The 1,123,881-nt window shown below is 41.6% G+C and overlaps 5 protein-coding genes across 16 annotated transcripts; 1 reads left to right on the top strand and 4 right to left on the bottom strand.

Annotated features, from left to right (window-relative positions):
• Window positions 1-293,110: 293,110 nt before the first annotated feature.
• MYO16 (myosin XVI) lies at window positions 293,111-903,714 on the bottom strand. 6 transcript variants are annotated; one of them, XM_078853553.1, is made up of 36 exons: window positions 793,323-793,612; window positions 762,472-762,735; window positions 720,994-721,064; window positions 715,818-715,961; window positions 670,628-670,736; window positions 650,688-650,812; window positions 638,820-638,945; window positions 607,545-607,620; window positions 602,936-603,089; window positions 588,146-588,296; window positions 575,065-575,175; window positions 569,426-569,491; window positions 564,750-564,877; window positions 547,804-547,909; window positions 539,684-539,801; window positions 520,725-520,872; window positions 477,305-477,416; window positions 470,581-470,698; window positions 469,706-469,777; window positions 468,966-469,107; window positions 456,247-456,319; window positions 434,954-435,106; window positions 434,173-434,373; window positions 424,825-424,900; window positions 420,392-420,567; window positions 414,010-414,090; window positions 413,555-413,760; window positions 377,441-377,543; window positions 364,442-364,538; window positions 357,692-357,938; window positions 355,529-355,836; window positions 351,403-352,155; window positions 350,956-351,240; window positions 328,940-329,098; window positions 323,006-323,097; window positions 293,111-294,381 (listed from the first exon to the last, which is right to left on the bottom strand). In XM_078853553.1, the coding sequence occupies exons 1-36, from the start codon at window positions 793,348-793,350 to the stop codon at window positions 294,148-294,150; spliced, it is 5,613 nt and encodes a 1,870-aa protein (XP_078709679.1). In that variant the 5' UTR covers window positions 793,351-793,612; the 3' UTR covers window positions 293,111-294,147. The 6 variants fall into 6 exon arrangements, with proteins under 6 accessions (XP_078709679.1, XP_073205644.1, XP_073205630.1 ...); XM_073349543.2 differs by lacking the exon at window positions 793,323-793,612 and adding an exon at window positions 903,373-903,714 and having other exon boundaries at window positions 350,956-352,155; XM_073349529.2 differs by having other exon boundaries at window positions 350,956-352,155.
• A 104,643-nt stretch (window positions 903,715-1,008,357) lies between these two features.
• Window positions 1,008,358-1,009,873, bottom strand: LOC140895257 (myb/SANT-like DNA-binding domain-containing protein 7). Its single transcript, XM_073305123.2, has 2 exons — window positions 1,009,004-1,009,873; window positions 1,008,358-1,008,416 (listed from the first exon to the last, which is right to left on the bottom strand). Exons 1-2 carry the CDS (start codon window positions 1,009,584-1,009,586, stop codon window positions 1,008,358-1,008,360), a joined length of 642 nt encoding a protein of 213 aa, XP_073161224.2. The 5' UTR covers window positions 1,009,587-1,009,873.
• Window positions 1,009,874-1,030,791: 20,918 nt separating this feature from the next.
• On the bottom strand, window positions 1,030,792-1,069,099 carry TNFSF13B (TNF superfamily member 13b). 3 transcript variants are annotated; one of them, XM_073349489.2, is made up of 8 exons: window positions 1,069,023-1,069,095; window positions 1,054,189-1,054,429; window positions 1,050,133-1,050,585; window positions 1,049,919-1,050,024; window positions 1,035,899-1,035,955; window positions 1,035,503-1,035,615; window positions 1,035,260-1,035,410; window positions 1,030,792-1,034,099 (listed from the first exon to the last, which is right to left on the bottom strand). In XM_073349489.2, the coding sequence occupies exons 3-8, from the start codon at window positions 1,050,505-1,050,507 to the stop codon at window positions 1,033,987-1,033,989; spliced, it is 915 nt and encodes a 304-aa protein (XP_073205590.1). In that variant the 5' UTR covers window positions 1,050,508-1,050,585; window positions 1,054,189-1,054,429; window positions 1,069,023-1,069,095; the 3' UTR covers window positions 1,030,792-1,033,986. The 3 variants fall into 3 exon arrangements, with proteins under 3 accessions (XP_073205590.1, XP_073205609.1, XP_073205601.1); XM_073349508.1 differs by lacking the exon at window positions 1,054,189-1,054,429 and adding an exon at window positions 1,051,482-1,051,536 and having other exon boundaries at window positions 1,069,023-1,069,094; XM_073349500.1 differs by lacking the exon at window positions 1,054,189-1,054,429 and having other exon boundaries at window positions 1,069,023-1,069,099.
• Window positions 1,067,907-1,069,060, bottom strand: ABHD13 (abhydrolase domain containing 13). Its single transcript, XM_073349478.1, has one exon. The coding sequence runs from the start codon at window positions 1,069,058-1,069,060 to the stop codon at window positions 1,068,047-1,068,049; it is 1,014 nt and encodes a 337-aa protein (XP_073205579.1). The 3' UTR covers window positions 1,067,907-1,068,046.
• A 12,895-nt stretch (window positions 1,069,100-1,081,994) lies between the features above and the next one.
• LIG4 (DNA ligase 4) lies at window positions 1,081,995-1,091,991 on the top strand. 5 transcript variants are annotated; one of them, XM_073349443.2, is made up of 2 exons: window positions 1,081,995-1,082,131; window positions 1,088,039-1,091,991. In XM_073349443.2, the coding sequence occupies exon 2, from the start codon at window positions 1,088,056-1,088,058 to the stop codon at window positions 1,090,795-1,090,797; it is 2,742 nt and encodes a 913-aa protein (XP_073205544.1). In that variant the 5' UTR covers window positions 1,081,995-1,082,131; window positions 1,088,039-1,088,055; the 3' UTR covers window positions 1,090,798-1,091,991. The 5 variants fall into 5 exon arrangements, with proteins under 5 accessions (XP_073205544.1, XP_073205536.1, XP_073205564.1 ...); XM_073349435.1 differs by having other exon boundaries at window positions 1,081,995-1,082,152; XM_073349463.2 differs by lacking the exon at window positions 1,081,995-1,082,131 and adding an exon at window positions 1,082,193-1,082,248.
• Window positions 1,091,992-1,123,881: the final 31,890 nt, after the last annotated feature.

Below are 1,123,881 nucleotides of genomic sequence, written 5' to 3'. Positions count from 1 at the left end.
CTATGACAAGGCATTCTGGAGGATGTAGTTCCAAGAGAGATCATGGGAGTTGTAGACTACAGCAAGGCATGATGTCCCCAGGTTCTGGGTTTGGATCTCTGATTTAATGTAGTTAAAATATTTACAGAATCACATGGTGGCAGAGAATTCTCTATGGTCAACTCATTGAGGTGGCTCATACGCATTGTTTATCCAGTCAAGTTCATGGGATATATTACATGATATATATTGGAATGGAGTATATTTACATGCTCCTGATACAGTAGTTTGTATAATGGTTCAATAGGGGCTAACCCGTTCTAGTTTGGGCCAGTTTGCACTCCATTTTCATTCTCTTCTAGCGCACGTACCACAAGCATTCATATCTGTCCTAGTACATTTTTATAGGACTGCATTGACGCGGTGAAGCAACAGGTTTGAACATTTACTGGGGAATTCATTCCTGTACTGGTGCTGAGCCTCATGCATGGAGTTGGGATGGGGATGGCTTGTGCCTCCCCTGTTGTAGGAATGCTGGCCCCTGGTCGAAATGACAACCCTGAGAACTGCCCAAACTTGAGCTCCAGCTGCAATGACTTATATGGGCCTCTCTGTTATGGGGGAATAGCCAGGTCATAGGCATGACCTAGATATGATTCTTCCTTCTCACAAGGCTCCTACAGGAGGTGGTGAAGAGCTGGCTATACCTGCTGTGCTGCTGATATAGGTGGATATTTCTCGTGAGTGGGGTTTTATAATGTGGCTCTCTAAGGCAATAGTAAATTTCCCCTGGAGTACCCAGACTGTTAATATTAGAGCTTCCTACTTCTCTCTCTCTCTTTTCAGAAATGAAATCAGGTTAGCATAAGTGTCTGAGGTAATACTGTGATGGACCAGAAAGATTACAATTTGACAGTATTCATAAATTGGCTTTATTTGCAAAGGTGCCATTTACACTGTGATAAACTTATTTCACCCCTTGTGTTTGTAGAATGGGTCTCTGGAGCAGCTTACACAATACCTCTGTGAGTGAGGTAACTGCATATGAGGCAAGGACTTGGAGACTAATTCTAAGGAACAATATGTGTCACTCTGCACAAAAAAGGAAACTCTCCAAACATTGCACAATCTATTACTTAAAAAAACCTCCAACAGTCCTGTATTTAGGGAAGTTACCAGGGACTTTATGGACTCAAGTAACGGCTCTGACAAATAACAAAGAAAACAGTCCCTGTTCTGGAGAGTTTATAGTCTAGGTGACAGGTAGGATGTGGACAAAACAGACAGATTGATGGGGGAGTGGGTGGGAGGTATGGTAACAAAATGAACTGTGTTTATCAGAGGTATAGAAGGCTTCGCACTGTCTGACAGGTGTGAGAGGGGAATATGTCCACTGCAGATATTTGACAAGTTCTATCACAGAGCTAAATTTTGTGTGGACAGCTATGGACATCATGTAGAACATCAGAATGGTGCTGGTTTTGCACAATTGTACTAGCCTACAGGCATCCCAGATATGAGGGAAACACTTTAATATATAAAGCAGCAGCAATAAGTTAAAATAAAATTAATTTATAAGCCCCATCATTATTATCAGCACAGAGCTTGTGAAATACTGGGACACTCTATGTATTCCTGCTAAAGGAATACAAGTACTTTTATTTTTGAACGGCTTCTCCTGGCACGCTAAAGACCTCTTATTTACGCAGACAAGGGGAGCGAGGCAATATCTTTTATTGGACCAACTTCTGTTGGTCAGAGAGAGACTTTTCAAGCTTACACAGAGCTCTTCTTTGGGTCTACGTAAGCTCGAAAGCTTTTGTCTCTCACCAACAGAAGTTGGTCCAATAAAATTATATTACCTCACCTACCTGGTCTCTGTCATATCCGGGGGCCAACTCGGCTACAACAACACTGCATCTTACTTACACACACATGAAGTGGCATTACTAGTTTTGTGTTTGGCAACCAAAGGAAATGTTTTCAAAGTGTTACTTTTTGTTTGCCATTCCATTTTGCAAAATCACTCAGGAATTCTCTGTGGTGCAAAGGCAATCATTTAAAAACATTTCAGGAAAAAATGACAGGAAGAAAGGCATCTAATTATTCTTGTGGTTCTCACTTTCTCCATCATTTTCCTTGCTCTTTCTTTGCCTGTGCTGACAGTCACTAATTTATGCCTTTAGATTTTAGGGAAAAGCCTGCTCCTATGCTGGTCAAGAAGCCAGTATTATTTTCTATCTGTAGCAAGAGGCCACATATGTAACTAACTTCCTGCCTGTATATTTGAAATCACCAATATAATGCATTTAGTCACCAAGCTCTCAGGGGCCCTGATACAGCAAATCACTTAAACACCCACGAAAGCTTATGCTCTAATAAATTGGTTAGTCTCTAAGGTGCCACAAGTACTCCTTTTCTTTTTGCGAATACAGACTAACACGGCTGTTACTCTGAAACCAGTGCTTACTTTAAGACCACAAATAATCCCAGTGACCAGGGAATCCATAGTATGAATATGACTCAGTGTGCATATTTCTGTCTGCAGTGTATGAAGAAATGAGGGTTACATGGAGAACTGGTCAAAATGTTTCATTGCAAAGTGTTTTTATTATTTTTAAATGGCTTTTCAAACTATATACCAAAATGGTACATCATTAAACATTTTTAAACCTTTTGTCCAAAGGAAATGGAAAAAAAAAGTTTCAGTTCAAATTAAAATGGAAAAAATTTGGTTTTCACTATTTTTGGATTTTTTCCCCTTCCTTTTCCAATGGAAAAAAGGGAGGGGGAAAAAAAGCAAAACTGAGCACTAAAACTATTTTGTTTTCATTTTTTATTTAATTTTGACAAAAAACAAATCCAATGAAAAATTTCAAATAAAATGACATTTTTTTTACAGCGAATACCATTTTTTAACCACTCTTAGGCTTGGTCTTCACTACAAACTTATCTCAGAAAATCCACCCCCGAGTGATGTAGTTATTCCAATCTAACCTCCAATGTCAACAACGCTCTGTTGATGGGAGGGCTTCTCCCTACTGACTCTTGGGGAGGTGGAGTACCTACACTGATGGGAGAAGCTCTCCTGTCGACACAGATAGCATCTTCACTAAATGCTACAGAGGCACAGCTGTGCCGCTGTGGTGCTGTAAGTGTAGACAAGCCCTTAGTTGCAAAGTAAAAGTGACACAAAAAGAGGGAAAATGGCTGGCCCCAAGGTCCAGGGCCCTTGTGCCAGAGCAGGTGCTCTCATTTGGCCAATTAAAAGGGCGGGGCAGAACCTGCAGGCTATAAAGGACCAGGGAGCAACCCAGGGAGTCAGAGCAGTGCAGTGCGAGAGCAGGGAGACTGGAGGAGGTGCTGTCTGAGGACGGCTGAAGGGAAGACAAGCAGCAAGTGGAGTTTGGTGGTTGACATCTCCAAGAGAAGCAGCGAAACAGGGAGAGCAAAAGAGTAATAAACCACATTGATGGACTAGAGGATAAGCTTGCAGAGAGTTAGTGGGAATTCTGAAAGGGGAAACGGAGGCAGGTGTGCCTGTCATTGTGGCCTGCTGCAGGAGGTTGCTCCAGGTTGGAGCTGCTATGACCGTGGGTTTGTGGGCTTTTTTCTTTGTGATGTATAAAGCTGGTCTGGGCAGTTAGGAATACCTGGTATGATCATTCCCACAGAGAGGACCTGATTCTCCACAGCAGTAATGGTCATATCAGATATTCCTAACCTTTTGGCTTCCTTTACAGACTGTTACCCGTTCTGATATGGTAGCATTTTACACCTACTTTGCACAGGTATAAATGACTACGTAGGGTCCAAGGTAGTGGAGAATGGGGCCAAGAATCTATTCATACTCTCTTACAGTATGTCTGCACTGCAGCTATATCTGCACTGCAGGTATGATTGCAGATTGAATGCTATCTTGGGTACGACTACACACTTAGCAGGGAAGCTACAGCAGCACAGGCTTCAGTGTGGGCTAGCTGTCCCAGTAATTATCCAGAGTTCCCAGTGGGCTTGTACTGCTGTGGCTTTCCTGTTCCAGGACCTGAACTAATTCTTGATGCAGTGTAGACATACCCTTAGATACAGATCTACATCAGCAGCTGTGTATAGCTGAATGGTGCGTCAAGGAACCACAGTGGAGCAATAGTGCCATAAAGAAGATTCCCAATTTCAGTGCATAAGAAATGGAGCTGTCAGTGAAGAAGTATCTGGTATCTTTTTCATCAAAAGAGCCAGAGCGAGGCGTAAGCAGACTAAGCAATTGGTTAGAGCACCAAGCAGTTCAAGGGGGGCCCCCCTTTTTGCTTTTTTAGTATGTATTGTGTGATGGGGGGCACCCTGCTTAGGCCCCCAATGGGCTAGCACTGCCTCCGATAATTGTTTTTTGGCACTGGAGATTTAGAATACATGGAAATAGATAATTGATTTGAACCTGCACTGATTTAAATAGGAAATCCTCCCATGAAAGATGTGCAGGATCAGGGAGGCCTGGGGCCCTTATTTTTTCCCTGAGGAGAATGGATAAAATTCTGCCCAGTTTTAGCCATCCTATCCACTAATTCTGCCCTGTGCATTACCTTTACCTTAGGTGGGTTAGCACAGATGTGAGGGTAGATTTGGTCCTTTGTATATATTCATGGTGCAGTTCAGATGCACCAAGCAAGAATTTCCCAAGTTCTCCTTAAAATCCGGAACTTGCTTATTAGTGACATTCATCTTCCCTAGCTGGGTCAAGGCAGCTCTGATCAAAGCTACCTCTGCATTTTTTTTTTTTTTAAAAAGTATTTTCTGAACTCTGGTATGGGTGACTGACCTTTAGAATAAGCCGCAATACTGGTGCAATGCAGCTAGGAGTACCAAACCAGGGGCTGACAGATAAATGAAAAGTGATTGGCTTGGCTGAGGTATACCTGTCACATCAATGCTGCCCGTGCTGCGTGGGGTTCACATATTTTTCTATAAATCTGTTATATAAATTGCTGGGGAGATTTGCATCTACAGCTCTGTGCTTCATAGACCTCCACCCTCATATTTAAAGATACTTTGTTCCTTTCCCCCTCAGAATGTTCGCTCAAGGGAGGGTTTATGTATTAAAAAGGTAAAATCAAATCAAACAGCAGTGGCTTTTTCTTTAAAGTAAACAGAGCAAAGGCTATCTCTGTCAGCCACAGCAGAAAGTCAGGTGCATGCTGACAAAGAGAAGATTATGAAAGTATATCCCCTACAACAGGAGATTGTGGGCTTTTTTTTTAAAGCAGGAAATGGGGTTTTAAGGCTACAGGCTTTTTCCCCACATAATTTTTTCCTTAAAAATGTTAATATGAAAAATGCAGCTTCCTTTGCAAAAACTTTTTTACTACAATCCAGATTATGGGCAGGATTCGGAAAAAGGTGCTGAGCACTTACAGTTGCCATGAAATCAATAGCCCTGTGGGTACACAGCATCTCTGTGGATCCAGCCCAGCGTCAGGATGATTCAGTAACCAGAAAGAATTACTCCTGGATTACCATTAACGAGCAGTATGTTCGAAGCTCTAGATCCATTGGCAAGTTTGATATTACCCTCTAGTAAAGCTATTTTGCACAGTCGTATCAAAGGGCATTTAGCAAATGGCAGGATCTGGCCCCACTAATGTGTACTTTGCTGCTTCTTGGAAATTAACCTTCATCTTCCTTTCCTGAGTTGATCAGATTCTCTGATTTATCTTTGGTTTCTGAGCTCTGTGCTAAATTATGTTATGTTCCGTTAACCTTTGTTATGCCAAGTTGTAAACAAAACCAGTGCAAATAACACAAAGGGACATCGTGACCATCAAAGCCAGGTGCTTTTTGAAGAAAATGGCAAAATATGAAAGCACTCCATTTTGCATCTATGCTGGTATGTATCAGATGGGTGTTTTGGTGCATAATTATACTCATTTCTTATTGCTTTATTCTGAGATTTTTGTTTGTTTGTTGTTCCTAGGGAGTCATGTTATTATCCAAGGGACAGAGCCTGGCCCCTTCTCTCTCTTTCTCTTCACTTCAGTGGTGTCAAGGAGACAGAGAGCTGCCTGAACAAGGCAGTTGGGAATTCCCCTAATGTAATGGAAAGTCTTGGGGGGCAGTGGGTAGCTAGCTCTGTGCCACCTGCCCCATCCTCACGCACAGGGGACTTTGCTGGGTGAGCTGGGGTTAGGAGGCAGTGGACGCTGTGCGTGCTGTGTGCTGGAGAGATCTGGTCCATAGGGGACTGCTCTAGTTACTATAATTTAGAGCATCCCTAAGACTGCTTTAAATTATGCCAGAGGGTGGCTTGACTTGTTCAGACCAAGGATCCAAAGAGCAGAAAGATGGCTTACCACCTCTTATCTGCTCCCCTGTGGGTCCTTTGATGAGCACAATCTAGCTTCTGACCCCTAATTTCTACCAGATTGCAATGTGAACACAAATTTTTGACACAGACCACATCACACACTGAGATTTTTGGTCAATCAGACCCCATTCCCCATATTTGTCTTAATAGCAAGAAGTCTTAAATGCATGTGAATAATTTCCCATTGGTTAGACTCTGGTGCAGTTTCATTCTCTGTTAGCTCTCATTGCTATCTCTACTAATGGAAGTCTCCTCGGTTGTTGTAGTTGTTATTGAATGACATAGTGAGCAGCCTTCAGTGAAGCCCAGCAGTAGATGTAGTAATCGTTGTCATGGAGCCACAGCTACACCCCAGCTTCGGAAAAGTTTCTTGGAGGAGCCCTTTCTGAGTGCCAGACCCCACCAGGGGGCTCGCTGTTCCTTCAGGGCAGCTAACGGGGCCTTCTGAGACTGAATCCCTGGGGCTTCAGCAATCCTGCTTCATGCTCTGAGTTTTGGTCAGTGAGTCCAAATGAGAGATACTCCTGGTAGAGACATTAATCTTCAGGGATTAATGCACTTCAGCAAGCATTCACAGTGACACTCAAACAGCATTGTCAAAATAGTAGTGTTTATTAGTCAACTGGACCACAGCATAGGAAGTGCTTAGATTAGCAAAGAGAACTGAAGGTTAAAGCATAGTCCAAGTCCATTCTGGTTAGCAGAAAGCCCAGCCAAGCTATAGTGAACTCCATGTTCAGGCTCTCCCCTCAGCCTGACCTCTGCAGTCAGTTCCCAGGTAAGAGCCCTGACTCGTTCCAGTAGCCAACTCTTATCCCCCCCCCCCACCTCACACCTTCCCAGTCTTTTGTTCTCTAGCTGGGGGACTTTGCTCAGCTTCCCTGCTAAGCAGTGGGGAAATCTATCTTCCTCTGGGTTGTAGGTGCGAGGTCTGAATGTCCTGGTGATTAAGTTTTCCATTATCTTCTCAGATTCTCCATTTATACAGGGTTGGCCTCGGCCCATCCATGTGAATGACTCATTCAGACTCAGACACTAGGTGACATTCCCACCAATGTCTCTTAACCTGCCCTTTGAGCTAACAGTCCTTTTTCTCCCACTGGGTAGCCATGCACAATATAGGGGAAATTGAGGCACACATAGGGGTCATAAAAACATGACAGAAAATTCCTACTTCATCACAATCATATTAAACTTAGACCTGAGTACAGGAGTGGTCTTTATATACGGTTACAAAGGCCTACTACTGCATGGTACTTTGTGCCCTTGGTTCCCATTGCATGATTCGAAGGTACAGTAGTATCACTAAGGAGGTGTTTAGCATCTCCCAGGATCAAGCTTTATGGGATAACAACCACATTTATATTCTTTTACTGTAGAGGTGCACTGGCTGCATTAATTAAACATGGCTAAGCTGTTCTTATAGCGCAGAAGCTGTTCCCAGATTTGGGATGAATAAGTGTTCATCATCATCACATGTTCTTGCTTTGCAAAAAGAATGCAAAATATTTAGCTTATAGAATTCAATATTCATTTTCTCTGTCTAGCTAGACCTATCTAGCTTCTTCCAACAGAAACCAAGAGCTTGGGAGGATTTAAAAGAAAATTATATGAATAATAATGTTTATGTTAGAAAAGATAAACACATTAGGGATCTAGACCCTCAGGCTTTAGGATATAGGTTTACCAATATCTATCTGGAATTCAGAAGAGACTTCTCCTATACATAGATTATTTCATGTCTGTCTTGCACCTTTTTCTGAAGCACCCGGTATTAACCATGGTCAGATATATAGTAGACTATATGGACCACTGGTCTGAGCTGATGGAAATGCCTGTTCTATTATGATGATTTATCATTCAAGCACCCAGAAATATACAAGTCATCATACACAACAATGATATGGTCCCCAATTCTAAGAATTGTATAATCTAAACTTGTTTACAACAGGATAACTTTGTGCATTAGCTGTACCTATGTAAAAACATAGTGGAGACATGGCACTGTACTTTCATCATGGGGTAACTAAGCAAGATCAACCATGGATTGGGGGAATAGTGCTGACCTTGCCTAGCTACCTTAAGGTTTTGCAGCGAGTTAACTATTGCATGTTAATTATCTCGCTCTGTGTGTGTGGGCAGGACTGGGCTGGGGGGAACTATGTGCTGTTGAAGACATGTCCTAAGACCGATAGGATAAGATGTTAGGAAAGGAGGGCAGAGAGAGAAGTGGGGGGAAAGAACGATGAAAATTGCTGGCCAGCTTCTTCCAGGAGAGGGTTACCAGAGAAGGACTGACAATATTTCCACAAAAGCTTTAAACCAATCCAAAGGTTTCTCTATCAGATCCCTATTTTTGTATTGAATTCTATATGTGTTTAGAGAAGCTCTAGAACCCTATTCGTTTTCATCCCAATTTAAAAATCGATAGGACTGTTCTATAAGAGGTTGTAAAAAATGAAAGAGGCCCAGTGCACAATATTTTTCCTGTAAGTAAAAGTGTAATTGTCTGCTCAGCTTGAAGAAATTTTTTTGCCTTTCTTCCCAGGCACCAAAGACAGTATATAAGCACTTTTCTATCTGTGACTACGACTTTTGTCCTTTTGCCCTTTCCCATAACTCACCACTGACCCTGAGGCAGGTTCCAAAAATAATTGGGGCTACTTTATGGAATCAATAGGAACAGTTGATTGCTTGTTATTCCTTGCAGGGTTGCTTTACTTCCTTGTTTCTCATTGTGCTCCAGTCCTATGGCCTTTTGTTTGTTTGTTTTTTTTTTGTTTTTAAATGAACACAACTAACCAAGTCAGTCGTCTGTCTGGTGCATTTTTCTTTTAGTCAAAGAGAAATTCAAAATATGTGTATGTTTTAAATTGACAGGGAACAAAAAGAGTCACATTGCTCCTAGACAGTGTCTGGATGGAAGGCACTAGAGCAGGGGACTTTCCTGCCTATAGTTGCGTTCATTTCCCTCTTTGAATCTTTTCCAAAAAACTCTCCTGCTAGGGATGACTGACTTTTACAGCTAGTTTATAAAAAGCCTGATCTTGCAAAGTACAGAGCATCCTGTGCTCCCCTGGACGTCATGATATATACTGGATACCTGACCTGAACTTCAGTCATGACGACAGCGATCGTTGAGAGACCCGTCCCTGTGATGGTAGGGGAGGTGCTGGTCAGCACCTTGCACGATTGGCCCCAAAGATATTTCAAGGGTGCGTCTACACAGCCTGCAGGAGCAAGCCTTCCACCCCGACTCCATCCTTTTGGGCTAGTGGTGCTTGTGCTAGCACTCTATAAATAGTTGCATAGACAGTGTGGCTCAGGATGTGAGATTGTGGCTCAGGATGGCGTTTGGACTCTGAAGCAGGGGGAGAGGGTGGGCTAGAGCCCGAGCTGCAGCTTCAAAGTCCTGTCTACATAGCTATTTTTAGAGCGCTAGCATGAGGCTTTCAAGCCCAAATCTGTCAACATGGGCAGCGAGGTCTTATTCTTGCAGGCTGTGTAGACGTACCCTTTAAGAGCAAAGGAGAAATCCTGGGCCCATTGAAGTCAATGAGAGTTTTGCCACTGGCTTAACTGGAGCCAGGATTTCACTGCAGTGATTTGGCTTTTGAGTGTACTGGGTTGCATCAGATGGCAGGTAATTTCACATCTTTTCCTGGGCGTTAATATCTCTAGATTCCATACAAGAATGCTCTGCCCTCTTCCCTTTCAACCTGCATCTCCCTACAAGCTACTCACGTCAAAAACTGCTTATGGGTCTGATGTGAATACACCAATTAGACCAGCACAAATTCTGAGCCGGTAGTCAGTTTGTCTGCGTATGCTGGTGAGTTTTTATTTAAAACTGATTAAATAAAACATCAAGCCTGACAGCAAGTCTACTTATCATTTTGGCCCCTAGAAAAATAAACTGGACTCTAATTTCATTATGACTTTGCATCAGAATAATTTCATTCAGATTTATGACCTGAACTCATGTATATGTATTCAAGATATTAATCTTATCTGTCATTTAAAATGAATGTCTTCAAATCGGGTGCATGGTATATTTCTATTTGTACAGCAAATCTCCAAACCAATTCTTTCTGGATAATTAACAGATTTCAAACCAGTTTGGGGGGCAGTGCAGTTATAATAATTTGTTCCAGAGTTCAGATTCATACTTGATTGACTTTAATATGTCGCAATAAGTTATATAATTTAGACATAATAAAAGCTTAAATGAAAGTGTCAATTTGTTCAGTACCACATTGCAAACTAGTGTTTTAGTATATCTCTTTTCTAAGGAAATTTAACTGGGGGGAGTTGTAATTTGGCTATCTGCCAGATATTCTTATGGCTATTTACAGTATACAATTCAGCTTGAAACTGACATAAGATATTCTCTAATATGCATGTCAGATTTGCATACAGAGAGAATGAGACATTTTTAATTGAGGAGGCCAAGCTCATGCTTGTAATTCCATCTGAATTGGTGGAGGAGTAACATTAGACATGACTTCAGCTCAAGGACTTTAAGTGTGAATGTAGAATCAAATATTTTTGTAGAGGAATTCCTTCTTCTAAAGAAGCCATGTAGATTCTGGCCACATTGTTGATCATACATTTTAGATCTATTTCTCTGTCATGTACACAGGCATGTTTCTAGCTAAACTGCCAGATCCTGCAGAGAGCTATGTGGATGTACACCTTGCTAGGCAGTGTGTATCTACATGGGACAACGTGCCTTTGTTGGGAGAGCATTCTTCAACCTTGCATGGGCAACAGTTTCTGTCCTGTCTACTGTACACCTGTAAGGTGAAATCCTGAACCTATCATAGTCAATAGTGTGTAAAGAAGAAGAGATATGGCTGTGGGTGGTCTTCCTTACTCCCAGTCCTTGCAGTAAAATTCCAATGCTCAGCATTCCCTTATTGAAAACTCCTATAGAAAATATTAATGTCTCTACACTTTGTTTTGGACCATCTCTTAAAATACTGTACCTTTGATATAGAATTCTATAGGATGGCTTGAAAATATTCTAGGAGTTTTTACAGTCATTTCTTTAGAATCTTGTTACATTTTGATATTGGTTTTATTGGTATTAAATTCTAAAGACCTATTACGTTTCCATAGGGTTTTTGTTTATACGTAATTGCTCTTGAATTCTGAGTAAGAGCTCAGATCCTCAAAGGTATTTAGGTGCCTAACTCCCATTGATTTTATGGGGATTAGGTGCCTAAATGCCTTTCAGGATGTAGACCAAGTTATTTACACAGCAAAGGTGCTGGTGCTGACCTCTGTTAACCAAATTAATCTCTGGCATAACTTCTGAGCTCAAGGATTCAATACATCTAGACCTATTGTGGTCAGGACAGGAAATCAGTATCTTGCCCTTGTACATATGAACATCTTCACTCTATTTTTCTCAGTCCATGACCTGTCCCTTTCTCAATAGAAAAGGAAGAACAGTGGTGATGCTCCTGATGGTGGCAATATATCAGAGGGCTAAGTTGTCACATTAACCTGTGCTGGTGGTCCGAGCCACTCTGTATTAGGGGCCAGATTGTGCCTTCACCCGAAAGGCTGTGAAAGTGGAGCTCTGAGGCACTGAGTACAAATAATAGATAAAATAACTAATTAAGTGTATCCTGAATACAGTACCACTGAAGTGCAGCCCCATCTAAGGGACTGGCTGTCAGAGAGGTAGGGCACAATGTGACCTGTGGTGCCTAGGGAAGCCTCCCTGAAAATCCCAAGGTCAGGGCAGGCTGCAAAAGGGAGAGCAGATACTCCCAAGACTGGTGGGTAACACTGAAGTTAAGCCTCCGAACCAGTCACAAACTGTGCTTCTGATCCCCCCACACTGGTTATCAAGAAGCAAAAAACAAATCTTACAGCTCCCTTTACTGCATTCTAGTTCTCTGGCTCCCAATCAGCACCTAGGTCCAGTTATTTTAAAACACTACTGACTTATACAAAACCGAAGGCAAGGGTGGCAAGTTTGTATAATTTTGATGGTGCCCAGAACGGGTCCAAGTCCCTCCCCCCCACACCTGCCTAAGGCTCTGGGAGGGAATTTGGGTGCGGGGTCTGGACTGGGGTAGGGGGTTGGGTGCAGCACTCACCTTGGGTGGCTCCTGAAAGCAACCTGCACCCCCCTCTGGCAGCAGCTCCTAGGCGGGGGGCCAGAGGGGTCTCCGTGCACTGCTGCCCACAGGCACCGCCCCTGCAGCTCCCATTGGCTGCAATTGGCAGAGTCAGAGCTCGGGATGGGGGCAGCATGTGGAGACACCCCCTCTTCCCCCCAGGGGCTGCAGGGATGTGCCAGCAGCTTCTGGAAGTGGAGCGGGCAGGCAGGAAGCCACCTTTAGCCCTGTTGCCCTGACGGTGGTGGTGATGGTGGCTCTGGGCCCTTTTAAATCTCCCAGGGGAGGCAGGTGGGCCTGGGGGGGCTGCTCTGGGGGAGGCACATGGGGGCGGCAAGCTGGGCCGGGGGACAGACCAGATCCTGAACTTTGGTGTAGCCAGGCCCCAGTGCTCTCATATTGGTGGAGCATGGGCACCATGGGCCCATACAATTCACTGCCCCTGCCCGAAGGGTCAGCCACATTACCCGTCAGTGTAGGTTTGGATCTTACCCAAAATACCATGCTACCAGCCAATCCTTTAGTGTCTAAAACTAAAGGTTTATTATAAAGAAAAGAACAAGAAGAGATGGTAAAACAGTCACATACATACAAAAACTTCATAGTCCATATATCAGGTTTCTAGCAGTATTGGTGAGTTTGCTGGCTTGAAAGTCCCTCTGGAACATGTCCACAGCTTGGATGGGTCATTCAGTTTAGAGCTTCTGTTTGTATCAAAGTTCCTGCAGAGGTAAGAAGCAGGATTGAAGACAAAATGAAGAAGATGTAGCTGCCTTTTATAGTCTTTTGCCATACGGCCTTTGTTTCCAGCACAAGTTGCCCAGCATATGGCTTGGAAGGGCATGGCTACACTTGCAGATGTAGAGCGCTGTGAGTTAAACCCGTCTTCGGAGAGCGCAGTAGGGAAAGCGCTGCAGTCTGTCCACACTGACAGCTGCAAGCGCACTGGCGTGGCCACATTTGCAGCACTTGCAGTGGCATTGGGAGCGGTGCCTTATGGGTAGCTATCCCACAGAGCACCTCTTCCCATTCTGGCGCTGTGGCTTGTGGGAAGGAGGCGGGGAGTGAGGGGCATTCTGGGTCCTGTCCCAACACCCCATGATGAATCGGTTCGTATCCCAGCATTCCCTTTTCTTTCATCCACATTTGGCACCATCTTTCAATGGTTTTTGTACTGCACACTCTGTCTTCGAACGAAGCCCAAACTGCTGAGGAGTATGCTGACGAGTCTTGCCAGCATGTCATGTTTGGCAGTCGAGTTATTCCTTATGATCCAAAGTGACAGTGAGGGCTCCGACGATGATATCAACTCGAGTAATGCATATGACATGAGTTTGCTTGTGGCATTCACGGACATGCTCACCACTGTGGAACGCCACTTCTTCCCAAGCCCAGCAAGCAGTGAGTGGTGGGATCCCACTGTCATGCAAATCTGGGATGGTGAGCAGTGGCTGCAGAACTTTCGGATGAGAAAAGACAATTTCATGGGACTGTGTGAGGAGCTCGCCCCCACCCTGCGGCGCAAGGACACGCCATTGAGAGCTGCCCTGATGGTGGAGAAGCGGATGGCTATTGCAACCTGGAAGCTGGCAACTCCAGACAGCTACCGAGCGGTTGCTAACCAGTTTGAAGTGGGGAAGTCAACTGTTGGAATTGTGTTGATGCCATTAATTGTATCCTGCTCAGAAGAACCGTGACTCTGGGTAATGTGCATGACATTGTGGCTGGCTTTGCACAAATGGGTTTCCCTAACTGCGGAGGGGCGATAGATGGTACACATATTCCAATTCTGGTACCAGCCCACCTAGCCTCCGAGTATGTTAACCTGAAGGGGTATTTCTCGATGGTTCTCCAGGCGCTTGTGGATCACCGTGGGCGTTTCATTGACATTAACACAGGCTGGCCCGGAAAGGTGCATGACACACGCATCTTTTGGAACACTGGCCTGTTCAGGAAGCTGCAAGCAGGGACTTTTTTCCCAAACCAGAAGATCACCATAGGGGAAGTCAAAATGCCCATTGTGATTCTTGGAGACCCCACTTACCCTTTAATGCCATGGCTCATGAAACCCTACACAGGGAGCCTTAACAGCAGCAAGGAGTGGTTCAACACAGGCTGAGCTGGTGCAGCATGACTGTGGAGTGTGCTTTTGGCCATTTAAAGGGCTGCTGGTGCTCTCTGTATGGGAAGCTGGACCTGGCTGATGATAGCATCCCCGCAGTTATATCCAGATGCTGCAACCTCCATAAAATTTGTAAAGGGAAGGGTGAAAGTTTCACTCAGGCATGGAACTCGGAGGTTCACACCTGGAGGCTGAATTTGAACAGCCAGAGAGCAGGGCTATTAGAGGGGCCCAAGCCCAGGGCTGCAAGGATTAAGGATGCCTTGAGGGAGCAATCTGAGGCTGAAAGCCACCAGTAATGTCTGGTGCCCTGCACGGGAGTGAATTGCAGTGGTTCCAATGTTAGTAGGAATCTGTGTTTGCTACACTGACTTGCAGTGCCTGTTTCTTTCCTGGGCTATCTTTTACTTTATGCAATAATAAAGAATGTTTTCAAAGCCAAAAAATCCATTTATTGAAAAGAAAATCCATTTATTGAAAAGAAACACAACTGCTTGGGAAACAGAAAGGGCAAGGGGGGCGGTGGGGAACAGTACAGTCACAGATTTGCGTATGTCCTGTTATCATACTCAGCCTTCCTGTCTGGAGTGCTGTGCAATGAGTGCTGCACTTCAGGATGGCTATGCTGTATGGTGATGGGGGTTGAGTGCAGAGGGAAAGGGTCGTAGTTTTCAGGGCTGGGTGGTGAAGCTACAGGTGTTGGAGGCAGCTAGTGGCGGTAAGAACCCGGATGTTGGGGAAAGTGGGTTGGAGGTGACATGGGGGCACAAGGGAAAGAGTCTTGGGACAAGGACTGTAGGGGAGCGGCGGGCGCAGTAGGGCTCCTCCTGCATGGCTATGAGTACCTGGATCAAGTCCGCTTGGCGCTCCATTAAGCTTATCAGCCGATCTGTGCTTTGCTGCTGGAACACCATGCTTTTGTGCTGTTGCTCCTCATTCTGCTGGCGGCTCCTCCTTTCACTGTCCCGCCACTCCTGCACTTTTCGATTTTCATGACTTGAATGCTGCATTACTTCAAGCAACATGACTTTCTTGCTTCTACATGGACTCTTTCTGATTCTTTGGAGTCTTTCGGCCGGTGATAACATGGACGGCTGAGATCTCAAGGTTGCATCTGTAAAGGCAAAATGCAACACTTAACAGAGGCAGCATTGTTCACACCAGACAGAGCAATGATTCCCCTTAAGAGCAAGCACAGTCAACACAATAGCATAATCTGCCCTTCCAAAAGCGAGCGCACATAACCCACGGGAGCCCCAAAATGGTGAGTAAGCACAGGGTCAAGTGTGACTGATTGTTTCACGGTGTACTGTCCTCTGGGTTTCTGTGACTTGCGGAGAGCCAACAGCGGCAGGGGGCCCCTATACTGAACACTATCCCCACATTTTCCACAGGAGTTCGTCCTGGAAGATATTTCACTGCTGAGGGTGACCTGGGAAGCAAGGGAGGGTCTTCTACTGCAATGCGGATTCCGCCCTGGCCCCTAAGCAGCTTGCCTGTGTGCAGCAATGGTCCCCCCGCCCCTCACGGCACAGTGGCGTGGACAAGTTAGCCTTACTGGGACAGGAACACAGTGGCTCTCCCGAGAAACCTGCACAAGCTCATTGCCCAAGTTCTGGATGAGACCTTTGAGGAGATCACTGAGACCAATTACCGCGATGTGAGAGAGAACATCCACACCCTATTCCGCATCTAGGCATGCATGCAGCCCTAACCCTCCTCGTCCCAAGAGCCCGCACTGAATAACTTCCTTCCCAAAATAAAAGCCGCTTACCGGGAACCTCATCTGGTGTTGTCCTTCTCCAAGCACTGGCCACCGCAACTGGCTATCTTCCTCCTGGCTTGAGAACAGCTCCTGACTGCTTGCATCTAAGGATTCCGGGATGTCTTCCTCCACCTCAGCACCCTTGCTCCTCATCCTCCTCCTCCTCCCCCAACCTTGTTGAACTGGGCTCTGAAGTGTCCACGGTGGTACTCGGAGTGGAGGTGGGGTCGCTCCCAAGTATCACGTTCAGCTCTTTGTAGAAACGGCAGGTCACAGAGGCAGCACTGGAGTGGCTGTCTGCCTCTCAGGCTTTGCGGTGGGCATTCCACAGCTCCTTCACATTAATCCTGCACTGCAGTGCGTCCCTGTCATGACCCCTTTCCAGTGTGGCCCTTGATATCTGCCCAAAGGTATCGTAATTCCTACAGCTGGAGCACAGCTGGGACTGGACAGCTTCCTCCCCCGAAACAATGATGAGGTCCAACACGTTGCCACTGCTCCATACTGGGGCTCGCCTGGCACGTGGAGGCATGGTCACCTGGAAAAGATTCGCTGAGAGCATTCCATGCCTGGCTGAGCAAACAGGAAGGGGATTTTCAAAATTCCCAGAGAATTTAAAGGGTGGGTCTGACGGTTGGTCACCTGAGGTCCGGGCAGTAGAGTTCAAAGTGATGACCAGAGTGGCTAGCACAGGCATTGTGGGACACTTCTGGAGGCCAACCAGAGCACTCTAACAGACCAGGACATCCACACTGGCGCCATGGCGCTCCAGCGGGAGCGCAGCAAACGTTATTCCACTCGCCGAGGTGGAGTACCAGCAGCGCTGTAGCCGCAGAGTCAGAGCGCTCTACGTGCCTTGCCAGTGTGGACGGGTAGTGAGCTAGTGCACCCGGGGCTCCTTTATTGCACTGTAACTCGCAAGTGTAGCCAAGCCCCAGGAAGCCTTTTCTGTCCATAGGCATGCCCATGCATGCCTTGCTGAGTCATAAGGTGTATCCTCTGCCTTCTCTCAATGGGTCAATTGTATAGGTGATGGCCCTTAATAGGCCATCAAGCAGGCTAAGCAGTGCTGATGACCAAACTGTCTGGGAGTGTCACCCAGAAGCATAGCCCAAGTTTGAAATACAGACATACATACATATCTATAATTCATAATACAGAGGTGATACAAACATATACATGAGATGATCATATTTGGCAAATCATAACATTTTTGCAGATATCTTACATGGCATATCTGGCACAATTCATTGCAATTTTACAATATTAATATTCATAATATCCTCATGTGTCCTCCAGATGCCCTACAGTGTCACACACAGCACGCTGCACCACCTTGTGTCAACCCTCCATGCGTGGCCCTTAATACTTACTTCAGGGAAGACATTTGATCACAAAATAAGTGGGGGGAAAAAGAAGCTACATTTTCTTTGTGAAGAAGCAAGTGTTCACCTCAAAACTATGAGTCACAGAGTCTGGTTCTGATCATTGATGTTGGGGTACGGCTGGAGGAACTCCACTAAACCCATTGGCATTAGGCTGGTATAAAACTACCATGAGATCAGAATCAGCACTCCACACACACACACATTTAAACATCCGCTGAGCCAAGACTGTCTATATTTACTACAAACATAATTTATAAGATACTGTACCCCAATCTACCCTCTCCAGTGATTGGTCCAATGACATCAATTAAAGGAAGGAAAGTTATTTAGCATTCTTTGCTCAGAATAGGTCTGCGGCCTTAGGACCTAAAAACAGATTAATCTACAGGTCAAATGGTGAAAGAACAAAATTCTCTATCTTTACAGGCATGCTATTTCCTTTCTAACACTAAAAATAAGTTCTTGTAACATGGGAAAAACTGTCTACTTTATACCGCTGTACACCCTAGTAGAAATCACCATTCAAGCTATCAACCTACCTGCCCTGTACAATGGCAGGAAATTAGTGGTGAGCTTTCTTTACTTTCAAGACTTTTAACCTAAGTGATAGAGTTAAGATCAGTAGTTATTTTTCCAAATTCTTACTAATGATTGGTTGGAACAATCCCCTCTGCCCCGGTGTATTTTTGCGTGGATCCTACAGTACAATAAGGCAATCTCTTCATTTTGTTTTAACCAAAAAGTAACATAACTTCCTTATAATTTAATTTTTCAATGGTTTTTAAACTCTAGAAATCCTTTCCTTTCTTTTTTCCAACCAGCAAGAGTGCCCATTTTGCCAGGGTTGAAACCATCAGCTTTCTTCACTGTGACAATTAAGCTGTTCTGTGATTAGCAGCAGGTCATGCAATAACATAGAAGACATTGCACAGACTATTTTTCCTTTTCTCACTGGGGTAGTAAAGTAACCTGTCCTGTCACCAAGGACAGCAATCTCTTACCAATGCATTTAGAAAGTCACAGACGCCTGATGATAAACATAGATCAGTGGCCCTGGAGAAGATGCAATTGCCATAAATAACATTTGTTGTAGTAACTTTTAGCTTATTGCAAACAGCCATTTGGAGGAAAGAATTAGTTCTTGCATTGGAAAATATTCTTAATGAGCCTTTTATATTAATGTCCATTATTAATGTACTTCTAAGTACAGTGAAAGAAGAAAACAAGCAGCTTCAATAGGAAAATGAGTTCTTAGGGGAAAGAGAGTAGGGAATTGTGAATTAGGTGCTCAGATATTATAGAGATGAGTGCCAGAGCAATGCCAATGAATGAATGAATAAACAAACACACACAACATGTGTTCATTGCACAGATTTATTTCCTTGGTGGGTATTTACTTATGAGGAATTTTATCATACAGCATAGTTTATTGCCATATACTGTTGAGTTACAGCCATAGCCATTACACCACAATATATAAGTTTATATCAACATTTCCCCCGTAGAACCTTGTTTTCCAGGACTTTATAACTTAGTTGTAAAACTTTCCCCTGGGCTAAATATTGACCAAAGTAAACCTCAACCTAGGAGCAATGTCTTTTTTAAAAAAAAATGAATGTTTAAACAACTTGCTGGATTTTCCACTTGCCAGCAGATCGGATGACAGTACTTTGGTACCATTCTTTTTAACATGGGAAGATATTTCTATCCCTCTTGCTTTCTCCATCTCAGATACTCTTCATAACATTAAAGACACCTTCTCTCTTGCTAATCCATCCTCCCCCTGCATGTTTGTATAGTTGGCATCAGAGGAGTTGGGGCTTGTGCTTTGATACCCTGGGAACCTCTTTCTCATGTGGGGAGCTCCACCGAGGTCAGTAATGTCACTCACATGGTTAAATACGGATTGACGGGATCAGGCCCTTGATCTGTTCAGCTCTGCTCTTGCTGCTGCTCTTGATTCTCTGGCAGCAGCATAACAACACAGTTATTGATCACACTTTTGATGGTTTTCCCTATCAGTTTGCCTGTTCATGATTTTTCATCTCATAACTGTTGCTGATTGTCCAGTCTGTCCTTTGCCTTCCCAAAGGCTGTTTTTTAACAACAACGAAAACCCAGCTATAATGAATGAAAATGATTTATTCCTTTTATGTTTAATTATTGGACTGTGATTTCTTCTCTGAAGCTTGGTGTGTTAACACATGCTTTTTCCAGAGGCTTTCCAATCTGCAATTCCCACTCCCATTGCTCCACTGAGAATTATAATTACCACTGTAGTATTGCTTCTCTGTTTCTTTAAATCTTCCATATGCCATGGGCATCCCTTTTGCATCAGGTTGCATCATGTGATGTCAGAGCGTGAAAGAAAACAAATCACATTCCCTAGTGCAAATACAGAAGTAACCCCAAAGGGCAGTGCCAACCAAAGTCAGTGGGAATTTGGCCACTGATTTCAGTGGCAATAGGCCTGAAAAGAGTATATCAGAATTAGTCCTGGGAAGGGAATTTACTATTTAACATTTAACGTTTGAAATTTTCTTATAAAATAAATAAATCCCCAATAGTAGTAAGTAGAATATCATAAATTACTCAAGGCCTTCACACTTCAAGGCCTCCACTGTGTCCCATCTTATGGTGGGAGTGGACAGCAAGAAGGGGACACTTGTAGCTCCTGAGAAAACTCCTCTCTGTGGTGAGCCTTCCACTGGGGAGTCCTGGCAGGTCAGACCTGAGCTGTGGCAATGTGGTGGGGACAGATGCAGGGGACTGGGGATGTGGAGGGGGGACATGGGTTCCGAAAAGTAGAGAGAGGAGCAGGAGAGGGAGCAGTTACAAAGTTTCCTCTGCATTTTGTCAGTGGGGGGAAGAGACAATAATATATTTCATCCAGTGGGGAAGAAGCCAGAGGCTCCACCCCTGTCATTTGCCGATATCTGAAAATAGACCCAGTTCTTGGGGAGATCCAGAGATGGCCAGGGGCTTCTCCTACCCCCTGTAGGAGCCATGCCACCAGTAGGTTTTCCTACAAAGTTGTCTCAGAGGACTTCTGAAGGGAGGGTCCACTCTGCAGTGGGTGAGGCAGTGCCTGACAGCTAGGGCCCTACCAAATTCGTGGTCCATTTTGGTCAATTTCACGGTCATAGGATTTAAAAAATAGTACATTTCATGATTTCAGCTATTTAAATCTGAAATTTCACACTGTCATAATTGTAGGGGTCCTGACCCAAAAAGGAGTTGTGGGGTGGGGATGGGGTGGTTGCAAGGTTATTGTAGGGGGAGGAAAGGGGGGTTGCCGTACTGTCACCCTTACTTCTGCACTGCGGCTGACAGTGACACTGCCTTCAGAGCTGGGCAGCCGGATAGTGGCAGCTGCTGGCCAGAAGCCCAGCTCTGAAGGCAGAGCCGCTGCCAGCAGCAGCGCAGAAGTAAGGATGGCCTGGTAGGGTATTGCCACCCTTACTTCTGTGCTGCTGTCTGCAAAGCTGGGCCCTCAGTCAGCAGCCGCCTCTCTCTGGCCTCCCAGCTCTGAAGGCAGCAGCGCAGAAGTAAGGGTGGCATGGTATGGTATTGTATGGTATGGTACTGCAAAGCTGGGCACCCGGCCAACAGCCGACACTCTCTGGCTGCCCAGCTCTGAAGGCAGCACAGAAGTAAGAGTGGCAATACCATGACCCTCCCTAAAATAACCTTGTGACCCCCTTGCAACTCCCTTTTGGGTCAGGACCCCCAGTTTGAGAAACACTGGTCACCTCCATGAAATCTGTATAGCGTAGGGTAAAAGCACACAAAAAGACCAGCTTTCACGGTCCTTGACCTGTTTTTCTGTGACGTGAATTTGGTAGGGCCCTACTGATAACACAGCCTGTCATGGGGAGAGTGAGAAGACATAGACCCACCGACCCCTGCTATGAACCCCTTTCAGTTGCGTGGAGCAGGAAATCCAAAGAATCCTAATGCCAGGGCTTCTGCGATTTGGGAGGGGAAGCATGTGGCAGAAGTGCAGGTATGAGCTAGGGTTGCCAAACCTCCAGGATTGTTCTGGAGTCTACAGGAATTAAAGATTAATCTTTAATTAAAGATTATGTCATGTGATGAAACCTCTAGGAATACATCCTACCAAAACTGGCAACCCTAGTACGAACACAGGACCCAGACATCTCAAGATTGGATGTTTTTCTAAAAGATATGCTCTGGTAGTTAGTTGGGTGAAGTTTGATGGCCTGTGCTATTTAGAAAATTACACTAGATGACTACAATAGTGCCTTCTGGCTCTGGCATCTATGAATCTCAACTTTCCCCACCCACAGACCTCAGCATACGATATCTACAGTCAAAAACAAACACCAATTTCATCTATGGAATGACCAGCAAATGGACACTGCTGTGGTCCTGCATAAACCCTACAAATCTCACATTCACCCTGAGCACCACCCTCTTCAAAATATATAAACAACTCTCTCCCTATATACTGCATTTACTGCCTCCCTGGACCCCAGCCTTTGTTTTCTTTGCTGTCAGTGGCTCCCTTTCTGAACTGTCTTGTCCCCTTGTATCTGGAGGCTAGATTAACAGCTGGTAGCCTAGAGTGAATTTACAGTGGTCCTAATAGCATGGATGCCAAATCAGGAGGCCCCAAGAGTCATGACAACTAGATAGAAGCTTCCAGAAAATCAGGTCATATAAGCTGCAGTCGTTGTGAACCCCTGCCATCATCATAAATGTATAGTTGCATAGTTTCCTAAATGCCTCAGTGAATGTATATATTGTAGTATTATTATTTATTATTTTCTAAGCTATTGGCTCCAGAGCTATTATTTATCTATGTAGGAAACAACAGAATTTGTAATAATTGTCAACTAGCTATTTCTAGTATTACCACTGTCAAGGTTCCTTCCCCACTCTGAACTCTAGGGTACAGATGTGGGGACCTGCATGAAAGACCCCCTAAGCTTATTCTTACCAGCTTAGGTTAAAAACTTCCCCAAGGTACAAACTTTGCCTTGTCCTTGAACCCTATGCTGCCACCACCAAGCGTTTTAAACAAAGAACAGGGTAAGAGACCACTTGGAGATGTCTTCCCTCAAAATAGCCCCCCAATTTGTACAGGTGAACACAGACCCAAACCCTTGGATCTTAAGAACAATGAAAAATCAATCAGGTTCTTAAAAGAAGACTTTTAATTAAAGAAAAGGTAAAAGAATCACTTCTGTAAAATCAGGATGGTAAATACCTTACAGGGTAATCAGATTCAAAACACAGAGAATCCCTCTAGGCAAAACCTTATGTCAAGGTTTCTCCCCCACTCTGAACTCTAGAGTACAGATGTGGGGACCTGCATGAAAACCTCCTAAGCTTACTTTTACCAGCTTAGGTTAAAACTTCCCCAAGGTACAAATTAATTTTATCCTTTGTCCTTGGAATATCCACTGCCACCACCAAACTCTAACTGGGTTTACTGGGAAACGTAGTTTGGACACGTCTTTCCCCCCAAAATCCTCCCAACCCTTGCACCCCACTTCCTGGGAAAGGTTTGGTAAAAATCCTCACCAATTTGCATAGGTGACCACAGACCCAAACCCTTGGATCTGAGAACAATGAAAAAGCATTCAGTTTTCTTACAAGAAGACTTTTAATAGAAATAGAAGTAAAGGAATCACCTCTGTAAAATCAGGATGGTAGATACCTTACAGGGTAATTAGATTCAAAACATAGAGAATCCCTCTAGGCAAAACCTTAAGTTACAAAAAAGACACACAGACAGAAATAGTCATTCTATTCAGCACAGTTCTTTTCTCAGCCATTTAAAGAAATCATAATCTAACACATACCTAGCTAGATTACTTACTAAAAGTTCTAAGACTCCATTCCTGTTCTATCCCCGGCAAAAGCAGCGTACCGACAGACACCGACCCTTTGTTTCTCTCCCTCCTCCCAGCTTTTGAAAGTAACTTGTCTCCTCATTGGTCATTTTGGTCAGATGCCAGCGAGGTTACCTTTAGCTTCTTAACCCTTTACAGGTGAGAGGATTTTTCCTCTGGCCAGGAGGGATTTTAAAGGGGTTTACCCTTCCCTTTATATTTATGATACCTTAAATTACAAAAAGACACAAAAACAGGAATATACATTCCATCCAGCACAGCTTATTTTACCAGCCATTAAACAAAAGGAAATCTAACGCATTTCCTAGCTAGATTACTTACTAACTTAACAGGAGTTGTAAGGCTGCATTCCTGATCTGTTCCCAGCAAAAACAACACACAGACAGATCCTTTGTTTCCGCCCCCCTCCAGATTTGAAAGTATCTTGTCCCCTCATTGGTCATTTTGGGTCAGGTGCCAGCGAGGTTACCTTAGCTTCTTAACCCTTTACAGGTGAAATGGTTTTGCCTCTGCCCAGGAGGGATTTTATAGCACTGTATACAGAAAGGTGGTTACCCTTCCCTTTATATTTATATGGCAACCATTATTATATTCCCCGCGGACACTCTGACAGAGATTTTAATGGTTGTGAACCAGCTATTTCTGTGCTCACAGTTATGAGTGACTCTCCACAGAGGAGCCAAAGGAGTTTTAATGGTCACGAATCGGCTCGTTCTGGGTTCATGGCTATTACAAACTCCAGACAAATGCCAGTGAAGTTTATCATGTTCATAAACTGGCTATTTCTGTCTTACAGTAATTTAAACTCCACCAAGAAAATGAAAGACTTGGCAATGGTCACAAGCTAGTTCTCTCTAGGCTTGGAGCTATTATGAACTCTGATAAGAAGCTAAGGGAGTTCATAAAGTTCACACACTGGTATTTCTATGGCTTATGACAAACTCAATATAGAAACCAATGGAGTTGCTAATGTTTCTCAGAAAGCCGTTCTCCAATTCACAATACCACACTTACCGTATAACAGAGGTGCCCAACCTCTGCTGTACTGAGAGCCATCATGGCAACTTGCCAGGAGTCTGAGGGCTGCAACTCATTTATATATGCATTTACATAAATTTACATGAATTTTGTGTCAATCTGTATTCCCCTAGTGTCGCAATGAGCAATATACTGGTGTGAATAAATAACATATATTTGACTAACCCTAAAGCTATCTCTTTTTTTGCTTTTGCTTTTCCTGCCCTCCTTCCATTTAGCTTGCTATTGCCTCCTCCTTGGTTGAACTGAGCCCTTAGGCAGCTCATTTTCCTATCCCAATTTTGGCCAGGCACCAGGAAAGCAAAGACACCATCCTATTTTAATCAGATAAAAAAGAACCATAGAGCTGTGGATTTGACATACTGCTGACACGGCACACTTTGTAATACCCCCGCCCCCCCTGGCGTCACATACATATTGAGCAGGTCAGGTGATAGAACAACCCCTTACAGATCTCCACAAGTGAAAGTCTCTGCAAAATTCACAAGGTTTCCCTATTTTTTAAAAAAGTGAAGGTGATGGATCTATTTGTATTTAAAACAACTCTTAAAACAGAGCAAGCCATTACAAATATTTTAACTCACTAAATTGTTCGTGCAACAGAGTCATTGAATCTTCTTTGCTACAGGCTCTGTTTGGCGTTAATGGACTTTGATGCCACTTTGTGCCTTTGCCTTCTCTTAAAACGCACGACGTGTTTCATTATTTCTCAATACAGCTTTCAACGAAAGGCACTATTTTTTCAGGTAATGATCTATATCAGCCATGAACTTGTATTTTACTTCCTACTGAGCACTTAAAGCCACTAGCAGTAAGATGAGAATAGTCCCACTTGTTGTTTGAGCTACATTTAAATCTTCTGTAATTTTGCCCCAGTCAGGTATCAGGTAATCTGCTTTTCCCACTTAAGGCTCAGTCCCGGTCTACACTTAAAATTTAGATCGACTTAGCTCCTTTGCTCAGGGATGTGAAAAATTCACACCCCTGAGCACTGTAGTTAAGTCGACCTAAGCCCCAGCGTAGATGCAGCAAGGACGATGGTAGAATTCTTCCATCAACCTAGCTACAATTGCTCAGGTAAGTGGATTATCCACATCAAGGGAAAAACTCCTTCTGGCGATGCTGGAAGTGTTTATACTGTGGGCACTACATTCTCATAGCTGCAGCTCTGTAGCTGTGCCGCTGTTGCACCAGTAATGGAGACATGCCCTCACTGGCACACAAATCGGCTACAGCGTACACATCAAAAGTTCTCAGTGTTTTTTTCTAGTCTAGGGCTGCATCTACACTTAAAACGCCACAACGGCACAGCTGCAGTGCTGCAACTGAATGGCTGTAGCGCATCAGCATAGATACTCACTACAGTGATGGGAGGGGTTCTCCTGTCTCTGTGGGCAATCCACCTCCCTGAGGGACAATAGCTAGGTTGACTGAAGAATTCTTCCGACTCCCTTGCGCTGTGCACACCATTGGTTAGGGTGGCTTACACAAAACGGAGGAGGAGCTCCCTCATAACTTTTAGCCTAATCGCTAGAGTACTCACCTGAGATGTGGGAGACCCATCTCAATTCCCCATCTGAGGGGTAGAAGGAATTTGAACAGGGAGCTGCCACTTCTGATGTGGTGTGTCCTCAAGTCTCTCCTGTTGAAGCTGGGTCTTAATTTCAGAGAAGATCCTGGGAGAAGCAAGAGAAATGGACAAGTAATAACTCCTATTTACCTATGTAAAAGTCATGAATCGCTGACAGAATCTCCATGCCGGCTTTCTAAAATGCATGTTTTGGTATGTTAAGCCAGTTAGAAGATAAAAAGACACAAATGTCATTAGTTTCACTGACAATTGTAATCATGTATAATTAACTAGGAAACCTGAATAGGTCTATGTGCATTGGTGCGCTGATTTGGATGAGATAATACAATAATTATACTTAACCAGCACCTTTGCTCTTACGATCTCAAAGTGCTTTACAAACATTAATTGAATCTCACAAAACTCCTGTGAGGTGGATAAGTTTTCTCCTGGTTGTAAAGAGGGGTAAATTGAAGCACAGTGAGATTAGGTATAATAGGGAACAATTCTGCATTGGCAGGGAGATGAGCCCAAGGCCGTAGAATCATAAGGCAAGATTGTGCTAGGTCCCATGTGGGTGCAACAGGCTGTGGAGGAGAAGGTTATACGCCTTTGTGCAAGAGCCAGGCAGTAGTATGCTCTTTGGCTGCTGCAGGTACCTCCAGAGGAGGCTTGGAGGGGTGGAAAAGGAATAGGCCCTTTATACTGCTCCTCTCTGGACTGGACAGCCAACAGAGCATTATGGGCCCACAGGGAAACAGAAGTAAAATTATTTTCAAGGCTGGCACAGTGGCTGTGCTCTAGGGTTACCATACGTCCGTATTTTCCCTGACATGTCCGGCTTTTTAATTCTTAAATCGCCATCCTGGAGGAATTTTTAAATATCTAAAAACGTCTGGGAAAATAGGGACGTATGGTAACCCTAGATGGGAGCTGCCGGAGCCACGGAGTGTGGCTTGCAGGCACCGGCAGCATGCAGGGAGCCCTCTGCCCCAACCCAACCCAACTGTAAGAGGCAGAGGGACCTGCCGGGGGGTGAGGTGGGGAGTCCTGATGGTGCTTACCTGGGGCGGCTCCTAGGCTCCTAGGGTCGGGTCGGGTCGGGGAGGTGGAGAGCTCTGCAGTTCCAGCAGCTCCCATTGGTGCTTTTCCCGGCCAATGGGAGAGATGGAGTTCGTGCTTGTGGCAGACGCAGCACATGGAGACCCCTTGGCTGCCCCTGATCCTTGGAGCCAAGGGACCTGCAGCAGGAGGGGTGAGTAGGCGAGCAGGGGGTGGTGGTGAAGAGGTGAGTGGTGAGGGATCCAGTGGCTGGTGGGCGGGTGGCCGGGTGAGGAGGCAAGTGGAGGGTGAGGAGGGTGAGGAAGCGGGCGGAGAGCCAGCGGCAGGCGGGGGTGTGTGTGAAAAGGCCAGCGGTGGGCAGTGCGGGTTGAAGAGGCGAGCGGCGAGGGAGCCAGCGGCGGGTGGGCGGGGGTGAGGAGGCAAGCGGCGAGCCAGCGGCAGGCGGGGGTTCTCGGGGTGGGCATGAGTGTTTCTGGCAGGGGAGTGAGGAGGTGAGTGGCAGGTGGGAGCAGGCAAGTGGTGTGTGGGGGACTGAGGAGGGATGCAGCAAGCCAGCGGTGGGCGGGGGGTGAGAAGGGGAGCGGTGGCAGGGCCGAGCAGGGAGGGACAGGGACCTGGGGCTGAGTGGGGGCGGAGAGTGGGAGGAGCAGGGGTGGACTGTGGGAGGGGCCGATAGCACCCCAATGTGAAGCGTCCTCTTCTTTGAATCTTCAAATATGGTAACCCTACTGTGCTCCTCCACTCCCCAGAGCTCCAGGAGATACTGTGCCTGCCTCAGGCACCATGCTCTGCAATCTAGTGTATCTCAATACTGCTTCCAAAGTGGAGCTGGGTCTTCAGGGCTTTGTCCTGCAAGATGCTAAGTGCTCTCAGTTACAGTGGGAATTCAGGATGCTCAGTAATGTGCAAGGTTGAGCCCTGTAAACACATTAGAGCCTATGGATTCTTTCCTAATTTCATTCTGTCCATCCTAGTTATTTCTTCACATTAAGGAACCTTTCTTGAAACTTCTGCTATGCACCCTGAACCCTAACGAAACCAGTTATCAGGAGGGAATGTTTCTCCAACTGTTGTCTTCCACAGATTTCCTCTCCTGGGCCATGCGGGGGAGGAAATTCAGTGATGATAAGAAAGACCCCTAGGGATAGTCTGCAGGGTTCGGCAATGCACTCTACAGGGGTGTGAGTTCTAAAGTGCACAAATGTGTTGTGCATTATGTGGTCTGTGTTGATCATGGGTTCTCACAAGAAATTTTTTAGTGGCCTTAGAATGCAGCCACCAACTCTTGCTGGTGGCCGCTCTGACAATTTTCCCTAAAATACTTAATTAACTTTAGGAAAAACAAATAAATATGCACATATCCATATCCAAATCATTGTCATTTATTTATGTAGGGTTTTTTCTGACTCAAAAATAAAAATAATGTAGAGTTGTCTCTATTCTTTACTGGATCTAAACAGATGCTTTGCACAGTCTTCTCTTTTTTGTTGTTTCTTTGGTTTTTTGGTTGCTGGTTTTTTGTTTTTGTTTTTTTAGACTTGCTAGCTAGTAAGTCTGCTCCTGTGAAAACTGATATTTGTAGGGTTGTTAATATCACTTTTCACAGCAGACTTACTCAGCTCTGGCAAGCTGGGGGACAAATTAAGCTCTGAATGGAGAGGTGGATAGGGAGGCAGCAGGGGCCAGGGGCAATGGAGGGCTGGGGAAGGCAGCACCCATGGGCAATGTTGTGCGGGAGGTTGAGCCTGGGGCCGGAGCCCGAAGCCCCATGGCTGGGGGATGGAGCTTGAACCCCCGCGGCTGGAAACCAAAGCCCCATGGCTGGAGCCTGCGGCCCAACCCCCCAGGGCTGAAGTTGGAAGCCCAAGCCCCACTGTGTTATACCAATAAAATAAAAACCAGCAGGATCTTATTAAAGGGGAAAAGGCAAAATACCACATTTATTGTGAATACAGAAAGAATCATAGTAAGCAGTTAGTTATAGCTATAACATTCCATTCAATTTCATATTTATTCACACATTCATTCATACACACACACACAGGTTCTACAAGGTTGTTATCATAATTACCAGCCTTAGAGTTGCTCATGCCAAGCCACTGGCCAGGTGGCCTGGACATGAGGAGGGAGCAGGGCCTCATCAGATGTACATGGGGAGGTTGGGGGAGGTTTAGATTGGATATTAGGAAAAACTTTTTCACTAAGAGGGTGGTGAAACACTGGAATGCGTTACCTAGGGAGGTGGTAGAATCTCCTTCCTTAGAGGTTTTTAAGGTCAGGCTTGACAAAGCCCTGGCTGGGATGATTTAACTGGGAATTGGTCCTGCTTTGAGCAGGGGGTTGGACTAGATGACCTTCTGGGGTCCCTTCCAACCCTGATATTCTATGATTCTATGATTCTATGATCTGATGCTCCTGGAAGTAGCAGAATCAGATCCCAAAGTTCTCACTTTCTAGAGTCCATTTTTATAGGAATTTCTTCCTATGCCGGTCTATGGGAATTGCTTCATCATGCTGTCGCTGAATCAATCAGCAGATGGCACATTCCTGACGGCTCTGTGCTGCCAGGTGTTATCTTGTTCTTTGGTTCTCCCATTCTTGAGGCTGGCACCTCCCTGATCATTCAGTTATTATCCACACCATCCACATACATCCTCTATCTCTATTTTAATCACAATTGTTAACAAAGCGAGATGAATACAACAAAAGGGTGGGGAGTCTCTGGGTGCTGTTTCTATTGTTACAGAGTATTGCTTTGAGTCTCTCTCTGTGTGAGTAGTTGTTGTTACAAAGAATTGCTTCGAGAACAGACTCTGTCTTAGAATGCACTAACACAATTAGCAGCTTGCAAGTTTCACACATAGAGGGAGAGAAACAGTACCAAAAACCAAGAGACCTCTTAATTAGTAATACCCTGGAATTTAAACTATGGGGAATCAAGCTCATTTGTGATTTTAATACAGAACTTCTTTAATATGATCCAACAACTGCCCCTGGGAAAGAGGGGAACTCACACTGGCTGCCTGTTCCTCTGGTGTTTGTGGCTTCAGAGCGGGGAAGGCCCAACCCCCAAGGATGGCCCAGGAAAGGGGTGAATGCTTTACTGCCCCCACCCCCTTCAGTCACTGCCCTGGAGGCTGTGGCCGCAATAAAAACCCCTGGTGGCTGCATGCAGCCGTGGTGGCCACATTTGAGAAATGCTGGTGTAGATCCTGCTAGTGTGCTTTCACATAGTGCTGTTTGAAACAGTAGTGAGTTAAAGCACACTAGGGAACCTTTGGTGTGCACCAGCGGGGCCTATATGTACCAACTGATGGTCCACATTAATTCACTCTAGCAATCACACCCTGTAGAATCCATTATCCCACCGTGTAGTCAAGACCTTAGTTTAAAAACTGGGACACATGGCACTAGTCCTTCATTCAGAAGGAGCAACTACTAATTGCATTGAACTGCAGCCTATTGTTATGCATTTTGTTGATACCATCACTGTTTTGTTGGGGTTTTTTTAAAGACATTTTTCTTGAGGGTTTCTGAAAGGCAAGCAACTTCTCAGGCTGTCTACACTACAGCTTATGTCAGCAGAACTTATGTCACTCAGGGGGGTGAATAAACAAGCCTCCTAAGCAACATAAGTTACACCGACCTAAACACCGGTGTGGCCAGTGCTATGTTGGCAGGAGAGTGTTCTGTTCTTGTGATGCCATTGAGTTTTTCTCATTTTGCCAGCAGTTTTCATTCTTTTCCCTTTAGGGCCAGAGCCTTCACTGGTGTAAACTGCAGTGGAGCTATGCTGATTTGCACCAATTGAGGATTTGGCCTTATAAAGGCTAGGTTTTGTTAAATTGAGTGTTAGCATAAATATATTTATATACATTACTATCATCTCTGTTGATTAGGAAAAGCCCCAAATAGGCAGTCACTCAAGAATAACTTCCAGGGAGACGCATTGCTATTAGATGTATTCTGTCTACGGCTTTGTCTACACTGAACTTTTGTCGGTAAAACTTTTGTTGTTCCGGGGTATGAAAAAACCACACCCCTTGGGTAACAAAAGTTTTACTGACGAAAAGCACGGGTATGAATAGCGCTCATTGGGGATGGAATTTTTTTGTGGGCGAGAAAGCTCTCCAGCTGAAAAAGAGCAGCTACACTGCAAGCCTTTTAGCAGCACAGCTGTGTCGTTAAAAGGTGCGTAGTGTAGACATAGCCTAAGATCCACTAGCTGGTAAGACCCACTCTCTCTTAGAAACTTGGTGGTAAAGAATGCTGTTTACTGGACTGGTATTTGATTTGAGGAAGAATGAAATCCCTACAGAAAATGACCCTGGTGGACATGCTGTTCTGTTCTCACAGTTATGTGTTCGACCATATTCAAATGAGAGTGTCATCACCATGGCATCACTACTAAGAGGAGATCAGAGAGGTTTACAGAGCATTTTGACACACAAAATAGCTAATCAGCTGGGCAGCCTCAGAGTGCCCATGATCAGTTGTAGCAGGTAATGGGATTACTGCCAACAAGAAAAAAAGGGAAAACAAATGGAAAACACAGTTCACAAACTGGGTACACAAGCGCTGCCATCAGAATTTTGTTGATATATTTTTCATAATCATCAGACTCTTCATGTTTCAACAATTTCACTAATTATTTCATCTTGAAATAATTAGCATATGGGACCTGATCCTGCAAGATATCCAGCACCTTAATAGGCAGCACTAAAACCCTCGTTATGTTCACGCTTGAACTGACCAGCTGAGTGATTTGGAAATAATTCCAGCGATGAGCACTGTGCAGCATTATGTTTTGTTTCTTCCTGTTAACTGCTGTCTCTGTCCCTGCTTGGGAAAAGCAAGAAGTACAAGTGCTAAATGTTCAGTATTAATCACCTCGCCTGAGTCTGATGCAGATAATTTGCTTGCTCAGTCTAAGTGCTGGCTAGACTGGTTGTCGCGTGGCAACTCCTGCTAGCCGATTAGAATGTTACTGATTGCAGTTTATGTTATGTAATTCTCCTTTTGGCGCTGGCTTACTAACTGTATGATGTGTGAACAGGAGAGGGGGTACTTCACAATCTTTGGGCAGTTCCAAAGTTTCTGTCGCCTGGGCTCATTTCATGGTGCTGCTGGTGGGTGCCTGACCTCCTCCTCTTGGTGTACAAAAGAATAAAGCTTGGTGGTGAGCTTCACTGAGACAAGGACTTTACCACACTACGGCAGTGGCTACCACACTTGAACTCACAACTAATTCACACTAACACAAGCAAACAAATGAAAAACAATAACCATAAACTTCATGTAAGGATTTGATTAAAGAGAAATACACAATCACTACAAATATTAAATATTTTAAATGACTAGATATATTAATAATGTTTTTTAATTACTACAGGCTATGCTGGCAAGCATACTAGGCCACATGACAACACACTCCTCCAAAGTTCCTAAACTTTCCTAATGTGTCTCCCCCCCTCAGGTCTGTCTGTCCCCCACGTCTCAGGTACCAGGTGGTACACGTGGAGACACATTGCAGGCCTGAATGGAGATGCTATTCGAAACACATTTTATTATGCTGGGAATTGGCAGTGTAGTTCTTCATGATCCAGGCAGATGAAAGACCTACGTGACAATGTGCCTTAATGGCGCATGATTAAACCATAGCTATCTATCTAACTACAATACAGGTTACTCACTCAGGTTCCTTTTCTGGCTGAGGGTGAGGACTGATGCAGGCAAGCAGCTCCTCCATGGGGATTGCAGAAGAGAGACTAGCCACCTGCCCATAGGCACCGACTCCGTGGGTGCTCTGGGGCGGGAGCACCCATGGAAAAAAAATGGTGAGTGCTCAGCATCCACCAGCAGCCCCACTGACCAGTTCCTCCCAGCACCTCCTGCCTGCCATGGATCAACGGTTTAGCAGGGTGCAGGAGGTGCTGGGGGTAGGGGGCGGAGTGAGGGGAAAGCGGCAGAGTGGGGGCGGAGTGTGGCAGGGGTGAGAAGAGGTGGGGTGGGGCCTTGGGGGAAGAGGTGGAGTGGGGTGGGGCCTGGGCAGACCGGGAGTTGAGCACCCCCAGGGAAATGAAAAAAAACAGCGCTTGTGCTCCTGCCCCCTTCTGGAGCAGAGCTGACAGTCTTTAAAGCTTGGAACCCACAGGTTCAGTTGGAAGCAGGTTGGGTTTCTGGATCCAAAATCCAAGCTCTGGGCTGGGCTGGCTGCAGGCAGGGCAAGCAGGCTGTAGGCGTTGGCAGGAAAGACTGGCTGTCTCCTCCTGTTGCTAGCAGGCTGGTGGCAGGAGGAGTGGATTGTCCCCTCCTTGTTGGATCATATTAAAGAAGTTCTGTATTAAAATCACAAATGAGTTTGATTCCCCAGAGTTTAAATTCCAGGGTATTACTAATTAAGAGGTCTCTTGGTTTTTGGTACTGTTTCTCTCCCTCTATGTGTGAAACTTGCAAGCTGCTAACTGTGTTAGTACATTCTCTAAGACAGAGTCTGTTCTCAAAGCAATTCACAAGAGAGAGAGACTCAAAGCAATACTCTAACAACAGAAACAGCACCCAGAGACTCCCCACCCTTTTGTTGTATTAACCATTGTGATTAAAATAGAGATAGAGGATGTATGTGGATGGATGCTTGGTGTGGATAATAACTGAATGATCAGGGAGGTGCCAGCCTAAGAATCCAGTGTCCATCGGCTGAAGAAGGTGTCAAGTGGAAATAACCAGAGGACCCCACCCGGAGGGCAGACTGGAATCCACCCAACAGCCTCAAGAATGGGAGAACCAAAGAACAAGATAACATCTTGGAGCCGTCAGGAATGTGCTATCTGCTGATTGATTCAGCAACAGCATGATGAAGCAATTCCCATAGACTGGCATAGGAAGAAATTCCTATAAAAATAGACTCTAAAAAGTGAGAACTTTGGGGTCTGATTCTGCAAACCAACTTCCAGGAGCATCAGATGAGCATCTGACAAGGCCCTGCTCCCTCCTCATGTCCAGGCCACCTGGCCAGTGACTTGGCATGAGCAACTCTAAGGCTGGTAACTATGATAACAACCTTGCAGAACCTGTGTGTGTGTGTGTATGTATGTTTGTATGAATGAATGAATGTGAGAATAAATTTGAGATTGAATGGAATGTTATAACTATAACTAACTGCTTACTATGATCCTTTCTGTATTCACAATAAATGTGGTATTTTGCCTTTTTCCCTTTAATAAGATCCTGCTGGTTTTTATTTTATTGGTACAACATCCTGAGGCTTTTCTGCAGGCTGAGGTTAGACAGGCCAGTTGGTGGGCTTGGAAATGCTGTACTGGCAGGTTGTAGAGAAATCTTCTCTCATCTCCACTCCCTGGCTGGTCTCTGCTGAGGGGAGGGAAAGCAGGACTGTTCATAGCCTAACTCCTGCTTTCCCAGGCATGCAGTGCTCTGCTCAGGGTCACTTAAAAAGGAGTTTTTCAACTAAGGACTGGGGGAAAGCTGACAGATGCAGACAAGCACACGGTTCAGATAGCCACATCACTTGGGGGAGAATTTGTTAAAGGAGATACTCTATATCTAGTAAAAAGGAGAGGATAGAAGTAGATAAATTAGACCAAGGAACTGAAGGGAAACAGTCAAACAAAAAAGAATCCCATTTAATTACCTCACATAAAGGCAGACACCTAAATATTGACAAATTTTATAAGTGCTTTAATACAAATGCTAGAAGTCTAAATTCTAAGATGGGTGGACTTGAGTGCCTGGTATTAAATGAGGATGTTGATATAATAGGCATCACAGAAACTTCGTGGCATTATGACAATCAATGGGACATGGTAATATCAGGGTACAAAATATATAGGAATGACAGAGTAGGGAGTGCAGATGGGGGTGTGGAACTATGTGTAAAAGAAAGCACAGAGTCAGATATAGTAAATTCTTAAATGAATCAAATTGCACCATAGAATCTCAATGGATAGAAATCCCATGCTTGAAGAATAAGAGTATAGCAGTAAGAATATACCACTGACCACCTGACCAGGATGGTGACAGTGATTGTGAAATGCTCAAGGAAATTAGAAGGGCTAATAGAAAATACACTAATAATGGGGGGGTTTCAACTATCTTCATCTTGACTTGGAACGTGTTACTTCAGGATTGGTTTCAGAGATAACATTTCTAGACACCATTAATGACGGCTTCTTGGAGCAGCTAGTCCTGGAACCCACACGGGGAGAGGCAATTCTTCATTTAGTCTTAAGTGGAGCAAAGGATCTGGTCCAAGAATTGAATATAGCTGAACTGCTAAGTAATAGCAACCATAATATAATTAAATTTAACATCCTTGTAGGGCAGAAAATACCAAAGAAACCCACCACAGTAGCATTTAGCTTCAAAAAGTGAACTACACAAAAACAAGGAGGTTAGAAATTAAAAGAAACAGTCACAACAGTGAAATGCCTGCAAGCTGCATGGACACTTTTTAAAAACACCATAATAGAGACTCAAACTAAATGTATACCTCAAATAATAATACTTAATCATAAAAAACAGTATGAGGACCAAAAAATGCCACCATGGCTAAACAACAGAATGAAAGAGGTGGTTAGAGGTAAAAAAGACATCTTTTAAAAATTGGAAGTCAAACCCTACTGAGAAAAATACAAAGGAACATAAATTCCAGAAAGTGTAAAGGTATAATTAGGTAGACCAAAAATTTTTTTTGAAGAGCAACTAGCAAAAGACACAAAAACAAAGACCATTTTTTAAAAGTATGTCAGAACATAAGAACAGCCATACTGGGTCAGACTGAAGGTCCACCTAGTCCAATAGCCCGTCTTCCGACAGTGGCCAATGCCAGGTGCCCCAGGTGGAATGAACAGAACAGATAATCATGAAGTGAACCATCCCCTGTCTCCCATTCCTAGCTTCTGGCAAACAGAGGCTTGGGACACTTCAGAGCATGGTTTTGCAACCCTGCCGATCCTGGCTAATAGCTCTAAACCTCTGACTACCAGAGGCTGGGACTGGACATCAGGGGATGGCTCATTTGATAAATTGCCCTGTTCTGTTAATTCCCTCTGAAGCATCTGGCACCAGCCACTGTCAGAAGACTGGACACTGGGCTAGGTCTGACCCAGTGTGTCCATTCATATGTTCTTATGTTCTTAAAATGCTTGCAGTCTGCCTGGCTGTCTTCTGCTCTCTAACTGGCCGCTGGGGGCTGCTGTAGTCTCCCCTCCTCCCACAGGTTGAGGGGTGAGGGTTGCCAGGGTGACGGGGGTGGGGGCAACAGTGCATCCCCCTACTCTTCCCTCTTTTGCTAGACCAGTCAACAGCGCAGGACTGTCGTGACCTGCAGGGGCCTAAAGACATGCCCGTTCTGTTGGGGCAAAGCCCCTTGCAAGGGGGTGGTGGGCTACAATTGTTTATATATTTCGGTGGAACAGTTAATGTCAGCACACTGACAGAAATAATGTCTTGTAATAAAAGGGGAAGCTGGAATGTTTGGGTTTATGGGATTTTTAATTACTTTCTTGTATAACATCATCAATTAATAAAAACAGAAGCAGTTTTGCTGTCGGTGAGAAGACACATTTTTATTTTTGTCTGAGGAGGAAGACTAGTAACAGCCAATTGAAAATGAATAAGTTAATGGATAAGGAGCTGTAGTTCCGAATTTGTACTTACGTGTCAGTAAATACATTTTCTTAGACATTTTTTTCTTATTGTTTTACAATGAGAAATAAAATCTCAGCATTGGTGCACTGCATAAAATATTTCCCTTGTGACTCTAATGTACTCTAGCTAGTCTGGATTGCCTTCATACACATACTGCAAATTAATGTGCACTGCAGCTCTGTATTACCAGAAGGCTAACCTATTCTTTTGCAGGTACTTCTATTGCTTCAATTATTGTAGCATCTGAGCACCTCACATTCTTGAATGTATTTGTCCTGGCAACACCCTTGCGAAATAGGTAAGTGCTATTGTCCCCATTTTACAGATGGGACTATTATCTCCATTTTAGTGAAGGCTAAGGGCACACAAAGTCTGTGACAGAGCAGGAAATTGACCTGGGTTTCCCCTGTCCCAGGCTGGTGCCCAAACCACTGGTTCATCCTTCTTCTCTCTTCAGTTCTGGTATTTTTAACATACCTATCCCCATGGTATCTGAGCATAAATGACCAAGGACAAGATTTTAAAAAGTGACCAATGATTTGGGGTATTGCAGTTTTGGTACGCCCAATTTGAAACACCTTAATAGGGTCTGTTTTTGCAGAGGCAAGTGTCAAAAGAGTTAGTCCAGTGGTCTGATTGCTGATACTGGACAGTGATCTGACAGTGATGTGTGTTATACCTCTAAATATAAAAGTATTAATGTAAAGGCACCTAGGCAACAAAACTGTATTACTAAATGAGATGCTGTAAGTGAACATAAATGATACTGCATTGCTGAGTTATTTAAAGCCGGGGGGGGGCTGTTGTAACATAAATGTCTGATAGATACATTTCAGCAATAGCTGTATGTTAATGCATGCCACCCAAAAAGATGTGAAGACAAATGCTGTCTAAAATAAATAAGAAAATACCTAAACATGAGGAGGTGGATCAGTAATTTAGTGGGGTCTTTTCAGAACAAAGGGACTTTCTGAAGCCTTAGTGGAGTATCACCTAGAATTTAAGATCTCTGGTAGCAATTTGTTGTGGGGGCTCACCATACATAGAAGTGATTAAGTGGAACCAAAGACATCAGCAGTATAATAGAAACCTCTCATGAATAAGATCCAATAAAGCATTTTACTCCTACTATGCTGATTAGGTTATGAAGTTCAGTATAATTCACAAGGTTCAGCTCTCATAAACTCACTGTCTTCAGTATGAAGGCTTGTTAAAGATGAATAGCAATCTATTTTACAGCTAATCCATATAAATAAAGGGTTAATAAAGTCCAAGTTGCCACAGCTTATTTTCTCAGTTGTTTTCTGGGGCTTTTCATGTCAAAGAGAATTGAGTTGAAGATGGAAATGATCAAACAATTTTTCTGTGAAGACTTTTTATATATGTTTTGGACAAAATATCATGCTCAAGTACCCAGGTTTCTAAGGGTACGTCTGTACTACAATAATATACCTGTAGCTGGCCCATGTCAGCTGATTTGGGCTTGTGTGGCTCAGGCTGTGGGGCTATAAAATCGCAGTATAGACATTTGGGTTTGGGCTGGGGTCTGGGACCCTTGCCGCTCGTGGGGCCCCAGATGCTGGGCTGCAGCCTAACCTCAGATGTCTACCCTGCAATTTTATATTTCTGCAGGCTAAGCCCGAGTCAGATGACACAGGACAGCAGCAGGTGTTTTATTGCAGTGTAACCTCCACCCCCTCTTTCCAAAGGGAACCATACAGAAGCAGGGATGGCTTTAGTATCAGGAGAAGGGGAGTCTTTGCTTCTCCAAGGAATGCCACAGTGGTCCTCTGTGACAGTACAAAAGTTTTCAAGCATTCCCACTGCCTGGTGGCCAGGTTCTCCCTGCTTCTAGCCGTGCCACAGAAACCGGGAGAAAGGTGAGTGGGTCAGGGATCGCTCTAGCAGCTGAACGGACACAATGTGGTGTCCCTTTCTAGTGGGGAGGCAGGTGGTTCACGGTCTTGATCAGAAAGTTCATGGAACACAGAACAGCTACGATGTGACTCTCTTTCCCTGTTCCTTTCCCACTCTTTGCTGGATGAAGGGGCTAGGTTTCTTGACACAGAGGAGCCTGGTTTGGGGATGAGTGGTCATTTGCAGTGATTCACTTCTCCCCCTCCGTGCAGGCTCAGTCTGCTAGCTTAGAATATAGTCTATATCCATTCAAATTCCCTCCCAGTCCTGTCAGCATATGTCAGCAAATTTCTGGTGCAGCAGAAACTCCAGCTGGTTCTTAAGGTTCAATAGCAGCTAAAATGTTCTTGGTCCACCATCATAGCTCACCAAGCCTCTCCAGTTAGCAATAAGAAGAGGGATGACAGGAAGCACAAACATTTCTCAGGCATAGCCTACAGAACTGGAAACCACCTCCTTTTTGCAGGCTGGTAGTTTCAAAAGTACAATGTTCTTCAACTGATGGCCAGCCTGAGAAGAAGAAATAGAGAATCCTTAATGTTGCCCCTGAAGTAAATTCACCTCACAGCCCATCAGCCCAGTCACACACTTTAAGATATTAATTTTTTAAAAACCATTAGTTCATCCTACCTGCCATTTTGGGCAGGTGCTCTTTTCTGGGTGAGCTGTGAAAGTCATCTGAAGAAACAAGGATAATGAAACAACCACATTCCTGAAATGCTGAAATGCTCATGCCCTTCAACAGCAAAGTTATGTTACGTGGGGGGATTTCCTACCCACTTTCCAAGGAAATAAAAAAAAGGGAATGCTGCTTTTGTGACTGCACTGGCAGGACCATCAGCGGAGGGGAGCGAACCCATTCTGCCTGAGGATCAGGAGCAGCTAAACAGGGACAGCAGGGGCAGATGAAGAAGGACACTGGAGGACCTGCTTATTGGCATCCACAGAAAGAGACAAGAGCAGTTTGACTTTCTGAGGGAAAGGGAGGCACAGACTATTGAGTGGGAGCAATGGGGTATGCAGTGGGAGAAATGTTTCTTCCAAAGGCAGGAGAGATTAATGGTCAGATCCCTGGAGCAGGACTCATGCTTTAGGGAATGGGAGCTTGTTCAATAGGGGCTGGGAGTATGCCCTGTAGCTGTCCCTGAAACAAGTGGAAGAGATTCAGCTCCTGCCTCCAGCAATAGCCAGTGCCAGTATCCAAGAGCTGGTACTTCCTCCTCCAGCTACTCCTCTTCTGCAGCTGCAGTCCACTGTGGTGAAAGAGTGCATGATTGTCCCCCACTTTGGTTTTGGACTCCAACAATCGGTGCCTTGAGTCGCATAACTCTCCAGGGTAGAGAACTGCAAGGCTCTCTCTGTCCGTCCCAGAACCACCCCCAGCACCAGGTACATGTGGATATAAGTAAGCCAGAGACACAATGAAAGTGCAGTGTGCATGGATATAACAGGTAACTTTATTAACTGTGGCCAGGGGGAGGGAAGGGGAAGGAAAGGGCAGATAAACATCCCTCTGGGTTTGACAAAACAGAGAACAGGAAAACAAAGTGAAGTTATTGTGCCATCACATACTGAACAGTGCTGACGCAGCCCATTCAACACCCTCTTCCCCTGCTCCAAAAATGATGCCCACTTTGAACCATGGGTGTATCATGGTTAACAACTGGTAAGTGCCCTTATTTCCTCACCCAAGCATAATCACCAGAAACCATTTGTAAAAGCCCCACCCAATCCCTTCATCAACAGTTCTTTACATCCTTCAAGCACTGAGTAAACTGTGGTCTGGCTAACAATTCGGAGCATTAGCACTGGGCACAGACCCTCCTCAGAAAAATCACAAACCAAAAACTGAAACACAAGTGAGAAGGAATGTTCCCTCTTGTGGTTTTACTGCAGCTGCCCACGTGTGGCACTTTGTTTGGGACCAGGCTGAAGTCACCCCCTGCCCATCCACAAGATGTAGGCACAAATTTAATCCCAGGTTTTCCTGGCTCACTGTGATCCAGCACCAGTATGAGCATTCATTGGATCAGGCTATCTCTAAAAGCTTTGCAAGCCAGTCCTGTCCTGTGCCCTCTCTGTTTTAAAGTACTTGCCTTTAGTCTCTCAAAAGTTATGAAGGGTACATCATGCCACAACAATTCACCACTGGCATTCAGCCAGGTCTGTAGGCATCTGAAAGGACATTCCACTGTCACCATGAAGCTGCGTAGTTTGTAGCTGAACTCTCATTTTGCTGGGTCATTGGTGTCAGGGTAGGATTTCATTAGCCAGGGTAGGAGTGGGGATGTGGGGTCCCCTGGAATAACACTGGGCACAGAGACACTGTACAGCACAGAGACACTGTACAGCACCACATTGTTTCTGGGGAGTAAAGTCCCTTCCTCCCACTTCAGGTACGGTAGTTATCTCAGCAACCTGGCATTATGAACCTTTCTTGTGTGTCCAATGTCAGTGTTCATGAACCCACCTTTGTGGTCCATGAGTCCTTGAAAAATGATTAAATAGTACCCTTTCTGATGCTCTCGGAGAGAAAAGTATGGGGATGTGGGGGCTATCAATGGCACCCACACAGATTGGAAATCCCATTGTCTGGAACCAGAAGTTTGGTTATGGCGACAAACCATGGGTAGATGAGCGTGTGTGGATAACTTTGCACACCAACACCACCACAACCCCAACAGTGAACTTCCCTGCCCCAAAATGGTTTACAACTGATTGGTAGCTGTCCAGCATTGCCAGCAATAACCACCCACTTCAGCACTAGTATGGATCTCCAGAACTGAGTGTTTTGCCACTGTAGGGTTGAGGCCAGTTCCTCACAGAGCTTCAGGAGAGTCTGCTTCCTCATCCTGAAGTTCTCCAGTGAGTGACTGTCAGCCCAGGATTCCAAGATGATGTAATCCCACCAAACCACACTGGTTCTCCTGGTCCAGATGCAGCAGTTCACACATGGACATACAGTCATAAAACCAGCAGTCTCCTGTGTCTTTGTGTCATATGGTGTCAGTGGCCCTGATCACCTGTCTTTGGCTTGTGAGAAAGGTTCGAGCCCATTCATCGAAGGTTCTCATGTAAAAGATGGTCAGGTACTGCAGTGCAGACATGTTTGTCCTGCAAGAAATAGCAGGAGCAGAACCACATAATCAGACACTTGCTCTATGGATTCCACCAAATTGGGCAGAAGGGAGCAGTGAGCGGGAGCTGCCATCACCAAATGTGTGAAGGCATCTACAGTACCACCAACACACAGCAAGGAGGATCCTAGAGTATCTCCTGTAATACACAGAACCCTTGGATATCACCCCTGAATGTTAGTGCTAACCTCATGTACCAAAAAGGGAAATGTGGGACAGGGTATATTCAGGTCCAGAATGCGTACCCTTGTCCAGCACAACATATCTGGGGACACAGCCTGGGTATGGGGTACAAGGGTGAGCATACACAAGGCCCATTACTCTGTCCAGACACCAGTGTAGACATAGCTATAGAGGTTAGATGACCTCCTCAAGGTCATGCCTGAAGTTAGCAGCAGTTTTTGGCAATAGAAATTGTGAAGATTTGGGGGATTAGTCTATACAGTTTATGAGTTCTGGCTGTGTCATTGAATACCTCAGCGTATGTGGAGTCAGCCATAAGCTATCATGGCTGTGTCATGTCCCAGATCAGGCTCATTGGAGGGTTGTTAAACCTTGATGGCTCCCATTCGAGTGGGAGCACCATAGGACTGTGGGTTGGCGGATGCCTAGGGAAACCAGTCTAAGCAATTTGGTCTGCAGGGCTGGGGTTTAGAACAGTGGAAAGCTCACATGTTAATGCTGCATCTTAAAAACCATGGCACCTGAGAAACCTGGGGGAACTCAGAGGGACTTACAGGAAGCTTGGGCAGAAGAGAGGAGCATACTTTTGTGGAAGAGGGGTCCTGTTTAACTGCAAGACCAGCTGAGGAAGATGGAAACTGGCTGCATGGGAGAGGGAAGCACTCCATGATTTGGAGGAGAAGCCATGTGCAGGTGGATGGATCCTAGATTCTTTAGTGGAGTCTGACCTAAGCCCAAAGAACACCCAAGAGTGGTGAAGAAACTGAGGCAGGGAAATGTACACAGATGTGTTATTATTTTGTCTAGAACTGTGCATTTCTTGTCCTAGCTAAAGTAAAGAGTGATTGGTTGTTGGAACTTTTACAAAGCCTGGGTGTCTGTTTGCTTTCACGCTCTCATGTCCCTGAAGAGGTGAATTGTAAACCCAGAGTGCGCACAAGATTGGAGCTCTGGGAAGGGGTGTGCTTAAGGTACAAGCACTGGTCCTGGGGGCCTAGGGCAGCTGGAATGCATGGACCCATTTCTGTGAAAGGGTAAGAGCCTGTGTCTAGGAAAGCGGCAAAGAGTCCTGTGGCACCTTACAGACTAACAGACGTGTTGGAGCATAAGCTTTTGTGGGTGAATACCCACTTCGTCAGATGCATGTAGTGGAAATTCCAGAGGCAGGTATATATATGCAAGCAAGAATCAGGCTAGGGATAACAAGGTTAGTTCAATCAGGGAGGATGAGGCCCTCTTCTAGTAGTTGAAGTGTGAACTCCAAGGGAGGAGAAACTGCTTTTGTAATTGGCTAGCCATTTACAATCTAGGAAGTATGCCAGAGAGGCCAAGGAAACAAATGGTGCTGCTGCTTACTGAGACCAAGGGAAACTTAACAGCACATGGGGCTAGTCAGTGTGTTGGGACCCAAATGCAGCAGCCTGATGAGTGACTGGGCTGGGGGACCTCTACCAGGATTGTGTCAGAAACCAACTATCTTGAGCCCTACTCCTAGGCTTTAGTGACAAAACTGTCATCCTCCTCTACGGACCTGATTGAAACATAGTGAACTCAGGTTTCAGAGTAACAGCTGTGTTAGTCTGTATTCGCAAAAAGAAAAGGAGTACTTGTGGCACCTTAGAGACTAACCAATTTATTAGAGCATAAGCTTTTGTGAGCTACAGCTCACTTCCTCAGATGCATATCGTGGAAACTGCAGCAGACTTTATATATACACAGAGAATATGAAACAATACCTCCTCCCACCCCACTGTCCTGCTGGTAATAGCTTATCTAAAGTGATCATCAGGTGGGCCATTTCCAGCACAAATCCAGGTTTTCTCACCCTCCACCCCCACCCACAAATTCACTCTCCTGCTGGTGATAGCCCATCCAAAGTGACAACTCTTTACACAATGTGCATGACAATCAAGTTGGGCTATTTCCTGCACAAATCCAGGTTTTCTCACATCCCCCCCACCCCCATACACACACAAACTCACTCTCCTGCTGGTAATAGCTCATCCAAACTGACCACTCTTCAAGTTTAAATCCAAGTTAAACCAGAACATCGGGGGGGGGGGGGAGGGGTAGGAAAAAACAAGAGGAAACAGGCTACCACGATATGCATCTGATGAAGTGAGCTGTAGCTCACGAAAGCTCATGCTCAAATAAATTGGTTAGTCTCTAAGGTGCCACAAGTACTCCTTTTCTTTTTGTGAATACAGACTAATACGGCTGTTACTCTGAAACCTGTCATTATGCAAGGCACTGCATTTAGCCGTATGGAGTGGAAATCTATCAACTGCATGAAAAAACTTGTACAGATACAGACAGACATCATCTTCCTTTCCAAATGCAAACAGATGGACATCGTACCAAAAGGACTGAAGGTAAAAAATCCATTACAATCTACATACCACACAGACTATGCTGACAGCTTGTGCCACACGCTCTCAAAGAAACTGCGGAATCACCTGATCAACATCCTCTACAGCAAACAGGGAAAGATTAAGAATGAGCTCTCAAAAATGGATACTCTCATAAAAAACCAACCTTCCACACAAGCTTCCTCGTGGCTGGATTTTATTAAAACTAGACAAGCCATTTACAACGCACACTTTGCTTCTCTACAAAAGAAAAAGGACATTAAACTTTCTAAACTACTACATGCCACAAGGGGCCACAGCAATGGTTCCCTCAACCCACCCAGCAATATTGTTAACCTATCCAACTATACTCTCAGCCCAGCAGAAGCAGCTGTTCTATCTCGGGGCCTCTCCTTCTGCCCCTCCACCCCCACGAACATGATACAGTTCTGTGGTGACCTAGAATCCTATTTTCGACGTCTCCGACTCAAGGAATATTTCCAAAATACCTCTGAACAAGGTAGCCTGTTTCCTCTTGTTTTTTCCTACCCCTCCCCCCCCCCCAATGTTCTGGTTTAACTTGGATTTAAACTTGAAGAGTGGTCAGTTTGGATGAGCTATTACCAGCAGGAGAGTGAGTTTGTGTGTGTATGGGGGTGGGGGGATGTGAGAAAACCTGGATTTGTGCAGGAAATAGCCCAACTTGATTGTCATGCACATTGTGTAAAGAGTTGTCACTTTGGATGGGCTATCACCAGCAGGAGAGTGAATTTGTGTGGGGGGGGTGGAGGGTGAGAAAACCTGGATTTGTGCTGGAAATGGCCCACCTGATGATCACTTTAGATAAGCTATTACCAGCAGGACAGTGGGGTGGGAGGAGGTATTGTTTCATATTCTCTGTGTATATATAAAGCCTGCTGCAGTTTCCACGATATGCATCTGAGGAAGTGAGCTGTAGCTCACGAAAGCTTATGCTCTAATAAATTGGTTAGTCTCTAAGGTGCCACAAGTACTCCTTTTCTTTTTATAGTGAACTCAGTACACAGACGACCACTCATTTCAGCGGGCTTTGGATTAGCATTCACTGTACATATGCAGTCCATATGTTTTATTAATCTGTGGTTAAGGGATGATTGCATAACTCATGAATAGTGGAATTTGAATGAACTATGCTAGTCAATCCCTAAAAAATTGGCAATTCACTCTCCTCACACGAGACCAAATTTCGGCTGGTGAGGCTCATATGCGCATGCTACCAAGCCTGTAGCTAACTGTGGAAACTCAAGATAAGAATTTATCACCCCAGATTCTGGCCAGCTCTGCAATGCAGAGATGCTGTTTCTATGTGTCCCAGTGAGAAAAGCTGTAGAACAAGGTCGTGAAGCAGTCAAGGGGGACAGGGAATATGCTCTGCTTGAGGATACACCGGCTTTTTTTGACCTAGCAAAGACCATTATGCATTCTTAGTAGAAGTAGACTATGCAAACAGGATGCACATGAAGTTGCTTTTAGACAGCATACTCTCCTGATCATTGCTTTTGCAGCATATATGTACTCCATTTGGGATTAGTTATGCTAGTCCTCTCAAGTTTGCAGAATTGGGCTCCTGTTTTCTTCACACAATGTTACAAAACATTTTCAGGCTTATGCAGTGTTTCCAAACCGAGTGCTGCAGGAATTTCTTAAGCCCATATCCATGAAATCGCCCAGCAGGACCATGTCTCATAAATTCACCAGATTTTTACAGGCGCTTTTTTTTTTTATTATTATTATCACCTGGGGATGATTTTTGGAAAGCAGATGATCATGAAGCTTCCAGCAAATGCTGAGGGAAATATGCTAGTTCATCTCACATTTTTAACGAATACTTTGAAAAAAATATTCAAATATAACTGCATTTAGTGACATTGTGTGGAACACATTTTATTATTCTGAAGATTTTTAAATAATATACAGCATCCTTTTTCTGTTTGAATCAGGAATGAAGAGGTGAAGTAGTGTGATAGAAAATGTGAATGAAGCAAAAATATCAAATAACAGATTAGTTTTTTTTTTAAAAAAAAGTGATTTACAAAGCAAACATTTAAGATGTACTAAAGGAGAAGAACAGCTTTATCCTACACTCGAGTGTGTTCAGGGTAGGGAGGTATAATGATCTGCTGTTTCTTTTTTGTTATTTCAACATAAATGTGGGTTCTTGGTGAAGAATTTTAATAACATTTAACAATATTTGTTGTCTGTACTGGAAATATACAGGCCTGTTTGCAGGTTGAAGGAAAATATTTAGATCTTGGAAGACACCAAAAATAAAGAAAAGAGTGAACACTAAAGCTAGATCTATCTCTCTGTACAATTTTTCTGGGGAATCTACCATTCTTATGCCCTCCCTCCTGAAGTTCTTGAAATTCTCAGTAACTCCGAACTCTGGGTAAGCAACATGAGGTTATTGACACACATCCCATGACAGTGAACCAGAACTACTGGCACTGGAGGAAACAAGAAAGCATGCCTGCCAAAGTACAGAATAAATACTGCCCTTACACTTCAAATTCATCATGACACAGGAAGGTAGCTAATGGCAACACATTCTCTAACTCTCTCACACTTGCGCTCCCCAAAGTTCAATTGATCATTTAATACCTGTAAGTTAGTACCTGGTTAGAGCTTTGTACTATATGTATAACCCACATGGCTGCTGCATGCCATGAAGGGAAACAAACTGGATACAGCTGCAATGAGGGTGCATAGGAGAGAAAGGTGGCTTTGAGCAAAAGTTTCTCCCCAACATTCTGAATGGATGCCTCTAACCTTGTCTCTCAGGGGGAAAACATGGCTCTGTGGATTCAGGAGAGAAGCCAGGAAGAGAAGGAGTCAGGGAAAACCTGCTCCAGCCAATTTGTTCCCTCTTGCACAGACTCAAGAGTATGGGTCGATAACCCCACAATTAGTGCCATTGGCCAGTTTGATTAATTTAGAGACTAACAAATTTATTTGAACATAAGCTTTCGTGAGCTACAGCTCACTTCATCAGATGCACACTGATAGAATCATAGACTATCAGGGTTGGAAGGGACCCCAGAAGGTCATCTAGTCCAACCCCCTGCTCGAAGCAGGACCAATTCCCAGTTAAATCATCCCAGCCAGGGCTTTGTCAAGCCTGACCTTAAAAACCTCTAAGGAAGGAGATTCTACCACCTCCCTAGGTAACGCATTCCAGTGTTTCACCACCCTCCTAGTGAAAAAGTTTTTCCTAATATCCAATCTAAACCTCCCCCACTGCAACTTGAGACCATTACTCCTCGTTCTGTCATCTGCTACCATTGAGAACAGTCTAGAGCCATCCTCTTTGGAACCCCCTTTCAGGTAGTTGAAAGCAGCTATCAAATCCCCCCTCATTCTTCTCTTCTGCAGGCTAAACAATCCCAGCTCCCTCAGCCTCTCCTCATAACTCATGTGTTCCAGTCCCCTAATCATTTTTGTTGCCCTTCGCTGGATTCTCTCCAATTTATCCACATCCTTCTTGAAGTATGGGGCCCAAAACTGGACACAGTACTCCAGATGAGGCCTCACCAATGTCGAATAGAGGGGAATGATCACGTTCCTCGATCTGCTCGCTATGCCTCTACTTATACATCCCAAAATGCCATTGGCCTTCTTGGCAACAAGGGCACACTGCTGACTCATATCCAGCTTCTCGTCCACTGTCACCCCTAGGTCCTTTTCCGCAGAACTGCTGCCTAGCCATTCGGTCCCTAGTCTGTAGCTGTGCATTGGGTTCTTCCATCCTAAGTGCAGGACCCTTATTGACACTTATCCTTATTGAACCTCATCAGATTTCTTTTGGCCCAATCCTCCAATTTGTCTAGGTCTTTCTGTATCCTATCCCTCCCCTCCAGCGTATCTACCACTCCTCCCAGTTTAGTATCATCCGCAAATTTGCTGAGAGTGCAATCCACACCATCCTCCAGATCATTTATGAAGATATTGAACAAAACCGGCCCCAGGACCGACCCTTGGGGCACTCCACTTGATACCGGCTGCCAACTAGACATGGAGCCATTGATCACTACCCGTTGAGCCCGACAATCTAGCCAGCTTTCTACCCACCTTATAGTGCATTCATCCAGCCCATACTTCCTTAACTTGCTGACAAGAATACTGTGGGAGACCGTGTCAAAAGCACCAGACTTTACAATTCTTGGATGTGACTGGGATCTTAACTTTATGGTGCAGGTTCATCTTTGCTACAATAAAATGACTGTCTTCTTTGTATGCAGATCATGCATGTAGTCATGAAAGCTTATGCTCAAATAAATTTGTTAGTCGCTAAGGTGCCACAAGTACTCCTTTTCTTTTTGCGAATACTGACTAACACGGCTGTTACTCTGAAAACTTTGATTAATTTGTTACCTTCCACACCATTTTCCGCAGGAAATAGTTGGTCCTTAACACTGATATTTTGTTTAAATTTGGCTTTTTGTTTAGATTTGGGACCTTCACATTACATCAGTGATTTGTTGGACACTTTTTTAAAGAAAAGGAGAAAAGGAGAAAAAAGAAAAAATGGAAGGGAAGCGGAGGAAGAGAAAAAGGATAGAAAAGAGGACAGAATACCTTAGTTCCCCCACATCTTATTTGTTTCCCTCTCATTCTTTCACCAGTCTTCCTCCCCAGTCCTCCAAGAATTTTCCTACCTCCTCTTCTCCCAGTCTCTGTCAGTTCCAAATATTTGACCTCAACCTTCCTTCAAACAACACCTTTATTTTGCTTCTGCCCCCACTCAGTCCTCTAAAGCACCTTTCTTTCACCCCATGCTATCCCTTTCATCTCAGCTCCCTCTATCACTCAATTTCTGTCCTTTATCCCTTCCCTCTCTCTGTAACTCTCCCTTTATCCCTAGCCCTTGCTTTTTGGCAGCTGCCTGTTTTGGTGGCCCAAAAAGACATTGTTCTAAGCACTTTCCATCTTCAGAGGTGGACGGGGTGCTTACATGATCTCTGATCAGGAGAGAAAGGACAACAGTAACATCATTCTTCAGCAGCTCTCTGACTGTTCTCCATCAACAAATCAGCTGTTCAGTGCAAAGATGACTTTGGTATAGCTGTTCTTCTGTTCCTAAGAGATGTCCACTTCACAGTGCAACTACTGATTGTCAGGCTGGCTGGTTAGGAATGGGTGAGAAGCCACCAGACTTTACAATTCTTGGATGTGACTGGGATCTTAACTTTATGGTGCAGGTTCATCTTTGCTACAATAAAATGACTGTCTTCTTTGTATGCAGATCATGCATGTAGTCATGCAAGATGGACTTCATGCAGAACAGTTTAACCAGAGTCTTGCCTTGAGGGGAGAATGTTTTCCAAACTGTGTGTATTCATGCTTTTATTCATTTAGATCTGTGTTTCTGTACTAGTGGTTAGGAATAAATCTTTATATTGTACTCAGAGAATAATAACAGAGGTCAGAATGCTGTCAGCAAAGTTTATTATGTACATTATTTATACACATATAGAGATCTTCAAACAGGTACATAGCCTGCACCAGTAAAATCCATCTATATGTGTGCAAGCAGGTAATTAAACATTCAGTACATTGTATATGTTAATTTTATTTATACTTTTCAAGGAAAATATGACACCTCTATATCATCACAAACAGCATGATAGAATAAACACAGAAAGATATAATAGTTCTACTGCACAGATAATACATTTATCTGCATTATCATACACACTCTCTTCCAAGCATTCAGTTGATCAGTGAATACCTGTTAGCATGGGTTAGAGCTTAGTACAATCTTTATATCCTAAATACTCTACTGCAAGGGAACCCCTCCTGGTGTTAATTGTCAGGTTGGGGGTGGATTAAAAAGAAAGGCAGCCACTCTTTCTTTGCTGTCTAGAATGGCCCCCCAGAGACAGTTTTCAGAGACAATCTGTAACTCTTGATGGTGGTGGTGGTGGGGCATAATTTAAAGGATGGGGGGAGGGCATGTGACCGCTCTACGTGTCACCTTTGGCCCCTTTCCCACTCCCCCAGCATCTCTCATACACGCTTCAAGCCGGCACCACATTGCCCCCATTCTCCTCACAGCTGCTTCCCCACTTACGTCTCCCATCATCTCCCCGCTGCAGGCATAGCACATGCCAGAGCAGTAACAAACTGCCAAACAAGTAACTGTGGCTGCAGGTGAGGAAGGGAAGGGACTCAGGGAGGTGTCCTGCCAGACTGGTCTTTCTCAGGTGCACCATTTCAGATTTGGTAGGGGAGAGCAACTTTAACACAATTCCATGGGCTACTTAGGCACCTGAAAACTGTTTTTTTGGGGTTTTTTTTTATAACTTAGAAATTAGCTGACAGGAGAACTATATCTAATTCCAATATAAAGAAAGCAAAAATATAGAAACACAAATGAAAGCCATATTTTAAATTTATATGTAAGTTTAGAACAATCAGGAGATAATACAGCAAAATATTACCAATCCCAAACCTTGAGGTGGAGTCAGACCTGTTCGGCAGCGTCCTCCCATTAAATCATTAAGATCCTCGTTCAGCTCAGTCGGTGGAGGGGAGGAGCCTGTGCTTTGGGAATGGGAGGAGTCCATTTCAATCTCCATGGCCAGGATAAAGTCCCATATGAGGAGGGGGTGCTGCAGTCACTGAGGGGCGTGTTGCTCTCAGGGGAGAATTCTGGATTTGGGAATGACAGATCCCATGTCAGACAAGCCCGAGCAAAGACTGTGGAAGTTATGGTGTGGAAGCACTTGGTGCAAAGAGATTTCTTACGCTGATGTCAGAAGTAAGATCTGAACACCTGGGTCTGAGGCAAGCTATGTCTATCTAGGCAAGTGTGTAATGAACAGGGTGGTGGGCATGTGCACCCTGTCCCACTCATGGTTCCCCTGGCTGTCATGGGCCCTATACTGCTAACAGATAGCAGAGATTCTCCGTTAGCTCAGGCATCAGCTTCCTGTGCTTTGGTGCAGGCGACGGGGGTTCTGCCCCAGCCAGAGCTGTGAAGCTCTCCAAGGCGGTTGTGTGCAGCACAGTGACACATGGCGGTTCCCACAGGCTGTGGGACTGTCACAACAGAGCAGTACCTCCCTGCGTTACTCCTGCACCATCCCAGGGCCCAGTGAGCTGCTCAGTGAAGTGAAAACTTTGTTACAGACTAGAACAGGGTCAAATAGAAGCTGGCCGCTGTAATCTGAAATCCACGTGTGAATGACGGGGCCACCATTTCATCAGCAGCTGTGAAAAATGTGCGTTGCCAGGTGCCTCTGCTGGAATTCCAGCCTGGGACTCCCCAATCCCATGGAGCTGAGCACACATGAGTGCCTGAGGGTGGTCGCCGCCACTGGGGGCTCTCGGAGGCCTTTCCTCCTTACCACGGCCAGGCAGCTGTGCCAGGGTCAAAGGTTTGTCAACAGCCAAGGGGCAGAGGTTTTATATACTTTTTTATACTGCTTTTAATTAGACTTGCCCAAATCCAGGCGATCAGCAAAAATAAACAAATAAAATAAAATAAAATAAAAAGTAAAAAGTAAAAAAAATTCAACTGCCCAGCTGCAATGAAGAATCGTGTTACTTCTTCATAAAATATTTCCAAGAGGACTACGCCTGCATGAAAGATTGCTAGAGTGTTGGAGGCTGTTGTGGGCTTGCTGTTGTGGACCATGTGGCTGATCTCTTGGGATTAGAGGACCCTATATGTGACGAAATTTGTTTTCAGTAACCACCCATCATAGAGTCCAGTGTCTGGGTTGTGAGGCAAGGACTGGAATGCCTAAGGAGGCTGCATTTCTGACTTCTTGTTAGCCAGTGAGGTGAGACAGAAGTTTATTTTTGTATTGGCTTGGTATATCAAATGGAAGAATAGCCACGAGTTTGGGATGAGTGTGCCCTATTTCTCAGCAGTTTGTCCTGAATCTGGTATCCTCAGCTGTGACCGACTGAGGCACGGTGACAATACCCTAAGTTAGACCGTGTCTATTATATTAAGATTGCTTGCCAATATAGCTATACCGGCATATTATACTGGCAAAATGCTCCTAGTATGAATGCAACTATACAACTGCATCCACACTAGGGTCTTCTGCTGGCTGCAGTCAGGGATCACACCTCTTTACACCCCGACCAACATAGCTATGCTGGCAAAAGATGTAGTGTAGATCTGGCCTTCGGGTTCATATTGTATAGTGTTCCCTAAGAACATCATGGCATTAGTATTATCATCAAATCTCTAGATTTCTCTTCCAGCCCAAATTTGTTTTGTTAATCTCACTAATAGCCTCAAGAAATTCTGAACATGAATCCTGATACCGGCAGTGACTTCACTTATAACTGACCAATATTATAACATCATCCTTTGACATACTTCCTGGGATGACTTCAGAACATAGCTGTAAAGACTGCTCGTGGACATCAAAATTAGGGTGTATTTCAATACAGCGTTAGTCAAAGCCAGATGTCCTAATCTTAGCAACTACCTGGAAAGTAAATTCTCAGACCAATTTTTACATAAAAACATTTAGGACTCTGTAATTTTCGTCTTTGTAGAATTTGCTGAAGACCCCCCTGGAAAGTAATGAAAGGATATTTTTCATTTTGTATGAAGTCTAATAAGTGATCCTACTTAGAGCAAGTAACAGACCAAGTTACACAGTTTTCTTTTTATTAGCTGACCTCGCAAGCTAATAAATTCTTCCTGTATTTTTCTGCTACTGCCAATTTGCAGCATACAGGAAACTATTCTTGTACAATAACTACCTTCCTGTACTCAGTTCCTAAATGGAGTCAAATGGATTTGGTGGCGGAAGAGCTCCCCAGCAGTTCCTGTGAAACAATGCTGAGCACAGCAAGAACTGATAGAGGCTGTTTGCTGTTATTGACTTTGACGAAGTAATTATGTTCTCATTTGGCTGCCTAGCACTTAAGAATAATAATAATAATAATGATATAAAAATCCCCTGTACAATGACTACAACAATTTCAACATCAAATTGGACATGAGATATGTATTTTTAATATGTTAAATATATAGCTGTTGCTTTTTAAGAAGGCAAAACTTGTTAGCAGCTGTCATTTACTGCACAGAGGTCTTGGACGCTGCTGCTGTAAAATTTCTTTCCAGTCACAGATGATGATGGTCAGTAATGAGTTAATAATGGAATTTTGTCATTAGAGAATCCGCTGCTGTTTTTAGAGTTAAAAGACCATTAATACATAGCACACAGCAAATGAATCTTGATCTCTTTCTAGCAAGTTCAGAGCCAGGCATTTTGCATGCGCTATTTTGCATGCACACAACAGGCCTTATGCTGCACCAATTGAAATCAGTTGCAAAGCTCCTAGTATGATGTGTACCTTGCCAGATGGGCTCCTGTCTAGCCAGGTATACATGCAAATTCTGTCTATACATGTTTGGTAGTATACGTACAAAACGGTTATTCTTACTTTTCATTATGTGGGGAAAGGGCCTTTCAGCGTGAGCTTTCTGCTTTGATTCAGCCAAGGTAATGGTCTGGTTGATATTAGAGAGACAAGGTGGGGGAGGTAATATTTTTTATTGGACCAACTTCTGGTGGCGGGAGAGACAAGTTTTCAATCTTACACAGAGCTCTTCTTCTGGTCTGGGCAATTAAGTCAGCATGTCACAGCTAAATACAAGGTTGATATGGCAATGAAAGTGAAACACAGCTTTATTTATTTAGTTATTTTGATGAATTGTCATTAAACAGTTTTACAACAAGCTACAAATTCAGGAAAAATAATTGAGTGACATTTGTGGAAAATGTGTTTGATTATACCATTTCCCCACTGACTCTCGCTTATGTCTGACTCTCGCTTCATTCACACTTATAGAAAATATTAAATACTAAGTATTCTTCATATATTGTTCCCCGGGGACAGCGGGGACATGATAGCTTCTGTGCTGTGGCTATCATTATTGTAAAGCATTTATGAGAAATCACACATACTATTCCACTAATATAGATTCACTTATCTGCAGCAACCTTTATTAGGGCTGAATACCAGATCTAGTTGTCAGTACAGCTATTTGGATAACACTGGACAAAAAATAGTGTTCTAGAGGTGGACCTTTTAATGTGTGATTTAAAATGACATGTGGACAGTGGGCCCAACTTCGGAGCTCAGTGGTTAGTTAGAGTGCTACTGCTAAATGTTGTGTTTTGTCCACTAGAACGGGCTCTTGGGATTACTATTGGATATATTTGATTGTATCCTGCCCCTTCACTGGTTACTGGTTATAAGCTTTCAGCATAAGGACTATCTCTGTATGTGTTCATACATGCACCTAGTGCATCCAGGCCCTGATACTGATTGGGGCCTTTGGGCTTTACTGCATTATAACAATCATTTTAAAAAAAAAATCCAGGGACATTCCCCCTTAATGGGTGTTATTCAATGCTTCTTTTTATCTTTATTCAGTGTGTGGCCCCCAGGCCTTAACATTCTTTTAATGTACGTTTTTTATGTAGTTTCCTCACTGCCTAGACACCAACAGCAGGAGCATTGAGAGTAGACATGACAGTCTCACTGCTTCAGTCCTGGTGCAGCTCCCAGAAACTGAGAGCAGCGATTGCTGGGAAAACCCTGTTCAGTCCTTGCAGCTCTTGGATGCTCAGTAGCTGTTTGGGGATGGTGCTTGAACAATTCAGTTAAAGGTCGGAGGGGACAGAGCATGTTCAATATCTTCATAAATGATCTGGAGGATGGTGTGGATTGCACTCTCAGCAAATTTGCGGATGATACTAAACTGGGAGGAGTGGTAGATACGCTGGAGGGGAGGGATAGGATACAGAAAGACCTAGACAAATTGGAGGATTGGGCCAAAAGAAATCTGATGAGGTTCAATAAGTGCAGGGTCCTGCACTTAGGACGGAAGAACCCAATGCACAGCTACAGACTAGGGACCGAATGGCTAGGCAGCAGTTCTGCGGAAAAGGACCTAGGGGTGACAGTGGACGAGAAGCTGGATATGAGTCAGCAGTGTGCCCTTGTTGCCAAGAAGGCCAATGGCATTTTGGGATGTATAAGTAGGGGCATAGCGAGTAGATCGAGGGACGTGATTGTTCCCCTCTATTCGACATTGGTGAGGCCTCATCTGGAGTACTGTGTCCAGTTTTGGGCCCCACACTTCAAGAAGGATGTGGATAAATTGGAGAGAGTCCAGCGAAGGGCAACAAAAATGATTAGGGGACTGGAACACATGAGTTATGAGGAGAGGCTGAGGGAGCTGGGATTGTTTAGCCTGCAGAAGAGAAGAATGAGGGGGGATTTGATAGCTGCTTTCAACTACCTGAAAGGGGGTTCCAAAGAGGATGGCTCTAGACTGTTCTCAATGGTAGCAGATGACAGAACGAGGAGTAATGGTCTCAAGTTGCAGTGGGGGAGGTTTAGATTGGATATTAGGAAAAACTTTTTCACTAAGAGGGTGGTGAAACACTGGAATGCGTTACCTAGGGAGGTGGTAGAATCTCCTTCCTTAGAGGTTTTTAAGGTCAGGCTTGACAAAGCCCTGGCTGGGATGATTTAACTGGGAATTGGTCCTGCTTTGAGCAGGGGGTTGGACTAGATGACCTTCTGGGGTCCCTTCCAACCCTGATATTCTATGATTCTATGATTCTATGTTCAGTATGGACAGAATCTTCAGAGAACCTGCCAAACTATAATGATGCCACTCAGCATGTGTGAACTGCAATTTTTCAGTGGCTTATAATGTGGCCAAATCTGCGTGAATGTTTTATAGGGATGACAAAAGTTGTGTCTGTGACACCAAGGCAACATCCTTGCCAAATTTCAACCCTTTATTCTGGAGTATGGAGACACTAGAGCTTCTCAGTAAAATGGTTGTTAAACAAACAAACAACATGGTCAATGTCTATATCTATATCCATGTTCTTTGTTTTGGAAGTGGCCAAATCATTTTAGCTGAAATGTTCTTAAAAGAAAGGTATCAGAGGAACAGCCGTGTTAGTCTGTATTTGCAAAAAGAAAAGGAGTACTTGTGGCACCTTAGAGACTAACCAATTTATTTGAGCATGAGCTTTCGTGAGCTACAGCTATTAGATAAGCTATTACCAGCAGGACAGTGGGGTGGGAGGAGGTATTGTTTCATGATTTCTGTGTGTATATAAAGTCTGCTGCAGTTTCCACGGTAAACATCTGATGAAGTGAGCTGTAGCTCACGAAAGCTCATGCTCAAATAAATTGGTTAGTCTCTAAGGTGCCACAAGTACTCCTTTTCTTTTTGCAAAAGAAAGGTAGACACCCAGCATGGAAAATTTCAGCTTGAATCATTAAAAGTTTTGCTAAGTTATAAATAAAGTAACTGAAAACAGCATCTTATATGGAAAGTGTCAGGCAACCTTAACAATAGCTGGTATTAACGTCTTTGCCTATATCTATATAGTGCTTTTAGGTGTATGCACACATATAATAAATACACACCTGTCAAATTAAATGTACATGTGTGCAAGATGTTACATATTTAACTTTCCCTTTAGGCAGTATATATTTACTTGTTGTTTTTGTCTTCATTGTTCATTGCATTTTCTCTATATGTTTTCAAGTGCTACAATATCTTATTTGATGTGAGCCAACAAGAACAGAACATTATGTTTTAAGTGGAACCCCACCCCAGAAATGTATTATTCTCATCATTATCACATTTTTAGACTTAGAGAGTACCGGCCTGGAATGCTATTTTAGTGGTTTATTTTGATTTTTGGAGTCACTTTCACACGCACTACTACCTAGCTTGTATGAGTTATTATTTTCAAGAGAATAATAGTGCAACTGACTGCTTTTTGGTTTGAGTTAATCTTATTTGTTCCAGTGAGCAGTTTTAGAACAATGTAGGTAAATTTCTTCCTGCATAGCTGAATTTCCAAAACAAATCTCTGCATATTCTGACTAAAATTATGATTTAACTCGATGGTTCCCCACCAAATTTACAAAGATGTTAAAGTTCACCATTTTTTAGGCATTTATTTTGGTGCATTGGCATGGCAATCTAGGTAATTCTATTCACTTCAGTTGTTTTACTCCAGATTAACAGCAGTGTAACTGAGAAGAGGATCTGGTCCATGTACAATCTGGCAAAGATTTTAATCAAAATAAATAAAAAACAATTAAATAAAAGTCAATTTAATTATTTCCTACCTGTCTTCTGAGCATCTCGCAGTTACAGTGATCAGACAGATCAAAATATCTCACGAAAAGCAAAAACACTTCAAAAAGAAAAGGAGGACTTGTGGCACTTTAGAGACTAACAAATTTATTTGAGCATAAGCTTTCGTGAGCTACATAAATTTGTTAGTCTCTAAGGTGCCACAAGTCCTTCTTTTCTTTTTGCGGATACAGACTAACACGGCTGCTACTCTAAAAACACTTCAGTGTTGCAACCCAAAACCTCTCTCTTGGAAACACAGGGTATGTTTACACTGCAATTAGACACCTGTGACTGGCCCATGCCAGCTGACTAATGCTCATGGGGCTTGGGCTAAGGGGCTGTTGAACTGCGCTGGAGACATTCAGGCTCAGGCTGCAGCTGACTCTCCCACCTTGTAGGGTCCCAGAGCCCTGGTTCCAGACCAAGCCTGAAGGTCTATGTAGCAATTAAACAGTGCTGTGAGCCCAAGTCAGCTGTCACGGGCTAGCTATGGGTGTCTGATTGCAGTGTAGACATAACCACAGGGTGGGGAAGGGAAAAACTCATCTAATCCTGGTGTTTAGTTTCAGATTAAAATTGTGCAGTCTGGCTCTGAATCTTCATTGCCTTGTACCTTGTATTGCAAAATTGCAAAAATAAGTGAAAAAGGCTACCATTTTTATTTGGTACAAACTATACACAGTGCAAATGGAGAATAAGGCCCCATCTCTTCTAATTGACCCTCATTTGCAGGCAGCAAATATTAGACAGAGGGACAAATCTGCAGTTTTTTCTCTACATTAATTTATTTTTCTCTCTCTTCTTGACTACTGAAACCAGACTCATTCACTTTCAGTCTTCTGGAACCTTCTGTGAATTTAGCAAGTTGTCTGTGTTAGAGAACTGATCTGCTTTAACACAGCAGGATAGTCCTCATTTGGTCTTTGAGTCTGTTGGTTTGGAGTTAAGCTAAATTAATACAATTTTGCCTCCCTAATCTGGAGGTCACCTAAAATATGCTGCCCATTGTAGGACAGCATAGTTTTCGGGTTTTCTCTTTTGCTGGTAAATATTCATTTCACACAGGGCGTTTTGGGGTTTTTTTTGCCTTTCCTTTTCCTATTCCACCCTGCAAGGATCTTTTTTTCCAGTATCCTGATATGAATCATAAAGGAAGGTTTAGAAGTTTTGTTTCTGTATTTCTAGCTCTTTTCCAAACTTGCTCATATCTCCTGTATTTGAAGTGAAATCCTGGCTCCATTAAAGTCAATGTCAAAAATTCCATTAAAGTCAATGGGGCCAGGATTTCAATCTGGATCTTGCCGTCGCCTTGAGGTTTGCTCAGTTTTGTTTGTCACTTTGTGTATGTGCAGGAGGTTTTTGTGTATGAGGGAACACAATATAACAATGAGTGAGCCTCAAAAGTTCTGCAATTTAGTTCATTTCAGCAGAGGCTCACAAAATGCAGATGTTTTTGATTATTACCTGAATGCTGGGTTCCTTAAGGCCGAAATCCTGACACCAGCATCTAAGCCAAGTAACTGGACTAAGTGCTACTGCTAGAGAGACACCTGAGGAGCAAGAGGAAAGAGTCCTGGCCACAGACCAGGGAATGGCTCCAAACTTATGGTTGAAGCAGCCTGGTATAATGGTATAAACTAGAGCATATGGTAAGAAAATGCACATTAACTTGCAACAAGTTTTATGGTGTAAATTCCTGACCAGAATATGCCCAACCTCTGAGACAACAAAACACTTTCCAGAAACAAAAGAATATTAACTTAAATGTTGTGTGTTAATGCAAATGTAGGCTAGGTGTTATGACTTTCTGGAATCAGTGTAGCAAGCTCTGAATTATGCATGAAATGATTAATGCCTGCTAATTCACAGCATACAAATGCTTCTGGCAACAGCCACATAGTGCTGGACAGAGAGAGAGAGACTAAATACTAAACTCAAAGAAATTACCCAGAAAAGTCCATCGTAACCCAGAAATCGAAAACCTAAAAAACGCATTGCTTTTCCCCATCCAGAGCACACGAGCTAGCTAGAGCCTTTCGAAAAGAAGCTTCCTATTAAAGAACCGAGATTCTACGATCTTGTACTATAATAGATTACAGTATAAATGGATTACAAACCGCCAGCCGCAGAGATAAAAATTTTGCACACTCAACTTTTATTGAGCATTTTAGCTGGTTTTGTATGATCTTTTCACCTACACAATGCATAGGTCCAGTGTGGTTTCCCTCTTTCCCAATGACAAACAAACTCCAGTAGGTGCAGGGAAGCACTGAAGAAATCAGGTATGAAAAGTACAAAGATTAAGGTTTGAACAGCAAGGACTGTCATATACATTAGCAGAAAGATTCATGTTTAAGCTCACTTAGTATGAGTTGTGCAAAATATTTGCAATACAGTTTGAAAAACCTCAACATATGAGCATTTTTGCATGTCATTGCAAGTTTGAAATGGGTCCCATTTTCACATAATATTCATATTAAAATGGGACCGTTTTCAGTTAAGTTGGGCCAATTTTCAAGTTTAATTTTTTTCTTAACCAGGCAGATTACTGTTTTGTGAAATTTTAATCGAACAGGAATTTACTGAAATATGGGAAACAAAATTTGGGAAAATGTAATGGAAAAGAAATATCCTCTGAAGTTTGCACAGCCCTATCACTAAATCTTTACTACTCTCTTATAATAAATATACCAGGTCTCATTCATGACTACATCACTGAAGCTCTATGCCAGCTGTAATGGAGTTACACAAGTTACGCAAGTTAGATCAGTTTAAGCAGTAATGTAGACCAGTAGTCAGTTACCTCATCCAGAATAAGGCTGTCCTAACACAGTGCAGGATCTGATTCTCTTCAACATTAGCCCTGTGGACAAGTGCTAGCCAGCCCATGAATTTGGAAGGGCTTGATCATGGCAATTCAAAGACAGTTGCTGACAGGGTAACATTCCTACTTGATGCCTCTTATTATTGGCTCTGAGCTTCTGCCTCACATGGGCGGAGTGTTGAACATATAAGTGAAAATTTGCTCAATGTAAAAAGTGGAAAGAAGGGAGCATGGAGGAACTCAATGAGCACATTGGTGTACAGTTGCCAAGTTACTCCTGGCCTCATTAGGATGATGAGGGTCTCATGAAAGCCCATGTCTCCTTAGTCACACTTGTGTTTTTTGCTCATGAGCTACACCCAGTGAATGAAGGAGCAGGCATACAAGAGCTTGAAACTTAATGCCACCCAGAGTGGATGAGTATACCTAAGATTAGACTTTACTTGCACTCATACTTTGTTTGTACTGGAGTGGAGCTACCATGCACAACGTGCAGTGCAGTGCTTAGGTCCAAAGCCTTAGTTAATAGAAATGGAAAAAAACCCACCTCCTTAATTTCTCTTACTGGTGAGCCCTTACCAATTGTCACTCCATATGGGGGGTGTATTTTAATAATTTCTTATGTATGTAGCATCCCTTCCCTGTACCATAGAGGCTGTGGAGTGCCATTTCAAGTAGGGAGCCATTGAGTCCCTCCCTCGCCTAACCATCCTCTTCCCCTCTCAGGTGCCCATCCTCACCAGCAGCCTGATCCCCTTGAGGCCATGAGCCCCTACACCCATCCCCTCAAAATCTGACTGAGTGACATTGGGACCTGGCACACAGGGTCGCAGTGCCACTCAAGTTTGAATACTATAAAAGATGAAACATGTGTTTCCTCAGTAATCCGCAAGTACATTTCAAGCTTAGAAAAGTCAAGGAGACTCGTTAGTTCTCTTTGCAGTTATATCCATAAAACTGTTTCATTTTTTCTCTTCATAGGAGATGTATAACTGTTCCTGAAATGTGGGTGTTACCTCTGTTCCAGTTGAAGGAAACTACAGGGTTATGCTTGCCTTGGTTTTTTGCTAAAGTTTAGCTCTACTGTATAAAAATACAAGAAAAAAATTAATTGAAAATGTAAAATATATCATGTAGAATTACTCTTCTTGCACTAGTTTAATTTTCCCAGTGCAATGTTCCTTGCCAGCAACGGATGCACTAAAACTCGTTGGCACCAAGAAGTTGTTATTCGCTGGTGTATGCCAAGTTGAATTGACGGGATCTGTGGAATACTCAAAACAAAGACTGGGCTCTGTTTAGCAGAAAGCAGACATGGGCTTCCACACTGTGTAGTCTGCAGGTCTCACTTCCATACTCAGCCAAGCTCTTCAGCAGGAAATTTTGCCAGGGCATGGGAGCCTTTTTTCTTTGTTTGGAGAGATTGCAGGTGCCTGGTGATGTAAATAACTGTTAAGGGTGGAGATTTCATTAAAATACTTGCTTTTCTTCCTTATCTTGATTTGCCAGAGCCCAAAATCTCACAGCACAAGAAGTATTTTTTAATGATCATTTTCAAAGTTAATCCAGCGCAGAGCAGGAGGAGGGATAGCATATCCCCTTAACCATAGACTCCGCTGTTCTGCGTTGACTGCTGTTTTGACATTCTTGGATGCAAATCCATCCCTTAATGCTCAAACGTGATGCACACACTGGTTCTCTGACATGCCTATGCCTATCACCATCAGTTGGAGTGGCATTATGCCCACTCATAAAATTTGATACCAATTTTAAGAGGGCATAGTGTTGTACCAATAAAATAAAAACCAGCAGGATCTTATTAAAGGGAAAAAGGCAAAATACCACATTTATTGTGAATACAGAAAGAATCATAGTAAGCAGTTAGTTATAGCTATAACATTCCATTCAATCTCATATTTATTCTCACATTCATTCATACAAACACACACACACACACACACACACAGGTTCTGCAAGGTTGTTATCATAGTTACCAGCCTTAGAGTTGCTCATGCCAAGTCACTGGCCAGGTGGCCTGGACATGAGGAGGGAGCAGGGCCTTGTCAGATGCTCATCTGATGCTCCTGGAAGTTGGTTTGCAGAATCAGACCCCAAAGTTCTCACTTTTTAGAGTCTATTTTTATAGGAATTTCTTCCTATGCCAGTCTATGGGAATTGCTTCATCATGCTGTTGCTGAATCAATCAGCAGATAGCACATTCCTGACGGCTCCAAGATGTTATCTTGTTCTTTGGTTCTCCCATTCTTGAGGCTGTTGGGTGGATTCCAGTCTGCCCTCCGGGTGGGGTCCTCTGGTTATTTCCACTTGACACCTTCTTCAGCCAATGGACACTGGATTCTTAGGCTGGCACCTCCCTGATCATTCAGTTATTATCCACACCAAGCATCAATCCACATACATCCTCTATCTCTATTTTAATCACAATGGTTAATACAACAAAAGGGTGGGGAGTCTCTGGGTGCTGTTTCTGTTGTTAGAGTATTGCTTTGAGTCTCTCTCTCTGTGAATTGCTTTGAGAACAGACTCTGTCTTAGAATGTACTAACACAGTTAGCAGCTTGCAAGTTTCACACATAGAGGGAGAGAAACAGTACCAAAAACCAAGAGACCTCTTAATTAGTAATACCCTGGAATTTAAACTCTGGGGAATCAAACTCATTTGTGATTTTAATACAGAACTTCTTTAATATGATCCAACATAATCCCCCTTTTGACACTAAGATTTATAATCGTCAGTGTCACTTTCTATGTAGCCTATTCAAGAGAAAGTACTGTGAGGCAATTTGAGTTTGTGATTCCAATTCATGCCACATACATGATCCTGGTGATGTATCTTTACTACAAGGTTCTGGGGCAACAGGCAAGGTGAGGCACACCCACTTTTGAGGAGTCCATTCGGTACAACCTCTAGTGTCCAATAGCTTCCCTCCCTCCCCAGCTCACTGGCTCAAGGTCCAGGGTAGCCAAAAGGATCCCATGTGTAATATGGGGAGTGGGTTAACCTTCAATACCTTTGCCTCCAGGGACTGTTGGTGTGCAATTTTGACAACAATTTCTCCCATTAACAAGTCTGGTTTACAATAGTGGAAACATATTGCATCCATTCATATTGATAAGTGTCAAACAATGATCTCTTTCTTTTTTAACAAATGCATCAAACCCTTAATATTTCCCAATATGACCCAGAACATTTTGTGTTCCAAAGTAGCTAGTGCAAGTATCTGCATTTCAGTGCATCCCATAGCTATGGCTGTGTAGTTTCCTATTTCTAATATTTTTTTTTTCTTATGGATAAGCCATGTGGTAGTATTAAGCCATTACTAAAGATTCCATTGGCCGTTTAGGTTACCCAGACCAATTTGGACCAAGTCTACATTGGCATGTACTTGTTTTTGTATCAGGCTGTCCTGTAGCTGGGACAGAAAGCTTAATTTATTTTTAAGTTCCTGCAGGTCTTCAGTATTTTTTTTTTTAAACACACAACAGTGCTAGCAACAACACAAAACACAAGACAAAACATAGAACACAGAACACAATTTCTATTGTGACAGTAGATTCATGGTATTGGGTTGCTTTTCAGCTGGCATCAGCTTTTCCTGATTTTCTGAAAGACAAAAAGAACATGTTTCTACCCCTTTTGGGGTGGCAGATTATTGCTTAAAATATTTCTTTTACAAATACCCTTGCTGATTGCAGGCAAAACAGAGAAATTGCCCCCATATTTTCCTGTTTTTGTTCTATAGGCAGGCCAGGTTTCAAAGGCTTTTATCTTTTAAGGGTTATGGGGAAATTATCCCACTGTTTAGTCATTAAATCCCTGAGTTTTCCTTCTTATACAGCAGACCAAGTTTATAATGTTTTTCCTGCTGTGTTAAGCTTTAAGTTTTATTTACAGGTAATAACTGAGAAGCATCATTACCATACGACCTTAAAGGATTTTTTGTTACAGGGATACTTATTATCATTATTATCCCATGCCTTTTATTTAGACAATTTGTTTGCTGACCAGGTATGTCCTTTATCTGCAGCTCCTTTGTGCTGCTAGTTCTTTCCTTCCTTTATCATTTAGGTCATTTGCATTTTCACAGAAACTTCCTGCTTTTGGATTTAAAGCCATCAGCAGCTCAGAGACTCTATCTTAAAAGGGACACAATCAACTTTCACCAGAGTTTTGATTACTTTTAACTTCTGCTTCCAAAACACACAGCAATCTGAAAAAGAAAACCCAACCTATTGTGGCTCCCTTTGGAGCCCTAATAGCATTTTAATTAAGTAGCATGGTATGTTTGCATTTCTTTTGCCCCTTCTACAATATACCCTGCACATGTTCTGGGGCAAATGCACATTCCTTCCATAGTTTAACTTCTATAACATTATCCAGATCCATTTTTACATAAGGTGTCACTATTTCTTTTTTTGCTTACAGAGTTTTCATGTACCTTTATCAAAGTGACAGTCTGATTACTCAGTGTTTCTAACATTGCTCCTTTTTGTTTTGTGCACCTCACCCCTGCTGTTGCTTCAGAGAGGCACTGTCTTTTTTAATTTTTTTTTTTTACTACAACTCTCATCTGCTATTTTGTTACAAAAACAAACAAACAAAAAACAAACAAAAAGAATCCAAAATTTTTTTTTTTTTATATTCTCCTGATTTTGACTGCCCTGCTGCAGCCACAACTTAAAAACATTTTAAATTTTGTAAAGCATTGAGTTACCTTTTAAGGGTTAAATGCCAAATCCCAAAGCCAAACAACACTAATTACCTGTGTCTAGCAAAAAGGTCTGTCAGTTTTGCAACTTTGAATTAAAGAGTCAAATGGATTTTTAGTGGCATTATTTAAAAAAAAAAAAAAACTAACTGGTCCTCAGAACTTTACATATTTACACACACACAGACAGATACATACACATTTTCTTTTCCTTAACATCCCTTCCACACTGCTCTGTTTTTTACATCTTACATTCCCTTTATACATTTGAGGCAGTTAAGTTCCAATAGAACCCTCTTATGTTCTTTTAGCAAATTTGACTAAATTGTCCAGTCAAATGATTTTAATCAGATAGTTTATTTTTGCCTGGCTAATTTACAGACATTCCTTTGGAAAAGGGCCCATTTTTCTTTCAGAATGGCTGCAAAGAAACCAAGAATGCTCTAACACTTTTCCTTTTTAACATTTTTGGTTAAAAGTTGTTTGGGTGAAATACAAAGTTTAACTGCTTAATTCCCTCCAGCCTCTGCAGAGTTAACTTTTTTTTTTTTTTTTTTACTCTCTTTTCTCTTTGTAATTATGCCTGGGGGTGCCGTACATAGGACCTTCTCCCCCTTTACCTGCCTCCCTCCAGCCTCTGCAGAGTTAACTTTTTCACTCTTTTTGTATTCCTGGAGTGCCTCTTTCACTATTTTCAGCTGGCTTTGGATATTTGTAGCCAGCACCTTCCTATTGTCTGCTCCCTTTTCCATTTGTGCCTTTTCCTCTTTACATGAAGACAAGCGGAGGGAAGAATCCTTACATGCCTCCCACAACAACCAAATTGCTGCTGCATCTCTTTTGGCAGCACTAGAAGGTTTGTATATGAGGATATACTGAGCCAATCTATCCTCTAGGTCCGAAATAGTGCAGACATCAGCTAGGCCTTGTTTAGTCCAAGGACTGTGCCCAAATTTTTGAAGGATTTGTTTAAAAGGTGTAATTTCTTTAACAAAAGGTGAGGTTGGAGTTCCTTCTGACTCCATTCCTCCCTCTAGTACTGGCTTACCCTGTTTTCTTTTAAACATCTTAACATGGATATTTCAATCTCTTTGTCACTGCTGGTATTACTTAGCAAGTGACACAGCCTAGATTCTGAAATCATAGCTTAATCTATGCGTTTTTCCCCTGCTACCTTCCCGGAGGCCAGCAGGTCCCCTGCTACCTTCCCAGAGGCCAGCAGGTCCCCTGCTACCTTCCCAGAGGCCAGCAGGTCCAGTTAACCTATTTCTCCCTGCTACCTTCTCGGAGGCCAGCAGGTCTGGTTAACCTGTTTCTCCCTGCTACCTTCTCGGAGGCCAGCAGGTCTAGTTTAATCTGTTTTCCCTGCTACCTTCTCGGAGGCCAGCAGGTCCCCTGCTACCTTCTCGGAGGCCAGCAGGTCTAGTTTAATCTGTTTTCCCTACTACCTTCTCGGAGGCCAGCAGGTCTGGTTTAATCTGTTTTTCCTGCTACCTTCTCGGAGGCCAGCAGGTCCCCTGCTACCTTCTCGGAGGCCAGCAGGTCTGGTTAACCTAATAGAAATGCCTAGCTCACTAGAGCTGGCGGTGTGCACACCAATATTTACAATAACTGAGGTTTTTTACCAATATTCCCCCTTTCGCAATTCTCCACCAAAATGTTGTACCAATAAAATAAAAACCAGCAGGATCTTATTAAAGGGAAAAAGGCAAAATACCACATTTATTGTGAATACAGAAAGAATCATAGTAAGCAGTTAGTTATAGCTATAACATTCCATTCAATCTCATATTTATTCTCACATTCATTCATACAAACACACACACACACACACACACACAGGTTCTGCAAGGTTGTTATCATAGTTACCAGCCTTAGAGTTGCTCATGCCAAGTCACTGGCCAGGTGGCCTGGACATGAGGAGGGAGCAGGGCCTTGTCAGATGCTCATCTGATGCTCCTGGAAGTTGGTTTGCAGAATCAGACCCCAAAGTTCTCACTTTTTAGAGTCTATTTTTATAGGAATTTCTTCCTATGCCAGTCTATGGGAATTGCTTCATCATGCTGTTGCTGAATCAATCAGCAGATAGCACATTCCTGACGGCTCCAAGATGTTATCTTGTTCTTTGGTTCTCCCATTCTTGAGGCTGTTGGGTGGATTCCAGTCTGCCCTCCGGGTGGGGTCCTCTGGTTATTTCCACTTGACACCTTCTTCAGCCGATGGACACTGGATTCTTAGGCTGGCACCTCCCTGATCATTCAGTTATTATCCACACCAAGCATCCATCCACATACATCCTCTATCTCTATTTTAATCACAATGGTTAATACAACAAAAGGGTGGGGAGTCTCTGGGTGCTGTTTCTGTTGTTAGAGTATTGCTTTGAGTCTCTCTCTCTGTGAATTGCTTTGAGAACAGACTCTGTCTTAGAATGTACTAACACAGTTAGCAGCTTGCAAGTTTCACACATAGAGGGAGAGAAACAGTACCAAAAACCAAGAGACCTCTTAATTAGTAATACCCTGGAATTTAAACTCTGGGGAATCAAACTCATTTGTGATTTTAATACAGAACTTCTTTAATATGATCCAACAATAGGTATCAACGAAATATAGATTTAGAAAGATAGCTAGCAAAATGCTACAGATGTCATTTTAGCTTCAAGAAATTCCTCTTGGTGCCAAGCAATCCTAAACTGGGTCCACACGTTTTAGAACAAAGAAGCACTTCACTTAAGTCTTGTGGGCACTGGATTATCATCAATGACTTTTTATCCTGAACATCAAGAAAATAAGGTAAATGCCTCTTATTCACCAAAGAATGATAGCATGCTATACATTTATTCTTTCTTGAAAGACTCTAACACAGACCATTAAGTACAAAACCAAACAGACAAACAAACCCTGCTGACAATTTTCACTGTTGCACTTGATTATCTGACCTGTTCCTCTTTTAAAGTCAATGGATTTTCATGCCACTAGAGTTAGGGTGTGACTTCACCGTCAACATTAAAGTGCCGGCTGCGGCAACACTTTACCGTGGCTGTGTGGTCGCGGCACCAGCCCTGGGGGAGAGCTCTCCCAGCGCTGTAAAAAAATCACTCCCATGAGGGGAGTAACTACCAGCATGGGGAGCACAGTGCACTGTCTACACTGGCACTTTACAGAGCTGACGTTGCAGCACGCAGGGGGTGTTTTTTCACACCCCTGAGCGAGAAAGTTGCAGTGCTCTAAAGCGGCAGTGTAGACAGGTCTTAGGCAAATACTGGGGATGGGGGGAGAGAGAGGGGGTGTGTGTGTGAAGTATTCAAGAATATTCATATGAAGACTAACTGTTAAGTCACTTGGAAGATATTTATGGCTCATGAAAAGTGAAAGTAAAAACAATGCAAATATATTTTGAAACACTTTGACATTTCCAAATGGAACTTTCTGTTCCTTGAAAATGTTTTATATTTTGACTATTCAATCCAATTCAGGACAAAGCCAAATTTCAAAATAGTAGATTTTCCTGTGGGTCAGAAATTGTGGTTTTGAGACGGCTCTAACTGGGGCCTATAAGACATGCATATGTTACCACAGGCCTATCAGCGTTGCCCCATGCAGAAGTTTTTGATCATGCATCTGATACGGAATAAATAACAAACAATAGTAATAAATATTTCTACCAGTAAACAGCAGTCTGCAAACACAAGAAGGCAAAGACTCTGCTCTGCTGAATTTACATTCAAATGTGGTACATGGGAAAACCACACAGACAGAAGCTAGAGGAGATCAGTGTGGAGACCAGCATTGAAAAGCTTTGTGAAAAGTGGGTTTAATGGGTCGATTTGAAGGTGTGTTATGGATAAGAAGTGGGAGACAGTTTCAAGCACTGAAGTGAGAGTGGGAAATGAAGGAAATAGTTAGGAAACAAGACTGGGAAGAGGATGCCCAAGAGAAAGAGGTCACAGCAGTACCAAAGGGCTTGGCTAAACTTGTGTAAGTGGGGGAATAGTCCTGCTATTGTGGGGAACTTTCCTGGCTTCTGCACTACCCCGGTGAAGTGGGCTAGCGAAAGGATCTGAGTCCTCGCTCCCACTTCCTTTACCCAGTGGCCTCCGTGCCCTTGAGGACTCCCCTTCCACTCTCCTGTCTAGCAGAGTCCTCGTAACCCCAACAAGGCTGGGCCCAGGATTCCTGGGGGGCTCGACCTCCAACCCTGCTGTGGTCATCTAGGACAGGAGCTAAGGTGTCCCCACTCTGAGATACTCTCTCTGCACTGGGCACTTCTCTGACCCACTGACCATTATATACAAGTTAAAGCAAATGCAAGTTATTTAATCAACAATTAATTTTAAAAAGAATAAGGGGAAATGGGAAAGATGAAAGGAAACACATCACCCCGCTTTGTGGCAGGGAACATCATAAACAGCATCTCTGGAATGTCCGGGCAGTTCACAGTCTGTTCCTTGGAAGTCCCAGGCCTCCTTCTCAGGCCCTGGCTGTGCTGCAGGGATGCTGTGGGTTGGACACTTGCTCTGGTGGTGGCCACATGCTCTCAGGCTAAGTGGTAGGACCCTTCTTCCCAGTGTCGCCCCCGCCCTGTCAGGGTTACAATCCAAGCCTGGCCTGCAGAGCTTCTTGGCTGAGGCGTCTCCCTGTGCTGGGCCTGCTGCCCAGGGTCCCCCTCGGTCTCCCCAGCTGCTCACCGCACCCAGCTCCGGACTGCTCCAGCCCCAGCTCCACCACTCTGTCTCTGCTGCTCTGCCTCCAGCTCCCTGGGCTGCTTCTCTGGCCCCTCTGGCTCTGGTTGCTGCAGCTCTGCTCCCAGGACAGGTCTGCTCTGCAGGCTGCTTCTGTGACTCTGCTCCCAGCACTGACCTGCTTCCTGGGCTGTTTTTCTGGCCCCTCTGGCTCTGGTTGCTGCAGCTCTGCTCCCAGGGCAAGTCTGCTCTCTCTGGGCTGTGCCTCTGGCTTTGGGGCTGCAGCTCTGCTCCCAGGACAGGGTCTGCTCTCTCTGGATCTGGCACAGCTCTGCTCCCCAGCTCAGCTTGGGCCCCTGCTTTCTCCTTAGCTCGGCCCCACTCTGTCTGACCCAGGCAATTCCAGCTCACATGGAGGACGGGACCTCCCTGGCCTCCTGACTCTGATTAGCCTGCCCGCCCTGTCATTCAGGCTGACCTGGCACATTGGCCTCTCCCCATTGTTCCTGGAGACTATCAGTCTCAGGGTCCTGATTTCCCATAGACCCTTCCCCTTTTAGTACTGGGAGCTAGCCAACCATAACACCCCCACTGAATGTTAGTAAGGGGGCTTGCAAGTTATAGCGCATTAAATCAGCCCCAGGTGCTCTAACTCCTGAGGTGTCCACACTGGCAAGGCACTTAGAGCGCCTGGACTCTGCAGCTGGAGCGCTCCTGGTACTCCACGAGAAGCATAAAGCTGAAATGCCCAGGTGTCAGTGTGGATGACATGTTGCATTACTGCACTGTGATTGGCCTCCAGAAATGTCCCATAATTCCCTGAAGTCAAGTGGCCACTCTTGTCATTATTTTGAACTTGGCTGCAGGCATGGGGATATCCCCTTTCAAAGCTCTGTTTCTGACAGCCGGCATGCGTATCTGCTCCGGGACAAAGCAAGCCATTCCTGTGGAATGCTGCTGCTGTGAGTGTGTGTGTGTGAGAGAGAGGTGGGGAGGAGGGGGGCCTGCTGCTGCCTGAACTTACAAGACAGCATGCTAACACACTCTCTGCCCCCCCTCTGACACACTGTATCTCCCCACATACACACAACACACTCCCTGTCACACTCAACCCCTCCCCCCCCCCCCCCGTTTGGCTGCAGCCACTTGCGCACTGGGATAGCTACCACAATGCACTGCTCTCTGTGGCGTTGCAAGAGCTGCTAATGTGGCCACGCCAGTGCACTTGCAGCTGACAGTGTAAACACACGGCAGCGTTTTCCTTGCCACGGTCTCCGAAGGCTGGTTTAACTCCCAGCGCTCTACATCTGCAAGTGTAGGCATGCCCGAAGCAAGTGGAGATGGATGAAAATGGATGAATTTTAGCAATATGGTAAAGGGAGATACAAGAGAGCTTATTAAAGGCCTGGATCATGTAGGCAGGAAAGAAAGAGGAGGGGGGAGTCAAAAAGGATACAGACATATCCCAAAATTATGAATCTAAAATTCACAAGGAATGTAAATAGGCTTGTTTCCTGAAATCCAAGCCCTCATCAAGAGGATGAACTTGAAAATGTTTCAATTCAGCCAGTTGTTCATATGGAATTTAAAAGTATTAAGAGTTCCTTAAAGGACTCTTTAGTGGTGTCATTTGCTTAGCCTATGAGGTCTTAAACCTAATATTTGCATGCATGTCACCAGGAACACGCTAGCTACGTGAGCCGTCAGTGCAGGCTCCTCAGGTTGGCTTTGCTTGCCTTTTCTTGGGTCAGAATTTGACCTTTACCTGCTCTTGCAAATTGGCTCTGAATCTGCCTTTACATGTCAGGTTTGCCTTCTCCTTGGTCTAATTTCTGATACATTTACTAATGCTGAGTTGTATCTTATGCCCCAAGTAGTCCCACTGAAATTAATGGGGCAATTCCTGAAAGAGGCACTACTCAACAAAAATAAGTCTGACCATTACAGATGTCATCAGCCTCCACTGAAAATCATTGTCTCACATGTGGTATCCTATATTGTATCCAGAGGGTGAAGTTCTGTTCAGGTGAAGTGCTGGGATTATACTCAGAACTGGAAGTATAGAGGGGTAATGTGGCACGGAGTGTTTCTCTACTGAGTTCTTATTTAGATTTTACAGCAGGTGCTGATTCCAGAAGCCCATGGTGCTCACACAGCTGAAATCTGCCCAAAACATAAATAGGGCTCACAAACCTCTTTTTATCTTAGAATGGGAGATGAATGCAACATGTTTGAATGCAACTTTTATAACAAGAGACCTAATTAGAACAATTAATTAAAAAGCCCCGGAGACAATGAAAGAGACCTGTCTAATGGAGAGAAATTATGAGGATGAATCAGTGACCTATTTCATTTTATCCATAACTGAGGCCAAATTCTGCCGTTCATACTCATCTTGAGCATGTGTAATGCTTCTCAGATAGTCCCACTGATTTCATCCTGAGCAAGGGTGTCAAAATCAGGCCATATGGCCCTGATTCAGCAAGTTACTGAAGCATGTGAGCAGTACCACTGATGTAACTCAGACAGTTCAGGTGATTCCCTGCTTAAAGATATAATAAAGACAGTCCCTGCCCTGAAGATCTTATAATCTAGGAACTGCTTCAAGGAAGGCACATGCTTAAGTACCTTGCTGAGTCAGGGTCTATTGCAGTAGATACATTTTTAATTTTCAACAAGAAACTAGAATCAGTATTAATTTAAATTAAACGTCCCCAGAAATGAAAGGCTCAGCTACTATGACAAATGCCTGTGTCAGAAAAGAAAAGAAAGAAAGAAAGAAAGAAAGAAAGAAAGAAAGAAAGAAAGAAAGAAAGAAAGAAAGAAGACACAATTTGTTGCAGTGCTCACAACATTCTAACCCTGTGACTCAGAGACACATGCACTGGCTAACATTTTCTCGGTGATGTTTGAGGGAAGCAACTGTGTAAGGAACAGAATTATCAGAAAGAACAAAGCCAACAAGCTATGGACAGGGAAGATAATTAGGACAAAATCCCACAAGGGTACGGTCTTTATTGTTTATCACTCTAGGAATAAATTGTGACAAAGACATTTGTTCAAGCAGCAAGTGGGAGAAAGCAACAACTCTATGCATATTTACAACACTCCTAATATGTAATCTTTATGAAGGGAAAACAGCAACAACTCTAGAGCAATTAAATATTGATGATGTTGACAGATGTCTTCCCTCTTAAAGCACTAGCAGAAATGTCTGGAAAACATAGTTGATGACTGACTTCATTGCTCCCTGCCAGAGTAGCATGAAGTACATCTAAGGGAACAGGTGCCATTAGCCTGGGATTATGTCTTGTTACAGTCTATTTGCTTATCTTTGACCCACCACATCCTCACAAGGCTGTGTTGAAATAAGTATCTGCTTTAAACTATTGTTAAGCAAGTTTTATTTGACAAAACTGTCTATCAACGGAAATATTTTAAAGGTGCATTTACTCACCAAGGAATGAGCACAGAGTTTAAAATGTATAACTTCCTCATCTGAAGTTGTTTACAAATAGAATTGCATCCTCTGCATTAATTATTCTGTTGTAATGAGAATGGAATCAATATGAATCCAGCCAGGACTGTCTTGGAATAGTAGTGAAGATCAAATGATTGCTTTTTAAAAAGTAGTGTATAGCCTTTTGTGACAGTTTGTATAGAGGGTTTTCTATAACAATTGGAATGTTATTATTTGTGATATAAAAAGGTAAGATTTTTATATTTGTCTTAATACTTATGAAGGGGAAAAAACCTTCTGAATTATTCCTTTTAAAACAAGCAAACAAGAAGACTGAAAGAGATACGGCATTCTCAGGCTTCTCTCTATTAATGAGAGCTTTGTGCTTTTTAACAGTCAGGCACATTATAAATTCCTGTTTAAAAAAAGAACTGTTCATTACAACTCAAAAAATCAAGTACTAACTAAATATCCCAAGAAGCATATATCCCAAGAACCAAGCAACAACACATTAAATTCATTATGCCAATCCCAAATTTAATTATATAAATAGTGCATTTTAAAAGTCTGAAATACTTATTCATGTTATAGTAACTACCAAAGTCAGTGGGTTTGGGTCATAGTCCTATTGGGCAGTGTTTCTTATGATAGCACAATATTTTCTGTCCTATGATCTATCACTTTCTTAATTATTCCCAGCATTCTGTTTGCTTTTTTGACTGCTGCTGCACATTGAGTGGATGTTTTCAGAGAACTATCAACAATGACTCCAAGATCTCTTTCTTAGAATCATAGAATATCAGGGTTGGAAGGGACCTCAGGAGGTCATCTAGTCCAACCCCCTGCTCAAAAGCAGGACACATCCCCAATTAAATCATCCCAGCCAGGGCTTTGTCAAGCCTGAACTTAAAAACTTCTAAGGAAGGAGATTCCACCACCTCCCTAGGCAACGCATTCCAGTGTTTCACCACTCTCCTAGTGAAAAAGTTTTTCCTAATATCCAACCTAAATCTCCCCCACTGCAACTTGAGACCATTACTCCTTGTCCTGTCCTCTTCCACCACTGAGAATAGTCTAGAACCATCCTCTCTGGAACTACCTCTCAGGTAGTTGAAAGCAGCTATCAAATCCCCCCTCATACTTCTCTTCTGCAGACTAAACAATCCCAGTTCCCTCAGCCTCTCATCATAACTCATGTGTTCCAGACCCCTAATCATTTTTGTTGCCCTTCGCTGGACTCTCTCCAATTTATCCACATCCTTCTTGTAGTGTGAGGCCCAAAACTGGACACAGTACTCCAGAGGAGGCCTCACCAATGTCGAATAGAGGGGGACAATCACGTCCCTCGATCTGCTCGCTATGCCCCTACTTATACATCCCAAAATGCCATTGGCCTTCTTGGCAACAAGGGCACACTGCTGACTCATATCCAGCTTCTCGTCCACTGTAACCCCTAGGTCCTTTTCCGCAGAACTGCTGCCTAGCCATTCAGTCCCTAGTCTGTAGCTGTGCATTGGGTTCTTCCGTCCTAAGTGCAGGACCCTGCACTTATCCTTATTGAACCTCATCAGATTTCTTTTGGCCCAATCCTCCAATTTGTCTAGGTCCCTCTGTATCCTATCCTTGCCCTCCAGTGTATCTACCACTCCTCCCAGTTTAGTATCATCCGCAAATTTGCTGAGAGTGCAATCCACACCATCCTCCAGATCATTTATGAAGATATTGAACAAAACCGGCCCCAGAACCGACCCCTGGGGCACTCCACTTGACACCGGCTGCCAAGTAGACATGGAGCCATTGATCACTACCCGTTGAGCCCGACAATCTAGCCAACTTTCTACCCACCTTATAGTGCATTCATCCAGCCCATACTTCTTTAACTTGCTGACAAGAATACTGTGGGAGACCATGTCAAAAGCTTTGCTAAAGTCAAGATACAATACATCCACTGCTTTCCCTTCATCCACAGAACCAGTAATCTCATCATAGAAGGCGATTAGATTAGTCAGGCATGACCTTCCCTTGGTGAATCCATGCTGACTGTTCCTGATCACTTTCCTCTCATGTAAGTGCTTCAGGATTGATTCTTTGAGGACCTGCTCCATGATTTTTCCAGAGACTGAAGTGAGGCTCACTGGCCTGTAGTTCCCAGGCTCCTCCTTCTTCCCTTTTTTAAAGATTGGCACTACATTAGCCTTTTTCCAGTCATCCGGGACTTCCCCTGTTCGCCATGAGTTTTCAAAGATAATGGCCAATAGCTCTGCAATCACAGCCTCCAGTTCCTTTAGCACTCTCGGATGCAACTCGTCCAGCCCCATGGACTTGTGCACGTCCAGCTTTTCTAAATAGTCCCTAACCACCTCTTTCTCCACAGAGGGCTGGCCATCTATTCCCCATGTTGTGATGCCCAGCACAGCAGTCTGGGAGCTGACCTTGTTTGTGAAGACAGAGGCAAAAAAAGCATAGAGTATATTAGCTTTTTCCACATCCTCTGTCACTAGGTTGCCTCCCTCATTCATTAAGGGGCCCACACTTTCCTTGGCTTTCTTCTTGTTGCCAACATACCTGAAGAAACCCTTTTTGTTACTCTTAACATCTCTCGCTAGCTGCAGCTCCAGGTGCGATTTGGCCCTCCTAATTCCATTCCTACATGCCCGAGCAATATTTTTATACTCTTCCCTGGTCATATGTCCAACCTTCCACTTCTTGTAAGCTTCTTTTTTATGCTTAAGATCCGCTAGGATTTCACCGTTAAGCCAAGCTGGTCGCTGCCATATTTACTATTCTTTCGACACATCGAAAGTGGTAACAGCTAATTTAGACCCCATCATTTTATATGTATAGTTGGGATTATGCTTTCCAGTGTGCATTACTTTGTATTTATCAACATTACATTTCGTCTGCCATTTTATTGCCCAGTCACGCAGTTTGGAGAGATCCTTTATGGCTCTTCACAGTCTGTCTGGGTCTTAACTATCTTTAGTAACTTTGTATCATCTTCAAATTTTGCCACCTCACTGTTTACTCCTTTTTCCAGATCACTTATGTATATGGTGAATAGGAGTGGGCCCAGAACAGACCCCTGGGGGACACCACTATTTACCTCTCTCCATTCTGAAAACTAACCATTTATACCTACCTTTTGTTTCCTATCTTTTAACCAGTTACCAATCCATGAGAGAACCTTCCCTCTTATCCCGTGGCAGCTTACTCTGTGTAAGAGCCTCTGTTGAGGGACCTTGTCAAAGGCTTTCTGAAAATCTAAGTACACTATATCCACTGAATCCCCTTGGTCCACGTGCTTGTTGACCCCCTCAAAGAATTCTAGTAGATTGGTGAGGCTTGATTTCCCTTTATTAAAACCATGTTGACATCCAGCACACATGTAGGCTTTTCAAGAAGGCTCTCAGATAATTTCCTGATGTTATCTGATAGTGTGGGGAAAGGGAAGAGAATGAAGGAACATGGAAGGGCCAGATATAGAAGCATGACAATGCAGCAACATTTACATGCCTTAATTCATGCTGAACCACACTTTGCTCTGTGAAGAATCCCACTGAAGTCAATGTCACTACTCATGGAGCTGGGTCCTAGCCTGTAACATGATGAAGGAACAGGAAAAAGTTGGTCACATTTCTGGAGGGACCTTGTTCAGAGTGTTACCAAAGAGCTCAGGAATGCCAGCTGAGTCTGCTAGCTCTCAAACCATACAGCTTCCATATGTAACACTGGCCCCTCAGCATAATTCATAAAGAACTCTTTCTATCACAGACCTAACTGAGCTCCCCCTACTGGACACTCACCAGGTTGCTGTGTTTGGACCTATGCACTGGACCCATGTTCATGCTTTTCCGCTCCCCTGGGTCTGGGTAGGCTCTAGCAGTATCTCTTTCCTTGGCATATCTGGCACATTTCCTGGGCACAGACTCTGTGTCTGTTACCTCTTCTCAGAAGTGGGACCTTGTGGTCCAGTCACCCTAGGCCCCCGACGCCAGAGCTGACCTCCTCCAGACTCCCTAGTAGCTTAAGGATATCGTTTTCCAGAGCTCTAACCCAACAGACACTCTGGTTTACTGTTCTCTTCTCCAGGAACATGTGACAGTTGACGTACATAAAACGAAAGCTTTGCAAAAGGTTCCCAAACCAATCACTCTGTACTTTAGAAAGCACAGTACACAGATCTAGACAAAACAATAACATACTTTATGCCCCTCCCATGTCTCAGTTTCTTCTCCTCTCTGGAGCATTATTTGGGTTTGGGTCACAGTCCTCTTGGGCAGTGTTTCTCAACCTTTTTGATACCAGGGACCAGCTTGCTGCCTTCCTAAATTGTGTCAGGGAAATCTCAGGGAGTAACACTACTCTGGGGTGTGCCCAGGCTCCTCCCCTTTCTTCTTGGAACAGCCTTGCTTTCTGTTCCTGGTCTCTTCTTCTCGCTAAAAGGCTGGTAAGAGTGTCCTCTGGAAAAAAAATGTACATAACTCTAGATGAAGCAATTTGGAAAGCAGCAGCTATAATTGAGATATCATCCCAGTTGCTACAGCTCTTTTTAAAATGCTGTGAAACTGATGACAGTTGAACATGATACAGGGCAGTAGCCTCCCCAATGCTTGGTGGGGCATTTGACGCAGAGAAAGATGTACAAATCTGCAGAGCAGATTTGTATTTTTAAATATCTAATTGATTCATATAGCTCTTACATCTCTATGATCTCTACATTATAACAACTCTTCTGCATACATGCCCACACCTACAAATTGTAATGGTGAAAAAAAGATTAATTGTATTGCAAAAGTCTTTGAGAATTTGCTGAACCTCTGTATCATTGACATAAATCTTTTCCCCAAGTGCCTTGACTATCATTAACTTGAAAAATCAGCCAGGCAAAACCTTTATGAGTGGGTTCATGAAAATGGAGATACATATTTTGCAAGTACAGTATGCAGCAGACATCTGGCAGCAGGCAAAAACCTGCAGCATGATATTACACATTCTGCAATAATGCTTCATCTCTTTAGGATGATATTTATCTGAAGCCATGTATTATAGATAGCATGGCTTGTTTTCCTAGGGAGTGACAGCCTAATGTGAGGAATTGTTTTCATTTGCAGGTGGCTTTGAATTATGCAGATGAACTAATTTCCTTCTGTGGCCTCAAGGAGAATTCCTCAGCTCTCTCTTTTTTTCTCCCCAGGAATTCAGCATCCAGCATTCATTTAAATACACTTCAATTTCAATAGCAAACACTAATGGCATTTGTTTCTAGCCTTTTCTGCACTTAAGATCTTCTGCTATAGAAGAAAAGGAGTACTTGTGGCCACAAGTACTCCTTTTCTTTTTGCGAATACAGACTAACACCGCTGTTACTCTGAAACCTGCTATAGAAGAGATTGGGAATCCGCGGGCTGATAGCTAAAATATACATCCAAAAGGTTTGAGTAGATTTTGTTTTATGTAAGTGTTGTAGTCTTCACACCCAGCTTTCTCTGTAATCAGAGACCAGTTCTTCAATAAATGGCATGTTATTTAAATCCTAGCTTGTTTAATTTTGTCAAACTTTATAAATGTTTCCAGGGCCAGGTCACAAGCCCATTGAAATTGAAGGCAAATCTTCCCATGGAAATCAGGGCCTGAAAGACTTACTCATTCAAATAAACTAAGTTAAATTAACAATTTAGGTGAAAAAAACCCTGCGTGTAGTTGTGGAATCTGCACCATGAAGAGACTTGCATTTTTGTCTGTTCTTTCCATGTTTATATTTCTTTTCTGCTCAAGGAAACGAGGACCTCCGCACTCGCATGATTCATGTAAATCCCGACTCTGTTTTCATTGCTAGACACCCCTCCCCCACAAATAGTGAGCAAATATGAAAAAACTTGAGGTGGTTTTATGAGGTATGTAATTGAGACTATGCTGCAATTTGAAAAAATCAAGTTTCTCAAGTAAAATCTGATTTACTTGGGAAGTCCTAAAATAAACTTTATCCCAAATTACTTGAGGTGAAAGCCTCAAATGTATCAATGTGAATTTAACTAAATTGCATTAAGGCCATTTTAATTCTGAATAAGAGTGTCCACATAGAGCTTTAATTCAGCTTAACTAATCTATTTGAAAAATTAATTCAGATTAACTTTCCTGAGTATCCCAGTGTAGACAAGCCCTTAGATTTGTTATTGAAAACAAAGGCAAATTATTATGTACGAGTGTATTCTTGTAATATTTATGAATAGTTTGAAAGAAATACACCATTAATCAAGCAACTGCACCAGTTTACCGGCAGATATAGTCAAATACTGCAGAAATATTAGTCTAAGAAATGATTTGACATATACTGCTGTTATTCATTAAACAGTGTATTCAGCTAATAGCTTTCGACCAGCGATAGAGTTGCTCAATTACCATAAACAATTATTTATTGAACCAATTTTCCCATCAATTATAGCAATACTAACCAAATCATGTATTCACTATTCAGCCAGCTCTATTTATCGGGCTAGGGCCCTGATTTTACAATCAGATCCCCACAGATGCAGCCCTGTATTTATGTGGAACCCCCTAGAGATTTGCATGTGTGGAGAAGTCACCTATGTGGCTCTGGCTGCAGGATCTGGGGCTCTGATCTTAGCTATGCCAGTTGTTTACTGTGGGAGCTCTACCTGTACTGGAGGTTGGGCTGCTCTAAACCCCAGCACTCCCTTATTGGTTAGAGCATGCACAGACGAATGCGACGTGCAAGCACAGGCTCATATTAAAGTTATGAGATGGAACAGTGAGTACCAATGGAAAAACCCAAAGGATCAGTACTGCTGTGAATTTCCAGGATTTCAATCATGCATATGACTCATGTGTATCTTTATCTGTAAAATGGCTTTCATGCTTTTTTATAAATAACTGATAACAACTAATAGAACAATATTGTGACTAGCCCTGATGCGGATGTGCAGGGGAACAGCAAAGAATAAAGATTCCCCCCACCACCCCTCATTTATACATCTGCATTAGGACTATCTGGATTTTAGCTCTGGGTGCTGGGAAAAAGGCAATACCCATGAACCAGATATCTTCCCACATGGAAATTGTGAAGAGCAAGGATCCCCTCCCAATGTGCTGGCCTGTGGAGCTGGTTGTCTGTGCAGGAGAATTAAGCTGCCTTCTGAAAAGACCTAAAATAAATTACTTCCCCAAGTGTAACCAGAGTGCCCTAGGGCTCCTCCTCAGCAAATGCAACATCTCTCATTCAGTGATGCACATGCATGCCCAGATCCAGCAAAATACTGAAGCACATGCTTAACTTTAAGCATGGGAGTAGTCCCCTTGCAGCATTGCTACCCCCAAACATTCCAAAATCAGCACTCAGACCCTCAGAAATGAGAACTTAAAAATCTTTTGATTTTTAAGCCAAAGAAGCAATGTGGGGTTCTTTTGTTTGCCTTCTGGCTTGGGGGTCTTTAGGTTACACTCTGGTCACATATCTAAGCTTTTCTTCACGACCAGAGAGCTAGAAACTTACTTCTCATTTGAAATGAAAGCTGAGATTCTCAGGTAATCACCTGCCTCCAGGAAGTGGGGGTTTAAGAAGAAAATCAAACATTGAGAGACTTGACATAAAATCATAAGAGTTGGCAACACTGCATCGACTGGCCATATTCTTTAAATTAAGCATGTGCTTAAGTGCTTTGCTGTCCTGGGGCCAGAATACACAATCTAATCCTATAATGACTTGGGATCATTATTTTAAAATGTACCAGAATAGCATGTTTCTACCATCCATAAACAATGATGCAAATGATTATCATCAATAAGATACCGTCATCCTAACGCTCAGGTAGATATCTAAATAAATATCTAAAAATTAGATATTTATTTTGTGTTCAAATAAATAAACCAGATAAATTTTTGGAGGTGTGTTATTTAAAAATACCAGAATCTGTTACTGAAATTGTCACCGATTTGCTTACTAGCAAAATACAGGAGGTCAATACATGACTTTGCCACTCTAATTCTTAGAGAGAGATAGACTACTGCCGCAAATACTCATATTCAGTATAATGTAAGATGTCTGTCAGCATCTGTTCTTTGGTTTTTAGAGGTCAAGGAGCATGACCTAAAACATGCAGCAAGGTCTATTAAGCACTATTGATTTTTAAAGGCACCTGAATGACACTGAACAGATGGTTCTGAAACACCTGGGGTCAGGTGAGAAAGCAAACTCCAGCTGAAAAGAAATCAGAAAATTTGTTAAATAAATAAGTTAAGCACTTGAACAAATTATGCTACTAAAACACTTCTTTGTGAGCTAACATATAACAATGAATTTTTTTTTTCTTAGGAAAATTTTAGAATCAGTTTGTAGGGTGTCAGCAAAATAATATTACTTGGAACTCTTCGGTGTACAGGATTTCAGAATTGTGTGACTGGAATGTATTGGTGTTTGAAAGAGTGTTTAATACAGAAACCATCTTCCATACTGGAGTCATTTCAGATCTCACTAAGGCAAATGCTTGAACAAGACACAGGAAACAAAAACTGTATTCTTTCGACCTAAGCTATTTTATATAGACAGAAACTCCTGGTAATTAAGCAGTCGTGTACTGTTAATGCATTTGATGTACAACATAAAAGTGTACTTTTATCACAGCAGAATAGAAATAAATATCATTATTATGTGTATTTGCATATATTTCAGTTAAAAGACAGAAGAAAGCAGAAGGATGCTGCATTTATAAGCTCATAATCCTCTTTATCCACAAGACAGGCATAGCTAAATCTCACACAGTACTGATCACAAAGTAACTAGCTTACAGTTACCATTATTACGTGGAACAGGAAACATTTTAAAATGAAGATTGATCTCTCTCTTTAATGCCCCTCTACATGTACTGTCAGCTTGTGTGTATATTTATCAGCTGGAAGTCATGTCTGATTCCACAAGCCCTGCTGTACTGTGGGCCAATTTAAACTTCGTAAGTTGTTTGTGAAAAGTTCAAACACTTCAAAACACATGCTACTGTATGACAAGTACAAAGGTCCTAATGTCCTTGGTAAATTATTAATCCTGAACTGTCATAAACAAAAATATTCTGTATTTTTAGTAAACAGATCTGTAAAACAGAGCAGCAGCATGAGCTGGAGAATTTAGGAACTCCTTAGTTCTACCCCTATCTCTGACGCTGGAACCTGGGGCAAATTACTTCGCCTCTCTGCCTCAGCATCCCCATCTGTAAAATGGAGGTGCTAATACCTTACACAGGTTGCTATTAACCTTTAGTAGCTAATGTTTGCCCAGCATTATGAACATGTTAATCCCTGTGTAAAAGGTAAGTAGTTATTACTGAGTGCAATAATGTAATACAGTGCAATGTAATAGCGCTTAGTATGCAAAGGGAACTTTATCTGCAATGTACTATTCATAGGGAGAATAAACAACAGCCTCCCATGTAGTACTGGTTCATTATTGAACAAATGAACAAAACAAAGTCATAGACAATGAGAGCAAAAACTTGAGTAGTTTAATTAGTCAACCAAATGTCAAGAGGGCTTTTTAGCTCCCACATTTAAAATTTGCCTTTCAAAATGTTTTATGTAAAAATGGCTCTGAATTACAAATTCAGATAAAGCAATCCCTTTCACGCCTAGTGTCCTTCCATTCTCTCACAACCTGATCATCTCCTTAATCTCATGTTCACTTTGCTTCTTTCCCTTGCACATTTTACCCCTTCTCTCTCCCTCACTTTTGTTCTTTGTCCTGTTTGGCTCTTTCCAACAGAACACTGGAGTGTCGGTGGATCTTATTCAGATCACTAAATAAGGCAGTCGTCGCAGGGGCTATCCATATCTCTAATCATTCTCATCTTCTGTCTCTGAACACCTTCTGTTTGTGCTATTTAATTTTACCACCAAAGGACCAAGTCCCAGGGTAGAGTATACACTGATGTACACAGTGGTTTTATAATAGTTTCAGTATAACTTTCTATCCTATTCCTTGTGCATTCTAAGAGCTTGTTGCTTTTTTGACCAACACATTTGAGCAGAGGTTTTCATTGAGCTATGCTCAGTGATGCCTAGCTCTTTCCTCTTCATGGTTAATTTAGGGTCAGATGAAAATTTCCTTAAAGTTTAGGGATTTCCAAATTGAGATAAGCTCTTGTCTAATTCACAGGTGGATTCCAGACTTCAGTGGCCTTTCATTAACATTTTCCTGGGGCACCATCAGTTACCCTCCCATTGCACTGGACAGTGAAACAGTTCCATGTCTGCTTGCTAATCAAAGCCAAAGAACCTTTTAGTAGAGTAGGTTATTAGTGGGATAAAAAACATAAAAAAGCAGAAGAAAATGAGAGTCCATAGGAACTGTTATCCTTCCTGGAAACGGTATGAAATGCAGTGGAATTCAGACTCTTGATTGTTCTTAATCATTTTAGTTTGAGTAAATTAAATTAGGGACAGTGAAAACTGCTGGCCAGGCAGTCCTGGAGAACAGAACTGGTACAGCAGAGGCCACAACAGTGTAAGTTTCTTTCTTTATGCTGCCTTCTCTCCAATACTGTGCATCAGTCCTGAACTGGGTTGACCTTCTACATTGATGAGAGACTCCATGTCCAATCAATCCTTTGCACACTTTACTGACTATTCCAGTGTGTCAATTTTACTAGCTGTTTGTGTAATGAGGACATCTACCTGCTCACTAGGAACTAAACTGAGGCTATCAGTTCATTTAATGAAACCCACTAAATAGTCATCAGATGATAATAATTGTCAGTAGTGACTAGGACTTGACTCAAACCAACAACCTAGGCATGTAAGACGACATCCACATCTCGTTAGCTGTCACCCATTTCTAAAAGTGCTTATTGAAAATTCAGGCCACAGGTTGGAAACACAGACATGGCAGCTAAATTTCCTTGATGTGCCCAGAGATGAGTGAATTGTTACTCATTGCTAGGATAATATCTGTGCAGGGAAAGGTTTCAGTTTCACGATTAAGTGAGAAAGCTGAAAAGACTCGACTGAAAGATGATTTGCTTTATGATTTGTGAAGAGAGGGTTGTAGAAGAAATTACTTATTCAAAGTCTATGTCAAGAGTATCTCTTTGAAGATAAGGTGTTTTCCACCAATGCCCTATATATGTTCCCAATATAGAAAAAATAGCAGGTTTCCTTTCTGAGGTTGCTTGCAAAATGAAAAAAAGAAGTCCATGAATCTTTGTGTAATGTTAAGGTAGCTTTTAACTTTTTCCTTATATTTTAATATGCTTTCTCTCCAGTACAATTTGCCAGGCTCTATGTGCAGGTAACAGTAAATTCAAGGGAATTTACCACTTTTCTATGGAGTTAAATGTATAAAACAACCTTGCATAGAGAAATTGTAAAAACAAAATAATCTTTCCTTGTACTAAGGGAAAGAATGACACATGAAAAATCATGCTGCAGAGAAAGACATTGCCAGTTTTAATTAGAGGTGGGCCAGGATGGCCAAGTTCTGCTTTTGGCAAATCCTCAATTGCCTTGCCATTGGCAAAAACAAAATCACACTCCAAGTTTGGTTAAAAGCTATTAGCATAAAGTAATAGGGGCTATTTTACACTTTCCAGGTTTCCCCTTGCAACAATTCCAAGCTTTCCTCCTGCAAATAATCTGGTCCTGTTTCTAGGAACACAAAGTGAATACAAATGCTAAGCATGTGTCTGTGGGACCTCATAGAATCATAGAATCATAGAATATCAGGGTTGGAAGGGACCTCAGGAGGTCATCTAGTCCAACCCCCTGCTCAAAGCAGGACCAATCCCCAATTAAATCATCCCAGCCAGGGCTTTGTCAAGCCTGACCTTAAAAACTTCTAAGGAAGGAGATTCTACTACCTCCCTAGGTAACGCATTCCAGTGTTTCACCACCCTCCTAGTGAAAAAGTTTTTCCTAATATCCAACCTAAACCTCCCCCACTGCAACTTGAGACCATTACTCCTTGTCCTGTCCTCTTCTACCACTGAGAATAGTCTAGAACCATCCTCTCTGGAACCACCTCTCAGGTAGTTGAAAGCAGCTATCAAATCCCCCCTCATTCTTCTCTTCTGCAGACTAAACAATCCCAGTTCCCTCAGCCTCTCCTCAGAAGTCATGTGTTCCAGACCCCGAATCATTTTTGTTGCCCTACGCTGGACGTTTTCCAATTTATCCACATCCTTCTTGTAGTGTGGGGCCCAAAACTGGACACAGTACTCCAGATGAGGCCTCACCAATGTCGAATAGAGGGGAACGATCACGTCCCTCGATCTGCTGGCAATGCCCCTACTTATACATCCCAAAATGCCAATGGCCTTCTTGGCAAAAAGGGAACACTGCTGACTCATATCCAGCTTCTCATCCACTGTCACCCCTAGGTCCTTTTCCGCAGAACTGCTGCCTAGCCATTCGGTCCCTAGTCTGTAGCGGTGCATTGGGTTCTTCCGTCCTCAGTGCAGGACCCTGCACTTATCCTTATTGAACCTCATCAGATTTCTTTTGGCCCAATCTTCCAATTTGTCTAGGTCCCTCTGTATCCTATCCCTGCCCTCCAGCATATCTACCACTCCTCCCAGTTTAGTATCATCCTGTCTTGTTGGCTTGGATTTCCAAGCCCGTGCTTTGAGTATTCACACTTCTATGGACACTCGGGCCTCACAACCATGCTGGCGTGTCCATACTGCACTACGCAGACCTGAGTAAGAACATTAGTTTCTTGAGGGAAGAAAATGGAAGCAGATGGGAGTGGTTAGAAGGGTCTTTCAAGTGGAGGGGAGAGAGGAGAAAGTGGGTGAGAGAAGGAAGGGTTTTTTTAGAGAGGAGGGAGGTCAGTAGGTGACAGAGGATGCATTGGGAAGCAGGAAAGGGAAATAAGAATATGGACATATCAGAGCTCATGAAAAAAGGAGAAGAAAGTACATAAGAACAATGTTTTCTTGTATTTCTTCCTCTTCAAATCCTGACAGTCCCTTGTGACAGAATCTGAACAGAAGCTAAAACACCAGGAGAAAGCTACAGCTAGTGCTCTAAATCAAAACACCCCTAACTTGAAGGTGCTGGCATTCTGGTCACTGCTAGGCTATTATGTTCCTATTGGTTTCCCTTCCTATTTCTTTTTTAATGAATAATTACAAACGGTATTGAGAAACAGCATAATCTTGTACAGTACATGCTTGGATGGGCACCGGGAAATCCTAGCTTCTAATCCTGGCTCCTGCAGAGACCCACAGCATGGATGTGATGGGGTCTACAGGCCTCCCATGGAACCAGGAAGGTGAATAGTGCAATACTGGGCTAGGGAGGCCCGTAGGGTGAGCAGACAGCAAGTGTGAAATATCAGGATGGGGATGGGGATGGGGAATAGGCACCTATATAAGACAAAGCCCCAAATATTGGGATTGTCCCTATAAAAATTGGGACATCTGTTCACCCTAGAGGCCCAGCTCCTCAACAGGTACAGGGAATGTTCGCAGTGGAGGAATAGTTTAAAAGGACACTGGTAGCCCAGGAGAAAAGGGAATGAACTGTATGTGGTACCAGGAAGCAAGGCTGAAGCTGAGAGCTGCTCACAGAGTGGCAGCAACTTTGTGAAGACTGTGATAGCAGCAGGGACTTGGGTTCCCCCTCTTTGGGAGCTGAAGCCCTGAGAGAAATGATCTAACTGAACTGGACAGAGAGACTGAGGGGAGTCTGCTAAGCCCACAACCAAACAGCAAACTGAAGAGCTCCAGACTAGTAGGTAGTGGGGTAATGTAATTTGGGGTAGTTCAGTGATCGGGCTGGACACTTTGAGAGACCCCTCGGGCCCTGGTTTGGGACCTGGTGGAATGAGTGGGCCTGGATCCCCCTACATTGCCTGCCTCCCACCCCTTTGTAGTGATGAGCTCTGGGACAATTGGAGGTGATTGAGGGGGTGATTTGAGGCCACTGCTATTGGGATGATAGTGGGCCTCTGGGATGATTAGGCCAGCAGAATCTGTAAGGCCACAAGCTGACCACTAAGCCAGCTGGTCACTAGACCCTCCCACTACAATGGTCTTCTCCATGTCTCTATTTTCCCATCTTTCAAACAGGGATAACCATGTTTACCTACTCAGAGAAATGTTGTGAGGATTAGTTAATGTTTGTACAAAGCTTTCAAAATGCTAAGTAGGGTTATTATGTTTCTTTTTGCAAGAAAACATTTCCTTACTATGATCACACACTTTCAACCACCACCCATCAACCAGTAGTGACTCACCATCATCATGAGCCAAGGATATTATGTTTACTTCTGCAGGTTTGTTTGCAGAGAAAGAACAGTCTATAATTCTGAATGAGTCTGGCTGACTGCCCACTCCAGTGCAGTCAGAATGAGAAATGGCAAAGTCCAGGGGTCAAATTTTATGGGATCAAATTCTCTATGAATGTAGGTAGTGGAGCTGGGCAGGAAAGTGAACTGGCAAACTGAAGCAAGCAAATTCTTTCCGCTACCAGGTTTCAGACTTAAGCAGAAATGCCATTTGGAACCAACAGTCACAAGTTATTATTATTATTTATGGATCAAAGGCAAAACAATTATAGCAGATAAGTTAAGTAGCATGTAGATTTATGTGTGTGTGTTTGGGGGAAGGCTTTCAGATGCGACCTTCAGAACTGACATGGCCATAAAAGATCCCAGGATACTTTCGGTAAACTAGAGGTTTGCCCTGATGTACTTAGTCAAAATATTCCCATGCACGATAATTTAAGGATATGTCTCCATTTGATCTGGAAGTGTTTTTCTAGCTTAGCTTTGGTTGAGCTAGCACGCTAAAGATAGCTGGGCAGCCACAACAGCAATGGGACGGGATAGCCATCCAGAGTACAATCCCATCCAGGACCCTGGGCAGGTAGCCAGCCCATCCTGCATCTCCACTGATAATTTTAGTGCTGCTAGCTCATATTGTAACCCTAGACACCCCTATATTCACACCTTACTGAAACAATATTGTACACACTATGTCTTGTGAGACAGCATATGAAAGCTAATCACATGCTGGACACTACAGTGCAAATAAATGATGGTCACATAAACACCACCCTTTACTGGAAACCTACTGACTGCTATTCTTACCTATATGCCTCCAGCTTCCATCCAGGACACATCACACGATTCATTGTCTATAGCCAAGCCCTAAAACACAACCGCATTTGCCCCAGTCCCTCAGACAGAGACAAACACCTACAAGATCTTTATCAAGCACTCTTAAAACTATAATACCCACCTGGGGAAGTGAGGAAACAGATTGACAGAGCGAGATGGGTACCCAGAAGTCACCTACTACAGGACAGGCCCAACAAAGAAAATAACAGAACACCACTAGCTATCACCTATAACCCGCAGCTACAACCTCTCCAGCACATCATCAAGGATCTACAACCTATCCTGGAAAATGATCCCTCACTCTCACAGACCTTGGGAGGCAGGCCAGTCCTCGCTTACAGACAGCCCCCCCAACCTGAAGCAAATACTCACCAGCAACTACACACCACACCACAGAAATGCTAAGGAACCAATCCTTGTAACAAACCCTGTTGCCTACTTTGTCCCCATATCTACTCTAGCGACACCATCACAGGACCCAACAACATCAGCCACACCATTGGGGGCTCATTCACCTGCACATCTACTAATGTGATATATGCCATCATGTGCCAGCAATGCCCCTCTGCCATGTACATTGGCCAAACTGGACAGTCTCTATGTAAAAGAATAAATGGACACAAATCAGTCATCAGGAATGGTAACATACAAAAGCCAGTAGGAGAACACTTCAATCTCCCTGAACGTTCAACAACTGATTTAAAAGTAGCCATCCTTCAACAAAAAAACTTCAAAAACAGATTTTAAAGAGAAACTGCAGAGCTACAATTCATTTGCGAACTTCACACCATTAATTTGGGCTTGAATAGGGACTGGGAGTGGCTGGCTCAGTGTAAAAGCAATTTTCCCTCTCTTGGTATTGACACTGCCTTATCAATTATTGGGAGTGGACCACATCCACCCGGACTGAATTGGTCTTGTTATCACTGGTTCTCCACCGCTAAGGTAACTCCCTCCTCTTCAAGTGCCAGTATATCTATGCCTGTATCTGTAATTTTCACTCCATGCATCTGAAGAAGTGGGTTTTTACCCATGAAAGCTTATGCCCAAATAAATCTGTTAGTCCTTAAAGTGCCACCGGACTCCTCATTGTTTTTGTGGATACAGACTAACACAGCTACCCCTCTGATACTTGACATGCTGCTTATTAATATAATTGTAAAATGCGCATGTTAATACTATATGTGAAGTTATGATTTCCCTCTGTATGATGTTGTGAGAACAAGTTGAAGACCAGCTAGCTTAGCCTGGGTAAAGGTGATAAATAGATCTATCCTCGCCAAAGAATGTGGGTTTACCTCAGTTTACATATTAGTAGTTAACAAAGCTATTGAGCTAGACCAGTAGGGGTTATACTGTTCCAGAACTCGAGAGACAGAATTAACATGTCTCCAGCACCCCAGAGAGACACAGGCCTTCTTGCCTCGTAAGACAAAGACAATTCCTTTGAGAATACAAGGAACACTAGAGTGCAAATAAGTGACTCCATCTTTATCCTTCACCTTAAGAGGCAAAGAAACTAAGCAATTTGATCTCTGTGAGGGGTCCTGACAAGGCTGGCCAATAAAAGCCTGGAAGGGAGACTGTGGGTAAGAGAAACCATCTTGAACAAAGAGTGTATCTTGTTCAGGAGTGACAGAAACTCTCTAAACGTGTGGGGGGGGGGGCAAGGGTGCCTGAATCATGGCCCTGCTCCCCGCACCACCTGTTCCCCTGAACCCCTGCCCTCACACCACCTCTTCTCCATGAGACCTTCTGCCACACCAACTCTTCCCCCCCAAGACCCTGCCCCCTGCTTGCTCCTCTCTGCCCCCTCTCCCCATTGCTTGTCCTTATTGCTGGTAGAAAGTGGGAGAGTCCCCCCACCCTGTTCCAGTGCTCCGATCTTGTTAGATTAAGTCTTAGACTTTTGCTGTAGGTTTTCCCTTTTATTTTGCTTGTAACCATCTCTATCTTTATCTCTTTTACTGGATATCATTTAATCCATGCTCTTTTGTTAATAAACTTGTTTTCTTTTACTATAAACCATCAGTGAACTTAATATTTTCTGTGAATGCACAGTGATAGGGGCTGTGCATTGCAGAGAAACGTCTCTGAGGAACTTTGGGACTGGACTTCACTGATTGTTACGTGCTAGGTGAGGTTTGCGCTGGGGAAGCCTTGGGGAGTTTGCTGATGAGGAAGACAGACTGGTGTGGCAGGGAGCTGACACAAAGTCTAATCTCCAGCAAAGCTCACCTCTTGCTGAGGCAGAGAGGTAACACAGTGACTCACAACTCTGGATAGTCCCAGCAGCGTGTTACACACACACACATCTACCAATGTTGTACCAATAAAATAAAAACCAGCAGGATCTTATTAAAGGGAAAAAGGCAAAATACCACATTTATTGTGAATACAGAAAGAATCATAGTAAGCAGTTAGTTATAGTTATAACATTCCATTCAATCTCAAATTTATTCTCACATTCATTCATACAAACATACACACACACACACACACACAGGTTCTGCAAGGTTGTTATCATAGTTACCAGCCTTAGAGTTGCTCATGCCAAGTCACTGGCCAGGTGGCCTGGACATGAGGAGGGAGCAGGGCCTTGTCAGATGCTCATCTGATGCTCCTGGAAGTTGGTTTGCAGAATCAGACCCCAAAGTTCTCACTTTTTAGAGTCTATTTTTATAGGAATTTCTTCCTGTGCCAGTCTATGGGAATTGCTTCATCATGCTGTTGCTGAATCAATCAGCAGATAGCACATTCCTGACGGCTCCAAGATGTTATCTTGTTCTTTGGTTCTCCCATCCTTGAGGCTGTTGGGTGGATTCCAGTCTGCCCTCCGGGGGGGGGGGGGTCCTCTGGTTATTTCCAATTGACGCCTTCTTCAGCCGATGGACACTGGATTCTTAGGCTGGCACCTCCCTGATCATTCAGTTATTATCCACACCAAGCATCAATCCACATACATCCTCTATCTCTATTTTAATCACAATGGTTAATACAACAAAAGGGTGGGGAGTCTCTGGGTGCTGTTTCTGTTGTTAGAGTATTGCTTTGAGTCTCTCTCTCTTGTGAATTGCTTTGAGAACAGACTCTATCTTAGAATGTACTAACACAGTTAGCAGCTTGCAAGTTTCACACATAGAGGGAGAGAAACAGTACCAAAAACCAAGAGACCTCTTAATTAGTAATACCCTGGAATTTAAACTCTGGGGAATCAAACTCATTTGTGATTTTAATACAGAACTTCTTTAATATGATCCAACATAATCCCCCTTTTGACACTAAGATTTATAATCGTCAGTGTCACTTTCTATGTAGCCTATTCAAGAGAAAGTACTGTGAGGCAATTTGAGTTTGTGATTCCAATTCATGCCACATACATGATCCTAATGATGTATCTTTACTACAAGGTTCTGGGGCAACAGGCAAGGTGAGGCACACCCACTTTTGAGGAGTCCATTCGGTACAACCTCTAGTGTCCAATAGCTTCCCTCCCTCCCCAGCCCACTGGCTCAAGGTCCAGGGTAGCCAAAAGGATCCCATGTGTAATATGGGGAGTGGGTTAACCTTCAATACCTTTGCCTCCGGGGACTGTTGGTGTGCAATTTTGACAACAATTTCTCCCATTAACAAGTCTGGTTTACAATAGTGGAAACATGTTGCATCCATTCATATTGATAAGTGTCAAACAATGATCTCTTTCTTTTTTAACAAATGCATCAAACCCTTAATATTTCCCAATATGACCCAGAACATTTTGTGTTCCAAAGTAGCTAGTGCAAGTATCTGCATTTCAGTGCATCCCATAGCTATGCCTGTGTAGTTTCCTATTTCTAATATTTTTTTTTTTCTTATGGATAAGCCATGTGGTAGTATTAAGCCATTACTAAAGATTCCATTGGCCTTTTAGGTTACCCAGACCAATTTGGACCAAGTCTACTTTGGCATGTACTTGTTTTTGTATCAGGCTGTCCTGTAGCTGGGACAGGAAGCTTAATTTATTTTTAAGTTCCTGCAGGTCTTCAGTATTTTTTTTTTTAAACACACAAGTGCTAGCAACAACACAAAACACAAGACAAAACATAGAACACAGAACACAATTTCTATTGTGACAGTAGATTCGTGGTATTGGGTTGCTTTTCAGCTGGCAGCTTTTCCTGATTTTCTGAAAGACAAAAAGAACATGTTTCTACCCCTTTTGGGGTGGCAGATTATTGCTTAAAATATTTCTTTTACAAATACCCTTGCTGATTGCAGGCAAAACAGAGAAATTGCCCCCATATTTTCCTGTTTTTGTTCTATAGGCAGGCCAGGTTTCAAAGGCTTTTATCTTTTAAGGGTTATGGGGAAATTATCCCACTGTTTAGTCATTAAATCCCTGAGTTTTCCTTCTTATACAGCAGACCAAGTTTATAATGTTTTTCCTGCTGTGTTAAGCTTTAAGTTGTATTTACAGGTAATAACTGAGAAGCATCATTACCATACGACCTTAAAGGATTTTTCCAAAAATCATACACACTATACGTTGTTACAGGGATACTTATTATCATTAAATTTATTAAAATTATCTTGTTATCCCATGCCTTTTATTTAGACAATTTGTTTGCTGACCAGGTATGTCCTTTATCTGCAGCTCCTTTGTGCTGCTAGTTCTTTCCTTCCTTTATCATTTAGGTCATTTGCATTTTCACAGAAACTTCCTGCTTTTGGATTTAAAGCCATCAGCAGCTCAGAGACTCTATCTTAAAAGGGACACAATCAACTTTCACCGGAGTTTTGATTACTTTTAACTTCTGCTTCCAAAACACACAGCAATCTGAAAAAGAAAACCCAACCTATTGTGGCTCCCTTTGGAGCCCTAATAGCATTTTAATTAAGTAGCATGGTATGTTTGCATTTCTTTTGCCCCTTCTACAATATACCCTGCACATGTTCTGGGGCAAATGCACATTCCTTCCATAGTTTAACTTCTATAACATTATCCAGATCCATTTTTACATAAGGTGTCACTATTTCTTTTTTTTGCTTACAGAGTTTTCATGTACCTTTATCAAAGTGACAGTTCTGATTACTCAGAGCCATTTTAAGACTCAGTATTTCTAACATTGCTTCTTTTTGTTTTGTGCACCTCACCCCTGCTGTTGCTTCAGAGAGGCACTGTCTTTTTTTAATTTTTTTTTTTTTACTACAACTCTCATCTGCTATTTTGTTACAAAAACAACCAACAAAAAACAAACAAAAAGAATCCAAAATTTTTTTTTTATATTCTCCTGATTTTGACTGCCCTGCTGCAGCCACAACTTAAAAACATTTTAAATTTTGTAAAGCCCTGAGTTACCTTTTAAGGGTTAAATGCCAAATCCCAAAGCCAAACAACACTAATTACCTGTGTCTAGCAAAAAAGGTCTGTCAGTTTTGCAACTTTGAATTAAAGAGTCAAATGGATTTTTAGTGGCATTATTTAAAACAAAAACAAAACTAACTGGTCCTTAGAACTTTACATATTTACACACACACAGACAGATACATACACATTTTCTTTTCCTTAACATCCCTTCCACACTGCTCTGTTTTTTACATCTTACATTCCCTTTATACATTTGAGGCAGTTAAGTTCCAATAGAACCCTCTTATGTTCTTTTAGCAAATTTGACTAAATTGTCCAGTCAAATTATTTTAATCAGATAGTTTATTTTTGCCTGGCTAATTTACAGACATTCCTTTGGAAAAGGGCCCATTTTTCTTTCAGAATGGCTGCAAAGAAACCAAGAATGCTCTAACACTTTTCCTTTTTAACATTTTCGGTTAAAAGTTGTTTGGGTGAAATACAAAGTTTAACTGCTTAATTCCCTCCAGCCTCTGCAGAGTTAACTTTTTTTTTTTTTTACACTCTCTTTTCTCTTTGTAATTATGCCTGGTGGTGCCGTACATAGGACCTTCTCCCCCTTTACCTGCCTCCCTCCAGCCTCTGCAGAGTTAACTTTTTCACTCTTTTTGTATTCCTGGAGTGCCTCTTTCACTATTTTCAGCTGGCTTTGGGTATTTGTAGCCAGCACCTTCCAATTGTCTGCTCCCTTTTCCATTTGTGCCTTTTCCTCTTTACATGAAGACAAGCGGAGGGAAGAATCCTTACATGCCTCCCACAACAACCAAATTGCTGCTGCATCTCTTTTGGCAGCACTAGAAGGTTTGTATATGAGGATATACTGAGCCAATCTATCCTCTAGGTCCGAAATAGTGCAGACATCAGCTAGGGCTTGTTTAGTCCAAGGACTGTGCCCAAATTTTTGAAGGATTTGTTTAAAAGGTGTAATTTCTTTAACAAAAGGTGAGGTTGGAGTTCCTTCTGACTCCATTCCTCCCTCTAGTACTGGCTTACCCTGTTTTCTTTTAAACATCTTAACATGGATATTTCAATCTCTTTGTCACTGCTGGTATTACTTAGCAAGTGACACAGCTTAGATTCTGAAATCATAGCTTAATCTATGCGTTTTTCCCCTGCTACCTTCCCGGAGGCCAGCAGGTCCCCTGCTACCTTCCCAGAGGCCAGCAGGTCCAGTTAACCTATTTCTCCCTGCTACCTTCTCGGAGGCCAGCAGGTCTGGTTAACCTGTTTCTCCCTGCTACCTTCTCGGAGGCCAGCAGGTCTGGTTAACCTGTTTCTCCCTGCTACCTTCTCGGAGGTCAGCAGGTCCGGTTAACCTGTTCTTCCCTGCTACCTTCTCGGAGGCCAGCAGGTCTGGTTAACCTATTTCTCCCTGCTACCTTCTCGGAAGCCAGCAGGTCCGGTTAACCTGTTCTTCCCTGCTACCTTCTCGGAGGCCAGCAGGTCTAGTTTAATCTGTTTTCCCTGCTACCTTCTCGGAGGCCAGCAGGTCCCCTGCTACCTTCTCGGAGGCCAGCAGGTCTGGTTTAATCTGTTTTTCCTGCTACCTTCTCGGAGGCCAGCAGGTCCCCTGCTACCTTCTCGGAGGCCAGCAGGTCTGGTTTAATCTGTTTTTCCTGCTACCTTCTCGGAGGCCAGCAGGTCCCCTGCTACCTTCTCGGAGGCCAGCAGGTCTGGTTAACCTAATAGAAATGCCTAGCTCACTAGAGCTGGCGGTGTGCACACCAATATTTACAATAACTGAGGTTTTTTACCAATATTCCCCCTTTCGCAATTCTCCACCAAAATGTTGTACCAATAAAATAAAAACCAGCAGGATCTTATTAAAGGGAAAAAGGCAAAATACCACATTTATTGTGAATACAGAAAGAATCATAGTAAGCAGTTAGTTATAGTTATAACATTCCATTCAATCTCAAATTTATTCTCACATTCATTCATACAAACATACACACACACACACACACACAGGTTCTGCAAGGTTGTTATCATAGTTACCAGCCTTAGAGTTGCTCATGCCAAGCCACTGGCCAGGTGGCCTGGACATGAGGAGGGAGCAGGGCCTTGTCAGATGCTCATCTGATGCTCCTGGAAGTTGGTTTGCAGAATCAGACCCCAAAGTTCTCACTTTTTAGAGTCTATTTTTATAGGAATTTCTTCCTATGCCAGTCTATGGGAATTGCTTCATCATGCTGTTGCTGAATCAATCAGCAGATAGCACATTCCTGACGGCTCCAAGATGTTATCTTGTTCTTTGGTTCTCCCATCCTTGAGGCTGTTGGGTGGATTCCAGTCTGCCCTCCGGGGGGGGGGGGGGGGGTCCTCTGGTTATTTCCAATTGACGCCTTCTTCAGCCGATGGACACTGGATTCTTAGGCTGGCACCTCCCTGATCATTCAGTTATTATCCACACCAAGCATCCATCCACATACATCCTCTATCTCTATTTTAATCACAATGGTTAATACAACAAAAGGGTGGGGAGTCTCTGGGTGCTGTTTCTGTTGTTAGAGTATTGCTTTGAGTCTCTCTCTCTTGTGAATTGCTTTGAGAACAGACTCTGTCTTAGAATGTACTAACACAGTTAGCAGCTTGCAAGTTTCACACATAGAGGGAGAGAAACAGTACCAAAAACCAAGAGACCTCTTAATTAGTAATACCCTGGAATTTAAACTCTGGGGAATCAAACTCATTTGTGATTTTAATACAGAACTTCTTTAATATGATCCAACACCCAAGCCAGAAACCACAGCTACAGCTGGAAGAGTGGACGTGTCCATAGTGTTAAGGCCAGAAGGGTCCGCCATGGTCATCTAGCCTGACCTCCTGTGTAACCCAGGCCACAGACATTTAATTCTATGTCTAACTCCCCCATGCATCTACATCAAGATTTGAACTCTGACGCTTCAGCATTGCTACCCAGATGGCTATCACGTGAGTTACAGGCACTAACTAACAATGACATCCTTAAATGTACTGTCTCCCAGCTGACACGTGAGGTGGAGGCCCCCCACAGCTCCCAGCCCCCACAGGAGCAGGGGAACCCCTCCACAGCTGCCCTGCTTCAGGTGGTGTGGGGACCCGCAGACCCCATTTTGTCACGGATATTTCTAGTAAAAGTCAGGGACAGGTCACGGCCTCCGTGAATTTTTTTTTTTTTTTGCCCGTGTCCTGTCTGTGGTTTTTACTAAAAATACCCGTGACAAAATCTTAGCCTTACTGAGAGTACTTACCTTCCATTGTAAAGCATTTTGAGGCCTATAGATGGAATGCACTCTGCAGAGCTTATTATTACTACTACATATGTATTAAGTTAGAGTCGCAGTATAGCTGCTATAGTAAGGGTTCAGTACAAGTGTAATGCTAACCCTGTTTCCATACGCTCAGAATCGTGTCTGTGCACATACACACACACACACACACACACGCACGCTTAATCTCTGGAGAAATTTGGTTTCTGAAAGTTTGAGAAAAACGTGTTAAATGAGGGAGTTGATTATATGTTGAGTTAAATGAGGGAGAAACAGGTGCATGTTTCCCATCTAAGAACATTCTACAAAAACTATTTTTATAGGGTCATAGCAAAAAACAGCTGAAATTTGAAACTGAACACCTGACATTCTTGGAGACGGTCCTCATTAAGTAATAACATCTTTGCATGGCATTTGGATGTTGTGTGCTGAATATAAGCAATAGCCTATTACTTTAAATCTGGCAGTGTATATTTAAATGCCATGCCATATAAAGGTGCGCACAGGCAACTTACTATGCAGCTAATTCATGCACATGTATTTAAATAAACCATAGAAAATGGCCTCTAAAGTCTAAAATACTATCACAAACACTGTTTTAAGGTGAAAATCTCTCAGCCCACTTGAAAGTTAGTATTTTCTAGTCCTTTATATCATGCAAATGTTCACATATTACACTTCACTAATTGCGGGCAGGTCTACACTTAAAACACTGCATCGGTGCACTGCTGCAGATGCGCTGCTGTAGTGATTAAGTGAAGAAGCTTCTATGCTGACGAGAGAGCTTCTCCTGTTGGCATAGTTAATCCACCTCCCCAAGACGCGGTAGCTATGTTGATAGGGGAAGCTGTCCCGCTTACACAGCACTGTCTGCATGGGGGGGTGGGGGAGGGGAGGGGAGGGGGGTGAGGTCAGTATAACTACTGTTACCAGATTTGCCCGTTACTTTGGGGTGCGCTCATTTATTAGGGTTACTCTTCTGGGGGATGGGGGGAGTTCTGTAATTCTATCCGTGTGCTGCTTGTGTCACTTGTGTTCTCGTACGGAGCTCTACTCCTCCCTTCTGCAAGTCCCCTCCCAGTGGAGCTATGCTGCAGGACCTAGGTTCCTCAGGGCTGGGTTCTTCCAGCCCCAGAATCAGATGAACACACACACATTAACAGAGCGCGTCGGAGAGGACCGGGTTAATCAGCACTCCCAAGCTGACCCCTTCAATGTCCCTGGACTCAGCAGGCTCAGTTGAACAGCATCTCCAAGCTATCACCCTCCTATGCCATGGGTACTGCACCTGAATAGGGCATGCCTGAGCAGGCTGCCACCCTCAGATGTCCCAGGTTCAGCACGTCCCTATCCCCACTTGCACATTGCAATTGTTCTGGCAGTAACCCACTTGATGAGCAAACCCCACAGGATTTTTGGGTGCTGCAGGGATCTTTTAGCTTAGGTACGAGGAGAGTTGCTGCAGAATGAATGGGTAAGCCAAAAAAACACCCAAGGGGGGAGAGAGAGAGAAGCAACCAGCTTAACCATGAAAGTTATTTATTGCCAGGTAATAACCATACAAGGGGAGCCAAACAAACAAAACAGTTATAATATTAAATCTAACTTATATTTGATTATAAAAGTCAGGGTTAGAAAACTATAACTGATCACACAAGTCAGGGTCTGAAGGCTATACCTACAGAGAGAGAGAGAGAGAGAGATGGGTTCTCACCACTCAATGAAGCTTGAGTCGATTGGGGTTCCCAGGTGGTGGTGGTAGCTGAGGGTCAGGAGTGCTGGAGACAGGCAGAGCCCCTAGCACGATCAGTCAGGAGAAGATGAAGTCCCAGTGGAACTGATGCAGATTTTGGATCCAGGCATCAGAGCACTTACTTGAGCATGGGTACGGATTTTTGTAGGGAAAGAACAATGATTCAAGGGAGAACACTAGATTTATTTGTGGGTAAACTGATGGCTCAAGGGATATACCAAAGTTGTTTTGTTCAGGCTATACAATAGGAACTGATTACTCCTGGTTATGGGCGGTGTTCCTTCCAGGGAGCTCACAATACAATTAGGCAGCTTCAGTATTTTCTATACCAATAAAGGATTTATTACTAGAATTGATCTGATAACTACTGAGCTCGGTGTGTGCAGGCATGGGTTCATTAACATCTGGAGCAGAGATTCTCCATCATGCAGTGCTTTCCTGGTCTCAGAGTTCTTGCCTTGGAATTTCTGTTCTCCATTTTGTATGCTAATGGGAATGCCTCCCTGTCCCATCTTCGATAAAAATAAGGCTAGAGGAGTTTCCTTAATCCTGTCATACTTGTCCGGAGGGGTTTAGGTGTATCTCCCACTGCCTTTTCATTTTGGTAAGTCTTTCTTCTGATTGGCTTTGGTTCAAGCAGAGGGGGGGAAGTCTTTCATAGGTCAGTCAGGCTGGGTACTGCGCCCTGGTTCCCCAAGAACACAGAGCCGATAAGTAAGACTACGTCACTCACGGGTATGGATTTTTCACACCCCTGAGCAATGTAGTTATACTCCCATATGTCTGTAGTGTGACCTGGCCTTAGAGAGACAAGGTGGGTGAAGTAATATCTTTTGTTGGACCACATTCTATTGTAGAAAGAGACAAGCTTACATAGAGCTCTTCTTCATGTCTGGGAAAGGTACTCAAAATGTCACAACTAAATACAATGGTGGAACAGATAAGGAGTTAACACATGTCACAAAAGACCATTCATGGTGAAGTGGGTAGTTAACACCTCTGCAGTCATAGGACAAATACATATCAGATGTCCTTGGGGTAGATACCTGTGCCACTGTAGGGCTTCAGTGTAGACACTCATTACAGCTAAGGGAGAGGTTCTCCTGCTGGCATAGTTAATCCACCTCCCCCGAGGTGATATTTAGGTCAATGGAAGAATTCTTTTGTCAACCTATCACTGTCTATGCAGGAGTCTGGGTCATCTTAACTATGGCAATGTCTACACTGAAGCACAACAGTAGCACAGTTGGAGTAATGTTACTGTAGCATTTTTAATTGTAGACAAGCCCTGTGACACTTGGAGTATCTTCCCCAGACCTGAAGAAGAGCTCTGTGTAAGCTCAAAAGCTTGTCTCTCTCACCAACAGAAGGTGGTCCAATAAAAGGTATTACCTCACCTACCTTGTCTCTCTCTAATATCCTGAGACCAACATGGCTACAACAACATTGCAAACAACTTTATTAATTTGTTTAGTTATCTGGATTTTACAGTACTAATATTAGGCTATGATGGCTTCAAATTACTTGAACAGATATGAAATTTAAAATCCACAGTTTACAATTCACATCTATTAATAAATGAACTGGCACATAAAGCGTCTTTTTTAATAGAGACCATAAAATATACAGAATGTGACCACAGGGCTGCATTACTGTTGCCAGCACAACGGAGCTGCCTTAGCTGTTGGAATTTCCTGACTTTGGGGTGATTGATCTTGCACCCTTAATCTTACATGAATGCTATTTATGTATGTGTTTACATGCAGAGAGAGAGAGAGAGAGGAGATTCATCGGGACTGATTATGACTTTATAAGTAATGTAAATCAAGTCAGTGGAGTCACACCTGTGCAAAACTAGTTTAAGTGAGTTCAGAAGCAAGCCCTTATTATATAAACAAAAACTAGAGCACTATAAATATGAATTTACTTTCAGACTAATCAAATGGATTGTTAACGATAGTTATTAAGGACATGGATTCACAAGGTTCCTGAGCAAGCCAGAATACACTTATTCCTAACAGAAACAGCTAGCCTGAGGCACCTTTTCAAATTTCAGTGAGCTAGGCAAAGAAATTATTTTCTTCAGACTGTTATTCTTTTTTTTGCTTTCCCTTCTGGGAATGAAAAACAAAACAGGAGAACAGTTACATGCTGGTTAATGGACTGTGCTGTGTCCCTAGATAAATATTCTGCACTCTAGAAAGGAACGAGCTGGTGTATTGAAAATGGATTCTCCCTGACCCCTGTTATCTAAAAGGAGGGCAGTGGTTTCTAATTAAAGTTTGCGCTATAAAACATACGAAGTTGCAAATGAACAGTGAAAGGAAAGTCAGAAATGTCGCTCTGCACTGCAGCCTGAACGGAAGGCAAGGAAAGAAGAAAGGCACCCAAGGCGGCCTATGCGATGAGAACCGTAAAGTGGGAAATGGCCAAAGGGGAAATAATAATGGTGTTCCCCCATCCTACGGAAATTCAAAACACAACAGAAAAGGGGGGTGGGGATAATAACAGGATCTTTACTGTGCATGAGAAAAGAGGATTTTATGTAGGTTGCACCATATAAGGATATTTGCTTGTGATTAGCTGCTTCTTACAATCAGCAGATGATTGTAGATTTCACAAGACAGGATTTCAGCTTAACCTCTTTTTCCAAAGAGGTTGCTCACTGCAGTTTGCAAAATCAACTCATCTTGAATAGACACTGAAACCTGTGGCCCTCCTGCTATGAGGAGAGGATCTTTGCCTGAGATCGTCCAACCTTTTTTGTCTTCGGATGGAGCTGATATTCCTTTTCAGCTACATTTTGATCATTTTCTCACGTGTCACTATAATTGATCAGAAATACCTTGTGGGGCAAGAGTAATTTGCATTACTCCATTTGCAAGAAGGGACTCTTGGCTTATTGGGGGAGGTAGAAAGAAACCCACTGGGGAAAAAAAACTATACTAGCGATGTGAAGAAGTTTAATCTAAGAACTGTCCTCTGACTTTTAATTCTGCTCACCCCATCTAGAGGATAAGCATGCTCATTAGCTGAATTAGTTGCTTTCTATTACAAAAGAACACCATGATCATTCTGTGGGTGGCCATCATGCATCAATAAAACAGAGACAGTAACAGCTCTGCTCTTCCAAAGAATAATTGTTACTCATAAAGAATACATCATCTAGCAGGTGGAATTTTTTTAGTGCTGTCTGGACACAGCAGTTCTACATCAAGTCAGTGACATATAGCACCTTTTCTAAAAAGCATATTTACACAGTTGTCACTTGTGCGTGGATATCTGCACACTACTGTTTGTCAAGTCTCCCCTTCCTCCATTCACTACCTCACCATGATCACGGTAATAAAAATAAATAATCATTATACAAAATCAGTTACACTATTTATTTAGACGTATCATTCCAGGATAGGCAAAATATACAATATACAATCCTGGATGCAAATCAACATCGTTACTTGAGGTAGTGTCTGTATCACAAACATGATACAGAAAAAGGTCCAGTACCACAGGGTACTTGCACATTCTCTGAAACAAATGAAATATTTGGAAAACAGGTGGGATTTAAAGTGTTGCTTCAAGGGAGACCTTACCAGTGCTCCGTAAATATATGGGAAGTGGGAGGAGGACCTCGTGCAAACAATATAAGCAATCGTCATTTGGAATTGTGTCGAACAAAATAGAAAGCAGGAAGAACAAAAATGGGTTTACATATTTAATGTTTATTGATTTTTTACTGGGTTTTAAGATGAATTGCTCCAGGATGAGACTACAGATTTGAAAGGATTACTCGAAAGTGAGCTGTTGAGCACCCCCTCTTTTTTCACTTTCCTCCTCTGCTTTTATCCCCTAAACTGTGAATCCCCCTAATTTTAAACAAACAAATGTTTGAGGTTCAATTTAATCTGAAACAAAAAAGCCATAGATACAGCTAATATAGTTAGGAACAGATTTTTTTCATAAAAAAACCTGTTTATCCACAAATCTCCTCCTGAAGACATTTGAGGATATGAGTGAGTATAAAAACAAACAGCTAAACTACTGCCTTCTGCGGGGAGTCCGGGTTATTATTTTTCATAAAAAAATATAAGGAACTGCATCTTATTGACTTAAGATTGTAAATGCCTCTTTTAGTGCAGAATTTTGCACAGAATGTACTGTGTTTGTTACTGGAAAATGATTGCAGGCTATGATTTAGTGAATGTAATCACTGTACGGTTCTTGGAAAAGCATAACTTTTCCATGTACATTTAACATCTTCTTACATAACTGGGTTAGTTTTTGCCTGAACAGGAAGCTCCTGATAGACACAGATTTTCAAATCTCACAGTGTCTTCTTGTAAATGAGCAGAGCATGTTGAGAATGGCTGGAGTCTGCCTGCCTCCCAATGTTCCAACAAGTCCCTCTGTGGCAACTACACAGTGGCCCTTCCCATTTCAGATTTAACGGACTCTGGGATAAAATACCCAAAATGCAACAGTCAAATCTGGTTTCTCCATTTTCACATGAGAGCCCAGGAGATTGGTAATTTTAGAGGGAAAGTGCAAGTCTCCTGGCTGGATCCATACTGAGTACTGGACGGGGATTGCAGACTGCTAGGACTCTCCTCAAGAAGATGCATAAGCAGGGTGATGGGGACAGCCCTTTTGTGCAAAGGATGTAATTTCAGGGGGAAATCACTCAAGAATTCTGGCTATAATTCAGACATGCAGCCAGACTATGTTTCTCTAAATTGGACACAAATGCCAGAAGAAGGATAGGTTCCTGGGGAAAGGCACTGGATGGTGCTTTAGCAGACCTGAGTTCAATTGCTGGCTCTCTGCTACAGACTTTCTGTGTGATCTTGGCAAAGTCACTTTCTTTCTCTGTGCCTCAGTTCCCCTTCTGCAAAATGAGAACAACAAAACTTCTCCTGTCTGTCCTTGCGTATTTTCGGTTATCAACCCTTTGTGGCAGCTACTGTTTCTCATTATTTCTCAGTACTCAGACTGTTGGGGCTTCTCTCTGTTACAGTAATGCTCTGTGTTACTGTAATAGAACTAAACACTCCTTTTGAAGTTCATCCATCCCTACTTGTGAGTCCATGCCAAGATAAATCTATTTTTCTCCTAGCAAGATTCCCATATCTTTACTTGAAGCCCTTATACTATATCCCACCTCCTTACCCCTCATCCCAATCAGTTGACATTCCAGAGTGGAGTTCATCTCCCTATACTTCTCAATTGTTTGATCCTGCTCCCCAACTTCTCCTGATTGTGATTAGCCTGAGAACAGAACGAAGGTTGTAGATAGAAGGGAATGTAATGAGGGACAAATTAGAATCAAAAAAGGATCTTCAGATGGGAAGCATAGGTAGAGGCAGATCTGAGGCTAGTTCCTTGGAACTTTCTTGCGTGAGTTGATGCAAATAGGTATATGTTAAGAGAGAGAGAGAGAGAGAGCACTAGTGTCCTGGGCAAACTATCAGAGTTGAGATTAGGTCTGGATAAATACCCAAAAGTCTAGATGCTTCTCTGAAATTTATATAAACTATGTAAACTTGAGCTGGAAATCTCCTAATAAAAAACTACTGTCTTGTAAATTCCTAGCTCTTCCTGTTCTCTGCAGGATGAAATCCACAAACAAAGTTGCAGAATAATGAAAGAAACTTCCCCTCCGTCCCCAACAATCAGTGATCTGACCAATTCAGTCTAAAAAAATGTGTTTTGAGTTCAGGGCTAGAAATGGGAGAAGTGTGACGTTATCTGTTTAAAATATGACCATATAGATCATTGTTGCAACCACTGTTATATATTTGCAGCAAATATTGTACAAAGTTTGTCGAGGGAGGTGTCTTTGAAAAGGTTGTGATTTGCTGGTTATCTGTATGCATGTATCATTTTTGTATGTGAAGTTATAAGTATTGGCTGTATACTTGGATTTCAAATGTTTGCTCCTGGGGGAATGCCCACAAAGTAATTAGCCAGCACATCTTGGAGGGACTATGCAGATGGAGTGGCCCATTTGCATAGTCCCAAAAGAACATTTAACTGACTGTGGACCATGGGAGACGTCCATCTATACTTAATGGAATATCCTGCTATGAGTAGGCGAAATGCATGGACATGGGACTTGTCCTTGTGACTCCAAACTCCATCTTGTTGCTGTAATTTTCCACAGTAAGAACAATGGGATGCCCCCCACATGAATAAAGACTATAAAAAGGCAGCTGCATCTTCTCCATTTTGTCTTCAATCCTGCTTCTTATCTCTGGAGGAACTTTTCTACAAACTGAAGCTCTGAACAAAGACTGAATGACCCATCCAGGCTGTGGACGTGTTCCAGAAACTTGACTTAAGCCAGCAGTTTATTCCATCACTGCTACAAGTCTGAACCAAGAACTTTGCCATTACTGTATGTAATTGATTCCTTTAACCAATTTTAACTCTCATGTTTTTTTCTTTCTTTCTTTCTTTCTTTCTTTCTTTCTTTCTATGAATAAACCTTTACATACCTTTAGATTCTAAAGAATTGGCACCAGCATGTTTTTTGGGTAAGATCTAAGTTACATAACGACCTGGTGTGTGGCTTGTCCTTTGGGATCAGAAGAACCTATTATTTGATGAGATTGGGTGTAAAGAACCACTCATCTCTGAATCCAGTGTTCTTGGTGGTGTTATAAGAACTGGAATGCCTGAGGAAACTGCCTTTATGTTTTCTTGTTATCCAGTGTGGTGAAACAGGAGTTTATTTTTGTGGCTGGTTGGTATATCTTATAAAACCACCAGTTTGGGGTTGTGTTGGCCCTATTTTTCAGCAGTTTGTCCTGGATTTGGTATTTGGTATTCTCAGTTATGAACCACTAAGACACGGTTACAGGAAGGTTAGGGCAGGAGGCAATGTTTGTTATGGGAGCCAGTCTGCCCATTCATAGTAAAATGTGACTTAAATGTTTGTTCATTTTTTTGGTGCCTAAAACAATTGAGAGGTTCCATCATACTTTCCTTTCAGATGGGAAGTCTGAATTTCAAGACAGTTTGGATCATTTCCCTTTACATTCAGGACTTCATTTATTTATATCTTTACATTTTCTTTTCACAGCAGAGGATGTTTAACTTGGGGGGAAAAAAAAACATAAAAAGATAGCTTGACCCTTCCCTCACTTATTTGTGCATGCATTTATTATATGCTTAAAAGGCATTAACAAGAATACTGCTGTGTGTGCAAGTTTCTGAAGTCTCTTGTTTTGTTGCATAGTGCACAAACAAGTCATTTAGGAGAACAAAGTCTGAAAGTGAATCATAAACGTGTGGTCTTTTAGCACAGTAGAAAATGTTTTTTGAAAACTCTCTCTGGTGGATGTGAAAACAGATAGCCACTATAGGATTAATGCTTAGGAGCACTAGCTAGAATGTAGAGGCATTTCAGAGGTGATTTCTGAGGACAGGTGGACAAAAATTTCTGTTGACTCTGTGCCAAGGATAATAACCTCATGCCTTAAAATATAACAGCAAAAAATTCCTGCGTTACCCTGGGCAAGTCATTTAATCTACCCCACACATCACTTCCCCTTCTGTTCAATGGTGTGATATGGGCTACATGGATTCACCTTTTGATATAAACCTGCCATTGCTGATAAAAAATTTTAACCCCTTTGTTTCTGAATTTTTCATCGGGACTAAAGGAAAAAGGGGAGAAAAACAGTGGCAGCCGGGAGCAGGTGCAGGAGAGAGCAAGATGGAGCAAGGGGAGAGAAATGGAAGAGAGGGAATCAAAGCAGTGAGGAAGAGAGATGTGGGAGGGAAGGAGTGAGCAGGGAGGAGAAGATCCAGCAGGAGGCACTGGGCAGGCAGGGAACCTGGGAGGTGACTAGTTGGCAGGTGTTGAGCTAATGCAGTTGTGCTAGGGATTTGATGAGGGGAGAGGCAGATGTGCCTGTTAGCATGTACTTGGGGTGGGCTGTCTGCAGGTAAAGGGATGCATGTGAAACGGAGGAGCTCCAGAGCTGGCTGAAAGGGTCAGCTGTGTGATCAAAGGGTTTCAGCCATAGGTGCCCTTTTGTCAGTTGTTATTGTTATTATTTAGTTTTCAAGTGTCCAAAACATGTCACACAAACAGCTACAGAGCCAGTTCCTGCCCAGCCCATTGTACAATCTAAATATAACATGACACAAGCAAGGGCCATAAACAGGGACAGCTTGGGGAGGAAGGGTGACAATAATAAGAGTAACATTACTCAGCCTAATGGGCCAGGCACATCTCTTGAGAGCTGTGTTAATTTTATTTCCAGCTCATCCACACACATTTTTCCTGGGTGAGACAGCAGAAGTGAGAGTTTGGGAGGGATTCGAATGAGGCAAGTGAGGTTACTTGGTGAACTGGGTTGGGAAACATTCTCAGCATAAAGGGCAGCGTGGATAGAGGCACTGATATGTTTGTGAGAGGAACTGAAAGTGATACAGATTCACATCTTTCGCAGCGTGGAGAAAGGGGGAAGAGGAAGTAGATCTGGACAAAGATATAGGCAGTGTCTGGGTGAATCCAGGCCATGAGTTTAAACTCAATATGTTGTTCAATGGGCAGTCAGTGAAATGGCTCATGGATGGGTCTTCAGCTGTCTCAGAGATCGGCATGCACAGCTGAGAGCTTGCCAAAAGTTACCTTTGTGCTCTTCCAAACCCTGAGGCTGGCTTTGCATTTTACTTCTGTTTCTTTTTTTCTAATTTCAACAAAACAAATGAGATTTAGTATATTGTGTTTCAGGAGTTAAGAGACCCGTGAAACTGGAGTTAACATTGCAGCACGAGCAGGTTCTGAAGCTCAGATACTACAGTGATGACAGTGGCATAAGAACCTGAATAGAATATAATAAAAGACATGTAAGATGATACAGGCATTGTTAATAAAGAAGAAGAGTATATTTGTGACTAGAATATTAATATTTTCATTGTATGTCCAAACCAGGGCCAGAGTTCATTCCAATTTCACTTATACCAGTTTTGCACTGGTGTACCTAAACTACCCCTACTTTGCATCAAGGTGCGTCAGATCAGAACCAGACTCAGGGCATTCAAAAGCAGGTTACGTTTGAGCTGCAAGCTCATATCTATCTCAGTAACAGGTGATTCTGAACACTCAGCTGGAACACCCTCCTCTTGTGGAATATTCAGATTTGGAGCTGGATTTCAAACCCCCAGGTTAGTGAGCGTTTGGATTCAGGGTTTGCATTATGTCCAAAATAGAGATATGGGGATTAGTCCTTGGGTAGAGTTGATGCAGGATACGAAGAGGGAGGATGGTAGCGGGCACAAAGCAGCTGAATCTGGGGCAGGATCTGATCTCAGGTATACCTGAGAAAATCTAGAATAATTCCATTTACTTCATTACAGCTAATCTAGATTTACATCAGTGTGTATTTGAAATCAAAATCTGGCCCATAACATTCACAACTTGGGCTCTGTGTGGTACGTGGATGGCGCTTGGAAGCTCCTTCCCTTTCTCCTCAATTTTATCCCTGGGATTGCTGGAGTGACCCTGAGCCTTAGTTCTCACTTCTCCATTTTCTAAAACTCTCTTTTCTTAAATAATCCCTTGATCCCCATTCACATGAAATTGCTACTGACCATCTGAACCAGTAAACAAGTACAGCAGGCACAAACAGTTGCTTTTTAAATTTTTTTGAAGGAAACTACTAGCTTTACCATATAAATGACAGTATATATAGCAGATTAACAGTGTATTAATACATGAATTTATTTAGAAATCATAAATGAATTTGCTCTAGAAAAGAGCATGTAGATTCCAAATATCGAACTATATCATCTTTAATAATTGTTTACACTAAAGGAATCAAGTAAATTAATGAACCTACACAGTTAATTTTAAGAGAAAAGTATTTATATACAAAGCTTTATGCCAAAAGCACATTCTATACAATTAAAAAAAGCACTATGCAAATGATGCAATGTAATTATTAGTGATGAGAGATAACATTCCATATTACTGTTTTTTTTTTGTGGTTGGATGTAAATTAATGGGAATTCCTCATTACCTGTGAGGATAAGATTCAGAATTGCAGAAAATCTAATGACATAGGGCCAGAGTCTGATCTTAGTGACAAAAGTGTACATCTGAAGTAATTCCACGTTAAGTAAATGATGCTACTACAGATCTAGATCAGTGTAACAAAGATCAGAATTCAGCCTATAATCTCTTCTCTTGCTCACTAAAATGATTCCCATTACCATTAGTTGCATTAGGAATGGAATTGCCACGAGAACAGGAAGGAATGACTTTCCAGCTTGTAACCCAGCAGACAAAAGAAAGGCGGAGGGAAGGAGTGGAGGATCAATAATAGCCTAAGTGGGCAGCGTTTTATTATAGAGAAGGCTACGAGGTCTAGTACATATGGTGACATGGGGGATGGGCAAGGGGAAGGAGTGCATTCAAGATTATGGCTTATTTCTGCTTCCTTTTCTATGTACCAGTAAATCATTGAACGGATTCCTGCATTTTGTGTTATATTTGCATGTTTTAAAAGGACTTAATCCTGCAGTATCTATTCAGGTAAAACTCCTCTTGACTTCAGCGGGTGTTTTTCGTGAGTAAGGAGAGCAGGGTCAGGCATGTAATCGTGTTATTGTTAAGATATCAGTTAACAGACTATTTCTCTTTTCCTATATTATTTAGAAAATATTTGAATCTTGTGACCCTGTTACGAGGCACGCAGGGAACTGCTAAATAAGTAGGATCAAATTTTAAAAAGCTACTCACTCTGCCATGAGCAATAAATATATAAAGTCTATTGCAAATATTTTTTAAAGGAAAGCATCTAAATTAAATCAGCTTTTGAGACATCATAACCTGTGCAAGAACTATTTCTGTGGGCTTTGCTCAGGTATTGCCACTGCAACTCATTTAATATACATATTTAACATAAGCCTAATGCCTCAGTGGCAATGCCTTGCATGACACGTGGGAGAGTCAGGTTAGAAAATGACTGTGTTTCAATGTCCCTGGCTGACAGAGGCTGAATTTTTTACAGATGGGATGATTTGGTCTCCAGGGAGAGGTTATAGCCTTGTGCTGCTCTTAAGAATCCTTTAGAAGCTATAAATGCCATGTGTGCAGCTCCCGAAGAAGCAAGGGAGCGGTAAGAATTTCATTGAAGGAGCGGGTGGAAGGCAGCCCCAAAATAAAGAGGAGAGGTAAAATTCAGAGCTTTTACTGCAGCAGGCCTCCCTCTCCTCTGTTCATATTTGTTAGGGATGTAGTCCTGCTTCTGCATGGAGGAGGAACACATGGTTGGTGCTCATTATTTAAAATGAAGAATGAAAAATGTTAAAATACAGAATCCTTATTTACTGCAACTCTGACCACATCTACTTGCCACAAAGGCAACCCATTCCATTCTGAATTAGAAACAAAGAGCAATAGACCACAACAATCACTGGAGCCAGATATGACGTGACCTTAAATATATGTGACTGAGAATGATGGTAGCAAAGCATCCCTCATGGGACCGTTGTAAGGCATCATCGGTTATTATTGGTACAGTGCTTTGAGTTTCTCAGATAAACATGCTACATGCTATAAGTGCAAAGCACTATCAATTTGACAATGCAGAAAAAATGGCTAATATATTATTTTAAATTAAAATCCCATTTAACTATAAGCATTGATCATGTGATGGGCTTGAGTCTACTTTTATTTACAGGGGTGTTATTCGGGAATGATTCAACTGAAGTAAGAGAAGTTACAGTGGTGTGGTGTATGTGAGATCAGAACTATGCTGAATAGGTTTTTAGTTAATTGGATTAGTTATATCTTTTTCAAGACATTAAAATATGCAGAATTAATTCTAGCATGGAATATTTGAAAAACAAGTATAGACATAATGGGCCACATCTTTCAATGGAGCTATGCCAATTTATATGAGTTGAGGATCTGGTCCAAAAGCAAGAGTAGATTTTGAGTATAATGAGTTATCCATTGTGATGGAGATACAGATTGTGATGAAATATCAGGTAGATGTTTCATTTGGTTGAGCAAAAGTAGAACTATGCAGCAATTTATCTCTCACAATAATTAAATTCTGCTTAACGAAAAATCCCTCATCATTTTCACCTGGATCAGGGATTGATTTATTTATATTGGGGGAGGGGAGAAATCTTTTCAAATGAGGATTAAAACGTGTTAGGGGGAAGGGTGTATTTTATTCTGACTGCTGATCTAATTGACAGTAATAATTGAATGCACTGGTAACAAAAGGAAACTCAAAAACAAACCCTACCGTTTCCTCTCCTCTCTCTTGCTTTCCTCCTACTTTCTCTCCTATTATGTTGGCCTTCCACATCCTCTTCTGTTACTCCCTTCCCCATGGGACATTCATCCTATAGCCCTTGCTGCTCTTCTCATTCCGTGCACTCTCTCTCCTGCCCCTGTCCTCCAAGGTATGCTATAGTCTCACCTTCACTACACAGCCCTGGGAGAAAGTAGACATCACATGCACAGCAGTTCAGGGAGCTGATGTTCTCGCCAAGTGGACCTGGGGCATGAATCTGCATGACTTAAGCCTGTGGGAGTTTTTCCATTGGGCTAAATGGTAGAAAAATCAGGCCCTGAAAAGACAGACAATATGTCCATTTGTAACTCTGTATGTTACTCAATTTATCTACATTGGAAGGAAGAATTCAGTGAACACTGGGGTCATACAAACCTATTCAGCCAAGAACTTGGAAGACCAACCCAAGTACTGGACCACTAAACCATACTCTCTACCTTGTCTGAGAAGGCTGCCCATGAGTGAAAGTCACTTTACCGTAGGTTTGCACCCAACACCTTATTTCCAAAGATGATCCAAAGGTTTTATAAAATTCACTGTCACTATGTCAAGAAATAAGTGTTTCACTGTGAGGTAATTTGTACAGTTCTGTGAGATTCTGCCAGTAAAAATGATGAATGACCGCAAGGATACTTTGGGCTTGTCTACACTTCATGGAAGATGATTCCTATGCTGATGGGAAAGGTTCTCTTGCAGGGTATGTACTCCACCTCCCCGAGATAGAATAGAATTCTCCCATTGACCTAGCACTGTCTACACCAGGGGTTACAGTGGTTTAACTGTTGCTCAGGGGTATGGATTTTTCACACCCCTGAGCAACGTAGTTATACTGACCTAATTTCCTAGTGTAGCCTTAGAAATGAATGTGGTGTAGCAGTTGTTAGAATCAGGAGGGTCATAGAGAAAAATACTTAATAAGTCTGAAAAATAAACAAGCATTGTCTGAAAACATTAAAGAACAGTCCTAAATACCAATATTCTGGAAAATAAGAATAACTGTCAGAAATCCCTCTTTCTTCCTTCCCATCTCCTTCCCCCATCAGATAAAAAGCCAATTTTATCAGAGAGTTACATTAAGACTGAGTCTCAGACCACTTAAAATCAATTTTTACCTCCATTGCATAATTGAAAAACAGCCTAACCAAAATCACTTCTTGGATTCAAATGACGCTAAAAGTAACTCAATAATACAAGTGTTGGGCTCATGCTTCATGCCTGACTTTTCCCACAGAGGTGTTCGCATTCAGTGTAAAAAGCTTTCTCCAGGTAACAGAGGCCAAGTACATTTGATTTCATTTGTTTTCTGTTTCTTAGGGTATGTCTACACTACGAAATTAGGTCGAATTTATAGAAGTCGTTTTTTTTTAAATCGGTTTTATATATTCGAGTGTGTGTGTCCCCACAGAAAATGCTCTAAGTGCATTAAGTGCATTAACTCGGCGGAGCGCTTCCACAGTACCGAGGCAAGCGTCGACTTCCGGAGCGTTGCACTGTGGGTAGCTATCCCACAGTTCCCGCAGTCTCCGCTGCCCATTGGAATTCTGGGTTGATATCCCAATGCCTGATGGGGCTAAAACATTGTCGCGGGTGGTTCTGGGTACATATCGTCAGGACCCCGTTCCCACCCTCCCTCCCCCCGTGAAAGCAAGGGCAGACAATCATTTCGCGCCTTTTTTGTCTGCTGCCAGCCAAAGATGTAAAGGATAGATGGAGTGGGTCAGAACAAGAAATAGACCAGATTTGTTTTGTACTCATTTTCCTCCTCCCCTGTCTAGATCACACTGCAGTCAGTCACAGAGAAGGCGCAGCGAGGTTAATCTAGCCATGTATCAATCAGAGGCCAGGCTAACCTCCTTGTTCCAATAACAACGATAACTTTGGTGCACCATTTCTTATTGGAACCCTCCGTGCAGTCCTGCCTGAAATACTCCTTGATGTACAGGCACACCCTTTGTTGATTTTAGCTCCCTGAAGCCAACCCTGTAAGCCGTGTCGTCAGTCGCCCCTCCCTCCGTCAGAGCAACGGCAGACAATCGTTCCGCGCCTTTTTTCTGTGCGGACGCCATACCAAGGCAAGCATGGAGGCCGCTGAGCTCATTTTGGCAATTAGGAGCACATCAACCACCACACGCATTATCCAGCAGTATATGCAGCACCAGAACATGGCAACGCGATACCGGGCGAGGAGGCGACATCAGCGCAGTCCCGTGAGTGATCAGGACATGGACACAGATTTCTCTGAAAGCATGGGCCCTGCCAATGCATGCATCATGGTGCTAATGGGGCAGGTTCATGCTGTGGAACGCCGATTCTGGGCTCGGGAAACAAGCACAGACTGGTGGGACCGCATAGTGTTGCAGGTCTGGGACGATTCCCAGTGGCTGCGAAACTTTCGCATGCGTAAGGGCACTTTCATGGAACTTCGTGACTTGCTTTCCCCTGCCCTGAAGCGCATGAATACCAGGATGAGAGCAGCCCTCACAGTTGAGAAGCGAGTGGCGATAGCCCTGTGGAAGCTTGCAACGCCAGACAGCTACCGGTCAGTTGGGAATCAATTTGGAGTGGGCAAATCTACTGTGGGGGCTGCTGTGATGCAAGTAGCTCACGCAATCAAAGATCTGCTGATATCAAGGGTAGTGACCCTGGGAAATGTGCAGGTCATAGTGGATGGCTTTGCTGCAATGGGATTCCCTAACTGTGGTGGGGCTATAGACGGAACCCATATCCCTATCTTGGCACCAGAGCACCAAGCCGGCGAGTACATAAACCGCAAGGGGTACTTTTCGATAGTGCTGCAAGCTCTGGTGGATCACAAGGGACGTTTCACCAACATCAACGTGGGATGGCCGGGAAAGGTGCATGACGCTCGCATCTTCAGGAACTCTGGTCTGTTTCAAAAGCTGCAGGAAGGGACTTTCTTCCCAGACCAGAAAATAACTGTTGGGGATGTTGAAATGCCTATATGTATCCTTGGGGACCCAGCCTACCCCTTAATGCCATGGCTCATGAAGCCGTACACAGGCAGCCTGGACAGTGGTCAGGAGCTGTTCAACTACAGGCTGAGCAAGTGCAGAATGGTGGTAGAATGTGCATTTGGACGTTTAAAGGCGCGCTGGCGCAGTTTACTGACTCGCTTAGACCTCAGCGAAACCAATATTCCCACTGTTATTACTGCTTGCTGTGTGCTCCACAATCTCTGTGAGAGTAAGGGGGAGACGTTTATGGCGGGGTGGGAGGTTGAGGCAAATCGCCTAGCTGCTGGTTACGCGCAGCCAGACACCAGGGCGGTTAGAAGAGCACAGGAGGGCGCGGTACGCATCAGAGAAGCTTTGAAAACCAGTTTCATGACTGGCCAGGCTACAGTGTGAAAGTTCTGTTTGTTTCTCCTTGATGAAACCCCCCGCCCCTTGGTTCACTCTACTTCCCTGTAAGCTAACCACCCTCCCCTCCTCCCTTTAATCACCGCTTGCAGAGGCAATAAAGTCATTGCTGCTTCACAGTCATGCATTCGTTATTCATTCATCACACAAATAGGGAGATGACTACCAAGGTATCCCAGGAGGGGTGGTGGAGGAGGGAAGGAAAATGCCACACAGCACTTTAAGCACAGCACTTCAAAAGTTTACAACTTTAAAATTTATTGAATGACAGCCTTCTTTTTTTTGGGCAATCCTCTGTTGTGGAGTGGCTGGTTGGCCGGAGGCCCCCCCACCGCGTTCTTGGGCGTCTGGGTGTGGAGGCTATGGAACTTGGGGAGGAGGGCGGTTGGTTACAGAGGGGCAGCAGTGGCAGTCTGTGCTCCAGCTGCCTTTGCTGCAGCTCAACCATACACTGGAGCATTCTTGTTTGGTCCTGCAGCAGCCTCAGCATTGAATCCTGCCTCCTCTCATCACGCTGCCGCCACATTTGAGCTTCAGCCCTGTCTTCAGCCCGCCACTTACTCTCTTCAGCCCGCCACTTACTCTCTTCAGCCCGCCACCTCTCCTCCCGGTTATTTTGTGCTTTCCTGCACTCTGACATTATTTGCCTCCACGCATTCGTCTGTGCTCTGTCAGTGTGGGAGGACAGCATTAGCTCGGAGAACATTTCATCTCGAGTGCGTTTTTTTTTCTTTCTAAGCTTCACTAGCCTCTGGGAAGGAGAAGATCCTGTGATCATTGAAACACATGCAGCTGGTGGAGAAAAAAAAAGGGACAGCGGTATTTAAAAAGACACATTTTATAAAACAGTCGCTACACTCTTTCAGGGTAAACCTTGCTGTTAACATTACATACATAGCACATGTGCTTTCGTTACAAGGTCGCATTTTGCCTCCTCCCACCGCGTGACTACCACCTCAACCTTCCCCCCTCCCTGTGGCTAACAGCGGGGAACATTTCTGTTCAGCCACAGGCAAACAGCCCAGCAGGAATGGGCTATACTGAGTGTCCCTGAAGAAAAGCACCCTATTTCAACCAGGTGACCATGAATTATATCTCACTCTCCTGAGGATAACACAGAGAGAGAAAGAACGGATTTTGGTTGAATGCCAGCAAACATACACTGCAATGCTTTGTTCTACAGTGATTCCCGAGTATGTGTTACTGGCCTGGAGTGATAAAGTGTCCTACCATGAAGGACGAAATAAGGCTGCCCTCCCCAGAAACCTTTTGCAAAGGCTTTAGGACTACATCTAGGAGAACCGCAAATGCCAGGGCAAAGTAATCCTTTCACATGCTTGCTTTTAAACCATGTATAGCATTTTAAAAGGTACACTCACCAGAGGTCCCTTCTCCGCCTGCTGGGTCCAGGAGGCAGCCTTGGGTGGGTTCGGGGGGTACTGGCTCCAGGTCTAGGGTGAGAAACAGTTCCTGGCTGTCGGGAAAACCGGTTTCTCCGCTTGCTTGCTGTGAGCTATCTACAACCTCCTCCTCCTCCTCATCTTCTTCGTCCCCAAAACCTGCTTCCGTATTGCCTCCATCTCCATTGAAGGAGTCAAACAACACGGCTGGGGTAGTGGTGGCTGAACCCCCTAAAATGGCATGCAGCTCATCATAGAAGCGGCATGTTTGGGGCTCTGACCCAGAGCGGCTGTTCGCCTCTCTGGTTTTCTGGTAGGCTTGCCTCAGCTCCTTCAGTTTCACGCGGCACTGCTTCGGGTCCCTGTTATGGCCTCTGTCCTTCATGCCCTGGGAGATTTTCACAAAGGTTTTGGCATTTCGAAAACTGGAACGGAGTTCTGATAGCACGGATTCCTCTCCCCAAACAGCGATCAGATCCCGTACCTCCCGTTCGGTCCATGCTGGAGCTCTTTTGCGATTCTGGGACTCCATCATGGTCACCTGTGCTGATGAGCTCTGCATGGTCACCTGCAGCTTGCCACGCTGGCCAAACAGGAAATGAGATTCAAAAGTTCGCGGTTCTTTTCCTGTCTACCTGGCCAGTGCATCTGAGTTGAGAGTGCTGTCCAGAGCGGTCAGAATGGAGCACTCTGGGATAGCTCCCGGAGGCCAATACCATCGAATTGTGTCCACAGTACCCCAAATTCGAGCTGGGAACGTCGATTTAAGCGCTAATCCACTTGTCAGGGGTGGAGTAAGGAAATCGATTTTAAGAGCCCTTTAAGTCGAAATAAAGGGCTTCACTGTGTGGACGGGTGCAGGTTTAAATCGATTTAACGTTGCTAAATTCGACCTAAAGTCCTAGTGTAGACCAGGGCTTAGATCTAAAACACGTGCCTTCTTTTTCAGCTTGATGCCTTAGTAACTGTTAAGACGCAGTGCTTGCATGAAGGACCTCATCAGCACCCTTGGAAAATATGATGGGTTTCTTTGGCATTCAGTACTGGTCTTGTGTAGTCTTTGGTAAAATACCAAGGACAGATATTTAGTCTTTACCTGCAAAAGTCACCTAGACAACAAAATTATGATCTGTATGTGGGAATTTTTCACAGACTAAACATGCATAAATTCTGGCTTTATGTGTTCCTCCCTGAATACTATTTTGTTTTCCAATGGAATTAACAAGTGTTGGTAGTTTACATCTCACACTAAATATCTAATTGCATGCACTAATTACCTCTGTTTTAATTTTTTTTCCCAATAGGGCTACTGAGATAATAATAGTAATTTTTTGGTATTTTTCTCAAGCTTTGTTGTGACTTGACAGGCCCTTGGGCTGCATGAAGATTAGGGAATTACATTAATTTCTTTCCCTCAAAGTAGGTGTATTTTTAAATGAGAGCCAAACCTGGCACTAAAAATAGCCATACTGTGTGTTTGAGTAAGAGGATTTTCTAGCATCTGACATTTTCCTGCCCTGTGAAATAAACCAAATACGTTTGTTCTAGCTCCTGATGTTCTCCAGGATATTTCTGTAAAAGCTGGCGATTTCCCATTGCTTTCTTGTGGCACTTCAGACAAGTGGATATAATCGTCTCTTCCAGAAGGTGGAGACAGGACAGTGGTCACATCTGTCTCCCCAATGGAGGGAAATTGCTGGCCCAGTTACTTCCTCTGGGCTGGCTGTTAGGATTTTTTGTTAAGCCAGGATCTTCAGAGCTGGGACCAAGACCTTGCTGGTTAGTGAGTTTGTGAATGTTTTCCTGCTGATTGATTTTAATCTCTGCAATACTTTTCCTTTTACAGATAGAGTAACAGACAAGTGCTGAGGAGTGGGTTAGAGATCAGAGAAAGAGTTTCTACTTCTTTCCCAGTTCAGGGCGATGCAATTCCATCCAGAAGATGGTCCAGATGCTGGTCATCAGATCCTGTCACCTAGACTCCTTGCCCCCCACCTCCATGACCTGTGCAGTCATGAGTCTTCTTCCCTCTGACCTTGAATTGGGGACCAAGGAGGACCCAAGCAGTCTCTTTGAAGCAGTGGCTACCCTTGTAACTAGTATTCCCTGCATGAGGCTCATTTCAACTGATGCCATCATGTCTCTTCCCCACTTTTTCATTGAAGCCCCCAATTTTTGTACCAAACATGGACAAGCAGGGGGAAGTCCAATCCAGCAGCTGTGGGGACTCTGCGGGTTGGTTCCAGGACAGCGTGAAGTGTCCTCTTGTCCAGGGTGCTCTGAAAAAGGGCAGTCTGACATAGAGATTTGTGTTCAGAGACCACAGCAGCTATGATAGCAAGGAGGGTGCAGTAGAAAGCCCAGTTTTCAATGGCTAAGCCAGGATAGGCAGGGATGGTGACCCTAGCCTCTGTTTGCCAAAAGCTGGGAATGGGCGACAGGGGATGGATCACTTGATGATTACCTGTTCTGTTCATTCCCCGGGGCACCTGGCATTGGCCACTGTTGGAAGACAGAATACTGGGCTAGAGGGACCTTTGGTCTGACCTTTGGTCTGGCCGTTCTTATGTTCCTTCAGTTGGGAGGATTCTAAGGAAGCCCTCTCAGAACTCCATATCTTTTCCCTACAGGGTTAAAACATTTGCTTAGGTCCCACCTGAATGTTGTCCACACCAAAGTCATCAGACCGCTGGTCAGAAAAACTAAGGAGGCCTTTTCCCCTCAAACAAGGGCTCAAAATCTGATTTGGATCTACGATCCTAGGGACTATGCCATGGGTTCCTGGCCCAAACAATGTTCCATGTCTGAGAAAGAGCAGATCCTCGTTGATGAGGATTCAGAGTTTAATTAAGTCAAACTCTTTGGATAGACTTTACCCAAAAATTTTAATGGAGTTTTTTAAATTAAAAAAAAAATCAATTTCACTTTTTTTTTGGTCAGGGAAAAATAATAATTTTCTGACCAGCTTTAGATGTCTGTCCCATTGTTTCACTGGAACGCAGGTGACATAGGAATTTGGGATCATCAAGAGGAGGCCTTCTGGCAATTTGGGTCACCCCCATATAAGGCTTTGAAGAGGAGAACCAAAACCTTGAACTTGACCTATTCTTCTTTAGGGAGCCAGTGAAGACACTAATGCTTGGGGCAATGTGATCCCAGGAGCTGGTATTACTGAGATGTCAGGTAGCCATGATCTGAAATAATTGCTGCCTTTTTAAGGTCAGTGGTTTCATACCTTAATGCAGAATTATAACAAATAAGTCTGTTGCCCACAAATCTATGGCTTACCCAGATTAATTCCAAATCCATCTGATAAGGGAGCCAATCATCTTCTCAGCCACAGATGGAAAAAAAGGGAGTTTCTTATAGCAATAGTAATTTAGGCTCTAGAAGTGGTGAGGAGTCCTGGTGAACACCAGGATTGCAGATTTTGTGAAATAATTATCACATGTTGCCCAAGTTATATTTGTATGTAACTTCCTTTAATATCTGCTTTGATAAAAAAAAAAAAAAAAAAACTGTTTTCACACTCAGGAAAGCTAATGGCTATGAAAGTTAATGACAAAACTTCCACTGACTTGTGTAGAAGCCAGATCGATATTTGTATGTTGTTTCAAATCAGTTCTGCATGTTGAAACACATCTTATAATTATCTAATTATAATGGCATTTCTTCCAACCACAAAATGTTATCTTAATTGCAAAGTATGTAGTTACAATACATTGCTAGACCTTCATTTATTTTTGAATCTGTGACTTACAGAGGAACAGTAAAATTGTTGTACAATGCTCCCATGCATCTATCACAAGAGAAATGGCCTTATGTAGTTCTATCAAAGTTGACAACTATCAGCTTTGCCACAAACGACTTTTAGACAAAATTAGGAAATGGAAAAAGAAAGAAGAGCTCTTAGGAACTTGTCATCACTAAAACAAACTGCACACATTTTAGATATCTCAGTTTAACAACACATTTAAATAACAGACGTCTAAGCTTCACAGCAGATGAAAACCATTAAAAAACAATCAAAATAAACCAAGTGCTCAATCACGGGAAATAACCTCTTTTTTATTCAAAGATACAAGGTTAAGGGTCTGGCTACTCCTCAGACAAAAAGCCAGAACTCCAGCTGAAAATGTACAGGGTCCTTTCAAGCGCTATAGAATCAGGGTTATGCTATTAATTATGGATGACAGGGTAGGGTTTAAAACAAATAGTTTCAACCTCACTTTTAGGCTCACCTCAAGATAGTTTTATTCCCAGTGATGAACACTACTGTCTATGATCCTTCAAGATTAAAAAAACAGAAGGGCTAGTGCACCCCAATGGCAATGTTGACTTTTGACATTGACCTTCACAAGGCATGATTGTGAGCTGCTCTATTATTTAATGACAGGCAATAGTGAGAAGGCACTTTCTGGAGTTAGTATAAGGTTTCTTGAAAAGCTAAGTGCAATGGAGATATTGATACTGATTCTCCACCGTCTTGCTCCTTGTGCAGCTATTAACATGTATATAATAAAAATGAATGCAAAATAGATGTAAAGCTCTACCATTGTGATCTGGTTGTACTTTATACCCACTTTATGTAGCTGTAAAGGGATTCACAAGGCACAAAGCCATGGAAAATCAGGTCCATTGCATAAACCTATGGAAATCATGTAGGTTTACACCCAACTAGAGCTCAAACTTTACTCTTAGTTAAACCCTTGAAGTCCCACTGAATTTGACCCTATCTGTGCTATGCCACAGGACCATCTCCATATTATCTACTACTTCCTGGAATTACATTACAGCATAGTAGGTAGGTACATGAATAAAAGAAGGTCTACCAGCAGGTAGGAAAAGGCTGTAGTTATTAGTATTAGTAGTATATATTGCCATCATGTTTAGAAGCCTCACTCTAAGACCCTATGTTCATTATTCTATGCACAGTATAAATACAATGCAGATAAGTACAGTCTTCTACTATGCAATTTTCACTTCTTTTTGAGGGTATAACACACAGAGGAAATATTAAAATATTACAAAGAGGTGGCTGAGATCATTATGCTGGCAATGTGACTTACTTTTGAAGAAGTAGAATAAATCTCAGTGGATTCCACATGAAGTAATAGCTATTAGAATCTCACGCTTACAAGAAAGAACCCATGTATATCCCCTCTTGTATTAGAGCAGACTACAATTTGGGGAAACATCTCAATAAGAGAGCAAAACTTGTGAAGAGAGGAAGAAAGCTATCAAGAATACAAGTAAAAGATAACTAAAGGAATCAAAGATTACTGCTAACATTCTGCAAGTGGTTTAAGTGTGACAATGTATTACTTGAGCTAGTCCCATCAGTTGGAATGAAACAAGGTATTAATAATGGAACGATCTGATGCAGTCTAGTTTGATCATATTGCCTTTCTGTCCTGTGCCTAATCATATTTATTACAGATGTGTGAATTCTTCTATGTGCATCTTGTAGGTCTGGCCCACTGAGAATGGTCATAGCAATTAAGATAATTTAAAGTAAGGATGGTCCAAATGACTTTTTGTTTCAAATTGTAACTCCATTTTATTTTTTTCAAAAGGTAAAAAAATACCAAGAAACGAAACATTTAGTTTGATCTGAAGTAAGTCAGATTTTTTAATGTAAATAAAATGGAAGTGGCATTAGAAACAAAAAAATCATTTTGACTCAAAAGTCACAATCTTTCATTTCAAAAATGTCAAAATTAAATGCTTTCACTTTTTTAGTTTTTTTTCTTTTTCGAGATGAAACAACATATCATACTTGACATGAATTTGTGAACTGTTTTGTGTGACCAGAATATGCATTTTTCAGAGAAAAAAAGAGTTTCATCTGAAAAAATTTCACCCAGCTGTATTTGTTTCCAAACCCTTATTAATCCTCAAAGGCCCATCTACTAAGGGTCTTTTGCTCGTTAGTTGTGGAGCTAGTGGACAAGCACAACCCACGTAACATTTTACAGCATAGTCAGATTTACTCATGTGAGCACTTTGGCTCACAGCTGCTGCATAACCGTTCTACATAAATCTGCTTCCAGGCTAATAAGCTGGGGAATAACCCTGGAGAACACTCAAAAAGAGCAGTGCACAGAATAAAATGGAGAAACACGCATGCAGATGAGATCAGCAACAAATCTACAAGTTCATATAATCCAAACAAGCAAGCTGCACACAAACCAAAATAGGAGGAACAGAAGCCAATGGCAAAAAAACAACAACTGCTCAGGTCTTTGGCTGCAGCACAGCGCAGCACACTATATATGGCAAATCTAAACCATTTATAGTACTAGTTGTTCAGTTTCTTGAGTGTAACCCCCTGAATATTCATCTGTAATATTAGTCTTGATAGTTATCCACTCAATGACTGTTCACGTTCTCTGGGGGCCCTGGTGACTCAATGCCTCTTCTAAACTATTGATTCCTTCTCCTTACCCCTCATTCCAACATGTCTCTATCCATTCATTTTCCATAGACTGCAGTGAGTAGTTGCTGTGCTCTCTCTTCTGAACACCACTGGACCCTCAAGACTTGCTACCTTCATTCTCTCTTGATCCATCAGCAACCTGGAACTTCTCCCTGCCTCCATCTCCCTCTTTCCATCTTCCATCAAAGCAGTCTCTGGCCTCCTCTCTCTGTACCAAAGCATCTACCTACAGAGCCCCTGTCATAAATATAAAGGGAAGGGTAACAACCTTTCTGTATATAGTGCTATAAAATCCCTCCTGGCCAGAGGCAACATCCTGTGACCTGTAAAGAGTTAAGAAGCTCAGCTAACCTGGCTGGCACCTGACCCAAAGGATCAATAAGGGGACAAGATACTTTCAAATCTTGGGGGTGGGGGGAAAGGCTTTTGTTTGTGCTCTTTGTTTACGTGGTTGTTCCCTCTTGGGACTGAGAGAGGCCAGACAAGAATCCATCTTCTCCAACCCATCCTAATCCAAGTCTCCAATATTACAACCAGTATAGGTAAGTCAGGCAAGGCAGATTAGTTTATCTTTTGTTTTGTGTGAATTTTCCCTGTGTTAAGAGAGAGGTTTATTCCTGTTTTCTGTAACTGTAAGGTTTTGCCCAGAGGGGGATCCTCTGTGTTTTGAATCTGAATACCCTGTAAAGTATTTTCCATCCTGATTTTACAGAGGTGATTTTTACCTTTCTTTTTTTAAATAAAACCCTTCTTTTAAGAATCTGACTGTTTTTTCCATTGTTCCTAGATCCAGGGGTTTGGGTCTTTGATGATTTTGTAACCAATTGGTTAGGATATTATTCTCAAGCCTCCCCAGGAAAGGGGGTGTAGGGCTTGGGGGGATATTTTGGGGGAAGACGTCTCCAAGTGGGCTCTTTCCCTGTTCTTTGTTTAAAACACTTGGTGGTGGCAGCATACCGTTCAAGGACAAGGCAAAGTTTGTATCTTGGGGAAGTTTTTAACCTAAACTGGTAAGAATAAGTTTAGGGGGCCTTTCATGCGGGTCCCCACATCTGTACCCTAGAGTTCAGAGTGGGGAGGGAACCCTGACAGCCCCACTAATCCAGGTTTTCCCTGCCTGTCCTTCCTGTGCCATAGCTATCAAATGCTTCATCTCGACTGGATTTTCCATGTTACAATCAAAATGCTGCTGCCACCACTTAGTTTGGGGTCTTGGGGGCGAACACTATACCTGGCCTCCTCCTTTGCTAGCTGTATTTAGTGAGGATTGGTTATAGACACAGGTCTGACATTGCTCAGTGGCTCTGCACTCTCGATTGTAACCAGGATTTTCAAGCCATTTCACAACATATTCTTACAACATGTGACAGCAGCCTTTTATCATCGTGTCTGTTTGTACCAATATAAATCTGGTTTTCACTGTATTCGATTACAGCCACTTATTTTCTATAGCATGGAATTTGGTGTAGAAGAGCACAGGCCAGGAGCAAATTTTTAAATTAATTTAATTATTATAGAATACGTATTCAGCACCTACTATGTGCTAGTTACTTTCTGGAATATGTAAAATACACAGATCTCACAGCTGTGACAATCAAGAATAACTCTACTGAAGTAACTTGAGCTATGCCAGTGTAAAAAACAGCATGAGTGATGTTAGACTATAACTAGGGCTGTTGATTAATCGCAGTTAACTCTCATGATTAACTCAAAAAATTAATTGCAAATAAAAAAATTAATCACGACTAATCACAGTTTTAATCGCATTGTTAAACAATAGAATACCAATTGAAATTTATTAAATATTTTGGATGTTTTTCTATATTTTCAAGTATATTGATTTCAATTACAACACAAAATACAAAGTATGCAGTGCTCACTTTATACTATTATTTTTGAGTACAAATATTTGCACTGTAAAAATGAGAAACAAAAGAAATAGTATTTTTCAATTCACCTCATACAAGTACCATAGTGCAATCTCTTTACCGTGAAAGTGCAACTTACAAATGTATATATATTTTTTGCACTCAGAAACAAAACACTAAAACTTTAGAGTCTACAAGTCCACTCAGTCCTACTTGTTCAGCCAATCGCTCAGACAAACAAGTTTGTTTACATTTACAGGAGATAATGCTGCCCACTTCTTATTTACAATGTCACCAGAAAGTGAGAACAGGCATTTGCATGGGAGTTTTGTAGTCAGCATTGCAAGGTATTTACGTGCCAGATATGCTAAACATTTGTAAGCCCCTTCATGCTTCAGCCACCATTCCAGAGCACATGCTTCCATGCTGTTGACACTTGTTAAAAAAATAATGCGTTAATTATATTTGTGACTGAACTCGTGGGAGGAGAATTGTATGTCTCTGGCTCTGTTTTACCTATATTCTGCCATATATTTCATGTTATAGTGGTCTCGGATGATAACTCAGCACATGTTGTTCATTTTAAGAACACTTTCGCTGCAGATTTAACAAAACGCAAAGAAGGTACCAATGTGAGATTTCTAAAGATAGATACAGCACTCGACCAAGGGTTTAAGAATCTGAAGTGCCTTCCAAAATCTGAGAGGGATGAGGTGTGGAGCATGCTTTCAGACGTCTTAAAAGAGCAACCTTTTGATGCGGAAACTACAGAACCTGCACCACCAAAAAAGAAAATCAACTTTCTGCTGGTGACATCTGACTCAGATGATGAAAATGAACATATGTCTGTCCACACTGCTTTGGATTGTTATCGAACAGAACCCATCATCAGCATGTACACATGTCCTCTGGAATGGTGGTTGAAGCATCAAGGGACATATGAATCTTTAGCGCATTTGGCATGTAAATATCTTGTGATGCCAGCTACAACAGTGCCATGCAAATGCCTGTACTCACTTTCAGGTGACATTGTGAACAGGAAGCTGGCAGAATTATCTCCTGCAAATGTAAACAAACTTGCTTGTTTGAACGATTGGCTGAACAAGAAGTAGGACTGAGTGGAATTATAGGCTCTAAAGTTTTACACTGTTTTGTTTTTGAGTGCAGTTATCTTTTTGTACATAATTCTACATTTGTTCAACTTTCATGATAAAGAGATTGCACTACAGTACCTGTATTAGGCAAATTGTTTTTTACAGTGCAAATATTTGTAATAAAAAAATACAAAGTGAGCATGATACACTTGGTATTCTGTGTTGTAATTGAAATCAATATATTTGAAAATGTAGAAAACACTCAAAAATATTTAAATAAATGGTATTCTATTATTGTTTAACAGTGCAATTAATTGCACGATTAATGACGATTAATTTTTTGTCACGCGATTAATCACAATTAATTTTTTTAATCATGTGACAGTCCTAAATTAAACCCTTGGTGACTGTTCCAATGAGAAGCAATCCAAGCACAGACAAGTTTAGTCAAGGCAAGGGATGGCAGTTAAAGAGGGTAAGGGGCTGGAAGCAATTAAATAATATGGCTGATTCTATAATTTATGCACACTTTATAGTGGTTATTAATGTGCTTACAATTTAAAAAAAATCAAAACTGTACTTTATTATAAAATAATAATAATAATAGTAATCAATGTTAATTAATTAATCAATGAAATCTGCTAACCTGCATGTATCCCAGGGACGTAAGATAACTTTGATTTCAAAAATTAGGCTTAGTAAATGGTTATCCCATAATGGAGTCTAACTCAAAAGTCCTGCATCGTTTCTTTGGTTTTCTTTCATGAGGTAAATCATCATCCTTTGCATGAAAAATATTTTTTTTTAAAAATGCACCCTCTTCAAAATTATTAAATATCAAAAGCATATTTCAATAAGGTTTAGTTCATTACATAAACTAATGCAAATTGTGAGATTCAATGTTAAGACAAGATTGTCAGTTTCAGCTTTGAATTTTCAGACATTAATTAGTTGGGGTTATAATCTTAGGAGTCTATTCTACCCTCAGCATGTGCATGTAACTGCCATTATTTTTAATATGAATCAATACATGAGCACTGTGGAGAGGATAATGGCCTAAATGTTTCTTAACCATGACTTTGCTAGGCTCTTTTATTCTCGTTAATTCCCAGATCTATTGTGCAGTGCTTTGTTCCCAAGAACAGGCTATTAAAGGCACACACAGTCTGCAACTCCCACGCTTCTCTCCATAAAAGCTACCCAAATAAATCCATTTGCTGTTATCAACGAGAATAGTACAATTACCCAGCTGACATTTTAGCTCCTGTTCCCTTTTGGATATGTAGTACACTAGTTTTAGTTCCATGTCGCTAACTGGAAAGTTTAGTAAATGAGTATTTTCAGGCAAAGGTGCCAAAATGGGGCTCAATTCTGCTCCCATTGAAAACTCCCTTGGCAAAACTCTGACTGACTTTAGGAGTGTAGAATCAGGCTTCTCTCTTGTTCGTGGGAGTGGCAACAGGATGCCAGTTGTGTAATAAGGTCATTCTCCTTTTAAAAAGCATTGTATATTCCCAGACCTGATGTTCTAAGACTTACAACACTTAAGTCCATTTAACAGAGGGGTGAATGCCTGCATCCCTAGCAACAGCTGTATTTATGGATGCCTTAGTGTTTCCATTTTTTGGTCATTGATCAGGACACGCATGTGAGTGAGGACAGATGTACGGGTGGATTTTAAATGGCAACTTTATGAAAATGTAACATTGTGGAGAGGGACACTATCTGCTCCATTCCCACCATACCAGGCATTAAGGTGGGTCCAGTGCAGGATTTACAAGGCAACAATCACATAACCCATAAACCCAGGGCAGTCTTTCCACTGCCTACCCCCAGGATTCAGTTTGCTCTGCTGAATTCTCTCACTTTCCCCGCTGTGAAGGGGACAGAAGGTACCAAAGAGGGACCAGGGTTTGCAAGAACTTCAGATCTCCCTTTTTCCACAGACCTGGGGTCCACCAGCAAAATCTCATTTCTCTTATTTTCTGGTTGCTGGCCCTTTGGCCTTTTCTCCACACTGGATACTGGTCACAAATTGTGATGACCAAACATTCATACAATTCCTAACATTAAAATTCCTAAATTCTATACTTATTTAAACTGTGTCTCCATGATACTATGAGGAAGGTGAAAAAGCCACTAGGCCACAGCTAATTTGGCCCTGGTAGGAAAAATTCTTCCCTGGCCCTTTAAATAGTGATTGGTCAGACCCAAAGAAACCTAAAACCACAGTTTTTATACTACTAACCAGAGTGAGTGAGGGTTCAGCAAAAATTTGCCAAAAGGCCTGATAAACCCTGGTTCAAGGGTTAATTAAATTATTTTGGGAAGCAAAAGCCCATCAGCTTGCATCTCTCTAGCTGGCATAGCACCCAAAGGGCCTACCCCTGCCTACGCGCCTCCTTTTATCTAAAATCTGTCTGGCACCGTGCAGGTCCAATTAGGTTTCCCATTCATTAAATCAGTGGGTGGCATTTGTAGCTTTATGCTTAAAGGCTAAATTATCAATGTTCAGTTTCTGCCCAAAGATGAATATTTTTGGAAAGTCTGAGCAAAAATTTTTCAACTACATTTGAGTATGAGCAGTGTGTAAACTTGAACATTCCCATTATTTAAAAAAAATATATAATTATTGTCACATGATTTTGAAAAGCTCTAGTGATGAAACAACTGGGGTTAGAAAATTGTAATTTGTCACGTAGGCTCATTGAGGAGATGTGCCTTTGAGCCTTCTCTGGTGGACACTATTTTGATTTGACTTAGTTCGTTTATTATGATACTGTAGCACCAATCTTAAATGTTGAGCCTTTGAGAACTGGACTTAGTATACACACAGTGTGCTTAGTATGATTATTTTTAGCACTTTTGGCGCTATAGTTTACTCAAGTGTCTTTGAAGCAATTTTCTCCTCAAGGCCATGGATAGATAGATCCTTGACAATCCCTCTTTTAAAAAAGAAACCAGATTTTCTGATCTATTATTGGAATAAGGATGATGACCTTAAAAAAACATACCCAAACAAACAAACAAACAAACAAAAACCCCATTATATTAAACTCTCCATGGCACAATGCACTGAACCACCTTGCCCCCCTCCCACCCATCATTACTAAACCTGACACTATGTTATTGATAACAAAAAAAAGCAAACAAGTCACATCTGAAAAACTGAATTGTCACAATCTTTTCATTATGAATCTTTGTTTTTCTGAGTTTATAAATCAGTTGCTGACATATTTCAAACACAGTCTCAAGTCTTTTCCCAAACCTGAACACAAAGTTTGATTTGGTTGCTTTCAGGCTATTAAACATAAAAGAGATAGTTGTTACACTGTAGGATCAGACAAAACAGAGACTGAAAAAGACCTAGCAGATAACTGTGTCTATCCCCCCTGCAAATTCGGGTTTCAGTGGGAACTGGGAAACCATTAGTAGCTAATGTGATCTAATCATTTTGATAAATGGCTTCTGCAAAACTTCTGTCTTTTTCTTAAAGATCTGCAAAAGGAGCCATTCCAATCCAATGACTCATAGAATCATAGAATATCAGGGTTGGAAGGGACCTCAGGAGGTCATCTAGTCCAACCCCCTGCTCAAAAGCAGGACCAATCCCCAACTAAATCATCCCCGCCAGGGCTTTGTCAAGCCTGACCTTAAAAACTTCTAAGGAAGGAGATTCCACCACCTCCCTAGGTAACGCATTCCAGTGTTTCACCACCCTCCTAGCGAAAAAGTTTTTCCTAATATCCAACCTAAACCTCCCCTACTGCAACTTGAGACCATTACTCCTCGTTGTGTCATCTGCTACCACTGAGAACAGTCTAGATCCATCCTCTTTGGAACCCCCTTTCAAGTAGTTGAAAGCAGCTATCAAATCCCCCCTCATTCTTCTCTTCTGCAGACTAAACAATCCCAGTTCCCTCAGCCTCTCCTCATAAGTCATGTGTTCCAGTCCCCTAATCATTTTTGTTGCCCTCCGTTGGACGTTTTCCAATTTTTCCACATCCTTCTTGTAGTGTGGGGCCCAAAACCGGACACAGTACCTCATCAATGTCGAACAGAGGGGAATGATCACGTCCCTCGATCTGCTGGCAATGCCCCTACTTATACATCCCAAAATGCCATTGGCCTTCTTGGCAACAACGGCACACTGTTGACTCATATCCAGCTTCTCGTCCACTGTCACCCCTAGGTCCTTTTCTGCAGAACTGCTGCTGAGCCATTCGGTCCCTAGTCTGTAGTGGTGCATGGGATTCTTCCATCCTAAGTGCAGGACTCTGCACTTGTCCTTGTTGAACCTCATCAGATTTGACTAGGGCCCTCTGTATCCTATCCGTACCTCCAGCGTATCTACCTCTCCTCCCAGTTTAGTGTCATCTGCAAACTTGCTGAGGGTGCAATCCACACCATCCTCCAGATCATTAATGAAGATATTGAACAAAACCAGCCCCCGGGGCACTCCACTTGATACTGGCTGCCAACTAGACATGGAGCCATTGGTCACTACCCATTGACCCCGACAATCTAGCCAGCTTTCTATCCACCTTATCGTCCATTCATCCAGCCCATACTTCTCTAACTTGCTGGCAAGAATACTGTGGGAGACCGTGTCAAAAGCTTTGCTAAAGTCAGGGAACCCAACATGTCCACTGCTTTCCCCTCATCCACAGAGCGAGTTATCTCGTCATACAAGGCAATTAGGTTAGTCAGGCATGACTTGCCCTTGGTGAATCCATGCTGACTGTTCCTGATCACTTTCCTCTCCTCTAAGTGCTTCAAAATTGATTCCTTGAGGACCTGCTCCATGATTTTTCCAGGGACTGAGGTGAGACTGACTGGCCTGTAGTTCCCAGGATCCTCCTTCTTCCCTTTATTAAAGATGGGCACTACATTAGCCTTTTTCCAGTTGTCCGGGACCTCCCCCAATCGCCATGAGTTTTCAAAGATAATGGCCAATGGCTCTGCAATCACATCCACCAATTCCTTTAGCACTCTGGGATGCAGCGCATCTGGCCCCATGGACTTGTGCTCATCCAGCTTTTCTAAACAGTCCTGAACCACTTCTTTCTTCACAGAGGGCTGGTCACCTCCTCCCCATGCTGTGCTGCCCAGTGCAGCAGTCTGGGAGCTGACCTTGTTTGTGAAGACAGAGGCAAAAAAAGCATTGAGTACATTAGCTTTTTCCACATCCTCTGTCACTAGGTTGCCTCCCTCATTCAGTAAGGGGCCCACACTTTCCTTGACTTTCTTCTTGTTGCTAACATACCTCCACTCAGGCCAGATCTGCACTAACAGACCTATATTGGTATAACCACGAGGACTGTGAAAAATCCCATGTAGACAATGCTGTGTCAACAGGAGAGCTTCTTCTGCCAATTTAGCTACTGTCTCTTGGGGAGATGGATTAACTACGTGGCATAGGAGCATCTTCACTTAAACGCTCCAGGAGCACAGCTGCATTGGCGCAGCTGTGCTCATGCAGTATTTTAAATATCAACCTGCCCTTAGATTTAAAAACAATTACCTAGCTACAAATTTGCCAAGGAGATTGGCTACCTTCCACATTTCAGGTAAATAGGTGTTGTATTATAGACTCTATGAAAGAGTTTACAATCACTGAATTGGCTTACAGAGAAGTCCCCAGCTGTAAAAGTTTCTTCTTTTCCTAAACTTTGTTTTAAATATACCACATATGATATTTATGTGGGTGAGAGAGACATTTCTAAGCAAAGTTTCTCACATAGACTGTGTAAATCAGACCAACTCAGAATGTTCCGTCTCTGATTGGATTATGTATTCATTAGAAACTGACTTGATCAAGTGTGAGCTGTGTGTTAAGTGTACCCAGCATTCAGCGGCTTGGAGATTGATTCTTGTCATGACAGTCAAACCTCCCATGTGAGTGAAAACATACATATCGTGCTACAGGACAATGATCAGAGCAGTGAGTAACTGTGTTTTTCCCCACACAGAATACCTGCAGCTTATACCTGTGCAAATCCTTACCCACAGAATATCTAAACTTTAGTCCTATTCAAATCCTTATCCCAAATCTACCTGGAACAGAACATTCAAATTAATTTTCTGTGTGTAGTCTAAGGAATTAACTGCCCTGCCCCCTGTACAGAGTTAATGCAGATCAGATAAGACAGTGGGAACCCCTTCTTCTACCAGGAACTAGTTGTATAAAAGCAAATAAGGTTGACTCATTCCAAATTATTGGCTAAATGAATGGACACGGGATCTGAAAAAAAATTCCATATTGAGTCATGATAGTGATTCAAGCCAAGTTAGAAACAGAGCTTTACTCTCTACACAGGATTGGATTTGAGGCTATAGTGATGAATCTTTAACTTTGTGTTTTTCACAAACCAAATTGTTCTAACTTCGCATATAAAAGTAATTTTGATGCTGCAGATCCTCCACATATGGAGAAATCAAAAGCTAAAATGTAGGGGGAAAGTGCTTTCTCCCCTTCCCCAACTAGTTTGCAGATTAATTAAAGCATTCAGTAAACTGGAGATGGATTGGTTTGAATCTTTTCATGCATGTAGAGCTTGCTATGAAAAAGGGATGCAAGATATTTGAACTCATTCACTTTCTCATTCACCTTTTCCTTGCAATTCTTACTGTTTCTACTGCATTTTGGGAATAAAAGGAACCTCATGTGGCTAATTTAATACCTGTAAATTATTATAGACGATTACATAATCTATCTAGTGGCTATGCCAGATTCTGCATTCTTTCTGTCCTGAACTAGATGCAGGAAGAGATGGGGGGAGACAAAGGTGGCCCTAAGCCTCTAGACCAGCTAAGGGTCTGCTCAGCCTATGGGACATTCTACAGTTCTTTCACTGATTATAATCGTGGATGTTACTTGTAATGATAGCAGGAACCAGGGTTCAGACTGAAGCATGATGTTACAGCGGGTGAGATCCATGAAGGGACTTAAGTGCCAAAGTATTTAGGGGGATCACACTCAGTGTCCTTTAATATGTAATATATATGCACAAGAGGAAAGGGTTTAACTTTCACATGCCAGTTTAACCTCTTCATTTCCTAATTTTTGAGCACTTAACCATGCAACCTGAATGTTCCTTTAAAACAGGTTTTGAAGGACTAGCCGGCAGTTTGCTGCCCTGCTGTTACATTCTTAGATCACCATAGCAAACCATATGTAAGCATATTGATTTAGCTTTAACTATTGTATTAAATTCCGTTTCTATTAATTTCTGGCTTTCATTTGTATTTCATTACATATCAGTTACAGGAAAGTGGGGGGTGTCTATCCTTCTATCTGAGCATCACACAATTGTGTAAAAGAAATAGTATGTTCTCCACTCCCAGAACTAACTAGAAATGGCTCTGAGTCACAAAGTTCTGACCTGAATACCAACTTCATTGGTAGGATATTATTGAGGGATATTCAAACTCTTGGTGTTTGTACAGCTCATTATAAAGATGTTAGAGAGCTGTGAATTTCAGATCAGAATGAAAATTTTACCAAGATTCTGGAGTGTTGAGATCTAAGGATTTGGTTTAGGCTCATCTCTAGCATTAATGGACTGGCTCAAAGCACCCTCAGTTACAGTTAAGTGTGGTGGGGTTATTGCTCAGTAGACCTGATGTATCTAATCCTCTACCAATGCACATGTAGAAAATGGAAGAGGATGCTGTGGCAGATAGAAGAGGAAAAGACAGAAATTTGCATGAGAAACTATAGGAAAAAGATATTCTAATCAAATACTTTTAGAGGCGAAGAGGATGATAGAAAGTCTATCTTATTACTGGTAGGTTACTAGTACTTATATTAAGAGTTTAATATAGTTCTCTGATGATATACTGGTATAGATCGGTATCAGACAGGCTTCTCAGAATGTTGTGAGGTTAGGCAAGAATTCAGGAATTCAATGAGATCATCATTTCTACTTCTGAACATTGTGCACCCTCAGTACCCAAGTATTTCAGCTCTGTCCTGAGCTCATTTCCTTCAAGTACAGACAGACTTTCTTTAATTACTCAAATATTATTATTTCAGCTGAGAGCCCAGTGACTTGGTCCTTGAAAATAAAACCCATATAAAATACTAAGCCTGGCCAAAGATGGGAGCTTTGGGAAAGAGGGAGTAACTATAGGGGCCACCAGGGAGTGTGTTGGCAGGGAGAGGTAGGATTAGAAGGTGAGAGAATGAGGGCGTTGCAGAGTAGAGATCCACTTATCTAAGAAAATAATGAAGTACCACCTGTCACAGTTTCAGGGTAATTGAATCTGTGTCCCTCCTCTGTGGTCACTCCAGGAGCACCCACTCAGGTCTCAGGTCACCAGTCATCACCTGTCTCTGGGCAGAGACCCTTGTCCCACTCCCTTCTGACCACGGTTTTAAGGTTGCTCAGCTCCCTGCTCTGCACTGTGATATCCCCAGCAAGTCAGTCTTCCCAAAGGCTAAAGCCTGAGCGTTGCTTTCTTTCCAAGGGCTACGAAAAGTGTGTTGCCAGCAGTTACAAGTCAACACACAGCTCTTTCTAAGCAAGAACATATATTCTTAAGGTAAAAGCATTACAGAGGAAGTACACAGAAACAATAAACAAGTTTAAACACACACTATACATACCAGGAGTAACCTGTCTTTCCAACCCTTCTAAAAGGGTTGGGCCCCATCCCTTGAGCAGAGAGTCCTGTCCATTTTCTGGATCAGAAAGTAGGCCCTGAGTCAGTTTAAATTCAGCCTTTTTATATCAAAAGCTCTTTCTCTGTTGGCCTCTGGAAACCCAGTTTGAACTGGTATATGCAAATCTCCCCTAGGAGAGATCCCCAAAATGATTCACCATACTCACGCCTCACTGTTTTTGGTTCCTAGAGGAGCTGTGCTAACTCTCCTTCCTGGAGTTGCATACAATCCCTGGCCCACAGTGATACATAAAATTCATACAATATAGTCCCCAAAGATATTGCATGTGGTTCCAATATCTCTCATGCCACCAGTGGAAACAGTGGGCATTATTTCCATTTTGGGATGCTGGTAAATTTACAAAAAGTAAATTTGCCCCCTCCTGCACCCAAACTCCCTCCAAGAGCCTGCACCCCCTTCTGCACCCCAAACCCCTGCCCGCTGGTGAAAGTGAGTGAGGGGGTGGGAGAGTGAGCGATGGAAGGAGGTGGGATGGAGTGATAGGGGGCATGGCCTCAGGGAAGGGGGCAGGTAAGGGGCATGGCCTGGGGAAGGGGCATGGCCTCAGGGAAAAGGGTGGGGCAAGAGCTGAGCAGGGGGGTTTGAGGGTCGCCGAAAATTTTTAAATCAAAATGGGGATCCTCGGGTTGCTAAAGTTTGAGAACCACTCTTGTAGTACATTGGTGAAGTACTGTGGTTATGAATCTTTCACTCAGAGGCAATGCATGTGGGAGTATGCGGGATCACCTGCCCTCCCCCCAGATTTGCAGCTTGGCTTGTACTGAGCATGCTCACATGGACTGAGCATGCTCAGAAACACTGCTGAATCCAGCTGCCCTGTCTCTGCCACTTCCGTCACCCCCCCATCAGCACTATTCAAGTCATCTCTGCTTTTACTACATAAACCAGTCACAATGATTTCCATAAACAACAAGACAGAATTATTTTCATGGTGATTTTGACCATTTCTGCTTATTTGCTCAACCTTTGTAAATACTTTAAATGTGGGAAGAATGGGATCACCTCTTTTTGCTTCTCTTTACAGTTCTAAGAAGGCATGGAGACAGCACAAAACATTGTTACCTAAAGCATCCACATTTCTAACAGGCATGTGTTGACTGATTCAAGGAAAACATTTCATGCATGCGCTGGACCAAGCATAGCAAGTTGACCAACACATTTCAATCAGAGAATGTCTTTTTCGAACTTCACACTTTAATAGCACAAACAGGCACTTAAACGTATTGAGACATTGATAATGGCTATTACCTACCAGTAAATTGTAGGTGTTCTTTGTTTTGAACATCTTTCTTCTGTATCCTGTTCGTATCTCTTTACAGCAGTGCCAGCACGTGAAACAAATACCCAGAAATGTTTAATTATTAAAGCAGAAGAAGTGCTTTGGAGGTGTAATTTTGCAGCATCACAGGAACTACTGAGAACAGTCTTACACAGATTTTTTTAAAAAAAACAACAACCCTTTTCACTGTACTCGCTATTCTATTCAAATAAAGCAAATCTATTTTCCTTTTGTCTTCGTAACGAAAAGTTACTCTAAGAATGACATGTAGTTCTGTGACCTGTGCAGTGTGTGATGGACCCCAGAGCATCACTTCAGAAATCCAAATCTTAGTAAAATAGAAATATAGAAATTAATTGCTATTAAAAAATTAATCGCAATTAATCGCACTGTTAAACAATAGAATACCAATTGAAATTTATTAAATATTTTTGGATGTTTTTCTACATTTTCAAATATATTGGTTTCTATTACAACACAGAATAGAAAGTGTACAGTGCTTACTTTATATTATTATTTTCATTACAAATATTTTCACTGTAAACATGATAAACAAAAGAAACAGTATTTTTCAGTTCACCTCATAGAAGTTCTGTAGTACAATCTTTTTATCATGAAAGTGCAACTTACAAATGTACATTTTTTTTGTTACAAAGCTGCTCTCAAAACCAAAACCATGTAAAACTTGAGAGCCTACAAGTCCACTCAGTCCTACTTCTTGTTCAGCCAATTGCTCAGACAAACAAGTTTGTTTACATTTACAGGAGATGCTACTGCCTGCTTCTTATTTACAGTGTCACCTGAAAGTGAGAATAGGCATTCACATGGCACTTTTGTAGCCCGTGTTGCAAGGTATTTATGTGCCAGATGGGCTAACCATTTGTATGCCCCTTCATGCTTCGGCCACCATTCCAGAGGACATGCTTCCATGCTGATGATGCTGGTTAAAAAATAATACATTAATTAAATTTCTGACTGTACTCCATGGGGGAGAACTCTATGTCTTCGGCTCTGTTTATCTGCATTCTGTGATATAGTTCATGTTATAACAGCCTCAGATGATGACTCAACACGTTTGTTTTAAGAACACTTGCACAGCAGATTTGGCAAAACGCAAAGAAGGTACCAATGTGAGATTTCTAAAAATAGCTACAGCACTTGACCCAAGGTTTAAGAATCAGAAGTGCCTGCCCAAATCTGAGAGGGGCGAGGTGTGAAGCATGCTTTCAGAAGTCTTAAAAGAGCAACACTCAGATGCGGAAACTACAGAACCCGAACCATCAAAAAAGAAAATCAACCTTCTGCTGGTGGCATCTGAGTAAGATGATGAAAAGGAACATGCATCGGTTCACTCTGCTTTGGATCATTATCGAGCAGAACCCATCATCAGCATGGATGCATGCCCTCTGGAATGGTGGTTGAAGCATGAAGGGACATATGAATCTTCAGTGTATCTGGCATGTAAGTATCTTGCGATGCCAGCTACAACAGTGCCATGTGAATGCCTGGTCTCACTTTCAGGTGGCATTGTAAACAAGAAGTGGGCAGCATTATCTCCTGAAAATTGTAACCAAGTTTGTCTGAGTGATTGGCTGAAGTAGGACTGAGTGGACTTGTAGGCTCTAAAGATTTACATTGTTTTAATTTTCAATGCAGTTATTTTTTGTACATAATTCTACATTTGTAAGTTCAACTTTCATGATAAAGAGATTGCACTACAGTACTTGTATGAGGTGAATTGAAAAATACTATTTCTTTTGAGTTTTTTACAGTGCAAATATTTGTAATAAAAATAAATATAAAGTGAGAACTATGCACTTTGTATTCTGTGTTGTAATTGAAATCAATAAATTTGAAAATGTAGAAAACATCCAAAAATATTTAAATAAATGGTATTCCGTTATTGTTTAACAACGCGATTAATCGTGCGATTAATTGTGATTCATTTTTTTAATCACTTGACAGCCCTAATAGCAAGCATAAATAAGTGCATCTCCGATGACACTTGGCTTGGGCTACAGCAGTTTACACCAGCTGAGGATCTGACATGATACTTTTATGTGAAAAATCTCAGTTGTTTATTGTATATTCTGTGCTCACCCTTTTTACAGCATATGCTGGAGTTCTAGTGGATCAATTGAGGACTATGCAGCAGTGCACATCCGTGGGCGGGATTTTGCACTTAGTGGCAATTGCATCTCTCCCTAAAATTACATGGTTTAAATTTTGAAAACTGTATGGACATCCCTAATCCCTATTCACTGTTAATGCTAGCAGTATACTCTTTTCTTGTTGGGTTTATTTTTACAGTTGAGGGAGTGATCTTTTTCTATGATTTTTTTTATATCCTCAAAATGGCCAGCTTCTTGATGAAAATTCATCTGATTAATTACTTGTGACGGCAAATAATTTCTCATTTAACAACAGGCAGGTATGACATCTTAAACACCACACATATGCAAATACATAAGTAGCGCTGGTGGCAATATCTGTCTGCGAATTTGGAACTTCCATTGGTCACGTTACTGACATGCAGTTAATTCTCGAACACACAACACAACAACTTCAGTAATATTCAGATTGACATCATGAAAATAAAGTTGGCAGAACATAGGGTCCTGTTGCTAAGCAATATTTGGCAATACAACACATGCACATTATGGCACTCATGACACCCCAAGGAGAGGAGATGTTTTCAATTTGATAAAAATCATCATTTCAGGGGAGAAAAACAGAGAAAATGGAGCGGACCAGTGTCATGGGAGCACTTCCAGCCACCATATCCTCTTGTGGCCCTGCGGATACACTGCATTCAGCACCCCCTTAGGTTTCTTCAATCAGTTATCGAGACTAGATTGGTTCAAAACATGTACCGTTTTCCTGGGGTCTGAGTAAGTCTTTCTATGAAGACTAACTCATGTCATTAGTCATCCCAGTTCACAGCTACTCTGGGTCCATATAAGATTCCCTGTCTGCTCTTTTGCCTCTATTCAGGAGGCTCCCTCCAGCCTTCTTCCTGGAACTGGGGTTGTACTTTAAACAGTCACTTTCTCTTAAGCCAGGACTTCCCAGCTCTCCTTCCTGAAGCTGGGTTGTAATTCAAGCTAGCCACAGGGTGTTAGCCAAATTCTCCTTCCCCAATTCCTCCTCAGGCTCAGAGGGTACACCAGGCAGCCTTCCCCTGCTGGTGTCTGCCCTGCTATGAAAGGTGAACCAGCATGTACTAGTCCCCCTCTCCCAGCTCATCCCCAACTAGTTGAGAGGGGAGCCTTGTCCTGCTCATTCTGCAGGGCTCCTGGTCCCAGGCCCTTAAAAAAGCAGGAACTGACTTCTTCCCAGAACATTACTTATTCCCAGGACCACTTCCTCTCTACCAATACCTTTGTTTCCTAGGTCTCTGCATATATCGGCACATCCCACAATCTTAAAGGGCCATGCCACATGATTGGGGTGGGCAGGCTGACCCACTAGGCACCACCACCACCGTTATGGGGGCAGGCTACGCTGTCACAAGCAGTGAGAAATGGGGTGAATGGATGAGACATATGGATATATAAGGCCAAATTCTGCTAACAGTTACATCAACATAAATCTAGTCACTCCATCGACTTCCCTGGAGTTACTCTGAACTCATTGTGGTGTAACCAAGGCCAAAATCTTCTGTACACCAACAATCCTGAGTATCTCTGTGGGGATTTTAGGGAAAAGAATACTCCCCTTCCTCCACTGTGTTTCTAACCTGCTTCTCCACCACTTCCATGCTACAAAGTAGGAGGAGGGGCAAAACTGGCCTTTAACAAAGAATTTACCAATTGAGCTAGAGCAGAGGGTCTCAAACTGTGGGTCAGGACCCCAAAGTGCATCACAACCCTGTTTTAATGGGGTCGCCAGGGCTGGCAATAGACTTGCTGCGGCCTGGGGCTGAAGGCGAAGCCCAAGCCCCACCACCTGGGGCCAAAGCCAAAGCCAGAGGGCTCCAGCCCTGGGTGGTGGGGCTCAGGTTACAGATCCCCCACCTGGGGCTGCAGCCCTTAGACTTTGGCTTTGGCTCCCCTGCCCTGGGGCCGTGGGGCATGGTCTTTGCCTCCCCCCCCATTCTGGGGTTGTGGAGTAATTTTTGTTGTCAGAAGGGGGTTGTGGTGCAATGAAGTTGGAGAACCCCTGAGCTAGAGTTCAACCTGCTTTTGGTGTTGAGAACATTCCCACAGTTATTCCCCCCCCCCCATTCTAGAGGGAAGTTTATTTATTTATTATTAGTTGTATTACAGTAACATCTAGAGGGCCCAAACTAGATAAGGAATCCATTGAGCTACGGACTGTACAAAACCAGGATAAGAGGCACTCTCTGCCCGCAAACAATGTACAATCTAAGGAGCCACGCCAAATGAAGGCAAGTACGTGGGGGAAGCAGAGCACGGAGAGGTGAAAGTCACACAGGAGGTCAAAATTAAGAGGATTCTGATTTACTGCCATTGACGCTGAGGTAATTTCCCCGCAAATTCTCTGGACAGAACCCTGCCAAAGCCGGATTTTTTTAAAGAGTCACACCTCCTGATCCTGGAACAAGGGCTCTCACCTTAAGAAAAACCCCACCCTTAGACTCATTAAGTGACTAATCTACTGTACTGTCATGGCCTCATCATGCCCACTGCTCAAACTGCTACGCTGACATGGCTGATAATAATAGCGAAAAAGCCAAAGCTTGATTTTTGTGTTACTCTTTTCATTATGAAGCTATATTTTCCTGAGTTTAGAAAGCAGGTGTGACACATTTCAAACATCATTTCAGCCTGAAAATTAATTCTTTTACAAATGCTGAGCACATTATTAGGTTTGGTGGTTTTCAGATTATTTGGGCATACAAGACAGTGAGTAAAATCCTGGCTCCAGTTAAGTCAATGGCAAAACTACCATTGACTTCAGTGGGGCCAGGATTTCACTCACAGTTGTTGCATTCTGAGATCATAGAAACTGCAGAGAGAAAAAGACCTATCAGATCATCAAGCCCATCTCCCTGCAAGTTCTGGATATAGTGGTAGTGGGGAAGCCATTATTTCCAAAGTAAGCCAACCACATTTGAAAAATGCTATTGCAAAATGACTGCCCTTTTCTTAACTAGCTATAATGGGAGCCAATTCCCATTCACTCAGGGGTTGGTCATGCAAGTTGCTGAGCACTCTGGCTCCAATCCAGCAACATGCTTATGCACATGCCTAACTTTAAGCATATAAATAGCTCCAGTGAAGCCAACGCCTACTCATGTACTTAAGTGTGTCGCTGGATCAATGCTCCATGCCTTCCAGGACTGAATCTTGAGCACGTGATACACATTTGAAATGAATTTCTTAGCTACCTGTGTCCCTAAAAGACCAGCCAGCTGTCTTTCAGGTAAATATGTAAACGTGTTTATGATCAGTGAACTGGCTGTAGAAAGAGAAGACCTCAGTCATTAATAGTTTCCTCTCCACCTTACCCCAGTTTGTTTTAAATATACACGGTACATTATTTGTATGTGTGAGAAAAGTGTCCAAGTCACCCACTGTGTAACCCTAATCAAATCAGTGCGTTCTTTCTATGACTGGATTCAGTAGCTCTTTATTATATACTTATTTCCCTAGGTGTGTGTTATTGGCTGTTAGAGCTGTGGGTTAAATTTACACCCTGTTGAGCTGCTTGGAGATTCAGATTGTTCTCCTAAGCAGATGGACACATATATACAGAAGTACAGCTCAGGCCTAGTGATTGCTCTTGCCACTTATTACCAGGAACAACTTTTGGACAATAAAGGAATGTAAAAAGAAAATCATCTGTGAAGCTTTTACTTTAGATTTTAATTGGGGAACATATAAGGAGATATAAGAAGCAGAACTGTGTTCTCTAACATTGTGAGAGCACTTGTGAGTACAACATTGTCCATATAGTAATTAAGCACCACATATTTTAGGTCCTGGCCTGTTCATTTCTTGCTGACTGATTATGTCTGCTGTCTGTGCCTGTGTCCCACAGGCTGAGAAGTGTGCTTCCAGTCTGATTCATCCTGCAAGTTGTCCAATTTTTGATCTTCCTCCTCTCTGCCCTTGGTAGTAAAAGGCCCTCCAATGGGTCTCTACTAGTGTGTGGGAAAGTGTGTGACAGCACTGGCCCTTATTGAGTTACCTAAGAAGCAGCTTCTCTGTTCTGTAAAAATGCTTTGCCTTATGTTTGAGTTCACACATATCCCACTTACATTTTCCCCATCCTTCTGAATTTTCCCTGTACCTTGTGTACCTTACTGCTTCTTGAGGCAGTGGATTACCTATGTCAATGGGAGAATCCTTCACATCAGCACAGGTAGTGTCTACACTGAAACACAGTTGTGCCACTGTAGCATTTTAAGCATAGACAAGCTTCTAGGCAGCTGCCTATGTGACTTATGTCTAAAGCAGGTCCTGGACTGACCTATTTTTGATCACACACTGAGTATCGGCACCTCTCCTCACTGCTCATTTCCCCTTCCCTCACGCCCTGTTGGCTGCCTCTCTACCTCTGGTTCCCAGATTCCCCCTCCGCTGTGCTGAGCACAACTCCCAAGACAACTGCAGGTGGCAGAAGCTGAGAGTGCCAGCTGCCTGCGGCTGAATGGAGCTGGCAGTGAGTAGGGGCAGGAGTCACGGAGCAGCTGCCTATCACACAGTCTGGGGACATTGACCAGGGCACCAGTTCCTTGGAACAAGTCCAAAACTTTGGCCTGTCCCAGCTCAACAAGAAGTACCGGCAGCTATTTGGTGGCTTCACTTCTCGGCCTCAACTCCCTCTTAATAGGTGTATCGATGTAGGAGGAGAGGAGACTTGTGGCAGGATCTCAGAGGGTATGTCTATGCAGCAATTAAATGCTCATGGATGGCTTGAGTCAGCAGATCTGGGCTCACAGGACGCAAGCTGTGGGCTTTAAAAATTGCTTTGTAGACTCACCCAGGGTCTGGGACCCCACATGGAAGGAGGATCCCAGAGTCCGGGCTCCAGCCTCAGCCCAAACTGCAATTAAACATAAACATCCACAAACCTGAGTCAGCTGATCAGGGCCACCCACAGCTGTGTTTTATTCCAGTGTAGATGTACCCTTAGTGCCTCTGTGCTGCCCTTGTGTTCCTGTGGCCAGTTCTCTGCTTGCTGGCTTTAGCCCCACCCCTTCTGCTGCTGCTCTTCTCCTCCAATCTCTGTTGGCCACTACAGTTGCTGCACCCACCTTCTCCCTCCACTTCCTGGGAGCCAATCAGAGACAGACACAAAGAAAGTGACCACCTTTGAAACTCAGACCCCCTTTGATTTTTTCCACCCAAAGTGTGCTGCAGGTTGAGTGTGGTCATATATACAGCTGGAGATGATGTGCTCCCACGGGGTCCCACCAGCTGGGAACCATTGCTGTACGTAAAGATGCAAAAAATAAACCAAGGCCACAGAGGTAAGTCCCATATTAGATATTGAAATATCTGATTATACAGTTAACCGTACAAGCTATATAGCGGTACAGCTATATACAAAGAGTTCATTGTCTCTGGCTAACCAAACTCCACTAGTATTTAACAACAGTAATAAATGGATTTACAAAGCAAGGGTTTTCTGGGTAGATGCATAAGAAAAAAAGACTAAATAGTTCAGAATCATAGTAAAAACAGGTTCGAGACTGAGTTGTGGCCATGCTCTAAAAGGGGAGAGAAATAAACTGTAAAGAACGAAAGCAAATATACCCTCTGAAAGAAAAAAGAGCAGGCAATAAGGTTGCAAAACTCAAAGCTCAATTAAAATCTCTCTGCTTCACTTATCAAATTTCTCAAATCAATTTTAAATGGAGTCCTGTTTCTAGGACCTCAATGAAGGAAAGCTGTAGGCCTCTCTAGGACTGCAACTTCAAAAAATCTTGTTTGCCATCCATTGGATAATAAGGATACAGATTCTCTAGTCAATTGATTTAGGTGGCTAATGAGTTTGGCCTGAGGCATGAGAGCTGTGAATCAGGACACTGCCTGAATAAAAACAATGAGGCTTCCAGACATATTCTACCAGAAATTTTCTCTACCTGACTCTTTAGGATAGACTGGGCTGTTTAACCTCTAAAATAAAAATGGAAAAGGACAATGGAATAAGCAGATAAAAAGCATGATCTCCTAGTATAAATATAAACTCTATTAGCCCTTTCGCCAACCCAATGCACAGTTGTACTGGGTTTCTGTATCTTTGTCAGAACCGGCTCTAGGCACCAGCAAAGCCAGTACGTGCTTGGGGCGGCACAATTCCAGGGGCAGCGTTCCTGTCCTGTCCCCCCCCCTTTTTTTTTTTTTGGCTTGGGCAGTTGCGCTCTCAGAGCTTGGGGCGGCAAAAAACCTAGAGCCGGCCCTGATCTTTGTTCCATTTATCAGACAAAAGCTTTATTGCTTGTTTATCCCCATTCCACAGCAGTCTGAAAAAAAGCAGAATTTATGCAAAGTTCAGCTCCTTAATAAGTGATCGCTTCCTCAGTCTCTTTAAGGTCCTCAGGACCACAAGCTCTGTCTGTCTATGGAAAAACAAAATCCTGTGTTGAAAAGTGTAATACTGCACTGTAAGAACTCGCTTCCAAAGTACACATGCTCAGGGAGTCAAGGTATAAGAAGCTGCTATCTTTGGCCAGCTGGTGAATATGAAAAATGCTACATTCCTTTCCACTTCTTGGACTATTTATATGTGAGGAGAAGGGGTCAGGGTTCATTCTTACTAGGGAAAAAGTGGCCTACATGCATCTCCAGAGTAAGTAGTGTGAGAAAATCTTAGTTAAGTGATATAGCTGAGACAATGTGGATGAAGGAAAGACATGTAGAAAGGGTTTTATAAATAGTAAGATCACACTCAACATACCATCTATTTTCCTGGTTAACTGAGCAAGTCATAAAGCCAGCTGGGTGAAGCTGATAAGTCAAACTGCACCACGTAACTAACTTCTGTAACTTTCATAGATTCACAGATTATAAGATCAGAAGGGACCCTTGTGATCATCTAGTCTAAACTTGATGAAGCACTGGTGGGAGACTCTCTGGGACTAAGGCTAAACACCTTCAACCATAGAGCTCCCTAAAATCAGAGACCAAGACAAATCTATATCTTGCTACTTTCTGGGCAAAAATGTAAGACTCGTCTCTTTGTGAAGTCTTCCTGTAATACTGGTGTTTGCAAAATGGCCTGGCACTGTTTGCCGTAGAGGTAATCAACAGGATAATCATACTTAAGAAACAGGCATAAATCAGTGTAGTAATGGAGTGTATGGTCTTCATGGATACATAGATGTTGTGCCTAGATACTGTAGTGAAGATTGCATTATAAATGCCTAGATAAATTAATTAGCTAAATAGACAGCGTTTGGTTGCAATGAATCAAAAGTTCACCAGCCACATCCTCATGTTAATCAAAAGTTTTCATTGTAAATTTCAAGTTCTTCTTCAGTTTCTGAACTGGACAACATCCAGTCATGGAGGATAAATACACTTTCTCTCTGTGTCCGGATGTTTCATGGGAGGCATGTGTGCCTCCAACCTAGTCAGCATGGAGTAAATCATGAAGGCAGTATCTCCACAAATTACCACAGAGGGATGAGAAGTGGGACAGCAGAATGGGAAAAACCCTTTAATATATATCTCCAGTGGTCTAACAAAACCCATCATCGCCAGCAGGGAAGGATTAAAATTCTGGTTTAGTGCGGGTGCAATGGAATTTGGAAGGAATAAATCATCCTGGGCAAGATTCCAAGAGATTTCATAGGAAGAATGCCGCAGGAATAAGCGCCTGTCAAAAGACAAGAGCCTAACAACAAATTGATTCAGCTGTAAGTGCCAGGAGGGGCTGAATAAAGAGGGAAGTCTCTATCTCTCTGGGTGAAGCTACTGCCATAGGTCATGGGCCGTGAGCAAGATCTTCAAAGAAGGTAACCATTTGTAGCCACAGAAGTAAGAATATTCCTCTCGGTAGCAGAGTGCAGCCTATCTCAGGAGAAGAAAAGAAAAATATTGAACTCCCCTCCCAACAAGATCTTGAAGCCCAGCAGAAGAGACAGGTTTTCTGATGAAGACTTAAAAAAAACAAAAATGAGATCACTGGAAAATATAACATACGGACTCCAGGGGATCTGATTCTGTGGAGCTGGCCAGAAGCTGGAGGTGGTCTTTATGGATTAAAATAGTTACTCCCTGATTTTAGAATTATATGCCACATTAAAGACCTTACCAACCCAGGCCCAGGGCAATTTCTCATGTTGCTGTGGGGAGAGACGAGTTCCTTGTAGAAACAAGCATTACATGAGTCTTTAGATTTGGACAAAAATCAATAAAAACAGCATGCACTTTATTTTATTAGAGAATCAACAACCATTAAAATAAAAATAAGGCCACCCAGCGGTGGCAACAGTGAGTGGATTCAATCCCTCTGTGAGAATCATCAAATATAAGTATCCATATGGGCCTGATCCAAAGCCCACATTGAAAAGACTCCAACTGACTTCTCTGGAGTTTGGATCAGGCCCCAGATATCAGTCAGGAAACATAAAATTTTCCTTCAGCATCTCAAAGGCATAAACACCAACATACCCAACACATCAACAAAAAGGTGTTTGTTAAGTTAGCATCGTTCACATTCCAGCAGTAATGTTGGTACTTATAAAAAAAAATGACCCAAAATCCCCCAAACCAGCCATTAGCAATAGCAGTAGCTATCAAAACAAAAGTGGAATGTGCTTGGGTTGGAGGCAAGGGAAGAAAAGGAAGGTCAACTACTCAGAAAACAGTTTGTTAAATGGGCCTAAGGTACAAAGACCCTCTGGAATGGCCTACATCCCTAGTTATGTAGTTATGCTGGACAAGGAAATGTCCACAGCCCAAAGGCACGAAGGGCTGATGTGTGGTAGAGCAGTGGGAAGGTGAACTGAAACCCCCAGTAAATTTTGCATACCAAAGTTTCTATTCCAGACTTTTTACATGACTTTATGTGAACCATTCTCTGTGCCTCAGTTTCTCCAACAGTAAAATTAGGATACTAATTTTCTCCATCACAGAGATTTCAGGAAGCTTACTATGTTTGCAAAATACTTTCCTCAGATAGAAAGAGCTATGGAAGTACAAAGTAGGAAGGATGGACCAGTGGATAGAGTTCTAGCCTGAGCCTTGGGTTAAACTCACTCTTCTGCCACAGGCTTCCCATATGACCGTGGGCAAGCCACTTAGTCTCTCTGTGCCCCAGCTTCCCATCTGTAAAATGGGGACAATAGCACTTTGCTACTTCATAGGGGTGTTGTTGTGAGATTAAGTACATTAAAGATTGTGAGGCACTCAGATACTCTGATAATAAGGGACCATATAAGTATCTCTGATAGATCTGAGCTCTAATAAACAGAAGAAGCAAATAACGTACCTGGCTTAACAATAACTAAAACTCAAAGGAAGGAAGGGCAGGAATCCTAATGCTAACAGTGGACCAGGTGTAGTAGGCAGAAGTGATTGAAATAGTGGGTAAATGAACACTCTCATAAGTCCTCTCTCTGTTATCCACAATACACTGCAGTACAATAGTGTGTTCTTCTCTTCCTAATAGTTTCTTGCAAGGTTTCAGAATAATAAGACACAGAGCACAAACAATAGCAAAATGGTATATAGCCCAAAAACAAATTGATTCCCAGTATGAAATCTGAGGACCCCTCATAGCCTCTGACATCAGCCCAAGCCCAAATTCAAGCATTGAAGAAGCTATTGAGTATACATTTCACAGTAATAAATGTACAAGTGTAGAGCAGTTACACACAGTACAGAGTATGTACAGCAAGAAATTAAATTAATGTCATATAAACAATGCTCCAAAGCAAACCTACTGTAGAACATCACTCACTACCTTTTGTCTCTTTTTCTCTGAGCCTCTGCAGCAAATCAAAAGGTGGGACTTCTTGTGATAGGATATCTTCAGCGATAGAGAATATGTAAGTGCTCTCTATTCTGTTTGCTCTACTCCACAGTCTGTCTCTCAGTCTTCCAGAACTGTTTACCAGTGTGCTGGGGCTGCACTGAATAACTCTCTCATCTTGGAACTCATGGGAGCCTCTCTGATGAACAGCATCCAAGATTCTAACTTTGTCATCAAAGCTATGTAGGCAGATGATTAGCACGGGGCTTATCATCTGCATCAATAGAGTGGGTTGCTAAAGCTCAATGAGCCTGATCTGTTTTCAGTCTGTCTCCAGTCCAAAAACTTCCATTAGCCAAAATGCAAATAGCTCTGTTTAATTCCTTCCACCCCTTCAGTCAGACTAATGTTCCAGAGGGGTTACCTGTTTTTTTAATTTTCCTTTTGCTTGATTCTGAGAGAGACATGTCTTCCTCTAGCATGTCAATCCATCAAATACACTTAAGGGTGGGATCCTTCAGATCAGAAGCTCTTGCTTCACTGTCTGCACTTCACTTGTCCATCACTAGTAAGCAGACCTAGCAATATTGATTTTGAAAAAATAGTTCTTGCTTTCTCCTGTGCGTATACATGTACTATTTCTGCTCCCTTTCATGAGAAGAGTACTTAGATTTAGTGTAGTTTTTTTGGGGGAAAAGTTTTGTGTGAAAATATATTTAGATTTATTAAGAGTGCCTATTTGAGATTGTAGATGCCTTGTATATCAAATTTGACCCAAACAACTACAAAATGATGTAAAAAGTGATTGTGAGTGGAAACCCTGAGCAACTCCTAATAATAATAGTATTGCCGAGCAGCATATGTAACAGTCTATTTTAAAAAACAGTCCTTAAGGTATCTAATATTTTTATCACTTTCTCACTGTTTTTCTTTCCTTCGGGATTTTACAATTTCTGAAATGATAGCAGGTAACCAGTGATAGCAGGTAACCAGTGCAAATATTATTTTATAAGATGTTTTTTCCAAACAATCACTTGTTTTAGTGGCAGTGGGATTGCTCCGGGGTAAAAACCTGGAATGCTACTAAACCCAGTAAGTCTCTGTGGGTGAAATTCAGCCATCCAAAGGGCCAATGCAAAACTTGTGTATCAGTTAAGTGTCTCGGTCTGTTTCTCTGTCACACACACATCTGCTAACACACATGCACACAGATGTAAAACAGCCATAGCTAGAACTGGAGGCTGTACAAAGGAGTAGTTGCGGCACTTAACGCTGGAAAGCATTTGGAGATGCAATTTATATGTTGACTCTGCACAAAATATTGTATCATATCATTTACTACATATCAGCTCTATGTGGCAATTATTCTATACAAAGAAACCCCCTTTGAACAACATAGATGTATGAACAGATATCTTTATCTGGATTAAGAAATAACTAGCAATCTGTGTCTATACACTACTGGAAAATGAAATGTATATTTAATATAATATCCTCTCCATAATGATCTTGGTAACCATTCGAAAAATCAGTGTAGAGATGCTTACAAAGTGAAAAAGTGATGGTTTCAAAACACTGTGTAATAACACTATATAAAGATGCACAAGGAAGATCATAAGCTCTATATGATCATAAGATCAGAGCTGCTGGACCAGGGCTGCAGCTATATGCTGACACTCAGGGTGTGACCTGCATGCTGGTAGGCTGGTTGTGAGTGGCTCAATTGGGAGCAACTGCAGCAAAACATTGTGAGGCACCCAGGGTTACAGGGCAGGCAGTGACAACCCCTCGCAGGTCTGGATTGCATTCCTGACTCCCAACTGGACTGTCACAGATACATTGGATTGTCTTTGGAAATTAACGTATGTCTCCAGTTAAAAACTGGTTTCAGAGTAGCAGCCGTGTTCGTCTGTATTTGCAAAAAAAAAAAAAAGGAGGACTTGTGGCAACTTAGAGACTAACAAATTTATTTGAGCATAAGGTGTCGTGAGCTACAGCTCACTTCATCGGATGCAGTGAGCTGTAGCTCACGAAAGCTTATGCTCAAATAAATTTGTTAGTCTCTAAGGTGCCACAAGTCCTCCTTTTCTTTTTTCCAATTAAAAACTGTTTGTTTGGAAAACAAGTTTTGCATAGCTAAAGAAAATGGGTTCAGAGATTATTGCCATATTAAAGATACAGTAGGAGTGTTTTTGTATGAATATTCCAAACATTTTAAAGAGTGAAATTAACAATCTTTGATTCATGAGATATAAAATCGAGGGTCTGAATGCATGTGGGACTGCAGACCCTCTGGTACTTTCTGTGAGAATAGTGTGCTAATCCCATTGTCCAGGCCAAATTTCAGTTTGAAATTAACCAAATGGGTTATTATATTCTTCCTGCTCAAATTCCCTCTGCGGCTTTAGCTGGAAATGGTTTTCTTCATTTCCTGTGCTAGACCGTTGGGTTGTGCTGATGTGTGCTGCTCAGAAGATGCTAGGTTCTACCTCAATGGGTGCTGAACTTCAGTGATGACTAGAGGTTTTTATCTTGACGTCCTGATTCAGGGTCAGGTGATGCTCCCTCCACCCAAGACCTGCATCCAGAAAGACCTCCCATGTGTGGATGCAATCCCTCCTGCCTGGAAGGAGGCATCAGTGACAATGTTCTCCTTTCACCCAGACCTCACAGAGGGCCCTCACTGTGTCAAGGGATTTTTACAAAGGGAAGTGGTATGCAGTTGATTTTTACAAAGGGAAGTGGTGAGTCAGTAGTGAGCTGAGGGAGAAGTGGATGACCCTGGGTAGGGCTTTGTCCCCTGCTGGCATCACAAAGATCAGAGCAAAAGGAGAATGTACCTCCACACTAGGGGTACCAGGGCCAGCAGGAATGTGGGTCAGTATAGTTCCAATGGAACCATTTTCAGGGAGCAGGAGGAGAGAGGCATCCGAGACCCAGAGCTGACATGAAGGTATACAATCTCCACATAGATGGCCATGGCATCCCACTGGTTGACCAAGGTTTATAGGATTTGGAAGCCAGCTCTCCTGTTTCTGACAAGTTAAACCTTGCCCCCACACCAATATAAAGGAAACTCCTCTTGGAAATCTCGTGTAGTTTCCTGGCCCCTAGTTTTTATTTAGTCAGACAAGGAATTTAACAGAGAAAAGACTGAATAAGAGTAGAGTAAGGCGCTCATGATTTGGCTCACAAATTGATAATGCTCTTTGAGATCCATTTTAAGAGGAAATGCACTGTGACCCTTCACTGTTCTTATATGGCCCGAACCAACTCCAGACTTAAACCAACAGAATGGGGCCCTTAAAGGAGTTACATCCATGTAAAAATTATGTAAGCAAGAGGCGACTCAAACTCTGCATGTGTTCTGCTAATTCAGGAAGTATGTTACTTGCAGGGTATGTCTTCACTGCAGAGTTAAATTGAGTGGCCAGTGTGATATACTGACAATATCTTGTATTATCCTGAACAAACCTTTTGGAATTAAGATAAACTTAATTGAGTTAAGGTTACTGAATTAGGGTTAACACCTTGGGGTTACACTGTATTGTAATGCAATTGCATATGTGTTATTGTGGCACTGTATGTACCTTCTCTAGTAGGAAGGGGGATGCTAATGTACTTCTCCTTTATCAACCCTTTGAACCTCCCCCCACCCCCGGGGATATATGCATAGACTAGTTCAAACTGGATTTTCCAGGGACCAACAGACAAAGAAAGGGGTTTTGGATACATAGCCTGTTTTTAAAGTGGCTCATAGCCTTCTTCCTGATCCAGCAGATAGACAGGAGCCCTGGTCGATGGAGGTCCCCAGTCCTTTGGGAATGACTGGAAGGACTGGGTGTTTGTTCTTAGCTGGAGATGTGATGAACTGGTAACTATAAGGAATCCCCTTGGGTGGGGGATTAAGAAACCATGCTAGGCTTGGGGTTAATTCTGGTAAGCTTATTAGCATGTGTGTAGGTTCTTTTATTGTTTATAATTTTTTTTCTGAAATGCTTTGTACCTTAAGAATAAAATAGATTATCACTCAAGTGATTTAGCCTGCATTCTCACTGCACAGTGGCTGGGTTACCAGCCTGAGTGAAAGCGGCAACTGGGCCAGATAGCCTGGGTTGAAAGCACCACCAAACTTAGGTGAGAGAGTTTTGTGTGTGGACAGGAGAAGGGTTAGGGGCGATACCCAGATAAAAACCTAATTAATATGCAGTTAAGACATAACCCCAGAATATTAGTTAATCAGAAAATCTGTGTCTTCTATCAGAATGGACCCAGACATTAGATTTGACAAGTATCTTTTTTCTCTTTTTCAAAGGAAGAAGTTGGTCTAGTTATCAGGGTACAGGACTAGCAACCAAGACTGTCTGAGTTTTTGTGCAGACATTGCCACCAGCTCCTTCTGTGCCTGAGTGATGTCACATTAATTTCTATGTCTCAGTTCCTCCACCAGTTAACCCCCCAAAATATGTATTTACCAACCCTACAGTGGTGATAGGACAATTAATTAGTAAAAGTGTGTAAGTGCTTTGAAAATGGAAAAACTATGTCAATGCCAAGGATTGTAACCAATTTTTCAAATACAGGCACCTGGGTCCATTTTAGGCACCAAAAGTGGCCTAAGGTTCATAAGGCGCTAAGAACACTCAGCTTCCATTATCTTCAGCCCCCGTGAAAATCAGTCTAGGTTTATTTAGATGCCTAAATAAGGATTTAGTTGCTTAACTGTAGTCACCTAAGTTGAAAAATTTGGACCTATAGTCATTATTATTATTTTAGTAATAATTTAAATACTGTTACCTAGCTTATGCTGGGTAAATATATGTACTTCTTTGCTCTTTTAAACCACACAAGAAGATTTCGACTTAGGAGGAAATATTTCTGTTATTAACTAACAATTGAATAATATTAATGCCAATATTAACAGTCCTATAAGGGAAAGCCTAGGATTTGCCATGCTTGCACCTTTTCAGGCATCAGAATGGAAACCTTGGGTTGATTACACAGATCACTGTCACATCACTATAGTATATTTTACCCTAGGCACAAACTAAGTTAATATTTTATGAGGTGTTTATCAGCATGCAGAAAAGTAATGTCTGAGGCAAAGTGATGGAACTGTCATTTGTGCTCCTTTGAGAATCTTAAAAGTAAATAAAGTTGCTTTAAAAAAAAAAGTGAGAGCGGGGCTCTGTGTTCCTGGAATTATTCCCAGGACACTCTATCCACAAAAGCACATGTTGTTATTAGCTAGCTGTAATAGAAGTGTAGCTTTTGGACAGCAACTGGGTGCTCATTTCATAAAATTGAAAAACATACCTTTCATCAGGTCATAAAGAAGGGAATTTAGTGGAAAGCTGTTAAAATCAAAGCCTGAGAGCACACACAAAGAGAGATTTATGCAATTAGCAAACTGAAGTAGATCTTTTTATAGAAGGAAATTTCCATATGTGTAATTATTTAATTGCTTTGGAAGGGTTAGGTAATTTAGTAATGATATAGGGCCTTATGTGGTAGATTTCCTGAATTCTAGGTGAAGAATTAGGTCCAACTCTTCTTTTAGATGAGCTCCTTTGGGAAGGAAGAAGCTTGGTAAAGTCATAACTTTGCGGGACACTAAAAATCATGGTCTTAATAAAAACACTGGATTTATCACAACAATCTGTAACCCATTAATCACCCTTTTTGTCCTAAAACTACAGGGTTGTTACTTCCTTTGAAAGGTTCCTTAGAATATGCGCTAACTAACTGCTTATGCTAAACTATCTGTTCGATCTTATATTTAGCTGTGACACTCCTTAGTACCTTTCCCAGCCTGAAGAAGAGCTGGGTGTAGCTCAAAAGTTTGTCTCTCTCACCAACAGAAGTTGGTCCATTAAAATGGTATTACCTCACCTACCTTGTCTCTTCAATGTAACCAATACTTTCTGCTTGGAGTACTCTTCATGAGAAATCTGTAGGTGTTTTAAAGGGTTTGGGAGTTTCTGGTTGTGACATACCGAGGTACAATCCAGACTAATGTGTCACTCCTGCCCTCTATCCTGCGGTGCCCTTTACACTGCTTTGCTGCTGTAGCCTCCAGGCTGGATTGCTCACACACAGCTTCCAGCATGCAAATCACTCCCAGCTATGTCTCTGTGTATGTTGTAGCCAGCCAGCCACACCTTGGTTCCTACCAGCCTTAGTTATACTGCAGAGTAACCCCCGCACACTCCCCGTCTTAGATTCCCCGCCCCCAGAAATGTATGTCCTTGTACTGCCCAGCCCTCTCCTGGACAATACAAGCTGACATAAAGTCTGTTATTGCTTTAATGGAAATAATATGCACATTACTTGCCACTCCAAATGGAGTTTCCCAGACACTTCAATATAAACACACTGCATTAGATAAAACCAAAAACAAGTTTATTAATGACAAAGAGCTAGATTTTAAGTAAATAGAAGTGATGAGACAAAAGTCAGAAGTCAAAAATGATTACAAGAAAATAAAGTTAAAAAGGTACTGGAGCCTAACTTGACAAACTATATCAGATTCAAGCTAAATTTCTCATCATATGCTTTCAGAAGTCTTATTTCATAGGCCAGGACCCCTTCTCCAGTCCATTGCTGCTTCCTGTGTCCTTTAGAGGCCACAAATGCAGTGGGCGGGGGAGGGGCATGTCTTGGGGTGTTTGTCTCTCCTTTTTATAGTGTCAGTCTCCTTCTTGAAAAACATTTCCAGCTGAGATTCAGGAGACAAAGAGTCTATAAGGAAGGATGTTCCCTGCTGCTTTTCCTTACGTGGTGGAGCATCCTTTGTTTCCTGTCCTGCTTGATGACTCTGTTTACTGCTAAAGTGCAAATTCAGCAGACTGCAAATTCCTTTGTTTGAGACAGACCTGTTTGCCAAACCCAGTTTGGAATATGTGCTAAGAATGCCATAGAGTGGAATCTTATAACTTCACGAACAATGTTTCCCCACACATATTACCAGGCCAATGATGACCAGCAAATTATGAGTTTTCAAATGATACCTTACAAGGCATACTTTGTACAAAAATAGTGTATAGTGGGTGGGCATGGGTACATTCTGTCACAGTGGTGAAATTAGCAGAGGAGCGACATATTTACCTCCGGGCATCATTACATAACCACTACGTCTGTGTTGTTCTGTATGTAGAGGGCAAAAGCTGACTGAAGAAAAAGGAGATGAAGCAAAGAATTTCTTTGATAATTTACCAGTCAACAAGAAGTTAGTTTTGTTGTTAAATTGACAGGTGATTGTTGATGCAAAACAATGCATGCACAAACTGGAAGGTAGCAGCTGGCCGTTGACTTGTATCTCTTGGTCCCACCATTACCTCAGTGAGTACAGTCTGATTTCAGATCAGGCAATTTAATTTCTAACACCTAAGATGACAAAAAAAGTCTGTTATTTGGTGCTAAATTTCCATTTGTTTACCTTACTTCTCCTCATGTAATGACACTGGCATCAGTTATCTTGACACTCTTTTTAGTCTTGGCCTGTATTCAGCATTTGAAATTGAGTTGCCTGAAGGATAGTTTTCAGAGTAACAGCCGTGTTAGTCTGTATTCGCAAAAAGGAAAGGAGTACTTGTGGCACCTTAGAGACTAACCAATTTATTTGAGCATGAGCTTTCGTGAGCTACAGCTCACTTCATCGGATGCATACCGTGGAAACTGCAGCAGATATTATATACACACAGAGATCATGAAACAATACCTCCTCCCACCCCACTGTCCTGCTGGTAATAGCTTATCTAAAGTGATCATCAAGTTGGGCCATTTCCAGCACAAATCCAGGTTTTCTCACCCTCCACCCCCCTACACACAAACTCACTCTCCTGCTGGTAATAGCCCATCCAAAGTGACAACTCTCTTCACAATGTGCATGATAATCAAGGTGGGCCATTTCCTGCAAAATCCAGGTTCTCTCACCCCTCCCCCACCCCCATACACACACAAACTCACTCTCCTGCTGGCAATAGCTCATCCAAACTGACCACTCTCCAAGTTTAAATCCAAGTTTAACCAGAACGTCTGGGGGTGGGGGGTAGGAAAAAACAAGGGGAAATAGGCTACCTTGCATAATGACTTAGCCACTCCCAGTCTCTACCCATAACTATTTTACATTTGGGGACAATGTATACCTTCAGATCAGCGGCACTGCTATGGGTACCCGCATGGGCCCACAGTATGCCAACATTTTTATGGCTGATTTAGAACAATGCTTTCTCAGCTCTCGTCCCCTAAAGCCCCTACTCTACTTGCGCTATATTGATGACATCTTCATCATCTGGACCCATGGAAAAGAAGCCCTTGAGAAAAAAAGCCCTTGAGGAATTCCACCATGATTTCAACAACTTCCATCCCACCATCAACCTCAGCCTGGTCCAGTCCACAGAAGAGATCCACTTCCTGGACACTACAGTGCTAATAAACAATGGTCACATAAACACCACCCTATTCCGGAAACCTACTGACCGCTATTCCTACCTACATGCCTCCAGCTTTCACCCTGACCACACCACACGATCCATCGTCTACAGCCAAGCTCTGCGATACAACCGCATTTGCTCCAACCCCTCAGACAGAGACAAACACCTACAAGATCTCTGTCAAGCTTTCTTACAACTAAAATACCCACCTGCGGAAGTGAAGAAACAGATTGATAGAGCCAGAAGAGTTCCCAGAAGTTACCTACTACAGGACAGGCCTAACAAAGAAAATAACAGAACGCCACTAGCCGTCACCGTCAGCCCCCAACTAAAACTCCTCCAACGCATTATTAAGGATCTACAACCTATCCTGAAGGATGACCCAACACTCTCACAAATCTTGGGAGACAGGCCAGTCCTTGCCTACAGACAGCCCCGCAACCTGAAGCAAATACTCACCAACAACCACATACCACACAACAGAACCACTAACCCAGGAACTTATCCTTGCAACAAAGCCCGTTGCCAACTGTGCCCACATATCTATTCAGGGGACACCATCACAGGACCTAATAACATCAGCCACACTATCAGAGGCTCGTTCACCTGCACATCCACCAATGTGATATATGCCATCATGTGCCAGCAATGCCCCTCTGCCATTTACATTGGTCAAACTGGACAGTCTCTACGTAAAAGAATAAATGGACGCAAATCAGATGTCAAGAATTATAACGTTCATAAACCAGTCGGAGAACACTTCAATCTCTCTGGTCACACAATCACAGACATGAAGGTCGCTATCTTAAAACAAAAAAACTTCAAATCCAGACTCCAGCGAGAAACTGCTGAATTGGAATTCATTTGCAAATTGGACACTATTAATTTAGGCTTAAATAGAGACTGGGAGTGGCTAAGTCATTATGCAAGGTAGCCTATTTCCCCTTGTTTTTTCCTACCCCCCCCAGACGTTCTGGTTAAACTTGGAGAGTGGTCAGTTTGGATGAGCTATTGCCAGCAGGAGAGTGAGTTTGTGTGTGTGTGTCCATCCCCTGGGCGGGGGAAGGGGGTGGGTGAGAGAGCCTGGATTTGTGCTGGACATGGCCCACCTTGATTATCATGCACATTGTAGGGAGAGTGGTCACTTTGGATGGGCTATTACCAGCAGGAGAGTGAGTTTGTGTGTAGGGGGGTGGAGGGTGAGAAAACCTGGATTTGTGCTGGAAATGGCCCAACTTGATGATCACTTTAGATAAGCTATTACCAGCAGGACAGTGGGGTGGGAGGAGGTATTGTTTCATGATCTCTGTGTGTATATAATATCTGCTGCAGTTTCCACGGTATGCATCCGATGAAGTGAGCTGTAGCTCACGAAAGCTCATGCTCAAATAAATTGGTTAGTCTCTAAGGTGCCACAAGTACTCCTTTTCTGAAAGATAGTGTTGACAATTGTGATTCATTCATGACCTAAACTGCCAGTACTTGATCCTTTTTCTCTAGTCATCATACACTTCTGAGGATGGTAACAATCCTCAGATGCCAGCTTTCAAAGTAAAATGGTTTTCTGTCTGCTAAATTCAAGTAAGTGTTTCTGAAGATACAGATGCAAGGTCCAGGGCTGATTTATTCATCACACAATTTAACTCCCCAAATACATCTTAAATGTATCTCAAAATCTAGAGGTGAGCCTATGTGATGATAGAGGAAATATCAGAAGGTGGGATACCTTCTTTCTTTTCTTCTCCCATCATCTTAGATTCCCTTTAGGTTTCTCTCTGAAATTAGTCCATTGGGCATGTTTATCCTCTCACTTATGCTCTGATCCAGCTCCCACTGAAGACAATGGAAAGACTCCCATTGACTTCAGTGGGAACTGGATTAGCACCCTATTCTAGTATAAATCAAAAGCACAACCCACATGTATTGTCATTGTGAGCACTATAGTGAAGGCTGTGTCAGCAGCTGCATTCCAAAGCTAACATATTACAAGATTTATAACTTTATGGTAAAGTTTTTTTCCAGAGTAAAACTTAGGAACAAAGAGAGTAGCCTTGGTGAGCACGCTGTTTTCCTTCATTTTTTTAAGTTAAGGGATAAAACAAAATTAATAGTGGTTTCCGGCTTGTTTTTTTTGCTCTCAGATTATAAACCAAGAGTGTTTCCTAGATTTAAAATTTGAAAGTAACTATCTAATAATAACAGGTTTCGTGCCTTCAGATGATTTAAGGGGAACAGGTTATTTCATTTGCAAAAATAGCTGCTGCCTGCATGTAATACCCAATCTGGAGAAAGATTTTATGAGGAGAGTTAGCACATAGTTATGGGCAAAATTCTCCTCTCTAATCTGCATTGTGGATATCTATTGCGTATGTGTATTCTTCACTTTTTCTGCATTCAGACTTCCATTTTGATATCCAAGAAAATTTTACCAATGAAACAAACTCAGAAAATGCAATAGATGCTTCCAGTGTGGATCGGACAGGGCAATTTTCCCCTAGATATGTGCATGGATTAAGTTCTTGGATACAGCAATCATAATTTGATGGTGTACCAGGTTAATATTTTTTCACTTTTAGGAGTGCACTAAAAATGTACAGTTTCATTCATTTGTACACATACATTCATATCAGAGACCGTTCTTGCATTTTACAATGATAGGGGTTGTTTAGTTTTCTTTGAGGTACTCTGCAAAAGATTTAATTTTTTTCTCTGCTAATCGTTTGTCCTGGCAACCTTTGTTCACTTGAGGAGGGTTAAATGCGACTGCCTTTGGAGACTAGATTGCCCAAAAGGGAATCCCCAGAGTTCATACCTGCCTACTCTGGGGAGAAAGAGAGACCCCCTTTTAACTCATTTAAAATACACTGAACTGGAAGAGCTTCTTGGAGAGGTTGATTGCAATAAAATCTCTCCCTTGTTTTACCTTGTGTCAGAATGCATTGTCATCACTGTATTCTGTATCTACATTCTGAAGTTTAACATGAAACATTAAAAGGGCATTTTTTCCCTTTTAGTTGATTTGAGTGGCTGTGGAGGGCATCAGAGGGAGCTATTCAAATGACCAGGCTGTGCAGTCAGGGAAAATACTGGTCACAGCAAGGGCATCACCCAAGTGTCTTGGTTTGAGTAAACACTCTTTGTCTGGTCCTCCATTGCCTTACACCAGAGCAAAATGAGTACAAAGGGAGTGTAAAATGATACTAAATGATAACAGCAAAGTTTTACACTCATTTTGCACAGGGGTAAATAGTTACATAAGGGCCAGGCAAAAGACAATCAGGTCTCCTGCCTGGGTTTACACACAAGGGGCTTGTTTTGTTTTATATGTATGCAAAACCCAATATCAACCCAGTTAGAAAGCTTCTATCTCTGATGTTGTCTCACACAGTATCTCCTCAACAGGGCTAGATCCGTGGTGGGAACTGCAAACCGTGGCCACCAGGAGCTGCAGGGGGCTGTGCTTGCGAACAGTCAATGTCAGCAAAATGTCTCGCGATCCGCAATCAGATTACCCTGATGGGCCATATGTGGCCCACGGGCTGCAGGTTGCCCACCACTGGGCTAGATTGTGCCTTTAAGGTGAATTAGAGAGACAAGTTGGGTGAGGTAATGTCTTTTATTAGACCAACTTCTGTTGGTGAAAGAGACAAGCTTTTGAGCTTACACAAAGCTCTTCTTCAGGTCTGGGAAACATATCAGAGTGTCATTGTCACAGTTAAATACAAGGTGGAACAGATTGTTTAGCATAAGTAGTTAACATATTTCAAGGGATCATTCAAGGTGAAGTGGTCTGTAAACAACCCTACAGTCATAGGGAGGAAAGGAAGCTGGGTGGGGGTAGTTGGTTAGTGGGCTGTAGATTGATGTAATAAGTCATCGAGTATGGGTTGCAATATGAGGTGGTAGGTGACAACTAGGGGTGTGTGGTTAGAGAGGTTTTATTTCTGTATTGGAGCAGGTTCTCTCAAAGTATTTGGGAGGCCTGTTCCATGATGTGATCTATTTCTTTGGTGGTGTGTCCTTGTTTAGGGAAGGTGGTTTTGTGTATGTTAAGGTGTAAATTCTGGACTTTCTCCTCAGAGCATATTCTATCATACTCCGAGTGCCTGGCTGTAGGTAAGAGATTCCTTGGTGTGTTTGGGGTGGTGGTTACTGGATCTATGAAGGTATGTGAATTTCTTGTGTAGAGTTGTCTGTAGGATTCCATTGATGAAGCTCATTGTGGTATCCAGGAAGTTGGTACTGTCCCAGGGAGTGTCCTTGAGAGAGTTGTTAAAGTTTTGGTGAAAATCAAAGAGGAAGTGTAATGAGGCAACAATCCACCGGTGCAGCACCTCCTGCTGGTAGTCTCGGGAATTTGCTCTTTCCAGCCCAGAGCACCCTCTGCTGGCTGGTGTCTCGCCTGCTGCTGGTTCCCATGTCCCTCCCGGACCCCGGTGCCCCTTTACCTTGGGGTGCTGCCCCCTGGCAGTGCCCCCTCACTCTGGGTCTCCCCTCCTGGGGAACCCCCACCTTCTATCCCCACCTTGCCTCAGTGGCTACTGCCAGTCAGCATCTAGCCCCTGTTCACTGGGGCAGACTGCAGTCTGTAAACGACTCATCATCAGCAAGGAGGGTTTGGACCTGCGGCCTTTGCCTAACCCCAGGCTACACCTCTGTAGCCTCAGTACCTGCTTTGGGCTTTATCCAAGGCCTCAGCCTGGGGAGTTGCCAGGCTGGAGCTCCCCAACCCCTCTTACCTTTCCCCAGCACTGCTCTACTCAGGTACCCTGCTCAGCCCTAGGCAGCCAGGTCTGCCTTTCTCCACAGCTAGAGAGAGACTGCCTGAGTTCCTGGCTACCAGTCCTTTTATAGGGCTTCCCCCAATCAGCCTAGCCTATTGGCTTCCCGGGGCAGAACTTTCCCGGGGCTGTTTTAACCCCTTCAGGGCCGGAGTGGGTGACCACCCCACTACAGGAGTTTAAATTATCTGCCCAGAGGATGAAAATATCATCAACGTATCTCAGGAATATAATTGGTTTTGTGGTGATTTGTCCAGAAATCCTTCTTCAAGGTGGCCCATAAAGAGATTGGCATATTAGGGGGCCATCTCAGAACCTCTGACTGTTCAAATGGCGTGGACAAAGTGTTTGTTGTTGAATATAAAGCTGTTATGGGTGATGATGAAATGGATGAGTTTTGCAATGTGTTTGGAGTGGATATCTGAGGGCTGTCTTGTAAATATTTGAGGCTTGCAGCAATGCTGCCATTGTGAGGGATATTGGTGTATAGGGAGGTGACATCCATGGTGGCAAGGATGGTGTTCTGAGGGAGGTTGTTAATGTTGCAGAGTCAAGTGGTTGGAGGGTGGTTTTTATGAGTACCAATATTCCTCCTGTAAGAGTGCTGTGGCTGGATATGATCGATCTGCCTGGGTTCTCTTGTTTGTGTATCTTGGGAAGCATGGAGAAGATCCATTGTAATGGGAAGTACAGAGAGGAACTGCCTTAAAGGAAGCATTAGGAATCATTCTCCACTAGAGAGGTATAGTGCCTCCCAGAATTTCTCATATGTCCTGGAAAGCAAATAATTTGCTGCAGCCCTTTAAAGTATGCTATACACTCTCCCCTGTGCAGGAAACCAGCTCCCTTGTCTGGCATATGGAGGGAGAGAAAAAGCTATGGTTCTACCTACCTATTACCCACCACACCCAGCCCCCTTTCTAGTGAGTCATTTCTCGGGGGAAGCAACCCTGTAGCCGTTCCTGTGCTCCCCTGAGTGCAGGGGCTGATTCTCTAGTCCTCCTTTATGCTGGCCATGCAAAGGAGAGTGAGTGGAAGCTTTTTACTCCTTCCCACCCTCCACTGCACAGCCACATAAGGGCTAGATTGTGCCCCTGGTTTAACTTAATTCTGCAAAAAGTTACTTTCATTTAAACTGAAGCGTAGTTGATCATCCATCTAAACACAAGCCAGAGTTGCTCAAGGCCATGAAAGGTCAGATTTTTCCTGGCAGTTAAAACCAAAACAATAGTAAAAACTCAACTAGCAGTAAATCTCTACTCTAGCCACTATAAATACCTATGGGAAAGTACACCAGCAACAGCTACAGTGAACATTTTAAAACATTGCGACCCATTGGAAATGGGCCAAGATCTGCTGTCAATTACACCCATGCAGCCACTTACAAGTCAATGGCACTGGGCTAGTGTAACAGATAAGAGTATGGCCCATCATCTTTGCAATACACCATGAGCATTTAGTAGGAAGATCAATGCTCAAATAAATTTGTTAGTCTCTAAGGTGCCACAAGAACTCCTTTTCTTTTTGCGAATACAGACTAACATGGCTGCTACTCTGAAACTCCCTCTGAATGTGTCTGAGAGAGTTTTGATGGCCACACATTCCTGTTAGCTGACTAGCAATCATCTGCTTTCAAAGGTCTCATAATTTACCCACCCTTTTTTAAATAATTTTTTTAAGACTCCAGGTGAAACTCAGTACATTTATTTTTCTTTATTTAAGCTGAAGATTGTGTCATGCATTCGTTCCAGTTCTGACATTAAAAAGAAAATGATGAATGCTGTCATTACTTTCACAGAGAAAAGTGGCGTGAGGAGTTCTCCATTAGCCATCTAGCCTTTGTATTCCTGTGCCTTTTTGTGCCATTTGATTAAAATTTGCCATTATGAATATGAATGCCATTATTTCTTTCTAAAAGGATTATTGTTATGACTATTTTTCATCTGCATTGACCTTGTCCTCTATGTGACTGTGACTTCATTCTATATAATTACATCAATATATGAAAGTGGACAATGGAATTAGAACCCTGAAAAAGAAAAATGCTTATGGTTTATTATTTTTTTAAATATAGCAGCTTAATTCGAAAGATTTTTTTTTAATTAATGACGTGACAGACTGACAAACTGCTGACTCCCTGTTGAAAATCTTTTAAAAAAAATCTGGTGGGAAAGCTCTGTTTTGTAGCAATGGGTCTGGGTTCCCCACTGTTCATGTTTGCTTCTGATCTGCAAATAGTAGGATGCTATTTGCAATTGTAAAAGTTCATTTTGTGCTACTTCAGAGTCTTCATTGCAACAGAGACACCAATCTGGCTGAATAAAAGCTCTTTCTTCTCAGAGAAATAAACACAGCTAAATCTCCTACAATTTCTTTTGTGAATTCATTTTTTTTCTCTTCTACATCTCTATAGATGGTTTCAAACAATGCTAAAACATGGCAGAATGAAATGATATAACCAGACTAGATTCTTACCTGCTGAAAATTTACAGACCAGTTCAGCTGGGAAATCTACTTCTGCAGCTTTGCATTTCCACATTCAGTGTAAATTTATGAATGGAAGAGTTTCTCGGCTGTTCACATTATTGCTGAACAGCGCATATACACTTCCTGCTGCTAATTCATAACCTAAGCTTCCTAGTTTATCAGAGCATGAACCACACTTACTGCAATACAACAAGCCTGAAACTAGGCAATATTTTCTCCAAACTATTTTTTATTTAGAAGGTACCTCTTTCTAAAGTTAAAACTGGGGAAGATAATTTCCAATAGGAATTCAAAATCTGTTTGTCTTCCCAAACAAATAAAAAGGGAATAAAAGTTAATACACATAGTAATTCCCAGAGTCATCCACATAAAAATTAAAAATTAAAAAGTGAGTTCAACTTTGCTGGATGCTTATTTAGAGTTAAATGGGTAGCTCTTAATCAGTGTCTGTGGAGTTCCTAAAATGATGATGATCCTCTATCCCATTTTAGTTTGTTAATTTAAAACTTTGTTTTGAATTTTGTTAAAATGATATAGGGAAGGAAAGACAAAAGCTATCAATAAAGCACTGCCTAATCCTATTTCCTTGGATTATTTTTATTTTTCACATCACATAACACTGTGCAATATGACATAACCTGATCTAATTTCCACCCTAACCCTTTCAAGTGAATAGCATATCGAATACTACATTACATTACTTTATCAGCATGATTTGTATGTGGCACAAATGTTATATATGTGAATGTATTGTATATATTGTATGTATATGTATTGTATTTGTATCAGGGCACACAATACATTTAAGAATGCAAATGCACTATAGAACTGATTAGACTTTGAGAATTCAGAAATAACCTATTTTTAAGAGGATGTTAGGACTGCACGATTATACAGTCAAAAGTCAGAAACTACCAAAGTTAAGGTTGCTTGTACAACCTTAACTCTGCCCTCTCGTATGTACATTACATGATCACGTTATTTATAAAATAATACAGTGTAATATCACAACTTATTTTATCTTCTCTTGTACTAGCTGAGTGAGAAAACACATGCAACATTTTCTGTGCATGCTGGGTATGTGCTTTTCAGAGACTCATAACTGTCAATTTTCATAATTTTCATAATTTTCCGATGAAGTGAGCTGTAGCTCATGAAAGCTTATGCTCAAATAAATTGGTTAGTCTCTAAGGTGCCACAAGTACTCCTTTTCTTTTTGCAAATACAGACTAACACAGCTGTTACTCTGAAACCTGTCAAAATTTTCATAAGAATTCTCAGAAACATTTTTCAATAAAGGCTATTAATCCCAGTCTCTCTTTCCATAGATCTGTTCAATTTTATTTTATTAAATTGGATATGTGAGGGCTTTTTTCAACCTCAAATGATTTTCCCCCTCAAATTTTCAAAAATAAAATCACTCTCAGACAGAGAAAAAGCCTGAAAAATATAGACCCAAAAGGCATAAATTCTGGAATAAATTCTGTCAGGAGAGGAAAAAAACCTGTACGACCCCAGAGGGCTCCCCTGCATCCCTTACCTGTAAATACAGAAGGCATTCCTGAGTGTGTCAATGGACATTGTGGGTCCAATGCCACGCCCCACTCAGAAGGGTAACAAGTATATCTTAGTGGTGGTGGATTTTGCCACTAGATCCCCTGAGGTGGCTGCTCTGTCCAAGATAAAAGCTGAGACAGTGGCAAGAGCCCTGCTCACTATATTCAGCAGAGTTGGCTTCCCCAAGGAGATTTTGTCTGATCGGGGGGCAAACTTTATGTCACAGTTGTTCAACGAGCTATGGAAGGTGTGTGGCGTGAAACAACTTAAGACTGCCCCCTATCACCCCCAGGCCAATGGGTTGGTGGAAAGGTTCAATGAGACGCTAAAATCCATGCTGGGAATGTATACCAAGAGTCCATGGGATTTTCTCCATTTGACCTTCTATATGGAAGAAAAGTGAGGGGACCTCTTGATCTCATTAAAGACACATGGGAAGGGTTCAATGAGATGAGGGAAGAACTAGTGACCGAGTACGTTCAAAGGTTCAGGAGGGAGTTAAAGGACGTGATGGAAGTCGTTCAAAACAACCTCCAAGACAGTCAGGCCAAACAAAAGGCGTGGTATGATAAAAATACTTGTAAATGCACTTTTGACATAGGAGATTTGGTGATGGTACTCAGCCCTGAGAAAAGGTTCAAAATGCAAAACTCCTTGAAGGGGCCCTTTGAGGTGGTAGAAGTGGAAAATGAGGGCACATATCAAGTTAAAATGCCCCACGGTGATACTGTTCCCCAACTGGTACATGTGAACCAGCTTAAAGCCTATCATAGTAGAGAGGCCGGGGTAAACATGATCTGTTGTGTCGAAGGGGAAACTGAGGCACACCCACTCATTGATATGATGGGTGAATGCCAAGATGGGTTAACTCTGGAAAGTATTCAAATCTGTAATGAATTAACACCAGTTGAAAAGTGGGAGGTGTTGTCAGTGCTGCAAGGGTACAGCGAGGTATTTTCCACCCGTAAGGTGAAAGAGCAAATTCGTACAGAGATACAGAATTAAGGAATCTGACAGCTCGTGGGCATCCCCTGTGGTCTTGGTTCCCAAAAGGGATGGCGCTGTAAGATTTTGTCTGGACTATAGGAAGCTTAATGCTGTTACAGTAGCAGATGCGTACCCCATCTCAAGAACTGATGTGCTGAGCCAAGCCAAATACCTCAGTACTTTTGATTTAACTAGAGGTTACTGGAAGATCCCTTTGGAAGAGGGAGCACAACAAAAATCTGCTTTTATCACTGATAATAGGGCTCTATGAATTCACGGTGTTACCTTTTGGTTTGGTAAATGCTGGTGCAACCTTCCAGAGACTGATCAACAAAGTATTAAATGGTTTACAGAACTATACAAGGGCATACATAGATCACATTGCTGTATTCAGCAACACCTGGGAGCACCTGGGGGTTGTGCTATCAAAACTCAAGGAAGCTGGTCTAACCATAAAACCCTGCAAGTGCAAGATAGGGGAAGCCAAAGTCCCCTATCTAGGACATTGGGGTGGGGTGGGGTGGCAAAATATCCCCCAACCCTCTTAAGGTGGAAGTCATTGTAAAATGGCTTGTGCCCCAAACTAAAAGGCATGTCTAATCCTTCATAGGCTTGGCAAACTATTACAGGAGGTTTGTGTGTGTGTTTGGGTGTGTGTGTGTGTGGGGGGGGGGGTTCAGTGGCATTGTATCCCCAACCACAGACTTGTGTAAAAAGTACCAACCTATGAAGGTAATTTGGTCAGAGGCGTGCCAGAAGGGTTTTGGTAAGGTAAAGGCACTCTTGGCTGCAGAGTCTGTGCTGGCCAGCCCTGACTTTGATAAGACTTTTGAATTGTGTGCTGATGCATCTGACACTGGACTGGGTGCTATGCTGATGCAAACAGGGGAGAACAGCAAGAAGCACCCCATTGCCTTCCTAAGCAAAAAGCTGCTGCCTATTGAGCAGAATGACTCTGTCATAGACAAGGCGTGCTATTCCATATTGTGGGCTGTTAAACAACTGAGACCTTACCTCTGTAATAGGAGGTTCAAGATTCTAACAGGCCATTAACCCCTGATATGGCTGAACAGAACCAAGGGCACAAACTCCAAACTGCTACCCTGGAGCCTGGTCCTGCAGGAATTTAACATGGAGATTGTGCACATTAAAGGGAAGGAAAACATGGTAGCAGATGTTCTGTCTAGAAAAGGGGAAATTGGGCATCTTGCCTTTGCATTGGTCAGTGACCAACCCTCTGGCAGTAATCACAGGGGGGAGATCTGACATCACACTCCATATTCTTTATGAAAATATGCTTATGATATGGATATGACATATCTGAGATATACTTTATGCAAGAAGGCTCATGTAAGATGTCATTGGAAAGGTTATGATTTACTGAATGTGAGTATCTAATGTGTATGCATGTATCATTTCTGTGTCTGAAGTTAGAAATATTGACCATGTATCTGTATTTCAAATGTGTTACTTTGGGTGTCACCTACAGCTAGTTCTTCAGGTACTACAATGAAAAGCCAGACAGGGCTGATGGCCCATTAGCAAAGACAATAGACTGTGAAAGGGCTGTCTTCCTGGGGACGCTCCAGACAGCCTGTGAGTAATGGCTGCCACAGCTCTGCAGAGACAAGGGTCTGAGTCACCTGGTACTGGACCCCTCCCAACCTCCACCCCCCTGTTGGAATGCCAGTGTTTTTCCACTGGAAGACAAAGAGTTGCCACCTTACACAAGAACTATATAAGGCAGGGAACTGACATCATCATGGGTCTCCTCTGCCTCCGCAGCCAAAGACACACAGAAAAACACCTGGAAGCAAGAACTGAACTTGGGGGAGAAGAGTTGAGCCCAAGCTGAAAGGGCGTCTAGCTTGCGAGTTAAACTATCTGAGGTTTCAAGCTGCAGGCCAGTGCAGCTGCCTTTCAAGACTTTCTTTAATCTGTCTGTAATAATAGCTAGGGTGAGAAATTACTATTTGTAAACAATTTCTTTAGTGAAACAAGCTTAGTTTGGTTTCAGAGTAGCAGCCGTGTTAGTCTGTATTCGCAAAAAGAAAAAGGAGTACTAGTGGCACCTTAGAGACTAACCAATTTATTTGAGCATAAGCTTTTGTGAGCTACAGCTCACTTCATCGGATGCATTCACTGAATGCATCCGATGAAGTGAGCTGTAGCTCACGAAAGCTTATGCTCAAATAAATTGGTTAAACTTAGTTTGCATGTTTTGTTTCATTGGCTTGGTAATCTGCTTTGTTCTGTCTGCTATCTCTTTAACCATTTAAAATCTGCCTTCTATAGTTATTACATTTATTTTGCTTATTATTAAACACAATTTCTAACTGGGGTGGAGGGGAGAAGTCATGCACATCTCTCTTCACATTGAGGAAGAGGGTGAATTTTTATGAGCTTGTGCTGTGCAGATTTTTTTTTATACAGCGCAAGATGGTATTATTTTGGGTTTATCTCCCAAAAGGGGTGTGCACATGAGTGCCAGGTGAGTCCTCTCACACAGACCTGACTTCTATCTGTGTCTGTAGTGGGGTATGGCCCTACCTGTGTAAGTGTGTGCTGCAAGAGGCCAGAGAGCCTAATTCAGCAAAATAGGGAGAGGGAACCCAGGTTGGTAGAGCAGAAGAGGTTCAGTTAAATCCCAGTACATCAGGTGGCATTTTGGACGGGGGGTCCAACCCATCACAGTCAGAATCAGGCTCACAGAATGCATCACCTCCATTAAAAAAAGCAAAAAAAAAAAAAAAAATTAGCAACCACCAAACATGGAGCTAAATTCAACTCTCAGTTACAATATTGCAGATGAGGAATAATGTTATCAAAGGCAATGGAATTAGTCTGATTTTATGCTGGTATAACTGACAGTGGAATTCTTCCCTTTTGCTATAAATGGAATGATCAATTGACAGATACTATTGTTAAATAATACATTATGATTACATGGACCTCATCTGGAATTCTGATTTTGAACCTGTGATCTGAAGTCTGTGCCTGATTCTCTGCTCTCTTACACAAATGTAAATGCGGAGTAACTCATTTTAAATCAGCAGTATTATACAAGTGTGAAACCAGCACAGTAAAATAAATAATATTAATCATATTTAGCTCCACAGATCTCAAAGAAATTTACAAACAAAAGTAAGTATCAGTGTTCTTGTTTTATAGATGGGGAAAATGAAGCTTAAAGAGGTGGAGTGACTTAAATGAGAGGAGAATCAAGCCCTCAGTCTTATGAAAGGTCATATTGAGGTCTCAATTCTTCACTGCCTTGCACCTGTCATTCACACCTATGATTGCAATGCCAGTGTAATATGCGACTAATTCAGAATGGTAGCGTTTTTCACCCCCTTTGCACAGGTACAAATGTCTATGCACGCCATTGGAGTATCAAGTCCTCAAACCCATATGGAAAGACATATTTGGCAGCCCAGCTTCTCCCGCACATTCCAACAAATTTAAATGTTACCCGTGGCATGCAGCTGGCCAACAGAGAATGATTCTCCAGTGGCATAGTGTCATTTATGCATTTCCCATCAAAAGATGTACCCTAGAGGTTGCTAGCTTCCCTAGTGATCCCCTTGAAATTCCTTTGGGTCCATTTGCTGCAAGCAAGTTAGAGCAGTCTCCATTTAGCTCTTTGGAAAGTACCAGACTGTTCAACTGTTAGAAATGCACTGATAGGGCTGGCAAGAACTGATAACTCTGTTATTTTATGGTAAACTAGAAGTCTTACAGAATAAAGGTAAGTCTTTCAATCAAGTCTTCAAATCTCCTACAATTCTGAAGCGCTATGTTCTGACTGATGGGAACTTTTTTTCTTTCAATAGATTAAAACATTACACAAGTTTGTTAAATAATGAGAACAAGATTATGACAATACTGAAATAATTCTATGGATGTGTGTGCATGTGTATGTGTTTGTATTATTATTAGTCATAGGCTGGGACCCCACAGTGCTACGGGCTGTACAAACACAGAACAAAAAGATGGTCCCTGCACCAAGAAACTTACAATTTAAGTATATTAAATGACCTCAAAAAGGCACCTAGGCCCAAGTTTTTAAAGGTATTTAAGTGCCCAAATAGGTACTTAATGAGATTTTTGAAAACACCTAGGTGCTTACCTCCCACTAAACACTTATCTGCATCTTTAGGCACCTCAATACCTTTAAAAATCTGGTCCCTCATAAGTACACACCAACAGTAATAGTCACTATAAAATTAATCTCCATTTTTGTCAGCTATAAATTAAAAGATCTGGTCTTTTAAAGAGGCTTCCCAGAATCAGAGAAGTGCAAAGGTGGCTTTCATATCAATGCAATTACATACGTACAACTACATCAGTGCAAAAAACCCTCCATGTAGACAAGCCCTTAATAATGCTACCTTTGTTCTGAAACAATTAGAGTTTACAATCACTGTCAAGGTTCCTTCCACACTCTGAACTCTAGGGTACAGATGTGGGGACCTGCATGAAAGACCCCCTAAGCTTATTCTTACCAGCTTAGGTTAAAAACTTCCTCAAGGTACAAACTTTGCCTTGTCCTTGAACCCTATGCTGCCACCACCAACCGTGTTAAACAAAGAACAGGGAAAGAGCCCACTTGGACATATCTTCCCCCCAAAATATCCCCCCAAGCCCTACACCCCCTTTCCTGGGGAAGGCTTGATACAAATCCTCACCAATTTGCATAGGTGAACACAGACCCAAACCCTTGGATCTTAAGAACAATGAAAAAGCAATCAGGTTCTTAAAAGAAGAATTTTAATTAAAGAAAAAAATAAAAGAATCACCTCTGTAAAATCAGGATGGTAAATACCTTACAAGGTAATCAGGTTCAAAACATAGAGAATCCCTCTAGGCAAAACCTTAAGTTACAAAAAGTCACAAAACCAGGAATATACATTCCATTCAGCTCAGCTATTTTACCAGCCATTAAACAAAAGGAAATCTAACACATTTTCTAGCTAGATTACTTACTAACTTAAGGAGTCATGAAGAGCATTCCTGATCTGTTCCCAGCAAAAGCATCACACAGACAGACAGACCATTTGTTCCCCCGCACCAGCTTTGAAAGTATCTTGTCTCCTCATTGGTCATTTTGGTCAGGTGCCAGCGAGGTTATCTTAGCTTCTTAACCTTTTACAGGTGAAAGGGTTTTGCCTCTGGCCAGGAGGGATTTTATAGCACTGTATACAGAAAGGTTGTTACCCTTCCCTTTATATTTATGACAATCACAAACTAGAATATTCCCCATCAAGCGTTGCCATCTATATCAGTACAATTATAATAAACAGTGTGGTACTTTCCAAAGACCTGTTTACATACACCAGTCTATTACTAAACCCTGACAGCACCGGGCCAGATTCCATTATGCACTCTGGATAGCACATTGCACCATGAGTAGTTCCATTGCCTTCACTTTGAGTCAGGTGTTCCATACTCTGACCCATCATCTTTTAATTTTAGATATTTTTGTGAACAACACTAAGAGAGAATGGAGTCACTTCACTATTTAAAAACCAAGCAAACAGCCAAAACTTCCAGTACTTTTACTGCTTCCTGTACTTTACTTACTTACTCCAAAACTTCCAGTAGTTTACTCACTTACTTTTACTGTACTAGACCTGCTAAATCCTCTGCACTTTAAACTAATTTAAATGTACCAAATAAGTCGTTGCAGTAAAAGCAGCAGCAGCAGCAGCAGGGAAATAACCTTTTTCTTAGGAAAATCCAGAAGTTAATTCATACAGGTGATTTCCAGTGTCTGTTATGGAAATTAAATATAGTAAGTTGTTTGTTAACATGAGCAGCAAACATTTAACAATTACAGCCTGTCATCTTACTGTAAATCATTTTAGTGTACATATACTACAGTAGCTCTCATTAAGTTAGCTGAATACTCTCAGTAATACAAAGAAAGCTGTCTGTGTTATTCTCTGTGAAAACATTACTATTCTAAAATGCTGATCTTCATGGCAAAAAACAAGCACTAATTGATGAAGACTGAGAAGAAGCAGTATTTTCCCTAATTTTCCATAATAGGGATTCTAGCACTTTCCTTTGAAGCTTCTGGTACTGAGCACCATTAGAGAAAGATTACTGGACTAGAAGGTGCAATAGTCTGTTTTAGCAATTACTGTTTCCTCATTGATATTTTAGGTTTCAGAAGTCCTCTCAACTATATGTAATTGTAGAAATCATTGGTGATATCAAATCCCTATGCAAGGTTTAGTCCTTTTGTTTCATACCAAACGCTATTTTTGCTATACTGTTAATGCTTTCATGCATGATACACAGAGGCTGCATATTACATAAAATCAGGTAATATTAAAAAAGTACGTGCCCCTCCAACATATTTTTGTTCTGCAAATGCCAGTTTCAACTTTAACACATTACAAGCTTTTTACAGTAATAGCTCCTAGCAATCTTGGGTCTTTACATGTCCCCATCATTTTGGTATCTGAGGGCCAGATTTGTAAAGGGATTTATGTACCTGAACAGGCAGATAGGTGCCTAAGTCCACCATGTAGGCACCACTGACATTTTCAAAGCCTTAGTTCAGTTGTCATCTAACCCTATAGGTACCTAAGTACCCGTGGTGCCGAAGGGCCAGATTTTAAAAGGGATTTAGGTGTTGCTCAGCTGAGCAGAATAATGCCTAACCCTGAGGAGGTCTGCCACCTTGTGAAATGTTCAGCCCCAAGTTAGGCAGCTCTGTGCTGCCTTGGGTGCCTAGAGCATTCATGGGGATAGAAAGGGATGTTCAGAAGCCAGTCAGCCGAGCAGGGAGCTGCTTAAAGTAGCCAGGAGTGAAATCCTGAGAGGAGGAGCAGGTAGAGAAGAGGTGTTTAGGTGCCTAGGTGGCTGACCTGGTGTGTCTGGTTGACAGGCCAAAGGTAGATACCTCCCTCAGGATCCTCAGCCTTGAACTTTCTTCTGGAGTTAAGCCGCTGACCTGGCTTAGGTACCTAGGCAGCCCATTTCCTAGCAGCTGAAACACGCTCTTTCTTTCTTTCTCTCTCTCTTTTTCACACATGTGCTCCGCACACTTTATACCTATCTCATGCTCAACCTATATTTCCCAATGCCTGGCAGAAATGTACACACCAAGGGGGGACTAGGTGGGGCCTCAGTGGTAGCTCTGAAAATGCCTGCGGCACCTACAGGGTGCACTTAGGTGCTTATCTGCCTCTTTAGATGGCTAAATCCCTTTAAAAATCTGGCCCTAAGTTTCCACTGGTCCACATTTTCAAGTGACAAAGCGCTGCTGCCACCCCACGGCTCACAAGCTGCCCAGACCCTATCTCAAGCTGAAGTCCCGAGGCCTCAAATCAGGTTTTTTAAACTAGGCAGGGGAAATATCTGTCTTTCTAGCAGGGCCTGGTCCCATAGGCGTGCTCTGAGCATGCCTAGGACCTGATATCTGTCATCCCCCACAGAAGGCAGGCCAACAGGGGGCGGGAAGGGCAAGCACAGCATCCACACTAAAGAAGCTAGAGGCACAGGGAAATCTAGGGTAAGACTGAGCCGGAGAGAGAGATTGTTTCAGCTGCGAGGGCATAGGCTAGTCGTGGTTGAGGATCCTGATTGGAGAGAGGCACCTATTCCTGGCCCGTCAATCAGTGGCAACAGTTCAACTGCTTAGGTACCTAAACGCCTCAGTATTTCACTCCTGGCTAGTTTAGACAGCGGTTGGCTTCTGAAAATCCCTTTTTTTAGATACTTGACTCTTCCCAGGAACTCTGTGGGGAGCCTGGAAAGCATTTAGCTGCCTAACTCATTCACTGGAGCAACTCCTAAATCCTTTAAAAATCTGGCCAGGTGTAACTCATAATCCTTAATTTAGCCTCAGTCACCCTTGTGGGGCAGGGACATACTATCTCCCTCTGTTATACAGATGGGAACTGAGGCCCAGAGAGATGACACTGCACACGCCTGATGGCGGAGAGTCAAATACATACACTGCACACCGGAGTAGTTTGGGTATAAATGGCAGTGAAGACAGCAAGGCACTGCGTAGGTGAGTTAAGACATCCTGAACCCTGTGGGTATGTAACCTACACAGCTCTCTATACCACAGGCACCAATTTTTCAAAGTGCCAGGGGGTGCTCGACCCCCGGCTCCATCTCAGGTCCCCCCCACTCCACCCCTTCCCCCAAGGCTCCTCCCCACCCTGCCTTTTCCTGCCCAGTTCCGCCCCCTCCCGTGAGCGTGCTGCATCCTCGCTCCTGCCCCTTCCCTCCCAGCCTCCTGGACGTCGTGAAACAGCTGATTGCGGCGGGAGGCACGGGGAGGGAGTGGGAGGCACTGACCTGCGGGGCCCACCAGTGGGCGGGAGGAGCTCAGGGATGGGGGGGAGCTGATAGGTGGCTGCCAGTGGTTGCTCAGCACCCACCATTTTTTCACCCTGGGGGCTCCAGCCCCAGAGCACCCACGGAGTTGGCGCCTATGCTCTACACGCTCCCCCGCCCCCAAGCAGAGCCTCCTCCCCCACCCCTGTTTACATGGCTGCTTTTAGAAGTGTAGTGTCCCACTGCTGGAGCCTTTCCTCAAATCAGGGAAGTGGGGAAAGGCTCTGGCAGCTTCCCCGCCAGAACCTTTCACTGCCACATGTAGCTACACATTGATGTGAGTGTGGAGGCAGCTTGTTTTTCATTGTGGCGTGTGGCTCCATGAACCCTACACACTGCCGCAACTGGCACCTTAAGTGTCTTGCCCAAGATCACACAGTGTCCGTGGGAAAGTAGAGAACTGAACCGAACTCTCCTGAGCCCCAGGCTAGTGCCCTAATAACTGTATCATGCTTCTTCACTGATCTATGATACATGGCACTCAGACTTTCGAGACACTCAGGCTATGTCTACACTACCACTTTTGTTGGTAAAACTTATGTCGCTCAGGGGGCATGAAAAAAACACAACCTTAACCAACATAAGTTACACTGACAGAAGCGCCCGTGTGGACAGCGCTATGTTGGTGGGACGTGCTGTTCGTTGGGGGTGGTTTTATTATGCTGATAGGACGGCTTTCTCCTGTCAGCATAGAGCAGCTACACGCTAGATCGTACAGCAGCGCTGCAAGATCTGTAGTGTAGACATAGCCTGAGTCGATCATAAATACTGCCTTTAGAACACCATGCTCAGGAGAAGATCTTAAAGCATATAATAAAAATTATTTCGAAGAACAGTCAAGTAGCCCTACTCCTCTGTAATTGTACTTGGAAATACAATGTCAGAGACTGCTTATGCTGGAAAAAGTTAATCTGGTCTTCATTTCCCTCCAATTTCTAAAAATAGATTAGAATTAAATGTCATGTACTTTTGGAATGTGTGTATTTGGTAGCTAACAAACTCACTATTTATGATCTCGGAATTCTTTCCATGGAAACTATTATAAGGCCACTATTATCATCAAGCAGCAATTAAGGCTGGTTCAGGAGTGTGTCGGTATTTTAGAGAGCCATTAGGGAAAGGGCAGGCCTGTAGCCTTAAAATTCCACTTGTCCTGCAGAAAAAGAGTGTGTGTGTGTGTGTGTGTGTGTGTGTAAAAATGTATAACACATGCATTATTTCCCAGGAACTCAGTGGCATTCAATGTAATTCATCTTACAGAGCCTCTTGTCCCCCACCACCACCATAGCACAGGGGGCACTTTTAAGTACCCTGGCTGTATAGTCATAGATGGTATTTTAAATCCCTGACAATATTTAAACCGAAATTAAGGCTCCAATCCACAAGATGCCAAGTGCTCTCAACTCCCATTGAAGTGAAGGGAGTTCATCGCCTTGCAAAATTGGGCCCTTTGTGTAGTGAAAAAGGGTCAGCTTCTCAGTTATCTCAAGGCCCCTTTATACCTGTCTGGGAATATAAAAGAGCCTTAAAGTGAGTATAACTGTACTCTAATCGTAAGATCCCCTTAGATTGCCAGAGTGGTGTAAAGGGGCCTCAGTGTAAATGAGAATCAGGTCCTCAGTTATTAATGTAAGCTGTCCCTGTGGAAAGCGCTGATATTTACTCATATCCTAATCGGAGAATAGAGCATTTATAGCACTGTAACAGTTTGTTGCATAGAATAAGATTGGGGATGGATGGATGCTGATTGAGAACAAACAAAAACAAACAAACAAACAAACAAAAAGTTTGTGTAAAGCATCAGAACTGGATTTGGGGAGAAAAGTTACTCCAGGGATATAGCTTATGAGTTTATTTTAATTTTAAAAATGCAGCCAGGGAAAATTTAACAATTTGGTTCGGTGTACAAAATTAATGGGATCAACAGAAACTGCCTGGAACTTTATTGTTTATACTATAAATAGGTACACTTAAAAAACTTAAAGCTTCTCTGCTATTGAGTACTATAGTTAAAGATGAGAATGGAAAAAATACAGATTTTTATAAATAGGCACAAATATTAGGTGTAATAAAATTTCTACTTTCTAATAGGATACCTGAGTCAATTATTGTAAAAAGCATGCAGAATATATTTGGGTTTACCCTCCAAAAGGCGGTGTGCACTTGAGTAACTGGGCAGTTCCTTAGCTGAGCCTTTCCACACAGAGCTGATCTCAGCATTTGTGTGTATAGCTGCAGCTGGGAGTGTTCCTACCTGTAAGTGAGCTGGTAATGTGCAGCCTGAAGCCTGGGAAAGGGCTTGGCAGACTTGCTTCACCAGTGGTGTAAAGAGAGCCCAGGCTGCTCAGTCAGGCAAGCTCAGTGGTACCCCAGTTTCAGGTGGCACCCAGTGGGGGGGAACCCTCACATAGACTTTATATTATATATTACTTTAATATGATTATATACTATATTTAATATGTATTATTTTATGTTTTGACATTATAAACACAAAAATATATGATAGTATTGAAGTGAAATGATTTGACATGATCAAAACAAAGCATTTTGATGTTTCAGAATGTCCATTCCTCAAGGAATTTAGAAATGTAGACATTTTGTTCTGACTCTGAACAAAAATCAATTCAAAATGTCAAATTTTCTGCAGGACAGAAAGTCCATTTTCCAATCAGGTCTACAACTAATACTGGACCATGTATTGAGCTTACGTAAGCTTTCTTCTGTTTGAACAGCAGCTGGACAATGAGGGACAACCCACTTATGCAATACTCTGAACCACATGGCCAAAGCATGATTAGCATTTAGAACAAAAATATGAAGGGAGAAGCACTGAGTTCTATCCAATTCACATTCTGAAGGCTTTCTTCACAGTCCCAAGGACTAGAGCAGGCGTGGCCAAGCTGAGCCTGAGAAGGAGACAGAATTTACCAATGTACGTATCCAAAGAGCCACAGTAATATGTCAGCAGCCCCCCATTAGCTCCCCAACCCGGCTCCCAGCACCTCTCACCCACCGGCAGCCCTGCCGATCAGGGCCTCCTGCTCCATCCCCGCACCTCCCGATCAGCTGTTTTGTGGCGTGCAGGAGGCTGGGGGGGAGGAGGGGGGAAGGAGCGAGGGCACGGCAGGCTCAGGGGAGGGGGTGGGAAGGGATGGAGTGGGGGAAGGGCCTGTGGCAGAGCCAGGGCTTGAGCAGTGAGCACCCCTGGGCCCACTGGAAATTGGAGCCTGTAGCTCCAGCCCCAGAGTTGGTGCCTATACAAGGAGGCGCATATTAACTTCTGAAGAGCCACATCAGATGCATTCCGATGAAGTGAGCTGTAGCTCACGAAAGCTTATGCTCAAATAAATTTGTTAGTCTCTAAGGTGCCACAAGTCCTCCTTTTCTTTTTGTAAAATAAGGATATAACAGATGCCTTGGTGGTCAGCCAAGAATGAAAGACTTTCCTTTATACCCTTGGATACTAAGCCTAATTTCCTCAGGCACTATTCCTTCTTGAAGTCTCCTCCTCTCTCCCTTGATAGTTCAGAAACTCATAACATTTAATCAAGACCATTAGCAAAACAAGGAATAACAATGTTCTTCTTTCTTAGCTGTTACCTTCAGAGCTTCAGTTTCCATACTAATGCACACAACAGAGACCCTCTCTTTTTGCAAACAGCAATACCTATTTTAGTGGCCTATATAGCAATACCTGTTTTAGTCAGAGTACCAGAAAGTCACTTTACAGAGGGGCTGATTAATTTGCATTATGGCAGTTAGGCATTCACTGACTAAAGTCAGGTTATTTTCATTTTCCTAGTTAACTTTTAGTGTCAGTCTTATCAAACCCTTCTCTGTATCCATAACTTCCCCAAGCCGTGGTTTTAAACTTATAGGGTGTGGTTCTGGGGTTTTTTTTCCCCCACTTTTTTTTTTTACTTTTAACTCAATAGAAATAAATTATTGTTTGTCTCCATTATTATGTGAAGAAACTATTGTCATATGACCCCTTTTACTTGTCTAGGCTAGAATATCATCCAATTAGAATAACTCTCCTTAAGTGGCAGTTGCTCATAGTGCAAATAATTTGGCCATTTTTACCTACAGCATTTCTAGAGGAGAGGGGCTGGGGGAGGTAGAGAGATGCAAGAAGTATAAGGACCATCCCTTCTGATGGATGAAAGCCAATGGATGTAGGTAAGTAGAGGAGGATTGGGAGTGGAATTTTCAAAACGATTAACAGAGTAAGGTGCCCATCTCTGACAGAAAATCAATGCAGTTGGGTGCCTAACTTCCTTAGATGCCTTTGAAAATACTACTCAAGATACATTATTGATGGCTACTGTCAATGCCTCCTAGAAAGAGGCACAAATGAGCTGTCACACAATATTGGCAATCTCAAATATTCCCTAAGTGGGTAACCGCCTCTGATCACTCTTCTGGAATCTTCTTATGTCCTAGCTCCCTATCAGTCTTTTAAAGGTGTGTTTTGGAGATTGCATTGGTTTCTTTGGCTGACCTCCTGCTCCTGACAATGGACAAGAATCTGCCTCTATTCTGTCTATAAATAGGCTTTGATAGCACTGAAATTGTTAACTCACCTACAAACACTGGCTGGAGGGGATGGTTGTTCTCGTAGCCTTGTTCCCTCTGATAGAAAATATCCCAGAGATTGATGTTAAGTTCATCCTCTGTGATGTCTCTCTTATGTGAAAATCTGAAGAGTATTATTCTGTTACTGCTGGGGGACTTCTGCAACAAAATATTAAAAATTCTGTGCACAATATTTTAAAATTCTGTAAAATTCTGCAAATTTTATTTGTCACTATAACACTATGTAGTCACGCCAGTTTCAATTATTTTGGTAATTTATTTCAAAATACCTGTCAGCAAGTATGTTTGTAACAACACAAAAATTTCCCCAGGAGTAGAGAGTTAAAGAAATCCCTATTACAACCCAGTTCCTGTTTCTCTGCCCCCTTCCCTCCACCCCCCCCCCATGAGCCCAGCAAGGGACCAGACATCCACAACCCCTCCCCCCACTTGTGGGCCCCCCGAGCCAATAAAGCTGAACTCCCTCCTCCCCAGAGCCCAACCACGGTCTCCCCCAGCCCACATAACTGCACACTTCCTCCCCGCTCCCGCCCCGAGCCCAGCAGTGCTGGGAACTGAAGCTGCCAGGAATCAGTTACAGGGGTGGGCAAACTACGGCCCGAGGGCCACATCTGGGCCTCCAGACGTTTTAATTTGGCCCTCGAGCTCCTGCCTGGGGTTGGGGATTTGCCCCGCTCCGCACAGCTCCTGGGAACAGTGGCATGTAACCCCTCCGGCTCCTACACGTAGGGGCAGCCAAGGGGTTCTGCACGCTGCCCCCGCAGCTCCCATTGGCCAAGAACCACGACCAGCGGGAGATGCAGGGGTGGTGCTTGCAGACAGGGAAGCACACAGAGCCGCCTGGCTACGGCTCTGTGTAGGAGCCAGAGGGGGACATGCCACTACTTCTGGGAGCTGCTTGAAGTAAGGCTGCCTGGACCCTGCACTCCTGCCCCTCTCCTGCATCCCAGCCCCCTGCCCCAACGCTGATCCCCCTCCCACCCTCCAAACCCCTCGGTCCCAGCCCAAAACACTCTCCTGCACCCCCAGCCCCTCATCCTCAGCCCCACCCCAGAGCCCTCACCCCCAGCTGGAGCCCTCACCCCTTCCCACACCCCAACCCCCAGTTTTGTGAGTATTCATGGACCACCACACAATTTTCATACCCAGATGTGGCCTTCAGGCTAAAAAGTTTGCCCACCCCTGCTCTAGCTCCCTCTCCTCCCACCAGCAGCATCTTCTATGTGCAAGCTGGGCTCTGCCTAGTCCACTGGCCCCCAGTGGCAGCTAGCAGCACTGCAGCCCATTTCTGTGTGGGAAAGGAAATTCCGCACACACAATGTTAATTTCTGAAAAAAATCTGCATTGCTCAGTGGTGCAGAATTCCCCCAGGAATATTCTTTAAAATGGTCTGTTCATTTATATTAGAAGTTGCTAAGGGACAGAGATATGGTTTGCAGTGTAATCAGTATTCTGATAACATTCAGTTTTATGTCCCTCTTTTATCCAATCTGAATAGCGCAATCTCTAGTTTCCTGGTGCTGCACTGAGATAGAGGTTCTCATAAGAAAAAGTTGGCTTTAGATCACTGTAGACAGATCATTAGTCAGAAGTGGTGCAAATATGTAGGGGGAAGCCTCTACTGGAACTGGCAGAGATCCCATCTGTTTCTTCTATTAAGAGTGGAAAAGGAAATTCTGAATCTAGAAGTCCTTTTAAGATTCTTTGCTTTTTTGAAGTAACTATAGTGACAAAGACTGTAGGAAAATTCCACCCCCAAATTCCATCTGTGGCATTCCTTTCTCTGTGATGCAGCCTTCAGCATACTTCTCCAGGCCTTCGTTATTATTTATTGACAGTAGTGCCCACAACATTTTAAGTGCTGTACAAGAGAAAGCATAGTCCCTACCCTGCGGCGCTCACACTCTAAAAAGACAAGGCAAATAGACAGACACTTCCAGGACAAGTAGACAGACATGGCACCAAGGATGCCATTACTGGTAGAATGAAGAGGGAAAGGTAAAGAGAACAAGAAAGGCTAAATTGGAAGGGACATGTATAATTTGTCACATTTGCCACTTTAGTGCATTGTGATGTGATTTACACAAGATAATTCTTGAAAACCACCTGGAAGCTTCATCAGCTGCAAAACACAATGGTCTGCTTCCTTAGTGGTCTGCACAGCGCTGGGCATTTTCCCCTTCTGCTCTGCATGCTGCACTGGCTGCCTGCTCATTTTCAAGTGTAATTCAAACTGACTGGGGTTATGAAGTCCAAAATAGTCTGTATTGTGGATAGCTACAAAACTACCTGTCTTCCTGTGTTCTTTCCTGACAGTTAAGGTCAGCTAAGGAACTCTAGCTAAGAGTTCCTAGATCTGAACATCTGAGGCCTAGTGGCAGGACATTCGTGGTGGAGGGTTCGTAATTCTGGAACACGTTTCCGTTATTGGTTGACCAGAAGCCAAGGTTATTGACCATCAGGGCATGAATCTCTTTATGCAGGTCTTTAATTAGAGAAGGCTGGATGTTGGTTATAGCTATGTATAAATGAATAAAATTGGGTGTTGTCTTTGCTTTCTGTAGGGGGAATTGTATGTATTGGTTTTAAATTATTTTGAGGACTAGCTTTCAATTGACAGAATGTTATTGCTTTCAAATTGTGGTCTTAACTGATGTAAAATCACCAATTGGGCTAAACAGTGCATTCATGTTTTTGTTAATTAATTAAATAAGCACGAAGAGGCACAAAACAGCTGAGTGAAAGTGTTCCCAGAATGCATCACCAATGTGTCTTCACCCTTATGCTCAAGGACTACCACTAGGGGTCAAAAGATAAGTCACTCTCCAAAGCCATTCACCCTTGGCTGAAGCTGCCCCCAAAGACATCAATTATTGCTAATTCCGCTGGGGGGAAAAACTGTCCAAAAAGAACTGGACTGAAACCAGTGAGCTGGTTTCACATCCATTTGTAAAAACATTTTTGTTTAACTCAATTTTTTTCCTCTTCAGTAAAACATAAAGCAGTTGTAAAAGTCAAGCCTTCTGATTTTGCCATTTTTCTGTGAATTAGGGTGCCCGAGTAACCTTGATGGGCATGTTTAAGAAATATACTGTGGTGAAACTTTATGCTAATTGCCATCCCCATCCAGGATGGGCATACTGGAAACCCGCGCTTGCCTTTATTTATTTATTTTGTTGTTTCCTCTTCTACAAGACAGAAAGAACAGTCATGAAATCATCTTGTGGGCTTATCTCCTGAGAATTGTTTTCTTCACTTAGGAAAGAATATGCTTTATCACACAATGGGTTTTCTAGCTTTGTGAGGAAACACGTCTTATGTCAGAGTATTTATGTTTTAAGGTGTAACCTGAATCAGTGTAGGAAAAAAAGAAACAACTTTAGAAAATGTTTGGTTTAAAAATTTTATTTGAGCTCAGTGAGGTGAGGTCAGTACATAATAATAGGCTGTCTTGACAACAAAAGGCTGGATCGACATAGAACATGATTGGAATTATGCATGGCATTTATAATGAACCTCATTATGCAACAAGGAAGCCTAATTCTGCCTGCAGTTTGCAATCTTATTAATATTCAGTACTGATGTCAGCATTGAACAATAACTGCCCCCTCCACATGTTATAGCCAGAAACAACAAATAGAAACCTATTTTTTGGTAGCTTTCACATTTTCAGATTTTCTGCGGGAAGAGGGTTTTTGTCATTGTTGTTGCTTTTTAATTAAAAAGAGACAACTGGCTTGGACTTTCCCTTAAAATTTGGCTTCCTTCAGGAAAAAAAAATAAAGTAAGGTTATTATAATCCCTTCTCAACTACCAACATCCCACCAAGTTTTATATTTATCAACCATAAAATGCACTTTACTGTACCTATTAGGCTATAATTTACATCAAGGGGGCTCTGTTATCCCTTTGATGGAATTATATTGTAGTTGGAAATACTATATATTATTCTGTATATTGCTATGGATTTCCATTTTGATTGCTATTATTGAATGTATTGTAGCATTTCCAGTTGCAATGTTGGTTTTAGGAGTTTATTGATCAGCTATAAATGTAAAGGTGATTTTTCTTTTTATGCACCCATGTTCTGAATACCTTTTGAGCTGCTATTAAATACTATTCCATAATTCGGTATTAAATAGTTCATAATAGCAGCTGGAAGCTGGCCAGTAATGGGCATGTTTATTTGCTAAAATAAAACACTGCTATGACACTATTTGACTTTGGAGTAGACATTTTATGTTGAATTGGGAACATGTTAGCAAATGGGAGTCAAATAAAATTCAAGATTTAAGACGATTCAGATTGGCATGTGGCGGAGTTATATGAGCACAAAAAGATGGGGAAACAAGTTTGCACATAGACGAGCTGATCATCTGGCGATGAACTAATATTTACTCAGATTCTTTTTAGAATACAATAGTACTAGTCAGTAACATCTCAGCATGCTGGTTACAAGCAGCGCCCATTAAAATAAAAAGACAGACATCTCAGTTGATCTCAAAATTTTTATGTATGCCTGACTTCCATTGCAATCTATGGGATTTTTGCATGCAAAAGGACTGCAGTATCTGACCAGCAGTACTTTACAAGCTCAAAATAACTATTGTATTTAGCTTACACTGACTTTTTAGTGACTTAAACAAAACCAAAATTGGACACTTTTGTTCCAAAATAGCGCTGACATACAGACTTCCACAAAGATAATAAAATGTGTGAAATCAAAGGTACTTCAGTGTAAGTTTATGTCGACAAGTTTTTACAGTGCTATTTTCCCTTGACCTACACCTCTCATTGTCTCTCAGATTGTAATGGTCTACCCTTTTCTGTTAAAAGATTAAGTTCTAAAACAAGAGGAGATTAAAAATAAACTGGCATAGATCTAAAAGAAGTTTACAATCATTAGACTTGGGATAGCTATTGAATCTGAAAGAAAATAAAAACCTTCAAATTTGCCTGGCTTTCAGTTTATGGGGCTTATGGAAATGTAGATTTCCTACAAAATGTATCACACTGAAAAAAACATTCATCAGTTGAACACTGAATTTCTGGAACTGCCTGGATCTCTGGGAAAATGCTGAGGCAGCATTGCCATTAGCATAGCAGAATGTTAGATTAACAATTGAACTGTCTGAGAAAAGCTGGGCCAATTCATTAAAAAAAATTCATATAACTTTTATGAAAACAACGTGTATATCGCTTAACCTATGCTTATTATTCTTAGGTATTTGTATTGCAGGAGCAAGTCAGGGTCCCAAATCAGGACTGGAGCTCCATTGTGCTATGAATTGTGTAAAGACCTAATAAAAGACAGTCTTTGTCGCAAAGAGCTTGAAGTTTAAATAGCCAAGACAAAGCATGGTGGGGGGAGGATGCAACATATACTCAGAATAATGGGTAGCAGACATCATGTCAGTTCCTTTAATAACATTTATAGTGAGACATGATGTGAACAAGGGGAAGAGGGAGGGTGTGGGCGTTAACAGGAGCATGGGAGTGGGAAAGGAAGGAAAATATGAAGGGAGTGTATTAGAAACAGACAGAAGAGGATGGAGGGGAGAGAGCATGTAGCTGCAGCAAAGAGGCTGTGAGGGCAGGAGGGGCAGAACGTTGGCAAAAGCAATTAGGCAGCAAGGAGGAAAAAATATCCAGAAGCAAAACATAAAGGGGAAAAGAAAGGTTGCTCAAAATTCCAGAAATTCCACTAACACTGGCTGCTTCTGCTCCCACCTCCTTCTGGGGGAGGAGAGGAGGTCTCTTGGCTCTCAGGGGCTGACTCCAGCCACAGTTTCTGTCTCCCCCAGTGCACGACTGGTTGTGCAGTAGTGTCATGAACCTCGGATATGTGTGAGCCCTATACTGTCTCAAATCTGTTATATTCCCTTGCCGTATATATTTGTCATCATCTCTTGTAATGCTTATATGACAAAATGGCATTGTGAATAATGCTTTTTATCGTTAACCAAAAAGTAGTAACTAGCATCTTGAATTTTGAGTTGGGATTTCTTACCTGGTGGGAATCAAATAGTTGAAGTCGAATAGTATTTCCTCTGCTACTTGACTGGTTGAAGTTATCCCGTGTATTCAGGAGGCTCATTAGAAACCATTTTTGATTTGTTGTCTCAGAGGAACTGCTGCATTTTATGTGCTTTCTCTGAGTCAGGCAGACTGATAAGCCCCCCACCCCCGCTGCTGGAAAAAAAAATCAAACCAAAGCAGGTTTTTGTCTGGTGTCTGTCACATTCCAAAGGCATGGGGTTTCCCTAGCAACCATCTGCCAAGACTTAAGTGATCAACATCTACCCCAAATCCTTGTGAGTGAGTGGCTCTGTGCTGATCCTCCTGGGGGATGTGATGAAAGGCAAAGAGTTACCTGTCTCTTGGATTAGGAGAAAGCAGACACTAAAAAGGTGGGCAGGCTTATCACCAATGCCAGAGTCACAGAAGGAGGGTGGGCACATGGAAGTAGTCTTTACCATCCCCACATCAGATAAGGGTATAGGAGCTTGTTGATGGAAGGGGGAGCGCAAAGACTTTGGAGCTTGATGTGTTCCTCCATACGCTTTGGATACTTATCAAACTGAACTTTATGTGGTTCCCCCATTGCTATATTTAGATGTAGCTTTGATCTGGTGAGGGCGGTTTGCTGCATTCGTCTGGGTTCCATTGCATTCATGCCGCAGTTTGCACATTTCTTTGTTTACTACAACAATTATTTAAAGGGGATGACCAGGCCTAGAAGTATGTCTAACTTGGTTGCTCCTGACTAATTTTGTAATTAGATTGTTGCCCCTTTTCAACTTAAATGACTAGTTGAAGTTCAGGGCCTTGGGGATATTCCATTTGGAGGTAGAAACTGATGATGGAGTCTAGTTTTTTCTTTGATGCAATCTTGCTTTTTTATAGGGAATGTACAAGGTTTTGTGTCTCCAAACCTAGGAGAAACCAGAAACAAAAAAGAAATAGTTGCTTAGCTTACAGCCTCATGCCTTGTTAGCCAACACCAGACCCAAAGAATCTCTCTCTCTCTAGCTTTTTCCAGGGCCAGACACTGAGCTAACAGGCTGCTACTTGGCTTTCTTGCATTTTGCCTCTGTCTTTCTTTTTCTGTTCTCTTCTCCCTTCCCACAAACACACACATTTTACCCACAACAATACTCAGCAAAAGATCCTCTACCCACCCAGGACTTGTCTACAATTACTGGGGGATCAACGAGCAGCAATCGATACACTGGTGGTTGATTTAGTGGGTCTAGTGAAGACCTGCTAAAGTGACCGCAGATCGCTCTCCTGTCGACTCCTGTGCTCCACCAGATCAAGAAGAGTAAGGGGCATTGATGGGAGAGCGTCTCCCGTCAACATCGCATAATGTGGACCCCGCGGTAAGTAGATCTAAGCTACATTGATTTGAGTTATGTTATTCACGTAACTCAAATTGCGTAGCTTAAATTGAATTTCCACTGTAGTATAGACAAAGCCCCAGTCTAAAACTCCTGTGCAGGTTCACATAACCCTTTTGTTTTAGGTGGGGGTTTGTGATTAACTTTACCTTACTGTTATGCCAACTGAAGGGTGTGTTCATACTCCTCCACCTCACTGGGTTGTTTTTTGACTCAGCACACAACAAGGTTTCACCCAGCTCATAACAATACTTTTTAGGGATCATCATTACTCTAGTAACTGTTTGCCTACAGTTCATAGGTCACAAGCATTAGTAAAGGTTTGGGGGCACTGTGGGATCATGTAGCAGGTCAGTTTATCTTCTGCTGGTTCTACTACTGATCCGTCTGCAGATGTCATTTGTGTGTGCAATTGGGTGTACTTTTTGCTCCAACCTCTGCCGAATCTTTTAGCTCGTCTCCTACTGGTGGTGGTTGCTGCTGAGGGTCGCTGATCTTTGTGTTTTGTCTGCCTGACCTAAATTTCACTGTATCCAGCCCAAGTCCCTCTTGCTGAATGCAAAGGTGGAATAATGAGCTGCTCAGTTTACTGCAGACATGTGGAGCAGCATGGATGAAGCATTTCTCCTCACAATAGACACAGCCTGTGAATCAGCTAGACTACACAGGAGTGAGCACTCATGGGGTCATTTTTAGGTAGAGAAAAAGTGGACAGGAAGAAGGGGTTTAATAACAGCATCGATCATTTTTCCTCTATCTCCTTCACTCTCTCCATGCCTACAATACACAAAAGAATAATTATAAAGGGGCCTTCCATTCGTAGTCTGGGGAATGAGGATTTTTTGCATGTCTGCATAATGCAAAGCTGTTGAAATAACTGTTGCCCTGAAATTCTCTAACAACTTGTAATGTATGGCTTTGAAATCTGGAAAGCTATTGTCAGTTAAATTAATATTTTCGTTGGGACATTAATGTTTTCCCGATGACGTGTGTTCTATTCTAAAAGGAATAGCTCAATCTCTCCGTTCCTGTGTCTGAAGTGGCCATTATTATGATTGCTACTCAGTTTTTATTCAATGGGAAAGTAAATATCTACGTAAGTTAGCATGATAAACTTGTGTATGTTGGCATGAAAGTAACAGCTGTCAATTACAGTACATCCAGGTCTTCAGCAGCTTTGCCATCTTCCATTAAGCAGCGCTTTAACAGATATACACGTACGTACATACACATGCAGAGAGATTTTTACATTAGAACTCAAAAGTATGGGCCGGTTTCTCCAGTCTGCCAAGTTCACTTTGTGCTGTTTAAGCAAAGCAATGCATAAACAGCGAATTTAAACTAGATGGAGAATTCTACATGCATGCTGGGGTAGGGCTGGCAAAGATGGCTCTGCTTTGCCACCTCCTATGCCGGAGCTGCACTGCCAAACATAAGGGAATTAGTACAGGGACAAGTCTGAGGAGGACAAAGGAGGGCAGCCCCCAAGGTGAAGTAAGGTTCCAATACAGCCTCTTACTTGGGGTGTAATGTCCCTAAAGGAGCTAACACCAGTTGCATAAGTTAAAGTTACTCTCTGTGGCAGGAAGGATAAGCTAGTGGTTTGAATCCTAGCATGGGACTCAGGAGACCTACTTCAATTCCTTTCTTTCCTATGTGACTTTGGATTAGATGCCTAGGCATGCTGCTGCTTGGTGGAATTCACAGCCCTGAGTTAGGTGGCCAAGCCAGATACCAAAGAAAGGGATCATTAGAAGCCAGCATGGTGAGTGGGAAGCCACCTAAGGTAACCAGGAGTGAAATTGAGCAGAAAGGGGTGGGATTTAGGGCCCAGCTCCACAAAAGTGGTGGGTTAGTTAGTTACCTAACTCCTGTTGATCTGGGCATTAGGCCCCTGAACGGCAGGCTGGATGTAGGTATCTATCTTCACCTGGGAGTCTCAGATATGAACCCTGTCCTGGAGTTAGGTGCCTAAGTTAGGGTTACCATATTTGAACATTCAAAAAAGAGGACACTCCACATTGGGGTGCTGTCGGCCCCACTCACAGTCCACCCCTGCTCCGCCCCCACTCTGCCCCAGGTCCACCCCCTCCTCACTTGGCCCCACCATGACACCCCTCCTCACCCCCTGACCTGCCGCTGGCTTGCTGTGTCCCTCCTCAGTGTCTCCCACCCACCGCTCGCCTCCTCCCACCTGCCACTCACCTCCTCACTCCCCTGCCAGAAACCCCTATGCACACCCCGAGAACCCCGCCTGCCAATGGCTCGCCGCTTGGCTCCTCACCCCCGTCCACCCACCACTGGCTCCTTCGCCACTCACCTCTTCAACCCGCACTGCCCGCCGCTGGCCTTTATACACAGCTCCCGCCTGCCACTGGCTCGCCACCCGCCTCCTCACCCTCCTTCCTGCTGCTGGCTCCCTCACCGCTCACCGCTTCACCCTCCCCGCCCACCACTTGCCTCCTCACCTGCCCACCCGCCAGCCACTGGCTCCCTAGCCACTCGCCTCTTCACACCCCCTCCTGCTGCAGGTCCCTCAGCTCCTAGGATCAGTGGTAGCTAAGGGTTCTCCACGTGCTGTGCCCACCACAAGCACAAGCTCCGGGGCTCCTATTAGCCCGGAAAAGCGCCAATGGGAGCTTCCGGAGCCCCCCGCCCCGACCTGACCCGACCTGACCCTAGGAGCCAGAGGGACCTGCCGGATGCTTCCCAGGAGCCACCCCAGGGAAGCACCGCCGGGACTCCCCACCTCGCCCCCCTGGCAGGTCCCTCTTAGGGTTGGGTCAGGTCAGGTTGGAGGGGGCGGCGCCGCTGGCACCTGCAAGCCCCGCTCTGCAGCTCCGGCAGCTCCCATGTAGGGTTACCATACGTCCCTATTTTCCCGGACGTTTTTAGATATTTAAAAATTCATCCCGGATGGCGATTTGAGAACTAAAAAGCCGGACATGTCCGAGAAAATATGGACGTATGGTAACCCTAGCCTAAGTCAGGTCAGCTCTTTCTCATGAAAAAAGAGAAAGACCCCAGCCACATTATAGCCAGTAGCTCAGGGGTTAGACAAGCACAAGGGCACTGAGCTCCTTGGCAGGGCCAGGACTGAGGTGGTTTGTGCGTGCCCACTGGGGGGAAATTTAGGCATTTATGGGGATTGAGGAAGAATCCTTCTGTTGACCTAGCTGCATCTATAGTGGGGATTCGGTCAATCTAACTAGATTGCACAAGGCATGAAATTTTTCACAGCCCTGAGCAATGTCGTTCGGTCAACCTAAGTGTTAGGTGTAGAAAAAGCCTTAAATAGAAACTAGAGATGGCTGAATTTTACTTCTGTGAAAAATTTTGAGGTTTTGGAAAGTTTTTCTTCCCAAATCATAAGAAAAAGCCAAAACCGTGTGTGTGTGTGTGTGTAAAAAATTCTACAATATTTCAGTCTAGAAACACTGAAATGGAAACCTTTTGGTGTTTCCAAAATGAAATTCGCTCTCTGGTTTCTCAGGCTTCTCTGGAGCTCTGGTTCTGAAGCAGCCCAACAGGTAAGTAGCCGCAGCACCGGGTACCCCGCTATAACAGAAACCGGGAGCTGCAGCTAGCTCCCTATTAGCTGCCCAGTCTCCATTCAAAGGCAGTGAGCTGAGCCTAGCCGTTTTCTCTAACTTTCTCTTTGAATGGTGAATAATACACTTTTCATATGTATGGTATCATTTCTATGCCTAAAGAAGGTACGATTTAATAAACTTATTTAAAGAATTGTTCCCATAAAAATGAGAAAAATATCTTTGAGAAAAATACGGACTTTGTCCATAGTTTATAGTGAGCAAATTAGGTTTATGGGTCAAATTTTTCTATCAGACACATGTGGTGCATTACCTTACATCTCAGAAAAGCTATTAGTGCTCTTACAGTATGTACACATGTGCACCAGCAGATTCTTCTACACGCAGCAATCTTTTCCCTTTTAATAAATAGCAATGCAAGAATTATTTGCTCTTTGGTTTTTAAGCTGTAAGATGCAGTTGGCAGAACTGCTTATCACAGGATTTTATTTTTAGTTTTATGGAGATTTGATTATAGGCAAACGAAGAACAGCACATTACATCAAGGATATGTGTGTGGTACTTATGGAAATGAAGGATTTTAATTCAAGGGAATAATCTTCTTTGCTAACCAAGAAAGAAAGAAAGAAAGAAGAAACAGTTACAAGTCTGATTAAGTGAAGCATCAACTTTCCTAACAAAATGTAGGTTAAACTAAAATATGCGTTGAACACTGTGTAGGTGCTAGAGAAAATAAAAATATAGAAGGCCTGGGCCATGAAATCTGGATCCAGATTTGACTAGAGCATTTGCAAGGTTTGGGGCACTTCAGATCTGGGATTATGTGTCACGCCCTTTACCAAATAGAACCAAGCCACAAAGTTCTGATACACCTCTAGATCCAGATTTCCAGAATTCAGGGGATCCAGGTTTCCACATGTATAAACCAAACCTTGAATGTTTGTTTTTAATAAACAAATTCCTCTTTAATAAACAAAATTGCTCATAGAGAGGTGGTTACAATGGAGCTGTAAAGCCACAGAGGAGAATGCCTCTGATCAGATGTAAAACAGATAAATAAGATGTAGCCTTGTGTGATAACAAGACAAAGAATCCAATCCAATACAGGAATAATTAGAGTTGCTGACAGCTGTGCTGCAAATCATTTCTCAAAGCCACTTTTTAAACTGGCAATGATTTAAAAACATGGCATTTACTTTTTCTGATTCTTTCCAACAATTGATAGTGTAGGTTACAATTTGCACGCAAACTAACAGCACCTTCTTTTAAGATAACTGATGTGGCCAGAGGAAGAACATTTATTGTCAAGCTGCAGTACAATATATGAAGAAAAAATATCCCTACAGAGCTGGAGAATGAACATGAGGCTGTTGAATGATGATTTACCCCTGGAATAATCGCTGCCAGATGCCCTTTCAGAGTACGCAGCTGGAATTAGAATTCCTGAGGAGGAATCCTAAGTGAAGGGCTGCAGCAAGGTTGGTCTTTCTTTTCTATTTTTTGTGCTGGAGAACAAAAAAAAACAGTCTCTCCCTGTCTGGACAGAATGGTACTGTCCCAGACAGAAAGGTCCCCACAGGCCAAGCTATTCATGTAGCACTACACTGCTGAGAGTTCCAAGCTATGACAGTGATAAGGAGCAAAACAGAGAAACAACTGCAGTGCCCGCATGACAATTAGCACAATACGGATTGGATTTGCTAGCCAATGCTGCAGAAAGAGAGAGAGAGAGAGGAAATAAGGATTAGAACTGCACCACCCACTATCTCAAGTGTTCCACATGAATCACAAGCACATAAAGCAATACAGCAAATAATTCTTGCACCAACATATTTCTTAAAATGAAAAAAAAAATAGCTTTGTTCATTATTTTGCCATATTCAAAATAATTTACTCAGTAAATATGGGAATACATTAATTGAACATCTGTAAAGTTCTTTGGCTGGCTGACCCTCTGTGTCTCTTTTTCAGCTTCTTTCTGTTTGTCAGAACCATATTATTTATGAAAAACCAATCCTGTATTCAACATTGCATGTACAGCAAAATGCATTTGTTTTAATGGTTCAGTTCCAGATAGAAAAATCACTGAAAATGAGAACTATACAAAAAATCTAGTAGCTAGTGATGAAATAAGTGTATTTTCTGATTTGCCAGTAATAAAAACATTCTTCAGGGTATCATCTCACTGTGATGTGTGGGGATTTATGCACATCACTGCTAGTAAAAGTCATGGGAGTAATCCATGTAAATACCTGTGTGCTGAGATGAAAACGGGCTGCTTAGTATTCACACTGATATAAAGCTCCTGTAAAGGATCCTCATTTCTCACCAGTGTAAAGTTTTCTTTTCTTTTTTTTAATCACCATGAAGCATCATTTATTTTACAAGTGATTCTTTAATTCTAATTTTGGGTTCCAGTTGGAGAATTTTAGTGAGATCCAAGTTTAGAAAACAGAACAATGATTTTTCCACAGATGTTTAAGAACTGTTGCCAAGTAAATATCCCAGCAATGATCTCTCCATTATGTTGCTCTATCACCTTTTTAAAACAAACAATCAAACAAAAAACACCCCCAGCACACGCACATCTCTCTTTTTAATGAAAACACACCCATTCGCAGAGGTCAACTACATCAGCACAGATGTCCTGTGATCAGACACTTGAAAACATCCCTCAAACATGGGTTTCTCAGTCTCTAAAACCTCTATCCACAGCATGTGAAAGACTCAGTAATCATTATTGCCTTAAGGTAAATATGTCAAAACACAAACAACACAGAGAGTCATATACCAGGAAGCAATACAAATCACCACCCTGCTCCCCCACAGAAAATAATGGTACATAAGGGGCCTCTTGGCCCCTTACTAACACTCAGTGGGGGTGTTTTGGTTGGCCAGCTCCCAGTACCAAGAGGAAGGGGAAGGGTCGATGGGAAGTCAGGACCCTGAGGCTGACAGTCCCCAGGAACAATAGGGAGAGGCCAATGCTACAGGTCAGCCTGATTGACAGTCTAATGAGGGAGTCAGGAGGCTCATTTGGGGTGTGGGGGGGTCCTCCTTCATGAGAGCTGGAGCTGCTGGACCAGAGTGTGGTGAGCTAAGGAGAGAGTAGAAGCCTGAACTGAGCTGGGGAGCTGAGCTGCGCTGGCCAGAGAAAACCAGAGAAGCAGCCCAGGAAGCAAATTTATGCTGGGAGCAGGGCCACAGCAACAAAAGCCTGAGAAGCAGCCCAGGAAGCAGGTCAGTGCTGGGAGCAGAGTCACAGAAGCAGCCCGCAGAGCAGACCTGTCCTGGGAGCAGAGCTGCAGCAACCAGAGCCAGAGGGGCCAGAGAAGCAGCCCAGGGAGCTGGAGGCAGAGCAGCAGCAGCGCTGGGGCTGGAGCAGTCCGGAACCAGGTGTGGTGAGCAACTGGAGAGAGCGAGGGGAGACCCTGGGCAGCAGGCCTAGTACAGGGAGACGCCCCCAGCCAAGAGGCCTTATGGGCCAAACTTGAAGGGGGATCATAACCTCGACCGGGAGGTCTGACGCTGGGAAGAAGAGTCCTGCCACCTAGAGCCTGAGGGCATGTGGCCACCACCAGAGCAAGTACATCAGAGGAGATGGGAGAGCATGGTGAATTTCAGTCCCGGTGAGGAGAGTTGGAGGTGTCTCCATTTGGAGCCAATCACAGCTTCTTTCTCGGTGCATTGGCTAGTTTGGGTCACATGGGCAGCTCTTTGTTTCCACACCTCACAGGACTTGATGTATAGCCACCCTCTGCTAGCTTTGGCCTGCTAAACCCAGGGTTGTGAGTTCAATCATTAAGGGGGCCATTTAGGGATATGGGGCAAAAATTGGGGATTGGTCCTGCTTTAAGCAGGGGGTTGGACTAGATGACCTCCTGAGGTCCCTTCCAACCCTGATATCCTATGACATAAATATGACATAAGCTTGCAGGACAGAGAACTGATCATAGATTCCAGGTTGCTGTGACACCAGATTGCTATCTGCCACTCCCTCCCCTTACATTTACTGTTTGTGCATTTTTCTCTTTCTTAACCCTTTAAGACAAATTAGAATGGCATTAGGAGCTGGGTTGGATTTTAAGGACCGGTGGAAATGTTTTGATATGATTCTTCTCTCTCAAATTGCCTCTCATCTTCCTCTTTTCTTTTCATCCTCTTCTGAGCTAACTGACACACAATAGATGAAACAGATGAGTAGGCTCTTTCTGACTCAGAGCATCCCAAGGAAAAAGAAAACAGACATATTAATTTGCTGTGGGAATCTTAAGGACTGAAAGAATTTTTTATGTATGGAGAAATGTATGGTGATTGATTGAACATACACAATTTCAATAGAAACCAATTCATCTTTCATGGATGCTTGCTGAGTTGTGGTCATAAAACGGACAAGTATGGGTCACAGTACCTAAAAGTAAAGTGTTTGCATTATAATCAAATATACCCACTGTGACACAGAGCCCCACTGGTAGTGCACCACTCTGTCAGCCACTCGTGAAAAGAAGAGCACATATTTACTCTGATAATTTTTATGATAGTCAGATGGGGGCTCTCTTTTCCTTGAGACATAAGGGGGGGGGAAGTGGGCAAGATGGGATTGTATTCACTGGGTCCAACCATAGTCCCAAACCCTTTTTAGTGGAAGAGCATTGAGTCATATTCCCTACTTTTCCTCATATCCTACATGCAGAGATGACCTGTGCCTGCTGATAGTGGAGTTGGAGGGGGAGGGGGGGAAGGAGGGCAGAGTGAGGGCAGCCAGCTTCAGCAGTGTTACTGAGCATGCTCAGTCTGTGTGAACATGCTAAGTACAAGCCAAGCAACAAATCTCGGTGGAAGGGGAGGGGCACATGACCCTGCATACCCCTCCCCAATGCGGCACTTCTGCCTACATGAGTGACTGCAGGTGGTTGGGCTGTGGATGCGGACCCTCAGCCTAGTGAGGATGGAATGCTTGTTCCTGTGTCCACAGACCATTGAAGCTGTATGCTTTACCCCAGAACTTGGCCCTTAGGTTCTGCCACACTGAAAATAAAGTTCATATTGACTCCTGAAAAATTCAAGTTGGACTCCCTTTAGAGACTGGAGCCTGGTCTTCACTGAAAAGTTAGATCGACCCAGTTACATTGCTCAGGGGTATGAAAAATCCACACACCCCCAGCAACATAGTTAAGCTGACCTAACCCCTGGTATAGATGTAACCTACACCTCTCCTGGGTGTGGTGCTCTGTCCCATCTAGTGGCACCGAGACCACTTAGAGAGAGATTAATGAGTCTGCTCTACAGCCTTAGCTAACAGCCAGTTGGCTTTTAGCTCCAGAGATCCCAGGTTCGATCCCGCCCGCTGCCGACCGGGGTCTGTTGGCGTTACATCAACAGTTGTAGGTCAGTGGAAGAATTCTTCCAGTGATCTAGCTGTACTGCTTCTCAGGGAGGTGGATTACCTACACCAACTGGAAAACTCCTCCCATCGGTGTAGGTAGTGTCTGCGCGGAAGGTTTATAATGGCCGCACTGCAGCTGGGCAGCTGGAGCATTTCAAGTATCGACAAGCCCTGAGACAGGCACTGAAGCAACTGTAGTTTAGTCACAGTTTTATTTGAAAAAGAAAAGCTACATATTTACTTAGATAATTTTTTTCTGAGTTCCTTAAGGTCTGATCCTGCTTCCACTGGTGTCAATGGCAAAACTCACCTGGACTTCAGTGGAAGCAAGATCACCCACTTAGTCTGCATGATGTCCCGAAAGTAAATATTTTAAATAAAATAAATATTTTAAGACTCGTTATCTGAGATATTTAAATATCTAGTAAAATGTGCATGTAAAAACTAGCTTTTATTTATATGAACTGTCAAAAAAGTTATTTTCAAATAGGACAAAATGTAAGAAAAAAAAAGCTGAAAATTGAATGTCCATAAATAAAAAATGATCCCCCCACACACACACTCTGGTACAGTATGTGCTGTTTTGTGATGCCTTGGAAATATGGCTGGGAATGTTCAAAACATAAAGCTGCAAACAAGGAGTGGTCAAAAACCAGCAAACAAGGAGTTCAAGAAAGGGCTTGTTCTAGTAAAACAAATATCCATTTAATAAAAAGGTAAATTGACAAATTGGTCTACTTGAGTCCTATTTCTGGAGAAGCCATATTAGGCCCAGTTGCTAATGTGCTATCTATTCATTGAAGAATGTTACTATAGTTACAACATCCCTTACAAAAATATTCTAGTAACATGATATAGTGGCAAAACAATGCAATAACAAACAAGTCTTTTATGTTTCTAATGAACACTTGGACCCTTAAAAACTTATAAACAAATAGTTTTAAAAAATACCAGTGTAAAAGAGTAATTTTTCTCTGAAAAACAGCTCTGTAAAAACAGCTCTGTTCTCTGTGTACATCCTGTGCCTTAGCTACTGACTTTAGCAGATTCTGCCCAGAGTTACACTTATGAAATACAATGATTTAGTAGTTCAGAGGATTGCACGATGCTTTTGAATTCTTTTTGCACTATATAGTCAACACAGCTAAGAGAGAGTAAGTTAGATTCCATTCATTTTTGTGCATCATCAGCACAATTAGCTACTCATTTCCTGTCATTTATATCTGTGCCCACCATTAAAAGGTGTAATTCAGTCTGCAGGACCTTCCTGAATGACTCAGCATGAGCAGGAAAAAAATCCAGCTTGAACTTTCAGACCCCAGGCTAAATATGCAGGACCAGCAATTAGAAAAAAAAAATCTCTGTACTTATAAACTGAACACATTTGATATAAAATTCACTAAGACAATTATTATGTAATCAAACAATGCCATTTGCACAAGGTAACATTTCATCTAACTCTGCCTTATATGAAGACATCCAACAGAGGCTCCCTAAGTCTGAAGGATCTCTCTGTTCCAAATTAGATCCCGTGGAGTGCCTAAGCTACTCAGCAGTAGAAGCTGCACTCTTGTCCTAGGGGATGATTTGCCTGGAAGCAGCTTTGCAATAAAACAACAGTGTAGTTGTGCCCATAGGAATGCTGTGGGTAGATGCAATGGGCTTGCCAAGCTCATGGCAGAATTTAATCATTTTCCACCTAAACAAAAACATTATTTTTTCCATCTTTTTAGGAAAGAGAATCCAAAAGTAATAAAGCCATTCTTTAAAATCTTGCTACTGGGCTAAGTGCCTCTTCCTTAATAGCTTCCGGCCTAGAGTTGGCTTAGTGGTATTACTGCAGACTTATACCAGTGTAAATGAAATTAGAATTGGGGGCCTCTTCCAAGTCCTGACTCAAGGTGTCAGAGTCATTGGGCCCAAATCTGAATGCTCTTACACTGATGTAAACCACGAGGAACTCCACGAAAGTCAACAGAGTTACATCAATCTAAAACCAGTTTGAGATCAGAATCAGGAAGACAGACCTTTTCCATCTCTAGATTCTACTTTATCATCCTGTGCAACACCCTACAAATACTGGTTGCGCCAAAAACGCTATGTTCCTGAGTGCTTTGCCCATATCTGAGGAGAGGAAGTGAACAAGAGGTCAGCATTTCTTTCTGGATATCACAACATTAAAAAAAAAAAAAGAAGTGCTTTGCTTACTTTTTGGTTATCCAAATTCCACTTGTATGAATTCTGGGAATATCCAGTATTCAAATATCCAAATGCTATCTTAATAGACATGTCAACACAAGTTATTCAAATGGATGAATGATTTTTTAAACAAAATTAGTGGATTATCCAAATCCAAAATGGCCAAATTATGTCTGAAACTGAATTTGTTATCTAAAACTTCACGCGGCTCTTCATTCTCGTTTTAAGGAGCTTCTTCTGCTTTCCTTGCGATATCTTCACACCCTGTGAGAGCATCACTCTTTCCTGATATTCAGCTTTAGAAGATATTTACCTTTACTCAATTTCATTGAAGCTGGTAGCGAGCCTCCCAGCCCAGGTAGATAGACTCATGCTACCGGGGCTTGAGAGAGCAGTTGCGGCAGAGACTTGGGCTAGCCACCTAAGCTCAAACCCTTGAGGTCCGGTGGGCTCGACAGCCCAATCTGCCACCTGAGCTGCAATGTCCACACTGCTAATTTTAGCTTGAGCTTGAGCCCTCTAAAGCAAATTTCAACCCGAATAGGGAGGCTTGCTCCCATCTGCAGTGTAGACATACCCTAAGTGAGAGAGTGGGTTCACAGAAAAAGGGCCTTTAGAGTGGTAATTGTGTGGCTGGCAACACATTAGCCAAAGATTTTCAAACCTTAAGTAAATTTCAGATTGGATCTGGTTCAAGAGATTTGCAGAAGTTCAGTCTGGTTCTTATTTTATCTGAGCCAGTTAGTCCATCCTGTAAAACCCTAGTTAACCTGTTAGCCTGATTCTATTATCGTATTTACAAGTACAAATTCTACGTGTTTGGGAAAGTCTCCCTGAGCTAAAGCAGTGCGTGAAGCAAGGGCACTGAGAGGAGACACCAGGGCTTAAATTCAGCTGGAGCTGTCCGGAGCAGAGCTCTGGTAAATATTTTCAAACCTCCAGGGCAGAAGCCTTGAGCTCCAGGAAATATTCTGTGAGAATTTAAGCCCTGGGAGACACAAATGAATGTATGCATGAATGTATGAGTGGAGACACAAAGAGCAATACTGATTTTCAAGTTTCCCCCATCACTGAATGGGTATATATTTTTGTATTAAGCCTCAAACCTGGGGCTTGAATTTGAGGTTTGCTGCATTTGTAGATTTGTAATTGCCTTGATATATTTGTATAGGCCATTCTTTCTAATTAGCCTTAGCTACTATGAACTCATTCTATTTTACTAACCTTTAACTGTATTTTTTTTAAACTACCCTTCTCTTTTCCCTTTTTTGGAGGGAGAGACCTCAATATTGATACAAAAATTATATCAGTAAAATTGTTATAACTTATTTTTTAAAGTCATTACAAACTTGTTTGAATCTTTACTGAATATTCAGATACAACTACAAGAATGTTATATTTCCAAGCATACTGGCTATAACACTACACATGGTTAGGCTAATTATGTTACAACATGTTGAAGTGAATCAAGCATTGTTTGCAGTAATGTCGTAGCCCTGTTGGTCCCAGGATATTAGAGAGACCAGGTGGGTGAGCTAATAATCTTTTATTGGACCAACTTCTGTTGGTGAGAGAGACAGGCTTTCAACCTTGCACAGAGCTCTGCTTCAGGTCTGGGAAATGGTCCTGAAAAAAAATCTTTCTTGAACCCCCTCTTCTCACCTTCAAACAACTCCCCAGCCTCAATAGTCACTTGAAATATGTTTTAACTACTGATGCTAAATAATCTTTCCATCTTATATTTAGCTGTGATACTGACTATGGTTCCCAGACCTGAAGAAGAGCTCCAATGCTTGTCTCTCTCACCAACAGAAGTTGGTCCAATAAAAGATATTTTTGTAACCTACCTTGTCTCTCTAAAGCTAATCAAAGAAATTACAGAACGTTTTTGCTTCTAGCGCCCAACCACAAGCAGACAAACCATGTAAACACTTGTAGGAAGAAACCAGACTGTGAAAGGAATGCTAAGTTGTGTTAGCATAAATCTACAGATAAAGTGGACCTATACAATCCTCCCATTTCTTTTCAAAGAAAAAACAAAGAATGTTAGAAATATCCTTATTGAAACTGATCATTTGTAAACACACTAAAGTCTTCATTCTTTAAACTTGGAAAACATTTATGGTGAGAAATGTACAGAAAATACTGGTTACTTCTAATTCATGTTTATACTTAAAGGAGAAAACATTTGTTGTTTCTCAAATGCTTAAGACGACATGGGTTTCTTTTAATATATTTATTTGCAAATATTTTGTATTGAAATGCAAGCCTTCATATAATAACTCTCTGATATCATTGTTATTTGACGAGTAAGAGGTATTATATACAACTATAGCAAGGTTATTTGATGCTAGACTAATTACTAATGTAAGTAGATATTTAAACATAGAATATTTTTACTAGTGGGGAATTAATGAATTAATTACTGGCAATGTTCAAGCAAGGCCTCACCCAACACAAGAAGACAGGAAAATCATCTTTCCAAAAATTGCCATGTATAGTCAACAACTTAGGCTAACAATTTTGTAAGACTTACTTACTTTTAACAGACTGTTTTGAAAACTAAAAACTCTTATATAAAGAACAGGAGTGTTTGGACTTTTTGAAAATATAATTTCATTTCCTGTCAAACTCTAATAAAAGTAAAAAAAACCCTCAGAAAATGGACTGAATAAAAGAAGGCATTAAAACTAATTTTAAAAGTTATCTGGAACTTTCCTGCCACAAAAACAACAAAGAGAATTAAAGAAATGTTGGATATTCATTAAACAGACTGCATATTCAGGAGCTAAAATTGTCACCTAAGCCAACCCTGAAGGAACGGAGCCAATGAAAGAATGACAGCACCCAACTTGAATCTTACCAATCATGAAAGAGGTGTGTTTTCCTACAATTTCATGAAAATAAGAAGAAGGGTAGAAAAGACTCTGAAGTGAGCACCCCAACTCACACCTCCTGCTGTTCTGCTTAGACAACAAGCACTTTCACAACTCATTCCTTCCATCTCTAGAAGCAAGCTGCCACTGACTGATAAGAAACACAGAGAAGCCTCAAGAAGAAACCAACCCAGGAAAACTTCTCCAAGACTTCAACATGAATTGGGGAGAGGAAGTTAGCTAAAACACTGGCTTAGGGATTAGAGTTAAAAACCCTTGTAATGATTGTGTTGGGATATTGAAGTGCAGTTGTAACTTAAAAGACTAACAGTTTCTCCTGTTAATCACCAAGTGGTTAGACCTTGTGTTCCTGGGGAGGAGACAGAGGATATACAGAGAAATAGTGGGATTTAATTGGATTTAAAATTCTTAATGTTGGCTAATTGGCCTGTTTCAAGACAGCATGTTAAATGGCTTCTTTTCAGTAACTGATTTATATATTTTCTTTGGTTTCATAGTTAAGATTGATTAGTTTGACAGCTCTGAACTGGCTTATTTTTTTATTAATAAACAGGTCCACCTCCCCTAAAATAATTTGTGTTTGGTCATTTGTGGAATTTCATATTTTCTTTTCCTTTCTTTAATAATAACAAAATAAGCCTGGTTTAATAATTGTGATTATTTTGCTTGGTCTTGATCTTGGTGTCCCCTATGGCATATAAAATAAACACTCGTGATTAAATAGTGGGAGTCACATCCCTGAGCTGGCAATAAGACAAACAGTTAGTCAGAACCGGCTGGCCTATTACCATTTCTTCTTTCTAAACTAAATATTTTTAGTAATTTTTAAAACAAAATTACTTGGCATCCAACAATGTAAAACTACCCCTTTAACTCCACACCTTTCAGCCTTCACGGACTTTATATTCCTGTTTGTTTCCTCCTCTAGTCTCCATTGACAGTGTAAGTTCTTTTCTCTCTCCTTCCCTCCCCACTCCCCAACACCTTTAGTTTTTTGAGCAGCCTCTTGTGAAGCTACTTTTCAGCCACTTCTTTAGCCTTCTGAAACAGGACACAAGGGGGTGGGCTGTCAGTAGTGGAGACTGAACTATGGATGCCTGCATCTAAAAGCATGAGCCTCAATTGCCTGAGCTAAAAGACCTAGCTTTTGAAGTTGCAAACTCAAACTGCTTTGTGATCCATCCACTAGAGGGGGACACAAAGCCACACCATGTAAGTGTAAGGTACATGTCTATTCTTTTTTTAGGGAACCACAGTCTGATGTGGTTTTGGGTCTTGCCCACATGCTCAGGGCACTGATCACCATATGTGGTGTTGGGAAGAAATTTTCCCCAGGGTCAGATTGGCTGAGACCTTGGGGTTTTTTCGCTTTTCTCTGCAGCATAGGTCATGGGTCATTTGCAGGTTTAAACTAGTATAAATGGTGTATTTGTAACTTGAAGTCTTTAAACAATCATTTGAGGACTTCAGTAACTCAGCCAGAGGTTATAGGTCTAGTACAGGAGTGGGTGGGTGAGGTTCTGTAACCTGCAGTGTTCAGGATGTCAGACTAGATAACCACGATGGTCTCTTCTGACCTTAGAGTCTATGAATCTTTGTGTCTATTCAGCTATTTCAGCATTGTCCCTCACCTGTAGACTTTGATACTTCCTCCCTTTGTACCATGTTCTCACATATTCAGTTGAGCTGCCCTGTTGAACACTCACCAAATTGCTGTGAGGGGATCCAAACACGGAACCCCATGTTACCCCATGACCTTACCTTGCTGGGGAAGGGCAGAGTTTAGGCACTGTTCCTGGATTTGGGACTCTAGTACAGACCTGGTGTTTGACACCATTCCTGGCAGTGGAGACCCCAAGGTCCAATTGCCTTGTCCCTGAAACTCATGCCATCTCCTCCAGCCTTCCCCAGCAGGTCTTAGATCTTCCCCAGAATCCAAAGGTGTGAGCCTTCTGGTTTACAATTTACCTCATGAGGAGTATGCAGTAGTGAAAGCCATCAGACACACAGACAGACTTTACACAGGATTCTTAAACACCATTACTCTTAACTTAGTAGCCTAAGAAATACACAAAGCTGTACAAAATAACAAACACACCTATGTGCATTGTCCTGCCACTGGTTCCTCAACACTTGGAAGAGTTCCTTGGGCTTGGGTAAAGTACCCTGAGGTCAATGGGATCCTTCCCTTGAAGTTCAAAACGTCTTTTCAGAATCACAGAGTCTTACCAGCTCAGCTAGCCTTCTCTGACATGGGCTGGTGCAATAGCTAAACTGGATCTCTCCCATGATGGTAGTACAAGTTTTGAACTAAATCAGAGTTTCAATTCAAAGGCCATTGATGAGTAAATGTGATGCAGAAATGATGTGCTTAGCCTTTGGAAAAGGAGCAGATTGGGAGATGAAAAGTGCCAATCATAATTCATCCCTGTTTGAATGATCCATAGAACAGCACTGATGGGAGCCTCAGAGAAGCCAACATTTTTTGACCCAAGAAAGAGTCACACTGATGCTGCTAAGGGCAATTAAGAGAGCTATACCTATAATGCAGAGAACAGACAGTGGTCAAATGAAGAGCTGGCCAGTAGCCAATGCTTGGACCCTCCCTGAAAGCAAAATGATTTATGCATAGGATTGGCTGGAAAACAAGAATTCTATTTCATGAAAAAGAATTTAAGATTTCACATTTGTTTTCATTCTGCTTTGGAATGAAAACAAGACCTTTCCATATTTTTCACAAAACAAAATAAAACAAAACAAAAACAAAAACCCACCCCACAGTCAGAAGGAAAAACAGAGTCCAAGGTAGTCTGTATGCCAGTGATTAGACCACTCTTCTGAGGTGTGGAAGACGCAGGTTCAAATCCTTACTGTGTCAGATTTGGAACAAGGATTTGAACTTGGGTTTTCCACATCCCAAGTGTACTCCCCTAACTTCTGGGCTATTAGCTATTCTGGGGTGATCTCTGTCTCTCATTTTGACCTGAGAAACCTCCCTGATGAAAATGTAGTCAAAACCGGTACATTTTCATGAAAAGTTTTAGTTTTGATTAATCATCATTTTCTGATGAAAAAATCTTTTGTCCAAAAGTTCTTGACCAGTTCTACTTATGCACATATATTTTTCTACATTTCTCTAAAAGGAAATAAAGAAGTAGTATGTTCTAGGCTATGAACTACTACCTTTCCATTTGAGAGGTATCTCTGTTTTCATGTAGAAGATCAGTAACACTTGGATGTTTTTGTGAGTTCAGAAAAGAATAAAATGATTTGGACATTGGCACCCATTTACACTAATTGGGGACTTTGTCTGTTTAGACAAATGGGTGTACTGAAGTGCTAAATCTGTACATGCTCGTTAACCATTTGGTATCCAGAATTCCTCACATTTCTAAATAATCTTATTTTTCTAAACCAAGCACCTACACATAGTCTAGCCATCTGAACTTTGTGAAATCTAATGGCTAAAGGATATATTATATCATAGCATATATTAGGTGTGCACTTTCCAGTAGAAATAGAGAAATATCAATGCCTTTGTACAAGGCACTGGTAAGACCTCACTTGGAATCTTCTGTACAATTCTGGTCACCCAAATTCAAGAAAGATGAATATAAACTGGAACAGGTGCAGTGAAGATCTACTAGGATGATCAAAGGAATGGAGGACCTATTTTATGAGAGGAGATTGGGAGACCTTGGCTTGTTTAGTCTGACAAAAAGACAGCTGACAGAGGATATGACTGCCCTCTATAAATACATTGGAGGGGTGGGGGGAGTGGAGGTAAATACCAGGGAGGGTGAAGAGCTCTTTAAGCTAAAGGACAAGGTTGGCACAAGAACAAATGGATATAAATTGGCCATGAACAAATTCAGGCTGGGGGTAAACAACTTTGTTTTGAGAGCAAGTTGGACAAATGTAGGAATCCAATTGTAAGGGTTGCCTGTGATGGTACAGGGCAGAGCTCAGCATCCCTGGGGATCACTTCTAGTTTATGTCTTATGTTCTTAAAAGCTCATTCTTCGGCATTTCAGCCAGTCACCAGCAGAGGTTAGGAAGAGATTCTCCCCCACCATGTATTCTGAAGGGTTTTTGTCTTGTTTAAATCTCCATCCTCTGCAGCATCAGGAATGGCCATGGCTGGAGGGGAGATACTGGTCTCATTGGGCCAGAGCTCTGAGGTGGCACCAAGCGTTCTCTCACTCAGGTACTTGGCTGGCAGGTTCTTGCTCACAGGCTCAGGGTCTAATTTATGGCCATATGTGGGGTCGGAAGGAATTTTCTTCCAGGTTGGATTAGCACTGACCTTGGAGTTTTTTCACCTTCCTCTTCAGAGTGTGAGTGCAGGTCACTTGGCAGGATTATCTCTGTATATCTCACTTAATCTTTTCCTTGCTATTGCAGGGGCCTCAAGCAGTGGTGCACCTCAGTCCCTCCTATTCTTCTCATGGCACATAATGGTCTAGTATCCTGTGCTCTGTAATACTTTGGTCTAATTTTGGTTGTTGGGGTTAGAGTGCGGGTGGTGTTGGTGGCCTTTGATATACAGGAGGTCAGACCAGATGGTCTGGTGGTCCCGTCTAGCCTCAAATTATGACTCATCTTCTATTTTCCATCATATACAACCAAATGGGTCCAGTGACACTCAGCGTATCCCAGCTCCCTGATTCCCCCCACAGGGAAAGAGGCAGCCATGGAGCTTTTAAAATGCAGTCAGCTCCAGCTGTGGTCAGTGAGGAGACTGCTAACTCTAGAGAGATTCTCAGAGACCTTAGAAACTCTCTTTCTCTGTCAGTCTCAAGAGTAAATCCTAGCTGATTAATTAATTTTAAATTACATAAAAGAAACTCGGATATGTTGCATTTTTACTCTTCTTTATAGTAGATGCTCTGATCGGAATTCTATAGAACACTTTAATTGTCTTTTAACAAACATTGGATAGATACCTGCGTGCCATTAGCGTCATGCCTCTGATTCAGAAAAAAGATAAAGGTGATTTTTCTGGTATTCCCTTCCCCCTCTATCTGCTCTATGTTCTCTTCACATAGGTCCATTGTTATACAACTCGCCTTGATTTCTCTAGCAGACCTTTTTGATGAAGTTAAAATGACCACTGGCTCTTGAAGGTAGCTATGAAAGTTTACCTGTACTTTGTCACTGCCATGAAAGTGCTATATGTTCATCAGAACATTGAGAAGAATCAGAACTGAGACAAAGGTAGAACACACTAAAGAAATAAAAATCTATTAAAGTCTTCCTTTTTTTCTCCTCAGAGAGAAAAAAATTATACAGCTCCTAGACCGCCATTTATGCACGATGTGATCTTGACCTGTACATATCTATTCTCCATTTTCCTATTATTAATTACTATGTACCTCTCCTAACCATATCACTACAAGCAACATGGAAAAACAAATCTCAATAGCTGGATGTTTTTCTTTTGTTAAAGGGGCAGACTTACTAGAGTATAAAAAGACAAATTATTATTTACAAGTGAGAAACTAATTTTTCACTACTCTAGATTGGAGCAACAAATGATTTCATTACCTAAAAGCTAGTTGTACTATACCCTTAAGAATATGTTTATGGGCTTATTGAAAGTGTTTTTAATGTTTCATTTTTCCACCTCTAGCTTTGCAGTGTTTTTTTTTTTGCTCTTTTATGAGTAAATGACCCTGATGAAAGCAGAAAAAAGGAAGCAGGAAAATAGTGTTCCAGCCAATAATAAAAAAACCCAAACAAATACAATATAGTGACCCTCATATGAATCTCATCAAATGAATTGCATCAAAGGTAGATGTTACAAAGGTAGATGTTGTTACCTCCCTTTTAGAGATGAGCAAAGTGAGACACAGAGAAGTTAAGTGACATACTCCAGGTCACAGAGCAAGCCAGTAGCAGAGTTGGAAAAAAGACCCCAGTAGGTGTACAGCCAACATAGTGATGATGAGCACATGTAAGGTACAGAGAGAATCTGGGTGTTGTTCTGATTCCTGGTCTCCTGCAACTAGACCACATTGCTTCTCATTAGCTCAAACTTTCAGTCATGCTCTTCTCTTTAGTTCGGATGACTGTTATTAATTGGATTTAAAAATCCTAAAAAATGGGGTAGGGTGAACCACAAAAGGTTTCAAAACCTTAGTTTTGAAGGTCCAAACCTTTGCCTAAAAGGAAACTGAAACCAAAACATTACAATTGTTTATTTCCCATTACTTTGAATGTGCTTCTTCACTTTTAGCTGGCAGCAAAGGTACCAAAATATAGCAAGAGAGAAGAGACTGTTCTTACTATATTTCCATCCAGGCCAAGATCAGAAATACTAGAAACTTCATGCAAGTGTGAGCTTATCTGATTTCTCGTTCAATGTCAACATCAAAGGTTTGAGAAAAGTTTGGATGAAGTCCATATTATCACCTAAACTTTCGGGTACTCATCTGAAGCATACTTCTAGGTTCATCCATGAGCACCAAAAATAACTCAGTTACTTTATCTCATTTCAAACCTTTAGCCAAACTGGGTCAGCAAGCACTTTTCAGAATACTCCGTGGGGAATTCATTGGTACATTATATCTAATTATGTTTGAACCCACACTACTTCCTGCCATAACATCTTTTCCACAAGTGTTTCAAAACCAGCACCGGAGCAAACAGTATCACAGCATCAGAAAAAAATGACTCTCTGGTACTTGTTCCACACTGCAATGCAGAAGGGTAACTTTCAGGAACGGTATCACCATCTCTAGGGATACACTGGGTCTCAGATTACTGGGAGCTCCTGGAATCAAAGCATAGAGACTCAGTATTGGGATGTACAACATTACATCTGTCCTGCATGAGCAGCCACTGCTGACCAAACTCCCCAAATCTTCTCTTAAACCCTGACTCTGCACCATTGAAGTCAAAGGGATTTTTGCCATCGATTTCAACTGGAGCAGGAGGAAACTTGGAGCTCACTTCACCTGTGCTCTGCATCTCCTGTAGTCATTCACATGCGTGCAAAGTGAAGGCATTCTATTACCACTTCATAGCCATTTCCCCCATGCAGGCAATGGTGAACTAGCCCCTTAGCTTTCACTGGTGGGGATAGAAAACCTGGGATTTCTTTTAACGGGGCCAGTGTCCTCTGTTGTTGTTCCGAAGTCCTCGTCAGGAACTGGAGGACATAACAGGCCAGATTTTTCCATGCAGATTCCAGAGTTCTCTTATTATGATTTTATCCTTAGGGTTTCACTCTGTCCCCCAGCCGTATGTGGAAGCGTTGATTTTACCTGCACGGCATTTCAGGCTCTATGATGCACACACACCTATCACTTTTTATATTAAAATATCAACTGCATATCAAAAGAAAGCTGGCTTTCTTGCCTGTCCCAAATACAGACTTGTAAGACGAGTGGCATTCGGCCCATAATACATTTTCATGCCAGAAGATGGAAAAGTTTGATGCTTTCTTCAAAGCTACCACATAGTATGGCAGAGCTGCTTGGCTGCAAGTGCAAACAACAGGTATAAATAACATCACCTGCCTTGGAAAGCGAGAGCATGAGAAGGCGCTTTTGCTCAGGGTTGTTTTCTGTATAACAGCCTATGAGCTCTGGGTATTTTAGTGCTCTCTGTATGCTACTGGAGCCAATCGGAGCAGAGAGAGATTACACTGAGGAGGTAAACAAGTTGTTTAAAACTCAGCAGGGCTGCCAGTGAATCCGACTTATATCAGCTGAAAGGCAATAACAGCATTGGACACTGGGCTGCTGATGGGAAAGGAGCCCCCGAGCTGCCAAGCTCTGGCTCCAGAAATGTCTGTGGGTTTTCAATAACAGGAAATCACGTGTGCTGTCATTATCAGCTGCTGAGAGAGAGACAGATGCACCCAGATCAATATCAGTGTCCAATATCAAAGACATATTGTGATTGTACTGAGCATATTGAACTAGGAAGAACAACAAAACCATTTTAAAATGGTGATGGCTGGCAAAAATCCCAAGGGTCTCTCTTTTCTGTTCTCCTCCCTCCCCCCTTTTAGAGGCAGAGGATCCAGGCTTCACAGTTATTAAAGGAACTGAGAGTTGTTTCTGCCTGAAGTTACTTTAATAGTTATTGATCTAATTAAACTATGTTTGTTTAGGGGTTTATGGAAAGGGGTTGTAAATCAGCAAAGACAGCAATAACCGTCCTGACCTCTTGTAACTGTAAAGGGATATCTATTAGTACAGTTTGGGAATCAGCATGTTTTCCAGTGCAATTGAAACCACAGTAAGTCTCTGGGGTGCACAGCAATTGTGCTACCTTACTGGCTTTTCTTAGAAATAAGATTGGAGGGGAAGAAAAATATATGAATATACATGAATGTGCCCCTACACCAAGATAATAGCTCTCACGACTATTATCGTACTAGCTTTATATGAGCAAAAGATTCATTTTGTAATGAGTTCTGTATTGCTTGCACTTTGTTTCACCAAAACAAATTACAATTTAAAATGACATGTTTCAGAGTAACAGCCGTGTTAGTCTGTATTCGCAAAAAGAAAAGGAGTACTTGTGGCACCTTAGAGACTAACCAATTTATTTGAGCATAAGCTTTCGTGAGCTACAGCTCACACAGCTCATGCTCAGATAAATTGGTTAGTCTCTAAGGTGCCACAAGTACTCCTTTTCTTTTTACAATTTAAAAATCAGACAAACCATCTGTAATGTAATACAAACCATACACTAAGGGAAAAGTCCTACTTCATGCACAGATGCAGCCATCACATAAGATGCTATTTAGATGCTATTTTAGATTTAAAAAATAACTGGATGTTTTAAGCTTTTTTCTATTTTCTCCTTTCAAAACACAGCAGGATTCTGGTCTGAAGGCTTCAGTCTCAGGATGCCCACTGAAAATCCATAGCTAGCAGCAGCAGAATACAGCTTTCCAAGTGGGCCTATCCTGCACTGACTTAACAGATATACTCTGAGATACATGGAATGACTCTTTCAAAAGAGACATTGCATGTTGCTTTCCCCACACCTTCAAAACATAGTGCGATCTTATGTGAAACAAGAAACCCACAGCTAGCATTCTTAAAGTGAACTATCCCTTCCCCTCCCCAAAAAACTGCTATGCTGTTTAAGAGCTGAAGGTTAAAGATCTGTTTTTCTTTTCACAGTTCTGATGGATGGAAGCTCATGTGCTTGCTTTATGCTCTACAGTTCATAGTACAGGCTGTGCGTGGGTGTATGTTTGTGTGTGTAAGCTTCCCACATAATCCTGCATATACTGATAAAAGCCCTCTATAAGGATGAGAGGTGGCTTAGCTTGAATGCTAACAGCCACACATATATTTCTCTCACGTGTAAATCAGCTACTTCAATGGAACTAAACAGGGGATCTGGCCCCAGGATTTCATGTGGGTCTTAATTCAGGTTAGAGAGCTGCATTTGCCTGAGACCTCCCAAACTCACTGCAGTGACTACAAGTTTCAAAAGCTCTGTTTTTTGATGGCACGTTGTAAAAAGCGGCCTAGCTTTCAAACTCACAGGATAGTTCAGTGATGGGAGCATTGGCTAGAAGCTATTTTCTTTTCTGTTGAAAAGTCTTCAGCAAGCAAAGGGTTACACTAAGCCGTTTTCAGTGCTTGCTTGGGATTGTTTACTGTTTTTCACACAACAGCCTTGCTGCATGTTTCAGGTGCCTGAAGGAGATAGCCTCTGGAGCATCAGTCTCGTCTGGTAGGATAAAATAGACGAGTCATTAATGTGATTCTTCAGATCCCCATAGGGAGATCCAGAAATGCTGCAGAATAAACAAGCAGAGGAAATAATGAATGAGAGCAAATCAGAAAGGCAACAGAGCATGGTAGTGCCTACAGCCCGTAGTAAACAAGTGCACATGCAGCTCTGGAACCTCCCCTTTCTCAGCATGATTAGACCAACAGCCCTAGAACAGAGTTATCCACTGAAAGAGATTACAGCCTTGTCTAAATCCCTCTTTTTAACTTGCTCCAAGCCTGGATTCTGAGGCGCTCGACCCACGTGCTCTGAATTCATCATTCTATTTTTACAACTGTCTGAGAGCCATGGTTTCCTCTGGCAGATCCACTCTTAATGCTATTACCTAGCAGAGGAGAAAAGAAACATAGACACTAAAATAACTGTGTATAATAGAAATAGATGGCAAAGACATTGTAGGTCATGTAATCCATGACCCTGCCAGCCAAGCTTGTTACCTACAGAATATATGAGAGTGCTTTGTACAACCGTTTCTATATTTATATATTATAGTCTCCATTGCAGACGGAGATTTTTCAGTGAGAGAGTTTTTTTTCTTGACCAATTAAACACACTTACACATTCACTGTGAGCCAAATTTGCTGCCGATGTAAATTGGCACGCCCCCGTTAACGTTAACGTTAACGTAAATTGGCACGCCCCCGATCAAACCATATCTGTTTACACCAGCTTAGAATTTAGCCCCTTCTCTCTCTCTCTCTCTCAATATTTTTTGCCTATTTTTTATGGCACAAAAGGTTACTCCCTGGAATACACAAATGAAAAACAAGGTCACTGGTACTGAACTGAATAAAACAATCTTACTGTTTCCCAGAAAAAGAAAGACAAATATGTTCAAATCACTGTTTCTTGCTATTTTTTAAAATTTGCTACCAAGTTTTCTCCTTAGCATAGCATTAATATGAAAGTTGTTCAAGAGTCCTGAATGACCCGTTGTGGTTTTAGGTTTCATACTATTTCCATTTATTTCAGCCAAAGGAGCATATCTTTCAGGGATTGTTTTTAAACTCCCCAAATATTGTAACAAATCAATGCCCATCTAGGAAAGTTATAGACATCATTCTGCTGCACACCAGGGCCACAGGAATAAGGTACTCAGATCCTTCTCCAAATGCTTAATCCTGCATTACCGGAGTAGGGAGTTTTGCCACTGACACAAATGGGTGCAGGAGTAGGCCTCAAAGCACAGCACCTGCCACTTGCTATAACTCAAGTGTCATTACTTAAATGTTAACATTATAGGAACTAGGATACATAATTGAGCAGGTCTGACTCTGTCCAGTAGAGGGCAGCGGTACACAGACAATAATTTGTTATATTTTGTCACTGAGACCAGAATAGTTTAAAAACAAAAGAAAAAAATGTATTGATCTGTAGGACAAATGGAAAATATATTATAACCAAGGAAGTATTTTCAAACAAAGATTGTGGTGATTAAATATGAAATAAAGTTACGTTTCTGACAAACAACGATAGCCAACAAATGTATAGATGACACTAAACTAATATTGTGCATCACAATAAATAAATACAATATTGCTACTGACTACTACACATTATACATTAGAAAACTTGACCTATGAGGAAATGTTAACTGGGCAAGTTTAGTCTTGAGGAAATTGAGGAGGAACCCAATAAGTGTCTTCAAATATGTTAAGGGATGTTGATAAAGAGGATGTTGAACAATTGTGCTCCATGTCCATTGGAGATAACACAAGAAGTAATAGCCTTAATCTGCAGCAAGGGAGATATTAGGAAAAACTTTCTAACTATAAGGGTACTTTAGCGCTGGAATAGTCTTCCAAGGGAGGTTGTGGAATCCCCATCATTGGAGGCAGAGGCGATGCATGGGGGGAGCACACAGGGTCATGTCCGTCTGTCCCCCCCCCCCCCCCCCCCAAAAAAAAAAGATTTCTGCCAGGGTTTGCCAGCCCTGCTTGGTCATATGGTGTGGCTAGGCCCCCTCCCTGCCTGGCAGATGCCACAGCCTATGAGCTGCAAGCTGTGCCCCACGGGGAGAGGAAGGAGCAACAGCTGGGAGCTGCAGGAAGGGGCTGCTGCTTTCCAGGAGGGGAGACTGAGGGCAAGGGGAGGGTCTGCCTGAGGGTGGGGTGTGACTTTAGCTGTTCCGGGGGTGGCTGACCCCTTAATTCCCCCCCACCCCAGATCAGCAGGTACGGGTCATCGCTGATTGGAGGTTTTTGGGAACAGGTTGGACAAACTCCTGTCAGGGATGAGCTAAGTTTACTTGGTCCTGCCTCAGCACAGAGGACTGGACTTCATGATCTCTCAAGATCCTTATAATTCCATTTAATAAATGACCCCTATGTTTGGGGATCCCCTTTTCTCCTTCTTCTTCTTCTGCTCTTGTGTCACTAATTGAAGAATGGTAGGGTTGTGAGGTTAGATGTGTACAGATAGTAGTTGAAGCCATGTGAGTGGGCGAGATACACCAAAGAAAAAGGTGTAAAGTAAGGAGAGGAGGGGACCAAGGGCAGAGTTCCATGCTGGCCCATACAAAGTGGGAGGGGAGGGAAGAGGTGGAATGACCACAGTGTTAGGACGGGAACCGGGAGAGGACAATATTTTGAAAGCCCAGAGATGACAAGATTTCAAGGAGGGTCTGACTGACCTCTGAAAGCAGCAGAGAGGTCAGGGAATTTGAACATGTAGCAGGTTCCTTGTGATTTAATGACAGAGGTCATTAGAAATGTTGGTGTGAACAGCTGGAATGGAATGAAAAGGACAGAACCCAGACTGACAAGAAGAAATCAAGGCAACAGTGGTAAATAGGAAGAGAAGGTAAAGTTACAGGGACATGTGGCGGCAAGCATGAGAGGAATCTCAGTGTCAGTGATGGAGGGGAAGAAGGAACTGATGGGAAGTTGGCGAGAGTGAGGAGCAGGGGAGAGAGAGATATCAAAGCAGATTTTGTTCGCCTTTTGACTGAAAAGTTGTCATGGTCCTGCACAGCCAGGGAGTTGAGAACTGAAAGGGTGGAGGGTTTAACAAGGTAGTTAGAGGTTGAAAACAGGTGATGAGAATTGTGACTGGAAGCCAAAGAAGGTGGAGAAGTATTGTTCGGCAAGTAAGGTGGCAGAACTGAAAGAAGGAGGGAACAAATTTGTAGTGGAAATAAGCTTTTCCTGAACTTTTCCTGGAGGCTTTCAGTGGCACAGCTGATGGATAGCAATAAAGGAAAATATTGCTGAGTCCTTGAATATATTTCAGCTCCACTAAAAAAAAAAAGGGAGCAGAGTAGTCAACAGTTGTTTGACTCTTTTTACATTCATTTTATCTTTTAATAAAGAGACTTCTAGCCTTTTAAATTTCAGTTTGTAAAGGCACTCCAATGAATCACTTAATCACTTTAAAAGAAAAGGAGTACTAGTGGCACCTTAGAGACTAACCAATTTATTTGAGCATAAGCTTTCGTGAGCTACAGCTCACTTCATCGGATGCATTCAATGGGGACACCATCATAGGGCCTAATCACATCAGCCACACTATCAGAGACTCATTTACCTGCACATCTACCAATGTGATATATGCCATCATGTGCCAGCAATGCCCCTCTGCCATGTACATTGGTCAAACTGGACAGTCTCTACGTAAAAGAATAAATGGACACAAATCAGATGTCAAGAATTATAACATTCATAAACCAGTTGGAGAACACTTCAATCTCTCTGGTCACTCGATTACAGACCTAAAGGTCGCAATATTACAACAAAAAGACTTCAAAAACAGACTCCAAACGAGAGACTGCTGAATTGGAATTAATTTGCAAACTGGATACAATTAACTTAGGCTTGAATAGAGACTGGGAGTGGATGTGTCATTACACAAAGTTAAACTATTTCCCCATGTTTACTTCCCCCCGTCCACACACACACTGCTTCTCAGACGTTCTTGTTAACTGCTGGCAACGGCCCACCTTGATTATCACCAGAAAAGGTTTTCTCCACCCCCCCTCCCCCACTCTCCTCTGCTGGTAATAGCTCATCTTAAGTGATCACTCTCCTTACAATGTGTATGATAACACCCATTTTTTCATGTTCTGTGTGTATATAAATCTCCTCACTGTATTTTCCACTTTATGCTTCCGATGAAGTGAGCTGTAGCTTATGAAAGCTGATGCTCAAATAAATTGGTTAGTCTCTAAGGTGCCACTAGTCCTCCTTTTCTTTTTGCGAATACAGACTAACACGGCTGCTACTCTGAAATTAATCACTCTAGTAGCTACCATGTAATGGCTCTTACAGGCACCTGCTCACATGCTATCCATGTTCAAAAATAAATCTAAGAACAAACTGCTCCCAGCTTCAACTGGGTGACAGGTGTGAGTTCTGCTTTTACAAATGTCTTGTCACTATCTTCAGTGCTGTTTCTGGCCTTCAGATTGAGGAAAATATGCAATAATAACTTGAACCCATAGCACTTTTACATTAATCTACACTCATTACATAAAACATAATACCAATAAATTCATGAAACAAAGTCAACTAAAATAATAAAATAATAATAATGTGATAATATATATAAAATTGTTGAGAGTTTAGTCCTTAAGTGTCTAATGTCATGTTGGTTTGGGGGAGACAGGGCCTTACAGATTTCTGTCGATTTTAAGATTAATACCTTTTTGTTTTCAACTCGTATGAAGACAAATATAGTATCTCCATCTTTTAGATGTGCTTTTCATGATACCTAGGAAAATCTTTATAAATCTCTCTTACTTTAAAACCCACTTGCCATTAGAGACACTACTAATAGTGTACGAAACTGGGTCTCTTAATAGCGTCATTACAGATGTACTATTGGGTCTGAATGTAGTATTAGTTCAGAGATGTACACTGAAGTAAATTTTCAGAACGTATTTTCTCTACATGCCTGTGCTTTGCCTGCATATTCACTTCCAACAGTGTAGCAACTGTGCATGCAAGTGTTAGAATTTGCCCTTTTAAAACTTGTTAGGGGCCAACTGGTTTTGCAGGGTTAGAGTCTAACGTTTGTGTGCATACAGGTGCTGGAATATATAAAGCCTGTGCACAAGAGACAGAGGCTGAAATACTAAAAAGTGACTTGTGATTTCTGGATGCCCAGCTTGAGACACCTTAAAGGGAACTGGTTTTAAGAACCCTTTCTGAAAACAAGCCCTTTTATGGTATCTCATGTTGGGCACCCAGAAACTACTCAGGTTAGCAAGAATTTTTAGTATCTGTACAAGTGTTTGCATCTACCAAGTACAATGTGCAAAGCAGAGGAAATGTACTTCACTGTATCAAGTCAGCCATTTATATTTAAAATCACTAGGAGTGGGATTCACAAGATATTTAGGCATCTAACTGCCACTTTAGGTGGCAAAATCCTACATTTAGGCACCACTGGTATTCATAAAATCCCTGCTCAGCTGGTGCCTAACACCCTGGGTGCCTAAAAGCCAGAGACATCTAATAAGGGCTTGTCTTCACTAATGGGGTAAATTGACCTAAGTTATGCTACACCAGCTATGTGAATAACATAGCTGGAGTCGACGTAGCTTAGGTCGACTTACCCCAGTGTCTTCACTGCAATGCATTGATGGGAGACGCTTTCCTGTCAACTTCCCTTACTCTTCTTGAAGAGCTGGAGTACCGGAGTCAACCGGAGAGCGCTCTTCTGTCGATTTAGTGGGTCTTCATTAGACCCATTAAACTGACACCTGCTAAATCGATTGCAACAGCGTCAATCTCCCTGGTAGTGAAGACAAGCCCAAAGTGTCCACCAATTAAATCCCCAAGGCACCTACATTTTGGTGGCTGGGCATATACACAGCCACCTTAGTCCTGACTGCCCAGCAGCTTGGTGCTTAACTCACAGCAGGGGTCATAAACTAGGTGTTTCCCTGCCTGTCTTGCCCTTGTGGTCTGAGTCACTAGGCATACTCAGAGCATGGACAAACCCACAGAAAATGGGGGTGGGAGGAGGCAGGGAGAGAATGAGGATGTCTGTAAATCCCAGTGGTTAGCGCACTCACCTGGGAGGGTGGTAATCCAGGTTCCAGTCCCCCTGTTCCAATGAATATTTAATTATTTATTTGACTTGGAACAGCTTCAGCAAGAGAGATTGGAACACCCTGCCCCAGAATACCCCATGAGCCAGTTGTCAGGGCATCCTCCTGCGCGGTACAAGAGCCATATTCAAATTCTTACTCCACATCAAGCAGAGGAGGGAACTGAACCTAGGTCTCCTACATTCTATCTGGGTAAGCACCACAGCCTCTGGGCTAAAAGTTATAAGATGGCACCACCACCACAACCATTTTTCTTGCAAAAGACTGAACTGGCTTGGCACCTACCTCCAGGAGTGGATTGTGAATCCCGAGTGGAGATGCTTATCTCCCTCTAGTTTGGACTTGGGCATCTAGCTCCCTTTGAGGGGCAGGGCTTAGGCCACAATCCTCTGTTTGCCATTTGTTATTGTGTTATACCAATAAAATAAAAACCAGTAGGATCTTATTAAAGGGGAAAAGGCAAAATACCACATTTATTGTGAATACAGAAAGAATCATAGTAAGCAGTTAGTTATAGCTATAACATTCCATTCAATCTCATATTTATTCTCACATTCATTCATACACACACACACACACACAGGTTCTGCAAGGTTGTTATCATAGTTACCAGCCTTAGAGTTGCTCATGCCAAGCCACTGGCCAGGTGGCCTGGACATGAGGAGGAAGCAGGGCCTTGTCAGATGCTCATCTGATGCTCCTGGAAGTTGGTTTGCAGAATCAGACCCCAAAGTTCTCACTTTCTAGAGTCCATTTTTATAGGACTTTCTTCCTATGCCAGTCTATGGGAACTGCTTCATCATGCTGTTGCTGAATCAATCAGCAGACGGCACATTCCTGACGGCTCCGTGCTACCAGATGTTATCTTGTTCTTTGGTTCTCCCATCCTTGAGGCTGTTGGGTGGATTCCAGTCTGCCCTCTGGGGGTCCTCTGGTTATTTCCACTTGACGCCTTCTTCAGCCGATGGACACTGGATTCTTAGGCTGGCACCTCCCTGATCATTCAGTTATTATCCACACCAAGCATCCATCCACATACATCCTCTATCTCTATTTTAATCACAATTGTTAATACAACAAAAGGGTGGGGAGTCTCTGGGTGCTGTTTCTGTTGTTACAGAGTATTGCTTTGAGTCTCTCTCTGTGTGAATTGCTTTGAGAACATACTCTGTCTTAGAATGTACTAACGCAATTAGCAGCTTGCAAGGTTTCACACATAGAGGGAGAGAAACAGTACCAAAAACCAAGAGACCTCTTAATTAGTAATACCCTGGAATTTAAACTGTGGGGAATCCAACTCATTTGTGATTTTAATACAGAACTTCTTTAATATGATCCAAAAATTGGCTAATTTGTTGGAAGCATTTTCGCCATATTAGTTCTATCACCTTGTTGTTTGTCCTCCATATTTGTGTCCTTCTTCCCTAGTTAGTTTGGTGCCCTTTCTCTTGTGTAATTTTCCTGATTGGTTGCTGCACAGGCTTAACCTGCCTAGCAACCCAAAAGGCGGGAAAGTACCCTCTGACTCTAAACTAATCTGCAGAGTGATAGTGAATCTATTTAAGGGGGTGTCACCCTCCCCTTAGTGCTGTCTGCCCATGTTCTTCTGGTTTGTGTGGTCTCCAAGAGTCAAGACACCTTCCAGGCCTGAGATACCGAAGACCTTCATCCCTTAGGTCTTACCTGGTTTCAGTTCCATTGATCCAGCACGTTCGTGTCCCCTGTGAGGCTCTCTCCATCAAACTTCACAGTTGAAGGTCTGGATCTGAAAGCCAAGAAGGAGAAGCAAGCCATTAAACATCATACCATCAGGGTTCCTGTTCTCCAGAACAGTAATACTGTCTTATTTGTTATATGCCCATAGTTATTGTAAGGGTTTGTGGGATCTGGGCTTCAAGCCCGCCTTGGAATATAAACCATCGAGCTGTTATATTCAGTTTTGTTCTGTTTTATATACATTGCTTCCCTCTCCCACTATTGTATATAACCCTTCAATAAACCACTTACCTGTTTTGCACCCTAATCATTATCTCCCTATTTATTTTAAGTGACCCCAGATGATAGATGCTGGAGAGGTGACGATCCTGTCTTTAGGGGTAGGGTCTGCTAAACAACTAAATTTGAACTGTTATAAGCCCACCTATCCTGTTACTACACAAAAGCATATAACAAACTTAGACAGCTCCCCACTTAGTGTGCTGGCTTTTGTGAATCCCATGCATTGTATAGGGAATCTGGGCACCTAACTCAAGGCTGTGGATTCCACTAGGTGGCAGGGCACCTAAGCTCCTCCTTGTGAGCCCCACCTCAGGCTCCTCCTGACAAGCCTTAATTATTCCCCCATCACATTCTTCTACTTTGCCTATTAATACATTTCCCTTTTAAAAAACAGCACAAAAAGAACATTAATACACTACATGGTGAGGCTCAAAATTTGGTTCAAATTTCTTTTTTTAAAATTCTCTGATTAAAAGTTTAGGTGGGTGACTGAATACAACCTGCAAGCATCAAATCATGCATCAAAGCAGGTATGTGCTCTGCTACTCTTTCAGAAGTTAGAAATTCTGATGGATTATTATATCAGTTGCTATTTTAAGGGGTCTTACATTATTAAAGCATTTTGAAACAAGGAGTGGAAGTTTTACCATTGATTTCAATGGGACAGGATTTCATCCTAGGTTTGGATGTACAAGTTCATGGCTAAGTTATGTCAAGATAGAAATGGATCACGGTGACAGTCCTTTACTCAGTACATATTAAACTACGGATGTTCATAGTTGTATGCTGTAGACTAGGGATCGGCAACGTTGGCACGCAGTTCACCATTCCAGGCTAATGGGGGCTGCGGGAAATGGCGGCCAGCATATCCTTCGGCTCACGCTGCTTCCCGCAGCCCCCATTGGCCTGGAACGGTGAACCACAGCCATTGGGAGCTGCGATTGACCGAACCTGCGGACGCTGCAGGTAAACAAACCATCCCGCCCGCCAGCGGATTTCCCTGATGGGCCATGTGCAAAAGGTTGCCGATCTCTGCTGCAGACTTTGCAAGCTAAAAAAGGTTTAAAATAACCTTTCAAGACAGGTGTCCATGAGCCACAGTTGGACAGCTGGTCCATAAATGAAGTCAATTTCACCCTCGGAGCCCAATAAATCTCATTTAAAGATGTCAGGTATTGCACACACACTCTTAAACCACACTGTAAAAATATCACAAATCTACTGGAGCAAGGCGAGGGCTGTGATTGCTGTGTGAATGAGATGATATGCCTCATGGAAGTGCAACTCTAACTATGAATTACTTAAAGTTCTACCATGTATTGTTTTTAATTCTAACCTTTTCATTCTAAAAGGCAATACACACTCAAAACACAGATATGTGTCTGCAACCTTAACTTCACATCAATAAAGTACTGTTTGCTAGAGAATAATAAAAGCTAGCCTATCTGGCACATGGATCAACCTAAAAGAAGGAAAACTGGCTAAATTGCACAAGATTTATATCTTTTTCTTACCAAACTGTGTGTGTGTGTCTGGAAATGCATCTCATTGTTAGGACTCCCTACATGCCCAGAATAACTGTCCTTAAATAGCCAGTGATCTTCATATCATTAATTTCCTGTTCTGAAAACTGAAATGCCCTTTAATTATCCAGCTGTAGGAACACTTAAGATGGTACTAAATTCTGCTTAAGTACAGTCTCCTGCCAAAATGGAGCCAAAATATATAATTATGTTGGCATTAACATTCTATAGCTGTGTGATATCAAAGCTGCACAATGGCTGGAACATTCTGTGAAGGGCAACATTGTCTGGGTAATGTAGCAGAAACACTTATCTAAATAGCGTGCCCTCCTGTACCCTCTGTCAGAGTGCCAGCATATTAGTCCTATTATCAGCCTGCAAATACTATAGGCTTCCACATAGTAAATGTTGCCAAAAGAAAATGGTCTTCCCTGTTACAGGAGCAAATGTCTATGCACGTATTTGAAACTGAAGAGTAATTAGATTACATTGTTTCAAGCTGACCCTTGTGCAAAGAAATATTCCTGCTGGCTAATTTACATTAATACACATCCTGATCTTTTTACTGCATGTTGTGTTTAGTTCACAGGTCATGCATTTTCCATAATGGATTCTAAACAGACTATTGCAGACAAGTAAAGAATAGTTGAGGTGACCTCTCTTAATATTATCTGTAAAAGCAATACTTGAATCCCACTCCTCCACCCCCAAATTATGCCTTTTCACTTTAGGTTATTATTTCAAAGAGTCAGATCATTGTTTATTGTGGCAGTTTGAACCAAACAGGTTAAAAAATATCTATCAGGAAGTTATTTAATATACTAGCCTCCCTCATTAGAAGCATGCTGCAGCCGTCTGTCACTATGTGCAGCTGTCACTTCCATCTATTAAAAAAAGGATTCAGGTATTATATAGGAGCTTAAAAAACTCTAAGTACTATTAATGAAATATATTACAAAATACAGTTTTTCTGCTCTTAATTTAAGATGTTATTTTCAGCATTCCCATCGACATTGTGCAGTAGAAAGCATCTGCCCAGTGCAGCCCATGGAGCTGAATTCATAGAAGAACATAAAGATGATCTATTTATTATTGAATCCATCATGTTAAAACAAATCAATCAGTGGAAAGAGAAGATAAGAGCTGAGGAGTTTAAGTTTTGCATGTAAAACTTATTTTTTCTTTAAAATCTTATTTATTTTAAAATATTGCATTTATAACATTCTTAAGTATTGAACTGCAAAATAAAACCCAACCAAACTCCAATTTTAGAAGTTTTGTTGTAATCCTCCAGGTTTGTAGATGTCAATAAGCTAACACAAAACACTAATGCTTTAATAGTAAATGCCTCCTGTTTGTAAATTACATTTGCCTGATCCTTCAAACTCACCCTCACTCTCCTATGTGGGACTCACGTGAGGAAGGACTTTTCTCGGGAATAAGTATGGAACAGAAGCCAATCCGCTAATTCCATACATTTCTCAGAGGTTGTAAGGAAACAGGATTATGGAGCAAGGAAGCTCACTGGCCCACTTGGTTCTTCCATTAAAACAGAAGAAGCAGGGACACAATGACAAATTTATTTACAAGAAGAGACTCTGTTTCTCTAAATTAACGAGAATTACATGCCAAAACGTTTGTTAATATTATATTATGTTTGAGATTTTACACACACAAAGTCATGAAATGCAAAGTTTTGAATGGCACAGCAAGTTTAACTTGGCTCTTGTGTGAATATATACTATTTGGTAGGGAAGCATACTTACCTACAGCTTCAAACCTGCTCTCACCTAAGTCAACAGGAGTTGTTCTACTGATTTTATTTGGGGCAGATTAGAGTTCTTAATACACAACTGTGTGGACAAGTTGTGGGTGCAGCTTTTTCCACATTCAAATGTACAGTATTGCTTTTCAAATCACAGGGAAAAATGAATGAAGTGGGGGAAAGGAAAGGAGTAACAGAGATAGACAGTGGGTTTACAAAAGCTACAATCCAACTTACCCAAAAGCTTATTGTCTGTTCCCATACAGTGTACAAGTTAAGGGCCTGCCTATGCCAACACTTAGGCCAAATCTACACTACAGCCCTGTATCAGTATAACTACATCGCTCAGGGGTCTGAAAAATCCACAACACATACTTGTACCGACCTAACCCCCGTTGCAGACAGCTCTGTGTCAGCAGAAGAGCTTCCCCTATCGACATAGCTATTGCCTCTTGGGGAGAGGGACCAACTGCACCGACAGGAGACATTCTCTCGTCAACATAGTAAAGTCTTCACGAAAGTGCTTCAGCACACAGCTGCCCCACTGTTGCAGTGTACATGAAGTCACGCCCTTACTCAGGAGAGCAGTGACTTTGATAAAAATACATTTATTTGCATTCAAAATGGGCATGTACAGCTACCTGTTTGTGCACACTTCTCTTACTAATATTTTTAATGGATCAGCATGTCTAAAAATCCCTGTGGTATACTAATGAAGTGTAGATAGATCTGTAGGATTTATGGCAGAAAACTTAGGTGATCTTTTCTACCACTGATATCTACAAGTCTGCAATGATTTTATTATCAGCATCTCAAATGGAAAATGTACGTCCAAACATACATGTGAAATCCAATTTGTGATTTAATACAAACATGCTTCTGCTTTTTCTTTTTACTTTTCCACAAATATTCATCCAACCAGTTTTTATTCACATGACTGGAGAGGAGCTCTTATTTGTTTGAATATGGATATTCATGCATTAACACATATATCTGTGTGCAAACAACTGCAGTCATACTAGGAGCTCTTATCTGGGCAATCTGTACATGCTGGTTGTGTGTGTTTGGGAGTGATGTTTCTACAGACAGGAAGAAAAACAGGAGAATGAGAATACCATTGGCTTTCAAACAAAATAATTGTACCCGAGTGATCAATCAACATGAGCAATAACAACTAGGAGAGGTAGAAAGATACAAAGGGGAATGCTCAAACAGAAAAAAATTCCCTCTCCTGGTATATTTTGTATGTATTCCAGTCCCAGAATGTGGAGCAAGATATCTGTACTACATATATTGAGGAGGTGTAAGATCAGCCTCCAAGTACAACTGCCCTATGGAGCCATCTGTATGCACAGCACAGTGCCATCAGAATGGGATGCCATCACAACCAGAACAAAGTCAAACAGTGGAGAGCTATCAACCTCAACATCATCAAGAATGAAGGGAAGTGGGGCCACAGCTGTTGGTTGGTGGAACATGATGAGACTATTTAACGTAAAGTTAGCTAGACAGCCAATAAGTCTGTCTTGTATCTTTCTCTCCTTGTTAGGGCAGGGCGGGAATGCAGATACATTTAAAACTGAGATCCACTGGTGTTGCTGAATACAGGGCCTCATTCTGATCTTAGGCTGGAGGGTGGGGGGGTCGAACTAAGATACGCAACTTCCGCTATGCTATTCGCGTAGCTGAAGTTGAAGTATCTTAGTTTGAGTTACCTGGCTGTCCTCACGGTGGCGAGTCGACCACGGCGGCTCCCTCATCGACTCTGCTTACTCCTCCTGCCAAGGCGGAGTACAGGCGTCGATTTGGGGATCAATTTATCACGTCTAGACGAGACGCAATAAATCGATCCCCGATAGATCGATCACTACCAGCCGAGCCGGTGGGTAGTGAAGGCGTACCCTCAGTTACGTCAATTTTCATCATGGTAACTCTCCTGATGTATGTGGAATTATTCCTGATTTACACTGGCATAAGTGAGTTCCATATCCAATGGATGATTTATGAGGATCTTGGCCTACACAGAGTCTCTTTGCACATCACCACAACCAACAACTCTGCCCTGCCAAAGATGCCCTCCTCGATGCACCCTTTCATCAGATTATCCTATAACGCTCACTGTGCCTTCTTCTACATCACTCCAATATGTAGAACACCCATCCCTCATCTGGCCTGCAAAGATGCTATCCTTTTAAAGGCCACTTCATTTTTTTAACAGCAAAATAATTAACCATTGGAACAACTTACCTGGTGGATTCTCTGTCACTTAAAGTCTTTACATCGGGAATGTGTCTCTTTCTAAAAACACGCTATGACTCAACCAGGAATTATGAGCCTGATACAGAAATTATGGGTGATATTTTTTTGGCCTGTGTAATGCAGAAGGTCAGACTAGATGATCATAATGGTCCCTCTGGCCTTCAAGTTAAATGAATTTGATATTTATTCTCATTTTGTGCAACAGCCAATGTCTTCTTGTCAAGCAGGCGAATAGGAGTCGGCAGATGTGTAGGTAAAATTAAAGAATACCACAATCTCAGCACAGATCAGTGTCATGCTCCATTACAAAAATATATCCTATGTGTTCTTCATTAATCAAAAGACATACCTAGCAAGTGCTTTTGACAGCCAGATATTCAAAAGACACTGCACAAAGAGGCTGCGTGTGCTTTGTTGATGTCTTCTGAAATACCAGTGCCTAAAGTAATATTCTTAAGTTTGTTGCACTGTGCTGATGGTGTCCTTTAAATGCACAGCACTCCCTAGCCCTTATCCATGTTGACTTTATCTTTGAGGTCATGAATAATTGATAAGGTGATAACACTCTGATTTTCATAATAGTAGAGATATAAAGGACAGTGAAAAGAGTAAAGAAGTTACACTTCCATCTATCAATGGCTGTATAGTATTATTTGTGTTATTCATTATTACTAAATGAACTAGTATAACTTTAAACCCTCAAAACAAGCAACAGCAAACTTAATTAACTTAAATCCTTCAAACGTAAATAAAACAAGTTAACAAAATAGCCAAATAGATAAAAAGAAGAAAAATAAAAAGCTGAACAGAAGTACCTTCAAGTCTGGATTATGGTTCTATTTTCCAGGAATCGTAGTCCTTTCTTCAAATAAGTGACAGACCGTACAGTACGTAATCATTGATTCTAAAACAATTAAATCTTCCTTCCTATAATCTGCTATAGTTGGGTAGTATTGAAAGGGAGATGTTTCAAACCCCAAACTGTGTCATTATCAGATCTGGGTGAAATACTCATGAGAAAATGGAGACAAAATATGCCAGGTGTTGAGCTGGTGGAATTTGTGGAAAAGCAGCATTTTACAAAAGATTTCCATTACAAGAATTTTTGAAGACTAAGGACATTTTATGAGGCAGCAATGGTGACTCTCTAGAGGCCATATGGATACAGGGGTGGGAGCCAGGAACTTAGGGGTCAAATTGTCTGCTGTCACAAACACCCAACGGAGAGTTCCTGTCAGAAGGGAACGCCTAGCTAGTACAAATACCCACTAGCCAGATCCTGCACCTTACCCCCACACCCTGTGAATGGGCTACGTCAGGAGGAGGAGGGGACACGTCAAGAGCAAGGAGGGATGGCGTGGAACAGAAGTCTGCAACGCAATCTTCCATTGGTGTTGACTCCATTTAGGACCATATGCCATAGGCACAACTTGGAGCATATCAGCAGCTGCTCTAAGCTACATAAAGGCTGTGGCTGGCACTGGCTCCTGATACGCTCTCACTTCTCTCCTCCCTCTACCCCCTGAAGGCCGATGGTGCCACAGCAAGCACAAATAAGCCAGGTTCCCTAGAGTACCAGAATCATGGCCTATCCACTAGGCCACAGTGCCTTCCAGATATCTGACAATCTCTGTAATTTAGCATCCCCATCTGAACAGTGATATCAATGATATACCATACGTAAAATCCAAAACCACACAGGATTTGAAGTATTGCTAGGCATGTGTACATACGTATTGGCATCCTTGTATTATAGAGGAGAAAACAGATTGCATTTATTGTGTTGATGCTTGTTCTCTTGTATTATCTTGCACAGCTGCCTCTATAAATGTGACCCAGCAAGACCCTGCAAAAGCTGACTATTTTTTGAATGGAGCCCACCTGGGTAAGGTTCTCTTTTTCCGCTTGAAAAAAAAGAAAGATTTGCTTCTGATCCTCGAATGACATTTGAGGATCTGGGAGTGCTCGATAGTATGGGGCACTGCATCTAAGGAAGGCCTAGAGAAGAGCAATAACAGCAAGCTACAATCCAGCTAACCAAAGCCCTGGGAGAAGTTAGCCAAGCAATCCTATTCAAGTAATTTGAAGAGATGGCCAAAAGGTTTGTATGCATTATCAAACTGACCCACTCACTCCTAACTGTAATGCATATTCATAGGTTTGTACTGGTTCTTATTTTGCCTAAACAGCTTCACCCACCCCATATTTTAATGCAAGCAAGAAAGCACACAACACATAATGTCTTGACTTATCTGAGGTTAAAGTATCCACCTAAGCACTGCAATGAGAACACCTTTTGCTTGGCATGTTAATGCTAAAAGATATTTTCTCTGGGCTTTATGTTACCTGTTTGCATTTCAAGATAGTGCAGGTGTATAGATAGAATGGCAACTTATATGTTTGGAAATGGAGTTTAATGAGTTGCAATTTCATTATGAAAAAGGAACTCTGTACAGTTTATTAAAATTCCTTACAAATGTATTGCTTTCTATAAATTGGGTTCTAAGAATAGAACCATAGCATTTGGAACTAGAAGAAAAGAGCGCATTTACTAAGCAAGTGGTGCTACTGAAGTCCCGGGGACTAGGTATGGTTGTGTTTGCAGGTTTGGGCCCCGGTGTCCCAAATCTGCTATTCTTGTTAAAGTGATTAGTTCTTATTAGTCCCACAGAAGATAGTGGACTAAATCTTGAAGTCTTTACTCAATGTTTAATCAGTCCTCACTGAAACAAACCCTTTGGGAAGTTAAGGGGAGTTTGCTTGATTAATGGTGGCGTACACAGTGTTGTCATAGCCGTGTTGGTCTTCTTCACTCTGTATAAGCTTCCAGGCTTCTCTCTCTCACCAACAGCATATGTGCAGAAGGGTTGTAAGACCAGGCCCCTAATTTAGAATGAACTGAAAATTAACAGAAAGTTGACCGTTTAAAAAATGTGGATAGACTGAGCCTGGTCCAGACACAATTCAATGCTGTATCTGTCATGTTTCAGTATGTTATGGGAGTAACGTAACAAGCTGTGACTGATGTAGCTTAACAGAACATTTTACAAAATGACACATTGAGCTAGATTCATTGAAGGGATAATGGACAGATGGTTTTCATTTGCAGAATTTTATTAGCGATGTGACATTCTTAGTCATTAGTTGTTGCATTTAAAACTTTATTAAATAGTGATAATTTTTGCTTTCCATGTTTTAACACCACAATACCAACACTATCATTACAGTTGACAAGCCACTTCCATTATAAATCTCTATTTTCTGGGAAGCTATAACATTCTGAAACTTGGGCTGAAAGTTTTCATGCTAATTCTCCACACAACATTTATTTATTTTAAGGGAAACTGGCAAAAATAATGTGGGCTGATTTCAGATACCTCTATGTGAAAAATATAATGTTTTCCTATTAGTTAGGGAATGTGGAGGTTGGGTAACGCAAAAAAAGGTTTTTCTAAAAGACTTCATAGCGCTATCAATTGAGACCCTTCTAAAAATGCTTTTGACCTATTGGAATGATTTTTGTTTTCAAAGAGACACCTAAGAAGCCAGACAAAATATTATGAAATATATCTGGGTTTTTTTTTTTAAATTGAGCCAGACAGGAATTTCTTCCAAGCTGACAAACATGATTCAAACCAAAGACCTGTCTATAGTTTTGCTCTCCCTTACCTTTTTAAAATTCCAACAAAGTTCAGAGCTGAAAACACAGAAGATAGAGATATATTCACCTTTTACATTTGTATGCCTTGATCTTTGTAATTCTGTACATTTATTTCAGTGATTAGATATTTGAATAATTCAAATAATTTGCATTCCTGGTTCTCTGCATGTCATTTCTATATTACATGTACTGGTTTCTGGTGTCTATAGGAAGTGTCAAAATATCAAGACCAATGTCTGTGTGGAGAAGTACCTCCAAGGACTGAGGTGTTGCTCAGGTCACTCTGTGGGAATGCTAAATAATTCATATGGACAAGAGGGATGAGTTATTGTGGAAACAATAATTATGAATTCTGTTTTTTAAAATCAAACAATAGTAAAAAAGATGTGTATTTAAAAACAATTAAACAGTAAATAAATACATAGTAATTAATTAAGGTTTATTCTGATATCCAAATGCATACTTGCCTTTTATAGGGAAAGAGTTTCTGGAGGATGAATGCACATTTAATAGAATACCTGTGTAATCATTAGAAAGCACTGTTTTTCTATAAATCAATCTAAGTACTTATGTGGTCCCCTCACTTTGTATCTGATTGCTAGATAAAAGTAAAAAATATCACTAGAGCTCTAAAATCTGAAATGAGATAAGTAATGAACTGGCTTCCTTCATTGAAACATGAACGTCCATTATTCCTTTGATGGCTAGTTGTCCACTGGTGGATTCAACTTCTCATAGACATTCCATTATTCTTGTGCATGTGTAAATACTTCACAAGGTTTATTTATTTAATTTACTTATTTATTTTAAGGCTTAGGCCTTTTCAGGGGTTGTGAGCATGCACAGATACTGCTGGACATTCATTTTGAGGATCAGATTCTCAGCCCCACTCAGCTTCCTTTGTGTCACTCAGGTGTAGCAAAGGGAATGGACACCTCCCTCAAGTCTCCTATTAGGAATGCTCCACTGGCCTGGGGAGTCCCCAATGGGTATAAAGCTAATAGATCTGATTCTTATGCTTCCTTCTCTGTACCCCCTGGCATATGTACATAGGGCAGGGATGGGGAGTGGCCAGAGCAGTGATCCCATAGTGATCAGAGCCAGCTGATGCAGCTTTGAGCAGCCCTATGGTTGCTCTAATGAGCACCCAAGAGAAAGTAAGGGATCCATAACTGACTCCCTGACAGCTCCCCCTCTCTGCTGAGCCCAGCAAAATGACGGATGAAGCAGAAAGTCTGGTTCTAATTCCTGCATTTCACTATATCATTGATTCTGGCAGATTAACAATACATGTCAGGGAAGGAGAGCATTCCACCTTACCAGGAATATCAAGCTGTATCCAGAGAGTTTACAGTTATTTCAGTATGGTCCATTTCACACACAGCACAATTTGAACTGGTGTGGCAGCCTGAACATATTGTGTTTGCAGCTGTGAGAACCAGGTGCAGGAGTGGACTCAGTTCAGAGGATTAGCATATTGTAGTGAGGATGTACTCACTCTCCATAGGGGGATGAGGTTGGTGACGAGTGCCTGCTGTCCCCTTACTCTGTAGCTCACGAAAACTTATGCTCAAATAAATTGGTTAGTCTCTAAGGTGCCACAAATACTCCTTTTCTTTTTACTCTGCACTGTCTCAGTCAGAGAGTGACACTGGTTTCACCTTTATGGAGAGGCTGGCACAGTCATCTTCAATGAGGTGTCTCACTGGCAACACTGCAAAAACAGTCCGACAATTAAAACCTACATTAGAAACACAAAAATCTGTAGGAAAACAAAACCCCCAGGTAAAGTAAGAGGTGTAAATGTAATTGTGTAAATGCTACCTGCTACCCAGGCCTAGTGCTGGGGTTGAAACTTGCCTTAGGCAAGCTGCAGAATATGTCTGTCAAGTTACAAGTCATTCACACCACAGAGCAACCAAATATTTTCCTGTCCAAGGCAACCACCTGTTTTCCCTTGCAGCAGAGGTAAGCTTGCTGTGACATATTTTTATTCATACAGAAAGGCAGAACTTTGATATCTTATATATAGAGTAAACCTTTAAAGAAATAAATGGAAACTTTAAAGAGAATGCAATTTTGCCATTTTTAAAAGATTTAAAAACTTTTTTAACACATTTTGGTGCATCACTATTTTCTCTGTCAGTTATCTGTGAGTGACAAATCACCAACTTTGTTTGGCTTTGGTTTTGTTGGCAGTTGTTTTGATTTTGGGGGAAAAAAATAGAAAATACTTACTCTGTGCTTTTATTATTGTCATGCAGCCCGAATCTTTGAAATTCAGGTTGAATGGCATTAATCTTAATTTTATCCACAGAGTAATCCCAAATCTCAACCCTTCCGGAGGAGTTAGTGTTTTTGTAACATGCCTGTCTCTCCACTAGGTGTAGCTGACAGTGACTACAAATTTAGTTCACATATATTACCGAAAACCCATCTGAACTACGGTCCCAGCCAACATATGATAAGGTGCTTCACATTAATCCCCAGATAACCTCAGCATTTTCAGCCGTGGAAGCTCCACAAGGCTGTGGATCCAAGCACTGTAGAAAAAATGGCTTAGTTAGAGAGAACAGCCTGCCACAGGAACCCCCAAAATACTGTTCACACACATGCGCACACACCACCTTGTGTATTAAGGTTAAAGTTGAAGAACATGCTGTTGGCAATAAATGTAAAGGGCAACAGTAACAATAACTAAGATGAACCTTTGCTACGGTAGCATGATCAAATTGCTCTAGTCATGGTGGATGATCCCTTTCACTGTTAGACTGATGATTTCTGTTATGATCGTCAAAGATATCAAGTTACATGTCAGGTGACAGAGACAGAGATCACTATTTCAAAAAAAATATCCCAGGAAAATGGAACCCACAGTTCCCTAGCAGAAGGTACTTCTCCAGCTTATTAAAACAAGCTAGATACGGTGTTGCACGTATTTATTGTAATCATAACCAAACAATAGTTTCTTAAATTGCATTTTCTGTTCATGAGAATTTAGTATCAAGTCTTTTCTCTAAAAAGTTTAAATGTCACGACAATAATATACAATCTGTAAAATTATCCCATGCTTTTGGATAGACAACTAGACATACTGGTTGAAAAACACCTCCATCTGCCTGTGTGCCTGGCAGTCTCTGGAGAACGACGCTGAACGGCTACACTAGCACCAGTTGTTCAAACAGTCTGTTGTTGAAAATTCATGTGAGGAGGGAGCTGAGAGTGCCTAGCTAATCTAATAGTTTCCTCCAGGATTTTCCTCACCAACGTTTCAAATTACCTCAAATTTAAAAGATTAAAAATGGCTTTGAGAGGACTGCCTTGTTTTTTCCAGAGTATCCAAGCATGGGACAAGCATTTTATCTTTGCAGAAGGGATACAGGCTGCTCCTGAAATCCCATACACGAACTACAAAGAAGGTTTGTTAACTTCAGCTAAACATTAGTAGGTGGTGTTTTGTGTTCATGCAGTTGTTTAGATCACTGGTAAAATGTAAGAGCTTTTCAGAGCTAATCCTGTCAGCCATAGCATAAATGTGAAGGCCAATAAGATTAATAGGTAACTGAGCATCACATGATTAAGAAGTGAATAGATTATGAAAGGTAGGAACTGACATAGATGTGATTTTAAGCTTGGTCCAAATGTCCCAAACCTGATGAGCCCTGTAATCAATCTTGTTTGAATTTTGCATAGGATTTCATTACAGCTCTCGTCCACAGAGGACAGGGAAATACATGCTTTTGCAAAAAATGGAACACAAGGAACAAGAATGAGCAGAAGCAAGCTGTGCTGTAGAACTCAGTGTTGGAAAGCTCTCTATTTGGCCCTCAAACTAACGTTATGGACTTCATGGAACCCCTGCATAAAACAGTTGTTAAATTGTGAATGTGGATATAGGCCTCAAGAAGTTAACTGGCCAAAGGTCTTTTAGGAGAATCCAGATTCTGTAGGTGTTTTCCAGGTAGGTTCCAAGCATTGTTTACTCAATCTGTAGTTTTTGCATAGCTCTGGAACCAGCCCAATGAGGAGTTGGGTTTAGTAAGGTCAGCCATTTGAATTAACAGAGCCAGCCACTGGGGCTACTACGACATGTTCTCAGAAACTGACACACTTTTGGCAAAAGCCATAGCAAAGATGAATTCGGCCTGTGGTGCCAATCCTGCTAAGTTAATGAGTTGAATCGAGAACTGAAGAGATCTCCATGACAACAATAGTAATGTAAAAGCCGTATGTCATTGATATAATGCTACCACATAAGCTCTCTACACTCTGCATATATATAGGGAAATATTTACATGTAACCATGAATGGTAATTCCCTAAAGTCTGGGTCAATAGATGACATGGTGGTTCTGATTTTCTGTCACATAAGCATTGTGTATATTGGGGAAAAGCATGTGTTTGAAAAAGTTAACTAACAATACCTTTAGCATGATACCTTTAGCATGAACTTGTCCTAAGCCAGGCCCAACTAACACATTAAACACAACTGTCCTTATCTATCCTAGTTCCTAAGTCATTTTCAACAGCATGTGTAGTTCAAATGCTAGTCAACATGTTTTCATGTTTTCTAGCATGATGCCTTTTCCCCCAGTAGACAAGATCATAACATGATCTTTTGCCCAGTTCATAGAGCAAGGCAAATAGCCCTGTCAGCAAGATATTTTTGGGACTAGGGCAAACAAGAGGGACGAAATATGCCATGGCAGCAACATTATCTGAAAATGTATGCCTGAACTGGCCCTCTGACAAATTTCCAAGCAATTGTTAAAGTTTGTCAAATCCTAAAGTCATCCTTTTCTCTGTCCCTGCATGTAAACTACTTGCTCACACCTTAATCATTTCCCAGCTACAGTTGATGCTAATTGTCCTCTGCATTAAGTTCATGCTGTTATGCTGTGCACTGAGCAACCGAAGCACCCCTCTGAAGTTGTTGGGTGTGATAGGTGCTTTCCTTTCAAGATAAATGAAGGAACAATCAAATGATCTTTTGATAGCTGAAGCAAAGGAAATAAGACCACACGCAAGCCTGGGCAGTGGTAGGCCATGTGGTCCAAATAATTTCTTGGGGGGGTCTGAGAACAAATGCAAGGGCAGGGGATTGATTGGATTGCAGCTGTGTGTGTGTGTGTATGTGCGCACGCGCACGAGTGCACAAGAGAAAGAGCAGAAACACCTCAGAAGCACGCATAGAAACAGCAGAAAGCTAGAAGACTGCCAGGAGAGGACTAAGAAGATGGCTCTCAGAAAACACCTATAGAGAGCTTTTTGGGCAGAGTGTTAGCTGAAGGAGGTTTGGAACCGTGAGCAAAGAAACTGTCTCCTGCTGTTTGAGTCCTATTGTGTTCAAAGGAACAGAACTTTTTACAATCCTTGTAAATAAGCAGAACTAAATCAAACATCAAACATCAATTTCTCCTCCTAAGGAAAACAACCTGCAAGACCCCACTGGGACATTCTCTACCTCAAACTAGCACCCTGGAACTGACATATTCACCAGGGTGATATGATTATGATATGTTTTGCACAAAGTATGCCCTGTGAGGTATCATTTTAAATGTCTTGATTATTGAACATTAATGTCCTCTTGGATATTAGTGAACTGATTACGCTTTATTTTGTAGGGGAGAAAAAGAAGGGGAAACACCATTGCTAAGAAGGATGCTACCTAAATATCAATTTTTGCTGTTGACTTCAATAACTGGATATAGCCAGTCATAGAATCAGACAAAGAGTAAGTCTGTTGCTTTCTCTGTGTAATTAGTCTCTAAGGAGCTGAACTACCCTATGTATTACTCTTATGGGCTATAGGATGAGTTTTATTTTAGTATTTAGGCATCAAACAATTTTATACCGGTTTTGTAGTTTGACGTAAAATTAAAGAGTGACTTCATTATTTGGAGAGAAGTTTCCACAACATTACACCAAATTCTTCACCAGGAAGAAACAAAATGTAATCTGACTAGGATTTAGGCATTTAGTCGATAAATTGAGAAAGTTTGACTATTTTTAATGTCATTTTTAATTAAATTTAATTTAATTAAACCTTCCACTAGCTGTTAATTTTGTATGGGATTTTTGCTTTTACCCACAAGATTTTTACATTTTATAAGTGTTGCCATGTTTCCAGCCATAGGCGTCAACTCCCTGGGTGCTCTGGGTGCTCCAGGGCTGGAGCACCCAAGGGAAAAAAAATAGTGGGTGCTCAGCACCCACCAGCAGCCCTGCGGATCAGCTCTTCCCCCTCCCTCCTAGCACCTCCCGCTCACTGTGGTCAGCTGTTTAGGAGACACCAGGGGGAGGGGGAGGAGTGGGGGCAGAAAGAGGCGGGGCAGGGGTGGAGTGGGGGCAGGGCCCGAGGCAGAGCATTGTTCGAGCACCTCCTAGGAACTGGGGAAGTCGGCACCTATGTTCTCAGCACCCCTGCATGTTCACCATCCCCCACACAAATTTCCTCCCAAGTATGTTGGTTTTGAGATTCATTCCTTGAACCATTTATCTGAATTACTGGCCAAGAACTACATTTCCTGCAAAAAGCAACTGAGCATTCAAGGGAAAGATATAGGTTTTCTCTCCTACTTTATCAGTTGTTTACTGCTTTAACTTTTTAAAAAAATAACAGTTGTCCAATGCCACTTTTGTAAACATTTGGAAAGATCTAGGGCCAGATCCTCTGCTGATGTAAACTGTAATAGCTCCATTGACTTCAGTGGAGTTAGGATATTTTATACATGTTAAGACTTTGTTGCTCAAGACTTGTTAACACTACAATTTTAATTTCATGTTTTTCATTCATTATTCTGCATAACTAACTCATTTTTAAAACCATTTTTGATCACTTACTAAAGAAGCAATTAGAAGCAGAAAAATGACCCTACCAAATAAGCTACTCAGCTCCATGCTCTTCTTTACTTCCCTCTTCTTAATTGGGTGAATCATTTCACAATTTTACCTGCACTATGATGACAACAGACACCTGTCCTTCATATCTTCGACTGACTCCTCTCCCTGGACTCCTTTTTACTTGTTTAAAACACAGGACCTTTCTTTCATCTTAAATTTCTCTGGAACACCTCACAGATAGACATCTCCCAACCTGGCAAGTGGTGTCTCTGTCTCACTTGTCTTCCTTTCTACTCCACTATCTTCAGCACTATGTTCTACTTTCCAAAAAAAATAGACTCCTCATAAATAAGCATGACCATTTCACCTAAGTCCTAGGATGTATCCCAGAAAACCACTCCATTGTTTCCTGTCCCCCTAGAGTAGGGGTTCTCAAATTTCATTGCACCACAGTCCCGTTCTGACAACGAAATTACTACATGATCCGCGGTGGGGGTAGAGAGAGCTGGAGCCCGAGCCCCGCTGCTCTGGGCGGAGGGAGAGGGAGCCCAAGCCTGAGCCCCATCACCCCAGGTCGGGGCGGAGCTCGGGCTTCAGCTTCAGTCCTGGGTCCCAGCAAGTCTAATGCTGGCCCTAGCAACCCCATTAAAATGGGGTCACAACCTACTTTGGGATCCCGACCCACAGTTTGAGAACTGCTGCCTTAGGGAAACCAGATAGGGTGGACAACTTTAATCATAGACTCCTGCAGCTGGCCACAGGTTTGTTAGTGTGGTGTTAACTGAGCATTATCAGAGATAATTGACTCTGTGGCTGGAGTCCAGGGGAGTCCTACTGACTCTGGCCATGAGGCCGCGCTTCCCTGCAGCCAAGGGGAAACCTACTACTCTGGCCATTAGGTCGTGCTTCCATGCAGCCAAGGGTAGTCCAGGGAGCCCTATGACCCCACCCTTGGGCCACACAGCCCTGTGGCTGAGGGCAGCCATATTGACTTTAACCATGGGGCTACCATGAGCTTCCCCCACCCAAGGGTGACAGGGTGTACTTGCCCATGACAGCATTTAAAAAAATATTAATGTCCTACTTACTGTATTACTGTGGATTACTGCTAAAGCTAGAGGCCTTGTGGATCTCGATCATGGTCATAAGTCTTTGAAAATCAGGTCAATATGTTGTCAAGGTGATACGAAGGAGCTCTATCAGATGCCGATTTGTAAGGATTTGCGCAATGTTTTGATCTTATGAAATTCCTCACAGAGTACAGTGATTCATAGCGGTATGTTATGCTGAAAATTGAAATGAGTCGCATGCTAGCCTTCTTGAGTTCAGGATACTTCATTCCTGGCCCTTGCTTCCAGAACTCAACTATAGACTGTGATTTCTGCATCATCTTTAGAGCCTGATCCTCCTGGAGTTCCAGTAGTTCCATTTCTACAGTAGATGTTTCCGTAACCATGATTTGGGGAATCGGACAGTCACACTTGATCACATCAACCATGAATGGGTTTACAAGAAAGGCAAAGCAGGATCTCAACTTCTGCAAGTCTTCAAATCTGGCCCAAAAGTCATCAAGCAGTCCTTGTAATTTACCTCTGTATTCCTTGAGTTTGTGATCTTCTACTTCAATTTAGAGAATGGATTTGCCTTACTCTTGAGATGGGGAAAGTGGTTGAAGTCTCTTGACACTGTCTCTTTGCAGAAGCTTTAACTTGTTCTGGAAGCTGAAGCATGTAAGTAAGGTCAGAAATAATCTTATCCTTCTTTTGGAGTGCCAAGTTGAGAGTGTGCAGATGTTGCATAATATCAGTAAAAAACATCAAATTTTGCATCCATTGCTCATCTTCCACTGGTGGATAGGACTTTTTCTTTTCTTCAAGGAAAGCATTGATAGGCTCCAACAGTCCCACAAACCTATTTAAGACATTGCTGGTTGATAACCACCTCACAATACAGTAAAAAGAGATGTTAGGTTTGTCTCCAAGATCCAGCTTGTTGATGAAATTTTTGAACTGTTCATGAGTTTTCCCTTTCAGATGAAATTGACAATTTCTAGGACTGTTTTTATATCATTTTCATATTTGAAGTATCTGTCAGTGAGATGTTCACAATGGATGATGCAGTGAAAAGGGAGAAACTCTGGAAATTTGGGATCATTTTTCAAAAGTCTAATAAGGCTACTTTCCCCTCCCGCCACCATTGCAGGTGCTCCATCCTTTGCAACACTGACAAGTTTATCCAGCAGTAAACTGGTGTTTGTCCATGCTTTATCAAGTGCGTTTTTTATGTCAACACCACACGTTGTTTCTTTTAGTGCCACTGAGACTAACATTTCTTCTTTTGCAATTACGTCCACAGAAACATAGCAAACAAATATCGCTTGTTGTGGTTTATCTTGTATATCTGCTAGGCTGAATGCTAGAAAATTCTTTAGATCGTTTTGCATCTTGCTTGCAATATCAGCACTGATGTGGGAGATATACCTGTCTGTAGTGTGATACGAAATTGGAATTGTTGAAGTTTTGTATTACTTAGACCTAAAATTACAACAACTTCTGCAATATTCCTCTTAACAAATTCTCCAGAACAATATGCACGATTAGCATAAGCGATATTCCATGACATAACAAAAATAGCTTCAGTCGTTGTGTTAGCTTCCTTATCGAATGCCAAAAGTAGTGTCTATTGACTATTTAGGTGTAATTTTAATGAGGTTAGCTTGTTTTTCCTTAATTCTGATTCAGGAGGATATTTAGATTAAAAGTTATTCTGATTCATTTTGTAGTGGCATTTCACATTGCTCGCTTTGTAGTGAGTGAACAACGCACTGCAGATCAGGCACAGGGGTTTGCCACCTTTAACAGTGAATACAAAATCTTCCTCCCATTCTGGCTTAAAACTTCGGTTTTCTTCTTCATACTTGCATTTCTTACAATTTGAAGATGCCATCCATGAAATTAATATAGGGTTAACACTTAAATCTAAAACTATTCAAATGTGACTTATGAACAGTAAACACAACCTATATTCTGCAAAATGCAGGGAGATTGTGAGCACACAAGGTCTGCACAGCACAACGTCTGAATACCAAACAATGCAATTTCCTGATACAGTGCGCATGTGTGAGCTTCTCTTTCTATCCGTCTCACTCTCACACTATCAGGTTCACCAGGGCTTAAATTCTCTTGAAGTATTTCACAGAGCCTCTGATGCCCCACCCCACCCCATTCTCTGCCTACCAGACTGGGGAGGGGAGCTCAGAGCTTCTGCCCTGTGGCGGTGTGGTGGGTCAACTAGCCACAGAAGCCCCTAGCCCTCCTACCCCGCCTCAGGGCAGAAGCCCTGAGCTCCCCCACGCCCCACATCTGGTAGGCAGAGAAAAGGAGGGCATGGGGGAGCTCAGTGAGCCGCAGTTTAACTGTAAAAGAGCTGCATGTGGCTTCTGAGCCACAGTTTGGCCACCCCTACTTTATAGCCTGGAGGTTCAGGCACTCAGCTGGGGTTGGGGTGGGGAGAGAACACCTGGGTGCCAGTCTCTGCTCCAATGAATTTTTACCATTACCTCCTTCTCCACCTTCGTGTTGTGAATGGTGCCCGAGTCTCCTTTTAAATCTAGCCTGAAAAAATCATGTTTTTTTAATGTAGAAATGAACCACTTTAACATTTCTTACATTTTTCCCCCCTTTTCGACTGAGACAATTGGCTAAAATGGATATGAATTCCTAGAATATTTCAGTCTATCAGTATTTTTTTGTAAAAAAAAAAAAAAAAAGTTTTGACTGAAAAATTTCACCCAGGCATTTCAATTACATTACAAGGTGCCTAAATGTACAAATAATAATAGAGGCATAGAAACAGAGCGTTCTCTTAAAAAACCTTTGCAGTGTCTTCACTGTATAAATCATGCCACGGATACATTTTCCTTTGGGCTCACGGGAAGGAAGGGAGTCTGGTTCTTTTTTTGTGAATCTAGCACAGTAGAGTACCTCATAGCTGTATTTAGTGTCACAAAATGTTCAAGATGGCTGATGTTTCTTTGTGAATATTTAGGGTCACTTCATTAAGAAACAGCGTTTGAATTCAAGAGCTGAGTATGTGTCTAAGTGTTTAATTATGCAGGTACTCCAACAGCACAGGGATGAACACAATGTAAGAAAATTCTGAAACTGATTAGAATTGGTTCCGTCCTGTCTGATTAAATACTAAGTACTGTACATTTGCTAACAGAATTGTACATCTACAACAAAGTTACTGAGCACAATTCTCTTCCACTAACCTTCCAATATTATTGTTGAATATTAGGGATTCGGTATAAAACCTGAGAATATTATTTTCAGCCTCTTCTGATCTTGTCAGATATACTGATAAATATTCTGGCTCCTGCTATTAGAAGAGAGGGAATCATTCATTCTCTTGGCAGTTTGCTGAGACACAGAGTTTTACAGTACATAAAAACACTCATAGTTTGGTTTAATTTACAACAGAACAGATAAGGCAACAGAACAGATTAGGTCATGCTTCCATCCAGCCAAGGGTAGTCCGGAAAGCCCTATGACCCCGCCCTTGGGCCACACAACCGTGAGGCTGAGGGCAGCCATATTGACTTTAACCATGGGGCTACCATGCCCTTCCCCCCCTCGAGGGGGACAGGGTGTACCTGCCCACGACGGCATTTAAAAATATTAATATCCTACTTACTGTATTACTGTGAATTACTGCTACATAGATTTTTGTAAATACAAACAGCAAATATACAAATTTGGCCCAGCTCTACTCCTATGAGATAGACTTTGTAGATACAAACAGCAAATATACAACTTGGAATCTGAGTGTTTAACACATGGTGAGATAAAAGCTATAAAGGACTCTGATGTCAAGAGCCTTAATTTCTCTCAACTTGTGAAAACTTTCTCCAAAGCAACACTTGTATCTGTCTGGGTATTGCTCTCTAACACTTTCCTATGCACTAAATCACTGTAGTATCTAGACAAAATTATGTAAAGCAACATACAATCCATATAACTGTATTCATATCTCTTCCTTTTGTTATGTTATATATATTTATTTGTTAGAATATTTCTTACTTCTCTTCCTGGTAATGATACCAGGCCAGTCTTCAGGGCTGTTACCAAAGCTTTTATAAAGAAGTGAATCTTATATTTTATTTGGGAGATTTGTACTTTAATCCAGCGACAATATTCTTATAATGTTATCAAAAATAAAGCGTGTCATCTTGGCAAAGAGCAATCTTTATAAACATAATATTTAATTTGCCCCTTTCATCCCTGCTCTCCCCCCTCCCCCCCCCAAAAAAGATAAAAGCATTCTTAAATATTAGTGGGTTCAAATATTGAATAAGCTTTATAGCAGGATCCTATTTATAACACTGGGTTATTTAGGTACAGTTGAGTGAAATCTTTTACCTGAACTAAAAAGGATGGGAATTGACATCAGTCTGTTTTAGGGTTCATATTGCTTTGGTGAACCTGTTGTATTAGATAATTATTGGCATGAACAAAACAATATTGCCACCCCCATGAATTCAATATTCATGGGTTACATCAAAACACACACACACACAAGTTAGGAGGTGTATATATATATACACACACACACAGGTCAAGCCTATTGATTTTTAAATTCTTAGACAGAAGCCCCCAATCCATGTGTATGCGTTTGTGTATTGGGTTGAAAATTCAACCTGAAATCTACACAAAACACACACACAAATATCAAGGATCCTTTGGGGAAAAAATTAAAGACACTTAGGTGCTATCACATTACACTTCTATGTAAATTTTATAGGACTAATTTGCATATTTGGAAATAATTTATATAGCATCTTAAAAATCTGTGAAATAAAAACCTGTGTGAGAATTTAGTACTGGTGAAAGCATTGGAATGAGAATCTTGGTCAATGAAGTCCTCCAATCACATATAGGGAAGCAGTAAGTCAAACTTCCCCCCTCACATTGCTCTGCCAGCACACCTCAACCCTGATCTGAGGGTCTTCCTCTAAGAATAACAAGAGTAGTTAAGTCTTGTGGTCATCCTGTTCTTGGCCTTTCTGCAGAGTCCACCAATGAGTGCAAAGCCTGGTGGAGAGTTTGTGATACAAGAGCTGCAGCTGGCATTCACAAAACTCATCTTTACAGAGCTAGTCAAAAATGAAAACCTATTTTTGTGAAAAAATCAATGTTCGTTTAACTCTGAAGTGTTCAGAATAGACTAATTTCATTTTTCTACAAAAACTGAAAAAAGACAAACATTTTCATGAAAAATTACCTTTTAGAAAAGGCTTTCTTTTTTTCAAAAATCTCCCAAAATTTCAACTTGCTCTACTCTCCCTCCTCTTGGTATATTAGATTTTAAAAAAATACATGACTCCCTCTTACATTAGCACTAGTTATGGGGATGAATGCTTCTGGATGCCTTTTACCCATTGCCAACAGTTTGAATCCAGGCAATATATTGTAGGGAATGAAGGTCATTCCCATCTAGTGGATGTTTGGTGACTATGTTTTTCCTACATAGAGCTGGGCAAATAATGGATTTTTCAGTTCACTGGCAATTTCAAAGAGCCAAACATTTTTTGAATGCAATCTTCATTTTGACAAAAATCAGAATGTTTCCTTTAGATTTTGATCATTTTTAAATATATATATGAATCTTTAAAATAAAATGAAAGAACATTTTGAAAAGTCATTTCAAACTGAGAAATGGAAATGGTTTTGTTTTAAAAATTAAACAAAACAAAAATGTTTTGATGTTTTCAGAATGTTTTTTTCCTGAAACAAATAATTTAGCAAAGTCAACACAAATGCACAAAATTCTTTGGTGTCACCAAATCCGCCCTTTTTGTGTGTGTGTGCCAAAAACCCATTATGTATGGAAAAATTTGGCCCAGCTCTACTCCTATGAGATGGATTTTGTGGATCTCATATTTCTTCCTGTAATTTATTAATCATTATAAAGAAATATACGTATTTCCAAAGAATTTGTAACAGCTATGCACCTGATTTAATTATACAAATAGGATTTTATTTGCCCCTTTCATCCCTGCCATCCCCCTTATCTTAGTTTATTGTACAAATGTAACACTGTCTTGTATTGGAAGAGTAGGACATGCCTGTAAGGCACTAAGTCATCAGCACATTTACAAACATACTTAATTTTAAGTCAATGAGACTCAGGCACAAGCTTAAAGTTAAGCACATGAGTAAGTGCTTTGCTGAATTGGGGCCTAAGTGTTTACAGGACTAGGACTCTAGGCTCTATTCACATACAAATCTGTGGACTTACTGTACTTGTGTGCATAAAGAATGCTTGAGCACACCAGGGTTTGTGGGAAAGGTCCCTTGCTGCACTACAGTCCATTGCAAACAGTCCTACCTTTTACTTATACCACTAACTATCTCTCACTTTTAAATCTAACAAGAACTTTTGTTAAGGTAATTTATTTTTAATAGGAACTAAACTGATGAATATTTACAGTACTTTCCTTACTGGAAATTATCATCAACACTGGTAGAAACCTAGCAGATCATGTCTTGGGTTTTGATTGGTAGAAAATCTGCCATTAACTCAGCAAAATTACTAATTTTCCAGAACAGCTGCTCAGACAGTCTGCTATCATTTAAAAAAAGATTATTGCTATTATAAACCATTGATTATGGTTTATTACAAAATTATTACTTTAAATCAATTATCACAGTTAACAAGTGATTTCTCAGGGATTATTATTACCTAATTATTAAAAATCTGAGTACAGATGGCATATGCAATTCATTATTATTTATTGCTTTTACAAGCACAGATGGTGTAGTACAATCAGTAAGACTAATAGACAATGATCCTTTGCTGAATATAATTATCAAATAAATGTGTCAAATGATTTTTCCAGTTTTTCTAACATGCTGCAGAATAACTTAATGGGTTTGATTCTTCAGACCATAGTCATATAAGTGCAATTTCATTAAAAAAATTTCTCAAGACATTCCCAACCCAATTTGTGGACTCCCAATTCCTGTGCTAAGGTTCTGATACCCATTCCGACCTAACCTGAAAATCACCTAAGAGTTAATTTAATATGAGCTCTGTGTAGACTCTGCTGGCAACACTTCTGAAGGCATAAAAAAATATCAATTCCAGCAGTATAACCAGAGAGAAGAAAAAGAAAGCTCAACAGCATTTGAAGGCAGAAGATTTAAGAAGAGTATGGCAGCTCCTTTAAAAAAACAAAAAGATACAAAAGCCACCACGGCAAAAGACAAAAAGTCATATACCTTATAAACTACTAAGAGGAGTAACTTACTGCAGTGAAAAGATCAAAGGTTTATTTCAGCAGCGGAGCATAAAGCACGTTACACCTTCTTTCTTTCCTCCCTTTTTATCCCTGAGACCTGACTGAATGGAGGACAATAATTATGTAATTTTAGTAAATGTCTAGTCAGATTAAAGTACTCCAAAGAAACAATGCACATGAACTGAGGGGGGAGGGATAGCTCAGTGGTTTGAGCTTTGGCCTGCTAAACCCAGCGTTGTGATCCGGGGCAAAAATTGGGGATTGGTTGGACTAGATGACCTCCTGAGGCCCCTTCTAACCCTGATATTCTATGAATTAAGATCTTTTTACTTGTAAATACATTTGAACTCTATTCGCTCAGATTATATCTCTGGGCCGAACACATTCGAGCAATTGTTTGTCACTGTCACATTCCTTCTCCCAGCCACATATGCAGCGCCCCCACCCCTAACCCTACCCCTTTCTTCCCTGCTGACTCCCTCTGGCCCTCATTTCTTTTAAAGGTGCAGTGCCATATATTATCACTTAGTGATACAAATGCACAAATATCCATCTATATAGAGCTGAGATTTTCAAACCTAACGGACATAGGCCCTTCATGTACAGCTACAATTCTCATGATCCTACTTACTCCTATGGATTAGCCCATGTAGTCATCAGGATACCCTACAACAATTGCATATAATCAGAAGGTATTTTTTCCATTCAAATTTAGGTCATTCTAGCTGCTAAAATACATCATCCACATCAGTTTAGAATATCCTGTTCACATCTCACAAAAAGCAAACTACAACTAAGTTTCATTGTGAAAAATACCGAAATTCTTATGTTTCTAAACATAATGGGAAAAATAAAAGATAAAACAGTGGGATATAATTATTTTAATGTTTATTATTAAATCCCAGAGCAAAATATATATAATGGCTAACTAATTCTTTCAGTTACGTAGCAATAACTCTATTACCTATTTTTATCTATTATTTTGAATTATATCCAAGCTGGAGTTTGTCATGGTGAAGTTCCCAACATATATTTATATAGATAAATATTAAAAATGCAGAGTGATATAAGACAAAAGGTAGACAGATAACTCAATATATTCCCAATCAGAACAGATGGTATTTTTACAAAACACAAATACATTTCAATATGTCAAAACAAAAGAGAGAGAAAGCAACGCAATCCAGTATTTAAATATCACTACCCAATTTTGTCTACTTTTTCAGAACATTCACTGATGGGGAATCTGTAACATAAATTTGCAAAGCCAAACACATACATTTAAACTTGCTCTTAAATCCCTCTGAGGATAGATTCACTACTGTCAGATATTTCTGGGGCTTGATTCATCACCCAGGAAAATCAATAGAGTTGAATAGCACACTATTTGCAGTGTAAAATACTATTCAAAGTGAGTAAGGGTGGCAAATTTAGCTCTTAGTATGTATCCAGATTATGGGCTAGATTCTAAGATTTTACCACAGAAGAGAGAAGTCCCTGTGGCTGTCTCTTATACATAGGCTTGTAAGGATTAGACGTTTATTGGTAAATGCCAGTAAATGTCAATTTCACCATACACACAAACCAATAAACAACTATTTCCATCAATAATAATCCAAATTTACAGATAGAAAAAGAAAGAAAAATGCTGCTTGAGAATTTTTGTTTGATTCAAGGATATTTACTTTGTATATGTTGACTTGTAATGTTCACAGTTTGTGTTTCAACAGATATAAAGCTTTAACTTTTAAAATCTCAATAGCTACCGTCATTAAATAATTATTGTTTGATTCTCTATAGTCTGGCCCTCCCCTCAATTTCCTACAACTGTGAAAATTTAAAAATGGATACTTTTTTTTAAAAAGGCTTAAAATAAACACTGATATATTTTGTTGAAATTGTAAGAATATAAAAAATTGAATTCTGCCAAAGCTTACTTGTACACTTGCACAGAGGGCAAGAGGTAGTTAGGGAGGCTCCTTCCTGCCCCGCTCCTGCTCTCTGTGATGTCTTCATCTTCATTCTCTTCCAAATTGATTACAACTATTGGTTTTTTTACTCTACTTGTTTACAACAAAAATGGTATAGATTCCACCTTATTAATTAAAGACGTTACACACCTGTTCTTATCTAGCTTCCAATTATTTTTCAGGTCACAAAGACATTTGATGCACCAATTATCCATAAAACAGATAACTAGCCGTGCTCAGATTTGGCAAGCTTTAACAGAATCTACAGCTTGTTTTTGTCAGTTCTTACATCACCTCTCCACTCTATCCTTAGAAGAGAATCAAGAGTGTCATAATACTAAGTATTAGCATTACATACTTTTCAATTTAGCAGTACCATGTAAACAGTATATGGGATTCACTATTGAGTCAAATTTAACCAAACTTGGTAGACATAAGTAAGCAAGAGTATGCCCCAATCCTATACCTACAAGTAAAGAATGATATAAAAGCAGCATCTTCACTTAAACTATTAGGTGCTAAAACTTGCAAAGTAGAAATCCAAGAGACTCCCTCATCCCTTTTCTGAAACAGATTACTTGCTTTTACTCTGCTCCCCTCTGAACTCAGAAGGTTCTCAGTTCCCATGCAGATCAGGCAAAAGATGGCTAATTTTTCCTCCCAAAATGTCTTGCTTCAGGGGAATTCACATCTCACAGACTTACAGAGCTCTTGAATTCTATAATCCTCATTTTAATTCTCTTCCTCAATGTATCCTTTCATACATGGGCATTTCATTCTATACATCACAAAACTCCCATTGACTTCAAAAGGAGCTGATCAACTCTCAGGTAGGGATTTTCTTTTTCTTTTGGAGTGGAGATGGTAAAATTTTCACTACAGATAAGATAGCAAAAATTCCTACTAGGATTTCTGAAGAAAAGCGGATACATCTGAATATAAACCCCTCAAAACCTCTGCCCCTCATACAAATTGGGACAGTAAAAGGATGCTCATATATTGGTCTCAACTCTGGATTGATTGTTAACGTGCCCAAATGTGCTTTTTTCAGCTTGTGTGTGTTAATTATAAGTGGATTGTACATTGGACAAAAACCAATTTCCGATGGTATACAATGTCTCCATTAGCCTATTTTGTGAGGTTTTTTTATTTTTAGCTTCCTCTGGACTCAGTCATTTAGGCACGGGGGATGATGCAGCAGTCCCACACCACAGTTAGCACGGAGACACATTCTATTTCTGGAAGCCTGAGCTCCCTTATACGGGGGAGAGAACATTTGCTGCTAGTGTCTTTCAGGGGATGTAACATACACGCCCTTGGGAGGAAGGGTGCGGGGGAAGAATGCAGAGCTCATGGCTTTTCCTCCACACCTCTCCCTTTGGAGTGTCTTGCATCCCAGGAGACAAATATGCTACATCTACACTGGTGATCAGACACAGGTCTAAGTGTGTGGTCATGCTAGATTCGCTCTCCCAGAAGCACAGGTTTCAAGGCATGTATGGGGCAAGAACACAAGCACACCCAAGGGGTGCAATTATGAATACACCTTGGACTGTGGCATGGCCCTGTATCTGTGCCACTGCATAGTATGGATGGGGGTAAGGGTATCGGGTCCCAAGTTCAATAGTTTTTCAGCCTCTTTCCCACAATGTACTGACCCTTTCCTGTAGCACCCTTCTCCAAATCTATAAAGGTCCCTCTCCCCCCATTCTCCCACCTGTAGTAGGGAGCTGCGCTGACCACTTCACAACAGTATTCCACTGCACTCTTTTTACCACTACATCTAAACATCGAACCTGCTCTGCCAGCTGCTGCCTGGTCAGTCAAGCACACCCGGGTACTCATCAACATGTGGTTGGATTTCACTGTCCTCCACGACTTCTCCAGCAGCACTAGCAACTTGCACCTGTAGTAGGAAGTTTCAGAGAGGCTGGTTCACTGGACTCTGGCCCAGTGCTGGGATTGGATAAGGCACCTGAGGCTCTGGTATTGGAGGGCAAAAGACTGAAGAGTCACTCCAGAAGAGGTCCTCCAACAAGTTCCTTCTTCCAGGAGCTGAACTGTGTGCTCTCTAGGGCTCCTGGGACCAATCCTGAGGTGATTTGTGACCACCTCCTCAATCCAATCCCACCAGTCTCGTCATCTGCAGGATGCTGATGAAGGTCAGGGCAATGTAGCAGCAGGGAGCAGAGAGGAGGTGGCCTCTGAAGAACTGAAGGAAAATGAGCAAGTTATCCTGCACCTCTACCCAGAAAAGCTGGCTCAGCAAGCCCCTCCTGATGAGCCAGTGCAGGACCCCAAAACTCATCAGGAAGTGGAACCTCAGGCTGGTAAATTAAGTACCCACCCTCTCTACCAATATCCCCACCCTCTATCTCTGGGGCTGCTTGCAGGACTAGAAGGTCACCCCCTTCTCTTCCACCTCCCCCACCCTTTGGTCCCTGACCAAGACAACTAAAAATTCAACATTTTATTGGATTATCATGAACCATTATAAATCATTTGGCAGACGCTATAGAGCAGATTATTACTGAAATATCATATTGTCCCTGGGTCTGTGTCTTTGTTGGCCAATAGACTGTCAGCAAAATGGGCTGGGGGAGGGAAGTTCTGGGAACAGGACATATTTGTACAAGATTAAAGATTCTCACAAGTTACAGCTGTTTTCTGCTCCCTCCAAGATCACAAATTTTCACTACAGTAACCCCCCCCCCCTTTACCAACGGGAGCCATGCAGAAGCATAGGGCGGGAAGGAGGGGGTTTAGTATCAGGGCCTGTTACCTATGGGAAGCAGAAAGGGAACCTTTGCTTCTCTGAGGAACATCACAGAGATCCTCTGTCACAGTACAAGTGTTTTTAAGCTTTCCCATGCCCCAGTGTCCCAGGTTTCCCCACTCAGAGCCATGCCACACTAGCCAGGAAAAAAAGAATAGGGCGATCTGCTCCACTGGTTGAACAGACACCATGTGGTGTCCCTTTGCAGTGGAGAGGTGAGTGGCTTGAGGTTTTGATTGGAAAGTTTGTGGAAAAAGGTACATTTGCTGTATAACTTTTTCTTTTCTCGTTCCTTCTCTGCTCTTTGCTGGCCAAAGGGACTGGATTTCCTGATGCTTTGGGGCTGGCTTATGACTCAGCAAATAGTCATGTACATTTTTTGATGTATTTTTCTCTAAACACACTCACAGACTCCCACTTGCTAAACCCAGCAGCCAAACCCAATCTCTTTTCTGCAACTTTCTTATCATAACCTCTGGTTAATCAGTTTAATCACAGGCCCTGTGACCCTACCCCCAGCATGTTTGGAGCCAGCATAGAGACATCTTCCCCAAACTGCAGGGTTCACAAAAGGTTCTGAGACTCCCTTTTGATGGCTTAGGGTATGTTTACACAGGGAAGAAAAAAAAAAGAACCACGCTGCAAGTCTCAGAGCCCAGGTCAACTGATTTGAGGTCGTGGGGCTGGTGCTGCTGGGCTACAAATATCAGCATAAACCAGAGCCCAGGCTCTGGGTCCCTCTCCCTTCGCTGAGTTTCAGAGCCTGGGCTCCAGCCTGAGTCCAAACATCTACACTGCTATTTTTAACCCTGCAGTCCCAGCTCCATGAGCTTGAGACAGTTGACCTGGGCCCTGAGACTCACTACCATGGGGTTTTGTTGTTGTTGTTGTGTAGACATACCCCATGGCTCCTCACTCCCTGTGTGTTTTAAGTGGTGCATAGTGCCTTCTGCCAGCCCTCCACTGCAGAGGTAAATTCCACTCTGTGCCTGGAACCAGCAGCCCTTGTCAGAGATTTTGCAGGACCCTGGGCATAAGAATAGAAAACATAAGTCTCTGAGGAAATTTCTGATAGATGATTAGCAAAAGATACCAGTGTCTTTCGGGAATCTGCTATTTTATACTCCCATTGCAACTGTTGCATTAAGTTTGTAACAACAGCTCCACCACCTTTTGAGAATGTTTTCATCTTTGGTCAGATCCTGCAAAGTATCTTTTTCCTGCACCAAAGAAACTTTTATAGATGCCTTGGCACAGGGACAAAACTAGTCTTCATAATAATAAGAAAGAAAATCTCAGCTTTCTCAGAAAAAAATGTTTGAAATGTTTATGGCTGTAGCAGTGGCTGCTCTATATTGGAAAGTCAGCACTTCTTGTCAGCACTAAGATGGAAAGACTTCAAGAATCGGATGTGATTAGAAAATAAGCCCATATTTTTTTATGGTGCAGGATTTCTGGAAAGACTGCTCTCTTCCTGAGCAACTTCCAGCAGTGAAGACAGAAGCAGCCAGTATCATGAAAACTGCTTCAAGCAGGGTCTCAAAACTTGGTAAGTATATATAATCAACATTTATATTAAAAAAGACCCCATAAAACAACACAAACATAAAGACTTCTTTGAAGTACTTTTTCAAGAGTAAAATTAATAAACTGAATTCCTGGCATACGTACGCATTTAACATTGAACATTTACTTTTGTGCATGTGAGTGTGTTTAGAGAAAAATGTACATGACTATTTGCTGAGTTTTCTATAAATGAATTCACATCAGCGGTGCTGGTTCCCCTTTCCACAAACAGCTGTTGTGATTAGGCATCTAAGTATTAGTCGCAACTAATTCACATGAGTATATTTGTTCGTGCTCAGTCCGAGAACAGAACAGTATCACGTGATTTGTCTGACCAGTCACAACTAATCAACACAGCTGGAGTTCTGAGTATCAGGCATAGCATAAACACGGAAGACCATTCATGATCAACCAAAATATTATTGTTTAATAAGGAATACTTTTGATGAAACTGTGATCTACAGATATTCTTTCAGCAGAAAAAAAGAGGTGTACATGTATCAGAAACATTATCAGTTACCCTTTCTTAAGACCAAATTTTACCCAGGGACCAAGGTGCCCAGGGGTATCCTGTTATTTTAAACTACCATGGAATGTTGTCCTCAATTATTATAAATGTACTTCTTAACAATGAGGCCTTAAAATGTCTTAAAGTTGTACTGGGTCTGTCACTACTGGATGGTGAAATTTCATTAGTTTGTAACAATGTTTTAAGGGCTAGGAAAAGCTTGTCTAAATAAATTCGTAATGCTACTGCTTCCTTTGAGAAAGGCAGAGAAATTATTTTTTAACAGAAGGAATACCAATGTGATAGAAGAGTATTTTTCAGTCAGGGAAAACTGCATAACTAGTGAGAACACTGAGGGTATGCCTATACTGCCAAGAACCGTGCACCCAGTCTCAGAGACTGGGTCAGTTGACTCGGGCTCATGGTGCAGGGCTAAAAGTAGCAATGTAGACATTCCCACTCAGACTGGAACATGGGCTGTGAGACCCTATCCCTTCACTGAGTTTCAGATCCCAGGCTCCAGCCCGAGTGGGTATATCTACACCGCTATTTTTATCCCCACAGCCCAAGCCCTGCAAGCCCCAGTCAACTGAGCTCAGGCTCTGAAACTCAGTGCTGTGGGTCATTTATTGCTGTGTCAACGTACCCTGAGAGGCTTGCTGGGAATGGGAGCAGAGTGGTGACTCCCAAACGTTGTGTCACTGGCACTTCAGGTGGTAAATGGCAGTGTGGCTAAATTCAAGATGTCAAAAAAGTCAGAGGGCAGAACAAAATGAATCCTTTCCAGCATGGGAAGTGCACAGAATCCTTCCAGGCACATGAACCGTGCCCTTCATGTGCATTATAACACCCCTGTGAGCAGCAATGTGTACACAAAAAAAAGAAGAGCAGGAAACATACAAGAAAATACTGCATTGTATGGTTGGTCACTGCCTGCTCCCTGTTTGCCAGCTAGAAAGTACTTCTTTAGAATTAGCCAAATCTCTCCTCCAGTGGTTCGCCATTCATGAGTGACTGACCCACAATGCTCAGCCTACCAATGACTGACCCTATTTGTGCTTGGATTTATTAGGCCAGTTCTGACACTCCCTGTAATGGAAACCACCTTAAGCTAGATGATCATGATTCTGGCCTTAAAGTCTATGAGTCTATAAACCTTTGGCTCTGTGGACAGTGACCTGGAGATGAAAAGGCATTGTAATTTTGTGGTGTATTATACACTATACATAAAGCCTAGCCATTTAAAAAAAAAAGAGGCTCAAAAGACAAAGTACATGACAAAGAATTACTCCCATTGGGCCAACAGCTCTGGACGCACACACACACTTCCAGAGATCAGTCTGTCAGAAACACTTGACCGTTGGTTACGGATGCAAGTCGAATGTGTACTAGCAGGAATATTTTAAAGTTTTCCTCAAGCAGAGGTCCCTGTGTGCCATGTTCTGTAGGAGAAAAAACACCTGCAATGGTTTATGTTCCAATATGCTCTTTGAACAGCAGTGGCATCAGTGCTTGTTCTCGGTCTCTATACCTTTATAATGAATGTTCAACCAGGGAGAAATACTAACTACATTGAGAACCTGAGGCCATGTAAAACAATGTATTAGTAGCTGACCAAAGAAAGACTGTTAAATATATGAGTTTTCTGTTCTCTGTAGCTTTACATTTCTGTGGAGTAACTAAAATACAAATACAAATTCTACTAAATATAGCACACTTGTGGGATGTTGACAGACATATTGTGTTATGTAGCCCAATGAGTAAGAATTGCCTACCTGGTTTGGCTTAGCTATAGTAATCCAGAATCTCAGGCTATGGATCTAGTTTGGATTCAGAAAGGTAGTTTCTTAGTATAGAGTATATTTAACAAGGCATCTTTATATCTTCTGGAGATGAAAACATCACAAGGTTAACTGGATGTTCGTGAAAAATACCTTCAGATCTCTTGGCAGTTCACTCCCCAAAGCTAGTACGCTGTTCTTGTTTCTAATCTTACACAATAAATCTATTGGCCCATATTCATTCCTGGTGAATTTCCACCACAGCTTAATTAGCTTATTATTTGGGGGAGGGGGAGGGAACGTTATTAAAACATGTTGATTGTTGTTCTTCAGACACAGAAGATAAACTTTGGATACGCTTTTTTTTGCCCCAAAACATGCTGTTTTTATCATCATTATACAGTGTTCTAAAATACTTTATTCATTTAGCTTTTATTTAAGGCTATTCAAAGCATAATGGTTTCAATTAACATGGTTCTGTAAACAAAATCCAGAGGGCTAGGTACTCGGGAGTTCACAAAGGGAAACCTGGATTCAACCCTGTCCTAACCACTAGACCGTCCTTCCTCTTGGGTCAGCCAAACTCCTTCCATCACACAAATCCCCTCTCTCCCTTCCAACAACTTTCTCCAGTTACTCATTTCCTCTCACATCCTTCTCCAGTTACCAAAGCCCCAGCCCTTCTGATCATTCACTCCAAGAGGCCCCCTGGAGACAGGATATATGAGGAGGTCTTCTGCTTCTCAGCCCCTCAAAGACTCAGGGAACCACCACATTCCTAGAGACAAATCCAATTCCTTTTTAATAGCATTACAAAATTAATGGCTGAAGGCCACATGGATGTTTACTGGTTTGAGTTCCAATGTTTGCTAGAGTGCTCCGTGGTTTAGAGGCGCACACTGTGATGCACATTGAAAAGTGGCAGATAGACTGTAAAAAAAAAAGGGTTGTGATAAATGGCAGAGAGGGCATCACATGACTCTGTGGCTCACTAAGAATCTAGAAGAGGGAGTAAATGCCACGTTAATGAAATCTGCAAACGCTACTAACTTGGCAAACATCAGTGAGGGGAGGTAAATAAATCATAGAGGAAACAAGGGCAACCCCCCACTCAACAATGAAATTCTACTTGAGAAAATCATAAAATGCATGTGACGGGAAATCCTCTGAAATCTATACTGGAAAAACGAACATGTCAGAGAGACATAGTTCAAAAATCCTGCCTACAGTACAGCGTGCCATCATTTAATAACTATATCGCTAAAGAATCGTGTTATGGCTTGGTCCCTCAGGATAGGCTGTTAGGTGTGACAGCACACAGCAAATTAGATGCACATTTGCAGGATAATATAGCAGCAAAACATCAGTAATCATGTCACGAGACAGGGAGGGAGTATTCTCCCTCTCTCTGGCTCTGGAATGACCATACATGGAATGTTGTGAACTGTGCACTGGAATACCAGTGAAATATTAACATATCTGATGGTCTTCAGAGAAGAGCAATAAATATGGTTAGAGGTGGAGGGGCAGGCTTGAGTTAAAATATTCAACGTGTATATCTTGACTAAGCAGCAATTCAGAAGGGACATGATAATGATATACAACTATTTGAAGGGTGTAAATGTCAAAGAGCAAGAGATGGTATTTAACACAGTGAGCCAGGTAGAAGGGTACTGCATGAAAAGAGGCATAATGAGATGAAATTAGGAAAGCAAAAATATTGGTTCAATGTCAGGGCGGTTGGGGGGGGACGGGACACCCCTTCCTACAGTGAGATCTCTAAGAGCCAAATCCAACTTCCAGGGAAGTCAATGGAAGTTCTAGTGATCAAGCCATTAGTCTGTGGAATAGACTTCCAAGGCAAGTGGTAGAAGCACTACTTCTTAGGTGTTTTTAAAATTAGACTTGACATGGGCATGTCCAGACTGTTGAGAGAAGAAGGCTCATGTGCAGGCTGAGGGACGTACTGGCCGTCGCTTCCAGCAGCTCCCATTGGCCTGGAGCAGTGAACCACGGCCACTGGGAGCCGCGATCTGCCGAACCTGCGGATGCGGCAGGTAAACAAACCGGCCCGGCCCGCCAGGGGCTTTCTCTGCACAAGCGGTGGAACGAGTTTGGGAACCACTGGCCTACATTAACCTATAAAACAGGACTTTGTGTATAAAAATCTGTTAATAAAGGCCTTACCAGCTATATTGCCACCTCCTACAGAAGGAGGACAGACTTTTTACTTTGAATAGAGTCTCAAATGGCTTTTTTCTTTCTGCTCCAGTATACGGTTACAACTTAGAAACTGAAGAAAGTTAAAAACCTTTGGAGAATTGTTCAGCTTAAATATCTAGCATACAGTACCTAGTGACTTGATGCAGTAATATAAGGTGAAAGGCAGAGATGATGTGGGTGTAAATAAGGGGTGTAGTCAGTCTACATAGTGAGGCTTTGTAGGGTTATGGGATTTTGGAGGAAGTTAAGTTGTTGTAATGTACACATTGGCTGCATCTATCCTAGCACGCGTTAGTACCAATTCTTCAGTACCACCAAGTTTCACCTCTCTTAAAATCTACTTGCTTACAAAATCAGACATACAAATACAAAAGTGTCACATCACACTATTAATGAAATATTGCTTATCTTCTCATTTTACCATATATTTATAAATCAATTAGAATATAAATATTGTACTTATACTTCAGTGTATAGTATATAGAGCAGTATAAACAAGTCATTGTCTGTACGAAATTTTAGTTTGTACTGACTTCACTCATGCTTTTTATGTAGCCTGTTGTCAAACTCGGCAAATATCTAGGTGCGTTGATGTACCCCGTGGAAGACCTCTGAATACCCCCTGAGAATCACTGCCCCAGTGTAGCTAGTTAGGCTGACATTCCCTTGCAACCCCCAATACAACTGAAATGCAGAAAGTCCCACAAATGTGTTGTATTTGAGAGCTCTGACCTTGTCTAAGCTGTTTAATCTACAGAATACATTTATATAGAACATCTGAAATTCTGTAGGTGTGTCTCAATTGTTAAATTGCAGGTGCTAGTTTTTTGGGTGTCATTTTCTTTGGAGTCACATTTTAATCTGTGCATATTTTTTGTGTATTTACGAACATAGTTTTGATTCTTTTAAATTACAATTTGTGTAAACCTGTTTATTGATATCCATATGTACTACTCTGGCAGCCACTTGGTTATGTATGGAATAAGATACCTTTTAAATCTTTGAGAGAGAAAATGCATATTATTTTCTGGTACTGATGTGTAGATGGAGTTTCTTTGAATAGGATTAAATGAAGTGAAGGAGAAAGAATTAGAAAGGTATCTTAGGGATAATGTATTGACATCTCAAAAGAGTACACTTTCACAACAGGAATTGTACGTTCTTCATTTAGGGAGTTGACCAGTGAATGTTTTCCTTTACATGAACCATCAAAGTGATTTGTGCAAAGAGAAAAATAATCACTTGCAAAAAGAGGCATGCTTAACTATTTTTAAATGCCAAAATCATACATCTCCTTTAATTGTCAGAGGGTGACAGTCAAGCAAGTTAAATCTGATTTCAGCCCAGGCACTACTTTCCCTAAGAACTGTTTAAAGTTTGTATTCATGACAATTAATTCTTGGGAGTAAAAGCTCTTTCTCCCCAGTCCTCTCTAGTGCACTCCACTAGGATGCATAGTTAAGGGTGTGGAAATTGCACTTGGTGAATATGAGGTTTGGTAAATAGGAAACCTGAGGAATTTTTCCTTCTTTTAAACAGTCAAGCACATTATGTGCTTGTATTTGTGCAAAGCAAACCCACAAATCCCATCCTGGTACCGTACAGTGGAAAGTCAAATGGATTTGTTAGTTGCATGCCTTTCCATAACCTTTTGCTAACATGGTTAAAATAGAAAGAAATCAAACTCAAAGAATCATTCTTAAGAAAAAGACTCAGATAATCAAATCTACTAAGAAGGATTTATCATCTGCTAGTATGGCCTTTGTGATTAGCAATCACAAGGATTGAGGAAAATGCTGTGATAAAATACCTGTTATGTTAACAAAATACAGCATCTGTTATAACGGTGATACCAAAACATTCATTTTGTTTTGGGCAGTTCAAGCAATTCCCACTCAGTAAACATGAGCAAATAGAAGTCTACTCTGGGTTTTTGGTAACATCAGTAGCATGAAGTGTTGGATGAATAATGAAAACAATTAATCAAATAATTTATTAAAAATATGGTGAAATTCATCTGATAAATTCGTCCAATATGATTTTGCTAACTCTGGTAATGCCATATGAAAATGCATATACTGAACAGCTCTGTATAGCTCAAAGACTTGTCTCTCACAAGCAGAAGCTGGTCTAATAAAAAGATACTTCTCACCCACCTTGTCTCTCTTTACCAAAGGACAGCCCATACACAATGTGTTTATTATGGTATATTTACTGAGGGTGGATTATAAAACCCAGACCTCCCAGAATGTTGTAAAGACCATAAAATCCACAATGTATATTATTCACTTTACCCCTGGGGGGAAAAATGCCCTGTATTACACTCAAAATCCATTGAAGTTAATAGGATTCTTTTCACTGACTTTAGTGGGCTTCAGATCAGATCCCCCCAAAAGGATGCATTTCAGAAAGAAAGCATTGGGCCCCCATTATTGTTAGCTATGCAGTTAAGCATGATGTATCAAGGATTTTAATTGAGCTAGTAAGGGCTTGCCTATGCAGGAATACTCAGGAAAATTAATCTGAATTAAATTTTAATCTGAATTAATTCTGAATAAAAGTGGACACACAGGGGTTTAATGCAGTTTAACTAACCCACTTTAAAGTCACATCTTCACTTAATTTGGATTAATTTTGCCGAGCGTCCCTGCGTATAGAAGAGTCCTAACTCTTATTAAGAAGTTGGGAGTATTTGTATATGAATGAATACCATTTGAATTAGTTTCATCCACTAGAACAGGGATCGGCAACCTTTGGCATCCGGCCTGCCAAGGTAAGCCCCCTGGCGAGCCGGGCTGGTTTGTTTACCTGTCGCGTCCGCAGGTTCGGTCAATCGCAGTTCAAACTGGCCACAGTTCGCAGCACCAGGCCAATGGGGGCTGTGGGAAGCGGCACCAGCCAAAGGACGTGCTGGCCGCCTCTTCCCGCAGCCCCCATTGGCCTGGAGCGGTGAACTGCGGCCAGTGGGAGCTGCGATCAGCCAACCCTGCGGACGTGACAGGTAAACAAACCCGCCCGGCCTGCCAGGGGGCTTACTCTGGTGGGCTGCGGGCCAGAGATTGCCGATCCTTGCACTAGAATTAGAAATTTGGGATGTTATTTTCAACAGCACTGAGTGTTGGCCTGGTCACACCCATTAATGTCAATAGGAGCTTTACATTTTGACTTCAGTGGCACTTTTAAAACTACCACCATTAAGTTTCTATACAGATTTTTTCTTGTTTAAAATATATAATGGTCTTGTCAAACATAACACTATTCTGTGGAGCAGTATAAAGAAATGCATGAATACCTTTACTATTTACTCACTGGATAGAGGGCTAGAAAGTTAGCCCTGAGATTCAGATTTTGTGCACATACAAATATGTTTCAATGAAATTCAGCTTTACAAACCACAAACTAAATCTTTGTTTAGATTTCCCTCTGATTTCTTGCATGTATGTTATTGCCCCTCTTCCCCTGAAGCAGCTTGCAGCACTTATATAAAAGGGACAGCACAGTTTGTGATTGTTGCATACTAAACAAATGTTGCAGAGGTCATCTTTTCCCTTGCTGGTGAAAAAACACCTAAAGGTAACATTACCTCACACAAGCCAAAGGGCAGCCATAATTTGGTCCTATGTTGCTCTGAATTTGTATAACAATAAAATCATATGAAAAAATTAGATTATTTTCACTAATGTACTTTTATATACTTAATCCAAATTGAATTTCATATGTTGCTGTATTGCCCAGTCCTTTAATGGGTTTAAGTCTGTCCGGAGATTCTCACCCTCTTTCATGACCCTTACTGACCCAACCATAGCATCAATACCAAATATGGGGCCAAATCTACAGCTGGTGTAAATTACTGTAGCTCCATTGATTTGCCAATTTACACCTACCAAGGATTTGGGCCTTAAATTCACTGACCGCTCCCTCCTGTGAAGCATTAAATAGCACCGTTTCCAACATCATTCCTCAGGATTAATCACTATTCACTTAGCAGCAACTAGTCATTACAGCTGCTCGCTTCTTATTGCTTAACTAGTAACGCTGGTTGGAGAAAAAATGGGGAAAGTTTTTCGCACCATTTTTTCAGAATTCAATTTTTTTACCCTCATAAACGAAGCAGTTTTTAATTCTTTATGAGACTTTGCGGCTTATCCCATGATTATTCATTTATTTATTAATCACCTCTCTGATTGCTCATCAACAGCGTTTTAAAAGCCCAACTAAATTCGGTTACGTCATCTTTCGCGACTGTTTTACTAACATTTTCAAAGAATTCTAGCACAGCAGAGATGCACGTTTTCCTGTATGTAAAGTCTGCTAGACTAACATTATACTAATCCAAGAATTACACCAATACCTTCTAAATTCAGCCTTATAGCACAAAATCTGCCATAGATACAAATAATAATATTTTCCTTTTCAAAAGGAAACAGTCCCTGTCCCCATAAGGCAACTGGATGCTGCCTAATAACAGTACAAACACAATAAAAAAAGGTTATGCCCTCTGGAAGCATGAAGATATGCATAAGGTCAAACACGGGAAAATAAAGCTGGTGTAGGACCAGTGGTCAGTATGTAGCTGGTTGTTATATTGGGTATTGACTCCGCTGTTAGAATGTCAGTGTCTCATTGCCGGAGGAAACAGGGCTCACTTCCCGAAAGGAAGCAGATATGTCCATGCTCAGGAAACCATTCCTTGATGTTGACAGTCTTGCTAGCTAAACAACCTATGTCTAAAGGCCTTCCTTTTTAGAAAAGATTAATGAGCACAATAACGAGCTGCTTCAGCACAATCTAGAGTCTTCAGGCAGCTGAACTCTTTGGGCTCGATTCACAAAAGGATTTAGGCATGAAACTGCCATTTTAGGCACCAAAATCCCAGAATCAGGCCACACTGGGATTCACAAAGCTCCTGCTCAGCAGCCGGTGAACCTGTAGGTGCCTAAATTTTTGCCTATATGCCTGCCTCTGTGCACACACACTGCAGCCCCACGTCAAGTATCCACACGCCTAACCCTCAGAGTGATGCATGATCCATGGAAAGATGGGAATTCCTCTGTCTAACTTGTCTGAAGGGCCCAAGCCGGTTGAGCATGCTCGGAGCCCACCTGTTGGATCAGGACCGTACAGATGAGCTTGCACAAAACCAATGGAGGAGGAGCACTTTCCTCATAACTTTTAGTCCAGTGGCTAGGGTTCTCAGCTAGGATGTGGGAGACCAACAGTTCAAGTCCCCACACTACCTAAGGGGGAGAAGGAATTTGACCAGGGATGTGCCACAACTCAGGTGAGTGCTCTAGCCACTGGGTTATGGGATGTTCTCATATGGGGGCTTCCTCAGTCCCTCCTGTTCAAGCTGTTCCTAGGGTTGCCAGATGTCTAGTCTTCGCCATTAAAAGTCCAGTCGGCGGCGCAGCTGGGGGCTGGGGCTAAGGCAGGTTCCCTGCCTGTCCTAGCTCCCCGCGGCTCCTGGAAGTGGCCACCAGGTCCCTGAAGTCCCTAGATGCATGGGCGGCCAGGGAGGCTCCATGCACAGCTCCCATTGGCCAGGAACAACCAATGGGAGCTGAGGAGACGGCACCTGTGGGCGCAAGGGTAGCGTGTAGAGCCTCCCTGGCTGCCCCCACAGCTCCCACTGGTCGTGGTTCATGGCCAATAGGAGCTGTGGAGCTGGCCATTGGGATGGGAGCAGCGCACAGAGCCCCCCTGGTCGCCCATGCTTCTAGGGGCTGTAGGGACCTGGTAGCCACTTCCCAGGAGCCATGGTAAGCGCCGCCACGACCCTGCATCCCAAACCTTCTCCTGAACCCCAATCCCCTGCTCCAGCCCAGAGTCCCCTCCCACACCCAAACTCCCTCCTGGAGCCCTCACCCCCCAACTCCCTGCCCCAGGCCCCTCCTGCACCCCAAACCCCTCATCCCCAGCCCCACCTGAGTCCACACCCCCAGCCGGAGCCCACACCCCCCTCCTGCACTCCAAACCCCTTGGCCACAGCCCAAAGCCCTATCCTGCACCCTGAACCCCTCATTTCTGAGCCCACCAAGAGCCCACCCCCTCAGCCCATACCCTCTCTGCACCCCAACCCTCTGCCCCAGCCCAGAGCCCCCGCCCACACCCCAAACCCTTGATCCATGGCCCCACCCAGAGCCTGTACCCCCAGAGGGAGCCCTCACTCCCCTCCATAACCCAACCCCCTGCTCCAGCCCAGTGAAAGTGAGTGAGGGTGGGGGAAAATGAGCGATGGAGGGAGGGGGATGGAGCGAGCAGAGGTGGGGCCTCAGCGAAGGGGCGGGGCCTTGGGGCAGGGCAGGGGTGTTTGGTTTTGTGCGATTAGAAAGATGGCAACCCTAGCTGTTCCACCATGGGAAAATAATTTAAAAAAAGTTATTGGAGCAGCAGGACTGGAGCCTGGGTCTCTCACCCACCTGAGTACACTACCCAGCAGGCTACAGAGTCATTCTCATGTTTGCGCATGCTCTCCCTCCGGCCCAATGATTCTCTTGTTATGCAATGAAGACCCCTCACCAGCTTGCAAAGTCGGGGAGCTGCCTCCTGTGAATCCCATTCTGAGGCACCTATCTCTCCCCATGCATTGTATAGGTGTCTAGGCACCTAACTCAGGCTTTATGAATCCCAGTGATTTTCTAGGCATCCAATATCACACTATTACAAAAGTGTATTTCCTTGATAGAAATCTCCTTCTAAGTCAGTTTTTCTCCCCTAGCTCCTCCCAGGGTTCTGACTTACTGCACTGGATGATTGCTTACCTGCCATTCTCTCTCAGCCGAGGTCGTTAAACTAGCCCAGTACAGATTCTTAACAACGGCAGTGAAGGCAAGTGTTTCTTGTCTTCTTGCCAGCAAGATTGCCTGCCATGTTTTCAACCAGATCCATTTATGATCTTTATCTGCTGCTGTTAATTAGCTCTGAGTACACCTTTATATCTCAATTTCACCTGCTTTCAGAGGCGACAACAGCTGTTTCTAAGGCCAACAGCTACTGGAAGGTTTGTGACAGAAAGCTGTAAGTTGGGGTAAGCATAAGTATTTTGTGCTTTACTCCTCTCCCTCCCTTCTCCTTCCCCCATTAGAGGCTGTGTTCTCAAAGTATTTTCAGGAGTGTGAGTTCAGCCTGAGAGTGGGGGGTTGTATAGATGTTGTTATAAGGCTTTCATGTTTTTGTTCGGTAGCTGTTTGCAATGCTGTTGTAGTATGTTGGTCCCAGGATACCTTGACAGAGACAAGGTAGGTGAGGTAATATCTTTTTTTGAGCCAACTTCTGTTGTTTTGTCCAGTAGGACAGAGTGGGAGAGTGCACACTCCTTTTCTGTTGTTGTTTAGTTGTGAGAGTTCTTAGTTGTTTTTTGGTGGTTTGTTGTATATGAGGGGGCAATCTGTCTGGCGTACAGACTAGGAGGGAGAGTGAGGGTGTTCTGGCTCCCTCCCCTTTCTGTTTTTGTTTGTGACCTTGCTGATCTAAGCAGGTTTTCCATGAAACTGGAACAATTTCACTAAATGGAAATAAAAATCTCCCATTACTGTTTTCAAATGTAATTGTAAATTTTTGTGCTGGTCTAGTTGTTACCATCCACAGCCTGCACAATCCTTTCCTGGCCTGTCACGCTGATGTGGCCTGTGTAAGACCTGGCTGGATGTGGATGCTGACCCAGTTCTTGCACAGCTGGTTCTGGCCACGTACAGTGTGACCCACTAATTTCATAAAGAACGAAATGTGGTGGTGAGAGTAACTGATTTTAATCTTGCTTACGGAACACAAGATGGCCAGCCAGAGAAATGAGTCTATTCAAGTAAATTGCTATTTCTTGTTGAGTGGGTGAGAACATTTTATAGTTCTGCTGCCACCACATTACACGGATCTCTCCTGTTGACACTTGTATAAATACTTGAATGGCCAGAGAGAGAATGACTTGATAACCTAGTAGGGCGGACACTCAGATTTCAGTGCCCCTCCAGAACAGAGAGTCAAACCTGGGTTTCCCACATCACATTTTAGTGCCCTAATCATTTTTGTCTTAGGAATTTGTGGTGGTTGTGGGGGTCACCAACACCTCCTCCTTGGTTTTAAGAATCTAGGCATTCCTTTCCTTTTATTAAAAAAGGTTAAAAATGCCGGAAAGCAAAACATTTAATTCAACTCAAAATTATTTTTTTCCTCACACGTTGATTTGCCAAAAATTCTGAAAAATTCGGGTTTCAGTTCAATCTGAAGCAATTTTTTAAAACTTTTTTGGAACTACCAGCAAATCAGTTATTTGTACAGCTCTACCCCCATCTCTACCCTGTCCATAGCTCTGAGCAGTCTTTACACTCTGGAAAACATAAAGATTGCCCTTGTAGCTGACCATCTTATCACTGGCACATGGTGGGGAAGATTGATTGTATCCATCTCCACTACTTTTACGTAGGTAGAAAGGACCGGTCAAAATCTAACCCATAATTTATCATCAATTAATAACAAACAACACTTCTATACAAATACTGGCATTTGAAAACCAAAGATTTGATTAAAGGAAAACACAGTCCCATCCGATTCCTCTTGTGGCAAACGCTCTTAAGCCATGTGTCACTTTTAGGGTGACCAGACAGCAAATGTGAAAAATCAGGACGGGGGAGGCGGGTAATAGGAACCTATATAAGAAAAATACCCCAAAATCGGGACTGTCCCAGTAAAAAGTTTTTAACTGCTGGGTGCAAGTCTTCTCCCTTGGGCAGTCAGATATCTGTGACCTCCCCAGCTCATATGCTCCCAAACAAACTCAGTCAGCAGCAATGTAATAACACACACAAGCTTTTATTTTAGTCAAAGGCTTTCACACAGTGTGTCCAATTTACCTCTAACTTAAGTCTATTGAAGTCAGTGGAGTTAAGTATTAATTTGGCCCAAGGCTCTTCTATTGCCTTGTGATATTCTTGTGATCATTTATGTTAGCAATAAAAAGGTTTACTTTTCCCCATTTAGATAGCTATTCTAGCATCTGAAGATGTTAAAAATCCTATAATATAAATGCTATAATTCATGTCTGGGATAGGGATTTGTAAAGGATTTTTTTGTGTCTGTTTAAGAATTGTGGTTGGTCAGGGTTTGGCTCAGCGTGGCCGTGAAAGATCCTCTGACACTTTTCATAAAGAACAGAGGTTTGGCCAAACTTGCCACACTGTGAATCATTCAGTACATGGGTCAGTGGCATAGTCTGCAGGGCTGTCAAATATCATTTATCTTATATGAGACCATTGCATTTGGCAGGCTCATTGCACAGATCTAGTTCAGCACCCATCTACTTGTCCCAGACAACTAGAGAAACCCAGCACCCCCACTCATCCCTAGGGTACCCAAACACCCTCCCCTCTTCCTCAGCCAAAGCTAACTAACTTTGTGCAGATGCTTAGACCACCAGTGATTGGGCCAGGGTGTGCTGACCATGAGCCGAAGTTTCTGGTCATATGCAAATTAGTTCACTAAATAATTTGCTGTCATGAATGGCGTGGCACAGGATTTGGCAGCTGAGTAGCTAGAGAGCTCAGAGGAGGCTAAAGTTTGAACACACAGATCTTTGCTGGGCTTTCAGGTGTCCTGGTGTAACCAGAATAATACAAGCTTGGAAAAAGACCTTGGCTGCATCCTTTCCATAAAGCCATACAGCCGGTAAACAGAGCTATTGTACTTCTGGGGCTATCCAAATGAATGAGCCAAAACCACATTATAATAAAACCCGCCCATTGTTTTAATGCTGCCAGAGCCCTCACAAGTGCCTGTTCCCTGAGAGATGACTACGGGCAGCACCTCACCTCAGGGACACTTTCTCTTTCACTTTGCATTCCCATAAACTCTAAAACCACATCCAGTTTCAACCAGAGAGGAAAAACCCTTAAAATCCATAACAACAAACAGGGCAGCTCTGATATTTACCTGAAGTTTCACAACCAGAGCTGCTGGAACAATTTATATAGTAGGGGTGCTGAGAGCCATTGGACCAAACTGTAAACCCTGTACATAATGGAAACCACTTGAAGACACCCAGCATCCCTAGTTCCAGCACCCATGTTCAGACACAGCCTGGCTTTTGTTCAGTAAAGTCCCTTTCTCCCTTCTACAAGGGAGTAACCCACCCCTGTCTTTAAGGTGCTGAACTTTGCTGGGCTCAGGTGCAACTAATGAGCTGGGATTGTACCCCTTCATGAACGCCCCCCACTGAGACACCCTAGGCTGTTGACTAAGGGCTGGTCTACACTACGGATGGAGATCGATCTAAGTTACGCAACTTCAGCTACGTGAATAACATAGCTGAAGTCGATGTACTTAGATCTACTTACCACGGTGTCTTCACTGTGGTATGTCAACAGGAGACGCTCTCCCATCGATTCCCCTTGTGCTTCTTGTTGAGGTGGAGTAACGGAGTCGACGCTAGAGTGATCGGCGGTCGATTTATCGTGTCTATACTAGACACGATAAATCGACCTCCGCTGGATCGATCGCTGCCCGTCGATCTGGCCGGTAGTGTAGACATACCCCGATAATGAGATCTTAGGGTAGCACCAGGGCAAGGTGCAGCAGGGCAGTGGGGTGCCCCCTGAAGAGGGCCAAAAGACATGTGTAGCACTCCATGTGTAGCACTCCATTATGTACTTTAGAAGCTACCAGGGAATCTAGGGGATTTAAAACCAGAATCTTAAACTACTAGCCATTTCCTAGGGTAATTAAACATGCACCTTCTGTTTACAGAATGAAGACTTGCTTCCCACATGTTCCAGTTTGATTTTCTGTTTTTTTCTTTTCTTTTTCCGTGGTTTTTTTTTTTAAAGACTAGTGTGCTAAAAATAGTTCATGCACTGTTTTGGAACATACAGTACTCTGCTTCACTATAACTCTGCTTTAAAACTGCAGTGTGGTTGGTCATGACCCTGGGCAGAAGGAAAATTAAGACCTTTGCATGTGGCATACAAAAGAGATCTAGATTCAATCTTGTAAAGAAAAACAGCTAAACATTTATGTGATTACCAGGAACAGCATATTCCTCTGTACCCATGTGCTTCTGGATGCATTCCAAGATATTAATAGCAGGAATGACAGGGCTGTACATTATATTGTTATTTCCTACTTGGAGAGAACAGAATGTTAGACTGTGAGAATATGACATGGAAACTATGTGAGTTGGCTGCACTATTCTATTTTATTTACTCCTTCTTAAATCTTTCTTTCCTTTTGTGCTTTTGCAATCACTTTAAAAAGGATTCACATTTTACTCAAGAGGAGGAAAACAGAAATTTCCTCTCAGGATCATGGGCCATTTAATCCAATATTTTGTCCTTTATCAGTTACAGCAGCCAATGATGCATTATATGAAGGATTAAAACTTGCATTACATTTCTTCGCCCAGTTGGTGATCACTTTTTGCCAATAAGTATGAATATTGATAGGCTTAATTTTTTATCTTAATTGGATAACTGCTGATATTACATGTTCATATAAATCCTTTTCATGTAGATCTCATTAAGCTACATGGTTTGCAACAATAACATGCTTCAGCTGTGGGTTTCACAAGTTAATTATTAGAACTATTTGTAGTGAATAATTGATTCACCTAAAAGGAAGTCAGATACTTTGAAGAGCCTGGTCTAGAAACCTAGGCAGAAAAGAACATCTCTGTTTTTAATTGTTATTACAACCTGGCCTAGTAACCTGCTGTATGATCATCAACCTATTATAAGTAGATCCAAATGATGGGTCCCACATGCTTCCAAGTCAAGTGGGTCTGGGCTGAGTCTAGTCGTGTTCCTAGCTCTGTGTCTGTAGGGCATAGTCCCAGGTACAAATGTCTTATCTAAGCCCTGCCTTGGGTCATGGGCCTCTGCAGTCCAGCTGCCCCAGACCCTGGAACCAGTGTTTCAGACCTTGTAAGCTCCCTAGTTTCCAATACACAGTCCCTCAGAGTTTCACTTAGCTGTGAGCTCTCTGTCTTCTATTTCAAACCCGTCAGGGACAACGTGGCAGGAAGGCAAGGAACACAGGCTTAGCAAAGGAATTTCTTAAATACAGAAGTTTTACTCTTAAAAAAGCACCAGAGTTACAGATCTATGCAAAATACAAAAGTCCTGAGACTTAACTCCTGAGTCCGATCTCAGATGTTCTGAGTCAAAGGTCTTGTGAGTGTTTCAGGGTAGGCGGAGTCCCTCCTGACTTCTTTCTCACTCTCCAGACCAATCTCTGTTGCATGTGGCAATGAATGCTGCACCCTCCCCCACCATGCCAAGCACTCCTTCTTAAATACTGTCTGTTGCTTTTTGCCATGTGCACCACTGGCATGCTTGTCCCTTCCCCCTTTCTGGGTTCCTGCATAGAGAGTCCATTTTACCTCAATTACCAGCCCATCCCAATGGAACAATCAGAGTCAATGGCCCCAGATTGTTATATTGAAGGAGGAACGCTGAGATGTCATCCGTGAAGTGTCAGACCACTTTCCTGGGCAAGCATAGCTGACTGGAATGCAACATAATAACTTTGCCTTGGGCAAGATTAGATGTGAGTTCAGCACACAGCACAAAATGGAGTTCCTAATCCAAAATGGAGGTTACATTACGAAATGGAGTTCACTGTCTGACCCAGACATATCCTGCTCTGTAACAATGGCCATGAATTGTCTTGACTTTTGATTTTTTACAGATTTGTTTGTCATTCAAAATATAGATGCATGTGTACCAATATTGATCCCTTTGCAGGTGCATGTGTACTCATTTTGATCCGTTCAAGCATGAAGGACTGAGTGTGTTCATTATACTTTATTAGCTCCTAGAGTGATGGCCTTTAGAGTTAACCTCACTACCTGGGTACTGCAGTTATTTCATAGGGATAGATCATGGTATGTGTGGTACCACACTGTGGTAAGTACCAACGTAAATAGCAACCACTGAATTAACACATAAGGGCAGTCTTCCTTGGACAAACTTTTCCAAAAGCAACTAATGGAACTTCAGCTCCCAAGTAGCTAAGAGGCTTATGAAAATGTTGCCCACCCCCCTTAGCTTTATAAGAGCATGGTAAACTTCTATTCACATAGTTTTATCAGACATATTTCACAGATTCTGGTGTTTACGGTGGTGAAATCTTTAGAAATCCAGAAATATAAACAGTGAGGTATATTTGTGCTCGCTGTTTTGCATGAACATTATACCTGAGTGCCATAAGATAAAATTTTCAAAATGTCAACGGTAATACATCAGAAAGCTGCACAAAAGGCTGGGAAAGTTGCAAAATCAAATGAACACCAAAAACCATGAAATAAACTCTTTGCCTGGTTCATTTCTATCATCCTCCTCCAAATCTTTTCTCAAGCAAAGCAGAAAGAAGTTTGACAAAATCCCTGGCATATGTAGCCTATCTGCAGACAACAGATTGTCTGTGTCTAGACTGAGCAATAATAGGCCACTGCAAAATGGTGGAAAAAAGTCAAAGAATATTGACAACTTGTGGCTGCCGCTATGCTGGGTGCTAAGCTAAGGTTGCCATTACAAACCAGAAAATAACTCTTCTTGTTCTCTAGCTATACTAAGAAGTTGCCACACTGCATATGCAATTTTCTCTCTTCCCCATGTGCATGTACATTATAATATGGTCTTTAATTACCTGATCAAATGTATATTCAGGACCAACTTCTGTCTGACTCTTACACAGAAGTACAATGAGGAGAAGGAGGCTGGAGAAGAAAGAAGAAATCCATTCCCCCTATTGCATAGCTTGAGAAAGACAAAACAGAATTGCAGTCCCTGTACTCAGAGGACTTCATTGACTGCTCCTATCTTGCTTCCTCAAGGAATACACAGCACGACAAAAGGGCCCTGACCCCCCACCCATGAAGAAATGTAATTGTAGGTATACTCCATCTGTGTGTCAAGGAGTTCAGAGAGGTGGATTTTTTTTTAAGTATTCAACATTGCATTCTAAACATAATATTTTATGCATAGCCTGTACAACACATAAATAGCAATGGGGCACAGTGGCCCGATATTTCCTAAATCTGAGGGCTAACTGTATTTTACAGACCTTGCCTTGTCTGATAGCTATGGTACAAGATGGATAAGGACTTGAACCCCTAAATGATCTTGTTGAGCTATCAACCCTATTTCCTTTTCCTTATCCAAGGATGAAAATTCTCTCATCTTCAGGATATTTGGTCAGCAGTTGTTCCTCCACTAACAGCCACATCCACAACCAAAATAATGTTTTTTAAAAAAAGAAACATGAAGACAAAGAGGAGAATGTCTGCTGTCTCTGACCCGGCGGTGATGTGTAAAGTTCTGCTATAGGACTCAATTTCAAACAATTTAAATATTGATAACATTAAATAACCATTGTCTGCTAATACCAGCCTTTGGCTTTCAGACTCTTTGGTGCCCAAATTCTGTCCATCTGTTCCCTGAAGCTAACAGTCTGTTGCAACATCGAGACAGATTCAAGGAGTCAGGTGAAAATCCTTTCACAGTGTGTACAGCACCCCTTCCAGGTTTAATGTTTACAGGCACAATCTCCTTTTCTTATGGGTAGAAGCAGGTGTCATCCATTAGCATGTTGAGACAGGACCTCATATTTCAACCAACATGGTATATTTCACCTTTTCTTTGCTTGGAGCCTTTCCACAACAAGCTATTTGGAACTCATTTGCTAGTAACAATTTTCATGATTATTTCAAGAGATATTCCCTTCCCAACCCCAAAACACACAAGAAGAGGTGTAATATGGGAGTTTCAAACTTTCCTCTGATGCACTGTGGGTTGCTCCATTCCAGATCAAACACTGAACTAGACTTAATCTAGACAAAAATACTAGTAGGTTTCTCTTCGTGAGTGAAAAGTGAATCCCTTTACAAGAGATTCAGTTAAAACAATTTGGGGATGGGTGTTCAAATTCAAAGAAAGAGAAAGTAGAGAAAAACTGGTCATATTAAATATATGTTAGGAAAGAATATATTTAATGGGGTTTTTGTTTGTTTGTTTTAAAAGTGGAGTGAATTAACTGACACATTAGTTCTCTTTCCTGGCACAGAAGTGGTGCTATAGCTTTGAATTACCAACCCTGATATACAAGTGGAATCTCCATCACTTGAGATAAAGCAATAGTTACAGTAACTTTTAATAGTTATCCTCTCTGTGGGGCATGCACTGGTAGCAAGTGAACTACAATGATTTTGTTTTCTGCATACTACAGTTTAAATGTCTAGGATACTGCTGTTTCCAGAGCAGCTGCCATTTTGTGAGGTAGATTGTTGCAGCACATTAAAGAGGCAACATACACTGTACTCTCTAATGGAGACTTGACTGTTGGTTCTATTTTGTTTTGTTGTTTCTTTTAATCTAAATATAAATAACTCTCTGAATTCTGTAAGCCTTTAAATTAGCATCTCACATCTAGGCAGGAAGGGTTACAAATGGTACTGGATTCCGCTGAGTTAAGTCAATAAAACAATAGTGGCCAAGAAATCAGAAGGAGTTTAGTGCAGGCATTCCAACTAGAAGCCTGAATTTCAAAAATGTATGGAAGGAACAAATTATTTTTCCCCTTTAAACCTAGAAACAAATACTTTTTATGTTTGAAATTGTAGGGCTGAGTTTTGAGAGAGTGTTGAATGAAGTAAAAAGTGCTTTATACCTGGCTTTGTGTCTGTAAACACCTATGTGGATGCACAAAAAGGCATATTTGTGGGCGCAAGTACAGTTTTGCAAATGCCCTGTTACTTTTCCCCCTCTAGCACTAGAAAATTGAGCCCTTGCTCTGTGACTGTCTTTGATTTTAAAGAGCATAATTTTTAAAAACTAAAGTGTTTTTTAGTTGCTTTTTTAAAACCAAAGATTTTCATTCTTGAGCACAGCAGAAGATTACAGATTCCGAGCTTCCATATTCCTAAACCAGTCACTTGAGTCTTGTATTATGACTGTACTTACTCCCACTGTGAAATCACCCCGAGGGGCCCCCTATGCATGATTTATTTAACAAACGATGCATTTATGTTTCCTGTAAGACTGTTCCATTAGAAATACCCTATTTTGCCATTTAAATTAGCATTGGGCCCAAGCAATGAATTTGGAGCTGAATTCCCCCAACAGGTGAGGGGTTTTGCATCTGATATTCTCCTGCAGACTTCTCTGTAGAATGACAGGCCAGAGAAACAAAGGTGGAAATTTGCAAAGCTGCCTAAGGGTATACCTACTCTGCATATTAAAGCAGAGCCTGTGTGACCCATACCTGCAGACTCCTTGCCAAGCTCACACTTCAGTGCCCACACTGTATTGCTATGTGAGCCTCATTACCCATACCAGTGCATCCATACAGAGCTATTCTGAGATGAGTCAGGTGCTGTGGCTTTTTGGCGGGGTGTATCCCAGAGATCTTAGTGCCCTTGCGAGCTGTAGCTACTCTAGGGCTTGTTTCACAGTGTGTTGTGGGAGAACTCATCTGTCCATCCCGCAGCACTTGACCACCAACACATCCAGCTGAGCCATTTCTGGGGCGTGTGTGCTTCCTGCAACCAAAGCTAGCAACATGGACCAGCACTGGTGGAAGACCTTCTCCTGCTCACACTTTCACTCCTATTTTTGGAATCCGGCACACCATCTGAGAGATGCTGGTGGACATTTCAGTGGCACTATCTGTCCTATCAAAGGCACCTTTTGAAGGGTGTACAGACATGGCATCTGCAACCCAGCTGATAGTGCCCTATGCCGGTTGCCAAAACCACAATTCCCCCTATGTAGATCAGGGCTTCTGGAGCAGGGCTACAAGCACAGACTGCTGAGATCTCATTGTCATATGGACCTGGCCTGACCAGCAGTGGCTCCAGAACTTTTGCATGAAGAAGCAGATATTTCTTGCACTGTATGAGTAGCTTGCCCTGGCCCACCAGCATCAAGACACATGTACAAAGGAGGCCATCCCTGTCCAAAAACAGTCACTGTAGCCATCTGGAACCTAGTTGCTATAGGTCCACGGTTAACCAGTTGGCAAGTCAACTCTGGGGGTTGTGGGAGTGGTGGTTGGTGAGGGAGTCAGGACTGTGGCTTATCCAAAGGTGGTGGGCATTAGCAGTGTTCCTGAAATAATTTACAACTGTGAGGGAATGGGCTTCCCAAAATGCCCAGGAGCTATCAATGGGACTTGTGCCCATTGCAAAGAATGCATGAGTACATAAACTGGAACGGGTACTAATTCCATTGTTGTGCAGGGCCCGGTTGACCAAAGAGGCAGGTTCGTGGATACCAATGTGGTAAGTGATTTGAATGCCCAGTTCCCAGTGGGCAGCTTTGAAAATATCAGCTGATGTGCAGACCTGAACCATCCCAAAATATCAAGGGATGTAGAGCCAGTGTTCTAGTTCAGTCCCCTGTCTAGGAGGGAACACAGGAAATCTCAAATTGCTTGAAGGACCTCACAAACTTTGAAGCACTCAAAGATTCAGTAATTTCTGGTGTGTGTAGATGATAAAATCTCATAGGACAGCACTTTCTTAATAAGGCTGACTTCACTTTATAGAATCATAGAAATGTAGGACTGGAAGGGACCTCAATACGTAATCTAGTCCAGTGCTCTGCACTGAGGCAGGACTAAGTATTATCTAGCCCAGTGGTTTTCAAACTTTTTTTCTGAGGACCCAACTGAAGAAAATTGTTGAAGTCCATGACCCAATGGAACTGGGGCTGGGGGGCTGGGGTGTGGGAGGGGCTGAGGGCTGGAGCAGAGGGTTGGGTATGGGGATGAGGGCTGCGGGGTTGGGCCAAGAATGAGGGGTTCAAGGTGTGGGCTCTTGGCTGGGGCAGGGGTTGAGGTGCGGGAGAGGGTCAGGGCTCTGGGCTGGCAGTGCAGGCTCTGGGCTGGGGCCGGGGATGAGGGGTTTGGGGTGCAGGAGGGGCTCTTGGTTTGGGGGGGCTTAGAGGATTGGGGCAGGGGGTTCGGGTGCGGACTTACCTCCAGCTGCACAGCCGGGGTGCAGAGGCAGGCTCCCTGCCTGTCCTGGCACCGCGGACCACGCTGCACCCTGGAAGCGGCTAGCAGCAGGTCCGGCTCCTAGGTGGAGGTGCGCAAATAGCTTTGTGGGACCCTTGCCCGCAGGTTCCCGGCCAATGGGAGTGCAGAGCCAGTGCTTGGGGTGGGGGCAGCGCATGGAGCCTCGTGGCCCCCCCTTCCTAGAAGCCGGATCTGCTGCTGGCTGCTTCCGGGGCGCAGCCCGGTGTCGAAACAGGTAGGCACTAGCCTGCTTTAGCTGGGCAGCACCGCCGATGGGACTTTTAATGTCCCGGTTGGCGGTGCTGACCAGAGCGAGCCACTGCTTGACATGCTGCGACCCAATACTGGGTTGCAACCCGAAGTTTTAAAAATGCTGATCTAGACTGTCCTGATAGGTGTTTGTCTAATTTGTTCTTAAAAACAAGTTATGAAAGAAGGATGAACATGAGGGTACAGGCTGTCACAGATAGATACTATATTGCCCTTTTCCAGTCCTCTGGGACCTCTCCCATCTGCCACAATTTCTGAAAGATAATTGCTAATGTCTCAGAGATCTCTTCACACAGTTCTATAAATATTCTAGGACGTATTTCATCAGGCCGTGCCACCTTGAAAACATCCGACTTGTCTAAGTAATTCTTATCTCATTCCTCTTCAGACCCTACCCTACGTATACTGATGTTCACTATGGGAGTCCTCCTATCACTGCTAACCTTGTGGGTGAAAACTGAAAAAAAAGCATTTAACACTTCGACCATTGCTGCATTTTTTCTAATTGTCTTTCCCGCCTCATTGAGTATTGGGCCTACCCTGTCCTTGGTCTTCCTCATGTTTCTACTACCTTTGTAAAATGTTTTCTTGTTACCCTTTATGTCCCTAGCTAGTATAGTCTCATTGTATGCCTTGGCCTTTCCAATTTTGTCCCTATATGCTTGTGGGATTTTTTTGTATATTAATCCTTCATAATTTGACCTAGTTTTCACTTTTTGTATGTCTCTTTTTTGAGTTTCAGGTGACTGAAGATCTCCTGGGTGGTCTCTTACCATACTTCCTATCTTTCCTATGCCTTGCGATAGTTTGCTCTTAATAATGTCTCTCTAAAAAATGGCCAGCTCTCCCAAAGAATTTGGAACACCTGGGCATCTTTTTTGAATCATCAACCAGGAATCCATACATCATTAAGATTACTAAATGCAGATATGAGTTACTCTTCTGCTACATACCAGAGAAAATACCGCTTTTTAAAAAATTTTTCTTCACTTTATGGAGACCTCCTGCATGACTCAGTCCTGTCAGCGTGATGGGTCATGGTGTCTTCATACATGACAATGTCTACACTAGCACTTTTGTCCGTAAAACTTTGTCAGTCAGGGGTGTGAAAAAACGACCCCCCCTGACTGACATAAGAGTAACCAACAACAGGATTGGTGTGTATATCTGCTACAGGGGAGACCTTACAGCAGTGCAGTCTTACAGCTGTAAGGTCTGTAGCGCAGACATAGCCTTAGTGAGTCGCTTGCCATTTAAAATGAACGTAAACAATTCCCTGTTACATAATATTTAGCTGGGGAAAGAACCCCATATACAACAATAAAATGTTTCAATTATGATATCATTCGATATTTACCTGGAGATTGGACACCTATTTGTTTTTGTGAAGTGGAATTTTACTTGGTACTTTCCAGCAAATAAATACACACACAATGGCTCAGTCTTGGCAGTGGGATCATCATGAGCCTACTTGTGGAGAAACAGCTTCAGCAAGTGCTAATCCAGAGAATTGAGATAGAAACAGGGTGGACTAATTAACTAGCCCTGAATATTTATCTGTCCTTTACAAAATATTCTTATCATGTGCAGGCCATGGTAACCAGAAGCTGCCACTGGGGTTGGCATAATAACAGGAGGGGTGTTCCTTTCACTCGTCCTTCTCTACTCCCTTTTCCTCCTCCTCCTTTTATATTTAGAATGACAAGATGACAGGCAAGTCAATATCAGGCAGCCAGCAGGTGGGCAGCAAGAGATCAGGACAGCAGGAGGCCGTGTATTATACATCTTGATATTCAATGTAGCCATTAAAGCTTTCAACACACACAAAATCTATAGGAAAAAACTGTGGCCCAGATCCTCAGCTGGGGTGAATCTGCATAGCGCCACACGCTCATTGAAGAGGACATTGCCATTACCAGCTGCATGCTTAAGTCTCTGTCTCACTCATTCGCTCTGACTTATTTATTTTTCCTTTCCCCTCCCCTTTACATGTATAATATTTGTACAAGATTACTCTACACACCAATGACATGTAGAACCAGATTCTTACGCCAGGTTATCCATAGGGACACTTTAAGGATTCCTGTTGACAGAGGTAGGGTGACCAGGTGTCCTGGTCAAAAAGGGAGCCTGGCAGCTCTGGTCAGCTCCACTGACCAGGCTGTTAAAAGTCCAGTTGGTGGTGCTGCGGGGCTAAGGCAGGCTAGCCCCTACCTGTCCTGGCTGGCCAATGGGAGTGGGGCTGGAGGGTGGAGCCTGTGGGCGAGAGTGACGTGTGGAGCCTCCTGGCCGCCCCTTGCCTAGGACCCGGACCTGCAGGCTGCTTCCGGGGCGTGCGCAGCACGGTGCCAGCCAGGATAGGCAGGGGCTAGCCTCCATTAGCTGCTAACCGGGACCTGCCTTAGGTAAGCCCACACCCCAACCCCCTGCCCCAGCCTAGAGCCCCCTTCCACAACCTGAACCCCTCATCCCCGGCCCCACCCCAGAGCCTACATCCCCAGCCCAGAGCCCAGACCCCCTCCTGTACTCGAACCCTCGGCCTGAGCCCCACCAAACCGAGAGCCCCCTCCCGCACCCCAGCGAAAGTGAGTGAGGGTGTGGGAGAGTGAGCCACGAGTGAGGGGGAATGTAGTGAGTGGGGGAGCGGGGCCTTGGGAAGGGGTGAGGCGGGGCAGGGCCTCAGGGAAGGGGGCGCGACTAGGGTGTTCAGTTTTGTGCGACTAGGAAGTTGCCAACCTTAGACAGAGGTGAATCCTTGAGTGGCGCAGAATCCGCAATGACGAGCTGGCTCTACACCACCTACTCCAGGACTGTCTCCCTGTTGGACGTGGGGGAAATGGCAGTGAGGGGAATGCCAGGTGCAGGAGGGAGCAGAGTGGAGTGCACGGCTCTCTGCCTGATTTTTAGCTGATGTGGCAGTATTTCCTATGGGCCACTCTAAAATATGCCAGCTACTATTTAGGATTCGGGAGGAGGCAAAAAAGTCAGTCATCGAGGGGTGGCCAAACCATGGCTTTTTACAGTTAAAGTGTGGCTTGCGGAGCCCCCCCCGCCCCGTATGCTCCCAACCATTCTCTGCATACCAAGCTTGAGGAGAGGGGGGCGAACTTGAGGCTTCTGCCCTGCAGCGGGGGAGGGGCGAAGGGGAGGTCTAGGAGCTTCTGCCAGAGACAACTGGTGCCTGCTGAGAGTGAGGGGCACACTTTAAAGGCCCCCCCAACAGCTTGAGTCACGCTCCACCAAGCACACCCCCTCTCTTACCCTCAGCAGCCCCTGCTTGCAGCTCCCAGGTGTTAGATCCGTGTGGAGAGGCAGTGACAAACAGCTGGGAGCTGCAGGGTGGGGCCGCTGCTTTAGCTCCATGGGGAGAGGCAGCAGCAAAAGCAGCAGCTCTCTCTGAGGATCCCAGCTGTTTGCCGCTGCCTCTCCACATGGCCGCAGCTCCCGGCTTGCTAGCTCCAGCAGCTGCAGTGCAGGGAGCGGGCCCAGGGGCACCATGTGACCAAGCAGGGCCAGCAAAGCCTGGCAAAAATCTGAGGGGGGGGGCACATGGCCCCCCCGTGTCTCCTCTGGCTTCTGCCGAGGGGTAAAAGTAGGCCGGTACGGCATACCGGTAAAGAGTGGCTGCCAGCACCGGCCTGTACGCAGCCGACACTAAAGAGCTGCCGCGGCAAAGAACCCCGCTTAAAGCACCGCCAAGTCAGTGCTTTAACGTCATTGCCCCCTTTGCCCATCCTCCCCCTGGGGCTGCTTTTGGTGAAAAATTATTTTGTTAAAATCCAATATTCTACTGAAAAACAATTTCAACTACAATTTTTAACCAGTCCTAAGAGACATGCCTATTGAGTGAGTTCCAAATTTGTGGTGATGGATCTGCAAAGCAGGGGACTACAACTCTCACCAGCACCCTCCCCATCATAGGCACTGACTTCCTCTCTACCCAGGGGGTGCTCGATCCCGCCTCTCCAACTCAGGCCTGCTCCCCTCTTCCTGCCCCTCTCCCCACTCCACCCCTTCCCCCAAGCCCTGCCCCCCCTTCCTGTCCCCACTCTGCCCAAGGTCTCACCCCCACTCCAACCCTTCCCTAATCCCTCACCCCACCTCTTCCTGCCCTCATCCACACTCCACCCCTTCCCGCAAGGCCCAACCCCCACCCTGCCTTTTCCCACCGTCCTCCCCCCAAGCACACCCCATCCCTGCTCCTCCCCCTCCCTCCCAGCACCTCCTGCACCCCCGGAACAACTAGGAGGGAGGGGGAGGAGTTGATCGGCAGGGCCACGGGTAGGTGGGAGGCGCAGGGGGGAAGGGTGGGGGAGCTTGGCTGCCAGTGGGTGCTAAGCACCCATTAATTTTTTTTCCTTGGGTGCTCCAGGGCTGGGAGTGGATGGGTCATTACACAAAGTAAAACTATTTCCCCATGTTTATTTCCCCATCTCCCCCACTGTTCCTTAGACGTTCTTGTCAACTGCTGGAAATGGCCCACCTTGATTATCACTACAAAAGGTTTTTTTTCTCTCCTGCTGGTAATAGCCCACCTTAAGTGATCACTCTCATTACAGTGAGTATGGTAACACCCATTGTTTCATGTTCTCTGTGTATACAAATCTCCCCATTGTATTTTCCACTGAATGCATCCGATGAAGTGAGCTGTAGCTCACGAAAGCTTATGCTCAGATAAATCTGTTAGTCTTTTAGATGCCACAAGTACTCCTTTTCTTTTTGAGGATACAGACTAACACGGCTGCTGCTCTGAAACCTAAGGATTTGGGGTACAGAGTAACCTCAATAATTAGAATACGTTTAAACATGTTCTGTTTACCTTTTGGCATTTATTTTAAAGAAAATATAAAAGATGTTATGTCTTAGTATTTGGCCCTATATCAGATAAGTTGATTAAAAAGATGATAGTTTAATCTTGGAGTATTTGTTGCCCAGAAGTTCTTAAGCAAGATAATTCAGCAAATTATTATTAAAATTATTAAAAAGAATGAAGGGGCTGAAAAAAGCTACTGCAGTAATAAGACCAGTTGCCCTTCAATTCCTTGTAATATCATCCTGTTCCTCTGCCTCATTTACTTAGTGATTGAAACTCATTTACTTTAAAGGTTCATTAGCTTTCCAGTCAATGTGAAAGATGATTAGAAATTGAGATTAGAAATTCAAGAACATCTGATAAAATTAGACCTTAAGTCTATGTCTACACTGCAAAACGCTCATGGCTGGCCCGTGCCAGCTGATTTGGGCTCACAAGGCTAGAGCTAAGGAGATCTTTATTTGTGGTGCAAGCATTCAGGCTCAAGCTTGAACCTGAGCTCTTGGACCCTGTGAGGTGGGAGCGTCCCAGAGCTCAGGCTGCAGCTCAAACCCAAACGCCTACACTGCAATTAAAAAGCCCCTTAGCCCAAGCCTCGTGAGCCGGAGTCAGCTGGCATGGTCCACTCATGGGTTTTAAATTTTAGTGTAGACATACCCTTGCTGGCACAAGTGCCCCAGTATAGATTGGACTGAGAGTTTCTTTAAACATCATTAAAAAGTATTCATTCACTTAATACTTCCATGAACTCGTTAGGTTACTAAAATACTAGATTTCATATACTTTTTGTGGTTACAGAATATGATAATGAAGTAAAGAAATCCACACAAATGCCTCAGTTGCCTACGTGACACTTGTAAATAAAAAAAAAAATTGATTTATCTTAGTCATCCCATGAACCTTTGGTGGGACCCCATCTTTCTATTCAGGGTTTGCCTCCAAACAGTCTCTGCTTCCAGCTATCTCCTGGTCATCCCCCCAGCAGGGGCTCTGCCAGTAAGCAAACTAGCTCAGTCTCTGGGCTGCAACCAGGCTTCTCTCACATCAGGTGAGGTAGAGCTTTAGTCTCTTTCCTGGGCACCCCTGAACTGGGCTAGGTCTCCTCCTTTTAACTCCCTTCTCTCCATGCCTGACATTTGCTGAAGATGTAGTGGGGAGGGGACAGTTGGTTTCACAGGCTCTCATTAGCCCTCTTCCTGCCACTGGGAGGCGGAAGAGGGGGCGAGCTATCTGATCCATCACAGATTTATTTTTTTTAAATGCTCTAGTTCAAAAGGAATTATTGTACGGGAGTTCTATGGCCAGTGTTATACAGGAGGTCAGACTAGATGATTACAGTGGACCCTCATGGCCTTGGAATCTATGAAAAGCAATAAGACAATGTAGATATCACTTAATACACTCTAAATGATGATAAACAGGACATTGCTTCAGTGAGATTAGTATTCTTGAAACATCAGTATATGGCGGAGAGCCTGAGAAATGCTTGAAGCAGCTTGGGGGAAAAAAAACAATCACCACCATGGATCTTGAAAATCTTCACAAACAAAAAGCTTTAATAAAAAGAGCTAAGTGTGGTTCAACGAAACACCCAAAGCAATACTACATGTTTTAGAGTTGTTAAATCCACAGACTTGTGTGCCATATCTAGAAACAACAAGTTATGGAACCCAGCCTGTTCTCAATACCCTCTAACCCTTCATCACTTACTTGCAATCCAGCAGATTTATAACACATAGCCAGCCTTAACAGGGCCCCTTAGAATTAGCAAACATTTACCCACCCTTCCTTCCTCTGGTCATTGCAGAGGTCCCTGAGACCCTACCCAACACCTAATTTCAGTTCTGCTGATATCCTACCCCTCTTACCAACCATACCCATCTGTTCATAAACAAAAGCTTAACAACGTTTAGATGTAAAAAGAAGAAATAATTACTGAAGCATTCATGAAATTACTTGAAAATGCTTAGAAAAAGCATCCCCCCTACATTTACTAAACATGGACTTCACGGCTTGCTTAGACAAGAGAAATATAAATGTTTATTTAAGAAAAGTGCTAAGGACAACAGAGAAGTGTTAAATAATCAGTATAGTTTTGCTCTGGGTCACTTAAAAAGTCTCTTTTAAGTGTAAAATGGAACAGTTCATCCCAAACACAGTGACCTAGGAGAGTGAGTTTATGAAAGGGTAGAGTAGGGGCTATATATATTAAAATTCCTTACTACTGAGTCTTGGGAGAGATCAAAAGAAAGAACCTAACTGCAAGACTAATTTCTCCTTTCTAATTACCTTTGGCCTGAAATAATAGCAATTTAGGTAATTTTACCTTGGGGTAATGTGGTCAAGAAGTTCTCTTGGAGCTGAAAGAAGCTTCACTGTTTGATACTTGCCGCGAGACTCCATTTTGGGTCAAGTGGAGAGCACTGATTGGCTAGAACCTACCAAGAGTTGGGGCTCAGAGATCATAAAGCCTAAAGCACTCTCTCCAGTTTCAGAGTTTACTGCAGTTGAAAGTCTGCTTTTTTCTTAAGGTGAGTAGTCTAGTGTAGAAATGCAGTAGAGTGCAGGAGCTCATGTTAGCCTGGAATACAGAGTAGCTGAGATGCTCATGCCTGTTTAGAAGTTTTGGGTACTGCAGAATCTTGCCCCAGTCTGGAATTTTAGGTCAGGAGCTTGTTCTTGTCTTGACAGCTAGTAGGATTACTGTTAGAAGCTGCCTTGCCCTTAATGAAGGGATTTGTAAAGGCGCATTCATTTCTTATGAAACTCTACTATTTTTTGTAACTTAAACTAACATGCTTCCTACAAGAACTTAAGTTAAAAATCACATGTAATCTCTGTTGTAGTGGATTTCTGAAACTTGCTGCTCTTTCCTCCTTCACTGCACTTGGTAGACCCACATTTCAGTGCTACCGCTGACAGAACGGAAGAACAAGGTGGCCAGTTTCCTGACTCCTCCTTGTTTCATGGCTTGAAAAGGGAGGGAGCACCTGATAATTATTTTTCCCCCATCCCTGCTTTCTCTTTATATCCTTCTGTAATGAGCATCTACTTAATCCCTGTTACTATTTATTATGTTTTAAATAGGGTGACCAGACATCCCATATTTAAAGGGACAGTGATGTATTAAAGCCCTCCTGTAGGTGTCCTGACCTTTTCTTAAAAACAGGCAAATTGTCCTGTATTTCCTGTCTTCCCCTATCAATACTGGTGGGGCGTGCTGCTGGCTGGATCCTTGTTCGCCAGCCAGCCACCCACCAGCACTGAGTGGCGGGATCCAGTGGCTGACGATGGGGTGGATGTGCAAGGCTGGTGGTGGGGTGAGGATGCAACACGCGGGGCTGGCCGCTCAGTTCAGCTGATCTGTCAGCTCAGCCCCCGCTGCATGCCGGCTCTCGGCCAGCATGGCCTGACCCCGTCCTGTTTCTGGCTGGCACTAGCTGCGCACTGCGAGCTGCGGTGGCTGGTGAGTGAGGGAAGGTGCCAGGCAGTGGTTGGTTACGTGTCACCTGTGCTGCCCACCCATCAGCTCTTTATGTGCTCCCCCTCTTGCTGTCCTCTCCCTGCTTTGCCCTGTCACTGCCCCCCCCACCCTAGCCCCGCTGCTCCTCCATATCCCACCCCAGCAGGGCATGTACCACTTCCTTAGCCGTGCGGAGAAAAAGCCCCTGCTTGGAGCGCTCAGCTCACAAACAGCCTGGCCGGCAGGCTCCTTCTTCCCCTACTGCCTGTGGCTGTGCCGGCACCCGGGAAAGCCCCAAACTCTCTGGCCTAGGACGCTGACCAGGAGGAGCCGAGCCCTGTATGTGTCAAAGCCCCACACAGCACGGGCACGAGAAGCCTCTCTGGCCCTCTGGAATATGTGTGTGTGTGTGTGGGGCGGGGAAGCGATTTCCAGCCTGTTCATGCCCCAAACCTGCAGGCTCCACAGCAGCTCCTGGGGCAGGGGCTTAGCACCATCTTCACCCGCCCCCCCCTGCCCTGGGTCCTGCCCCCAGGGAGCATAGGGCTGCTCCATCCCCTAGGCAGCCTCCCCTACTGAGCTACCTCTCTGGCTGTGTTTGCTGAAGCCCCTTCAGTCAGGTTTCCTGAGCCCTGGTGCACAATTCATCCTTAGGGCTTAACCCCCTTCTGTCCGTGCTGTAGTGGAAGCGGCTGGGTTATGTCAGTGGCCCAGCAGCAGCCTGGAGGTGTTAGCTGCCTTTTGACACTGTGCGGGCAGGAAGGGAAAAGCTGCTTCCAGCCACACGGTGTGGGGAAGGTGGGAAAAGAGATGAGCTCTGCAAAGACATGGACCAGGTCATCCCTTCCCCCGGTCCTCCTTTTCTGCATCTAGAAGTAGCTCCCATCCCTTCCCTCCCGCACAGTGCCAAAAGGCTGCTGCTGGCCATGTTCTGGTGTGAACCCTGGCAGAAATCTAGGGAGGGGGGCATGTGACTCTCTGTGCTCCCCCGCCCCAGTGTTGCCTTGGGAAGACACAGCACCCAGTACCAGGAGAAGCGGGTCTGTCCCAGGGGCCCAGCCAGGCATGGAGGGTGGAGAGCGCTGGGCAGGGACAGTCGGGCCGGTCGGTCACCACCCCTGTGTGACAGAGGGGTACGGGAGTGTGTGTGTCACCCTTCCCCGTGTGAACCCTAAAGCCTTAAAGATAAGAACGTAAATTTAAAAAATCCAGTTACGCAGTATTTCTTTTTAATGGGGGCTCAGTCAACTTGATGTTAATTTGAACATTTGTACTGCATAGTTCTGATTGATTGCCATTGAACTCGCTTGAATAAGAGTAATTTTACCAGGTGTCCCATATGCAGCATAGGGAAATATGGTCACTCTAGTTTTAAAGCTGTTTATATTATTAATCTTTAAGTTCCTCATTACCCACCCCTCCCTATATTTCAAAAGACACTTCTTAAGAAGATCAGCAAAACAAAATTTGGACTTTTGATGTCAAACCACTTAGGAACCAAGATGGACTCCCTTCTCCCCTAGTGTATTTTAAAAAAAAATTCAGATAAAACAAAACATTTTGGGCATAGTTCTCATTTACACTAAAGCCCCTTTATTTTGGTCTAACATCATTTACATTTGCACCCACTTAAAAGGCCCTTTTACACAGCCAGAGTGGCGTAAGAGAAGAGTTAATCTCTTAACTTTAATTGCCTGCATTTTCTGAGTTGTACCAAACTACCATGAAATGAGATACTGCATGAACTTTTTTTTTAGAAAAACTGGTTTCTACCTGAAGAACCTAGAAAGTGGGTTTTAAAATCAGGCATATACTGAGGATCCTACTTCAGTCTTAACTATGAAGAGCAATTACTATTACATAATATGGCTTCTGAAAAAAACGTTAAAGGTGGGCATAATTACACTCCCCTATGCCTACCTCATATGATATCTATCTATTCTTGTTATTTGGGGACACACTGCTTTTCATGGCACAACTCTTTTCCAGATTGCTCACACGAGCCTATACAAAATCAGTGGGAATTTGTGAGTAAATCAAGCAGGGCTTACTTAGCCCTATGCGGGTAAGAATGGAACTGGGAATTGGGAGTACTCTAAAGATAGCATTAGACAATGAAGCACCTTTGCTGGAGAATCGTGCACAGTCCTCATAATTCTAAAGGAGTTGACAATATAGAACTCTCTTTGGTCTCAGCTTGCAGAGTTTTTTTTTTGTTCAGAGGGAAGATACATTGATTTAAAATATTTCAATAAAAACAACATTTTGTTATGGGCAGCATCTCAAACTGCAACCTGAAGTCATTTGTTTACTGCACAGACTGGGCAAGCATAAGCTTTGCCATGCTGTGCTGCATCCATGACTTGAAAATACTTCCTTTAAAGGGTTGAATGCAGTGTTGTTGTAGCCATGTCAGTCCCAGATATTATAGACACAAAGTGGGTGAGGTAACATCTTTTACTGGGCCAACTTCTCTGTCACCAACAGAAGCTGGTCCAATACAAGATATTACCTCACCCGCCTTGTCTCTCCTTTAAAAGGTGTCATGCTCAATCTTCATGCCCATTCAATCTTTGAGCTCGCTGGTGAGACTTCCAGTCAGGGATGACCATTGTGAAGGATTTTTAAACAGGTGTGTGGACTGAAATTACTAACCCATCTCACGTAGACCTCCAAGCAGCCAGGAAATAGTATTAATATATGCCGATGTATTTGCAGAATTGAATGTGATGACAAAGAGTGTATATCGCACATTTCAGAAATGTTAGTCTCAAATATGTGTGGCTAGTTCAGAAACGAGCATTTCTCCACCTTGCACTGAAAATACTGGTTCCTGAAGAGGCTACTTCAATATCAGAAAGAAATGGGAACAAACTTTGTCAATCTTTCCCACAGCTTGTTGGGGTCAAGTGACTAACTCTGAGAACTCATTATTACCTCTACTGAAAGAACTTCTCTTGCATCTAATGAACAGTTAACTCATCACAGATTCCTCATTTAAATGCAAAGAAGAGACTCCTACACATGATCTTATGGATCTGGGGTATTTACAATTGGAATGGGTCAGTCAGTAATGCAGAAGTTACTACTTTTCTTTTGATGATTGCCATTAACTTTGTGTAACATCTATCTTGCATTTTGAATATCTCTGTGGTCTGGGTGGTTTTTTACTTTTCTTTTTTTTTTAAATTGTCTTCCCCCTGACAGAAAGTATTTAGTTATTGATCAGAGCTTTATTCTTCATAAATTAAATTATATTCTGCAAAGGTGGTGAGCTGGGCGTTGTTGGTTCAGTATCTATGGAGAAAAATACTAATTCCTTTGGTTTGGTTTGGTTTCTTAAACAAATAATTGAGCCCAAGAAATCCTGTCCCTTCCATTCCACCCCATCCCCAAAATATGTGGTGACTGGAAGCGTATTTCCATACTCCTACTTCCCTTATGCTATTCATACTCTAACAATATTAATGACATTATGAGGAGTCCACTGAATATGCTCAGTGACTCCCAGGCTCTTCCTGACAACAGGAGAAGCAGCTCCAGGAACAGTGGCTATTAGTAATTTATGAATCTGAGTGCCATAAAATGTTAGAATGCATTATTGGCCTGTTATAAGGAAATCTCCCTCAGTTCCCGGCTGACCAGGATGCTCTGTCACCCTAATCACAGTGAGGAGAAATAGAAATTTTTCAGCAGAACTGGAAAACTAAATCTTTGTCCTTATTTTATTCTTGACCTTTGAGGAAAAACGCCCATAGATGTCAGTGTGAATTGCTCACCATGAAGCAATCTGTTTATCCAAATGTAGGATTAATGTGTTCGTAAAAACTCACTTTCTGGTTTTCATTTTCTTTTCACCTTCACTTCCAATTAATGAGTTGTAATCTTTTGGCATCAGTATAAAATGGAACAGAAGACCTGTCTTTGTCTCATTATTTTGCTGCCATGAAGAGGGTACTATACAATGGAAAATGATTTTCCATCTCTCAGTTGGATTGGTCATTGTTTACTGGAGGCTGTTCTGTAACACGGTGACCATCTGTTGGTAAGCAGTGAAAACACTTAATCATGCAGGCTGTTACTGTTAAAATGCCATAATCACATCAATGATTGCTGCAAGGTATTAATATTAACTTTTCTCACTCACAATAATTACATCTTTAGAAGGCCAGTTCAGCTCTCAGTGGCACTGGTATAATTCCAGAGTAACTGCACTGAAATCAAAGGACAATCTGGATTTATAATGGTATAACTGTGGTCAGATGTTCATCCAGACATTTTATAACACAAGAATGTTGGGAAAGACTTTGTTTTGAATAAATTATTTTCCTCATAATATTTATGGTTCCAAATGAATTTTTTTATTACAGTTAATAATTCAAAAGAATTAACACAAAAGCTATTTCTATCACCACACAAGGGGTGGGTGTAGTTATTACCGGTGGTAAATATTCTAATTATTGAGCACTGTAGTTCAAAGAAGTGCACTTTATAATCGCGGATACTAATTTTATTTTCACAACATTGTCTCATGTTTAAGCACATTCACTGGAGTTGTAGTAAAGGTATCCACATAAGAGACTGCCCACACTATCAAACCCCAGAATTATATCTGGATGTAATTCAAATAGAAATTCACATCAGTTCATCCTAAAGGATAAGCCTTAAAAGTAGCCATGTGATTACAACTGTATGTATTATTTTTTGTATAAAAGGAAGTGGTACCCTGAGGATGGAGAGAGAGCAAGTGAAGGTCATCTTCTGTATCAGGGTGGGCAACCATTTCTAATTCAAGAAAACTTTTTGTATCATTTATTATGTCCATAGGCAACAATTACTTTACCCATTAAAAGGCTAAAGTCAGTTAATGATTTAATAAATTGCAGACAAGGGGAGGGGATGGGAAAGGCAGAAAAAGTGACTGGGGGAACCTCGTCTTTGGAAGAGTTGTAAGTACCTTCAGTGAGGTGCTGAGTGTCCTCAAATCCATTAGCTTCATTGAAGTTGTTCAGAACCTCCCAGAAGGGCACTCTGCACATTATAGGACTAGGCCCTGGGTCAGTGAACTCACAAGTAGTGTACAATAAAAACATTTACTTTGAATTAGATTACTCTAATGTCAAACTTTTTGCATACATAGAGGCCAGGCCAGTTAAAAGTGAGATCATATTTTTCCAGGAATACTTGAACAGCCAGGGCCATCGGGTATCATTTTGCCAGATGCAAGCTACGTGTCTTTAGACTAGGGAAACAAACGGTTAATGTATTTAATATCATGACAACCGGTTTAGATCTCATACAGTTCCAAACAAAGCATTTCATGGTGTGACATTGCTATAGCTGAGGGATTGCATAACAAACAGTTTTATTTGATGAACAGACCATTTTCCCCCTTCCCACTCCCATTTGGGAGCTTTCCATGGACAAATCACAAATTCCCCAAATCTGTGCATGAGTCACTACTTTATTTGTGTATTCGTTTGTCTAAATAAATTACAGCCTTTGGCAACTTAGCTCTTTGAATACTCGTTATTGACCAAGCGTGATTGGTCACTAGCATACTTATAGACGCAGTTGGTGTGCAGTGATAGTTCCATACCACAGTTATCCACGTGTGCTGCTGTTGTCCACCTCGTCCCACAGAGAGAGTGCCCAGTGGATTTGTGCAAGAAATTTAAAAGGATCATTTAAACTATTTTAAACCAATAATACAGCAACATGCTTTAATCAAAATGAAAATAGTGCTTAGCAAATATGCCCCAGAGAGATTAAAAATATTAATAAACCACACAGTATCAGCTCATTTGCATGACTATTGCACTCATTTCTTACACTATTGCTATACTCTAAAATAAATTATGATCGGAGATATTTGCTGTTGGAATTGTTAGATGATACCTAATCTGAAAATAGCAGTGCTAATGAAATTTACTCTACATTGTATGACATTTAGCTTTTCTCACATGATGATGTAATGTAACATAACATGAGCATGTGCCATGAAACCAAGGTCACAACTTAAAATATATTCTTCCTTTTGGCTTGGCTACTCATGATCAACTTGTAGAATACGTATCTAGTCCACTGCAAATTTGTGACCAAGAACCTAAAGATTTCAAAGTATCTTCATTTAATTCAGTGCCAGCAAAGCATATTAACCTGTTAACAATATCTGGATAATAGGTGTAATATGATTTAAAAAATAATTTACAGTCCTCAGAAATTTAACCTCATTTCTTGTTTAGCTGCGGAAAGCATTTTTGCTTGAGAGATGTAGAATTCTGGATGGATTATTTTTATTATTATTGCTTTTTGACAGTTGACTAATATTTTTTCTTTTCATTTATGATTTTATTATCTTTTCTTATTATTTTTCCTTACAACATAACTGGTTGGTTAGGCAAGACTTGTTCATGTGGAAAGCGTTAGATGCCGGTTTTGTAGGCAATGGAACTTTCAGCAGGGGCTAAATCCTGAAGCTAGTGGGAGTGCTGTAAAAGCAAGGACTGGAGCATTTAGTCCAGTTTTCCAGGTGTGAATCAGTGTCTACATTACATGAATGAGCTCTAAACTGAAAATGTATAGAGTTACCTGGTGTATGAAGGTGTGAGCTCCTACCTAAGACCCCTGGTGTCAGAAAAGTCCTTAGAATTCTCCTGTCTCAGTTGAACTAAATGCAAGTAGTTTTCATACTTCTCCACAACTGGTCAGAGAGTGACATTGTAATCTCCAGTGAGAGGAGACTGTTTGTTTTAGGTGCATGGTGAGTGTCCATGGCAACTACTGAGGTCTGGGAAGGAAAATAGAATTATACAGAGGGGAAAAGCAGGCAACAAGAAAGAGCCTTTGGGCCTCATTTGAGATGAACTACTTGGGTCACTGCCAAAGGTAATGAATTCATTGACATAGGCTTTTACTAAGGATTGATAAGTGTGAGGGACAGGAAGCTCAGATCACAGTGTGGCCTCAATAGGTGAGTGTCCAATTTACTGATTATCTAATTTTCATTGTGTTCTGTTAAAATGCAAAAAATAGGTCTAAGTCCATATTAAGGGCAAAGGGGCTGATCCTGCAAACACTTATGCATGAGTACATTTAACCCTCTGAGTATTCCAACTGCAGGAAATAAGACTATTTAGGGGAAGAAACTTGTTCAAGTGACTTATCAGATTGGAACCAGCAAGTCAGATTTTAGCGCCGCGCATCCCCCCATGAGGCTGCTTAGTGCAAAGCAGCCACAAAGCTGGGTTAGCTGACCAATCAAGGAGTCTGCCAGTGCAGGAGAATCCACAGGTAGTGTAGGGCTAGTGTAGCGGTCTCTATTTTATCCCAGCAAGTCCCCACCCCTCCCCCCCGAGTGGTCCTATGGAGGACATTCCTGGGGACAGAGGGTGTAGCTGGAGAATTGCTGTGTGAACCCTAGCGGCCAGAATTAGTACAAGGAATACACTTTCATTATTTTTTCTTCAGAAACTTTTCAGTTTCCTGATGTAAACTGTTGTTTGTCCTGCCGACCAGTGCTGGGATTGGGCAATAACCATTTGTAGTCTTCACCACTATAAATAACACTGCATAGAAAATGCCAACGTTTTGGTTGTGTGCAGTTAAATAGAAACAGAGATAAAGAAGATTAGAAAAACTGAATTAGCTATTGGACAAAATGTTTTTTCCTGGTACAATTTCAAGACTGGCTAATTTTAATGGAGCAATGATATAGTCTACATTGGTATGGCAGAGAGTAAAACGAATTAGAATAAACAGTACAGTGAATGATAAACAGGGACAATAAATAAGACTTATAAAATGTATCATGATTATTGTGCTCTAGCTAATAGCTGGATAGACATTCATAAGAAGTCAGGAGGCCTTGGGTTTTAATTGGTGATATTTTAAAGGAAAAAGTCAAATGCTTCGAGAACAAACTTAAAATAAATCCAATCACAGGATTATTTTCTTTGTTTACAGAAATGCCAACCCCTCCAATTCCCTTTAAAATTATGGAAACAAAACACTGATTTGTTTGTGAAACATCATATGAAAATAAGTTTTTGGGTCTCTTTGAAATATTTAATATTCCCTTGGATTTAAAGCATGGCATAGATTAATAGATTCAGAAATTATAAAGCCAAAAGGGAACATTGTGATTATTCAGTCTGACCTTCTGCATAACACAGGCCAAAGAAGTTCCTGTTTGAACTACCGTATCGTTTAAAAAAGCATCCAATATTTATTTAAAAATTTCTACTGATGGAGAATCCACTACAGCCCTTAGTAAATTGTTCCAGTGGTGAATTAGAACACACTGGTAAAAATATGGGCATTACACCTAGTCTAAATATGTCTAGATTCAAATTCCAGTCAGTCAATCGTGTTTTATCTTTATCTGTTAGATTGAAGACCCCTCTACTACCAAATTTCTGTTTCTCCATGTGGCTACTTATAGGCTGTGATCGAGTCACCCTTTAACCTTCACTTTGATATGCTAAAGAGATTGCGCTTCTTGAGTCTTTTAATGAGGCATGTTTTCCAATTCTTCTTCTCTGAACCCTCTCCAATTTACCAATATCCTTCTTGAACTGTGGAAACCAGAACTGGACAAAGTGTTCCAGTATCAGTGGCAGCAATACCAAATACAGGGGTAATATAATTCCCCCACTCCAAGTTGCTGTTCTATCCAAGGATCATACCAGCCCTTTTGACATCACCAAGAAAACATTCATTCATGGAGCCATTTGTGGTGTCACTGAAAGGCTTATCCACATGTGGAATGAAAGACAACTTATGCTAATGATCTATTTCTCACAATCACACGATAAACCAACAAGGGGATTTCTTTATTTCTTCTGAAAATCAATCCCCTGAATACACAAAGAACAGCAAAAATGGAAGAAAAAAATTTCTTCATACTCCCTTGAGTTTTGTTTGGATACTGTAAAATATTTAAGCTCAGATGGTGTTTTTCTCAAAAAAAGTATATATTATATAATGTGTGTGTATACACCTACACAGAAAGAGAGAGGGGGCAATGAAATATATTTAATACTGTTCTGGAACAGTTCTGTTCTGGAATTCTTTGCATCGGTCTGAGGATGTGAGAGAGATTCCCAAATGTGAGCCATTCTTTTTAGGTGACCAATCTGAGGAACTGTCCCAGATTGAGGTGTCATTAGAGGAGGTTTTGGAACAAACTAATCAACGAAACAGTAATAAGTCACCAGGACCAGATGGTATTCACCCAAGAGTTCTGAAGGCACTCAATTGTGAAATTGCAGGATTACTAACTGTCGTCTGTAACCTATAATTTAAATCAGCGTCTATATCAAATGACTGGAGGATAGCTAATGTGATGCCGATTTTTAAAAAGGTGACCCCAGCAATTACAGGCCAATAAGCCTGACTTCAGTTCAGGCAAACTGGTTGAAACTATAGTAAAGAACAAAATTGTCAGACACATAGATGAACATAATTTGTTGGGGGAAGAGTCAATTTGTAAAGGGAAATCATGCCTCACCAATCTACTAGAATTCATTGAGGGGGTCAACAAGCATGTGAACAAGGGCGATCCAGTGGATATATAGTATATTTAGATTTTCAGAAAGCCTTTGACAAGGTCCCTCACCAAAGGCTCTTAAGCAAAGTAAGTAGTCATGGGATAAGAGGGAAGGTGCTCTCATGGATTGGTAACTGGTTAAAAGATAGGAAACAAACAAAGGGTAGGAATAAATGGTCAATTTTCAGAATGGAGAGAGGTAAATAGTGGTCTGTACAGGAGTCTGTACTGGGCCCAGTCCTATTCAACATATTCATAAATGATCTGGAAAAAGGGGTAAACAGTGAGGTGGCAAAATTTGCAGATGATACAAAACTACTCAAGATAGTTAAATCCGAGGCAGACTGTGAAGAGCTACAAAAGGATCTCTCAAAACTGGGTGACTGGGCAACAAAATGGTAGATAAAATTAAATGTTGATAAATGCAAAGTAGTGCACATTGGAAAACATAATCCCAACTACACATATAAAATGAGGGGGTCTAAAATAGCTGTTACCACTCAAGAAAGATATCTTGGAGTCACTGTGGATAGTTCTCTAAAAACAGCCACTCAGTGTGCAGTGGCAGTCAAAAAAGGGAACACAATGTTGGGAATCACTAAGAAAGGGATAGACAATAAGACAGAAATATCATATTGCCACTATATTAATCCATGGTATGCCCACATCTTGAATACTGTGTGCAAATGTGGTCGCCACAGCTCAAAAAAGATATATTGGAATTGGAAAAGGTTCAGAAAAGGGCAACAAAAATGATTAGGGGTATGGAATGGCTGCCGTATGAGGAGAGATTAATAAGACTGGGACTTTTCAGCTTGGAAAAGAGACGACTAAGGGAGGATATGATAGAGGTCTATAAAATCATGACTAGTGTGGAGAAAGTAAATAAGGAGGTGTTATTTACTCCTCATAACACAAGAACTAGGGGCCACCAAATGAAATGAATGGGCAGCAGGTTTAAAACAAACAAAAAGAAGTATTTTTTCACACAACGCACAGTCAACATGTGTCACTCCTTGCCAGAGGATGTTGTGAAGGCCAAGACTATAACATGGTTAAAAAAAGAACTAGATAAATTAATGGAGGATAGGTCCATCAATGGCTATTAGCCAGGATGGGTAGAGATGCAGTTTGCCAGAAACTGGGACTGAGCGACAGGGGATGGATTACTTGATGATTACCTGTTCTGTTTATTCGCTCTGGGGCACCTGGCATTGGCCTGTCGGAAGACAGGATACTGGGGTAGATGGACCCAGTATGGCAATTTTTATGTTCTTATGACTCGTAGGTACAGAGTTTAATTATTGGAATTTAAGATTTAACAGGCAAATGAGAACTTATTTTTGGCTTCTCAGAACATTTCAGATATTAGCAAGCTTTATAGAGAGGAAAATAAGGTGATTATTGGGGACCTGAATACTGTATAGAGCAGAATTAAAAACTACAGTGAATTTGGCTATTACTATCACTTCAGTACTATGCTACACTCTATTATGCTTTCTCAGCTAGTTAATGAAATTCTTTGTCCTACACACAAAAGACCTGCAATGTAATAAACTTATTAATGAACATTAGTCAACTTCTTTGAAGACATAAAAAGGATCACTGGCAAAGAAGGGAGAATTTAATTCACTTATTCAACAATAATGTTATTGTTTTGTAAAAAAAAATACCAAGTTTTAAAAGGCTTATCATTTCATGCTATACACAGTTCTTTTGGAAAGATTTGTGCATGTATTTTTCTGGACATCTACATCCAATTTTTAAAAGTGGAAACAGGGTATTGCTTTTAATCCATACTAGGACTCTAGCTTTAGAAAATAAAGAAGCACTGAATGCCATTTCATGAATAAAGAGGAATGGTCATAAGCTTTAAAAATTCTCTCATGCCAATAGGTTTTTCCCCCCATTATTTATTAACTTATTTATTTGTTTGTTTTCATTTACTCTTGTTGACTTTAGACCCATGCTGGGAACTTCATAAGCTGTAAAGCATGTGTCTAATTCTTAGCATTATGTACTGTACCAGTTGTCCATTTGCATGAAGTTCAGTTTGCGTAATTGTTTTATGTGTGAAACAATCAGGCACAATGTGGAGATAACTTGCTTTATTGCAGTATAAAGTGTATTTCAGATTGTTCACTGGAAACTGGCGGCACAAGAATGTTCACAGAGTTCAATCTATCCCTTTAGAATGTTGAACTCACAATGCTTTTTTTGTCTAAGCTACTTTGTAAAGTACAAGAGAGAACGACATACGCTCAAAAAACATTCTAATTGGCTGGTGCCTATTCCACAGGGGGGATTAGTTTACAAGCACCATACAGTTCTGCTAAAACTACTTTTCGACATTTCAAAATGTCAATAGTATGTTTTTCCAGCCCTGTAAACCTATTTTGATCCATCATATAAACTTTAATATTAGTTTTAAGACACCTCTGGGGATGTGGTTATTTAAGCAATAAGACACGGTAGGGTGTGAATTATGGTCTAATAATTCCACACCAACTGCATTGTTAGGCATGAGGCCAAAGGCCACGGGACCACTGGACACAGTAGGTGTGAATTATTACCTTATAATTCACACTCTGGAGTATCTTAATGCAATTAGAGAAATCTTTTAAACATGTTTTTATTGCATTTTAAATGCATCGTCTGATAGCCTTCCAACATTAAAAGCTGTTCATTGTTGATACTGGGCTCACTATCAATCAAAATATCTCCATATTATTTGTGGTTTGTTTTGCACTTTTAGACTGTGGTTACATGCTTTAAGGAGGAACCCCAGAAGCTACCTTTCTGACTTCAGATCCTGAAAATGCAATCAAGAACCTTCCGCATCCAATAGAAATGCAGTAATATGCTTGTATTACCCTGTGTACAATAGCAGAATGATTACATCAGTTTTGTATCAATTTGTTAAATGTAACTGTATCAGTGAAACAGCTTATAATGCTAGGCTAGCATCTTTTCATTTTCCAGGCGCCGTATTAGCATGTTATAAAATTCTTCAAGGGTGAAGACTATTGCTTTGATCCCATCTCTGCTCTTTTAACAGAGATTGACCACAACTCTAAGACAGCTTTTAGGTAGGTTTGTAGATGGGGTCGCATAGTTTATGTCCACCTAACACCATTTTGAATTACATTCAATAAATGTATTTTCCTGTCTAAGTTGATAGTATGGATAGAATTTCAGGCATAGGTATTTGAAGGACATATCAGAGGGGCAATAAGCCTTAGTAATTTGAGCATGGAAGCAAAAACCATGGATTTCTGCATTATAATCTTGGCTTTGGCATAATTGCTCTGTGGTTGCATGTCATTGCCACATCCCCTCATGAGCAGCATCCTCAGTTGGGGTAAATAGGCCCAGCTAAGTATTACAGTATAGTCCACACAGAACTGGCCTAAGGGATAACTGCAGTCCCTTCCCTTACTTGATTATCCTGAATGTTTGAATCTCTAATAATACAGAAGACATAGTTCTGCCTAGGCAGCTGGACAACAGGCTGGGGCTTAGGGCTACAATTTTAAGAGCTCCTCCCTAAAAAGCCCATACCAAACAAAAGCAAACATGGGATTGCATTTTAGCTTCTCAGCTAATCTGAAATTTCTGTCAAGTGGAGAGAAAAACATTTCCCCTCACAGCCAAATTAAAAACTGCTTGTCAAAACACCTCCAGCCAGAGACCAATGTTTAACTTAGCTTAAATTTTAAAATGTTAGTTTAAAATATATTTAAAAAATATATACATCCCCTTTCCCCTATCTCCCTCATAGGATTGAAAAAGGCAGGCCAGCAGGAAGAGTGTCTCACATCCAAGGACCTAAAGCAAGCAGCCCCTGACAAAATCCGTTTTTTATCTATGTGTGTGTTGATATATAAATTATGCCATTTTAATGGCAAAGAAATATTTCAGAGACTGCCATACAGTAGCTGACTAGCTTCCAGCAGCATGTTATTCTCATATTAGTATCATTGCTCAGAGAACTCATGTCCTCCAACCAGAATCTCCAATTTATGAGACCATTTTATTACATGAAATCTAAGGTATAAATGAAACATGCTTTGTACCACTATAGGGACATAATCCTTTAATACACCCATCTCCATGAAGCCTTGTGGCTTAGATCAGTAAATCAAAGTTGTACTTTCATACCTAGTTACTATTATGTATCTTTCCACTGACTCCTGACCTTATACGTAATCAGCTATGAATTATAACCAGACTTAGAGTTTAAATGAGTACATCATTTTTTCACATAACCCAGGATGAAATAAGTTTCAAGATGAAATTAAAAGAGTCCACTCATTCAGAAACATAGGGGCATAATAAAGCAGAGCTCTCTAATTCTTGAATGTGAACAGCATTAACCATCACTGGCAAATGACAGTTTTGCAAGGGTTTCAAGATCTGACTCTAAGGTTGACATTGCCAGTGCTAGAACACCACCACAGTGCTGAAACTTTAAGTACATTATTAAGGATAAACCATGAAAAAATAATACCAGTACTGTATTTATTACCTGTATTCTGAAGAAAGAACAACAGCACCAATTGCATAAAGTTGTAAAATACCAGTAATAAACATGTATATAATCATCATGTTTTCAATTCCAATAAAACACAGACATCTACAAAGAACTATTGTGTATGTATAGGTCATATAATAAAACCATTCATTGAGATACAAGAAACATCATATTATTGGATTATATAAAACAGCTGTACAGGGTGCACACAAACTTCCCCAATCTCTCCAAATTGTTTGCCAATTACGTCTTCCTATCCTCACTCACTTAACCCAGAATTTGTTCATTGTCCATGGGAGAGCAGTAGGTAACTATCTTGTATTTTTAACCGATGTACTTATAGTGCAGTTTGTCCCCATATATAAAAAAGGAAATAAACACACATATATACACACACACGCACACACACAACAGATCTATGTCACTCCTGCTTCCTGTGCTCTTGAACGGATGCTTGTAGAGAATCCTGCACGCATTGCAGGGGCAGAAACCTGCTGACTCTGCAGATTGAAATCGTTAGATGGTTTTACTTCTAATACTCCACACACAAACCAACTGAAATCACATAGTGGTATCCCAGATCCCTGAAGACAGTCTGTTGCAGGGTGTATCTTCTGCCTTCTTCAGCAGAGTTGGCTTTTTACAGGGAGGTGGGGGAGGAGCTGTGATTCTTTGCTCGGTGTTGTGCAGGATTTTCTGCCAGTCTCCTCTCTCTTCACACAGCTTTCGCCTCCAGTCCAGGAGTTCCTGCAGCGCAGCGCTCTCGTTCTCTGAAAGTCTGAGCTGGTGGATAACCTGTTAATGAGAAGGGCAAGAAAAGAAGAATGCATCTACAGTCAATTATATTGATAATGTAAAATCATAAAGCTTACACTGGATGCTTTTCAGTACAGGAACTCTTGGCCTGCTGCTAGATCCACAAAGAGATGTAAGTGCCTAACTACCTGCCACTTTAGGAATCTAAGTCCAACATTTAGGTGCCACTGAGATCCTCAAAACCTCCACTTAGCTGTAGCCAAACCCTGGAGATGCCTAAATTTCTGCCAGTGCACACACCTAAACCTTGGCAGACTTCGCAAATTAAGCATTTCCTGCCTATCTTGCTTGCAGGGCCTGATCCAGCTGGCATGCTCTGAGCACAGCTAACCTGGACAAAAGGAAGAGTTAGGGCTGCTCCCCCACACCTCTTTTATTCAAAGGCCAATCGTTAGAACACTGTCCCAGGAAGGTAGAGACCAGGTTCAAATCCTCATGCTGCCTGATTTGGAGCAGGACTTGAACTCAGGTCTCCCATACCCCAGATGAGTTCTATGCGGTGTTCTGGGGTGGGCTCCATCGCTATCTCCTATTGAAGTTGTTCCACTTTGGGTAAAATGTATAAATAGTCATTGGACCAGGCAGAGAAAATGAGGCTGACTCTATAGCCTGGAGTGGAATTACCAGAGGTTTACATCAGTGGAAGTGAGTAGAATCAGGCCCCATGTGTTCTGTTGGTCTGTAAAGCACTCATGCACACATGGCATTGTACAAATAATGACTTTCAAAATATAGCCAGGAATTGGATTCATAATTGTTATTGTTATATTGAACGACCCTGTGCTCTGAGGTAACTACTCCCCACTATACAGATTCTATCAATTGTTGCTGAATACACACACACAGGAGCGGATTCAAAACTTATCCTCACATCATGAATGGAAATTCTAAAACTGCTTCAATGTGACCAAGCTCAGTCTTTCTAGATGGTCAGTAGCTGGCTACTGCTCTCATTTCATTGTATACCCAACTGAACAGATGGGTGGCACAGAACATTTGCTATACATAAAGCAAAACATCCTCAGACGTTTTGTTGTATAGAACAGCCAGAGTCCCTCCTTTGACACCCCCCCCAACAGTTTTAGGCTTAAACAAAGTTTAACATTTCAATGCATAACTGTTTTGTAGCTCATTGCTACCTAGATGCGATCTTTCACACTGATAAATTCTGGATGCTAAAGTTTTGTTAATCTGTTGTTTTACATCCTAGTGATGCTATTTACTGAGCCTGCTAAAAGGGGGTGAGCCGGTATCCGTTGGATTTGATTCAGGTAGCATCAAATACCACCAATCATTCTGGGTAAATTGGTGTCCCATCCTGATGTGAATCTATAGATTTACCAGTGAGTATGGAAAATGGTAGTTCTTCCTCCCCACATGGCAAAGCATATCACCTTAGGACAAATTCAGCCTGTTGTAAACAATGTCCAATTCTCTATAAAACCACTTATAGCAAGGGCACCTTGATACGTAGGAAATGTATTGAGGTGGTCTACTGGAGGTGAAGGTGATACTCTTCATGCTATATTTGAAATGGGAGAGACATCTGCCATCTCTCTTCTATTCGTAAGAAGTATATGTCTCTCCCAAAGACACTTCTCACCTTAAGCTTTAAGAATAGATATTTTACATTGGAAATAAAAGAAAAGACCTGCGTTGGCGTCTGCCTCCCAAGAGTGTCCAATTTGAGAGTTACAGAACTCAAGTTTGCATCCTGACACAGCGAGAAACTTTGAAAAAACACTGTATACATGATCCAGGAATACATGCAAAATATTTAGGCCTATCCACAATGGGAAATGGACCATATTTTTAAGCACTTCTCTTTAAAATGTTATCAGGCAATATAGCTGTGCTCACAGCAGTTCTTCTGTAGTCATGGCCCTCTGCAGCTGCCCAGGGAGCAGGATTTGCCCCTAATCATAGGTGCATGAAGAACTATATGTAATCTGCTTAGCTCCCTGGTGATCCGTAATACTACTTGTCATAGATACGTATTAGCCTTATAATCTCTCTCAATCATATTAGGCCTAAATCAGCTATAACTATAATATCAGTATGTCAAATCTCACAGATTTACTCAGTCCAACTCTTATGCGCATCAGCAAAAGGTTTACTTGTCTATGACCTGTGTAAAGACCTCAGGATTTTGCCTATGCTTCATTGCTTCATAACTAGGCTTGGCAGAATTAGATTGCAATTTTTTTTTTGGACAGGTAATATTGATGCTTATGTTTAAGCATTTTTAATTTTTAATATATATTTACATTTTCACAGTTGAGCAAAATTATGGGTTTTAAGCTTTTTTTATTTTTATCTATTTAAATGTTCATCATTGTGGTAAATTATGAAGGGTCAGACCATATTTAGAGACAGTAGACACTGAGATATATAAAGTGAAAGCTTTATAATGTTTTAAACATAAACTGTCAACTAGCATATGGACAAGAGTGATCCAGTGGCTATAGTGTATTTGGACTTTCAGAAAGCCTTTGACAAGGTCCCTCACCAAAGGCTCTTAAAAAAGTAGGCAGTTATGGGATAAGAGAGAGAGAAGGTACACTCTTGGATCAGTATCTGGTTAAAAGATAGGATAATGGAGGGTAGGAATAAGTGGTCAGTTTTCAAAGTGGAGAGAGGTAAATAGAGGGGTTCCCCCAAGGATTTGTACTGAGACCAGTGTTCTTCAACATATTCATAAATGATCTGGGAAAAGGGATAAACAGGGAGGTGGCAAAGTTTGCAGATGATACAAAATTACTCAAGATAGTTCAGGCCAAAGCTGACTATAAAGAGTTACAAAGGGATCTCACAAAACTGTGTGATTGGACAATAAAATGGCAGAAATTCAATGTTGACAATGCACATTGCAAAACATAATCCCAACTATACATACAAGATGATGGGGTCTAAATTAGCTGTTACCTCACAAGAAAGAAATCTGGGAGTCACTGTGGAAAGTTCTCTGAAAATATCTGCTCAACGTGCAGCAGCAGTCAAACAAGCTAACACAATGTTAGGAATCATTAGGAAAGGAATAGATAATAAAATAGAAAATATTGCTGTGCCACCACATAAATCCATATTACGCCCACACCCTGAATACTGTGTGCTGTTGTGGTTGCCCCATCTCAAAAAAGATATACTAGAATTGGAAAAAGTACGGAGAAAGGCAACAAAAATGATTAGGGGTATGGAACAGCTTCCATATGAGGAAAGATTAAAAAAACTCAGACTGTTCATCTTAGAAAAGAGACAACCAAGTGGCGATGTGATAGAAGTCTATACAATTGTGAATGGTCTGGAAAAAGTGAATAAGGAAGTATTATTTATCCCTTCAAGTAACACATGAACCAAGGGTCACCCAATGCAATTTACAGGTTTAAAACAGACGTAAGAAAGTACTTCTTCACACAACACACAGTCAACCTGTGGATCTCATTGCCAGGAGATATTGTGAAGGTCAAAAGTATAAGTGGATTACAAAAAAGAAAATCAGATACGTTTGTGGATGATAGACCCATCAATGGCAACCTGCAACCCCATACTTAGAGTGTCCCTAAACTTCTGACTCCTAGAAGCTGTGACTGGACAACAGGGGAAGAATCACTCAATAAATTGCCTGGTTCTGTTCATTCTCACATGCAGCTGGCCCTGGCCACTGTCAGAAGACAGGATACTGGGCTAGGTGGACCATTGGTCTGATCCAGAATGGCCATTCTTATCATCTTGTGTTCTAACATCATATGTCAAAATATACAAAGTAAATATCCTTAAATTAAACTCTAATAAATTCTCGGCAGCATTTTTCTTTGCCTATCTGTACATTTCAATGATCACCGAAAGAAATATTCTTTTAATCTGTTTGTGTGTGTTTGGTGAAATCAACGTTCACCAACATTTACTGACAAAAATCTAAGCCTTCCAAGTCTATTCATAACATTCTGAAAAAAAAAAAAAAAAAAAAAGCAAACAACTACCTGGCTAAAGAGGAGCTTTCAACAACATTTTTTTTAAAAGTTATGCCCTGTCCATGCTGGAAGACACTAGCCAGAACAGCAAAGTTACCCAAATTAACTAGAGGACATTTTAAATAACACTATAAACTCAATAAACATTTTGTCTCAGTGTTACAGAGATTATACCTTCCGCCACTCTCATATACTCCTAAAAACCAGCTAAAGATTGAATCCAGATGATTTACTGGAAAATAAAATGTTCAACATATATCATTAAAAGGATATTGCCGATCCCTGGAGGTACCCGAATTTACCTTCCATTTTCTGTGGGGTTGGGTGCATTCAGAGAAAAGAAGCACATTTTAAACTTGGTGTAGGTCATATAGATACAGGAGTTGGTATCACTGTAGCACAGGATTGGAAGTGATATTCACATAAGGACTAATTCCTATTGACGTTGATGGGCTTTGAATCATGGTCAAAACCCAAATTGACGAGACAGGGTACATTTTATTTTCTTTACTGTTACCATTCATATCTCTGAAGACAATAGCAAGCAGTTCTGCTATATCACCCAAGGTCCCCTTTTAAGGACTGAGGAAGGTAAAGAGGGCACAAAAGCTTTTAGATCAGTGTTGAGCATAATGCTATAACTGGTGCTAGTACATTTGAGGAGGAAGTTGAATTAGAATGTCAGCTAAAAGCTTTCATTTAAAGAGCTTCAATAAATAAATAAAGTTATACATAAGTGGTGAGAGTTAAATGTATTTAATGTCAAAGTGGATCCTTTAAAAACTCCTCCTAATGTGCTATCAGGTGTGTTAAAATTATTAAATTCGATGGCATTACTTTAATGAAATTTTCATCTTTGAAAGGTACATAGAAGTGTTTGAACTGAGAAGGCTTTGTTGCTATTCGGTAACTGAGAAACAAAGGCACACAGGTGCAGGGTGAAAAGTAAGTACAATCTGACTGCCCAAAGAAATTGACAAATGCACCCTATTTATAGCATGTAGAAACTGTGGAAGCTTTAGGATACTGGCACCACCTGTGCCTGTTGTAGTTAATGCTGTGTCAGCATTTTCATTGTACACCCCATTTTGCACTTTACAAAGGCCATAAACATTTGGTCCAGGTTGCAAACGGATATACATCTTTTTTATTTATTTATTTATTTATTTATTTATAACCAGAACTGGGAAAAAAAAAATCTGTTTGGCCATTTAAAAATTGTACACGTATCTTTCTCAAATCTTTAACCATTGGGAGACTGAAACATGTATACATCGACCCGTCTAAACAACCATTTGGCTAGTAGCCTGGAAAGTATTAGTATTTTAACTTGTATGGACAAACAAGCAATGCAATAGGAAGTGAGGAAAATACACAAGGAACATTAAATCTTTTTATGGATTCGTTAATATACTTAGATTTGGGTGAACAATTAAGAGAATAATCTAATGGATACATTTTCCTCTTTTCTGTTCATGAATTGACTTCTGAAAAGCTAACAATTTGCTCAAGTTCATTCATTTTATAAAGAGATTTACTGAACCATTTCTGTGAATGATTCTTAGCCGGTAGCATAACATTAAAAATGCAAGCTGTGCTTCTCAGTGATGACAGAATACATATTTCACTAAGGACAAGCAGAGGAGGACATAGGGGATGGGTAAGACCTTATTATTGTGTCTAAATATAGAGCTTGTCATGAAAATTGAACTGAGAAAGCCTGGCGTATCTATTGGCAGGACAGAGACTGTACCAAGTTTAGACTGGGATTTTAAACAGGACCTAAGGAGTTAAGTACCCAACTCCCATTGAAACTCAATGCTCAATGGGAGTTTGGCAACCTAGTCTCTCGGGCCCTTTGTAAACCTACTTTGCATCTTAAGAGAGAGAGAGTTGGGGGTTAAGAGTGGGGATGTGTGTGTGTGTGGAGGGGGAAGGGTAGAGGAAGAGGAAAACAAGGATACTTACAGGCCTGGAGGGGGACTGTGTTAGGGAGACAAATGGCACATGAAGAGTGGGATCTAGAGGAAGGATTCCCAGTCCCTGAGTCCCAATCTTTTTGTCCATTAAAGTCTCCCCCTGCACTCCTGAGCTCAGTTCCCTTGGCAGTGCTGCCTCACTGGACAACAGAGCCAAGACAGTAGTGCCATGAAGACCCTTTCAAGCATTCGTGCCCAGACTAGCGTGCAGCCCAAAAACTTTCAAGAAGCAGTGATAGTTGTGGCCAAGTCATCCACCAATGAGAAATCTTAACACAAGTCCAGTCTCTCTTATCTCACCGACTCATTACACACAAAGTAGAGGAAGAGGAAGGGTGATGAGTGACTGTGTTTAATAAATTGGTTAGTCTCTAAGGTGCCACAAGTACTCCTTTTCTTTTTGCGAATACAGACTAACACGGCTGCTACTCTGAAACCTGTGTTCCTATGACAGCAAAAAGGCCTTAATTAAGAATGACCAGAACTAGTGACTTGGTTCTGTCTATAATCATGATTAGCAGTTATAACAACACTTGATAGTTTATCTTAATTGTAATCTTCAAACGGTAGTCTACACACAAGACTTTAGTGAGTTTTAACTATGTGGAAGATTCCGTTATTCTATCATTAAGATCATTTGGAACAAAACAAAAATAATAAAAATGCCAATGAGGGCAAAACATTTTCAAGGACCCATTTAAATTTAATTTTAACTCAAGTAATTTAGAAATTTACATGTAAATTATCAGATACTTGATTCTGTATTCAAAGATCAAGTGCTTTAATATTAGGGATAAGTTTTATTATCCATAAATAACAAAGAGGTTGAATCCTTGCTTTAAGTCTCAAGCTCAATGCAGCCTTAACTATAAACCCATGGCCAGTGCCTCCATAATCAACATAAATGTCTATTAAGCTCAATTTTGTTCATTTGCGTAATTCTGTTTTTTAAAATTCATTTAACAAAATTCACGGTTTTTTGGGTCACTCTCTCTTTGGAAGAGTTCCGTTTTTGTTAAATAATTCACACAAGTATGTAAATCAATTTGTTGGTCATTTTTCATTGTACTGTTTTTTTCTATTGACTATTCACCTGAAGGTAAAAAGAGGCATTTAATGACATTTATGGAAATTAAAACAGACAAATAATTCTACATGCCCAAATAATAACAGCTCAGTACTCTGAAATGCAAATTTAATTTCAGTAATTTTTGTGTGGGGCTAGTAAAGTACATTAATAAACACACATAACCATTACAGAAACTGGCATTTTGCCACAGTGTAGTTTCTATGGTCAAAACTGAATGTAAACATGTGATCCATAGACATTTATATAAAGTAACTACAGCTTATTTTACTTCTGTAAATACATTACCGATTATGTTCATTTAATGACTTTATCTACCATGGTGTTCCTTTAAACTAACCATCAGCAGATTCTGGCCATTACCATAGTTTTGTTCTTCCTCCATGAGTATTTTTACATTATTAATAAAGTCAAACTCACATAATGGAAGCCACAAGGGGGATTAAATAGCAGAAGTATCTAATGGTGGCTTTTTTTCCTCCTTACATCTGATTAGTTTTTAAAGATACTCACAAAAAAAACTAAACATGTTTTATAGTAAGAAATTATAATTAACTTTTAAAAAGCTGAATTTCCCTGACAGACATTTCGTAGATTTAAAGCCAGAAGGGACCACTGCAATCATCTAGTCTGACCTCCTGTGTAACACAGGCCATAGGATTTCACTCAGTAATTCCTGCAGAAATTATTATTCCTAAAGGAATTATTCTCCCTACTATGTTAGTGATTACTAGTGAGCGGAATAACTTGTGGTTTAATCTTGCATGTCATGCCTCTCTCTCACAAGCACCTGTTTCCAACTCCTTCTCCTTAATCATCCTCCTTAGGGTATGTCAACATGGCAATTAGACACCTGCGGCTGGCCTATGCCAGCTGATTTACGTCCACACAGGGTTTGGACAAAGGGACTGTAATCAGGCTCAGGCTGCAGCCTGAGCTCTAAGACCCTCCCACCTTGCAGGGTCCCAGAGCCTGGGCTGTAGCCCAAGTCCAAACATCTACAAAGCAATTAAACAGCCCCTTAGCCTGAGCCCTGAGAACCCGAGTCAGCTGGTACAGCCAGCTATGGGTTTTTAATTGCAGCATAGACATACCCTTAGTGCCCTGAATCCCCCTCCAACTGCCAGATATGCCTGCAAACCTCATGTGTGTCCTGATCTGACTATATCCAGACTGTAGTACCCTCCCGTCTGTTATCTATACTTGACCTCCTTTCAATTGCTCATGGTTCTTGGTTTCAAACTCCTTTCACCCCAGCTGCAGAGTTTTTTTCACAATACCCCCAAAGAAGTATTCTGATTCTCCTCCCAGCTGGAAAACACTCCTGTGAACTCTTTTCTCCAGACACATTTCCCAAAATCCTCCTCCAGCTGAGAAACCCTTCCGCTATCTACTTCCAGAAACACAATCTCAGCCTTAGCTGCGGAACCCACTGCAACCTGTCCAAGAACTAGGTCTTGCCCTTCTTGCCCAGGTGTTACTAACCTGGAAAATAGGAACCAAACTATGGGTTAAATAATTTAAAAAACTGCATTTAAAGTTAAACAGAAGTAAAAATACCCCTTCCCCCCCACCCCCACAAGATAACAAGGATATGTTAAAATCCCTGTTAAGTAAATCAATTCAATATGTTAATCTGGGTTTCACTGGGAACCCAGCATTGGTAATTTAAGATCACAGTGAGGAGCAGAGATCAGCTATGATAAATGAGTTTACATGCTTCAGCATTCCATTTCAAATAGAAATGTGCCACTGGGACCCAAGCTGAATCATACAATTCTCTTGTGAATTTTGGGACATGCATTTTTTAAATACTGTCCCCTTGGACTCAATAACTTGATATTGGATCTGCATCGGAGAAGTGATCTCAGTTAATCATTCCCACAAACTGTTGATGACTTTCAATGGTTTCACTGGAACAACATATTTTGTAATATACAAGATTCCTCATAATTTAAAATCATAAATGATAAATGTATTAATTGAAAAGGCATGAATAACTGCCAAATGCATGAGGCTGGATACTTACACTGGTATAAATCTGGAATAATTTTGGAAGGATCAGTGGAGTTATACCAGTTTAACTCCAATGTGAGAGGAGAATCAGGGGCATAATTAATATAGACTGTATTCACCTTCTTGTGAATGAGAGCAAAATCTGTCCCTTTATGTTTAAATTGCATGTTATTAAATCACATAAGAATGTTTTGCACCATGATTTTCATACACCAGACATACTAAGCTAGATTTCAAACAAATACTGTATAAATCACTATCACAGGAAGTCATAACATAGCTGGATATGGAAAAGCACTGAATAATCTTCTGAACAGTAACAAACTTTCTATTTATGCAGTCTAAAATAAGGATAAGAACATGATATACTTCTGAGAATAAGTGATTGCTATAAGGAGCAGGAAGGAATACTACCACATATGAATGCCATTTCATATATGTCTGGGTGCATTATGGCAGGTTTCTCTTTCCTTTTAAGCACCAACTATTGGTCACTTCTAGAGGCCAGTTCCAACACGGCAAATCCCATGTCCTGTCCTAAATTCAGAAAATAACTATTCTTCCCTGCTTCCAGCTGTTATTGTCCTTGGGTCTGATTCAACTCCCATCCAAGTTAATAAAATAAACTCTCTTGGACTTCAGTGAGTATTGGATCAGATCCTTTGTCACCAGTGAAATTCACAATTCAGTGTTCAAATATTATAATTTAATATCAATGAATGATCCAAATATTTTATTTTAAATACATTTGTATATATATTTTTAAAAGTGTACTTTTAAGTATAAATTGGTCTCTGACTAGTGAAAGCACACAATAAGATTGTTTGCTCATAATGAATTTGGTCAACTGTAATACTGGTGTCAAAAGTTTTCAGACAGGTGATGTTTCACAGGAACACAATTAGTAAAAATATAAATTTAAGACAAAGCCTCTCTACCAGTACAATTTTATGTCAAGTTGTATCTTATAACAATTTTACGCAATAAAGAATCTCTATTCGTTTTCTTACTGGTACTTTGGAAGTGTTAAAACTTTAATATGGAAGTACGTTTGTTCTTTTTCATACATAAAATATATTTGAGTAAATAGCTAGGTAACTAGCTTGATTTATTTTGGAAAAAACATAATTTTGCTTCTGAAGAAAATGTGTTTGAATTTCTTTTTTCATCCTTTTCTGGACTGTATTGCTTTAATGTTAATCTCTCTGTCTCTCTGTAACTACTAGTCAGTTAATTCCTTCTGTACTGGGACTAAAATGAGTAGTGAAAGCATTCAGCATCATGAGGGATCAAACTCTACATTATTATTATAAAATTATAAAATAATTTTAATATGAATAATTTTCTTATTCTGGCTGTGTTCACTCCATGTCTGATCCTAAGAGGCTCTGCAATTCCACTGAATTTAGTGACAAAAGGATCTGATTTTTCAGTCATTTGTCTGTATACTTTCTGCATTACATCAATGATGGACAATAAAAATATACTAATCAATTTCACTTTTGATTCTAGTTGGCTTCACTTTTTTGTTCTCATTCATTAGCAGGAGGCTCCCATGTTGCCTTAAATATTTTTTTGGAAAACTGGATAAAAAAGCACAAAATATATTGTTAACACAAGCATGCACACACACTTTTGGAAACAGGCACTGAGAAGCAATTTGCCTCAGAGAGAATGATAACACATATTGACAAAATGACCTCCTAGGATATAAAAGGGATGCATGCCCTGAACAAGTTGCAGCATATTCCCCTATATGCACCATGTCATGGCTCCCTCTCCTACTTCCTTTTGGGAACTGCATGTCCCCAGGGGAGGATGGATGGAGCAGTCTCTCTGCTTTTCTCTGAAACAAGCATATGCAATTCTTCCTGGCCCTTACATGGGCTGCAAAGAGTGGTAGGATGGAGAAGAAAGAAAAAAAACTTGGGCCCCACTCCCCTACTCTACACATGTTAAGCGCAAGGTGCAATCTGGCTCAAAGTAAATACTCATAATTGTCACCTGCATATGTTCTTGCTCTTTCTGATTAACTTTATCTTCAACATCCCAGTCCCACATAAACCCTCTCCCTGCCCTATGACGCCCTTTACAAAGAACGTTCATAGTTTGGAATATAAACCACAATATCCAAGACACCAGAAGAAATGTTAACTATCCAAGTCATGGATATCATTCATCTTTTCACTCTAGAAAGTTTATGTTACAGCTGGGGTGATACAGGGTTCATCTGTGACATGCGAGGATAACAGAAATTCAAGCCACTGAAAAGGTGGTGTTGCTTTTGACATATTTCCTCTTTATTTCTCAGGTAAAAGACTGAATGACTATGTGGGCCAGCCCACCATATAGTGTCAAGCAGGCCAGCTTGTAGCCTATGGGGATAGGTATTGTCTACTTATGGCATAGGTATAGGCTGTAAAGCAATGAGCATAGATGATAATAATGAGCACAGGCAATAGCTTAGCTAAACTAATCAAGGCATAGAATCATAGAATCATAGAATATCAGGGTTGGAAGGGACCCCAGAAGGTCATCTAGTCCAACCCCCTGCTCAAAGCAGGACCAATTCCCAGTTAAATCATCCCAGCCAGGGCTTTGTCAAGCCTGACCTTAAAAACTTCTAAGGAAGGAGATTCTACCACCTCCCTAGGTAACTCATTCCAGTGTTTCACCACCCTCTTAGTGAAAAAGTTTTTCCTAATATCCAATCTAAACCTCCCCCACTGCAACTTGAGACCATTACTCCTCGTTCTGTCATCTGCTACCATTGAGAACAGTCTAGAGCCATCCTCTTTGGAACCCCCTTTCAGGTAGTTGAAAGCAGCTATCAAATCCCCCCTCATTCTTCTCTTCTGCAGGCTAAACAATCCCAGCTCCCTCAGCCTCTCCTCATAACTCATGTGTTCCAGTCCCCTAATCATTTTTGTTGCCCTTCGCTGGACTCTCTCCAATTTATCCACATCCTTCTTGAAGTGTGGGGCCCAAAACTGGACACAGTACTCCAGATGAGGCCTCACCAATGTCGAATAGAGGGGAATGATCACGTCCCTCGATCTGCTCGCTATGCCCCTACTTATACATCCCAAAATGCCATTGGCCTTCTTGGCAACAAGGGCACACTGCTGACTCATATCCAGCTTCTCGTCCACTGTCACCCCTAGGTCCTTTTCCGCAGAACTGCTGCCTAGCCATTCGGTCCCTAGTCTGTAGCTGTGCATTGGGTTCTTCCGTCCTAAGTGCAGGACCCTGCACTTATCCTTATTGAACCTCATCAGATTTCTTTTGGCCCAATCCTCCAATTTGTCTAGGTCCTTCTGTATCCTATCCCTCCCCTCCAGCGTATCTACCACTCCTCCCAGTTTAGTATCATCCGCAAATTTGCTGAGAGTGCAATCCACACCATCCTCCAGATCATTTATGAAGATATTGAATAAAACCGGCCCCAGGACCGACCCTTGGGGCACTCCACTTGATACCGGCTGCCAACTAGACATGGAGCCATTGATCACTACCCGTTGAGCCCGACAATCTAGCCAGCTTTCTACCCACCTTATAGTGCATTCATCCAGCCCATACTTCCTTAACTTGCTGACAAGAATACTATGGGAGACCGTGTCAAAAGCTTTGCTAAAGTCAAGAAACAATACATCCACTGCTTTCCCTTCATCCACAGAACCAGTAATCTCATCATAAAAGGCGATTAGATTAGTCAGGCATGATCTTCCCTTGGTGAATCCATGCTGGCTGTTCCTGATCACTTTCCTCTCATGCAAGTGCTTCAGGATTGATTCTTTGAGGACCTGCTCCATGATTTTTCCAGGGACTGAGGTGAGGCTGACTGGCCTGTAGTTCCCAGGATCTTCCTTCTTCCCTTTTTTTCCCTGGGGCATGAGGCCCCAGAAGCCTTAGCATAAGCAGCTAACCCAGCATAACCCTAGATCATAAAGAAATGGCAAGATAGAATGCTGTAATGATTAAACTGCTGACAGGTAACCACAAAATGCTAGTTTATACCAGCTTGAGATATTTTAAAATTAGGGACATCAGCAGATGTCCGACCACAAGAATACCATGGCAACTAATTGACGTCTATGCTATCTATGGGAGAAGGGTACCTGAGGGGAAGGAAATACAAAAAGAGACAAGGGGATGAAACCCCTACTGAATAATGCATTAAGCATAGTGGCAACAGTATAACATTATAAAAGTTGTATGCCTGTGTGCCTTGGGAGATATAACTCTTGGGAGCTGCCAGGATGATGGTGATGAAGAAGAAGAGCATGATGATGAAAATAAGGATTAACACTTCAGGTACTTCTGTGATGAGTATATGGATAGTCAGATGCTCATCCTGTCTTATTTCCATCTACCTTGCTGGGTTGGAGTGTTTGTAACTTTGCTAACACTGTTAATAAAACTATTAAAAATATAGAAGGATTTCCTAAGTGTGAATTTTGCAACCGTGCATGTCGGGGTTCCCAACTGAACAATAATTCTAATAAGGCTGGCCCTGATTTTGGGATAAGAACCTTCCAAAGCTCAGAGTGTTAATTGGGAATTCTTAAGTAATCAATATAAATCATACACAATCAATAGATCAGGCAAAACGCGCCACTGATTTCAACGGAGTATCATTGAGGTTCTGGCTCTTATATAAAGGAACATAGTTTTCAAAAGGATAATTTTTTAGGGTGCTTTTTGTGCACCTATATTTTACACCTACAGTCTCATCCTGTAACCTAGATCATTTGACCCAGAGAGCTTCCATACAGAGTGAAAGTCTTTTCAGTGGTCAAACAATGACACTGTGTTTTGGCCAAAAAAAAAAAAAAAAAAAAAGTGATGTGTAAATTCCAGGAATATTACAGCTGTGATAAGCCCACCAATAAAACCAGAAGATCCAAGTATATATTTATTTGTATGACTGCCAGGCTGTATTCCCTGACCAGGTACAAAGAATATTAGAAAGAGGGAAAGCATGTGACAATTACAAAAAAGTTGGGCCAAATTGTTCCTGACTCTTAGGGAAAAAATTGAGTTGATAATGGAGAATTATTACTTACTATGAGTTATAAGTATAAAAGCTAACATGCTCATTGAATTCAATGAAAATGAGTAGTTTGACTAGAAGTTATGTCTGGTGGCTGGACTTAAACCAAGATATTGTAAGAATGACTAGTCAATGTATACTCTGTAGTCACGAGCCAGTTCCATGAGGTACATATTCTTTCTTACCACAGCTCGTGAACTCTGGCCTACTGACAAAACGATGCTATGGTTGATGTGATATTCCCAAACAATTGAAACATGGATCCCCTGCAGTTTGTTGAGGTTTTGCTGTATGCAGCAACTTCTGTTGTCTCCCTGTCTGTGATTAGGCCCTCCTCCCTTCACATGGGGGGGTCCTCTCAAATCCCAGCATGTTTCTCACGGTGAACCCAAACACCACTGCAATATACACTTCTTCTTCCAGGTTAAGGTCCTTTCTCAGCCACTTTCCTCAAAGCTGGATTTCTTTGATCCGAATATAAAATGGTCCTAAGGGCCTCCGGCAGGTGGTCACCAAAATGTCAGAGTGTGGACATAATAGCAGATAAACAGTTTCCTTCTTGTTTCTGCTGGGGTAAAACTTATCCCAGCTAGAATATTTGTTTGGGTATGTAGTGATTTTTAAAAATGTCAGTAATGTGCTCATAGTTCATATTGCCCGGTTCTTGAGGGAAACATATTTTTCAGGACAACAACTGTCTTGTTTCTCAACCAGAGTAGGGTAAATGGATCATTTCCTGCTAATGACTTCAGTGTAAATGGCATAAAAACACTGCTACTTGTTTGTACATAAACTTAAAAATCCTTATCTCTTCAAAGTGGAATTCATTCATTTTCCATTGCCATTTATTCATTTTTTAAAACCTTCTTTTTCTTCTTTTCTTTTTAACTGGATGCTTCTTCTTCCTTGCTACTTAATTGATCACCTTCATTTTGTTGTTTCAAAGGAACCCTTCAAAGGTATCCCAACTAAATGGACCCCATTTTCATTGCCATTTATTTTCTGGTTATGTCATCAAAAATCCAATCAGACACTTTAATTTAGCTACAATCCATAACCTGTGTGTCATCTTTGACTTGGATGTTTCTCTATGTCCTCATATCCAGGCTATGTGTAAATCATGCTGATTCTTTCTTTATAACATCTCTCATCATCTCATGTCTCAGTTACTGGAATGGTTAGGAACCACAAGGAAAGGGATAGATAATAAGATAGAAAATATCATAATGCCACTATATAAATCCATGGTAAACCCACACCTTAAATACTGTGTGCAGTTCTGGTCACCCCATCTCAAAAAAAGATATATTAGAATGGGAAAGGCAATAAAGGCAGAGAAGGGCAACAAAAATGACAAGGGGAATGGAACAACTTTCATATGAGGGGAGATTAGAAAGACTGGGACTGTTCAGTTTAGAAAAGAGATGCATAAGTGGGTATTTGATAGAGGTCTATAAAATCATGAACATTGTGGAGATAGTGAATAGGGAAGTATTATTTACCCCTTCACATAACATACAAACTAGGGGTCACCTGATGAAATTCTAGGCAGCAGATTCAAAACAAATATAAGGAAGTACTTCTTCACACAGTGCATAATCAACCTGTGGAATTCATTGCCACAGAATGTTGTGAAGTCCAAAAGTATAAGTGGGTTCAAAAAAAGAAGTAGATAAGCTCATGAAGGATAACTCCATCAATGGCTATGAGCCAAGATAATCAGGGATGCAACACCATACTCTGAGTGTCCCTAAGCTTCTAACTGCGAGAAGCTGGGACTGGATGGCAGGGGACTTATCACTTAATAAATTGCCCTGTTCTGTTCATTTCCTCTAAAGCGTTTAGCACTGGCCACTGTTGGAAGATAGGATACTAGGCTAGTTGGACCATTGTTCTGACCAAATATGGCCATTTTTATGTCCTTCTCTCTGACTTTGACAAATCCAATCTTGCCCTGCTCATATCCATTCAGAATTCTGCTGCAAAGATCATTTTCCTAGCTTTGACTATATTACCCCCCTCTTTGAATTCCTGCACTGGCTCCCCCTTCTTCACTGCATCAAACTGCTTGTATTCACTTTCAAGGCGATTCCTTACCCTGCCTATCATCTCTCATTCACTGGATGCTCACCTCTGATCAGTTCATAATGCCTTCCTTCACTGCCCACTTATTAAATTTCCAAACAAGACCCTCTATGCTTTCTCCCATGCTGCTCCACACACTTGGGAGGAACTCCCCATCAGTGTCCACACAGCTACCTCATTAGCCACCTTTAAAGCCCTCCTCAAAACTCTTCTTTGCCTATAAACAGTTTGACAATAGTTAGGCTGCTGGTGCGCAGAGACCCTTACATACCATGCTGACAAATACTGTCTCAGTGTTTACTTGTACTTGTATCCATTTGCTGTCCCTTGTCTTATACTTAGATTGTAAGCTCCTTGGAGCAGGGACTGGTTTTTTTGCTCAGTGTTTGTACAGCACCTAGCACAAGGGGTACTAGCCCATGATTAGGACTCCTAGGCCCTACAGTAATTCAAATAAATTAATAATAAATAATAATAATAATAAGAAGAAGAATGACAAGAAGGAGAAGAGTACAAATAACAAGAAGGAGAAAAAGAGGAAGAAGAAATCATTCAAGTTTGCTTCCATTGTCTGTAATGCATTTCTATATAATGGACTGGAGCAAAAGCTTAGAATCAAACACTGAATTTTGGGTGTGTTTGTGTGGATGAGTGCCCTTTTCGACAACAACCATGGACTGAACCTGGAGCACTCCAGAGCTAAAACATAAGCTGGTATAGCTTGAGCTAAAGCTCTGTAACTGGCAACTGTAGCACCTCAAATCCTCTATGGATCAGCACAGAAGGGGCCCTCACTCTCACCAGTGGGTTACATTTACAACATATTTGGATTGAATTTTGCACTTTTGTCCATCTCTGCATATAGACACAGAGTGTAGCTAGTACTGCATGGATATATGAGGAGAGAAGAAGGAGGAAGTAGTTTTCATTACCTTCACGTCAACACAACCACAATTCCACTAGCTGAACGTGAGGACAAGAAGAGTCAAGCACTGGAAGTGCAGAGCTTTCTCTGTTAAAGGATATAGCAGTTGTTGCTTCCAGGGACTCCTGCTGGCAAGGAGACTCTCCATATCCTGCCCTCCCAAAGCCTCAACATGTGCTGTGGCTTAAATAGTCATGACATTTCCCATGATGTGTGTACACCATTGGTTCATATATAACATACTCTGCCTTATTTAACTCTCTGAAGTGTTTCGCGATATTTTTTTGTCTGAAAAGCCCGATAAGAAATAAAATTATTGTGTGTTATAACTCTTCATTTTTATCTGAGTGTGAGATTACAAAAAGATTTCTTTGCAGTTACTGTCAAAACAACAAACTTGAAAACAATTTATGGTATTTCTCGATTCAGATCAATGATACATAGGGTATTATATGTCATCTCTTGGATGTTGTATGTCTATAAAGGTGTTAGTGATTTTTTTATTACAGACCAGATTTGCTCGATTGCCACATTTTTCTTCAAAGATGATCAGAGTTTTCTGCCAGCTAATGGCTGAACTTGACAGACATTAATAATGAATTTTAGAGCCTTTCATTTAGAGCAGTGACAACAGGCTAAGGGTAACAACTCACAGCAGTATCCAGGATTAATTTTTTTTAACTTCTGAACATTCAACAAAAAGAAGTGATTGACAACAAATATTAAATCAAGTATGAACAAATAGGGCCCTGGAAACTATAATGAATATGCAGTTCTTTCTGAGAGGATAGACTGCTGAAAGCAATAAGATTTCACAAAATAAGAGCTATGGCTTAAGCTATAATGAAACAATAAATACATTCTTAACAAATGTGAAAATATGTTTTCCCATTTTTCATTGTCAGATGTTGGCTGCTTTTTTACTGCTATATGCCAAATAGTGCTGTGAGGTTTGTTTGTTTTTTAAATAGACGAGTAGGAGTGTAGATTCTCTAATTCAGAAATTGGTGAAAAAGCAGCCATCATTATTGGCCTCACTGTCTTGAACACTGGTGACAGAAGAACCAGACATTTCAGAAAGGGGTAATCCAAAATCTCGTGGTAGGATGTACACTTCCCAGACATTATTCTATGTAGCAGGCTGGTTGGCTACTAATAGCTGTTTTATTTAATGTATCATTATGGATCCAATACTGGAAACTGATAAATACCCTCAGCACTCACTGATGTCAAGTGAATCAATACTCAGAGCTTAAACCAATCTCCAAAAGAGGTTTCACAGGTCTTGGTGGCAATTCTTCTACTTTTCCCCTGCTATGGTGGAACACCCAAACTTTGTGGCACATTTCTAGGAGCCTCTGTGTTATGAGAGAATTGGATCTGACATAACTCGCAGCCAATCTGGCCTTGGCTTAGGCAGACAGAAAACGGCAGCTGCCGTGTGTTACTAACAAGGGCAGATTCATGAGGAGGAGGTGGTGGTGGGGGCGGGGGGAGGAATGTGAATAGCTGAGCTTGAGTCTGGGTGCCTGTGTTTGTAAGTTTCTTGCTCAAAGCTGCTTTGCCGATAAGTAGAAATTATGAGTTCTTTGTTGTTGCTAAGGAAACCCCAACCTATTAAAAGTTACTATGAGTGCTTTGTTTTGAGTTACCTATACAAGAGTTTAATGAGTGTGCGCACTTTGGAGAAGTTTGGGAGAAGTCTGAGAGGACTTCCATGAGCTAGGAGACTGACATCTAACACCCCAGTAGCTAGGAGAAAGGCTGGCCACTGGACCGTGTGCTGCTGAATAACTAGATACTGCCTCAGACTGTGGGTACCTATATCTATCTGGGATGCTTCTAGACTATTGCTAGATTTTAATGTGTGCTTTAAACTCAATGAAAAAGGATTTTTAGGTAAAAGCACTCTTGGTGTACCAATCATTTATCAGACGGAGGTGCTGTGTCCCCCACTGATTTATTTCTTGACGCCGTCTGGAAAACAGGGACTAGTTACCATAGCTTTGGGTTCAGATAACCTGGGTAACAACTAGGTTGAGATTTAATTTGCATAGTTAGTCATATTATAAATATAAAAGGAGTACTTGTGGCACCTTAGAGACTAACCAATTTATTTGAGCATGAGCTTTCGTGAGCTACAGCTCACTTCATCGGATGCATATTGTGGAAACTGCAGAAGACATTATATACACAGAGACCATGAAACAATACCTCCTCCCACCCCACTCTCCTGCTGATCTAAAGTGATCATCAAGTTGGGCCACACACACACACACACACACACACACACACACACACACACACACACACACAAACTCACTCTCCTGCTGGTAATAGCTCATCCAAAGTGACCACTCTCCCTACAATGTGCATGATAATCAAGGTGGGCCATTTCCAGGACAAATCCAGGTTTTCTAACCACCCCCACCCCACACACACACACACACAAACTCACTCTCCTGCTGGCAATAGCTCATCCAAACTGACCACTCTCCTTACAATGTTCATGATAATCAAGGTGGGCCATTTCCAGCATAAATCCAAGTTTAACCAGAACGTCGGGGGGGGGGGGGGGATAGAAAAAAACAAGGGAAAATAGGCTACCTTGCATAATGACTTAGCCACTCCCAGTCTCTATTTAAGCCTAAATTAATAGTATCCAATTTGCAAATGAATTCTAATTCAGCAGTTTCTCACTGGAGTCTGGATTTGAAGTTTTTTTGTTGTAAGATAGCAACCTTCATGTCTGTGATTGCGTGACCAGAGAGATTGAAGTGTTCTCCGACTGGTTTATGAATATTATAATTCTTGACATCTGATTTGTGTCCATTTATTCTTTAACGTAGAGACTGTCCAGTTTGACCAATGTACATGGCAGAGGAGCATTGCTGGCACATGATGGCATATATCACATTGGTGGATGTGCAGGTGAATGAGCCTCTGATAGTGTGGCTGATGTTATTAGGCCCTTTGATGGTGTCCCCTGAATAGATATGTGGGCGCAGTTGGCAATGGGCTTTGTTGCAAGGATAGGTTCCTGGGTTAGTGGTTCTGTTGTGTGACATGTGGTTGTTGGTGAGTATTTGCTTCAGGTTGGGGGGCTGTCTGTAGGCAAGGACTGGCCAGTCTCCCAAGATTTGTGAGAGTGTTGGGTCATCCTTCAGGATAGGTTGTAGATCCTTAATAATGTGTTGGAGGGGTTTTAGTTGGGGGCTGAAGGTGACAGCTAGTGGTGTTCTGTTATTTTCTTTGTTAGGCCTGTCCTGTAGTAGGTGACTTCTGGGAACTCTTCTGGCTCTATCAATCTGTTTCTTCACTTCCGCAGGTGGGTATTGTAGTTGTAAGAATGCTTGATAGAGATCTCGTAGGTGTTTCTCTCTGTCTGAGGGGTTGGAGCAAATGCGGTTGTATCGCAGAGCTTGGTTGTAGACGATGGATCGTGTGGTGTGGTCAGGGTGAAAGCTGGAGGCATGTAGGTAGGAATAGCAGTCAGTAGGTTTCCGGTATAGGGTGGTGTTTATGTGACCATCGTTTATTAGCACTGTAGTGTCCAGGAAGTGGATCTCTTGTGTGGACTGGACCAGGCTGAGGTTGATGGTGGGATGGAAATTGTTGAAATCATGGTGGAATTCCTCAAGGGCTTCTTTTCCATGGGTCCAGACGATGAAGATGTCATCAATATAGCGCGAGTAGGGGCGTTAGGGGACAAGAGCTGAGGTAGCCAGCCCTACGCTACCAGCACTCCCAGCTACCTTCGAGACACCACTGACTTCCTGAGGAAACTACAATCCATCGGTGATCTTCCTGATAACACCATCTTGGCCACTATGGATGTAGAAGCCCTCTACACCAACATTCCACAGAAAGATGGACTACAAGCCATCAAGAACACTATCCCACTATCCCTGATAATGTGGGGTGGTGGTGTGAGAAAACCTGGATTTGTGCTGGAAATGGCCCACCTTGATTATCATGCACATTGTAGGGAGAGTGGTCACTTTGGATGAGCTATTACCAGCAGGAGAGTGAGTTTGTGTGTGTGTGTGGCCCAACTTGATGATCACTTTAGATAAGCTATTACCAGCAGGAGAGTGGGGTGGGAGGAGGTATTGTTTCATGGTCTCTGTGTATATAATGTCTTCTGCAGTTTCCACAGTATGCATCCGATGAAGTGAGCTGTAGCTCACGAAAGCTCATGCTCAAATAAATTGGTTAGTCTCTAAGGTGCCACAAGTACTCTTTTTCTTTTTGCGAATACAGACTAACACGGCTGTTACTCTGAAACCTGTCATTATAAATATATGCATCTTAGGTACATTATAAAATTCTTTCAAATCCCATTTGTCTTCCAGGGAGATATACCAAAAATACAAAGGCATGAATAAATAAAATAATGTACTCACCTCAGAGTTATGTGAAACATCTTACTGATTCGATTTCATTGTCTCTCTCCTCCAGTCTCCTTATTTTCTCGTTTATCCCTATATCATTTCCCTTTTCTGTCATTTTAATCTCCCCTTTGTTTTCTCTTCTTGATCTCTTTTTTATTATTCTTGCTCTGTCTCTCTTCCTCCTTTTCTTCTTTCCTAATCTTCTTATCCATATCACCACATCTCTTCCCGCCTCTCTTCTTTGCCTTCCTTCTCAGTCTTTTTGTCCTTGCTACAAGCCACCTTGTTTGAATCATCCATTGTTTGGTTCCCAGCTTATCCCCACAGTTATTTCCCCACTGCTTTTGCCCTGCCCATCACTTTCCATCTGTTCTTTATCTCCAAGTTGTTCCCCTCATCTACTTTACAGACTGTCCATGCCACTTTTTATGGAAACTTTTAGCCAGCCTGCTCTTTCCTCTCCACTGTGTCTCTTTCTCTTCATCTCCCAAGCCACAGATCAGGGTAGAAAATGGTAATAACAATTATATTAAAAATACAGACAAACAATTCACAATTGTATAGGGAAAAAAATCAGAAAGGCCAGCCCACCTTCATTTTAATGCAGGGTGCCTGGTAGTACTTGGCAAAACTTTCTGGATGAAACTTTTTTTGTTTTGTGTGTGCAGAAAAATGCAGATCTAGGTTGAATGAAACATTTTGTGACGTTGTGTCGATTTTGGCTAATTGTTTTGAATGAAGTGAAAGACATTCGGAAATATTAAAATGAACCATTTTGACATCATCAGAACTAAGTGTTTTGGTTTTCTGAGCTAGATTCACAGGGGAACTTAGGTATCATTCATGGAGCAGGAGGCAGCAGTGGACTCCTTATATCCAAAAACCCAGCCAACATTTTATGGGGGGGACTCTCCTGTTGAAGCTCTCCCACTTTGAATGTTTGTTTCTTAGATTCCCTGTGCTTAATAATGTTAACTTTTCAATAACTGTGCTTTGGGATCAGTTCCTGAAATGTCACTAAACTGAAAAGAATACATAAATCTCACCTTGCACACCCCGATCATGATGCTGCTCTGTGCAGGGCTGGTCCCTCAGAGTATGTTATCGCAGAGGCAGCAGTATTTCCATCTAAATAAGGCTGTAAGGTAACTGAGAAGAGGAAGCATCTTTTGGCTTTCTCCTCCATTTTGGAGAGCTTCTGTGCCCCTTGCCAAGGTGCCTAGAGTAGGATGGGAGCTCTATACCGTGGAGCCACGCACCACTGAAAGGCCCAAAATATCTACCAAGAATTCACTTGAAAAGGAGAATAGGTTAAGATAAAAGAAATTTTGAGTTAAGTCTGAGAAAGGAAGAGATTCCAGTGCTCTGTCTCAAAACAGCAGTGACTGGAGATTGCATGTTGAAGCTGCCAAGAGGCAGAACAAATTAGGTTTTTTCCCAGAAGGAAATTAGGGGTTTACCTAGAAGGGAGAGGCAGATCTCTCTTCTGTGACTGACAGATCTGATCCCGTCTTCTGACGAGCTTGAGCACAGGAAAACTTTTGTTGGAATGGCAGACTTGGACATAATGAAAAAAATCATTTTCTTCAAGAGTAGCTTTACTGTACAGCTTTAGTTTATATTTTGAAAGCTTATCTTTGCAACAGAATGGGCTAGAAAGCTTTTCTATTAAATAAAAGATTAGACTAAATGGAATCTTGAATCCCCAATTAGGGAAAAAATCCTCATTGTTGTGCATTAACACATATTTTTTTAAAAGATGTAGTATCTGAGTAGATTCACCCACATGGAACACCTTCTCACCAGTCTGTTACTGGCCTCTCCTTTGGACCACTGATCCTCAGATCTATGACACCCAATCCAGCCCACCATATTGTTTAGGGATGCAAGAAGGATGAGATTAATGCTACCGCACCAGACCCAGTTTAAAGGCATGAGGCATTTGTTTTTATCTGGCATCCACTTGCTATGTATATATTCTACTGAACCTGGAAACTTATGACCATGCAGTCACAGAACTGTAAAAGGGCAGTAAAGGTAACTAGTACTGTAAAGTAAAGTAATTAGTGCTGGCTGAAAAAAGGTAAGTATGTTTTGTGAGGTTTTTTTAAAGAAATATTTTTCATTTCTTTTGAAGAAAATTCATTTTTGATAAAACATTTTGAAACAAAATTTCACTTTGAAATTCATTTTCTTTTGGTGAAATTCATTTTCTTTCCACTCTCCTATTTTTAAATTTTCTCCCTCTTTTCCAGTGTGTGTGAGAGAGAGAGAAAGTGGGATTTTTCTGACAATTCTTAAATGTGAAATGGCCTGTCAAAATTTTTCATTTTAAATTTTTGACAAAATCAAAAATATTTGGATGAAAACGAAATTATTGTCAAAACCCTATTGTTCAATTAAAACAGTTTTTGTCAAAAATTGTCAACCAGCACTAGGGATAATCATCTGAGTAACTGATTTTAATTCTATGGGATATTTGGTGCTAATTCTGAATTATATGAAATCTTCATTATTATTTAAAATTAAAAGCCTCTGGTGCTTTACATGTTATGCTCCTGTAAAAGGACTTGAAATTTGCTCTTTAATGTGTGTATATGTGTGTTTTTGTTGCACTGAGTGTAGAATGTACCATGAGCCACATTACTATAACTTCATCTGTGATATATCAGAGTCATGAGATTGTGTGACATAAGTGAAATTAACTCTTCTCACCTCTAGAAGCAATTCTCAGTACGAGATTTAAAAAAGCGTAAGTATAAAAAGACCCTGCAGGCTAATGAATCAGTTTCCTTTAGCTGAAGTGACAGAGCATCTGCCAAGACTCTGTTTCAGTCCCATGTATGCCTCTTCCTATATAGCAATTAGGATCTTTACAGATCTGTGCAACAATCTTTGTCTGATTACATGTCTGTAAAAGAATTGCTGTTAAGTGATAAAGTGAGGCTAATGAAGTGAAGCATGGTAAAATGACTTACCCTAGGCTCTCATATTGCTAATGTCACCAGCAGTGTGCTAAGAAATGCCAATTGTAATTAAAACAAATCATTGTCAAATACATTTCATAGCATACTCATAATGAGGAATGCTTTTCACAATGTGAATTTTCTCATCTCTCTGCTGAGAAAAATGAACACAGATTTCTTTCAGGAGTTCTTTTCTTGGTAGCAAAACTGTAGCGACATTTTGGGATGCAGGTATTCATTAGAGCAGATTCTATTGGAAAAGCATAAAATGCAAGCCCACTTTCTGTGGTAGAGGTAAGATATCTTCATCTTACTGAAGTTGTATTTAAGATTGCACTTGTAGGTATGAGTTTTGAGAACATGAAATGGAATTTATTTTGGAGACAAGACTTCGGTGAGTGTGTTCAAGTTTATGATATTTGGGTGGCAAGGCATTTGTGTTTGGTGTGGATGTAAACATTGCGTTAACCGGTGAGTTCCTTGATTTTTAGTGTTTTTGTTTATAGGAAGTGCACTTCAGCAACATTACCTTACATTCCTTAACCACTTTACATGAAGTAGCATAAATTAAACAATAATTTCAAAGTGACCACGGTGCAACATTTACTCTCCTTTTGTAACAACTGATATTTACAGTGATTTCTGTACTGTTACATGAACAAATAACAAAGCTTTTACAAAGAGATGGCCTAGTGTGCAGGGGTCGACACTGCTCTAAAAATGATATCTGTGTTCATTACAAGTATATGCCCTTGTGAATTTATCTTACATAAATCTTCAGGAATGCCAACTAAGGAATGGGAAAGAGAGAAGTAAAATCTGGAGTAACCACTCAAGAATTTACTTCCTGTTGACAAATCAGCATATATGATTTCTGGAGATATTCTGCTGTAAGAAGAAAGTTTTCTTCTGATTTTTTTAAAAAGATAAGAATCTTGATTTCGATTATCTCTTTTCTTTTTTGGAGTTGGTTATACCTGTAAGGCACAGACTTCTGCTGTAGGCAATGTGGTGGATACTGCAATCTTTGGCCCAGATCTGCAAAGGTATTTCTGTGCCTAAATCCCACTGGAATTAAGGGGAGTTAGGTGCCTAAATACCTTTGAGAATCGGTGGCTTTGTTCCTCAAGCAACTACAATACATTGTGAAGCTCTGGAGATTGTGGCTACTGCACAACCTTATTATAGGGTGCAAGGTATGTGGCCACCTGTACCAGAGCAACTCTGGTGGTTGCTCAGGGCGGGGAAGGATAGGGCCTAAGCAACACTTTTGGAGAGGCTAATGTTGTTTTTGAGTGCCAGCATGCCATAGTTTTTGCGCTCTGAGACTAAATACTGCGATTGCCAGAGCCTTTGCACGGGGAATAGAAAAGAATGAGGATCTTTAGACCACCCAGATTGCATACCTATGTAGGGCCTGGCAGAACCCGTTGTTTTTCAAGACTGACTGTGATACTAAGAGTGAAATCCTGGCCCCCAGGGGCAGTGGGTAAATTAGGCCAGGAGAGGCTTGCCCTCCCCTGGCGCTGCCACCGGACCCCTGGTTGCGGGATTTGGGGGGGGCAGTTTTTGCTTTATTATGCCCCATGCAGGTTCCAGGGCGGCTGAGGAGGCAGTATGTGCTATTCAACTTCCTGGGTTCATCAGTAGTCTCTCTAGACTACAGGGAGGTTACTGATGGACCCAGGAAGCTGAGTAGCACTGCCTCAGTGACCCTGGAACCTGCATAGGGCATATCAAAAACTTCTTTGGACCACAGTGAGATGGGCAACCGCATGTGAGGAGGGACAGGCCAAAGCCTTTAGGAAGGAGAAGAGAGCAAGGGGTGTTGTTGCCCGGTGGAGCCCATGGTGTGGTGTACGCCAGACATAGCAGTGTCATGCCTTGTCCTGCCCCGCCCCATTCCTTGCCATTATAGTGATGAGTATCCCCGCCTGTCACGCGGGAGACAGGACTTCGATTCCCCGATGCGGAAGGCGATGCCTTCTGAATGGGGAGAAAGAAATGCTTTGCCCGGCCAGCACATTCCTCACCTCCTCCTTCTATGGCAACTTCTGTTCACACCCCACAGTGCTGATTTTCACCCCCAAAGCGACAAATAGCCAGCAAGGCCACCCCTGCCTGCATGCCCTAGCGAAAGCCTCTATATCGCCTTCTGCCACTGGGCCCAGCTTCAAGGTCTGCACGCTGGGGCACGTTTCAGCGTCACAAAGGGAAATACTCTGGCCAAGGGCATGAGGACAATCGCTCAGCCAAATGGGGTGGCAGCTGGTCAAGGGGCGAGGAAGAGAGAAAAGCAGACAGGCAGCAGGCTGGCCTCCTGTCTTTTTTCCTTTTGTTATGATTTTTACTGTGACAGTAAGGGGGAAACTTGAGAAATACCAATGGCTGACGGTGAGGTTGGTGGCTACCCTGAGAGCACAGAACTGAGCATTTCCCACTCTGTTGCTATGTTATCCGGCAGCTGGCTGTGATCATATAATGTAGGGATTGGCACTCTTTGACCTGCGGCCCGCCAGGGTAAGCCTCCTGGTGAGCTGGGCCTGTTTGTTTACCTGTCGTGTCCGCAGATTCGGCTGATCACAGCTCCCAATGGCTGCGGTTCACCGTTCCAGGCCAATGAGGGCTGCGGGAAGGGTGGCCAGCACATCCCTCGGCCCGCACCACTTCCTGCAGCCCCCATTGGCCTGGAACGGTGAACTGCATCCAGTGGGAGCTGTGATCAGCCAAACCTGCAGATACGACAGGAAAACAAAGCAGCCTGGCCCGCCAGGGGGCTTACACTGGCGGCAGTGGGCCAAATGGCCGCGGCTCATTGGCTGGGTCGGTGGCAGGGGGGGGAGAAGGTTCGGGGCTTTGGCTGGCCCAAAACTCTTCTGACCAAGGGCGGGGGGCACTCAGGCCTCTGGCCAGCGCGGGGGTCCTTCGAGCAAGTGGGGATTCGTGGCTTTAGCTGCAGGGGAGGGGCAGGTGGTCTTAGGGCTCTGGATTGTGGGGTGGGCGGGGGAAGAGGCAGAGCTGGGGGCTAGCCTCTCCTAGGGGGGCTTCACCTGCCAGCCATGCTGGGCCCATTGAACTCATGGACAAAACTCCCATTGACTGTAGAGCCAGGATTTCACATAGTTGTTTTGGATTGCCAAAAATAAAAAACAAACTAACAATAAAAATCTTATACATTTAGAGAAAGCATATCCCTTACCTTTTAGTACAACATTTTGAAAATTGCATCGTCTAATCAGATCTTACTAATGAGGAAACTCCTCTCTGCTCTAACATATATTCCCCTTGGACTTCATTTGGCAGTTACAGCAAGATTTTTACAGTCTCAGATAAAACCTGGCTCACAATTCTATTTTTTTTTAAAAGACAGGATGAAACATATGAGGCTTACAAATGGAAATACTAATTCTATCTGTTAAGTAAGGTAAAAATAATGGCTTGAAGGCCTAATGCCTGAATAGAATTGAAAAACTGGAATGCAAAGTGTTTCAGGTTTTGTATAAAATACTGAAGAAAATAATGAAGAAAATACATTACTCCAAGTTCACCATTCTTCCCCCACATTTGTTTTACTTAATGTACTTTAAAGTTAATTTTATGTTGGTAATACTTTATATTAAATTCTGTTAATTAAACACAAATATTAAAGTAACTAAGGTGCAATATTTATACTCCTTTTGTACCTAATGATATTTTCAGTGACTTCAATACTGTTGCATGAAGAGACTATATAATTATTCATTTTGTCTTATGAAGCTGATTATTATTCAGGTCTTTCTGGTGCGACAGTGAGTATCTTGGGAGAGATCAGTGTCCTCTTTCCCCCAGGTTGCTGAGTCAGATTGTCTTCCTGAAAATTATACCCTCACAAACCAGCAATTTAAAGTGATATAAACTTTGAATTGTGGCATTAGAAACCTCCAGGAAGATCATCTCTGCAATGAAAAAACTTGAAAAGTATACTCATAATTGTATTTGGCTTAATATAAAGAGAATAATTTAAGGGAAACCTGTATTTTTCAAAGCCAACACAAACATGTGAATAGGGAATGTATGCAGTATGCAGTCTCTGTGAGCATTCTTATTCATTTCAGCAGTGTATATTAGACCATCTTTAAAATATTTACCTGACTAGTGTGGCTCTCCCTGTGCCTTTGATTTGATGAGCTTGCTGTAGTGTTGGCTGACAGTCTTGAATATTCATTTTCCTCCAGTAAACCTAAAGCAGAATAATACTAACTTATAGCCTGACATTCATATAGTGCCAGACTTTCAGCCAGAGATTGAAAACACTTGACATTTTTTACTAAATGAGTATAAAAGACACAAATATGATGACATATTACTATACCCAGGCTTACTGAAATTTTCCAAGAGATAAATTGTTGTTATAACTTATCAGCTACAAACAATACTGTTGGTGTATGTGCTACTTTACAGAGAGAACAATGATGCTGGAAAAGCTTACAATATAGATTATGCTGCTTTTACACCAGTCAGGGATTCTCCCTATGTCAGAGGAATCCCTGGTTCCCTTTCAGAACAATTTCCCATCCCCTTTGTGCCCATGGAACAGTGCAAAGGGGACAGAGCAGAGGGCCAAGACCTGGCTCTAAATGAATTTTCCAAGATCATGTAGGAAGTCTGTGGAAGAGCTGGGCTTAGCACCTTGATCTCCTGAGCCCCAGTCCAGTGTCTTCACCATAAGAACATCCTTTCCTCCAGAATCAAGCTCTAAATTATGTTTGTACACTGCACTCTTTGCAAATTTTTGTGCATTGTATATAAAAGGCATGGTATCTTTAGAGAAATAATCAGAGGTCCAAAATGTAATAAAGCATAAACTAAAATGAGAACTTGTAATACATTGAGTGTTTTGCTTGTGTAAATGGCCCGGGAACCATTCTGTCTTGCAAACTTCTACTTGCCCAATCACCAGAGGTGATTTTTTAAACAGATAAAAAACAACTCTTCTGTATGTGGATATTAATTTTTGTGAAACAGAGGTAATTGATAAATTATCAGAATTTTTTAAAAAAAATTAGCTAATATTCTACAATCTATATTGATCTCACACCAGTTCTATACTGATGGCTCTTCAGTGATTTAAGGGGAGTTATTCCTGATTTATCTCAGCACATATGATTAAAGAATCATCCACATTCTTTTAATAATGTATAATGCTATTTTGAGTGGACACTGTAAGAGCTAATGTAAAATACTGGTGTGATTCAAGAACATCATCAAAATGAACTAAAAATATTTTCTTAGCCACTAATGGTTTTTTGAAAAGAATATTGTAGTATATCTTACACATTAGGACACTGTTAAAGGATAGCCTTGATCTAAGTCCCAGGCATCAGTGATTCATCTGTTTATTTCTGTGTAAGGTACTTAGATAAGATGTCTTATCAAATAAGCACAGTTTCCATGTACACTGAAGTTCAAAGAAGTACGTCAGCATGGACATGGAAAGCAGAGAGCTGGTGGAGTTTGGAAAGATTAATGGAGTTGTAGATTACATTCTGAAAGGTTTCCTTTACATACACTTGGGTAAATATTAGGACACCACAGCTGTGCACTGAATAAGACCTTTGCTTAATTCAGCACAAAGTTGGAAACATCAGTTTAGCAGGGACACAACCATTAGAACAAAAGTTGCTTAAACCAGAGGCTCAGGTCTGAGCACAAATCATGGTCTCTGGGTTGGATTTTATTGAGGAGCTTCTGGGTTAACCCAAATTAACACCAGCTTTACAAAAGCATCCGTATTTGTCTCCTTCAAAACACTTTGACAGGCACTAAATTCAAAAATATGAAACCCAGAAGTCTATCCATACAGGTTGGCTCCTATATTTCCTGAGACTTCCTTGCTCTAGTTTTCTGGTTAGTACAGCTCTCTTTTCTCTCTCAACACAGCTTTCTTCTATGCCAGTGTTTCTCAACCGGGAGAAAGTGGGGGTCACATCAAACTTTCTCGGGCAGTGCAGCGAGCCTTCTCACTCACTCACGAGGTCACAATGCCACTGATTCAAATTTGGCTCAGTCACCTCTCTTTTGTGTTGGACGGGTGCCTGGGCTAAATTCCAGCAAGTAGTGTTGTGAGCTGGTATGCACAGTTGCAACGCTCATTAGCACTCTTCAATGATGAAATTGAGAAATACTGCTCCGAAAACATTATAGATATTAAAGTATGTGCTTTTAAAAGTATGTGCTTTTCCAAGCCTGTTCACAGTTAGACAGCAGGATCAAAGGTATGATTTATTTAAAGTAGAATTCCCTTTATTGGAATGAATATATTAAGGGCCCCTGTTCATCTAGATTACATTGGGAAGTCCCATTTTGGGGAGGACGTTTCAAGGAAAAAAAAAAGGTTAGGAGAGAGTGTGACTCAAAAAAAGGTAGAGACCCCCTGTCATATGGCATTGATTCTAATGCCTTGTCTCCACAGGAAAGGGTTTTTTCTTACAGCAGTACTGGTAAACCCTCCTAGCGGAGATGCAGCTTATAGCAGCAAACTAGCTTTTACCAGTTCCCTGAACAAAATAAACTATTCTGGCAAAAAGACATCTTTGCTGATATAAATGAGTTTACAGTAGGGCTTTTGCTAGCATAGTTATGTCGGTTAGAAATGTGATTTTTTTTCACACTCCTAATCTCACAGCTATGTTGGCAAATCCTTTAAGTGTAGATCAGGCCTAAATAAGCAACCTCTGGAGCTGCCACTGAATCCTGGTTGGAAATTAATACTTGACATGCCTAGCTCTTGTTTAGCCTAGGTTATGTCTTCACTGCAGAGTTAACTCGACTTATCTACACTTGAGTTAATTTCTCTCAAGCTAGCCTACCTCAAGAGTGGCCACACTGCAAAATAACACTTCAACCTGTGATAGCAGCACAGAGTGGTTGTGTCAGCAGCTTATGAACTGTGCTAATTTGAATGCTAGCCTACACTGCCTGATGAGACAGCCAACTTGAATTAACAACATCACGGAACTCGAGTTAATGTGTTTTGTGTGTGGCTAGGACTTGAATTAGGGGTGACCCTTGTGTTATAACTTGAGTTAGCTCTCCCAGCGAAGACAAGCCATCAGAGGGGCCTCTTCCTAGGGTGGGGCTGACTGCAACATAGTTTGGGGATTTGTCTCCCGAGTTCACAAAAAGACCTGAATGTCCCACCCAGTATAGTCAGTTTATTTCATAGTGGTTATAATTAATCATTTTTCTTAATTTGTTATTCCCAGCTCTCTTCTACCACATTTTAATTAATATTTGGAAGGGATGAACAGTAAATTTCCATACACTGAGAGTCTATCAAGTCCATACACTGAAGTCTATCAAGATCCTGGATATATTAGCCCACTCTTCAGTACTTGAGCACTTTCTTCCATGAACTCTGTTTTTTTATTATTAGGACCTGGCACCTTTCAGCTGTAGGCCATGAAGTGCAAGATGGAATTTCTGCTTATTGTCTGTGTTGAGAAACATTTATGTGATTCTTCCTGTTAAACTAAGAACGTAGGTCTGGAGGGTTAGTGCTTTAGGAAATGTCACAGTTCTGTTGTGGTACTCTGCTGTTCCATGCTGTTACTGCAAACACTGAAGGAAGACAAACTAAGAAGGAAGAGGATTACAATATATAAAAATGAAAAACTTCCATTAAAATTCCATACTAATTCAACTTAGCTTCTGAATGTGATACAGCAGTCGTCTGTTAGGAGGTTGTGCCAGTCGACTTTTTAGCTGCTTAGTAATGGTTTTCTAAGGAACTCATCAGATTCCTTCATAAGTAAGATTAAAGTCTTGCAAAACGATTAGTCTTTTGAGTATAATAACTTTAAATTTCTTTTATTACACTACATGCTTCAGAGGAGTGGTATGGTCACTTCACTCTTCATGACAGCAAAGGACAAGATTTTATTTAAGAAATTGCTTCAGTGTTTGATTAAATGAGTAATGTATTCACCTGGATTTCTACTTCTAACTATGGAAATCAGAGTGCTGGTACATCTCAGTACTTGGTAGTTTTTATTTATAGTCTAAATATCATATATTTAATAGTGCATTTTATGCCTTATATTCCACAAAGGTAGCAGAGTTTGGTGAGCAGTAAAAGAATAAAGTAAGTCCATATTTTAAAATGGGATAATTCTTATGGGCATATTCTCAAATGTCATCATTCTCCAAAGATACCCAAGAAAAGACAGACTTTAAAACAGTGAAGAAGCTAAGCTGTCATAACTGAAGGACTTTTCTACATTTTTTTTTAAATAGATCATCTTTGGAATCATGGATTCCTTTAATCCTTCTTCCAAAGTGTTCCAGAGGTTTTTCAATTTGTTAAATGATGTAACCATCATTATGGCTGGAAAATAAGAATTCTGTTTTGTAAAAAAAATAAAATAAGGTTTTGGAATTTGGTTTCATTCCAGTTTATGGAAAGAAACTGAAACCTTTCCATTTTTTTCATAAAAAAATCAGACAGAGAGACCCACCCATCCCACCCTGTAATAGCCAATAACTTGGGCACTCATCACTGATTCAGAGCAGAGATTTAAATATGCGTCTCCCACCTCCCAGGTAAGTTTCATAAGCAACAGGCTATTCTCTAGTGGGATGGGTCTCTCTCTCATTCTCTTCTGCTGGAGCTGTTCCACCTTGTATATATAATCAAATATTAGTTGGACCAGAATGCTAGAGATTGACTCTGTGAATTAGGGGTTAGGGTACTCACATAGGATGTGGGAGACCCATGCTCTTGTTCCTGCTCTAGAGCTTGGAGCTTCCACATCTCTCCTGATTAACATTCTGTCAAAATTGATCTGTTTCTGCAAAAAAATTCAGTTTCAGCAAATCAGCATTTTTGAATGAACAAAAAGGTTGGAAAATTCCCAATCCGCTCTAATCATTACACTTTTCTGGTCACACTATATATTAAGGTTCTATTTATTAATAATTTTAAAAGGGTTGATAAATTATTAATAGACGTTATAAGCATGTTATCAATGTGAGTAGTGTATGGGTTATTGATGGTTATAGCCCATCAATAGACATTATAAATGGTTACAGGCAAACTATAACAACTGATTAATCATTTACTAGAGAAATTCTTAATAATTTATTAACCCTTTATAAACTATTCAGACATGTACATTTAATATATAAGATGTGACTTCATTTCTTAACTGTCAATAGTAAGCAAAATTAAAAGCCCATTTAAAAGATCTGGGGATTTAGGGCTCAATCCTGTAAAGTGCTGACCTCTACAATCCCTTCAGGCCATTAAAAAATACTACTAAAACCCTAGATGGATAAGAATCTAAAGCCCAGTCCACACATAGATTTTGTACCAGTATATCTATTTTGGCTCAGGGTGTGATTTTTCCCCTGAAATATTTATACTGATACAACTTCCAGTGTGGATAGTTATACTGGCATAGACGTGCCCTACTGTGGTATAGTATGTTCTCCTTTCCATACGGGAATGGGCTATACTGGTATGAGCACCTTTATCATGATATAACTGTGTCTACACTAAGGGGGTTGTACTGATTTAACTATCAGGTACAACTTTTGTGTGTAGACAAGTCCTAAATAGATTAAAATGAATGGGTTTTGGGCAATTAGTGCCTTGCAGGACCTGGCTGTCACTGCCTAGGTACTTGTAAATTTGTATTGTTTCTTCAGTGCCACTTACAACCACACGTTACTCAGCTTTAATTAGCAGGAAAACCTGTACCAAGAGAAGAGTATGTTTTCCATTTTCAATGCACTTTACATTGATTAGAAGAGCAGAAATCTCAATTCTCAGTTGCCCACGCCACTCATATGAGCTAGTGAGCTAACTACAAATTCCTCAACAAAGGCAATTCTGTGTCATTCACACTCAGTTATTATTGAAGACAGGCTTACCAAGTCATAAATACCAAGTTAAGCCAGTTTTTGATTGATATTTTGCAACTCAAAACGTTCTAGAGTTTGACTATATCTTAAAAAGCTCATTCAGAAAACCACTTCAGCAATTTTATGTTAGAATGTTTTTCATATTAAAAACTGCTTACCATTTGAGACTGAATTTCCATTTTCAGCAGTTACGGAAGTGGACAGTGGATTAGACGATTCAGTTCCATGGTTGTTTGCATTTTTATCTTGGGTTTCTGATCCAATTTCTGATGTGTTGGGATCTTCTCTGCTTGTCAAGTTCATATTAGTTTCAACACCTGATATAAATAAACAGCCGGTCAGCTTTTCACTGAATAGTGTATTTCTCTCTCTTACACACACACTAACCTGGTATCAACTAATCAAATTGCATTTTAACATGAATGTTAAGTAAACCCTAAACCCACTAGAAAACTGATGAAATAATAGAAAGGGGTTTCTATTAGTGATTTTTCAGGCAAAGACAATAATCAAATACAATCTAAAGTTTATAATAGCGAAGAATTAACTGGGTTTCATTTGTGCTGTTTCTTTTCATGAAAATATCAGTTTACAAAATCAAACACAAGCTTTCCTCCTTCTACAATGCATGATAATCTCTTGCTCTGAAAGTTCGTGGCAAACATACTGCCTATATTTTAGATTAAACTCTATTCTACATAGGTTCTTATACTGTCCTTACTACTGCACTATCTCAGTATATTACACTAGTGCATTAAGTGAGGTGACTAACAACTATCACATGTGGTTTCGTCTTTCTCTCACCTTCTCCCAGGGGGAGAATTTCAGTGACCTTTTACACAAAGCCAAACAAATGGCAAATACCCGTTTTCTGCCATGACAGTTCTTTAAGAATTCTTCCTCCTAAGATAACCAAGAAAAATGCACAAAAGTCCAGCATCTTAAAAAAGTAGACACAAAACTGTCACAGACATAGTTCTGAATCTGTCCCTCTAATATCATTCTAATGTCTCACATCCTGGATATAAGGCTCCACTGCCTAGCACCTTTTGTAGCCATTGACAACTGTGCAAAGGAGGTACAAGTACTACCAGATCAGAACGGTAGCCTTGCTGTCCTAATGTGGATGATGGTAGCTGGTGCAGTGGAGAATCAGGTGTCTCATCTTTATCATTCTGCTTTTTCCACTACGGTCTGCAGAAACAAACATAGGTACTGCCTTGAAATAATGTCAATGCACTGGACGGGAACTTAAGATAATTGGGTTCAACTGCTGCCACAAACATTTTACGTGCTTATAAGCAAGTCATTTAATCCATCTGTGCTTCAGTTCCCTCTGTAAAGTGAGGATAAGAATAGTTACATTTCCTTGTCTCACTGTCTTGTATATTTAGACTGTAAGCTCCTCAGGGCAGGGACTACGTCCTACTATGGGCTTGTGCAGTGGCATTGTACTGATCTTGGATTTGGTCCTTTAGATGCTACTATAATAACAACCACCATCATCAGGGAGCAAAATAAGTGTACATAGTTAAAGTGTAACCTCATAAGCCTCCTTGTCCTCCTCCTCATCAAGTCAAATCCCAAAGCGACACAGCCTCTTTACAGCTTGAGCCCCACCCGGACTGATCTCCAGCTAGGTCCATAAGACAGCCTGGCTCTGACAGATAAACATAATTCTAAAGCCCTGGGGTATGGATCCATGCCTTCCCATAGATACTTTCATTTCTCCCCAAAAGACAAATTATGTCTATAACACATGTGCACATTGAACCCCTATGCAAATGTAAGGAAAACTGAAATTAAGGTAACTCTCTGTTCATCAGATATGTCTCCGATATCACTCCGATGTCACTCTCCCATATTAGATGATTTAGGAAAAAGAGCTAGAGCCTCAGCAGATTCTGACTTGCATACAGTAGAACATTAAAGAATGTGAAGTAAATACTTGACTTAGCCTTGGTAGTAGCAGGTTGGCTGTAAAGTACAGCTACATATTATAGCTTATATAAAATTTGTCTGAAAAAGAAACTCCACAAATCTTTAGCTGTCAATAGTCAATACAGTTGCCTATAGATCAGGAATTGGCCACCTTTGGCACCTGCCTCGCCAGGGTAAGCCCTATGGTGGGCCGGGCTGGTTTGTTTACCTGCTGCGTCCACAGGTTCAGCTACTCGCAGCTCCCACTGGCTGTGGTTCGCTGCTCCAGGCCAATGGGGGCTGTGTGAAGCAGTGGCTAGCAGATCCCTCGGCCTGTGCCACTTCCTGCAGCCCCCATTGGCCTGGAGTGGCCAGTGGGAGCTGCGATCGGCCGAACCCGTGGACACAGTAAGTAAACAAACAAGTCCAGCCCGCCAGGGGGCTTACCCTGATGGCCTGCGTGCCAAAGGTTGCCGATTCTGCTATAGATCACCATAAACCACCTACATAATTACTATGCCTCCTATTACATAGAAAGTAGAAAGAGGTTGAATGGGGTCCTTATTTTTCTTGATACCCAGAAGATTTAATGAGTGCCCCAACAGCTGCAATTCATATGAGAAATTCAAGTTGACAATGGATTTTTGTATACCTATTTTGCAAATTTTTTTTTCCAGAGGCACATATGTCTCCTTTGACTAATGCAATGCCCTTGAAAAAGAGGAATTTTTGTTTTGTTTTATATTTTAACGTTGAAATGCTGAAAAGCATTATGGACAAGTCCTATCCAGCTAAATGGATATTCTATTACCACCTTTAACTAGAAGCAAACGGTGGACAGATATGAAGTATATCTGGGACAGACCTCTTTAGACATAAATTAACTGTCCCATGTCCTCCATTCAAGGTAGCAAATGTATGCCTTTAACTGCTAACAGGGCAAATATTGACAGGTTTCAGAGCAGCAGCCGTGTTAGTCTGTATCCGCAAAAAGAAAAGGATGCATCCGATGAAGTGGGCTGTAGCTCACGAAAGCTTATGCTCAAATAAATTTGTTAGACTCTAAGGTGCCACAAGTCCTCCTTTTGTTTTTAGGGCAAATATTAAAAAGAAATTACAGAGATACAATTCTTAAGCCTTGTATACACTGGCAGAGGTGTGGATGGTATGTGTAGAAACACACTATAGTGAAAAGCAGGCTGTGTCCATACTGTGATGTGCAGCTATACGTGGCAGTGAAAGGCACTGCCTACCCACAGTCAGAGCCTTTCCCCACTGCTGGAGCCTTTCTCTGTGAGCGGGAAAGCAGCGGGATACTACATTGCTAAAAATAGCAGTGTAGACATGGGAGGCACTGCTTGGGCATGTAGAGAGCCACGTAGGGTTTATACCCTAAGATTCTAACATGTCTTTACTCTGCTCACTAAGCAATGCCTCACCGTCTACCCTGTTATTTATACACATGCTAGGTGTCTGTATTCTACACACTGCTGTAAGTGTAGACATAGCTAGTGAGAACCACATTGGTATCTGAAGTAGTTCTGTCTTCTCTACTGCAAGCCTAGGTGAGGGGAAGCAAACCTAGATTTTACCTCACAGAAGTCTGGGTTATATAAATGAACTTCTGTTTATTTTATACATGTATACATCTTCCCTGCTTCTCAAGTTCATATTAGTTCTCAGTAGTAGGGTCCAGTGATCCAATAGAAAAAACACCACCAAGTATATTGGCTGATTGCTAGTAATGGAAATAAAACCCTACAGTGAATAGCTATAGTGCATAAATATTGGACATATATTGTTGACTTATTTCCTGCTCTGTGGAATAAGGTGAGTTTTCTCAATAAGGTCATTCTATGGATAGCATAACAAATAGGTGTCTTTTTTTTTTTCAAAATACATCTATTACATAAGCGGTTGCACTGTGTAGTGGCATCTTGAGATGTGTATACTGCACATCATGCACAATTAAATATTAGGTTGAAACTCACTTTAACTTCACAACATCTTGATACATTCCTACAGTAATTTGGAAACTACTTTCTATATATATTACTATCAACTTTCCTCTGTCAGGTATCCCTGACACAACCATACTTGTGCACCATTCCTCCACCCCGTCAACTATCTAAAAATGTCAACATTTTTTTCTTTTTTAAGAGAAAAGAATAAAAAATATATATGGCTTCTACAGCTGTCACTATGCTAGTCAGCACTATTGAGTGTTGGCTGTTTGTTCAAACTCACTCTGTTGCTCTCACCATAAGTACACTGAAACAGAGACTGGCAACATCTTAACTTGATAACTAATAAACAAAAGCTTAATGAAGAGTGATATTGACACTGATATTGGGAGAAGCCAGTTAGGAAGAAGTGTGGGGTGAAAGCATGCCAATAGGCAGTTTATGGCAGGCAGGCAGGATCAGAGGCTTCAAGAGTAGAAGATTTTAAAAGAAAAACTTCCCAGGTTCTATGTTGAATAAGAATATTTTGAACATTATTAGACTTTGCCAGGAATATGACTGAGTGTTCAACTCTCATGGTCAAATTCTGCCCTGACTTACACCTGGCAAAATCTCACTAAAGTCAAAGAGATTGAATGGGTTGTAAATTGGGGCACAATTTGGCCCTTACTTGTGGCATGGTGGAGAGTCAGAAACATTATCACACTCTGTATGTTTGTAAACCACTGGAGTATTTTTTCAAATGTAACAAATACGATACACAGTAGAGTCAACTCATGAATTCCCCCTTCACCCGTTATATTCAGAGTTCCTGGAAGAGATGACATTTGGAGCTCATGACATAATCATGAGACAAAGAGTGTAATAAAGTCACTCGCTCTCATATTGGGGAAAAAAAGTTTGTATATGCCAATCATGGAAATGATTAACTACTACTGCTTCTTTTCTTTCCTTTTTAATGTGAATTCCTATGAGTCAAAACACCAGGGGGCTAAATGATCCTTCTCTCTTTGACAAAGAAAAAATTTCCCTATTTTAGTTGAGCTGTAAATATTCAAAATATTCTGTTATAAAACATTTACTCTCTTTGCATGAGCACAAATGTAAATTTCCAAACACTATATTTGTTTTATGAGTAGACACATACTTAAATTAATATTGTTACCATCAGCTTACATAGCTAATCACACATCCTTCACGGAAAATGGATGAACAGAACCTACGGGCCCAATTGGCCTGCAGACACAAGATGTATATTGACACATATTGAAAGATTATATGGTAATTAAGTGGGAAAACAAATTAAGTCTGCTCTCTTACTTAAATAAACTCAAAACCAGAATTTAGCTCAACTGTAAGTGTCAACATATATGGGGATTTCCACAGAATATCATCATGCTAGCAAGATTCACATGCTCATGTCTTAGCTAATTGACTGTGTTTTTCTATTTCTGAATCCATATCTTTCCTGCAGAACTACTCTCTCGTGGACTGACTGCCCATTCCTCCCTCTAGCGCTCTCTTTAAAAACATACTGCTGCCTTCCTTCCCATAACTCACCTGCCCTTTCCAATTGTTTATCTTTCCATGGCAGTGGTTCTTGAGTTCAGAGCTCTTTTACAGACTGATCAAAAGCCCAGTGAAAACAATCGAAGGCTCCCATTGACTTCAATGGTTTTTGGGTCAGGTTCATACTTCCTCTGCATGATTGGTGCAGTGTCGCCAAAGTGCTATGAGCTGTAATATGGGTCATTAGGCAGAACCTTTCAGTACCCACTGCCACAGCTCAGAAAAAAAAGAAAAATCTGCCTCTGAGGGCAGGTCTATACTACCACTTAAGTCCAAACTGGCTCCATGTCGGCGGGAGATGCGCTCCTGCTGACATAGGAACCACCTCCCACGGAGGCGGAGTAATTGTGCTGATGGGAGAGGACTCTGCCGTTGGCACAGAGCACCTTCACCAGACGCGCTACAGCAGTGTAGCTGCACCGATGCAGCTGCGCCAATGTAGCACTTCTAATGTAGACCTGCCCTCAAGTGGAGAAGGTCAAGAAAGACTAACATCATTTAAAAAAAAAGAAAAGAACAATTCAAATAAATGTGAGTAGTAGTTTATACTGAAAACTGTTTCCCTTTTCATAGAAAATGGCCAAAGTCCAGTAATGCTTTCAGTCTGCAGATTCGGCCACCAGGGGCGGCTCTACCAATTTTGCCGCCCCAAGCAGTCGCCGCCGAATTGCCGCTGCCGCGACAGTGGTGGAGCTGCTGCCCAAAAGCCGCCGTGGCGGGAAGAGCAGTGGAGCTGTCGCCGAAGTGCTGCTGTGGGACACGGACTGCTGCCCCATTCTGAATGCCGCCCCAAGCACCTGAGTGGCCCTGTCGGCCATAACAGCCAAAAGTCATTTCATCTTTCAACCCTGTGGAGTAATGGCTACCCACTAAAACCTTCTCTCTTTCTCTCTCTCTCTCTCTCGACATATATTGGAGTATATATAGCAATTTGATACTTGAAGAGCATTGTTTCCTTATGTGCCAAGATCATCATGGCCTACTGAAACACAGTACAGTAAGCTGTAGAGTAAGGAGCCATCTTACTGCCATTTTTATCTGACCTTGAAAATATTAACAAAATAATATAACCCAAGAAGAAAACTGCTAAAGAATAAGTATGGCTGTGGTTGAGCTAAGTAAAGACATGGAGAATATTGAACATATAATGGTGAAATGCTTGACACTGGAGGCAGAAGTTCGCTCTCTAACAAAAATATCATTTAATGCTGATATTAAAAGGCCCGACTCTGTCCCATGTTTCAGTGGGAAGGATATTTGATGAGACCAGCTAAGGGAAAAGCAACCTGATTCCTGGGAGGAGGAGGGGGAAAGGAAGGGTCAAGCTTGTCTCTTTCACAGCCTTCCTCCTCCCAGAATGTACATGGAAATTATGCATTGGCCATGCTCCAGGGGGAAAGAAGATTAATTCAAATGGTTCCAGCCCTTTGCTGAATATAAATCTCTCACAGGAATGCAGCAGCCATCCTGCTGCTGTTGCTGCCCTGCCCTAGATTGGAGTTGTACTTTGAACTGTGTTTTCAGTTTGGGAAACTGTTCCCCCTCAGGGCAAGATTGACAAGGTGTCAAAAGTAGTGGTTTGTTTTTGTTTGCCTTAGCTTTCTGGAGGCCCATTTTCGGGCTAGGAAGGTGTAATGGCAGAAATGTTAAAGTTGTAAATTTATAAACGTAATTTCACTGCAACTTGTGGCTGGTGTCCAGTGCAATGAGAGGCTCAGTGGGGCCAACTGCCAGAAGTGAACATATTAGCCTGTATGAAATAGCGAAGATCTTTAAGGCTTCTCAGACCGAAATACACCTGATGCAAATCCTGAATAATGTCAAACCAGGGACTGAGGTTGGGATGCAGAGCCTTTTGCAGAGAGTATAGGGAAGCAGGACTTTTGAATCTCTGTCTCTTCTGTGGTGGTTCATAGGGCCTCTGATGTAAAAAACTGCTGAGCCATATGTCTAGAGCTGACTGATGGGCAGTGGAATTTACTCTTAGCGACAGGCATATATATCCCCAGCGAGTGGAGGATAGCCCTGGAGTCCTTAAGGGCATGGATGGACTCATCTGTCTTCTGGTTCAAGAGGTGTGATTCATCAAAGGGTTGGTCCTCAATGTTATTCTGGATCTCCCTAGGGACCCAGACGCATGGAGCCATGATTCCCTGTGCAGGACGATGGCGGTAGCCATAGCTCTAGAGGAAGTATCAGCAGCATTACCTGCTGACTGTAGAGCAGTCCTGGCTATCAGTTTGCCTTTGTCTATCAGAGCTTGAAAATGAGCTCTGTTCTGCTGCGGAAGGCTGTCAGTAAACTCTGCAAAATAGACATAGCTCAGGAAATCATATTTAGCCATTAGCGTGTGTTAATTGGCTATCCTGAACTGGAGGCTAGGTGATGAGAAGACCTTTCTCCCCACCATATCCAGGCATTTGCCCTCTTTATTGATAGGAGTAGACCAGGAATCTTGTGGTCAAGCACATTCAGAAGCTGCATAGACCGCCAGTGAGTTGGGAGTTGGGTGAGAAAATTCCACTCCTTTGGCTGGCATGTAATAGCATTTCTCCACCCTTTTCAGGGTGGGAGCATGGGTGACAAGGGTGTGCCAAACTGTCCTAGCTGGCTCCAGTATGGCTTCATTAATGGGGAGAGCTATTCTGTTGTGTCCAGGTGTTGGGATGATTCTAAAAAATTGTGCTGGGAGTCCTGGATCTTCTTGAGAGGAATCTGAAGTTCTCCAGCAATTCTGTGGAGCAAGTCCTGAAACTGCCTGAAGTCATCAAGGATGGGGGGGTACGTAGAAGTCACTGCTTTGTCTGGGGATGATGCTGGCAGCCTTGCTGGTTCCAGCAGAACCACTGGATCAGGAGCGTAATGTTCCTCCTCCTCTTCTGCTGAATCCAGGGGCAGATCTGAGCATCCCCTTAAAGAGGAGGCAAGGGGTGACTCCCTGGTAGATCGGATTGACTCTGCAGGGGGATACTAGTCCCCAGTTCCCCAATATAATAGGGCCAGTAGGAGGAGTTAATAATAGGTCCAGTGCGAGGAGTCAACAGATGGTCATGGGGGGCCCCCATGGCATAGGGTACCAGCAACTTCAAGACAGATGATGCAGAATTTGCTCTCAAACCAGTGCAGGTCTTTTGGGTGGTGGTAGGGGAAGTACTGTCAGTGCCATTGGAAGGAAAGTATATTCTGTGTATGGGATAGGTGATAAATTCCTTCCAGTGGTCAATTCCCTCAGAAGTGATGTTAGTTCTCTGGAAATAGAGAGACCCAATGGAGGAGGGGGTCCAGATCCAGGAGACTGCAAATGTCCTGTGAGATAGCAATGGATTCAAATCTCCCTGGTGTGGGAGGCTTGTTTGAGCCATGGGATCCAGTGAGGAGGGAGCTACTCCAAGTTGACGGGATCGAACTTCATCAATGCCGATGGATCCCTGGGTTTTAGAGGAGCCGGAGATGACAGCACCAATGGAACACGGTCTGGTACTGATGGAGCCCAATGCTTATGGTCTTTCTTGTCATGCCTCTGGGATTTAGGACATACTAAGTCCTCATGAACTGAGTTGATGGGCTTGCTCACAACTGAATCCAACTTCTTTGAAGTGGATTTAGAGGAAGACTTAGTCTCATGCTTATATCTTTGTCTGTTTGAAGCTGCAGGCAGACTGATACATCTTATTCTCTCTGAAAGAAACGTAGCAGGCTGAGGACTGTCAGGACAGGATTTCCCCAGCATATCATCAGGTACTGTCTGCTTCAACCTCGCAGCTGCCACTGCTGATTAATGATTAATTGATTTATTTCACCTCATGAAGCCTGACTGCCCCCCTACTGCCCATTCTGCAAGTTGTAAGGAGGGACTTTAAAGCAATTATCTGAGGGGAGAAAATCCCATTGCTACTCCTAGGACAAGCAGCAATGAGCCTGCACCATCCCTCCCAGAGTCCCCACTTCATAGCTCTGTCAGTGAAACTACCAGACTGCAGAGTGAGGTAGTGAAGAAACAGCGTTCTTCCATGGAGCAGTTTAGGGTGAGCAAAAGAAAGACCACGTCTGGCTTGCTCATTGGAGAAGCAGCTGCAGAAGCTTAGTAGCATGAACACCAGGAAGTGAAGGAAGGGGAACTAGGCCATAAAGAATCATAATCAGCAGGCACCACTTTGGCCGCCCCTCGAGAGAGCAATATTTCCTTGGTGCACAATCGATCAGTCAGGGGGCAGGAGACAATGATAATAGTAAGGAGGAGGAAGCTGTGATTAGCACAGCACCAGTTACTCCAAATTCTGATCCAGAGACTGATCCCTCAGCAAGCTACTGCCTGGACACCATCAGCTCCTTCTAAAAATGTTTTCCCCACTACTACTTCAGTTCTGGAAAGGATGGAGTTTGTTAATCATAGCTCCTAGATAGGGGGGATGGTCACATTTTCCCATCTCTGCTGGATATGGTTTTGGTGTACTGCATTTCTCTCAGAAGGAACTGTCCTCCAGCCCATGCAAATACAATCTTCCAACCCCTCCTGGAAAACACATTAAATATACATCCTCCCGAGTTTGGCAACATTTCAAAGTTGATGTTGCAGACAGTACCAGTGCCATCTGGCAACTCTTCGGATGTAGGGACAGTTGGAGCCATGACCTGAAAATGCTGGGGACATCAGAAATGCTGAGTCACTCACATCGACACATCACAGAGCAAACATGCTGCAAGAGGTTATCTCAGGAGAAAAGCAAGCAGGCACCGGGGTCTACTACAGAGTAGAGGACAACATCATCAATGCTTTCCATGATTTCATCAGCTAAGTACAGCAACATCACTCAGACTACAGTGAAGTGTTATGGGGCGGCGGGGGGGTGGGAGGGGAGGGGAGAGTTTTTTTGCAACAGAAAAGCTTCAAAAACAGACTCCATCAAGAAACTGCTGAGCTTTAATTAATATGCAAACTAGATACTATTAACTCGGGTTTGAATAGAGACTGGGAGTGGCTGGGTCATTACACATATTGAATCTATTTCCCCATGTTAAGTATCCTCACACCTTCTTGTCAACTGTCTAAATGGTCATTTTGATTATCACTACAAAAGTTTTTTTTTTTTTCCTGCTGATAATAGCTCATCTTAACTAATTAGCCTCTTACAGTTTGTATGGCAACTTCCACCTTCTCTGAATGTATTGTGGCAAATTGCCGGCACTACTTGGACGGGTCTCATGCTTTCTCTTCTTGGGGAGGGTTCAGGGCACCGTTTCTCGCCCCTGAACTGGGGTATTAACTGCCCCACCAGCCTCCTAGTGGAGGGGAGTGGAGAGGGAGGGACCCGGGCCTGCCCTCTACTCCGGATTCCAGCCCAGGGGCCCTAAGGATAGCGGTAAACCGCTTGAACTAGCAGTGACTGGCTTCAGGTGCTCTAATTGACTTCAGGTGCTTTAATTAATCTATAGCAAACTTTCTTCCCTCTACAAGGAATAAGGCTCCCTTTTAACACTCTCCTGCTGCCCTCTGGCCATCCTGTATCACAGTATATCTATCTATCTATCTATCTATCTATCTATCTATCTATCTATCTATCTATCTATCTATCTATCTATCTATCTATCTATCTATCTATATCTTCTTACTATATGTTCCATTCTATGCATCCGATGAAGTGGGCTGTAGCCCACGAAAGCTTATGCTCTAATAAATTTGTTAATCTCTAAGGTGCCACAAGTACTCCTATTCTTTTTTATTGAAACTTGTGTAGAAAATGCCTACTAGTGGACTTCCTGTTCTGGGTCAAAAAGGGTTAAAACACTTTGTTCAATATTTCTGATAGAAATGTTTCATAAACATTTCTAACAAAAACATTTCAATGACTCAGAAACAAATTCCCCTCCCCTCATAATTTTTGTTTTATGGAGAATCTCAAAATGTAGAGATTTAATTTCAAATCAAAATTAAAACAAATTTTGAAATCTCAAAATTCTCCACAAAACAGAATGATCATTCTCTGCCCAGGACTAATTATATGGCACAAGACCACTTAACACCATTGTAAGCTCAAGTAAATACCTAGCATGCCCTCCTGCAAAAAGAAACTTAAAAGTTAATAAAGTTGTGGCCTGCCACTTCAAATCTATTTCACTGTTTCATTCTCCTTCGTGTCCTGATCAAGCTAATAATGGCGCTACAATAACTTTAATCCCTTAGCAATGAAGTCATGCCATTTTTATTACTAAATATATGCATTTTATATGTTAGGACTTTCTGATGTTGCTGCCACAAATGACAGCTTGTTTCAGTTCATTTTTCTTTACTTGTTCTCTCCTCCCCCATGTTGCTGGGCAGGTGACATCAATGCACCTCTGCTACGATCAACAAGTGTATGACTCCTGAACAATGCATTCACTGGACCTGCATCTTGGATTCAAGTCTACCTCCATATGCCATTTACATTATTGATTATCTGAAAATATGTTGTTTACATTTTAAAGATTCCAATCTCATGCTTCTCAGTTACAAGGTGATTTCCAGAATCCAGCAATAGGGATGGAACAGTACTCCAGGCTGTTAGTTTCACTTTCCTATGAAAATAACAGGCTTGTAGATTGCCACCTGAATTCAATGTTACATGTTGAATGTTATTACAGTTTATCGGCTTGCGATACACCGTGGTGCGGAGGTACAGCTTAGTTATTGTGCTCCTGCCGTAGAATGGATGTGGGAGTTAAGGGAGACAACATAATTCAAAACAGAGAGAAACTTAAGAAAGGTTAAGTGTTATATGAAACATGAGGAACTGAATGAAACTAACTTGGAATGGACAATTTAAAAAGTGATTAGAAAAGATTGTGCAGCTCTCCCCCCTTAACTTCTTCGTCTTGAGACAATAATTATAGAAAATCTCTAAAGCCCCAATCCTGCAATGACTTATGCATATGTTTAATCCTAGGCATGCAAATTTAATGATATAAGCGGGTCTAAATGAGCTCTCCCCTGACATCTAGTGACAAACTGGAGGAGGGGGTGAAGACTTCAGGAGCGGACCAAGGTCTGAGTACCCACCCACTAGAAATCAGGGCATTTAAAGGTTCCTCTAGTTGGGCAACCAAAAATTGATGCACTCATAATCAAAATCACTTTTAAAAATGTTGACCTAAGTATGTGACTGGAATTAGGTAAATTTGAATGTGGAATACCATACAAATGTACAGGTATTTTAATACGGAGCTGAGAAATTCTGCAAAAAATACTCAGAGCATTCACTCAAATTTCAAAATCAATTTGCTTTGGGAGCATTTACACACACCCTTTAGGAGTTTGTTTTCTTTGACTATTGCATCTATTGAGCATTACTAACAAGAATGTTCACACTAACCTTTCAGTAATCTCAGAAGTGAAATATTTTATCTGTGATAGACACTGCTTGACACAGCAGGTAAGGAAAGTTCTTCCTACACCCATCACCATTGCCCTTCCATAGAGGCTATTAAACAAGACAGCCCGCATCCTTTAAAGTTAGGAATATGCAAATATGTTGTGTAAATGTGACAAGAGAAAATTCAATTAAATTCTGCTATTAAGCTACAATGGCCTAATTTTTTCTGGGAATGATGCCTTGATAACTGTGCATGACCCAAAAAGGAAAAAAAAAGCATAACACTGTCTAAAATTCCCAAATCACAATTATCTGTTACCTCTCTCTATTGGTTTCTTCAAGACCTTCTACAGATTAAAAGAGAAACACTGGAGGTCAGGGAACACCACAATACCCTGGGATTTATGTGATTTATTGCATGTAGCTAACAGTTCCAATTTTAAATATTTTAAATACTGACTATCAGATCCTCAGAGTGATCTGTTTATGATCAATCCAAGAGAAAAAATAAAAAAAAAATCAAATAAAGGGTATATTAGAGAGGTATAGAGCTATGAGGATCCCTCTTTCCCTTCCTTTCCCATTACTTTAGTCTTCCTAGCTTCCCCATTCCTCACCCTACCGCTATCCCAATTAAAAACAACAAGAAAAAACCCAACATCAACAAGGAAATATGTAACTAAAGATGTGATGCCAGTTTTTCACCATCTTAATGCACTAGTATGTTACATCCCTGTGCCCCAACTCTTTGTCTATTTTGCATCTTTTCGCGTGAGGACTCTCCTGGACAATGTTTCTTCTCTATGTTTGCACAGCACCCTGCACAATGTGCCCCCAATCCCAACTGCAGCCTTTTGGCCATGTCACTATATAAATATTTACTACTAACGCTAATAAAAATATATTTCTGGAATTACAAAAGGTTCATGGAAATTCTCTGAGCAAGAAAAGAGGCTAGGCAGCAAGTTTCTCTGGCCAACTTCATCCCCCTTGTACTTCTCTAGTAACACAAAGGCAACACTGCTACCTAGCTAGAGAACGGCCGTAGCATGGAGGAATTTCCAGCATGGAACTGGTGTTGCTAGCTCCTATGTGACCTCCTCAGTAATCCCCTGTTTAGGGGGTCCATGGCCAACCAGTGTAGGGCTAATTTAGAAGTGACTCCAGCATCAAAGAGCTAAGAGCAGCTCTCTTGATTTCTCCCACTCTGCTGTATCTAGTAGAAATTGGGCACAGCAGCCCTAAATTTGTAGAGTAAATTACTCACTTGTGAATTATTCAGCTGTATCCACATATTTAATCTGAAGATTAGTCACAGAAAATATCTGAGTCAGACTGAACTGTGTCAGGTAATTAAGCAGATTTATATAAGCAGGTACTGATCTATGCCAAAGAAGTATTTTGAAGCTTAATTCATTAATATTTTAAAAGTGCTTTGAGATCCTGAGCTAACTAATGCTATATAAGTGCAAAGCATCATATTATCATTTCCTCAGTACTCCTGGATAAAAGAAGATAAAAGGTGACAGTATATCTTTCTATAGTGCTCACAATTTGTAAATTCTTGGTTTTTGATACAAAAGAAGGAAATCTATTATATTATAATGTGGGAATAATGAGATGCAGATATGAATATTATCTTTATTAAGTTGCTTAAGAGGAAAGGTTGAGTGGCTTAGAGGATAAAGGACTGGGATTTCATCTCTCAAACCCCAGAGGGAATTTAATTTGCAATCCAGTATAGAGCTATGTTAGCTACCAACAGTAGCTTACTTTAATCTGCTCATAGTGGGGAATTATTTACAAGCTATCAAAAAAATACCCTCCTCTGACAGGACGTTCCTTTACAGAGACAAGAACCAAGTTGCTATTTTCCAAAGCTCTACCTAGCATATAACGCATGTTTGTTTGCTAAGATCTAGCTGGAACTAGGATGCCAAAATATCTGCAATACCTGGGGGCCATTAGTAGCTCCCTGACCATCATTGGATAATTATACTGGATAGCATGGAGCTGCTCATTCGCATGTAAGATTATCTGGGAAATGTCTGACTCAGGAAGGGGGTAAAGAGGGAACCCAAAATAGGTAACGGATGTGAAGGATGTGGGAGATGCCCATAACATTTTATGAATATTACATGTCTATCTGATTGTTAATGTGTTGCTTGCTGTATGATTTCAAAGGGGGTAACTCAGACATGAGCTGGCCTGCACATACAGGAAAGCAGACAAACACTTCTCATAGCTCCCTCTGCCCCCCATTTATTGGTAATTAAAGGACAATGCAGAGAGCCAGCTGCATTGAAGTCTATCCCCAACCCATTTCTGGTGGGGCTGCAGAAAGCAGTTTAACCAGGTTTAAGAGATAAAAGATCTTTGGGACTAATAAATGAACAGCCTTAAAACAAAAGGGGAAGACACAGGAACTGAGTGGAAGCAGACTGCACCCCAGTTCCTAGAAGTGGGAGTGCCTTGATAAGTTATGCTTACCTTAGCTTTAGGTAAAACAGTTATCAGTTTAGACTGTTGTGTTAAAACTGTTTGCTCTTGTAATGCTCTGTCCTACCGTTGAGTTTAACCAATACTTTTTTTCTGAAAGACTGTTTGGGCTCACTGCATTCATCATTAGCTCCCGAAGATTAATGGGGCTCAAACTCAGTGAACTTGCTGAGGAATCATGATCAGGATACTGAGCCTGGGTCCCATTCTGAGAAGGGGAAAATCATGAGATTTCTCCCCAAAACAGATGAAGAAAAGAGGCCTGTCACCTGGATAAGGACACTTGAAGAGAGGGAGTCAAAGTTGCAGCTAGCCCAGAACTGTGACAATGGGTATTGAAACTTTTACCTTTGAAATCAGTAGCATAATCTAGATAGCAGCGATGGTTTTGTGGTTATGGCACTTAAGTGGGACTCATGAGGGCTGGATTCAAATCCCTGGTAGGGTGACCACCGGTCCCAAAATGCAGAGTTCAAGTCCCGGTCCTGGGCTGAATGACTCTGGGATAGCATTTGTCCCGAATTCCCTGCAGTGCTGCTCCGCACCTGCCCAAGGCTCAGGGGTGGTGCCTGCCTCTTCCCAGCATGGGCGATAGAGGTGGGCCTTACCCCCTGCACCCAGCCATGAGGCTCTGCCTCTGCTCCTCCTCTTCTCTCAGAGGTTCCACCTCCTGGCCAGACTGGAAGGAGCCAGGCTGTGGTAAGAGCTGCTCAGGGAGGCCAGGACCTTCCACCTGCAATGGGTGGCACTCTCAGGAGGCAGGGACATGGGTTGGGGGCTGCTCTTGGGCACTCCAGCTCCCCACCCAGGACAGATGGAGAGTTTGGGACTCCCCACAGCGACCTGAGCTTCTGGGCGGCTCTTACCATGGCCTGGCTCTGATTTCCAGCCTGAGGAGGGGGTGGGTCCTCAGGGGGAGAGGAAGAGCAGGGCAGGGCCTCGGGAAGAGGAGGGATGAGGCCTCAGAGAGGGCAGGGCTCCTGCATGTGTCCTGATTTTGCCTTTAAAAAGGGGTTGTCACCCTAGTCTCTGGTCTGTCATTTAACCACTCTGTGCCTCAGTTCCCTACTGTCTTGTCTATTTAGATTGTTAACTCTTCGGGGTAGGAATCGTCTCTTGATATGTGAACAGTATGTACATAAATTAGTACAATGGGCCCTGATTGCAGTTGGGGCCTCTAGGTGCTACAAAGGAATAATAACACTAATATAAATCCAGCCCAGTTCAGTAGTCCCTGAAAATTATTCCCATCTGCTGGGTGTTACGTGGTCTATGTGAAAAGAGCTGGTGCAGTCTCAATCCAGTCCACAGCAGGCAAATGTCCATGTCACAAAACCACTGGTTAGCATCCTGGTTGGTAGTTTGAACAAAGAGGTCAAGAAATGAATAGCCAGGAGAGTCTTTTCACCCCTTGAGATTGTTCCTCCAGGTCAAGACTGAGGCAGACTGTTGAGATTTGCTTGCACTGCCTCTATTGTACTTCTGGGAATAAAGAAAGAACTTTAGTCTCCAAGGCTGTAATCTAGTACCTTTCACACTTGATTTTAAAAAAGTAAATGAACTACTATGGAGAGCTCCAAAAACATGCCTTGCTTTTAGTGAGAACCCTGGATGAAGTTTTGGCCTTACTGAATAGCATAATGTCCATTGACTTCAAAAGGGCCTGAATTTCACCCTCTATTTCGAGCTGAAGTCATTGATTGGATTCTACTCTCTTCAGTGAAGAGAATCACATAGTAGTAAACTGAAGAGCACTGCTCTGGACAAACCTTTTAATTTCCATGCACACATAGCATCGCCTACTATAGATAATCCATTTCAAATAAAGAGAATCTGGGGAAAGAGAGGAACCTTGGAAGAGCTTAAAATACACTAAACAGAATAATATATTATAAAAATACTAGACAAGCCAGGAAGTTATGCATTTTCCAATATAGTCCTTCAAATTTTGCAAAAATCAATCCACTTCCTTATGTTGCTATCTTATTAAAATGCACCAGAGGTTAAATGAAAGGTAATATTTATAAAGGCTGTTACAAGAGAAAGGAACTGAAGATGTGCAGTAAACTAAAATGTGAGCTGTGAAAACACACTGTGTATATTTGTCTGCGTCTTTGACACAATAGATCCTTTTTCTCATCAACAATTTATATGTAACGATTTATATGTAACTGCGCTTAAATTTATACAGTAGCTTTTATCTAATAAAATATTGATTTTAAATTTTATGGTATATCTTCCTTGAACTTTGATCTTTCATACTTAGTGCTGTCTTGATGAAACATTTAGGAGTCCAGTATTTTCCATGTGAAAGGTAAATTCAAAGCCGCTAGCTGGCAGGCTTAGGTGATACACTTAGCCTCGGTTCACAGGATACCTGAGCTGATCTCCATCTTCTGATCACAGGTGAGGAAAAATGAGTTTGTAGAAATCTCTAAACCTGAGACAACCTTTTGTGTGGATCATAAAAGCCAATTTGCAGTCTCTGTTGAAGTGGGCCTACCATGCTGCACTAAAAGGGAAGTGCTTAAGTGCATTGAGAATGCACTTCCACTCTCAATCTAAAAACCACTTCTGAGCCAAAGGCATAATGGTGAGAGAAACCAATTAAATTTGCTCTCCATATAGGAAAAAAGCCAAAATATTTTCAATGTATTTTGTCAAATGTGTGTAAAGACTCTGACGTCCACTTTAATGACAATTACTAAATATATTTACTTAATATCCCCTAATTTAGTTTGATTCTGCTCTATTATAGTAGCATAAATTAACCCCACCAAAGTCAATGGAGCTGTGCCCATAGAAAATACAATATACAAAAAGTGAGAGGATAATCAAGCCAACTATACATAGTTTTTCATTATGTTTGAAATTAGGAAATCAGACCCAATTTAAATATGCCATGAATATTTACACAAACAAAGCTAATTACTGGGCCAGATATGGGTTCAAAGTTGGAAAAGAGGATCATCCATTCAATAATCCCAGATTTTAAATTAACAGATTCTGGTATTAAACAAAATGCTGACACTCCCCACAGACTAGGACTATCCAAGAAGGACAGCCGGCACACTACTCTTTTTGGAGAGTAGCTGCACTGCATTTTTTTTTTTTTTTGGTATGTGGTTGTTATTAAATTTAAAAAGTAACATTAAACCAGATGACCAGACTCCACTTTTGAATCAGACATTAAAAGACCTGCCAGCTGCATTATTAATATAGCTAAAGTAACTGTTGACATCAAGATGAACTCTAAGAATTCATAATTTGCACGCACACCAGTCTGGAGCATCACTATTCTGTACAATAAAATAAATTAACAAAATGTCCTAAACCTTTTGCTCCTTGTACAAGGTGAACGATTGAATAAGGATCTGTAAAATATTATCGTCTCAAAAATATGTATGTAAAGTGACAAGCTTCTGGCTCAATTGCATCAGGTACAATGGACTTCGCTCTGCAATCTGAAGGCCTGGTCACCAATTAGGCATTGTGTGTGTGTGTGTGTTTCGTTGCAACCCCTCTTGCATTAGATTGGAGACTTAAATTCTTCTAAATGGAGAAACATGGTTGCATTATCCAAACTCATGTCTTCTAGAAAACATAATAATGAAAATCTGAACTGAAGTCTTCAAATGAAAGTAAATTTTCTCTACGATACAGCTAACCTACTGAAATATACAAAATACAGTTTTGCATTCAAGATATTGCCATTGAATTGACATTGTAAACTCATCTTCATATGATGTACTACCCAGTCATTTTCTTTAAACTATTGGAATGTGAAGAAAAACATTTAAATTTGTAGTGTAAGAACTGACTGGTAGAAGAAAAATAGACATTTCAGAGAAAACTTGAGGAACTGCATAATCTGCTCATACATTTTCTGCATTTTTATTCCCTGATTTCTCACAACTACAACATATATATTTCATTAAAACAGGCCATTTGTTTCTAATTCATCTGCTTCTGACACAGGTTGTTTTATTTTGTGGGCCAGTTTCTCTGTGAAACTGGAGCAATAGCAAAGTAAGCATTAAAAAAACCCTATCTTCCCTTTGTGATCTCAGGGTAATGTTCCATATTTATACCTGTTTATTGAGGAAGCAACATAGCCAATGACTGTCATAAAATAGGTACCTGAGCTGGAAGAAATACCTTAAAACAGCCCACAAGGAATCAGCAAACTACCACGCATCACAACTTGGGGTGGTCTATGAATTTTTTACATTTCTTTGAACCTGAGCTATGAATAGTTTCTTTTAAATATGGTTGAAGAGGTGGGCATAATGTTTTATTTTGGCATTATTTTGCTTTAAAACAGGCATTGTTTGCAAAAAGTTGTGAAAATGAAAAACATGGAGATTCTCCTGACTGTAGTACTTCTGAAGAATAGTGCCAGTGAACACATTCTCTCTCTCTCACATAGAATCATAGAATATCAGGGTTGGAAGGGACCTCAGGAGGTCATCTAGTCCAACCCCCTGCTCAAAAGCAGGACCAATCCCCAATTAAATCATCCCAGCCAGGGCTTTGTCAAGCCTGACCTTAAAAACTTCTAAGGAAGGAGATTCCACCACCTCCCTAGGCAACGCATTCCAGTGCTTCACCACCCTCCTAGTGAAAAAGTTTTTCCTAATATCCAACCTAAACCTCCCCCACTGCAACTTGAGACCATTACTCCTTGTCCTGTCCTCTTCTACCACTGAGAATAGTCTAGAACCATCCTCTCTGGAACCACCTCTCAGGTAGTTGAAAGCAGCTATCAAATCCCCCCTCATTCTTCTCTTCTGCAGACTAAACAATCCCAGTTCCCTCAGCCTCTCCTCATAAGTCATGTGTTACAGGCCCCTAATCATTTTTGTTGCCCTTCGCTGGACTCTTTCCAATTTATCCACATCCTTCCTGTAGTGTGGGGCCCAAAACTGGACACAGTACTCCAGAGGAGGCCTCACCAATGTCGAATAGAGGGGGACGATCACGTCCCTCGATCTGCTCGCTATGCCCCTACTTATACATCCCAAAATGCCATTGGCCTTCTTGGCAACAAGGGCACACTGCTGACTCATATCCAGCTTCTCGTCCACTGTCACCCCTAGGTCCTTTTCCGCAGAACTGCTGCCTAGCCATTCGGTCTGTAGCTGTGCATTGGGTTCTTCCGTCCTAAGTGCAGGACCCTGCACTTATCCTTATTGAATCTCATCAGATTTCTTTTGGCCCAATCCTCCAATTTGTCTAGGTCCCTCTGTATCTTATCCCTGCCCTCCAGCGTATCTACCACTCCTCCCAGTTTAGTATCATCTGCAAATTTGCTGAGAGCGCAATCCACACCATCCTCCAGATCATTTATGAAGATATTGAACAAAACCGGCCCCAGGACCGACCCCTGGGGCACTCCACTTGACACCGGCTGCCAACTAGACATGGAGCCATTGATCACTACCCGTTGAGCCCGACAATCTAGCCAACTTTCTACCCACCTTATTGTGCATTCATCCAGCCCGTACTTCTTTAACTTGCTGACAAGAATACTGTGGGAGACCGTGTCAAAAGCTTTGCTAAAGTCAAGAAACAATACATCCATTGCTTTCCCTTCATCCACAGAACCAGTAATCTCATCATAGAAGGCGATTAGATTAGTCAGGCATGACTTGCCCTTGGTGAATCCATGCTGACTGTTCCTGATCACTTTCCTCTCATGTAAGTGCTTCAGGATTGATTCTTTGAGGACCTGCTCCATGATTTTTCCGGGGACTGAAGTGAGGCTGACTGGCCTGTAGTTCCCAGGATCCTCCTTCTTCCCTTTTTTAGAGATTGGCACTACATTAGCTTTTTTCCAGTCATCCGGGACTTCCCCCCTTCGCCACGAGTTTTCAAAGATAATGGCCAATGGCCCTGCAATCACAGCCGCCAGTTCCTTTAGCACTCTCGGATGCAACTCGTCCGGCCCCATGGACTTGTGCACATCCAGCTTTTCTAAATAGTCCCTAACCACCTCTTTCTCCACAGAGGGCTGGCCATCTATTCCCCATGTTGTGATGCCCATGCACACGTACACACACACATCAGTCTGGCAGTTAGCCAACAAATTGAAAAGACCATACTGGTTCTCCAGATATGTTATGCTGAGTAATTTTGAGATCTGTTTGTGGTCTTTTGTTTAGAATGTAAGTATTTTTGTAATTTAATTCTATACATATGTTCTCTTAATAGTTGGGATCTTAAAATAATCTAGTTATTATTATTAAATACCTATATTTCCATACTTCACAGAGCCTCCATCAGGAAGAGGACCACATTATGCTAGGTGCAGTACAAACACAAAGGTGGACAATATCTGTTCCACAAAGAGCTTACATTCAAGAGGATAAGTGGCACATGGAGGACAGGAGAGTGGGAAACACAAAAACCTATGCAATGTTTGTGTAAAAATATACATTTTCCTCTTTTGCTTTGTACTATACGAATAAAAAAAAAAGTATCAGATATCTCAGACTGCCCCAAGACAAAAATCATTACCTAGCCTACCTTAGCCACAATCAGTTAGCAGAGTTCATGTAGGTGGTGGCAGAGTGGGACTTGGAGAGGGAGCTGATGGAACAAAGGGAGTGTATTCACTGCATAAGCATGAGTGTGGAAGAAAGCATGAGGACATTTGTGGGGGAAGTGGATGCTGGAGGCTGGCATAGTTGGTGAAGGTGCAGTTCTGACAGTGTGACAGAAGAGTTACTTACTTACCAGTGCTTTTCAGTTCACTTTTAAATTTAATACCACAACCAAGAGAACTGGCACAAATATTGTGGTACAGATATTGTCAACTGAGTTTATGCAGAAAGAACACATAGTAAGGTGAAGCATTCCAATCAAGCTTACCTTCAGGCTCCCTAATCTTTCTTCCTGCCGCAGACTTTCGAAGCATACTCCGTCCTGAGTTGAACAAGCTAGTTAACTCATCAAGGGGACTGGTCAAGGGTCTTGTGTTTGTAGGGCTGTATGGAAGTGTAGATGATGAGTTGGAGTTTGATTTCCTGTGCTCAGATCTTACCACCTTTCCTGGGGAGTAAGGCAGCTTGGAGAATGGGGAAGATGAACCTTCAACTTGAACAGGACTTGGTCTCTGAGGTACTTTTGATGGATCTGAGTTTGTTCCTGTTTTCCCTGTATTAACCAGAAAAGTAGCACAAGTCTCTAGGGGGAAAGTAAAATGTGAAGAAGGTCGATAGGAAACAGATGGGGGCATAGGAGGAGGTGGGGGAGGGAGAGGAGGAGGAGGAGTTGAAGGAGGAGATACTCTGCTTGAAACATTAAATACAGCCAAACCTGGGGATGAAGGCCTTTCATTCTCCCCTTTCTGGTTTTTGGAATACTGTGGGGATAGAGGACTTGAACCCTCTGACTGCACAGGGTATTTTAGATTTGTTTCCAGGACAGGAAGCTTTTTCACTTCTAGTGGTGTTAGGGGTGATTCATCAGAAGCAGGTGAGCATGTTACAGGGGTTGGAGGAAACACAAGAAGTGGGGGCCTATGGGGAAGCAAGTTTGGGAAAGGGGCTGGAATGTCATAAGAGTCTTTATAGCCCAAGGCTGCTTGATTATTTGCATCAAGTTCTTCAACTGGTACAGAGTTTTTGCTCTCAAACAATAGTGGAGGAGATCTGGTCACTAATGGAACCATCCCATTACCATTGCTGCCTTCTTCCGGTAAAAAATATTTCATCTCTTCATAAACAGACTCTCCTTGGTCTGGGCTTTCTGGTTCAGCAGAACTATTCATCATAGCATTCCCTACCATTTCAATATACACCGGCTCAGTTTCCTCCTCTTCCTGTGACATACACAAACTCAACGTGCTGTGATGTGGCCCATCAGTAGAAGCTGCTCTTTGTATTGTCATAATGTCATGACCACCTGTTTTAGATACTACATTTGAATGTTTCACATCCCCAGGCTTTTGGCCAGATATCTCTTCATAAGAGCCACTGAGCTTTGTGTTGGGACTTCTTTTTGGCTTTCTGGGAGGAATCTTTTTCATGGTGCTATAATCATCACTGTGTGGCCTTGGTCGGGTCAATACTGAAAGGGAAATATATATATATATTAACAACAGATCAAGGTCTTGAGTCTTCTGCAAGATAACGGCTTACAAAGGTTTTGTACTTAAACCTTAATTCGATAGCATTCAAGGTATTGTAATGAGCTCTGGTCAAAAGCTAACTCACACACATATGGAATAAGAGATAAGACTCGGGACTTTCTGCTTCAAAAACCACTGGCCTCTATCATTGGAGGTGAAGAGATGGAATCTTGCCTTGCTATCAGTAGTATTAAAGTTTAGTCATCAAAGTAATCAGTAATACCGGAACATGAGGGAGGACATTCTCTCAAAGGTTTAGAGCTGGCATAACCAGGTTGTAGTTACCCTCCTCACAGCCTGTGGTGCAGGAGGGGAAGTGGATGGCATGCCAGGGGCTATGCTCCACTGGTAATTGATCCCTTAGAATCCTGGCTAGCTGTCACCAGTTAGAGTAGCCCCAGGCTCCACTTGGGGTAGAGAATCATGGAGCTATAGCTGCCTCATTGGACAGACCTCCAATCTGTCATTCCCATCAGAACTTGGGCAAAGTAAAGAATCTGCTTCAATAATTTCACATTTATTTAGCCCATGTACCTTCAAAGATGCTAGGTGACTTATAAATTAGTACATATACACTTTCCCTGACTTTCTGAGGAAACTACAATCCATCAGTGATCTTCCAGAAAACACCCTCCTGGCACCTATGGATGTAGAAGCCCTCTACACCAACTTTCCACACAAAGATGGACTACAAGCTATCAGGAACAATATCCCCGATAATGCCACGGAAAACCTGGTGCCTGACCTTTGTGACTTTGTCCTCACCCACAACTATTTCACATTTGGGGACAATATATACCTTCAAGTCAGAGGCACTGCTATGTGTACCCAGATGGCCCCACAGTACGCTAACATTTTTATGGCTGACTTAGAACAACACTTCCTTAGCTCTCGTCCCCTAAGAACCCTACTCTACTTGTGCTACACTGATGACATCTTCATCACCTGGACCCATGGAAAAGAAGCCCTTGAAGAATTCCACCATGATTTCAAAAATTTCCATCCCACCATCAACCTCAGCCTAGACCAATCCACACAAGCGGTCCATTTCCTGGACACTACGGTGCTAATAAGCGATGGTCACATAAACACCACCCTATACGGGAAACCAATGACTGCTATACCAGGACACACCACACGATCCATTGTCTACAGCCAAGCTCTAAGATACAACCAGATTTGCTCCAATCCCTCAGACAGAGACAAACTCCTACAAGATCTCTACCAAGCATTCTTAAAACTACAATACTCACCTGCTGAAGTGAAAAAACAGATTGACAGAGCCAGAAGAGTACCCAGAAGTCACCTAGTACAGGACAGGCCCAACAAAGAAAATAACAGAACACCACTAGCTGTCACCTTCAGCCCCCAATAAAACCTCTCCAGCGCATCATCAAAGATTTACAACCTATCCTGAAAAATGATCCCTCACTCTCACAGATCTTGGCAGACAGACCAGTCCTCACTTACAGACAGCCCCCCAACCTGAAGCAAATACTCTCCAGCAACCACACACCAAAAACACTAACCCAGGAACCTATCCTTGCAACAAAGCCCGATGCCAACTCTGTCCACATATTTATTCAAGTGATACCATCATAGGACCTAATCACATTAGCCATGCCATCAGGGGCTCGTTCACCTGCACATCTACCAATGTGATATATGCCATCATGTGCCAGCAATGCCCCTCTGCCATGTACATTGGCCAAACCGGACAGTCTCTACGCAAAGGAATAAATGGACACAAATCTGACATCAGGAATCATAACATTCAAAAACCAGTTGGAGAACATTTCAACCTCTCTGGCCACTCAGTAAAAGATTTAAGGGTGGCAATTTTGCAACAGAAAAGCTTCAAAAACAGACTCCATCGAGAAACTGCTGAGCTTGAATTAATATGCAAACTAGATACCATTAACTTGGGTTTGAATAGGAGTGGCTGGGTCGTTACACATATTGAATCTATTTCCCTAAAGTTAAATATCCTCACACCTTCTTGTCAACTGTCTAAATGGGCCATCTTGATTATCACGAGAAAAGATTTTTTCTCCTGCTGATAATAGCTCATCCTAACTAATTAGCCTCTCACAGTTTGTATGGTAACTTCCAACTTATCTGTATGTATGTATATATATCTTCTTACTATACGTTCCATTCTATGCATCCAATGAAGTGGGCTGTAGCCCACGAAAGCTTATGCTCTAATAAATTTCTTAATCTCTAAGGTGCCACAAGTACTCCTGTTCTTTTTACATATACACTAACATTAACATAAATAAAAATTGTCATTATTTCAAAGAACCATTTGATTGTAGATAAATGATTCCTCCCTAGCACTGCTGGATACAGAAGGCCCAAACACTGTGCAACTGCTGCAGTTTCACTGAACTGGGATAGAAAGCCTCAAACATGGACTGGAACTCTCCATCCTTTAACTGCTTCTCTCCCCTCTGGAACACAAGGAGCGGTTTCAGGGGTGGATGGGCCAGAAGGAGGATAGGAAAGATGGAAATAGATCTGACATAGACACATCAACCTAAATTATCAGGCAAAGAGGACATGCAGGGCCTCTAGCCACCATACTAGTGGCTACAGAGTGGTTGTACATTATTTCCCACCCCGATTGCAGCAGAGGAAGGAACTGCTAGCCTCCAGGCAAAATCTGATTACTCAGGCTTAACAAGGGAGAGTGAAAAGCATTTCTTCCTCTTTAATTTGAAGAAGGCAAGGGAGCAAGACTACTTTAATCAGAATTGCAGTTTACACACTGAATGCTTTGAAACATTTGTGGACTTTCATTCTATTTCAGTATGATCTGCGTACCATTACATCCAAGTTCACCACATGTGAATTCTCATATAAGTCACTTAACTCACAACTAAAGTGACGCTCTCTGGTGTGGTTTATTCTTGTGCCTTCATATTAATGTGGAGAAAAAGAGTAGATAATTTAGAGCTAACCTGGTAAAATTCAACATTCAAAATGTTCTACTTTAGCTGTCAAAAGAATTATAACACTGTTTAAAAGGTAAAATAAAATAGTTAATAGGGCAGAATGGCTAAAATTGACACAGCTCACTTATCTCCAGGGAGAACTCTGTAAATAGTTTTTTGTTGTTGACAAACTAGGAAATTAGAACAAATGAATAGTTATTTTCTGATTTAGAAATTACTGATAAATTGGCAATTTTATTTACTGCCACTGAAGAAATTCTAAGGAAATGAGACTTTATGAAGGCATCTGAAAATGTTTTAAAGATTCAGAGTCAAAAGATCAATGTTTGTGTGGGTTACTTCCTTTCTGCCTAACCTTCATTAGCTGTTTCCTTAGAAGCTGCCGACAGGCAAGCGCTAACGGCCTCGTATGAAGCGCTCAGTCGTGTGTTGGGGTCCCTCTTTGGTTTGGGAGGAGGCTGTTTCCTTGGTGATGGCAGGGTATTACTATCATCCATGCTGAACACAGAGTGCAGGGAGGGGGATCTGATGGATGATCCAGCCACAGAATGTACCAAGACATCCACTGCCATGGGGACAGGCACAGAACTGGAATGAAAATGCTTAGGCGTTCGGCAGCCGGCAAAGCTGTCCTCAGAGACTTTCCCACCCCTATCTTCAGCTCTGAAAACACAGAAAAGATGCCCAGATGCATTATTCAAATGATAACAATGAACCTGTTCATGCAAACATAACAATGGCTTTTTGGTAAACAATCTTCCAACACCCCTGGTGTGCCTAGAGGGTGTGTAGTAATCTTCTGACAAACAAATCCAGATCAAGCTGCTAGCATTCTTCCATTTCCTGTGTTATGATAAAAGAGGACACTGGATCTTTTTCACCCAAATACAGCTTTCCTCAAGCACTTTCATATTGTTGATCAGACATTCATTGAATGAATTGTTCACACTTTGATTGTTAAGCACAATCAAGAGCTAGGATTTCAATCTGAATGATCATTTCTGGGAAATGCATTTTAATAGAAAGTTACTGAGGCAGCAAATGCTGAACTTTCATCACTGTTTTCTAAAAAAGACAACTAGAAATTCTAGTTGTACAAAATATTGTAACCTTTTAACAGATGAATTGGGCTTTGTGTTATATCCTACCAAAACACCAACACAAGTCTTCTTGTTTAAGCTTTCCTCTATTATCATTTTGAGCACAACTTTGGATTTTTCTAACTTATTGTAGTGATTGTACTTAAAATCTCTGCAGTTTCCATTATATACTGGAAAATAACGTTGCTAGCTCAATTCCAACAAGCTGGTGAAAATTAGACCTCCCCCCCACCCCCCTGCACCAAAGTCCTTCAATCTTAAAAAGCAAGAGTTACTTAGATTAAAAGTAACTGAAGACACCTTCCAGATGTCTAAAACCAGCCTTGTAATACAGTGTAGTAACGTACTGTAGTAACTAAAAGATGGCAGTACAAGAACTTTACAAACAAGCTCTCCAGCATTTGTTTTTATAATTGTATTTCTGCATGGCAGATCACCAGCAGAGCTGGATTCAACTACAGGATATAGCCAGCTGCCCATGTAGTACATGAAATAGCTAAAGATGAAAGCTTGGTGCTCAGTGGATAATTTGTTTTCAGTGTAATGTTTAATTACAGTCTTTCCTACAAAGGCATTTCCTTCAGTATTTAATCACTGGGATATCTGAAGTTAATTAAACAGACCCACTGTCATTTTTACTTCAATAAAAATCATCTGACAGAGTCAACGGAGGCAAGGGGGAGCTGTTTCTGATAAGATACAATGAGCTGGAATCAAGCTTCTGTGGAAAAATAAACATTCCTATGATCAGTGAGTTATAGACACAGATAATAAGTTTCTATTACAAAAACCACCTCTCCATGCAGGTATCTGTACAGGGATGGATGCTAGAATATTTGCTAGATTTGCTAGAATAGGTTCATTAAACTTCCAATTAAAGCTAAATGTTAGGCGATTTTTTTAAATGAGAAGAAAAGATCCTCTTGGCAATCTATTAGGCACATTTCTCAGTCTGGACTTCACTGCCTTTTTTATGCCTTCATAGCTGTTCCTGTTATCTTGGCACGTATCCAGCTGAATTTTCTAAGTTAGAGTTATTATTATTATTATTTATTATGTATTATTTATTTATTAAAAAGTCTCACTTAAAATCTATCTCACTTATACTGAAACACTATTTATTTTTAAATGCTAAAATGTCTGACAGATTTAAACAATAGTTATTGTATGTGCTGGTACCTCCTAAATCTGATAGCTTGTACATCGTTGCTTTATGCAGCTAAAATTAACTACTTGATTTGGCTTTACAAACTAGAAAAGTATTTAATGAAGACCCAAGAGTCATTTAAGCATACATTTAAAGAAGCCAGAGTCAAGTTTACATATGAGCATTATTACTGCCATGACTAGCATGGACTGCACTGAGAACTTTAGGAAAACTGATTCCTACAGTTAGAGAAGTTGCTTTCCCTCCTTACCTTTTGGGGGCTTCTTCTTGCCTGTTTCTAACCTCTAACTTTTCCCTACAATAAGCAGCATTCATTTCATTGCGGAGCTGGTCATTTTCCCGAGCAATGTCAGAAGCATTCTGAATGACCAAAGCATCATATGCTTTCAGCCCCATATCCTCTGCATTCTGCAGAAAGCCTTTGATTGATGTGACCTCTTGCTGTTTGATGCTCATCTTCTGTAGCAAACGCTGGCGAGCTAGAAATCCTCTTACAACTGCCATAATGGAAGAAAAAAAGATATAGATCAATGAAAGATAGAATTCAACAATGAATAACTTAATATTATTGTGCATTCAGCTGTAAAATGGATAGTGTGAATAAATATCTAGCAATATTCCTTTATAAAAGGAGAAAGAAATATTAGGCTTTCTCTACCAATTGCATACCAAAATGGACAATATGCATTTTTTGCTCACTAATAACAATGCCTAAACTGAGGCATAGTAATAAACTCATTTACCAGTTTGAGTTACCATTACTCAGTATTTAGTTTCACTGGCAATTTTTCTCCCCTTTGCTTATATCACACTATGAAGCTTACTCTAGGGAGTGTGAGAGGAGAATATTATGGCACAAATTTAAAACATCATTTGGCTCACAATGTGCTAATTTTCTATATGATAGAATGTACAGTTTGTGAACTTCCTCATAGTGGGAAACAATGTTGGCACCTGTCCAATTGCAAAAGAGATAATAGCCTTTTCTTACATTCATTCAATGTTTCTCTCCTTATTATGTACAAAAATTAAACTCTTAGTCTCCCAACCTATGACAAGAGATTAATAAAAACTGTCTAAGGGGATAGAGTCTCTGGGTTCCATATATTATAAAGAATGTATATTTACATTCTTTGTAATGTAACAGTATCATCCTTTGAATACTAGAGTTTTTCATATGGACATCTGGATACAATTGTTATTTTAGATATATGTTGTTCCAAGAGAGGTGGGTGGATGGAGTTATTGGCCTACCTATGGGGGCAGTAATAATTGAGTATGTGCTGTGGCTTAGTAGGAAGAGTGAGCGAACTGTATTGTACTTTACTTGTAATTTTAAATAATCAACAGAATACTCAGAGTTTGTGGGTGGATATTTTATTCTAAATCAAATTGTATATATACACACACAGTACAAGGAACAGATAGCGTAGTGTGCATAAAGGTCTATTTGCATGAGTTTGGGATGATCACATTACACATGAGTGATGAAGCCATAGGCGAGTTATACACGTCATTTAAAATTATGTTACTAAAATATTCCTACTACACCACCATCATGTATATTCTACACACATGTCACACTTTACAAGAAACAATTTCACAAATGTTTTAGAGAATTTTAAAAAGTGCTTGGACTATTTCATAAGTCCTTCTGCCTGAAAATCATGTGCATTAGTTCCCCATAGTAAAAATGTAAAGGTTTCAGGGAGAAAAAATAAAATAAAATAAAATACATATATTTAAATGTAATACACCCCTACAATCACCAAATAAAGTTTTTCTTTACATTCATGAAAATGTCACAAATTAAAATCACATGTATCGTCTTTTTCCAGGGTTAGAAGTGCAGTGTGTCCCACTAGGAAGCTGTTTTAGGATTATTTAACTGATGCGAGAAATATTTAGGTGATTTTATCACTTTGACTTTCATCTAGTAAGAACACATATCCACATTGAGTCAAATCTCACTCATCTCCTTCACGCAGTTAGTCCCATTACAGCCACCGGAAATATTCCTGTGAGTAAGGTGAGCAAAATTTGACCACAGCCTTTATTCAATGTTGAGGTCAAGGGAAAAAAACACCAAAACAATGAAAAATATGATGTTAAGGTTTTAAGGTAAAGACATGCCAAAAATCTAAAAAGCATAAGGCTTTTTTTTTTAATTGCACAATTGAATATTTAGCTCTTAAGAATGCCATAGTATAAAATGAAATAGAAAACAGTCATGCTAAACTAATCTACGGGAAAAATGTGTTCCAGGGATGTAAAATGTTACTGAATAAAATAAAGAGGATAAAGCTGAGAGCAACATAAGGTATTTGCTATCACCTTCCTTGTCCTTGTTTATATATTTATAATTAGATTTTCTTAGGGATGCTCAGTGTTTAATTGCTTGAAATGCAGGAAAGGTTAATGTGAATATATCAATATTCTCTGTGTCCAAAATTCACTGGGGTTTGAATTGACCCAGTCTTATTTATTTCAAGCATGTTTATAATGGAGGAATTTGAGGGTTTACATTTCCATTATTGTAGCCAACCATGTCTCAATCTCTCTAGCCACATTTTATAATAAAAGTTGACTTCTTTAACATCAGAAATATTAATGAACTAACCTTATTTAGTTCAAAAGGAAATTAATAGTGAATTTTCTTTTGACAATTTTATGAGAGGCTTCATATTTGACACACACATTACTGAATCTGAACTCATAAAATGCTGGTGTTGAGGAGGTAATGAATACATGCACAGAACATAATCTAGGAGAGTTCACTGCTCTCAAATACACAATATTGAAAGAGCTTAATGATACAGAATTGTTCCTTCACCTGCTGTACTTTCTGAAACATATTTTCAGAGCAAATGGGATATTTGCTAAACATTTAAGCAGAAAATCCTAAATCATCTTGAAGAAAACACCATATCTCTAAAGCTCTGAAACCTTTTTAACTTTGTTTTAGATATTTTTGTTTTATTTTTTTAAAGATAAATAAAGCAAAAGTGAACCAATGGCAGAGGATAAGAAATATATTTGTGCTGGATAAATCTCCATTATGATTGTTAGCAGGACTGACAGAGGATGGGAAACTGAAATTGACATGCTGGTCATAATATTTTTGATGAAATATGCTGTTTCACTGAGGCAGAGATGTATCGGTTTTGACTAAGTTCATTGAGAAGACAGAGAGAAAGACTTTCTCCACCCACACCGCCTTCCACAAACTTTCTGAATTGAACAGATCTGGTTTCAATCCAAAAACGGACATTTCAACAAAATTCTGTCTTCATTAAAATGTTTGAGAGTTTTTGCTTTCATTCCAATGCAGAACGAAAACAAATTTTGAAACCTCCAATTGGAAGCAAAATACAAGTGTCATCTTTTGGCAGGCTCTACTGTTCATAATGTAGTCCTTACTGCATTGCTTTCCTCATTTATGTTGGCCACCTAAAATATTTGAGGTCCAGAATCTCCAAGGCCAGAGGTGTACCTGATTCTTGAGGGTTTCCCTTTGGTACAAAGATTGATGTGTGGAAATTGTGGCAGGTTGTGGATTTGGCTTCCATACACAGATACATTAATTCATACTTTGGCTGGATCATGATGGAAAAACTAAAGGATAATTAGCTTTTCCCTCAGTCCTCCAATCAGTTCTGTAGTTGATTCAGAGTGATCAGAACTGCTCCTGGGTAGCTGCCGTACTTGGACACTGAAGTACAAATGTACTGTGATAATCTGAAGTACTTGAGCTCACAACTTCTGGTTTATCTGGGATGGGTCTGGTGGCAATTTTCAGGGAGGGATACTTGGCTGTTTAAGTTGTTTACCTCCTTTCTCCACTACAGTCTGGGCTTGGTGACCTATCAACACATGATGAAAGACTTACCTGTTTTCTCAGGCCTTTGTTGAAGGCAGGGTGGAAAATTACTGAGGGGATGACTGGAAAGATTTGGATGGATGATGTATGGGATGATGTATAAGATTTTTGTATGAGGGCTGTTTTTCTTTTGGAGAACTCTGAGGTGCTCTGTTATAATATTTTATAAAAATGATATACATTTTATACTGTGCTTTGAATCTGAGATAGGCACAATGACTACATTTGAATAAATAAATGTAAAACTTCACTTTACCCATTTCAAGACTAGATTACCTATTAGAGATTGTCCATGTCTACAGATTTGAGTCTGTTCTGTACAATCTAATGTCATGACTGGTATTTGATGCCGTTGCATTATGCCCTTAATCAACATGTCATAAAGAAAAAGACATGTCTTTAGCTTCAAAAGATCTCTGGCTTGAAGTACAACAAGACTGATGTCCATCAGCCTAAGAGTACCCTACCCCTTGTGTGGCTGTCAGGAGACTCGGTGGGATCCATTTATTCTAGGGGAGAAGGGCCTATGTAAGGTCATGTTGAGTCATACTGCCTCTTGGGGAGGAGCAGAAGGCATTCTAAACCTCTCAAAGCTCCTGGGCTTGCAGTTGTTACATAATTGCAACTACACCTATTTGTGGAGTACAGCTTACTTTGCAGGCTGATGCACGGGTGGAGGAAGTCTGCCTGGGCCTTACTCAAGCCATCTGTGGGACAGGAATGTTCTTTATTCCATCAGCTTCCTCAGACTTCTCCACACGTGTGTAAAGACAGGCAAAATCTGCCCCATAATAGGTGAGAGCTTTCTAAATACTGTTCCTGAGAAAGTGAATTTTTAAATGGAAGTCAAATCTGGAGGCTGGAAACAAGAGGCCAAGAAACTGAATTTTGTGGGGAGCTAAGGAAGCATCCATCCTCCTTATTTAGGATTAAACTTTGCAGATGTCTTGTAAACCTCGTTATTATGGCAGCTGAGGAAGGTCTACTTTGTGGTGAAGTGGAATATTAATGGTCATTGAGTTCAAACTAGATACAATAAGGTGCAGTTTTTCAACTTTTCTTGGTAGTCAGCATGAGAGAGAAAGCTGAATGAACCAGTTTTGCTTTTCTAATGCAGATAAATGTGTGGAGGCAATCGGGCTAATTGCATTTAAAGTTAGACATGTGCTTCAATACCTTGTTGAATGGGGGCCTGTGTAAACTAACATCCTCCAAAACCTGAAACATTATTAATTCCTATTATTATTTCCACACAGATGACTTTGTTCCCCTTGCTTCAAGTGTTCTCTCTCTTTCCCCTGCTTTCTCTCTACAACCCCCATTTAGTGAAGAACAGATCGTTAAAGTGATAGGTTTTTTAAAAATAAATAAATATCCAGGACATTTTTTAGCCAACTACGTGACAACTGTAAAACCAAGACATACTTCTGTCTACTGAGTCAGCTTTTTTTAAAAAAAGTGTTAATGTGAATTGTTGATGCTACAAGCCAACTAAATACATAATGTATAGCGTGAAGGAAGCTGCTTTATACAAAGCAATATTCGCATTTGAAATAGTTATTTGAGATTCTGATTGGAAATAGAACAGAAACTACAGGAAATCAGGAGACAGTCGATAGTATCTCTTCAAAAAGTGTGCCAAAAATGTCAAAATGACCTTAGTAAAGACACCAACATAAAAGTCAAAGAGAAAAAAAACAAGCCAAAAGAAAATATGTAAGATACAGCAAATGAGAACAAAATAAAGACAACCAACACCCTAAATTAGTAGCATTAAAAGTAGCTGTTTTATGGATGAAAGATATATGTAAATATTAAAAAAGTTTGCATCTTCTATTTGTTATAGTGGGGAATTAAGAGTGATATTAAAAACACTTAAATCCTAGAAATATTGTCTGCTCTTTAAAAAACAAGAAGCATTGATAAAAAAAGAACTGATAAAGGAGCATTTAGTTTTAATTGCAGCCAACAACTAGAACTCAAACTGGGTTTGTCAGTCAAAAGGTGCACTTGTTAACAATGTTAGTCTGGACTTCTAAAAAATCTGTAGTTGTTAGTTGGAGGTGGAATTGTTTGGAAATCTGTCAAATGCTGTCATAAATATAAAGGGAAGGGTAAACCCCTTTGAAATCCCTCCTGGCCAGGGGAAAGCTCCTCTCACCTGTAAAGGGTTAAAAAGCTAAAGGTAACCTCGCTGGCACCTGACCAAAATGACCAATGAGGAGACAAGATACTTTCAAAAGCTGGGAGGAGGGAGAGAAACAAAGGGTCTGTGTGTCTGTCTATAGTCTGTCTTTGTCGGGGATAGACCAGGAATGGAGTCTTAGAACTTTTAGTAAGTAATCTAGCTAGGTACGTGTTAGATTATGATTTCTTTAAATGGCTGAGAAAAGAACTGTGCTGAATAGAATAACTATTTCTGTCTGTGTATCTTTTTTGTAACTTAAGGTTTTGCCTAGAGGGATTCTCTATGTTTTTGAATCTAATTACCCTGTAAGGTATCTACCATCCTGATTTTACAGGGGGGGATTTCTTTATTTCTATTTACTACTATTTTTATTAAAAGTCTTCTTGTAAGAAAACTGAATGCTTTTTCATTGTTCTCAGATCCAAGGGTTTGGGTCTGTGGTCACCTATGCAAATTGGTGAGGCTTTTTATCCAACATTTCCCAGAAAAGGGGGGGTGCAAGTGTTAGGAGGATTGTTCATTGTTCATTGTTCTTAAGATCCAAGGGTCTGCGTCTGTAGTCACCTAGGCAAATTTGTGAGGCTTTTTACCAAACCTTGTCCAGGAAGTGGGGTGCAAAGTTTTGGGAAGTATTTTGGGGGGAAAGACGCGTCCAAACAGCTCTTCCCCAGTAACCAGTATTAGTTTGGTGGTGGTAGCGGCCAATCCAAGGACAAAGGGTGGAATATTTTGTACCTTGGGGAAGTTTTGACCTAAGCTGGTAAAGATAATCTTAGGAGGTTTTTCATGCAGGTCCCCACATCTGTACCCTAGAGTTCAGAGTGGGGGAGGAACCTTGACAAATGCAATAACTAATCAGGGAAGAGAAAACTCCCATATCACAAAATGCTCTTGCACTCAATGTACAAAAATTATAGTTCTGTAATTGTTACCTTTTTGACAAGTTATAATTTTCCTCTGCAGCTGAAGGCGCAAATCATTGAGATGGTCAACTTGCCAGTACTTTAGAAATACTTTTTGGACTCCTATCTAAAATACAAACAGCAGAGAAACCTTTACCATCAAGAAAAAAAGGGCAAAATGATAATAGATAAATAATGATCACACATAAAGCATCTAGCAAATGGTTGAGATGAGATCAAAAACTTAAAATAGTCACAATACCTGTATCTGGTGCTTTTCCCTTCCATTTATAAGACCACAAGGAAACACCTTGCTTTTGAAACTTTCCGAACATGCACAGACAATACAAAAAATCCTTAGCAGTTCTTTTTATGTACCTCTTTCAAAGATATTTCTTTCTAGCAGCCTTAAAAAATCTGCGTCTTTACAAACAGTGATTACTGAGAAAACGGGAGAAATGATTAAGTAAGAGTTGCCTCATATGCTATTTTCTTCTCAGGACTTTTGTGGAAGAAGCATTTCTTTGCTACTTAGAATTTTAAAGAAGACACAAGCACTCAGTGAGCTATGCTTAACGATGAAGAATATAGCTCCTTTTGCTGCTGGGATTGCTATTCAACCTGTATGGTTAATAGGTGTATTGATTAATTTGTACAAGTCTGGCAATAATTGCACAAATTATTCCAAATTTTACTTGTTTGTAGCCTACAGGCCTGTTACACCAGTGCAGCCCCATTGAAAATATTTTCTGTGGGGATGCCTTTGTGTGACTGACAGCAGAATTTGAAAAAACAACCTTTGTACAAATGGACAAAAAAGCTCAAATCATCATAAGCTGACAAAACACAGAAGATATTGCAACTTATGTTGTGCTTTCTTCAGAATACCCCATATACGCAGCCAAGGTTACAGAATTAGCATACTACTATACTGCTGTTTGATTTCAACAAAATCTACAGTCAGTTAATAAAAGCATGTGCAAAACTCTGATTAAATAATTTAAACAATGATTCAGTGCTGGACATGCCTAAAACCAAAGTAAAGAAATGTCAGTACGCAATGATGAAACAAACCAACAGTTTCAAATCTCCCATGTAATCCAGTATGATATTTCCTGTAAAAATTCCTAAATATCTGGAAGAATATGATATTCACAAAACCAAATTTACAGTTGTGGTGGCTTCATTAACTTACACTATGTTGCTTGCTTTGGTTTATGTGTGTGTTGTGGGAAGGGGAGGTCCAAAATTGTCAAGATTCACTGTTCATGCTGTAGATACCACCTAGCTATTAATTTGTTTTGTTTCATTATGTTTGTTGCATTCCCAGAAAGTTTCAGAGGATAGTTGCTCAATGTTTATTACTGCACAGTGTGCTGTCTTTCATTTTTGAAATTGCTCACAATTTTTGGCAGGAAACTGGTGTGACACTTTATACAATATCTACTCATTGTAGTATAAACCTGAGACACAGGTATTAGCAAGGAAATGTGCACACTTTCTTCAACTAACTGTTTTCTATCTGACCACTACTCACAGATATATGTCACTGATAATAATGAACTATGCTAAACTATTAAATATAAATCAAGTCTAGAAACTTAAAACCAAATTCAGAAATGGTTTAGGCCATTCTTCCATTCCTGTGACTTCATGGAGATTGGTGTTTCAGACCAAATGTTCAAAGTGGCCTTCAGTAATTTAGCTCCCTAATTTTGCAGATGAAAATGATAGGTGAGTTATCTAAATTCTGATTTGAGCATATAAATGTTAGTCTTCTATCTAATTTCACCAGTGATGGATAGACATTGTAAAAGCAAAGACTCTTTTCTAAAATTTCTATCTGTTTCATTCTCATGCACAATCATCATAGTAAATTAAGCCTTTTGAGGGAGATGGGAACTACATTTCACCAAACCTGCTTTAGTAAGAAACCTACAGAGAATCTTAGGCCTTGTCTACATGGGAAAATTCTTCAGCATAGCTATTCTGGAATAATTATTCCACTATAGCTATTTTGGAATAATTGTCCCATGTAGATACTCTACTGCAGAATACAAGTGATTTTATTCTGGAATAGTTACTCCTTTCACAAAGCGGAATAAAATTACTTTTCATTTGCAATAGAATTTGCAGACTCATTTCTCCCTACCTTTTACTATACAAGTATACTTGCTTATACAAGCAAGACTGCCCTTTCCTTGAGCCACAGAAATCCAACCACCACTTCCTTACTCAGCCAAAATGATCTTACCATGGTCTCTAGTGACCTCTTTATACTGCAGTCCATGAGGCCATTCCTCTATGGGGCTATCCTTGATTTATCAGCTGACTTCGCACAGTTGATCTCTCCCTCCTCCCCAAACTTTCATCATTCTATACCTGCCCAGTTCTCTTAATTCTCTGATTTGCACCTTTCATGTCTCTTTTGGTTTCTCCATTACTCCTTGGCCAGTCTCTACTGCCTTTCCTTAGGGCTCTGTCCTCAGGTCCCCTCTTCTTTTTTTCTCTACTATTTTCTGGATAACCTCAAATGTTATCGTGGCTTCAACTATCATCTCTATGCCACTCATGCCCACATATCTCTCTCCACAAGCCGTCTCTCTTCTCCCACCACATCAAGTTTGCCACTAAGTTCTATGGGTTGTCACTAAGTTCTTCATCATCAACTTCTCAAACTCCACCCCACCAAGTCCCACCGCCCCAAACCCCTGTTCTTTTCTTCTCTATCCCTATGGGCAACACATTTACCATGCTGTTCTCATTTCTTGCCTTGATTACTGCAACCTCCTTCTCTCTGGTCTCCCTGCTTCTCACTCCTTGACTCCATTCATCCAAAATCCTTCTGCTAGTATTATTATCATTATTTATTATTTGTATTAGAGTGTTTCTCAGAGGCCCCAGTGTTGGGCATGATGACACCCCTTAAAATCACCTTTTCCTTCTACTCTGATTATGTTACTTCCTCTTTTTACCTTCTTTCTAAGGTTTCCACTAGCCTTCTGTATCAAATTGAAGCTTTTCATTCTCAGTTTCAAGGCTCTGCACAGTTGTGTGCCTGTTCTGATTTCTGCATATTACCCCCATAGCTCCACACAACTCTTCTTCCTAACCACCCTCTAAGCATCTTTCTTTCGCTCTTTTCGTGCCTGTTTCCATGCTGCTATAAAGTCCTCAGGGCAGGGATGATCTATTTTAAATTACCAGGACATGTACAGGATCCTAACTACCAAAATATTTAAAATAATAATGCAAAAATATAGACCCTTTCCTGTGTTTATCATTTTCACTTCAGCGGATATATTTTTGTTGAAAAGATGAGTATTACCAACAGCTGATGCTAAATGATTTGCTCTCTTTTTCTACAAGCAAATATCTGACTGAATGAGCGGACTAACGCTTCCTCAAATTTGTACATCACTTGTATTTATTCAACACATTTTTGTTTTTGCAATTTTTCTTTTAGCCTTTGGATTGAACATGAAAAATTCACTTTGAGAATTTAAAACTCTTTATATATGAAATTTGTTGGTTAGTTGCACTTAGTCTCATAAGAAACACAGTATAACAGAGCATTGCCAGCAGATCGAGGGACGTGATCATTTCCCTCTATTCAGCATTGGTGAGGCCTCATCTGGAGTACTGTGTCCAGTTTTGGGCCCCACACTACAAGAAGGATGTGGAAAATTGGAAAGAGTCCAGCGGAGGGCAACAAAAATGATTAGGGGGCTGGAACTCATGACTTATGAGGAGAGGCTGAGGGGACTGGGATTATTTAGTCTGCAGAAGAGAAGAATGAGGGGGGATTTGATAGCTGCTTTCAACTACCTGAAAGGGGGTTCCGAAGAGGAAGGATCTAGACTGTTCTCAGTGGTACCAGATGATGAAACAAGGAGTAATAGTCTCAAGTTGCAGTGGGAGAGGTTTAGGTTGGACATTAGGAAAAACTTTTTCTCTAGGAGGGTGATGAAGCACTGGAATGGGTTATCTAGGGAGGTCAGGCTTGACAAAGCCCTGGCTGGGATGATTTAGTTGGGGATTGGTCCTGCTTTGAGCAGGGGGTTGGACTAGATGACCTCCTCAGGTCCCTTCCAACCATGATATTCTATGATTCGATGATATTCCCTGACTGGATGAGTTTATAATTAGATGGGAAGCTCAAAGAAGCCTATGGAGCTTTATAAGTGAATCCAAAAGGGACACAATCATGACTGAAGCAAATGCATTTTTAAATTTGCGTAAACACTATTTACAATTTTTTGCAACATGTGACAACTCTACTGTCAGTACACCTTTAAACAACGTCTATTGTTGGCATGAAACATGAGATTACTTTAGTTTTAATTGAGCTTTGTATAGATCTACCTTTGAAATGAATCTTCTGAAGTTAATCTAGAACATCTATACTCACTCCACAATGTACAATGTTGATGCTCCGTGAGAGGGAGAATAATGAAAATGTTTGGATTTCATACATCAGTTATGTGTCTCATATAAAACCAGTTTTGAAACTACAGCCTGTCTTCATTTTGGTCTGCTCTCTAATCACATAAAGTTTCTTGCTTGTCAAGGGGGACAAAAAGGTTAAAATGTTCTCCAAGACACTCACTTCTGAATACTTTCAGGACTACAAAGTGCTCTCATCTGAGATTGAAATTTTAATGACATTCAGACTCTTATAAATGTAAACCATCTGTGAATTATAGTCATAGTTATTTTAATTAGAAAATCATTAGGGTTTTAATGTTATTTTTCAAAATGATACATTTTTAAAGATTAAGTAAAATTGTCATTGATGACTACCAAAGCTTCAATTACTGCTATTTTTTTTTTTTTTTAAAGAAAAGGTGTAGGATGCAGAAGTACAGACATTCAAAATTACGGCATGGTCGCTGAGATGGAGTGTAGGTGGTATAAAGGCAGTATTAGTTCATACTTAATAGGTGTCAAGGGAATCTGTGAAGCTATTCTTTAGTTTAAAAAAGGCAATTTGTGGGAGTGCTGTGTGTTTCTGGCAGTACTTTCAAAATAGCTACCCAGAAAAGACAGACAGTTATAATATAAAGATATTTTACACAACATACATTTTCGCAGTACATTAATGAAATGTGAAAAAAAGCCAAACTAAACCTATTGTAAAATTTGTCTTTTTGTGGTATTAATGTCTGTAAAACCATTATAATGACATACACAGTTACAGGGCACAGATATAAGAACTGAACCATTATTCGTAAAAGCACTAACTTTCTGCTTTATTTATGAGCTTTTTCCTACACATTTTTAAGGCCTTGTTCCATTGAGTCTGGCATACTAATGACCTCTGATTCTGGCATGAACCTAATAAGATGTCAGTTCTGCAAATGCTTATGTATGCACTTAGCTTAAGGCACACGAATAGGCACATATTCACATGAATAACAATAAGCATGTGTAAGTGTCTCAAGAATTGGGGCTTTAGAGTGTCCTCTCCTTGCTGCACTTCCGTTTCCTCTGGCCATGTACGGGGAATGGTCCTGAACCAGGAAATGTCTGGGGTTTGTTGGGAAGCAGCAGCTGCATGGTGTGCCAGAAGATACACAGAAGCTGGAAGCAGAGAGGGACCCTTAGGAACTGAATGCAGAACAGGTTTTCACTGCCAGATATTACAGCTGGGCACAGGTCTCTATGGGACTTGTGGGGAGCTACCTGAGCTTGGCCTGGAAAACTACAAGATCCTATTTGCTAGAATAGAGACAGAACTGGAGAGGGCACTCCAGGCTTCAGACCTGAAGAGTCCTGACTCTTGATTGGACTGCCCATGGACTTAAACAAGAACCACTGTTGCTTACTTTAAATTCTAACAGTTTAAGCCACTGTACCAAGGGTAACTGCAACCTTTCCATTTCCTGCCAGCCTTAGTAAAGTACCCTTTCACTTAGCCTTGTGTCTGAGGGGTTATTGGGACACACCAGGGCTAGTCCCTAAAAGGCTTAGCTGCTGAAGCACCTACTGTGTCTACCTCTGAACCTGGTGTGCTACTGACACCTTGAGGGTTTGGTTTACTTCAGCACTGAGCAGCCCCAATAATTACAAGTGCTTCAAAACAGACCGACAGTTGTTACCTGAAAATGCTAGAAATATCCAGAGGGACCAAAAAGAAAAAATATGTATGAGTGTTGAGACAGACATACAGACAAGGAGAGACAGCAACAGTTGGGAGCTGAAAGCCTGGAAGACAAAGCCAGATAAATAAAACAGCAGCTACATAGGTATGTGCTGCATGGGAAGAAAGAGATAAAGAGGGAATGAGAAGTACGTAGAGGAGAAAGGAAGCTAAAAGAGGAGGATTGCAAAAGCTTGGCTTGGGAGGAAAGGGTCAGGGGACATGTAATCAGAGAAAACAACTTCTGAAGCAAAGAGTTAGGCCTGGACAAAGATATGGGCTGACATTTAGACACAAGTGCAATATAAAACAAATAAAGAGCTTTCAAGTCTTTAGGTCTTAACCAGATATATAAGGAAGAGACGAAAAAAGAAGAAAGGAACAGAACAGAAACACATTCAAGAAGCAAAAAGTTAAAAACAGGAACCTCAGTAGACAGAGCATAAGAGCACATGTGCACACCTAGATCAAAATGAAAAACCCATCCCTTAAAGATCTCTCAGTCCAAGGAGGCTGTGACTAACATTTTTGTTTGTGTCCATTTATGTCACACAATGCAAATACTTTTTTAGTTGGCAAAATAAGGGTCCAATTTACTCCTTGGGTTCCTCCAGCAGAATCTTGCTGTGAGAAGTCCATCTGGAGGGTGGGATGCAGTAATGCTTGCCATGTTTGCTCTTCCAGGATTCCTGGAGCAGGTTGGCTCAGGCCAGGCAGTCAATAGGGCTGGCCCGGCATAAATAAATGGAAAAAAGGGTAATTAAAAGGAAAAGTCACAAGAATAAAATGCCTCAAACTGCATTGAAATTATTTAAAAACACCATAATAGAGACTCAAAATAAATGTATACCCCAATTTTTTTTTTAAAAAAGCCACTAAACAGCAGAGTAAAGGAGGTGGGTAGCAGCAAAAAAACATCCTTTAAAAATTGGAGGTAAAATCCAACTGAGGAAAATAGAAAGGAACATACACTCTGTAAGTCAAGTGTAAAGGTATAAGGCAGGCCAAGAAAGAATTTGAAGAACAACCAGCTAAAGACACAAAAACTAAGCCACAATTTTTAAAGTACATCAGAAGCAGGAAGCCTGCCAAACAATCAGTGGGGCCACTGGACATCTGAGCTCTAAAGGAGCACTTAAGGAAGACAAGAGCATTGCAGAGAAGCTAAATGTATTCTTTGCATCAGCCTTTGCTGCACAGGCCATGAGGGAGACTCCCACACCTCAACCATTCTTTTTAGGTCACAAATCTGAGGAAATGTCCCAGACTGAGGTCAATAGCAGAGGTTTTGGAACAAATTGATAAATTAAATAGTAATAAGTCACCAGGACCAGGTGGTGTTAAGGTTGTGATGAAACATGCATTTCTTTGTACCTGATAAGAGTCATGGACCAAATCCTGCATTATTTTAAATTCCTCTTTTGACACTCTGCTGGTGCAAAGTGGACTTTAAGCAATCCTAAACAGGCAGTGGGGGATTCCACTTGCATAAGGATTTAATTTTTTTAAAAAGGCTGAGAACCATAACATTTATAGGTCTTCCAAACTGGAGAGGGTAGTATGTTCAGGAACACTGTGGGTTTCTGCTATACCCCCAATAATTTCTATGAGTAAACCTCCAGCAGCACTGAACTCCTGGAAACATGCTGAGGCAATTGTTCAGTACCTGACTCTGAAGGAAGAGAATCAACCACACTGAACTACCAGTACCATTTCCTGCACGACCTAACATTCCTCTGAATTCTCCCACCAACGTACCAATCCTGTTCAATTCTCCTCAGTTTATGAGATCTAAATGGTATAAGTGTTTAAGGCCATCGGAAAGAAAGAATTGCTGAGGGCTCTGGAGAAGGTCAGCTAGAAGTTACACCAAGGGTTAAAGTATTAAGCTAAAACAATGCTCCCAAAAAGCAAAAAAAAAAAAAAAAGATTTCTGTTTCTTACCCAAAATAGTATTTCTAATATTCAAAGGTAGAAAGTTCATCTTACCCTGCTAGACTAATCTTTGATAACTACACCGTGCAGTTTTAAATCATAAAACACTTTTTTGGGAATAAAAATGAAAAGTTAGGATGGAGTTTGCAAAGATGCAAACAAGATCTGTATAAAATGACAGAAAAAGGATTAACTGCAGGCTACTGATGTCGGCCAATCAAAATTTAAAGTTGAGAGTTTTGACTAGAAAACTCAATAAGCTATTATGTTAACTCCACCTTTATTGAATTTATATTTGCAAGTTCAACTGTGTGGGGAATGATAATCCAAATAAATGAAAGTTTCCTTCTTTCATTATGTAGTAGAAGATTGTTTGTGCCATATATTTGTCTCAAATATTGCTAACAATCTCAAGCTGTACATTGTGGGAGTAGTGTGTTTTGCTTAGTAAATATTGTGAAATATTTTTTAAAAAATGATTTTTTTAAAAAAATGAAAATGATAAGAGAATGTGAGGGTTAGAAATCTTTACTAGTGGAATGTGACTAAGGGCTGAAGACCAATTGGTTGTGTTCCACTAAAGTGGATAGTTTGATGGCCTCGGGGTACTTTTATTGAATTTGTCCCTGAATTTACTGGGTCTGATTCTTCTCCCACTAAAGTCAATGGCAAAACTTCCATAGAATCATAGAAATGTAGGACTGGAAGGGAGCTTGTGGGGTCATTTAGTTTAACCCCCTGATCTGAGGCAAGATCGAGTGAATTTAGACCATCCCTGACAGGATGTTTGTCCAACATGTTCTTAAAAACCTCCAGTGATGGGAATTGCATAACCTTTGTTGGAATTCACTGGGAGTTGGACTGGGCCCATCATTTGAAATCTCAAAGAAGTAGGAATAGTGTATATTGGTTTAGAGATTTTTTTAGGGCTGTCAATTAATTGCAGTTAACTCACATGATTAACTCAAAAAATTAATCACAATTAAAAAAATTAATCGCGATTAATAGCAGTTTTAATCACACTGTTAAACAATAGAATACCAATTGAAATTTATTATATATTTTGGATGTTTTTCTACATTTTCATATATATTGTATTCTGTGTTGTAATTGAAAAGTGTATATTTTTTATTAAAAATGTTTGCACTGTAAAAATGATAAACAAAGTAAACAGTATTTTTCAATTCGCCTCATACAAGTACTGTAGTGCGATCGCATTATCATGAAAGAGCAACTACAAATGTAGATCTTTTTATTACATAACTGCACTCGAAAACAAAACAATGTAAAACTTCAGAGCCTACAAGTCCACTCACTCCTACTTCTTGTTCAGCCAATCACTATGACAAACAAGATTGTTTACATTTGCAGGAGATAATGCTGTCCTCTTCTTATTTAAAATGTCACTAGAAAGTGAGAACAGGCACTTACATGGCACTTTTGTAGCCAGCATTGCAAGGTATTTAGTGCCAGATAGGCTAAACATTCGTATGCCTCTTCATGCTTTGGCCACCATTCCACAGGACATGCTTCCATACTGATGACTCTCATTAAAAAAATAATGAGTTAATTACATTTGTGACTGAACTCTTTGTAGGAGAATTGTATGTCCCCTGCTCTGTTTTACCCGCATTCTGCCAAATATTTCATTTTATAGAAGTCTCGGATGATGACCCAGCACATGTTCATTTTAAGAACACTTTCACTGCGGATTTGACAAAACACAAAGAAGGTACCAATGTGAGATTTCTAAAGATAGCTACAGCACTCGACCCAAGGTTTAAGAATCTGAAGTGCCTTCCAAAATCTGAGAGGAATGAGGTGTGGAGCATGCTTTCAGAAGTCTTAAAAGAGCAACACTCCAATGCAGAAACTACAGAACCCAAACTACCATTAAAGAAAATCAACCTTCTGCTAGTGGCATCTGACTCAGATAATGAAAATGAACATGTGTTGGTCTGCACTGCTTTCGATTGTTATCGAGCAGAACCCGTCATCAGCATGGACGCATGTCCCCTGGAATGGTGGTTGAAGAATGAAGGGACATATGAATTTTTAGCACATCTGGCACGTAAATATCTTGCGACGCCAGCTACAACAGTGCCATACAAATGCCTGTTCTCACTTTCAGGAGACACTGTAAACAAGACGCAGGCAGCATTATCTCCTGCAAATGTTTGAGTGATTGGCTGAACAAGATGTAGGACTGAGTGGACTTGCAGGCTCTAATATTTTACATTGTTTTATTTTTGAATGCAGTTTTTTTGTCCATAATTCTACATTTGTAAGTTCAACTTTCACAATAAAGAGATTGCAGTACAGTACTTGTATTAGGTGAATTGAAAAATACTATTTCTTTTGTTTTTTTACAGTGCAAATACTTATAATAAAAAATAAATATAAAGTGAGCACTGTACACTTTGTATCCTGTGTTGTAATTGAAATCAATATATTTGAAAATGTAGAAAACATCCAAAAATATGTAAATAAATGGTTTTCTATTATTGTTTAACAGTGTGATTAATCGCGACTAATTTTTTTATTCGCTTGACAGCTCTAATTTTTTTTACTTGATATATCAGTGTGCTAACAATGTTTCCTTTGCAGTAGGCAGCTACAGCTTGTTGTATGGCTGCACACTGCTCAAGTATGTATTTAGACTGAAAAGAAAGCCCTATCAAGGCAACAGCACAGAAAAATGATGTGAAAATGTCTTTTGTTAATAAGACTGCACTTTTACAACTCACATTTCAGCAGTTAAGCTAAGTGCAGCAGTAGAAGTGCTTTGTATTGTATGCCAGCTTTAATAAAAAAGCTCCTTTTTGTCCTAGTATAATCATCTCCAGCTCAACTTACCCAAATAACAAGCAACCTTTCATAAAACTATCAACACTTTTCTAACAAATACTTTCCTTTCAACATGGAGGCTGCTGAATCAAGCATACTCAAATTGGGTGGCATGGCGCATTCTAGCAATAAGGTTAAACAATTTTTCACCCTTCTGCTCTGAAAAAAGTAGTCCAGAGTGTGCTTATTCTTCCTCTACCACTGAATTTATAGGCAACCCTTTTTCTTGTGGTCTCATATAAAGTGGGGGGTTATTTCAGACTTCCATCACTTTCTTCTACTTTTTCATAGTTCATTTGGATTATACATTTATCAATCAATCTGCTAGTGCTCTTCAGGGAATAACAGGCAAGAATGCCGGGGAGGACTTTGCTTTGACTTATTCATGAACTCCTACATCAAATAAATTTTCTATTCCAACACTGATTCATTTGAAGTAATCACTGCTGGCAATAGGACAGACTAAATTGGTTATACATGCACCCCCTACCTCTGGTGTGATTTTTTAGTGATGCAGTACAAGGTGACTCCTTTTCTCAAGGCTTTGTTCACTGGCATCATTCTGTATTATTAATTCTTCATTTTCTTTTCTTTCTGCTTCCCCCCCTTGCCTTTTAAAGATTCCTCTACTGTTGTAGCACAGAGGAGGACATCCATGACAACTGCTGATTGTATAAGCTTCCTCTTTTAGACTGTTATTTAAAGTTCAACTTTCATGATTAGTCAAACAAGTCAAAAAATGAAAAGAGGGATTATGTGGCACACATTACTCACTGATGCTGGAGATGTGGATTCTTGCTTTTATGTCACCTACTGTGCTGGTTAACTCTTGTACTTACTGTGCCTTCACCTACAGCAAACTCACATTTTAACCTTATACTCTGGTTATTTCTCCCCTTCAGTCATGGACACCTCTCTGTCCACTCCCCATAGCTCACCACTGTTTGGGGTATGTGCATGGAGGGAAGGTCGTTTATTTGCCTCAGCGCATCTTCCTTCCCAGTGCTTCTAAGCCACTGAGTCATTACTTCTCTTTAAATTCACCTTAAAAATCTTCTTATCGCTGCATCTTATTGTCTGCATTTCTCAAGTATTTTGTGATTCTCTGATTTGAAGGACATTGCATTGTATACTGTTGTATTTTTGCACAATTCACTTTTCAGCATGTCACATTACCTTACAGCTGGGACATTAAGAATGTTTTAGAGATCACAAGTTTCCCTCCCTTTTACAGCAGAGATCCTGTTTAATAATTCCCTTTTTGCATTCCTATCTTTTAGGTTTGTTTTCAAATGCCAAGATCATTGTTCTTGAATTGCAGGCATTTACTGCTGGCCACTGCTTTTTAAATTCTCTTGTTCTAGCACTATTTCTAACTCCCGTGGAGTTCAACTCCACAGACACGATGCAGTGCACTTTCTGACTGGACTACAATATAAAATTACAATTCCTCAGCATTTTTCCTCCTTGACACTTGAAGCTCCAAATGACGTTGTGAAGGTTAGTGGCACACTCAGCTAACATACACATTAGAGGGTGCTTTAATAGAGATCCCTATCATAAGGGTGCAGAAAGGCACTTACGACATTCAGGCTGAAGCTGAGTTAAGAAATCTGTCTGGGGAAAGTGAAACTATTGAAATGTCTTTGTCTTTTGTCATGTTTCTACCTTTTGGTCTTTCTTATATAGATCAGATCATATAACCTTCTTGCCTTATAACCTGTGAATCTAGCCCAGATACTGTGCTCTGGTGGCAGCCATGCACAACATTTGATGGGAGAATATGGACATTTTTATGTAATTGGAAAAGCTTTAAGCAATAGACTAATTTACAAAGTATGTACACTTAATTGAGCACCCTCACTCCCAACAAGAGTGCTTACTGGTATTTCTACACATATGAATGATCACGGCTAATGATGTTCCACTAAACTCAGTAAATCAGACTATTTAATTCCAAAGAATACATGTAATGTCTGACCCACAGCAAAACATCAAAAGAATATATTTTTGCAAAGAATCTGGTGACTCCCACAATTGAAATTACTCCTCTTGCTTGTTTAAAGACCTAAACTGATATTTTAGTTATTTTATAAGTCACAAACCTGCCACCCTTGTAATTTACACTGCTGAAGAACAAGACGACATTTCTCCTTGGCAGATAACTTCTTTTTCTCTCCCAGTGCTGTATCAGACAAGTTCTTATACCTGCAAAAATCAGCAAAGGGATAGTTGCACAAGCAGGTAGTTCACAGGTGTATCCTAAAGTTAGAGAGAATTGTAAATGTTGTCTATTGCAATTGTCAGTTGCTATCTCAGTTTCCACATAGTTTAGTGTTCTAAGCACTGAAATTGCAGCCAGCATTCCTGAGTTCAAATGCTAGAATAGAAAATGTCTCTACAGCCTTTGTAAATCCATTTACTAGATCTGCAGAAATGTCTATGTACACAAGTTTTAAACTGCTAGATGCATCCCCTTATAAACTTCCAATAATGATGTGTATCAGGTGACATTAAAAGTAGCATTTACTTCTTGCATGTTCTCTTGGAATTTCATCTAAAACTTACTGCAGTGGAAAAACTCTGATTAACTTCAGTGTGCTTTGGATCAGGTCCTGGGAGGGGAAAATATTATTCCAGCAAATCTCACATTAAAAGATGGATATGTAGTAAGAATTCATTTGGAAGTGACATGGTTAAAAAGTGGCTGGGTTTTCTACCAATCTCAAATTAGTATATTTTTTTCAACAATTTGAGGTTTTGAAAAAAAATGACTTATAGTCAGAGACTCAAGGAACTCAATCTGTTTAGTTCATCAAAAAAATTGTCTGTACCTATTTTCAAATGATTCCCAGTCTATGAAGTTTTTATTTAGAGATAAGCAAACTGAATTAGCTTGATTTTACATGTGGTATAGTATCTTGTTAAGCACATGTTAAAAAAACACTTCTGTGTCAAAATGTAAAAGGACAATACATATCATTAATATATCAGATGGCTCCCATTGTGAATGCTGTGTAGTTGTAGCCATGCCAATCCCAAGATATTAGAGGGAGACAAGGTGGGTGAGGTAATATCTTTTATTGGATCAAATTTTGTTGGTAAGAAAGCCTGTCTCTCTCACCAACAGAAGCTGGTTCAATAAAAGATACTACCTCCCCGACCTTGTCTCTCCTATTGTGAGCTTCAGGTCACATTATTGTCTAATATAGTGTTTCCCAAACTTGGGAAGCCGCTTGTTCAGGGAAAGTCCCTGGCAGGCTGGGCCGGTTTGTTTACCTGCTGCGTCCGCAGGTTTGGCCGATCGCGGCTCCTACTGGCCGCGGTTTGTCACTGCAGGCCAATGGGGGCTGCAGGAAGCGGTGGCTGGTACGTCCCTCGGCCTGCACCACTTCCCACAGCCCCCATTGGCCTGCAGCAGCGAACTGCGGCCAGTGGGAACCGCGATCGGCCAAACCTGCGGACGCTGCAGGTAAACAAACTGGCCTGTCCCGCCAAGGGCTTTCCCTGAACAAGCAGCGTCCCAAGTTTGGAAAACCCTGGTCTTGGTATCCTCTAAAGGCAAGTGTTTTTATTTCCTCATGGACAGCAGAAAACCATGTTTTTCTTTGTCACACTCATTATAGAATAGCAGATAATACTGCACAAATATTGAATTGATGGCACAGGTTTATATATGGACGCAATTCAATTTACTTGGAAACATCAAGACCTATCCAGACTTTGCCTCTGTGGAAATGTAACCTGGGAAGCCTCTGAAGTCACTGAGGTTATTCCCTGTACACAGAAAGGTCTTCCCTCATAACTGCAGCCTGAGTTCAGCCTTATGCAGACACACAAACCTGACCCAACTGATTAACATACCATACAGCCATCAGGCTTGGGAGACTGACGTTGAGGGACCTCATGAGCATGCTCAGTGCTCCTCTGACATCCTAACTTGGGGTGGGGGAGGAAGGATATTATTCAACCAGCCAAGGAAAAAAAAACTTTTAAAAGGGCTGGATGGCATATCTTTGATGGCTCCAGAACAAAGCTATCAACCAGACAAATTTAAGGGATCCACTAGATCAAAACCTCCCACCACTATAAGGGTAATTAGGAGGTGAGAGTCCTCTTCAGCTTGGAGGCACCCTTCCTGATACAGTGCCTGAGGAAACAGGTTAGACAGCTGGTAGCAGAGTCACTCTCTTTATCTCCAACTCCCTCTCCCCCACCTCCCACTTGCCCCCATAGATGAATCTGGATGGGAGAACACCCCATTTCCCTAAATATATGTTTGTTTTGTCAGTGGGGTTTAGCTCTGTGTTCCCTGAGTGCACAGCTCCAGAATTCCCAAACGCAAAAAATGAGCAATGTGTTTTGTTCCTTGAGAAGCCAGCTGACCAGTCTGGACCAAAGAGCAGCCACCATACATGGCACTCTGGGGTTATTGCAACTCCTCTCAGTCCCTGTAGTCCTCATAGCTCTTCTTTGCAAGCAGTGGGTTTGTTTGTTTGTTTGTTTTGGAGGCTTGACACTGTTATAGCAGTTTCAGGAAGCTTGTAAATATGGGAAACTCATTCCATTAAGCTCTTGACAGATAAACACATCAACCTATCATTTTCTCCTTCACTTCCCCCTAAGTGCACAATTGACAAGATCCAAAATGATGATGTTCTTGGGATGGAATATTCTTCTGGGTGTATGTTACAGCACAGTAACCTAAAGTAGTATTCTCAAAAGCAACTCACTATTCTATTTACATAGAGCTTGCACACAGACTGTGTCTGTAATTGTAGCTCTACACACACACACAGTAAGTCTTCACTCAGAAAACACATCACAGACTTGCTTTCAATGGCACCACTTATGGAATAAGGTACTAATCAACAGGAGCAAGAGTGGCAGAATCTGGCCCTTCCACTGCAACAGAAAGAACACACAAAATGGAGCACACGGGGCACAAAAATGAGGAAGCCCAGCTCAAGAGCTTAAACACACTGATTAGACTTGCTTGAGCTATGTCCGCGAACATTTAAAAGTCTTCTACAAAAGGATAATTCTTTGTGCCACTTTCCCCCCCCCCCCCGACTTCTTTCTCTTTTATAGCTAAGGAAAGTGGAACTGAAGTGATGAAGTTGTCAGTTTTCTCTGTTATAGTCACACATATTAATACAATCCAAAGGTTTCAATTATAAAAAACTTGCTTCAAAGCAACTCTCTATATCATTTCCTTATGGGGATTTAAATAAGGAAACTCCAGCATGGCATGCAGTTGCTACCTGGTAGCTAAGTTAAGTGACGTATTTTTAAATAACCAAACAGTTGGGAGAGGAGCGGGGGGGGGGGCGGAGGGGGGGAAGCAAAGCTGCCACTCTAATTCTTCAAGCTGCCATTTCATTCTCTCTTCTTTTTTGGTTTAATATATTCCGTTTGCCAATTTAACATGACATTGTTCTACGGCTTCTATTCAAAAGATAAATCATTGCAGAAAAACAATCAAAATGAATTTGTTTCCCATGTTTATATTTAATTGCATTTTAAAAGAATGAATTACCATTATAAAACAAGAAAAACAGGTAGCACTGCATTGCTGAATTCCAGTGATCCCTTCCGAGGGCACACTCTTTCTCCCACAGCTAGTATTGATCTGGACACCCAAGTGACTGAGGACAGACACAGGGATGGATTTTAAGCATCAGACTGCAATGTCAGCAAAATTTAATATTGGAGAGGGGCACTATCTGCCCTGTCTCCCCACACCAGACATTTAGATGGGTCCAGTGTGGGATTAACAAGGCATCAATCATATATCCCATAACTGAGGGTAGACTCCCTACTGCCTACCCTAAGGATTCAGCTTGCTCTGCTGAACCCTCTCACGTTCCCCCTTCCTCCCTCCCGTAAGGGACAGAAGTTATCAGAGACTCTGGTCTGCCAGAGGTACATGTCTATTTTTTTGCCCGAGACCTGAGATTCACCAGCAAAATCCTGTGTCTTGTATTTTCTGGTTGCTGGCCCTTCAGCCTTTTATCCACACTGGACACTGGAGGTGCCAGTGAATAGCTTGCTTGCATCCCCGCCCCCCCCACATTGCCTTGTATCTCATGCTTACTTAATCTAAACCCTACCTAATTCAATGCCTTATGTTCTGAAGCCAAAGTCTGCCCCAGCACCTGACAAGTGCACTCCATCGTCCCAGAAAAACTCAGGCCTATTGTACCATATGTCCCTGTTCTTCATCACCAAACCACTGGCTTTCATAAAGACTCTGGTAACCTTATGGATCACATTCTTGTATGGTCTATCCATGCAGGCTTGGTTGACAGCTGCCTGCCAAACTCACCTTGCAAGCATCTCCAATCAAATCAGTCTTCTATTTGGCTAGGATTGCATAAACAATTCCACATCTCTATGAATCCTAATGTTTAAACTGAGTCCCAAGCATGTTCCAAGATTATTCTCACCAAGGCATTAATGGTTGAATGGTTGTGGGAAGAGAGCCAGTCGGATTGCATCTCTCTGCTTGGCCAATGGTAATGAGGCACTCAGGGGGAGGAGGGATCTATCCCTGTATACACTCCACTTTATCCTAAAGCTGTCTCACAGCTTGCAGATCTAATAAAGTTTCCTATTTGTTAAATCAGTGGATGGCAATAGATTGATGTATCACATGCCGGGATTACTTCTTTAGTTTCAGAGTAACAGCCGTGTTAGTTTGTTTGTTTAACTAGCAGTCTTCACAGTCAACACACTATTTTTCTGTCAGACATGAGCAAGATATGGTCTTTGTTTGTAAAACTTTTCAATGTGCACTCAGACCTCAGGAGTATTATCTATTTGTTTACTTATTTATTTTGGAAGATGGGAGGGATGGATAGGATTTGTATTGGAAAATCTATAATGGACTAGCTAGCATTTCTTAGTGACCTTTCTACTGTGAAGAGAATCTCTATTCTAGACCAGTCCTTTCAAAGGAATAGTATAGAAAAGATGTTTGGAAAAATCATGAGGTAATAGAGACCTTGTAAAAATAGCTCCCAGTAAGAAACAGGAGGGAACATTGGTGAAGTTTAATCATAAAAATTTTAAAAAAAAATCACTGGGTCCTGATGTTATTCATCCATGGATGTTAAAGGAATTAACCATCTAATTTTTGAAAATTTATGGAGAACTGGAGTAGAAAATGCAAATATAGTATTCCAATTTCCCAGAAAAGGAAAGAACAATTATTCTGCCAATTACTTTCTGACAAATCTAACATCACTCCCTAATTATATTGCTGGAATAAATATTAAAATAAATTAAAAGAACAAATAAAGATCTTGGGGCTTAATAGATATATGAGAAAAAAGCATCATGAAATCAAAAAGAACAAATCATACCAGATAAACCCAATTACTTTGTTATTGTTCTTTTGTTTGGTTGGTTTCTGATAGAATTACAAAAATAATAGATTAAGGGAATACAAGAGATGGAATACATTTTGTTTTGAGACTGTTTCATGAAAACTTAAAGAAATAGTTAATTTGTTTTGGAGATGCATACACATACACGAATTGCAATCTGCCCAATAGTCTGGAAACAAAGAGTAATAACAAATGACAATGTAATAAAGTTTTGAAGGGAGATACCTTTTGTAGTGGTGCTAGGCTTTTAATATTTTAGTTATTGGCTTGGACTGGTACTGAATTGCATAGGATTAAAAAGAAAGACCTGTAGAGAAGTCAAAATTAAGGGCAGGACATAAAATTGTGCTCTGTTTGGAAAAACTGCAGTCTATTTTACTCTGTGTTAACACATATTCAATGGGAGGAAGATATCTCGAAAGCAGTAATGCTGAAAGAGACAATTAGGCAAATTGACAAGATATCCCAGTTTTATCATGATGTTGATGTTTTTCCATATGATTTCTCAATATCACAGAAAAACTTATTTTATAACAGCTGAAATGTCTGATCTATCAACTTTGAGCAGTCCAAATTTTGTTCTTTTTTAACTACAAAACAGGGGGAGGGGCATATCTGATAACATCTAACAGTATCTGAGGTGTGTAAACACCAAAGATGGAGAACAATTTTTTTAGGATGACATAAATGGGACATCACTGGGATAATGGTTCACATTTAAGGAAAAAATTAAGACAGAAAAAAAAATTAAGACTACTGTCAGATCAAACTTTCCATCTATTACCCTTGTCTTGCAATGACTTTCATGTGGATCCATTCCTGAATCCACATGGAGCTCAGGTGCCTATGAAATTGACTAGTCTGAAGAAGTCTTCCAAGGGAAATAGACACTTGGGACATTTTAATCTAAACTGGATGAAAAGTAAAAAAATATAGCAAATAATTACGTAATAAAATAATCATACACTGGTGTAGGGGTGGGCTCATGGCCTTTTCCATCTCTAATTTTTATAATTTTATATTAGGCTTCATCATCAGCAACCATCACAAGACATCTGAATTTCAATCTCTGGAGAGAAAAAATAACTAAGAAGTGTGTCTTAATCATAGAGCATCAATTCATGCACGTCATGTAATTAAGCAAGGGTTTCCTCATCTCAGACAATGTGACAACAGAATAATAAATGTAATTCTAAAGTATATTTCAGCTCTTGGGATTAGTAAATTCAACGTTGCAAATAAAAATGAAATCATAACATCTGCTAAAAATTTGTATTATAAAACTTTCACATCCTTTTACTTAAAGCTGACATTCCCTTTTCATCTTGATAATGCAACATAAATTATTATATTTATTAAAGAGATTGGCAAAAATGACACATTACACAAGAAATGTCCTAGCATAAAACATACATACAATCAGGTGGGCAAATAAAAATCAAGTGCATAGCTTTGTCAAAATGCTGCACATGTAGCTAGGATGAGAAGAAACATAGAAGAAGATAATGAAGGGAACTGAAACTTATAACATATGGGTACAGTGCTCACGTGATGCACCTTTTATCCAAAGACTTAAGTACAATTCCAGGAATAAAGGAAACTCTTGAAATTGCAAAATACTTCTGTAACAGCCGTATTGCTTCAGTTTTACTAAAGAGAACAAATTAATTCTCCCTGATCAGCACAGGGGTGTGGGTAGCCTGGTGTGACAGGGTGTATAAAGCCCTCACTGGACAGGAGGGGATTAAGGAGCAACTCTGGGCTAAGGAGGCCCCACCCCTCTGCCCGTGCTGAGCATGCTTAGGTTGGAGGCAGGGTTTGAAAGGCAGTGAGAGAGCTAAATCAGGGCCAAGGGCTGGCAGGCCAGGAAGAAGGATGTGCTCTGGGAGCTCCAGGGAAGGAGGTGAGCTGAGACCACACCCAGGCCGGTAACAGGGGAGCTGCAGCATCCAGAGACTGGGACCAGACGACCAGAGTGGGAAGCCTGGAAGGCAGCACTCTCCAAGGACAGACGGCGGCCGGCTGGGATGCAGATGGAGTTAGGAAGTCACTCAGAGAAGTGGACTTGAGGCTGACACAAGGCACCACCCGGTGAGCAAAGTCAAACCAGCCTCCCAGGGCTTTGGGTTGGAACCCGGCTGAGGTTTCCCTACCCCACCCATGAACTGCACTCACAAGGCGGAGTTGCTGCAAAGAACAGTACACGTTAGGCAGAGCTGTCACCTATGAACTGTATCTGTTAGGCATAGTGGCTGCGAGAAGCTGAACCCACTCGGTGGACTTGCTGCCCAGAACTGTACCCACTAGATGAGGCTGTCGCTGGAGACAAACCATTGGGTGTAACTGCTGTCTTGGGCCCTAACTGCTAGGATGGAGACTGCCTCCCACCCACACCTGGCTTTGGGGTTAGTGTCAGGCACAGGCTGAAAGTCTAGGGGCCAATTACCAAGGAATCAGGCCAGGTTGGAATCCCAGGAGATCAGAATCAAAAAATAAACTGGAGGGCAGCGATCAAGAGTCAGTTACCAGGAATCAGGCTGAGTCAGGATACCTCAAGGTCAGGATCATGAGACAGAACTGGAGGGCAGGAATGAGGAGCCAGTTATCAAAAGTCAGGGCACGTCAGAATACCAAAAGGTTAGGATCAGAATACAGGAACAGGTAAAATACCAGACCAACTGTCCATGAGATGGAGCGCCATTGGACAGACAACTTGCTGTTTCCTTGTCTGACTTAAATAGGGGCTGTGGCCGAATCAGGAGCAGTGGTGCTCTCCCATTCAGAACATATAGGTGGATCTTGTGCCCCAGTCTGCTGCCTGTGAACTGCTGGGTGGAGGATTGGAGTGTGATGACTCTTCGAATCCCCATGAACTCACATTCAAGACCTGCAGAGCCTGACGTCCCTCAAAATGTAGATTGACTGTTTTGAGCTATTTATTAAGAACTGGCCTAGTTTGATGACAATTTGTGACAAAATAGATGGAACTATCACAGCCAAAGTGGTCAACATTGGACTAATGAGAAGTGTAGAAGATATGCTGAATATGCTGAAACCTATTTCCATAGCCGTGGACAAACTGCATTAAGATTGCTGCTGAATTGCTGATGCTGTTGAAATTTGGAAAGAACTTCAGGAGAAACTAAAGAAAGAAATACCTGACTACAAAGTTACATTGCAGGCAGTAAAGAAGTGGATGGATCAAGCACTTACTCTACCTCATTTTCTTGCCAATATTTTCAACCCAAAGTACGAGGATAGATGCCTAGCTGATGAAGAAAAAGATGCTGCTAACAAACAAACAACGAACAAATTTCAGGGCTGGAGGTGAAGCAGTACATGTTTGCTGAGGATGTTTTAAAGAAAGCCACGCCACTGAACTGGTGGAAGTCCCTAGCTGGACTCAGCCTGGAATCAGCGTTTGTTGAAGTGCAAAACGAACTTTTCACAGCAGTAGCGTCTTCTGCAGGTACAGGAAGAACATTGTCTTCATTTGGACTAACTCCTTCAGTTTTGAGAAATTGATTGGAAGTTGAAAAAGCAGGAAATTTGTCTCTCTCTTCCAGTCTATCAATAAAAAATGATGAGGGAGGGGATGAGATCCACTGATTTTAAAAGTTTGACAGCCTAAGTAACTTAGGTGACTGTCTCATTTTCAAGAGACTTAGACAAGTAGGAATTTAAGCTCAAGTTACTTTCACTTAGGCATATTTGAACATTTTCTGAGGCTGACCTGATATAATCAATTAATTCACTGACTAAAGTTAATCCCTTCCATTTAATAAGTCATTTAGTTGTAAATGTGAACTATGTTTTGATAAGAGAAGTTTATGTATCCAGAACATTTAAGATGGTTTTATTTAATAAAAATAAGGTTTTTATGCTGTTTTGTGTGTTTAATTAAATTCCAGTTACCATCCTAATGCAGCTTGACACAAATCTTGAGCAACAACTTAATTAGCTAGTAAACAGAAAATGATCCATGATATTGTTTAACATTCTAAAATGTGCAATTAATAAGAATCTGAAAATATTAATGATTTAAAAATGATATAGTTATAGTTTACCCTCCTAAGTAGAAAAAAAATGTACCACGTCTAGGGTAAAGGCTCTATTTAGTTGTAAATCAACATGTTTTAATGGTTATATCATCTGTAAGAATACACCTTTCTTTAGAAAATAACTGAAGTACAAATGGAAAAGTTGATTAAAATCCATGATTTAAATCTAGCCTTTGCACTTGGGGATTTAAACATGATTTTAATCGCTTTGACTTAAATCAATCCACCCTGCAACCAGCCCTATTCCAAAGGAACTCACCTGTGGCTCTGTAAATATTGAGATTTAACCCCAGATAGATGGACCTTTCCTTTAGCTAACCCTCGCTGGTGCGTGAGCACACCCCACACAGGAGACATACCAGTGAAGAAGCAGTAGACTGCTGCATTGCTACCCAAAATACACAGATTGTAGAACAAATTTAGGATTCCTGTCAGTCCACTAGACTTGATATTGTATAGCATGGAGCTGATGTGAAGTGGTGTGTAATGAAGCTCATCACACTATTCTCTGCTCCACAATTATATTCTCAAGGCAAAGAACATAGAAACACACGTCGGGTATTCATTCTAACCTGTGCATTGAATCCTCTCCTTCATTACTGTATGCTGCCTCATAACAACACACAATGGGTAAAAGACAGGCCTTACTTAGGACCAGAATCTGCAGCTCTGACTCTTGTTGAGCGGCACCTCACTCTGTGAGTGAACACGCTGGCTTCAGTGGGACTACTTGAGGAGATAGATACTACTCCATGTGAGTAAGTGGACCACAATCTGGCCCTTTATCAGTTGTTATTTATTATACTGGGCCACAGAACAATCGGGGCTTGATCTGAGCTGACACTATGCCTCCTGATACTCACCTGTCCCTCTGATCAGCTCTTTTCTGTCCATCCATGTACATTTACCCAGCCAGGACAGGCCATGTGCAGCCTCACCCCCACTAGTAGCAGCTCATTAGCTGTCAGGATAAGCACTGCCTAGTCAATTTGGCAGGCTGAGGCAGGCACTACTTAGATTTTTGTGTGTATCAAAAGCAGAAAGCAAAAGCACTGAGAGGGAGGGAGGCCTTGACCTTGACAAAAAATATTGTTTCTTAGGATTGAGCATTGTGTTCAGTCTGGGTTGAGTTCCCTTTTCTTCTCTGCTTTTATTGTTCTCCACTGCTCGGTCCCTTTTGCTCTAATGGTTCGTATATCAGCCTCTAGTGCTGCAAGGCTGACTCGCCCATAAGCACATGTAACCCCTAAGGAGATTACATAGATTCCTGGGACTCTGTCTGCTGGCAGCTCAGGGAGAGGCACACTGTCCCTGGTAGGGAGGGGGAGCCAAGGCAGACTCAGAGTGCGCCCAGCAATTGATGGAGAGTGAGAGGCCCTCCCAGGGAGAAGCCATTTTGGAGTCACTCTGGAGCCAGTGGAGGAAAGGGCAGGACTGGCTGTGTGGGGAGCTCGTGAGCTGGTGCATGCAGGGTTCCCCCTGAGAACAGGCCTCTAGGGACCTGACAGCAAATCCTCAGCTGGGTTTTTCCTTCCCCACTGATGATTCCCAATTTGTAGCATTTGCTGGGAAACATCCCAGCCAGGCTGAGTTTGCCCTCCGGCTCCCTAGGTGAGACCAGTCACCACAAGGTCAGCTCTGCTCTGGCTGCTAGTCCAGGGAAGCTGCCTGCAGAGTGTGTGTCTGGAGGCTGGGCTAAGAGGCTACAGTTTGGATGTTAGTGTAGTTGTGTAACCTACACATTGAGCCCTGCACCCCTCTGTGGGACCGACGCAGCCTGATTCCTGCCTGAGGACGATCCCTGCCAGCAGAGAGCAGCCCCTCTGCAGAGACTGAGGAGTCCAGAGTCATCTTCGAACCTGAGGATCATTCATGGAGTTTGCGAGCGCACCATCATTTGGTTAGTTAGTCAGGGAATTTTGTTTTGGGGACCCCCACTCCCTGAACTGTGTCCTCAAGCCAGGGAATATGGGTTTGAGGATGTTATAACCTGCTGCAAATTACACCTGTGGAGGGATTTACCAACTTCTCCTACTTGTGAGTCCTTTGGGCTGTACTGAAGCCAGTCAGCCACACTGCTAAACCACTGTAAAGAAGAATTTGTGGTTATAGGTCATCAAGGGCCGCAGCAAAGTATGCATACCAGCGGGACACTAATTTTACATTTGCTACATCAAGTCACAGGTATTTGCAGTGTGGGCACCAGTGACCCTAAAAATAGTGTTTTACCCTGTTATGTTGTATTTGTCTCCTGTTTAATATAATTATTGTGTTGAATATATTTTTATGTGTTTGTATTATTTCTTGGAAGTCTCCAACTATCTGGCAAGTAAATTACTCTGTAGTTAGAATTTTCTGCCCAAGCTGCCCTGGTGACCCAGCCACGGAGGAGCGAGGGGGTGGAGGCACTGCCAAATCATTTCATAGAAAAAAAGAAAGAAGATACACCCCACTGAGTGGGTGGCGGGATCCAAAAGAACCCAGACCTGTCCATCAAAACCTGTACGCGGATTGGCATTAAAGGAGGTAACCAGGTGGAGAGGGGGTGCTACACACAGAAATGCAGATAATCTCTCCAATGCAACTGGTGTTTCAGGTAGCAAGGAGTTCAGGGCAATGAGGAGATCCTTTTTAGGCCCTTCTGTCAAGGTTCCTCCCCCACTCTGAACGCTAAGGTACAGATGTGGGGACCTGCATGAAAACCTCCTAAGCTTATCTTTACCAGCTTAGGTCAAAACTTCCCCAGGGTACAAAATATTCCACCCTTTGTCCTTGGATTGGCCGCTACCACCACCAAACAAATACTGGTTACTGGGGAAGAGCTGTTTGGAAACGTCTTTTCCCCCAAATACTTCCCAAAACCTTGCACCCCACTTCCTGGACAAGGTTTGGTAAAAAGCCTCACCAATTTGCATAGGTGACCACAGACCCAAACCCTTGGATCTGAGAACAATGAAAAAGCATTCAGTTTTCTTACAAGAAGACTTTTAATAGAAATAGGAGTAAATAGAAGTAAAGAAATCCCCTCTGTAAAATCAGGATGGTAGATACCTTACAGGGTAATTAGAATCAAAACATAGAGAATCCCTCTAGACAAAACCTTAAGTTACAAAAAAGATACACAGACAGAAATAGTTATTCTATTCAGCACAATTCTTTTCTCAACCATTTAAAGAAATCATAATCTAACGCATACCTAGCTAGATTACTTACTAAAAGTTCTTAGACTCCATTCCTGGTCTATCCCCGACAAAAGCAGCATATAGACAGACAGAGGCCCTTTGTTTCTCTCCCTCCTCCCAGCTTTTGAAAGTATCTTGTCTCCTCATTGGTCATTTTGGTCAGGTGCCAGCGAGGTTACCTTTAGCTTCTTAACCCTTTACAGGTGAGAGGATTTTTCCTCTGGCCAGGAGAGATTTTAAAGGGGTTTACCCTTCCCTTTATATTTATGACACGCCCCCCAAATCTCAGCTAGGGTGAAACATTGGCTGGGATTTCTTCCTGGAGCTCTAGGAAAAACAGAGTTAATAAAACACATGCATCTCTAAATATACTACCAAGTACATAAAGACTAACAATATTTTCCACATCTCAAGGACGATTTTAACCAGTTGATTCTGGGAAATTTTCACGGGAGAGTGCATCAGCCACTTTGTTAGAAGCTCCTGAGATGTGTTGGATGTTGAAATCAAAATCTTGGAGAGCTAAACTCCACCGAAGAAGTGTTTTGTTAGTTTCTTTGACGGTGTGAAGCCACTTCAGTGCAGAATGGTCGGTTTGCAGGTGGAAACGCTGTCCCCAAACATAGGGGCGTAGCTTTTCCAGAGCGTAGACAATGGCGTAACATTCTTTTTCACCGACTGACCAGTTGCTTTTCCTCTCAGACAGTTTTTTGCTGACAAACACTACAGGGTGGAATTCTTGATCAGGTCCTTTCGGCATTAAAACTGCTCCCTCACCACGCTCGGACGCATCTGTCGTTACTAGGAACGGTTTGTCAAAGTCTGGGACCCTTAGTACAGGGTCAGACATGAGTGTTGCTTTAAGCTTGTTAAAGGCCTTCTGACACTTTTCGGTCCACTGAACAGCATTTGGCTGTTTCTTTTTGGTTAGGTCTGTCAGTGGGGCAGCGATTTGGCTGTAGTGCGGTACAAATCGTCTGTAATAACCGGCCAAGCCTAAGAAGGATTGAACCTGTTTCTTTGACTTTGGGACAGGCCACTTTTGGATAGCATCCACTTTGGCCTGTAGGGGGCTGATAGTTCCTTGACCCACCTGGTGTCCAAGGTAAGTCACTCGATTTAGGCCTATTTGACACTTAGCCTTAACAGTTAGTCCTGCCTCCCTTATGCGCTCAAGGACTTTTTGTAGATGTTCCAGGTGGTCTGCCCAGGAATCCGAAAATATGGCCACATCGTCAAGATAGGCGACTGCATATTCTCCTAATCCTGCTAGGAGACCATCTACAAATCTTTGGAAGGTGGCGGGTGGATTTTGCAGCCCGAAAGGGAGTACATTAAATTCATATAGCCCGAGATGTGTGGTGAAGGCTGACCTTTCCTTGGCAGATTCATCTAGCGGTACCTGCCAGTACCTCTTGGTTAAGTCCAAGGTAGAGATGAACTGGGCCCGTCCCAGTTTCTCTAATAGTTCATCTGTGCGTGGCATTGGATAGTTGTCTGGGTGAGTTACAGCATTTAGCTTACGGTAGTTCACGCAAAAACGTATTTCCCCATCTGGTTTGGGAACTAAAACCACTGGAGATGCCCATGCACTTCCAGAGGGGTGGATTACACCCATCTGTAACATAACCTGGATCTCCCGTTCTATAGCAGTTTTAGCTTGAGGAGACACCCGGTAAGGTTGGACTCTAATTGGGTGAGCATTACCTGTGTCAATGGAGTGTTCAGTCAGTCCTGGGGTGGCTGAGAACGTTGGCGCGTAGCTAGTGCACAGCTCCTTGATCTGCTGTAGCTGCATACGCCCAAGGGTCATGGAGAGGTTCACCTCTTCCACACCACCAGCACATTTCCCTTCGTAGTAGACACCTTCAGGCCACTCAGGATTGTCTCCTCCCTGGGCTGTAAACTGATAAACCTTTAATTCTCTGGAATAAAAGGGCTTTAGAGAATTAATATGGTACACGTTAGGCTTTCGGTTGGAGGTGGGGAATGCGATGAGATAATTAATAGCTCCCAGGCGCTCCTGGACCATGAATGGCCCTTCCCACAATGCTTCCATTTTATGGGCCTGGAGCGCCTTTAAGACCATGACCTGGTCTCCTACTTTGAAGGAACGCTCTCTGGCATGTTTATCATACCAGGCTTTTTGCTCTTTTGGAGCATCCTGTAAGTTTTCTCTAGCAAGGGCTAAAGAGGTTCGGAGGGTGTTTTGTAGGTTGGTTACAAAGTCCAGAATGTTAGTTCCTGGAGAAGGTGTAAATCCCTCCCATTGCTGCTTCACCAACTGCAATGGCCCCTTAACCTCATGGCCATATACAAGTTCAAATGGGGAAAGCCCTAAACTGGGATGTGGTACAGCTCTGTAGGCAAAGAGCAACTGCTGCAACACTAGGTCCCAATCATTGGAGTGCTCATTTACGAATTTACGTATCATGGCCCCCAAAGTTCCATTAAACTTCTCCACCATGCCATTTGTTAGATGGTGGTAAGGAGTGGCAACCAAGTGATTTACCCCATGAGCTTCCCAAAGGTTTTTCATAGTTCCTGCCAGGAAATTAGTCCCTGCATCTGTGAGGATGTCGGAGGGCCAACCTACCCTGGCAAAAATGTCTGCTAGTGCCTGGCACACACTTTTAGCCCTGGTGTTGCTTAGAGCTACTGCTTCTGGCCATCGGGTGGCAAAATCCATGAAAGTCAGTATGTACTGCTTTCCTCTGGGTGTCTTTTTCGGAAAATGACCCAGAATATCCACAGCTACTCGCTGAAATGGAACCTCAATGATGGGGAGTGGCTGGAGAGGGGCTTTGACCTGGTCTTGGGGTTTTCTCACTCTTTGGCATACTTCAGAAGATTGGACATAGGTAGAAACATCCTTGCCCATTCCCTCCCAGTGGAATGACCCCCCCAAATGGTCTTTGGTCCTGTTCACCCCAGCATGGCCACTAGGGTGATCGTGGGCTAAGCTCAAGAGTTTGGCCCGGTATTTAGTTGGAACTACCAACTGTCTCTGAGGATGCCAGTCTTCCTGATGTCCATCAGAAAGAGTTTCCTTGTATAAAAGTCCTCTTTCTACAACAAACCTGGATCGATTAGAAGAGCTGAGAGGCGGTGGGTTGCTCCGTGCCGCCGTCCAAGCTCTCTGGAGGCTTTCATCTGCTTCCTGTTCGGTCTGGAACTGTTCCCTTGATGCTGGAGACATCAGTTCCTCACTGGATTGTGGACCTATGCTTGGTCCCTCTGGAAGCGATGTAGGGGATGGGGCTGTTTCTGTTGACTGTGAACCGCTTTCCGCTGGTGCACTATGTTGGGATTCTGGCTCCGGCTGAGCCTCTTGTGTAGGGTTATCGGCTGCTGCCGGTTCAGGTTCGGTGGGGCCCTCTGGTGTTGAGGTTGCAAGTACTGGATTCAGTGCTGGCAATGGGTCTGGTGTTGGTTGTTCGGCTGGTTCCGGTTCTGGGATTGGTTCCGTCTGGGTCTCTGGCACTGGGTCCACTACTGCTGTTGCAGACATTGGCCTGGGGTCCGGGTCCATCACCTCTGACCAGGTCCTGATAGAAGTTTCTGGAACAGAGCTAGGCCTTACGGCTTGTTTAGCCTGGCTACGGGTGACTATTCCCACCCTCTTGGCCCACTTCACATGATTGGCCCAGTCTTCCCTCCAACAGCATGGGGATGGGATAATCATCATAGACTGCAAAAGTCCACGTTCCTGACCAGCACTTGTACTGGACAGGCAACTTGGCTGTAGGCAAATTGAAAGAGTTGGACTTGAAGGGTTGAATCGTCACTTGGATCTCTGGGTTGATTAAATTGGGGTCCACTAAGGAAGCATGGATAGCTGACACTTTTGCTCTGGTGTCCCTCCATACGATGACCTTCTTCCCGCCCACATTCACATTTTCCCTCCGCTCCAAGGGTATCTGGGAGGTATCTGGGCCTGTGGACCTCTGGTGTGATCCCGGTGCAATGAACTGTAATCTGTTGGGGTTCTTGAGGCAGTTGGCCTGTACATGCCCCAGCTCGTTACATTTAAAACATTGTCCAGCTGACGGGTCACTGGGGCGAGGTGGGTTGCTGGAGAACGGGGTGGTGGGACGATAAGGGGTCTGGAGGGTTCTTTGGGAGGTATGTGGGGCTTTGGGTGGCCCCCGATGATAGGGTGTGGTCTGGGGTTGTCCCTTCTGGTCTCCACTCCCACTGCGACCAGTTTTCTTCTTCTCGGCCACCTCCACCCATCTGGCTCCAATCTTTCCTGCCTCAATTACAGTTTTGAGCTTCCCATCTAGGATGTATCTTTCTATTTCCTCAGGAACACCCTCTAAGAATTGTTCCATTTGCATTAGGAAGGGCAAATTTACTGGAGATTCAACACTTGCTCCTGATATCCAGGCATCCTAATGTTTCACAATGTGGTAGGCATGTCGGGTAAATGACACGTCTGGTTTCCACCTTAGGGCTCTGAACCTCCGACGAGACTGCTCGGGTGTTATCCCCATTCTGACTCTCACCTTGGATTTAAACAGTTCATACTTGTTCATGTGTTCTTTAGGCATTTCAGCTGCCACCTCAGCTAAGGGTCCACTGAGCTGCGGCCTCAGCTCTACCATGTATTGGTCAGTAGAGATGTTGTACCCAAGGCAGGCCCTTTTGAAGTTTTCTAAGAAGGCCTCAGTATCATCGCCTGCCTTGTAGGTGGGGAACTTTCTGGGATGGGGAGTGGTACCTGGAGAAGGATTGCTAGGGTTTGTTGGTATATTCTGCTGAGCCTTTGTCTTCTCCATCTCCTCCACATGCTTCCTCTCTTTTTCCTTCTCCTCCATTTCTTTGGCCCTTGCCTCCATTTCTTTGGCCCTTGCCTCCATTTCTTTGGCCCTTGCCTCCATAGCTCTCCTGTGAGCAGCCGCTTGGTGTTGTTCTTCCTCTTTCGCTGCCTCCCTTTCTTTTTCCTTCTCCTCTTTCTTCAGCCACATGAGTTCTATCTGTCTTTCATGTTCCCTTTGTTTTTCCTCAGCCTGAAATCTGGCTACTTCCAGCTTTTGTCGAGCCGTGGATTTTGTCATTCTAACCTCTCTGTTTTTAACTAACTTTACACCCGAGGTTTAGAAATAAATAAACAAAACTTGGCTGTAAAATTCTGCTGTGCTGGAACAGAATACCTATTCTCTGATAGTGATTGTCAGCCTACAGAAAAAGACAATTCCCTTGTCTCTGCTCTGGGCCCAAATCAAAGCAAAAAACCTCCAACTACTTGGACACCTGCTTACCAGCAGCCTAAAGGAAAAAAAAATCCTTTTCAAACTTGTGCTCCTTGTAAAAAATCAAAATCCTAAAAAAAAAACCCTGCCACTTTTGTCTCCAGGCAAATGGGTAGAACACCCCCCCCCCCGTTTACTTTTAGGGGGGAAAAAAAACTCTGGGTTGGAAGACTGTGAATTTCCCTGCAGGAGTTAAGTACCCTGCCTCCAGGCAAAGAAAACCTGCAATTTACAAAGATAATCCCCTTTTGTCTCTGCTTGGCCACAAAGCAGAGAAAAAACAAGCTGCTTTCTGGACTTCCTTTCCAAAGGAAAAAAAAAATCCTTTTTAAAATCTGTATTTCTAGTTCAAAAAATCTCAACTGGATCTCAAAATGATTTCAGGTTAATCCCACCACTATGCCACCCTGTCAAGGTTCCTCCCACACTCTGAACTCTAGGGTACAGATGTGGGGACCTGCATGAAAACCTCCTAAGCTTATATTTACCAGCTTAGGTCAAAACTTCCCCAAGGTACAAAATATTCCACCCTTTGTCCTTGGATTGGCCGCTACCACCACCAAACAAATACTGGTTACTGGGGAAGAGCTGTTTGGAAACGTCTTTCCCCCCAAATACTTCCCAAAACCTTGCACCCCACTTCCTGGACAAGGTTTGGTAAAAAGCCTCACCAATTTGCATAGGTGACCACAGACCCATACCCTTGGATCTGAGAACAATGAAAAAGCATTCAGTTTTCTTACAAGATGACTTTTAATAGATATAGGAGTAAATAGAAGTAAAGAAATGCCCTCTGTAAAATCAGGATGGTAGATACCTTACAGGGTAATTAGATTCAAAACATAGAGAATCCCTCTAGGCAAAACCTTAAGTTACAAAAAAGATACACAGACAGAAATAGTTATTCTATTCAGCACAATTCTTTTCTCAGCCATTTAAAGAAATCATAATCTAACACATACCTAGCTAGATTACTTACTAAAAATTCTTAGACTCCATTCCTGGTCTATCCCCGACAAAAGCAGCATATAGACAGACAGAGACCCTTTGTTTCTCTCCCTCCTCCCAGCTTTTGAAAGTATCTTGTCTCCTCATTGGTCATTTTGGTCAGGTGCCAGCGAGGTTACCTTTAGCTTCTTAACCCTTTACAGGTGAGAGGATTTTTCCTCTGGCCAGGAGGGATTTTAAAGGGGTTTACCCTTCCCTTTATATTTATGACACCTTCTGAGACCCTGAGAGCAAAGGCTCCTCTTGAAGTCTATCTGTGGTTCTCTCCAGAGCACACTTCTCTTTGTGCACTTCAATAACATTGGAGGGAGGGTTTGTAAGAACATAAGAATGGCCCTACTCGGTCAGACCAATAGTCCATCAAGTCCAGTATCCTGTCTTGCGATAGTGGCCAATGCCAGGTGCCCCAGAGGGAATGAACAGAACAGGCAATCATCAAGTGATCCATTCCCTGTCACCCATTCCCAGCTTTTGGCAAACAGGCTAGGGACACCATCCCTGCCCCCCATGGATAATAGCCATTGATGGACCTATCCTCCATGATAAGGATGCTTGAAATTCCAGCTTCACTAAGATTTCTCTACCTGTGAAAGCTATAATAGTATCTATAGCTTATGCAGTGTGTACACACCCCAGTATTCTTCATGAAGTGGTGTAGGAGAGAGAAAACATCTGTTTGTGTTAAGGGGACAGGAGAGAAGAGCCTAGCATTTGCAATACCAGGGAGGCACGAAAGAGGAGGAGAAACTGAGAGGTGGAATGGCCTTGGAAAGGGTTGCAGTTATGTGTCTGTAGTATTGAGTCACATGCTGGGAAAGTACTAGCAGTTAAACTGGGAGTAAACCAGCATATTTTGTTCCGGCCATGGGGAAATATACTGACTTAATCAATGACTGAACAATTGTTCTTTTAAAGCTACATTATTTAAGAAAATTAGTCTATTCTTGTCAAAATTTGCTCCTTAACCAGGTAATTCTGCTGTCTTACAGATTTGCATTGCACAAACTAATGTAAATGGATTTATTTCTTTAAAATGTTTTTCTCTTAGCTGGCCTGTGTTTTTTTATTAATTTAAGAAGTTTATTCGCTTAACAGGAATTTGCTTAGAAGCATTTTAATGTATACAGATTTGTAGAGACAGTAGTGGCTGATAATACTTTCTTTTAAAGGGCTTATTCCTTTGTCAGACATTTAACGAAGCTTCTTACTACCATATATAATTTTCTGTGCATTTGTCTTTGTCATTATCTGCTGCCCACAAATTATGAGGTAGTTAAGAATCATATTATCATGGTAGAAACATAAGGGGGCTGAAAAATCTTTTAACTTTGTTCGTTGCTAGTTTCTGACAGAATTTGGACATTTTTGGGATATGAGTCAAGAACTTTTGATTCATTTGTCTTAGGTTTAAATTTGATTAGTTTACTATCTTTCTAATCTAGGTATTCATACGGCACCTATTCCCATACTATCTTGGTGCTGTGTCCTCCTGTTGGGAAACAGCATGAGTATTAAAATTCATGCATGCACAAAATGCATGGAAATTATAAGGATACAGCAGGATAACAAAGTTATTTATTCCTTTAATAAATATTTGGTTAACCCTGAGAGATGGAAAAGTCAATTTCTAGTGGATATATGGGAATTGAGCCAGGATGTCAGTCCAGAGATATCAGGGTTGGCACATAATAACTCTGTAACTGGAATGAACTTTTTAAAGTTTTTCAGAGAGATTGTATTTAAAAGGAGAAAAACCTCTAGAACAGTAATAACTGTAGAACTGGATTGAGCTATGTACAATCCAATAAAACATGATCCTTATTAGGAAAGAAAATGTAAGGATATAAAATTTCTTCCTCAGACCCACTAGGTTTGCAGAGAGAAACTAATACCTTGAATAGTCTAGAAACCAGTGTATTCTCTGGAGCATAAATGCAATATATTCCCTGTGAGATACTCCACTAAGTAAGTTTGCACATATATTTCATACCAAATAAAAGAAAAATAACACTGAAATTATTTAAGTCACGAAGTAAAACACCCAGAAGTTAAGAACTGACAAAACTGAAGTTGCCTGTATAACCCTGTGCCTATGTATTACAAGACAGGCTTTTGTATGATTACCCCGATTCTGCAAAACATTTAAGTGTGTGCTTAACATTAACCATGTGAGTAGATTAATTGACTTTAGCAGAACTACTTGACTGCTTAACGTTATGCACATGTACATGCTTTGCTGGGTCAAGGCTTCAGTGCACAAGCTAGAAGGAGCTCAGTGAACAAGATATTTGTTTAATATTTCTTTTGATCTCCATCATTCTGTGTTTGGCCCCATTCCTGATTTGCCATCAAAATCTGCAGTGAAATTTTTTTTATTTTCCTTGTACGTTTTTATATACACTCGTCTCTGTGGTGTCTGTGCACCCCACAAATATTAACGAATTTACCCTGACAAGACATCTCTGAGATCAGGACATTCTATCACTGCCATTTTAAAAATGTGGAACTGCTTGCTCTGTGACCTTGAGAACTGCTGATTCCATGATCTGACTTTAAAAGCTGCTTCTGTTGCTCCAGTCCCAGAATGTTGTCGTCTATTGCATTAGCCTATGTTAAAATCCATTAATTCTCTTCCTTGCCATAGGAGAATCTGACACTTCAAGTGGGGGGTTTAGCATAGTGTGACAAAGTTCCTCCTCTACCTTGGTAGGTCCTGTGCTTATTGGCGGATTTTGCTCGCCTCAGAGATTCATGGCAGCCCCTATTTTGGCCACTTTCATGGCTCAAATGTGCCGTTCACTCAGATAACCTCATCACTGGCCAGCATGGGAAAAAAAGAGTAAGAACAATCCCCACAGTTTCTGCTGATCCACCATGTGGGTTGGGGACCAGCTCAGAGATCTTCACCTCTGGTGGAAGCTCCTGTGTTGGGTCAGGAGTTGGGAGGTTTGAGGGGAACCTGGACCTGCTCTCTACCCCGGGTTCCAGCCCCGGGCCCTGTGGACTGCAGCTGTCTAGAGTGCCTTCTGGAACAGCTGTGCGACAGATACAACTCCCTGGGCTACTTCCCCTTGGCCTCCTCCCAACACCTTCTTCGTCCTCACCACAGGACCTTCCTCCTGATGTCTGTTAACGCATGTACTCCTCAGTCCTCCAGCAGCACATCCTCTCATTCCCAGCTCCTTACGCGCACATCTCACTAACTGGAGTGACAGCTTTTTTAAACCAGGTGTCCTGATTAGCCGTAATTAATTCTAGCAGCTTCCCAATTGGCTACAGCCTGCCTTAATTAGTTCTAGAAAGTTCCTGAGTGTTCTGGAATAGTCACTGTTATCTTACCCAGGGAAAAAGGACCTGCTTAACCTGGAACTAATATATCTACCTTCGACCACTCTCTTGTAGCCATCTGGCCTGACCCTGTCACAGTAGTGTCACAGTCCAGATGACTGGAAAAAGGCTAATGTAGTGCCAATCTTTAAAAAAGGGAAGAAGGAGGATCCTGGGAACTACAGGCCAGTCAGCCTCACTTCAGTCCCTGGAAAAATCATGGAGCAGGTCCTCAAAGAATCAATCCTGAAGCACTTGCATGAGAGGAAAGTGATCAAGAACAGCCAGCATGGATTCACCAAGGGAAGGTCATGCCTGACTAATCTAATCGCCTTTTATGATGAGATTACTGGTTCTGTGGATGAAGGGAAAGCAGTGGATGTATTGTTTCTTGACTTTAGCAAAGCTTTTGACACGGTCTCCCACAGTATTCTTGTCAGCAAGTTAAGGAAGTATGGGCTGGATGAATGCACTACAAGGTGGGTAGAAAGCTGGCTAGCTTGTCGGGCTCAACGGGTAGTGATCAATGGCTCCATATCTAGTTGGCAGCCGGTATCAAGTGGAGTACCCCAAGGGTCGGTCCTGGGGCCGGTTTTGTTCAATATCTTCATAAATGATCTGGAGGATGGTGTGGATTGCACTCTCAGCAAATTTGCGGATGATACTAAACTGGGAGGAGTGGTAGATACGCTGGAGGGCAGGGACAGGATACAGAGGGACCTAGACAAATTGGAGGATTGGGCCAAAAGAAATCTGATGAGGTTCAATAAGGATAAGTGCAGGGTCCTGCACTTAGGACGGAAGAACCCAATGCACAGCTACAGACTAGGGACCGAATGGCTAGGCAGCAGTTCTGTGGAAAAGGACCTAGGGGTGACAGTGGATGAGAAGCTGGATATGAGTCAGCAGTGTGCCCTTGTTGCCAAGAAGGCCAATGGCATTTTGGGATGTATAAGTAGGGGCATAGCGAGCAGATCGAGGGACGTGATCGTTCCCCTCTATTCGACATTGGTGAGGCCTCATCTGGAGTACTGTGTCCAGTTTTGGGCCCCACACTTCAAGAAGGATGTGGATAAATTGGAGAGAGTCCAGCGAAGGGCAACAAAAATGATTAGGGGACTGGAACACATGAGTTATGAGGAGAGGCTGAGGGAGCTGGGATTGTTTAGCCTGCAGAAGAGAAGAATGAGGGGGGATTTGATAGCTGCTTTCAACTACCTGAAAGGGGGTTCCAAAGAGGATGGCTCTAGGCTGTTCTCAATGGTAGCAGATGACAGAACGAGGAGTAATAGTCTCAAGTTGCAGTGGGGGAGGTTTAGATTGGATATTAGGAAAAACTTTTTCACTAAGAGGGTGGTGAAACACTGGAATGCGTTACCTAGGGAGGTGGTAGAATCTCCTTCCTTAGAGGTTTTTAAGGTCAGGCTTGACAAAGCCCTGGCTGGGATGATTTAACTGGGAATTGGTCCTGCTTTGAGCAGGGGGTTGGACTAGATGACCTCCTGAGGTCCCTTCCAACCCTGATATTCTATGATTCTATGATTCTATGAGTAGTTATAAATGCATATTAGGTATTGTCAAATACCCACACAAAGGACTGCGTTCTGATTCTTAGATCTGTCTTCAGAGAACTGCTGGTGTAGTCACTGTCCCTCAATCCATTACAAGTCTTCAGAGGGGAAGGCAGCTCTATCCCCAAAGAACTGGAGAATTCCTCTTCATGGTTGCTGTTGGTTCCAATTACTGACTGAAGCTAAGAGACACCCCAGATACTTAAATGACAGGGGTAGCCGAGAGAAACGTTTACTTAGACCATGTCTATGTTACATAGATTTGCCAACATAAGGCAGATAACATCGACCTAACTATGGGGGTGTACACACTGTCACTTTAACTCGCCTAGTAAGCCAACATAATAATACCACCTAAATAAGAGGTGTAGAGCTTAGGGCGATTTAGTATGAGTGACGCAGTGTCAGTGTAAACACTGCATTGCTTACATCGACCTAAGTGGCCCCCAGGAGGTATCCCACAGTGCCCACCATGATTCCTCTGGTCACCATTTTGAATGCCGCTGTCTTGCAGCCAGGAACACTGATGAACGCCCCTCCTCTGTTGAAGCCCCAGGAACTACTGAACTTGCTCTTCTTATTTGCTTGGTGTGGAGAACTCACGTAGCAATTGTGCAGCTGAGCATGCTGGCTCCACACAGCAAAGATGCTTCTACCTGGAGTACATGAGAGGTGGTGGATCTCCTGCATCTTGGGAGGCATGGCTCTCCCTCAGCCCCATGAACTTGCTCGGGGCATGGAGGGGAAGGGCTATGATAGGGACATGCAGCAGTGCCATGTAAAACTCAAAGAGCTGAGACAGGCATAGCAGAAGGCAGTGGCCTCTGGTGCAGAGCCATAGACATGAAGCTTCTACAAGGACGGGGCTAGGGTCAGGTTGGTGGTGAATAGCCCCTCCATTGAGTTCCTCTTATAGCCTTGTGTTCATAACGCACAGCACAATACTGAAGAGCAGTGAAGGCTCTATGCTTTCTAACACAGGTGACTGACTCACAGGTTACCAGGGCAGTTGAAAAGCGGCTGGAAACCTATTAGGATGCCCATGGCATGATAGGAATGAGAAACATACATCATGTGACGCTGAACCTGCTCCCCATGAGGCACTGCAAAACCTTCCCAAAACACCGTGTGGCCAGCTGCACAGTGGGATAGCTACCCATGATGCACTGCTCTGTGTGTCAATGCAAGAGCTGCTACTGTGGACACACTCTGCCAACACAAGGAGCAGAGTGTGGACATGCAACTGCGGTTTAATTGCACCGGTAGCTGTACATCAACGTAACTTAACTTGATTTAACATTGTAGTGTAGACATAGCTTTACTGTAATCTGATGACATGATAGACTTCTGATTATACTGTTTACACATGTGAACCTCCCTCATCACACATCAATTCCTTTCTTCCCTGCAAGCATTGTAATTGGAGATCTGAAAAATATTTATAATGAAACCAAAACAGACAAAATAAGAGCCCATATTCAGGCCTTTGGGGAAAATATTAATTTGGGTTGCAAACACCTAGTTACTGTATTTATTTAATTTTGGGGGTTATACAGGAGTAAGAGAGAATGTGGGAGACAGCTAATTTAAAGACCCTCACACTGGATAAAACCAGATCCTGAGGTTATTTTAATCTCAGAAGCATTATATGTTTAACTGACTTTTTAAGTGTGCTCACAGGAGTTACAGGACCAGAACCCAACCTCTGCTACTGCCTCTTGACATTGCTCCATTGGCACAAAGGGGTGCACTTAGGGATTTCCCCTGGCCTGACCAAATATCTGAGTGGTGTAAACCCATCACCACTTCCCATCTCACATCCTAGTGTAGGGGATGTATCAGGAAAAACAGAGTGTACTCAGTTGTGGAAATTCCTGTCTGGGTAATAGTCAGAGGGCTCTAACAAGCCACTGATAATTCAGAATAATTTAAAGATTGCTCAGAATTATGCCAGAGTCAAACTGCTTCCTGGTGCCACACAGATTGGGTGGGGAAGCACAAAGATGTCATACAGCCAACTTTGTCCCCAGCTCAAGTCCTGCGAGAAGCACAGTTTTGGTGAATCTGAGGATTGGGGCCATACTAATGCAAGTACTGTGCCAAAGTCAAATAAATGTAGCCTTTCATTGGATCTGTCCAGGGTGCTAGAGATTTTCACCTTTCTATTCTATTTCTCAGTTTGCTCTGTATGAGATTTTTTTTCTCTTTAATGTACATTGGTACCTGATGAGCCCATGACTATAATTGACAATGTGCACCTTCTCTGTGAGACCTCCCAATTTTAAATTGTTTTCCCTTTTCACTAAGGAAGGCATTTTGGTAGAGTTTGTTGCTTCCTGAAACTTCCTTGTCTACTTACAAAGAAATACTCTCACTTCCAGACTCGCTCAGATTTAGCTTTGCACAAGGCATCCATAGTCGAGGTAAATTTGTCTTTGTCACATTTCTAATTTGTATTTGCAGTGTCATCAAAATGACTGTTTCAACGTTTTTGACTTGCTCTATCTTTTCTGCTGACTCAACACTGATCTCATGGAAAAATGTATATGAAAGCTATATTTCAAGAGAAGAATGCTTATTTTATTTTGTCAAACAAAAATGAATCTAATATCAACACAAATGAGAAACACCAATTCAGTTTCTAAATCTGTGACACCATATTACATAATAGACCAAATCTAGATTTGGCCTAACTTTGCATTGCTTCATCTTCGTGAATGGAGCAATGTCAATTTCTCTCATAAGGATTAATGGCATCTTAGTATACATCAAGGCACTAGTCTATGATCAGAATTATTTTTTAACATCATACACTAGGGCTAAAATAGGCCAGCCAATCTGATCACCTGTCACTTTGTAAGTGTATTTACTACATAATTCTTACTAATGTCCTGCCTAACCTGTTCATTAGCGTCTGCAGACTGTTCTGCAGTTTCCTTTCTTCATAGAAAGTTTGGGGTATATTTAGATCAACATTTCCTGCTAACACAAAGCTAACTTCTCCACTTTTTGCACATCCAATATATTTTAAAAAAAATACCCCCATAATTTCCTTCTGAGGAAAAGGAGAGAGGAAAAAAGAAAGAACTGTGTATGAGAGACTAACAGTCAGATCCCTGAGTGCTCTTCTGGAAGGTGATCAGATGCCACAGCGGTGAGGGCTGGAGATGAATCTGAACAAAACTGCAGATTTTAAGTTCAGTGAAGTATGACTTCTACAGGGAACTTCAAAACTGCAGTCAGATTAAAAACATCACACTGTAATTAAAATAGTCATTGTATGTATTCCCCTGTACCTATTGCCATGATTACCACAAGAACCTATTATTCTGACATTTTATCCTCATCACAATATTTGCAATAACAACTAATTAGTTTTGTCATCTTTTAAAATTGTCCTTAAGAATGAAATAATCAAAGTGTTAACTCCTCTTGAATAGGTTTTATTTTTTTAAATAAACAGCTTTCTGAAACTCCAGCCAGTGACTATATCTTCTCCACTTTTGAAGGTATTTCTGGTAGAATCTTTCCTACTATTTAGTAATATCTGTTGAATCTTTGCAGAACAGGTTGACTCTAACCCCATGAACCATCAAGGAGCCATGCTTTGAGATAGAGAATGCTCAGATTGGGATGACTATCATTTTGGGAGAGGAGCTGAGGAGTGATTGGAAGATTCATCGCTGGACAAAGAACTAGGTGAAGCAGGTAAGGAAACCACATCTGCCTCGAACATGTCAGGGCTATTAGGATAACTCTGGACTTATCCTGTCTGATTTTGTTTACCATTCTGAGAATGAAAGGTGCTGGGGGAAAACACATAAAACAGCATCTTCATCCAAGTGAGGAGGAAGGCATCCCCCAAGGAATTGTGACCTAGATCCCCCCTTGAACAGAATAGATGGCCTTTTTTGTTCATAGGTGGGGTGGAGAGATCCACTTCCGGAAACCCCCAAGTCTGAAATATGTTGAGAAGAACATGAGAATCCAACTCCGATTTGTAGTCTTGGGGAAAAACACCTGCTGAGAGCATTGTCTGTGACATTTTACCTGCCTGGGAGATATATTGCTGAGATTCCTATGCAATGTTTTATGCACCAGTTCCATACCATAATTGCTTCAGCTCAGAGGGAGAGGGATCTTGCTCCTCCCCTGCCAATTGATATAAAATATACAGGGCACGTTGTCTCTCATGACTTTGATAGACCTGTGTCTGATGAAAGGCAGGAAATTGGAGAGGCATTTCAGACCTCTCTGTGCTCAAACAGGTTCATATGGAGGATGGTTTCTTGGGGTGACCACCTGCCCTGTACCATGAGAGCACTGAGGTGTACCCTTCATCCTAACAGAGATTCATCCATGGATATAGTTGTTAGGCTCTGGTTCCAGGCAATCAGGCCCAGTGATTGGAGAGGTGGTTGAAGCCAGACAGAGGGTCAGAAACAAATTGGGGGCTGTGCTAAAACTGGGGTCTGGGAACAGACCTTGGCTCAGAACTGAGTCAGAATTCATAGGCAAGCCTAAACAGTGTCACAATCAGAGTCCAGATGTGGGCCACAGTTGAAGCAGGGTTATCCAAATCTGAAGATAAACCAGATCAATATTGTAGTCAGAGTCCAGATGCAGGCCAAGGGTTGGAGCCAGGTTGGAGTCAGTCCGAGAGTCTGGGGGTCAGGAGGTGGATGCAGGGCTGGAGTCGGTCAGTAGTAGTCATGGCAACTAAGTGAACAGCACTGGGCTGGCTGCAAGTTTTCCTCACAACTGTTATCATTGGTATTGGCTGGAGGAAGGGAACACCCTCTCCTACATTGTGATGAGCCTTTCAACAGTCTAGAGAGAGCGTTTTCCCTGTTAAGGAACTGACACCTGTTTGTCTAGGTCGTGCCTGTTTGGCGAGTAAACTGATCTGAACCATCCCTAGAACCAGCAAAGGCATAATCTCACATGTTCACAAAAGTGCAAGCCATCATGGTATTCTCTGCAAACAATTTCAGTCCATCAAACAGGAGATCCTCTACCATATTCTGGAAAACCAGGATGTCCTGTGCAGGTATGTGCAGCACTGAGAGCCTCCAGAAGAGATATTCTGGCCAGGAACTGCCCTTCAGTAGTAGTACCCTGAAATTGTTCCATTTGGTCTGGAGGAAGGTGTTGAATAAAGGGAAACAAATTCTGCATAATTTGTAAAGTTTTATTTGGCCATCAGCACTGGGTAATTTGCAATGAGGAATTGTAGAGTGATCGATAAGTAAGAGTTTCTCCCCAGAACATCTCTGTCATACAGAGTGGACTTCTAGTCTCTAATCATACAGGGTGGACTTATACCACTATTGTTTGCTCCATTTGTTCACTGCATCTTCCAACAGAGAGTTGTGTGGAGGGTGAGAAAGTAGGAACTCCAAGTCCTTGGTGGGACATAATACTTTTTATCAGCTCTCTTACTTGTCGATGTTACTGCAGCCAGGGTTTGCCAGATGTTTTTTGCAGGTTCCAGCACAGCCTCACTGATAGGAAGGGCAACTCTGGAGGTGTCACAGAGTGAAGAATATCCAACAGTTTATGTTGAGATTCTTTAATCTCCTCAAGAGGTATCTGTAGGGAGTCTGCCACCCATTTAATGAGGTCTTGAAACTGCCAAAAATCATCAGCCATAGATGGAGGAGGAGGCATTACCACCTCATCTGGTGATAAGGAAAAGATTGTTGTTTGAGGGGTAACTTCTTTGTCTGCCTTAGCTTCCTGATCCTTGAACATTTCCTCCTGTTGCTGAAGAGGAGAAACTTGAATGTCCTTGTCATCCCAATGGGAGAGGAGCGGGGCCCTGGAGAACTGTCAGCAATATGCTGCCCATGAATCCCAATATGGCTATTGAGGACCATATGGGGGAGGGGTGGCATCCAGATTTGCTCCCACCAAGACTGATGAGGTTCCCACACATATTCCATGTCTCTTTGAGACAAGGGGTTTCTGCATGGGTACACAGAAGAATACTGGACAGATATTGATAATAGTGAAGGTAGGTCTTCATCATTGTCCTCTTTTTGTCTCTAATGGGGAAGTTCCAACTGAAAGGGGAGGTGACGGTACCAGGAATGTATAAGTGTCTGGAGACCAAGTGATTCTCATTACTGAGAGAATTGGTACCTGCAAGCAATGGAGACTGTGGTTCAGCCGCCATTGATAAGTTCTTTAGGTACCTAAAGTCTTGCGGTCCTGAGTGGAGTTGAGTCGTGGTACTAATGGCCCAGTACGTTTGTCCCTACAGGACAGTACTGTGGATTTTGAGTGCTTCTCAGACAGTGCTGACATAGCTGAAGGCTAGTCTTAGACGATACCAAAGAGCTCAGTGGAGTACTGGGAAAACGGTTAAGTCTGACAGTACTGATTTTTTATGTTTGCTCTGACCATCTCTGCAAGCTGGTACTGGAGTCTTCTCAGTGCTATGCTTACTCTTAGAGGAGCTATGGGATTTTCATGACTTGTTGGTACCAGAGGAGCCCTTTGCCTCTACAGTACTGAGCTTGAGAATGAAATCTCTGATGCCCCTGACCTTGCTGGAGAGCAAGGCCTTTTTGAGGTGGATTTTTTAAGAGGGTAGTTAGAATGCCTCTTCTTAGGATCTTTAGAGGTAGTCTCTGACGAAGTCTTTTCTTTTAGAGGAAATCTCCTTTGTAGGAGAATGTTGCGCCAAGCTTGAAGAGGTGCTGGATAACCTTGGAGACGGATATACGGGGGCGTTCTTCTGACCTGACTCTGAAGCAGGGTGAAGGGAGCACTCCATCTTTAACAGTTGTAGCTTGATTTCCCAGTTCTTCTGTGCCCTGGATTTGAGGGCTAATTAGAAGTTACTTCTGTGAGACATGCAACTTCCTGATCAGCAAATGCACATAGAGTGTCCGTCGCTGACTAGGATAGCCTCTTTACACAAGAGGCAACATTTAAACCCTGGTGAACCAGCCATGCCCCTCACAGAGAGGATTTCCCCAAAAGAAATAAAACAGTTTCTCAAATAACCAGTAGCTAACTAACTACTACTACTAACTAACTAGCTAATCTAAAATAAACGAAGTTAGATCTAAGTCAGCAAGCAGCCAAGCTACAATGTGGGCATGCTAAGCTCCACCTCAGGCCAAGGTGGTTGAGAAGGAACTGAGGGCATTCACTCACACAGCCTGATGTAGCATTGTTGTGGGGCATGAGGATACCAGCAGTGCAGGCGTGGGCTAAATGGACACTGCTAATGAATATCTCCCATCAAAGGCACACAGCACATGTGAAGTGAAGCACCCCTAGGGACACTATTCGAAGAATCCATTCTTCCCAACTAAGATCACCTGAGGGTAGTCTCTTGAAAAAGGGGATTGCAATTTATAGAAGGGAGACTGTCTCAGAGGCTATTTTGGAGTAAAGAGATCAGAAGCAGAAATAGTCAAGAATGGGTAGGAGGAAGAGGAGAACTGAGTCCTGGAACTGTGAAAAGACACTGACCAAATCCCAAAGGCCTCTTGGAGAAGTGAAGAAGCAGAGGCAGGGATTTCTTAACTTTGGCACCCAGAAAGATAATGGAACAAACAACAAACCATCAGTTTGTAAGCAGCTAGAAGGTAATGTGATAAGTAGCAGTCAACATGGATTTGTCAAGAACAATTCATGTCCAGTACAAAGCCTGGCAAACGTCCACAAGGGGGAGCTCACCCAGGCTTGTATTAGGCTACAAAAGTGCCACATAAAATTTGTACCTGGGAAAGGGAGGTTCCCTTTTAGCTTTAATTTTGTTAGTTTCTAATCCAAGCTGCAAAATGTCATTTTAGAAAATAATTTGAGAAAAATGGGGCCATAATAAACTGGTTTCAAATAATTAACGAGAAAACAGGAGCATGTTACTGCCTCATCCTAGCTGAACGTACTTTAACAGCTGTATCCTTCTGCCTCAGTGAGAAAGAAACATAAGGTTGGCTCATTACTTTGGATAGGTCCTTGAACATCATCACTATTTTAAAACATTTATACCCCAAATGGCTTTTACAGGTTTTCCTTGAGCACCAAGTGAGGTGAATGACATGAAGCTCAGCCAGCTTCCATTTCATTAATTGATACAGAGAGGTTTGGGCCTAGGGAGTGCTGCTAACATGACTGGACTCTTTCAGTGCCTCAAAGCTTTTTGTCCTGTGATTCTACTCTAGTGGTTCTTGGATATTATGTATGTTCTGCAGTTGCATAGGAGACCAGCAAACATCAAGTCTGTTACTCAGTTCCGAGTGAAAGTCTGGTTGGACATCATCTGTCCGTAGGCTGTATGGTACAATGTGATTGTTAATGCAAAAACTAGAAAGTACAGTGATTTAGGAGGGCTGTGTGAACACAGTCTCTTTTTCACTTCTGTTGCTGTTTGTTTTCTTTCCAGCAGAAAAATACATTAGTGAAAAGATTATAGATTTCTTCTGCATAGCAGATTTTTGCTTACAAATCAGGTACTTTGATGTCTGTATGACATTGACTGTGCAGGCATAAAAAGGGAGGCTAGGATTTCAAAATCTAGCCCAAGATGTGCAAATTCTTAAGAGGTTAAAGCAGAAGATGTGGATATAGTTTTTCAAAAGTTTTAAATAAATTGTAGGCACATATTTTTTTTACTGCATGCTGCTTGATACGCTTTAGAAACTGAGCCAACACTTCAGGCACGTTCAGCAGAACTACTGCAGCAAGAGTTGGCAAATCCCACAGTAATCATATTTATCATTTGACAATTATACCTGTGCTGTTTTCACAGCATTTAATAGTATCTGACCTTATTCATTCACATTTTTATTACATATTCATTGGCAGTAACTGGCACTACTTCCACTTAACCAGAACTTCCAGAAGATTTCTGTCCAGGTCAGTGGTCCTTGGTGATTCACTAGTTTATTAACAGGTAACTTTTAATTCTATATTCCAGAAGCTGAAGTGATTAAGCCAAAAAAAATAATAGTATTACAGCTAATGACTGAAGTATCATTGCTCAGGAAGCAGTGTTCTTGTGTAGAGCAACCTTTCCTTAACAATGTCCTTTCTTCAGCCAAAAAAAAAAATTACAAAACGACTCATCACATACATTGGAGACTACTTATATTTATTTGTAGTTAATAAACAATAAAACAAATTAACCTAAATGCAGCCCAGAAAAATTGAACAGTACCTTCTTGCTAATATGATACCCGTTTGTCCTGTTACACCATTCCTTTTCCACAAAGGCCACTACTTCATTCAATCAACCAATTTATTTGCCCCTAGAAAAGCATTCACTTTTTAAACTTACCATTTGACCAATTATTTATCCTGGACATATCACCCAGGTTATATTACTAGAGACTAACAAAACAAAATTAAATAAAACATAAAAAATAGTCCCCCTAAAATGGGGCTGAATAAGTGGTCTAAGCAACAGTGTGATATACCATCAAGTTGGGACCCTTCCCTCAATTACTTTTTTTGTAAAGTTCTTTGAGATCTACTACAATTATCCTTTGCTCCTTGGACTGGCAAAGGCTGGGAGCACTGTAGAGATATCAGATTCAGCCTTGGAGGAAGGAGAATCCCTCCATTTGGTAACAATTGCTGCTGAACACACAACTGTATGCATTACAACTCAGCCAATCAAAGAGTCACTGCATGCACTCTTTAAGAGTGAAGGTAGGGGATGTGTTAATTTCTCATTCCTTTGGCCTCTGAGAATGACAGATCTTCTTGAGTTTGACGTGTCCAGTTAAAATGTTTGCTTTTAGGCCTATCTACCAATCATTACAACCTAGTTACTGTGGCTTTGTAGGGTGGCAACCAACAAATCTCCAGCATTTCTCAAGGCCTCTTCCAGCTCATTATCCTTCTTTTACATAGGATGCTTACACTGTACCCCAATGTAGAACAGAAGGCTTTTCCCCCAAATTCTCAGCCTGGTTCCTTAAAAGCTGCAGACATACTGGGCTTCTCTGCACAGAAACTGGAACCAATAGCTACATTGGTTGTAATTCACAACTTTAGTTATTTAAGTGCAAGCCTCAAGTGTATATAGATATTTATTTTGGATTAAGAGTGCCCTAGTTAGATATAACAAGTTGATTTTTACCTCCTACAACATGAAGGAGAACACACATTTGTGATCCGATATATGCACCTTTAAACCCATTGCAGACGAAGTTGAGGCCAGTTGCACACAGGGGCCTAGATGCCTTCCCAACATTCTGATCCAATGGCACTGCAGTAAAAAACCTTCCATAGAAGAATGAGCGTGCTCTGGAGCTGGTCCTAGAGGTCTAACACCATCCCAGATTGCACCCCAATCCACTATTGTTGCCCAGAGGGACCAAAATCATAGAGCTACCTGTCCCATGCTAAGTAGGAAAATAGCCAGAATAAAGAATCCTGTAGATATGGAGAGGTAAGTATTTCCCCATGGATAAGGCTAAGTTTTTGTCACCGATATTTTTAGTAAAAGTCACGGACAGGTCATGGGCAATAATGAAAAAAACATGGAAGCCTGTGACCTGCCCGTGACTTTTACTAAAAATACCCATGACAAAATGGGTAGCCGGGGGGTGGGGGCAGGCGGGAAGAGCAGAGCTGGGAGCTACAGGGTCCCTCTCTGCTGGTGGCTCCAAGCTGAGGGGCTCCCCTTTGCCTCCCATGGCAGCCCAGAGTTCTGGAGATGCCCTCTGCTTCCAGCTGTGGCTGGGAGCTTCCAGGGATCCTCCCTGCCACCCGCTGTGGTCAGGAGCTCTGGGGATTCCCCCTGCCCTCTGTGGTGGCTGGAGCAGCAGGGGTCCCTCTTGCTGCCGGGGGTGGCTGGGAGCAGCAGGGATTCCCCCTCCCACCAGGTCCCCCCTGCTGCCCGCAGGGTCGGGAATAGTGGGGATCCCCCTTGCCACCTGCCGTGGTCGGGAGCTCTGGTGATTTACCCTACCCTCCGTGGCGGCCAGCAGAGGTGGGGGTCCCTTTTGCCACCTGTGGTGGCTGGGAGCAATGGGAATTTCCCCTGCCACTGGGTCCTCCCTGCTGCCCAAGGGGTCGGGGGATTCCCTTTGCTGCCAGGTCCCCCATGCCACCAGCAGCAGCTGGGTGGCCAGGAGCTGTGGGGCTCCTCCTGCCATTTACAGTGATCAGGAGCTGCAGGGGTACCCCCCAGCTCCCTGCAGCTCCCAGCCAGCACTGGCTGAAGTCACAGAGGTGTTTGGAAGTCATGGATTCCGTGACTAAATCCATGGCCTCTGTGACTAAATCACAGCCTTATCCATGGATACCAAGGATATTACAAGGGTGATTTGGTACAAATGCAAATGATGACAAATACACATGACACTTTAGCAAGGTAGATGAAGACCAAGGTCTGATCTAAGGAGCTTATGTTCCTCCTCCAATTTCCAAAAAAGTAAAATCTAAATACAATAGGACAGCGCAAAGCATGCAAAGAAGATTAAGCATGGGCCTGTGACATGTACTCCATGCACTCAGTAGCGGCTCCCTCTCCCTCAGTGCCCCCCATCCCGCACAGCAGGTTGGTAACACTGAGGTTAGCAGGCAGCACCTTTCTGCAGAAGAGTAGGGTTGGGCTGTTTTTTCTCCTATTTGGTGAGCTTGCAGAGTATCCTCAAACTAGCAGTTACTGTAATCAAAATAATTGTTTCAAAATAATGATTTTAAATGTACTCCCTTCTCTGAGTAAGAAATAATATGCTACCTAAACATATGAAAAATGTCAAATTTCTTTTCTTGTATGTCTTTTGATCAGACCACATTCAGTTTAATCTTGCTGCAGTATTAAAAGAAGTTTGTGAAAATGTAACAGAAACAGAAATATACAAAAACCAATGACTAAAAGGGAGGAAGAAAAGTGATGGCTTGGCCCCAAAAGTGTTGGTACATTTCTGCTTTCTTCCCCTTTGCCACACCTTTTCAAATATTCCCTTTTTTTCCTGATAGCAGCAATGAAATGTGGATTTACGGTATAAACACTTGTAACCCCCAACCACACTGAGCACCAAAATAAACCAGCACTTGAGATATGAATACTAGATCTCACAAGAGCCCCAATAACAAACTAGAAAATGATGATGAAAGTGATGTGACCATTTCCTCTTTTTAACCAATTTAAAACAGAAATTACATGGAGGTACTATGCTAATGTTTTACGCTATATAGTGATGCTACTACAGTTCAATCATTTACATATTTGATCAGTCAGTAGTTCATAAATAAGATTTATCTATGCATCATGTGCATGGTTCCTTCAATTTAAAGAACTCTGCTCTATGCCAGCTCAAGTAATTTTTCTCTAAAGAAAATCTGAAAGGCTCATCAACAAAACAACAGTGTAAACATTTACACAATATGACAGAAGGCACTGTGCTGTAGGTAATAAAAAGCTTTTATCAAACTCAAAAGAATTTACCTTGACAAGAAGTCAGTGAAAGAGAGGCGTACTGGATAACCATGCCGTATGATTTTCACCATCTCTAGGACACCAATATACTGCAGCTGGGCAGACACGTAAAAATTATCAAAAGAGTCTGGCAGCTTAGAGTTATTGGGTTTGATACAATGAACAGAATGAGGTGTGCAGTTCTGAAGCTTTCCAGTAATATCTGAGAGTGATTTCTGTGGAGAGAAATAAAACCCAACAGATTCTCAAACAGTCATTTGTCAGAAGTGAAAGAGTTGTATAACATAAGACATATCTACCTTTTTTAAAAAAACGCGTATCACATAATTTTCTTAAAAAGCTTGACCTGAATGCATAAATTGCATACTCAGGCAAATAATATTTCTGCTTGTCCTTGTAATCTGTAGTTTCATTTTGTGCTTAAAACTCTTCTATACATCTTTGTCCAGCAAACATTTACTAACCCTGAGCTGTGTGGCCAGAGTGAGTGGGCCCCCTCGTTCCAGTCTCTGAAGAAATGTGGAAGTTCCTTTCTTTTTCAACAACTGTGGGTGAAAAAAGTGTACACAGAATATTGTTTTCCCAATACAGGCAAAGTATTATAATTTTCCCTGGTAAGGCAGTTCACTAATAGAGGCAAATATAAAGCTGTGTTTGAATCATGTCATATAGCAACAAATCACTTGAGGCTAGATTTTCAAAAATACCCAGGAGAATAGCTAAATGTCCACAGAAAACTGCACAACCAAGGCTATTAATAAAGTTTTGATTTCAAAAGTGGACATGTACGATTGTATGTGCAAAATTCCATTTGAAGACAGCTTGTAAATGTACTGTTACACTGAAGATGAGTATGTGTGCATATGTAAAATCATTCCTTCTCAGAATGAGGCAAAGTAAAAATTTTGTTATGGCATCAGAGCTTCTAGATTTAGCATAACATACAAATTGCATATCATAATACTTCTTTCTGCAAAGACCTCCTTCATCACTAGATGGTTTTTGAATGGCTGCGTGTATGCAATCAACAATTCCCAGGGATAATGGTAAATTATGAATGAAAAAGTCCCAATATTCATGTCTGGATTATTTTTTCTCCTGTTGCAAGGTGAATGTAGTTAAAACATTTCTTTTTTTAAAATCATGTAAAATATGATTAGTATGAGCAGGTATTTCCTGTACCACCAGGACCAGTAATATCTACGAAGAAACAGGGAAAACAAAACCTTTTAATAGTGTCCACTTTGTATCTTTGAGAGAATACTGTAAAGATGAATTATCTTAAGAAGAGCCGCAAGAAGCTGGTTTCTTCTGTTGAGGTTTCTAAATTAGAACTGGCAGACAACTAGATTCTAATGCAGGGGTTCCCAAACTTTGTTCGCGGCTTGTTCACGGTTAGCCCCTGATGGGCCACGAGACACTTTGTTTACCTGAGCGTCTGCAGGTATGGCTGCTCGCAGCTCCCAGTGGCCGCGGTTCGCCGTTCCCAGCCAATGGGAGCTGCGGGAAGTGGTGGCCTAGGGAAACGGCGTGGGCTGGGCCACCACTTCCCGCAGCTCCCATTGGCTGGGAACGGCGAACCGCGGCCACTGGGAGCTGCGAGCAGCCATACCTGCAGACGCTCAGGTAAACAAAGCGTCTCGCGGCCCGCCAGGGGCTTACCCTGAACAAGCTGCAAACCAAGTTTGGGAACCCCTGTTCTAATGCCAGGTCTACACTAGAAACTTACATCAGTATGACTATGTTGCTCTGGGTTGTGAAAAATCCACACCCCTGAGCGACACAGTTTTGCCGACCTAACTCCCCATGCAGACAGTGCTATGGAGGGTTTCTCCCATTGACATAGCTAATGCTTCTTGTGGAGCTGGAATAACTATGCTGATGGCAGAAGCTCTCCTGTCAGCATAGTAGCATCTTCACTGACATGCTACAGCAGCGCAGCTGCACCAATATAGCTGCGCCACTGAAGCATGTTAATTGTAGACTTTCCCTAATATTTCACCAAGAATATAGAAATTAAGATACTTATTCACATCCATGGATACTTATACATATCTGTGACAATCTTTTATCCTTTGACCCTCTTTCATTTCTATTTTTCTTGTCCACTTGGCCCATAACTCCCTTTGTCTCAGAGTTGGTATGTTCTAGCCAACTCCCATACTATCCAGTTGTACCAAAATGCATGTGTACATACTCATCTAAACACATCCAGGTCAAACCCCGTTTATAGAAGAATTGCATTGCCCCACAACTTAATTACTGTGCTGGACACTGCAGCTGTTTACTGTTTTAAATCTCACACAGAGTGGAACAAGATTTGAAAAAAAAAAATTCATCTCCATCCTCACATAGAGACTGGAGGTCTGTAGAGCCCTGATCTCTTAATAACAACACTTAGCACTTTTATAATGTTTTTCATCCATAGATCTTAAAATGGTTTAGAAATGTGGATAATTAACTCAATTTTATGCAGGCGTCATCTCAGTTTTACAGATAAGGGAAACTGTGGCACACACACAAATTAAGTGACTAGCTCAAGTTCACTCACTGATTCAGTAGCAAAGCCAGGAACAAAATTCTGGTTGCTTAACTCCCAGTCTGTTGTGTTACACCCATGGCTTTGCTTCCTCCCTCTGGGGTTAGGGCTACTGGAGAATAGGGAGGCAGGAACAGAAGATGAGTTTTATCAAAACTATCCTAATCTTGAACAGTTTCTGCTTTGGATTCAGAAATAAGGGTTGTATCAAATTATGTCTTAATTCTCCATATACACTATAAATCTCCTTTCAGCTCTTCACAGACACCAAATTTGGCTTTGACAAGAATGTTTTATATTTGAAAATCTTGCACCTCTGTCAGATCTACAAGAGAAAATGCGGGTGTCTATCTCCATAATTACTGTTAGAAGGAGAAACCTACAATATGTTTCTACTTCCACAAATTTTAAAGTTTTAAATCCCAACAACATTGTAAATGGTGTATTTATCCCAAATATGCCTACACTGGGGTTTCTTGCATATGGATGGTCTAGGTTTACTTGGTCCTGTTTCAGTGCAGGGGGACTTGATGACCTCTTGAGGTCTATTTCAGCCTGTATTTCTATGATTCTATTTGCAGACCAACAGTTAAATGAAGCAAAACAATCTGGAAAAGTAAGAATGAAGAGTCAACAGTGATAAAAAAAGCTTTAGCTAGTCAAATACTGTATATTTAGTCTTCCGGTTCATAAAAGCTGCTGTAAGGCTGATCTATGCAAGGGAAAGGTCAGTGTGTAGAGCAAGGCCAAAAAAGTCTGCATCAGGAAGCTACTAAGGGGCTAGAAGGAGAAGAACTGATGTGAGTACATGAGAGTTGTGAGAGTATGAATAATAACTTCCTATTTTGGCCTTATTTGTCTCTTCTGTGCCAGGAGGCCACACAACCTGTAGGAGTTTCACAGCCTTCAGTCTATAGAATAAATTTGTTTGTAGCCCCACTGGGAGGAGGATGAGCAGACATCAGGTCTACCATGACCTACTGTGCATTCCAGAATTATGACCTGATTTCAGATCCAATTGTGTACTGGACTGGTGCACTATCCTCTTCACCAACACCACAGATAATGCTGCAAAGGAGCACATGACTTTCACAGATGTCCCCAAACTCATTTTGTGGTAGCCTGCTCCAAATCAATGAGGAAATGTTGCCTGTGGGCATACAGATATAGGCAGGTGAGTGGGCGTGTTTAGAAACATAGGAAATTAGCTAAGCCTGTGAAAGAGCTAAGTCCGAAATGAGCTTTAAGGCAGAGAGGAAGTGGGAAGCAGCAGGGGAATGGGAATCACAACTAACACACCTCAAAAGACATCACCTAACTAAAAATATCACCTCCTACTACCTCTCCTCTCCTCCCAAACCACAACCCACCCATATTTCCTTCTACCAGTCAGTGGCATGGGCACTTCTAACCATTCCTATCTGAATTACATCTCCCAGGACTATCCATTCCCACACATGAACACCTCCTAGCTCATCTCTTCCCACTGCCTACTGTAATGAAACAAGTCTCAAACAGCTGCCAAAGCCCTCCCAAACACATGAGGAAATCACCCCTCTCCAGTTAATAAAACCTTATGAGCATTCCCTCTTCCCTTCTCCTGCATGGCCTCTTCTGCTCTCTAAGCCCACCACCCTCACCCCCATGATAAACTTAAGAAAGATGTTGTGGTTACGGCTTTCAAAATGGGGTAATTTTGTTTGTAAGGAGACAGATAACTCCTGTGCCCAGTTATTCTAAACAATAATGAATTAATTGATACAGATAACTCCTATGCCCAGTTATTCTGAATAATAATTAATTAATACTCTCCCTGCATAGATTCTGTAGGCTATGTGCTGGAAAAAAGGAGGAGATTATGGTATGATAACACATTCTTAAGGGTCTAGGGTTCAAACCAGCACCACTGAAGTCAATGGCCACATTACTATTGACTTTACTGAGAGTAGGAGTAAACTGTTGTCATACTCATTTCCAGGGGCATTTATATGAAATACTCCCCTTAGTATTAATTGGCGTTACATGCATAGATCTTCCCACAAATAGATGTGATAGCAAACTCTGTAATCCTGGGGCTGGAATTGAGTTTTTACAGCTGTATGTCAAAAGACAAAACTGTGCAACTCAAAGTAATGGCAAATATATCAACAGTCCATAGTAGTCTCTAGTGATCAAACAGGTCTGCTGCATGATCCATTTTGCTGACAGGTTAGCTGGCAGGTTGCTCGGAACCATGGGACCATTCCTGCAATAAATCACATGGTCAGCCGGTCTTGGATGCGATCCAAGCCTCTGTAATGGTTATTAGCCTTTTATCAGCATTTAAGGCACTCCATACACCTTTCTCTTTATAGGCATGCAAAACGCAGGTAAAGGTTCCCAGGGCTGGGTGTTTAATCACAACAGTATCTCCGGGAGCATACTTGGAACTGTGCAGTGGTGTTCTGGCAGGGGAGATAGCTTTCCCTGTAGGGAAGAATCCCCTGCTGATTGGACTTCCTGTAGGAGTCTGTCTGTTGTTTAATCTCTGCACCACTTCGTCCAGTCTGTCTCCCCATGTGCCATCAGTAGGCTTCAAGTGATTCTTTAGCAACCCATTCCAGCGCTCGACCATGCCATTAGATTGAGGTCGATATGGAAGGTGGAAGGTCCATTGGACTCCATGGTTAAGGGTCCATTCCCTTACAAGTTTATTCTTAAAATGCGAACCATTATCTGATTGGATTTCTTGAGGCATTGGGACAATTGCTGTTAAGCGGTTTAGTCCCATAACTGTGGACAACCCTGTTGCCAATCGGGTCATTATGCAAGGTAGCCTGTTTCCTCTTGTTTTTTCCTACCCCCCCCCCCCCCCAGATGTTCTGATTTAACTTGGATTTTAACTTGAAGAGTGGTCAGTTTGGATGAGCTATTACCAGCAGGAGAGTGAGTTTGTGTGTGTATGGGGGTGGGGGGATGTGAGAAAACCTGGATTTGTGCAGGAAATAGCCCAACTTGATTGTCATGCACATTGTGTAAAGAGTTGTCACTTTGGATGGGCTATCACCAGCAGGAGAGTGAATTTGTGTGGGGGGGTGGAGGGTGAGAAAACCTGGATTTGTGCTGGAAATGGCCCACCTGATGATCACTTTAGATAAGCTATTACCAGCAGGACAGTGGGGTGGGAATAGGTATTGTTTCATATTCTCTGTGTATATATAAAGCCTGCTGCAGTTTCCACGATATGCATCTGAGGAAGTGAGCTGTAGCTCACGAAAGCTTATGCTCTAATAAATTGGTTAGTCTCTAAGGTGCCACAAGTACTCCTTTTCTTCAATAGGCCTAGTGATACACCTGCTCCCGTTTGGGGAACACCTTTCCTGCTTTTCTAGATAGAGATAATATTCCATGATAGCATCAAACTTGGATTTAGCAATTATGTGACTTCTATTTAAAGGTAATGCTCCAAGTTCTTAGGTCCACTAAACCCTTCAACATAATTTGTTTTCATTGATTTTCACTATTATAAAATGGCAATAACTTTACAAAATATTTTGATTCAGTGAGGAAGACAAAATGTTGTCCTGCAAGGCACACTGTTGCAATTGAACAATTGATTGTTCTGGACAGCCTCCCAATTGTTGTGGTTTCCTTTTCTGTTTTTAGTTTTGGCTGAAATCAGGTAATGGAAGTGAAGACCAATTCCGATACTGAGGGATTTTAATTTCAGCTCAATAAATTTATATTGATATATACAAAGGCCTACACTACACAGTTCTCCTGCCAACTCCAACCATACCTTAACATTGTCTACTGTTCTGTTCATCTTTAATTTTTATGGTATCAACAATCAGGCAGAGAATGAGAGTTTAACCAATATACCACATATATGCATGAACATTAAATTATTGCTTGTCAGCCATAAACCTCTCAAGTGATGAATACCAACAGATTAAGGAAGATGAATTTTTCCCTCCAAGTTTACTGTCCCTTAAGTTATTTTACATTCATTATGACAGCCACATAGATGAAGCATCCAGTGTTCCACATAATAATTTTATTGGCTGTAATATTGAACTCACTGCTATATTGTCCAGGGAAGACAGTAGATTTCAGAGATCCTTCAATCAAGAATAATATTGTATAGTTTCCTTAGTTGCTTTGGAATCAGAATAGTGTGCCTGTTTATTTCAATAAGTAAAATGTAGAATGTTGCCTGGAATTTATGGGGCTTTCTGAAATACCCAGTTTTATTGGACATTATAGTCAATGAAGAAAGGTGTTGCTCTAGTGTCCTTCAAGGGTGAAAAAAAGTTCCAAACTCCTACCTTACTGAGCTCCATATATTTCTTTGCTTCTCCTCTTGTGTAGGTTACTGATGTTTTCTTATTGAGCAAGGCTGCTTTGGATCCTCTAATTTTAAGAGAATGATATGGAGGGACAAGGGATCCTGTCTGTGTCAGTTTAGACTGGAACAACTGATTGATGACTATATTTTCACTAGCTGGGAGAAAAAGAAAATTAATGCACAGAGATAAGATACAGGTGAGAAAATCACATACACAGTGAAAGGAACAGGACACACACAGCAGGAGACAGTATTAAACAAGACGATGCATAAACTGTTTCAGATGAACAGCCTATTAAGTTCTGCATTTATGCATTGTTAGTTATTCTGATCCAAGTCCAGTGGCATTCAATTGTCCAGGTTGTCAGTCATCAGTGATGGTTTTAAAATGTACTTAAGTCAAAATATGCTTAAATTGAACTGAGTGGGGGCACTAAGCAACACCAAATAAAGTTTAGGATTTAGTGTTACAGGTCTGTCTAAACTTCAGTGTTTGGGTGATGATTATTTTGGATGTTTTGCTATATTCTGACTCCTATTTAGTTACTGTAGCTTGCACCTATGTGACTTAAATAGCGTAAAATGAACATATGCTGTAAAAATGGTACAATATTTTGTAGCATCCATATGTATGCTAGGCATTTCACAAAAGTCAGATGAAGACACTGTATCTGAGACAAAGAAAAATAATCTGACATAACAAAAGTGGGAGTTGTGACAGATGTGAGACCTGGGAAGCAGACAATCCTGAAAAGACTATTATACTGAAAGGTGCCAGAAAGGCATGAACTTTTTAGACAATAAGTGTGATCCTGGGTTAATTGGTTTCCTGGGAAATCCCTGGGTGATGCTTAATGCAAAATTTATCAACAACAGTTATGCCAAAACCAAGCTTTTGAAGCTTTGGTCCCAGAAAAAGGGCCTGTTACAGGAGGCCAGAGATTAAAGGCCTAAACTGTATAAAGAACCACCTGAACTGTCCAAGATTGTTTTTGTTCTTGATCTGAAACTTGATATCCAAAGAGCAAACCTATTGAGAGGTTTGAAAGATGGGCTCCTACCAGACACCTATGTTAGAGGTGGGTGACCTCTGATAAACTTTTACCATGTGTAGAACCATTTCTTGTTTTTTATGTTTTCTCTGTGATGCTTTTGCCCCAAGAATAAATGTAGTATGCTTTGTGAAGACTGGCTAGCAGCTGGAGTACACTGTCGCAACCCCTGGAGAAAGAGCAAACCACACGTGCTGAACTCTGGTCAGATCTGCTGGGGAAATCACTGTGAGAAGCAGAGCGACTGTAAGCCTAAATTCCTGGAGGCAGAGAGACACACATTTCTACCCAAGAGAGGTGACAGGTAGGGCCTGAACCATTAAGTGTGTGCCTTTGAGGAAACCAAAGAGAAGGAAGGTGTCAAAGGTGCAGTTAACCCAGAAACTATGATGGGTGATAAACAATAAGGGATGGGAAAGAGAAGAGAGAGTTGTAGCAACCTGATTTCACAGTTGTTCATTTTAAACATGTGCATATTATAGAGCTTCAGGGTGGTTTTTAATATGTGTACCAAATAAGAGCAATAAAAGTACTATCTATTTTTGACTCATTTATTGTGATAGCACAGAAGACATGAATTTTCAAGGGAGATTTAAACAAGAGGGTATTGGTTTAGCAGGTAAGTGTAGGATGTTCCATAAAGGGGGTCGGCATGACAAAACATGAACAAAATATGACAAAGAAACAATGAAAACTGAACTTCAGTGAACGTCTGCTGGTGAGTGTTATGCTAGTCACAGGCTGAGTTGATTCATATTCTAAAATTTCTCCTATAAGGAAAAGAAGCCAGCTGGGTAGACTTGGTAATGGCTTTGCTTGGAATGGAAACTAAGCACCAAATTAATCTGTGAGCTGACTGAGGGTTGAAAATTTAGAATAAAAGCTCAGTTGTCCTTCCATGGGACAAATGACAGGTCAGGTTGCAGAACTAACATGGAAGGCTAGAAAATGATTGCATTATTAATTCTTAAGACAGTGTGTGGGTGGGGAGCAAGAAGACGGGGCTTTGCAAGAAATCTAGTTTAAGATTTTAGAAAGTGACATGAGGATAGTTTATACAGGAATGTAAATATATAGTAGAATACCAAAATAAAAACTAACGGCTAATTCTTATTAATTTCCCTCATTGCTGTTATTTATTTTATTTATTTAAATACTTCTTTTCAGATGCTACGGTGATAGAGTCCCTATATTTATTATCATGTGCTATTTGCTTTACAGTAGCACGTTGGAGACCCGATCAGGAGTCTATTGTTGAACGTGCGATACAAACAAAGAAAAAATAAATAAATAAAATGGAGCCACTGCCAAAAGAACTCACAATCTAGGATTATGACAAGACCTAACATGTTGATGAAACAGACAGACATGCAGTAGGATGTCCGATTGAGGAATGGAAAGATGAGGTAACAGTAAAATCATAATATTTAGCATAACAAGCAGTTGTTCTAGAGGTTGCTCTTTACTCGTGACAGCCTGTGTAAATTAACAGGATAATGGCTCTGTTTCCCTTTTGTTTCAGAGACTATTATAATTAACATAACAGTAATCATATATCTAAGGAGCAATAGAGTCTAAAACAACTCCCTTGACTCAGTAAGACCAACACGACTCTCTGTTCATAGTGGGATCCAAGGGGATGACCAGTAGCCCCAGTAAAATAAGGGTGTGTCCAGTGCCATCATCAGAAGCAGTAACAAGATGTCCCCCAAAATTAGAATCAACATAGTCTATGCTAACAAGTCTTTGTGTTTGTTTCTGTGTGTTTGTTATTTTAGGCGCAGGGTAAAATTTTCAAAAGCCTCAAAGTGATTTGGGAGCCTAAGTTCCATTTTCAGAAGAGACTTAGGCTCTTAGGAGTGTGTGTGTGTGTGTGTGTCTGACGAGCCTAAGACTCACTGAAAGTCAATGGGAGTTGGCATTTAATTCACTTAAGCAATTCTGGAAATCCCACTAGGCACTTATCTGCATCTTTAGCTGGTTAAATACCTTTGTAAATCTGCCCTTAGGAGCCTAAGCTTCATTGAAAGTCAATGGGATTTAGGCTCCTAAGTGCCTAAGTCACTTTTGAAAATAAGAAGAAGGTGCTTTAGAAAATTTTACATTTAGTCCTCTTCAATGAGTTGGATCTATTGATATTTGACTTCTAAATTATATATACTCACATTAACTATTTCCAAGAATTTATATCAAATCCAATTTCCCCTTTTTCCCCATAAAAGGACTGCCTCAACTGGATCCCTAATGTAGTAATGAAAATGCAAGGAGAGACTATATGATAGAAAGGAATAATGTTCGCGCTCTTTTACCTTTGAAATATACTGTATGTTAAATACATTTCTTATACTCACTGTATAGCAGCAGATCATCATACAGGACATGGAATAGTATAATACAAAATAAGTTCAAACAACAAAGAACTAGAATATTGCTAAAACTATAATCAATAGGAATATATTTGAGATCAATTCTTTATTTCTTTCTTCATCCATAATATTATTAAAGGCTCAGATTTTTGTCAATACTGTTTGCCTTTGAAATGCAGCAATAACTTTATCAGAGAGTTTAGCCAATTTCACTGTATAATTGCTAGGAAGTCAATATATTCTACCAGCAGTGTTGATTCTGAAGGCAAATATTACAACAGATGACCTCTATTTCTGTGGCATAAAATATAATAGATAATATTTTAGCTGAAATACTCTGCAGTGGTTTAGGGAAAGAAAGATAACATCTGCGGGAAGATAAACTGTCAAGTTTCCCGGAGGAAAGTGGATTTTTTTTAAATACAAAGGTAAACATAAAATGACAAGAAATTTTTAACTGTCTAATTATAAATCAGTAATGAATAAACAAGGATGTCTACACAATTATTACTAGATGTACAATTATAGGATAGGCACACTGAACCAAATTTACAGAATCCTTTTACTCACCTAGACACAGTATGTGTCTATTTACTGAAAAATACAAGCACACCCACAAAATGCCATTTTAGTAGCAGTTCTTGAGTCATTTTTAATAATTAAACAAATCCCGCTATAATTGGTATAACTTTAGAAACCTTAGTTTTTTTCATTATTCTTTATAAAAAATCTTTTCAAAATTCATACCCTTAATGTCACAGAAATGTGTTTTACATGTACAGCTGCTAAAAGCCTGTTCAATTAAAGTTTTGATTGGGCTTCAAAATAACTTGTATACAATGTATACTATAGTAAGAGTATTATTATTTCTGGTATTTAAAATGAAACGTTTCATTCAATTATTAAGTTGTGGATGACATATTTTATAAAACTATGGTACTGATTACAAAGTTAAAGCATAATGTGGCACATTCGAACAACAAAAAAGCACTTACTTTTCATTACAAATAGGAGACTTTGTGAAAGGGAATCCTTATTTTTTTCAATAGCTCCAACAGTTTCATAAGTCACCTGAAATCAAATATAATGGCATAATTAGTAATGTTTAAAACTGCGTTTAAAAATCTTTCAGCTGTAAAGTCAAATATAAAATTATAGTTGTAGCTGCACAGTTATGGTTGCAACCAGACAAGCCCTGTTTCTACCCTTCCCCCAATCTCACCAATAATTTTAACTAGAATTAGTTTGGCCTTATTTATTCCATCTCTGCAAAGCATGTTGAAATGAAGTCAAACTGATTTTGAGATACATTCACCTTAAAATTATTCAGATTCAGGATTTTGACTGATATCTATCATTTCTTTGTGTCCCAACAGATCAAAACCAGCTTGTTGCTATGCTTTCAAGCTTTCCACAGAGTTAAATGCCCTTGACGACTAGCGCGTAGGCTGCATTTGAAGGAAACAGTTTGAATAAAGCACTATGGTTAATATCTTTTGTACTTTTGCATGTAATTGTAAGTAAGTGTGTGTGTGTGTAGCTTTGAGACCTTGTGGGGAGATGCAGAGTTATTCTGTTGACATGCTAGACAGCCAGACAAGGTTCGACTCATCAGAACCAACGAGTCAATGAGCTCATTGAGGCTAGGTGGAGGGACAGAGAAAACTTGCGCCAGTGATTATATCCATGCTACAGCATTTTAAATTTACGAAGTGCTTCACAGTCATTAGTTAATCCTCACAGTAGCACTGTGAGTTAGGACATTGTAAGTATGATTTCCACTTTACAGGTGGGAGTCTACAGAGAATTATGAATACAGTCCTGCTTCAGGTTCTTTTTACTTATGTCACATTTTTAAAGATACAGAATAAAGATAACCTCCAGTAAAAGGGTGGATTTTGGAAAAAGACCATATTGTGTGTGTACATTATGTGATGGAACAGCACAACAGGCCTCTGGTATCACATATTTGTTACCTCATAACTGGACTACAGAAATGAAATCTCCCTGGACATGAAACTCACAGACCTTAGGAAATTGCAACTAATACAGCAGTGTTTCTCCTCAGCAACAGAAGTTACCATGAGCACTTCAAATCTCTCCTTTGGTCACTATACTGGTTCCCCATTGATACGTAGATCAAATTCAAGATCTTGGTCCTATTCTTCAAGGAATTCAAAGGCCTGGGCCAATAATCTAAAGCACTGCCAGAAGTGCTGGGGTGAGGACCCCAGACAACAGTTTCACTCCTCTGGCACATTGGAGTTGTCTACTGCATAGGAAAAGTTTTGCTGTGCGGGAGACAGAACTTCTTGTGGCCTGCCCAAGACTCTAGGAGCAACTCCTACGGGATCTAAGAACCACAATAAACCTCCCCACTTTTTATTCCAAGGACAAAATGCACTTCTTTTACTGAGTGATCAACAAGAAAAACACATAGTGCTGCAGACATCCACCTCCCACAAAATATAAAACCCAACCAAAACAAAATCAGTCACACACTATTATTCCCCCAGGTAGAGGAAGAGAGAAAAAGGAAAGACCCACATGTGATGGATGCATAACAAAGCGGAGGACAGTGATGCAAACACCACCTTCCCTCCCTCCGGATGGATCCATTACTCCTGGAACACAGTTGTACATGCCGGTGGGTAAACTGAACACAAAGTGGTTCTCAATGAAGCCTTAACATTTGCGTTTCTTGATTTTCTATATTCAAATTTCCAAATTTAATTTTGCATTAACATCAGTTTTAATATTTCATCTCATATTACATGTATGTTGAAAATGCTAAAATGATTTCTCTCATATCTAACAATTGTAAGTAGATACCAAACCATGACTAAGGCTGCAAGCAAGGCCTGCATTAACAATACACCTTTGGTACAATTTTGAAAGGTGCTTAATGTGAGCTTAAGTCCCATTTTTAATATTACATAGACACTTAGAGTCTCAGTCCCAGTGTCATTCAAAGAAATTTAGGCTCTTATGGTACTTAGGCACTTAGTAATACTGATCGGTAAAATAAGTTGCTTTGATTAGGTCATTTGACAATTATGTAATGCTGCACAGACAGTCCTCAGACTTATGACACAATTGGTTCTTGAAAGTCGCATCTTAAGTCGAAAATGTAACTCGAATTTCCCGTAGGAACAACGTCGGATCGAGCATCCTAAAGTCAAAACTGACATTGTAAAGTCGAAACACGATGACAATTTATAAACGTATCTCGAATGTCATAAAGTCAAGGACTGCCTGCCTGTATTACTCATGAAAAAAGATTATATGACTTGGATCTATATAACACGTTATGTTAATTACATCATTTGACAATCATAGAAAAGGCCTGACAATAGAACTGCGTGCAATTTCTTTTTTTTTATGACAATATAATGTAATTCTCCAATGGCACCTCTTATGAACAAGCAGTATATTTACTAAACTATTAGTATAATTTAAGTACACTATTAAATGCTTTTAGTGTTCTTAACGTAAATGTTCCAGCATATTTGTCCATGAAAAATAATTTACAGAATTTATTTTACAAATCCATAACATCATTTCTTAATTGAGAATGTTAGGCTTTAACTAAATTAGAAGAAGAGTTGTTATCCATGGTTATAGTAAGTAAAACAGGTGGAGATAATAAATTATCATTATATGTCTGCATAGAAGTGAACAAATTTGGGAACCTGGGGTACTGATTTAATTCAGTACTAAATGATGGATTGTTATTTAATAAGACATCTCTTATATTACCTGTGGTACATAAAACAATTATTAGGAATCTTATTTATGATGAAATTACTATTCTCCCTTACAGAGTATGTCTACATAGCAAAAACAACGCTGTGATAGCAAGTCTCAAAGCCCAGTCTGCTGACTCAGGCTTGCAGGGCTTGTGCTGCAGGGCTAAAAATTGAAGTGCAGACATTTGGGCTTAGGTAAGAGACTGGGCTCCGAGACCCACTCCCCTTTCCGGGTTTCAGAGCTCCAATCAAAGCCGGCATGTGTACACTGATATCTTAACCCCACAGTGCTAGCCCTGAACGCCTGAGTCAGTTGACCTGGGCTCTGAGACTTGCTGCTGCAGGTTTTTTTTATTGTTGTGTATATATATATATACCCACACTTTTTCTTGCTGCCATGGTAAATTAAGTCAGTGCTTCAACTCACTAAAGAGTGATTCTGTAAAAGTGGTCTTATGGGGCTTCATATGTACTATCTCACAGTGATTCTAGTTCACATGTGCTCAGTTCATAAGTAAAAAGATGTTCTACTTTTTTGCCAGCCTTGTACAGTCAGTCATCTACTCGGACAGTGCTGCTAGCTTTGAATGTCAATTGGTCCACTTCTCTCATAAATCTCTACACTTTCAAATTTCTGTACTCCTTATGCATGAAATATCCTCCCTAGACTAATAAAAAATTAGTCCACTCCTTCTTCATATTCATTCCTCAGCATCAACTTCTGCTGTGATGCCTACAAGAAATGGCTACACTGAATCGATGTCAAGCACAGCTAATGTTTTTTAAAATAACTGTAAACTGATCAGAACCATTGAACTGTGTACATAGCTAATCTACGTAACTGCATGCCCCTCTCCTTGTAACACCTTTTCACCTTCCCCACTTCCCTTCTACTGTTTATTACAGTTGTTTGTTGCATCTTATTTCAAACTCTTTGGTGCAGAGACTATCTCTACTTACATATTTGAACAGCACCTAAAGTAATGGGGATGAGACCCTGTTTGGGGCCGTTGGGTGCAAAACAATATAAATTAAAAACAGTCATATGTACAGTACCACATGACATCTGGTTTCAGTAAAAAGAAATGTTTGGGTTGAGTTTATGTTTTAAAGTGGGTTAAGTTCAGAGGGGAGGGTTTTTTTTTCTTTATTTATTTTCTACAACCCAGTTAGTCTACCCTTAAAGGTTTTCACTATTTTTAGTGCCACAGAATCAATAAAGGCCAAAGCAGAACCTGGGAACTAGCCCCTTTAAAAATGTAGGGAAAGTACATATCTGAATTTATGACTCAGGCCTTTGATGGACTCAAACCAGAACCCCAAAGATAATTGGGAAACAAGATCAGGATTTGAACTTTGATCTGACTCAAAGTGCATCTGCATTCAAATCAGTTAAAATAATGACTGACTTTTAATAATGAGATATAGTGTAATAAACATATTTTGCATTGTTTTGCTAGTATTACATTGTTGTGGTTGGTTATCCACATTATGTAAAATTAATTTAACATTTCATGCTGATAAAGCATCTCACCATGATACTCTGCAAGACATTTAAGATGTAGACACTAATCTTAATTTGCAGTTAAAACATTTAAATTCAGTTAATGGTAAAAAAGACATTTATCATTTTGTATAATTTAAATGAACACACTGAGTGCAGATATCAACACACTGGGCCCTCATTGGTACTTTATTTATTACTTTCCTGCCAGAACATAAAGATGTAGTTAAAAGAAGCTATCAAGTCTTTGATGAAACAGATCACTTAAAAGCTTGAACCTATCAATCTCTTTAGTTTTCTTTCTAGAACCTAAACCTTGTTAAGTGAACATTCTTCATGTAGTCTATGATGATTTATTCTAACACGCTGATAGAAATAATAGACCATGAAGAGGAAAATCTATTTAGCAGCAAAAATTGGCTAGGGGTTTTGTGGGGATTCTTTTTTTTTTGCGGGCGGGGGGGGGGGGGGGGGAGGAAGACCTGTAAATGAACCTCCAAAACCAGGTCTGATATAAAAAAACACAACTAACTTCTCTCTGTGAAAGTGAACATCTTTGTCAAATAACCTTTAGTGGCTCAGGTATAACTTAGAGTAGACTGATTTGATTTTTATGTCTGGGGATTCAGCCTGGGGAAAAAATAAAGAAAATAAAAGCTTCCCTATTGATTAATCCCTCTATCTGGTCTTTTGATTTAAAGGTTCAGTTTCAGAGTCTTCCTGGGCTGTAAAACTGTCTCAGACAAGGCTCCCATTGGTGAAGGTAAGTTGAGAGTTGAGAGAGGTATTTTTGACACACGCATACTTGGGAAATTGAACAGACATTGATCTGCACTAAAAGGACATTATGTAAACAGCTTTAAAGAACAAAGAAGCTGGTCTTTTGGTCTGATCAGTTTATTACAGTTCTGTAGGTCAAAACTGTGGTAAGGTATGTAATATCAAGAGGTCTATCAAATTTGTTAATGTGTTCATAAATTTAGGCTGCATAAAGCTTGAGCTATAATGACAAATTGTTCAGATAACATGGATAACATGCTGATAGAATCTCTCAAGTATCAGTATATTAAATATCTCTGATGGTTTAAGATGTGGCTGTTAGCACAGTACTAGGATGATATATTTCAGATTTACTTACTGGTACGTTAACACCATTTATAATAAAAGATATTTTGAGCCCTGGCAAATGTTCAGAAATGGAATACTATCCTTTCGCCCTAAAAAAATCACTTCCATCAGCAAGGCTAACAGACTCCCCCTCCCCCACAAATCAAATAAATGAACAAATGTAATTTTATATTGTATTATTATAGGTGGTTGCTTCTGCACTTTTTTCTGCAATATCAGACACGCATCTGTCAATACCCTTGTAGCATCCGGCAATGTTTTCTTCACTGAAATCAGCCCGACAGTCTCACAACAAATACACTGAATGCATAAACCAAGAAAAAAATTCAGAATTTCTGGCACCAGGCTGCCAAGCCACCTGCCACCTAGGGCCCACGGTCATAACGATTCCCTGTGAGGGCCAGGTTGAAGTGTTAGCGCCATTTGTTTGTTCTGTACCATGGGGTGTGAAGAAGCCATTTCACTCTGACTAAAAAATATGTGGCTACAATAATTTGAGCTACCTGAGGACATCAGGCTGTCTGCCTTCTATTGTTCAACAGACTTGTACCCACTGTAACTTTCTACTAAACACACAATGGTTCTAGACACACTGACTGAATTTAAATGGGTAACCTTAGAGTTGAAAGCTCCATATTCAATTATCAAATGCCTTTATACTGATCATTCATTTTCTACCCTCTGAGCCTAATTCACCTGTCATTTACACGCATGTCAATCATGAGAAACTTCATTGAAGTTAAGGGAGTTACATCAGAGTAAAACTGGTATAAGTGAAATCAGAATCAGGCCCCCTTATTTTACACGTCGAGATCTCCAAAGTCAATGAGTCATCCAAGTGTTGCTTTACACTTCATTTACTTCAGACACATTTAATTGAAGACTATAACAAGGGCTATCAAAGCCTGCCAAACTATTCTGATACTTTTTTGTATGAAATTCTTATTTTGGATTTCCAATAAAACCCGATATATTTAAAGGTCTGATTTGCTAGCAATTTACACCATAAAGCACTTAACAAAATATAGTAACAACAGAAGCTTAAGAACAGCATCAGCAAATGTAAAATCCCTAAAAAATTCCTGGGGGAGTGTGGAAGAGAGGGTGTTCTATTTTTTAAATGAACCCATTAGGCTACGTTAGTTTGGAAAAATCTGCATTTTATGTACTTACTTATTAAACAACTATTCTTCTGTTCTTAGAAATGATACCCTATGATAGTGACATAATGATCCCACGAGAAATGAAAAATGCAAATTTATTTTTGAAAAATGCTCAATCACTATTCAAATAGGGAAGCTTTAACATTTCAAAAGGATCTTTCTCTCTTTGCAAGACAAGAGCCTCTTACCCTCAGTCAGGATTCTATCAACAGCTTGTCAAGTCTTGCACACACGGGGCCAGCTGCTTAGCTGGTGTACACCCTAGAGTATCTCCACTGAGTTTAATGGAGCTCTGGGGAGTTACATCAGCAGAGGCAGTGGCCCATTGTTCATACTTTAGATTAAACATCATTAATGGTACCGGGGAAAGGTCAAACCAAAGTCTCTTTAATAAAATGAAATTCTAAGGAGAAAACACAAATGAATGAAAGGTATACCATTTACCACTCAAATCCTAAGTTTTGGAACTAGGTACCTGAGGCTTTGATCTTAATTAATGGTCCTATTGAGTGTTTTGTAAGAGGATACCACAAGCACGTTCCTCCCTCCCCCTGCCCCCATGTGGTTTTTTCAACGTGCTTATTGTTCTTGTTATGAGTTTAATTTTCATTCCTTAACTGCTTCACTGCTGTTCTTTCATGCCAACTTGTATATTGTTCTGGGGTGCGGCAGCATTCTAGCACTATTCTCACATACCTTTATCATTACAATAGAACACTGTGTCATGCAATCTACCTAGCTATCATAGTTATATAGCACATATCTCCACACTATCTAAGCCCAATATGTTTGCTACACTGAGCAGTACTGCAGGAGAATGTTGCTCTAACTACCTGGCATGATGAAGAGTTATGTGTTATGCACTCTTGGTGAAAAGCTACATTTCTCTTGGGGGGGTGGGGGGGAGATGCACGCACAATATAGTATATACGTTCTAAGAGTTATCTATTCAACATCATTTGTAATTAAGTACAGTAATCTGATATCCCAGTTAACCATGATTGTACAGGTAACCTAACCAATTATAGTGAAATTGAGGTTTTGATCAGTTTTTATCATTGATCAACTTGGCTGTGTACCAAGCTTATCTTTCCTGTCTTCTCCCTGTCCACAAAGGAAAGAACCTAGGGCATAGTTGTCTGATATAACACAGGGCGTATAGAACCTAGGACATAAAGCTTATATATCTACACACACACACACGAACACTCACACACACAAATGTAGTTTATAAAGACTATCTTTAAACATAGGGCCTGAACCTGCAAGCCGTGAAACTGCTATGGGAGTTCCATGAGCAGATGGGTTTGCAGCATCAATGGCAAGAAAGGGAGAGAGAGAGAAAAGGCCAATCTAATTAGACAGAAGGACAAAATCCTGCAATTCTTATTCTGTGTCCTTACATGATGATTTCATTTGGAGTTTTGACTAGATAATGACAATGGTTTGACAATGGTTTAAACCATTGATTCTATACACTACATTCAGAGCACAGAGCATCAGCAGCATATCAGAATGAGCCTGAAGAAGGATTTTTGACCTTTGGGCAAAGAAATTCTCATATTGGCCCTGTACATCGCCATCTTGTACTGTGGCATATTAAATACCAAGAGAAAACATAAAGGAGTATAAAACATATTTTCCATATCTGCAAAAAGAGAAGAGTTATTGTCCCACTGTCAGAATAGTGCCTGGACTTTTTTAAAAAAAATCTGATTTTGATTGTTGGGACAGAGGGACAGTGTGCAGACAGAGATGAAGGAAGAGAATTAATGTAAGAAGAGGGAGAAAGAGTACTGGATTTCAAAGCCAGTCAAAATTTTCCAAATTATGATTTTTGGTTGGAAAAAATGTGATTGATGTATTTTTCACAAAAGTTGCCAAAAATTCATCCTGTTTTTTGACCAGCCGGAGTGAAATTTCAAAAAAAGCACAATATTTTGCAAAAAGAAAAGGAGGACTTGTGGCACTTTAGAGACTAACCAATTTATTTGAGCATAAGCTTTCATGAGCTACAGCTCACTTCATCGGATGCATATTTTGGTGAACATTTTCACAAAAAGAATCGTATCTTTTTTTATCTAGACCTGTGTAACACGGTAAGGGTTTTCAAAACTTCTCTTGGGCCAAGAAATTCTCATAGTGGCCCTACCAATCATCACCTTGTACTGTGGCATATTAAAGATGAAGAGAAAATAAAGGAGCAGAGGTATCGTCTTTCTAAGTGGCTCAACCCCTCCTCCGCCCGCGGCCCCGCCCCCACTCCACCCCTTACCCCAACCCTCCACCCCGCCCCACTTCGCCCAGCCCCATTCCATCCCCTCCTCCAGTGTGCCCCGCCCTCACTCCTTCTCAACCCCACCTCCTGCACACCGCTGAACAGCTGATTGTGGAGGGCAGGAGGTGCTGCGAGGGAAGGGAAAGAGCTGATCGGCGGGGCCACCAGTGGGTGGGAGATGCTGGGGGGAGGGGAGGAGCTGATCAGGGTGCTGCCAGTGGGTGCTGAGCACCCACTATTTTTTTTCCATGGGTACTCCAGCCCTGTAGCACCTACGTCGTCGGCACCTATGTAAAGGAGTACAAACTAAATCATTTATTTGACAGCCTATGAATTTTGAGGTATTAGATGCTTTCTAACAATGTATTGTCAGATAAACTGATTTGTTTGTAATGGACTCAGCTCTTTCTGTTAGCTGTCAGAAGTTGTTAGTTCAGAAGCTTTGAAGAATCTCTTTTGTCCTTACTGCCCTTTCCCTTAGCCTTATATGATTAATTACTCATTTCTCTCGACTCACTTACCCGTCCAGCGTAATGCATAACAGTGAAGGAAGGACTCTGATCCTTTGGTGCAACATTGCCATTTCCATCTTTTGTGGAAGAATATACTGCATTTGTGTCTGAGGTTTCCAGGTACGATTGAAGGCGTTTAGAAATATTCTGTTCTATTGACCAAATGGATTGGCTTTCTTCATCCAGCATTGCCAAAAAACCTGATGGCTTCTGAAATGAAAAAAGGATGATCTTAGATTTCTCTGTTTTTACTCATAGGCAGAATACTATTCTTCCATTTACAGTAAAATGTCTTGTTTATTAAACAGAATTGTGTATCGCTATAAAAAAAACCTTTTGGTTAAAGTCTGCTAAGCACATCAGATCTACAAAAAATGCAAAGATTCACATTTGATTTACTCTAAAATTTTGATTATCACTAATCTCTTAAGAAAACAGCAAGAGATTATGCTATTTCATAGAAATTATACTCCAGAAATCAATTCCAAGGATAGAAGAAATCTCCATGGTCACAACAGGAGTCAGAGTTCTGTGGTAGTATCTAGGGACTGCTATATAGACCCTACATGTGGGGTCCAGTGGATCAGCATAGGCAGTTAACCTCTGCCAAACCCCTTTCCCCCATACTGGTGCACAGGGCAGTTATTAAGGCCTCCTTCTATGAACTCTTTGTCCTGTCACCTTCTCTAGAGACACCTAAATCAGGAACTGCTAGCCTGGATTTTTATTAGCCTAACACACAGAGCATGTGTATAAATATAAATGGTGTGTAAATGGGTTTGAAAACTACCTGAAAGAAAAAGTCCAAGGCTTCTGTATGGTTACCAGGAGAATATGTTGTTTCCATAGTAACTCCCTCCTGTACACATTCTGCTTCCTCTTGTAGAAAAAGCACTTCATTGATATACTGGTGTATCTTCTCATTGATCATGTTGACACACAGCTATTGTAAAAAGAAGGAAAAATGAGTAATAGAAATTTACAAAATAATTTATCGATACAGGCTTTACTCTGTGTCAAATATCAAACTTGATGAAACGTTGATGTACAGTGTGTGATCTCTTGTTAAACCAGAGATTAGGAAGGCACTGGGGAAATGTACATTGTAACTACTATTAGTACTAAACTGAGAGGAAACAGTTCTCTGTTTATACCGATTATTGTGAATTCTACATGTTTGTCCAAATTTTACCAGTACTCTTTGATATATTGGTGTATATCTCAAGTAATTCCGCTTATTAAAGTGGAGTTACACCATATTTACATAAGACACCACAGTGAGGGGAGGTAGTGCATCACAGGACTCCAGTGGACATACTGCATTATGGGAGATGAAGCCTGGCTGGAGAACCCAGCAAATAGAGGAGAATGGGGACATGAGGCAGCCAAACTGTAATTCTGACAGGGCAATGCATCAAAATATATTCATTTCCAGCTGAAAGTGATTGGGGTTTGGCAGAAAATGGAAAACTTAATTTCAAGTATACAGCTTTTTGACAACACACAAAGAAATAAATATTTTCTTCAGAAAGCACACACATTTTGCAAAAAAAAATTGTCTAGCCGAGAAGCCAAATTTCAACTGAAAAATAGTTCAGATGTAATTTTTTTGATTGGACATTTTTCAAGACTGTTGGAAGAATAAATATCCGATTACTGCATGGAAGAGTGTTTCTTGAAGTATTTTATTCAAATTAAGTGGAAAATAGTCATAACTATTGTGTAAAACAATGCTAAGAAAACAGACGGTTGGAAGAACTGAATTATGAGGAAAGATTAAAGGCTGAATGCATCCAGTCTCTTTTCAGATTAGACCTTAGTCACATGTTTTTTTTGGCTAGAAACTGTGTCATCCAGGAATAAAGGATGTAAAAATAGTTCCAATCAATTATGTTTTTTTTAAAAATGACTAAAATATGTAGTTCAGTCTTGAAAGTACATGGTTTACCATTAAGATCAGCAAAAAGACTCCAAATGATGGACATTTCAGAACAGGTTTTGTACTTTAAAACCTCATACAATTGCACTCTGCTTGCAGTCACTTTTCAGTGAAGCTGTGTAGCATGACCAATAAAAAAATCCAAAACAAAAACAAAAATCAATTTTATAATTAATTGAGTGCCTATGCAAATACAGAATAATAAAAAGAAAAGTCTTAAATGCAACCATCTATTTTTAGTGATATTTCTCAAAATTAATCAATTTCACAACTTTTTCTCAAACACTTAAAACTGAAACTAGAAGACTAAATTACACAAACAAGCAATACATTTAGGAAAAGAAACTTTTTATATAACTTTATATAATATGTTTTATCCTTCATTTTCAGAATTCTAATTCCAATTACAGTATCCTTCTTCTAGAAAAATTTTAACATTACTTTAAGAGACAGCTATAACATTAAAAAAAATCTATCTTTTGTTTAACAGAGTATCTGAATCCTCATCATGAGAAAAATGTGTGCCACTACACATTCATGACCAGACACCATTTAATTTTACACAAGAATATTTTTTTAAAAAAGTTAATTTGTTAAAATAACTTGTCACGAGTTCAAGATTATAGAATCAGGCGTGGAAGGGATCTCAACAGGACATCTAGTCCATTCCCCTGCAGTCATAGCAGGACTAAGTATTAACTAGACCATCCCTGACAGGTGTTTGTCTAACCTGCTCTTAAAAAATCTCCAATGATGGAGATTCCACAACCTCCCAATTCGTTCCACTGCTTAACCACCCTGACAGTTAGGAAGTTTTTCCTAATGTCCAATCTAAACCTCCCTTGCTGCAATTTAAGCCCATTGCGTCTTGTTCTATCCTCAGAGGTTAAGAAGAACATTTTTTCTCCTTCCTCCTTGTAACAGCCTTTTATGTCCTTGAAAACTGTTATCATGACCCCCTCAGTCTTCTCTTTTTCAGACTAAACAAACCCAATTTTTTCAGTCTTACCTCAAAGGTCATGTTTTGTAGAGCTTTAAACACTTTTGTTGCTCTTCTCTGGATTTTCTCCAGTTTGGCCACATCGTTCCTGAAATATGGTGCCCCGAAATGGACACAATACTCCCGTTGAGGTCTAATCAGCACGCATTAGAGCAGAATAATTATTTCTTGTGTCCTGCTAATACATCCCAGAATGATGTTTGCATTTTTGCAACAGGGTTACACTATTGACTCATATATAGCTTGTGGTCCACTATGACCCCCAGATCCCTTTCTGCAGTACTCCTTCTTAGGCAGTCATTTTCCATTTTGTATATGTGCTATTCATTATTCCTTTCTAAGTGGAATAGTTTTCATTTGTCCTCATTGAATTTAATCCTATTTACTTCAGACCATTTCTCCAGTTTATCCAGATCATTTTGAATTATAATTCTATCCTCCAAAGCACTTGCAACCCCTCCCAGCTTGATATCGTCTGCAAACTTTATAAGTGTACTCTCTATGCGATTATCTAAACCATTGATGAAGATATTGAACAGAACCAGACCCAGAACTGATCCCTGCAGGATCCCACTTGTTCTGCCCTTCCAGCATGACTGTGAACCACTGATAACTACTCTTTGGGAATTGTTTTCCAACAGTTGTGCACACACCTTATAGTAGCTCCATCTAGGTTACAGTCCCGTAGTTTCTTTATGAGAAGGTCATGCGAGATCATGCGAGATCAAAAGCTTTACTAAAGTCAAGATATACCACGTCTACTGCTTCCACCCAGTCCTGCTTGTTCCCCTGTTAAAGAAAGCTATTAGGTTGGCCTGACATGATTTGTTCTCAACAACTCCATGCTGACTGTTACTTATCACCTTATTATATTCTAGATGTTTGAAAATTGATTGCTTTATTATTTGCTCCATTATCTTTCCGAGTACAGAAGTTAAGTTGACTGGAAGTTAATTCCCCAGGTTGTCCTTATTTCCATTTTTATAGATGGGCACTATATTTGCCCTTTTCCAGTCTTCTGGAATCTTTCCCGTTTTCCATGACTTTCCAAAGATAATCACTAATGTCTCATTCTCTGAAATGCTTCTAGTTCCACATGCAGGGCCAGTTAGACAGGCAGAAATGCAGAGTCTGAATGCGTGGCTGAGACGATGGTGAAGGGAAGAGGGGTTTAGATTTATTAGGAACTGGGGAAACTTTTGAGAAAGGGGGAGTCTATTCAGGAAGGATGGGCTCCACCTAAACCAAAATGAAACCAGATTGCTGGCACTTAACATTAAAAAGGTTGTAGAGCTTGTTTTAAACTGGACCACTCTCAAAACTGGGTGACTGGGCAACAAAATGTCTGATGTACAATACTTGAGTCAATCATAAAAACCCAACATGCTATTCTGTGAAGGCTTTCCATATTTCCACAGAACACTGGAGGTTAGAGGAAAACGATACATTGCAATGTTTCAGAGTGGTAGCCGTGTTAGTCTGTGTCAACAAAAAGAACGAGGAGTCCTTGTGGCACCTTAGAGACTAACAAATTTATGTGAGCATAAGCTTTCGTGGGCTAAAGCCCACTTCATCAGATGCATGCCGAGTGAATTTTACTGATCAATACATTGCGGCATATTACAGCGACTGTTCAATTTTCAATGGTAAGACACTGCAAGTAGAAATGTGTCATTCAGATCCTCAGACCTGAACTTATGAGAGTGGATTCTGCTCTAGAAATCAAAAAGGAAAGTAAGTTCAATTGGTTACATATCAAGAAGCAAGCTCTGATTGCTGTAGATGCGTCCAATTGGTACACACACACTAAGCATAGAGAAAGAGTAAATTCTGACTCCTTAGGTGATTCTAGTAAGCGTTGGAAGCGGAAACATAAGAGAGGGGAGGCGGGGGGCTGCAAGTGAGCTGATGGCACTGGACCTGAGCAAATAATTAACTTGGGGAAAAAATCAGTTTGTTTAGAACTGAAACTGAAGGATTTTGACTTTTTCAAAGTTTTTTCCTCATTTTTTATTTGGCCAAAACTAATTGCTGAAATTCCCAAATATTTTCAGTCAGTTCAAAACTGCATTTTTAGGCAAATTTACTATTCTCCAAAATTTTTTTCCCAACTCTAGTTTTCAGCTCCATTATACTGAGAATGGTTTTCCACCATACTCATGCCAGCATAAATTAGAGCAGTACAAAGGGTCCTCTATATTACAGTGTCTAATGACACCTACCAAGGGACCATTAGGCCAGCCAGCAATTTTTGAAGTGAAGGGCACTCTAATCATGCTCCCTACCATCCCAATATGTCTCCTTCAGAGAGTGTAGGGAGAATACTAATTGAAAAGTTTCAGAGTGCAACTTGACAGTTAATGTAATAATTCAAACAGGTAAAATGTAAATAATACACTAAAATTAAATTATACTAAACAAATTCTGCTAACCCCGCCTCTCCTACTGAGTGCCATACCAAACACAACACTAAACAGTAACATATTTTCTAGTCAAGTACACAGCAATGACAGACCATGTAAGAGCACACATTATATAAACATCTGCATCAAACTTAGAAGGAAATGTAACAGTAATATGAGAAACTAACATCATTAAAATTATCCATACAGTAAATACTACATAAACACCTTTAAGTGCTGTTGATTTGCTTCACTTTTGCCTAAGCCACTTAACATTAACTATGGTGCTTCTTTTCATTAAATCCTTATTCTTTTATTATTTACATGCTTCTATTTGGTTCCATCATGTGCCTCTTCAGTATGAGAGTCCCCATTTCTATACAGGTGGCATCAAGATCTATGTGAGATTCCAGGGACACATGAATAGTATCATTGAGTTACTCTGTTTTCATCAAATATCCCAGACCAGATGTCTCAAACTTAGGCCATGTCTACACTTACCAGTAGATTGGCACTGCTGCAATCGATGCAGTGGTGTCGATTTAGCGGATCTAGTGAAGCTCTCCCGTCAACTCCAGTACTCCAGCTCCCCAAGAAGAGTAAGAGAAGTTGATGGGAGAGCATCTTCTGTCGACACAGCACGGTGTAGACACTGCAGTAAGTCGACTTAAGCTATGTCAACTTTGGTTACATTATTCATGTAACTGGAGTAGCATAATTTAGGTCAATTTACCACAATAGTATAAACAAGGCCAACTGAAGTGTATCTTCTCTGAGTCTCCTGGTAGATAACAAGTTCCCACCCTCTATAATCTTTAATAATGATCACTTAAAGTTCAGAACAAATATACTGTTTATTGCTCACACATTTTTACTGAATCAGACTAGCTGTCCACTTCTACTGCTAGGAGATGTTTGTGGCTTAGGTTTGAAGTTGGAAAACTTACAAAAGGGAAGAAGGTTAAGTACTGCAAGAATTATAGGAAACCAGAATGGAACTCTTTGTTTCTACACTATTAAACCAAAATAAGTATCTTCTATGTCTTTTTCAGTAACTGGTAAAATTTGATGGTACTTGGTAAAGTAAATCCTCAACTCATCACCACATTAAAAATGTATCCTAATTGGAAAGTCTCACAACCATACTTTGGTGGCAATTATAGCTGACTAAATAGCACAACCTATAAGTGTTCCCCAAATCCAAAGGCAAGTGGGAGACAGAAATGGTTCTGGACCTCAACTAAGCACTATAATTTAATTAAAACTTTCCCAATCACTTGTTCTTTATTTTATATAAGATAACATTTGAAAAATATTGCCAAATAACTTGGAGATTGTAAAAAGAAAACTTGATGATTGTCAATCAACTTTAATGCTGTAGATGTAAACCACTTGAAAATCTCTTTCATATTCTCTGGTCATGCAAGAAGATTACCCTCTCTGAAAATGCATATACAGCATGCTGAGTAAAGCTTATGGCTGTTTTATCAACCCATTTATCAAGCTGTGTGGTATCGGCCTCAATGAGAAAGCTCCCCTGCCAAGTCTAACTGAGAAAGGTGTGATCTAGCTTGAGTAAAAAAAGTAATCCTGAGATACAAGGCAGAATCTTCTACTTATTCAGCATGGACTGAGAAGTTATTTTGAACTTGAATGCAGACAATCACTCATTACTGCAGAAAATATCTTGGTGATTTCTTCTCTTGTCCTGGCCACTCTAACAAAACAAAACAAAGAAGCTGAGGGCAAAGACTCCTCATAGAGCTATGCTTGGCACTTATGAGACGTCCACATCATTATGTATAGAACTAGCTGCAATATTTTCAACTAAATGTACTTTCGTTGAAATACACAGTTTCATCTGAAATGTTTCATGAATGTATATAAAATTTGACCAAGTTTTTGACAGGAAGGTTTCTGAAGTCCAGGATGGACTCTGTTGTAACTTTGAATATATAAATAGATATAGGAGTGGGGAAAGAGAGAGATTAATCAGATTATTTTTGGTCCTATGTGGAATTAATTTTTTTGTTGTGATCTTCAAAAGTTGTCGGGAAATGGAATTGTCATTCTCCAGCCAGCTCTAACTATATATTTTATGTATTCCATTAATAGAATCAGTTTCTAATAATTTATTTGGAATTCCTGTATTAGTCTTTATTTGTTATGCATTTGTCTTAGTTTTGTATTCATTATTATTGCTTTATACAGCAGTAGTGTCCTATATAATAGTTTGTTCCTTATATTCAAATGAAATAAAATATACCTGCCTTCAGACAACCATATATTACGCATCATTAATACCTTGTTGCAGTAAGTAGGCATATGCTCCCACTGATGCCAATAGCAGAAATCTATTATGATCTCAAAACCAGACTCTATGCCTGGTGGCATAAGAGAAAGATATATTTTTCTGCATTGTAAATCCCATTAGGTTTGTTTATTTGTCACAAAAAATCCTTAAATAAAGGGTTTTTAAATCCTATTGTTACTATGGATGTATAAAATAGAATAAAGAGGTACCTATCCCACCCAGACACATTATAGAAACAAAACAATTAATAGTAGCTTGCACCCTGAGATTCAACAGAAGCGAACCCTCTACAAAACAAAACTTTTCTCTCTTCTGTGCAGATTCAACTCCCATGTTAAACAATATCCTTATAGTCCTTTGGGGAAACATTTCATCTTGCTAGGAAATCATGTTGCTCGTGGTGTCATTTGCCATTTCACAGAAACATAAAATCGTGTGAATGGAGGGGACCTTGAGAAGTCATCTACTGCAGTTCCCTGCACTCCAGGCAGAATTAAGTATGATCCAGACCATCCCTGGACAGGTGTTTGTCTAACATCCTCTTAAATATCTCCAGTGACAGAAATTCCACAACCTCCCTAGGCAATTTATTCCAGTGCTTAACCACCCTGACAGTTAGGAAGTTTATTTTAATGTCCAACCTAAATCGCCCTTGCTGTAATTTAAGCCCATTGCTTCTTGTCCTATCCTCAGAGATTAAAGAGAACACATTTTCTCCCTCCTCCTTGTAACAACCTTTTATGTACTTGAAAACTGTTCTCATATGTTCCCCCCCTCCCGCCCCCCAGTCTTGTCTTCTCCAGACTAAACAAACCCAGTTTTTTCAATCTTCCCTCAGAGGTCATGTTTTCTAGATCTTAAATAATTTTTGTTGCTCTTCTCTGACTTTCTCCAATTTGTCCATATCTTTCCTGAAATGTTGTGCCAGAACGGGACACAATACTCCAGTTGAGGCCTAATCAGCGTGGAGTAAAGCAGAAGAATTACTTCTTGTGTCTTGCTTACAACACACCTGCTAATACATCCCAGAATGATGTTTGCTTTTTTTGCAACAGTGTTACACTGTTGACACATATTTAGCTTGTGATCTACTATTATCCCCAGATCTCTTTCCACAGTACTCCTTCCTAGGCAGTCATTTCCCATTTTGTATGTGTGCAACTAATTGTTCCTTCCCAAGTGGAGTACTTTGCATTTGTCCATATTGAATTTCACCCTATTTACTTCAGACCATTTCTCCAGTTTGTCCAGATCATTTTGAATTTTAATCCTACCCTCCATAGCACTTGCAACCCCTCCCAGCTTGATATCATCCACAGACTTTATAAGTGTACTCACTATACCATTATTTATATCATTTATGAAGATATTGAGCAGAACCAGATCCAGAACGGATCCTGGCGGGACTCCACTGGATATGCCCTTCCACCTTGACTGTGAGTCACTAATAATCATTCTCTGGGAATATTTTCCAACCAGTTATGCACCCACCTTATAGTAGCTCCCTTTGGGTTATATTTTCCTAGTTTGTTTATGAGAAGATCATGTAAGACAGTATCAAAAACCTTACCAAAGTCAAGATATACCACATTTACCGCTTCCCCCCTATACACAAGGCTGTCAACGAAAGTTATTAGGTAGGTTTGGCATGTTTTGTTCTTGACAAATCTATGCTGACTGTTTCTAGCACCTTATTATCTTCTAGGTGTTTGCAAATTGATAGTTTAATTATTTGGTCCATTATCTTTCTGTGTACTGAAGGTAAGCTCACTGGTCTGTAATTCCCTGGGTTTTCATTTCCCTTTTTATAGATTGGCACTATATCTGCCTTCTGCCATTCTTAAGGAATCTCTCCCATCTTCCAAGATTTTTCAAAAATTATCACTAATTGCTCTGATATCTCCTCGGTCAGCTCCTTTAGTATTCTAGAAGGTATTTCACAAGGCCCTGGTGACTTGAAAACAACTAATTTGTCTACGTAATTTTTAACTTGTTCTTTCCCCTCTGATCCTACCTAATTTTCACTGGCACACACTATGTTAGATGTCCAATTGCTATGAAACTTTTTGGTGAAAACTGAAACAAAAAAGTCATTTGCCACGTCTGCCACTTCCACATTTTCTATTATTGCCTTTCTCCCTTCATTGAGTAACAGGCCTACCCTATTTGTGGTCTTGCTCAGGTTTCTAATGTATTGTAGAATGTTTTCTTGTTACCCTTTATGTTTCTAGCTAGTTTAATCTCGTTTCATAACTTGGCTTTTCTAATTTTGTCCCTACATATTTGTGTTATTTGTTTACATTCATCCTTTGTAATTTGATCTAGTTTCCACTTTTTGTAGGATTTTTTTTTTTTTTGAGTTTCAGATCACTGAAGATCTCCTGGTTAGCCAGGTTGGTCTCTTGCCATAATTCCTACTTTTCCTACAAAGTGGGATAGTTTGCTCTTGTGCCCTTAAAAATATCTCTTTGAAAAACTGCCAATTCTCTTGAACTGTTTTCCCCCTTAGAGTTGCTTCCCAAGGGGATCTTATCTACCAACTCCCTGAGTTTGCTAAAGTCTGCCTTCTTGACATCCATTTTCTTTATTGTGATGTTTTACCTCCTACCATTCTTTAGAATCATGGACTTTATCATTTCATGATCACTGTAACCCAAGCTGCTTTCCAGTTTCAAAATTTTAACCAGTTCTTTGTGCCAGAAATATAGTGCAAAGGAAACCAAATATTGTGTTAAGCTTCTAATATAAATATCAGTGACCTGCAGAGTGCTCCAGCAAGGAGCAGAATATTTCTCTACGTTATTTTGAAGATAAATGAATTACAATTTTGTTGGTCATTTCCTTTCTATGGTATTCCATCCATCACAAACACAATCTAGTTGGTAAACCGAAGTTTCAGATAACTTATTTTATTTCCAGATATGATGTGCCCGACATAAAAAAAAGACATATTTTAATGCTGGGTACCTAGTATACACTTTGATATGTCCACCTTTCAAAATAATTGGTTTCTTGGGAGGTTAGACATGTCCTAATAGTAATTAAGCAACAGATCAAAGCGATTGGGTCGGCAGCAGAGAGAAATGGCCAGGGCAGTAGAGAGATGGTGTAGAAAGAGGTGAGATAATCAGATCCAAGTACAAGGTAAAGAATAAGACATTAAAACCTTATTGTGAATGTAGGGTGGTAGATCTTGACTTAAATGACAAATATTATTTTTACCCTGTTAAAGACCAAAATGGAGCTTTAAGCCACTTGTTACATTTGGAGTGAGGGGAGTGAAATACTTGCAGCTGCTCCTTGAGGCATTGTGCTCATGGCCACTGTATTGTCTCTTATCTCCCACAGCAGCAACAGCATTGTAACCATTGTGCACCCTGTCCCATTCTGCTGCCCCAGGGCTTGCCTAGCTCTGCTGGCTGATGCAGAAGCTAGCAGGATGATGGCTACACCACTGCTTACCTGTGCATATGGTCTCTGAAAAAAAATGTGGGAATTCTTGCAGAGCTGAGCAGATAACACTATGTCACTTGTTCACACGACCTCTAAAGAATTACACGTGGATCTGCCATACACTCTGTAGTAAAGCCAATGGATAATTGGTAAAATATAACTGATGTTCTCTGTTGAGTCATGTAACATCTTCTCTTTTTACATCTATCTACCGACATAATATACAATGAATTTACACTCTTAGATTTGCAGAAACTAGCTGAGGCAATTGGACAGGTAATCTAAAATAGGTTTAACGACTGTATTGACTAAGATAGGTCACATGATTGAATCCTAAAACACTAAAGTCTCAGCGAGCTGTAACTGAAGAGGAAACACACTGAGAAATGTAATTTTTTTCCCCACTTATTGGTGCATTTATGGTGAAATTCCTTTGAAATTCTGATTAGCCTGTGCAAGACCTTCTATGCCACTTAAATTCCATGTTGTAACTATGAAGGGGGAACCTGAATGGAGCAGCCATGAAGGTAGACCTATGCATTTCCTGCATGCCTGAAGATGGCTCTGAACCGACCCCAAACACACAGGCTGATGAAAAGTGCAGCACGATCCAGAGAGGAGTCACAGGACCCATGTTTGTCCTGTGACCCTAATGCTCCACCCAAGTGGTGGTGCAGCACAGTCCAGGGGATAGAGCATGGAACCGAGAGTCAAGACATCTGGATCCTGTGCCTTGTTCTGTCACCTGTTGTATAACCTTGGGCACGTTCCTTAACCTCTCTGTGCCTCTACTTTCCCATCAGTGACATGAAAGTTATGATACATACCCTCCTTTGTAAAGCATTTGGAAGTCTGGAGATGAAAAGTGCTATTCAACAACTAAACACCATTGTTATTCCAGTCTATTGCCTGGATTAGTGGTGCAGGAGAAAGGAAGGGCTGTGGTACAATACATTTGTCCTAATCTCAGATTGTGGATGATGATTTCTCCCTTTCCAACCTCTGTATAAAGCCCTGGTACTCAGGGGCGGCGAGTTATATGGGCCCGTGGTGCCCGGGCTCCAGGAATATTCAGGGCCCGGGGGACGGGCTCCACCAATTTTGGGGGCCGGATCTCTCCCCTGGCCCCACCTGCCACCCCTGCGTGACTTCCCCAGAGCGTCTCCTGACCCCACCTGCCGCCCCCAGGTGATTTAAAAGGGCCCAGGCTGGGGACCCCTAGCAGCTGCTGCTGCCGCTAGCACCAGTGCAGCGGGACTAAGGCAGCTTCCTGCCCGGCCATCCCATGCCGCTCCTGGAAGCGGCCAGCAGGTCTCTGTGGCCCCTGAGCCCCTGCTCAGAGGGGTGTGCGGGCCGCTTCGGGAGCTGGCACTGCCCGAGGTAAGTGCTGACAATCTGACCCCCTCCTACACCCCAACCCCCTGCCCCATCCCAAAGTCCATACCCCACACCCAAATTCCCTCCCAGAGCCTTCGGCGGAGGGTGAGGGGCGGGACTTGGACCCGTTCTGGGCACCACCAGAAATTATCCAAACTTGTCGCTAGTGCTGGTACTCGGACTTTAAACAGGTAATGTGAATCTTACTCTTGGAGCACCATGCCTGGTTCTTCTGAAGCTTTTTGGGCTTCTTGGCAACAGTGTAGGAAACAAATATTTTGGGAAAATGGCATAAATAATAACAATAAATAACCTCAGCCACCCTCCCTCCCATTGCTTCTTAGCCCTGGTCTACACTAGGACTTTAGGTCGAATTTAGCAGCGTTAAATCGATGTAAACCTGCACCCGTCCACACGATGAAGCCCTTTTTTTCGACTTAAAGGGCTCTTAAAATCGATTTCCTTACTCCACCCCTGACAAGTGGATTAGCGCTTAAATCGGCCTTGCCAGGTCGAATTTGGGGTACTGTGGACACAATTCGACGGTATTGGCCTCCGGGAGCTATCCCAGAGTGCTCCATTGTGACCGCTCTGGACGGCACTCTCAACTCAGATGCACTGGCCAGGTAGACAGGAAAAGAACCGCGAACTTTTGAATCTCATTTCCTGTTTGGCCAGCGTGGCAAGCTGCAGGTGACCATGCAGAGCTCATCAGCAGAGGTGACCATGATGGAGTCCCAGAATCGCAAAAGAGCTCCAGCATGGACTGAACGGGAGGTACGGGATCTGATCGCTGTATGGGGAGAGGAATCCGTGCTATCAGAACTCCGTTCCAGTTTTCGAAATGCCAAAACCTTTGTCAAAATCTCCCAGGGCATGAAGGACAGAGGCCATAACAGGGACCCGAAGCAGTGCCGCGTGAAACTTAAGGAGCTGAGGCAAGCCTACCAGAAAACCAGAGAGGCGAATGACCGCTCCGGGTCAGAGCCCCAAACATGCTGCTTCTACGATGAGCTGCATGCCATTTTAGGGGGTTCAGCCACCACTACCCCAGCCGTGTTGTTTGACTCCTTCAATGGAGATGGAGGCAACACGGAAGCAGGTTTTGGGGACAAGAAGAAGATGATGATGATGAGGTTGTAGATAGCTCACAGCAAGCAAGTGGAGAAACCGGTTTTCCTGACAGCCAGGAATTGTTTCTCACCCTGGACCTGGAGCCAGTACCCCCCGAACCCACCCAAGGCTACCTCCTGGACCCAGCAGGAGGAGAAGGGACCTCCGGTGAGTGTACCTTTTAAAATACTATACATGGTTTAAAAGCAAGCATGTGAAAGGATTAATTTGCCCTGACATTCGCGGCTCTCCTGGATGTACTCCCAAAGCCTTTGCAAAAGGTTTCTGGGGACGGCAGCCTTATTGCGTCCTCCATGGTAGGACACTTTACCACTCCAGGCCAGTAACACGTACTCGGGAATCATTGTACAAAAAGCATTGCAGTGTATGTTTGCTGGCATTCAAACAACATCCGTTCTTTATCTCTCTGTGTTATCCTCAGGAGAGTGAGATATCATTCATGGTCACCTGGTTGAAATAGGGTGCTTTTCTTCAGGGGACACTCAGAGGTGCCCGTTCCTGCTGGGCTGTTTGCCTGTGGCTGAACAGAAATGTTCCCCGCTGTTAGCCACGGGGAGAGGGGAGGATTGAGGGGGTAGCCACACGGTGGGGGGAGGCAAAATGCGACCTTGTAACGAAAGCACATGTGCTATGTATGTAATGTTAACAGCAAAGTTTACCCTGAAAGAGTGTAGCCACTGTTTTATAAAATGTGTCATTTTAAATACCGCTGTCCCTTTTTTTTTCTCCACCGGCTGCATGTGTTTCAATGATCACAGAATCTTCTCGTTCCCAGAGGCTAGTGAAGATTAGAAAGAAAAAAAAACGCACTCGTGATGAAATGTTCTCTGAGCTCATGCTGTCCTCCCACACTGACAGAGCACAGACGAATGCATGGAGGCAAATAGTGTCAGAGTGCAGGAAAGCACAAAATGACCGGGAAGAGAGGTGGCAGGCTGAAGAGAGTAAGTGGTGGGCTGAAGACAGGGCTGAAGCTCAAATGTGGTGGCAGCGTGATGAGAGGAGGCAGGATTCAATGCTGAGGCTGCTGGAGGATCAAACCAGTATGCTCCAGTGTATGGTCGAGCTGCAGCAAAGGCAGCTGGAGCACAGACTGCCACTACAGCCCCTGTGTAACCAACCGCCCTCCTCCCCAAGTTCCATAGTCTCCTCACCCAGACGCCCAAGAATGTGGTGGGGGGGCCTCTGGCCACCCAGCAACTCCACCACAGAGGATTGCCCAAAAAACAGAAGGCTGGCATTCAATACATTGTATTAAATTAATTGTATTAAAGTGCTGTGTGGCATTTTCCTTCCCTCCTCCACCACCCCTCCTGGGCTACCTTTGTAGTAATCCCCCTATTTGTGTGATGAATGAATAAAGAATGCATGAATGTGAAGCAACAATGACTTTATTGCCTCTGCAAACGGTGATCGAAGGGAGGAGGGGAGGGTGGTTAGCTTACAGGGAAGTAGAGTGAACCAAGGGCCGGGTGTTTCATCAAGGAGAAACAAACAGAACTTTCACACCGTAGCCTGTCCAGTCATGAAACTGGTTTTCAAAGCTTCTCTGATGCGTACCGCGCCCTCCTGTGCTCTTCTAACCTCCCTGGTGTCTGGCTGCGCGTAACCAGCAGCCAGGCAATTTGCCTCAACCTCCCACCCCGCCATAAACGTCTCCCCCTTACTCTCACAGATATTCTGGAGCACACAGCAAGCAGTAATAACAGTGGGAATATTGGTTTTGCTGAGGTCTAAACGAGTCAGTAAACTGCGCCAGCGCGCCTTTAAACGTCCAAATGCACATTCTACCACCATTCTGCACTTGCTCAGCCTGTAGTTGAACAGCTCCTGACTACTGACCAGGCTGCCTGTGTACAGCTTCATGAGCCATGACATTAAGGGGTAGGCTGGGTCCCCAAGGATAACTGTAGGCATTTCAACATCCCCAACAGTTATTTTCTGGTCTGGGAATAAAGTCCCTTCCTGCAGCTTTTGAAACAGACCAGAGTTCCTGAAGATGCGAGCGTCATGTACCTTTCCCGGCCATCCCACGTTGATGTTGGTGAAACGTCCCTTGTGATCCACCAAAGCTTGCAGCACTATTGAAAAGTACCCCTTGCAGTTTATGTACTCGCCTGCTTGGTGCTCCGGTGCCAAGATAGGGATATGCTTTCCCTCTATGGCCCCACCACAGTTAGGGAATCCCATTGCAGCAAAGCCATCCACTATGACCTGCACATTTTCCAGGGTCACTACCCTTGATATCAGCAGATCTTTGATTGCATGGGCTACTTGCATCACAGCAGCCCCCACAGTAGATTTGCCCACTCCAAATTGATTCCCAACTGACCGGTAGCTGTCTGACGTTGCAAGCTTCCACAGGGCTATCGCCACGCGCTTCTCAACTGTGAGGGCTGCTCTCATCTTGGTATTCATGCACTTCAGGGCAGGGGAAAGGAAGTCACAAAGTTCCATGAAAGTGCCCTTATGCATGCGAAAGTTTCACAGCCACTGGGAATTGTCCCAGACCTGCAACACTATGCGGTCCCACCAGTCTGTACTTGTTTCCCAAGCCCAGAATCGGCATTCCACAGCATGAACCTTCCCCATTAGCACCATGATGCATGCATTGGCAGGGCCCATGCTTTGAGAGAAATCTGTGTCCATGTCCTGATCACTCACGTGACCGTGCTGACGTCGCCTCCTTGCCCGGTATCGCTCTGCCAGGTTCTGGTGCTGCATATACTGCTGGATAATGTGTGTGGTGTTTAATGTGCTCCTAATTGCCAAAGTGAGCTGAGCGGCCTCCATGCTTGCCTTGGTATGGCGTCCGCACAGAAAAAAGGGCGGAACGATTGTCTGCCGTTGCTCTGATGGAGGGAGGGGCGACTGACGACATGGCTTACAGGGTTGGCTTACAGGGAATTAAAATCAACAAAGGGGGTGGCTTTACATCAATGAGTATTTCAGGCAGGACTTCACGGAGGGTTCCAATAAGAAATGGTGCACCTAAGTAATTGTTCTTATTGGAACAAGCAGGTTGGTCTGGCCTCTGATTGATACATGGCTAGATTTACCTCGCTGCACCTTCTCTGTGAGTGACTGCGGAATGAGTCCCCTAGATGGGGGAGCGGGAGAAGCAAATGAGTACAAAACAAATCTGGTCTATTTCTTGTTTTGATCCACTCCATCTATCTTTTACATCTTTGGCTGGCAGCAGACGGTGCAGGACTGCAAGCCATCCACATCTCATGGCTGCTCGGCAGAAGACGGTGCAGTAGGACTGCTAGCCATCCTCATCTCTTGCCTGCCTGGCAGAAGATGGTACAGTAGGACTGCTTACAATCCGTATCGCCTGCCTGCTCACCGTAAGATGGACTGACTGCAGGACTAAAGAGAATGACCTGGTCAAGTCACTTCTAATGTAGTCCCTGCACCCATGTCTGCCCGACGTGGCCAGGAGCACCTCGGACATGACGATGACGGCTACCAGTACTACTGCACCGTCTGCTGCCACAAGGCAAGGGGTTGCTGCTGCTGTGTAGCAATACAGTACCACATCTGCCAGCACCCAGGAGACATACGGTGATGGTTACCTGAGCAGGCTCCCTGCTTGCCATGGTATGGCGTCTGCATAGGTAACTCAAGAAAAAAGGCGCGAAACGATTGTCTGCTGCTGCTTTCACGGAGGGAGGGAGGGAACGGGGGACTGACGATATGTTCCCAGAACCACCCACGACAATGTTTTAGCCCCATCAGGCATTGGGATCTCAACCCAGAATTCCAATGGGCAGCGGAGACTGCGGGAACTGTGGGATAGCTACCCACAGTGCAACACTCCGGAAGTTGACGCTTGCCACGGTACTGTGGAAGCACTCTGCCGAGTTAATGCACTTAATGCACTTACAGCATTTTCTGTGGGGACAGACAAACTCGAATATATAAAAACGATTTCTAAAAACCCGACTTCTATAAATTCGACCTAATTTCATAGTGTAGACATACTCTTAGAATCATTGGCTGTGTCTTCTCGATTGCACACTCTTTTGGGCAAGGAGAACTTTCTACTTATGTGCTTGTACAGCTTCTAGCACAGTTAGGCCTCACTCTTAACTGGGACTTTTGGGGGTAACAGGCATAATAAATAAGATAATATTAAACACCCCCAGGGCAAAAGTGGATACCTGCACTATTTAGGGGGAGTAAAATGAAAACAGAACAGAACAAAACATAAAAGGACAAACTGTAGAAGTGAGGGAAAAATGAGTCACTTACCTTTCACTGAAAAGTGCTGCTACTGTTATTCCCAGACTACTGCTACCGACAGAGAGGGTCACATGACCATATAAGCTATAAACATGCATCGGGACATTTTTAAAGGAGTTTTTAAGTTTATGGAGCAAATTATTCCATGATTCTCTTGATCTTATATTGGAAATGTAATTTCCAGTGAGCAGTAATGCTCTTAGCCTGTGTCTTCTTGCATTATTATTACACTATCAGTTTTTGAACTTGTGATGCAATGGTTTTCTACTATCAACCTCTACTGCAGTTACCATTAGTTATTTATGTGCTAACATTGTTCCAGAAAGAATGACTTGACCTACTATTGAGAAGATTTATGTGGTTTAAACTATTGATGCTAAACAAATACAAGTGAAACAGCATACCCAATACTGATTTTAACGTTGAAGCTTTCTTCTTTTATGTGATCTGTAAAACTCATCTGCTAGTTAGTGCCCAGTCATAATCGTCTTGCTTTCAGAAGTTATCAAGCCGGATGGAAATGGCAGAGTGGGAAGACTGGTGGGAGGCTCAGTATTGGGTTTGCTTTTTGTTTTAGAATATTTCAGGGCTAAACCCCTCCAAGCCCCCTGAGGGAAGGGACAGTTAGCTAGTTGGCTGGAGTCCGCCTCAGTGAACACTGGAGACAGAGACTTCTTCCTCCTGGGGAGACCTCTGGTCATGTTGGGGTGCCTGAAAGGTTCACAAGGAGTGCTGCTCCAACCAGGACTCTACCACAGGAATCGGCAACCTTTGGCATGTGGCCCATCAAGGAAAACCGCTGGCAGGCCAGGACAGTTTGTTTACCCGCAGCATCCGCAGATTTGGCCAATCACAGCATCCAGTGGCCGCAGTTTGCCATTCCAGCCCAACAGGGGCTGTGGGAAGCAGCGGCCAGCACATCCCTTGGCCCACGCCGCTTCCTGCAGTCCCCATTGGCCTGGAACGCCAAACTGCAGCCAATGGGAGCTATGATTGGCTGAACCCACGGACGCAGAAGATAAAAACGTGTCCCGGCCTGCCAGAGATTTCCCTGACAGGCCGCGTGCCAAAGGTTGCCGATCCCTGCACTACCACATTGGAAAATTCTAAAAGTAAGGGAAAATGGTTTGAAAACCCCTTTTCACTAACCCTGAGAAATATAGTCCAAGGATGTTTGGAAATCAGAACTGTAGTTTCACTGCTTCTGCTGACTAGCTCTGCACGAAAGCATTTGCCTGAAACCAACACCATTTCCTGGATTCTGCAGGGACTGTAGTTTAGATACCCGAGAACTAAGAAACTGCTACCTGATTACAAGTATGAACGTCAACCAGGAGGAAGACAGGGTCTCCCTTCTTCTCTGGCACACTCTGAAAGTAGAAATAGCCCGATAAAGGCACAGCACAACTGTGTGTCCTTCAAGTTATGAATGTAGTGGAAGTAGTGACTTCTTTCCTCTGGCCCACAGAGTTAACGATGCATCCCAATCCTGGAACTAAACCAAAAGAAGATACTTTGTGGGATCAAGAAACTGGGAGAGTGGTGAAGTCTGATTTAAAAAATCCTAGTTTGAGGTAATTACAATAATTAATTTTTACCTGGATCTGAGTCTTCTTATGTGGGCTAAGATCCTAGAAGCTAATATTTAGAGGCATGATCAGTAGCTGTTTTCCCACTTTTTCTCAGACCAGAGAAATAGCTGAGTTGACGAGGAGGCCAGAAATCATTTTCAGAACATTTTCCCTGATCTCAGAGAAGATGATCCTTTGAAGGCAAGTAACTAGCCTACTACTGAATGGATCTGTAAACTGGATTGCATCTTGCTGTCATCGCCAGCGGCTCCAATCAGGATCAAGCCCCCATTGTACAATTAGATAGGAAGATCTGGTCCGTGTCTTTTAATATAATTACTTTTATTGCTTACTGCTCTAATGTCTCGATTTTTATAGAAGAAATTGGTATTTGCAGAAGTGTAAATTACTATGTAGCATAAAGAAGCTGGAGATTGATTCAAACAGCAATACTGTCACTGTATAATGCATAATTGGTTGTGAGCATATAACTGTAAGTGGATCACCAGCCAGGGTAGTCAAAACAAAGTCCAAACTCACTTTCAATTCCACATCTCTTTTCTCAGAGCCGGTTTTAATAACAGACAGAAAATACAAAAAGATTCAAAATAACACAAAACAGTGGGTAACAGACGCTTGCCCCACTTTCCACAAGCTGGATAAGTAGAGAACACACACTTCCCACTAGATAGTCTTTCCTAGCTACCCTCTAGGGCTCCTACCCAGTCCACAGAGAAGGATTTCCCTCAGAGTATTTCCTCAACCCTCATCTTCCCAAGACCAACAGAGAAACCTTCCTTTTTTCTACTCTCCAGCTGACCTGCCATCATGAGTCCTGTTTACACACTACAACTCCCAGCAGTCCCTGATCTTAAACGATTCAAGAGCTGTAAAAGTCACATTGGGATGTGTGCCTGCACCCCAAGACCCAGTGCTCTCTTGCAATAATCATGTCTGACTACGTGATTTGAACACTTACTACAGTGAACAAGAGTAGGACAGTACCCCTTTAAAATAGTTTATGGCCTTTCAATAGCAGTCACAATGGTGTTTGTTTAGAAGCTGTCAGTATCTATCCAGGGCAGCAGGGCATATGTAGCTTAGGCTTGCCTGGTGTGTATATTTAGTGAACACAATTATTTGGGTCCCTGTGTGCCAGTATGGTTCCTACATGTTATGTCTGTTGTATACAAAGCAAAACATACAACACCTAGAAATCACTGCTTGGGTTGAAAAACCTACAAGGGGTTTTTCAATTCTCATATGACTGAAGTGTGTGTATTATGTAGAAAAAGCAATAGATTGGAATACTTAGATAGTATACATTAATATACAGGCTGTTTAATTAAGGTATCCCTGATGTTTATTAGAATCTCTTTAAAATTCTGTCTCCTTTCAATTTTAATATCTCAAGTGTCCATTTGACTTGATACTATGGACTGTGCTTACAGATAAAGGTTAAGGACGAGATTCTGCCCAGCCCTTAAACAAGTGTGAAGTGGGTTGGGGAGATGGAAGGGAGTAAGAAGGACCACCTCTTCTTGTGCAGTCTGCACAAGGATTGGGGGGAGTTGTAATCTCTGCATTTAGAGAAGCTCAGGAACTGTTTCCTAATAACTCCCCAAGGCATACTGAGCCCAAAGATGTCATCTTGAGGTTGGGGAAGGATGGGGAGTAGGTTGAGTCATGGTTCCACCATGCTGATTAGCAGAGATTGCTGACCAGGGACGGGGGAGGAGAGTATGAACAGGTCAGAAGCCAAATTGGAGGGAATCAAAGAGAGCTGGAGAGAAAGTTGAGCCATCCATAAAATAAAGAATTTACTGGGGGGAAGAGAGCAACCTCTACATTTCCACTGATTTCACAGCATAATAAACCCTTTGGCTTTTCTTGCTACTGAAGTAACTTCCCTTCCTGCTACTTCTTTAATTTTCCTTTGCTGCTGCAGTACACAATGAACAACTGAACAATAACAGACATCTTCTTTCAGTTCTGCAGGCAGAGGTCATTATGGTTTGTAAAACATTCAGTTCTGAAAATCTTTGGATCCAACAAGTGATGCTAAAAGGTGAACACATAGTTGTACAATTTTAACAAAGTGTTTGATTTTAAATGGATTTTTAAGCATTCAGAATGCTAGATTAATTTATTTTCAATGGTTTTAATTCAGCTTTTTAAAAAGTCACGTGCTGTAATGTCATACAGAGGTGAATCTGCCAATAATAGCACTGAACATAATGTGATATTTTCATTCTATTCTTTATCCAAAGCGTCTGCAGACCTCTTGATCTTACTTCTAATCCAGTCTACTATCCTCCCACTCACTGACCTAGTTGAAGTATCAGTTCCATAAGCAAGAAACCAGACAGCAATAAGTACTTCTCTGAAAATATTTTTTAAAGCAGATACTATTGTTCTCTCAAGTGATTATGTTAGATGTTTACTAGATTCTTTTAACTCTGCAAAGCCTGAATTTTAATTCAGAGCCACAATGGTAGAATGGGAAGAATTTATTTTAAGAGCAGTTTTTCTCCTGTGTATGACATTGTTTTCAGTTGGGGCAAATGCTTGTTTTGGCTCAAAATATAAAAGCAGATAAACAGCATTTATACTTGCAATCAATCCAGCAAAATAAAGCTTCTTACCTGTTCATATGTATTCTTTTGAAATTCCTCAAACCCAAAGATATCCAATATTCCAATTTCAAATACCTGGTCACTGAAACAATAAGATAGTACAGGTTACAGGTATTCAAGCAAATGGAACATTTATTGCTCCTGTCTATATAAGTTTTGTTCGGGGATGCAAGTACTCCACCCACTACAAGTTGGTATGGTGTACATAAACACTCCATGTACATGATAAAGCTTTGTGACAAACTGCACTAACTTTAACTGTCTCATCAGCACCCTACCCCATTACCCATCTTGCACAGGAATTGTAAATATTCCAAAGCTCTAAGCAGTTTTAATAGCCACCATTTAAATATAGAATAAAATAAGTCCAAAAAATGTTTCACTTGTTTACACTAAGACCAACATTTTCAAACATTCAGGAGCCCATCTGAAAACTCAGATGTGAGATGGGCAGCTCGTGGGAATGGTAGGTGTTTGGATGCACTCAGTTGCCCAAGCATCCATTTTTCAGCAGGATTTTTCCAAAACATCTGTACCTATTTCCTGTGTGCTCAGTGCAGAGTGGAAATGCCAAATGGATGCATATTAGCATAGGAAAATTCTGAACTTATATATGCTAATGGCACTTGGACATTTAGTGAGCTGTGTGAAGCATCATTTTCAGCCACTGTTGGAGATTACCCAAACCTACAAGATTTTAGTCTGGTGCTAATGACAGTGCAGACTAGGAAGCTCAACTGCACAGATCTAGACATTGACAACACCATTATAAAAACAAACAAAAGAAACCCCCCCAAACCCTTGTGGACATACTGCCAGGCAATCACCCACCAGCTGTATGTGGCAACGTAAAACAGAAGCTGTGGGCTCAGGGTGTAAACCAGGTAACAGTTAATAGGGGCAATGGCAGGATGTAAGAGCTGTGGTATGACGCCAGATCTAGCTACCAAACCCATAAACCCTGGTGCATACAGCTATCATACTCATAGCACAGGTTTGTCTTTGATTTCTTTTGGTTGCATTTCCTGTCATCGGTCCCCTCTGAAGGAAGTGTGAACCATACACCGGGACCGGTAAAAAATGGTAAGTTCACCATAATGTAGAATTCCTGAATAATTTAATGCTGGGTCTGCCTACCCATAGAGAAGCTCGTCTTTAACCCTTGGGCTTTTACGTTTAGGAAGCCCTTTTAGGGTTTAGCATCTACACTGTATTTTAAAACCTGCAGCAGCAAATCTCAGAGCCCAGGTCTACAGACTTGGGCTTGTGAGTCTCATGCTCAGGCACTAAAAACAGCAGTGTAGCAGCTCAGGCTGGAGCTTGGGCTTTGAAACCAACCTTCCCTAGGCTTCAGAGCCCCAGCCCAAATGTCTACCTAGCTGATTTTAGTGCCACAGAGTGAGCCCTGCAAGCCCAAGTCTACAGATCCAGGCTCTGACACTCATTGCTGTGGGTTTTAAAATGCAGCGTCGTCATACCCTTAGACACAAAGAGGATTTACTGATGCCAATATTGTCCCTGATGGGTCCTCGGAAAAGACACGAGCATTGATGCCAAGTGGCACGGATGCCAAGTACTCTGGCTGGAGCAGAGGACATTATTGCTCCAGGTCAGCCTCCACAGCTTCCTTCATGTCATCACATCATAGAGGTACTGGACAGATTCAGGGGTAAGCCTGTATCTCTGTATGACCTATGGCTCAGGAGGGTCAAGGAAGGCCATCTGAGGATCATAGAGCCTGAGAGGAAGGAAAAACCATCTCTGCTTAGAGCCTCGACCTCTTTTCTTCACTATCCTTTCCCTGAGTTACCTCAGAATGTATCCAGCTCAGTTAGTTGGGCTACTGCAGCCTCTTCCCACTCCCAGTTCCCCCAGTGAAAACTGTCACTCTAAACCCTGCTACATGTATCTCTAATCCTTTCACCTCCTGCACCCTGCCTCTCCTGTCCCCTAATCCTCACTATCCTCCTCTTTCCCGATGCCACTTGTGTACTCCTCAGTAAAACCTGTCTGTCTGTCTGAAATTTTTATTTGGGGATTCTTACACTGTGTGCTGTCTGTTTCAAAGGTGCACAGACTTCAGAGCAGCCAGTGAGGAGCTGATGTGTGAATATCTTCCTCCAGTTTGTGTACCCTGCCTTAATCTGTCCAGTTCAATTGCCCAAGCCACTGGGCATTCAGACAACTTTGAACATTCTTAGCAGTGGCTATTTTCACACATCAAAACATTTGAAAGTGTGGGACTTAGGTAGGACACAGCAGGCTACCTCCACCATTCAACAGCTGTCCCTCTTACTTGAGCTTTGTTTCCATGATCAGCATTTGGGCTTTAGCAGAACAGACATCTCCTCTCTCTATAGATGAGGATGCCCACATAAAGCTACTTGTCAGCAGTGCATATCATCCCCATTAATCAAATATGTATATTAGCTAGTTAAGCCAAAAAAATAAAGTATAAAATACTAAATCCTCAATTGGTGTAGTTCCACTGAAGTCAATTCAGCAGCATCCATTCACACCAGGGGAGGATCTGGCCCTAAATTTCAAAACAGCACCTCCTTACTTCAACCCACTCCCCAAAAAACCTCTTACATTCAATAAAACAGCAGAATTATCAACCTCCTTCCTAACATTCTGAGCCTTCCTCAGAGATAGGCAAAGCATTTTTAAAAGCCTTCCTCAGATGTCATACCCCAAAAGTTCCCTTTCATTTCTGAGGAGTAGTAGTTCAATACTAGCATTAACTCTGCTGATCATTGCAAGACTGACTATATTCTCAAACGACAGGGCAGAGAGATGCATAATAAATCTGGACTAGACTGACTTTGCTGGGTGGGAGAGGTTATCATGAGATCAATTAGCATATATGAGGAAATTTCTTCACCAAGAAACAGAGAAATATCACTGGCTACATTTCTAATAATGCAACCCATTTTAATTTTTTGGTTTAAAAATGTAAGCTTCAGTCTCATGTACTCATGATTCAAGTCTCCATTTGAGCAGAGATACACCAGCCTTGTACTCTCTGCATTTTCAAGAGGAACAGATGAATCATCCCTAATTTTTATACTTTGCATTTATTCACAAGTTATAATAGCAAACAGCATGGGTCTACATTAAACCCAGGGAGAGTTACACACACCTGATAAAGGGCAGAATTTGAACCACAGTCATTTTCAAAAGGAACATCTACCATCTTCCTTGAAAATACTGTCTATTCTCTTAAATACTTAGCATGTTATCGTTTTAGTAAACACATTTGAAAGTTGGATGAACACCAGAATGCCTTTGTTATTTCTGGATTGTCAAACATCCTCTGATTTACCTTTATAGTATTTGCAAAAAGATGGGTTCTCCCATGCCTTTCCCTCAGTTAACCTACATACAATATTGTCCAAAATATACCCTATTTCTAGGGTTTTCAACAATGGAATCCTACAGACAACTATATATAATAAACACAAGGATCACCACAACTACCTTCACAGATTCAGTAAACATTCCAAACAAGAAATCTGTTGTCTACAGCCAGGCGTTTAGATACCACAGAATATACTCCAAGGAGAAAGTCTGGGATATACACCCTAACACATTTAAAACCACCTTCCCTTAACAAAGAGACTTCACCAGAGAAGTAGATCACATCATGGAACAGGCCACCCAAATACCCCGAGAAAAAGTGCTTCAATACAAGAAAAAAAAACCCCACTGACCACACACCTCTAGTTCATAGAATCATAGAATCATAGAATATCAGGGTTGGAAGGGACCCCAGAAGGTCATCTAGTCCAACCCCCTGCTCAAAGCAGGACCAATTAGTTGTCACCTACCGCCCTACACAGGAACCCATGTGGGCTATCATTAAACAATTACATCCTCGATTAAATGGGGACCACATTCTGAAAGAAATTTTTTCCAAACCCCCTTTTCTGGCCTTCAAATAACCCCCAATCTTGCCAAGCTTATAATCAGAAGCAACACAACTTCACAACAGACCAGAACACACAACTCAAAGTAGCACCAGACCCTGCCAGAACAACAGATGCAAAACTTGTAGATATATCTCCACTGCTGCAATGATCAATACCTCCAACAACACACCTTTCAAAATCCATGGGTCCTATCAAAACATGTGGTAGACCTCATCCAGTGCACTAACTGCCCCAAGAACAGTTATGTAGATGAAATGAAACAATCACTACACTCATGAATGAACTCATAAAGACAAAAATACCATATCATCTGTAGGTGAACACTTTTCAGAAAACAATCACTCCATATCTAATCTCTTGGTCCTTGTCCTCAAAAGGAAACCTGCACAATATCTTCAAAAGACAAGTCTGAGAGTTTAAAATCATGGACTCAAAAGGACACTGGATTTATGGCTCATTACAACAACCTTTAACCCTCCTTTCTCCTCTGACTGCAGAGGTGTCAGCAGCTCACTTCACCTTGAATAGTATTTTGCAACATGTGTTAACTCCTTGTGCTTAACAATTTGTTCTGCCTTGTAGTTAGCTGTGACACTCTTAAGTATCTTTCCCAGACCTGAGGAAAAGCTTTGTATAAGATCAAAACCTTGTTTCTTTCACCAATAGAAGTTGGTCTAATAAAAGATATACCTCACCCACCCTGCCTCTATAAATTTCAAGACAGATAAAGTAGATAAAATAATTCTTCACCTCTCCCAGAAAGCCTAATACCTTTCCATGTAACTTCCTCTCAGATCAATATCCGGGGGCATGCTTTCCTTGTTTCACCCCTGTGTAACCCTCTCCTCAAGGCTCCCTCTCCTAAAGTCCTATGTTAATACTATTAGACAGAGCCTTGTCACTGCCTGTGAGATTTTCCTTCTGATGAATAAGAGAGTTCCATGACTTCCTTAACCCCAGCAGGGTGGTAGGTCCCTACAACAACTGGCCATAGTAATGATCAACATATCCCCATCTGAGGCATCCAAGGACCATTGCTGTACCGCATCTCCAGAAATCCCCAAGGAGAAATGGGGTCTGCTATCTTGAGCAGCATAGTTTTAACTAAATCATCTTGCACTTATATTTGGACACACCTGAAACCACTAAGCCTTATCCCAATCCAGCTTCTAGCCTGACTGGCACAGAAGATCTTCAGAGGATAGAGCTGGCCAGAAAATAATAATTTTGTTTCACAAAAAATTTTGATGTTGTGAAAGTAGTCTTAGTCCCAATGTGGAAACTGTTTCTTCCACATCCCAGAAGCATGCCCTAACCATTGGGATACTGTCTATTTTTGACAAAAAAAAAAAAAATGTCCAAACTGACACATTTCCATGAAACATGTTGACAGAAAAAAAGTTTTGTCAAAATAATTTGATCAGCTCTACTTCAGATTCCTGGCCCTTGTGTCCTCAGTGAGCTCATCTCTCTCTCTCTCCACACCCGTATGCAGTGCAGTCACACTACATAAATCGGACTAGATTTTTTTCCCTTTTAATAAGAGTCACCTAGTCTGGCTACAAGAGGCTACATCAGAATAACTGCATCCCCACACTGGTCCTTAAGCCTGTCTTCCTGTCATCATAGTGTAGAGCTGGAACAATGGATTTGATTAAGAAATCCAGTAATTATCTTTGTTAACTTTTTGCCCATTTTCGTTAACTTAAATTTCAACAGACAATGTAATATATTAATTAAAATAATATTTTATAGTTGGCTATAAATTACTTCACTACATTGTGTGTGTGTGTCCTTATCCCACTCTAAGACTCTTCCCTCCAAGGAGAGGGTTGGGACATATTTTTCTTGCTTAGCTGTCAATCATACTAATTCCAGCAAAATTACTTTTCTTAAATTAATCATAACAGAGATTTCCACAGCAAAATAGAAAGATCTGTTCTCTCATGTTTACAAATCAAGGGGAAATGCCACCAGAAATATAAAGGGATACATATTAAAAAGAAAGAATTTTCTTTCTCAATAGTCCTTATTTTACTTTACTTTTTTAGGATTGCTCAACAATACTGACACTTAGACAATGTAAATATTGAGCCTTTCAAACGTAATGAGAAGTAAAACCAATATCACAAAATAGGAATATTGGCTATAGAGACTTCTTTCTTTCAATAAGCAAAGTGCGTGCTTCTATATTACTAGGCCATGTTTAATGAAGGTAAGAAAGCAGTGCTTGTATTTGGATTCTGGATGGATTTGAAATTCAGTTACAATGTATTAACTAAGCTTTTTGGACAGTAGTAACTGATTATTTATTACTATTGTGATTGAAATATTTTTTCAGGCTTCACACACTTCATAGAATATGAGCCAATATTGGAAGAATTTTTGCAACTCCCCGATTACCCTGTAACTTTGGAATTGATTAAAATATGACACAGATGTGAACCACACCTGAGATTTCAATTTGAGGTTTCAATTTACAAAATAATACCTCAACTATAATGCTTTGAAACATCCCCAGTTTTGCCTTTTTCAGAATGAGTTCTCTGTAATTTTTTCCCAGTTAGACTAGCAACACCTTTTGTCCTTGAGGTTGAATAGCTACGTTAAAAATAAACCACATAAAAACAGTTGCCAGCTCCTAAGAGCAACTCATAGATACCAGGCTTTCTGAGTGATATTGTCATGGCAGATGTCGTATCAGTGATCATGAGGTGCAGTTGACCCATTTGCAATTCCTGGGAGAGATGGACAGAATTCCCTTACAATGGTTCTGCACACTCATTTCAGAGCAGTCTTACAAGTCGATACTGAGTAACTACTCTTCTGCTCCTGAAGGTTTTCAGCTGTGGAAATCTGTAAAGTTCAGTCATATCATCCCTTTGGTTCAATATCTATGTAAAGCAATGAGGTGCGACTGTGAAGTGGTATGGTTTAACATGTCATCACTATGATGGCACTCAGCTTTACATCTCCTTTTCATATGACCCAGACACAGTCCTCTCCCTGCTCCTCCAACATCTGGCAGTGACCAGGATGAAAGCAAGCTGGTTTAAGTTTGATCTGGATAAAGCAGAAGTGATACTGATTAACAAGGGGAAGTACTATGAGGATTTGATACAGTATATAACCTCTCTAACTGAGGCCTAGTTTAGGCATATATTCCTACACATCCAATGCCAGAAGAGCAGTTCACCTTTGCCTACAACAATTATTAAAACATAAAAGTAAAGGTTGATGGGACTGACTTAGTGGGTCTCTAATTCTCTTGATTATTCCTCTGAGGCACTGTGGAGGCACTGACTTTTCTGTTTCCTCACTCCTCTGAGGCCTCACTGGTATATGCATATTGGACATGAGGAGTGGGGGAGGAGGAAGGAATCACAGACTCAACATCTGATGCTGCAGGTCCGTGCATGACTAGTACTGGGTGGTGAAGATTTTCTTCAACCACAGTATCCAGGTTGATTCAAAACCTTTCACAGTTCACTCAGTGCTAGGAAGGGCTAACTTTCCCATCTCTTGAAAGGCTAGATTTGTTCTGCAGTTTAAAAATCTGTTTTTGTCTTTTATGAGTAAGCACAAAAAACCCAACAACAATGCATACTGGGCCAAAGCTCAAAAATGACATTATGCCCCATACCGCATTACGGATTTTTATTTTCCAAATCATGTGGGGGAATGTTGCTTCATGCTGTGGGTTCGTGTTTTCAGTTGAAGAGTCCCCCTATGATCCCCTCCTATTGCTGAGCTCAGTGACAGATGAACAGAAATTTTTGTCGAGAAGGGAAAAAATCCTACTGATTTCTTCTCCAAGGCTGATAGCTATATACCTCAAAACTATCTTGCATGTGATCTTATTATAACTCAAATGATGCATAATGCATTGAAAGGAATTTTGTGATTGAGATTTCCAGTATTTTCCTTGTGCCAAAACAAATGTTGCCACTGCTATATTCTGTCAATATTTGAAAAGATTTTACTATGGATAAAAAATTACACTTTTGAAAGATGCAAAATATGGTTTCAGAAATATTCAGAAGATGACATTTGAAAGGGAAATTGCCTATGGCTGACTTGACACCATGGATACAAAGCCATAATCAAAAGCTAACCTCATTTGCTAGTCTGCAGTGCCTCAAATATTTTGGCATTAGCCATATCTCCAGGTCATGAAACAGGGAGACTTTTTCTTTTGCTAACAAATTACTATAAACATAGTACCTGCTACTTTGTAAGGGGCATAGGTAGCAAGGCCAGACAAAAAACTAGGTTTTCCAAACCAAACATACTCAATTCAATATTTTTTTCATCAGTTAGAAAAAGATAAACATTTCCTGAGCCTCTTTAGGCATTGCTAGTATCTGTGAACAGGCCCTCTTTCAGCTATGAGTCAGGACTTCCTGATGTCACATTAATACATTGTATATTGGTACTAATGTCAGACGCTCTAGACTTGACACTTCCAAAGGGTAATCAAATAATTGAAATTGCAGCAGTCAGTGATATTTGTTTAAGGCTCTATTATCCAAGGCTCACAATCAGCAAGTTTGTTAGCAATACAATAAATCTTAGCAATACAAGGTCTTAAAAAACCCTCATGCATATGGTTTGTAAAATACAGTAGATAGAACAGAAGCATCTAATATACCTGAAATCAAAAAAGTTAATAAATATTATTTTTAACAATGATGAGCATTAACAAGCATTTGGAGTTATTTTTCTCTCGATACATTTTAGAACTCTAATCACACAAGATTAGTTTTCTGTCATAGTGCCCTCCTTAAAAACAATATCATACAGGACAGACAAAACTGTGAACATGAAAGTACCTTGTAACCAGCCTACATTTGTATTAATGGTTATAATTATGCTGGTTAATATAAAAATGGTGCTTTAGTTAGACAAAATTGTGAGTCACTATGAATGAACAAGTTCAATTTTCCGGAAGGTGAATAATAACTCTATCATTACATTGTCATTAAAACTGCTGCTGTACATTGATTTAACAGGCATTATCCATTCATGTGTTTGTCAGATTCTGGCAATGCTTTTATCTACTTTGCACCTAGAGAGTATGTTCTTGCATCTACTCAGTAAACTTTTTTCCCCTTAGATCTAATGGCAATCACCCGTTTTGCTTCACCTGTAAACCAGCCATTAGCTGTTTCATTGTAAATGAAAAAATCAATATTAATGATCAAATTCTAGTAATTCCACAAAGAAAGTGAAGCCCAGGATTTTTTTAGTAATGCACTTTGATTTTCAATATATTGAGTCAGATGTTTCTAGCATGTTAGCATCTAATTTTATTGTTCTATAAAGTCTTGTTAAAAGAACTTTGTAACACACTTTGGGCCAAGTCTTATTCCAAAGCACACTGTTGCAATCCCACTGATTGCCCTGGTGTAAATAAGTAAAATTTGATCCGTAAACTGCAGATGTATGTGATAAATTGCATTTATTCTATCTCTTTGATTACTTCGCCTGCACTCTGCCCAGCTCCACCAAGACAACCGCTAAGATTCCAAACCTCTGAGCATCTTCAAACAGCTGCCATATTATAGTCCGAATAGGTAGCACTGTCTTTCATTAAGGTTGCCTGACTATTAGAAACAACTTGACAAATATATCCTCCCCACCAAAATGTAGAACTCTCCCCAAGCATACTCAGTTACAACTGGATGAAGTATAGGATGAGTCCTGTACAGTGACAGTTTAAGGTCTAATATCTTAAGATTGTGTTAGGGCTAGAAAAAAGAGCCACTGGGCATGAAAGACACCAGCTCCTAGCTTTAATAGGTCCTGAAATATCAAACCTTAAAATCACAGATTATGATGTACAAAAAAAAGCTATTTCCAATAATTTTAGAGGTTTTTAAAATGTGTTGTATGTTTTCCTCTCCCTGCAAAGCCTTAATAATTGGACTCATGGTAACGATGGCTGTCTACACTACAAGTTAAGGGTCTGTGATGGAATACACACCTGAGTTCACACCCTACACACTATTATAATAATCTTTGTCCAAAGTATGCCTTGTGAGGTACCATTTGAAAATTCAATTTGTTGATAAAATGTGAGGCAACACTGTACGTGAAGTTATAAGATTCCCCTCTATGCTTTTTAAAAAATGGTAAGACTCATGTAGTACCATACTGGTCAAACAGACCTGTCTTGAACAAAGGAGTGTATGTTTGCCTTAATTGGCATTTAAGCTGTAAACAGAGTCACCAAGCAGGAGGGGATAACAAAGGATGTTCAAACAGGACGAAAAATCAGCAGGGAATATCCTGCCACACTGACTTTGTCTCCTGGTTCTCAGCTGGAAATGTTTTTCAAGAGAGGGACTGAAACCATAAAAAGGAGGGACAAACTGCCCCTAGGTATCCCTGTCTCTCTCCCCCTGTCCACGTCATTCTCCATACCTGAGAAGACAAAAGCAAACAGCTGTTGGACCCTTGAGGAAGGGTCCTGAGCTGAAAGCTGGGGCAGTAAACTGCTGGAGCATGTGGTGAGAAAGTTGGTTTTGCAACTAAGATAGTTTCTTAAATAGATATTAGTGAGCATTGTTTCTTTATTTTTCTTGTAACCATTTCTGACTTTTATGCTTCATTACTTGTACTCACTTAATATTTGTTTCTTTGTAGTTAATAAACTTGATTTACTGTGTTATCTAATTTGGTGTGTTTAAACTGAAGTGTCTGGGTAATTATTTAAGGTAATAAAATGGCATATTATTCCTCTAAAGAAGTAGCAAATTTAATATATTTCTACTGTCCAGGAGAGGGCTGGGCAGTACAGGTCATATATTTCTGGGGGAAGATCCAGTACTGGGAATGGGCTGGGGTCACCCTGAAGTATAACTAAGGCTGGCGGCAGCCAGGGTATAGCTGGCAGGCTGCAGTTACGTGAAGACCCTTAGGATGTGACCTGCATGCTGGCAGGCTGTTTGCAAGTGGCCCAGCTGGGCGCTACTACAGAAGAGCATGCAAGGGTGGCACAATCCCCCACTAGTCTGGATTGTGCCGCGGTATGTCAGAGGGTGTCATTCCCCTGCTTGTGTACACATACTGGTACACATACCAGCTGAGCCATGCCAAATACAAACCCATCTGCAACTGGGGGATATGTACTCAGCACAACTCAACTGTGCCTCTACTGCGCTACCCGCGGGACCATGGCTACACTGATATTTATATCTGAGCTAGTTCAACAAGAGCTAGTGCAAGTATGTGTACCTGAGCAAGGGAATTACATCCCAGCTCATAGTGTAGGCATAGCATGGGCCCAATTCATCTCTGTGCCAGAGCTGAGCTGGCCCAAGAAGCTCAGAGAGGAGGAAAGGGCAAAATATAGCTCTGTGCCACATTGTGCCTCCCTCATCATGAACAGACCAAAGACAACTTCTGGCACAGATTAGAGCAATCTGAAGTTGCTCTAACTTGAGCCCAGTTGCATGTGGCTCTAAGGGACTGGTCCAGTAGAAGCATCCCAGGCGAAGTCACCTTCCACCTTGGAATGCCTCCAGTACATCCCCTGCACCGGCATTGAGCTGGGTATGCAGCTCTACTCTAGCCAGGGAAGCCCTTTATATTGGGTGAATTCCCTGATGCCCAGCTCTGGTAGCTTTAAAGCCCTTCTATGATATTAAATCTGTATGAAAGAGATGCAGAGCAATTTTGGCTCAGCGGCTTTACAAATGGATGGATTTTTTAAAAAACAAAACTAATATTTCTAAAATAGTATTTCTGCTTAAGTATGTGGCCCGGGCAGCCTGTCGGACTGTGGTATAAAGGGATTATTGGCACTTGTTAAAGACGACTCACAGAACTCACTTGTGGTTCACCACTTGTGAAGAATGCCAAACCGGCATGTATTTGGTAAACATGAAAAAGCCGGTATTTATCAGTGTGTATGTCACATTTTGAATCTTAGTTAAGACACATACATATTACAGTATAATTAGACTTCTTGTTTTAGTTTTCTGTCTGAATTCTGCTGAGATTTATTTTTAAGTTTTTTTTGTTTCTGAATGGCTCCATTAATGCATTTTAATAGGCATTCATGTTTTCCAAGAAACCATGTCAGATGTAATTTGTTTGAGTTTAGCAGATGATTACCTACAGACATGTAGAAAATACTCCTAAGGTTTCATTCAAAGAGAAGTGACATTTAAACATGTATTTGAAGGCTTTTGAGCTGAATTTTGTTTTTAATAACCTGCTCAACGTCATGAGATATTGAGAAGAATAATAAGTGAGCTTTGCATCAACTAAATGCCAACCAGACCACTACTTGTTAAATATCTTATCTGATGCCATAATGCCAACTTTTAAAATATTAGTAGTAACAAACACCATTATAGAAGAATATACAGACTAACACCAATAATTTACATGAAAAAAATAACATGCCTACTAACATAAAGCAGTGTCATATCAGAGCTGACCAACTTTGGACTCAGCTTAGAGCAGTTACAGATTTGGTTTCTATGCAGTTAACTATCTAGATACATAAATATTAGACACTGACTGGTGTAGAAATAATAACCTCTCTCTTTGGTCTGTAAATTCATTTGCATACAAGCACACAATGTACATTTTTTCATCAAGCAGTGATGGAATTGGAACACTCCATGAATGATCAGTAACATCACTAAGCATAACTGGAATGCTATCATGAAATGCTTTAATGATGGCTACATTGCCCATGTATCTTTTGTACGTTAGATTATTTTAAATAGGGCATCAGCATGTAAGATTACCAATGGGATTAGTTAGCACCTGAGTTCCTACCTGCTGGTCTCATATTGATTCTGGAGGTAGTAGTTGATTGTGTTCACTAAAAAACTAAATAAACGACTATACAGTGACTTTGCCAAAAGATCTTGGTAAAATTCTGCAATCTCTATAGTGTGTCTCCTCGTGATCATGTCTCCTAAGAAAGTAAACACAAAAAGGAGAAGAAAACATGATTATAAAGTGTATAAAATACTTTAAAAATACTTGTTCTCATAATAATCTCTCTGTCCAGCCTCTTCACTTGTCCCATTTCCAATGTCCCTGTTGTGTTCTAATTATGTAGAAAGACCTAACAAGTCAAATAACAAAAGGCTCCCACTAACATACTTGGAAGATTCTCAGGTCAGGAGTGAACAGAGACAAAAAATAATTCGTGTGGCATACAGGCTCCTTTCTTGTTGCGGATGACTTATCTGCATGGAATTTCTTAAGGGCACTCCTGCTGACACTGGTTTTTAGCACTAGGACCTGGTCTGTGACCTTGCTGCAAGGTTCACCACAGTTCAGGTCTATCAGCATCAGCCTCTGATCTGTTACTGAGCTGCATGTTACAAAAGGTTGCTGTAATTCCAGGCACAGTTTGATCTCCACCAAGATATCCTTGAGAGAGTCTCTTTGCTGGTTCATAAAAAATGAGAAACAAACCATTAACTCTTTTTAGCTCTGACAGACACCAGAAGGATCTAAAAGCTACCAAGTCTGATTTATTAGAATGTGGACTTGGAAAAAAGTACCTTTGAAATACTGGACATCAGTTGTTAAGGCTGAAGCAAGTTCATCTGGCGATACCTGCAACATTCCTGCGACTAAAAGGAAAGAGTTGTTTTGAAATGAGAGGAACATGTGTTCAATTACTGTATTTCAATATATAAATAGATTTTTTTATTTCAATACTATTTTTCGTATACAGTGAAAAAACCTACACATTAATGCAGAGTGAGCTGTCATAGCAGTAATCAAAATTAATGAACATGTAAAATCGGCTTACTATAATCAGGACTTTGTAAAGTTTAATGTATCTGTATATTAAATTACAGCTTTTTTCTGTCATACAGATTACACAGAACTTTCCCTAGGGCTTGGCAGGATCTCTTTGGTATTAGAGTTAAGGTATGCTGCTTATTGGTAATCTATTCATAAGCCACTTAGAGGAGATTTGTAAGTGACCAACAGGGCAACTTCAAAGCTAGGGAAGCTTTTAAGGCAAGGATTTCTGAACGTAAGGAATTCTATTAAATGCAAGTTGCTTAGATGTTGACATGCAGTAAAAGTGGATAGATAGATAGATAGATAGATAGATAGATAGATAGATAGATATAAAAAAAAAGACCAAAGTACACTGTGCAATTTCTTTTGGAAAATGGCACCATTGGATATGACACTGAATTTGATAATTTGCCACAATAGCATTTTGCTTATTCCCATAAAAATCTGTAATTTATAAAGCATCAGAGTCAATAGGGTACTGTGTTTCCCCAGTAATTTATGAGTCTCCAGGATGCAGATCTCTGTTTGCCTGGAACAGTGTTTCCATCTATTGGTGAATCAGTGAAATCACTTTATTATAAGAGACAAAGTAGGCAATACTAGAAGGTCACGTTCTACTGACCTTGTTCTAGTAGCTGCAGGTCTGACACAAATGCTGTCTCAGCGTCTGTCAGAGCAGTAAACCGAATATCTCCAAGATGTAGAATTGCCGACAGAATTACAAACAGGTTCTCCACCTCCTGCACATTTTATACACAAATATAAAGAAAAGTTCGGCTGGGCATACAAATGAAAGAAGATGCTTTATACAGGAGTAGCATTTGTTCAACTAAAAACTATTCATTTATTATGTGAGGATTTAGGGTTTAGAAATCATTCCATGGCCAATACAATATATAGAACAATAAGAATTGTCTAATGCTTTTACTTTTGCATTTATGTAAATCAAATTAACTGATGAGATAAGAAATTTATTTAGAATATCATGAAGAAATAATAAAATGTCTTTAATGGAAGTATTATTTCTGCAAGAAATAAGCATTTCTTGCCCATTGAGAATTCTAACAGTGATAAATTCTACATTTGTGAATAAGCACTTTTTTTCCTTTTAGCCAGTCACATCCACAATCAAATAGTGTAGTTTTAAATTATATCAGTTTTGAGGCAGTGAAAGCTATAGTTAAGTTTGATTGTTTGTTAAATCCATTGTGATATTCTGTTTTCAAATGTTCATAACTTTGGAAAACAATCATCTCTTGATTGTAATTTTCCAGATATAGTTTCTGCGATTTTTGTAAAAATGTTTTTTAAAATTAAGCAAATGATGGTCCAGGAAACTGGATTGGAAATAAAGAAAAAACAAGTTTCCCCATTATAGAAACATTCTTGTGAATCTTTAAAAAAACAAAAAAACAACCAACAACAACAAAAAACAGCCCTATAGTCAAGGCCCTTTGTACTATTCAGCAGATTGGACTTAAATTATGTGGCTAAGAAACCTTATTTACTCGAGAGAGCTACATTGCATTACTTAGAAAGATTAACTGATCATGAACTTATTTGATAAATCTGAAATAATTATTGAATTAATTCTTAGAAACCAAATCTGCAAAGACTTACACACGTGCTTTCCTTCACACACAGTGAGTATCTTCAGGGCCAAAATATGCACTACAACATGTAAACATTTAACCAGAGCATCTTCTGCAGCAGAGACCAAATTAGCTTTGCAAACAATTGCCCAGAACTCTAAAATTTCTTGAAATTAACCCCAGACAGCTTTCCAGGTGTTTGGAGAAACAACAGCACTAGTAAAAGGTGCTTCTCCCTATTGCTGCTTTCTCTACCAGAATGGCCCTGGAAAATGAACAAGGCTATAATTTGTATTCTTACCTCTTCCATGAATGATCTGACTAATTTCTTTATATTTAGTGAAACATAATGAGGCACCACAAGGTCTTTTAGAAGTTGGCAAATATCATTACTGCCATTTTTCAGATTGGATAAATAAGGCACAGAGAATCTACATGGCTTGCTATAGGATACAAAAAAGAGTTTGCAGATGATCTAGAGTAAGGACACAGATCTCTTATGCAGCTGATCCAAGCCTTATATCCTAAACCAGGGATCGGCAACCTTTGGCATGCTGTCCATCAGGAAAATCCGCTGGCAGGCCGGGATGGTTTGTTTACCTGTAGCGTCCGCAGGAGATATGCTACTATAAAAGACTAATAATGCTTTCTGATATAATTTGAAATCTACAGATGGAAAAAGCATGATATCAGTGAAGAGGTTTATTAGCCTATTTTTCAGATGGGAAAACTACAACTCAGAAAGATTGACAAACACACAAGGACACTGGGAGACACTTTAAATCATGAGGATTTTGCATGGCTCTGGAAATCAAGAGACTGGGTTCTAGTCCTGGGTCAAATACTTATTTGCAGTGTCCCTAGACAATAATGATTCCCCATCTTTAAAACAGGGATATTAATAAATATTAATCTGCATCGCAGGATCGTTGAGGATTAATTAGAAATGTTTATGTAGTTCTTCAAAAAGATAAAGCACTGTGTCAGTAACTCTTATCTGTTCCCTGCAGCTACAAGGACCAGAGATCACTGTACATGGGTTTTTCCACACATATCAAAAGTGGTGTAGAGTTAAATTACGGGCCATGGCTGACTCTATACTAACCACCATATGACCTCCAGCATAAGAGGCATGTGTACAGTGCTGCTGTGCTTCACTGATCCCCAGCTGGCTGAATGGCTCCTTGAGGGCTACTGCAGCCAAGTGAAACTAAAGAAACCTGAGGCTCCTCTAAATTATTCCAGAGACCAGTTCCTCAGCTGTTCCAAGTAGAGCTATGGTGCAACTGAGGATCTGGCTCTGAGGAAAACTCTGCTTCGGATAATAAGGTGCTCTCAAATTTCCTCTACTGCTCTTAAAAGTTTGTCTGTAACTGTGTATTTAGGGGCTGAAACTCCCCTCCTTAACCAAACAAAAAAGCTAATGAAACTCATCCACATTCTGGTTTGTTTCCAGTGCTGAAACACCGGTACTACTAGAAAGTAGCTGTGAGCTGACCCAGCACTTCGTGAATTAGTATGACAACCAGTATGCACAGAAAGCAGAGAAAGCATGCCACTTTACTTCATAATTTCTCTGTCCAATACAGCTACAAATATCGTCTCTGTAGAAGTAGCTGTTTGTTTTTTTTTAAACTCAGACCAGGAGTCCTACACTGCTCAGACATTGGCACTGTGTTTTTTCTAGTGAGAATGGTAGGCAGGGAGAGTAAAAAAGGAGGGGAACTTAACTTCATATGTTAACGTGTGTTTTGTTTTTAATAGAATTTTCAGGATTTTAATTTGATAACCTGAACTTTTAGGATACAATGTTTAATTTTGGGGTTGAAAACAAAGTTGTATAATTTAAAATCTGCCAAGATGTTGAACTATAAAAAGCAGTTACAGTATTCTGCTTATTCCTGACGATTTCCCTACACATTTCCTATTCAGGATTCATATTACAAAAATGAATTCTACTGACAGATCCAGAGCAATCTGTGCAACACATTCTAGGATTGCACAATGGGCTAAATGCTGGGCCCACCGATCTTAGTGGAAATTTTGCTACTGATTTCTTTAAGACCAGGATTTGTGCCCAATCAAGAATAAAGAAAAGTGCAATTAATTGTACTCCACATAAGTGCTGACTATTAGTAGCAACCACACAAATGCTCACAGAAATACTTTCTTCATATTGAAAGTCTGGATAGGTGTCAAATTATAGCTGATAGTGGAACTGTAGTTGCTAACTTAACTAAGGAGTTGTAAGCAACGACACCATACTCCATCACCACAAGAGCCTCAGTCTAGTTCCCAGTTAGGTAACAGCTTCACCATGGTTTCACCAGTTTATTTCTTTATCGTTGCTGACAACTGATGGTCTCTTTTTGTTGGAAATGTTGCCTACCTGTGACTTCATATGACAATCCAGACTATTGTCACATTAGCTTTTTTCTCAGCTTTTCCAGGATGATGTTAGGTACTGTGTATTTGTTTTTTATGTGTCTTCACTGGATTTTTATTATTTATTTGTACAGTGGTAATGCCTAGGGACTCCAATTCTTTGTGCTAGGCACTGTACACATGTGTAATATATGGAGAGTGTCACAGTCATCTGAGCATGCTTCTGATCTGAAAGGGGATTACCTGGCATGCAAGAGTTTTCCCAAATCCAATCACCTATCACCCCTAGATTTCATTCTTCCCGTTTCTGTTTTCCTTCTTGACTGGTTTACATGGTTAAAGACAGACTTTGAGCTTCTCTCTCTTTAAGAGCATAAGAACGGTCATACTGGTTCAGATCAATGGCTCATCTAGCTCAGTATCCTGTCCTCTGACAGTGACCAGTGCCAGATGTGTCAAAGAGACTAAACAGAACAGGGAAATTATCAAGAGATCCACCCTCTGTCATCCAGTCCCATCTTATAGCAATTGGAAGGGACACCCAGAGCATGGGGTTGTATCCATGACCATCTTGGCTAATAGCCATCAATGGACCTATCTTCCATGAACTTATTGAATTCTTTTTCTTTAACCCAGTCATACTTTTGGCGTTCACAACATCTCCTAGCAACAAGTTCCACACATTCACTGTGCATTGTGTGAAGTACTTCCTTATATTTGTTTGAAACCTGCTGCCTATTAATTTCATAAGGTGACACCAAGTTCTTGTGTTATGTGAAGGGGTAGATAACTCTTCTCTTTCACTTTCTCCACACTAGTCATGATTTTATAGACCTCCGTCATATCCCCCCTTAGATGCCTCTTTTCTCAGCTGAACAATCCCAGTCTTTTTAATTTCTTTATGTACGGAAGCTGTTCTATGCCCTTAATCACTTCTCTGTACCTTTTCCAATTCCAATATATCTTTTCTGAGAAGAGAAGATCAGATTTACATGTAGTACTCAAGGTGTGAGCGTACCATGTATATATCTAGTGATATTAGGATATTTTCTGTCTTATCTATCTCTTTCCTAATGGTTCCTAACATTCTGTTAGCTTTTTGACTGCTGCTGCACACTGAGTGTTTGTTTTCAGAGCACTATCCATGACAACTCCATGATCTCTTTCTTGAGTGGTAACAGCTAATTTAGACCCCAACATTTTGCATGCTTAGTTGGGATTATATTTTCCAGTGTGCATTACTTTGCATTTATCACTATTGACTTTCATCTGCCATTTTGCTGCCCAGCATCCTGTTTAATGAGATCCATTTGTAGCTCTTTTCAGTGTGCTTTGGATTTAGCCATTTTGGGTAATCTTGTATTGTCTGCAAATTTTGCCACCGAATCATTCACCCCCTTTTCCAGATCATTTATGAATATGTTGAACAGCACTGGTCACAGTATAGATCCTTGGGGGGACTTGCTAATTATCTCCATTCTGAACACTGCCAATTTTTCTTACCCTTTTTTTTCTATCTTTTAGCCAGTTACTGATCCATGAGAGGACCTTCCCTCTAACTCCATGACTGCTTGCTCAGCTTAAAAGTCTTTGGTGAGGGACCTTGTCAAAGCCTTGATGAATGTCCAAAAACACTATATTGATTGTAGCACACTTGTCCTCATTTTTGTTGACACCCTCAAAAAATTGATAGACTGGTGAGGTACGATTTTCCGTTACAAAAGCCATGTTGATTTTTTCCCAATATATTGTGTCCATCTATGTGTCTGACAAGTCTGTTCTTTACTATAGTTTCAGTCAAAGTGCCTGGTTTATCAGCCCATATTTGTCAGGATTGCCTCTGGAGCCTTTAAAAAAAAAAGGGATTACATTAGCTGCCCTTCAGTCATCTGGTACAGATGCTGATTTAAGCAAAAGGTTACAAACTGAATAAATACCCAAATAAATTTGTTAGTCTCTAACCACAAGAACTCCTTGTTGAAACCACAGTTAGTAGTTCTTCAATTTGAGTTCCTTCAGAACTCTTGGGTGAATACTATCCGGTCCTGGTGACTTATTACTGTTTAAGTTATATATTTGTTCCAAAAATTCCTTTATTGACACCTCAATCTGGGACAGTTCCTCATATTTGTCACCTAAGAAGAATGGCTTAGGTGTGGGAGTCTCCCTCACATCCTCTGCAGTGAAGGCTGATGAAAAGAATTAATTTAGTTTCTCTGCAATGGCCTTGTCTTTTTTGAGTGCTCCTTTAAAGCTCAGTCATCCAGTGGCCTCACTGATTGTTTGGCAGGCTTCCTGCTTCTGACGTACTTAAAAAAAATTGCTGCTGGTTTTTTTTTCTTAAGCTAGTTGTTCAAATTCTTTCTTGGCCTGACTTACATCTTCACACTTGACGTGCAGAGTTGATGCGCCTTTCTATTTTCCTCAGTAGGATTTGACCTCCAGTTTTTAAAGGATGCCTTTTTGCCTCTACCCACCTCTTTTATTCTGCTATTTAGCTACAGTGGCTTTTTTTTTTCTTTTCATTGTGGGTATATGTTTAGTTTGAGCCTCTATTATGGTGTTTCTAAACAGTCCCTATGGAGTTTGCAGGCATTTCACCCTTGTGACAGTACCTTTTCATTTCGGTTTACCTGGGTTTCTCATTTTTGTGTAGTTACCTTTTTTAAAGTTAAATGTTACTGGGGTGGGTTTCTTTGGCATTCTCCTCTCCCTACCCCTCTCCCCCCGCCATCCTCCCAACAAGGATGTTTAAATGTAATTATATTATGGTTGCTATTACTGAGCAGTTCAGCTATACTCATCTCTTGGACCATATCTTTTGCTTCACTTAGGACTAAATGAAGAATTGCCTCTCCCCTTGTGGGTTCTAGGACTAGCTGCTCCTTGTTGCTTTTGTTAGTTGAAGTCAAATCTTTCATGTCACTTGCCTGTAATTTTGCATGTCTAATTATTTATATGCCTTTTTCATACAGCATTTGGAATGTATACTTCATAAAATTAAAAGGGACAGGGATATAATCAGGAAGGGAAAGATTCCCAGAGTTTTTTATAATTTTTTGTCATATGGGATTTGATTGCTTCTTGCTATCTGGACATTATGTAATTTAATTGTTCACAGGATTATAACTTGCAGCTGTTCTGTGAATCTTTAAGAATGAAAAATGTTTATATTGTTGGTGCAGTATCTAATTAAAAGTGATTACAATCACCTCCCTGGAGTGAACTATCGCTTGGTTTCATTGGCACAAAAAAGGGTCAGGCCTATATTTTTCTGGGGGGTCTGTCAATATGAGTTTCTTATGACCTGCTTTTAACTAAGTAAAAGAGTCATTCTAGTCATGTACTATGTAGGCTTGCATAACTTACCAGGTTATTGAATCCAAATGCAGTTAGGGCTTGTTTTAGGACAGCTAATTTCTCTCTGTTGAGAGTGTTCACTGTTACTGATGTCTCCTCCAGTACAGTCTGGTTCAGATACCTGCATGGGGGAGGGGGAAACATATAGCCTTTATGAGGTTGGCACGCAATCAAGCTTCTGTGGTTAAAAGCCATCTTTTGCCTTCCAACCTAATGGATGTCATACACAAACACCTGTACATAATGTTCTTAAGTGTTTACAGGAGACTCAGTGAATCGTTCTCTCACCTCTCTGAGGGAAAGGCATTTGTGATAGAATGTGTTTATGTTCTACAATTCCCTAGGCACTTGCTTAACTACCCATTATTACATGCAGCTATTAGCTCACAAGATTTCCTTGTGACATTTGTGTGTATTTCGCTAGAACTTGCAAGGTACATTTCTGCCATTCCTGAGGAGTCAAGTAAGACTGCTTAATTTTCATGTGGCCTGATGGTTTTCCCCTCCTCATTTGTTCTCTTCAAATATTCAGCAGGGTTGATTTTTATCTGTAGCCAAGCAGAGCTCAGGCACAGTGAAAAAGAGAGGTTGACAAGGAGCTGATTGTGGCTCCCCAATTCTCAGATACCCACAGACAGCCCCAATGCAAGTTGAAGGTAAAGGGGATAGCTTTAATGTATGCCACTGAGATATTCTGCCAGTGGAGAATGGTCTCTGCCCTCCTCCTCCCCTCCCTTGACACACTCCTGCTTACCTAGAGTGCTCTCCCTACTTCCCCTTTTGCCAGCTTCTGGAATTCCTGGCTCTGCCAGCTTTTTTGCTGCCAGAGACTCCCCTACAAAGGAGTAATTCTCCAGTATAACTCTCTGTCTGCTTTAAGTTCACTTTGTGCCGTTTGGAGGACTAGAGAATTCAATTCTTATCGGTCTGATCCCAAGTTCACTGAATGTCTAGGGACTGAGCACTTGAATTAAATGGGAAATGTAGTAAGACTGCGTAATTTTCTTGTGGTCTGATGTTTCCACCCCTCAGGGTAATGTCTGATCCTTAGAAGTGCTGAGTACACACTTAAATAGTAAATGTGTTAAATGTACTGAGTCATAAGCGCCCACTATAATATACCATATGCACTGAAAGGAAGTGTTAATGAATTACAAATATCTCTGCAATGTGTTACACACACACACACACCCCTCTACCTACCTTCTGGTGTAAAAGCAGACAATAGAAAACAAAAAGAGCCAACATACAGTACAAGACAAGCTATGCCACATGACAACTGAAATATAGTACAATATATTAACACAAAGAATAGCAAGCTAATAAATGTTCTTAGCAGTAACATATTGTGGCCTTCCTGCAACATGCATAGCAATACACCTAATCGCATCTCACTGCAAAATGAAAGGGAGAGAGAGAGAATGGGTGTTTGCATTTTCACATTGAGCTGTCCCATGTCCATAACAAACAGACCTGGGGTGGTTTGAGCTCTGACAATTCCTGATCACATTCCTATTCCAGCTGGGATGGATAGGTCTCATCATGGACTCCCCATTTAGTCATCAGACTACTACCAAGGTCTGGTCTACACTTCAGTTAGGTCAACACAAGGCAGTTTATGTCCACCTGACTATGGAAGTATCTGTACTTAAATTTTGCTCCTGCTCATTCAACTGCCCTGCTACGTTAACTTAATAACTCCACCGCCATGAGAGGCATGGAGTCAAGGTCGCAGTAGTTAGGTCAACACAGTTGATCTGCTGCTTATGTCAACTATTATGGCTTTCAGGAGTCGTCCCACAATGCCCCCACATAGATAGTACAATCAACACAAGTGCTCCTGGTGAGGACGTGCAACGCTGACATAAGGAGCAAAGTGTTGACACACACAAGCGATGTAATTACTGTGGTGGCTGTATGCCGACATAAGTTAGGTCGACTTAATTTTGTAGTACAGACATGCCCTTAGAGAGCTCTCACAAGAATCGTGCTTTGCATGAGTACACAGCTTTTACAGTTAGGTGTAAGAATTATTTTTGCTTCTCTAACCAATCTCACTTGGGGTTATGACAGACAATGAAAAGACTTATGAGAAAGCATGATGTGGTGAAATATACGGATGTAACAGCAATGCAGATTTACCCAATATCTGGGGTTTTTAAACTTCGCGGCCCTGGTTCCCACAGCTCCCATTGGCTGGGAATGGCGAACTGCAGCCACCGGGAGCTGCGAGTGGCCGTACCTGCAGACTCTCAGTTAGACAAAGCTTTTCACAGCCTGCCAGGGGCTTACCCTGAACAAGCCGCAAACCAAGTTTGGGAACCCTTGCCCTAAATGGAAATTGGGAAACTTGTTTCAATGGGCAGCAGAGAAACATGGATGGAAGAAAAATGTGTATGGAGGCACAGTACTTCCTACCAACAGGATAGATCCACCAGTAGATCTTTCTAATGTATAACAGACCTTACACCACTAGAACTGGATTCTGTGAAGTACTGACTTAACACCTCCTGAGGTACTCAGCATCTTACAGAACTGGGTCCTTAGAGCCAGATTTTCAAAAGGGATCACCACCCAGCAGTCCTCATTGAGAATTTATTACATATCTTTCTGCATGGTTGGTACCTTATTTTCTCTCTTTTGCAGAATGGTATCATATGCCTTTACACATTCAGCCAATATGGTTAATCAGCTCTTTTTAATGTTTTTGAAGAATTAATATATAAGCTTTCACACAAATACTTTAATTAAAATTGACAACTCAGGGTCTAGTCTTGGAAGGGGCTGAGTTTTCTCAATCTTCATTGACTTGTGCTCAGTATCTCCCACGATCACACATTTTGCTGAGAGTTAATCAGATGTTGAGTACCCTATGAGTGAGATTTTCCAAAGTGCAGTGTTGGCCAAACTCTGCTCACACTGACTCCAAAGATAAAAATCATATTGACTTCAATAAGAACAAGGTTAGGCCAATGGCAAGTGCTTTTCAAAATGACACCCTAGGTACCTACTGGGACCTGCCAGCCTGGAGAGACTGCCACTCTCCCACTAAGGTTCTGACACAGTTGTGATCAGAACAGGCACTTGATAAGGAGCCCTCTACATTTAAAAAGGGGGGCAGCTGCAGGCAGGACATTTTCTGAGATGTGCTGAACTCTGGAATTTACTCCTCTACTTCTTTGGCCTAAAATAGCCAATTTACTGACTTTTAGAACATGATGCAAGACCCATCCATTTCCCAAGATATATAAGGAGGACTGAAAGGTGAGAATTGGTGGAAAGGAATGGATTTTTAGTTTAAAAAAATCACAAAGCTGTAGTCACTATTTTTAAGTGTCAGACAGTATTTTAAAATTGTGTTAAGACTTACAGCCCTGGGTGGACATTATATAAATCCAAACAGCAGAGAGATCCTGCTATGTTTACTTGCCAAAATAGTCACAAATCACATTTTGTATTCTTCAACCTGCCCCAGCTGAGAAACAGTGACAAACTGGAAAAGATATTCTTCTGGTTATAAAAATACTCGCCCCCCCATCCCCCCCCCCCGCTAAAGATGGATTCAGGATGCAAATGTCTTGAGACACTTTGCAGATCACTTCTACCACATAACTAGACTTAGGACCCAATTCATCACTATGATACTCCAATTATAAGCTGGTGTATCTTCAGTGAAAACAACACAGCTACAACTGGTGTAAAACTGAAGTAAAGTGGTAATGAATCAAACCCTAAGTGTTAATGTCATACCTCACACTACAGATACATAATTATTTCATAAAATGTTAACATTTTTGAATATTTACAATCATTCTCATTTATAGAAAACTTTTTTTTTGACATTTCAGTGACGGGGAGGGAATGACATTGCTGCTGACAAAGAGGACTCTTTGCAACTATAATTGAATAAAAATTTCCACTACAGGCTGCCATATAGCATTCAGATATTAGCCTTACTTGCCTTTTTGTTACTATAAACTACACTCTGTCATAGCTCTCATACATTTATTAAACCCTTCACTAATACTAGAGTGTTTATGTATTCCAACAACAGTTTCCTTTGAATGTAATAGGTCATATTAATCTTAGGAAATAAGTAGATATTTTTTCAGTAAGTAAATATTAGGCCAGATCCTCAGCTGGTGTACAGGCATAGCTTCTTTGAAGTCAATGGGGATATATCAATTTACGCCAGCTGAGGATCTCGCTCATAAATTTGAATACGAAGAATAAAGTTTTTTCTATCCATAGTACCTTTCATCCAAAGATCTCAAAAGGCTTTACACACATTAAAGCGTCATAACCCACTAGAGACAAGTATTATCACCACTTTAAACTTGAGGAACGGGAGGCAAGGAGAGGTGAATTGATTTGCCCAAGGTCGCACAGTGAGTCAGCAATAGTGCTGGAGACAGAATGCTGAACTGAATCATTGCCCTGTGCTCTAACCACTGGGCAATTCCTCCCTCACCGCTGTCAGTTTTAGTTCATTTTTTTCACGGGGGAGGGGACGGTCTCTCCTGTGGATACAATTTCAGCTTGCAAAATTTGTGCTGACAGCTCACTGCAGGCAGAAATTGAAGTACTTTTGTCTTCAAATACCTGACTGCATACATGCAATATGCTTCCAATAGGAATAATGATTTCCAGTCTTAGGCTCCATACGCCAGTAAAATATATCCCCTGTTCTGAGAGGAAAAAGAGTAATCCCTGGCTTCAATACAAAGTAGATAATTATGTGCCCACGACTTTACATTTCTGAGTACAGAATGTCATCTCATTGCAAGACCCCCACTGTTCCCTTCTTTGTGGGTCACTACACATTTGCCACCCCTCTAGTTTTGTTATTATCAACAACTTTGGTTGTTGCCAAAGCTTACTGTGTGAGTTGCTGAAGAATCACAGTTAATGCCTTCCACCAGGCCCTAATTAGGTCTTGCCTGATATCATAGCATGGCCCATCTGGTGAGAGTAAGGAAGGCAGGGAAAGGGACAGGCACCCCCCGCAGGGATAGTTCTTTTTAAAATAGATCTGTTATGTGGGGGTTGGGAGTCCCGGCCTTTGAGGCCTAATGGAATTTGTCGAAGTATATTTTTTAGCCAACTCAGTGTATTAAACAGGATTAACTGCCTGTGACACATGTGGCAATTTACTGCAATATCCTTGAAAAATCTTATTGAATTAAGTTTAAGTATCTTTGGAGTACATTGTAGTAGATGCAAAAGTTATGTATTATCATGGGCTCAGATTGTATGCAACCTCTCTAGAGGGGAGATGTAATATGAATCCTGGGTAGTGTTATGAACTTCAAAGGACTATATTGAACTATGTGCCAGACAAGAATGGACTTTTGGGACAAATGGTGTCAAGTGGTTTCCCTGAGAAATCTTTAGGGGGAGGTGAATACAAATTCCCCACCTCTGGTTATGCAAAAACCCCAACCTTTTCAAGTTACGACCTGCGGAAAGAGCCACTGTCTGCTGACTACCTGTTCCCAGAGTCTCAAGACCAAAAGTCCAAGCTGTATAAATGAAAGACTAAATTATTCATGGCGGGAGGGCGGGATGTTACTTCTGAGCTAAGACTGTTCTGACCTGGTAACCACAAAAATACCCTTTGTGGGGTTTGAAGGACTGACTCCTATCAGAGCCCTTGCCGGAGTTGGTAAGCTTAAAAGTATCTGTGCAGATTCTTTTGTGTTTTTAATGGTTTTTCTGTAATGTTTTCACTTTAAAAATAAGTGTGCTTGCTTAGAAAGAGCACTGTGATATTGAGCACAATTACAACTGTTTATAAGCCTTCAAAGAAGAAGCAACGTGCAAACACTGGGAATAGCACATTGTAGGCAGGGAACCTCACAGCCTGGAAAAACCCCAGTCAAGAGGGATTTCAGAGTAGCAGCCGTGTTAGTCTGTATCCATAAAAAGAAAAAGAGTACTTGTGGCACCTTAGAGACTAACAAATTTATTAGAGCATTTTCATGAAGTTGATAGATTTCCACTCCATATGGCTAAATTCAGTGCCTTGCATAATGACAGGTTTCAGAGTAGCAGCTGTGTTAGTCTGTATCCGTAAAAAGAAAAAGAGGACTTGTGGCACCTTAGAGACTAACAAATTATTAATGCTCTAATAAATTTATTAGTCTCTAAGGTGCCACAAGTACTCTTTTTCTTTTTAGTCAAGAGGGAGAGAGACATGGGTCTCTGCCCAAGAGAGGTGACAGCTGAGAAATGGAGAGCCTAAAGTGGATGATCCTGCTCTGAACTGCAACACTGTCGAAGCTTCATATTTGGCATCAGACTGAGTTTTCAAAATTCAGTGGTTAAGCCCACTTTTGAGTTCAGATTCCTACCTGGAATGGCTCTCAGGAAATGTGGAGATGGGGCCCTCATGAATACCTAGATAGATAAAAATTTAGTGTGACCCTTGTGACTCCTGATCTATTAGCTGAGAAATTCCATCTTATTATTGTTACTGAAAATCTTTGAAAGGTTGGGGTGGGGGGAAGGGAGGGATGAATAACACTGAGAATACTACTCAGATACAGCACTGGCACTGGAGTTTCCTTGTAACGTTTGATGTATGCAGGCTACATTTAGGAAATTTCTAACGTCTTCCATACGTGGAATTATTTAACATAGTTTCATTGCATATCTATGTGTGTGTTTACAGAACAGGTCTCAGACTGGCCGAACACACTGTGGTAGATTTAGAAATTCTTAAACTGAACCTTTTGGCTGATGGTGGCTGCTCAGACAAGTGATATTCACATCCAGTCTGTGCAGTTCTAATAATTAACTACTTTCCACTGAATGTCTGACCATCTGTTTAAATGCTATCATGTCAACATTTGCCCTGGACTAGTGTAACCAGAGAGATTATCAGCACACAGAAAAGTTTTAATTTAAGAACATGTGATCAACTGTTTATTTCAAAAAGAAGAAATTAGCTGATCCACAAAATGGGGTTTGTTTAAGAAGATAAACTGATCAATAATTGTACTACAGCACAGACACTGAGTAAAATATGGTGCTGCTTTAGACTAAAACAATTGCCTGAAAACTGAAAAGACTTATCTTTATCTTTCTAATCTTTCTTCTAATACAATGGGTCTACTCTGTAACAATTTCAAACCTATTTCTACGCTCCCAAAATAACAGGTAGAATGAGCTATTCACATTATTTCAGAAATATTCCATGCTGCTACTTTTAGGTATACATTTATCATAATATAGTTTTCCACATTTTATTTGAGAGAACTGGATTTCTGGGTTAAAATTTTCATATATAGATGCAACAAGAGAACACAAATATATGCAAACAACTGTTATGTCTTTAAAGCTTGCACTTACAGATAAATCGAAATGCATGCATAAGCTGATAATTTTGTTATTATTAATACCTATATTGCAGGTGCTTTCCAAATACAGAGAAGATACATAGACAAGTGCCAGTTTATCTGTGCAAATATGGATTTTTGTGACACACCCACTGCATGCATTTGAATACTTGCACCAAATACTCCAAAAGAGTAGGGGACACATTACTGGTTAATTCCCTTTAAGGTAACACTTAAGAAAAAAGATGTATTACAATCTTATAAGTTGAAAATGAAAATATCAAGGAGTGGAAACTAAGACCTTTTTTACACTACAAAGTTAACTCAACTTAAGTTACATTGATAATCATATGCCGCTTTAATTATGTTGGTTGTACACACCCACACAATGCTCCTTGTGTCACTGGAGCACGTCCACCAGTGCTTTTGTATCAACAGAGAGATCATTGCATTGTGGGTAGCTATCCTATGGTGCAGCTTGCCACCCTCTGCTGCTGGAAGATCTGAGAATGGATTGCAGTGCATCATGGGGATGTGCTCACCATCCTGTGATGCAGATATTACCGTCCCATCATTCCATGGGCTTCCAACTTCATTTCCTGCCATCTTTGAACAACCCCTGTAAACTGTGCACCTGCCATCTCTGCCTGATATCATGGATCCTGAGCTGTTGCCAGTCAGGTGATGAGCATTATGAACACAATGTGGCTGGTCCTGCAATATTTCAGGAGTTGGGAAACAGAAAGTGAATCTGTAGTACCTGCCCTGCTCTATGTAATGGAAAGAAACATTCAAGATTGCTGCTGGCATTCAAGCAGCATCTTCACATGGTGGACCATCGACACTGAGCTCAGAGTCAGGAAACAGGCACCGAGTGGTGGGATCGCATCGTGATCCATATATGGGATGATGAGCAGTGGCTGCAGAACTTTTGGATGTGCAAAGTCACCTTCCTGGAACTGTGGGCAGACCTTGCCCCTGCCCTGAAAGCTGAATGAGAGCTGCCTTCACAGTGGAAAAACAAATGGTGATCATTGTGTGGCAAATCCAGGCTGCCCACCAGTCAATCACGAATCAGTTTGAAGTTCTAAAAGTTACTGGGGGGGCGCTAGTTACGGTGATGCAAGTGTCCAGGGCCATTAATCACCTCCTGCTATGAAGGACTGTGACTCTGGGTAATGGGCAGGAAATAATTGATGGCTTTGCAGCAATGGGATTCCCTAACTGTGGTGGGGCAATAGATGGAATGCATATCCCAGTTTTGGCCCCAGCCTATCTTGCAACAGGGTACATCAATTGAAAGGGCTACTTCTCCCTAGTCTCGCAGGTGCTAGTGGATCACCAGGGCCTTTTCACTGACATCAATGTGGGTTGCTTAGGGAAAGTTCATGAAGCATGCATCATTAGAAACAGTGGACTGTATAGAAAGCTGAATGCTGGGACTTTCTTTCCAGACCAGAAGATTCCAGTGGGGATGTAGAAATCCCCATAGTGATCCTGGGATACCCAGACTACCCTTTACTCCCATGGCTCATGAAGCCTTACACTGGGAACCTAGACAGCAGCAAGGATCACTCCAACAACAGGCTTAACAGTTGCAGAATGACATGTTGACTGTATCTTTGGCATCTTAAAAGCCTGCTGGCACTGCCTTTTTGGCAGGTAGGACCTCAATGAGGAAAATATTCTGATGGCCATAGCAGCCTGCTGTGCTCTGCATAACATTTGTGAAGTGAAGGGCAAAAGTTTCCCGGGGGTGGAGTGCTCAGGTGTATAGGCTGCCTGCTGATTTTGAGCAGCCAGACACATGGGCAATTAGAGGGGCTCATATCAGGGAGGTTTGGAAGGAGCATTTTGACAACGAATCCCAGTAACGTATCTTTATGTGATATATTCAGCCAGGCAATGTTTATTTGCTGCCTTGAATGACCCCTGTAATGCTTGCTTCCTGAGCTTTAATTATAGTGAGCAAATGTTCCTGCCAATAGCCATTGTGTTCAAATTTTAGCAGCAACTACTGTGTGCATGACACAAATGAAGACTCATTTTGTTTCAAAGACAACACTTTCATTAAAGGATAAAACACATTTTTGGGGGGATGGGGGTTGCAAACAGGGGGCATGGCAATTAGGAACAGTCTCTCGGTTAAGGCTCTTACAGTTGTGTGTAACTTCTGCTTTCATCTTGAAACCAGTCTCTAAGTGTGGAGTGAAAGGGGAACAGGCAAGGAATGTCTTGGGGGAGTTTGGCGAGGGCATGGAATGGCGTTCTATATTGACTGCAGGAGGAGTCATGCACGGATGTGCTCTGACTGCAGTATTATTAGGGACATAAGCATCTCCATCTGGCCCTCCAGTAGCTTTATTATCCACTCCTGTGCATCTATCATCCATTCCTGCCCTGTCTCCTTTCCAGGCTATACAGCCTTAGTTTTTCATTAACTGTCTCCCCCCATGCTCTTGCTTTGCTATCTGCTGTATCTGTTGATTGCAGCACTTCTTGAAACATATCCTCCTTACTCCTCCTGGTTTGCCTCCTTATTTGATGGAGGCTGTCCATTGGTGTGTAGGAGTTGGTCCTCAAGGGCACATCTGCATAAGCCAATCAAATAATGAACCGAAAGAGTATTGTGAGTGCACTCAAAGTTTGTGAATAGCAGAAGTCACGTATACCTCTGTCTCACTGTCCCTTGGCTACCACACATGTCAGCGAGAGTCCCAAATATGGTGAGTTCGGCAGGAGAATGGGGAAGTGAGGGTTGGGAAGGGGAAATGGGCAAGAAGGGACAAAGGGTCTGAGTGGCTTGTGAAGAAGGTCACTACACACACCTAGGGAGAGTATTCTGAATATTGGTACCCTTTTCCACAGGATCAGGTAATCGAACCCGATATCTGACTCCTGAGAGTAACCTAGGATGGAAGGGTGCATCTCCTGCATGCATGTGGCTTCAGACAGGGTCCATGTGCTGCTTGCCTGTATGCCGCTTTGGTTTTCCGCAGAAATAAAAAGTTTCCTACAGCACGGGGAGAAACAAGGCAGCTTTGCTAAGGAACCTTTGGCAGAGGATTGCTGAATACCTATAGGAAAGCTTCCTAGAGATCTCTATGGAAGAGTCCCAGGAAATCCCATCATACGTTACCAAACTTTCCTTTCAGGCTCCCACTGCGTAGCTGCATAGGTTCTGTTCTTAATTTCTATCCCTTATCCCTCCTCTACCATATAACAAAGTAAATGAGACCTTAATCTCCTATCACTGTGCAGTATCAAAGCAAAATGTGTGCCTAACAAAGCTTGCCTCTCCTGCTTCATCCGCGTGCCTGAGCCAGAGTGCTGGGACTGGCTAGACTCCTCCGGGGTGAAAAATAGGTCCCAGCTTGCCATACCACCAGATGACCGCATTGCATAGCTCACATCCACTTCCAACTCCACTTCCTTATCCACCACTTCATCCTCAGGGTTGACTCTGTTGCCTCCATTCCCCTCAAAGTATCATAGGCTCTTGGTGGTGGTGGGGGGGGGTTGCCACTGAGGGTGGGGTGCAGCTCCTCTTAGAAGCAGCACGCTTTTTGGTGCTGCACCAGAGTGATGGGTGGCCTCCCTTGCCTTCTGGAATGCCTGCCTCAGATCCTGGATCTTAGCACGACACTGCTGCATGTCGCTTCTCCTGCATGCCATGAGCAATCCGCCTGTAGATATCAAAGTTGCTACGGCTGGAGCAAAGCAGCGACTGCACAACCTATTCTCACCACAGACCCAGCAGCTCCAACAGATCTGGTGTACTCCATGCGGGAGGGCATCTGTTGCAGAAAGCTGGCATGGTCAGCTGGGAAGATGTTGTGTGAACAGTCCACGCCAAGCAAACAGGAAGAAGTATTTCACAAATTCCCAGGCCTTTAAATGGAGGGAGAGGCATATGCCTGTGTACCAGCAGGACTGCAGACTTCAACCTGCTGACCAGAGTGGTCATGATGGGCATTGCTGGAGGCCAATTAGGGCGACCTGCTGGAGGCCAATTATGGCGACATAAGCAAGTGCAGTATCTCCAAATATGTTGCGTCACTCTATGTCGCAGAAAGCTCTATGCCTCTTGTCAAGTTAGTTTTATTTTGTTGGTATAGCGGGGGAGTTACATCAGTGGGAGGAGCATTTCAGTGTGTACACCTCCACTGTTTTATCAACAAACACTGACTTTTCTCAACAAAACTGTGTAGTGTAGACAAGGCTTAAGGACAAAAAATTTGACTAGGCATGAGAGGCGTGTCCAGATGAAGTTTAGGCAAGAATTTGGGTACAAGAATGAAATATGATTTAGGATTGGGATCATATTTAGTGGTGCCAGTAATGTGCGGTCTCAGTCTCATCATTCTTCAGCTCCAAATGGCAGAAATCTCATGAGCGCAAATGATCTCATATTTCTGCCACCTTGAACTGTAAGCTTTCAAGAGCAGCTTCATCCTGAAATTTCACCTGTTTGTGAACTAGAATCAGAAAATAAGCCCCTTCTATTTTAGATTTAACCAAAACTAAAACTGGAAGAGCTGGTCCAGAACCAGGGATTTGAATTTGAAATAACTGCTGTTCTCATTTCTACCTCCATGTCACACTCACCTGAGACGACCCAATTCAAAGGGCTGGCTAATGGTATAAAGGGACCTTAGTAGGAGCTGAGGATTTTGTCCAGATATCTGTCTCGCAATATTGCAGAAAACTAAGAAAATATGATATTTAGCATTCCTACCAGCAAACAACTCTATTAGAACACCACAAGGAGATGATTCTCCAGGGTCACTGTCTGAACCGAAGCGTGGGGCCTTTAGAAGAGATTTTTCCCCCTAGCCAAACACCTGTCCTTTCTGTCAGTGAACAGGATGTGGAGTGGTCATTCCTAGTGGTCAGAGCAGGAGTCAGGAATTGAAGCCAAGGGTTAGAGCTGGAGTCTGAGGCCAGATATCAGAACCGAGGGTCAGAGCTGGTGCAGGATCTACCACAGCTATGGGAAAATGCTTTAAGCACCGTTGAACTGCTGTTGCTGCTGCTGCTGCGCTTAAGAGCCAGTCAGGTGAGCTGTATGATTAGGCTACTTGGAGATTGGTGCTGTTGCAGGTCTGGTTCTGGAGACTTTCCTTGTAGAGGCTGGCAGGTTTACAATCAGAATTTTTGAGAAAACTTGCTGGGTGATGGAAAGACTGAAGGTAACTGTACTGAAAACAATGGCTGTTGGTCTTGAAGCTTCAGTATTTCTGATTAGACGCTGCAATAAATGCTGAACAGGAAGATTACGCAGCCGTTGGTATAGACTAAAGAGATTCTTTCCTGAATTTCTTGTACTCAAAAAAACAGTTTAGCCATTTGAGATCTCAAACTGCTGTGATGCCTCTTGAACATATGAGGACTAAAAACAGGAAAAATGCCTTTATCCAGCTGATATGAAGTGACAAGAAGAATAGCTTTAGAATAGTAAGAAGACTATTTTGGAGGTATTGAATGCACTTGTGCAGGCCAGTTTATTTGGATGGGAAGAGTCAGAGGGTTATTTTAGGTGAGTGTTTCTTGAAGGAAGTGAGGTAACTTTGACGCAGTAACCATTTTTAAATTATTGAACACATCTCTCAGATATGTTTTCCCAATCTGAGAAAATGATTATTTCTGCCTCCCAAAGGAATTGGAGTGGTGACTGAGGGAAACCAGGATTTTGATTTGTTGGGTCATGAACTTCTTCCTGTCCCTTTGGTATTCTTGAGCTACAAGAAAGAGATGTTTATGGTTGTTATGATCTTCTGAGGAAGCTTTGAATGTTTTGGGTGGAAGTGGATTGAGTTTAAGAATCTGTCTTGTTTATGCCTGAGGGGAGGAGAGACTCTTAACAGAGTAATAATCTTAAATTGGTGCATCAAGGCCATTGCAAAGTCTGTCCAAATAGTAGGGTCAGAACGGTTAGTTTGTACTGGATCTTGATTGTTCTCTGGGCAAAATAAGAGAGTTTTTCAGGTCACCACTTCCCCTGCCAACCCACAGATTTAGGAAAAACCTTGAAAATGTTAAAGGTAATGTCATCTAGAAAGGCATTAGCTAAAATAGCACAATCTGATTCTTCTTATGGGAGGATACAGCCTTCCTACCTGGAACCTGGGAAGCAAATTTTTGCTAATGAGCTCCAAAATAGCCCATGTCTCTTTAGAAAGCTTAGATAACATATTAGACCGCTGCCATGGAAGGTTTATCATCAGAGACTTTCCAAACACCTTTGATTCTTTCCTTTGACAAGAAACAACGCTTTCATTTTTATGGGAGCCAAGTTAAAAAGCTTTTAAGATAGCGGGTGGAACAGCATCCTCAGTAAAATCTATGACTTTCCTCAGTTGTTCGCTTAAGTGACTCAAGTTTTCTTCATTGAACTCCTCAATCTAACTCCAAAAGACGGAGGTGCAGATGGACCCTTCTCCCTTAGAAACCTCAAGGGAGATATGCTTGGATATCTTTTTACTGAAAAGGTCTGCCCAGCCTTCCTGGCATAAGGGTGGAGAACTTAATGCATAAGAGATCTATTAATTTTATGTTGTTTAGATTTCCATAGCTGGGCTGAGTGTGCTAAGATGGGGGATGGGGGAGTAGTTGGTAAAGGCAATGCTATTTTTCTCTATTTTTTTCTGTCATTTCCTGAAGAAGAGAAAAAGGTTGTCTGATGATTGTCAGCATCTGCTACTCACTGAGGCAAAGTGTAAACTGGTTCCTGTGGGGAGTTATGACTCCTTGTGGTGTGAGCCTATTCTGTCTTCTGGTTCATCTGCCTCCTTTCAATTATGTGTGGAAATCCATTGGGGTATGGATTGCCAGAGCTCCCTAAGGAAATGGGACAATATTGTTTTTTGATCTAGTACTCAGGCAAAGTCCAATTTTTGCTCACAAATGGTCAAAAATGGTAGGCAGGGGAATTTTATCCACAGACAGCGAAGGTACAAATAGTTGAAAGTAAACAAATAAAATAAATTTGATGCTGTCTCTTACTCATGTAATGAAAAATAGGGTTTTTTAAATCATAATTTTCCAAATCTAAGTCTTTCTAAAATGTCCTGTCAAAATCTTGACTGTAAATTTCTAAAATCTTGTGTACAACAAAATTAAACGTGACAGATAAAGGTAATCATGTATTTTCAATCATTCAAAATAGCCGTAAAAGCTGGGATCCCTATTTTCTTTTTGTACAAGGTAGAAAATTTCACTTGTTTTTCTACATATCATCTGTGACCATATGCAAATCTCTGACACACAATAATTTTCCAAAGACAGTTTACACTAACTACCCTGTCACAGAAATTCACAGGACAGGATGAAGTAATGTTTTGTTGTTTTTTCAGAAGATCTTCATTGACCTTGATAAGAGCTCCTGAGAACCTGTCCCAACACACAGAGGTACCCAAATTCTTTGAAATTCTGCTAACAGACAGTAAATAAGAGAATTGATTCATTGCTTGTTTAGCATGCCCTAGTTTATGAGTCTTTCGGCTTTTTAGGCCAAAGGTAGGAAAGTGCACCTGCAGTTCACCTAATAAAAAAAATCTTGTTTTATCCTAGAGAAGAGCATATCTCTTTGATAAAATGGGTTCAGATTAGCCTAAATAAGTCCCTTCATGCACATGTGGACTTGAAAGGGGTTTTATTACAACTTGATCTTAATTAAAATGGGTCAGTAACAAGCATATCCTACCTATGCTAGTTTCCATGAAATGTTGCAGCTAGTTGCATTGATTGCTCTAAAAATAAATACAATGTGTGTGTAATGACATAACAGAATACATGATTTCAGGTCACCAGGACAATGAAACAGATCTAGTAAAGATTATTTTTCATGACATATTTCTACAGTGTGAACTAGTACTGTGTGTTCATTCCACATGTGAATCAGGCTCTGATTCAACAAAACATTTAAGCATGTGCTTAACTTTAACCCCCTGCTTAAATCTCATGGATTTCAATGGGCAATTAAATCCATGGGACTTAAGCAGGAGCTTAAAGGTAAGCATGCTTGGTGCTTATGTGGATAAAATGGGAAGTCTCACATGCCTGTGATGCCAATATACAACTTTTGTTCATCTACATATTATACATGACAGGAGACACTAAGATTTCCTTTGACTCAGTATTGAGAGAGAAGAAAGCATATCTTGTAGTTAAAAGGGTAACAGGGAGTAAGAAGACCTTGTTTTATTCCCAACACTGCCACGGATTTCCAAGGTCATCTTGAGCAAATTATCTAAGCTCACTTTCTTCATCCATTAAAAATAAGAATACTTTTGCTACCTACCTTATAGAGGTGTTGTTAGTCTCCATTAATTAAAATTCATAAGTTGCTTTGAAATCTCCAAGAAAAATCTGTACTATGTAAGTGCAACGTATAATTAAATAAGCAGACACCCTCTCTGGGGCAAGAAAAATGTGTGTTGTGGATCTCATTTGACTTTATTTCCTATTAAATACAGTGGTTACCAACAAAAAATTCAATATTATTCCACAATTAGAACCTTTAATTTCTATTCAAAGTGAAGAGAAAAATGGAATATCTCATTATGTGGCAACTCATGGCAAATTGTAAAATTTTTAATGCTTACCACTATACGAATAGTATGCTAAGAGGAAGGCAAGCAGTTTCAGGCAGATACAATAGTCTTATCTCCTGTCCTAAACAGCTGGCTAATATTGCTGAATGCATGAGGCTGTTGCTATGTCTCTCTCTGGCCACATTTTAGCTGCAAGTGAAGTTATTCCCATAGATATTTTAGTAAATCCTGAAGACTTTCATGGGGGAAAAATGAGCTGACTTTGATGACTGACTTTGATGGCAGTTTTGCCTGAGTAAAGACAAACAACTTCATGGTTTCACACACATTTTGTTAAGTGTTTTCAAATATACTAGGATAAAAGGTACTGTGTAAGTGTATGATATATCTAAAAAAAACCAACCTACCAATCCACGCCACATTCACAAAGTCACAGGATAACAGATTACAAACAGTTTTTTTTTCTTTAGATCTATCATGTGAACAGGAGGGGACAATGTACTCTGTTTTGTGGGGAAAAGCTGCCCTGCACTTAGTACTGTTTGATATGTAAACAGAAATGAGATAAGGACAAAACAAAACAGTTGACATCAATAAAGCCGACAACAGTTGCAGAACATGATAATGGACAGCTTCTGGCTTTTTTCTTGCAGGGAAGGGGGAATATTTTTACTGTCTCTTCCTTTGTTGTCATCTTTCCAACCTAACGTATAAATAAGTTTTACATTCTCTGAACCAAGTTACCTTGTAGCACTGAGGTGAAATTACTACAAATTGTTCATGTGGCACCCTAGAGACTAACCAATTTATTTGAGCATGAGCTTTCGTGAGCTACAGCTCACTTTCACGAAAGCTCATGCTCAAATAAATTGGTTAGTCTCTAAGGTGCCACAAGTACTCCTTTTCTTTTTACGAATACAGACTAACACGGCTGTTACTCTGAAACCTACAAATTGTTCAGCGGCGCAAACCTCTGCTAATGACTAGAATAATAATATGCTATTGCACAAAGCTGTCATTTTAAAATTAATATAACCCTGTCAATGTTAGCAAAAATTCAGGATAAAATTAATAAATTAAGCATCATGGAAAGCTTTTTGAATTTTGTGATGTCCATTGTATGGCTCTTGCTTTCATTATTCTAAAATCAGCACATAAGAGGCTAAAACATCTGTTTGCAGTAAAGCAGGTTTAACACAGATAGCCAGTGCACTGTTCAGTCAATAAAGTTCTGCCTTGATATATACACCAGGTAAAACCTCCAGTAAATCTTTAAAAGAAATGTTCCATTACTGTGGATTTATGTTAACTCTACTGTAAGAGATTAATGATTAATGCTTAACTACAGCTGGACTCGTACTGTAACCAGATGCTATAGCTACATGTAAACTGAAGAAATTGGGTTTGATCTTTATTTTTGTACAAAATACCAAATGCCTAGGCTAAGATATTTTAGCCAAGCATACTAGTAGTTTAACAGATGCTATAGCTTCCTTTGAGAAGGGAGCCAGTTGTTGGATAGGTCTTTTCTATTTTTAATAACTATTATGTTCCTAAGAATATAGGCAGAAATCTTTTTTTTTTCTATGTATCAAGTTTTTGAATGGTGCTAACAATGCTTCCCAAAGAAAAGTAATGTTGTTTCAGAAGCAGACCACAGCATCATGAACTTCTTTTGAAGTGTGATTATATCTATGAAATAAAACACAAAATTATGTGCATTAGCGAGAGAGAGATCCTACAGGATTCTGTCAATTGTGTGTAACTCCTATTCATGTCCATGGAAGTTTTATAATCATTATATGAATGATACTATTACACCAAATCCTGCTTTTAGTGACTGAATTTTACACTTGAAAAAAATTACTCCAGATATGTATAACTGAAGCTTATATTAAATATATGCTCTCCATTGTGGCCCTACTGAAAAGCCTGATAGACACTAGGAAATATGCAATGAATGCTGCTCAGCAGGTGCAGAAAAGGAGGTTAGTGCCTGCAAGTGCAGACAGGACCAATCCATGTTCAGCATTGTTTCAGAAACCGGTTGAACTTTCTGCTTCAGCTTGGAGTCACTTTGTACTTTTTGTTTAGGTTTGTTCTTTTTCATTAGGTTACCTAGTAGACATAATTAAGTTTATTAGGCTCTTCAGAGTTCACTTCTTATTTAATATTTAAGATAATGGTTCTAAGAGTCAAATCTAGTGTACCACATCTAAAAGTCAAAAAGTGAGTAGGATACGCTAGTCAGAACTTTCTTCAATGCACAATTATAGTGGATTCTTTTTTTATACTTTAAATCAATCCATGTACTATCTGATCATTGTACACATACTACACACACAAATAAGCAGATAATATAACAGACTTATTTAACAATCTTTAGTAAATACATCAGTAAAAATAATGAACTCCGCATATGGCTCAAAAATTAACCTGTACGTGATATTTTTTCACTGTAATTAATTAATTAGCTCACCAGTGCTGAATAGAACCGCCACCGCCGCCTCCAACCAAAGCAAGGAGAATTCTTCTTAACACTGAAGATGATTTTTAACTTGTTTCATCCTTCCAAAACAATTACTTTTCATAGAAGAAGGATCTGTGACATTAAATCACCCACCCTTAAATAATTTTATATAAAGGGCAAAATACTATGATCAGTGAGCTATATTCTACCAGAAATAAACCATTCCAGGTTATGCATTGGAGCCTTGATTCAGGAAAGCATTTAAGAAGCATGTTCTTAAGTCCCATTGACTTTGAATGAGTTCCACCAGCATAAAGGGGAACGGACTTTCCTGAATCAAAGCTTGGTAGTTTGTTGGTACTCTTCTCAAGTGGTGCACTGACAGCTGAACAAATAGACTACCAAAGGCATGCCCTGTTGCGTCTTACTGTTATAACTGATACTGTATTTACATACAGGGATTTGTATTTCGTGAACATTAGAAAATTGAGTCTGAGGTAATCGTGACTGAAATCCTTAAAGTACAAAATTTAACTTCAATAACTAACTTGAATAACTAAAAAAATCGGAGGGGATCACTACAGCTACACGGTGTGCTCTATAATTCTGTAGAGAGGCCAGGTTTGGCTCACACTGCATTGTCTTCTTGGGAAAAAAAAATGACACACAGAAGAAGAAAGATGAGGACAGAATAAATTATGCCTCAGAGCAGCCCTTTTCCTTTTACTTACATGAATGGGAAGAAAAGAGAGAATATTATAATTGCATGTTTACAAAATAGGCTCCACAATAAACTCCACAACCACATAATATGATAGTTTGTTTCCTATTATTTCAGTTTATTTCCTCTCCACTGAGATCAACTTAATCTCATAACATAGTTTTAAAAATAAATTTTCACTAGGGTAAGTCTTTTTTGTTAGATGAGTTTTCAGGGTGCTATGCTCATCTTAATATCCTTCCTGAATCAGGAAGGTTGTTGAAACAGGAAATTCAGAAGTGGAAATATGGCAAACATACCTGCAACTGCTTAAAACAAGCTGATCTCAGAAGGGCAGACTGCATCAGGGCACACAGGGGTAGTAAGGAGACGGTAACAAATAAAAAAGCAAATTGATTTCTAAAAACAAATTTGATTTTTTTATGTGTGACTGAGAACAGTGGACAGCTGACTCAGACATATGGTTATAGGATGTTTAAAATGGTAAATTTCATGATTTCATGAAATTTAAATCTGAAATGTCATGGTGGTGTAATTGTAGGGATCCTGACCCAAAACGGAGTTGTGCGGGGGTGGGGTGGGGGTGTGTCACAAGGTTATTGTTGGCGGGTTACAGTGCAGCGACCCTTACTTCTGCCCTGCTGCTGGCGGGGCGCTGCCTTCAGAGCTGAGCACCTGGCCAACAGCTGCTCAGCTCTGAGGGCAGCACAGAAGTAAGGGTGGCAATACCATGACCCCTAAAATAGCCTTGTGACCCTCCCTGCAATTCCCTTTTGGATCAGAACCCCCAATTTGAGAAACGCTGGTCTCCCCCCATGAAATCTGTATAGTATAGGGTAAAAGCACACAAAAGACCAGATTTTATGGGGGGAGACCAGATTTCACAGTCTGTGACATGTTTTTCATGGCTGTGAATTTGGTAGGGCCCTAATCATACAAAACTAACGATAAAGAAGTGCTCAAAAATAATAGGATGTCAAGGCATGTTTCTTATAGCAACAGAAGTTCTTAATCAGCTTGAACATCATACAACATGCAGATAAAAGGATTAGAAAATTATGTCCAAGATAATCATTATTGAGATCCTGAAAGTGCAGCATTGAACTTCAATGGCCCATCAAATCAGAGGGGATTGCTACAGATACCCTATGTCAGGGATCATCAACCTTTGGCACATGGCCCATCAGGGAAATCCGCTGGCGGGCTGGGCCAGTTTGTTTACCTGTAGCGTCTGTGGGTTCAGCCTATTGCAGCTCCCACTGGCCGCAGTTCGCCATTCCAGACCAATGGGGGCTACGGGAAGCGGCGGCGAGCACATCCCTTGGCCCACACCGCTTCCCGCAGCTCCCGTTGGTCTGGAATGGCGAACCACAGACAGAGGGTGCTGCGATCAGGCAAACCCTTGGACATTGCAGAAAAACAAACCGTCCCAGCCCACCAGCGGATTTTCCTCATGGGCCGTGTGCCAAAGGTTGTCCATCCCTGCCCTATGTGCTCCTTTGAGTAGCAGAGAATTTTAATGACTAAAGTTAGTGCCCAAATTTTTTCTAATGTATTATTGTCTGTCTAGCTAAAATGTCCTATTGAATGGTATCTTTTATCACTTATTTTTAACCTGACAAGACAACACAGTTTTTTTTTTCCAATGTGTCTCGCACTATTCTCAGTATTGGCAATCCCCAGTTTAGCCAAGCAAAACAAGTCATGAATCTGGCATCGATGTAAGCCGGTGTCAAAATAAACATTGTAATTACTGTGGAAGTTTAATATTAAGCTGTAACACACCAGTGTGGTGTACTGACATATACCCAATGATTTGGTTACATTAGACATTTCCCAAATATTAAAGCAGAAATTAAAAGATGCCAGTCCTTGTCAGAAGCCATAAATTATGTTTCTCTATAACTGCTATTACAAATGCTGGTTGTTCATCAGCTGGCATTTACAGAAGCAGTTTTGCCTCTCCAGGAATTGACACCTCCTCGACACCTCCTCCTCTATTGCTGGGAGTGGACTACATCCACCCTGATCGAATTGGCCCTGTCAACAACTAGTTCTCCCACTTCTGAGGTAACTCCCTTCTCTTCATGTGTCAGTATATTTATGTCTGATCTGTAACTTTCACTTCAGGCATCTGAAGAAGTGAGGTTTTTACCCACGAAAACTTATGCTCAAATAAATCTGTTAGTTTTTAAGGTGCCACCAGACTCCTTGTTGTTTATGTGCCAAGACGCTTTAAGCATTCCAAGCCTTCTGAGCCATTTTGCCTCTGCTTATGAGCCAAAGTGAACTGAAACTATGACTGGTGAGTGTTGCTGTCTGCTCTTAAATGTCCTGTTTTATTTGATTGATTTTGTTCTGAAGTAAGCTAAATTACAAAGCCTACAGTCATACCACATTATAGTGTGGTCCCATTAGATACCTCAAGCTAAGCAGAGATGAGCAGGGTCAATATTTGGGATAGAGGAGTTCCAAAGAACACCTAGGTGATGGTGACGCTCTGAGGCTATATTGAACTGATACCCCAAAACATGATACAAGGGCAAGGCCGATGGAGGTGCAATCTTTTAGAAGGCAGCTAAAACTACGTGTGGTTATTAGCACTCTCATAGCATTTTTCACAAGTATATGGTTGGTAAACCTAAGTCCTGGCCAAAATCTAACTTAGGTAATTATATCCTGACGAAACAAAATCCTTTGCCAATTTCAACTGGATTCAAGGGGGAATCCCTGGATGGCAAAGAGCTGACATAGCTGGCTTTATGCCACACCACCCAAATCTCAGTGTAGACAGCATGATGGGGAAAGGGAGTTCCCAGAGGAAGAGTTAGGGTCAGAGCATGCTGTGCTCTGGTGATCCTGGCTGACTTCACTAGTCAGTGTATATTACAGCAGCACTAAGGTTCTTCTAACTTAATCAAGAGGTCCAAATGGGCTTTGCAGATCTGGATACAGGGTGAGTGCAAATAATGGTGAGAGATTCCCCCCTTTCCTGATCCAGGAGCAAGTGGATGTTGTTCAACTTCTTCATTAATGATCTGGATTATCGGATGGATTGCACCCTCAGCAAGTTCGCGGATGATGCTAAGCTGGGGGGAGAGGTAGATATGCTGGAGGGTAGCGATAGGGTGCAGCGTAACCTAGACAAATTGGATGATTGGGCCAAAAGAAATCTGATGAGATTCAACAAGGACAAGTACAGAGTCATGCACTTAGGATGGAAGAATCTGCTACAGGCTGCGGACCAACTGGCTAAGTGACAGTTCTGCAGAAAAGGACCTGGGGATTACAGTGAACGAAAAGCTGGATATGAGTCAATAGTGTGCCCTTGTTGCCAAGAAAACTAACGGCATATTGGGCTGCATTAATAAGAGCATTGCCAGCAGATGGATGGAAGTGATTATTCTCCTCTATTCGGCACTGGTGAGGCCACATCTGGAGTATTGCGTCCAGTTCTGGGCCCCCCCGCTACAGAAAAGATGTGGACAAATTAGAGCGAGTCCAGCAGAGGGCAACAAAAATTATTAGGGGGCTGGGACACATGGCTTACAAGGAGAGGTTGAGGGAACTGGGCTTATTTAGTCTGCAGAAGAGAAGAATGAGGGGGGATTTGATAGCAGCCTTCAACTACATGAAAGTGGGTTCCAAAGTGGATGGAGCTCGGCTCAGTGGTGGCAGATAACAGAACAAGAAGTCCCAAGTAATAGTGGGGGAGATCTAGGTTGTATATTAGGAAAAATTATTTCACTAGGAGGGTGGTGAAGCACTGGAATGGGTTACCTAGGGAGGTGGTGGAATCTCCATCCTTATATGTTTTTAAGGCCAGGCTTCACAAAGCCCTGGCTGGGATGATTTAGTTTGGTATGGTCCTGCTTTGAGCAGAAGGTTGGACTAGATAACCTCCTGAGGTCTCTTCCAACTCTAATCTTCTATGCTTCTATGATTCTATGGAGCTCAGCAAGGCCCAAAGACTGGGGCCTTTTATGCTAATAACAATATCTTAGGCAACCTACTCCATACTAGAAATAGATCTAAAATAACTATATCATACTTATTTTTAGAATATTGTTCATAATATAAATTGCAGAAATATATTATTGCCTTAGGTTTGACACAATGCAATACATAAGTGGTTCAGATGCTGGGTCCACATGTGAATTGACCCCACATGTGAGACAGTTAGCATCTAAATAACTTTTAGGGACACATTTTGTACTTATAGTAATGGCAAAAAAAGGTGCTTTAACATTTATATAAGTGAACAATCACATTCACTGTTCAGTTGAGGCTTTTGTAGTATTTCACACTAAATGTAAAGTAAATCTCATTACTATCCCTCTTGCCTCCAAAACCACCTTTGGTGCTAGACCCATACTAAGTATGACTGAAACATCACGCTTGCTGAATAAATCTCATGTCTTGATTTATTCAACACTAAAGACCAAATTTAGCCCCAGGATAAGCGGGTAACTTTCACCAACCTCCAGGATCACTCTCTTACAAAGAGCTGAATTTGGGCCAGATAATTCAAGTTATGAGATATTCAAACAAATCTCCTGAAAAAGAAAATTCTAAAAACATTTGGTTCATGTTACATTTGTTTTTGTACTTTTCTTTCTTTGTTTCAATCAACCAGTTCCAAATAATACTTCATTATATGTTTAGTGTTCTGTTAAACACATGGTCTACCCTGAGTATCCTAGCATCTGTACAAGCACTGGTTCTTTGAACAGAATTCTTCTTTTTTTTTAACTTAATTACTGAGTTGTGTTTTCTCCCTCTTGAGTTAAACATATTTTCTTTTTTTTACCTCTCTCCCTTTGTCTTTTATGCCACAGCCAGATTATCCTTTTCTTATTTTCTGCATGTGTTTCCCCTACCACGCTGAGAGAAAGAGAGAAAGAGAAACAAAGGCTCCCTGAAACAAAGAAATAGAAAATGATACCATTTCAAGCCAAATGAAGCAGCTGGCATGTGTATGGAGTGAAACAAAACATGCTGACGCAGAGGGGTGAGAACCTACAAAGTAATAGGATAGAAAAGTTAGTGGCAAATCTTGCAATTAACACAAAGACTGTGTATCTTATCCAACATAATTTCCCTCATTTTGAAGAGCAAAAAGTCACCAACAGAGTAGAGAGCACAAGAGATTACCAGCTCCCAGAGTTCTTATAGGATACTATAGAAGGGACGACAATCTGCCGAACTATAGGGATTTTTGTGCTCCCCTACCTCCTACACTCCACCTCTCCATAAATAGAATTAAATCCAAAGAAAACTGTTCATTGGTTCATTACATGTAGTTCTAGATCATAGAATCATAGAATCATAGAATATCAGGGTTGGAAGGGACCCCTGAAGGTCATCTAGTCCAACCCCCTGCTCGAAGCAGGACCAATTCCCAGTTAATTCATCCCAGCCAGGGCTTTGTCAAGCCTGACCTTAAAAACCTCTAAGGAAGGAGATTCTACCACCTCCCTAGGTAACGCATTCCAGTGTTTCACCACCCTCTTAGTGAAAAAGCTTTTCCTAATATCCAATCTAAACCTCCCCCACTGCAACTTGAGACCATTACTCCTCGTTCTGTCATCTGCTACCATTGAGAACAGTCTAGAGCCATCCTCTTTGGAACCCCCTTTCAGGTAGCTGAAAGCAGCTATCAAATCCCCCCTCATTCTTCTCTTCTGAAGACTAAACATCCCCACTTCCCTCAGCCTCTCCTCATAAGTCATGTGTTCTAGACCCCTACTCATTTTTGTTGCCCTTCACTGGACCCTCTCCAATTTATCCACATCCTTCTTGAAGTGTGGGGCCCAAAACTGGACACAGTACTCCAGATGAGGCCTCACCAATGTCGAATAGAGGGGAATGATCACGTCCCTCGATCTGCTCGCTATGCCCCTACTTATACATCGCAAAATGCCATTGGCCTTCTTGGCAACAACGGCACACTGCTGACTCATATCCAGCTTCTCGTTCACTGTCACCCCTAGGTCCTTTTCCGCAGAACTGCTGCCTAGCCATTCGGTCCCTAGTCTGTAGCGGTGCATTGGATTCTTCCATCCTAAGTGCAGGACCCTGCACTTATCCTTATTGAACCTCATCAGATTTCTTTTGGCCCAATCCTCCAATTTGTCTAGGTCCTTCTGTATCCTATCCCTCCCCTCCGGCGTATCTACCACTCCTCCCAGTTTAGTATCATCCGCAGATCTTAAACTCATCAGACTTCTGAGAGAGAGAGAGAGAGAGAGAGAAAACATACTTATCAAAAAGAGAGGTAATAGAAATGATTTTCTGTACATCTTAGAGCCTGCAGGGGAGTGTCATACATAGCAGGCCCATTATTTTCTTAAGTGATCTCCCATATTTTCTGTTCAGTCAGTATGTAGAAAGGACTGTTGATATAAGATGAAGGAATACACCCAGGGGAATAAGACTTTCAGATTTAGACTTGCAAACAAAGCAGAATTTCTATATAATTTATCCTGAAAGCCAGATAAATAACAAGTCCACTTGGACCAAGGACAAGGATGCCAAACTAGTCGCAGGGTTATTTTACTACATAGACTTCAACTTGTTCTTGGTCTTCATATAAAGTAATGTTCCACCTATCCGAAGAGCTATTATTTGTTAAAGACTCCCTTCAAGACTAAAGTAGTAATAGAGAAGCATAAGTATAAATATAATATACTAAGGGAATAAAAAAACGCAACAAAGAACGAAAGCTAAGGCACCTCAGCTTTAAACTGATATACTACTTTCTTGACATACGGAATATATAATCCCTGGAAGCAGGATGAGCCAAAGTCTTGCCGCTTTCAGGGCCTGATTTTCAAAGTTGGGTGCATGGCACTATTCACATATATTTATATGATCCTAGTTTAAAAGTATCTGAATTCACTATGTGCAAGTGCATATCAGGCCTGATTGAATTCCTGGAGGTGGGCGGGCACAAGCCTGCTCATGTCTAAAAGCTCCTCCCCCAGGCTGTGGGAGTAGCCACTGGACCCAGGATCCAAATGAATATGGGGGACAATGAAAGAGCAACAGGGTCAGGAATGGAGATCAAAGGTTCAAAACTAGGGATCCAGAGAGGGATACCAAGCAGAGAACTCCAGACAGTGCCCACTGCTCCTCAAAGCTGTCTAGGGAGCCAGCAGATGTCGCTCAGAGGAACTCTGCCTGGACACGTGAGACAAGGGAGGAACGGAAATAGGCCCCACAGTCACAGAGCACCTCCCCATCTAGCATCCTCCTCCTGGCATTGTAAATGGTTACTTTGGCCAGTGCCAGGAGCAAGCTGACGAGGAGGTCTCACAACTTTGTGGGCTCACAGACAGGTGTGCATATATGAAGAGGTGCGGGGAATCCAGAAAAGTGAAGCCAGAATCTCAACAGGAGGTTCTGGAGGAGCCGGAATAGGGGCTGCAACCTGGTGCATTTCAGATAGGCATACACCAAGGTCTCCCTCACACCACAAAATGGACAGGCATCAGGGATGGGGGTGAACCGTGCCAGGTACACGCCCATGCTCATGGCTTCATATCAGGAGCCACATATCAGGCATCAGCTTGTGCATATGGTTAGTTAGGAACATGACTGACCCAGTGCATGGCTATCTTTGCAAATAAGTTAGACACATACAAATGTATGCACACAATGGCACATGCTTAATTTTGAAAAGCTGACCCATAATACCCATTGTAACTCGTTTATGCCTTTCTTCAATAATAGAGTAATGCCATGATCCATCGACATTTCTTCCAGAATTTTACTACCAATATGTATCTCTCAGGAGAAGACGGCCTGCAGAGCAGTGGTTCTCAAAGCCGGACTGCCGCTTGTTCAGGGAAAGCCCCTGCCGCGTTGGACCGGTTTGTTTACCTGCCGCGTCCGCCAATGGGAGCCGCGATAGGCCGAACCTGTGGACGCAGCAGGTAAACAAACCAGCCCGCCCCATCAGGGCTTTCCCTGAACAAGCAGTGGACTGGCTTTGAGAACCACTGCTGTAGAGGATTATTAGGTAAATTTTCAGAGAGACATATGTTATCTTTAATTTTGTACACTAGGTATTACTGTCTTTTTGCTCTGTGTTTGTATAGTACACAGTACAATGGGGTTCTGGTCCATGACAAGAGCCCCTAGTGATATTGTAATACATATAACCATACAGTCATGAGTTTACCAGAAAGTGAGCAGTTGGTCCAAGCAGTGACATGTGAAAGTCATACAGAAAATATGGGAGATCACTTAAGAAAATAATGGGCCTGCATCTCCTCTCCTTGGGCCTGATTATCAGCTTCACCGAGCTGCTCAGTAGTAGCTCAAAGAGAGCCCATTAGCATCTTAATCCTGTTTTGATCATAATCATAGCTTTAACTAAGGTATTATGCAAAAATTATGGCAGATGAGTGTAAGTAATGATCTGTGCAGTACTGGAAAAACAAATTCCAGAGTTTGGTACCTTAATTTGGCCCTTCAGAGCACATCCTCAAATTTTCTCAGATACTGGAGCACACACAAATGGAGGGATGAAAAAAGAAGAGCTGATTAAATGCCAACTCTTGGTGAAGGTTTGGGAAGTAAATATTAAAATATTAAACTACTTGTACACAAATATGCTACTTAGGGGCCTGATTCTGCTCCCTCTGAGTTACCAGGAGTCCTTCCCTATAGCCGTGACTGGACAAAGCATTTAAGTGCATGTTGAGATATTCTGCTGAATAGGACTGGACTTAAGCACATGCATAACTGGGAATTCAGTGAACTGCGACTTAAAGTAATCACTTTCAGAAAGTCAATATAAGGGGCAAAAAAGCCCAAACTTTGTTAAAATTAGTTATATTTATAGATGTCTACACACATCTAAAAATACCAACTGTAAAAATGTTCATATTTCTGCCAAATGCAGATACAATTAGTTTTGTCAATCAATAGCACTTTACTATATGAAGATATTTATTAATACAACATAAAATACATTTTCCCTGCCATAACCCCAACAATGCCAAACGAGTTAATCATGATTATTGCTAGAATGAATAACAAATAAATCATATCTATTGGCCAATTACTGGGATGAAGCATTGCCTCTGGTGGAAGGAGTAAAGTGAGAGAATATGTGAGATGCTTGATGACAAAGCTCCAAGTGGTTAATGAAGGCTACATTTTGGAAAAGAATGTAATAAGGAGCTACAGTGGGAAAGGGAAAAAATGTTAACACTAGTTCCGTGGGATCCTCCCCTTCCATGGGATCCCATGACAGAATTCAAGCTGCACTCTGGTTCTTATCTGCTTTTGGCAGGCCACTCTCAGCCCTACCTCGCTAGAGTCTTTTGGTTTCTAATGTCTCAGGCCCAGACCCACAAAGGGATTAAGGCCTTGTGATACTCAGTTTTGCAATGCCTAACTTTCAGTTACCTAGAAAAATAACAGGAACAACACAGCGATCCACAAAGCCTGGGTTAGGCACCTTCCCAGCTCCCTATACAATGAATGGGAAGAGACAGGTGCCTCAGAATGTGATCCACAAAAGTCCCCACACATCTATCTAGCCAACGGGAGATGCCAACCAGAGGGGTATGTCCTAAACCCTGCCCCTCTCTCAGGGTTATGTGCCTAAGGGTATGTCTACACTGCAATGAACAACCCACAGCTGGTCCGTGTAGACTTCCAGTCTCAGGCTGGAGCCCGGGCCCTGGGATCCTCCCACCTCACACGGTCCCAGCATCTGGGCTCCAGCCCAAATGCAGAAGTCTACACTGCAATGAAATAGCCCCTTATCTTGAGCCCCTGAGCCCAAGTCAGTTGGCACAGGCCAGTTGTGGGTGCCTAGTTGCAGTGTAGCCATACCCCAAGTCATGGCTCCAAGGAGGTGCCTATCTCTGCTTGCAGTACACAACAGGGAAGCTGTTTCTTGTAAGAATGAGTCACTTACCTGCCTCACTCCACACTAAATGGGGGTAGGGGTGAGGAGGTGGTGGTGCTACCCACCTTATAACTTTTAGTCCACTGGTTACACCACTCACTTGGGATATGAGACACCCAGGTTCAATTCCCTAGGGGAAGAAATGATTTGAATGGGGGTCTTCCATCTCTTAGTGCTCTAACCACTGATCTATGTGATATTCTGATGTGGTGCTCCCTCAATATCTCCTGTTGAAACTATTTCACTGCATGTAAATAATTACAGAGTCATTGGGCCAGAGAGAAAAAGACTGACAATGACTCTGTAGCCTGGTTGTTAGTGCACCCACAACAGAGATGGAAGCAGTGCCCCTGCTACAATGGTCCGTCCCCCTACTGCAATGACTCTTCATTTATCTAAAGCAGAACAGTTTAAATAGGAGAGACTGAAGGAGTCCCACATCAGAATATCCCACAGGTCAGTGGGGCTCCAGAGAGATGGGAGACCCTAACTCAAATCCTTTCTCCCGCTCAGCCAGAGTGGGGAGTTGAACCTGGGTCTCCCATATCCAAAGGCTGAAAGTGTAAGATGGGTACCTCCTTCTCTGGACCAGATTTTGAATGGAACCCAATCTAGCAGGCCTACTGAATTGGCTCCTGCTAGGGCTGTCAAGCCATTAAAAAATTAATTGTGCCATTAATCGTACTGTTAAACAATAATAGAATACAATGTATTTAAATATTTTTGAATGTTTTCTACATTTTCAGATACACCTCTACCCCTATATAACGCGGTCCGTGGGAGCCAAAAAATCTTACCGTGTTATATGTGAAACCAATTTATATCGAACTTTCTTTGGCCCCCCGCTCCTTGTCCCCTGACCGCCCCCTCTAGAGACCCCCTGTCCCTAATCACCCCCAGCACCCCACCCCCTACCCAACCCCCCTTGCTCCCTGTCCCCTGACTGCCCCATCCACACCTCCGCCCCCTGACAGGCACTCACCAGCAGCTGCAGAAGCGGAGCAGCCTGGCCCCCGCCCACTCCACTCCGCCAGCTTCCAGCCACGGCACTCCGCTTCCCACCGCCGGTGAGTGCAGGGAGGTTGGGGAAAGGACACCCACAGCACTCACCGGAGGCGGGAAGCAGAGCGCCAAGGCTGGGAGCTGGCGGAGTGGAGCGGGCTGGGGCTGGGCTGCTCTGCTTCTGCCGGTGAGTGCGTGGGGGGGGGGCGATCCCCTCCTCCAAGGCCCCTCCCCCAAGTGACATGGCTGGGGCTGGGGCGAGGGAAGTAGAGTGGGCTGCTCCCAGCCCCCTGCTAATCACCCGAGCCACTCTAGGCCTGCGGGGCCCCTTTACTGTGTTGTTTGCAAACCCATGTTATATCAGGTCGCGTTATATTGGGATAGAGGTGTATATTGATTTCTATTACAACACAGAATACAAAGTGTACAGTGTTCATTTTATATTTATTTTTTTAATTACAAATATTTGCACTGTAAAAAACAAAAGAAATAGTATTTCAATTCACCTAATACATTCAATCTCTTTATCATGAAAGTTGAACTTACAAATGTAGAATTATGTACAAATAATAACTGCATTCAAAAACAAAACAATGTAAAACTTTGGCACCAGGAAGTCCACTCAGTCCTAGTTCTTGTTCAGCCAATCGCTCAGACAAACAAGTTTGTTTACATTTGCAGGAGCTAATGCTGCCCGCTTCTTGTTTAAAATGTCACCTGAAAGTGAGAACAGGCATTTGCATGGTGCTGTTGTAGCCGGCGTCGCAAAATGTATATGTGCCAGATGCGCTAAAGATTCATAAGTCCCTTCATGCTTCAACCACCATTCCAGAGAACATGCGTCCATGCTGATGATAACTTCTGCTCAATAACAATTCAAAGCAATGTGGACCGATGCATGTTGATTTTCATCGTCTGAGTCAGATGCCACCAGCAGAAGGTTGATTTTCTTTGGTGGTTCTGGTTCTGTAGTTTCTGCATCTGAGTGTTGCTCTCTTAAGACTTCTGAAAGCATGCTGCACACCTCATCCCTCTCAGATTTTGGAAGGCACTTCAGATTCATAAACCTGGGGTTGAGTACTGTAGTTATCTTTAGCAATCTCACATTTGTACCTTCTTTGTGTTTTGTCAAATCTGCAGTGAAAGCTATAACATGAAATATATGACAGAATACGGGTAAAACCACAGCGCAGGAGACATACAATTCTCCCCCAAGGAGTTCAGTCACAAATTTAATTAACACGTTATTTTTTTTAACAGGCATCATCAGCATGGAAGCATGCCCTCTGGAATGGTGTCCTGGAAGCACGAAGGGGCATACGAATGTTTATCATATCTGGCACATAAATACCTTGCAATGCCAGTTACAAAAGTGACATGTGAACATCTGCTTTCACTTTCAGGTGACATTATAAACAAGAAGCGGGCAGCATTATCTCCTGCAAATGTAAACAAACCTGTTTGTCTGAGTGATTGGCTGAACAAGAGGTAGGACTGAGTGGACTTATAGGCTCTAAAGTTTTACATTGTTTATTTTTGAATGTGGTTATTTTTTGTACATAATTCTACATTTGTAAGTTCAACTTTCATGATAAAGAGATTACACTACAGTTCCTGTGTTAGTGAATTCAGTGGGAGTTGATGGTATTGTGCACCTCACAGGAGGCATTCAACAACTCTCAGGATTGACCATGTATGAGACACGGAACCACAATGGTCACATAAACAGTGGTTTCCCTTAAAAAGTCAACATTTACTAAGTTACCGCATCACAGAATCTAAGATACCATAATTGCCTGCTAAGTACAGGGAAACTATACTTTTGAAACTTAGTATTTATTAACTAACTTTAAAATCATGACGGATGTATATAATATATGCACATTACCACCTACGTTTTCATAATTGACTGACAAATTTTAGATGCCCAATTTGAGAGGTCTTAATGAAGGCTGATTTTTGCCAAGTGTGTGCTCAACATTTTCTGAAAATCAGGTCCCTTTTAAATGTCTCAAAATGGAGGCAACCAAAATCACACATCACTTTTGAAAATTTAGGCTGGAAGTTTTTGAAAAAATAGTTATATTTGAAAAAAGATTGGTGATTTCAGGCTGTACATTATTAGTAGCTTAATTCTGAGTTATAATGAGCTCTGTTTGTGAAACTAACTTTTGGGCAACTGGTGTACACAGAAATACCATTTACAATGTTTTCTTATCTTTCCAGAGAGAGCACACTACTTAGCTTGGGTATGTGCAAATTATACACACCAAAGCAGAACACTAGGTACTGCAAATATTAGAGATGATGCTATATGCAGTTATATGCATCCAGAGCTTTACTAGCTTTTCCTATTTAGTTAGACTTAGTAATTTTGCACCTTGACTAGTATAATCTCTTTTACATCCTTCCTCTTTTTCTCTCCCCTATAGTCTCTCCCTCTTTGCTTTTGTCCCCCCTCTTCGGTATTCTGTTCATATTCTGTTCTCATTCCCATCTATAAAGCGTTGCACAACTCTGTTGCCACCTACAACTAATTCTCTGATCTAAATTCTTCCTTCTCACTCCTGTTGTTCCCAATGCTCTGCCCAACCCTCTCCCATCACTTATGATGGGACCAAACAAAAAGCCATATTTCGAATAATTTCAAATCAATCTTAAAACCCCACCTGCTGTGCAAAGCAGGTGGGTGCTAATAAACACATCTAATTCCACTGCTGTGACTTGTATCATTGCACTGTGCTCTTACTGTTAATGAATTGCAAGGTCTTCAGGGAAGGGGCTGTATTTTGTGTAAGGCTACGATTTAGTCACATGTATTTTTAGTAAAAGTTATGGACAGGTCACGGGCAATAAACAAGAATTCATGGCCTGTGACCTGTCCATGAGTTATACTAAAAATACCTGTGATTAAATTTTGGGGTGGGGTGCTGGGAGGCGTGGGGGGTTGCTGCTGGGGGACCACAGGGACTGCTGCTAGGAGAGGGTGGCTGGGGCCAGCAGCACCAACTGCTGTGGCCAGCAGACTGTGGCTGCTCTGGCTGGCTTCCCAGGGATAACTGCTCGGGGCCATGGACCGCTGCTGTTCCAACCACCCCGGCACCACTGCTGGGGGCCGCTGGAGCAGCAGCTGGTGTGTCTTTCCCCAGGGCCACTTGAGCAGTTGGCCCCGGAACCAGATGCTTGGGCGGCCCTGGGATCAGCCACACTGGCCCCTGCAGAAGTCAAAGAGGTCGCAGAAAGTCACAGAATCCATGCCTTCCGCAATCTCTGTAACACACATGGAGCCCTAACTATGTATATTCTAATGACGACTGGGAAAACTTAGTTTGCCTGATTTCAGACAGAAACAAATAATTGGGGGTTTGAGAGTTCAGTCAGAACTTGAACGTTTATATTCAACTTAAGAGAGACTATGAAAAAAGGAGCAGAGCTGGGGAAGAGACAATTCTATCAAAAATAGATGCAGCATATATATTATATCTATTAAATATGTATATAATATGTACACTATATATAAAACACTGTTTGTGCCAGTGTGCCTTCAAGGGTGTATCCACCAGCAAAATACAGTGGTCTTTAGTTAAGAAAAACAAATGTTGCTCTTTAAACTGAGAAAGAAAGAAAGAAAGAAAGAAAGAAAGAAAGAAAGAAAGAAAGAAAGAAAGAAAGAAAGAAAGAAAATCTGATTTTCCTCCCCAAAACACCTATATAAATCAGGAGTAACTCCACTGAGGACAATGAGGCTACACTGAAATGAAATCAGCTTGAGTGAAAATACAGTGAGACTCTACAGCATTAAGTTATACAAAGGAAGAGCTAGCAAATTGTGAAACCTATAAAGTCTCATAAAAATCTCTAATTCTCTGAGATACAGAACCTTCATCCTTAATTCCAACAACTGTAACACATAATGTTCATAGGTAGCATTATATATAAAAAAACCCTCCACATAATAGTTTGATAAACTAATAATAAAAGCTACATTTTTCATTAGATTGGAGTCAGAATCTCCATTTATCTTGGACACAAAGTCAAGGAGAAGGCTTTTTAACACAGTGCTCTAAAATAATTCCAGTCAAGGTGGAATGATTTGTAGAATGATTCCAGTGATATCTCACTTTTAAAATGAAATTTCTAATGGACATTTTGTAGATAAAGATGTATGCTGCTTTGGGATAATAGGGGAATGATGTGATTTCAACAATTGCTTCTGTACATCTGACCACATAAGTCACATTACTTTAAAATAATTCTTATCTTGGTTGAAATATTAGGTGTAGTTGGGTTTATTCATGCTATTAGTTCAGGCAAAACCTACTCAAAACATTTATCTTAATGTATACACATCTAAGACTACGACAAAAAGGTTAATGGCAAATGTATTGATGGCAAAGCTCCAAGGTGGATAAAAATGGTCAATTACCTAAGATTCAAATTAGGGAAAAGGGAAGTGACAAATAGTGTAGGCAACTGCAGTGTGTCCACCTGGGTCATGGGACATGCAGCAAGACATACAAAATGGAAATGGACACAAAACTAGGAGGGCTGGTTGATATTCAGGTGTAGGGAAAATGGTTTAAAATATATGGGGTAGGTGGGTTAACAAGTGATTTATGCAATTTAATGCATGAAAAAAGTAGGTTGGGCAGACTATTACAAAGAGTTTTGTTTGTTTATGAAATGCTTAGAGGCAAAAGAGTTATTAGAAAACTCTTGCCTTGCTTGCTTGCTGTACCCTTAGCAGTTGAAACCTGAAGGAGTATACACTTTTTATACTTTCAGAGTGTCCTGCATCATGGAAAGTTGGGTTGAGTGGCTCCAAAAGCACTGCCTTCTAGAAGATTCCAAATTTGTGTGCCATAGGGATGCACTTATCCCATCAATAGGGATACTCATGTGCAATTCTAGAATAATCACCACTTAACTTCACATTGTTCTAGTATTCTTTAGAAAAGAGGGGTGCCGAATACACACAAAAATTTTGAGGCATGAGACATTCGGTCAGCCAAAACAGTGCACTTTGAAAACAGTCTCTTATGCTCTTTTCTAAGCCACTCACTTTCCTTCACTGCTTTTTCATTGTCGTTTTTGACAAATGAAGTTTATCATTTAAATTGGAGGAATGATATTCTCAGTGATCAAGCAAAGAAGTGATGATCAATTCAGATTTTAATGACTAATCCAGTTACTTCATTGCAGTAGCTACTTTATACATGAAGTTAATGTGAGATTTTCTTACTGGCACCAAAAAATCATAAGAGGAAATACTGGTTAGGAAATGCCACATAGTGACATGCCTTTTCCTGATAGATGTGAGCTGCATAGTTACTAATGTGAGTGAATGTAAGTGTATATGCATTTTCCCACTCTTTAATGCCTGTAAATTGTTTATTATTGCACATATAGTTTTTGCACAAGTAGTGTAGCTGATTTTAAAAGATAAAAGGTGGGGGAAGGAGCAGACATCAGAGGGGAGGACTTAAAAACAGCTGTCCAGCAAGCATTCCACTGAGGCCACCCAATCAACTCACACATACTACCAAACAGCCATAAAACTGTAACTAGTATGGACATTACCAACATGGTTTAGACTGAAGTTGGTGATCTAGAGTTGAATAGCTTCCAAACCTGTCACCAGTCCCTAATCCATCCAGTATCCTTTCAAACGATGATTCTAATATACATATTTAAATGGAATATGTCAATTTCTAAATGCTAATATACCTGATCACTTAAAGTAGATTATTATTTAATAACTTCAAATATGAAAATAATAATATAATTATTACCCCATAAACATTTAACAATTATCCTCTTTCTGACCACTGAGACTCTATAATCAGCCCTGACTCTGTCTAAATCATAGTGCATGTCTATCTACACCCTGTTTCAAGCTTCTTTCCAGGCCTTTTCTTAATGCTCTTTTTTTGCCCACAATGATCATACCTTTTCCCCCTCAGTATGAGCCAAACTTTCTCCCTTCAGTCCTTAGAACACACTTCCTTCACCAAGATTCCCACTGCAGATCAAATGCATGCTGATCTGCCCCGACACCATGTCTCTTCGTTCTGTAAATGTCTAATGTAGCTTTCATGTCCCTCAAGGAAAGGACCTGTCTTAACTATGAGATTGTAAAGGATCATGCACATCCATAGGACTAGAAAAGAAACACGTATAATAATTAGCATACATTTATTTTAACTCACAGTACAATAACTTTCTTAATAAATCTAAATTCAATCCATACCCAGTCACAAAAGCAAACACAAAACAGGACAACCTGAAATTAACCTTTAAACCATTTATCATTTACTTTCATTAAAAACCATAATAAACTTCTATAGTTCTTTTAAAACAGACAATACCAACAGAGAGCCTGGAAATTCCAAATACAGCCCCCGCCCCTAATTCAAATGCATGCAAATGAGGTCATTCAAACATCCTTTATTCACCCAGTAGCAGCATCTTGAGAATCTCTCTTCACTCCTGACTCTCCCCTCTCTGTTCGGTCTTGCATCTCTAATACTATTGCCAATATCTCAGTGTAGACATTCTGCCACCAATTGAAAGTTATCTGGTTAAAAACAGAATTTATTTTCCCCCTTATTTGTCCCTCCCTTTTCTATCACTGCTATTAGTTACACTTTCATCTCCGTCACCTAGGCTCACAATCTCAGCATCACACTTGCCTCCTCTATTTATTCCCCTCCACCTTCCAAGCTGTTTCCACAGTTCATGCTTTTCATTTCCAGAAATTGTTTTTCATCAGCATTCCTGCCTATAAAATCCTTGTCCATGCCTTGGTCATCTCTGACATTGCCTATGGAAGTCTTTTCAAATCTTGCCTCCCGTTTCTCTCTTAATTCCCACCCACTCAGTCCATCAAAAATGTGAATGACAAAATCATCTTCCTCGCTTCCTCTTCATCTTCATCAAAGCATCACTCCCATTTTCTAACCTATTCATTAGCTTCCATTCACTTATGCATCATTTCCAAGTTCCCAGCCCTGACAATTAAACTGGTGCACAATTCCAGCCCTGGCTACATCACAGGTCTTATTGTTCTGACTCCTTATCTCACTTTTTCCACTGTGTCAGATCTTCCTGCCTATCTGCTTCTTTTGTCTCCTCCCACGCTCAGCTTTGTACCTTCTGACATGTAGTAACCTGTGACTGGAATAGTCTCCCATCCTATACAAAACTACCATCATTCAAAGCCATCCCTAAAAATACATCTTTCATGATCCTTTCAACATCACTCCATCAATTGTAGCGAGAGAGTGAAAGGAGAAAGTGTTCGAAATATATATATATTTTTTAAAGAAGTGAAAATCTACAACACTTAAAAGCTGGTTCATAGCCAATTTCTTCTCTAGTCATTTGCTATGAGATTCTGGCCCAGTTGAAATCAATGGCAAAAGTCTCATTTCATCCCAGAGTTTCTTGTTTGTACCATCTATTAACCTCATAAATCAGGTTCTCAGAGAAGGGACAACATGTCATCCATGCCAGATGATGAAGCTTAAAATAAATTAATAATATTTTTTATTTCTTTAAATAAAAATGTTCATTTTTATACTGAAAATCAGGAACAAATAAGAGTTGTTTTAAAGCCTTTCCTACTCATCGTGCTTGATTAAATCTCAGTGGGAACAAAGGCGTAGCCAGTGACCTTAACAAACCATGGATAATCTTGAGACTGTTCAGTCTTCACTTTAATGGCTGCAATTTTAAACAAATTAAGAAAGGAACAAAAGTCAGACACAAACCATTTCAACCAGCTGAGCATGAACTAAAATTCAGTTTCAAAGGGGATTTTACCTAATTCAATTTGTTATTAGTATCATGCTTACACATGTTTAAAGAAAACATGACAGATTCAATCATTGGTGTTACCAGAATGATATGATCTCATCGAAGTATCAGTCAGAAAGAAGAAGTTGATGATGGGCCAAATCCTGCTTGCCTTACTCATGCAAAGAGTGTCATGATGTTAAATTAATCTCTGGTGTAACTGTGGCAACCAGGATGAACCTGGCTAACTGAACTATTCGTGTGTAACAAAAGCATAATACGGACCAAAATGTTTCTTAACCGTGAAAACGACAATCTACTGTATATAACTAAAGCAAAGCTTTATCAATAAAAGTAACTTTATGTATATATTCTGCTATCAATTACTTCTGGAGCTGGATACGATGTACAAGTGTAACTTCGACAGACCCCAGTCGTCAGTGGGCGGGATTGAACCTGGGACCTCAGTGCATGAGCCTCTATTGCATGAGCTAAAAGCCAACTGGCTCTTAGCTAAGGCTGTAGAGCAGACTCATTTAACTTTCTCTAAGTGGTCGGGGTACCACTAGATGGGATAGAACACCACACCCAGGAGTGTGTGGGTTACACATGTAGCTATTTAGAAATATTACTTTGTTCTTTTTGAATATTGATCCGCTATTGATGAGATAACGTCTTTGTTCGTATGAATCTAATTATCCAGGTCTTTGCTGAGTTGTTTCTTGCAGGAACTCCTTGCAAAGTAAACGCAAACTGTGCTGTTTTCTGAATAAACTCAGGGATTCCAAACCATTTTTGCTAAAGAGGAATAAATTAATGCTCTCAAGCACAGCTAAACAATCTTCAAAGGGTTTGCTGTTTTCTGAATAAACTCAGGGATTCCAAACCATTTTTGCTAAAGAGGAATAAATTAATGCTCTCAAGCGCAGCTAAACAATCTTCAAAGGGTTTACAAGAAAAAAAATTAGGAGACAGATTTCACTGATTTTTCCCCTTTGAAATGATCTTTCTAGGGAAGCAATGTAGCTCCATATTTGTTTCAAAGTTGCTGTACTAACTCATTCTATCTGAAATGTGGCAACATATTTAAATTCCAAAAGAGTAAGGAACTTAAGGTGTTACCAAGCAGTGCTACCATAAACATTTGTGCTTAAAAAAAATCAGTGTAGATAAAGGTTTTCCACCAGAAATGAAAATTACATCATCAGCCTCTTTACAGGCCTGAAAATCTAGGACAGCTGTTTTATTCAAGCGTCAGCCAGTATGGAACGATGCACAAACTGTCAGAAAATGCCAAGGAAACATTCAAACACTGACACATCAAAGGACCCATTTCTGATTATTTTAATTATTATTGTTCTTTATTTTTTTGCTGTTATCTAGTTGAAGCTGTGAACAGATGACCAATTTAAGAGGGGGAAAAAAAGGAAGAGTTACTAAGCCTTGAGTAACTGTGATTCTTCAAGTTGTGTGGTTCACATGGATTTCACTCTTGATGTGCACGTGCCCCTTGCACTCAAGATTAGATTATTCTGAGCAGCAGTGTTAGCTGGGGTTTTGCCTGTGTCCTAGATGTCCCTGTGCCATGCTGCCCAAGGACATGAAGCGTAAAGGAGGCTCAGCTGTGCCTCACCTTCTCCACCAATACAGAATCCTGGAAGAGTAAGACTCCGTAATAGTGGAATGGAGGACGAGTTGTGAAATCCATCTGGACAACACATCTTGATGCACTACAGTTACTGCAAGGTAAGCCACTGCTCTTTCTTCTTTGAGTGACTGTCCACATGGATCTCACTCTTGATGATTAAGAAATAGTTATCTGTTTCCTTGGAGGTAGGTATATGAAATCTTCTTTAACAATGACTGGAGGACAGACCTACCAAAAAAGGCATCTGCTCTAAAAGCATCTACCAAAAACTAGAGTCTTGTAAATGTGTGGACTTAGCTCCATGTAACTGCCCTACAAATTTCAGAAATAGGAACATTCTTGAAACAGGCAGCAGAGGCTGTCTGAGCTGTACATAAGAACATAAGAATGGCCATACTGGGACAGACCAAAGGTCCATCCAGCCCAGTATCCTGTCTACCGACAGTGGCCAATGCCAGGTGCCCCAGAGGGATGAACCTAACAGGTAATGATCAAGTGATCTCTCTCCTGCCATCCATCTCCACCCTCTGACAAACAGAGGCTAGGGACACCATTCCTTACCCATCCTGGCTAATAGCCATTAATGGACTTAACCTCCATAAATTTATCCAGTTCTCTTTTAAACTCCGTAATAGTCCTAGCCTTCACGACCTCCTCAGGCAAGGATTTCCACAGGTTGACTGTGCGCTGTGTGAAGAAGAACTTCCTTTTATTTGTTTTAAACCTGCTGCCCATTAATTTCATTTGGTGGCCCCTAGTTCTTATATTATGGGAACAAGTAAATAATTTTTCCTTATTCACTTTCTCCACACCACTCATGATTTTATAGACCTCTATCATATCCCCCCTTAGTCCCCTCTTTTCCAAGCTGAAAAGTCCTAGCCTATTTAATCTCTCCTCATATGGGACCCGTTCCAAACCCCTAATCATTTTAGTTGCCCTTTTCAGAAACTTTTGTAATGCCAGTATATCCTTTTTGAGATGAGGGGACCACATCTGTATGCAGTATTCAAGATGTGAGCGTAGCATGGATTTATATAAGGGCAATAAGATATTCTCCGTCTTATTCTCTATTCCTTTTTTAATGATTCCTAACATCCCGTTTGCTTTTTTGACTGCCGCTGCACACTGTGTGAATGTCTTCAGAGAACTATCCGTGATGACTCCAAGATCTTTCTCTTGATTAGTTGTAGCTAAATTAGCCCCCATCATATTGTATGTATAGTTGGGGTTATTTTTTCCAATGTGCATTACTTTACATTTATCCACATTAAATTTCATTTGCCGTTTTGTTGCCCAATCACTTAGTTTTGTGAGAGCTGTTTGAAGTTCTTCACAGTCTGCTTTGGTCTTAACTATCTTGAGCAGTTTAGTATCATCTGCAAACTTTGCCACCTCACTGTTTACCCCTTTCACCAGATCATTTATGAATAAGTCCTAGGGGAACACCACTAGTTACCCCTCTCCATTCTGAAAATTTACCATTTATTCCTACCCTTTGTTCCCTGTCTAACCAGTTCTCAATCCATGAAAGGATCTTCCATCTTATCCCATGACAACTTAATTTACATAAGAGCCTTTGGTGAGGGACCTCATTAAAAGCTTTCTGGAAATCTAAGTACACTGGATCCCCCTTGTCCACGTGTTTGTTGACCCCTTCAAAGAACTCTAATAGATTAGTAAGATATGATCTCCCTTTACAGAAACCATGTTGATTTTTGCACAACAATTTATGTTCTTCTATGTATCTGACAATTTTATTTCTTACTATTGTTTCAACTAATTTGCCCGGTACTGACGTTAGACTTACCAGTCTGTAATTGTCAGGATCACCTCTAGAGCCCTTTTAAAATATTGGTGTTACATTAGCTATCTTCCAGTCACTGGATACAGAAGCTGATTTAAAGGACAGGTTACAAACCATAGTTAATAGTTCTGCAATTTCACATTTGAGTTCTTTCAGAACTGTTGGGTGAATGCCATCTGGTCCCGGTAACTTGTTACTGTTAAGTTTCTCAATTAATTCCAAAACCTCCTCTAGTGACACTTCAATCTGTGACAATTCCTCAGATCTGTCACCTACAAAAGATGGTTCAGGTTTGGGAATCTCCCTAACGTCCTCAGCCATGAAGACTGAAGTACAGAATTAATTTAGTTTCTCTGTGATGACTTTATTGTTGTTAAGTGCTCCTTTTGTATCTCAATCATCCAGGGGCCCCACTGGTTGTGGAATGAGCTCTACTATGGGTAGGTGGATCTAACTTGGCTATCTTCTAATAAGTTCTTATAGAGTGGACACCTATTCTGATAATCTTTGTGAGGGTAGTGCCTGACCCTTAAGTCTATCAGCAAAAGCCATAAACTGTCTAGGTACTGTATGTTCCTGAGTGTTTTTGTCCTGTTAAGGTACCATGACAATACCCTTACTACATCAAGTGTATGAAGTTTAGCTTCCACTGGGGTTGAGTGTGGCTTGGGGAAGGAAGCTGGGAGATGAATAAATTTGTTCAAATGGAATTCTGTAACAACTTTGAGACAGAGCTTGGGATGAGGCCTAAAGTGACTGTCTTTATGAAACATGGCATAAGGGAGATACTGCCATGATGGCCTGTATCTTCCTTTCCATTTGAGCTGACATAATGGCTACTAAAAAGTCAGTCTTCATTGATACATAGTAGAAGGAATAGGTTTGTTAAGGACTCAAAGCTGGTACCCATCAATCCTGTTAACAATATACTGAGGTGACAAGAAGAAGGGGGATCCCAAACTGGGAGGAAAAAAAAAAAGCCTGTAAGGAATCTAGTCACTGAAGAGTGAGAAAATATAGCATGGCCCTGGACAGGAGAACAATGTGCAGATGTTGCTGCCATATGAATCTCATGGAACTAACAGAAAGTCCAGATTGTTTAAGGGCTAATAAATAGTCTGGTAGAGCTAAAATGGGTGTTGTTGAGGGTAACAGCTGGTACTAAGATGATCAGCTGGTTTGGGTTCTCTACAAGTCAGGTTACTTTGTAGCAAGACAGGGTGTGAATCTAGAGTGTACAAGTTTGCCGCACAGTACCATTCCATGTGGACACTGCTACAGTGCAGTGAACGTGCTGGAGTGGAGTCTGGCTTGCTACTGTACTCTGGGATGTTCAGTGGACCGTGTAGCAGTATCCACAGAAAACATTACCGTGTGGCAAGCTGGGGTGTTGTAGATTCACACTTTGGCTTGCTGCACAGCAACTTGCCATGTAGACAAGCCCTTTGTCAGTCTAGCTGAGACTTTCCTGCTTTGGAGCAGAATGGTCCGAACTTTCCCTGAACAGCTTCTTTTGATGACTGTTAGCCAGCCAGCATCCAGACTGTCAGATGTTTGGAATGTCAGATCTGACTGTTGTGCTGTGAGACTGTGTTGGGCAAAGAGGCAAAATAACATGGGGCTGTGCTGAGTGCTTCACCAGATCTGAATGCCATAACTGCCTGGCCCCTCCTGGGACTCTCATGTTCATAGATCCTGCATCTTGCCTCAGATTCTTCAGGACTCTCAGTATCATGAGGATCAGGGTAAGGTATACATCAGTCCCAGAGTCCAGGGGAGGAGAAAGGGATCTGACGGGAATCCTTTGCTGGAGGTGTCTCTGGAGCAGAACACTAGCATTTCTTGTTCTGGTCTGGGACAAACAGCTCTAGAAATGGTTATCCCCTTTTTCAAAAAAAATCTAGGGCACAGGCCTGGCCCCCACAGAAACTTAATGCTAAAAGAATCTGATCTCATATGCCTGGGTTGCATGTACACTGAGAATGAAACCCATGTATGTGGACAATCACTTAAAAAAGAACAATAATTTTAAGCAAACATCTTTTCAAAATGAGGACTCTGTGTTCAACAGAAGTAGAAGGTGCTCAGCATCTCTGAGGAGTAAGGCATGAAACAGAAAAAAAAAATTAGCTCCATAGCAAACATGAAATTGGTCTCCTACCTGTGTGCAGACAAATTACTGAGGTACAGGCTGTACTTTTCTTCAGCCGACAGCCCATCCATCAACAAGTAAAAAACAAGAAAATTGCTCTGGTTGAGAGGCTGCATGACAACACGGGACTTCTCCAGCATGTACGTATAAATCCTTGCTGATTAAAACAAAAACAAACAAACAAACAAGCGAATCATTAAATGGATTGTTTTTGACGTAAATTAAAAACCATTAGCTATCACAAAAGATGGAAAATAGACATTTACGCCTTATATAAGGATCTAATAGTACAAGATGAAAGACAAACATAAATTTAATGCAAGAGCCATAGTCAAAACGCTGCCAGTAAAAACCCAAGAGGTTATAAATATAATGGGTGAAATCCTGGCTCCATTGAGAGTTAATGGAAAAACTCTCTATTGGTGAGCTTGGTAATATTGGTGGTCTTATATATTTTGCTTATCAGAGGAAACAGTAGTCAAACCTTTGAAAGAGGGAGAAACAGACCAACTATAATGTAACTATAAACCTTCCCTGAAATAAGAAAAGAAAGAAACTGAAGTTAAAATGAAATGCAGATATTATTTTTTATTGATTATGCACTCAAAGGAAATGCACTCCAAAAACCTTAACTCTAAATTAAACTTGTTTTGTATACAGGATAATATCAGTACTGTATATTCAGTAAAGTATGCAGCTAGTTTCAACATAAACTTCAGTGCAACATAAGCATTTAATAACTACTGATAAAGTATTTATGACAGATGGTATGGATCTGTAAGTGTTTATGACAGATGGTATGGTCCCTAATTCACAACGGAAATTTAGCATGTAGATGTGGGGATGGGTGTTGTGTTGAAGAAAACCCCAATCTGTTTGTCTGAAAAGATGATACAGAAATTGGCTGGGGCAGAGGTACGCAGACTGCTCTGTGAAATGCAGCATCTGGGCTGGATCATTGAACCTTTAGAGGACAACCAATGAGCATCATTAAGGGACTTTGTGTCCTCGCTGAGCCATCTCCTGGAGTGGGCAGTGAACCAAGACCCTACTGTGCATATACAGAACTGGATAAGACTGGTGTGGTGTGGGGTGTGGCAGGCCTAGTTCAAAGGAAACATGTCTGGACATGCAAGCTGACCCAGAAGGATGGATTAGGTAAAACAGATGGTCCGCAAGCAGGCTGACTAAAGAGTAGTCAGAGGAGAGAACTGCTTTTATGAGATGTAAACTAATCATTCACTTCTCTGTCTTCTCTGTAACTATTCTGAGAATGACTATTTATTTTGCTCATTCGAAGTGTAAACCTAAATACAGTAAGCACTGTTTCTTTTCTTTTAATTCTATTTGCTCTCTCTTTTTAATAAATCTTGTCTTGGTTTTGCTTACTGGTGTATGAATAGTTGGTTCCATACAAACATCCACGAAGAGAGGTGCAGAAAAGTAAAGCATTTTTTGGATACTACACCTCCTTCTCAGTCTCAATCAAGGGGCATAAACAAAGGTGTCTACTCCCAGTAAATTGGGTTGCTTTTAGGCTGCAGTAGATGAACATATGGGGAAAAGTCAAAGAAGGTGAGAGTTGAGTGGGGTGTTGGTCACAGTGTGCATTGTAATGGATTTAAAGCTGCATATGTAACTGTTCTGACTGTGTGTTTTGGGTATTGCACTTCTGCATTTCTGGAAGTCCTCTGTCTCCTACTACATGGTTCTCAAAGCTGGTCCACTGATTGTTCAGGGAAAGCCCCTGGCGGGCCGAACCGGTTTGTTTACTTGCCATGTCTGCAGGTTCGGCCGATCACAGCTCCCACTGGCCGTGGTACGCCGCTCCAGGCCAATGGGGGCTGCGGGATGTAGCGCGGGCCAAGGGACGTGCTGGCCACCCTTCCCGCAGCCCCTATTGGCCTGTAGCGGCAAACCGCAGCTAGTGGGAGCCGCGATCGGCCAAACCTGTGGCCCGCAGCTGGTAAAGAAACCGGTCCAGTCCGCCAGGGGATTTCCCTGAACAAGCGGCGGACTGGCTTTGAGAACCACTGTCCTAGAAGCAGCCACCATTTCTGTTCAATTTAGATATAACCTCTTACAGAAGATATACACATTGGATCCATACATGTACTGTCTTGCATCTTGTGCAGTCATTTATGTGCAAAGGGAGCGAAAAGTAGTTATAAAATTATTCCATTCTGATTTGAAAGAATTATACACCCATTTTTTCACAAGTGTCAATTATTGGAAAAGGTGCAAAGCAGTGGAGAATTGGGCCCACTGTACTCTCATGGAAACTCCCCCTCTCCTTTTTGTTGTTTTCCTTTAAAGTCATTTACACTGAAAGTTTCTCATTGTATATATAAAACGTAATAGTTATAATGATAAGGATTTCAGTGCAAAAATTCCCACTGGCGGTGCCAAGCTTTGACTTCATCTCTAAAGCTGCCATTAGCAATCAAAATCACTATCACAATTTTTTCCCTAAGTAGAGATGTTAGGACAGATACTTCAGGGCTGTATGGCTGCTTTGTGCCACACGTGTGACATAATCTTGACCTAAAGCCATGATTTAAACCATTCCACAGAGGATGAACCCACTGGGGTCATACAGCCAGCACAGGACATAGAGCCAGCATGTCAGTCATCTAGCCTACTGTTGGTACAGTAAGAAAAAGGGGACAATGGTGGAAGAAAGAGATGTGTCTTGAAAACCATTATGCTGATCCTGGCCTGTGTTTTGGCCCCCCGTTTTACTGTTGCTGCACAGCATTTACTGCAGATCTGCTACTCTAACACAGATCGACAGCACAGGGAATCTGGCCTGAACAGAAAGGCCCAAGAATCAGAGTCATTACGTGACTGCGGTTCCACCAAAGTGGAATAGAAAATATGAATCTGATTAATTAATAAGTTAAACATTCAGTGATGCCGAACACTTGTACATGCCAACATTATCAGGCCTTATTTAGGCAGTCAAAACTAAAACCAACCTCATTCAACTACTTTAAGAAATCCACTTAAATAATGATAAATGTGCCTATTAATCATCTTGGTTTGCTCATCTCCAGATATGGGAAGAACTGTTAAGAACTATCAGGTTTCTGATCAGCATGAATCAAAAACATCATCCTGTTAATGCAGCTTAATGGAATTCAGAAACAAACCTAACAGTGCACTATTCTTCTATAAGGTGAAATATGTTTTTTTAATCCGTGTGTGAAATAAAATGTATAAAGTTAAGGAAATATAATAGAGTTCTAAACCAAAGATGTACTGTATTATTTTTGTCCAGTAGAAATTATGCCTATACACAGCGAGGAAATTTCCACTCCCTTTCATAGATCACTTGACCTAGTCAGTAGCTACAAAGTCAGCAAGCAGACTCTGTATTGTAAGTGTGGACATTTGGTCCTTTTTTCAGCAATTCATTCTTTGAAACTGCATCTCTCTCTCTCTCTCAAAGACCATGCTGTCTTCAGCAGAGCTGTTTCAAAAGACAAAATAATGTTTGATGGATTAGAGCTGAACCATTTTGTGAGAATATATCAGAGAGCTGTTTTGGCTCCACTCTCTTCACTTTTTGTATAACAAAAAATAATACTCTGAAAAGTGGTTGAGACCTGAAACCATTTTTTTAGCCAATCACCAGTACTTGTAACACATTGTTTCCTATGCTGTAATGACAAACATTTAGGGGAAAATAAATTCTGCTTCATCTCATGAATCAGGCTGTGTCCTTATGCTTTAATTCTATGGAACTTACTCTCAGAAATAATGGCTTTCTTTCTGAAAGTGAGGCTTGGGAACAGGGAAGTAGGAAACTGTCAGACTTGATTTCCTTGGGGCTTAACTGCTGACTTTCTTTTCAGATTTCTGAGAAGCTGAATACCCTGGCTTACTTCCTTATATCCATGACAGCCAGGTGTCAACTGACTCAGGAAGACATTTTTTCCGCCAACATACTGAAATGTCCACGTTGGGTCTCAATTAACTTCTGGCAATACTAAAATCATCTGGTGTCATTTCTGTGCAATCAGTCTCTTCAGTGACTAAGGAATAAATATAAACAACTACTATAGTCTATCAGGCCAGCTCCAACTTCCATTAAACATTTAACATTTAATTTGCTAGAAACATTTAATTTGTTGTTCTTTGAGAGTCACCCGGATGCATTCCCACTTTTGGGACCTGTTCACTGGTGGTGGTAAGTTTGCGGCCAAGTGGGAATGCTGTAGCCATCAAAGAACAAATAGCAGTTGCTTCAGATTATAGTTAGCATATTCCCAGAAAGGTAATACACAGAATGATGCTCTGAGAAACAACAGTAGGGCACCTGAGCAATTTTAGAAGGTCTTCCCAGTGTTAGATAGGGCTTGAGGGGAGCAAGAAGAAACATTTTGGGATTGCATTGCTTTGGGGAAGGTGGAAGTTCAGACTGTGAGGTCCATTAGGCAGCTATGGAACTTCAGGACCTCACCAGACTGTAATTTATGAGTGGTCCTGGACTCCTTACTTACATTAAACTCTCACAGAGCAGGATCTAGGAGTAGCACTTTCTACCATCTCCACATGACTGGTAGACTGCTTACCATCCTGGAGCACAATGACGACCTTCATTATACATGCAGCTGGACTATAGCAATGCGATATCCATGGCATGAACCATTAATCCTTCAGAAACTCTGAGTACATAATGCTGCAGAACATCTCTTCAACAACATGGGCTACCACAAGTGCATCAAGCCTGTCCTCTGCTTTCTATACTGATTTTCTATTGAGTCAAGTTCAAACTCTTGGTCCTTATCTTCAAGGCACTCAATGACTTGGACCCAGCATATCTAAAAGATCACCTAAAGCTTGGAATTATAGCCAGCATGGGTTTGTCAAGGACAAATCATGCTGAATGAACCGAATTTCCTTCTTTGACAGGGTTACTGGCCTAGTGGATAGAGAGGAAGCAGTAGATGTGATATATTTTGTTTTTGGTAAGGCTTTTTTATGTTGTCCCACATGCTTTTTTCATAAGCAAAGTATGGAAATGTGGTTTAGTTGAAATGAACTATAAGGTGGGCGGAACAACTGGTTGAAAAACTGAACTCAAAGGGTAGCTATCAAGGGTTTGCTATCAAACAGGGAACATGTATATTGTAGGGTTCTGCAGGGGTCTGTCATGGGTCTGATATTATTCAATACTTTCATTAATAGCTTGGATAATGGATTGAAGAGTATCCTTATAAAATCTGTGGATGACACCAAACTTGGACAGGTTGCAAGCACTTTGGAGGACAGGATTGGAATTCAAAATGACTTTAACAAATTGTAGAATTGGTCTGAATTCAACAAGATTTCTGCAGCTTAGAGCACGGGTCACTTTCAGCTTTAAACTAGTATAAATGGTGGAATATCTGTTACGTGATGTCTTTAAATCATGATTTGAGGACTTCAGTAAATCAGCCAGAGGTTATAGGACTGTTACAGGAGTGGGTGGGTGAGGTTCTGTGGCCTGCAATATGCAGGAGGTCAGACTGGATGATCATGGTGGTCCCTTCTGACCTTAAAGTCTGTGAGACGAAATTCAATAAAGGCAAGTTCAAAGCTCTACATTAGGAAGGAAACAAAATCAAACAAACAATTACAAGTTGGGGAATCACTGACTAAGCAATAGTACTACTGAACGGGATCTGGGGGTTATAGTGGATTACAAATTGAATATGAACCAGCAATGTGATGCAGGTACGAAAAATACTATTGTTCCCTTCTACTCAGTACTGATGAGGTATCAGCTGGAGTATTGTCTCCAGTTTTGGTAGCTACACTTTTAAGAAAGATATGGACGAGTTGGAGAGAGTCCAGAAAAGTACAACAAAAATGATAGGAAGTTTAGAAAACCTTACCTAAAAAGAAAGGTAAAAAACACTGGGCATGTTTAATCTTGAGAAAAGAAGACCAAGGGGTGACCCAATACTAGTTTTCAAATATGTTAAGGGCTGTTAGAAAGAGGATGGTTATCAATTGTTCTCTATGTGCACTTAAGATAGGACAAGAAGTAATTGGCTTAATCTGCAGCAAGAGAGATTTAGGTTAGCTATTAGGAAATTACCCTTAAAGTTAGAAAAATTTAAGTACCAGAATAGGTTACCAAGCAAGGTTGTGGAATCCCCATCATTGGAGGTTTTTAAGGACAGGTTAGACAGTCACTTCTCAGGGATGCTCTAGGTATACTTGGTCCTGCCTCAGCATTGGGGGATGGACTAGATGACCTATCAAGGTCTCTTTCAGTCCTAAATTTCTATGATTCTATGTAGAATGTGACCGACAACTCTGCTTCTCAGGGAAAACGGAACTTTCTTCTATAAGGGTAAACCTCATCTGTAAGCAGATGGAGCTCTTTCAGAGGCTTGCTGGAAGCTGTTGATGTTTGGGTTTGGTAGGGTTATTTATTATGTACACACTATGTGATTGTATTACAGAAGGCAAGATCAAAGAAATGCACCTTGCTTTTCAATCAGAAGATGGTGAGATTTGTGATGGTCCTTGAATTTCCTCAGAAACTAAGAACAACCAGAAAGCTCACCACTTTCTGCTCCAAAACCACGGTGTGTTTCTTTGCCCTGCCTTCTCTAATATAAATTCATAGCAGTATGTATATAAAAAAAGATAAATAACCCTACCAAACACAAACACTCAACTGCATACACCATTCCTACCTTGGGGAGAAGATGAAAGAAAGAATAACCATGTGTGGCAGATGTTAGTGATATTACTTAATGTACTACAGGAAGACCTTCAAGATACTATTGTGATGAAGGAGGTATAAGACCCTACAGAGAAGAGAAGAGAAGAGAAGAGAAGAAATAGGAATCCTGAATCTTTAAACCAACTACAGGATTTTGTTATTTTTTAAGACCCTGACTTATGAGGACTATCAGTCTCCATTTTTCAGCTGTGCACTAAGGCACATTTTTAGGGTGAAAAATGTCCTTTCTAATTAGGGCTGTCAGTTCATAGCAGTTAACTCAAGCAATTAACTCAAAACAAATTAACTCTATTAAAAATTAATTGGGATTAATGGCCGTTTTAATCACACTGTTAAACAATAATAGAATACCAACTGAAATTTATTATAAATATGTTTGGATGTTTTTCTACATTTTCAAATATATTGATTTCAATTACAATGCAGAATACAAAGTATACATTGCTCATTTTATATGATTATTTTTATTATAAATATTTGCACTGTAAAAAAGATAAAATAAATAGTATTTTTCAGTTTACCTCATACAATCTCTTTATCGTGCAAGTGAAACTTCCAAATGTAGATTTTTCTTGGTTGCATAACTGCACTCAAAAACAAAACAATGTAAAACTTTAGAGCCTGTATCAGTGTGCTGCTCTTTTAAGACTGCTGACAGCATGTTCCACACTTCATCCCTCTCAGATGTTGGAAGGCACTGCAGATTCTTAAACCTTGGGTTGAGTGCTGTAGTTATCTTTAGAAATCTAACATCTAGCATTATGCCCCATATTCTTCATAGTAATATTATTATGAGTATGGCAAAATTATGATGTATTTTGTGCAAGATAAGGCACGTGAGATATCATTGGAAAGGTTAAGATTTACTGAATATGATTACCCTACTTGTATGCATATATCATTTTTGTATCTGAAGTTAGGAATATTGTCTATGCATCTATTACAAATGTGTTTACACTTGGGGAACGCCCACTAGACAGAATGCAACCAGTCTAAATGGCTAGCTGGGAAGAGCGATTTGGGAGAACAATAGGCTTCAGAAGATGCTAATCACCCACCTGCCTCAAACAGCCTCTGAGTTATGACTGCAGGGACATGTGACCAAGTCACCTGGTACTGGACTCCATGATACTACTAGTGTTTTCCCACTGACTCGGGGTGGGGAATCAACCTGCGAGACAAAGGATTCCCACCATATGCAAAAACTATTTAAGGCAGGGGAGTGAAACCATCATGGTTCGTTCTTCACTGACTCCCTGCCCAAGAAAGAGGACTCCTGGAAACACCTGAGAAACAAAAGGACTGAACTAGGGGGAAGGGCTGACCCCAGGCTAGAGGGTTGTCTAGCCTGTGAATGGAATATCTAGAGATTTAAGCCGCAAACAAGTGCAGCTTGCCTTCAAGACTCTCTGCAAACTGCCTAGAACAACATTTAGGGTGAAAATTTGCTGTTCATATCCAATTTAATTAGTATATTAAGCTTAGATTGAGTTTTTGTTTTATTTGCTAGGTAATCTGCTTTGATCCATTTGCTATCCCTTATAATCACTTAAAATCTATCTTTGTAGTTAATAAACTTGTGCTGTTTTGTCTAAAACCAGTGCATGTAGAAATCATAACTTGGGTTAGAAAGCTGTATATATCCCTCTCCACATTGAGGGAGAGGGCAAATTTCATGAGCTTACGCTGTACAGTTCTCTGTGCAGTGCAAGACAGCACAATTTTGGGTTTACCTTCTAGAGGCAGGTATGCACTCCAGTATTGGGTAATTCCTTAGCTGATTTCAGTGTCTGTGTGTTTCTGCAGCTGGATGTGTCCCTACCTGTGTGCTGGTGAAAATGTGAGACTGGGAGCGTCTGCAGTTTGTCGCAGCATTACAGGGTGACAGGGAGCCTAGGCTGGTGGGTCAAGCAGGCTCAGTGATACCTCAAGTCCTAGGTGGCACCCCGAAGGGGGGGAACCTGTCACAGGTAGCTTCTTTGTGTTTTTTCATATCTGCAGTGAAAGTGTTCTTAAATTGAACAACATGTCCTGGGTCATCATCCAAGACTGCCATAACACAAAATATGTGGCAGAATGTGGGTAAAACCACAGAGCAGGAGACATACAATTCTCCCCCAAGGAGTTCAGTCACAAATTTAATTAAGGCACAGTTTTTTTTAATGAGCATCATCCGCATGGAAGCATGTCCTGTGGAATAGCGGTCGAAGCATGAAGGGGCATACAAATGTTTAGCATATTTGGCACGTAAATACCTTGCAACATCAGTTACAACAGTGCCATGCGAACACCTGTTCTCACGTTCAGGTGACATTGTAAATAAGCAGAAGGCAACATTACCTTCCTTAAATGTAAACAAACTTGTTTATCTGAGCGATTGGCTGAACAAAAAGTAAGACTGATGGGACTTGTTGGCTCTAAAGTTTTACATGTGTTATTTTTGAGTGCATTTATGTAAAAAAATTCAAAATTTTAAAGTTGCACTTTCACTATAAAGAGATTGCACTACAGTACTTGCATGAGGTGAATTGAAAAAATATTATCTTATCTTTTTACTGTGCAAATATTTGTAATAAAATAATAATATAAAGTGAACACTGTACACTTTGTATTCTATGTTGCAATAGAAATATATTTGAAAATATAGAAAACATCCCAAAATATTTAAATAAATCATATTCTATTGTTTAACAGTGTGATTAAAACTGCGATTAATCACATTTTTAATCTCATGATTAATCACAATTAATTTTTTAATAGTTTGACAGCCCTATTTCTAATGTATATACTTATTTTATTCACATTCAGGGAAGGAACATGAAGCAGCCTTAACATTTGTTTCTCAGAATATTTGGGGCATGGAAATGAGCAAATTAGTCCTGTTTCTATTGTATAAAGCACAACTGTACTAAGTCGCCAAAATGGATATGAGATGTTATTGTTTGATGTAAAATTTAGGTCCTTTCTCATATGTTGAATCACTTGTGATAACAAACCACTGTATTACTTTGGAGGCTCTTACTCACTTCCTTCACATTGAATTATTGGCTGTAATTTTGTCAAGCATTCTCAGTTCTTGTTTCACCTCAGTGTGCATCTTCTATGATAATTTGACGTGAGTCAGACCTCGTAACAAAACATCTTTCATTAAGGTTTCTAAACAACCTAAAATCTTGCCGGTCGTGACCTAATTTTTAAAGTTTTGTTTACAAACCAGCTGCATTTGTCCCTGTTTGCATAAATGTCAGTTATAAAGTCACATCTCAAGAGAATCTGGTGCTTTTGATATTTACACTGTTCATTCATGTTTAAACAGTGCAAGAGACGGTAAATATTGCTGCAAATGCTCTTCCATAGAGATACACAAAATCACTGAGTGGGTTTTAATCTACAGATCAATACAATGGGCCTGATCCTCTTCTCACAGTGGAATAAATCAGGTGTAACTTCACTGAAAAAACTGCAGTAAGATGGCCTATTTCAACTTACAGCTACTAACAACAACGTATTAGCCACTTTTCCTGCTACATTCCTTGTCTTCTGGCACCTTGGCATGTAAATGATGACATCTTAAACTCCCTCAGACTCAGTAAGAGTCACTGGGCCAAATTCAGAGGTGATGTGTAACCAGGTGTAAGTTACATATTAGTATATGTTAAGGGACCTGATTCACCACCATATTATTCCAAACACTGAAATCAACTAAGTGGTATAAAATTGAAGTAACAATCCTGAATCAGAGCCTGGAAGTTTAGCTGCATGTAATTCATGGTGGAGAAAGCTGGTTCAATGTGTGGCCCCAGATCAGTCAGCTAAGAATGTGTATTCTGGGAAAACAAAAAACAGACCCCAGGCATCTCAAACTGAGTACTCAAAATTAGTAGAAACTTTTGACCTTAATGTCTCAGTGGGTCCATTCTGCATATGCAAAATGGAGATAATACCACCACCTCATCTCATAGGGTTGTTATGAAAATAAATTTGTTAATGTTTGTGAAGCACGCAGATATTGTAACGATGAGTGCCATAGGAAAGTCCATGAGGAAATAATAATTCTGTCTTCAGAGCAGGATTTGAATAGTGTGCAGTACATTTAAGGCTTGGGGCCACACATTGAACAATAAGGATAAAACAAAATATATAATACAGTAACTCCTCACTTAACGTTGTAATGTTCCTGAAAAATGCGACTTTATGCTAAACAATGTTAAGCGAATCCAATTTCCCCGTAAGAATTAATGTAAATAGGGGCGTTGGGTTCCAGGGAATTTTTTTCGCCAGACAAAAGACATATATATATACAGTATAAGTTTTAAACAAGTTTAAACAAACAGTTTAATATTGTACACAGCAATGAATGATTATGCAGCTTGGTTGAGGTGGTGGAGTCAGAGGGTAGAATATTTCCCAGCGAATGCCTTGCTGCTGAATGATGAACTAGCACTTGCCTGAGCCCTTAAGGGTTAATATGCTGTTGTTAACGTAGTCTCACACTCTACAAGGCAGCATGGACTGAGGCAGGAGGGAGGAAACACAATAGATGCAGGGCAGTAGTTGCAAACACTTCCCTGCAAAAACTGAACATGATGATGAGCCCACGCTATCCAGCTGGAGCGTACTGCTCCCTCCTCCTGAGAGCATATGCATGGCTGCACAGGTGCTGACTTTCCAAAGTGCTGGGGGGTGCATGCATGAGTGAGAGACATGCATTGTCCCTTTAAGTACAGTGATGCCACTACAAGTATGTTGCCCTTTTAGGCAGATCAATCAGTTCAGACAGGAAGCAACAGCTTCCAGCAAGCTCCCTCCATTCTGTCCCGGAGCCCTATCCCCCTCCTTCGCTTTGTGAAGAGAGGGTACAGAGCGGGGGGCAGAGGCAGGGGGACATCCTGACATCAGCACCCCTCTCCTGCCCTCCCCCAGCAAGCAGGAAACTCCAGGGAGCAGCTCGAAGGCAGAGGGCAGGAGCAGCAGGCAGTGGGGGGAGGGCCACCTGAACTGCTGATGGGCAGCTGCCCAGCCACGGTACCTTACAGGGAATTTAGGGTAGCTGATGGGGGTGGTGGAAAGCTGCTGCTCCCCACTCCCTCCGCCCCCCCCCCCCGGTTCTAATCCACATGAGGAGGGGCTGCTCTTCCTGCAAGCCGTGGACAAAGAAGGCAGCTGCCAAACAATGTTATAAGGGAGCATTGCGTAACTTCCCTAAGTGATCCACAACGTAACAACGAAACAACGTTAACTGGGACGACTTTAAGTGAGGAGTTACTGTAGCTGCTTATCAGAGAGCATCTCCATTATTTGTTCTGTGGACAAAAACAGCATGGCTTGATCATGTGGTAGGTTGCACTCATTTCTTTGGGTGTCCTCTCCCCCCGGTACCTGCAGCAGTGCTGCCATCTTCTTCAGCTCCAGGTGCCCCCTGCAGGCTGTCAGTCAGCCTATACAGGTCTTGTCTGCTTTGGTCTTCTGGCCAGGTCACACAGTCCAAACCCTTTTTTACCCTTCTGGGCTTAATTCTTTTTCCACAATCAACTCAGCAGGGTCCCTACCCTCAGTTGTGGCCACAAACAGACCCTACGATTTGGCTGTGGCCTAGTGTGATGGGGTGTGCGTTAATCCCACACTATGGGTGGAGGAAATCCCACCCCTCATACCATGCTGGGCATGCTCCAACTGTTGTGCTAGTAGAAAGGAGAGCAGTTCAGCTCAGTCTGGGCAGGCCACTGAGGAGGAAGCATGGTTGGTGGAGGCTCCAGGCTAAGAGCCGCTACAGCCCCTGACTGCAGGAACCAAAGATCCTAAGGACTCGACCGGAGACCTGCTACCTAAAGTTGATTGGTGGAAGTCAGAGTTCCAGAGAGCTACCCATGCCAGGGAACCCAGAGACCCCAACAACATATGGACTACAGCTTCAAGAAACACAGTAGGAAGGGGCCCTTGGAAGCGGAGTGAGTGGTATCTCCCACCCATGTAAAGTCAGTGTGTTGCAGTAGAATCCCTGCTGACTGGGTGGACTTGCCACTGACAGGGCCCTGAGCTGGGACCCAGTGGATTCGGGTGGGCCAGTGTTCCCCTACCACAGCCGCCACCTCCCTTTGGTGGCAGCCACATGGACTCTGGCCATTGGGCCACACTATCTTGAGTGCAAGGACAGTCTGGTAGACTGCAACCATGGTGCCCTCACAACCCTGATCCACTCCCAAAAGGGGGACGAGGTGTGCATACACTTAAGCAGCATTCTTCCTCACTCCACAGGTTCCAGCCTGGAACTGTCTTGCGAGCAGCAGGCAGCTCCTTTTTTTTCACCCTGCTAGGCCTTGATTGGCTGCTGCTGGTTGTTAGCCCTTCTAGTGGCTGGAGGACCACATCTCAATGGCTCCCAGGATGCCTCTCTAGGCAAGCCTTCAGATGAAATACTGGCTGCTCTTTTCTTCTCAGAGAACTGGCTCCAGAGGTGAGGTACAGCAGAGCATCAGGGCCTCCAGTAGGAGGCCACAAAGGCCTGCTACACCCTGTCACATGCCTCCCACTGCAGAAAGGAACCAGGGTGTTGGTCTTGTCCAAGGATAACATCCCTTCCTTTTTTTCCATGACTTTTGCCCTTCCCTGGGTACAATTCATTACCTGCCCATGCCTATATGGGTTCAAGCAGGGTGATCCCATTGACTATCTTTTATAGGGCTACTGGCCTATTTACCTCCTTTGATCATTTCTTCCAGCATGGGGGCAGTTCTTGTTTGGCTGCCTCAAGGAAGTCTGCCAGCCCTTTAACCATTTTTCTTGTCTCATCAGTGAATATGACAATACTACAAGTCATGTAGTATTCAGTATGTCATTCAAAATAAGTTGCATGTCTTGTAATTCTAGTCCTCCAACAGCATTGACGGTAACCAACAGCACTGTGCAAGACGGCTTCTCTGCCTTTTTGGGAATGGCCTTCTGGAGACACTCACATGCACAGCCTTTGGACACAAAGTCTTTTTTATCCAATTCAATTCCATCTTAGGATTTCTAATTATTACCAAATCACATCTTTTTTCCTATGGCCTTCATTAAAGAGTTTATGAAAGCCCATTTCTGAGCCTCTTGGACCCACATCACATTGTGTGTGATGTTACCGGTTGGAGAATCATTTTTGTTGTTCTCCCCTGAAACGTTCACTTTTGCTTATAGGCTAGTCTTCTTTTCAGCTCCCATTTGATTAGAACTGTGTATTGAGGTTTCCAAATCTGTGGTCTCGGGGGGGAGCATCAGCTCCTCTTCTTGCACTGTGGCTCCTTCTTGGGCATGCCATTTTCCCTTGTTGGTCTGGCAGCTTTCCTTTCCTGAGATCTGAGTACTGCCTCAGCCTGTTTGTCTTGTGCCTGACATTCCCCAGAGCTCAATTCACCCAGAGGGCTGCCTTCTCACTTTCTAGTAATTTGATTCTTTTATCACTGGTCTTAACTTTTCATCAAGTTCCCTCAATTCCTTTTGTAACAGCAAGTACTGTTGTTTGTCGCCCTCCTTCTTCATCCTCGGGTGGGCTGACTCTTGCTCTCACTTTATGGATTGAGCCAGAACCTCAGTCCATTGAAGAGTTTATTTTCTCTAGCTCCTACAAGAATAGTGCATTTTGGCCCTCTATAAGGTTGAGTTATGCCATGACTTCCTCCTTGACTTTATCAGCTGCAGTGACCTTGTCTTCTAATTTTCTGCACTCTGTTAGTTGTTGAGATTTTTGGGTAGCCACAGAGATTACTGTATCACCACAGCCTCTATGGTTGACACAGCCTCTGTATTGGTGTATGGTGCGGTACTTGAATACTTACCCCACTCCCTTGTGGGGACGTAAGCTTCCTGGTCAACTGTCAGCAAGCTTTCTACTTCAATGTCCATGCTTGTGTGCTTATTACAACTCCCTGCTCTCTCCTGGATCATCATCCTCTGTCCTCTCAGTTCCTCAATTTGTTACTGGTTATTTGTTGAGCTGGTTATTGGATCAGAATGATTCTTGTAGCTGGGTGTTGAGGTTGTCCCATTTTCCCATGAACAATTCTTTCTCGCTCTGTTGCTGCTGAAGCCCCAGGCTGAGCATTATATTCTACTCTTGCAAACTGATCTGCTGGGTCTCCAGTGCCGCATCTGGTCCTGGAGGTCTTTCAGAGCCACTTCATGTTCCTTTCACTGACTTTGTAGCTAGCCCTGCACTTTAGAGACATTCTATGTAGCTGTCTGTAGATCCTGTTGCAGTTTCAGGTTATAAAACAGCAGAAATTTCAGCTCTTCATCCTTCCTCTGCTGGATCTCCTTGATCTTGGCTGTACAGTCAATCTAAACAGCTTCCTTCTCATCTGTAGTTGCTGGAAATTCTCTTGCTTCTCCTTTAGCTCCTCCTTGTCCAGCTCTTCTTGGAGCCAGGAGGTCTCAGCCTGATTTGCTACCTGCAGACTTTGCAGTTGCTCCTTTAGCAACCTCTTTTCTTTCCTTTTCCATCTTTGATTTTAGCCCCACTTCCAAAAGTAGCTGCACGACTGGCGAAGGACTGGTGCTTGAGTCTGGCTGTTGGCCTGGATCTCTCACAGTTGGTCGTATAGCTTGTTTGCTCTCTTCTATTCCCGGTGTAGCAGCTGTTTCAATGTGGCACTGCACTATCCCCATTCTCAGTGTCTTTCACTTCTTCCCTTGGCTGGTTGATTAAACCTGTCTGGCTGCCCTTTCCAAAAGGCTTCCATCAATAGGTCAAGCCCTTGCTCCTCCTGTTTCAGTTCCCGGGAACTTGTCCTGTTAACTAGTTCCCTCTTCCCTTTATCTATCTAATAGCCATTTGCCTGGCATTTCTTGGACTCTGAGTCTATAGCTATTCCAGCCGCACTGCCCTCACCTCTAAAGGAGGGAGGGAAGATCTGTATTTGGACATCATCATATCTCCTACTGGCCTTAAACCTGTATTTGCTTTCCTAAACCAGTTATCCCCAGTCATGCTGCTGCTTTGCTTCTTTTTGATTTGAGCTCTGCTTCCCTGCTAAAATCAAGATTCTCTGCTCTTATGTATTGGCCACCACTGTGATGGTCCATCCCAGTCAGGTGGTTTCTGGCCTTTGACACCTTGTTCAGATGTGCAGTCATCCAAAGCCTGGAGTATTTTAGCCATCATCTGCCCTTATAAGTGTTAGAGCTGCACCCTTAACTGATGGACCTCTCAGGTGCTAACTCTGGCTTTTTCCTGAGGAAGACCCTGCTCCCTTTTGAGCATTTCAGCCAGCCCTTGCATCTAGGTCCAAGTAAGTAATTTCTCTCACTATCTGTTACTAGCCCTATCTGCCTGTTGGTTAGTTACTAGACTTGCACCCTTTCCTTGAATAATTTTACCTGGAAAGTCCACATTTGCATCTCTAAACTGAATAACTTCTCCATCATCTCATTAGTTTTCTTGCCCCACGTGTTCCCTGGGATGCTGGGAATTTTGGGACCTTCCCCCAAGTTTCCTCACTAGGGTCCTTGCTTTCTTCCCTGCAAGTGCTGGGGTTCTTCTGAATGTTTTGTTTGTTTGTTGGGTTAAGACTCCTGCATCAGGCCCTTTAAACTTCTGAAACTCTCCTGCCCGGTGGGTAAAGGAGACATCACCATATCCCTGATAAACAGTGGGGACAGTGAACCGTGTGATAGAACCCGGTCTTGACTTTCATACCTTAGATTTGTCGAGTTACATTATTTCTCATACCCCCATAGTGAGGTCCTCTCTATTTCCGTTTCAAAATCCTTGCCAGATTATGTCTCTTTACATGCCCTAGCTCCCCACACATGAAACACATTACCTTTGGGACTTCACTCTTCTTAGCTCTGGGGCTAAGTCTCTTTAACAGCCATCAGAGTCTCTGGCATCTGAGAGCAGGCATCCTTTGTGATCCAGACCTCCCCTGGGTGCTTCAGTACTCAGCACCCACCAATAATTCCTTTTATCTCTGTTACTCCAGGGGCAAACCCAACATGTAGATCCCTCTTGCCCACAGTACCTGCCCCATTAGCAGGACTGTCTGACTTCTTCTCCTTTGGTGTCTGTGATGGCTGGGCCTATCCGGACACTGTCATAGTGGGCTCCCTACCAAGCCTGAGACTAATGCTCCTGGACTTGTTGCTGCTGCTTCATCTGAAGATTCAAGATATCGGCGATCTCATGCTTGAGATGGGCGTAAGCATTGTTTTGTATTATGATCCCTTCTTGATGAAAGGCAGTCTTGCATCCTGCTTTTGGTACCATATTTTGGTGAGTTACACTCACTTCTTGGAGCAACCCCTTGTGTCCTGGCACAGTGGTGCCATTTTCTTCAGCTCCCTCTGTGCCCTGCGGGTCTTCTGTGGCTCAGCCCTTCCGCTGGGTCACACAGTCCAACCTCCTTCCTGGGTACCACAAACTCAAAAAAAAAAAAGTTCCTTGCCCTTTAGCACCAATTATAACACAATAGTTTCTTACCCATCTGAGCTTAATTCCCTTTCCTCAATCAACCCAGCAGGGTTTCTCCTGCACTCCTGCCCTCAACTGTGGCCACAAACAGGCCCTGCCCAGGCCTGGTTCCTTTGACTGCGGCCTAGGAAACATCCTTCTTCACTCTGCAGCCTACAGCCAGGTACTGTCTTGCTAGCAGCAGGCAGCTCCTTTTATTTTGGCCCGCTGGGTGTAGACTGGCTGGTGCTGGTCGCTAGGCCTTCTAGCTGCTAGAGGACCAGATCTCCATGGCTCCCAAAATGGCTGCTCCCGGGATGCCTCTCTAGGCAAGTGTGGAGATTTAATACCAGCTGCTCTTTTCCTCTCAGAGAACTATTGCCTGGCATGGGGTGCAGCAGAGCACTGGGGCCTCAAGCAGGGGGCCACAAAGGCCTGGTATATTTGATCTCAGATCATGTAATTAAAGGCTGTATTGTATAATGCATAGGGAACCTTAATCTGGCATTTCCTAACTTCTGACTACTTGACTTTGCAACCTTAATAATGTTATGTTAATCTAGGTGTGTGTGTTTCTCTGTGTGTGTATGTCTGTGTGTGCTAGTTATACATGGAGTAGCTCTATTGACTTCAATTAAAGATACATGAAATATAGGATTTTTAAAACCTGGGTTCTACAACCTTTAGCTTTAATCTTACACCCTCAAGTCAAAATGTGGTTTTAGTCCATGTTGATGTTTAAATCACCTTCTTTCTTCAAATCATCCTGCAGTGATTTATAAATGAAAAACCTTGCTTTACTCGTCTTAGTTTTAAATTTACTTCATAAGTATCATATTCCAACTGGAAAAAATCCTTTTAGTTACACACACCATGATATTTTCATCATGAAGGGAAAAGAATAAACCATCTAATTTTACTAAAGGTGCAGTGAGCTCTCCAGAAGAAAATCAACTGAGATTTTTTTGTCCTTATTTCTGCGAACTGAAATATACCCAGATGTATACCCAATGTACTTAGGGGACTTCTCTGAAAGCACAGACCAATTTGGAATGTTACAAAAATGGATTATTTTGGAAACATGAGGACAATTCACTCTAATTTACCCAGAAGCTAGACTGTAGCTTTTGCCACATAGCTGTGCCCCTCCAGAAGCTTTTCAGGGAATTGTGCCTCTGTCAGCCGCCACCCCAAACCCCGATTTTCCTCCAGCATTTATAATGGTGTTAAATATATAAAAATGCGTTTTTAAATTTATAAGGGGTGTTGCACTCAGAGGCTTGCTATGTGAAAGGGGTCACCAGTGCAAAAGATTGAGAACCATTCGTTCAGGAGATATTAAAGTACATACTATAACCCTAATTACCAATGCTTGTAATCTACGTTAATGATCCTTTACTTATTTTTAATTTCATTAGAAAAGTAAATAGATCATGTTATTTTTTTAAACCATAAACATATATAGAAATATAGTTTCCTTTGAAATATAGGAGGTATTCCACAAATTTTCCTTGTGTTTATCTGCCCTCTAGTGGTTAAATAGAACAGATAGCTTCTTTTTAATACTGTACTTATGATTCCCACTACTGATTGGCTAATAATTACACAAATGCTACTATTTTTATAATTTTGTCTTCTTTGCCTCATACCACAATTCCACTTGTCTCATCTGCCTATTATGTCTGGTCTTTTGGACAATTAACATTTTGGGTCAGGGACCATCATTTTCTATATGCCTAGCATAATGGGACTCAGACGCGGAAGTCCTCTAGATGCAACCATAATATAAATAATACTTACCTCCAGTTAATACTTTTTTCTTCTCACAGAACTGCAGCTCAAAATATTTTATAAAACAGCTGGACAAATTATTCAGGGTTGTTTTAGCATGTCCAAAAGCCTCCAAGATACAGTTTACCTGCAATAAAATATAAAGGTAGTGAAGTGGCAATATGACAGGAAGTAAACAGGAAAGAGTTTCAATGTGTTTCAGTGGCAACTGTTGGGTGAATAGTACTTGAAATCAGGCCAGTTATTTGTGTGCCTATATAGCGCTTTTATTTCTGAAACTCTTTGCCAAGGTTCATAGGGAAATAAGGAGGGCTCAAAGGACAAAGCCTTTGTAAGAGAGACAAATTGGGTGAAGTGATATCTTTTATTGGACCAACTTCTGTTGGTGAAAGAGACAAGCTCAAAGGAAACCTGCACATTACCTTCAAAAGATGAGCCTGGGAGCTTAAAATAACAACTTTGTTAGACAGTAAAAATCATGGACTCAATAAAGACTCCAGATTACGGCTAATTTTAACAATTTGTAACCCTCTAATACTCCTTTGTCCTAGGACTGCAGCGATATTAACTGCCCACTTCACTCTGAATGGTCTCTTGCAACATATGTTAAGTCCTTATGCTTAAGAATCCGTTCCACCTTGTGTTTAGCTGTGACACTCTGAGTGCCTTTCCCAGACCTGAAGAAGAGCTCTGTGTAACCTCCAAAGCTTGTCTCTCTCACCAACAGAAGGTGGTCCAATAAAAGATATTACCTCGCTGACCTTGTCTCTCTCTAATATCCTGGCACCAGCAAGGCTACAACAACACTGCAAAAAACCTTTGTTGACAGACAGTGGTAGAGATCAGGAGGTAGAGCCACATCCTAGAAATAAAAAGTCACTTACCCTAGTTTTACACTAACACAACTCCATTGGGTCAGGTTCTCTGATGTACCAGTATCTGCCGGTTGTGGCTTCCTGATTCTCAGGCTAGCTGCATGCCAGTTGTGGCCCTGACATGCTTTAGAGCAGCCTCAGAGATGATCCAAAGAACACCAGCAGGCTATGGCTCCCCATGTAGTAACATTTCAGCTATGTTCCCTCCCATCCCTGACATGATTGCTTGGGGGCTGCAATAGGGGTTGTCATAAATATAAAGGGAAGGGTAAACCCCTTTAAAATCCCCCCTTGCCAGAGGAAAAATCGTCTCACCTTTAAAGGGTTAAGAAGCTAAAGGTAACCTCGCTGGCACCTGACCAAAATGACCAATTAGGAGACAAGATACTTTCAAAAGCTGGGAGGAGGGAGAGAAACAAAGGGTCTCTGTCTGTCTATATGCTGCTTTTGCCGGGGATAGACCAGGAATGGAGTCTTAGAACTTTAGTAAGTAATCTAGCTAGGTATGTGTTAGATTATGATTTTTTTAAATGACTGAGAAAAGAATTGTGCTGAATAGAATGACTATTTCTGTCTGTGTGTCTTTTTTGTAACTTAAGGTTTTGCCTAGAGGGATTCTCTACATTTTGAATCTAATTACCCTGTAAGGTATCTACCATCCTGATTTTACAAGGGTGATTCCTTTACTTCTATTTACATCTATTTCTATTAAAAGTCTTCTTGTAAGAAAACTGAATGCTTTTTCATTGTTCTCAGATCCAAGGGTTTGGGTCTGTGGTCACCTATGCAAATTGGTGAGGATTTTTACCAAACCTTTCCCAGGAAGTGGGGTGCAAGGGTTGGGAGGATTTTTGGGGGAAAGACGTGTCCAAACTATGTTTCCCAGTAAACCCAGTTAGAGTTTGGTGGTGGCAGTGGATATTCCAAGGACGAAGGATAAAATTAATTTGTACCTTGGGGAAGTTTTAACCTAAGCTGGTTAAAGTAAGCTTAGGAGGTTTTCATGCAGGTCCCCACATCTGTACCCTAGAGTTAGAGTGGAGGAGGAACCTTGACGGGGTACCACAGAAACCGGCTATGCTGGCTATGTGCCAGTTGGGGACCTCCCCAGATGGGAAAACCTAGCAGCTTTATGGCCCCTGTGCACCATTAGACTATCACAAAGGGGCTGGAGTGAGGGAGAGGATCTGGCTTATTGACTTCAAATAGAGTTACTCCTGATTTACACCAGTGTAAGAAAGATGAATCCAGCTCAGCTTTTTTTTTTTTTTTTTTTTGGCAGCTCTCTATAAATGCATTTCCTTGATCCAACTTACTGGGCAAATTATTTTTTTAAACAATATATTTTGCAGAGTGAAAATAAGTTTCACTTTTCTCTCACACAAACAAATGACTGGTATATATATAACATGCAGTGGCAAATCCAGGTGCCATTTTTACACATTTTTAAAATATATTTGGTTAAAAAGTCTTACAATAAAAGTGTATTTTCTCATTTGGTTGAGCAAGGATTTGTGTGACTCCCTGTGAATTTAAGTCACTATATATCATATAGTTACATAGAATCATAGGACTGGAAGGGACCTCGAAAGGCCATCTAGTCCAGTCCCCTGCACTCATGGCAGGATTAAGTATTATCTAAACCATCCCTTTAGTATGTTTTTTTTAACTAGATGGAGAGCCTGACTCAGAACTAATTTGCACCTTGCATTGTCATTTGCACCTTGGAAAACTTGGGTATAATGCACTACTACTATTTTACTACACAAAAGTGCAAGGCTGTAGAAAATCATGCCTAAGGTTGTGTGTCTGTCATGGAAGTCATGACTTTCCGTGACCAGCGTGACTTCTGCAGCGGCCAGTACGGCAGGCCTGTGGGTCTCCTGAGCAGCTCGGGCAGCCCCTGGGCCAGCTGCACCGGCTGCTACAAGGGCAGTCTTGGGCCACTGTGCCCCCCACCAGCAGCAGCAGGAGTTTGGGTATGGGAGGGGGTGAGGACTCCGGACACTGCTTAGCTTGGGGAAGCGGCGACGTCCCTTGGCTCTGTCCTAAGTGGAGGTGTGGCCAGTGGGGCTCTGTGCACTACTGCCACTCGCAGGCACTGCCCCTGCAGCTCCCACTGGCCACGGTTCCTGGCCAATGGGAGCTACAGAGCCAGTGCTCAGGGTGGGGGCAGCGCGCAGAGCTCCACTGGACGAGCCTCCGTCTAGGAGCCAAGGGACATGTTGCCGCTTCCGGGGAGCCATGCGGAGCCAGGTAGGGAGCCTGCCAGCCCCGACAACCCGTCCCCGCAGCAGCAGCAGGTGTCCTGCATTGTGCGCTGCTGCTCGCCCCCACCCCAGCGCCAGTAGTCAGGGGTATATAGTACAAGTCGTGGACAGGTCACGGGCCATCAATTTTTGTTTACTGCCCATGACCTGTCCATGTCTTTTACTAAAAATACCAGTGACTAAAACGTATCCTTGAAATATTACAAATTTAATTAGCTATTTGTCCAGTAGATGGCAGCAGAAAATTGGCTAATTTAGTTCTGTAACTTCAGCAGGATTACATCAAGGATGAATTTGGCCAAGTGAGACTAATTCCACACTTGTGTAAAGACATACAACTCTACTGACTTTAATAGAGTTATGCATAGCTGCTGCACATATGAATTTAGCTCATCATGCTTACCAGTACTTCCTAAAAAGTAAATTAAAGTGAAAACCAAATTTGCCCTCCTATGTATGTGCTCATTTACTTTTTATGGAAAGCATCTTAACTGATCTGAATTGCACCTGCATGATTGTTGACAGAAGTTGGCCCAATGACAGAGACCAAGTCAGTGTCAGAGTCAGGAGCAGAACCCAAGTTTCCTGACTCTGATTCCTGTTCCGTAGTCACTGGACCATGCTGGTCATTTTCCCAGTTACTTATTCTCTGAGTCCTCCAGTTCTTCTTATTTATTTAATCTGAACTGTAGGAAAGGAAAAGCCATAGAAGATCTGATCTTGATTTTGAAATCATAACTGAGTTAAAATACAGGAGGAGGATTTATGGGCCAGGTCCTCAGGTGGAGCAAATCAGTGTAGGTCCACTGAAGTCAGTGGAGTTATTCTGATGTACACCAGCTTTAGATTTGACCCATTGTGTTTAACATAATGAACTAAGGCTTTGTTACTTGTATATAACTATGCTAGTACAACATCAAACAGGAGAATTTAAATGCACAAAACTGAAAAGTTACAGTTCCCTCTCTAACATTAACACAGTTTCATTGATCATCTATATTAAAGCATGTATTTTAAAAAGTATTGCCAGTGATTCAGACCTCTCTGTGTGATAACAGTGCAATGCAATAAAGTAAACACTACTCTGAAAACTTTAATATTTGAATTTCCAGACTGTGGCTTTGTTTGAATGTATAATGCCTGAAGTAAATTCAGTTGTGCTTATTTCAATGTAATCAGATTTCAATACACAACTATTGAAATATGAATGTAGGTGTGTTTTCCAATAACCAGACATCAGTAGGACTCCTAACTCATCGGCATGTGAATGTACAAGATATGTATCTGCACATCTGTAGCTTCTCATTTGCAAATAATCACTGATGACAATAAACACTGTCTATTTGTGTCAGTTGTACTTGGCCAGTGTTTCTCTATCTAGAACGCAGCATGAATATTTCAGAAAGAAAATAGTGTGTTTTGAATAACCTGTGTGTCAGTTTCAAATGCTATTGCAAAAACCCCCCCAAAATTAGCAAATATCTCATTTTTATTGAAGATTATGCATATGACAAGTTTGTGTTCCAAAACAATGACAGTTTGAGCTCAGTTTAAGTGGTGATGGTGAGCGAGGGAGAGACTGACAAGTTTTTTAAAAGCAGAACATTCAGAAATCAGAAATGACTGCATGGATTGCAGATTAAAACATTTCAAATATTATTACTATGACTGTTCTTATTTGAATTCCCATAGCACATAGGAGCCCTCATCATGGTCCAGGATCCCATTGTGCTAGGCACAGTAAAAACACAGAACAGTCCCTGGTGCAAATAGTTTACAGTGTAAGAGAAGAGTCAACAGATGGATACAAACAGACAAATGGGGGGAGTATACGTAAACAATGAGACAATATTGGTCAATATAGTAGGCAGCGGAGCTGAGTCCAAGCATGAGTCATTTAGCCCAAAAGGTCATTTTGGAAACAGTTATAAAAGTCCAAAAAAGAGTGGTTTAGACTGGAGTGTCCATCTGAACTTTAACCATCTGTGTTCCTGCTGTAACAGTATGATAGGCGAGTTGTGCTGTCCAGTTGAATGAAAACTTTGGATTTAGTATTTACTGTCACAGAAATAGATTCTGCTGTTGGACAGAAGTGGCCAGTTCCCATGCTTTCCTGTTTCCAAATAATCACTGATGGAAGGGTTGTCTATTTGTGTGAGTTGCACTTCAAACTTCAGTGAGGTTTTTACCCACGAAAGCTTATGCTCAAATATACCTATTAGTCTTTAAGGTATAGTCACCGGACTCCTTGTTGTTTTTGTTAGAGAATAGTAATGATAGTACTGTATGTATCACCAAGACACAGTGATTTCCCTAAAACTTTCCAATTTTGTCTCCTATAAGATTACTTCAGATACTGCAGTATTTTTTATACTTGGCAGAAGGAATACCAGGAGGGAGAAGGTGGGTGAGGAAGCTTGAAAGCTTGTCTCTCTCACCGACAGAAGTTGGTCCAATAAAAGATATTACCTCACTCACGTTCTCTCTCTAATGTACTGGGACCAACAATGCTACGGCAATACTACATATAAGGAACACCACAGACACAGATGGAACCTTATTTAGTTATCAAAGGCAATAGGTATGTTTTTAAGGGAGAGCACTGTACTATAGACATTTCCTATATGTAGAAGCAAGGATGAAAATCAAAATGACCACAAACCATGTTAGCAAAGCTGGCTTCCACATGTGGGCAAGACTCACCAGCCAGACACCCAGGAAAGAATTCTCTGTAGTAACTCAGATTCCAAACCATCTAACATCCCATCACAGGCCATTGGGCATATCTACCACTGATAGTTGAAGATCAATTAATTGCCAAAATTAGGCTATCCCATCATATCATCCCCTCCATAAATTTATCAAGCTTAGTCTTGAAGCCAGATATGTCTTTTGCCCCTATTGCTTCCCTTGGAAGGCTGTTCCAGAACTTCACTCCTCTGATGGTTAGAAACCTTTGGCTAATTTCAAGTCTAAACTTCCTGATGGCAAGTTTATATCCATTTGTTCTTGTGTCCACATTGGTACTGAGCTTAAATAATTCTTCTCCCTCTGTGGTATTTATCCCTCTGATATATTTATAGAGATCAATCATATCTCCTCTCAGCCTTCTTTTGGTTAGGCTAAACAAGCCAAGCTCCTTGAGTCTCCTTTCATAAGACAGGTTTTCCATTCCACGGATCATCCTAGTAGACCCTTCTCTGTACCTGTTCCAGTTTGAATTCATCCTTCTTAAACATGGGAGATCAGAACTGCACACAATATTCCAGATGAGGTCTCACCAGTGCCTTGTATAATGGTACTAACACCTTCTTATCTCTACTGGAAATACCTCTCCTGAGCCATCCCAAGACCGCATTAGCTTTTTTTCATGTCCATATCACATTGGCAGCTCACAGTCATCCCGTGATCAACCAAAACCCCGAAGTCCCTCTCCTCCTCTGCTACTTCCAAGTGATGCATCCCCAGTTTATAACAAAAATTCTTGTTATTAATCCCTAAATGCATGACCTTGCACTTTTCACTATTAAATTTCATCCTATTACTATTACTCCAGTTTACAAGGTCATCCAGATCTTCCTGTATGATATCCCAGTCCTTTTCTGTATTGACAATACTCCCAGCTTTGTGTCATCCGCAAACTTTATTAGCACATTCCCGCTTTTTGTGCTAAGGTCAGTAATAAAAAGATTAAATAAGATTGGTCCCAAAACCGATCCCTGAGGAACTCCACTAGTAACCTTTTTCCAGCCTGACAGTTCATCTTTCAGTGTGACCCGTTGTAGTCTCCCCTTTAACCAGTTCCTTATCCACTTTTCAATTTCCATATTGAGCCCCATCTTTTCCAATTTAGCTAATAATTCCCCATGTGGAACCATATCAAATACCTTACTGAAATCGAGGTAAATTAGATCCACTGCATTTCCTTTGTCTAAAAAATCTGTTACCTTCTCAAAGAAGGAGATCAGGTTGGTTTGACATGATCTACCTTTTGTAAAACCATGTTGTATTTTGTCCCAATTACCATTGACCTCAACTACTTTCTCCTTAAAAATTTTTTCCAAGACCTTACATACTACAGGTGTTAAACTAACAGGCCTGTAGTTACCCGGATCACTTTTTTTCCCTTTCTTAAAAATAGGAACTATGTTAGTAATTCTCCAGTCATACGGTACAACCCCTGAGTTTACAGATCCATTAAACATTTTTGCTAATGGGCTTGCAATTTCATGTGCCAGTTCCTTTAATATTCTTGGATGAAGATTATCTGGGCCCCCTGATTTAGTCCCATTAAGCTGTTCAAGTTTGGCTTCTACTTCGGATGTGGTAATATCTACCTCCAATCCTCCTTCCCAACTGTTATCCTACCATTATCCCTAAGCTCATCATTAGCCTCATTAAAGACTGAGGCAAAGTATTTGTTTAGATATTAGGCCATGCCTAGACTATCCTTAACCTCCACTCCATCCTCAGTGTTTAGCAGTCCCACTTCTTTCTTTGTTTTCTTCTTATTTATATAGCTATAGAACCTTTTACTATTGGTTTTAATTCCCTTTGCAAGGTCCAGCGCTACATGGCTTTTGGCCTTTCTCACTTTATCCCTACATGTTCTGACCTCAGTAAGATAGCTGTCCTTGCTAATCCCTCCCATCTAGCACTCCTTGTAGGCTTTCTGTTTTTTCTTAATCACCTCTCTAAGATGCTTGCTCATCCATCTTGGTCTACAACTCCTGCCTATGAATTTTTTCCCCTTTCTTGAGATGTGGACTTCTGATAGTTTTTGCAACTTTGACTTGAAGTAATTCCAGGCCTCCTCCACCTTTAGATCAACAAAGCACCTAAAATATTTCAATAGCTAGGGCAGGATCATGCCCTATGTAAGTATGCCTGTGGAATTCACAATTTCCCTCTAAGTAAAAATCTCTTTTCTTGGTCAAAATACATATTGATGCTATGTTCTGAAACAGCTCAAAATGCTACTTACATGTTTTACCTTTGAATCAAAGGTACACCTGCTGGAACTGGATCTGCATGTCAGGTGCTTCACTATTTGTTTGCAGGCTTCAGTTTTCCCAGAACCACGTTCTCCACTGCAGAAAGGAGGGAAGGGAGAAAAAGGCCACTGTTTAATTTTTTGTCTCAGTTTTATACATTACATTATTTACATGCTCTGTTATCCCTACTGGAGTGGACACTCCAGACAAATGTTAATTCCTAATAGAGGCATTATTAGGAAATAATATGATCATTAAATAATCTGGATATTAAATACACATGAACACCACATAAAAGACAAACTGGCTCATAGTCTATGATTACAGACACTAGCCAGTATATGCACAATCATAGAATCATAGAATATCAGGGTTGGAAGGGACCTCAGGAGGTCATCTAGTCCAACCCCCTGCTCAAAGTAGGACCAATCCCCAACTAAATCATCCCAGCCAGGGCTTTGTCAAGCCTGACCTTAAAAATCTCAAAGGAAGGAGATTCCACCACCTCCCTAGGTAATGCATTCCAGTGTTTCACCACCCTCTTAGTGAAAAAGTTTTTCCTAATATCCAACCTAAACTTCCCACACTGCAACTTGAGACCATTACTCCTTGTTCTGTCATCTGCTACCACTGAGAACAGTCTAGATCCATCCTCTTTGGAACCCCCTTTCAGGTAGCGGAAAGAAGCTATCAAATCCCCCCTCATTCTTCTCTTCTGCAGACTAAACAATCTCAGTTCCCTCAGTCTCTCCTCATAAGTCATGTGTTCCATCCCCTAATCATTTTTGTTGCCCTCTGCTGGACTCTTTCCAATTTTTCCACATCCTTCTTGTTGTGTGGGTCCCAAAACTGGACACAGTACTCCAGATGAGGCCTCACCAATGTCGAATAGAGGTGAATGATCACGTCCCTCGATCTGCTGGCAATGCCCCTACTTATACAGCCCAAAATGCTGTTAGCCTTCTTGGCAACAAGGGCACACTGTTGACTTATATCCAGCTTCTCGTCCACTGTAACTCCTAGGTCCTTTTCTGCAGAACTGCTCCCTAGCCATTCGGTCCTTAGTCTGTAGCGGTGCATGGGATTCTTCTGTCCTAAGTGAAGGACTCTGCACTTCTCCTTGTTGAACCTCATCAGATTTCTTTTGGCCCAATCCTCTAATTTGACTAGAGATTTTCCACTTGTCCTCAGATTAGCAAAGAGACAGTCAAAAGTTGAAGTTCTTATCCTCTGTAGTGTTCTAATAGCAATGCTGTTACCTTTCCTTTTAATGAGCCTAACAATTTGATCATACCAATGCCAAGCTACCTGGGGCTTTGTGTTTGAAGGGGGATGGGAGTGGCAAAGGTGAGAAGAAAAGAAAGAGATGGAAAATTACAAGGAGAATGAGGAATGGAAGAGAAAGAGAATGAAGAAAAAGACAGCACAGCCCAAAGTTGGCTGACATATGGCACGGTGACATGCTAGCAATTTTCCTTTTGCTATGTTACCCTGCTCTCTCTGAAAGCTGCAGAGTAAAATTTACGGCTCCCCAATCTCTGAAGTGCTACATACTCAGACTTCAGAGATTATGAATATAGTTTCATTTCATTCCTTGCACATGGAGAAGAATAAACGAAGAATGGGAGGGAAGTACCGGGCAAAGAAAACAGGTTATGGGATGTAGGAACAAGAAGGTGCGGAGGAGACAGAAGAGAAGGGGAAAAGGAAGTGACACCACAATATCAGCAAGGAAATAAACACAACAGAAATAAAGGAGTGGAAAGGAGAAAGACCAGGAGAAGAAAAATACAGAATTAAAAATCCATAGTATCACCAATATGCATGGATACTGAGGCAAGCCCAATTTGAAAAGCTATGAAGGGACCATGCAGAGCACACATTTCTCAATAGACAATTGAATCAAGTAAACTTCAGTTATGACTACAGAAAGGCGAGCAACTACATATACCCTCCCGCTTTACTTATCTATCAAGCTAACTTTAAAAAACTGTTTCTACAACAGCCCATGAAAATGTCATAACTATAATGGTTACGGCAGGTGATGAGCCTGTTGCCTATTGAGGGAACCATGTGACCTTCAGTCTCGTTCCTGGTGTCAATGGCAGATGAACAGAAGAGATTTTGGCATATATTACTAGTTTGTAGAATACAACCCTTCCCCCTGCTGCCACTTCAAGCCTGGAGAAGACAAGGATACAAAAAGTGTGCAGAGGAAGAAAAAAAAAGAGAAAAGGGCTTTATAAAGAGTCAGGAACTTTGACAGGGGCCTCTCAGCCCATCTCTATGGTGTATGCACACAGATCCTGTACATATGACAATATTTGCCTAGTGATCTCCTGTCCTAGATAGCAAGACTGTCCTTTTCTCTGAATCTATGCAGAATGAGACTGCCTTTGCTATTTATGGTTTTTCACTAATTTAAACTATTGTTGTTTTAATCTTGTAATTTTCTATCATCATTTAGAGTCTGATCCTGCATTCTTTGTACACCCAAAGCTCCTACTGAAGTGGATGGGAGTTTTTGGCTGTGCAGGGCTTTTCAGAAGCCTTGCATGTCTTTTATGCAAAGCACCTAAAATACTTCAGTAGCTAACATTTTTTTAAAAAATCACCACTGAAGTCAAGGAGTTCATTGGCATACCTAATCTGGGTTTAACATCCCTGTGGGATTGACAGAGTAAAGTCTGCAACATAAATGCACTATCCAAGGCTCCAGTCATCAGCATTTGGTTTCCTGGAAAGTTTCTCCTGGAAAATCTGATGCTATTCAAGGTTGTTTTCTGAAATCTGCCTGGTCCCAGATAATTTAATACCCTGCAAGGTAATAATTTCTGTATTCACTAATGCATTAGTTTGCAAGAAAGGGGTTGGAAACAAAAAAAGTTTCTTAATCAGACCCCACTGTATTCATTTTAATGATCTTAAAAAATCAGTCCTGCAAAAGGTCAGTGAACTTCTGCTAGTGGCATAAGCTGAATGGAAAGGTCAAAGTAATAGCCGTGCTAAGGACATGAAAACTCATGTTTGATTTACCAAGTAGCAGAAAGTGTACTGGCATGGAGAGTCATTTAAGTGTTTCAGTGAATGTAAGTTTAATCACATGCATTCATGTTAACATAATAAATATCACATACAGGGATTTTCCCTTAGCAGAAATCTCTGTAAGGGGTGGAAGGGTTAACCACTGAATAGAACTCCAAGCTGTAGCAGGAACTGGTTCTGTGGGAGAAAGGGACAAGCACAGTAGCAATAACGGCAGCTTTGAAACTGCATTTGCATCAGAAGAAGAGGAGAAGTTGCAAGCAGCACCACATACTCTAAGGTACATGGAAGCACAAAAGGTCTACTGGGAGTAAAAACAACAACCCCAATCCTCTCTTTTCCCCTTCCCAAACACCTCCTCCCAACAAAGTTCTGCCTTCTTTGAAAAAGCTCCAAAATAACCCAGACTGCATGTTTTATTTAAGTAGCCCACAATGAGCTAGGTGCGGTGCAGACACACAAAAGGCAAATGCTGCACCACAGAGCTTACAACCTAAAGAGCAAGGATCAGACAAACGTGCGGGAAATTATACCAAACTCTGTATAACCAAAGCTGTCAGAGGGACACGAGGCACATGTCTCGTTTGTTTTTCTATACCTATATCTACATATAAAATCTATCTCTTCACAGTCATTGTATTTTTATTCTCCCTTTTCTCTTCTTTTTTATTTCTTCTTCTTGCCCCCTACCTCTAACCACTCCTGTTTCTCACTGAACACTCTTTCTCCAATCTGGCTTCCTTGCTCCCCTCCCCACCCCCGATCTAAAGCTGAGTGTAAGAAGCTGATATCATAGGGAATCAAAGCCACTACATAATTAGAAGACAGCCTCAATGGTCTCAAACATCTTTCTAACGTGTCTAAAGATATTGGTGGGTTTGCTGGAGATTGGGGCAGAGCCCTCATGTCTTTTCTTGTCTGTCTTCCCAGAGCCCTTCAGTCACTTCCTGCTGGTGATGGGATGTTGGTACTTCATGATTAGGGTCCCACCAAATTCACAGCCAGTAAAAAAGCACCACAGACTGTGAAATCTGGTCTCTCACTGTGAAATCTGGTCTTTCGTGTGCTTTTACCCTATACTATACAGATTTCATGGGAGAGACCAGAGTTTCTTGAATTGGGGGTCCTGACCCAAAAGGGAGTTGTAGGAGGGTCGCAAGGTTACTTTAGGGCGGTCGTGGTATTGCCACCCTTACTTCTGTGCTGCGTTCAGAAGTGGGTGGTGAGAGAGTGGCGGCTGTTGGCGCGGTGCCCAACTCTGAAGGCAGAGCCCTGCCAGAAGCAGTGCAGAAGTAGGGGTGGCAATACCATACCATGCCTCCCTTGCTTCCGTGCTGCTGCCTTCCAAACTGGATGGCTGGAGACTGGCGGCTGCTGACTGAGGGCCCAGGTCTGAAGGCAGCAGCGCAGAGTAAGGGTGACAGTACCCTACCATGCCATCCTTACTTCTGCACTGCTGCTGGCGGCGGCTCTGCCTTCAGAGCTGGGCTCCTGGCCATCAGTCGCTGCTCCCTCGCCACCCCGTTCTGAACTCAGCGCCACCGCCTGCAGCAGTGCAGAAGTAAGGGTAGTAATACCGCAACCCCCCCGACAATAATCTTGTGACCCCCCCCCCCACAACTCCTTTTTGGGTGAAGACTCCTACAATTTCAACACTGTGACAGCTCAGATTTAAATAGCTGAAATCATTAAATTTACTATTTTAAAAATCCTATGACCCTGAAATTGACCAAAGTAGATCGTGAATTTGGTAGGCCCTAAATCATGATTCCTTTACCCTCATCTTTGTAGTAGGCATTTTTCAAAGGGTCAGTAACAATGCTGTATCACAGTGTTCTTAGGGGATAAGAAGCAGCCGTAGTGGGACATTATGTTTTACATAAGCCATGATTCCATATATGTACTTGGTGTTAGTTAGCATAGAAACCTACTTAACATAACAGTCACCTCTTTGTGGGGTCTGTTACAGAACAGACACCCCAATTTAGGGAGTAAGAGCACATTTAGCGAATGCTCCCAAACAGCAAAATGAAGAGCTTCTGCAGCCTGGACCTGAAAGGAATCGACTCCACTACAAAAACATCCAGTATTTTATAATCACCATTTCTGGCTAAGGACAGTTGTAGTAATGGTGGCACACTTAGTACTGTACCCCGCCCTCTTTATTTGCTGTTTCATCCTTACGTTTCTGCCTTCACACTTAAGTGGCAGCACTAGCATTCTCCCTTTATGACAGCACTACCTCGCAAATCCTCTGTCTTCCTCAATCCTATGGCCACTAGCAGAAAAAAACAATAGCAAACCTCAGGCATTACTTGTCCTCTGGTGCTATCATCTTGTTATTCTCTCATATCAAGACAAAATACAGATCCTCTCACTTCACCGCACAGAAGATCGATCAAGTTATCAGAAATAGGACAGCAGTGACTCTGCAGTCTTTTCCATAGCGGAGAATGCTAGTGAGCAAAAAGTTTTTCTGAACAATCATAAATCAAAGTTCTAAACAATCATAAATCAAATCAAGCAAAGCTTTAGATGTTAGCACCTCTGAAAAGCAGGCCCCAAGTAACTTGTAATCCATTAATCCCAAATCCTGGTTTAGGGGGTACAATCCTTAAAATTTTGCAGCCAAATATTTGCACTCAGCAACATTTAGCTGGTTGACTATGTCCTGAGATTTGAATACACTATTCTAAGAAATTATTATTCAGTTTCTTTAATGCCAGAGTTCATTTCCTAACAATAGTTTCCTTAAAGAAGGGCTTTCCAGGATCAGTGGGCTTTTTCACCAAGTCTTTTCTAGAATTGGAGACTTCCAGGAAATGTTAAAATGTAACTAACACATCCTCCATATATATTTTTCAGTTTTTACAAAAAAACCACTACAAGTCCATGTGCATGCTTCCATGCAGGCAATACAACGTTGGCATAATGAAGACTTTCACCACAATGATACAAGAGCAAAAATACATCATCCTCTACCTCTCAGACAAAAATGTGAACAGATAAAATTTGCACCATGCCCTGAAAGTTAACAAAATCAGGCTTTGATGAGCCTATCATCTGGTTTATTTCTATAAATGTATGTCCAATAGGAAGAGCTGAAGGAGAAGGGGGAAAATCTAGCTCTGAATAGTTCATTTCTGAGCAAGCAGTATGCTGGATACTGGCAAATCAAGAGAATTGCTGTTAGGCCATGCGGAACAGTTTGTTTATGTACACAGGGATGCCCCTTGAATCCTCTGGAGAGATCTTCATGAAACTTCCATGAAATTGAAATCCTCTCCCAAAGGTTTCTAGGGATAGCAGACTTATTTTTTACTTAGTGATAGGACGCTTTCCCACGCCAGTCAGCAATAACTTCAGTGGGCACCATTGTAGTACACAGACTACGTGGGTCTTCAGGATGCCAGCAGCAACTGTGCCTTTGCTGCCTTTGTTACCCTCAAGAGTGAGGTATCAGCTCACACCACCATTACCCATGGAAAATGGTGCCAGCATTCAGTGCCATTGCCCAGTACTTATAGTTTCATGTTTCCAAGCAAATCTGTCTTCATTTCTCCCATCCGTGGCAGGTCACACTCACCATGGCAGGTGCTGCACAAGCATTTTAATTGCACAAGCATTTTAAATGCACAAGCACTCCAAAGCAGAAGTGTCAATAAACATATCTTTTTACAGCTTTATGGGACCAAGAGAAGGAATTTCAGTATTTTCAGTTTCACTTTCTGTTGTAACTCTCCTGACAATGGTACCTCTGTTTTTTTTCATCTGTAGCTGCTGCTGCATTCATATCATTGTAAATCCAAAAATACTGCATTTATTTAAATGATATTAATTCATATTTACACCAGTGTATAGATCACATTTCTGACCTATGTGTTGACTCCATTGTACGCAGAAATATAAATAAGCTTTTTAAGGAAATCTGTGGAAACGTCATATAATGGGTACCACTGTTCCCTGCGTGTAAGAGGCATATTTCCTACATTAAACATGAACTTATCTGCTCTAGAGGAGAAGTTGCATTACTTCTACTTTTGATGTTCTCCTGTGGTTCTAGGAGATTTTAAATGTGTGGGTTTAAATTTCTCATCAACAAGAATTTTCTGGATACAAAAGTGGAAACGTCCTGTACACAGAAAAATGTCTGCTGCCCAATTGTGTTGTCATCACATGAGACAAACTCCTATTAATTTGAATAAGGGGGGGAGAGGAGGATACAGCTCTTTCAAATAAATAAATAAATAAATAAATAAATGAATAAATATCTGAATGCAGTGCTTATGAAAGCTACTAGGTAGACATCCTTCGAGAATAAAGTACTCACAGAACTGCTGCAACATAGCAGTGACAATGCAAACCTCTGCACAATTCCCAACCAACGTGTTTCACTCCTAACCCTTTCAATCCTTGGCCTCACTGTTGTAAACAATAATGCTACCTCGTAGGAATGAGGAATCTCTATGTGGTTCAAGGTTTTGCAAACTTCAGAAATATTTTTCAAAACATTTGAGTTTCATAAACCAAATATGAGTTTTAATTTAAACCAACAAAATAGAAGACACTGCTTTACAAAAAGAAGAAAATAATGAAAAATATTTTTGTGCTACTTTGGGAAACATGACAAACATAACCAAGCTGACAAATAATGGGTGTCAATGGATTACACCGAGTACTGATGATGCACACATAAAAATTAGGGCTGTTGATTAATCGAAGTTAACTCACGCGATTAACTCAAAAAATTAATCACAATTAAAAAAATGAATCAAACTGTTAAGCAATAGAATACCAATTGAAATATATTAAATGTTTTTGGATGTTTTTCTTCACTTTCAAATATTGATTTCAATTACCACACAGATTACAAAGTGTACAGTGCTCACTTTATATTATTTTTATTACAAATATTTGCACTGTAAAAATGATAAACAAAAGAAATAGTATTTTTCTATTCACCTCATACAAGTATTGTAGTGCAATCTCTTTGTCATGAAAATGCAACTTACAAATGTAGGGTTTTTTTGTTACATAACTGCACTCAAACAAAACAATGTAAAACTTTAGAGCCTACACGTCCACTTAGTCCTATTTCTTGTTCAACCAATCACGAAGAGAAACAAGTTTTACATTTACGGGAGATAATGCTGTCCATTTCTTAATGACAATGTCACCTGAAAGTGAGAAGAGGCATTTGCATGGCAGTGTTGTAACTGGCGTTCCAAGATATTTACGGGCCAGATGTGCTAAAAATTCATATGCCTCTTTATGCTTTGCCCATCATCCAGAGGACATGCTTCTGTGCTGATGACGATCTAAAAAAAATAATGAGTTTATTAAATTTGTCACTGAACTCCTTGGGGGAGAATTGTATGTCTTCTGCTCTGTCTTACCCACATTCTGCCATATATTTCATGTTATAGAAGTCTCGAATGATGACCTAGCACATGTTGTTCATTTTAAGAACACTTTCACTGAAAATTTGAAAAAATGCAAAGAAGATACCCATGTGAAATTTCTAAAGATAGCTTCAGCACTCTACCCAAAATTTAAGAATCTGAAGTGTCTTCCAAAATCTGAGAGGGATGAGGCATGGAGCATGCTTTCAGAAGTCTTAAAAGAGTAACACTCTGATGTGGAAACTACAGAACCCAAACCACCAAAAAAGAAAATCAACCTTCTGCTGGTGGCATCTGACTCAGAAGATGAAAGTGAACATGCATCAGTCCGCACTGCTTTGGATCGTTATCGAGCAGAACCCATCATCAGCCTGGACACATGTCCTCTGGAATAGTGGTTGAAGCATCGAAGGACATGTGAATCTTTAGCGCATCTGGCATGCAATTATTTTGTGATGCTGGCTAGAACACTGTGATGCAAATGCCTGTTCTCACTTTCAAGTGACATCGTAAACAAGAAGCAGAGAGCATTATCTTCTGCAAATGTAAACAACCTTTTTTGTCTGAGCGATTGGCTGAACAAGGACTTCTAGGCTCTAAAATTTTACATTGTTTTATTTTTGAATGCAGGTTTTGATTGTACATAATTCGACATTTGTAAGCTCAACTTTCACAATAAAGAGACTGCACGACAGTACTTGTAGTAGGTGAATTGAAAATACTGTTTCTTTTGTTTTTTAGTGCAAATATTTGTAATCAAAAATAAATATAACGTGAGCCTGTACATTTTGTATTCTGTGTTGTAATCGAAATAATTATATTTGAAAATGTAGAAAACATCCACAAATATTTAAATAGATGGTATTCTATTATTGTTTAACAGTGTGATTAATCACGATAATTTTTTTTAATTGCTTGACAGCCCTAATAAAAATCTTTGAAAATGGTATTAAATTAAGTATTGAAGTTACTCACACAAAGAGATGTTTGACAACAGTGCTTTCTTTCTAGCCATCCATGGCACTGATGGGACATAAAGTTGTCTTACATTATTACATTTTCAGACCCATGTGATTCTACACAAAAAAGGTCCAGGTATTTGTCAGAGAGGGGCCTCATAAACTGATGCAGATTTAGGATGAATATTGCTGATCTGTCTATCTTAGAAGTTTAATTTTGGTTTTTAAAAAGAAATATATTTTTATTTCCATGCATTTCCATGCTGTTCATTACTGTAGTAGTAGGCAGAAATGGCAGCGCTATCAAACCGTTCCATATATGAAGCGTGTATGGACTGCATCTGGTCCCTTACCAATATGGAACTACCTAACATTAATAAGGTAGTTAATCCCTTAGACAGTTCGTTAAAATTCCTTTTTGCCCCAACTACTATGAACCAACATGCTAAGAAAGAAGGAGAAGATGGTTTTATCAGGGGAACCAATGGGTAATGTTAAAGTTTGCCCTGAATTTAATGTTAATGTAGATCTGAATTGTCCCACATTTCACAAATGTAAGTGGGGGGTTCATCATTTGGGAAATATATTGGGACTCTGAACACCTTGATATAGGGAGGAAAACAAGCAACTATTAACAGGTGTAAGCAATTAACGCTGATAGACCGATCTGCTATTACCACATGTCATGACTTTTTAAAGAAATAAATATGCAGAAGTGGACACTGATGTAGGTTATGGTTGGTCAAACATTTTCCATTCAAACTGTTTTTTGACTGAGAACTGGATTTTTGACATAACATTTTTCTGATTTCCTTAGAAAATGTTAGCATTTTGTAAAAAAAGAGAACGACCCAAACTTGAAAGGTGCCTCATGGGAGTTGTGGTTTAGGTGCTTATACCCCCATTCTCTTCTATGGGCTGGGCTCTCTGGCAGAACACACAATGGCCAAGGACACCTATGATATACCTTCTTCCCTCACCATAAGCTCAGCCCACAGAGAAGAACAGGGGCATAAGGCACCCAAACAACTCTTCTGAGGCACCAAGGTGCCATTTTGAATAGAAATATTTCACGTTTCATAAAGGAGAAATACATTAAAAAATTTAGTGCAAAGCAGTGCAACTGCTATATCAAATTTTAATAAGGAGAATGGATTGAGAAGCGACATATCTAAGCAGTAGATATGTACCGCTTGTTTCTGTTCAGTTACGTGCTACGTTATATGCAAGGTAGAATAGCTGCTCATAACCACAAACTGAATTTGTTTCTGTTGGGGAAACTTTGGTTTTTTGTCTGGACATTAAACAGAACATTCAAAGCTTTGGAATAATGTCTAAAATGAGCCCCATTTTTTTTCCTGAAAATTGAAACCACTTTTTGGAACCTGCCACTCATTCAACAGAAACCTATTTACTTTGAGTTTGAGACAGCCTGTGAAACATGTCATGTGTGTAAACCACCATCCCTAAGCATTTTATCAATATCTCCAACATGGGTGCTTTTCTCACTCCTTGTGAAGAAAAAAGCTACTCTATTTTTCAATGAAGTTCCTCTTCCAAGTTCTTCCTCTTCATGAAGGTTTCATGAGTGCTACCAAAAGATTTCACACAGATTAATGCCATTTTCATTAGCATCTTGCAAGTGTTTAAAATGAATGAAAACAAAGGGAGTCAATGTGCAGTAGCCATGTAATTCATTATCCAATTGCTTGTCCACATGTCAGGGTGAAATGCACAATGTGTCCCTGAGTCTCTCAGAGTGCCTAAATGTCTAAGGACCAATATCTTTTGGAAATTTCAACAGGCCAACAGTAACATCTCAAAGGAATGCAATGCTATGGCTCTGCACAGTAAAGTTTTTCCACTACTAGCATTAAAAGTAGATTAGGTATACACTATAGTTGTCATCTCAGATATTTTTTAGTGAGTGAAGTTTTGGGATAAATTTTGTTTATTTTCAGTTACCAGAAAGTACCAGAACCAGAAGTGCAGAATACTGAAAAAAATAGGTTATTCTTGCACTATTTCCATTCATGACTTGAACGAGAAGTCATAGAAGTCTTGTTCATTTGAACTGCCAACCAACTTTGGCAAGAGATTCCAATAAGCTATAAATATGCACTAAATTTTTGGATGCTCCTCTGAACCCAAATTCTAAACACTTCCTAGTGTGCCAATTATTAATGCTAAAATCTATTCTGATACTAAGTTATACACAGGTTGAAGAAAATCAGCTGGCAGATTGTAAACTCTTTGCGGGAGGAGTTCTTTTGTTCTGAGTTTGTACAGCACCTAGCACAAATGGGATTCTGGTCCATGACTGGGTTTCTTAGGTGCTACTGCAAATTATTAAGGTGCTACAAATAGTTAAGAATATTAAGAATAGCTATAAAAGTATTGTGTTTATATAAACATGCTTATTGTTATATAATATTGACATTGGAGATAGATGTAATCTTTTTTTTTTGCAACTAGAAATAATGCATCACTAAAATTTTTTAACCAGAATTATGTACTTTAAAAAATAAGATGCACAATAATGCATTAATGCTTTCTGATGATTAATTCTAGTAGAAAATAAGGGGTGATGAAACATTGAGAAAACAAAACAAAATTAGGTTCCCCAGTCTATCATTTTTAAGGGAAGAGAATCTCACTCCTTTTCAGATTTACACTGGGTTTATAAATGTGGCTTATTTAGTTATTAGGCCATTGGACATTAACATTACTGGTTGCTAAAATGGGTAACAGACTAAAATAATTCCTCTGATGTATGTATTTTAAATGCTTTGTTTTAATCACCATATTAGACACTAATGTCCCATAGAAGAGAGGCTAAATTTGCTAAGGATGCTTGGCTCTCACCAAGACATCTATAAACTATTGTGTAGTTAGGCTTTCTGGATAATTCTAATGCTTATCTTGTCAGTTCTTAATGCATTTCTAAAGTCATGCATGCCTTGAGGGGAGGAGAAGGAGAACTTAAGCAAGCAAGAAAAAAACAATGTATTAGAAACTGGTTTGATACAGGGAAGTCCACCCCGTGGCTGTAATAAGCGCATAGTACAATCTAACTATATTTTAACACAAACTGCACCCTGCACTGTTTTTCCTCTATTAAACATTACAAGTCAGTGGAGAGAATAGAAAAAAACCAAACCAAATTATGCTGAATAAATGGCAAAAAAAAATCTACACACAATCCTACAACATTTGGCTAAATGCATCACTAGTGTAACATCATGCACTTCAATCGAGTTAACCTAAGGAAACGTTTGGCCATTTGCAGAGTGGAAAAATGGAAATATTTGCTCATAACACCAAACCCCCCAGGAAAGAGACTTAAGAAGCATATTTGCATGAGAAAAGAGATATTTTAAGAGAAAATATGAGGAGTTACAGAAAGCTAATTAAGCAGACATTGCAGATGAGCTGCAGAAGAATTGGCTCTTTTGCTAATTTGGGGGAGATTATGTGATGGAAAAGAGAGGAAATAGATGGTAGATCAGCAACGGGACCAGGCACAGGGGAAGAAGTAAACTGAAGCAAGACAATAGAGAACTTTAAAGGCCAGGGGAAAAGTTTTTACTGAATCCAAAAAGGAAAATATAGGGCCTAATTCTCATTTGCAATAGAGCCCCTTTACTACACTCTGTGAAGTGTAAAGATCCATTGAAGTGGATCCAAATTACAATTACACCCACTGTGAAGGCAATATAAATTAGCCTTAGCATAAATGCAAACAAGGCCCACAGTTCTTACCCAAAGAGTAAGACTGAATATATGGTAGTGTTGGATTTTCGTTTGGTTGTTTTTTGTGGGTAGGGGTGGAAGTCAGTAAATCTCTTACTATGTGGATCCACAAATGTCTACCCTCTGGGGAGGTCAGAGGGCAGGAGCCATGGGAGTCACTGAAGCCCTCTGTTTATCCTCAGGCTGGGTGGAGGATTCCTTTCCTCTCCATTTTATTTATTACTATGTATTTGTATTGTGGTAGTAGTTAGAGGCTCCAGCCCCATCAAAGTTGTACAGACATATAATGAAGAGACAGTCCCTGCATTTAAGAGCTTGTAATCTAAGTGTAAGTTTAGAGACAACAGGGAGAGACAATAAAGCAACATGGGGGTGGGGGAGTTGATATACAAGGAAATATACTGATAGTAATCTGCACTAATTGAGCTTTCTAGCTGCATAAGGCTAGATTACATTTTGAACTAAACCACAGCTATAGAAGATAGACACTAAATTCACTAATAAAACAAGATGACGTGCTTGATGAGGGTGATGAGGATGAAAGAGTGTACAGTATGTGACACTATTTCCAGGTTTCCATAGTGTCTTCCAAAAATGTATTAGATTGTTTGATGTACTGCAGACAAAATAAAGCATTTCTGTAGTGTGTGTGCTTTTTCTTTCTTTCTTTCCAGACTCTTCAGGAGGAATTCAAAAAAGGGTAATTTGGTCACAATAGTAGCGTCGCTTTATTCTTGTGTAATAGTAAGCAGTTAATGTGAGTACAACATGTGGACAATTGAAAATGCAAAGCAAAACATACATGCTAAGTATTAATACTGTGGGATCTGACTAATTTGCTTATCTACACATCCCAAACTTTGCACTCAAAATTGACAACCTCTCTTCACTCGTTAGTAAAGATTATTGTAGTAAGAACTATTACTAAAACACCATTATTTTTATAAATGTTCTATGCTGAGACTATAGCACATTGACATCAATAATTAAAACTAGACTAGGATCAGGGGGTAGCCAGGTTAATCTGTAACCACAAAAACAACACTGGACTCCTTGTTGTAAAACTAGATTAGACTTGTCAAACAAATGAATATCTTTGCTTATTTTTCTTAATACATTTCACTAACTCATTAATTCCCTTTGCATGTGCAGACCCTTATGCCAGCCTGGATTACCATTTAAATTCAAGAGGACTCCACATGGTGATACAGTCTATCCATGTGAATCACTTTACGTGATCAGGGCTTCCTGCAATAGCTCTCCTGCTCGTTAGTACATATTAGCAAGATTTTACTGTATTAAGCAATTACTAAAGACAAACCAAACAAGGACTAACAAGATCAGCATGCTTCAGACTCTGGGCTAGCTGCTTGCCTGTGTGGAGGGCTGATACTTTACTCTCTACTGCTACACTGGTACGTTGGATAGTTCAGACTACCCACCTGACCCAGAAATAGAAGAAAATATCACAAGGAGAACAAATAAAGGATTCCTGTTAACTCAGAAGCCACTGTCTGTGTCATTTTGGAACCACATCACTGATATTTTATTATTATTAATGATGTTAATGAGACTAATAAAGGGATTTCTCATGACCACTTGTGACCAGGAGAAATGGCCTTACAATAATTGTGTTTAGCTTTGGTTTTGGTTTATATAAAATGGGCATTAATTAACTAATTAAAGTAATAAAATTATTTAATTTTTAAATAATTTAATTAATAAGATGAGTATTCATTAATTAAATATATGAATCTCGGCATTCAAACCCTGCTAATGATTCATGATGGGGGTTATATTACAGCTGCACATAGCAAAATCTAAACTGATTTCAGATAGGAAAGAACTTTTGAATATCTCTTCAAGTACTTCAGAAAATTCTCAATTCCTCCTGGTCTTTCAGGGTATGTCTACACTGCAATTAGACACTTGCAGCTGGCCTATGACTGGGGCTTGCAGGGCTCAAGTAAGGGGCTGTTTAATTTTGGTGTAGACATTTGGGCTGAAGCTGGAGCCTGAGCTCTGGGACTCCGCCACCTCATAGGGCCCTATAGACCAGGCTCCAGCCAAGCCTGACCATCTACACTGCAATTAAACAGCCCCTTAGCCTGAGCCCCACAAGCCTGAATCAGACCGCGGGTATTTAATTGCAGCATAGACATACCCTCAGTTATTGTTAAAGAAAAGAGAGAGCGCGAGTATTGTCCAATGACCCTAACTCTTAGTGTTAGGCTATCCAGTAGGTCATAGCTTTACAAATTATTTTTATTATTTATTATTATTGTTTTTATCTGACCCACCAAATCTTTCTCTCTTCAGCTTCCAGTTCCATACTAAACTTTGGATCCAATTAGAGTCCAATTAAAAGGTGCCTGAAATGTGTATATCTGTGGATTGCATTTGAATATAACATACAGACATCAAGTTCTAATGATCTCAGCAGAACACTCTAACATCATCCCTCCATCAGGTCACTGATATACTGTAACCTAGAATGAACTGGATCGGGGCTCAACATCCTGAGCTCTGCTGAACCACCTATTGCCTCCCTCCTTATCTAAAATTATCACCATCATCTGCTCTGTGGCTAAACCAGTTCTTTTTTGAACTGAATCTCTCTCCATTTATAGCATTTGCCGACATTATACATTAGTATCTTAATTTGGTATCTGACATTTTTCAAAATGTAAGTAGATTTTATCTATGGCTCCACCTCATACACTATTGTTGCCAACCTCTCAATGCTATTAATCTACCAGTTATGTCCCAAATGGATATGAAATGAGCGTTCATATTCTGTGGAGCTCTTCATCAAAAATACTGAATGCCAGGAAATTTCTTATTTTTATCAAAACGAATTATTTCACCTCAATAAAAATATAATTAAAGAGAATGTGAACACAGGATAAGGATTTTCTGCCGCTTCTGCGTAAAGGTCACTGTTCCCTGCACAGTTCAGTAACATCTCCATTCTGAATATGTTGTAAAACAGGTTTATGGTTTGTTTCAGCCAATCAGCAGTCAGTTTTTCCATAGAAGTACAGCTTTGTTTTTAAAAGTGCACAGTATTTTTTAAAGGAACACATATTACACACGTTTACTTAGTATATTCAGTGAAGCTCAGGGAATATACAGTGCTTCTACTGATTAGAAAAACATTGATCTATTAAAGTACAATTTAATGAAAATGTATACATGTGATTATGCCTATTCACTTACCTCAACTTTCATAACCATGAGGCAGTTTGATTAGCCAGTTCTGTCTAATTTAGGTATTTATATGGCCCCTAGTGCAAGCAGCCCCACAATCCATAAAGTATTTATAACTACAAATACTTCAATCCCCATTTTACAGAATGAGGAACTGAGGCACAGAAAGACTTGCTCAGAGTCACCCAGGAAGTCCATGGCAAAGCAGGGACTTTAAGCCATGTCTCCCAAGTCCTAGGTTACATCTGAGCCATTGGACAATCCCTCCTTTCCAGTTTGGATCCTAGTTCATAATCAGTTTGATATAACTAAAAAACAAAAACAATTTTGGACAAATCTTTGCTATTAAAGATGCAGTTGAATGAAGCTGATATTTCCCCAATAAAATGAATAACATTTAAATTGAATTAAATATTTTCTTTCACACTGTTATGTTGCAATATATGAGACAGATGAGTAAATCAATTGGAGGGGAAAAATAAAAAGGAAAACTTGTCTGCAGAGTCCCTGGGGAAACATTTCAAAGGCATGAGTTATACATCACTTAATAGAAAGATAGATTTTCACCTGAGAATAAAGCATTGAGGACGTCGCTCCTGGAAAAGCATGTGGTAAGCCCTTTCAGCACAGGAGAATATATGTGGAGGAAGTGAGGAACACAGTTTGCCAGAGTCACTTAGGTAAAGTTGGGTGACCTGAAAAATAACTGAACATTAACACAGGTGGCAAATTCTAAACCAATATTGTTTCATCTCTTCAATAAGGGGCTTCCTTAAGACACCCTGGACAATATAAACAAACTATTTGGGTTCCTTAAACTATTTGTAAAGCATTTCATTAAAGCAATACATATATCAATATCACCACAAGAGTTCTATTTAAGATATGCTATTTTAATACTTAATTATAATAATGGTGGCCAATCATGCACATTTGGCCAATTGTTAAAAACCAGATAATAGATTAAGTTACATTATTTATACTTCACATGATAATCCTTCAATGTCCTGGTTTTAAAATATTAAACAAAAATAGCATGGCTGCCCTCTGAAATAATAAGACAGAGATCAATGAAATTAGGTTACAAGTTAATTAATTTATTATATGACACAGCAGTCTCCCAGTAATACTTTATTTGCAATTTAGAAACACTTCTGCAATACACATAATTAGCAGCATGCTCTACTCTCATTGGCTAAAAATGGCAAAAAGCAGTTATCCTACTGTTAGCCTACATTCCTCTGAGACAAACCTGACATTTAAGGACTGTTAACTAATTAGAATCATAGCCTTCAGCAAAATTGGCTTGTAAATATCTATAGTTTAGCTCATTTAAAAAATGCTGAGCCTGACTTAAGTACTATTGTTATTCACTAACTGTATCTCTGTATTAGATGAGATAACACAGAGCTACTCACCTACCCTAGAAAGTGAATATTTCCTTTTTTCTTTTTGTCATGAATAGCAGAATATTTCAACAAGTTACAAACCACAGACTCGATCCTAAAAAAACCTTGATATACATGACTAGTCCCACTGAACTCATGTGTTAAATATTTGCAAGATCAGATTCCCAATTAATAAATCAGACTTTTTATTATTTATATCCTAATCATTGTCTTAAAGAAATACTGCATATAGGTAGCAAGATGGGACTATTATAGTACTTGTTGCCTTTACAAGGGACTACTTACACACGCCCAGATGACACCTGTAGGTTCCTAGGAGCTATTATTGCTTCATTATTATAAATTGACACTGGCACCAAGTGCAATAACAGAAATCTGTGTTCACTAGCATGTACTTTATATCATCTGTGAAAGAAAAGTTTCTCATAAAATGATTTATTTTCAGTAATTAGAAGGTTACTAGAAATAAGTGTTGGAGGTCATTGGAGTATTTTTAAAGCTAAAGGCTTTAAAAGATTATGAGAAGTGATTTTAAAAAAAGTACATGTGAAATATTGCTGTTGTTGAATGTGATCTTTTCAGTACTTCATCAGTGGTTTAAAAAAAATACTGTCACCCCCAATGTTTCTTTCTATTTTTGACTGACAATAATTGAAAAAATAAGGGCAGTAACTAATTAGTCACATTGTGCAACATGTCAGCATATATAGTAGTTTATGGATTTACACAATCTATTTTCATTACATTAATACTCAGCACATCTAACAGTTATGGGATTCAATGTAATATAAGCTAAGGAGATGCAGAACATTTCTGTAATTAGTGCCAACCAACCATACCATCTTGAAATGCAATGGCAATCAGAAGTCACCACTCAAAATCACCACAGTAATCTTCATAAGAAAATATTTTCTCCACATATTTAGATTAAAAATGGCCCCATATTTCTTGAATATTTTGAGTTCAAAAATAAGAAAAATTTAAAGAAATAAAATTTGCTTCTTAATTATTCTTATTTCTATTGTGGTATTGCCTAATGGCCCCAAGACAGGGATCAAAGCTCCATTGTGCTAGGTGCTGTACAAACACAGAACAAAAAGACATTTCCTGCCCCGTGAAGTTCACAGTCTAAGTAGTTATTCACCGAATCAATAAATATTTTAATAAGGGTTAGTCTTTCATGGTTTTTTTTATACTACTCATATTACCAGGGTATTTATGAGCATGGTAAGTTCTTTCTCATTTCCCCTTGTTCAAAATACTTTTCTTTATTTTTCTTATTGATAACAGGTTTTTTAAGGGTTTAATGTCTCAAACATTTTTGAATAATTGGTAATTTCACTCTCTCCTCCTTTATGATTGGGTCAGCTTTTTCTCTATTAATTTGTTTTTCACTGATATGTTTGTAAAATTTCTTTATATTCCCATATGTCTACAATTAACATGGTCTACTTTTTGTCTGGCCTCCTCTTTCCCCGAAATAGAATCCATTTTGATTGCCCTGTTCTTCTTCAGTATACAGTAAAGGATCTTAGACTGCTCCACCATCTGCATCAGCTATTTCTTGTTTCATACCTAACTCTTTGTCAGGGGAATTGTTGCTTGTTGCACCTCTAGTCTGCCAGGATTTCCCAGCCTGCTTCTACAGTGGTAGATTTTAATACTTCCTCCTGTCTGGCCTTACTCAGTAGGATCATGATCCAAAGCCCAACAAAGCCTATGGGAAAGATAGCCATTAACTTCAATGGGCTTTGGAACAGACACCAACCTACTCCTACTGAAGTCAACTGAACAGCTCCCATTGCTTGCAAAGAGAGCAGTATTGGGTCTTGATTTCTTAATTCCTCCATATCTGCTTTCTTCGCATCCAAAATACTGATGATGGTGCTTTCTGAGAATCTATTTCCTAACTGCTGAATTGCAGTGCTTTGTGGTCAATGATGTCCAGCTTCCCTCTTATTCTTACATTTTCAGAAAGTGCCCCTTTACAGGTCCGAAGTAGATCCAGGATTATTCCTCCTCTAGTTGGAAGAGATTAGTTTATGTTCTTGAACAATGTGGTTGGTTCGTAGAGTTACACCAAGTATGGACTGCCTGAACGATTAAGTCCTTCATGATAATTTTGACATAAGGGCAAAAATCAGATCCTGTTGACTTTTACCTCAAAAACAGGGACAAAATAGCACCAGCCATGTTATTTTGCCATTATATTCTGACCAAACAAGAAATACCTGCATAATACACAATGACCATGCAGATAGTTTACTCTGTAAGAAGTGGAAGTAATTACAATGGGCAAGCTCATAGGAGATCAAAGGGTTATGTGCTAAAATAGACAGGCTAACCCTTTACCTTTTGCCATACCCCACAATTCCAGCAGTGCACTTCGCAGGTTTTGGGAGAAGAGGCAGAAGCAGAGGCCTGGTGTACAAACTCAATACATAACTAATGCCCAGGCCTGCCTCCCCTCCCCCTCCGGCCATAGATGCTACTACAAATTCAGAGTTCCGGTGTCTCCAGTGGGAGGGGAGCGGTCTTGGACCCGGCTTCCTGCTTCCCAGAACCCCTGCCATCTCCTCATTCTGCCTCCTCTACCTCTTCCTCTTTCAGGGTCACTCTAGGAGAGATGGCAGCTCAGTAAGGCCATATGCAGCAATGCAAAGTGAGGGGAAGAGAACCCCTTGCACATGCATGTGCCTCTTGGAATGCAACTCATGTATAAGGCAGGACCCCCACTGACAAGGAAACTGGAAAATGTAGCACATGTGGAGACTTCAGTTTTACACTGTTAATACCTGTTGGTTAACAAGCTGTATTGTTGCAAACATTTCTGAGCTATGCAATGGGGTAGCCTCTAAAAACAGTGTGTGGCTCACCAAAGGGTTTTAGTGGATTTTGTGCCCCTGTACTACCTTAAGGTTGCCCAGTCCTATTCCAAGAGGAAAGGGCTTGAGGAATTCCATATTCAGACCAGGTGGGTGATTTCCAATTTAAGGACCCAATTTTAATCTGCTGGCCCTGCCACATGTACTTTACACCATTTGTTTCCCCCAGTTTACTATTAGGTCATACATGGGACATTTTAAACACTCACAACCTACAGTCTGCTAATGGTGATTCTGAATACTACAAACTCTCTGTAAATCTTTCAAGCAAAATTACTACATGTTTGTACAGTGCTTAGCACAAGGGCCCCCATCTCAATATAACAGAAATAAATAATAAATAATAATAATAATTAATAGGCAATATTTAATGCTTCACACTGACACTGCATCTAAAATGACAGGGCTAGATTGAAACATGACATGTAAAACATAATGTAAATGTATGTTATGCCTACATTGCAAGAGTAACAATGTTTTGATACTGAAATGACAGACACCTTATCTATAAGTGGATTGGATTTCATCAAGTAAGATTAGTGAAAGAGAGCTTTGCCCAGGCCCAATTGAACTATCACTTTTAGGTACCTTTTTTCTTTTTTTTGTTGGTAACCAAATAATCCATGAATGAAATATTGTTCTGCTTGTTGTCACCTCTAGCAAGATTTCTGTTTCACACTAGTAGCACTCAAGGAGAAGATAAGTAACAGGCAACATAATAAAACAAAATAAAAATGTTTATGGCCTGAAGGAGACATTCATAAAGATATGAACAAGACACTGTGCACCTTAGGCAAAATTAAAGGTATTGCTACTAATGCAAAATTCAAATGAGATGTTCCTAACATGAAAAGAACAGAGATATTGCTTATTTTTTTTTTTATTTTTAGTGCTTTGGGATCCACTGAAATAGATCTACATCATAACATTTTTAGAAGAAAATACTTACTATAGTGGAATAAATTGGAAGTTCTTTAAATGGATTAACCAGCAACAGTATATCTCCAACGTAGGTCTGGAAAAAAATATAATTTGTTTATTAAGTGATAAATTGGATCTTTCAGGAAGTTAATGATTCCCCTCCAGAAAAGACTTTTCACAAAAGCATCTGAAATCCAGTAATCAACAGACGAATTGCGAGTTCATAGTTTCACAATTCAGAATCTTTTAAAATTCTTGCTCTGAAAAACTAAGATCCAAATTTACAATTCAGATTGCATTATTATAAAAAGTGTAATTAATACTAAGTGCTTCATAAAGTAAAATGATTAACAAAGGAATTGCATTGCATATATTATTGTAAGATTATTTGTTAAATGAATCTGTGATTCACCATTTGTTGAACTTAGCAAAAATGAGTGAAGTTCCTATTACACAACCCAATTCTTCCATCACCTTTTTATGGGCTAGACCATGCTAGTAGTGCTAGCAGAGTTAGATAAATTGAATGGGTATTAAAAAAGTTGTTACTGGGATAAATGACAGTAATCAACATAATTATGACAACCTAGATACATATAAATAAAAATCAAAATATTGACTCCACTGAAGTCAATGATAAAATTCCCATTGTATACAATGGGGCCAGGATTTCACCCGCAATATTAGAACACACACTACATGAATCCACTGGGCTGCAGTCTCCAGTATATCCTGACTGCTTTTTGCCTTACTCCTTACTCAGCTCCCAATGGACTATAGCTAATGTCTCCACACATCTCCAGGTTCTTGACATAGGAGGCATGGCCAGGTTGTCTATTTACTGGATTGCCATATCAGCTCTTTGGGGCCACAAGCAGCCAGTGCAAGGCTTCTCTAGCTTGTACCAGAAAGCACACCAATGATGGGATGGCCTCAGGAACCAGGATATTTAAAGATGACTTTAAACCACCTTTCCCACCCACCTCCACCCCAGTTTTTCACCCACCAAAGATTGCCCATAACAGAATCTGGGACCATGGATTCTTACAATGATATTTAGTTTTTAACCTTGTTCATACATGGGGACAGTTGAAGAGTAGTTTCTATAAAGAATAATAACAAAAGAACATAAAAGCAAGCCAACTGAAACACATATTGGCCCTGATTATTTTAACACTATACTCTATAGAAAAATACAAATAAACACTGAATAATTGTTTGGTGGCAAGTGCTTTTCTAATTAATTCATAAAATTCTAATACCATGAGGTGCTTTGTCAAACTGATAATGACTGAAATAATAGCTGTAGTTGTTGAGGAAAAGTAGAGTTTAGTAATTTTTTTTCACATACTAAAAATAATGCGAACTTCTGTTGTTGGCTTTACATTGTATTAGAACATCAAAAAGTGTTTTTCAACATATTCTTAATCAAATAATTCAGTTATTATTGTCAGGTTTCAGAGGAACAGCCGTGTTAGTCTGTATTCGCAAAAAGAAAAGGAGTACTTGTGGCACCTTAGAGACTAACCAATTTATTTTATTTTATTATTGTGCTTTTAAAAGATTCTGCAAACAAACACTGACTTATTTAAAGAAAAATGCGTCAGACACACTGCTACCAAAACAAAACAAAACAAATGTGGATGTGATTGCAGAGCCATTGGTCATTATCTCTGAAAACTCATGGCGATCGGGGGAAGTCCCGGACGACTGAAAAAAGGCTAATGTAGTGCCCATCTTTAAAAAAGGGAAAAAAGGAGGATCCTGGGAACTACAAGCCAGTCAGCCTCACCTCAGTCCCTGGAAAAATCATGGAGCAGGTCCTCAAGGAATCAATTCTGAAGCACTTAGAGGAGAGGAAAGTGATCAGGAACAGTCAGCATGGACTCACCAAGGGCAAGTCATGCCTGACCAACCTGATTGCCTTCTATGATGAGATAACTGGCTCTGTGGATGAGGGGAAAGCAGTGGACGTGTTGTTCCTAGATTTTAGCAAAGCTTCAGACACGGTCTCCCACAGTATTCTTGCCAGCAAGTTAAAGAAGTGTGGGCTGGATGAATGGACTAGAAGGTGGATAGAAAGCTGGCTAGATTGTCGGGCTTAACGGGTAGTGATCAATGGCTCCATGTCTAGTTGACAGCTGGTATCAAGTGGAGTGCCCCAAGGGTCGGTCCTAGGGCCGGTTTTGTTCAATATCTTCATAAATGATCTGGAGGATGGTGTGGATTGCACCCTCAGCAAGTTTGCAGATGACACTAAACTGGGAGGAGAGGTAGATACGCTGGAGGGTAGGGATAGGATACAGAGGGCCCTAGACAAATTAGAGGATTGGGCCAAAAGAAATCTGATGAGGTTCAACAAGGAGAAGTGCAGAGTCCTGCACTTAGGATGGAAGAATCCCATGCACCGCTACAGACTAGGGACCGAATGGCTCGGCAGCAGTTCTGCAGAAAAGGACCTAGGGGTTACAGTGGATGAGAAGCTGGATGTGAGTCAACAGTGTGCCCTTGTTGCCAAGAAGGCCAATGGCATTTTGGGCTGTATAAGTAGGGGCATTGCCAGCAGATCGAGGGACGTGATCGTTCCCCTCTATTCGACATTGGTGAGGCCTCATCTGGAGGCCTCATCTCATCCACCACACTACAAGAAGGATGTGGAAAAATCGGAAAACATCCAGCAGAGGGCAACAAGAATGATTAGGGGACTGGAACACATGAGTTATGAGGAGAGGCTGAGGGAACTGGGATTGTTTAGTCTGCAGAAGAGAAGAATGAGGGGGGATTTGATAGCTGCTTTCAACTACCTGAAAGGGGGTTCCAAAGAGGATGGATCTAGACTGTTCTCAGTGGTAGCAGATGACAGAATGAGGAGTAATGGTCTCAAGTTGCAGTGGGAGAGGTTTAGGTTGGATATTAGGAAAAACTTTTTCACTAGGAGGGTGGTGAAACACTGGAATGCGTTACCTAGGGAGGTGGTGGAATCTCCTTCCTTAGAAGTTTTTAAGGTCAGGCTTGACAAAGCCTTGGCTAGGATGATTTAGTTGGGGATTCGTCCTGCTTTGAGCAGGGGGTTGGACTAGATAACCTCCTGAGGTCCCTTCCAACCCTGATATTCTATGATTCTATGAAAAAAATCTAATAAAAAAAGACAAAGGAAACACGCAATGGCCTGAGAGAGAATTTTCCTCTATTGTCTCAATGTGTTTTGTGTTGTCTCCTGGTGGAAAGGACCAAACAATTATCTGTCACAACACAGTCTGCCATTTGCTTTTTATAATATTTAGATGCCCAAAAGCAAAAATCACTAGGCCCAGGCCCCTGGAGCCACTCTGTCACTTCCTTTGTGGAAAACTGCCATAAAGCCAGGGAAGGCAGTTTCTTAACCAATCACTGCAGGATTCCCCCCACACAGGGTAATTCTCTGATGTTATAGAAATGCTATAGTGAGTCCTACGCCACCTCTTTATTAGCTGCCAACTGTAAGAGGGTGAGGCCTGGGTTCTCTAACCACCAGCTGATTTCCATATGCCAAAAGGGCCACTTGGGGCTGTTGGCACCCACTGTGAACCCTGAAGGCTATTCTAATGTATGCCAAAGAACGGCTCTGCACCCAGTCAGTCCCAGGATCAGGAGAGCACATGGCAGGGACGGGGGAGGGTTAAAGATGCCTTTGCATCCATTCTCTGTCTCCTCATACAAGCTTCGCCACTTTCCAGGATCCCGCCCACTGTCATCAGAAAACCAGCAACCACTAGTAGTCCAAAATTATTTTAATGCCATTCAAAAATATAATAGTATCAGTGATTTGAAACTTTCATTGTATTAAAGTTCTGTTTAATTGTTCATTCACTTATCATTAGCTCATTCTAAAAATCTATTTACATAAATAGTTTAGGCTTATCAAGGCACCCATATTTCCAGTAACATAAAGGTATCGGTTATTCCTTTTCCAATATTCCTTACAAAGCAGCTACATTCACCCAGTGTTCTGCACGGGAGTGTATAAGGTGTCTATGAAACACAAAACTAGGCAGCACTGACCTGTGACCTGAGACTATGCTGATTTAGCGTATCCCTTTAGCAGCCATTCACAGATGGGACTTCTGTGTTGCAACAATAAAATCAAATCTACCCATCTGCCCACCTGCCCCACCTCTCTCCACTAACAGGACAGCCTTATGGAGAGGAGATACAATAAAATCACCTGCCCTCAGAATGAAGCCCCACTTAGATCCCCTGTTGGATAGGGCAGATGTAATTTATGCCTCTCTGTAACAGCTTCAGTGAGCATGGCAGTATGTGTGCTGTGGTGAGGAAGATCTGGGTTTGGAAATGGCCTCCAGGGTCTTTTTCCCTTCTGAGATAATGGAGCCCAGGTAAATAATGGATGAGAGGTTTTTCAGTTCTGATGGTGATCGCCACACATTGCACAAATGGCTGCTGTTAACCAGAACAGCACTGATCAATGGCTTCGAGATCACTATTGTGCTCTTGAACAAAACCAAAATATTTAATTAGACCAGAAGGATAAATAAGAGAGCGGAGCCTTAGAACCCCAGGGTCAATCCTGAGAATGAGAAATCAGGTGAACTACTTTAAGAGTAAACCTACACTTGGCCCTGATTTTCATAGATGCTGAGCATCTGTAGCTCCCATTGACTTGAGTCAGAGGTGTGCATGCTCAATACCTCTGAAAATGAGTTAAAAAGGAGGATACATATAAACCAAAAAAGGCAGGAGCATAGATATAATCTCAGCATCTGAACAGCATTGTTACTACCAAGCAATATCATAGTACCTACAAATGTAACTTCTGTATTTAATTTCAGGTGTATTTACAGTATCTTGTTGTTTGCGACATTCTGGATCTCTGCATTTCTCTGGTCTAACCACACTCTGTCAATTCATTAGATTAAAGCAGATTCACACATTTCAAATTTACATGCAAATTACCTAATCTGCTGTTCAATAAGCTAGAAAAGGGTAAGTAGTTATGAATAGGGATGCCAGAAATATGCATATGCAGGTTTTACTTTTGAAATAATCTATGTCTGACTGGATTCTCCCTCTGTTTAACATGGCAAGAACAGAAAAATCTGTTGCATGTAAATCATCTTGTAATTATTTTACTGTGTCTAAATCATTAACATAACAATATCAAGAGAATTATTCATGTAAATTGTAGGAAAAAGTAACAGGGAATCAAATGCTGTATACTGATTTCTGAATTTGTTATCCAAATCTCTATTCCATTCCAGTTATTGTAATCAGAAGCCTGCATGAAAATTATGATTACATAAAGTTGAAGACAGAAATCTCTTGATAATTTAAGAGGAAAGAGTTCACATGCCCCTATCACATTTTACCCACACATATTTTCTGGTAAATATACATATAGGCTCACCTGTGCATACTCGCTATAGCTTTTTTTTTTCTTTCTAATTTCAGACTTTCCAATTAAATTTGAGTAGTTGTAAATTTAACACACACATACTCCTTCATTCATCTTAATATTAGTCAGCTATACTTGCCAGCCTAGTGTCTAGTAATTCTGCTTAGCTGGAATTATTAATAGTCCTATCCTATTTTCTTTAATTGCTCATGATTGAAGTTGACTGTAGGTAACTGAATAAAAATGCTGCAGTAAGCAGTTTCATAGCCACTCACATATATCTGATTGTTACTGAAACGTTTCTGAATCTCATAGAGCAGGCTGCTGTCTGTTAGCTCACTCAGAGTAGCCAGGTCATCATTTGGTGCTGGAGGCATTAACTTGACCTGGAAAATACAAATCATACATTAAAATAATCAAACTTCATAGCTGCTCATCCTGCAGTGTAATGCCCTAGTTTCAATTACAAGTGACAAACACTACAATTGATATAAATATTTATTGTGCATTAGGAAACCAAAAAGTTGTCTATACGTCTAAAATAACTCTTAATCCTTTATTTTAAGCAAAAGAAGTAAATTAGAAAGATTATCAATTTTAAGGCATATATTCTGTATGGGTTTAATGGGGACTTAAGTATATGGAAATGTACATGTATGTTATTTGCAATTCCTAAACCTGACAAGACTCCAAGTTCAAGTAGAACACTCCTGCCCTCTTCATTAACTATTTCTGATGAAGATGATAGAGAGTTGAAAAGTTAATGCACTTGTAAATCACATATCGGCTGCCACCAAACCGAGCTCCCATATTCCTGTAGATTCATCCTTCTCAGCATATGGAACTTAATACGCTTTTGAAATTCAGCTGCACAGAACGTAACAGAGGAAACTCAATGAGAGACGGGAGTTAAATTGTCAGGAGGAGTGGAAGGTGGTCAGTATCTAATGTATGAGTCATAACGTTTTATTATTATTTATATCACAGTAGCACCCAAAATGTGCTTGGTGCTTTCCAAACACAGAAGGAGATAAGAGGCCTAAAGAGCTTACAATCTAAATATTATAGAAACAAATTCTGTTACCAAAAAGAAAATTGCTTATATGTTATAAAAGTACAATAAATCAACTATAAGCGAACTGCTATAAAATACAATAAAGGCTGATTCATTGTGCAGTGAATTCTACTATGCTCACAGTGCAGGTTGTATCATTGTTAATATCAGCTGACAAGTTTAATGTTTCTAGATGCCAGAAGAACATATAAAAATAGATAATAGTCACCTAGAAGAATTGTGTTTGAAGTGAACAACTGGCAAATCCACATTTTAACAAAAAGAAAAAGAAAATGGCATTCACAATGTTATTTCATCAGTAATTGACCAATGTGACCAGTGCAGAAACACTGAGGGTCCAAGCTTGAAGTTAATGGCAGTTTTGCCAATTACTTTAATAGGTGCAGTGTCTGGCCCTGGGAGTCCAGCGTTCTGGGTTCTTTTCCTAAATTTATCACTGATTCATTGTGTGACTGGGTAAATCAGTTAACCTGTATGTGCCTCAGTCTCTTCATCTGTGAAAAGGAACTAAATGGGACCTTTGTAAAGTGCTTGCAGATCATTGACCAAAAGGTACTGTGATTATACATATATATACAAAAAGCATTATAATTGTCATTTTAAGGCAGAGATAATCAGACACTGAGGCTACCCGCTGTGTTGTTGAGTAAGCAAGATGAACAGGATTTGATGTTATATGTCTTTCCCCAGATGTGAACCCTTGGAAATAACACAACATATATATTTTTATCAATCAATCAATCAAACAATAAATAGAAGCACTAGATTTAAGATACCCAAGATACACACAAAAAGAGTGTTTGAAGGCACTCAGCCTTCATCTTTATGCCAAGCAAAAAAACCACACGAGCCATTGTGGTGTTAGACAGAACCACCAAATCCTGCTGGGTCTTAAATAGTTTACCAACTATACATCTGTTAGTATAAAACAACTGAACTTACAAAAATATAGCCCTTCTCTAGCATCACAACCAATTTCAGAATTGTAGAATATCAGCTATGTAGCTTTTTACACTTCAGTTCACCCGAAAGATTCTCACAGGCTCCAGATTTGTGTCAAGAATGACAGCTCTCAGGACATGAGCACAAAAAGAAGTGACAGTTCTCTAAGTCTGGATTTAATAACAAAACTCTTTTTCTATTTTCTTCTTTATGCATTGTTGTTACTGCTTGCTTGAATCAGGGCATACCTCTTATGAGAATTTTTCCTATTTTTCAAACTTGTTATGCCTTTAGATATCGTACAGCACAATCACACACAGTACATACAAATGGCTCAGAGTGAACTGCTGTATTCAGTTCCTTGTCAATTCCACAACCAATCCTATTATTATCTTCATTAAAGTCCAGCTCTATTTGTAATGAATGAGCCACCAATTTAAATCATACACTTGACAGAAACCACAATTCAAAGCAAAAAAAAAAATCTGAGAAATGTTAATTAGGAAGTATTAAAGGCCAAAAGGAAATAGGTATTGGGGATAATTTCATTTTAAATTAATTTTTTATCATTTCCTAAAATTAAACTGCTTACATTACAGAACTCACAAATGAAAGTATTCATATGCATTTAGCTGCATATGTGCTACATAATGACTATCATGACTTTTATAGAATGAACCAACATGCATATTTTCAGGGTCACTTCTGAGCAGAACTTATAACAAAATGCCACCCCAATAATGGATATATTGTCTTTGGGCTATACCGTGCCTTTAGGAATAGCTCTGTGTAAGGGGCAATGCATAAGATGCACCCCCCCATGAGTAGCCCTGGGATGGTTTATGATTCAGAGATTCACAGTTCTTCCCCTGCTTTGCTCCCCTAGGGTGAGATGGGGTGACAAGTGGAATAATTTATAGCTGGCCTCAAGAGTGCCACTTAATTCCCTGCACACCAAACTGGCTCTGTAGAGTGACATGTGGGAAGGGGACAAAGCTTTGGCTCTGCTCACTCTATCACACTTTGGGCAGCATACAGCAGCATGTTAGCAACCACTTTAAGACTAGTCTCACTCTGACTCCTCATAATTTTCCCTCCATTCTTCAAAACAAAATTGTATGTGACGTAAGATTCCAAATTTCAACATCATTTGATAAGAAGAGACATTTTTTCACTAATGTGTCCCTTTTTTTTGATCAGTATTAGTAACAGGCAATAAATACTGACCAAAGAAAATCTCTACTGATAGGTTTCATCTACACCACACACCTCTTGTGACGGCATATAGGGTAAGTGTAGACACACACAGCAATGAAAAGTAGGCTGCATCCACACTATGGAACTATGTAGCTATGCATGACAGTGAAAGGCTCTGACGGGGAGACTAACTCTGAAACCTGTCATTAAGAAAGTTTGTAGTTATGTGCTCTCAGACCCACAGAGAGGTTATCCTTTTCGCTTATAATTGTGGAGATCAGATTCCAGTGTAAGAGTTTGATATAATTTTTCGAGTTCTTATATTTTTATATCATGATTTTGAGATTCTATGTCAGGATCGAGTTTATTTTTTCACAATGATGAGAATTCAGTACTGTCCAATTTATTTTTAAATTATGCTTCCTCATTTCTGCTTTCATTGTAGAACTTTTCAATAGATACCTATCATCTTATTCATATCAGAAACAGGGCTGTCAAGTGATTAAAAAAATTAATCGCGATCAATCGTGTGATTAAAACTATTAATTGCACAATTAATCGTGATGTTAAACAATAATAGAATACCATTTATTTAAATATTTGTTGATGTTTTCTACATTTTCAAATATATTGATTTTAATTACAACACAGAATACAAAGTGTACAGTGCTCACTTTATATTTATTTTTATTACAAATAATTGAACTGTAATAAACAAAAGAAATAGTATTTTTAAGTCACCTCATAAAGTACTGTAATGCATTCTCTTTATCATGAAAGTTGAACTTACAAATGTAGAATTATGTACAAAAAATAACTGCACTGAAAAATAAAACAGTGGAAAACTTTAGAGCCTATGTGTCCACTCAGTCCTATTTCTTATTCCGCCAATTGCTCAGACAAACAAGTTTGTTTACATTTGAAGGAGCTAATGCTGCCTGCTTCTTGTTTACAGTGTCACCTGAAAGTGAGAACAGATGTTCGTGTGACAGTGTTGTAGCCGACATCACAAGATATTTATGTGCCAGATGTGCTAAAGATTCATATGTCCCTTCATGCTTCAACCACCATTCCAGAGGACATGTGTCCATGCTGAAGACAGGTTTTTCTCGATAACAATCCAAAGAAGTGTGGACAGACACATGTTCATTTTCATCATCTGCGTCAGACACCACCAGCAGAAGGTTGTTTTTCTTTTTTGGTGGTTCAGGTTCTGTAGTTTCCACATCACAGTGTTGCTCTTTTAAGACTTCTGAAAGCATGCTCTACACCTCGACCCTCTCAGATTTTTAGAAGGCACTTCAGATTCTTAAAACTTGGCTGCTGTAGCTGTCTTTAGAAATCTCACATTGGTTCTGTTAGAGATGGAAAGAAGGAGCAGGAGGACCCAGAGGCATATTGAATAAATGGACTTCTTTATTGCGGTACTTGTTCTCCTCAACCCAATTGTTGAGTAAGCCCTGAATTAATCACATCACACTTTTTTATCTAAGTTAATATGTAAATACACACATTTACTCCAACACCCCCAAAACCCTTATTTGATAATATGACCGTCCATATAATGAATATTAATAGCTAATTACTGAATATAATTATACCAGCCCATTTAATGTTTACAGCATTAAGCATATTTTAGACATTTTTACCTTGAAGATTCATTCCTTTGCAGTAATTGTAGGAGCAAGGGGCCATGACCCTGAGCTCATTTATGTAGCTGGGAGAGGAAGGGAGGGGATCAGATAACATTTCTTCACACAAAGGGTATCCTTCAGACAACCATATTTCTTATGCAGCTATGATGCTTATCAATCCTTAACAAGCCGAAGGGAAGGAAAAAGGGTGGCAACTTTATCTATCAAGGGAAGAAACAGTGCTTGCCTGTGCCTCACTCCCTACTACCATGGTAGCAGTTACCCAGGTCTTTACGTAATCCTTACATACTCCAACAGATACCTTCTTTGCATTTTGTCAAATCCGCGTTGAAGGTGTTCTTAAAATGAACAACACGTGCTGGGTAACCATCTGAGACTACTATAACATGAAATATATGGCAGAATGCACGTAAAACAGAGGAGGAGACATACAATTCTCCCCCAAGGAGTTCAGTCACAAATTTAATTAACACATTTTTTTAACGAGCGTCATCAGCATGGAAGCATGTCCTCTGGAATACCAGCCAAAGCATGAAGGGACGTATGAATATTTAGCATAACTGGCACATAAATACCTTGCAATGCTGGCTACAAAATTGCCACATGAATGCCTGTTCTCATGTTCTGGTGACATTGTAAATAAGAAGCTGGAAGCATTATCTCATGTAAATGCAAAGAAACTTGTTTGCCTTAGCGATTGGCTGAATAAGAAGTAGGACTGGGTATGTCTACACTACGGAATAAGGTCGAATTTATAGAAGTCGTTTTTTTAGAAATCAGTTTTATATATTCGAGTGTGTGTGTCCCCACAGAAAATGCTCTAAGTGCATTAACTCGGCGGAGTGCTTCCACAGTACCGAGGCTAGAGTCGACTTCCAGAGCGTTGCACTGTGGATAGCTATCCCACAGTTCCCGCAGTCTCCGCTGCCCATTGGAATTCTGGGTTGAGATCCCAATGCCTGATGGGGCTAAAACATTGTCGCGGGTGGTTCTGGGTACATATCGTCAGGCCCCCGTTCCCTCCCTCCCTCCATGAAAGCAAGGGCAGACAATCGTTTCGCGCCTTTTTTCCTGAGTTACCTGTGCAGACGCCATACCACGGCAAGCATGGAGACCACTCAGGTAACCGTCACCGTATGTCTCCTGGGTGCTGGCAGACGCGGTACGGCATTGCTACACAGTAGCAGCAACCCATTGCCTTGTGGCAGCAGACAGTACAGTACGACTGGTAGCCATCCTCGTCATGTCCGAGGTGCTCCTGGCCACGTCGGCCAGAAGCGCCTGGGCAGACATGGGCAAGAGATGAGGATGGCTAGCAGTCCTACTGAACCATCTTCTGCTGAGCAGCCATGAGATGTGGATGGCATGCAGTCCTTCTGCACTGTCTGCTGCCAGCCAAACATGTAAAAGATAGATGGAGTGGATCAAAACAAGAAATAGACCAGATTTGTTTTGTACTCATTTGCCTCCTCCCCCGTCTAGGGGACTCATTCCTCTAGGTCACACTTCAGTCACTCACAGAGAATGTGCAGCGAGGTAAATCTAGCCATGTATCAATCAGAGGCCATGCTAACCTCCTTGTTCCAATAAGAACAATAACTTAGGTGCACCATTTCTTATTGGAACCCTCCGTGAAGTCCTGCTGAAATACTCTTTGATGTAAAGTCACCCACTTTGTTGATTTTAGCTCCCTGAAGCCAACCCTGTAAGCCGTGTCATCAGTCGCCCCTCCCTCCGTCAGAGCAACGGCAGACAATCGTTCCACGCCTTTTCTCTGTGCGGACGCCATACCAAGGCAAGCATGGAGGCCGCTCAGCTCACTTTGGCAATTAGGAGCACATTAAACACCACATGCATTATCCAGCAGTATATGCAGCACCAGAACCTGGCAGAACGATACCGGGCGAGGAGGCCATGTCAGCGCGGTCACGTGAGTGATCAGGACATGGACACAGATTTCTCTGAAAGCATGGGCCCTGCCAATGCATGCATCATGGTGATAATGGGGCAGGTTCATGCTGTGGAACGCCAATTCTGGGCTCGGGAAACAAGCACAGACTGGTGGGACTGCATAGTGTTGCAGGTCTGGGACGATTCCCAGTGGCTGCGAAACTTTCGCATGCGTAAGGGCACTTTCATGGAACTTTCTGACTTGCTTTCCCCTGCCCTGAGGCGCATGAATACCAAGATGAGAGCAGCCCTCACAGTTGAGAAGCGAGTGGCGATAACCCTGTGGAAGCTTGCAACACCAGACAGCTACCGGTCAGTTGGGAATCAATTTGGAGTAGGCAAATCTACTGTTGGGGCTGCTGTGATGCAAGTAGCCCACGCAATCAAAGATCTGCTGATATCAAGGTAGTAACCCTGGGAAATGTGCAGGTCATAGTGGATGGCTTTGCTGCAATGGGATTCCCTAACTGTGGTGGGGCCATAGACGGAACCCATATCCCTATCTTGGCACCGGAGCACCAAGCCAGCGAGTACATAAACCGCAAGGGGTACTTTTCAATAGTGCTACAAGCTCTGGTGGATCACAAGGGACGTTTCACCAACATCAACGTGGGATGGCCGGGAAAGGTACATGACACTCGCATCTTCAGGACCTCTGGTCTGTTTCAAAAGCTGCAGGAAGGGACTTTATTCCCAGACCAGAAAATAACTGTTGGGGATGTTGAAATGCCTATATGTATCCTTGGGGACCCAGCCTACCCCTTAATGCCATGGCTCATGAAGCCGTACACAGACAGCCTGGACAGTAGTCAGGAGCTGTTCAACTACAGGCTGAGCAAGTGCAGAATGGTGGTAGACTGTGCATTTGGACGCTTAAAGGCGCGCTGGCGCAGTTTACTGACTCGCTTAGACCTCAGCGAAACCAATATTCCCACTGTTATTACTGCTTGCTGTGTGCTCCAGAATATCTGTGAGAGTAAGGGGGAGACGTTTATGGCGGGGTGGGAGGTTGAGGCAAATCGCCTGGCTGCTGGTTACGTGCAGCCAGACACCAGGGTGGTTAGAAAAGCACAGGAGGGTGCGGTGCACATCAGAGAAGCTATGAAAACCAGTTTCATGACTGGACAGGCTACGGTGCGAAAGTTCTGTTTGTTTCTCCTTGATGAAACCCCCCGCCCCTTGGTTCACTCAACTTCCCTGTAGGCTAACCACCTTCCCCTCCTCCCTTCGATCACCGCTTGCAGAGGCAATAAAGTCATTGTTGCTTCACATTCATGCATTCTTTATTCATTCATCACACAAATAGGGGGATGACTACCAAGGTAGCACAGGAGGGGTGGTGGAGGAGGGAAAGAAAATGTCACACAGCACTTTAAAAGTTTACAACTTTAAAATTTATTGAATGCCAGCCTTCTTTTTTTTGGGCAATCTTCTGTGGCGGAGTGGCTGGTTGGCCGGTGGCCCCCCCACCGCGTTCTTGGGCGTCTGGGTGTGGAGGCTCTGGAACTTGGGGAGGAGGGTGGTTGGTTACACAGGGGCTGTAGGGTCAATCTGTGCTCCAGCTGCCTTTGCTGCAGCTCAGCCATACACTGGAGCATACTGGTTTGGTCCTCCAGCAGTCTCAGCATTGAATCCTGCCTCCTTTCCTCACGCTGCTGCCACATTTGAGCTTCAGCCCTGTCTTCAGCCCACCACTTACTCTCTTCAGCCCGCCACCTCTCCTCCCGGTCATTTTGTGCTTTCCTGCACTCTGACATTATTTGCCTCCACACATTCGTCTGTGCTCTGTCAGTGTGGGAGGACAGCATGAGCTTGGAGAACATTTCATCTTGAGTGCGGTTTTTTTTCTTTCTAATCTTCACTAGCCTCTGGGAAGGAGAAGATCCTGTGATCATTGAAACACATGCAGCTGGTGGAGAAAAAAAAAAGGGACAGCGGTATTTAAAAAGACACATTTTATAAAACAGTGGCTACACTCTTTCAGAGTAAACCTTGCTGTTAACATTACATACATAGCACATGTGCTTTCGTTACAAGGTCGCATTTTGCCTCCCCCCACTGTGTGGCTACCCCCTCAACGCTCCCCTCTCCCTGTGGCTAACAGCGGGGAACATTTCTGTTTAGCCACAGGAAACAGCCCAGCAGGAATGGGCTCCTCTGAGTGTCCCCTGAAGAAAAGCACTCTATTTCAACCAGGTGACCATGAATTATATCTCACTCTCCTGAGGATAACACAGAGAGATAAAGAATGGATGTTGTTTGAATGCCAGCAAACATACACTGCAATGCTTTGTTCTACAATGATTCCCGAGTACGTGTTACTGGCCTGGAGTGGTAAAGTGTCCTACCATAAAGGACGCAATAAGGCTGCCCTCCCCAGAAACCTTTTGCAAAGGCTTTGGGAGTACATCCAGGAGAGCCACGAATGCCAGGGTAAAGTAATCCTTTCACATGCTTGCTTTTAAACCATGTATAGTATTTTAAAAGGTACACTCACCGGAGGTCCCTTCTCCGCCTGCCGGGTCCAGGAGGCAGCCTTGGGTGGGTTCGGGGGGTACTGGCTCTAGGTTCAGGGTGAGAAACAGTTCCTGGTTGTCGGGAAAACCGGTTTCTCCGCTTGTTTGCTGTGAGCTATCTACAACCTCATCATCATCATCATCTTCTTCGTCCTCAAAACCTGCTTCTGTATTGTCTCCATCTCCATTGAAGGAATCAAACAACACAGCTGGGGTAGTAGTGGCTGAACCCCCTAAAATGGCATGCAGCTCATCATAGGAGCGGCATGTTTGGGGCTCTGACCCGGAGCGGCCGTTCGCCTCTCTGGTTTTCTGGTAGGCTTGCCTCAGCTCCTTCAGTTTCACGCGGCACTGCTTCGGGTCCCTGTTATGGCCTCTGTCCTTCATGCCCTGGGAGATTTTGACAAAGGTTTTGGCATTTCGAAAACTGGAACGGAGTTCTGATAGCATGGATTCCTCTCCCCATACAGCGATCAGATCCCGTACCTCCCATTTAGTCCATGCTGGAGCTCTTTTGCGATTCTGGGACTCCATCATGGTCACCTGCAGCTTGCCACGCTGGCCAAACAGGAAATGAGATTCAAAAGTTCGCGGTTCTTTTCCTGTCTACCTGGCCAGTGCATCTGAGTTGACAGTACTGTCCAGAGCGGTCACAATGGAGCACTCTGGGATAGCTCCCGGAGGCCAATACCGTCGAATTGTGTCCACAGTACCCCAAATTCGACCCGGCAAGGCCGATTTAAGCGCTAATCCACTTGTCAGGGGTGGAGTAAGGAAATCGATTTTAAGAGCCCTTTAAGTCAAAATAAAGGGCTTCATCGTGTGGACGGGTGCAGCTTTACATCGATTTAATGCTGCTAAATTCGACCTAAAGTCCTAGTGTAGACCAGGGCTGAGTGAACTTGTAGGTTCTAAAGTTTTACATTGTTTTGTTTTGGAGTGTAGTTATGTAACAAAAAAAATCTATATTTGTAAATTGCACTTTCACGATAGAGATAGCACTACTTGTATGAGGTGAACTGAAAAATACTATTTCTTTTATCATTTTTACAGTGCAACTATTTGTAATAAAAATAATATAAATTGAGCACTGTACACTTTGTATTCTGTATTGTAACTGAAATCAATATATTTGAAAATGTAGAAAAACATTCAAAATATTTAATAAATTTCAATTGGTATTCTATTGTTTAACAGTGTGATTAAAAGTGTGATTAATCACAATTAATTTTTTTAATTGTGATTAATTTTTTGAGTTGGCTTTTTTATGGGTAGAAATGCTATTAGGCTGTTCTAAAAGGTTTCTAAAATTTGTTTATCATAACTTTTCTCTCCCAAGGAGGCATGGGGTAGGAGGTCTGGTTTTACAGGTCGAGGAATAAAAAACAGAAATACTGAATAAAAAATTTTAAGATAGTTTTATGTTAATGTGTGGTATAGAGGGTCAATTCCTGATCCAAAGGATGTCAAGGTAGGTTTTTCACCAATACAGAATAATATGATGTTATGGTATTTGCTCTCATTTGGGATGCCACGCATAAGTAATGTAGCCAACCCAAATTCATGCTGATAACGCTTTTATGCCATAATACACTATCATGGACATGTATAAGCTACATATGCAGCTCACTGTGCACTGTTTTCAGAAGTAATCAAAACTGTGTGAGGGGGAAAAAAGGATGCACATCCCCAGGATATGCCATCCAGCCAAGGTCAAGGAGAAGAATTTGATGATGTTGGCCTATGAAGCAAATAAATGCCATAAAAGCTAGATTTAAACTCAAGCAGTAAAAAAGAGACACATATATATGAAATTCCACATGCATTAACTTCACAGATGAATTGATTGGGGGTTAAACACTTCCAGGGGATTTCCAATTTTGTTCTGTTCACCTCCTTTTTCTGAGCATACAGATGCCTTTATTCTACTTTTTCCTTCTTTCCTCCTGTGTCTGACTGACAAAGTGATCTTATAATATATATTTTACTACTATTCTCAATACCCTAAACTATGGAGACAGCAGGTCAAAACTGATAATCTGAACCATCACTGAACATTCTCAGCCATAGATATATTAGAAGCTAAATGCTATCTTATTTTTAATATTAACAATGAAGTTTTCTATTTACTCATTTGACAGTGTGTCTGTGTGTGTGTTTGGGAATATATAATTGTTCCCAATCTGTTTAGATGGCTTAATAACAAAACTTTAGTAATTTTCACTATATCACCAGAAGTCATTTTATTTATTTGTACCATTAATAAGGCAGTATGCATTCCATTTTCCATGCACAATATTCTTCCAATCACTACTTTCCCCTGCATGTTTTATCTAACATTACTGCAATAAAGAAGAAACCACTGAATATTGTACATTAGAAGTCCACACCACATTATGTGGCCAACAATATGTGGCACAACAGTTCTATGCCAAGTCTGTTTTCAAAAGAAATGGCTTAATCAAACAAAAAGACTAAGCAGTTTTGCTTGTGGAATGTAACACACAACTCCATTTCATGCCAGAGATCTCAATTGTGTACTGGGAAAAATCTCCCCCTCAACTGATAAGAACAGAAATTGCCAACTATACAACTATGGTGATTATTCATATTGCCTTCTTGATCTGGCATATTGGGTTCAGGAAATTAGTTGCGATCAAAAAACATATTTCAGCTAGAAACAAAAAAAAAAAAAAAGAATCAAGGGCTCCCAGTTGCTCATCTGACCCCCATTTTCTTACATTTCATGACTTATGAATTTTATTTTATTGGATATGGTATTTTGTTATTTTCTATATTAACATTTTGTGCTTGTGTGTAAATCTGAGCTACTGTAATTTTTTTATTTCAAAACCAAAAATAGTGTTGTATCTTTCAATATTAAATATGTATGTTCCAAGCCTAATATTTTTAAAATCTTCTCTCAGATCCCCTGAGGAAGACCTAATCTTCATGCCATATTGCCTATAAATGTATGATATCCTTGAGATGCACCATGTGAAATATCATGCTGGTCCATTTAATAATATATGAAGATAAAACCTGAGTAATGACTCTGCATATCGTAATGAAAAATTAAACAGAATATGATTACTTCCAATATAGGTTAGGATACAAACATTATGGATAAATTACACTGAATCCTTGTTAGATGTATAACATTTAAAGTCCTATGTTCAAAGCTTTTATTTTTAACGTAAAGCATTCTGTTACGGAAACATTTTGCCCAGATTCCTTAAAAGCAACTGCATTCAACAGAAATTTCAGTTCTCAACTTGCACAACAATAAAAATTATGTTATTGAGAAGGATTAGTGCTGAGTACATTATACAAGTCAGAACTGCTTCATAAACACATAGTCTTCTTTAAAGGTGCTTGTGATCCATGATGATATCATGGAGACATTATCAGCAACAAATAGTTTGGAATGTAGAGAAAATGTACAAGAGATTCTGAACAAACTATCTGTCTCTCAAGTATGTCAAGGGCACCCATCATTGTATTAATAAAGGAAGTAAAACTAGCTACAGTCATATAAACACTAATACTTGATTACACAGATTTTCACAATATTGTTATGAGCTGGGTGAAACCTCGTTATGGGATGTTAAACTGTGAACTCTTTAGTAAAGGGACTGTATAGTTTATGTGTTAATAAAGCACTGTCTATATAATTATAGCAAGAGAGAGCATAACAAAATCATAGTTTCTTTATTTTTCTATTATTATTTTCACTTTGGTACCACGCAAAGGCCCCAAGGTTTTGAGTGCCTGACCAATTATTTAAAATTTCAAAACCAAATGCATCTGCTGATCACAACTATGTCCATGGAAGGCAACGAGAGAGGGGGTCTTTCAGGTAGCCTGATCCCAAGACATTCGGGTGTAATAATTTTGAGAATTATTATTGGAAAATGACTGTAGCCAAACTTATAGCATGAAATTGATTACATTCCTGTGTTTTCTTGTTCATCAATTTTAAATTTCCAGATGCAAGACATTTAAGAAACTTGACATATACCTGTTCAAGTTTGGTTGTGTCAGTCACTGTGACATTGTCAGATGCGGTGTCTTGAGACTGCTGCTTACATAAGCCTTTTGTTGCATCTTTGAACATGGTGTCTTTCTCCAGCAAACTGTCTTGTTTGGCAATCGGCAAAGCCAGGGGATTGCTACAGAGAGAATCAATAAAGCAATTAGACTCCTTTTGAAGATGCCTGACAAACAGAAGATTGCTAAGACTGAGAGGTATGAATGTGAAAATATAATTCAGGTCTGAGACAGTTGTTCCTGATCCAAAAAGATACATAAATTGGATGAGAACTGCAGACTGTTCACTGGTCTATGCCAAAGATACATTGGTCTTGGCAAAGCACTTTGATTTAAAATTCACTTTTATGCAAGTCTGCTTCAGAAAAAAGCTAAGCAACCCAAATAGAATATGCATGAGGTTGTATTTGATGGTCCTAGGTTGGCAAATCAATAAGCAATCTGAAAGCTGAATTTAAATGTATGATTAACCTCCACAATAGTATTTTGAAAAATAATATATTTAAAAACAATTTGATACACAGATACTGTCATTGCATTAAATAAAATAAAAATTTATTGTTTTTTGATAAGCAAATAAGCTATATTTAATTTGTTTTAAAGTCTATATATACCGTTACAGAATTAGTAATATAATAATATTTAAGGTGAAAAAAAGAAAATATCTGATACCTAAAATGACTGCCAACGTACTAACACTCCGCTGTATGAGCTGAAGCTCTATTCCTATCTCCGGGGCTTGGAGTCCCCCCCTCCATATTTACACTCCAGAGCACACCACACTTCTAAAAAAAACAAGGCTGGACATGATTTCAGATACGTCATGCACCCAGGACACTAAACACCAGCAGACACCTTGGAATACAGGTGAGTTTGAAAAATGCCACCACAGTAAGATCCAGCAGAGGAGTTACTGAACCCAGTTTCCCCTGTTTCCTGGTATGTCTCCTTTGACTAACCACAGTGAAGGTGAAGGTAACACGGAGGAAGGAAAACTACATGGAGAATAAAATCCTGGCCCACTGAAGTCAATGGGAGTTTTGCCATTAACTGTATCAGGGTCAGAATTTCACCTGGAGACTATGTCCTGGCTACCCAAGAAGAAAGGAATGAAGTTTGACTCCCAACCCTAATAGTGGCCCCAATTATTATTCAGGACTGCACTTAAGCACCTGCTTAGCTTTAAACAGGTGCTTAAGTGCAGTCTTGAATAGCGGTGCACCTAAGCATGTACTAATAGCTTTCCTAAATCAGAACCATTTTTAGCAGTAATGTGATATTAAAACGTTAGTAAATAATAAAAGTGCCATGTTTATAGTAACAAATAACTTCAGTGCTCACCAACATAAATGACACAGTATATTTTACTCCAAGACAGCTCTAATTCAAAGTATAATCTTGTTAAGTATTTTCCAGAGGCCATATTTTGAAAGAGCTTTTATTTTTTCAGAAAGCAATGCTCCTAGTGCTGATGGTCTCGCACATTTTTTAAAGGACTGGTGGGATTAGTAATATCAAAACCTAATTTTAAAATATTATTACATTTTATGCCAACTTCCCTTAATGAAACTTTTCTGGACCTTTTGGGTTGGAATTTTTAATACTTAGTTTCAGCACATAAGCTAAACTTTTAATGGAAAGTTTGAGCCACATGACTGCAGGCATTTTCAAACTAATTTTCTGGTGTTTATTAGGGAAAAAACAAACAAAACAAAACAAAACCCCTTGGTTTAATAATATGAATGTTTTCCTAATTTTACAAGTGTTCCCAATATATTCTGATTAGAAGTTGTGCTCAATTATGGTGATCATCATTAAAATCTTAATATTTGCTATTTGCAAGTTATTAATATTAATACGGTATTCCCTTTGTAAGTGTTCACAGCTCCAGGATCTTTCTGCTGTAACCTTCCTACTTCCTCATCCCATCCCATCCCTACCATTTGTAGCGCACCCAACCATCCCCAGACACAGCATGTGCACTTGTAGCATCATGTTTAAAATTAGAGTGTAAGCTCTTCAAGGCAGAGAGATGAAAAGAAACTGATTTAGGGGTTGCAGATAGAAGCTGACTATAGCAGACACCTTCAGGCAGCAAAGTGAAAAACTTCCCTCCACTCCTTTCGTGACGAATTAGGTATATTTTGAGTTTAAAAAGAAAATACCACAATAAATTGTGGAGGGTTCATTACAGTACATTTTTAACGTTAACGACATACTTTGATAATTCAGTACATATGAGTAGTAAGTAAACTGCAGGCTAGGTTCTTAAACAAAAGCTGTGTAAAATATATTGATTTATGCCTGCATGCCACACAAACTATTTGTATTTAAGAGACTTTAAAAAGCCTCTAGATAATAAAAGTACTAGTATATAACTTGTATTTCAACAAGAACGTGTCATGAATTCCAACCAAGGAAAGACAGGATAATATATCATACAAACAAATCTCTTTGATTTAGGTTCAGAAAGATACTGTGAACACTAAAAGAAATAGGCAACTTAGCTAGAAATATGATCTTTCCACCAAACAGTGACTTTTAGTAAAATACATCTATAAAAATTAATTGCAGGTTAGTCACAAGGCAAAATCCTATGTTAAAAACAGTGCAATTGAAAATCCAGTTATAGCACAGTAGAAAGAAGATCTCATGTTAATACAGGTGTGTGGTTAAGCATGAGCAATCATCTCCAGAATGCTGTGCTCTGCTACCAGATAATTAACCACAAAGGGAGTTATGTGGCTTGAGGCAAAAGTGAAGATGTATACTGGACACAAAGGTCAGTTATCAAGGGTAATCTACTTGAACTAGGTAGGGCTACTGTTATTGGCACACATTACTGGAAAAATCCTAGTGAGCTATACAAAGAATAGTCATCTTAATTTTTAACTACATGAGCCATCTGTGTATTCAATTAATTTGTTGATTTTTATTTTTAAAATGGTCTGCAAAATATCACCTGAGTTACCAATTTCTAGCATTTTTAAACTGAAAAGGGACGCTTTGGAGGCTGACAGTCAAAGATATAATAGTGGTTTCACAGTGAGTGTCTAAGTTAGCATAGCTATTAACTAGGTAGAAAGCTGTCCGGGTAGAAACGTTTCTTTAAATACAGATCTAAACGCAGAAACAGACTCTCATATCTTAAAACCTCTGTTGGAGAGTATTTCTCGCCTGTACAATTTAGATCATCCTCATTGCCTGATCAAATTTTGGTTCTTCCAAACTTGAAAAATCAAGTAGAATTTGTAAACTCCACAATCCCAAAAAATTTAAGTTTAAAGAGTTTAAAAGTCTTCACCAGAAAAGCCTTCAAGCCTTAATTTCCATTTTTTTCTTTTTTAAATGCCAGAGAAATTAAAATACAAACTGTCATATCAATGCAATGTTTCAGTGTTTAAATTACAAATTTATATGCTCCACCAGGAAATTAAAGAAAAAAGAAAAAAGCTTCCCATTGCAATGTTGACTCAGCCAAATTATAGCTGTTGTATTTTGTATTCTTGTGTTGATTTAAAAATGTGTTCATTATTGTGCTTAATATTTATGCTGTAAAATATATGCCAGAAAACATACAGTATGTGCAATATGACTAAGTTAACATTTCTCTAAGAATCATTTCCTGACTTCAGAGTATTTATCTATCATCTAGTCAGTGTGAGTGTTAGGCTCGTCTATGTAGTTAGTCAGTGTAACTACATTAGTTAGGGGGTATGGGTTTTTACCAATACAGTTATACTGATGTAAGCCCTGATGTGGATGCAGTTATATCAGTATAAAGGTGCCTTATGCTGGTAAAGCTTATTTCATTTCCTGAACTAGAATAAGTCATACCAATTTACACACTTTTAAACTGGTATAATTCCATCCACTCTGGGGAAGGGAGGTTTGCTGCTTTAACTATACCATTACAGGACACAAGCCCTTAGATGAAGAGAGTACTCATCCTGTACAGTAACTGGTTCTTCGAGATGTGAGTGCCCTACTTCAGGTGCATGTGTGTCCCACACACCTTTGAGAGGGATTTTCATTAGCAGTGCCCATTCAGCCCATGCGTAGGTCCTAGACATCCTTGTGTCCCACACTGAGGTTATATAGGGCTGTGCAGGCAAACTGCCTCATTTCCTTCTCCACCGCCAAGTCTCATAAGGAAAATACAAAACAGAGGGGAAGGAGGGATGGTAGTGGAGCACCCATAGGGACACATCTCAAAGAACCACAGTTACTCTATAGGGTGAGTAACCCTTTGTCTTCTCCTGAGTAGTACCTCCGAAAGGAGAAGGGAGCTTCGGAATTGAGTACATAACTGAGGAAAGAACTGAATTGCCAACTGCTGCATTCCATCTAGAGTCACTGATTAGGGCATGGTGCCTAGAAAAGGTATGTACCAAGGACCATGTAGCAACTCTGCCGATCTCAGATACTGGGACATTTTGAATTAACAGACATAGGTGCAGACTGCAACCTCATAAAATGAGCTGACACACCAAGAGGAGGTGGAATTGACGCAGCACCTTAACAAGTAATAATACATCCAGAGATCCATTTCCACAGTCTCCGGGCAGAAATAACATATCCTTTAGATCTGTCTGCAAACAAAACAGTCTAGAGGAGATTTTCTGAATGATTTAGTCCTATCTTGGTAGAAAGCTAACACCCTCCTGACAAAATCAGCCTCAAAAACTAAATAATGTGGTTCTGGAAAGAAAACTGGTAGATAAATAATCTGATTCAGATGAAACTCAGAGAATACTTTAGGAAGGAATCTGGGGCATAAGGAAATCTTGTCCTTGCAGAAATGAGGGTCTGCAATTAAGACCTCAATATCATCCACTAAAAAGGCTGTCTTCATCGACAAGCTCAATAATGAACAAGTTGCCATTGGTTCAAAGAGAGGTGTCATGACATTTTAAGAACTAAACTGAGGTCCCAAACTGAAGTGGGGACTTTAACCTGTGGAAAAAGCTTTCCCAGTCCTTTCTTGAATGGTACAGTTGTAGGATGAGCAAACAGTGAGAACCCATAAATTGTGGGATGAAAAGCTGTTAAAGCAACTAAATGAATCAACAACTTTCTGGACCTGACACCAGTGACTAAATATTCTCCATTTCTGAAGGCAAGTATTTCCGGTAGACTCTTTCCTACTAGTTAGTAATATTTGCTGTACTCTGCAGAACAAGCTGACTCTAACCCAACAAACCATTGAGGAGACACACCTTGAGGTGGAGCGTTCTCAGATTGGGATGCAACAGTTGATTGGGGCCCTGTGAGAGGAGTTGAGGAATGAGTGGAAGATTTATCACTGAACAGAGAGCTAGGTGAACTAGGTAAGGAAACCATGTCTGCCTTGACCATGTCAGGGCTATTAGGAAACTCTGGCTTTGTCCTTTCTAATCTTATTCACCACCTGGAGAATAAGAGGTGTAGGAGGAAATGCTTCTCTACCCAAGGAAGGAGAATGCCTCCCTCAATGAGCTGTGACCGAAGCCTCCGATGGAACAGAACAGGTAGCACTCTTTGTAGCTGTGGCGAAGAGGTCCACTTTTGGGAACCCCCAATGTGCTGACAAGAAACTGGGAGTCCAACTCCCATTTGTAGTCTTGCTGAGAGCATCAGTTGTGAAGTTTTGTCTGCCAGGGAGATTAATTGCCAAAAATCTTATGCAATGCCTTATCCACCAGTTCCATAACTGTATTGCTTCGGTGTAGGTGGAGAGTGGATCTGACCCTTTCCCACTGGTCAATGTAAAACATGCAGGCCACATTGTTGTCGTGATTTTGATAGACTTGTCTCTGATGAGAGGCAGAAAATGAAGGCAAGAATTTCTGGCTGTCCTGAGCTCCAGCAGGTTGATGGGGAGGGTGGTTTCTTGGCGCAATCATATGCCCTGTACCATATGGGCTGTATACACTCTATCCCAACAGAGATACATCTCTAGCTACAGTTACCATTGGCACCAGTTGGAGGAAGGGAACTCCTGCACCTGCATTGTGATCATTCTTCCACGAGTCTAAGGAGTGTTTCACCTGTTGGGGAACTGACATTGGTTTGTCTTAGTCAGTGGTCTCCAAACTTTTTCAATAGCACCCTTCCCTTACCTGGTCTGTGCCCCCACCCCCTCCGGAAGCTGGGGTGGGGGAATGAGTGGGGCAGGATGGGGGAAGGGGAGTCATGCTCTGAGGGTGGGAGTGAATGCGGCAGGGCAGGGGAGAGTGAGCTGTGCTGGGGCATGACAGAGGAGCCACTGGTACCTTTCTTGCTGGAGCTACCCCTGAGTGCTCCCCCAGGCTCCAGCAGCAGCAGCAGCAGCTGTTGCTCTTCCCACCACCCCACCCCCGGTGGCGGAGGCCAGTTACTGCAGGTAACCAGACTTTAAATGTCTGATCAGCAGTGCGGATCAGGACTGCCACGTTGCCTTTCCGACCAGACTTTCCAGTTGAAAACCAGACACCTGGCAGCCCTAAGTCTGGGCTTGGGGCCATGGCTGGGAGCTGAGGCCAGGAGGGAAGCTATGGCTGGGGTCGGGCCACAGTGGAACTGGGGACAGAGCAGGGCTGGGTGGCACTCCCTCCCCACCCCCAGGAGGGAGGGGTTTCCCATCGGTGAAGGGTCCACCCCTTCCTGACAGGCAGTAGTTAGATCAATGAAAGAATTCTTCTGTCAACCTAGTGCTGTCTACACAGAGACTTATGTAGGCTTAACTATGTCTTTTAGGGGGGTGGATTTTTCACACCCTTGACCGACAGTTAAACCAACCTAATTTTCTAGTGTAAACTACACTGTAATAAGAGCTCATGAGAAGGGCCCCTGTAGAAGAAACGGGGAAGGGCGATGCAAAGGAGGGAGGAAGGAAGGAAAAGTGGATGGTGTAGAGCCCATTGTTATTGCTTGCAGCACCACTTCAGCCAACATGATACATTCCAAGCTTGTTGGAAATCGGATAGACAGTTGCCAAACAGGGGCAGCTGGGCAAATAATTGCAGCTGACTGTCTAGAGAAAGGGGAGGGTTCAAACTGTCAACCATCTTGTCAAAACTGACATTTTTAAGAAGCCTGCTGTGTCAGATGGATTAAAGCAGTGGCTCTCAACCTTTCCAGACTACTGTACCCCTTTCAAGAGTCTGGTTTGTCTTGTGTTCCCTCAAGCTTCACCTCACTTAAAAACTTAAAAAATCAGACCTAACAATACAAAAATGTCACAGCCACACTTTTAGTGAAAAATTGCTTACTTTATCATTTTCACCATATAATTATAAAATAAATCAATTTAAATATAATTGTTGTACTTTCATTTCAGGATATAGCATATAGAGCAGTATAAACAAGTCATTGTCTGTATGAAATTTTAGTTTGTACTGACTTTGCTAGTGCTTTTTATGTAGCCTGTTGTAAAACTAGGTTAATATCTAGATGAGTTGATATACCCCCCGGAAGACCATTGAGTACACTCAGGGGAACTTGTACAGCTGGATCTCTTTCTCTGGAACCTCTGCCTCTTTCTTGGAGATTCGAAAGGTCTCTTAAACCCAGAGAAGTGCATTGGGCAGCATCTTTGGGCCATTTGCTATCTACTGAATTTCCTTTGTTCCCAGAGGTGTAGATGCCCAATGAATGCAATGTGGCTCCATAGTCTTGTAGTGTGTGGAGCGATTCATCGGTATTCTCCACGAACAGCTTCAGTCCATCAAACGGAAGATCCTACTCTATTCTGGACTTCTATGGGGAAACCATGGAGACAGAGGCCCTATCCATCACCACTGCTGTGGAGATAGAACAAGCAGCAGTATCTGCAGCTTCTAAGGACACTAGTAACTGTCCCTCTGCAATAGTAGCCTGGAACTATTCCCTTTGGTCTGGAGGAAGGTGTTGAATAAAACAACATTTGCTCTTAGAGAACAACATTTGCCCCCTGAATACCAGAGGAACCCTTAGCCTCCACTGTACCATTCTTTAAGTGGAATCTTCCAAAGCTACTGACCTGTTTGGACAGTGAGGTCTTTTCAAGGTAGATTCCTTAAGAGGGGAGTTAGAGCTCCCCTCTGGGGACCTTTAGAGGAGGCCTCTGAAGCCTTCCCTTTCAGGGGGCATGCTGAACTGAGATAAAAGTGGCAGAGACTGATGTAAAGTGGGGAGGCGCTCTCTTGACCTGATACCAAAGCAGGTCAAAGGGAGCACTCCATCATTAACAGTCACAGCTTAATTTCCCAGTTCTGTCTTTCCCTGGACTTGTGGGATAAACAGAAATTACACTTCTGTGGGATGCGTGACTCTGCTAAACAGTGAATGTGCATGGAGTGTCCATCACTGATTGGAATGGCCTCACAGCACGTGAGGCAGAGTTTAAAACCCACTGAACTGGATGTATACCTCTCAGGGAGAAAGGGTTCCCATGCGGGAGGAAATAACAAACAATCTTCCAAAAAGAAGTCAACTAATTTATTAACTAACTGACAAAATGAAATTAATTTAAACTAAACTAAGGCAAACTGAAGTCACCAAAGGCAAAGAAGCCAAGGCAGACTCCATAAGGACACTCTAAGCTGTGTCTCAGTCTGAGGTGGTCAAGAAGGTTCTGAGAGTGGAGCTTTGGTGTGGGACATGAGGATGTCTAGGGTACATGCACAGGGCAAATGTGCACTGCTAATGAAAATCTCTGATCAAAGGCACATGGGGCATACACACACTGGAAGTGCAGCATCAATAGTGACACTACCTGAAGAAGAAAAATTGAATTTCTTCTTAAGAGAACTTCATGCCTAAGATTTTTATATTTTTAGTAAAATGATACCAAGTATTGTAATCCTATATTTTGCCTTTTAGCTGAAACAAGCAAGAATAAATATTTATCATATAAAAGTCTGACATACAATGTGAAATCATCTTTTTAATTGGGTTATGCTCCAACATTCTCTTGCATGTTTATTCATGAGTGATAATGTTTTATCAGAACAATGAGAAAAACTCAGATCAGATGGTAATACAAACAGTAAAGGTACATCATAAACACATTTTGTAAATCCCAAACGACTTGAGGTTGCTGATACAATCTGAATATGTGGAGAGGGAAAGAGCACTTACATATAATCATTACTGGCATTTCTTGTAATTTATCTTCCTAATCTGTCTCTTGTAAATCACATATAGTAAAATTAGTCAATGGAAGAACAAGAAAAGAAACATATTCCAGTACAGGAATTATTGCTTCACAGTCCCAGGAGTTTAGCCAGCTGAGCCAAATGATTGCTCATCAAAATCATGTCTGCTTGGTAACCTAGCATAATACAAACACCCTGACAACAAAACTTTTCTCTTTAATTGAGGAGTACATATTGACCATCAATTCGTCTCTTCATACTGTTCTGGACAAAATCAATGCTGTAATTGAAACCCAAATTGGACAAATTAAATTCGGTTGCTAGGGCAGGGACAATTGACAATTGGTTTCTAACACTGACTCCTTTTTTAATATTGTTCAAAATATGACTTTAACAGCTCTATTCAACTACACACTCTTCACCTGTTACAACAGAAGAAATATCTATATGTTACAGTTACAAAGTATTGTTTCAGTTTACTCTTACAGATAGCTCATCTGAATCATACTACATATCCTCATATCAGAACATTAAAACTCAATAGGGTGCAGAACTGAGCATACAAAAGCAGGAAGGGAAAGATAAAGTTCACCCACCATTTGCTGTGGCCATGGTCTTGATTAAAGGAACAATTGCCAGATTATTATTACTTGTATTGTGGCAGCGCTGAGGATATATCTACACAACAAAGAAAAACCTGTGTTTGGCTTGAGCCAGCCAACTCAGGCTCACAGGACTGTGGGGCTGTTTCATTGCTATGCAGACTTCTTGGCTCCAGTTGGAGACTGAGCTCTGGGACCCTCCCATCCCTCCAGATCCTAGAGCCCCACAGCCTGAGGCTTGCGAGAACAATTCAGCTGGCGTGGGCCAGCCATGCATTTTTCTTTGCTGTGCAGACATGCCCTGAGACACCTCAATCATAGATCAGGGCCGCCATAGTACTAGGTGCTGTACAAACAGATTCTCTCCAAAGCCAAGATCTGCTCAGCATGCAAGAATGTAGGGGAGCGGATACAAGAGCCCATTACACCTCCCTGATTCTGATGGCACATACATGCAGAATAGGTTAGGGCAGTGTTGGGCAACCTGCAGCCTGCGGACTGCACATGGCCCGTCAGAGCAATCTGCTGGTGGGCCACAAGACATTTTGCTGATGTTGACCATCTGCAGGCACAGCTGCCCGCAGCTCCCAGTGGCCGTGGTTCACCTTTCCCGGCCAATGGGAGCTGCAGGAAGCAGCAGCCAGCACATCCCTGTGGCCCACACTGCTTCTCTCAGCTCCCATTGGCCAGGAACGGCAAACCGTGGACTGTCAATGTCAGCAAAATATCTTGCGGCCCGCCAGCAGATTACCCTGACGGGCCACGTGTGGCCCGCAGGCTGCCCACCACTGGGTTAGGGCAATCTGGGGTCTTCTGTAATTTATGCCATCTGACAACGGTCTCTTAAGGGACTGTACAGGAGGACGTGGGGAAAGGACTGTTCTGTGCTCTAACTATGCCAAGGCCAAGTGGGTCATCGTCCAGATATGCTGATTCTGTGCCTGCTGAGAGATCTCCCACAGCAGGGAAATTCTCAGCTAGCCAGTTCCAGTTGCTTTCTTGCCCCTTTATGCTGCAGTAGAGAATTTGACACAATTTGTATTTGTAAGCCTGTTCTAATCCTGTAAACTTCTACAACACCAACCAAACTATGGTATCTGGGAACTTATAAGCATCAACCAAGTTATGGTATCTGGTCATTGAATGTTGGGAGAGAATATAGGACAAACAGAAGTGTGATGTTCCCTGCCCCTTCTGGGGTTAGCTTCATTATATTTTTGTTTAGAAAAATGTAATTATCCTCATGGCTCCTGCTACTGTGACTTGTCTTTTGTCAAAAGATGGATTTTGCACTGAAGGAATCAATCTAGAGCAGTGTTTCTTAACAACCAGCCCGAGGATTGGTGCCAGTCCCAGAGATCTCCCTGACACAGTTTAGGAAGGCTGCAAGTCAGTCCTTGGCATCAGAAAGTTTGAGAAACCCTTGTCTAGAGCACTGTCTAAACTCCTCTGGTTGGGTATTACACAGCCTAGGTCACAGTACCGAAAAGGACAAGCCTCCTGCTCCTGTGAATTATTACTAGATCTGCCCAGAGTGAGCCTCTGAGGACAAACATAGATCAATAGAAAGGGGGAAAGAGAATATAAAGTCAGGCAGTTTCATCTTCCACAGATGGTTCATCTTCAGAATCAGTTATTTTAATTTTTCAATGAATTTTTACAGGTATTTCTGGATGAAGGTCACATTCCACAATAGTTATTTTCATTATCATCGTATAAATGGTAACCATTGGAAATTTCTCAGTGAGTCATGCTCTTCCTCTACATTTTAGGAAGCAAGGGATGAGGAGAGAAGATCGCACAGCCTCTGTGCTGTGTCCCAACCAAGTCCTTCAAATGTTGATAGCTCTGGAAGGCAGAGTGCAATCTGTGACACAAAGTTCCAGAGTACAGGAAATCTGAAATGAATGCATAATCTAATGATCAAGCATAACAAAAAAGCTGTTAGGAGAATAAAGAATGGGAGGCTGGTCAAGGGGCAGGAAGAGTCCAGGTCAATGTGCTACAGCTAAACTTCAGCTTCTAGTTAGCCTGTTTTCAAAAGTGCACATGGCCAGAAAAATTCAGTTCACATGCATGCACCTAAGTAGAAGAGGTGACTTCAGAACTTAGCAATATACCTTCTTGTGCATGCACAGAATGACAATGTTTAACTTTTTTCCTAAAGCATCCCTCACCTCCAATTTAGCATATTGTGCACTCCTTGCTAAAGACTATGTATGTAACAAGTTCCAAAATTTTGAATGTGTCAAGTTTTAAAACTCAGCTATTGTTCGGTTTCAGAGAATCAAAAATATTATTGGCTGCATTTGGAGATACTTTGATAACCATAGGAGTCATCTGGAAAACCAACTAGCAAACAATTTTTTTTTTTTAAAGAGGTAGGTTTAAAGGTAAGGTTGCCCTCAGGCCAGGCAACTCCATTTTGCTGTTTTTGAGAATGGCACATCACATAAAACTGCAGGATACAGGTTGAAAATTGTTTGTTAAAAATGATTGGTATGTGTATAACTTTCACTTCAGTTCTGTGTTTATTGAGGATGACAAAACGAAAAATCATCACTGTTACAATAATGGTGTTATTAATGTTTTCACTGAAAACAAAAAAGCCTATCTTAAATTCAAGGGTTTGTAATGCAAAACCAATGTTTGACACTTTGAAAGCTGAACTACTTTATTATTTTAAGATTGTTAAGATTACTTATTCATTGAGCACAATGCAAGTTTTATGTAAAATGATTTTCTTATTCAAACTATCTTCACCATGAGGATTAGATGGGATTAGAATTTGTCTACACCAGCACTTTACAGCGTTGTGACTGCCTCACTTAGGGGGTGTGAAAAAACACCCCCCAAAGCGCAGCAAGTTTCAGCACTGTAAAGAACCAGTGTAGACAGAGAACCAGCACTGGGAGCCACGCCCCCCAGGGAGGTGGGTTTTTTGGAGCGCTGGGAGAGCTCTTTCCTAAAGCCACAGCAGTGCTTTAACGTTGCCAGTGTAGACTAGCACTGAACTAGTGTTCAATCAAAAAACCCAAGACTATCCAGCATCCAGCTACATTAGTGATTGCTACAGACACATTCCCAAACTGGAATAAACGCTCCAGATCTACCATGTACTAAATATAGAATCTTTCCTAAATGTGACAGTGTAACATGGAACCTTGAATTTAAAGGGTTAACCATTTCCTGGTTTTCGTCTGTTCCTTCCTGATTCTTATATAGTCTGTAAACTCTTTATGGAACATAAATTGTAACTACTACTAAACATCAGTGATAATATATACATATATATATACCGTTATATAAGGCACTGGTGAGACCTCACCTGGAATACTGTGTGCAGTTCTGGTCTCCCATGTTTAAGAAGGATGAATTCAAACTGGAACAGGTACAGAGAAGGGCTACTAGGATGATCCGAGGAATGGAAAACTTGTCTTATGAAAGGAGACTCAGGGAGCTTGGCTTGTTTAGCCTAACTAAAAGAAGGTTGAGGGGAGATATGATTGCTCTCTATAAATATATCAGAGGGATAAATACCAGAGAGGGAGAGGAATTATTTAAACTCAATACCAATGTGGACACAAGAACAAATGGATATAAACTGGCCACTAGGAAATTTAGATTAGAAATTAGACGAAGGTTTCTAACCATCAGAGGAGTGAAGTTTTGGAATAGCCTTCCGAGGGAAGTAGTGGGGGCAAAAGATCTATCTTGCTTTAAGATTAAACTCGATAAGTTTATGGAGGAGATGGTATGATGGGATAACATGGTTTTGGTAATTAAATATTCATGGTAAATAGGCCCAATGGCCTGTGATGGGTTTTTAGATGGGGTAAGATCCAAGTTACCCGGGAAAGAATTTTCTGTAGTATCTGGCTGATGAATCTTGCCCATATGCTCAGGGTTTAGCTGATCGCCATATTTGGGGTCGGGAAGGAATTTTCCTCCAGGGCAGATTGGAAGGCCCTGGAGGTTTTTCGCCTTCCTCTGTAGCATGGGGCACGGGTCACTTGCTGGAGGATTCTCTGCTCCTTGAGGTCTTCAAACTACAATTTGAGGACTTCAATAGCACAGATATAGGTGTGAGGTCTTTTTTAGGAGTGGTGGGTGAAATTCTGTGGCCTGCATTGTGCAGGAGGTCAGACTAGATGATCATAATGGTCCCTTCTGACCTAAATATCTATGAATCTATGAATCTATACATTAAACTTTATTTATTTTATTACTCTATGTATAAGCGTTTTAGTTGTTTTATGTAGAAAAAAATGAAAAGATTATACAAACACACAGACAAAAGAGCAATCAGAAATAATCTTACACTTTTCTTTATAAATGATCTGCACCTTTTAAAAAATCCACACATTACAATGTCTGGAAATTAGCAATTAAGGGACCAAACCTGTTGCTCACTGCTATATAACCCCCCTCACACCCACCCAGTTTACACCACCTTTCCCAAGTTTAAGAGTGTCCCCTTCTAAAATTTGCAAGAATACAAACAAAGATCAAAATCCAACTTTTTGTCAAGAGAGAGACTTGAATCTGTGTTCCACCTAGTCACTGAACTCTGAGTTCATTCTGTGGAATGCTACCATTCTCTCCACCTCACACCTGAATTACCATATGTGGTACAATTCAGACTACAATCAGTAACTACCTGAAGCAGTCTTTACTTCTGTCCATAGGCGGTTCTGTTATTCTTATTCTCGGAACATGACCCTGCTCCTATGGAAGTCAATGGTAGTTTTACCAGTTCATTCTTATCTATCTTAATGGGAGCATGATTGAGTCTAAAATGGTACCCCACAGTAATTCTCCTAAAATAACCCAGGAATTTTTACTGAGGAACATAACAATACATTAGGTTCTTCTTACCGTACCTTACAGCCTATATTGATTTACAAAATTAAAGCAAACTTAGTAGAGATGGGGAGAAACATATATCAACTTTCTAAAATGAGGAACCTAATTAGCCCATCAGCTGTGCTTGCAATCTATGGGAAAATCTTGCCCCAGCATTTTATCACTTTAATACACTGAACAATAAAAAAAACTTACAGTTTATTGGAAAGTGCAGGCAGATCATGGATGATCTCTTCATATGGCTCCTCTTGTGATAAAGTAGAAACAGATAAAGGGTCTTTCATTTTTTCCTCCCAGACAGTTTCAGCCTTCAGCAGCATTTCCTCAATGAATTCAGAAGCTGCAATATCTAGATAGTGGCATAACAAGACTATCAGGCAAAAGAAAGTAGAACAGCAAAACCCTCCTTGACTCAAAACTCCAGATCAGATTAAGATTTAACAAAAGTTTATACCAACATTTTGTCAAAAGGACAAGCACTGCTCCTGATATTTATCAAAAATAGTGCACTAGGTTATTCAGAAAAAATAAATGTATGATGCCTTCAGTATGAAATTACATCATCATTGATTACAAAACTTCAAAGCCAGTCTCATTCTACTAGGAGCTAAACTATTCAATATTATGTGAACTACAGGAAGATAAAAATATTGAATGCCATAACTGAAGAATTAAAGAGATGGGGTGGGTGAGGTAATATCTTTTATGGGACCAACCTTTGTTGGTGAAAGAGAAACTTTTGAGCTACACAGAGCACCCACGTTTTCTCTCTAATATCCTAGGACCAACATGGCAACAAAAACTGTGCAAACAATATTTAAACAATGTTTTTGAACAAAAGAGAGTACTGAAAGCTCTTGGTATATTTTTCCCCACAAATCAGTCTGACACTTAAAATTGTATATTGATTTGCACAAATTGAAGTGCTGAAAGCCACTTTGTTTTTTGTGCTATCTGAATATTCTGAGTTAAGGTTTAAGTTTTCAGATAAGAGGCTGGCTTATGTTCACTCATTGCAACATTTCCTCAGAAGGTAAGGTATTGTACTTCCACAGAAGGATTTTTAATAATAATGCTTTGTTTAATGTACTAGACATTTCTTTAAAAAAAGAAAAGGAGTACTTGTGGCACCTTAGAGACTAACCAATTTATTTGAGCAGAAGCTTTCGTGAGCTACAGCTCACTTCATCGGATGCATACTGTGGAAAGTGTAGAAGATCTTTTTATACACGCAAAGCATGTGTATAAAAAGATCTTCTACACTTCTACACTTTCCACAGTATGCATCCAATGAAGTGAGCTGTAGCTCACAAAAGCTTATGCTCAAATAAATTGGTTAGTCTCTAAGGGGCCACAAGTACTCCTTTTCTTTTTGCGAATACAGACTAACACGGCTGTTACTCTGAAACTAGATATTTCTTTGGTTCAGGGGTGGCCAGCCTCCTCAGAAGTTAATATGCGGCTCCTTGTATAGGCACCGACACCAGGGCTGGAGCTACAGGTGCCAACTTTCCAGTGTGCCGGGGGTGCTCACTGCTCAACCCCTGACTCTGCCACAGGCCCTGCACCCACTCCACACCTTCCCGCCCCCTCCCCTGAGCCTGCTGTGCCCTGGCTCGTCTCCCCCCCACCCCGAGCTTCCTGCATGCCATGAAACAGCTGATTGGGAGATGCAGGGAGGGAGTAGGGGGTGCTGATCAGTGGGGCTGCTAGTGGGCAGGAGGCGCTAGGAGTGGGGGTGGAAGCTGATGGGGGGCTGCTGACATATTACTGTGGCTCTTTGGCAATGTACATTGGTAAATTCTGGCTCATTCTCAGGCTCAGGTTGGCCACCCCTGCTTTGGTTGCTCCTCTTCTCCAGGGTATCTGCCTTCTTCACCTCTAATACTTTATTTATAAGTAAGGCTAAGATTTTGTCACATATTTTTAGTAAAAGTCACGGATAGGTCACGGGCAAATAAAAATTCATGGAAACCTGTGACTTTTACTAAAAATATGCATGACAAAATGCAAGCTGAAGGCAGGAGGCCTGGCTCCGAGCTGCGGGTCCTGCACTGCCTGTGGCTCAGAGCTGTGGGGTCACCCCGACACCCATGCCTAGGAGTGCAGCAGCCCGGAGTTCTGGGGGGCCCCTCCCTCCTGCAGGGCCTGGGAGCTCCAGATGTCCCCCCATGGCCCGCAATGACTGGGAGATGCAGGATCTCCCGGCCCCCCACAGGGGCTGGGAGCTGCAGAGAACCCCCCTGCCACCCACGGCGGTTCAAAATTCCTGGGGCCCTGCTGCCTGCAGCTCCCAGGTGCCACAGGTTGAAGTCATTGAGGTCTCTGGAAGTCACAGAATCCTTGACTTCCGTGACGTCCGTGACAAAATCGTTGCCTTATATATAAGGTGACTTATGCTGAGGACACTACTTCTCCTAGCCTGCCAATAAGACTCTTCAGTTTTTTACAGTACTAGACTTCCATTTTCTCATTCTATATTCTATATACATTCCAATTTCAAAATAATTAATTTCCTCATATCTACTCTGAGGACGTTTCCTTCTGAGACAATGACAGTGCTGCTCTTTGAGTCTAGTGGGCTAGAGACATGCCTCGAAGCAGCAGTACTATGGAGCAGGGTAAACTGCTTTTGCGACATTTTGCTTTTGCAACATTATTAAACATCCAGGGTTCATTTAGCAGCTGCTGCTGTGCCAACCTATATGAAGAGCAGAAGCAGCATGCAGCCATGTACCCTGGAGAAGCAATGGGCTAATTGGTGGGTGGAGGAAGAAGGAAAAAGGAAGACCCTCAGAGGAGGGGTAGAGGCAGTTTTTGCAAAGGAGCTGCAGAGCTGACCAGGGACGGCCATCTCTGCAAAAATAAAGGGTTGCAGCAAACTGGGAAACATGTTTCCCTGTGATAACTGAGCTGATCATGATATCCTGATCAGGGCTCACCGGTTATGGCCTGCCAATCCTGAGCATCTCTGAAAATCATGGAGATGAGCATCCGACATTGTAGCATCTAATTCTGGATATGGGGAGGTAGAGAAAGACAGGAACCACCAAAACCAAGTCTCCAAAGGAATAAGAAAATCAAATGTATGCTAAAAATAATACTAAAAGTTATAAAGAAGACATTTGATGCATGGATCTTTTTATATTATGTTCTCAGGTTTTTTGGATGACTTTGGATTACATAAAGTATACAAGAAATGTTATTATTTTAAAATACATGTAAGCAGAGTCTGAATGAGCTCTCCCCGACATCTAGTGATGAGCTGCAGAAGAGCACTTCAGGGGCTAATCTTGTTTGCATGGGTACACCCACCCTGCCTATGATGGCCTTGCTTGCCCAAATGATCATTTTTGGCTGGTGTTGGATCCTTGTTATTGGGGCAGGAGTAATAAAGGGTTGTTATCCTTGCATGAATCAAGGGCAGCAGAACTGTATTTGGCATATCCTGATTGAGAGACTCACCCTCAACTAAATGGTAATCGCTAGGCAGGGGACATGGGTTTCAAAGCCCAGTGAGTTGAGAGTGGGTAGGGACAGGTACTTGTACCTGGTGGTGTGGGCCCTGCTTAAGGGCCTTCGACACCATTTGACTTGTCATCTCTTCACTGTGTAATAAAAGAGCTAATTTAGACTCAATTGAGAGACTTGTTACAAACTGAAGAGCTGAAATTACTGATACCTACGTCTAAGTGTTAGACCTGCTTTGGGACAGTGTCTCTGATGCAAGAGACTGTCCAGTGTGCACCAGCAGTGAGGCTCCCCCACTAACAGCTGAAATCACTGAGAGCTGTGTTAAGAGATGGGGCCTGAAGACATCTCGGCGACTGGCTGGCAGGGCAGCCAGTGGAGAGGTGCAGTAATCAGCCAGCCAGGCAGCTGGTGGAGAGGGCCTAAAAGAAGCCCTGCAGAGAGGTGCAGCGATTGGCCAGCAGCATGGCTGGCAGAGAGGCGCAGCAATCAGCCATCAGGAGTAAGGTGCCTCCTTACCCCTCCCCCCCTCCACCCAGGGTGGGAGGTAAACTCTGCAGATGAACCTCTGAACTCTGGGTCTGCACTGTCCAAGGACAACAACTGTGAGTGGGGTGCAGAGAAGGGAAGGGCACATTAAAGGGTCTTTTGCTGAACTTAAGAACCTGAGGGAAAAGGACACTGCCCAACTTATTTGGGGAGTGGTCTTTTGTTCATGGTTTATGTTTACAAGCCCTGTTTGCAGTGTTTTCCCAAATTAATGCTGAGATATTTCCCTCCTTTTATTAATTTTTTTTTGCTACACTCAGACTTTGTGCTTGAGGCGCCCAGAGGGTGGTGTGTAATTGTCCCAGGTCACTGGGTGGGGCTCGAGCTGGTTTTGTGTTGTATTGTTGAAAAGGAACCCCTAGATACTGAACCCAGCCCTTGTTGCTGCCAACTCTTACTGGCAGAAGGGCTACATACATACTCTTGAATAAATCATCACCTGTTCTATAACTTTAACAAGATCCTTTAAGGCATTGATCCTTGCATAATGCCACATCTTCATAACCCAAAGGCGAGAGGTGAAAAGCAACCCAACTACAGCAGTATCTCATGAACACATAACCTCTCAAAACTTCTTGAGTCAGTCTCTTTAAAATTACATGATGCATTCTTGTGGTGGAATTATGCAGTAAAATTTGCTTTGAGGCATTCACATGCCTCCAATACAACACAACTTACTCTTTGTATGGTGGGCTAAGCCAACAGTATACAGATGATGAGAGGGAAAAATAAAGGACTATCACATTTATTAGCACATAAATAACATTAATGGATCATCACCCACCTGAGGGTTTTTCATCGTTGCAGTTGAGAACACTGGGGTTTGCCTGATGCATCAACAGCAGTTTCACAAGGTTTGTCTAGAAAAGGACAAAAAATATTTTTGAAGTAACAAAAGTATGATGTGAATATCACAGTTACAATTCAATTTAAAAGGCCTCTTTAGTCAGTACTTCCATACCATGCGAAGCCGTAGAGTGATATGGTCCACCTGCCCCAACCAACCCTACAACCATTGTATATATTTCTAAACTAAGAGGTGCACACAATGTACACTTCTTACACAAACCTAGGATTTCTTCTCCAAATTTCAGTGTATCCCAGGCATACATACACTCTCCACATGCAGCGGTAATCCCTATCAGCAACGACACATTAACATCTCCCACCTGCCATGGCCCGGATCCCAAACATTCCACACATTTAACAATGGGCTTGTCAACACAAGGCTGTTAAAACAGACGAAACTGGGGAAGCTCTTGTGGCCAGTCACTGGAATAAAGCCCTTTTTGTGGACATTGCCAGGCAGAAGTTTGAGAGAGGCACCAGCCAGGATATTGACCAGTGCCAGATAAAAAGCAAGGAGCTCAGGAATAAATACATTAAATGAGGGACAAAAGGAGGCAATTTGGCACCATGTGACCTGTCCATTTCATGATGAGCTGGACTGGATCCTACACAATTATAGCACAACTCGTCCAAGACAGCATGTGGAGCCTGCTGGCTGCACTCTCCCTCATGTCAGGGAAGACTGGCAACTCTCACCAAAGGATGAGCAGGAAGATGCCGGAAAGGAGCAGTCCCCTGAGAGCTAGGATCCTTTTGGGATCCAGAACCCTGATGCTGGGCCAGCTGGAAAGCCAGCTGCTGTTATACCTTGCTGCAATGCATCCTGATTCCTATCCTGCATCAGCTGAGCCTGAACCCAGCCAGAAACTCAGGCCAGTATCAAAGAGGCAGATTCTCCTGTAGGAAACTTTGCCATGTAAATACATCGTTTTACAATTTATTATTACTATGCTATATTGCTTTTCTACCTTCTATGCCAGGTGCCCCATGGCCACAGCCATTTTAGATGACCTTCTGAGTTTCCAGCTCTCACCTGCCTCTCTCCATCCAATGCTGCCCAGCCTACCAATACATGTTTCTAAAATGACGGCTGCTCTGTCCAGTCAATTCGCCTCTGTTTCATGCTAATGACACAACTATCAACAGTTTTCAGTGGCATGGAGAGCCCTTGCCCATCTGCCTATTTTCCTTTCCTCTTTCCTTGTCTGCCCTGCCCAATGAACAAACCCCATGTCCTAGTCCATTCACCAGCCCACAATGGAGGCTGGCATATGGCACAAGTGCAGCCTCTACCCTACCCCACTCCCAGCAGCACATTTAAATAATGGGGAAAAAACAGTGGTTAGAGGAAAAGACATTTGGCTAGTTTTCATAGTTTACATGAGGTAGACATTGACGTTGCATGTTCAGAAAAGATACCAGTTACAAACAGTACTGTTCCCTGCTGAGGTTGAAATGCCCTCTAACACATGTTCTAGCTGGCAATCATTGCAGGACCCTATTTATTTTTTTCTGCATTCTCTGCATCTCTACAGGAGAAATAAAGCAGAACGTAAGACTGAGGAATTGTTTGATCTTGGTTCGCACATTATAAGGAATAGCTGCACATACATACCCACCGCAATATAGCTTGAAAGCCCCTTCCACTCCTACAGTACTTCTGCTCAATAATATCAGAGTGTGTCTCACTGGTCTGCCCTCTGCCGTTTTGAATAAGATCATTCCTAGTCACCTGCCTCACCCTAAAGTCATCGAGAGTCAGGACAGCGTAAAGGACATACAGAGGGGGTAACTGTCCAGTTCAACCCCAATGTCCCCCCATAGTGCCCTCACCTCCTCTGACACCATAAAATGCCTCAAATGAACAAACAGAAGTTCCAAACCAAAACAGGAGCATAATTCCAACCCACCCCACTCCTCTAAGCTATTAACACACCGTGGCAAATACCACATAGAGCAGACAGAAATTCCAAGGCACCCCATGCCAACTCACACTCAGAGTTCTTACTATCCCTGAGGTTCCCCAAGACTGGGAAGAACCTTAGGGAGGTATAGTCACATATGCATACTAAAAAATATTCTATCATGGCCTCTCCAAAATGTGAACAACAAGCAACTGTTTTTTTTTCTTCCATATTCCCACAGTCACAAGGACAAGGCTTCTATCTACTGTTCAGAGCCTGGCCAGCCTGAGGGGATTAAAAAAGAAAGACAGGATGAGATCTTTGGAGAACTCATGGCAGAGTCCTAGAAAAAGAGCACACTGGCTTAGAGGTGGAAGCGGTACATGATGACTCTGAGGGAGAAAAGAAATACAGCTGTCCCAGGAGATCATGGCAGTGGCCAAGGACAGTGTGGCAGTGGCCAAGGAAAGCATAAAAAAAGATGGGGATGCAGAACCAACTCATGGACACTATCCTGAGCCAGGATGCTCTACTATAAAACATGTTCCTGCTAGGCCAGCAGGTCCAGTAGTCTCTGAGACAGGACCCGGCCATGTCCTTCAGCCTCCTGGCCAACACTGGCCAATAGGACCAGCAGCAATTCCTCCCCACTGTACCACACAGCACTTGTTCCAAAGGCCATACGGCACTCAGCTCCAACATTAGCCCATGAAGAACACTGGTTCCTGGAAGTCCAGATCATTTGAGTCTTATAAAACACCTGAAATTTTTGAATTGCTGCCCAGAATCCCCTCTACAAGATGAGGCAGAGGGAAGATTTATATGCACCTGTAATTTTAAGCCTACACCACACAACCTTATTTTTTGCACTGTTTGCACTGTTGCACTTTCCCTTTGGTTTGCACGGTTGTTTTCTTCAAAGGTTTGCCTTTTGTTGATTAGTCAGTAGATTTTTTTGTAAACGATTTTTTTTTAAAAGAAAGGCATTGTTATGCATCTATCAGTTCAATTCATTTTTGTTTTGTTTTGTTATTGTTGTTTTCTAATAAAAACATTTAAAATCCATTTTGGTCCATTATGACTCATCACTGCATGTAACACCTAAAATCCTTTAAATAAAGCTAAAATAATTCATATGGTTTTACAAAAGTATATAGGCAACATCCTGCTTCCACCATCCATAAGCAATACTACATTGCTCACAGTCTATGCCAACTCCTCCCCTGCCTCCACAGATTAGTAACAGGATGTAGCTACACATGTTCAAGCATAAGACTCAAAATACGAACCATAGGCATCCCTGACAATATTCCCCCAGGGGTTAGCATTCTCTGCCTTGCTGGCTGCTTGAATGGCTTCAGCCTCAGCCTCTCCCGCATTGTTAAAGGCTTTCCTCCTTGGTCTCACAAATACTGTGCACAACACTGCATGCAGCTATAATGGTCGGGATGGTTTTTTTTCTGCTGCTTTCAAACATTCCATAAGCCTTGATACCTGCCTTTCAAACAGCCAAATGCACAATCGATAACCATGAGGCAACTACACTGGAAATGGTTAAAATGTTCCTTTCTTCTGTCCCAGTGGCCTGGTACAGCTTCATTAATCGGAACATCAGAGAATAAGCGGGGGTACCCAGAATAACCAGACCAAACTCCATATCCTTAATGTCCATAGTGGTCCTGGGGGAAAACAGTCCTTTCTCCATTAATTTATATAGAACTGAGTTCCGAAAGATCCTCAGCTGGATCCTTCCAGACCACCCCAGCAGGGTTATAGGCAAAAATGCAGGTGATCTAGAAGGGTCCATCTGAGGATGGACTTTCGGAACTCAGTTCTATTTAACTGCATTTTTGTCTATAAACCTGCTGGGGTGGTCAACCAATCCTTTGAGTACCAGGGAGAAACACCACTTCCTGTTTATAAATTCTTCACCCTGGCAGGGAAAAATGATAGGTATGTGGGTTCCATCAACTGCCTCCATACACTTTGGTACTCCCATGTAGGCAAAGCCATCAATAATCCCCTGAGCATTAATTATCCAGCTTTATAACATGGTGAGACAGTACCATATTGATGACACAATGGACCTGCGTAAGAATGGCCCCCATGGTTGATCTGCTCGTGCTGAACCGGTTGGCTACAGCCAATGGCAACCTGCTTCTCTATAGGTATGGGACACTGCATGTTGGTATGCTGTTGCTGACGGTCTAGGGGCAGCTCTGTACAGATCTCAAAAAAGGTATCCCTCCCCAGCCTTACATTCTCTTGCCACTGCTGGTTTTCTGCAGAATTATCCTCTCCTGCCATTCCACATGGGTTTGCTGATCCAGGAACCGGTCCTCTTGTTCCAACAGAGCGGTATCCTCGTCCTGGTGCAACAGCTTCACAGCATTCTCCTGCTGCTGGAGAAGCCGGGGATGCTGCCATTGACTATTCTGCACCTGCCCCATCTGCTGAGTGGTGCAGCAGGCAAGGCCTATGCTGAATGTGTCCAGATCTGAATGTTGTAATACAGCCCAAGCAGCCTTTGTTTATTCATGCTTGCCACCATAACGCTGCAGTGCATTTCTGGTCCATGCTGGCAGCATTTCAAAAATAGTGCTAGCCCTCCCAGAAAGAAAGCATGGGGCAGAGACGGAAACTTGAAAAAAGCCTGAACCCACATGGCTTCTGCTTTGCATCCCACAATTCACAGGGAAAACAATCCCATGATGCACACTGCTTAGCCGTGAACCAAAGGACCATGGGAAAACCTTTGAGAACTCTACTCCCTCAGTTCACATAAACCACCGCCATGTGTTCACACGATGCAAACTGAAAGTGGAACAGGCATCCCATGTGTATGCTACCGGTCTTTTCTGTGAGTTATCAGATGCACATCAAAAAGCTTCACATTAAACTCCCTGTGCAGACAAATCCTGACTCTGTACTGTCACTGCCAAACTAGGGAATTGAATCCTAACCAGTACAAAGGGGAAACTGTTCTTTATAGCTAAAAGAAATTGGGATATTTGTCTTATGTTTATCAGCCCCTTTGATAATAATAGTAAAAATTATCTTGACCCAATATTGTACTCTCAACATAATAATTTTTCCACTCATCTTGCAAGAGTGCTGCAAACAAATGTTTTTTTGAAGTTCCTGCCATTATACTGTATTGTAGCCTCTTGAGATATTTGTACAGCAAACACTGCTTGTACATTATCTAGTCTGATAAATGGAATGATTAGAAAGAAAAAAGTAAGAAATGGCACTAAGAAGGGGTGGGGAATTTATAGAGCACATGGATACACAGCTGAAAAAAAAGAGAGGTTCTCTGGGCAGCTTGGAATATATGGTAAAAGGCACAATGCTTACAACATAAACACAACCAGACAGTTGAGGACTAAATGAACAAAGATAGATCAGACAGAAAAGAAAAGATTCTTTAGACCAGTGGTTTTCAAACTTTTTGTATTAGTGACCCCTTTCACACAGCAAGTCTCTGAGTGTGACCCCCCATACATTAAAAATGGGGGGAATAATTTAATTTAATGAAGGCTGGGAAATGTCATCCCCACTGAGCTAATAGCTTGTGACCCCCATGTAACCATCTTGTGACCACCTGAGGGGTCACGACCCCCAGTTTGAGAATCCCTGCTTTAGATCAAACTAAGAAGAGATCTAAAGAAAAATGAGACCTGGATGGGATGCCAGTAGAAGACTAGTAGCATAGACACAATTTGTCATGGAAGGAACAGTATGATGGTAAAAAAGGCTAGTGGCAGGGAAATTGTTCCAAAAGAAATAATACAAATATTAGGAAGACACAAACAAGTTAGTAAAAAAATAGAAAAATGGGAAATTACTTGATAAATGCAAAAATAAAATATAGTGTCTATTCATACAAAGCAGGCAAATATTGTTTATGGAATACTGCTAAAATAATTTCTTTCTAAAACTACTTCAGGCTCCTCCCCTTTCTAATTCTGGTTTTCCTTTCTGGTAGTAGCAGCAGGGACAACAACTGTAAGAGCGAATGCCAAATCCAATTAGCCCTGCTCACCAGTTAGAACCCCTAACAAATCTTTGTGTGTTTTTCCGTTACAAATGACATCTACCATGCTTAGTCACTGAGCAGACTAAATCAGCCGTGATTGCATAATCTCTTTAACAGTGATTCTAGAAAGAAGTAGCGGCAGTACTAAAAAACATTTATTTTATTCTATTTCAGTTCAGGAAGAATCGGCAGCTTCTGGGGTTAGACTAAATTTTGGTCTTGGGCCATGCTGTAATGTCAGTGCTTCTTGCTGTTTAAATAATTCCAGCTGGAAACCCTTGATGCACATCACTAAGACTAAGCGATGCAGGTCACTGCTAATTTCAATTACTTTATAACTCCTGCTCCTGGATAGTGAATGCCTGGCTGCTTTGGTTTGAAACTAATTCCGTTTACATGCTTTAGAAGGAGGAGGTTAAAATCCAGCTGGCATATCTCTGCATAGAATAGTGCTGCGTCCACAAAGGAATGGATTTCTACAATAGCTACAGTATACCAGTCCTAGGAAACACACAGTCTTCAGAAAATGCCTCCTTCTGCAGATGTCAATTCTATAGAGACTATGACTAAAGTAGAGATAATTAACGTAACATGAATTGTAATATCTAATGATACATTAGAGATCCTACAGACAAAAAGACAGATAACTGTGGATCTATCCTTAGCAAATCAAATAATTTTAACCCTTGTTTTTCCTAATGTGGTTGTGCCAAATACTATACGTGAAAAGAATATCTTCATAAGGAATGGTTGTGTGCTAATAAATATTATTATAGAAATTATTTTTAAATGTACACTTATAAAAAGTACGAAGTTCCTCAAGGGAATTAGCTCTCCCCTCCAGCCCATACTTCCTGGGGTGAGGTAGCAGGGTTGTTTCATTTGCTTTTGTTGGCAAATTCAGTCAGTTTTTCATTTGTCCAGAACACACCAAATTTGAAACTTGCTAATATACATTCTTCTCTTACTGAATAATTGCAATCTTGCATAAGTGAAACCCACACACATGCACCTACCTTACACTTGGGTGTAAGGGAAACAAAATGCATCCCTCAATCAGCAGTCAGAACACTGGGTAGTCCTATGACCCCCTTCACAACCACCACTCCAGTCCCTGGACAGAAACAAGTGCCACAATCCTTGTGCATCCCTTTGTGGCCATTTGGCTACTGAATCTGAATGTCAATGTGGATCCAGTGGCCACACCTCTGAACCTTTCCCCTGGTCCACCCTCAATCCCCCATTTCATGTTAGTTAACACACAGCTAACACAAATCTCACTTCTAATACATAGACTGTGCACAAAGTCACCCATTGCTCTGCAGGGTACAGTGGAACAATGGGTTTTCTGCTCTGCTGAGAGCCTTGATATTGGTAGGTAAATTTCTCTCTATATGCAAGCCCCTAAATAAAATCAGTTTTCAGCCTCCACAGTCTTTAACCATTGCTTTGTTAAATATTATAAATGTTAAAGGTCAGATTTATTCTTTTAATAATCAGCTCTCACTACATGCATGAAAGATACTACCAATTATATCGATGTACAATGGTATGTATATTGAGGGAAATCAGAATATCTGAGTCTAGATCCATGTTGTAGATCTGAGTGGATATTTTTTTTCTAAATTACTGAATATAAATATTTGGGGCTCGTCTATTTATTGAACTACTATGCCGGCAATCTAAGTTGTAAATCTCCAGCAAAACCAGCTTGCTGTGCAGTAACTCACTATCTGGATACTGCTATAGTCACTGAGTGTGGCTTAGAGCACATCTAGACTAGCGAGCTTACAGTGGCAGAGCTGTACTGATGCAGCTGTGCCACCATAAGATGTCTCGTATAGCTGCTCTATGCCGACGGGAGAGATAAACATCAACATAAAACCAGCTCCATGAGTGGCGGTAGCTATGTTGTTAGGAGAAGCTCTCCCACAGACATAGTGCTGTACACACCGGGCTTCTGTCAGTGTCACTTATGTCACTCAGGGGTGTGTTTTTCTCACACCCCTGAGTGACGTAAGTTATACTGACAAGAGTGGTAGTGTTGACAAACCCTTCATATACTATGCTTTCAGGTACTATGCTTAGTCTGAAACAGCAGTAAGTAAAAGCTCACTACAGAACTTGTAGCGTGCGGTAACAGGATCCACATGGTGAATTAGCTCTAGGACCCTCCACCCTCAGGCTCCAGCCTGAGCCCAAATGTCTTCAAAGCAATTTTTCAGCCCCCAAGCCCAACCCCTGAAAACTCAAGTGAGCTGACCCAGGCCAGCCCAAGGTTTTTTTTAACCCTGTGTAGACATACCCTGCATGCACAGCAGGCTAGTACACTGTAGGATTATACCTCAATTTAGTGCACACTAATCCTCCATACAGACAAGCCCTTAGAACACTTTGGAAACACTGCTGGTCCCAAAAATATTTTTTTAAGTAACGGTTAGGTCTGTTCTGATATCCTTTGCTGGCTAAACTCCCACATAAACATTTTTGACATATTACAGGACTGCTGCAGTCCATTTCATGTCTGTATAATATTAAATAAACCACAGCATAGATAAGTTATATACAGAATGATTAAGAAGAGGTCTATTATTAGTATTCATATTACAATAGCATCTAACTTCCCAAATGAAACTGGGGCCTCAATTCGGGCCGAAGCACTGAATACCTATATATTCCCAATGAGTTTACAGTCTACTCTAAGTAGACCAATCAGACAAAATGCGGGAGTAATAAAGTACTATTATCCTTATTTTAAAGATGAAGAATTGTGGCACAGAGTTTAAATAACTTGCCCAAGGTCATACGGGAAGTTTATGGCAGCACTGTGATTAAACCCAGATTTCGTGGGTCCTAACTTTAAAACCATTCTTCCACTCAATTAAAATATATATATATATATATATATATATATATATATATATATATATATATATATATATATATATTGTTTTATATTACTTGAAAAAGTTTTGAAGTCCACTACACCCCATTTTTATCCTTTAACTCAACTCAGTGACATACACCAGCAATCAGACCAGCTCAGCAGAGACAGTGATATAAATTGTGTTTGTAGCCAGCCCAAAGTGGCACATAATATTACATTCTATTATACGAGGACACAGTAATCAATCTCATTGGCTCTACTTGAAACAATTACTTGAAATATATTTATATCTTTGGTGGTGAAAAGCCTCACAGGATAACAACAACATCTCTAAATACATTCTGTATGCTAAACGTGATTCATGCAGTGATGACACTGAAATATACTTGTGCTTCACCTGCATGAAAAAATACCTAGGCAGCAGAGTCTTGTACAGTTTAGTAATTAGCCTGCTTCACAAATCAGTAAGTAATGCATTAAAAGAATTTAATCCAGGAGTGATAAAGGAAATAATCAGCTTCTCAGGATGAGGCAGGAATAAGCACAGCATAGCAAAAGTCTAAAACAAACGATGTTTTAATCAGTTGCATAGTGTACAAAAAAAAAACCAAAAAACCAATTATAAAATATCTGACAAGATCTGAGAATAACTATAGGCATTTTATATGAATGTACCTAAAAAAACATCATTCTTATCTGTGATTTTAAATCCTGTCAGTACAGCAGTATTGTTATATTTAACTTAGAAGACAAATCTATTATAGAAATAATATTGAAAAGCCAGTATAATGCTTATGAACAGTTTCATTCCAAGGTTCCTCTAAGTCCAAATAGAGGTATCAAATGCCTACTGTCGTTTACAATAGTTCAGGCCTGAATTGTACGTAAAAGCTGGGAAACATTTAGAAAATCTAATACATTAAAAGATATATTTAATTGTTATTGGTAATTAGAAATAAATATTTCCCTATAGTACTTGCAATCCAAATACTACTTCACGGTTCCAGTATTGAATACATGTTTACATAATGATAAACCAACCACCAAATTGTTGGGACTAAAAAAATGCTCCTATGAGTTGGTTATTCCATAATTATCCAGTACAGGGTTTCTGGCACCTTTCCTTTGATGCATCTGGCTCTAGCTTTTCTTAGGCCTGGTCGACACTAGAAAATTAGGTCGGCATAACTATGTCACTCAGGGGTGTTAAGCCAACCTAAATTCCCATGTGAGAGCACTAAGATGATTGACAAACTCTTCCGTCAACCTACTGCCTCTCGGGAGGTGGATTAACTACACCAATGGGAGAACCCCTCCTGTTGGTGCAGGTAATGTCTACACTGAAGTACTATAAATTTGCTGCTTTAGAGTTTTAAGTGTAGACAAGCCCTGAGAGACAGGACACAGAATGAGGTGGACTACTGGTTGAAACTGGATAAACAATTCTTATGCTCTTGAATCCTCAAAATGAAAATGGCTAGTCAATTTTTATTGTCCAAGGCAAGCATCCCAAGAGACATCCAGTCTTCAGACTGACATTTAAAAAGGAACAGCAACAACCAACGTAGTGATATGTGTGATAAATAGATGATCAGTGTTATTTGAAATAGAATAATAGTGAATCATATCTAAATTAACTTGTCCTTGAAGAGACAACAAACTATATTTTCTATTGATGCTTTCAATACTATGGTACCAGGCATGTCTTGGTTTGATGAAGAGATCAGTGGAAGAAAGTAACCACTTCCCATTGCCACAGCCTAAATTAATTTAATTAGGGAGTGACCTGGCAATGCTATAATTACTAAGGTGCTTCTTCTAAATGTGAAGTTAATTTCCTTAAATTCCTTTTCAGAGCCCAACTATATATTGTGACAGGGTCGGGCCAGATGGCTATAGGAGAGTAACAGAAGGCAGATATATTAGCCCCAGGCTAAGTAGGTCCCTTTTCCCTGAGTAAGGTAACAGGGAAGGGTTTTTTTTGAAACAGAAAAGAAGTTTATTTGTAACACTTACAAAGAATTACCAAAGGAAACAAAACAAACTATGCAACAAAACAACGCAAACAGAAGGCATAACACAGCAGCTTTCAGGAGGGAGAAGTGTTCAGGCTAGCCTGGCCCAGAGAGGGGGGGCTTCCTCGACACTCATGGTCTTCCACCCTCCTGAGTTACCTGGTGGCCTAGAGCGGGGGGGCTTCCTTGACACTCGTGGTCTTCCACCCCCTCGAGTTACCTAGTGCCGCGCCCAGTGTCACCGATTATCCCTCTCCTGAGAGTGCCCGGCAAGATGGGCACGGCTGCGGGGTGGGTGGTATAGGGGTGGGGGGGGTAGACACCCATGTATTATAGGACCCCTCCTAGATGACAGTCATGATGGTATCCACAGCGGCAACGGCTGGGGCTGGCGTCTCTCGCTCTTCCCCTCAATCAAAGGGTCAGACGGAGGGAACTGGACGGGGTCGCCGAGCAGAGAACCCCAGACAGCGCCCACCGCTCCTCGAAGGCGTCAAGGGAGTCGGTGGACGCCGCCCAGAGGAACTCCGCCCGGATACGTGAATGTACTGAGGATCGGAAAAAGGCCCTACAATCGCAGGACGCTTCATGGGCCAACCTCCACTCTCTGATTTTATAAATGGCTGTTTTAGCCAAGGCTAGGAGGAGGTTAACCAGGAGGTCTCACGATTTTGTGGGGCCACGGATGGGGAGTGTATAGATAAAAAGGTGAGGGGAGAAATGAAGCCAAAAGCGCAATAGAATATTTGTGAGGAGCCGGAAAAGGGGCTGCAATCTGGCACACTCTAAATATACGTGTGCCAGGGTTTCCCTCACATTACAAAAAGGGCAAGTATCCGGGATGGGGGTAAACCGTGTCAGAAACACGCCCGTGCTCACAGCTCCGTGAAGGAGCCGCCAACTGATGTCCTCGATGGGCCTCGGGACCAAGGTGGAATACAGGCTGGCCCACCGAGGTTGCTCACCCTCCCAGGGTGGCAGGAGGTCCCGCCACTTTGTATCGGGGCGGGACACCAGGGTGTGGGTGTGAAGGGTGTGGAGCATGAGTGTGTATAAATAATTCCATGGTGCGATTTGAAAACTGACTGGCTGCAGTTGATGCAGCTGGCTTGCAGTGAAAGGGTGAGGGGTTTGTTGGGATCGGCAGGGTAGGGGCCCAATGGAAAGGTCCGGCAGGCCTGGGGAAGAGGATGGGCGGGGTGCGCCCTCGCGCAAGGCTCGGTTGACATAAGCCCGAGCAGCGGGGGTCAAGGTGGCCTTCACCTCCTGAAGTACGCGCCGGGGGGTACGAGGGCTGGAGAGCCCCATGCACCGAGCGAGCATCAGGGGATCCAGCCAGTCTCTTCGGTCGTAGTCCAGGAGGTCTCCGACCCTCGTGACTTCCGCCAGGACCAACCTCTGGCACACTGAACGGGACTCCGCCACCTGCACACGGAGTTGGGGATTGTGTAGCAGGGGCTCTGTGAGGAGATCTGCTCCCACGGTGGCCGCCATGGACCTGGTCGTAAGAAACAGTTTCCAGGTCCGGAGGAGGTCCTGGTAGAAGACCGGCAGCCCGGAAAGGTCTCGCGGAAAACCTCTCGGACAAAGATAAAAGAGCTGCCAGTCGTATCGGAGCCCTTGGAAGCGGCGCAGGAAGGCGTGCGCCAATATGCTCCACTTCAAACTACCTGCACTATAAAGGAGCCTCTGCAGGGCCTGGAGGCGGAAAACGCGGACCTGAGTGTACAGACACTTCAGGCCCTGCCCTCCTTCCTTCGGGGTATGAAGAAGTCCAACAGGGGCCCAGTGCATTCCTGACCAAAAGAACTCTAGAATCAATCTCCGCAGGTGGGTCAGGAAACCCGGGGCCGGGGCCAGGGTGTTGAGCCGGTACCAGAGCGTGGACAGGACTAGTTGGTTAAGCACCAGTGCTCTCCCACAGAGGGAGAGACATCGGAGTAGCCTCGTCCATTTCCGGATCCGCTCTATCACCCCGCCCTCTAAATTTTGCCAGTTCTCCGGCAGGGAAGGGTGCGTGGTGGAAAGGTAAATGCCGAGATAGAACAGTGGACCCGCACTCCACCGGATGGTCTGAAGCGCGGGTGGGAGGGAGCTTACCTGCCGCCAGTCCCCCACCACCAAGCCAGAGCTCTTGACCCAGTTGACTCGGGCGGAGGAGGCTGCTGAATAGATGGCCTGGCATGCCTCCACTCGCGCCAAGTCGCCTGGGTCCTGGACCACGAGGAGTACGTCATTGGCGTACGCCTACAGGACCAGCCGCAGCTCCAGCTCCTGCAGCACCAACCCTGTCATCCTCCTGCGGAGGAGACAGAGGAAAGGCTCGATCGCCAGAGCGTACAGCTGGCCCGAGAGGGGGCACCCCTGCTGCACTCCTCGCCCGAAGCTGACCGGTTCGGTCAGGGTCCAGTTGAGCCTAACCAAACACTCCGCGGAGGCATACAGCACCCGGAGAAAACTCACAAACTGAGGTCCGAATCCAAACGCCTGCAGAGTGCTCAGGAGGTACCCATGGTCTACTCTATCGAACGCCTTCTCCTGATCAAGAGACAGGAGGGCGAACAACAGACCATCTCTCCGCCTGAGTTCCAAAAGGTCTCGGACTAGAAATAGGTTGTCAAAAATGCTGCGACCCGGGACAGTATAGGTCTGGTCTGGGTGGATCACGTCCGCCATCACGGACCCTAGCTGCAGCGAGATTGCTTTCGCTACGATTTTGTAATCCGTCCTAAGGAGTGAGACGGGACGCCAGTTTCGTAAATCGCGGAGGTCCCCCTTCTTCGGCAACAAGGCGAGCACCGTTCGCCTGCACGACAGAGGAAGGACCCCGCTCTGCAAGGACTCAGCCCAGACAGTGACTAGGTCTGGGCCGAGAATGTCCCAGAACGCGCGGTAAAACTCCACGGTCAGCCCGTCCATGCCCAGAGATTTATTGGTGGGCATGCAACGGAGGGCTTCCGAGAACTCGGCCAGGGTGAGAGGCAGCTCTAGCCGGTCTCGGTCGCCCACGCTGACTGTGGGGAGTTCCTCCCAGAGCACCCCGCAAGTGCCTGGATCGGTCGGATCCGGGGAGAAAAGGCTTGTGTAGAAGTCACGGGCCCTCCCACACATCTCCTCCGGATCCGTGAGAGGGGTGCCGTCTTCCGCAAGCTCAAGGGAGACCCAGGTTCAGCTCCCTGCTGTACCTGATGCAGAGGAGAGGTTTTCATCCCAGATCATTCTGAATTAGGAAGAAGAGGCCAGGGCCCTAAAACATCTGGACAGACAGTGAGACACCCTCTCAAAAAGTTCTGGGTTTTTCCAATGTGAAATGAAAACAAATTTCAAAACCCCCAAGTTGCTGCAAAACAAAATTGCCATACTCCAGCCAGCTCAACTCTTGGGTCTATCTTCAAGGAAGGCAACCAGGAATTCTGTTGTCCTGAGTACAGCGTGGGGAGATGCCTGACTAGAATAAGCAGGTGTAACCTCTGAAGCTTAGTGTTAGCCAAGGCTGTAGCAGACTCGTCAATCCTAGATGGTCTAGGTGCCACTAGAGGGGGACAGAGCACCACACCAAGCAGGCATGTGTCACACTGGCTCTTGTTTGAGCTGCTTGTAATAGATAAAAGATGAGCTCTCTGTAAGCTAAAAAGCTCGTTTCTCTCACCAGGAGAAGTTGGTCCAATGAAAGATATTAGCTCACCCACCTTATCTCTGCAATATGTACAGACAGGAACAGGAGGAGTCAGAGAAACTACTGCCAATTGACAGTTTTGTATGTCCCTCCCTCATAAGCTCCTCCCCCAGGCAGACCCTGCTGCCTTCACTTCCCTATGTCCCTTCCTTAGGAGGGGCCAGCACTCGGCAGGCTGAGCCAGAGCCTGAATTTGCCTGAATCCAAATGCTACCCATAAAACCAAGCCCTGCATTCACTGGATGATTGTAGTGTGTGTAGTTTAGGATAGAAGCTCTACACACACATACATTCTACCACATCTTTGCACACTAGCTCCCTATAAAAACAAGTGCAGAGCCTCCACCTGGAAAAACAGTTTGCAAACTGTGAATGGAGAAATTTGTCCTCCCAGGAAATTTTACAAGAAAATCAAGAGTGACTCATTAATGGGAGCAATGTTTATGATGCAAGGAGCCAAGAAAGCATGCACATATGGGCAGGAAAAGCACAGAAGGTGGGTCATCCACCCTGAACAGCTTTACTTACAACTACTGAAACAAGGGGTAAAAAACTGAAAACAGACTGTTAAAGAATAAGCCCAGATAAACAAATGAAATGCAGCAGACTAATATTATAAAGCCCACCACACATTAAAGGTTAGCTAGGTTACATAGCTCAGTTACATAAACCTCAGGTTATGGTGCACAAATATTGTCCAGCTTGTAGCCAGTAAGGCCTGTTGACACAGATAAGAGACTCCAATAACAGGAGAGCAGATAGTATGCATGAAGCAGTGATAGAAAGAAATTCCTCAGGAACCACTGCAGGTGAGGATGTGAAGTCTGCTTTAAACTGTTATCAGATCATGTTTTGGTTTCTTTGTTCTCAGCTGGAGTACTTCTGAGAAGAGCAGGTTCAACTGTCCTGATAAGTGTCTCCCCTCTCCTGGTCTCTGGTCTGGTATTTTCTCCCTAAGCCCTAGTCTACACTATGAGTTGAGGACGAATTTAGCAGCATTAAATCAATTTAACCCTGCACCCGTCCACACAACAAAGCCCTTTTTTTCGACTTAAAGGGCTCTTAAAATCGATTTCCTTACTCCATCCCCGACAAGGGGATTAGCGCTGAAATCGGCCTTGCCGGGTTGTATTTGGGGTACTGTGGACGCAATTAGACGGTATTGGCCTCCAGGAGCTATCCCAGAGTGCTCATTCTGATCGCTCTGGACAGCACTCTCAACTCAGAGGCACTGGCCAGGTAGACAGGAAAAGGCCCGCAAACTTTTGAATTTCAATTTCCTGTTTGGCCAGCGTGGCAAGCTGTAGGTGAGTGCAGAGCTCATCAGCAGAGGTGACCATGATGGAGTCCCAGAATCGCAAAAGAGCTCCAGCATGGACCGAACGGGAGGTATGGGATCTGATCGCTGTATGGGGAGATGAATCCGTGCTATCAGAACTCCGTTCCAGTTTTCAAAATGCCAAAACCTTTGTCAAAATCTCCCAGGGCATGAAGGACAGAGGCCATAACAGGGACCCGAAGCAGTGCTGCGTGAAACTTAAGGAGCTGAGGCAAGCCTACCAGAAAACCAGAGAGGCAAATGGCTGCTCCAGGTCAGAGCCCCAAACATGCCGCTTCTATGATGAGCTGCATGCCATTTTAGGGGGTTCAGCCACCACTACCCCAGCCGTGTTGTTTGACTCCTTCAATGGAGATGGAGGCAACACGGAAGCAGGTTCTGGGGACAAGGAAGATGATGATGATGATGTTGTAGATAGCTCACAGCAAGCAAGCAGAGAAACCGGTTTTCCCGACAGCCAGGAATTGTTTCTGGACAGTTCTGAACCCTGGACCTGGAGCCAGTACCCCCCAAACCCACCCAAGGCTGCCTGCCGGACCCGCCAGGCAGAGAAGGGCCCTCTGATGAGTGTACCTTTTAAAATACTATACATGGTTTAAAAGCAAGCATGTTTAATGATTAATTTGCCCTGGCATTCGCAGCTCTCCTGGATGTACTCCCAAAGCCTTTGCAAAAGGTTTCTGGGGAGGGCAGCCTTATTCCGTCCACCATGGTAGGACACTTTACCACACCAGGCCAGTAGCACGTACTCGGGAATCATTGTAGAACAAAGCATTGCAGTGTATGTTTGCTGGCATTCAAACAACATCTGTTCTTTATCGCTCTGTGTTATCCTCTGGAGAGTGATATCATTCATGGTCACCTGGTTGAAATAGAGTGCTTTTCTTAAGGGGACATTCAGAGGTGCCCGTTCCTGCTGGGCTGTTCGCCTGTGGCTGAACAGAAATGTTCCCCGCTGTTAGCCGTGGGAAGGGGGGAGGGGCTTACCATGGGGAGGGGGAGGCAAAATGCGACCTTGGAACGAAAGCACATATGCTATGTATGTAATGTTAAAAGCAAGGTTTACCGTGAAAGAGTGTACCCATTGTTCTATAAAATGTGTCTTTTTAAATACCACTGTCCCTTTTTTTTCTCCACCAGCTACATGTGTTTCAAGGATCACAGGATCTTCTCCTTCCCAGAGGCTAGTGAAGATTAGAAGGCAAAAAAAAACGCACTCATGATGAAATGTTCTCTGAGCTCATGCTGTCCTCCCACACTGACAGAGCACAGATGAATGCGTGGAGGCAGACAATGTCAGAGTGCAGGAAAGCATAAAATGACTGGGAAGAGAGGTGGCGGGCTGAGGCGAGTAAGTGGCAGGCTGAAGAGAGGGCTGAACCTGAAAGGTGGCAGCAGCGCGATGAGAGGAGGCAGGATTCAATGTTGAGGCTGCTGGAGGATCAAACTAATATGCTGCAGCATATGGTTGAGCTGTAGGAACGGCAGCTGGAGCACAGACCGCCGCTACAGCCCCTATAACCAACCGCCCATCTCCCCAACTTCCATAGCCTCCTTACCCAGACTCCCAAAAATGTGGTGAGAGGGCCTCCGGCCACCCAGCCACTCCGCCCCAGAGGATTGCCCAAGCAACAGAAGGCTTGCATTCAATAAGATTTAAAGTTTTAAACTTTTAAAGTGCTGTGTGGCCTTGTCCTTCCCTCCTCCCCACCCCTCCCAGTGCTTTTCTCCTCCACCACCCCTCTCAGGCTACTTTGGTAGTTATCCCCCTATTTGTGTGATGAATTAATAAAGAATGCATGAATGTGAAGCAACAATGACTTTATTGCCTCTGCAAGTGGTGATCAAAGTGGGGAGGGAGGGTGGTTAGTTTACAGGGAAGTAGAGTGAACCAAGGGGCGGGGGGTTTCATCAAGGAGAAACAAACAGAACTTTTACACCGTAGCCTGGCCAGTCATGAAACTGGTTTTCAAAGCTTCTCTGATGTGCACCGCACCCTCCTGTGCTCTTCTAACTGCCCTGGTGTCTGGCTGCTCGTAACCAGCGGCCAAGAGATTTGCCTCAACCTCCCACCCCGCCATAAACATCTCCCCCTTACTCTCACAGAGATTGTGGAGCGCACAGCAAGCAGTAATAACAGTGGGAATATTGGTTTCGCTGAGGTCTAACCTAGTCAGTAAACTTCACCAGCGCGCTTTTAAACGTCCAAATGCACATTCTACCACCATTCTGCACTTGCTCTGCCTGTAGTTGAACAGCTCCTGACTACTGTCCAGGCTGCCTGTGTACGGCTTCATGAGCCATGGCATTAAGGGGTAGGCTGGGTCCCCAAGGATAAATATAGGCATTTCAACATCCCCAACGGTTATTTTCTGGTCTGGGAATAAAGTCCCTTCCTGCAGCTTTTGAAACAGACCAGAGTTCCTGAAGATGCGAGCGTCATGTACCTTTCCCGGCCATCCCACGTTGATGTTGGTGAAACGTCCCTTGTGATCCACCAGAGCTTGCAGCACTATTGAAAAGTACCCCTTGCGGTTTATGTACTCGCTGGCTTGGTGCTCCGGTGCCAAGATAGGGATATGGGTTCCGTCTATGGCCCCACCACAGTTAGGGAATCCCATTGCAGCAAAGCCATCCACTATGACCTGCACATTTTCCAGGGTCACTACCTTGATATCAGCAGATCTTTGATTGCGTTGGCTACTTGCATCACAGCAGCCCCCACAGTCTGACGGAGGGAGGGACGACTGATGACATGGCTTACAGGGTTGGCTTACAGGGAATTAAAATAAACAAAGGAGGTGGCTTTACATCAAGGAGAAACAAAAACAACTGTCACACAGAATGGCCCCCTCAAGGATTGAACTCAAAACCCTGGGTTTAGCAAGCCAATGCTCAACCCACTAAGCTATCCCTCCCTCTGCTAGTTCAGGCAGGACTGAATCTCCATTAAAGTTTTCAAGGTGCCCCTGACAGACCTCACCAAAACGATTGTTGGCCGTTGATTTCACGGAGGGAGGGAGGGTGGTGCAAATGAATACAAAACAAATCTGGTGTATTTCTTGTTTTGATCCACTCCATCTATCTTTTACATCTTTGGCTGGCAGCATACGGTTCAGTAGGACTGCAAGCCATCCACATCTCCTGGCTGCTCGGCAAAAGAAGTGCAATAGGACTGCTAGCCATCCTCATCTCCTGCCTGCTCACCATAAGACGGTACAATAGAACTGCCTGCAGAACTAAAGAGAATGACCTGGTCGAGTCACTCCTAATTGAGTCCCTGCGCCCATGTCTGCCCAGGCGCTCCTGACCGACCTTACCAAGGCGACCAGGAGCACCTCGGACACGATGAGGATGGTTTTCAGGCCTATTGCACCATCTGCTGCCACAAGGCAATGAGTTGCTGCTGCTGTGTAGCAATGCAGTACCATGTCTGCCAGCACCCAGGAGACATACGGTGACAGTGAGCTGAGCGGGCTCCATGCTTGCCGTGGTATGGCATCTGCACAGGTAACTCAGGAAAAAAGGCATGAAACGATTGTCTGCCATTGCTTTCACAGAGGGAGGACCTGATGACATGTACCCAGAACCACTCGCGACAATGTTTTTTGCCCCATCAGGCATTGGGATCTCAACCCAGAATTCCAATGGGCAGCAGAGACTGCGGGAACTGTGGGATAGCTACCCACAGTACAACACTCCGGAAGTCGACGCTAGCCTCGGTACTGTGGAAACACTCCGCCGAGTTAATGCACTTAATGCACTTAGAGCATTTTGTGTGGGGACACACACAATCAACTATATAAAAACGATTTCTAAAAAAACGACTTCTATAAATTCGACCTAATTTCGTAGTGTAGACATACCCTAAGTAGTACACAGGATCTTAAGTCTCTCTGGGTATGTCTGCACCGCTGATGGCAGCAAACAACCCAGCATGGGTAGACAGCTCAGGCTCTCAAGGCCACTCAACCTCCTGGATCTGAGCTCGGGTGGCTAGCCTGCATCTCTGCCACAGCAGCAATGTCCACACTGTTACTTTTAGCATGCTAGCTTGAGCACCGCTAGCAGGAGTCTTGTCTACCTGGGCTGGGAGGCTCACTCCCAGCTTTGGTGTATACACATCCTCTGCAGCTGCTGATGCAGGGTAAGATACTAGCACTGGCTGAGGCCTTTATTCCTCACAGTGTTCCCTTAATGACGCTCCCAAGCTTCAGTGTTACTCTCACCCAGTCTTTTTTCCTCCTTCCCCCTTTGGGACACACTTGTTAAAGCTGTAAATTCAGAAAGTTGCAGATTTTATGCAAATGATAAAATGTCCTAGCTTGCATATTCAATGGCTATGCATTACCTAATTTACATATGTTCCCAAGTATCAAATCCTTCCATTCCTCAATCCTGCTCCCTGTCCAAATCCATATATTCTCCCTGTCAAACCCAACATTTCCCCCTATCCCTCTCCTTCTGGCTTCAAGTTTCTTCCAAGTTCCTTTGAGTTCTTGAATACCTATTGTGCTATACAATGCTAGGTACTCTGAAAACTCAGGTTCTAGGTGTCTCAAAGTGGGCACCCAAAATTAGTGAACATTTTGACCTTAATTGTTCTGTGCTTCAGATCCCCATGTGCAAAATGGGGATATCACCACCCCTTCAGCTCACGGGATTTTGTGAAAATAAATTCATTAAAGTCTGTGAAGTACTCAGATACTATAGTAGTGAGCTCCATAGAAAAGCCCATGGGGAAAAAAGGGTCACTGGAGCAGGGTTGAATAGCATGCAGTAAATTAAACATGGGGCTGCCCATTGAACAGGAAGAAGAAAACAAAATATTGAATAGCTACTTATTAAGTGAGCACCATCTATTCTGTGCTCTGAATGAAACTGGGTGTCCTGTGGGAAAAATAGTATGTGATCATGTAATTAAAGACAATCATAATACATAGTCCAAAGAGATTGGATTAAGCACAGGCCATCTTAATTCTGACATATCCGAAATTTTGATTTCATAATGTTCTTTAACTTTGTGTGTGCGTGCAATTAATATCTATGTTGAAGTGAGAGTTATTAATTAAGCATATCAAGGACAGCTTACTTATATTGATCACTGAGGTGCTGTGATGGTCAAACAGCAATATATAATGCAGCCTGTGTGTTTGTTAGCTTAATGTCACACAAATTAACATATTTGGTTGAAAGCCTTAAATTATTTCTTAAAAAACTGTGCCTGCACATAGTCTGAATTTAATGCACAGAAGTGTATGTCTGGTTCAATGTCACTTGTATTGTGTTAAAAAAACCCTCTGCCTGTCTTAGCATTATATGTTTACAATTAGCATTTGAAAGATGTATTGAAATCTTCTGAAAAAATAGTAAAAAGGAAAGAGAGAGAGAGAGAGAGAAAACACAGAAACCCAACAGTGGTTCTCTGGCTTGGAGGAAACCAATAGAATATAATCTGAAGGGAAATGCTGACACTGTATCTGAGGATCATCATGTTTGCTGAAAAGAAAAGACCTAAGGGAAAAGGGTGATTTATACCTGGATAAAATATTCTCTAGATTTCCTGACCATAAATGAAAGATTCCAACTTCTTGACAAGGAAAATATATATTCTCTGAGTAACTATACTCTATTCAGTTTGAAATACTGAACAATTCCTACTCCTTCGGGTTCAATTCAGTGAAAAATATCTTGGAATGTGTTTGCAGAAGCTCTGAAATTGAATTTTGGGGAAACTCTGCTTTGATATGCAAGCTAGTGGCAGTGTGAAACGGAGTATATTTTCCCCTCTTTTCTTCTTTTTTTAACTGTCAGGTCTGTTGTTACAATGTTGAAATATGATCATATAATGATCTATGTACATTTATTTCAATATGAAGGTTAGCACGGAGTTAAAGCAAATACAATGAAACCACAGTTCACAGTGGAGTAGGATGATAAGTCAGTATTCATACCAAAAGTAAACATGAACAGGTAGTACAGCAATCTGTACTATCAGAAGTCAGCGAAAGGGATACATTCCCTGTTGTGGCCTAAAAGAAATGTTGAATTTGACAGGACTAAGCGTCAGTTCAATTTACGCTATTAGGCTAATTAATGGAAATTAATCAAAAAGATATTTAGGTGCAAATATACAGGAATCAATATTTAACCCAGGGAAATGTGCATAGTGAATGCACAAAGGGGGGGGGGGAAGTATTTAAAGGATTGATAGCTCAGTGGTTTGAGCATTGGCCTGCTAAACCCAGGGTTGTGAGTTCAATCCTTGAGGGGGCCATTTAGGGATCTGGGGCAAAAACTTGTGGATTGGTCCTGCTTTAAGCAGGGGGTTGGACTAGATGACCTCCTGAGGTCTCTTCCAACCCTGATATTCTATGATTGCTATTTCATGGGTAAACTTTTGAAAAAGATACATATAGTACAAAATTAGGAATTCCCTAAAAAAGGGGAACTAGACAAGTTAGCTTGCCATACTAAGTTTTCAAGCTTTATTTCTGATAAAACACATTTGCAAATGCACTTTGTGATGGTGTTCTCAGTAGAGTATAGAGAACTTCTATTTAACAATTGCATTATTCTAATTTAACATCATAGAAGTGTTGCCAACTCTCACAGCTTTATTACGAGTTTCTGATATTTAGTGAATTACTTAAAAAGCCTCAGCTCCGGGACTTTCATGATTATGTGAGACTCTCAGCTTGCATTTTCAAAAATAAGTATCTTTCCAGCCCTGATGGTTGCAGGGAAAAGCTTTAAAATATGAACCCTAGAGGTTCAGAAGCAAGAGGTCAAATAAATAGAAAGTTCAGTAAAAAAGAACTCCATATTTAATTTATTTATTAAATCTCATGACTTTTTTTAAGGGCCTTACTCATAATTCTTGAATGTGTGGGATTAGCAATACTGCAGTAACTGGAGTCCGTTGCAATTTGCAACATCCTGATCTGTCCAAGACAGCAGATGACTTTTATTCCTATATAAAAGTGATAACAGCGCCACACATACTGTATATACACCCACTGACAGACTGACGTACCCAAGTGGTTACCCTTCTCTCTTGTTTTTTAATATTTGGAGAAGCACTGTGTTAATCCATTTTATATAGTATGTTTAGCAGTGACTATAATATGTTTGACACTATTTTTCTGTAAGAACACCAGACATTCTTCAGGTATGTATGAAGTTATCAGTGTCTGATATTTCTTCTCCGGAAGTTATATGCAACAAACATGTTTGGTTTTGCTAATAGTGATACTAAGTAAAGCTATTAACTCCTGCTTCATGAAGCGTGCATATACTATTTTATCATTTGCTTTACTTCTAAGCAAGGTGAATAAAAGTTCTCTGAGCCATGGATTCTAAGCCACATGCAACAGGTGGGCACATTAGATCTGCTGGCATGCATTACACCATACTCTCACTGTTCCTGTATCTTGATTGAAACTTGGTGACCAAAAATAGCGTCTGCTGACAGCTTTCACTGTAAACTGTTTGAGGGTGGTTTCATGAAATATTGCCAACAATCTGGCTTGTTAGGATTTTGGTACCACTGTATGGAAATGCCACAGTATACAGTAACTCGTTACTGTGCATTCACCTTTTGGAGTTTAATAGTATTTAAATTTTAATTTGTTCTATACATTCATAGAACCCTTAAATATACACAGAAAAGACAATAGCAACAGAAGGTCTAATTCAGACTCTGATGACATTTCTTTTGCAGTAACAGGAAGCTCATGCAAGATAGAGAATCTGAGATTATAGATCAGCTTGGAAAGCTGTATACCTTTAATGCAGCTGGATTAGTACTTTGCTTCCATGTTTTTCATATGGTTTAGTTCTGATGTTATAATGTTTAGTTCTGATGTTATAACGATAAGATATTAGCTTCAAAACCTCTTTTTCTAATCTAGCAGCATTCATCCATTTTCAGCTCAAGATTTTTAATGAGGTTCATGGTCTTTTTAATCTTTAATCACTGTAAATTCACATATAGAAGCTCATGCAATTTGCTCATTCCAAATTTTAAACCACATGATGCTTTCTTTTCTTTTCTTTTCTTTTCTTTTCTTTTCTTTTCTTTTCTTTTCTTTTCAAGTATGGTTAACTAGCACAGTCTCTATCTTATTAAGGCTGTAGAAGTAACAGAGATTGCTTCTTCACTCCCATCTGGCATGTTATATGAGATTCCTAAACATAAGACTTTGTTTAAAAAAAGACAGGTTTCAGAGTAGCAGCCATGTTAGTCTATATCCGCAAAAAGAAAAGGAGTACTTGTGGCACCTTAGAGACTAACACATTTATTTGCGCATAAGCTTTCGTGAGCTACAGCTCACTTCATCGGATGCATTCAGTGGAAAATACAGTGGGGAGATTTATATACACAGAGAACATGAAACAATGGGTGTTACCATACACACTGTAACCAGAGTTCTATTACCAGCAGGAGAGCGGGGGGTGGGGGACGATGACTTATCACTACAAAAGGTCCCCCCCCCCACTCTCCTGCTGGTAATAGCTCACCTTAAATGATCACTCTGGTTACAGTGTGTATGGTAACACCCATTGTTTCATGTTCTCTATGTATATAAATCTCCCTGCTGTATTTTCAGATAATCAGAAAATATCATATTGCCTCTATATGAATCCATGGTATGCCCACATCGTGAATACTGCATGCAGATGCAGTTGCCCCATCTCAAAAAAGATATATTGGAATTAGAAAAGCTATAGAAAAGGGCAACAAAAATTATTAGGGATATGGAACAGTTTCCATATGAGAAGAGATTAATAAGACTGGGATTTTTCAGCTTGGAAAATAGACGACTAAGCGGGGACATGATAGAGGTTTATAAAATCATGGCTGCTGTGGAGAAGGTAAATAAGGAAGTGTTATTTACTCCTTCTCATAACACAAGAACTAGTGGGTCACCAAATGAAATTAATAGGCAGCAGGTTTAAAACAAACAAAAGGAACTATTTCTTCACATAACGCACAGTCAACCTGTGAAATTTTTTGCCAGAGGATGTTGTGAAGGCCAAGATTATAACAGGGTTTTAAAAAGGACTAGATAAATTCAAGAGGATAGGTCTATCAAACGCTATTAGTCAGGATGGGTCTAGCCTCTGTTTCCCAGAAGCTGGAAATGGGCAACAGGGGATGGTTCACTTGATTACTTGCTCTGTTCCTTCCCTCCTAGCACTGGCCATTGTCAGAAGACAGGATACTGGGCTAGCTGGACCTTTCGTCTAATCCAGTATGGCCATTCTTATGATCTTAGATGAAATTCAGTGTCAATTAAAAATTACAGTGTAATTAAAAAATTACATAACAGCATACAGCACAAGAAACAATTTGAACTGCTGTATGGATTCTAAGCAGAAATGGGCAATAAGCTTATATCAAACCCAGAACTTTCTTGAACTGAGCCTGGTTTGTAAGTTCCATTCATGTTATAAACTCAAGAAGAGGAAGTTTACACAGTATAGAAAATTGTGAAAGGTTCTGGAAAATCCTTCCAGGCAGCTGGCCTCCTTCTACGGTCCCAAATGATCTCTTCCCACCAAAAGCCAACCTCACACACAACTTATAAAAAGCCTCATGTCTCCTTTATTTGCCAACACTGGAGGGCTCTATAGCCTCCTGTACCCTCTTCCACTGCCTCATAAGCTCAGTAGCCCTGTGTTAATGGGCACTGAACTGACTGGCAATTCATCTATCTTCTGTCTTTGGGAGAGAAGTGTGTCAAGCAGAGCCACTTCCCCATATAACAAGGCTCTTTTGGAGGGCCAGGAAGCTGGCTGACCTACTCCCACACAACAGGGAAATGGAAACCCTCTTTTCCTCCCTGCACTTACTCTGCGCTAAGTGCATGGCCAAGCTAGCATAGCAGTTGCTTGGTGGCTAGCAGTTCTCTTAATCATTTTGCCTGGCATCTTCAAAGATAGAACATGGGACAGAAGCTAGGTGGCACTCCATAAAAGGGAGAGAATTAATAGACCAGGAGGCAGCAGAGGGGTGAAGGGGTGAAGATCATTTCACTTTTCTGAAGAAGGCAACAATACATAGCAGTCCAGGGGCCTGGTCAGGAGTAATAGAAGAGGTGAAATGTTCCCTTGGAAGTTTTAGCATTTGAAATCTTAACTGTTATGTAAGCCTGCAGGGGCTGGTTTACTGCCAGTGTCTCTCGAACCATCCTACAGAGTTCAGTTCACAAACACCACAGTGGAGAAAACTGCAGCATTTCCATACAGAGCTCTAGTCCTGAATTATTCAATTCTATCTTGCCAGGAAAAAAATATCTAGGTCATTGTGGGCAGCATAATAAAGATGTAATAAAGATTAGAGCACAGTGGTCCAAAAAGTTAATTGAGCCATAGAAAATGTTTCAGGATATATTCAAATGTAATATCAATGGACAGTGTTTCCTAATTTTGAATATGCAATTAAATTTAGGTCACTGTATCTAAAACAAAAACAGAATAGGTGTAGAAAAGATTATATAGAGATAGAAAAAAGTAATGAATGAGAGAATAGAGCCCTCCAAGTTACCTTAATCCATAATGCAGGGTGAAAATGAAATGAAAAATCTAGATATTTAAAAATACAAAATATTTTAAAATAAAATGTTCAGTTAACTCATGGAACTCATTGCTGCAGCACATTATGGAGTTAAACAGCTAGTAGCATTCAAAGAAATAGATATAGTTTTATGAATAAGAATAGCATTTGTAAACACAACAGCGAGGACAGAATTTGACAGGCTGTCAATCACTGTGACTCAAGGCATAATATTACGATTGGATGGGGTGATGGTAGGGTACTGTAAAAGTGATGTTTTGTGAATGTTTAAGGTTTCTTCTGAAGCATCCATTATTGGCCATTATCAAAGACAGGATACGGAACTAGAACGCCCATCTGTCCATTCTGATATGTTCTCAGAAAGCACAATGGAAAGAAGCCCTCAAGAAGAATTTCCAAGGTAACAGGTCTATGTTAGTTTAATACAGGTAAAATTCAGATTGATTATGCAAATATTTTTCAAAAGATGACAGAATGAAACACAGAACATTATGGACTTCTACGTGCACATTCAAGGATTAACTATGTATGTTATGACTACACTACCATATTTCAAGGTTTTTGTTTTTCCCATGTCTAAATTGAACTGTCTCATCCATTTAGATTCTAGGCTGCTATAAAATTAGTTTATCACCCCCTGGATTGACATTGCTATTCTCATTGTAAACACAAATGGTAATAAACATGTATCAAGCCAGAACCAAATGTGTTTGTGTACAGATCATAAAAGAGCAGTATGCTGCTCACACACAGAGATTTATCACTCACGAGTTTTCTAAGTGAGACTTTTAAACAAAACCAACCGCTAACATGTATTACAGAGCCCATTCCAAGAGAGTGGAGTTGTAAAGAGTACATTATAACATTTACTCAGCTCATTCCAGGAAATGCCATTAATACATTTTATTGCTAATCATAAACTAATTTCCCTTCAAAATTATTTGCAGTTGAGGCACATTAATCATGGAAGGTATTTTAACTGGGGTTGTCCTTAAACTGAAATATTTCTCAAAATGTTATCAATACTCATAAAGCATCACATTACATAGACAAAACCCCACATTTATAATAAAGCACTCAGTACTGATCTCTAAATATCAGATGCATATAAATTCATACTGAGGGTAAAAGTTGTTTCAAAATATCATTATAAGAATGATTTTTTAAAAACAAACCAACCCTGATTGCTTATCCATTGGGTGAAATATTTTCCTCCACATCTAATGAGACTTTCTTGACAAAGCAATTTAAAGATGATTTGCTTGTAACCTCTTATGAACAGAACCCACACTGGGCCATTGTTATCTGTTAAGTCAAAATGGTAAATTATCCATAGTGTTAATAAGATAATATATTCAAAGTTGTTTTGTTCATTAACTATGCATGGGAGGAGTGAATGTGCTTTATTTGTTAACAGCAGTGAGTGTCAGTGCAATATTCCTCATTTGTTGTTCATAGATATATGGGGACAGGGACCATTTTTTGTCATGTGTTCATACAGTACTTAGTATAATGGAGTCTCTCACCCCAAGTGAGACTCCTGGGTATTACCACAAAAAATAAAATAAAATAATAATAATAATAATTAATAATTCCTTTGGAGTTATATGTGAGAGGATTGGAGGCCTTGCAAAATGCTAGAGCTGCAAATTGTGTGTTCTTAAAGTCAGATAATTTATTCTCCAGTTTAAGAAATTCTGGAAAACCATTATGTTTGCATTTCTTTTCTTTCCAATGTCTGTAAATTAAATTACTCTGAGCTGTATCTGAGCACATGTTTAGAACTAAATGCTTTCCAGTGTACACAGCCCAAACAAATGGGCTGTGAGCTGCAGTGGCCTATACAGGATAGAATTCTCCACCTCAGGCTATGGGAAGGAAGTGGAGCTGGGCTCTGAATGAAGCCCACCTCCTTCCTCAGACTTCAGAGCCTGAGCTCCAGCCAGAACCTGAATGTCTACACAGCTGTTTCTAGCACTGTAGAGTGAGCCCTGCAAGCCCAAGTCTGTAGACCCGGTCTCTAAGACTTGCCATCATGGGTTTTAGAATGTAGTGTAGATGTACCCAGGAGCAGTAGCCATCATAGCTGCTGTGCAATGCCCTCAATACCCTGTGCAATGCTGCTGTGTATGCCACCGCATAGATCCAAAGGACATGCCCACCAAACTCATCTACAGGGAGCCTCTGCAGAGCACGGCTTTGTAGAGAACATGTGGGTTTCCAACAACTAGCTCCACTCCTTCTCCCTGTAGCAGATTCCCACCATTTCCAGTATGGTGATGGCTTTCAGTGATCCTCACTTGGACTGCAGGGTTCGTTCTTTAGAATGTTCTCATTGTTTTTTCTGCACAATATCCATTAATCCTCCCCCACACACACACACACCACACACATACACCCCAGGCAAATTAAGGCATCAGAAAACAGAAAACAATATAAAATAAGATAAATCAACACTAGCACACACAGTTATCACACAAAATCCTCATTCATGCCCCTTTTACAAACAAATACTTATTCAGCTGAAAGATGGCTTATTTTGGGAGAGGAAATTTGGCTATGAATTTACCCTTTCAAAAATATTCAAATATAGTGCAACCTTATGCACATAAATCCCAATGATCTTAGAACCTAGGTATTGGAAAAAATATCCAACTACTAATACTTATGGTCACAGAGTTACAAGTATGATATATCTCAGAAGTAAAGGTTAATATTTTAAATTGAAGAATTAATTAGTCTCAAGTTCATTATTTTACCTGACTACTAATTTGCTTCTTGCCACGAAGGACATTATATGTTTGAACAAAGAAGGAAAAGGAGATGTTAGAAGCCATTTACATCTTGAAAAGGAGAACACAAACAGTAAAGGGACAGGTTTCAGAGTAACAGCCGTGTTAGTCTGTATTCGCAAAAAGAAAAGGAGTACATGCACTGTAAGTTAATAAGGAACAAAACTCTAATCAATGTGTAATTCGGAGTAACAAATCTTCTCTCTGAATGTTTCTGGAAACCTGAAGATAGATTATATAGCAAGTGGGGGCATTAATGTAGGTACACAATTTGTCAGATCAACTCTGTTATATATTTGTGACAAGTACTTGAATTGCATTTACAAAAATATTTCTGTCTTTATAATTTTTTGGAACTGGCTAGGTGCTTAAAATGCAATCTGAAAATCTAGTACTGAATGTGAAGAATACGGAAACAGAAAGGGCTTTTTTAAATGAAATAGGCATCATATTCTTTCAGGCTACCTTGTCTAGCTTTCCTAGCCTAGAAACCAGAAGAATGTTTTTTTAAATAAATTGAACCCATTGTAAACAGTTTTATGCCCTAAAGAGACAACTGTCCTCCTTTCATATCTCAGCATGTACATCAGATCACTCATAAGTTTAGCTGTGTAAGTACATATAAATAACTGACATATCCATAACACTGAAACAGAAAAAAAGAGTTTACTGCTTCTATCAAAGACTGGATAGAGGTTGAACTATACTTGATGCACTGAATTATCTCCATTGACTTTTAGTAATACAATACTCATAGTTTCTTTTCTTAGCTTTTATATAGTGCTTTATATTTTCAGTGTCTTGTACACATATTTCTTTATCAAGCCTCACAATATTACTATGAGACATGTAAGTAGCATTATCTCCATTTTACAGGTTGGGTCGCCAAGGAAACAAGTTTCAGAAGTGTCCACGAATTTCAAGTGCCCGAACTGAGAGACACCTAGGTGTCCAAAGGTTGAGCTTCTAATACTAGTTGATACTTTTGAAAATTTGGACCTAAATATCTTTGCTGATAGACACACAATGAGTCAATGTCAGAACCAGGATTAGAATTAAGAAGTTTCTGACTCCCAGTAGGCCACATGGATTTTTATTGATAGTTTTGAATAAACTTTATAAAAATAACAATCAGAAATGTAAACACGTCTAACTCCTGCATTATGTATGTAAGTGCATGGCTCTCTCCAACCCAAAGTGCTGGAACTGGGCATTAGAAATGGGATAAAATATAGAAAAGAAATCTGGTTTTGCAGCTACATTTCAAACCATATTCTGTCTGGCCATTCCTCCCCACCTTCCCGCTTTCCACCCACACCCATCCCACCCTCACCCCCACCCCAGACACAGCTGCTGCCAAGATTCCTCCCAGCAGAAGCAGAATAATCCGAACGGGGGTAGGTGTACAGTAGTGGACCAGGAGGATTTATACTATAAGACACTTCCCATGAGTCCTAAATCCAGCCCAGAACACCTTTCCACATTTCAATGAATAGAGGGCTCACTGAATGTCAATTTCGGAGGCTTTGAGGAAGCCAGGCTTGGAATGCATCAATTGTGTTGCTAGTCCTCTCGTGGATGCTCCTTTGCTATGTAGCTTTGCCTCGACTAAACTCTAGTCCATGGCACCAAAGTATGATATATGCAACAAAATATAAAGCACAAATGTTTGTTCTGGCTTCCCCCCATAAAATAATTTCAATTTCAATGTAATTTTTGCTGATTTTTTTTTTTTTTTTACTGAGGACAGCAAGTTGTTTTTTAATGACCTGTATCAGGTTAATAGTGTTATGCTATTTATTTTCAAGTGATGCCTGGATTATTATATATTTTTCTTATTTTATACTCTATTTATCTAACCAAAACTATGTTCTTCTTTACTACATTAAAATATTCCCATTTTAAAATGCTCACTACTGAAAAAGGAGGCTACAACATACACTGAAAAGACATGCAGGAGAAAAATCAAACTTTACCTGTCCATATTTTGCAGCTAAATGCAGAGGGGTCCAGTACTGATTATCCACAACATTGACATCAGCACCATGATCCAGTATCAGAGATGCCACATCCTTGTATCCATTTGCACAGGCTATGTGCAGCTGTGAATAATACATAAGCAGTGTATTATTTTAAAGACTTTCTCAAGACATATGTGATTAGCAGGCATTTTAACTTCCCAAAGGTTTAACTTGTCAGGGGGAGGAAATACTCTTCTTTCAAAAAAGGGCAAATTATGAAAATAAGAAATGAAAAACCAGCATTTGAGAACAATATTCCAAACATTGCAGAAAACCAGTTTGATCAGAGGTTTTCAGTGTTTAGAAATTAAAGCAGGAAATATCAGAACAAAGGAGAATTCCAACCAATCATCATCAAGTGTCGCATTAATGATCTAGTCTGAGCCAGACTCTGCTCTTATCATTTATAATTTTCATCCTTTCTTTTCTGTTTACTTCATGTTTCCTATCCTTGCCCTCAATCCTAGGCATCAGCACAGGTTCCATGAGCCCAGGCAAATTCATACCTTCTAACAGAGTTCGGTCCATGGCCTAATTTACTTTTGTCAGAGTTTTAAAATCTCAGTTGGGAGATGATGATGCTTTACTGCTCCCAATTTAATTTATTAACACACAATAACACTAAGCTCACTGGCTTTGCAGAGGTTATGCAGGGGAAATCATAGTCACAGAAAAAGCCTCTATGATTTTACTCCACTGTATTTTTTTTTCTTTTTCTGGTCTCACCTCCCTGCATGTTTCAATGTTTAAAAGATTAGAATTGGGACTCTTGACCAGCCAGCTCCAAGATATATTAAAGAATAAAAATTATAACTGAGCTGAGAGATGGAGATGCTAGTGAAACCACTGTCATCTTGAGCAGCAAGGAGAGTATGGGATGAAGTGTTAAAGAATGGGGGAGAAAGGGAAAGACGAAGCTCAGAAAATAGCCTTACTTGTTAAAGGTTAATTTTGGAAACTAGAAGTTAAATTGTACAATTTTTTATTTCAATGCCTGGCTCCTGCGTGTGTTCTGCATTTATATCTCTACATTATTTTCATTGCAGATGGAGGACGGTAATTAAAACAAATACAATATAAAATCAGACAAGACAAGTATATACGGACACACAAAAGCTAACCAACATGAAAGAGGCTGTAGGATAATGAAAATACTAGAAACTAAATGGATGAATAGACAAAAGTACAATGGAAGATACTGTATCAGGGAAAATCTGCCATTAGGGATTCCTCCTGGAAACTCAGTTTTTATGCATGGAGAATAAGAACATGTATTTTCATGAGGGATGTACTTCAAATGTCCCAAACGATTCAGGTTAGGAAATGGTGCAGATTACAGATCTGTGGTATTTGTTCTCACTCTGATATTTTCTATGGGTCCAAGCATCCACCTCTGATTCCATAAGCAAATGTCAGAGAAACCATGGGGCTGTATCCTGGAGTTGTGGGAGCGGAGCAGTACAAAATAGCTGTCCTTCCCACAGCCACAAGGAATCACTTCTGCCAGACCTCCATGTAACCAGGATTCCAAAAGATTCTGAGTAAACTAAGGAGTAGACTAAGGAGAGAAGAGGAGAAACTACTGTATGTGGCCTTGTCCTCTACCGAGGCAATAGATATTCAACTGATATCTTTTCCTGAGTTATTTCTGCCTGAAGCAGCATTAAATGATGCAGGTAGGGAAGGGGGCTGCACTCAGGATTGGAAGGGCTGCCTATTGGCAAAAAGGCTCCTGCAGTTACCCTGTGCTAGGGACGGGTGGGCCCAGAGTAGCTGCACAGAGGGGCCAACACTTAGCAGGGCTGGGACTGGATGCTCTCTTTCCCACTTATTTTTTCTTCAGCTATGTCTATAATTTATATAGATAGTTTCCATTGAGACTATCATAGATATAGAACTATATCAGAGCTTGTCGGTGGAAAGGGTCTCCCATCAAAACACACAGTTTTGTCAAAACAGAGGGCTTTATGGTGGGAAAATGCCAATTCCAATGAAAAGTTTTGATTTCCCTAGGGGAAATATGAACATAAAAATTAAGTTTTGTTTTGACTTAAAATGTGGTTTTGACCTTTTGGTTAAAACAAAACAAAATCATACTGTATGTCAAAATGTCAGTTAGGAATGAAAACTGTCATTCTGAATTGGCTTAAAACTTCACTAGGGAAAACCAACACTTTTTGACTGAAACATTTTAAACAAAAATTTTTCATTTTGCCAACCAACATACTTTTTCTCTACGTACATGCACACACATATCTATATTCCTACACATGTATATCTAGGTGGCTTGAGTCACTCCATGAGAGCCCTACCAGTGCAGGCTGCCAGAGAGGTGCCAAATCAGGAAGTAAAATATTTGGATAATGAATGTGCAGAACTACACATTGTTTCCTAGTGTACTGCAATTTGCCTAGAACTCATAGTGCCTTTTTCCAGACTTGTAGTTTTCACATTGCTGCTGAGAAGTGTGGACTGAATATTTAAAAGAAAGTTATATCACTCCTGGGATGCTATTATTCTAGGCTGCTCTGATAAATTGGCCATGGTTTTGATGCAGCCTGTCATCCTGGTGATAGGTTTATCTCTTTGGTACGCCTAACTGTTATGGAATAGGGAATTTATTTGTGCCCATCTTCTAACTATGATTGACATTACAACTCCAGGCATGAAAACCATTCAATGAACATAAAATGTATTCAGTTGCTTATATGCAGAAAAAAAGTGAGAGCACGGGAAACAACAGCATGACAAAAAAAAAAAAAAAAAAACACTTGCTGCAATCTTATTAATTCACATCCTGTAAAAGCTTTTTAGTTTTCCCTTGCATTTCAAAACAGTTACTTCTCAGCCATGAGCTACAGAGACTCTGGATGATATCACCATGAAACAGGCTTCCTTTTGCGAGCCAGCAATGGGATTTTTGCTCGTGTCTCTGTATAGATAGGTTTATCAGGTATAGCAAGAAGCCCATTACCAGAATTTTTTGACACAGACTGGCTGACTCCATATTAATGAACAGGGAGGAAATCAGTCTAACACAGTCTGTCGCTGAAACGTGCCTTTTGGATATTTTATCTCCCAGATCACAAAACAAAGGCTTTGCATAACATAATCTGCAACAAAAGAAAAATAGTCCACTCTGTATTTATTTGCTGTCAGACAACAAATGCAGTTCAGAAATCAAAGTCCAAATAAACGACATTCAAACACAAATATCCCTGTGATGGGGCGGCTGCCCGGCACTGAGATGTAAAGAATTAAAGCCACTCTGGGGATGCTGCACGGGAGGCAGCCAATAAGGAAAAGGCTTGTAGTGCCATCCAATTAGGGGAAGGTTTGTTGGAGGAGCCAATCAGGTTGGCCCATATAAGAAGGGGCTGCTGAGCAAAGCAGAGGCAGTCACTCCCTGTAGTTTGAGGGAGGATGACTGGCTGATTAGAGAGGTGGAGCACCATAGACAAAGCAGTGCTGGGCAGGGTCAGCAGAGTAGGAGCAAGCTCCAGTATGACAGCTGCCAAACTGAGACCCTGATATAAGAGCAGAGGAGAAGCGCTGAGGAAGTGGCCCAGAGAAGGAGATGGTGGAGTTGGAGGAGGGGGCAGCACATGGCTGCCAGCTATAGGATCCCTGGGTTGGAGCCTGGAGTAGTGGGCGGGCCCGGACTCTCCACCCACACATGCACCCTTACCTGCACTGGCCACTGAGGGAAGTGGCCAGTGCATGGTCTGCAGTCTGCCACTGAGATGAGTGGCTAGAACTGGGATTGCCACTGAGGCAAGTGGTTGGACTGAGGACTGTCAGTCCCCCGGAATGGGTGGGAAAGAACAGAGTGGGGCACAGCCAGAGGGCTGTGTCCAGAAGAGGACAACGTGGTCCGGGGAGCGATGCAGGTCCTTGATGCGGAGACAGGAGTGATGACCGGTGAGACACCAACTGAGGAGGATGCATTGGCAACCCTGAGCTAATTCCCAGGACAGCCAGCAGGAGGCACTGTCGTGGTGAGTCAAACACTCACAGTCCCCTTTTGCCAAGTTTCAAGAGCTAGCCAGATTCCAGTGTTTGTGCAACAAACTAAAAGATGGATTATGTAAACCTTCTTTTTATAGTGCATATTTGTTCTTAATAATAAAATGGAGGTTAGTTACTGTAACTGGAGATACTTCAAGATATGTGGTACCTATCTGTATTCCACACATGGATATGCATGCATGCCATGCACCAAAATCCAGAAGTTCTTTAAAGTAGTGTCTGACCCACATATGCACAGTAGCTTCTCTTGTGTTCCTGACTGGGGGTCTAATAGGTGGTGTGGGTTGACACCTCTCCAGTTCCCCTCCTTACCGCAATCCTACAGGATCTGGAACAGAAGGGATGAAGGGTGGGTAGTGGAATACAGATAAGGACCACACATCTTGAAGACCCTCCAGTTCCAGTGTGTAACTTCCATTTCTTCTTTGAGTGTTGGTCCCTACGTGTATTCCACAAGTGGGTGACCAGCTGGCAGTGTTCAGAGTGCAGGAGGATGTGAGGAAGTCAGTAGCAGAGATTCTTGTAGTACGGCCACTCCTTTGGCCTCACCTGTGGCTGCAGATTGAGTGAGAGAGTAGTGTAATGCAAAGGTGTGGACAGAACTTCAAGTTGCCACTCTGCAGATGTCCTGTAGCGGAACATCCAATAAGGATGCCATGGAGGCCACTTGTGCTTGTGTGGAGTGAGCTGTGATACCCCCAAAAGGGGGAAGGTGTGCTATTTTGTAGCATTTTAATATGCTGCCAGGTGTACTTGCAGTGAACTAAGGGCCTCTTCAAGGAGAGAAGATAGTCTAGAATGATCAGGATGCCAACTGTATGAGGCGGATACTGATGGTATTGTGCCCAGGCCATGAAGCACTGCCATTTGGCCCAGTAGCAGGATCTAGTGGAATCCTTTTGACTTTGGCTGAAAATTTTTTGAATGGGTGGAGCACCAGCATTCTATGTCTGACACCCATCCAAACACCAGGCCATGACATGGAGTGAGTCTGGGTTGGGGTGCTTGATCAACACCCATATGAGTTAGGGTACCCTGAAATGGGTGGATTCTGATTGGTGGGCATGCAGACATCATCAGGAGTCTTGTGAACCAGACTTGTCTGAGCCAGTAGGGACCCCTGAGGATGACGGTGGCTCTGCCATGACAGATCTTTCAGAAATTTGTGGTAGTAGAGGAATGGGAGGAAAAGCATCACCTTGGGAATTGCGGTCTATGGCTTCCCTGGAGCAATATATGGGGAGCTTCCTGTTTGTCTGGGACGCAAGGAGGTCACATAGGGGAGTGCCCCATTAAGGAAATGTTATCTAGAACAGTGTTGTATATCTCCCATTCAAGTTCTGTGGAGAAGCATCTGCTCAGCCTGTCTGCCAGGCGGTTGTGAATACTCAGGAGGTATGCACCTTGTATCATAATGCAGTTTGAGACCTCCATTCCAAAGTGTGACTGCTTCCCTGCAGAGAGGAGGAGATCTCACTCCTGTTTGTTGATACAGATCACTGGGGTGATATTGTCTGACATTATCTACACATGGAGTGAGAGGAAGGAAGCCCTTGCACGCAAGACATACTGCTCTCAGTTCTAGTAAGTTTATGTATAATCTGGTCTCTTTTGGGGTCAAAGTATCCTGAGCAGTGTGGTGACCAGGTGAGCTCCCCACCCTGTAACGGAAGTGTCTGTCAGAATAGTGGCCTTCGGTATGGGAGGGTTGAAGCGAGTTCCATCATGACCTTGTGTGGGTTGGACCACCATACAAGGAAGATGAGAACTCTGGTAGGAACAGTGACACTGGAATCAATGTGATCTCTGCTTGGTTGGTAGATTGAGTGGAGCCACGCTTGCAGACATCTCAAGCTTGGAGTCTGATGAATGGTGTCATGTAGCCATGTGGCCTAGCAGAGAAAGACACCTGCATATCATAGTTTGCAGTCTGCTTGTAATGTGTGAGATCAAGTTGCTCATTCAATAAAACTTGTCTGTGGGGAGAAATGCTCTCATGGACACTAAGTCCAGCATCACCCATATAACAAACCCCTTAAGGTGGTAAGGAGGTGCCAAAGAAACCTTATTTCTAACATGACTTCCTGGAAAAAGCAGCCTACAAGGAACCAGTTGTCCAGCTATGGGAACACCATATATCCAGTGTGTCGTATTTGAACAGTTACCACGGCAAACACTTTGATTAATACCTTGGGTGCCATAGCCAGCCCAAAGGGGAAGACACAAAACTGGTGGTGCTCTTGACCAACCATGCAGTGGAGGAATTTCCTGTAATATGGGTGAATATCTATGTGAAAATACGTGCCCATCATGTTGAGAACTGAGTCACGTTCCTTCCTGCAGGAAGAGGATTATAGATGCTAGCATAATCATCCTAAATTTCAGCTTTCAAATAAATATATTGAATTGCCAAAGGTCCAGGATGAGTCTCCACCCTCTGTCTTTTGGGGGGGATTAGGAACTATGGGCTAAAGAACCCTCTCCTTTGGTATTGAGGCAGGATGTATTCTATCACTCCCTAGTGAAAGAGGGATTCCTACTCTTGTTGAAGATTTAGTTGATGAGAGTGGTTCCCAGAGGGTGATCAGTGAGGTGGCTTGTGAGGAGGGTAGGAAAGAAACTCTACAGAGTACCCGAGATGCATAATCTCCAGAAACCAACTGCCCATGGTGATCTTGTTCCAGGTGTGGGCAAAGAGAGTAAGATGGCGTCCAAGATGACAGGGGAAGGAGCAGGTAGCATCTGTGGTGGTGCATGGGTCTCAACTTTTATCTCAAAATTGGCCCTGGGCCTGCAGCTCTGAGGAGGCAGAAGATGTGGCAGTCCAGGGAGCTGGAAAAGAGGACTTCTTAGTCCTTTGTTATTTATGTGGAAGTTTGGGTAGATGCTGGTAATATGGAGCATGTGAAGGGGTGCCTGTGGCCTAAACGATTGTCTCTGGTGTCCTCCTGGGGTCTGGAATGCAAATCCCTAGGGATCGCAGTGTGGGTCATGAAAAAAGAAAAGGAGTACTTGTGGCACCTTAGAGACTAACAAATGTATTTGAGCATAAGCTTTCATGAGCTACAGCTCACTTCATCGGATGCATGTGTGAGTCATGAGTCCTTTAGAGAGCAAAGAGATTGGACACATTGAAGGGAAGGTCTTGAATGGTGTTTTGGACTTCTCTAAGAAAGCATGACAATTGGAATCAGGAGTCCCTTCACACGACGAATCCTGTGGTCAAACTTCTAGATGACATATCTGGAGTCCTAAAGAGCTACAAAAAGAAAAGGAGTACTTGTGGCACCTTAGAGACTAACAAATTTATTTGAGCATGAGTTTTGTGAGCTACAGCTCACTTCATGGGATGCATGCAGTGGAAAATACAGTGGGGAGATTTATATACACAGAGAACATGAAACACTGGGCATTACCATACACATTGTAACAGGAGTGATCAGGTAAGGAGAGCTATTACCAGCAGGAGAGCGGCGGTACAGGGGGAACCTTTTGTAGTGATAATCAAGGTGGGCCATTTCCAGCAGTTCACAAGAACATGTGAGGAACAGGGGGAGGGGAGGAATAAACATGGGGAAATAGTTTTACTTTATGTAATGACACATCCACTCCCAGTCTTTATTCAAGCCTAAGTTAATTGTATACAATTACACAAAGTAAAACTAAACTAAATCTCCCCACTGTATTTTCCACTGCATGCATCCGATGAAGTGAGCTGTAGCTCACGAAAGCTTATGCTCAAATAAATCTGTTAGTCTAAGGTGCCACAAGTACTCCTTTTCTTTTTGTGGATACAGACTAACACAGCTGCTACTCTGAAACCTAAAGAGCTACGTTCACCACCAATCTTCTCTTGTCTATAAAAGATTGGAAATGGGCTCAGCTTTTCATGGGGAGTTTATCTTTGAAGTCTGCAAGGCTGGTGTCATAAGTATAAAGGGAAGGGTAACCATGTTTCTGTATACAGAACTATAAAATCCCTCCTGGCAAGAGGCAAAACCCTTTCACCTGTAAAGGGTTAAGAAGCTAAGATAACCTTGCTGGCACCTGACCAAAATGACCAATGAGGAGACAAGTTACTTTCAAAGCTGGAGGAGCAGGGGGAACAAAGGCTCTGTCTGTATGATGCTTTTGCTGGGAACAGATCAGGAACGCTCTTCAGAACTCCTGTAAAAAGTTAGTAAGCAATCTAGCTATAAATGCGTTAGATTTTCTTTTGTTTAATGGCTGATAAAATAGCTGTGCTGAATGGAATGTATATTCCTGGTTTTGTGTCTTTTGGTAACTTAAGGTTTTGCCTAGAGGGATTCTCTATGTTTTGAATCTGATTACCTTGTAAGGTATTTACCATCCTGATTTTACAGAGGTGATTCTTTTACTTTTACTTTAATTAAAATTCTTCTTTTAAGAACCTGATTGCTTTTTCCTTGTTCTTAAGATCCAAGGTTTTGGGTCTGTGTTCACCTATGCAAATTGGTGAGGATTTTTATCAAACCTTCCCCAGGAAAGCGGGTGTAGGGCTTGGGGGGATATTTTGAAGGGAAGATGTCTCCAAGTGGGCTCTTTTCCTGTTCTTTGTTTAACACGCTTGTTGGTGGCAGCATAAGGTTCAAGGACAAGGCAAAGTTTGTACCTTGAGGAAGTTTTTAACCTAAGCTGGTAAGAATAAGCTTTGGGGGTCTTTCATGCAGGTCCCCACATCTGTACCCGAGAGTTCAGAGTGGTGAAGGAACCATGACGTGTAGGTATTAAAATTATTTTTAGCTTATAGAAATTGGTAACTACATATGCAAAACTGCAGACCTGCGGAGAATACCTTCCTCCCAAGAAGGTCCAGTCTCTTTGGGCCCTTTTCTGAGGGAGTGGATTTCTGGTAGTGTGACCAAATTTTTGTAGCTGCCTTTATCATTAGAGGATTAGGGCCAGGGTGGGGAAAAAAGAAAGTCATCTCCTTTAGGAGGAACAAAATAATGCCTCTTTGGTGTAGGGACACATGATGCTAGTGTGTGCCCAACTGTTCTGGACAGTTCCAAGATAGTCTTGTTAATTGGAAGGGCTATTTTGGTCAGTCCTTGTGGCTGTAAAATCAATAGGAGTTGGGGGTTTTGAACCTCTTCCAGTGGGACCCTGTCGCTGACGATTTACAGATAACTGCATAATCTAGAGAAGACAAAGAAGCCCCCAATGGAACGGGCAGTACCAGCTCTGGCTCTTCTTCTTTGTACACCGAGAGAACCAGATGATGAGAGGGAAGAGGAAAACGACTTCTGAGAGGAGTCTATGCACCTGCCCTGGAGGAGCCAAGGGCCCGGGTAGGGCCAGAAGACAGAATCCATCAGTCTTGGCAGCCTGCAAGGGAATCTGTACCACCTCTGTATGGAGGGTTCATATCCAGAGGGATGGTAAGCATAGCCTCTCGGCTATCTATCAGGGCTCCTGGGTTTTTCTGGAGATACTGTCTCCTCCAATTCCTCCACTTATGAGGATGGTTCAATCAGTAAAGGTGATACCATCAGTACCGGGGTGCTCTGCCCAATGAAGAAAGCTGCTCCTGGGACATTGAGAATGGTTTCTGCTGAGGGGTAAAGACATCTCTCAGAAGTGAAGAGCCCAAAAGGAGTGGGGACAGCAGATGGGGAGAAATATATCCTCTGGTGTTACAAAAGTCTCAATGCGGCCCAGAGTCTGAGGAGTTCCCATGGGAGCACCAGAAGGACCCAGCTCATCCATCATAGTCAGTTGTACTTTGGCTAAATGAGGCATTACTGATTGGTGCTACCTGACCCGCACTGGAAGATGGGACCAGCAAGCACCTATCATTACATTTTGCTCTCGCTGACACTGCCAAATCCCTCTTCTTTTGTGCCTTGCCCTTGAGCCTGAGGGTCTTTGGTGCCAGTTCCATGGGATCCATACATGACATCTCGACTGACCTGGACCAGCTCGGGGAGGAAATGCAATTTTTATGGACAGTCCTCTGCAGGGATCTGTCTTTGCATGCATGAGAGTGCCCTCTTCTCTCATGGGGAGCCCTGTGCAAGGAGTCTTCAGGCTTCAGTGGCAGAAGCTCCACTCCAAGGCTCGTGCTTGGAGGGGTGCTGCTAGTTGGCTGAGTCAATGTACAGTGGGGAGGGGAAGGGAATCTCCTGGGCCTGGGTCAGAGCAGGGCCTCCTAGCTTCCTCCATCAGGAACTTAAGTCAAAGCTCTTGGGCCTCTCTAGTTCTGGGTTGGAAAATCTACAAATGCTGCACTTTGCAGAGATGTATGAATTACCTAGCAGTACAGGCACCATTGACATCACTGATGGAGAAGGAATGAGGGAAGGCGATGCAATTCCTGAATCCTGGGACTCTGGGTATAGTCCGAATGGGGTGGAAGGGGGAACTATCCTATACAGACTATACACTATAATAACTATGATTTACAAACCAGATAAAAGCTATTTACAATTAGTTTATTTTACAGGTTGTTACTGTAGGAGAACATAATTCTGGCTCAGGTCATGAGCCAATAGGAAGGAATTAGAGAGGCATTGACCTACACCCCCTATTATAACCTTAGTTGGAACACAAGGGAAGCTACTGCACATGTAGGTCAACAGGCACTGCTTTGAAGAACTTCCAAACTCATGTGCATGGCGCACATGCGTACCCATGTGCAGAATACACATAGGGACCAACATTTGAAGTAAAGGATTTCAGCTGTGTCCAACTACATACTACTCTAACTGAGCTCCTTGATAATCCCAGCCATGAAGGTAAACACCTGCTGCTACTCATGTTCAATTAATGTTTTAATTTATGATATTTTAAAGACAACAGTGATATTTTAAAACCATGGAATTCAGCAGACATTTCAGAGACCCTGGTTTTCTGATTTTAGATTATTTACAACAAATATCTAAGAATATAAAGTCAGGAAATTCCATATTTGGATGCTGAGAACAAACTCCCTGATCTTCCCTCCTGGTATATAATGATACCAGAGATCTTACATGGAGATATACTCTATCATAGCTGTGCTATTGTTTTTAATATTTGGAAGCAATAATTTGATCTTATTTTGATACAATGAAACTGAACAGTTGAAATGGCAGCAATTGTGAAAAATAATGATAGTATAAGGCACGAATTTTGGTCAGTGACAGTTATTATTCATTCAAATAATTTACCTAGCAATGTGGTGTATTATTCATCACTTGAAGTCTTTAAATCAAGACTGGATATCTTTGTGAATGATATGCTTTAGCTCAGCCAGAAATTATAGGTCAACCAGAAGTTAATCACTGGGTAAAACTCTAGGGCCTGTGTTTTTTCAGGAGGTCATATAATCATGGCTTGAAAATCTGTGCCATACCATATTTTTCTGCCTCCGATTTTTTTAAATTCCCATCACTTAAATGTCCAAGGGCTCATATAGATGCATATGTGCAATGTAGATGAAGTTTTCAAAACTATGAGTAAGAAACACATCATTATGAAATAGATGCAATACTAACCTACTTTAAAATTCCAAATATGGTACAAACCAATAACTGGATCCTACTTTATGTAGCATGCAGACACACTGATTTCAATGGGGCTCTGCACAGATGCACAAGTGGGGCCACCATCCCCCATCCTGCAACTGCCTCTGTATAGGCAGACCCTTGTACCTGCACAGAGCCCCACTGAAGCCAAAAGCCTTAGATCCCAACTTGCAAATATTTATGTACTTCATTGAGACTACTCACGTGAGACAAGTGAAGCAAATGCATGTTCACAGGATTGGGATCTGAATCAACATGTACTTACCAGTGTAATTCCTTTATCATTCTTCTGATTCACGCTCCCTCCAGCCAATATAAGTTGTTTGACATCTGCGAACATTGTCATAGGTCTCTGAATCTTCATCTGGCGCAGTGAGTTCAGATCCACACCTGTGCAGAAGAAAATAAAACATTTAAAGAAAAAAGGCTAAAATCTTCCAATTTATTCAGAGCTTCAACTATGAATTCTTATTTTGTTTTGGTCTTTTGATTGGTAGGCACTGAATGAACAGAATGAAGGGCACGTCTAAATGTTCACTTACAAATGCATCAGTTGTATAATGTCAGAGAAGATTATTCACTTCAAGTACATGGGCCTGACTCTCTTCACGTCAGTGTAAATCATGAATAATGACACTAAAGGCCATGAAGTTGTTAAGGTGTAAAATTGGTGCAAATGAGAAGAGAATTAGGCCTGATCTCTGTCCTGAAGGTCTTTCAATAGGAAAAGAGCAAAACTAGGGTGGAGGAAAAGGGTGTGTGACAGGGTGTACCAGGCATTTAGTGCCCCCTGCTGGAGGCCCTGTCACCTCAGCGCACCCCACTCAAAACAGGGCAGGGGGGAAAGAACAGTGGGTTTAGAGCTCTAAGAGATCCCTTAAAATATCATCCAGGATCAGTTGCTAGCTGAACTGTTAAGAATTGGTCCTCCAGTGGCTTGAAGGACCAGGAGTGGGCAAAAGCCAATCAGACCCAGCACACAAGGTAAAAAGGGCTGTCTGCCTTCCTCCAGGGGGCAGTTCTGGGGAATCTGGGAGAAGGGAGGAAGGATCTTCCCTATCTTAACCCAAAAGCCCTGCCTCATCAGGGCCTAACACTAACTGCCCCTTTTGACAGTCAGCAAAGTACCGTTTTGTTCATATTGCGGAACTTCAAGCCCAGATCGCCATCTCAAGTTGGGTACCAGCTTGCCTGCTGTAAAATGAAAGGAAGCTAGCTTTGTGAGACACTCCACTGGTTCAGGTGAATCCATGACAAGGTACAACAAAACTGTTTGGTGATGAAGTTGGCAATTAGTTACATTTTGATAATACAATATTCAATCAAGATACTGGACATGATTCTCCACTGCCCTGCACCCTGTATGGTCATTTATACCTACAAAAGGAAAATATGAAATGAGCATACAATGTTACTCTTCTGTCGAGATACTGTTTTAACCCAATTTGCATGAATGTAAATGGCTACGCTACATGCCAGGCTGGGGAGAATCAGGCCCATTATTTCTTCCTACCAGCTTGCTCCACAAGGCTGCCTCGTGTTCTAAGTTTTATTTGCATATAGATATTCAAATAGTTCCAAATCAGGTGTGGAGTTCCAAATCGGGAGTGTTAATATTAAAAGCCAGTGGCCACATTCACTAATTCATATCTTTATACATTTCTCTCTCTCTCTCTCCTCATAGCCACTGCAGGACAGTACTATTAAAAAGAAATATAAAACTAAACTGAAGAAAATTAGACTGCTGTATTGGGAAAATAAATCTTATATGTGAGCAAATCCTGCCCTCCTACATTAATGTAACTAATATACAGTTAAAAAAATCCAGAATTAAACATTACACAGGTGGTTTATTTTCCACCATCAAAGTAAATTGATCCTGTTTTTTTTCTCTCTCTATCTATATCTATCTACACATTTTAATGAAGACTTTAGCTTCTATTTTGTGTTCAATGTTTATGAAATGTACAAAAATAAATTGCCCACACTTCTTTCCTTACTCATTTAAATAGCCCCATTTTGCTCAACTGGGCCTCAAACTTGCCCTCATGGATAGTTGCTTATGGATCAGGGCCCTGGACTACTCATGAAAGTCAAGAAAGATTTGACACAAAGGTATTCGCAATTGTAACTGTGGAACTCAGCACGTGTAGTACTATTTTATTAGCATTTGGAAACACTGCTCCAAGTAGGAATCTTTAACCATATCCTTTTTCATATATCCATTTTTATAGAGTTTTATGCTGCTACTATTTTAATTTACATTGGCCTGAAGCTTGATATGCAGGATGTCAGCACAATTGCAATGTTTTCCTGTACAAAATTTGATATAATTTGCTAAGCTATAGTTATCTTCATAATCAGCATTATTGGTAGTTAAGAAATGGTTTATGCATGCACTCCTTTTAATTCTAAAAGTGAAGGATGAATTTTCACATGTAGGATGTAACAATATTGTTTTTGGTACTGTATTTTAGCTGGTGCAGCATCTCACTGACTGAAAAGAATGAGATAAATCAGAGTTAGGTGATGTCTGACATAAGGTTTAACACCTAGAGACAAATCACACCAATCTTACTCATGCAAGTAGTCCTATGGCAGTCAATGAGACTATTTGCATGAGTAAGGCCAGAGGAATTTAGTCCATTAATGGTGATATTGTGCCAATGAAGAGCAATATGTGCTTACTTGCTATTGACTGACAGTTGTAGACAAGAATGCACTTTTAATTTCATACAGTAGTGAATACAGAATCTATGCATTATTTCTGTCAGAACAGGGGGTTTTCCTATGTCCAGATTTGCATTTCACAATCACAGATTAAACGAGCTCAATAAAATGTACAGGTACAATCGTATCCTATGTACTGTCAATTCCACTTCTTCCTGTCATCTTTTCTCCATCTTGTCTTTTAACAATAGAGTGACTGACTGTTGTTCACCACCCAAATCACCTTCTTATCCCAATGACTTGACTCTTTTATAAACACCGAGGCTTAATTAGCCAAACTTTTATGGGGGCCTAAATAAAGTCCAGACCACCAATTATTATGTCACTTCATGGCATTCACTTCAAATGTTTTTCCCTCCAGTTCAACACACCTATAGATATGCAGACTGAAAGACGTTAGAGGTGAGGGGTGAAACATGAGTGACAGTGATAATGCTTTTTTTATTGCAACTGATCTGTAGTGCAGAGAGATTAATTGTGAAAAATGTTCACACATAATAGGATTGAAATATTAAGCTTACTACTGAAATTTGAATTTTCATTTGTTTCCTCTTCTCAGTTCCACCAGCAAACAATTATGATAAAAAAAATCTATTTCAGGGGGTTGTTAGTGGTTACATGCCTCTCAAGCCTTAATAAGAGTAGCAATACCAATGTAACAAATGTAGCAATTAACTAGAAGACATATATATCAGCCACTCCACCACCATCAATATTCATGGCCCCCAGACAAAAATATTGAGACAGTAATGTTTAATTACTATAATGCCTTAATTTCTTGCATTATGTAATGTTTAGTAAGCAATAAGAAGTTAGGGTTGGCGAAAAGTCAGATTTTTTTGTCTTTACAAATACTCAGGTAAGCTAAGTCTCCTCAGCCTTTGGAAAAACCTAGTTCACACTTGTCATACTAGGAGGCTTGCCACAGGCATTATTAGCATACTCACTCCCCATACTAATAATGTAATACCTTATCCTTTATATCTTACAGGGCATGCTTTGAATAATCTTATATCTTTCAAAAGGTCCTTGGAAGCATCTTGCAGCTGCAATTTTAACAGTACTCTGTAGAGGGAGGAAGCAGGAAAATACACTCACCAACTATATATATTCTAAAACAGACTTTGTGACACTGTACTCCTATGCTCATCCTTTTTAGAAAACTATGATAAATTTTGTACAATGTATGCCTTCTGAGGTATCATTTGAAAACTCATAATCTGCTGAACACTGTTTCCTAGTAAACTGTGTGCCAATATTGTATGCAAAGTTATAAGATTTCACTATATAACGTTGAAAACCAGTTCAAGCTTAGAAAAGCAGGCCCAAACCAGTTACCCAGGAAACAAAAAACAAATCAACACCTCAGCGAGGTGTCAAAGTCAAGTGGACTATCTCCTAGTTAAGCAGCCATTCTTTATCAGGAAGAAGAATGTAAGGAAAAATTTTATATATTAGCAATGGAAAACAACTGGGGGTTCCTGAAGAAACACTGAAGGGGGGGAGGGGTCCTGGCCTGGAGGCTTCCAGCCAGTAAAGACTGTTCAAAGCATATGGTGAGAAAAACCTCTGCCTTGAATCCATTTAACTTAGCAAGCTAAATGGATTCATTAGTTTGTTTTATTTTTTATTTTCTTTGTAACAAATCTTTTATCTCTCATTATTTGTATTCACTTAAAATCTATCTTTCTGCAGTTAATACACTTGTTTTATTGTTTTATCTGAACCGGTGCATTAGGATTGAAGTGTCTGGGAACCTCCACTTGAGATAGCAAGGTTTGTGCACATCATTTTCCACTGATGAAATGACACTATGAGCTGGTATTTTCCAGGAGCTGAGCAGTATGAGTTGGGCAGTATAAGATGCACATTTCTGGGACTGGGAAGTTTCTGGTGTCATCATGTATTTAATTCATGAGTGACTGACCAGAACATTCATGTAATTCAGCTGTAATTTTACATGTAAGAGGCTGTCTGTGAGCAGGACCAGGAGTGGTCGCTCGAAGAGCAAAACAGTTTAAAAGGCATCCCAGGTTGGAGATTTGAGGGGACGCAGCAGTCCATCCATCCAGATTGTACCTGTATGTGTCTGTGACATTCCCCAATGGATGGTGAAGCTGAACAGCAGAGGTTGTAGTCAGCATGAGTTTGAGATGGCTATATTAGTCACAATTAGCACATCCACAAGCAAGTGATTAAATCAAGATTGGACGTTTTTCTAAAATATATCATCATATATTTTAGGAATTATTTGGGGGACTTTCTATGGCTTGTGGTATAGAGCCACACAGGAGGTCAGATCAGATGATCACAGTGATCCATTCTAGCCTTGAAATCAATGAATTGTGCAGGTTTTCACAAATGGATATCAGCCAACCTCCTGTACCACATCACACCACACTGTGTTTTCTGTATATGTCACACATTTTGTATCTTACAGATGTCTGAGAGTTTTAAAAATGTTATTAGGACTGTGGCGTGTTTCTCTCCCCCACCCCACCCCCCGCATCTTTGTCATGAGTCTGATTGTACAGGACTAGGAAGGATCTATTACAGAAAAAGCAAAATCATACTATAGCTTTCTGATTCTTAAAAATTACAGTTTTAAGGTCCAATATTTTGGGAACCTGCAGAGCTAGGAGTGAATGCTTCCCCAGGGAGAAGCTGGGAATATCCTTTATAAAATATACTTGCATACACAATTTTATGAGGGTGGGACAATAAGACCCTCATAGTCAAGTTCATATATAAATGAATTGCTCCTCATTGATCAACCTTGTTATACAGGATAAGAATATGGTTTCCCCCTTTCACTCTCCTTTGCTGTGATGCCTACAAAAAACTTGACAACAGTTAGGCTGCTGGTGTTCTGAGACCCCTGCCAATCATGCTGACCAATGTCTCACTGTTTCTTTGTACTCCCCTGTCTGCCTGTATCCTTCTGTTGTGTGACTGTATCCACCTGTATTCTGTCCTATACTTATACTGTACATTTTTTAGGGCAAGGACTGTTCTATGTTCTGTGTTTGTACAGCACAGAGCACAATGTGGTCCTGGTCCATGACTGGGGCTTCTAGACACTATGGTAATACATATAATAATAAAGGGAAAAACACCTGTGTTACTCATACAGTAAGATTTGCTGGCTGATTCATTGAATGACCCTCATGATCCCCTTCAATGGGAAAACACCATTTAGACATTCAGTTTGGTTGTGATGAGTGTCAATGAGGTTAAATAAAGGAAGAAAACAAAGCTGACATATACAGGGGAGCTAAATTCTTATCATTAATGGGATAGGTGGAAAGAAAATTATAAAAAAGAAAGGTACATCCCAAAATACACTTTTACAAAAGGAGCTACAAAACACTTTCATTGGTGTTAGGAGCTGGGCTCAACCTAGTTATGGGTTGAGTTAAAACTTCTTTCAAATGGATATATGAATGAGTCCCCCATTTAAAATGTGTAGCTTATTACAACAATCACCCACTACCCATCACCACCCCAGACTTCCCCCTCCATAAAATATAAAATACATGTGTACAGTGATTGACAATAAAAAGTCAGTACAGAATTTAACAACATTTACCTAAAATTTACCTAGGCCACTGTGGAGCTGGGCATAGGAACTGAGCGTCAGTGACTGGCTTTCCTATGGTCTCAATCCCCCTGCTCTCCTGGTACCCAGGCATTGTGGAGAAAGATATAGTCAGATCTGAAAACAGAGAGCTGGACTTGCGGGGAAAAGGGCAAGGTGATGGAGGCAATCGATTAAACCAATGAACTTGGAGGGGGAGTCTGCAACTGGGAGACGGGTGCATGGGTAATGGAGGAGACTGGGACTGACTGGTTAAGGAAAATTAGTATCATTGTTATGTTGGAGGGCGTTAGTGACTGCCAGCAAACAAGTCTGATCTATGGGCCATCACAGACCTCATTGAAACTGATGAGTATGCTAGCTACCTATCGGTCAGGCTACATGGAAAAAGCAATTAAGCTCCTTTATGAGTAAGATAGCTGAAATATTAAAAGCATTGCCCAATGCACTGGACCTCATGAACAAGAGCTGGATTTCACTGGCTGAACAAGAACTAATTCAAGGCCAATAAGACGGATTTTCCCTTCGACTGACTGCAAACACATGGGGTGGGGCATTGATTGGTGGACCTGTGTGTACAAAAGCAGAAAGCCAAGATAAAGCATTGGTAGCATGGCTCTGAGAAGAAGCCAAAAGAGAGAATTTATTTTGGGAAATCTGCCTCCTGTTGTTTGTTCCTACTGCATTCAGGGAAACAGGAATCCGTACATTCTTTGTAAATCCTGTTTATTTACAAAGAAATACCTGACCTGGTCATCAATTTGTCTCCCTAATGTGAACAACCCAGCAACACCCTGAATATTGGCTAACCACTTGGGCCAAGGGGCAACATTGTAATTTATTATTTATATTACCTTAATGTCTAAGAACAATGGCATGGACAAGAGCAAAAAGATAGTCCCAGCCTACCAAGAACTTACAAACTAAGTATAATACAAGAGACAACAAATGTATACGGACAGACAGAAGGGTGTGTACAAGGAAACAGTAGGACAATGTTGGTAGGAGGATAGGCAGTGGCCTCCAAACATAAGAGACCTAACTGTTATCAAGTGTTTTGTAGGCATCACAGAAAAGGACACATTTGAAGAAAGATAAGGAGGTAGCTTATGAAAATGGGACTGGGATGAGGAATCTGGGAGAGTTGGGGAAACCGAGACGAACAGTTCATGGTGGAGAAAGAGGGAAGACAGGGCTGGGACAAGGATAGGTTGGAGGGAAACAGGGGAGAAAGGGGTCAGAAATTTGGGGGAAACAGTGGGAGAAAGCCTGTGTCCATCAGAGCACACTACTCTGGAATGGAGCCTGGAATGGAATCCAAGAATCCTGAGTCTCAGTCCTCTACTGTTAGCAAACATCTGTGAAATCCACTGGCAAAGTGTCTGTCTTATCCTCTTTCCAGTGCTAGTTCAGGTAAAGGATGACAATCTACTACTGCTCTCAGCTAAAATGTTAGCTCAAGTGACAGAGGTCTGTGCTGTGGATCTAAAGATTCTGACCCTGCTGATGACCCATGTGGATGTCAATATGATTCTACATGATCAAATTTCTGGTTGTTGTTTTTTTAAGTTTGCTTTTTTAAACACCTAGGAAATTATACACACACACACACACACAGAGCTACATTAAAAGACATTAAGGTTGCAAATTCAAGCACTCATTTATTTGCATCAGAATCACAATAGAGGCAGGTCTTGAGGAGAGACTTGTAGGAGTCAAGAGAGTGGCCTTATGAACCATTTTAGGAGAGGTATATAGATGTTTCTGTAAGAAATTGGAGAGATGCAAAGATGGGTTGATGTGGTCAGAGTAATGGGCAAGGAAGATTATCTTAATTTCTCCATGTGCTTAGAATAGGATATATGCATGGCTGAGTTCTGCACTGTGGTTTGGCTTACAATACCCCTTATTATTTGCTCTTCACATATGGATTTTTGTTCACATAAATATTTGAGGAACGGCTGGTCTTAATTTAAATACTGGACCTTACATATATACAAGGGAATCCACATGTGCAGTATATCTTGTATTCATTATTCACTAATCAATAAATGTTATCTTCTTGTCTGAGAAATTTTTCATCCAGTCATAGAGCAGAAACAATACCATGTGACTTAGGTAACCAATCACACCTCACAAAGAATAATCAAAGTGAAGAGTTTGAGAACAACCGCCTGGTTGAAAACTTTTCAGCCAAAATGTTTGTGGATAACAAACACATGATGAGCAACAAGGATCAGTTTGTAAATGATTCACACAGAAAAAGTAATCTAAATTAGAGTCTCTACTTACAACTGATAGTTCAATGAGCTGTAGTGCTAACATGGTGACATTTTATTCACTTCTGTGTCTCGTGGGAGTATTGTTAGGATGCATTTTTATTAATAAAAAGCTCTTCAAGAGCCTTGCATGAAAGATGGTAGAGCAGTATTATTATCAGGTGCTGAATTGCTCAACTCCAACAATTTATTTTCAGGAAAACACTTGAGATAACATACTGTTTACTTTTTCTCCTTATTTGAATTGCAGGAACAGGGCTTTCCAATGAGACACATTTCAGTATTAGAACATATTGGCCAGCATGAATATTTTGTTTCAAGACAATGGTTTTGAATAAAACAATATTTATTAATCAATATATTTGTCTGAAAAATGTTCATAACTGGGGCTTGTGTGGTATCTTTCCCACACAAGTCTTCCAGGGCTTTCAGAGCAGACATTTCCAGGTTTCATGAAAGATTTTAAAGGTTTTATTTTTTGACCTTTTTCATTGTGTTCCATTGTCACCTTTCAGACTAGAGCATTTTCTAAATCTCATGGTTCACCTGTCTTTTCTGCTTTGACTTCTTCACTTCTGAACTCACTTTTCCCTGTTCATGTTACTTATCTTGCATTGTTCACTGCTGGTTTTAAAGAAGCCTTAATGCTTATTTGTGGCTTCACTTTTTCTGTCTGATGTCACAGGGTGTCTTCAGTTCAAACTTCTGTACTAACTATCAGCTTCTATTTAGGATTCTACCTGCTGTTTCAAAGCAGAAATAAAACCCCAACAGTTCTATCCTGTCTGCTCCCAGAGGAATGCCGCTGTAAACTAATTGCCACTCCAGTTTGCTAGCATAAATTTTGACAGATTATACTCTATTTTTTTGCAAAAACTGGACCTTATTTAGAGTTGGTGTCAGTGGAGTTAAATTACTTAAATGGAGTAGCACTCACATCAGAATTTAGCTCTTTACTTTTTACATTGTGACCTTTAAAGGTCTTTATTTCCAGAGTTCAGGCAGGACTTTAAAGACCATTACCTTAACATTCGAAGTACAAGACATATGTATTATTCCCACATCTGGAGTAATAATAAAAAAGACTTGTTAGGTACATTAAATATCTAATATTATCCAATGGCCAATATACTCGAACAATTTCTTTTAGCTTGTTCATTGCATAGAAAGTTCTGTTAAACGTAGGAAAAACTTACATAATGAGACTAAACCATTTATCTTGCACATGTACTGTGTGGAAAGGTATAAAGCAACAGTAGTCTTGAGGTAGCTAAAACAATTATATAAATGTAGATATTTCTTTAAAAATAATTTCACAACAAATGTTTTTTTCCTTTTTTTGTTATAGCAGCTTGAGTGTGTATAAATTCTCATTGTACTATAAGCAGAAAGATATGAGTTTGTTTTCAGATATACAAGATAGAGTTCAAATTTGTGTTGCCAGTTCTAACAAACCAGTGCTTTGTTTTCTAAGATTATATGATGATTATGAGGCATTTCGAATGCACAATTCTCTTAAAGGCTCAAGCCCAAGACACAGAAATATAAAAAGAATTCTCCTATTTTCAGAAACAAATTACACAGCAAATGTGTCACTGTCTGCCATATGTCAAAGATGGAAGCAGCAAGTTGCATAATAATTTGCTACTCAGTTCTAGTTTCACCTATTCATATTTGAGTCATTTAATTGACAATGCAACTAAATACCATGAAAGGATGTAAGAAATGTAACACTTTCCAAGTATTAATATTTAATTCAATCTAAGGGAAGAAAATAAACAAAGATCATACACTATATCAGAGTTTTACTGTCGCAAATTTTACTGGAAAACATTGTGCATAAGTAAACAGAAGGAACCTGTATGTGAAATGTAAGTAATAATAGCATCCCTTTTAAATGTATTTTATCAATCAACTTTAAACCAGATATTTTTAATGTGCCACTGAAACACAAAGTTTTGCTTTAAAATCAAACGTTGACATAATTATAAATGAAGATTGTGCTCAAGAAAGGGGACATGTTGGCATTCCCAAAGACTGAAGTCATCTCTTCATAAAACAAAATGAGACAAAGTCACAGTGAAATCTTTCACACACTTCCTAACCAAGACACTTCAAACCTGTTCTGGAGTGAAAGGGTAGTCCTGTGTACGTCAGGAGTTTTCCTTTGTGTGTGGCTACACAGGACCCCATACTTTCAGAGGATCTGTTCTGTCAGTATTGCAGTGCAGAACACATTGAGCACCTCACAGACTTAACCTGTCATTCACCCCATGCCTCACTCCTGAAAGATCTACTTGGCAACCCAACCCGCACCACCATGGCAATGACTAGTGGACCAAGCCATTTGTGACAGGGTACAACAGCACTCCCTTGCCCAGACCCTAAAGAGTTAATGCTGCAACCAATTACACCTGAACTGTTAGAGGAAGCAGGGGAAGTATAAATGGCTGCCTAGGAGACAGCAAGGGTGAAACATCTGAGTGTGAGCTGGAGCCTTGCTCACAGGTCTGTATGTGGAAACTGCTGGTTATAGTTGCTGTTTGGGTATTTCTTACTGTTTAGACTCTTCATAAGTTCTCATAAAGGTGTTCCTGAGAAGAAGGGCAAAATCTCTAACTGAAGGCTGCCTGCCTGTTGTATTTCATGGGCTAGGAAATCAGTGCACCAGCCCACCCCACCAAAACCCTCATGATGCCCCCACTGATGAATGACATTCTCAATCCTCCTCATAGATGACAAAGTCATCCTAAAGCCTCCCTAGCTACCAAACCTTCCCTAACACACAAATATACGATGCTGCTTGCAGAAGTCTGCACCAGGCCCATACATCTTGATCTTCATTCAGAGCCCTGTAAATCTCAGGGATGCCCCTGTATGCACCACATTCTCAATGCCACTGATGCACATTACCAAGACAGAACTAAAACTAAAAGAGCTCTAATGAGAGGACAAGCAGAGAAATCAAGTTATTTCAGTATGTGCAAAGAACAACTGCAGCTGATACAGATGAAACAGAGGGGAACTGATGTGCACTATGCACAGATTGTGAATGATGTGAATGAAAAGAGAAGCAGATGGAAGGGATCAGCAGAAATGACTTTAACAAGGCAACAAAATTATATAAACAGGATGAAAACTTAAAGACGTGTTATACTGCATTCATTCTTATCATAATTGCTATATATTTTAATGACTACTAGTGATAGATGACATTATGCCTGGATTTTCCGTCACCGCTCATGATCCTCTCTGTCTTCCCCCCAGTCCCTCCTTGTCAATTTCCTAAAGGGCCACAATTTTCCTCTCAGTATTGTGAGAGGAGATAGAAGTTTAAGATGTACTGTACAAAAGATATAATGAGGCAGAACAAATATAGCACTGTTGATATATTACAAGGGCAAGTTAAAGCCAAACCCGTGGGGAAAAAATGCAGAAATTGGGCTTGTTTTGGCTTAATTGGCTAGTGAGTTGCTTGTTGACTAGTTTTTGGCTTGTAACTTGTTGCTTGTTTGGCTTGTTGCTTTTTTTTTTTTTTTGATTGGCTCCCAGCAAGCAGGGGCAAGGGTGGGGAGAGAGTCGGGGTGCACAACGGGCCCACCACAGTCCTAGAGTGCATGCTGGGGGGATCTAGTCACCTAGAGTGTTGGGGTTCTTAGGGATTGGCTTGTTTTGGCCTTGTTTTGAAATGGGATAAGCTTGATTTTTGGCTTATTGTGAAAGTCAGGGTGCTTATTTACCACATAAAAGTTGGCAACTGTGGTGGGCATGCCAGGAATTAACAAGAACACAAGGAGCTCATTCCACTGAATTTCTGTGTGGGGACAAGGCACAGTGGCAGTTTCCAGTCGCTTCTAAACACAAGCACTTCACAGAGTGAAGGCCTCTAAAGTACTAGTTTCCCCAAATAGTCAGACAGGGTGGGAAGTTCATGGCCCTGTTTGTTACTATACTCTAACCAATGATGGAAGAAGAGAGCAGATAATGAACTTTCTTCAAGGAGGGCACAGAATCCACATTCTCCCTATGCTCTAGGAGGCACTGTGTCCACTTAAAGCACAATGCTTCCCAAAGCTCCCACTGGGCACTAGAGTACCACCTCACCTCTCAGTTCAGGGCTGTGCCTTAAATGAAGCCTTTCACAACTGGAAGCACCTCTCCCCAAACATAAAGAATGTTTAGGGTATCCAGAGGATGTCCTTAGGCAAGAGGAGTCTGCTTATTGCTTTCTTCAAGCAGTGATTAATTTCATTAGGCATTACAATGCCACTACAGTAGCTATAATTAAGCTGAGTTTTATTGTGACTTCTGTACAGGAAAACAGAATATGCAGAACATTTCAAATAAATGTCAGCCCTGTTATTTGTGTCTGAAAATCCACAAAAATGGGTAATATCCCACAGAATGTATGCCTACATTTTCAAAGCAGTTACCAGAGATTTAACTACTTAATTCCAACTTGTTTTAATAAGAGCTACATTGTTATCTATTTGTGCATTAGTGCATAATGTCCTGAAAAGTCCCTTGTTCAAGGAGAGATCAGTAATGAAAACTGGATTTGGAATGTGAAAAAATGTACAAAGCTACTAAACCTGCTCAGATAATTAAAGAAACAGACAGATACCATCTTGATGTCTTTGGAATCCATGAGTGTAGATGGACAGAGTTGAACAAACTACACTTTAGAGAAACAAATAAAACCATCATCATCTCCAGGAACGTGGATGATAGACATGAAGATGGTGAGAGAAGCAATACTGTTGAATGAAGCATAACAGGCACTAACTGAGTGAAAATCAGTCAATGAATGAATGATTAGATCTCACTTTCAGACTACATTCTTCAAATTAAGAGTTACAGAATGCTATGCACCAACCAACAAAAAGCTAGATGAAAATGATGCTTTTTGTGATTTGTAATATGAGGTGTTAAGTAAGGTCCCAAAACATGATATCCTAGTGAATGTGGGTGATTGTAATGCAAAGGCTGGAAGTAACAATGATAGTTTGGATAAAACTATGTGCAAGTGCGGCAAAATGGTAAATAATTAGCAGAAATCTGTGGTGTGAATAATCTAGTGATAGATGAAACAATATTTCCTAATAAAGAAATTCATAACATGACATGGAACTCCCCCAAATGGTACTACAAAGAACCACGTAGATCACTTCTGTATTTCAAGAAAGTTTTACAGCTTGTTGGCAGATGTATATGGGTACACAGGAACAGGTGTGGGAAATTACCATAATCTTGGTATTGCTAAACTAAAGATCAAGTTAAAGGGGAAGAAGAAAGTTAAAAGAAGGCCACACATCAACAGTGCACAATTTGAAGAACGAAACACAAAAAAGTGCTTTTCAGCTTGAAATGAAGAACAGGGTCAGTGGTTCTCCTGGGCTGAACATAAGAAAACCAAGACATTGATACTTTGTGGAAAAACATCAGAAAGTGATATCTAGAAAGCGCAAAGACCATTCAAATAACAACAAAATATAAAAGGGAAAAATGGATTACTAATGCAGCAGTGGAAAAGAGAAGTGTAAAGCAAAACTTATCAGTGCTAACACATGTGAAGAGAGTAGCAAGTGGCAAGAAGATAGAAGCTCTAGACAGAGAGGTAAAAAGAAGTGCTGGAAGAGATAAAAGGGTATGTGCTGATAGCAAATATCAAGATGCTGAAGATGCTAACCAAAGATTTGACCTTACAACCTTGAATCAAACAGTTAACAGGAAACTTTACCAGTACTGGAGCCCTATTAAAGTACAAATGGAAGAACTCTTAGTAGAGAAGGAGAACAAAGGAAAAGATGGGCAGAGCACTGTCAGGCTGTTTTAAATAGACCAAGATCAAGCAAACTACTAGGTATATGTGATGAAGACCTACCAATAGAGTTTGATATTGATTTAGGAGTTATTACAATGGAAGAAGGTAGAAAAGCCATCAGTAAACTGAAAAATGGCAAAGCAGCTAAAGAGGATAACATTACTGCAGAGATGCTTAAAACAAGTGATGAAACGATCTCCAGACTCCCCTTGTGTTTTTGGATAGAATATGGAATGAAGAAAAGTACCCAACCCAGCAAAAGAGCAGCCTTATAGTAAAATTGATAAGGAATGGTACCTTATCAACCGCAATAAGTGGAGAGGAATCACGTTACTCTCAGTGCCTGGGAAAATCGTATACAACATTATCAAGAATGAAACAGAACTTCAAGAAAGGAACAAGCAGTTTTTAGACCAGTGAGGCCAGGTGAAGGCCATATTGTTGTTCAGACATATTATAGAACACAGTGCAGAGTGACAAGCACTTCTTGTGATAAATGTTATAGATTTCCAGAATGCTTTTGAAGCATACACAGAGACAGTCTTTGGAAAATTGTGGCATACTGTGGACTACCAGCAAAAATAGTTATCAAGCATCTATATGATAATGACAAATGTACAACCAGAGAAGGTGACAGCGTTAGTCATTGGTTTGCAGTGACCACTGGAGTAAGGCAAGGGTGTATTATGTCCCCACTCTAATTTGCACTGGTCATTGATGATGTTGTGAAGAAAGTAACCTTCGAAGAAAATCAAGGAATTTTATGGACAAATTTTATGAATCACAATTGGATTACCTTACGTTTGCTGATGACATTGTCCTGGTTAATTCAACACATTGCTTAATGGAAGAAAAGATCCAGCTTTTGGCAGATACAGCAAAACAAGCTGTTTTGCTCATTAACACGGAGAAAACAAAATATATGACTTTCAATGTCCCAAAAATTATCATTAGAATGGCCAAAGGAACACAAGAAGTAGTAAATCATTTTACCTGTCTAGGGAATGAGATGTGCAATGTTAGTGACATTGTGCCAGATGTTAGGCAATGAATATCAAAAGCAGCCAACAACTTTCATAACCTTGAAAATATTTGGAGAGGAGAAAATGTATTTAAATCATGGTATCTTCAGCAAATCAGGGAATATTAAAAGGTAAAAAGGAAGGAGAATATGCATCTAATACGATTGATGTTATTTAGCACTTCAGGCCTTCCCCAAAGTAAACCTTGTTGTTAAAATGAACAGTGGAGAAGGGAGTTTGTTTCAACAGATTCAAGAGAAACTTCTCTGTCAGATCTCAGATTCTTTAGTCTTTTTGCTCAGTTTTTCCCTCCATCTCAGAAATTTTTTTTCAGGGACTTCTAGAAATACCTTGAATATAAAAATGAAAAACCTCATGAAATGTACTGTAAATATTGGAGCTAAAGAATATTTACTAAGTGTGTGTGTGTGTGTGTGTGTGTGTAAAGTTTGGAAACACTCTTTACAAATCCCTACTTTACGGGTTGGGAAGAAATTTTTCCCCAAGTCAGATTGGCAGGGACCTTCTGGGGGTTTCACCTTCCACTCTGCAGCATGGGGCACAGCTCACTTGCTATGACCATGAGGGTATATCTCATGTAACCAATTCCCTGCTATTGCAGGGGCCTCGCACATTGGTGCGCCTTATTCTCTGTCTGTGGCACATAAGAGTTGAGTCTCCTGAGGCTGTAATATTTTGGACCAGTTCTGGTTACTGAGGGAGTGTCTGTGTGGTGTTTAGGGGCCTATGACATACAGCTCAGACTAGATTATTTGACTTTAAACTTTGTGACAATGGCAAATAACCACCACTGTTTTATTACCTCCATTGATGGCCTTGTCTCTCATTATGGGACTGCCATTTTAATTATATTCCCCAGCAGAGGTCCAATAATTGGACTGAATAACTCTGCTCTTCCAATATAAAGTATTTAGAAAACATTTTAATGGATTATGTTCTGATTAAAGATTAGCTATGAACTGAGCGGGTGATAAGATCTAAAAATAAAAATACACAAAAAACTTAGCTTACCATACCTTTAAAGCTCTCTAATTACAATTTTTTTCTATACCTGCAAAGTTAATTGTTCCAATACTACTTTGAATCATCAGACTGGGAAGACAGTAGCATTCAGTGTAATTTTTAACTGAGCCTTTAATTATATGTAATTAGAGGCCGTTATTAGAATATTTTCTGCATTCCACTGCCAGTTTTTTTTAATGCTAAAGTCAGATGGTATGATTCAATGGAGAACATCAAGAGAACATCTTAGGAATTCACTGATAGAATGGAGAATAGTTCAAGGCTTTTAGTGGTGGTGGTGGTGCGGGGGAGAGGCTGTATTTGTGTCATTCACAAAATCACAAATTGAAGGCTGTGTGAACTTACTGGAGGTCAAAAGACCATACTTCAATGAGAATGTATGGCACTAATCAGAAAAAACAGCAGAGAGATTAATTTATGTATGTAATTAACTGCAGAATTCTTATTAACAAGTGACTGGGCCCAGGCTATTGGAAAAATGCATCTTTGGTAAAGGATTTTGACGTGGGTCTAAATCCTGAGTTTTGCTTTGCTGACTGAAAGATGAGCACCAACTTGGCCTACTGTAAATTATTTTGAAAACACAAACTGGATAGCATTAATCCTGCTGTCTCAACCAGGCCTTAACATACAAGTTTAGGATAAATGTGTAAACGATGAAAATATTCTGTGATTATACTGCTCAATTTTTTTTTTTTTTCATTTAGTGAAATTTGCAGTTTCAGGAAGCTGGGTTGTAGTATGATATGTATGAATCCCACAAAATGGTTAATCATCTCTTCAACAGTTGACAGGTAACAGTACCCTGTCCTCAAGGTATGTTCAGCCATTGAAAGTGTTTGATATATAATGTTGTTATCACGTGTCATTTCTTTGTATGTTGTCATCACTCAATAAGATGCTATGGAGATTCTCTGAAAGCCATCTTAACTGGTCTCTCTAGCTTAGGGAACACTCCAACTCCCTTTTTCATGTAGTTATGCTTTTTATTAAAGAAGTTACTTTTTCTCAACTTTCTCTAGGCCTGAATAGTGTTACTCCAAAAATAGCCTTTTGTTCAGAGCATGACAGGGGTGGGGGAGTCGGAATCATGCACTCTTTTCTTACAGCTCTTGTCATTTCACAGAAAGAGCAGAACCTGGCATCACTTTCATTCCCGGTGATTCAGTAGAACTCATGCTTCCCAGATTACCATATATCCTTTCTTTAATGTTTTCTTTTTTCAGTTGTCATTTTGATAAAGCCAGTGGACTGTTTAAATAGTTTGAGATGACAATTAAAAATAAAAGATCTCTAACTGCAGAATGAGTGCACCTTGGGATGAATATATCACAGACTGGGTCTGTGTACACACTACAGCTCAAGTCGGTGTAAGTTATGTCTCTTGGAATGTGAATAAGTCACCCCCTTGAGTGACATAAGTTACACCAACCTGAGCGCCAGTTTGGACAGCACTGTCGCCAGGAGAGCTTCTCCCGCCGACACAGCTACCGCTGCTTGCGGGGGCTGGAGTAATTAAGTTGCTTAGAGCAGCGGCCCGCCAGACAGTTTGTTTACATTTGCACGGCCACCCTCAGCTCCCAGTGGCCGTGGTTCGCCGTTCCTGGCCAATGGGAGCAGCGGATTACCCTGACGGGCCGCAGGTTGCCCACCACTGGCTTAGAGCATCTGTACTAGCAGCGTACAGTGGCACAGCTGCATTGGGAAAAGTCCTAGCCCTATTGAAGTCAATAGGAGTTTTGATTTCAGAGGGGCCAGGATTTCACTGAGTTGCAATCAGAGCCAGATGTATCACTGTTTAATTTTTTCCCTACAACAACCTCCCACCACTCATCCAGAACCATGGTCTTTACGATAAACTCTGCCCCAGCTCTACATTTTGTCGTACAAAGACACTGTTCCATAAGTTGTCCTTGAATCTAGAAAAATTGGAATGCATCTAGCAAATCTTTTTGAAATGAGCACCAAAATATTTGCCATTTATATTTTATGTATTTCTCTTTTATAAGCAAAATAGCACACAGACAACCTGACTGGGGGGTGTGACAAGCTAGCCAATATTAGTATGGTGGGTCCTGTGCTTTTCTTGGTGGGGGGCTAAGATGCCACCCATTGCCCCTACTCTTGGGGCCCCAGGAAGGTGGTAGAGGAAGGAAGCGGGGGAGGGGTCTGGGTTTGCTCCTCACTCTGAGTCCCAGCCCCACTCAACCCCTGCGGGTTCTTACCGTCTTCCCCCTTGGGTGGGGTACCTTCGGTCCTTGGACACTGGGGAAGGGAGTCTCCCTCCCCTGCTGGGGCAGGGTCTCCCTGGTTTTTCTGGCTCTCTGTTTTTTCAAAACACACCTCCAAACTCCAGTCCTCTCTTCTTCCTCCTCCTGACTGCCTGAAGCAGGGGGGTTTAGTAGGTTCCTGACAGGGCCTTAATTGGCTACAGGTGCTCCAATTAACCTGTAGCCACCCCCTCTAGTCTACAGGGAATCACACCTTAATTAGCCTCAGGATTATATATTTTCCCTCGACCACTCTCCCACTGCTCCGTGGCCCTCCTGTATCACAGGGGCCAGAGAACATTTTAATGAAGATCCATTGGAACTGGTAGTATAATAAGTAGAATTCATTCTGCTGTATAATATGCATGCTGAATGCAACTTTAGCCAAAGTTCTTGCAGCCCCAACTCTTTGCATATTGCAGTGCAATGAGGATTCAAGCAACTCATGCAACTGGCAAACACACATTAATCTAATTTTCCAACAAGAAAGTTCTTGAAATGTAAAAAATTGTCCAAGCAACAGGAAAACAAAATGATGGAAAATATCATGATATCTGAACCATTGGAAACACCACTGATTATATTTGTATACCCACACATTGGATATCATCTTCTTGTCAGTTTAATTCAGCTTTTCTCCCACGTGTCCATTGGTAGGATGCTTTGTCACATACATAAATTGCTTTAGATCTCACTGCAATGTGAATGAATGTAAGTGTAACAGAACTGACATATTCCAGCCAAAATATTGCTACAGATATTGCTGCAGATCTGATACCTACATTTGGAATTAAACTAGTGAATAACAAAGTATCCCTGATATACGATTGCTGTCATCTGTCATTAAACAATACAAATCCATGTAAAATATTCTATCAATGCAAAATTAAAAGTTTTTTAAAGTCATAAAATTTCATATACATTATTTCCATTGGGAATAGGTGCATGATCAATATTTTACAGCCTGTAAAAGAAGACAATCACAATAGCCTGAAGCTATGCTCCTCGCATTTGAAAGGGAAGCATAGCAACTACAAGTAGTTACTGCTGAATGTTGTAAATTCAGATTGTACCTGGATTTGACATGCCAAGATTGTTTGTTTATTTAAGTGGTTTATCTGCTAAAGTACCCTGGCCTGCTTCTCTGCACTGAATTAGCATTCTGGTGTCTCCATATAAATGGACAGAAGATCTGAGATGGTTACCATCGGAAACCATCTGCTGGTTTTCCAATTTCTCTCCCTCTCTCTAAATTCTGGTGCTGTGTGATATTCACACATAGTCAGCATTATTGTGATTGCACCCAAACCCACACCCCTTCTGAAAAAAGCTCCTTTGACTTCAGTGCTGACTTGCATCAGCTGAAGATCTGGCCTCTTGTACCTCCCTCTGCCCCCCAAAAGAAAGGGTAAAAAATCCAAAATAAGAGCTGACCTACCATTTTCTTCCAGGTATGTCAGAAGGATGCAGCTGGATTCCGTCCCTTCAATGGCATAATCAAGAGCAATGTTTCCATTAACATCCTGCAGCAGCACATTGGCCCCAGCCTAAAAGCAATAATTAAGAACATTTTATATCTTTATATCTAAAAGCTACAGTTAAAAAAAGTTTTCAAAAGTTGTGAGTACACCAATATTAGGGCCAATTTACTGTTTCTATAGGCAAATATGTAAAACTCAGGGGTCTTGGATAGTTTCCAGAAGTTAGGCAAATGTCTTTTGTTCTGGACAGCATTTTATTTCACATTGTGGATTCATTTGAAAATGAAGCTCCAAATGAAAAGTGAAGATAAAAACAGAACAAACAAAACCCACCTTTGTCACAAGGTTTAAACAATGAACGTGAGTTTGATGGTTTACAGTGAAATCCCTAAAGGACTGATGTCCATATTACTACAAATCCAACTCAAAATTTGATATAAAGACAGATTGATTAAGAGAGGCCCAGGGATGTCAGGGGGAAATTATGTCAGAAACTATGAAGCCACACACTTCCTAGGTGGTAAGAACCGTGGGAGAATTTCATATTTTCCATGTTAAGGAGGATTAGTCACAAGTCGCAATATGGTGGCAAATCTAATCCTATTTTTACAAGAGATTTGTGCTATTCCATGAAAAACAATTATAATTGTATCACTGAGGAAAGCCTGATTGCAGTAAAGGGTCCTGTATCTTCTTTTAGAAAACATAACTTCTATTCAGTTTAAGTACTTCTCCCTGTGGCTTTATCAACAGCAATTCAACAGCTTTTTCAACAGCAATTCAAAACAAAAGTGACTTCTATTACATTTAATTACTTTTCCTTGCAGCTTTCATAGTGTTTAAGGCCAGAAGGGACCATTAGATCATCTAGTCTGACCTTCTGGATAACGCAGGGCATAGAACTTCACCCAGATACCCCTATATTTAGCTCAATGACTTTAGTGAGACTAAAACATTTCAATCCTGAGGAAACTAAATTATTGTGTGCCACAGGCAGAGAACAGGAAAGGCCAAGGTACCACCAATTCCTGAGGCCCCTGCAAGGGCAGGGAATTGATTATGTGAGATATTGTTGGATCATATTAAAGAAGTTCTGTATTAAAATCACAAATGAGTTTGATTCCCCAGAGTTTAAATTCCAGGGTATTACTAATTAAGAGGTCTCTTGGTTTTTGGTACTGTTTCTCTCCCTCTCTGTGTGAAACTTGCAAGCTGCTAACTGTGTTAGTACATTCTAAGACAGAGTCTGTTCTCAAAGCAATTCACAGAGAGAGAGACTCAAAGCAATACTCTAACAACAGAAACAGCACCCAGAGACTCCCCACCCTTTTGTTGTATTAACCATTGTGATTAAAATAGAGATAGAGGATGTATGTGGATGGATGCTTGGTGTGGATAATAACTGAATGATCAGGGAGGTGCCAGCCTAAGAATCCAGTGTCCATCGGCTGAAGAAGGTGTCAAGTGGAAATAACCAGAGGACCCCACCCGGAGGGCAGACTGGAATCCACCCAACAGCCTCAAGAATGGGAGAACCAAAGAACAAGATAACATCTTGGAGCCGTCAGGAATGTGCTATCTGCTGATTGATTCAGCAACAGCATGATGAAGCAATTCCCATAGACTGGCATAGGAAGAAATTCCTATAAAAATAGACTCTAAAAAGTGAGAACTTTGGGGTCTGATTCTGCAAACCAACTTCCAGGAGCATCAGATGAGCATCTGACAAGGCCCTGCTCCCTCCTCATGTCCAGGCCACCTGGCCAGTGGCTTGGCATGAGCAACTCTAAGGCTGGTAACTATGATAACAACCTTGCAGAACCTGTGTGTGTGTGTGTGTGTGTATGTTTGTATGAATGAATGTGAGAATAAATTTGAGACTGAATGGAATGTTATAACTATAACTAACTGCTTACTATGATTCTTTCTGTATTCACAATAAATGTGGTATTTTGCCTTTTTCCCTTTAATAAGATCCTGCTGGTTTTTATTTTATTGGTACAACAATATGCCCAGATTATACTAGCAAGCAATCCATGCAGCATACTGAAGAGGAAAGTGACCCCCCCCCACCAACTCATCGAAGATCACTGCCAAACTGACCTGTGAGGAAATTCCTTCCTGACTCCAAATGTGGTAATCAGTTTGACCCTGAGCAAGACATACCACCCAAGCATCTAAGAAAGAGGATTTTCTGCACCTCCTCAGAGCCCTAATACGCCCTGACTTGATGCTCTATTTCCAGCTGTAGCCAATCCCCAATGTTTCAGGGGAAAATAAAAAATAAACAACCCAAAATACATCCGGTCAATTGTGCATCAAGGGGAAAAAATCCTTCCTTATCCCTCCAGATGACCAGTTGAAGCCTGTGTGATAAGAGTATGGCTTACTCTTACTCTTATTAAAGTGATAGCTACAAACTAAGGACAGCCTCTCTTTAAACCTGAGTGGCAAAAGTGTACTACTTATGAGGGATTATTATTACTAGAAGACATGAGTTGTGCTCTGAGGAGCTTAAATGATAACGACATGATCCAATGCCCACTGAAGTCAACAGAAAAAAAATCCAACAGTGACTTCAATAGGAATTGGGGATCAGCTTCTAGGTTAGGATTACATGACTCACATGACTGGAGTACTGTCATGGATGGTTATAAACTGTTCAGGAAGGACAGGCAGGGCAGAAAAGGTGGGGGAGTAGCACTGTATGTAAGGGAGCAGTATGACTGCTCAGAGCTCCGGTACGAAACTGCAGAAAAACCTGAGTGTCTCTGGATTAAGTTTAGAAGTGTGTGCAACAAGAGTGATGTAGTGGTAGTGTAGTGGTCTGCTATAGACCACCGGACCAGGGGGATGAGGTAGATGAGGCTTTCTTCCGGCAGCTCACAGAAGCTACTAGATCGCATGCCCTGATTCTCATGGGTGACTTTAATTTTCCTGATATCTGCTGGGAGAGCAATACAGCGGTACATAGACAATCCAGGAAGTTTTTGGAAAGCGTGGGGGGCAATTTCCTGGCGCAAGTGCTAGAGGAGCCAACTAGGGGGGGCGCTTTTCTTGACCTGCTGCTCACAAACCGGGTAGAATTAGTGGGGGAAGCAAAAGTGGATGGGAATCTGGGAGGCAGTGACCATGAGTTGGTTGAGTTCAGGATCCTGACGCAGGGAAGAAAGGTAAGCAGCAGGATACGGACCCTGGACTTCAGGAAAGCAGACTTCGACTCCCTCAGGGAACGGATGGCCAGGATCCCCTGGGGGACTAACTTGAAGGGGAAAGGAGTCCAGGAGAGCTGGCTGTATTTCAAGGAATCCCTGTTGAGGTTACAGGGACAAACCATCCCGATGAGTCGAAAGAATAGTAAATATGGCAGGCGACCAGCTTGGCTTAATGGTGAAATCCTAGCGGATCTTAAACATAAAAAAGAAGCTTACAAGAAGTGGAAGGTTGGACATATGACCAGGGAAGAGTATAAAAATATTGCTCGGGCATGTAGGAATGATATCAGGAGGGCCAAATCGCACCTGGAGCTGCAGCTAGCCAGAGATGTCAAGAGTAACAAGAAGGGTTTCTTCAGGTATGTTGGCAACAAGAAGAAAGCCAAGGAATGTGTGGGCCCCTTACTGAATGAGGGAGGCAACCTAGTGACAGAGGATGTGGAAAAAGCTAATGTACTCAATGCTTTTTTTGCCTCCGTTTTCACTAACAAGGTCAGCTCCCAGACTGCTGCGCTGGGCATCACAAAATGGGGAAGAGATGGCCAGCCCTCTGTGAAGATAGAGGTGGTTAGGGACTATTTAGAAAAGCTGGACGTGCACAAGTCCATGGGGCCGGACGAGTTGCATCCGAGAGTGCTGAAGGAATTGGCGGCTGTGATTGCAGAGCCATTGGCCATTATCTTTGGAAACTTGTGGCGAACTGGGGAAGTCCCGGATGACTGGGAAAAGGCTAATGTAGTGCCAATCTTTAAAAAAGGGAAGGAGGAGGATCCTGGGAACTACAGGCCAGTCAGCCTCACCTCAGTCCCTGGAAAAATCATGGAGCAGGTCCTCAAAGAATCAATCCTGAAGCACTTGCATGAGAGGAAAGTGATCAGGAACAGCCAGCATGGATTCACCAAGGGAAGGTCATGCCTGACTAATCTAATCGCCTTTTATGATGAGATTACTGGTTCTGTGGATGAAGGGAAAGCAGTGGATGTATTGTTTCTTGACTTTAGCAAAGCTTTTGACACGGTCTCCCATAGTATTCTTGTCAGCAAGTTAAGGAAGTATGGGCTGGATGAATGCACTATAAGGTGGGTAGAAAGCTGGCTAGATTGTCGGGCTCAACGGGTAGTGATCAATGGCTCCATGTCTAGTTGGCAGCCGGTATCAAGTGGAGTGCGCCAAGGGTCGGTCCTGGGGCCGGTTTTGTTCAATATCTTCATAAATGATCTGGAGGATGGTGTGGATTGCACTCTCAGCAAATTTGCGGATGATACTAAACTGGGAGGAGTGGTAGATATGCTGGAGGGGAGGGATAGGATACAGAAGGACCTAGACAAATTGGAGGATTGGGCCAAAAGAAATCTGATGAGGTTCAATAAGGATAAGTGCAGGGTCCTGCACTTAGGACGGAAGAACCCAATGCACAGCTACAGACTAGGGACCGAATGGCTAGGCAGCAGTTCTGCGGAAAAGGACCTAGGGGTGACAGTGGACGAGAAGCTGGATATGAGTCAGCAGTGTGCCCTTGTTGCCAAGAAGGCCAATGGCATTTTGGGATGTATAAGTAGGGGCATAGCGAGCAGATCGAGGGACGTGATCGTCCCCCTCTATTCGACATTGGTGAGGCCTCATCTGGAGTACTGTGTCCAGTTTTGGGCCCCACACTTCAAGAAGGATGTGGATAAATTGGAGAGAGTCCAGCGAAGGGCAACAAAAATGATTAGGGGACTGGAACACATGACTTATGAGGAGAGGCTGAGGGAGCTGGGATTGTTTAGCCTGCAGAAGAGAAGAATGAGGGGGGATTTGATAGCTGCTTTCAACTACCTGAAAGGGGGTTCCAAAGAGGATGGCTCTAGACTGTTCTCAATGGTAGCAGATGACAGAACGAGGAGTAATGGTCTCAAGTTGCAGTGGGGGAGGTTTAGATTGGATATTAGGAAAAACTTTTTCACTAAGAGGGTGGTGAAACACTGGAATGCGTTACTTAGGGAGGTGGTAGAATCTCCTTCCTTAGAGGTTTTTAAGGTCAGGCTTGACAAAGCCCTGGCTGGGATGATTTAACTGGGAATTGGTCCTGCTTCGAGCAGGGGGTTGGACTAGATGACCTTCTGGGGTCCCTTCCAACCCTGATATTCTATGATTCTATGACATTAGTCTAAGTGGGTGGGAATGGGAGGGAGGTTTATACAGCATGAAATGTTTTGAGCATTTTATACACTGGTTCCATTAAAATACATATTTCTATTAAACTGTCTCAAAAGTGTGAATCAGCACTAGGGAGTTGAGGAAAACACATTCTGAGGATGGATTTGAAGAAGAGGATTACTTTAAAAGATTGGCTAACCTTTATTTTACTAAAAAGAAAAGGAGTACTTGTGGCACCTTAGAGACTAACAAATTTATTTGAGCATAAGCTTTTGTGAGCTACAGCCCACTTCATCAGATGCATTTAGTGGAAAATACCTCTGCCTCTGCCATGTACATTGGTCAAATTGGACAGTCTCTATGTAAAAGAATAAATGGACACAAATCAGACATCAAGAATTATAACATTCAAAAACCAGTTGGAGAACACTTCAAAGTCTCTTTGGTCACTCGATTACAGACCTAAAAGTTGCAATTCATCAACAAAAAAACTTCAAAAACAGACTCCAAGGAGAGACTGCTGAATTGGAATTAATTTGCAAACTGAATACAATTAACCTAGGATTGAATAGTGGTTGGTTGGGAGTGGTTGGGTAGTGGGAGTGGTTGGGTCATTACACAAAGTAAAACTATTTCCCCATGTTTATTCCTCCCACCCCACACTTCCACTGTTCCTCAGATGTTCTTGTCAACTGCTGGAAATGGCCCACCTTGATTATCACTACAGAAGGTTCCCCCGCCCGCTCTCCTGCTGGTAATAGCTCACCTTAAGTGATCACTCTGGTTATAGTGTGTACGGTAACACCCATTGTTTCATGTTCTCTGTGTATATAAATCTCCCCACTGTATTTTCCACTGAATGCATCCGATGAAGTGAGCTGTAGCTCACGAAAGCTTATGCTCAAATAAATTTGTTAGTCTCTAAGGTGCCACAAGTCCTCCTTTTCTTTTTGCGAATACAGACTAACACAGCTGCTACTCTGAAACCTGTCTTTATTTTACTGTACTTGTTTCACTATTCAGAATAATTTTGTATTCAGCACATTTATATTGGTTGGATTGTTTTTTTGTTTTTGTTTTCGATAGAACTAATGCACACTTTCTTATCTAAAGGGCTTATTTACTAAAAGCACAATTTAAAACCTAAAAGTACACATCTTTTCCTGCATGAAACTGACATCCAAGCAATGTCAGGCAACATTCACAAGAAAAAGCATTTATCTATACAGTACATATTTTCTTTTTAATTGGAGCTAAGTAAACAACGTTCCTTCTACACATTACAAATTAGGAAATGAAGGACATTTAAGTTAGTCTGAAGAATGTATTTCATTCCCTTGGTAAAGTGTAATTTCATAGAGGGAAGGATATAACATGGAATTCCTTAGATCCCATACATTTTATGGGACACAACTGCATTAGTTCACCTCTTTCAGAAATGTTTATGACGAACCAGTCACAAACAGGAGGTCAAGCTTGGTCAAACTTGCAGCTAGACAGATAAGAGATGTTTCAGAATTTGGATAATGAAGTAATTCTGAACAGCAGTGCACATTTTTAAAATAAGAACTTGACCCAGATGTACTTTAAAAAAAGTATTTAGATTACTGAACAATGAACACATTTAACATAAAAATATTTATAATCTTACATTACTCCTCTGATTAGACACCTTTATTTTAATGTAACAACACCTTCAGTTCTGAAGGGAAAGGAAGGGGAAGGAGGTGAGGGAGTGGGGAGACCAAGAGAAGCATCAATTACTGTTACCATGCTTATTCTGATTGCTGCAGACCAATAAGGAAGTAGCTGCTAAAATTAGATTTAACAGTGGAGGGTTTTGCAATATAGTTTATAAACTAAACACCAGAAAAATTCTAGTTCTTGCAGTTGTTAGACAATCATTTTTTTATTTCAATAATCATAAATGAGCATTTTAAATTTTAGTAAAAAATAAAACCACCATGCACCTACTCTCATTCCTGATCCCAATCCTGCAACTGAATCCTCTAGCATAGACCCTTATTCCAGTGCACAGCCACATTAACTAGCAGGTCTGATTGAGGGGTCAGCTTTAGTGGCATTCTACACTGGCACACTGGTCTGTGCTAGCAGATCCAATTGCAGGTTGAGGGACTTAGATGGTAAGCTCTTTAGGACAGATATCTCATTTTCCTTCTTCTCTGGTATTGCCAACAAAAACAGTCACTTATTCAGACAGTAACTGTTGTTCTTCAAGATATGTTGTGCACATATACATTCGACTGCAGGTGTTTGTGTGCCAGTGCACCCGAGTCAGACTTTAGCCAGTAGTACAACTAGGCATCGCATGTGCCCCTGTTCTCCTTGTGTTCTCCTTGTGTTCTCAGGTGAAGGCATAAAAAGGGTGTGGCTGCTACCTCCATTTCTGTCCCTTTGCACCACTGCACATAATGTCCAAAGTAGTGGGGAAGGTGGGAGCATCATGTAATGTATATATGTGTACAACACATCTGGAAGGACAACAGTCACTGTGCAGGTAAGTACCTTTTTTCCCCTTGGAGTGATTGTTCTCATATACATTTCATTGCAGGTGACTCATCAGCAGTTTCCTTATAGGTGGAGGGACTTCAGAAATTGTAACACCAACTTGCCAAAGTTGGCTTTGTCACAAGAAGTTTGGGTATGAACAGAAAAAGTACATATAGATGACCACATCGCTGCCTTGTAGATATCAGCTATTGGAAGGTTGCTCAGAAAACCTGATGAAGTGGACTGAGCCCGGGTGGCGTGAGCCATTATTCTCAGTGGAGGAGAGACTTTAGCAAGATTGTAGCAGAACTTAATGCAGTCAGAAATCCAATGTGAGGTTTTCTGAGTTGGGACTGATTGCCCTTTGGCTGTCTCAGCATAGGTTATGAAAAGCCTGGGAGAAGTTCTAGTGTGCTCCCAGTAGAATACCAAAGGTCTACAAACATCCAATGTATGAAGTGTTTCTTCAGCTTTAGAAGATTGGAGTTTAGGGAAAAACACCAGCAAATGAATAATTGATTCAGATGGAAAGCTGACTCTACCTTAGACATAAACTTAGGGTGTGGCCTAAGGGAAACCTTATCTTTATGGAAGTCCGGGAAAGAAGGATCAGTCAGAAGAGCCTGAAGTTCAGAAACACTCCTAGCAAAAGTGATCACCACTGGAAAAGTCATCTTCATAAACAGTAATGGTAATGAAGCTGTTTCCATAGGCAGGGACTTGGGGGAGGAGTGTCCTACGAGTTTAGAGAGGATCAGACACAGGAGGGTAAATGTTGAGTAGACTTTTCAAAAATTGAGAAAATGGGAGGTTGAGAGAAAATTCAAAACCCGTCTATTGGTGGATGTAGTACAGAAACAGAAGCCAGGTGAAGGCTCACAGAACTAATTGCAAATCCTGAGTGTAGTGGGGTGGCTGCCCCACTTCAGTAGGCAGGGGTTAAAATCAGCCAAGCTAGGCTGATTGGGGAAGCAGCCACAGCTGTGGCCAGCTCAGTCCGGCCTTATAAGAGGGCTGGGGGCCCAGGAGCTGGAGGAGTCTCTCTAGCTCTTGAGAGAGAAGGACCTGGCTGCCTGGGAGAGAAGGGTACTTGAGACAGAGCAGTGCTGGCGAAAGGGAGGAAGAGCTGGGGAGCTCCAGCCTGGCAACTCCCCAGGCTGTAGGCCTTGATAGAGGCCTATGCAGGTATGGGGGCTGGGAGGAGCAGCCTGGGATTATGCAGAGGCAGCTGGTCCAACCTCCTTGCCAATGATGAGTGGCCATGACAGACTGCGGTTTGCCCCAGTGAGCAGGGTCTAGATAACGACTGGCAGTAGCCACTGAGGCAAGGTGAGTGAGAGGGTTGGGGGTTCCCCTGGGAGGGGAGACCCAGAGTAAGGGGGTACTGCTGTGGGTAGAACCCTGAGGAAAGGGGCACTGGGTCTGGGAGTGAACCTGAGGCAGGTGAGCCACCGGCCACCAGGAGGCACTCTGAGTGCTGGAAAGCTAATTCCCAAGACAACCAGCAGGAGGAGCCGCACCAGTGAGTCTTCACATTGCTACACTGAGGATTTCAGGTGCAACTGATAGTCCAGTCCATGTGACCTGTGTGTGATGAGGTGATAAATGTTGAGATTATGCCAAAATCAAAAAATCTCTTCCACTTTGCTGTGTACATGGCTCTAGTGGATTTCTTTCTGTTGCTTACCAATACGTTCTGAAACCCTCAAGAGCATGATTTCTCAGAAGAATTCAACCAGAGATCATCCAAACCATGACATGGACAGACTGAAGGTAGAGATGTAGAGACTTGCCTTGGTTCTGAGACAGGAGATCCTCAACTAGGACAAAGTTATCAGAGACCAGAAAGAAAGCTGATGAAGATCTGTGACCAATACGGTCTTGGCCATGCCAATGCTCATGCAAAGGTTATGTGCTGTTCCAGTTGTAACTGTGATTCATCCACATTTATTTTCAGACCCAGACAGGAGAACGAGCTGGAGTCAGTGTTGCCACCTCAGACAGAACCAGGGAGCACTTAAATTTCTGAAGCCTCAAACTGGTACTGGAGGACTTCCAGAAGATTGTCTGAGAGAAGTCTGAGACTTTGAGGTTTTATTAGAATCAGAATGTCTGGGTCACTTTGATGAGACTGACAGGGATGATGAAGCAGGACATTTATCACTGGACTTGCATTTTGAAACAGAAGGAGCTGGAGGGAACTTCTGGTTGATGCTGAGTCCTCTTCTTCACGGTCAGCGCTTGGCTCTGACGCAGGACGCATCACCTCTTACATGAGGTGGACATTAGGATGAAAGTTCCTCTGTTTTCTGTCCTGATGTGGAAGAAGGTACAAATAGAACATTTGTCCCGCACATGATCCTCTCCCAGACAAATCAAGCAGCTCTTGTTCCTAATCATGGTAGGGATAACAGCCCTGCACATGGCACATTGCTTAAAACCTGGGGATTTTTTCATTCTAAAATCCTTCAGAATAACTACTAAACTATAATTAATTTACTAACTAGTCTACTACTAATTCTAACGCTACACACTAAAAGTTGTAGAGATGCTGGCTAACCTAATCAAATGTAATGGGGACTGCCAACTCTTGCCACAGGCAGTGAGAAAGAACTGAGAAGGAGGCAGCAGCCATGTCTTCACCTGAGAGCATGAGGAGAGACAAGGTGCATGTGCCATCTTGTGGTACTGCTGGCAAAAGTTCCCAAATCAAGTATACTGGGTGCACAAACACCTACAAGGGAATGTATATGTGTACAGTCACACAAAGGGTTCAAGATTCAAACAATCACAAATCAGACCCCAGAAAGTCATGAGACTGGCTTAGAAATCATCAGATTTTTTTTAAAGTTGGGCCTGTTTATTTGCTTCAGATGTTTGAGCCTTTAGGAATTATATTATCAATGTTTTCTCTAGAACAAGGACTAGAAATGTACATTGTTTTAAAATGAAAGCCAATATTCTGGTGTATTCACCTGACTCCAGGAGAATTACAATTATAGCACCCAAGAGAAAGCTACAGCCCTATGAGAAGCACCATCTGCCCAGGCAGGTGCCTTTGCAGGATTAAGTGAGTACCTGTAATCAGGCACTAACATTTGATAAACTTAGTTGCTTCTGGAGATGGCTGTTTTGTTTCTATGTTTAGCTGTGTATTTAAATAACTACAAGGACCTGAGATATGCACCTGTTTTGTCAATGTCTTATAAATCTAAATAAACATAAATCCCTAGGCCAGTTGATCAATTTTGTTTCAATAGTGCCTTTTCAGCTGTCTGTAAGGAATAACAGTTGAAACGAAGGCACATGAATATTCACTTTTTTTGAAAGTAGTAATTTTCTTCTCCACTTCTCCTCCTCTCCAGCCCCTTACATGATTTTCTGGAGGGTAACCCCTTCATGACAGCTGTCTGAAAACAACAGTTGCCTAATGAGAGGCTTTCATCAAGGAACTAAAATTAATCAATATTATATATTCCAAATCAGGTTCAGCTCATCAGCTAAGTCCTACAGTTGATGACTGAAGAGCCCTTATCAGCCTTTATTTAGTACTTGCCTTTATAATTAGAACCTCCAGACTACCCTACTACAAAGCATATCTGTCTAACCAGGCATATATGAGGTACTGGAAATAGATAATATTTTAAAATCTTTGTTCCCAAATATCCATTACATTTAGATTTAGTGAGACAGCTATTACATTACATTGGAATGAATAGAGGATTTGCTGGATGAATCTGGCCCTTGATCAAATCAAGCACTCCCCCAGCAGTGGCTAAAATTGGATTGCTCCAAAGGAAAATAAGTTTTAATGCAACCCTTCAAGGCAATCAAGAGATTATTGGAAAACAAAAGACCTGACAACTGAGACCTCATATCCTTTGCTCCTCCACATAAGAACTGCTACATGGGTGTTACTGTAGCTTTAGAGATCGTAACACCTTAGTACATCAGCAGGGGGAGATAGATGATCATCAAGAAGTCCTACATGTCTCTGGAGGTCATGGAGCTCATTTGCATGACTATCTAGAAACTCCAAGTCAAATCTGTAGCTTCAGACCAGGCCTGTCCTTCTTTAGTATTGATCATCCCATTGTAGAGCTGGTTTTATAAAGTGATGCAGGAATGTTAAGAAGAGACATAAGGACAAGGAGGACTGCTGTATTAATCCTGAACCCACAGTGATGGGAAATTTATATGGCAGAAGTTGCGGGAGACAAGGCCTCCTCATTTCCCCAGTTGTAGTACCTTTTATTTGGCAACTACCTGAGAATTACACATTTCTTATGACCATGTGTGAGTCCCGACACCCCAAGGGGAAAACAGAGGATTTGAACCCCAAAGAGTAAGCAAACAATCAACTGATCATATACAATGTTACCGTGTATCAAAAAATTTTTGACTAAGGTTTTCTATGAAAGCTTGTAATGTTCTGAACTTGATGGTCATTATGAGATATGTATACAGACTGTGTTTATGAATCTATATATTCATCTTTGTAGAATACTGTGCTCATGACCTGTACTACAATTTTAAATGTACCTCACAACAGAGAAGGGAGGGTGACCAGACAGCAAGGATGAAAAATCGGGATGGGGCGGGGGTAATAGGTAAGATAAACCCCCAAATATCGGGACTGTCTCTCTAAAATTGGGATATCTGGTCACCATGAGGGAGGGGCACCTCTCAAGTCAAACGTTTACATATCAAACCATGGTACAACCCAGGAAATGATGGAACATTACAGTTAATAGGAAGACACTGAGACAGCCCCACTACCAAGTTGAGAGCGATTTCCTGCAGAATGTATCACCACAGTCTGAGAGAAAGAAAAAAAAATCCCTGAAAACCCTGTTAAAAAGGAAGAGATTTGAAGTGAAAGGTATCCAGAACTGAGGGTAACAGTCTCAAAGGTGGGGGGTTGTCTGTGAACTCTGGATCTCCCCTAGAGCTAAGGGGCACACTGGGAAACTATTCAAAGGCAATACATAACTGGTACTAGAAGATGGAATTTATCTAATATAGAAGTATAAAGCCTGAAGTTGAGTCTTTATGGTTATTTCCTATGTAATTTGTATGTGTTTGCCTTTCCTTACTATTTCATCTGTGAATCTGTGATTTTTCTATTAAATAAACACTGACTATTTTTACCCCGAGCAGGTCACTGGTGTGAAAACTGTATGGAGTGTATGTGCCAAAGTCAACTGATAACTGGGGCGCTGGTGTCACTCCTTTCGAGGTGATGAACCAGAGGGGAAAAGTCCAACTGTCTGGTAGTTAAGAACTTGAGAAGGATGATTTGGGGGAGACTTGGGATTGGAAGGATTCTTGAGGTCACTCTGCAAGGAGTAACTTGGCTGGTGGGAGTCAGGGTGATACTTTTATGCTTGTGGGCAGGTTACTGCTGTCAGGGCTCTGAGCTATAGCTGCCCAGCCGTAAGACACCCCTGGTTACAGGGCAGCTGTTAACCGAACTTCTGACTGGTCTGGATGATCCTCAATATATCACACAATACAAACCTGGATCAAGGTTTCCCCTATCCTTTCTGTTACTTCAGTTACGCACCCATATCCAGATGTAATGGTCTTAAACAATCATGTAATTATTCTTTAGTTACATTCAAGCATAATTCAACTGAGTTCAGGTTGCTAAGTGTTGCTTTGAAGGCTAAGGAGAATTGCTCTGCAAAGGTTAAAGAAAATTAGTCAAAATGCTTTTTAATTACAAGCCCTCCAAAATGTACCCTGATTTGGAATGTTGGCATGAATGTTATTTCTGTGTGTTCTTCTAGCTCAAAACCAGCTTGTTTCTACCGCTCATAACCACCAATATAGTTAGATCCCTTTGAAAACTCATGGCTACTCTAAATTAACCTGTGGCCCATAAGGGGTAATAAACAGAAGATACCAACTGCACTGTGCTCCAGCCTAGAGCTTCACCTGCCACTTGCTCAGCCCCTACCTTCGGCTTTCTCCACCCTGAAACACCCAGGAGCATTGACACAGCCGCTGTAGAGCTACAGAATAGGGGGAGTGCCCTTTTACAAGGAGTATTTCATTGGACCTGTTTCCGACTTCCTTTTCAGGCATCTTTAAAACATCAGAGAGACAAAAGGGGTCTTAACACTAGTTAAAGAGTATTGAAATCTATCTAATGAAAGGGCAGTGTTTTGTTTGTTTGTTTGTTTATTTTATTTAAAATATTTTTTTAAATGTTGGCCCTAGCAGCATATGTTTTATACAGCCTGCCTGGCCTGAGTGGCTCTCTGTAAAATCTGTATGGCTAATTTGATGCTTTATTAAATGTAGGGAGAGTATGGATAAGCCAAGGAGAAATTAAAACCTCCCTCCACATGGCTGAAAACCTAAAGAATCTTTGGAGTTCCAAAATTCTGCAGGATATATAGAAGTTGGGAACCCCGTGGAGCCTGTGAGCAGTCCTAAGGGAAGAAATCTTAGTGCAGCCAAGCATACAGATAAGGAATATGATGACCTTTTAAATTGTCTGATTATTTTCTTAACAAAGAAAACCAAACTTTTATGAAATGGGGAGTTTGGACTTTCTAGAGTGTGCACTGTATCGTAGATCAGGTTAGGAAAGGCATTAAGACCCGAGTCTCAAAGGTTTTTAGGCACCAAGAGATACAAACAGATGTCTAGTGGGATTTTCAAATCATCTAACATTCTTTGGCACTTTGGAGTTCCCACTAAGTATCTATCTGCATTTTTTGGTTCCTAAATACCTTTGCATGCATGAAGTATGCATTGTGCCTGATAATCTACCTAATAACATATACTTGCATATAGGACCTAAAGGGTAAAATCATTAACTGCTGTACTTTGGCATCTCAGTGGTGGCCAAAGTGGCTGAAATATATCAATATTCATGCAAACATCTCCTGCTCAAAAAAATAGGGCATGAAAATAACAAACACGTTTGTAAGTATTGTTCAGAGCTACATTTTCACTTAACTGACATTGGGCAGTTGCATGCATTAATCTTTACTATACTATACTTACTTACTATACTAAGTGCAAAAACAAGACAAAAATTCCATTGACATTGCTGCAATAATTGCCCCAAACACTAGTGTATTGTTACTGCAAGACCCAGCATTTTGCACCAGTACTATAAATAGTAGTCTAATTTTTAAATACTGGAATTTACTATACAAGATATAAATTTCTGGGACAGGGTATATATGTTTTTGTTTCATACAAATATTTCACAGTTAAAGACAACAGCTGGGCAAATAACTGATTTTGCAGTTGGGCCAGCAAACCAAAAACTCAGAGAAAATACTTCGTTACTAACATTTTCAGAACTTGTCAGCAAATCAGAAGAGGCTCAGAGAGACAAAGAGCATGGTGTCCGTCCTTCTTTTATAACCTTTAGCCTAATATATAAGGCACTTTCATGCATGAGGGAGACCCAGGTTTGAATCCCCACTTGGGAGCAGGAACTTGAATTCAGATCGCAACCCTGCGAAGTGAGTGTCTTAACCACTAGGTTATAGGCTACTGTGCTTTCAATCTCTCCTACTGAAGCTGTTCCACATTGTATCAATTCTTAAATAATCATTGGGTTAAAAAGAGAATGACTCTTTATCCTGGTGATAAAGGCACTCACCTAGGAGGGAGAAGATATGGATTCAGATCCCACCTCTGACGAAACACACCGCCAACACAACGAGTAAAGTGTGCACATGCACAAGCAATGTAATAACTGCAGTGGCTGCATGCCAATGTAATTTAGGTTGACATAATTTTGTAGTGTAGACATGGCCACAGTCACAGAGAAGATCTGAATGCACTTTCCTGCCCCCAAGGTGAAAGCCAGTTCTAACTGTGGATGTGTTATGATGGACCCTGACAGATAAACTAGTACTGCTGACCATCTGTCTAGCAACAACAAAAGAAGAGTTTCATCCAGTGATTTTTCTGCCCCTCGTTGCTTTACACTTGAGATTTTAGGTACATCAGTTGGACAAAAATAAACAAAGATTTCAGAAAAGACAAATTTAAGCCAAGTATAACACCATTGACATTACTAGAGTTTCACAAGGCATCAATATAGCCAAAAACATCCATGTCAGGCTACAGCCCTGTTCTCTAGCGACTGCATGTAGCGTTCTGACTCCTCTTCTGACAGAGTTCCCTGACCTCCCTCCAAGTGCCTGACTTGGTGTTCAGTTTCCAGCCATGCTTTGTTATTCCACCCTAACCACCCGTAGGACAGCTAAATAATCATAGACTATCAGGGTTGACCTCAGGAGGTCATCTAGTCCAACCCCCTGCTCAAAGCAGGACCAATCCCCAATTTTTGCCCCAGATCCCTAAATGGCCCCCTCAATGCCCCACAACCCTGGGTTTAGCAGGCCAACGCTCAAACCACTGTGCTATCCCTCCCCCCTTAAGTTGCTTAGTCCCTACTCTCTGATACACAGGTGGAGCCTCTGCAATCTTTCTCAGAACATAAATTTTTACCTTGCTGCTCAATTGTTCTCTATACGATTTACTTTAGATATTTGAATTCTTTGAGTAATTTATTCCTGTGAATATATGTTATTTAACACTTGTCTATAATTGTATATAATCATGAGCAAAACACTGTCCTCCGTTACTCATGATCACCATCACTGGCTTCATGAGGTTGTATAGCTGCAGCCAAGGATAAAATTTAGACTGACATATATAAATGACTATGAAATTAGGATGGACAGAGGAAAATGTAGTTTTGCCCTGTTAATGCAGCTCAGACTGAAGTAAAAAATCTCTCTGCTCTGCATTCCCCTCCCAAGGTATCATTTGCTATTATTATTATTTTTCGGATGGTCCAGAATATGGTAGGCATTGTGCAAAATTAAGAGAAAAAATTATTTCGCTTCATAATATGGACAAATAAATGCAGAACAGACTGAGAAAAATTATATTTGTTCTCTTCTAACCTAAAGTATATTTACATAGAACTCAGGTTTCCAAAATGTAAAGGGCAGCATTTATTCAGTAGCACTGTTCACTTTTTTCCATTTTTGAAAAATTGCATCATCATTTTACAAAATGTTTCTTTACATAAGCTATTAAAACTACATGTTACGAGACAAAAATATATAAATGTATTTACACTTTCGCCTCCAGTTCACCTATATTTTTAGTGTCATTCATTATAAGTGTTTGTGTCTGTGTGCATGTAAGTGCATGCACACACACATATAGTAAAATGAGCGGAAGGTCCCTAACCGTGTAACAGTGCTGTTCTGAGCTCAGTGGTTCAGGAGCCAAATTAGTGATTAACATTACCCAAAAGAGTCACAGTATGTGACTTTATGGTTTCATTTAACATGTATATGTATATATAATTCTCACAGCAAAATGACTGACCAAGTATTATTACTTTATCAACTACAATTAGTTAATAACATAGTAAAAGCATCCTGATTGGTTAATAACTAAGATTGGTTAATAATTAGCTCACACAGTGTTTTAATATCATGTGCTGCAACGAGACGCAGGAGACACATTAAAGAGCCACTTGTGGCTTGAGAACCTCAGTCTGAGTATAACTGATCTAACATATGAGATCTTAAGAGATTTGCAAAGGCCTTGTGATGTCCACAGAAGCTGTTCAGCAGCATTTCAGAGGGGAGTCTGTGGGTGATAAAACAGCTTTAAGCAATATTTAACACCCAGTCAGATTGCGAGTAGGAAAAATCAGTAGGACTTGCAGAGCCCTCCATAGCTCCACCCCATCTCCTTCCCAGTGGCAAAGCTTTGTAGAGGCCAGAACGTAATGCACTGAACTGTGCAAGTGTGGGCATTTCCCTCTTTTATTGCTCCTGATTGAACTCCAATAGTTTGACTCCATTCTCCTTGCAAAAGTGAAGGGGACAACATTGCCCTATATATTCTCATGATGCAGGTCATTGGTATCAAAAAATCATTCTTCACTAGCTCATGATGCAAAACCCAACACTTAGAGTAGGGCTCACAAAAATAAAGGAATTTTCTCATGTTGACAAATCACAAAGAAAGAAAATTAAATAGAACATTAAATAAAAATGACTGAGCAGCTGCCTTCTCTTTGAGTGAATGTTTTACTTCCAACACATTTCAACAACAGACTTTGTGGAGGCAGACTATTTCACAGTTATCATCATTTTGCTACGAGAAGGCCTGATTAAAACCTACACTTTAGTGTATACTATTTATAGATTATTCCATTAAAATGGTATATTATACTGACTGCATTCTCTTTTAACCCATGTTTACCTTCTATCGACTGTGGGTTAAAATCTAATGTACACATGTGATTTGGTAACTGTAGCCACAGAGCTCCTCATAATGTTTTTTGCTCTGATCTATAATATTTCTATTGAAGATGGCAGAAAATGCATCTAGTTAATGTGTATTTTCCTGAAATACAATAAATTGACCTTTTAAATAATGTGTCTGTTGCATTTAGATTCCAATTTACATACTTACATTTTGTTTTTTTTTCCTTTACCTCTATAGCCATGCCCCATTTTTGTGACACACCAAATCCTTAGAATATCAATGACACAGATAATCCCCAATTTCAGGAGAGAGAGAGCTGGTGCTTTCCCAAGTCTGAATGGCTAAGAAGAGGGGACCGCCAAGTCCACAATGAGACAGCTGTCTTCTTTCCCGAAGCTGGCTGGCCCATCTGATATGGGACTAGAGGACGACAATGGAGTTTCATGTCAGCTAAATTCCGCTGCTGTAATTCTCAATCCCTTATTTCCTGGTCTTGACACAAGAACAGATCAGGTAGGAGGTTGCAAAGATGTTTTTAAGCCACTTTTGAACATCTTGAATTTTCAACTTAGCCCATGGCATAAATTACAGTAGCTCAGGGCTGCTCTAATGGGCTTCTTGGGGCTGTATGGCAGCTAAGAATAGCCTGAGTTTATAACGCTCTGGTCATACTTCCCATCCTGGGGAATGGCTCTCCGCTAGTCCCCTTCCATTCCTACAGCTGTACACAGAATCATAGAATCATAGAATATTAGGGTTGGAAGGGACCACAGGAGGTCATCTAGTCCAACCCCCTGCTCAAAGCAGGACCTATCCCCAACTAAATCATCCCCGCCAGGGCTTTGTCAAGCCTGACCTTAAAAACTTCTAAGGAAGGAGATTCCACCACCTCCCTAGGTAATGCATTCCATTGTTTGACCACCCTGCTAGTGAAAAAGTTTTTCCTAATATCCAACCTAAATCGCCCCCACTGCAACTTGAGACCATTACTCCTTGTTCTGTCATCTGCTACCACTGAGAACAGTCTAGAGCCATCCTCTTTGGAACCCCCTTTCCGGTAGTTGAAAGCAGCTATCAAATCCCCCCTAGTTCTTCTCTTCCATAGACTAAACATCCCCAGTTCCCTCAGCGTCTCTTCATAAGTCATGTGTTCCAGTCCCCTAATCATTTTTGTTGCCCTCCGCTGGACTCTTTCCAATTTTTCCACATCCTTCTTGTAGCGTGGGGCCCAAAACTGGACACAGTACTCCACATGAGGCATCACCAATGTCGAATAGATGGGAACGATCACGTCCCTCAATCTGCTGGCAATGCCCCTACTTATACATCCCAAAATGCCATTAGCCTTCTTGGCAACAAGGGCACACTGTTGACTCATATCCAGCTTCTCGTCCACTGTAACCCCTAGGTCCTTTTCTGCAGAACTGCTGCTGAGCCATTTGGTCCCTAGTCTGTAGCAGTGCATTGGATTCTTCCGTCCTAAGTGCAGGACTCTGCACTTGTCCTTGTTGAACTTATCAGATTTATTTTGGCCCAGTCCTCCAATTTGTCTAGGTCCCTCTGTATCCTATCCCTACCCTCCAGCGTATCTACCTCTCCTCCCAGTTTAGTGTCATCTGCAAACTTGCTGAGGGTGCAATCCACACCATCCTCCAGAACATTTATGAAGATATTGAACAAAACCGGCCCCAGGACCGACCCTTGGGGCACTCCACTTGATACCGGCTTCCAACTAGACATGGAGCCATTGATCACTACCGGTTTTGCCCGACAATCTAGCCAGCTTTCTATCCACCTTTTAGTCCATTCATCCAGCTCATACTTCTTTAACTTGCTGGCAAGAATACTGTGGGAGATAGCGTCAAAAGCTTTGCTAAAGTCAAGGAACAACACGGCCACTGCTTTCCCTTCATCCACAGAACCAGTTATCTCGTCATAGAAGGCAATTAGATTAGTCAGGCTTGACTTGCCCTTGGTGAATCCATGATGACTGTTCCTGATCACTTTCCTCTCCTCTAAGTGCTTCAGAATTGATTCCTTGAGGGCCTGCTCCATGATTTTTCCAGGGACTGAGGTGAGGCTGACTGGCCTGTAGTTCCCAGGATCCTCCTTCTTCCCTTTTTAAAAGATGGGCACTACATTAGCTTTTTTCCAGTCGTCCGGGACTTCCCCCGATCGCCATGAGTTTTCAAAGATAATGGCCAATGGCTCTGCAATCACATCTGCCAACTCCGTTAGCACTCTCGGATGCAACGCATCGGAAGCAACATCAGTTTGAGATACCTGTTACACAGGAGCTATTTCAAGGATGTTGTTTCCTCTCCTTTTATGCCATTAGAGTAGCATAAAAGGACTGGGAAAGAAAAGAGAATACAGGTCTACAGAATTACAGTTTCATAGAGGGGCCTCTGCAGTAGAGGCTTCTTTCGCTGCCACCCCCAAGGGCTATGACAGACCTTTGATTAACAAGGTATGTTAGTTAATCAGAGTTGATAATTGAGACTCCAAGGTATCATATTTCATGAACAATTAGAGTTTCTTTCAGAAATGTGAATAAATATTAATGGTTAAACAAAATATTCAGTAGCTTTCATTGTCATTCACAAATAGTTAAACATCCCATTTAAAAAAAAACCATAATTGTTATGGAAACAACAAAGTGAGCAAACATACCTAGAGAATAACTTCATGATCTTAGTAGTCAATCTTGGCCTTTTGTAACCCATTCTCCCAATTGTCACTCTCGTCTATGTCAAGTCTAAAATCAGGCCCATGCCCTACGAAGACTTAAGAACATGAATAATCCATGGACTTCAATGGGACTATACACATGCATAATCTTCTTACATATAGTAAGAAGAAATATATATACATACAGATAAGTTGGAAGTTACCATATAAACTGTGAGAGGCTAATTAGTTAAGATGAGCTATTATCAGCAGGAGAAAAAAACTTTTGTAGTGATAATCAAGATGCCCATTTAGACAGTTTACAAGAAGGTGTGAGAATACTTAACTTTAGGGAAATAGATTCAATATGTGTAATGACCCAGCCACTCCCAGTCTCTATTCAAACCCAAGTTAATAGTATCTCGTTTGCATATTAATTCCAGCTCAGCAGTTTCTCGTTGGAGTCTGTTTTTGAAGCTTTTCTGCTGCAAAATTGCCATCCTTAAATCTGTTACTGAGTGGCCAGAGAGGTTGAAGTGTTCTCCTACCGGTTTTTGAATGTTATGATTCCTGATGTCAGATTTGTGTCCATTTATTCTTTTGCGTAGAGACTGTCTGGTTTGGCCAATGTACATGGCAGAGGGGCATTGCTGGCACATGATGGCATATATCACATTGGTAGATGTGCAGGTGAATGAGCCCCTGATGGCATGGCTAATGTGATTAGGTCCTATGATGGTGTCACTTGAATAAATATGTGGACAGAGTTAGTTTGTTGCAAGGATAGGTTCCTGGCTTAGTGCTTTTGTTGTGTTGTGTGTGGTTGCTGGAGAGTATTTACTTCAGGTTGGGGGGCTGTCTGTAAGCGAGGACTGGTCTGTCTCCCAAGATCTGTGAGAGTGACAGATCATTTTTCAGGATAGGTTGTAAATCTTTGATGATGCGCTGGAGAGGTTTTAGTTGGGGGCTGAAGGTGACAGCTAGTGGTGTTCCATTATTTTCTTTGTTGGGCCTGTCGTGTAGTAGGTGACTTCTGGGTACTCTTTTGGCTCTGTCAATCTGTTTTTTCACTTCAGTAGGTGGGTATTTTAGTTTTAAGAATGCTTGATAGACATCTTGTAGGTGTTTGTCTCTCTAAGGGACTGGGGCAAATGCGGTTGTATCTTAGAGCTTGGCTGAAGACAATGGATCGTGTGATATGTCCTGGATGGAAGCTGGAGGCATGTAGGTAAGTATAGCGGTTAGTAGGCTTTTGGTATAGGATGGTGTTTATGTGACCATCGCTTATTAGCACCGTAGTGTCCAGGGAAATGGACTGCTTGTGTGGATTGGTCTAGGCTGAGGTTGATGGTGGGATAGAAATTGTTGAAATCATGATGGAATTCCTCAAGGGCTTCTTTTCCAGGGGTCCAGATGATGAAGATGTCATCAATGTAGCGCAAGTAGAGTAGGGGTGTTCGAGGACGAGAGCTAAGGAAGTGTTGTTCTAAGTGAGCCATAAAAATGTTGGCATACTGTGGGGCCATGCGGGTTCCCATAGCAGTGCCACTGATTTGAATGTATACATTGTCCCCAGATGTGAAATAGTTGCGGGTGAGGACAAAGTCACAAAGGTCAGCCACCAGGTTTGCCATGACATTATCAGGGATACTATTCCTGATGGCTTGTAGTCCATCTTTGTGTGGAATGTTGGTGTAGAGGGCTTCTACATCCATAGTGGCCAGGATGGTGTTTTCTGGAAGATCACCGATGGATTGTAGTTTCCTCAGGAAGTCAGTGGTGTCTCGAAGATAGCTGGGAATGCTGGTAGCATAGGGCCTGAGGAGAGAGTCCACATAGCCAGACAATCCTGCTGTCAGGGTGCCAATGCCTGAGATGATGGGGCGTCCAGGATTCCCAGGTTTATGGATCTTGCATCACCTGTACCCATGGAAAAGAAGCCCTTGAGGAATTCCACCATGATTTCAAAAATTTCCATCCCACCATCAAACTCAGCCTAGACCAATCCACACAAGCGCTCCATTTTCTGGACACTATTGTGCTAATAAGCGATGGTTACATAAACACCACCCTATACCGGAAATGTACTAACTGCTATACTTACCTACATGCCTCCAGCTTCCATCCAGGACACACCACATGATCCATTGTCTCATTTGTCTTGCTACCCCCAAATTACACCTCTTTAAAAACTACTTGCTTACAAAATCAGACCTAAAAATACAAAAGGGTCACAGCACATTATTACTGAAAAATCACTTACTTTCTCATTTTTACCATATAATTATAAAATAAATCAATTGGAATATAAATATTGTACTTACATTTCAATGTATAGTATACAGAGCACTATAAACAAGTCATTGTATGTATGAAATTTTAGTTTGTACTGATTTGGCTAGTGCTTTCTATGTAGCCTGATGTAAAACTAGGCAAATATTTAGAGAGTTGATGTACACCTTGGAAGACCTCTGAGTACCCCCGGAGGTACGTGTACTCGTGGTTACACTGGTCTAAAGGCTTCTATTTGCATCTATAGTAATTTCTGAAAAAACAGCTATATTAAAAATGTCATTATCATGCCATTGAGGTCAGGAATCAAATCCAATAAATACATTGAAAATATAAATAAATTATATTTTAAATAAATTATATTGGTGCAACCTTGTATTCACAATTGTGAAGGAGGAATTTATCATCAGTTCATACATAAGTAGAGTATTCCCAAATTATCTATCTGAGATTTTCTGTTTTAATTTATTTTTTTAATTGATACCTATGCAAATCTATTGCAGTTAACAGCCTGTTTAAATCAGACTTGTGTATTATGGCTCAACTTATCAGTTTGCTGTAACATTCCAAACATATTTGTCCCTTGTGATGTTTATTCACCTTGATTTTTAATAGAGACACTGCTGAATGGAATGATGGAAAAAATCTTTTCTGGAAATCCCAGAATTTGACCAAACTAAATCACAGACATTTTGTGTGTGTTTAGCCACCATTGATTAAAAGCAGAACACCACATAGCTAGGAATAATTGTCAGGGCTCTTATAGGCAAGGCCAAATTGCTGCAGTTTGCAGTTTTTTTGCTAACCAGAATGGGAGGAAGAAAAAAAAGTTAACAGGCCATAAAAATGAAAGGGAGGGAATGGACAGCTACCTTGGTTCTGCGATCCCCTGACATATAAGTTTTATTGTTGTGATGTCTAGAAATACTAAAAATGCTTTGCTAATAAGAGATAATAAGCAATTTTCTGGAGCTAGAACAACTGGCGACTCACTAGGAGACACTATAAGTAACGTGCTTTGTTTAAGTTAGTGATAAAAAATTAAGTAAAAAAGTACACTTTGAAGCAGTTCCTGGAAGCAGTCCTGGGAGACTTTTCTCTAACACCCTAACCCCCAACAAGAAGGTGACTGGCCATTGGCGACCTGCTGTTACTCACTTCAGACTAACCCTCTCAGACATTGGGTAACTATTTTGGGGGTACTCTGAACCTATTACATATATGTGTGTGCTCAAGACCTAATAAAAAGTAATTTTAGGTGAAGCACTCTGGTTTGTAACAATCATTCATCAGATGGAGGAGCTGTGTCCCCACTGATTTATTCCTTATACAATATAAAAAACAAAAACAAATTAAGTTACCACTGCTTTGGGTTCTGAAAACCCTGAGAAACAGTCTCCCATTACATCACTTCTTGCTGGAATCAAACAATCATGCATTTTTTACCAAGTTCACCCATAAAAAAAAACTTTTAACTGATTGTACTCGATTGCTGTCTTCAAGCTAAATTAGTATGGAGTATAGATTTCCAGAAACATTATAAAGATAAGGGATGCAATTTTCATTTACCCTAAGGCCATTTTACACCACTGAGGCAGAATAAAGACAGCCTTACAGTGGGAAGAAACAGTTAAATCCTCTTTAAGACCTTTTTCTACTACCAGAGTGGCATAAAGGGAAGTCTGAATATAAATGGGAATCTGTCCTAAGTACTGATCCTGGAAAATTTTCAAGAGATGTGAGAGTGGTGATGGTTTTTTTTTCCCTCTTTTTTATTGCAATAAAATTATATAAAGAAATACAAATATGGTGATTGCTATTGTATAGCATTTGTAGATTTCAGACTTCCTTTTCTTTTCTTCTCTTCTCTTCTTTCTTTTCCCTTCTGAGTCCCTCTACCAAATGTAACGGGCTCAGAGCTGTGGGGGCAGGGCTGGCTGGAAGCTCCAGGCCCGGGGCAGAAAATGTCACAGAGATCAATGGAAGTCACGGATTCCGTGGCATAATCGTAGCCTTAATTATAAGCTCTCTGAGGCAGGAACTGTCTTTTTTTCCCTGTGTTTATATAGTACCTAGTACAATGGGGTCTTGGTCTATGACTAGGGCTCATAGGCACTATGATAATACAATTTAATAATACAATAATAATAATATAAATATGGTATTTTTAAAGCAATGAAAGTTTTGTGTGTAGACAAGGCCTATGACTCTGTGGTGTTCCTTACGTATTACAGTAAGGGAGAAACAAGGAGAGCCAGGTGCCTAATAAGATCTGCATTGACAACAATTTCTTTATAAAGCAAGGAAATTAACAGAAAAATCTTTGTCATCTTGAAGTTAAGATCCACATGCATATCTATGTAGGCATAGCAAAGAATATTACAGTTCAACAAACCAAAGCATTGACAAATACAAATTAGGACAGGTAAGAATAGACAGATAAATATTCAAATATAATAACTGTTCAAACAATCTCTCCGGTAGATATATAGGTATTTAATATAACATTTTCCACAGAAACACCCATTTTTATTTAAAGACACACTTCCTTCCAACTTTCTGTGTATTAATTTAAATGTACTTAATAAAATATTATTTTAAAAATAGCTATTTTAAGGTTGTCATTTCTCTTTAATTATGGGAAAGGTATTTTTAAATCAACTAATTGTAAGCAATCCCATAACATGGGAAGGATTTTGAATAGAGAGAAGAAGAAAAAAGACAGTCATGGCACATTCTACAGCTTGACAGGCATGGTCTGTTCCACTAATGCAGTCAGAAGATAAAAGAATTAGCACTGATGACTGAAAACTGAAGACTAACATTTCCACCTCTATTCAAGCACCATGGGGACTTAAACTCTCCCCATCAGCTGAAAGGCTTGTACAGAAAAACTCAGTTCTGGCCCTGAACTCTTCTGATAACAGTGAAGACGTACACTATCGTTTCAATAACATCCTTGATGGTAAAATATACATCAAATAAAGCTAATCACAGACACGAGGGATGCAAAGTTAATGCCACCAATCCTAGGAGGAGAAAAATAATTATTTAAAAAATAATGTAAACTCCAAAAATATAGGCTTGCCAAGTCATTGACGTTTTAGTGCTTCAGCACCACTACTTCCAGGGGAATTCATGAACACCCTATTAATTCAGTATACATATAGATATACATGTGGGACATAACTAGTACCAAGTTGGCTTTAATGACTGCACTTAATATTTAGACAATTAAAATACGTCCCTCGGAAGTTCGTTGGTCGTTATCAGTTAAAATAAATTCTTCACTATTTTCAGAACTAAATGAAAAACAAATTTCTTTGACTTAGCTTTCCATAAATAGGGTCTCCTCCTCTGCCCTCTGCCTTTCTCTCTTTCATATACAGACATTCACACACACACACACACAAACACACCCATTCACAATTCTAAAACCCTATAAATTAATCTAGTTATTCTGCTTACACTCTAGAAAAGGAGAAAGTGACATTGTTTTGTTATACAGTAGAAATTTAATTTTACAAACACCAACCTTACGAACCAGTTATACAAACCATTTTTCCCCCAAAGGAAAAAAAAAGATTAAATTACATAAAGAAAATGATGTAGATGAATAACAAGTTGACAACCCTTCATATTCAAATACCTTGAATACAATGTAAATTGCTTTGCAATGGTTTGAAGGTCAAGGAAGCACTATACTGCAACTTATTTACTGTATATAATGTAATTTTGAGAGGTTGAATTTTCTGAACTTTTTGATTGAACTCTCCTCAGTTGCTAATTAGTTTTTAAAATAGAGGTTCTACTTTTCTTTTCTTACTTACATATTTTTTTCCATTTTAGGGTTGTCCAACAACAATCTTAAATAGAATCTGACCTTCACCATAAGCCTTAGCTGGAATCAATACTTCATCTTTTCATTCTCTCAAGAATAAGTTACTCAGTTTTTGCCTCCCTTTCCTCATATGCAAACTGTTTTATTCCATTTATTATCATAGGATATGTCTTCACTACCAAAAAAGGTGATTTTTTAAAATTTGGGTTAGATAACCCACATTAAGTAACTTGGGTTAAAACAGTAGTGAAGACACAGCAACTCAGCTTTCAACTTGGGTTAGCAGCTCAAGTTAAACCCCAGGCTTTACCTCAAGCTGCTAACCCAAGTTAAAAGCTTAGGTGCAGTGTCTTCACTACTATTTTAACATGAGTTTGCTAACCCAAATTAAGAACACAGTTTTTTTAATTTTTGGCAGTGAAGATATATCCTTAGATGTCCAACCCTGTACTCTCTCCGCCTTAACTATAACAAACAGAATGACCAAAGCTGGTCATTATACTTCAAATGCTATCTAAACAATGTATTAAAAGAGCCTTGGACTTTACACCTGTTTTGATATAAGTCAGCATTTTTTTTTAGCCTTTGTAATACTGCTGAGAGGGGTGAAAATGAGCATTTACAAAGGCAAAAGCTGTTATGGAGCAGTGCTAGCTAAGAATTAAAGTCATTTCACATTATAAACCTGATATTCAATCACAACATCCAAGTTTGCCAAGAAGAAATCAATACTCTGAATTTTTTATATGTCACATTTCACGATAAGATAGATTTTTTTTTCTGGGATGTTTGGGGGGAAACAGAAAAGGAGTTTTGAAGTTATGATATTTCAAAAATTTGTGTCATTCACTTTTTGAAAGATTTCCTAAAAGTTTTCAGAACATCATATATCCTAAATGGATTGCTATACAAACTCTTTTTTGTTGGTTTCACAGACCATACTGAGAAAGCTTTGGGGGAAGGAGAGAATTAAAGGGGGGGAGAAAGGAGAGATGGAAATGTGTGGGGAGGAGGATTTTCACAGATTCATAGATTCCAAGGCCAGAAGGGACTACTGTGATCATCTAGTCTGACCTGAACAACACAGACCAACCATAGAATTACATCAAAATAATTCCCAGAGCATATCTTTTAGAAAAACATCCAATCTTGATTTAAATGCGGCCAGTGATGGAGAAACAACCACAACCCTTGGTAAGTTGCACCAATGGTTAATTACTTGTATTGTTAAAATGTACATCTTATTTGCAGTCTGAAGCTGTTTAGCTTCAATTTCCAGCCATTGGATGGTATTATACCTTCCTCTGCTAGATTGAAGAGTCCATTATTAAATATTTGTTCCCCAGGTAGATACTTATACACTGTAATCAAGACACACCTTAACCTTCTCTTTGTTACACTGACGGAGCTCATTTATTTAGCTTATCACTATAAGGCATGTTTTCTAATCCTTTAATCATTCTTGTGGCTCTGGTCTGAACCCTTTCCAGTTTTTCAAAATCCTTCTTGAATTGTGGGCAACAAAACTGGACACATATTTCAGTAGTGGTCATACAAGTACCAAATACAGCGGTAAAATAACCTTTCTACTTGTAATCAAGATTCCCCTGTTTATGCATCCAAGGATCTCATTAGCGTTTTTGGCTGCAGCATTGCACTGGAAGCTTACATTCAATTGATTATCCAGCATGACCCCCAAATCTTTTTCAGAGTCACTGCTTCCCAGGATAGAGTCCTCCATCATGTAAGTATGGACTACTTTCTTTATTCCCAGATTTATTTCAGATTCCTGGAATGGCAAACTGTGGCCAGTGGGAGCTGCGATCAGCCAAACCTGCAGGTAAACAAACAGTCCTGGCCCACCAGCGGATTTCCCTGATGGGCTGCATGCCAAAGGTTGCCAATCCCTGAGTTAGACAGCTTTTAATCCATTTGATGGAGGAGAAGAATGTTAGTGGGGAAAATACAGAGATATAATAATACAAAGAGCTCGTAATGGAGTGCACATACCCATCACTGTAGTGCCAGTTCTTAGGCTCAGAACTCCAGAGCGAGCATGAGAACATCAGGAAGCATTGTGCCTCAGCAACTGCTATCCGAGGCACAATTCTTCGACTGTACTGCAGAAGTGTGTGCTGGGGACAGGGAAGGATAAGGTGAGGTGCTGCAGACATTAAGAGGATGTGCCATGGCCCATCTCATGCAATCAGCCAACTCTACCCCTTCCTGCAGTTTGGAAAACCTGGCTGGAAAACCACAGCAGCTCTAACAAAAGCACACAATGGATGCAGATACAGCCATGTTAGACAAGGACACATCCTGACCCTGAGGAAAGTGGATGAAAAGGGATAATGCCTTTCAAAGGGAATTAGGCAAAGTGCTTTCCCCACCCCAGAGAAGTTGCTCAAACTTCCTGCTGGAAAGGGAGAATTCCTACATGTGCTGAGTAAAGAAGTGATAAAATGAGGAGATAACAGGAAAGTGGGTGAGACCTGGAGGGATGTGGAAGCTTTGTCTCTTTCCCTCCTTTTCTATTACAAAAGCAAACAAGAAGGCAAAGGTATGTTTGGGTAGTGTTGTAAGTGGGGTGGAGTGATAGACAGTGTTGAAGGATTATGTGGTAGTGGGAAACTATGTAAGATCCACAACAGAGCAAACCTGGCTGTCTTCTTTAACTGCTTATTTCCACACTTAAAAAAAAGATGTAAAATTTTGGAAATGGTGTGATTATCTGGAGAGTGCTTGCTGGACTGCACTAACACACACTTTCAGTCTCAACTCTTTAACTGAAATGTATTTTTCAAAGTATTGTAAAAATAATTGGGGATAGCTCAAAGAATGCATTTGACCATTGTGCAACAGTTAAACAAATGGGATGCGAAGATGCACTGAAGAAGGCATAGAAAAACAGTTAATAAAACATTATTATGACATTACATTAAACAGTACCATCTTTGGGAGCTGCATTCAGTTTTATTCACGTATCCTTAAAATATAACAGCAGAAATTTAAAAGGTCAGGAAAAGGGCGATAAATATGGCTGAAGTTTAACAGGATGCGTGTATGACAAGAGATTGTAAACTCTAGAATTATTTGTCAAGGAAAGGAGAATAATTACAAGGGGACCTTCAAAGGACCATTGGGGACTGAAACTAAATTCTAGTATTTCCCCATCTGCTCGTGCACATGGGATTTAATCTGCAAGTCTTATAGAAAAACCAAATAATTCCAACACTGAACTCCTCTGATAACAGTTCAGAAGCACACAATTTTTTCAAATTTAATTTCATTTTAATGATTCAAAATTATGACAGATACAGTACAAAGTGATCAGTCTTTGTCTCATAATATGAGAACAAAAGGTCAGTTGATGAAGTTAATGCCTGCTAATTTTAGAACCAAAAAGGTATTTCTATTTCACACAGGCATAACATTTTGCTTCATATAGTGTAGTCTGTCTGTTGAATTTATTGCCACAAAAAGTCATTGAACTAAATACATTAGTTAGATTTAAAACCAGGGTGGGTTATTTTTTGACCATTGTTTATGTTTGTAAGTATGCAAACTAAGATCAATCAGAACTCATGTTGTAGGGCAGGGATTGGCAACCTTTGGCACACAGCCCATCAAGGAAATCCGCTGGCAGGCCGGGACAGTTTGTTTACCTGCAGCATCCATAGGTTCGGCTGATCGCAGCTCCCACTGGCCGCGGTTCACCATTCCAGGCTAATGGAGGCTGTGGGAAGTGGCAGCAGCACATACCTCGGCCTGCGCCACTTCCCGCAACCCCCATTAGCCTGGGACAGCGAACCGTGGCCAGTGGGAGCTGCAATCGGCCGAACCTGTGGACGCTGCAGGTAAACAAACCATCCCGGCCTGCCAGCAGATTTCCCTGATGGTCCGCGTGCCAAAGGTTGTCAATTCCTGTTGTAGGGCATAAAATGATCACCTGCAGGGGTCAAAAAGGAATGTCACTCATGTATAGCACTGCAAAATTAATTAAATGCATTATTGCCAGAAAAGTGAGGGTGGAAAACTTCCTCTGAAGATCAACTATTGGTTATTGCCAGAGATGAGGGACAATAAGTCTGGTCTAATGTGATATATCCTAGTTCTTAACTACATTCTTTCTTCATGGCTTTCATATTTTGGACTCCAAACAATGTAAAGGGATATCATCATTGAATTGATTATGATAAATTTCTTCTTCCCCTAGCAGGAGTGAGTCAGGCAGGGTGATTAAGAAGGTAGCTCTAAAGAGGAAAAGCTGCTCCTGAGCAGTTTCTAGCTCGTAGGGTCAAATGAACAACCTAACTGGGTGAATAAATGAGTTGTAGCAAAATCTGAACAACTGTTTAGCAACCTGGACTTCTTCACATTCCCCCTCAAGTTGCTGAAATTGGTGTGGGTAGGCAGGAAGATTAGGAAGCAATGCTTCTGCCTCAAACTCCAGTTGCTAAGCAGCTAAAATGCACTGGTTGCACATCTCCAGTGCATATTCTGCTTCTCACTGATTCCTCATAGAATTACTTTTGTTTTATAAAGAGGATAGGTGCCAAATGACACATGGGGATAAATGACTTAGTTTCATGTATGTGACTGGATATTGCCACTTTGATACTGGTGTGTAGGTGACAAAAACTAAATGAACAGATACATGTGGATGATGTACATTAAAAAAAAGGATGTATGCTCTCTCCCTGCATGTGGGAAATGCTGAGACGTTAAATGGTATGTAACAAGTGACTATTGTATACAGTATCTAGAAGCTGTGAATATAAGTGCATTATGCTTCTGCAAGCAGCTAATAGTTCCAAAGCACTAAGTCAACTAATTTGCATTTTTGCAATGTGTTAAATTCACAGGGGTGATTAATAACCTTGAGATATTCCAAGACTTCAAGCTATGTGCTGTACAGCAGGTTAATATGCAGCCTGAGTAACACTCTCCTGATGGATGGTAATTAAATCTATTTTTCTCTACAAACAAGTCATTGTGTGAAATACCACTGTACTTAGAAAGCTTAGAATGCCATCTTAACTCAAAAGGAAACTGCATTCCAGAACAACATAGTGTAACTAGAGAACTAGCCCATCCAAGTAGACTCAAACTATGAAGTTACTGTGTCTGGGTAATGCATGAAGTACAGTACACTAAAAAGATTTTCTAGCCACAGAATGCAATGGCATATTTCTGTAACCACAATATCCTAATCCTGCTATAGAAAAATGATCATATATTATTTTCTTATTGATCAAATTTGATATGATCCTGTAATATATAGCACTCAATCAGTATGCATATCATATCAGTGATATGATTACAAGTTCATTTGCATGAAAAAAAGAATTAGTCAACTAATATATAGGCATATAAACTTCTGCACTTTTTTTCTATTTCAAAAGGGCAACAAAGTATTTTATACGAAGAAATAGAACACAAATACTTAAGGGACGTAAGAATATCACGTGGCCTCTCAAGGCCTTTCTCCCTAATTATGCATTTTAATAGGTTAATTTGCTGTTTTCATGGGTTTTATCAAATCTGCTCATATATTGCAATCTTATCATCATATGATTGGTGGACATATACTAGTTAATTCCCATCTCCAAAGTATGTTTAGTTTCCTCTTTTATCATTGTCTCCTTCCTCTCCTGAACCTGTTTATCATTGTCTGCTTTCTCTCCTGAACCTAACGCTTTATTGCTCATTCTCTCAACAGTTCTGTCTTTTAAACACCTTTTCTGAAAATAAATCCATCTTGAACTATTCATAGGCTAGTCCTTTTCTTTTTTCCATGAGTTGCCACATTCCATTTTTAAACCTGAACACAGTGCTGCTGATTAAAAGTGTAATAGTTCCATGCCACCAAATCATTCAATAGAATAGGTGCAAAATTTGCATACTGTGGCTCCTGGGTCAAGAAAACAGTTCTGAATATTATCAAGTTGCCTCCAGATTAAGTACTCTACAAAAAAACCCACAGACAATGCTTCAGGGAAAGATGTGAAACTGGTGTCAGCAGTTATTTTTGTTGTGTCTTAACCTAACAATGTAAGTACTACAAATACAGTCCAAACTCAGAGTTACGAACACCAGAGTTATGAACTAACTGGTCAACCACACACCTCATTTGGAACCAGAAGTATGCAATCAGGCAGAAGCACACACACACACACACACACACACACACAAAAAGTAGCAGCAGCAAATACTGTACAGTACTGTGTTAAACATAAACTACTAAAAAAAAAGGGAAATTTTAAAAAAGATTTGACTAGATAAGGAAACTGTTTTTGTGCTTGTTCATTTAAACATTATGATTATGTATGATTATTAAAAGCAGCATTTTTCTTCTGCACAGTAAATTTTCAAAGCTGTATTAACTTAATGTTAAGTTGTAAACTTTTGAAACAACAACCATAACGTTTTGTTCAGAGTTACGAACATTTCAGAGTTACCAACAACTTCCATTCCCAAGAAATTCATTATCCACTCCCCGAAAAAACCTTTCTCGCGGATCTCCATTGTTCTTCAATTTGAGTCTTTAATGCCTATGCTTCATTTCGTATCCCAATCTCATTAGTTTACATTGTTGTCCACTAAATTAAATTAGCTCCTCATTCTCAGAGACCAAGTCTACACCAATTATTCTAAACTTAGGACTTCCGTTCCACTATACGTTTCTCCCCTCCTGTTATTTTAACTGAAGAAAGTGCAGAGGTACACGTAAACACATGAGCTTTTTAATGACCCTTCTGTCACCTTCTTTATTATCTCCATTAACCCTGTACTGTTAACCTTTACCAAAACCATCTACTTTCAATCCATAAGCCACTTTTTTGCTGAAGCAGTTTTCTTCTCACTACCTTTACACACCAATCTTTAGGGCTGCGCATCATGACAAGCTGCCCTTGAATTTTTGATAAATTATGTCACTGCTGTGTTTTCCTCTAGTCAGTCACTCATGAGTTCAAAAATTCATGAATATTCATTTGCCTTCTCTCTTCCAAGAATCCAAGATCATAGCCCCTTGTAAATGGCCTGGGACACACTTATCTGAAAGACCATCTCTCTCCCCACACTTGAATCAGGGAGAGGGAGAAGCTGCAAAGATATTCTCTGTGAGGGCCCCTCAGCTTTGGATATCATTTCCCCATTGCTAGTTATTTGTCCTGGTCTTTCCTTTTACAATGAGTGGATGGGAAGGCAATGATGAGGGATCTTAAAAACCTTAAGCATGGTGGGTTTTTTGTTTATTTATTGCTGCTGAGTTATTGGTGATTGCTATGTATAATCTTGATTAATGGTTGGAGGGGTAAGAGAGGGGGGACAGAGAAGCAGTACAATCTATGCTTGCAGATTTAAGAAATTTTCAGGAGTGCCTACAGCACAGAATAAGCATTCCTTTCTTATGATAATGTTTATAAGACAAGGTAACTAAATACCAGTATATGGATGCACAAGGCCCCTCCTTTTTGGTCCCACTGGTTCAGGACCTCAGCATTTCTAACACTGAGGATCTCACTCACCTTACTGCCCACTGTAACTTCAAATGAACTGCAGAGGCCAACCACTTATGAGAGGCCAAAAATCTTTTCTTCATCCTTCCTCCACTTGACATCTTCCACATTAATAAGCCCTTCTGCCAATCCAGTATTGAAAAGCATCTTGATCATTATTTCTAATTGTTAAATCCTTCATACACCTTTAATAACAAGCATCTCTGACACACCAAGCTATAAAAATGCAGTACTTAGGCAAAACTGAGAGGCCCTGCAAGTATCTTATCAAAGGGTTCTGAAAAATTTAGGACACTTCCTTGACTTTTTACAAAATATATCAATGAGATGTTATTAGTCCTGGTCTTTCCTTTTACAATGCTGCTTACATGTAATAACTTTTTACAATTGTGGCCATTTAAAAAAAATCACCATTTCTCAGATACTTTGGCAATGTAGAGGGGCCTAAAAGTGGGTAACAACTGTAATTTACACTCATTTTAAGGCTGTTACATTACCAGAGCGGTATGAAGGGACCTTTATGTAAATGAGAATTCAAGCCAAAGTATTGAAGAATTTCAAAATCTGTGGCACTCCTAGGACAAAGTGGGCATTGAAAGAAAGGCGTTTCATTTCTTTTGAGTAAAGAGACTAAGACACATACTCCCATTCCCTCATTGTGGATTATTTCTCCAAAGATTTGCCTTTCAAATACAACATACTTTTGTAGCTAAAAGAACTATTTACCCATAATTTTACCATACTCACCATTAGTTTTATTATTCTATGTTTTCAATGGTATCCACAATGTTAAAACCAACCAGATGTAACAGAACATCCCACTTTTGTTTTTTGGTGGATTACTCCTATTGCTATTACATGGAATTTGAAAACTTTCACCCAATTTCTCCATCTTTATGTAAAACTGGTGTGGTTTCTAAAGTTTTAAAAGGTCCATTAGCAGGTGAACTCAGCAATTAAACCATTCTTGTCAAAATACAATATGTTAGGAACTATCCAATGCACGCAGAGTATTATTTACTTTGAGTCACAGGTTTAATATGTACCTTCTAAAGCACAAACTGCTGGGCTACAGGTTTGCCTCTGAGTCATAAGAGTAAGGTGGTAACACAGATTCACAGCACTTAATTGTAGTGTCACAATACACTACATTGACAACTTGTGGTCACAAAGAATTCTTTGACATTTCCCCCTTAAATATGGGCCTTTACCCTTGTGTTCTGGCATAATTCCAATATGAGTAATATATACATTCCACCAACATAAATTGCCCTTTGACTTAACGAAAGAAATATTCTTCTTCCTTTTCTGTTCTTATACTATTGTATACAGTATTTGTAATAAGTTTTAAAATGACTGTTGCATTTTTCTCTGAGGTGGCAGCATTTTGGTGATGGAGGGATAAAGGAATGCCTATACAGAGAGCAGATTGAAAAACAAAAACAACATTTTCGTGAAAGTTGTCACCCAGTTTTTCATCAAAATTGAAAATCCCTTGAACAGTTTAGTTGCAAAGCTTGCTTTAAAAAGGCTTTATTTTCAGTAAAAACATAAATAATAAAATCCAGAGCCTCTAGGTCTCTTCAAAACTAGATGGATCCACAAATTGCTGCAAGAGACTCATCATGCAAATGAGATCTATGAGAAGCTAACAGAAGAAAGACTGGCTAGGTTCTTGTCAGAATTCTCCAATACAAAAAGTAAGGGCATAGCATTCCTTCTTCACAGAGATTTCCCCTTTCTGACATCAGTGGAGAAATTCAGTTCCCAGGAACTTTATACCTTGCCTGAGGCTCTTTCCACATGTGTGACCTACTTAATACTCATATCCTAAACTGTCAAGACACAATATTCTTCTATCCAAATGAAATGTTTAGTGCCATATTTTTGGTATTCTGAGCTTGGTGTGAGAGATTGGTAGATACAAAGGGGAATGGGTTTAGAAGTCTTCAAGCATTAGAAGTCTTCACATGTTTGTCTATATAAGATATTTATATGCAATTACCTTAACATCTGAGTACATCACAATATTTAATGTATTTTTCCTTAGAACACTCTTGAGAAGTAAGACATTCTATTACCCTCCTGTCTTACAGATGTAGAGCTAAGGCACAGGGATACTAAATTAATTGAACAATCCCCCACATAGGAAGTTCATGGCAGAGCAGGGAACTGAACCAACAGCTCCTAAGTCACAGGCTAGTGTCCTAACTACTGGATCACCTAATATTCATATTACTCAGTAGTCTAATCTCTGGCACAATGTGAGCACCACCAGGAGTAGGATACAATAACTTAAGTTATGCTTTTCATAAAACAGAATTAAAAGCAAACTTTACTAAAAGATAGATTGGTGTCCCCCAATTTTCCTTTGTAATTGTTGTCCACTCTGTCAGTGTTGTTGTCCACTTTCTCCACTGGCACAACTGAACAACGTTTAGTATTTCACACTTATGCCTCCCTTCTCATACCTATTATGAGAAGACTGCCTATCCAATTAATGGACCACTGTTTTCTCAGCTTCTCTCACAAATACTGCTGACGCAAAGAATTAACTCAACCTCTAAATATCACTCTCAGGTTACCATTAATTACTTCCTATTCTTGACCTTCAATGGCCCTACTGTCTCCTGTCCTTTAACTTTCTTATGTTTGAAAAATGTTTATTTTTTAATTATATTCTTTTCTCTTGATTTCATACTACTACTTGTTATGAGGTTATTTCTTTTAATATTATTTGCTAATATTTTTCTTAGGGTTGATATTTCTAACAAGCTCCTCATTTTTTATAATCACCATGCACCTTTTAAACCCTGATACTATAACATAGAAACTTATACACAATCATTGTATATCTGGCTGGTATTCTATGTGATTTCATTCAATATATTACACAAATAATGAGAATTCTCAACTTCTGCAATACATTACTTCTGTATAATTATGAAACACATGTAGAATAATTACATCCACACACCCCTATGATCACATCATATGTCCTGCAGCTTTTCATATAAATTTTATACTGCAGCAAGTTTTGTAGCCCATGAAAGTACAAAGTATGTGCTGAAGAACTCAGTGTTTTCTTTTTATTTCCATTTTTTATCTTTCATTTAATCCTAAAGCAAATAATATTGTGATCACTGATCATTGTTTGCCAGGATTCAGATCCATTATAATGCCACTGTCCAAATGGTGCTCTCAGTCACACTGAAGTCAAAAGAGTTGCATACATGGGTTGCAGAATTTGGCCTACTGTACATAATATAAAATGCTATTTCCAAATAGATGGGGAATTGACAGGCAAATGTTCATTAACGAGCAATGTGGGAACAAAATACCACAAATCAAATATATAGTCAGGTTTAAAATACTCAACCAATATTATCACTGCAACCGAATCTGGCCTGTTAAATACAATACATTATTATGATGTTTGCCAATGTGGAAGTGGTTTAAAAATATATATTTTCAGCTTTCCTTACCTAAACAGGAGTATAAACCTGTCAGATCTCACAAGCTAAGCAAAATCAGAGTAGGTTTTGTAAGAGATATCCATGACACACTTAGAGGATGAAGGAAACGGTACTGTGGATGAAGGAAATGTGATTCAGGAGACAACATTCTCCCTTCTTAATCAGTACTGCATCACTCTTCCAGCACAGTGCTCAGAATAATGTGCTTCTGGAGATGCTGCCTTTCAGATGAGATATATGACAGGACCATTTATGATCATTAAATGTCCCATAATACTTTTTTGTAAGAATGGGACTCTTAAGCTCAAAGTGCTCACCAAATTTCAACTTGAATAATCACATTCTGCCTAGCTAAATTTCTTCTGTAGTTTCAATGAGATATGGTACAATTTACTTACTGTTTTAACCAATTGTGTAATGTTCCTCTTGTGAAATTGTAGAGTTTCACTGCAGAGGATAGCTGGATTTTAATAATGGGCTACATGATTCCAATATTTATAGTCTGTGGGCCTTATTATCATTTCAAACTAATGCTCATTTTCATCACTCCAGCTGTTAAGAAGATCTAAAAATGGGTGTAAATATAATTTCAAATTAATACTTTATGATCCCTTTACCGTACCAGAGTGGTGAAAAAATGGTGAGCCTCAATGTAAAAGTTTAAAATGTAAAAGTTTTACCAATATAACTATGTTGTTGAGAGGGGGGATTTTTCCCCCCACTTTAACTATACCAGTATAGTTAAAGTGTCAAAACATCCTAGTGTGCATTCAGTGGAAATGAATGCATCCAATGAAATGAGCTGTAGCTCACGAAAGCTTATGCTCAAATAAATTTGTTAGTCTCTAAGGAGCCACAAGTCCTCCTTTTCTTATTGATTACATTGAGAACAATCTACAAAGAGAGTTCACTCACTCATGCCAGGGATTGATTTGGCCAACTGTCTGTAAAACTATTTTATAAGAGAAAATGCCAAATCTGGTCATGGGCTTATGCAAACACAAATGTCATGCCCATTTTTTTTTGGTTAATTTCTACATACAGGTATTATCAGAGTTCTGTGAAAAATATCCTTTAAACTGAGAGACCGTGCAGCAAGTAATAATACATTAAAGTCTTCTCTTTGGAGGATAAATCATATTCCAGTCTCATGGAAGCCTAAAAGGTACTTGACATTCTCTTTACACCATTCCTTCCATTTGCTTTTCAACTCTGCATTACTCGTAAGTGAGATGGTCTGTTCTCATGGCAGAAGCAAGAAATCTTCAGAGCAGGAGGTCAACAACGTTGGAAGTATACCTGTTCATTCAGGGGGCACTTCAAAAATGCCCAAATGAACTGCAGTGTTGTTTGGTGTTCCACAACTCAGACAACTTGTTTAACATTGCAGATCTGCTCCTGTAAACCTAATGCAGGATGTTTCAAGCAGAACTCTGTCTTATATACTCACAAGCAGCTCAGTTTTCCCAAATTCTTTTTAAAAAGATATTGGATCAAATACAGCCCCTTCAAATACAGTTCCTTTAAAGCAAACAGAATCTTAACCATCTAAACCAAAACTGAATTTTGTCCATCAATTCCAAATAATACAACCCAGCTGAGCAAAAGCAACATTCACTCAGCTGACAGATAGAGATTAAATTCCTTGTTTTTCTAGTAATGTCAGAAAAAGAAAGTATTAGAAAGAAATTGGTTTCTGCAATACATAACTATTTTCATGTGCCTATAAACAAAAAAAAACCCTGCATAACTGACTGCTGCTGTGTATCATTCTAATACATTATTAATCATGTTTATTACGGACCATAGGAACCAATCAAGAATGAAGCCCCATTGTGCTTACTTGGGCAAGTTTCCCATTGACCTCTATTACATTTTTGCACAAGATACAATTTCAGGATTTGGCCCATGGTGGGGAGGGATTGGGCTATTTTCTTTTAATTTATTGCTTGTAGATGTCCTGCATATTCAATCTTTAAGAGAGAAAACGTTGCAATTGTTTTCTTATTCAAATAAATTAAAAAGGAATTTTAAAAAATAAAACAAAATGAAGGAATTCATGAGGTTTTATGAAGTGCTATTTACTCTTTTAACTGCATAGTAAATTTGTGGAATAACAGAAGTTGCCTGCAGCTGATATGGACATTATCCAGTCTCACACTACACATTAGACACAGACCTTGAAACACTCCAACCTCAAGGTAATGTAATTATTAATATTAGAAGCTCACACAAACATGGTTTGGGGATGTCAAATAAAAGCTTCCCTACAATTTCTACTTCCATTTTCACTTGGATGAAATGTTACTAAATGTATTATTTATGTCACTGTTCAGAAACTATTGCTCATCTAACAATTTCCCTCCACAAGATTATATTTATTATTCCCAATCCTGGGAGAAAAATAAGTGATTTATGTAGTGTGGGCCAAATTCTGCCCTGAGGAGTGCTGACTACATAGGAAGGGGGCAGAATTTGCCAATATATGTGTATATATAATTACAGAAATATTCTTGTTTTGTTCAACTATAGTACACATAGGAGAGCCTCATATGCTGCAACGTTTCAGAAGATGTACAAATGCTTTTGAAAAACAAGGTTTATAATAAATAGGGATCAAAGCACAGATGATGTGGGATACAAAAGAACTTTGGTTATAGACCCGGTTTGAAATAATGGGATTATATTCTATTGCAGTTCTAAGCAAAATCCTAGGGTGCAGAGGTGAGATTTTCAAAAGTGCTGAACACTGCCCTAACTCTGCTTCCACTGAAGTCATTAGGAGTATATCATGCTGAGCATTTTTGAAAATCTCACCCAGGGAGCAATGGCAGGCTTGAATAAGGAAAATATTGCCCTGCTTCAAAAAGACATAATTTCTCTAATGAAACAGATTGAGAATCGGATATTTGAGGATTTTTTTACCCCATTTCATCAGGGAATAGATGCTCTTGACTGTTTGTGACTTAGATTTCCGTACTTATACTGTAAATTAGTCATAAAGAAAAGAAAATACATATCTATTATTTGTATGGCAGTACAATGTGCTCACAATGTCTTAGGCCATGATACCTCAACTTGAAGAGCCCAACACAACAGGCTATGGAGAAAGGGTAAGCATTAGATACAGTCAAAGTTTGTGTTAATAAATGGTTGAAGATCATGAACCAGCTCATTGCTTCTGCAACATGAACTTATCAATTTTAGCCAATGTAGTGGTCTTCTCAAACTAAAGGAGGAATACGGAATACACAACAAACAGTACTATCCTATACTGGTTAAGGTGGAGTGAACTTGGACCAAAATGTGCAAATACCATCTGCCAGAGATTTCTCCGTATTTGGCAAAAGTAATGACAATGTTTATAGTGGCTAACTCCCACTCTATCATATCTGACAGCTGTGGTTTAAGAAAATAATAATATAGTCAACACACAAAACCAGAAAATAGTATACATAATACATGTTTCACCTAATGGGACCAATCACAATCAGATGTCAGATGTAATTGATAGCTTGAGGAAAACAGCAATCATAAATGAATTCAGAAATTATAAAAGGCTAAGACTCACCAAGATTCTAAGAAATGATATGGTAAGACTCAGATCAGTGAGAGATAACACCAGTGGCTTGGTGTAAGCAACTGAAAGGAGTACAGGAGCTTTTGGAGCTACCTACCTAGGGGAGTGTGCCCACTTTTGTCACCCATGATTGACTGTGTAAGCAGTGTCAGGATGAGCTCCACCCTGACTTCTGATGGTGAGGTGTGGCAAGTTGTGGAAAAGAACTTCAGCGGCCAATCTCATTTGCATAGGCACACCCACCCTACCTAGAATGAGGCCATAGCTGCCCAAATGGTCACTTTGGCTGCTGTGGGATCCCCAGTGTCTCTGTTATTGGGGCAGGAAGAATAAATTGTTATTACCCTGATTATGGGAACTGTGCTTGGAACTGTACTTGGCCTTTTGTTATGATGGAGGGACTCACCATCAACTCAGCAGCACTCGCTAGGCAAGGGTCATGGGTTCCAAAACTCTGTGAATTGAGAGAGGCTGGGGACAAGTATTAACACTTGGTGGCATGGGCCCCTGGGTGAGGGCCTTATATGCTAATTGCACTTCCTCCTCTCTCCACTGAGGCATATCAGAGCTAATTTTGATTCCATTAAGAGTCTAGTTACAGGCTGCTGAGCTCACTTTGGGCTAATGGTGCACCAGCACTGAGGCTTCTCTTCTACAAGCTGAATTCACCAAAGAGCTGAACTGACTAACAGCTGAAATCACTGAGCATTGTGTTAAGTAGTGGGGGAGCCTGAAGATATATTGTGGAGCAGTTCGTGGGACAGCTGGAGTGCCTTGTGGACAGGCTGGTGGAGCAGTTCATTGGACGGTGGGAGCTGCTGGTGGGACGTGGAGCGGAGCAGTTCGTGGACCAGCTGGTGGAGCAGCGGAGCGGAGCCGAGCAAAGCAGTTCGTGAGGCGGCTGGCGGAGTGAAGGCCCCCTATGGAGCTGTGGGGCGGTCAGCTTCAGATCATGTAAGGTGCCCCTTACCTCTCTTCCCCCCCCCCATCTCCACCCAGGTTGGGAGTTAAAGCTCTGCAGATAAACTTTCGAACTCTGGAGCTGCCCTGACCAGGGACAGAGACTTTGGGGTCATTGGACTTTTAGGACTTTGGGTGACTTGGGGTTGCTGGACTCAAGAACCAAAGGGAAAGGATATGCCCCAATTTGCTTGGGGTGGTTTTTTTTTTTTTTGCTCATGGGTTGTGTTACGAATCCTGTTGGTGGTGTTTCCCCAACATAATGCCACATTGTTTCTCCCTGTTATTAAAAGGCTTTTGCTACACTCAGACTATGTGCTTGCGAGAGGGGAAGTATTGCCTCTTGGAGGCACCCAGCGGGGGTGGTATATATTTGTCCCAGGTCAATGGGTGGGGGCTCGAGCCGGTTTGCATTGTGTTATTGGAATGAAATCCCCTAGATATTGAACCCAGCCCTTGTTGCTGCCAACTCTGACGGGCAGAAGAAGGGTTACAATTGGATCCCCTGCTAGTTCTGGAAGCTCAGGTAGTAGGCAAGGAGTGCATTATTCCATGTGAGCCTTTAAAGAATATTACAATCATTTTGTTCAGATGCAGTTCATTTTGTTCATAATATAGTTATTTATACCATTGTCACTTAAAAATTGGATTACTAGAATACTCTATATTAGGAGTGTGTCAGAAGACCATTTGGAAACATCAACACCCTACTTGCTTAGACATTTGTTCTCATGGAATGCATTATACCTGTACATCTTAATCTGCATTTTTTTCAGAGCTAATTCATTATGCTGGTTTTGACCTATAAAGTTCTAAATACATTAGGTCTTGGTTATGTAAGAAACCACTTCCCTTCTCAGAAGGTACCAAAGCAGTTGAGATCAGAAAAGTCACGCAATCTAATGTACCGTAATTTAAATGGGAGTGTCTGATGACAGGATATTTTCACTAAGAGAAAATAGTTCTTGCACTCAAGAACTCTTTCCACCTTGGTCTGACAGATTTAGACTCTGCTGACTGTCAAGAAATACTGCAAAGCTCATCTGTCCTCCTTTCAAGAAGGGCTCTGATTTGAGTAAGCAGATGAGCTAACGGGGAGTTACATGGGTTATTTTCACTATTGGTTTATTCTCTACATTAAAACAGTGATATTCTCTGTAGTGTTTCTGGTAGTGTGGGGCATGCCCCCCAGATGGGGTCATGAAGCACTAGTTATGGGATTCAGACACAGACCTCTTAATTGTTCTTCAGTGTCTCAGATTTAAATTAAGAAAGTGAGTCTCTCTCTTGCTGTTAACAATGCTAAGAAATTTTTCAAAATTGCCCCAAGAGTAACTGATAGAGAGATGCCTGCCTCAGTTTGCAGATGGCCTGCAACAATAATTCAAAGGTGTAAACTATCTCATTTATTTCAATAGGTGCTAATTCAGATGCTGATGGCAATTATTTAAGGCAACGCTGTTAACTATTTCACTGCTTATGAACGCATATATGAGAGGAGAGGAACAATAATATTATGAAAATCTATATCTGCATTTTCAAAGGATGGATGAGGGCGTGAGAGATTAGTCAATGTGGTCCAAAATATGTGTGAATTAAGATGAGTAGGCCTTTAACACCACATGGTGGGGTTATCGGGTGGGCGCTATTAGTTTCATTTTTCCTAAGCGAGAGTCAGCTTTTAACAGTTTATGAAACCCTGCTCTAGAATAAGTTTTCTGGTGGTATTTGTAATGCACAATAGCCTAGAGCAAGGGGTGGATGAATTTCAAAAGGGTCAAAATAAACATTCCTATTATATAAAATTCAGGATTTTGTGTGAACATACTTATAGACCTGTAGAACTCAACAGGAGTTTTACATTTGTCTTCTTTGGGTCAGGAATTGGCCATTAAAATAGTACTTTTTTCTTGCTATATATTATAAATCAATATAAGCAAGTAAAAAAAAGTTAGATAACACTTTGGGCAATTTCGACATTGTCCCTTTAAACTACATTGTAAAATAAACAGCGACCAATATCCACGCAATACCTGCCAAGATTAAAGTCTGGAGCCTTAGAAATAGAAAAAGCTTAACAAGAATAAAGTGCTCGTCTATCATAGGCTGAATGTAGTGTCTGTTACACTTATTATACATAGCATTCTTTCTTCCATAGATTCAAAGTTGGTTAGATCAATATTAAATTGCTCTTACTTTCATCATATTCACAGATATCTCTTCATGAATACTGAGTGTAACTGAATGCCAAGAATACTTCTTGCTTTTGAGAAACAATTTTGATAGGACTATCTGCCCACTTGGCCTTTAATAGCAAGCAATGGGGAGAAGAGAAAGGAAATTATCTGCTTGTTCCATTTGGGACTGACCTATTATCCAGATACATCATCTCCTAACCAAAACAAAACAAACAAACAAAAAACCCTTGACATGACATTTACACTGTAGTCACTTTACAGACCTGAAAAATTTCTTATGGTAGACTCTCTAAATATGCTGCGCTCAGAAAGAAAAAAGAAAGAAAACCATGACGTATGGATATATTCTTCTCACTGATCGGATTACTTATATTATATGTTGCATTCACACAAACATTTCAGATCTCATACCTTTGCATACTATGTCTCGTTTTCAAGAACACAATGCACTGAATTGTTTTACTTACTACTAACAGTAGCAGGACAATATCAGGATTATCACATGCACAGGCTACATGCACTGATGTCCAAAAATCCTCATCCTGATGATTTACATTTACTCCTCTGTCAATTAGAATTTCTGCAGCAAAGGTATTATCATAACGAGCACACTGAAAGAGAGAAGAGAAGATTACACACAGGGCTTAACTCAAGGTACAAGTGAATTTATCAATGAACTTTTTTCAAAAAAAGAACAGGAGGACTTGTGGCACCTTACAGACTAACAAATTTATTTGAGCGTAAGCTTCCGTGGGCTATGAAATTTATTTGAGCATAAGTCCATAAAAGCTTATGCTCAAATAAATTTGTTAGTCTCTAAGTGCCTCAAGTACGCCTGTTTTTTTTGCGGATACAGACTAACACGGCTGCTACCCTGGAACTTTTTTCAGTTTGTGTTTATTCCCTACATAACATAGAAAGTGATCAGATAATATATTGAAGATTAAGCTTCCATTTCTGAAGGGAGCTGATGGATCCATGGAAATAAACTCTGTGATATGCAGGGAGTACATACTATTAGTGTAGGATCCAAATTTAAAGAAGGCTTGGCTTTCCATAGCTACACAGAGAACAAGATTTACCCTTGATTAAATTACATCATTACAAACCAGGGTTCTGATCTTTCCTAAGAATTTTCATATGGAACAAATTACAGATGGGACTGCACAGCTCCAGGCATAAACAATGAGCTACAGTGTCTTTTGCCTCTAGTTCATCAGGGTTTGAAAACAGCCCAGATGTGCAGTGACAAAAATAAAATAATTATTGCACTCTGATGTTTGTTCAGTGGCTTTTGTGAAATGAATTGGCATTTTTAGTCCACTTCGTGCAACAAAATAATCAATTGTAATTAGCTTTCTTGTTAGAGAGGGTGGTTGACTGACTGGGCATACCAAAGAAACAATTCTGTGCCTCCCAAAAGAATGGACAAGCCAGGTGGTAATTTCAAAAAAGCTTAGGACCTGAACTCTGCTACCATTGATGTCAATGGGAGTTAGGTCAAAATTTAGTACTTCTGAAAGTCCCACTCTCAATTGCAGGTTTAAAGCACGTTAATATGGCAGTCTGGAAAAATGTGAATAATGCTCTTAATTCAGCATCTTTCACAGTCTTTATTAAAGAAATAGATCACTTTTTGGTATAGTGGGGAGAAGACACAGAGGAAAAAGGAAATGAAACAGTTTTATATTGTAAGTAATTTTTGAATGACATTTTATGGTAAATATATTTTTAATTCAGTTCTTGAGTTAGCAGATTTCTCATGCTAATGGCAAAGAATCCTCCAGGATCAGCCTTTTCCCTTACATAAAGCAGATTATATCCAGTTAAATTTTAAAAACTGCTACGTAAATGATCTGAGTGAGCAAATCTTTAAATAAATGCCAAGTTACTTTTAAAAAAATCTTGAAATAAAGTTGTCTGATCTGTTTGTAGCATGACTGATCCCCAGATGTATTGGCACTGTGTTTAAAAGAGGGTCAAATCTGGGTCACATTGAAATCAATGCACATTTTGCCATTGTCCCCAATGGGATAAGAACTTGGCTGTAAATGAACTAACAATATTCACGAAACCGAGTCAGTAGCTTACATACTCGACAGTATATCATGTTTCTCCCTGCATGAAGTTTTCACTTCTCTTGGAATTGTGTGTTAACTTAGGTAGTGACAGGCCCCACGAGACCTACTGAATGTAATGAGGCATGATGCATTAAGCTCAAAAAACCTAAACGACAGTTCACTGAGAACTGCAGTTAAAAAGAGTTTTCCAGTTGCCACGTAGAGTAACTTAAAATCCTTAGAGAAGGTTCTCTTTTGGTTTTAAAATGTGAGTGGGACAGCTTGCTTACAAGCCACACCGCTTTTGGGCTGTTAATGAGGGCCAGATTTTCAGATCTAATTAACAGTTTTGAGATACTTATTTTTTTGGTTGTCCAACTTCACACACCTTAAAGGGGTATCATTTTAAGAGGGCAGTTGCTCAATACTTTACAAAGATGCCTCACGTTGGAAACTCCAAAACACTCATCACTTCTGAAAATCTTGGCCTAGCACTTTTGTTGTTGACTCCTAAATCACAGAGGGGCACGTGAGTAAAGACACCAACAGTATTACAAGGCCAGAGAAGAGAATTAATTTTTCTCTTCTCCTTTTTCTTCTGGTCTTCTGAGATATAAGACACAAGAACAATCAATATGAATGGGGTGAAGATGGGCAGCACTGCATTGGTCTATAGGCAACGTGGGTTTAGGATACAAAACAACAGCATACAGGAATGACTAAAAATTGTAAAATTATGTTGGGAACGCAGTTGGAATTCCATACACAGAGTCAGAGTCTTGAGTCTAATAAGGTTACACTGTATCTGTAATATGCCAGTGTAATAATGCTGCTGTGTTCCATATATGTAAAATGGGAAACATATGTCTCTCTAAACCAAACTGAAATAGTAGTATACTTTTAGGAGACCAAATTCTGCCTCTGTTATACTCATGAAGACATATTGAATTAATCAAGGTTACATTTGTGTAACAAACTTGGGCCCAAGTAACTAAAATTAGATGTTTTAGAACTAAGCCTAATGGCCAACAGCTATGGTAGCTGACCTGGAGCTACATACAGCCTTCAAGAAAAAGGGAACATGAAGGCTGGGTACCTATTGTGGGACATCCTGACCCCACTGAAGTCAATGGAAATTTTGCAACTGACTTCAAAAAAGGCAAGATCTTTTTCCCTAGAAAGAAGTGCTGTACAATATTTACTGAACTTTCTTGATTTATCACAGAGATTACCAATTAACTGTGGGAAAACTTGTTTTTCAATAATCTTTCTTATTCTCCAAAATATGTTTTTGGCAAGGTGCAAGTTGGCTGAAATTTTGGTTCTTACTTCATGGACCTTACATTTGAAAATTGAAAAGATTAAGGAGTCATATTGTCTGTCCACACTCATCTCTCCCCTTAAAGCATTCTTCTTCTGTAAGGCCTTTCAGTGATAACCCATCACATATACAGAATACTCTTAAAAAACAAAGCCAAAGCTTCAAGTTGTCCCTTTGTCCTGCACATCATGTTTAGACTGTGCTATTTGTGCATAACAAAGGATCCTGCTCTCTTTCTCACACAAGAGCCCTACTCATTCTAAAGGGATAATTTGCACACACAGGATTTGGCCCTTAAACTGTGAACTTCGTGTGGCACACAGAGGCAGGTGGTCCTCTATGTCAACAAAGCAAAAATTGTCAACGCTCAAAAAATACAAAAATATTTTCAAATCCAGCATAAATTTGAATCATTTAATACCACTTAGGGTTTGCAGAGCTCTCTCAAGCGGAAATATCATAAGACAATGTTTTTTTGTAGCACATGTCACCTTCAGCCCATGCTCCACCACAGGTCCTGCGTCCAGCCAGCACCAAAGTGAATGGTGCTGGCCAGGGAAGCAAAGGAGTGTGTGCTGTACATTACTAGAGCTGGTTGGGAATTTTCGGTCAAAATGTGTTTTTGACAGAAAATGTAGTTTCCACAGAAATCAAACTTTTCTGTGGGAAAATTTAAACAAAATATTTTGTTTCGGGTTGGTTCAATATGAATTTCAGTTTGTTGAGTTGATCCAAAATGATTAATTTTTAGTCAATTCATCATTAAGTTGCATTTTGTACAGTGGCTAATGGCCTCATTGGCATTGGCATTAAGGCCTCCATTTTCTCCTTTGGGCTGGGCTCTCTGGCCAGATTACATCTGCCATGATGCAATGCAGATTCCCCTCTGCACAGGTTCATGTTGAACTGACTCAAAATGAAACATTTCACTGTTTCCAAATTGAAATTTTTCTAAATATTCCATCCCTTGAAAATTTTTGACAAATTCAACTTTTTGTGCAGGTTTGGGATTAAAACAAATGTTGCAGTATTGGAATTGCCCACTGGACAGAAATTCTGATTTTCACTCAGCTGTATGCATCAGGGTCATGTACAATGAGAGATATAACCAACAGCTGCAACCCACAGGCAGAACCCCCATGTAGTTTAAAGACCACTACATCTGCAGGGGTGGATCAGGTACACTCTGTAAAGTAAATTAAGATGAATAAGATTTATTTTGGTATTAGAGACATGAGTTACTAACTTCCTTGTCTGAATATAAAGTAGTAGCAGCAGTAATCATGGGATTGCTTCCACTAGATTTATTTGGTTTGCTAGCAGTAGAAATGTGTGATCAAATTCTGATTTTCAATTATACTGCCCTTAATTTGGGGGCATGTTTTTTATTGGCTTTTTTAAACAGACTAGAAAACCAGGCAGGCTTACATGAACGTTTCACTAATGTTTGTGAACCTTCTGAAAGAATCTGGGCAAATTAATCATTTTGTATTCAAAACAGGCAAAACTTGTCATATTCTCCTGAGCATTGAGACGTTTGACACAACCCTCAAAGCAAAACTCAGGTGCCCTGCAAATTTATGTGGGTCAAACCAGAAAACATGGTATGCATGATGGGGCCCAGCAAAATGAAATAGAGCTTCTTACAACCCTGCTGTGGGTCCCCAATTGTCCTCCTGTACTTCACAGTAACTAAAAGTGACCAGACACCAGTGTATTTGCTGTATTTCTCTCTCTCCCTTAATTACATGGCAAACACAAACCTGCTCCCTTTTCCTTTAATCACTTAATCTGATATGCAAATAACTATGGTGATCTAAATGCAGATACTGTGTTAGATTTCCATTTGTAGGAGATCAACAGTGAAAAAAAATCAAAAGGAAGGAATGACATCAGTTAAACTGAAGGTTAAATTGTCTTTTTTCTACTCTGTGAAGGTTTTGAAATATTGCATTTCTCCATCTTACGAAGCAGGCAATTTTTCCTTTGCTCTTACTTACTGTGCAGATAATTTATGCCTAAAACATCTAACTGGATTTTGCTAGTAGCTGTCCTTACTACATGATGCATCCCTACATAAGCCTTTTGAATGCCACGATGTATTTCATGTACACAGCTGGATGCAATTATAATCACTGTGGTGCTCCGTGTAGATAAAAAATTATTGATAAGCCTTTGTGGTTGTTAATATGCTCAATATGCTACTCAGAATCTTGCCATATTTATCCACTGTCACGAACACTAATCTTCAATCACTCTTACCAGATGGAGCAAGGAGCCTCCTGAGGAAATAAGAGTGTGAGGGTCTGCACCATCCTTTAGTAGCCGTAGCACTGAAATATCGAAGAAAAGAGAAGGAGAAAGAATTAATGCACCAATGCACTCAGCACTGAGATCTTAATAGCCTGATTTTTCATCATCTTCATTAACAGATTTAATAATATATGCAAACCTCTGAGATAACATATGTAAAACGATCATGTCAGCATTTCCTGTCTCATTTATTTTAATGGTTAGGTCTGGCAGTTCAGGACCTTTGATAACTTGCTAACTATAAGCAATATCAAGGACTTCCCTAGAGCAGTATTTTTCAACCAGGGATCTGGGGCCCACTGGGGAGCCAGAAGCAGGTGTCAGGGGATCTGCCAAGCAGGATCAGCATTAGACAGGCTGGGGCCCAGGGCAGAAAGCCAAATCGCCATCACATGGGGCTGAAGCCTGAGCAACCTAGCCTTGCGTGGACTCCTGTGGCATGGGACGGGGCTGACCCTGTTTTTTATATGCAAAAAAACAGTTGTTGTGGCACAAGTAGGCCGTGAAGTTTTTTATAGCTTGTTGAAGGCCTCAGAAAGAAAAAGAGAACCCCTGCTCTAGAGTATGATTGTGTTTCTGTAATTCTGAACACAGGATATTCCATAGCAAGGTCAAAGTCACCAGATTAGACCATGTTCATGTCAGTGCAGAATACAGTTAACTGATTTTATTGTATTTTGCAGAGTTCCCTGAAACCTAGAGGCTTTTTCGCTAAATGATTGAAATTAGTATTCATAACATATATTACCTGAAATTAATCTTCATGCCACAGTTTAGTGAAGTGCACTCCATTCAACCTCTACAGTGCATTGTCTGATCACTGACATAGCATAATTCCTGAAAAGATATTTGGGTATTCTGCTCAAGGTTACATATAACAAATTCCTTTGAAATGAACCCAGGCATTTAACTCAGAGCAGAAGATAGCCCTGCATATTGGTGCTCCGTCAGGATTGATAATTCTTTATTCTTTTTCCTTGGTCTCTATGGCTTTTATAACCTTTACACTTGGAATTCAGGAATTGACTAACTCACTCTATTAATGTTCATGCCAGGGCAGGACTGAATGATGAAAAGGCCAGACATTATCAGGGGAATTCACCCCTGCACTGCAACCCACTTGTGCTGGCTAACTGGCAGAAGAAGTCCACAATGACCTCACCCCTGAGAAATACCCTCAGCACAGAGGCCCTCTATAGAAGCACAGCTGGTTCCACATTCTCATCACGAGGCCATGGCCCAAGAGAAGTTATATGATGGGTTAGGGGTATGATGGGGCTTCAGCAATTCTGTGTCATTGCAATGGCCCATAGTAGACGAGCGCACAAGTTAAGACAGCTCTTATGGCTCTCAGCCCCTGAACAGAGGAGTTGCAAACCGTCTCCCTTTTTTGATCTGCACCGGAGCTTACGCTTCACTCAATATAAGAGTTGTGAAATGCACAGAAATATTAAAAGCAGTCACTGAAAGAGGCTGTCACAGGTTCCACAGTGAACTCTCTGTGGTCCAGTAAGGGCACCCACTCTAGGCTCCAAGCTCCCCAGCAGTCATAGAATCATAGAATATCAGGGTTGGAAGAGACCTCAGGAGGTCATCTAGTCCAACCCCCTGCTCAAAAGCAGGACCAATCCCCAATTAAATCATCCCAGCCAGGGCTTTGTCAAGCCTGACCTTAAAAACTTCTAAGGAAGGAGATTCCACCACCTCCCTAGGCAACGCATTCCAGTGTTTCACCACCCTCCTAGTGAAAAAGTTTTTCCTAATATCCAACCTAAACCTCCCCCACTGCAACTTGAGACCATTACTCCTTGTCCTGTCCTCTTCCACCACTGAGAATAGTCTAGAACCATCCTCTCTGGAACCACCTCTCAGGTAGTTGAAAGCAGCTATCAAATCCCCCCTCATTCTTCTCTTCCGCAGACTAAACAATCCCAGTTCCCTCAGCCTCTCCTCATAAGTCATGTGTTCCAGACATGACATCCACATCCTTCTTCTAGTGTGGGGCCCAAAACTGGACACAGTACTCCAGATGAGGCCTCACCAATGTTGAATAGAGGGGGATGATCACGTCCCTCGATCTGCTCGCTATGCCCCTACTTATACATCCCAAAATGCCATTGGCCTTCTTGGCAACAAGGGCACACTGCTGACTCATATCCAGCTTCTCGTCCACTGTCACCCCTAGGTCCTTTTCCGCAGAACTGCTGCCTAGCCATTCGGTCCCTAGTCTGTAACTGTGCATTGGGTTCTTCCGTCCTAAGTGCAGGACTCTGCACTTATCCTTATTGAACCTCATCAGATTTCTTTTGGCCCAATCCTCCAATTTGTCTAGGTCCCTCTGTATCCTATCCCTGCCCTCCAGCGTATCTACCACTCCTCCCAGTTTAGTATCATCCGCAAATTTGCTGAGAGTGCAATCCACACCATCCTCCAGATCATTTATGAAGATATTGAACAAAACCGGCCCTAGGACCGACCCCTGGGGCACTCCACTTGACACCGGCTGCCAACTAGACATGGAGCCATTGATCACTACCCGTTGAGCCCAACAATCTAGCCAACTTTCTATCCACCTTATAGTGTATTCATCCAGCCCGTACTTCTTTAACTTGCTGACAAGAATACTGTGGGAGACCGTGTCAAAAGCTTTGCTAAAGTCAAGAAACAATACATCCACTGCTTTCCCTTCATCCACAGAACCAGTAATCTCATCATAGAAGGCGATTAGATTAGTCAGGCATGACCTTCCCTTGGTGAATCCATGCTGACTGTTCCTGATCACTTTCCTCTCATGTAAGTGCTTCAGGATTGATTCTTTGAGGACCTGCTCCATGATTTTTCCGGGGACTGAAGTGAGGCTGACTGGCCTGTAGTTCCCAGGATCCTTCTTTTTCCCTTTCTTAAAGATTGGCACTACATTAGCCTTTTTCCAGTCATCCGGGACTTCCACGAGTTTTCAAAGATAATGGCCAACGGCTCTGCAATCACAGCCGCCAGTTCCTTTAGCACTCTCGGATGCAACTCGTCCGGCCCCATGGACTTGTGCACGTCCAGCTTTTCTAAATAGTCCCTAACCACCTCTTTCTCCACAGAGGGCTGGCCATCTATTCCCCATGTTGTGATGCCCAGCGCAGCAGTCTGGGAGCTGACCTTGTTAGTGAAGACAGAGGCAAAAAAAGCATTGAGTACATTAGCTTTTTCCACATCCTCTGTCACAGTCATCTCTTTTGGGTGGAGACTTGCATCTCTCTCCCTCCTGACTTAGGTTTTTCCAGGCTGCACAGTTCCCTGCATACACAGTGTTATTCTCAGCAAGCCAGACTCCCTAACCAGGCCAAGGTCTGTGCACTGCTAAGTCTCTGAAGGCTATGAATAATGTAATTGCCAGCAGTTATGAGTTACCACACAGCTCTTTCTAAGCAAGCACATTTATTCTTAAGGTGAAGGTAATGCAAAGAAAAGACATTAAAAATAAAATAACCTATGCACATGCTAAAGAACTTAACAGAGGCCACCCTAACTCCAACCTAGGACTTTAGGGAAAGGTTGGAAGGACTGATACCTGCCAAAGGTTGCCACATAAGAATGGCCATACTGGGTCAGACCAAAGGTCCATCTAGCCCAGTATCCTGTCTTCCGACAGTGGCCAATGCCAGGTGCCCCAGAGGGAATGAACAGAACAAGTAATCATCAAGTGATGCATCCCATCTTCCCTTTCCCCCACCCTTGAGCAGAAGGTTCTGTCCATTTGCTGTATCAGAAAAAAGGCTCTAAGTCAGTTTAAAGTCAGGCTATTTATCTGAAAGTCCTTTATTTGTCAGTAGTCTCTGGAGACTCCAATTTGAACCAGTATATTTGAGCCTCTGCAAGTGGTGGTACCTCCTTGGAGGTGTTATAACCTCAGTCAATTTGCCTAATCAGCCTCCACTGTTCCTAGTTCCTAGAAAGCTACAGTCACCCTTCCCCATGGAAATGCAGACAATGCCTGGAGCACAATGATACATAAACTTAACACAGTGAGATCTCCCAAATATATTGCAGGAAGTTGCCATCTGTCACAGAAGCAAGATGTGAACTCATGGTCTCTTGGCCTCCAGTTCAGTGTACTTCCCACTATGCAAGAGATGCTGATATGGACAGGCAAACAAGACCTGGGAGCATGCAGAGTGCATTGGAGCATTCACAAAACTAGCAGGTCAGTGATTAATCTGTTCTACAGCATATGAGCAAATGGCATTTTTTAGAGGTGTGATAAATGAGAGTGGGGGGTAGCTCCCTTTTGTGGACAGCCAGCCAGTTAGCTATAGAATCCCTCTTGGTACTTGTTCTCTACTTGCTTTACCTGAAAAGCGTTAACAAGTCCTCAGGTAAAAGGAAGGGAGTGGGCACCTGACCAAAAGAGCCAATGGGAGGGCTAGAACTTTTTAAAATTGTGAAAAAAACTTTCCCTTTGTCTGGCAGTTGCTGTTCTCCGGAGAGAGAGGACAGAGCAGAGACAGGGCTGAGACTATTCTGCAAAAAGCTTTTTGTCAGGGATGGAAATCATCAGATCATCCCTAAAACTCCTCATTTGAACCCCAGATATGTAAGTAGATCAGAAAATGTCTAGAAAGACGTGACTAGGTTTATCTCTGTTTATTTCTTATTGGCTTGTGGACTCTTCTGTGCTAACCCCAAATGGTTTTGTTTTACTTGTAACCTTTAAGCTGGACCTCAAGAAGGTTATTCTTGATGTTTAATTTTTGTAAGTGGGTTTTTAAAATCTAGCAAAAACCTAAGTATTTTCTTTCTTTTTGTTTTTAATAAAATTTACCTTTTTAAGAACAGGATTGGATTTTTGGTGTCCTAATTGGTTTGTGCATATGTTGTTTAATTAGCTGGGACAACAGCTAATTTCCTTTCTTTTCTTCCTCAGCTCTTCCTGAAGGCGAGCGGTGGGTGAAAGGGCTTGAGGGAAGGAAAAGTGCTCCTTCCTCGGTTCCTAAAAGGTTTTTGTTTGTTTGTTTTTGCACTTGGGTGGTGGCAGCATCTACCCATCCAAGGTCAAAGAGAAACTGTGACCTTGAGAGTTTAATACCAGCTTGGAATGGCCAGTATTAATTTTTAGAATCCTTGCAGGCCCCACCTTCTGCACTCAAAGTGTCAGAGTGGGGAATCAGCCTTGACTAGAGGTTTCTAACTTAGCCAGATCTTGGTGGTATTCCATGGAACACTTAGGCCTTGGCTCTCCTGCTATGTAATTTGAACTTCCTGCTACAAACCACAGAAGCACTAGAGTTTTTCAAAAATGGTCAGATGTGCTTTTTTGTTTGTTCAGTAGATTTTTTTTAAACACTGGCAATTTTCACTAGCTTTGTTTTCTGAAATGGCTGAGCTATTCTTGATTAAATTTTCCAGAAAAAAAATCTATCGGAGTCAAACACCAAACAGAAAATTTCAGCTAAAACAGTTATAAGTTTAATAACGTTATAATGAAAACAGGGATTTATAATAGGAAGGGATAGGCAACTTTAAATATAGGAGCAGCTACATGCTCCACCTATAATGATACATCTATTTTGGAAGAATCAAAAAATGACAGTTACAACAACAAATTCTACTCCGTATTTCATTTCAGGCTTTGAAAATCAACAGACAATCTAAACCCTCCTATAAATTCAAACCTGAAGAATAAAACCATCATACCTCCTCATTTGCTATTTTATTTGTTTTTGCTTCATTTAATTTAGTTAATTGCAAAAAGGCTTTGCTTTCTGGCAAACACAATTTTGTAGCTAAATACTCTTAGACTCTACTGTTGTTCTTGGCACTGCCACTGAACTGGGAAGCAGAACACTGAGTAATGTGAATTAAATGGACTGTGTTACAATTGCCAAGCGAAATGGAGAATATAAAGGAAGCATATTTATACTTGCCATAAACTTGGCAAAAGCAGAAGAATGAAGGGAATTATTAGTTAAATTGGAAAAGATGGGGATCAATATGAAAATTGAAAGGTGGATAAGGAATTGGTTTACAGGGAGACTACAGCGGGTCCTACTGAAAGGTGAACTGGCAAGCTGGAGGGAGGTTACCAGTGGAGTTCCTCAGGGATCAGTTTTGGGACCAATCTTATTTAATCTTTTTATTACTGACCTCGGCACAAAAAGTGGGAGTGTGCTAATAAAGTTTGTGGATGATACAAAGCTGGGAGGTATTGCCAATTTAGAGAAGGACCGGGAAATCATAGAGGAAGATTTGGATGACCTTGTAAACTGGAGTAATAGTAATAAGATGAAATTTAATAATGAGAAGTGTAAGGTTATGCATTTAGGAATTAATAACAAGAATTTTAGTCATAAGCTGGGGACGCATCAATTAGAAGTAACGGAGGAGGAGAAGGACCTTGGAGTATTGGTTGATCATAGGATGACTATGAGCCGCCAATGTGATATGGCCGTGAAAAAAGCTAATGCGGTCTTGGAATGCATCAGGCGAGGTATTTCCAGTGGAGATAAGGAGGTTTTAGTACCATTATACAAGGCACTGGTGAGACCTCACCTGGAATACTGTGTGCAGTTCTAGTCTCCCATGTTTAAGAAGGATGAATTCAAACTGGAACAGGAACAGAGAAGGGCTACTAGGATGATCTGAGAAATGGAAAACCTGTCTTATGAAAGGAGACTCAAGGAGCTTGGCTTGTTTAGCCTCACTAAAAGAAGGTTGAGGGGAGATATGATTGCTCTGTATAAATATATCAGAGGGATAAATACCGGAGAGGGAGAGGAATTATTTAAGCTCAGTACCAGTGTGGACACAAGAACAAATGTATATAAACTGGTCATTGGGAAGTTTAGACTTGAAATTAAACAAAGGTTTCTAACCATCAGAGGAGTGAAGTTTTGGAATAGCCTTCCAAGGGAAGCAGTGGGGGCAAAAGACCTATCTGGCTTTAAGATTAAACTCAATAAGTTTATGGAGGAGATGGTATGATGGGATAACATGATTTTGGTAATTAATTGATCTTTAAATATTCATTATAAATAGGCCCAATGGCTTGTGATGGGATGTTAGATGGGGTGGGATCTGAGTTACTACAGAAAACTCTTTCCTGGGTATCTGGCTGGTGAATCTTGCCCATGTGCTCAGGGTTTAGCTGATCACCATATTTGGGGTCAGGAAGGAATTTTCCTCCAGGGCAGATTGGAAGAGACCCTGGAGGTTTTTCGCCTTCCTCTGTAGCATGGGGCAAAGGTCACTTGGTGGAGGATTCTCTGCTCCTTGAAGTCTTTAAACCATGATTTGAGGACTTCAATAGCTCAGACATAGGTGAGAGGTTTTTCGCAGGAGTGGGTGGGTGAGATTCTGTGGCCTGCATTGTGGGGAGGTCGGACTAGATGACCATAATGGTCCCTTTTGACCTTAGTATCTATGAATCTATGAAAAAAAACCCCAAATTATTTCTTCCTCCTCTCATTTATAGGAGCCCAGTGATTAAAGATCATTTGCCCGCCCCCACACAACACATCCCATTATGGGCTAAAGCTCAAAAGCTGGACTTTTTGTCCCTATCAGTACTAATGAACATCACAGAATGCCCTCAAAGGGGGATGGGGACATACTGTTCCCCTTATATTATAGCTGCCAGAGTCCTAGACTCCACAACACACACACACACACTTTGAATAGCTTGTTCAGAAGCCTTGTAATAGTTAGACCACCAAAACTTCCTGGCACCTGCCCCGCTCCTATGCACTGCATAGTTTCTTACTTCGCCTCTTCAGGCACCTAATAGTTGTCTTTATGTTGCAATTTCTATCCAAGGAACTTTACAAAAATGAACTAAGACTGGCTACAGCCTTCCAATATAAGTATAATCCTCATTTGCAAATGAAGAAAGTGACGTATAATAGTCCTTAAAAGTGGGATTTTCCCAAAAGTGCTCAGTGTTGGCCTAACTCTGCTCTCACTGATGTCAAGGGGAATTTCAGCACTGACTTCAAAGAGAGCAGATCTAGGCCAATGCTGAACACTTTTTGGAAATCACATTGTGACTCTGGCAGACCAGGTGCCAGGTCATGCCAAGGCCCCAGGGCCGAACACTGCAAATGCATAGCTGGAAACTGGTCTGGATTACCTGTGGGTTAGTATACTTAAAATAGATTTTAGTGTTATAAGAGTGTGTTTAGACTTTATGGAATGCTTGTAGGATGCTGCATGTATTAATATTACTTATAATATCTGTATATGTGGTATAAAGTTATACTGAGTGTTTTAATTGTAAACCTTTGTTACTGTGTAATTCACCCAACAGGAAAAAGAAGCAGTAATTAAGGTAAAGTGCTCATCCAGCACACAAGATGGTCCATTGAAGACAAATGAGGCATTGTGTAGCACCAAAGGACAGAGACCTTGTTGACTGCACTCCTAACTCCACCCTGGAAAGGGAGGCCTGTGCATGAACTCATCCCATCAGCTTGGATTCTGGGTTGAGGGGGGATAAAAATCCTTGACAAGGAGAAACTTGGTCTCTTTATGCTGTCTGGACTCTGAGGGGCAAAGATTCCGAAACATAAGCAAGAGATCCTCATGCTGTTGGCATGGGTCAGCCTCAAAAAATATGCAAAGCTGCTTATTATAGAAACTTTTATTACCTTTTAAAATCTACAACTGTAACTCATTTGTGTGTAAAAACAATGAGGTGTCCTTGTGGCACCTTAGAGACTAACACATTTATTTGGGCATAAGCTTTCGTGGGCTAAAACCCACTTCATCAGATGCATGGAGTAGAAAATACAGTAGGGAGGTATAAATATACAACATATGAAAAGATGGGAGTTACCTTACCAAGTGGGGGGTCAGTACTAATGAGCCAATTCAATTAAGGTGGAAGTGGGCTATTCTCAACAGTTGACAAGAAGGGGTGGAAATCACTTTTGTAGTGCTAATGAGGCCAATGTAATCAAGGTGGCCCCTTTCAAACAGTTGACAAGAAGGTGTGAGTATCAGCAGGGGGAAATTAGTTTTTGTAGTGACCCATCCACTCCCAGTATTTATTCAGGCCTAATTTGATGGTGTCCAGTTTGCAAATTAATTCCAGTTCTGCAGTTTCTCGTTGGAGTCTGTTTTTGAAGGGTTTTTTGTTGAACTAAAGATTTTTTTTTGTTGAAGAACAAAAAAGCTTCAAAAACAGGATTATCCTTCCTGCCAGTGAGTCAAAATACAGAAACACTTTGAAACATCTGTAATTCTTGTGACCACACAGTGAGTTGAAATCTCTGCAGAGATAATGACAATGACCATTATTGCTTTTTCAGCAGAAACCAACTACAGAGATTACTCCACTAACAACGTATATATTTGTTGCAGACATAAACCCAGTACAAAAATACACTTTAAGCAGATCACATTCATAAATATATGAATGATTCACATACAAAAATGAGATTAAAGAAAATAATCACTTCAAGTTTTTATCCATCTAGCTTGCTTTCTTTTTCTTCATTATTGCTCTGTAGAGTCAGCAGTACTACAGAGATCTCACATCACAAAGACTGCAAGGGCAGTGGATGTGAACTCTCATGTAGTTTGGGTCAATATTCTTTGTCCTAAAATAGGATCAGCTGTTACAATCCACAACACACAAAAGCAACTGACAAGCCTCTACTTTTTTTGTAAAGGAAATAGGATTTACCTCACTGTAAAGAAGAATAAACATCCCAATGTAATTCAGTTAGATATTCTCTGGTGATTGCTCTGGTCTCCCACCATGAAATCTGATCTTTTGTGTGCTTTTACCCTATACTATACTGATTTCACGGGGGAGACCAGCGTTTCTCAAATTGGGGGTCCTGACCCAAAAGAGAGTTGTAGGGGGGGTCACAAGGTTATTTTAAGGGGATCGCAGTATTGACACCCTTATTTCTGCACTGTCTTCAGAGCTAGGTGGCCAGAGAAGCAGCAGCTGTCTGCCAGGCGCCCCGTTCTGAAGGCAGCACCCCGCCAGCAACAGTGCAGAACTAAGGACGACAATACCATACCATGCCACCCTTACTTCTGCGCTGCTGCCTTCGGAACTGGGTGGCCAGAGAGAGGTGGCTGCTGATTTTGGGCCATGATTTCACGGTCCGTGACGCATTGTCATGGCCACGAATTTGGTAGGGCCCTAGTTATGCAGGAATAAGTGGCACACAGATTTCTGACTCTCATATACTGTATGGGTGCACTATGCCAACCTAACCGATCCTCATGATGGAAATCCTATTAAAGCTACTGAGAATATTACCTAAGGATGAGATGAACAGGCCCTAAAGCAGGACGTTAAAAGTTACTTGAAAAGAAATATATAGATACATATATAGTCAACCAACCATATTAGAAAGAGAATCAAGATTTGATTAGGATTTTATGTAAATGCTGAGATCATTTTTTGTCCCAACAAGTCTATCCAGTTTTCCATAGATGTAATTTAGATATTACACAGTGCACTATATTATTAAAATACATTACACATACGAACACACAATTACTATTATTATCATCTCCTATCCATAGCCTTTTCCCATGACTTCTGCTCACTTCCACCTCCTGCTTCTATCCATACCTTCCTACACTGCTCCCTGCCCCCACATTTCTTAGCTCTGGCCCCACTCCCATTCTGTTTCTATCCACTCCCCCTAGACTGGCTCTTTGCCCCGTCCCTTTCTGTGCCTATTTCTCCCCCAGCCCCCCCCCCCCCCCCCCATACACACACTCCTCACTCTTTGCATTCCAGTCAGGCTGTTTCCTCCTTCTCCTTCATACTGGCTGGATCCCAGCAAGGGGAGCACTGAAAGCACAGGAGAGACAGTCTTCCTGTTCTCAGTTCTGATGCCTTATCCTTTGTAAGAAAGTCCTGCTCAGCCCCTGGGTCATGCTCAGTGTAGATGGTATCTTTGGAGAATTTAGCCACCAAATTAACAAGTCTCTACTAAACTTGTGTGAACTGAGATTTTTCATTTAGTTTATAACAGACGAATTTGGGTGGATTTTCATGGGAACAGCAAAAGGCCCCTCCCTGACATCAATGTGACCCCCTGCCCTCCCTCTTCCTTAAAGAATGGAGGTGCTGGAGCTTTTCAATTACAAGATTATAAGGTTGTGAGTTTTTATTCACCGTGGGTGAAATAACGTATTTTCTCCTAATCTCATTCTTGGAAATGGCTGAAGAACTGTAGTTGAAACTGAAAAAAAAAAATCAGTTTGAGACAGACACCTGTCATGGAAAATTTCAACCTGAAAGATTTAAATTTTGGCACAGTTAAAAGGAACTGAAAACAGGGTCTTATTATGTAAAGTGTTAGGCAACCTTAACTATAGGTGGTGTTCCCAGCTGTAATATGAGCCACCAATTTTTGTCAGACGATCCTGTGTAGAATTCTTTAAAGGTATGTGATAGGACTGAAGACCATTGTTTTAACTGGGTGAAACCATACTGAAGATGGTGGGCATAACTGCCGCCCTTCATTTAAGGTAGTTGTAAGGAGTCATTAAACTCCTTGATGGTACTAGGTAGCTGAAACAATATGACCACCACTCGAAACAAAGGCACCCGCAACAGAGTCATGTGGGCAAAGGGGTTTTGTTGGGTATTGTGTTAGTAGAGATCTGTGTGCCAGGCTATGTGTACTTATGAACCTTTCAGCGGCAACAGGAAGAAAGTCAAGGAAAGTGTGGGCCCCTTACTGAATGAGGGAGGCAACCTAGTGTCAGAGGATGTGGAAAAAGCTAATGTACTCAATGCTTTTTTTGCCTCTGTCTTCACGAACAAGGTCAGCTGCCAGACTGCTGCACTGGGCAGCACATCCTAAGGAGGAGGTGACCAGCCCTCTGTGGAGAAAGAAGTGGTTCGGGACTATATAGAAAAGCTGGACTAGCACAAGTCCATGGGGCCAGATGCGCTGCATCCCAGAGTGCTAAAGCAATTGGCAGATGTGATTGCAGAGCCATTGGCCATTATCTTTGAAAACTCATGGCGATCGGGGGAAGTCCCGGACGACTGGAAAAAGGCTAATGTAGTGCCCATCTTGAAAAAAGAGAAGAAGGAGGATCCGGGAAACTACAGGCCAGTCAGCCTCACCTCAGTCCCTGGAAAAATCATGAAGCAGGTCCTCAAGGGATCAATTCTGAAGCACTTAGAGGAGAGGAAAGTGATCAGGAATAGTCAGCATGGATTCACCAAGGGCAAGTCATGCCTGACTAATCTAGTTGCCTTCTATGATGAGATAACTGGCTCTGTGGATGAGGGGAAAGCAGTGGACGTGTTGTTCCTTGACTTTAGCAAAGCTTTTGACATGGTCTCCCACAGTATTCTTGCCAGCAAGTTAAAGAAGTATGGACTGGATGAATGGACTATAAGGTGGATAGAAAGTTGGCTAGATTGCCGGGCTCAACGGGTAGTGATCAATGGCTCCATGTCTAGTTGGCAGCCGGTATCAAGTGGAGTGCCCCAAGGGTTGGTCCTGGGGCCGGTTTTGTTCAATATCTTCATTAATGATCTGGAGGATGGTGTGGATTGCATCCTCAGCAAGTTTGCAGATGACACTAACCTGGGAGGAGAGGTAGATACGCTGGAGGGTAGGGATGGATACAGAGGGACCTAGACAAATGAGAGGATTGGGCCAAAAGAAATCTGATGAGGTTCAATAAGGACAAGTGCAGAGTCCTGCACTTAGGACAGAAGAATCCCATGCACCGCTACAGACTAGGGACCGAATGGCTAGGCAGCAGTTCTGCGGAAAAGGACCTACGAGTTACAGTGGATGAGAAGTTGGATATGAGTCAACAGTGTGCTGTTGTTGCCAAGAAGACCAATGACATTTTGGGATGTATAAGTAGGGGCATTGCCAGCAGATCGAGGGACTTGATCATTCCCCTTTATTCAACATTTTTGAGGCCTCATGTGGAGTACTGCGTCCAGTTTTGGGCCCCACACAACAAGAAGGATGTGGAAAAATTGGAAAACATCCAGCAGAGGGCAACAAAAATGATTAGGGGATTGGAACACATGACTTATGAGGAGAGCCTGAGGGAACTGGGATTGTTTAGTCTGCAGAAGAGAAGAATGAGGGGGGATTTGATAGGTGCTTTCAACTACCTGAAAGGGGGTTCCAAAGAGGATGGCTCTAGACTGTTCTCAGTGGTAGCAGATGACACAACGAGGAGTAATGGTCTCAAGTTGCAGTGGGGGAGGTTTAGGTTGGATATTAGGAAAAACTTTTTCACTAGGAGGGTGGTGAAACACTGGAATGCGTTACCTAGGGAGGTGGTGGAATCCCCTTCCTTAGATATTTTTAAGGTCAGGCTTGACAAAGCCCTGTCTGGGATGATTTAGTTGGGGATTGGTCCTGCTTTGAGCAGGGGGTTGGACTAGATGACCTCCTGAGGTCCCTTCCAACCCTGATATTCTATGATTATGATACAGCCAGGCTGCTGTAAGGTTTCCTGTGTAGGTGCTCTATGCTGGTGGAAGAGAGCTCTCCTGCTGGCATAATTAAACCACCCCCAATGAGTGGTGATGCACTCCCACCAACATAGCGCTGTCCACACCAACGCTTTTGTCAGTGAAACTTTTGTTGGTCAGGGGTGTGTTTTTTGTAGAGAGAGTTTTTGAGCTCAGTAGTGACTATAAAGGGGTTCAGAACTGTGAGAAAAGAGAGGGTCTTCTGTTGTTTTATCCTACTCTGTTCAGGGAAACAGGACTTTGTACATTCATTATAAATCAACAGGATTGCACGAAAGAAATTCCTGATTCCACCATCAATTACTTCTCCAATCAGAAATAATCCACGAGACTTCCTCATATTTTGTCTAATTGTTTGGTGCATGTAAATGAGCACAGTTCAATTGACTTCAAGGGAGTTTTCCCCAAGAGATAATTTGATTCTCTGTTTATTATTTGTCTTATAGTAGTGCCTGAAAATACCAAACAATTTAAAACCTCATTGTAACAGACGCAGGAGAAAGAGTACATAAGTTCTGAAAAATATTTAAATAAAGTAATTTGATGTTGGGGTTTCCCAAGACAACTCAACATGTCCATCACCTTTCCGAGAGGCATCTGACAATGCTGATCAAGGTAATAAAATGAATCTCCCTCTCTTTTACTTGATTAGAAAGGAGCTTTCCAGAGGTATTCAGCCTTGTGAATCTCCCATTTCCTCATTGAGTACCTGGCTCAAAGAGCAGATTTTTTTGGGTGGGGGCAGGGGCAGGGCTGTTTGTTTGGTTTTTGCACACAGAAGTAAATGATGACAACAAGCTTTACAATTTCAGGCAACATTCATTTCATATACACAATCTAACTCTTATGCATCTAGACCTCAGTGTTTGAGTCCATTGAACTTTACTGATAATATTATTGTATGTTTCTTGCCTCAGCTGATGCTAATCTTAGTTCTCACTGGAAAATGTAATGTCCCTTTCATTTTCTGTAATAACCACAATCCACATGTACTCATTATGGATGAAATTCACTCGAGTACACAGGGTTAGCCCAGATTTTATGCACTCTTTCAGCCCACAGCACAGAGGAGAATTTCACTCCTTATCTATGGGGATATTTTGCTTGCTAACTTAAATAATACATCTTTTAAAAATATTGCAGAACACTTTTATTTTCCTGAGTACGTTATAATTTTTATAAGGAGGATTTTTGTAAAACAAGATTTCCCCTCAAAACCTTCCAAATATCTTCAAGATCAAAAGCAATCTGTTCTTTCCTTCTATATTGATTCATTTTCCTACATGCCTATATGAGTTTCATTGTGATTTCTGTTACATAATGTAACATTTGTTAATACATGTACCATCCTCAAAATTGGCCTTAGGGACACCTGAAACAGTCACAAGAGACACCTAGGAAGAAGGAGCTCTTGGGAATACATGGATTCTGTGGTCTCATTTCCCATAAGACTCTTTTCAAATTTTAAACAGCTGATAGGCAGTCTTCTGACCCTCCAATCTTCTGACACAATTTTTTTCTTCTCAATGATTAAAATAGAGACTCTGCACACAAATGTGTCAAGGATAAAGTGTTAATGCGGCACTGGAATATTCCCTTTTTCTCATGCAAATCTGTAAGAAGATAGCATCTCTGATCTCTTGGGCACCAGAAGGCCTGACTAATTATGTATACATTGGAAGATCCATATGGTGTGCTGAATGTACAATAGCTATAGAGCTTTCTGTGAACAATTCCTGTGGGGGAAAGACAGCAGCCATTTTGTTGCCAAAGTTGCTGGAGACAGTACAGAGGAAATACACACACTGGGCTTTCTAATGGAGATTTTGCTTTTAACTCTTCTTGCTGTTCTCCTTAGTTTACAGAAAGTAATTCAGACTGAAAGAAACTAGTTGCACATTCTCTATAGAAACACAGCTCCTTCTGGAGATCATCAGCAGTGACATTAAACAGCAAAAACCAGCACTTTCTCTTCTCCAACAGCCAAGCAAGCAGCATTTACAGCCGTAGGGCCTTGGCTCCCAAGAGGGTATCTTAAACTCACTCCCTGTGACTGTCCTACCCTGAGGCAGAATCAGTATTCTTTTTACATTCATTCAACCTCAGCATCATTTCTATGCCCCAGCACCAATCCATTTTCACATTGTACCAATTATAAGAAGATGAGCCTGCAATATGTTCTGGTGCAGATGAATACTGATTTTATATGTTATTCTTAGGCCCTGAAAAGCCAAGGAAATCAAGCCAGAATTGTCATAAATCTTTAATGAACACGACCCTAAAACTACAATGAATTGATTTTTTTTTTACCTTGGCACACATATTATGATTGGTTTTAGAGAAATTTTAAGATTCAGGCAGTGTTATCAGTAGATGTAATCATCCAAATCATCCCACCCATTTGTTTTATTAATCTAACGTACATTCTATAGCAGCAGATTGCCACTAGTGATATTGCTTATTGCTGATGGTTTCTTTCAAACCTCCACCTTTTGATTTCTATTATTTATTCACAGCAAGCATTAACACACTGAACACCCTTTTTGAGAAACTCATTCTTAATCTCTTGTTATATCAATCCTGGGACTGAGATGTGATTTCCACAGTGATCTGTGGCAATGTCTGTCAAACTTTCTCAAACCGAGCAACCTTTTTTAAATTTTTGAATGATACAAACAAAAAAAACTCTTCCTTTATCAAATGCATTTATAAATTAAAGAAAATGATCAATGAAAAGAACCCATATGAAACGAGAGTTATACAAATTATGAACTTCCTGGAGAATGGTGGATGCGAAAGGGGGAAAAAAAAAAAGCAGTTTTCCATGTTTACTGACTTTGAGAAATTTTTGCCTGGGAGGTAGAAGTAACGTTGATCTCTGCTAGGATACTGTCTTGGAAATAAAACAAAATTGCTGCCCCATTTTTCCTATGCTTATAGCTTGTAAATCCCATGCAGCCAGGAGTCAGATCATAGAATCATAGAATCATAGAATATCAGGGTTGGAAGGGACCCCAGAAGGTCATCTAGTCCAACCCCCTGCTCAAAGCAGGACCAATTCCCAGTTAAATCATCCCAGCCAGGGCTTTGTCAAGCCTGACCTTAAAAACCTCTAAGGAAGGAGATTCTACCACCTCCCTAGGTAACGCATTCCAGTGTTTCACCACCCTCTTAGTGAAAAAGTTTTTCCTAATATCCAATCTAAACCTCCCCCACTGCAACTTGAGACCATTACTCCTCGTTCTGTCATCTGCTACCATTGAGAACAGTCTAGAGCCATCCTCTTTGGAACCCCCTTTCAGGTAGTTGAAAGCAGCTATCAAATCCCCCCTCATTCTTCTCTTCTGCAGGCTAAACAATCCCAGCTCCCTCAGCCTCTCCTCATAACTCATGTGTTCCAGTCCCCTAATCATTTTTGTTGCCCTTCGCTGGACTCTCTCCAATTTATTCACATCCTTCTTGAAGTGTGGGGCCCAAAACTGGACACAGTACTCCAGATGAGGCCTCACCAATGTCGAATAGAGGGGAACGATCACGTCCCTCGATCTGCTCGCTATGCCCCTACTTATACATCCCAAAATGCCATTGGCCTTCTTGGCAACAAGGGCACACTGCTGACTCATATCCAGCTTCTCGTCCACTGTCACCCCTAGGTCCTTTTCCGCAGAACTGCTGCCTAGCCATTCGGTCCCTAGCCTGTAGCTGTGCATTGGGTTCTTCCGTCCTAAGTGCAGGACCCTGTACTTATCCTTATTGAACCTCATCAGATTCCTTTTGGCCAAATCTTCCAATTGGTCTAGGTCCTTCTGTATCCTATCCCTCCCCTCCAGCGTATCTACCACTCCTCCCAGTTTAGATATTGATGGCCTCCGTGTAACTGAGACATTGGTTTTCCTGAATTTAAAATTGTGATGTAAACTTTGAATCAGGAGAAATAATGGCTGCATGGTGTTTCACTTGTTCTTTTATAACAATAAAATAAACTGTTTTAAAAAAGAATAATTTCACTGACTTGAGCTCCAACCTTATTTATAACCCCTATAGGTAGAACCCTTCCTTCGATGGCATTCCCTCTCCTCTGTTTCCCAGGCAGCAACTGACAGTCTTTCCTCTGAGTGTTTAAGCAAGTAAATGTGATGAGTACCAACACTGTACTCATCACAAACCATGTAGTGCCCCTGTGACTGGGTGCACTCCATAACGCCTGAAGAACAGGGTGGGGGTGGGGGGAGATAGATTACCTGATCTCCTTACAAAGAGATAACAAGGTTGGGTTTTGCTTTACTTGGCAAAGTTGAGTTCTGTTATGGTGGCCAAAGTTGCCCCTCTCTCCCACTTCTCTGAATGTAGAAGAGGTATGCATACAGCAAAGGAAGCTGGCAATTTCAAATATGGATTCTGGATAAGTCTGTGAGAAACAGGATTTAAAAACAAGCTGATGCATATTGATTTACTAACTAAATGGACTCAAACAATTTGCATTTGAAACTTTCACCAGACATATATTCTAAATGATTAGTCTGGATATTTTCCATATTAATCCCTTTCTGGGAGTTTATTGTATTCTGTATTATAGCTGGTTTTCAAAAAATAATTAGAGACTATGTCTACATACATGGACCCTAGATTTAAAATTACCTCGACTACGTCCTCACTGAGGTAGAGAAAAAGAGATATACATCACATTTATCTCGGGCAAAGTTACTGCACATGTATGTACACACACAGTTCTCTTCGCAAAGGGTGTGGTCACTTACTTGTATATCTCTTTTTGGATTAGCTGTTTCACTGACAGAACTCTGGCCAGATCAATTATGAGGAGAGAGTACAGGAAACTGTTATATTAGATATCTCATCCCATACACCTACCAGTAGTTTGTCTTTCTGCATTGATTGAATTAATGGGTCTTCCTTTTTCTGCTAGCATGTATTACCATCTCCAACTCTATAATGGCTAGACAAGCATTTCTGTCACAATCATATAAATACTATTATAAATTCAAATAGAATTTAATGCAAAGCTTCTGATATTCACAGAATTTTACCATATTTGTTCAATTTACTTTAATTTTAATACGCTCTCTTTTTCATGTTCATTAAATGATGGGCAATAAAACATTTCTATCTTAGACAACAATAAGACATCAGAACAACCCACTCTCTGTAGTACCATTTCCCCACCCTGTTCTAGCTTAAATTCCAATCTACAGACGTCTCCTTTGCCACCCATTGAAGATTTTTCAAGACTTTCCAAGTTAACAAACTCAGCTAAAACAATTGTTCACTCTATTCACGTTTTCAGCTGAAAGGATTATACGCTGTCTGATTCTCCTATGATTTATGCAGGTTCTCCACCAATATAACTCCTGTGGCTTTCATAGAATTACTCCTGATTTACACCACCGTGAATGGAGTCTTTTTTTTTTCTGCTCCCATATCATATAAAGCATACCTGGTGTCAAGTTTACACAAATTGGTTTCCAAATAGTGCAAGCAACATAATAAGATCTCATTGTCCAAGAGTTTCTTAATTTGTTACCTTAAATTGCATTTATTTATGTCTTATTATACTTACTTGCTTGACTCTGAATAATTCCTTCACGCTCTTGATATTTACACACTTCAAATATTTTGTAGATTTATTGGGCTCCAGCCTACTTCCACTAATGTCACTAGAAGCTTTTGATTTGACAATTCAATGGGAGTAGGAAAGAACCCATCAAGTCACCTCTTATTCTTATAAACACTTTCCCTTGTCACTTAGAATTCTTATTATAACTCTTAATTTTGCACTCACAAGCCATTCCATCCAATTCACTGATCATCTTTATTTTTGTTGTCCAAACATCATCCAGTGTTTCAATTTATTTTCAGTAATGATGTGCCCATTAATAAAGATGTTTACTAAACCTAGGCCTAATGTTAATCCCCAATTAGCTGAATAGGCACCTTCCCCAGATTCAATATAATGCCATTCATTGCTATCCTTCACTTATACACTTTCAGACAACTCAGTCCCTGCAAGAGTGCTTAGATCCAATTTGGCCAATTTTGAGAATTGGATTTCATACAACTATCAAATACTTCACTAAAATCCAAATATATTACATCTATCACAATCTACATCTTTGGATTCCAGCCATACACCCTTTGGAGTCAATATCAAAACTTCCAATGATTTCAAATGAAGCAGAATTGTATCTTAAATCCATGTGCACACAGAATACACAGGTAATCAAGTTAGTGTTATCAAGATTCCTTATTCTCTAGCAGTTGTGCCATTTTTCTCTAAATATTTGTAGAATTATTTTACAAGAGATTGAAGTTGGATTTACGAATAACAGTCAGGATCATTCTTCATTTGGTTTTCAAAGATTGCAATCACATATATCAGGGATCGGCAACTGTTGGCACACAGCCTGCCAGGCTAAGCCCCTGGCGCACCGGGCTGGTTTATTTACCTGCCGTGCCTGCAGGTTTGGCCGATTGCAGCTCCCACTGGCCATGGTTCGCCACTCCAAGCCAATGGGGGCTGCGGGAAGTGGTGCAGGCCGAGGGATGTGCTGGTCAAGGGATGAGAGGCCAACCCTGCGGACACAGCAGGTAAACAAACCAGCCTGGCCCGCCAGGGGGCTTACCTTGGTGGGCCGCATGCCAAAGGTTGCCGATCCCTGACATATATGGTATCTTTCCATTTCTTCCCAGCTATCCATGATTTCTCAAAAGCAACTGTAAGATTTATCTTAAGTTTTTATGTTTTGGGTCTGTTTTATTCCAATGTGCACAAAAATGTAAATTACGAAGTTTCATGCCAACCCTGTGCCTCTTCATAGATTGTTCACAAACTAGTATGAGGTCAATCTCTCCGCATTGGTTTTATCATCCTACCTGCTGTGGTTATGGTGTAGGAAAAAAGTTACTAAAAGGGAATGGGGTCAGTTATACCCCTCAATGTCAGTCAATGTGGAAAATGAAAGTACTACTTTCCAAGGTCTTTGGGGGTCTCTTGGACACCAAACATACAAAAATTAAAATAAAACATGATAGGCAAACCACTGCCTCTTCTTTCTTTAAGTATTCTCAAACTATGATGAAGACAACCTGCCAGTGTTGGTTTTGTGTGCAGCCTTTCATGTAGTTGAAGACCACTATCACATCCCTCCTTTATCTCCTCTTTCCCAAAGTAAACATACCCAGTTTCTTCAACCTTTGCTCATATCGCTTGCATTCCATCCCTTTGATCATCTTTGTCACTTGCCTCTGGATGCTTTCCAGTTTCTCCACAACCTTTCTATACATTGGTTACCAATATTGGACACAGTAGTGCAACTGAGGCCTAACCAGTGCTGAATAGAGCAGTACTATCACCTCCCATGACTTGCATGCTATGCCTCTGTTAATGTAACCTAAAATTGAATTTATTTATTTTTGCAACAGCATTGCACCACAACTCTTAGATCCTTCTCAACAGTGCTGCTGCCAAGCCAGCTATCCCCCATTCTGTATTTGTGCCTTTGGTTTTTCTTCCCCAAGTGTTCCACCTTACATTGGTCTTTGTTGAACTTAATTTTGTTGTCTATAGCCCAGTTCTCCAATTTATCAAGATCCCTCTGAATTTTAGCTCTATTCTCCAAAATATTGGCAACTCGAACGTATTGGCAACTTGATCAGTATGCTTTCGATATTTATATCCAGGTCATTAATAAAGATGTTAAACAAAACTGGACCCAGAACAAATCTCTTTGGAACCCCACATGAGACCTCTCTCCAATTCAACATCATTCCGTTAATAGTTACTCTTTGTTTGTGATCATTTAACCAATTACGTATCCACTTAATGGTAGTTCTGCCGAGCCCGCATTTCTCCAGCTTACTTATCAGAATGTTGTGTGGGACTCTGTCAAAAGCCTTGCTGAAGTCCAGGTATATCATGTCTACCACGTTCCCCCTACCCACCAATCAGTTACCCTGTCAAAGAAGGAAATGAAGCGGGTTTGGCATGATTTGTTCCTGGTAAATCCATTCTGGCTGCTAGTGATTACCCCTTCATCCTCCTGGTATTCACAAATTGAATGTTTTATACATGACTCTAGTGGCTTCCCAGATACCAAAGTCAGGCTCAGGAGTTCCCCAGTTCCTCCTTTCCCCCTTTTTTAAAAGATGGGTACAACGTTAGCCCTTCTCCCATCTTCCGGGATCTCTCCTATCATCTGTAAGTTTGCAAATATTATTGCCAGTGGCTCCAAGATTTCTTCAGCTAACTCGTTGGATTGCTTTTATTTTGAGGCAGCAGTTATGATATATTATATGAATCTTTCAGCATAGTTTTTATCATCATACTTTCTGTGGTTTTTCTTTTTTAAAAAAAAATTACCAAAAGAGAGACCCCAGTTAACAGTTGCCTTGAGTATCATCACAATTGTCCAGCAAATTGAGTTTCTTTGAAGATAACAGTGCCAAAATGATTTTCTGGGAAGCCTACACTTGCTAAGAAGAGTTTCTGGGGAAGCTACAACTGTCCTATGCATTTTCTGGCAAGCCCACACTTAACAAATGCTGTTGCTGAGCAAAGACTCACTGTTGAGGAAAAAAAGAAGTGCTGAGTGTAAAAAATCTGTATATTCAGAATATATGTCATCTATTTGCTCCATTTGTTCAAAGCAATAGACCATTTACTGCCACTTTGTTGTGTTTGTGCCTTTTATATTGCTATTTGTTTTCATTGTCTAAACATGGGGCCAGTTAGACCCCGACACCTGTACAGTTGTAGCTATTTTTAAAATGTGTTTGATTCTGGGGTCAGTTAGCCTCCCAGCACAAGCACTGGTTTTGAATATAGGAAAATGTTTAACTTGCTTATAGTTTTATAGTTCAGTGATTACAAAAGTCATTTTTAAATGCATCCCATGTGTCTTGTGCCGCCCCCCCCCCCCATTTTAACATACTTGGGGTCTCCAAGACCCCAATATGGAAATAGTTGGATGATTTTTGGTCCAATACAAGGGTTAAGGCTGTGTCCATACTACAGACTTGTGCAGACATGGCTCAAGTAATCACTTTCATATTTGGGAATGCATATCACTTGGATCATTTGCTTTGTATTATGTTATCTAAATATTTTCTTACTGTATTCTGAACAAATTTTTGTTTTAACCTACTAATCATGTTAAAACTTCTTGTCTTTGTTTTTCTCACTAAAGACAAAACTAAAACATTCAGTACCTCAGCCATTTTAAGTCATCTTTCACTTCCTTCCCTTTATCAGAAATTAACAAGTATACTTTATTTTTAATTTTATTTGCTCCTGGATATTATTTGAAAGACCCCCCTAAGCTTTGTAAGAACTACCCATAGTTCTTCCCAGTAAGCGCTCACAGTATTTTTGTTTGCTTGTTTCCTGCCATTTACTATTATCAATATAGGATTTTTTATTTAACACCTAAGGGTACAAGAAATCCCTCATTCAAACTGGCTAGAATTTGAGACCCTTACCCACTGCTCCATTAGCCATTCCATTGAGGTTAATGGGAGTTTCATGGAGTTAGGTGCTATTCAACATGAGGAAGGGTATAGAATTAGTCCATACTTCATAGTGATCATTCCTTGCATTCTTCCTTCCTTAATTATAGACTCTTTTTAGGATTTCCCAGAGTTCTTCTAACCTGGTAGATTTCTACACTTTCTGCCTATGCACTTCATTCACTAGATTTCTTTATTCCCATTAATCTGTTCTCCGAAAATGTAATATAATTGTACTACTGTATTTCCTAGAATGTATTCCTCTTTTCAGGTGAGTGTTAAACAATTCAAGCTGTTCATGTTCACTGGTCCCAACCTTCCCTATTTCTCTCTGTTTCAATCAGTTCCTCCCTACTGGTAAAAAGTAATGGTGGGTTCAATGCTTCCCCCCTCATACAGAGGTGGAAGAGAGAAAAATAAGGTGGTCATGGCATGGGAAGCAGCTCCCTGAAAGGATGCTTCCACCGCTTGCCCATTCCCATGCAGCTATAGACAACTTGTGCTACTGTTCCATGGCTCAGAAGTGGAGGCACTCCAAAGGCTGAAGAGTGATTCTGGGAACAGCTGCTCTTCAAGGCATGTCTCTCTTAGGAACTAATAGGCACACAAGAAGATATCTGCATGGAACTTAATGTTGTTTCTAGGAGAATTTTTCTTCCACTTCGATGCATTTTATTTCCTGCTCAGATGCGAAAAGCTATTAGCAGCACAACATTTCACACAGTTATGCTACCATTTGGGAAAAGACAACAAGGTGACACCATAAAGGGTCAACATCCATATGGTAGATGCTTCCTCTCCATCCAGATCCCTGGGATTTGCACGGTTTGGAGGCTGTGGCCCCTGCTTCCTCCAATCCTTTCAAAGGGGCATTTGTCAGAAGCTCTGCAAGTTAATTGGCCCTCTGTCTACTCTTACTGGTTTAGCGGGGTTATTAACAGAATTTAAAAATAAGTGGTAAGTTTTTAAATCTAAAGTGTATTTACCTTTTCAAAGTAGATACAATATATAGTTAGAACCACACAGACAGGCAGGCTTAGTGGAAGCTTCATTGGAACTATATGTGCTTCTACTTGCTTTGAATTTGGCCCTCTCTACAATTCTATTCATATATATCTATGTTTCTTTAAACAAATTCTACAATTACATCCCATGTGTAAACATACTGAAGTCAATGGATTTAAACCAGGGATGAATCTGGCTTATTGTGGTAAAATACATTGCAGTTTGCTGAAGGCGCCAGATGTACCCCTCCTTTGTGTCACCTTACTCATGAATTCAGGCACAGAGTCTCCAACAGATGCTTCTGATTTTAGGGAAATTGAAAGTCATATATTTTTCCTACTTTCTATGGGCAAATGTTGAGATCTGAAAACCTATCACTAGATACCAGCAGTAGCTGTGTTTGTGAAATGTGAAGCACAGACCTTAACTGCAGCATTAAGTCACTAAGCTGTCGTGTTTGTCTTTTGAGACTTAATTTAATCAAAACCCCAAACAGTGCACAGCATGAGAAATTACCTCCTGCAACCATTTCATTGTTGCTCATGTAATATCACAGTATTTACTATTTCAAGATCACATATCGTACACTGTAATATTATAGTCAGCAAAAGGAAACAATGTAAAAAAGTGATATGCAGCCTCAGGCTGTCTGGCTGAAATCTTCATTGAATTGTGTACATGAGGCTTATATGGTTAAATGGGTATATTTAGAATAAATATCGTCCTCACTACTGACCTCTCCAGCTCATAGCCCACATGCAAGTCATGTTAACAATCAAGCCAAATTATCCATTTTTTTAGATTCATTAACTGAATTTTTACCAGCATCAGTTCCTCCAATGTAATAACCTGTAACAGCTGCATGTATGTGCTCTCCCCCCCCCCCCCCCGCACTGTTCCTCAGATGTTCTTGTCAACTACTGGAAATGGCCCACCTTGATTATCACGACAAAAGGACACACACACCCCGCTCTCCTGCTGGTAATAGCTCACCTTAAGTGATCACTCTGGTTACAGTGTGTATGGTAACACCCATTGTTTCATGTTCTCTATGTATATAAATCTCCCCATTGTATTTTCCACTGAATGCATCCAATGAAGTGAGCTGTAGCTCATGAAAGCTTATGCTCAAATAAATTTGTTAGTCTCTAAGGTGCCACAAGTCCTCCTTTTCTTTTTGCGAATACAGACTAACATGGCTGCTACTCTGAAACAAGAAAAATCACTTTCTATTTCTTATGCCATATAACCTACGTACTTTATTCAGCTCAGGCTCATAGCTATAGATGTTGTATATTGTCAGCTTGATGTACAAAGGTCTTTAACAGCTACCATTTTTTACATAAAGTTAAGGACACATCTCAGTGTGTTAAGAAGAAAATAGGCTTTCAGCTGAAGTGACAGAAAAGAGGAAGATGACTAAAATATTGGCATGTTAGTTCTGCCTTGCATTTTTTGCATTTGGAATTGTTACTGGGGAACGAAATGTAGACAAAATGAGCTAAAGAAGGAGCTAAAGAAACCCCTCAAAACACTGAACACATATTCCTAGGTCTTTTCCTCTGACACACCAGTGCTTCCTGGCCATCCCTGGAGGAAGTACTACAATTCAGGCTTAGGGAAGAAACAGAATAACAGCAAAAGCCCTGAGAGGAAAGGGCTAACATTCTTTTTAAAAATAATTAATTGCATTCCATTGATACCAAATTGTGTTCATTTGGTTTTAACTTCATAGCTTCCAAGGGAAGATCTCACACCCACAGTGGCCTCTAAGCAAATTCTGACCCATATTTTGTCATGAAGTCCATGCTGGTGGACCCGAGTCCACACAGAGCCCATTCCAGGATCAGAGACTCCAGTTCTTCCCATTCCATTTAACTGTCATTCGCCCAAATCACAATGCATGCCTACCCTATAAAATCTAATTGAAAAATTGAAACTATTTAAAAGTTTTTTAAAAATTGTTCTATAGAGTTTAAAAGTCTATGTAAAAAAACCTGTAATTTCTATTGTTTTCCAGAGTCATTTAAACAAAATTATGATGGAGCAATCCACCACTGATGTGGAGAAATCTTAAGGGGAGAGCTATTAAAGGACTAATACAGACAAGTATTCCCATTACATTAAAACACTTTATTGGAAACGAGTGTGAAGTCTCAAAGGGTAAAATATTGCAGGAGAATCCAATGGCAAGGTGCATGAAAATCTGGTTTCCTCCTTTTGCATACTCTTATATTACAAAAGTACAGATGTGGGCACTCTGCTTTCACGGTCTTTTTTAAAAAAAATTCTCGTTTTTCTCAGGATGCAGGGGATGCCAGCAATAATGGATGCCATCTTTTATCAACTTTGTAAATTAGATGAAAGCAAACAATATGCATTTTAAAATGGCTAAAAGTAAATGTAAGAAAAAAGGAATATAAGTATATTTACAAGATGTGGGGCTCAAACCTGGGAAGCAGTGAGTCTGAAAAATATTGGGGGTCAGATGAAGAACCAGCTGAATGTGAGCTCCCAGTGCAATGCTTTTGGCCAAAAGAGTTAATGCAATCTTTGGATGCAAGAACAGGAGAATTTCAAGTAGGACTAGATAGGTTATTTTATCTCTGTATTTGGCACTGGTGTGACCACTGCTGGAATACTATGTCCAGTTCTAGTATACAGAATTCAAGAAGTATCTTGATAAATTGGAGAGGGTTTAGAGAAAAGTCATGAGACTGATTCAAGGCTTAGAAAATAAGACTCAATTTATTCAGTTTAACCAGAAGAAGGTTAAGGGTGACTTGACTTGATTACAGACTACAAGTATCTGTATGGGGAACAAATAATCAATAATGGGCTCTTCAGTCCAGCAGAGAAAAGCATATGATCCAATAATATGCAAGCTGAAGGGAGACAAATGCAGACTGGAAATAGGATGTAAATTTAACAGTGAGAGTAATTAACCATTGGAACAACTTTCCAAGGGTCATGGGGGACTGTCCATCTCCGGCAATCTTTAAATCAAGATTGGAAGTTTTTTTCTTAAAGCTATGATCTAAGAATTATTTTGGGGAAGTTCTTTGGCTTGTATTACACAGATAGTCAGATTAGATGATCACAAAGGTCCCTTCCTGGCTTGGAATCTATGAAATCTACGAGTGGACTTGTGAGTACAGCTGGTTTATAGCCTCACACCACATTGCATGGCGGCAGGAAGGCAGAATTGGAGATTCCCATTAAAGTTAATAGGCAAATTGCCAAATATGAGGTATTGATTTTTGTTTGGTTTGTTCCAACTCCACAGTATCATGTTTGTGTGATCACAGGTGACCTCTTACTTTCTCCTTGCCACACCAAGCTAAGGTAGAACATTGTTTATAATTATGGTAACAAAGCACACACAAAACAAACAAAAAATTATAGTGAAAGAGACCAGAATGGAATGATGAAAGGGATTGATTGGCTGAAGCCAAGGAAGTTGGAGACAAAGGCCTATGAAGCTGGACTTCAGCATTAGACTTCATATCAGTTCAGGTCACTCTATACCTCTAGCAAAACTGGATCCTTGGAGAGGCCTATAATGATCTTAATGGATGGTACCTGTATTTTTCTAAGTAGAACTAATAAACTTTTACAGGGAAATTTTAAAACGATTTTTCAAAAAGTATGGGTATGTCTAACTGCACTTGGGAAGTGAGATTCCCAATATGGGTGGGCAGACTCGTGCTAGCTCAACTTAAGATAGCATAGCACAATAAAACATAGCATTGTGGGCATTGTGGCACTGGCAGCATCTCAAGTTAGCTGCCCAACCTCGGACCAGGGAGTTGGATTGGCTTGCACTCAGGCAGGTAGCCCGAGCTTCTACCAGTGCCCCAGTGTCTACGCTGCTAATTTTAGCGCATTCACTCAAACTGAGCTAGTACATTTCTGTCTACATGCGCTGGGAATTAGATGTACCCTTTACATCACAAATTCCTGATTCAGGCCCTGTTCCTATAAAAACTTACTCACATGATTAACTTTACAGACATTGAGTAGTCCCGTTGAAGTAAATATTATATCATAGTCCACTTATGAAAAAAGTCTGCATTTGAAAGTATATAGGCCACAATCCTAATAATTTCATTTAGGAAAACTGAATGAAAACATTCTTAAAATGATTTGAATTCTTGTTATAAGTTTCCTTACACAAATTCGGTTTCAAGCTTAATTGTTGATGAAAGTGATAGGGAACATCTGAACACTTCAGAAAATTAGATACTCTTCACATTTGGGGATCAGTCAGCAGTCTTTAAAAAGTCTGGGTGAAATCCTGACCCAACTGAAATCAAGAGCAAAACTCCCACTGACTTTTATGAGACAAGGATTTTATCCTATATAATCTATTATCTCTAATGTACACAAGTGTGGCCTACTTGAAAAGCATAGGCCAGCTTTAAAGGCTGAATTTAAGGTCTTCCAACTATCAGGCAAGGTGATTGAACACTAGATCAGGAGGGCTCTGAGTTACTACAGAGAATTTTTTATCAGGTGTCCAACTGCTGGGTCTTGCTCACATGCTCAGGGGTCTAAATGATTGCCATATTTGGGGTCTGGAAGGATTTTTTCCCCAGGTCAGATTGGCAGAGATCCTGGGTTGTTTTTTTTTGTGTGTGTGTCTTCCTCTGCAGCATGGGTCATTTTCAGGTTTAAAGTAGTGTAAATGGTGGATTCTCTGTAACTTGGAGTCTTTAAATCATAATTTGAGGACTTCAGTAACTCAGCCAGAGGTTATGGGTCTATTACAGGAGTGGGTGGGTGAGGTTCTGTGACCTGTAATGTGCAGGAGGTCAGACTAGATCATCATGATGGTTCTTTCTGGCCTTAAAGTCTATGAATCTAAAAGCTAGATGGCTTTTTAAAAAGCCATGCTACATTCTGGAGTCCCCCTTCAGGGAGGCTAGCCTCTGACTTTGCCCCTTCTGCCGGTGCCCCCCCCCCGCACCAGCCAGAGCCTCAAGACTCACTCTTCCCCCCCCGGCGGCTGGAGCCAAGAGCCCCCCCTTGGCCAGAGGAGTCCCAGGGCCATCTGGAGCCCTGAGCCCCCTCGTTCCGCCCCCCCATGGCCAGAGGAGCCCTGGGCCAGCCAGAGCCCTCCGAGCTGCACTGAACCTCCCCAGACCCCAAGCCGCCCTGCGGGAAAAACTCTTGTTTCTTCTCTTGTGGGAGAAGTACCAGAACTTTTGATATGCCCCATGCAGGTTCTGGGGTAGTGGACGAGGCAGTATGTGTTACTCAGCTTCCTGAGTTCCCAGGAAGCTGAATAGCAGATACCACATCTTTGGCCATCCCGGAGCCTGCATGAGGCATAATAAGCAAAAACGTACACTGCCAAACCCACAACTGGTGTCCAGTGTTCGCAGCTGTGTCAGGGCAGGCTCAGCCTTCCCTGGCCTATTATACCCACCAGCCATGTGCTACAACTAGACTGCAATTTTTAAAGCTGGGCAGTCTACAAAACCAGTCACAATGTTCATTAAGGACTTGATCCAAAGACCAGTGAAATCGATGGAAAGTCTGCCACTGATAATGCTGGGCTACAGTGCAGGCTCTAAGCTCTAGTGTTCATAGGTCTACACACAATGAAGTGTACAGTGCAGCCCTCAGGAACATTAACATTTTGTTTAACCCAAAATTGCTTATTAACCAGTTTTGTAAACCAGACTTATATACTCCTAGCTATTTCCTTCTAAAATGTGTGCTTTTCATATACATTCAAATTCATAAATATATATCTTCCATATTACAATTAAATAATATTTTACATTTTAATTATACTTTTTTTGCAAAACAAGAAAGTGCCTTATTGTATAGTGTGCATCTTGTACCTTTTTAGTGTATTTATAGAACACAAACCATGCACAGAAGACAAAAAGCACATATGGAATCCCGTAGAAATTCAAATGTATTCAAATTTTATCTCCTTGTGATTTTATGATTGCTTTGAAATGGGTTACTTTGATTACTTAACATCTGTTACCCAATAACCAAAGGCTTTATGTTTCTCAGTGTTCCAACAAAAGGATGCCCTGTGTTGTTGAATTCATCACACACCGTGCCAAACAAATTTAACAACCATGCTGGACCTACAAGACTGAACGATTGCTCTGGTTTGAAAGGTGCCTCTGCCTTCTGGGCATTTGAAACAGCCTCTTTGTTAATGGGTGGCCCAAGCTGGTTGATAGGATGCTTCATTTTTCCATAGGCAGAAAGGATTAAGTTACTAACATCTTGTCTGGTGGACAGTCAGCTGTTTTAGCCTTACACATAAGTATGATTTCCTAATGCAGAACGCATTTGTTTCAACAGCCTCAGATTTATTCAGTTACAGTATAACTATTTTTTTTCCTTTTTATGATCTCAATTCTGCAAAGATTTATGCATATCTATAACTTTACACACCATAAACTTTACTACTCACCATATGTGAACTTGAGCATGTATTCATTTTTTTTCCCAAGGATTGGGACCATGTATGTCACATTGAATGTGTATATGCATATATATCAATCACATTTGCTTTTACAATGGTTCCTCTTAAAATCAACATTTGCCAATGGTTACCAAATAATGGTGTCTGACACACATTTTTCTCCTCTAATTAGAAAAGAAACTAACTGTGGTATCCCAAATGGCAAACGCTGGCATTTCAGTGGCCATTACTGCATGCATAAGTTAATTCAAAGAATTATAAAACCAGGCAATTCTGAGTTAAAGTGAACTTAAAGAAATCCAAACATGTTAAGTTATGAAAATGCACATTTAGGACACCCAGATAAACTTAAATCTGCCCTGTAGTGACACAATATAAAGAACACATGATTCTGATCAATATCTTTTAGCGTTTTTGGTCCAAAATTATATTAAACTGATTCTTAAAGACCCATTTGATTTTTTTGTATTTTTTTTCCTTATATGGCATCACTACAGAATAAATTACTAACAGGTACTCTAAAACTCAGTTCCATTTTAATGCAGTTTTTATCTGGGACTTTCTTTTTTTTTTTAATTAAAAGTTTATACATGAACATTAACTAAAAAACTCACACTTCACTGGTATGCTCCAACTCTACTCTAAAGCAGTGCAAAGCATTCACAGCATATTGGCCAGTTAAACTGGGTTTATTATTTTAGCTTTGTTCCAACACAGCAGCACAAAATAGACTGGAAGGATATAGCCCAGTTTCCCCCAGCCTCCTGTCCTCCAAATTTCCCCCTACCTCTTGCACCTCCCTACGTTCCCAGCATGCATATTCCAAAATATCTTTCCCTTTTGTTACACACACACACACTTCCCTTACCACCCACCTATGCCTTTGAGAAGAGAAGTGTTTATGCCCATATTCTTGGTGTTACAGGAATCTGAGTTCAAATACATGTAAATTATTAACACTTGGTTAATATCACTTCTCCCCCCAGAGGCCGACCTGTACCTCCTCATTGTGGTGGAGAGGTGCAACATCTGAATGAGGGAATTGCTCATTGGAGCTATGCCATCAGCAATGAAGGCTGGTCTGAAATAGCGCCTTGGGCATTATGTGAGGTGGACAGATCCAGTGTGAACCCTGAAAATGATGGCTAGCACAAGTGGCGAAGATACAGGGCAGCAGCTGTGCCTAGCTACCCGAAATGTAGGAAGTTGCCAAGAAAGACTCAGTGGCTTGGGTCACACAGGGTAAAACCAGTACTGGCAGACCAGGAAAAGGTTTGCATTACTGCGCTTCCATCTCATCCCTGTGGAACAAGGTATTCTTTGGGACAATCATTTGCTCTTGCTTGTGATCAACATGAATAACTTAACGCTAAGCACCAGGCTTAAAGCCCCTGTCCTACTCTCAGCTGTAGATGCCCTGCTGGTGCTGTCTTCCCCTGGAGTAAACGTGATGGGTTCATGTCAAAGTCCCTCTGGGGACATGTGTCCTCTGATGTCAGCAAGCATGTCTGCAGTATATCATGACAATGTATTCAATCGTAGCTAGGATCTCTACCAATCCACCAAAATTGAAATCTGGAATGTTGTAACTATTTACAGGTGTGGTCATCAGCTCACTGCCTCACACAAAATGGACCATCTTGGCATATCAATCGCCAGCCTAATGGAAGCAAGGCTGATAGAGAATGGGTGCCATGAGATGCAAGATTATTTATTTCCGTATTCCAGAGGTCCCAACCACTTATACTGGGTAGCATTACTACTGTGAGGTGACACCAAGTCCTCCTTGATAACTTGGGATGCCTGTGTCTTCTCAACTATTTATTGCACATCTTAAAAATTATTATTATATTAGTCTATGTGCCAACAGAGGAATCAGCTGATTTAGTCAAAGTTTATTTCTACAATCAATTGGAATCGTTAGTGTGCACTGTTCCTCCACATGATAATGGCCAATGACCTGTTCAAGCCCAATCAGCAGAGAGCCAATACTGCATTCAGATTGCAGCTGCACAGGAATGGACCAAATGGCAAACGATTGCTACAGTCAACTGTTCGGCTAAGTGTTGAAAAACAAGATCACATCTAGCTCTCATCCTATTAAATCAGTCCCTCCAGCCCCCTAATTGTTTTTTTGTTGCTCTTCCACGAATTCCATTAATTTTATCCACAGCTGCTCAATTTATAAACATTAAAGGTGTGTGAACCTTTCATAATGAAACACAAACACAAAAGCTAGTCCTGGATTTCCTTACCAACATGAAACCCAGCCCTCGTTTGCTTAAAAGGGTTCACAGAAGTTCATACAAGTTTTGATGATTCCGGGTACTGTTTGAAACCAGAGTGTGAAGCAAGCAGCCACTGCCACAGTTGTTGTGGAGACTTTCGGGTGCCACAGTTGTTCAGGTGATTCCCAAAATAGTTCAGTGAATTCTGGGGAACATCATGTCTCAAAATTAAGGAAACAGCCATTGTTAAAGCAGCAGGATTCAGTGAATTAAGGGGCAAGATCTATACAGGGTCCCCCTCCAATTCCAATGATGGTAGATGGGGAAACAGATTATCCCTGTGAAGAGCGTGAGTGTACCAAGAACAGCTAACCACCACCTCACTTCAGAAAAGTGTGTTTGTGTGTGGTGGGTATTTGCAAATCATGGGCCAGCTCCCTGAGATAGAAGCAAAATGGAGAGAGAATACTTGGCCTGTTGAGGGTAAAGGTGTCCTTGGGAAGAGGGACAATGTCTCCTGAATTATTGCCTCAGGTGAAAAAAATATACAAAACTCAGCAGTTTTGTTCTTGAGTTTTTCTTGTTAATTAAAAATATATATAGTTTGATGGATTCCAGGGCACCCCCAAAAAACGTAAGAAGGTTTCTACTAACTCCTCAGCTGAATGTGGTGCATTTAGTGAGACTTTAATATATAAATTTTCAGAACAACATGGGCTCTGATAACATTCAATTTTGCATAAAAAAAACAAACAAACACTGTGAAAATCCCTTCATACCATGTAATTAACTGGTTAATGGTTGTATTAGGATACAGCATATGTGTGTGCATGTATGATTACCCTGCTTAATTTAAAAGCATACACCCTGCAATGAGCTCTGCATGGGTGCTCTGTGTGCTAAATGTGGCAGGGTCAGGGCTCTAGACAGTCATACCAGGGCAGAGATGTTCTATTATGGCCTATTAACCAGTGTCACTCAAATGAACTCTTTGGAGCCATTAAGGGTATGTCTACACAGCAAAAAACAAAACAAAACAAAACACTGCAGTGCAGTGCACCTTAGAGCCCAGGTCAATGGATTTGGGCTCATGCTACAGGACTAAAAGCAATGCAGCCGTTGAGGCTCAAGATGTATCCTGGACTCTCAGACCTGCTCACACAAGACACAGCACAATGTTTTTGCTCTTCGGTATGACAGATATTCTCTTTTATATATACTACAAAAGGTAATGCTGTGTCATATTTCAACACATAAAAATGAGGAGATTTTAAGACGTGCATGTACACCTTTTATTATTGTTAATAAAAGAGTATTAAAGTTGGAGAGATAGCCTTTGGTTTTTCACAATATAAAGTAGTTCAAGAACAAATGAAATTCAAGTGTCACTGTACATTAAAATGACAGATTACTGACAATAAAAGAAGATTTACTACCTGAACACAATGATAAAATAACACAATCAATAATCAGCCCTCTCCGGTTGAGAAGATGAGATGTTTACACTGTCACTATTTCAATAAACTCAGATAAGTCTCCTGTAACACATTCTAAAATTGTATCACTGCCAGAGTGCACAACGAGCATCATGAACGTGCATGTTTCATGGACTTTTTTGCAGACATTCCATTCCCCCTCCCGCTCCCCAATTACAGTGATTCAGGTATAAGTGGGTGGAGAAAGCAAAGTATTTGCCTGGATTTGCTGACAATACACACTCCTGGATAATGGGCTGGCTCAGGGAGAAGCATCATCCCTTTTCTTACCTCTTGGCCACCTCATGTGGGGGTGAAGTATTGAGATTATGAGGAGTCAGGATACCCCTAGCCCCAGGGTAGTCAATTATTTTTTGTCAAATTCCAAATTTCTTGGTCAAGGTATAGTCAAGGTCCAGAGAAAACAATAAAAAACCCAACAACAATAATGAGTAAATAAATTGATTTGGGCGTCCATTCAAAAGCATCTGGCAGTCCGGATTTGGACCGCAGTCCATCTTTTGACTACCCCTGCCCTAGCCCTTCCTCTGAGGTCTAATGGGTCTCTTTGCATGCTAAAAGGGCTCCTTGCTTCTAGAGATTTATACAGCTCCTCTTAAGGGGCAGGATACCATATTGGTGCCTATTCTTAACCTATCCCATGGTCACTGCTGCCTTGTGTTTTTTAGTATGTTGCTGCTGTTCACTTTCAGTGGCTGCTGGATTTTCTATTCTGCTCTGGATTCAGTTTTTTCAGGGGCCAGTATGGATTTGTTTTTCTCACTGAATGAACTGTGTATGCTCATACAGTCAGTAAAAGTGTTAAATAGCCTGAAGGGTCTGACCTTTAGGGCATGTTGCAAAGCATATCTACTATTCTGCCTGGCTTTTGGTGAGAAGGGAGCTGTGAGAAGATGGGGAGTGGTGAGGATGTTAATTTTTAAATCATAGGCATCTCTGTTTAGGGGACTGAATGAGGGAATTGTATATTGTAACAATTGCATTTCTAAATGCTGTGAAGAGCACTTACCAGAGTGTCTATCCGTAACTCTATCTGTTTCTGTTTTTAATCAAAATACATAATCTGATGCTCTCAAACAATAGCAAATATACATAATCACTAGGGTTGCGCGAAAGGTTCAGAAGAGAGTGGGAGGCGAGAATTCAAATCTGTCCAACAGACCACACTGAAATGTGGTAAAGTAAGGACAAAATCACAGAATCTCAGGGTTGGAAGGGACCTCAGGAGGTCATCTAGTCCAACCCCCTGCTCAAAGCAGGACCGATCCCCAACTAAATCATCCCAGATAGGGCTTTGTCAAGCCTGACCTTAAAAACTTCTAGGGAAGGAGATTCCACCACCTCCCTAGATAATGCATTCCAGTGTTTCACCACCCTCATAGTGAAAAAGTTTTTCCTAATATCCAACCTAAATCTCCCCCACTGCAACTTGAGACCATTACTCCTTGTTCTGTCATCTGCTACCACTGAGAACAGTCTAGAGCCATCCTCTTTGGAACCCCCTTCCAGGTAGCTGAAAGCAGCTATCAAATCCCCCCTCATTCTTCTCTTCTGAAGACTAAACATCCCCACTTCCCTCAGCCTCTCCTCATAAGTCATGTGTTCCAGTCCCCTAATCATTTTTGTTGCCCTCCGCTGGATTCTTTCCAATTTTTCCACATCCTTCTTGTTGTGTGGGGCCCAAAACTGGACACAGTACTCCAGATGAGGCCTCACCAATGTCGAATAGAGGGGAACAATCACGTCCCTCGATCTGGTGGCAATGCCCCTACTTATACATCCCAAAATGCCATTGGCCTTCTTGGCAACAACAGCACACTGTTGACTCATATCCAACTTCTCATCCACTATAACCCCTAAGTCCTTTTCTGCAGAACTGCTGCCGAGCCATTCGGTCCCTAGTCTGTAGCGGTGCATTGGATTCTTCCATCCTAAGTGCAGGACTCTGCACTTGTGCTTGTTGAACCTCATCAGATTTCTTTTGGCCCAATTCTCCAATTTGTCTAGGTCCCTCTGTATCCTATCCCTACCCTCCAGCATATCTACCACTCCTCCCAGTTTAGTGTCATCTGCAAACTTGCTGAGTGTGCAATCCACACCATCCTCCAGATCATTTATGAAGATATTGAACAAAACTGGCCCCACGACTGACCCCTGGGGCACTCCACTTGATACCAGATGCCAACTAGACATGGAGCCATTGATCACTACCCATTGAGCCCGACAATCTAGCCAGCTTTCTATCCACCTTATAGTCCATTCATTCAGCCCATACTTCTTTAACTTGCTGGCAAGAATACTGTGAGAGACCGTGTCAAAATTGGCAGGGTGGAGTTGACTAACACAAAAAGTAATGATGTTTCATTGGCCAAGATCCTGCCTTAGAGCAGTTTTATGCCTAGTTACCCAAAGCCAGATTTCCCACAAAATCGAGGGTTCCCCCTGTGTACATTGCATTGGAGCTATGAAAGTGACAACAGCAGCTCCTTTGTTACACTCATTCGCAACCACCAGCTCAAGGGTCTGCTCAGGTTCTCAAACATCAGACATCCTCATCAGCCAGAAATGTTCCCCTTTTGGCATTTGGATTCAAGAACAATTTAGAACAGCCCTCAGAATGCTGTCAGTTACACCAAGGATTGGACAAGTGCCAGCAGAGCCCCAGTACTGGGCAGCACAAAAGTAGCTTAAAGCCCCCTGTGTATGTTTGCACATATAGAATCATAGAAGTTCAGGACTGGAAGAGGGGTCATCTAGTCCAGTCCCCTGCACTCAACGCAGGACTACATAATAGCTAGACCATTCCTGACAGGTGTTTGTCTAACCTGTTCTTAAAAACCTCCAGTGATGCAGATTCCACAACCTCCCTAGGCAATTTGTTCCAGTGCTTAACCACCCTAACACGAAGTTTTCCTAATGTCCAACCTAACCTCTCTTGCTGCAATTTAAGCCCATTGCTTCTTGTCCTAGCCTCAGAGGTAACGAGAACAATTTTTCTCCCTCCTCTTTGTAACCATCTTTTATGTATTTGAAAACTGTTATCACATCCCCACTCAGTTTTCTCTTCTCCAGGCTAAAGAAACAAAATGTTTTCAATATTTCGTCATAGATCATGTTTTCTAGACCTTCAATCATTTTTGTTGCTCTTCTCTGAACTTTCTCCAATTTGTCTATATCTTTCCTGAAATGTGGTGCTCAGAACTGGACACAATACTCCAGTTGAGGCCTTATCAGCTCAGAGTACAGCTTAAGATTTACTTCTTCTGTCTCGCTTACAACACTCCTTCTAATACATCGCAGAATGATGTTTGCTTTTTCTGCAACAGTGTCACACTGTTGACTCATATTTAGCTTGTGATCCTCTATGACCCCAGATTCCTTTCTGCAGTACTCCTTCCTAAGCAGTCATTTACCATTCTGTATGTATGCAATTGATAGCTCCTTCTTAAGTGTAGTACTTTGCATTTTTCCTTTTTGAATTTCATCCTATTAACTTCCCTCCAAAGCACTTCCAACCTCTCCCAGCTTGGTATCATCTGCAAACTTTATAAGTGTACTCTCTATACCATTATCTAAATCATTGATGAAGATCTTGAGCAGACCCAGACCTGATCCCTGAGGAACCCCACTTGATATGTCTTTCCAATTTGACAGTGAACCACTGATAACTACTCCCTGGGAACAGTTTTCCAACCAGTTATGCACTCACATTATCTGTATTTCCCTAGTTTTTTTTTATGAGAAGGTCACTTGAGACAATATCAAAAGCCTTACTAAAGTCAAGATATACCACTTCTACTGCTTCCTCCTAACCACAAGACTTGTCAAAGAAAGTGATTAGCTATTTGTTCTTGACAAATCCATGCTGACTGTTACTTATCGCCTTACTATCTTCGCGTTGTTTGCAAATTGATTGCTTGATTATTTGCTCCATTATCTTTCCGGGTAATGAAGTTAAGGTGAGTGGTCTGTAATTCCCCAGGTTACCCTTATTTCCCATTTTATAGATTGGCACTATATTTGCCCTCTTGCATTCCTCTGGAATCTCTCCCATCTTCTATGAGTTTTCAAAGATAATTGCTAATGACTCAGATATCTTCTCAACTTCTTGAGTATTCTAAGATATATTTCATCAGGCCCTGATGACTTGAAGACATCTAACTTATCCAAGTAATTTTTAACTTGTTCTGTCCTTATTTTAGCCTCAGATTCTACCTCATTTTCACTGGCATTCACTATGTTAGATGTCCAGTCACTAGTAAAATAAAGGTGAAAACTGAAACAAAAAAGTGAGCCTTGCTCTTCCTCTTACTTCTAATGTATTTGAATAATGTTTTCTTATGACCCTTTATGTCTCTCGCTAGTTTAATCTTGTTTTGTGCCTTCACCTTTATAATTATGTCCCTATATGCTTGTATTGCTTGTTTATATTCATCCTTTGTAATTTGATCTAGTTTCCATTTTTTGTAGGACTCTTCTTAGAGTTTCAGATCATTGAAGATCTCCTGGTTAAACCAGAGTGGTCTCTTGCAATACTTTCTATCTTTCCTACACAGTGGAATAGTTTGCTCTTGTACCCTTAATAATGTCTCTCTGAAACACTTCCAACTCTCTCGAACAGTTTTCCACCTAAGACTTGCTTCCCATTGGATCTTACTACCAACTCCTTGAGTTTATAAAGTCTGCCTTCTTGAAATCCATTTTCTTTATTGTGCTGTTTTTCTTCCTACCATTCCTTAGAATCATGAACTCTATCATTTCATGTTGTCTTTCACCCAAGCTGCATTCTACTTTCAAATTCTCAACCAGTTCCTCCCTATATGTCATAGAAACATAGAATCATAGAATATCAGGGTTGGAAGGGTCCTCAGGAGGTCACCTAGTCCAAGCCCCTGCTCAAAGCAGGATCAATCCCCAACTAAATCATCCCAGACAGGGCTTTGTCAAGCCTGACCTTAAAAACTTCTAAGGAAGGAGATTCCACCACCTCCCTAGGTAACACATTCCAGAGTTTCACCACCCTTCTAGTGAAAAAGATTTTCCTAATATCCAATCTAAACCTCCCCCACTGCAACTTGAGACCATTACTCTTCGTTCTGTCATCCACTACCATTGAGAACAGTCTAGATCCATCCTCTTTGGAACCCTCTTTCAGGTAGTTGAAAGCAGCTATCAAATCCCCCCTCATTCTTCTCTTCTGCAGACTAAACAATCCCAGTTCCCTCAGCCTCTCCTCATAAGTCATGTGTTCCAGTCCCCTAATCATTTTTGTTGCCCTCCGTTGGACGTTTTCCAATTTTTCCACATCCTTCTTGTAGTGTGGGGCCCAAAACTGGACACAGTACTCCAGATGAGGCCTCACCAATGTTGAATAGAGGGGAACAATCACGTCCCTCAATCTGCTGGCAATGCCCCTATTTATACATCCCAAAATGCCATTGGCCTTCTTGGCAACAACAGCACACTGTTGACTCATATCCAGCTTCTTGTCCACTGTAACTCCTAGGTCCTTTTCTGCAGAACTGCTGCTGAGCCATTCAGTCCCTAGTCTGTAGCGGTGCTGGGATTCTTCTGTCCTAAGTGCAGGACTCCGCACTTGTCCTTGTTGAACCTCATCAGATTTCTTTTGGCCCAATCCTCTCATTTGTCTAGGACCCTCTGTATCCTATCCCTACCCTCCAGCGTATCTACCTCTCCTCCCAGTTTAGTGTCATCTGCAAACTTGCTGAGGGTGCAATCCACACCATCCTCCAGATCATTAATGAAGATATTGAACAAAACCGGCCCGAGGACCGACCCTTGGGGCACTCCACTTGATACCGGCTGCCAACTAGACATGGAGCCATTGATCACTACCCATTGAGCCCGATAATCTATCCAACTTTCTATCCACCTTTGTCTCCAATGCATTCCAAGAACATGTTGGATAACCTGTGCCCTGCTGTATTATTTTCCCAACAGATGTCTGGGTAGTTAAATCCCCCATCACCACCTAGCACTCCTGTGCTTGGGATGATTTTGTTAGTTGTTTTAAACAAAAGCCTCATCAACTTCTTTCTTGGTAGGTGATCTGTAGTAGACCTCTCCATGACATCATCCTTGTTTTTACCCCTTTTATCCTTACCCAGAGACTTTCAACAAATCTGCTTCCTATATCCACCTCAACCTTGGTCCAAAAGTATACAGTACATCTGTATAATACAAGGCGACACTTCCTCCCTTTGTTCCCCTGCCTATCCTTCCTGAGCAACCTGTACTCTTCTATACCAATATTCTGGTCATGTGAACTATCCCCCAACAATGTCATAGTTGTAATCACTCACTAGGATTTCTAGTTTTCCCTGCTTATTACCCATACTTGCATTAGTTTACAAACATCTACGTTACTATTTTGTTTCCCGCTCTTGTCTCTCCCTTTTCCCTGCTATGCCCATGCTCCCCCCAGATTCTGACCCTTCTCCCAGGTCTCTGTGTTTTTGACTTACACGTTTGCACCTACACACAGGCACGTACACACTCCAGTTGTGCGGAGCACTCAAACACAGCTCAGGATCTGGGCAATTATGCTGTCAGGAGGTTACATCACATCACCAGCTCAGAGGATCCAGAAGCAGACAGAGCCAATGTTTTAATCTCAGTGTTTCATAAAGCCAAGTAACTGTACATAAATGCTGTCACATCACAACAATCACCACCATCATTTTGGGGTCAGGGTTCATCAAGCACTATGGCTAAAGTCCATCCTCTTAAGAGTCACCAATTCCTAATAACCATTTAATTGCTCCCAGCCAGAACCACATCTTTGAAGGAAGCTTATTTATTTAAGAGCTTTGTTTAAATACAGGGGAAAAAAATCTCAAAGCATCACTAAACAACTGGGTGCAATTCTATGGCTGCAGTATGCAGGAAGTCAGACTACATGATCAAAACATTCCCTTCTGGCTTTAAAATCTATGATTCTGTAATCACCTTTATCCTACAGTGACATCCTAAGGCCTCCAAAGCACTATTTGCTTTCATCAAGGACATAAATTATATGCCATAATGCTTTATATTATATAATACACATTTACTCTATTGCGTATTAATTGCAAAGTACATAGTACATTCTAGCTATAAATAGCTACTGTTATTTGAAATTAAGTCTAAAATAATGCCTCAAGACACAAAGTAGTGCTACTCTGAAACTTTTAGCCACACAAAGGAATAAACCATGAGAGTACTGCTAAATGCCTGTGGTACCTTCTTTGTCATCATGATGTATGATTGCATCCTGTATCATAACAGCGAGGTTGAAATGAACTCGGTGATTCTTTCCATGTTTAAATTTTTGCACATGTCCTTCCTGTTTCTGAAAAGCTTTTTCTCTTTCATAATACGCCTTTATTTGATCACAGCGCATACGCTTCACCAACCGCTGACGCTGGCCTAAAGGGAGGGACTCCAGCAAGCACTGGTCAATTTCCATGTCATGTGTTCGAAAAACATTACATAGCTGGAAACAGCCTACAAGAAATGAAAAATAAACAAATTAAGGTCAGATAACACTGAGTTTTCAATGTTTAATGAAATTCCCACCAAACTTCTTGGGGTTCCTATTTAACTCTTTAGAAGTCTGTATTATGTAAGCAATCATCTGCTTTATGGAAACACATAATTAATTCCATAAAGTTAAAAGTATTTTTACTTTAAATGGATGCTTTAAAATGCATAAACACAAAAATTAATAGAAAGAGGTCTGAGAGTTCAAATATGTGAGACGGATAAGACATAAATAATTCAATGTAATACGAGTGGTTACCATTTGCCTACAAACAAGACAATATTATATAGTGAAATGCCAGTCTGATGTTTGTGCCTCCATCTTTGCATTTTCATCTTGCTTTGGGTTAGCAAATTCCTGTTACTCAGTGAGAAGAAAAAAAAAATATTATAACTATAGTGATTTCATTAGCATGATATGGGTACTCAGGCAAATGTCTAGCTATTAAAACCAGAAAAACCATTATAGATTCATAACAATGTGAACGAGGTTTTTTTTGCATTGTATTTAGCTCTCCAAGTGGAATCTTCTAATAAAGTTAGATAGCAGGAACTGAAGAAGAAACAAACTGAAAATGTAACTATGTTTCGGTCAGTCATTCACTATGCACTCTGAAGTAGGATTCCTTCCCCCGCTCCCCAGGGTTAAATCTGCCATTTTTACCAGACGGTAAAGTTGGGAGGGATAGTAAAGTAACCCATGCTTACCCAATGCCGCTCTCTGTCCCACTCTAGCGGCCAGCCCCCCCTAGAAGTTTGTTTGTCTGCCAGTGGCTTTGGATTAACAAGGCTTGTTTAGCTCTGGCAGCAAAGGCTCGCAGTTTTAAGTCAGTGATCCCCAAACTTTTTACCTTACACTCCCCCCTTTACTCCTGTCTGTGCCTCCTCTCCCCCAGGCCTAGGAGCAGGGCTGTGGCTCCAGGAGGGGGAGGATGTGGACAGGGGCAAGGGGGCCAAGGCTGAGGCCAGAGCCGGAGCCAGGGCTAGGAGTGGAGCTGGGTGGCACTCCCTCCCCAGTCCCTGTGAGGGCTGGCCCAGGCCCCAACCCCACCCTCCTGAATGTTCCTCTGTGCCCCCATAGGGGGGTCACGCCCCACAGTTTGGGGACTTCTGTTTTAAGTCCAGAGTTCAGTCCCTACTGCTGACAACCAGCCCAGGTGCATACTGTTACAGAAACATCAAGCATAAAAAAGTACTTTTTAGCACTCTTATTGATAAGTGTTTGCTCACATGTGTTAGCAGTCATTTCAGCTAAAACAGAATGGTATAACAGTGCTTGGCATTGAGCTGCCAAATATCAGAAAGCAAAAAGAATAAAATATAGCTGCACGAGGAGACAGTTAGGAGTGAACACCAGCTGGCAAACTGAAATCTTCATCAACATTCGAAATATTTATTGAATGTTTAAGATGGAAAGAAACTGGAAACAAAGTGGGACACAAAATTTTCAAAAGCATTACTACTCTTGTTTGCCTCAGTTTTTCACTTGCCTAACTTCAGACCCTTTGTGCTAAAAGGGTAACTTGGCCTGCAATAGAAGAAATAAGGTACAGCAGGGAAAAGAATCAGTGCTGAATATCATACTCTAATGCTAGTCAGATGAGACAAAGAATTATTGTCCCTCCACCACACATACACACTAAACATCAGAACTATTCCAGCTGGTTGATATCCCAGGGATTATGATTGGTTCTGACTGAATATAAGTTTAAGATTTTCTTGTTCTGTATTTTGTCTCTGCTTCATATAAAGAATCTATCTAATTTGGACCAGATGGTTGCTTCCATGAGGACAAGTGCAGTATCTTTTCCTATTCAGTTTCAGATCATTTTGCTGAGAGGGGTTCCAGAGGCCTCTGGGGAACTATGGAATATAACCTGTGATTTAGATCTGTGCCCTTCTTTGCTGATTAAATCTAGCAGCAAGATTCCGAGGAAGACTTCAGCAGGTATAAACTATCATAGCTTCATTGCATCACTTGAACTATGATAATTTACACCAGCCGAGGATCTACCCATCTGAGTTCGCAAGTGGCAGAGATAGTCATCTCAGTCCAAGATAAAACCTATGTTGGTTGGCTCAGGGAAAAAATTGACAGAGTGGTTTGCCTGATGGGTCTTGTTTAACCTTTGAAAGAAAGTAAGTAAATCTAGAAGTTCTCTTTGATCTCTTACTGTTTTTAGATGGCAAAGTGACAAGGGTAGACTAGAGTGGCCTCCTCTACTCCATCTCCATTTAGCAAAGAGATTGATAACTGGATGGATAATTGCAATGTCCTTGTCATTTCCAGACTAGACTACTCCAGTACAATGGGGTGTAAAAGCACGGACCATCCACAAGTGCCCTTTTGCAGCCAGGTGTGGCACTTCAAGTGTGCCCTGTATTAATTTCTCCAGTCTGGGGGAAGCAATAGGTTCACTTTACCTGCCTGGGGCAAGCAGAAGTCAACACACACTAACAAAATAGTATTTTGGAATCTTCAGGGAATTTAAGGGAAGATTTAAGACGTTTCTACTCAGTCTGTGCTAACTGTGATAACCTAGCCAAATTTGAGCAAATTTTCACAAAACCACATACCTGACACAAAAAGCCACTCTTGTCACATTTTGAGTCCCCACACCAAAGCAGGAGGGTGCAAAGCAACCAAACACAGAATCTTATAATTGGAAGTGCCAGGAAGATGTGAACTACTGTGTCAAGGTTCCTTCCCCACTCTGAATTCTAGATGTGGGGACCTGCATGAAAGACCCCCTAAGTTTATTCTTACCAGCTTAGGTTAAAAACTTCCTCAAGATACAAACTTTGCCTTGTCCTTGAACCCTATGCTGCCACCACCAAGCGTGTTAAACAAAGAACAGGGAAAGAGCCCACTTGGAGAATCTTCCCCCTCCAAATATCCCCCCCAAGCCCTACACCCCGTTTCCTGGGGAAGGCTTGATAAAAATCCTCACCAATTTGCATAGGTGAACACAGACCCAAACCCTTGGATCTTAAGAACAATGAAAAAGCTATCAGGATCTTAAAAGAAGAATTTTAATTAAAGAAAAAGTAAAAGAATCACCTTTGTAAAATCAGGATGGTAAACACATTACAGGGTAATCAGATTCAAAACATAGAGAATCCCTCTAGGCAAAACCTTAAGTTACAAAAAGACACAAAAACAGAAATATACATTCCATTCAGCACAGCTTATTTACCAGCCATTTAAACAAAAGGAACTCTAACACATTCGTAGCTAGATTACTTACTAACAAGTTCTAATACTCCAATACTACTGTTCTGTTCCTGGCAAAAGCATCAGACAGACAGACCCTTTGCCCCACCCCCTCCAGCTTTGAAAGTATCCTGTCTCCTCATTGGTCATTTTGGTCATGTGTCAGCGAGGTTATCTTAGCTTCTTAACCCTTTTCAGGTGAAAGAGTTTTGCCTCTGGTCAGGAGGTATTTTATAATTCTGTATACAGAAAGGTGGTTACCCTTCCCTTTATATTTATGACATACCGTGAGTAACTGTATGTGAGCTGGGAATCACACCCCTAGCTTGCAGTGTAGACATACCCCAAGAAGACAAGTGACATACGAAGGGCAGGGAGACAGGGAAACACTCAAATATATATAATTTTCATTTCATATATACACACACAGAGTTATTTTAACTAGAGAAAGTAAGTCAACTACTCCCACCTATCCCCCTCTACCTACCCATCATTAATTGGCTGATGTCTTTTAAGCATCACAGCAGAGAGGGGCTTTCAGAAGGGACTTGAAGCAGGGGAGTATAGGGGCCTTATAGATCAATTCACATACATTATGTAATTTGTTGCAGATCAAAAATAATCAGACAAGAAAATATCTGAAATAAAGATAAGCTACAGTTTGTTGCAGTGGTTTGATAAGGTCATCATGACTGTCGCTAGAAGATTGTACATTAATAACATGCTGACAATATTGCCTGCTATCAAATCCTTTTAGAAAAGCTTATTAGGTATGATTTATTTACTCAGATGCACTATGCCAAAGTCTCTAGAGTGCAGGATGGCTTTCAGTGTGTACCCATCATGTAAGTACTATATGTCCCTTTTGAATCTATAAGTGTGAAAAACCACCTGGAAATATGAAAGACCAACAAAAGGCCAAAATTATATTATTTTATATTTGTTAGAAACTAAAACAGGACAAAAGAAAGCCACAGTTATTCTAAAGCAATTTCAGTGGTATTCACTATTATAGAACTACTTCACTGGACATGGGACCAGTGTGATTATTATTAAGGGTGTGATTACAACTACAAAATAAGCTGTTGATATAATTGTAGCACTTTGCTCACAAAAGCCTGAGTACCAATTTTAAACACAAATTATTGGCATGATCACGTACAAACAAAAAAATTCCTGAGTAAATAGGATTGCATTGCACATTTGTCCTCAAGCACAACAGAACACGGTTTCCCACTGGTGTTTGTACCTTCTACATCCAGATTTTCACCTCATTTCACAAATTTGCTACTGTGAGCCACAGAAACAAATGCTGTCCTGATCTGGGAACAATGCTTTTTACTGCATACATAAGATAGCAAAGTGGCCTCCCCATGCCCCCTAAATAAAAACCTTTGGAATGAATTTCTGATTACAGTAACAAGAATCTAAATTTTGTTGTGACACAAGGTAAGAATGCAATATGTTGAAAACTACAAAGGCAATTGAAAACATAAGTCTCTAACTTGCAAACACTGACATGTTTATCTTTACTATTAAAGTCAGGGGGACTAGTCGCCTTAATGGGAGAAAAGTTAAGCATGTTGGTAAATGTTGGCAGGACTGGAGGCTTAAGATACAAATTGACAATAGTCTGTGTCTATATTGGAAAATGTTACAATATTTTAAGAAAGATTGTCTTTTAAACATACACCATAAGTCAGAAAAAAAGTATATACAGTCAGTAATGTCCCAGGAATGCCTGTTATTTGGAATGAATCTAAACTTAATTTTTCTAAGCAGACTTTGGGAAAAATCCAATTACCTGTGAAACATATACCCAGTGGTAAATTCAAGAAAAGGAAAAAAACCAGTAATTTTAACTTTGAGGAATCATAGAATATCAGGGTTGGAAGGGACCTCAGGAGGTCATCTAGTCCAACCTCCTGCTCAAAGCAGGAGCAATCCCCAATTAAATCATCCCAGCCAGGGCTTTGTCAAGCCTGACCTTAAAAACTTCTAAGGAAGGAGATTCTACCACCTCCCTAGGTAACGCATTCCAGTGTTTCACCACCCTCCTAGTGAAGAAGTTTTTCCTAATATCCAACCTAAACCTCTCCCACTGCAACTTGAGACCATTACTCCTTGTCCTGTCCTCTTCTACCACTGAGAATAGTCTAGAACCATCCTCTCTGGAACCACCTCTCAGGTAGTTGAAAGCAGCTATCAAATCACCTCTCATTCTTCTCTTCTGCAGACTAAACAATCCCAGTTCCCTCAGCCTCTCCTCATAACTCATGTGTTCCAGACCCCTAATCATTTTTGTTGCCCTTCGCTGGACTCTCTCCAATTTATCCACATCCTTCTTGTAGTGTGGGGCCCAAAACTGGACACAGTACTCCAGATGAGGTCTCACCAATGTCGAATAGAGGGGAATTATCACGTTCCTTGATCTGCTCGCTATGCCCCTACTTATACATCCCAAAATGCCATTGGCCTTCTTGGCAACAAGGGCACACTGCTGACTCATATCCAGCTTCTCATCCACTGTAACCCCTAGGTCCTTTTCTGCAGAACTGCTGCCGAGCCATTCGGTCCCTAGTCTGTAGCTGTGCATTGGGTTCTTCCGTCCTAAGTGCAGGACCCTGCACTTATCCTTTTTGAACCTCATCAGATTTCTTTTGGCCCAATCCTCTCATTTGTCTAGGTCCCTCTGTATCCTATCCCTGCCCTCCAGTGTATCAACCACTCCTCCCAGTTTAGTATCATCCGCAAATTTGCTGAGAGTGCAATCCACACCATCCTCCAGATCATTTATGAAGATATTGAACAAAACTGGCCCGAGGACCGACCCCTGGGGCACTCCACTTGACACCGGCTGCCAACTAGACATGGAGCCATTGATCACTACTCGTTGAGCCCAACAATCTAGCCAACTTTCTACCCACCTTATAGTGCATTCACTATATTTACCTTATAGTGCATTCAGATGACTGAATCATCTGTTGTATACTGTAAAATGTACACAGGGAAAAGTAGATTGTATAAAGATAATACAAGAATTATTAAATAAGGATTTATAGGTGCAATTATTATCGGTATAATTTACAAAGCCTTGCTTTCTTTCTGATTGGTTTTTGTTGTAAGCATTGCTTTGTTATCCTCTGTTATATCTGCACATTTTGAAATTCCTCAATTATAGCCAATCAGCAATAGACAGTTCTTAATAAATCCACCCACTCTGGCAGTGGCTTTGAAATGAGAAGAGAAGTGGGTGCAGCTGTTGATTAGACAAAGGTGACTTTCTTTTACATTGTTTGCACTGGTTTTGTATCTGTGTTGGTCTCAGGATATGAGAGACACAACGTAAGTGAGGCAATATCTTTTAGTGGCCCAACATCGGTTGCTGTAAGGGACTAGCTTCCAAGCTTCTCAGAGCTCTTCTTCATGTCTGGGGAAGGTAACCAGAGTGCCTAAGCTAAATACAAATTGGAACAGATTGTTAAGCAGGAGGGGCTCACTCATGCTGTAGGAGACCACTTAAAATTAAGTGGGCAGTTGAGGGATAGATTGTTAAGCATAGGGGGTTCCCTCCCCATTCCTGGGAGTTAGGGGAGCTCCTATTCCACATGATGTCTCCAGAGAATGTCATGAGCCACTGGGGCCATGTGTTGTGTCTATGGAGTGGTTGGGGAGGGAATTCACCCATCTTTCTTGCCCCATGTAGTATCTGCTTGTGGGTGGAAGTTGGACCAATGGGGCTACATATGGGGCAGAGGAGGTGCCCAGTTCAGCTCTCTCTTCCTGCCCCATGTGGTGCACACAGAGTGGGGCATGGATCACTGAGGCTATATGCTAAGTCCCCCTGCCATTGCTACGGCTGCTCAGGAAACTCCCAGGTCTTCTAGTATAGTGTGTGCTGCTGCTAATTTGGCAGTGCTGCTAGCCCAGTTTCAGAATACTTTGTCTAGTTATTATTTTGTCAGGTTGCCAAAATTTTCCTCAGAAATGCAAGCAAGAGAAGAAAAATTGTGATGTTGACAGTTCATATCTTAGCAAAAGCTGAATGGATTTCATTGAACAAAGACAAGACACTTTCACAGCTTTAGGGCTATCCCTTTGCCAGATTCCTAGGTGTGCCGCTAACAATGGATATGGGAAAGCTTCAAAAAGAAAAGGTCACAAGAATCTATATAATGGTAAGTGTTGGGCAACTTAAATATAAGGGCCCTATCAGGTTCACCCAAAATACATGGGTCAGAAGTTTCAAAATTGGGAGCCTAAAATTAAACACCTAAATCCATATCTCGGCAACTAAATGAAAGTGGCCTGATTTTCAGAGGGGTCAAGCCCCTGTAACTTCCACTGACTTCAATGTTCTGTCAACAATAGTTTATCATTCGTTTAAAAAAATAGCAACTAATCAAACCTAGACTTCTATATTGCAATACATTTGGGGGAATATAATATTACCCATGTATACCCAAAATGTGACTAGCTAAATGCTTAAGACGGATGTGAGAAAATCTTGAGTTAATCAATAAATGACATTGTAAGTACTGGATCAGCTCTGCAACGGGTATAAATCAGTGTGGCTCCTTCACGTTCAATGTGCTAATTCACAGCAGCTGCCCCTTGGTAATTAATATAGGTCGGCGATGATCCTTGTCAGAGAACAGATTCTGATCATAAGATTAACAAACTCACCTTTTCAGCAATGTACATAATTGCTACACGTGGTTCCTTCACTCCATACATTTGCTGCAGCAGTGGTTTGCTGCTACCAAAAAGAAATTATTAAAGGTTCATTTATCATTGTTGCTGCAGCTGAAGTGAGCTTAGCTGGGGCAGGAGAAATCAGTAATATGTCTGACGTTGCAGTGCCTGCGCTGTAGAAGTAATTCCTGTGATTATAGGCGCCCTCTGTACAAATCAAAAGTTATCCTACATCATTGTCATCCCCTTTCAGTTTGGGAAAAAAAAGTGCTTCTGAGCAACAGAAGCGGCAAGATTAGTATAGGTCCATCTCAAATTGCAAAGTTAAAGTCAGTATCAAAACACTTGTATTTAAAAATCTTTTCGTCAGTCTCGGGGAAAATTACTTACGAGTTCAAGAGCAATTCTGTTGCATCTGTTAGGCTTTTGCTGAAGCACAGTGCTCTTAACCACCCACCTCGCTTCAACAGCTGAAGTATTTTGGTTAGGTCAGCAGCACTGTGTTCAGTTTAGTGAGATGCCTTTATTCCTTTTTCAAAGCAGATGAACAAGGAGTTATAAATATAAGCGTGATTTACCTTCATGTAAAGAATTCAATTAAGCCATGTCTTCGGAGCAATACATTGCGTCTCAGCAAAGAAGTGGATCTGGCTCTCCTGTCCTTGGTTCTACAGAGCTCTTGTAGATGCAATTACAAAGTTAGGCCCCTTCAATGACTTAATATACAAAGCTTCCTGATTTTCTGCCAAACACATTTCTCTGCCTTTGCTGAAGAGGAATACTGAGCATGGTCAAGCGACCGTCCCCTTATAAAACCTTTCTCCTGTATGCTTGTCTTTAGAAGCCCTTTGATGTGACTAGACTGGTAAGCAGGAGCTGCAATCAATTTCCAGCTTGATACCAAGGAAAATAGTACTTATCGGACACTATTAATCAACTCTACCGGCTTTCTAATAGACTCTATTATCTATCTATCAGTGATTCAGTGATGCTTCTACAACATTTTATAACAATTTATTACTTTTAAATCACCGAGTCAACCATTTGGGTTCTACCTTTGTAGAAGGAAATCTGAATAATAAAGAACCCAATATAATGGTGGGCTCTTGTCAAGGTTCCTTCCCCACTCTGAACTCTAGGGTACAGATGTGGGGACCTGCATGAAAACCTCCTAAGCTTACTTTCACCAGCTTAGGTTAAAACTTCCCCAAGGTACAAATTAATTTTATCCTTTGTCCCTGGATCTCCACTGCCACCACCAAACTCTAACTGGGTTTACTGGGAAACGTAGTTTGGACACGTCTTTTCCCCCAAAATCCTCCCAACCCTTGCACCCCACTTCCTGGGAAAGGTTTGGTAAAAATCCTCACCAATTTGCATAGGTGACCACAGACCCAAACCCTTGGATCTGAGAACAATGAAAAAGCATTCAGTTTTCATACAAGAAAACTTTTAACAGAAGTAAAGAAATCCCTTCTGTAAAATCAGGATGGTAGATACCTTACAGGGTAATTAGATTCAAAACATAGAGAATCCCTCTAGGCAAAACCTTAAGTTACAAAAAAGACACACAGACAGGAACAGTCATTCTATTCAGCACAGTTCTTTTCTCAGCCATTTAAAGAAATCATAATCTAACACATACCTAGCTAGATTACTTACTAAAGTTCTAAGACTCCATTCCTGGTCTATCCCCGGCAAAAGCAGCATACAGACAGACACAGACCCTTTGTTTCTCTCCCAGCTTTTGAAAGTATCTTGTCTCCTCATTGGTCATTTTGGTCAGGTGCCAGTGAGGTTACCTTTAGCTTCTTAACCCTTTACAGGTGAGAGGATTTTTCCTCTGGCCAAGAGGGATTTTAAAGGGGTTTACCCTTCCCTTTATATTTATGACACGCCCCCCAAATCACAGCTAGGGTGAAACGCTGGCTGGGATTTCTTCCTGGAGCTCTAGGAAAAACAGAGTTAATAAGACACATGCACCTCTAAATATACTACTAAGTACATAAAGACTAACAATATTTTCCACATCTCAAGGACGATTTTAACCAGTTGATTGTGGGAAACTTTCATGGGAGAGTGCATCAGCCACTTTGTTAGAAGCTCGTGAGATGTGTTGGATGTCTAAATCAAAATCTTGGAGAGCTAAACTCAACCGAATAAGTTTTTTGTTATTTCCCATGGTGGTATGAAGCCACTGTAGTGCAGCATGGTCGGTTTGCAGGTGGAAACGCCGTCCCCAAACATATGGGTGTAGCTTTTCCAGGGCGTAGACAATGGCATAACATTCTTTTTCACTGACTGACCAGTTGCTTTCCCTCTCAGACAGTTTTTTGCTGAGAAACACTACAGGGTGGAATTCTTGATCAGGTCCTTTCTCCATAAAAACTGCTCCCACACCACGCTCGGACGCATCTGTGGTTACTAGAAATGGTTTGTCAAAGTCTGGGGCCCTTAGTACAGGGTCAGACATGAGTGTCGCTTGAAGCTTGTTAAAGGCCTTCTGACACTTTTCGGTCCACTGAACGGCATTTGGCTGTTTCTTTTTGGTTAGGTCGGTCAGTGGGGCGGTGATTTGGCTGTATTGCGGTACAAATAATCTGTAATAACCGGCCAAGCCTAAGAGGATTGAACCTATTTCTTTGACTTTGGGACAGGCCACATTTGGATAGCATCCACTTTGGCCTGTAGAGGGCTGATAGTTCCTTGACCCACCTGGTGTCCAAGGTAAGTCACTCTGTTTAGGCCTATTTGACACTTCTTAGCCTTAACAGTTAGTCCTGCCTCCCTTATGCACTCAAGGACTTTTTGTAGATTTTCCAGGTGTTCTGCCCAGGAATCCGAAAATATGGCCACATCGTAAAGGTAGGCGACTGCATATTCTCCTAATCCCGCTAGGAGACCATCTACAAGTCTTTGGAAGGTGGCGGGTGCATTTCGCAGCCCGAAAGGGAGTACATTCAATTCATACAGCCCGAGATGTGTGGTGAAGGCTGACCTTTCCTTGGCAGATTCATCTAGCGGTACCTGCCAGTACCCCTTGGTTAAGTTCAAGGTAGAGATGAACTGGACCCGTCCCAGTTTCTCCAATAGTTCATCTGTGCGTGGCATTGGATAGTTGTCTGGGTGAGTTACAGCATTTACCTTACGGTAGTCCACGCAAAAACGTATTTCCCCATCTGGTTTGGGAACTAGAACCACTGGAGATGCCCACGCACTTCCAGAGGGGCAGACTACACCCATCTGTAACATATCCTGGATCTCCCGTTCTATAGCAGTTTTAGCTTGAGGAGACACCCGGTAAGATTGGACTTTAATTGGGCGAGCATTACCTGTATCAATGGAGTGGTATGCCCGTTCAGTCAGTCCTGGGCTGGCTGAGAACGTTGGCGCGTACCTAGTGCACAGCTCCTTGATCTGCTGTCACTGCATACGCCCAAGGGTCATGGAGAGGTTCACCTCTTCCACACCACCAGCACTTTTCCCTTCGTAGTAGACACCTTCAGGCCACTTAGCGTCCTCTCCTCCCTGGGCGTAAACTGACAAACCTTTAATTCTCTGGAATAAAAGGGCTTTAGAGAATTAATATGGTACACCTTAGGCTTTTGGTTGGAGGTGGGGAATGCTATAATTAACAGCTCCCAGGCGCTCCTGGACAGAGAATGGCCCCTCCCACGATGCTTCCATTTTATGGGCCTGGAGCACCTTTAAGACCATGACCTGGTCCCCTACTTTGAAGGAACACTCTCTGGCATGTTTATCATACCAGGCTTTTTGCTCTTTTTGAGTATCCTGTAAGTTTCTTTAGCAAGGGCTAAAGAGGTTCGGAAGGTGTTTTGTAGGTTGGTTACAAAGTCCAGAATGTTAGTTCCTGGAGAAGGTGTAAATCCCTCCCATTGCTGCTTCACCAACTGCAATGGCCCCTTAACCTCACGGCCATATACAAGTTCAAATGGGGAAAACCCTAAACTGGGGTGTGGTACAGCTCTGTAGGCAAAGAGCAACTGCTGCAACACTCGGTCCCAATCATTGGAGTGCTCATTTACAAATTTACGTATCATGGCCCCCAAAGTTCCATTAAACTTCTCCACCATGCCATTTGTTTGATGGTAGTAAGGAGTGGCAACCATGTGATTTACCCCATGAGCTTCCCAAAGGTCTTCCATAGTTTCTGCCAGGAAATTAGTCCCTGCATCTGTGAGGATGTCGGAGGGCCAACCTACCCTGGCAAAAATGTCTGCTAGTGCCTGGCACACACTTTTAGCCCTGGTGTTGCTTAGAGCTACTGCTTCCGGCCATCGGGTGGCAAAATCCATGAAAGTCAGTTTGTACTGCTTTCCTCTGGGTGTCTTTTTCGGAAAAGGACCCAGAATATCCACAGCTACTCGCTGAAATGGAACTTCAATGATGGGGAGTGGATGGAGAGGGGCTTTGACCTGGTCTTGGGGTTTTCCCACTCTTTGGCATACTTCACAAGACCGGACATAGGTAGAAACATCCTTGTCCATTCCCTCCCAGTGGAATGACCCCCCAAAACCGTCTTTCATCCTGTTCACCCCAGCATGGCCACTAGGGTGATCGTGGGCTAAGCTCAAGAGCTTGGCCCGGTATTTCGTTGGAACTACCAACTGTCTCTGAGGATGCCAGTCTTCCTGGTGTCCACCAGAAAGAGTTTCCTTGTATAAAAGTCCTCTTTCTACAACAAACCTGGATCGATTAGAAGAGCTGAGAGGCGGTCGGTTGCTCTGTGCCGCCGTCCAAGCTCTCTGGAGGCTTTCATCTGCTTCCTGTTCGGTCTGGAACTGTTCCCTTGATGCTGGAGACATCAGTTCCTCACTGGATTGTGGACCTATGCTTGGTCCCTCTGGAAGCGATGTAGGGGATGGGACTGTTTCCGTTGACTGTGAACCGCTCTCCGCTGGGACACTATGTTGGGGTTCAGGCTCTGGCTGAGCCTCTCGTGTAGGCTTATGGGCTGCTGCCGGTTCAGGTTCGGTGGGGCCCTCTGGTGTTGAGGTTGCAAGTACTGGATTCAGTGCTGACACTGGGTCTGGTGTTGGTTGTTCGGCTGGTTCCGGTTCTGGGACTGGTTCCACTGGTCTGGGTCTCTGGGACTGGATCCACTACTGCTGTTGTAGACATTGGCCTGGGGTCCGGGTCCATCACCTCTGACCGGGTCCTGATAGAAGTTTCCGGAACAGAGCTAGGCCTCACGGCTTGTTTAGCCTGGCTGCGGGTGACCAGTCCTACCTTCTTGACCCGCTTCACATGATTGGCCAAGTCTTCCCCCAACAGCATGGGGATGGGATAATCATCATAGACTGCAAAAGTCCACGTTCCTGACCAGCCCTGGTACTGGACAGGCAACTTGGCTGTAGGCAAATCGAAAGAGTTGGACTTGAAGGGTTGAATCGTTACTGGGATCTCTGGGTTGATTAAATTGGGGTCCACTAAGGAAGCATGGATAGCTGACACTTGTGCTCTCGTGTCCCTCCACGCGGTGACCTTCTTCCCACCCACACTCACAGTTTCCCTCCGCTCCAAGGGTATCTGGGAGGTATCTGGGCCTGCGGACCTCTGGTGTGATCCCGGTGCAATGAACTGTAATCTGTTGGGGTTCTTGGGGCAGTTGGCCTTTACATGCCCCAGCTCGTTACATTTAAAACATCATCCAGCTGACGGGTCACTGGGGCGAGGTGGGTTGCTGGAGAACGGGGTGGTGGGACGATAAAGTGCCTGGAGGGTTCTTTGGGAGGTAGGTGGAGCTTTGGGCGGCCCTCGGTAATAGGGTGTGGTCTGGGGTTGTCCCTTCTGATCTCCGCTCCAACTGCGACCAGTTTTCTTCTTCTCGGCCACCTCCACCCATCTGGCTCCAATCTCTCCTGCCTCGATTACAGTTTTGGGTTTCCCATCTAGGATGTATCTTTCTATTTCCTCAGGAACACCCTCTAAGAATTGTTCCATTTGGATTAGGAAGGGCGAATTTACTGGAGATTCAACACTTGCTCCTGATATCCAGGCATCCCAATGTTTCACAATGTGGTAGGCATGTCGGGTAAATGACATGTCTGGTTTCCACCTTAGGGCTCTGAACCTCCGACAAGAATGCTCGGGTGTTATCCCCATTCTGACTCTCGCCTTGGATTTAAACAGTTCATGCTTGTTCATATGTTCTTTAGGCATTTCAGCTGCCACCTCAGCTCAGGGTCCAATGAGCTGTGGCCTCAGCTCTACCATGTATTGGTCTGTGGAGATGCTATACCCAAAGCAGGCCCTTTCGAAGTTTTCTAAGAAGGCCTCAGTATCATCACCTGCCTTGTAGGTGGGGAACTTTCTGGGATGGGAAGTGGTACCTGGAGAAGGATTGCTAAGGTTTGTTGGTATATTTTGCTGAGTCTTTACCTTCTCCATCTCCAGTGCATGCTTCCTCTCTTTTTCCTTCTCCTCCTTCACATGCTTCCTTGGCTCCATTTCCCTCCTGTGGGCAGCCTCCTGTACCTCCTTCTCCAACCCCATGAGTTCTGTTTTTCATGTTCCTTTTGTTTTTCCTCAGCCTGAAATCTGGCTAATTCCAGCTTTTGTTGAGCCGTGGATTTTGTCATCCTAACCTCTCTGTTTTTAACTAACTTTACACCCGAGGTTTAGAAATAAAATAAACAAAACTTGGCTTTAAAATATTGCTTGCTGGAATAGGATACCTATTTTCTGATAGTGATTGTCAGCCTACAGAAAAAGACAATTCCCTTTGTCTCTGCTCTGGCCCCAAATCAAAGCAAAAAACCTCCAACTGCTTGGAAACCTGCTTACCAGCAGCCTAAAGGAAAAAAAAGTCCTTTTCAAACCGGTGCTCCTTGTAAAAAAATTAAAATCCTAAAAAAAAAAAAACCCAACTCTTGCCACTTTTGTCTCCAGGCAAATGGGTAGAACACGCCCCCCACCCCGGTTTACTTTTAGGGAAAAAAAAAAAACTGTGGGTTGGAAGACTCTGAATTTCCCTGCAGGAGTTAAGTACCCTGCCTCCAGGCAAAGAAAACCTGCAATTCACAAAGATAATCCCCTTTTGTCTCTGCTTGGCCAGAAAGCAGAGAAAAAACTAGCTGCTTTCCAGCAGCCCCAAAGGGGAAAAAAAGAATTTCCTTTTTAAAATCTGTATTTATAGTTCAAAAAGTCTCAAATTGATCTCAAAATGATTTCAGGTTAATCCCACCACTCTGCCACCATGTCAAGGTTCCTCCCCCACTCTGAACTCTAGGGTACAGATGTGGGGACCTGCATGAAAACCTCCTAAGCTTACTTTCACCAGCTTAGGTTAAAACTTCCCCAAGGTACAAATTAATTTTATCCTTTGTCCCTGGATCTCCACTCACCACCAAACTCTAACTGGGTTTACTGGGAAACGTAGTTTGGACACGTCTTTCCCCCCAAAATCCTCCCAACCCTTGCACCCCACTTCCTGGGAAAGGTTTGGTAAAAATCCTCACCAATTTGCATAGGTGACCACAGACCCAAACCCTTGGATCTGAGAACAATGAAAAAGCATTCAGTTTTCATACAAGAAAACTTTTAACAGAAGTAAAGAAATCCCTTCTGTAAAATCAGGATGGTAGATACCTTACAGGGTAATTAGATTCAAAACATAGAGAATCCCTCTAGGCAAAACCTTAAGTTACAAAAAAGACACACAGACAGGAACAGTCATTCTATTCAGCACAGTTCTTTTCTCAGCCATTTAAAGAAATCATAATCTAACACATACCTAGCTAGATTACTTACTAAAGTTCTAAGACTCCATTCCTGGTCTATCCCCGGCAAAAGCAGCATACAGACAGACACAGACCCTTTGTTTCTCTCCCAGCTTTTGAAAGTATCTCGTTTCCTCATTGGTCATTTTGGTCAGGTGCCAGTGAGGTTACCTTTAGCTTCTTAACCCTTTACAGGTGAGAGGATTTTTCCTCTGGCCAAGAGGGATTTTAAAGGGGTTTACCCTTCCCTTTATATTTATGACAGCTCTATTCTCTCATTTATGAGCTATGTCACGTAACCCACTGGAACATATGGATCTTGTGTGTCTTAGGTAAGAATCATTTACTGTCTACTAGCCAATCCAACAAAAACAGTGCAATGATATACTCATGCACTGCCCTTAAATGCAATGAACTATGGATTTCAAATATGTGCAAAGGATTCTCTATGGGAATGAGTGTATACACATGTACATATATATTTTAAAATATATATGTATGTGCAGATATACACACATACAATATGGAAACAGGAGGAGGTCTAAATTCAAATAGTTTGTTTCACATGCTGCCTTTCCTAAATTAGGAAGCCCTATTACAGTGGGCAGCGCTCAGAGCTGCATGAATGCATGGGAAAGGAATGGGCACAATCTGCTCATGCTGATGCTTCTTGATCTGATGACTGGAAAGCTGCTATCTCCACATGTTCTCTGCTGCTGTAGTCCTTGCACAGTCTCTTAGATGATGACACAAGAGCACACTCTGGATTCTCAGAATAAGCATAATCAATCTCAAGTGCTCTGTCCCCCCAAATACAAAAACCCCTACAAAAGGGAAACAAGCCCCATGGATTGTTTGATGGCATTGGAGTTTCTAATAGAAAGCTATTCCATAGTTGCCCAGTGACAGCAAAAAGAGGTACTAGACCATTGGTCTCTCACCCTACACCTAACCTGCGTAACTGGGCTTTGTGTAAGAGACAAAGCTGGATGGAATTCAGCACACAGTCCACCGGCACCCTCAAGATTATAATGTAGCCCCCTCTGTCAGTGCTCTTCCAGACTATAACTTCTGCCCTTCTGGTCCCATATGCAGGGGGTGTTGGGCGATTGGATTGGTTAAATTAGGGATCCTATAGTACCCCAAGCACATCTCCAACAGCCCAAATCTAATTAGTCTATTTGGGACAAGGACAGAAGCCTCTTAAGGTATCTCTACACTGGCACTGTAAACCCAGCTAATGGACCTGGGAATCACAGCCATGCTAACGTGTCCATACTTCACTACACAGACCTTTTGACTCAGGTCTGCAGCTTGACCTTCATCCACACTGCAAAACGATAGGGCTTGTACCCAGTCACAGCAGGACTCAGGGTCTAACCTATCTCTCAGCAGGCTCCTAGGACTTGGATCCTGAGGAATTCCTGACCCAAGTCAGAATGTTGTGTATGTGGATGGAAGGGAGGCTTGGGTTCAAACCTTACCAGGTGTAGGGTACAGAATAGATATAGCCCTATACAACAAGCAAAAGCAGTGAGGGCCGCACCACCAGTGTCCCTGCCCCTCTCCCCCATCAGTGAGATTAAAGTGGTGTAGTGTACTGTACTGCAGGTCAATAAATTTCACCCAGAGAAGAGGGAATTTTAGGAGTAATTATCGGCTAAACTACATGAAGGGAGTTTAATGGGCATTAATCTAATTCCCATTGGACAGGTATCTGAATGACAAAAAAACACCAACATCCCTTCTTGCCAGATTTATATCCATATTTACAGTGCTCAGATACCAGTGGTAAACATGGTATATCAATAGACAATACAGTGACCAGATGTCCTGATATTAGGTGCTTTGTCTGATATAGGCAACCTATTACTTCCCCCCATCCCGATTTTTCACATTTGCTATCTGGTCACCCAGACAAATCAGCAGGCAGAGAAAAACCAGTAAAGAAGAAAAACCTAGCTGCTCTCAAAAGGAAAAGATGTTTGTGCCTAAAAGAGATACAGAATTTTTAAAAGAACAGTTCATTCATAATTAAACATTAACGCCGTCTGAGTGTTCAAGGTATAACGACTTCAAGTTATTTGATCAGAAAACAATGGTCAGGTGAACTGCATTAACCTTGGCAGTTTAATTTTTCTCCTCACATTTTTTCAAATGTTGGTTTAAAAAAATGGTTAGAATAAAAAACGTGAGCAGACTGAGGTAGATTTTCATCTTTTACAGCTTTCTTCAGTTACTCTTGGGCAAGTGCACCCTGTCACAAGAGTAAACTGGATTCTAGGAGGTAAGTAGTGGACATTACATGCATAATTTGTTAGATTAGCACATCAACATTTGCTGTGACTTTCAAAGCCTCTGCTGAAACATGGTTTTGGAAGCTCTGGCTGGATTTTAATGTTTTAAATACCTCTAAAAATAATTAGATCATCAGCAAATAAAAATTAAGAAGCTTGAAGCCTGAAGTTCCAGTGGAAGCACAGAGGGTCTGGGCTTGCAGTAAGAAATCTTAAAGGATAAGAAAGAAGGGGGAAAGTGACTGCTAGGAAGTTTCTACTTTTAACCTACACAGTTATCAGCTAGATCTCTGGTCTTTTTTGTTGTTGTTGTTGTTATGTTGGTCACACTGGGAAAACTATGACGTTTCAACTAAACTGAATATACGGAATGTTTTCTAGCATTCAGTAAATAGAAAAGACTTAACACATTCATTTGTAATGCACACTGTCAGATGCAGAAAAACAGATCCCTCACGCACTGCAGAAATATTCCCAGGCATTTCAGAATGTTACATATGAATGGTTTGTAACAGAGGCTGAAGACAGTCAGAACTCACATATGTAATCAGGCTAAAACACTGAGATAGGTGGCTGCCATGGGTGAGTTTGTAACTTTGAAGGATGAATTAATATGCATGGTGATGGGAACCAGAAATATTGTTGCTGGGCTAAGATGCTGAGTGAACCCACACTAAACTAAGGAAATTGAAAAAGTTGAATCAAGAAGGGAAAATGCTGCCCAGCAAGAAGCAGAAACAGTACCTGTTTCCCAGCAAAGAAACAATGGAGCAAACAAAAACACACAGGAGAGATCAAAATCAGCACAGAAGCATTTCATCATAGAGCTTCTCAGATGCCACTATTAAGACAGCAAGCATGGTAGGGATCAAGAGAAGTGTCCAGGACACGGAAAGAGCTGCAGAAAATATAAGGAGGAGGAAAAAAGAAACATTTTTTACAGAAGCCTGCAAGCAGCAAAATAAGGCACATATGGTTGAAGACAAAGAAGATTTTCAGTATCACGCATCACATAAGAGCAGAAAAAACCAAAAGGAAAACTGTGGTTCCGAATTCTGAACATGAAGACTGGCAAGCACCCAGGAAAGAAAACCCTATGCCAAATGGATTATGGTTCTATATGCAATCTAATCTTTTAGAGAGATTATTGCAAAGTAAGACGAGTATCAATAAAAAAGCCTAGTTAACAGTACAGCCGACATAGACAAAAATTCTATGACAGTTCTAATATACAAGCCTGATGCACAGAATGGATAAGACAGAGTCTGTTAGGGACAAAATCACTTTAGAGGAAAAAAGATACTAGAGATTCCCATGACATAGTGCTTGGGGAGTGCTACAGCCCACTGGGATATTTGGATATGGATAGAGACCTCTTTAATGTTTTAAATTAAATAAATACTAATGGGAATTCTGTGATTATGGGATACTTTAATTTCCCGGATTATAGGACAAGTGTTACTAATAATAGTAGGGCCCAGATTTTCCTGAATGTGATAGCTGACAAATTGCTTCACCAAATAGTTGCTGATCCAACAAGAGATGATGCCATTTTAGATTTGGTATCGATGAGTAGTTTTCACGAGTGAGGATCTCATAGGAGAACTGGTTGTATAGGACAACCTTGGTTTGAGTGATCATGAGCTAATTCAGTTTAAATTAAATGGAAGGATAAACAAAAATAGATCTGCAATTAGGGTCCTTGATTTCAAAAGAGCTAACTTTAAAAAAGTAAGAATTAGTTAGGGGTGTGGACTGGACCAAAGAACTCCATGGTCTGAATGAGGAGGCGGCCTGGAATAACTTTAAGTCAAAGTTGCAGAAGCTATCTGAAGCTTTTTCATTAGTGTATGAACACAGGGAAGCAGGACTGTGCTTAGCCTGTCTCTAATGAGGGGGTCACCCTCAGCTAAAAGGACCTCGTTAAGACAGGGGCTCGAATACCTGTGAAAAGTAAGTGGGGCCCTGTGAAAGTAAGTGGGGTTGGGACAGGTGTCCTAGCCAGGAGGTGTGGACCCTCCCACAAGGGTCCTCCCTGGACTGGTTTAACCTATTCCCACACACACATACACACACACTGTTCAAAGAAAGAGCTAAATAGGCTTCATTAGGAGCCTCTTTGTTATTTTAAATGCTCAATCTGAGCTGAAATCAGTTGTGGTAGGACTGTTTTTCTTGCCCTGCCTGCTAAAAGCTGAAAATTACTAAGAGACTAATGTGCAGAGGTCACAACAGAAAGGCAAGTGGCAGCAGAAAGTGACTGACAGTCAGCTGGCAGCAAGAGACCAGCAGGGCAGCTGGCGGAGAGGGCCAGAGCAGAGGCCCTCAGAGAAGTGCGGTGATCAGCCAGCAGATGGCTAGCAGAGACGGGTGGCAAGCGAGTGCCTGAGCAGCGGAGTGAGTAAGGTGCTTCTTTACTGCCCACCCCAGTAAGGCATTTGGCACAGTTCCACATGGGAAATTATCAGTTCAATTGGAGGAGATGGGGATTAATATGAGAATTGAAAGATGGATAAGGAACCAATTAAAGGGGAGACTACAATGGGTCATACTGAAAGGTGAACTGTCAGGCTGGAGGGAGGCTATTAGTGGAGATCCTCAGGGATTGTTTTTAGGACCAATCTTATTTAACTTTTTATTACTGACCTTGGCACACAAAGTGAGAATATGTCAATAAAATATGCGGATGACAAAAAATTGGCAGGTATTGCCAATACTGAGGAGGACCGGAATATCATACAAGAAGATCTGGATTACTTTGTAAACAGGAGTAGTAAAAATGGGATGAAATTTAATAGTGCAAAGTGTAAGGTTATACATTTAGGAAGCAATAACAAGAATTTTTGCTATAAGTTTGGGATTTATCAGTTGGGAGTGACAGAGGAGGAGAAAGACTGAGGTGTACTGGTTATCACAGGATGATTATGGCCTTAGACTCATACACTTTAAGGTCAGAAGGGACAACTGTGATCACTGAGGCCTTGTCTACACTACAGGGGTAAGTCGACCTAAATTATTCAACTCCAGCTATGTGCATATGAGTCTAAGGCCATGTCTACTCTTTCTAGGGATTGACACTGGTGTGATTGATGCAGCGGGGGTCAATTTAACAGGTCTAGTGAAGAAGACCCACAAAATTGACTGCAGAGCACTCTCTGGTCAACTCCTGTACTCCACTGGAACAAGAAGAGTAAGGTAAGTCAACGGGAGAGCATCTCCCGTCAATGCAGCGCAGTGTAGACACCACAATAAGTCAACCTAAGCTATGTTGACTCCAGCTACGTTATTTAGGTCGACTTACCTTACCTTGTGTAGTGTACACAAGGCCTAAGACTTATCTTTGATATAGTGTTCAGTTCTAGGCAGCAGTACTAAACTGGAGGCAGTTCAAAGAGAACAGCACAAAGGGTTATACAGCCTGCGGGACTGATTTAAGAAGAAAAGATTAAAAGTATTAAATATGTATAGTTTCAGTAAGTATTAGCTAAGGAGGATCAAGATAACAGACACCAATTTGAAGGGTGCAAACAGCAAAGAGGGAGAGAAGTCATTTACCATAATGAAAATTAGTAGAGTTAGGAGTAATGGGTACAATTTAATGAAGCAAAATTTTAAGATGAGTCAAGAAAAAACTCCATAGAGTGAGATTTCTTAGCCTGTTGAATGATCTCTCATGGTAAGGGGTGAAAGCCCTTTTCCTTGGCACATTTAAAAACAGATTGGATAAAAATATTAATAAAGATACACTAGGAAATGATGGGCTGGTGGGTTAAAGGGCAAGATGACTTCCTAGTTTTCAGTCTCTAGATTCTCTGAACCTGGTTCTCATCTGCTGTGGCCCTTTAATGCCATCATACAGCAGATGGAGGCGGACCCCGGGGAATACCCCTGGCATAAGGGAATTCTCCACTTGGCACTCAGTAGGAAGAAGAGCTCTACTCTCTCCTCAATACCAGCTCGCATTGTAGGGGTACATACTAGGTGTAAAGATCAGGGGATGTGTGGGGTTTGGCTGGAGTGCAAAGTGCTCTGGCTATTCTCAGCTGCCCCTTGGATTTTTATGAATGATTGTAAGTTACAGTAACCTTTAAGCTGCTCTAACTTAAATCATGAGGGTAGGCAGGCTTCCAGATACCCTGATAATAGAGGATACAAAAATGGCTTAAAACCACCTCCTCAATCCTCCTTCTCAAACTTCGTTTGTGCCAGTGGGCATATGATTCTCTAGCATGACAGGATATGACCCTCTTTACAATGGACACAGATGATCTCCATATGACAGTTCATAATGATATGAAACAATACACAAGGTATTCAGGGACATAACAACAACAGACATGAACTATCACGGGGAATCCAACAATAAACCCTATGTTTGTGTATTGTGCCATCCTGTCCACATTTCCTGCCAGTTCCATTCCTGTAAAACAGCAAGAGATTAAAACTGACAAATTCCCAGCTCACTGAATCACCTTATGGAGCAGGAATTTTGTCAAATTTAGACCCATGCTACCATGCAAGAATGGATGTGCCACCATGCAGACAGCATGGATGTGATGGCCAAACTTGCATATGTACATCTGCAAATCACAACAGACCAAACAGTCTGTCTTTTCCACTGTCATGCCAAACAGCTGGAATTTTAATACCGTAACAAAAATGCCCATCCAAATATTACAAGAAAATCTGTTACGGTGTTAAAATAAATACACACACACACACACACACACACACACACAGAGAGAGAGAGAGGAAGCTATCTACTTTGACAGTGTTCTTTTATAGGTATGTGTGTAATCATAAAACAATCAGAGTGGCCATTTATTTTGTTTCTGACCAAACTAAACCTGCCTCGTTCAGTATCGACACAAATGCTATTTTCTTTGGAATCAAACTAGATAATCCTTTTCACGGTATGAGTTGTTTTACATATCTGAAGTCATACCACAGAACTTGTTTTTTATACTATTGTTTACTTTCTAAATGTATAGCTAATTCTCCTCTGGTTTTAAGGTAGATCTGCTGTGTAATGGCAGGTCCCAATTACAGATTTCAGTTGACAGATTTGGGAAAAACAGTATTGATCAGTGCCTCAGCTTAGGTATGCAAAAAATAAAACCTGAAACTTGATTTAACATTGTAATAAAAATGGGTTATGTTTGTACCATTTCACATTCAGAAACATGGAGATATGCTATGCCATTTTCTGTTCTTGCAGTAATCTTTGCCTCAAAAATGTGATATCAGAATCTTAATGATTCATGCATGCTGTAAGAAAGTATGTTACTTTGACCTTTACAATTGTCTTTCACTTTATCTTCTGGATAGTCATATCTCTTTGCTGTCTACAGAATCACTACCCTGCAAGGAAGACATAAGTAGCCTGAATACCAAAAAAATATGAGGTTTATGGGGTTTTAAGCATATTAAAAGTACATGTGTCAAGGTTCCTTCCCCACTCTGAACTCTAGGGTACAGATGTGGGGACCTGCATGAAAACCCCCCTAAGCTTATTTTTACCAGCTTAGGTTAAAACTTCCCCAAGGTACAAACTATTTTACCTTTTGCCCCTGGACTTTATAGCTGCCACCACCAAGCGTCTAACAAATATAAAACAGGGAAAAAGCCTGCTTGGAAATGTCTTTCCCCTAAAATCCTCCCAAACCCGACACCCCCTTTCCTGGGGAAGGTTTGATAAAAATCCTCACCAATTTGCATAGGTGAACATGGACCCAAACCCTTGCATCTTAAGAACAATGAAAAAGCAATCAGGTTCTTAAAAGAAGAATTTTAATTGAAGAAAAAGTAAAAGAATCACCTCTGTAAAATCAGGATGGTAAATACCTTACAGGGTAATTAGATTCAAAACACAGAGAATCCCTCTAGGCAAAACCTTAAGTTACAAAAAGGCACAAAAACAGGAATATACATTCCCTTCAGCACAACCTATTTTATCAGACATTTAAACAAAACAGAATCTAACGCATATCTAACTAGATTGCTTATTAGCCCTTTACAGGAATTCTGACCTGTATTCCTGCTCTGGTCCCAGCAAAAGCAACACACAGTCAGAGAGAACTCCTTGTTTCACCCCCCCCTCCAGTTTTGAAAGTATCTTGTCTCCTCATTGGTCATTTTGGTCAGGTGCCAACAAGGTTGTCTTTAGCTTCTTAACACTTTACAGGTGAAAGGATTTTTTTCTCTGGCCAGGAGGGATTTAAGGGTGGTTAGCCTTCCCTTTATATTTATGACAACATGGTATAATCTTTCACAAAAAATGCTGATGTCTCATGCACATTTTAGATTTTACAATGGGAATACAAAATGACAATGATAGAATATAAATCTATTCTGGGCATGACTGTGGTTTGCATGACAAATGTTACACATAGAACCTATTCTTATTTCAATATGGATTTTGAAATCCTGTGATTTTCAAATGTCCAACTAGTGGAAATTGCTTCTCTTACTGTTTATTTCATGCTGTACTTAGCCTAGTAAAAATGTAATAAATATCTTCTCTTTTAAATCTGCAAATGCTTTTCTAAGCAATGAATTGCAATTGCAGGCAAAAAGTGTTATACATACACTCATAATCTCTCTCTCTCTCTCTCTCTCTCTCACACACACACACACACTTTCACCGATGTGTGCCTAATTCATATTTATTCATCTCAATAAGCATTCTGATTTTCAAAAGCACTGAGCACCCGACAGCTCCCATGGAAGTCCATGGAAGCTGCTGGGTGGTCCACACTTCTATAAAACTTTTCATCTGAAGATTTGCAGAAGTGCAAGTATCATAATGGCAGTATTGCCAACCCAAAGCATTAAAAAATCCTGAGTTAGCTAGCACCTCTTCAAAGTATTAAATTTGAGATTCTTTTTATTTCTGATGTAGAGAAAAGCTAGAAAATATGATTCCAACCATGAAGGCTAGAAATTTCCTTTCTGAAAAAGAGGGAAAGCTGAGATTCTCTCATAGTCATATAAATCTAAGAGCTGGAGAAATCACCCAACATTGTGAGAGTCATGATAAAATTGTGAGAATGGGCAACACTGCAATTAATTTCCCTTGTATATCTCCTCCTAGCAGGGTTGCAGAAGTGCTGGGGTTAGAGGAAGAAAGCAGTTAGTGGGTGTAGTGCTGCCTGTAGCCAGCGCTAGGGGAGAGAGGAACTTTTGTGTTCGACTTTGTTGAATTTAAAACAACGTGGTCTTGCTTCATTCAATCAGATACCCACAATACTACCATAATGCTAGTACTGACTAAAGCTTTCCCCTCTTTTAAACCACTGTTTTCACTTCTTATAAACTTACATTTCTTTAGCTGTCAAGGTGGGATGAGAAGTCCTTTGTGTTGCATTGTTATCTCTTTTCAATGTTTTTCATTTACTGAATGCCCAGAGCATTAAGCTTGACACCCAGAGGTTTTTTTTTATAACTATGAAACAGACAGTATTTCCTCAGCCTTCCTACCCTCACCATAATTGGTGGTCAAACTGAACAAATAATTTGCAATTAATAGCTCATTCCAATATTGTGAAGATGAAGATTCAAACATTGTGAGTCAGATCCCACAAAATCATGATTGTTTTTAAACAAGAACTTTGGGGTTCATTTTATTGATCATCTGGTTTCTGATCCTTTAGAGTGTGCTCAGTTCATATCTTCAAACCTGCATCCATAAGGTCTAGAAATTTGCCTTATTTTTAAATAGAAGCTGAGTCTTCTCTTTCTTTTCCAGTGCCTTTACAAGAGTGTATGTGTACACACAAAGACACACATACACACACACACACACGGTGGCAGCCTACACACAGCGAATATGTCTCAATTTTCTTATTGGACCACCCCTGGAGAGGAATCCCCTGCCACCTCTCCTAATCTCAGCAGCAGCTGACAGTTTCTCTCAGTCCTGCTAACCATCTCATTTCAGTAATACTCGTAACCTTATCCCAAAGGTCCCTCTGTCACAAGCATGTCCAAGGCAAAGTAAGTTTTCCCTACAGCCATACTGTATACATGACTTAGCTCTTTTACTGTGGAAATAAACTGTGGCACTAGAGTTAGCTGACATGATAATGATATTGTAAGCTACAGTGAAGAGAGGTCTAGTGGGTAAAGCCCTAGTCTAATAGCCAGGAGACCTCACTTCTATTCACAGATCTGCCATTGACCAACTGTATGACTTTGGACAAGTCATTTTATTTCCTTGTCCTCTGTTTCCCCATCTGTGGTGTGTAAACTGTAGAACATGTCATTTTTGCGGCACTTCAGATATAATGGAATAAATGAATGAAATATTGGCTCTGGCTCAACCCTAGAAAGAGAGAAATCACATTAGTAGGAACAGGAAAAAAAAGCGCTGAAGAATTTGCCAATTATTTAACTTCACGGTGATCAAGGGCATTAGACCACAATGTCAGCACAGTGTGAAGCCTTTGGTCATCACTGCTCCTGGACACACAGATTGGTGGTTAGGAATTCCTTCCATTTTAGACTAACCAGGAAACCACACTCTTCCTTTTCAAATCAATCTATCAAGAGTCACACTTTGTACTTACTCAAATTAAGAGCTTACAACTCGCTCTACTGAATGGAACCAGCACAAAAAAGGCTGAAGTTGTTGCAGCATGTAGCAGCACATTTCCTAAGCAACAACAGCTGACAGGAACATCTCACACCTGTGCTTCACAAACTGCACTGGCCCCCCATTCACTATAGAACCGAATTTGAAGTACTGATTTTAATCCACAAAGAATTTTTTGGATTGGGGACTGACTATTTCAGAGACCATCTCACCTTCCACAGCTTTCCCACATGGCTTTTTCTGTTGACATAGCTACTGCTTCTCATGGAGGCAGGAGTTATTAAGCCAACAGGAGAGCTCTCTCCCATTGGCTTAGAGCAGCTTCACTAGAAACACTCCAACTGCGTCACTGTAAATGATGTAGTGTAGACATAACTTGTCACACTTAACTTTTTAACACATAAAAATATACAACTAAGGTTCCTAGCAGTGGAGACAAAGCTAATACTTATTTTATCTGAGAAGGGAAACACCAAATTATGAAATATTAATTTTTTTACATATTAAAGGCAAAATCTCTTGTAACGTCAATTACTGTGATTACTTTTCTCCAGCTGAAGCTTCTTTCCACCTTTTTAGATAGTAGGTGGGAATTGGGGACTAGATGTCACAGGCAGTTACTGCACTACCTTTGCACCTTTGGAAAGCTGGGTTCAAATCCTGACTTGTCACCAGTAAAAATGAATAGGAACTCTTCCTAGTTCCTGACATAGTTCCTGTAGGCTGTGTGATTTGGCCTGAATGAAAGTCTCTCTCTCTTGCACACGCATACTTAAGTGAGATAAATTATTAAAACAGAGATGTTGCAGCAAGGGTGTGACTAGGTTCTGATATTCATATCTGCTGGTCATAATTTTTGCATATATTGATTTGAGCCAGACCCTTAGCTGGTGTAAATCAACTTAGCTCCACTGACTTAATTGGTATTTAGGAAACAAAGTTCAATGTATATTATGAGATTTGTGTTAGAGCTACGATATCTGAGAGAGTGTAGAAGCAAGGTGCTGCATAATTTGCAAAATTACATTAATTTTACAGTTGTAGGTCATACTATTCAGCATGAGAGAAGAATGGCACCCAGCAGAAAGCAGATGACATGTAGTATTTCCCCTCTAACACTGTTCTCTCTGCCAGGGATGGAATGTGACTCACAATAGCAAATAGCCAAGCAGAAAACGATATAGCAACTGTCAGCAGGAACAACGACAGCTCTAAGCAGCAAAGGTATTTGGTTACAAAATCATAAGGCCAATAGTAGTGGTAGCATGAGCTGTTCAAGCAGGCAGAAAGGAATAATGGGTTTGGGACTTAGAGTGTAGTTTTTTGTGTTTTTTGTTTTTCATTTTGCTTTTGTTGGTACTTGTGTTAATTTTATTTAAAGTACTGGTTATGTGCTCCCTACCCTATGGAAGTGGGGGCTCACGATAGTTTAGCTTAAAACAGCATGATGGCAGACAGCAATTAGGCACCAGTAACTGCAGTGGCAGGCATCAGCATTGGCAGCCCTGGGCACAATCTGGGCAGAATGCAGAGACAAAGTGGTGGAGTGAATGGCCATGTAGTGTGTGTTTGGATGAAATCATGGATTACATCTCATTTTCACAGTCTCCCAATGACAACAGTGCATTTAATTAATGTAGGAATAGCCAGTAAAATACACTAATGCTACTGTGTCTGTCCAGTAAGAACAGAACAGCATTTGCCCTCCTACTCTCTTCCTTTCACCTCTCAGTCTGCAGTGGCTCTTGACATTTAGTTCAGAAATATAAATTACAAAAAAATGCCAAAGCCAAACAAACAGCACGAGCAGTTGCTAATATGTTGGCTTATCTGTATCCATAATTTTCATTTTGTAAAACATTTCCCCTTTTCCCGATCCCTACAGAAACTCAGAATGAGCTCTGTACAAACATGTTCTGTCTAGTTCTCTCTCACACACAGAAGCCAGCAGCACGATGGATAAAACACATAAGTCACAGAGGACAAAGTCAGACTCTAACCACTGATTGGTTAGGATGCTTTCCCAGAACCTGAGAATGATTGCATTGTCAGTACTGCCACCGTGTCCTCTCCTCTCTTCTACCCTAAACCCATACCTATGCTCTGATCCCAATTGTCTCCTAGCCAAAAATACCCAAACCAAAAGAAAAAATAAACCCAGCAATACAATTTGGGATATTAGGTTGCAGAGTGAAGAGTCATTATATTTGTCTCCTCCTCCCCAGTTGCAGACAGAGGTGAAGGTGCATTTCTAAAGCTATGTGGAGAAGCTAATGTAATAAAAGGCATTATCACTGCTCCAGGCAGCACCCATCACTTTCAAAAGTCAAACATTGAGGAGGAAAATTAAAAACATTTTATGTGGTAAAATACGGATTTACTAAGAGAGAGTTTATTAATGCAGCAAGGCATTCAAAATAATAGAAAATAAACCGTACTGTTATACATTCCCCACCACCCACCCCATATTTTCTAGTCCTTCATTGCTGTCTCCCTTGTCAGTACACCTAAGCTTCCAAGAATCCATCATTTGCCTACTCACCTCTATAAACCCCTATTGTTTTCTTTGAATTCTATTGATCACAGAATCTAGAAGTCTACTTTCAGAACTCTTCTATAGCTATATAGTCCATAAATTTCATTATAGGTTATAATTTCATTACAGATTAAATCCACAGCTATACTATTAGTAAAGAAATATCACAGTGAATAAAGGCAAATCAACAATATAGTTCTGACATCTTATAAATGTTTTGTTTTGCTGCAAAAGTCTCATTATTAAGCCCCCATGTCAAAATCCACAAACTGATTATTAGAAATCTTTATTAGAGTTATACAGAAAGAGTAAGTGATCTGTGCTCATGTGTATGGGCAGGGAATTTAAGTTTGTAAGTCTCATTAGTAACAGGGGGCCTTATACATAAATGCCACTGAATCTACATGAGAGGAGACCTGAATATTTAATTTCTCCTTGAGTTATAAAAGATAGTTTCAAGGTACCTTAATTCCATGCCAAGAACACTGAAGAATAACATTCTTCATTTCTTAACAATAATACACTATTTTAAAAATAGTTCCAGGAATGGCCTTCAGTGCACTTGTGTCAACAAAGACTATAATCCAGCAAGAAAACCTCTTTCAGCAATGTCCCATTTGTCATTACAAGACAGTGACATTAATACTAGAAGAAGTCTGAAGTTTTCAAAGTCCTTCAGTGGAAAATATCCAGAGCCAGCAAAGCAATTATGGTTGTTTGGAATAAAATGTAAAATGATAATTTCTTAGTCTGCTGTGACACCTATTATTTCCATTCACACATCGGATTTTTTTTTTAAGAAATTAATTAGCTCAGAAAATACTATCAAACCTGCAACTATGAAAAAAGCACACCCTTGTTAAAGATACCAAAAAGAGATGATAAGATATTGCTCTGCACTGAACCAATACACTTAGATCCTAAACAGACTCTTTTAGACCTGCAGCATGCATGATTCAAGGGTACAAGTTTATTTTTTGAGTCTGTCCCACAGAATGGCTGCATTTTGCAGATTGCAATACTAGTGGGGGGGACATAGAGGATTGATATATAGTAGATGATGTGTTTTAATTATGGCTTTATTTTCATTTTTATTAATCCTGTTGGGTACCAGAGACAGGGCTGTCCTTGAAGGTACCCATGACACAGACCTATGTCTGAGATGTTTCCTGTCTTTGGGTGTTTTAAACAATGACTGTTTAAATATATAAATAAAAGAAGTTTGGAAAGCTAATAATATGGGCTCTAGAATCAGAGCTGAGTCACACAGTGAAGTTCTCAGTACACAAGAGAAAGAAGAAATATTATATACTGCCTGCATATATTCACATGCAACTTAACTCCCTTCCATGACTATCAAACTGGCATCATGCAGTATCTGCCCCGATACTTTTTGCATAAGCAGTAAATACAGACACCTCACAAAACAAAACAGAGACAATTATAAAATCAAAATAAGCATTTTGTTACTTACAGCACTTGATAAAATGGTAATGAGACATTCTTTCATCTCAGATTGTAGTCTTCCTACAGGTTTCAGTATTCTCTTCTGCTACAACTGTCATGCCTACGGAATACATTATTTAGAGCCTTTCCTCAGGTATCCAGTTTACCTCAGAATACGTTATTTAATGTAGCTTCTGTTCCAAGATCTTGCAGAGGCTTCTAAGTCATTCTCACCCAGCTGCTGGAGTTAAGATAAACCTCGGTGTGTCTTGAACCATGACTATTGCACGTGCTATTGTAACACACTTGATTGACACTGCTCCTAATCCCACATCCCCAGGAATAGTAAGATTTAATTGGCGTGCACTTGCAGCCACATTCTTCCAGCACTGAGGTGTGCTGCTGCACTGCGGCTCTCACAGTCCTGTCAGTTAATGGCTTTTCAATAGCTTTCAAATGGCAGCTTGATGAAACTAAGCTTGATGAGTGAGCTCGAGTGAAGTAGCAGCACAAGGGATCTTAAACCTTATTTATTCATGTTGTCTGTGAGTCAAATGTGACCAGATTCTTAGCTGGTGTTCAAATGGGATTGTTTTTAGTTGCCACCAGTTGCTGTGTGAATAGGAAATTGATACAGGTTACCAAAAATAACCTTTTAGCAACACAGATCATTTTGTCAGTTTGTTCTAAGGTGAAAATGAGGACGTAGCTCACAGCCACCTCCAGACTCTCCAGTTTCTCTGTGGGCTTGTTTTAAACTAAAAATGTTTTTGTTTGTATTCTGTAACCTGCACTTATTTTGCCACTTCTTTGAAGACTGTAGTGAATTGCATCAGTATTTATAGTTGGACTATTTCTGACTGAACTGGAAGTCAGAAGAAAGGAACTGTAAGGTTTACCAATTGAACTCATAACAAATGTATGTTTTTCTAATCATATTTTAACCATTACAATTCTAATTATAAGAAAAATGTCTAAGAAAATATAATCAGCTATAAATATACAATAAACTGTGTTAAGTGCAAATTAATGTCGATATATTTAGTTATCTGACCTCTGAATAACATGTTGACGCATACTGATGTATTACTCTGCATGTTCCGGGTTGTTTAAGGGCATACAAAAGGCAGACCTGCATTGTATTTTAAATGAACACTCAGACTCCATCACTGTTTTCACAAGCAAAACATGGACATCTGGCTACTGCCACTTGGCGAATACTATAGCAGCAGAACCTATACTAAAATGTCAACTAGTTGAATAGCAATTTTAAGAAAATTATGCTTGGAAAATATCACGGTACTTGAAGATGAGGAAAATGGTTTTGCTTCCTCTGTGCAACTCACCATTATTATTATTTCACTGAGCAAGCATCTTGCAAAGTCAATCTAATTGGCTAGCCACAAATAGAATTACTGTTTGTCTGAAATATTGTTACATGGTCTTATGCACATATGCCATTTTTAACAGATAAGTAGAGTACGGAGCAGGTCCACTTAATCAGTAATGATTACTAATTCAGATTTTATTAGCTGTCCTGTAAAGTTCTAACAAGGTGGACTGATATATCTTCAGACATCCAGTGATCAATTAGCAAGCCCCTTAGGTGAAAACTCAGTTCCTGACTAATGGCTAACTATTGCACCTCAGCTTTGAGGTGTGATCAGCATAACAATTGCTTTCCATGAATTACCGTTATTTCTTTTATTCCAAAATATGTTTCTTTAAAATAAAATAAAAATAATAACAGGGATAACAAAAGGAAATACCAATAAGTCCAATAAAAAAAAACAAAGAAATTGCATTACCATGCAATCTTTCCTCCTAAAACTCAACTGTAGACCAAAAGAATCAAATTAATTCATTCTTCAGTATCTCTCTCACTCTCAATCAGTACCTGGACATTTTTGGTCCATATCTGTTTATAAAATAAATATCTATCTTATCTAAGAGTCAATGTTAGTCATAGTCCATGAGCAAATGGCAACAAATCTGACAAGAGATCCCTTTCAGCAATGATTTTGGTGGTGACATTCCTGATAGGTTCAACCATGGTATTATTGTCAAGTAGAAAGATTGTCTCTTCTAATAGCATCATGCCTCTGCCAATCGACACTGACTAAAAGCAGTAAGATTCTGTGTAAACCCTTCAGCAAGATGGATGGGAGCAGTGCCAAAAAAAGGCCTTTGTCTTGAGACATAGAAGAATTACAGCTGTGAAAACACATCAGATTATGGCTTGGCCCAAATGTGGCAAAAATATTAGTTGGATCTTGTACATTTGTGAATCCAACATGTTTCCATAAATATTATATTTGCCAAGCCAGAAAAATAGGAAGGGCAACTTGCTATTATCTGCTAAGGATAGACAGTGTACTTGGTGCTGTAATAAAAAAAGGAGGTACAGTCTCTGCCTAAAACAGAATACAACGTACAGGGCAGATTCTGAACTCAGTCACACTGCAAACAACTGAATGACTCCAAATTTACATCAAAGTAACTGGAAGCAGAATCTTGCCTTTTACAGAGAGACACAACATGCACTAGCCTCCACTAATGATATTTCCATTTTAGATCATACATATGTTTTGCTTTTAGTGTATTAGGTGCTTACTGAATGGTTATCACTAGCTTTATGAATTATAAGGGTTATAGGGTTATAAGGAAGAATTTAAATTGAGAGGTTGATTGCCTTCCACATTGCTGGTGAGGAGGAGTTTTGGCATAAATGTGAGGGCAGTCTGGAAGACAGCACAAAAATGAGAGTGAAAGAATCATAGAATCGTAGGACTGGAAGGGACCTTGAGAGGTCATCTAGTCCAGTTCCCTGCACTCCTGGCAGGACCAAGAAAGAAGGATCCCAAAGGAGTGGTTAGGTGAGAGTCATAGATTCATAGATACTAAGGTCAGAAGGAACCATTATGATCATCTAGTCTGACCTGCACAATGCAGGCCACAGAATTTTACCCACCCACTCCTGCAAAAAACCTCTCACCTATGTCTGAGCTATTGAAGTCCTCAAATCGTGGTTTAAAGACTTCAAGGAGCAGAGAATCCTCCAGCATGTGACCCGTTCCCCATGCTACAATGGCATAGTGAAGGCAATGAGGTGGAAACTGGGGATAAATGAGAACAGAGATGTAGAATTTTGTAGAGATGTGAAGAGCCTTGAGGATGAGAAGTGGAAGCTAAAATTGAGATAGAAGGTCAATGGAACCCAGGGCAGACATTTTTAAAAGGGCAGTGACATGGTCTATCTGGAGAGTATGAAACATGACTTTAGCTATAGCACTTTGGATAGCTAGGAGAGTAAAGCTGCTTGGGAATTTTTCAACAAAATATCTGCAGTCAGAAAATGCTGATTCTTCAAAACCAAACATTTTCACAGAAGCATGTCATTTCTGATAGAACTTTCATCGCAAAGGTTTCTCAGGTCCAGGATGGAATTTCTGGATTTGTCTGGGATGTGGCAGACCCAGTTTCAAGTCCTTGCTCTGAATTAGGCAGAGCAAAGAATCATAGAATCATAGAATATCAGGATTGGAAGGGACCTCAGGAGGTCATCTAGTCCAACCCCCTTCTCAAAGCAGGTCCAATCCCCAATTAAATCATCCCAGCCAGGGCTTTGTCAAGCCTGACCTTAAAAACCTCTAAGGAAGGAGATTCTACCACCTCCCTAGGTAACGCATTCCAGTGTTTCACCACCCTCCTAGTGAAAAAGTTTTTCCTAATATCCAATCTAAACCTCCCCCACTGCAACTTGAGACCATTACTCCTTGTCCTGTCCTCTTCTACCACTGAGAATAGTCTAGAACCATCCTCTCTGGAACCACCTCTCAGGTAGTTGAAAGCAGCTATCAAATCCCCTCTCATTCTTCTCTTCTGCAGACTAAACAATCCCAGTTCCCTCAGCCTCTCCTCATAACTCATGTGTTCCAGACCCCTAATCATTTTTGTTGCCCTTCGCTGGACTCTCTCCAATTTATCCACATCCTTCTTGTAGTGTGGGGCCCAAAACTGGACACAGTACTCCAGATGAGACCTCACCAATGTCGAATAGAGGGGGACGATCACGTCCCTCGATCTGCTCGCTATGCCCCTACTTATACATCCCAAAATGCCATTGGCCTTCTTGGCAACAAGGGCACACTGCTGACTCATATCCAGCTTCTCGTCCTCTGTCACCCCTAGGTCCTTTTCCGCAGAACTGTTGCCTAGCCATTCGGTCCCTAGTCTGTAGCTGTGCATTGGGTTCTTCCGTCCTAAGTGCAGGACCCTGCACTTATCCTTATTGAACCTCATCAGATTTCTTTTGGCCCAATCCTCCAGTTTGTCTAGGTCCCTCTGTATCCTATCCCTGCCCTCCAGCGTATCTACCACTCCTCCCAGTTTAGTATCATCCGCAAATTTGCTGAGAGTGCAATCCACACCATCCTCCAGATCATTTATGAAGATATTGAACAAACCCGGCCGCAGGACCGACCCCTGGGGCAATCCACTTGACACCGGCTGCCAACTAGACATGGAGCCATTGAACACTACTCGTTGAGCCCGACAAACTAGCCAACTTTCTACCCACCTTATAGTGCATTCATCCAGCCCATACTTCTTTAACTTGCTGACAAGAATACTGTGGGAGACCGTGTCAAAAGCTTTGCTAAAGTCAAGAAACAATACATCCACTGCTTTCCCTTCATCCGCAGAACCAGTAATCTCATCATAAAAGGCGATTAGATTAGTCAAGCATGACCTTCCCTTGGTGAATCCATGCTGACTGTTCCTGATCACTTTCCTCTCATGTAAGTGCTTCAGGATTGATTCTTTGAGGACCTGCTCCATGATTTTTCCAGGGACTGAGGTGAGGCTGACTGGCCTGTAGTTCCCAGGATTCTCCTTCTTTCCTTTTTTAAAGATTGGCACTACATTAGCCTTTTTCCAGTCATCCGGGACTTCCCCCGTTCGCCATGAGTTTTCAAAGATAATGGCCAATGGCTCTGCAATCACAGCCGCCAATTCCTTTAGCACTCTCGGATGCAACTTGTCCGGCCCCATGGACTTGTGCACGTCCCGCTTTTCTAAATAGTCCCTAACCACCTCTTTCTCCACAGAGGGCTGGCCGTCTATTCCCCATGTTGTGATGCCCAGCGCAGCAGTCTGGGAGCTGACCTTGTTCGTGAAGTCAGAGGCAAAAAAAGCATTGAGTACATTAGCTTTTTCCACATCCTCTGTCACTAGGTTGCCTCCCTCATTCATTAAGGGGCCCACACTTTCCTTGGCTTTCTTCTTATTGCTAACATACCTGAAGAAACCCTTCTTGTTACTCTTAACATCTCTCGCTAGCTGCAGCTCCAGGTGCGATTTGGCCCTCCTGATTTCATTCCTACATGCCCGAGCAATATTTTTATACTCTTCCCTGGTCATATGTCCAACCTTCCACTTCTTGTAAGCTTCTTTTTTACGTTTAAGATCCGCTAGGATTTCACCGTTAAGCCAAGCTGGTTGCCTGCCATATTTACTATTCTTTCGACACATCGGGATGGTTTGTCCCTGTAACCTCAACTCAAAAATCAAAAAATTTCTAGAAAAGAAAAACTCAAATGTTTTTCTTTTCTAGACTGAAGTTGCAAAGATATGCCTTTGGGTCTTTTACATCCTAGGCAAGTGCCCTCACTACTGAGCTATAGCCTATTATGGGGCTTCTCTCTCTTTGAGATATTCCAAAAAGTCTTGTTCTGATGAAAAATGAAAACAAATTTTAAAGCCTCCAAAATTTTCTCAAAACAGAATTCTTTTTTTCCCGTTAGCCCTATTGGAGAGGGGCAGGGTGAAGCAACTGGAGAGAGGAAGTTACAGTACTCATGGTAGAAAATGACCCAGGCATAAACAAGGATTTAAAATGTTAAAACAAAGGGGAAGAATTAGGATTTTTGAGATGTAGTGAAGAAAGAACCAATGGGATTTTTGCAGGCAGTTGAAACTTGGCAAATTTCAGGTGATAATTCTAATGAGTTTGCAAAACTATTCATTTAGTCAACAAAGAAAGTAGTGTATTGGTCATCTTGGATGTTTTTCTTTTCTCATATTGAGTGTTTTTTCTTTTCTAGACTGAAGTTAGGCAGTGAAAAAGGGAATTCTGGATACAGGGAGAAAAACATGAACAACAGTTAGAGCTCTACCATGTGAATAACCACAGCAAACATGGATCAAACCTAAATGCACCAGCACAGTGCAGTTTCTGAATATTCAAGGATATTGACACAGTGTGTCTAAACCCAGACCTTGATCCAGCAAAGTCCTAAAGAACATGTTGATTTCAACAGGACTAGACACATGCATAAAGCTGAGCATGTGCTTAAGTGCTTTACTGGACTGGGACCATATACTGAACTGAAATCAAACCTGATTTCAAGTGTCTTGGAAGTTCAAATGTGCTGTTTTGAACAGTTTCATGAAAATCATAGAAGATTAGGGATGGAAGAGACCTCAGGAGGTCATCTAGTCCAACCCCCTGCTCAATGCAGCACCAACCCCAGCTAAATCATCCAAGCCAGGGCTTTGTCAAGACGGGCCTTAAAAACCTCTAAGGATGGAGATTCCACCACCTCCCTAGGTAACCCATTCTAGTGCTTCACCACCCTCCTAGTGAAATAGTGTTTCCTAATATCCAATCTAGACTTCCCCCAGAGTAGCTTGAGCCTATTGCTCCTTGTTCTGTAATCTGCCACCACTGAGAACAGCCTAGTTCCATCCTCTTTGGAACCACCCTTCAGGTATTTGAAGGCTGCTATCAAATCCCCCATCACTCTTCTTTTCTGAAGACTGAGTAAGCCCAGTTCCCTCAGTCTCTCCTCATAAGTCATGTGCCCCAGCCCCCTAATCATTTTTGTTGCCCTCCGCTGGACTCTCTCCAATTTGTCCACATCCTTTCTGTAGTGGGGGACCCAAAACTGAACACAATACTCCAGATGTGGCCTCACCAGTGCCAAATAGAGGGGAATAATCACTTCCCTCGATCTGCTGGCAATGCTCCTACTAATGCAGCCCAATATGCTATTAGCCTTCTTGGCAACAAAGGGCACACTGTTGACTCATATCCAGCGTCTCGTCCAATGTAATCCCCAGGTCCTTTTCTGCAGAACTGCCGCTTAGCCCGTCGGTCCCCAGCCTGTAGCAGTGCATGGGATTCTTCCTTCCTAAGTTCAGGACTCTGCACTTGTCCTTGTTGAACCTCATCAGATTGCTTTTGGCCCAATACTCCAATTTGTCTAGGTCACTCTGGACCCTACCCTCCATCATATTTACCTCTCCCCCAAGATCAATGTCATCTGCGAACTTGCTGAGGGTGCAAACCATCCCATCATCCAGATAATTAATGAAGATGTTGAACAAAACCAGCCCCGGGACAGATCCCTGGAGCACTCTGTTTGATACCGGCTGCCAACTAGACATCGAGCTGTTGATCACTACCCATTCAGCCCGACAATCTAGCCAGCTTTCTATTGACTTTATAGTCCATTCATCCAATCCATACTTTTTTTAACTTGCTGGCAAGAATACTGTGGGAGACTGTGTCAAAACTTTGCTGAAATCAAGGTATATCACCTCCACTGTTTTCCCCATGTCCACAGAGCCAGTTATCTCATCATAGAAGGCAATCAGGTTGGTCAGGCATGATTTGCCCTTGGTGAATCCATGCTGACTGTTCCTGATCACTTTCCTCTCTTCCAAGTGCTTCAAAACGGATTCCTTGAGGACCTGCTCCATGATTTTTCCAGGGACTGAGGTGAGGCTAACCAATCTGTAGTTCTCCAGATTTTCCTTCTTCCCTTTTTTAAAGATGGGCACTATATTTGCCTTTTTCCAGTCATCTGGGACCTCCCCCAATCGCCATGAGTTTTCAAAGATAATGTCTTGTAACGATGAAAAACTACCTCAAATGTAGAAAACTAGATTCATGTTAAAAAGCTATTCACTGTGTTTAACCTTCCTGAAAAAAAGATTGCTTAGTTGAGAGCAAATTTCATGTCATGTGCAGATTTATAAGGTTTGATAATGGCACTGGAGATTTTTTAAAAATCTTTTATCTTTATCTTTTAAATGTGTCATGACTGGGCATAACTAGCACAGACATTTGACTTATGATATAAACTCTTTTACAGAAAAATCAGATGTTGCATCAGATTTGCACAATTCTTATCTCCTCCCTTTCATTTGAGGAGTTGCAGGGTCACAGCTTCCTTGTCTTATAAAAAAATACTTTTGAAATATTTCATACAATACTGTAGTAAACAAAAACATTGTCCAAAATGATGTTTTGTTACCTTTTGTTGTGCTAAAATATCGATATAGTGTACTGTATAAATATTTTGTTATTCTTTTAGTGTTTTCTGGTGTCACAAACAATTGACCTTACAGTACTCTTAACATTAGAGTATTTTATACACTGCATATGTATATATAGATACATGCAGACCTATTTGAAAGCAGTTTGAATAATGAGAAAACACCATAGCTGCTGTTTTAGAAACATGACAAAAGTTCACTGTTTGCACCATTTCCAATCAGCACAACAAAGCTTGATATTTTCCTTCACATGTTACAATTGCATTGCATTACTTATTTGTATAAGGCTGCATTGCTTCACCTGGCAACAAAATGAAAATTGCTTATGTGTTTTGACAAATGACATGAGGCAATCAGTCCTTTGCCACACTATCTATCCATTGATGACCACACCACAGATAATCTTTAACAGGACTAAGCTCCCCAGTGAAGAACTGTTCTGTGGATGAGCCACACCACCTATAGACGCTTGCCAGGAATCACAAATCTTGGGAGAGAGGCCAGTCCTTGCCTACAGACAGCCCCCCAACCTGAAGCAAATACTCACCAGCAACCACATACCACACAAAAGAACCACTAACCCAGGAACCTATCCTTGCAACAAAGCCCGTTGCCAACTGTGCCCACATATCTATTCAGGGGACACCATCACAGGGCCTAATAACATCAGCCACACTATCAGAGGCTTGTTCACCTGCACATTCACCAATGTGATATATGCCATCATGTGCCAGCAATGCCCCTCTGCCATGTACATTGGTCAAACTGGACAGTCCCTACATAAAGGAGTAAATGGACACAAATCAGATGTCAAGAATTATAATATTCATAAACCAGTCGGAGAACACTTCAATCTCTCTGGTCACGCGATTACAGACATGAAAGTCGCTATTTTACAACAAAAAAATTCAAATCCAGACTCCAGCAAGAAACTGCTGACTTGGAATTCATATGCAAATTGGATACAATTAACTTAGGCTTGAATAGAGACTGGGAGTGGCTTAGTCATTATGCAAGGTAGCCTATTTCCCCTTATTACCCCCCCCCCCCCAGACGTTCTTGTTAAACCCTGGATTTGTGCTGGAAATGGCCCACCTTGATTATCATACACATTGTAAGGAGAGTGATCACTTTAGATAAGCTATTACCAGCAGGAGAGTGGGGTGGGAGGAGGTATTTTTTCATGCTTTTTGTGTGTATATAATAAGATCTTCTACACTTTCCACAGTATGCATCCAATGAAGTGAGCTGTAGCTCACGAAAGCTTATGCTCAAATAAATTGGTTAGTCTCTAAGGTGCCACAAGTACTCCTTTTCTTTTTGTGAATACAGACTAACACGGCTGTTACTCTGAAACTCCACATACAGTCTCTAATTGCACGGCCTACCTGATGAAGAAACAAACCACATATGATATTTTATGCAATGTTTCTCAACTAGGTCTGACCAAATCCTAGACAATTTGGTTTACGTGAGTTACATGAAACTGACTCAACAGGACCCCTTGAAAAGCATTGGAAACAAGCTAGCTACTGTGGCTCAGCAGAAGGTTTGGATTCTACTAAACCTAGACTTCCAAGAGGAATTCTCTTCTTCTCCTCTCCCTTCCTGTCTTATCAATAAGACTGCTTTATTCAGTGAGGTGGTGATCTTCCTTCCACTCCTCTCTCCCAAGGCTGAGGCCCCAAAGGAAAACGGAAGTGGGGAAATGCTTTTGCTTCTGCTCCCAGTGCTGCTAATCTTAGGTAGAGAAGCAGACAGGATCTGCTAAGGCTTGGTGTAATAGCTAGAATATTCAAGTGTGTAGCACCTTATGAGGTATTGTCTCCTTTTGGTCCTTGGCCTAGCAATGATAGGAGAAACACTTCTGCTGCTGCTGCCTGCCTTTTGGGGAAGATAGGTGCTGCCTTCTGGCATACCCTGTTGTGGCCCCTCATGGCTCTGCAGGTGCATTATGCCCAGCATCCCCTCAGGTTTTTTTAATCAAGTACTCAGACTAGATTGGTTTGAAACATGTACCCCCTTCTTGGGGTCTGAGTTATTAAGTCTTTCTACAAAGTTTAACTCACTTTGTTAGTCACCCCAGTTCAAAGCCACTCTAGGTCCATATAAAAGTCCCAGTCTGCTCTCTTGCCCCTGTTCAGGAGGTCCTCTCAATCCCCATCCTGAAGATGGGGTTGCACTTTAAACAGTCACTCTCTCTTCAGCTAGGTGCCCCAATTCCCCGCTCTGGAGCTGGGCTGTAACTTAGGCCAGCTGCAGAATGTTAGCCAACTTTTCCTTCACCTGGCCCTTTCCACACCCCATATTACTCCTCAGGCTCAGAAGTTCACCAGGCAGCCTTCTCCTGCTGCTGTCTACCTTGTTATGAGGCAGGAGTCACATGTGCCCTTCTCCTAGCTCATTTCCAGTTCGCTGGGTGAGCAGGGAGCCCTGCCCCACCCATTCTGCAGGATTCCTGGTCCTGAACCCTTAAGAAAACACTAACTGATGTTCTCACATACATTACTTATTCCAGGACCACTTCCCTTCTACCAATATCTCTTATTTCTTAGGTATTTGCATACATGAAATATTCCCAAAATCTGAAAGAGCCATGCAACATGACCGGGATGTGTGAACTGACCCCTAGATGCCACCACCCTTAATAGGGAAGACAACCCTGTCACATTCCTCCTACATCTCCAATGACAATTATTAGATTAAACGGGAAGGGAAGTGAGACACAGGGACGCTGTGAGGTAGGTCCTCAAACAGACAAGAGCACAGAAGGAAGTAAGGGAAAGTCAGGCCAACAGTACCCGAAGACACCAAATGGAAGCAGGAGATCCCATGATGTGGGGGCTGAAAGGAGGTGAGTGCCACCACGGTACAAACCACATCCTCCCAGCTCTGCAGCATGGATCCAGGATTCTAGCCATGCCTTTGGCACACCCACAAATGTTGCTTCTACCTGAATAAATTAGTTATCAATGCATGTATACAACTTTCCTTGTGATATTACCTGTAAGGACACCAACAAGAAGATTTGCAGGGTTTTTGTTCAGGAAGAGTCTATGATGATGGATGCTGAAAGTAATGAGTTCAGATATACCTCAATATTGGAAACAGAACACCAGGCATCAACAATACTGGGCATTGGGGGAAAAGAACAAAATCTTCCATGTAGATGTCTGCCTATGCCAAGAAAAGATACCTGACTTCTCAGAGACTATAAGATGCTGTTCTTCCTTTATGAAATATGGTGTGGGGGGACAGAAGAAAGGTGCAGACATGCATTTTTATATGGAATGTTATCATCATTTTCCTGTAAACTTTGTAACTTAATTTTCATGACCCACAGTGGTGTCTGCCTGATTGTAACAATTTATTATTTTCTCTATGTTTTATTAGAAAGTCTTGAAAGCCAGGAGAAAAGTTATGAATTGGATTTGGAGATGGATTAGGAGAAAGCCAGGGATGGTGATGGAAGACAGGGATGATATTGTCCTGCTCTGAGCTACTGAATAGCATTACCACTGCAGTCTGAAATATAGGGAGTAGAGATTTGGAAAAACTATAGCAGTTGTTAAGATGGGGAGTGATTAAAGCAGGAACAATTATTTCAAAAGCCAGCAAGGGTTTTAGTAAGTGAAGAAGGATATGACATGATCATCAGTCTCTTCAGGGGACCTGGGGAGAGAAATGAAGATGGGATTGATACACGTAATTTCAGAGATACTTCTTGTGCTAAGCACAAACAAAGAAAGGAAAAGATTGATACTGGAAATACTAATGGTGCAGAGAGGAGGGTTTGGGATTGACAGAACATTTAAACATTTTATGATGACATCCTGTTTGAATCTGACAGAAATCACTTTATCAGAAGAGGTTCTAATACCTAGATTCAAAAATAGCGGGGCCTGTTAGGTAGGCTTTAAAGTGACTAAGAAAAGTGGAGAAAAATAGTTTTTCATTGACTCAAATAATCGAGTGGGTACTTTCAATATACAAAGTAAAGCAGTAGAGGGAGTTGTGCTGAAACAAAGAAGATAATTCACATTCTTAAGGCCTGCACAAAAAGAAAAAAAGCATGAGAAACCCCCAAGAAGAAACTAGAAATGCTACTGAATGGATGGTGACTGGCATTTAGTCACCCTTGTGGGATAATTCACATACCTGGAATGTCAATACAGATGAAAATAGTCTGTATAGGACAGAAGCAGAAGAGAAGATGGAGGGGTAGTGTTATATGTCAGAAATATTTACAGCTCCAGAGAGTTACCTTTTTAACAATGAAAAGTATAGAGATGAAAATATTTTCATTTAGTTTCAAGGACTGAAAAGAAGAAATGTCTGTGCACAACTGGTACAGTTCAAGAATGAAAAATTCCTAGCTTGATTCTTGGGGTAATCAGCATCACAGGATATACCATTTTCATGGAGAACTTCAACTATCTGCATATCTGTGGGTTAAAATTATATATTATATATTATTATATATCTGTGGGTTATATTATCTATAGAAATAAGATGCTGATTGTCACCCCATCTATATAACACTATGAAGCCTAGAATATCTGTTGAGTCAGCATGAAGCAATGAAAACAGTCAAGGCTGACGGTTCTTTTTGTTCAGAATATCGCCAGTTCAGTCATCACTGGGCCAGTGAGAACCAGATGGGATGCTGGAGTCCAAAGGTTCTATGGCAGTTGGAATTCAACAGTTGAGCAGAGAAGGTGGAAATAACAACTACGTGGGGTAACAAAGAGGTGGTTGTGCCTCCAGCCAGGGGTGAGCTCTGTGCACAAACTTTGGGGAACACGTATGAACAGCAACACTGCTCAATACAACACAAAGCATGGAAACAAGAGCCCACATTTAGGCTTACACACACCCCTACCTACCTTTACAAATTATACCTGTGCAACAGCATGGGCTTTCAGCTACTAGTATATTATATTATTATAAATATAACCCAAATATGTGTGAGTTACATATATATAAAATCTCCAGAGGGGTTATTCTTAAATTATGTAGAACACAAATTTATGATCTAAATAGCAAGGACTAGAACTAGCCAATAACCTAACCTAGATCTATTTTATTCTTACTTTCTGAATCCTTCTAATGCAGAGGTCCCCAAACTGTGGGGCATGCCCCCATAGGGGTGTGTGGAGGAACATCCAGGGGGTGGGGGGTGCAACGGGGCCTGGGCCAGCCCCGCCAAGGGGCAGGGAGGGAGGGAGCACCGCCCAACCCCTCCCTGCCCCCAGCTCTGCTCCAGTCCTTCTCCCTGTTAGCATATAGATATTCAGGCCTATCTATAAAGGCCTGTACTCTAAGAATTTAGGTGTATTCTTATCACTTAGCTAGTTATAGAGGTATAAAAGAATCAAAATCACTGTCTGCTGGTGTAAGAGCCTTCTCTTACTGTGACAGTCTGAGGCCCTGTTCTTAGGCTAAGGCCTCTGGCTAAGCAGCAGAGGCAGCCATAAGCTGCGAAGCGATCGGTCACATCCTCAGTAGTCACACTGAAATAAGGTGCTATTGGGCTGTAAGAAATACAATCCTGATAATGCCTATCACCTCCAGAGACAGGAAAGTGCCTAGAAAATGTAAAAGGAAACTTAGTTTGATAGCATCCTGTCTGGCAAGAACTCACTTATCAATAGACACAGCTGGGAAACCCTTATGTCTTTATAGATGTAGTTGTGAAATCCTCATTTCTGTGTTGTTCTATCATTGTAGTCCCCATTTCCCTATTGTTTGTCTGTATAATCTCTGTCTGCTTCTGTAATTGTTTCTGTCTGCTGTATAATTACTTTTGCTGGGTGTAAACTAATTAAGATGGTGGGATATAATTGGTTAAATAATCATGTTACAGTATGTTAGGATTGGTTAGTTAAATTTCAGTAAAATGATTGGTTAAGGTGTAGCTAAGCAGAACTCAAGTTTTACTATATAGTCTGCAGTCAATTAGGAAGTAAGTGGGAGAAATGGGAACAGGGAATAGGGGTGGGGAAATTGGAATCATGTTTTGCTAAGGGGGGGAAATGGGAACAGGGAATGGGGGCGGGGAAATTAGTATCATGTTTTGCTAAGGTGGGGGAATGGGAACAGGGACACAGTTAAGGCTCTGTGGTGTCAGAGCTGGGAAGGGGGACACTAAAGAAGGAAACTGGAATCATGCTTGCTGGAAGTTCATCCCAATAAACATATAATTGTTTGCACCTTTGGACTTGTTGCTCTCTGTTCATGCGAGAAGGACCAGGGAAGTAAGTGGGTGAAGGAATAAGCCCCCTAACACTCCCAGCCATGTTCCTGCGCCTGGCCCTATCCCCAGCCCCCGCATGGCTCCACTCCTGGCCCCACACCAACCCCGATCCTTGGCCACAGGCCATGGCTCCATTCCTTGCCTGGGGCCGAGGCTGGGGGGCAAGGCCTGGAAGGGAGCTGCACCTGGCCCGTGGGCCTGGCTGCCAGCCCCCAACACAGTCCAGCTCTCGCCCCCAGCCTCGGTCCCTGGCCACAGCCCGGGTTCTGGCCCCAGACCCACCCCCAGCTGTGTCACCAGCCTCGGCCCTCTTACCTCAGTCCGCCCCCTCCCCCCTGCCTCAGAGCCATGGCCCCGCTCCGGCCCTGGTAGGGTGGGGGGGCACGGACAGCGGTAAGGGGGCATGACCTCAAAAGTTCGGGGACTGCTGTTCTAGTGGATTCCTTTAGATCTCTGTATCAAATGAAAACTTCTCAGCCTCTCTTTCAAGACCCTGCTTACATGTCAACTCCATTTGTTACCACATTCCCTTTCACCACCTTTGCTCTATTAATAAACACCATCTGCATCATTCCTTCTTCCTCCTTCCTTTACTCTGTCCTTTAGACATTCTTTTTTCCATGCTGTAACTCTCCCCATGTACCTGTGCTCACCCCTCTTTTCATTCAAATCTTGCCTCAAACTCACCTCTTTCTCAATGTCTCTCCCAGTGGTAAAATGCTACACCAAATAGCTCTCTCAATCCTTTACTAAAATATTATTCTTAACAAAATCAGGCTAAGCTAGCACTTTCTGAATCTCATATGGCACTTTTGTTATTGTCTGTCTATTGAAACTGTAATTGCTTTGGGGAGAACCCAAGTTTTCTGTGTGTCTTACAGACATAAGCATCCTGTCAGAACTTAAATAACAACATATTATGAAGCAACACCTTGAACTGGGGCCTGATAACACTATAAATACTTGAAGGGTGAAATGACCAGTGACGGAAAGGAAGTATTTGAGATGGTCAGTGTGAATATAATTAGGAGTGATTAGATTAAATTAAAAGGAAGATTTAGGCTGAATATCAGGCAAAACTTCCTGGAATGACAGTGAAAAAGTGTGATAACGCAGCTCCTTCTGGAGACCCTCCTATGGCATGCCAAAGCATGAGAAAGGTGCCTACCTCAATTTCCCCTTGATCCGGCTATAAAAAGAACACATTCTCTCTCAGTGTCCAATTCAAGAGCCCATCTCCGGGCTTAACAGATTTCTATACCTGTTTTACAGTCCCTCATGACAAAGCCATTATCCCCAAAATCCCAAAGTACAACAGATTTACAGCAGTTTTCTGTGCTTATCCTTCCAAAAATCCATCTCCAGTCTGTTCTCAGACTCTCCCTTCCCTTGTTCCAGGGCTCCACTTTCCAGGCCATTCACCTGAAAACTCTCAGATTTGCTTATTTCCTGCTACTCTCCCCTGGTTGCCCTAAGTCAGGCCTCCTACAAGGGAATTCCCTATAGTGTTCCACTCAGACAGGCATCACTAGGTCCGACCCCTGCTCAGAGAACATCAGTTTAGGACCAACCCTTTGTTCTGGGCTCAGCTTCCTGCACCCTCCACTCAGACCTGCTGCAGGGGTCTTCCCTCACTGTTCCACTGATCCAGGCTTTCCTGTCTGTGAGTTCTATCCCTCCTTGTTTCTGGGATTCACCTTGTAGCATCAACCCTCTTATTTTGAGCTCAGCTTCCTCTTACCATGTTGCTTGGGACCCTCTCCACTCCCTACCCCCACTCCCACAGCATCAACCCTCTTGTTTGGGCCTCAGTTTCATCTCACCAACCTTGTTTCCCCCCCCCTCTGCCCAAACTCTCCTGTTAATCAGCAGGGGTTCCCCAGGTCTAGTCAGACCTTACCAACAACATGCACCACCTTTTATTTTTCCCCATGGTTCTCTGCATGAGCTCTATTCGTGTGCTCCTTTTTCTCCCTGAGTCTCTCCTTTCTTTCTCAGGCAGTTCTCACTGTCCTCTGTGTCTCACAGGCACGTCTCACCTGTCCGTTTCCTGGATGACTCTCCCACTGTCACTCTCTCCCCATTTACATTGCCTTAACTCAACTGGGACACAGCTGATGAGTCACAAGTGGCAGCGGACCCAGCTCCCTCTTACAGGGGATAGTCACCCTGTGACAAAGAGTCTCCCAAAAGATAATTATGGAATTCCTTTTTTGCTTTTGTCCATTTAAAACTGGACTGGACAAAAGGCTAGCAAACATACTGCAAAACTTTTCTTCACTGACAGGACTATGAACTGGATATCCTAATAACTTGTTCCCAACTCTAACTTCTATTATCCAGCAGAGGCTGACTCATAGTCAGTATGAATTCTAGCATTATTCTTTTAGGGGAGATTTACAAAGTTACATGTGTGAGGAAAAAGCATTCATTGTCATTGGCTGAATGACAATATGAGACTCATGAGACTGAGCAATAAACAAAAAGTACCACCAAGACCAATTAGAAAGATAAGAAAAAGAATCTGATTCAGAAGTGAGGAGTCCATTATTAACCACCCAGAGAAGAGCATCTCAGTAGTACTATGAAAGGATTCATGGACAGATTAAAAGCAGACAAAGGGGCTGTGCTGAGAGGGGTGATCAGAAAAGTGAGGGGAAAAAATACCTTTCCTCGAATCTTTTAGGGAATAGAGGGGTCGAGATCAAATGAGATCATAGTGACTGAAGAATGGAAGGGAGTACATTTGAAAAGTAGATTGACAGTAGTTGTTTCAAACATAATAAAGTTTCAGTAAAGCTGAAATGTTTGTTGAAATCAGGGATAAGAGAAAACTAAAGGAAGGTGGGCTACTCAGCTCCTGCAAGCAGCAATAGAGATAGGTCAATTCTCTGTGTTTGGCCAGTTTTTGTTCAGACATAAAAATAAAGAGCAAATTCCTCAATATAGCAAAAAGCTGATTTACACATGAACAAGGAAAGAGTAATGCTGTTACTGCACACTCCATTAGAGCTGTAATAAACACTAGCAACCTACCTACATTCAGTAAAAATGGAGCAGAAATGGAAACTTATTTTTATATACATTATAAAATGTACTGTATGGTACACATTGCATTCACCAATCATTTTGAAAACTTGTGGAATCCCGTATTACAAAATAAACATATTTGCTTCTTACAAGAATAGTTCCAGTCCCTTTTCAAGTAATAAGCAAAGTGTTTGCTTCAGAGGCATTATTTCAGAAAAACTCTGGGGAGGGCAAAGTGGTGTCAGCATATAGAAACTTACATGTAATTATATTATTTCCTGCGAAGTTGGGGCTGGGTGCTGATGGGGATAGAGAAAGTGGAAGACATACTCGAACATATAGACCTATGAAAATCCTGGGGTCAAGCAAAGGTTGAGGGGTACTGTCCCCCTTCCCCATAGTGAATGATACCCCTGTTTTAATTCTTCTGTTTCAACGGTCATTTGCTCCTTTCATTCAAATTTTCTTGATAGTATATTAATAACCGTGCTTCCTTTTTAAATATCAATAGACATCTGAAAAGAAAGTGAAGAAGAAAATGTGCATGTCCACACATACACTCACAAAATACAGTAAATGTGACAGAAAAGAAAAATATGAGTGGGTATGAAAGGTTTCATCTTGACTAGCTTTGGAGACTTCATCTGCCTTCCCCTCAAGAAGGTGGTCCAAGTATTTGAGGAGCTTAATGTGACAGAATACCTTCCAGTCATGCCAGGGAACTCATAAATTATTCCCCCTCCTCCCAACCAAAATACACAAAGCTTAGATCCTCATGGGATGCTGAAAATCCTCAAATGAGGAGGATGCCACAGAGCACAGCTTGGAATTTACTAGACACTGAACGTCAAATTGTAAACTGTTTTTAGATTTGCACCACAATATTCAGTGGGAGCAAGACGAGACCTTTAAAGTGAATGAGCTGTTATTATTGGGCAATGACTCAAGCTATAGTTTAAAAAAGAAGCAAAAATTACACAGTACACCAAGGGTAATTTGCATGACATTTTTCATACATGTGGAACTTGGGTGTGAACTTAGAAACTGCACTGATCAAAAGCTACAGAACTTCTTTGTTCTAAAAACAATTTTACCTGTCATTATCAATATATTTCTGTCACATGCAGGGACAATATAGGATCTTGTAATGCTAATTTGACACATTTGAATGTATACAGTCAAGGGAGCTTTAGTTTTTCCATTTCCTGACTTTGGGTCTAATCCTGGAAGATACTGAGTGGCCTTGACTGAAGTCAATGAGAGTTGGGAGTGCTGAGCACCTTCCTGGATTGATCCTTTTGTGATTTTAACTATGCACATGTAACACTGCATTAACACAAGTCTTGTATTTATTTCATAGAATCATAGAATCATAGAATATCAGGGTTGGAAGGGACCCCAGAAGGTCATCTAGTCCAACCCCCTGCTCAAAGCAGGACCAATTCCCAGTTAAATCATCCCAGCCAGGGCTTTGTCAAGCCTGACCTTAAAAACCTCTAAGGAAGGAGATTCTACCACCTCCCTAGGTAACGCATTCCAGTGTTTCACCACCCTCTTAGTGAAAAAGTTTTTCCTAATATCCAACCTAAACCTCCCCCACTGCAACTTGAGACCATTACTCCTCGTTCTGTCATCTGCTACCATTGAGAACAGTCTAGAGCCATCCTCTTTGGAACCCCCTTTCAGGTAGTTGAAAGCAGCTATCAAATCCCCCCTCATTCTTCTCTTCTGCAGGCTAAACAATCCCAGCTCCCTCAGCCTCTCCTCATAACTCATGTGTTCCAGTCCCCTAATCATTTTTGTTGCCCTTCGCTGGACTCTCTCCAATTTATCCACATCTCAAGAAAAGCATGGCTATGGAAGGGAAGGGAGTGGGGAAGAAAAGGTAGCCTCTAACTAGTCTGGACTGCTGCAACAGCCCATAATGAGTGATTACAGGTAGCAGTTACCTTAGTGCACCCTGAGGCAGGAGACTGTTTTGGCCCTTAGCCACCTCCAGAGTCTGGGGGGCGACAAGGAAGGTGGCACAGCCACCATTTTTCCCATCCCTTTTTCTCTCTCCCCATTTCCATCCCCTCTCCCCCCACCCATAACCTTTCAGGGCTTCAACAAACTCAGTTTGCAGCCCAGAAAACTGGACACAGTACTCCAGATGAAGCCTCACCAATGTCAAATAGAGGGGAACGATCACGTCCCTCGATCTACTCGCTATGCCCCTACTTATACATCCCAAAATGGCATTGGCCTTCTTGGCAACAAGGGCACACTGCTGACTCATATCCAGCTTCTCGTCCACTGTCACCCCTAGGTCCTTTTCCGCAGAACTGCTGCCTAGCCATTCGGTCCCTAGTCTGTAGCTGTGCATTGGGTTCTTCCGTCCTAAGTGCAGGACCCTGCACTTATCCTTATTGAACCTCATCAGATTCCTTTTGGCCCAATCTTCCAATTGGTCTAGGTCCTTCTGTATCCTATCCCTCCCCTCCAGCGTATCTACCACTCCTCCCAGTTTAGTATCATCCGCAAATTTGCTGAGAGTGCAATCCACACCATCCTCCAGATCATTTATGAAGATATTGAATAAAACCGGCCCCAGGACCGACCCTTGGGGCACTCCACTTGATACCGGCTGCCAACTAGACATGGAGCCATTGATCACTACCCGTTGAGCCCGACAATCTAGCCAGCTTTCTACCCACCTTATAGTGCATTCATCCAGCCCATACTTCCTTAACTTGCTGACAAGAATACTATGGGAGACCGTGTCAAAAGCTTTGCTAAAGTCAAGAAACAATACATCCACTGCTTTCCCTTCATCCGCAGAACCAGTAATCTCATCATAAAAGGCGATTAGATTAGTCAGGCATGACCTTCCCTTGGTGAATCCATGCTGGCTGTTCCTGATCACTTTCCTCTCATGCAAGTGCTTCAGGATTGATTCTTTGAGGACCTGCTCCATGATTTTTCCAGGGACTGAGGTGAGGCTGACTGGCCTGTAGTTCCCAGGATCTTCCTTCTTCCCTTTTTTAAAGATTGGCACTACATTAGCCTTTTTCCAGTCATCCGGGACTTCCCCGGTTTGCCACGAGTTTTCAAAGATAATGGCCAATGGCTCTGCAATCACAGCCGCCAATTCCTTCAGCACTCTCGGATGCAACTCGTCCGGCCCCATGGACTTGTGCACGTCCCGCTTTTCTAAATAGTCCCTAACCGCCTCTATCTCCACAGAGGGCTGGCCATCTCTTCCGCATTTTGTGATGCCCAGCGCAGCAGTCTGGGAGCTGACCTTGTTAGTGAAAACAGAGGCAAAAAAAGCATTGAGTACATTAGCTTTTTCCACATCCTCTGTCACTAGGTTGCCTCCCTCATTCAGTAAGGGGCCCACACATTCCTTGGCTTTCTTCTTGTTGCCAACATACCTGAAGAAACCCTTCTTGTTACTCTTGACATCTCTGGCTAGCTGCAGCTCCAGGTGCGATTTGGCCCTCCTGATAACATTCCTACATGCCCGAGCAATATTTTTATACTCTTCCCTGGTCATATGTCCAACCTTCCACTTCTTGTAAGCTTCTTTTTTATGTTTAAGATCCGCTAGGATTTCACCATTAAGCCAAGCTGGTTTCCCTAGGTTACTTTTAAAGGGGAAAAATCTCCGAAACTAAGTAATGTCAGCACTTGTTTATCCTAATTATAATCTTTGAAGCTAACAATTCATTAACAGTTCTTCTTTGGGAATGGGTTCTTTGCCCAGAAACAGTATCATGCTAGGCTGAATTCAAAAGTCAGCAGTACATTTCAAACTGAACTGATAAACTTATTTTAAACAAAAGAACTCATGAAAGCTTGAACAATGCAGAAAGCAGGCAAACTTATGGAGAGATACTAAAACCATGGGATATGGGATATTTTGTGTATGTCGATAATTTCTCCTCTTTCTGGTTCTGGAGTGGTAATGATTCCATAATTAAGGTAGCAGATGGGTTTCTCTGTAAAGCTGAATTTTCAAATCTCTTTAAAACATACGTGCACTGTTACATTGGCTTGAAAATTAACATATCAGGCCAAGGCATGTGGTAAAATTTGTGGTGCAAATTTGTGGTCATCTAGTCAAGGGTTTTTTAATATGCAGGCTATCCAAAATGATCTGATTTTAAAATTCAAGCCCTAGAATGCTTTTGTGCACAAAGGTAGGGAAAAAGGGGATCTGGAGAGATACGAAGACAAAACATGGCAAGGTCTAAAATATAAAAAGAAAATATTAAGGCTTGTTTTTGGCTCTGCGGAGTGAACCTTCATATAACCTTCAGCAAGCCACCCCTTGCTCAGAGCCACACTGGGCAAACTCCTCAGCTGAGCTGGTCACTGCCAGTTCTCTTCCACCTCAAAAGCCTGAGCCCTGCAGCTCTCAGATCTACTGCCTGGTATGTTTGAGGGACAGGCAGAGGGGCAGAGTTCACAGCTATAGGACTCTCAGGATTGAAGTTCCGAGCCCCCCACCCCCACCCCCTTCACCTGCCCAAGGGCCTGTGAACCACAGGGACTTCATTAGCTGAGGCAGCAGCAATTTGAGTGGGACAGAGAGTGGCACTCCTGTGAGCAAGTGTCATGGAGGGGGTAGGTAGAGATGAGAACTGCAGGGATCTAAGGGAAGTTACTACATTCCATGTTTCCTATGACACACAGAACCCAGCTCATAACAGGAGGAATGGGGTTGGGAAATGTTTTCATCAAAGCCATTCAGCTACCAGCTTCCCTTCCTCTCCGCTTGGATTCCCTCACCTCCCAAACCTATCAGAGGAACACATGGTCCAAGAAGAAACACTATCGCCAATGTCAAGCATTCAAAAGCATGAGTCAGGCCCCAATTTTTTTGCTTAAAAATCATGAGATAAAAAAGATGATAATAAATGAAAGGTTATTTTTATTTGCCCTTAGTTTGATAGCCTTTAGGGTGCGCTCTGGTCCCATTTTCAAGCTTTTCTCCATAATAATGAGGGCTAGAAACTTACTTTTTACCTTTTTTAAAAAATGAAAGCTGAGACTGTCACATTCACATGACTCCAGGAGCAGGGGCTTCAAGAAAGACACACACAAAAAATCACGAGTCAGCAATACTGATGATTGGGGGAACTGGTAGGTGCAGGACTGTAAGGTACACACCTCCCAACTCTGCTTTGCTTGCTGCCGCCTGACCTGATCAGGATGAAGGAGAAAGGGACCTGGAAGCTTTGCTTCCAAGATCTCTGCAGCCCTCCTTTACCGCTCCCCCAAACAGACCAGGAAGTAGAGAGGGGGAAGAGACGACAACTGCAGGGCTCTCAGAGGTACAGCTGTCACACCCCAAGGCCCCCTCTCTCAGGGAGTCCCCTGGGAAGGCAGATCAGCATTGTATATTGCTAACGCTGTTGCTAGCATTGCAAAGCATTTTGGGGAGGGTCAAAGGTATGTGAGTGGCGAATGGAAGATTCCTTTGCAGGAGTACGAGAGGCCAAGAGAGGGGGAGAAGAAAGAAGAAAGCAGAGAATGGATTAACTCAACACTGCAGCTAGCAAGCTCAGTCTGAAGATAAGATGCTAACTTCAGCCAGCTCAAGGCCACAGCACACTTCTGACTCTTGGCTGCTGGCCAAGAAAGAGGGGGGCCCGGAATCCACAGGCCAATCGTGAGAAAGGAAGATTCAACTGAACAGACACAGACCTGTAGAGCCAGCCCATAACAAGCGAGGCAAGTGAAGGCCAGCACAGAGGAAAACAAAGAGGACAACAAAGTCTAGCCAGTATGTTTTGGAGAAAGTCAAGGAAACCACAGTAAGCCGGTTTGGACTGGCACAAAGAGCACCAGGAACAGAGGTCGTGGAATGGAACACCCCAAAGAAGCCCAGGACTTAAAACCCTCCTGAGAGCTGGAGCAATTCGGAGAGCACAGCAGATTGTTGGACGACCTGGACCCAGGACAGCACTCCCATCCACCTTCCCCTCCACCCCTTCTTCTGATGTTACACCCAAACTTGGCCAGTCTGGGTCGTACGTGTATGAGTATGAAAGTGGGTTAGGGCTTGGGGCATTCACACTTTCTTTCTTCCCCTGAGTGACGTGAGAGCATTCCCAGAACTCTCTGCTGTTATTTTATTATTTTATCAATAAAGCTTTAAAATTTAGACACTTGGTGTGCCTCATCATCTCCTCCCCAAAAAAGATCCTGTGGCCCGGCCTGATCAACTGTGGCCCAGGCAGATTGGTAACGAAAATCTGTCACACAGCTGTCAGCCCTACTCCAATTGCTGCTGACCAGCTAGGAAACTCCCTGTGGCTCACAGGGTGGGGCAGCTGAAGGCAGAGCCAGGTTAGGAACTTCGCTCCTGAGAGTCTTCAGCTGTCATCTCTGCTCCTCTGCCAAGCTCCTAAAATATCAGGGGCATGAAGAGGTCAAACAGAGGGGCAGAGAAGAGAGCTACAGACTATCAGCTACCAGCCCCACTCCTCTAGATTCATAGATTCCAAGGCCATTATTGACTATTGTGGTCTAGTCTACTCTCCTGTATAACACAGGCCAGAAACCTTCCACAGAATAATTCCTAGAGCATAGCTTTTAGAAAAACATCCAGTCTTGATTTAAAAATTATCAGTGATGGAGAATCCACCACAACCCTTGGTAAATTGTTCCAATGGTGAATTACTCTTACTGTTAAAAATATATGCCTTATTTCCAGTCTGAATTTGTCTAGCTTCAACTTCCAGACATTGGATCATGTTATACCTTTCTCTGCTAAATTGAAGAGCCCATTATTAAATATTTGGTCCCCATGTTGGTATTTATAGATTGTAATCAAGTCATCCCTTACCCTCCTTTTGTTAAACTAAATAGACTGAGCTCCTTGAGTCTATCACTATAGGGTATGTTTTCTAATACTTCACGCATTCTTGCTGCTGTTCTCTGAACCCTCTTCAGTTTCTCAACATCCTGCTTTGAACTGTGGGCACCAGAAGATGACACCACATTCCAGCAGTAGTTGTGTCAGTACCTAATACAGAGATAAATTAACCTCTCTAATTCTACTCAAGATTCCCCTGTTTATGTATTCCAGGATCAGATTAGCTCTTTGACCACAATGTCACTTTGGGACCTTATGTTCAGCTGATTAACCACCATCATCCCCAAATCTTGTTCAGAGTCACTGCTTTGCAGGATAGAGTCCCCCATCCTGTATGGTCTACATTCTTTATTCCTAAATATATACATTTACATTTATCCATATTAAAATATATATTGTTTGCTTGAACCTAGTTTACCAAGCAATCCAGATCACTGACCTGTCTTATTCATTATTTACCTCTCCCCCAATTTGTATTTCATCAAATTTTATCAGTGATGATTTTATGTTTTCTTCCAGGTCATTAATACAAATGTTAAATAGCGTAGGGCCAAGAACCAAGAACCCCTGATAATTCTCTGTTTACAGTTACATTTTGATACCTATTAGTTAGCCAGTTTTGAATCCATTTAACATGTGGCATTGTATGCCTACAGCAAACTGGTCACATCTCCTCAGATATGGAGGAGATCAGACTAGATGATCCCAATGGTCCCCTCTAGCATTACAGTCTATAAACTACCAGCACTCCTGTACCTACCAAACACCCCAGCAGGCATGGAAGGCCAGGGTGTGTGAATTGTTGAGGAGGGGATGGGTGGGATAGACAGAGCTGTGTTAGCCTGTAGTGAGAGGCTGCATAGAGGGGGAAGAACTGAGCAGAAGGGGTGAGGGTTAGAGCTCTTGGGGATAAGAAGCTTGGAGCTACAGAGGGGGGATCTTGAGTTAGCCGTCTCCATATAAAAAACACTTTTCCCCCAGTGAAGACATAGTGTCATAGACATTGCCAGAGGGTTCCTCGCTATGAGGTACAGTTAATGCTACTATGAGCTGCATTAACCTGGTCATAAATATCCACTTGACTATTTATGCTGTATTATTCTATATGTACAGTAGGGCAGCTGCTTCCTGGTTCCTCAGCTTCCCATTCCAAAATGCCCCCGGAATCCTGCAGAACCACCAACCATACTAGGAATGGCCTTTGTGGACTTCAGGGGCCTACGATGGCTCCCCACTACTTCCCTTTTGCTGCTTTGGGGCCTGCTAATTTCACTCTTATTCATTCCTCTCCGCACTCCCAAACAAGGAAAGCAGAGAGCTTGTGATCAGTAACTATGTAATTTAATCAGAAACCTTTGTTAACCCTTCCATGCATTTGTTTTGTTTAGATCATTGCTTTGCATGGTACTGGGCAGAGAGGCTCCTGTCCTGTCCTCTTGTTGTAATTACTATGTTAAATTAACAGAACCCTTTATCAAATAATGGACATATCTGTGGTTGAGTTGCTGCATCTCCTAAGACCTTTCTATCAGTATTCATATAAATAGATAAATAAATAAATCTTCCAAAGGAGACTTTTAAGCAAAGTCTGGGGACAAAATGTCTTTTGTAACTTTCTACTGTAGGTCTGTTGTGCATAGACTGGATTTGCTGGCATACATTCACAGACCATGATTTGAATAGGTAATGTCATGGTCCACCTACTACTCTTGGATGACCTAATTGTATTTATCCCCTTGTCAGAACACCCACAAAGAGCTGCAGTGTTCTCATCTATATGTATGACATAGTCAAGAAAATCAGCATGCATAAGACCAAGATTATGTTCCTTCTAACTCCTGTTCAGACTACCATGTGAGTTAGAAAAGTAATAATAGTCAATCAAGAGAGTTTATGTGAATATTGAGATTCTGAAAGGCAGCACATAAACAACAAAGATTAGATTACAGTGTTGTAGCCATGTTGATATAAGAGAGACTCACTTACCTTGTCCCTCTCAAGATTAGCTTAGATAACTAAACTACAATTTATGGTAAGGTAGCTATTGTTGGCAAACTAGTCAAAAATGATGTATGTCTTTCAGCTGATCTATGTTTCTTACTTTAACTGTGGACGTCAGAGATGAATGACAGAAACTTAAAAAGAGATTTCCATACCAAGGGTCTGTAGCACCCTAACTGCATAACTAATGATCACTAGAAGATTTGAGCAGAAGTGGTATGGAGATAAATGCACCACATAGCAAATCAAGAGACATCAAGGAGTGCACTGGAGACCAAATGTCACTCCACCAATGAGCTAATGGAGATAGGACATATCACCTTACTATGCTTTAGTGTAGACAAGGCCATAAAATATATACACATACCCACAATTTGTAGACTGTGCCCCTCTAGCCTCCCTGGTATGTGAGCAGTGTTATATACTGCTGTCCTACCTAAAACTTCTCACCTAAAAATGCAAGTTATATAGAAGTTTATCTATTACTGTTGGTTGATTTTAATAATTCCAGCTTTTACAGAAAGTAACTCTTATTTGATTTCTCTAGTGCAGTGGTTCCCAAACTTGTTCCTCCGCTTGTGCAGGGAAAGCCCCTGGCGGGCCAGCCGGTTTGTTTACCTGCCATGTCTGCACGGTCGGCCGATCGTGGCTCCCAATGGCCGCGGTTCGCTGCTCCAGGCCAATGGGAGCTGCTGGAAGTGGCGCGGGCTGAGGGACATACTGGCTGCCGATTCCAGCAGTTCCCATTGGCCTGGAGCAGCAAACCATGGCCACTGGGAGCCGTGATCAGCCAAACCTGCACACGCGGCAGGTAAACAAACTGGCCGGCCCGCCACGGGATTTCCCTGCACAAGCGGCGGAACAAGTTTGGGAACCACTGTTCTAGGGTGATGTGTCTCTTCACCTATATGAATGCCCTGTAATCCACAAGTACAAAAAAACAAAACAAAACACATCTTGAAGCATTTGTAATAGATAGTTTTTCTATTCTGCTCCCTGCTCCACACTCACTGAGAGCACAGCTCCTCCAGGGTCATGCTGTTATAGCCTCACTACTTGCCCTCATGCCCTGTCCATTCTTCTGTGAAAGATTCTGTAGATGAAAACTAAGCATAAACGGATGTGGGAATTTTCCTGGAAGTTTGCTAAGGGACGAGGCTCATAGAGAACAGCAATGTACCATCCATAACCCTTCCACCTGGCCACATCCCACTCTTAAACTTTACTGTATGCTGTTCTCATAAAAAAGCATCCATAGGCTCCAGGGTATGGGAGAAGATGCTATGCTGTTACCCTGTCACACCCCTAGGGTCATAAGAATGTAATTTCTACTTTTGTTGTTCCGGTGACCACCACCTAGAGGAGGAAATTATATGGCCCTAAAAAAGCAAAAGTTAAATTCTTGCAAGTTTCTACAAAGAAAAAGCTATTGTAGCCATAAAATAATGACTGAAAAATCAGTATGATACCCAGTGAGGATATAAGTCATGAATTTAAGTGACTGTGGAATCAGAATATGAGCACACATATTAATCATGATGAAGTTAACTGTACATTTGAATAAAATATGGGGTGTCAAGCAGCTTCAAATATTATTTAAAATTGCTGGGTAACTAATATATTAATGGCAGCTTTCATTTCCAAGAAATATAAAGATTCTTTTACCACGCCAAGGGCTCTGAAGCAGCATGAATACTTAACATATAGTCAAGAGACGAAGAAAAAATCTACATGTATAATGGATAGTCAAAATAAAATATAGGACTTGAGATTTTTGCTCTATTTCTCCCTTTCCAGTTTTGGAAATAAAAAATAGATTTGTTCTCCCCAAGGTCAATTAATGATTCAAAATACGTGTACTACCACAACGAATAATGTACACATCTCTGAAATTGTATACTTCACAAATGTATTGCTACAGTTGTAAATATGCTACCTGTAGCAGATTTACTAGCTATATTTTTCTGTAACTGGCAGAATTAAAAAAACTAGGGTATTTTTAACACAAAAACTATAGAGTATGTTGATAGATTGTATATATTCATATTTTTTTTTAGGAGAGAATATACCGCAGAAAGTACCTGGGGGATATCCTTGCCTAACTGAAGTCAACAACAGTTTTGCCCTTGACTTCTGTGGAGCCAGGATTTCCTCCCTGCTCCATAGCTCTGTCTTCCAATTGCTCCCAGAGGGGGGGCAAGTGGAGCAATTTGCCCCAGGCTCCCAGGCCCCACAGAATACTATAGTATTGAAACTTTTTTTATGGAAGGGGCCCCCGAAATTGCTTTGCCCCAGGTCCCCTGAATCCTCTGGGCAGCACTGCCCACAGCATATGCTTTCTGCACCCATGGAATCCCAGCCTATAGAGCGGAGGCAGAGGAGCTTCTTCAGTTGTAAAAGAAGGAGGAGCCACTGTCACTGCTCCTTCATTCAGCATCCCCTGCCTAGTTTCAGCTGTACTTGGTTCCTTTCGATTCACAAGGATTGAAAGAAACACATAGGCCCTAGTCTGTAAATTTTTGGTTTTAGATTTAGGATTAAACTTATTTTTTCATTCGCTCTCATTTGGGGATGGTTTCACTTATTCCTGAATCTTTACACTAGTGTAACTTGATATGAGTCAGCTGTGTTACAGCAACTGGTGTAAGTGAGCGGAGTACCAGGCAGCTCATACCTGTGGTGTATAGCACTAAGGAATAGTGCTTGATCTGGAAGGTCCAAAAAAAAATTGCTACTATGTCTAGAAAAGGAAAGTTCCACAAGGCAACACAAAGGAGTAGATATCAACAAGAACCCTGCCAGGCTGGAGAATAATCAGAGTTCCAGGAGGAGCTAGTAGTGCCTTACATCCCCAAAAGATGCTGTCCCACAGATTGAAGAGTAAAGTAAAAGCATACGCACCTGAGCTACACTTCAGTGAATTGCATCAAGACTGCAAGATCAGCCCATTAGAAAGAGGTCTGCTGATAGGAAATGCTGAAGGCACATGTAAGGAGACTTTCAGAATGCAAAAGCCTTTGAAGTAACCCTATCCCTTGTTGGTTCAAATAATGACCTCCAGGACTGGAAAGGGATTTTGTTTTTTCTATCAGTAGACTCAGACTGTTTAAAATACTGCCTTTGTTGATTCAAAAGCTATATTTGGCTTATCCTGTGCTGGACTATTTTGCTGCTAGATCAGGAGATAATAGTAGTAACAAAAAAAAAAGTCTTCTGTCATGCAATGACAAAGTATCAGTAGGGATTTCATTAAGTCACCATATATTTGAGAAGCATGCCTGGAAGTATTATTTTCAGTAGACTAGAGTTTGGATAATATTAAATCCAATAAATCATAGCAGTGAATTTAAGGCAAGAGTGGCAGCATCCACTCCAGACAGGATTAGGTGCAGTTTAAATGACACATAAGGCCTTGCACATTTCTTTGGTGGGGAGGAGAATGGCTGTAACCCTAAATGTTTTGCCTTCCATTTTAAAAAATATTCATGCATTGTCTTTAAGATGAGTTTGATTTTTTTTAAAGTGCCATAATGGAACATACTGTAAAAAATGCACTCATTTGGTGAAGTCTATCAAGTCAAATTCCCACCAACATCAATGGGAGCTGTGTGTGAATGAAAACAGCAGGCTCAGCCTCTGAGATAACATTCTTTGGTCTGGGACAGCACTCAGCACATCAGCTGTCCTCACTAAATATTAATTCAATTTTAATCCTTACAATGAAAAGCATGCTTTAACACAATAAGCTAAAAGGGAATCTGAATCTTCAAAGAGGGATTTTATTTATTTGTAATGTATTATTCCTAAAGGACCTGATCCAAATGTATTTTTAATGTATTATTCCTAAAGGTCCCTGATCCAAAGCTCACTGAAGTCAGGAGCAGGTAATGTTTCCATTGACTGCAATGGATCTTGGCTCAGGCCCCAAATTATTCCAGTGGTTTATTACCAATATCGGGCCTGAGTAATATATCCTGCAGCTACTTACTTACATGATCTATTGTTATTCACATTTAGTTGCAGGCATTTCAACAATTTTTTTGTAAAAGTTTTGTTAAGAAGCTAGGGTTTGGAGGACTGCCTGAGGACTGAGGCAATGGGGCTCGATGGGTTACACTGAGGAAGGGATTTCATTAGATTAGAGGGGCTGGCTGCAGGAGAGGGGTTGCTGGATTGGGGAAGCTGCTGACCTTGAGGGGATGTTGCTAGTTTTTTGGGAGGCACATGTGTACAGATGGTCACAGGGTTTGGGGAGAGGTAGGAGTGGAGGCCTGCCAATCCTGGTCCTGAGCTGGACCTAGCAGAAGGAGCAATCATTTTGTAACAACCCCCTTCCCTCCAGGAAAACAACTCCCTTGCTAAGCCTGAGACACAATTTTGCTGGAAGTCTTGGGGAAATTCTCAGAACTGTCTACACTCCCGGGACACTGGCTGGACAACTATCTGGGACAGCTATTGAAAACCGAGGACTGCCTTGGACAAACCAGGACTGTGGCGCTACTTACATGTGAGGGGTTGTAGAATGCCTGTCACGCACCCATCTCAGTGGGTGGGAAACTTGATGGGGCCAGCAGCAATTGGGACATCTCCAGTTGAATAGGGAGGGAAAACACATGCTGAGGGGATGGAGGAGTGCACCTCCACTTCAGAGTCTCTAGCCCAGGGATCAGCAACCTTTGTCATGTGGCCCATCAGGGAAATCTGCTGGCAGGCCGTGACAGTTTGTTTACCTGCAGCATCTGCAGGTTCGGCCGATCGCAGCTCCCACTGGTCGCAGTTTGCCATTCCAGGCCAATGGGGGCTGTGGGAAGCGGCATGAGTTGAAGGATGTGCTGGCCGCCACTTCCCACAGGCCCTATTGGCCTGGAACAGCGAACTGCGGTCAGTGGGAGCTGTGATCGGCCGAACCTGCGGATGCTGCAGGTAAACAAACCGTCCCAGCCTGCCAGCAGATTTCCCTGACGGGCCACATGCCAAAGGTTGCCAATCCCTGCTCTAGTCCCTCATTGGCTAAATTGGGGAGGAAGGGAGCTGATTGGTCCCTCACCCTTCCTTTCATTAATTTAAACCCTAGCCTGGGTTATGTAAAGACTTTTTTTCATTGTTCCAGCAGCACCACAATTTGCTTTTGGGTTGGATTCTTTTCAGGTTCCCAGATCCAGAATGACAGGACAAAGAGGAATTGAGGTGGGCTCTGTACCTAGGAGAAGCAATACCCAGTGGGTAGATAGAAGCTCTGTGACCCACCACTTCTCATGTGTGTGTGGTGCACTCCAGCCATGGGTCATACCCCTTTCCCCAACCTGGGCAGCATAGCCTGCTCCAGGATCAGGAGCCCTACTGGGAGAAGGTTGAATGTGGCTTGTCCTCCCCAACACCATTCCTGCTCATAGGGATCGGTACATTTGGGTATACTGCCATGGTCTGCCTTCCTCAGTCCTGTTGCCTGGACCAGCTGTAATGTCACTGCTTCCTCCCCAAAATCTCTTTGCTCATGGGGGTGGGGGTGTGGGTGAGAAACATGTGGGGCTCCTGCCACAGGTGTTGGGATGTCTGACTCCCTGGGTTCTGTGGCTGGGATCAGCTATAATGTCACCAGGCTTCGCTCCTGTCCTTGCTCATGGGAGGAGGTGGCAAGGGACATGTAGGGCACCTGCTGTTGTCAGCAATGTGGTGGGTTGTCTGCCTGTCCCTGGAGCCGTTCATCTAGGATCTGTCAAGATGCTGGGTCCTCTTCCCCCGACTCTTCAGCTCATGGCAAGGGGCGCTAGGGACCATGCGCTTGAGGAGCCACTGTGGGGACTGGCTCCCTGCCTTGCTGGGCTGAAGGGAATGGGTGGGGTGGGGAGGTGAGGCAGCCCTCAACTGCTGGAACAGGACAGCAGCCTCTCCCACTGCAGTTACAGCTGGGGTCAGTGGGGTGTCTTCTTGCTCATGCCCTGGAGGGACCCGGTCCAGCCTTCTTGAATGCATTAAGAGTTGTTGCCTTTGATGGGGGTGAGGATTCCTTTACACAGCTTTACCAGGACATTGCAGCTATCCCACTGGGCATGAGATTCTCCATTTCCTCAGGCCTTTGGAGCAGATGAGGACCACAGGCAAGACTCCTATGCAAATGAAGAGTTGCAGGAGGAGGGGAGGCAGAGATGAGATTCCCCCATCCCAACCTGAGGAGCAGACTAGGACAAGGAGATTGCAGTGAAGAGGAACCAGGACCCCAGCTGGGGCCATTCCCTTTGTGGCTGATATTGAGTCAGAGAGGTACATCCACTCCAGGTGGGACCCCAAATCCCTTATAGAGGAGGTATATGGGTTAGACTCAGAGTCTGAGTCTGGGAACAGCAAAGGTCCCAGCCTAACTGAGGTTGAACTAGAGGATGGAGTATCCATGGGCCTGCACCACTTCCCCTTGGCATGATGGTGGTCCAGTCTAAACCCTAGCTGCGGCTCACTAGTAGGATAAGGGGTGGGCTGCAAGGCTCAGTGCATTGTGCCAAGAGTAGCTGCCCAGCTCCTTCCCCCTTCAGCTATGAATCTTCCCTCTGCCCCACCATACCCACACAAGGGATATGGGACAAATTGGCTAAATCAGGGGTCGGCAACCTTTTAGAAGTGGTGTGCCGAGTCTTCATTTATTCACTCTAATTTAAGGTTTTGCGTGCCAGTAATACATTTGAACGTTTTTAGAAGGTCTCTTTCTATAAGTCTATAATATATAACTAACCAATTGTTGTATGTAAAGTAAATAAGATTTTTTAAATGTTTAAGAAGCTTCATTTAAAATTAAATTAAAATGCAGAGCCCCCCGGACTGGTGCCCAAGACCTGGGCAGTGTGAGTGTCACTGAAAATCAGCTTGCGTACCTCCTTTGGCATGCGTGCCATAGGTTGCCTATCCCTGGGCTAGATCATTGGCCCTGGTTGCCCAAAGGCTAGGCAGCTTGCCAAAGAAGGATTTCTCCTGTTCAGTCAGAGGGGCAACACTGTCACAGGGTTGGGGTGATGGCAGCATCTCACAGAAGCTTCAGCACTACCCCTGGGGATTCACATGCCATACCCAATCTCTGCCAAGATAAGTGGGGGCAGGGGTGCCAAAGCTCTGGGATCTTATTTGGGAACTGATAGGCCTCAGGGGGTGCATTTATCAAAGGGGTAAAGGAAAAAATATGGAAAGGGGAATTTGTGGGGAACTTTTTTTTTTGTGAGGCTCAGGTGGAGGACACAGGGTAAAAGGGAAAATAAAGATGATGACGAACCCCTACAGTAACCAAGACCCTTGAGAAATGGGCTTTGGCATTTTGCATATACGCACGTATAATCTGTGAGAGAACCCATGAGAGAAGTGTTGCCTTATTCAAATATGAGGACTTAAAAGCAAGGACTCATGCTACATATAGAGGCACAGCATGGTTAAGACAGACTACGGAATTTAGTCAGAAGAATTACCGTTGGGTAAAACAAAACAGGACCTTTGGGTAGAATGTATGACTGCATATCATCCTAACCAGCTGGCTTTCACAGACAGTGGTTGCCAGTGCCAAAACCACAGGCACCAGTTGTTGGTATAATATCCAACGTTTATTTTGCATTTAATGACAGGGGTGTTTTTGGTTCCACTGCAAGTACAAACACCACAGTAGGAAGTGTACAGTGCCCTTGTTTGCTATGGGGGCAAAGAAAAAGGCCTAACAATGTGATAGGAACAGCAGGTCAACAAGAGCCCACTACTTCAGCAGAGCTGGGGAGTGAGGGAGGTAGCACTATGGAGAAGGTCCCTTCCCCAATTAACTTACTAGTGTTATGGATTTTTGTACGGAATATTCTGAAAGGACAGACGCAGCTTATTTATGGAATGGATTTTTGGCTGATTTCCAAATCCCATACAAGGGAGTGAGGTGCTATGTTTGGGCTGAGAACTTAAAGTTTATTAAAGGATTTGAGCCTAAAGTGCAGGACAAAATTTTGGTAGAGGTGGCAAAGAAGAGAGTAATGGGACCATACTTGAGCCTTCCAATGGCAGACTTGGTATACCTTCCTTGGATGGTACCAAAAAGGCCAAAAGAGAAAACAGCATTACCCATCACTTGCCTTAGAACTGGGGCTCCTCTGTAAATGACTGTATCAACCCTCAATAATGTTCAGTTTGATGCCACAGCGGCCAGGGTTTTAAAGCGTGACCCTGATCCTATGCTAGCAAAATGTGGCATCAAGTCTGCATGCAAGTTACTTCCCATGCTGCCCAGAGATTTTAACTTGCTGGGTTTTCAGTTTGAGAAACATTACTATTTTGATAACGCCATGCCAATGGGGTGCTCAGTGTCTTGTGTAGCAGTTCCATGCTGCTGGGGGTTGATGAGACAGGCCTGCATAATGCAGTGCACCCTCTTGATCACCTCCTATTTGCAGAAAAGTTAGGGTCAGGCACTTGCACCTACTTACTGAAGGTGTTCCATGATTTGGCTGAGTGCCTTGGGGTCCCCCTTGACACTGAAAAAACTGAAGGCCCTACAAAAGCTAACATATACTTGGGAATTGAACTGGACACAGTTCAGAGTGTGTCTCTGCTGTTCAGAGAGAAGTTAGATATTGTTAGGGCATTTATAATGCAATCAAAGGGACCCAAAGGATACACTCAAAGAGTAAAGGTGGTCATGTTGCATTTAAGCTTCACATGCCAGCTGGTTGCCCCTAGTAGGGCATTTAGTTGCCATCTGTCAACAGCCCCTTCTGGAGTCCTGGAAATCTAATTATTCGAGCACTTATGCCCACCCTGGGAAGAGGATACTGGTATAAGTAACTAATCCTGTCTGTTTCTGATACCAGGAGATATCCAAAGCATAGTTGATGTTTGGATTTGCAGGCACTCTATAGTGCATTGGAGTCACAAGGAGGATGCCCCTCCCCCAACCTAGCCCAGTCCCCAACCTGCCGTGGGCGGGGGAGGGGCGCTCATCTCCTGACCCAAACTAAGCCCTGACCTGGACCTGCAGTGGTTGGGGAAGGGGTGCCTATCCCAGTCCCAGTCCCGAAGCTGCCATGGCGGGGAGAGGCACCTTTCTCCCCCAGCCCAGTGTTGCTATGGGGAGAGAGAGCTGGGGGGAGTCCTCTCCCCTTGCCGTAGCCCCAGGGTAGCCTGTACCACAAACCCCTCATCCATGGCCCTACCCCAGAGCCCACACCCCCCAGCCAGAGCCCTCACCCCCCGTGCACCCCAACCCTCTGCCCCAGGCCTGAGCCCCCTCCCAGACTCCGAACCCCTCTGCCCCACCCCCACCACATGACTTTTGTTATGTGCACCAATATGGAGGTGATGTCTCACACATCACCTCCATATTGGTGCACATAAAATTCATTCCACACATGGGCAGGAAAAATTAGAGGGAACACTGTGGCAGGTGGATCGCAGCTGGGCTGCAAGGCAAAAGCTCTTTCAGTACCATCTGTCCCCCTTGCAAGGGTGTGGATGGTAGTATTCAGAAGAGCAAGCTGAGTCCTCTAGGTAGGCTGAGGAGAGTCTACACTGAGTTAAGGGTTATATGGAAGGAGCCTTGTAACCCTCCTACAATGGAACCACTTAAAATGTGGGGAGATGATAGGATGATAGGATGATAAAATGATAGGAAGAGTACACAGAGTATGGGTGACAGAGCAGTAGCACTCCTCCCTGTATTGAGTTTAATAAATTACAGCCTGCTGTTAAAAATCCACTCCTTTGTTTGTCCTCATACACCATCATGTCTACATCAACACAGCCAGTTACCCCAATAATATCTAAGGTACCTGCTACCTTAAGTTTGACAGGCAGCTGCAGTCTAAGGCTTTTATGTTGCTATGCTGCTCTAACAGATAATGCAGAATAAAGAAGAGGTCCAGGAGAAATGGCGTCTATTTAGCACTGGTTTAAGAAGCTTTGAAAACTGACTTCCAAATTTTAAGAACGCAGCGAAAAAAACCATTGAAGAAAGATTTACAAAAGAAATGCAATGATTAAAAAAATTAGCTACCATGATCCATGGATTTCAACATAGTTTATAAACCTCCACAGAGGAGGGCATGTGAAATGAAACTGCACATCCACAATTATCACTGGCCATGCTGGCAAAAAAAGCCATCTTCACTCTTGATAAGACTTTTATGTGGTTCAAAGAACAATGAGAACTAAGGTCAAGGAAATATAAAAGCAGTCAAGCACAAAACAAGATCTGTGTTTATATAGCCTCTCACATCCTCTAAACAAGATGAGCCCACCCAAAACCCCCACAAACACCCCAAAAATACAACCTATCAAAAAGCCACAACAGTTAAAATTCTGATTGGTTCATCACAGGCAAAGGGTGCTTCTACTAATGACACAGGAAGAAAAATAAACAAAACAATTCATAAAAATTACTATAACAAACTGTAGTTTTAATGAGTTTGAGTGCTCATCTTTTAATGCAAGCCAGGCCTTTTAGCAGAAATAAAAGTACCATAGTGCCCCACACTTAAACTATCTCACTTTTATACTTTTCGGAAATTTCTTTTTTATTTGACCTTGGTGAAACTTACTTTTAAAGTGTTGCCAATTCAATTCGAATTTTTTGCAGCCTAGAAATTTGGTAAAATGTGAGGTTAAGAGATTTTTCTCCCCATACCGCCTTTGTCATAAATATAAAGGGAAGGGTAAACACCTTTAAATCCCTCCTGGCCAGAGGAAAAACCCTTTCACCTGTAAAGGGTTAAGAAGCTAGGATAACCTCACTGGCACCTGACCAAAAAGACCAATGAGGAGACAAGATACTTTCAAAGCTGGAGTGGGGGAGAAACAAAGGTTCTCTCTGTCTGTGTGTTGCTTTTACCGGGACCAGAGCAGGAATGCAGGTCAGAACTCCTGTAAAGGGCTAATAAGTAATCTAGTTAGATATGTGTTAGATTCTGTTTTGTTTAAATGGCTGATAAAATAAGTTGTGCTGAATGGAATGTATATTCCTGTTTTTGTGTCTTTTTGTAACTTAAGGTTTTGCCCAGAGGGATTCTCTATGTTTTGAATCTGATTACCCTGTAAGGTGTTTACCATCCTGATTTTACAGAGATTATTCTTTTACTTTTTCTTCAATTAAAATTCTCCTTTTAAGAACCTGATTGCTTTTTGCTTGTTCTTAAGATCCAAGGGTTTGGTTTTGGACTGTGTTCACCTATGCAAATTGGTGAGGATTTTTATCAAGCCTTCCCCAGGAAAGGGGGTATAGGGTTTGGGAGGATTCTGGGGGGAAAGACGTTTCCAAGCGGGCTCTTTCCCTGTTATATATTTGTTAGATGCTTGGTGGTGGCAGCTATAAAGTCCAGGGGCAAAAGATAAAATAGTTTGTACCTTGGGGAAGTTTTAACCTAAGCTGGTAAAAATAAGCTTAGGGGGTTTTTCATGCAGTACTCTACAGTTCAGAGTGGGGAAGGAACCTTGACAACCTTATAAAACTCCACTTCCAGCACGAAGTTTTATAAGTAGTATTAATAACAGCAAAAGTTCTCCCCTTCACAGCTCTTCTCACTGGCAACAGGCAAGATAGATGCATCAGAACAGTACTTCCCATGGGACCTAGTTATTACATTAACCAGATTAAAACTAGTTATATTGTCATTACCAACTAGAATATCTGCAGGAAGTCAATCCCTAATGCCTACCACCATTTCACCACTAAAATCCCCCCATTCCAAGTGGATCTTAGTCAAAGAGACAGTTGGAAACTTGGCTAGGGCCAGAAGGGTTATGCTTCTGCCAGCTAGTTTGTCCTCCAATATCCTTTAACCATAGTAATGTCAGATGCTGTGTCATGCCAACCACAGCATTCCCAACCATTTACTTTTGCATTCTTAATAAATTCTTCACTACCCTCCCAAGACTCAGTTCTAATGTAATTTAGGAGACAGGGTCCTCCCTCCATAACTTCTCTTGGGGCTAATGTGGTAGCATTAGTGCTAACAGAGTTAGCATCCACACTCACAGCTATAACATTGGCACTTATAGTGGGTGCAGGTTGTGGGCCAGTTTGAATCTTTGGACAATTTGGCTTTATATGGCTTGGCGTTCCACACTGTGACAGATAACCAGCTTTCCTTTAGGATAGCAGGTTCTAAACTCGGGTTTTTGTTGTTTTTTTTAACAAAGTTAGGATTAGGTTTACCCTTAAACCCTTCATCCTTTTTAAATTGTGGTGAAGAGTGATTGTTTTTTCTCAGGGGCTTATTCCTTTCATGAGTCTGATTTTTGTACATATTTGTCTGCAATTTCTGCAGCTTGCAAAACAGAATTGGGATTTTTATTGTATATGGTAGCCCAGATTTCATCTGAACTAATCTTAATAACTGTTCTAGTGTAATTAATTGCAACTGTTTTTTGAAATCACCATAAGATTTTTTTCCCCAGTAACCCACTTCTTAATAAAACCCAGTAATTTATGAGCACACTCCATATAATAAACATCATGAGACATCTAAAAATTTCTAAATTTTAACCTGTAAGTTTCAGAGGTAACATTAAATTGCTTTTATGTGTATCCTTATATTTTACATATTTCAAAGTTTCATCTGCCCCCATCTCATTAACTGCAAAAAGCTAGAAAGGTATTCAGTTTGGTCAGTGGGACAGGCATCTGCTGCACATCTGGAATCTAATGAATTTCACAGTCATTCAAAGGTAGCTAATTGTGAATAATATTCAGCTTAAACCTATATTTATCTCAGAGCAATGGAACAAAAGTGGGGGGAAAGGGTTGCTTGGGCTCAGAGATTTCAAAGTATACTTTCTTAATTTCATAGGTCCCATTGATTTTAATATTGTTTAAAATGAGACAATATTAATCGTTTACAGAAACACACTAAAATGCAAAAATATATTTCAGTACTCATGGTAAGTCTGAAGCATATTATCCCCAATCAGGGACAAAAGCTTCACTTCAGTAATTCTGTAAACATACATAAAAAGATTGTCAGCTTTTTGGAGCAAAGTATATGTTGAAAGATAATGGGATGGATATGTCAAACAAGGTAGTGGTGAAACAATCATTTTGAGTATAGCAAACTGCAGTCAGAGCACACCAGCTGCCTATGACTGCCATGCCCAAACTCTTTCAAGTCTGAGCTTTTGCAAACACTTTTTTCACCACTCATCAGCTAGTGAATAATGCAATGCCAAATGCTAAATAGTGGGAGCAGAAGAACGTTGTAGCCATGAAAGCTGAATGTGTGGGATCTTGTGATTCCAACGCAATCAGTCATTCTCATTTGTAAGCATTTAATTTTAGGCAGCAGGATCTGCTGCCAACCAGCCAAAGATCTGCTTTTTCCTCTCTATGACACAGCTGGTCTCCAGGCAGCTGTCCCAGTATAATGTTCAGGAAGCTAACAATTACAAGTATTTTTAAAATGTGGGAGGGGAGACTTAAAGCATGCATAATCATAAACACACTCTTAAAGGCTTGCGTTAGCATTAGGATTATCTTGCTTCTCAGATACTTGAATGAACCTTAAGTTGGCAAGTTGTGTCATTAGCTTTTCCTGTCTTAATTCCTTTGTGATGATAGATCTTAGGTTGTCAGGTGGCTTACTATTTTTCACCATAATTTTTGCTAAATTACAATGTAATTCCCATCTACATTATTCTATACCAACATTAATGACAAATGAGTTAATCATGATGAAACCTTTACTGCTGGTCCTCTGAGTTACCTGCTGTGCTGATATCAATATCACATGAATATTACTTTCAAATCAAAGGAATGCTACAACATATCTAGTATATTCAGCTTCAGAGAAGATGAGCGCTGCTGAACATCTCTAGAACAATCAGCAGTAATGTAGGGGGTGTAAGGGCCCTGCACAAGATGACAGCCCCCAAATATGCTTCCCACAACCTCCCCCCGCCCAAAGCCTGCCGGGGTTACCTTATGAATGTGCTTAATATCATGAAGACCACCATCTCATGGGGAAAATCCACTAATTGTCTTACCACCAAAGGTCAAGTTGCATCAGCGTAAATTTGATTAATGTCACTGACTACTTCACATACTCTGGATTTGTACTGTTGTAAATGTAGGCAGAATTTGACCCACTACTTTTATTCTACACAACCTAAGCACAATAGGTCCAATTCTTTGTTCTGGTCAAGTTGTGCTTAGGGGCAGAAAAAGTGGAAGTGGCAAAGTTATATGCCTATACCTCCCCTATTCTGGTATGATCAGAAACCTACCTAGACACCTGTGTGAATTAAAGTAGCCTCACGGTTACTCTTATCTGTTTGACTACCTATGGTCATGAAGGTGGATTCTGGCAACTGGAAAACAAAAACCAAAAACAAGCAGAGTGCTGAAAGGTTCTGCCATGCCTTTCTCCCAGTCACTCTTCTAACCCATGGGGCTGCTCTTCTTACTCTCTATGGATGGCAGAGAGATTTTACTTCAGCTTTATTTCACGGGAGGAATTTCCCTCCATCTGGGGAATTCTCTATTGGCCAGATCACTATGGGCTTGTCTGTCCAATATGTTTCGGCCTACTGAATTCTTGTGACATACTCCTGCTGGGACAATGAGGGAATGTTTTCCACTTTATCAAAGTCTACTCAGCTGAGATATTATATATCAACAAGCCTGTATTATAACAGTGCCAGAAAAGGAGCAAATGTAGTAGGTAATCATGAGGACATTTGATTAATCTCTTCTTAAATAGACATTCAGCATCAAAATAAGACTCTAATAAGAAGTTACTAGATCTAACGGAAGTTACTAGATCGCAGGCCCTGGTTCTCATGGGAAACTTCAGTCACCCTGATATCTTCTGGGAGAGCAATACACTGGTGCACAGACAATCCAGGAAGTTTTTGGAAAGTGTAGGGGATAATTTCCTGGTGCAAGTGCTGGAGGAACCAGCTAGGGGCAAAGCTCTTCCTGACCTGCTGCTCACAAACTGGAAAGAATTAGTAGGGGAAGCAAAAGTGGATGGGAACCTGGGAGGCAGTGACCGTGAAATGGTCGAATTCAGCATCCTGACACAAGGAAGAAAGGAAAGCAGCAGAATATGGACCCTGGACTTCAGAAAAGCAGACTTTGACTCCCTCAGGGAACTGATGGGCAGGATTCCCTGGAAGAATAACATGAGGGGGAAAGGAGGCCAGGAGAGCTGGCTGTATTTTAAAGAATTCTTATTGAGGTTACAGGGACAAACCATCCCGATGTGTCGAAAGAATAGTAAATATGGCAGGCAACCAGCTTGGCTTAACAGTGAAATCCTTACTGATCTCGAACACAAAAAAGAAGCTTACAAGAAGTGGAAGATTGGACAAATGACCAGGGAAGAGTATAAAAATATTGCTCGGGCATGCAGGAGTGAAATCAGGAAGGCCAAATCACACCTGGAGTTGCAGCTAGCAAGAGATGTTAAGAGCAACAAGAAGGGTTTCTTCAGGTATGTTAGCAATAAGAAGAAAGTCAAGGAAAGTGTGGGCCTTACTGAATGAGGGAGGCAACCTAGTGACAGAGGATGTGGAAAAAGCTAATGTACTCAATTCTTTTTTTGTCTCTGTCTTCATGAACAAGGTCAGCTCCCAGACTACTGCACTGGGCAGCACAGCATGGGGAGGAGGTGACCAGCCCTCTGTGGAGAAAGAAGTGGTTCGGGACTATTTAGAAAAGCTGGACAAGCACAAGTCCATGGGGCCGGATGTGCTGCATCCGAGAGTGCTAAAGGAGTTGGCGGATGTGATTGCACAGCGATTGGCCATTATCTTTGAAAACTCATGGTATTCGGGGAGGTCCCGGATGACTGGAAAAAGGCTAATGTAGTGCCCATCTTTAAAAAAGGGAAGAAGGCGGATCCTGAGAACTACAGGCCAGTCAGTCTTACCTCAGTCCCTGGAAAAATCATGGAGTAAGTCCTCAAGGAATCAATTCTGAAGCACTTAGAGGAGAGGAAAGTGATCAGGAACAGTCAGCATGGATTCACCAAGGGCAAATCATGCCTGACCAACTTGATTGCCTTCTATGATGAGATAACTGGCTCTGTGGATGAGGGGAAAGAAGTGGACGTGTTGTTCCTTGACTTTAGCAAAGCTTTTGACATGGTCTCCCACAGTATTCTTGCCAGCAAGTTAAAGAAGTATGGACTGGATGAATGGACTATGAGGTGGATAGAAAGTTGGCTAGATTGCCGGGCTCAACAGGTAGTGATCAATGGCTCCATGTCTAGTTGGCAGCCGGTATCAAGTGGAGTGCCCCAAGGCTGGTTTTGTTCAATATCTTCTTTAATGATCTGGAGGACGGCATGGATTGCACCCTCAGCAAGTTTGTAGATGACACTAAACTGGGAGGAGAGGTAGATACACTGGAGGGTAGGGATAGGATACAGAGGGCCCTAAACAAATGAGAGGACTAGGCCAAAAGAAATCTGATGAGGTTCAACAAGGACAAGTGCAGAGTCCTGCACTTAGTATGGAAGAATCCTATGCACCACTACAGACTAGGGACCGAATGGCTAAGCAGCAGTTCTACAGAAAAGGACCTAGGGGTTACAGTGGACGAGAAGCTGGATATAAGTCAACAGTGTGCTGTTGTTGCCAAGAAGGCCAATGGCATTTTGAGATGTATAAGTAGGGGCATTGCCAGCAGATCGAGGGACGTGATCGTTCCCCTCTATTCGACATTGGTGAGGCCTCATCTGGAGTACTGTGTCCAGTTTTGGGCCCCCCACTACAAGAAGGATGTAGAAAAATTGGAAAGAGTCCAGTGGAGGGCAACAAAAATGATTAGGGGACTGAAACACATGACTTATGAGGAGAGGCTGAGGGAACTGGGATTGTTTAATCTGCAGAAGAGAAGAATGAGGGGGGATTTGATAGCTGCTTTCAACTACTTGAAAGGGGGTTCCAAAGAGGATGGATCTAGACTGTTCTCAGTGGTAGCAGATGACAGAACGAGGAGGAATGGTCTCAAGTTGCAGTGGGGGAGGTTTAGGTTGGATATTAGGAAAAACTTTTTCACTAGAAGGGTGGTGAAACACTGGAATGTGTTACCTAGGGAGGTGGTGGAATCTCCTTCCTTAGAAGTTTTAAAGGTCAGTCTTGACAAAACCCTGTCTGGGATGATTTAATTGGGGATCAGTCCTGCTTTGAGCATGGGGTTGGACTAGATGACCTCCTGAGGTCCCTTCCAACCCTGATATTCTATGATTTTATGAATGGAGCTATTTGAAGGTGGCAGACTTCACACTTCCCTCCCGCACTTTCTTCCTGCCAGACTTTTAAAATCATTTTTACAGGCAATGTAGAATAACTTGTATGAGTCTATTGCAATCTTCTCATCATCCTGAAAAAAAAAAAGTTTGTACTACAAGTGACCCACTTATGTTCTGGGTGAGTAGGTTTAAACAGACCACAAATATACCCTCTGGGAACCACTTTTCTGGCTTGGCTTAAAAGGGCCTTGTGCCTGGATCTTGTCTTAAAGAAAAGATGGGACCAAATTCAAAGGAAATGGGATTTTTTTAAAGAAGCCTGACTTGACCCAAAGACTGCCCAAGTAGCAGTTTCATAGCACTCCAAAAACTCCCTATGTCATATTTCTAACTGTACTATGTGATTAGCAAGAAGTTATTATTCCTATAATGTCATGCCAGGTAAAGGGAAAGTAAGACAGTTCTGGCTTTTAAAAACATTGTTTTGACTCCTAGACCAAATCCTAGACAAAGAATCCTGCTAGTGTAGTATAAGTGTTTGGAGAAACCACATTGAATTAGAAGATGTGGTAGTATTTTAACCTCATTATAATGAAAACAAGCTGACATTTTGAGAAGGAAGAACAGCACAAAAGTTAAATGAACTGATAGAATTGGTCAAAAAGTTGCAGTGCTGATTTAAAATAACTATCCCCCTACTCTACAAAATATTTTTTTGGACAATTGAAGAACAATCCTTATTCCACAGATGTGCTGATAATATGAATATTGTAACCTATTATACTGTACCATACCATTGCTGTATAAAAACAGTTAAGATACCTATGAGTACAATATAAGTATCTAGACAGACAGATGTAAAAGCAGACAAAGTCCCTTCTATAATTTAATGAAATAATATTGATGCAATTAGCACGCATAACAAAAGTGAAAAAGAAAGTATGTTGGCTTGTTGACTATAAGAAACTATAAGAAGAGGAGGGGAAGAAAGCATTTGGCAAATGCTGAAACATTGGAAAGGAAAGAAATGTCTTATTTTTTCAATCTGCTAAGATTTAAAAATACCAGATAGCATTCATTTACTACATTTTGCATTATGTAGCACTTTCAAGATAAAATTTCAGCATAAGGCTATCAGAGTAATAGTTTCCAAAGGCCTATTTAAATTTTCCTAATAGCCAATGAAGTTCTGCTGAAAGCACCAATAGGCAAGCTGATAGGAAGCACCTTTGGATCTGGGTGCTCCTCCCCCCCCCCCCCCACTCCACACACACCTTCTTTTGAAGTGTGCATTAGATAGGGTACATGCTCAGAGATGCATAAAGAGTTTGGGCCAGTTTTAATGCTGACTATAGTGAGAGCTCCTAGGAGGCCCTTTCTTCCCACCCTGATCTTTACCCCTCTCTGCGGGTGGGCCTCAGGTTTGTCCCTCTTTCTGGTCCCTGGAGTCACCATGGTTTCAGTAGGTTAAGGACCTTGCATGCAGAGTGCAACCCAGCTGCTAGCTGTTCTTCCAGCCCCATAATAGTAGTTACAGGATCGCTGCATGGTCATACAGACACAGTTACAGGGAACAAAGATAAAGGTTACAACCATCTTATCTAAGGCTGATGAAATCTAATGGGTCAGAAGATTCTAATCATGTTGGTATACCAAACCTTTCAACCTTTGGTAGAAATGTTTTGCAAGGACAGTGTACAGTAATCAAATATCATTGAGGTCCTTTATCTCTGTTTCTTGCCAAAACTCAAGATGACTTGAGACAGGAACTTATGCAGAATATTCCCATCTGCATTGTCAGTTTGATATATGAACTCTCCTTCCAACTTGAGGATGATTTACAAATACGCTCAATAAAAAAGTCACTATAGTATATTTTGAGCACTTTCCTGGATCTGAAAGATAAGAAAAATATGCACACCTCATTTACGTGAGGCCTCAAGTCCTACAGAAATATTAGGAAAAAAGAACACAAAATAAAAGCAGAGAGGAAAAAAAGTCAAACCATTTCATTATTGCATCAACTTCAGCAATGACTTATAAGCACCATTTGCTGAAACAAGAACTTCTTTACTTGTCAGGTAAGATGAATGTTTCTGGAGCTCCTAGATTCAACTGAACCAGATTCCAGGAAGTTTGTAATACAAACTGAAACTTGCTAGCTGGTCACGCCATGGGTGGAGTGCTGGGAAAACAAATGTTTCTGAAGGAAAGATAAGGCAGTTCTGCATTTTTGTGCTGATTCAGTTCTATACCACAGCTGTGCTGGGAAGGGGTGAGAATCCTGGGAAGTGAACAAGGCAATGTGTTGATGGGCATAATACACAAAATTAGCAGAAATGTACAGGGGATGGAGGAGACAGATAGGCAGAAGATGAGATTTTTCCCTGTGGAAAAAACCTAAGTTTTCAACCAAAAAAATAAAAAATCAGAGATTTTTATCCAGAAATGCCACCATGGTGCCTCACCAGAACTCATGTCTTTATTATCTGCTACAGGCCAGGTTCCTTGACCAGACTATCTCCCATGTTGCACCATGGTCTTTCCTCTTGATCAGCAACCACAGTATATCATGTGGTACACTGTGGGAGTCTATCTCCCACAAAAAGAAAAGGAGTACCTGTGACACCTTAGAGACTAAGAAATTTGAGCATAAGCTTTTGTGAGCTACAGCTCACTTGCATCCAATGAAGTGAGCTGTAGCTCACGAAAGCTTATGCTCAGATAAATTTGTTAGTCTCTAAGGTGTCGCAATTACTCCTTTTCTTTTTGCGAATACAGACTAACACGGCTGCTACTCTGAAACCTATCTCCCACAATTTAGCATAGCTGCACAGTTTAGGTGGAGAACCTGACCCACAGAGAAGAATGGGAGCATGAGGAACCTGAACTACAAATCCCAGGAGATTGTGGGGAAGCATTTCTGAATTGATTTTTTTTTCAGACAAACTTTCAGTTTTCAGATGTTCAGGTTTTGCAATTAAAAAAATTGAAGTTTTCCACAGAGCAAATAGTTTTCACACACACAAAAAAAAATCATTTAATTGAAAACCCAATTTTCTATTGAAAAATCATTCAATGGACAATTTTTGACAATTGTACTCAATTAACTATTGTAGGTGCATAGTTCTTAGCTGGTCAGCAGCAGTGATCACACTCTCCACCTGTCTAGCCATTTGTGGCTACATTGTTTCTTTGGCAAAACCCACAAGAGAGGCTTAATTGCTTCAAAAACTGAGTTGCCAGCACAAGTGTATTCCTCACCTGAATACTTACATGAAAAGGCTACTATTATTTATACAATTGTTGCAATAATAATGCAGATTGGAACAACAGAACCAAAACCCTCCACAACTTTGGAAGTTGGGTTTTGGATCTAATTCTGAACCCAAACTTCATGACTCAGGCCCATATCATCAATTGCCAGCCCCTATCCTGCAATCACCTGTTTTCAAAGAATCATAGACTTAATGGTCCCTCCTGACCTTAATGATAGTCTATTCTGACCTCCTGCACAATGCAGGCCACAATGCAGAATCTCACCCACCCACTCCTGTAACAAACCTCTAACCTATGTCTGAGCTATTGAAGTCCTCAAATCTTGGTTTAAAGACTTAAGAGTGCAGAAAATCCTCTATCAATTGACACGTGCCCCACGCTGCAGAGGAAGGTGAAAAATCCCCATGGCCTCTGCCAAACTGCCCTGGAGAAAAATTCCTTCCTGACCCCAAATATGGCGATCAGCTAAACTCTGAGCATGTGGGTAAGACTCACCAGCCAGTCACCCAGGAAAGAATTCTCTGTAGTAACTCAGATCCCACCCCATCTAATATCCCATCACAGGTCATTGGGCATATCTACCGCTAATAGTTAAAGATCAATTAATCGCCAAAATTAGGCTATCCCATCATATCATACCTTCCATAAACTTATCAAGCTTCGTCTTGAAGCCAGATATGTCTTTTGCCCCCACTGCTTCCCTTGGAAGGCTGTTCCAGAACTTCACTCCTCTGATGGTTAGAAACCTTTGTCTAATTTCAAATCTAAACTTCCTGATAGCCAGTTTATATCCATTTGTTCTTGCATCCACATTGGTACTGAGCTTAAATAATTCTTCTCCCTCCGTGGTATTTATCCCTCTGATATATTTATAGAGAGCAATCATATCTCCCCTCAGCCTTCTTTTGGTTAGGCTAAACAAGCCAAGTTCTTTGAGTCTCCTTTCTTAAGACAGGTTTTCCATTCCTCGGATCATCCTAGTAGCCCTTCTCTGTACCTGTTCCAGTTTGAATTCATCTTTCTTAAACATGCACACAATATTCCAGATGAGGTCTCACCAGTGCCTTGTATAGTGGTACTAACACCTCCTTATCTCTACTGGAAATACCTCACCTGATGCATCCCAAGACCGCATTAGCTTTTTTCATGGCCATATCACATTGGCAGCTCATAGTCACCCTGTGATCAACCAATACTCCAAGGTCCCTCTGCTCCTCTGTTACTTCCAAGTGATGCGTCCCCAGCTTATAACAAAAATTCTTGTTATTAATCCCCAAATGCATGACCTGGCACTTTTCACTATTAAATTTCATCCTATTACTATTACTCCAGTTTACAAGGTCATCTAGATCTTCCTGTACAATATCCCGGTCCTTCTCTGTGTTGGCAATATCTCCCAGCTCTGTGTCATCCACAAACTTTATTAGCACATTCCCACTTTTTGTGCCAAGGTCAGTAATAAAAAGATTAAATAAGGTCGGTCCCAAAACCAGTCCCTGAGGAACTCCACTCCACTAACCTCCTTCCAGCCTGACAGTTCACCTTTCAGTGTGACCCGTTGTATTTTCCCCTTTAACCAGTTCCTTATCCACCTTTCAATTTTCATATTGATCCCCATCTTTTCCAATTTAGCTAATAATTCCCCATGTGGAACCATATCAAATGTCTTACTGAAATCAAGGTAAATTAGATCCACTGTTTCCTTTGTCTAAAAAAACTGTTACCTTCTCAAAGAAGGAGATCAGGTTGGTTTGATGGTTTGTAAAATTATGTTGTATTTTGTCCCAATTACCATTGACCTCAATGTTCTTAATTACTTTCTCCTTCAAAATTTTTTCCAAGACCTTACATACTACAGATGTCAAACTAACAGGCCTGTAGTTACTTTTTTTCCCTTTCTTAAAAATAGGAACTATGTTAGCAATTCTCCAGCCTGAGTTTACAGATTCATTAAAAATTCTTGCTAATGGGCTTGCAATTTCATGTGCCAGTTCCTTTAATATTCTTGGATAAAAATTATCTGGGCCCCCCAATTTAGTCCCATTAAGCTGTTCAAGTTTGGCTTCTACCTTGGATGTGGTAATATCTACCCCCATATCCTCCTTCCCATTTTTCATCCTACCATTATCCCTAAGCTCCTCATTAGCCTTATTAAAGACTGACCAAAGTGTTTGTTTAAATATTGGGCCATGCCTAGATTATCCTTAACCTCCACTCCATCCTCAGTGTTTAGCGGTCCCACTTCTTTCTTTGTTTTCTTCTTATTTATATAGCTATAGAACCTTTTACTATTGGTTTTAACTCTCTTTGCAAGGTCAAACGCTACATGGCTTCTGGCCTTCTCACTTTATTCCTACATGTTCTGACCTCAATAAGGTAGCTTTCCTTGCTAATCCCTCCCATCTTCCACTCCTTGTAGGCTTTCTGCTTTTTCTTAATCACCTCTCTGAGGTGCTTGCTCATCCAGCTTTGGTAGACCCATGCACCTGTAAAGAACCCCATAGATTTTAGTGGGACCCTACCCAGGTTATGTGAATATGAGTGCAGGACTGAGGCCTTATGTACAGAAGATCTTGGAGCATAAATAAGCCCTTTGTAAGGTATGCACCACCCAGAACACCCCCTTGTGTCAGGATGTGATACTGCAAGGAACCCTTGTCTCCAGCACCTGCTGTAGGCTGTCTGCCTCCAACTGGCTATTCCATGGCTTGGCCCTCCAGCCAAGTCACATAAAGTTCAGTCCTTCTCTGGGGTAACATGAAGGTCTAAAAGTTCATAAAACATCCCAATACAAAAAAGCCCCCCCCCCCCCTTTGGCTATTCTTCAGCCCATCTTTTGGGGTCATTCTTCAGCCTCACAATGTGCTCTATGTTCCTTTCATTGGACTTGCACTCCCCTTCCACAGCGGCTGGTAGGGGAATCCAGGACCACCCTCTACTTTGGATTCCAGCACAGGACCCCATAATAAGCAGTTGTATCTGCTTCTTCAGATGTGCTGCTCCGCTACAGCTTGTGCTTCACACAGCCACCCTTTGGTTCTTAGGTTTCTAGTTTCTCCCTCAAGCATTCCAGCTTCTCCTTTCTTTGATGAACTAACAACTCTTCCACCTCTCTTGAGATGATCGTCTCTCTGTGGATTTCTCTTCTCAGAAGAGTCCTATTTTTGCTCCAGTCTCTCCTCTAGTGATTTCCCTCAGCTTCTTTATAAAGGCCAGGTGCCTAATGACCCTTATCTAGCTCTGGCCAGGAGTCAATCAATCAACCACAGTGAATTAATTGACTCTTAGCCTCTTGTCTAACAGGTGACTCAAGTCAGCCCCCTCATACTCTTCTATTTCATAGTATCATGGTACTTAGCATTCTGTATTTCAATTTAAATAATTGTAATCACCTTTTTGGCTTGAAAATGTTTATATAGATAGAAACAAGGGTGTATGTTTTATTAGAAGGGTGGGTGGGTGTATAGAGAGAGTCATGACAAAATTTAACGTATTAAATCAGTATTTTCTTCTCTCAGGCACACTCTCAGATTCACTACACAATCAAAGTTAACTTAGAGCAATAAAAAACAAAACAAACAAAAAAACAGGAAATTCATAGCACACCAGAAAACTAAGCAGCATGAAATCATACTCATCCTAGTCCAGTAACCTTCGGAATTCCAGAATAACTTGATAAAATTTCATGCCCCATATATGTCAGAAAGATTTTATAAGTTCCCAACAGAACTTTTATCCACTGAGATTCTTATCTTACTAAAGATATGAAACTTAAAGAAGTGGCTGAACAGATTTTTACCCTGTGACTTCCAACCCAAATTGTTTAGTGTGCCCAGTTTAACATTGTTTGCATACTGTGCCTCTCAAAAACAGAATATTTTCTTGACTGCAATACTTCAGGTGTCTGGATCAGGATGATCATTTTCTTAAAGTGCTTGCTCTATTTCTATCCTGTTTTTAGGCATGTTCACCTCCAAACTTTCACCTGACTTCTATAGGAGGGAAGCTCCAAAAACTGAGTTAGGATTTTGTTTTTAAAAGATTCTCATTTAAGGGATTCCCACACAGCAGTATCAGAGGGAGGGAAATCCAGTGGGAGCCAGCAACTCTGGAATACTAATCCTGCCTTTGCCAGAAAACTGCTACATGACTTTAGACAAATGACATGTGACCTCTCTATCACTTTTTTTCCTGATCTGCAAAATGAGGTTAACATTCCTTACTTAACAGATCTGCAATAAAATTTAATTAATACTTGTAAAATACCTTGAATTCATAGGTGGGATTTTCAAAGGAGCATAGGGAAGTTAAAGCACACATCTCACTTGACTTACAATGGTATTTGGATGCCTAACTACCTATGTGATGCTAAGAATAGGGATTTTCAAAGGAGCATAGGGAAGTTAAAGAATGAGACTCTAAAGGAGCTTTACTGATTCCCTTTCCCTCCTACTTCTAACTCAGTCTACCCCCTTCAACTTTGCAGGGCAAGACCCCTGTTGAATCTCCTCCTTTCCCCAGAAGGACAGGAGCTTGGGACTCTCATGGGTATACTATGTAAGTGTAACTCGGGATAGAATTAGGTGGTCAGTATTCAACAAGAATATATGACTAACTGGGACCAATTCTGCCCTCTGTTATAGTTGTGCAAATCCCATTGAAGTCAGCAGTTCACTATTTTTATGGATAGCATCTGTATTTTCTATTCCAATCTTCACAATTCTATAATTAGATCCTATGGTGATAGTTCACTATAGAATTTTGAAAATAAATACATAAATACCCATATGATAGGTTAACCGTGTACTTTGTTTTGCCACAGGAAACACTAAAGTTCAAGTAGTGTTATCTTTGTTTTTTTCAAGTAACATTTTGGTTTTGTTTCCATACTCTTTACATAGTTATTTGGGGTTTAAGTTTTGTCCTGGCATAATTCGAACCCTATTTCATGTAATCTTTATGTGTATTATATTTAAACCAGAATAAGTGTTTTATATTATATATATTCCTGATGTCAAAAGGGAGATTTCTTAACAACTAATAATGTGTGTGTGTGTGTGTGTATATATATGTGTGTATATATATATGAAGAAATATGACATTTTTAGTTGTTAAGAAATCTCCCTTTTGACATCAGGAATTAGTGTGTCTACCTATTTTCTGTATCAGCCTAATATACCAGAAATAAGCAGTGAAAAAGCTGGAGAATTATCATACTGTACAAATGTTCACCAAAAAATTGACAAAGTTACATCACAAGTGTTTCTGTAATGGGATTCATTAGCTAGATAATCTGAAACATGTGTAGTGTCATAGTCAAATTTACCCTTGCTATGTGGATGGTTTCAAGTTGGTAGACTAAGATATAAAAGGTAAGAATGGAAGAGAATATATATTGTGTGTGTGACATTGCACCCCATATTCTTCACAGTGTTATGATTATGGCATAATTTTGATGCATTTTATGCAAGATGGGTCATGTGAAATGTCATTGGAAAAGTTATGATTTGCTGAATATAATTATCCTATTTGTATGCATGTATCATTTTTGTACCTGAAGTTATGAATATTGCCGATGTATCAGTATTTCAAATGTAGTTACACCTGGGTAACGCCCACTAGACAAGATGCTTTCAGTCTTGATAGTGGGTGGGGAAGGTCCTATTTGAGGCAATGGACCATTAGGAAATAATAACAGGCCTTAGAAGAAGCTTATCTCCCACCTGGGGAGAGTTCCTGAAAATACTACAGACAGCTTCTGAGTAATGGCTAGTATGACTCTACAAGAATGTGTGATGAGACCACATGTCTCTAGACTCCATCTTGGGATGTCAATATTTTTCCACAGACAGGTCTGGGAACCAAACTTTGGGAAGAAAGTGTTCCTGCCATATACAAAAGCTATATAAGGCATGGAGTGACATCATCTGGTGTTCTTCACACCCCACACAAGAAGACTCCTAGAAACAGAGCATGTAAAACTGAAATTGTGTGGGATACAATTATAACTGTGTCCCACAAGTTAAGTTAATATTTATTTAGGTTTTTAGAAAAGAAATTTAGTAGCTTCTACTTCCAAGTTTTATGAAAGCCAATTCTCAATAGAGTAACAGTGACCACCCTCGACAAATATGCAAATATTACACATCACCATAATGTCATACAGCAGGAACATGCACCATGTGTGCAAGAAGAATGTAAAAGGAAGATGCAATAAATAAATTGTCCTACTAAAATAAACAAAACAATAACACAGAGACTCCGTAGTCTCTGCTTTTTTAACAGGGGGAGGAGGAAGAGATGGCTGTTTTCTGAGATACAAATTTTGTCTGCTGGAGATGTGGACACCATAGAGCTGGTTGATAGAAAATCTCTTTTCTCTCCCATAGAAAATTTTGTATTTTTGTAAATAATCTGAAAACCAAAAGTTTTCTGCCAAAAACTAAACATTTTTGGGTTTGGGATGAAAATCTGAAACATTTCAGTTTTCTGGTATTAGATTTTTCTACAGCTCGCTGAATTTTCTCACAGTAAATACTTTACGAGTTTCCGTGAAAAAAACTTTTTAGTTAAACAACAAATTTTCCATCAAAAATCAGCTTTGATGGACAGTTTTTGACAGCACTAGTAGTAAACTGTAGCAAAGTGGTCATCAAAAGGTTAACAGTTTACTCAGAGTATTATGTATTGTGGCCATTCTCTGCCCTTTCCTTCCCAAACACACTTACTGTTTAGTTAGTGTGTGTTTTTCCTAACTCTTATGTAGCCAAATAAAGCAGCACATTCCCAGCCTGCAATACTGTAAGTAAAGCATGCTTCTTGTGCACTGAAAGGTTCCTTTGCAACAAAACAAACAAAAAAAAAAACATTTCTTTTCTGGTTTCATACATAATGTATGCAAGAATGGTGTCTCCTGCATAATCAAGTAGAAATACTCTCCTCTTATAATTATACTGAGCATACATACATTTTTTACTTGTTTGAAAGATATCCCCGTACATATAATAGGAATATCACTAAAAATATTTGAAACTTTCAAGATAGTAAAAGCTTCTAAGTGTGCCCTTTGTACACATAACTCCTTCCATTTTTGTTTTGTTTTATAAGCCGTGCTTGCTCTTTGTTAGGCAGTTTCCTGCGTGTATTCACGTTGGATTATTGTCAGATTCCAAATTTAAAGAGGACTCTGTTCTTCCTTCCTTCCATGTCAGTCTGACCCTTATTTTCCTCCTTTGTATCTAGGACCAGAATTTTCAAAAGAGCTCAGTTCCCACTTAGGCATCAATATAGTGATCAGTTTCCCAAAATAGTTCAGCAGCACTGTGATGGGGTTTATGGACCTCATACCAAACCAGAGCAAGGCATGGAGCAATATTGGGACAGGGATGCTCTGCCCCATAACAGCTGCAGGGAATGCTCCAAGTGAAGGGACAATTTTAAAAGGGCACTGGTAGCCCACAAGGGAGAAGGAGTTAGTCTGACACCTGGAGCTGCAGGCAGAATGACTGTAGCCTTGATAAGGCCACTCTGGGAGCAGTGATCCATATTTGTCCTCCTCCCATCCTTTGGTGCCGAGAAGAACGAGATTCCCCAAAGAATGGGTTGTTCTCCCTTGGCAGATGAAGCAGATAGTACTAAGACTGTGGCCATGCCCCAAATGGAGGAGAGACAGCCCAGTAGGAGGTGATCCGGGGGAATGTAACTTGGGGTGGACCGATGAATGGACAGTGCAACACCCCTTTAGAGCCCTTGGTTGGCACTCATTGGAGTGGCAGGGCCCAGGTTTCTTCCCCTCTTTTGTGCCAGAATCCAAGGGAGGAAGAGGAAACGCACAGGAGAGATTGAGACCTACCATATATGACCCAGTAGAACCCCAGCCATGGCTGCAGATTGAAAAGAAGTGTGAAGCCATTTCCTGACCACTAGGCCAGCTGGCTATCAGACTGACCCTCTATAAGCACTCAACACATTGAACTCTTTTGAAGATCTGGCCATATATGTCACAATGGAGCCTGCTGGATGCTGAACGCTTTTTCAAAATCTGGTCCCAGGTCTTTATGTGACTCTCATCACCACAGTACCTGACCATCTCTTAGACAGTAATGAATTTATCTTCACAACATCCATGTGAGGTAGGGAAGTATTGTTATTCCTATTTTAAAGATGGAAACTAAGACACAAAAAGATTAAGTAACTTTATAACAACGACAATATCTAGTTCTTCAATAGCACATTTTATTTTTGGATCTCAAAATGCTGTATAAAGGAGGTTGGTATCATTATCCCTATTTTATAGATGGGGAAAGAGGCACTGAGAGGGACGTGACCTGCCTAGGTCACACAAGAAGGCAGCAGCAGAGCTGAGACCTGATACTATGTCCACTCCCAGTGTCTCAACTAAAAGACTTCCTTTCTTTTCAGTCTGTCCCCACTTTTCCTCAGACTGTCCCCACTTTCTCTTCGGTTCTTCAAACATCCAGAGAGAATTCATAATTCTGTGCATGGGAGATTAAATCTCAAAAACAAGAGTGTGAGGGAAGGAGTTAAAAGAATGCCCTCTAACACTGTTTATGTAATAAAACAATGTTCTTACTCAACAGCAAAGAAATCTCAGAGTGTAAGTTCATCCCATGACAACTCTAGACTACTTGTGACATAACACATTGGGTACTTGTTCTCTTCAGCTGCACTGTTGCTTGCCTTACTATCCTCCCCTCCTCACCCCACCCCATTGCGGTCCTCAAAACCAGACGTACACTTGGGACATACTGAATGACTCATATACCTGGGCACACCAGCTGTCTGAATCACTGGACTGCCAATCAAAGTTTCTTTCACAGCATTTGTTGTCATAGATTCACTCTCCCATCCCTGATCTAAACTAAGGGATGAAGACACTAGTAGGACAAACAAGGTTACATAATTTTAAAAAACTACAAACAGCAATAGTTCTCATTAATAGAGCTGGGTGAATTTTTTTGGCCAAAACTTTTTTCACTGAAAAACATAGATTCTGCAACTAGAAACAGGAGAGTACTTCCTAGGGGTTAAAATCCACGGCAGCACCCCACCCAGAGGTAGGGAGTAGGGGAACCTAGGCCCTCTGTAATAGGCTGTTGGGGACACCTAAATCTGTGAGCTCCCTGACTCTGCAAGAGTGAGCTTTGCTGGAGATTAGACTGTGTGTCAGCTCCCTGCACCAGCAAACTCCTCAAGGCTTCCCCAGCACAAACCTCACCTACCAGGTTACAATCAGTGAACTCCAGCCCCTGAGTTCCTCAGAGATGTTTCACTGCAATGCACAGCCCTATTACTGTATATTCACAGAAGATATTAAGTTCACTCCTCTTTATAGAGTCAGTTCATCACAGTTTATTAACTTCACTGGGGTAAACACATGCAGTACTGAGATGGTTTATAGTGAAAATAAAACAAGTATATCAACAAAAGGATATAGGTTAAATTATACCAAGTATAAGGATCAAGATAGAGATGGTTACAAGAAAATAAAAGTGAATACACACATCTAACAGATGAAAAAACTTAATCTGTCAGGACACAGTCTTTGTTCAAGGTTGTTTCTCTCACCCACAGTCTCCTTTCCAGCTTTTGCTGGCCAGGATCCACCTTGGAGATCAAATTTCTTGGTTCCTTTGTCTCCTAAACTGAAGGATAATCTAGGGGTTCTTTGCCCCTCTTCTTTATAGTCCATTGAATATTTGAAATTCTGAAGTGCACCTTCAGTTCACGCTGAGTAAAGGAGCCATGAGGTCTGCATGATAAGGCTCCGTGCTGGTTCCTCCCCTGTTGGTGATTGCTACAATGCAAACTGATCTGTTTCTGCAACCTCCAATATGCAAATGAATAACCAATAGACTGTGATTGCACCTGGATGGAGGCGTCAGCGTTTTCTTTGTCTGGTTAAAAACTGTTTTACCACCTCCCCAGATTTGTCTGGTTTGAACACATTTCAATTCCATATTTTCAGCACAACTGTAGAGTCCTCTGTGGGTTTATCGTATATATGCTATGTAAAAATATTAATAATCAGTGTGTTATTCGTTTTCCAAGGATATCTTACATGACACCTATTAGATATAGGTTATGACATTAGTGAGTCAGGGTACACTGAACTGGTCTGGTCAGCTAAAATTTACTGCCAGACACTAAGGAGCCCCTTTGGCCTCTGGCACCGGGATACTCTTAGGGTCATACCCTCCCACTCCACCAAGTTCTGACCCATGGGCCCTCATGACCACCATAAGGAATGTCAAATTGCAGGTAGTGAACACGAACACCCTCCCCAGGTCTCTTCCTACTACCCTGTTGCTCTTCATGGTGTGTCGTGGCCTGTGGTTGTCCCTTGCAACCCAACCCCTGGGCCTCTGCAGGCCACGGGTCCCAGCTTTGTGCAGCTGTGATGCACCCTCCTGGGGTAGTCACTCTATAACAGTAAATTCAAGACTTTCTCTCTCCACCACCCACCCAGCTGTGCTGATAAGCCTCCCTTTTAAGCCTCTACTCCAACTTGAGCATGCCCAATAGGCCTGCCCAAATGGGGCTTTCCAGGCACAGAATTGTTCCTGTCTCCCCATCTTCCTAGTGTGGGCTTTGTCCACCCCATCACAGCAACACCAAAATATGGTGGGAATTTGTGTCAAAGACACTGAATTGGTTTGGTTGGAAAAAAAACTTTTTCACAATTCTAAAAAAAAATCAAAAGGTTTCATTCTGACATTTTTTAAATCAAGCATGTAGCTATTGTGTGGTTCAAAAGTGATTTTTCTTTAGAAAATTTCCACCATTTTTATTTTTTCAAATGAAAAAAGGTAAAAAAAATTCAATGTAACTTTTTATTTTGGGTCAAACAAAATGCTTAAAAATATATAAAATGCCAGCAAATGGAAAAATCCAGAATTTGCTCATTAATCTATTTTTATTAAATGAATAAGGGGCCAATTTTGCATTCTTCAGGCACCCGATAATCACTTTTACGTGCACAAGGAATGCAGTAGTGTGCCCAGAGTTATTGAACAAATGGAGGAATTACAGTTTTTTGGTACACAAGACAGAATAGAATTAATTTAACACTCAAAGTTGCCATCCCTATTTCATTATAGCAGCCAAGTGAACGTGATAGTGAACATCTATAGATACCCATGGCAACCTAAGGTTTAATTATAATAGTAGGCTCACAGCACAGCAGTGAAATTTGTCTCAAGGATTTCATTGCAAACCTTTATCTTCCAGAGATTTATAGCTCATTTAAAACATTCCTGTTTGGTTAAAACTTTGTATATGAATCTGATCCAGAAATAACATTTGATATAATGCTGTCAGTATACATGAAGTTTTGTCTGAGAGCAAAATTAAGGCTTTTGCTCATTGCCAGCAAAATAAAGCTATATTTAAGCAAATACACATCCACCCACTCACATATATACATATTTGTGTACAATTTTTCACCACTATCTGCACGCTCTGTGTTCTACTAACACAGAGGTAAACATGTATTGTACATCAAATGAGCTCTTCTTAAAATATGCCTGACATTTTTTACAAATGAAGAGTAAATACTTCTTCAAACCCCGGTTACACAAATTGCCTTTAGCCTTATTTTCCTTGTTTTCCTTAAGAGTTAAAATAGGATTTTATCCCATCCCTGCTAATTTGTCTAGACTGAGTTCCAATATCAATAAATAAATGTAATACAGTTCTATGGCATCTTTCATCCCATGATCTCAAAATGCTTTGCAAATTATCTGTGGACCTGAATTATGTGGTGCTCTCAATGGGCATTTTGTTCAATAGAGGACCACAAAATTTGGCTACAAGTATTTAAGTCCTGCAACTCCCAGAGAGGCAAGTTTAATCACTTCACCCAACCAATGAAGTAGAACATAACAAGTGCTTAATACCACAGAACAACACTACATAACAGTAGAACAACAAGTGCAATCTGTTGTAGCCAACCGAAAAAGTATGGGGAAAGCAATTAGGAAGAATGTAATTACATGAGTTGAGATTTGCCCAGGACAGCATGGTTAAAACTCCTACTGTTACAAAAAGCACCACCATAATTTTAACTAAAACAAACTGGCAAGATCTCTCTTTTATGTATGATTCAAAAGAGAACAAAAGGTCCTCTAATACCATGCTGGGCCACTGATTTAGAGCAAACTCTAAAAGCTTAGACTACAACCTACAGAAGGATCAACACCAGTTCCTGACATACCTAGAGGTTCTTTAGGAGTTCTGGCACAGTTAATCCTGATTTACAAGATCAGGAAGGACCACAGTATACAGTGCTAATACATTACATCTGTTGTAAGGTTTTGATCCTGCACTGAAGTCATTGGCAAAACTCCGATTGACTTGAATGCTGCAAGCTCAGGCTATAAATAGCTTTGAAAGAGTGGATGTGATTCAAAGACTTGGTCTACACTACAGAGTTAAGTCAATGTATGGCAGCTTAAATTGACCTAATCATGTCAGTGTCTACACTACAATTCTGCTTCCGCTGGAGCTGGGGGCTCCAGCTATGAGCCCCCTGTGGACTGACAGCTGGAGCCGGAGCTGAAATGTGAAATAATAGCAGCCATGAAACTGACAAGAATATCAAGTTCACTGCTGGTAGGCTCCCTGCTGTGAAATTTATCCCCACCCCAGCTCACAGCTGGGCTGTCAGTGCTGGGGGCAGGAGGGGGCTCACAACTGTGAACCCACTGCAGATTGACAGTTTGGCTGGCACCTTCCTGACAGCTGGGGGGGAGGGAGAAGCAGCTGTGAGCTGGGGGACTTGTGATATAATTGAGAGTTGACAACACGGTTGTCACACACTTTTCTTTTAGCACTGCGTATTTGTGCACACTCACTCAGAAGGGGTTAACACAGACTGCAAGCTGGGGGATATTTAGGCTGAGAGAAGAACCCTAATTAAAGCAAGCTCACCTGTGCAGGAACAGGAAGGGCTCCTATAAAGCCAGGGAGCTGGTAGCAGAAAATGGGCTGTAGGGAGGAGAGCTGCAGTCACTCCCCTGGGACAAGGAAGAGAAGGAGATTTGACCCAAGAGGAAGGTTTGTTTAGCAGCACAGAGGAAAGGGGTTTGGCTAGAAGGATGGAGAATGAGAGCCTAGGATAGGCAAGGTAGGAAGTAATCCCAGGGAGTACCAGGAAGGTTTGTGGTTACCCAGACCTTCACTGCTGGAGGTAAGGCCCTGGAGTGGAACCCAGAGTAGAGCGTGGCCTGTGTTCACCTTGAAGCCAATGAAGGAGTGGCACAAACTGGTCAGTGATCTTCAAGATTGTCCAGCACTGTTCGTCCCAGTCACAGAGGAGAATTACTTGTCCAGGGCAGTGGATTTAAGGACTGCCTGGGATGCTGTGGAGGACTTTGATCATACCCAGAAGGAGAGGACTCTTTTATGACTTGGTTGGAAAGCTAAGCCATGATGATGAGGCGCAGCAGCTCCTAAGGAGTAAGAAGGGGGCTGCAAACCAAGAGAGTGAGATGATGCGCTGAGGAACTGTGGGAAGAGGCCGTCAGGCTGGCAGAGCTAATCCCCAGATGTAGCAAGGAGAGGATGCCACCTAGCAGTGAGCAGAGGTACCGCAGAACATTCTCCTATTATAATTTTGTTTTATGTTCACGTTCAGCAGTTGCTAGGCAACAAAAACAAAGATGCTGGTTGAACGATCAACTGGCATAGTCTGATTCAAAGTAATTATCCAACTGACTACTGCCCCCCACCTACCCTTTATCTGTCTTTTCTAGTTACATGGTAAACTCTTTGGGGAAGGGACTGTCTGAGTATGTATGTCTATGGTTCCTAATACAATCGCACCCTAATCTTATCCAGTATTTCTAGGCACTGCCAGAATAATAATAATAGTAAAGAAAATCTTCATAATGTAAACCAAACTCATTGATGTACACGTTTATCTGAGTCTGAAAAATTGCACCAAAAGAAGTGTGAATGGTTCCCATTTAGCTCAACTGGATGTTAACTCTGACTCATAATGGTAATGGAAACAGTGATATCTATTCCACTGCTAATTATTTTAGAAGAACATCAAGCTAATATCTTTAGCAATCATATCTGGATAAAGTGGCAGATATTGGGGCAGGGTGCTGGTAAGCAGATGCTTTCAAGAGTGGCTGGGGTGTAATTAAGTCAATCCCCTTCTGCATGCCCAAAGCGGGGGAGAAGAGATACCACCTCTTCTTCCAGTCCTAAATACCTCAAATGCCTTCTGGGTGCCAGAAATCTGTTGTGAGGCATCTCATTTTGACATCAGGAGTGGATGGAATGTGAGTAGTGTGATGGACCTTGGGAGAGCACCATTCCCCCCAACTATATATGACTTCTGCTTTAAAGTAATATTCTATTCTGAAAAGTGGCTCTGCACAAGTCACAAAGTGAAGTTCCATGTTCGTTGTGTATCATTAATTCCATAACAAATTTGCCCAGTTTATAGGAAGAAGATTTTTTTCTTCTAATGGCTAGTTATCTGTAGCATGGTAGCATGAGTCTGTCTACGTGGGCTGAGAGGCTCACTCCCAGCTCCAGTGTAGACATACCCAATCTGGTTTCTGCTTCTCCCTTGCTCCAGGAGAAAATTAATCTGTGCCAGCCCTTTTACTAATGCAGATTCTTTTGTGGGGGCCAGTCTGGTGGTGCTTGAGCAAAGTCTCTACTGACTCCTTTACCCACTCCAAGCTTATTCGTGTGGATGGGGAAGTAGCATTCTGGTTGCAGCTGCTCTTTCTCCCTTCCCCATGCAGGATTTGGTGATTCAGGGTGCCCAGTTGGGTTTAGGATTGACTCCTCAATACTGTGATTAATAAATGTTGTCTAGGGTTGAAATTACCACAATGACAAATAAAGAGAGCCAAACTTTCATATATGCATGGTGTAAAGAGTGTAGCACAAACTACATTCTGGCTTAAAATATTTCTTTTCATACCTGTTTAACCTTGAGTTATCATGGTGAATTACCGGTAACTCATTTTTTGGACTCTATTCAAATTTAAAACAAACACTCAATCTCCAGAAATGCAGCTGCTTTTCAACATCTTTGGAAATATCTTTTCAACAGTTTGGAAATATTTCACTATATCTGAGTGCCACTCTTGCAAAGGGACTTAGGAAAATTTCTGATTAGAAGATTTTTAAGAATGTTATTTTGACAGAAGTTGTAGGAAGGTTTTATTCTTACTCAAATCCCTGCCCCCAAAGAAACCTGCAAAATAACATCATTTAAAATAAGAGTAAAGAGAAAATCTAGACTCTGTTTCTGTTAGTTGGACTCATGGTACCATCCCACGATAACTTTCTGACCGAGCATGTTTTATTTGCCAGTAATCTGGCAAATGTTGCTCTCTAAAACCTATCCTAGGGGAGTAAAAGCAAGCAAATATTGGTTTCTGTTCTAACACAAATTGTGTTATTCTGTTTTGTGAGTTGAACTAAGTAGGGAACCAAAACACTCATAGGTGCTGGAATTAGGAGTGTGGGGGGTGCTGCAGCACCCCCTGACTTGAACTGATTTCCATCATATACAGGGTTTGCAGTTTGGTTCAATGGCTGTCAGCACCCCCACTATAAAAATTGTTCCAACATCTCTGAGATCACTAGCACAGCTGGCTTCTTTATAAGCTGGATATATAACATGCTAGTACTTTAGACAAACTGATTTAGTCCTCAGCTTATTGGTTGTACTTGATAAGACCATACCAAATTTTAAATCATATTTAAAATGTAATTCAATGATGCCTCATTTCGTTTTAGTATTCTACAAATGTATTTTCTTCTTGATGACATTTTCAGTAAAACCATTGGGTACACAAAATACACAATGGCAATGAAAAAGAAAAAAGACAGCAAAGCACATCCACAGTATCAGCTTATTCCAAGCAAGATGGCAAATTAAAGCACTGAACCATTTACAAACAGCCTTCCCACCCACAACTAGAACGGATAGCCAAACAAATATGTTCTAAAACAGATTCCATTATCCTTTATACAAGCAAATAATATTCAACTTGAAAATAATAAAGAGTTCTCTTCAAACAGAAATGCTGTCCTTGCAGTTCATTTGCAACAACACTTTCCCCAAAACTAACAGTCTTTATCACCATTTGATGTTCCAATTGAATTAAGATAAATTAGAAAAAGGAAATCCTAATCAAAAGGCTGCTTGTATGCTATTTATTTCCTTTTCCATACTTAACAGAAATGTCCTACTGGCAGTATATCTTATGTGTGACATTTTAATCATTCTTTTCACAGGATATTTTAAAAATAATTTTAAAAGAGACAGATCCTGTCCTGAAATGTGATACTATCACTCACACAAAGATCACAGCATATTGCACTGAAGCACATTCAACCTCAGGATGATCAATGTATAAAGAGAGATTTGCCTTTCCTTACATCAGTGTGTTCTAAATATAAACCTGTTTTTAAAAACAGGACCTGTACTTGGGAAATCTTTGTGATGTCACTGCACATTCCAATTTAGTAGTAATCATCAAGTTTAAGACTGGTATTCAAAAACATGTCTTCAAATACAACTTTTGCAAATATTAGCTTGCAGCTGATGGCAGAATAAGGCTCCTATTTCACAACTTATTGTCTAGTTACTTTATTCCACATAGATTTTATATTAATAACAAATCATAGTAAACTAGATTTCTTTCAAAGATCTACATAGAAAGTATTGCCTTGAAATGATACATTTGAATATGTTCATTACTGTATATTTACATTTCTTAAATGCCTTACATATGTTGAAATATACAATCAATGACAGTTGAAGAATATACAGTGTTTATACTGAGGGGGGAAAAATTACCTCCGGTGCTATTTAACTCAAATGCATTTAATTTAAAGAAATCTTTCTAGTAAGATCTTGAAAGTAAGAAACAATGCACAAAGAAATACAATTTCCTACCAGAAATATTATCCTGACAAATTTGGCTCCCACCTAGTCCTGTGTTCAACTGAATCAATTTCACACTTACTCACCTCCCTGTCTCTGATGTGGTTTATTCATTGGTTTGATATTGCCATAGCAACTCCGCAACATGGTAACATGTTAGCCAAGCTATTCTATTCACCTCCAAGTGTATGGTGAACAGCTGTCTGGTGTACATGCAGCATAATATTTTTATATATATATTGATTTCTGTTTCCTGCTATTAACCACTATTTTAGCATCACCATTTGTAACTCTGTAGTTAAGGGTCTTTCATTATGATTTTTACAGCAGTCAATTTTCCACTAGTTATAGCTCAATTAGAAACATCAGCACTTACATCAAATTTACCATAGGAGATTTAAAGCCAGGGGTACATTGTGTGTGAATTTGAAACTAACTCACTTGACCATTTTCAAATAACTGGAAAAAACAAAATACACACAACCACTCCATCTCTCAACTCTGCCCCCTTGCAAATTTCATGGCTTCTATACGTTTTTATATTGCTGTCCCATGAAAAAAAAATAAATAAGGGTCAGATTGTGGCTGGCACTTGTTTGCTTGGGTGTGTGTGAATTAAGGAGCCATTCCACCCAACTTTGTGTGGCTTGCAGAAGGGCCAGACATATTTGTAGTCCCTGTGCTCAAGGGAGTGCAGAGACTACTCCCTTTGTGCCTTCCTGTAGACTGGGCAGAAAATGACTGGCCTGTCATGATGAGGGGGTGATATGCTACATCCCCTGAAGGGGAGTAGCAGGGGTGAGCTATTCCTGTGTTAAGGGAGGGGGGGCCAGGGGATGCTCAGAGAGGATTCTGTCTTCCTGGCTACACAAGAGCAATGTGACACTTCACTACCCCTGCTTATGAGCTGTGTGCAATTTGCTGAATCCAGCCCTAAATAAAACAAATATCTGGACCAAAACACTCTTTGCTGCAGCACAAACACGGGACCTTAAGGCTACCACAAAGTCTATCACATCATTAATATGCAAATCAGGGCATCCCCAGATTCAGATCCGGACCAGCGCACTAGCATGAGTGGGTGTTGAAAACGTCTCACTGACAGAGTGCCTATCTGCACAAGCCAAGCTAACATGTTACACAAATACATTTACACAAAGTTTAAGCATAGTTGTATTTGAACTAGGTTACATAAGAGAATCTGGCCAGCTAGTTTGTTTCTAAAAGACCTAAAGACTCAGTTTTTCCCTCAGATCCACCTGTGCAACTCCCACTGAAGTGAATAGAAGCCATGTGTAAATATATAAGTGAAGAATAGAGGCCAATGCCTCCTGGGGGCTAAAAATACATCTTTAATTCCAGTAACAGTCTATACTGCCCATCCAAACCAACTTACAACTTTTGCAGTCTCAACCATGTTTAAGCCCTGCTTAAACACGGTTATTAAATACTATTGTTTGCCTCAGGCTAAGTGTAGGATTGCATCTGTGGGATAACAATACTGTCTCAATTGAAATTCAAGTTACGGTCACCGAAATTAGGGTTGCCAACATTGTATTTCAAAAATAAGGGACTGTTTTCTTAGCACCCCCGCCTCACCCTTTCTCTAGATACTATTTAGTAGTAGTAGTAATAAGAAGTAACAACCTACATTCTCCAGGGGTATTTCTTGCTGCTTTTTGCAGCACTCAGCAACTCCCAATCTTGCTGTACAGAGATGAAAAAATAAAGGACATCCCTTGTAATAAGAGACTGTTGGCAACCCTAAGTGATTAGGTTTCTGTGTTCTAAGATGTATCATCAAAACGTTACCGCACAGACTGGAAACAAAAAGCTTGAATGTGCTTTACCAGTGGAGCAGAAAACTGCATTTTTCTTTGTAGTTTATCTAAACTATAGCTTTCCCACCCCCCATGCCCAAATCTCAGTAAAAGCTGCTTCAGCTGATGAATCCACTGCCCATCAGACACACAAGATCTATATCTACTGCCTCTCGGACAGGGATTCTCAAACGGGGGGTCCCCTCAGGGGGTTGCAAGGTTATTACATGGGGGGTCGCGAGCTGCCAGCCTCCACCCCAAACCCTGCTTTGCCTCCCGCATTTCTAATGGTATTAAATATACAAAAAAGTGTTTTTTAATTTATAAGGGGGGTCACACTCAGAGGCATGCTATGTGAAAGGGGTCACCAGTACAAAAGTTTGAGAACTACTGCTCTAGTAAATCCCTGTTTCCTTCCAGTGCAGCCTCACAGATGATAGCTACAACAGAAACATTTAGTGAAGAAAGGGCACTAGAGCAGCGGTGGGCAACCTGCTGCCTGCAGTCCACATGCGGTCCATCAGGGTAATCTGATTGCGGGCCTCGAGACACTTGGCTAATGTAGTGCCAATCTTTAAAAAAGGGAAGAAGGAGGATCCTGGGAACTACAGGCCAGTCAGCCTCACTTCAGTCCCTGGAAAAATCATGGAGCAGGTCCTCAAAGAATCAATCCTGAAGCACTTGCATGAGAGGAAAGTGATCAGGAACAGCCAGCATGGATTCACCAAGGGAAGGTCATGCCTGACTAATCTAATCGCCTTTTATGATGAGATTACTGGTTCTGTGGATGAAGGGAAAGCAGTGGATGTATTGTTTCTTGACTTTAGCAAAGCTTTTGACACGGTCTCCCACAGTATTCTTGTCAGCAAGTTAAGGAAGTATGGGCTGGATGAATGCACTACAAGGTGGGTAGAAAGCTGGCTAGATTGTTGGGCTCAACGGGTAGTGATCAATGGCTCCATATCTAGTTGGCAGCCGGTATCAAGTGGAGTACCCCAAGGGTCGGTCCTGGGGCCAGTTTTGTTCAATATCTTCATAAATGATCTGGAGGATGGTGTGGATTGCACTCGCAGCAAATTTGCGGATGATACTAAACTGGGAGGAGTGGTAGATACGCTGGAGGGGAGGGATAGGATACAGAAGGACCTAAACAAATTGGAGGATTAGGCCAAAAGAAATCTGATGAGGTTCAATAAGGATAAGTGCAGGGTCCTGCACTTAGGACGGAAGAACCCAATGCACAGCTACAGACTAGGGACCGAATGGCTAGGCAGCAGTTCTGCGGAAAAGGACCTAGGGGTGACAGTGGACGAGAAGCTGGATATGAGTCAGCAGTGTGCCCTTGTTGCCAAGAAGGCCAATGGCATTTTGGGATGTATAAGTAGGGGCATAGCGAGCAGATCGAGGGACGTGATCGTTCCCCTCTATTCGACATTGGTGAGGCTTCATCTGGAGTACTGTGTCCAGTTTTGGGCCCCACACTTCAAGAAGGATGTGGATAAATTGGAGAGAGTCCAGCGAAGGGCAACAAAAATGATTAGGGGACTGGAACACATGACTTATGAGGAGAGGCTGAGGGAGCTGGGATTGTTTAGCCTGCAGAAGAGAAGAATGAGGGGGGATTTGATAGCTGCTTTCAACTACCTGAAAGGGGGTTCCAAAGAGGATGGCTCTAGACTGTTCTCAATGGTAGCAGATGACAGAACGAGGAGTAATGGTCTCAAGTTGCAGTGGGGGAGGTTTAGATTGGATATTAGGAAAAACTTTTTCACTAAGAGGGTGGTGAAACACTGGAATGCGTTACCTAGGGAGGTGGTAGAATCTCCTTCCTTAGAGGTTTTTAAGGTCAGGCTTGACAAAGCCCTGGCTGGGATGATTTAACTGGGAATTGGTCCTGCTTTGAGCAGGGGGTTGGACTAGATGACCTTTTGGGGTCCCTTCCAAACCTGATATTCTATGATTCTATGATTTTGTCGAGGTTGACCATCTGCAGGCATGGCCCCCTGCAGCTCCCAGTGGCCGCAGTTCGCCGTTTCAATTGCCACTTCCTTGAACCCTGCGTGGATCAATTCTAATCAACAGGGTGTCAAAAATGCAAGCAACCACTAGTGTGCACTAGTTATCCTACGTTTGCTCCCACTAGGCAAGTGGGACAATGCATTCGTGTGGTCTGTACCTGGCCTTGGGAACCAGGGACTCCTGAATTCTTGTGTTGACTGAGTACTTGGGCACAAATTCATCAGTAGAGCTGGGCAAAATGTTTGGACAAATACTTTATTTGCCCAAAAATGCACTTTTGGGCAGATCAAAACTATACACAAAATTGGGTCAAATTCGGATAATAGTTCTGGCCAAAAGAAAAGAAAAACTTGAAACATTTGGTTCTGAAATTTTTGAATTGAAACGTTTTGACTTTTCATTTTGAAATTATGTTTCATTCCAAAATGTATTTTTTTAGTTAAAAAAACTGGGGGAAATCCAAAATAAAATTAAAAAACTGAAATTTCACATCAGGTCACAAAACATTTCACTCTGGGTCAAATTAAATGTTTTGTTTGTTTTCATTTCAATGAGAAATACTGAAAAAAATCTGTTTTGGGTTAATCCAAAATGTTTTTTTTTCTTCCAGATTTTTTTCAGTTTGGCCACTGAACTGAAAAATACTTCACTCAGCTTTACTGCCGAATTCTAGTGCTGTTTCTTTCTTTGAATTTGGCACCCCTTTTTAGAGAGGGAGGGAGAGAGACTGACTGACTTAAAATGTTGGAGAACTTGTGGTGAAAAAGTAGATTTCATGCATATTGGTAGACATGTCAGTCATTCCAGTATTTTCATATAATTTGTAACCAAACATCACAAATTGTTGGATATTTATTACCAAAATGGCCCTTTGCTAATCCTCCTGGGATTTTTTAGTGGAAATGCTCGCACAAGAAAATGACGAATTAATCTCTCATCTGCTAGTAGCTGCTCAGCTATTGGTAGCCTCTCACTGGAAAAAGAGAAAAAGCCCAACCATTGAGGAATGGTTCAAAAAATATGGGAGGCTGTGGTTATGGAAAAAATAATGCACCGAATACGTACTCAGCAAAATAGAGGACAGATAGATACTTAGATATTTGGTTACCCTTCATTCAGTACTCGGACAAAGTACATTCACCTGGCCCCCTCAAGGATTGAATGGCCCCCTCAAGGATTGAATGGCCCCCTCAAGGATTGAACTCACAACCCTGGGGTTAGCAAGCCAATGCTCAAACCATTGAGCTATCCCTCCCCCTAAATGTTAAATGTGTGTATATAAGGATTTCACGCAATTTAATAAAATCATTAGAAATGACAGGTGGTGTAATGATGCTCACTATGGAACATGGTAATAGCCTGTTATAGAAAGAACTGATGACTACATTCCTATATAATATCTCCTTAAACAAAAGGTAACTGTTGTAATGATTATTTTGTTTCTGATACTTAAATGGCAAGGATTTGTAAACTTGTTAAAACTTCTAAATAAATAGTCTTTGAAAACAAAAAACAGAAACCCTAATGAATCAGCACTATTAAGCACAATGCTACTGCAAGCAGTGAAGTGATTTGTTTCCTTTCAGCTAAAGTTACAATACAGGCTTCCTGCCATACAGTTTGCAATATATTAAATCTCTCACAGAACAAATTTCGTTTTCAATTCATACTCATTTATTTCTCCTTCCAAAATTAACAACTTTAAAAGTGTTGCCTAAATGACCATATTTTGCCTAATCTGACAGCCCTGCCTAAAGTGATGATAGCTGATGGGAATGCACCTAATTTAAAATGAATGTTCATGATGACAGACCCTGTTCAACCTCAAAGAACCATTGTAATGTAGGAACACACAAGCAGTGAAAAGCAGAAGAGTGGCATTAACTTGTCAGGAGATTGCACTTGTCCTTATCATTGGCATGGAAGTGTGGCTAACGCAGACTGCAATCCCCTATCTTCCTCCAAGGGGGTGCAGACAAGAGTCAAATGGTAGATCTCCATGTATCACATCAGGCCCATATCCAAATAGTCAGTGATTCTTGGATTTTATAGATATACGGTGGTGGAGAGGAAAGGAAATTGATAAAAGGATTCCAGCACTTGATATCTCCATATACAGCAATTTGTTTTTAACATTCTCAGAACAAAGAGAAATTTGAGTTGTTCATGAACACTGTTAAATAATCCTGTGAAAGAGATAAAGAACATGCAAAAAAGAACAGGAATGGAATCCAGATTACAACAGTGGTATTATTTCTGAATCTTCATCAGACGAACACTAAAACTCTACTGTTCACCTCCCCTTCTGTGCCTAAGGTCTTCAGTGTGGATGACAGCTAAAATGCTTATTGACTCAATCCAAGAAGAACTAATTAGAAGGCAAAATGCTAATAAGGAAGATTAAGCAAAGGAAATAGGTGTGAGTGTGATTCAACAGTCTCTTTAAGGGTCTCATCCTGTCCAGAATTGACACAGGTCTACTTCAGCAGCATGGACTCCAGAAGCATGAATACTGTTGCTATACTTCAAAGCTTCAGTCTTGTAATTGGATCTGCTAGTACAGTCCTTGAGCTTGTGCAGAGCTCCAATGATTTTCCTTAGGACTTGTCTACATGGTCTGATAGTGCACGGCAAGCCAGGTGTAAATCAGCAGTGCACTAACCTGCTGCACACTAACTACCCATGTGGACCCTGCTTCCATGTGCAGAGTTCCATGGTGAGCTCTGACACACTATATAGCAGGAACAGGGCCCACAGTTTGTGCATGGCAGGCCAGAAGACTGTAGATTTACCCTGCGGCTTATGTGCACTGAGACTGTGCAGACAAGCTCTTATTTTTCAAACTTTTGAGTACTTGTTTCTGTGTGCACAGTTTCTGCTTCCATGGAAGAAAGATTTTTTTTTGATGTGGGTTTATTACAAGCTTCTTCCTCTCTAGGGCAGGAGGGTTGCGGGGGAAGGGAGAAGGGCAGTTTCTCTCTAGCACACAAGGCTGGTATTAGGGGGCATCAAGCAGGGCAATTGTCCGGGGTCCCTGAGAAGCTAAGTTATGGGCACACAAACATACCCCAAACACACACAGACTTTATTTTATGCCAGTCTTTAAAAAAGGTACCATGAAGTTGTTGTATTATTTCTGGGGAAAAAGCCATTTTTTAGAGTTATTTATCAGACTACTCTATTAATTTAAAGTTTCAAGAGCCCAAACAAATATTAATTAAAATAGGCTAGGCAAAATAACATGCGTGGCTTTAATGTTTTTTATTTGATAGTTTATATCACTGGGACAGCATGAGAACAGCATGAGAGCTTTTTTTATCTAAAGCTAGCAGTAGTGGATATATTACCTTTCAAACCACTACAACAGGTAACTTTCTGAGGCATGTATCCTCCCAGCAGAAATGCAGCTTTGCTTATGGATCATTTTTCAAGATACAGACATGAGTCTCAGGTCTGTTTTGTATATGCTGAGTTTTGACTCCCTGCTAATACTTTCCAACTTCTCACCACAACTTCTAAAACACATACTAGAGTTGACAAGAATATGCCAGCCAAAAATCAGCCACTATTTTATGAGCTATGCTCTCACTAGCTGGTGCTATTGCAACAACAGGAAATTAGCGTGAGAAGGATGAGTAATTCAGACAGACAAAATAATCTGACAGTAAGTAAACTGATGATAATGTACGTAATCAGGTCAATATCAGGAAATCTCTGAAAGAAGAAAGAGAGGGAACTCAAGTCAGTTCTTAGCCAACAAAGGCAATCATAAAGGCTCTGATTTCCATAGAGATGCTAATTTAGGCCTGGAATGTATTAACATGATGTAGCTGTTATTTTGATTGATTGCACTCTGTGTTCATTGAGATCAAGTAATGTTACTGTCTCTGATGGCAAACAGATATTTGTTTGTGATTATCTACCTATGAGTATCACTGCACAATCTGGTCCTTTTTAGTTCCTAACAAAAATATTTTTTTGGAAAATTGCAGTCTCTCTCGGCAAGCATAACCCCTTGCTGAAATTTCATACATATTGAAGCACAAAAATAAACAATGTAATCAGAATTGACCCTCTGTAATGAAATATCAACATATAAAATAAGAGTATTAGGGAATGCGACAGATTTATTATTTTTAGCACATCTTCCTATGGGCTCAATCCAGCAAAATGTTGAACATCTGCCAGGAGTGCAGCATCCTCAACTCTCTAAGATTAGGAGGATCAAAATAACCATCACGTAACTAGTTTTAATGCATGTTTTAACCATACATGTGTTAGGATATGATTTGAAAAATAAATACTTTGAGGGGTCCAATCCTGCAAATTTAGATGCATATGTTTAGCGTTATTATGCAAATATACTGCTGATTTCAGGTCTGTTGCATAATGTTTATTCTTATATTTCAAATTACTGTAATCATGTTCTGGAAATTGACACATGTAAAGTTTAAGTGTTTTCATGATCAAACTCTATTTAGTTTGCTTTCACAGTTTTGTTTGTATTTAGATGTTAATGCTGTTAACAAATCACAAAGAGAAAACACGTTTGTCCCCAAAACCCTTTGCTCTAATAAATTTGTTAGTGTCTAAGGTGCCACAAGTACTCCTGTCCTTTTTGTGGATACAGACTAACACGATTGCTACTCTGAAACCTTTTAGTAGTAACATTTATGTTTAGCAACTGATAATGTAAAATACATTTTGAAAAGAAGAGTGAGTATTTTATCTAAATAAAACAATTTCATAGCTGTGTATATCTGGAAATAATAAATGAAAAGTAATTCTGAGAAGTGTGTATCCTAAACTGTTTAAATTTGACATGAATGATTAGCTGAGTATATTTAGAATCTACCACAGTCTAAATAAACACAGAAGAATTATTAGTTGCTATAACAACTATGAAAACATCCATGAAGAATAACTACCATTATCAGGCATAATTTTCTCTAAAAGCATTTGTACAGAGGATTCAAAAACACAATGAAACATAAAAGAAATAGGATCTTTGGCGTGTATTATCACTGGTTTCCCTACAGCTTCATTCTTTGTAAATCTAGCAAAGAGGCCTACTTAATACTGTCAATTATCAAATACAACAATACCCATTTTGATTTGTGCTTTGGATTTGACAGAACTATTACCTTGCTAAGTCCAAAATGTCAATGTTAACTTTGCTATAGCACAACTTGCTGAAGTCACATGATTTGAAAAATAGGGGATTATGGGTCCTATGCTGCAGGGCTTTGATTGTCCTCTTGGAGATACACAGCATCTCAGCTGCCATTAACCCCGATGGGTTGAAAGGTTCTCAGCATCTCTGTGTAGAAGCTCAGCAATTTCCAGGATCAGGTGCTACAACATTACATCAGAATAATTTTATCTGTATACTCCACTGCACAACAATTTATATTTTACTAGAATGAAAAGACTACTTACTGACAGTGGTTTCATCTGAGATCTATGGGCAGAGTGTGCAACTGAGAGCAAGCAACCCCTCCTCTCCACCCCCCACCGCCCCCCACTCATCTACCAGCCTGTCACACGAAGTGCATCTTAGTCTGTGAGTAATCCCCTTGAAGGCAATGGGTTTACTTGTGAATGAAATACCCAATATGAGTAAGGGTGGAAGAATCCAGACCTTTATTTTTTCCTATTAATTCATTCAATTTTATCCCAGAAAACACATTTAGTCATTTATGAAAGAAAAATGTGTTTATTGTTTGTGTTTTGGAAATGCTTTACATTTTATTTTTAATGTATTTTGATAGCATAATTTTCTTTAAAATCACTTTCAGGAAATGTACACATTGCTACTTCTGTTATACAATTCCTTCTTATAGCTTATATAGTTAGGCAGCCAAAGCTGAAAGACTGTGCAACCAGAATGCTGTCAAACTACACAAAGTGAATAATGAACACTCTCTAGGAATTAATAATGAAACATGAAGGAGAAATTTAGTGATCTGAGGGGCTGATAAAAGTCTCAAGCAGTCAAATTAATGCAATGTAATTCCCTGCTTCAAAACTTATCACCCTCACCACAAAGTGAATATACATAAATATTTTTCAGAAAAGAGACAATGTATGAATTGTTTATTAATTCACACTTTGTTCAGCTAATTTATTTCTACTGTAAACAACACCCTCATTTATTCTCTGTCATAACTTAAGGTTTGATACATCCTTATGTTAAAAACAAACAAAACCCTCATAATACTCTGGTTGCATCTCTGTGTGCTATAATGGCAGCACAACGTCCATCACACAGCACAATTTTTGTTATGACAGTGGGATTTCATTGATCCATGCCTCAGCTGGTGCATATAAATACCTAAAATTGATTAGATTGATAAATGCAAGATCTTCATGCTGAGCAGTTACAGAATCAGACTATTCATTTTGACTGAAACGTCAGGCTCCAAAAAGATAAGCCAATACATGTGTATGACCAAGAAACACAATACATCTACCATTGTGCAGTGATTGAGACTTGCTCGTCAGCTCACATATCTTATTTCTGTGGTGTTAATACAAAGGGATTATTCTTTTCCTTTGTCTCCTCTAGATTTTCTGATGCAGTGAAGGTATTTGTTACCTATTGTTGACCTTGAATTGTAACTTATCTCCGTCCTTCTAACTAACAAACTCTCTCAGATAAGGGAAAGGAAATTCCGAGGAGTTCCCACTCAGAAAGTTATGGTGCTCTTTATATTAAGGCAAAAGACCCTCTTAATTTATTACATTATTTTATTTATATTTGACATAACTCCAACAGCAGAAACCAGACCCTGCTCTTAGCCACAGACCACCACACCCCACTCATCCCTGTAACCCATTGCCGCACCTTCCAATAAGGAGGATGACCTTTTTGACCTCTGAGGCCACCCTCCACATCCTTACACAACAGCAGCAGCAGTTCCCAGTGTAGAAGTTTCTTCTGAATTAGGCAATGCAAGGGCATAGAGAAGTGTCTTTCCTGTGAAAAAGTCAGTCCTCTAACTTCTGAAGCTACCCCAACACTTGCAGCGGAGTGTAGAGCACCTACACTGCACGCCCCTTAGCACAGATTGAATAGCAGTGCAGACAGTGATGCCCTCCTTTGTCAGTAGAGTACACACATGTCCGAACCTTAGGCTATATACTCTACACCAGAGGTTCTCAAACTGTGGGGCATGTATTTGGGGAGTCGGGCGTGGGGGGCAGAGGGTGTGAGAAGCTTTAGGAGAGTGGTGGCTGCTGGCTGAGCGCCCAGCTCTGAGGGCAGTGCCACCACCAGCAGCAGTGGAGAAGTAAGGGTGGCAATGCCATACCAGGCCTCCCTTGCTTCTGCTCTGCTGCTGGTGGTGGCTCTGCCTTCAGAGCTGGGCACCTGGCCAGCAGCTGCCGCTCTCCGCTCTGCCTTCAGAGCTGGGTGGTGGTATATGTACTTGTGTAGCACTACTGGGGGGGCGGAGATAAATAACTACAGACATAGAGAAGGGGGGCAGCTCCACCCTGCTGAAGTCTTTCCCTGCTGCAGTGAGCTGCCAGAACCTTTCTCCACCACATGGAAAGGCTTCAGCAGCAGGGAGTTGCCAGAGCCTTTCACTACTGGGCGTAGCCACACATACTCCAGATATCACTGCAAATGTAGACAAGCCCTGAGTTGCTGGACTTCTATGGAAGTCAGAGACATCCACACGGAAGCCCTATATCTGCACTGCTTCTTGTTGCCCCATCCTACAGAGTAGTAGAATGGATTTTCCAGGAGTCATGCAGCTGTTTCATGTACCTGCACCCTGTGTTCCTCCCTCCAACTTCCATGCAGATTGCTACAACTTCCAATGCCTCCCTAATGGTAGCTGCCTCTGAAACTGCCCTTTAGAAGGGCTTTTGCCACGTGATGTGGGACACTGTGAGGTAATGCTGTACTATTAAGTTTGATCTTATGCAGGATTCCCACAGGTGTTCAAAGACATGAGTGGAAGAAATAAATATGCTACAAAAGATGGCTTTGAGCTAGGCCCCATAAGTGGCAGATCCTTGTGGTGCAACCACAGGAGGCTCCTTCAGGATATGAGAAAAGAAAAGGAAAATTCTCCCTTCTGCATCCAGCCTCTGGATCAGATCAACTAGGTCTCGGTTCACTCAATTTACAGAAGACAAGGGGATGATCTAGCTTCTTATTTAACAGTCCCATGTGGCTTCTACCTTTTCTTTCATTAGAGCTAAATACTACTTCCAGTGAAGTGACAAAATCCTCATTGACTTTAATGGGAGCAGAAACAAGCTTCAGGGAAGCAGTTGTTTACTGGCCACTTGGTGCATCAAAAGAACTTGTGCTGGAATTTGATGAGTAGGGGACTGATTTATCTGCAATTACTATTGGCTGCTTAATAGTGGTGATGTTAATTTACACACTAAGCATTTATCCAACTTCTTTTGGTTTTCATTTTTAAAACTATCCACAAGACTTTTGATTTGAAGGCAGTGGGTTACCAAGGCAACTCTCTCAGCTGGTCATTATCTAAACCTCCTTATCAGACATTGGATTGTGGATGATTTTTCATTGGCTAAACTTCCCTGTTCAGCCCATACCCTGATTTTAATATTATTTTCCAAACTCGACAAACCAAATCTTAATTTCATTGATTCAGGAAACCAAATAAAATACCATGAAGGTTTACAAATAAACTGTCCACAGGCTCCAGGGAATGAATATGTGTTACAATTTTATATGGGTATTTCCATTATAACAGAAATATTAGAAATCAAATAAGAAATGTTAATGTGGGGAAACTGAAGAACTTTGGGTTTTCAGGAAAATATTCTGTTATTTCAGTACAGTTTACAAAGGTAACTACATAGACAAATATCTTGGGTAGATAGTTGATTTTTTTTCCCCCATTGTGGAGAAGTTCTACATAGCCTTTACAAGCCATTGTCTATATATACTGATGTGCAAGACTCCCACTGCAATGTGATAAGAAAATGTTAGGCAACAAGCAGTAACTGAAGAAAACACTGATTCTGAGTCCAGTTGGAATTGTCATAAATTTTAAATTATGCAAGCACAGAATTACTTAAACAGAGCATCTGAAACCATGAAAGACGCTTGTTCCTAGAAAAACTTAAAGGACAATGTCAAAACATGTGATTAAAATTTCCAGTCGTATATCCCCTCAAGCATAAATTACCTACGCTATATCAGATTTGGGGGAAAGATATGTTCTGTAGAAGTTTTCATGTCAGGTTATTATGTAAGATAATCAAACAAATATCTTATGAATTGTATTCCAACCATCTTCAGAGATTAGAGAGACAATAGGTGAAATCCTGGTGCTGCTGAAATTAATGGGAGTTTTACCACTGACTTCAATGAGTCCAACATTGTCCTCAACTTCTTTTTCCAGGTTAAAACTATGACTTGAGATCTACCAAGATGCTCTATAAAAGATATAATATGTGAAAGCATAGTAATACCTTTACCCAATGATGTTTTTTATTTCAGTCAGAGGTCAAGGCAAAGTTTCTCTGCTCCTGCTAACGAAAGGTCTGTTTCTAAAGAAGCTCTGCCCACAGCCTATTTATGCTAGGATTTGTGAAAGAGGAATAATTGTTTTAAGTTAATAGGACAAAAATCAAACTAGGTTTCTTCCAGAGATCATAGTCTACTGGAGTATTTAACACAAAGATCCAAGGTAAACCCAGAATGGATGTTGGAAACTTAATTGTTTTCCATATGTTTCCAGTGTGGCAAGTCTGTACAGTTACTGCAAAGCAGCATCAAGCCAAGAAATTGTAAGTAGTCCTGCCTCACTGACTACACACACATACGGGTAAAGTGCAAAGTGAGGGCCCAATCCTGCAAGGTGCTGAATACCATTATTAGTTACATTGCTGTAGCACCTAGTTATGGACCAGGATCACTTCCTAGTACAAGGAGCTGAAAGTGCTCGGTATCTTTCAGGATCCAGAATAACAGCCGTGTTAGTCTGTATTCGCAAAAAGAAAAGGCTTTCATGAGCTGCAGCTCACTTCATCGGATGCATACTGTCATGCATCCGATGAAGTGAGCTGTAGCTCACAAAAGCTTATGCTCAAATAAATTGGTTAGTCTCTAAGGTGCCACAAGTACTCCTTTTCTTTTTCAGGATCCAGTGTGATATGAAGCAAGGCTGCTTGCACACTGTTGGATGCAGGTTCTGTGCAGAGAATGAGGCAATGTTCCTTATTGCATTTTCTTCCTAAGGGCTGTTTTCCTCTCCAAATTCCAGCTTTCCAAGCTCAGACATTTTGGGGCTGCTGGAGCTAGTAAGAAAATGCAAAAGTTATTTTCACTCTCCTCACTCTCAAAATTTTTTTGAAAAATTGAGCAAAAAAAAATACCCCACTTCTGGCCATGCCACAAATCTTGGAATGCAAATGCCTACGCAAATCTAACTATCCCCATGGCTGGTGTTAACTCCACTACGAATACTTATGGTGGAGAAAAAACGGATTGGGAAATAATAATTAAGGATGCCAAGGCACAGCATTGCATGGTAAAAACAAACCATCTTCCAAATGACATGGGATACTTCCAAGTGAAATCAGATACTTGGGTTCTTTAACACTGTACCAAATTCTAACACAGGGTAAGATCAACAGTTTGTGATCTAGCCCACAGCAAGAGGAAACATTGTTGAGCTACCCCTGGAGCTGTCATCCTGGTGTTAATTCCCTCCTGGTCTCCCTGCTGCTCTAGTAAGATAATACACTGCCACAGGTCTATACCACTGCAATTTATACACTCCGCTTACTGGCATAACTACACCACTGGGTGTGTTTGGGGGTGGGGAAGAGGGGCATTAAATCCAAACTCCACCTCCTTCTCCTGACCTCTCTCACTTCTCATGCATGAGGGGGGATGGAGCAGCTCTGAGATACCGGCTCCCCCTGTCTTCAAGAAGTTGTGTATGGCACACTGTGCAAGAGAGTCAAGAGGCACCATGCATCCTTTACTCCCTTGCTCTGGCCACAGGATGGCCAAAGTCTGACTCCCTGCCAGGACCTACTAATCTGCTTTCTAAGGCCTTGTCTACACTGGGATTTTTAGCCACCAGCACAGCTCCACTGATGTGAGCTGCACTCGCACAAACCCCTAGTGCAAGTCTACACTCAGAAATAGATCATATTTAAAATTAGGGGTCAACCATGACTTGGTAATAGGTTTTAAGTTATGTTACACTAGGTGGAAAGTCATGTTAACACTGCATTAAGCCATTTTCTAACACAATCTATTTTCCCAGTGTTGACCGGGCCCTAATACAGACACTTTGCACTAATATAAACACTGCCTTGTCCTGGTGCAATTTCCCCTGGTTCGCACTGGTGCAGCATCCCTACAGTAAGGATTTGAACTGATGCTGCTACATACAGCAGTTTTCATCTCACAGGAGCACAGGTGTCGTATTACACAGGAGGCACAACATGACAGCATGTAGTGCTTTAATAATTTCTTCCACCTTACCAGCCCAGGCACCATCAAATATTTATAAGCTATTTTGGATGACAATGCATTGAAAATTCAGTATGCTCAGCTGAGGTAGCCAACACTCAGAATAACAGTATGGTAAAAATAATGTTTGAAAATATCACATACCAAGTATTTCCCTGTTCACTGTTACAGTCTGTTATACTGTAAAATAAACAATGCACAGCCTACTTGCTCAGACTGCTACCTGGGTTTTGTAGAATTGGATACCTCAATGCATCATGAGCATGGACGTGACTGGCACATGTGCTAAGTTTTAAGTGCCATACCCAAGGGTATAGTCTCGTATCCAGGCATGGATATTTGAAGATACACAGTCCTGCATAGGAAGATAAGACTATAGCCCTAAGGGTGTGAATTCTTTAATATAATGGAAAGCTGAATAAGCAAGGTGACTGCTTATCTTTTCCCAAGCACTGTTTGCCATACTGATGATGATGATAAATATTTCTAAGGTGCTCATTACCGTGTGAGATCCCTAGTAATATCAAGAAGAACAGAGAATAAAAATGTATAGTCTACAGGGTAACCTAACACATACAAAAAAGACTCTGCATATATTAAAACAAATGTCTTTAAATATTTGCATTGATGTCACAGCACAAAACAGAGATGACATCTGAGTAAGTTGTAGAACACCCAGGACCAGATCTTGACATGCAGTAGCCACTTTGCACCACTGTGCTAAGTGGTTCTGACGATGGGGCAAAGATTTCTGGCCCAGAGTGATCACTTCTGTGCATGGGGGATCCTCCACAGTCATTGAGCCTGCTTACAGGTTTCTTTGCTACTCTCTTGCCACTTACAGAGATAGGGATCATGGCCAGAGGGAATGGGGATAGGGCTGGAACTCCCCACATTATGCTGATTCCCAGTCACATTTAACTGGAAGGCCTTCAGAGCTGCCCTCAGACTGCTCTAACTAATAACTAGGAACCAGCCCTACACACAGCAGCCCCACGGTTTGGACAGTACCATGATGAACTTGAGGCCTCCACTTGCTTGGTGAAGTGGGTAGCTGTAGGGCTTCCTGCACAGGGCTTCAAACAACATAGTGAATGTCCTAGAGCCACCGTGCAATATTTTATATGCACTTTCCATTATATCAGCGATCCTTAAAAATGTACCAACTGTACCTAAAATATGAAGGATTGCATTTTTAAAAACGTTTTTACAATGCAGCATTTTGCCTGTTCTGCAGATCTTGTGATTAGTTCTGTATGACAGCAGCTTTTACACTAAATCACTACTATCTACATTAACATTAGTAACCTTATCCATACAAGTAAAGCAGCATATTGATATGCAAAGTCTTTCTGCACCCCAAAACTCCATCATGACATCAACATTTTGCACTACTCAACCATTATGTTAATCCAAAGTGAGCATTTATTGTTCAGTTTCCTCAGAATACTATTAATGACATGACAAAAGAGAGGCAATCAAAGACAAATCATTCAAACTTCCCATTGGGTTTCCCGTCTATATTTCTGCCATTTGCACTGGCCACTATGTTACTACATATGTCTGAACACAAGGTCACAGCACACTCAAGGCACTTGTGCCTTCTATTGTGATTGCCACCGTCCAGTACTTCTGTTCTCAAATGTATGTCTGCAGGGATGGCTTTCATTCACATAAATTGGAGGCAGCCAGCTGATCTCCCACTACTACATAAGCCCTTCTCCTCAGGAAATTTTGCTGCTAGTCCATCAGTTCACCTATCACCAGGCTTTTATTGTATAATATATATATATATCACATATTTAATTACTTGTGAGTCAACATGTCCTATTCTGAGCAGTCTATTTCCTTGGAAAAACTGTCCTGTTAAGTTACTGTATACTTGCATGGGCTGTTTCCCTGGCAAATAATATATATATATATATATATATATATATATATATATATATATATATATGGAACTTAAATCATGACCAAGGCCAGAAACATGTAAACATTTCTATCTACTAAAATTAACAGTGGAAAAAGACAAAATGAACTATTGATTTAGGTTTCTGAATTAGCATTCTGAGGTCTGCAATCACCTTTCCCTAGATGTGACCAAAAAAATTGATGGTCACTTATTTTGATAGCTGAGCTACATGGATCGTTAATGGTTGACTTATTAAATATGGTAACAGAATCCCAGATTAGTGCTTTCTTCGTAAACACACCATTCATAAACCTGTTTTTCAATTTAAGAATAATCATTTACACATACAGTAACCACCCTAATATTCCTTTCTAGCTACAGTATTTCATTCATTATTTTGACATCACTTATGCCATCTACAAGAATATATATTATCAAATTGCAAATGGTTGCTCTGGTTTCATGTAGGACCAACAAATGTATAATGTCTGCTTTCAATCTTCCATTAATCATTTTCACACAGGAATTGATGCAGGAGAAAACAAGATAATAAGGATTGGATCTCTGATTCACTGTTATATATAGCGCTACACAATGTGATCAAAGGCTAAGGAAAAGCAGGGGTATTTCTTTAGCCATTCTTATCTTCTTCCTTTCCAGTGATCTCCATTTCTTTTAGGCTCTTGCAGCGTATACAATATGGGAAAGCGTGTTTATCTAAGAAATTTCAGTGAGGCAACCTAACAAATCTAGTACAGTATGTGCTCCTAATTTTTTCATGTTGCGTACTAGCATTTATTTTGTATTACTACTGTGGGTCCCCTATCTGTGATGTGTCACAACACCTCAATAATGTTGTGACAGTATAGTCCTATTTTCTTTCAAGTATGGGATCCAAGGTAACCACTTGTTCTTTCAAGAACCAGAGAGCGAGTACCACTGGGAAGAACACTTCCCTCAGAGAAGACGCTGACAATATTTGGCATGTAGAGAATGAATTTCCCTTTTGGAGATTTACAGCAATACCTGTCATGCAATTGAAGTAACAGCCACAGTGTTTTATATGTAAGCACATCCTAATGATTTAGGAATACAAATTCAGAGGCCTAGGATGTGCAGATGAAAACCAGTTCACTTTTGTTCAGAACTGGACAAGGAGTAATCCTGATTTTTAAAAAAAACACTAAATGATTATGAAATTGAGGTCCAACCTGGATTTCATTACGCAGGCTAAACTCCCATCCACTTCTATGGGAGTTTTGTCGTCTTTCTCAGAACTGCTGGATCAGACCTGAAATATTTCACTAGTAATTATAAATAATAGAAAGAAATACAGTAAAAGATTGTGAGCTGCTCACCTACTATGGTGATGGAGGCTATCTAAGCAGATAGATAGCTAATCAGAAGTGAATCTATGAGGTTCTTCCCAGAGGTAACAAATATCAAAAGCACCTCCTTCAAATATATTTATCAGTATCATGGATCCTTAATGAGAATTGTGCTGTTTTATATTCTTTTAAATATGTATAGGAAGAAATGAAAAAAGTGTTGAACTGTTAAAAACACAGAGGCCAAATGGAGAGCTGGCATGATTCTTCACTTCCTTATTCCATTTTTAGACAGATGTGATTTAGTTGACTTCAGTAGAGTTACTCCTGATTTGCACTCTCATGAATAAGAAGAGAATTGGGCCCAGTATGTCTACAGTAAGGTGCTGATATTTAATGTGGCCTCTCTCTGCCTCCATTTTTGAGAGTGAAATTTCGTGCCCACTATCACCATAGGCCCAAATGCTACCTCTTATATCTCCAACTATATGATTTTCTGATGCAGTCAAACATGTCAGCTGCAGAAGTCCCTCCTCCTCATCTGTTTCTTTTCAAAGAATATTTTGTCCTTTGACAATCTATTTTCATAAGTCGCTAAGATGGCTGTCCTCTTTTACTGTCTCAAAATGTCACGGGGGCGGGTGCATCTCAAGAGCATCATCAACACATTCCTCATTCAGTGCATTGGCTCTGGATTCTGTGTGGGCACAGGAGATTTAAGAAAAAATATGAATCATTTTAACTGTCCAAAACCTGCACCTGTGGAATGCAGCCATTCTGCATACACATGGGGATTTACAGGACTCATGGTTACAGTCCAATCAGATGTTGGAAACCGACCACAAGAACACATTTTCCTAAATTCTGTATATTTCTTTAAAGGTGATTTTTTTTTCATTTTTGGCTGGAGAACTTGAGAGAAACTGGGATTCAAAATAAATACCATTATGGTAAGTATACTTCCTAGGCATTTTCCAGATGCCATAAATAGATGTAGCCCCATTAATTTAAATGGAGCTAAACTAACGTAATCAGTTGATAATCTGGCTATTTTACTCCAATTCTGGAAGGCTGTTACAAACTGTGTTTATCTGGCAACCAGCCTGAGAATGAATGGGTTAAATCCCTGCACTGGTGTGCTGCTCCATCTGTTAAAGACTGCATTAGCTGAAAGGTTCAGTAAAAAGAAGTATGTTGGGAGCTGTAAAGAGACAGCGGGAAACAGGCTGAAGGTTGGTTGGACTTGTGGGTTAGCAGAATCAGTCACAGAAGTGACACTTTCTCTGCTATGAAATGTATTACATAGCACAAGGTGGTTTTCTGGCTAAAACAGGTCATTTGTCAAGTAGTGAACATCTACATTCTGAAATTGTTCAATCCATGCACCAGAATATGCTACGTTTTTCACTTTATTGGAGAGGCTTGCTATACACAATGAAATGCTGCAGCCTACTTTTAAATTTTTGGAAGCAACTTCCATTTAGTTGTACTTTGATTGTAGTGAATTAGTCATGTTACTAAATTATCCAAAGGTTAATTCAACACTTTTTTAATGTAGAGTTAAAGCGTTCCTAGCAGTGGTTGTCGTTAAGAAGGCAACATTTAACCACAATTACCACAGACAGAGTTAATCAAGATTCTGCAGTTTTCTTCTCTGTAATTAGAATAGGAAATAACCAATGTGTCTCAAATATCCTGAAAGGTAAAGAAGAGTAAATGTTCACTTTCTAACAGCAACTTCCTTATGTTTGGATGACACTAAATAAATATTTTATTTTGTTAAGAAGATACTTAAAATAATATTAAGTATATAAGAGTGCATCTAAAAAACAACATATATTGATTAGTGTAATTTAATTTATGTATTCATTCATGGACAACATTTTAGAGGGAGTCAAAATCCACAAGCTGTCCCTCAAAGGCTAGATATTACTTTTAGATCTCCAAGATAGTTGAAAAATATGTAAAAGAACATAAATTGGCAGAGATTTCCCCTTGGACTATATAGCTGAGGAAGTTCCTGTGTGTTTATTCAGAAAGGTTCATGAAATATTTTGCAACTCATGAAATATAACAAACTAACATTTTTCAGGAGAATATGTGAATAATTAATATGCAGGAGAAATGTGCCCCTTTTGAGGGATATTTGAGTACAGGTGTATTAAACTTGCATGCCCTGGAAGGTATAAAAGTATTCCAGTTCAGATATCTTTATAACCAGAGATTACAGCTACTTCTTCCTACCCATACATGGTTCCAGTTTAGAGTTTGTTCATGTAAATCTCAGCTCAGAATGTAGCAATTTGGCAGCTCATTTTGCCAATCAATAGATTTGTCTGAAATCATTTTTGCTAAGGCATTACATACATGAAATACATTTAATGTTGCTTTTCTCCAAATTCTTGGAATAAACCTATTTTCCATTTGAATGCAGTGTGTCAGTTCTGTTTACATAAGAAGAAATATTGAAGCTTTTCTTTTAAATAATCAGCTATAATTAATTCTTGGCTTCTGGTATGGTTTCAGTGCTTTTAGCATTACGCCTTTAAAAGCCAGCAAAAGAAAAAGACACATTTACTTTAATTTTGTGTTTTCCAAATTGTTGTGGATCATGAGGAAAATTCACAACAATATTTAATACAGCAGTGTCTGCTTTCACTCGTCTGTCTATACATTAGGAAATATTTCTTCACCAATATATTTGGCAGTAAACACCATACTATGCTATTCAGTTCCTGGAGCTTCAGTTCACTTGTAGCAGCAACATCGTGGCAACCAACTACAAATCACTAGAGAAAACAATAAACCAGTTCATCCTTGGAGTGAAACCAAGGAAGGCAATGGAGTTACATTACGGATACATTTTCTCCAATGTACCCAGTTCCAAGTTCCACCTTAAAAAGCAGAAACAGCCACAGAAACTGTGTGATATTAAATGATGAACTCCATGGTAAGGGAAACCTACATTTAGCGAGGCATGCTTTAAGCAAAAGGTGACTCACTGCAGCCAATGGAAATGAATGTGGACAGCCTGAAGAAACATTATTTAACCAAACAAAATATATAGAAAAGGTGTAAAATGGGTTAAACTCACTGAGGAGCTCCGAATAGTTTTAATGCATAAATTCATTAAACAAGTCATAAATGCACTGTATAAATTAATTAGATTGTGGGTACTCTATTAAATGCTATTTAATGAGTTAATAAGCTTGACAAGCAATGCCAAATTGTTTAAGTGCATGTGTGGACAGATTTTATTGTATTTGGAGAGTTGTGTGCTTGACAATATACCCAGTGTAATGCTTTGAGTATATGTATGGGCTAACACAGCATATGTGAAGTGCCCTCTTACGTGTCTGGAGTGCACTAACAAGTAGGGAAGAACCTATGGGGAAAAGGTGTTAATTGGATTAAGCATAAGAGTCTCCAGTTTGTCAAAAGAGTACTCTGCAATTGAGATTCAAGAACCCCCCCACCACCTAGGACAAGGAAGAAACTTCTCCCCAGCACATATTAGTGCCTAATTGAACATTACGGGGGGCTCCCAGGTTCCTCTGAAGCACCTGGTACTGATCAATGTCAGAGACAGGTTACCTGACTTGATGATCTATTATGGCATCTACTGTGGCTTTAATTCCCAGTCAGGGGTTGATGGATATGTATCTATATTATCACAGTTGTAGCTGCTAGAGTCTTTGTAAGCCCAGGAGAACTGGGGGAGCACATGCAGCCCGAGTAAATGCTTCAGCCTTTGAGAGGATGCAATGTGCATTCCCTGTATTGGCTCAGATCTACTGATTAGTGGGAAGGATGGGATAATAGCCTCATTTATCAAGTGTCACCACTGGACTTTGTGCTTGCTCTTATGGAGAACAAAGATTACTGCTGATTTCTGTACAGGGCACATTGTGTTCTCCATTTTCTCCCCCTTCATACCACAATCTATCCCCAGATCTCCATTTGAGAAGAGAAGAGTGTGGTTTTCACAGGAACACATTCTTCATGGAAATGTTATAAATATTGCTATTGCAATGTGAAGGCCAAAAATAGTCTGCATTCAGTTTTAAATATGATGCAGTTGCAGTGCATTAAACTATGTGTGGTTAAGTGAATTTAGCAATATACCTTAATCACAATCTTCCAGCAATGTAGCTGATCTACAGTTCACAAATAAATTACCATTCATTGTTTTAAATATTTTATTAAAAAGTAAAACTCTATTGAATCAATTGTTTAACCATGTAATGAGCTGAGCATATGAATTTGAAGGGTAATTTCTGACCAGTTAATTTGATTTCTCCAATTCCTTTAAAACCAATTTTAAAAAGGAAGTTTAATTACCCTTAGCAGCAGGTATAAACAATGGAGAAAAAATAATCTTGGATGCACTTATGCCCCTTTTAAAGTATTCCATTCCTTTTGAACATCCCAGGGAAGGAAATTTAATGTAATCTAATGACAAGAAAAACAGAACCATACCATTACTGAGGCCTTGAGAATCAGGTGAGAAACCTCTGTTGATGTCATAGTTTTCAACAAAACTAAATGAACACATAGAAAATTATTCTCCAACATCCTCCAGCGTATACTAACCTGAACAAGCAGGATCTCAACAACAGTGCTCAAACTTCATAAAATACACTGGTGAGACTATTTTGAAACAGTATCTTAAACAACTCAGCTACCAAAGCAGCATCAGAGAATGTCATCACACTCAGTTTACGGCACCTAAAGATCAGATACACATGAAGCTGCTCTGCATTATTATGGCAGCAACATTGACTCCAGAAGCCAAAATAACAATAAGATTTCATAGGAAGACCTCTAAGGAGAGAAGGTAAGATCCCAAAGAGTAGATTTCCTAAAGTAGTTTTTCCGTCAAAGATAAACTGTCCACTGTCGAGTTTATCCCAGACTCCTGGGTAGCACAAAAAAAGCCTCATCTTTTGATTGATTCTGTTTTTGTAATATTAAATTCTCAAAGCATTCTCAGGGCCCATTCAAAAGCTGAAAATACAACTGTGTCCCTCATCCAGGCTAAAGCGTTTGGACATTTTCAATTTATTTGGGTCTGTGGCTTTTGCTTGCTTTGTAGATGTGATTAAAACATAGTTAGGTCTCATCTACATTTCAAGATCAGAATGTGTTTTATCCAGGTCCAGGCACAGCTATATGCAAACAGGCCCTTGACACTATTTTATTTGCAGCATAAACTGATCCTTAAGGAGGAAGATCAAAAGCTGCTCAGTACTATTAAGGACTAGTCTATATAACAAATAGTTTAAAACCCTCATGGCTGAGATGGCAGAGGTACCTCTTTAAAAAAGTCCCAAACTCTCCATCAAAACAAAGTCCCAGGTCACAAGCTCACTTCCTGTGCCAGTATTGGAGAACATTGTAAAGCACATTTAGCAAACAATATATTTAATAAAATTTAACCATTTACAACACTCAGCATTATTACTGATTTATAATATATGCTTTATCTTAATATATGTCCCAGTTTTCACTCATTACAACAGTCACCTGAAAACTACTTAAGTGAAAACATTTGTGATGTTGAGCCAGCGAGGGTAAGCAACCAGCAAGCTGCATGACCCAAAGGCAACCTTAAAGGACATATTAGTAGAGTATTGAAATGGTAAACAGGACCATTCCTTGTAGATACTTAGCAAAGCCATGTTAAATAGATTAGAGTTCTGGAAATGTAGGCCTGTATTGTTAGAGAATTAAGAATAAATACTAATAGTGTTTGTCTGTGTTTACCTATATCTTGTTAAAAGTTTAACAATGTGATTTAATTATTTTGTAAATGCTAAAATTCTGTTCCTATCTATAATGTTTCATTACTATATTCTAGCAATTCAGAGATCAAAAGGGGTTATTAACATTTAGTTAGAACTTGTGGTGTAATAATGTTATTGTCTTCATTTCTCTTTGAAAGTTGTAGTAAACCACATGTGAATTGTTTGAATGTTTAATTGCCTTTTGCTAATAAATACAACTAGTTACTGGTGTTAAGCTTAGGAAACAGATTAGCTTCAAAGCAACAATGTGCATTATCTACTCTTCATCCAAAGAAGGCCTGTTGGGGTGATTTGATGACAAAAGGCTTATCTGCTGAACTTCCGCTATAAAGGAAGTCGGCCTGATTCTGCTTTATCTCAGAACTGCTTAAACTTTATCAGGGAATGTTTAAATTGCAAAACTGAGGTTTCCAGGTCTACTCTGGATTATCTCTGCAATTTCTCATGGAAGAATTTGAACAAACTCTGCACATAGGCTACCTATTGGACTATAACCTTTTAAATTGATTCTAGAAGGATTTTTACAAATCAGCAACCTCACCATCTCTGCCATGAAACTGACCTAAGAACTTTATTCATATCTGTATGTATAATGATCTTTACCCCATAGCAACTCTCTTTTTCTTTTCTTTGTTTAATAAATATTAGATTTAGTTAATAAGAATTGGCTGTAAGTGTGTATTTGGGTAAGATCTGAAATATTCATTGACTTGGTGGGTAATGTGTCCAATCTTTTGCGATTGGTAGAACTTTATATATGTTGAATAAGTGTTTTAGCAGCTGTGATCGGGTGTACCTACCACACACCAGCGCCAAAAGGGTTAACTGCGCTTTGCAGGCTGAGGAAGCCCCATCCCTCTGACTCTGCTGCACATGTTCAGTCTGGAGGCAGAGTATAAAAGGAAGCAACCCAACTCAGTCTGGGCAGGCTGCTGAAGGGGTAGGATGCAGACTCTGTCCAGTGATTTGCTACAGGGCCTGATTACAGAACCACAGCACACAGAGCTCCAGCTGGACTCCAGGCTGCCTGATGAGCCCAGAGAAGGGACTGTGCTCACAGGAGCTATGCCACTTGAGGACCCCAGAGACCCGGGGGGAACCGTGGAGCCGCACCAAGAGAGAAAGAGTAGGAAGCACTCCTGGGCACTTAGATGTTTCTCTGATGAGTGAACTGGGGAACCAGTCAGTGTGTTTTGAGAGGATCCCCGCTAGCTTGATGTTGGTCACCCCCACCACTGCCTGGGCTGGGACTCAGAGAAGCAGGTAGGGCCCGAGTCCCACTATCCTGGGTGCCTCACTTCTTCAGTGGGCCAGTTGGCCACACAATCCCACAGAAGTGGGTTATGTTAAAAGAAAAGGAGTACTTGTGGCACCTTAGAGACTAACCAATTTATTTGAGCATAAGCGTTACTAACTCTGGCCTACCTTATCTTCACCCATCAGCCCTCATTTCTGTGAAAATGGAGACGGGAAAGGTATCAGTAGCCAGCAGTCAGTGTCAACAGCAGCAGCTGGGAGTGCAAACTGGTACTTGTTAATATTTAGCTAATATCCAGCAGCTGAAATTTACAAGTGCTAGCTTTTTTTTAAAAAAAAAAAGCTAGAGATTAAGAGCTTTTCAAATTAGAAAGAATAAATAAATGAAACTGAAGACATCTTGTTTCTAAAACAATTTTAAATGCTCCTACAATTAGAGGGTTTTTTTAAATTATTTACATCTTTAATATAAAAATATGTTTAAAAGCTAGTTATACATTTAAGTTGTGCAATTTTACTAGCTTCTGGTGATGGAAGGCACAAGACCAGTCTACATAATCACATGCCATGCACATTAAGTTACCACAAATGTAATACAGAAAGTAAAATATATTAGCTGTTTTTCATTAACAACGTTTTGACTTATTTTCTATACGGTAGTTATGATTTTATGGAAGTGAATAAGATTGCTAATTAATAGTAGTTAATTTCTGTCTTTTAGACCAGTTTTACATGCTTTTTTGGCCAAATATGTTGAATTGTTAGTGTTTTAGAGCGAACAAGATGAAGAACGCAAAAACATCACAAAGCAGCTATTAAAAAGCAGTACAACCATGCACTGACAGAGTATCTCCAGTTCAGTTGTTTTCCATATCCAGAACCAACTGACTGGCTCTTTATTGGGTTAACTGGACCTTGCGTGTGAGAGACAATGATGCCTCTCCATTAGCCCACATGCTGGAATAGAGACAGAATAGCAACTTTTCTGCATCTCCTTAATGAGGTAACCAGCCAATTCTTAAGCATGGATCCAGTGACCCTTCCCGCTCCACACTCAATCCCTAAATGCCAGGCTGTTTGGAAGCAACAGAATTAAGCCTAAATTGGGGGAGGGGCTGATGAACTGAGTGAAATTTTGTTTCTGCAAAATGTTCAAGTTTTAGTTTCATTCACACCTTGCCGAGAATGTCTAAAAAGTCAGTTTGTGAACATTGCTATTATCAATAGTGTGTTCATCTATATTTACATTAACAGCCTCTTGATGTTAATCTCCTCCCATGTCTCAGGCTTGCTTTTCAAATGCTGAAGTATAAAATTATGGGTGAGTGTCAAGTGTTTAAACATCTTTTGTTTCATGTATTGTAGCAGTACAAATAACTTGAACTGGGCAGAGAGCCTAGAATCTACCAAATAGAAACACGTCACAGAGTGGCAGCAGTGGCACACACTGCACTAGTTCTTCACTGATGTGCTGTGAGAGCAGATCAGAAGATATAAGGGTAAAATACTAGATGGGTTATTTTATTCATGACAAAAGGAAGAATTAATGTGTTTAACTTCCCCACATCAAGGAAAGAATATTCTCCCACAATTCTTGCTGTATGTTAGTCTTTGTATTATCCTGCCATCCCACTACCAAGTGGCAACAGATGGTGGGAACTTACAGGTTAGTTTCTCATTGGAGAAGATACTAGAAGAACAAAGGAATCTGTGTATATTCCTTGAGTAACTTGATCTACAAATATAAATCAGCCCTGGGACAAAAGTGGTTATACATGGCTTCCAGGCAATCCCCTTTTTCAGGGTTCTTATCTCAAACACTAATGCCATGTGCACAGGGAAGAGTGCCACCTGAAGAATTGACTCCCGTTATGCGAAGACAAAACTCATAGCTCTCCCAAAAGAAACTACATCACAGAATTAACAATACAAGCATTCCTTCAAGGACTGAAGAGTGGTTGTACATTCAGAAAAAGAATTTGTATGTAACAGTGTCACCTGGTGACTGACTCCTACAATAACAATACCATCCCTTTCAGTGTACAGTGAAGTGTGCTATGACTAGATGAAGGGAGTGAGTCACATACACAAACTGGTTCAAAGTAACTTTTGAGTCTCTCTCTCTCTCTCACTCACTGGTGAGCAGTTACTCACACAATAGTCCCACTAGAATCAGTAACTGCTCAGCAATGTAACAGGCTCACAATCTGGCCTGTCATATTTTTCTGGTTAATCCAGTAAAAATGGCATCTCCCTACAACTCCATGTTGCATTTTAATTTAGTATTTCCTACTCTATGTAATACAATGAATTGCTTAAATTAAAAAAAAGCAAGGATGAAAGATCTTTAGAAGAATACATTAATACCTAGAAATATCAGCTTCCTGGGCCTGAAGTCATCACACACAAATCAGCATCAACTGTCCCTCAAATACTAATTGTTTTCTTCTGTTATAATATTACTAAATTAAGTCCAGTAGTTAGACCTGAAAGATGGTAAAACATAGGCAGCCTTCCCACACACCTTGCGTTCCTACAGAGGGGCCAGGTATTATGCCCATCTTTTCATTCCCAAACTATAAGGACCTGGGAGTTTCCTAATCAGGCCTATCGCTAAGGGGGAAAGAGGTGGTGAAACTTTTTCCATAGGATCAATTCTGAGCACTAAGCAGGGCTTTGAAGAGGTAACATGAGACCACTGTTGAATACTAGCAACCCTACAAAAATCTTGTGCTGTGCCTTTATGAAGATTGTATGAAAATTAGCTGTATACAAAAATGTAAGGACAATTCTTTGCAATATTCACATGAATTTTTTTAAATTATTTCAGGTATGTCACATCCACAAATCTCTGAAGATTTGTTCATTTTTGTTATATATTTTCCATATGCATGTGTGTACAGTATCCAACACAATGGGGTTGTGTTCTGATTGGGCTTTTCTGTAATACAAATTAATAACTGGTTTCAGAGGAACAGCCGTGTTAGTCTGTATTCGCAAAAAGAAAAGGAGTACTTGTGGCACCTTAGAGACTAACCAATTTATTTGAGCATGAGCTCATGAGTGATGAAGTGAGCTGTAGCTCACGAAAGCTCATGCTCAAATAAATTGGTTAGTCTCTAAGGTGCCACAAATTAATAACTGTTACCAACCCCTTAAACTTAAACCCAATTATTGTACAAAAAGCTTACATTTGTCTTTGTGATCATTTCAGATATCACATTTTCTTGCATTCATTGTCAACTAATAGATTTTCAAGGAAACTGAAAATAAACCGAATACATCATTCAAGAAATAATTATGGTGTAGTATGTTAATACCATCTATCTCAAAACACATGAATTATTTTTCAGTTTCCTATAACTGCCCTTATCTATTTTGAAAATCATATGTAGTGACATTTTAAAAGATTTTGGAGCTTCTAGACTGGTGCCATGTAGGGACTCCTAAATCAAATAATATTTAGCTGCCCTGTGCTGGAATTCTAATGAAAATATTTAGTGTGTTTTCACACTTACCTCTCTCTTTTGCCTGGACTTCTTCCTGCCACTCAAGAAAAGATTAAATATATTGGAGAGGAGGTTCTTGGGGTATAATTGGATAAAAGAAGTCTCTCTCGAAGTCTAATTTACGGGGCCTCCCAGAGTTATGTAATATAAGAGGTTCTCTTGGAACAGGACCCAGAGGAAGGTTCTTGGTTGGAATGACATATGGGAAGGATGGAGCATTGAGGGTCTCTGTAATAAGCAATTTAGCACAGTATTATTGATCATGGGAGCAGAGTCAATGGTGAGAGTATATAGGAGACAGGGAAAGGGAAAGGCCAGCAATGAAAGAAAGAGAAGCAGCTAGAGGGTATGTGGACATGTTGGGCCAGTCCAGGATGGAAATCAATGTTTGAGGTAGGGAGTGGAACCAAAGAGCAGAGCAGTTTCAGTTTTTGCCACCCTTCCATTACATGGTGGTACTGGTGTTGTCAGCCTGTCTCACTGTGAATAGGAGGGAGGTAACAAGGCTGTGGGCCCAGCGTACAATCCCACACTTGAAAATGATTCCTACATTACTGTTCTACTGGGACTTTTTCAGCTACTTTCAATGTGTTTGTTCAAATATGTTAAATTAAACAAGTCCATATTATAGTTCATTAATGTGCAATATCTGTCTAAAAGTTTAAATGGTTTTGAGTTAGAGAAAAGCAAAACACACAAAAACCCCAAACTGACTACAACCATTAAGTGATTCTTATAACTTAAAAAGGTCAAACTTTTTTTTTAATTTGTAAAACAGAACTGCATTCCTGAATTAAGGCTTTGACTGAGTTTTAGTTCAGATTGAATTAACTCTTACAGCTGGAAGTCCAGTTACAAATCTCTGAAAATAAGAATTCTGCTCCTAAAACAATTAAGGGGAACCCTAAGATACCTCTTATGGTGCTAGAGGCAGCATTATAATAAAGCTTCAAATATCACTCTTGAGTTATCGGTAAGGTTCCCTCAGAGAAACTGTATGCCAATTACCTAATAAAAATCATGGCCCAGATTCTCTGGTCCAGTTAAGCTTCACTTGAAGCAGGACTGGTGAAGATGAAGTGTAAAAATAGCTTTATGGTGCCTAGAACAATTTAAAGCAGCCTTATCACTGATTTGAATTGTTCCTGGCTACCTAGCTACCTATTCTGGCAGCCAAAGATTGCAGGAGCACCAAGGAACTATGACCACTTCCCCTTTCCTTCACCACAGTGGGCTTGTCTACACTACCGGCTGGATCAATAGGCAGCGACCAATCCAGCGGGAGTTGATATATCGTGTCTAGTACAGACACGATAGATCAACCGCCGATCACTCTAGCGTGGACTCCACTACTCCACCTTAACGAGAAGCACAAGTCAACACGCCACAGTAAGTAGATCTAAGTACGTCGACTTCAGCTATGTTGTTCATGTAGCTGAAGTTGCGTAACTTAGATCCATCCCCCCTTGTAGTGTAGACCAGCCCACTGTAACAGAAATAACAATATACTGTAATATCCCAAACCTTATTCAGTTATACCTTATTGAATTAAATTTAGTGCCTTTGGGGTCTATTATATTAAAAATGCAACTGTTTGTTATTATGAATTGTATGTAAGTTCTCTAGGGGCTTACCTACACTTGAAATTCTACAGTGGCACAGCTGCAGCTGCACTGCTGTAACACTTCAGCATGGGTAGTGTCTACACTGAAGGGAGGGGTTCTCCCATCAGTGTAGGCAATCCGCCTCCTCGAGAGGCTAGGTTGATGGAAGAATTCTTCTGTCAGCCGAGTTCTGTCTGTTCTGGGGGTTAGGTTGGGTTAACCACAGTGCTCAGGGGGTGTGGATTTTTCACACCCCTGAGCAATGTAGCTGGTCAACTTAACTTTTTAATGTAGACAAGGCCTAGGAGACATGACTAATGCAATCTCTGGGAAGAATTAGGACCTTCAAGGAATTTGGGGGGACAATAAGTCTGAAGTGGATTTCCCAAGAAATACTTGGAGAGTGGAATTCAAATGACCCATCTCTGAGTCCATCCTTTTGAAGCTGTGCCAGAGCAGAAAGCCATTGTCTGTCTCAATGCCTATTCATGGTCTCTTCAGAGGCCCAAATTGGACACATGTGTCTCATAAACTGATGAGCATTCTTGTTCTCTGCAAAAGGGCGTTATGAACTTGAAACCACAGGAATACCCTTGTGCAGGGTTTTCACGGACTGCTCTCCTTCCAGAGTCCATGTTGGAATTGGGGTGATCTCTGGTAAGTTTATTAGCATGTGTGTAGTTTCTTTTATTGTTTTTAATGTTTTCATCTTAAGGATAAAATGTGCTTGCTTAAAAAGAGATGTGTGGTAACCTATACTTGTAGCAATTACACAGTGTACCATCTCTGAAGAGAAGGCAAAAGAAACCTGCTTAGGCATCCCATCTTTTCCTGGGGATTTCACAGTGTCATTAGGAAACTGTGCAGCCTGGAAATATCCCAGTCAGAAGGGAAAGAGCCATGTTTCCACCCAAAAGAGGCAACAGCTGGGGACCCATAAACCTAGAATGATTGCTGGACCACAGAAGGGAAATACACATGCAGTTGTCCTGAACTGTGGCACACACATGTTAGGCTATAGGGATAGAGGGGCTGGGAAGAGTGTGATGCAAAATTACCTAGGAATGTCCCCTGCACTGGGTAATCCCCAGGAGAATTTGGTCCTACATTGCCAGCTTCTGAAAGGCATGTAGACAACTTCTCCATATTCAGTTAGGTTTTGGTGATTGACTCTAGTAACAAATATGGATGTTAATTTTGTTCTATGATCACAAAGATAGATGTCCTTGGTGTGTGTGTGTGTGTGTGTGTTTATAAACACACACACACCAAGGACATTTATCTTTGTGATCATAGAACAAAATTAACATCCATATATATTACTAATCGCTTATTTCTACTCTATATTCTCATAGAAATAAAATTGTCTATTAAAAAGTTGGAAGTCAGTGGATTTGATTTCCTTGAGGGTGCTTTTTCTATAAAATACCTTGCTCAAAGAAAATCATAAAATGAATAAGAACCTTAAGAATAATTAGATTGGTATGTTAAGTCACTAATGCTCTTTAAATAAAGCTCTGAATTAGTACACATAGCACATTCTCCATAAGCCAAATATAACAAACTGCTCAAACTTTCCCTTGCTATCTGACATCTCAGGATATGCCTACACTGCACTCTAAGCTCAGGTCTGTGGGGTCTCAGTCTTGTGTACTCGGTATTTCCAAGCCCAGGCTTGAATGTCCACACTGCATTGTAAACCTGGTCTTACAAGTGCTGGACCCAGATCTCACAGCTGTACTAATGAATCTGAACTATGCAGACCTTCCAACTCGGGTCTGTGGCTTGACCTTTGTCTACACCGCAGAATGACAGGGCTTGGACCAGAGTAGAAGGGGGAGCAGTTCAGACTGGTGTATGGGGACAGCAGGGGGGCTTGGGTTTAAACCCGAGTTAGAGCCCATGCTTAGTTTGCAGCATAGACATACCCTAAGAGTTATCCTTATTCTAGCACAAAGCAGATGGAAAGCTGGTGTATCTAGCACTCTGAGAATAGCTCATTCATGGGGGAGCTTTCAGGTGGCATGGGCCTACCATAGTGATGCCCAGTGTGACATGGTTCGGTCACAGAGACCCCCTGGGGACTGTCACCTGATGTGCAGGAATTACCTCTGAGCCAGTTTTCCCTGCCAGCTTTGGACTCCAGAACCCTGTCTTCTTGAGCCAGACATGCTAGCCTGCTGCAACACAGACCCAGGTCTAGTCCACGCCCCCAAAGCTGCAGGCTTTAACTGAAAACCACTCAGCAGGTACTCCTGTCTCCAGCACCCAGACACCCAGCTCCCAATGGGATCCAAACCCCAAATAAATCCGTTTTACTCTGTATAAAGCTTATACAGGGTAAACTCATAAATTGTCTGCCCTCTATAACACTGATAGAGAGATATGCACAGCTGTTTGCTCCCCCAGGTATTAATCACTTACTCTAGGTTAATTAATAAACAAGTGATTTTATTTAGTATAAAAACTAGGATTTAAGTGGTTTCAAGTAATAACAGAGAGAACAAAGTAAGTCACTGAGCAAAATAAAGCAAAACATGCAAGTCTAAGCCTAATACATTAAGAAACTGTTTACAGGTAAAATCTCACCCTTAGAGATGTTCCAATAAGCTTCTTTCATAGACTAGACTCCTTCTTAATCTGGGCCCAATCCTTTCCTCTGGTACATTCCTTGTTAGTTCCAGCAGACATCCTAGGTGGAAAGCAGGGGTGTTCTCATGATTGGCAGCCCCCTTTGTTCTGTTCCACCCCCTTTTATAGCTTTGGCACAAGGTGGGAATCTTTTGTCTCTCTGGGTCCCCACCCCTCCTTCTAAACGGAAAAGTACCAGATTTAAGATGGATTCCAGTATCATGTTACATGGTCATATGTCACTGTAAGACTCATTCTTCATTACCCACAGGCTGGTCCACAGGAAGGCTTGCAGGTAAATAAACCATCTATAACCAATTGTCCTAGTCAATGGGAGCCATCAAGATTCTAAACCACCATTAATGGCCCACACTTTGCATAGTTACAATAGGACCTCAGAGTTATACTTCATATTTCTAGCTTCAGATATAAGAATGATACATACAAATAGGAGGAATATATTCAGTAGGTTATAACCTTTGTTATGATACCTTACAAGAGACCTTTTACATAAAGCATATTCCAGTTATATCATATATACACTCATAAGCATATTTCCACAAAACATATGGAGTGCAACATCACACCCATGCCATATCCATCCCGGCCCACAACAAAATAGCCATAGCCAGGAGAACAGGGACATTGCCAGCTGCTGGAGATCAGGCAGTTGCAAGGGTATCCTGGCTATGACCTATAGGCCACAGGCAGCCAGGCATAAGATAAAGTAACTCCAGCAGCTGGGTTAACATGTTCAAGGAGCTTTGCAAACATCAATCCTCACACCACTTCTATGATGAGGGGTTTTTTTGCACACTATTATTATTCCTCTTTTACAGGTGGAGATAAATACAGAGATGTTAAGTGATGTGAAAGGTCATAGAACAAATCAATGTCAAAATCTGGAGGAGAAGTCGGGAGTTGGTGGTGCTCAGTCCTGTGCTCCAAGCACTAGCGCACACTGCTTCTCTTTTCCTGCTCCCAAATAAATATCTTGTCATCTGGGTTTCCTTGGAGACATCCGTATTTTTAGTTAAGTCGATTATGGCGGTGCTTCTCAGACACTGTTTCCAGCACAACAGGAAATGATATGAACAAAGAAGGAATTCATGCTGCCTCTTATGGTTGTGAGGAGTTCCCCATAAACATGCCACTATACTATCCTCCTTCAAAATCCTCTTAAAAACTCACTTGAAACCCACAAAACATTTGACAAAGGACAGGGAGTGTGTGTGCTGAAACGACTGCTCATCACCAAACACAGTATATATATATCACTATTACCAAGTCCTCCCTCTTCCAGTCCTTCTCCACTTACCTCAGATGCTTAGAAAGTAGGGTCTGTAGGGCAGTGACTTTCTTTTATTATATGTGTCTACAGCACCTAGCACAAAGAGACCTCAATCAGGGATCAAGCCACAAAGTGCTACTGCAATACAAATACTAATAGTTATAATCTTTTTACTGTCCATTTTAAATATTATTCCTCTCATTACCAGTTGAATCCATATTTATGCTATACGCATGCAATGAAATTATTTTATTTTGCAGCAGCTATTCTCTCCCAAGATTTTGAACTCAAGCCTCAAAGTTACATTATGGAGAGTTCAAGAGAGCAACTGCACAGACTGCCAAATCTTCAAGACATAAAAAAAAAAAGTTGTATTTTGTTTGATCTTTCTTTTGTCTTGTCATACACAGTGATAGTCAGTGTATCGATGGTTTCTGCAGTTATTGAATGCCTCGCCTTCTGCTTTGACCTTTAATTACCCACAAAAGCTATTTATTTCCACCTCCTTCAGGAATATTACCCTTCAATCATCTGGAATTTGGGTATCCAATATGGTACCATGTAGCTATTTATTTGTGTCATGGTTACTGGGCAAATTGAGCCTTACAGCCCCTTAGTCCCTTAGATGACAGGCTTGGCTTCCTGCACCTCACCCTGGGAGAAACCACAGGGTCTGGCTTCTCTTAGATTGGATCTCTAAGTAGCAGCCCCCTGTGTCAACCATAGTAACTCAACAGGCCCAGCAGCACTGGGGGCCTGTAAGCCCTTCTCCAGGAGCCTGTGACAGCAGCTGATTAAAGTCACTCAAAAACAGAATCCTCAAAACAAAATAGTTTTTTTATTGCCAAAGGGGATAAACGTTTAAGAAATCATGTTAACAAAAAACAAAATAAAGAGTACTATACTCATATTTTGTTACCCAGGCATAACTTCATAGTTCAAGTAACTCCATCTTATTCCCATTTCTGGGTTGGGAAAGCCAACCTACTTGCTTCAGTTCCTTTCTCTCTTTGAGAACAATGAGGAGTCTGGTAGCACCTTAAAGACTAACAGATTTATTTGGGCATAAGCTTTCGTGGGTAAAAATCCCACTTCTTCTGATTCTGAAGAAGTGGGGTTTTTACCCACGAAAGCTTATGCCCAAATAAATGTTAGTCTTTAAGGTGCCACCGGACTCCTCATTGTTTTTGTGGATACAGACTAACATGGCTACCCCTCTGATCCTTTCTCTCTTTGGCCAGGCCTCCCGGTATACTGGTATAACTATGTCGTTCAAGGGTGTGAAAAATCCCCACCCCTGAGCAACAAAGTTATACCAGCCTAACCCCCTGTGTAGACAGTGCTATGTTTAGCAGAGAGCATCTCTGCCTCTCGGAGAGGTAGATTAACTACGCCGATGGGAGAAGCTCTCCTGTTAGCATAGGAGCATCTTCACTTAAGTGCTACAGTGGTGCAGCTACATCAGTGCAGCTGCGCCACTACAACATTTTAAGTGTAGACCTGCCCTTTGTGTCTCAGTCAATTTGGATGTCCGCCTCAGCTTGATGACTACCCACTCGCCCCTCCTTCTCCTTCCCGAGACCAGCATCTTGAAGGTCTAGAATCCCCTTTGATCCTGTGTTTTGGTAAGGGAACAATAAACCATTCTGGCGGGAGCCAGCAAGGTACGTACTTCCTAATGGATGGCCCAGCCATTGTTATTTGTCTCTTTTGAAGCCCAAGTGTATTGTCCCATTTACCCTACGTGTATAATCTTTGCCATTGTTTTATTTCCTGTTTTCTCCCTTAAAACCCTCCTTTGATTTCATTCCATAGTAAGTATGCCATATTCATAAAAATGATACAGATATTTTCTCATTCATCACAGCTTGGTTTTAGCTAGGAAAGCAAACTAATATTGAAAAACTACTAGCAGGTAAGAACACACAAAGCACAGTATAGCAAGGTGAATGAGAGATTGTTACACAAAAAAGGAAAACAAATAATGCTGCCCCCCTCCCCAGTATTCTTTTTATTAGGTATATTCTACACTATTCTGTATGTTCTAAAATGTTCATGACCATATCAAAGTACCCAAAGGTCAAGTTTGTCAATAATTTCAGGGTTTCATGTAAAACTTTTCACCTCCAAAATGCTGGGGATAAAAGTCATAGAGCACTGTTGTTCTCTTGTGTACTCATAACAAGATCAACTAAGAATGCATATGCATCAGTGAAACATGAATCAGAGTATCATCACTGAAGCTATATCAATAAATACTCGATAAATAGACTAACCATGTGTCATAAAAATAAAGGGAAGGGTAACCACCTTTCTGTATACAGTGCTATAAAATCCCTCCTGGCCAGAGGCAAAACCCTTTCACCTGTAAAGGGTTAAGAAGCTAAGATAACCTCGCTGGCACCTGACCAAAATGACCAATGAAGAGACAAGATACTTTCAAATGGGGGGGAGGGGGCAAACAAAGGGTCTGTCTATCTATGTGTTCTTTTGCCGGGAACAGATCAGGAATGCAGTCTCAGAAACTCTGTTAATTTAATAAGTAATCTAGCTAGAAATGCGTTAGATTTCCTTTTGTTAAATGGCTGGTAAAATAAGCTGCGCTGAATGGAATGTATATTCCTGGTTTTGTGTCTTTTTGTAACTTAAGGTTTTGCCTAGAGAGATTCTCTATGTTTTGAATCTGATTACCCTGTAAGGTATTTACCATCCTGATTTTACAGAGGTGATTGTCTTACCTTTTCTTTTAATTAAAATTCTTCTTTTAAGAACCTGATTGATTTTTCATTGTTCTTAAGATCCAAGGGTTTCGGTCTGTGTTCACCTGTACAAATTGGTGAGGATTTTTATCAAGCCTTCCCCAGGAAAGGGGTTGTAGGGTTTGGGGGGATATTTTGGGGGAAGACGTCTCCAAGTGGGCTCTTTCCCTGTTCTTTGTTTAACACGCTTACTGGTGACAGCATAGGGTTCAAGGACAAGACAAAGTGTGTACCTTGGGGAAGTTTTTAACCTAAGCTGGTAGGAATAAGCTTAGGTGTTCTTTCATGCAGGTCCCCACATCTGTACCCTAGAGTTCAGAGTGGTGAAGGAACCTTGACACCATGTGACCATCACCATAAAATATTTGGCTGTACACTCTGGGATTCTCATCTGATTTCTATGAAGTTTCTCTGGGAAGTAAAATGAAATAGGTATAAATTTAGGGCACTACAGTACTTCATTCTTAGTAAGAATTCACAAATTGAAGAAGCTGGATTCTCTATATGCAGAGCTGGCTATTTGGCAATAGACTATAGGAAGACCCTTTCATCTTACCGATCTGGAAATATTTTATCATTCGATATTTCATTCAGAAAGGTGCAATGACCTGTAGTTCCAGTATTAAATTGACTGATTCTTAACTAGCAGGCCTAGACCACTCAACGTTAAACATCTCAAATGGTTGTTACTGCTGGCAGCAAGTGAGGATACGATGCTGCCAAACATCACTGAGTGCATCCCTAATTATTGCTAATTTCATGAGAGACTACAACATTGTTCTGTATTCATTAGCTGTGACCATCTCTGAGTTAACTGTAGACAGAAGACAAATTAGAAAAACTTGTAGACAATCATGTAGCAAGACCCCAAAAGTGCCTGGTGCAACAATAGGTTAGGGGTCTCTTTCCTGATTCCAAAATCTGACCCCCACCAGCACCAGTCCAGCCCCCATGTCCCCCAGCTCCTGCTCAGTTACCCCATAACCCCAATCAGCCCTCCTGTCCCCAAATTCCTGCCTAGCTTCCCTCCAGCTCCATCATGGCTCCCCTACAGACCCCTAAATTCTCCATAGCCCACCTCTCTCCGCTCCAGTTCTGATCCAGCCCTCCCAGCCTCCTTCAATCTAGTCCTCTGCTCCCACGGCTCTCATTAAATTAGCTCTCCAGGTCCTCTTCTGTCCCCACTTCCCTCATCCACCCTCCTACCCACCAGAGGTGCCTATTTTCCAATGTGCTGGGGAGTGCTTGACCCCGGCTCTGCACCAGGCATTGCCCCTACCCCATTTCTTCCCACTCCCTCCCCCAAGCGCACCCCACCCTGATCGTGGCGGGTGGGAGAGGCACTGGGAGACACTAATCAGGGGGAGGGGCGGGCTGACGGTGAGTGCTCAGCACCCACCATTTTTTTTCCAATGGGTGCTCCAGCCCCAGAGCACCCACAGAGTCGGCGCCTATGCTAGCCACATTTCAGGTCCCCACAAACCCTCCTTCAGTTCTCCCCTTCGGTCTCCTCCAGCTCTGATCTAGTCCCCAACTTCCCTCACCATGCCCTGTGGAAAGCTGCCAAAGCTTTCACCTTCTATCTCAGGAGGAGTGCGGGGGGAAAGGGGAGCACATCTCCCATCTCTGCTTCCCTGTGTCTCCATGTCTCTGTGAATCCCCTGGCGCTGCAATCTCCCCCACCCTCATCTTTTCTGCATGTCTTTGCCAGCTGTTCACACCTATGGTCACCCCAGCTTAAGCCCCTCCCCCGCCCCAAAGAGATAATAGGCCTCACTCTCCCACAGAAGCCCCTCTAATTGGGCCCCCATAATCTCATTGCCTATGGACTGTGTGCCCCGTAGACCACTGTAGCTATGCTACTGCATTTAGTAAGTGCAATTGAGATCTACTACACAGTGAGCTGACAGTGGATCACAAGCTCTTAGGAGCAATTTTAACTTGTGCTGCCCTGTTTGGAGTCTGACTCCTTCAAATTGGCTTTGGACCACACACCTCTTTTTTTGGTACCAAGACAAGCATTTTGTATCATCTTTGCTTTGCCACAATGTTTGTTTCTTAGTGTAGCATCATACTAAGTAGATTTATCTTGTCTGCACACCATGTTACACAGGGATTCCTACTCTGCCTTCTGATTTTCACTTCAAGGTGCTATATGTTCCCCAGAAGCATGTAGCACACACTCCTCACTTGACTGTGTTGCTTTGAAATCAGGGAGCTATTTTAAGGAACATCATGCTTGACTGAAATAGAACAGTGGTTTCCAAGCACAGTGAGGCATTGCCATGTGTTGGTCATGCAGTTGCCTCAAACAAGTGTAAAATATCCAAATTTCAAGAAAGCTCAAGCTATATTTGATTACATACAATATATACTATACAACTTTGAGTCAGTCTATCCACCTGTTGACCAGATGGGCAATTATACTCATTCATGGTCAACATTAAGTATAATCCCACAAATTCTATTTCAAACATTATTGACAGGATTTACACACCTTTTCACAGTTTCACCACAAACAGACAAATTTCACTTTTGCAGTGAAGAGCTATTGCAATGGGGAGGCAGCATGGCCTGTGGGATAAAGCATGGGACTGGGAGTCAGGAGACCCTGTTCTGTGCCCCAGCTCTGCCACTAACCTACTATATCACCTTAGGCTTGTTTCTCCTCCACCAATTTACCTGCTTTGATTATTTAAACTGTGTGCTCTTTGGGGCAGGGACTGTCTCTCACTATGTGTTTGTTCAGAGCCTAATGCTCCAATCTCAGCTGGGGCTTCTTGGGTGCTATTGTAGTACAAATAAATCACTACCACCATGGTGCAGAGTTCAGAGCTCTGCACATCCTACCATACAAGTTCAAGTTCTCTGAGCTGGGCTCCTGCTCCCTGTGCCAGCATGGATAGGAATACTGAGGAGTCAGCCTACTTAGCTCAAGCGAGGAGCCTCTGCAGTGACCCCACCATCCTCCCTCCCAGGCCAAATTCAAGACAGCAATGATAGGCTTTGAAAGGAGTCCTGGTCAGCTCTCCTTAGCAAAGGAATCAGAGTAACAGTCGTGCTAGTCTGTATTCGCAAAAAGAAAAGGAGTACTTGTGGCACCTTGTGGCATCCGATGAAGTGAGCTGTAGCTCATGAAAACTTATGCTCAAATAAATTGGTTAGTCTCTAAGGTGCCACAAGTCCTCCTTTTCTTTTAGCAAAGGAAAGTCACCATGGGTCCAGGTCAGCCAGGAGGGAGGAAGGTAGGGTGACCAGACATCCCATTTTTAAAGGGACAGTCTCATATTTAAGCCCTCCTGCAGGTGTCCCAACTTTTTCTTTAAAATGGGCAAATTGTCCTGTATTTTATGTCTCCGCCCCATCAGTATTTGTGGGTCCTGCTGCTGGCTGGATCCCTGCTTGACAGCTGCCCGCCACCAGCAGTGAGTGGGGGGGTCCAATGGCTGATGATGGGGGTAGGGGTGCAAGGCTGGTAGCAGGGAAAGCTGCAATACGTGGGACCGGCTGCTCCCCTTGATGGTCCGTCAGTGCAGCCCCTGCTGCATGCCAAACCTTGTCCCATTTCTGGCCAGCACTGGCTGCATGCTACAGTGGCTGGTGAGTGTGGGCAGGGGCCAAGTGGCAGCTGGTTACATGTCGCGTCTGTTGCCCACCCATCGGCCCTTTACGTGCTTCCCTTCTCACTGTCCTCTCCCTGCTTTTCTCCTTCACCACCCCCCCGTCCAGTCCCACTGCACCTCCATATTCCCTCACCCCCCAACGGGGTGCATCCCATTCCCAGTGCTGTGCAGAGAACTAGCCCCTGGTCAGAGCACTCAGCTTACCAACAGCCTAGCCAGCAGGTTCCTTCCTTCCCGCACTGCCTCTGGCTGAGCTGGTGCCCCGGAAAACAGCCCAGAGCACTGGCCAGGTGGAGCCGAGCCCTGCATGTCCCAATCCCCCCTGCCGCCCCACCCTGCAGTGCTGGCAGAGCAGCCATCCCACCCCTCAGCTAAGCTCTGGGGTGGCAGAGAGGAAATGATTTCCAGCCTGTTCACACCTGGATCCTGCAGGCTCCACAGCAGCCCCCTGGGCAAGGGCTTAGCACCCTCTTCTCACAAACACACACACACACACACACACACACTGCCCTGGGTCCTGCCCCCAGGGAGCACAGGGCTTCTCAGTCTCCTATGCACCCTCCCCTGTTGAGCTACCTCTCTGGCCCAGTTCCCTGAAGCCCCTGCAGTTAGGTTCCCTGGGCCCTGGTGCACAATGCATCCTTAGGGCTTAACCCCTTCCTGCCCGCACTGCAGCCAGGGGACAGAGACGGCTGGGTTATGTTGGTGGCCAGCAGCAGCCTGGAGGTGTTAGCTGCCTTTCAACACTGTGCAGGCCGGAAGGAACAAGCTGCTTCCAGCCACAGGGGAGTGTGTGCAGGGGAGGGGTGGGAAGAGATGAGCTCTGCAAAAACATGGGCCAGGTCATCTCTTCTTCCACCCGCCCCGCCCCCCGTCCCTGAAAGCAGCTCCCATCCCTTCCCTCTCACACAGTGCCACATTGTGGTGTGAACACGGGCAGAAATCTGGAGAGGGGGAGCATGTGACCCTGCATGCCCCGCCACATGTTGCCTCGGAAAGATGCGGCTCCAGGTACCAGGAGAGGCGGGTCCGTCCCGGGGGCCCAGCCAGGCATGGAGGGTGGAGAGCACCAGGCAGGGAGGGTCGGGTCGGTCAGTCACCCCCACTGTGTGAGAAAGATGTACAGGAGTGTGTGTTTGTCACCCCTTCCTGTGTGAACCCTAAAGCCTTAAAGATAAGAAGGTAAATAAAGAGAATCCAACTACACAGTATTTATTTTTAACAGGGGCTCAGTCAACTTGATGTTAATTTGAACATTTGTACTGCATAGTTCTGATTGATTGCCGTTGAACTCACTTGAATACAAGTAATTTTACCAGGTGTCCCATATTCAGCATAGGAAAATACAGTCACCCTAGCAAGCTAGGAATAAAAATCAAGGGGGGTGAAGAATAAGTCCCCAAATTAAACCAAATAACTAATATTCTCTGAGGAGATAATACTTGGCACGTCTCATGTCCAAAGTGCTTTACAGAGAGGTAAAGAGGGTCAACAAACGTGGACAAGGGTGATCCGGTGGATGTAGTATATGTGGATTTTCAGAAAGATCCCTCACCAAAGGCTCTTAAGCACAGTAAGCAGTCATGGGATAAGAGGGAAGTCCTCTCGTGGATCATTAACTGGTTAAAACATGGATCAGCAACCTTTGGCACACGGCCCGTCAGGGTAAGCCCCTGGCGGGCCAGGACGGTTTGTTTACCTGCCATGTCCACACGTTCGGCTGATCGCAGCTCCCACTGTTCACGGTTCACCGCTCCAGGCCAATGGGGGCTACGGGAAGTGGCGCGGGCCAAAGGATGTGCTGGCCGCCACTTCCCACAGCCCCCATTGGCCTGGAGTGGCGAACCACAGCCAGTGGGAGCCACAATCGGCCAAACCTGTGGACACAGCAGGTAAACAAACTGTCCCGGCCCGCCAGGGACTTACCCTTACAGGCCACGTGCCGAAGGTTGCTGATCCCTGGGTTAAAAGATAGGAAACAAAGGGTAGGAATGAATGGTCCGTTTTCACAATGGAAAGACGTAAATAGTGGGGCTCCTCAAGAATCTGTCCTGGTACCAGTGCTGTTGAACATATTCATAAATGTCTAGAAAAGAAATAAACACAAAGTTTGCAGATGACACTAAATTGCTCATGATAAAGTCCAAAATAGACGGTGAAGACTTACAAAGGAATCACACAAAACTGGGTAACTGGGCAACAAAATGTTGTATGCAGTGTAGTTGTAGCCATATCAGGCTATTAGAGAGACAAGAGGGTAGGTAATATCTTTTCTGGACTAAATTCTTTTGGTGAGAAAGTCCAGCTTTCGAGCCACATAGAGCACTGACCTGAAGAAAAGCTCTGTGTGGCCCAAAAGCTTGTCTCTCTCACCAAAACAAGTTGGTCCAATAAAAGCTATTACCTCACCCACCTTGTCTCTGGGCAATAAAATGGCAGATGAAATTCAGTGTCTATAAATGCAAAGAAATGCACATTGGACAACATAATCCCAACTACCTAAACAAAATGATGGGGGTCTAAATTCGCTGTTACTCCAAGAAAGAGATCTTGGAGTCACCACAGATAGTCCTCTGAAAACATCCACTCAATGTGCAGCAGTAATCAAAAAAGCTAACACATAATAAGACAAAAAATACCATAATACCACTATATAAATACACAGTACGCTCAAACCTTGAATACTGCATGCAGGTCTGGTCAACCCATCTCAAAAAAAAAAAGATATATTAGAAAGGTACAGAGAAGGGTAACAAAAGTAATTAGGGGTATGGAACAGCTTTCATATGAGGAGAGATGACAAAGCCTGGCACTGTTCAGTTTAGAAAAGAGATGACTGACGAGGGTTATGACAGAAGTCTATAAAATCATGAATGATGTGGAGAAAGTGAATAGGGAAGTATTATTTATCCCTTCACATAACACACAAACCAGGGGTCACCGAATGAAATTAAGAGGCAGCAGGTTTAAAACGAACAAATGGAAGTACTTTTTCACACAATGTACAGTCAATCTGGGGAACTCATTGCCAGAGGATGTTGTGAAGACCAAAAGTATAACTAGGGTCAAAAAAGAATTAGATAAGTTCATGAAGGATAGGTCCATCAATGGCTATTAACCAAGATAGTCAGGGACTCAAGCCATGCTCTGGTGTCCCTAAACCTCTGACTGTCAGAAGTTGGGACTGGACAACAGATGGTGGATCACTCATACATTGCTCTGTTCTGTGCACCAGGCACTGTCAGAAGACAGGATACTGAGCTAGATGAATCATTGGTCTCACTCACTATGGCCATTCTTATGTACATTATCCAATTAATTAATATTAGCAAGGGCCCTGTGTGGGTGGTATCACTCCTATTTTAAATAGGGGGAAACTGTGGCAGACAGCAAAGACTTGCCCAGGCTTTTAGCTGAAAATCAGTGTTAGAACTGAGGAGCTCCTAGCTCTGAGTGCCACGCTCACACCACTGGACTGCATCTTTCCTACAGGGGCTGGGCAGAAAAACAAAAATAATCTTTTGTAGCTGATAAGCTGGTGTGGGAGTAATGCAGTCATTTATGTATACTGTTTTGATGGCTTGCTTCAAGTTGTGCTCTTATCCGTTTACTCCACCCAGGAAAAGGAGGAGGATGCTCAGCGCAATGTCATTAAACTAGAGCAGATTATTTAAGGAAGAGCATGTGGCGCAGATCCTAGACTAGTTTTTTCACCTCCACTCTTTTCCTCTAAGGCTATGTCTACACTGCGCTTTTGTTGTTACAACTTTTGTCAAGTTAGGGATGTGAAAAAACACACCCCTGACTGACAAAAGTTTTAATGACAAAAAGTGTCTCCATGCCTGTCCCTGTGGACAGCACTTCGTCGGCAGGAGACACTTTCCTGCCAACAAAGCTACCTCTCCTTGGGGTGGAGATTTTGCCAGCAGGAAAGCTCTCTCCTGCCGGCAAAGAGTGGCTACGCTGCGTACCTTACAGCAGCAGGGCTATAGTGGCACAGCTGTGCCGCTGTAAGGTATTCAGTGTAGACATAGCCTAAAGCAGTCTTTTCTCAACCTTTCTGATACCAGGGACCAGCTACTGCCTTCCTAAACTGTACCAGGGAGATTTCAGGGACCAGTGCCAGTCCATGGATGGGTGGTTGAGAAACACGGCCATAAGAACATAACATGTGAACAACTATACTGGATCAGACCAAAGGTCCAGTTACCCCAGTATCCTGTCTTCCATCAGTGGCCAGTGCCAGGTGCCCCAGAGGGAATGAACAGAACAGGGAATCATCAAGTGATCCATCCCCTCTCGCCTAGTCCCAGCTTCTTGCAAACAGAGGCTCGGGACACCATCCCTGCCCATCCTGGCTAATAGCCATTGATGGACCTATCCTCCAGGAACTTATCTAGTTCTTTTTTTGAACCCAGTTATAGTCTTGGCCTTCAGGACATGCTCTGGCAAGGCGTTCCACAGGTTGACTGTGCGTTGTGTGAAGAAATAACTTCCTTTTGTTCGTTTGAAACCTGCTGCCCATTCATTTCATAGGTGCTGGAACAAGGGGTGCTGCCACACTCCCTGCCTTGAAGTGGTTTCTCATGCAGGGTTGACAGGTTGGTTCAACGGCTCTCAGCACCCCCACTAGACAAATTGTTCCAGCCCCCCGAACACACTGCTCTAACTAGAGGCTCTCTCCCCACACAGCACAGGAGCCAGCCCCTGCCCGGCGGGGCGACATGGGTGACCCTCTCCAGCGCTGCCCCCGTAACCTTAGCAACTGGCCGCTTTCACCCTTCTCCGGGCGGGCTCCCTCCGCGGCCAGCTCCCGCCGACCAGCCCGCTCTCCGCGCGGGTTGGGGCAAGGCGCGTGTGTGGGTGTGTGCGTGTCTTACCCTCAGCTTAAAGGCTCGCCCAGGACACAAAGCGCGACGCGTGTCACAGCACCGGCCGCTTCCCGAGGCTCAGGCGCCGGCAAACTCGCGGAGCGGCGAACCCGGCCGCGGAGAACCCGGGGCCCCGCGCAGCCCCCCGCGGCTCCGCGAGGCAGCGAGCGCGGGAACTTCAGCCGGGCACCGAAGCCGCCCCGCGGGGGCCGGTCTCCCTCCCCGCCCGCGCGCCTCACGCTCACCTCGCCGACGTGGGGGGCTCTCACCAGCCCGCAGCCTCCGGCGGGGAGACGCTCGCGATTGCCCCGGGTGTGGCCAGTGTCGTCCCAAGCTCCGCCGGCGAGGCACTTCTAGGCAGAGCGATTCCCTGGCTGACACTCAGCCCAGCACCGAGAGGCGGGTGGGAGGAGACGAGAGCGGGAGGGAGACACACACACACACACACACACACAAATTACAGCGGCTGAGTCAAAGCTAACAGCTGCTTTGCTTCCTCTCCTCCCAGCCGCGCAGCACTTCGTTCCCACAAGGAGGTGTGAGCGCGGGCGGCTCCGCTTGTGTCGGTCTCTGACACACACTTTCGCTTTCTGTCAGCGTTTCCCTCAAGCACACACATCTCCCCCCCCCCCCCCCCCCAGTTACTTCTCGGTCACATGCAGGCCGTTAGTTCTCCCTTCCTCTCTCTCACACACATTGTTGTGTGTTCCTCTCAGTCTGACACACACACACACACTCGGCTGCCTTGCCTTACGGTTTCCGACTGTCCCTGCCACGGGGGCAAAAGCAGCAATGGTAGAAGCTTGAATGGAGACTGGCTGACCGCAGTTTTAATCACTGTATTTGCTGTGAACAGGATTAGATTGCATGGGCCTTTCCACAGCACAGCCTGTCTACACTGGTGTTCACACAGTTGCTACCATCCGTGGATTTATAGCCCTGGCAGCAGTGCAGACATACTTATTTCCTCAGGTCTCAATCCCCCTACCACAACCTCTTTTACTTCACTCTGAGTAACAATGGCAATTAGGATAAAGCCATTATTTCAATTGACTCAATACAATAAGGTGACAAGACCATTGCACAATAAAAACAAGAGGCAGAAAGTTAATGTACTTAACACTTGGAAAAAGCAAGTGAAGCGCAAATAGACTCCACTTAATCAGAGACTTTTTTGCAAGACTTCTGTACATTCTGCTAGAAAATATGCCACTAAAGCCTGAGAATGCTGCTTACAGCATACGCACTCCTACAAATACACATACCCTTCTCCCCTTTGGATTTATCCAAATATATAGTACAAATTATAAAGATGCGATTCTTTTCAAATGCCCTTGTCTCTTTTTCCCCCTTTGCATCAACTGCTTGAAGGAAAAGGGGGGAGGGGGGGAATACCCATTCAGATTCAAACAATCTGGTTGCTGTTCAGCACAACAAAGAACTGGTTGATTCCCTGCCAAATTGACAATGCCAAACAAAAGGGAAACATTGGGAACATCATAGTTGTTTCCCAGTGAGATGGTACTTCTTAAAAGATATACAGTTATGAAAAAAATGCCATTACATTTCTCCATCCACATGCTATAAGCAGCATTCTCATGCTCTAGTGCAGTGGTGCTCAACCAGGGTACGCATAACCCTGGGGATATGCAGAGGTGTTCCAGGGGGTACATTAACTCATCTAGATTTTTGCCTATTTTGACAATAGGCTACATAAAAAGCACTAGTGAAGTACAAACTAAAATGTCATACAGTGACTTTTTTATACTGCTCTATATACTATACTATATGCTGAAATGTAAGTACAATATTTCTATTCCAATCGAATATGGTTATATGGTAATATGGTTATGTGGTATGGTTATGGTTATATGGTAAACATGAGAAAGTAAGCATTTTTTCAGTAACAGTGTGGCTGTGACACTTTTGTATTTTTATGTCTGATTTTGTAAGCAAGTAGTTTTTAAGTGAGGTGGAACTTGGGATACACAAGACAAATCAAACTGTTGAAAGGAGTACAGTAATCTGGAATGGTTGAAAGCCACTCTTCTAGTGGCATCTTTCCTAGCAGAATGTGCAGAAGTCTAACAAAAAAAAGTCCTTATTATCAGGAGTCTATTTTTGAGCTTGTCAAACAATTAGGCTATGTCTACACTGGCAACTGAACAACAAAACTTTTGTCTTTCAGAGGTGTAAATCCCTACCCCACCCCGAAAGACAAAAGTTTTGCTGATGACAAGTGCCAGTGTGAACAGCTCTTTGCCCGCAGAAGCACTCTCCTGCCAACAATGGTAACACCACTCGGGGTGGGGGAGGGGGAGTTTTTTGTCTGCAGGAGAGCTGACAAACAGTGGCTACACTGTGCGCCTTTGAGTGACACAGCTGTAGCAGCCCAGCCCTGTTACTAAAAGCTGCGTAGTGTAGACATAGCCCTGGTCTACACTAGGACTTTAGGACGAATTTAGCAGCATTAAATCGATGTAAACCTGCACCTGTCCACACGATGAAGCCCTTTTTTTCGACTTAAAGGGCTCTTAAAATCGATTTCCTTACTCCACCCCTGACAAGTGGATTAGCGCTAAAATCGGCCTTGCCGGGTCGAATTTGGGGTACTGTGGACACAATTCAACGGGATTGGCCTCCGGGAGCTATCCCAGAGTGCTCCATTGTGACCGCTCTGGACGGCACTCTCAACTCAGATGCACTGGCCAGGTAGACAGGAAAAGAACCACGAACTTTTGAATCTCATTCCCTGTTTGGCCAGCGTGGCAAGCTGCAGTTGACCATGCAGAGCTCATCAGCAGAGGTGACCATGCAGAGCTCATCAGCAGAGGTGACCATGATGGAGTCCCAGAATCGCAAAAGAACTCCAGCATGGACTGAACGGGAGGTACGGGATCTGATCGCTGTATGGGGAGAGGAATCCTTGCTATCAGAACTCCGTTCCAGTTTTCAAAATGCCAAAACCTTTGTCAAAATCTCCCAGGGCATGAAGGACAGAGGCCATAACAGGGACCCGAAGCAGTGCCGCATGAAACTTAAGGAGGCAAGCCTACCAGAAAACCAGAGAGGTGAACGGCCGCTCCGGGTCAGAGCCCCAAACATGCCGCTTCTATGATGAGCTGCATGCCATTTTAGGGGGTACAGCCACCACTACCCCAGCCGTGTTGTTTGACTCCTTCAATGGAGATGGAGGCAACACGGAAGCAGGTTTTGGGGACGAAGAAGATGATGATGATGATGAGGTTGTAGATAGCTCACAGCAAGCAAGCAGAGAAACCGGTTTTCCCGACAGCCAGGAACTGTTTCTCACCCTGGACCTGGAGCCAGTACCCCCTGAACCCACCCAAGGCTGCTTCCTGGACCCGGCAGGCAGAGAAGGGACCTCCGGTGAGTGTACCTTACTATACATGGTTTAAAAGCAAGCGTGTGAAAGGATTACTTTGCCCTGGCATTCGCGGCTCTCCTGGATGTACTCCCAAAGCCTTTGCAAAAGGTTTCTGGAGAGGGCAGCCTTATTGCGTCCTCGATGGTAGGACACTTTACCACTCCAGGCCAGTAACACGTACTCAGGAATCATTGTACAACAAAGCATTGCAGTGTATGTTTGCTGGCGTTCAAACAACATCTGTTCTTTATCTCTCTGTGTTATCCTCAGGAGAGTGAGATATCATTCATGGTCACCTGGTTGAAATAGGGTGCTTTTCTTCAGGGGACACTCAGAGGTGCCCGTTCCTGCTGGGCTGTTTGCCTGTGGCTGAACAGAAATGTTCCCCGCTGTTAGCCACGCGGTAGGGGGGAGGCAAAATGCGACCTTGTAACGAAAGCACATGTGCTATGTATGTAATGTTAACAGCAAGGTTTACCCTGAAAGAGTGTAGCCACTGTTTTATACAATGTGTCTTTTTAAATACCGCTGTCCCTTTTTTTTTCTCCACCAGCTGCATGTGTTTCAATGATCACAGGATCTTCTCCTTCCCAGAGGCTAGTGAAGATAAGAAAGAAAAAAAAATGCACTCGTGATGAAATGTTCTCTGAGCTCATGCTGTCCTCCCACGCTGACAGAGCACAGACGAATGCGTGGAGGCAAATAATGTCAGAGTGCAGGAAAGCACAAAATGACCAGGAGGAGAGGTGGCGGGCTGAAGAGAGTAAGTGGCGGGCTGAAGAGAGTAAGTGGTGGGCTGAAGACAGGGCTGAAGCTCAAATGTGGTGGCAGCGTGATGAGAAGAGGCAGGATTCAATGCTGAGGCTGCTGGAGGATCAAACCAGTATGCTCCAGTGTATGGCTGAGCTGCAGCAAAGGCAGCTGGAGCACAGACTGCCACTACAGCCCCTGTGTAACCAACCGCCCTTCTCCCCAAGTTCCATAGCCTCCTCACCCAGATGCCCAAGAACGCGGTGGGGGTCCTCCGGCCACCCAGCCACTCCACCACAGAGGATTGCCCAAAAAACAGAAGGCTGTCATTCAATAAATTTTAAAGTTCTAAGCTTTTAAAGTGCTGTGTGGCATTTTCCTGTGTGGCATACAGGGTTGGCTTATAGGAAATTAAAATCAACAAAGGGGGTGGCTTTACATCAATGAGCATTTCAGGCAGGACTTCACGGAGGGTTCCAATAAGAAATGGTGCACCTAAGTAATTGTTCTTATTGGAACAAGCAGGTTGATCTGGCCTCTGATTGATACATGGCTAGATTTACCTCGCTGCACCTTCTCTGTGAGTGACTGCAGTGTGACCTAGAGGAATGAGTCCCCTAGACGGGGGAGGGGGGGAAGCAAATGAGTACAAAACAAATCTGGTCTATTTCTTGTTTTGATCCACTCCATCTATCTTTTACATCTTTGGCTGGCAGCAGATGGTGCAGAAGGACTGCAAGCCATCCACATCTCATGGCTGCTCAGCAGAAGATGGTGCAGTAGGACTGCTAGCCATCCTCATCTCTTGCCTGCCTGGCAGAAGATGGTACAGTAGGACTGCTAGCAATCCGTATCGCCTGCCTGATCACCATAAGATGGTTCAATAGGACTGACTGCAGGACTAAAGAGAATGACCTGGTCAAGTCACTCCAAATTTAGTCCCTGCGCCCATGTCTGCCCAGGCGCTCCCAGCCGACGTGGCCAGGAGCACCTCGGACATGACAATGATGGCTACCAGTCATACTGTACTGTCTGCTGCCACAAGGCAATGGGTTGATGCTGCTGTGTAGCAATGCAGAACCACGTCTGCCAGCACCCAGGAGACATACGGTGACGGTTATCTGAGCTGTCTCCATGCTTGCCGTGGTATGGTGTCTGCACAGGTAACTGAAGAAAAAAGGTGCGAAACGATTGTCTGCTGCTGCTTTCATGGAGGGAGGGAGGGAACGGGGGCCTGACGATATGTACCCAGAACCACCCACGACAATGTTTTAGCCCCATCAGGCATTGGGATCTCAACCCAGAATTCCAATGGGCAGCGGAGACTGCGGGAACTGTGGGATAGCTACCCACAGTGCAACGCTCCAGAAGTCGACGCTTGCCTCGGTACTGTGGAAGCTCTCCGCCAAGTTAATGCACTTAATGCACTTAGAGCATTTTCTGTGGGGACACACACACTCGAATATATAAAAACGATTTCTAAAAAACTGACTTCTATAAATTTGACCTAATTTTGTAGTGTAGACATACCCATAGTAGACAATGGCTCTTCAAAGGTACTGATGGTATCTCTTTACATGTCACTTGCTTTTTCCAAAGTGTTACAGTAACTTTCTCACTCTTATTTTTATTGTGCTCTTGTCACCTTTTTATACTGGGTCAATTGAAATAATGGATTTATACTAATTGTCATTGTTACTTAGGCCTTGGCTACACTGCAAAGTTTTGTTGACAAAAGGCAGCTTTTGTTGACAAAACAGTGGATGCATAAACACTGCAATGCAACTCTTGGCACAAAAATGCCCTGTTTTGGTGACAAAATAAAACACAGGCACCAAGTTTGTAATCTGCCGGGAGGGAAGGGACTCCCCCTGGCTCCGCCCAGTCCCCGCCCCCACTCCACCCCTTCCTTCCAAGACCCCACCTGCCCTGCTTCTTCCCACCCCCGCTCCACCCCTTCCCCTCCCAGTTCAGCTCCCTCCCTTCAAGTACGCTGCACCCTCACTCCTTCCCCTCCCCTCCAGTGCCTCCTGACACCGCAAAACAGCTGACCCACAGCAGGCGGTAGGTGCTGGAAGGGAGGAGGAGGTGCTGATCAGTGGGGCCCACCTGTGGGCAGGAGGTGCTGCAAGAAAGGGGAGCAGCACAGGGACCAGGGCAGAAGCCACACGCGAGCAGCATAGGGACCAGGGCGGAAGCCACAAGCATGTAGTAGATGTACCCTCGCTTCCCTGCTTACCCTCAGCAGTGAGATATCTGCTAGAATGACCCCCGCCTGTGGAAAAGTGTGGGAGAACTTTAGAATTTTTTTCCTAGTCAGTTTCACTGCAACCCTTGCAGAGTGAGTGCTCTTTTCTCCAGGTGGAGCACCCCCCCACAGCCAACACTCACTATGTTTTAGGAGTTCACAGAAATGTGCGCTTGCCAAGGGTATGTGAAAAGGTGATTGTTATGTTACAAAAGGTGTATTTTACAGATATATTTCAATGCTGTCTGTGAACTTAACAATCATGCTTCTGTGCATTGTTCCTTCTTCATCAGCAGATGTGGCCTTCAGGAACACCTCACGCATACTGGCCAAGCATCTCCGCCAGATAAGAAAGGGCCCAATACAAAGCAACGAAGACATGTTCCGGGAGGTACTGCACTTCTCCAATGCAGAGAAAAGGGAACACAAGGATTGGAGAGAAGCCAAAAGACAGGACAGAAAAGAAAATTAGGCGTTTGTTAAGGTCGTTACTGAGCAGATGATTAAAGTCACGGAGGAGCAAATGCAGATGCTGAAGTCCTTAATAATGCTGCAGACTGAGCAGACGTGTGCCCGCCCTCCCTTGCAGCAGATTCAGAATGCTCTTCTGTGCCTCCCCAACTCCACCCACACAGTCCTTTCCACTTTCCAGGACTTCTTGATTTCCCCTTCACTCCACCCCCTTAGACAACTTTCAAAATGATAGCTGGACCTACACACAGCTCTGAAAGTCTGCCCTTCCCTGGTACCTCCTTTCCCACCAAGCATCTTTGTGTGTGTGTGTGTGTGTGTTGTTTCTTGTGCAATAAAAGCAAAGTTTTTGAACCGTAACTCATCTTTATTTGTTTCCTACAAATTGAGATAGTAGGAACTACTAATAATACACAGGCGGTTTAATCATTTGCTTACTGGAACGTAAGGCCCAAATTTCGCTATTACTTCCTAGAAAAACTACATGTAATATAACATTGCAGCACCAATCAGAGAGATATACATTACTGGTTCTCATTTTCAAAGTGTTGCCTCAAAGCCTCCCTGATTTGAATTGGCCCCCCTGCCGGGCCCCTCTGATAGCCATGGTTTCTTGCTGCTCAAGATCAGCAGCCAAGCAGTTTGCCTCAACACTCCACCCCTAAGCAAAGCTTTCACCTTTAGCTTCACAAAGATTATGCAACATACAACACGCAGCTATGACCACGTGAATATTATCCTCATTGAGGTCTAACCTGCCATAAAGGCATCGCCAGCATGCCTTTAATCTGCCAAAGGCACATTGCACTGTCATCCCAGCACCTGCTCAGCCTGTTATTGAACCGCTTCTTACTGCGGTCCAGGTTTCCCATGTAAGGTTTCATGAGCCACGGCCATAAGTGGTACACTGGGTCTCCCAGGAACATCCCCCACTGTAATCTTGGTCTGGAAAGAAAGTCCCCACTTGCAGCTTTCTGCACAGGCTGGTGTTCCTAAATATGCATGCATCATGTACCTTCCCGGACCACCCCACGTTGATATTAGTGAAACACCCATGGTGATGCACAAGCACCTGCAACACCATAGAGAAGTACCTGTTCCTATTGATGTACTCTATTTCATGGTGGTCTGGTGCCAAAATTGGAACATGCGTGCCATCTGTCACCCCTCCGCAGTTAGGGAAACCCATTTCTGAAAAGCTGTTCAATATTTCACTCGCATTTCCCAGAGTCACGGTCCTTCGTAGCAGGATGTGATTAATTCCCCTGCACACTTGCATTAACACAGCCCCAACGGTCGACTTCCCAACATCAAATTGATTCGCGACCGACCGGTAAGAGTCCAGAGTCACCAGCTTTCACACAGCAATTGCCCCATGCTTCTGTACCGATAGGGCAGCTCTCATTCAGGTGTCCTTGTGCTGGAGTGCTAGGGCGAGTTGTGCACATAGTTCTAGGAAGATGGCTTTCTGCATCCAAAATTTCTGTAGCCACTGCTCATCATCCCACACCTGCATGATGATATAATCCCACCATTCAGTGCTGGTTTCCTGAACCTAAAAGAGACGGTCCACCCTCTGCAGCTGTTCTGTGAATGCCAAAAGCAATCTAAAGTTGCTCCTATCCATATCACACAGCATGTCAGGCAACTGGGAGTCTTCTTCAGTTAGGAACTTTGCGATTAACTGCACTGTCATCTGCGATGTCTTCATGACAGTTATCAGAGCACAGGAGAGCAGTGTGGGATCAATCCCTTCACACAGAGGTGCTGGGGTGCACAGCAATCAAGAGCTGTTGAAAAATGCCATGAAAGAAAGCCAGAAGCCCATGGAATGCTGGGACACAAAACAATGTATCATGGGATATTGAGCCCAGTCCCAAGATGTGCTGTGATCCACTCCACATTCCCACAAGACGTAGAGGCAGAAGGTGTCGAGCTGGACTGTGGAATAGCTACCCACAGAGCACTGCTCACACTATCAATGCTAGTGCCCCAACTGTGGATGTGCTCTGCTGACAGAGGGAGTGAGTGTGAACATGCAATACCGATTTTTGTTATAGCACTTTTTGAGTGTCGACATAACTTTTGTAGACAAAACTCTGTAATGTAGACAAGGCCTCAGATACACTAGGAGAAGTTGTGAGTTGTGTGTCGGGCCATATCTACACTAGAAAGTTTAAAACAGCACAACTGTACTGATGCAGCTGCGCTGCTGTAAGATCTCCCGTGTAGTCGCTCTGTGCTGAAGGGAGAGAGCTCTCCTGTCAACATAATTAAACCACCCTGTTAGCATATAAGCTTGTTTGTTCATTGTTCTTCACACATATTAGTATAAGATATAAGAGTATCAAAAAGTCAAACCCAAAATTCTATCTCAGGCTGACAAAGACACCATGTGTTGCATTTCCCACAACCAGATGGGGCTTTTAGTACAATGAGAAAAGATAAGGCATGGAGCTAAAGTGTTACAGGGTATAGTGGGAGTGTAATCTATGAGTATACATTGGAAGGGGCCTGGCTCTTCTCTCAAGCCAAGGTCAAGCAACCAGTCAGGAGGGGCAAAGGGGGCTTGGGTGGGGAAGGTATAAAACACTAAAAGACCAAAGAAATGCCTATCCATGACCATAGCACAACCTCATTCCTCACTCCTCCCATGGGATATAAAAGAGGTGGGACCAAGACCCTAGACTTACAACCCTCCAAAACCGAACATGACCATAAATTGAAAGATGTGGGACTGTGGGCGTGCATTGCAAGTATATTTGGGCCTGCTAAGAAAGAGGAGGTGGGAATAGGGAAAGTCAGTGGGACAACTCACATGAGTAAATTTAAGCACGAAGAAAGTCTTTGCAAGATAGGGGCCTTTGTCAAAAAAGGATCAAGTCACAAGTATTAAAACAAAAGTAGAATGATGGTGTCTAAAACCAATATTAGTTCATTGAACTGATATTTCTGCTTTTTGGAAGCAGAGAAACGAGACAAAGCTTTGGTCTGAGAGAAGTTGCCCATTTCCATAGAATTGATTAACATTACCTCTCCTTTTTGTGGCCATACATTGTTGCGGCGACTTGCAACTTTTACTGTCATTTGAAGTCCATCATAGTTCTAGTATCATAATATTTTGCATTTCTACAGCATCAGCAAGGATCTCAAAGTGCTTTACAGACATTATTGAGCTAAGCCTCACTACACCTCTGTGAAGTCAATTAGTATTATCCCCTTTTTATAAATGAGGAAAGTAAAGACACAAAGAGATTAAGTGACCTGGCCAAGGTTACACAGGACGCTTGTGGCACAGTCAAAAAGATTACCCAAATGTCTTCTAATCTAAGTTTTAATCTTAGAGCCATTAAATAAAAATGTGAAAAATATTAACAGTTGGCAACATTAGCAATTAACCTCATTGCAAAAATTGAATAAAATGAAAACAAAACCATGTCTTTGTATGTATTATGAACTTTTAGTTTACTTCCAAAAGGCAGCCAACACTGAAATAATATCCTAACAAATAATAAATTAATCAGAACTGTTCAAGTAAGTGGACAATATTTCATTAAAAAGGCAATATTGTTTCTGTTCCCAAAGCTGATACTTTCACTTGCAGCAAGATATAAAAGGCCAATTTCCCACTGGCCATAACCTCCAGTATATATGAAGAGATCCAATTTTGTAGTATTAATCATTTTGCTAACATGAAAACATGTACTAATCATCTTTTGCAACCCCACGAGATAGGAGGAAGTAAAAAAAAAAGATTACTTCAAATATAAATCTGAGGTTGGTAACGTTCACTATAGAAATACATTTCTGTTATATGCAAAAAGAAAAGGAGTACTTGTGGCACCTTAGAGACTACCAAATTTATTTGAACATAAGCTTTCATGAGCTACAGCTCACTTCATTGGATGCCTGTTATATGACTTCAGTACAATCAATTTTGGATAAAATTGTAATAGTTAGGTGGGATCACTCGGTGATGTTAACTGAATGCATTTTTTTCTTATCGGACTCCAGTATAATCTAACAACAATTTGGATTGATTCCTATTCAACCTACAGTCTACCAAGGGAAGTTACTGAAAATACATACTCTTTATTGATAGCTGTGAATCTAGGTTACTATTCTGCTTAGGACCTAACCGACAAAGAAGTACACAAGATAACGCCTTGCTTATCCCCTGGAGCATGCCATTTGTACAGTGGCTCAGCAGATAGAATTGTGAAATGGAAGAAATTTGTGATCTAGAGAATGGCAGTCTAAGTAACATCCCCTTGGGAGCTCTGGTGCGCACTCTGAGGTTGGTAACAGGCTTTTGGGTCAGGATTTATACAAACATAGGGTAAGGCAGGAGGTGAGCATAGAGTGGCATGACAATTCCCCAGGCCGCTTGCATTTTGCAGGAGGATTGCAGTTTGAGCTTGCATGGAGCTTGTCTAAATTGTATCCCATGCTGCCGCTGAGGCTCACAGCATGTGCTTTGAAGTGAAAGAGGAATTTTTTCTTCAACCTCGACAGTTGCTGCCAATCTCTACTCACAGGTCCAAATGATTGCCACCTTTCCTAAAAGGGTCATTAGTCCTTATCTGGTTAATCTATCCTAATCTTTGTTACCAAATAAGTGCCTGTCTTGCTACCTAGAGAACTGCCATTCTCCTTATTGGGAGTCATTTTAGGCTGTTATGTGATACACGTGCCTATCGGAAGCTTGTTTCCAAAATGCTAATGCACACAGCACATTTTTCCCAGCAGCAGTAGGCAGGCCTCCAGTGCAATGGTGTGCCAATTCCTACATGTGAGACTTTGGCTGCCAGTGCCCACTGAGGCTGCAAGGTGGCTGGATGGCCCCCAATGTTACCATGGCTACACTATTTCAGGCCATTTTTGTGACCCTCCCTGTTGCCATATTTGGCATGAATTAGCTCATTTTTATGCTCCCAGTCCATTCCTGGCTATTTTGTACTCTTCAGCTGCATGTTCTTCTACAGCCAGCATTTTGATATTTCTGTACAACTTTTCACCTGCTTCCATAACTTGTATGTTTTCTTTAATGTAGCTTTTTCATTGAAATCAAGTCAGACTAACACCAGACTGCTCCAAGGTCTATTCAGCTTGTATGTTATTCTTAAACATCACAGTTTCTTTGGTTTCAGAGTAGGAGCCGTGTTAGTCTGTATTCGCAAAAAGAAAAGGAGTACTTGTGGCACCTTAGAGACTAACAAATTTATTTGAGCATAAGCTTTCGTGAGCTACAGCTCACTTCATCGGACGCATTCAGTGGAAAATACAGTGGGGATATTTATATACACAGAGAACATAGAATCATAGAACCATAGAATATCAGGGTTGGACGGGATCTCAGGAGGTCATCTAGTCCAACCCCCTGCTCAAAGCAGGACCAATCCCCAATTAAATCAAACATTTAATTTAAATTAAAACATGAAACAATGGGTGTTATCATACACACTGTAAGGAGAGTGATCACTTAAGATGAGCTAATACCAGCGTGGGGGGGTGGGGGGGGAAGAAAACCTTTGGTAGTGATAATCAAGGTGGGCCATTTCCAGCAGTTGACAAGAATGTCTGAGGAACAGTGGGGGGATGGGGGAATAAACATGGGGAAATAGTTTTACTTTGTGAAATGACCCATCCACTCCCAGTCTCTATTCAAGCCTAAGTTAATTGTATCCAGTTTGCAAATTAATTTCAATTCAGCAGTCTCTCGTTGGAGTCTGTTTTTGAAGTCTTTTTTGTTGTAATATTGCGACCTTTAGGTCTGTAATCGAGCGACCAGAGAGATTGAAGTATTCTCTGACTGGTTTATGAATGTTATAATTCTTGACATCTGATTTGTGTCCATTTATTCTTTTACGTAGAGACTGTCCAGTTTGACTAATGTACATGGCAGAGGGGCATTGCTGGCACATGATGGCATATATCACATTGATAGATGTGCAGGTGAACGAGCCTCTGATAGTGTGGCTGATGTGATTCGGCCATATGATGGTGTCCCCTGAATAGATATGTGGACACAGTTGGCAATGGGCTTTATTGCAAGGATAGGTTCCTGGGTTAGTGGTTCTGTTGTGTGGTGTGTGGTTGCTGGTGAGTATTTGCTTCAGGTTGGGGGTCTGTCTGTAAGCAAGGACTGGCCTGTCTCCCAAGATCTGTGAGAGTGATGGGTCGTCCTTCAGGATAGGTTGTAGATCCTTGATGATGCGTTGGAGAGGTTTTAGTTGGGGGCTGAAGGTGATGGCTTGTGGCGTTCTGTTATTTTCTTTGTTGGGCCTGTCCTGTAGTAGGTGACTTCTGGGTACTCTTCTGGCTCTGTCAATCTTTGGTTATAACATCCCAGCTTGTGTGTTTGAGAAACAGGAGTTGGTGCTCTTCCCTGGTGCCCCGGGGGGATTACTTGCAGAGGAGTGACAACTGCTGTCTGTTGCTCGGGGCTTATCTCACTCCCTGTGGAGCCCCTTTATCATAGAATCCTAGAAATTAGAGATAATGGAGAGCTATTCTATCAGGGCTTCCCAAAGTGTTTTGTACTGTGTGTATGGATCACCTCCTAATGCAGCAATCATCTGTGAAAAGGCAGACGATACAGTTTGACAACTTGGAGGATAGGGTCAGGTGGGAAGCAGTGCTTGGAGGCTGGGGTGACATTTGGAGGCTGTGGGGTGGGCAGTTTCAGGTGGATTGGATGGAAGGGAGTTAATTGCCAGGGAGGGAAGTGAAAAGGTGCTGGGTGGCCACAGAGTATAGAAACAGGCCTAAGGAGGGAAGGAGAGAGCTGGGGCTGGCAAGGAAATAAAGAAAGGCAGGACTAGGGGAACAGTATTTCAGGAAAGACAAAGTGCATGATTTGGCACCTCTGATTCTCAAACCTTGCTTACAAGCCAGTTTGCCCACGTAGACACAACTGGAGCAGTAGACAGGCTGTCTTGAAGAAGATAAATTGACAGGTAAAGAAACATTTTCCTTATATGATGATTATGGCAAGTAGGGTACGTACTGTAAACACATGAAGTGTGGGGGCAAGGTAAAGGAAAAAGGGTGAGGAGACTCAGAATATACACATCACAGGATCACCACTGCTTGCTGTATAATATTCATCTGAAAGATGCAATACAAGGAAACTCCATTATTTTCAAAGGAAAGATCATGCAACACAGCAAGAAGTTCAAGCAATGGGAAAGAAGGACACAGAGGGCTACTGCCCTTTCAGAGAGAGAAAAAATACACATATCTTTATTTACATATACATAACATAGCAGCAGCCTGACCTAGTTGGCTCCAATGAACCAGTGACATGAGTTTCTAATCAAGGTTACTTAATAAAACATTATGAAAGTCAAGGAGAAAAAGTTAGTTTTCATTCAAATATGGATGATATTCACAGTATCTTTCCTACTGTCAATTCAAATTACAGTGATCAGATTTGTTTTTCAAATTAGACATCATCCTGCTATGATTGCCTTCTTGCTTCAAATCTATCAGCTAAAGACTGTCCTCTGTGCATTTCCCAAATATGTTTTCAGTCTCCCTAATTAAAATAAATCCCATTCTATAAATGATTAGTTCAGGGAAGTATGGTATCTAGAGACAGAAGTGATGCCTCTGAGGTAAAACAGGCTCAGATATAGTTAGTGAATTCATTTTAATATTGGGAATAGACTTTTAATTCTGAACATAGGCAAATTTAAGAGTAGATGTCAATATTTAAATCATTCTACTATATTCAGAGGTTTGCTCTCTCACCACCCTCTACTCAACAAAGCAATATTTCTACATAGTAAAGGCAGTTAGTCAGATGCTTAGCTGGTATAAATCAACACAGATCCATTGTATTCAATTCACTGATTTATACCAACTGAGGATCTGGTGCAATATCCCTTAGTACTCACAATGGGAGTCTGAGAGGGCAATTCCCTGGCTGAAGAAGGAGCGATCACAAATTCTTCTGGTGAGTGGACAAGCTAGTTTTTCTGTTTGGTTTTGCTTTGGGCTGGCTCAGTTTACCCTGTGACCTGCTGGGAATTGTGTGTTTGGGGACTGTGGGGGAGTGGAGGCCAGAAGCCTACTAGCTGAGTGCAAACAAGCAAGGTTCTAGCTTTTTGTCCTTTGATCCTTGATCACCCTTGATCATCCTTGTGATCATCCTTCCCCTGTGTGTTAATGAGGGAGCAGGGCTGATCTAGGAGAGAAGGGCTTAAAAGCCAAACACTAAGCAACCAAGGGGAGCTTGAGAGGGTGTTTTTAGGGGGGCAAAAGAATAAAATCAGCATGGTTTGGAAAAGCCACATCAGCAATGCCACTACTGCTCAGGGCTTCTCCACCTGCGTTCAGACAAAGAACCTGACTATGGATGCCTCTACCCAAGTCCTGGTGTGGAACTGCAGAGACTGTGGCCTGAATTTCCCCATTACAGAAAGCCAGGCAGGGGAAACTGATCCAGTGTGAGAGGTGCTCCTTGTAGAATTTCTCAGGAAGCAGGTGAGAGAGCTACAGTAGGTGGCCAGGCTTAAGAGCATCTATGCACATGAATAATTAATTCAAAATATGCATATGGAGATCTCCAAGTTTAAGGAAGCAATCCTACTGGAGAGGATGTCAGTAGCAACACCAGGGGAGAAGGAAACTGATCCTTCACAGGGAGGAACCTGGCTGCTGGTTACTTCTGGCAGGAGGCAATGCTCCACCACTACTCCCAACCACTTTCCCTTGAGATGAAAAAAAAAAAACAATTTGCTGCCCTGGCATTGAGGAATCTCCCCCAAAAGGTGGAGGAAGAGAAGCCATGTACCCCCAAGCTTGGGAGGATGACAACCACCACTCCCAAAAGGAAACAAAGAGGGGGGAGTCAGTGACTCCTTTCTAAGAGAGACAGGGACGTTCAGCTGCCAGCCTAACATGATATCACAGGAGGTGGTCTGTCTGGCAGCAGCCTGTATCCAAGACATTATGGAAGGATTGCTGCAGATCATCCAGCCCTCTGACTACCCCATACTGCTCATCCAGGTGGGGACTAGTGATACCACAAGGTATTTTTGGTAGGCTCAGGGATATAACTACAGGGCTGAATGGGGTAGGGGCACAGATGGTATTCCAGTTAAGGGTAGGGGACAAAGCAGAGACAGACACACATCCTGGAGGAGAATGCATGGCTACATGGATGGTGTCACCAGAAGGGCTTTGGTTTCCTTGATCATGGCATGCTGTTCCAAGAAGGACTGCTGAGCAGAATTGGCTCCACTTATCAAGGAAAAGGAAGTATATCTTCAGATGCAGACTGGTTAATTTAGTGAGGCAGGCTTTAAACTAGGTGTGATGGGGCAGGAGACAAAAGCCCACACATAAGTCCAAAAGGTCAGAATCTGGGGGGAACATGGGCAATCACAGCTGGGACAAAAGAACTGGGAATATAGAGGGGAAATCTAATGAATATCTGAGATATCTGTATACTGATTCAAGAAATATGGGTAATAAACTTGAATAACTAGAAATACCAGTGAATAATCAATTACAATATAGTTGGCATCACAGAGACTTGGTGGGATAGTTCACATGACTGGAATATTGGTATAGAATGGAACAGCTTGTTGCAGGAAGGACAGGCAAGGGAAAAAAGGAGGAGATGTTGCTTTGTAAATCAAAGATGTATACACTTGCACTGAGGTTGAGATAGAATGGGAGGCAGAAACTGTTGAAAGTCTCTGAGTAAGGAAAATGTTGCTAGACATTTTACCGGGACAATAACGATCAGCAAATTATGAGTTTTCAAATGATATCTCAATAGACATACTTTGTATGAAGATTATTACTAAGTGGACACATGGATATGTTCTGTCACAGCACTGGAGACAGAAGGTGGAGAAAAAGACTAGGAAAGAAGCTATTATAGATTTGATTCTGACAAACAGGGAGGAACTAGTTGAGAATTTAAAGGTGGAAGAATTTGGGTGAAAGTGATGAAATGGTAGAGTTTGTGATTCTAAGGAACAGTCACAGGGAAGCAGCAGAATAAAGGCAATGGACTTCAAGAAGGCAGACTTCACCAAATTCAGATAATTGGTAGGTAAGATCCCCTCGGGAGAAAGTTTAAGGGAAAAGAAGTTCGGGAAGTTGGCAGGATTTTTTTTTTTTAAAGAGACATTATTAAGGGCAAAAAGAGACTTTATTAAAGGCACAAAAGCAAACTATCCCAATGCATAGGAAAGATAGGAAGCATGGTAAGAGACCACCCTGGTTAACCAAGAGATCTTGAACAACCTGAAGTCATACAAAAAGTAGAAACTAGGTAAAATTACAAAGGATGAATAATTATATATACACACATATTTAACAAGCACATAGGGATAACATTAGAAAAGCCAAGGCACAAAACAAGATGAAACTAGCTATGGAAATAAAGAATAACAAGAAAACATTTTACTAAGTACACTAGAAGCAAAAGGAAGACTGAGGACAGGGCAGACCCTTTACTCAATGAGGAGGGAAAGACAATAACAGAAAAAGCATCAAAGGTTGAAGTGTCAAATGCGTTCTTTGTTTCAGTTTTCACCAAACAGGTGACTGTCAGATGATAGTGAACATCAGTGTAAACGGGGTAGGATCTGAGGCTAAAATAGGAAAAGAACAAGTTATGAATTACTTGGAGAAGCTAGATGTCTTCAAGTCAGCAGGGCCTGATGAAATACATCCTAGAATACTCAAGGAACTGGCTGAAGAGATCTCTGAGCCATTATCAATTATCTCTTAGAACTGGTGGAGGATGGAACAGATCCCAGAAGACTGGAAAAGGGCAAATATAGTACCTGTCTATATAAAAGTAGAATAAGGATAACCTGGGGAATTACAGACCAGACAGCTTAATTTCTGTACCCAGAATGATAAGGGAGCAAATAATCAATTTGTAAGTACCTAAAAGGTAATAAGGTGATAAGTAACAGTCAACATGGATTTGTCAAGAACAGATCATGTCCAACCAACCTAATATCCTTCTTTGGCAGGGTAGAAAGCCTTGTGGATAGGGGGGAACCAGTAGATGTGATAATGGCTTGCTCTAATAAGGCTTTTGATGCTGTCTTACACAACAGTTTCTCATAAACAAATAAGGGAAATATAGCCTAGACAAACCTACTATAACTTGGGTGCACAACTGGTTGGAAAGTGTACACAGAGTAGTTATTAGTGATTCACAGTCAAGCTGGAAGGGCATATAGAGTGGAGTCCTGCTGGAATTTGTCCTAGGTCTGGTTCTCTTCAGTATCTTCATAAGTGATTTGGATAGTAGCATAGATCAGTGGTTCTCAAAGCCGGTCCGCCGCTTGTTCAGGGGAAAGCCCCTGGTGGGCCGGACCGGTTTGTTTACCTGCCACGTCTGCAGGTTTGGCTGATCGCGGATCCCACTGGCGGCGGTTCACCACTGCAGGCCAATGGGGGCTGCGGGAAGAGGCGCAGGCCCAGGGATGTGCTGGCTGCCCTTCCTGCAGCCGCCATTGGCCTGCAGCGGCGAACCGCAGCCAGTGGGAGCCGCAATCGGCCAAACCTGAAGACGCGGCAGGTAAACAAACCGTTCCAGCCCACCAGGAGCTTTCCCTGAACAAGCGGCGGACCGGCTTTGAGAACCACTGGCATAGAGTGTATACTTGCACAATCTGTGGATGATACCAAACTGGGAAGGACTGCATTTGCTTTGGCGCATAGGATTAGAATTCAAAATGATCTTGACAAACTGGAGAAATGGTCTGAAATAAATAGGATGAAGTTCAGTAATGACAAGAAAATATGACATATGAGGAAAGATTGAAAATATTGGGTTTGTTTAGTCTGGAGAGGAGAAGATTGAGGGGGGACATAATAACAGTCTTTAAGTATGTAAAAGGTTGTTATAAAGAGGAGAGTGATAAATTGTTTTCCTTAACCACTGAAGACAGGACAAGAAGCAATGGGCTTAAATTGAAGCAAGGGAGATTTAGGTTAGACATTAGGCAAAACTTTCTAACTATCAGGGTAGTTAAGCACTGGAACAAGTTACCTAGGGAGGTTGTGGAATCGCCGTCATTGGAGGTGTTTAAGAACATGTTATATAAACACCTGTCAGGGATCATCTAGAGACAATACTTACCCCTGCCTAAGTGCAGGCGCCTGGACTAGATGACCTATCAAGGTCCCTTCTTGTCCTATGTTTCTATGATTCTTAAACCTTACAAGAAAACTGGTTGTGTACAGTGTCTGAGAACCTCTGGGCAACTGTCATAAAAAAAATCACAACCTAAGCTGAACAAAATTAATTAAAAAGAAAAATATGTAAGAGCTGAAGGATAGTTTTGTAGCTAAAGCACTGGCCTGTGGGTCAGGAGATCTGCATTCCATTTTGGCTGTGCCACAGACTTCCTGCATGATCCTAGTCATATTATTTGGTCTCATTGTGCATCAGTTTTCCATCTAAAACTGAATTGATACTTTCCTCCCACCCTTTGTTTTACTATCTATAAGCATTTTCATTATAAGCACTGTCTCTTAGGATATGTTTGCACAGTGCCTTGTATATTGGAGCACTGATCTTGGTTATGGCCTCTAGTCTCTACGTTTTGCATATAACTACTACATATTACTATTACATTAATTACTATTACTATTGCAGTTGGCTAAACCTGAAAATTAGTAATTGTAACAATAGGTCCACTAAACTAGAACATTTAATGGATTTAAAAGGATTGCATAATATTGCATTACAAACATAAACCCCCATCTTGCAACAGACTCTGGGAGGGCATTTCATTAAAATCATTGGCTCCACTTACACTAAGTCAGGGTCCTCCACAGAGTCAGTTGCAGGATAAGGGCCATAATGAACTTCCGATAGTGTGATTTAATTAATTTCAGCAGGTCATTTTTTTTTACTGGATTTGTTTCATGAAAAATTTGGGTTTTAGTTAACCTTTTTCTTTCAGTTAAAAGTCAAAATTTGTCTTAATTTTGCATCGGGGGGAAAAGAGCCCTTCATTTTCACTGAAGTTTTCCATAGAAAAGAAAACTATTTTCTGATCAGCTCTAGAATTCAGAAACCACGATATAGGCACATATGTACTGTGCACATTATGACAAACTCTCTCTTCAGGAATTAAATATATTTTACACTTAGCATTAGCAATGCTGATATTTTAATCTATTATGAGGCATATGTGGAAGCTAGTGCTTTCAATTAAAAAATCCCCCCTCCCCCCCAAAAAGGGCAATGTACTGTTACTGTAGTGAAAAAAATCACACATACTCTAGGTTAAATTAACCTTTATGTACAAGGGAGTTTAACAATACACAGAGCTGACAAATTCCTCAGTCAATTTATCCAAGCCGTTAGGTATAATAAAACATGACCTTTCCATTAGCTGAACCAGCTCACTGGCACTGCAGCCAACAAAACAATCTCTGTGAGAACGTGGTGGTAGTAGAATTAAAGGGACATTGTCAAGATTAAGAGGTCCACACATTGGTTTACTTTTTTTCTTTTATCCATGTGCAAAATCCAATAGTACACATTATAAAACAAAACAAAACAAAACAAACCCTACTGTTTTTATAATAAAAAACATCAACCGATGCTGTAGCAGTATGAGGAAGCCTGAACCAACAAAACAGTGTCTTTGACTGATGGATAATTCACAAGACAGATGAGGAAATTATTTTAATTTAAATATTTAGAAGGGACTACTGTAAATAGTAAGTAAAATACGAGTAGAAAAATTATGAAGACACCATGACCAGTGTTTTTAGCTTTTACAAACTAGTCTACATCCTTATTATTTTAAGGTAGGGGAATCCTGTAAAATCTTTTCCTGTCACTTATATTATTCTCCATGTTATTCTTCATGCCTTCTTGCTGTGAATGTGAGAAAAGAGCCCTGTTTACCAGCAAGTAGCAAATCCCGGGCTCCAGTTAAGCCAGCACTTCTTCCAAGCTCACCTTCTTTTTCTCCAGAATTTCTGTATCACTAAAAGCTCTCTGGCTGCTATGGTTCCAAAGAAAGACTTGATGCCATGGAGTGTAATGATGCAGAGATGTTATTCATTATGTTTATCATGACAGTGCCCAGGAACCGAACAAGAATGGGGCCCAATTGTGCTCAGCTTGATACAGAGCAGTAGATGTCCACCTGAGTCCACAAAGAGCCTCGAACAGTAGCACCGGTGAACTTCCCCACTGATCTCAATTCTGTGCCAGGAGATTCCTATTCTTTAGCTGCTGCTCTGAATAATCCACCCCTGCAGCTTTTCTACATGAAAGATGGGGTGGAACCTGGGAGCAAGCAAATGTGGAGCAGAGTGGGAGAGCAGGCCAGGAGAAGGAGTAGCATGTCAGCAGGGGAGAAGCAGGACCTATTGAGAATGGTGCCATTAGGAGTTCTAATCCAACCACTCCTTATGTATATCATATTTTCTGCCCTTATTAAGATATTGCAGTTGGCTAGACCTGAAAATCTAATATGTGGTCAGTTTCCTAAGAATTATGAGGGATATTTTCAAAACCAGTTAAGGGATGTAGGAGCACCTCTCTCATTTACAATAGGGTTGAATGCACCCCTATCTTAGCTGCTTTTCAAAGTGTCTCTCCAAGATTTTAGGGCCAAATCCAGTAAAATTGAGCAAAGAATGAGTAAAAAGGGCCTTGTTCTGATAAACATACTGGACCACGTGGCATTTGAAGAAAAGAATTGCCAGCCTCAACATTTTATCACGGATAGATCTAATCAGAAAAGGTTTTTCTCTTCAAACACAGAAAAATGGAATTTTAGAGAATTTTCAGGGAAACACACACACGTAAACCACCCCACCCACCTTCAAGTTAGGGTTTTAAACTGAAAACTTTGATTTGGAAAAGCTGCCTCAGTGCTTCAGGGGTATTGTCATTAAACTGCCCCCATTCTTCCTCCATGGACTCCTTGGCCAGACTACTTCTCCCACACCATGGTCTCCCCTCTTGCTGAGCTACTACAGAGCATCATGGGAGTCACATGCCAGTAGTGCCCTATGGGAGATGTAGTGTGGCTGGAGACCCTATCCCACAGGAGAAAGATGGGGGACTAGGAGAAGGATGTGGGCATGACACAACCAATCTACAGATCCCATGAGGCACTGCAACAGCATTTCACAAGCTAAATTTTCAATTGTTTTGGTGTTGGGTTTTTCAAGAAAAAACGTCAGCTTTCCATGGAAAGGAGATACTTCACTAAAAAAAAAACGTTTAGTTTACTCAAAACACCCAGTTTTCTGTTAAAAGTTAGTTTCAATGGAAATTACCTACTCATAGGGCTATATCACCTGTGACAATGAGCTGCAGCTTAGTCCTGTCAAATATAGGGAGAACAAGGCCAGCTGCTTTCCTCTCACATTGCGGTTGTATGTTTTGCATGAAGCCTTTAGCTAGAACATCAAAATGCTCACTTCTCCTACTGCACCCTGCATTTTGGAAAGCCATTTCACAAGTCTTCTCCACAGCCAGCACATTGTTGTGGAGGCCCTGTATGGGCTCAGTGCTCTTCAGCCTCCAGGACAGCACTTCCATTGCATTTTATCCTAGTTCACCTGCAAAAATGGCACCAGACTTAGACCTTAATGATCATAAAAGCAATGGTTCTCTCATATTACCCAGGCTACTTCACGGAGGTGAATTTGGGTACCTAAATGTAGACAGCTCATAATGCATAATTGTGCATGTAAATACTTGTTTTTAGGTACCAAGTGTTGAGCTAGATGCATAAAAGCCTGGATCTTTAGTGCTGGGATGTTCTGTTCTAAGGGGCCAAAAGGAGTTGCACTTACAACTTTCAATAGGAGTAGGGTATCTAACACCCTTAGACCCTTCAATTTGTATTTAAACACATATATCAGATTTTCACTGGGGATGAATTAGAATACCAGTGTTTCAAAACTGAGTCCATGAAATCACCATACTATGAGGCTTTGATTATGTTAGAGTATTGTCTAATGTGCAAAAAAAACTGTCTCTTTTAAATCTGATTGAAGTTTAATATTATCAAAATAATTTGAGAGATTCCATAAAGAAATCATTAAACTGATCTGAGAAAGAGACAGGTTTAAGCTAAACTTTTCTTGCTTCTTCCAGTACTATATGTGACACATGCTTCTCTTAACACGAAGGAATTATAAACATATAGAAAGGAATCTAAATTATAAGCATCTTGAGGCAAGGATTGTCTCCTTCCATGGACTTGTTCGTGCTCCTATTGAAGTCAAAGAGAAACCCTGCATTGATTTCAATGGTACAGTCAGGATGCCCTGCTGTGTGTCAAACACACTGTAAGTGTTTAATAATAGATAGTCAGGTACCTGGCACATTTATAGAAAATAGTCAATGGAAAAAAATACTCAAGTTTTAGATTCATTTAACGGTAGTTATAAAGGTTCTTTGAAGACAAATAGGGAAATGCACTATAAGTTTTACCTACCATTATTACAGAAAGGATGCACTTCAGCTGGGCAAATACATATAAGAAATTTATTTAATAAAACAATTTTCCTTTAAAAAAGCAAGTTTGGGTATAATGCACAGTTATCAGTGTGAAAAATAAGAAGTGACAGACAGGGGAACCTTGCCTTTTAGCATGTTCTTTACAATAAAATCGTGCTAAGTAAACATGACAATTTAACCTTTTCCTTAGCAATACTACAGAAACAAACAAACAAAAATACACAACCAGGGACATGGTGAAGTGAAAGGGTTAAGTCATGTTTAACCAGAATGTATACTTAGTTCTTTTTATCTCTCTGGGACTTGTTAGCACTCTGAATATCAATTCACTAAGAATGAATAATACCATGAATGACATCAGCTTCTGCCAATGTGCAAGAGGTTACTATGGTAATGGAGAAAGTTTTTCACACTACAAAAAAAGTACCATGCTTGATATATTAGTCAGGCAAAGAAAGCAGTCACATAAACTACAGCAGCTTTCTAATGAATAGTCATTTATGCAGCATGCATGTTAGCAGTTCTGTTGTGTTCTTCTGAACATCAGACCTTTGGCAGTTACATTGAAAAACTTGGCAGATTTACAAAAAGTGTTTAACGTTTTGTTTTCAGAACCTTTTTTAGTTTTCCCTTTTGGAGCCCATGTTTTCAGCATATTCATAGAGTTTTTAACTTAATGCCAACAAGGGAGGTCTCTGTGGTGAGCTCAACTGCACTATCTATACTGAGAGAGCAGGAGGCCTAAACCATCCACATCTACACTACCCGCCACATCGGTGGGTAGTGATCGATCTATCGGGGATCGATTTATTGCGTCTAGTGTAGATGCGATAAATCAATCCCTGATCGCTCTGCTGTCGACTCTGGAACTCCACCAGGGCGAGAGGCGGAAGTGGAGTCGACAGGGGAGCGGCGGCCATCAATCCCACGCTGCGAGGAAGTGAAGTAAGTGATTCTAAGTCAATCTAAGATATGTCGACTTCAGCTACGCTATTCTCGTAGCTGAAGTTGCGTATCTTAGATCGATCCCCCTCCCCAGTGTAGAGCAGGCCTAAGTGTCTCAAAATAGATTATTTATTTTATAAGTTGCAGAAAATCAGTTTGCAGACCCCTTGTATTTATTTGCTCAGCACCTTTTCCATTGGCATTTAATTCACAGAAACAAAAACAATATATAATATTTTATATAGTGCAAGAACTGGGAACCAAGGCTTTGAAATTCCACCAGTGTGATAGAGTGAGGTGCTCATTTGTTATGTCATGTCTGACATTCATTACTTTTATGCCATCAAAACACTGTTACCCCAGAATATGCTACTGCTCACCATGACTTAGAGTTGAACACAAAGCATTTGTGAAACATAAGTAAGAAACTATTGTTTTCCTATTTTTTCTTCAAAAGTAGAGTGCAAATGCCAGAATCACAAGAATACTTTCTTGTTCTTGGATATGATCTTATTCAGCTCTCTCTAATCTGCAATAGAAAGCACCTATCACCTTGGGTAACTGGTGCTTGGACAATATTCCCTTCTGCGCCAGTGCTCAGCTCACTGAGAAAGATGCAGTGTGGGAGCAGAGGGGAAGGTGTATCAGGGATCCAGTCACAGATCCCTGATTCTGAGGGTCTGGCACCAACATATCGTAGAGCTCCTGATTAGCAGCTCTACTTTTTGCCACAGACATGGCCTTAATGGACCCTATGCCAGAGAAGGATAAACATAGCGGAGCAAAACTCTACCACAGTCTTCCACAGGCATTTCCCCTTCCTTCTCCATTATGCCCCCTGTACCATGGCTGAGGGATTGAGGGGGAGCGAGCAGCACACTTGGAAGCAGCAGAGAGTCTCGGTGCACCAGAAGAATAGGGCACCTGGACCCATATTACAGCCCCTTTATGGCATGTGGGTGGGGCAAAGGGGCTATAAACTCAGAAGAGAATCTGGCCAAATATCCTTTAATTTTCTAGCTTTCTGAATGCAAATCAAACTGACTCTCCTGGGTTTCAGACTTCTCCAAAGTCTTGCTCCAGCCCACAGTCCCATCACTACGAAGTTAGAGAAGACTGTTCAAATCCCACGCAGATGCTCATCATCAAATTGGATATTTTCTATCTCAAGAGAGAGTTTTGAAGGCTGGTTTTAAAGATAAATCATCTTTCCAGACCACTATGTGGCAACTGTTGGTCAAAGACAACTTTTTAATGGCAAGCACTCATATGCACTACATACTGTATCTTTGATTTAAAGTCTTGCAAGCAGGTGGGACAATCCATAAAAATTAGGGATCTAGCTCTCAGTCACATGTTTGTATCTGAGATTTCAAAATAGTTTAGACAACCCTATTGTCCAAGATATGAACATCATTAGGAGCATTTTTTAGCCAGATTATAGGTTGATATGCAAAGACTGATCATTGCTAGGTCCGCACCTGAAAGAAGTGAGTGAAACCTTCTGCCCATAACTAGATAAAAAGGTAGATCCAGCTGAAGCTGCCACCTGCTCTTGACAGCAGCTTGGAGTACAGAGTCCTAGATTGTGCACTTGCCCCACAGCTGGCAGGCAAGCTTAGTGGGGCAATATCAGGTCTGCCATCTCTTCTCATTGTTTCCTTCAAACAACATCTCAGTGGGCTGAGTCACGAATGAGAGCTAGCCAGCCAGCTCACTCTCCCCTATAGCCCAATCACATCAAAATACCAGGGTAGGCAACTGACAGCTTGGGCTGCATCCGGTGATCTGGAGATCTAGAACTGAGTGGAGTTGATCAAACAGGATGGAATTTTCATGAAAGTTTTCACCAAAATGGCATTTTTCCTGTTAAATTTATTTTGATGAAAGACAATCAAAAATTCTAACTTTTTGGATTGCTCAACCAGCTTTGGTAACCAACATACTGAAGGTACTGGAAGCTCCATCTCCTCTCTAATGCCTTCAATGGCTCCATGTAAAGGGGGAATTAGAAATAAAAGATGCAACCTTGTGAAATCCCCACAAGAGCTCCCTTGGGGACGAGCAGCAATTGCCCACCTCTGCCCTCTGAGAATGCTTATGTAAGCAGTGTCAGGATGAGCTCCACCCTGACATCTGGTGGTGAGGTGTGGCAAGTTGTGGAAAAGAACTTCAGGGGCTGATCTCATTTGCATAGGCACACCCACCACGCCTAGAATGAGACCATAGCTGCCCAAATGGTCACTTTGGCTGCTGTGGGATCCCCAGTGTCTCTGTTATTGGGGCAGGAAGAATAAATTGTTATTACCCTGATTATGGGAACTGTGCTTGGAACTGTACGTGGCCTTTTGTTATGATGGAGGGATTCACCATCAACTAAGTAGCACTCGCTAGGCAAGGGTCATGGGTTCCAAAACTGTGTGAATGGAGAGAGGCTGGGGACAAGTATTAATACTTGGTGGCATGGGCCCCTTGGTGAGGGCCTTACATGCTGATTGCACTTCCTCCTCTCTCCACTGTGGAATATCAGAGCTAATTTTGGTTTCATTAGAAGTCTGGTTATAGGCTGCTGAGCTCACTTTGGGCTGACAGTGCACCAGCACTGGGGCTCCCCTACTATAAGCTGAATTCACCTAAGAGCTGAAATCACTGAGTGTTGTGTTAAGTAGTGGGGGAGCCTGAAGATATATTGTGGAGCAGTTTGCGGGACGGCTGGTGAAGCAGTTCGACGCGGAGCAGTGTGTGGATGGCAGGAGCTGCTTGTGGGCCGTGGAGCTGAGTGAAGGAGTTCGTGGGGCGGCTGGCGGAGCGGAGCGCAGCTGAGCGAAGGAGTTCGTGGGGCGGCTGGTGGAGCGGAGCGGAGCGCAGCTGAGCGAAGGAGTTTGTGGGGCGGCTGGCGGAGCGGAGCGCAGCTGAGCGAAGGAGTTCGTGGGGCGGCTGGTGGAGCGGAGCGGAGCGCAGCTGAGCGAAGGAGTTCGTGGGGCGGCTGGCGGAGCGGAGCGCAGCTGAGCGAAGGAGTTTGTGGGGCGGCTGGTGGAGCGGAGTGCAGCTGAGCGAAGGAGTTTTGTGGGGCGGCTGGCGGAGCGGAGCGCCGCTATGGAGCTATGGGGCGGTCAGCTTCAGATCACGTAAGGTGCCTCTTACCCCCATCCCATTTCCACCCAGGTTGGGAGGTAAAGCTCCGCAGATAAACTTTCGAACTCTGGGGCTGCCCTGACCAGGGACAGAGACTTTTGGGGCATTGGACTTTTGGGACTTTGGGTGATTTGGGGTTGCTGGACTCAAGAACCAAAGGGAAAAGGGCATGCCCCAATTTGCCTGGGGTGGGGTTGTTTTTGCTCATGGGTTGTGTTATGAATCCTGTTGGTGGTGTTTCCCCAACATAATGCCACATTGTTTCTCTCTGTTATTAAAAGACTTTTGCTACACTCAGACTATGTGCTTGCGAGAGGGGAAGTATTGCCTCTTGGAGGCGCCCAGCGGGGGTGGTATATATTTGTCCCAGGTCACTGGGTGGGGGCTCGAGCCGGTTTGCATTGTGTTATTGGAATGGAACCCCTAGATATTGAACCCGGCCCTTGTTGCTGCCAACTCTGACGGGCAGAAGGGTTACATTTTGTTAGAAGTGCATCCCAGTCCATAGTGTTGATTCCTCTGCAAACAACAATCTCATGCTCAATGGTATCAAAGCCGCTGACATATCTAATATCAGCATGTGCACATAATCTTCATCCGCTGCCAGGAGGAATACCTGTGCCAATGCAGATAGATTCCAGTACATCCCTTCGTTGGTACCTAGACTGCCAAAGGTCCAGTGACAGCTGAGGCCACCAGATTCTCTGAGAGTTGCTCCATCAACTTTTCCCATAATAGCACATGCAAATGAAATAAAGGGCAATTGTTGGTCAGATTGTCAAAATTAAGTGATTTTTTTTTAAACAGAGGTTGTACTGAGGATTTGTAAAGAGAAGGTGTCAGTCTGCACTCCCTTAAAGAGGCATTGACAGATTTCACCAATAAAAGACTCAATTCTTCCCCACAAGACTTCAGCAGCCAGGAAGGGCCTGGGTCCTAAAGATGTGGTAGATTCTGTGCCTCACCTAGAGTACCTCAGAGCACCATTGGCTGAAATTCAAGCAATTCGTCTACTGCAGGAGAATGGGGCTCACTGTTATTAATCTGCATCCTTTGATTCATTTGGAGTCAATTAAATCAAGGAAATATCCCCCCATACACACATGCTGACAATAACAGAATCACATGCACCTGAGCCATCATTGGGCCAATTCATGCTCAGTATTTAAACTAATGTCTTCAGTATAGCGTTAAAGACACTTCTACAGTATCCAATTTAGATAAATCACCAGCTGAGGAGAACTATTTATTATCAGTGTGCATGTACACTTAGTTCATTGGGTCTTCAATAGAACATGAGGGGTGTTAGGGGGCTTATTCCTTCACCCACTTACTTCCCTGGTCCTTCTCGCATGAACAGAGAGCAACAATACCCGAAGTCCAAAGGTGCAAACAATTCGATGTTTATTGGGGTGAACTTCCAGCAAGCATGATTCCAGTTTCCTTCCTTAGTATCCTCCTTCCCAGCTCTGACACCACAGAGCCTTACACCTGTCTCCCTGATCCCATTCCTACCCTTAGCCAAACCTGATTCCATCTTCCTTACTCCCATTCCCTGTTCCCATCTCCCCCTTTAGCAAAACATGATTCCAATTTTCTTACCCCCATTCCCTGTTCCCATCTCACACACCCACATGCCCACCCACACCCCGTCACTTCCTCATTGACTACAGATTATATAGTAAAACTTGAGTTCTGCTTAGCTATACCTTAACCAATCATTTTCCTGAAATTTAACTAACCAATCCTAACATATTGTAACATGATTATGTAACCAATTATATCCCACCACCTCAATTAGCTTACACCCAGCAAAATTAATTATACAGCAGACAGGAACAATCACAGAACCAGACAGAGATTATACAGACGAACAACAGCAAAGTGGGAACTATAATGACAAAACAATACAGAAGTGAGGATTTCACATCCCAGCTATTGATAAGTGAGTTCTTGCCAGACAGGATGCTATCAAACTAAGTTTCCTTTTACATTTTCTAGACACTTCCCTTTCTCTGGAGGTGATAGGAATACAATCCTGTCCTGATAGTGCCTAACAGCCCAATAGCACCTTATTTCAATGTGACTAGTTTGGAATGTGAGGATGTGACCGGTCGCTTCCCAGCTTATGGCTGCCTCTGCTGCTTAGCCAAAGGCCTGAGCCTAAGCACAGGGCCACAAACTGTCACAGTAAGAGAAGGCCCTTACACTGGCAAACAGTGGTTTTGATTCTTTCTTTTATACCTCTATCACTAGCCAAGTGATAAGAATACACCTAAATTCTTAGAGTATAGGCCTTTATAGACAGGCCTGAATATCTATATCCTAACAAGGGGTCAAAAATACACTAATATAATACAGGATTTATTTTACTGACTATAGCTATAGAGGAAACTGGAATATATCTTCTGGACTGTATAGGGAAGTGAAGAATAACCAGGAATTGGTACTATTGACAATACTCATGGTAATTTATGGCAAAAGCACAAGAAGCTTATGGTAACCTGGTAATAAGCATTACCAGTACTGTGAGATGAAGAATGTATTTGACAACAGTTTTAGTTGTATTTAGTAGTAATAATTTCATTGTCAGTAGTTCCACAGAAAGCAGCAAGTAATAATTTAAGATTACTTAATGTTTCAAAAAAGAATAGAAAGGAAGAGTTTCACGGCATTCTTCCCACCTGTGCTGTTATTGTTACTATTAGAAGCTCAACTGCAGATGCTGGTTCCTGGCTCAGAATCAGACATTCCCCCCCCCCTTCCCCTCCCCCCACACACATACTTTTTAAAGCTAAGAAAAATGCAGATATTTATATTTTAGACTGACCATGGTTTTTCCTTTTGCAAAACTGAGGGATGTTTAGATTTTCCATATTCCATAGCTCATGACCTCTACTGCAAATCTCTTTTTACTTCCGTTTGTAAAGATTATTTTATTTTGGTACAAGTATGGGAGAATACAGTTTAATATCAACTCCATTAAGCATACCACCAAGAGCTACAAAACTCTACATTTTAGTCTTCAAGGAAAGTTCAAAGCAGTGTGGTCCCATTTCTAATGCAACAGAATGTAAATTTAAAAACAGACAGAGTAAGCTCCAAAACTAGTAGCAGAACAGCACCAAAAATGTTATTTTATTTTTTAAGAGAATAGGTGAAAAGAAGTATAAAAAATGTATTCTTGTGCCTGTATTATCACTACGGCTGATTTACAGCACTGTGAGAATAGAATCCGTCCCACTCACAACTGACTGAAGAAAATATATCAGTAATGCTGATTTTGCTCTCACTTTACCTGATGTCTGTCTCTTCTATCTGTTCTCAGTGTTCACATACTGAATATTATGGGCCCAATTATGGGCCAATCCTGCAGTACCAAGCAGCCAGAGACCTGGTTTACTGATGCTCCTTGATTAAGGAGAATCCCTGGGTGGTGTAGAGTGCAGACACTCTATACCACCATTTCCTTCCTAGCCTCTGGCATAGAGGACATCTCCTGGAGAGAGAGACACAACAGGGTTTCCTTATGCCTCATGATTCCCAGCTACTAGAATGGCCCCTTGACAACAAATGACATTGGGCATAATTTAGAGTTGCATTGAGACTGCTCTAAACCAGGCAGGGGACCAGACTAAATTGCTCCAATCCTAGGGCCATTCAAAGGTAAATTAGAACCACCTTTGACCTCCCTTTCCTCCTAGTGTCTGAAACCTGCAGCTGAGGATCTAGCAACTAGCTCCAGATGTGCTATGTTCTGTATATAACCAGTCTCTAATCTGAGGGACTCACAAACTAACTCATTCTCACAACATTCCATTGTGTTGTCCAGTTTCCCTTTCATTCTGCTCTCAGGTCCTTCCTCTTTCCACTCAGTCCTTATGATGGGATTGGGTCTGAGGACACACACATATGCCTCAAATGAGGCAATCTCATCTCTGAACACTAATAATAATGACTTCTTCCATCCCAAAGTGCTTAACAAACTAGATGCATTGAGAACTAACCTCTTGGGTCAGGAGTGAGAGTCAAGCAATGCAGAGCACAACAAACCAAAGAATTGGGGGCAGGTGACATTTAAGTGTTGTGGGAAATGTCATGTCAAGGCAAAGCATGTATTAGAGTGCCAGAGGGGGAGAGAGACCTCTGGGAGCTGCAGGGAGGGAGACTGCTGAGTGTCTCTCTGTTGTCACTGCAGCCTGTGTTTATCATGGATGCAATGCACTTGGGCTAGAAGAATTCATTCTACAGAAGCTAAGCAGAAAGCAGAGGATAGAATGCACTTCAGAGTGGGAATGGCTTATTCCTTCAAGGCTGAAGACTAGGAAGCAGGCAGAGGAGAGCCTGAAGGAGAGGCAGAGAAGAGGATGTGGGGAAAAAACTCTCAGGTGAGAAGAGGAAAGATCCAATGAGAGCTTGTGAACGGGAGAACAGAACTGGGACTTGAGAATGGAAATGGAGGAAAAGAGTGTGGGAGACTGGCAATTTTCATGGAAGATCAGAAGGCAAATCTTGTCCTTCCTACGAGAATGGGGTTTTGATTTGAATCTGAAACCCTGATATTACTGTACAGCTTTAGCACATGTGGAGTTAGAGCTGGCTGGAAAATGGGAACAATTTTTAATGAAAAATTCCCCCCCACCCCCAAATGTCTTGCATTTTAAAATATTTTGGCTAGTAGTAATGTCACTGACTCACAGTTCAAAGATGAGCAGTGCAATGTTGAGGTTTTTAAGCATGTCTTTTACTGTAGATCTGGAAGAACAGCAGATTTTTCAGTTAAGATTAAAAAACAAGTTTAGCGAGCATATAACAGTGAACTGGTAAGCCACATTTCACGTGCTTCAGTGCATGCCATGCTTTGGAACTCCAGCACTAGACTGAAACTTTGTCCTAGTTTGAGTTTTTCAATAGGGATCATCTGTCAGCTCCTAGGTAATAATAAAGCAAGTCAGAAGATACTCATAGGTAGGTCCCTACCAAACTCAACGTCCGTTTTGGTCAATTTCACGGCCATAGCATTTTAACAATCGTAAATTTAATGATTTCAGCTATTTAAATCTGAAATTTTGGGGTGTTGTAATTGTAGGGGTCCTACAATTGTTATTGTGGGGGGGGGTTGTAGTACTGCCACTTTTACTTCTGCACTGCTGCTGGCAGCGACGCTGCCTCCAGAACTGGGCACCTGGAGACTGCTGGCTGCTGGATGGGAGCACAGCTCTGAAGGCAGAGCCGCCACCGTCAGAAGCAGTGCTGAAGTAAGGATGGCCTGGCATGGTATTGCCACCCTTACTTCTGCACTGCTGCTGGTGGTGCTGCCGTCAGAACTGGGCACCCGGCCAACAGCTGCCGCCCTCCAGCCACCCAGCTCTGAAGGCAGTGCAGAAGTAAGGTGGCAATACCGTGACCCCTCTAAAATAGCCTTGTGACACTCCTCCCCACCCCGTCCCCGGCAACTTCCCAATTTGAGGAACTCTGGCCACCCCCATGAAATCTGTATAGTATAGGGTAAAAGCACACAAAAGACCAGATTTCACGGACGGACACCGGATTTCATGTTACATGATGCATTTTTCATGGCTGTGCATTTGGTAGGGCCCCATTCATATGCCTTAATATTTGAGGTTTAAAACCTCAAATAATAGAAGAAAAGCCTCTGAATAGAAAAAGAAGATGTATTAATTTCACTTTTTAAAATAGTGGTGTCTGCCTGACTGAGAACATAGGTTTTATTACTGAAACACGGTGGCTAAGCTACCAAGAGACCTTCCATCAGCACTGTCTGCAGGAGAAGACTGCTAATAGCTTGATCTCTTCCCCCCTGAAAGTTGCACCGGTGGGAAGACTAAAAATGAACCGGTCCCCCTAGAAATGAGATCTTCAGAAGAGAGCAAGTCACAGCATGACATTTAACTAGATTTGCAGCTGTGCTGGATAATCTAGTTTCACTGTTTATGAACAGGGCATTTCTAGAGAATTAGTGCACTGATTTCAGGACAGAATTGATTATTTTAGTAATAGTTTAATGTGGGTCAGTGCATTTCATATAAAAATATAAAAAGCTAAGGAAGATTTAAAGTAAGATGCACAGTCTGTGTGTGTTATTGGAATTTACACTCCATTGCGCACCACTGGTCATGCAACTGCAGCTTCTTACCTGTGTGCTAGCTTAATCCCCACTTGCTTACCCTTCCCCCTCCTCCCCCAATAAGCCTCTTCTTGTTTTCCCTGCCCTGTAGCTCCAGCTGTTTCTCCTGTGCCCCTCACTCCAGGTCCCTTGCCACTCTGGATTTCCTTGATCCATACAGCACTCTTTAGCCCCCTTGCTCAGGATGGAACTCTATCCCTACTATTCCCCACGCTTCCCATAACCTAGTTGTCTTGCCACTCAGCTGTTGATGATTGTCCCCAGCCTTGACAATTAGAGTCAAGGATGAAGGGGGTTAAGGTAGGTCTTCCATTTCAAAAGATGGTTTATCATCGTACTTTGGATCACATGATCCTTCATGAATCTGTAATTTAACCAACCATATAACTAATCACTGCCACATCTGTACCAGTGAAAATGGTAGGTTGTATACAATCATGGGAAGAGGGGTCTGAGGTGTTACCCTGACAGAACAAGGTCCTTTAATCAAGAACAAGTGTAGCCCAGATATGAGGCTAGAGGTAAAATTTTCAAATACACCTAAGTGACTTAGTATGGGTGTGGTATAAATCAAAATAAATAGAGGGTAAAAGGCTTCTAAGTTCTAGGCATACATTCATTATAAAAATACATCCACAAAACTATCCAAATTGACAGCCATGTTAGCCTATAAAAACTCCTAGACCACCAACACTGAAGATCAACCCCTTCCTCCTCCATGCCCTCATTCTCTCTCAGGAAAACCCAGGGAGGAGAAATAAGCATTACAGTGTTCCTGAAAGATCAAATATGGATTCTGCTGGAGCAAAACTGAGCAAGTGGCAGAGACAAGGATCCTCCATTCAGAATGCCCTGCCCCAACTTTTAAACAAAATACAGTTAGAGACTATTTTCATGAGTGTCGCTGTGGATCTTAACTGCTAGGCTAGGACACAAGGAGAGAGAGCTAGTCCTTAAGGTATACAAAGCCCAAACTGTTCAGAGAGATACAGATACCTTGAATAGTATCTGGACATTAACTGGAAGACAGCAGAGGTGCAACATGTTTCCTGTGGGAAGCACTGCTCATAAGCACAGTGCTGCACTTTGCCATAGCTGAACTTCCTGAACAGACTTCATGTGTAGCCCAGATAGAGAATATTGCATTCAAATGGGGAGTTGACAAGCCTGTGGTCAGTCTGCAAAGTTCTGCACCTGAAAAATTAAGTTACAACAACCTAGCCAGGTGTGGATAACAAAAATGACCATTCATGACCATTGCTGTTCTGTGAACATGCAAATGGAACTCAGGATCCAACAGGTTAAAACTGACCATGTGCAGATTCCTAGTGTCCTTTCACAGCCCATTACCAAGTCCTTCCCAAGGAAGTATTGTCTTGCAATTAAGGCTCTGGATCACCAGATTCAATTCCCATCTTTGCCAGACTTTCTGCATGGCATTGGGTAAATCATTTTAATTTCTCAGTCCATCAGTGTCCCTTGTGTAATATGTGGATAACCACTTTTCCTTTATCAGTCTTATCTGTTTTGATTGTAAGAGTTTTGGGGCTGGAGAGGTCTCTTACAACATGTATGCAGTGTTGAGTAGAACAGGGCCCTGATCTTAATTAGACCTGCTAGGTGTTACTATAATACAAATAATGAATAACATCCAAAATATCCAAATTGGCCTGAATACAGAAGATAAAATGAGATTTTTTTTGGCCTGCAAGTGTAACCTTTGGGTGAGTTACAGTTTACTTCACTGCCCTTTTCCTAGTGCCTAAAAACAATTCCTATAAAAAAGCACATGGAAACCCAGAATTCAGTCACTGAGGATTTTCAACAAGGATTGCACAGGATCACCCTCTCCACAATCAAATCCGAAAAGAACAAAAGGAATGAATTTAGTTCTTAAGCACCAACTTTATAAAATCTTATAATGATAAAGAAACAACAAATACCTTAATTTCAACAACATAAGGCTACTTCATAATCCACATACATTATCTTCACCATTATATATACACATAAATAAAAGAAAACTTAAGTCTCAACAGCTCAGTCCCCACAGAAACAAAGTGGAAAGTAACTCAGAGTCCCCAAAAGCTTAGTTTGAGTTCACCTGAGTCTCAGTCTTTGATCACCATGGAGTCAAATGTACTGCAACTATGCAGTTTCTCTCGTCGACTCAGCACAGTGTAGACACCGCAATAAGTCAACCTAAGGTATGTTGACTCCAGCTACATTATTCACGTAGCTGGAGTTGCGTAACTTAGGTTGACTTAGCCCCGTAGTGTAGACCTGCCCTCAGTTAGCTACTTTCCCCTAATGGAGTATGAGTCGGGCTACAGGGAACCCAAACTACCACACCCAATTCCAGAACCCTGTGGTTGTGGAGAACTAATGGTGCATCAGCCTAGCAACAGTGAAATGACCCAGACACAACTCATTCCTCCCCCACTTCTCTATTGCTCTCTTAAAAATATATCCCCCTGTTAAGCATGTGGGTTACACAAGCAAGCAGAAAGTGGAATGAACTTAGGAGACCTGTCAGAAAGGCCACCTATTAAAAAGGATTTCACCATTAATTACTTTCTTTCAATACAAGACTGGGAAAGAAACAAAATGTAATTGACAGAGTCTAATGAGTATATTGTATAAATGTACATAAGCTATTTCACTTTGTATTTCATTTGAATTTACTCTGTGTTATTAAATAATTAAGTTGAGATGAGCAGGGTTGAAAAATAGAGACTTGCTAAATGAAAATATTTTTACATATGTATATAGATTTGTGAAAATAGCACTGGAGATTTAAGATTCTGACATTCCCTATTAACATGTCTTCGTAGTATTACCATTGCTAAAATGAATAGTAATGCTATTTGCAGCAGCTTTAACTAAAAAGGAATGATCGTGTTAGCTCAAGCCTTATGAATAATGTATAAGGCTGCATTCAGCTTAGTCACCTCATCTTGTATTTGGTTAAAAACACAAAACAAAGGACTATACTGGGCACTAAACAGCAATTTCTCATTTTAGCCGCTGTATCATTACTTCAGAGCAATTGAAGACTAAAGAATGCAAAGCCATCCCATTAAGTGAGACTTTGAAGAGATGTTCTCATTCTCACATGGAGGCCAGTCTGGGATTTTTTCTATTTTTATTTTAATCTTTTAGGCTCTTGATGAATTTTTAATAGGGCATGGAAAAATCAATTAAATCTTTTCATTTGGATACAGTTACAAAGTTATCCTCTTGTGGGTAGCAAGGTAGAGCTAATTAACCAAAGAAAGCATTTTGTACTTTAAAATGGTGTAAGAAAAGATTATGTTCACAACCAAAAGATCTAATAGCTTTTAAAAATGAAGAGGTATTTTAATGGCAATAGTGCATGGGTTGAATTATGATTTTAGTCTGAAGAAAGTTATTCAGAAAATAAGACAGACCATTAAAACCTCTATTTAAATAAAGTCAAACTGATCATTTTATTCTTGTAAATAAAGCCAAACTGAACATTTTATTCTTATAAAGAACAGTACCAGTTTACTACACCAAGATTAAAAAACAACAAAACAAAACAAACAAACAAACAAGCCTACTACTTTACAATTGTGTTTTGGACCATGACTAATTAATAGATGTGGGCTGGAAACTGTGTTCCCATCCCGCGAGAGTCTGAGATTTCAGGTGCTTTACTGGTCTCAGATCAGGATAAAAAGTCAACAAGCTCAAAAATTTTCATAAACTGATAATCTGAAAAAAATTCTGATCAGGTCACTCAAATATTTTGTTTAGCTAATTTGAAATATTTTAGCTAGCTTTTAGTATAAATTGAAATTTCAAAACTAAAACATTTTAAACCAAAAAATGAAACTGTTTTTAAAAAGTCAGAATGTCCCATTTTGACAATTTCAAAACTTTTTTTCAAAAAATTTTCATATTGGGAGATTGTCAGAACAGACCCTTTCCCATGGACAGTTTCTGTTTCAATGAATCTGTATTATGTGACAAAAGAGTGGGAAATTCCTGACCAAACCTGCTAATCAATACTGTAATACTGTGTTTGAAAAATTCAGTCAGCCAGTCCTCCATAATGCGTAGGACGTTTTCCTGGGGAAAGTGCCATTAGTCACTGAGGAATCAAAGGCTCGGTCTACTCTGGCAAGTTTTTTCACCAGAAGGCACCTTGTGATGCTGAAACAGCAGAGGTGTACACATTGCAAAGCCACTTTTTGAACCGGAATGCATCAGTTGCAGCGCTGTAATAAAAGCACCCCACTGAGAGTCATACGGCTTTTTGAACCGAGGCTTTAGGACTGTAATGCCAGTGTAGACACCGTGCTTGATTTTAGTGCTGTCATTGGTGTCCCACAATGCCCATCCTGACCACTCTGGTCAGCAGTTTCAACACTGCTGCCCTGAAGCCAGGTAAACAACCTTCTGCCCCTCCCACTTTAAAGCCCCAGGAATTTTGAAATTCCCCTTCCTGTTTGCTCGTGATGCAGAGCTCACATCACATCTTCCCAGCTGACCATGGTGGCTCCAAGCAGCAAACAATCTTCCACTTGGACCACTGCAGAACTACTGGATGTGATAAGTGTTTGGGGAGAGGAGGCTGTGCAGTCACAGCTGCCCTTGAGCCATAGGGTTTTCGATACCTAAGGCCAGATTGCGTGCAGCTTGCACAAAAAGGGATATGACTGGGACATGCTGTTATACAGAGCAAAGGTGAAGGAGCTGAGGAATGCCTACCACAAGGTGAGGGAGGCAAACCATCGCTCCGGGGCAGCGCCCCAGACCTGCCGCTTTTATAAGGAGTTGGACATTATCTTAGGTGGTGACCCCACGTCCACTGCAAAGAGCACCGTGGATACTTTGGCGGGTCTGCAGCCAGTGGAAAGTGGACCTAACCAGAGGAGGAAGTCATTGACGAAGAGGTGGAGGCTGAAGAAGATGTGGAGCCCCATGATGCGGCCAGTCAGGAGCTGTTTTCCACTCCGGACGTGTCTAGCCAGTGTCTGCAGTCGCCCTCTGGCAAGCCAGAATCAGGAGAGGAGACCCCTGGTAAGTGGTTTTACTTTGTAAAGTTCTGAAGTGGGTTGATGACAGAGAATGTGGAAGGCTGGCTTTGTTTCTGTGTGATGGGCATTTCCCCGCACGGCTAGGCAGTACAGCAGAACAGGGATTTGATGCACTCCAAGGTTTAATGGAAATCCTCCAGAGATATCTCTAGGAAACTTTCCTGGAGGTACTCAGCAATCCTCTGCTGGAGGTTCCTTGGCTGAGCTGCTTTGTTCCTTCCTCCATTGAGAGACACTTTCCCACACCACTCTGAAATTACTTGGACAGGGACCAAAACTGCATACAGGCGAGCAGCATAGGGACTGGGGTGGAAGCTACAAGCGTGTAGCAGATGCATCCTTGCTTCCCTGCTTACCCTCAGGAGTGAGATATTTTCCACAGTGACCGCTACCTGTGGAAAACGGTGGGAAAGTTTAGTGTGTTGCCCCCAATAAGTGCCCCATCATCTTTTCAGATTGCTTTTCTGCAATACAGAAGGCCCCTGCCCCTGATTTCATTCACAATTCTTGGGGTCTTCTGCCTCATGTGTGCTTACCTAGGGTCACCAAGAAAGTGATAGGTATGTTACCAGTTTTGTATTAATGTTACTGTTTCAATGCTCTCTCTGTGTGTAGTTCACAACAGCGCTTCTGTTTATTGTGAATTATGCCTCTCCAGACTTCACCTTGAGAACCAACCCTCCAACAGCAGCAGAGCCTATGTGCAATATAAGAAAACGGCTGAGATGGACCAAGGAAGATATGTTCCAGATGGTGCTGCAGCAGTCAGAGGTAGAAAACACTGAACACAAGAAGTTGAGGGAAAGGGAAAAGCAGGAAAGAGAAGAGAAGGATTCTTACAAAAGGGGTGCCACAGAGAGGCTGATTAAAGTTCTGGAGCGTCAAACCGACATGCTCCAAACTCTCGTAACACTGCAGACTGAGCAGACTGATGTGTGCCCACCCTCCCCTTCAGCACATTCAGAACTCTTTCCCATGTACTCCCCAAACTCCCCTTGCACATTCCTTTCTGTGTTCTGGCACTTCACACTTTCCCCTACGGTCCACCCCTGCAGACAGCTTTTCAAATGAAAGCTGGACCTATACTCAGCTGTGAAAGTCAGCCCTCTCCCCCCCAGTACCTTCTCACCCACCAACAATGAATATGTGTGTGTAAGTCCATGTGGTGGTGTTGTTTATTTGGCAATAAAAGCAAAAAATTTTGAATTATAAGCACTCTTTATTTCTTTCCATAAGAGGTATGATACCTCATGACACCTGCAAATCAACAGGCACTTTAAATAGTTCCTTACATTGAATCCTAGGCCTTAACAATCACAACTGCTTCCTAGCCCAGATGTAATTAACCATAGTAGACCCAAGCATAGCAACAAACATTACTGGTTTTCATCTTCGAAGCATTGCCTCGAGGCATCCCTGATTCTTATTGCCCCACATTGCACCCCTCTAGTAGCCCTGGTATCTGGCTGGTCAAAATCAGCAGCCAGGCATTGTGCCTTGGCAGTCCACCCCTGAGTAAACAGTTCATCCTTCCCTTCACAAATATTGTGCAGCGTACAACACGCAACTATAACCATAAGAATATTTTCCTCATTCAGGCATATAACCTGCCATATAGGCATCGCCAGCACACCTTTAATCTGCCATATGCCCATTCAATTGATCATTCTGCACCTACTCAGTCTGTTGTTGAACCGCTCCTTACTGCTATCTAGGTTTCCCATGTATGGCTTCATGAGCTGTGGCATTAAAGGGTACACTGGGTCTCCCAGGATCACTACTGGCATTTCGACTTCCCCTGTGGTGATCTTCTGATCTGGAAAGAAAGTCCCTGCTTGCAGCTTTCTGTACAGGCTGGTGTTCCTAAAGATACGTGTGTCATGCATCTTTCTGGACCACCCTGCTTTAATGTCAGTGAAATGCCCACGGTGATCCACAAGTGCCTGCAAAACCATGGAGAAGTACCCCTTCCAATTGATGTACTCTGTTGCAAGATGGTCTGGTGCCTGAATTGGAATATGCATGCCATCTGTCACCCCTCTGCAGTTAAGGAATCCCATTGTCACAAAGCCATCCACAATTTCATGCACACTGCCAAGAGTCACAGTCCTTTGCAGCAAGATGTGATTAATGGCCTTTCACATATGTATTAATGCAGCCCCAATGGTTGACTTCCCCACTCTAAACTGATTCACAACTGACTGGTAGCAGTCTGGAGCTGCCAGATTCCACACTGTGATTGCCACGCGCCTTCCCACCAAGAGGGCTGCTTTCATTTGGGTGTCCTTGCGCCGCAGGGCTGGGGCAAGCTCAGCACACAGTTCCAGGAAGGTGGCTTTTCGCATCCAAAATTCTGCAGCCACTGCTCGTCATCCCAGACTTGTATAAGGATGTGATCCCACCTCTCTGTGCTAGTTTCCCGAGCCCAGAAGCGAAGTTCCACTGTGTTCAGCTACTCTGCGAATGCCAAAAGCAATCTAATGTTACTGCTTTCCAAGTCGGACACCATATCAGGTGATTGTGACTGCTGTTGTCTTTGTAACTTCAAGAATAACTCTACTACTCGTGATGTGCTACTGAGAGATAGCAGAGCAGTGGAGAGCAGTGTGGGATCCATTCCTGCAGATAGATGTGGTGGGGAAAGCAGAAAACAAGGGACCTTGAAGAATGCCACAAACTGAAGATGGAAATACATGGAATGCTGGGACAGAAAGCAGTGCATCACAGGGCATTGAGCCCAGACTTATGATGCACCTCAATCCCCTCTGCCTTCCCACAAGACCTAGCGGCAGAAAGGGGAGAGCTGCACTGTGGGATAGCTACCCACAGTGCACTGCTCTCACTGGCGATTCAAGTGCTGCAAGTGTGAACAGGCCATGCCACCAGTGGAAGACAATGTGAACACACAACAGCGGTTTTCTTTAAGTGCTTTTTTATCAGCGATGAACCTCTTGGAGAAAAAACTCTGCCAGTGTAGACATACCCTAAGCTCTCTGTTTTATTTAAACAAAAGCTTCTAGCCCTCATGTTTGTGATGATTACAGTCTGCTTAAGTCTGGGAGGTTAACTGATGTTACCTACCTAATTCGGCTGACACACTACTTAGCTGCAACAGCATAAAAACTGCAGCCTTTCAGAACCCTGCAGGCAGCAGTGAAACAGAAAACAAGCTGGTTAATTTCATTCTGCCACTGACTGGCAAAGCAGCAAAGAAAGAATTGGAATTGTTCACAAGGGAGAGAGGTCCAAAAATGAAAGATGGTGATAGGGAAAAGAGAGAATATAACAGAGATATCACCGGAACTGTCTACTCCTGGAGGGAATCAGAAGACTGGCTGAAAGACAAAGGAGGAGAGATCCCTCAGCTACTTTCTCTCCCAGGAGTGGGAGAGAGAGATTGCTTCTTCTTCCTTCTGGCAACCAAAGGAGTTTGGGGTAAGGCTTGAAATTTTACAGAAGAGGGAGCCTCTGAGTATATCACAGGATGCTTCCCTGTCCCAGCAACTGGAGAGAGGTGGACTTTTCACCTGAAGATTTCCCCTGGATAGTGTGGGCCTCCGAATTTTGAGTCTCCTAAAGAGAGTCTTCCGGGATTGGAACAAAGAAAGAAAGAAAGAAAGAAATAGACTGGTTGAATGGAGAGGGGAGGAAAGAGACATTGAAGACAAAATGGAGCGGGGAATCCACTTGCCTCTTTGTTAGCATGATAGCTTTCTTCTTGCCTCACTGATTGGAAGAATAGCAGTGATTTACTAAGTTCCATGTTAGAGGTGATGCAACTGCTTCCATCAGTCCTCCACCCTCCATGGGAACTGGCAGCATTAGCATCATAAAAGGGAACAAGAACATTCCTTTTAAGGCCTTTCTAAAGAATCAGAGCACATGCAATATCACGTTCCAATGAAGAATTGGATAAGGCAGAAGATTTAAATGGCCTTTTAGGTTTTGGTTTGGACAGGACCTAGACACAAAATTAATCTCTAAGTCATGTGTCAGATTCTGATCCATTCTCACAAGGCATTCAGATCTGAGATTTGCAGTAAGCTCCTGTGACGGTGCCCCCCATAAGGCTTTATAGAAATATGCTTATGAATGTATATATGACATTTTTGTGTTCAAAGTTATGAATATTGGGTGTGTACTGGCTTCATTTTTAAGTAGCCTTTGTAAGCATTTGGTCAGCTTCTTGAGAAAGGAATGTGCAAGCACTTAACGGAGAATGGATCTTGAAGACGCCAATCCACATCTGAGCTTTTCCAGGAATGTGGCTTGACTGGTAAGAAACTCAGTCATACATGGACCTGTGACTTACCCATGTGACTCCAAAACTCCATTTTGTAGCTGGATTCTACACAGGGGGAGGAGGGTGTTCACCCACAGGAGAAAGCCTATTTAAACCCTTGGGAGACCCCTCCATTTTGTCTTAAGCTGCCTAAAAAGAGAGCCTTTCCACCCCAAAGTATACCTAAAATAAACTGGAACAAAGGACAGTAACTACAGGGGGTGTGAGTGATTGCTGGACCCAGACTAGAAGGAGCCTAGTCTGTAAAAGGAAGCTTATTGGGTGAGGATTTTATCTGTATTCAGTTTTATTACTGTACTAGACTTAGACTTGCGTGTTTTGTTTTATTTTGTTTGGTAATTCACTTTGTGCTGTCTGTTACTACTTGGAACCACTTAAATCCTACTTTCTGTATTTAATAAAATCACTTTTTACTTATTAATTAACCCAGAGTATGTATTAATACCGGGGGGAGGGTAACAGCTGTGCATACCTCTCTATCAGCTTTATAGAGGTGAACAATTTATGAGTTTACCCTGTATAAGTTTTATACAGGATAAAACGCATTTCTTTGGGGTTTGGACCCCATTGGGAGTTGGGCATCTGAGTGTTAAAGACAGGAACACTTCCTCAGTTGCTTTCAGTTAAGTCTGCAGCTTTGGGGCATGTGGTTCAGACCCTGGGTCTGTGTGGGAGCAGACTGGCATGTCTGGCTCAGCAAGACAGCAAGGCAGGGAAAGTAGGGACAGAAGCAGTCTTGGCACATCAGTTGGCAGTTCCCAAAGGGGTTTCTGTGATCCAACCCATCACAGCTTCATCTCAAATGCTGAGTGACTATTTATTTTCTCATTTGAGAGTCAACTAAATTTAATTTTAAAAAAATCAATTATTAGATTGTGCAGGTTTGGGACAATTAATGTTTAGATGCTTTTTTCCAGCCTCATTAACAAATAAAGAAAACCAAAACCTAAGGCAGAATTACAAGTCACAAATGCCTGTGACAAAAAAGGACTTGAAAATAAGTGTTCAGCACTATTTCATATGTGCAGTGCATGTGCTTTGTTCCCATGCATTACTCCTGCCTAATTTGGTATCTGGCAAGATCAAGCAACAAGCATTTTCTTTTTATTTGCTGAAATCTCTTTGTAATCATGAACTGACCTTTCATCTTCTTAAGTATCAAAGCAGGAGACAGAGTGAAGACATTTCCAGCAAAGTGGGGACAGCAAAAATACAGACTGCTTGCAGTGAAATAATCTAATATTTGCCAGTATTTCTGTTTCTTTTCACTGAAGTACTTTTTTCTGGCTAGCATGTATTTTTGTCATGGGAATGTACCTGAAAATGGGTGGGACTGAATGCACTGATGTAAAGTAGAGGGGAAGTGGAAGAAGTAGAATGGAGATAAACGCTGAGACACAAATGTGTAGATAAATAGAAAGCGAATTAACTTACAGTCGGGAAACAACTTTATTTTAGAAGATAAACCGGAATAGTACAGATGGATAAGATAAGGAAAGGATTAGAAAACATCTGCTAATATTTAGAGGGTTGACAGTGAGGACGGAGACATGAAAAGAGAGTGAAGGGCCCTCATCTGAAACGCTAAGACATGAGTGTGAAATAAACTCACTAGAACTCCTTGCTGAAACTTGTGTGAAACAAGCTTAGAGAGCTTCACACAGTTATACACATGGGACTTTTCATCTGTGTCCCTAGTTCAAATCCAGCCCAGGCTAGCAGTGATTAAAAATTCTTGCCATCTGACAGCTGTTTGGTAAGTTTAAATCTAGTCTTAGGGGACTACTGTCCATATCACATCAGTTTCTTACCATACCATATCTTGACAAGGGGAGCCAGTTGGAGAAGAAAACCACTGGATTCAATTGTATTTTCACTCTCAGAAATGGATAACAATGGTGAAGCAACTTGTGGAAGACAAGTGCCCTTATACTTGTTCTGTGCCTAAACTGCAATTTCCTAAGCCATCTGTCTCAGAACACTAACATTACTTGCCCCCTTCTCCCTAATAAAAACACAGTTGTAGTAAATTCATTGTATCTTTTGAATTTCATAGACTTTTTCTGCAGTTTCTTGGTTTCTGTGAAGATGGAGCAGTCTATGCCAATCTTGCTAAATTACACAGATAAAAAGGAAACATTACTTTGTTTGAAAAATTGGCAAAAAGCCAAAATGTGACTTTTTGCTATAGTATCAAGTCCTTTTACATAGCTTTGGTGTTATCTCCTGGTTTTCCTTTGTGGCACCTCTACAGGTATCTTCAAATGTGTAAGTATGATTTCTTGCATTTTTGCCAAACATGCCAGAAATATTTAGGACACAGACAAATTTTTATTTGATTTGGAGAATTCCTTGCAGTGGTTAAAAATGTAGACAGTGCCAAGTCATTTAGCCTTTGATCTACTGCATCACGTAAGCACATGCTTAACTTGAAGAATATTAATAGTCCCAAAGTCAACCATGTGATGAACTACTTCTCTGAATCAGGGCCTCAAGTCCCAAATCATTTCATAAATAAATACTGAGACTCATGATATCTCTCTCTGTGTCTTCCAAAAACAGTGATTCAAAACACATATGCAGCATTTGGAGCAATAATACATAACAGTCTGGAAGTGGGTTAATCAAATAACCAGTAATATCTTAGCTGAACTTCACAAAGGGTCTGTTCCGAGAAATTCCAACCCAAAGCTCTTAAGTATGATATTGATATTCATAAAAAACCTCAAACCCTCCAGGATAAGAAGCTGATTTGACACTGGATTTGGTTATTTTGGTATATGGGAGTAACAGCTATAGGTAAGACAAAGAAGAATTTTGCTATAAAGGATTGAAAAACAGTTCCTCTCTGCTTTGACATCATTTTCTGATGATGTCTCTGGAAGACATTTTTTCTAGTAGTTGCATCATTTTAGTTTATTGAGTTAGTAATAAAATGATTAATCAAGGCTAGATAGAAATAAGGATATTTTAATGTGTTTTAAAACTTTAGTATTTACTTGCAAGGATATCTCCTAATGTTTTCCTAAAAGATGATACCCACCCCTCCAACATTTAGACAGAAAGGAGATGTTAGGAAGTTGTACTCTTCCCTCACATCTCACCTTTACCACACTGTATACTCTGAAAGATTCACCTTCTTGTGACATTCTTCTAACCAGAAAAAGGAGTAGATGGAATACATGCATCTTGCTTTGGGAGTCATATTAAAAATAACAAAATGATAAATATAGATATTAGAGGTTTAGGTTAAATTTTTAACCCATCTAAACAGCTAGCATGATGGAGGGCCAACAAGAAAGAAAGAAAGAACATTCCCCCTTTGAAATTAGTGAAGTCCTACAGAAATTAAGAGATAGTGTAGAGGCATAATTTCCCCATTAAAAAGTTAAAGTGATTAAAAAAGTTAATTGTGATTAATAGCACTGTTAAGAGAATACCAGCTATTTAACTATTTTTGGACGTTTTCTACATTTTCAAATATACTGATTTCAGTTACAACACAGAATACAAAGTGTACAGTGCTCACTTTATATTTATTTTTTATTACAAATATATGTGCTGTAAAAATACAAAAGAAATAGTATTTTTCAATTCACCTCATACAAGTACTGTAATGAAATCTTTTTATCCTGAAAGTTGAACTTACAAATGTAGAATTATGTAAAAAAAAAAAAAAACTGCATTCAAAAATAAAACAATATAAAACTTTAGAATTTATAAGTCCACTCAGTCCTACGTCTTGTTCAGCCATGAACTCAGACTAACAAGTTTGTTTACATTTGCAGGAGATAATGCTGCCCACTTATTGTTTACAATGTCACCTCAAAGTGAGAACAGGCATTTGCATGGCATTATTGTAGCTGACATTGCAAGATATTTGTGTGCCAGATGCGCTAAAGATTCATATGTCCCTTCATGCTTCAACCATCCTTCCAGAGGACATGCGTCTATGCTGATGATGGGTTCTGCTCGATAACGATCCAAAGCAGTGCAGACTGACACATGTTCACTTTCATCATCTGAGTCAGATGCCACTAGCAGAAGGTTGATTTTCTTTTTTGATGGTTCGGATTCTGTATTTCCACATCGGAGTTTCCACAGTTTCCACATCGGAGTATTGCTCTTTTAAGATTTCTGAAAGCATGCTCCACACTCATCCCTCTCAGATTTTGGAAGGCACTTCAGATTCTTAAGTCTTGGGTCGAGTGCTGTAGCTATGTTTAGAAATCTCACATTGGAACCTTCTTTGTGTTTTGTCAAATCTGCAGTGAAAGTGTTCTTAAAATGAACATGTGCTGGATCATCATCCGAGACTGCTATACTATGAAATACATGGCAGAATGCGGGCAAAACAGAGCAGGAGACATACTATTCTCCCTCAAAGGATTTCAGTCAAAATTTAATTAACACATTATTTTTTTAACGAGCATCATCAGCATGGAAGCATGTGCTCTGGAATGGTAGCTGAAGCATGAAGGGGCATACAAATGTTTAGCATGTCTGACACTTAAATACCTTGCAATGCTGACTACAAAAGTGCCATGAGAATGCCTGTGCTCACTTTCAGGTGACATTGTAAATAAAAAGCTGGCAGCATTATCTCCCTAAATGTAAACAAACTTGTATGTCTTAGTGATTGGCTTTATAAGAAGTAGGACTGAGTGGATTTGTAGGCTCTAAAGCAGGGATCAGCAACCTTTGTCACACAGCCCATCAGGGTAATCTGCTGGAGGGCTGCGAGATGTTTTGTTTAAATTGACCGTCTGCAGGCACAGCCCCTCGCAGCTCCCATTGGCCAGGAATGGGGAACCGCGGCCACTGGGAGCTGCAGGGTCTGTGTCTGCGGATGGTCAATATAAACAAAATTTCTCACGGCCCACCAGCAGATTATGCTGATGGGCCACGTGCCGAAGGTTGCTGACCCCTGCTCAAAAGTTTTACATTGTTTTGTTTTTGAGTGCAGTTAAGTAACAAAAAAAATCTACATTTTTTAGTCACACTTTCACGATAAAGAGATTGCATTATGGTACTTGTATGAGGTGAATTGAAAAATACTATTTATTCTGTTTATCATTTTTACAGTGCAAATATCTGTAATAAAATAATTATATAATGTGAGCACTGTACACTTTGTATTCTGTGTTGTAATTTAAATCATATATATATGAAAATGTAGAAAAACATGCAAAAATAGCTAATAAATTTCAATTGGTATTCTATTGTTTAACCGTGGGATTAAAACTGCAATGAATCGCGATTCATTTTTTTAATTGAGATACATTTTTTTGAGTTAATTGCATGAGTTAACTGCAATTAACCACAGCATGTACTGAACATTCATTTTTAACTGGAATATCTACTTATATTTCTGGAACTATTGTCACTAATCCAGTTCATTCCAACACTGATACATCCATAATATCCAAATTCTTAGATTATTATTTGTTGTACAGCCAAGAAATGCAAATTCACGTTTTTCCCAGTCAGTAAGTGTTTTAATCTTAAAATGAAATTCCTACAAGAGTTCAAATAGCAGACAGAATTTACAAAAAAAATATCCCCAACAGCTATATTAATATGCATTTCTGGCATATTAGATTTTACATTAAGAACATTTATAACTATTCAAACAATCTCTCTAGCATCAAGCCTTCAGCTATCAAAGGAAAAGATCCTGCATAAAGCAGATAAGTTCCACCAGGCCCTTATTTGTAAACATCGTACAGCTGCCAAGTGCATCAGAAGTCTCTTAAGTTACCTGATCACGTAGCTGGGAGTGGAATGTAGAACAGACTTTATCAGCTTGCAAACAGAATCTATGTCTTCCAGTCTACAAGAAATCTTTCAAGTATTAGCAATGGGTAGAGATAACATGCTATTCAAATACTGGAGATAATACAAAGAGCAATCTTTGACAATGTTTTACATATTGTAAATCCAATTTTTTTTTAAAGGGAAGCAGTTTTCCATTTTTTTTCAGTCTTTCATTTTTGCCTATGCATGAATTCAGTAAAATTGCTTCCCCCACCCGTAACACACACACTTTCCAAGTGTTTTGCAAAGTGGGAAAAAGAGTAAAGAGCAAGAGTACAGGCAAATATAAGTAGATATAAAGAAGTATAGTTTTTCAATATTTTGTCCAATGAAAAGAAAGTTATTCTTGAAAGGGGGACTAACAGGCAGCCAGTTGAAGACAGTCAGATAGGTAAGATGTTTTGATAGTGACAACAAACCTACTTTTCCTCAAATAGATACAATAATATTACCATTAGGAGGCAGCATGGAACAGTAAAGTAGGAGTCAGGAGAACTGGCCTGACATTCTGGCCCCACTGAAGGGAGCAGCAGCTCTCTCATTGGACTTCAATGCGTCCAGGATTTTACCCGTAGGCAGGGCCAGCCCTAGACCAAATGTCGCCCCAAACAAGGAGTATCTTCAGTGCCCCCTTCCATTTGTTACACTTTTGAATACCTTATTTTTTATTGCATTTGTAGCCCATTTCATGACTTGGATGCATGATTTATCGATATTCCATGATACAAGGTAAAATACAAGTTTGGTTTATAATTGTAAAAATGTCTGCTCTGAACTTGTGAATTGAGTGGGGAAGAGTGGCTCCCCACACCCATCCAGGACTATCAAAAATTATGTGGGCAGTCATTGGACAAAATATTTGTTAATTGCCCCATCCATTCACTGAGAGGTACATGCAGAAAACCTCATCCCAGTGGTTTGACTGCTGGAAGAGGGAAATAAAAATAGTTGACATCTCTTCGCTGTTTGGACTCTCACTAGGGCTGGAGCTAAGAAACAAAAAGCAGAGCTTCCCAGGGTCAACCTGGGTTGAGCCCTAAAATGACATTCAATTTTGACAGATTTCTACATCTCTGTCACCTTCTGAATCACAGACTGAAACTCATTATTGCATATATGTTGCCTGCTTTAACCTGGAAATAACTCTTATTTCTCTATTATGGGTATTGCCTTTAGTTTGAGGTCTAAGGTACCAATTGATCTGGGGTAAGTAACTGGTCTCTTGGAACTGGAAGCAACCTGATTATTTTGTGATTTTTGGTGTAAGAGACCATTTATCACTAACTCCAGCTTGCTAGAGTGGCAAGATAGACTGGAAAGCCTAAGAGGGCTGTCTGTGACTCCATTGAAAGACTGGTTTCAGAGTAGCAGCCGTGTTAGTCTGTATTCGCAAAAAGAACAGGAGTACTTGTGGCGCCTTAGAGACTAACCAATTTATTTGAGCATAAGCTTTCGTGAGCTACAACCAATTTATTTGAGCATAAGCTTTCGTGAGCTACAGCTCACTTCATTGAAGTGAGCTGTAGCTCACGAAAGCTTATGCTCAAATAAATTGGTTAGTCTCTAAGGTGTCACAAGTACTCTTTTTCATTGAAAAACTGTTACAGTGATCTAGGAGTTCACATTTGTTACTGGGTTGGCAAAGTCTAAGTATAGAACACACCACCAGTTTGGGGCCTCTGCCCTGTTTTTGGTAATCTGCCCTGAGGTAGGCACTCATGGTCGTGAACCACTCCAGCCAGCGTGACACTCACCAAAGCATCCCTTGTAGAAAAGAGACTAATGGCTAATAAATATTATTGTTACCACCATAGCACTTTACATCTTCAAAACACTTATACTAACAATTATATTAAACCCTCTATAAGGTGGGGAAATACTATCACTCTCATTTTACAGACACAGAGGGAAGGAAATTGGTTTTATCAAGGCTACTAAGCAAGCCCTTGCCAGAGAGAGGACTAGAACCACTACATTTCTGATACATTGATTCAAGAATATGGTGAGCAGTGCAGTCAGATTTTAATGCTCAACATCTCATATTCTTGACAGTTTCTAGGACTGCCAAAAAAGAAAAGAAAAGTTCCTTGATAAATTTTATTAAAGGACCTGCACAGGAAAATGGAAGGTTATGCTCTGCCAGCAGGATGACAAATATCTCCTCTTCCTCTGTAACCTCTGAGTTAATCTATGCAGCACAAAATAAGTGTCTGCTTCATGATTGCAGCACTGCCTGTCTTGCTGGGGTTTCATAGATGGTGAAAGTCATACCAGCCACTAGATCTAATTTTGAAATCACTTCCAAATGTGATGCAAAAGTGGTTCGCAGGAGCCCAGGAGAATCAGATCTCCAACAGATCAGATACATTGTGATACGTTTCTTTAAGACCTCAGATAAAGCCCACTGATGTTAATGGGAGTCTTTCCATTTACTTCAATGGGCTGTGTAGAAGGCCCCTAAAATTGGTATTGGTTGACTGCATGGTGAACAGGGAATCAAGAATCTCACTAGAGTCAAATAACTTCAAAAAATAGCCAGGGAAACCACACAAGTAGATGCTTAGTCTAGGCCTCCCAGTACAAGCAAAAAACCTACTATGTTAACATGCAAGTCATCCCAGATGGGAAAGAGCAGTGTCTCTTGTAGAACTCACCTGGGTCTTCTGAGTCCTTTTGAAATACTCTTTGAAGTGAGTGATCTTGCTTTCTGCTTTAAAAAAGTGTATCTTGTTCTATATATTTTCCTTTTTCTTGTCCATAACATTTCCAGCTAATCCCCCCTTTTAGTGGCTTCTGCAGCCTTTACTGGAGGACTGAGGGATCAGCAAATGTTCATGTGCTGCCTGGCTTGCTTCACTCTTTCCTTCTAATCCTGCATTATTCCCCTTTAAAATCTTTACCAAAGAGTATCATTTTACATGAGATTTCCTTGGGAAGTGAAACTGACCTGATGAGTTGGTTTATTTAAATATAAACAAATAGAGAGAAGACAGCATAGTCTAGTAGGTCACGGGCAAAAGGAAGACTCAGGAATTTCTCAGTTATAATCCTGGCTTTGACTTGCCCAACCTCATGTGGCAGGTCACTGACAATCTCTTGGAGAGTCACTTTCCCCATCTGTAAAATGGTCCTGTCAAATACTTTCCCACCTCGCGAGGTGATCAGAAGATTAGCGAATGTGTATACATTGCTTTGAGCATACAGTATAAAGTGCTAGAGATATACAGCGTATTTTCAATGAAAGGAGATAGGCCAACTGGGATGCAGACATATTCTTTAGGAGATGAATGTTCTTAAAGCTCTGTGGAGCTTCACTGGTGTCCTTTAAAAAGAAAGCTGAAGGTCGGAAGAGTATATTTGATCAGTTTGACATTCATTTCAGTTAGTTTTCCCTCCCCTCTGTCACCCCTTCCCTTTTCTAAGGAAAAACCCTGCTTCCCCTCTTGACATGATTTCCTACTGTATCACCAAGCAGCAGGGACAGCAGCAGTTTGGAGGGATAATGCCTGCTTGAAAAGCATATTCTATTACTACCTGAAACAGCAGCAGCAGCCTGACATTGCCGCAGTTGGCAGGAGACCAGGAGAGAGCGACCTGTGTAGCTTCCCACTTCCCCCCTTCCTGAAATCTGGAGCTTGGAGAGAAAAAAACAGGGCCTCTAACTCCCATAGACCCTTACTCAGAGTGGAGGGGAATTTATTTCCTGGATGAGCTGGGGGATGGAAAGAAACAGAGACCCATTTCCTGTCTCTTTCCTCCTGATCAAAGACTGCCAAGAGGCACAAGTCATTGAATTAGGAGTTCAAATCGGTGGGCAGTGTCAGTGCTGAGCTTCTCCAAAGCAGGTGTTCAGATACCCAGGGGATGGGTGCGGTATAAGAACCTGAGCAGAAGAGGAGAAGAACTCCTCTGTTGCCCCAGCACTTTTTCAGAGAAGCAACAAATATCCCTAGCTTCTTCTCCAGTATAGGGGTAGAGACACAACTGCTCTTTGCCCCCTCTTCTGCTGTGCACCTGAGGAAGATCTTTCAAGCAGTAGCCTGTTGGCTGTAGGCCGGTTGCTGACTTTAGTCCCTGCTGCTGCAGGTAAGTGCCTCCACAGGGGGTTGGGTTGTCTCTCTGCTAAAGGGGTGGGTCCCTTGTTAGTTGTCTCCAAACCAACTACAATTATCGGACCCAATTCAAAAGCATGTTACTTCAGTTTTAGGCCAGTGTAAACCCACTGAGTTCACTGGAGCTACAACCAGTGTAAGACAGAGTGGTAAATCAATCACAATTTATTTTTATAGGGACCAACTGCTGTAATTTAAACTGACCCTTACTTTTCAATCAGGTTCAACATTTAAAATAGTGTCCTTCAAAGCATCTTCTCCCCCCTGCACCCTCCTATGCTTACTTACATTTCCCAATGAAATCAATGGCAAATTATGTGCATACTAAGTTATCTTCCCTTTTTTTTTTTTTTTTTTTTTTGATAGACCTTCAAGCCAATAGTGACTCCAAGGAGCAGGGGATAGATCTCCTGACATCTAGTTATGCCTTGGAGGAGATTAGCCGGCCTTATTGATGAGAACTGTCTTCCAATGATACAGAAATCTCTACAGAGACCACACAAAGGAAGATGTGACAAATGTAACAGGAATCTATATTCCTTAATTGCTAATATGTCTCCTTCGGGTAGCTTTGCATTTCATTCTTATCTTTATTCCCCCTGCACCCAGCATGTTCAGTTTAGTTTCCCTAAAAATCTCCTCTTCATTTGCAAAACCAAAACAATATGCATCATCTACTTATGCTGTATATAATGAAAAGGCTGTAATGAAATTGAAGTGAAGGGTATTGTATGACTCTAACTTCCTTTATCTATAGCGGGATTTTCAGTCTGTGGGGAGGAGGGAGAAAAAGAGTGCTAATAAAACAAAATTGCTTTGTTATTCATTTCCAGAGAAGCTGATATTGCTGGGCCTATTACCCATTTTGGCTTGAAAGATTTGTAAAAATATTGTATTAACATTTTTTCTCTCTTCAGTACCTGTTTTCTTCTCCGCAGTTGGTCATACTCTTGCAGGGTTTTATGGACTCTTGTAAATACCTCTTTCAGGAATTTCAAAAGAGATTCTTGGGCTTTCCTAACTGTGACCATCAAAGACTCCAACTAACTCATCATATCATATAATCCTTCATACCATATAACCACCTTGTCTGGGATTTCCTTTGTGATTATGACTTATCTGCTTGCACGAAAGAAATTCTCTTTGATCTGCAGCTGTAGGATTACTGCAGCTTTACCTTGACTGATTTTTTTAAACAAACATACGAAAAAAAACAACAACAAAAACCAAAAAAAAAAATTGTATTTCTATAGGTTTTCAGATTAAAAACTGGCCTGTGAATGAGCAAGATAGAGGGATTGTTGCTTATACAATAATATAACCTTTGGAATAGAACCCCACGCTGCGAGTATACACAGGAGAATGCTCTTTAACAACATACCTTGCTGAATATAGCAGGTAACAAGTGGAAATTCAAAGAAGCTTCCAATGAAGCAAATTTACAAACCTTTGCAATGTGTTTGTCTGCAATATCTGCTTTGTTCAGGGCTTTAATTAGAGGACTCAACATTAAACCAAACGACTCTACCCTTTCTAAATGTGGCAGTCTTAAATAAAAGACTTTCTTGTAAATCTGTCACCCTCCCACGCCCCTTCAGCTGGAAGACATATACTGCATGTTTTCCACTTCCAGTGTATAATTAGTGAAATGTGGAGGATGCTCATATTGTTCAGGACCAAGATTCGTTTAGAAAATTTTTAAACACAAACCTGTTTTTCTGGGATTAGAAAAAGCTATTTGTGCTGTAATTTTCAGTTAAACAGATGCCAATATTAGCTCTGAAGGAATATTGATTCATTTTCATTTGCCACTCTTGTCCACAGATAAATATTCATCTGTAAATATTTTTTCTAATGAAGAGAAAGGAGACGAGAGTCTTGAAAAGGTGACATTCAGTAGCCAGTCAAGTGAGGTCAGACAAGCGAGGTGTTTTGATACTGATGAACCATCTACCCCTCTCCTTATAGCTACAACAGGCAGCATCATGCAACATGGATAGGAGACTTAGATTGAAAACCTAGTCCTTTTGAAAGGAATGGCAGTATACCCATTAACTTCAAAGGGGCCAGGATTTCACCAATAGGTTCTGCTATTTACAGCTCTGCCATTGATGTGCTTTATGACTTAGGTTAAATCCTTTCTCTTCTGTGCCTCAGTTTCTTTACTTGAGGGGATAAGGACTATCAACTGCATTCTTGTAGATCAGCTTACCTGGTGGCATCTTCCCAGACCTTCAAGAGTTGTCCTCCTGCTAATCTAAATCTCTAGGCTTCTGAACAACCAATATGGGGCAAATAAGACCTTCTTTTATTAATGTTCACTAATACAGATATCATGCTACTTATTTTCCTTTGTAAAGTGATTTGAGATCTACAAATGAAAAATTTAGCATTGAAAGCATGATGTTAAGTGTGTTTTTGAAAAAATAAATCAGGTAAGCAGAAATCTGAAAGATGCATTATAAAATCAATTTTGGAAAAGCCTCCAATTTTCAAATATATATTTAGATTTCTTTTGTATGCAAGTCTGAGGGGAGCTATTTCTCCCCACATATGGTATGCACAGTGCATATTGCTGATCAACGGTAATACACAAGACTAATATCAGTCTGCTCACTTCAGTACACACACTTGTCAAGTTCCCAAAATTTGTACTTGAAGTTTCATTTAGTGAGAAACAAAGAAGCAATAATAAGTCTGGCCAACATCTCGTGAGTGAAAAAAACATTCAGTTGAAAATGGTTTTTTTAATGAAAAAAAAAATAGATTTTTCCATGGAACTGTTAGCTATTTCAGTGAAAAATGTCAAAAAAGCCATAAATTTTTTCCTGTTAACAAAAACCAAGTTTTGAAAAGTGAAAGACTACAAATCATTTTGATAGCCCTTTCAATAAGCTGTTCTGATAACCTGGATGAAAAATTGATTAAAAAAATAATAAAAAAATAGGCCCATGGCAAGCCCTGTGAAATAGAAATAAATTCACTTTTGTGATTTTTTTGGGGGGGCGGGGGGGATGGGGTAGTACCTTTAGGCATTACCCACTCTTCATCTAATTACATGAGTGGACTGAGTCAAGAAGGTATTTCTGTCATCATAGATTTTTCTATTGAAGCTGCAGGAGGCAGATACTGACTAGGTATACAAAAATATTGTTAATATTGTAAATAAAGCCCACTTGGTAAATCTGTTTTTCAGCTCTTGAGCCAGGATTTTAATGCAATGGGATATTTAAAGAGTATACAAACCCCACCAGCAGCACTGTGTGATTAGCTCAGCATTTCAAAGTGTGTAGGAAGAGCTCCTATTCTTGTGGTGCAAATAAAATCCTCTGTAGAATACGTGTGGCGACAAGTGCCAATTCAGGTGGGAAATTCTTGATAGCATTATCATGCTGTTTGGAGTGGCTCAGGACCATGAATGCCTACCTCAGACTGTCTAAAGCAGAGCAGACCCCCCAAACTGGTGATATGTTCTAGAATAGACTTCACCAACCCAGTACCAAGGGTGAACTTCCAAAGTTCTACAACAGTCTTATAATGGAGTCACAGACAGTTCCTTTAGACACTCCAGTCTATCTTGCCATCTAGGCAAACTGGACTATGTGATAAATGGTCACTTACACCAAAACAAAATATTTTGGGTTACATCCAGTCCTAACAGACCAGTCACTCACCTAGGTCAATTTGCATCCTAGATTTCACACCAAAGACAATGCTGCTAGGCAATTCTATAGTAAACTAACTAAAGATTTATTAGCTAAGAAAAAGGAATGAGAGTTATTGAGAGGTTAAAGCAGGTAAAATATATGTACAAGTGAGTCACAGTCTATAATTCCAAATGGTAGCAGAGTTGTAGTAAGCTGCCAGTTTTCCAAAAGTGTTTTAGGGCTACCCAGAATAATTCTGGGCTCTCAGTCTTCTTATTTACTTATTCTATCCTGTTAGAACCCAAGCAGCAGATGAAGAATTTTTCCTTGTGTCCATACTTATAGCTTCTTCTCACAGAAAACAAGCTGAGGGCAGAGAGAGAGAGAGAGAGAGAGAGAGAGAGGAATGCATTTAGTGTCTTTGAACTCTGATCTCCACACACAGTGACCACTTGCCTTTAAATGTGCAAGAATTAGCACTTTCCTGTTAAAGTTCTTCATTTGCATTACACAAGGCTTCCTTCTCTTTTGATTGGTTATTTAGTTACAGGGGTATATAGAATGTAAATGTTTGCTATTACATTATAACAGGATATAGATGAGTGAAAACAATGCATGTAACCTCCCATTAGTTTTAATTAAACATAAACACCAAAACTTTCTTATACATTTAACATTCACTTTACTCTATACTAATACACAAGTGATTTGGCCTGGCTTCCAGCTGTAAATTTGTTAATTCTCAGCTGATGCCTAAGTGTTGGCCAGAGCTGGAACTTGGCTTACCAGTGTCACAAACATAATTTGCTGGGGGCGTGAGATTGCCTAAAAATGACTACTATGCAGTTGGAAGGGCTTTATTCACCCATACCGTTTATTAGGACAGAGTTCAGATTATCATGACACACCTCAGTGAGGGCATCCTATCCATCTGCATGGTGCTCATTGCAGGACTGGGTCTTAAATTGTTACTTGTAACAAGGTAAGTAAAATATTTTCAGAGAGATTTGTAAGTAGCTGTTGTATCTTGAAGTACTTGGAGGAATACCATTGTCACACTTACACTAGTCAGTGAGCTGATCAGTTATGCAGCATTAAGCCTCCTAGTTTGTGTAGCCTACTTCATCACATCCTTTGTCTCCATCTCCCTCTGCCTTCTTCATTGCAGTCTCCTACACTTGGAATAGCCTCTGAACCCCAGCAGTCCAAACATTCCTTTTCATTCCCCCTTCAAATCCTTCCTAAAAAAAAACAAAACAAAAAACCCCTCACTTCTTTGAGGTCCTCAAATGCTAACCTGTATCAGTAAATGCCAAGTCAAAACTGTATTTAAAAATGTTCTGTTAGCAAGAGGCTATGCCTTTCAATGCATCACTCTTGTTTTCCTTTTTGACTCAGGGCAGGAATTAAGTCTTACTTTCTTTCTCCTACATAGCTGAGCAAGCACTGCAATATTTTAACACGTTACATACAAATCAGCAAACACAAAGCACAACACAAACAGATAGTCCAGTTTCCAGCAAATACCTGGATTTTCAGACTTCCATAAACATACAACTCAGATCCACCCAGGAAAGTGGATTATTGTGGATAAAAATTGTACTGTTATAAGACAATTTAGGAACTATGCAATTTCTAGCAAATTTGTGCAGCAAATGTTTATGTTCAAGTGCCATACCACATTTCAGATTGGAAGACATGCTAAGTAGAAGATACCTGATGCTCATTTCTATTTATAGATATTGCTTACCTGCTGGGTCTGTAGCAGCCTATGCAAAAGAGTCTGATTGCAAAACACATAACATGAATGGCCTATGTCAATTTAAAGACCCAATTTTGCTTTTGGTTTCCTGGGTGCAACTCCCACACATTTCAGCCAGAATTATATTGCAAAGAACTAAGAGCAGAATTTGGCCAAAGACTATTTATTCACATATTTAAAAGCTATGATTCAAATGTATTTAGGTAAGAATTCTCCAGGACTGTGCCTTCTCATGCTCTAATATCTATGGGACAAGGACATCTTTTCAGCAGGAAGCTGATAAGCTATTTGTTAGGCTTCTCAGTACTTGCTATCATGTTAGAACTGGATGCAAGTTTAATGTCCTTTTTAAACTTCAGGGAGAAAAGGATTGGAAGATTATATTATATCATTATTACTTCCTCAGTATCCAACATCCAGAACCCTGCATACATTTTATTGCCAGGCTTCAGATGAAGAATGATTTGATTTTGCTGGGCAAAATCCTTCACAGTGCCATATGCTCCCCCTGTGCTGCTTGGTGTAGAGGAAATACATGATAGGCACACAGAAATGAGACTGGGAAAGGGCTGCACAGAGGGGTAACATAGCTACGAGGCATACTATTCCCTTTCCATCTTCAGTCCATCCTCAGTGAATCCACATGTTTGGGGAAGCATGTGGTTAACAGGGTAGCAGTCTGAAAGATAGATGAAGTTGTCAACGCAGGTGTTATAAGCAGCATGCTCCCATTGAAACAAGGCCTAAGATATGCAGCAAATTGTTATGTTGGTTAATGTTGAATGATTTCACAAATTCTGAGTATAATCCTGGCCCCACTGAAGTCAATGGGAGTTTTGCAATGGACTTCGATAGGGGCAATATCCCACCCTTTGTGTTTTGCATGCACCAGTGGAGAGGGTGTGTGCTCTACATCAGTGCTACTCAAAGTGGTGGTCCACGGACCAGTGTTGGTCCGCGAGCCACCGGCTGCCGTCTGCGCGCACATTGGAAAAAAAAATTGCCGGTCCCCACATCAGATAGCTTGAGAAGCACTGCTCTGCATGACAGGGGAAGTCAGTAGCAGCTTGGAATATTTGCTAGTTTTGCCTCCAGTACATAGGGCAAGTGTGGCAGAGAGGCATATGAAAGTACATTGACTGCCAATCTGGATGAGAATTTGAGGGGTTCTCACTAATCCTTCCCATAGACCTTTGGTCTAGTTACTTGGACACAGCAGATGCTACCAGCTGTTTCTTTTTGCACCACTGCTATCACTTAGGGGAGTGTATTTGCAGCTAACAGACCTGCACAGATTTCCCCCTTTTCTATAGGATTGTCTGTGGAAGTGATGTGATGTAGTAATTGCTATTAATTACTGGAGAGGAAGCATCAAAAGCAAGAACAACCTAACTTATATTAGAATATGTTTCGCAAAATTCCCTTCCTTCTCTCCATAAACTTTATTTTGTGGAAACAACATAAAGCATCATTCCTTAATTTCTCTCTGGGCTTAACAGTCATTTCTCAGAAGATCTATGGTAGGAGTTTTGTACAGTGAAAGAACTGATCATGTTGTCTACATCTCTCTCAATATCAAGCTACTTTAAACAGAATGTCATTAAGTTTATTTATTTTAACTTGATGACAAATGGTATCTAATATTCAATTGTTACCCATATCATTTAATTCCAACACAAGATTTTTCTTTGGAGAATTTAGTAAAGAGTTCATATAGTTATGAAAAAGTTCCAGTACATATATTCTCTAGGGGTATTTAAAATTAATTGATGGTCCAGATGAGAACTGTGAGTTTTTACAGGACAAATACAAAAGTAGTATTAATACTTGCCATGATACTAGTAATTATACACTTTTCTTCATAGACAAGTAGGTTTTGTACTAGCCTAAGAAAAAAAGAAAATTGGAGTTTCCGTCCTGCAGGGAATTCTGATATTTCAGCATTTGTTTTTGTCCCATGAGAGGACAAAGTCAAAATAGCATCATTTTTCACTGAATGAAAAGTTCCAAAAAATGTTTTGATTCAGTTTGACGTTAAGTTGCGTCTATCTCATGTGCCATGGGAGTTGTAGTTCAGGTAATTCATACACTTGTTTTTGGGCCATGATCCTTGGCTGGACTACATCTCTCACAATGCACCTTGGTCTCCCCTCTGCCCAAGACATGGAGTGAATCATGGGAGTCACATGACTGCATTACCTCATGGGAGATGCAGTCTGGCCAGGGAGCCCAGCCCACAAGAGATCAGGGTCACGAAAGCACCCAAACTACAATGCCCAGGAAGGATTACAGCACCTTCGGCGGGTACAATTTAACTGAATCAACATCTTGATTTGCTTCAGCAAACCAGAATGTTGCAGTTCAGGACCAAACTACATGAAGTGAAATTTTCATTTAGATTTTCCCCAACCAAGAAACCAGGAAAAATTGGGGGAGGAGGAGAAGGTGGAATTGGGGGCAGGGAATCTAAATTCTCCTGCAGAAAATTTAGTTTTGCAGAAACTGGATTTTCTTTTAAAAAAATAAATTCAGAAAATATTCCCAACCAGGTCTATATTGTGCTTTCATGGCACCTGATGTGTGTGGTAGCAAATGTCATCCAAATTACCAGTGAAGAGGGAAGTTGAGAACGACAAGAGGCAGTTTCAAATCAGTTTTGACAAGTGCGTGAGTCATTTATACAAGTGATTGTTATTATTTTGCAGAAAGCTTAGAGCAAAATTCTCCTTGCCAATGTGTACTGGGCATCTCTTACCACTGCACATTTTTGTTACATATTGGGTAGCTCAGCATATGAAATTTTCATTGGAGATGGAAAAAATTAGAGGCATTGTTCGTTATATAGGAATTCCACTGGGTTTTTGTTTTGTGAAATTAAAAAGCAAATCGGTTTAGATTCAGAACAAGATCCCATTTTTTCTTGAAGTTTTTGTAAAAGCAAAATCGACATACTGTTCAATAATAGGCTATTTCATATGTGCATGCAAAACAAGCATTGAATGTGCAGGAAAGAAGGCGCTAGATCCCACTCCTAAAACTAAAGGAGTACTAGTGGCACCTTAGAGACTAACCGATTTATCTGAGCATAAGCTTTCATGAGCTACAGCTCACTTCATTGGATGCATGCAGTGGAAAATACAGTGAGGAGATTTATATACACACAGAACATGAAAAAATGGGTGTTACCATACACGTTGTAAGGAAAGTGATCACTTAAGATGAGCTATTACCAGCAGGAGAGCGGTGGTGGGGTGGGGAGAAAACCTTTTGTAGTGATAATCAAGGTGGGCCATTGCCAGCAGTTAACAGGAACGTCTGAGGAGCAGTGGGGGGTGGGGGGTGGGGAAATAAACATGGGGAAATAGTTTTACTTTGTGTAATGACACATCCATTCCCAGTCTCTATTCAAGCCTAAGTTAACTGTATCCAGTTTGCAACTTAATTCCAATTCACCAGTCTCTCATTGGAGTCTGTTTTTGAAGTCTTCTTGTTGTAATATTGCGACCTTTAGGTCTGTAATGGAGTGACCAGAGAGATTGAAGTGTTCTCTGACTGGTTTATGAATATTATAATTCTTGAAATCTGATTTGTGTCCATTTATTCTTTTACGTAGAGACTGTCCAGTTTGACCAATGTACATGGCAGAGGGACATTGCTGGCACATGATGGCATATATCACATTGGTAGATGTGCAGGTGAACGAGTGTGTCTGATGTGATTAGGCCCTATGATGGTGTCCCCTGAATAGATATGTGGACACAGTTGGCAACGGGCTTTGTTGCAAGGATAGGTTCCTGGGTTAGTGGTTCTGTTGTGTGGTGTGTGGTTGCTAGTGAGTATTTGCTTCAGGTTGGGGGGCTGTCTGTAGGCAAGGACTGGCCTGTCTCCCAAGATTTGTGAGACTAATGGGTCGTCCTTCAGGATAGGTTGTAGATCCTTGATGATGCGTTGGAGAGGTTTTAGTTGGGGGCTGAAGGTGATGGCTAGTGGCGTTCTGTTATTATCTTTGTTGGGCCTGTCCTGTCGTAGGTGGCTTCTGGGTACTCTTCTGGCTCTGTCAATTTGTTTCTTCACTTCAGCAGGTGGTTATTGTAGTTGTAAGAATGCTTGATAGAGATCTTGTAGGTGTTTGTCTCTTGGTCAAACTGGACAGTCTCTACGTAAAAGAGTAAATGGACACAAATCAGATGTCAAGAATTATAACATTCATAAACCAGTCGGAGAACACTTCAATCTCTCTGGTCACTCGATTACAGACCTAAAGGTCGCAATATTACAACAAAAAAGACTTCAAAAACAGACTCCAACGAGAGACTGCTGAATTGGAATTAATTTGCAAATTGGATACAATTAACTTAGGCTTGAATAGAGACTGGGAGTGGATGTGTCATTACACAAAGTAAAACTATTGCCCCATGTTTATTCCTCCCCCCCCCCCCCCACCGCTCCTCAGATGTTCCTGTTAACTGCTGGCAATGGCCCACCTTGATTATCACTACAAAAGTTTTTCCACCCCTCACTCTCCTGCTGGTAATAGCTCATCTTAAGTTATCACTCTCTTTACAATGTGTATGATAAACACCCATTTTTTCATGTTCTGTGTGTACATAAATCTCCCCACTGTATTTTCCACTGAATGCATCCGATGAAGTGAGCTGTAGCTCACGAAAGCTTATGCTCAAATAAATTGGTTAGTCTCTAAGGTGCCACTAGTACTCCTTTTCTTTTTGCAAATACAGACTAACACGGCTGCTACGCTAACTCCTAAAACTGACTCAGTACATCCACGTGGAGTCAACTGCAAGACTGGAGTCTTAACCCTTAAGCTTGGTCTTCCCCCTGCTTTTTTCCCTGTGCCTTCAAAATTGAGTGTGCAAATAATAGCAGGCTCAGTTTTGCATCTGTTTTCAACCACTAATTAGGACATTTGAATGTCTTAGTTCACAATTTGGCATCAAATCAGTTGTTTAAATATTTGATTGGGTAGGCTGTGACCATAATTTAGATCTACATATTGTGGACACACAAAGAAGGGAGCTCAGTGTTTGCAAATCCAGCTCCTACTGTTCCAGTATGTTATGGAGACTCTTTAGAATATTTCTACACAGGAGAAACTACTTATGGAAACTACTATATATTAAAGAAGTTAGAGAAATTCTGGAACTGGTAGTTTCCCTCAAACAGAAACCATGTAAGCACAAACACTATGTGTGACACAAATAACTAGTTAAATCAATGTAGCTGCATGTTAGCAGTCATGGAGATACAGATGCTTTCTAATAATAAACTAATACCTAAGCAGCATGCAGAATACAAAACCAAACAGTGTAAACTGTAACAGTATTTAAATACACCAAGCATCAGAGAAGGTTGTGTAACAATGGTCTTGAATTTGTGGGTCTCTAATATGAGTACAAAGTTAGTTTATATTCCCTAATAATGTAAAAGTATTTCGCAACACTCCCTTGAAGACTGGGACAAGAAAGGTCAAATCTGATTGTGGTGGAGGAAAATGAGACTTTGTGTGATCCTTTTACCACAAGGGATGCTCTGATCTTGTGCACTGACCTAATTTAGAATAACATAAAATTAAATTCTTGCCTATCATGCCTGCCCTATCAGGAAAAGCTACTTAATGACAAGACCCTCTAGAGAGAATAGTCTTCAGGGGAAGGGGTGGACATATTTAGCGTATGTTTTTATCCATTTTCTAGCAGTCCTAGCAAAAGGAATGTCACTGGATAGCAACACATCTAGACCCCATCTCCCTGACTCAAACAACCCATGGGTTCTTTCCTCTACCAAAGGAACAGGGAGGCAAGCATACTCCAGTTGAAAAAACGGACAGGGACACACTGTCTGAACTCATTGTCCATGGACAGTCAAGATGCCATTACCACCAGGAGGCAACATGGGTGCTTCAGGAGAGAGAAAAAAGGTCCTTCTGGCACATCTTGGAGGACTTTGAACAGGTCCACACTGCCTCTTCTCGTCTGGAGGAGGAGGGGAGTGCTGCTGCTGGTGGAGATTTAACACTGGTGCCTGTTGAGTCAGACCCTCTTAACTATTGGCAGCTGAGGAATGATATGTGGCCAGCATTGCATTGGCTGCCTGTCACCCGCCATCAAGCAGGCACTCTGAGAGCCTCTTTAATGCAGCAGGTGCATATGTCTCTGCCAGGAGAGGCTTTTCATTCATCCAGATTTATCCTGGTTTCCTCAGGAACACATCACAGGTGTATCAGAGGACAGTAGCAACAGGCAGGTGGAAGATGCTGAGGCCATAGCTTGACAGGGAGAGGAGGAGGATGACACTGCTGAAGGGATTTTTATGCATTAGGTCCCTGTGGTCAGGAGGCAGGGTCTCCTGCCTAGTGGTTAGCACCCAAGGCAGCAACTCCACCTAACAGGTGCAGTCCTCAGGTGATGTAGGGGAACCTGGGCCCACCTGCTCCACTGGGTTCCCACCCAGAGCCCTGGAAGGCTGGTTCAGCATCACTTACCCTGCAGGGCCTTGCCTCAGCCTCAAGTCAGCTTCCCTGGGTCACTTCCTACCTCCTGCTGCATCCTAGCTGGCTGTCCCTGTCGGACGCTGCCTTCTGGGACCGCGGCTCTGGTCCTGGTCTCTGGGAGCTGCAGCTTGTCTGTTTCCCAGCTTGATGTGGGTTCAGGTCTCATGCTGCTCTGGAGCTCCCAGAGTACATCCTTTTCCCTGGTTTGCCAGCCCCTAACTGGGGTGTCTGACTGTCTTTTAACAAGGGCAGAGGGGCGTGGCTTCCTGAGCCCAGAGTTGCTTCTTAACCCCTTGCAGTCCAGTGAGGGGTTTGCACACACCATTGGAGGTGGTGAAGGAGCTGAAGGAAAGACTCTCCCTCATCTAACTTTGTTTTCACATTGTTTGGAACAGAGGAGGCTGCTGACATTATATTAGCAGTATTTAATTTTCCATGTGCACTTCTGACAAAACAGTCTACAGAGATTTGTCAACATGTGGGCTGGCACTGGTTGCAGTGTAGAAGTCACAGTATGGGTGGGCGGAGGGTATGTATGAGGTGTTTGAGTAGGTCCTAAGGAGGAGAACTGGAAAGATTTTTGGATCACTTGTAACTATAACATAACCCAAAAGTCAACAGTAGAAGTTATAGATAAAAATTTCCCATTTGTTTTGGAAAACCAGTTCCTACATAAAAAAGTGTAAAGATGAGTAATTGACTCTAGAATGGTTTCTTTAGATAGCCTTTAGAACAGTGGTAGGCAACCTGCGGCCCATCGGGGTAATCTGCTGGCAGGCTGTGAGACAGTTTGTTTACATTGGCATGGCTACCCGCAGCTCCCAGGGGCTGTGGTTCGCCGTTCCCAGCCAATGGGAGCTGCAAGAAGTGATGGCCAACAAGTCCCTGCAGCCCGCGCTGCTTCCTGCAGCTCCCATTGTCCGGGAACAGTGAACCATGGCCACTGGGAGCTGTGGCGGCCATGCCTGTGGATGGTCAATGTAACCACTGTCTCACGGCCAGCCACCGGATTACCCTGATGGGCCACGTGCGGCCCGCAGGCTGCAGGCCTACTTCCTCCCCCGCTCATCTACCCCACTAGGCCTTGGGTATTTTTAACTTCTGTATGTTTCTGAGTCCTTTCCTCACTATTTAAACCAACTCTCCTCTCACTCTTCCCCAACTAACTGATGCACTGAAAGTTTAAATCAAAATGGTCACTATTGGCCTGAGTGTTCTGGGTCAAAAAAGGTCAACGTTTCATTTCAACACTTTCTAAAAGAGGTGATTCAAAATGGTATTTCCGACTTTCAATACTGTGAAAATTTTAACTGTTCACCCCAGTTCAGGGCTAAACAAATGTTCACAGTCTCAATATTTTGCACCACAGAAATTCCATTTTCTGGCCAGCTCTAGTACTGGGTGTGGCCTGTTGATTGTGTGGAATCAGGCAATTCGCTGGAATATCCAGACTAACCACAATAAGTCTCAGGACATAATACATTACATGTGCTGCTATAATGAGGCTGTCCCACAAGCAATGCTCTACAGTCTCTCCTATCATGCTTGCTCACAACTGAATCATCCACTAGTATGTAGAATCTTTCTCAGAGATAGAGTTAATGCTTTCAGCATTAACTTACACAGCAATTTGCTGTGTAAATTAAACCCTGTTCCCATGAGAGAGTACAATGCAGAGCAGCTATTTCCCGACTCACAAGATTTAACATGGAAAGCTATAATGGCAGTTATGCAGTAGGAGGAGTTGCCTTTCCCTGCTGTGCAGACTCCATGGCTAGAATTATGTGCAATTAACACTTTTGCTCCTTTCTGAACCACAAAGCAAATGGGAATAAAACAGCCATTCGTAATTTGGTACAGGTAGCTTAGTTATGAAGATTATTATTGCATCAATACAGAAATGAGAGGCTAAACATCTATTTTGAGCAGTTTTGTTTCCTCTTCCCCTCAGTTACTTTTTCCATGTGCTATAATCATAGAGGAGGCGAAAAATACTTTTCTGGCCAATTTTACATAAGCTTAAGGGCTACTGAACTGGTTAAGTGTAAGATTCAGAAAGCACAATAGAAAAGCAGACAGAACAAGTAAAATATGGCAAAGATTGGAAATATTTCTTCATTGCACTTAAAGTTGAAATTTATCTAAATTTCTTATAATTAAGAGTCAGTGCTACCTCAGAATACTTCAAATCACCAACAGACTGAATAAACCATAATTAATATAGGAATCAGTTATGTTACCTTATCTTGTAGCATGCTTTCAGGGCATAGTATTTCTACTTGAAGGAGTCTAATCCTGGTCATAAATTACTGTTTCAGTATATGCATCTTTGTTGCTGTAAGAATTTAGATATGTCACTCTATATTTGTGCTAATAATTTAATACAGCATATCTAACTTGTTGAGGATTAAAATCATCGGCAGCTCTCACGACAAATGCTTTCTAACTGTGGGTACACTTTTTTCCTGTAATTCCACAAGCAACATGTTGATGTATGTTTAATTATCATATTTTTATCTATGCAAGGTTACTGAGCTATGCCTTACTGGTTACTGGAAAAAAATATCACAGATAACATCCTTCCTTGAATCCTACTTGATATGGACAGATAGCAGCAGGCACAGTGTCTCTTTGTGGCACTTTGGCACGGTGTTAATTTTTATACTAACAATTTGCTAAATGTATTGTCACCGGTGATATTTGATGATTGGACCAAAAATGTTAGACTTGGTGTAAGTGGCTGAATTACTAGAGTTTATGCAAGATATGAACTTAACTCGTAGTACCTTTAAGATTGACAAGCTGATCTTTGGATTTGATGGCCAGGCAAGAAATTTCATGGTCTCGAGAAACTAAGCTTCTCTTTCTTTTGATGGGCTTAGTTTCCTAGTCTATATGCTCTTGCTTTCATTTTGAGACAGATGAGGAGATGACAAATAGTTCTTCCTGATACTGTACATAGGCATTGTGTGAGAGCATTTTTGGACTCAATCACTAACTTCTCAAAGTAGTCTTACTTCTTATCCCAACACCAAGGGAGAAAATATTGTTTCATAACTCAAATCTAGAGACATGTGTTTTGGTAGTAGCCTTCTTGAAGCTTTTCTAGGCCTATTTTGTTTTTCTATGAGCTTCTCTTATTTGATCCTCACTTCAGAAATGGGATATGTCCTTGAGTGGCAATTTTGATCATCTTGCGGCTTAAACTTCCTGGAAGATGTACTAATATGAATTAATCTCAAAGCCTTTGTTACAAGATTTTGATGGTCCAATATTAAAAATAATGAAGTATTTGCCATTCAAAGGATGATGTCAGAGTCATCGGGATAGGTAATGCCCCACCAGTACGATAGACTAGATACCTGGAGAGCTTCCTCACACTCAGCATCTAAAGTTGTTAATGTAGTTTAAGAATGATTTTTGCACTGGGCTGAAATAATTGTGTGAAACTGACTTCCATGGTGTTACATCTCACAAAGATTGAAACATCCATTATCTTCAATGTGAAAACATAACATGCTAACTGATTCCACTCTAATACTCTAATACTGGACTTTTTGAAATATTGGTGGAAATTGTTAAAATCTTCAAAAGCTTTTTTGCAAACAATTTTTTTACCATTTGCCAAACAGTTCAGACAAATCTAAGGGGTTTCATGAAAGTTTAATAGCAAAACCTGAAATCATTCCTGGTATCTATGTGTAGTAACTCAGGGGATGCCCAAACAAAACACTAATTCATGGCAAACTGGGGGTGTAAATCAACCTCACACTAGCCTACCACTCACTAAGTGCCCACTGAAAGTTCCTTAGTGCACTGTGATCTACTCCCACTTTGAAACTGGAGTAGATTAAAGTGCAGTAGGGAACTTTTAATGCATGGCAACAGGGTCTACATGGACAGATAGTGCACAGTAGGTTAGCATGGGGTAGAAACTAGTATTCGTTTAGACAAGTCCTGAGTCAGTACCAGTGGAACCTTGAGGCCTCCTTCATGTGTCTCAAATCTTGTTTGGAATCCTTTCTACATCTCATGCTGTGTTTTGTTCCATATAATCATAAAAACGTGGGGCTGGATGGTCATCTAGTCTATCCAGTGGTGCTGAGATAGGATTAAGTATAGCTAGACTATCCCTGACAGGTGTTTGTCTGTCTTGTTATTAAAAGCCTCCACTGACAGGGAATCCACAGCTTTCCTAAGTAACTTATTCCAATGCTTAACTACCCTTGTAGTTAAAGTTTTGTCTAATATGTAACCTTGATCGCCCTTGCTGCAAATTAGTAGTTAGTTACTTCTTGTCCTACCCTTAGTGGGCATAGAAAACAATTGATCACTACCCTCTTTCTAACATCCTTTAACATATTTGAAGATTATTATCATTCCCACCCACTCCTTGTCTGTCTTCTTTTCTCTAGAAGAAACATTCTTTCAATCTTTCTTCATAGGTCATGTTTTCTAAACTGCTTACTTTAGTTGTTCTCCTCTGGATTCTCCAATTTGCCTACATCTTTTTAAAAGTGTGGTAACCAAAAAAAAAAGTGTGCAGCTAAGTCTTCACCAGTGCCAAGTGGAGTGGAACAATTATCTCCCATTCTTACACATGACCACATCCATAAGTAGATCTCAGAATGACATTTGCCTTTTTTCTGCAGCATTACCCTGCTGAGACATATTCAATTTGTGATCCAGTATAACCTCCAGATACTTTTACTGCTGCCAGACCAGTTATTCACCAGTTGGTTTGATCTGCAAATTTTATAAGCATACTCTCCAGTCCATCCTCGAAGGTGTTAATAAATATATTGGATAGTACCAACACAGGACAGACTCCTGTGGGAGCCTGTGACTGGTCATTGAGCCTGCCCATTCCACCAGCCTGGTCTCCCTCACCCTGTCCTGCAGTGCCAGGCCTTCAAGCAATCTCCAGCACACACATACAGGTAATGACATGCCCAGCTGCAAAAAGATACGGACACTGAGATCAGATCTGTGTGGGAAGACTCAGTTCAGAACTGCCCAGTACTCAAGTGCACACCTCCTCTGGAGAGTAAACCCAGAATTGTATTGTCTTGCGCTGCACAGAAAACTGTATAGTGTAAGCTCATGAAATTCGCTCCCCCCCGCAATGTAGAGGAAGATATGCCGAGTTTTTCCCCCCCCCCACCCCACTTACAAATTGCACAAACTGGGTTTAAGAAAATAAAACAAGTTTATTAACTACAAAGGATACATTTTAAGTGATTATAGGGGATAGCAAACAGATCAAAGTAGATTACTGAACAAATAAAACAAACGCAAACTAAGCTTAATACACTAAAGAAACTGGCTACAAGTAGTAATTTCTCACCCTAAATGTTGTTTTAATCAGGTTGCAGAGATTCTTGAAGACAAACTTCTTTTTGCTTGCAACTTAGAGTTCCAGATATTCTTTTCACAGACCAGACACCTTCTAGTTTGGGTCCAGTTCTTCCCCAGTTCAGTTTTAGGTGTTTCTAGCAGTCATCTTGGGCAGAGATTCAGTGAAGAACTGACCCTGATTAACTCAATTCCCAGCCTTAAATAGGATTTACATATGATGGGAACCCTTTGTTTCCCAGTTTGGTCTCCACTCCTTTTGTGGAAAAATACTAGCAGGCCAAGATAGGGTCCAGTACCCGGTGACATGATCACCTGACCCTGCAGTGTCAAAGCAGCATCCCAGAAAGCTTCTCGGGAAGGCGTGAAATTAGTATCTTCAAAGTTCTATTGTTGTTCTTAATGGCCCATCCAGGCTGATTGCCTACTGTGGGCATTCCCCAGGTACAAACACTTTTGTAATTGATACATAGTCCATGTTCCTAACTTCAGATACAGACATGATACTTGCATACAAATAGGATAATTGTAGTCAGTACATTATAACCTTTCCAATGATATCCCACATGACCCATCTTGCATAAAGAATATCTTAGTTATGCCCTATTCATATCATAACAATATCTCTATGAAGAATATGGGGTGTACTGTCACTTGATACAGCCTCCCAGTGTGATAGTAACTACAGTTTGAGTATAGTCTTTCAGCCAGTTGTGCACCCACCTTATTGTAATATCATCTAGACCACATTTTTTATCGATTCCGTTTATTTCCGTTATGATACTAAACTGGGAGTAGTAGTAGATACGCTGGAGGGCAGGGATAGGATACAGAGGGACCTAGACAAATTGGAGGATTGGGCCAAAAGAAATCTGATGAGGTTCAATAAGGATAAGTGCAGGGTCCTGCACTTAGGACGGAAGAACCCAATGCACAGCTACAGACTAGGGACCGAATGGCTAGGCAGCAGTTCTGTGGAAAAGGACCTAGGGGTGACAGTGGATGAGAAGCTGGATATGAGTCAACAGTGTGCCCTTGTTGCCAGGAAGGCCAATGGCATTTTGGGATGTATAAGTAGGGGCATAGCGAGCAGATCGAGGGACGTGATCGTCCCCCTCTATTCGACATTGGTGAGGCCTCATCTGGAGTACTGTGTCCAGTTTTGGGCCCCACACTACAGGAAGGATGTGGATGAATTGGAGAGAGTCCAGCGAAGGGCAACAAAAATGTTTAGGGGTCTGGAACACATGACTTATGAGGAGAGGCTGAGGGAACTGGGATTGTTTAGTCTGCAGAAGAGAAGAATGAGGGGGGATTTGATAGCTGCTTTCAACTACCGGAGAGGTGGTTCCAGAGAGGATGGTTCTAGACTATTCTCAGTGGTAGAAGAGGACAGGACAAGGAGTAATGGTCTCAAGTTGCAGTGGGGGAGGTTTAGCTTGGATATTAGGTAAAACTTTTTCACTAGGAGGGTGGTGAAACATTGGAATGCATTACCTAGGGAGGTGGTAGAATCTCCTTCCTTAGAAGTTTTTAAGGTCAGGCTTGACAAAGCCCTGGCTGGGATGATTTAATTGGGGATGGGTCCTGCTTTGAGCAGGGGGTTGGACTAGCTGACCTCCTGAGGTCCCTTCCAACCCTGATAGTCTATGATTCTATGATTCTATGATTTCTCCTTTGATGGACACTGGTGTTAAGGAATCATTAGTTACAGTAACAACATTCACAGAAAGTGCATATACAACATAAATGGAGTGAAGAATAAAACTTAATTTTAGGTTGCAAGCTCCAGAGCCATGCAACAAAAGTTTGTTTTCCAAAAATAAATGTTAAAAAAATGCAGAAAGGGGGATGGCAATAACCTTTTTAGCTGGCACTTGACAGTGGTTCACATCCAGGTGTGTCTTGTACCCCAGAGATCCGACATAGTTCCATCAGTTATATTTGGTCCAAGTGCTCTAAATGATGCAGTAAGAAATGGAAGATTGGGTCCAAATATGCAAGCAGCCTCTTGTTCATATTCCGACCTATTCATGATGACATCATAATCTGATGACATCCACAGCCTCAGAAACAATCTGACATCATAATCAAAAAGGCTGACAAAGGAAGTGCTATTGTCATCATGAATAGGTTGGAATATGAACAAGAGGCTGCTCAGCAGCTCTCCCAACACCACTTTCTACAAGCCATTACCCTCTGATCCCACTGAGAGTTACCAAAAGAAACTACAGCATTTGCTCAAGAAACTCCCTGAAAAAGCACAACATCAAATCCGCACAGACACACCCCTGGAACCCTGACCTGGGATATTCTATCTACTACCCAAGATCCATAAACCTGGAAATCCTGGGTGCCCCATCATCTCAGGCATTGGCACCCTGACAGCAGGAATGTCTGGGTATGTAGACTCCCTCCTCAGGCCTTACGCTACCAGCACTCCCAGCTACCTTCGAGACACCACTGACTTCCTGAGGAAACTACAATCCATCAGTGATCTTCCTGATAACACCATCCTGGACACTATGGATGTAGAAGCCCTCTACACCAACATTCCACACAAAGATGAACTACAAGCCATCAAGAACACTATCCCCGATAATGTCACGGCTAACCTGGTGGCTGAACTTTGTGACTTTGTCCTTACCCATAACTATTTCACATTTGGGGACAATGTATACCTTCAAATCAGTGGCACTGCTATGGGTACCCGCATGGCCCCACAGTATGCCAACATTTTTATGGCTGACTTAGAACAACGCTTCCTCAGCTCTCGTCGCCTAATGCCCCTACTCTACTTGCGCTATATTGATGACATCTGCATCATCTGGACCCATGGAAAAGAAGCCCTTGAGGAATTCCACCATGATTTCAACAATTTCCATCCCACCATCAACCTCAGCCTGGATCAGTCCACACAAGAGATCCACTTCCTGGACATTACAGTGCTAATAAACGATGGTCACATAAACACCACCCTATACCGGAAACCTACTGACCGCTATTCCTACCTACATGCCTCCAGCTTTCACCCTGACCACACCACACGATCCATTGTCTACAGCCAAGCTCTGCGATACAACCACATTTGCTCCAACCCCTCAGACAGAGACAAACACTTACAAGATCTCTATCAAGCATTCTTACAACTACAATACCCACCTGCGGAAGTGAAGAAACAGATTGATAGAGCCAGAAGAGTTCCCAGAAGTCACCTACTACAGGACAGGCATAACAAAGAAAATAACAGAACGCCACTAGCCGTCACCTTCAGCCCCCAACTAAAACCCCTCCAACGCATTATTAAGGATCTACAACCTATCCTGAAGGATGACCCAACACTCTCACAAATCTTGGGAGACAGGCCAGTCCTTGCCTACAGACAGCCCCCCAACCTGAAGCAAATACTCACCAGCAACCACATACCACACAAGAGAACCACTAACCCAGGAATCTATCCTTGCAACAAAGCCCGTTGCCAACTGTGCCCACATATCTATTCAGGGGACACCATCATAGGGCCTAATAACATCAGCCACACTATCAGAGGCTCGTTCACCTGCACATCCACCAATGTGATATATGCCATCATGTGCCAGCAATGCCCCTCTGCCATGTACATTGGTCAAACTGGACAGTCTCTACGTAAAAGAATAAATGGACACAAATCAGATGTCGAGAATTATAACATTCATAAACCAGTCGGAGAACACTTCAATCTCTCTGGTCACGCGATTACAGACATGAAAGTTGCGATATTACAACAGAAAAACTTCAAAACCAGACTCCAGCGAGAGACTGTTGAATTGGAATTCATTTGCAAATTGGACACAATTAATTTAGGCTTGAATAGAGACTGGGAGTAGCTAAGTCATTATGCAAAGTAACCTATTTCCCCTTGTTTTTTCCTCCCCCCCCCCCGACGTTCTTTTTAAACCCTGGATTTGTGCTGGAAATGGCCCACCTTGATTATCATACACATTGTAAGGAGAGTGATCACTTTGGATAAGCTATTACCAACAGGAGAGTGGGTTTGTTGGGGGCGGGTGGGGAGAAAACCTGGATTTGTGCTGGAAATGGCCCAACTTGATTATCATACACATTGTAAGGAGAGTGATCACTTTAGATAAGCTATTACCAGCAGGAGAGTAGGGTGGGGGGAGAGAAAACCTTTTGTAGTGGTAAACACCCATTTTTTCATGGTTTGTGTGTATAAAAAGATCTTCTGTACTTTCCACAGTATGCATCCGATGAAGTGAGCTGTAGCTCATGAAAGCTTATGCTCAAATAAATTGGTTAGTCTCTAAGGTGCCACAAGTACTCCTTTTCTTTTTCCGAATACAGACTAACACGGCTGTTACTCTGAAACCTGTCCTTATTTACAGTTATACAACTTTTGACCATGCTTATTGTCTCTACTGAGTCTGCTTGAGGTGAGAAATGCATTAAACGTTATCATGAAGAAATTATTATCCTGAAATTATCCATTGCTGCTTTTCACATCTGAGCAGAGATATTAAGAATTCTGATTCCATCAAGTTCCCCCAACACTCTTCCCCTCCCCCGCAAAAAATGTTAATGTTTGTTCCTCTAAATAAGCTAAATTTGTTTCAAAGCATTTCCCCTCCATTTGATAACAATCTGCATTTCATAAGAATAATTACCTGGTAATATTTCAGCTTGCCTCTAGCTACTAGCATTCTCATTTGACAAGGTGACATCTCCGCTATCAGATATTAAACAAGGATACATGTTTGATGTGGGTATGTATATACATATACATGTTGGAATATCAAATGATTTTCTGAACCCCTCCACACTTTTCTTCAAAGGGGTATATTTTATACTGTTGTATGCCTTGTTATCTCTTGATAAATCATTAATCTGAGAGATAATACATTGTTTCAGGAAATTTGTAATCCTCTTGCTCCAATAGCAGTCTAATATTATGAACATAAACTACCACACATAAGTGTTTGATTCAGCAAAGAACATGTATGGTTTTGGATGCAGTAGAATTCCATGAAGGCCTTATTACAGTGGTTCTCACTGTCTTGTGACATATAACCAGGATATAGATTTACTCAAACAAGTCCATATGCTACTTTCTTCAGAAGCAACTATTCCATTGATTGACTCTTAATAATATTTCCAAAGTAAACTTTTGAAGCCTCTTAAGAGTGAAGAGTGACTACTGATCTGGATTAAAGTTTTCTAGAGCCCTTGACCTACCCTGAAGTTTGAAGTACTATTCTACCCCAGGTTAAATGTTTTACAATTTTTGAAGATTTTCTGCTGAATGGGGTGACCTGAACTGCACATAATATTCAAGGTGTGGGCATACCATAGACTTACATAATGGCATTATGATATTTTCTATTTTATTAGTTCTCCGATTCCTAATTGTTCCTAATTGCGTTAGCGTGTTTGACTGCTGCTGCACATTGAGCAGATGTTTTCAGAGAACTAGTAGAAAGATCTCTTTCCTGAGTTGTAACAGCTAATTTAGACCCCATCATTTTGTATGTACAGTTGGGATTATGTTTTCTAATATGCATTACTTTGCATTTATCAACACTGAATTTCATCTGCCATTTTGTTGCCCAGTCACCTAGTTTTGTGAGATCCCATTGTAACTCTTCACAGTCTGCTTTGCACTTAACTATCCAGCTCCACTTAAGTCAATGGGAGTCAGATCAAGGCCCTTACTGCTGGCTGTTTTTATGGCTCTGGAATTGTCTTTGATTGTTATATTGTTCTGTCTGTTGATCTGCTTTGCCTTTTCTAGAACATGAATGATCTGTATTACCATATAGGTGGAAGGCATTTACTCCATTTGATGTAGAGCCAAATTGCTGTAGAATCATAGAATCATATTGCTGTAGCATATGAGACTTTCCTAAAGAGGCTATTGACCTTTTAAAATACTTTTTGGGAGAGGGAGTAACCTACTTCTGATGGGTTAGGTACTAGTACAGTTGTTTAAAGTGGCTGCCCCCATGACCTAATGAATAATGATACATACCAGTGAGAGTTCCTGGGCCAAGAGACGCTTGAAGATTTTAACAGTGAGGGCCCATCCTGGAGGTCTGTGGAAGTGATCTCCTCACAAGCTGGAGGACAGAGAGGAATAGGTACACTGAATTAGAATTAAATCTATTGAAAGCAATAGCACTGTTCTAAAATCAACCAAGTTGGAGCCATTCAGACCAAGTCTGGACTGACCCATTGTTTTTTTAACTTCCATTCCAACTAGTCATAAAAATAGTGAAGTTCTGAATCCAAATTTCCCCAAAGTTCATGGGAGTTCAGATCTGTTATTTGAGCTTGAGGTTCTCTACGTTTTGTATTAGAACTCATTTATCCAACCTAGCTTGATCAGTGTGTGCTTAGTGTTTTGTCCACTAAACAAAAATCTTGGTTATTGTTTTTAGAAAAAAAGCCAAGAAAAACTGAGCCATGTTTACAGGTATGACATGTTTCAATGACCAAACATGGTATCTAGAGTCTTGAATTCCACCATTTACAATAAAACCTTTCTTTTCAGTAAAAGTGAAAATACACCGTGTCAATTTTTGCATCAGAGAATACTTAAAAATTTTGACCATGAAGCACAAATAGTTTGCATGGCATTCAAATTTCTTTCTGTCAATAAATTTAAATAAAACCTTTAAATCAATGTAGAGATTATGGCAAATTTATTGAATTATTTTCCACCAAGATTTAATTATCTTGTTGACAATTTTTTAAACCTGTTCTATACAAATAAAAAAGAATAATTTGTAGGTTAACATAAAATTTAATGAAGACTAAGGTCATTGTACAGCAGAACTTTCACTTAACAGCTCAAGGGAAATGTGACACAAAATATAGCAGAGAAGGGGTAGTGTATGTCAAAATGCTTTCATACTTGCTATTTTTATTCCACATAACACAATTTTCCCTTTTACAAACATGCTCATAGACTGATCCTGCATTTCTTAGGTACCTAAACTCCCATCAAAGTTAGTGGTGAATTTTGGGTAAACAAGAAGTGCAGGACCAGCTCTGCAATGTGCACCAGAGCTGGCGAATATAGAAGGAATGTTTATTTTTTCTGTACCAAATGGAAATCAGTTTTAACAGAGATTTAGCTAAAATGTCTAGTCAGTAGTAGATTAAAAAGGCAAGCACACAGGGCTTGGAAAAAGTTAAAGGGAAAAATATTAGTGTCGTCCCAAGGAAGTTAAAAGTGAGGAAGTTTTCTGGGGTCCGTGTATAATGTCATCTATTTAGTGTACATTGTCTTCTTTATATCTTTGTAGTGCATATTTGGACCCAGTCTTCCATTTCTTACTGCATCATTTAGAGCACTTGGACCAAATATAACTGATAGGACTATGTTGGATCTCTGTGGTACAAGACATACCTGGATGTGAACCACTGTCAAGTGCCAGCTAAAAAGGTTATTGCCATCCCCCTTTCTGCATTTTTTTAACATTTATTTTTGGAAAACAAGTTTTTGTTGCATGGCTCTGGAGCTTGCAGCCTAAAATTAAGTTTTATTCTTCACTCCATTTATGCTGTATATGCACTTTCTGTGAATATTGTTACTGTAACTAATGAACCATGGCAACAGGAAAAGCAAAGTCAGAGTTGAAATTGCTTTTCCTGATGACTTTGATTTACTATGAAAATTGTACTGGGGCTAGAATGACACACAATTTGACTGGTAAATTTTAATTTACCAAGGGAAAAATAAGCAGTCTTTTTCTGACTTCTCAAAAATAAATGGGTCCATTTAACTACTTTTTAAAGGCCTCAAGGATTAAGAAGCTGAATTATTTCTATGAGCTCTTGAAATTGTGGAACATAAAATACATTAAAAGCTCATTTAATAACAACAAACAGCCATCCCTGTTCATACTTAATAAGGCTCGTATAATGCCTTATTTATATGGAACTTCTTTAATTATAAGGTCATAGTTTTTGTGTTGTATACATCAAACAGAATATTCAATTTACATTATACCCTATTCTGAGAAATAAAAGGAAACAGAATCTTTCTGAAAAATGCTGATTTTCTGCCTGAATTAATATTAAAAGGACAACTGCAAAGCATTATCTCAGAATCAGTGAAGCTAGAAACAGAAAGAAAGCTATTAGCTCATCTAGGGACTGATCCACAGCCCATTGAAGTCAATACAGAAATGACACCCTCCCCTCGTGGATTTCACTGAACTTTGGATCAGGTCCCTAGTCTATCCCCCTGGTCAGAGCAGATTTGTTCTCTACAATATATTTTCCAGCTTTTTGATTTAGATAATGAGGCCTGTTGTAGCTTTTGCTCTCCTTGAACATAACCCACCACATGCTCACAATTGGATTCCACATAACAGTTGTTACTAAAACGTACAGTGCCTAGATACACACATTTGCTCTGACTGGTTACTGGCAGTTTCTAAAAACAAAACTGCGTGCTACTAAAGGGCTCACAAACTATTTAGAGGGATCCTACCCTGTTCCTATACACTATGGATCTGATCCAAAGCTCACCAAAGTCTTTTGATTTGATTCCCATGGCCTTGGATGAGGCCTGTGGCAAATCTCCCCCCATCCAGCTTCCCCACTCCTTCTGAGGCTACCGCACAATCACTCATCGTGAGAGCTTTGTGTTCACATTCAACCTCAGTTTTCTCAGGCCAATCTCATCTCATAAACTTGCCCTATATATTTATGCCACCTTGAACAGACCCTGTGTTTAAGCTTCTGTGAAAATGTACCTCATATTTCTTCTGTACGGAGGCCAGGCACACTAGGAGCCCTGCTGCTACTCAGAGATAGTTCCACTGCTACTGCTAGCCACTCTAAAGGAGGCAGGAGTAACTGGCGCAGAGAGGTGAAGGGTACTACATGCTCTTCAAGGGTGGAACAGAAGCCACACCCTTTGTGCACCCTGGAGTACAGGGAAGCATTCTGACCATTTGAGACACAATTACAAGAATCAATCTCCTCCCCCCAACACAAAGTAGTAATGTGAAATTTCACAGAATGCATGCAAAAACTCCAGTTTATAGTTGGTCCTATATATAATGATCAGGAGTTGATTATGTTTCATAATTGTGTGGGAGGGGAGCATAGGAAAGTCTCAAACTCTTCCATAGGCCCATCCCCAAAATGCAAAAGGCATCTATGATCTTTCTCCTTCTTCCATCCTCCTGGAAGCTTTATTACTTTTCAGAGATTTTCCTCCAGCTTGCAAAAATTTTTCTAACCATGTGGTACGGTCACAGGGTAGCTGGTCCCTGTGGATACGCTAAGCCCAGGCCCCTGGATCAGAACACATTAGTTCAATCAGCCAAGTAAAGAGGGATGGACTACACCTGCGCCTATAAAGGGCTGGTAGTGGGCAGCTGGAGGAGGAGGCGGCATTGATTGAGACAGACAGTGCACGAGGGAGGGAAAGCTGTACTGAAGTGGAGCTAACTCCTGAGGTGGGTCCCCTGGTACAAAGATGCTCAGGGAGACAGCTCTGAGGCTGCTGACCCAGAGAGGAAGTAGCACTGGCCAAAGCTGGGAACCTGCCAGACATAGGTGACACATGAGTCTTTTATTTGGAGAAGCTACTCCCAGGAGCATTCCTCCTCCCGCTTCACCCCAAGGCCCTGTTACTTCTCCGCCTCTTCCCACCCTGCTCCGCCTCTTCCCCCAAGGCCCTCCCTGCTGCTCACTCCTCTCCAACTACACCCCCTGTTGCTCGCCTTTAAGGGGAGGAGAGAGGAGGGGCATAACGGGGGGCAGGGCTATGGTCCAGGTGCCAGTGGGCCCCCATACACACACTTCTGGGGGAACTTCCAGTGCTCCTGCTTCCAGGGCACAAAGGTGGCAGGCTGGCACGCCTCCAAAGGGAGGTGACCTGAATCTAGCATTTGCCCCCTGAATGGCCGGTCTTTTTTATTTTGGGAAGGTTTAGCTCCCCCAATCCTTTTAAATGCACCACCCATGCTGACAGAAACCCCTGAGAGGCTGGAACCTGAGGATAAGGACTGAGTTAAGACTGGTTTTCTGTTCGTTGACTTTCCTTTATTAAGAAAATCATCCTCCTTGAAAGAGACTGGGCATGGCAGCACATTCTTTGGAGATGGGGAGAGGCCTGGCTGGTAACAGGTATCCAGAAATGAACTCAACAAAATAGCTGGAGTTATTCCAGAGACAGATTACAGACCATTACCTGCTGGCTGTGCTATGGAATACTAAAATTAAAGATGGAAGGAACTTGCTAGATTATCCAGTTTCATCTGCTAGTAAATGAAGGATTCTTTCCTACAGTATGTTCTGTCCAGCCTAGTTGTGTGCTACACGCAAACTTCCTTTGGGAGAATTTTCCACATTCTAATATGTCTTTCCTGTCAATAAGTTTTCCCAATAGCTTACATTCCCCCCTGGTTACTTCTAGTTATACCTTCATATACTGTTCTCAATTATTGCTCTAAACCCTTAGTATTACACCCTTCTATTATCTGTAGTTTGTCAAGATCTCCCTCCCTTTGTCACAAAACAAGTGAATCGTTCATCTCAATCTTTCCTCAAATCAAGTTACCTGTCCCTTGAGCATTTCTTATTTTTCTCTAGACTCGTTATAGTGTCAGTCTCTTTCTGGTATCATTGTCCATAGAACTGAGTGGAATATTGCAGCTGCACAAGAGTTGCTTAGGAAAGGGAATATTACCTTCTTTGCCACGCCACCTCCACTCTGTAGATGGTTAAATCAGCATAATATGCCCAAAATTGCATTGGCCTTTTTTGCCACCAAATCATCTTGAAAATCCATACATGTTTGCGGGCTATTATCTCTAGGTCTCAATACTGCTTTCCAGGTTTCTCAGTGAAACCCAGTGACATATGTTTTCCCAGCTCCCTCCCCCGAAATCCAGAAACTACTTGCTTTTGTTTTTCCAGGTTGAGTCCCTTGGTTTTTTATTCTCTCTCTAGGTTCCTGTTTTTATCTGTGCTCATTGTGTATTCAGCTCCTGCCAACGTAATAACATCTATCAGTCTTATTAACATGCTGCTTATGGTTTCCACTTCATTAATGAATATGTTAAATAAGACCAGTACTAACAGATGCCTCTGCTACTCCACTGGATACTTTCCCTCCAAGATAATAAACTGATATTTACCATTAATCTTAGTTTACAGTCTTAGTCCCCTAGATAGTATTGCTAATGTAGCCAATTTAATTTTTCAAGTAAGATTTTGTGCCAAATGCTTTCCTCACATAGAGTGGCCACTACTGTACAGAGGGCACTTTCCACTAGCTGTTATTCAACTGTGTTCCCTCATTCTGAAAAACCCACTAAAATATTGTAATGGATCCTCAAAGGCAGTATGACGACTAAAGGGGAGATAAACAAGACCTGAAGCTCCCAGAAGTATTCGATGTGAGGGACATCAAATGCTTAGCAGTCAAAAGTATAAAGATGTTGAAGGCCAATCAATCCTCAGGCCCCGTCAAGCTGAGTTCAGTGTAGGGTGCAAGGGGTGGAGGCAAAGGAGGAGTTATACCTAGAGCTGTGAGAATAACCGAATTTTCTGTTTGGCCGAAACAAGAGCGGGGGAAATCATTTCAGTCTGAAAAAACATTGTTCGACCTGAAAGAAATTGTTTGGTTTCAGGTTTTTGTCTCCCTTGCCCACCCCTTTTTTCTTTTCTTTTTTTTTTTTATAAAAGGAAAGTTAAATTTGAAACAAAGTAATTTCAAATCAAAAGATGGAAAAAAATTAATTGACTTTACTTGTATTATTTCTCCATCCCCCTGCCCTGACCAAAACAACTTGGCAAATATGATACAAATTTGCAAGATGTCTTGGCTGGCCCAAATGTGCATTTTTGGGGCAAAATTTTTTCCAGCTCTGATTATGCCACCTTTGTGCTCCTCTAATACTAAGGGCTGATTCAGTCCCTAATGCAGGTTAATGCAGCCTTAGGGCCAGCTCTTAATGCCTCTCCTCAATGGCTAATCCACAGTCAGGGCTTCCAAGAACATCTTGTTAGGCATACTCAGAACCTGACCTGGCATCAGACACTCCAGTGTATTTCATTCTCTTATTTGCATTTTGGCTCCTGTACTAGTAATTTGATACCATCCACCTTTTTTTAACTACTTCAATTCCTGTAACTTTAGATATAAAACAGAATCAAAATATTTTTTCAGAATCATTTTATTTGTCAACGATACTTTGTTTCAATCCCTAACTTATCCGGCTGCTTTTCTTAGGACAGCTGATCACATGACTCATTTCATGCTGATTATGTTCTGGCTTTGGCCAGGTGGTGCTTTGACTTAGCAGCTGGGGCAATGTGTTTGAAGTCGCTTTTTAATTAGCAGAACTTCTGTTACTAGTATACCATGCACGTCTTGCATATTGTGTATTAATATGAATAATCATAATTCAGTTCCTCGTGTTAGCTCTGAAGTCTTCATTAACTTATAGTAGTCAGTAGTAGTAAGTAGTTTTTTGTCCAAGTAAGTACCCTCCTAGCCTTTGCCATGGCCTCTCTGACATTAATGTTCTTGAATGAGTTATTTTCTTTGTATTTCAGTAGCTGTATAGTATCACAATGAATGGCCACGTCTGTTACTGACTTCATCCTAGACCACAACAAAATATCCTGTCCTTTGTTTGCACTTTGCAATACCTAGGTGACTGGTTATGTATCTCAGTGAGCATTTTGCATCTTCATGTCTGTAAATTATACCACAGTAAGAGGGCAGGTGTGGGCGAGGAACAGCTTTAGTAAAGATATATTGTAATTAATCAGAATTTCTGGAAAGAGTTAATGAAACAGTATTTGAATGACAGACTTTGAAAAAAAGGAGTACTTGTGGCACCTTAGAGACTAACAAATTTTTGCTCAAATAAATTTTAGTCTCTAAGGTGCCACAAGTCCTCCTTTTCTTTTTGCAAACACAGACTAACACGGCTGCTACTCTGAGACTTTTAAAAGACATTTCATTAAGTCCCTTGAGCAGCTGTACAGAAAACAACTGGGTAAGAAGCAATGGCCCATAATAGATTAAAAACTGGTTAAGAGATAGGAAGTGAAGACTAGGAATTAATGGCCAATTATCACTGTAGAAAAAGGTTAATAGTAGGCTGACCCATGATCAGTACTAAGTCTGGATTTCTTCAATATCTTAATTATGAAGAGTGACCTCAAGACTCAGTAAGTAATGAATGAAGTGGACAGAATATGCTGACAACATTTTAACTAAAATATTGGTCAAGATTAAACAGGATTGTGAGGAACTCCAGCAGGAGCTAATGAAGCTGGGTAACTGGGCAATATGAAAGCAGATACAAATGCAGAGAAATTCATATTAGAAGAAAAATCTTAGGCTACTAGTACATGCTGAGAGGTTCACAGTTAATTGTAACCTCTGATGGAGAGCTTAACATCTTTGGGAGCAACTCAGGGAAGATGCCTTTATGATGAAAAATTGCAATACAAGTATACAGAACAGATTGTGATACAGGAACAGAGTTATATTATAAAAAATGACATAGCATTTTCTTCTTCTTTTCTTTACCACCTTGCTCATTTTAACCAACTTTATCTTACAAAAAGCACAGTAGAAATAGAAGCGGCCTAGACAGACAACAAAAGTGATGCAAAGGTTGGGTTTAGGACATTTATTTCCTGTGAGTGCTACCAGAGATATCTGAAGACAATGCATACCTTGAATAGACAGAGGTGATTTCAGTGACAAAAGGAGATACTTCTTCAGTGAGACTTAGGATTTCTGCCCCTGCAGTACACTCATCCCTTCCTGAGCTCACAAACAAGCTAGCAGTGCTTACAAATCAATTCCAGGTTTCATATAACTGCAATGCACTAGCTACAGGGCTTCCTGACCTGACATTAAATAGTAATTTTAGTCAAATAACTAGAATGCTTACTCATCTTCCTATGTGTAGAGTACTTAGTAAATCATTAGCACTACTGAGACTGAAAAAAAAAATAGAGAGGACACTAAATTAACCGGACCATTGTTCTTGCCTAGAATGGCAGTCCAAATGCTCTAACTTTTTGCTTTTATTAATCTTTAATGTACCAATATTTTAGTGTGAAATTGAGTAATCAGCACTTGAGCAGAATTAACAGCGGCTCACAAAAGAACTTAATCAATGTGATACCTCATCATACCTCTTTACTCTAAATGCAATAACATTTCAACAAGATACGATTAGACACAATTATCTGAAGGTAAACACATTTGTACTTCCAGCATACTATTTCATATTTCATTAACAGTGCACCAATGCCTAGTAATAATTAGCCCTTGGGACTCCAAACTGAATCAATAGCTCCAATACCATAGAAGCAAAAGATAATAGCAACATCCAGATCATCCATGCTGTCCATAGAATACATGCTGCATGCATTTGCAGTTCAGCAAGGAAGACAGGGCCTTTAGGATCAAACTTTCAACCATGCCTCCACTGGTGAGCATGTAAAAATGGTTAACATTCATATGCCTGTGATAGCACTTACAAATACCAGCACTCGCTCAGAAAAAATTAAGATCAGCAGTAGCAGTAATTATCAAAATTTTTACCTGCCAGACCTATTTGTCCTAGTGGGCTTTACAGTGCAGTAGCGTTTTTCAAGTGTGCACACAAGTGTTTCCACCAGCAGAATGTGGATATATGCACGTACAACTTTACATATGCATGTAGCAACCTACATGGAACGTGGATGGAAGAGCACAGGTAGCAGGAGGGAAGAGTTCAGAGGAGTTCTGTGCGACATGACTAGGATGCTAGGTGCGGTGTAATGCTGACAAACCCTGGTTGTCAGTGGGTGGAATTGAATCTGGGACCTCTGGAGCTTAGTGCCTGAGCCTCTACTGCATGAGCTAAAAGCCAACTGGCTGTTAGCTAAGCCTGTAGAGCAGACTCACTTTATCTCTCTTTCTCTGAGTGGTGTCCATGCCACTAGATGGGACAGAACACCACACCCAGGAGGTGTGTGGGTTACAGTAGCACCTCTGTAAAATGGTTCTTTTACAAGCATGGAGTGCTTATGTTGTTATGCAGAGCACTGTACATGGAACAAGGCACAAGTGGAGCCGAGGCGTTTACAGTTTTACACCTTAATGTCAACATCCTTAGGGCCTAACAGATTGTTTATTTTCAGTGACAGCTGACACTTCAAACCATCTATGCACACAAGAGTACCCAGTTGTTGAAGCTATTACAGGTAAAGACCTTGATTCAAAGCACTTAACAATGTGCTTTACTTTACACACATACTTAAGTCCCATTGACTTCTTTAAGTCCCATTGAAGTCAACTCACTGAAGTACTTGGCTGAATGCTTTGAAGGGGAGTATTAATTGCATGGTTATGACTGACTTCTGTTTTCCTCACGGGGACAAGCCAGAACATGACTGATAACCAAAACCACCAACTTGCCCCCTCTTCCCCCCGCACATACATTTCCTATGTTCAGGGGTCAGCTGCTGCCGTCTAGCTGAGTATACAGATAGTTCACTGGAGAACAGCTGTCTGGAAGCCCACAATTCAGCTGTCAATGACACTTTTAGCAGTGCATTTTCCAAATAAATAAAGTGAGCTATATCCCAAAGTTAGAGTTTAATGTTATGACAGCGATGCAAGAAAGTGGTTGAATTTTCCCTCCCCTTTAAAGAAAAGGAATGCCTGTGCAGCAAGAAGAAAGCATTGCTGTGTTTCTGTATCATTTAATTTAGCTTTTGAAGCTTAGAGAAATGTAAGCCAATAGCCATAACCAAAACCAGTTTTTGTTTAAGGCCTGCCTGTATAACATAGCTGGAATTCTACTCTGCATTTTATTATCCTATGATTTCTCTTAAATTGTTCAATTATGGGAAGGACGATATTGAAGTTTCTGAATTCTCAGTGGAAAATTGTGGAATGAGGACTTCTCATAGCATGCCAAGAGCATTATGGGAAGACAAGTACATGGATCACGTCCAGGAACGATACCACAGCACAGCAGTCAACCTTTTTATAGAAATTGCTTGAATTTTGTATATATTCCCACTCTGATATATGCAACTTTTTATTATTCCTGTTGTAGTAGCACCCAATATGATGGGTGTTCTTCACACACCAGCAGCAAAAGAAAGGCACTTGCCCTGAACCAAACCTACTTCAGGACAAGCTAGTCTAAGTGAGACAAGCCAATTAATTCAGCGCCATAATTTCGCCCATCATATCACTGAATCATCTTAAAGAGGAAAAAGGGCCCCTACATTATGAGCTTGTACTCCCAATCACTCATCTTCCATTTCAAAAGAGGCCCTGTTGGACTATGTATACCTGTGAATGAACATGGGGTATTTTGAATCAGTTCTGTGCCATGTCCTATCCAAAATGGAGTGTAAAGTCAGTTTTTGACAGGAAAGGATTATCTTGTATTTACAGATAGTAATGTATAACAGAATCTAGTAGATTAATAAAGACCCTGGAGTGTCTAAGGGTATGTCTACACTGGCAAGTTTCTGCACCACAAGTTAGACCACTTTTATTAAAACGCTGGAATGAAACCGCTGTTGCGTGTCCACACTGTGCTCCTTGTGACGCTGGAGCACATCCACATTAGCAGCTCTTGCAATTGCAAAGAGAGCAGTGCATTGTGGTAGTTATCCACAGGGTGCTTTGGGAAGAATTTGCAATGCCTCATGGGGCAGGCAGGGTATCACATGCTGCAGGTTTCCCAATCCCATTGTTCCATGGGCATCCCACTACATTGCCAGCTGCTTTTCAACTGAGGGGTGGGGTGGGGTGACAGGGAGTGTGTGTGTATGAAGGCGAGGAGAGAGACAGTGTGTTTTGCGGGACAGAGAGTGTGTCAGCAAGCTGTCTTGTAAGTTCAGACAGCAGCCGGCAGCAACCAGTCCTGAGGCAGGGGGAGGGGGAAACCCAGAAATCAGCCCCTGCCTCCCTCCCTGGGCTCTCTGCACAGCAATCTCTCTCTCTCCCTCTTTCCTTCCACCCCCCCCCCCCCCGCCGCACTCTCGCTTTCTCTCTCTCTCTCTCACACACACACACACACGCCTCTGTGTTCAACAGCATGAGCATTCCACATTAATGGTTTGCTTTGTGTCCCGGAGCAGATCAGCACAGCATACAATGGCCGTTAGAAACGGTGCTTTGAAAGGGAAGAGGCGCCTGTCTCCAGGGCAGCCAAATTCAAAACAATGAGCAGAGCGGTCACTTGAGTCATTATGGGACAGCTCTGGAGGCCAATCAAGTGTTCACACTGGCAATAGAGCACTGGAGCCCCCGGCAAATAGCCTTACGACTCTCATCAAGGTGGGTTTTTTGCAGTGCTGCAACTGCGGAGTTTCTGCGCACAAAGTGGCTTGGCAGTGTACACACGTCTGTAGTTTGAGTGCAAAAAGCTGCTTTACCGCACAGAAACTTGCCAGTGTAGACAAGCCCTAATGAACTCTAGCTTTTTTTTATCCCACTGCTTAATTTCCTGATATAATTAAAAAAAAAAAACTTTTAACTGGGAGGTGGTTAGATATCCCATCATCCTGATTAAGTGCTTGACCTGATTAAGAAAAAAGATCATTTACAAATAAAACTCCAAAGAGACTTAGAAAAAGATGGTATCCAAGTGACATGCTCTACATTTGCTCTTTTTCTTCTGTTAGTTTTAATATAGAAGCTGTTAGAGACTGAAACTTTTAATTCTACCCCAATTTAATACATGGTTAAATATCACCACTTAAGCCCCCCCATAAGTAGCTGAATGCAGCTCCATTGAACAGAATGTTTACTAAACTCTCCTAGTTCACTGAGGCTCATTGTTAAAAGTGTGATGTTGATAACACTTGCAATTAGGTCCCAGTAACTATGGCCCCAGTGCTCTTTATTTTGATTCCGTGAATTTGTGTGGGGTCAGACATCATGAATACAGCTAGTGCAGCTGCGGAAGAAAGCAAAGTTAGTCCTTTCATCTAACCCATGCAGCTCTCTCACCTGGTTCTTCTCTCAGCCATGGCATACTAACTACAAGCAACTCTTCTTAAAGAAAGAGAAGCTTTCATCATCCCATTGCCTGCTCACCTGACCCAACTACACCACCTGGCAAGCAGATAACTAGGAGCAGGTAGGGCTGAGCACAGCTCCCTTAAAAAGCCAGCCCAGGCCATAGGTGGTTTGGGTGCTAGCCTGAAAATCTAGATACCCTGGTGCAATTCCATGTTGTCAGAACAGTCATGTGTCACCTTGGGCAAGCCACTTGGATTCTCTAGCCCAGATTAAGGGGGTTAGGCTCCTTAATACTTTTGAGGCTCTGTTCCCCATCTATAAAATGGCACTACCCTACCTCCCAGGAGTGTTGTGAGAAAAAAATACATTAATGGTTGTGAATAGAGTTGAAGATTTTTCTACCAAAATTTCTAACCCCTATCCTCAACCCCTCATAAAAATGCCCTTTCTCCAGGACGGTTTTTCAGGTCCCGGATGGAATTCCTGGTCAAATCCAGAGAAGCCAATAGCCTTGTGGTCAGGGCACTCACCTTTGACATAGGAGACCCAGATTCAAGTCCCTGTTCCAAATCAGGCAGACCTGGGACTGAAACCTGGGTTTCCCATGTCCTAAGTGAGTGTTCTAAGCAGCAGGCTCTTGGCAGGTCTGGAATGAGGGTCTGTTTCATGGTTGGTTGGTTTGTTTCCAGCAAAAAAATAAAAAGGTCTCATTTTCATTCCAATGCAGAACAAAAATATTTTGAAACCTCAATTTTCTTTCACAAAATAGAAGTATTACTTTCCAGACAACCCTAGTCCCAGTCTCTTAGCCCAGTCAGTCCCAAATTTCCCTTCCTGGTTCCTTGGCCAGTCTGTTTCTCCCCTCCTTTCCTCTACTCATTCCCCGTCATAGTCTCCCTCTCCAGTCTCCTCATTAAATCTCACTGACATCTCCACCTCTAGGAGATTCCCCCTCTCTCTGGCTCCTTGTTCCAGTCTCCCAGACAGTCCCAGTTCTCTCCTTGCACCCCACAACCTTGTTATATCTATCTCCTCTTACTTCCCCTACTGGTTCCTAGTCCCAATCCCCTCACTTCTGCCTGGCTCTGCATCCAATCCCTCTCCCCCAAAACCAACTGGTTTCTAGTTCCCCTTCCATTCCCTCACCAGCTCCCAGTCTCCATGCCCAGCCACCAATGCCAGCCACTCCTCCCCACCCTCATCTGCGAGCCTCAGCCTCATGCCCAGCAAGTCTCAGTTTCTCTTCTCCTGCCCACCAGACACATCCCAATTTACAGCTTTATCCCCCTACTGCATTCAACTGAGACAGTTTCCTCCCCCACACTGCCTGGGTGCCAGCAGGGGAGTCACTGAGAGGACAGTAGACACTGGCTCTCAGCTACAGTGCTCCACCCAGAGCAGCTACTGTAGGGAAAGTCTGGCTTTATACCTGTAGCAGTTAGCACATGTGCAATCTGGTCAGAAGTAGGAGTTCTGCAGGAACAGAAAATGCTCAGTCAATCTGTGGGGATGGTACATAAGCAGTCTGGTCAGCACTAGAAGCTGTGAGAGACCTAAGCATGCTCAGTGAGGATGGAATCTTGGAAGATTTTAGCTGCTGAAGATCAAAGTACTCTCTACTGAGCATGTGTGAACTAACAATTTTCAAAAACAAAAACAAAACAAAAAACAAACAAAAAAACCCATATCTAATGTGGCCAGATTTCACAGGGATGGCAAAACACACATCCCTTCCTTGACACAAAGGTCAATCTCCTGCAAAGATTCAAAGATCCTAACCATGAGGGTGCAAGAGATGTTCAAAGAAAAGGTCTCAACTCTTTTCAACATGGACAAAATACTGTATTTTTCCATAGCCACGTTCTTGGAAATGGATAAACCATTTTAACTCAGTTTTTCAAGAGAAATTCAGCCTGAGGCTAAGACCTGGAATCTAAAATTTCAGCCCAAAACAGTTAAAGTTTGGCAAAGTTAGAAGCAACTGAACACAGGGTCCTATAATGGAAAGTGTCAGGCAACCTTAAGGATAGTGGTGGAACCTGTAATTAACTATTATGCCCCAAGTGAGAAACCACAAACCTTGTTTCCAACAAACGGGGAAAGTCATCACGTATGACAATGTTGGCATTGAGTCAAATCTAACTTTCAGTAGCATTTGCTGATGAACAAAGACTGAATGAGGATCTCCACCTTCTCCCGTGAGAATGGGTAGGCATTCAAGTATTTGAGAGAACAAATTATTTTAGTGCTTTTGGAATTTCTGGGTTTAACCCTAAACTTATAACCTTGGAGACCATTATACTCTATTTAACCTTAAAACAAATACAGAACAGGCAGTACTAGAGCTATCTGTAGGAGAAATAGTGTTGTTCACTTTCCCCAGCTCATTAAGTTCTTAGCTTCTCTTCCAAGACTGTCAACAAGATTGCCAGTTAGTGCCAGTGGTTGTGGAGTTCCTGATGTGGCTGCCTACTCCTAGGTAATGGACCAAAACCAGTAACTCATTGCTCAAAAACAACTGAGCAGACAGAAATTATTTTCAATCTCCGTTTACCTTGATTAGGTTTGAACCAAGCAAGAAGTTACAGGCCTCTTAGCCTGTTATCAAGACCCTGAGCCATAAATAAAATGGGTATAAATCAGATGATTGAAATATGTTGCAAAGTCTATTTTCTGGTAAGTAATGCTTTTGTGATAGTTGACTTAATCCCCAAGGACCAATACACGCACAAACAATAGACACCATTTGCCACTATAGATCCATATTTCCTTAAAAATAGTGTCCATATGAAGTTTATAAGTGCACAAAGGGTGATCCAAATGATAATTTGTGCTTTGTTTTAAAAAACATTTACTTGTTTAATATAGACCAACTACAAACAGCACACACAGGTGTCTCCCAGACATACAGAGGACTTGATTCTGCAAAGGTACTTACGTAGCCAGAGTGTGACGCTAGGTAAGCAGCGCCTGACCCTACAAGCTTAGTAAAATTAAGCCACTTTCTCAGCAGCTGTGCCAATTTACAGTTTGGCAGAGCTCTTAAAGTGGCAAGAAATTTGATTTACTATTAATAGTCCACTTGAGTTATTTATACACTATTTTAGGATTTTTAAAATAAAATATTTGCTTATGGCTTTTCTATACAACTGAGCAAGTGCAACAATGATTTACAAAGAAAATCAAGGGTATCAAAAGAAAAACCTTCCATTTTAGGTTTCTCCATTTGACAGGCTCTTGATGAGAATAGCCTAAACAGAGGGGTGTCCTACTGTCGGTACTAATTATAAATACATCGGGGGGGGGGGGGGAATGAATAAAGACAGTCCCTCTGGAGCATCACAAAAGGATTCTGGGGTCCAGAATCTAGCCCTGACAGTTTAACAGGCGCATTAGTATCACCTACATAATTTAGTTAGACATAAAGATACAAAGCTTACAAAGACAATAGCACTTTGAAAAAACCCATAAATACAAACCAAAGTCTGAGCAGCTTCAGCTGAAAGACTGCAGTCCAGATTCAAAAAAGGGACTTAGGTGCCTAAGTCCAAAAATTAGGTGTCATTGAGATGCTCAAAACCCCTGCTTGGCTGATGGCTAACTTTGTAGGTGTCCTGAATCCCTTTGTGCCTACATTTTTGTTTTGGAAGTTTCCTAGGTACCTAGGGTGAGATCCACAAAGGGACTTATGCGTTGCAGTTCTGAGCCTTATGGTGCTTAACTTTTAGGTGCTTGGAAAATCACAGGAACAACAGTGCAATCCACAAAGCTTCACTTAGGTGCCTAGTCTCCCTACATAATGAATGGAGAGGGATAGGAAACAGACTGTGATCCACAAAAGCCAACTTGCTAGGCAGGGTGATGCCTATGCTAGCCAACGGGAGTTGCTGACAAGAAGGGTGTGTCCTAAGCCCTGCCTCTCGCTCAGAGATAGGCCCCCTAAATCTAGGCTGTAGGGAAGTGCTTATAACTCTACTTAGTGATCTACAAATGGGAATCAGCCACCTAGAGTCAGGAAGCTTAGAGGCCTAAGCCATTTCTTGCCCACCTTATAACTTTTAGCCCAGTGGTTAGAACACACCCCAGGAATGGGTGAGAGTCAGATGTGGTTCTTCCTTTTCTGCCAGCAGGGAAGAAAGCATTTGAAGATGGGTCTCCCATGTCTCAGGAGCATGCTCTAACCACTGAACTTTGGAATATTTTGATGTAGGGCTCCCTCAATTGCTACTGTTAAAGCTATTCCAGTTAGGATTAAATCATGAAAAAGTCAGGGGAGCAAGAACCTGGGTCTCCTATCTTCTAGGTGAGTGCCCTAACCATCAGGCTATGGAGTCATTCGCATACCACCCCCTCCTCTGTCCAGCCCACCCACTATTTAAGTACTTATCCAAAGTGGAACAGCTTCAACAGGAGAAACCTAGGTCAGAACATCCTATAGCCCATTAGTTAGGGCACTTTCCTAAGAGGCAGGAAAACCCTTTTCACATCCTTTCTCCCCATCGTGCAGAGAGGGGAATTGAATCTGTGTCTCCCACATCCTGGCTGAGTGCTCTAACCACTGGGCTAAAAGTAAGAAGAGGGGCAGCATTCTCACCTTCTTCTTTAGTATTTCTTCTAAGAAACACCTATGAGATCTAACTCCAAGCTGTGGACTCCAAGAAGAGGGAGATACCTAACTCCAGAAGATGGGCAGGGCTTAGGCTACACCCCTCTTATCAACATCTGCTATTGGCTAGTTTAGGCAGGGAGACGCTAGCACACCTGTTTTTATGGTTCCCATTCTTAGGTTACTCTCACTGTTCATCATATAGGGCGCCTGGACCCTTAACCCAATCTTTGTGGATTCCAATGATTTTCTAAGTGCCTAAAAGTTAGGTGTCATGATGCTGAGCATTGCAATGCCTAAGTCCCTTTTGCAGATCCGGGCTGGCCTGCCTACCTTTTTGGCTTAAATAATTCTGTGAGAATTAGTTCCTGTGATTAGTGAACATAAGCAGAGCTTCACTGAGCTGTAAAGGGTACAGGAACTCTTCAATGGCCAGTGCAGAGGACTACAGTTATCACCCTGGGTTTTCAGATTTGTAGCAAGCATGCAGAAGTTGAAGAAGGTACACTGAAGGCATATAGATCACTGCTCTGTATTTTCTAGAAGGGGGTGCGGGACTCAGAGCTGATGCTTGTAGATTTTTGTTCCCCTGACATCTGTATTATGTTTAAGTAATGACATTTACCTTTTTGGGATGGTTTCCGAGAAGGAATACATTGCTTATCTCTAAGGAAGAGTTGAGGAAGGATGTTAGATTTGCAGACTGTGGCAGTCAATGAAGGCTGTTTAATTTTTCAGGACTGCGAGGCTTTGTGATATGACAGGTCTGTTAGCTCTGCGAATCCCATTTCTGTTGTGTGATACGCATTACAGTACCACCTAGTGCCAGCAGAATGGAACACTTTATTGTGAATGAATACAGAATGCCTTGTGCTGGCACATGGCCTCTTACATAATATTTGCATTTTTGTGGCTGAGGCTGGGTTTCTGTTTGAAACTTCAAACATACATATTTAAACATAGAAATAATAGTGGGGCCAAGCAAGCAGCTGGGTAGGTTTAAAATACTTTGCAATAGCTAAGGGTTGGAATGAGTCCTATGCATGACTTTCCTTATGAAAGTTTATTGTAACCTGTGCTGTGCAAAATGGCTATGTCCTATAGCTGAGCATGTCCTTTAAGAATTGGACAGTAGCTTAACTAGTTTAGGACAAAGGGATGCTAATCAAATTCTTTCCTTTTTAAGAGGACACTTAACTACCCAGCTTCTTTCCCCCATTCCAAATCTGGGATATTGAGCAATACTACTTATTTGTTTAGGGTAAGTAAAAGGAATCCTCACTTGGTATGGTGTGGAAAGATGAACCCTCTGTTTGGGCTGAGGAACCACGCTTTGCTTCTTCAAAGTGCTGAGCAACTATGCTCAGCAAAACCTTTATTTTTCCCTTAAGAAATACATTGTAACTGTTCTGTCACAACAATAGTGATGAAGATAAAAGCTTAATTTGTCAGATCTTTCATTGTGCCCTGTTTTCAGCCCAGTGATTTTTCAGTTACTTCTCCATTTGAGAAGATGACTACTGCCCTGTTTCCTGGCCATGGCCATTTCAAAATCTGGCATATATTTGCTCTTGTCTGTCTCTCCTTGTCTGTACTTGGTTTTGAGTACTTGTATGTATCAATTTGGAATAAGTGCTATTTCAAACCTTAATGCCTTGCAAAACATTGGATGAAGGATTGGAGGAGAAAAGAATGCTTTAGCAGAGATAGTTTTTATCATATTGTTCTCAGGCTAAGTAGTAAAAGGAGGGTTGATTAGGGAGCTTGCCTAGCATATGGGAGACCTGGGTTCAATTACTTCCTCCCCCGTAGCCTTCTAGGCTGAGTCACTTAGAATTAGAGCCACATAGAGGGGACTTATTAAAGCCTAAGTGCCCTGTCTCCTTGTGGAATTCACAGCCCTGAGTTAGGTGCCTAGGCTTCCCTTGCAGTGTAAGGGGAGAGTTAGTTCCCTAAGAATGGAATTTACAGAAGCCTGTAAGCTGAATGGGGAGCTACCTAGTCAGCAGGAGAGGCTGAAAGGGAGGCACCTCCTTCCACTCTGAACTTTCAGCTGTGAATCCTCTCCTGGGCTTAGGCACCTGAGCCAGGTCAGCCACTGTCCGGGGAAGAGAGAAACAGGGTACCCTCCCCCCAACCATTTTATCCAATGGCCCAGTAGTTAGGAACTCACTTGAGAGGTGGGAGACCTGTTTTTCAAATCCCTGCACTGATCTGGAGCAGGGACTTGAACCTAAGCCTCCCACCTTCCTGCTGAGTGCCCTAACCATGGGCTGTGGAGTATTCTGCAGTGCGTTGTTCTCGATCTCTCCTGTTGAAGCTGTTCCATTTTGTACAAAATAATTAATACTTATTGGACAAGCAAGAGAGAGAGAAAAAGTGAGAGAGTGACTCTATAGCCTGATGGCTTGGGCATTCACCTGGGTTTGTGAGAGCCAGGCTCAAGTCCCTGTTCCAAAGCAGTGAGTGCCCTAATGACTGGGAAGGCTACTGGGAAACTGATATACCTAGACTCAAAAATTCCTGACCTGGTTACCATGGCTGTCTTTTTGCAGGTTAGGGATGTTGAGACCACACCTATGGGATGAGGGCCCTGCTGGTAAAATAGGCAAGGGAATGCTTAGCATGAGAATCCCTCTAGGGCTTAGGCTTGAACTAAGGCAGCAAGCTGCTTAGCAGCATCAGTCCTTGGGTAGCTTTGCAAATGCTCACCAGCAGAAATTTAGATTCCATGGGGACTTTACTGGTGGGAAATGTAGGCATCTAGGAAATTTAGATGCCTACTGGGTTAGGTGGCAATTGAGCAGTGGTTCTGTGAACGTCTTAAATGTTGGACTTGATACCTTTGTGAATCTCTCTCGATTTCTTTTTCCTTCACTCTCCCATTTGTGTAATGAGGGTAACAGAGCTTCCCTACCTCACAGGTGCATTGTGAGAATAAAGCCATTAAAGACTGTGAGGTGCTCAAATACTACAATAAGGGGTGGCCATATATGTATCTAACATATGAGCACATTGTTACTTGCCACCATGTTAGTACCCTTGAGATAGGAGATCTATGAGTACTAATCATCCTCCAGTGCTCTTGTTTGTATTGTCTCAGAATCAAACTCAAGACCTACATAAAGCAACCAGAAGAAATCATGAGACATCATGGACTTCAACTGGCAAGGTTGGAATGAAATCCCATTTGTCCTTTAACAGATTGCCGTCACCACAGCTTTGCCCAGCCTCAAAGGTGTTTGCCTCCAGACCAAGCTGGATTGCAGCTTTGGAGTCCTGGCCTCCCCCTTAATTAAAAACCAACAAACAAAAACCATATATTGAAAATTTGCTAACTGTTTCCCTATATTTTGAAATGAAGCTCAAATTAATACAGATTTTATGTTTAGCCATTCTAGCCAACTGTATACATTCCTTTACCTTTCCTTTAACTCTTTGGAGCCTGTTCAGCTAGAAAGCTATGTGGTCTTGTGGGGCAGATGTGCTCTGTGATAACTTAGTGTACGTGCCTGACATCATCTCCAAAAGACTAAGTCATAAGGGAGCAGGACTAGGTAGCTGTGAAAAGCCAATACCAGTTTTATCCAACTGCCGCGGAGGACAAAGCATGCATTTACAGAAAGGAGCAGTTTCTGTGGCTGCTGTGCCACAGGAATACATGGAGTTTCCAGTGAGTAGGAACCATGGAAACAATTTTATTCATTCTGCTGATTTCTCATGAACAAAGGTACATGACAAGGTACATGAACACAAGAAAAACTATTACAAAACTTATCAATAAATAATGAGCCTTACCTCACCCTGTCAGCCACTCAGTATCAAAAAGAATATGCCTCTTACTGCCTTCTACACTCCACTTCCCCTCTCAAAGCTTTTCTTTATTTTAATAGTCCGGAATCGTTGACTATCTCAGTGCAGCTGTGGGAATAGTGTGCATTGACTGCTTTTAAAAAACCACCAGGGGGAAGCAAAAACCTTGTTTACCTTCTTCTCCCTTCCCAGCCACACAACTGGCCACAAACCAAACCAAACAAAAAACAAAAACAAAAACCTCAGTAATTAAAACCACTCATATACCATGGCAAATGAGTGCAGTATGATGGTACAGATTAAAACTGGTTGGAAAGTGGGAATTTTTCCTTTATAAAGTTTTGACTTTCTGTCCAAAAAAAACAAACAACCAACAACAATAAAAATCCCCCACTTTTTATGTTTTTGTTTTTTCAATGAAATGTCAAAATTTTCTGCAGAAAGTAGACACTTTGCCTGAAAGTGGTGCTGCCTAGTGGTTAGGTCATTATGTCCATGCTGTCCCCTGTCTCTGGCATCCTTTGCCAGCAATCACCCCGATAGATGTGTAGGTAGTGACTCAGTCCTCCAGCCAGGTCACCAATCGATTCCACTCCCTTATGAAGTAACAGAGTCCAACAAAATGTATATATCAGTGGTTCCCAAACTTGTTCTGCCGCTTGTGCAGGGAAAACCCCTGGCAGGCAGGCCGGTTTGTTTACCTGTCGCGTCCAGATTTGGCTGATCGCGGCTCCCTGTGACTGCGTTTCGCTGCTCCAGGCCAATGGGGGCTGCTGGAAGTGGCGCGGGCCGAGGGACGTACTGGCCGCCGCTTCCCGCAGCCCCCATTGGCCTGGAGCAGCGAACCACGGCCAGTTGTAGCTGCGATCGGCCGAACCTGCGGACTGCGGCAGGTAAACAAACCGGCCTGGCCCGCCAGGGGCTTTCCCTGCACAAGCGGCGGAACAAGTTTGGGAACCACTGATATATATAGTCCACCCCCACAAAAATCTTCAGCCCACCTCCACATCTCTGTGGTTCCACACCTTTCCTCAGGGGTCACAATGCCTCTACTCCCCCTTATCAATGTGTCGGGGTAGGGCTTGAAGAAGGGGTTTGTGCCTCCTTCACCAGAGGGTGATTGTTAGTGGAGCCTGGGCATTCCCACTCCATGGGACTTCAGCCTAGAGCCCTACAGGAGACACCAGTAGCAAACACCCCAGGAGTGTTCTGAGGGTTCCAACCTGGCCCACTTCTTACCACTTACTTTCCCAGTCCAGGGCATGGCCAAAAGACTTGAAAATGATCCCACAGAAGTTAGAGTAAAAGGTTCCCTACCCTTAGAGAAAGGCCAGTCCTTCCTCTAGTGTCTGAGGTAGCTGCCACTTGCAGACCTTTTCCCCCTCAGCCAGGACTCCTACTGTACCCTTACTCAGCAGCTCCCAAGATAGATGTGTCCTGTTTGGATCCTCCTGATTTTATAAAAATTATATACTGCTTATTTTTTTCTAAAGAGAATTTTAGTTTTTAAAAAGGGTAAAATGAACACTGTTAAAGTTTTAGATCAGGGATCAGCAAGCTTTGGCCTGTGGCCCGCCAGGGTAAGCCCCTTGGTGGGTGGGCTGGTTTGTTTACCTGCTGCGTCTGCAGGTTCGGCTGATCACAGCTCCCACCGGCCGCAGTTCGCCGCTCCAGGCCAATGAAGGCTACGGGAAGTGGCGCCGGCCAAGGGAGGGGGTTGGCCGCTGCTTCCCGCAGCCCACATTGGTCTAGATTGGCGAACCGTGCCCAGTGGGAGCTGCGATCGACTGAACCTACAGAGGTAAACAAACCAGCCCAATCCACCAGGGGGCTGAGCATGGTGGGCCGCGTGCCAAAGGTTGCCAATCCCTGGTCTAAAACTTTAACAGGTGTTCATTTTACCCTTTTTTAAAAGCTAAAATTCTCTTTAGAAAAAAATAAGCAATATATAATTTTTAAAAAATCAAAGAGTCATTTTATAGGATTATTTCGGATTATTTGGCTATATTTATGAATGCATCACCAAATGGAAGACTAGTAACTCTGAAAATAGATGCAGTATTAAGGTATAGAATAACTCATTAACTTTCTCTCTCACTCACACACACTTTATCTTGTTATCATTACTATTTAATCTACATCAGTTTTTGTATTCATGTAGCACACTCAATTACTAAAACTTCATCTACAGCATGGTGCAGTAAAAGTTTGCCATCTAGTGGCCATCCAGCACACACTTTGATCTTTAATGATCTTGTTTAAAAGTTTTTGGTTGTCAATTACTTCAAAACTCAGAAGTACATCTTGATATTTTTCACTACATAAGAACTTTTGTGAAAATATTTTCAAATATGAAGTATTTTTCCATAAAAAATTATTCAGGATGAAACAAAAACATCTTTTTTCTACCAAAACACATTGCTAACTAGCTCTGTGTTCTTGTGTTCTGTGCTGACAGACCGTGGGTATTTAGTTTTGCACTAAATGCAAAGTTATGCATATTAGAAACATAATCCCAACTACACACATAAAATGATGAGGTTTAAATTACTTGTTACCACTCAAGAAAGACATCTTGGAGTCATTGTGGATAGTTCTCTGAAAACATCCACTCAATATGCAGCAGCAGTCAAAAAAAAGCTAACAGAATGTTGGGAATCATTAGGAAAGGGATAGATAATAAGACAGAAAATATCATATTGCTGTTATATAAATCCATTGTACGCCCACATCTTGAATACTGTGTGCAGATCTGGCCCCCCTGTCTGAAAAAAAGATATATTAGAATTGGAAAAGGTTCAGAAAAGGGCACCAAAAATGATTAGGGGTATGAAACAGCTTCTATATGAGGAGAGATTAATAAGACTGGGATTTTTCAGCTTGGAAAAAAGACGACTAAAGGGGGATATGATAGATGTCTGCAGAATCATGACTGATGTGGAGAAAGTAAATAAGGAAGTGTTATTTACTGTTTCTTATAACACAAGAACTAGGGGTCACCAAATGAAGTTAATAGGCAGCAAGTTTAAAACAAATATAATGAAGTATTTTTTCATACAACTTACAGTCAGTCTGTGGAACTCTTTGCCAGAGGATGTTGTAAAGGCCAAGATTATAACATGGTTTAAAAAAGAACTAGATAAGTTCATGGAGGATAGCTCCATCATTGGCTATTAGCCACAAAGGGCAGGGATGGTATCCTGAGCCTCTGTTTTCCAGAAGCTGGGAATGGGAGACAGGGAATGGATCTCTTGATGATTACCTGTTCTGTTCATTCCCTCTGGGGCACCTGGCATTGGCCACTGTCGGAAGACAGGATACTGGGCTAGATGAACCTTTGGTCTGACCCAGTATGGCCGTGCTTATGTTCTTATGTCACTACTCCTGCGGTAATTCAGAGCTGTCATTTACAGTGACAATGGCAACCAAGAGTTAAAACATGCCAAAATAGGATTTGCTTACATACTGAGGCATGGAAAAAAGTGTCACACTCCCAGCCCTTGTTGTTCAATGGATCCTATAGGATCTTTCCCTGCTTCCAAGGCCTAGTCTCCTTCCTCTCTGCTATGACCCTATTTCCCAATTTCCCTCTGTTGATAACAATTCTGCTTTTTCTGCTAAGCCGTCTCCTAGAACTGAGAGGGAGAAAAAAAGAACTCTTTTTTGGGACGTATTTGTCCATACCTAGTATTTACCACACTTTCCCACAGCTGAATGTCACTGTTATGTGAAGATAGTTTGTTAGGCATCCATCATTTATTTTTTAAGTTGGACAACATGGATTTCTCTGTCTAATCAAACATTCCCTTCCTCCCTCAAGGTATTGTAACCTATATATAACTACAAAGAACAATTCAGAAAGTACTCTATGTGTCTCCTAAGGGAATTATTAAATCTTCTTGTATTTTTTCCCTTTGAGCCCTGACCTTTCCATTTTTAAAAGAATCTTTTGCCGTTGCATGAATATAAAAATTATTTTCAGCCTCTAATGTAGTTTAAATTTTCAGCCTCTAATGTAGTTTAAAAACATTAAATGTTATTAGTTCTCAGTTTTAAAATAGAGCAATAGTTACTTAGATTGTAAGTTCTTCAGTTTATGAACTGTTATGTATTGTTACATATTTTTACAGTGCCTAGAAAAATGAGGTCCTTGCTTCTAGGTGCTATCATAAAACAAATAAATAATAATAATAATAATGACAGCTGTGCTCCTTTTCTCAAAAGCTTTGTAAAATTCCTAGTATCTTGAAACTCAAGAGAGGAGTCAATTCAAATATTACACACACGTTATCAAATTCTGAAGTGAAGGTAGCCCTTCCAATTAAATGAGAAACGAGCCCTACTGTCACTAATTTTTAATCTGTATTAGTTGCAATTCACAATATGGCTAATTACATCAGTGGCCCAGCATGATAATATGCATTAAAGTACTATTTGAAATAAAGAGCATCATAAATAGGTTTTGCTTGTTGTTAGAAAGCTGAAGGAATATTCTTCAAGTCAGTTGTTTCTTAAAAATATTACTTTGTAAAATTAACTATTGCTTCACTTGCCCTGGAAGAGGGGGAAAATGGGACACAATTTTTACTACCACAAAGAATATTTAAATGTTTCAAATACTGAAAAAATGTTGTTAGAAAAAAATCATATTGCCACAACTTCTCTTGGCTGGAGCAGCGGCAGTGTGAGCCCTAGGGCAGTGATTCACAACCTTTCCAGACTACTGTACCTCTTTCAGGAGTCTGATTTTAGCCCCAGGCAGCAGGGCTTAAGCTTTGGCTTGAGCTCCAGGTAGCACAGCTTGGGCTTGGGCTTCAACATCTATCTTAGCTTCATGGGGCCCCTGTTTGCACCCCCTAATGCCAGCCCTGCAGTTGCATCCCCTCTAAATCCATCCCATGATCCTCCTGGGGGTTGCCACCACCCCATGTTGAGAAACACTGATATAGTATATAGAACAGTACAAACAAGTTATTGTCTGTATGAAATTTTAGTTTGTACTGACTTCACTAGTGCTTTTTATGTATCCTGTTTTAAAACTAGGCAAATATCTAGGTGAGTTGATGTACCCCCGGGAAGACCTCTGCATATCCCCAGGAGTACACATACCCTGACTGAGAACCACTGGCCTAGGGTGACCCCATTACCCCACAGAATTAGATCATTCAACAGCATGAAATACTGTTTAGCTCATCCAAGCTGTCTCTCCATTTGTCAATACTTCTGATACCTTAACTACTTTTCTAGTATGTGATAACAGAAAACATTCCACTCCTAGACAAGCCATATTCACCTTATCTTCTGTTCATTCAGAGTTTAAACCAGTTCCACAGATCCTTGTTTTGTTTTTCCCCAGCTTCCACATTTCCAGTGCATTTTTTAAACCCTCAACTCTCTGAGCAGTATTGTATGATGACACTTTGGCCAGGTCTTGTTCTTGGCATTCTCTTTCTCAGTGTGCTGAGTGTTGATTATGGGCCTTTGGATGCTCCAGCTTGCTTCATTCAGGGGTTTTTTTTAAACCACATTTCTTTCTCTATATAAATACTTTCATTTCATTACACCACCCTTAGCAAGAGCATGTGCAGGGATCGTGCCTTGGAGTAGCATAGTGCATCCCAGGGCTCCCTGGAATGCTGAGGGTATACGCCTACTGATATAACCCTTATAAGATTGTACTCTCTCCTGTGTATCCAACAGTTCCAGTGCATGGTATGGGGGTCGGGGGGGGAAGGGGGGCTGGGAAATGCCACCTTTGGCATGTCTCATGCCCCTAGATTAGAAGAGAGCAAGTCCCTGTATTCAGGAGATCGTAAGAAATATGCCCAGACACTAAGGGTATGTCTACACTACGAAATTAGGTCGAATTTATAGAAGTCGGTTTTTTTAAAATCGGTTTTATATATTCGAGTGTGTGTGTCCCCACAGAAAATGCTCTAAGTGCATTAAGTGCATTAACTCGGCGGAGCGCTTCCACAGTACCGAGGCAAGCGTCGACTTCTGGAGCGTTGCACTGTGGGTAGCTATCCCACAGTTCCCGCAGTCTCCGCTGCCCATTGGAATTCTGGGTTGATATCCCAATGCCTGATGGGGCTAAAACATTGTCGCGGGTGGTTCTGGGTACATATCGTCAGGACCCCGTTCCCACCCTCCCTCCCCCCGTGAAAGCAAGGGCAGACAATCATTTCGCGCCTTTTTTGTCTGCTGCCAGCCAAAGATGTAAAGGATAGATGGAGTGGGTCAGAACAAGAAATAGACCAGATTTGTTTTGTACTCATTTTCCTCCTCCCCTGTCTAGATCACACTGCAGTCAGTCACAGAGAAGGCGCAGCGAGGTTAATCTAGCCATGTATCAATCAGAGGCCAGGCTAACCTCCTTGTTCCAATAACAACGATAACTTTGGTGCACCATTTCTTATTGGAACCCTCCGTGCAGTCCTGCCTGAAATACTCCTTGATGTACAGGCACACCCTTTGTTGATTTTAGCTCCCTGAAGCCAACCCTGTAAGCCGTGTCGTCAGTCGCCCCTCCCTCCGTCAGAGCAATGGCAGACAATTGTTCCGCGCCTTCTTTCTGTGCGGACGCCATACCAAGGCAAGCATGGAGGCCGCTGAGCTCATTTTGGCAATTAGGAGCACATCAACCACCACACGCATTATCCAGCAGTATATGCAGCACCAGAACATGGCAACGCGATACCGGGCGAGGAGGCGACGTCAGCGCGGTCCCGTGAGTGATCAGGACATGGACACAGATTTCTCTGAAAGCATGGGCCCTGCCAATGCATGCATCATGGTGCTAATGGGGCAGGTTCATGCTGTGGAACGCCGATTCTGGGCTCGGGAAACAAGCACAGACTGGTGGGACCGCATAGTGTTGCAGGTCTGGGACGATTCCCAGTGGCTGCGAAACTTTCGCATGCGTAAGGGCACTTTCATGGAACTTTGTGACTTGCTTTCCCCTGCCCTGAAGCGCATGAATACCAGGATGAGAGCAGCCCTCACAGTTGAGAAGCGAGTGGCGATAGCCCTGTGGAAGCTTGCAACGCCAGACAGCTACCGGTCAGTTGGGAATCAATTTGGAGTGGGCAAATCTACTGTGGGGGCTGCTGTGATGCAAGTAGCTCACGCAATCAAAGATCTGCTGATATCAAGGGTAGTGACCCTGGGAAATGTGCAGGTCATAGTGGATGGCTTTGCTGCAATGGGATTCCCTAACTGTGGTGGGGCTATAGACGGAACCCATATCCCTATCTTGGCACCGGAGCACCAAGCCGCCGAGTACATAAACCGCAAGGGGTACTTTTCGATAGTGCTGCAAGCTCTGGTGGATCACAAGGGACGTTTCACCAACATCAACGTGGGATGGCCGGGAAAGGTGCATGACGCTCGCATCTTCAGGAACTCTGGTCTGTTTCAAAAGCTGCAGGAAGGGACTTTCTTCCCAGACCAGAAAATAACTGTTGGGGATGTTGAAATGCCTATATGTATCCTTGGGGACCCAGCCTACCCCTTAATGCCATGGCTCATGAAGCCGTACACAGGCAGCCTGGACAGTGGTCAGGAGCTGTTCAACTACAGGCTGAGCAAGTGCAGAATGGTGGTAGAATGTGCATTTGGACGTTTAAAGGCGCGCTGGCGCAGTTTATTGACTCGCTTAGACCTCTGCGAAACCAATATTCCCACTGTTATTACTGCTTGCTGTGTGCTCCACAATATCTGTGAGAGTAAGGGGGAGACGTTTATGGCGGGGTGGGAGATTGAGGCAAATCGCCTGGCTGCTGGTTACGCGCAGCCAGACACCAGGGTGGTTAGAAGAGCACAGGAGGGCGCGGTACGCATCAGAGAAGCTTTGAAAACCAGTTTCATGACTGGCCAGGCTACAGTGTGAAAGTTCTGTTTGTTTCTCCTTGATGAAACCCCCCGCCCCTTGGTTCACTCTACTTCCCTGTAAGCTAACCACCCTCCCCTCCTCCCTTTAATCACCGCTTGCAGAGGCAATAAAGTCATTGCTGCTTCACAGTCATGCATTCGTTATTCATTCATCACACAAATAGGGAGATGACTACCAAGGTATCCCAGGAGGGGTGGTGGAGGAGGGAAGGAAAATGCCACACAGCACTTTAAGCACAGCACTTTAAAAGTTTACAACTTTAAAATTTATTGAATGACAGCCTTCTTTTTTTTGGGCAATCCTCTGTTGTGGAGTGGCTGGTTGGCCGGAGGCCCCCCCACCGCGTTCTTGGGCGTCTGGGTGTGGAGGCTATGGAACTTGGGGAGGAGGGCGGTTGGTTACAGAGGGGCAGCAGTGGCAGTCTGTGCTCCAGCTGCCTTTGCTGCAGCTCAACCATACACTGGAGCATTCTTGTTTGGTCCTGCAGCAGCCTCAGCATTGAATCCTGCCTCCTCTCATCACGCTGCTGCCACATTTGAGCTTCAGCCCTGTCTTCAGCCCGCCACTTACTCTCTTCAGCCCGCCACTTACTCTCTTCAGCCCGCCACCTCTCCTCCCGGTTATTTTGTGCTTTCCTGCACTCTGACATTATTTGCCTCCACGCATTCGTCTGTGCTCTGTCAGTGTGGGAGGACAGCATTAGCTCGGAGAACATTTCATCTCGAGTGCGTTTTTTTTTCTTTCAAAGCTTCACTAGCCTCTGGGAAGGAGAAGATCCTGTGATCATTGAAACACATGCAGCTGGTGGAGAAAAAAAAAGGGACAGCGGTATTTAAAAAGACACATTTTATAAAACAGTCGCTACACTCTTTCAGGGTAAACCTTGCTGTTAACATTACATACATAGCACATGTGCTTTCGTTACAAGGTCGCATTTTGCCTCCTCCCACCGCGTGACTACCACCTCAACCTTCCCCCCTCCCTGTGGCTAACAGCGGGGAACATTTCTGTTCAGCCACAGGCAAACAGCCCAGCAGGAATGGGCTATACTGAGTGTCCCTGAAGAAAAGCACCCTATTTCAACCAGGTGACCATGAATTATATCTCACTCTCCTGAGGATAACACAGAGAGAGAAAGAACGGATTTTGGTTGAATGCCAGCAAACATACACTGCAATGCTTTGTTCTACAGTGATTCCCGAGTATGTGTTACTGGCCTGGAGTGATAAAGTGTCCTACCATGAAGGACGAAATAAGGCTGCCCTCCCCAGAAACCTTTTGCAAAGGCTTTAGGACTACATCTAGGAGAACCGCAAATGCCAGGGCAAAGTAATCCTTTCACATGCTTGCTTTTAAACCATGTATAGCATTTTAAAAGGTACACTCACCAGAGGTCCCTTCTCCGCCTGCTGGGTCCAGGAGGCAGCCTTGGGTGGGTTCGGGGGGTACTGGCTCCAGGTCTAGGGTGAGAAACAGTTCCTGGCTGTCGGGAAAACCGGTTTCTCCGCTTGCTTGCTGTGAGCTATCTACAACCTCCTCCTCCTCATCATCTTCTTCGTCCCCAAAACCTGCTTCCGTATTGCCTCCATCTCCATTGAAGGAGTCAAACAACACGGCTGGGGTAGTGGTGGCTGAACCCCCTAAAATGGCATGCAGCTCATCATAGAAGCGGCATGTTTGGGGCTCTGACCCAGAGCGGCTGTTCGCCTCTCTGGTTTTCTGGTAGGCTTGCCTCAGCTCCTTCAGTTTCACGCGGCACTGCTTCGGGTCCCTGTTATGGCCTCTGTCCTTCATGCCCTGGGAGATTTTCACAAAGGTTTTGGCATTTCGAAAACTGGAACGGAGTTCTGATAGCACGGATTCCTCTCCCCAAACAGCGATCAGATCCCGTACCTCCCGTTCGGTCCATGCTGGAGCTCTTTTGCGATTCTGGGACTCCATCATGGTCACCTGTGCTGATGAGCTCTGCATGGTCACCTGCAGCTTGCCACGCTGGCCAAACAGGAAATGAGATTCAAAAGTTTGCGGTTCTTTTCCTGTCTACCTGGCCAGTGCATCTGAGTTGAGAGTGCTGTCCAGAGCGGTCAGAATGGAGCACTCTGGGATAGCTCCCGGAGGCCAATACCATCGAATTGTGTCCACAGTACCCCAAATTCGAGCTGGGAACGTCGATTTAAGCGCTAATCCACTTGTCAGGGGTGGAGTAAGGAAATCGATTTTAAGAGCCCTTTAAGTCGAAATAAAGGGCTTCACTGTGTGGACGGGTGCAGGTTTAAATCGATTTAACGTTGCTAAATTCGACCTAAAGTCCTAGTGTAGACCAGGGCTAAGCAGGTGATATAGGAGGAGCTATGGGTGGAGAAGGCTCCTGGTACCATCTCCCCTCCCTTGCACACTTGTTCAGCAAAGAGGCATACCCTCATCCTAAATGTATGGATTTCACTAGATTTTTTAATTTCTTAAAGTTTATTTTCTTAAACTTTAATAACCTTCCCTTTTGGGTAGCTGCCCCTATTAACAGGACACTTTCTGATACTTAGGAATCAACATAAAAAGCGGTGCTATGGGTGTCAGCCCTTAAAAAAGAATAGTGAACAGAAAATGTGTCTCTCCTTATGCTCAAGAGTGCAAATATGTTGTAGGTCAAAAATTACACTCCTCCACCCAACCAAAACAACCTAGTTTTGTTGATCTTCAGGACACACTTTAATCTACCTTCCCAGGCTTTTCTGGGGAAATTGCTTTATTGGGGTATTGGGAAACTGGAAAACAGGAAGGATGACGTTCTGTATAAGAGATGGGGATGTTTATTGTGCATCTCAATGGGGAAGAACTATGTTTGGGGGAGTGCTGGAACATTTATTGCTTTTAAACCACTGGCACATTTGTATTTATTACCAAGGGCTTGGGAGAGGTGCTGGGACAATTTGAAAGGGAGAACTAAAAATAAAATTAGGGGGCATGAGAGTGCATACAGGATATATGAGCAATGACTACATAGGTTAAAGATGGATGATGAATGACAAGTAGCAAAACAGGAGCCTTGAATAAAACCAGTGGGTGAAATCAATGAGAGTTTTGCCATTGAATTGAGTGAGGCCAGAATTTCACCCAATATGTCTGCAGTTTATAAGTGAAGTTACTCGAGTCCCTCTGAAAAGGTCTGCAACAGTCCACAGCAGCAGATGACAAAAGGCTGTTCTGCACATCCTACCATTGTCTGCTTAAAAAGACCTATTCTCCTGCCAGATATAGGAATGGGAAGGTGTTCACAAACAGCTATGTGCTTCAAGGGTAACTAAATTAGGTGAAAACTCAGAAGATTGGCAGGTAACTCAGTTTTTTCTCATTAGAGGAAATTCCCCTCATTTTAACAGCCAAATGTTCCTCCTTTTTGAATATCCAGAAGAGATGAACCAGTCCACAAATTGACAAAGAAGGTATGCTGCGAGCTGCATAATCTGAATCTCTGATCTAGACAATTAAATTTGCCATAAGTGTCTATCTTCCAAGGTCGGTGTGCAGACTCAACGGGGGTTAACTGATTATATGATGAATCTGCCACTCAGCTATTTTCATTTAAAAGAAATAACCACATAATTATGCTACTTGGGAGAAGCCTCTTCGGTTTGCTTTATTGCCACAGGCTTGTGAGAGGAAAGCCGGTGCAAAGCATTTGTTTTGTTCTTGAGCAGGATGATAAATTCTGTAATACTGGTTATGGAATGTGATGAATTTGTAAAAGAGTGAGGAATGTACTGGGGACAATAAGAACCTTGAAACATTAAAACAAACTAGAGAATATTTGAGCTGTGATATGTCCAATAGCAATATATGTACAAAAGACTGAAGAAAAGAAACTTTGTATTGGAGTCATTAAAATGGTAAAAATCTATTCCTAACACAAATTAACTTGAAAGACAATATTCTCTGTAGGGACCCAGGCTTAATCTAGTTTATTTGAAGAAAAGGCAAGTTATCAGAAAATGTAAGTTGATACAGAAGAATATTAAGTCCGATGCTTTACAAAAGTAATCCCCTTCATTATTAAACTTCAAAGCTAATATAAAATGAAAAGGCAACCACAGTGAAGATGAATTCTATAATAAAAATGAAACTGGTTTTGCTAGGAATTTCTCTTCCCCTGATAACATACTGGCCAAAGAAATGCAACTCAGTTTTTAATGGAAACGAAGTCAGTCATGGGTTAACCTGGAGAAGACGATGTGGCTCCTGAAGACAGCTCAATCTGAGGGTCATACCCATTGAAAAAAAAACAAAATAGAAACGATAATAGAGCTTCTTTTATTTAGAGATCTCAGAACATCTTTTAAATATTAAGTAACCCTTGTGACAATATTGATAATGCTCATTTTACAGAAGTGTAAGTGGAAGCCAACAACACAGTTCTCTTAAAGCAACCCAGCCTTAGGCCTCCACCCACAATATGATGAGGATTGCTGAAAATTGTATTCATCATATAAGAAAGTTCTACCAATCCCAAAGGATTGGACACATTACCTCCCAGGTTAATGAATATTCCAGATTTTACCCAAATACACGGTTATAGCCAATCCTTATTAACTAAACTAAAATGTATTAAAAAAGAAAAGAGAGAGAGTATTGGTTAAACGATCAGATACATACAGACATCAGTACAGTTCTGAGATCAGTTTCATAGCAGAGATGCTGAGCTTTGTAGGTGCAAACACTTCTTTCAGAATTAGTCCATAGGTTATAGTCCAATGTCCATATTCAGGGTGATCCAGATGGTACTGGAGATTTTAGTCTTACTATTTAAGCTTCCCCTGCATGAAGCATCAAGCAGATCTGAGATAAAAAGGATCACGACCCAAACGTTTTTATATAGTTCCAGGCCTTCTCTTGACAGCTCAGAGTCTTTAGGCAAACAATAGGCAATCATGGAGACTTTGAAGTAGGCCTATTTCCTAAGCATCACCGGTAATTAGCTACAGGAATTAACATAAGGCAATTGCCTATTTTCCACCATTCGCAGATGATTTGCCATACATTTCAAAGACAGACGAATACAGTGATATCACTATGCTTACAGTTGGTTTAAATGTTAAGACTTCTTTTTGATCTCTGAATTAACAGAATGCAGCATAGACAGGGACTGTTTGATTACATTGTTAACCTCTAACACTATATATGTAAACACACAAAAACACAAACATTATCTACCAATATGTCCCTAAAGGTTGAATCTGGGTCAATTAGCCTGAAAGCTGCTTAACCCTTTCTGGCCATGTGTCACAGACACCTATTGACTTCAGTAGGAATTTTGAAAGCTCATCACCCCTGAAAAATCATATTCTCATCTAATAATGAAGTATTATTGTTTGGATGCCAGAATGTCCAAAGGCCCTGGTCAGGATTGGAGACCGATTGTGCCAGACACTATAAAAAACACAGGTACACATGGTCCATGCCTCCAGAGTGTTTAAAAATCTATTTTTTAAAATATTTTACACTCACAAATTATTTCAGATGTTAAAAGATGATCTCCAGGTATTAAATAACATCTGTTAATTCCAGGCAAGGGTCTAGTCCTCCACTCTGACTGAGGAGTACCTCACTGCATGTGTAGTCCCACTGAAAGCAATGGGTGGGATTTGCACCTAAATCAGTTAGGAGCCCAAATCCCTTTGAAAACCAGTGGTACTTGTTCTTGTAAATCAGGTAGGTGCTTTTGAAAATCCCACCTTATGGCAATATTTGTGAAGTAAGGTGCTCCTTACTGAATCTGGCCTGCTGTGTTTAATACAATTCTTTCTGCTTTCTTTCCGCCATCCTGTGTTCTCAGCTATTCTTCCCTACCTCCAGTGTCTTCTACCTTCTTCCTCAACATTTCCTAGCCAGATCTGGTCTGACCTGCATGCCCATCCATCACCACCAACTCTACTTCTGTGGTGGTCTTTTCAGGTCTTTTTCAGAAATGGTCTCAGATTCCTGCCATGGAAATAATGTTCTAGTTCATTAGTAAAAGGTCTGTTGTATTACTGCAGATTGTTTGCACTGACTAAAATAAAACTCTATTTACAAGTTTCTATGAGATGCATTCTAGATTAAATTTTATCTCAGATACTTAAATAACCAAGGCCCTTTTAAAAGTTCTAATAATAAATCTTGAATTTGGCAGATTACTTTGATCAGTATTTTCTCTCTCTTTGCTGCCTGACAAAGGCAGCTTTCCCCAGGGTTATAGATGGAAGGAAATTACTTTAGCCTTTGGTGAGGAATCCAAATTGTTGCACATTGCAAATTGTTGCACATTGCAAATTGTTACCTTGAAGATTAAATTACAACAAAATACATTATGTTTCTGGACCTTGTTTCAATTTTTCTACTGAGACACTTATTTTTGGAGGGCTTTCTGACAAGGTTCCGCCATTGGAGGTCATTGATATTGTCATAAATATAAAGGGAAGGGTAAACCCCTTTAAAATCTCTCCTGGCCAGAGGAAAAAACCTTTCACCTGTAAAGGGTTAAGAAGCTTGGATAACCTCACTGGCACCTGACCAAAATGACCAATGAGGAGACAAGATACTTTCAAAGCGGGCGGGCAGGGGGAGAGGAAAGAAACAAAGGCTCTCTCTCTTTGTGTGATGCTTTTGCCAGGAACAGAAAAGGAATGGAGTCTTAGAACTTAGTAAGTAATCTAACTAGATATGCATTAGATTCTGTTTTGTTTAAATGGCTGATAAAATAAGCTGTGCTGAATGGAATGTATATTACTGTTTTTGTGTCTTACGGTTTTGCCTAGACGGATTCTCTATGTTTTGAATCTGATTACCCTGTAAGGTATTTATCATCCTGATTTTACAGAGGTGATTCTTTTACTTTTTTTTCAATTAAAATTCTTCTTTTAATAACCTGATTGCTTTTTCATTGTTCTTAAGATCCAAGGGCTTGGGCCTGTGTTCACCTATGCAAATTGATGAGGATTTTTATCAAGCCTTCCCCAGGAAAGGGGGTGTAAGGTTTGGGGAGGATTTTGGGGGGAAAGACGTTTCCAGGCAGGCTCTTTCCCTGTTATATATTTGTTAGATGCTTAGTGGTGGCCGCAATAAAGTCCAAGAGCAAAAGGTAAAAAATAGTTTGTACCTTGGGGAAGTTTTAACCTAAGCTGGTAAAAATAAGCTTTAGTGGGTTTTCATGCAGGTCCCCACATCTGTACCCTAGAGTTCAGAGTGGGGAAGGAACCTTGACAGATATCTTGTAGGAAAGGAATCATAGAGGCAGCCAAAATCCATGGGCGGCTGGATGTAGTGGAATCAAACTGCTATTTGAAATCTCTCTGAGGAGATTCTCACTGGTTTAGCTGCTACCTAATGAAGTCTTCAACAATTTCAGATAGAGAGAGGCCTAAAGATCTGTGAATTTCTCTGGACTAAAGCAAAAACTCTGAAATTAACCTTTCTTACCATGTTTGGCTCCCCTAAATATTAACTCTTGCTGGGACAATAAATTTAAGGGTGTATTTTGGTTTCAAATATTCAAAGGCAAAGGTGAAATTTTCAAAAGTGCTGAGGTGACTTAGCAGCCTAAGTCCTATTTTCAAAAATGCCTTGGGCACTTAGGGCTAGATCCACAAAGACAATGAAGCACCTACCTGCCTCTTTAGTTGCTTAAATCCACCATTTAGGCACCACTGATATTCTCAAAACAACTGCTCAACTGCCACTTTACCTCACAAGCTCTTAAATCCCCATAGCACTTAAGTTTCCACCTGTCAGCACTAACAAAGCCACCTAAGTGCTGACAATAATGAGATGCTCAGAGTCAGAGCTCACTCAAGCTGAAACCCCAGCAGCTCTGGAACAGGATTCTTAAGTTAATTGAGAGACACAGCTATTGCCGGCAGCCCTGATCCTGTAGGCAGGCTCAGCATACACCTAACACCTGATATCTGCAAAAAAGACTCAGGGATAAGCAGTCTGGAAATTCATGTGAGTCTCTCCTAGTGATTAAAACACACACCTAGCATGTAGGAAACTTAAGTTCAAGTCCCTACTCTGCCTCATTTGGAGTAGGGACTTGAGTCCAGATTGCTCACATCCCACGTGAGTAACATCGGATTATTCTGGGGTGTCTGCCTTTTTCTCACTCTGATTTTTCACGAGAAAGGTCTGGGTTTTAGCTGCCAGGGCATGGGCTACTTAATTGGCTGACTTCAAAAGAGGATTCACAGCTGAGAATCAGCTATCTCGGGCCCATCAGACAAGTGCCTCAAGCCCAGATCCATAGGAGTTCAATGCTTCAATACCTTTAAAGAGCTGGGCTGAAGCCCCACCCATCTCTTAAGCATTTCCTACTGGATAGCACAGGCGCTCCATGCTTAGTGTGCTGGATTCTGAGGATCCCTTCTGTAGATGCCTCTCTCCCTATACAATGAGCAGAGAGCATGGGTGCCTAGCTGGGGGCTGAAGATTTCACTGGGTGGCAGGGTGCCTGGGCATTGCAATGCTTAAGTACCTTTGAGGATCTGGTCCTTTGGAGCCTAAGTCCAATTGACTTTCAATAGGACTTAGGATCCTAACTAACTTCTAAGGTTTTGAAAAATTTACCCAATGCCTATTACAGGGATCGGCAACCTTTGGCACGCGGCCCACCAGGGTAAGGCCAGGTGGGTTTGTTTATCTGCCATGTCCACAGGTTTGGCTGATCGCGGCTCCCACTGGCTGCGGTTTGCCTCTCCAGGCCAATGGGGGCTTTGGGAAGCGGCGGCCAGCACATCCCTCACCCCACGCAGCTTCCCACAGCCCCCATTGACCTGGAGAGGTGAACCACGGCCAGTATCCTTTCCTTTAGAAGAGCCTACAGAAAGGCAAACTGTGCACCTTTCACTGCTGTGCTGGTGGCAGAATACTGCAAGCCCATAAAAGAGGCATAGGCCCTCTAACTGTGCAGATATCTGGAGATCCATGGTGAGCTCCCACTGATCTCATTGTCATCTCCACATGGAAGGCCCAAGCCTCCATATTGCTTCAAAAATACCCAGCCTCCTTAGAAATCACAACCCTTTGGGCTTTGCTTATGATCCACTCTCTTGGGGGAGGAGGGTTGAAATAATGCTGAGGGTGTCAGCATTCACTCTTTTGGGACTTCCAGTGCAAACTAGGGGCTTGCAGAGTGAAATTGCCAGAAAGAAAAGCTGTCAGTAGCTCAGGGCTGCCTTTTCCAGAGGCCAACTCCTACCCAAAATGTGCAGCTCCTTCATCACACTGGGTAAAGTAGAAGGGCATGGACATCTGCATGGTTCAGATAAGGAAACTATGCTGCTTCTGGCTTGGTCCTACTCCTCTTATTTTAGCACTTGCTGTATATCTGATTGACTGAGATTTGTGATACTTTTATTTCCTTTGTGTGATGGGTTCGGTCACAGAGACCCCCTTTGGGACTGTCACCTGACGTGCTGAAACTACCTCTGAGCCCCTTTCCCCTGGCAGCTTGGGACTGCAGAAACCTGTCTTGTTGAGCACGCTAGGTGACACGCTAGGTGCTGCAAACACAGATCAAGGTCTAAACCACGTCCCCAAAGCTGCAGTCTTTAACTGAAAACCACTAAGCAGGTACTCCTGTCTCCAGTACCCAGACATCCAGCTCCCAATGGGATCCAAACCCCAAATAAATCCATTTTACTCTGTATAAAGCTTATACAGGGTAAACTCATAAAATGTCCACCCTCTATCACACTGATAGAGAGATATGCACAGCTGTTTGCTCCCCCAGGTATTAATCACTTAGTCTGGGTTCAATAATAAACAAAAGTGATTTTATTAAGAATAAAAAATAGGATTTAAGTGGTTTCAAGTAATAACAGACAGAACGAAGTAAGTCACCAAGTAAAATAAAGCAAAAACACGCAAGTCTAAACCTAATACATTAAGAAACTGAATATAGGTAAATCTTACCCTCAGAGATGTTCCAATAAGCTTCTTTCACACACTAAAAAGAAAAGGAGTACTTGTGGCACCTTAGAGACTAACCAATTTATTTGAGCATAAGCTTTCATGAGCTACAGCTCACTTCATCGGATCACAAACTAGACTCCTTCTTAGTCTGGGGCCAATCCTTTCCCCTGGTACAGTTCTTGTTAGTTCTGGCAGGCTTCTTAGGTGAAAAGCAGGGGATTCCAGATGACTGGGACCCCTTTGCTCTGTTCCACCCCCTTTTATAGCTTTGGCACAAGGCAGGAATCCTTTGTCTCTCTCTGGGTCCCCCCCATCCTTCTAAATGGGAAAGCATCATGTTAAAGATTGATTCCAGTATCATGTGACATGTTCACATGTCCTGTGAGATTTCATTCCCCACTGGCTGGCACACAGGTATACAGGAATGCTTACAAGTAAACAGAGACATCTACAACCAATTGTCCTAGTTAATGGGGGCCATCAAGATTCCAAACCACCATTAATGGCCCACACTTTGCATAACTACAATAGGACCTCAGAATTATATTGGTTTCAGAGCAGCAACTGTGTTAGTCTGTATCCGCAAAAAGAATTATATTGCAGATTTGTAATTTCAGATACAAGAATGATACATTCATACAAATAGGATGGAACACACTCAGTAGATTATATACGCTTTGTAATGATACCTTACAAGAGACCTTACTCATAAAGCATATTCCAGTTACATAATATTTACACTTATAGCATATTTCCATAAACATATGGAGTGCAACATCACACTTTGCACCTAAGAAGAATGGGACTCATACTGCTCAAGAAGTACAAATAAAGAGAAATGTAGAGAAAAAATGAATGGTATAGAACACCGCGGAAAAATAGAGACCCTGTTGTGCCTTGAAGGCTTGCCTAGTAATTTACAGTAATTGAGAAAGCTACAGAAATTGATTTCCTTGTGTAAATTGCTGTGCTCATAAATGTTTCCTCCTTTCTGTTGGGAAAACAGTGCATAAAAGCAGTCTGCAAGAGCCATTCAGCTGCATGAGAAGGAGGGTATTGTTCTTAGAACAATTGATGGAGTCGCTTTAAATCTAGCGACTGCCCCTACCAACTGCATGTTACTGTGACTCCCAGGATGCCTTGATATATCATAATCTGATTAAGGACCTATACCAGGACATCCTGGGATGAATAAACTGCAGGAGTCACAGTACGATGCAGTAGATATGGACAGTGTATGGATTTAGAGGAAACCCATCAATTAATAAAACATTAGCATTCTATAAACGGTGCCTGGATTCAGATGTTGATGTAAGGAAGTTAGCTGGGTTTCAGGAAACATCAATGGACATTGCTGACCCTGAGGAAAAGTGTGGCTCACCCACAGAACAAGGGATCTCGGACATTTCATAGTGTGGAGCACACTTTACAAGAGAAATTATTTTGTGTGATATCCTCCCTCCCATTGACAACTGCCTGGGCTACTTTCCTTCCAACTTGAAATCAGAGCATCCCAGTGGCAACTACAATTGCTTAGGTGTTCTGACCTGTTTGGGGAAAAAAATATCACACACTCTGTTTCTCTCTTCATTTCAGCTGGAAATGAGGGACAGTCCACCCTATGTAACCAGCTACCTCTCTGCAACCCACCACCAGCAGTCTAAGGGCCCTGGGCCACAATGTGTGAAGCTCTGATGTAAAAAGCACACCATGGCACTGGCTAGCCTAGGAAAATGAGGTGTTCAGCAAATGTGTTGGCTAACATGTTTAATTAACACATTTTTACACTCTGAGCACCAAATATAGACACAAGCAAGAGTGTTTACAAATGGATTAGCTGATCCCAGTCATCACGACAGTACTACCAGCTAACACGTTTATAACACTGCTCTGTGTACATTAGGTGCTCAATGGTGCTTAAAAAGAGGTGTTAATTAACTTGTGTTAGCTAACATGTGCTTGTCTAGACATGAACTTTAAGTGCCAAACCCTGCAAACACGTAAACACATGTAACTTTACTCAAGTGACCAGTGGCACGGAAATCAAAATCTGACTTGAATTAAGTTTGTGAAGCTTTTAAAAAAATCTTAAATATATCCTTTTTCCACTCTTTATTTTCCCTGCACCTTCAGTTCTAGTCACTTTTCTTTAGCTTATGTTGCATTGCCTACATGCTTCGTGTCCAATATTTCACTGACCTTCTTATAATGCCTGTGAAAAATTGGGTTAATATGTCAATCATTCCTATTGGATATAAAGTAGAATTCACATTGAGGGAATTATGATGCCGGTCTCTTTACCCTGAGAAGCAGGGTAAAGCCCAGAGGGATAGATGGAGTATGGTTTTGTAGTTTGGGCAATGTACAGGAACCCTGAAGACCAGGGTCCAGTTGCTGCCACTGCCACAAACTTCCTTGGACAACGCATTGTTGCTTTGTGCCTGAATTGTTCATGTGGGATTGTAAACTCTCAGGGGAAGGACTGTGCCTTGCTGCGCCTATGTACAGTGCCTAGCACGGTCAGCTGGGGCCTCTAGATCCTAATGTAACATCTCCAACAAGCATTACTCAGGCTGACACCTCCAGTCAGGGTAATGATTGTGTGAAAGCACCATCATTAGGCTAGAACAAAGAGCAAGTGGGAGTGCAAGTGATTATATGCAAATAAGATATAAAGGTGACAAATATTTTGAGTCTATAGCATCCAAAGAATTTTTTTCAGCTTTTAAAATAATGCGGAAAAAAACAGGAACTGAAATCGTTTATCCAACCCAGCAATTATTATTGAGAATGAATTTGGAATGTGACATATCATGAGAGACTGTCATCTCTTCCTTGGGGGGCACAGCAGGGTAAACATGAAGGCAGACCTGAAATATATGTGAAGACCCTAGGGAGGCAAGATGACACAAGACACCTGAAGCCACAGGCTGTGTTTCTGACATGCTACCTGACAAAGCATCAAAAATGGGAAGGGATATGATGGAAGAGAGTAGATATATAGATTATATACATTATATAGATATGTAAGATATTTCTCTATCCTAAAATCACTGTGAGTCTATGGGTGCCAGGAAAAGCCTCCTGATCACGAGTGAGAAACAAATGTCAGATTCTCATCATCATTTCAAATCTAGAACCTAGGTGCTTTCCTGCTCCAACCTTATGCATTACATCTGGTTTGTGTCCAGTTCATGTCAGTAATTGTCACTTGTTTCTTATTCAGTATCAACCTGCTGTATAAGGAAGCTATCTATGAATACATTTCCTTTCTTAAAGCTGCCACTAATGTTTTCCTACTCAATCTTTGGGCACTTAGAATTTCTGTAACTGCTCGGCTAGCCCTCTTTATTGGCACAGATCTGTCTGAAAACACCTCCTTCTGTCTTGGATGGTCTGTAATAACGGACAATCAAAGATCACCCTATTATTTTTACTTGAAACCAAATAGTGTTTACTGAATCAGTTAATACATATTTTTATTCACTGTTTTATCCATTTCACTCCTCTTGCAGATTTTATATTTGGCTTTCCCGTTTGTAAACCTTTCCTTGCCTCATCTCATTTAATCTCGCAGCCAATGTCTCGATTTAAGCAATTTATTCCAATTAGATCACACTTCTCATTCCACACTTGTGTCTAATTAAAGAATTGTGTTACTCGTATGCCTCGCATTTGTGTATAACACAATAGCCTTTTTGGGTTTCTCTGCCTCCCCTCCTACCCCTACCCACCCCTCTGGTACTTGCCACCTCCCCTTCCTTTCATCATGAAGCAACTGGTAATAATAAAACATTTGGTAGTTATAAAACTAACTTCATGTCTGGGAAGCTCCCCCAAAAAGAAAAAAACGCAACACTGTGCCTTTTCTGTTACTTGTTGCCGCAGTAGTCACTAAGTGTCTGCAGGGGGTTAATATGCTCTGCTTCCTGCATTATCGGGGGTGGGTGGGTGAGAAGAACTGGAGCAGGAAAGCAAACGTTGTCATTCTGCACATTTCTATGTCACCAGCAGTGTATCCCAGTGGTCTAGTTTTAATCTAATTGTTCTATAAATAAATAATCAAAATATAGACAATAGTCATCTTCTCCGAAAAGGCAAATATGTGAGCAGATTAAACCATTATATGTTGGGCTATAGTATCTGAGAATTTGACAGGAGTATTGTAGGGATGTGGCTTGCATTGCACTTGTTTGGCTGTAAGAGCCTGTTTGAAGGCTTTTTAACTCTAGTGTGAAAATTCATGACAGAAAGTAATTGACAGCCTGGAAAGCCCCAAAGAAATGTGTTAGTTGTAGATATGCAAATAATACCCCTTATAACATTCAATAGGAGAGGAATCTGCTTTCTTTTCTCCTCTAATTTAAAAAAAATATTTGGGGGGAGACCAGGGAAGGGAATAGGGTGACTAGATGTCCCAATTTTATAGGGACAGTCCCGATATTTGGAGCTTCGTCTTGTATAGGCTCCAATTACCTCCCCACTCCCATCCCAATTTTTCACACTTGCTGTCTGGTCACCCTAGAAGGGAAGGTTCAGAGGACTGATAAGAAGATGCAGATACTTTCACTTTTGGCCCAAGCCCACTGACTTGCTGTTTCCTGGCTTTATGCCAAATGAAATGGTGGGCTCAGAATTGTTCTTTGTGGACATGTGGCCACATCACATAATGGCTGCCATAACTGGACTGATTGGCAATCTGCATAGAGAGACCAAAGACTAAACAAGCATAGACAATTGGTTTCTCTCTCTCTCACCTCTGAGATGTTAATTTCTGGTGGGGCAGGAGGTGGATTTCTTACTTCCCAACCCCAGTTACACTCCCTGTGCGAGGTCAGTTATCATTACAATTATTTGTATTGCAGTAGTAGGCTTGCCAACTTTTTAGTCACACAAAACCACACACCCTAGCCCCACTCCTACCCGAGGCCCCATCCCCCACTCACTACATTCCTCCTCCCTTGGTGGCTCACTCTCCCCCACCCTCACTCACTTTCACTGGGCTGGGGCAGGGAGTTGGGGTGCGGGACAGGGTGAGGGATCCGGCTTGGGATGTGGGCTCTGGGGTGGGGCTGGGGATGAGGGGTTTGAGGTGCAGGAGGGGGCTGGGACTGAGGGATTGAGAGTGTGGGATGGGGTGAGGGCTCTTGGTGCTGGCTCTGGAGTGGGGCCAGGGATGAGGGGTTTGGGGTGAAGGAAGGAGCTCCAGGCTGAGGGGTGGGGCTGAGGGATTTGGAGTGTGGGAGGGGGCTGCAGGTTGAGGCAGGGGGTTGGGGAGTAGGAGGGGGTGAGGGCTCTGGGGTGAGGCTGGGGATGAGTGGTTCAGAGTGTGGGAGGGGGCTCTGGGCTGCGGTTGGGGGTTGGGATGCAGGAGGGGTGAGGGCTCTGGGATGGGGATGAGGGGTTTGGGGTGCAGGAGGGTGCTCTGGGTTTGGGGGGGCTCAGGTCTGGGGCAGAGGGTGGGGGCTAGAGGTTGGGGCGTGGGCTTACCTTTGGCAGATCCTGGTCAGTGGCGCAACAGGGGCACTAAGGGAGTCTGCCCGCTTGTCCTGGCACTGCGCTGCGCACACCCCGGAAGCAGCCAGCAGGTCCAGGTCCTAGGCAGGGGGCCAGGAGGCTCCACACGCCACACTCGCCCACAGATTCCTGGCCCATGGGAGTGCAGAGCCGGTGCTCGGGGCAGGGGCAGCGCGCAGAACCATGTCCCTCCTGCCCCCCTGCCACTTAGGAGCCGGACTTGCTGGCTGCTTCCGGGGCACAGCGCGGTGCCGGCCAGGACAGGTAGGGACTAGCCTGCCTTAGCGCCGCAGCACTGCCGACTGGTCAACCTATGCAGTAGAGCCTGAGGACCAAAACACGGATGGACAGATTCAAAGATTCCAAGGCCAGAAAAGAACCACTGTAATCATCTCGTCTTTCCTCCAGTATAACACAGGCCTTAGAACTTTCCTAAAATAATTCATAGAGTATATCTTTTAGAAAAAAACATCCCATCTTGATTTAAAAATTGTCAGTGATGAAGAAGCCACTACAATCCTTGGTAAATTGTTCCAATGGTTCATTACTCTCACTGTTAAAATGTATTTATGCCTAACTTCCAGACATTGTATCATGTTACACCTTTCTCTGCTAAATTGAAGAGCCATTATCAAAATTTGTTCCTCATGTAGACACTTATATTCTGTAACCAAGTCACCCTTTAATCTTCTCTGTTAAAATAAACAGATTGAGGTCCTTGAGTCTATCATTATAAGGCATGTTTTCTAATCCTTTAATGATTATCCTGGCTCTTCTCTGACCCCTCTCCAATTTATCAACATCATTCTTGAATTGTGGACACCAGAACAGGACACAATATTCCAGCAACGGTTGCACCAGTGCCAAATACAGACGTAAAATAACCTCGCTTCTCCTACTTGAGCTTCCCTGTTTTTCCATCAAGGATGGCTGTCATAAATATAAAGGGAAGGGTAAACCCCTTTAAAATCCCTCCTGGCCAGAGGAAAAATCCTCTCACCTGTAAAGGGTTAAGAAGCTAAAGGTAACCTCGCTGGCACCTGACCAAAATGACCAATGAGGAGACAAGATACTTTCAAAAACTGGGAGGAGGGAGAGAAACAAAGGGTCTGTGTCTGTCGGTATGCTGCTTTGTCAGGGATAGAACAGGAATGGAGTCTTAGAACTTTTAGTAAGTAATCTAGCTAGGTATGCGTTAGAGTATGATTTCTTTAAACGGCTGAGAAAAGAATTGTGCTGAATAGAATGACTATTTCTGTCTGTGTGTCTTTTTTGTAACTTAAGGTTTTGCCTAGATGGATTCTCTATGTTTTGAATCTAATTACCCTGTAAGGTACCTACCATCCTGATTTTACAGGGGTGATTCCTTTACTCCTAGTTACTTCTATTTCTATTAAAAGTCTTCTTGTAAGAAAACTGAATGCTTTTTCATTGTTCTCAGATCCAAGGGTTTGGGTCTGTGGTCACCTATGCAAATTGGTGAGGATTTTTACCAAACCTTTCCCAGGAAGTGGGGTGCAAGGTTGGGAGGATTTGGGGGGGAAAGATGTGTCCAAACTACGTTTCCCAGTAAACCCAGTTAGAGTTTGGTGGTGGCAGTGGTTATTCCAAGGACAAAAGATAAAATTAATTTGTACCTTGGGGAAGTTTTAACTTAAGCTGGTAAAAGTAAGCTTAGGAGGTTTTCATGCAGGTCCCCACATCTGTACCCTAGAGTTCAGAGTGGGGGAGGAACCTTGACAATGGCATTAGCGTTTTTGGCCACAGTGTCATTCTGGGAACATATGTTCAGCTGATTATCCCATGTCCCCGAGACTGGACTGTGTGTAGCCCTGCCCTTCTGATCCTGTCAGTCATGTCAGAGATGGAATAAGGGCTTAAAAGCAGGAAGTTGCTGGGCAGCTCTGGGAGAGAGCAGATAGTGGCTCTGCAGCTCCCAAAGGAGACTCCTTGAAATCTTGAGGGCATTTGGCCTCAAGAAAGCCATTTACCAGCCTCCATCCCTGTGGCTGCAAGGAGACAATGACACTGGTATTCTGGCTAGGTAGGATAGGTTCAGCAAGCCCCAAGGTGAGCCATTAGAGTCAGTCCCACTACCCTGTACCTATTTTGGGATTAGGAAATCTGGGACCACACTAAAGGGACTGGGGAGTGGGAGTAAAGAGCCCCACCCCCTTCAAACACAAACAGACTATTTAACTCAGTTTGTACCAGAGACACCTACTTATGCAGATGAGGGTACCTTAAGGATTTTTCCTTGTCTATACAGTAGGAAGCATCCGTCGGCTGCTTGAGAACTGTGGCACTCCGCCCTTACCAAATCTTTTTCAGAGTCACTGCTTCCTAAGACAGCATCCCCATCCTGAATGAATGGCCTACGTTCTTCGTTCCTAGACTTATATATTTACAGTTAGCTGTGTTAAAACACACATTATTTGGCTGCACCCTGCTTACCAAATGATCCAGATTGCTCTAGATCAGCGACCTGTCCACTTCATTATTTACCCCTCCCCCAGTTTTTGTGTCATTGGCAAACTTCATCAGTGATGATTTTATGTTTTCTTCCAGGTCATTGTTAAAAATGTTATCTAGCGTATGGCCAAGAACCAATCCCTGTAGGACCCCATTAGAAACACACCCCTTGGTGATGATTATTCCCTATTTACAATTACATTTTGAGACATCAGTTAGACAGTTTTAAACCCATTTAACGTGGGCCATGTTATAATTTTAACTTCATCCTAGTTTTTTAATCAAAATGTCATGAAGCACCAAGTCAGATGGGAGTAGCACAATGTAACAAGGTGATGATACTGATCACCATGACAAGCAGGGATCACAGCTCACTTAGGGTTGCCAGGTGTCCGGTTTTCAACTGGAATGCCTGGTTGAAAAGGGACCATGGCAGCTCTGGTCAGCACCACTGACCCAGCCGTTAAAAGTCTGGTTGGTGGGGCTGGCAGGTTCCCTACCTGGCCTAGTGTGGCTCCCCAGAAGTGGCAACATGTCCCTCAGCTCCTAGGCATAGACACAGCCAGGGGGGCTCTGCACACTGCCCCTGCCCTGAGCTCCGGCTCTGCAGCTCCCACTGGCCAGGAACTGCAGCCAATAGGAGCTGCAGGGGTGGTACCTGTGGGTGGAGGCAGCGCGCAGAGACTCCTGGCTGTACCTCTACCTAGGAGCTGAGGGACATGTCGCCCATTTCTGGGGAGCCTCTTGAGGTAAGCCCCACCTGGAGCTCACACCCCTCATACCCTCCTGCACCTCAACCACCTGTCCCAGCCCTGAGCCCACTCCTGTACCCAAACTCCCTCCCGAAGGCTGCACTGCAAACCAGAGCCCCTTCCAGGACTCAGACTCCTTACCAAAGCCTGCATCCAGCACCCCCTCCTGCACCCAAACTCCCTCCTGGAGCCCGCACCCCAACCCCCTGCCTCAGCCCAGAGCCACCTCCCACACTCCAAACCCTTCAGCTCCACCGTCCAGCCCGGAGCCCCCTCCTGCACCCCAAACCCCTCATCCCTGGCCCACCCCAGAGCCTGCACCTCCAGCTGTAACCCTCACCCCCTCCCATACACTAACCCTCTGCTCCAGCTTGGAGCCCCCTCCTGTACCCTGAACCACTCATTTCTGGCCCCACCTGGGAGCCTGCACCCCCAGCCAGAGCCCTCCCTCCCGTCCGCACCCCAGCCTCCTGCTCCAACCCAGTGAAAATGAGCTAGTGAGGGAAGGTGGGGGAGAGCTAGTGACAGAGGGAGGGGGGATGGAGTGAGCGGGAGGGCAGGGCCGTAGGGCAGGGGCGGGGCCTAGGGGAAGGGGTAGGGCAGGGGGCAGAGCAAGGGTGTTTGGTTTTGTGCAATTAGAAAGTTGGCAACCCTAAGCACACCAGCTGCTTTTATTCAGGTCTGCGAGCATGGTGAAAGACTGAGTTCTGCAGCATTTAAGCAGGCCACTAGTTAACTCAGGCCCTTGAGTGCACAGTGCAAGGGTAGCAGTTCTGCTCATCTTAGACTTCTTTCCCCTAAGTTACTATGTAATGAAAAGTAAAATAGACCAATTATACAAGCCAATTTCCGTCTCTTGCCTAAAAAGGGGGTTGAAAAATCATCCTCTTTGTTAGAAAACAAAGACTAGACAGTTTAGGGAGCCTTCCAGTTCCTAGGTACAAGAGTATTTTTAAATAGGCTTCCTTAACCTGGGTATTCCTGAAACGTGAATTTCCTTGTTGTGTTGACTTCCAGTGCAGTCGGAGAGACACTCACCTATAAATTCAAATCAAGGTTGTATTGTGCTATGGTTGGTAGGCAAAAGAGCAGCCACGGGTTGATGTGTGACACAGCTGCCCTCTAGTGGCCATGTGTCATGTGTACTGTACAGTTAAAACCACTAAATTGGGTAGCTCACCAACAAGCCCATAACTCAACTTGTGATGTGGTTCCCAAGATAAATAAGGTAGATGAGCCAACGTAGCTACAGGTCTGTTTAAAAATCTCTCTCTCTCCTATCCTTTTACTTATGTGAAGATTGGTGGAGGCGGGTTAAAGGAAGCAAGTGGAAACATGATCATGCAGGAAGCCAGCAGGAGAGAAGCTTGGAGAGAACAGAGACAGGGTAAGTCTGAGAGAGGTGGTGAAACAACAGAACCATAAATGGAGGCAGAATGATTAAAATCACAGTACCAAAGAGCAACTAAATAGGATTGGCAGTGCAGCTGGAACAGTCAGTTGGCAATGACAATCAGACCTGACTCCATGCCAGTGAGCCACTGCAGTCTGGTGAGAACAGCAGGTGATGGCAGAGTGTGATGGATTCAGACAATGTTTTCAAGGTGGTGCTAGGGACGTGAAGAGATGCTGATGAATTGGTGCTGGGGACAAGGGAGAAGGGGCCAACAGGGTCCTGCATATGCCCCCTTCACCCTGCTTCTGTTGACCACTGCTGCTCTTCCTCCAGGGTTAGGATTGGAAGAAAATGCCTGCTAGTGCTTCATCTTGTTGGATTGTATTGAAGAAGTTCTGTATTAAAATCACAAATGAGTTTGATTCCCCAGAGTTTAAATTCCAGGGTATTACTAATTAAGAGGTCTCTTGGTTTTTGGTACTGTTTCTCTCCCTGTATGTGTAAAACTTGCAAGCTGCTAATTGTGTTAGTATGTTCTAAGACAGAGTCTGTTCTCAAAGCAATTCTTTGTAACAACAACTACTCACACAGAGAGAGACTCAAAGCAATATTCTGTAACAACAGAAACAGCACCCAGAGACTCCCCGCCCTTCTGTTGTATTCATCTCGCTTTGTTAACAATTGTGATTAAAATAGAGATAGAGGATGTATGTGGATGGATGCTTGCTGTGGATAATAACTGAATGATCAGGGAGGTGCCAGCCTAAGAATCCAGTGTCCATCAGCTGAAGAAGGTGTCAAGTGGAAATAACCAGAGGACTCCCGGAGGGCAGACTGGAATCCACCCAACAGCCTCAAGAATGGGAGAACCAAAGAACAAGATAACATCTGGCAGCACGGAGCCGTCAGGAATGTGCCATCTGCTGATTGATTCAGCAACAGCATGATGAAGCAATTCCCATAGACCGGCATAGGAAGAAATTCCTATAAAAATGGACTCTAGAAAGTGAGAACTTTGGGGTCTGATTCTGCAAACCAACTTCCAAGAGCATCAGATGAGCATCTGACAAGGCCCTGCTCCCTACTCCTTTCCAGGCCACCTGGCCAGCGGCTTGGCACGAGCAACTCTAGGGCTGGTAACTATGATAACAACCTTGCAGAACCTGTGTGTGTGTGTATGAATGAATGTGTGAATAAATATGAAATTGAATGGAATGGTATAGCTATAACTAACTGCTTACTATGATTCTTTCTGTATTCACAATAAATGTGGCATTTTGCCTTTTCCCTTTTAATAAGATCCTGCTGGTTTTTATTTTATTGGTATAACAATCTGATGGGAGAGGAAATGTCAGGGTGTAGTTACGCTCTTCTTGGGGAGAAGGAGAGGACAGGTAGGTATTCTTCTCACCATTTTAGAGATGAGAAGCTTGGAAACATAACTAAGTTGACTTGCCCAATATCACAGGGTAAGTCTACAGCAGAGCTCAAAAATGAATCCAGAACTCCTGGCTCCCAGTCCTTAGTTCTAACTAGGTAACTACCTCAAATATCAGTGAGTGCCACTGAATCCAAGCACCATCTGAATGCTGTGTTGTACATGTGCCTGGTTTACATCTTTCTAGTACCCACAGGTGATTGTCATGCCCTATCTTAAGCTGTTTCTTGCACAAGTTATAAATACGTTGCTCTTTTATTCTCGCTTTATAAGTCAGTCCCTTCAGCTCACAAATCCTATTTGCTGCTCTTCTCTGAAATAGTGCCAGTTTGTCTACATCTTTCTGGTACTGATGTGCACAGAAAGGAATGCACTATCCTAGGTACAGTCTCATCAGACCCTGAAAGAGCAGCTCTCACCTATCTTCCTGCTCTGTGATGTGAAGAATCTGAATACAAACTCCCAAATCATGTTTTTTTGTTGCTGGCATATTTTACCACAAACTTGTAACTAATTCTCATAGGCTTTGTAGATCTGTTGGTATTAATGCTTACCCTGCCTTGCAGCTTCTTCCCCTCCCAGATGTATGAGTTTGCATTTTGTTTCCAAAGTCAAACCTCAGTTTATTTCCTGTCCACATTTCTAACTTCTCTACAAGTATGTCTACACTGCAGCTGGCCTGTGCCAGCTGACTTGGGCACATGCAGCTCAGGCTAAGGGGCTGTTTAATTGCCGTGTAGATGTTCAGGCTCAGGCTGGAGCCTGGGTTCTACGAGCCTGTGCGGGGAGAGGGCCCCGGAGCTCAGGCTGCGACCCAAGCCGGAACATCTACAAGGCAATCAAACTGCCCCTTAGCCTGAGCTGCATGAGTACCACAGGCTTTTAATTGCAGTGTAGCCATAATCTCTATCAGCCATAACATTCTCAATGACTGCAAAATCTTTTTATTGGCTTATTAGCATTATTGTGGTGTGAAAAATGTTTCTTTGGAGTCTGGACCTTGACAATACCTTGACCAAGAAATCTGGACCTTGACAAAAAATAATTGACCACCCCTGCTCTACATTCTCCACTTATGCTAACTTCTCACCTAGATATGGAACAAAAATATTTAATAAAACCTAATCTAGTTGTATCCCAGAAGGCACCTGCTGCCATACTCCCTGTGCATGAGATGCATCCAGCGGCATGGCAGCTGTCTAACACCCCTTCAGCCGTATAACTGCTATGGCTCCACTACACGTGGTGAGGGCAGCTGCAAACTGAGTACATGGGAACACTGGACATAGCTCTGAATGGAGCAGAGGGACAGCCCAAGGAGGGATAAAACTGTAGCATCTGGGACTGCAGTTGTACAGACCCAGTGGTGACAAAGCCCTGTTTATGGGGTTTCAGCCTCCCTTTCAGAGCAGGAACTAGAATAGGGGCTGCGGACCTGATGTGCAAGAAAAAGACTCCAGCCCCCTCCATATTTTTCTGCACAAAATATATTTTCTCAAGCTTTGTGCAAGTTTGGGGGTGAATTTCACCCGAATGCATTTGGTTCTCTCCCCTCGGGGCCAAATGTAATTTATAGTAATGGAATTGTGGTATATATTTAGGACTCTCCTCTACCCTCAATCCAATGGCAGGTTTGTATGAAGATCAAGAGTAGAGTATGGCTTTCAGTAGTAATACAACTTTTAATTAGCATTTATACATGACTTTATTGACACATTCACCAACACTCAGTGGAAGAATAGTCTACTCCTTAGACCACCACTTTCTTCTTTTTAATTCATCCTCCTTTTACTGTTACTATCCCTCTATCATTTCTTTCCCTGCAGCTATTCCTCATTCCTCTCCACGATGTGGGCTTCATGCCCTCATCAATGAGGCAGTGCTGCCATTAGAAGAGTTATCATTAAGAGTTAGAATTAACTTCCCTCCCGTTTGGATGAACTTAGAGATGGAGGAGCCTACACCTTTCAGAGATTGGTTCAGGCTGGTGTCAAGCACAGGAAATCAACCACTATCAGTTCCCAGCCTGTTCGTATCTGGAAGGTTTTCTTCACAACAATGAGGCTTAGAAACTTACTTTTTGTTATTAAATGAAAGCTGAGATTCTGTAGAATCTGACCATAGCATGCAGTCCATGGAAATATATCAAATGGGCCAGGTATTTGACACCACAGCACGAAAATGTTAAGTGCGATATCTAGTCACAATGTGATATAGCAAGTGTGTAAAGGAACAATGAGTGGCATCAGATTGACACTCACAGGGGTCATCAGAAAAGTTGGAACATTCAGGTCCATCACAGCCGTCTGCCACTTGAGCTAATGCAGTAAAAGATAGCGATAGGTTGTCATCTTCTACGTGGACCAGCACTTACACACACACTTTGCTAGAGCGTTGTGGTGCTGACAGTTAGCCAGCTCAGATCAAAACCTCAAAGAAGTGTTAGGTGTACTAATTCACTTGTGCCTGGTTATCAAAGAGATGTTAAGTGGGCTAGTAGACATAGGCCCATTCACTTGTGCTGACAGGAATCAAGAAAATGCCAAGAGGCATTATAATGGTATCAAGCCAATGCACCTGCCTGTTAGAATAGTTCAAATAAATGTTAGTGCTATTTTCTACACATATCTGTAATTTGATTTGCATTATATGTATACCCTATGCTTAATTAACCCTAGATCAGAGGTTTGTGTTAGCAGTAAGATGAGAATTTGCTTGATGTGTAAACTTCCTGAAAGCTAATGAATGTTATCTGTATTGTTTTCACTTATCTATCCCTATTAGAATATAATGGCAGGCAACTGCATACATATATCACTGTAACTGGGTTACTTGTCTATGCATAGGAAGTAAAATGTTAATTTCAAAACAAGTGGTCCTTCATATGGTGACCTGAGGTAAAAAACTCAAAAGGCACTCTTCATCAAAGGGAGAGCCTATGCTATGAGTACAAGCATTTGCTTGGCTGCTTTTCAGAGGAAACAGCTATAAAAGTGTGCCCTGGGGATGATCTGTTTCAGGGATTGGTAACCTTTGGCACATGGCCCATCAGGGAAATCTGCTGGCGGGCCTGGATGGTTTGTTTACCTGCAGTTTCCGCAGGTTCGGCCAATCGCAGCTCCCACTGGTCGCAGTTCGCCACTCCAGGCCAATGGCGTCTGTGGGAAGTGGTGCGGGGCAAGAGATATGCTAGCTCCTGCTCCCGCAGCCCCCATTGGCCTGGAACAGCGAACCGCAGCCAGTGGGAGCTGCGATCAGCCAAACCTGTGGACGCTGCAGGTAAACAAAGCATCCCGGCCTGCCAGTGGCTTTCCCTGACAGGCTGCATGCCAAAAGTTGCGATCCCTGATTAATTTGGATGCTGTTAGGGGGCATTCCAGATACAACACAGAGGTCACCAAAGACATTTTGGGAAACCCTGAGAGACTTATGGAAACTAGCAGACATCACTGCTATCATTTTGGACTTACAAACTTGGACTCACTGTTATATATATTACCTGCTTTAACCTCTCAATATCTTTCATTTCTTAGCTAATCAATCTTTAGTTTAGTTTAGTAAAGAAATTGGCTTCACCATTGTCTTTGGTGATATCTGAAGTATACCTTGACCTGGGTAAGTGGCTGGCCCCTTGTGGCTGGGAGTAATAAAGTGTGACAATTTTTGGTTTTAATAACCTTTCATCAAGTCCAGTTTGTGTGGGTGGTAATATAGGCTGGAGTGTCTAAGGCAACTGGCTGTGGCTCCATGGTAAACTAGTGCAGTGATCGAAGTGCACACATTTGTTGCTGGTTTGGTGAAATCTAATTATAGAATATACCACCAGTTTGGATATGTCTGCCCTGTTTTCTTGACAGTCTGACCTGAGATTGGCACTCTCATCTGTCACCCAATGCAGATTCTGTGACATGGGTTTCATAGACAGCAGAGGAATGGTGAAATTCAGGTATCTTGGGTTCTATTTGGGGGTCTGGAGGAAAGACAATTCTGCCCGTATTCCCTCCAGACTGTCTCTGTCCTATCTTTTCCCCACACTTGTCTTCCTGATGTCCCATTTTCCTCTCCTAAGCAGTCCTACTGTCCACTCAGGCTTCTTATCCCAGTCCCAGTCCCCTTCCTCAGCAAGTCCTAGTCTCACCCCTCTGGATTTCTTCTCCCAATCCCATGTCCTTGCTCCCCCACCCCACGGTCAGTCTTCCCCACAACACCTATTTCCTCATCTGATTTCAATTTCCTCCAAAAGTTCACAGTCAATGCTAAAAACTGGGCTGACAATTGTTGTACATTTTTCAGTTTCATAGTTGCATGCAGATTATTTAGCAATTTCTCATATACTGTACATTAATATGTATGTTGAGGGTTCTACTCTTTGGTGATTCTCTCATTCTTTGCTGCTTTAACAATAAAACATTTGCGAAATTTAATATGAATGTGAGCAGTGTTTACGTTAACTTGTTTATGTTACTTCAGTACCTCCTGGATAATGATTTACTAATCACAATGGTCCTCATTACACTTGAGATATTTTGGGTCAAACTCTGCAGTATCGAGGCCCTGAGTAATGTCTCATGGACAAGAAGTTGTTTCAAATCTGTAAAATATGTCTGTATAGCCATTGGTATTTTTATTCCTCTATTGCCTAAAATAACCTATATTTCTGGTAATTCACATGACAGTCACATCAGAAGTATGTCTGCTGGGTTTCCTGTTTTGGGCTGGCTCATCAGACTGAAGAAAAGGGCTAAAAAAAAAAAAAAAAAAAGACTGAATTGACTGCTTCACTATATTTCCATTTTTTTCAATTACATAAAAACAAAAAAGAGAACAGAGATAAGCCTAATGTTAAAGTGTAGAGTATCACAGGAGTTGAACTGCACCAAAAAAAGTGCCATCTCCATCCAATGATATTTTGGCCCTTCTCCGTGGTATTGTAAGTTGAAGTTCATCCCCTTCTTCTAATTTTGCAATGCCTGGAAAAGAATTTGGAATATCTTTAGATAGGTATTTTACATGTGGTAGTATCTTAATAGATTGCATTCAGAGAGTCTTTTGTATTACCTAAACACACATTATTTGCAATAAAAAAAAAATAATATTGGGCCCAATCTTGCAATCTTTACTCAGGCAAAGCTCACATTTAAATTCACCTATGATTTTGACCTTACATTTGAATGTCATTCCATAATGATTACATTCTGTTCTTAAAGAACTACTGCCACACTTCAGCAAAGTTACCATAAACATAATAAATGGCCTTGTATTAGTCATGTATTTCTTGTCCTCCAATTGGTGATTACTACAATATTTATATGCAAAGAATTTTTCCTTTCTAATTAGCTCCCTGCTACATGCGTCATTTAGCAATGGGACAATCCAGTGTCTGTCTCTCAGAACAGTTTTTATTGTGGTGATGCCATATACAATGAACTCTGGCATCAGTGAATATATCAGGCACTTGGGTACAGAAGAAAACATCCATAGAGAGAGCTTGCTAAACAACAATGATGGGAAAAGAAGTCTAGAGAAGTAAAAGCCATTAAAAGTGTTTTGGTACAATATAGTCTGACAGGCTGCAACAATGGCTCTTTAAACCTTGCACAGGGGTTAGTATAACACACAAATGTTTACAGCAGACTGCTGGAGCTCTGCTAATATAAAAGTATTATTTTTGTCTTGGTGTGCATATCTTGATTTACTTGCATGCAACATTTCTGATGGGACTGTCAAACACACTCCGCATTGGCCTAACTCTGTTTGCACTTAAGTCAATGATGAGACTCCAGTAATCTTTATTAGGAGCAGAGAGTTAGGCTGATACTGACTGCTTCATCCTAAAGATGCTTAAATCCATATTTGGTTGACTAAAGCAGAAGACAGAGCCATAAAATGGCTATTGTAGTATCTACAGTAAACACAGATTTGGGCATCAAAGTATGAAAATTGGACTCTTTATGGAATTTCAATCATAATATATTGTTAATTGCACATAAACCAAAGTATGCCATACTTTCACTGGCAAGGTGATTTCTGATCCCATTACATTTTCACTATATGTAATCCTATATCACCACAAATTACATTTGGTACAGCTTTACTATAAATAAAGAAGGGTAAAAACTCAGATATTTACCAGCGGTATAGCAAGAATTATTAGGATAAGAATGAGGCATGTTTTGGATACAACGAAATAATGTCACCAAACTGAGATCATCACCAAATACACGAGCCTTTTTCCTTTGAATTAGATGTCCCATAGCAAATGTTGTATCTGTATATAAAACCTGAAGAATAAAGAAGAACCAAACTTCAGACATACACTGTGAAATTGTTAAGCACCCTAAGTCCAATATTAAAGTGAAATGAATATTCTTACCTGACCATATATGAAAAAGTAACCTGCTTCTTTGACCAATATTTTATTTCCTTGCTCTTCCAGAGCTGTTCCTCTTTTAAAGCTAAGAAGCCATGGAACAATGCTTGAGTCATCTAGAAGAGAGAGAGAATAATTTCTGGTAAGATAAAAATCAAAATTAGTTAGTTCCTTCTAGTTTCCTTTGGTCAAAAATCAACAGTGCTGACCTCTTGAAAAATAGCGGAGTTTAGAGAGGGGGGTTTTCCAATTTAAATGGGGAGATTTGCGAGAATTATCCAGATCCAAAATTTTCATTATTTTTTGTAACTGGCATTGTATTAATCAGAATACTGCTTGTTACTTATAACGCCTGGAGCTTGAGTAGAAAATATGAGAATACATGGAAGGCACAGTTACCTTTTTGCTGGATGTTACTTTTGCTATCAGCAATCAATTGCAGACAGGCCTGTAGCACTGAAAAGAAAAAATAAAAAAATAAAAACAAGACTCCTTTTGTAATGAAAGAAAACAAATGAGAGGAAGTAATTAAAAGAATGGTTTAAGATCTTGGGAGGGTAAAAAAAGTGACGAAGCATACTCATGAGGGAAATACTCTTATTCTCACTATGTGAAAGCAGGATCTCCCATTGCTTCTTGTGGCAGGTACTTGTCAGATGTGCAGAACAGCCATCAGATTTTCACATTAAAGGGTCCTGGAGAAATTCAGAGATCATGCAGCCAACCTTGAATACTATGATAAAACACTGGGCTTTCATCTGGGTTCCTAGTATACTTGAACAATGTTGTGTTAAGTCAGATGAGTTAGATGCTATTGGCTCCATTAGTTTAGTTACATTTCTAACTGAAACCCCACCAGACAATTCTCAGTTGTGATGGATGTCAGGCTTCCAAAAGATATTTTTTGCAGTATTTGCAGGAGTTCTTTAGTTTCACATAATATCAAAAGAAAATGCCAAGTGTGAATAAGAATTCATTTCATATAACATCCCTAAAAGAGTAAGACTTCCCCATGTTCCAGAACAATAGGACTGTAGTGAAATTGCCCAATCAAGAAAGTGCTGATATAATGTTTGTAAGAGAAATTGTTGCAATTACAGCTATAAAGCTTTTAGTACTTGTCAAAACTCATCCATTGCTTTAACGCTTTGACATTGCATGCATTGGATAGAAATACAGGATACACATTTAGTTATAGAAAAATAAGAAATATTGTGTCAAGTGTCAGAGGGGTAGCCGTGTTAGTCTGGATCTGTAAAAGCGGCAAAGAGTCCTGTGACACCTTATAGACTAATGGACGTATGGGAGCATGAGCTTTCGTGGGTGAATACCCACTGCGTTGGATGCCGGTATTGTGGTATTTTAAAGTGTTGGATCACAGTTAAATACAATTTAAGGCACCATAAAAAAAAATCTGCCACAGATAAGTGCCAGGAATCATAATAAAGGAGCCCATAAAGTTGCATTCACTAAGCACTGCTCTCAGTTAAGCCTTATGCTTTACTGCTACTTCAAAGGATGGAAGTGTTAAATAAAAAATGTCTTCAGTACTGTCCAGAAAGTGGATGAACGTGCTAATCGAGTAATTTATCAGAAACGAAGAGAAGAAAATCCTAATTTGTTGAATCTCACTTCCCTGAAGCAGATAAACTCTGTGGGCAAATTCTGCCACCCTTACTCATACTGCTCCACAAGCCGTTCTATTTTTTTTTTTAAACTAATGTTAAGACCTGTGTTCCTTATGACTGAGCCATAGTAACTATTTACTGGCTCCCAAGCTGTGCAGTAGACTACACGGAAAATTTCTTTCTGGCCTTCAGAAAAATCAATCCCTTTTGCATATGTAACTTTCTTTTAAAAGAATGAGAAGAGATCTGGTGTCAGATGTGTGGTCGTGGGCCTATCACTGCTACTTCTGGTGATTTTTATAGCATTTCTTTTTTACTAAACTACACTGGGCCAGATACTCAGCTGACATGAATCAGCCTAACTCCATTGACTTCAATTAAACCATGCTTATTGGCACCTGCTGAAGATATGGCCTGGTATTTTTATTACAACCACATCGCAAAACTACTCATCATTCCAGGCACTGCTAATAATTATTAAAGCAGTAATATCCTAAAGGTCTGATATCATCTGAGAAACTTTTTCATAAAAAGTACAAGTACCATGTCTATTACCACACAACGTATTCCTAATTATAACTACTAAAGAAAACCATCTGTTTGTCTAATCTTTTTGTGTCTCTAGATGGCACTGATTATAGTCCTTGGAATATAATCCTTTACTTTGTATAAGGAGGGGACAAAAGATGATGTAGTTTTGTTCGCTGGTGCTAGAGCAAATGCTAACTGGCAAATTAAACGTCTTATTTAAAACCACAAATTAAAGCACAGCAGTGTCCAAGAAACCAAAGTCTAGTTCAGAAATACCAACAGCAACAATTTTTTTAAACTTGTTCAAAATTCAGGAGCAACAGGCCCCGATTCAGCAAAATACTTTGCTTTGTTATCTTCAATGGGACTAGCCACATGTTTAAGTACTTTGCTGAATCAGGGCCATCGGGAGTAAGATTACTGCTTGTTAAATAGGAAATAAGGAAGAAAACTATTTTCTCTGGGGAATCAGTATGGGTCCTCAGCAAAACATTAGTTCTGATAGTCAATCTATTTCAAGAAGGAACCATGATTTACTCAGACTACAATGCCAAACACATACTATTTGTTAATTCTGTATTTGTGTGTGGAACTATTAAGAATAATGGATTGGAATGAATCAAAACACCCGAACCCTTATCTGAACACCCTAGACTCTGTGTAAATTCAGATCTGAGTTCTAACTTTCTGGGCCAAGCCCTTCTCTAATAATAAATGATAAATATAATAATATTACAATGTGTATAAAGTTGTTTAAGCAAAAAGAAAAGGATCTGTGTGTATAAAGTTGTTTAAGCAATAAAAATGTTGGCATACCGTTGGGCCATGTAGGTACCCATAGCTCTCCAACACCACTTTCTACAAGCCATTACCCTCTGATCCCACTGAGGGTTACCAAGAGATACTACACCATTTGCTCAAGAAACTCTCTGAAAAAGCACAAGAACAAATCCGCACAGACACACCCCTGGAACTCCGACCAGGGGTATTCTATCTGCTACCCAAGATCCATAAACCTGGAAATCCTGGACGCCCCATCACCTCAGGCATTGGCACCCTGACAGCAGGATTGTCTGGCTATATAGACTCCCTCCTCAGGCCCTACGCTACCAGCACTCCCAGCTATCTTCGAGACACCACTGACTTCCTGAGGAAACTACAATCCATCGGTGATCTTCCTGAAAACACCATCCTGGCCACTATGGATGTAGAAGCCCTCTACACCAACATTCCACACAAAGATGGACTACAAGCCATCAAGAACACTATCCCCGATAATGTCACGGCAAACCTGGTGGCTGAACTTTGTCCTCACCCATGACTATTTCACATTTGGGGACAATGTATACCTTCAAATCAGTGGCACTGCTATGGGTACCCGCATGGCCCCACAGTATGCCAACATTTTTATGGCTGACTTAGAACAACGCTTCCTCAGCTCTCGTCCCCTAATGCCCGTACTCTACTTGCGCTGTATTGATGACATCTTCATCATCTGGACCCATGAAAAAGAAGCCCTTGAGGAATTCCACCATGATTTCAACGATTTCCATCCGACCATCAACCTCAGCCTGGACCAGTCCACACAAGAGATCCACTTCCTAGACACTACAGTGCTAATAAGCGATGGTCACATAACCACCACCCTATACCGGAAACCTACTGACCGCTATTCCTATCTACATGCCTCCAGCTTTCATCCAGACCACATCACACAAAACATTGTCTGCAGTCAAGCTCTACGATACAACTGCATTTGCTCCAACCCCTCAGACAGAGACAAACACCTACAAGATCTTTATCAAGCATTTTTACAACTACAATACCCACCTGCTGAAGTGAAGAAGCAGACTGACAGAGCCAGAAGTTACCTACTACAGGACAGGCCCAACAAAGATAATAACAGAACGCCACTAGCCATCACCTTCAGCCCCCAACTAAAACCTCTCCAGCGTATCATCAAGGATCTACAACCTATCCTGAAGGACGACCCATCACTCTCACAGATCTTGGGAGACAGGCCAGTCCTTGCTTACAGACAGTCCCCTAACCTGAAGCAAATACTCACTAGCAACCACACACTACACAACAGAACCACTAACCCAGGAACCTATCCTTGCAACAAAGCCCGTTGCCAACTGTGTCCACATATCTATTCAGGGGACACCATCATAGGGCCTAATCACATCAGCCACACTCAGAGGCTCGTTCACCTGCACATCTACCAATGTGATATATGCCATCATGTGCCAGCAATGCCCCTCTGCCATGTACATTGGCCATACTGGACAGTCTCTACGTAAAAGAATAAATGGACACAAATAAGACGTCAAGAATTATAACATTCAAAAACCAGTTGAGGAACACTTCAATCTCTTTGGTCACTAGATTACAGACCTAAAAGTGGCAATTCTTCAACAAAAAAACTTCAAAAACAGACTCCAAGGAGAGACTGCTGAATTGGAATTAATTTGCAAACTGGATACAATTAACTTAGGCTTGAATAAAGACTGGGAGTGGATGTGTCATTACACAAAGTAAAACTATTTCCCCATGTTTATCCCCCCCACACACACACACACTGTTCCTCAGACGTTCTTGTCAACTGCTGGAAATAGCCCAGCTTGATTATCACTACAAAAGGTTTTTCCCCCCCGCTCTCCTGCTGGTAATAGCTTACCTTACCTGATCACTCTTGTTACAGTGTGTATGGTAACACCCATTGTTTCATGTTCTCTGTGTATATAAATCTCCCCACTGTATTTTCCACTGAATGCATCCGATGAAGTGAGCTGTAGCTCACGAAAGCTTATGCTCAAATAAATTTGTTAATCTTTAAGGTGCCACAAATCTTCCTTTTCTTTTCGCGGATACAGACTAACATGGCTGCTACTCTGAAAGTTGTTTAAGATCATCTAAAAACGTATTATAACAACTGAAGAAAGAAGATTAAATCATCATCATGATGACAGTATGCATTGCATTTGGAGTATTCAAAACTTGCATAATCTCCTGGGACCTCATACAGAAAAGAACTGCTCTTCTTAGAAGACAAGTTTTTCTAACTTTTACACCTCCAGGGGAAAAAATTATAGAAACCAAGTTTCAGAATGTAATTTGTCTTCCCTGAGCTAAATGGATACTTCTGAATTTAGAGACTCCAGGTGTAACAAACCACAGACAACACTTAAAGGGATGTGGCCTACCTATCTGAGCAATGCATGCTTATTTTCCAAAATACTAGGAAGGACTGTCCTGTGAGCCTAGTACAAGCTGCTGCTCTAGCAACCTGTTTCTTACATGAGACTGCAGACTGGGCTTATGAATACATCTATGCATGATCAGAGACTTCATATTGATATTATCATATCCCCTCCCATGCTGGTTTTATAAAATCCTATTTGCATAGTTACCCATGTCCTAATAAGTTGGGACCAACCTTCCAGTATATTAATTCTTGAAGAAATTTTCAAATGTGGGTGCCTAAAGTTAGGTACATACGTATGGATTATGGTAGTAATTAAAAGTGGCCTGAGGTGTCAAACTAACAAGTCCCATTGACACCAAGTAGAGCTGGCAGAGTTCAGTAACTTTGAAAAACAGACTACTTATGTAGGTACCTAAATATGGCATTAGGCACACAATTTAGGCATGCCTTAGGGTACCCAAGTTTGAAAATATTGGCATTAGTCCCCTAAGTATCTTTAGAGAAATGCTTGCTAAAAGGATTTCCATACATCCCTTCTTTCTTTCATGGCCCTCATATATTCTCCATGGACTTTCTGAAACATGCTTGAGTACTGTATAATTCTATATGAAGTGGGGTTTTGTTTGTTTCTATCCCATTTTTCTTCCAGGAGCTGCTTGCTTTATTTTTCATCCATAGAAGGGAATGATGAAATATCCCTATATAATTCAATTGTGTATTTTTAAGACTGGTTTATCTGGCACTCAGTACTATAAATACTTCAGATACATAAACTAGTAAAGACAGCCTAATTCCTGTGTAAGGACAGGTTAGTCGTATTTAGGGGATGTGACTCAGATCTAACATATATCCCCAAAATATTTGTTGCAGTATCTTGATATTAATAGATTGACCATTACTGTGTTATGTTCCACATAATAAGTATATACATATTAAATTCACATAATAGAATGTGTCTCTTTTATAAGGAAGAGTTTACTTAGTGTAACTATTTTTGAGTTTCCAGTATTTCACATAATATGCATAGTATTGATTCATCCAGGCAGTAAATTGGATCCTTCATGCTAAACTGCATGTCCTGGATTAAATCTCTTCATGCCATTTGGTCGAGGAGGGGTTGCTTCCTCTTTGACTTACATTGCTGTCAGCAGAAACATAAAACAAACATTTTTTTCTTTTCCAGACCAGAAGTAGAACTTCTTGAGAACTGCACCCATCTTTCCATTCCATTTGCAAAAACACTGGGTATCCTCATGACCTACTGGGGTCATTATGCTAGTCACTCTTTTTTCCCCCTTGAGGAATGGCAAGGAAAGATTGGCCAAGGCAGGGTGGGTTTTTTTCATTTTCCCCACAACAGTTCTGGAAACCAGTGGGGAAGGGCAGGAGGGTTAGGTTATAATTTGGGCTCTGTGTCTGTCCTGGAGGTTGCAGAAGTCATGGATTCCGTGACTTCTCTTGACCTCCATGACTTCTGCTGCAGGCATTGTGGCTGTTCCCGGGGCCGCCTGACCAGCTGGCCCTGGGGACAGCCACACCTGCCGCTGCTGAAGCTGCCCCGGAGCCAGTCACTGCTCCCCGGCTGTGGTCCTGGGGACAGCTGGAGCAGCGGTGGGGGGCGACTCCCAGCAGCTGCTGCTGCTGGACCCGCGTCGTCCCCCCAAAGACCAGCGGCCTCACAGCTAACATTTAGTCAGGGGTATTTATAGTACAAGTCATGGACAGGTTATGGGTCATGAATTTTTGTTTATTGCCCATGACCTGTGCTGTCCATGACTTGTATTAAAAATACCCATGACTAAATTGTAGCCTTAATTATAACGTTACAACTTAGCACACAAGACTCTTAGCAGATGTCCAGTGCAGGGCGTCGTTATAGAAGGTATATGATTGTCAGACATGATGGATTGGAAAAGGACTGGAAAAAGGAATTCCTAAAGAGATCTGAGAGAGTGCGGTTAGGGCTCCTGTGTCTGGTACAGTGGGGAGCCAACCCCCTCCTTTCATAGCTCCCTTTTACCTCTACAAGCAAAGGGTGGCAAGGTCCCAGCTATGGGATTGCTGGGACCAGGATGAGCATTATGTGGAAATGATTAAGCAACGACGACAACCTGAACTGTACAATTTATTGCCAAGTACACCCAGATATTTTATATGAATACAGTTGTGGACTAATTAAACCACATCCATTACCACCTCTCTTTCTTCTGGCAAGCCTGGAATAGCTAGAGGAAACAGACAAAAGATGATAGCTTCCTATAGCTAACATTGAAGTTTGCATGCTGTTAATTATTTAGATGGGACACGGGCATCTGCCAAAAAGGATCTTGCCAGTTGCGGGTGTGAATTTGCTGTCTTGTATGCCAGATTAGGCTATTGCACTGATGTTTGAATTATGTGGGAATTTTCTGTGGTTAAAGGGAGTCCCAAGCCTTTTGTTAGGGAAACTGAAGCAGGTGCTTTGTGACTTCTCAGTACACCACAGTAAATATTTGCTGTTAATTCATGGAATAACCACAAAAAACTTTACCAAAGCTTAAATTGACAAGGGCTTGATTCTAATAGCCCTTATTTTTCTCTGGCATCAAAGTTATTCTTGAGTTGCACTGGTGGAAATGAGATCAGAGTCAGGCCCACACAGTACATGTGAATGAAACTTTGGCACACACAGAGACTAATAATTTGGCTCAGATAACCAAAAACCACCTTCTTGTTCCTGGACATCACTTTGCACAGATCTCCGGCATAAAACATGTTGGCACAAAATGAACAAATGTAACCATGGTGTTTAATATGGGGCTAGTTTCAATTGTGCTGAAGACGCTATATTTTCCTCTGTCAGAAAGAAAGATACTCATTGCTCTTTAACAATAAAAAAGAAAGAAAAGTCCTGTCATGAATGGTTTGATGATTTGTCTGCCTGGGTGTTCATTATATGTACTCCTGGCAATAGTCTATTAACTCCCACTCAGTGCAGCAAGAGTTCTGACTTTGAGGGATAAGCATACCGCTATATTTGGAATTGTTGATAGAAACCATCTCTTTCCCATCTTCTTGGGCTTTAACTTTCAAAGGTACATATTGTACTAGCACCAATGATTATATATGATAAAAATATAATAGTATCCTCCAAAATAAACTTTAAAAAGACCATAATTGTGATGTGTTTATTTTTGCTTCATGCTAATCAAAACCCTACTATGTGGCCATTTTTACATGCAGAACTCCCAGCAAATGAAAAGAAGAGTATTAAGCAGGAGTTCCATGCAGGCAACAGCTTCTGGATTGGGTATATGGGATGAATGATGGTACATATATTTCAGGCTTTTTTTGTATTAATTTAAGATATAAAAGAAAACTAAGTTTGAATAAAATATTTAACATCATTATCAAAACTAGATTCTTCATATTTAATTAAACTTAAAATACTGTCTTTTACCTAACGAAGAGAGATGCCAACAATAATATTTTAGATGACATTTTCTATCGATTATTAATTTTTTATTAAACCAATGTAGTTATCTGTGAACTATGGTCAATAACCTCATAAGAGTTAAAGTAACACGTGAGACCATCAGAACTAAAATAGTCATAAAGATACTTTATGAATAAGTTGCTCTCTGAGGCCTTGAATTAGCAAAGCACTTAAGCACACGCTTAACCTTAAGCTCATGACTTCAAAATGAATTAAACAGAATCCGTAGGATCATTCAGCGCCTAGAAGGTGTGAGGACTTGAAGACTGAATCTGCAGTGACAACCATTTCCATGACTAAATGTGAGAGGATTCAGCACCATGAACACCACCATCCTTCCTGGTTACTCCAGCCCTATCTGCACACTATCTTCACTGTTTGTGAACCTCACTGGGCCAGAAAGTTTGATCCAGGGACATACAGTTTCGTAGTGAACACTGGTATGAGACTATTAAAGGAATTGGCACATGAAATTACAAGCCCATTAGCAAGAATTTTTAATGAATCTGTAAACTTAGGGGTTGTACAGCATGATTGGAGAATTGCATAACAGTTCCTATTTTTAAGAAAGGGGAAAAAAGGTGATCCGGGTAACTACAGCCCTGTTAGTTGGACATCTGTAGTATGCAAGGTCTTGGAAAAAATTTTGAAGGAGAAAGTAGTTAAGAACATTTGAGGTCAATGGTAAATGGGACAAAATACAACATGGTTTTACAAAAGGTAGAGCGTGCCAAACCAACCTGATCTCCTTCTATGACTACTGCGGGTCATACTGAAAGGTGAACTGTCAGGCTGGAGGGAGGTTATCAGTGGAGCTCCTCAGGGATCAGTTTTGGGACCAATCTTATTTAATCTTTTTATTACTGACCTCAGGACAAAAATTGGGAGTGTGCTAATAAAGTTTGCGGATGACACGAAGCTGGGAGGTATTGCCAATTCAGAGAAGACCGGGATATCATACAGGAAGATCTGGATGACCTTGTAAACTGGAGTAATAAGTTTACAAGTACTCCTTTTCTTTTTGCGAATACAGACTAACACGGCTGCTACTCTGAAACCAGTAATAGGATGAAATTTAATAGTGAGAAGTGTAAGGTCATGCATTTAGGGATTAATAACAAGAATTTTAGTTATAAGCTGGGGGCGCATCAATTGGAAGTAATGGAGGAGGAGGACGATGACCTTGGAGTACTGGTTGACCACAGGATGACTATGAGCCACCAATGTGATATGGCCATGAAAAAAGCTAATACAGTCTTGGGATGCATCAGGCGAGGTATTTCCAGTAGAGATAAGGAGGTGTTAGTACCATTATACAAGGCACTGGTGAGACCTCACCTGGAATATTGTGTGCAGTTCTAGTCTCCCATGTTTAAGAAGGATGAATTCAAATTGGAACAGGTACAGAGAAGGGTCTACTAGGATGATTCAAGGAATGGAAAACCTGTCTTATGAAAGTAGACTCAAGGAGCTTGGCTTGTTTAGTCTAACCAAAAGAAGGCTGAGGGGAGATATGATTGCTCTCTATAAATACATCAGAGGGATAAATACCATGGAGGGAGAGGAATTATTTAAGCTCAGTACCAATGTGGACACAAGAACAAATGGATATTAACTGGCCATCAGGAAGTTTAGACTTGAAATTAGATGAAGGTTTCTAACCATCAGAGGAGTGAAGTTCTGGAACAGCCTTCCAAGGGAAGCAGTGGGGGCAAAAGATCTATCTGGCTTTAAGATTAAGCTTGATAAGTTTATGGAGGAGATGGTATGATAGGATAACATGATTTTGGCAATTAATTGATCTTTAACAATTCATGGTAAATGGGCCCAATGGACTGTGATGGGATGTTAGATGGGGTGGGATATGAGTTATTACAGAGAATTCTTTCCTGGGTATCTGGCTGGTGAATCATGCTCAGGGTTCAGCTGATCGCATATTTGGGGTTGGGAAGGAATTTTCCTCCAGGGCAGATTGGAAGAGGCCCTAAGGGTTTTTCGCCTTCCTCTGCAGCATGGGGCATGGGTCACTTGCTGGAGGATGCTCTGCACCTTGAAGTCTTTAAACCATGATTTGAGGACTTCAATAGCTCAGACATAGGTGAGAGGTTTATTGCAGGAGTGAGTGGGTAAGATTCTGTGACCTGCATTGTGCAGGACATCAGACTAGAAGATCATAATGGTCCCTTTTGACCTTAATGTCTATGAGTCACTGCAACATTGTACGCAAGAGAGAAGAGGAACAATTCTATTATGAAGATCTGTCTCTCATTTTGGCCTCTGCCTCATTTTGACATGTGTCTCTAAAAGTTATTTGTTTTAAAGACGTTCCTGCTGGAGACTATGCAGACCTTTGGGACTGAAAAAATGGACATAGTGACGTTCCTGTGAGCCACAAAGGGACTTTAATATACAAGGTTTTCAACTCACTTCACCAGTACTCTGTAACCTAAATTGTGGGGCCTCATTAGTGACACTTTTGTAGCGATAACTGACTTAGTAGAATTTCTTTTAAATCAATTTTCTCTTTATGTGATTCTTTCTATTTTCCATACTATGCCAATCAAAGGTTGTTTCATTTAAGCTAACTGAAACCGGATGTGAAGACTGGTAAATTGGAGATAATTGTTGGGGGACACCTTGATAAGAATAAACCTGAATTTTGACTTCAGAGGAGGATGAGTAAGAGTAGAGATAACACAATTGCTCTCTCCAGATAACATTTGAAGAGGGACTGATAAAAGCCACCAGAGACACGTGGCTGAGAAAGCCGAATAAGCCTGCAGAGTGCTAAGCCCAATTACATTTATCAAAGCTGGTATCTGACCCTGATAGGTGTTTTCATTGTATTTAAGTGTTAGGAATATAAGAATACTAAACATTTAGGCAAAACCAAAGATGTTAGCTCAGTGGCTCTAGTGGCTCTGCACTAAGTTTTCTCAAACTGTAGATTCTTTCTGCATAACATCTCTAAGAGACAGCCTTTCCTAGCCATCCACACTGCAAAACCTCGTCTTATCATCTCGTGTCTTGATTACTTGACAAATGCAATCTTGCCCTGGTCATATCCGTTCAGAATGCTGCTGCAAAGATAATTTTTCTAGCCTGTTGCCTTGACCAAGTCTCTCCACTGGTGCCCTTTCTCAATCGCATCAAACATAAGTGACCTGACATCACTTTAAAGGCCCTTCACAGCCTACCTCCACTCTACCCTCATTTTGCATGTGTTATCAAAATATCGATTCCCACCTCTGATCAGCCAAAAGCCAGACTCCAAGCTCAAGCGCCTTCATGCTTTTCTCCCATGCTGCCCCTCATGCTTGGGAGATTCTCCACAAAGAGGCCTCAATATTCTCCACATTTTTCCTAAATCTTTCCTTTGCAATAATGCCTACCAAAGGCTTGACAAGGGTTAGGCTGCTGGTGTGCTGAGACCACTGCCTATCATGCTGACCAATACTGTCTCATTATTTCCTTGTGCTCCCCATCAGTCTGTCTGCATCTATTGTCTGTGTCTTATACTTCAATTGTAAGATGTTTGGGGCAGGGACTGCCCTTCTGTTCTGTACAGAGCCTAGCACAGTGCGATGCTGATCTATGACTGGGGCTCCTAGGGACCATGGTAATACAAAGAAAAAGTAATGATAATTTGCTTCTGTACTGTATTGAGGGTTTTAAACTAAGGGCCTGATCCAAAGTCTATTAAGTCAGCTGTAATAATCCCATTGAATTCAATAGGCTTTGGATTTGGTCCTCAATGAATACAGTATTTTCTTTTTGGGGACTCAGGGGAAAGTAAGTGAATATACAATAACTTGAACTTTAGCCTACTAAATGAAGTTTATTTAACTGAAACATCTCACTTTACTTAAAATGTGTCTCTGACTGATAGTTTAAAGACTGATTCAGGGTTGATGTACACACAAATTGCTGATTTAACTAAATCAGTTACTGAATTAAACTAAATCAACATCTAGTCAAACTAATTTAAGAGAGTGTCCACATGAGGACTGCACTGATTTTTATCAATTTACAAACCCCCTTTAGTTAAATCAGTGTAATATGAGGAGGTAAATTGGGTCTTTATTAAAATAAAAAGCACATTGACTCTTTTGAAACTATAGGGACAACTTTAGGTGCGCTTCATGCACTTATATGCCTATTAATTTTATGGGCCATGAGTAAGGCTGTGAGTCTATCGCGGAGGTCACAGATTCCGTGACCTCTGTGATTTCTGCAGCAGCTGGTGCTGGCTCAGGGGATGCCCGAGCTGGGCAGCCCCTGGGCCAGCAGCAGCAGTTTGGGTGTGTGGGAGGGGGCTCAGGGCTAGGGGAGCAGGGGAGGCACTTACCTCAGGATGGGAGGCTCCCACTGGCATGGCCCTGCAGCTAGTAGGCGACGGAGGGACCAGGAGAGACTCCGCGCCGCGTGCTGCCTGCACCTGCAGGTCCCGCCTCCGCAGCTCCCATTGGCTGTGGTTCTTAGCCAATGGGAGCTGCTGCAGCTGGCGCTTGTGCCCCTCCACTGCCTAGGAGCCTCAGGGACGCAGAGCCAGGTAGGGAGCCCCTGCCAGCCCCGCCAACCCCATCCCCCCCGCCCCACACCAGCAGGGATCCCAGGCCGCACACTGCGGCCTGACCATCCTCCCCAAGAACTTCCCCCCCCCAGCAACCCTCTCCGTCCAAGTTTTAGTCACAGGTATTTTTAGTAAAAATCATGGACAGGTCACAGGCCGTGAATTTTTGTTTACTGCCTGTGACTTGTCCATGACTTTTACTAAGAATACCTGTGACTAAAATGTAGTCTTAGTCATGAGTAGACTTGGGAGAATAATAAAGCGTTGGTCTTTCATCAACAGAAAAACTAGTCCATTAAAATTATAACACAAGCAAAATGATTTCTAAAGAGTTTTAAAAGTTTTCTCTGAAGCCTCAAATAGACTTAAAGCCATGAGAGAGAGTTCTGACAAAATTTTTTTGAAGTGCTACCTTTTCAACAGAAGCATTTATATTTTTTAAAGGGGAACATTTTGAGCAAGTCTGTTGGATTAGTCTATTGGATTCTTTTTGTTCTGCCTCTTTTGACAGGTACAAATTAGCTGTTCTCTGTGAAAACTTAAGACTTCCCCAAACAAAGCTCTGAAGCTGTCTCGCCACTTCTCTCTTTTATGAGGAAACTGGTAAGTATTACCAGAAAAGTGACTTTATTATGATTTAAAAAGAGAAAAAAAATCTGACTCAGTCGTGTGAATTTACTGCTCTGGTCTGATTCACTCTAGAGAGATGCTGGAGTTATTAGAAGGAGGTTGGGATCCATATCTAAAAACCTGCCAGAAGTTCAGTGCTCAGACAGTTGGCATTGGGCAGGGGATCACTATTCCCCTTGGGTGGTTATGTTTAGAGTTAACACCATTCATTCTACAATAATGGTGTACAACAACAGGGGACGTTGTGCTGCTGTTTCTTCCAGTTGAGAATGTAAGTCAAGCTCTGCTGTTTTCCTCACCTCCCAACCCCATCCCGTGTCTCTCCAGTATCCACACATCTTCCTCCCAGCAGTTCAACCCATCTTGTCACTTACTTATTTCTTCTCTGGGCAGAGCAGACCTTCTCCCTCTGCTTCTGCTTGCACTCCAGCCTCTCTTTTCATTACCTTCACCTGCCTCAGAAGCAGGCAGCCTGATTTCCTGACAATGACAAACAAGATTAGAGCAGGGAAAGGAGCTCCAAATACTCATCCCTGCCCTCCTCATCCTAGCAGCAAAGAGCAGGTCTCAGAGGCCACTGCAACTCACCTGCCTGGCAGCAGCTTCTGATAACTGCAAGGAAGAAGAGGATAGGGTACCCTCTTTACTCGCATCCTGAGGCTGGGGTAGCGGAGCTCTTGCCTGGACTCTGTAGATCAGCTCGCTGCGGAGAGTGGCTAGTTCTGCTTTAAGTGTGAGAATGTGATAAAGACACACTGCTGCAAGAGAAGAGGACAGGAGCGTTGCAAGCCACAGGAATGTGACCGAGAGGAGTCCTTTGCTGCCCAAACCAGCACCAGGGAGAGCAGGAGGAGAGGAGGAGGTACCCTTCTGTTGGATGATGTGCATACAGTCCATGGATTTCATCTCTGCTCTTTCCTTACTAAAGCCAGAGGGAACATTCAGCTCTGGGGTGTAATCCATTTTGCCAGTTGCTGGCTGAAACTAAGGGCAGCCAAAATATCTGACCAAAACGCCCAGATCATTTCCTGTCATATGGAGCTGTTGATACAAACATTAAGTTTAATGTACAGGGTAAGTGTCTAAGATGCAGGCTCCCTTAGCTTTCTTCTTACTGCTCTGCATCTTGGCAAATTATTATTCTCTCTTCAGCTGCTTGCTCAATCTACCTTCCTCATTTCACTTTCAGCTATTTACTTTTTATGGCAACTTGCCCATTACCATCTCCTGTTATCTTTGTATCCAGACATGATTAAAACATCTGATACCATTTGTATCCTGAATCTTAGGTAACAGTGCAGAAGAGCTGTAAGGCTTCCTGCCAAAATACTGTATCCTGTCACAACCTAACGCATAAAGTGGTCTCTAAAAATAGAAATATAAAGTAGTTCTCAAGAACACAGAATGTATGTCAGTGCATGAACTGACAGAATTTCTATTAGTATCCTAAAAACAGAAAAAAGTTTTCCAAGTACAGGTAGCAGAGCATTTCATTTTTCTGACTGTGGGAAGTTGCAGGCTCAATGGAGGACCAGATGTTCCCAAAGAATTTGAGAATGACTTTTAATTACAATTTGTTTTATAAATTTACTGATTCTGCTGCGGAGTTCAAGCATTTGGATGTGGGATTAACCAAGGATTGATACAAAGAGGGTGGTAGAAAGGAAGTGTATAGAGAATTCCAAGAAGAGGAAGAACTTGTTCCAGCATGCATGCACTTTAGAAGGCAAAGATAATTCATGGAATTTAAACCTGTCTGCTTAATTTTACTTTGTAAACCTGTCTGCTTGGCTTTGGGCTCATCTCTTCCTATGGTCCCATTAATCCCTGCATCCCTCTGAACTTTTTGACAGAATCTTAAAATGGGTGTGATGGGAATTTAACTACAGTAGAACCTCAGAGTTACAGAATTACAAATTGACCAGTCAACCACACACCTCATTTGGAACCAGAAATACGCAATCAGGCAGCAGTAGAGCTCCCTCCTTCCCCCTGCCAAAAAAAGCAAATACAGTACAGTACTGTATTAAACATAAACTACTAAAGCATAAAGGGAAAGCAGCATTTTTCTTCTGCATAAAAGTTTCAAAGCTGTATTAAGTCAATGTTCAGTTATAAACTTTTGAAAGAACATCCATAACATTTTGTTCAGAGTTACGAATATTTCAGAATTATATTTCAGAACACCCTCCATTCCCAAGGTGTATGTAACTGAAGTTCTACTGTAATTTACACTCTTGCCATCCCTTGCTTAATTCATCTAGAACAGAATGTTGCAGTACATCCCTTCAGCAACACAGACAATCATGAAAATGTCAGACGTGTCCACCACTCTCTGCAGTGACTTCCCATAAAAGTTAAGTTCAAGGTCTCAGTCCTTATCTTCAAAGCACTCAACAGTCTGGCCCCATGACATCTAAGAGATCATCTGATGCTCCAGGATAGGGACTGTAGTAAACAGGAATAATGGAACTTTCTACTACAAGGGTAAAACTTGTCTGTGCAAGAACAAGGATCTTGGGGATGGTCTCAGACTGTGGAATGAACTCCTTCAAGAATGAAGGACCATCATAAACCTCACACCTTCTCACTCTAAGTGCAATGTATACTTTTTCAACCTTGCCTTCTCTAACAAATACATAACAGCATATACCACATATACTACACTGCACACACAAAGAGGTCTGAGTCACTAATGTTTATTTTTAACAAATCTGCAAAACACTGAGGAAATTCCAGAGGACCTGGAAAAAAGGTAATGTGCCAATATTTAAAAAAGGTAAATGGGATAACCTGTGAAACTTTAGGCTGATTAGCCTGACATCAATGCCATGCAAAGTCAAGAAAAGACCAAATATGAGAAGTAAAATGACAATAGCATAAACAATGACATTAACAGGTTTAGCAAAATAGGTCTTGTCAAACAAACATTTTTGGTAAGATCACAAGTTTCGATGGTAAAAGTAACTGTGATGACTTCTGTAAAGCATTTGACATAATCCTGCATGACATTCTGATAAATTTAGCACTATACAAAATCATATTAATGGATTAAAAATTGGTTAACATAGATCCCAAAAAGTAATAGTAAATGGGAAATTGTCATCCAATGGGGTTGTTTCTAGCAGAGTTTTAAAAGCAATCTGCTCTTGACTCACTAATAATCCATTTTTATAAATGATGTGGAAGAAAACAAAATAATTGCTGGTAAAGTTTCCAAATTACACTAAAATTGGTAGCGTGATAAATTAAGATGGGCTCAGGTAATTTATACAGACTAATCTGGATCACTTGTTAAAGTGGGCTCATCTGAACAACATGCATTTTAAAACACAAATAAATGCAAGATCATGTAGGAACAAAGAATGTAGGTCAGATGGGGCTATATCCTGGAAAGCAGTAACTCTGAAAAGGAAGGGTCATGGCAAATAATTAAGGCTAAGATTTAGTCACAGGTATTTTTGATAAAAGACGTCATAGACAGGTCACAGGCAATAAATAAAAATTCATGGCCCATGATCTGTCCGTGACTTTTACCAAAAATACCTGTAACTAAATCTCTACTTCTGGGGCCCCACTGCTCCAAGGGACCCCTGTTCTAGTACTGGGGGTTGACTACCCCCCAGATGCTGCTCCCAGGGACTGCTCTCTGGATGGCCTCCGGGCGCTCCTGGGGCCACTGCTCCAGCCGCCCTGGGACTGCTACTGCTCAGGAGGTCCCAGGGCACCCCCAGGACTGCTGCTCAGGCACTCCCCGGAGCCAGCCACACCAGCTGCTGTTCCGGCGGTCCCCAGAGCCAGCTGCATGGGACTGCCTGACCAGTGGCTGGTGCGACTGGCCCCGGGGCAGCCAGCGGGACCACTGCTCAGGCACCTCCCAAGGCCACCCAAGCAACAGCTGGTGTGGCTGGCCCCAGGGCAGACCCCAGGGCCAGCCGAGCGGAACCACTGCGCGGGTAGTCCCTGGGACCAGCCAGCACCAGCTGCTGCAGAAGTCACAGAGGTCACGGAATCTGTGACTTCCGCAACCTACATGAAAGAATTGTAGTCTTACAAATGACTAACTGAACTTGAGCTCCCTGTGTGATTCTGTCTCTGAGAGAGCAAATTAATTCTTGAATGTATATGCAATGCATATCAAGTAATAGTAGAAAGGCAGTATTCTTGCTGTATATAAACATTAGCAAGACCACTACTGGAATGATGTGCCAACTTCTGGTTCCACAATTTAAAAAAAAAAATTGGAAATGGTTCAGAAAAGAGCTATAAGAACGATTCAAGATCTGGAAAACATGCCTTATAGTGAGATGCTAAAATAGCTCAATCTATTTAGTTTATCTAAAAGAAGGGTAAGATGTGACTTGATCATGGTCTATAAATGCCTCAGTTGGGAAGAGATTTCTGATGGATTCAAAAAGACATGAGATTCAATGGTTGGAAGCGTAAGTTAGACAAATTCAGACTAGAAAAAAGGCACAGATTTTTAGCAGTGGGGGCAACTAGTTATGGAAACAACTCACCTAGAGATGCGATGGATTCCCCATCACTTGAAGTGGATCTCTTTCTAAGGCCTGGTCTACACTGCAGCGGGAAGGGGGAAATCAATCTAAGTTACGCAACTGCAACGTACTTAGATCTACTTACCACGGTGTCTTCACTGCCATAAATTGAAGGCTGATGCTCTCCCATCAACTCTGCCTGCGCCTCTCGCCCTGGTGGAGTACCGGAGTCGATGGGAGTGCACTTGGCAGTCGATTTATCGCATCTAGACTTGATGCGATAAATCGACCCCCGCTGGATTGATCACTGCCCATCGATCCAGCCTGTAATGTAGACATGCCCTAAGAGATATGCTGTAGTTCAAACAGAAGTTGCAGGGTTGATGCTGAAATGACAGGGTGAGGGTTTTTTGGCCTCTGTCATGCAGAAGGTCAGACTAGATTACGATAATTGGCCCTTCTATCCTAAAAATCTACTAGGTATTATTGTCCCCAGTAAACAAATGGGGAACTGAGGTACAGACAGATTTACATGCCCAAGGTCCGACAGGAAATCTGTGGTTGAGTCAGGAACTGAACCCTTGATTTCTTGAGTTCCAGTCCAGTGCCCTAACCACAAAAGCGTTCTTCCTCTTTAAGGAATGAAAATTATTTCTCACAAAAAAGTTTTTATAAAAGCACATAGAACTACAAGTCTCAAGAATAAGGTCAGAGGAATATAAATGTTTGAGAGATGGACAAGGGATAAATTCAGATAATTTAAAACAAAATCCCATGGTTTTAAAAAAAAGTTAGGACAAATCCTTGGATGACACTGTGCAGAATCTCTGTCCACCGAAGTCTGTGGTCTATGTTATAGGTGCATGTCCAGATGCAAAGTGCAGAATGGCTAACCAACCGATGGGTCAACATCGGATACTTCCAAACTAGTGTGAGAATGGCACTGTTTCCTATAACTGATTAAATGCCCCAAAACAAAGCAAGCTAACATGCCCCAGTATACAAGACAGCATGGAGCACATAGAGGTAAATGCGAAGAATAGAGGAGTGAGCAGAGCTTCCATTTTCACAAAGATATTATTCAAAGTCCTTTCTCCAACCCCCTCCCTTTCCAAAGTGGCCAGTCAGACTCTGTCTGATTGCAGACAATCTTATACAACAGCTCCCGATGAAAAGAGATCACACTCACCTTGCCCCTACTTAAGCAGCAGCATACTTAACCCTGGTCTACACTATGAGTTTAGGTCGAATGTAGCAGCGTTAGATCAATTTAACCCTGCACCTGTCCACACGACAAAGCCATTTTTGTCGACTTAAAGGGCTCTTAAAATTGATTTCTGTACTCCTCCCCGATGAGGGGATTAGCGCTGAAATCGACATAGCCGGATCAAATTTGGAGTATTGTAGATGCAATTCGACGGTATTGGCCTCTGGGAGCTATCCCAGAGTGCTCCATTGTGACCACCCTGGCCAGTGCTTTCAACTCAGATGCACTAGCCAGGTACACAGGAAAAGTACCGGGAACTTTTGAATTTCATTTCCTGTTTGGCCAGCATGGCAAGGTCATCAGCACAGGTGACCATGCAGTCCCAGAATCACAAAAGAGCTCCAGCATGGACCGAATGGGAGGTACTGAATCTGATCGCTGTATGGGGAGACAAATCCGTGCTATCAGAACTCGGTTCCAAAAGACAAAATGCCAAAATATTTGAAAAAAATCTCTAAGGGCATGAAGGACAGAGGCTATAACAGGGACCTGTGAAACTTAAGGAGCTCAGGCAAGCCTACCAAAAATCCAAAGAGGCAAACAGCCACTCTGGGTCAGACCCCCAGACATGCTGCTTCTATGATGAGCTGCATGTCATTCTAGGTGGTGCCCCTACCACTACCCCACCCCTGTACGTGGACTCCTGCAAGGGGGGAGTCTCACGCAACAGGGATAAGGACTTTGGGGATGAGGAAGATGATGATGATGATGAAACTGTTCTCCCCGACAGCCAGGAACTGTTTATCACCCTGGAGCCAATACCCTCCCAACCCTCCCAAGGTGGGCTCCGGGACCTTGAAGGTGGAGAAGGCATCTCTGGTGAGCATACCTTTGTAAATATAATACATGGTTTAAAAGCAAGCGTGTTTAATGATTAATTTGCCCTGAAGACTTGGGATGCATTTGTGGCCAGTACAACTACTGGAAAAGTCTGTTAATGTGTCTGGGGATGGAGCGGAAATCCTCCAGGAACATCTCAATGAAGCTGTCCTGGAGATACTCCCAAAGCCTTTGCAAAAGGTTTCTGGGGAGGGCAGCCTTATTCTGTCCTCCATGGTAGGACACTTTACCATGCCAGGCCAGTAACATGTAGTCTAGAATCATTGCATAACAAAGCATGGCAGCGTATGGTCCTGGTGTTTCCTGGCATTCAAGCAACATCCGTTCTTAATCTCTCTGTGTTATCCTCAGGAAAGTGATATCATTCACGGTTACTTGGTTGAAATAGGGGAATTTTATTAAGGGGACATTCAGAGGTGGCCATTCCTGCTGGGCTGTTTGCCTGTGGCTGAAAAGAAATCGTCCCCGCTTTTAGCCATGTGCTGGGGGGAGGGGTGAAGTGATCATCCCAGAGAATTGGGTGTGTGTGACGGGGGTGGGGGGGGGCCCTTGTACCAAAAGCACATGTACTATATAATGTGAACAGCTTGGTTCACCATGAAAGAGTCTACCCATTGTTCTCTAAAATGTGTCTTTTTAAATACTACTCTCCCTTTTTTTCCTCCCACAGCTGCAAATGTTTCAACGCTCCCCCTATCATCTCTGTCCCAGAGGCTAGCGCAGATAAGAAGGCGAAAAAAACCACACTCGCGCTGAAATGTTTGCTGAGCTCATGCAGTCCTCCCGTACTGAAAGAGCTCAGCAGAATGCGTGGTGGCAAGCAATGTCAGAGTCCAGGAAAGCACAAAATGAATGTGAGGACAGGAGGGATGCGTGAGAGGAGAGGTGGCGGGAGCATGATGAGGAGGTGGCAGGATGCAAAGCTGAGCCTACTGGAGGATCAAACTGATATACTCTAGCATATGGCTGAGCTGCAGGAAAGGCATAGACCGCCGCTGCAGCTCCTGTGTAACCAACTGCCCTCCTCCCCAAGTTCCATAGCCTCCTCACCCAGATACCCAAGAATGCGGGGGTTGGGGGTGCCTCTGGGCACCCAACCACCCCACCCCAGGGGACTGCCCAAGCAACAGAAGGCTGGCATTCAATAAGTTTTGAAGTACAGTGTGGCCTTGTCCTTCCCTCCTCCCCTACCCTACCCGGTGCTTCCCTCCTCCCCCACCCCTCCCGGGCTACCTTGGCAATTATCCCCCTATTTCTGTGATGGATTAATAAAGAATGTATGAATTTGAAACAAAGACTTTATTGCCTCTGCAAGTGGTGATCAAAGGGTGGAGGTTGGTTGATTTACAGGGAAGTAGAGTGAACCAAGGGGGCGGGTTTTCATCAAGGAGAAACAAACAGAACTGCCACACCATAGCCTGGCTAGTCATGAAACTGGGTTTCAAAGCTTCTCTGATGCGCAGCACGCCCTCCTGTGCTCTTCTAAACACCCTGGTGTCTGGCTGCATGTAATTAGCAGCCAGGCGATTTGCCTCAACCTCCCACCCCGCCATAAATGTCTCCCCCTTACTCTCACAGATATTGTATAGCACATAGCAAGCAGTAATAACAATGGGAATATTGGTTTCGCTGAGGTCTAACTGAGTCAGTAAACTGCACCAGCGTGCTTTTAAATGTCCAAATGCACATTTTAATCACCATTCTGCACTTACTCAGCCTATTGTTGAACAGCTCCTGACTACTGTCCAGGGTGTCTGTGTATGGCTTCATGAGCCAAGGCATTAAGGGGTAGGCTGGGTCCCCAAGGATAACTATAGGCATTTCAACATCCCCAATGGTTATTTTCTGGTCTGGAAAGTAGGTCCCTTGCTGCAGCTGTTCAAACAGACCAGAGTTCCTGAAGATGCAAGCTTCATGTACCTTTCCCAGCCATCCCACGTTGATGTTAGTGAAACGTTTCTTGTGATTCACCAGTGCTTGCAGCACCACTGAAAAGTACCCCTTTCGGTTTATGTACTGGCTGCCAAGGTGGTCCAGTCCCAAGATAGGGATATGCGTTCCGTCTATTGCCCCACCACAGTTTGGGAAATTTGCAGGTCATTTTGGATGGCTTCGCTGCAATGGAATTCCCTGAGTCACTACCCTTGATAGCAGTAGCCCAGTGATTGCGTTGGCTACTTGCATCACAGCAGCCCCCACGGTAGATTTGCCCACTCCAAATTGATTCCCGACTGACCGGTAGCTGTCTGGGATTGCAAGCTTCCAGAGGGCTATCGCCACTTGCTTGTGAACTTTGAGGGCTGCTCTCATCTTGGTATTCCTGTGCTTCAGGGCAGGGAAAGCAAGTCACAAAGTTCCATGAAAGTGCCCTTATGCATGCGAAAGTTTCACAGCCATTGGGAATTATCCCAGACCTGCAACACTATGTGGTCCCACTAGTCTGTGCTCGTTTCCCGGGCCCAGAATTGATATTCCACTCCATGAACCTGCCCCATTGCCAGCAGGATGCCCAAATTGCCGGGGCCCATACTTTGAGAGAAGTCTGTGTCCATGTCCTCATCACTCTCGTCACCGTGCTACCGTTGCCTCCTCGCCTGCTTTTGCAGGTTCTGGTTTCTGAACATACTGCAGGATAATGCACAAGGTGTTTACAATGCTCATAACTGCTGTGGTGATCTGAGTGGGCTACATGCTTGCCATGGTATGGCGTCTGCAGGAGAGCAGAGTTACAGTGGAAGTGGTGGCTGACAACAGATGCCATGAGAATAGATATTTATAGAGAATGATGAGAGGACCTGCAAGGTGGATTCATGAGAGAAGGAGAGCAGAGTTGCAGCGGAAGCGGGAGCCCATGACAGCCAACATGGAGAAATTAGCTATCGAGACAAGAGCAGGAGAATAGAGTTGCCACGGAAGCGGTGGTTCGATGACGACAGTTAGCAGGCCCACTGCACCATCTGCTGAAAGCCGATTGTCAGCCGTTGCTTTCACGGAGGGAGGGGTGACTGATGACAGGTACCCAAAACCACCAGCAAAAATGTTTTTGCCCCATCAGGCATTGGAAGCTTAACCCAGACTTCCAATGGGCGGCGGACTGTGGGATAGCTACCCACAGTGCAACACTCTGAAAGTTGATGCTAGCCACGGTACTGTGCACGCACTCCACCGACTTAATGCATTTAGTGGGGACACACACAATCGACTGTATAAAATCACTTCCTAAAAAATCGAGTTCTATAAATTTGACCTAATTTCGTAGTGTAGATATACCCTTAGACTCAGTCCTCTGAGATGAAGAGGAAATTTCCCGAGCACCTTCAGGTACCAGCATCTGGACCACATGATACAGAAGATTTGTTTTCACTACAGGGGTAAGTCGACCTAAGTTACGCTACCTCAGCTATGTGAATGACGTAGCTGGAGTCGACATAGCTGGGTTCGACTTATCCCAATTTCTTCACTGCACTGAGTCATCAGGAGATGCTCTCCGGTTGACTTCCTTTACTCTTCTTGGTGAGCTGGAGTACCAGGGTCGACTGAAGAGTACTCTGCCACCGATTTAGCGGGTATTCACTCGACCCGCTAAATCGATCCCTGCTGCATTGATTGCAGCAGCATCACTCTCCCGGAAGCGAAGGCCAGCCCTTTAGAATCAGGAAATAAGAAGGAAGTCCCTGTCTCACACAGGGCCGAGCACAGCTATAGCTGTTCCTTCTCTGTTATTTTGGCTATGTATGCAGTGTCTGGGGGCTGCACAGGCAATTAAAGTAAAATCACATAATGTAATTTTTTTTAAGCTAGGAATAATTAAGCAGTACCCATTTTGGACAGGGGAAGAATGAGTGAAATACAGAGGCTTCCTCTCTAGCCAGCTTTAGAGAAAATATCTCCTTATGAACCTACTTAAATTATGTATTAAAATACAGCCTGAACAAACCCATTTAAAAGGCAGTATACACCTTAGTATACAAGTCAAGAAATACTGCACCAAATTCACAATTGTCTCTTCACGGTATGTATTTCTTTTTGGGAAGTATAATACCGTTGCTTGGCTTATATGTTGCTGTCACAAATATAAAGGGAAGGGTTAACACCTTTAAAATCCCTCCTGGCCAGAGGAAAAAATCTTTCACCAGTAAAGGGTTAAGAAGCTAGGATAACCTCGCTGGCCAAAATGACCAATGAGGAGACAAGATACTTTCAAAGCTGGGGGTGGCGGGGAGGGAAACAAAGGCTCTCTCTGTCTGTGTGATGCTTTTGCCGGGAACAGAAAAGGAATGGAGTCTTAGAACTTAGTAAGTAATCTAGCTAGATATGCGTTAGATTCTGTTTTGTTTAAATGGCTGATAAAATAGCTGTGCTCAATGGAAGGTATATTCCTGTTTTTGTGCCTTTTTGTAACTTAAGGTTTTGCCTAGAGGGATTCTCTATGTTTTGAATTTGATTACCCTCTAAGGTATTCACCATCCTGATTTTACAGAGGTGATTCTTTTACTTTTTTTCTTCAATTAAAATTCTTCTTTTAAGAACCTGATTGCTTTTCATTGTTCTTAAGATCTAAGGGTTTGGGTCTGTGTTCACCTATGCAAATTGATGAGGATTTTTATCAAGCCTTCCCCAGGAAACGGGGTGTAGGGTTTGGGGAGGATTTGGGGGGGGGGGGACACGTTTCCAAGCACGCTCTTTCCCGGTTATATATCTGTTAGACGCTTGGTGGTGGCCGCAATAAACCCCAAGAGCAAAAGGTAAAAAATAGTTTGTACCTTGGGGAAGTTTTAACCTAAGCTGGTAAAAAAAAAAAAGCTTAGGGGGTTTTCATGCAGGTCCCCACATCTGTACCCTAGAGTTCAGAGTGGGGAAGGAACCTTGACTGTTGCATTTTGAGTAATGTTATTTTTCTTCTATGATCCACCACAGACTCCACTTTTCCCTCCACCCCCCGCATGGTTTATCTTTTTCATATAGTTACCGTCTACATTTCCACTCTCACAAAATTCACACTGATGTCAGTAGCAATTTTGTCTGAGCAAGAACTGCAAGTTCAGGCCTTCACGCCATAGTGCACAAAAGTCATGTAAACTACATAGATGGGTAATTTACAACTACAGTTCCATTGAATACTCTGTAAACCTGGTTATTTTAGATTGCCTTTTAAAGAGAACAGGAAATACTACAGGAAAGAAAAATGATAAGCAGAGGACTGTTTTATGAAGCAAACTGTATAACAAGAAAAGATCAAGCCCCATACAGAAAGTAAAACAGGACCAAATAGAAATAAATGCAATTTATATTTTGGAGCCACCATCAGCAATCATTTCTTCCTTTTCCAGAATGCAACCAGAAAGAATTTAGAAAAGGGTCACACTGCTTGAGCTGGGGAAGTATGAGAAAGACAAAGCTCATCTTTTACAGAATTCTGAATAGTTTGGTTACCCAGCAATGTAATGTTACTGCCTTTCCCCACGTCCTTATGCAAAACACAACTAAACAAACTTTGTACATCTGAGCTAAAATGAGTTGTGGTGGTGAAGTTACAAGGAAGCCATCCCTCCTCAGCTGGAAGTGGGTGCTCTAGATATGCTCTAGGAATTATTTTGGGGCAAGTTTTAGGGCCTGTGTTATACAGGTCAGACTAGAAGATCACAATGGTACCTGATGACCTTGGAGTCTGAGTTCATGGGCTACAGTAGTAGTTAGGGTCTCTGCATACCCAGTAACAAGGGGAGCACATGGCTAAGGATCTTAGTAGTATCAAGTCAGTCTCATTTACACACAGCTAGCTCCGTCACTGAGCTGCTGCAGTCTTCATAGAACACAGAATACTATGCCCTTGGCACGACCTTTCACTTTCAAATTTTACAAACCAGTTGGCACACTGCATTGGGGTACAAAACCTGAAGTCTCTTCCTCCTTGAGATAGCAGGTGGAGTCTGCACTTTTCTTAGATTAGAGGCAATATACATCCATGGCTCTGTGTATAATGCAGTTGCAAGTGTCTATGCAAACGGATGCATATTTTTCCATTTTTAAGTTTCTTTATTATTATGCTCCAGCACCTAAGCTTTTATTTAAAAGCTAAGCCTAAACCTTATGAGTGAAAAGATAATCTTCAAAATGTACACCTAAAATAAACTCATGCTGCACCATATGCAGAGCTTATGCACAGCATGACAAAATAGCTCAGAGAAAGATAAACTGCTCCCATTAATCAACATTTTGGGGAGGGGGGGAGAAGGGAACCTCAACTCTAGAGACAAGTTAAAGATCAATGTGGTTATTTCACAACTGTTTTTTCAGGAAGCACTGAATACTCATACTTTGAAAAATTAAAGCCCTTTAAAGATGTCTCAAGCAGGGCACAGAAAACTATTATATATGAACTGATTTATATGAAATATATATAAAAACTCATTCTGCTCAGATTCTTGTTCCATGCAATCCAGCCACTTCTATTACACTGCATTTCTTAAGTTACATGGTTATTGATTTTTCATAGTTAAGACAAGTGTAGGTAAACCATTAACCTTTCAAAAATTAATGCCGAGCTCTTCTGGGCAGTGGCTACTTGCACCTGGATTACTTGCATGTGGAATATGCTTAACATTCAGGGAACTACTGTGCATTGCATAGGGTTTAAAAACAAACAAAAAACCCACACATGACTTTTCCTTGCAATTTTCCCTTTTAAATTTCCTTTCTGAAGACTAAACAAATTAAAATTCTTTGTGAGTGGAAGTTCAAATGGTGAATTTTAAGTTCTGTCCTCTAGGTGTTTCAAAAGAAGGTGAAAGACATACCATAACCCCTTTTATGATCCTGGAGAGGGTAATACTGAGTTTACAACTGTAAATAAAAGGGCAAGAAATCCCTCAGTTACTAAGTAATGGTGATGAACAAAACTTCAACAGTAGTTTTCACTGTCTTCTGCAGTTAAATATGGGTTTGCCTATGACATAATATAGTTTTGCAAGCACATTGCAAAAGCCAAGTATGCTTATAGAAGCCTGCATAAAATCAAGTATGCCACTGGCACGTTTCAAATTTGTATCTCAGGATGATTAGGTAGTGGAGCTAGTGAAAGTTTTTGAGAGATTCTGAAATCTATACAGGATGTTTTCAACCTGTTTTCAATTCAGATTAGGGAACTAAATATTCAGACAATTTCAGTCTGAAAGAGGAAATATAAGGGGGCGGGGAGAAGAGGAAGTCTGAAAGACGTAAAGGTAAAAAAAGGGTAGCAGAAGGTCACTGGTTATGAGCTGTACTCGGTCACTCTGAAAAGCTGAAACCAGGTTAGAGGTCCTAGAAATGGATGTTTGCAATTTTTTTTTTGTATTAATCTACTAACCAACTTGTCAATTATATTTCTGTGCAGTAACAGAACATTTAATATGGGTAATCTGTATTACATGTACATTGATTTGTTCTGTAAATAAAATTTTAAATATTTAACCTGTTAAACAGCAGCAGTTACCAGGCAATCCAAAAAACCCTAAATTCATTCTGAAGACAGATCACAAACTGGAACAAGACATTAATGGCACTTTTAATGTATCAATTTATTGCACGTCAGTACATAAAAATAGAATGTGTTTTGTAAAATCAATTTTATTGTAAAAACCAGACTCGAATGAAAGTGTTTGTAAAAACTGCAATGGTTAGCACATATACTGAAACATTTATGCTTAGTTGACAAAATATAGAAGTATTACTTTATAGGATACTTAAACTGAATACTAAAAAAATTTAAAGAAAATTCATTCCTTGAACATTCAATGACTGATTTTAAATTCAGAACATCAGCTTTATTTAGCTCCTGAATATGCTTTAGATATATAGGCTTTTCTCTTCTGCATGATTCTACTGTAAACTAGACGGACAGGACAGCATTATAAATTGTTCTAAACGGGACACACCAATCATAGTTTGATCCCGTCCTGTGCAGGAGGCATTAATTTTATTTTTGGCGAAGTGCCTCTTGCAAATTTGCACATCATTTTAAAAATGCACTTGAAGAAAGTGATTTATGAAATGTAACTGGAGGTATATCTGAATCTCTTTGCTAACTGGAAGTGTCAAATCTTGTAAACTTGTCAAATCCTAGGATTTTAGGGTCAGAGAACTATCCACTTTTGCATTTGTCACCATAAGAACATCCAAGGTGACACTCCTAATTAGCCAGGAGAGTGAGAGTGAGTGTGTGTGTCTAAATGCATCTACCCTTACAACTGGGTGATTGCCAACTATGTTTGTGCTGTATTTTTACCTGAGAATGGACATGAGGGCACCTATATTAGTCATTCCCACCCCCATCCCCCCCGCTTTGAAAGCACAGCTTATATCTTTGCCTTTCACAGTTTCAGAACTAGCAGTTCCTACTCAAGCGTATATTACTATATCTTTAAACCCAAGAGTGACCCCTCTGTAAAGCCTGGATCCAAACTACTTAGTCCCTTCTCCACAAACAAGCCTATGTGTGATTGGGAATCACACAAAATAAGAATATATACTGTTCACAGTTAAACACTTTATCTTACTGTTATTTTTTGCAGGAATGCTGGCAAAAGGTGCACTTGACCTAATCACCCTTCTATTTATTTTTCAAACACAAACGACGTAACAGCAGTAATACTTTAACCAAATGGCAGAGATTCTTCTCAATACCCAACCATAACAGCTGCTTCTCAAACCAAAGACTCAACAGCAAAACACCGGTTTGCCACTGTACAATTTGGAGCCAGAATGAGTGCATTGCTGTAGGCAAAAATCTTGACTTGTCAGATGTTCCAACTGGGAAGGATTCCCTCACGGGGTTGGGGGCAGGAGGAATCATTCTCTACTTTTGTTACCAATAAATAATCCCACTGACAGCAGTGTGGCATTTACAGAAAACAGAACTTAAACCAATTTTGGTTAAGTATTCCCTCCTCACCTGCCCCAGAGGTATTTCAAAGCAAAAGGGTAAACTCCTGTTAGAGATTCAGTTTCTCATTCATACTGCTTAACATGACCCTATCCCTATACGGCACAGGAAAGGAGTTTGAACATGCGTATGTGGTTGAGGGGTCAGTATTCAGTTTAATAAATCCTATGGATATAGACACCTCATCCCTGGGATAAATATTCATCACAATGTGCAGGTTTTCAGATATATGACTTGAAATCCCACAGTCACTATGGTAAAAACATGGTTTGGTGATCAAGAGTGCATTGCTAAACAGTTCTAGTTTGTCATGATTTCCTCCCCCTTTCCTCCCCCGACCAGTTGCCTTTGCAACTATGGGCCCCAATTCAACATTGCCTACTCAGATGATACAAGTGCATAAAGAGCCCTTTATGGCGTTAAAGTTTACACTAAAAATACACATTTATGTTCAGCTTTTGCTTTGGAAATCCATATTTTATATTGGGCATAATTTAATAATTGCAAGACATGACAACTTTTGAAGCAGCTATTTACTGAACTGAATTTACAACCGTCAACCACTAATCTGCATGAGTGGCTGCTACAATTAAAAGTTTTTTCTTTCAGAACAGCAATATTTGTCCCACTTACTCAGATATAATTTATTCTATTTTCTGTAGGAATTTAGTCAGTTCCAAATCTGCGATGTAGCTGAAATAGCACAACACAAGAGCAAAATTTGTGAAAAATATACATGATCTGATAGGACTATACCAAGTAAATGAACATTATGATCCATTAAATCCTTTTAGCCGTTAAGAAGGTTGCCACTTCTACATCACACAGGAAAAGAAACATACCACACAACACTGAAATAATTAGAAGAGACAAGGAAGTCAGACAAACTACAGCTAAGGAGAGTTTATAACACTAGGCAGTTCTAATGCTGACTGCAGTTATTTTAAAGGACTTATGGCTGCAGTATTAAAAAAAAAATACTTATCACCAAGACGGCAGCAATATAGGATGTCTTTATTCAGAAAAAAGAATAACCACTGTTGAAAACTATTTTCTCTAGTTGAGATATTTCACCCCCATATCCATATTTAATTTGTTGATAATGAATGCATCCGATGAAGTGAGTTGTAGCTCACGTAAACTTATGCTCAAATAAATTGGTTAGTCTCTAAGGTGCCACAAGTCCTCCTGTTCTTTTTGCGAATACAGACTAACATGGCTGCTACTCTGATACATATCCATGTGTAATACCTGTACTCCCATAAAATAAAGTAGTCGCTGAGGCACTAGTTCAGGAATACAGCTTTGTTCACTGACGCTAACGGACCCTGAGCATGTGCTTAAGCGCCACTCCAAAACAGGAATGGATTTAAGCATGTGCTGAAGTGCTTTCCTGAATTAGGGCTTAACAGTAATAGCAGAAAGGCTGAATAGAATTCAGCCTGAAACAGCAATGGTACACATTTTTGTATGGAAAACCTTTTTTCACAGATATCCTTAGTCTGGTAAAAAAAAGCTATTTGTTGAATAGGCAAACTGCGTATCATCTGGAGCAAATGAGTAATTAAACCTAGTACAAATATAGAATATACCTTGTCATGTTAACCGTGCTGATGACAGACAGCTTTGGTATAGTTGCTCAAGCAAGGATCCTCATTCTAGAAGGACAGTCAATCAGGCTCTTATCTTATTATTCAACACTGTCCACACGAAAGTGGTCACCATTAACTCTTAATGTGACTGGAAGAAATTCACATTTTTGTTGATGGTACTTACAGTCAGTCTCCACACTATACAATAAAATTTAAATAAAAAAAATCTGCAAACAGAAGGTTAAAAGAGTTAAAACAAGATGATCTATATTCTCTAGAACTTAACAAATCCTAAATCTGCTAAGTCTAAATGTTTATGTGGCTTTCTTATCCCGATCATAGAAACCGTACAAATCAAACTCTAATGTTTAAACAGACTACTTGTTTTAGAAGTGTATGTAGAGGGAGTACAGGCCTGTTTAATTTAATCAAATTTAAAATCAAATGTAAGTTTAACTGTATCACCCCACCTGCCACCTCTTCAACAAATAGCGTTGCTCTTTCTGCTATTCTGATCCACAACATGGGACACCCTACCTAAACTGATGATTCTATTGTGATGCCAACAAGAAATGACAACTAATAAAGGCTAAGTTGAAGAGCTGTGGACAAACAATAATAGTTTTGAAGAAGTTATATTTGGATGGTACATTTTTTCCCTCTCTTCATAGGTTGATTCTCTTCTCAGATAGCAGGCTGTACAAGGAAAAACATCTCTTGGCCTTTAGGCATGGACACTCAAATTTGAGAGCACTACTACAGTATAAAAAATGAAATTAATATAGGAAATTGGGTTTTCCTCTTAACCTTCAATTCGTAATAGAACATATATAACCATAAAAATAATCAGGATCGTATACCCATAGGTATACGTTGCCATTAATGCTATTTACATTACTTAGCATATCTTGCATAACACATAAATTCAAGGAATAAAACACTATCATGCATGGTATACTTAAACTAAATCCTAGAAGAGAAATATTGTTATGGAACATATTTTGCTAATGATGATTGGCCAAATAGCTGATACATACAGCAGAGAATACTGAAGAGCCTTCTGTCATCTTAAACTAATGTAAATTGTAATAATGTAGTCACGAGAAGTTTGTAATAGCCTTCATTGTATATACTGAACAAGTGGAAGAATAAACATATCCAAAAAGTGTATGGGAAAGACCTGTAGAACTGTTCATTCATTTACAATGTTGCAAATATAAACACTATCTGGATCATCATAATAAAGTATTAGACCTTTCCAAGTTTAATTTCACTCTTTAGGCAAGTACAGACATAATATACATTTAAAAATTGACATTCTTTTACAATTTTTCACAAATCAAGGTACAGTGCAGTTTTATCAGAAAAAAGGGAATATCAATTATATTATTGTTACGTTAGATGATGTTTTTGCCATTTCTTCAGGGGAGTGACTCTTTATTACTTCTTTGATGAACTGTTCAAGTGCAGTGAAATAACCTTGACACTGCCAAGTGTCATTATGTGTTCCCTCTGGAAATATGGCCAATCTCTTTGTCCGAGATGGGGATAATTCATAAAGCTGCTTCATCATAACTGGCGGAATTAACTGGTCAGATAGCCCAGAGATGAAGAGAGAAGGCATTCTGCACTGAGAGATTTTTCTGTAGGACAGGTATTGATTTTTGTAGCACCACAAAGGAAGATACCTCATTGGGAAGAAAGAAAACAAAGTGCTGGCCATATGTGGAATGCTAAGAAATGTGTTCTCCACCATTATGGCAGAAATCCTATGGGAATTTTCAGAAGCTAAATGAACAGCCACTGCTCCCCCCAAGGAACGGCCAAAGAGAAAGATTTTTGTTTTATCAAGGTCAGACCTAGTCATCACGTAGTCTAGCACAGCCTCAGAATCTAAGTATAGACCTTCTTCACTTGCTTCTCCTTCGCTTTTTCCATAACCTCTATAATCAACCAGCAGCAAGTTTACTTTCAGGTTTACCAGCATCAGCAAAGCATTTGGTAACCTGTGACCAATGTTGCCTGCATTTCCATGAAAATAAATGATAGTAGGAGAATACACTGCATTGTCCCCAGTGTATCTCAACAGAATAAGATTGAGAAGAACTCCATCTTTGGTTTTGATGAAGATGTTTTCATGTGGTATACCGGTAGGCATAGGAACATAAAGGCGTGAAGAAGAGGGCTGTTCTGGGAAGTAAAGCAGTACATCCTGGAATTTATATAGTATACCTGCTATTGATACAAATATTAACATAAGTAAAGTAATGCCGCCATATAAATGAAAAGTTACTATCAAAGGTAAAAGAGAAATACGGCAGAGACCCCAAGACCATGATGCCAAAGCCAGTAGCCACCTTTCAACAAAGGACCAAAGCATCCATGACTTTTCCATTGCAGTAGTGAGTGATCTTTTACTCCATATGTATCCTGCAAAAAACCCAAACATATGTACATAAATATCAAACATGGAAAACAGTCAAGCAAGCATTCATATTCCTGAAGATTATTAGTAAACCATTGCATAAACAGAAGGTAACAACAAACTACTGTTTATTTAATCTTTTATATAAACTAGATCACTTTAATCACTTCCCAAAGTTCAACTGTGATAATCAGCAGGGGCTTCTAGAAATTCATTTGCCATCGAAAACCATGGAATTCGTGTTTTTATACAGAATCTTTAGTTTTGTGAAAAAATAAAAACATACATTAGCTACAGCGGAACCCTGTTTATCTGAGCCTCCGTTATCCGTATTAACTGAACCAGGGCTCTGAGCCCCAGGCAGCAGGTCTCAGGCTTCAGCCGACAGTGGGGGAGCTCCACTGCCTTGGGCTGAAGTTCTTTGCCCATTCGCCAGATTATCCAAATTTTTGATTATCTCATCTGGCCCCGGTGCCAATTAGATCATATAAGCAGAGTTCCACTGTATCTCAGTAAAAGACTGAGATCAACGGATCTATATATATTGTGACTAGGAAAACTAAAGTTCAGCATTTCATTTTAATCGTGGAAAAACGTGGATTTTTATGGGGTTTTTTTTAAGTCGTAGAATTTTTGGTTTTTTATCATGGAAAACTAGGATATCTGATAATCAGTGAGAAGAGTAAAATAGGCTTTGCAACTCCTAGGAGAATTCTCTTTTGTTTTCATTTGAATACTACTTAGTACTAATAATCCCCTCAAATACTGTGGCTGACAACAACTTTATTCCCACCCAAATTGCAGAAGCAAGCATGGGCACAGATGGTGATTTGATCAGTTTGCAAAATTGCTTCTTGGGCATTAGCTCTAGGATCCAGAGATAAAAAAAGATATCACTCTTACTTCCATGCCTGTGACAAGCGTCTTCATTCTTTAACGATTTATACAGAAATATTCTCACAGACCAACTTCCCCAATCCCTTGCAAATGCCTGGCTGCAGCTATAGCCCTTAGTTACCTGAAAAAGTATTATAGCTGGATTAAGATGACCAGATGAAAAGGCACAATTGTGATGGATGCCTAACACTTGTCCCCACCACCCACCCATTATGTACCTATGCTGCTTAATGCCACAGTTAGTCAGATTCAGTTTAAGATTTCTGCTACCAGCTTTCTAGCCATATTTCCTCCTGTTTCATTTGTTACAGGTCATCAAGTGGGAAAGGTATTTAGGAGTACTTATATCATCATCCACGGTGATGACATCAGGTGGTTTTAATGTCCTACCAGGCTACTGAAAGAACAGTCAGTTGTTTGTACCTCCTTGTGATCAGTGGAAACAATACTGGTTCAGGATGCCAAAGCAAGTTCATGCTCCAATGAGAAAAAGTACACCTAGAGATCAAAATGAGGGACATAGTGGTCAGTCCATGACATGGGAGTAAACTCTGTCCCTCCAACTACTGATCCCAATATATAAACCAGATCCGGAACATAGCCCACTATATGCATGGAGACAGATGTCAACTAGAAGAGTTATAGTAATCATGAGAAGTGGAATTAACCCCTAAAGAGTCCTTAACTAATTACTAAAGACATCTAAGAAAGTCAGTCTGAGTGACTGTCAGCTCCAGATGGGACCCTGTTATGCTGCAAGGGTGATCATACATCAGCAAGAAAACATGCTAGCTCCAACCCGAGGCTCATGCACTAGACAATCTTGGCTTTTGGACAGGATATCGTCCTTAGATATATCAGCATTCACTGCATTTCTCTCTCTAGACCACTCTAGTTTTATTCTTTTTTCCATGTGTGTTTATTCTTATTTCTAGCCTGAGTTCATCTGCAAATTTGCTTATGGATTTCACACTAAACACTCACTGAAAAAGAGACTAACAGATTTCAATTTCTGCACCGCCACTGAATCACAATACAAGAAACAACAGAACCACAAGAGTAGGCACAGAAAAAAATGTTAAGCACACTGCCTGAAGGACCTGACTGAAAATACCCATGGTTTGGTATTCAAGTGCCAAGAACTGCAAGGATAATGACAAAGCAGGTGACTATGGCATGGCAGAAAGGCAGTGCTTTTACTCTGTGAGGAAAAAGACAAATGATTGCCCTTCAAATAAGAAGGAAAGGGACCCCAAAGACCTTTCTGATATAAGTCATTCACTGGTGAGGGAAATACCTGTGATCCAGTGCATGAGGTTACCATTATTAACTTCATCAGAAAAAACACAAAGCGGAACTGTCACAACATAAAGCAAATCTAAAGAACTTCTGGAAGTCATAAGAACGCTTGACTAAACTACATCAGACACCACACTTCACTACCTGAAGACTGACATTCACAAGTGAAATTTCACAGGATGGCAGGCATCCTTCTTGTTTTAATTGTGCATGCCTTCTTATTGTGATGGAAGAAGCTTTGCAGACCCCTCAAAGTGCTGCGTATACCAGTCTGGGAGCTTCTTCTGTATGCTGTTACTTAAGTTGCATAAAACCTTTGTATCAAAGTGTATAATTGCCGTTGCAAAGAAAAGCTAGCCTGGCTCCTCCAACTAAGAGTCAAAAAAGAATACTTTAAGAATTTAATTTCATTAAATCAGGTTTGTGATGTAGCTAAAATTTTACAGACCTGAAAAAACAATACTTTAAGCAAACAGTACTTTCGCTTAATCTGACAATAAGGAGGGGAGAAAAAAAAAACTGTACAACCATAAATCCATCTCTTTTCACAATCAGCTACTTGATAGGATATTATATCTATCTGTGTCCTTGAGTATCTGGTCATCAACATTGTGGCGGGGGGGATAGAAATCAATTATTTTAAAATAATAATAATTTTTTTTAATTTAAATTGGATTTTTTGATAAAATGCTTTTTGAGGAAAAAACCTATACATTATAGTTCAAAGATATTTTATCATGGAATAGAGATTATAAATTCTAATTCTATAATATGAGACAATATATTCATGTAATGTTTAAGAAAAGTTTTGTGAGTGAGTTTTAATAGTTCATGGATTAGGGACCCAATTTTATGGGGTTCCAGGGGCTTCTGTATAGATTTAGGTTAATCTTTCTATCTACCCAATGGGGCTCAGTCTAGAAGATACCATCAGAGATGCTTAGTTTTGCAGTTCTCAAACTGTGGATTTATGTCTCCAGAAAGAACATGCTTGTTAACAGCAAAAATGTTTTTAAATAAAATAAATAAATAGAGGTGAGAAATAACAGACCACAACCTTATTGTCCCTCTGCAAATTTGTGTACACAGAGTCAATCCCTTACCTCTCTCTAAAAGTGCAAAGCTTCAAAAAGTTCAATGAATAGAAGATTGTTGGGGGCAGAATAGATCTGGACAAAGAGAAGAAGTCTGGAGATAAATGTGAGAAGGGAGGGACAGGCAGTGGAAGTCTTGAGTTCTGAGTGTAGCCTTCATTGATTTGAGATCTACCATACCACTCTCACTAGAAGGGAAAACTTATAATGGCAGCAGGCCGTAAGAGAGACCCAGTTTGGGAATAAGAACCATTCAAGAAATATATGTTTGCTGATGATGTTTTAAAGAAAGTCACACCAGTGAACTGGTGGAAGTCACTTAAGCACTTGGATTCAGGGACTGTTGAAGTGATAATCTCACTTTTAACAGCAGTACCTTCTTCTATTGGTGTAGAAAGAATATTTTCTTCCTTTCCAGAATACATAATGTTGTCATTTTAGTTAAATAAAAATTTAAATGTCTGTCTAGTGATGTTCTCCTCCTAATACAACATGGCAAGAAAATCCTCCAAATATTAATTAACCTGTTGAATTGGAGATATTTATGAAGTCATTGGGAGGTGAACTACCTACTTCAATTACCTTTGGTAAATGAAATAACCAAACCATCATTCATTTTCTGATATAGCCGTAAAACTAATCTGAAAAGTTTTCAAAATAAATCACTTTAAAAATGAAACCTACATCTATCTTTGAGTTGTGAAGACTATGTATTAAGGTTATAACAACCAACAAGAATGCATTTTATGTAGAAATCCATTATTAAATTGAGGCTTCCTGACCAGTGATTTAAATCAGGATTTAAATCAAATTCACCCTGCATTTACGGCCAGTTGAATGCACAGTATTCTTCATCAGAATTCTCTGAAACGTAACTGGTTCCATCACATATCCTATTATTGGTGCTCAGATTTACAGTCAGTCAGAATCATAGAAGATTAGGGTTGGAAGAGACCTCAGGAGGTCATCTAGTGCAACCCCCTGCTCGAAGCAGGGCCAACACCAACTAAATCATCCCAGCCAGGGCTTTGTCAAACTGGGGTTAAAAATCTCTTAGGTTGGAGATTCCACCACTTCCCTAGGTAACCCATTCCAGTGCTTCACCACTCTACTAGTGAAATAGTTTTTCCTAATATCCAAGCTAGACCTTCCCCACTGCAACTTGAGATCATTGTGCCTTCTTATCATAGAATATCAGGGTTGGAAGGGACCTCAGGAGGTCATATAGTACAACCTCCTGCTCAAAGCAGGACCAATCCCCAATTTTTGCCCCAGATCCCTAAATGGCCCCCTCAAGGATTGAACTCACAACTTTGGGTTTAGCAGGCCAATGCTCAAACCACTGAGCTATCCCTTCTTCTGTCATCTGCCACCATTGAGAACAGCTTAGTTCCATCCTCTTTGGAACCTCCCTTCAGGTAGTTGAAGGTGCTATTAAATCCCCCCCCCCCCTTCTGCAGACGAAATAAGCCCTGTTCCCTCAGCCTCTCCTCATAAGCCATGTGCTCCAGCCCCCTAATCATTTTAGTTGCCCTCCGCTGGACTCTCTCCAATTTGTCCACATCCTATCTGTAGTGGGACGCCCAAAACTGGACGCAATACTCCAGATGTGGCCTCACCATTGCCCAATAGAGGGGAATAATCACTTCTGTGAATCTGCTGGCAATGTTCCTACTAATGCAGCCCAATATGCCGTTAGCTTTCTTGGCAACAAGGCACACCGTTGACTCATATCCAGCTTCTTGTCCACTGTAATCCCCAGGTCCTTTTCTACAGAACTGCTGCTTAGCCACTCAGTCCCTAGTCTGTAGCAGTGCATGAGATTCTTCCATCCTACATGCAGGACTCCGCACTTGTCCTTGTTGAACCTCATCAGATCTCTTTTGGCCCAATCCTCCAATTTGTCTAGGTCACTCTGGACCCTATCCTTACCCTCCAGCGTATCTACCTCTCCCCACATCTTAGTGTCATCCGCAAACTTGCTGAGGGTGCAACCCATCCCATCATCCAGATCATTAATGAAGATCTTGAACAAAACCGGCCCCAGGACCAACGCCTGGAGCACTCCACTTGATACCGACTGTCAACTGGATATCAAGCCGTTGATCACTACCCGTTGAGCCCGACGATCTAGCCAGCTTTCTAGCCACCTTATAATCCATTCATCCAATCCATACTTCCTTATCTTGCTGGCAAGAATACTGTGGGAGACCGTATCAAAAGCTTTGCTAAAGTCAAAGTATATCACGCCCACCGCCTTCCCCATATCCACAGAGGCAGTTATCTCAGAAGCCTGAAGGAGATTGGACAGAAGAACAGTTTCAGACCCTCCACAATATTAACGCCACAAGAGTATAGGTGGAAGAGATATAATTAAATTGGTACCCAGACAGTCCAAATAAGAGAGTCCCATAGGATTTTTAATTTTCCTTCTCTCCCCCAAAACAATTTGAAAGAGTGTGCACATGTGGTAATGAAGGTTCCATTTCTGAGCAAAATTGAAATTAAACCTGTTAGCTAATATGAACGTAAAATCATTTTAAAGAAAGCTACAAACAACATTTTCTTCAGAGAGCAGTACTGCCATCAAGCTGTAAAACACCTTACTGCAATATAAGCACATAATCTATTCTGATCTGCACAACAGAAGAAGAAACAGGCAAAGCTGGATTTCAATTAAAAGAGAAAGAGAAACCTACAAATCAGAAGCATCACCTGCTATGGCACAAAGCAGGCAGTTGCCCCCCCTGCTGACTTTGGACTTTGACAGTTAAGCAATAATTGCCTCACTTTTTTCCATTTGTGACGCTATTTGGAACAAAATGTTCTATTTGCTGACACAACTTTGCTTACCCCCCATTTCAGGCCAATGAGGGCTGTGGCACAGGCCGAGGGATGTGCTGGCCGCCACTTCCTGCAGTCCCCATTGGTTTGGAGTGGCAAACCGTGGCCAGTGGGAGCTGCGATCGGACGAACCTCGCTGCAGGTAAACAAACCGGCCCAGCAGTGGCTTTCCTTGACAGGCCGCATGCCAAAGGTTGCCAGTCCCTGGCTTAGAGCTTCTCTACCTTTCACAATGTAGCTTTTAAAGGGTCATTTAAAGTCAGTTTAAAGTTTCTTGTTCAAAGAAATTTAAACATTCAAACAATATTATATAAAAGCAGCCAAATACATCCCACTTTTCTTATGCTAATAGATCATCTGAAGCCAACGAGGCTACCCTTCTGAAAAGAAGAAAGATTTGGCCCCAAATTCCAAATTTTTTGAGGTAAAAGCAACTATAAATTTAAAGATTTTTTTTAAAGTAGTGCTTTAGTGTTGGCCTTCTTTAATTGCTAGTGTTTTAGCTAAGAGTTGGACTAAACTGCTATGTCCATGGGCCTGATCTTACAAGATGCCGAGCGGCCTCAAATTTAATCTTGCTTTTCTTGTTGCCATGTGAGAGAGCCTAATGAAATTTATGCTGAACACCTGCAAAACTCATCTCGCAGGATTGAGACCGTTTTTCTCTCTCTTTTTAGGTTTATATTTTAATGACTTTTCAAATAGTACTATAACAACATTAAGATGAAGTACATCAAGTGTTAAAAAAAATTCTCTTAAACATAATCAACATTTACTGAGACTGGTTTTTAAATCAGTTTACAGTAAAGTGTCTTAAGACCCAAGATAATTCAATGTTGAACAAGAGCACACTTGCTGCAGTTTTCCTGAGAGGTTTTAAAGTAACTGAATGCCACATATGAATTCCTCCTCAGGCCTGAGACTTTTCTGCATCCAGGCCTTTACGTTCTCTCTGTCAAATATCACAATTTTGCCTGGCCTACATTCAGAGCATGGGAAGGCTGGGTGGAGTGCATGTTTTAAATACATGTTAAGTAATGCTAGCAAGTGCACTAGTATTACTGCTAAACCTCATTAATTCAGTGTGAATCCTTGAAAGATTCAAAGGACAGCTATTAAATTACACTCCAAAAAGCTCAGTAATTCCACCCCACAGCAAAAACATGTCCTAAAAACCCTCTACTATTCTTACATTTATTTACATCTTGAGAGAGGGGGGAAGATGATTACACCTTAAAACTTGAGTGACAGGTAGAATAAAAACACCATGCAATAATTATCTTGTAAACTTTACATTATATATAACCCCTGAAGATATAAAGCCCAATTCAGATTTTAAGTCTCAATTTCTGTTTCATCATACTCAGGGATCCCACAAAAATACTTTAAAAGAGGCTTGGGTGATAGTGGCAAGGACAAACAAAGCAAGGTCTATGAAAACAAAATAAACCTTGAAAATTACACTTGATACCATCTCATTTTCTGAAGATAATTATTTTAATTATGAGGCTATCTGCATGGGGAAAATTTACAAAAAAAAACCTAATAGCTAAAGTCTTTGCAAGTAAAAGCAAAATATACTTTACCTAAAAGTAATCATCCTTCTGTACAGCTGTTCAATCTTTTCAGTCAACATGTCAAAAGCCTCCCTCAGTGGATACTCATGCAGGAATTCTGCGCCACAGTGCATGCGCATAATTCATGTGCCACACAATTTTTTATCCCCCCCTCTCCCTGCAGAAAATAAACTTCTGTTGAGAAGTTGCTGCAGTTGTGCCTTTTGCCCACCAGGGGTCGCTAGACCACAGAAGTGGCTCCAGGGCCCTAGCCAGCTGCCAGAGGGAAGTGAAGAGGGCCAGGGCGGGAGACAGGGTATATGGAGGGGGTGGGGGTGGCAGACAGCGTGAGGCACATGAGGCCGCTGGGGGAGTCACAGATTAGGGTTAAGAAGGCTAGTGGGGGAGGACAGACTGGGGCAGGGGATGAATGGGAACGGAGGTGCAGGGCCACATGGGAACGGGAGAGGGCGTGCAGGGCCATATGGGGGTGGCTGGGTGAGGGCACAGGGACACAAGGGGGAGGGGGATGCAGGGCCACATGGGGAAAGGGGGTGGCTGAGTGGGGGCACAGGGACACATGGGTGTGATGGGTTCCCCCTTTGGGTGCCACCTGGAACTGGTACCACTCAGCCCCCCTCACCCACAAGCCTGGACTCTACTGCTGTGATCTACCTACCTGCCAAGCCTTCTCCCAAGCTCCAGCCTGCACTTTCACCAGCACACATACAGATAGAGACACACCCAGCTACAGTTACATGCAGACGCTGTGATCAGTTCTGCATGGGAAGGCTCTAGCTTAGGAACTTCTCAGGTACTCGGGCACGCACACCCCCCTCTGTCGTGTAAACCCAAAATTATACCATCTTGCGCTGCACAGAGAACTGTACAGCATAATCTCATGACATTCAACCCCTCCCTCAATGTGGAGAGGAAATATAGAGCAGCTTTCTGCCCTGAGTTATGACCCCCACACACTAGCTTTTAGACAAAGCAAAAACAAGTTTATTAACTATAAAAAATAGATTTTAAGTGATCATAAGGGATAGCAAACATATCAAAGCAGATTACCTAGAAAATAAACAAAACATGGAAACTAAGCTTAATATACTAAAGAGATTATATATGAATAGCAGATCCTCACCCTAAGCGAAGATACCAGCAGGCTGCAGATTCTTAAAGGAAAGCTGCACTAATTTACAGTTTAAAATCCCCAGATGTTCCATTCACAGGCTAAAAATCCCTTTAGCCTGGATCCAGCACTTCCCCCCAGTTCAGTCTCTCTGTTCCATAGGTGTTTCCAAGAGTCTCTTTGGGTGGGGAGTCAGTGAAGAACCATGATGATGTCACTCCTCTGCCTTAAACAGCTTTTGCATACCATGGGAACACTTTGTCTCAAAGCTTGGTTCCCACGCCAATCAGTGGAAAAACACTGATATCCCAAGATGGAGTCCGGCACCAGGTCACCTGATCACATGTCCCTGTACGGTCACAGCACCAATAACTCTGAGGCTGTTTGTAGGGTCCTCAGTAAGGCCCTCAGGGGGAGATAAGCTTATTTTAAGGCCTATTGTTTTCTCCTAATGGCTCATTAACCTGAATGGGCCCTTCCCAACTAGCCATCTAAACTGACAGTTTTTTGCCTAGTGGCCATTCTCCATGTGTAAACACATTTGTAATATGGATAGTCTAGATTCCTAAAGTCGGATACAAAAATGATATATGCATACAAATAGGATAATCATATTCAGTAAATCATAACCTCTCACATGACCTATCTTGAATAAAATACATCAAAATTATGTCCTAATCATATCATAATATCATCTCTATGAAGAATATGGGGTGCAGAGTCACGATGGGGGAGGGGGTGCAGAGATACATGGGGATTGGGAAGGAGCTGGCTAAGAGGGGGTAGGGACACATGGTGAGAGCGGGGAGGGGGCACAAGGACACATGAGAATGGGGGTGGGGGTACAGAACCACATGGGAGTAGGGTGAGTGGGTGTCAGAGTAGGGGTTGAAGGAGACGGGGGGAAGGAGGTGCAGGGACACATGGGGGCAGATGTACCTGACTGAATGGGAAAGGCTAGGGGTGCGCCAGGGTCTCCATGGGAGAGGCTCGCTAACAATCCCTCCCTGCCCTCCAAAAATCTATTCCATATTTCTCCCATCCACATCCAACAATCCCCCAGGTTCATCCCCAGGCTGCTTCCCTGTCCCTCAGCCCCTCTGTTACCCCCAACTTCCCCAAGCCTTTGCACTGTTTCTCAGGGGGCACAAAATACAGTTCTGTATTGTAGTTTAAATTAATTACTCAACGTTCTATATTTATATGAATAAGGAATCTGTCAAAAATCATTTCCTCAATTTTTTTTGTCTTCTGTTTTGTTAGAGATACTTGCTGACAGGTATTTTGAAATAAATGACCAAGAATAATTGAAACTGGTGTGATTATACTGTGTTATTTTGATAAATAAAATATGAAGAATTTTAAAATACCATACACAGAATTTTTAAATTTTTAGCACAGACTTCCCCTAGGAGTAATGATGGAGCCAAACAGTTATTTCCTTCATGGTCTTCCAGACTCTAACATTCCCTTTCAAATATTAAATTTCAGCTAACCAATATTTCCTCCTTTCCCCAAATATGATAAATAGTCAAAATTTTCTTTAAGTACAACTACCTACAAGACATTATCCTTTTACAGTGTTTTCCATTTGTAAATCTGAGTGCCCTATGAAGGAAGGTAAGTACTGTCTTCATTTTACAGATGTAAAAGCAAGGATACAGAGGAATAAGGTGACTTGTCCAAGAGTCACCAAATGGGTTACTGGAAGAGCTAAGACGACAACTCCAGACTCCTGGGCCAGTGGATAAGAAACTGAATTATATGGTCTACACCTGCATCCTTCCCACTCCTGGATAAAATATTATCCCTTAATAACCATACTAAAAGTGGTTGCTTGTCATGGCCAAAAAAATCCAAGTTATTTTAGTTAAAGAGAGAAGTCATGGCCCACAATATTTCAAGTAATAGTACAGGGATCAGCAACCTTTGGCACATGGCCCGCCAGAGTAAGCCCCGGAGGGCCGGGCTGGTTTGTTTACCTTTTGCATCCACAGGTTTGGCCGATCGTGGCTCCCACTGGCCACGGTTCACCACTCCAGGCCAATGGGGGTTGCGGGAAGCGGTGGCCAGCACATTCCTCACCCTGCGCCGCTTCCCGCAGCCCCCATGGGCCTGGAGCAGCGAACCTGCAGATGTGGCAGGTAAACAAACTAGCCTGGCCCGCCAGAGGTCTTACCCTGGTGGGCCACGTGCCAAAGGTTGCTGATCCCTGTAATAGTACATTGTTTCTCTTGGAAAACTATGACAAGGGTTAAACATCTTACTTTACCAAAAAATTCTTAAAACAATTTAATATTTGAAATTTTTACACAACACACACATTCTATTACATTGGCCAAAACAGAGCCTGGGGTAACAGGAACAATAAAACAAGTATCTAAAATTCACTTTTTTGTTATGGAAATCTCAGCTGACTGACATGCAGACCTCAAAATCAATAATCCTTAATGAGTCTTCAAAACAATATCTTTGTGAATATGTTATGAGTTTCCTGAAGCCAACTGTTCTTGGCTAGAAGTAGTAATGTCTAAGAGTTTAGTAACGCAAATAGAAAATATGTCTGAGATATTGGGTACCTGCAAGAAAGTCAAAAAGCCAAATTAGATCTACTTACTTCCCTGCTGCAAATTAGTTTCTTAACACTCTACTGCTCTGTCCATCAACCTCAATTCTTGTATGCCAGAAGTTCTCAAACATATAAATACTATTTTGTTTTACTGAGGGGGAGAAAACTCCAATACATCTGAAGCTTTGAACAAATTACATACCATAAAATTTATATAGTCCAGTGGTTCCCAAACTTGTTCCACCGCTTGTGCAGGGAAACGGGAGCTGCTGCAAGCAGCATGGGCTGAGGGACCCACTGGCCACCGCTTCCAACAGCTCCCGTTGGCCTGGAGCAGCGAACCGCGGCCACTGGGAGCCGCAATCGGCCGAACCTGCGGCCGCAGCAGGTAAACAAACCGGCACAGCCCGCCAGGGGCTTCCCCTGCACAAGCAGCAGAACAAGTTTGGGAACCACTGGTATAGTAAGTAGTGTATGCGTTGGATAGTTTATTAAAATTAAGCCGTACAATAAATGTCAGGATCTTGTGAAATCGGCTACCTTAAAACATAAGTGAAAAGAAATAACTTAAGAATATTTAAAGTATAAATGCAGCACAAATCAGTAATTACCCAACTATTTAGTGAAATAGGGTGTCAACTAAACTGACCTACACACCTGACTTTTGATCAATTTCTCAATCTTTCCTTAATAATAGATCGATCGATAGATAGATTTCATACATCCGGGAAAAGCACCTTGTGTCCCGCTGCTTTTCCTCCTCTCTCCTGCCGTGCCCCCCTCTCACACACGCTCTGTCTACACGCTTCCTCCCGGTCTCTTGCGGGTTTCCCCGGGGTGACGCTCCAGTCGGCGCACAGAGGCAGGGAGAGCGGAGTTATCTGGTGACTCCGCATCCTTCTGGCCCAGGAGAAGGATCCCGACCGAGCCTCACGTGGGCGGGAGCGGAACGGGGACCGAACTGCCCTGCGGCCGAGACACTGGCCCGGCCCCGCCCCGCCGCACAGGGGCTGCGAAGCCTCAGCTACCGACCCAGCGCGGCTCAGCCACGGCGGCCCCGACCGAGTCACCAGCGGAGCCCGGGGGAGGGGTGGTGCTGGGTCCGCGCGGGGGAGCCTCGCTGGGCTCCGATCGGCGGGTCTCGGCAGGCGCCCGCCCACCACCAGGCACCCAACAGCCCCGGGGGGGGGGAGCGGGAGAGCCGGAGCCTCCCTCCTCCAGTGACAGGCGCGGGGGAGGGGCCGGGGGCTCCCCAGCAGCAGGAAGACCCCCCGCGTCGCCCCCCTCCCAGCAGCTCCCCGCGCCTCCCCGCGTGTGTCTCTCTCACTTGCTCAGACGCGCCGCGCTGCCGGGACCGCTCCCAGGCTGAAATCGGGCTCGGCGGGGCCCCCGCGCCTCATTCTCCTCCGCCGCCGGAGCTCGCCCCCACTCCGCGCTCGCTCAGGCCAAAGCCGGGACTTGCAACTTCAGCCACCGCCGCTTCCGGGAACGAAATCACCACCGCTTCCGCTTCCGGGGTTAAGGGGCATCACTCTGGCACCGCCCCCGACTTGATAATAGGAGAACGAACTCCTTGCGTAGGACGGGCAGAGGGAGGTCGAACGTCCCTTTCTTCCTGGGCTGAACCAACCCTCGGGGGCAGAGGAGGGTGTAAGAGCTCGTCCCGGCCAGGTCTGAACCACTGCGCGCGGGGAGGGGACCTCGACCTGGCGTCCCCCCCCCCCCGTCTTCTGAATGGGCGGCTCCGATGAACGAGTTTCCGGGGTGGTGCGTGGCGCCCTAGTGACGTGTGGTGGGGTAGGAGCTGGGCTCGTTGCTGGCCGTGGTGGTGGGTGAGTTGGGCTGAAGCGGCGGCGGGTCGGGATCTGCGCTTCCCTGGCCCCGGCGCTTCTTGCTCCGCTCCCCGCTGGGGCCGGGGGCTGTGCTGGGGCCGTTGTGACGCAGCCGCGTTACCCATACTGGCCGCTGGGTGGCACGAGCCTGGGCTGTGTCGGTTGAAGCCCCCCTCCCTCCCCCCCCCGCCTCGCCTTCCCATCCCCCGCGAGGGCCGGGATTCCCCCCTCCTCCCCCCCCCCCCCCCCGTCCGAGTCGCCCCTTTGGTAGGAGCCCTGTGGTTCCGCCCCTACCAAGAACCCCACAACTGGGAGGGGGTCCCCTTGACACCCCCCCTATGCCAGGTCCGCCATCTCGCCCCTCCCCCCGGGGCAGGGGCTCTGTGTGCACCCTCCCCTCCCGCCAGTGGTGTTATCATTGTATTCTTGTTTGCAGTAACTCAGGGTGTCAGAGTCTGTCGGTTTCAGAGCAGCAGCCCTGTTAGTCTGTATCCGCAAAAAAGAGCAGGAGGACTCGTGGCACCTGAGAGACTAACCAATTTATTGGAGCCTCAGCTTTCGTGAGCGACCGCTCACTTCATCGGATGCATGAGCAGAGCTGGGGTGGGCGATTGTTGTGCTGGGAAGTGTTAATGATGCCAGCCTCTGGTTGTTCGCTTGGCAGACAACTTTTGATTTAAGCCCTGTCTGTGCTAAAAGCTAGAGGGCAGTGGGTGTTGTGTGTCCCTCATTTCCCCCCAAATCCAGAGGATTCTGGTCACTGAGGCCTAGGACATTTTGAAATTGATTGGATGCAGCGTTACCTCACCCACTCAGCTTGATAGCATTTCTGCTTGTGTTTGTGTAATATCTTTATGGGACCAACTTCTGTTGGTGAGAGAGGGACGTTTACTCAGAGCTCTTCTTCAAGTCTGTGTAAGCTCAAAAGCTTGTCTCTTATCAACGTAAGCTAGTCCAGTAAATTATGTTATCTCACACACCTTGTCTCTCTAATATTCTGGTACCAACACCGCTATAACAACACTGTATACATCAACCTGAATGTAAGACCTTGCAAGCCTGGCTAATTATTATTGATTTGCGTTGCGGTGGATTGGGCCCCAAGGTGCTAAGTGCTGGACACGCAACACAGAAGGTGGTTCTTGTCCAAAGATTCTCAGGTTACGTCCACACAACAGATTAAGTCTGGGTCTGAGCCTGGGCTTAAGCAAAACTCCCCGTGTGCACACTGCAATTGTGGTAACCTAGAGCTCGGACCCAGGACCTTGCGGGGTTGGAGGGTCCGAGCCCATGTTAAGTCGGGACCTAGGGTCCAAGCCCTATTGGTTTTCTATGTACATGTGTCCCTGGCTCGACTCAGATCTCGGGAGTCCTCCAGGTGTATCCTGTGGTTCCTGGCAGCAGAGTGGCTGCGCTGCAGGTAGCCAGCACAGCGGGGCAGAAGCACCCTTACTGCCTGGCCACGTCTGCTCTCCCTTCCTTCTCTTCCCTCCATCTCCTCTTCTCTGCTGTGTGGAACTTGCCCGGGGCAGGGAGCAAAGTTTCAAAGTGGGAGTCAGCCTCCAGGGTGCTGGGGCTCATCCCTCCCCGGGCCAGGCTGAGCTTGGAGTTCTTCCGCTTTCCCTCCCTTGCAGGGCAGCAGATGGTTACTGCTTTGCTCTCTGGCCCTTGCTCCAGTGCTCCCTCAGCCTTCCTTAGGGTGCCAGCCCCAAAACTTGCCTGCAGTGGTGCCTGCAGCTTCAGCTCCTCTCTGAAGTATGTAGCTTGCCTGAAGTAGGGAACAAAATTGGCAGAAGGGAGGCAGGTCTTGACTGCTGGGATGTTGGGGGTCATCCCTCTCTGAGCTGCAGTGAGCCAGAAGGTCTACTGCTCCCCCTCTCTGCAGGGCAGTGCTTGTTCCCCATTCTGCTCTTTGGCCCTTGCTCCTGGGCTTTCCTTGCCTTCCCTGGGGAGGTGTGTAGGGACACCCAGGCTGCATGCACTGTCAGGGTGATAGGTGGGAAACAGCCCCAAAACTTCCCTCCAACCTCCTGGGGTACAAAGGGGTCAGGGATAAGGGATCCCCACGGGGAGCTGGAGAACACTGCACCCCAAGCCCTGGGGATGCACTTAACTGTTGTGCAGTCGGCAGCAGCCAGGCTTGGTGGGGAGAGGGGTGTCTTTTTCCTCTGATACCTTCATTTTTAAGTCAAACTTCAAACAAACAGGAATGAATGAATGAATAAACACACCTTCATTGAACATCCAGTTTGAAAAATTAAGAATTGCAAAGTTTCACTTTAATAGTTGACAGGGGTCTGGAGACTGATGTCCTATTTATACTCAGAACAGGTGTACGTGGGGATTTTCATGCCAGTATGACTCAACCTAGAGCTAGAGAACCCAGTTCTCAGGTTAGATGATAGTTCAATATCAAGCCTTCTCAAACTGCAGTTGGTCTACTGACACAGCCACCAAAGGAGCTAATTATGTGGTTTATGTACTCGTGCTCCTTATGGGCAGGAGTCCCATCAATAGCAGCACCACCACAGTTAGGAAACAGAATGGGCAGTAGAGTTTTCCCACAATGCATGTGTTCCTAGGGCTAGAGTGTCGATACTGGGGAGGGGAGGTTCTGGATACTATGACTTGGGTCTGCGCACTCAGTGTGGATGCCAGAGCCCTAGGTTTGAGCATGAGTCAGAAACTTCTTAATTTACGGTTAAAATGCAATGTCGATGCACAAGGCCCAGGTTCCCTGACACAGGTCAGCTGACTCAGGTCCCACTAACACTAGGCTTACATTGCTGTGTAGATCAGGGGTTCTCAAACGGCGTCGGGCCCTGTTAGCCGACGGCCAAGGATGTTTGGTGAGGTGCCAGCTATGCCCGTTTATACCATCCGTGACTTTAACCGCTAGGACGCACTGTCCCTTCGCGGCGGGCAGCCCAGGCTAGGCTGACGGATGCCCCAAGGTCCTAACCACCCGTGACTTTAACTGCTAGAGCTCAGAGCTCCTTCGCAGCGGGCAGTCAATACTGACTGACAGGTGCCCCAATGGCAGCACTAAGAGCCTCTCCACACCCGTGACTTTAACTGCTAGAGCTCAGAGCTCCTTCGCAGCGGGCAGCCAGGATTGACTGACAGGTGCCCCAAGAGTTTGCCCCGTGGAGGCGGCACAACTCAACGCTAGGCTCTTAGGACTCTCACCTAATGGCCAGGCTTTAGAGCCAAAATGGCTGAGGTTCTTTAATTGTGTTGGCTGCTTTACAGTAAACCAGAGAAAACAAGTCAAGCTTATGCATAAATGGTTACCAAAATTTATTAAGCTAGATTCTAATCATGTGGTTACAAAATTGCTAGTGCCTACTTATTTAAATGTAGAGATGTTACACACACAAACAAGTTACAAAACTGAAGCCACAATCCCAAAGAAAGAAAACAAAGTATAGAGCTCTATTTCAAAATAGGTGTACGCTAAAGGTAGGAGATCAGGTGTGGGTGCTTCTTACCCTCCTTGCATCTCTCGATTCCAGCGATGCCAAGCCAGGATCGGTCACTCAATTCCGCGGAAAGACGAATAAGGGACAAGGCGTAGGGACCCTCTTAGCTGCAGAAGCCTTGGGAGGCTGTCACTTTTCTGACCAGCAGATAGATAGTGAAAAGCACTCAAAAATCATGGTGCTGTAGGTCCCCTACTTATACCTCTGTACTCCTTTATTCTCTTTCTCCTTTCTTATGCCAAATTGAGGCTGGTCTGTCTGGGCGACGCCAGCTTTCGCAAGAGTAGTTTACACTTGCAAAGGAGAGAAACAATAAGTTTTGACTACTGGACATTTCTTTTATCAGGGTAAATATTTTCCCACCTAGGATGTTGGTGTGTGTGCATCACGCTATTTAGTAGGGGCTAAGAGCCATGTCTGTCACAGGGCCTCTGCCTGCTGTGAGCTTAATCCTTGTATCTGCTCCCAGAGGCACATTGTAGCAGCACACCTGTGCTTTCACAGCTTCAAAGGCTGTGCTGGAATATATGTTAAGTGCCCTGTTCCTGCTTCCTCCTGTGTTTCCAGCAATGCTGGTCTGGGGGGGGGGGGGGGGCTGGCTGTCTGGCTACAGGCCCCCTCAGGGGGTCGCAAGGTTATTACATGGGGGTCATGAGCTGTCAGCTTCCACCCTAAACCCCGCTCTGCCTCCAGCATTTATTATGTTGTTAAATATATTGAAAAGTGTTCTTAATTTATAAGAGGGGTCACACTCAGAGGCTTGCTATGTGAAAGGAGTCACCAGTAAAAAAGTTTGAGAGCCACTGATATAGATGTAGCCACAGTGTAAGACCAGAGACAATAGGCATATACACCCAACAGACTGGGGTGTGTGTATATGTGTTTAATTTTAATAATGTGTGATTGTAGTGCTCCAACTCCCTAGCCACTTGTCCACTAGAAGAAGTAAAGAATAAAGTGCCAGAGTCCAAATTCCACTCCCCAAATAAATAACATCTTTAACTGCTATTAGTGTCCCCAAAAATAACAGAACCTAGCACATCTTGGCACTTTGAAAAATACAGAGCAGGGAGTGGACATGCAGATTTCTGTCTCCCCTTCTCCAAAGTTGGGTTTTAGGTGATGGAATTAGGGGGCTTGGGTGCCAAACTTGGCAGGATGCATCATTTTCTGTTGGGCTGTGGCTTTTAGCCACACCTCAACTTGAGCAATAGTAACTACCTAAGAACCATCTAATCATGTACTACTGAACTGCACTATATTTAAATCTGTCACAGAGATGTAAGACTGTGTAATCCATTACTGTCCCTTGAACCATCTGATACCTCAGTTTAATTGAAAATAAGAAATGATTCAATGTGATAGACAGTCCTATTATATGATACAAGATTTCCTCTCAAGTACGGGAGTCTGGATAGAAGAGAGGATGGTTTGGGGCTAAGGCTGGGTGGTAAGAGATCTTGGATCAATTTGGAGGTCTGCCACAGACTTCTGTATGTCCTTGGTTAATGGGACTTATGTTCCTAAGTGCCTCAGGATATGTCTACACTACAAGTGCAATGGCAGCACAGCTGTAAATGCTGCAGTTATACCGCTGTAGTGTTGACACTCACTTCAGTGTCATGAGAGGTTTTTCTATTGCTGTAGGAAATTCTCCCTCTCGAGAGGTGGTAGGTAGGTTGATGGAAAAATTCTTCCATCAACCTAGCTGCTTCTGCAGTGGGAGTTAGGTCATTCTAACTATGTCAAAGAGAGCATGAAATTTTTTGATAGCCCTGAGCGATGTAGCTATGTTGACCTATGTTTTAGGTATAGACCAAGCCTTAGTAACTTTTGATAAAGGCACTTATGATATTAAATCACTTAGGCACTTTCAAACATTTTACCTGTAATCTCCTGATGCCCATCAGTAAAAATAGGATAATATTTCCTTTTTCCATCTTTTCACTGTATTGTCAATGTAAAATGTATTCTCTTCAGGGATTTACTGTGTGTATATATCTATATATTTTTTTTCCCCACAGAGTCTAGCACAAGGGGGCCCTGATTTCAGTTGGGGTTATGGGGTGGTGTTGTAATATAGATTATGATGATGATGGTAGTTAAACTAAGTGTAGCAATATCTAATGATTGTTCTACACAAAAGTAATTTTTAAAAATGTGCCTAATTCTTTTGAGAAATAGGGCAATTTGGTGGTATGTTTTCTTTCACTTGAAATATTTTTGTTTTGCTTTTTTTATAGTGAAAAAGTGAATCCTGATGTCTTCCACACCTACTTCACAATCTTCCCCTAAACGATCGGTGGCATCAGTAGTTCCTTTTGCAGATCTATGTTCAATTTTAGAACGAATACAGAAATGTAAATCCCGGCCAGAGAAAACCAAGTATTTTAAGGAATTTTTAGATTCATGGAGGAAATTTCATGATGCTCTTCATAAAAAAGAGAAAGATGTCACAGACTCTTTTTATCCAGCAATGCGACTTATTCTTCCGCAATTGGAAAGAGAGAGAATGGCTTATGGAATTAAAGAAACCATGCTTGCTAAGCTCTATATTGAACTGCTCAATTTACCCAAAGAAGGAAAAGATGCCCTAAAACTTTTAAATTATAGAACACCTACTGGCTCACATGGAGATGCTGGAGACTTTGCAATGATTGCCTATTTTGTATTGAAACCGAGGTGCCCAAAACAAGGCAGACTGACCATACAACAGGTGAATGAGCTGCTGGATTCAGTTGCTAGTAATAATGATACCAAAAGGAAGGACCTAGTAAAGAAAAATCTTCTTCAGTTAATAACTCAGAGCTCAGCACTTGAACAAAAGTGGCTGATCCGGATGATTATAAAGGATCTAAAACTTGGTGTTAGTCAGCAAACCATATTTTCCCTTTTCCATTCTGATGCTACTGAGTTATACAATGTCACAACTGACCTGGAGAAAGTTTGCAGACAGCTGCATGACCCTTCTGTATCACTCAGTGATGTTTCCACCATGTTGTTTTCAGCCTTTAAACCTATGCTTGCTGCTATTGCTAATGTCCAGCAAATTGAGAAACAAATGAATCACCAGAGTTTCTACATAGAAACTAAACTAGATGGTGAACGTATGCAGATGCACAAAGATGGAGATGTATACAAGTATTTCTCCCGTAATGGGTTTGATTATACTCAGCAGTTTGGTGCTTCTCCCCTCGAAGGTTCATTAACTCCATTTATTCATAATGTGTTTAAAAGTAATATACAAAACTGCATTCTTGATGGTGAAATGATGGCCTACAATCCCAATACACAAACTTTTATGCAGAAGGGAAACAAATTTGACATAAAAAGAATGGTAGATGATTCTGATCTGCAGACATGCTTTTGTGTGTTTGATGTATTAATGGTTAATGATCAGAAGTTAGGTCACGAGATACTAAGCAAAAGATATGAGATTCTAAATGAGCTGTTTACACCAATAACAGGCAGAATACACATAGTGCATAAAACACAGGCTAGCACCAGGAAAGAAGTAGTTGATGCTCTGAATGAAGCAATAGATAACAGAGAAGAAGGAATCATGATAAAAGATCCTATGTCCCTTTACAAGCCAGACAAACGTGGGGAAGGCTGGTTAAAAATCAAACCAGAGTATGTCAATGGGCTCATGGATGAGCTAGACCTATTAATTATTGGTGGTTACTGGGGAAAAGGTTTGCGTGGTGGCATGATGTCTCATTTTTTGTGTGCTGTTGCTGAGACTTCCCCTCCTGGTGAAAAACCATCTGTCTTTCATTCTATTTGTCGTGTTGGTTCTGGTTACACTATGAAGGAGCTATACGATCTTGGTTTGAAATTGGCCAAACACTGGAAGCCTTACCATAAAAGAGATCCTCCTTGTAATATTTTATGTGGAACTGAGAAGCCTGAAGTTTACATCGAGCCTTGTAACTCAATCATAGTTCAGATTAAGGCAGCGGAGATTGTTAGTAGTGATATGTACAAAACTGATTGCACTTTGCGATTCCCTCGAATTGAGAAAATAAGAGAGGACAAAGAGTGGCATGAATGTATGACTTTGGATTTCTTAGAACAGCTCAGAGGTAAAGCATCAGGGAAGCTAGCATCTAAGCACCTTGATGTGGGTGATGATGAACCACAAGAAAAGAAACGGAAAACTGTACCAAAGGTAAAGAAAATAATTGGAATAATGGATCATTTTAAAGCCCCTGATCTTTCCAATGTAAATAAGATTTCTAATATATTTGAAGACCTTGAGTTTTGTGTTATGACTGGAACAGAAAACCATTCAAAATCTGAACTGGAAAGTAAAATAGCAGAAAGTGGTGGTAATGTGGTACAAAACCCTGGACCAGACACTTACTGTGTTATTGCAGGAATTGAGAATGTCAGAGTAAAAAATATTATATCTTCCAACAAGCATGATGTTGTGAGAGCAGAGTGGCTTTTACAGTGTTTTGAAGCGAAAATATTTGTACCATGGCAGCCGGCCGTCATGATTCACATGTCTCCAGACACAAAACAACATTTTGCATGTGAGTATGATTGTTATGGTGACAGCTACACAGCAGATACAGAGGTGACCCAACTAAAGGAAGTATTCTCAAGAATTAATAATAAAAATGATGAGAAGATACCTCTGGACATGATTGCTGACTTAGAAGAACGTTATCTGTGGAATAGCTCTCCACTCAGTATGTTCAGGCAAAATACCATTTATCTGGACCTTTATGCTGTAGTTAATGACCCCAGTACCAAGACCCATGGAACAATGCTATCAATTAGGGCGTTGGAGCTCCGTTTTCATGGAGCAGAAATAGTCTCTCAGCTAAAGGAGGGTGTGTCCCATGTAATTATGGGAGAAGATCATACCCATGTAAAAGAGATAAAAACACTTAGGAGAACATTTGAGAAAAAATTTAAAATCCTATCTGAGCGGTGGGTAACAGAGTCAATAAAGGAGGGGAAGTTACAGAATGAAAATCCATACCTAATTTAAAGCAGGTTTTAACTAGAAGTAAAGGCATTCTGATGAACTTGGATCTCACCAAATCTTAAATCCACCTTCTGCATGTTTCCAGGTGTATACCTAGCCTGTGGTTAAAGAGTAGCTCTAATTTTTATATATTGGAAAAGGAAAGATAGCATCTCCTATGCTGGGGAAGGAGGGAAAGACTTCAGACTACATTACACTGTGGGAGGAAATGTCCAGTGCTAAAAGAAATAATTACATGTTTTGTGTTTTACAAAGATCTCCCATAGGAGATTGTTTTATTTATAGCTATGAAGTTAACCTTGTTCTACTGACAACACTTGCCTTTATTTAAATACTGACTATTTTATACCCTTTGATCTTTCTGAGGTGTGCGTTTGAACTTTTAAATCAATAATATTTAAAGAGAGTATGCTATTGAATAAAGCAATTAGTAAAAGCCTCTTAAACCAAAGCATTAACACAGTTAAATGTTTTATACAGCTCTACATTAATAATTGAATGATAGTACTATATAAATCTTAACATTCTGAAGTAGATATTCAACATATGTTTGAAAACTTTTAGAATCTATGCTGTGTGTAAATTTAGAGAAAGTGAGTTTCATGTATTTTAAGGATTTTTTTCAATTTTTTAAAACAGATCTGTAGAATTTCCATGAAGTGTTAAACATAACATCAATTATATCTGTATAGTCATAGCTACCATTTTAAAAAAAAATTTGTATATGCTCTAAAATTTGAAATTAGCTTTGAAATTTGCCATTCCTTCATTGTATCACAGCTGTAGTTATTTTTGTACTTAAAGGACCCAGTTTGCAACCCTTATTCATGTTGAGTAACACTTCAATTTCAATAAGACTACTTGTGTAAGTGCTACTGTGTGAGTGGACATTGTAGGCCCAGATCCAAAGATTTAGTTGAAGGGTGAATAAAATATCAGAGTAACTTGTATATTGAAAATATACACATATTTAAAAACTTGAGTGAAATCCTGGCCCCATAAAAGTCAATGCCAAATTGCCTATTGACCTCAGTGAAGTCAGGATTTCTCCCCTGATTTCAGCTTACCTTTCTATAAGTGATGATATATGGGTTACTTTAAGGTGTTCAGTAATATATAGCATTTTATTTCCAAATACACTTCAGTTTTAATCAAGACTTTGTATTGAATGATTGAAATAAAGATCTATATTTTTTATTCCAGTCTGAAATGTTATTTTAATGGGAAAATACTTCTCTAATTGCGGGAGGGGGAATACGTGAACATTTAGTGGCTGGTCCTGCCCTATTAATGTAAATAAGACTTTAGCCATTAACTTTGATGGAATCATGATCAGGTGCCACATAACAGTATTTTACTATATGGATTTTTCAAGAACAGTTACATAAATAATTAGGAACTGTTAGGGGACTTATTCCTTAACCCACGTACTTCCCTGGTCCTCCTCGCATGAACAGAGAGCAACAATACCCGAAGTCCAAAGGTGCAAACAATTTGATGTTTATTGGGGTGAACTTCCAGCGAGCATGATTCCAGTTTCCTTCCTTAGTGTCCCCCTTCCCAGCTCTGACACCACAGAGCCTTACACCTGTGTCCCTGTTCCCATTCCTGCCCTTAGCCAAACATGATTCCAATTTCCTCACCCCAATTCCCTGTTCCCATTCCCCCCACACACACACACCCACTTCCTGATTGTAGACTATACAGTAAAACTTGAGTTCTGCTGAGCTATACCTTAACAAATCATTTTCCTGAAATTTAACTAACCAATCCTAACATATTGTAACATGATTATGTAATCAATTATATCCTGCCACCTTAATTAGTTTACACCCAGCAAAATTAATTATACAGCAGACAGAAACAATCACAGAACCAGACAGAGATTATACAGACAAACAATGGGGAAATGGGGACTACAGTGATAGAACAGGTTTCAGAGTAACAGCCGTGTTAGTCTGTTTTTGCAAAAAGAAAAGGAGTACTTGTGGCACCTTAGAGACTAACCAATTTATTTGAGCATGAGCTTTCGTGAGCTACAGCTCACTTCATCGGATGCATACCATGGAAACTGCAGCAGACTTTATATATACACAGAGAATATGAAACAATACCTCCTCCCACCCCACTGTCCTGCTGGTAATAGCTTATCTAAAGTGATCATCAGGTGGGCCATTTCCAGCACAAATCCAGGTTTTCACAAACACAGAAATGAGGATTTCACATCCCAGCTATTGATAAGTGAGTTCTTGCCAGACAGGATGCTATCAACCTAAGTTTCCTTTTACATTTTCTAGGCACTTCCCTTTCTCTGGAGGTGATAAACATTATCGGGACAGGATTGTATTCCTAACAGCCCAATAGCGCCTTATTTCAGTGTGACTAGTTTGGAATGTGAGGAGGTGACCTGTCGCTTCCCAGCTTATGGCTGCCTCTGCTGCTTAGCCAAAGGCCTTAGCCTAAGAACAAGGCCTCAGACTGATAAGAATACACCTAAACTCTTAGCGTAAAGGCCTTTACAGACAGGCCTGAATATCTATATCCTAACAGGAACACTATATCAAAGGCCAAATGGAAAGAAAGCAAGCTTCTCATTTTTACTTCCTTTTTATTAGTATAAACTTGAAGGGCTAACTTCACAAATTATTCTTTAGTCCATTTAGTTTTTTAAAATAAACAAACACCTATTTTTGTTATAATGTACTTTACCAGGTGAATCATTAAATTGTAGAATACATGAATCCATTGTTTTTGTGCATGAAAAATACTAAAAGACAATGGATTTATTAAAATGGAAAAATTGTATACTAGCAGAAAATAGATATACATAAGACATAAGCAATTTTTAATCTGTCTTTCAAGAAAAATCTTTTGCCTTAATCCCAAGTCTGATATGCTACAAACAAAAAAGGGAGGAGTGTGGTTTTGAAGGTCAAAAATAAAACTTGGAACAATCTGCTGGCACATCTTCCATTGAGTTGCTACTGGAAACATCATAATGTATATAGTATTCCAGATTGAATCACTGTTGGTTTCTTGACCCTATTAAGGGTTTATCTCTATATTCATTTCATACTCATTGGTACGATGAAATACAAAGTGCAATAAAATCAGTTTAATCCTAATTGTAATTCACTTTCACCCAAGCTGCCTTCCACTTTCAAATTCTCAACCTGTTCCTCCCTATTTATCAAAATGAAATCTGGAACAGTTTCTTCCAGTTTCTTTCTTGTTGTGATGTTTGAGGGTCACTCAGACCAGTAAGACATTCGGTCACTGCTAGCCTTGTAATTTCGGGTACTCTTATGCTATGCTACTATAGCTTAGACCTCTATTAATAGTAGCAAGCTTTCAAGCACAAAAGTCTAAGATGCTTCAACCTGCCTAGTTACTCCTTGCAGAATGACTCCAACAGCCCTTCTGGTCCTGAGTCTCCCCAAATCAAGCCCCCAAATTCTTAACTGCCAAACACTCTGATTTTTCCGTTCTGCTTTGTCACCCCCTATGGCATGAAACCTGCTCCCACTTATCCATCCACTTGCCGCTGCCCATCCGGGTTGTACAACAGAAACCTGCTTAGGATAAAAATAAACAAAAAGTTTAATAGAAAAATCATGCTTTTAAAGCTGAAATAATAAGGAAAAGCAAACAAGGTTCACAGAAAATAATAATAAAGGTGCACCCTATGTTAGCTAAATATAACAAGTTACCTATTGCCTTTTAACGGTTTCCAAGCCTGCTGTTTATCAAAGAGGGCGTGGTGCTAGCAGCTAACTGAGCTCAGGTCACGACCTCAAGGCAGTGTTAAGTGTCCCAATTCACTTATCTGTTCAGTGACAGGTTTCAGAGTAACAGCCGTGTTAGTCCGTCTTTGCAAAAAGAAAAGGAGTACTTGTGGCACCTTAGAGACTAACCAATTTATTTGAGCATAAGCTTTCGTGAGCTACAGCTCACTTCATCGGATGCATACCGTGGAAACTGCAGTAGACATTATATACACAGAGACCATGAAACAATACCTCCTCCCACCCCACTCTCCTGCTGGTAATAGCTTAGATAAGCTATTATAATAGATAAGCTATTACCAGCAGGACAGTGGGGTGGGAGGGGGTATTGTTTCATGGTCTCGGTGTGTATATAATGTCTACTGCAGTTTCCACGGTATGCATCCGATGAAGTGAGCTGTAGCTCACGAAAGCTCATGCTCAAATAAATTGGTTAGTCTCTAAGGTGCCACAAGTACTCCTTTTCTTTTATCTGTTCAATGTTAATGTTATTCCCTATATTTGTCTGTAACCTGCTGAATGCTATTTACATTGTATATGTATCCTGTCTGATGTGTACTAACGTGATTAAATTAACCTGTTGTTGCAAAGTCCTTTTTTGTGTCTGTATCCTATGCTTAATTAACCTTAAATCAAAGGATGTATTTGCATTTAGATGATTTAATTAATGCATGGAAACTATTGAAATGCTAATATTATTGTCTTCATCTGTCTGAAACTTGTTGATTTACCTATAGAACATTTTACTTTTAGTAGTCTGAATGGCCATTACTAAATGCATTATCTTTGAATGGCCTATTGAATGTTAAACAATGAGGATCACAAACTGTCTGCATTTGCTATTCATCAAAGCCCATGCTGAGAAGATGCCTGTCAGCCTGCTAGCCTGTTTCAACTATAAAGAAAAGGAGTACATGTGGCACCTTAGAGACTAACAAATTTATTTGAGCATAAGCTTTCGTGAGCTACAGCTCACTTCATCGGATGCAAATGAGCTGTAGCTCATGAAAGCTTATGCTCAAATAAATTTGTTAGTCTCTAAGATGCCACAAGTACTCCTTTTCTCTTTGCGGATACAGACTAACATGGCTGCTACTCTGAAACCAACTATAAAGAGGTAGCCTTGGGAGCAATCCTTACCTCTGATCCAGCTGAAGGCAGACAGGGAGGCTTCAGGTGTCAAATAGAACATAAGAACAGCCTTACTGGGTCAGACCAAAGATCCATCTAGCCCAGTATCCTGTCTTCCGACAGTGGCCAGTGCCAGGTGCCCCAGAGGGAATGAACAGAACAGGGAATCATCAAGTGATCCATCCCCTGTTGCCCATTCACAGCTTCTGGCAAACAGAGGCTAGGGACACCATCCCTGCCCATCCTGGCTAATAGTCATTGATGGATCTATCGTCCATGAATGTATATAGTTCTTTTTTGAACCCTGTTATAGTCTTGACCTTCACAACATCCTCTGGCAAAGAGTTCCACAGGTTGACTGTTCGTTGTGTGAAAAAATACTTTTTGTTTGTTTTTAAACCTGTTGCCTATTAATTTCATTTGGTGATCTTTAGTTCTTGTGTTATGAGGAGTAAATAACTCTTCCTTATTTAGTTTCTCCACATCAGTCATGATTTTGCAGACCTCTATCATATCCCCTCTTAGTTGTCTTTTTTCCAAGCTAAGAATTCGCAGTCTTATTAATCTCTCCTCACATGGCAGACATTCCATACCCCTAATCATTTTTGTTGCCCTTTTCTGAACCTTTTCTAATTCCAATACATCTTTTTTGAGATGTGACGACCACATCTTCATGCAGTATTCAAGATATGGGCGTACCATGGATTTATTAGAGGTAATATGATATTTTTCTATCTTGTTGTCTATCCCTTAATGATTCCCAACATTCTGTCCGCTTTTTTAATTGCCGCTGCACATTGAGTGGATGTTTTCAGAGAACTATCCACACTGACTCCAAGATCTCTTTCTTGAGTGGTAACAGCTTATTTAGACCCCATCATTTTATGTATATAGTTGGGATTCTGTTTTCCAATGTGCGTTACTTTGCATTTATCAACATTGAATTTCATCTGCCATTTTGTTGCCCAGTTACCTAGTTTTGATAGATCCTTTTGTAGCTCTTTGCAGTCTCTCTGGGACTTAATTACCTTGAGTAGTTTTGAATCATCTGCAAATTTTGCCACCTCACTGTTTACCCCCTTTTCCAGATCATTTATGAATATGTTGAATAGGACTGGGCCCAGTACAGATGCCTGGGGGACACCACTATTTATCGCTTTCCATTCTGAAAACTGACCATTTATTCCTATCCTTTGTTTCCTATTTTTTAACCAGTTACCAATCCTTGAGAGGACCTTCCCTCTTATCTCATGACTGCTTACTTTGCTTAAGAGCATTTGGTGAGGGACCTTGTCAAAGGCTTTTTGAAAATCTAAATACATTGTATCTACTGGGTCGTCCTTGTCCACATGCTTGCTGACCCCCTCAAAGAATTCAAGTAGATTGGTGAGGCATGATTTCCCTTTACAAAAAACATGTTGACTCTTCCCCAACAAATTAAGTTCATCTGTGTGTCTGACAGTTCTGTTCTTTACTATAGTTTCAACCAGTTTGTCCGGTACGGAAGTCAGACTTACTGGCCTGTAATTGCCGGGGTCACTTCTGGTTCCCTTTTTAAAAATTGGCGTCACATTAGCTATCCTCCAGTCATTTGGTATAGAAGTTGATTTAAATGATAGGTTACAGACTACAGTTAGTAGTCCTGTAATTTCACATTTGAGTTCCTTCAGAACTCTTGGGTGAATACCATCCTGTCCTGGTGACTTATTACTGTAGTTTATCAATTTGTTCCAAAACGTCCTCTAATGACACCTCAATCTGGGACAGTTCTTCAGATTTGTCACCTAAAAAGATAGAGGTCCCAAAAAGCCATTTTTGGGAAGCCCTGAGAAAAGTTATGAAAAGACTCTGAGTCTGGCAGATTGTTATGTCTCTGCTTTTATTTTGAACCTACAAATGCTAATTCACCCGTAATGCATTTTATCTGCTTTAACCTTGCTAAAACTCTCATTACTTTTTCCTAATTAATAAATCTTTAGTTTTAGTTTACTATGGGATTGGCTACAGTGTTGTCTTTGGTGAGACCTGGAGTATATTTTGACCTGAGGTAACTGACTGGCCCTTTGAGGTTGGAAGTAACCTAATTTTGGTTTTAATAACCTTTCATCATAAATTCTAGTTTGTGTGGGTGGTAAAGAGAAGTTAAGAGAGCATAAAGGGACTGTCTGTGGCTCCATGGTAAAACCAAATTGTGATCCAGGAGAACACTTCTGTCTCTGGCTTGGTGAAATCTAATGATAAAATATACCACCAGTCTGGGGTGTCTGCCCTGATTTCTGACAATCTGAGATGAGTCTGGCACTCTTAGCTGTGAGCCACCCCAGGTACTGTTACAGAGGGAGTCCAGTATTTCTTGGACAGAACCCTGCTTAGATGCATGCCCTCCATTTTTGGATATCCTTAGCTTCAAAATCCTTCCCTATTAAAAGAGCTTTCTTTTCTTTTCTTTCATGGTTAGAGTTAATCCTTCCTTAGATTTCCAAGACTTGGGTTTTCTTTTCAGTTACAGTGTTCTTCCATTGACTTTAATGATCCACAATTGCCTTTCTATGGGTCTGACTGTGCTGGGTGCTTGGAGTTAATTTTGTGCAAATAACTAGCCTGGGAGGTGCCCCTCCCTGTCCGATTGCTGGGAGGTGATGTAGTTGCACTCTTGTAACAATTATAATGTTCTACACAGCTATACATGCATAAATTCAAAACCATAATCTGTATATGCATCTCCTAATGACCATCTAGTTCAGAACATTACACACTTTCATAAAAGATTTTACTTGACATATTTATGCACAATAACATTGTATATAACAAATTGATTCAATTGCTTATTCTTTGGACTTCAGATCCCTGTTCTCCCCTTAGGAAGTTTGGACCCTGATTGAGACACGGGAAGTAACTGTCCCATTCTCCTCAGTGCTGGTGAGGCCTCAGCTGGAGTACTGTGTCTATTTTTGGATGCCACATTTTAAGAAAGATGTGGGCAAACTGGAGAGAGTCCACAGAAGGGCAACAAAAATGATAAAAGGCTTAGAAAATTGATTTATGAGGAAGGGCTTAAAAAACCTGGGTATGTTTAGGCTTGAGAAAAGTCTGGTAAGTCTTCAGCTGCATTAAGGGCAGTTATAAAAAGGATGGTGACCTCCAGCATTTATAATGTTAGTAATATATTAAAATGTGTTTTTAATGTATAAGGGGGGTCGCACTCAGAGGCTTGCCTTACACCAACCAAACTGTAGTGTAGACCAACCCTCTGAGTATGATCATGAAAATACATTAGGTTGCAGCCTGCTGTGCATATACTTGTTGAAGTTACATGAGTTTGTGTAACGTTGGACAAGTTCAACCTCATTGATAAATTGCTATGTGCTGCTCTTTGTTGTATTTAATGACAACAACATAGTTTATCAATAGCATTTTAGTAGCTTTTGATGTGTTTATGTAACTGTAATTTACTGTCAGTGTAGTGATAATAAAAAAAAAAAAACCTTCCTGTTTTTAACCCAACCCTTCAGAAAGATATATTTGCAGAAAAAATGAAGAGGCAGGAAGAAACAGTGAGTCAACACAGGATACCATCTGTACATAGTGTTCTGTATCCACATTACATGAAAAATGATCAGCTATTTAAATAAAAATATTAATCAGCTAGGTGGATTGAACTGTCCTTTTGCATAGGGGTCAATTAATGATTTAATTAATGATATTAGTAAAATTCCATTCAATTTTAGTTACTGAACTTGTTTTTGGGGAGTTTCTTTTTGTTTTGATCACGTCTACAGAACAAAAATGATTCATGTATATATCCTGATTAGCAAAATGATATATTTGCTGTATTTGTTTTAATACTTTGAAATTATCGTGGGGTGGTGAACTAACTGAAAGGAAAACCTATAACACAGATGAAGCTAAGCTAAGCTATTTCCTTTGCCAGAACTATGCTGAGGAGAATCAAGTTCCAGGAGCCCAAAGTGCATGCACAATTGTATTTTGAACTCTTGCATAATCTCTAGTGAGTGGTGACTCATGTGGATAAAGTTTATTTTGTGTGCAGAGCTTGGAAGTATACTACCATGGGTTTTTTCCTAACCTGGGCCCTATCCTGCATGTGCAACCCACATACCTTCTGGGTGTGTGTTCTGTCCCATCTAGTGGCACCAAGACAACTTAGAGAGAGAGATAAAAATGAGTCTCCTCTACAACCTTAGCCAGCAGGAAGTTGGCTTTTAGGTCATGCAGTAGAGGTTCATATACTAAGCTCCAGAGGTCCCAGGTTCGATCCCAATGGCTGGTGTCTGTTAGCGTTATGCATGCAAGCACCCATATATATGAATCAACTTCCAGGATTGGGGCCTCAGTTTCAACTACTGTGAACACTTTATAAGTTTGCACCATACCACATTTATTAATCACATGCTTAAATACCTTTCGATCAGTGTCAAATCTTCAGTTATGTGCACAAAGAATCAGAACATATTTTATACACATTAATTCTTTGAGAATTAATTTTGTGATATGGAATTAAAGAGCAGAGGGAAATTAAATTAATGTGAGAAAAAGAATCAAAAGTTTGATTTCTGTCAGCACTCAAAGAATTGGATAAGATGTGTTATTATTTTCATGGAACTCCAGTATAATGAAAAAATTGCAGATCTTGAAGAGCTTTTCAGTTCCAGTGTTAATGTGGTTGACATGCTGTCCATTTATGATGTTCAACCTCCATCTTGATAAGATCTTACAAATCTTGTATGTAACTTCAACATGAACTCTTTCAAAAGAAGAACTTAAAGGTCAGTTGAAAATTGCACTGTGAAGAAAAAAGTATGTTCACTAGAAGGAAATCAATAAAGTCACTTTAGAGACATTCTGGTTGGATCAACCAAGCACAAAACATCTGCGCTGGAGGTAACAGCTGTTGTACTACCACTGAACAGGATCATAAAATTTCAGCCTCATTTGGCTTTGCTAATGAGTGAAAATGACTGCACTTAAGGAGCAGTCTATAATTATCAGTTATCACAGAAGCCTGATAGGAGAGGTGGAGTTTGTGTGCATAATTAAAATTACCCTCAAATTTGAAAATAATATAGAAATGAAAAGACATGTATAGCTGAAAGCGTTTCCTTTTAGATACAATTTATTTTGCAGCTAAACTGAGAAACTGTCATGAAGTATAACTTTCCATCTGTCCGTTCTATATAATTTCATTTTGTAATATAAGGTATAAAGACTAGGTGGGAGAGCACTTTTAATTTTAAGTTTGAATTACAATTAGTTTCTACTTCCTTAAAATGAGTTTTTGGCAGTATAGTTTTTTAGAAAGTTTGTGATCTTTTTTGCACTAATTTCAAAAGTTTTTCATACAGAGAATGACAAAAAGATACAGGATGATTCAGCATGTTAACTTAGTACAGAATTTTTCTTTAAAAAATGAGACAGCTGATCAGTTCCTATGCAGGTCACTTGCTGGAGGATTCTCTGCACCTTGAAGTCTTTAAACCATGATTTGAGGACTTCAATAGCCTAGACATAGGTGAGAGGTTCATTGCAGGAGTGGGTGGGTCAGATTCTGTGGCCTGCATTGTGCAGGAGGTCAGACTAGATGATCATACTGGTCCCTTCTGACCTTAATATGAGTCTATAGCCACAGTTATAATGGTTTTATTGACAAAATAAATTTTACTCCTTCTTACTGCTGTTAACATGACAGTGATTTTTATTAATTTGTATTAATGTAGTGCCTAGGAGTCCTAGTCATGGACCAGGACCCCATTGTGTTGGGCACTGTACAAACACAGAACAAAGATTCAATTTTGACAAATAGGGAGGAACTGGTTGAGAATTTGAAAGTGGAAGGCAGCTTGGGTGAAAGTGATCATGAAAGGATTGATTCTAAGGAATGGTAAGAGGGGAAACAGCACAATAAAAAAAATGGATTTCAAGAAGGCAGACTTTAGAAGACTTAGGGAGTTGGTAAGTAAGATTCCTATGGAAAGTGAGTCTAGGGGGAAAAACTGTCCAAGAGAGTTGGAAGTTTTTCAAAGAGACTTTATTAAGGGCACAAGAGCAAACTATCCCACAGTGCAGGAAATATAGGAAGTATGGCAAGAGGTGACTCTAGCTTAACCAGAGGATCTTCAGTGATCTGAAACTCAGAAAAGACTCCAACAAAAAGTGGAAACTAGGTCAAATTATAAAAGAGGAACATAAAGAAACAGCACACATATGTAGGGACAAAATTAGAAAGGCCACAGTACAAAACGAGATTAAACTAGCTAGAGACATAAAGGGTAACAAGAAAAGATTCTAAAAATTCATTAGAAGAAAGAAGAAACTAAGGACAGGATAGGCCCATTACTCAGTCAGGATAGAAAAACAATAACAGAAAATGTGGAAATGGCAGAAGTGCTAAATGACCTTTTAGTTTCAGTTTTCACCAAAAAGTTTAATAACAATTGGACATCCAACTTAATGAATGCCAGTGAAAATGATGTAGGATCAGAGGCTAAAATAGGGAAAGAACAAGTTAAAAATTACTTAGACAAGTTAGATGTCTTCAAGTCACCAGGGCCTGATAAAATACATCCTAGAATACTCAAGATGCTGAGGAGATATCTGAGCTATTAGTGATTATCTTCGAAAAGTCATGGAAGCTGGGAGAGATTCCAGAGGACTGGAAAAGGGCAAATATCGTGGCAATCTATAAAAAGGGGAATAAGGACAACCCAGGAAATTATAGACAAGTCAGCTTGACTTCTATATCCTGAAAGATAATAGAGCAAATAATTAAGCAGTCAATTTGTAAACATCTAGAAGATAATAAGGTGATAAGTAAAAGTCAGCATAGATTTGTCAAGAACAAATTATGTCAACCAACTGTGACATTCTGTACCTCGGGGGAACAACCAGCACGCCTATGTTCATCCTTATAAAATGGTTGTGTGGTATCCAATGCATAGTTTGCCATGATGAGTGTCTTCGGAAGGCTCATGATGCACTGAGCATTGTTGTTATAGTAATGTTATAGGTTGTAATTTCATGTATATAGTTATGAGGCTGAAAATTTGTCTTCATGGCTTAAAGCAGGCCCAGGCAAAACTCTCCAAGAGCAGAGGGCAGTTCACACCTCATCAGGGCATGTATGGGACAAACCCAGCCCAGCCTCACAGGAACAAAGGACACTGGCCTAGGCAGCAAAAAAGGATCTGTTGGACTCTTGAGTGAGTCACCCCGCTTCCTTTGGTCAGTTTGGGACTACAATGAGGTAATGCTCACCTGACTCTGAAGGGGGAGGGGCAAAGCTAAGAGGGAAGAAAGGACATGATAAAAGGGAGAGACATTTGCCATGCTCTTCCTCTCTCTTGCACCTCCATCTACAGATATCACCACCAAGAAACTGAAGCGCTGATCAAAGGGGAGAGCCTGGCTGAAGGGCAACCAGCCACCAGGTGGTGGGAAACATCTAAATTTGTAAGGGCACTGAAAGTGTTAAGATCAGCTTAGAATGCATTTTGATTTTATTTCATTTGACCAAATCTGACTTGTCCTTTGACTTATAATCACTTAAAATCTATCTTTGTAGTTAATACATTTGTTTGTTTATTCTACCTGAAGCAATGCATTTGGTTGAAGCATTTCAGAGATTCCCCTTGGGATAACAAGCCTGGTGCATATCAATTTCTTTGTTAAATATGATGAACTCATATAAGCTTGCAGCGTCCAGCGGGCATAACTGGACACTGCAAGACGGAGGTTCCTAGGATTGTTTCTGGGACCAGAGATACTGGCTAGTGTCATTCGATTGCACAATCCAAGAAGCAGCTTACATGCCAGAAACTGTGCGTGAACAGTCCAGGAGTGGGGGTTCTCACAGGAGAGCTGGGTAAGGCTGGCTCCCAGAGTCAAGGATTGGAGTGACCTAGCAGATCACTGGTCCAGATAACACCAGGGGAATGTCACACTAACCTAATAGCTTTCTTTGACAGGGTAGCAAGCCTTGTGGATAGAGGGGAAGTGGCAGATGTGGCATGTCTTGACTTTAGTAAGGCTTTTGATACTGTCTCACATGTTCTTCTCATAAAAAAACTAGGGAAATATGACCTAGATGGAGCTACTATAAGATGGGTGCATAAGTAGTTGGAAAACTGTTCCCAGTGAGTAGTTATCAGTGGTTCTCAGTCATGCTGGAAGGGCATACAATTTGGGGTTCCTCAGGGATCAATTCTGGGTCTGGTTCTGTTCAATATCTTCATCAATATCTTAGATACCGGCATAGAGAGTACACTTATAAAGTTTGCGAACAATACCAAGCTGGGAGAGGTTGCAAAAGTGCTTTGGAGGCTAGGGTTAAAATTCAAAATGATCTAGATAAACTGAAGAAATGGTCTGAAATAATGAAGGATGAAATTCAGTAAGGACAAATACAAAATACTCCACTTAGGAAGGAACAATCGGTTGGACACATACAAAATGGGCAATGACTGCCTAGGAAGGAGCACTGCGAAAAGGTATCTGGTGGTCATAGTGGATCACAAGCTCAGTATGAATCAACAGTCTAACACTGCTGCAAGAAAAGCAAACACCATTCTGGGAGGCATTAGCAAGACTGTTGCAAGCAAGACACGAGAAGTAATTATTCCGCTCTACTCCACACTGATTAGTCCTCAGCTGGAGTATTGTGTCCAGTTCTGGGTGCCACATTTCAGGACAGATGTGAACAAATTGGAGAAAGTCCAAAGGAGAGCAACAAAAATGATTTAAGGTCTAGAAAATATGACCCATAAAGAAAGATTGAGAAAATTGGGTTTGTTTAGTCTAGAGAAGAGAAGACTGAGGGAGGCATGTTAACAGTTTATAAGTACATAAAAGGAATGAGGAGGGAGAAAAATTGTTTTCTTTAATCTCTGAGGGTAGGACAAGAAGCAAGGGCTTAAATTGCAGCCAGGATGGTTTAGGTTGGACATTAGGAAAAACTTCTTAACTGTCAGGATAGTTAAGCACTGGAATAAATTGCCTAGGAATGCTGTGGAATCTCCATAATTTCAGATTTTTAAGAGTAGGTTAGGCAATCATCTATCAGGGATGGACTAGATCAGGGGTTCCCAAACTTGGTTTGCAGCTTGTTCAGGGTAAGCCCCTGGCAGGCTGCGAGATGATTTGTTTACCTGAGTGTCCGCAGGTACGGCCACTCGCAGCTCCCAGTGCCGCGATTCGCTGTTCCTGGCCAATATATATAAATATATATAAATAATTCTTGCAGGATTAATCACCATGTTAGTTCCCTAATTGTCATCAAGAACTTTTGGTTAGTGATGTACATCTGTCCGTTAGCTGTCTACCTTCTGAATGTGGAATGTCTATAGATAAGTGTGCAGCAGCATTTTCAGTAAGGGAAAATACACCACATGACTTAAAGTTTGAGTCCTGCAGAGGGTAATTCAGATTGTTCAAAATCTTATCCTTTTCCTTTCAGTAGTTGTCTCTGCAGAGCACTGTATCCATCAAAGGTCTGTACCCACTCAGGTTTCAGAGTAACAACCATGTTAGTCTGTATTCGCAAAAAGAAAAGGAGTACTTGTGGCACCTTAGAGACTAACCAATTTATTTGAGCATAAGCTTTCGTGAGCTACAGCTCACTTCATCGGATGCATACTGTGAAAAGTGTAGAAGATCTTTTTATACACACAAAGCATGAAAAAATACCTCCCCCGCCACCCCACTCTCCTGCTGGTAATAGCTTATCTAAAGTGATCACTCTCCTTACAATGTGTATGATAATCAAGTTGAGCCATTTCCAGCACAAATCCAGGTTTTCTCACCCCTCCCCCCCCACACACACACAAACCCACTCTCCTGCTGGTAATAGCTTATCTAAAGTGACCACTCTCCTTACAATGTGTATGATAATCAAGGTGGGCCATTTCCAGCACAAATCCACGGTTTAACAAGAACATCTGAGGAGGGGGTAGGAAAAAACAAGGGGAAATAGGTTACCTTGCATAATGACTTAGCCACTCCCAGTCTCTATTCAAGCCTAAGTTAATTGTATCCAATTTGCAAATTAATTCCAATTCAGTAGTCTCTCGTTGGAGTCTCTTTTTGAAGGCTTTTTGTTTTAATATTGTGACCTTTAGGTCTGAGATTGAGTGACCAGAGAGATTGAAGTGTTCTCCGACTGGTTTATGAATGTTATAATTCTTGACATCTGATTTGTGTCCATTTATTCTTTTACGTAGAGGCTGTCCAGCTTGACCAATGTACATAGCAGAGGGGCATTGCTTGCACATTTCTGTTCTGCTTTGAACAAAGTGTAAAAAACATTGAATCTTAGAAGAATGCCTGGCCACGCTAACCCAGGGGGTATTTTCTCTATCTTTGATGAAACTTGAAAGGCAATTACCACAGCCATATCTCTTGGAACAATCACAGAGAAGAGCTCAAATGTTAAGCAGTGTGTGTCCTCCTGGCTGAGCAGGTCATGCTAGAGTGTATTCAGGTCAACTTACTTGTGTAGATCAATATAATGGTTAGTTGTATACGTATGTATTTAGATGTTTAAATTTCATGAAAACTAGTGGAATGGGCTTGTATTGTTTTTGCTTATCTGTCCCCGTCATAATGTAACTGCAAACATTTACATAGTAAATAGCCTTGCAACTAAATTGCCCACCAAAGAAACCTTGTGAAATGCTAATGAAGGACTTCATCAGAAAAGGTGCTAATTCCAAAACAAATGGCCTTTGTGGTAAGGACTTGAGGTCAGAGACTCAAAAGGCATTCCTCACTCCCATCAAAAGACAAAGCCCATGCAAGGGGAGACCCTGTCAGCTTTAACCCTGTCAGCCAGTTTTTTGTGAGAAGATATAAATTGGTCAGTGGTCAGTTTGGATGAGCTATTACCAGCAGGAGAGTGAGTTTGTGTGTCTATGGGGGTGGGGGGGATGTGAGAAAACCTGGATTTGTGCTGGAAATGGCCCACCTTAATTATGCACATTGTAGGGAGAATGGTCACTTTGGATTAGCTATTACCAGCAGGATAGTGAGTTTGTGTGTGTGGTTTTTGGGAGGGGGGTGAGGGGGTGAGAGAACCTGGATTTGTGCAGGAAATGGCCCAACTTTATTATCATGCACATTATGTAAAGAGTTGTCACTTTGGATGGGCTATCACCAGCAGGAGAGTGAATTTGTGAGAGGGGGTGGAGGGTGAGAAAACCTGGATTTGTGCTGGAAATGGCCCACCTGATGATCACTTTAGATAAGCTATTACCAGCAGAACAGTGGGGTGGGAGGAGGTATTTTTTCATATTCTCTGTGTATAAATAAAGTCTGCTGCAATTTCCACGGCATGCATCCGATGAAGTGAGCTGTAACTCACGAAAGCTCATGCTCAAATAAATTGGTTAGTCTCTAAGGTGCCACAAGTACTCCTTTTCTTTTTGCGAATACAGACTAACACGGCTGTTACTCTGAAACCTGATATAAATTGGATTCATGGAAAGATCATTTATCTGTGACTGTTTGGACTCTTATAGGGAACTGTGCCAGCAGTGTGCAAAGCTGAGATTCCCAGATATCAGCTGGGTACCCCTGAAAAGACTTTGGGAACTAGCAATTTATTACATCACTGCCACCATTTTGACTTACAAATTGGGACTCACTTGTTATTATATTTTACCTGCTTTAATCTCTCGATAACTCATTCTTTTTTTCTTAGTTAAACAATTAGTTTACTAAAGAATTGGCTACCAGCGTTGTCTTTGGTGTAAGATTCAGAGTATCAATTCATCTGGGGTGACTGGTCCTTTGGGACTGGGAGCAACCTGAGGTGGTGTGATTTTTGGTGAATGTGACCATTATCACTAAGTTCTGTTTGTCTGGGTGGCAAGATAGACTAGGGAGTCTCAGAGGACTGTCTGTGACTCCATGGTAAGACTAAGATAGTGATCCAGGAGTTCACATTTGTTACTTGGAGAAATCTAATTATAGAACATACCACCAGTTTGGGGTGCTGCCTTGTTTTCTGACAGTCTGACCTGAGTTTGGCACTCACAGTTGTGAGCCACTTCAGACAGTGTGACACTGTGTATGGAATAAATCAGCTTTGCAGGGTTGTTGGGTTGTTGGTTTTTTTTAAGTCAGCAAATTTGACATTAAGCACAAAATAAAGCACAAAAAGCTGATATGTGAATGAGAGATAGGTCTGGCTTTGTCAAGCTTCGGAACAGAACATCTAGAAACCAGATTTGCTTCCCCCCATTTCATCTACTGAAATGCATAGCCCTATATTCTCAATGCATCCAGATCTGTGTGCACACACACAGGGATTCTTCTTTCAAATAGGGCCCTACCAAATTCACGGTCCATTTTGGTCAATTTCACAGTTATATGTGAAATCGTAAATTTCATAATTGCAGCTATTTAAATCTGAAATTTCACAGTGTTGTAATTGTAGGGAGCCTGACCCAAAAAGGAGTTTTTGGAGGGGATCACAAGGTTATTGTAGGGGAGGTTGCGGTACTGCTACCCTTACTTTGGCACTGCTGCTGGTGGCGGCACTGCCTTCAGAGCTGGGCAGCTGAAGAGCGGTGGCTGCTGGATGGGAGCCCAGCTCTGAAGGCAGAGCCGCTGTCAGCAGCAGCACAGAAGTAAGGGTAGCATGGTATAGTATTGCCACCCTTACTTCTGCACTGCTGCTGGCGGGGCGCTGCCTTCAGAGCTGAGCACCCGGCCAACAACCGCCGCTCTCTGGCTGTCCAGCTCTGAAGGTAGTGAAGAAGTAAGGGTGGCAATATTGTGACCCCCCTGCAATCCTTTTTGGATTGGACCTGCAATTTGAGAAATGTTGGTCTTCCCTGTGAAATCTGTATAGTTTAGGGGAAAAGCACGCAAGACCAGGGGGGAAACCAGATGTCACGGTCTGTGATATGTTTTTCATGTCTGTGATTTTGATAGGGCCCTATTCTTATATAAAATATCTCAGAATTTAGCAGTATACAAGTATTCTATAACTTGCTGCAATGAGAGTTGCCTGGTGATTATATAGTAAGAAATGCATTGAAAGTGGTATTTGGAGGAGTGTTTGTACAACAGACTCAACATAAAAGAAGGATTCAAGGTGGACTCCTCCTGAAGGTCGAAACAACAGACTGGACTTCTACATAGAGTGCTTCCGCTGACGTGCACGGGCTGAAAGTGTGGAAAAGCAGCATCACTTGCCCCATAACCTCAGCTGTGCAGAACACAATGCCATCCACAGCCTCAGAAACAGCTCTGGCATCATAATCAAAAAGGCTGACAAAGGAGGTGCTGTCGTCATCATGAATAGGTCAGAATATGAACAAGAGGCTGCTAGGCAGCTCTCCAACACCACTTTCTACAAGCCATTACCCTCTGATCCCACTGAGGGTTACCAAAAGAAACTACAGCATTTGCTCAAGAAACTCCCTGAAAAAGCACAAGAACAAATCCACACAGACACACCCCTGGGACCCCGACCAGGGGTATTCTATCTGCTACCCAAGATCCATAAACCTGGAAATCCTGGACGCCCCATCATCTCAGGCATTGGCACCCTGACAGCAGGATTGTCTGGCTATGTAGACTCCCTCCTCAGGCCCTATGCTACCAACACTCCCAGCTATCTTCGAGACACCACTGACTTCCTGAGGAAACTACAATCCATCAGTGATCTTCCAGAAAACACCATCCTGGCCACTATGGATGTAGAAGCCCTCTACACCAACATTCCACACAAAGATGGACCACAAGCTGTCAGGAACACTATCCCCGATAATGTCACGGCAAATCTGGTGGCTGAACTTTGTGACTTTGTCCTCACCCATAACTATTTCACATTTGGGGACAAAGTATACCTTCAAATCAGTGGCATTGCGATGGGTACCCGCAGTTGGCCCCACAGTATGCCAACATTTTTATGGTTGACTTAAAACAATGCTTCCTCAGCTCTCGTCCCCTAATGCCCCTACTCTACTTGCGCTAAATTGATGACATCTTCATCATCTGGACCCATGGAAAAAATCCCTTGAGGAATTCCACCATGATTTCAACAATTTCCATCCCACCATCAACCTCAGGCTGGACTAGTACACACAAGAGATCCACTTCCTGGACACTACTGTGCTAATAAGCGATGGTCACATAAACACCACCCTATACCAGAAACCTACTGACCGCTATTCCTACCTACATGCCTCCAGCTTTCATCCAGACCACACCACACGATCCATCATCTACAACCAAGCTCTACAATACAACCGCATTTGCTCCAACCCCTCAGAAAGAAACAAACACCTACAAGATCTCTATCAAGCGTTCTTACAGCTACAATAACATCCTGCTGAAGTGAAGAAGCAGATTGACAGAGCCAGAAGAGTACCCAGAAGTTACCTACTACAGGACAGGCCCAACAAAGATAATAACAGAACGCCACTAGCCATCACCTTCAGCCCCCAACTAAAACCTCTCCAACGCATCATCAAGGATCTACAACCTATCCTGAAGGATGACCCATCAGTCTCACAGATCTTGGGAGACAGGCCAGTCCTTGCTTACAGACAGACCCCCAGCCTGAAGCAAATACTCACCAGCAACCACACACCACACAACAGAACCACTAACCCAGGAACCTATCCTTGCAACAAAGCCCGTTGCCAACTGTGTCCACATATCTATTCAGGGGACAGCATCATAGAGCCTAATCACATCAGCCACACTATCAGAGGCTCATTCACCTGCACATCTACCAATATGATATATGCCATCATGTGCAGGCAATGCCCCTCTGCCATGTACATTGGTCAAACTGGACAGTCTCTACGTAAAAGAATAAATGGACACAAATCAGATGTCAAGAATTATAACATTCATAAACCAGTCGGAGAACACTTCAGTCTCTCTGGTCACTCGATCTCAGACCTAAAGGTCACAATATTAAAACAAAAAGCCTTCAAAAAGAGACTCCAACAAGAGACTGCTGAATTGGAATTAATTTGCAAATTGGATACAATTAACTTAGGCTTGAATAGAGACTGGGAATGGATGTGTCATTACACAAAGTAAAACTATTTCCCCATGTTTATTTTCCCCACCCCCCACTGCTCCTCTGACGTTCCTGTTAACTGCTGGAAATGGCCCACCTTGATTATCACTACAAAAGGTTTTCTCTCCCCCCCCCGCCCCCACTCTCCTGCTGGTAATAGCTCATCTTAAGTGATCACTCTCCTTACAGTGTGTATGATAACACCCATTTTTTCATGTTCTGTGTGTATATAAGTCTCCTCACTGTATTTTCCACTGAATGCATCCAATGAAGTGAGCTGTAGCTCACGAAAGCTTATGCTCAAATAAATTGGTTAGTCTCTAAGGTGCCACAAGTACTCCTTTTCTTTTTGCGAATACAGACTAACACGGCTGCTACTCTGAAAGCTAACATAAAAGGTATCCACTTTTTTGTATCCAAAGGATGCCAAATACTTCACCTTTGCTATTCAGTGATTCCAAATTCCATGGAAGTGATAGACTACTTCTCACAGGAGAGAGTTTCTCTGCAACTGCTCAGGTAGAAGAGGGAGCTAAGGTTGAGAGAGACTGGTGAGATGGTATCTATTTTAAGTATTTGTACCTTTTAGTGGCACAAACATCAAACCCCTGCAACAAGCCCAATGATCATGTATAGACTGAATCTAACTCAAGTATTTGTCACATCTATACAGCACACCATATCTGAGGCATCAAATAGGATGGGCCCATACTGCGCTGCCTCATCACTACATATCAGTTATTTCATTTCACATTTTAGTTCCTTTGAAATTCTTTTGTTCTGGAGATTTAATGCACTCATTTTTCTCATGATGCTCTATAGTCGCTTCCTTAGAGATCTTGATGCATGCTCTGGCCCTTTTGTGCCACTTTCGGCATTATTATTATTAACCCACAAGAAGTACCACCAATACTCATTTTATGGCAATGGTGGGTATGGAGCTCTTATGTAAGGTAAGAATACTGATCTATAATTGTTGTATGAATACTGTATGTGATCTGGTCAGTAAGTTAGACTTTCCTGGATGACTGTATTCTTCTTTCGTATGGCTCGGGTAGGTAGCAACAACTACAGATTTATATCTAAGTTTGATAGCCAGCACATTGTCGCAGCGGTGAGCTGGTGAATGTCCTTCAGGTTCCCAGCAAAAAAACGAAGGGAACATTCAGATATGATGTTTTCTGTAGTTTGTGCCTGGTGACCACAGTTGCGTACAAGTGTTTGCCTCATTTTCCATTTAAAGAGGGTTTGTTCACATCTCCCATGAGATGTCCTGATGCGATTCAATCTGCACCAGTCTTTCCAAGATAAATCAAAACCTGGTGGTTCTTCAACAGGATCAATGACGAGCTGTTTGTTTAGAGTGATCGAAATACTCCATGTGACTCTCCATTGACCCTCAGCATCAAAGTTGGGAGTAAGGATCTTAATACTGTTCCATAGAGGGTTGCGGGATTTTAATCTTGTCTTTGGCGGGTTCTGCAGGTCATGGTGCAGTGGGATCCTCGTATTCTCATTCACACAATTAAGAGAGCAAGATGTCTGAACAGCTTTTCTAATCTGTGGAAGCTGGATGTGTGATAGGACTAGGAGCCAGTCAAGTGGAGTAGATTTGAGTATCCCTGACACTATGCATAGCATTATTGAGTTGAGTGTCAAGGAGTTTAGTGTCTATCAGACCACACTGATGCACAATATTCGGCTGCAGATTATATTAAGGCAATTGCTGTAGTTCATAAGGTCCATGGACTGGAGCCCCATGATGTTCCTGCCAATTTTCTGATAAGTGCCACATGAGATCTGACCTTATCGGGTGTGTTCTCGAGGTGTTGTTGAAAGGTCAAACTCCAGTCCAGTGTAACACCAAGATACTTTGGATTAGCTTCGTGGCTGACGCTCTTAACGCAGAACTGCACATCAAGTTTGGTATTAACCATTTTATTGTTCAGATGGAAAGCAGTCACCATGGGGTTTTTTGTATTAGGCCTAAATTTCCAGTATTGGAAATAATCAGCCATTGTGCTAAGATCTCAGGTTAGGGTGCAGCTGATGGTATGAAGGCTTGTATGCTGAACAGCGAGCACAATATCTTCTGCATACATGAATTTCCTTGACTTGGTCACTGGTGTATCTGTGGTGTACAGATTAAAAAGTATTGGGGCCAGGACAGAGCCCTGAGGGATGCCCAAGTTAAGAGTTCTTGGTGTACAGATCCGGCCATTAAGGTGTACCTTAAAGTGGCGGTCCCTAGTCATTGCCTCCAAGAGGCGGATTATTTGCCGGCAGTGAATGATGTGGGAGACCTTGAGGAGGAGGCCCTGTCTCCAGATAGTGTCGTACGCTGAGGACAGATCAAGAAGGGCGATTCTTGTCTTCAACTTATGTTGGAATCCTGCCTCAGTGTGGCTGGTAAGTGAAGCTAGTTGGTCACAGCAGTTCCTCTTCGGGCAAAATCGTGCCTGCTCCACTGGGACAATGTCTTCGATGATATCAGACAGACAGTGGAGCAGCGCCAGTTCCATGAGCTTGCTGGTGGTTGAGAGGAGAGAGATGGAGCTGAGTCCTTTGGGGGTTTCACAGGCTTCAGTAGGGCAACCACTGTTGCCTGTCGCCAGCTTGTTGGCACTTCTCTGGTTCTATGCAGGCAGTAAAAAGTGCCGCCAGCTGTTCCCGTCCCTGTCTCCCCAGATTCTTGAGAAACTCTGGAGGAATGCCATCAACGCCTGCAGCTTTCTAGCTTTTTGTTTCCAAGAGCGCAACATTGATCTCCTCAACAGAATATGGAGAGGAGAGTGGGGATTCCTCCGGGCATTGTTGAAGGTTTCTGCTGAGTTCCCGCTGGACCTTCTGGCATGTAATCTTGTCTGCCGGCATCTTGCTATTAGAAAGGAGAGGCAACAGCATTTGCTGTCACCTTTGCTGAGTGTTGCGTTACTGGCTGGAATCCTCTAGGTTGCAGCAAAAGAGCCCATGCCTTATGGTTCAAAATCAGGGCTTTCAACGGTCTCTTTCCATCTTTCCAGGTATGTCAAATTCAAGGACTCAAGCAGTGTAGTGGCGTTATTTGGGTTGCTCCTCTTTTCATATTCCCTCAGGAGAGACTCGGATTCTTTTGTCCAGCAGGGGGTAAAAGCCTTGTGGTGACCACGCGGTATGTACTTCTTAGTGGTCGATTTTAGGATGTTTGTAAAACGACTGAAGTTTCTAGGTATCAGTTTGAGCTGTGGGATCCGAGGTTCTGTTTCTGGAGTGTAGGCGGGCCAGTCCGCCTTGCGGAAATTCCAACGTGGCTTTGGCACAGACTGCAGAAGAGGCACTTCCAGGCCAATCTGGAGGATGACTGGGCGATGTTGGCTATGCAGAAAGTGACTCAGGATGGTTCTTGTTCTGGCCAGTGGGACACCTGCACTATTAAGGGTCACAAAACACTGGTCAGGGTTGTGATCCGTTGTCCACCTCACATCAGACCACACTGATGCACAATATTCGGCAGCAGATTTTCGGTCTGATTCGGATTCGGTCTGATTGTCACAGACCGAAAAGATCCGGATTGCTTCGGATCATAGAACAGGAAGAGGTCTTCAAGTGAGGCCCATTCTGTGATCTGCTTCCCAGCTGTGTCATTTGAGCAGTATCCCCAGTCTTCATGATGGCTGTTAAAGTCACCTATGTAGATGTCTGGATGAGGAAGGGAAGGTAAGATGGGATCAGGCCCCATGATGCTAGGTGGCTTGTATATATTTACTATAATAATGTCCCTAATTCTAACTACACTGATCTCTCTTCCAATGGTCGATGATTCTTCCAAAACTTCCAGATCCTCTAACCCATTTCGTATGTACACTGCTAACCCATGTTTGGATGGTTGACATAGCCATAGAGATTTTGATATAGCCATAGATTTTATGTCTGGCAGCTTTATCTTCTTCATTCACACGTGTTTCTTGGAGGGCCACAATATCAATGTGATGGTTTTTGAGGGTCCTCGAGAGGTAATCCACTTTTTCCCTGGACATCCCTTCTACATTAAGTTGATATATTCGGAGGACTGGCCCAACTACACTCTTTCTTTTTTGGTCCTGAAAGGGAGGTTTGAGGAAGTATTATCATTGCTACATTCACTGGGAGGTCAGTAAAATGATGTCCAGTGGCCAGTTGACAACATTGGTATGTTGGTGGATTTCCATAAAACACAGAGCACAGAAAAACACCAGCACTTAACAGAAGCAGCAAGTGAAGGTTGTCGCCTTGCTCCAGATGACTGTATTGATGTAGCTTAATAGGGGGCTGGTGGATAAACAAGCAGGAAAGGAACACAATGATTCATAGATAGGAACATTCCAGTGCACACTTGAAGGTCAATGGGGAAAGCTACTTGCTTCAAGCCTCCTCTGTCCTGTTACAAGTTACAAGCTTTGTTTTATAAGTGCTGGGAGTTAACAGATGAAAGGGTTGTAAACTGTTAAAGGGACTTGTTCTTTAAGAAAAGAGGTGATAAAAAAAACTGAGCAGCTCCTAAATGAGACAGAGTGAACTGGTTTGTGAGTTAGGGGAAGAGACTGTCACCCAGATCCCAGAGCAGGGGTGGGCAAACTACAGCCCAAGGGCCAGATCCAGCCCGCCAGCCATTTTAATCCGGCCCTCGAACCATGGCCAATGGGAGCTGCAGGAGCGGTGCCTGCAGAGTCAGACTGCAGTGTGCAGCAGAGCTGACTGGGAAACATGCCACTGCTTCCAGGAGCCGCTCGAGGTAAGTATCTCCCAGAACTGGCAGCCCTGAGCCTCTCTCCATGCACCAACCTCCTACCCCAGCCCTGATCCCCCTCCCACCGCAAACCCCTCATCCCCAGACCCACCCCAGACCCAGCACCCCCAGCCGGAGCCCTCCCCCCCCGCACCCTACCTCCTGCCCCAGCCTGGCACCCCCTCCTGCACCCTGAACTCCTCATTTCTGGTCCCACCCCGGAGCCCACGCCCCCCAGCCAGAACCCTCACCCCCTCCCATACCCCAACCCCAATTTCGTGAGCATTCAGGGCCAACCATACAATTTCTATACCCAGATGTGGCCCTCAGGCCAAAAAGTTTGCCCACCCCTGTCCTAGAGGTCTTGGGGTGCCTGTAGGAAGCGTAGACCTTCCAGGCTCCTCATGTGGAACATAATAAGACATCTGGTAAGCTAGACATGCATAGCTATAGGCTTTTAAGGCATCTCTTCTCTGAAATGTTTTTATTCAAAGAAATACCTTGCTTTTGGAAAGACTGGTCACTAGGTGTCACTGATTACAGCTCACAGAGGGAAAAGAACTGCAGGTGCTGAACATAAATCAGGCCTGCCGAGATAATCATGATTAGTGCTCATGGACTGCAGCTCAAGGCTTGGTCTGAGAGTGGGAGAATCGTATGATTCCATCACAAACGAGGTGACGGTTTGAGACCTGATGGGTGGTGCACTCACAATGGGAACTATGACAATAATTTTCTCTTAAATTACTGCTTTTTAAAAACAATTATTTGAATTGCTCTGAAGTGCACAAGACTAAACGTAGGACTTAAATAATCATATTGCTGTAATCTTTGTCTTTCTGTTCCTCAGCTCTGCTTCAGCATTTGCTGCCATTGCTATTGTTCCGTGTCTAACATTTAGATTCTAATACACTCTTCAGTGCAGGGCTAGGTCTTTCTCTCTCATCTGTAAAAGTTGCAGCACAGTTTGAATGCTATAAAATACTAGTTAGTTTTAATTTTATATAATGGCCGCGAATTCAACAAAAGTCGTTAAAAGTGCTACAGCTCAAGGGTTTTAGGAAGTACAAATAACTATTTCTAGACATTCCAGCCCTTTGTGCCTTTGAAAATGTCCCCCTAAACAATACAAAAAGACCATTGGGTAAGCAAATATTGTGGCTCAAAGAATAATATTAGAACTAGGGGCCACCAAATGAAATTAATGGGTAGCAGGTTTAAAACAAATAAAAGGAAGTTCTTCTTCACTCAGCGCACAGTCAACCCATGGAACTCCTTGCCTGAAGAGGTTGTGAAGGCTAGGACTATAACAGGGTTTAAAAGAGAACTAAATAAAAATTCAGGGAGGTTAAGTCCATTAATGGCTATTAGCCAAGATGGGTAAGAAATGGTGTCCCTAGCCTCTGTTTGTCAGAAGGTGGAGATGGATGGCAGGAGAGAGATCACTAGATCATTACCTGTTAGGTTCACTCCCTCTGGGGCACCTGGCATTGGCCACTGTCGGCAGACAGGGTACTGGGCTAGATGGACTTTTGGTCTGACCCAGTATGGCCATTCTTATGTTCATAAACTAAAAATCATGGGCAGCAGCTGAAAACATCTGTGGCTGTTAATAGAAAAACTAATTTCACTAAAAAAAGAGCAAGCCCAAGAGAAAAAGAAGTGTCCTCATACTATAAATGAGTTAAACAAAAGCAAGTCAGTGTTCATCAGGACTGTGGTAGTGAAGAAACACTATGTGACTATGTCCTTTTCAAACACACTCATAAAAGTGAAATAGCAAACAGCTCAATAGCAGTCCTTAAAAATGAATAACAATGAAATTAAGCAGTGGCTTTGGTTTTGTTGGATGGCAGTTCTGATACCCTGTAACCCACTATCAGTGACTGCAGCTAGCTCTTAATGCAGACAAAAGGCTTCCCAGGAATATCCAGTTGACATTTTAAGTCTCATAATAAATCAGCTCAGGGAATACAATTTCAAGTGAAAACCCAATTCAAATATCACTGCCAGTAGTTAATCCTTTAGCAATTGCTAAATTGCTAAATTGTTGCTATCTAGTGGAGCAACATAACTAAACCTCAAATGCATAAAAATAATGCCAAGCCACAACTCTTCATCTTTTGGGAAACTTAATGATAATATGGAACCCATGGATATTAAGGGAATGAAGGGTTGAATCCACAGTCTTTGAGTCATCAACCAGCATTCAGGGCCTCAGTGACCCAGGCTGAAATGTGAGCTACAGAATTACACAGATGACACATTTTGTTGAAAAATCAAAACCTGGAAAATTTCAACCAGCTTTAGGGACAGATCCTCAGCTGGTGTAAATTGTCACAGCTGAGGACCTGCCCCTTAATCTAGATAGGCCCCCAGAGTATCTGAGCACCCGATAATCTTTGATTAACTTATCCTCACGACACCCCTATGAGGTAGGGAAGCACTATTATCCCCATTTTACAGGTGAGGCACAGAGGGGCTAGATTAATGGGAGTTAGGTGCCTATGTGTTTTTGAAAATCCCAGTAGGTGCCTATCTACCTCTTTAGGTGCCTAAATATATTTAAAAATCTGACTCTAACTTGTTCTAGGTCACAGAAGAACATAAGAATGGCCATACTGGGTCAGACCAAAGGTCCATCTAGCCCAGTATCCTGCCTTCCATCAGTGGCCAATGCCAGGTTCCCCAGAGGGAATGAACAGAACAGGGAATCATCGAGTGATCCATCCCCTGTCACCCATTCCCAACTTCTGGCAAACAGAGACTAGGGACACCATCCCTGCCCATCCTGGTTAATAGCCATTGATGGACCTATGCTCCATGAGCTTATCTAGTTCTTTTTTGAACACACAAGAATACTGCTCACAGCAGGGACTTGAGCCCAGGCATGCAGCTTCCTTCCTGACCACTGCATCATCCCTCCTTAGGGTATGTTTACACTGCAATTAGACACCCACAACTGGCTCATGCTGTCTGACTTGGGCTTGGGCTTCAGGGCTGTTTAATTGAAGAATAGACTTTTGGGCTTGGGCTGGAGCCCAACCTTTAGGACCCTGTTAGGTGGGAGGGTTCCAGAACTCAGACTGCAGCTTGAGCCTGGAAATCTACACTGCAATTAAACAGCCCCGAAGTCTGAGCCCCACGAGCCTGAGTCAGTTGGTGCAGGCCAGCTGCAGATTTGCAGTGTAGACACACCCTTAGTGCCCAATGCCTAACCAGAACCAGCAGGTTTCCTTTTCTTTTCTACATTTGTCTATTAACATTTGTGTATGTGTTCCTTTTATGCCTATGTAAGTCTCTGAAGAAGAGCTGAATTAAGCTGGGACAGTCAGTTTTAGTTTATATGTATAAAGGATGTGCACCATATTTAACTACTTCCAGCAAGGAATTGTTGTTGTGAAGGTCACTTTTAAAGGGGAATTACCACTCTTCTTAGACAAAGGGATTTTTTATATTTTTTTCTTAAGTGGCAAGTTGCTTCCCACCCCCCTTGCTTTTGTATTCAGTCAATACTAAAAAAGATTTTTGAAAGGTTGTCTTCATCCTTTTTCCTCTTAGTCCTTTTTGCCATAGTGAAACAACATCAGAAAAACTGCAAAATGTTAGGTGCAATAAAACTAATATTAAGATCAAATTGACTTAAATCTTCCATCCTACTGCAATACACCATACCAAGTGATGGAGTTTATAGAAATGATAATTCAGTACGGGGAAAGATAAAAAGGGTCAAATGAGTGTATCCAAATAGCCTTTTTGCTTGTGGTTTTGTACATCTGTATCCATGATGTCTCTTTTAACATGTTTGATTATTGCAACTGAAAGATTGAGTATTAAAGTACAGTAGAACCCCATTTATCTGACCCTCCATCATCCGGCTGTCTGTATTAACCGAACAACCAGCTCACCCAGGTCCAGAGGCGGGTGGTCTCTCCTGTGGCCACCAGATGGTGCTACAGCCTTGCACTTTTCTGTTCTCCAGATTTTCCAAATTTTTGATTATCCCATCTGCCAATTAGAAGAGATAAATGGGTTCTGCTGTTCTTGCATTTGAGAAAAGGGTATTTCCTTAGTAATGAAGGCATCACCAATAAAGCAACATTGCACTTATAGTCATAATTGACCTTCTCTGGTTTTTCTTTACTTCAAATAGTCTGAAGTTGTGTATTGTTCTTTCTATTCATTCTTTATTACAAATCGTGCATTCTTTATGCTAAATCAGATACACTCAGAAAGTAATCAAAATCTTCCTGTTAGTTTGCTGAGAGCAGCTTTCTCTGAATAACTCTTCTAGTGCCATCTTTATTATATAGAAATCAGACAAAGAGAAAGAGGCAATTCTTTAGCCAATTCCTTCTTAGGGCCCAAATCCTACAAAGCATTTAACGTGTGTTTAAAATTTAAGCATGTAAGTAGTCCCTTTGAAACCGTGGGACTAATCACATGTTTAAAGATGAGCATGTGCTTAATCATCTGTAGGATTGGGACTTAATATTGAACTTAAAAAAAATAAACTTAACTTAAATTGTATAAAAGACAGTGTGATGGTCTGTACCCCTGTATTCAATCCTTGCACTCTCTTGTAATAATCCTTGTACACAGCATGCCTTGTAAGGTATTTGAAAACTCATAATTTGCTGATTATTATTGTCCTAGTAATATATGTTTGGCAATATTATATGTAAAGTTATAAGATTCCACTGTATGGTGTTACTAAAACATGTTCCAAGTCTGGGGAGTGACCAACCCAGTTTCTCAGAGCCAAAGGGCAGGCTGATGCCTCAGCCAGGTGTAAACAAGGTCAAATGGGCCATCACCTGCTAAGTGGCTATTCACTGGCGGGAAAAGGGACATGGTTGAAAAATTTGCATTTTAGCAAAAAACAGCATGGGGTCCCCATCCACACAATCTGCCTGCTGCCATGTTCCCAGCTGAAGATGCTTCTCAAAGGAGAGAGAGGACTATACAAAGGAGGGGCAGACACCCCAATGTATCTCTCTCTTTCTCTCTGCTTATGGCATTCATGACACCAAAAAAAGAACAAAAGAAGCAGCGCTGGTCGGGCAAGAACCTGACTGAAAGATGTTCAGCCAGTAGAACTGCTGAAACTTGGTGAGAGAGGCTTTGGTTTGGATTAACTCCAGTTTTTGTTAAATTAGGAATTTTTTAATTGCATTTAACTTTTATTTTTCTCTTAACCATTTCTGACTTTTATGCCTCATTACTTGTATTCACTTAAAATCTATCTCTTTATAGTTAATAGACTTGCTTTATTTTATCTAATCCAGTGGGTTTAAATTGAAGTGTTTGGGAAAATTCATTTGGGATAACAAGATTTGTGCATATCGTTTCTATTAATAAAACAATGGACTTTATATGTCCAGGAGGAGGCTGGGCAGTACAAGATATATTACACTTCTGGGGGGAAAAGTCTGGGACTGGAAGTGTGTTGGGGTCACCCTGCAATAAACAAATCCAATGTGCGTCTGGCAGGCTGCAACTCACAGGGGACAAAGCTGGGAGTAATTTACATGCTGGAGGCTGCTTATGAGCAGACCAGAAGTGGTTGCTAAAGCAGCAAAGTGGTGAGAAAGGCACCCCAGATTAGAGACAGGGGGACACAACCACTCATCAGTCTGGATCTTACCCTGGGTATGTCCCACAGGAATTATAGCATAGAACTTCTTTCACAATGAGGTGAGATTCCATGACTCCATGTTCACCCTCAGGAAAATGCATTTCAAAGTGGAACTGGACTATAAAGTGAGGGTCAAAAACACCCAAAGTTTCTCTTGCTCTTTCACCTAAGAAGACAAAAGAAACAGCCATTTTGACTATAGGAGAGATTCTGACCTGAAATTTGGTCAGCTGGGTTGCTGGGAGCATATGGTAAGAATTTTATCTTGAACCAAATCTAGATTAAGTTTTAGCACTAGAAAGCATTTTATCTTTAATGCCTGGTACTTGTAATCACTTAAAACCTCTCGTTGTAGTTAAATAAACATGTTTTCTTCTTTAAACAAAATGAATTCAGTGTTTGTGGCTCAACTGGACTGTGTGGTAACTCCATTAACAGTAGCAAACTGTTTGGATATTATTCCCTTAGAGGGCAACAGACCTAAAATATCTGACCTGACCAGGAGAAGGCTGAACACAGGTTTTAGGGAAGATTCAGAACAGGTAGGGTTGGGGTCACTCTGCAGGTACTAACCAAGGCTGCTGAGGTCAGTGTTGCTGGCAGGCAGCCGCTACACACAGAAACTCGGGTGTGACCTACATGCTGTTTGTGAGGAGTCCAGGTTGGGAGCTATAGCAACAAAGCATTGTGAGGCATCCCAGGTTGCAGGACTGGTGATGACACAGACCCTCACTGATCTAGATTGCACCCCAGAATGTCATATATGTAGACAGTTGTTTGAAAATCCTTCCTCTCCAAGAGTTTTGTTCCTGCTGCTAAAATATTTTGTTTTAATAAGGCTGTCTGATCACTGTAGCCCACTGGTCAGATCTCCTGAAGAAACGAACAGACCTACTGGGTAAGCATGGTGGATACAGAGGCTACTGTAGCCCAACACCTGGTGGCAAAAATCATGGGATTGTACTGTAAGAAAGGTAAAGGCATAAGGCCTAACACCTGGGGAGAGGGGGGGAGGGAAGGGAGTGTAGGGTACACTCAGAGACCAGAAAGAGGACAGAGGTGTAGCTAGCCCTGCAACCATGAGTGGTCTACTTCAATTTGAAAGTTGAACAAATCATCGACTATTTTGCAGATAATTGTCTCAATGCCTGTACTTGCACCGCAAGGCCACAGTGACATGATTTGGCAATGATTAACTACTTATGTGTAGAGAGTGGTACTACAGAAAAGGATGTGGGGTTTATAGTGGATCACAAATTGAATCTGAGGGTGCTGTTATAGAAAAAGCAAATGTCATTGTGGTGTGTATTAAGAGTGTCATATTTAAGATGTGGAAGTAACTGTTCTGCTCTGCATGGCACAGGTGTCGCCTCAGCTGGATATGGTGTCCAGCTTTGTGCACCACACTTTAAGAAAGATGTGAACAAATTCCAGAGGTCGAGGGTCCAGAGGAGGTCAACAAAAATGATAAAAGTTTCAGAAAACATGACCTATGTGGAAAGATTGGGCCTGTTTCTTCAAGAGAAGAGAATGCCTAATGGGGAACATACGTCTTCAAATATGTCAAAAAGTTGTCATGATGAGGAGAGTGATCAATTGTTCGTGTCCACTGAGGGTAGGACAAGAAATAATCAGCTTAGCTGGCAGCGTGGGAGATTTATGTTAGATATTAAGAAAACTTTCTAATTATAAGGATAATTAAGCACTAGAACAAGTTACCAGGGAAGATTGTGGAATCCATGTGCTTGGAAGCTAATAAGAGGTTAGAGAACAGGGTTTAGCAATAAAATGCATATAGAGAATAATGAAAGAGCTCTCCAAAGTCGGGGCTTAAGAGACCGTAAGGACAGTGGAGATGTAAATGAAGAGAAAAGGGAAGTGCAAGAGAAAGAAGAATGAGAAGAGATTAAATTTTGGGGAGGCCCAGTTTGAAATGACAACTGGATTGCTGCATGAGATATGGGATGGGATGCAGGGGAAAGAGGATAGGGGAGAAAAGAGGCGGATTTTGGCCATCATCAGCATGGAAACCATAGACAGATGAAGCTGCGGGGGGAAAGAGAATGTAATGGGACAGATAGATGGCTTTGGGGAAAAATGGGAGGGAGGAGAAGCTAGTATTAAGCAACACTTAGAAATTGCATAGGGTCTGATTGTTCCTGACTTTAGAACATGTATGTGAGGGGAAAGACATGGGAAAATGGTTTTGTCCCATCTCTGCTAGCACTGGAACTGTTCTCTGAACCATCATAGGACAGCCTCTTGCTGAAAATTGTTGTTGGTCATGTGTCAGTCTCCTAGTGTAGAAAGAGCCAAAGAGACAGCAAATCCCACATCAGCCACAAAGCTGGACGTATTTTCAACAGGTACATAGAGATTGTGTTATACTATTAGTAAGGTGTACTTGTTTCTAGATGCGAGCTGAACATTATAGGTGAGAGAGAAGCAATTCTTTACACCTACTAGAGCTCAATCATTTTCTCTCACTTCTTTGGCATCCATATTTCCTAACTTATGTTTTCAATTCTCTCTCTCTCTCTCCCTCTCTCTCACTCACACACACACACCCTCTCCCTCCCACCTCTTTCTCTGACCCAAAGCAGACTTAAGGAACATATTCTCAGCTGGTGTAAAACAGCCTAGTTCCAGTGATTCCATTGGAGCTAGGCTGATGTATGCCAGCTGAGGAGCTGGTTGTGAAGGTGTGTACCAACCTCACACTGGGCCAGAAGGG

This window comes from Lepidochelys kempii, chromosome 1 (genome assembly GCF_965140285.1).
Source record: "Lepidochelys kempii isolate rLepKem1 chromosome 1, rLepKem1.hap1, whole genome shotgun sequence".
In the NCBI taxonomy this organism is placed as follows: Eukaryota; Metazoa; Chordata; order Testudines; family Cheloniidae; genus Lepidochelys; species Lepidochelys kempii.
The sequence above is the reverse complement of the archived record's forward strand: the minus strand, read 5'-3'. Positions and strand labels throughout refer to the sequence as shown.

Coding starts and splice junctions, on each gene's coding strand:
- LIG4 (XM_073349443.2), top strand. CDS start 1,088,056: ATGTCTTCCACACCTACTTCACAATCTTCCCCTAAACGATCGGTGGCA.
- ABHD13 (XM_073349478.1), bottom strand. CDS start 1,069,060: ATGGAAAAGTCATGGATGCTTTGGTCCTTTGTTGAAAGGTGGCTACTG.
- LOC140895257 (XM_073305123.2), bottom strand. CDS start 1,009,586: ATGCAGAGCTCATCAGCACAGGTGACCATGATGGAGTCCCAGAATCGC. Junction 1,008,417..1,009,003: donor AGGCGGAGAAGGGACCTCTG/GTGAGTGTACCT, acceptor TTTCTCCACCAG/CTGCATGTGTTTCAATGATC.
- TNFSF13B (XM_073349500.1), bottom strand. CDS start 1,050,507: ATGGATTACACCCCAGAGCTGAATGTTCCCTCTGGCTTTAGTAAGGAA. Junction 1,035,411..1,035,502: donor ACTTTTTCATATATGGTCAG/GTAAGAATATTC, acceptor TTTATTCTTCAG/GTTTTATATACAGATACAAC. Junction 1,034,100..1,035,259: donor TAATTCTTGCTATACCGCTG/GTAAATATCTGA, acceptor ATTCTTTTCCAG/GCATTGCAAAATTAGAAGAA.
- MYO16 (XM_073349529.2), bottom strand. CDS start 793,350: ATGTCTCATTACCATTTTATCAAGTGCT. Junction 638,946..650,687: donor ATGATAAAGGAATTACACTG/GTAAGTACATGT, acceptor TATTATTCACAG/CTGCACATAGCCTGTGCAAA. Junction 420,568..424,824: donor TCTCCTATTTGTAATGAAAA/GTAAGTGCTTTT, acceptor TTTTTCTCCCAG/CTAGTGAAAATATAGTCATC.